Below are 915229 nucleotides of genomic sequence, written 5' to 3' on the forward strand. Positions count from 1 at the left end.
CAGGGGTGTTTGCAGATCGGTTAATGCACTGTCAGTGGGATGGCTAAATAACATAGAAGAAGCTGTAGGGTGGTTACTCTGATTGCCCATTAAAGCCCATCTGTGGAGGATGTTTTAAAACAATGCATTCATATTTTCATTTCTTCTTTCGCTAGGGCTCTAGGCAGAGTCCTTAGCAAGAACATCATTAATAGCCAACAGCTGGGCCCTTGCAGCCACTCCTGTCAGGTTAAAATTCTAGTTGTGTCACTTGTTATCTCTGTGAAATTAAGCAAGATATTTAAGTTCTTTGAGCCTCAGTTTCCTCTGCATTAAGGAAACCATTCCTCAATTCCCAGCTGTGAATGGAGAATGATACAAAACGGAGTCATTACAAAACTCAGACAGAAAATGAGATTTGAGCATATACATAAACAGCATAGTCCATGGCACATACTAAGTGGTAGCTGTTTATTATACAGTGGTAGCTGATTATTACCGTTGGCAAGGATCATTAAGACTCACCGAGAGACTAATGTTTGACCCCATCCTCTTCTAACTCTCCTTAACTCCCCTACGTAAGTGCTTTATAACCGCAGGCTGTGACCATGTGATCATCAGAAGATCAATTTGGTGAGACACACTGTTTGTTATTTAACTAGAGGAGAATTAAACAGAATAAAGTGGAGTTGAAATGGAGTGGTATGCAGTGGAATGGAATGGAGGGCAGGGTATAGGAGAGAAATGGCACGGAGTGGAATGGAACACAGCACAATGCAATGGAGTGGAGTGCAATGGAATGGAAATGGAATGAAAGGAAGTGGAATGGAGTGGAGTGGAGCACAAGAGAGGGGCATTGAGTAAAATGGTGTGATGTGGAGTGCAGTGCAATGCAATCCAATCAATGCAAAGGGAGAGGACAGAGAAAGTAGACTAAGAAGTGTAATATACAAGTATATCACATATAATAAGATTACTATTATATTCAATTTTGGGGGTGGGTGGATGGATGGATGTTACCAAGATACATGAAAAATTATTTCCTAATGTGAAATACTATCAAAACACTTTCAAAGTTACAACCCTCAACATTTCCATTGTATCCTCTAGAATCCTTAGTCTCCCAGTGAGAATCCCAAAGAAAGGCAATGTGTAACAGACATAGAGTCACAGACAAGAGACAAAATTTTATAAAGGATATTCTCCTGTTTTTGTCTTTTGGACTATTAAAGGGTGGTAACCATGATGTCTTTTCTATGAATAATATAGAATTTTATAGTCTACAAAAATTAATTACATGATCATCTGTCATATGATATAATCTGCCTCATAATTTTGTTGTGGAAATGTGTAAATACATGTAAAATCCTTAGACTGGCGTCTTTCACAGAGTAGATGCTCAGTAGGTAGGATTTGATTCCATGATTATACAGTGACTGGATGGGTACTGCAGACCTATTTGGTAGATTAAAAAAAAACCAAAAAACAGTCACTTGAAGAGATCTCAGGCCAGGCTGAAAGTTCTACAGCTAATAAGTAGCATCTAAGGTTTTCGACTTTGCCTCATCCATCCAGTCATTCCACTGATATTCATGGAGTGCCAGGCTAACCCCAGGCACAGAGAATGTTGGAGGTGCAACCCCAACTTCTAAAACACTTACAATGAAATGCTCTTTCTCCAAGTTTTATCATGTTTCTATCATACAAGCATCAACTACATAATTGGTCTTTGTTGTATGCCTTGCAAGGAGATTAAATCTAAAAAGATACACATCTTCCACTGTCTTGAAAAATCAGAGTCAATGCCTCCTCTGTGTGTGTCTGCAACCTCCAGAGTTCATCATACCATGGCCTGGGCATGCTGTGTTGCAATTCTTTGGATAATTCTGTTTCCCTTGCCTCAACACAAGACTGTCATCTCCCTAGGGGCACAGAGTAGCAGGCAAGCTACACAATAAACATTGGTTGATTTTAGATGAATAAAAGGGTTATCATATCAATGTAGATGCCCTAGTTTTTCAATATACCCAGATTGATCTTAGGTTTTCTAAAACTTTTGCTTATTTCCATTTTATTGAATGCAGAGAGACGAAAGTTTTTCATTCACTGGTTCATTCCCCAAATGCCTACAACAGCCAGGGATGGGTCACGCCCAAGCCAGGAGCGAGGAGTTCCATCTTGCTCTCTTATCTGAGTGGTCAGGATCCCAATACTTGAGCCATCCTCTGCTGTCTCTCAGGACGTGCATTAGCAGGAAGCTCGGATTAGGAGCAGAGCCAGGACCTACACCAGGCACTCCAACAAGTCAGCATCAGGCCTTAGTTTTTAATGCCACTGAACAGTTTTTATTTATTCCTTGGGTTTTGGAAAGTTCTGTTTTGTGTCTCTGTTTGGGGTCTCCTGTCCCAAGAAGGTTTATCAGCTTAAGAAGTGCAGCAAGCTCAGTGAGATCTGAAGTAGTCAGCAGGCAACTAAAACCAGTTTCCACTACCACTAATATCACTCACATGCACTTCCTAGATCCTGAGCGCTAAGAAGGTGAGGAACAGAAGAAAAAAGCATATAAAATGGTAGAGGAGAGAGAAAAGGAAGTGAAGATGAGAAAGTTGGTAGAAAACCGCTAACATGCATTTAGAAATGACAAAGCAAAAGTACTGCCACCACAATGCAAAAGTGTGATGATCTGTCTCCTCCTTCCCACCAGATCAAAGCAAGTGTCTAGTTGAATCTTCAAAATAGGAGAGCATATATGTGTATATTATATAACGTACAAATTCTCACACACACATAGAACATAAAGAGAAGACGGCAGAATAGGGAGGGACTTACTAGTAGTCCGGGAGAAGACAGATTAATAAAAGTGAAGATAGTGTAGTCTCAGGGAAGAATTAGGGGAAAAACAGCAGAGGAAACTCCTCTGTAATTAGAGGGACACAGTGGACACACGTGGAGGACACAGGCGCCCATGGCTCGGGACCCAGCTGCCAAGAGGCTCTGCACCAGTGCTGGAAAGAGAGGTGAGACAAAATCGCAGTAGCCAGAGACACTGGCGGAAAAGCGGCAGGAAGAGACTAGAGGGAACGAGGCTTGAAGCTCCATGGAGGAAAGTATACCAGCCTAACTAAAGGAGAGAAAAAGTAAAAAGGGATGGTACAGACACGATTCTCTCTCTCCAATCACCTTACAAAAGCCTAGGAGCTGATACAGCAGGTGCCATTTTGGACATACGTAACAGCTGCGCCAGCTCGGGGCTGCACCCGGCAACCAGCCAAGCAGAAAAACCTGACTCTGGTGGGGAGTAATAACAGGAGACTAAGACCTAGTGAATGTGTGGAACTTATGAACTGGGACTGTGAGGGAAAAAAAAATGGGGGTGTGCGGGAGAACACACAGTGTGGCTGAGACGTGAGTAGTCTCGGTGGGAGACACCACAAGCTCAGACGGCCCTGGCTACCCGGTGAGAGACACTGCAGGGAAATCTGAGCTTACACTGAGCACTGCACAGATCCTCTGTGTGGTCCTTGGGACAGAGCAGACAAATATTATACCCACTGGGGCTAGCACTCAGGCACTGATGGCCATTGAGGAGATCAGCTGAGCAGAATTACTTCCCTTCTGATTAAAAGAGACAGACAGACAGACAGACAGAAGAGAGATACAAAAGTTTACCACGCCAAACCTGGGTGTGTCACGTTAGGCATACCCTTAACCCTGAAGAACTGAACAGAGCTCTCTGGCCACACTCACCACAAGCCTCTAGAGAGGCACTGAAAGCAGACAGTCCAATTGCAAATGCCAAACAGCAAACGCAACAACCGAGGAAACAACAACAAGGAAGATAACATGACACTCCCAAAAGAACATGAGACATCAATACAAGATTATGAACATGATCAGATAGAAGAAATGCAAGCAATGGAACTCAAAAAATTTATGATAAGAATATTTAGAAGTAATCAAAAACAAATGCATAAATTACTGAAATCCATGCAGGACATGCAAGAAAATCTCTCTCATGAAAATGAAATCTTAAGGAGGAATCAAAATGAAATGAGGAATTTGATAGAACATGAAATTGAGATATTGAAGAGAAATCAAAATGAAAGGAAGGATTCAATAGAACAAATAAAAAACACACAGAGCCTTAAAAACAGAAACAGTGAGACAGAAAAGACAATATCGGACTTAGAAGACAGAGCACAGGAAAGTATACAGTCAAACAAAAGACAAGAAGAGGAAACTAGAAATCTCAAAAATATTGTTGGGAATCTATAGGATACTACTTAAAAAAAACAACATTCAGGTTCTAGGAGTTCCTGAAGGCATGGAGAGAGAGAAAGGATTAGAAGGCATTTTTAGTGAGATACTAGCAGAAAACTTCCCAGGTTTGGAGAAGGACAGAGACTTCCAAGATAGGAAGCACACAGAACTCCCAATAAACATTACCAGAAGAGATCCTCACCAAGACACATTGTAATCAAACTCACCACAGTGAAACAAAAAGAAAAGATTTTAAAATGTGCAAGAGAAAAATGCCAGATGACTCTCAGAGGATCTCCAATTAGACTCACAGCAGACTTCTCATCAGAAACCCTACAGGCTAGGAGGGAATGGCGAGATACAGCCCAAGTTCTAAGAAAAAACCTGCCATCTCATAATATTATATCCTGCAAAGCTCTCATTTGTGAATGAAGGTGAAATAAAGACCTTTCATAGCAAACAGAAATTGAAAGGATTCGTCACCACTCATCCAGCCCTGCAAAAGATGCTTAAAGATATGTTACACACAGAAACACAGAAATACAGTCATCAATATGAAAGAAGGTAAAGGAAGAAATCTCTCAGTAAAAGATCACAGGAAGTTCAAAGTATATATTAGAAATACCTTTTGAAAAATGGCAGGGCAAAGGCACTACTTATCAATAGTCACATTGAATGTATATGGCCTCAACTCTCTAGTTAAAAGACACAGACTGGCTGGCTGAATGGATTAAGGAACAAAACTCATCTATTTGCTGCTTACAAGAAACACATCTTTCAACAAAGGTGCATGCAGACTGAAAGTGAGAGGTTAGAAAAAGATATCCCATGCCAACAGAAACCAAGAAAGAGCTGGCATAGACATCTTAATATCAGACAAAATAAACTTTAACACAACTGATAAGAGAGATAAAGAGGGGCACTATATAATGATTAAGAGCTCAATTCAACAGGAAGATGTAACTATTATAAACATATATGAACCTAATTACAGGGCATCAGGTTATTTAAAAGATATGTTAAGGAACTTAAAGGGAGACTTAGGATCCAATACAATAGTATTGGGGGACTTCAATACTCCACTTTCAGCAATGGACAGATCAACCAGACAGAAAAATCAACAAGGAAACAGCAGATTTAATCGACAATATAGATCAAATAGATCTAAAAGATATCTACAGAACTTTTCATCCTACACTTGAAGAATACATATTCTTCTCAGCAGTGCATGGAACTTACTCTAGGATTGACCACATGCTAGGCCATAAAGCAAGTCTCAGCAAATTCAAAAGAATCAAAATCATACCATGCATATTCTCAGACCATAATGGAATGAAGCTGGAAATTAGCAACTCAGGAATCCATAGAACATATGCAAATACATGGAGACTAAACAACATGCTCCTGAGTGAACAATGGGTCATAGAAGAAATCAAAGGAGAAATCAAAAATTTTTGGAAGCAAATGAAGATAACAACACAACATATCAAAACTTATGGGGCACAGCAAAAGCAGTGTTAAGAGGAAAGTTGATTGCAATATGTGCTTACATCAAGAAATTGGAAAGGCACCAAATAAATGCATACCAATGCATCCCAAGTATCTAGAAAAAATGCAGCAAAACAGACCCAAAACTAGTAGGAGAAGAGAAATAATTAAAATTAGAGAAGAAATCAACAGAATTGAATCAAAAGAAATTTCAAAAGATCAGCAAAATGAAGAGCTGGTTTTTTGAAAAAATAAACAAAATTGACACACCCTTGGCCCAGCTAATAAAAGAAAGGAGAGAGAAGGCCCAAATCAATAAAAACAGAGATGATAAAGGGAATGTAACAACAGACACCACAGAAATAAAGAGTCATCAAAAATTACTACAAAGAGTTGTATACCAGCAAACAGGGAAATCTATCATAAATGGATAGATTCCTGAACACATACAACCTACCTAAATTGAACCATGAAGACACAGAAAATCTAAACAGACCCATAACCGAGTCAGAAATTGAATCAGTTAAAAAGGCCCTCCCAACAAAGAAAAGCCCAGGACCAGATGGATTCACTGCTGAATTCAGACGTTTAAAAAAGAACTAACTCCAATTCTTCTCAAAATATTCAAAACAATCGAAAAAGAGGAAATCCTCCCAAATACTTTCTATGAAGCCAGCATCACCTTAATTCCTAAACCTGAAGAAAATGCAGCAGAGAAGGAGAATTACAGATCAATATCCCTAATGAACATAAATGCAAAAATCCTCAAAAAATTCTGGACAATAGAATTCAACAACACATCAGAAAGATCATCCACCCAGACCAAGTGGGATTTATCCCTGATACACAGGGATGGTTCAACATTTGCAAATCAATTAATGTGATAAACCACATAAACAAACTGCAGAAGAAATACCATATGATTATCTCAATAGATGCAGAGAAACATTTGATAAAATACAACACCCTTTCATGATGAAAACTCTAAGCAAATTGGGTATAGAAGGAACATTCCTCAACACAATGAAGGCAATTTATAACAAACCCATGGCCAGCATCCTATTGAATGGGGAAAAGCTGGAAATATTTCCACTGAGATCTGGTACCACCAGACAGGGATGCCCACTCTCACCACTGCTATTCAATATAGTTCTGGAAGTTCTAGCCAGAGCTGTTAGGCAAGAAAAAGAAATTAAAGGGATGCCAATTAGGAAGGAAGAAGTCAAACTATCCCTCTTTACAGATGATATGATTCTTTATTTAGGGGATCCAAAGAACTCTACTAAGAGACTATTGGAACTCATAGAAGAGTTTGGCAAAGTAGCAGGGTATAAAATCAATGCACTAAAATCAACAGCCTTTGTATACACAGATCATACCATGGCTAAGAAAGAACTGCTAAGATCAATCCCATTCACAATAGCTACAGAAATAATCAAATACTTTGGAATAAATTTAACCAAGGAGGTTAAAGATCTCTATGATGAGAATTATAAAATCTTAAAGAAAGAAATAGAAGAGGATACCAAAAATTGGAAAAATCTTCCATGCTCGTGGATTGGAAGAATCAATATCATCAAAATGTCCATTCTCCCAAAAGCAATTTATAGATTCAATGCGATACTAATGAAGATACTGAAGACCTTCTTCTCAGATCTGGAAAAAATGCTGAAAAATCTGGAAAAGATGCTGAAATTCATATGGAGGCAAGGAGACCTCAAATAGCTACAGTAATACTGTACAACAAAAACAAAGCCAGAGGCATCCCTATACCAGATTTCAAGAGTTACCACAGGGCAGTTATAATCAAAACAGCCTGGTACTGGTACAGAAACAGATGGATAGACCAATGGAAGAGAACAGAAACACCAGATATCAATCCAAATGTGTACAGCCAACTTATATTTGATCGAGGATCTAAAATCAATTCCTAGAGCAAGGAGAGTCTATTCAACAAATGGTGCTGGGAAAACTGGATTTCCACGTGCAGAAGCATGAAGCAAGACCCCTACCTTACACTTACACAAAAATCCACTCAATATGGATTAAAGATCTAAGCCTATGTCCCAACACCATCAAATTATTAGAGAACATCGGAGGAACCCTGCAAGATACAGACACAGGCAAAGATTTCTTGGAAAAGACCCCAGAGGAACAGGCAGTCAAAGCCAGAATTAACAACTGTGATTACATCAAATTGAGAAGTTTCTGTTGGCAAAAGAAACAGTCAGGAAAGTGAAGAGGCAACCGAAAGAATGGGAAACATATTTGCTAATTATGCAACTGATAAAGGATTAATAACCAGAATCTACAAAGAGATCAAGAAACTCCACAACAACAAAACAAACAACCCATTTAAGAAATGGTCCAAGGACCTAAATAGACATTTTTCAAAAGAGGAAATCCAAACGGCCAACAGACACATGAAAAAATATTCGGGATCACTAGCAATCAGGGAAATGCAAATCAAAACCACAATGAGGTTTCACCTCGCCCCAGTCAGAATGGCTTACATACAGAAATCAACTAACAACAGATGCTGGTGAGGATGTGGGGAAAAAGGCACACTAATCCACTGTTGGTGGGAATGCAAACTGGTAAAGCCACTATGGAAGTCAGTCTGGAGATTCCTCAGAAACCTGAAAATAACCCTACCGTTCGACCCAACCATCCCACTCCTTGGAATTTACCCAAAGGAAATTAAATTGACAAATAAAAGAGCTGTCTGCACCTCAATGTTTATTGCAGCTCAATTCACAATAGCTAAGACATGGAATCAACCTAAATGCCCATCAACAGAAGACTAGATAAAGAAATTATGGGATATGTACTCTATAGAATACTATACAGCATTAAAAAATGAAATCCAATCATTTGCAACAAAATGGAAGAATCTGGAAAACATCATGCTGAGTGAAATAAGCCAGTCCCAGAGGGACAAATATCATATGTTCTCCCTGATTTGTGACAACTAACTGAGAACCTAAAAGGAAACCTGTAGGAGTGGAATGGACACTATGAGAAACAATTACTTGACCGGCCCTTGATCTGACTGTTGAAGAACAACTTACTATTTTATTCTTTTTAATATTTTTGTTCTACTTAATACCATTGGTTGAACACTTTAATTAACACACAATTATTCTTAGGGGTTTAAATTTAACTGAAAAGTGATCCCTGTTAAATATAAGAGTAGGAATAAGAGAGGGAAGAGATGTATATTTCAGCACATGCTCACTTGGACTTACCCCTAATAGTAGAGCTAGAAACGTGCCAGGGGATTCCAAATCAGTCCCATCAAGGTGGCATGTACCAATGTCATCTTACTAGTCAAAGTGATCAGTTTCAGCTCACAACTGATCATAATGATAGGATTAAGCATCAAAGGGATCACATAAACAAGACTTGTATCTGCTAATACTAACTGATAGAATTAAAAAGGAGAGAACGATCCAACATAGGAATCGGGATACTCAGCTGACTCATAGAATGGCAGATGCCCTAAACAGCACTCTGGCCTCAGAATCAGCCCTTAAGGCATTTGGATCCGACTAAAAGCCCATGAGAGTTTCTTGTGCATGGAAAGCCAAGACACTGTGGCAAAAAAAAATGACCTAAATCAAAGATCTCTGTGAGTGAGATCCCAGTGGAAAGAATGGGCCATCAAAGAAAGAGGTACCTTTCTCTGAAGGGAAGAGAGAACTTCTACTTTGATTATGGCCCTGTCTAAATAAGGTCGGAGTTTGTGAACTCTACAGGCTTCCATAGCCTTGGCAGCTCATGACAAGAGCCTCAGGTGATTACTGACATCACAGATAAGAGTGTCAATTGTTAAATCAACAACGGGAGTCACTGTACACTTGTTCCCCATGTAGGATCGTTGTCCTTAATGTGCTGTACTATGCAAATTAACGGTAAAACTACTATTTGAACAGTAGTTTATACTTTGTGTATTTGTGTGGGTGCAAACTGTTGAAATTTTAGAATATACTAAGTTCATCTTCTGTATATAAAGATAATTGAAAATGAATCTTGATTAAGAATGGGATGGGAGAGAGAGTAGGAGATGGCATGGTTGTGAGTGGGAAGGAGGTTATAGGGGAGAAAGCTGCTATAATCTCCAAAAGTTGTACTTTTGAATTTATATTTATTAAATAAAAGTTTAAAGAAACAAATAAAATCAATAAATACAAATTTGAAAAATAAGAGTACATATAGAGAAACAGATATAGAGAAAGGGTAAGAATGATCACTCAAAAATCAGTTTGGATCTCTTTGGAGTCTTTTATTAGAAATAAACATTATTCTAAAGACTGAGATAACTTTGAAGATGTAAAATCACCCATGTTCAAAGAAACCTACCAAGCAGAAAAACAGTTATAGCATTTACATGAAACTATACTTTAGATTGATTAAATTTGACCCAAAGTAGATTTTCTTCACTATTTATGTGTTTCACTCATATCGATTCAGAGTAGAGCAACTTTGTGACCAAAATGGCTTTCTATCAAAGCTAGGATTGACAAAGCCAGCAATGCTAAGTGTTAATGGGCTCTGCCCTCATGAATCAAGAGAACGGAAGGTAACTGGATCATCCTGAGACTTCATAAAATTCTCACTGTCAAATATTAGGAGTTGGCAGTGAATCAGTGGAGGTTTAGAGACCCTCAAGGCAAACTTTGCAAAGTTAGGCTTCTCTGCTGGTTAGCCTAAGTCAAATGAATCTCTGGGGGATACAGTACATCTGAACTTTTGTGTGGCCTTTTTATTTGTGTGTGTGTCTTAGCAAGCACCCTGGACTGGGAAATGCTTCCTCGTCGGTGGAACCATGTAGATTCAGAAAAAGCCATCTTCCATTGAGAAGACAATTGTTTGCTATAGACACGAGAAACAAATGCCCATGACCTGGGTCACCTCATCCCAGCAGGCTTTTGCTGCGGCTTCCTCTGAGCAAACACAACAAAGTCCAGAGCAGTCAATCCTGCTGCCCCACACTGGGCCCCTGCAGTTGTGCTCTGCTATTTACCCTTCCTATTAATCTGTCAATGTTCTAGTCAAACATGCAAAACAATATGGTGGGTGCATAGTTTGATTGGTCATTGCTAAGTAACTTGGGGCAAAGATGAAGAAATGGAACTTCCAACCAACAAAACGTGAGGCCCAATTTGATTGTTAGAGAATGTTCAACAATACCAGAGCATGACAATTTTTCAGGGTGGCCGTGATTTAGCATCACTCTCACCCGAAAAGAGTGGGCCCAATAAATGACGTGCAGTTCCAGAATCTAAATGCAGGTCAGCCACTGTTCCTATCGCTGTGGGATAGAACTGTCTAGGCATCTGCAGTGGAAGGCATTCACTAGAAGATGCCATCCTCTATGCTAAAGAGGCTACAGAGGGATTTGGGTCAGTACACAGCTGAGTCACTGGCCAACAACAGAAATATTCTTTGAAGCGAAAAACAAAAGTTCTTGGTTTCATACTGTCTGGATGCTAAACTGGGTGAACTCCATAGCCCCAAAATGCAATCTGAATTCTAAAACATTTTGAGCAAATGTAATAGCTTTTATTCCCAATCCACCTCCCTCCTTTTCTAGTAGACCAGATGAAACCCCAGAATCCTTCTGAACACAGATGCTAGGTAGCCACTTCTATTCTACTAGAATGAGCACAAAAGATAGGGCCTGTTTGTCTTTCCGGCCCTGCAGCCTCAAGTGAACAAATTCATCCAAGTACAAGATATATAGATGAGCCAAAAAAACTGTACAGGACGCACCCTGCCAGAAATATAAAGTGTGCATTTCCCTGTTGTATGTTTTCAAAGGTCAATCAGAATGGGCAGAATAACTGGCTATTTATGGATCTGGGATGCCAGGACATTTTACAGCAAAGCGAATAAAACATGGGTATTGAAGTCAGGCTGACTGGGGGGTCAGATTCTCCCAACTCCCAGCTATTTACTGGCTACATGAGCTTTGGCAAATATTTAACCACTCTGAGATGTGTTTATTCACTAGAAAAGTGGAGACGAGAAGATGGTATATACTGTATAAGGCTAGCCCTTTTGACTCCTCTTCCTCCTCCATTTTCTCTGCTTATTTCTCCATAGACTACAGGCAGCTCCAGGTTCATATCTTTGTAGTTTATGACCCAAGAGAAAAAGGAATTCTCTCTTCTCGTCTTGTTCTAGAAATTATGAGGAAGTACATTCAATGATTGGCTTAGCCTGGGTTACATGTCACCCACTGGACTCCCATACAAGGGTGCTGACTGGTTCACACTAGATCACAAGCCCACCCTGACAGCCAATATTTCAAGGTTCTGTGCTTGGGCCACCCCAGATCCATTTGGTGGGAGCAGGAAGGAGCCATTTTCTGGAAGAAGCATTGGATAAAGGAATACATTTTTTAGGTAAAGGAAACAACACACATGTGCTCCATGACCTCACAGAATAAGATGATTAAATAAAATCATATATGTACAGGACTTAGTAACTAACACATAAGTACCCCAAAACAGTAGCCAAGATGATAGTAATTATTTTGTCATTATTATTATCAATTTTTATCCTCAAAAAATACAACCAATCATAGTGGTAGTCACAGGATATTTATTCTTACTCATTGATTCCATCACTTGCTCACGTCAGTTTAAGTCTGGCTACTCAGATTAGATACCCAAGCAGTACCCTCGATGAAGAAATGGAACTACCGCATTCCTAACTTCCTTACATGTCAGAGAAGAGCTGCTTTCTGCCTTCTGCTAAACCCCTGAAATTAACTTCACAGAACCAACACAGGTTGCCTTAGAGCAAGCACACTTAAAGGGTATTCCCCACCAGATCAAAATAAGTGTCTAGCTGATTTTTCAAAACAGTAGAGCATATAGATGTACGTTATATAATGTACATATTCTCATGCTAGTAATGCAGCCACCTCTCAGTATCCATGGGGACTTGGTTCCAGGACTTGCAGCAGATAACAAAATTTGCAGAGGCTCAAGTCCCTTCTATAAAATTGAAAAACATTTGTCCAGAACCTATGTACATCCTCCTGATTCTTCAAGTAATCTCTGGATGACCTTTAATGCCTAATAAAATGTAGATGCTCCCTAAGTAATTATTATACCACACTGTTTAAAGAATAATGACCAAAACAATTCTGTACATGACAGTACAGATGCCATTCTCTTTTCAAATACTTTAGGTCACCAGCTGAGGGAATCCCTGGATGCAATCCCTCAGACCTGGAGAACCAACTGTGCCCAAAAGAAAGAATGACAAAGGAAATGCAGGCTGCAGCCGAAATGCAGTATGCCTCTATTTGACCAAAACCTCATTTTATAAGGGCATGTGAAATCATACCGGGAATAAATACCAGGAAAAAATAAAAATTAAGAGGATATTCTAAACTCTGAGTTCAACTGCACAGAATCAAGGATCAAAACTGGGGGCGGAAATAGAGCAAACCTACTGGCATTTAAAAAAAAAAAAGAGCAAGATGTTGTACTTCTCATATATTACCTGCATTCTGTTGGCAAAGGGTCCAATTCTTAGTGAGAATGCTGTATCTCCCATCGCTCCATACCATATCACTTTAGATACACATTTGGTGAGTTCAAGTCTCTATAAATGAGGGATGGAAAAAGGTCTATTTTACAATGATGCAAAGATGGGGAAATTGATCTTTAAGGCACTGAAGCTGAGTGGTCATTCCTGCGCAGTGGGTTAAGCCACTCCTGGGACACCTGCTTTCTATATTGAAGTGCCTAGAATCCAATCCCACCTCCATCTTTCTACCCAGCTTCCTGCTAACGCACTTGAGAGGCAACAGATGATGATCCAAGCACTGGAACTCCTGCCACCCGTGTGGGAGACCAGGATGGAGCTCCTGGCTCCTGGCTTCAGCTTGGCCCAGTCCTGGCGTTTGCACACATTTGGGGAGTGGACCAGTGGGTAAAAGATCGATCTCTCTCTTTCTCCTCTCTCTCTGTTGCTATGCTTTTCAAATAAGTAAAAATGAAATACATAAACATAACAAAAGATACCTAACCAATCTATTTGTGACTTTCAATAAAATTTTATGTTCTTCTACATAATGGTCTTGACTCTTGTAAAATGTAAATCTAGGTACTTTTGGGTTTGTTTTTAGTTCCTTTGGGGAGTTTTTGTTTTGTAAATGGTATCTTTTAAATTAAATTTCATTTTTCAGAATATAGAAATGCAATGTAATTTTGCACATTGTTTTAAAACAGCAAGCTAACTAAACTCTCATATTAATTCTCAAAAACAGGTCGGTTGTTTACTGGGAGTTTTGTTATGAACAATTTTATCACCTGCTAATAATGACAGCTTTGTATCTTCCTTTCAAATGTTTATATTTTAATTTTTTTTCAAACTATACCAGTTTGCATCTCTACAATAGAGTGGAAAAGCTGTGGAGGTATCTGTGTTGGTTTTCCCAGAGATTTATTGTGAGGCAAATACAGCTCATGTCCCCAGAAGCAAGTAAAGCATTGGTCCTCACGTACACAGACCCTCATGAGTCCTGGGAGTCACTGAAATGTGCATGCTATTCCAAGGACAGAACAGAAGCCCAATTACATTGGAAAGCATTTCTGATAAACTGTGTAAAAGGTCTCAGAATGAAGTGCCCTAAATATCCAAATCTCCATTCAAATTGATATATAATTTTGCATTTTGTAGTTCTGAGGCTTGAGTTTTGACATATTTCATCACAGAGGAGTTAAGGTGGGAATTGGGTACAAAGGTGTTGAAGTTTTGGAAAAGGAAAGACAAAGAGGTGAGGAGCTTCATTGTTTCTGATGTTATCAGGAATCCGTCTATCAGTGTTCCTGACAAGATTGATATTTGCTGTATTTTTAAAATTTTTTTGTAGATGTCTTTAACAAGTTAAACAAGTTCCCTTCTAATCCTAGTTTACAGAGGTTTTCGGTTTTGTTTTTACACTAGGAACAGATGGTGAATTCTACTGAATGTCTTCTCTGTACCTATTAAGAAGATCATATTTTGCCTTTTAATCTGTTAAAGTGGTATTACATTAAATTAATTTTCAATATTAAACAAACCAGGCATTCTTGGGTTGAAAGATATTTGGTATCTTTGTTTTATTATAGTGCTGAATTTTTTCTGGCAATTTTTTTTTTAATTTTTGATCATGACTGAAATTGGCTTTCCCTCTCCTTACCATGTCCTTACCTTACTTTGATATCTAAAAAAAAAAAAAAAATCCTGGGGAATGTTCTCTTCTTCTAATCACTGGTAGAGGTTTTATAGGATTGAAATTACCTGTCACTTAAATATTGCTAAAATCACCTTTTTCTGATGTTTTCTTTGCCGGACATTTTTAAATTTCTTATTCCATTTACTTAATATAGGGTTATTTATGTTCTCTGTTTCTTTTTGAGATACTTCTGGTAAGCTGTTCTACAAGGAAATTATTATTTTCTATATTTTCAAATTTATTGACATTAAAGTGTATATAATACTCACATATTGGGTTTAATAAATTCTAGTCTATTATGTTCCCATTTTAATTCTTAATATTTATATTATAGTTATCGTTTCTGTCTTGATAAATATTGCCAAAATTTGTTAATTTTATTTTTTAAAAACTCTTATTTTGTTGTTTCTTTGTATATACTTACTTTCTAATTCACTAGTTGTGTGCATTCCTTTAACTGATTACCTTGTTTAGACATTTTGGAGGGTTTATTGTGCTGTTCTTGTGTTCTTAACTCATTGAGGTTTAGTCTGTTTTTCTAAGGAATTTTAATCATATTTTCTGCTAATACCACATTGCCTGACTCCCACATGTTTTGAAATGTAATATTTTCATTATCACTCCTTGTTAATGCCTCTGAATCTGCACTATGTATTCTTAAACCATAAGTTGCTTAAATATGTGATGTTTCCCATTGATCTTACTGCTATTAATTTCTAAATTAGTTGTATTTTAAAATCAGTGTGATATCAATTCTCTGAAACTTATTGAGGGTAGTTGTATAGTCTGAATATAGTCAATTTTTATAAATTTCCATATGATTTTTGGGTTCAATATTTTCCAACTACTGCATGATTATAATTTATAACTATTCATTAGCACAAGGCTGTTAACTGTGTTATTCAAATCATCTATTCCCCTTTTCTATTTGCTTGATTTATTAATTACTGGGAAATATGCATTGAAATCTCCCACTACATTACTAGATCTTGCTAATTTTCTCTGTACTTTTGTCAGTTTTGCTTTTATTAATTTTGAACATTTTTAAGTGGCTGTGTTAAAGTTTAGAATTATTATATTTTCTGTATTTTTAAAACATTTATTTATTTATTTATTTATTTGAAAGGCAGAGTTACAGAGATAGAGAGACAGAGACAGAGAGAGACCTTCCATCTGTTGGTTCACTCCCCAAAAGGCAACAACAGCCAGGGGTGAGCCAGGCTGAAGCCTGGGGCCAGGAGCTTCATCTGGGTCTCCCACATGGGTGGCAGAGGACCAAGCACTTGGGCGATCTTCTGCTGCCTTCTCAGGTGCATTAGCAGGAAGCTGGATCAGAAGTAGAGCAGCCAGGACTGGAACCAGGGGTGAAGTGGGGTGCCAGTCACAAGTAATGTCTTAATCCAATATGCCACAGTGATGGCTCCTATCCTATCTTCTTAAGAAATCAAATCTCTTTTTTTTTATTATATAGCTCTCTTTTTTATCTCTACCAATGCTCTTTTTCCTTAAAGAATAATTATTTTGATATTTATACACAGTAGCTATCCCAGTTGTTCGTTAGTTTTGCAAGTACAGTCATGTGACACATGATGTCCAACGAGTTTAATCATGTAAAACATGGGATAAAACATGGGAGGAACTATGTCATTATGTGGATGAAGAAAATATTTTAATTAATCTGTTCTTTGAGGAAAAAATTCCAAAAATAAATATGGAAAATTTTACACCCTATGCAACTGAAGGGATGTATAGTATACTGGAAAAGTCCCAAATGATCAAGAGGCTTTCACTTCCTAATCCCACTCATTTTCCAAAAAGAAAGAGGGGTGGGGTGAGGAAGACATGAATGAAATCTATTCTGTACTTGTTTATGAATGAAAGGGAAGATGGAAGCCAAACGTTTTAATATATGGCTCGTAATCAACATAAAACTTATCTTCCACGTCACCTAACTTAGTTTTTGCTTTTTTTAAACCTCCTCTCTTTCTATCCTATATTCTGGAAAATTTCTTTAGATTTACATTCCAGTTCATTAAACTTCTCGCCAATGTTGTCTATTCTATTTAATTTGCCTGTTAAATTTCAATGTAAATTACATTTCCATAAATTTATTTTCCAGATTTGCTTACTTGTACTTTATTCATTCCTTGCTCAAATGTTCAAGCTTAATTTTGCTCTAAATAAACATACTTGAAAGTGTAGACTACTCCAATTTGAGGGTCTGCATGAAGTTCATAGAAAACACATATGAAAAAAATTATGCACAGACTTCCAAATTTTTGCCCCAAAATAAACTTACTCATTAATTTCACTTTTTTAAAGGCCTTATGAAGTACCCTCATATTGCTATGAGTTGTTGCCGCTCTCTTTCAATCATGCTACCACTTTTCTTACAGATATTGTGGTTTTAGACAATGATTTTCTCATTTTACTTTAAATTTTATATGTGGAAATTCTTGACTTCTGTGTTTAACTCACAATTTCCAGAAAGGATCCAGCCTAAAGCCATTTAAAATTCTCAACTGGGGGTTTTCAGGAATCAAATATATAGCAAGAACTAGGACTCAAACACTCTAAGGCCTTGCTTTGTAGTAATGAGACTTACGGGGACAGGTTTTCTTCCCTGGACCCAGCAGCTTTTCCTGTTGAACTCTTCTCTACATCAGGTTTATTTGTCAGTCATTCCTACACTTTCCAGATTCTAGCTTTGTGCTTCAACTAAGCTCCCATTTTATCTCTAACAGCCCATCACCTGTGTTACCATCAAAGCTGATATCTTAGTCTCCAGCCATCAGCTGAGGTCATCCAGGTCCTGGTTTTCCATTATTTCCCAGGATTTCAGTATGAATGCCAGCTTATAAATGCCTTTTGCAAGGTGTTTTTTTGTTTGTTTGTTTGTTTGTCAGGCAGAGTGGACAGTGAGAGACAGACAGAGAGAAAGGTCTTCCTTTTGCCGATGGTTCACCCTCCAACTGCTGGTGCACTGCAGCCTGCGCACCGCGCTGATCCGAAGGCAGGAGCCAGGTGCTTCTCCTGGTCTCCCATGCGGGTGCAGGGCCCAAGAACTTGGGCCATCCTCCACTGCACTCCCGGGCCACAGCAGAGAGCTGGCTTGGAAGAGGGGCAACCAGAACAGAATCTGGCACCCCAACCAGGACTAGAACCCGGCGTGCCAGCGCCGCAGGTGGAGGATTAGCCTAGTGAGCTGCGGCGCCAGCCACAATGTTTTAAAAGTATCTTATCCACCATAGTAGTCAATTTAGAAAGGCAAATAGGATAACTGGCCTGAAATTAGAAAATCGCCTGTTCTGTTTTCTAACTTGACTTATATTTTTCAGCTACTGAATTTTGTATGTATTTGGTGTCCAACTACCTTAAGTCAACATGATCATCTACCAGTTTTTCTCAGATTTTGGGAGGGAGCAATTTTATTTGCAGGTAGTGAACTTTTACTTCTTTACTTTCTAACTGGCTACATTGCTTGTTTCTATTTCATATCTTATTTAATTTGGTACAGTTTCAGAATATAAAATAATAGTGACAGTAAGAATCCTTGTTTGTAATTTTAGTAAGTCTAATAGTTTCATTAAGTATGATAGTGTTTCTTACTCTAAGGTAAGTTATGTTAAATAACTTTATATATTACAAAACTGTATTATATTAGAATACATAATGTATATTATAAAACTTGTGTATTGTTAAATGCTTGATATTTAATAGAATTACATTATATATTTAATAAAATTATCATGAGATTTTTTCATTTACCCTACCACTGTGATATATTTCATAGAAGTCTTAATGTTAAAATATCCTGAAATAATAATAATATCTACTGGTGGTAGTATAATATATCCTTATCAGGCTGATGAATTTAATGTGTTCTTGAGGTTTTTAGCACATTAGCATTAATATTCATGAGTAAAATACTTTGCTGATCTTGTTTTAATTGCTAACTTGGTCCACGTTGCCTATCACAGGAATTAGGAAAATTGTACCTCACTCAGAATCTTTCAGTAGCTCCCTGTTTCTCTTAGAGTAAAATCCAGTCCTCTCCCATGCCTCACGTGGGCCTCCATGAGTCTCAGTCTCATCTCCTGCCCTCTGCTGACAGCATTCCCACGGTAGCAGCCGTCCTGCAGGGACTCAGGTCCCCCAGGTTCCTTCTCAGCCTGAGGAGCTCTGCACACACCCCTGCTCGCTTGCTGTACCCGGCTCCCTCACTTCCCCTGGGTCCCAGCTGAAACGCCCGCTCCTCTGAGAGCATCTCTCGGGCACCTGAACCAAAGAGAATCTCCCTCAACTTGAAATCCCTTCTGCCCTTTGTTTCCATAGTTTTGCCTCTCTCCCTAACTTACTTACTGGGGAGGGAACCGCAAAGAACAGAGGAAAAGGAAAAGTTGAGAAAGAAAGTAAGAAAAAAAAAAAAAACTTCAAAGAAAAAGGCAAGAAATTGAGTGGAAATAGGCATGATATTATTAGTATTTTTGGTCAAAGAAGTATGTTTAGAATACTCACAAAATAACTGTAAGTATTGTATGCCCCTAAAGTGAAGATTATTGAAAGATTTATTTATTTCAAAGGAAGATTGGGGGTAAGAGGGATCTTCCATCTGCTAGTTCACTTCCCAAATGGCCTTGCTGAAGCCAGGAGCCTGGAATTTCATGTCTCGGTCTCCCACATAGGTGGCAGGGGCTCAAGTACCTGGGCCATCAGCCACTGTTTTCCAGGTGCATCATCAGAGAACTGCTCAGAAGCAGAGCAGCCAGGTCACCAACCAGCACTCTGATATGGGATGCTGGCACAACTGGTGGCTTAACCCACAGCACCACCCTGCTGGCCCCTAAAGTGACCACTCAAATCACTTGTATCACTTGGCTTAGTCCAAATTCTCTGCCTTCAAGATTCATATATGTCAATTTTCCTTTCATTCTGGTGATAATAATATTGACTTAGAACTTACCCAAATGTGGGCTCAAAATGAGTCAGAAGCACTTGAAAAAGTCATTATGAGCCCCAGAACAGTCTGTCTAATCTTCATTTCTCATTGTAAGCCTGCAGAGCAAGGATCTAAGGCAAGTTTTAAAATAAAACAACCCTCTCCTCCGCCATGGGTACACGAGGCATCATTTCCCCACAATAGCCTGGCCTTCTCGCGGCCTTTGTTCCGGGCAATGCCTCTTTGTAAACCACAGGTGTTTGTGGGCATAAAGCCCATCAGAAGAGACTGTATTGTGAAGACTTCTTTCTCTGCCACTTGTTCTAAACCTGTTCAGAGAGTACTCCATAAAAATGAAGAAACAAGAAGTTTTCTGTACGCCTACCAACTGCCAGGCTATGACATTAGATTGGACAGCACTGGGACCCCGCATTGTCCCAACTTTATTCACCAGTCTCTTTTTCTCTTTCTTTTCCATTCATTTTTTTGAAGCCTTTATTGGCATCTTTTTAATCTACTGTAAAATAAAGGAGGATGGGTTGGGTTTTTTGTAGCACTCTATGTGGCAGCTAAACAAGCTATCTGCAGTTACTGTAGTAATGGTTTCAAAAACACCTGCAAATCAAAGATACCATGGCAGTGTCTTCAGATTCTTTTTCTTTCTTTCTTTCCTTAAAATTCTTTCTTGGCCATTATAGAGTGAGTCAGGCAATGAATTTATGTGACAGCTATGAAGTTAGTATTAAAATGGTGAATAACGCCTAGCAGTGTTCATGCCCTTACCATTAAGAGCGCCTCAATTTGCCACACAGCGGTGAATAGGGTGAAAAAGCTGTTGGGTGGGGGGGAGTCAGACGACTGGGTGGGGGGAGGGTGTGTGAATGGGGGGCTTCCCAGGAGGGGGCAGCACAGTGGTCCCCGCAGCACAGTGATTTATTTTTGAAATTCCAGAGAGGAAAGCCGAGCGAAGCCGTCTGAAAGCTCCCGAGGCGCGGGGTGGGGCGGTGCGCGCTGCAGCAGGCGGCGTCCACGCCAGCTCCGGGAGGAGCGGCGGGGGGCGGGCGGGAAGCCATTCCTGCGCTCTGCCCGGGCTGCCTACGAGATGCCAGCAGGCAGCAGATGTGGGCAGGGGCTGCCGGAGGAGGGGCTGAGCGTCGTTCCCAATGGAAGGGAACCCCTCGGGGAGCCTCGGGCGAGCGCGGGAGCGCACCGGGCAGGCCGCGGCGAGGCCCGGGGGCGCGGAGGACGCGTCTCGGGGCGGGGGCGTGTGGGGGGAGAGGAGGTGAGCCCGGCCGCGGCGAGGAGGGGCGTGCCCGCGCCCCCGGCCCGTATTAGCATGCGGGCGGCGGAGGGCCGGCCGGGCGGGAGGCGGGAGTGGGATCGCCGCGCGGGGCGCATTGTGGGCCGCGCTCGCCTCCGCGGGGGACCATCTGCTCGCTGTCAATGCATCACCTGCTCGTCTGGGCCGTCGCCGGGGCAACGGGGGGCGGGGGATTAGGGAGCCTGTGCGTCCCGGGCCGGGCCCCGGCGGCGGGGGCGGGGCGCTGCTCGGCCGCCCCCAGCCCGGGGACCCGGCGGCCGGCGACCACCCGCCCGCTCAGAGGAGGGGGCAGAGACTAACGGGCCGGGCCCGCCCTAGCCCCGAGGCGGCGCGCCCCGAGACCCCGCGACTACCTGGAGCTGCGTGGGCTCCCGCCCGCGCGCGTGGCCTCCTCAGCTGCTGGGCCCGGGAACGCAGCGCCGCGCGGTTCCGAGCGCCCCGCAGTCGCCGGGCAACCACAATGGGGTCGGCTTGGCGGGGAGACGCTCCCAGGTGCCTCTCACCGGAGTTTCGGAAAACTTCCGCTCCGCTCCTCTGGCGCCCTGGCCTGCGGCTCCACGCCGAGCGCAGGGCAGCCTTCGCCCTCAGGACACGAGTGACGCCGGAAGCGGGAAGGCGGACAGAGGAAGGGACCACTGGGAACCAGAATCGCTTGATTTTCCGTGGCCCGGGTAGTTCTGGGGGCGAAGGTGCCCAGAAATCCTGAAATCCCCCCTTTGCAGTAACTTTTGGCGCTCTAAATAACCTGGCGTGCAGGAGACGCGAGGAGTGGAGTAGCCAACGGCAGGGGGCAGAGCTAGACTGCAGATGGAAGACAGTGCTGGTCGGGGACGCTTGATCCAAAGTCGCGCTCTCTGGGTTTAGGAACTTCCTGGAAACCCTATCCTGGGCTCTTCCCCATCTCCATCTCCACCCAACGGGGTCCAGGGCAGACACTGTAAGAATAAAGAGCATTCGCCTCCCCCTGAGGGTTCCCTGGAGCTAAACAGAGGAAGCAGTGCACACACCGCACATGAGCATAACGGGAACTGTACGGAACCAAGAAGTTGTTTTCATTACAAGTCATAATATATACTTTAAAGAAAAAAAAAATCTAGGCTGGCTAACTACTGGTCACTCCTTTGCAGACTAACAAGAATAACAAAGTGGACATTCACCACGTGTGCACACCCTAGTTCCAGGCTGCGACCTCTCCACACCCACATCCAGGATCCTTCCAGCCAGGCCATATTCCAACGTTTCTAAAGATCTCTGGGACACAGAAGCCTCAAGTCTTTTTTTCTAGATCCCATTTCAGGGCTGGGCACTTTGAGGAAGCAATAGTCTTTCTCTAATTAAGCAATGCAAACTCATGTTCCTGCGTTTCTGCTTTCTCAAAAAAAAGGGGGGGGGGGAACTTAGTAGAAATTCACCTCTTTTTCAAATCAACCCTTTGTGTTGAAGAAATTATTAAATTGCTTATTGACCTCTGATTTCCCTATGTTTTATGCCAGTCATTTTTCTGTAACCAACCCTTTATTTAAAATTGCCCCACATTGAGGCTGATGTTTTTGGCACAATGGCCAAGATGCTGCTTGGAATCCAGCGTCCCATATCAAGTCCTGGCTTTGCTCCCGGTTCCAGCTTCATGCTAACGCACATGCTGAGAGGTGACAAATGACAATTGCCCAAGCAGTTGGGTCTCTGCAGCCCACATGAGAGAACCAGGTTGAGGTTGGGCTCCTGGTTTCAGTCTGGCCTAGCCCAGCCCAGCTGTTGAAGGCAGATAGAAGATCTATCTGTGTGTCTCTCTGTTTCTGTGTGTGTGTGTGTGTGTGCCTTTCAATTAAAATGAAAATAAATGAAACATTTTTAAAAATAAATTTACACCAAAGTTGTGATATTGACCCCATAGTCATCTTCTCCAACTCAAACTTCATGATAATCAAATAAAATTTCTCTAATTCTTTTTAAAATCTGTAGATATGAACATCATGAATAAGTCCAATTTTGTGATTCAAATTCTATTTTTTAAAATTTGCTGTTACTATGCAAAAATGACAGTCCCACTAATGAATCACTTTCTTCCAGTTATTAATATGCAAAAGAAAAAAGTCAACCAGCAATGTGTCCCTGGGTTTGACATAATTAATGTTGGGAAGGAAAAAGTGCACATGTATAAACATTCAATATATACAAAAAAAATTCTACACACCGCTATTAAATGTGACTTTCATAAACTAGAATTGGGAGTTCTGAGAAGATATGCTGTTTGTACCACAACACACATCTCTTTAAAGAAGAATTTTTAATTAATTTATCTATTTGAAGGGTGTAGACACACAAGAGAAAGATCTTCCATCAGTTCACTTGCTCCCCAAATGCCCTCAACAGCCAGGGCTGGCGCAGGCCCACACCAGGAGCCTGCAACTCACTCCAGGTCTCCCACTTGGTTGGCAGAGACACAACTGCTTGAGCCATTACCTGCTGTCTCCCTCCCAGGGTGAACATTAGTAGGAAGCTGAAATCAGAAGCAGAGCCAGGACTCAAACCCAGGCTCTCTGATATGGGATGCAGGCATTGCAAGCGGCATCTTAACCATGACATCAAGTGCTCACTTCCACAGAGTGCTTCTAAATACATAGGCCCTTGGCTTCATTCCCACTCAGAGAAGGGATGGGTTTGAGTCCAGTCATCCTATCTACACACAAGGTAATGAAAGCCCAAAGAAGGTAGTACCTAGACCAAGACTGTGTAGTCAGTGGCTAGGGATGGCCAGAGCACTCAGCATCACCAGCTTCCTGGGGGTGCAGCTTCACACACCAAGAACATCTCCCATGCCCTTTGTCTACTCTGTTACACTCTTAGAGCTGCTGGTTTTTGAGAACCTTGCCTCTCAATTCAACAAGTAATCCCTGAGCACCTGCCACATACCAGGCAAAATAGACAAAGGTGTCTGTCTTCACGGGACTCAACAGTTTAATGGTATAAACAGATTTCTTGGGAGGAAAAACCTACTTAACCAATGAATATTATTTGTGGAACACCTAACCAACTACTATAATGACGGGGGAAAATATTCATCAGTAAGATATATCATCCTTAGAAAAACATACATGAGAATATCTAGAAAATAATGGCAATATGATAAAGTACTATGGAAATAGAGACAATATTAAGTAATTTTGCCTGGGCAGCACCACAGAGCTGTCATAAACTTCTCTATGAAGAGTTAGTGTGAATCCCCAGCAGCAAATAGGGTATGGCACATAGACAGTGCTCAATAAACATTTTTTGGATGAATGAATGGATGATTTCTTTCCAAGAAGACAAAAGGAAGAAGATACAAGGTACTCCAAGAAGTTCGCGGCAAAAAAATGAAATGAAAAATAACGGGCATTTGGCTTGGCAGTCAAGATGCAAGTTAAACACCCACAGCAGAGTGTGCTTGGATTCCTGATTCCAGCTTCCAGCTCATGCAAACACTGGGCAGCTCAAGTAATTGAATCCCTGACACCCACTTGGGAGACCTAGATTGAGTTACCAGCTCCACATTTCAGCCCAACCAAGACCTGGCTATTGCAAACATTTTGGGAGTACATTCTTCCTCTCTCTCTTTGTCTCCCTCTCCCTCTTCTCTCCCTCTCTCCCTCTCTCCCTCTCTCCCTCTCTCCCTCTCTCCCTCTCTCCCTCTCCTCTCTCCTCTCTCCCTCTCCTTCTCCCTCCCTCCCTCTCAAATTATTTTTAAAGTTTGAGTATTTAAAAATGATAATTATAACAAACTACAGCACTGTAATTGTTACTATGGCAACACGTTCCCATACTTGCCAAAGTATGGAAACTTGAAACTTCCTATGAAGTAACTATTTAAATGATAGCTCATTTATCAGAATATGGATTTTAGGATCCTAAGATAAATAAATGGAAGACATGAAAGGATAACACCAAAAAGTAACAGATGGGAGATTCCCAATACTACTTTTATTTACTAACCAGGAGAACCAATTTTTGAGCAGTGATCAAGGTCACCATGGCCCTTTGTTCATGCTTCCTCAAAAGTAAGTGCTCAAATGTTTTTCTTTAAAAATCGCACAAAATTCACCATTTCTCACTTAAAATTAGACACAACTACCCATTAAAAGCTCCACATGGTGGTAGGTATTTGGCCTAGAAGTTGGAATTGTGGCTGGCATCCCATATCAGAGTCCCTGGGTTCAAGTTCTGGCTCTGCTCCTGGTTCCAGCTTCCTGCTAATGCACACCCTAGGAGGCAGCAGGTGATGACCCAAGAGACTGGATCCCTGCCACCCACATGGGGATCCTGGATTAAGTTCCCAGCTTTAACCTGGTATAGCCCGGGTCATTGTGGTCATTTTGGGAATGACCCAGCAGACAGGAGCTCTCTCTCCATCTCTGCCTCTCAAATAAAAGAAAAAATAAAGCTCCTGGTGGATAGGAGGCTTTTGATTTAAAGGAAACTGTAACACTGCTGGTGTGAGTAAAACAAAGATATGCTCATACAAATAAGCTGGTAGAAGACAGGCAGCAAAGAGGAGCTGGGAAACCAGAGAAATTCATATGATGAAGATGCCTGGCAGTTAGCCAAAAATGAAAACTATAAATATTAATCAGACAAGAATCAGTGTCACTTTACTGCAAGAATATTCCGTAATTAAAAGGGTGAGTATTGTGTGATGCATGTTAGCACAATTGCCGCCAATAATATGGAATGCCAGCGGCGCCTGAGTGCTAGAAAGAACACAGTTTCCTAAAGGATGTCACTTAGCAGAAAGTTTACTATGTAAATATCAACCACTTATGTCAAATTCAAATGATATTTCAAAGTAAAGGGGGAAGAAATACCTGGGTTTCAAAATCGTGTTCCTGTCTAAAGGACAAGAAAAGGTAAGGAAAGCAATGATTAGACATCTGTAATAAGCCAGGTATTTTCTAGGTACTTTCCATATGTTGTGTCATTTAATCCTTACTTCAGACCTGCAGAATCGGAGTCATTGCTGCATTTCATAGATGAAGCCATCCAAAGCGTGGCTTTTCAGTCCATGGTGTGGCTGTGGTTGAAAGTGTCTGAAGTGAAGTAGAAGTGAAATGTCCCTGAGGTTGATGAAGGAACATCACCCCATCGGTATGCTTCGTGGATCATCCATGTGAACACAGAGTTTCTCAGAAAGCCAGTGGGACTTGGAGGGGATGGAAGGGCTGTGAGGGAATCTCCAATGCTCTCTTTTGGGTAAATCAGCAGTAACTTCTACTCAGTGGCCAGGCAAAGGGGGTCTGAGTAACATACAATGAGTGTCCTATGAGGGGGGTTATCGAAAAGCAAAGGGGTGATGAGTGGAAGAAGCAAAAGGGAATAAAATTCTGCTGTCTCTTCCCTTTCCTCTGTCCCTGAACACAATGGGAATGAGAGCAGATGAACAGCCTCCCATCCACGAAGTCATCTCTTCAAAGGAAAATGAAGTTCTCGTGAGGTCCCAGAAGTGGTGGAACCTTTGAATCAAAAGGCCTGGGAAGTAGAAGATCTCCAGCTGGACCGCTCCCTTGGCTCTGATTTGCAGCACTTGCTGATTTCCCTGGGTGTGCCCACTGTGGTTGATTTCAAACTATCAATGGGGCATTTGCACAGATTCAAGAAAAGATACAAATAGCCACTTCAGCACACCACTTTGTCTGTGTCCCACTGTCCTGTCACTTCTTCTCACTGTGTGTTCAAAGATACAGCTGCTGAGTTTTGCAGAATGCACATGGCACCATGCTAGTGTTGCCATCCTGATCACAGCCATCACTGACGTGTATGGTTTTCCTCTGGGTGGCCATGAAGTATAGCAAGAAATTTTCCTGATTTCCACAGAAGTACTGTTGGGTTTTGGTCCCGGGGCTTGAAGACCACATACAGAAATCTCAAGCCAAACTCAGTCCATGGTCATCTTTTCTTTAGCTCACACTGGGTTAAAATTTTTCACTATCCTGCCCACATTTAAAAACCAAGAGATAAAAATCCAAATCTCTAGAGTCTCTAGAAAAAATTAGAGCAGGCTGCGTTGCATTTAAAGCAAAACGTGTAGAAAGTTCCTGTGTGTGGAACAAGGTCATTCAAAAGATGCTAGTACCCTTCAGCCCACCCTGGCTGTTCTCATCCTTTCTATCATGGTATCCTCGAAGCCAGGTCCTGTGGACTCTATCTCTCTATCTTCCTCTGCAGCCCTTCCCTCATCTAGAACAACCTTTACACCTCAAGACTTGGCACTTGCCAATCTTCTTCCTAAAACACTCCACCCTCTACCCCCTTCATTTAGTCTCATCCTTCCATTCTAACTCAGATATAATCCCTACTATTAGCTCCCAAAAGACTCCCACACATTCTCCCACCTGTCCATACCCATACCATTCTCCATAGAGTATCAGAATGATCTTTTAAAGTATTAATCAGGCATAGCACAATTATAATGAAACATAAACTCCCTAAAGTGTCCTAAGCCAAGTATGGAACCTTAGTAATCCCTAGCTGAAAATGAATTCAATCAGTATAAGACCCACAGGGTTAGAACTGTCCATACCACTGTTAAGAAAAAGTGTCACCATTCTCTGAAATATCCCTGTTTCCCTGATACAATCTATTCTTGCACTGTTTTTCATTTATTTATCAACAGAAAATATAGTCATTTATTAATATGTGTATCCTTATGCACCACAAATTCCTTTAGGATGATATCGTGGAGGCAGTATCAAGTCCTACCTCAGCCATATAGTCATCTATATGACTTGTACAAATTGTACTCTGTCAGTTTTCTCATCTATGGAAAGACGGTAATCATTTAGGAAATAATCAGAAGAGATAATATTTATGAATGACTATATGTCATCCATGTACTAAGAATTCCAAGTATTTCATATGTAATATTTTAGTCAAGCCTCACAAGTACCCTTTGAGGTAGCTACCATAATTTTTCCTTACACGTGAGGCATACGGTGGCATAGTGATGTTAAGCAGCTTATTCAAGGCCCCACAGGGAATAAGTGATGAAGATGATTTTTGACCCCAGCCCATCTGAAGCTAGAATGAGAGCATGCTTGGTCAGTGCTCAGGACCTCAGCCTTGTACTTGCTGTGAGCTCCCTCTCCCATCTCTGCTATTCAGTGGGTATTAACACTGTACTCTCGTAGGCTCTAGTCACACAGAGTTTGTTACCCTAGAAGCTGGAGTGGGGAAAACAGAACAAGAATAAGTGTAAATGTTTCACTCTTCCAGAAATTAATCATCACCCAATAGAGAGCCTCAAGGAAGAATTATTTTCCTGGAAATTTGCCAAAGCTGCCATTTTTGAAAGAAATAAATAAATCTCAGCTGAAGTCAAGCTTGAACACCTACAGACAGCCCTGAAAATGCAATTTAAACAATCAAAGAAAAGCAACCTTTTGTAAAATTCAGATGATACAGCTAAAGTAAAGATGGTAAGTTAAACCAGTTAAATTGGTGTTCTCACTAGTTTAGCCTCAATTCTAAGCAGAGTAGATATTAGATATTATGCACTTTTATTCTGAATTCCCATTTTATTAGTACAATCCAGCTCACTCACTCCCCTACATGGGATATAAGAAGTCCTCACAGAGGGGCTTTCTCTTTTCTCCCCATAAACATAATAACAATTTCCACATCCTGTTTTATCTTGCACTTTAGATTTTCTGAACCCAGGGAGTTTTTCCATGGAGATAGCATTTTCTTTAAATCCTCATGAAGCAATTTTATTTTTACACAGTGAGACAATTACAGTATCACATTGTCATCCTGAATCCTTTTCTTTGTGATGTGGGCTCCAGTGAAGCCAGATCAGAAGCATTTGCGAACAGAAAACCTCAATGCAAATCAGTAATCACATTTTGCTCCTTCCTGAATGGCTGCTATTTGGTTCTTCATCGATCCTTACAACTAGTCACACACACTTCTATGTCCCTTCTATGTCCTGTCCATGCACTCCAGGTCTAGCCTCCTCCTCTAGTAACAAAGCACATTATGTGACCACACTGAAGAGGTAGACTCTGCTTCCAGCCTCTTACAATGAGGCTGGACAACAAGATTATCCATTCTCACTCTCAAGAGGCTCACAGGTGAAGCTCTGACATTTTAAGACCTCTGGAGAAAGAAGAGTGGGTAGGATATAAACACTTTTGAGAAGAGGATATCAGTCATTCCAGATGCTAATCTCTCCAAACTCACCAAGTTGTATACATTACATACATACAGCTGGTACTATACTCATACCTGAATAAAGCGGTTTAAACAAAAAAAAATACTACTTTCAATATTATCTCTCATTAAACTCCAGTGATGGAAAGTCTAACAAAACCCAAACAAATTATATATGCAGCTTATATATATTTGTATTTTATATACTTTATAAATTATAGTGTATATATAATTTATAAGTATATTCTAAAATATATGTAATAAAATATGTATAATGCATGCATATATAATGCATATGCAACATGTGTTAAGTACAAACTACAAATATGTGCATATAGATAGATATAAAATTGACATATAATAAAGGTTACACAATGTAAAGACATCCTTTAACCTTCAATTGGGGGTATAAAGTATTCCAAGGTAGCCCTCTCCTCACTCAACGCCTTTTCCCTTCTTCCTCCCAGCTCAACTCTCTTGTTCTCTAGAGGCATAAGTGAATGTATTCATTCACTCCCAAGAGCCAGTGACTTGTTAACACCTTTTGAAAAGTTAGTACAAGTAGGAGCAGAACCAGGTGGAGACAAACATGTTCTTTGGCCTCCCCCATTGGCTAATAATACAACATCCCTACTAAAAGTAATGATTCAACTCTTCAAACTACTGTTCTTTAAATATTTAGATTTTTCACATTCTTATTTACATAAAAGCGTTAAACAATTTTTTGCTGCTGTTTTCTCCTTGGAGAAGCTAGCAACAGTGTGACAGGAATTAGGAGGATATCCCTTGTTTCTTTTTTTTTTTTTTTTTTTTTTTTTTTTTGACAGGCAAAGTGGACAGTGAGAGAGAGAGACAGAGAGAAAGGTCTTCCTTTGCCGTTGGTTCACCCTCCAATGGCCGCCGCGGCCGGCGCACCACGCTGATCTGAAGGCAGGAGCCAGGTGCTTCCTCCTGGTCTCCCATGGGGTGCAGGGCCCAAGCACTTGGGCCATCCTCCACTGCACTCCCTGGCCACAGCAGAGAGCTGGACTGGAAGAGGGGCAACTGGGACAGAATCCGGCGCCCCGACCTGGACTAGAACCCGGTGTGCTGGCGCCGCAAGGTGGAGGATCAGCCTAGTGAGCCACGGTGCCGGCTCCATCCCTCCTTTCACTCCTCTGCATTGGAAAGTTAAGCACTTGCTTCCAAGGTGCTGTACTCAACTCAGTAAAGCATAAGCTCTAAAGCTAATCTAACCCACTTTTTCAGCAGTTCAAGAATACTTGAGGCTGCTCCCTGGGAGTCTTGGTCCTTTCCTACAAAGCTTATTTTCACTCCTATCACTATCAGACACTCCTGAGAAATTCTGTTAAGTTTGATTCTCTCACTCTCATTGCATTTCTAGTAATATTCTGATTCCTTTTAAGAAATGCAGAGAAAACAGCACTTGTGACCTGTCTTTAAATGAGACTCCGGGTCTTTGAAAGGATTGCTCCTCTTTGGGTAGGAGGTGAAGCTGACCCTTCACAAGGCAGCAGACATCCATTGCTCTGTCTGCCAGGCACTTATCCCTCCTCCTCCTCCTCCTCCTCCAGGAAGTAAGTTGCCAGAATTCCCTTGGAAAAAATCAGTGTTTGAGGCTCCAATGAGAGGTGTCCCCAGAGCTGTCAGAGAAGTTGATTCAGAGAAGGAGCAAGGAGAGTCAGGATGTTTGCGTGAAACCTAAGGAAAAGGAACTCTCTTTCCATGGAGTTTGCCAACATGGTTTAGAAAAATTAAGTTTTGGCTTTTTTGGCCCTGTTTTCCCATCATATGGAAAAATAATGGAGCCACAGGAACAGAAGAGAACCAAGAAAGAAAGAGACAGGTTCCTACACGTGACTTCATAGCTGATCTAGCTGTGTCTAAAGCCAGATGTGTCCCTGGATTTCAGTTTTATGAATAAACCCTTCTTTGCTTAAGCCCATCTGAGTTGGGTTCTTTGGCCTTTGCAACTGACAAAGACCCAATTAAAGAAACCGGGCTCTAAGATTAGCCTTCCCATCAACAAAAAAACAAAAAGATGTCACCCTCAGATTAGGAAAGGAAATTTGTCTGAGGATGAATCAGAGTCCCTCCCTGTACATGAAGGACTGTAATTTGAGAAGAATATTAAGCTGGGGAATCCAAACCAATGTGAAGTAAATGTGTTCATGGAAGGCTTTTCTAGACTTTGACAAATATTTATTGAGTGGACTAGTCCACTTTGTGTAACTATAATGAAATATCTCAAGCTGGGTAAGTTATCTTTAAAAAGAGGTCGATTTAACTCACAGTTTAGAATGCTGGTGGTCCATACAATATGGCCCCACAGCTTACGAGAAGTCCCACACCCCCGGTTGCATCACATAACAGATGGCATCATGGCAGGAGCTCATGCAAAAGAGAGCTCTCAAATGGTAAGACGGGGTGCCAGAATGATCCAGGAGGAGTCAGGCTTATTCTTTTGTATCAACATTCTCACTTGAATTAATCAGAGTCCTACAAGACCTACATCAATTCCCCCAATAGCTCCCACTAGGCTTCATTGCTTAACATCTCCATACTGAGGACCAGGTTCCCAACACATGAACCCTAGGGAGATGCCCTCAGACCATATTTCAACCACAGCATTGAGCAACAAATGCATGCCAGAAAAAGTGTGCCTGGTACCAGGACACAGTCATGGGCAAGGGACCGTGTGTGCCTCATGATGCTCCCATTCCAGCAGAAGGAAGTAGAAAATAGACAAATGTGCCCCCTTGCTGATTGGTGACCTGTGCTGGGTAGAATAAAGTAGGGAGGGGAGAATGGGTTAAGAGGGAGGCTTCTAGGAAAAGGTGACATTTAAGCAGAAGGCAGAAGAGAATGGGGGATGGAGTCATGCAGCTGTCAGAGGGACCGGCGTTCCTGGCAGAGGGAGGGGCTAATACAAAAGCTCATGGTGGGCGGGCAGGAGCAGCAAGCAGACTAGTGTGATTGGGCCCCATGAGCAAGGAGTGGCAGGAGACAAAGTCAAACTTAGAGGGGAGGCCAGATCCTCCAGGGTTTCCTAGGCTTTATAAGGGCTTTGACTTTTACACTGAGTGAGGGCACTCCTGGAGGTTTAGTTAAAAGAATGGATATGATCTGGTTAAGTTTAAACTATTTTATAGAAAATAGTTTAATGGCTGTAGGGGGAGAGGCAGGGACAGACACTGAGAGGTGCAGACCCTCAGCAATTCTATATGAGCTTTTGGATGTAAATACTATCAAAATCTCTAAATCCAAATAGTCTATCAGAAATCAACTACATATTTTAAAATGAAGAAGTGAGCATTGAAAAACAGTTCCCAAATATTCCCAAATATCTGCTGCAGAAAAGGAATTCAAAGCCATAGTACACAATCTATTACGGTAGCCCCTCACAGTTGTAATCCAGTGGTTCTGTAAGATGGAGCATTTCACTCCTCCCCCCACCTGCCACCAGGAGTTAGCAGTGTCTGGAGACCTTCCTGTTTCTCAGGACTGGTAGAGGATGGGGATAGATTAACACTGGCATTCAGCAGGTAAGGGCCAGGGATGCTGATAAACATCCTATAATGTACAAGACAGCCCCCGACAGCAAACAACTATCCAGCCCCAAATATCAATAGTGTTGAGATTGAAAAACCCTACTCTAGACGAATATAAAGATTCATTGTTCCAAAATTTTGTATGAGTGACTTTAACTTGCTATAGATATGAAATCAGAGAAGAACAAATAGAGCTTGATGATCTTCCTCTTTGGCTAATCATTCAAAAGTTCAAAATTATGGCTGCTATTTTGCATTTAAGGACAAATTATCGAGGGGAAAACATGAATAGTGGCCTATGTTCTCAAAGCAAAGCAAGACATTACCGTGAGGGGGGAGGGGAGTGACATAAGAACGTTCCTGAATTTGCAGTAGGAAGACTTTGACAAAAATGTTTTTAATATGAAAATGTTATTCAAGGAAAACAAAAGTACCTGGCACAAATTTTGCTTTGGGGAGGAAAGTGCGTTTTACAATCCAACCAGTTGTATAATTAAGTGATAATGAATGCAGAGCTGTGCTTTGTATTCCATTCCAGCACACTGGACTTGAATCTGAGCTTGAAAAGCTAAATCCCTCCATGCTCTGGCCTCTCATCAGTGAAGTGCAAATCAAGGCCTTTAACTGCTAGAGAAGGGGCAGTTCCACAAAAAAGCAAACTACAAATATCATGTTTTCAAACTGCCTACTTCCTAATGGTATGTTGAATTGTATACGCAAGCTGCATCTAATAAAAGAAATATTTCATTGGAACAAGGAAGTAAGCTACCATAGATGATGTTTTGTATGATAATCTATTTTTAAAAGAAAGTGATATTAATTTTCATTTTGTATGGAAAATAAGAATATCTTCTGGATTTTTAATTCAATGGCAATTTCACTTAGAGAAATGCTAAATAGTATCTTATATTGGTAAGCTAACTAATGTCATGTACAAAATGTGTGAGAGTATGGCTGTGTATTTTTAACTTAAGCCTTAGTTTAACAAAAGTTGGAGAAACTTGTGAAAAATGACTGCAACAAAAACCATAGGAGGGGACCTACAAAAAGCAAACTTACTAACTTAATGAGCTATTTAACATTTGCCATCATAATTAAAGCACATAATATAACCAACTTCTGGATAGCCAAACATTGAAAGAAGCCACCGTTACTTAGTGCTTTTTCACTTGATATTTAAAAACAAGAAAATAGAAAATTAAAATAAACAGAATTTTTTTTGCCTCTACACAAATTAATACTCTTTCAAAAAAGACTGAAATAAAAATTTCACATACAAAAATCTTAGGAAGAAAACCTGATGGGGAGAGAAATAGACAATATAAAGCATTTCTATTTCAAATAGCATTTTATTATTCTATATGTCTGAAGGAAATATCTTAAATGTCTGAAGGAAAACAAGGATCTATAATTAGATGGTAAACAAATGACAAAAGTGGGAAGTTTCATACCAATTGCAGCCTACCGGGTATAACAGAGAGCACAGGTGCTGCATAGCCTTGACCACATGTGCAGGCAGTGGGATAGCAAGGTCTCAGAAGAAAACCAAAAACCTCAGGGCTATTAAGGGAACCATAAGAAAGACTAGAACATGTGTCCAACAAGGCTTCCCATACTGGGCTGTCCAATCAAGCCATTCCCCACACTGTGATGACGTGATAACAGAACGAGGAGTTGGTGACACAGTAAGGCAGACCCAAGGGACCAACTGAATAGAATAAAACACCTGGAGAGAAGTTTTATCTTTTGTAAACATGTCCAAATCCAAGCCTGTTGCTATGGTTTCAGCATGGTTTGTCTCCTCTAAAACTCCTGTTGTAGTTAAATCCTATTGTAAGATATTAAGAGAGTGGAAATTTAATCCAACTATGGTGTTCAGAGGTGGTGCCTTCAGGACATGATTTGAATTAGATAAGGTCTTCAGTGTGGAGCCCCCATGACTGAACACTGGTGGGTTTATAAGGAGGGAGAGAGACACCAGAAGACATACATGCATATGTGTATCCCTTGTCTCTTGCCTTGTGGTATCCTGTGCTGCTTCAGGACTCTGCCAGCAAGAATACCATCACCAGAAGCAACCCTTGACCTTGGGCCAGAAATGTGTGCCAGAATCAACCTCTTTTCTTTATAACTTACCCAGGTTGTGTGTTATTAGCAACAGAAAATGGACTAAGACCCCTGTCTGCTGGAGAACTTACTGGGTGAGACAGGCAAGATGCCAGTCAAGCCAGTGGAGGTCATTAATCATATCCACATATCAACAGTGTCCCTCCCTCTGGGAGTCTACATCCCTGCATGATTTGAGAAGCTTGCGACCTGTAACCTGGGTGGCTGACCCATGAGACTTTAGTAGAAGAAATTGTCACAGTTCTGTCAGGCCACAAATCCGAGAGCAGCTTAGGCAAATGCTTTAGAATGGCTTGGTTGATGTCAAACATGAAATGTGATCAGTCCACCTGAAGGTTCAGAATGGCAAGCTCCACTTAAGGATGAGACCATTACAGATGAGTGGTTGGTTAGATGAACTAAAATTTATTTTATGTTAGTTACTGGTTAATAGACACTATAAGACAGCCCAGTGACACGAGAATAGATGGGCTTTGGGAAATGTATTGTCTTGAGCAACGCCTGAAGTTATTATTTTAGGAGCAGGCATTTGGCACAGGGGTTAAGATACCATAAACTGTCTCACAGGCATGCACAATCTACCACTGTATCATCAGAGCTCTTGGTTGCGAACAACACAATCTATCTGGCTGTCTAAGCACAATATGAATTAATTGAAAGCCACTAAGCAGCTCACAGCATCTTTGGGAGGGACCAGGAGCTGAAACTTGCAACTATCTTGCCAGGAATCACAACCACCCCATGATATTCTCTAGAGAAATATCATGGCCACTACAGCTCAGCGTCAATCCTTTTTGGGTCCAGAAACCAGAAATTTTTCCATCTCTGCCCCAGAAGAAATGGATACCAATGCCCCTACCATTTCTAAAAGATTCACTCTTCCCCATCAGGGGGCATCTACTTACATTTCTGTCTTGTAATTTGAGTCTCACATAGACAAGCCCACTTGGCAGAACCTACATTGTACATCTGGATCCTAGCTGCGAGAGAGTTCAAGGATTGAAGTTTTTATCTTCAACCTTAGAAAAGTCTTACAAGGTGAGAAATTTCCAGAACATGCAATAAAATATCCAAAGATGGCATGGATCACAAAAGACAAAACTGTAGTACGCATCTCAATCTTGTTTTATCCATATGAGGGAACTTCAAAATTTTCATGGAAAATGTGCATGAAAAACTATTCATGGGGGCTGGCATTGTGGCATAGCAGGTAAATTGCCACCTGTGGTGCTGACATCCTATATGGGCACTGGTTCAAGTCCCAGCTGCCCCACTTCTGATCCAGCTCTCTACTATGGCCTGGGAAAGCAGTACAGGATGGCCCAAGTACTTGGGCCCCTGCACCTGAGTGGGAGACCCAGAAGAAGTTCCTGGCTCCTGGCTTTGGATCAACATAGCCTCCAGCTGTTGTGGCCATTTGGGGAGTAAACCAGCAGATGGATGATCTCTCTCCCTGCCTCTGCCTCTCTGTAACTCTGCCCTTCAAATAAATAAATCTCTATTAAAAAAAAAAAAAAAAACTGCTCATGGATTTCAAAAAAATCTGCACCAAAAAAATTGACCTTTTAATTTCATTTTCCAAGAACTTTTCAAGTGCTCTCCTATCACTTTTATTTAGATTCCTCATTTCAGGAGCCCTTATCTTTTTAAAAAAAATCCCTTTATATCTTTCTTCCCATCATTAGTATAGGGGGCTTATTTAAATAACTTGCTCAAGATCACACAGTTTTAAAATTAACAATCTGGAGTTGAGCTCAAGTCCCTTCTGAGATCCAGACTCTGTGTATCAGGCTATACTTGATACTGGGTCCCAAAGCACTTAACACCATGTATTAAGCGGTAATTTAATTCACTTCAACAGATATATTTTTAAGACCTAGAATAGAATCACATTTCAGCAAACACTAAGAAATTGTGTAGGTCTGTTCCCTTATCACAAAGTGGGAAAGAAGCATTTTTCAAAGAGTTTATGTGATGACATTTTTGAAATGGGGGCTCAAGTTTGGACTTCGACAAATAAATATCACACACAGTAAATCTCAAGTCCACACATAAAAGAACGTAATAACAGGGCCTTACGCTTTAGTGGAGTAACAGGCTGGTGGGCTGTGTGATTTCTGTGGGCCTAAGAAGCCCTCATCCTCTCAACTAGCACCAAACTGCTCACCACACTCACATCTGCTCACTGATGGCTGGAGTTCAGCAGAAGTCAGGATCCAGCTGTGAGAAAGGACACTACAGAGGTATGGATTTGAAGTGATGGTTATGGGGTTCAGCGTGGGACATTCAACTGTCTGGTGGTGGCAGGAGGTAGGGACCACGGAGCACTGACTGAAGGCCAAAAGGCTGGAGTCACTCAGGCACTCATCAGAGTGACAACGAGCATGGAGGGTGAAGGGTGACTACAGAGGACATAATGATGCATGAGAAATCTTCATGTGTGGCCTGCATGAATCCCACAACCTCTGGGCAAAGGTGGTCCCAGACAGGACTACCCAGGGGAAACCTCACTCTACTGGGTGGAGTATTGATCACTGGTTGAGGAAAGACTTTCTTTTTTGTTTGTTTGATTAAAGATTTATTTATTTGAAAGAGTTACAAAGAAAGAGAGAAAGAGATCTCCCATCTGCTGGTTCACTCCCCAAATGGCCACAACAAAAAGGAACTGAGCCGGTCCAACGCCAGGAACCAGGAGTTTCCTCCAGGTCTCCTAAGTGGGTGGCAGGGGCCCAGGGTCTTGCGCCATCCTCTGCTGCTTTCCCAGGCACATCAGCAGGGAGCTGAATCAGAAGCAGAGCAGCCGGGTCTTGAACCTGTGCCCATATAGGATGCCAGCAGCACCACCGCCGTGCCACAATAACAGGCACCGTGAGAGACTTTCTAACTGTACCCCCTATTCTCCTAAATGTATAATAATAAACACTCCTCCCAGAATAATTCTACTTCTTAAAATCAAAAATAAACCTAAGAGTGGGCTTTTAACTGGTGGTTGAGACACTTTTATCCCACATCAGAATGCCCAGGTTCAATTCCCAGTTCCACTTTTTTTTTTTTTTTTTTTTTTTTTTTTGACAGGCAGAGTGGACAGTGAGAGAGAGAGACAGGGACAGGGAGAAAGGTCTTACTTTTGCCGTTGGTTCACCCTCCAATGGTCACCGCGGCCGTTGCCCTGCAGCCGGCGCACCGCGCTGATCCGAAGCCAGGAGCCAGGTGCTTCTCCTGGTCTCCCATGCGGGTGCAGGGCCCAAGCACTTGGGCCATCCTCCACTGCACTCCCGGGCCATAGCAGAGAGCTGGCCTGGAAGAGGGGCAACCGGGACAGAATCCAGCGCCCCGACCGGGACTAGAACCCGGTGTGCCGGCGCCACAAGGCGGAGGATTAGCCTAGTGAGTCACGGCACCGGCTACCCAGTTCCACTTCTGATTCCAACTTCCTGCTAATACGCACAATGGGAGGCAACATTGGTGGCTTACGTAATTGGATTCCTGCCACCCACAGAGGAGGCCTGGATTGAGTTCATGGCTCCCAGCTTCAGCTTTGGCCCAGCTCTGGCCCAGGTCCAGTCACTGCAGGCATTTGGGAGTCAGCCCGTGGGTGGGAGTGCCTCCCTCTCCCCCTCCCCCACCCCCTCTCTACCCAGTCTGTGGTTTTCTGTTACAGCAGTAGACAGCAGACTCAGACCCCACTTCATCACTTGACTCAAACTTTTCCTTAACTCCCACTAACACGTAACAAAGCTTTTCCCTCTCACTAAACCCTAAAAGTTTAATATGCCTGAGTTCTCTAACAGCAGAGAATTGTGCTCAAAAGCCGTTGATGGAAACACCAGCCCTGGCCCTTGGTTCTCTTTCCCTTGGGCACCTTTTGTGTCCCTCCCGCCATGGGCGGGGCTCACTGTTCTGACTTAGCCCTTGCTGCAGCACCAGCTGTGCCCAGGCTTTATCTAACAACCTCCCGCCTCAGCTGCACCCGCGTCTGTCACGGCTCTCCAGCGCAGCGTGCCAGTCATCTCAATGCAAGTGCAAGCCTGGAAAGAAAGGAGAGCTAACACCCCCAGGACCACGCCTGGCCACTGCAAGATGGGAGCTGTGGACCTTCCCTTCCACGATCTTGGAGACAATTTTGAGGTGCAGTCTATGCAGCTATCCAGCAGTCTCCAGCAGGATTTTTTTTCCATTGCCCTCCGGAGTAACCAGCTAATAATAATGCACCCTTGGACTGGCTTCTGCTCCTTCCATCTTGACACTGCTTCCCCAAACTTGCTGCTGGCAAACGAGTCCTCACCTCGGGCTCCACGAAGGGACAAGATCGCAGGGGCTTTGAAGAGCATGTGGGAAGCCAAACTTCCACTGTCCAGGCTGCTCTGCCAGCCTCAACATGTCAGCAAGGATCTCAAGGGGACATAGTGTCTAGCACACTCTTGTGGCTGGATAGGCGCAAACCTATAGCAGTCTCAGAGAGGGGGAAAAAGTCCCAGGGGTGTAAGATATCGGACAGAAGGACCACCCATGTGCAGAGAGGCTGTCTCCTACATCTCATGTAGAAGCTAAGATAAACGAGCCCTCTCTTTTAAAGATGCCCACCTCCAGCCAGAGTGCAATGCTCCTGACAATGGCTCCCTGTGACCTGGAGGCCTGCAGGGTGACAGCAAGGGCCCACAGCCACTGATGTGGGCACCACCGCCACTCCTCCTCCTCCTCCTCCTCCTCTGGTTCACCATTTACAGTGTATCATCATTTACATTGGGCAACCTGTCTGTGTAGGTGCTACCGCAATTCATCAAATAGAAGCTCATTCTAAAATGTTACTGATGTTTTTACAGCTTTTGGCTATTAGGTATCTTTGCCGTGACTCACACATTTCTTAGCTAGAAGAATGCCTGCAAATTATGCTGACATTACAAAAGGATGCTCATATTCCAAAAGCTTGACAATCCCTTTTTAAGTGATAGTAAAATAAAACAATGATTGCTTAATAGTAGCTTCTATACACGGAATGCCTACATTTTTTACCTTAAATTTCCCACCAGCCCTGTATAAAGGTATTAGGGCAGCGTAGTGTATAAAGCCATAGCCTGTGGCACTGGCATCCCGTATGGTTGCTGGTTTGAGTTCTAGCTGCTCCACTTCAGATCCAGCCCACTGCTAACATGCCTGTGAAAGCAGTGGAAGATGACACAAGTACTTGGGCCCCTGCACCCACGTGGGAGACCCAGAAAAGCTCCTGGCTCCTGGCTCCTAGCTCCTGGCTCCTGGCTTCAGATTGGCCCAGCTTTGGCTGCTGCAACCATTTGGGGAATGAACCACCAAATGGAAGACCTCTCTCTCTCTCTCTCTCTCTCTCTCTCTGTGTGTGTGTGTGTGTGTGTGTAACTCTGCCTTTCAAATAAATAATTTTTTTAACTTTTATTTAATGAATATAAATTTCCAAAGTACAGCTTATGGATTACAATGGCTTCCCCCCCATAACGTCCCTCCCACCCACAACCCTCCCCTTTCCCACTCCCTCTCCCCTTCCATTCACATGAGGATTTATTTTCGATTCTCTTTATATACAGAAGATCAGTTTAGCATATATTAAGTAAAGATTTCAACAGTTTGCTCCCACACAGAAACATAAAGTGAAAAATAATAGATGATTTTTTAAATGATGATGAAATCAGATCAGACCTATTGTCATATTTAATCCCAGTGAGAGTCAAGTTGGGAATTGATAATTTCTTCTTCTTCTTCTTTTTTTACAGAAGATCAGTTTAGTATACATTAAGTAAAGCTTTCAACAGTTTGCACCCCCATAGAAACACAAAGTGAAATATACTGTTTGAGTACTCGTTATAGCATTAAGTCTCAATGTACAGCACATTAAGGGCAGAGATCCTACATGAGGAGTAAGTGCACAGTGACTCCTGTTGTTGACTTTACAAATTGACACTCCTGTTTATGGCATCAGTAATCTCCCTATGCACCAGTCATGAGTTTCCAAGGCTATGGAAGCCCCTTGAGTTCTCCGACTCTTATCTTGTTTAGACAAGGTCATAGTCAAATAAATAAATTATTTAAAGAAAAGTATGATTAGTCCCATTCTAAAGGTAAGAAAGCAGATTCTTTTTTTTTTTTTTTTTTTTTTTTTTGAACTCAGGGGGCTTCCATAGCCTTGGCAGCTCATGACAAGAGCCTAGGGTGATTACTGAGACCATAAACAAGAGTGTCAATTTGTTAAGTCAACAGCAGGAGTCACCGTGCACTTACTCCTCATGTAGGATCTTTGTCCTTAGTGTGCTGTACATTGAGATTTAATGCTATAACTAGTACTCAAACAGTATTTTTCACTTTGTGTTTCTGTGTGGGAGCAAACTGTTGAAATCTTTACTTAATGTATGCTAAACTGACCTTCTGTATATAAAGAGAATCAAAAATAAATCCTCATGTGAATGGAAGGGGAGAGGGAGTGGGAAAGGGGAGGGTTGCGGGTGGGAGGGACGTTATGGGGGGGAAGCCATTGTAATCCATAAGCTGTACTTTGGAAATTTATATTCATTAAATAAAAGGATGGAAAAAGATAAAAAAAAAAAAAGAAAGCAGATTCATAATGCAAAGGGAATTGACTCAGACCACAGAGATAATAAGGAATGGAGCTGAGGTCAGGATCATGGCCTGTGTGACCGTTTTTGGTCACTGTCAGTCATTCATTGGCCAGGCATGTTTGGGGATGTGCCATATGCTATATACTAAAGGTGAAGCAGAGTCATTATCCAACCTCTGCTCGTAGAAAAATTTTCCTCTTCCAATTTAATTCAATTTTTCTTTCTGTTCAGTTGAGCAGGTGGAAGGGGAAACAGAATCTGACCTTCTCCTTTTGTTTCTTTTTGCAGCCCCTAAAATGTGCTCTGCCCGTCCTTTCCGAGGATATCTTGCTCTTTTATCACCTGATTGTTCCCTGGCTGTAAGCTCATCTATAAAGAAAGATGAAAGGGGAGAAAAGTTCAATATTTCGAGCCCCTCCAATTTCTTTTTTTTTTTTTTCAGGGCAGAGAGCTTCATCATGCAGAGAGGAATCAGAGCAGAAAGGGTAGGATCCCATGGTTTCCAGCCACACTTCCCTTGAGGCAGAGGGGTATGGCAAGAAAGAAATGTGTAATCACATTTCCTCAGTGTGTCCTTTTTGTTCCCAAACCAGGCACACCTGCTTCCCAAGCCTCATACATCCACCTCCACTGGCACCAAGCACAGCGAACCCTGCTCAAGTCTTTCCTCTAAAATGCTGCCAAATGTGGATGTTTGTACAGCAGTGAAGATGCTGCTTGAGACACCTACCCATCTCAGAGTGCCCGTGTGAGCCCTGGCTCTGCTCCTGATTCCAGCTTCCTGCTGATGTATACCTTGGGGAGCAGCAGGTGATGGCTCAAGTAGTTGGATCCTGCCACCCACATAGGAGACCAGGATGGAGTTCCTGGCTCCTGGCTTTGACCTTATGCAGCCTTGACTGTTGCAGATGTTTGAGGAGTGATCTAGAAGATGGAAAATCTCTATTTGTCTCTCTTCCTTTCAAATAAAATAAATAAAAATTAAAATGCCACCAGTGAACAAACCCAGCAATCCCAGGCAGCTCTTGGCCCTGTCACTTATCAGAATGACTGTCAGCCCAGTGACACAGCAAGGCTGGACCAATCAACTTTGGTTTATTTGAAATGTGTGATTCACTAAGTACATTTATCTGTCACAATGCCCTGGGCAATTCCCTGACAGGGCATCCCTTGATGAACAGCTGAATGAACAGAAGTCATGTTCCCAGGCCCATCAACATAGTGCAGAGCCTACGCGCCAAGACCGTTACGAGACGTCTCCTGGAAATGGTTTCAGGCTCTCCGACAATGCCACAGTGACGAGGGCAGCCCAGCCTCACAGCACCTGTGTCTGGCTGTTAGCTGGGGTGTCTTCTCCGGTCCCAAGGGAAGCTAAGTTACCCAACACCTGTGGCCTAGCAGCTGAATTAATCAATCTATTAAAGAAGTTCTTGAGTCCTCAAGAAGCCAGCCGGTAAATACCCTTGAACACAAAAATCCAGCTCCTCTGGATCCATCTGAATAATGCAAGGGTTTGACGACAGCCTGTAGTTCTTTATAGATGAGTGAAGATGATGATGGTGAAGTAGATTAAGCTTGGCACTGCTATATGCACTTTACATACGTTAGTTCAGTGTGTCTTCAAAGCAACCCCATGAGATAAAATATTATGAGATAAATATTATTATCAATATTATTATTATTAAAATATTATCATGACCACTTTACAAATGAAGAAGCCGAAACTTCCAGTGGTCAACTAGTTTCATCTTCATGCAGCCTTCAGAGACTTCTCTTGGAACTGTGCTGCTTGCAATAAACCAGTCACCCTGGTGCAAAGCATTTAATGTTACACCCTTCAATCCTCAGCAAATAATAGCAAAGCCATAGCAATATTCTTGTAACAACACTGCCAAACTATCTTTGAGAAGAAATAATGTCACAGTCCTGAGGCGGAATAAAGTATGACTTGCTTTTCTGAGCATGTTTAAATTCTCTGGTTGTCAAAATCAGAATCAAATGCTTACAATCAAGCACACACTGGAGAAAGCCATGTGATTGGGGGAAATCTGTTGTTACACAAGTTCTCTGACTTTAACTGATGGAATGCTTTTTCAAAAAATGGAAAACAGTGTAACTCAGGGCTTTTGGATAAGTTTCATCACCCAGATGTCATCTCATTACAACCCTGAGAGAACACTAGGAAGTGTAAACAGTTGGTTCCATCTGCAGTAGAGGGAAAGAGGGGCTTAGAGAGGTGAGGTAATTTACTCAATGCTGTGAACTGAATTGTGGCCCCCAGAATTCAGAGCTGAGGCTCTAAGCTGCCAATATGATTGCATTTAGAGTAAGAAAATCATTAAGATTAAATGAGGTGCTGGCGTCGCGGCTCACTAGGCTAATCACTGCTTATCACTGCTAATCACTAGCTTATCACTGCATTCTGTACCCAGGCCATGGTACTGATTTCTAGAATCTGTACTACAGGTTATGGGAGCTTTAAGAAATGGGGAGCTGCCAGCACCGTGGCTCACTAGGCTAATCCTCCGCCTAGCGGCACCGGCACACCGGGTTCTAGTCCCGGTCAGGGCGCCGGATTCTCTCCCGGTTGCCCCTCTTCCAGGCCAGCTCTCTGCTGTGGCCAGGGAGTGCAGTGGAGGATGGCCCAAGTGCTTGAGCCCTGCACCCCATGGGAGACCAGGAGAAGCACCTGGCTCTTGCCATCAGATCAGCGCGGTGCGCCGGCCGCAGCGCGCCAGCCGTGGCGGCCATTGGAGGGTGAACCAACGGCAAAGGAAGACCTTTCTCTGTCTCTCTCTCTCACTGTCCACTCTGCCTGTCAAAAAAAAAAAAATAAATTAAAAAGAGAGAAATCATAGGGCGAAGGCAACAATCTACAAGCTAGGAAAAGAGTCTTTACCAGAAAGCAAACCTGTTGGCACCTCAACATACATCTTCTCACCTCCAGAATATTCCTGTTATTTAACCTGCCAGTCTATCATATCCTGCTAGGAGAGCCTGAACAGATTAGCACACCCAAGGACATACAGCTTTCAAAACCCAAACCCAGGTTTTCTCACTATGTCAGGCTGTCTTGGTTTTCATTTTTGCTTTTAAAGATGTATTTATTTATTTATTTATTTTGAAAGTCAGAGCTACAGAGAGAGGGAGAGAGGGAGAGCAAGATAGAGAGTGATATCTTCCATCTGCTGGTGCTCCAAGTGCTCTCCAGTGCTCCAAGGGCCAGTGCTGGGCCAGACTGAAGCCAGGAGACTGGAACTCCATCTGGGTCACCCAAGTGTGTGGCAAGGGCCCAAGCACTTGGGCCATCTTAAGCTGTTTTTCCTCAACCTAGCAGGAAGCTGGATCAGAAGTGGAGCAAGGACATGAACCAGTGCCCATATGGGATGCTGGCATTGCAGGCTTTACCTGATCTGCCATGGTGCTGACCCCCAGGCTTTACCTGATCTGCCATGGTGCTGACCCCCAGGCTGCCTGGTTTTTGATGTCATTGGTTCCCATTGGACCATAGCCACATTCTGTTTTCCTTCTCAGAGAACCCAGCTTGAGTTCCAGCAGCCCACATGGGCTGGTCCTGTTCTTGTGAGTGACTGGTTGAATTCGGTATATGCTGCCGACTGGTCCCTGAGAGGAGAGGGCAAGTCCGCCGAAGGTTTCTGAGGAAGATTTCCTTGCCAAGAGACAGTCAGGAAAGAAGTGTCTCCTGTTTGCTGCAGGAGGTGAGCAGGCTATGCTAAGGATCACGGAATGGCGGGACTCTGGGGCCTTGCCAACATCGCTGAGTTTCTACACACACCTGCTTGCAGTTGTCCTCTTTCGGACGTCTTGTGGAGGAGCTAACAACTCCTCCCCCTGTTCATGCCACTGCCAGGAGGGTCTTCTGCTCTGTGCTGCCGATGGCATCCAGCCCGAAAGACGCCCAACCACATACCAGCCATGCAAATGCCTTCTGAGGGATCATAAAGGCCCCATGTCTCTCAAGAGGCCACAGCCCGAAATCCATTCATGACTACAAGTTCACCCCTGCTCAAGGGAGACTGTGTGGCCCTGTGCCTTCCCAGTGTCAGTATTTGTTTATGCTCATCGGGGATCCAGCTTCTCGTGTTTGCTGTTAACTGTCCCTACTTCTACTCACCCAACAAACATCATATCTGTTCTTTAACTTTTGAGTTTATTCAACAAAGGTCTGTCTCCGCTGAGTCCCAGGCAGGACCTTAGGATGAGTAAGACATAGCCTTCGCCTCACTAGTCACTCAGAATTCTCACAGTAGCAATTCAGACTTCTGAAGATAGCTCTCTTGCTTTTTGTCCCCAAACTGTCAGTCCCAAAGGACACAGACTTTTCACACACCTATTCTGCAACACTGGCTTATCACAGACGCACAAATTTCACCAAATGCGTGAAGGTGAAAATAAATGAAATTTTTCACAAGTGCCACACACAGGACCACTTCTGTGTTCTCCTTATGGAAGTAGTCAGGAAGAGAAGACACAGGAAAGGGGGGAAAATGGAGAACGCAAGAGATGAAATAAAATCAGTGCCAAGCACTGTCCTACAGCTTATAATTATTATTTGAGCTATGAACTGGCATTAAAGAGACTATCTACAGTCAGAGGAAAACTAAGTGCATTTATTTCCTTGTGCCCAATACTACCATGGATATTTTAACAGATTTCCTTGCGTTTAATCCTCTAAAAGCTGGAACAGGTATTGTTGGCCCATACAGCAGACACGGGGAAAGTGAGGCCCAAAGAACTGTGGAAACCTATTCAAAGTCACACAGCCAGTAAGTAGTAGAGCTGAGAGTCACACTTTCACATCACCAAACCCATATTTCTTTCTACAATTCAAAATTGAGAGTTTGCATTTAAAAAAATATACCAATGCAAACCAAATTTCATATTTTATATTTTGGATAATATTTTATACCACAGTCTGAAAAAATGCCCAACTTCCAGGTGCCCAAGCACTTCCGTGCATCTGATCTGTAATCTGGTGAAAATACAGGTTTCAACCTTTGTGCTCACTGGTTTCGCTCTTCTCTCCACCACTGCTAACAGCCACAGATCTTGATTTCCAATGGAGCCTGTATGATTTCCTTTCATGAACAAGGATCTAACTCAAAGTGGATTTCCTCAGAACGCGACACCTGATATGCTAGGTTTTGTTTATCCATATAGACACGATCAAGGCTCAGCATTGGAACCTCTCACAGCTCATTGCTTTTGCAGCTAATGAACAACTCAACAGGGCCTCAGCTCACCTCCCATTCTCAGGATACTCATTGCCACAGAAGCATTCTAAATAATGTCAACTTATAAACAGAAGGTATTAAAGTAGCACAACAATCCGCAGGTCTGGGCTGGCAGCAGGAGATAGACAGGGATGGGGGGTTAGAGAATCTGAGCTCCGCAGACCATTGGGGATTCTCTGGAGTATACTAGAGGGCACGCGCTCTGCTCTTCAGAACCCTGGCAGCTATGACAAATGCATTTGCACCCATCATTTCAACCTGCAATTTGCAGACATTGAATTCCTTTTATGATGTGTGGTTACTTCAGTGATGAGACAAATGCAACCCCTCCCTTGGGGATTAAATTCTCATTATCTTTAAGATATATTTTATTTATTTGAAGGGCAAAGAATGGCAGAGAGAGAGAGAGAGAGAGAGAGAGAATGCTCTTCCAACCCCTGGTTCACTCCCCAGTTGGCCATAACAGCTAAGGCTGAATCGGGTGGAAGCCAAGAGTCAGGAACTCATTGTAGGTGGCAGCTTAACCCCCAGCACCACAACACCAGCACCAAATTCCATCATTTTTAAACTTTTGCTTCCTTCTCTCCTTGTCTCCACAATGTACACATGCACTCAATTTTGTAAAGACAATTTCCAAAATTGTCCTAGACAGGTGGCCTTCTTCCTCCTACTTCATTAGATAGCTTTCCTTCTCTGGCACTCACAAAAATCTCCCCAGACCCCCGGAGAATGCACTTCTTCCGGTCACCCTGCACGTGTGATTAAAATGCCTGGACCTTAGGTTCTCGAAGTCCAAAGAAGTCTCTTGCGTGGGACCAGTTCCGCTGCATCGTTTTTGCAGAGGCTGCTCTGGGAGAAGGGGAGCTGTGTGGGGAATCAGGCAGCGTGCTCCTGGGAGCAGCTCCTCCGGAATCCCACCCGTCAGCAGCACATGGAGCCCGCTGCCTTGTGAAGAGCGTCCCTCGGCCCGTTTGGTATTCTGCAGAGGCAGCAGCGTGTGTTGGGGGCCAAGGCATGCCGGAGACTTTGGGGTCTGCCAGGCTTTCACTCCCTCCAGCTCGCCCCTGCCTCCCGGCAGGAGCTGACCCAGGCTTGGAAAAGGTTAACCAGCACACACAGCCATCATTTGTGGCGAGTGGGAAAGCCCCAGGTGCTGCCCAGCTTCCCTTTCTGAGGCATAAGGGGTGGGTTTCTTCTGTTGTTCCACGGTTGGCACAGGGTAAATGCTCAGCATGCTTCTGCTCCAGGGACTGGAAGAGCCCGTCTCCAGGCAAGTGTGCAGGAGGCTAAAAAAAAAAAAAAAAAAGCCATCAGAAACCCTCCTAGGTCTAAAATGGGGGAGGTGAGGGGGTAAAGGAGGTAGGGAAAAAAGTTGGGGCAGAATAACTTTTCAGCGTGTGCTGAATACATGCGTTCACCTAGACCTAATCGGTTCAAATGCTCTATTTTCAGACCCCATCTGCTTATCTCAAGGAAAGTTTGGGGAAAGGCCCCAGTCCTATTGTGGGCCCATCATTTTGCAAATCTATTCCCGTCAGAGCTCTCATTATAACAGATGTCAGCAGAGGAATCAGCTGTCAGGGACCCGCCAACCATGACAAGGAGGGCCAGAGGCAACAAGCCGTGCAAACAAAACAGAAGCCCCCACTGCAAACGGAAACAGGAATGTTTGTCACAATATTTTCCCACATCACCCAACAGTTCCAGGGGACGCATTTTGAAAAGAAAGGGTGAAAAAAATCACTGTAACAATAAAGAGGCAGAATCCATCAAGTTCACCTCCTCCAAGTTGAATGCTCTTGTAACCTAGTCCTGAAATCGTCTCTCTCAACAGGGAAAACTAATACATGTTTATTCCCCAGCAGAGAGTCTCTCAGTCATGTTAAAAAATGATGTGCTTGCTAACTAGGCTGGGTGACAGTGTAAAGAGTTTAAGGCTTCTATTTTTGTCCCCTTCTTTCTTTGGATAAACCCTGCCACATCTAGGGTTGTAATGGACAAGAATCCTAAAAGTTGGCACATTGTAGGAAGGAGAACACAGCGCCTGGCCAGCTCTACCCTCTCAGCAGAATGGTCGGATTCCCCGTGAGCACCCCCTTATAGCAGCAGGACACAATCAAGAACTGTTGCTCTTGAGAGCAGTTTGTCTACCCTGGATTTTCTTTTCTTAAAAAAAAAAAAAAAAAGCAAAGAGTTGGGGTTTGGAACTGAGGGTGTGGTGATCCCTGGACTTTCTCTTGGCTCATAATTTTAGTGGTTTGAACAGCAAGTAGTTTTCATTAAATGTTAGGTAGAAGAATTTGAACAAGAAAGCTATTAAAAATTGGCATTTATCGAAACACAGTGGAAATCTGAGAGGCTGCCCCAAATTCCCAGCCAGTGTCAAGGCCCATCAAGGATTTTGTTTCAAGACCAAAGATCCCCACCATCTCTGCAAGTGGGGGCTCTAGTTAGCCACATACACTGTTAAGAAACCAATCCCTAAAAGAGTGTGCAGATTTTGTTAAAAACTAAAACTAGGCTTTAAAAGCTGTGTTACAAACAGTGTGTAGTTAAAATTTATACATAGCTTGAATTGTGATGTCTATTGAGATTTTTTTTCTGATTTTAACCTTTGTGTATTGTAACTGGACATTACACAACACAGATAAATTTGAAATAACACATGGTATCCATAAACATATATGGTTTTACGTGTCAGTTAAAAATTTTAGCAGTATTTTAAAAATTACTGCACCAAGTGATCCAGGCAGACCCCAGCGTTGTCAGCTACCTATGAGCGTTAACAACTAGTCCCATAAACACACCTTTAAACAAGCATCCTTTTGTTGTCATATTCTGCCCTGAACTTCAGACACTCACTTAACTCCCATGACAACACTCCAAGGAAGGCAGGCAAGTGTTAGTATCCCCATCTCCTAGTTGAGAAAACTGAGGATCTTGTCTGAAGTTTAAAACTGTGTCTTCCAACCCTCACTCTTAGTGCTTTTCCTTACACCTAATATATGAAAAACTCCATCAATTTTCACATCTATCTGCATGCTGGAAATTTTTGTTGCCACAAAAATAAATGTAAGAGAAGAACATTTGCTAAAGATGGGAAAACACATAAAATGTAAAAAAGTCAGATGACAAAAGTGTGTATATTCAATCCAGATTGGTTCACAAATGAATTTGTGCACATGCCTTGATTAGAAATATGTACAAAAATATTAATTGTGATTGTCACTGAAGGGTGACAATTTTCCCTTTTCTTCACTCTTTAATCTGCATTTAAAGCATCTTATACAAGAAACTTGTAAAGTAGTATTGTACCTAGGGAAAAAATGTAGTTGATTGGTAGTGTGTATTATGGATAATGTTCTAAATTAAAGAAAATTTAATAAAAAAGGAAGATAGCACTGTTCCATTTGTTTAGTCCTCAGCTTCTGACACAATTACATAGGCATTTTTTTAACTCTCAGATCTATGCCCTCCATGGTCAAATCCCACATTGTCATCTGCATTGAATGATATGCTTATTAAATTATCATTAGTATGTGTGACATAATACAGAAAGACGAGGGCAAGCGCTGTAACCATTACAGTAATGTTAGGCTTGCCAGCCTTCTCTAGCAACAGGGGTTAGACACAGAGTCGAGTCTTCAAAGAGGTCACATCAAACTACTCTTGCCCCAGAGGCAAGGTGAAGCACAGATCACACAGACAACGGGGGACTGTGTTCTTGCTGGCATGACTGGAACCAACGCCAATCACGCCCGAGTTCTGCCTCTGCTGCAGGCCTTGACAGGACGTGATTGCTTTCAGGCTGGCTCGACCAACAGAATGAGGTCCTGAGCACTTTCTGGCTGCATTTCATAACACGACTGATGCAAATGGATATTTAGCTGAGAATGTTAACTTTTCACAACAATGGTGGTCATGTCCTCTAACTCGGTAATTGCTATCCTTACAGAATACTATGGCAATGTCATTGCTGAAAACTACAAATTAGTTTTGGGGACCTTGATTCTTCCCAAATTGTCCCTGCATATTTCCAGTGAGGAATTCACTCTGACAATATAAAGTTTAATATTTATAGTACCCCCAGAAAGTCTCGTGGCTAATCTGATTTTCCCTCGCTCAATGCCTTCAGCAACTACTCTGGTCTTTGTTGTTCCTTTTCCTTGTGCTTTTGGTCCTCATGGGACTTAGTTAAAAAACACTGTCTTTCTTGTCCCCATTTTCAAAACAAAAAAAAAAAAAAACAGTCGTCTGATGACCCTGGGCCAGGCATGCTCTGGGGAAGCAATGCACACGCATATTCAGGGTATTTCATGTTTGTGAAGCTACCATTGGAAAGTCACATTTCTGATATGATGTTTACAGCGTACATTTTATGTTGAAATACATGAAATTTAGATTTTTAGAGGCTTTTAAAAAGGGTTCCAATATGAGCAATATGACTTTTGTTCATTCACTAGATACTTGTCAAGCTACAAATCTGCAAATCATGGCAAATTTTAGGCTAATATTCTACTCCCTCCATCTTGATAAACGATCATCTTCCAACACTGGCACTTTTGTGAACAGGGAATTGCTGTGTGGAGTCACTGTCTAGGTTGCAACACTAGCCCAGCACTTACTAACAACATAGTCCAACAAGTCTTAATTTCTCTAAGCCTCAGTTTTCTCACCTGTGAAATGGAGATAGTATAGTACTTGCTTCATGGGGCCTTTGTGCAAATTAAGTAAAATATATCAAGTGCTTCCTTTTTTTTTTTTTTTTTTTATTTGACAGGTAAAGTTACAGACAGTGAGAGAGACAGAGAAAAAGGTCTTCCTTCCTTTGGTTCACTCCCCAAATGGCCGCCATGGCCAGAGCTATGCTGATCCAAAGCCAGGAGTCAGGAGCTTCTTTCCTGGTCTTCCAAGTGGGTGCAGGCACCCAAGCACTTGGGCCATCCTCCACTGCCTTCCCAGGCCACAGCAGAGAGCTGGACTGGAAGAGGAGCATCCGGGGCTAGAACCCAGTGCCCATATGGGATGCCGGCACCGCAGGTGGAGGATTAACCTAGTGTGCCACCGTGCTGGCCCCTCAAGTGCTTCTAAGTATATAGTTTTCAACAAGTATAATTCATTAGTTCAATCAACAAAAATGCATTAAGAGCCTATTATCTCCAAAACACTAACCCTCATGGAACTTCCCTTTTAGTAGGTAGAATTGTTGTAAAAGTTCTTTCAGGCTATTTGAAATGTTTTTCTTATACCAGAAATACCTGTCAGTCACCAACCTAGAGACAGTTTCAAATAAATTTCACAGACATGATTATAAGACTCTGTATACAGCCTGGTTAGATGTCATGGAAGACGGGAAAAGAAAGAGAATGTTGGAAATTCTTCCTGCATTTATACTCCCAAATACTTTCCAAGCACAGCCCAGAGAATCGGTGACTCTTTAGGAGGAATTCCTATCACTGCTTCCCAACGTACTTCTCTGTCCTCAGATAGGAAGAGCTGCACGTGGAACATAATCGCAACCTCGGGTCACAAGTAGAATGAGGGAAATTGTTCAAGCATTCATTCTACAAGTGTTTGCTGCACCTTTACCAAGGCAGAGGGAGGAAAGGAAAAAGAATCTTTCATCCATTGGTTCACTCCCCAAATAGCCAAAACAACTGGAGTGGAGCCAGGCCAAAGCCAGGAGCCTGGAGCTTTTTCCAGATCTTCCACCTGGGTGCAGGGGCCCAAGCACTTGGGCCATCCTCTACTGCATTCCCATGCATAGTAGTAGGGAGCTGGATCAGAAGAGGAGCAGCCGGGACTCGAACTGGTGCCCATATGGGATGCTGGCATGACAGGCAGAGGCTTAACCTGCTATGCCACAATGCCAGCTCCATAGCCGCTGTTTCTATAAATGATAAGCTTTCCTTTGTGTCTGACCCAGGAGTCTTGTGGCCTCTTCCAGAAGGTAAGAGACTGGGTCAGGCTAATATTTTAGAGTAATCTTCACTAAGTAGGGATGGAGAAACCAAATCCTGATGGCTTGGTAGAGATTATATATCAAAAAGGAAGGAACTTTCCATCAAATAGAAAGAATGACATGAGCCATAGTATGGTGGCAAGACTGAGCCTGATAGGCCCATTCATGGAGCTGTGAGTCATTGCAGGAGACCCGTATGAAGAGGGAGAACAAAAGAATGAGGCTGAGAGTGTACCTCGTGCATCAGGATAAGGAGATGAGGCAGGAGAGAACCGTCAAGGGGTTTTAAGCTGGAGATTATATACCAGGTCTATCTATCAGAAAAATAAAAAATATTGCTTCTTGGAGATTGGATTAGAGGAAGGCAAACCTGGAGGTCACAGGAACAGTTCAGGAATGAGATATTGGTGGTCTGAACCTTGGAAATAGCAGTGGGGCTGGAGAGAAGTGAATCCAAGACACAGGAAGGTGCTCTAAGCATCAGTAGGACTGGATGGCTGGATTGGGGTTGGGAAAGGTTATTTAGTTGTTAAGGCTGGAGTCAGTGGTGGCCCTCAGATTCTAATTTGAGTGACAGTGGATGACGGGACCATGCACTGAGAGAATCTCTGAGAGGACACAAAAGCAAAGGTGACCTGGGGAGATGAATTCCCATCTGCATGTCTTGAGTCTGAGACGTGTGTGATTCTCCAGGTAGCAATGTCTGAGACACAGAGAGAAGAATGAGTGCCTATCTCAGAAAACACATCTGAGCCTAGATCTAGATTTAGGAATCTTTAATGTGTGGATGCCAATTGAATCAATGGCCGTAAATGAGAACAACCAGGGAAATACATAGAATGAAATAAACATAGCATAGGAATGAAACCTTAGAGATCAACACTTAAAGATGAACTCAGGTAAGGTGCTCCCAGCCTCCACATGTCCAACACCAGAGAAAAAGCAAGGATGCTGCATGATCTTGCCAACAAAACCCACCGACCTTCACAGCCCGGCCTCTACCCCTGGCTGCGAGACACAAAGGCCGTTCTCATCATGTCCTCCCTCCTTTGCTAATACACTTTCTGCAGGAAGGACCTGGGTGATTGCTCAACCTTTAAACGCCAGCCCACTGAATACCTCATCAGTGAGATCTTCCTTTCTCATCCTTAGAATTCTAGTGTTTCCCATATGTTCTCTTCCGTCTTCCTGATTTTATTGTTTTCTATAGTGTTCATCCCTGTCTAACACTCCATATGTTTTACTGTTTAATTTGTTGACTGTCTGCCTCTTTCTTCTAGGATGAAAACTACATGAGAACAGAATTTTGTCTTCTTTATTCACTGCTATTTCTCAAGTGTTTAGTATTGTGTCTGGCCCATAGTAGATGCTCTTTTAATATTCATTAAATGAACATGTGAACAAATGTACCTGAATACTATGGTATCTTTTACTGTTAAAGAAATATACAATTTTTATGTTTTTGATTTATTCTTCTTAGCACAGGCAGCCTCCACCTCTGGCACAGAAAGGAAAAAATAGGATACTCCAGAAAATCTCTAAGGGTAGCTTCTTCAGAGGGATTGAGGAGTTGTTCCATTATCTGGAAAAATGACTGAAATAGGGATACTATCAGTTCTCAATGTTTACGAGAAAAAAAACTAGTAATTCATACTGGATCCCTTGGAAGCAAAAGATAATAGCGATTTTGACTTTCATAGGTTGAAAGATACCAGAGCCAATTTTATGAATGTCCTTGGATCTGGCAAACATCAAGTTGATGGCTTGGGAGAGTTAAGTCATCTCCAAACAATGAGCTGTGTTTTTTATTAAAGATTTATTTATTTATTTGAAAGGTAAAGTTACAGAGAGGCAGAGGCAGAGAGAGAGAGAGAGAGAGAGAGAGAGAGAGAGAGAGAGAGAGAGGTCTTCTATCCACTGGCTCACTTCCCAGATGACCACAACTGTCAGAGCTGCGCTGATCCGAAGCCAGGAGCCAGGAGCTTCTTCCGGGTCTTCCTGCAGGTACAGGGGCCCAAGGACTTGAGCCATCTTCCACTGCTTTCCCAGGCCACAGCAGAGAGCTGGATGGGAAGTGGAACAGCCAGGACTTGAACTGGCGCTGGGATGCTGGCACTGCAGGCGGCAGCTTCACTCACTACACCACAGCGCTGGACCCGAGCTGTATTTTTCAAACACAGTTGTAATCCCTTGGCCATTCCTGAGCCTCGCCTTTATAGAATCACTGAGAGGCAGCTGCACAGAGGGCTGGACTAGGGGAGAGCTACCACTTTGGAAGTCAAAACCCACGGAAGCATCAGCCTCTTGCCCGTCTCGGTTCTGATGGACTGAGTTCATTCTTCCTGGAAGAATCAAAGCCGATTCATTATAACACCAATCTCTAACAGGGACTACGTGGGGCTGCGAAAAACAGTGGAAGTAGTGGATTGAACACACATCAATCTCCCCCAAATTAAATGTTGTGTGCTCTCAGAATAGTTGGATAATATTAAGTCTGCAGCCTCAAAAAAAATGATTAATTAGGTATGAAGGTTCTTATTTGGAAAAGCTGGATTTGTGGCCAAATTCCCATTGTAAGTTCATAGCGGGATTTATACTGGTTTTACACAGAAGCTAAATGAAGAGACAATGTAATAGACAGCAGTCAGCAGAACCAAATGTCCCATAAAAAATATCTTCAGGTTAAAGTCATAAACACATCTAACAGACTAAACAGTAAGAGATCATATGTAACTTTGGCTCAAGTTTACAGGGAGATTGTGAGGACAGAACCAAATGAAAACCAGTTAACGAGCCAGTGCTGTGGTGTAGTGGGTGAAGCACTGCCTGAAGCACTGGCATCCTGTATGGTCGCCGGTTCGAGTCCCGGCTGCTCCACTCCCAGTCCAGCTCTCTGCTATGGCCTGGGAAAGCAGTGGAAGATGGCCCAAGTCCTTGAGCCCCTGCACCTGCATGGGAGACCCAAAAGAAGCTCCTGGCTCCTGGCTATGGTTTGGCACAGCTCTGGCTGTTGCAGCCATCTGGGGAGTGAACCAGAGGATGGAAGACCTCTCCTTCTCTCTCTGTGTAACTCTGATTTCAAATAAATAAATAAATCTAAAAAAAAAAAGTTAAAGAAATAATAAGCGTTGAGAATGTGGAGATGGACTGGGCAGGTATTCTTTCTAAAAAGAATTCTAGTGCAGAAGAGAACAGGGAGGACAAAGCCAACAATTAGACAGGAAAACAGAATCCAGAAATGTTTTCTAGAGAATTAAAAGGCTTGTCCAGTTTAAATTCTGGTGAGAAAGACCCAGTAGAGGTGAAGGGAGTGTTATCAGAAACTGTTTTGTTTTTTTTTTTTTTAAGATTTATTTGAAAAGAAGAGGCTTTTTTTTTTAAAGGTTTATTTATTTGAAAGGTGGAGTTACAGAGAGGCAGAGGCAGAGAGAGAGGTCTTCTGTCCGCTGGTTCACTCCCCAGGTGGCTACAACAGCAGAAGCTGTGCTGATCTGAAGCCAGGAGCCAGGAGCTTCTTCCGGATCTCCCACGTGGATGCATGGGCCGAAGGACATGGGCCATCTTCTACTGCTTTCCCAGGCCATAGCAGAGAGCCAGATTGGAAGTGGAGCAACCAGGGCTCAAACCAGTGCCCTGCTTTACCCACTCCGCCACAGCGCCGGTCCCCAGACACCGTTTACACTTCTATTGTACTTTGCTTATTGACAAGCAGCATTCATCTCCAGCCCTTCAAGGTTTTCTTTATCACAGGGACTAGGAACTACATCTCCCAGAATCCTTTAGGAGAAATCCATTCAGATTCCATTTAGGCACTGGTACAAAACTGAAAACACAGAAGACAAGCAGAAGCCATTGCTGACTATAGAACTGCCAAGGGCAGTCAATGGCAGGTGTGAAGTCTGTACAGCCTCCAGGCATCTTCCTGCAAACCACCCACTTCTGTGGTTCAGCAACTGAGATCACGGGTAGCAGTTTCCTGGGGCTGCTGAATATTCTGTTTCCTGAAACACAGTAGTGGCTTTTCTGGCCTTTTTCACTCCCACATCCAGTTCCTCTGTTGTGGCTATAGCAGGACTTGTCCTCAGCCCTCATGCAAGATGTTTAAACTCTGATGTCTTGATGTTAGTGGTTGTTGGGTTAAGGGAGGAGACTTGATCTGGCAAGGAAAGCCAGGAGGTGGGGCTGGTGGGAAGTCTTTAGGTAACTGGGGGCGTGACCTCAGAGGGTGGGTCTCCCAAGAGGTTGAAAGTTTTGATTATTTGAGTTCAAGATCAGTCTGGGCTTTGATTTTATGTATTTTGTGGGTATGTTGCTAGCAATTCACCTTTAGAGATTTTTGTATCTTTCTCATGAAATGAATCCATTCTCTTTACTAAGAAGTTCCCTTATTTCTTGTACTGTTCTTGGCTTTAAATTCCAGAGTTGTTACTATTGTTACAACAGCTTTCACATGGCTATTATTTGCCTATTCTAGCACTCCCTGTCCTTTGATTGTTTAGTCTTTCTGTGTCCTAATGCTTTAAATTTGTCCCTTTTAAATAGCATATGATTATATTTTTTAAAAACCCAATCTGACAGCCTCTATATTTTAGCCGGAACACTTGCCATTTTATTTTCTGCAATGACAAATATATTTGGGGCTCCTTCCAGAAACTATTTTGTGCTTTCTATTTTTCCCAATTTTTTTTATTTTTTTTGCCAGGCAGAGTTAGATAATGAGAGAGAGAGACAGAGAGAGAGTTATAGACAGTATGAGAGAGACAAAGGTCTTCCTTCCGTTGGTTCACTCCCCTAATGGCCACAACAGCCGGCGCTGTGCTGATCCAAAGCCAGGAACCGGGTACTTCCTCCCAGTCTCCCATGCTGGTGCAAGGACCCAAGCACTTGGGCCATCCTCTACTGCCCTCCCAGGCCACAGCAGAGATCTGGACTGGAAGAGGAGCAACTGGGACTAGTACCCGGCGCCCCAACCAGGACTAGAACCCCAGGGTGCTGGTGCCAAAGGCGGAGGATTAGCCAAGTGAGCCACAGCACCAGCCAATTTTTCCCAATTTTTGTGTTTAACTTTTTTCTCTTTCTTTGCCTTCCTTTGAACTCAATAATTTTCCCTTTACTCCCCTTTACACCACATATTTAAGTAGTTACCGTCTAAAGTTAATCTGTATTTATTTTCTTCACATGCAAGGCAAAGGCTTAAGCCAATACAAGCCAATCTTCACTCCCAATCCCCATGCTATTGTTGTTCTGTGAATTTAATTCTTCCCTGGCTTATCATCATAAATGCTAATTTTAGATTTATACACATATTTACAACTTGTTTTTTTTTTACTAATCATCTCCTCTTTCATCTGGCTGTATCTTTATTCATTTTAGAATTCTTGAAATAAGAATTTATCGGTGGCAAAAGTTCTCTTATTCTTCCTAAAAATTTTTCCTTATTTTATTAATAATAAATAAAATTTTCCTTCCTTATTTTACTTGATGATTAGAAACTTTTTGCGGGGTGACTCTAGGTTGGCAGTAATTCTTTTGTATATTCAAGAAGTGCCAATCCTCCACCTTGCGGCGCCGGCACACCGGGTTCTAGTCCCGGTTGGGGCGCCGGATTCTGTCCCGGTTGCCCCTCTTCCAGGCCAGCTCTCTGCTATGGCCAGGGAGTGCAGTGGAGGATGGCCCAGGTGCTTGGGCCCTGCACCCCATGGGAGACCAGGAAAAGCACCTGGCTCCTGGCTCCTGCCAGGATCAGCGCGGTGCGCCGGCTGCAGCGGCGGCCATTGGAGGGTGAACCAACGGCAAAAGGAAGACCTTTCTCTCTCTGTCTCTCTCTCTCACTGTCCACTCTGCCTGTCAAAAAAAAAAAAAAAAAAAAAAAAAAAAAAAAAAAAAAAAAAGAAGTGCCATCTTCCAGCTTTCATCGTTGCTGTTCAGAAGTCAGTCCTATTCTAACTGCTTTTCTTTTTTAGTTAATTAGTCTATTTTTCTCTGGCTGCTTTTAAGATGTTCTTCTCTTTTGGGGTTCTAAATTTTGGCTATGGCATTTCTAGATTTGCATTTATTTTTATATACCTTGATTGAGATGAACTGGATTCCTAAATATGAGGAAAGATGCTTTTCATCTCTGTCATCTCTCTTTATTCTTCTAAAATATCAAATATTAAACTACCCCAGCCTGCATGTTGTGTCTCTTAACCTTTCAGATGCTTATCATAACTTTATCTCTTTCTGCTCCATTCAAGATTCTTTCTTCGGGGGCCAGCACTAAGGTTAAGCCTCCGCCTGCCGTGTTGGCATCCCATATGGGAGCTGGTTCATGTTCCAGCTGCTCTATATCCCATCCAGCTCCCTGATAATGTGCCTGGAAAAGTAGCAGAAGATGGCCCAAGTCCTTGGGCCCCTGAATCCACATGGGAGACCTGGAAGAAGCTTCTGGCTTCATCCTGGCCCAGCCCAGGCCATTGTGGCCATTTGAGGAATAAAGAAGCAGATGAAAGACCTCTCTCTCTCTCTCTCTCTCTCTCTCTATCTCCTCCTTTTTCTGTATCTGTCCCTTTTAAATAAATAAATAAATAAATCTTTTTAAAAAGATGTTTTATTTGGGTATACCTTTCAATTAAGCAGTTCTCCTTTTCACTATATCTAATCTACTATCAAAATCCATCCACTGAGCATTTTCTTTCTTTACTAAAATCAAGCTGCATAATAGGGTGTTTCCCTTGCTGCTTTCTACTTAGAGAGTTGGCAGTTTTGACTTATGTTACCCCAGCCTACTCAGCCTATGTGAGCCTTTGGGTCCTCAACTACCTCTGAGATCTCCCTTTATACTTCCAGCTTTGCATGGGAACTAATTTTTCTCCTTTTCCAATCCCTAAGAGGCCATAAAAATAAAAACTCAACCTCTTGGGGGGCTTTAGCAAATGTCCTCAGTGTACCTTCAGTAATGTTACCTCTTTAGATTCTTTCCTTCCTACCAGCTTATTAATGCATTTTAGAATTTGTATTTTTTTTTCTGAACTTGAAGATTTCACTACAAGGGCAAGTCAGTATATTTTTATACTATTCTTCCAGAAATAAAAAGCAGGTTTGTTTTAAATTTGGAATATGAATAGACACCAACTCCAGCACCCATCCCAGGTTAATTATGAGCAATTAAAGATGTTGGATATACATGAGGCATGAAAACAAGTTGCAAATAAATGTATGTGACGCAACCCAATTTTTTCAAAAACAAATACAAAATCCTTTAAATGTATGTTTGTATATGAGCTTAGAGAAATACATAATGGACTACAAACACAACTATTTGTTTGGTTACTTAAAATGGCTTAAAATGACAAGACAGAGGTTGGGAGAAAATAAGGAGACCTAAAATTATCTAAGCAGGGAAAACATACAATATAATGCTCAATAAAACTTGCTTCTAAGTGTGAAAGCTTTTAATTCGTCTCTGGGCAAGGACTAAAGGGTAACAAACCAAAAGCAACAATGGTTCAGGCGTTACCTTGGCAGGAATAAAGCGGCTAAGCAGGTTTTTCATAGGTCCTTCAGGCTGCCGCTAAGACAGCCCTGAATTACAAGGCCCACAGCACCTTCTTCTCCCTCCAGCCTTGGGACTGAGTCACTTCCTCTGCCTCACTCCACCCTCCCTCTGCATCCAGACTGTCCACCAAGTCCACCTTGGCCTGCGCGTGACCTGGTCATTCTTTCCTCTGCTTCTGAGTTGGCCTTGAGCCTTGGTCCTAAAGGTTAGCATTAGTTAGCATTAATGAACCTCTCCATGGCTCAGATTCTCCGTGTGAATAGGATCCCTCTAATGCAGGACACAAGATGACTAATACTTGTGGGGCACCTTCTAAGTTTCAGACACTAAGTGGGTGCCTCTTGCGTGTTATTTTATTTTGTCTTTACAATAACATTGTGAACATGTGTTCAAGTGCTGAGAGTAAGTACCACAGAGGAATCTGATTAGTAAGAGAATTCAGGGAAGTCATCCTGAGGAAGTGATGGTGAAGCCAAGCATTAAGACATGGGTAGGAGTTAAATTAGTGACTGCATATCCAGGGAATCGAACCTAGGGCACTCCACAAGTAATCATTAAATTTTTAAGTGATTAAGTAAATGATATAGTCTTTTTTTTTGAAAAGGACAAGATAAAAAGTTGTCTACAAAGAAGAGCCAATGTGGGGTCTCATTGAACCTGAGTCATTGTCCAAAGGGTCCTGTCGTTGCTCCCTCTGGAAGGACCAAGGGCATATCTTCCCTGAGGGAATGGCAAGATCAATTCTATTTTATATTTATCACTATTTTTATGGTTGCTTTTAGATTTTATGTTATTTTGCTGCTTAGGTTCAATAAATTGGACATGTAGGAGAAAAAATTTCCTAGGGATCATGAGGGATGTATGAGAATGGGAGAAAACAGAATCTCGGTCTTTAGATGGTGAGGTTTTACAAAAAGGTGAGGTGTTTGAAAAGAGGTCATCATAGGAGAAATGAAAGATTTTGAAGTTTGAAGGCATTACACTTAATAATTTATCATTTAAATTTTCTATAAAGAAAAATAGAGCTCAGGACATGCTATCCAAAATAGAGCACTGTGGCATATTGGATATTTTATGCTAAGGAATTTGAGAAATGGTAGCTGCAGGAATAACTTTCTGACCTCCCCAGAGCAAGCCATAAAACCCTCTCCACACAGGGGAAAGGAGCATCCTTGTATCCAAAGACACAGGGACACAGAGCAGGGTCCCAGTGCACAGGCCTTGCTCAGGTCCCTGTGGTTTACTGCACTTAGCTCATCCCTTCCTCTATGATTTGCTTCCAGGACTCTCACTCTTTATTAAACCTTCCACAAAGTGCTCAGGCTTAACCCCTTCATGTCCATATGAAGGCACCAATGTCATATTAAATAGATTTCTGTGCTTTTCTCTTTGTAGCCCATAGGGGTCTTAGCCACGAACTCATGGGGTAGGACAAGATACTTTTCCTCTTCAACATGTCTAATGCACTAGTGACTAGTCACTTACAGCTATTTAAATTGAAATGAAATGAACTTAGAGAATAACTTCATCAATCTCACTGGCCATGTATCTCTAGCAACCAGAGCATTGGACAGCTCAGGGGTGGACATTTCCATCACTGTAGAAAGTTCTGTTAGACTGAGCTGGGGACCACACCCCTCAGAAAAGCTACACACATACAGATCCCCATCCAGTCGGCAATGCAGGCTGCATTTGTGTACATTTAAATGTGTGCGTGTTCTACCTACTTCAGTGGACATTTTACCAAACCTCTGCATGCAAGGCATGGAACCAATGCCCCTGAGGGAAGAGAAAAACAGACGAGACATGGCTACTGCCTTTCAAAACATTTACCACTTTGAGAGGGAGAAAGGTACACAAGCTCCACCTTTCCTCGATTGTGAGCTCTTCCGAGGCAGGAGTTGTAAAAGCCACCACGTTCCAAATTCTCCAGTGTTAGAGTTGAGCTGAACGTTTCTGGAACTCTGGAGACAATAAAGTAAGATTTGCTTTCTGCAACAGCATGCTCTCCAACAGAGGATCCAAGACTAGGATTGTGTTTCAAGGTCTTCTGCCCTGCCCCCTTTTTGACTATGCAATGGAGTATTTTAGTATGACATCACATGGTACAATATGGCTCAAAATTATGCAGGACAAAGCTAAATAAGCTTGTCTTGGCATAGTTCTTCATTTGTAAAATGAGTAAATTAGATTGCAAGATAAGTCATTACAGTGCAGAAGAGATCTTGTTCAAATGGCTTATATGTATTTTTATCTGAAAACAGGAGGGGGCAAAGGAGGATTTACTCGTTTCAGTGAATACTAGGCGCTCTCCTGGGGCCTGCACCTGGGCATCTGTGGTCACATTAAAACTGAGGCATCTCACCGGCACCGTGGCTCACTAGGCTAATCTTCCTCCTTGCAGTGCCGGCACACCGGGTTCTAGTCCCGGTCGGGGCGCCGGATTCTGTCCCGGTTGCCCCTCTTCCACGCCAGCTCTCTGCTGTGGCCAGGGAGTGCAGTGGAGGATGGCCCAAGTGCTTGGGCCCTTCACCCCATGGGAGATCAGGATAAGTACCTGGCTCCTGCCATCGGATCAGCGTGGTGCGCCGGCCGCAGCTCGCCGGCCGCGGCGGCCATTGGAGGGTGAACCAACGGCAAAGGAAGACCTTTCTCTCTGTCTCTCTCTCTCACTGTCCACTCTGCCTATCAAAAAAAAAAAAAAAAAAAAAAAAAAAAAAAAAAAGAACTGAGGCATCTTGATGGAACAGCAGAAGCTGCGGAGCCAGGTGTGGGGGTGCCAGGGCCCTTGCCCCAAATTGTGCTGTAACACAGGTATGGTCTCAGCAGCTGTGTGTGTTGTGTTAATTAGATACAGAATTCTTTCAAAATGGACACGTGGCTTAAAAAATATGCCAAAGAAAGCACAGGCTGAAGATAATGCAAAAAACACAACTCTAAGTTTAACAACAAGAAACTGTCAATATTTTGCTCCATTTTGACCTTTGAAAATAGCAATAGCTTAGAGTTCAATACTGGTTAGCAAGGATATGGTACTACTCCACGTATTCCCCAGCCTCATTATGAGACAAAAACCATGGCCATCTAATAAGACCTGACAGGAAGAGAGCCCATAGATGGTGAGATGATTTAAGGAGCCATTTGAAATATGGAGTGGGTGGCAAGCATTTTCCCTGGCTGTGAAAATACCACCTGGGACACCCAAATCCCATTTCATAGTGTCCACCTCTGAGTTCTAGACCCACTTCTGATGGCAGCTTCCTACTAATGCACACCCTGGGAGACAGAAGGCGATGACTCATGTATTTGGGTCCTTGCCACCCATGTGGGAGACCTGGAATGAGCTCCCAGCTCCTGGCAGAGCCCTGGTTATTGTAGGCATTTGGAGAGTTAATCAGTGTACAGAAGATCTGCGCGTGTGTGTGTGTGTGTGTGTGTGTATCCCTATGTATCTCTCTTTCCGCATTTAATATAAGTAAGTAAACAATTTTTTTTTTTTTTGACAGGCAGAGTGGACAGTGAGAGAGAGAGAGAGAGAGACAGAGAGAAAGGTCTTCCTTTTCCATTGGTTCACCCCACAATGGCCGCTGCGGCCGGCGTGCCATGCTGATCAGAAGCCAGGAGCCAGGTGCTTCTGGTCTCCCATGCGGGTGCAGGGCCCAAGGGTTAGGCCATCCTCCACTGCCTTCCCGAGTCATAGCAGAGAGCTGGACTGGAAGAGGAGCAACCAGGACAGAATCCGGCGCCCCGACCAGGAATAGAACCTGGTGTGCGGGTGCTGCAGGCAGAGGATTAGTCTATTGAGCCACGGTGCCAGCCAACAAATAAATATTTTTAAAAGAAACAAATACAGACATATACCCACTACCCTTAACTATGAACCTTCACTGTAAGTACACATTCTGCCTTAAACTAGTAGCTTTTAATGGAACGAAAACATCACATATGACTTGTTTACTTTATCTTCACATAATCCTTCAGTATTTCTATTTGGGGAATATTTTGTAATAGTAGATTAAGCATAGCAGTGCTGATCACTGTATAGACTCAGATACATAGATGCCATGGACTCCCACAAATCCGCACACTTTGATGGGAATGGATGTCTTGTGTTCCACTGCCATCTTGTGGTGAACACTGCTGGGAACAGGCCTGTGGGTACAGTGGGAAGAATTGGTTTGGGCCAGTGAACCCTAAATGTCTAAAGATCTAAGACCCCAAGGAACAGAATCTGAGTTCTCATATCACAGCACTTAACTGTCACCCCACCTGGAAACGTCAGTGCTGCGTGCCTTTGTCAGGTAACCTACCTCTTCGGATTTGCTGACTCCTCTGTAAATTGTGGGTGAGTTTCCAATTCTTGCAGAACTTCAAAATCACCCCCAGTTCTGAAACATCTGTGGTATTAATCAAGCGTCACCAATGGTACTTTGCCAGCTTCTGAAGTCTTTATTTCCCTGTTTTACTCCATGAAGAGCTACATAGTTTCTCAATTATTTCTCCCTTCTCTGCTTCTATTGCCTTCTGTACACATCTGTCTTTTATAGTGCTCGTTAGGTTGGGAGGTCTTTCTGTAACTTTTTAACTTGGAACAGCTGTCCACCCATTTGTGAAAGAGGGTCCCATATGTACATTTTAGCCGTCCGCAACGGCAGCATGTTACATAACTAGTACATGATCAAGTGCAGGAAAGCAGCATTAGTGGCAGCTACGGGACCTACTCAGGCTTCAGCAGGTTTACATGCACTTACTGCAGGCAGCGGGTGGGTAGATTATCTTTTGTGCTTTCCATTATTTTAGATTTCCTGGCTCTACCATACCTGCAGAGCAATGGTTTTCCTTATATGTTGGTGAGAGAAGGCACAGAGTAAGAGAAAAGGGAGGGAAGAGGGGAATACTGTAATTGAATAAAAGACATTTTAAAAGTAATAACAAAACTAAATTAGATAATTAATGAATTAAAGGTAGTGCTTAAGTAAATTTTCTGAGTATAGTAGATCCATGTTAAAACTCAACGTTTTACTCAGAACTTTAGTCATTTTTAAAATTATTACTGAAGAAATCATTCAATATACCAATCTTCAAGATAATCAGACAAATGACATCCCTAGAAATGACAGAATTCCTGTTTTCAAGAGTTTTTCAGATGATCTGATGAGTCTCTCAAAAGCTTGTCCTCCTTTTCTTTGTACAGCCACTAAGCTTTTACTAAAATTATTGTTATTTTTTTAAAAACTGTGCCTTAAAGTTCATGGTTAGAAATTTATGGTGCTTTATTTTTATTTATATTTCCTTGACAACTAATGAAATTAGCCTTTTGTGTGTGTGTGTGTTTTTTTATCAAATCACATGGTATTATATTTATAAACTGTATACTCTTTGCCCCTTATTTCTATTAGGGTGTTAGTGCTTCCTTATTAATGTTGCATTAATTTATATATTATGGATGCCAATCCTTACTATTTTTGTTAATAGTTTTTTTCAATGTTTGCCCTTAATTGCATTTGTGGCAACATTTACCATTTTCTTCATATTTCTTTTATTCTTAGAAATTCACTCTCTTTTTTTAACTTTTATTTAATAAATATAAATTTCCAAAGGACAGCTTATGGATTACAATGGCTTTTCCCCCCCATAACTTCCCTCCCACCCGCAACCCTCCCATCTCCCGCTCCCTCTCCCATTCCATTTGCATCAAGATTCATTTTCAATTATCTTTATATACAGAAGATCAATTCAGAATATATTAAGTAAAGAAGAAATTTACTCTCTAGAACTGGTTAAACACTTTTGTCCATTCTTACCACTTTTTATATTTGATTTTCCACACTTAAGGACTTATTTTTTATTCTGGTATCATTGATTTTTTCCCCAAGGAATCCCTCTTCTCCTGCCTATAGAACTTAATTTCTTGTTTGTTTCCACCATTTCTTTCTTTTTTTAAAAGATTTATTTTATTTATTTGAAAGACAGAGTTACAGAAAGAGGTAGAGACAGAAAGAGGTCTTCCATCCGCTGGTTCACTCCCCAGATGGCCGCAATGGCCAGAGCTGTGCCGATCTGAAGCCAGGAGCCAGGAGCTTCTTTTGGGTCTCCCATGCAGGTGCAGGGGCTCAAGCACTTGGACCATCCTCCACTGCTATCCCAGGCCATAGCAGAGAGCTGGATTGGAAGAGGAGCAGCTGGGACTAGAACTGGCACCCATATGGGATGCCAGTGCTTCAGGCCAGGGCGTTAACCCACTGCGCCACAGCACCGGCCCCTCTTTTTTGATCATAAATTATGAACCTATATCAAAGATTCCTTGTTGATTTTGATTTTAATATCATACATTTCAATTATCACAGTTCTATATTTTAATGACTAATGGGCAAGTATTTCTTTATTACTATTCTTTCTCAGCATTTTCTATAGATATTCACAATTGTGTGCCTTCAGACACAATGAGAACAGTGAGGATAAATGTCTTAGCCTGGGTGATGAGTCCCACCATACCTCTGCAGTGCAAGTGAGCCCATCTGCCAACACTGCACCTGTTTGCCTGAAGGCATCCTCTGGTCATCAGACCTGCTCTGCCTGGGATGCGTGGCACAGGGAGCTGTCATGTTTGCCCAGAATGGAGACATACATGCCCCTAGCACTCCCAGTCCTTGGCTGGGCCTCTCTGACCACTGTGTTCCCCAGTAAGACAGTGAGATGCTCAAAGATGGACACTGCCCCTGTTGTCTGCTGTTGCCCCATCTCTATGGGTATTTCCAGGGATCGCCTCCCAGTAACCCACCTCCCCTCCAATCCCTGTCTCCAGGTCTTCTCATGGAACCCAAAGTAGGGCAGAGTGGAAAAGTCCTATGCTAGAAGCAGAGCCAAAAGCATAACATGAAGCCTTGGTCTTCTGTAAGGATGCATTTCGAAATACCTGCCACTTTCACTTCAATATTAGAAAATGATCTAAAGTCTTAACTTGGCTTTGCTTGACCTCCATATCTGCCACACTTACTCCAATGATACACACACTGAGATGCAGAATGCATCTCCTCTTCTCAACTTCAAACCTACCCCTCCGTGAAGAGGTGAGTTCTAACAGCAAAATATGTTTTAGGTCAATCTACCACACTCCATCCTCCTGCATCTCCCAGGGCATCACGTCACTGTCTTCTGCTAGCCTGGTCATCGCTTGCCAGAGTGTCACAGAGGCCGACTGACCAGTCCATTCTTGTTTCCACCCTGGACACTTCCCACCTACTCTCCCACAGCAAATAAAAAAACTGTTTAAAAATATAAATCAGAAGTGTTTGGCCTACTGGATGAAACACCCCAGTCCCACAAAAAAGGAACAGGTTCCAGCTCCTGACTCCAGCAAATGCACACCCTAGGAGGCAGCAGGTGTTGGTTCTAGTATTTGGGTTCCTGCCACCCATGTAGGAGACTTTGATTGTTCCTGGCTCCTAGCTGTGGGTACCTGGGAAGTGAACCAGGAGATGAGACCTCTCTCTCTCTCTCTCTCTCTCTCTCTCTCTCTGCTGTATATAACTTATATATAAAACAGTTATGTACATATATAATAAATCAGTTAACTGTTGCTGTCTTCATGAAAACCTAGCTTTCCACCGCACAGAGAATGAAATCCCAACTCCCTTCATTGGCTACAAGAGTCCTCTCTTAAGTCCGTCAATCCTGATGCTTCAGGAATCTTGGTCTCATCTCTTTCCTAAAAGGACCCATTCTCTGGGCTGGGAGATGGCTCTTCCTTCTTCTCACATAACCTGCTTCAGTTCTCTGTGTGTGTGTGCGTGTGTTGAGGGAGGGGGGTGGATTCTTCTTCATCTGTTAGATCTCTTTCTCAATAGGGTTCCCCCAATTTCCTCATTTAAAATTGTCCTCTCGCATGCCCCCACTATGTCATTTCCTACCTCTGTATTCTATGTATTCTAAGCTTTAATCATCTCCGGATTTTTTTTATTCATTCACTCAGAAAACATACAATCAGCCCCTCTCGTCCCTATCATGGGCCAGGCCCAGGCACCCTGCCAGGTGTCCAGGTACACAGCAATCGAAAACAGACAGTGCTCCACTTGCATCAGAGGTGGAGGCTGGGGCAGTTAGTGAGAGGGATAGATATTCAGCTACTATCAACACCCAATTTTAGAGCTGACACTGTGCGAAGTGTTAGGTACAGAGTACAATAACAGCTCAAACTAGAAAAATTCGGCCTTGTTAGGAGCGGCATCTTAAAGGATGTAAAGAATGCGCTGAGGAAGTGCACAGGGAAAGACTAACTCCATAGACCTGAGTGGTTCAAACCCCGTGCCTGGTGCCAGAAATGCCTATCCCCAGTACTGGTCCTGAGGATGGGCTCTGAGCCCTTGCGATGTTCTGTCTGAATAGAGTATTTTTGTATGTCCAAGTCCTTAGGTCACATGTACCTGTCTGACCACATCATTTATGCTAACCATCGGATGTATGGTGAATGCCTGTCTTCGCTCAGTGGTGCTGAAGATTGAATAGCTGAGGTTGGTCACACAGGGGCCACGTATGAGTGTGTTTGATTGGTCCCCAGTTAAAACCCTGGGCACTCATTCAGGTGAGGCTCCTGGTTGGCCACACTTTGCTTGTGGCATCCCACATTGTTGCTGGGAACATGAAGGATGTGTCTGCCCATGTGACTGCCCTGTGAGAACACCTGGAACCTGCTCCTGGTTTCTCCTGGACTTTGCCCCAACCGCCTTTCCCTTTTCTGATTTTAATCCATATCCTTTCACTGTAATAAACAGTCACCATTAAAATGTCAGCTTTTCTGAGTCCATTAGTTCTAGAAAATCAAGGAGACTCCTGATGCAGAACTAAAGCATGTTTAAGGCAAAGGAAACAGCAGGCTCAAAAGCCCTACATGGGCTGGCACCGTGGCATAGAAAGTGAAGCCTCCACCTGCAGTACCAGCATCCTTTACAGGTATTGGTTCGAGTCCTGGCTGCTCCATTTCCGATCTAGCTCCTTGTTAATGCAAGGATAGCAGTAGAAGAGTACTTGGGCCCCTGCACCCATGTGAGAGATCCGGATGAAACTTCTGGCTCTTGGCTTTGGCCTGACCCAGCCCTGGACATTGCATCCACTTGGGGAGTGAACCAGCAGATGGAAGCCCTCTCTAAAAGTACCATTCCTGGTTGGGATAATATACTTCTGGGGATCCCTGGCTGATTTCCAGAGCTCCATGAAACTATAAGCACAATTCATGTTTAAGGTCATATGTACGTTTTATACTTTGCAAGGGTGTACAGCTTCATTAGATTTGTAAAGGGGCCTGTGAGCCCCCATGAAGAAACAGCCACTGTCTCATGCAATGGTCGGTCACCAACAGTACAGGGAGTGGTTGAGTGCAGGCTCTGGAAGGTGGCTGCCTGGGTTGGAATCTGGCTGTTGGCAACTTACACCTGGAGTCTGTGCTCCACAGTGTCATCTTTGCAATGGTGGTGAAGGAGAACATGTCTCATAGAGTCGCTGTTAAGGTTCCACAGATAGTGCCTGTAAGACACACAGCATATGGTACCAGTTCAATAAATGGAAGTGGCTGCCATTGTTCCCACAAGCCATCCAAAGGAGAAATCTGGGGGTCACTGTGGATACCCTTTCTTCCTCACTTACAACATTAAAATCACATCAAACATGACTGATTTTCAACTTGAAATAGTTCTTATTTCATTCACTGTATATTCATCTCAACTTCCGTTGTTCTAGGTCAAACACTACACTTTCAGCAGATTGCTACTCTGAATTCTCCCTCTGCCAGGGCAATGAGTAGGCACTAAATGCTAAGATGACTTGAGACCTTCAGACCTGACCTAAAGCAGGGGTCTTCCCACTTGTTCCAGGAGCTGTTAAATGGCTGGAGTGAAGGTGCCTCCCGCCATTTGTACTTAAACTACAGCAAACCTCAGCTTGATGGATTTTGTACATTGGGCTTCCTTCCAGTTGGAAGAAAGGATTTGTCATGGTCAGTTTGGGCTACTATAGCAAACTATCATAGACTGGGTGACTTAGACAATAAACTTTTATTTCTCTCAGTTCTGGAGGCTGGAAGTGGGAGATCAGGGTGCCAGCATCATGGGACTCTGGTGAGAGCCCTCTGCCACCTTACAGACGGCCAGTTTCTCTATGTGCCACCCCCATCCCCAGCCCCTAGCAGAAGGAGAGTGAGCTAACTTCCTGGACTCTTTTTATAAAGGCACCAACCTCATTCATCAGGGCACCACCCTCAAAACCTAATCACTTCCCAAAGGTCCCACCCCCAAACCCCATCATCTTAGAATTAGGATTTCAACTGAAGAATTCGAGGGAGCTGGGGACGTGCAGCCCATTGTCGGCTCCACTGCTTAAGGCAATAATTTTAAGAAGACAAACACACAACTGCATGCACCCACTGTTTTGAAAAATGGCATACAAGGTCCTGGGCACCATAATGAACAGATATGGATGCATCTTTGCTTGTCCCACTGGGCCTTGTTCACCCTGCTGTCTTTGTCACTGAGCAGGGTGATCTAGGACAGTACTTTTCAAGCCTTTTGATCTCAGATTCCTTCTCATTGCTAAACACTATTGCACTGGCTTTCTTTCTTATTACTGCTGAAACAAAGGCCCACCAATTTATGCACTGCACAAACTTCTCTGGCAGTCCCTGCTCTCTATCCCAGATGGGTCAGCAGGTATTTTCCTTTGGCAAACTCCAATAGTATAGTAATTGTGTAATATTATATTATGCTATGACCGTGAAGGACGATCTCTGAGTCAAGCTTTGTAAAATCGATGAAGTTATAAATACACAGTTTAAATGTTCGCCTTTTCTCCGGGGTCACGTGTCATTGAAACACAATTGCTGATGCAAGAGTGTCTGTTCCAAGTCAAGGCTGCCGAATTTCCTCCCTTTCTCACCCTTGCAGTCGGAGTCGCCAAAATCTTACACTTCAGAGCTGCTGCTGACGCTATTTGATTCTCTGGCAGTTGAAATCTGGCAATAGTTCCCAGTATGAACACGTCACATGCCTGACGTCGGGTTAGTGCACGGGAGGCTCTGTCTCTTTCCACCTTCATAGCAACACTTTGCCAAAGGAACTCTCATTCGCCTCAATCTACCAATGAAAGGTAGAGGAGTCACGTAACCCTCCAGTCCGTGCAGTGAGAACTCGGGTTTTTCTAACTCTAGAGAACAGGAATCAGGAGCAGGCATGTCAAAGAGTAGTGAAGACAGCACTTGGAACGCTCCCATCTCAGATCAGAGACCCTAGGTATGCGTCTGGTTCCATTTGCTTCCAGCTTCCTGCTAATGTCAGCATGTGATGGCTGTAGGCTTGGGTCCCTGCCACCATGGGGGAGACTCTAAATGGCTTCCAGGCTCCTGGCTTCTGCCTGGCCCAGCCCTGGCTGTTGCACGCATTTGGGGGAATAAACCAGCAGATGAAAGATCTCTGTCCATCTTCCTCTATCTCTCCTATCTGTCTGTTTAACTGCCTTTCAAATGGGAAAGAAAGAGAGAAAGAGAGAGAGCGAGCAAGAGGAAGGAAGGAAGGAAGGAAGGAAGGAAGGAAGGAAGGAAGGAAGGAAGGAAGGAAGGAAGGAAGGAAAGAAGAAAGAGGGAGAGAGAGGAAGGAAGAAAATTATTTTGAATGTACTGCATTCTGTGTTTCAATAAAATAGAGCACACACAAAATGAAGAAATTTATACTTCTGCTTAACAACCTGACATGAAAATTAAATGCATAAAAAGTTCAACTTTATATAAGGGCAATCTCTTTTGGATTATGGTTATTTTGTGTTATGGATGAGGGGGAAACAACAACAACAAAAGATCTGAAACATGGCAAAGAAAAAAAATCCCTCCTTGCAGTCTTATGTTGCAAAATGCATACATTCTCCAAAAGTTTGATGATTTATCTACAAGCTTTCTCCCCTACAACATTTTCACTTCTGTTCAGCTCAGTGTTGGCTGCGGGAAAAGCGCAGCCTTCTCAGCTCACTCACTTGAGAACCTGCTGTCCTGGGAGTTGTCACTTCCCATCTGAGCCTCCGCATCCTCATTGGCACAGGTGGAATCAGATTGCCCTTGTGGATGACTGTTGTGAAGACAGGAGGTAACACACACCAGATCCCCAGCATGTACCACGCACATCTGATCCCTCTTCCCTCCCTTCTCCATGGGGAAGATTTGCACAAATATTTTAGATATGGGAGGAGTGGATCCGTGAGAACAACTAACATCAAGAACATGACTCAGTAGCTTAAGCTGGGGCCAGCATTGTGGCATAGCTGGTTAAGCCACCTCCTGCAGCGCCAGCATCCCAGTTCCAGTAGCTCCACTTCTGATCCAGCTCCCTGCTAATGTGCCTAGGAAAGCAGCAGAAGATGGCCCAAGTGCTTGGTCCCCTGTACCCACATGAGAAACCCAAAGAAACTCCTGGCTCCTGGCTTCAGCCTGGCCCAGCCCCAGTCATTACAGCCTTTTAGGGAGTAAACCAGCAATGGGAGATTTTCCTCTCCTCTCCTCTCCTCACCTCTCCTCTCCTCTCCTCTCCTCTCCTCTCCTCTCCTTCCATCTCTCCCTCTCGTTCTCTATGACTCTACCTTTCAAATAAATGAAATAAATCTTTTTTTAAAAAAAGTAGTTTAAGGGGCCAGCACTGTGGTATAGCAGGCAAGGCCGCCACCTGCATTGCCGACATCCCATATGGCTACTGATTTGAGTCCCGGCTGCTCCTCTTCCAATCCAGCTCTCTGCTGTGGCCTGTGAAAGCAGTAGAAGATGGCCCAAATCCTTGGGCCCCTGCATCTGGTTCCTGACTTTGGAATGGCCCAGCTCTGTCCACTGAGGCCATTTGGGGAGTAAATCAGCAGATGGAAGACCAATCTCTCTCTCTCTCTCTCTCTCTCTCTCTCTTTCTCTCTCTCTGCCTCTGCCTCTCTGTAGCTCTTTCTAATAAATAAATAAATCTTTTTTTTTAAAAAAAAAAAAGGAGCTTAAGCAAAAAATTCTTTTTAGTCTCAGTTAACTAAAAATGCAGGGGTCTATCTCATTAAAGCCTTTATCAGTAAGGTCCATTTGCTCCTCTCAGTGTCCTCACTCTGCCTCTCCCCACACTATCCTCTTTCAGCCACGAGTTCTCTTTAGAGTAGCCTTGGGATTCCAAGACCAACCCCAGCAGCTCCAAGCCTGGTGGAATCCTGCCGCCCACAGCACCTACACTCAGGAGGGGAAAGGCAGAGGTAGGGTTAGTGGAAAAAACATTAAAATTCTCGGTCAAATTTAAATTACATGTCTACAACAAATAGAGTTTTTCTGTTCTAAATATGACTCCAATATTGCATAGGACATACTTCTGTGAAAAAATTATTTCACACTTATCCAAAATCCAACTTTAAATGGGTATCCTGTATTTTTATTTGTTAAATCTCACCACTGTATCCAGAGGAAAATGATATCACTCCTAGCAGAAGGAAGGAGAATGCTTTTTGGACCACACCATGAAAGAATCAGGTCTGTGACAAAGGGAAGCTGGTTTTAGCTCTGTCCTACATTCCCACTTCAACCCTGGGGCCCACAGCCCTCGTCAGTCCACAGATCCTGCTAGATATAGGAAGATATGCCTGCTTTGCCACTCTCGTCCTGATTTATCTGCAACAATATCTGAAGCAGTATAGAATTCTTCTAAAGTCATTTGCAGGTAGTCAGAAAACCTTAGGGCCAGAAAGAAATTTAGAAGTTATTCCCATCAACCCTATGACTTATAAAAGTGCTAGAACTCAGTTAAGAAGACCAGGCTAAGATGACCCATTCTTTGAAACACGATTGGATCTCAAACTCAGATTTTCTGAAACCTAGCCACTGTCATTTCCACTATTCCTCGGATCCTCTTTGTTCCAGCATCCAGAGAAAAGCGCCATTTGGGCTGACTTCAGACTGAGTTGGGAGAGAACTCTCTTCCATTCCATGTCACATTAAATGCACGCCCCCACCAGAAAGAGACCCTGTACCCACACAGCAATTGGCTCGCGCGGAGGTCACGGATTTCCTCAAAGCAGGCACATAGCCCATATACAACCCTTGTATGCCAGACCCAGGAGAATTCAGACCCAACACCCATGTTGAAAAGGGACCTCATCCGTGAGAGTACCGCACCTTTCCCACGGCGTCTGCCCTGCTCCAATTCAAAGAAAACTTCCTTTTGTTGACAGCAATTGAGCCAGCTGAGCAACTCTTTTGAGTCACAGCACAAAAAGACAGGACAAGAGGCAGCTTTCAAGATAGAAGCTACCGATAGGACCACCCCTTTCCAGGCAGGCAGGGTGGCTGTCAGCTGTGTGGCACAGAGTAGCATTGCAGGCTGGGGCGTGTGTGCCCTCTGCCCAGAGCCACCCCAGCCCAGGCTGATAATGTTGTCCCGCAGGCGACATTCCTCCGCGGAGCAGCTGCCCGTGCGCTTTAACATGTCCCATTGTACTGTTGATTTACTGGGACCTCTCAGGCACTGTGTTTGTAAATGACAGTCATCATAACACCAAAGCTCCAGACACACAAGTATCTTATGGATCATGAAAAGAAAAGGACACTTTTATTTAAAACAAATATAATCCCAGTAAAACCCGCACGCGTGTCTGCTGGATTTTATTAACTTTCCTCTAGTCCAAGCAAGTTATGATGGAAAAGAGCATGAGCTTTGGAGACACAAGTCCTGCTTCACACTTGCTAACTGGGACAAGTTATCAAACCATTTTAAGCTCCAATTTTCTCAGTTACAAAAAGAGATATAAAAATTGTACCTTCCTCAAAGGACTATCTGGATGGTTGCATAAGACAGTGAAAAGATGACCATTAGAATGGCATCTGGTACCTTGTAAGAGCTCAACAAAGATCAAAGATCCAGTGTTAGTTATTTTACCGAAATATATGTGGCACAGCAGCCAGCATTGTGATTTAGCTGGTAAAGTCACCGCCACTGATGCCAGCATCCCATATGGGCACCAGTTCATGTCCCTGCTGCTCCACTTATATCCAATCCAGCTCCCTGCTAATGGCCTGGGGGAAAGCAGAAGAAGATAGCTCAAGTGTTTGGCCCCTGCCTCCCATGTGGGAGACCTGGATGAATCTGCTGGCTCCTGGCTTCAGCCTGGCACAGCACTTGCCATTGAGATCAACAGATGGAAGATATTTCTTTCTCTCTGTCTCTCTGCCTCTCTCTCTCCCTCACTCTGTAACTCTGCCTTTCAAATAAATAAAATAAATCTTTAAAATATTACATGTGTATGTTTATGAATGTGTGTATACTGGACAACCTTAGCTCCAAACAATTGTAAACCTCTTTAACAGGTTTTTATTCATTTCTCTACGAAGCCAGAGAAAAGTGAAAAGTGATTACAGTAGTAATCAGCATATGATAAATGACATATAATTGTCTGCTTTATTATTATTATTGTTGATAGTGTCATCATCTTGTAGTCATTATTATTGAGCAAAAACCAAATTGTACAACCTTTGGAATCTGAATTCAATTATCCAGGTTTATCAACTAATGGATTTCTCTAATCAACTAATATTTCTCTAATATCAACTAATGGATTTTCCACAATTTTAAAAGGGAAAGGAAGATGAAATCTTACAATGGGTAGAGATGGGCTACGGCTAGAATTAAGTTAGAGCAAGGATAGACAAATTAGCACCTGTAGCCTATTTTTGTAAATAAAATTTTATTGAAATAAACCCCCACATTTGTTCGCACATTGCTTATGGCTGCTTTTGCATTACAATGACAAAGATGAGTAATTGTCCAGCAGACTTACAACCTACAAAGCCAAAAATATTTACTTCCTGGCTGTTTACGGAGAAAGTTTCCAACCAAGAGACTAGAGAGAAGGGAATGGGCCTAAAATAGAATCTGGCACATAGTAGGTTGTCAGTAAATATTTATTGAAAAAAATGAACAAATGAGTAGGCAGGAAGCAGCTGATTTATTGTTGGTCTTGACCTATCAAGGTCTTCATGAAGTCACGACCACTTCATATTGATGTCAGCTCTGTCATTGTCCTGTAGAATTGTTTGAGCCATTGTTGGGAATGAATAGGGTGTAAATATCACTTGTAAATCAGACACAACGGCACTGCGTTGCTGCCAATCGCACCAAGTGTTCCACGCTCAGCCCCATTCAAGCAGGAAACAGCGAGAGGAAGCTTGATGATTGCAGAAAACGCACTGAACTTTATATTGAGATAATACAGAGACTAGAGAGCAACGGGGACAGACCATAGTCCAAGACTATTACATGGTGCGTTTGTCTTCAGTTAGAGCAAAGGAAATGGATGTATGTGATTCGCAATCCCGCTTCCTTCCAGAAATAGAATAAGAAAAGTGGACTTCTGCATTCAGAGAGGCCGATCAATGAACACAGTCATTTTGAGAATTAAAATTCAGTAAAAAACTGGGGTTTAGATTTGGTTAAAGTGCGGGTTAGACTGCATTACTGGAACACAATTTGCTAAAACATCTGCTGAAGTCCCTCGTCTAAATGTGAATTCCCAATCACACCCCCCTCTAATTTGGGCTCTGGGTAGGCCCATGCTCCTCTTTGGTCTCTGAATGCACCAGCAGAACTCAACTTTCCCCGAGCAGACAGCCTTGCACAAGACCAGATAAACGAGCAACTGGAGCAGGGTCTTCAGAGAAGTGATAAGGTACTTGCCTCAGACGACTCAGTAATAAGGCTAACATCTGATGATGTCTTGGTGTGAGAGCTGGATTTAGACTTCTGGATCTACAGGTTGCCTTGATCATTTATCTTTGATTGCCCAGCATCTGCTTTGTTTCCTCCTAGAGAAACTGCCCCTGTCCCATTCTCAGTCAAGTGGTTTTTCTCAGGATCCCTGTCCAAGATCCAGAATTTGATCCTCACTGGTTTCCATATAGCCCATCCTTCTTTCCACACTGGCAAGTCATTTTATAAAAGAAAGAAGAGGCTGGCGCCGCGGCTCACTAGGCTAATCCTCCGCCTTGCGGCGTCGGCACACAGGGTTCTAGTCCCAGTCGGGGCGCCAGATTCTGTCCCGGTTGCCCCTCTTCCAGGCCAGCTCTCTGCTGTGGCCCGGGAGTGCAGTGGAGGATGGCCCAAGTGCTTGGGCCCTGCACCCCATGGGAGACCAGGAGGAAGCACCTGGCTCCTGCCATCGGATCAGCGCGGTGCGCCGGCCACAGCGCACCGGCCGCGGCAGCCATTGGAGGGTGAACCAATGGCGAAAGGAAGACCTTTCTCTCTGTCTCTCTCTCTCACTGTCCACTTTGCCTGTAAAATAAATTAATTAAATTAAATAAAAAGAAAGAAGAGAGAAAGGGAGGAAGGAAGGAAGGAAAAATCTGCAGGATTTAGATTTGTTCCTAGCTCCCATGGACGGCCCCCTAGTGGGCGACCAACACAGCAGTTCAGGGAACCGGGTGCTCTTTGGTGGATTCATCATACGGGATGCCTGGCTGTGGTCCCGAGGTCTCCCCAGGTGCCCCCTCTATTCCAGTCAAGCAGAGAGGAACGGAAGCATCAGAATTATGGCATTCTGCCCACATCTATCAACTCGGGTTGGGAAACGTATTCTAGCCGACAACACAGAAGAAAGAGAACCTCGATTTGGTAGATGGTGAGTCCTCATCTGCCGTGGTTGGGCTGTTAATCCTGTGAGTGCTGATGCTGTCTGGATACAGGTTTGTTGAGAATTCCAGAGAAAAGATGCTCCCTTGCTCCACCGAGTGGGTGTGGGGAGGAAATTCTAGGGGTCATTAGGCAGCCGGAGACTGGAAGAGACCTGGAGGAAGCAACGCTGAGACATGGATGCTGAGGGCACTTTTGAATCATGAATCAAATCATGCCTGAAGCCAGGCTCATCTTTTGGACTTTTCGTGTGTGTAACCCAAGACATTCTCTTTAGATTGAAGCCAGTGACTTGGGTTTTCTCTCACTTGCCACTAACTGGATCAAGTTATTTGATCCTGTTTTTTTGATATTAGTAAACCTCACCCTCCCTCTTGTGCCAGCTCTGTTGATGGCAAAGCAGCAGCAGCAAAGAGGTTGGAAGTTCAGAATCCGCAGAGGAACTGGCACGTTTGCCTCTGGGCACACTACATCTTTGTGCCTCCATTTCCTGACAGGTAAATGAGAAATAGTAACTTCATCTATACCATGGCTTGCTGATAATTCACACCAGTGCTGGGAAGAGTGGGTGACAACAAACAGGACTGTGAAAGACTTGTCACTGGGATGATGGCAATACACCAGGCCTGCCTTCTTCCTTGGGCTACACTTCAGTCTAAGAAGCCATCACTCTTTCAGCTACCTGAATACCTATATTTATTGGCATATATTGGGACAGAGGAGCCAAAACACAAACTCTTCACTATTCAAAACAGATCAGTTCATTCACCCTGGAAAAACTGGACTCATTGGACCCTATCGATACCATAGATGAGCAACCCTAGACTCACACAGCCTCAACGTGCAAAACCCAGAAGCTGCATTTTCTATCACGACTGAACATCCCCTCTCTGGGAAGGTGGCAGGAGGGGAATCAAGGACAACATCCAAAACGCCGCTTTCATTCTGTAACGCGTAACCAGCATAAACGGCTCTGCAAGCCAGAGATAAATGTTTGTTTTAGTTTCTCAACTCACCTCTCAAGACTCCATGAACCTTACTGGACATGGAGTCCAGCATCTTCTAGAAGACTCCACTCCACCTAACATCAGGAGAGTCTACACAGCTGAAGAGATAGCACAGTCCAAAAAGGGGTTCCAGATCCATCTCTGGCTGGGAGAAATACGGAGTTTGGGCACCGTCATTGTACCTTGCAGCCAGATGGGGGCGCTGTTCTGGACAGGATCCGTCCAGCTGCTCCTGCTCCTGCTTGCCACATCCGCCATTGCTTACAGCTGTTTTCAGAGAAAAGACGCCCTGAGTGCCAAGTGTAGCCCAGCTTTTCCTGTTGGCTCTTTCGGTTCACACCCTTCCCTGCCTTCCAGAACGTCCGCCAACCCCGGCTCACCACATCCTCACTGGTTCCTGGGTGATGTGCCTTTATTTTCTTTTTAAGATTTTATGTTTATTTATTTATTTATAAGATTTATTTTATTTATTTGAAAGAGTTACAGAGAGAGGTAGAGACAGAGAGAGAGAGGGGTCTTCCATTCGATGGTCCACTCCCCAGATGACCACAATGACCAGAGCTGCACCGATCCAAAGCCAGGAGCCAGGAGCTTCTTCCTGGCCTCCCACGTGGGTGCAGGGGTCCAAGGACTTGGGCCATCTTCTACTGCTTTCCCAGGCCATAGCAGAGAGCTGGATCAGAAGTGGAGCAACCAGGACTAGAACCGGCACCCGTATGGGATGCTGGCGCCGCAGGCAGAGGATTAACCTACTGTGCCACAGTGCCAGCCCCATGTTTATTTATTAAGAGGCAAAGAAGTTTATCAGTGTTTTGGAAGCATACATCCATTTATATTTTCTTTGTTTTTAAGTTTTTCCCAGTCTCTTTATTATCTCACATAATTTGAAAGATACATCAGTCTTTTTTTTTTAAAGATTTTTGTTTATCTGTTTGAGAGGTAGAGTTACAGATAGTGAGAGGGAGAGACAAAGAGGTCTTCCTTCCATTGGTTCACTCCCCAAATGGCCCCAACGGCCGGAGCTGCACTGATCCAAAGCCAGGAACCAGGAGTTTCTTCCAGGTCTCCCATGTGGGTGCAGGGGCCCAAGGACTTGGGCCATCTTCTACTGCTTTTCCAGGCCATAGCAGAGAGCTGGGTCGGAAGAGGAGCAGCGGAGACTAGAACTAGCGCCCATATGGGATGCCTGCCTACTGCGCCACGGGGCCGGACCCAGAAACATCATTCTTATGCTTTCTCCTTTTTGTAGGCATCATGTGCCTTTAGATGGGACACTGTGCTGTGTGATTCCAGGAGGCCCCTTTCTTGCTACAGAAAAAAGAAAACAAGCATTTAAAATCAGCTAAGTCAGTCCTTGATGACTCCCCTTGGCAGGAAGGGAAGGAGGGCAGGACACTGAGGCATTTACCATTCAACTGCTGCACCCCTCATCTCACCCACTCAGAGTTTTCAATTTTTCTTTTATGAGAATGTAGACGTTGCGTTTTTCCTGAAGTCCCATCGATTGTCCTTTAGCCACAACACTGTGATGTCTGCAGACCACCAGCAGGTGGCTCACGTGCCTTTAAAAGCAAAGTCAGGATGCTGGATCTATTTTTAACTGTGGGTTTGTTTTCTTTCTTTTTTTCCACCTTATCTACTTCCCAAAGAATACAGCAAGCAATTTATTCATTATGCTTTTTAATAACTACTATGCATCAAAACTTAGATTACTAAAATATACACTGTACTAAAGAAATCCTGAAAGTGTGTACATTTCTTAAGAATAGGATTAAGTCAAGTCTGCTTTTCCGAGGAGCAGAGGTCGCCGTCCCATACACCTTGTGCCTTCTCTGCCTTATTCTACCACGATCTTCCTCCTTCATTTTCTCGTTCTTTCTACCTTCTTGATCCCTCATTTCTTTCTACCTCGACTGTTAGCCATCTTAAACTGAAATGTCTTAATCAATGTATTTATTCCATGAAACGTGGTTTTCTCTGTTCTTTAAGAGTCAGTTTTGGTGGAACATTCTTTGACATCAAAGACACAAAAATACCAAATTTTAAAAAGTGTTAAGAGCTAAAACTTCAAAACTCTTAGGGGGAAAAAAAGGAGAACGTTTTGGGACACTGGATTTGGCAATGACTTTTTGGATATGAGGTCAAAAGTAAAGACAACATCAACAAAAAGACGAATTGGAATTCATCAAAGAAGAAACTAGAAACACTGCGCAGCTGTGGGATGGATAAGCACTTACGTCTGTCCACAGCAGAAAGCGTCCTGGCTGTGGGGAGCAACCCGCCAGCCCGTGGACTGCAGAGCTGAGCCTGGTGGGCAGGGAGGAGGCGGAGGGGACGCTCAGCGCGACTTTGCCGACTTCACACTTTTGTCTCAAGCAGGACCTGCTGACTGGGTTCCCCCGAAAGGACAAACAGAAGTCACAGAAAGGGAAGCTTGCAGTGCGGAAGAGGTCGGCGGCCAGAGGAAGAGGAGAGGGCCGCAGGGCAGGGAGGCACGTGTTTGCACACTTCCCCTGCTCCGCACAGCCGACTTGGCAAGGGCCAGGATCTGATGAGTGTGCAGGAAACCCCACCGCCTCGCAGCTCCTAGCAACGCCCGAGGGCCTTCGTTCACCCTCGGAGCCCAAGCAGAGGGGCGGGCAGGGGCGCAGGGCCAGCTGTAGGCGCGGGGCAGGCTGTATCCACGGGCTTCTTGGGCTCCTTGGGCCTTCTGGGCAGGAGCCTTACAGGGAGGGAGGCAGCGCCTCGACCCCGGGCCCAGAAGACACCAACGTCCCCACCAACGCTCACTCTCTCCTGAGCCCTATTAGCTGATTCTGACCATCACGGCCTTCCTAAAAAATTCAGGCCCTGAGAAACATCAGCGGATTAAACGTTTGCCTCAAGCTTGGAAGATCCGGCGCTTGGAAGATGGAGTTGGGGCAGGTCTGGCTGCCTCCCACCCGCGGGCATCCCAGATCCCCAGGACACAGCGCCGCTTTGACCTGCTGATTTCAGGTGCGCCTGGAAATTGAGAAAGGCCGAAGTCGTGGGCAACCGAGCACCCTGGGAACACAGCTAGAATAATCAGAAGCTAATTTGCAATTAAAGAGAAAGAGTAGAAAGTTAGCAATAGAGCATCACTGTATCACTACAACGCCTAAAGTCTCACTGCCTGCCGGGGAATCCCGGAGCAGCCCGCTCAGGTCCTGGCTGGCGGGTCCCGGGCAGAGTGTTCTCTACACAGGTGACATTCCAGAATCTTGCCCTCTCAAGCTCCCTTCACAATTATTCCGGATACCGGTGCTTGGCATAGCAGGTTAAGCCCCTGCCTAGGGCACTGCTGGCATCACATATGGACGCTGACTGGATTCCTGGCTGCTCCTCTTGCAAGCCAGCTCCTTGCAGGCCTGGGAAAGCAGTGGAAGATGGCCCAGTGTCTGGGCCCCTGTCACTCACGTGGGAGACCCAGATGAAGCTCCTGGCTCCTGGCTTCAGCCTGGCCCAGTCCTAGCTGTTGCAGCCATTTGGAGAGTGAACCAGTGGATGAAAGACCTGTATCTTTCTCTCTCTCTCTCTCTCCCTGCCTCTGCCTCTCCCTCGCTGTAACGCTTTCAAATAAATAAATAAATAATTACAAAAAATTATTCTGAACCAAAGTGGCACTCATCCAAAAGCCCTTGTGTGACTAGGTAGAGTGTTTACTCTCCCAAGAACTGGGGGAACACACACACCCCTATCCGGTTCACATCTGGAGTGAAAACAAAGCTTGCTTTTCTCTGCAAGGTAAGCCAGGCCTACAGAAAGAAACAGCACCTGCAGCTCTAGGCAGTTGAATTTACAGCACAAACAAGGGCATGAACGACCGTTATTTTAATATTAATCCTTCAGCAAGTTCAATTCTTGGCTACTCCGCTTCCAATCCAGCTCCCTGCTAATGCTCCTGGGAAAGCAATAAATGATACAAGTTCTTGGGACCCTGCATCCACTTGGGAGACCCAGGTGGAGTTCCTAGCTCCTGGCTTTTACGGCATCCAGCCCCAGCCATTGCAGCCATTTGGGAAGAGAAGCAGCTGATGAAAAATCAATCTCTCTCTCTCCCATTCTCCCTCTTTCCTGCTCTCCCTCTTTCTTCTCTCCCTCTTTCCCTCTCTTTGTCTCTCCCTCTCCCTATCTCTATCTTTCAAATACATAAATAATCTCTTTTTTTTTTTTCGCCAGGCAGAGTTAGTAAGAGAGAGAGAGACAGAGAGAGAGTTACAGTGAGAGGGAGAGAGAGAGAAAGGTCTTCCTTCTGTTGGTTCACTCCCCTAATGGCCGATATGGCCAGCGCTGTGCTGATCCAAAGCCAGGAGCTTCACCTGGTCTCCCATGTGGGTGCAGGGCCCCAAGGACTTGGGCCATCCTCCACTGCACTCCCGGGCCACAGAAGAGAGCTGGCCTGGAAGAGGGGCAACCAGGACAGAATCTGGAGCCCCGACCGGGACTAGAACCCGGTGTGCTGGCGCTGCAGGTGGAGGATTAGCCAAGTGAGCTATGGCGCCAGCCAATAATCTCTTTTTTTTAAGTTTAGACTATTTTCTTATGAGGGCTACACAGGCATACATGAGGGCGAAGCACATGAAGTTGTGAGTATGCATTCATTTCTCACCTCAAAGCATGAGGACGCCTTGTGGTTCCTGACACCCACCTGCCTCTACAGGACAGTGAGGTCAACTGGGCAAAACAGCGCCGCAGCAATCCATCTTAGCTGAAACATCTCCTCATTGCCCTTTCTGCTCGCTGGAATGTTCTATATTGTCTTACATAGAGGAAGTAATTTTGAGGAATTGAAGCAGTTTCAGATCTTCCGTCATTGAGAGCAAAGCTGAAAGGAACTTGGAGTGAGAGAAGACGCCTTAGGGTGAGAGGAGTGAAAAGAAGGCTTTACAACTGTAAGCGCTGGAGGGGCAGTGAGAACACAATGATAACATAAGAACCTCCTTATGTTATCAAGGTCAAGGTCAGTCAATAGTTTGGGGCAAGACTAGAGCCAAAGCTTTTGTGTACATTAAACCAACTGTCATTTCTGAACCAATAGTCACCACAGGTAAAAAGGTGAGAGGAATTTTGTGGGTTAAAATAATTTCATTTGTAAGGAATAGAAAAATCTTTAACACAAGTTATAAGAATTTGATTTCCCAGATATCAAAATAATAACCTAATAGAATAAGAGGTTAAAAAAATTCGCCAATAAGTGAGGCTATTTAAAGATAACGCATTTGGGGGAAAGACATTATGCCAGAGCTGAGTGACACCAAGAGCAGAAAAGACAGATTTTTGCAAGTGGAATGGGGAATTCGAAGAAAAAAGAAGCACACATTTTAATAAATGTTTTTTTTGAAGATGGATTATCTAACCTGCTTACATATAGAACTTAGAAATTCTCACTTCAGTTAGTTATTATTTCTGTCATTTGTTGTGAGTGCATATCCAATAGTAAGCCCTCTTCCAAGTATCTGAGATATGTCAGTTAACTAAGCAGACAAAAATCCCTTCCCTCAGTGAGCATAGATTCTATCTAGGCAGAAAATAGACTATAAACACGGGAGCCAAGGGGAAAAGAAAAAGACAAGGATATGCAGAAGCAGGAGTCCTGGGGGCAGGGGTCCGGTGTGCATACAGAGCATTCCAGGGGGTGTCATTGAAGGGTAGAATTGAACAAGGGCTTGAAGGAAGTAAAGGAGTTGGTCAAAGGACTATGTATGGGAAGATTATTCCCGACCTTGGCAAGTAAGTAAAATAGAAGCATCCCTGGTGGCTGCATCCACCACTGTGTGCTCTGCAGAGCTGGGAGGTACCAGTTCCTAGTCTCAGAGCAGGGCTGAGTCCCTATACAAAGGACAAGAAGTCTGAGTGACCCCGTTTGTCTGTGTTGTGCTGTGCTGGGGATGGCAAGACCAGCAGACTATGTAATAGACCATGGGGAACTGGGGACCCAACACATTCAGTTCTGGTCCAAGTATGCCTGTGGCTGGGTGAAACTCCCCTGTACTTTTATCTTTGCTATTGGGATTTTTGTGGTCGTGTCATGTATTAAATAAGCAGCACTTTAATGACTGGATTAGATGGACAACAGGCAATCCATTTATTATTTTAGCCTTCAGATAGAATGGTGATCTGCCATAACAGACAGAGCACATGGCTAGAACAAGGCATCTACTACAAGTTCAGCAACATGCTAACTTATTAACCATGAATCAGTCACTCAATTCATTTACTGTCTCCCGAATCAAGATAATGCTCCTCATCCACCCTATTTGCAAAATTGTAACAATGTTTATGTCCTCCAAGCCCAGCATAACACGTGATATCCCATACATGTTTGTTGGATAAATACATGGACACATAAAATTGATGGTGTGCTAACAACCAAGAAAAAAAAATCCTGTTGGAAATGACTTATGTCTACACAATCAAAGTAAAAGTGGGCATCTGGGACAACTGCTAATATAAAGTTATTAGTTATATATATATATGTATGTATGTATGTATATGTATATATATATATATATATATATGGCCAAATAAAGTATCATTTAGATTTTTCACTTGAAGACATTTGTAAACAGAAGTTATTTCAAAATGTGATAGGAAACTGTAGACTACTCAGTTCTGGATCAATTCAGAAAAATATAGGATATTCTCACCCAAATAAGAAAGAGTGCAGGCAAAGAAAAAGAATGCGATACTGGTCAGCCAATCAGCAGAGAGAGAGAAGGGAGGGCAAGGGAAAAGGAAAGCAAGGGGGAGATGAGAAGGGGGAGGTGGAGGAGGGGGAGGGGAGGGAAGAAAAAAGAAGGAGGTGAATTCCTTTTTTTATAATTTCTATATTTGGAATACAAATAACTGTTGGCTTGTTTCAGTGTTACAGTAAGATGTGAAGGAGAGCAGAAAAAGAATTTCACACTCTGGCCAACATGTGTCAGGTACCAAGCATTCTGCCCAATGAATATACAAAAAGAATGTCCATCTGAATCTAACACCAAGCTATTTGGGTAAGAAAACTGGATTCCCTGGAAATGCTTACTCAGCAAGAATTTCTCAAGCTTGGCAGAAAAATCCATCTCTCCTCCTGGGGACTCTCTTCCGTACTGGAATGGTGAGGTGAGGTTTTGAAAGCCTATTTTCTTGGTTCTGTTGGCCCCACCTTGGCCAGCATCTAAATTTTCTCATGAACCACTTTAGTTGTAGAAGGGTAATGAGTATGAGTGGGAGGTATTTCCAAGTAGTTGCCCAGGATTTCTCCTAGTGAAAGTGTTCAGAGACTTACTATTGTAAAGCGCCGCTTTGTTTGGAGAAAATTCTAGGAGCTATTGGATCTGCTGAAACTATGCAAAGCCACTGTTGACAGTTTCCTAGTTCCATACCCAAGAACGAGTGGTACCCGGCTGCCATGCTGAGAGCTCGTTTCTCAGTCCAGCAAAAGCTGCCCAGAGAATGAAAAAATAAATACATTTTAACCAGGAAATTAATCTCAGATTTCCAATTTCTGAACTTTTTTTCCCTTGTAAAACAAAATATACAATTGATCCCCAAGTGGACAGCGATGTTTGCTTACTTCGTAAACATAAACCCTAACCGTGTGGGCCATCTCACAGAGTCCTGGAGGATCTTGTTCAAGGTTAGTGGATGACCTCAGCGTCCACCTCTGGTCCCACACTGTCTGCATGCAAATCCCCACCACCACCACTCTCAAGTTTTGAGACCTCGAACAAGTTACTCTTCCTCTCACTTGTCTCAGTCTTCTCATCTGCAAAATGGGAATAAAAGGGATTGGGAACTGGAGTTGCGGCTAAGCCACTGCCTCAGTTGCTACATCCTGTATCAGAGACTCTGGGTTCACGTCCTGACTCCACTCTCCACTTCAGCTTCCTGCAAACGCAGACTCTGGGAGGCAGCAGGTGATGGCTCAAGTACTTGGAGCCCTGCCATTCATGTAAGAGACCTGAACTGAGTTCCTGGATGCCGGCTTCAGTTTGGCCCAGCTCTGGCTGTTGCAGGCATTTGGGGAGCGAACCAGTGAAAGGAAGACCTCAATATCTCTTTCTCCACCCCCTCTCTATTTCAAGTAAATAAATAAGTGGGAATAATAGTAACACTTATACATTAGGCTAATGGTGAATTGTCAATAAATGAAATTTAGTAACAAATTTAAATACACAACTCTGCAATCAATATGCACATTCAATTAAGCTGATTCAAAAGTTAAATGAATTAAAAATTAAAAGAAGGTCTGGCACATAGTGAAAGCTTTCTGTGAATTTGCCGTGATGGGGGTCAGCATTGTGGCGTAGTGGATTAAGCCACTGCCTATGACATCAGCTTCCCACTTTGGAGCATTGGTTCAAGTCCTGGCTGTTCTGTTTCTGATCCAACTCAGCCTTTTGGAGACTTCCACTGGATGGAAGATTCTCTCTCTCTCTCTCTCTCTCTCTTTCTCTCATATAACTCTGCCTCAAAAGTAAATAAAATAAATCTAAAAAAAATGCAGGGATGATGATGAAGGTGATAAAGAGAAGGATTCCCCTTTTTTGGATACCACTGAATGCACACTTGAAAAGTTTTTTACTACCCAAAATGACCAATGACTAAAAACTCAGTAACCATCAGGCTGTGGAGCAAGCAATCAGTAAGCATTAACAACCCAGACTCCTACAGCTACAGATGTTCAACGTCAATGTGCTGGTGCCTTCCCCCCACCCTGCCCTACTTTCCTTTACCAATGTGGGAAAAGTCTCTGATGCCAATCAGGAAATTTCTCTGCGCACCCAAGAGGAAACTAAAACCCCTTGCACTGCTGTGGCTAAGGACAAATGGCAGGGGCACGTGAGGTGAGCGCTGATCCAGGAAGACCCAAGGAAGGAGCAGCAAGAGAGTAGAGGGCAGCCCAGGTCTTAAAGGACTGTGGACGGCCCCGTGGGCATAACAGAAGGAGCCAGCTGCCTGTTAGGTAGTGTGAATTAAAAACTCCTGTCTCCAAACCACTTTGAATGATTACAGACATGACAATAATCTGCAAAAGGAAGTGTGGACTTCAGGAAAGAAAGTGACATCCCACCCAGCAGGGGAGCCACAGGTCAACAAACAGAGGCAGACCAGGACAGGGCAAATCCAGACCAGCCTTGGACCCACAGTGCACACAGGGTAAAGATAGTTGTAGCCGTTGTCTGTTCCATCTGCATGTCTTAATTATATAATAATGGTGGTTTAAGCAGCCACTCTGTGCCAAGTGACTATTTATTTGTCGATTGTAGATTATAAGGATTTGAAATAACTTGAATAATATTTGTTTATAGCAATAAAAAGAATCTAATAGAAATAAAATCTATTAATACAACTATTCAATTTCTGAAGAATGCCAAGTGAGTTGTGTTTATTTAAATGAATCTCATTGATAAAATCTCTGTGCAGGTTCTGGATTGCAGAGTCCTGTGGCCACTGGCAGGCTACCTTCCACTTCCTGGACATTGGAAAACAAAGCAGTCCGTGTGCCAGGTCGAGGGCCATCATCCCTGAGGGAAACCGATAGAACACCACATTTGGAGGTTGCCAATGCAAACTTGCAAAGGAAGAAAGAAGCATCCCTTGGTCGCAGATGTTTGGGGAAATACTGTCTTGAGCAAAGTTGAAGTGTTTGTTCCAGTTTGCTATGGTATTTTATTTTAGCTTACTGCAGCATTTTTCAGAACTTTTTAAAAGAAAATATTTAAGAGAGAGAGAGAGCCTCTTCCATCTGCAGGTTCATTCTCCCCAAATGGCCCCAACAACTGGGGCTGGGACAGGCCAAAGCCAGCAGCCTGCAACGCCCATCAAGGTCTCCCAAAAGGGTGGCAGAGCCCAAGTACTTCAGTCATCATCTTTTGTCTCCCAGGAGCATCAGCAGGAAGCTGCATCGGCAGCGGCACAGCCAGGTCTCAAACTCTGCTCTGATGTGGGATGCTGGCAGCACAGGCAGCAGCTTATCTCGGCACCACAATGCCAGCCCCTTCTCAGAAGTTTTAATCAGCAAATGAGCATGGCCAGTCTCTAAAAAAGGGACATCAGAGGAGGGCTTCCCACATTGTTGATAAAAGAATTCTTTCCCAGTCTTCCTGCAGCATCTCCCAGAACTAATGGTGTTTGTGGAACCCGATTTGGCAAGTGCTGCTATGGGTTCACTTTATTATTTCACATGCAATCAAGCCCATTCCCATCTCCAGTATTCATCCACATCTCTCAGAAAGAAAAGAATGAGAAAGAGCATCTCATTTTTTTTTTCTGGTGTACTAGTTAAGGTGCACAGCTGGCATCTGAGAGAAATTTAAAATCACAATGGTTTTACATTTATAATAATTCATTGCTCTTCCATCACGTACCAACACAAATGGAATAACCCAAGAAGCTTTGGAAATTACTCCATCTATTTCCCACTCCAGAAGTGCTAATTTGGTTGTTTTGGAGCAGGCACAAGCATTAAGAAGGTGTTTCAAGCTCCCCCAGGAATCTAATGCACAGCCAGGTGGAGAGCACCAAGCCCAAGGATTTTAAGGACTTCCTCACCGGGCATCTTCACACTCAGGCCTCTGGGTTCTCCTCCGAGGGGCCTTTTACATTGGGACAGTGTCTTAGGTCAATAGAACATTGTTCAGAAAGTTTGACAGACCTCATACAGAAAGACCCCTGAACCCAAACAGCGCCTGCCACCGCGTGAGCCTCCTGGCGACTTCTGTGTTGTGAGATGCTCCCTCTCACACCTGTGCTGTTGCGGAGCCCAGATCTTATCCTTCCTAGTTCCAAATCCAACACTTTTTTTTATCATGAATTTCAACCAGACTGAAACACCACCTCCAATTTTTTATTGATTAAATATTTATTGCTCTTAGCAGTACAGGGTAGTGATAAACAGTGCTGACCTTGGAGCTGCCCAGTTTGAATACTGTATCTGTCACTCAGTAGTTTGTGGTCCTGAATAAGTTTTTTTTTTTCAAAGATTTATTTATTTATTTATTTGAAAGAAAGACTTACAGAGAGAGAGAGAGAGATCTTCCATCCACTGGTTCACTCCCCAAATGGCTGCAACAGCCAGAGCTGAGCCAATCCGAAGCTAGAAGACTGGAGCTTCTTCTGGGTCTCTCACATGGGTGCAGAGGCCCAAGCACTTGGGCCATCTTCAGCTGACTTCCCAGGCTATTAGCAGGGAGCTGGATCAGAAGTGGAGCAGCCGGGACTTGAACAAGTGTCAATAAGGGATGCTGATGCCACTAAGCCAAAGTGCTGGCCTCTTGGATAAGCCTCTTAACCTCTCTGCCTCAGTTTCCTCATCTGTAAATGAGGAAAACAGTCCTAGTTCACCAAATGTGAGGGTTAAACAGATGAATGCATGGAGAAATCTAGAATAGTGACTAGTACACAGCTACTGTTCAACAAGTGTTAGCTAACACTGATTATTATCATTTTTCAAGTGCAATTCTCTGTTCTAGACTTCCAAGGGTACAGAGAAGATGAAGGCTGTGCCTCTCCCCTCAAGATATCCACAATTAGGCATGGGAGACAAATAGATGTCTTGTGACAAATATGACTGGGTTTTCACAGTATTCTGTGCAAGCTTCTGGGACCGGCGCTGTGGCGTAGCAAGTAAAGCCACCGCCTGCGGTGCCTGCATTCCATATGGGTGCCAGTTCAACTTTGGATGCTCCACTTCCAGCTCTCTTGGGAAAGCAGTAGAAGATGGCCCAAGTGCTTGGGCCCCTGCACCCATGTGGGAGGCCAGGAAGAAGCTCCTGGCTCCTGGCTTTGGATCGGCTCAGCTCTGGACATTGCAGTCATCTGGAGAGTGAATCAGCCAATGAAAGAAAGCCCTTTCTCTCTCTCTCTCTCTCTCTCTGCCTCTCTCTTGTCTCTGCCTTTCTGTAGCTCTGCCTTTCAAATAAATAAATAAATCTGTAAAAGTAAATAAATAAGTATATGCAAGCTTCTGGGAGAGCCTTCAGGATCGATGGAAGGACAAGCCAGGAAGGCTTCCTGGAAGAGGTGGCATTAGGTTTGGTCTTGAAGGGTAAGATTAGACGTCCAGGCTTTGCCATTTGCTGCTTGAGTGACATGGAAGAGAAGAAACTCCAACTATCCACAATTCAAAGGAGAATTCCTTTACAGTCGAGTTTGCCACTATATAGCATAAAAGCACCACCTTCTTCTAAGGCAGGAGCCCAGGCGTTTTCCTTCAGTGCCTGGAACTATGCCTGCTCCAGGCTCTTCCACCAGCGCTGTCCAACAGCAAGCCTGGGCCTCTGCATTCTGACAGAAAGTCCTGTGCTAGGTCATGGTGACTGTGAGGGCACTGGCAGGGCTGTGGGCAGTGGGCAGGACCCGCGGTGAGGTGCAGGCTGGTGACGAGGCAGTAACTGCCCTTGGGAGTCTCACAAGGCACAAGAACTCCAGGTCGCGTCTCTGCCTCGGCCCTTTCAGGATATCCTGTCATTCAGTAGGACATATAGACAGTTTACAGGGGCCCATGTCACCGAGACCCCAGGATTTGACATTTTTCCTGTCTAGAGAGGCAGGTCTCACATATCCTCTGGCTCAATTCAGGAAGAGGAAAGGAAAGGATTTAAAAGCCAACACGGACATGAGAAGGAATTCACTGGGAGTTCAGCAAACTATGATAAAATAGCCAGATTGTTCTCTGACAGGTGCCTGGCACAGAGGAGGAGAACATAGCCCCTCACCATGCTCCAACACTTCACATTGGTTTTTCTTGGCTTGGTTGTACAAAATTTCTGCTCCCTGGCTGAAACCACAGGGCAGGTAAGATGGGACTTTTGCACTTTTTATTTGTTCATTTTCATGCTGTGTTTGAAAGTTTTTTTTCTTGCATTGTCATGGGAAAGGGAGCTAAGGAGAGACCCTGTGGGGTACAGATCCTAACGGTGGTGATCTTTCTGAAGGCGTGATAACCAAGCAGGCTGGGTTCCTGCCTGACACCTCTAACATTCCTACCCTCACTGTGGGTTTTGGCATCCTGTCTTCTGCCTGTCTTAGTCGTCTCAACACTGGAAACGCCTACCATCCCACCTCTCAGACTGTAGGAAATACCAAAACCTATATTGAGATGGGAGGTGGAATTCCAGGGTGGATAAGATCTCGTGGAAAAGCTATTGGAAGGGTCAGAAATATCGACAGGACGGGCCAGAGAATCATCCCGCCCACCGTCCACAGTGCTGCAGTCAAAGCCCCCAGCACAGTCCTGTCCATGTCTGCAGCCCTTGTTCCGTCCATCACCACAGTGAGCCCTAGAGCAGGCTCATACAAGCTGTCATTGCAAAGTGGAGGCAGGTATCGCAAGGCCTAATCCAGGGTGATTTATGTAAAGCACTGTTCACAGTAGTGATTTCTGACCTATTAAGGACACTATTTTTTACTTTCTTATTTCTATAAATAGAACCAATTTCATGTATTTCCTATATACAGTTTTTAAGAGCATAATGATACTTCCGACCCTTCCCTCCCTCTCTCACACACACCCTTCTTCCTCCTTCTATTCTTATTTTTCTTTTAATTTTTACAATGACATACTTTCAATTTACTTTATAACCACAAGCTCAACCCTCCACTAGATGCAGAATACAGAATTCAGCAGGCAGTAAGTAGAAGAACCACCATTCCTCCAGAGTACAGGCAAGGCTATAAACAAGAATCAAAGCTCACACTGTCAATTTCGCTCATTTCCATTACTTTATTTGGGACTCTGTATATTAGTTATCACAAAATAGTCTGGCCTGCCTCAGGCAAACCTTTATCGACGCTAGCTTACACTCCAGTTGGCTGTACTCTGACAATGCCTTTCATGGAAGCACAGGCGTATGGTATAATGGTTAACATTTCAGCTCCGAAGTGAGGGAAGGGTGCACTTGAACTGTGGCTTTCATTGCCTGCATAACAAATATTTCTGAGGACCTGTCTCAGTGCTCCACAGACCACAAACTGTTCAACTCTGAACAAGTTACCTAACTCCTCTATCTTCAGCTTCTCCCTTGACAAAGCTCCATGGATGGTGATGATTCCCATGCCCATCGCCAGCGTCAGCATTAGATGCTTACATTCGTAAAGAAACAAGACCTTGACAGTTGTTGAAAGCTGAGTCTATTTTTCAGAGGGGACTATGACATACACTGCGTGGAGTAGAATGAATCATTCCACTTGAAAATGGCAATTTATATGGGGGGGAAGCCATTGTAATCCATTAACTGTACTTTGAAAATTTATATTTACTAAATAAAAAAATTTAAAAAAAAGAAAATGGCAATTTAAAGGTCAAGGAATTTCTTTAAAATGAGATATTGAATTTAGCCTACTAAGAAATAAAAAAGTGAAGTCATTCTATATCCAAATAGAATACTCTAATGTAAACACCTACATTTTAAAAAATGTAAAGGTATCATAACTGTTAAAGGGGGTTCATTCAACCTATATCTAAGTAATTTTTTATTACTCCAAAAGAACATTATAATCCTACGTTGGTTCATGCTGATGACCACGTGAAAGCTGACAGTAAAAACCGAGATTTCGTTTTCCTGTATGCTAATCGGGTGCAAGGAAAGGAAAACTCTAGTAAGAACCAGAAAATCAGCCGGCATCGCGGCTCACTAGGCTAATCCTCTGCCTTGCAGCGCCGCCACACCGGGTTCTAGTCCCGGTCGGGGCGCCGGATTCTGTCCCGGTTGCCCCTCTTCCAGGCCATCTCTTTGCTGTGGCCCTGGAGTGCAGTGGAGGATGGCCCAGGTGCTTGGGCCCTGCACCCCATGGGAGACCAGGAGAAGCACCTGGCTCCTGCCATCGGATCAGCGCGGTGCGCCGGCCTCAGCGTGCCGGCCGTGGCGGCCATTGGAGGGTGAACCAACGGCAAAAGGAAGACCTTTCTCTCTGTCTCTCTCTCTCTCTCTCACTGTCCACTCTGCCTGTCAAAAAAAAAAAAAAAAAAAAAAAAAAAAAAAAAAAAAAGAACCAGAAGATCAGTAACTTATAGTGTGACCTTGGGCAAGTCACTGCACCGTCTCTCACATCACTGGCCCTCACTCCAGTTTGCTGCCCCCTAAAGTGAGGTTGATGATAACTGCCCTGTGTATCTCTATAGCAGTGAAATAAGATAATGTCCTTGGAAGTGCACATACTAAATAAATAAATTGTTGTATAAATGTACGTTTTCTTCTCATGCAGATTTGACAAATCTCAAAATCTCAAAGAGCTTAGAAGTAGTGAGGACATTTCTACTGCACCTGACCCAGTGCTGGGCCCATAAGAAGAACTGTGGGAGAACAAAGAACCACGGGGCATGGGTCTGTGTGCTTGGGGTATTTAATGGAGAGCACAGGGTAAAGGGGCCTTTGGGCCAGCCAGAGGAAGAATAGAAGTTGCGGAAAGAGCGATGAGTGCGGTTGTGTGGTCGAGGTGATGGGAAGCGGGACCTTGAGGGGTTTGGGTTGGAAAGCTGAGGGGAGGAGGGGACGTTCCTAGAGGGGACGCAGCAGGAAAAGCACAGAGTTGATGGAGAAGAGTTACAGGAACAGGCACCACCGCCGGTGCCACCTCACAGTTTGCACCTTCCACATCGCTGGAAGGGCTCTGTAAGCTGGAGTCGTTGTGGATAGCTCCTGTTTCAGGAATTCCTTCAGGATCTTGCACACTCAACAAGGGCCCAAGTGAGTCTGGGTCGTTCATTTTGGCAGTTAATTCCTATATGTCTGTCTTATTACCCCAATTCTTCACTTACCAATAATTATTCACTGGATGTGACTACTGTTCCAGGGGCTTAGGCTACACCAATGGACAGATTAGGAAAAGATCTCTGCTCCTACTTCCTAGTTGGATTGTCATCTAAATCTTGCAGGTATTTTGGAACAGGAATGCTGCAGCATTTAGCACAATTTTGTCTCCAGAACAGAAATTCCTATGGAATCAATGCTGAAATAATATCCTTGACACCTGTTAATCTATGACCATTTGACCTCGAATAGCCTGTTTTATTAATTTCCCATGTAAAAGGGGGTATTTTGCAATGTATTTCAAGTCCCCCATTTGGATAAGTGTATGCAATGACTTCACCCTACCGTGCAGGATTCTCAAATATGGAAAAGGGATGGTGAATGTGTGGCAGGAGCAGCGCTCCTTCCCTCACCCACAGCCATGGGAGACATCGCTTGTTGCACACAACACCCTTTCCTGGTAAGGTTGCAAGTAGCAAGCCAGTCATATCCATTCAACCTGTTTGCCATTCTACTGAGGTGAAGCCCGTGGGGAAGACTTCCAGGCCAGGTATTTTGCAAGGCTGTCATAATGGAACTTGATATTCTTTTTCTATGTTTGCACAGGCAAAAAGATGTGATAAGAAATCTCTTCTAACAATTAGGACCGAGTGCCAGTCCTGCCGGCTCAATGCTGGAGTCAAGTGCCCAGATGGTTACAGGAAGATTACCAATGACTCTGAAGGGGTTCGAGACTGCAGGTACTTATAAGAAAACACGTGCTCCAGCCTGGGAACTCAAGGAGTTGTGAATCCAAATTGAAACTTCCTATTGCAAAAATTGCAAAGCATGGCCATGATTTTTCTCTTACACTAAAACTGCATTGAGCTCACACTTAGGTGACTCTGAACATTTGCACTTGAGTCTAAAACACATGTTATTATTGATTCACACTGTCATGCAGAGTTTATTAACCACATTGCACATGCATAAACATTCTCTCTTTGTCTTGCACTTATTTGGAAAATCTGGATTCCATCTGGAAAGGGTTCTAGTGGGAACATGCCTAAAGCTTTGGGTCTGATAATCATTGTGGTAACTAGCTATGGACCATGATACTAATTAGAACTCAAATATAAGGGACAAATAAATTATTGTATGGCTGAATTTTTGTCAATGTTTCATTCTTGAAGACTTTTTATGACTCAAAACTCTTATCACTTAAGATTAATCCTAACAAGTAGTGACAAGTTATTTGTTAATATGGCCACACAATATACTAAAACCAGAATTGTCATTTTTAATAGAAGTTTTCCAACACTGACTAATACATTAGCAAGCATACCAATAGTGGTCACTGAACTACCAAAATGGACCTACATGTAGGACTAGTTTCATTTTCTTTATTCATTCGTCCATCAGTGGATATTTAAGTTGCTTGCTTTTCTTGGTCATTGTGAATAATGCTGCAGTTTCAATTCCTTTGGCTATATATCCAGGAGTAGGACTGATGAACCATCCACTAGTTCTATTTTTAATTTTTTTGAAGAAACTACACTGTTTCCATAGTAAATGCACTAATTTACATTCTCACCAATACTTTGTCCACTTCCCCACCAATACTTGTTTGCTTTTGTTTATTTGTTTGTTTTACTGCAGCTATCCTAACAGGTATGAGGTGATAATTCATGGAGTTTTAATTTGCCATTCCCAGATGACTAGCAGTGCTGGATAACATTTTCATATGCCTATTGGCCACTTGTATGTCTCCCACAATTAGTTCTCCCGAGATCAGATGAGATGGAACGCCTTCAGGGTGGCATGGCCATAGACCACAATTAGTTCTTGAAGATACGTTTAGCTCAGTCCTTGGGCTTTCCCTCTGCCCCCTTTTGAAGGATGTCTTTGCTGGTTTTATCAATCTTTCAGAGAAAATATCAACTCTATCCCCAACTTGACTGCCTATCAAGCATGTGGTTCTGCTGTTAATCAGCTTCATTTCAGGGACTGGTTTGGGAGAATAACCTTGAACTCACTGTCACATTGTTCTTAGCAAGAGCCCAGTTGAAGGGAATGAGAGTCATGGCAGTTTGTTCCTGATTCACTAACATCTAAAACTACATTAAGCCATGCCTGCAAAGATCTTTGTGAATAGCAAATACTGTTTGACTCCTATAGAACTGCTACTCCAGAACTGTACCTTAGCCTGTTCTGGAAAATGTTCTAAAGAACTCATCATGGCAGCTTCCAGAAATATATTGTGTTGAATGTTGCTCACTACGTTACACCACTTCTGCCACAGAAATTTCTACACCTACAGTATCTGTAATAAATATGCTAATCCTGAACAATAGGTTTATTTTAAATTCACAGATACTATGCTTTGTGCAACTCATGGTCTTTCTCTTCTTGCATTTACTGCTAGGACACTCAGTGACAAGTTTGAGACACACCGCTAACAAGTGCCAAGATCTAACATCCTGTATTTACTAACTTTGCTTCTGATATTACTTTAGATATTTTCCCCCATTTTCATTGTTCCCTGATTTTTTTCATCTATTTCTAAGAATTAAAAATATTTATAATTTAGTTTTATTCCACTTAGAAAGACAAATGCATTCAATCCATATTTTTAAAATATGAGTAGATATAAAGACTTAAATAAAACTCTAGGGCAATCCTGCCATTCGAAATTAACTGCAGTGTCCTCTCTTTACCCTCTAAGGTACACCTTCAAGGTCAGAACATACTCTCTGTCTCTCCCTGGATGCCGCCATATTTGCCAGAAGGACTACCTCCAGCCTCAGTGCTGTCCAGGCCACTGGGGCCCAGACTGCATGGGTAAGTGGCATAGCACTGGGACTTCAATATTTGCTTCTTGATGTCTCATTCCTCAGAAAACTGAAATGATGGAAGTCCAGTAAAAGGAGAATATAAGCATATTTTTCTAGAAATTTCTATTTCAGTCTTGAAATAACTTATTTCAATATTGATTTTTCCATATAATCTGTAAATAATTGAACCCAAATTACACTTGCATGTACAATGTTATGCATTTTATTTTCTTTAGGAAATGATTAAATGAATGATAGTTTCCATTTACTCAACACTGCTGACATTATATACTAGAGAGATACTTGACCTATATTATCTGATATGATTGTTTAAAAAAATCTTCAGGTTAAACAGTTTTATCTCCATTTTGCCTTTGATGAATTAGAGATTTGAGGATTATTCTTGCCAGGTTCCTTTTGGGATGAATGATGAAAACAATCTCAAGTCCAGGGCTACCAGGCAATAAGCTTACTCTCTTTCTACTCTGTTTCACTGCCTGGAGCAGACTTAATTGAGAGAGAGAGAGAGAGGAGAGCTCAAAAAGAATCAAAATCTTTTTTGATTGGTAGGTCTTTTCAGTGAAGGCCTGAAGTATACTCTGTGTTCTGAAAAGATCAAGGCTTGGGATTTAGAAAAACCACCCCTCCTTCTATTAACTGTTCTGTGTTCAGTTTCACCCCAGCATCTTGGCACTAAGTATTATGAGTGTAGCATATCAGAATCAAGTGCACGGATTCAGTGTCATTTAACGTGATTAACTCAGATTTTAAGGACTTTTAATGCCAAATGTGGTCATGAAAACATCCAGTTCATATCAGTATTCTTCTGATATGATCAAAAGAACTTTTAGATTTGCTTTCCTCTTTCTTATCCATAATAGCTGGTCAGATGCCAAGACCCTTGGTACAGAGGGGAAGGCTTTCTCCAAGATGCAGTAAAAAAGTCAGAATGTTTCATAGAATGAATGGCAGACCACTGCCAGGAGTGCAAAAGAACGACGCCTGCAACCAAGAGTTTTAGAGTTGCACTTGGTTCTATCATTTGCTGGTTTGGGCAAGAAACTTCCTGTTTAAGCCTCAGTCTCCATATCTGTTCAATGAGGGTACAAAGTACTGCTTTACACAACCGATGTAGAGATTTTCAAACATTAATCTGAAAGGACGTGGCAGAGTGTGTGATACAAAGAGGGAATGAACGAATCACAGTCAAACAGACCTCTGATAAAGAAAAACAATGACATTATTTGAGCCCTTTTTGTTAATGATGGATAACCCATAAAACATGACTTCTGTGGGTTCCATGCCATTGCATTGTGCTGTGTGCAGGCGAGTGTGGCAAATTCTCAGCTACAATCAGAAGAGTCTGAAAGGGGTCTTGGAATGTTCTAGCTTCTTCTTCACCTAGGACTGGAGGCCAGGGAAGCCAAACAGGCAACAACTGAGGGCTGGACCTTATTTCTGCTATCCTCCGGTTGGGGAAAAGCATGCTTCCCTTTATCTGCACCTTCCAAACACACGACATGTCGTGAAGGGCTTCCTTCCTTTGACTCGGGGAAAGATAAATGCTCTAGCTGGCCGTGTATTTCACCTCTCACAGTTGAGGGTGATGACAAGCAAGACCTTGACTATCGCTTTACATTTCCGCAAGGATAAGGCCATCTGAGAGCTGCTGACACATGCCCGCCCTCCTCCTCGGTGAGGAAGCACATTCCCAAGCCCCGGGGTGGCCTTGTTTCCTAGACGAGCATCACCTCCACTTCCTTCCTGATGCATGGGCAAATACATTCATCCTCAACACCCCCAGGTCACGTGCAGAACTATTTTAATAGTATCTTACTCAAATTAGGAACCAGCTCCAGGGTCATCACTGACAATTTGGAAAACACATAAAGTATAGTGGGAAAAAATTACTTGGCATCTTAAATTAAGAACAAGGCATGAATTCTCACTTAAGGGGGAAAAACATCATCATGACATAAGGAAGGTATCTCTAGCCAGATTTAACCTGCCTCTCCCTAATTAAAATTTTGTACTGCTTTGTCAAATGTGCATATGGAAGTTTTTTCTCATCAGCACAGAAACATATTTTTAACTTTGGAACTTAACCATATCTGAACAACCAACATTTTGTTTAAGATGAAGTCTTTTTTTTTTTTTTAATTTGAGCATCCCAGTTCTTTGTGGATTCGTGTAACAATCCAAAGTAATGGCAAACCAATGGGTGCAAAGTGATTACCTTTAAATTCTCCTATGGTCAACATAACCTGATTAGTTCAAAGAGAAATGATCTTGACTTTTTCTTAGATCAATGTCATCATATCACCTACTTTTTTTGTATCATGTTATTTTCCTTTGTAGACTTACTTTTCTTTCCTATTGCATATTCTTTGCCATCTACTGCACAGATTGCCAATAACAGACTATGTGGGTTTGAAACCTTTTTTTAGGCATTTTTTTCTTTTTTGCCTTGAATGACAAATAATGCTGAGTTCACATGAAAACATATTTCACTTCAGTTTCCCAGACAGACCATTCCAACCAGAGCTATAAACGGAACATCAGGAGTTGTTTCCCCCCTAGCACTGTGCACCGAGCTTTTAAACAAAGGTGGTGACATGGAACGGGCACCTCCAGAGCTCTTACAAGATAATGTCACGGGAGGTCCTTGGCCTCTTGCAGGCAGGAAGCAGATTATCTTCCATGCAAGAAGCAGAGCAGCTGATGATTTGCTGACAGTGTAGAACTGTCCCACCTCCTGCGTGGAAAGTCAGATGCAAGAGACCCCCTTAGCAGCAGTGCGCAAAGGGAAATGCGATAATGACCTACCATGGCCTTATCAGTACTTGGGCCTCACAGCACATCAGAAATGTGCCATTGTAGCAAATTCTATAAACTCCCCTTCAAGCCTGGTTGCTGCCAATGTCTACTTGACCATCAATTTTCTTAATCAGGGCCTGAGGTCAAAGAAAAGAGGAAGTAGAGGGGGGAAATGCTCACTTTGGCTTTAAAATTTTTAAAATTCAACAAGTCATTTCCACCAATCGCTAAAAAACATTCTGTGAGGGTCCTTCTAAAACTTCACAGAAGTATATATGATGAAAAACTATACATACGATAACAATTTTTTTATTACCAAAGAAATTTACCCTTTAACTCCTTTTCCACAAAGCTTTTAAAGTATCTTCATATCTCAGTCATAAATTGAGGACTCCTCACACCCCCACACTCCTGCTATCTTTTCCCCAAAGTTCCTTCCAGGATTGGCCAATTCACAAAGAAATCAACCATTTGTTGAGTACATAAAAGAAACATACCTGGAAGGCCAGGTGGGATACTGAGGTTTTAAGGAGTTTTGCAGTTTGCCCAAGAAGCAGCAGAGGGTAAGTGCAGAGCCTGGGTAGAAACAAGGGGTGTCTCCCTGGGGAGCCCCAACTCTAACCCACTGCTACCCCCTGCTTCCCAAAGACCCAGTTGCATTGCAAGGCAAGCCACTGGGAAGGCAGCCTGCTCCCAACTAGCTCTGCCCCGGAAAACTTGCTGTCTCCATTAGCTGGTGCCTACCCTTCCTGGAGTCGCTCTCTTGACACTGAGCTTCTAGTTCCTGCTGCCACTGAGGAGATCACGGACCTGGAAATCAGTTTGCCTGGCTTCCATTCCCAGCTTTGCTCCATGCTGGGTCTGGGACCTACCCTCCCTGTGGGGTTGCCAGGTTTAGCAAAAAAGCAACATAGGGCAGCCAATTGAATTGGAATTTTGATTAACAAATATTCATACAAATTTGGGATGTATTTATGCTACAAAAAAATTATTGTTTACCTGAAATTCCAAATTTAACTTATCATCCGATATTTTAGCTGGTAAACTCATCCTGTGGCACCAGTTTCCTCATCTAGGAAATGAAAATACTATGCCTACTTCCCAAAGACTGCAGAGGATGGAGTGTGTTCATACTTACAAAGGACTTGGCACGTGCCTAGCGTATTCGGAACGTGCTAACGATCATTTCTGTCATTTCATGGTTCTCAGATCCCCAGCTGGCCTCCTTCTCTCCAGGATTATTCATTGATTTGATTTGCTGGTCTAAGGTACTGAGCTACTGTGCTCGGGCTTAGTGGCTAAGGACTCCAATTACTGAGAGAGATGTGATCGCAGTGCTGGTTTCTACTCTTACCAACCAACCATGTGATCTTGGGCAAGGTACCGCCCCCCCCCCAGCTTCAGTTTTCTTCTCTTTAATCTGGGTGAAGATGATGATTTCAATGGTGATGACGATGATGGTGATGTTGCCTTCCTCACACAGTTGCTGTGAGAAAGAGACCGTGCATATGACGTACTTAGCAAATTCTATCACTGAGCTGATGAGGCTCCTCTTCCTGGCTTGCCAGTGGCCACCTTCTCTCCTTGTCCTCCCATAGAAGGCCATGAGAGAAGAAAAGAGAAAGAAAGAGGGATGAGAGAGACAGAGGGTGAAAGAGGGAATAGAAGGAGAGGGAGCGAGAGAGACAATGCCTCCAGTCTCTCTTCTCATAAGGACATTAATCCTACCCTATGACATCCTCTAACCCTAATTACCTTCAAAAAAAGGCCTTACCTCCAAACACCATCACATTTGGGGTTAGGGCTTCAACACATGACATGATGTAGGGGGAAGGGGTAGGCACAAACATCCAGGCCCTAACAACAAGTTCTCACTTGGTCTTTAGCCCACTGAGTCCCAAGCCTTGGGGAGATAGGCATGGCATAGGATGAAGCACCTCCTATACAGAAAACCTCACTTCCCCTGCAGAATATTTGATGGTGAGGCTCAGGAAAATCCCCAGGAGGGAGTGATTTCCAATCAGCAAATGCCTTGGCCCTGAGCCCAAAAATTCCACCCTTTTTAGTGCATAATTATGCAAACTTTGACAAACCAAAACAGTTGTGTGGCAACTACCGCAATTAAGATGGACAACCGTTATACCATCCCCCCCCACAACAAATTCCTTTTGTTGTCAACCTCTCCCAACACCCAACTCTAGAAAACGTTGATCTGTCTTCTGTGCCTAAACTCTTGCTCGTATGTCATATGTACTAGTCAATTTAGCATGATTATAACAAAATGCCCAGCTGGGTAACTTATAAAGAAAAGAGGTTCCTTTTAGCTCATGGCTTTGTAGGCCCAAGGTTGAGGACCTCAGTCAGACGGTGGTCCTCTTAGTGGCAGAATTCTGAGGTTGCACAGGACGTCACGTGGCAGAGAAGGGGAGTATGTGTGTGTCTTCTGGTTTCCCATCTTCCCATCTGCTTCTCACAAAGCCACAGGTGGTTCAATCGTGGGGGCTCCACACTAATGTTATTATCTAATTCTTTTTTTTTTTTTTTTTTTTGACAGGCAGAGTGGACAGTGAGAGAGAGACAGAGAGAAAGGTCTTCCTTTGCTGTTGGTTCACCCTCCAATGGCCGCCACGGCCAGCGCGCTGCGGCTGGCGCACCACACTGATCCGATGGCAGGAGCCAGGTGCTTCTCCTGGTCTCCCATGGGGTGCAGGGCCCAAGCACTTGGGCCATCCTCCACTGCACTCCCTGGCCACAGCAGAGAGCTGGCCTGGAAGAGGTGCAACCCGGACAGAATCCGGCGCCCCAACCGAGACTAGAACCCGGTGTGCCGGCGCCGCTAGGCGGAGGATTAGCCTAGTGAGCCGTGGCACCGGCATTATTATCTAATTCTAATCACATCCCAAAGGCCTGGTCTCTAAATGCTATGGTGGTTTTTTTTTTTTTTTTTTTTTTTTTTGACAGGCAGAGTTAGACAGTGAGAGAGAGAGACAGAGAGAAAGATCTTCCTTCCATTGGTTCACCCCCCAAATGGCTGCTACGGCCGCCTCACTGCGCTGATCCGAAGCCGGGAGCCAGTTACTTCCTCCTGGTCTCCCATTCGGGTGCAGGCCCCAAGCACTTGGGCCATCCTCCACTGCCTTCCCGGGCCATAGTAGAGAGCTGGACTGGAAGAGGAGCAACCGGGACAGAACCGGCGCCCCAACCAGGACTAGAACCCAGGGTGCCGGCGCCGCAGGCAATAGATTAGCCAAGTGAGCCGCAGTGCCGGCCTAAATGCTATGGTCTTATCTTTTCCAGTCTCCTCCCTCCCACCCTTGCTAGGGAGTAAATGAACCATGGAGGGACACAACTCAAAGCACATCTAAGCAGTCACATAATTGGAATCGTGCAGTATATGACTTTGTGAGTGTGGATTCCTCCACTGAGCATAACACATCTGAGAGTCACTCATGCCATCACGCGTATCAGTAGGCCATTCATTTCTGATGCTTCGTACTACCCCACTCTGTACTGGTCAGCAGTTTGTTTATCTATTTCCCAACTGAAAGACATTGGGATTTGCTTCCTGGGTGTTACATGTGGAAATAAATTAAAATAAAGCTGCTAATGACATTCATGGGCAGGGCTTTGTGGGAACACAAGTTTCCATTTCATCTTGGGAAACATCTAAAAGTGGCAGTACTGGATTGTAAGGTGAATGTCTTTAACTCTAGGAGAAACTGCCAGGGTGTTTTCTGAAATCTATATCATCTTTCATTTCTGCCAACCTTGCATGGAAGTTCCAGTTGTTCAGCACCTTTGCTTATGATTGGTATAATCAGATTTCTCAAACACAATCCTGCTAGGTGTACAAAGTGGCCTTTCGTTATGATCCATTCCCATTTGCTTCATGTGCTTATCTGTAATTCATGTATCTTTTAGGACGCTTGTTTTCTTATTACCAGAGACCCCACCCCCATTCACGGCTTCAATTTCCACAGTTATCCACAGTCAATCATCAGACAAAAACATTAAATGGAAAATTCCAGAAATAAAAACTGTAAGTTTGAAACTGTGCTCTGTTCTGAGTAGCATGATGAAATTTCACTCCTTCCAGCTCTATCCCACTAAAGCCATGAATCATCTCATCATTTGAAATGTCCATGCTGCACACGCCACCCACCCCGTGGCCACTCAGTAGTCATCTTGGTCGTCAGATTGACTGTCTGGGTATCCCAGTGCTTGTGTTCAAGTGGCCCTGTTTTATTTAATAATAAGGATGTAACAAAGAGGGGCTATAAAGTGCTTCCTTTAAGTGAAATGGTAAAGTTCTCAACTTAATCAGAAAGAAAATCATATGCCAAGATTGCTAAGATCTATGCTAAAACCACATCTTCTATGTGTGAAATTATGAAGAGGAAAAAAATATATGCTGGTTTTGCCATCACACCTCAAACTGCAAAAGTTACAGCCACGGTGTACGATAAATGCTTAGTTAAGACAGAAAAGGCGTTAAAGGAGAGGGCTGGGTACTCCCCAAGGTTTCTAGTACCCACTGGGGATCTTGGAACACTTCACTCTCAGAGAAGTGGGAAGTATCATATTGAGTTTGGGGAGTTCTTTAAATATTTGAACCTCAAGTGCTTTATTAGATATGTAGTTGGCAAATATTTCTCCATGGTCTGTATCTTGTCTTTTCAGTCTTTTAGTAATGTCTGTTGAAAAGAAAAAAATCTGGCCGGTGCCACGGCTCACTAGGCTAATCCTCTGCCTGCAGTGCTGGCACCCCAGGTTCTAGTCCTGGTCGGGGCGCCGGATTCTGTCCCGGTTGCCCCTCTTCCAGTCCAGCTCTCTGCTGTGGCCAGGGGGTGCAGTGGAGGATGGCCCAAGTCCTTGGGCCCTGCACCCGCATGGGAGACCAGGAGGAAGCACCTGGCTCCTGGCTTCGGATCAGCGCAGCGTGATGGCAGCAGCGGCCATTTGAGGGGGTGAACCAATGGAAAGAAAGACCTTTCTCTCTCTCTCTCTCTCTGTCTAAATCTGTCAAAAAAAAAGAAAAAGAAAAGAAAAGAAAAAAATCCTTCTTAATTTTAATGAGGTCAAAAGTATTAATTTTCCTTTATAGGTATTTCTTCCTGTATCTATAAAACTTTGACTAACATAACATTACAAAGATTTTATTTTAGTGTCTATAGAAATTATGTCCATCATCCATCCATTTCAAGTTAATTTTTAATACTGTTTTCTGTGTGGATAAAAGTTCATTTCTTTGGATATAAATTATAATTCTAACAACATGTCTTCAAAAGACTACCACTCCCTATCAAATTACCTTTGGGCTGTTGTAGAAAAGTCAAAATTTCACAACTATTTTAGTTATTCTAATACATTTGCTTTTCCATGTAAGTATAGAATTGATTGCTAATCCCTACCCAAAAAGAGATCTGCTAAGATTTTAATGAATTACATTGAGTCTGTAGATCAGTTTAGGGAGAATTGACATCTGAAAATATCAAGTCTTCAAGTCCACAATCCCAGAATAGCTGTCCTTTTTCTGTCATTTTGCTCATAGATTTTAGCTTAGAAATTTTGTGCACTTCTTGTTAGGTTCCTTCCTAAGTTTTTATGGCTTTTGGTACTGTTTTCAGTGGCACTTAAAATTTCCAATTAATTGTTCATTGCTAGTTTATAAATATAATGTATTTTTATTTTTTTACCTTACTTAGTAAAATCATATATTAGTTCTATTAACCCTCTGGAGATTCTTTGGAATTTTCTTCATAACAATCATGTTGTCTAAGGATAAATACAATTTTATTTTTCTTTTTCAATCTATATGCATTCTACTTTTTTTCTTACTTTGTTTCACCAACCATAATGTATTATCTATTTTGCATACTGTTAGATTTAAGTTGCTTAAAACTTATAAAAATTTTCGTGTCCATGTTCATTAGACACATTGGTCTGTAGTTTTTTTAATAGATGCTGCTCTATAGTTCTTGTCATATATTTGCCTGGTTTAAGAATCAGAGTAATAATGCTCTTCAAACAAAATAAATATATGTTCTCTTCAACTTCATAGAAGAGTTTTTGTAAAATTGGTGCACTTTCTTCCTTAAGTGTGAGATACTATTTACTAATGAAATCATTTGACATGGAGGGTCTAAACTTCAAATTTCCCTCCTTAGATAAAGGATAGTGAGATTATCAATTTCCACTTGAGTGAGCTTTAGTAGTTTCTGACTTCTCACCAATTTGTCCATTTCCTTGATACTTCCAAAACTGTTGGCATAAAGTTGTTTATAATATTCACTTACCATCTCTTTAATGTCTGTAAGATCTATAGTGATGTTCTTATCTCACGTTCCTGCTATTAGTGATTTGCAACTTCCATTTTTCTATCTTCCTGGCTGAAAATTTATGTTTCATTTTCTAGCATTTGGTTTCATCAATTTATTCTATTGCTTTTCTATTTTCTGTTTATTGATAACTGCTCTTACCTGTATATTTCCTATCTTCTGCTTATATGGGTATCATACAGTATTCTTTTCCTAACTTATTTATCTTAACATGTAAATCTAGGTCATGTTTTGAGAACTTTCTTCTTTCCTGATATAATTGGCACTTGGTACAATAAATTTCCCTCTAGGCAATTCTTTAACTGTATCTCACAATGTTGATATGTTGTGCTTTCATTTTCATTCAGTTCAAAAAACTTCTTAATTTCCATTTTGATATATTCTTTTACTATGGATTATTTATAAAATTTATCTCCCAAACATGTGAGGATTTTCCAGATATATTTCTGGCATTGTTTCCAGTTACATTTCTTTTATTCGTGGAATGGAAATGAAAACACAAGATACCAAATGTGTGAGGTGCAACTAAAGCAATATTTAGAAGGAAATTTATTATTTAATTTTATTGCAGTCAGAAAACATCCTTCATATGATTTGAATCCTTTTTAGATTTTTGAGACTTATTTTACATTCCACAATATTGTCTAGCTTGGCAAATACTTCTTGTGGTCTTGAAAGGAGTCTGTATTCTGCTGTTATTAGATGGAGTGTTCTGTCCATATCAATTGGGTCAAGCTGATTGATAATGTTGTTCAAGTCTTCCCCATCTTTAATGATTATGACTACTTGTTCTATTGATTATTAAGAGAGAGGTATTAAATCTCTAACCCTACTCGTGGATTTATCTATTTCTCCTTGCAGTTATATGAGTTTTTATTTTGTGTACTTTGAAAAGCTCTAATTAGGCCCATAAAAATTCATGATCTGTGTTCTCAGCCACTCCAGTTTTCTGTTGGTTACCATTAGTGTATCTTTTGCTCTATTTCATCTTTAATATCTTTAAATTTTTATGTTTAAAGTTGATATCTCTTTTTTTAACTTTTATTTAACAAATATAAATTTCCAAAGTACAGCTTATGGATTACAGTGGCTCCCCCCCCATAACTTCCCTCCCACCCACAACCCTCCCATCTCCCGCTCCCTATCCCCTTCCATTCACATCAAGATTCATTTTCAATTATCTTTATATACAGATCAATTTAGTATATATTAAGTAAAGATTTCAACAGTTTCCACCCACACAGAAACACAAAGTATAAAGTACTGTTTGAGTGCTAGTTATAGTATTAATTCACAATGTATAACACATTAAGGACAGAGATTCTACATGAGGAGTAAGTGCACAGTGACTCCTGTTGCTGACTTAACAAATTGACACTCTTGTTTATGGCATCAGTAATCACCCTAGGCTTTTGTCATGAGTTGCCAAGGCTATGGAAGCCTTTTGCATTCGCTGACTCCAATCTTAGTTAGACAAGGTCATAGTCAAAGTGGAAGTTCTCTCCTCCCTACAGAGAAAGGTACCTCCTTCTTTGATGGCCCATTCTTGCCACTGGGATCTCACTCACAGAGATCTTTCATTTAGATTTTTTTTTTTTTTTTGCCAGAGTGTCTTGGCTTTCCATGCCTAAAATATAAAGTTGATATCTCATAGGCAAAATATAATTCATTTTTGCCTTTTTCTCTAATATGAAAGCCAATGCCTTTGAATTAAGGTGTTTAGACCATTTATATTTAATGTGTTGCGTTTACACTACCATCTTGCTATATGTTTTCTGTTTGTCCCATCTGGTCTTTTTCCTTTTTTCCCACTGTATTTGTCTTTTATTGGGTTAGTTATTTTACATGATAGCAATTTTATTTCTTTTTTTGGCTTATTAGAGACACAGTTTGGTTTCAGTGATTTTTTTTTTAAAGAATTTTCTTTCAGATTTATAGAACACATATTTAATTATAACTACTTTCTGTTTTCAAAAATGATTTATTCATTTATTTGAAAGGCAGAATTATTGAGAGGCAAAGGCAGAGAAAGAGAGAGAGGTCTTCCATCTGGTGATTCACTCCCCAAATGGCCACAATAGCTGGAACTGGCTGGAACTGGGCCAATCTAAAGCCAGAGGCCTAAATCTTCTTCCAGGTCTCCCACATGGGTGCAGGGCCCCAAGCACTTGGGCCATCTTCTACCGCTTTCTCGGGCACATTAGCAGGGAGCTGGATCAGAAGTGGAGCAGCCAGGACAGGAACTGGTGCCCTATGAGATGCTGGCAGTGCAGGCGGCAGCTTTACTTGCTATGCCACAGCACCAGCCCACATCGACTTTCAAGTGATGTGTACTACTCTTGCACAAGAAATTTCCAACAGTATACTTCCATTTCTACCATTCCTGCTTGGCATTATTATGGTTTTGCATTTTACTCCTATATGAGTGTAGGTCATATGTTTATGGAAAAATGAAGTATAAAAATCAGTTTGTTTTGTGCAAAAAAATTGAAATGCACACATACTTTTCTCATAATAAGCATTTTCCATGAAATTTTTAAAGACTCTTTTAATTAAGAGTCCCACAATATATAATCAATGTTGATTTAAACAACCAGAAATCCTTAAATGATTTAAAGTTTTGGGACAGTTACTTCACATTTAACCACATAATGACCATGTCCAGTACTCTTCACTCCTTTATATAGATCCAGCTTTACATCTGATATCATATTCTTTCTTCCTAACCAATTTCCTTCAACATTTCTTATAGTGCAGTTCAGCTATTGGCGAGTTCTTTCAGCTTTCGTATGATGGGGAAAGTTTTTTATCTTGCCTTTGTTGTTGAAAGATATTCTTAGTGGATATGGAATTTTAGATTGACAACTTTTCTGTTTTGGTGTCTGGGAGATATTGTTCCACAGGCTTCTAGTTTGTGCTATTTCTAACACGGGAGCTGCTGCCATGGTCTTTCTTCCTGTCAACATAATGTGTCTCCTCTTGGCTGCTTTTGAGATTTTTTTTTCTTTTTCACTAAGTTTAAGGAATTTTACTATAACATATAGCTTTCTTTTTAAAAAAAGATTTATTTCATTTATTTGAAAGACAGAGCCACAGAGAGAGGTAGAGGCAGAGAGAGAGGTCTTCCATACACTGGTTCACTCCCCAGATGGCCACAATGGCCGGAGCTGTGCTAATCCGAAGCCAGGAGCCAGGAACTTCCTCCGGGTCCCCCACGCAGGTGCAGGGGCACAAGGACCCGGGCCATCCTCCACTGCTATCCCAGGCCACAGCAGAGAGCTGGATTGGAAGAGGAATAGCTTGGACTAGAACCAGCCATGGCTGGGCTAGACTGAACCCAGGAGCCTAGAATTTCCTCCACTTCTGCCATGGTGGGTGACAGGGACACAAGCACTTGGGCCATCTTCCACAGACACATTAGCAGGGAGCGGTATCAGAAGCAGAGCATATTATCATTATCTATGGTTCCTCTGCAGAACTTCTACCTTTCTAACTCAGTTTTGTTAACATATGGGATACCGGCGCCAAAGGCCAGGGCATTAACCCACTGCACCACAGCACCGGCCCCAATACGTAGTTTTCTTCATGATATTTTTGCTGGGGGTTCTTTGTGCTCTTGGAACTATGGTTTACAGTTTTCATCAAATTTGGAAAATTTCAGCCATCATTTTGTCAAACACATTTTCTCCCTTCTCCCCTTTCAGGCTCCCACTGCACATACATTAAGGTTCTTTGTCCCACAACTCCTGAAGCTCTGCTCCTTACGTCTCCGTTTTTTCCTCTCTGCTTCATTTTATATTACCTCCATTCCCTGTCTTTAAGTTGAACAATCTTTTCTGAGTACTTAAGCTGCTGTAATTCATTTTTTAATTACAAACATCAACTTTGAGGCAATAGTAATGAGACATTTCCAATCTCTATGCATCAAGGGATGCAGTGTCTCCTACGAGGGAGATTGGAAAGTCTCTCCCTCAGTGTTGGCCACAAACATGAGCATCACAAGACACGTGCTGGGGTCCATCTGCAGGCCCCGCCCAACCATTCCCACTTCACTCCAGCAGGCGTCACCGCACTTCACTGGTCGGCATTTCCAGGTAGAAAGTTTAAATACAGAGACTGATTTATTGACATTTTAAGTTCTTCAGCAGAGTGAAAGGTGGCAGGACAGACAACCCTCAAACACATGAACATAGGTCTTTGCTAATTAGAGGTCTCAGCGGGACCTCCACAGAGTGAGAACTCTGGGCACTGTGAGAATCCAGTGAAGAGGAGAGTGAGGTTTATTTGGAGAATTCCCTTTTGTTCGTAAACAATTTCACATGGGAAAAAAAAAAAAAAAAGAAAGAGGGAGAAATCCATAACCTGGGAACCCTATGGGCACCTCTCATTGCACTGCAGATCATTACCAGGTGAGAAGGTATTTTATTATAATAATCAGAAGCATTATCTTTCTGAGGGAATAGTCCATTATTGAGCCTCTGCTTTGTTCAGACACCTTTGGTGCATTAGATGTACAACCTCTGCTAGTGCGAGGAGTAGGGGAAGAGAGAGGAAAACAGGAAGATAAATTGATTTTGGTGCCAAGAAAAAAAAGTCTTGAAATCTATATGTATGAGAAGTCTTCAAAACTTCATGGAAATCCACTTTATGGATTTCAAAGATTTTTGCACCAAAATAAGCGTATCCTTTAATTCTCATTTTCCACGAAATCTTTTAAACTGATACATAAAAATGGTACATATTTTTGAGTCACCATGTGATTTTTTTTCTTATTTTTTTAAGACTTAATTATTTGAAAGTCAGAGAGAGAGAGGGAAAGAGAGCTCTCCCATCTTCTGGTTTTCTCTCTAAATGTCCACACCGGCCACGGCTGGGCCAGACTGAACCCAGGAGCCTAGAATTCCCTCCACTTCTCCCTTGGGGGGTGACAGGGACACAAGCACGTGGGCCATCTTCCACAGACACATTAGCAGGGAGCAGTATCAGAAGCAGAGTATGCAGTACATTATCATTACCTATGGTTCCTCTGTGGAACTTCTTTCTCCTTTCTAGCTCAAATTTCGTTAACTATCAATCAACCTTTGTCCATGCCTCCTCCTCCCTGCTTGCCCCAGCCTCTGGCAACCCCCACTAGGCTCCGGGCGTCTATGAGATCAGCTGTTTCAGATTCCAGGTGATGCTGGTCCAGGGACTCGCCCTTAGAGAAACACCTGCCTAGACTGTTAAAAAGGACGCCAAGCCAGCTCCGGGGAGAGCCACAGGGACTAAGAGAAGGAACCAGGGGGAGAGTTGGCATTTCTCTGTATTCCCAGCACGGCCCAGGGCTGGCCCTGGTTCCCCAAATACCATCTCAGCCCAAGAAGGCCTAATTAAAAAAAAAAAAAATACAGCCAGTGGGGGAAGAACTATTTGCTAATGCACAGTTTATAAAAAGGGTCTCTTAGCACCCCTGGCTCGGCACTGGGGCCTCAAGGGCTTCGACTGGCTTTCTGATGAGCTTCCAGGTCTTACCTTGCCTCGGCTTCATTAAATTCTTTCCCTTCTAGGCTGGCGCCCAGGCTAATCCTCCACCTGCGGTGCCAGGACACCGGGTTCTAGTCCCGGTCGGGGTGCCGGATTCTGTCCCGGTTGCCCCTCTTCCAGTCCAGCTCTCTGCTGTGGCCCGGGAAGGCAGTGGAGGATGGCCCAAGTGCTTGGGCCCTGCACCCGTGTTCCAGAAGCGCCTGGCTCCTGGGTTCGGATCAGCACAGTGCGCCGGCTGCAACGGCCACTGGGGGGTGAACGAACGGAAAAGGAAGACCTTTCTGTCTCTCTCTCACTGTCCACTCTGCTTGTCAAAAAATTCTTTCCCTTCCTCTTCATTCGCCACACCTGATGCTCTCCCTCAAACTAAGCCCAAAATCTGTAACAAGACCGGTACCTAGTGACCCTGGCTGCTGCTCTGTATTGACACCAGATCTAAATCCGCTGGGCCGTTCAGGCTTGGGTTGTTTTTGGCAAATGTTGATAGCATCCAGTAGGGGGAGTAGTGAGAGCTTAGCCCTTCCTCTGACAACCCTCACCACACTTTGTAAACCAGTTCTCTGACTGTTAGTCCATGGCTCTCTCCGCCCTGAGCTAGCAGGACCATGGGAGCAGGGACCGGTCTGCGTGTTCACCCTCATACACCTGAACTTTACATGGTGCCTGGTTCTACCAGGTGGCAAATAATTTATTCCCCGTTATATGCCACTCCTGAAGAACAAACATCAGAGACAGAGAATATCAGAACCACAGCAACTTTCACCTACCGAGCACCTAATATGAGGGTACTGCAATATGTTTGTAGGAAATGGAATTAAAAGGTTTGTTGGTATAAAAATTGAAATCCATGCTTGTTTTTCCTAATGAGCATTTCCCACACCTTTGTTCCCATGTTCCACACCACGGAGTTCTGTATCCTCCCCAACACAGGCTCTGCCTTTGCACAGCTCTCACACCTTGTCTTTGCTACTCCTCTGCCTATCATGCCCTTCCCTTTTTAAGCATGGGCAACTCCTCCTGTGCCTTCAAGACCCCAGCTTAAGTGACTTCTTGGGGGGCATTTCTCAGACTCCCCAAGACAGCATAAATACTCAGGGCTTCCTCCATGGGGCTCCCTTTACTAGGCTTTTAGCTAAGAGACCTGGCTTTAGAGTTGAGGGTTTGGCTAAATTCTCAGCTTTGCAATTTATAACCTGTGAGACCCCGAGTAAGTTGTGTGACCTTTCTGACCTTCGGTCTGCTTACCTGCCAACCAGCACCAACAGCAGCCCCCCCTGGGGGTTGCCATGGGAATGACCTCATTAGTTTATAAGTGTATGACAAACGCTTAAGACAGAAAGTGAGATGCCTTCTGTTACAGCCTCTGTAATGACATCCACCTGTTTATACACCTGCCTCCCCTATGAAACCCTAGGTGGCCCCAGCAAGGTCTTCAATTATTTCTTTTTATTGGCAACTAGCACATAGTAGGTGTTTTGTGCATCCTGGCAGAATCCTTGTGTGTGCGGTTTTGAATGAATGAGTGAACCTGAGTTATTTGATTCCCTAGAGTGCCCAGGAGGAGCGGGGTCCCCCTGCAGCGGCAGGGGTACCTGTGCTGAAGGCATGGAAGGAAACGGAAGCTGCTCCTGCCAAGTAAGTTCAAAAATACGTTTGCCTTCACACCAGCTGTGCTCCCTTTCTTGTCTGCTGAGGCTTCTTAAACACACAGGTGCCAGGTGGAATCATCAAAAGGTCATTGCTAATGAGAACATGCAATCTGCCACCAGACGGCCTCTTAGAGGCTGGGGACCTTTAGGCAAGAGACAATTAACAACCTGGCCCTAATTAAACCATCTGCAAAATGGGTTTGAAATACTATCTATGCAATAATGTTGAGAAAGTAAAATGAAATTATATCCCGTGAGACTGTCTGGAGAAGCCAACCAGGTCTATAGAAGTTGTTGTTGTTGCTGCATTAAAAATTGCCGCCATCAGGTGGTGCTGTCCTCAACATCCTTCGTGAACCTCTGGGTCTGTCTAGTGAGGAATTTTTTGGTTATCTAAGAGAGTGGCTGTTGGCAAGTTTCAAGCCTTAGAGGGTTTAAATGCAAAGAATTCCTCCTGAAGGGGATTAAGCTCCACTCTGAAGAAATGCAAAACGGAGTTTTCTTGTCACTCATGGGTGTCACTCATGGGATGTCCCTGTTAGCACCTGCCATCTATCTATACCTTTGGGCTGACAAAGCCGCTTTCTTCCACACAGCTGTGGCTGCTTGGTGGGAAAGGACACCAAAACGGCAGGTCCAAAGGAAGAAACAGAGTCAGGGAGTCAATAAAGGCTCAGATGTGTTGGAGAAACAAATACTGCCCGGACCATCAGTAGCAAGTTCAAGGGCTTCTTGGGCCACACAGGTCCCTTTGGGTCTAACGTCATGTATCTTGCAGGAAGGCTTTGGCGGAACAGCCTGCGAAACCTGTGCTGATGACAACCTGTTTGGACCCAGCTGTTCACAAGGTACATCTGATTTTTCATGTTAACACATTCATAAGGGATGGGAGAGGCTGTTTGTTGCAGGAGTAGAGGGAGGGATTCGTTGGACAGTTATATATAATCAAGTCTGTGGGGAGAAACAGAAGGTTAACCCCTCTGATACAATGCAGTCAATGAAGAGGCCCTGTGTGATTCTTGGACTTGCAAACTGCTATTTGCCAGTAACGCCTCTGGCATGGGGTAGGCAGGGAGATGATTCTCTGAGCTCTGGGGCCCAACAGTCACCTGTTCTATGCCTGCACAGTTACTCCCTTAGACCTTTCTGGATCCTGGTCTCCATGGACACCCAGAATTTTCTAATTCTACCACAGCTGCCACCACATTCTAATTCTTCCCTTTTGTGAGTCCAAAAATGTGTGCTGTGGCCAGGGATTATTGGTTCCAGATTAAGAAACCTCAGAGTGACTTCTCTATTCTCTGATTTTTGGTTGCCTCTGGAAGCAGACCCTTAGACAAGGATTTGAGTACAAGTAGTTTATCTGGAAGGTGTTTTCAGTAACTTCTTGATGTCAAGGAGGAATGTGAGGAAAAGTAAAGGGTGTGTTATCAAGACAGGCACCATTGTGGATGGCTGGGAGTCAGTGAAAACCACATAGCAAGCTGGTGCCGTGGCTCACTAGGCTAATCCTCTGCCTGCGGCACCGGCACACCGGGTTCTAGTCCCGGTTGGGGCGCCAGTTCTGTCCTATTTGCTCCTCTTCCAGTCCAGCTCTCTTCTATGGCTCGGGAGTGCAGTGGAGGATGGCCCAAGTCCTTGGGCCCTGCACCTGCATGAGAGACCAGGAGGAAGCACGTGGCTCCTGGCTTCAGATCGGCACAGCGCGCCGGTCATAGCAGCCATTTTGGGGGTGAACCAATGGAAGGAAGACCTTTCTGTCTCTCTCTGGCTGTAAACGTTAGCAATTGTTATTACCTGTTATTCCCAGCAGCCTCCTCGTCTTAGGTTTCTTCTCCCACCACTCTGTAAAGCACCATCTCATAAAGGTGTTAGCAAGACCAAATTGCAGGCAGATAGTGGCATTCAGTGTGGATTTAAGATTAACATGACGGCCAGCGCCGCGGCTCACTAGGCTAATCCTCCGCCTGCAGCGCCGGTACCCCAGGTTCTGGTCCCGGTTGCCCCTCTTCCAGGCCAGCTCTGTGCTGTGGCCTGGGAGGGCAGTGGAGGATGGCCCAACCGCTTGGCCCCTGCACCCACATGGGAGACCAGGAGGAAGCACCTGGCTCCTGGCTTCGGGTCAGCACAGCGCCGGCCGTAGCGGCCATTTGAGGGGTGAACCAACGGAAGGAAGACCTTTCTCTCTGTCTCTGACTCTGCCTGTCAAAAAAAAAAAAAAAGATATTGAAATTGAAGTCAGTAAGAAATTATAATTGATAGTTTAGAAATGACATGTCTGCTTCTGAATTGGCCCTTCCCTACTACAATGCTAGAATTAAATTATATTTAGTAAATACTGAAATGGGAAGAGAAAGAAGAGAGCTAGCATTGCTTAGTTCCCAAGAAAGTAGAGGAATTGTTTGGGAAGAAGATGAACTGGGTTGTTTTAACAGACAGGCGTCGATGACTGGTGAACACAGGTGCACCTAGAGAGTCTGAACATTCCCAGACCATGAAAGTAGCCTCTCTTCACATTTGTCTGTGCCATGGAGAAAGGCCAAGTGAAAGGGAGAAAGATGATTTAGAACTCTGTATTTCTAAGTAAGGAAACTGGAAACCTAAACTGAGAGCTTGGGGTGGGGGGGATATTTCCCCAACCCAGATCCTAACAGAACTTCCTGTGATGTTGGAAATGTTCCGTAGCTGCATCAGTCAACATGGTAGCCACTAGCAACGTGTGGCCATTGAGCACCCGAGGTGTGGCTGGTGCAACTGAGGGACTGAACTTAAAATTTAATAAATACAAATTGAATCCAAATAGCTACACCTGGCTTGTGGCTAGCACAGCCCTAACACAGAGTGGTTGAAGTGGGCAGGCTGCGAAGTCAGACTGGCCTGAGTTTGAGAAGCACCACAATTGCTACGTGACCTAGGCCAAGGGACCTAACCTCCCTAGGCTGTAAACCGGAAGGAATAACACCTGCCTCGTGGGGCTGACAACATAACAAAGCTTACAGCAGCATGTCACAAGCAATCGAGGGGAGCAAGAACTAAGTGACAACAAAAACAATCCACCAGCAAGCAAAAAGGAATGTATGAAGGAATGAACCGGTGAGGGAGTCAGTAATGGCTGCTTATTTCCCATTGGCAAGAACTAGAACCTGTGAGTGTTTTTTAGCCAGGCGTCCACTAGGGGCCAGTGTTGCTTCATCTAATGTGATATCGGTCCCTAGCATGTGGCAATTCTGCCTGGACCTGAGATGGCTCCATTAGGTGCAGTGTATTTTTAACAATGACTTTACCCTGCCACTGGAGCATTCTCCTACCAGGCTGTTTATTGGTTTGGAGATGATTTAGAGCTGCACCAGCCAATGCCAAATCCCTACCCTACTCAGTGCCCAGCCCCCAGCTAACACAGGATGCAAAGCCCATTTTCTCTGACATGGCTCCCAAATCAGTCCAACAGAATAGCTAGCATTTACTGAGTGCCTACTGTGTGCCAGGCAGTCTCCATACTCTGTGGGTGTTCTTTACAACTTAAGTGGGAGCACTCCTTCTGTGGACAAAAGGCAGAGGTCACTCCACGAGGCCATGCAGCTGGAACAAGTGCAGAAGCAGGATTTGCCCCCAGGTGTCTGATTCCAGCACTTAGGATTTCAAACACTGCACCATCCTGCCTCTGAGTGCCTACTACATATCAGCCCCTAGAAGGCTGATGGGGATTGTACAAGGGAGAGATTAGGTCCCTGAGACTAAAGAGCTAGCAATGTGGGCAACAATTATGTTACAAAGTTGCAGAAGAGCCAGCAGTTGGCTCCTGCCGTGGAACGTGTCTTGGGACCATGTACACTATTACCCCTCTGGCCAAAATGGTCACGACTTGGACCACTTCAGTGTCACACGGTCCAAGTTTCACATGTCTCTGGAGATTTGCTGAGGCCAGTTCACAAAGTAGCAATGGCCCGTTCAAGGACCATCTGGGAATTCCTCTGCTGCTTTCCCTTCCCAAGGACACTTCCTTGGCATCGGCTGGCAGCCCTGCAATGCAGTGTCAAACTCCCAAAAGCAGCTCGTGCCAGGTCAGCTAATCCAGTACAGAGGCTGCCCTGGAAGGAAGACAGGACACAGGAAGAGGCTGGTGCCAGGGCCTTGCAGCTAGGAGGGCAGTCTTACCACCACGGACAGCTCGGGCAGTCAGTATCTGAGTTGTGAGCAGGGCCCAAGTCCCTTGCCTACTCCGTCTTATGCCACTCAGCTTCATCCACGGGCTGCATGACCACACTTAGGATGTCAAATCTCACTGTTTCTCTTAGGATCTAGCTTCTCTCCTACACAGTGAGCTCCTTCAATTTAAATATTGTGAATTACACACACACCTAGTGCCTACTATATTGTCTGCTATTGGTGGGATCTGAATAAGCAGTTTAATGTTCTATTTGTTTGCATCTAATTGAATGGAAAAATGAGAGAAAGAAGTCTTCCACCTGCTGGCTCACTCCCTGAATGCCCGCAATGGCCTTGGCTGGACCAGGCCAAATCCAGAGGCCCAGGACTCTAGCCAGATCTTCCACGTGGGTAGCAGGGGCCCACACGCTTGAGGTATCATCACTGCCTTCCAGGATGCGTTACCAGGAAACCAAACTGGAGTAGCCAGGACTGAAACCAGCACTCCAATACGGGATGTGAGCATCCTTAGTGTTGTCTTAACCTGCTATGCCATAAAACCCACTGCTGCAATTTTAATGGAATTGAATCTGCTCTAGTAAAACCCATACACTGTGGCTCCCTCCATAAACGGCTTCTCTCCAGAACTTGTCATTTCCCAAAAGTTGCAGCCACAGGTGGATGTTGCGTGATTTCTTCTAATGGAAACAATGGCAGTTGGGTTTGGAGGCAGGCTGGCAACTGAAGGAGGCTGGCAGGTGCAAATCCAATTTAATTCTTGACGTATTTATACACAGAGGTTTGTGAGCATCAAATTAGATATTGCACACAGAACACTTGCAAAATGCCTGGTAGATAGTCAATGCCTAGAAAAAGGTGAGTGTAGGGCCAGGTCTAGAGCAGGGTCAGCAAGAAGCATGCCTTTGGTGCAAAATTTAAGAAGGAACCAAAAATCTCATGGAAGCTAAATAATTGTTCAGGCTTCCTTATGGAGCTAGAAATTCAAAATCAGCAGAGCCATGTTCCTTTCAGAGCTTCTAGAAGAGAATCCATCCTTGCCTCCTCCAGCTCTGGCAGCCTCAGGTGTTCCTTGGTTGTGGCAACATCACGCTAGTCTCTGTCGCCATCTTCTCATGGCCTCCTTCCCTTCCTATTGTAGGGACACCGGTCACATTGGAATGAGGGCTCACCCCACTCCAATACAGCCTACTTACATCTGCAATAACTCTGTTACCAAGTAGGGTCAATCTCAGATCCTAGAGATTAGGACTCTAGCGTATTCTTGGAGGCCAATTAGAATTAATGAGCAAAACATCTAAGTGTTGAAGGATTCAACTGCACATTTTCCTTCTCCTGCCTAACTCTCCTCACCTTAATCCTGGCCCTTGACAAATGCTGGCCTTATTTAAAATTTAGTTGTATAGTTGTAAAAGGTACCACAAAGGTTATTGAAGGGTAGTATGATGGGGATTCAAAACCTTCATGAAAAGTAGAAATATGTGATGTGTTTATTTTAAAAATAAATTTTTTGAAAAAATACAAGATAAAATGATTTTAAAATAAGTAAAAATGCTTTGAATCTTTCAAAATAAAAAAATTGAAATCTGTGTAGGTTTTTTTCATAATACATGTTTTTCTTGAACTTTATACAAGATTGATGTATTTGAAAGACAGTTACAGAGAGAGAGCACAATCTTCCAATGAGCAGGGCTAGGCTAGGCCAAAACCAGGAACCTGGAACTCAATCCAGGTCTCCCATGTAAGTGTCAGGGGCCCAAACACTTGAGCCATCTTCCACGAACCAGCGCCCCTATGGGATGCTGGCATTGCAGGCAGTGGCTTAATCTGCTGTACCACAATGCCAGCCCTTTTCACAAACACTTTGAGGACCCCATATACAGAGCAAGGGAAGACAATCCAGGCAGATCTAACCTAACAGGGAAGAGAAATAAATGAATAGAGAAAGTGCTAGTGCTGGCCGGTGGCTGACCTAGTGAGAGCACAATGTTCCCCAGCTAAACATAATCTCAGACTCGCAATGACTGATGTAATGAGACTGACTAGGCCACTGCATGATAGTGTCTTAACAGAGAAGAGACAACAGTGGACAGCCACAAAAAGAAACCATAATGCAGTCGTGTGTCACTTACTGACATGGATCTGTGCTGGGACATGCGCCATTATGCAGTTTCATTGTTGTGTGAACGTCAGAGTGCACGTCACACAAACCCAGGTGATTCAAACCAGTCACTCCATGGGCCCTTGTGATGCAGTCAAGCAACATGACAGATGTATGTTCTAACCAGTAAAGTAACCAACATACTGTTTTACAGCAGTCATTTTTCAATAAGCAAAAGGTACTCTCTAAAATGTAAAAATTATATCACAAACATGAACTAGTAGTATAGTCATTTGTTAGCATTATCAAGCACTAGGCACTGTGCATAATTGTATTGTTATAATTTCATACAGCTTGCAGTGCAGTAGCTGTGTGTGCATCAGCATCCCTGCAAACATGGAAGCAAAGCTTTTTGCTGCAACAGTGACACCTACAACATCGCGGGGTGAAAGGAATGAATGTTTCAACTCTGTTACAATCCAATGGGATTACCACCCTTGAGCAAAAATCATTATGCAGCACCTGACTGTAGTTGCATTAGAATGTAATAGTAAACAAGGTAGAAAGAAAGTGCTACCAGAGCCCAGAGGAGCACAGGGTCTGGTTTGGGACCACTAAGATGGCACCACAGAAGCGGGGGCTTTGGCTGGCCTTGAAGGATGAGGATGTCAATCAGTGCACAAGGGAGAGAACCCAACTGATATGAAAGTATGGAGGTGTGAAACTGATAGGCACATCCTGTTACTTCTGCCTGGCATGTCTGTCCTAGGGCAGCCTCACCCCACCTCTTCCTGGCTAATTCCCATTGGTCCACCATGTCCTAGCCTTTCATATTGTGTCGTGATTGGCTGTTTTCTTCTGCCATTAATCTGTGAGCTCTTTGAGAACAAGGACTTTGTCCTGTTAACTTTGGACTATTAATCTCTTGCGCAGTACCCTGATTGCAGTAGGTGTACATTAAGTGTTGCAAAGGGAGAGAAGTGGGGAGTGAACCGAGTCATCTCCATACTTAGAATCCAAGGTATATAAAATCTAAGGTGGAAGGTGAAAGTGAAAAATGATAAAGGTCAGAGACACACTGGGGAGGTCCTTGTTTGCCAGACTGAAGCATTTAGATGTCGTTTACCTGGTAACTGAAAGTCATTAAGTTATTTGAGGGAAGGCCATCCTGATGTCACCGCTAATCGAAGGAAACAGGTGGGATGGAAAGAGGACAAATTGAAGGGAGCAAGGCCAGCTAAAGTCTACTGCAATAGTCAAAGCAAAACATGATGAGGACCTGAATGAGGGACAGTACCAGGGGATATATGAGCAGAAAACCGAAGTGGGAGATGTAATTAAGAATGCAAATGATTATTAGACTTTATTATTATTAACTAGGCTATTAGATGGTTGGACTACTTTATTAATTCTGGCTTTTCTGGTATTTTTGGCTAAGTTTTTAAGCAGGCTGATCTTATTATTATATTGCACCTGAGCTGATATTAAATTGGCTTACAAAGCACTTGAACATGTGTGTGGTAGCAGAAGAATGGTCCCCAAAGATGTCTGTGTCCTAAGTGCTAGAACCTGGGAGGAAGTGAGGTTACCTGGCAAAAGGGAATTAAGGTTGTTGAATAGTAGACTTAGCTTAAGGAAGTTGCTCTGGGTTATCCAGGTAGCCCGATGTACTCACCAGGGTGGTTGTAAGTGGAGGAGCAGGGCTGATGAGAGAACCAATGGAGAAGGATTGTGTTGTGAACTTTGAGGACAGAGAAAGATTGGCAGAGACAAAAGATCTTCTTTCCTGGCGTATCCAGAAAAAACAGTCCTGATTTGAGCTTAATGAGGCCTTAGGCCTCTAGAACTGTAAGATGAACTCATGTTGTATTAAGCCTCTAGGTTTGTTTCTTTTTAAGACTCATTTACCTGAGAGGCTTAGTTATAGACAGGGAGAGACAGAAAGCTCTTCCGTCTGCTGATTCACTCTCCAGATGGCCACAATGGCTGGAGCTGAGCCAATCAACAGCCAGGTGCAGCTTCTGGGTCTCCCACGCAAGTGTAAAGGCCCAAGCACTTGGGCTACCTTCTACTGCTTTCCCAGGCCATCAGCAGGGACCTGGATCAGAAGTGGAGCAGCCAGACCTTGAACTGGTACCCATATGGGATGCCGGAGCTGCAGGTGGATGCTTAACCTACCATGCCACAGCACCAGCCCCAAGCCTCTAGGTTCAAGGTAACGTGTTACAGCAGCAATGGAAAACTCAAGCAACTTGCTTCACAGAGGGCTTGGAGACAGTGGTAGTGGAGCAACCTGACAGTAAATCTTGATATGAAGGAGCCACAGCCTGGGTGCTGAGGAGTTGACCCTTTACTTTGAGGACCCTCCATTTGTCATCTCTGAAATGACCTGTCACTGAACTGAAAAGCCTTCTATTTCGAGTTAGAAAGCATGACAAAGTCATTCAGACCCAATAGGTTTCTTTTTTTATTTCTTGCATTGCCCTGTCATTCAGAAAGCAGAATTTGTTTACATAGATGCTTCTGCCAATAGTGACTGAGTTCATGATAGCTCTTCTCTTTTAAGCATAACGGGTAAATGTAAGACATGAAATTGGTTCTCTTATTGAGATATCCAAGAAGGAAACAACTAGTTAGCAGCGAAAAGAACCCCAATGCATGTGATACTCCAATGCCAAGTGTGCTTCATACACCTTACTTCCTTCAACTCTGCAGAAATCCCAGGAAGTAGGCCTCACTCTCCAAAAGTTATATGATAAAAGGAAGATGATTCTGAGTTTCACAACAGAGTCTCTAAGACTTCCAGCCATGATTTCCCCCAAACCTCACTGTGCAGGTTCTCAGTAAGCACAATTTAAAAATGCTGCCCTTCCAGAACCTTTAGAAGCAGTCTATATCAGATAATGAAAATTCCCCATCATCTCTTTGCAGTGTGCAACTGTGTGCATGGCGTGTGCAACAGTGGACTCAACGGTGATGGCACTTGTGAGTGCTTCTCTGCATACACTGGCCCCAGCTGCGACAAGCGTAAGTTCTGCTCATTTCTGTACCGCCACACATACAGGTACAGGCATTCAACTCTGTATTCATTACTGGAGCTCCACAGGGGCAAGATGCCTTCTCTGCTGAAGAGGAACCAAGAATTAAAGAGGGTAGGGGTGGGCACTTGGTGCAGTGGCTAAGATGCCAGACTGGAATGCCTGCTTCCCATTTTATAGTGCCTAGACTTGAGTCCCAGCTCCAGTTCCAATGCCAGATTCCTGCTAGTGCACACCCTGGGAGACGGGGCATGAGGGATCAAGGTGTTGGGCCCCTGCCAACCACATGGGACACAGGGATTGAGTTCCAGGCTCCCGACTTTGGCCTAGCCCAGCTCCAGCTTTGGAGGCATTTCACTCTCTGGGTGTCTGCTTTCAAATACTTAAAAAAAGAGGAGGAGGAGGAAAGGAGAATGGAGGACGGGTGTGATAGAATGGGGAAAGATAAGAACAGAAGAAGTGTAGTGATGTAACCGTGTGACAGTGTGAAAGATAGAATGGAGAGAGACACTGGGTCTAGGGAATACCAGTAGAGGTCATTGAAAGCTGCTCGGCTACTAAAGGAGAGAAGGCCAATCACGACGCAGTATGATAAAGGCTAGGACATGGTGGACCAATGGGAATTGGCCAGGAAGAGGTGGGGTGAGGCTGGCCTAGAAAGGGCACACTAACGCTCGAAGGGAGAGGAAACAGGTTCATCAAGGCTGTGACTCACCAAAGGTTACAAAACTAATAAATAGAAGAGGTGGAGTTTGAATCATCTGAGTCCATAGGGAAGTACTCAGTATTCTATTACACTGAGTCCAATCAAGAAAGAGAACCCACAGGATGATTGACACGAGAGACACTTAATATAAAATTCAGGTAGCTGTGACGAAAGTGCACAGGGGACGCCAGGGCTTATGGAGTGTGACAGATGTTGGAGAAGCTGGACTCAAACCTCATTGGAGAGGGCATGGTGGTAGCCCACGAGATGACAGAAGTCAGCTGTTTGCCAAGGCCAGCATTGGACGACAGTCCCCAGGCAAGGACAGAGACACCCTCCGGGGCACTTGTGAGCTGAAGTTAGGGACTTCTCAGGTGTACAACTTATAGATGCAATGCCTGTGCAGGGAAGTCGGCAGGGAAGTGATCGATGGATCAGAGCCAAGGATGCTAAGTCACCTGATGACAACAGGGCACTCTGGGTGCCCAGCTGGGGCAGAGCATCCCTGAACAGATTATGCAGAAACAGCCGCTAACAGCGAAGCGACACTGCCCCCTGGAGCCAGGAAGAGGACCCCTGCCTCCTGCCATGTCCATCTAGCGCCCTCTGCTGGCAAAGCTTAACATCTCTCTGCAAAGCCAAAACCCTGACATTTATAGCCGAGCCGGTTTGAAGGTGAATTTAGGGCTGGGAAAGCAAAGAAATTTGTCACTCTGCCCATGAATATAGCCACATTTAACTTAAACTCTGGGTTTTAGTCTCAATGATAAGAAATGAATCATTCTTCCCCATGACACTAGCCTCAAGTTACCCTTTTGGTTTCAGCCTCCCGTTAAATGGAGAGGTTGGACAAGATTGAAAGTCGACAAGTACAAATTCATTTTGTTGAAAGCCTTTGAAGACTATGACTACTGGTAGTAATACAATGAATAAAACACAGCCCCTGCTGTCTTCCTGTGAAGGGCATGGCCATACCACCACCAATTCCAATCCAAAGTGAGGGGGGTGGGAAAACTCCTGTGTGGACTTCCACCCACCTCTTTCTCCATTGCATGATGGATGGACTCGCTGGCAGAGACATCTCAGTGAGACAGGTGACCCAGCTCAGCAGCCAGCCCAACTGACAACACTGTCAGATTTGCTTCCAACTGGAGAAATATCGTTGCATCAAAAGATAAACAATAGTCTGGAATGAAAATGTTTACAATTTAGATGGCAAGTTTTTATAATATGAAATAAACCAAATTTTTCAAATGGAGCTAGGAGCAGCTAGTTCTCAGAACTAAAAACTAGCTATAAACATGGGAGAGGTGCTAAAACTGGTAGGAATCTCACAAATATGAATTGAAGCCATAGCGAAGTAGGCTTGGAATTTGTGAGGTTATCTTTGGTTTTGGCCTTGACTTTTGGCCTGCTGTATTACACAGATTGAAAAGACAAATATATCTACAAGCAAAAGAAAAGTGAGAATGGGTGTGTGGATTTCTACAACCTATGGAAGACCTAGTTCTATTGCCTCTTAAGGCACAAATAGAGTATGCTACTGGGAACACAATTCTAAAAATTTATTCTAGAGAAAAGTAGGAGTTAGCAGTAGGTAAGAATATCTGTACAGAGAAATTCACAACAGTATTGTTTGTAAGAAGAAAGCAAGCTGGAACCAAATGTCCATCAGTAGGAAACTGGCTGAATAAATTGTGGTACATCCTGTACTAATTAGGATAATGCTAGATGCAATGAGAAATAAACACAAAAATTCAGTGGCTTAATACCATGGTTCTAAAACTATGTACCAAGACACATCCAAATTAGCATATCAAACTCTTTGGGCACTACTGGATATTTTTAGAAAGCTTTTATTTGATAAATATAAATTTCATAGGTAAAGCTTTAGGAAAATAGTGGTTCTTCCCCCCATACCTGAGCTCCTACCCCCACTCTGTCCCACCTCCTACTCCATCTCCCATTCCATTTTTTATTAAGATTCACTTTTAATTATCTTTATATACAGAAGATCATTTTAGTATATACTAAGTAAAGATTTTAACAGTTTGCACCCACACAGACACACAAAGTATAAAGTACTGTTTGAAGACAAGTTTTACTGTTAATTCTCATAGTACAACTCATTAAGGACAGAGGTCCTACATGAGGAGCAAGTGTACAGTGACTCCTGTTGTTGATTTAACAATTGACACTCTTATTTATGATTTCAGTGATCACCCGAGGCTCTTGTCATGAGCTGCCAAGGCTATGGAAGCCTTTTGAGTCCACAAACTCCATCAGTATTTAGACAGGGCCATAAGCAAAGTGAAAGTTCTCTCCTCCCATCAGAGAAAGGTACCTCCTTCTTTGACGACCCCTTCTTTCTGCTGGGATCTCACTCACAGAGATCCTTCATGTAGGTCATTTGTTGCCACAGTGTCTTGGTTTTTCATGCCTGAAATGCTCTCATGGGATTTTTAGCCAGATCTGAATGCCTTAAGGGCTGATTCTGAGGCCAGAATGCTGTTTAGGGCATTTGTCATTCTATGGGTCTGCTGTGTGGCCTGCTTCCCATGTTGGATCATTCTCTCCTTTTTAATTCTATCTATTGTTATTAGCAGATGCTTGGTCTTATTAACGTGATCCCTTTGACACTTATTCCTATCTTTATGAGCAGTCACACACTTAAAATGATCACTTTAACTAGTAAGATGGCATTGGTACCACCCAGCTTAATGGGATTTGGAGTCGCATGGCAAGTTTTTAGCTTAACCCTTAGGGGTAAGTCTGTGGGAATGTGTGCCAAACTGTACACCTTCTCCCTCTCTTAGTCCCCCTCTTATTTTTAGCAGGGATCAATTTTCAACTGGATTTAAACACCTATGAATAATTGTGTTAAAAGTTCAACCAATGGTATTAAGGAGAAAAAGAAAATAATAAAAAAGTCATTCTTCAAAAGGGCAAGAGCTGATCAATAATGTCATATTGTCAATAATCTCATAATGTCAGTTTCACTTCTACAGGTTTCCTTTAGGTAGGTGCTCAATTAGTTGTCACAGATCAGGGAGAACATATGATATTTGTCCCTTTTGGGACTGGCTTATTTCACTAAGTATGAGGTGTTCCAGATTAATTCATTTTGTTACAAATGAGTGGATTTCATTTTTTTTACCACTGTGTAGTATTCCGTAGAGTACATATCCCATAATTTCTTTATCCACTTTTCTGTTGATGGGCATTTAGGTTGATTCCATGTCTTAACTATTGTGAATTGAGCTGCAATAAACATGGAGGGTGCAGATAGTTCTTTTGTTTGCCAATTTAATTTCCCTTGGGTAAATTCTGAGGAGTGGGATGGCTGAGTCGTATCTGGGCAGTTCACCTGAATATGGATACTGACCTAACCTTTCACACAAAACTGTTCATCCCAGTCTGTGAAATTTAAAAATAAGGAGCTCATTGAATGCCTGTATTAGGCTCTCAATAGCCAGGAACTCCCAAAGGTTAAATTCAGGAATCATTTTTGGGCCAGGGCCACTCAGTTGTACAGCCTCCTTGTGATTTGACTTAATGAAAAGAGAAATTTTTGTAGCTCTTGTGAATGGGACTGATCTTAGAAGTTCTTTCTCAGCCTTGGCATTGTCTGTATATACAAAGGCTATTGATTTTTTGTGTTAGTTTTTATATCCTGCAATTTTACCAAACTGCCTTATGAGTTCCAATAATCTCTTAGAAGAGTCTCTTGATTCATATATATATAAATGTCTGCAAGCAGGGATAGTTTGACTTCCTCCTTTCCAATATTATGCCTTTGATTTCTTTTCTTTGCCTAATGGCTCTGGCTAAAACTTTCAGTACTATGTTGAATAGCAATGGTGAAAGTGGGCATCCTTGTCTGGTTCTGGATCTCCGTGAAAATGCTTTCAACTTTTCCCAATTCAATATGATGCTATCTGTGGGTTTGTCATGTATTGCCTTGATTGTTTTGAGGAATGTTTCTTCTAAAGTGATCATTTTTCCACTCAGTTATCATTTATAGCCATCATGCATATTCCTACTAAACTAGGGTGTTTTTGCTTTGTACTTGTTAAACTTCTTATTCAGTGAAGTATTAAGCTTCTTTACTGTAATGTAAATTTAAAATATGTTAACTCAAAACTGAAAATGAAAAAGATGAAGGGCTGGAGGGAGGAAGGGAGGGAATCTCATTATAGTCTTAGACTTGTACCAATAAACAAATTGAATCTGTTAAAAATTAAAATTCAAAATGAATTTAAAAATTAAAAGGAATACTGCAAGTTGGTATTTTTTAGAACTGGTGTTCTATTAATGCAAGTACTTTGACAATATTCCTGTACAGCCGTCCCTGAATGTGCAGCCTTGCTCTGCCCAGAAAATTCCAGATGCTCACCTTCCAGTGAAGATGAAACAAAACTGGAATGCAAATGCCTTCCCGATTACAAAGGCGATGGCAAAGAGTGCGAGCGTGAGTAGAATGCAGAGCCTGCTGGGTTTGCTCACTGACATGCGGGGTTATGTAAGAGGGGAATAAAACCTCATCACCTCCCTAATAGTAACACAATGAAGATTTCTGTTTCCGTCTATGTAGTTGAGTAAAATACATTAAAAGTGTCAAGTAAAATGTTCAAGTGTCAGGCCTCAATAACTGGCAATTTCTCCTTCTGTAATCAAAACACATATGTGAGCTTTAAAACATGATTTTATATCACCTTAATGTCAGTCTAAAATATAGCACTTTTCTCCGTTTCATGTTCATGCCCTTTCTGAAAGTCTGTACTGTGCATCAGTTCAGCAATAAACTCTGAGTCCAGACTGTCTGGATTTAAGCCCAGATAAAACTTATACTAGCTACATGATCTTTATCCTGCCTGTGCCTCAGTTTTCCTATCTATTAAATTGGGATAATAAAGATATCTATCTTAAGGGATTGTTATAAGGATTAAATGAGTTAATACATGGCAAGTGTTTAGAACCAATACATAGGATGGATCTTCAAAAACTTCATAGAAAATTTTTACTATGAAATGAATCTTGATGTGAATGGAAGGGAAGAAGGAGTGGGAGATGGGAGGGGTGCGGGTGGGAGGGAAGTTATGGGGGGGGAAGCCATTGTAATCCATAAACTGTACTTTGGAAAATTATATTTACTAAATAAAAGTTTAAAAAGTAAAATAAAAAGTAAAAAAAAAAAACTCTGTGCAGCTTTCAAGAACTTTTTACCCTGAAATAAATTTATCTTTTGATTCAGTTTTTCCCTGAGCATTGTGAAGAACCTGCATATTATAAATTCTAAAATCACTAGTATGCTTTTTTTTGTGGAATTGTATATTTAATTACATATAAAATAACATGATAATACATAATGGTATCTGTAGTGACAATTGCCCTGCCACATGAGAATCTGTTTTTGTGGAGGAGCTAGTCATATGGAATGGGATGAAATATTTATCTATTAAAACTGCTGACTTACCTTGGCAGCTGTGATGAGCTGTGACCCATCAGCTCAGGTTGCCTTCTGCAACTCTGAAGGTGCTAATTGCCTCTCCTCTTGTCATTGCTTCGCAAGCCATCAACCCCTGTTTGCAGAACGTCTGCCACCCTCATGCTCATTGCACATACTTGGGACCAAATCGGCACAGCTGCACCTGCAAAGAATTCTACCATGGGGATGGCCACGTGTGCCTACCAACAGACCCCTGCCAGACTAACCTCGGAAACTGCCCTACGAAGTCCACGGTGTGCAAATACGATGGGCCGGGACAGGTGAGCTAATAATGCGCGGAGCCGATGTGACCAGAAGGGCAAGGCGCAACCTTGTGCCAGCGGCATCATTCGTCTTCTGCACCTTCCAGTCCCCTCTTCCGATGCTCGGGTGGGGATTCCTGCCCCAGACAGGCCTCCATGTGCTCAGGGCCTGACCTCAGTGTCCCCCTCCCCCAACTCCATCTATCCTCCAAACTCACATTTCCCAGCTCCTCGGTCAAAACCTAAGTGATCCGAGTCTTTTATCACATTCCTATGTGGTGATAGACCAAATACACACATCATTCAAAATTAAATTAGCAAATTGTCAACCAGAACTTGGGTGAATATATAATTTACTGTCACTCCCAGAGTTCCATTCCTTCTAATTTTTTTAAGTTATAAGGGGCTCTTAGAACTAAAAATTTACTTTCCCAAAGAGATGAAAACTGATCAAATATTAGACAACACTGAAAGATTGTAGGGAGCAGTGAAGCTATTCTGGAGTGAAACACTGCCCTTTTAATCTTTCTTACTCCCCCCTCACTGCCACCCAGTAATTTTGCCTTTCAAGTAAATAAATGAATAAATCTTAAAAATTTCCCCTTTAAATAACATCATGACCTTGAGTGATAAAAAAGCACACTGGTCAGGAGATCTTTGTGAAGGAGCCAAACCCGAAGAGCTTTGTCCCTAAGGTTGCACTCATCTACCAAGTATTTAGTGAATGCTTGCTGGGCCCATAATTGCACAGCAAGTCTGCAGTGGAGGAATCTATCCACACAGAAGGCGGTGGGTGCAGGGGGAGGGAAGTCTCGGTAGCTGGCCCAGAACAGCCATGGACCCCCGCAGTCTCATCAGCACCCAACGGGGACATTCCCGGAACTCCCTGCAGAGAAGCCACCCAGTCATGCCTCTCTGAGGAGCAAGAGTGCCTCACATGACACTTCCGCCACCAACTTCTAAGGCAAGGTTTGCAGAGAAATGCCAGGGGCTAACTTCCCATGCTCAAAATAAAGGTCTTTATGGGAAATCCATGTTGCACCATGAATTCCAGGACCTTGAGGGGAGATTTTAAAAATATGCTTTATCTCTTTAAAAATGGGTCTCAGGGCAGATTTTAAAGTCTTGGAGACCTCTCATCAGTCACACAAAACCCAGCATTGCATTTTTCCAGAGCAGAGTTTCTCAACCTCGGCATTATTAACCTTTGGGGGCTATCTAACTTCTTCCTTGGGGGCAGCAGGTGCTGTCCTGTGCATGGCAGGATGTTTAACAACATGCTCAGTCCCTGCTGGCACCAACCTCCCTACATTGCGACCATCACAAATGTCTCCAGGGGTAGGCAACTGGCACAGTGGTTAAGATGCTACTGGAGATACCTACACCCCAGCTCTGCTCCCGATTGCAACTTCCCACTAATACACACCCTGGGAGGCAACAAATGATGGCTCAGGTTGTTGGGTCCCTCCCACGTACATGAGAGATGCAGACTGAGTTCCCAGCTATGATGGGCATCTGGGGAGTGAATCAATATGCGCACACACACACACACACACACATACACACACATATACACACACAAACACATACACACATATACACACATATACACACATATATACACACACATACACATGTATACACAGACACACATATATACAGACACATACACATATATATACACACATACACACATATATATACACAGACACACACATATATATACACACAGACACACACACACATACAGACACACATATATACACACACATACACACACATAAACACATATATACACACAGACACCTACACACACACATATATACACACACATACACACACATAAACACATATATACACACAGACACCTACACACACACATATATACACACACAGACACACACACACATATATATACACACACATATATACACACAGACACTTACAGACACATATACATACACACAGACACACATACATACACACACATACACACACAGACACATATACACACATATATATATATACACACATAAGTGTATATAATCATCAATCAATAGATAGCCCCTTAAATATCTCCAGACATTGCCTAGGTCCCCTGAGTTAACCCATGGTTGAAAACAATCTAGAGTAATAACACTCCCATCTGAACATCAACCTATGCTTACCTATATACAATCCAAAACCAGAAATTATGGAGGCAGGCACTTAGCCTGGTGGTTAAGAGGCCTATGTCCCATGGTGGAGTTCCTGGGTTCAAATCCTGGCTCCAGCTTCTGATTCCAGTTTCCCACCAATTACAGACCCTTTGAGGCAGCAGTGATGGCTCAACTAGTTAGATTCCTGCCACCCAAATGGCAGACCTGTGTTGAATTCCTGGGTCCTAGCTCTGGCCCAATATTTGGGAAGTTGAAGTGAATGGGAGCTGTCTCCCTCTTCCTCTCAAATAAGTTTTTAAAATGAAACAAATTATGTAGCCCTGGAGATCAGCTATATGTATTTCATATTAGGTGAGATGTATGAATATCACTTCTACTTTTTGATATTTTGACAAATCTTTTGCTTAAGCACATATTTGAGACCTATGCTAACCTAGTTTTAGCAACATGTGTTAAGAAGAGTGCTGGCTGAAGTGACTAACTGGGTTGATGTTTGTTTTCTCTCCCTGCCTACTGAAGTCTCACTGTGAGTGTAAGGAACATTACAACAATTTTGTACCAGGAGTTGGGTGCAGTATGACCAACATCTGTGAATCCAACAACCCATGTCATAAGAATGCAAACTGTATCACCATCGCACCTGGCCAAACTGAGTAAGTCTTTTTAATTCTGCCTCTATGCTCTCCAAGTGGTGAAAGTAGTGGCCAGTCCATACAGTAAGTTCCTCAAAGGAAGAGTCTTAGTCTTATTCAGCCTTGTATCCACCACCACCCCACATAGTAGGAGTAAGGAGCACAGTAGGTACTTAATATATCTTTGTGTAATCCATGAATCGCTCTGCACTTATTTCCTTTACAAAGATCGCTAGAACATTCTAGAACACTGATCTGGCCTGAGAGGTTGCTGTGAAGCAGTTGGAATGTGGGAGGAGGAGACTGCTGTGACTGGGAAAACAGATGGCTGCTGAGATTCCACAATGTGACCCCTTGTGTACCTGCCTGTTTCCTTAGTGGTGAACTGTTGCTCAGTGGTGATGCACACTATCCCAGGGAAAGCGGGCAAGCCTGAGTGGTGTTTCCTGGACTCCAGGTTTCAGAAGAAAGTGTTCCCTGCAGGTGAAAGCATTTGTGTGAATATTTCTGAGGCAGAGGCAGCTCACGTGAAAGAAAGGGGATCGCACTGGGAGTGTAAAGACCTGAGGATAAGGCCTGGCACAGGTACCCATCAGACATGAGACCCTGGGGAAGTGGCACTCTCTCTGGTCTCAGCGTCTCTGTGTGTAGAATGAGCACATGGATGTCTATTCCATAAGAAAGTGGTGACAATTCCAGGAGAGAACAGTTCTAGAAATTTCTGTACGGATGTATCATGGTTTTCTTAGTGACTAAGAACTCAAGTCTTTGAACTCCTGGACTGAGGTTTCTCTCTGTGCCACCCCCCTCACTCCTCATTGTCACCAGAGACTGCCTAGGACTCAGACCGCCATTGTGAGTTCAGACCCATAGTAGACATTGAGCTAAATAAACATAAACCAGTTTCTGGGCTTCCAAAGCCCCCTTCTGCCTTCCTTGAAGTTGCTCCCATGGATGACTGGGTTTGCAGTGGGTGGGTTTGCCCAGAGAGGCAAGTGATGGTCACCATGTGCTAGCTGGACAAAAGAGTGACCTGCCCTCACTGCAGCTGGCGTGGAAAGAGGTTGGGTATCAGAACCCCTGGGTTCAAACCCAGCTGTGCCACTTACCTTGGCCCCTCTGACATCATAAAAAGGGGGAATTGTACCTCCCACCAAGGCTGTGATGAGGATTAAATGAGACTGTATTCATTGATTCCCCAGGCAGAATCTGGCACACAGAAATCACTCCATTCCTGCTGACTGCACACGCAAATACAGCATGGCCTGCAGACAGGCACACATGCACCCGACACACACACACATACAGGCACATCTTCTCCCACACGTAGATTCTGGTAGTGTGGATGACCAAGCAAGCCAGTGCACACATCTTTACCATCTTCTGAAAAAGTCCCAGTGGAAAGATTCTTTGTTTTGACAAGAAAAAAACAAAACAGTAACACAGTATCGGTATGGTGAACTGTGTCCAAACTTGTGTTAAAATATTAATGGGACTAACATTGGATTTTAGAAGTACTTGTACAACCCACACTTTGTTCCTCCTCCCAAAAGATGGACTGTCTTCAGCTGAATGAGAGACCTAAATAAAAAGACTTGCAGCAGGCATTGGCCTAGCAGTTGAAACACCTTATGTCTGCATCCCATATTGGAATGTCCGGGTGCAAGCCCTGGCTCCACTTGCAGACCAGCTTCGCAGCTAATGCACGACGTGGGAGGCATCAAGTGGTGGATAAAGTATTTGAGTCCCTGCCACCCACATGGGAGACCCAGACTGAGATCCAGGCTGCTGGTTTCAGCCTGGCACAGCCCTGCCTATTGTGGGTATCTGGGGAGCAAGCCAGCAGAAGGAAAACATCTTTTTGCCTCTCTCTCCCTGTCCTGACTCAATTTTTTAATGGCTGATTAATTACACAATAAACCATGAAGCTATCAGTCCTCAGCTTATTTAGCACATGGAGGATGAAGACTGGTTTTGGTTTTGCCTCCTCAATACGGCGTGTAGTATATTGCCGAATCCCTAAACTCATGCTGTGTCAGTCGCTGGGGGTCACCCCATTGAGAAGAATGAGTTCAAATGTGGACTTTCCCATGCACTCCCCAGGCTGCCCTCAGACAAGTCTAAACTTCCCTAAGCCACTGTTCTCACACCTGCTGAGTCGGACCAGAAACCGGGCCTACCTCCTAATAAGGGGTTGACAAGTTACTAGATGTCAGCTTGCATTGAGCTCTGCCTCCACTCTGGATATGACTGAGAACAAAGATCTGCATGCCTGTTCCACTTGCATCACTTTCTGTGGACTTAGCAGAAATAGAAGGGGCCCTTCTAAGGGCCCTTCCAAAAGCCCAAGGGGAAAAGGAATGGGATTAAAAGATATGTTCATGTGGGTGCAAAAGAATTTTGAATACCATGCATGGTGTTTTCATAGTATGTGTTTCCATGAGCCTTTTGAACACTCTCTGTTGAAGAGGAGAACATTATCTCATTCAGCTTCAACCATAAAGGAGACTCCCTGACAGAGCAGACATAGTGAAGAAAAGCACAGTTTACATTCCAGCTGCAGAAAAGTATACCACACAGCAGTGAACTTGATACTCTCCAAGTGTTAGTGACATTGATGATATTCAGTGTTTATGTAAGACTTGTACAGGTTAAGATGTTCTGGAAGGAAGTCGTCTTCCTAAGAATCCCATCCAAGGCAGCATGGTGCAGTGCAAGAGCCGCCCCAGACAAACCTGGGTGGAAATCTAGATGTGCTGTCAGCAGTGTGACCCTTAGATCTGGGCACCAAGGACCCCCGCACCAGCACTATGTTAGAGGGTCCATTCTGGCCCTCAGCTGGCTACAGCAGGCAAGGCATCTGTCGGACCAAGGGGACACTTCCCTCCCAGAATCTGAGCCCTGCTTTAAACACCACGTCCAGGTGCTCAGAACCCCATTACTCAATGTCCGCAATGGCTCCAGTCCAGCTTCCAAGGCCTGGACCATTCTCCCCAGAGCCTGGCCAAGGGCTGGCTGGCTGTAGCAGGTGTGGATAAGCTGACCTTACTTCCACCACCCTCATGAACACACCCTTCCTTGGCTCTGGTTCCAGCGAGTCTGACTGTCTTAGTCCATTCAGGCTGCTGTAACAAAGCACCATAACTGGGTGGTTTAGAAATCGCAGACATTCTGAAGGTTGCAAGTCTGCAGTCAGGGCAAGAGCATGGTTTGGTTTTGTCGAGAGTGCTCTTCCAGGTTGCAGACAGCTGCCTTGTATCCTCACGTGGTGGACAGAGGGCTCAAGCTCTTTGGGGTGTCTTTCATATTGGCACTAGTCCTATTCATAAGGACTCCTCCTCCATGACCTATTCATCTCCTCATATCCCTACCACCTCCCCCATGCCATCACTTTGGGGGTTAGGCTTTAATATGTATTCATTTTTTTCAAAGATTTATATATTTGAAAGTCAGAGTTGCACAGAAAGGAGAGGCAGAGAGAGAGAGAGAGCTTCCATCTGCTGGTTCACTCCCCAACTCCAGCCACAACTGCCGGAGCTGCACCAATCCAAAGCCAGGAGCTTCTTCCAGGTCTCCCACATGGGTACAGGGGCCCAAGGACTTGAGCCATCTTCTACTGCTTTCCCAAGCCATAGCAGAGAGCTGGATTGGAAGTGAAGCAGCCGGGTCTTGAACCAGCACTCATATAGGATGCTGGAGCTTCAGGCCGGGTCACTAACCCACTGCGCCACAACGACAGCCCCAATATGTATTCATTTTGAAGAGACAAGCATCCAGTCTATTGCACTGTTCTTAAGGGTGCCTGATATTCCCAATTCCGTTCTCACACTGTTCCTTCTACTCAGAACAGCCTTCCCCTCCCCCTGCACCTGCCACGTCTGAGCCAGGGTAGTACATGGGTCCTTAAGTGCTCAGTCCAAGTATCTAGCTCCAGGATGCCTTCCCTGGCCTCCCAGTCTACTCTGGGCTCTCAGATGGCCCTGAAATGCTTCTGTTCTAACATATAAGGCTCAGAATTGGAAGAGTGCATCGTACAGTGGTGAGGGGAGCAAGCACTGCCACTTACAGGCTGTGTGACCATGAGTGAGCTACTTCTCTGTGCCTCAGTTTTCTCCTCTAAAACGGGGCTAATGACAGAACTGACCTCCTAGAGTTCTTGTATTGAAAAAGACACAGTAGTGAGGCCCCAAGGGGAATACCTCACCTGGCAGCCATTGATAGACGTGAGATACTGTGCTCCTTACTGATGTCACAACAGAAGTCCTTTGGGGTTCATGTCTTGTTTGTCTTTGTTCTAACATCTCCTATAACCATTAAGGAAGGGAGTGAGTTTGGAGGAACGAACGAATCAATGAAGGAATGACATGAACTTGTAAACTATTGAAGAAATAAAGTCAACGGTACTGAGAGGCATGGGACACCCTAAATCTCATTGAGCATGAAGTGTAATGAATGCCAAACCATAACTTATAAGATGCAAAATAGCTTTCAGGTGTTAATCTTCCAACAGCAAGTGACATTCACTCCTAACTTTAAATAAAAATTTGCAAAAAGAGGCAAGGCTACATGTGTGCCCATGCCTAATGGAAACCATTGAAGTCAGATTCTAGACCAAGATTTTAGATAAAAGTCTGACTTTGAATCAAGACTTTAACGATTAAAAATATTTATGTCTCATACATTCCATGCAGCATTGAGGTCACTAAATTTCACTTCTCCCTTACACAAAACAGACCACCAGCCTCATTACAACCTGACGAGTTTTGGTTCTTAAAGCTTACTTGTCCTGCTGTGAGCAGTTGTCTTCACAGGAAACACATCATTGATAGCACAATTACTTTTCAGAATTGGCTACTGCGTCACTTTTCCAGTATACAACCTCCTCCTCCCCCTTCTTAAGTCAGCAGATGTGGCACTTGCAGAGAAGTTGACACTGAAGTGGGAAACTGATTTGATTGTATTCATGCACCGAGCTTTCATGCTTAAGAGCTCTCTCTTTCTGAAAATTAGCTCTTTATTCTCAGTCCCTAGAATTCAGGATTTTGTCTTACTCCCATAGCAATTCCTTATGCGATGTTTCTGGCATTTTGGGGGGACATTTCTTTGTTGTGGGGGGCTGACCTATAAGTTACACGGTGTTTGGCAGCATTCTGTCTCTACTGGCCGGAGACCAGGAGCTTCTCACCCCAGTCGTGACAACCAAAGAGGACTCCAGACATTGCCAGATGTCCTCGGCGGCGGCGGGGGGCGGGGGGGGGGGGGGCATTATCATCCATGGTTGAGAGGCACAATTTTACAAAGCCCCTGAAAGGCCCCATAAGCAAATAATCTCCCATCCTTTGTCCCACTGGGAAACTCACCTGCATCCTTCTAGAATCAGCTTCAATGTTGCTTTCCCCTGGAAGCCGCCCTCTGTTTCTCCAGGAAAAGCAGTCCCTTCTTCCTCCATGCTGTGCAGCTTCCTGTTCTACCTTCCCCTATGGCACTTCCGTGGAATTCAAGTCATCTATTCCTGGACTTGTCCTGCTACACCCCCCGCACTTCCACATTACTGTTGTCCTTGTATCTTTCACTCCCATCCTTGAGATCGCCCTTGTCACTGTTCTCATCATCATCTTCCGTGGCCTGTTCACTGTGCTGTTTGTCCTTCATTGTCTTTTCTGTCAATAACCCTAACAGTACTGCTAAACCCATTTAATAGACGAGGAAACAGGCTGAGGACGTTTAGTGGGCTTATCAGGTTGCTGTATTCTTTGTTCTCAGATCTGACCCAGCATGTCAGACTAGAAAGATCAGATGTTTGTTATCATTGTCTTTATAGTCCCCTTACCAAGCAACTTCCTAGAATTAAGTAGTGACTCAGTAAATAATCAAGTCAGCAATGAGGTGCTTCCTAGGTGTTGGGATATAACAAGGAATAAGGAGGGACCTGTGTTCTGGGAGAGCTTCCTGTCTGCCACAGGAGTCAACATCTCCAGAGGGTCATGGTGGTGGCATCCACAGATGCTCAACCCAGCCAGAGAGAAGCAGGGGGTCAGATGACACTGCAGGCCGCACCTAAGATGCTCTGAGCTAAGATAAGGGTAGGACATTCCTGGCAGGACAAACAGCCTGAGGAAGGCCCCACAGCCTTCATAATAAAGCAGTTCTGGGGCCAGCACTGTGTGACATGGTGGGTAAAGCTGCTGCCTGCAGCGCCAGCATCCCATATAGGCGCCAGTTAGAGTCCCAGCTGCACCACTTTTAATCCAGCTCCCTGCTAATGTGCCTGGGAAAACAGAGGAAGATGGCCCAAGTCCGTGGACCCTTGCACCCACATGGGAGACCCAGATAAGACTCTGCTATTGCAACCACTTGGGGAGTAAACCAGTGGACAGAAGATTCTCTCTCTCTGCCTCTCCGGAACTCTTTCACATAAATAAATACATCTTTAAAAAAAGAAAGCAGTTTGGTGTTGCTTGAATTTGCAGTGACAGGAGGAAGAAGACATGGCAAGATCCCTCTGCTCACACCTTGTCCTGTACAGGAAAGGAGTCGTGAGTGTTTGAAACACACAGGTGCCAGCTTTCCCTTCCAGCGAGGTCACTCAGGAGGTTGAGTGAAGGACCGGTCTGAGAGCAGAAAGATGAGTGAGGTGCCCATTGCAACAGTCCAGGCAGAGGGTGATGGATGTTCCACACAGAGACTGTTCAACCAACTTGTTGAAAATCTATTTTCCACAGAACCATATTTAGAAACCTAACCAGGTTAACAAGCATGTAGCTATTCTTTGGATTGCTCTCCTAACGTGAGTCACAGCTGTGGTATGGTATAACCACAGTAAAATCATGATGTCATCATAGCCCATCTTTGGCTCCCCACATCTCTCTCCTCTGGAATGTTCTTCCCCTGCCTCCGGTTTGGTTCCACACTCACCCTCAGGATCCCGGTGAATGTCACCTCTCTGTGTACTTGGGCATCATCATCAGCCAGCTGTCAAGTGCTTTGCTAGGTAGCTGTGGTGTGCTGCAGCCAGGGGTGACTGACTCACAAGACGAGAGCGTTGCATTTTCAGGAATTGTATAAGCTAGTTGGGGTCACATGGGTAGTTTAAAATTAGCCAGAATGTGAGTTTGAGTTATGGAAATTGACAAAGGCTGCAAATCAGGGCTTTTTTCCCTCCAGGAGAGCTGGCTGTTAAATTTTACCCACACCACTGCTAGAGCACCTTTAATTATTTCTCTCTTATAACAAAACTTTCGCATAAAATTTCCATGACTTTGCTTTTTAGTTTGTTTATATCAGTGATTTCATTGTTTCCCTTATGTATTTGGCTCAATTTTACTGTTTAACCAGGAATGAAGTGCCTACTGTGGACCTAGCCCTGTGCTAGATCCTGGGGTTACAGCCATGGACACAGACTCCTTGCCTTCATTCACTTCTCAAACTAGATATGGAAGCAGTTATAAACCAAATAGCCACACAAATAGAAAACAATTACGGCTGTGATGGTGGCTACAGAAAAGTCACATGTTCCAAAAGAGTGTAGATAAGAGGGGAGTGGGGCCTGATCTACCGTGAGGGAGGTGGAGCCCCCAAGGAAGGCTGAGGGGCAGACAGTTGCGCAGGGATCCCAGCATGGAAGGGGAGAGGGCAAGAGTGTCCCCAGGAGACCAAAAGTCCTGAGCCTTAACAGTCTTCTAGAGTGACTTCAGGGCCTTGCTCTGCTGTGGATTCAGCAGTGGGGCCCTAGAATCTACATTTGTAATAGGTGCTCCAAGTAATTCTGATGCACATGGTCTCTTGACCATACTTTGGAAAACAATGAGCCTAAAAGCATACAAAGGTATCTAGTGTTTATAACTGTTCATAATTTATTAAATATTCCCTCCTGGAATGTCTAAGTTGGCTACTGCACTAAAAATGCTGACTCATGTCTGTGCCTCGTCTGGTCTTGTTTTCCCTCTCTGTTAAGTAAGAGCATTGGATTTTATGATCTCGACCTTCAATGGCTCCAAGATCCTGAGACTTTGTTTTCATCCTCTCTGTAGATGCACTTGCCAGAAAGGCTACGTGGGTGATGGCTCAGTGTGTTATGGCAATATCATGGAACGACTCAGAGAATTAAACACCGAACCCAGAGGAAAATGGCAAGGAAAGCTGATCTCTTTCATCTCACTCCTAGGTATGCAGCTCTGGGTAAAAATTTCCACATGAAAGTCAACCCTCCTAGAGGCAAAGGCATCTACAAGACACAATCATTCAGAAAAAGATAGGCAAGGCACATCTCCTGGGATCAGTCCTTCTAGTGAGAGGCCACGCAGATCAGAGGGAAAGGCCAGGCAGCTGTTTCCAATAAGACAAGCAGGAATTGGTAGGCATAGCACTAAGGACAAGGTCCTGGGGTCACTATGGATTAACCAGACCGGCAAAAGCAGTAAGATGGGGAAAGCTACTGATGTAAGGATGGGTACCATCTCCTAACCCCTCGAGCTTACGGTTCCTTCTAGGGTGAACTACAATTAGCCAGTGAAACTGGGAATAGAAAATGACTGTGACCCTGGGGCAGTATCCATGTTCCTCAGGGGAGAAGTTGCTTGAATCTGAGGATAGGCTTGGTTGTATGCAGCCATCCCAGCACCCTCAGTCCTCTAAACACTGATTTTCTGGGGTGATGCATCTTCCTCCAGGCCTCCTGGTAGGGGACAACCTGAGACATTCAGCTATGAGTCATGAAGAATGAAATAGGATCACTGAGCAGAGCCTTGGCCTAGACTTCCAGTGACATGCAAACGTATCCAGTCAACAAAACATAAAATACAGGGCTTGACCAATCAGAAGTAGCCTTCAAATGTCAGCATTTAAATTAGAATTTACCAGGCACCAAAGCTGATTTCACAGAAAGAACACAAGTAATGAAGTACACTGATGAGTCAATGCTGTGTTCCCTGCATAAATGTTAAGGCACATCCTGCAAAAATGTTCTCCTCTTTCCAAGGCATCCTGCACAGTCAAGCTGGCATTGCTGGGCTCAGGGCAATGTGCCAGCTCCTTGCAGCCTTCCCCTAAGGACTCTGAGAATATCAAATGGGAGCAGACAGCAATGATGGATTATCTTTTTGCAGACTGGGCCCTCACATGTTTCCCTGGACAGAGTCCTATTGACTTCATACTACCCCCCCACCCCCGCCATTGCAAAGTGCTGGTACACACTACTTCCTGTGTGAGAATACAGCCTATCTTGCTGTCCCAAACTGCACCAGGGCTACGCAAATAGCTCTGGATACCTAATTCATAGAACCCAATGCAAAATGAAAATGGGAGCTTATTTGTTCAAAATTAATTAAGCATTTCAAGATGGCAGTAGCAGAGTGTTCTCTCAAGTGTGGCACTTTCCTGGGCTGGCATGAGTGGAAACAAGGGCTATAACTGCTCCCTGAAATGGTGTCTGCTCAGAAAGTCAGACTTAAAGACCAGGACCCTGGGGATGTCAGAGGATGATGTCCTATCTAAACTGTTCATCCCAGCATATCCTTGAAATCAAGTGTCTTCTTGGAAACTTCTAGAATTATGTGGAATATGTTGAGGCAATGGCTTCACAGGGCTTTATATTTGTAGAGAGCTTCACAGTTTACAGAGGGTCTGCATGTAGAAATTACAGCAGAGAAGGGCCTGTGGGGACAAGTTGGGGTGTAAGGCTGCTGCCTGATTTTATTCCTCATATACCACTGACCCATTGGAGTTTTTTTTTTCTTTGTGTATTTTGACTCCTAAGACAAAACTTATGCCTGGCCACTGAGTAACCTGGGACCATTCACTGTGTTGCTGCCCTCAGACAAAGGATTGAAAGGATTCAATGTGAGTACTTAACTCTCCCCTGAAGGGTGAATGCAATGAGATTTAATAGGTGATGCCAGCTTTACTAGGGGTGGGCATTTGGCATAGCAGTTAAGATGCCACTTAGGAGATGCACATCCCATATTGGAATGCCTGAGTCTGAGTCTGGTCTCCATTCCTTATTCTTCCTTACTGCTAATGAGTACCCGGGGAGGCAGCAGGTGATGGGCTCAAGCTGGGTCCCTGCCATCCGCAGGGGAGACTTGGATGACATTTCCGGCTCCTGTTTTCAGCCTGGGCCCGGCCCTAGCTATTTCAGAGGAGAAGAAATCAATCAATATCTCTCCTTCTCTCCCTCCCTCCCCCAATTCCCCTTCTCCCTTTCCCTCCTCCTCCTCCTTCCCTTTTCCCTCTCCTCTCCTCTCCACTCACCATCCTCCCTCACCCCCTCTAATTTTATTTAACGTGTACAAATTTCATGTATTTCATATATACAGATTTAGGAAGATAATACTTTCCTTCCTACCCTCCCACCCACCCATGCTCCCACCCTTCTTTCTCCTCCTCCTCCTAGTCCCATTCTTATTTTTTACAAAGCTCAATTTTCAGTTACCTTTATACTCATAAGATTAACCCTACGCTAAGAAAAGAGTTCAACAAATAATATGAAGGAAAAAAAACCACTGTTCCTCAACAGCTGAAGCAAGGGCTATTAAAAATCATCTCATCTCACCGGTGCCGCAGCTTACTAGGCTAATCCTCCGCCTGTGGCGCCGGCACACCGGGTTCTAGTCCCAGTCGGGGCGCCGGATTCTGTCCCAGTTGCCCCTCTTCCAGGCCAGCTCTCTGCTATGGCCCAGGAGTGCAGTGGAGGATGGCCCACGTGCTTGGGCCCTGCACCCGCATGGGAGACCAGGAGAAGCACCTGGCTCCTGGCTTCGGATCAGCGCAGTGCACTGGCCACAGCGTGCCAGCCTCAGCGGCCGTTGGGGGGTGAACCAACAGCAAAGGAAGACCTTTCTCTCTGTCTCTCTCTCTCTCTCACTGTCCACTCTGTCAAAAAACAATAAAAATTTTAAAAAAATCATCGCATCTCAAAGTGTCAATTTCAATTCTATAGACACCATTTTGGTACTCTATTACTATAGATCAGGGAGAACATGTAGTATTTGTCCTTTTGGGACTGACTGATTTCACTAAGTATCATGGTTTCCCATTGCATCCAATTTGTTGTAAAAGATATGATTTCCTTTTTTTTTACTGCTATGTAGAGTTCTATAGTGTATATATATATCATAATTTCTTTTTTTTTTTTTTTTTTTTTTTTTTTTTTTTTAATTTTTTATTTATTTTTTATTTATTTTTAACTTTTATATAATGAATATAAATTTCCAAAGTACGATTTATGGATTACAATGGCTTACCCCCCATACCGTCCCTCCCACCCACAACCCTCCCCTTTCCCACTCCCTCTCCCCTTCCATTCACATCAAGATTCATTTTCGATTATCTTAATATACAGAAGATCAGCTTAGTATACATTAAGTAAGGCTTTCAACAGTTTGCTCCCACACAGAAACATAAAGTGAAAAATAATAGATGATTTTTTTTAATGATGATGAAATCAGATCAGACCTATTGTCATGTTTAATCCCAGTGAGAGTCAAGTTGGGAGTTGATAGTTTCTTTTCTTTTCTTTTTTTTTTTTTTTTTTACAGAGGATCAGTTTAGTATGCATTAAGTAAAGATTTCAACAGTTTGCACCCCCATAGAAACACAAAGTGAAATATATTATTTGAGTACTCGTTATAGCATTAAATCTCAATGCACAGCACATTAAGGACAGAGATCCTACATGAGGAGTAAGTGCACAGTGACTCCTGTTGTTGACTTTACCAATTGACACTCCTGTCTATGGCATCAGTAATCTCCCTATGCTCCAGTCATGAGTTTCCAAGGCTATGGAAGCCCCTTGAGTTCTCCGACTCTTATCTTGTTTAGACAAGGTCATAGTCAGAGTGGAGGTTCTCTCCTCCCTTCAGAGAAAGGTACCTCCTTCTTTGAAGACCTGTTCTTTCCACTGAGATCTCACTCACAGAGATCTTTTGCCAGAGTGTCTTGGCTTTCCATGCCTGAAATACTCTCATGGGCTTTTCAGCCAGATCCGAGTGCCTTTAGGGCTGATTCTGAGGCCAGAGTGCTATTTAGGGCATCTGCCATTCTATGAGTCTGCTGAGTATCTCACTTCCCATGTTGGATCACTCTCCCCTTTATTTATTCTATCGGTTAGTGTTAGCAGGTACTAGACTTGCTTATGTGCTCCCTTTGACTCTTAGTCCTTTCATTATGATCAATTGCGAACTGAAATTGATCACTTGGAGTAGTGAGATGGCATTGGTACATGCCACCTTGATGGGATTAAATTGGAATCCCCTGGTATGTTTCTAACTCTATATATATATCATAATTTCTTTAGCCAGTCGTCAGTTGATGGGCATCTGAGTTGATTCCATATCCTAGCTATTGTGAATTGAGCTGCAATAAAAATGGAAGTACAGATTGCACTTTCATATCCTGGTTTCTTATCATTTGGTAAATTCCCAGGAGTGAGATGACTGGATCATATGGTAGGTCTATATTCAGATTTCTGAGGTGTCTACATACTGTCTTCCGCAATGGCTGTACTAGTTTACATTCCCACCAACAGTGGTTTAGGGTACCTTTTCCCCCACATCCTTACCGGCCTTTATTGCTTTTTGATTTCTGTATGAGAGCCATTCTAACTGGAGTAAGGTAAAACCTCATTGTGGTTTTGATTTGCATTTCTCTGATAGCTATTGATCCTGAACACTTTTTTCTTTTTTTTTTTTTTAACTTTTATTTAATGCATATAAATTTCAAAAGTACGACTTATGGATTACAATGGCTTCCCCCCCATACCGTCCCTCCCACCCACAACCCTCCCCTTTCCCACTCCCTCTCCCCTTCCATTCACATCAAGATTCATTTTCGGTTATCTTAATATACAGAAGATCAGCTTAGTATACATCAAGTATGGATTTCAACAGTTTGCTCCCACACAGAAACATAAAGTGAAAAATAATAGATGATTTTTTTTAAATGATGATGAAATCAGAGCAGACCTATTGTCATGTTTAATCCCAGTGAGAGTCAAGTTGGGAATTGATAATTTCTTTTTTTTTTTTTTTTTTTTTTTTTTTACAGAGGATCAGTTTAGTATGCATTAAGTAAGGATTTCAACAGTTTGCACCCCCATAGAAACACAAAGTGAAATATACTGTTTGAGTACTCGTTATAGCATTAAATCTCAATGTACAGCACATTAAGGATAGAGATCCTACATGAGGAGTAAGTGCACAGTGACTCCTGTTGTTGACTTTACCAATTGACACTCCTGTCTATGGCATCAGTAATCTCCCTATGCTCCAGTCATGAGTTTCCAAGGCTATGGAAGCCCTCTGAGTTCTCCGACTCTTATCTTGTTTAGACAAGGTCATAGTCAAAGTGGAGGTTCTCTCCTCCCTTCAGAGAAAGGTACCTCCTTCTTTGATGACCTGTTCTTTCCACTGGGATCTCACTCGCAGAGATCTTTTGCCAGAGTGTCTTGGCTTCCCATGCCTGAAATACTCTCATGAGCTTTTCAGCCAGCTCCAAATGCCTTTAGGGCTGATTCTGAGGCCAGAGTGCTATTTAGGACATCTGCCATTCTATGAATCTGCTGAGTATCTCACTTCCCATGTTGGATCACTCTCCCCTTTATTTACTCCATCGGTTAGCGTTAGCAGGTACTAGACTTGTCTATGTGCTCCCTTTGACTCCCAGTCCCTCCACCATGACCAACTGTGAACTGAAACTGATCACCTGGAACAGTGAGATGGCATTGGTACATGCCACCTCGATGGGATTGAATTGGAATCCCCTGGTATGCTTCCAACTCCACCACTTGGGGCAAGTCAGCCTGAGCATGTCCCAAATTATACATCTCTTCCCTCTCCCATTCCCACCACCATGTTCAACAGGGATCACATTTCAGTTAATTTTCAACACTTAAGAATAACTGTGCATCAATTACAGATCTAAACCAGTCATATTAAGTAGAACAGATAAAAAAACTACTAAGAGGGATAATGTATTAAGTTGTTCATTAACAGTCAGGGCTATGCTGATCAAGCCACCGTTTCCCATAGTGTCCACCTCACTCCAACAGGTTTCCCTCTTGGTGTTCAGTCAGTCGTCACCGATCAGGGAGAACATATGGTATTTGTCCCTTTGGGACTGGCTTATTTCACTCAGCATGATGTGTTCCAGATTCCTCCATTTTGTTGCAAATGACTGGATTTCGTTGTTTCTTACTGCGGTATAGTATTCTAAAGAGTACATATCCCATAATTTCTTTATCCAGTCTATCGTTGATGGGCATTTAGGTTGGTTCCAGGTCTTAGCTATTGTGAATTGAGCTGCAATAAACATTAGGGTGCAGACCGCTTTTTTGTTTGCCAATTTAAATTCCTTTGGGTAAATTCCAAGGAGTGGGATGGCTGGGTCGAACGGTAGGGTTATCTTCAGGTTTCTGAGGAATCTCCAGACTGACTTCCATAGTGGCTTGACCAGTTTGCATTCCCACCAACAGTGGGTTAGTGTCCCTTTTTCCCCACATCCTCGCCAGCATCTGTTGTTGGTAGATTTCTGCATGTGAGCCATTCTAACCGGGGTGAGGTGAAACCTCATTGTGGTTTTGATTTGCATTTCCCTGATTGCTAATGACCTTGAACATTTTTTCATGTGCCTGTTGGCCATTTGGATTTCCTCTTTTGAAAAATGTCTATTGAGGTCCTTGGCCCATCTCTTAAGTGGGTTGTTGGTTTTGTTGTTGTGGAGTTTCTTGATCTCTTTGTAGATTCTGGTTATTAACCCTTTATCTGTTGCATAGTTTGCAAATATTTTTTCCCATTCTGTCAGTTGTCTTTTCACTCTCCTGACTGTTTCTTTTGCAGTACAGAAACTTCTCAATTTGATGCAATCCCAATAGTTGATTTTGGCTTTGACTGCCTGTGCCTCCCGGGTCTTTTCCAGAAACTCTTTGCCTGTGCCAATATCTTGAAGGGTTTCTCCAATGTTCTCTAGTAACTTGATGGTGTCAGGTCGTAGATTTAGGTCTTTAATCCATGTTGAGTGGATTTTTGTGTAAGGTGTAAGGTAGGGGTCTTGCTTCATGATTCTGCACGTGGAAATCCAATTTTCCCAGCACCATTTATTGAATAGACTGTCCTTGCTCCAGGAATTAGTTTTAGATCCTTGATCAAATATAAGTTGGCTGTAGATGTTTGGGTTGATTTCTGGTGTTTCAATTCTGTTCCATTGGTCTATCCATCTGTTTCTGTACCAGTACCATACTGTTTTAATTACAACTGCCCTGTAGTATGTCCTGAAATCTGGTATTGTGATGCCTCCGGCTTTGTTCAAAGAACTCTACTAAGAGACTATTGGAACTCATAGAAGAGTTTGGCAAAGTAGCAGGGTATAAAATCAATGCACAAAAATCAACAGCCTTTGTATACACAGACAATGCCATGGCTGAGGAAGAACTTCTAAGATCAATCCCATTCACAATAGCTACAAAAACAATCAAATACCTTGGAATAAACTTAACCAAAGACGTTAAAGATCTCTACGATGAAAATTACAAAACCTTAAAGAAAGAAATAGAAGAGGATACCAAGAAATGGAAAAATCTTCCATGCTCATGGATTGGAAGAATCAATATCATCAAAATGTCCATTCTCCCAAAAGCAATTTACAGATTCAATGCAATACCAATCAAGATACCGAAGACCTTCTTCTCAGATCTGGAAAAAATGGTGCTGAAATTTATATGGAGGCACAAGAGACCTCGAATAGCTGAACACTTTTTTCAAATGTCTGTTAGCCATTTAAATTTGCTCTCTTGAAAAATGCCTATTCAAGTCCTTTGTACATTTCTTAACTGGATTGTTTGTTTTGTTAAATTTCTTGAGCTCTTTATAGATTCTAGATATATATTTTTCTAATATATTTTATTTGACAAGTAGAGTTATAGACAGAGATAGAGAGGTCTTCCTTCCATTGGTTCACTCCCTAAATGACCACTACAGCCGGTGCTGCGCCAATCTGAAGCCAGGAGCCAGGTGCTTCTTCCTGGTCTCCCATGCGGGTGCAGGGGCCCAAGCACTTGGGCCATCCTTCACTGCCCTCCTGGGCCACAGCAGAGAGCTAGACTGGAAAAGGAGCAAGTGGGACTAGAACCCGGAGCCCATATGGGATGCTGGCACCACAGGCAGAGGATTAACCAAGTGAGCCATGGCACCAGCCCCCAATAGACTCTAGATATTAATCCTTTATCAACTGCATAGTTTGCAAATATTTTCTCCCATTCTATCAGTTGCCTCTTCACAGTGCTGAGTGTTTCTTTTGCAGTGCAATCCCATTTGTCAATTTTGACCTGTGCTTCTGGGGTCTTTTCCAAGAAGTCTTTGCCTGTGCCAAGGTCTACCAGAGTTTCCCCAATGTTCTATAGTAATTTGATATTATCAGGTCATAGATTTAGGTCTTTGTTCTGTTTTGAATGAATTTTAGAGTGAGATGTAAGGTCGGGATCTTGTTTCATACTTTGGCACACAGAGATCCCGTTGTCCCAGCACCATTTGTCAAAGAGACTGTCCTTGCTCTATGGGTGGATTTTAGCTCCTTTGTTTGTAGATGTGTGGATTGATTTCTGGAGTCTGTTCTGTTCCATTGGTCTACATGTCTCTCTTTGTGCCAGTACCAGGTTGTTTTGATTATAACTGCCCCACAGTATGTCTTGAAATCTGATATTTTGATGCCTCCAATTTGTTTTTGTTGTATTAGATATTTGGGGTCTGTTGTGTTTCCATATGAATTTTAAAATTTTTCTAGATCTGAAAAGAATGTATTTTGATTAGGAATTCATAGAATCTGTAAATTATTTTCAGTAGTATGGACATTTTGATGGTGTTGATTCTTCCAATACATAAATATGGAAGATTTTTCCATTTTTTGTGTCTTCTTCTATTTCTTTCTTTAGTATTTTGTAATTTTCATTATAGAGATCTTTTATCACCTTAATTAAATTTTTCCAAGGTATTTAATAATTTGGTAGATATTGTGAATGGGTCTGATATTTAAAGTTCTTTCTCAGCCATGGTATTGTCTATGTATAAAAGGCTATTGATTTTTGTGTGTTAATTTTATATCCTACCATTTTAATATAGTCTTTTATGAGTTCCAATAATCTCTTAGTGGAGTCTTTTGGATCCCCTGTATATAGAACTATGTCATCTGCAAATAGGGATAGTTTGACTTCCTCCTTCCCAATTTGTATCCCTTTGATTTCTTTTTCTTGCCTAATGGCTCTGGCTAAAATTTCCAGGACTATATTGAATAGCAATGGTGAGAGTGGACATCCTTGTCTGGCTCTGAATCTTAGGGGGAACATTTCCAACTTTTCCCAATTCAATATGATACTAGCTGTGGGGTTGTCATAGATTGCCTTTATTGTGTTAGGCAGTGTTCCTTCTATACTAGTTTGCTTAAGATTTTCATCATGAAAGGGTTTTGTATTTTATCAAATGCTTTCTCTGCAACTACTGACATAGCTGTATAGTTTTTGCTTTTCAGTTTGTGTTAATGAGATGTATGCTTTAATGATTTTTGAATGTTGAACCATCTCCGCATATCAGAGATAAATCCCACTTGGTCTGGGTGAATGATCTTTTTGATGTGTTTTTTGGATCCAATTAGCTAGTGTTTTGTTGAGGATTTTTGTATCTATGTTCACCAGGGGTATTGTTCTATAGTTCTCTGTCTCTGTTGTATCTTTTTGTTGTTTAGGAATTAAGGTGATGCTGATTTCATAGAAGGATTTTGGGAGGATTTTCCTCCCTTTTAATTGTTTTGAATAGCTTGAGAAGAATTAGAATTAGTTCTTTAAATGTCTGGTAGGATTCAGCAGGGAAGCCATCTGGTCCTGAGCTTTTCTTCATTAGGAGGGGTCTTTATTACTGATTCAAACTCCATCTTGGTCATTGGTCTGTTCTATGTCTTCATGACTCAATTTTGATAGATTGCATGTTTCCAGGAATCTACATGTTTCTTTAGGCTTCCTAATTTGTTGGTATACAGCTATTTGTAGTAATTCCTGATGATTCTTTTTATTTCTGTGGTATCTGTTGTTACATTTCCTTTTTCTTTTTTATTTCATTGATTTAGATCTTCTCTTGCTTTTTTTGTTAGTTGGGCCAATGGTGTGCCAATTTTATTTTCTCAGAAAACCAGCTCATCTTTTCACTGAACTTTTGTAGTTTATTTTTCAATTGTGTTTATTTCTTCTCTAATTTTAATTATTTTTTTCCTCCTACTAATTTTGAGTTTGGTTTGTTCTTGTTTTTATAGGTACTTGAGATGCATTGCTAGCTCATTTATTTGGTATATTTCCAATTTCTTGATGTAGGCACAATTGCTATAAACTTTGCTGCTTAACATTGCTTTTGCTGTATCCTATAAATTTTGATACATTGTATTGTCATCTTCATTCGTTTCCAAAAATTTTTGATTTTTCTTTTGATTTCTTCTATGACCTACTGTTCATTCAGAAGCATGTTGTTCAGTCTCCATATGTTTGCATATGTTCTAGAGATTCTTGAGTTGCTGATTTTGAGCTTCATTCAATTGTGGTCAGAGAAGATGCATGGTATGTTTTTTTTTAATTTGCTGAGATTTGCTTTATTGCCTAGCATATGATCTATACTAGAGAAAGTTCAATGCACCAATAAGAAGAATGTATATTCTGCAACTGTGGGATGAAAAGTTCTGCAGATATCAGTTAGGTTCATTTGGTTCACAGTGTCGATTAGCTCTGTTGTTTGTTGATTTTCTATCTAGTTGATCTGTCCATTGTTGAAAGTGGGGTGCTGAAGTTCCCCATTCCTATTGTATTGGAGTCTGTGTCTCCCTTTAGATCCATTAACATTTGTTTCAAATAACAAGGCACCCTGTATTTGGTACATAGACATTTATTATAGTCACATCTTCCTGTTGAATTAATCCCTTAATCATTACATGGTGCCTTCTTTGTCTCTTTTAACAGTTTCTCTTTTTAAAGATTTTTATTTATTTATTTGAAAGGCAGAGTTAGAGAGAGGGGAGGTGGGGGTAGAGGGAGAGGTGTAGGTTTTTCACCTACTGGCTCACTCCCCAAATGGCCACAACAGCCGGAGCTGAGCCAATATGAAGCCAGGAGATCCTTCCAGCTCTCCCATGTGGGTGCAGAGGCCTAAGGACTTGGCCCATCTTTCACGGCTCTCCCAGGCCGTGGTAGAGAGCTGGATTAGAAGTGGTGCAGCCAGGACTTGAATCAGTGCCCCATGGGGTGTTGGCACTGCAGCCGGCAGCTTGACCCACTACACCACAGCGCTGGCCGCTTAACAGTTTCTTGTCTTAAAATCTGTTGGCATGGAGTATCTTTTTCCATCCTTTCATATTCAGTCTGCATCTATCTTTGTTTATGAGGTGCATTTCTTGCAGGCAGCAAATAGACGGGTCTTGTTTTTCATTTCAGCCAGTCTGTATCTTTTAACTGGAGTGTTTAGGACATTTACATTCAAGATTACTACTGACAAGTAGCAACTCAGCCCTGCCATTTTTCCATAAATATTCCTTTTGTTTGCCTTGGGTTTCTTTTGTACTTTTACTGGGAGATTTACTGTCTTTACATTCTTTCATAATAATGACTCTCTTTCTGTGTTTCTGTGTGTAGTACATCCTTAAGTATCTTTTCTAAGTCTGAATGAATGGTGAAAAAGTCTTTCAACCTCTGTTTGTTATGGAATGTCTTTATTTAGCATTCATTAATAAATGAGAGCTTTGCAGGGTATAGTATTCTGGGTTGACAGTTTTATTTTTTTTTTAACTTTTATTTAATGAATATAAATTTCCAAAGTACGATTTATGGATTACAATAGCTTCCCCCACATACCGTCCCTCCCACCCACTACCCTCCCCTTTCCCACTCCCTCTCCCCTTCATTCACATCAAGATTCATTTTCGATTATCTTAATATACAGAAGATCAGCTTAGTATACATTAAGTAAGGATTTCAACAGTTTGCTCTCACACAGAAACATAAAGTGAAAAATAATAGATGATTTTTTTAAGTGATGATGAAATCAGATCAGACATATTGTCATGTTTAATACCAGTGAGAGTCAAGTTGGGAGTTGATATTTTTTTTTTTTACAGAGGATCAGTTTAGTATACATTAAGTAAAGATTTCAACAGTTTGCACCCCCATGAAAACACAAAGTGAAATATATTGTTTGAGTACTCGTTATAGCATTAAATCTCAATACACAGCACATTAAGGACAGAGATCCTACATGAGGAGTAAGTGCACAGTGACTCCTGTTGTTGACTTTACCAATTGACACTCCTGTCTATGGCATCAGTAATCTCCCTATGCTCCGGTCATGAGTTTCCAAGGCTATGGAAGCCCTCTGAGTTTTCCGATTCTTATCTTGTTTAGACAAGGTCATAGTCAAAGTGGAGGTTCTCTCCTCCCTTCAGAGAAAGGTACCTCCTTCTTTGAAGACCTGTGCTTTCCACTGGGATCTCACTCGCAGAGATCTTTTGCCAGAGTGTCTTGGCTTCCCATGCCTGAAATACTCTCATGGGCTTTTCAGCCAGATCTGAATGCCTTTAGGGCTGATTCTGATTTTTTTCATTTAAGACTTAAACTATGTCTCTCCATTCTCTCCCAGCCTGTAGAGTATCTGATGAGATGTCAGCTGTGAGTCTAATTGGAGATCCTCTGAAAACAATCTGGCATTTCTCTCATGCACATTTTAGTATCTTTATGTTTTCTGTTGAAAATTTGACTACAATATGTCATGGGGAAGAACTTTTCTGGTCATGTCTATTAGGAGTTCTATATGCTTCCTGTATTTGAACATCATTTCTTTAACCAGATTGGGAAAGTTTCTGTAATTATTTCACTAAATAGGTCTTCTAAACCATTCTCTCTTTCCATGCCTTCAGAATCTTCTAAGATCTGTTTCTGGATCATTTTATAGTATCCGATAAATCTCCAACCCTGTTTATAATTTTTCTAATTTCTTTTTTTTTTTTTTTTTTGGTCTCACTGAAAAATTTCCAAAGATTTGTCTTCTAGCTTGGATATTCTTTCATTTGCCTCACCAAGATGGTTGTTAAGACTTCTACCACATATTTTATTTGACCTATTGAATTCTCCATTTCTAATATTTCATTATGATTTCTCTTTAAAACCTCAATTTTGTAGAAAATTTTTTCATTCATGTCATGTATGGGCTTCTTTAATTCATGGATTTGCTTCTCATTGCTTCTTAGTAATCCTATGATTAATCTTTTCAATTCTGTTTCAGACATTTCATCAGTCTCTTCATCTTTGCATTCTAATATTGAAGTGTTGTATTCCTTTTTGGGGGGTGGTCATGTTGTCTTTAATTTTGTTTCTTGAAGTTTTGCATTTATTTTTAGGCATTTGTGGAGATACTTATTGGTTTTTTCCTCTGATGGCTTTTATCTTTGAACTATACCTCTGTAGCTTAGTGGAGGGTCTGCTCCTTCAGTGAATACTCAGAGGTGATTGTTGGATGTGGCCAGAGAGCTCTGATCAGTGTTCCAGGATGGGGCAAGTATCCAGAGTTACACCCAAGTTGGGCATGGAAGATCTCTTGTTAACAGAAGGAAGGGGGTGTATGGTCACCTCTATTGGCATAATCATACCCTCACCTCCTCTCTTCCAAGGTGATCAATGCCCAGGTGTCAGCCCTCAGTGAGTGTGATACTCATCCATGCTTGCATGAACTACACATAAGATCTGTGCAGTCTTCCGTGTGAACATGGATCCTGCTGCAACAAGCCACCCCAGGCAATCGGGGAGCTCAGAGCATGTGGATCCGCACACAGTGATTGCCCAGAGACCCAGCTACACCCTGTGCCTTCTCATGCAGTCACAGAGTTTCCACAGTCTCAACACTCAGGGCTCCCACAGTCACAGGGTACAGAGGGGATCCACGCTGCCCCACTACCCTGTCCCAACCCGAGAAGCTGGGATGTTCCCAGAGCCAGCTGCCTGTGGATGCTCCACCTAGGTAGTTTGAGCCCTGGAACTTGTGATATAAGGAGAAGCCTGAGGCTTCTCCATAGTCATATGTGGGTGCCCAGCCAGCCCCCTGCCCGTCTTCCCAGCCAGACTCAGAGTCAGTGTGGAGAGCAGAGTTTTCCCTGGATCATATGCATGCACAATATCCACTGGCCACAGCCCTGCTCATTTCACCATCATGCTGGGCACATACAAGAGTCTCTGCGCTTGAGAAGGTCTCCTTCTCCCCACCCATGGCTGGGTACTCAGGGCCGCTGTGGTTGCCTCTGCTGACAAGACAGCAACTGTCCCTGCCCAATTGCTGGGTGCACTCTGGGTGCACCACTGCTACCTGCTTATGCCAAAATGGCACCCGTCCTCTCTCAGCTGGTTGCCAGGTGCCATTGTGGGGGGGAATGGGAAGAGAGAAACGTGCCCCTTTCCTTTTTCTCTGGGTGAGTAGGCACCCTGTTGTTGTCAGGACTGTGGGCTGGACGCAAAGACAGTGTAGTCTGCCAGGTTCTCCCTCTGGCTATATCACCAGTGGCATGGGCCAGTGCAGTCTGATCTGTCCTTGCTCTCCAAAGCTGGCCCTTTCTCTGACTCAGGGCTGCTGGAGTCCTTTGTTGTATCCGTGCTCATTGACGAGTGTCTGCACCTCCCACACAGACCATGGCATCTCTCCTGCAGAATCTCCATTGCAGTTTTCCTTCCCTCCAACTCTCCCCCTAAGGATGCTCGCTCGCTTGCTCTCTCTCTCTCTCGCCTAGACTAGAGCAGATTGACCTGTTGCTCTTCCACCATGTTGGAATCCTCTCTCTCTCTCTCTCTCTCTCTCTCTCTCTCTCTCTCTCTGTTTCTCTCTGTGTGTCCGCCTCTTGGAGAAACACATTTCTTAAAACTTGGGCTGTAATAACTTCTGTAGCACTAAATCAACACCCAGTAAGTTCCAGGTTTGCCACCCCCGTCTGTCAGAGATGAGCCAGTCTCTCAGAGTTTAGTCTGCCTACTGTGCACCTGTAGTGATGACCTCATAATTGTCCTGCTGGGGAGGAGAACCGGCAAATATGGCTTGCCTCTGGCCTAGGCACTCTGCATGTGGCCTCTTGTTTAATGTACAGATTAAGTTTATGCCAAATGTATATGTTTATTAAGTTCTGCCAATTTAATAAAATGTGTTGATGTGTAATGACTATAGCTGTCACAAAGTGCAGACTTTTTACAATGGATTAGAAAAATCCGACTTCACTATTCAAAGCATTGGCAGTCACTCTACCTGCTCTTTTCACAAAACTTCATATTTCATTCCTCTTCCTGGGCTCAAGGTAGATTCCTTGGTGCAACCCCCTCCTCACTCCTCTTGGCACAATGGCTGTGCTTTCCTCACTGGATTGATTTCAGTGCTTGAGCAGCTTCCCATGGCTTGAGAGTATGTTGTGCATCACCTCCAAACCTCCCGATGTCTACTGCCTTTGTGGCCCACCCTGGGGAGGCAGTGCTATAGGAAAGTTACCTGTATCTGAGCAAAGACCCAAAACCAATACAGATTGCAATGGCTTAGATGTCTTTGATGCAAAATAAGGCACAACTTGTGTTACAAAACTGATTTCTTCCTAGAAGCCAACAGTCAAGCTGGCTCTCTCTTCTTAGATAAAAGAGCTCCTGATGGATAAAGAAGCTGCTGAGTACTTTGTGAAGCTCCACGTCATTGCTGGGCAGTTGAGCACTGAGAGGCTGACCACCATGGATACCTTCTACACCTTGACTGGGAAGTCGGGGGAAATCTTCAGTGATAAGGTAAGGTGTCTCTCTGATTCGTCACTCCCAGAGCCGAATCGTCCCCTAAGCCAAGCTATAGCCTTCTCTTTCCTTCTGTTTGGGTTTCTAAAAGGCTCCAAAGAACTTCTTTCTTTATTTCTTGTTTGCCAAACACTTCCCAACATAGGAAGAAGCAGAGAAACACCAGGGAGGGTCAGAGACGATGGGGTGGACCGCTAACACAAGGGTGTTGCCAAGTGTTTGATTGGGGTTGGTCTGATTCTGTGTTCAAGGCAGCAGTCATCCAGCTGCCAGCAGGAAGAGAAAGATTGCTGTAACCTGTTTCCTGGAAGCCTCCGCACAAGGCCAGATCAGCATTCCCCTTGGCAAAAGAAATGGATGTTGTTTGTTTTAGATTGCTGGGGGTGATCCATCTCCCCCAACTTCACATTCCGTTTCTCCAGTGCCACTAATTCTGTTTGCTTTTTAAATAAAATGCTCTCCTCCCCCTCCTTTTGTGACTTTTGGGAGCTGGAAGCAAGTGTTTAACTGCAGAATGTGGACATCTGGACTATGACCAATACTGTTGCATTTCACCAGATAGTGATAGTTAGTAGATCATTGAGCTTTTGTTCACTGCAAAGTCCGTCGATGACTATTTGTGTTATATAAGAGTACAAAGAACCCTGTGAAGGAGGCCCTATCATCATTCCTGTTTTTCCTGTGGGGAAAATGTAGAAGTCACACAGTACATGCCACAGCCAGGATTTAAATACAAGTCTACCTAACTCCAAAGGCTGTATCCTTAACCAGTTCTATACTGTGTGTATGAGGATGGATGGATGGAGAGATGAGTGTTTGCAGAGGTGGGTGGATGAATGGATAGAAAGGACATACATGTATTTGCTCATTCATTCAACAAATATTTAGTAAGTCTAATTTGCAGAAGATACATGGGAAGAAGAAGGAATTAGCTTCCAATTATTCATTCAACAAGTACATTTTTGTTTTGTGCCCTCTCTGTGCATACAAGTGATGAACTCACAGCAGATTGAAGGGTTTGCAGTCTCCAGAAAGAAGTTTTGTTCTGCCTTTCCCACATTTAGATTTGATATTTATTATGGCTTCACCTGTTATTTCATCCAATCTTAATGAAAAACCTGTGAGGCCAACCAAGCAGAGACCTTGATCCCCTTGTGAGATTAAATTGCTTCTCCAAAAATCATATCATCAATAAGTAACGGAACCCAAGGATTCAGGACTTCTGACTTCTAGTCCAGTATCTGCTCCTTCCAGGATACCACATGAATTTTATCTTTCTTTGTTTTTTTAGGACAATGACCTAAAGCTTAAACTCCATGAAGCCACAAATACAGTAAAAATTATAGAAGGAAACATAATTGCTTCCAATGGACTCTTGCACATCCTTGATAGAGCCATGGACAAGATAGCACCCACATTTGAGAGCAACACTGAGGTGAGATATTTCAGGTACAAGTGACTTCAGTGCAAATCCATCTTCAGAGAGTCACATTCACAAAGAAAGTATTTTCCAGCATCATGTGCTTATCCTAGGATCTCAAGCATAGAGAAGTGGGGATGACTGGTCCATTTCTAATAGAATTCTAAGTATTTCTGCCTAGAGAAAGACATGCAGTACCCATGTGGGAAAGTTCTGGATTTTGTTTATCTCTTTTATGTCACAGAAGATAACAGCCCAGTGACCAGTCATCATTCAAATGTATTCCTTGTGATTTATGTAGAAGGACAGTCCTTGATCAGATAAAATTTATTCCTTCTTAACGTACGTGGTGACGACCAAAGGCTACTTCAGAATACGCAGGTCTGGTTTGCAGCAAACATTTGAATAATGCATTGCAGTTGGCCTGGTCCTTTGGTATATACCCACACTTATGCATAAACTCTGTCTTCAGCATTTTAATGTTAGGGTTTGTGTTTCTTAAAACAACTTTTTTTAACCTGTTTTTAATCAATATGTCTCTCTCTCTTTAGCTAACCATAATGCAAATGCTACAACCAAGATTCAGCAAATTCAGATCTTTGTTGGAGGTATATACTTTTCAAAAATTTATGGAAAATATTTGTGTTACATCTTTTGTATAAGTCACAGGGCACTCAATTATAAATATTTTCTGGGGAATGATTTTGGATGTTTTTCAAAAATAGGTCAGAGATGTAAAATTTCCTTTCTCAAATGCAGGAAACCAGCGTGGGACGTACCTTAGATGAGGATGGGTTTGGCAAACCATATACCATTTTTGTCCCAAGTAATGAAGCACTGGAGAACATGAAGGACGGCACTCTGGATTATCTCCGTTCTCCAGAGGTATTGAACCCTAATTTCTCTGAAGACATTGTGTAAGCATTGCTGCCTCAGTCTGTGTCCATACAGGCTTTTTCTAAATTAGAGATAGCAAATAAGTAGCACACATATCACCACAACCATTCCATAACCAAGGCAGACATCACTAATCAATCCCAGTATTCTAGATGTGTCTCAGTCTTCTTAGTAGAGTTCCAAGTAGCTACTGTCAGTCAGCTAGAGTTGACATGGGATATAAAACCTATTTTGCTATCCTGTATCTACATAGTTGGTTTGATTTGTCCTGACACTTCTAATATTTTCCAAGACTAAAATCAACATTTTAAGTTCCCTACAACTCTAAAACCACCTAGAGAATGAAACCCAAGCTAGCCCGTCCAGGTCCAGGTTTTCCTAAATTTTAAAGGGAATAAACGATATTTTTAGATGCTCCAGATTTGCCTCTCTATTACTTTGGTCTGTCTCCATAACAACTCTCTCCTTATGTATCATGAGACTTCAGTTCTCACATTTTCTCTCTAAAAAGATTATTGGCTGCTTCACACTAGGGTGTAAGTGGCTGAGGCCATTTAAAGTGTTTCTTTTCCCAGGAATAACAGCCATTATCACAGAGCACTTACACTCCTGGCTAATATTTCCCTGGGCCACATAGCAGACGATCTGAGTCTTCTACCTAGGTTAGCCAATCCCAAGCCTGCCTACCCTGCCATATCCATTCCTTTCCATGCAAAGCAAAATTTAGGCCCTATCCCATGCCTTCTTCTCACTCTTCCTGTCTCTTGACCAACCCCAGTGCTTCTCCATGTGGCCCTGAAACGCCCTCTTCTCTTGGAAACCATGGGTAATAAGCGATCTTTTCTTTTTTTTTTTTTTAAGATTTATTTATTTATTTTTATTTGAAAGTCAGTGTTAGAGACAGAGAAGCTTTTGATCTGTTTCACTCCATAAATGGCTGCAATGGCTGGAGCTGAGCCAACCCGAAGCCAGAAGCCAGGAGCTTCTTCTGGGTTTCCCATGTGGATGTAGGGGCCCAAGCTCTTGGGCCATCTTTCCATTGCTTTCCCAGGCCATTAGCAGGGAGTTGGATTGTAAGTGGAGCTGCCTAGACTCAAAATGGTGCCCATGTGTGATGCCGGCACCCCAGGTGGAGGCTTAACCCACTACGCCACAGCTTCAGCCCCATACACTATCTTTTCAATGACAAAACCAGGGAAGAAAGAAATAGCAGCCTTAACCTGAACAGAATGATTGCCAGTTAGGGAATTGTGTTCATTAGAACTTCAGATAGTGAGATGATATGCAGGGTTCTAAGCTTTCCTCCAGGGTCCTTGAAATCATACCACTGTCTTGGTAGTGAGGCAAGACTACCTCTGACTTTATATAGATCTGCATTGACTATGATGGGAGGAGATTCCAAAATCTTGAAAGATAGTGATCGCCAAACTTTAGTGTGGTGTAGGAATCACCGATAGAACTTGTCCAAATGGCAAATTCCAGAGCCTCACCCAAGCTCCTGGTTGAGTGGCACTAGCAAGAGTCCAAGAAATAGGTTTGCTGCTCAGCTTGTCCCCTGCCACACAGTTTTGGGGACCCTGAGCTGTATTGCCTACTTAGTTTAGGAGTTCACATAGAAGAATACTTCTAGGTACCTACAAGGATATCTTGCTTTTGGAAAACTTTGAATTAGAAGAAATTTATCAGGGAGATAAGTCAGAAGGTACTTCTTATATTGCAAACAGGTGTTCATTCTATGAAAGTATTTACTACAAGTTTCCATTGAAAGCTCAAGAATTCCTAAGATGTTCAAACTTGGATGTTACTTTAAATATGATTTACACTCAAGTTCTCTGAAACATCACTGTTGCTGAAAAATCTTACTTCTCCTTAGAACTCATACTTCTATTTACTTTACCTAAAAAAGGATGTTGCTCCCCTGGTGACTTATTCAAATCCTGAGATTATATGACCTCCTTTGGGGCATGGCATCTATATTGGTGAAAATGATTTAAAATCAATAATAAAGGCATTCCTGGCAACTCTTCTGGTACACTTGAGGATAAAATGAAAAATTTTAACTGAAATAGGAAAAAATTAGTCACCTTCTGTCTCTGTCATGTGCCTTTGCTTTATTTCTTACTCGTAACTCCTTTCTTCCTTTTTTTAAAACAGGTAGAGTTATAGACACAGAGAGAGACAGAGAGAAAAGTCTTCCTTCCGTTGGTTCACCCTGCAAATGGCCACTATGGCTGGAACTACACCAATCCAAAGCCAGGAGCCAGGTGCTTCTATCTGGTCTCCCATGTGGATGCAGGAGCCCAAGCACTTGGGCCATCCTCCACTGCCCTCCTGGGCCACAGCAGAGAGCTGGACTAGAAGAGGAGCAACCAGGACTAGAACCCAGTGCCCATATGGGATGCTGGCGCTGCAGGCGGAGGATTAACCAAGTGAGCCATGGCGCCGGCCCCATAATTCCTTTCAATAATGGCTGGGGCTAGCTCAACAGTAGATTCTAAATCCCTCTCCCCAGCTCTGTTCTGAGACCAGCATCTGAAATTGGCCTAGGATTGGAATATTTGCACCATAGCCATGGGCCACTGCTGTACTCCTGGACTTCCCCTTCACCCTGTGGAACCACTTTACCGGCTCAACACTGCTGCTGGCCCTCAGGATAGTTTCAAAGGCTGTTATCTTTTTTTTTTTTTTTTTTTTTTTTTTTGACAGGCAGAGTGGACAGTGAGAGAGAGAGAGACAGACAGAAAGGTCTTCCTTTGCCATTGGTTCACCCTCCAATGGCTGGTGCGCTGCGGCTGGTGCACCATGCTGATGCGATGGCGGGAGCCAGGTACTTCTCCTGGTCTCCCATGGGGTGCAGGACCCAAGCACCTGGGCCATCCTCCACTGCACTCCCTGGCCACAGCAGAGAGCTGGCCTGGAAGAGGGGCAACCGGGACAGAATCCGGCGCCCCGACCAGGACTAGAACCCGGTGTGCCGGCGCAGCAAGGCAGAGGATTAGCCTAGTGAGCCGTGGCGCTGGCCAGCTGTTATCTTTCTACCCACAACAAAGATGTAACTTCAAATCTATGAATCCAGGGCAAGGAATCCAGTGGTTGCAACTTCTGTTTCTTGGTGAGGGGGACAGCAGTCATTTCTGCTTCTCTCCCAGGTTCAGTCTGTGCAGGTTAAAGTTTTCCAGTGAAGAGGCAGCTCCTTCTCCCTCCATCCTCTCACTACCATCCTTTAGCATGATCTTCAGGAAAGAACGGTAGCTGGGAATGATGGGTTTTCCAAGGAGCATGCCCAGTGGGGTGGGGGAGACTGGTCTCATTGGCAGAAGGGTTTCTCCTTCTGCTTTCAGAACAACATGTTTTCTATCAAGTGTGCCTTTTGCCTGAGGCTAAAATTTCCATCCAGAAACCATCTGATCCCTGCAAAGATCCCAGGGCTACTGACCACAAGCCCCAGGTTATGGCTTCGTCACCCAACCAGATAGAAATAAAAGCAAAGGGAGCAAGAAACTTGCCTTTGCCAATTGGTAGATACCATGCCAGTAAAATAGGACAGAGAAAGGTACACTTACAGAGTTTAAGGCCATTTTCACAATTTGGTAATAAAGCTCTCTTTATGCCTCTGGCGCCTTTTCTTAGGCAGAAAGGGCAGGGGGAAGTGAATGTCCCCACAAGGGAAAGAATGCACTGCACCCAAAGGCTCTTCTGCAACAACAGCACCTGCAAGCACAACTTGTTGATCTGAACCAGACTGCGGTGGATTCTTACTGAATGTCAGAGCCATGGCCCCTGGCCAGACAAGACTGCAGAGCACACATGATGGCAAGAGTGATTGACTCCTTGTCCCTTTCATTCTTCTATTGTTAAAAAAAAAGAAGAAGAAGAACCAACACCAATTACTTCCTGAGGCTTTAGAAGCCTATTGTCCAGTTGATAAATTCCTTGCTATAGAACCAGAGGGATGGAAGAGACCCACACCGAGTCCTCTATGTGGCAGGTGAAACTGAGACCCAGGGGTTAAGTGACTTGCTCAAGGTCACACAGAAACAGAACCAGGATTAGAACTTGGGCTCCTGGGCCAGCGCTGTGGCTCACTTGGTTAATCCTCTGGCTGCAGCACTTGCATCCCATATGGGTGCCGGGTTCTAGTCTCAGTTGCTCCTCTTCCAGTCCAGCTCTCTGCTCTGGCCCAGGAAGGCAGTGGAGGATGGCCCAAGTGCTTGCGTACCTGCACCCGCATTGGAGACCAGGAAGAAGTACCTGGCTCCTGGCTTTGGATCGGCGTAGCTCCAGCCATAGTGGCCATTTGGGGGTTGAACCAACAGAAGGAAGACCTTAATCTCTGTCTCTCTCTCTCTCTCACTGTCTAACTCTGTGAAATAAATTTAAAAAAAAAAAAAAAAAGAACTTGGGCTCCTAACATCCAGCTCAGTGCTCCTCCTAGCACTCCTTCCTCCTACTTTTTTCCCCCAAAGAAGCATTTTATTTAAGGAATATAAATTTCATGCATTTCAAAAGTACAACTTTAGGAATATAGTGATTCTTCCCACCATACCCACCCTCCCACCCACACTCCCACCCTTCTCTCCTCTTCCTCTCTCTCCCATCCCCAGTCCCATTCTCCACTAAGATCCATTTTCAATTAACTTTATACACAGAAGATCAACTCTATATGGAGTAAAGAATTCAATATTTTGTGCACACAGACAAACTTCCTCAACAATCGAGACATGAGCTGTTCAAAGTCACTGCATCTTGAAGTTAATTTCACTTTGTTTTTTTAAGAAACTTAATTAGCTTTAAAGAAACACCCAAGTATGATACATCTTTGGTGAGCACTTAGACATAACCATTAATTATGAGACATAAGAATATCCTCCATTTAATACATTAAAATGAAATAAATCTTTGAGAACAAGTTTTACTTGTTTAACTCTCATAATACAACTCTTGGAGGACAGAGGTTCTACATGGGAAGTTAGTGCACAGTGACTCCTTTTGTTAATTCAACAATTTACACTCTTATGTATAATGTCAGTGATCACTTGAGGCTCTTGAAATTAGTTACCTAGGCTATGGAAGCCTTTTGAATCCACAAACTTGTCAGTATTTAGACAAGGCCATAAGCAAAGTAGAAGTTCTCTCCTCCCTTCAGAGAGAAGTACCTCCTTCTTTCATGGCCATTTTTTTCTACTGGGGTCTAAACCACTGAGGTCCTTCATGTAGGACATTTTTTGCAACAGTGTCTTGGTTTTCTTTGCCTGAAATGCTCTCATGAGCTTTTCAGCCAGACCAGAATGACTTAAAGACTGATTCTGAGATCAGAGTGCTACTTAAAGCAATTGTCATTCCATGAATTGGCTGGGTGGACTGTTTTCCATGTTGGAGCATTCACTCCTTTTTAATTCTATTATTGCCAGACAATTTATCCTATTTATATGATCACTTTAACAATCCTATCCATATTATCACTTTAACACTTAAGATGGTATTTTTTCTACCTAGCTTAAGGGGATTTGGGGTCAAATGGCAAGTTTTTAAACTGTACCTTTAGAAGTAAGTCTGGGCCAGCACCATGGCTCACTAGGCTAATCCTTCGCCTGTGGCGCTGGCACCCCGGGTTCTAGTCCCGGTTGGGGCACCAGTTCTGTCCTGGTTGCTCCTCTTCCAGTCCAGCTCTCTGCTGTGGCCTGGGAGGGCAGTGAAGGATGGCCCAAGTGCTTGGGCCCTGTCCCTGCATGGGAGACCAGGAAGAAGTACCTGGCTCCTGGCTTCAGATCAGTACAGCACGCCAGCCATAGTGGCCATTTGGGGGGTGAACCAACAGAAGGAAGACCTTTCTCTCTGTCTCTCTCTCTCACTAGCTCTGCCTGTCAAAAAAAAAAGTCTGTAGGAATATATGCAGAACTATACAGCTTTACAGTTATAAACATCATACATTTCATAATTACAACTTTAGAAACATAATTCTTCCCCACCCTCCCACCCATACTCCCATGTATCTTCCTCCTCCCTCTCCTAGTCTCACTCTTATATTTTACTAAGATCTATTTTCAATTGACTTTATACACTTGTGATTAATTCTGTTACGTAAAGAGTTCAACAACAACAACAAAACTGTTCCTCAACAATCAAGACAAGGGCTGTTCAAGTCATTGCTTCTCAAAGTGTCAATTTCACTTCTACAGATTGCCTTTTAGGTGCTCTGTTAGCTATCACAGGTCAGGGAGAACATATGGTATTTGTCATTTTGAAACTGGTTTATTTTACTAAGTATGTTTTCCAGATTCATCCATTTTATTGCAAATGACCAGATTTCATTATTTTTAGCCATGGTGTAGTATTTCATGGTGTATGTATCCCATAATTTCTTTATCCAGTCTTCTGTTGACAGGCATTTGGGTTGATTCTATGTCTTAGCTATTGTGAATTAAACTGCCATAAACATAGAGGTGCAGATAACTCTTTCATATACTGATTTCATTTTCCTTGGGTAAGTTCCAAGGAGTGGGATAGCTGGGTCATATGGTAGGTCTATATTCAGATTTCTGAGGTATCTCCAAACTGTCTTCCAAGTGGCTTTACCAGTCTACATTCCCACCAACAGATTAGGGTACCTTTTTCCCCAAGTTCTCACCAGCATTTATTGTTTGTTGATTTCTCTATGAAAGCCATTCTAACTGGGGTGAGGGGAAACCTCACTGCTTTTCCCTGATGGCTAGTGATCCTGAGCATTTTTCATGTGTCTGTTAGCCATTTGGATTTTCTTTTTTGAAAAATGTTTAAGTTCTTTGCCCATTTCTTAACTGAGTTGTTTGTTTTGTTGTTCAGTTTCTTGATCTCTTTATATATTCTGTTTACTAATCCTTTATCAGTTTAATAGTTTGCAAATAATTTCCCCCATTCTGTCAATTGCCTCTTCACTTTCCTGAGTGTTTCTTTTGTCGGACAGAAGCTTCTCAATTTAATGTAATCCCATTTGTTGATTTTTGGCTTTGATTGCCTGTGCCTCTGGGGTCTTTTCAAAGTACTCGGTCTATGTAAATGTCTTGCAGGGTTTCTCCAATGTTCTCTAATAATTTGATGGTGTTGGGTCATAGATTTAGGTCTTTAATCCATTTTGAGTAGATTTTTGTGTAAGGTAAGAGTCTTGCTTCATATTTCTGTATGTGAAGATCTAGTTTTCCCAGCACCATTTGTTGAAGAGACTGTTCTTGCTCCAGGGATTGGTTTTAGCTCCTTTGTCAAATAAAAGTTGGTTGTAGATGCTTGGATTAATTTCTGGCACTTCTATTCTATTCCATTGGTCTATGCATCTGTTTTTGTACCAGTACCAGGCTGTTTTGATCATAAATGCCCTGTAGTATGTCTTGAAATCTGGTATTGTGATGCCTCCAGCTTTGTTTCTGTTGTATAAGATTACTTTAGCTATTCAGAGTCTCCTGTATTTCCATATTAATTTCAGCATCATTTTTTCTAGATCTGAGAAGAATGTCCTTGGTATTTTGATTGGTATCACATTTAATTTGTAAATTGCTTTCAGAAGTATGGACATTTTAATGATATTGATTCTTCTAATGCATGAACGTGGAAGATTTTCTGTTTTGTGTGTGTGTGTGTGTGTTCTATTTATTTAATGTTTTGTAATTATCATTGAGGGATCTTTGACATTCCACTTGGTTATATTTATTCAAAGGTATTTGATTTTTTGGTAGCTATTGTGAATGATATTGATCTTAGAAGTTCTTTCTCAGCCATGGCATTGTCTGTGTATACAAAGGCTGTTGATTTTTGAGTATTGATTTTATATCCTGCCACATTACCAAATTCTTCTATGAGTTCCAATAGTCTCTTGGTGGAGTCTTTTAGATCACCTATATAAAGAATCATGTCATCTGCAAATAGGGATAGTTTTATTTCATCCTTCCCAGTTTGTATCCCTTTGACTTATTTTTCTTGCCTGATGGTTCTGGCTAAAACTTCCTGGACTATAATGAATAACAATGGTGAGAGTGGGCATCCCTGTCTGGTTCTAGATTTTAGTAGGAATGGCTATAAGGTTCATAAGTCTCATTTCTGGTGCAGCTGGGAGAGGACAGACAGACAGACTGCAAAAAAGCCTCCCACTTCCACTATCTTTTTTCTCCAAGAGGGACATCTTCCTGTCCCTCTGCTCTGCAGGCTCCCTCTGTAGCACCTCAGTGAGGAAAGTTCATTCTGTGTACAGCCTCCACCATGTGCCCCAGGATCTTCATTTTTTCCCCACTGCTGCTTCAGCTTTCTGAACGTAAGAAACTTGGAAAGAGCTTTGAAGGAAGGGTCCTTTTCAAGGAAGAGAAAGGCAGTTGGGATCCCTGTGGCCATATATTCCTAAATGACCAGTATGTGGCTTAACCAGCAAGTATTTGTTTATGGAGCAAGTGAAATTGAGGCCACCTTTGAACATGTCTGATGTTCGATATTCACTGAAGTAGTGGAGCACGGTGACTGGGCAAAATCTTGGGCTCATATACTGGACTAACTCTGTGACGTTGGACATGACATTGAAACTCAATAATACCATATATAAAATGGGTTGATAATGGCCCCAACCTCACAAAACCTTCGACTAGAAAGGATGTGCAAATTAGATTTTTAGAATAGCCTCTGCACACAGGGGAATTTTATAAGTGGGGATAGAATTTTACTCACTCTGGATTTCCCAAGAAAGATATTATGGGTCATTTGTTTTTCTTGATTAAGTGCCCAAGTTATTTGAAGAGACTCCCACGGAAGGAGATTGCTGTGTTTTCTTTATTGACTAAAGAAGTCCTTTGGTTTCTTTGCAGGGTTCTCGGAAGCTTCTGGAACTTGTCCGATACCACATTGTCCCATTTACCCAGGTTGGCCAACTCTTCCTGCTACTATTTTCCCCCTGCTTTCAAGATACATGACCTAGTCTTGCATTCCACTATTTTTATACTAGGAAATTTGTAACATTTATTCTTTATCTGTGGCTCTGAGGCAAACAAATCTTCAGCCATGACTAATGAGTCCATTATCAAAGAAAATTTCAAAGCCACAAAACCCAGTGACATCAGAACTCCCGTTATTTGTTTTGAAAAATTTGTAGGGACTTTTTTTCCAGCGAGGACTGTAAGAAAGCTTTGCGCTGAATGCCTCTGCTCTTCTCTTCTTTTTGCAGCTGAAAGTGGCCGCTCTCATTGCAACCCCTCAAATCAGGAGCATGGCCAACCAGATCATCCAGTTTCACACAGCAGTCAATGTAAGTAGGGAACCTGCAGGCGACGTCGTCAGCCAGGTGCACAGAGGATGACTGCTCATCAGCTTATCCAGCCTTTCCCCCAGTGCACAGGCTTCAAATGCTTGGGGTCCCTTCACTCATTTTCTGCTCCTTTCAGCAGACACCTGCTAAGCAACCACATGTGCAAGAGTCTGCACTCGCTACCAGGGTTCACAGTGAAAAAGACAGACTTTGCTGAGGGGTAAATAAAGAGGGAGCCAAGGATAAGTCCTGGGGTTTTTCAATTGAGCAACCAAAAAGAGAAACTTGCCATTCATGCTGCCGCAAAGCAGGTTTAAGGAAAGGTGGAGATAAAAAATGTTTGCTAATGTGTTTAGTTCCTGCTCCCTCTACTAGAACGTAAGCAGGAACTCGTCCACTGATGTAACCTTAGTGCCACGCCTAAGTCAAGGTCAATAAATGCATTTAGTGGACACAGAGATGTAAAGCAGGTTTCCCAAAGTCTCCTAGAAAACCAATTGTGGAGCTGGAGTAGTTATACCTCTTGCCCAACCCAGCGCCTGTAGGCAATCCTTGCACGATGTCCATCAAGAATTTGTTGAGCAGATTCCATCTTGTCCTGTCAGCCAGCTCTTCTGCCAGCCATCTTCTACCCAGGAAGAAGCTGAGTACCAGTGAGGGCTCTGGGTGAGGTTGCCCTGGGAATCACTGATGTTTCTGCAAGACAGGATGAAAGATGCCATTGCTTCTTTCCAGGGACAGATTCTGGCAAATGACGTGGCAATCGAAGAAACTGAGGTGGCTGCTAAAAACGGGTGGATTTACACACTGACTGGAGTCCTCATTCCTCCCTCCATCACCCCGATTCTGCCCCATCGATGTGATGAGATAAAGAGAGAGATTAAACTGGTAAGAAAGCTAGGAAAATGATGAAGGACCTCAACAGCCCTCTGGAGCAGACAACATTCTAATACTCAGATTCTGAGAGCAGACAAGGAGTGTCTGACTGCAGGATTCTCACCCCTGAAGGAAGAGAAGAGACAGTGGGGCCTGAGGTCCTGGCTCAGAAGTTGAGAACCAAGGTTCCTTGGGATTTCCACAGTGACAGGTGCTTCCCAGGTCCACTGGTCTCCTAGGGCCACCATGACAAATGACTACAAACCAGGCAGCAGAACTCAGCATTGACTGATTCTCTTTAGAGTTCTAGAGGCCAGAAATCTGAAATCAAGGCATCAGTTGTCGCTCCCTTGCCCGCAAAGGAACAACGCTACTCGCAGCTAATCAGTCTTCCGTAGACTTTTATTAAGAAAATAACAGCGACAGAGGTAGAGGGAAAGGAAGGAGGAAGGAAAAAGAGAGCTTCCTTCCTTGGTATATGACTTACATACAAAATCCAACCAATCGGAAGCGGGCTAAAGTCCATGCACGGAGCACTCCAATCTGATGCCTGTTCACGCGGCGTTCATGCGCTCCTGGGCCAATCAAATGAGATGTCACGCGGTGGGCAGGCTCTTCGTGTGGTCCTCGGCGCCATCTTGTTGTTTACAACACTCTATACCCTTTTTGGAAAGTCCCTCTTAGTCAGTTACATCCGGTGGAAAGCACCATCCGGACTGAAACTAAAAACATCTGCTTTAGCAAACGCAACACGGCTGCCAGGCCAAGCCTTGACTCAGAGGTCCCATGGTAGGCTTACCCATCGGTCCCCACAATCAGTGGATCCTTACTTCCTCCAAAGGCTCTAGTGATGGATGCTTCTCTGCTTCTTCCTGATTCCTGATGACTCCCAACAATCCTTGACATTGTTTTGCTTCTAGCCTTATCACTCTGATCTCTGGCCAGAGGTCTCCATCTTTATGTGGGCTTCCTTCCAGTGTATGTCTCTGTGTGAACTTTTCTCTTTTTCTAAAGATACCAGTCCTTGAATTTAGGGCCCACCCTAGTTCAGTATGACATCATCTTAGTTTATCTAATTGCACCTGCAAAGACCCCATATCCAGATAAGGTCACTTTCCGACAGACATTCTCAGAGAAGCCCTATTCAGCCCACTAGCACCAGTGCCCCAGAGTCAGAGCAGTGCTTTCTTCCCCTGTAGGATTTAGGATCAGTCTCCCAACCTCTTCCTTCCCCTGCCCCCATCACCCAGGGTCACCTTGCTTCAGGCACATGGCTTTACTCTAAGAGTTATTTAAAACAATTTTTTTCATGCATAGAGGTGGTCTAGTAAGTCAGCCTTCTTTCTGCAGATACCAGACTTTCTGTTTTACTGGGAGCTTCTGTGCCCTCTCATGTTTGTTCATATTTGCTTAGCAACTTTTTGGCCCAGGCAGTTTTTATGAAAGCACACCACGTTCCAATACTGCTGTCCCTGCAGTCTTTCCATCCCTGTAGAAACCATAGCCCCTAAGTTGCAAGAATAACAGCCCTGGGTCTTCCACTTGAAGACTCTTCAATAATGCATCAATGTTTATTTTCTATGATATCCTTAAAACTTATACATTGAATGGGAAAAACTCATTTTATGACTACTCCTTCTTAGAACAAAAGCTAGAAATAGTTAGCTAAGCACCTGGCACAGGAGTGTGTCTGAGTCTTTAAATTCTAGAGCTCTTGATTGACATAATGACTTACGTACTGTAGGCTTTTGAAGGTGGTACTCGTCCTCTGTGCCAGGCTGGGGGATATGATCTCATTCTGAGCACCCCTTTATAAGAGAAGCAGAAACAAGGTCACTTTCATTGATATTCCCTGGCAGTGATTTGTGTTTGGTTCACACAGCATTGGCAGGTGTATCATTTGCCTTAGACCAAGGTGAGCATCAGAGCAGGCCAAGGGAAGTAGTCTCATCTCCTAGCATAAAGATGAAAATGTTAACAGGGCTCCTACAGAGAAGAAGAAAGAACTAAGAATTGATAATTCAGTGTGTTCCTCAGAGGTCCTCTCCCCAAGCAGCTGTCTGTCAAGTTCATGGAAGGAAGTCTGTGGAGGGACAAGGGCAGCCCCAGCTGCCCGTCTTCTTGCAGGACCATTCTGTTTCAGATCATTCAAAGGCTTCCTCTCCATCTCCCTAAGGACAGAATCAAGATCTGGGTTTAGAATTTTAGTTGGATAGGGAAAAGAATTTCCCAACAGCTGCCTTGGAATTAAGTCTTCCTGTACTATTTTCCCTAGGTTTAAAGCCAAGTATCTGCTGTGGGTGACTTAGAATAGTTTTGATTTGGTCTATTAAAAGTTCAAATGCAAGGGTTTGGCACAAGGGTTAAGGTACTGCTTAGGATGTCTGCATCCCATGTCAGAGTGTCTAGGTTCAAGTCCTGGCTCCATTTTGATTCAACTTCCTGCTAATGCACACCCTAAGAGACAGCAGGTGATGGCTCAATAACTTGAGTTCTTGCCACCTATGTGGGAAACCCTAATTGAGGTCTCAGTGCCTGGATTCTCCCTAGCCTAGCCCCATCTGTTGCAGACTTCTGGGGAATAAACCAGCAGATGGAAAATACCTCTGTCATCCCCTTTCTTTCTTCCTTTCAAACAAATAAAATTTTAAGTCCAAGTGCATTCTCTGAAAAGTATTTAGGACTAGCAAAGAGTAGGAGCAGGTGGCAGCTTCTAGGAGTGTCAGATTTCACCAGGCAGAGCCCATAGCTGCCTGTGGGTATGTGCATTTGGAATTTAGAGATTTAGTTCTGGTCCTTCAGGAAAAAATTTATCCGAGATAGTTCAGATGAAGAGATTTTAATGAAGAAGCTGATGTGGAGGTGAGGGCTGGACTAAGGAAACAACTCATGCTGAGTTATGCATAGAGATGCAACAGCAGGAAACCATTGCTATGAAGGACCAAAGATTCCCCAGAGGCAGGTTTTGGAGTTACCTGAAATCATGAGCGAGAAGACAGGAAGAGGTGCCATGCATCAAGAGCTGCAGGGGACAGTGCTGGACCAGGGAGGAAATAGGGCCAGGTAATTCTGGACCTCTCCCTTCTCCCACACACCAGCAACCTGATGGTGCCTTGAATTGGACAAAACCAATCAGAAGCTGGCAAGAAAGCCCAAGAGACCATCCTTCCTGGTCCACCTGCTGAGGCACAGAGCCAGGTAGAAAAAGTCAGAGGATGGAGTTGGGGGCATTTAGAGGCACACACACCACTGGATTCTCTCCAGGATTCAGAACCAATGGAGGAGAACCCACGAGCTGGAAAGACATATACTCAATGTTCAGCTTTGTTACTGCTAAGCTCTTTGGAGAACATGGCTTCAGTCTGTGGTCAGTGCTACTACTTCATACCTGGTAGAGAAGGTGCCAGCCTGCACGCCGAGAGCTCAGAAGGCCAGGCCTGTAGACAGATGGGCTCTGAAGCAAAAGAGGAAGTAGAAATGACTGCCCTAAGCAGGCTCCTCACCATCTCCCACCCACCCCCACCCCCGCCTGCCCCAGGATTGACTTCATCCCTTCTTCTAGGAGAGGAGTCAGTAGGAGGTGGGCGAGAAGCCAGGAATGGAACTCTAATGGAGAGAAAGGGAGAAGCCTAAGGCCAAGCATGGGACTGACCACCCAGCCCTCCCTCACGGGTACACTGGCACTGACTGCTGTCTTTCCTTCCAGGGCACCTGTGCAAGCTGTTACCTGATATACCAAAGCAAATGTCCTGCCAACTCTGTGCCCACTGTGAGTGTAACAGCTTCATGGAACCAGCCTCTCCTCCTTTCTACTTTCCTTCTTTAAATGACATTCATTGCAACTTGGGCAATAGAAGATTAGCTCTGAGCCTACTGTTTGGGGAATGGTAGAAAGAGAACCCAGAAGGCTTTGTTTGAATCCTTATTTGTTGGTTAACTATTAACCTCCAAGTTTCATCATCCATAAATAAGAATAGTAGCAACAGAATTAGCACTGATAAAAACCCAAACACACGTCCCAAATCAAGCAGTCACTCAGAAAAGCTTCCTTTCCACTCTTCCCTCATAAGTAAAGTCCAGTGTTTATCTGCTCTACCCAAAGGTTATTCTGGAGAATATAGGACATACCAGGGAAACGATAGTGGGACCATTAAGAGCTCTCCAGTTTCACTGAAGTCTGCATGTTTATGTTGAGGATTGATCATATATTAGACATAGTATTTGGTCTGTGGGACAGAGAGATGAATTCAGTATTTTGTCTGTCTTGGGAAGCTCAATCTAAAAAGGAAAATAGCCAATAAAACAATAATCTATAATTAATATATCAGGTATTCAATTGACAGTAAAAGCTAAGTGTTCCGACACAAAATTGATGACAAAGTTCATCATAAGAAAGAAGTTCCCCACCAGAAGTCTCATTAAGCAGTAGATCACTACGAAAGGTAACAAGCTCTGTAGTGTAATCCTATTGAAGTATTTAACAAAGCAAAACATTAAAATTAAATAAGTGCAGGTGTTCAGATGATGCCTTTGCTTGAAGAAGCCACCCCCTGAGTGCTTCAGGCTGCTGTGAACCAGGGATTGGAGAGGGGAAAGAGGAGGGGATCATGTCAAATGGTCTCACGGTGAATGCTGTGTGTCTAAGTGCTTTATGCGGCAGGCATTTTATCATCACAACTACTGGATAATTAGGCAACTGAGACAAGGAAACATGAGGCTCCTTGCACAAGGCCACACAGCTGACATGTGGCAGAGCTGTGGCTGGATCCCTGTTGACCACTGTGCTAGGTTCTCTGGGTGCAGGGAAATAAAGGGAAATGAGATGCAGGGAGGAACCAGTGTCCCCAGATTACCCCTCCCACAATCGCATGAGTCACTCCTGGTCCATTATCCCCAGGCCCATGGAGAGTACTGGAATGCTCTGTCGCTCCCCCTCTTCATGGAGGAACGACACTAAACCCTGCCTAGGCTTCATATCCGAGTCACGGCACCATTATGTCGCTCCCCGTCTTCGTGGAGGAACGACACAGGACCCTGCGCTGTTCTTTCGTCTGCTCGGCCCTCCCCGGGTTTGCTGCTGGTTCTTCCCGGGTTGGCTACCGACCCTTCCACCTCCGTGGAAGGGCGGTTCCCCCTGCCACATTCCCCACTTCCGCGGGGGAGCGGCACACCGCCAGCCGGCTCTCTCCGGGGCTGCACAGGTGTTATTCGGATAGATGTTCCCCCTAGATGTTCCTGGTGCATGGTGTCTCTCTCCTCCTTTATAGTCCTCTTCCGCCAATCCCAACTCTGCTACCCACACGCCGAGTGCGCTGCTCTCCTCCAATCAGGAGCAGGTCCTGCTGTTTATTGGTTGAACTGGAGGCAGCCGTGTAGAAGCTGTTACTCCCTTCTCAGCGCCATATTGTGGGAGAGCAGATGCATAGAATAAGTCTTAATCCCAGTAACTTAGTCTAGTCAGAGTTGCTCCCAGTTGCTCCCCACAATGCTCCTCCCTTGAAAAGTTCATGGACAAACAATTAAAATTAGTTTGCTTTGGTGCAATAACATTTTTAATCTATGTAATTTTTTCATAATATGTATTTTCTATCAACTTTATGAAAACTCTTTGGATAGTTAAGATTTTAGGATTTTATAGCCTGGGAAGGTCTCATTGCTCCCTTATTGAGAAAGTGGTAAGCTAAACATAAATATTGATCGAAAAGAAAATTTGAGCCAGGACCTAAAATTTACAGTGCAAGTTGATATCAACATTATTGTCCCATTTCACAGAGTGGGCAGCTGGCACCCACATAGACTATGTGTCATGCTTGTGATCCTAAAGTTGGTAGCTAATGGGATGCATTCTCTGGCCCAGATACTTACTAGCAGTGTTCCCCCAGAAACATTGGTTTTCACTTGCCCGGGCCTCAGTGTGCTTATCTATAAAAAAGCCATGGAAAGCATCCACCCAGAGCCAAAGGCTGGTGAGCTCATCTGTGCACTATGTCCAGCCCTGAGCTGAATTCTCAATAAATGGATAGTAATGAGTGGGCCCCAGGTGTTAAAGAATGGAAGGGTGCATTGAAATCTGTCCCTGCTCCTAGGAGAAAGCCTTCAAGTGACTATTTTTTCTGGTGGATCTATCCACACAGTAGAGAGAGATTCTTAACTGGCTCAAGAGAGTCTATATCAGAGGAGCTTAGGGATAGCTACAGATGGAGAAAGGCCAGGATGAACAGTGTTCTGTGCTCCATTGGAGATGTCTGCCATGGCATGGGAGAGCCCTAAAGATACCTGTGTTACACACTGTTCTGCACTCTACCTGCAAGGAAACGGGCCTTGGGAGGGCTCTGACGTGGACACAGCTGGGCTGGCACAGCCTCATGCTCTTTCCTGACACCAGTGGTAAAATGGAAGTGGACTGGAGAGTGTGTAGGGGCTGTATGATACCCAGAGGACCTGAACTGCAGGCTGTAACGCTGTCTCCTTGGCATTCCCCCAGTCACTCTTCACGCACAAATGCGTCTACAGCAGCAGAAGGAGGAGCCTGAAGAGCGGCTGTGCCCGGTTCTGTAACGCCACCGTGAAGGTGAGGAGTGCGTGGCTGAGGCCCTAGTCTAGGCCCTGGCACTGGGCAGCTCCAGCGCCTCACTCTTGAGCCACAGTCTGCATGGTGGCAGGTGGCCAGGGGAGCGGCTTTAGCCGTGTCTTCCTGCAGGGGAGTTACACAGTGGAGCCTCTGCCTGGTGGCCGGGTCATCCCTTCCTCTGTCATTCCCTCCTATGGTTCTCTGTCCCTCTCAGCACAGAGCCTACACTCGACGCCTCCCACACAGCCCGCCCTCTGCCCTTGACACTGACCTGTCTCCTACCTCAGAGCACACACTTGCCTCCTGTCCCTCCCCCACTCCCTGATCTGCAGTGGCCTCCCCAGCCTCCCCCAATGTGACCCCTGACCCCCACCACCTTATTACATTGCCATTTCCCCATCCCTTACCAGCCTCTGAAACAATGTGTATTTGTTTTGAATTTACACATATGTGCTCTGACAGCACGGACCCTCCTCAGCCTGGTCTGTAAGGTGTAGGGACAGACTGGCCGCCAGGGAGGTGTGCAGGAGATTTGTGCTAGCCAGGACACTGGGCGCTAACCATGACGTCACCTGCAAAAAGGAAGAAGCAAGCTCATCAGTTCCAATCATGGAAAGTCAAGTCTATTTTCCGAGGCAGGTGCTAAGCACAGTGGACAAGACACCGCTTAGGGGAGACCCAAATCTCACATCAGAGTGCCTGCGTTCTATCCTCACCTCTGCTGCCAATTCCAGCTTCCCACCAATGCACACCCTGGGGGCAGGAGTCATGTTGCAAACAGCTGAGGCTCTGCCACCCATGTGGGAGACCTGGAATGAGTTCCCAGCTCCTGGCTTCAGCCTGGCCCAGCCCTGGCCATTGCAGGCATTTGGAGAGTAAATCAGTAGATAGTATCAATCTCTCTCTCTCTCTCTCTCTCCCTCTCTCTCTCTCTCTCTTGCTCACTCTAGCTTGTTCTTTCTCTCTCGTTCTCTCTCTCTCTCTCTCTCTCTGCCCACCTCCTACCCCAGCCCTGTGTCTCTCTACCCTTCAAGATAGATAAATAAGTAAAATGTAAGTATATAGACAGCACTTCCTTTGAGGAATGGGCACTCTGCGTGGAATTTCACAGGACAACATGCGTTTTGTTCCTCAGGTGCCAAAGTGCTGCAAAGGCTTCTATGGGCCCGACTGCAGCCAGTGCCCAGGAGGCTTCTCGAATCCATGCTCGGGAAATGGCCAGGTGAGAGGGACAGTCCCGATGCACAATTTCTCATGAGCGTTGGAGGTTGCTCTTTCTTAAACCAAATCATCTAGAGGTTGGACCTTCTTAAGCCAAGTCACCTGGTCATTTTTGAAACTGCTAAACCAGAAAAGCAGCATGGTGCCCATAACTATTCCCAGAAAGTGAAAGAAAGAAATTAGAGGCTGGACACTTGGCACAGCAGCTGGGCTGTCGCTTGGGTCACCCGCAGCCTGTTTCTGAGTGCCTGGGCTTTTGAGTGCTGGCTCTGCTCCCAGATCCCGTTTCCTGCTGCTGCACATCCTGGGAGGGAGCAGGTGAGAGTGGCTCAAGGGCTCGGCTCCCTGGCACCTGCAAAGAAGACCCAAAAGGAGGTCCCAGCTCCTGGCTCTGGCCTGGCCCAGCCCTGCCTATTGTGGGCATTGGGAGTGAACCAGCAAATGGGAGATCTCTGTCTCTTTGCTTTCCAAGTAAAGAAATATTTATTGCTTTAAAAAGAAAAAGAAATAGACCAGTTACTGAAAACCAAAACCAGAAGATCTCTGCAATAGAAAGAATCTTGGTCTGAGGCCGGGGCCAGGGCCAGGGAGGCCCAGCGACTGTGCTCTCCTGCTGCCAGGGCAGACCTTGGGCACCTCCCTCAAGGCTTTCTGAACCTCACTGTCCTGTGTAAGAAGTGAGAGCTGGCCTGCATTCATCTCCAAGGCCCCAATAAATGCTTTAAAACTCTGCAAAACCAAGTGAAATATAAAGGCCAAACACTTGCAAGTAAACATAGCTGTGATTCTTATAGGGAAATCATAGGTCTGGCTTTGAATAAACCCATATCTATAATAGGGCTTTTCAAGAGGAAAGGAAAACCCTACAACCTAGAGTAAGGGGCACCATGTGGATGAGAACAGCCAATAACAATGCCTGTGGCCAAGCGGCCGGAGAGGCAGCCGTGCCCAACTCTGCTGCCCACCGATCCACAGAAATCTGGCCTCGCTGTCGCTGGGGAGGTGAAGGCAGATCTGTTTCCCGCACTGCACTTCAGAGTTGCAGAGTGTGTGAGAAAGTAGAGACAAAGGTCAGGCTCTCACTGTGCAGGTCCCTGTCTCATCACTGCCACCCCAGTGGGTCTCCCTTGAGAGATCTTCCTTCTAGTTCTAAATCCTGGTTCCAGGTGCCCAAGTTCCTCCCCGTCCAGCATCCCGCTTGGTACCAAGATGAGGCCACTTCTCACAAGGAGACTCCAAGGGTCCTTTCAAGTGGGCTTGGGTCTGAGCCCTGGACTCTGTGCTGCCATGTGTCCAACAGCCTGCCTTTGCTCCCAGTGTGCAGATGGCCTCGATGGCAACGGGACATGCATCTGCGAGGACGGCTTCCAAGGCTCCCGCTGTCAGTTCTGCTCCGATCCCCAGAAATATGGACCTCGTTGTGACCAAAGTAAGTGGCACCTCCAGAGCATCCCCCCCCCCCGATCCTTCTCACACCACAGTCGCCGAGGACACTGGCCCAGCATCTGTGACCCCGCTGCACAGGGGACACCATCCTCACCTGCTGCTCTCAGCCATAGCTGAGGCCAGATGGCTCTGTCCCACCCGCAGAGTTGCTGATTCAGGCTGCCCAGGGTGGGCCTGAGAATTTGCATTTCTGATGAGTTCCCTGAAGGTGCAAATACTGCTGGTCCTGGAACCACACTGTGAAAGCCTCCCTCTGCAGGTGTCTCCACCTACCTACAGTGAGCGTGGGTTCTGAATCAAGAATTGGACATGCACTCTACATCTTAAGTGGTCCTCTCCCATCAGCTCCTGCATTTGTAAGATGCGTGACCTTGGACAAGTTGCTGTACTTCTCTAGACGAGTTGCTTCATCTGTAATATAGGAATGGCACAATAGCAACTGCTTTGTAAGGTTAATACAAGTTACAGATGGAAAGCACTGGCCTTAGAACAATGCCCCAACACATAGTGTGTGCCACAAAAATGCTATCATCGTTATTTATTATTGCTGTTGGTCTCATTCTAAGTGCAATGACATGATACCAAGAAGTTTGTAGACCTGAAAGTTCCCCAATGGCAGCGTTTTAAAAATACCATTATATAACCTTTGAAAAGTGCATTATGTTCTCTTATTTATGTATTAATTTCGGAGGCAGAGTTAGAGAGTGGGAGAGACACAGAGATCTTCCAACTACTGGCTCACTCCTGAAATGATCACAACAGCTGGGGCTGGGCCAGGCTGAAGCCAGGAGCCTGGGACTCCATCCAAGTCTCTCACGTGGGTGCAGGGCCCAAGCACTTAGGGCATCCTCTGCTGATTTCCCAGGTGCAGATAGCTGGGTCCGAAATGGAGCAGCCAGGACTCGAACTGGTGCCCGTATGAGATACCAGCAACTTAGGCAGCATCTTAACCTGCTGAGCTACAATGTCAGCCCCCGCTTTATATTCTTTGGAATGACCTCCTGTATGTATTTAAACATGTATTTTTAGATATATATTCCTAAGCTAAAATTAAAACTTAGCAATAGAGTAAAATGCATGGCTTGGAGTTTGCTGGGGAGTCAGACCACCTGGAGATAAATCCCCACTCTGCAATTCCCTGGCTTAGAAAAAGTTGCCTGTTTCTCCATCTAGAAGGTGAGAATGACAGCTGTCCTCGGGGGGGGGGGGGGAGGTGTTGCTTCGCCCCTACCACCAGCACAATCCACAGGCGCTCAACTCCCTTGTGTGGAAGGGCACAGTGCTCCCGTACAACCTGTACACTCCTCCCTTTGATCTCTAGTCATCTCTACATCTTTGTAATACCTAATACAATGTGAATGCTCAATAAGTTCTTGGTATGCTGTATCATTTATGGAGTAATGACCAAAAATGCCCATACATGTACAGTATAGATGCAATGTTTTCTTTTTTTGGATGGTTTTGATCCATGGTTGATCAAATCCCAGAAGGCAAATCCACCTTTATGGGGGGCTGACTGTACCTGCCCCAGAGCTTGTTGACAGGATTAAGTTATATTATAATCTGGGGTTTGTAGCTGGCAAGTCCTCAATAAGAAAGCCACTCCTGGGCCAGCACCACGGCTCACTAGGCTAATCCCCCGCCTTGCGGCACCGGCACACCAGGTTCTAGTCCTGGTCGGGATGCCGGATTCTGTCCCGGTTGGCCCTCTTCCAGGCCAGCTCCCTGCTGTGGCCAGGGAGTGCAGTGGAGGATGGCCCAGGTGCTTTGGCCCTGAACCCCATGGGAGACCAGGAGAAGCACCTGGCTCCTGCCATCGGATCAGCGTGGTGTGCCGGCCACAGCATGCCGCCCATGGCGGCCATTGGAGGGTGAACCAACAGCAAAAGGAAGACCTTTCTCTCTGTCTCTCTCTCTCTCACTGTCCATTCTGCCTGTCAAAAAAAAAAGAAAGAAAGCCACTCCTCACTGTCACTACTGACTTCACACACTTGTCACAAACAGCCTCTTACCTTGTTTCCTCCTCACAGGGACCTCCCAAGACAGACAGGAAACCAGGGTGCAGCAGGGGCAGGGCTGCTGAATTCTGTTCTGCTGTTCTTTTATGCCAAATGATATTTCTTATGGGGCAGGTGTTTGGCCTGGCATTTAAGACACACACATCTGAGAGCCTGGGTTCAATTCCCAACTTTCTGCTAATAAAGCCTCCAGAGGCAGCAGGTATGGCTCAAGTGCTTGGGTCCCTGCCACCCACGTGGAAGGCATGGGTTGAATTTTCCTGGCTCCTGGTTCCAGCCAGGTCCAAGCCCTAGTTCCAGCCATGTGGACATTTGGGAAATGAACCAGCCAATGGGAGCTCACACACTCTCAGTATCTCTTGTCTCTACAGCCACCCTCACCCACACCCCCAATAAGTAAATTTGGAAAACACAAGATCCCCGAGACAAAAAGAAGACTTTATTCTAGGGCTTCATGATGCTCACATTCTATGCCCAAACTATGGGTAAGGACATTGTTGGGCTTCTGGCTTGAATGTCTTTTGTCCCAGATCTGTGACTGCCCAATATCTCACAGGGGTGTCTTGTCTTTGCAAATTCTGCCTTGACCTACTCACAATGTTGTGAAAACCCTTTATGTTCAATCCAGTGGTGGTCTTCCACCACTGGCATGTGGTGTAGCAGGTTAAGCTGCTACCTACAACACTAGCATCCCATATGAGCATTGGTTCAAGTCCCAACTGCTCTACTTCAAATCCAGCTCCCTGCTAATGCACCTGGGAAAGCAGTGGGTCTGCCTTCTCTGTCCTGGGCATTGGGGTCAACCACCCACACCAGTTCCTCTCCTGTTATCAGTCCCTTCTGGAGCAACCCCAGAGTCCTTCCTTTCTGATCGTATTTCAGCCCCCAAACCCTTGCCATACTCCTTTGCGGGCCTCTGTGCCATCCTTCCAGTCCCATAGGCTGTTACAGCTACTACACACCCAGAAGCAGGAGCAAGTCCAGAAGCAGTTCGTGATGCTGTTGGGGATGGGGAAATGCCAGTTAATATAATGATCTATTATCTTGATACGTAGCTGCTAACAGAACTGGACTTTGAAGGCCCTGGTTCAAGTCCCTGCTTGGGAACTTGACAGCAAATCGGGCAATTAGCTCCACCTCCCTGGGCCTCAGTTTCCTCACCTGGAAAATGGGTGTTAGGAAAGTCTCTACCTCCTGAGACCACTGATCATTAAGGAGGTGGTGGCCTGTGAATGGCTGACCCAGTGCCTTGAATGAAGCCAGGACCCCAAACACTGGCCATTGGTTATCAGTGTGAAGACAAAGAACAAACACATGAGCCACACTCCAGGCCATACCAGCATGAGGAATAGCTTGTATTTGTTTCAGAATGTCTTCATGGACAGGTAAACTCTCTACCACGAAGTGCTAGAGCATTGGGTCCCTTGGCCTGTTTCACACATCTCGGCCTCCCTGTGGCCTCCACTGTGGCCCCCACACATGCATACGCAGCTCCCTGAGACCAAGCCCTTCTCTTCCAGGGTGGGACAGGCCCATGGAGAAAACCTCAAGACCCTAAGCAGCAGCAGCCTGAGCCACACCACGGCTTTGCTGTTACTGATGTGAGGCAGGGGTGACTGGAGGCAGCCCGTGCTGGGCTGTTCCCCCGGCCCCGCATGGCCCTCTTGCTTGTCTTTCAGAATGCCTGTGTGCTCACGGAACGTGCGATAACAGGATCGACAGCGATGGGTCCTGCCTCTCAGGCACGTGCAGGGACGGCTCCACCGGGAAGTTCTGTGACAAGCAGCCCTCAGCCTGCGGGCCTTACGTGCAGTTCTGTCACATCCACGCCACCTGTGAATACAGCAATGGGACAGCCGGGTAGGTCTGCCAGGGGAAGGCCTGCAGCAGTCCACAGCTCACAGAGAGCCTTCGCAGAGCCAGGCCACTTCCAGACCCCGTCACTGCCAGAAGCGGGCGATGTAGCCTCCGTGGAAAGCAGCTCGGCCTGAGCAGGGTTCAATGAGCAGCACCCCCTGCCTTGACCTTCCCGACACCGTGACTTTGGGCAAGTGATGTAGCCCATGGGGCTACCATGAGGAGGATGACCGCTGCCTAGCAGGGCAGCGATGAAGATCAGAACCCAATGGGAAAGCACCCGGCACCAGCCATGCCCCGTCCCGGGTATTCCAGCACGGAAGCCATCCTTGTCATCCTCACACCTGCGACAGAAAGGCAGATTGCCTGCCAGCTTCCAGCTTTCCAACCTCTGAAAGCACCCTCACCCCCCAAGGCTGGAGTAGCCACTCCCCTGCTTAAGGTCTCACCCAGGGAGTTGTGTCTTTAGTGGGTGGGTTTCTGTGGTTGCTATGACACTGCCTCTCAACTGCAGTGGGTCTGGGAGAAGATGCCCAGGACCCCTGCCTCTTCTGGAATACCTGCTCAAAGGCACGGACCACCCAAAATGCCCTGGCACACGCAGAGAAGCATCCTCCTAGGGAATTTGCATCAACATGTGTCCATTAGGCACAAATTGCATGTTATCAAAACTACCCTTGACTCCTCTTAACTCACCCAGAAATACTGAACCCATGAACCCCTGCCTTCATTTGAACACCAGATAAGTACATAGCTCCTTCAAGACATGTTGATGCATGAAATTTGTTTTATTTTTTAAAGATTTATTTATTTTATTATTTTATTTATTTGAAAGAGATAGAAGGGGAGAGAGAGAGATCGATTTTCCATCCACTGCTTCATGCTCCAATGGCTGCCATGGCTGTGACTGAGCCAGGCCAAAGCCAGGAGCCTGCAAATTCTTCCCTGTCTCCCACTTGGGTGCATGGGCCCAAGGACTTGGGCCATCTTCTGCAGCTTTTCCAGGCACATTAGCAAGGAGCTGGATAGGAAGTGGAACAGCCAGGATTTGAACTGGCTCCTATATGGGATCCAACACTGCAGACAGATGCTTAACCTTCTACGCCACAGTGCTGGCCCCAGTACTTTTTATTTTAGTGAAGCACATATGACTGAACTTGTGGTTGGATGTAGGGGTAGGACGCGGCCACACAGCATCTGTCACAGAATGCTGAATACATGTTGGTTCAACAAATAAATGAATGAATGGCCCACATTTTATGGTCAAAGTATCACCAGGGGACGTATTGAGAGGAGTATGTAAAATGGTGAGAGAAAACCACGTTTCTAAAAACAACTTACGGAATGAAGCATCTGAGGATCTTGTGTTTTGGGGTGGGAATGGATCTGAGGGGACGGAGAAGTCTCCCCTCACTGTCATTTTCAAATATCTCAAGAGTTGTCACCCAGAAGAGAGAGTAGAGAGTTGCCTGCTCTCTGTTGAGCCAGTTAATAACCAGCTTTCAGCAGAAAGAATTATAGAGTCAGGCTCTGGTCCAACAAGATGCAGGTGCTCTGCCTGCCACTCCATGGGCACTTGCTCATTGAATCCTCGCCACAACCTTATCATGTGGGAGCTGGAAGACACACTTTTCACATGGGGAAGCCATTGTTAAGGGATTCTGGTAGGGTCACACAACTGCTGAGAGGTGGGCCTGGATCCCCACCCTGATGTCCTGGCTGCAGAAGCACCCCTACCACCTTTGAACACTGGCCCCTCCCACCACCAGGGCGCTTGTCAAGTCCCCTGGCCATGACCTGGCCCGTCTCTGGCTGGCTGGTCCTCTTCTAAGGAGGTGGCACTTGTGTGTGTGTGGCTGATTTTGTACACTCTCCTTTGCAGCTGTGTGTGCAAAGCTGGCTACGAAGGGGATGGAATCCTCTGTTCAGAGATGGACCCCTGCATGGGATTAACCCCAGGAGGCTGCAGCCCTAATGTGAGTGTTGGTCTTTATTTCCAGACTGCCTGGTGTTTTTGAGGAAATCCTGGGCGAAGACATTCCGCAAGTAGTGTCTGATCACTTTCCATAGGGGTGAAGCACTTGTGTTGGAATCTAATTTTAGAGGCAGCTGCCAGGTGCTTGCCTTGAGCCCCAGCTTCCTAAATCCGGAGAGGCAGGGGACTCTGTGCTCTTAAAAACAGGGTCAGACCTGGACAATGGAGACCAGCAATAACTCTCCATCCCAACTTGACAGCTACAGGAGACTTTAACATACCCAATGTTGTTTGCTCCTCCCACCAACCCGATGAAGTAGAAACTGTTAACCCATTTTACTGACTAGGAAACAGAGACGTTCACTGACTTGTCCTGCATTCTGTTGTCACTAGGAATATCGTCAACCACTGTTTTCCACTTATATCTTTCAAAGATTCCCAGCACCACCTGAGCCTCCTTCTCTTCATTCCTTCCCTACAATTCCCCTCTGCCTCCTCTCTTGCCTCTTAAAACACCTTGTCCACCCCCAGCCAGAACAGCATGACGTGAATCAGATCATGTTTCTTTCGGGCTTAAACCCCTTTAGGAGCTTTGTCTGGCTCTCAGAGTAAAATCCAGACACACGTGTCCCGTCCCAGCCCACCAGACTCCTCTGGGGCAAGTCCCACCCCAGCCTCATCCCAACAACATACCTTGTGCCTCTTGCTCGCCTTCCTACCCTGTGCTTCAGCCTCCTGGTGTGGTCCTCCTCCCAGGCCTGGAAGTCGATCTGGTGGTGAGGAGCTACAGTGTTAACCTTGTAGTGAAGAGACCTGGGTTCCTGCCTCTTCATAGCTGTGTGATCTTGAACAACCCCTGCTCCTTCTCTGTAAAATAGATATATAAGAATTATCCTCCCCAAGATCATTGTTTATACTTGCAAAACAAAAGTAGTACCTGGCTTTTTAAATAAGAGTGATGCATGTGGAAGTAGTCAGTAGCTGGACAGCTCCAAGCAATTTTGCTCCTTAAGTGATCAATCTTTTCATTGATCTCCATGTATTTGTATGTTTCCACAATGCACTTCTGGAAATCCTCTTGGGTTTGTTAATTATGTGGCTGGGCTGAGGTGTCAGGGTTTTGCTTTTTCTTCTTCTCCTGCAGGCGGAATGCATCAAAACCGGCACAGGGACACACGCCTGTGTGTGCCAGCAGGGGTGGACAGGGAATGGAAGAGACTGCTGGGAGATCAACAATTGCCTGCTACCTGGCGCAGGTGGCTGCCACGACAATGCGACCTGTCTGTATGTAGGCCCCGGGCAGGTAGGTGGATGTGTGGAGAGTAAAGAGGAAGCAGGGTTTTGCAGTGACTGTTCTAGTCCTACTTCCAGTACCAGGCTTTGATTAGAACTTACTGCAGTTTTCTAATCAACTGTGACAGTGAGAATGGGCTAAGTGTCACAGCAATCTGTGACAAGCTACTATTAACCATCTTCTAGGAGGAGGAAATTGAAGCACTGAGAGGCTAAGCTGCTCACATCATGGAAAACAAATCACTGTGTGAGATTTGCACCCAACCACTCTCGCTCCAGAGCTGTCCCCTTAGTCTACACTCCGGGCCATACTCTATGAGGGTCTTCAAAATGTTCGTGGAAAATGAACATTATGAAAGAAAAATTGTGAATTTCAAAAACTTTTGCACCAAAATAAGCGTATCTTTTATTCCCATTTTCCACAAATGTTTTGAAGTCCCTTGGATATCTTGCAGTGCACTACAGCTTGTGAGCCACTTCCACCTGCCCTCACTGAATGGAGACCACGGCAGAGAAGGCTGCTGCCTGGGAAGCGATCAGCTCCAGAGGAAGGGATGCCAATGGCACAGGACTATGGCCATGGGAAAGAGGAGATGATTGATAGGGACCCCACCCCCCACCAGTCCCACCTGCTCATACCTCTCCCCAGAAGGATGACTAGCAGGTGTATTTTATGAATTTGAAAGACCAGAAGACATGGAAGATGAGAATCAGGATTTGAAGTCAACCCCCATCTCTTGAATCTTATTTCTCACTTTTATGCATTAAGGCTGACCTTTTTAAAATATGGTCTAAAGTATTGTCTGCTCTTTTGTGGTTCTTGCCATGATGGTGGGTACTGCCTATGGTTAGGTCTCACCTTGCTCACCATGAACCTCTCAGGCTTCCCTCCCAGGCCTTTTGGTTCTTGGACCTCTCATTTCTGTGCATATGTGATTATCAGAGAGACACAGCGCTTGCATGGAAGTTAATGGGACACTAAAGCCCACCTGGTACCTCCCTTTCTTTCATGGGGGCTTCACCCAGATGGAGATCAGGCCTCCTCAAGGATGTCAGGGCGTGAGGTCTCCAGGCCCTCCCTCTGCAGGTGCAGACCCACTGCCATTCTTTCCTCCTCTGCTCCTTCCGCATCAAGGGACTGAGCACATGCCTCGTGGGGCCCGAGCAGGCCGGCCTTGTGCAGCTGTCATTAGATGCCTAGGCTGGGATGGCCAAGAGTGCCGGGGCTTCTCAGGGACTCTTAGTAACCAACGCAGGGCATCTATCTGGAAACCTATCCCAGGAGATCCCCCATGATAGGTTCTAGGATAGTGAATGTGACCAGGAGAAAGCATCTAAACGGATGGGACTGCTACTAAAAACTTAGGGGAGGCAGAAGCACGTTTGATGTATGTTTCTATACAGCTGGGAGTTAATTGTTTTAATAGACTAGAGGGTGTTGCTCAGGGAGTGACAGCTGGTGATGAGACAGGGCTTGGACAAAGAGTGATTATCTGTATCAGGGAAAAATCTTCTGGTTACAGCAAAAAATCCAATTCTTGTACACAGTGGGTTGTGGTAAACGGTGCAGGCACAATGGAAAACAATCTGGCAGTTCCCACAAAAAAGTGAAAAATAAAATTATCCTATGATCTGGCATACTGAACGTGTAGATGCTTCAAAAAGTTCATGGAAATGGAATTAAAATACTTTTAATATTTTTTTATTTGAAAGGCAGAGTTACAGAGGGAGAAAGAGATATCTTCATCTGCTGATTCACTCCACAAATGGCCAAAATGGCTGCGGGTGAACCAGGCCAAAGCCAGCAGCCAGGAACTTTTTCAGGATCTCCCATGCAGGTGCAGAGACCCAAGCACTGGCCATCTTCTATTACTTTCCCAGGTGCATTTGCAGGAAGCTGGATCAAAATCAGAGCAGCTGAGACTTTAACTGGCACTGATATGGGATGCCAGTGTTGCAGGTGGCAGCTTAACCCACTATGCCACAGCACTAGCCCCTGAATTTCAAATTGTTGCATCAAAATAAACTTACCTTTTAATTCCGTCTCTTAACGAGCATTTTGAAGTATACTTGAATACCAAAAAGAATGGAAAGCAGGGACTCAAACATGTACACATATAAGTGCAAAGCAGTGTGATTCACAATAATCAAAAGGAAGCAACCTAAGTACCCATCAGTAGCTGCATGGATAAACAAGATGTGGTCAGTCGGTACAACAGAGTATTAGTCATCCTTAGAAAGGAAGGAAATCCTGACACATGATACAACACCAATGAACTTGAAGATGTTATGCTAAGTGAAAGAAGATGGTCACAGGACAAATACTGTGTAACTCCTATGAGATCCAAAAGGAGTCAAATTCATGAAAACAAAGTGGCATGGGGTGGAGAGAGGAAGGAGGAGTTATTGTTTGTCGGGTTTTAAGATGCTCCCCATTTCTTTTTTTTTCTTTTATTTTCTTTTTTTTTTTTTTTTTTTTTTTGACAGGCAGAGTGGACAGTGAGAGAGAGAGACAGAGAGAAAGGTCTTCCTTTGCCGCTGGTTCACCCTCCAATGGTCACCGCGGCCGGCGCCCTGCAGCTGGCGCACCGCGCTGATCCGAAGCCAGGAGCCAGGTGCTTCTCCTGGTCTCCCATGCAGGTGCAGGGCCCAAGCACTTGGGCCATCCTCCACTGCCTTCCCAGGCCACAGCAGAGAGCTGGCCTGGAAGAGGGGCAACCGGGACAGAATCCGGCACCCCAACCGGGACTAGAACCCGGTGTGCCGGCGCGCAAGGCGGAGGATTAGCCTAGTGAGCCGTGGCACCAGCTGCTCCCCATTTCTTAAAGTTCCCATAACCTGTAGTACAGATTCTAGAAATCAGTACCATGGCCTGGGTACAGAATGCAGTGATAAGCTCAGGCTTTATCATTCCCTGTGCTGGAGTGCAGGGATCTGCCATGTTTCACTATAGAGACTAGGAGAGGGAGTGCTGGTGTCCAAGGCCAAATGGAGAGAGAACAGAAGTATATGTATCCATTCAGTCCCTCATTTGTACATTTCCTAGTGTCTTTTCTGGTTCAATCACTGGGTACCATGTGAAGACAGAAGATTACCATGGCCAGGGCCTCAGCCAGCCCTAGAGAAACATGGTCTTATTCAGGGTGACACACAGACATATGAGGGTGCTTCAAAAAGTTCAGGGGGCCAGACATTTGGCATAGTGGTTATGACGCTGCTTGGGATGCCCACGTGCCATACCAGAGTGCTGGGGTTCAAGTCCCGGCTCCTCTCCTGATTCCAGCTTCCTGCCATTGCACACCCTGAGAAGTGGCAGGTGATGGTTCAAGTGAATGAGTCCCTGGCATAAGTGTGGGAGACCCGAATCAAGTTCCTGGATTGTGGCTTCAGCCTGGCCCAGCCTCAGGAGTTGCATGTACTAGAGGAATGAACCAGCATTCATTCTCTCTCTCTCTCTCTCTCTCTCTCTCCATATGTATAGATATAGATATAGATATAGATCTGCCTTTCAAACATAATTTTAAAGTCATAGAAAAATGGGACTAAAAGATAAGTTTGTTTTGGTATTAAAAAAATAAAATCCATATATACAAGGAGGTCTTCAAAAAGTTATGGAAAATACACATTATGAAAAATCCATGCATGGATTTCAAAATTTTTTGCAGAAAAAAATGAGCTTCTCCTTTATTTCCATTTTTTCATGGACCTTCAAGGTGTGTGTAACACAAGTGATCGGTGCTGTAAGATTCATGTGCAGTTAGTCCCATGGTCTCTGTTCCACAGTATCCAGGGACTGGGTTTCTATTTATCCTTGTGATTTCTCTGACAGCAGAGCCTGCTTATGGGTCTGAGTAAATTAGCTATAAAATGTGGCCCCAGGAGTTCATGAAAAATCCTGAAAGAATGTGCTGTAGCCTTATGTCACCAAGTATTTTGTAAATGGTTGCATTAGCCTTTGACTCATTTTGGCTTCCAGACTGCATTTGAAAAAGAATGCCTGATGTCCATTAATTTAGTTTTCTGGGGCTGCCATAACAAAGCACCACACCCTGAGTGGCTTTGAATGACCCAACCAACGGCACTGTCTCAGGGTTCTGGAGGCTGCGGGTCTGAGACCAAGCTCAGCAGGGCTGGCTCCTTCCAAGGGCTGTGGGGAGCAATCTGTTCCTGGCCTCTCTCCTAGTTCCCACTGGTTTCCTGGCAGTCTGTGGGGTCCCTGGCTTGTGAACACCCCATCCTGATCCCTGCCTTCAATTTCGCATGGCATTCTGTGCCCACATCTGTTACAAATCCCTCCTTTTCATAAGGACCTCCTCCATATGGGATTCTGGTCCACCATGCTCCAGTATAAACTCATCCTAACTTACCACCTAATAACCTCTTCCCAAAGAAGGTCACAGTCTGAAGTCCTGTGGGTCATGATTTTAACCCAGAAATCTGAGGGCGAGGGGACACAATGCAGCCTAGGCAATGATTGTCCCCTTTCTGCTCTGTCTTCCTTTCTGCACACAAGTTTAAAAAGCATCTTGATAGAGGAGATGGAGGAAGAACATCATCTCCTTGTGATGCTGTGCATGAAGCAGAATGGACCATGTCTGGGATTGCCCTCCATACACTGGCTTGAAAACTAGACATTCCACATAGGAACAAACCCTAATTATCATGAATGTTGCTTTAAAAAAAAAAAAAAAAAAAAAAGGCAGGGACAAGCATTTAGCCTAGAGGTGAAGACATCTGTTAGGAGTGCTTTGATTGGATTCCCAGCTCAAACTCCTGACTCCAGTTTTCTGCTAAAACAGACCCTGGGAGGCAACAGCTGATGGCTTAAGTACTTGGGTCTCTGCCACCCACATAGAACAGCCAGATGGAATTCCTGGCTCCTAATTTCTGTCTGGTTCATCCCTGCTGTTGCAACATTGGAGAGTGAACCAATGAATGGGAATGCTTGTGAATGCTCTCAAATAAATAATAATTTTAAAAATTAAAAAGACAAACCATGTTTGGGCTGAAAAGGACAGGAGGTTGTCAGGATAGAAGACACATGGAGTTGTTGAAAGGTCACCACAAAACACACCAAACATCGGGGTAAGGTAAATGTTTATTGTCAGCCAACAAGGCTGCCTCTCCATGCATAAGAGAAACTGCACCCTACACTAGAAGATGGATCTTATATAGTTTAGTAGAAATGAGGGAGCGAGAACAGTAAATTCCATTGGATAGGGTGAAGGTAGCATGTATGATTGGGCTGTCCAGTCACCTGATCTCTAGTAAGTCAGGCTGGGCTTCTGAAATGGCACCCGAGGTGTAAGATGGCACCTCACATAAAACAGCACTAGTTTCACTAACATTTCCCTCTTTGTTTTTATAAAGCAAGTGTTGTATGGGAGGGGTGGAGGTACAGTAATCTGTCTTCTAGAGTTGCTTCCCGCTGACATGGGACAACAAGTTACTCTCTGCTGGCATGGGGTGATGTCTTAAGCCCATAGTCTCTTAGGTGGGGAGTCGAGTAAATCCCTATAGCAGTATTTGGTTGATAGCCTGGTTGGTGAAGGCTCTGGTTCATTCCATTATCACCTCCTATAAGCACTTAAACAGGCACGGTAGTGTAAAAGCCAGGGTAAGAATAGCAGCCAATGGTTTTAGGAGTGGCATTAACCAAGTGGTGAGGGAACTCCATAGGGAGGAAGAGAGGAGAGACTCCCTGTTTAATAGATGTGGCAATTTGTTGGAGTCTTTTAACATTTTGTTCTACCTGACCCAATTGATTAACGTAATAGTAACACTGGTCTCCCAGAAAAACACAAGTTCCCCCTTTGTCAGTTGTTATAAGGTCTAGAGCTTGTGTATTTTGTAGCACTACATAAGCTAGTGAGTTGACCCAATTTTGAAGGCCCGAACTGCATCTGCCAAAGTTTCAGTAGATCTGGTGACCTCCTCTTGTAGCTGTTGGAGTTGTTCTTGAAACCAGTTAATAGACATAACATTATTGCCTAGAGCAGTTCCTGGGATCACCACCAAAGGGAGGGAGGCTGCAAACCTGATTTGGAATCAGTCTTGGTTGGATCAAGACTGGGAGAAAGATGGCACATCTCTTGAGGGTAGAGGGATTAGTCTGTAAAAGAAACTGAGCAGTTGCCAGCGCTGTGGCTCACTAGGCTAATCCTCCGCCTTGTGGCGCCAGCATACCGGGTTCTAGTCCCAGTCGGGGCGCCAGATTCTGTCCTGGTTGCCCCTCTTCCAGGCCAGCTCTCTGCTGTGGCCAGGGAGTGCAGTGGAGGATGGCCTAAGTGCTTGGGCCCTGCACCCCATGGGAGACCAGGATAAGTACCTGGCTCCTGGCTTTGGATCAGCGCGGTGCGCTGGCTGCAGCGCGCTGGCCGCAGCGGCCATTGGAGGGTGAACCAACGGCAAAGGAAGACCTTTCTCTCTGTCTCTCTCTCACTGTCCACTCTGCCTGTCAAAAAAAAAAAAAAAAAAGAAACTGAGTAGTCATATAAAGTGAGGTGGGGGAAAATGATCACCAATACAGATGAGAGATGGACTGGGCATAGAACTGGTGATACAAGTGTATAGGGTCTGATTACAGAGGAATGAAGCCCCAGGTGGGCTAGAGAAGGAAACGGTGGAAGTGATGGTTATATTGATAGCACAGGTAAGGTCATTGGGTTGTTTTGTCATTTTGGTGGCCCAACACATTGTATATTGTCCTCTAGAATGTAGGGGAAGGTGACCAATGATTTTTTTTTGAGGATTGGGGTACAGGAGTTTGTAGAAGCAGAAATATTAGTGAGTAGGGTAGCTGCGATGGGAGGTTCCTGAAGGGGAGTGCATATAAAGCATTGTTGTTGGTGAAGGGCCGAGGGTAAAGTATAATTGGATAACTGGTAAAGTAGGGTGAGAGATTGGTGAGTTGTAGCCATGTTAAGGGGGATTTGGGTTAATTAGTTGGGACAAGCATTTAAAGGATTCCTTTAAAATATTGACCACCATATCTATGTGGGCTGTCGGAAGCTGGGTGTAAACCCTAATAATTTTTATGACTCCATGGGGATCTTGCATGTTAGAACCTGTATATAAGGTGACAGGTCCATCGACTCCATCTTGCCAAACCTGAACGTGTAGCAGTAGATTATAGTAAAAGTTAAAAGGGGTTGGACCTGATATTCTGGTTTTGCCAGTGACATCCAACTTACAGTATTTTCATCTAGGGGTAGGACCTTAGAGAACTGTTTCCCCAGGAAGCCATACCCGGGGTCAACATAGCAGTATTTATAGGGCCATGATGAGCAACCTTTCCAGTAAGCACCATTACATGATCCTGTGTTGTCCTTAGTGAGGCAGAGATAAAATGGTTCTCTTGCAAATCCACATAAATAATATCTAGTCCAACAGCTGTGTGAGCAGATCTGAGCAAAATCAAAGTATAGAGTAATAGGGCCTGTACAGCCCTTGATGGGGCAGAAGGTGGAGTAATTTAGCAGGAGTGAAAGTGGTGTAAATCTGGAATTGCCATGTGTAATGTGTTCTTGGGGTGAGTGCAAATGTAGGACAGACACAAAAGAGCAGGGGGATGAGATTATTGGGAAATTCAGCATGATGTACAGAAGAGGGAGCGAGACTATGAGAAGGTGTGGAAAAGTGTAGATCTCAAAGGGAGTGAGGGTTCCCTGGAGGTGTAAATCTTTAATATCTGAAAGGAGCTGGGAAGGATGGATGGACAAGGATTGTGTTTGGTACTCCTCCCACAGAAGCTGTAGGAAGAGTTGGTAATGGTGTAAGAGGGAATCGGTACTTACCAAGCGATGGAAATGGCAGGTTGCCAGGTGGTCACTCTTTCTCAGAGGCAGGTTCATTAAGTGCCAGAGGGTCCAAGTCTTCGGGTACCATTGGTAGCGGAACTTGACTCACGGTAAACTTGGCTATGAGTGGCCCTGTGGGAACATTAAGGGTAGGGGGAACATTTAAGGTGGGTGAAGTGGACCCAATGGGGGATTCCCTGTAACTTTGCTGCTATAGGAGTAGTGAGAATCACCCGGTAAGGCCCAGTCAATTTGGCCTGAAGTTTAGTGGGAGCAGGGGCGAGGAGGGGTGTGAAGAGGACAGGAGGGCTTCGCCTAACACTGTAATAGGAGGGAAACTGTCTGAGGTGGTTGGACCTGGAGCCAGGAGGTAGGCATCTGTATATTTCCATAACTCTTCCTGGAGATATCGGAGGAGAAGCAAAAGTAAATGGGGTGACAGGAGTGGGAGATTGAGAGTTTATAGTCAGAGGAACCAAGGGATGTCCATACATCAGTTCAAAAGGCAAAATATTGAGAGTTTTTTTTTTTTTTTTTTTTTGGGAAAGGCCCTCGTACAGAGCAGGGCCAATGGGAGTAGTTTAGTCCAGTTCAAGTGAAGCTCAAGGGAGAGCTTGGTCAGAGTACTTTTAGTGTACAATTTGCCCTTTTCACTTTTCCTGAGGATTGGGGATGGTAAAGGATGTGGAAATGCCAGGGGATGTAAGTGCCTTGGTAAGTAGTTGAGTTACCTGTGATGTAAATTCAGGACCATTGTCTGACTGGAGAGAGCTAGGGACTCCAAAGTAGGGAATAGTCTCTTGAAGTAGGATTTTAGAAACTATTAGTGCCCATTTGTTAGTAGCTGGGAAGGCCTTGACCCACCCTGAGAAGGTATCTACCATTTCCAAGAGATATTGAAAGTGCTGTATGTGCTGTATATGGGTGAAGTCAATCTGCCAGAGGCCAGGTGTCCTCTGGCCTGATGGGAGGGTATGGGTGGAGGGCAGAGATTAGAGTTTGGGTTTTTGTTTTTGTTTTAACATATAGAACAAGAATAGGTGAGTTGTTGGCGATATTTGGTATCTTCTGGTGAGAGGGGAAGAGATTATTAAACAATAATAAAGAAGGAGTATGGGAATGAAACAAATGGTGGAGACAGAAGAATAGCCTGAGTGGAGGGCTGTTGGGATAGTTGGTCTGGTGGACAGTTTGTCAGAATAGCAGATGAAGCAGAGAACAAGACAGAGGAAAAGGAAGACAGTGCCACCCGAAAGGCGGCCTGGTCTGCTCTGTTATTAGCGGCAGTGATGGCAGAGGTATCAGTCTTATGAGCCTCACAGTGAACAGGTCTGATTTGTGTTGGAAGATGGGCTGCCTCCAGGAGAGGGGTTATAAAAGTAGCTTTGGAGATGGTTGTCTACTTAGTGGTAAGAAGACCCCTTTCTTCCAAATTGCTGAGTGGGATAGGAGGATGTGAAACACATATTTTGAGTCAGTTTAAACAGTGATAGTTCTATTTTTTGCCAGTATAAAGGCATGAGTTAGACCATAGAGTTAAGCCTGTTGATTAGTAGTATTGAAAGGGAGTGGTTCTGCCTCACCTATACTGGTGGTAGATCACACAAAAAATGGAGCTACCATCTGTGAACCAGACTAGAGTAGGGTTAACAAGGGGACCCTCTTGGATGTTTGAGGAATGACGTAGTGTGTGTTTGATAGTCTCAATGCAGAAGTGAATAGGAGCCATGTCATCCGGAGGGGGAGGGGGATGGAGAAGAAGAGTAGCTAGGTTAAGGAGAGGACAATGTTTAAAAGTGAGGGTCTTCAATTAGTGCCACCTGCAGGTCCAGAATGCGAGGTGATGGGAGAGACTGGAGGCCCTTGTAAGTCAGGAGTTGTGATAGTGTGAGTAAAGAATGGTAAGCAGTGAACTGAAAGTGAGTTTTTTGACCCTTGTATGAGAACTACTGCTGAAGCTGACATCCATAAACAGAATGCCCAACCCTTGATGGTGAGGTCTAATGTTTTTGAGAGATAGGCTACAGGAGCAAAAGAGGGACCAACTTGATGGCCAAGAACTCCCAAGGATGTTCCTTGGTTTTCAGTGACATAAATGAGGTAGGGCTATGTGATGACAGGTAAATGTAAGGCAGGGGCCTGTTGAATAGCCTGTTGGAGCTTATGGTATTGGGAGGTGACTGGGACTATGAGAGGCTCTTCAAGGGATCCCTTGGTGGCTTCATACAGTGGTCAGGCTAGAAGAGAGAAATTTGGAATCTATGAGCATAGGAATCCTGCCAGGCCTAGAAAGTAAAGAATTTCTTCTTTGGTAGAAGGATGTGGGAGGTTAGTTATGATGCACTTTCTGTCTACAGTGACAGCCTTGTAGGTGGGAGTGAGAAGTACACCAAGATAGGTCACCTCAGATAAGCAAAGTTGTGCCTTGGTGAAGATCACCTGGTAACCTTTGGCTTATAGGAAGTTGAGGAGAGTAGCAGTCTATTGTTGGTGACCTATTTTTGAGGGGCTGCAAAGGAGAGAGTCATTGACATCCTGGAGAAGAAAGGAGGAAGATAGGTCCAGGGCACCTAGATCATTGGCCAAGGTCTGACCAAACAGGGTGGGGCTATCCCAGAACCCCTGGGGGAGTACAGTCCAGGTCAATTGTTTGAAGACTTGGGTATCAGGATCAGTCCAGGTGGAAGCAAATATGTTCTTGTGTTAGGATGTAGAGGGATGGTAAAAAAAAAAAAAAAAAAAAAAAAAAAAAAAAAAAAAAAAAAAAAAAAAACACTTCCTTTAGATCCAGGACAGAGAAGTGAGATTTGGATGTAGAAATAGAGGAAAGGAGAATGAATGGATTGGGAACCACCAGACATATGGGTACTACCATTGCATTAATGGAAGGGCCCACTAGGCTTTTTAACAGACAAATAGGGGTGTTTAATAGGGAGTTAGTCTTGTATAGCAGGCCCTGATGGAGGAGTTTGGAAATTATAGGGTTTAGGCCGGCACCACGGCTCACTAGGCTAATCCTCCACCTTGTGGCGCCGGCACACCGGGTTCTAGTCCCGGTCGGGGCACCGGATTCTGTCCTGGTTGCCCCTCTTCTAGGCCAGCTCTCTGCTGTGGCCAGGGAGTGCAGTGGAGGATGGCCCAAGTGCTTGGGCCCTGCACCCCATGGGAGACCAGGAGAAGTACCTGGCTCCTGCCTTCGGATCAGCGCAGTGCGCCAGCCACAGCACACCAGCCGCGGCGGCCATTGGAGGGTGAACCAAAGGCAAAGGAAGACCTTTCTCTCTGTCTCTCTCTCTCACTGTCCACTCTGCCTGTCAAAAAAAAATTTTAAAAAGAAGAAATTATAGGGTTTAGATCTCAAAGCCTAGAAAGAGTTAGGGGGTATTGTGCTGGAAGGAAATGTGGAGGCATCTTATAACTCTATCTGGATGGGAGGATGGTGGGCTGCCACCATAGGATAACTGGTGTCCCATACCAGGGGTTGACAGTGGACAGGAGTCCTAAGGTAGGCAAGGTGGCGACTTCTTGAGAGAGAAGTAGTAAAAAGGGATGTGAAGGTGTGCTGGAGGATGGGACCAATGGCCGGAGAGTGAAAACCACCTGAGCACCAAACTGATGGAGTATGTCTCTTCCCAAGAGGGTTACAGCATTGAGGTACAACCAGAAAAGAGTGGGAGAAGGGCGTTATGTTAATCATGCAGAGTAGGTTGAGTCTATAGGGGTCTGTGAGGTTTTCCCTCCACCCTGACTGTGGAGGCTGAGGCAGCAGAGGTGAGTCCTGAATATTGGGTAAAGACCGAGAAGGTTGTCCCTGCATCAGTAAGAAAAGAAATTGGCCTACCTGCTACCCTCATAGTTACTCTGGGCTCCTGCAGAGTGATGGCCAAAGACAGGCAGCAGGAGTCTAGGCTCCTTCAGTCCTCAGTGGCCAGCCCTAGAAGGTCAGGGAGAGGGAGAGGAAGAGGGAGATAGGTGGAATAGATGGCCTACTGACTAGCTGCATAAGAGGATAATCCACCCCCAAGTGACCCTTCTGGCGACATTTAGGGCAAGGACCCAGTGGGTCTCTGAGGTTGGGACACATTCTGGCCCAGCTGCCCATTTGGCCACACTTGAAGCACAAACCCAGAGGATCCCTGTGGCCAGCAGGGTTACTGGTGGCAGCAAGTTGCTGGAAAGCCTTGGCCAGCATTTGGAATTTTGTCTTTGGGGCTCTCTCATCCCTCCCATTGTACTTCAAAGGCCACCTCTGGGGTTTCTGCCTGCAGAGGTAGTGGGCCCTTTTTGAGCTGCTTTGTCTTGATATCAAGGAAACTTTGAGCAAAGAAATGATTCATGACAAGGTTACAACTATTGGGGGACTCTGGATCTAGGTTGGTATATTGGAGGAAAGTCTGTGTGAGGCACTGTAAAAAGGCAGAAGGATTTTCTTTTTTATCTTCAATAACTTCTCCCAGTTTATCATTATTTGAAGCCTTTCTTGTGGATTTTTTGAGGCCAGCTAATAAGTAGATAATGAAATGATTTCTGGCTGTTATGCCATCAGGAGAGTTGTAATTCCAATTGGGATCCTGTTCTGGGACCACATCTGCTCCTATGGGATAGGCAGGGTCATTTTTTTAAAGATTTTATTTATTTATTTGAGAGATAAAGTTACAGGCAACTAGAGGGAGAGACATAAGAAAAATCTTCTGCCTGCTGGTTCACTTCCCAGTTGGCCACAATGGCCGGAGCTGCGCCGACCGAAGCCTGGAGTCAGGAGCTTCTTCCAGGCTCCCACTCAAGTGCAGGGGCCCAAGGACTTGGGCCATCTTCTGATGCTTTCCCAGGCCATAGCAGAGAGCTGACTTGGAAGAGGAGCAGCCGGGACTAGAACTGCCCGTATGGGATGCCGGCACCACAGGTGGTGGATTAACCTGCTGTGCCAGGGCGCCGGCCACAGGCAGGGTCATTTTGATGGGTCTCATCAGCATGGAGACAGGCCTGTTCCCAAATTCGCCTTTGCTCCTGCAGAAGGAGGGTGTTGGAGAAGATCATAAAGACATCACGAAAAGTTAGGTCCTATGACTGGATTAAATATTAAAACTCCTTGATGTATGACATTGGGATACAGGTGAAGGAGCCCAGTTTTTGTTTGATTTGTGAGACATCAGCAAGTGAAAAAGGAACATGGACCCTGACTGTGCCCTCTGCCCCCACAAATTCTTAGAGGGGTAACATGGAAGCAGGCCCGCTAGCTGCCATACAAGAGTGAGTGAGTGACTTGGGGACTGGGAACAGGATGGGGGGGGGGGGTCAAGGGTGTGAGGTGGCTGTGGCAAGGCAGGGACAGGATGTTGGCTTAGCAGAACTGGGGAGAGTGAAAGTTGCAGAGAGGATGGGGTTTGATAAGGCAGGAGGAGTGGAGATTAGTGGGGAGTAGAATGGATGTCATGCCCTGGAATTCCTGAGCAGGAGGGGGAAGTGTCAGTGAGATGGTGAGAGCCGGAGCAGATGGTGCCAGGGTGGGCAGTGAGTCTGGAGATTGATGAGTGGGAGGTGACTGTGTCAGGGTCTGAGCAGGGAGTGGTTGAGCTGGTGCCTGTGGTGGATGGCAGTAAGGGCGGGGCACATCTGCAGGGTTGAACATAGAACAAAGGGGCTTTGGTTCTGAATATTTAGTGGGGACCTTGGTGGCTAAGAGGACCTGAGGCAGGTAACATGAAGTGCAGAGAGAGGTTTAGGCCAGAGATAAAGTAAAGCCTGTACATAGAGAATCTCCTTCCATTTTCCTAAACACTCACAGAAGTGGTAGAGATCCTGAACAATGTCAAGGTTGATCATGCCATTAAGCAACCATTTGCACTGGTTGTTGAGGTCATACTTGGGCCAGGTCTGATCACAAAGAAAGATGAGGCTGTTGTGTTTGAGGTCTGGAGCCAATTCCAGAGGAACAAGATTATTTAGGAGAATCAGATGGAATGCGGGTTGAGGAAGCTCCCATCATGACCTGTAGAGGTCAGGCTGGCGGATAGCAGGTGTCCCCGAGATCACGTCAGTCCAACAAGGAGAGTAAGGGAACAGAGGGTGGGGGTCATCACCCACACTCACTGGAGCCCAGAGTGTAGAGTCCATAGGAAGGAAATAGGTTGAATCATCACCCACACCCACTGTTTCCCAGGACACAAAGTTTTTAGAGGCATGAGGCCATAGGAGTTGTGGTGCCTGGTACCAGGACTTTGGGGGTGAAGTCACGTAGAACCACATCCCATAGAAAGTTGCAATGAGACAATCCTCTGCCCACCCTGTCTTGCCTCATAAATTTTGAAAGCCAGTGTGGATGGAGATCAGAGTGCTTGGTGGTGAAGAAGGAGCTCCAGGGTGGTTTTGTGGTTGGCAGGAATCCAGGATCCCGAAGCAGCTCAGATTCCAAGGAGAGAGCAAGGTTGATGGGAGAGCCTAGATCCAAGTCACAGCACCAGTGAAAGGAAAAGCCACACCAGAACACACCAAACACCAAACACGGAGTAAGGGAGAGGTTATTGTAGGCCAACAAGGCTGCCTCTCCGTGCACAAGAGAAACAGCACTCCACACTAGAAGAATGGATCTTATATAGTCCAGCAGAAATGAGGGAGTGAGAACAGTAAATTCCATTGGATAGGGTGAAGGCAACACATATGATTGGGCTATCCAGTCATCTGATCGCTAGTAAGTCAGGCTGGGCTTCTGAAATGCACCCGAGGCTTAAGGTGGCACCTCAGATAAGACGGCACTGGTGGCCGGCGCCGCGGCTCACTAGGCTAATCCTCCGCCTTGTGGTGCTGGCACCCCGGGGTTCTAGTCCCAGTCGGGGCGCCGGATTCTGTCCCGGTTGCCCCTCTTCCAGGCCAGCTCTCTGCTGTGGCCCAGGAGTGCAGTGGAGGATGGCCCAAGTGCTTGGGCCCTGCACCCCATGGGAGACCAGGAGAAGCACCTGGCTCCTGCCTTCGGATCAGCGCGGTGCGCTGGCCACAGCGCGCTGGCCACGGCGGCCATTGTAGGGTGAACCAACGGCAAAGGAAGACCTTTCTCTCTGTCTCTCTCTCTCTCACTGTCCACTCTGCCTGTCAAAAAAATAAAAAAATAAAAGACGGCACTGGTTTCACCAACAGGTGTTACCCCAGAACAAGGTGAAGATTGCACAGCCTTGTCAGTGCAGTGTTGCTCTGCCATGTACAGCTCTGTAGGTGTGTCTTTGTAAACCGTGCACTCATGCAGGTATAAAAGACACAAAAGAATACCTAGCAGATGATCCTTGTACCTTTTTAGATTTAAAAAAAATTTACAAAGAGAAATCCTATTTAATTCTTCCCACAACCTAATGGGTTGTTGTGTATCACCTCAGGGGTAAGATCAGTTCATGAATAACCCTCCTCTAATCAAACACTCGTGCTTTCCCTCCTCTGTTCCCTTATCCTGATGTTCACCCTCAGCATGAATGCCTTTCCCACCTCTCCTCTCCTCACCCATGGTCCAGCCACGCCCTGTGTCCCCTGTCCCGGAAGAACCTGCCCTGAGCAACCGTGGTCCTTATGTGAGCACCTCGTGTGCCAGTTAATCCATAAAACTTGGACCAGCTCTTGTTTCCCAGTGTGTGTTTAGCTTGGATCTTTCTTAGTTGCTTGGATCTTTCTTAGTTACTTTTTTATTCTTTGTCTTTCTTGAAATTTATTGCTGGTTCCGTAATAGTTCCAAAATAGTTGTCTTTTAATTAATCCATTGAAGGAATTACTCCTTTTTAAATTATATTTTCAAAATGCTTAAATTTAAGAAAACAAAAGTAGGAAAAATTAAAATCACAACACCCCCACATCACCATTCATTGTTGATATGTATTTTCCTTCTTTTTAATTTCTGTTTCCTTTACATTGCTGTAATCAGCTGTACTTTTGTTGGTTCCTTGACTGCACTCAACACAGACATTTCAGTATTTGTCACAGTGGCAGCAGCAGCCGCTGGTTCCATGATTTAGTTTGTGCCAGCCTAGCCTATGGGGAACAGGGCCTGGAATACTGCCCACATCCCACCTGGTGTGGGCCTAAACCTCCCCAGAGGAAGGGGCACTTGTGTTGCATAAAGCTGCCATCTGCCTGTGGGTTGCTCCGGTGCAGGTGAAGCCTTAGTCAAATTCCCCCGCCCAGAGGTGGTGCCTTTTCCTAGCTGGACAAAGCACTTTCTAGAATAGCAGTGGATTTGTGCCTGGCTCCCACCAAGTGGACACCCCATGGCGTGCTTGGCCTTTGTTTTCTTAGAAAGATCAGCTTTTCCAAAGTCATGTGTTTTAGGGACTAAGTTCTCTTGGAAGCTGTCTCCATGGTCCCTTTTGGAGTAAAGAATTAAAAAAGGATAGTACAAGGAACTGTCAGATTGGAAAATGCCATGTGGAATGTGTAAAGACTAACAGCTCTGGATTCTGAATTGTAACAAACAAGACATTAAGGTTATCCTCTATAAGGGCTGAACAGTTACGGTTTCCATACTCACGCTTCAGGGCCTCATGAGGGCAAGGGGTGCATGGTGCTTGCTTTCAAGAATGCCCTCTGACTCTGCCCTTGCCATTCCAGAATGAGTGTGAGTGCAAGAGCGGGTTTCGAGGAAGTGGCATTGACTGTGAACCAATCGTTTCTTGCTTGGAACAAGCCAGCATATGTCATCCACTGGTGAGTTATATCACTTTATTTTTCATGACTTATTTTTAAAAACACTTGTGAAAGAAACAAGTTAGGTTAGTCCTAGTCTGGGCCTGGTGATGAACAAAATCTCTCCTTCCTCCAAGGGGAGCGCCTAAGCAGAATGTGAGTAGTCCTCCCAACTTTCACCCCAGGGCTCACAGGAACTGACATATGATTGCCCAATAAAATACAGGGTTCCCAGTTAAATTTGGATTTCAAATAAACAGCAATCTTTCAGCACAGGTAAGTCCCAAATTTGCATGGGACAACCTTACATTAAAAAGTCCTCATCATTTATCTGAAACTCAAATTTACCTGTGGAGTCCTGTATTTTTTTAAATTGCTAAATCAGGTGGGAATGAAGAGATTTTCACTGTGATTAAATAAGAGTGCACCGAACAAGCAGACGGAAGCCCATCTTTGCAGCATTCAGGATCTGAGCCACTGCATCCATATTCCAGCCCTAAATTTGTGGCTCTCACTGCAGAGGGAGTCTGTGGCTGCCGAACTGTCATGTTAGGAAAGCAAAGCGCATCTCCTGTCTTGGTTTCACCAGGCGACCTGTCAGCTTGCTGCGGCGGGTGTCTGGAGCTGTGTCTGCCGGGAGGGCTATGAAGGTGACGGCCTCCTGTGCTATGGAAATGCAGCGGTGGTAAGTCCTCAGCTACGGGACAGATGACGAACGCAAAGCCCAGAGGGAGTGCAAGCCCCTTAGCTGAGAAACCTGTAAAGCATCCTTCTACATGTCATTGGCTCCAGGAGAAGTTATGGGCAGCAAGCGGCTTCTCCCAGGGGCTTGCCGCTCTGTGGGCTAACTCTGATCTGGTACCTTCTGGCTGCCCAGTAGTTCCGAGGTCTCTTTCTTGCTACTCTACCTACCTAGCCTCTGCCCAGAGCTCTTGGCTCTCCTGTCTAGTTTGGTGCCTGGGGACCCAACACACCTGTGCCTGCCTCTGTCTTTGGGTACATGTGCATGCATGTGAGTGTGAGCACCTTCTGTTTATCAGGCACACGTTTGTGCACGTACATGTTTTTGTGAGAACATATTTGAGTAGCAGGCACATGTTCGTGCACATGTGCATGTCTGAGCACCTTTTGTGTGCAAGGTCAACCGCTGTGCATGCATGTGTGCCTATAGGAACCACTTTGCGTACCACGCAGCTTCCACACAGCAGTGCCCTCATTAGCCTCCCAGCGGCCCTCTGAGGGTGGGGTTATGGTTATGCCCATTTTCCAGGTGTGGAAACTAAGGGGCTAAGCAGACTTGCCTAGGCTCCCTCAGCCTCAGAGTGAGGGACCCAACCCTTAGCTTAAGCCCAAGCACTTGAGCTCCAGCGTGGACTACTCCACCTGTGCTCACATAGCAAGCACCGTAGCTCATCACTCACTTTGTTCAGTTCCCTGCAGTTTGGTTTCTGCCCCTCTTCCCTCTGAACAGCTCCAGCCCAGCAATCCCCCAGCACCCAGCACCCATCCAAACACTTGGTCCCCGGGCTCCTTCCTGGAGCTGCCCTGCACCCCGGACCTCGCCCTCCCACCCACTAGGGGTCTCCGGCCAAGGGGCCATCTCCTGACAGCAGATCATGGAGCACAGACTCTAGAATGTTCTCCCACTGTCCATGGGCCACATTTTCTGAAACTCTAATTTCACTGGGTCCCTTTCTTCCTGCAACAAACAAGATGAAGTCCACATGTTCAGCCTTGAACCCCAGCTGCCTTCGCACTTCACTCAACAGCGCTCTCCTGGCTTACCTGTCACTGTCCCAGCTCCACACCTGCCCAGGTTCCTCGGTCCCCAGGGCCCAGCCTCTCACCTCAGTTCATATCCAGCACAGGCCTCCACCCCCCTAAACTGCCCCTACAGGGGGTGTGCAGACATCTCAGCTCTTGTACTTACTCATTTATCCATAAATGTGCTTTTTAGCATGTATGTACTAACTTATTCAACAACCTCAAGTATTTTCTAAAGGAATTGGGACAGTTCTGATGTGCATCGTCTTTATATAAGTTGTGTGTACTTGCTATTGCCATTTATTGAAGCATTTAATATAGTTTTAAGATAATCTTGCATGCATGAATGTACCTCATTTTCATATCCAGGAGGAGAGCCTCATCTCTTTAGATAAGGCTCTTGGGCTCTCAGTGAGGTTATGCTGCTTACCTAAGATCACACAGCAAGCAGACAGCAGACCCAGGAATTGAACCCAGTCTTGTTTGACTCCAAGTGCAGGGCTTTCTTTTTTTATTACTTTAACCCTGTCACACCTTCACGTGTCACTGGGCCACTGGCAATGTCATTATCTTTTCAAGCCTTCATTTCCCCAAAATAACTGCAAGTTATATAAGAGCAGAAGGCGTTTTCTCCCCTTCATATCTTACATCCTCCCTTCACACTACCCCAATGCCAATGGTGGCAGTTCAATATATATGTTAATAAGTTCTACAGAAAAAAAAAATTCAAAAGCAAGTCAATTAGAAACAAGTGCGGCTTAAACTGAGGCTTTCCTACAGCATGACAGCCTCAATTTCAAGCCCTTTAAAACATTAACTCCTCTATTTCTCTCACCTACAAACTGGAGCTTTTATTTTCCCCATTTTATAGATGAGACAACTGAGGTCCATTAAGTAAGTTGGTGAAGGAACAAGGAAATGGCGGAATGAAAACCCAGCAGGCTGAGTCCATGCTCCAAGATGCTACTCAGCATTGGCTCTGAAAGGGACTGTAGGCTGCTGGGTTTGGTGGCCCTACAGAGAGGCTGGGTGGCCAAGCTCTTCTAACCAGAACTCTGGTTCTGGGTCTTTACTTCAGCCGAAGTTTCTGGAGTTCTTTGAGTATAGAGGATACTCAAGCCCCCAGTGAGTAAGACAATATGCAGCTCCAGCAACAGAAATCCAGTTTGCTGGGCCCCCGCTTCCCCGGGACATGGGCGAGGCTGGCAGGAAAGCATGCCCAGCCCCGGGACGGCGACGTGTGGGCTGTCACACAGCCCCTGCAGCTCCGCATCTCACTGTTCCTTCTCTTGTGTTCTCGCTCCACCCACCCGCCCTTGCCGATATGAATAAGGAATTGTCATTTCTCTCCGAGGCAGCTGTGTTTAACCAATGGATTCATGTGAGTACCTTTGCTGGGACTTAGGATTGGGAATGCCTACTATTTTTGGAAATTTGGGCTGTGTATAATAGTGAAACTCCAGCTGGGAGGGAGGGAGAGCCACCATCCTGAGCGGCTGCTCTCAACCCTGAACACTCATTGCAATCAACACGTTTTATCAAATATCAGGTGTAGGTTCCCACTCCCAGAGACTCTGGATTAGTCAGACATTTGCCTGGACATCAGTGTGTTTTAAAAGCTTCCCAGATGATTAGAATGCACCAGGGCTAAGAGCTCTCCTATCCATTCAGATTCACATGGATGGCTTCATTCATCACGGACATCTTTCTTAAAAGGTTAACACAACTCACGCTGTGAATCACCAAGTTGAATCTGGATGTACCGCTGCCATCTGGGAGATTGTGTGTGCTTAGCTTTCAGCTCGGTGTGTCCAGAGGCACTTACCCTTCACCCGAGAAGTACTATGTTCAAGAATCCAAACCCCACACCTCCCAGGTGTCTGAATCTCTGTCGTCTTTGAAGGATCCAGGATGCCTGGCCCAGGCAACCATCATGACAAAGAGTTTCTCCTTGTGAATAACTACAGGCCAAAATAAGTCAGGCCTGGTCAGCACCCACTTGAGGATAGCTCCCATCTCAGAGCCCCCAGACAAGACCAGGGACCTTGAGCACCTGATTTCTACCCAGACTAATTGCACTTGACCTCACCCTACAAACAGAAGCTTGCCCCATGGTGTGCTGGACCCAGCTGTTACAGCTCACCAGAGATGGTTATGCACATTCCCCCCACCTCCACTTCACTTTTGGTGCTGTCATGTGGGTAGGAATAGGAGTATTTACACTGGAGGAATCAGCAAATACTACAAGTTGTGGCTTTTTTCTTCTGAAAATCTGATCCTTAAACAGAAGCATGCTTCATCTTCTACCTAGAGCTGGTTCTTTAAAAAAAAATTTTATTTATTTATTTGAAAGAGTTACACAGAGAGAGAGAGGTCTTCCATCCCTTGGTCCACTCCCCAATTGGCCACAACGGCCAGAGCTGCACCGATCCAAAGCCAAGAGCTTCTTCTGGGCCTCCCACATGGGTGCAGGGGCCCTAGGACTTGGGCCATCTTCCACTGCTTTCCCAGACCATAGGTGAGAACTGGATTGGAAGTGGAGAAGCCAAGAACCAGCTCGTGCTAGCGGACAAACAGGGCTTGTGTGCTTGGCAGAGATGATGGCCTCCCTAGGGATGTAATTCCATAACTATAAGAGAGACTTCAGAGGGTTCTTTTCTCAAATCCACCCTGCCCACTGAGTGAAGCCCCATATCCCCTTGTGAGATGCATTTTCTTTTGTTTAAATGCCCGAGGCTTGTCAAAATGCAGATTTTCCTGATCAGGTCACGTTTTGAGTCACTCTAAGTCCTTTGTACTTTAGCCTAAATGAAAAATCAAATGATCTTGATAGGAGTGTGTGTGTGTGTGTGTGTGTGTGTGTGTGTGCGCGCGCACGCATGCGCCCACATAGGATGCTGGCATTGCAGGCGACGGCTTTACCCGCTATGCCACAGCACTGGCCCCAACCAGAGCTGGTGCTATGAACAAACATGAAAAGTAGGTCGAGTTTGATTCCTGGCCTCCAGTCTTGCCCATGCTGCAACTATTCCTGCAGTCTTGCCATCACCCTTACTCTAAAGACATCCAGGAATTCTCAAGTTTCTTTGCACATCTTTCTCTTTCTCTCTCTGCCTGCCTCTGCCTCTCCCCGCCCCCCCCCCACACACACACCTATCAAGATTATTTATTTGATTCTTTATTTAGGCTAAAGTATAAAGGACTTAGAATGACTCAAAATGTGACCTGATCAGGAAAATTTGCATTTTGACAAGCCTCGGGCATTTAAACAAAAGAAAATGCGTCTCACAAGGGGATATGGGGCTTCACTCAGTGGGCAGGGTGGATTTGGGGAAAGAAACCTCTGAAGTCTCCCTTGTAGCCATGGATTTCCATCCCCAGGGAGACCATGATCTCTGCCAAGCACACGAGCCCCGTTTGTCCCCTAGCATGAGTCAGACCTCTTTGTCTTCCTTCCATGTGTGATCCAGAATGCTTCTCTACAACCCATGCTGTCAACCACCTGGAACCTCACTGTCCTGGTGCCATCCCAACAAGCTATTGAGGACATGGACCAAGATGAGAAGAGCTTTTGGTTGTCACAGAGCAATATTCCAGCCTTAATAAAGTAGGTATTATATATTCTATTGTTCATGATATCTGGCTGACATCAGTGTGACCCTTCTGTAGAAGTTCAGGGTGGGGAAGCCACAGGTTCCTCTAGTCCATGGAGCTGCGCGTGTCCTGGTACTGCCCCTCCCCACCTCCTTCCCCCAGGACAGTAAGCATCAGCAGTTACTGGCAGCCAGTTGTGAGCCAAGCACTGTTCCATCTGCTCTACATATAGCTTGTTTAAAGATTTCTTTCTTTATTTCAAAGAGTTACAAAGAGAGAGGAAGATACACACACACACACACACACACACACACGACAGAGGTGGGGCGAGAGGGAGAGAGAGGGAGGGAGGTCTTCCATGTGTGTGTTCATCCCCAAATGGCTGCAGCAGCCAGGACTGTGTCAGGCCAAACCAGGAGCTTCATCCCAGTCTCCCACATGGGTAGCAGGGGCCCAAGCACTTGGGTCATCTTCCCGTGCTTATGCCAGGGCATTAGCAGGGAGCTGGATTGGAAGTGGAGCAGCTGGGACTCGAACTACACCCAAATGGGATGCTAGCATCACAGGTGGCAGCTTTACCTACCATGCCATAATGCCAGCCCCTACATATAGCTTATTTACTCCTCTCCAGAGCCCTAGAGAACAGTGTTTTAGTTATTCCCACCTTACAGATGTAAAAACTGAGGCACAGGGCAGTTAATTAGCTAACTGAAGCCAAAACTAACAACTGCAGGAGGAATTGGAGGTTTGAATATGGCTGTCTCACACCAGAGCCTCTTCTCAACGCATGATGTTTAATTATATTTAGCCCTTGTGGTCTGTTGTTTAAGGTACCATACGCTCCTCGGCACCTACGGAGTGGCAGACCTGCAGACTGTGTCGGCTTCTGATGTGCTCCCAACATCTCTGCAGGGCCACTTCCTGCACCTGGAGAAGGTGGATGGGGTAAGAGAGCTCACAGTTTGTACCCAGTTGAAACAATGAGATCTTTGTTCACAAACATTTTTTTAAATGTTTGCATTATGAATGTTTCCAAACATGGTCAAAACTAGAAAAAAAAAACCCTCCATGTGAATGTCACCCAGCTGCAACAGTGATCAGTATGCACAGAATCACACACACATCAGTCTATAGCACTGATCTTCTTCCTGCTGGTAGACCACAGGCTCTTCCCACTGGAAACAGACTTGTCTAAAAGGGCTAAAGGGTGTGCAAGGTCACAACTTTTATTTTGATTTACAGTTAACCAAGAAGTTGTTACTAATAACCTATTAACTGAGTCATTATAAATATAAAATTTTCTATGAACTAAAGGTCAGTCAAATCTTTCTGGACACCTGCTATGAACCAGACATGGGTGTAGGTGCCAGAGATAGAGCAGTGCCCAAGGAAGAGCCCAGCCCTGGAGGTGCCCCCATCCTCTGGCACTTTCTATGATGCAGCAAGACTAAGATTCAGAGTTCCATGCAGAAGTCTGGCTGCCTGTGGCAGGATTTGTTTCAGGTAGGTAGGTATAAAGATAGACAGACAGACAGATAATTTGAAAATGCAGAGTTAGAGTAAGAGAAAAGGATAAATCTTCCATCTGTTGGTTCATTCCCCAAATGTGTGCAACAGCTGGGGCTGGGTAAAGCCAAATCCAGCAGCCTGTAACTTCATACAGGTCTTCCATGAGGGTGGCAGGAGCCCAAACACTTAGGCCTTCTTCCACTGCCTTCCCAGACACATTAGCAGGCAACTGGATCCAAAATGGAGCAGCCAGTACTTGAGCCAGCACTCTGATGTACAATGCCAGTTTTTCAGGCTGTGGCTTAGCATAGTGCACCACAATGCTATTCCCATGTGACAAGATTTTAAAGCTCTTTGGGGCCAGTGCTGTGGCACAGCAAGTAAAGCCAAGACCTGTGGTATCCCATATGGGCGCTGGTTCAAGTCCCAGCTGCTCCACTTCCAACCCAGCTCCCTGCTAATGGCCTGGGAAAGCAGTGGAAGATGGCCCAAGAGCTTGAGCCCCTGTTACCCACATGGGAGACCCAAAAGAGGCTCCTGGCTCCTGGCTTTGAATCAGCCCAGCTTGAGCCATTGCAGCCATTTGGGGAGTGAGCCAGCAGGTGGAAGATATTCATTCATTCATTCATTCATATTCATTCTCTCCCTCCTCCTCCCCCTCCCCCTCCTTCCTCCCTTTCATATGAATAAATAACTCTTTAAAAATAAATACATAAAACTCTTTCTCTAAGTTGTACAAAATGGAATTGAAGAGTGCCCTGGGAAGTGACAACTGCTCTATCTGTGGACCATGGACCACAGTCAAAAATGTTTGAGAATTGTATTTCTGTTCCCTCTTAGTGGAAAAGATTGTGGCTGCTAATCCCTAACTGTATGTAGTTCCTCGGATGATTTCTTTTATAAAGCAGGGAACAGTTACACAGGCTGCCATGGATTTTTTATATCACATTATGATAATTCTAGTGGCACTAGTATTATTTTCTACCAAGTTTTTAAAATCAAAATTGTATATAAAATGTGTAACATGATTTTCATGTGTGTGCCTCATGAAATTATTACTACGGTAATGCTAATCCATTGGTGTTTTAAACCATTGATTATCTTGGTAAGAATTAACTGAACACTCCTGTGACAGGTGGATCCTAGGTACTGTAGATCAAAAGATAAATTAATCAAGATCCACACTCCAGAGAAACTCACCAGAAAAGATGCCTTTTTTTTTATTTGACAGGTAGAATTATAGACAGAGAAAGAGACACAGAGAAAGGTCTTCCTTCCATTGGTTCACCCCCCAAATGGCGGCTACAACCAGCACTACGCCAATCCGAAGCCAGGAGCCAGGTGCTTCTTCCTGATCTCCCATGCGGGTGCAGGACCCAAGCACTTGGGCCATCCTCCACTGCCTTCCCAGGCCACAGCAGAGAGCTGGATGGGAAGAGGAGCAACTGAGACTAGAACCCGACGCCCATATGGGATTTAAATTTTTCATTTGAAAAGCTAGGAGACACAGGTCTCCTAGCTACTAGTTCAGTAACCAAATGTCCATGCAATAGCCAGACCTGGCTCCACCAAAGCCAGGTACCAGGAATTCAAATGGAATCTCCCACATGGGTGACAAGGACCCAAGTACTTTAACCATCATCCACTGCCTCCCAAGGAGCACATAAACAGGAAGCTGGAATTGGGAGCAGAGCCAGGACATGAACCCAGACATTCTGATCTGGGATGCGAGCATCCCAAATGGCATCTTAACCACTGCACCAAACACCTGCCCCCAAAGACACAGCTTTTTTAATCTCATTCTTCCGTCTGGTGTAAATGTCTCCCATTAATCAAAAGTGATGTGCAAGGTGGCCAGCAGTGCTTCCTTCCAGGTCTCTGCAGAAGTGACTTGGGAACTTCTTAGGGGGACACAGCTCAGCTTCTTCACTCAGGATTCCCAGCAGGAATTTCAAACAAAAGGTCATGATGGGGAGGAGAGGAACCAGAGAGAGTGGAGCCCCTTGTCATCAATGCTGTTTGGTGGCTGGGGTGGGTATCGGGGTTCACTCAGCCCAATTCCTCATCTAACACTCTGAAACTGATTGAGTTCTTTAAGATTTATTTTATTCATTTTAAGGAGGTACAGAGAAAGGTAGAGACGGAGAGAGAGGTCTTCCATCCACTGGTTCACTCCCCAGATGTCCACAATGGCTGGAGCTGAGCCAATCCAAAGTCCGAAGCCAGGAGTTTCTTCCAGGTCTCCCACGTGGGCACAGGGGCCTGAGGACTTGGGCCATCTTCTACTGCTTTCCCAGGCTATAACAGAGAGCTGGTTTGGAAGAGGAGCAGCCTGGACCAGAACTGGTGGCCATATGGGATGCTGGCACTTCAGGCCAGGGCTTTAACCCACTATGCCACAGCACTGGCCCCAGTGATTGAGTTCTGACTAGAAAAGTCAGTTACCATCAGCACTGCTTTGCTGGAACCATCATAACGAAAGACCAGAGACTGGGTGACTTAACCAACGAGAGTGTGTTCTCTCACAGTTTGGGAAGCTTGAAGTCCAAGAGCAAGATGGTAGTGAAGTTGGCTCTTTCTGAGGTCCATACAGGAAGGAGCTGCTCCATGCCTTCCCCCTTGGCTTGTAGTTGATCTTCAAGGTTACATAATGTTCTCTCACTATTGCTGTCTCTGAAAATTTCCCCTGTACCACCACTCATCCTGGATTGGCCCACCCAAGGATTTCACTTTAGTTTGATCACCTTTGTGTTTTTTGTTTTTTGTTTTTTTGTTTGTTTGTTTGTTTGTTTGTTTACAGGCAGAGTGGACAGTGAGAGAGAGAGAGAGACAGAGAGAAAGGTCTTCCTTTGCCGTTGGTTCACCCTCCAATGGCCGCCGCGGCCAGCACGCTGTGGCCGGCGCATTGCGCCGATCCAAAGGCAGGAGCCAGGTGCTTCTCCTGGTCTCCCATGGGGTGCAGGGCCCAAGCACTTGGGCCATCCTCCACTGCACTCCCGGGCCACAGCAGAGAGCTGGCCTGGAAGAGGGGCAACCGGGACAGAATCCGGCGCCCCGACCGGGACTAGAACCTGGTGTGCCGGCGCCACTAGGCGGAGGATTAGCCTGTTGAGCCACAGCGCCGGCCAGTTTGATCACCTTTGTAATGACGCTATTTCCAAATATGTCACCTGGGGTCTAGGTCCTGGGGGCTAGGACTTCAACATACGAACGGTGGGGACATGGGGACACATTTTGGCCCACAACACTGACTCTTGGTGCTTTCCATACTGCAAGGGCACTTTATTGAGCCTCAACCAGCACATTCTTGATAAGATAGAATAGTGTGGTGTGGAATTGAAGATCAGAGGGCCTCCCACATAGTAGGGGAAAGTACTCTCATCTTGTGTGTGTGTGTGTGTGTGTGTGTGTGTGTGAAAGAGAGAGAGAGAGAGAGAGAGAGAGAGAGAGAGAGAGAGAGAGATCTAATGGGTCAAAATTTAAAGATATTTCTCATGGTGGGCTATGGCACCAAGTATGAAAGCTACTGCTTCTCAAAATGAATGAGTCCATGTGTGTACTCCAGAGTCTCATCTTCCTGTCGTGGTTTGCATTTACAGAATGTCACAATTGAAGGAGCGTCCATTGTGGATGGTGACAACGTAGCCACCAATGGCATGATACACATCATCAACAAGGTACAAAATTCCACCCTGGTAGCATCTCTTCTCCTTGGTTATTTGTCCTCCTGTAAGGAAAAAAAAAAGATAATGTAGCCTTAAGAGAAAAGCATTGTGCGTCATTACATTTATTTTTAAACCATTTAGAGGCTCTGTCATTTCTATCAAACTCAATAACCACTTACCCATGTGTATTCCAATGTGGGGCTACCATTCTCCATCATATCCTGTTTGGCTCTCTGCATTGCTGCACCCTAAAAGCATGTGGTAACAAAGGACCTACAAGAAAAAATGGAAATGGTAGAAAAAGTATTATGAGAGTTTTCCAAAGGTAAGAAAGAGGGGGAATAGAAGAAGAAGAATAGGAAAATGGACTGTAAGCTCTCCTATAATTCCCAGTTACTGTATTCGAATCTTTAGTTAAAAATGAAAGTTAGAATTTAGTGAACTCTGGAAACTTTTGGAGGTCAAAGATTGGAAAAAGCAAATTAAATAACTGCATTTTAACTAAACATGTTTTCACTTGGCACTGATATGTTCACCTTTTTATTTTAAACTTTGAAAAAGCCAGCTGTTTAGAAAGAAGAGGCTATTTGTAAGACTCCCGCATGCCTTCTTTTGCAAAGATCTTGCAATTCTGCTGTAGTACCAGGGACATTAAGAAACACAACATCTTTAAGCGAGTGACTCTTCATGTGTAAGCAGCAATGCCAGATTTATGACATCAGATAATGCAAAGCAACATTATTTATCAAGCATACATTTCCAATCCTGGCTTTCCAAAACAAACAAAATAAAAACATAAAATTACCTTTTCTGCTCCCAGTTTTTTATGAATACACTCCGCTTAGTAGGAAGATACCCCAACCCATCTCTCACATTGAGCATTAGCTTTTGGTGTGTATAAGCAAACAAAGTTCATGAATTTCAGATGTGTAGTTTTAAGAGCATGATAACACTTCCCACCCTTCCCTCACTCCCTCACTCCCTCCCTCCCTTGCTCCCACCCCTTCTTCCTCCTTCCTTTTCTTTTTTCTTTTAATGTTTACAACAGCATATTTTCAGTTTATTTTATAATTACAAGTTTAACCCACTATTCAGTAATGAATCCAACAAGTGGTAATTAGAAAAACCTCTGTTCCTCAAGAGTATAGACAAGGACTATAAACAATAATAAAATCTCAAATGGTAGTTTTGCTCATATATTATTTTTTTTTTGACAGGCAGAGTGGATAGTGAGAGAGAGAGAGAAAGGTCTTCCTTTGCCATTTGTTCACCCTCAATGGCCATCAGGGCCAGTGCGCTGCGGCCGGCGCATGGCGCTGATGCGATGGCAGGAGCCAGGTACTTATCCTGGTCTCCCATGGGGTGCAGGGCCCAAGCACTTGGGCCATCCTCCACTGCACTCCTGGGCCACAGCAGAGAGCTGGCCTGGAAGAGGGGCAACCGGGACAGAATCCGGCGCCCCGACCGGGACTAGAACCCAGTGTGCTGGCGCCACAAGGCGGAGGGTTAGCCTAGTGAGGCGCGGCGCCGGCCTCATGTATTACTTTTTATACTCTGTATCTTAGTTACCACAAATCAGGGAAATATATATATTTCATCTTTTTGGGACTGGATTATCTCACTAAGCATAATAGTCTTCAGTTGCAGGCCGGCGCCACGGCTCACTAGGCTAATCCTCCACCTAGTGGCGCCGGCACACCGGGTTCTAATCCCAGTCCGGGCACCGGATTCTGTCCCGGTTGCCCCTCTTCCAGGCCAGCTCTCTGCTGTGGCCCTGCACCCCATGGGAGACCAGGAGAAGCACCTGGCTCCTGCCTTCGGATCAGCGTGGTGTGCTGGCCACAGCGCGCCAGCCGTGGCGGCCATTGGAGGGTGAACCAACGGCAAAAACGAAGACCTTTCTCTCTGTCTCTCTCTCTCACTGTCCACTCTGCCTGTCAAAAAAAAAATTAGTCTTCAGTTGCATCCATTTTGTTGCAAAAGACAAAATTTTATTCTTTTTATGGCTGAGTAGTATTCCATAATGTGTATATGCCATAATTTCTTTATCTAGTCATCAATTGATGGACAGCTGGATTGATTACATATATTAACTATTATGAGTTGAGCTGCAGTAAACATGGTTGTATAAATAACTCTTTCCATATGCTGATTTCACTTCTTTTGCGTAAATTCCCAGGACTGGAATGGCTGGATCATGTGGTACATCTATTTTCAGATTTTTGAGGAATCTCCATACTCTCTTCCATAATGGCTGTACCAATTTACATTCCTACCAACAGTCGATTAGGATACCTTTTTCCCATCTCCTCACCAGCATTTATTGTTTGTTGATTTCTGTATGACAGCCATTCTAACTGGGTTGAGGTGAAACCTCATTGTGATTTACATTTCCCTGATGGCTAGTCATCCTGAGCATCTTTTCATGTGTCTGTTGTCCATTTTATCCTTTGAAAAATGCCTGTTCATGTCCTTTGTCTATTTCTTAACTGTATTGTTCATTTCATTGTTGTTGAATTTTGAGCTCCTTATATATCCTGGATATAAATCCTTTATCAGATTTATAATTTGCAAATATTTTCTCTCATTCTGTTGATTGCCTCTTACTTTTATGCGGTATTCTTTGCTATACAGTACCTTCTTGGCTTGATGTAATCCCATTTTTCTTTTTTTTTTTCTTTTGACAGGAAGAGTGGACAGTGAGAGAGAGAAACAGAGAGAAAGGTCTTCCTTTGCCGTTGGTTCACCCTCCAATGGCCACCACGGCCGGCGCACCGCACTGATCCAATGGCAGGAGCCAGGTGCTTCTCCTGGTCTCCCATGGAGTGCAGGGCCCAAGCACTTCGGCCATCCTCCACTGCACTCCTGGGCCATAGCAGAGAACTGGCCTGGAAGAGGGGCAACCGGGACAGAATCCGGCGCCCCGACCAGGACTAGAACCCGGTGTGCCGGCGCCGCAAGGCGGAGGATTAGCCTAGTGAGCCGCGGCGCCGGCTCCCCATTTTTCTATTTTTGCTTTTATTGCCTTTTCTGCTGGGTTCTTATCCAAGAAGTCTTTGCCTGTGCCAATGCCTTGCAATGTTTCCCCATGTTTTCTGGTCTTAGGTTTAGATCCCTGACCCATTACACTGGACATTATTACCATGAGGATCTATTCTAGTCCTACCTTCCTTAACCCATGCAGTCCACATCACTGAGGATGACAGATTCAGGAGGGCAAATTCTAGAGATGGGCGTGTTTTTTTTTGTAAAAGATGAGACAGTTGGAGTACCTAGTTTTAAGCCCCCTCTCTGCTCAAATTCCAGCCTCCTGCTAATGCATGCTGGGGAAAGCAGCAGATGATTTCTCACAAACTTGTGTCCTGCAACCCATGTGAGAGACCCAGGTTGAATTTCTGGCTTCTGGCTTTGGCTTGGCCCATTCCTGGCTGTTGCAGGCATTTAAAGAGAGAACCAGTAGATGGGAGATCTCAATGTCTGTTTGTCTCTGTATGTCTCTGTCTCTATCTGTCTTCCAAATAAATAAACTTTTCTAAATTTTATTTAAGTTACATAATTTTCATGTATTTCATACATACAGATTTAGAGACACAGTGATACTTCCCATCCTACCCTTCCTCCTGCCCACATTCCAACCCTCTTCCTCCTCCCTCTCATGCCCCCACTCTCAATTTTTTTAGATTTATTTATTTATTTGAAAGGCAGAGTTACAAAGAGGCAGAGGGAGAGAGAGAGAGGCCCTCCATCCACTGGTTCACTCCCCAAATGGCTGCAACAGCTGGAGCCAGGCTGATCAGAAGCCAGGAACCAAGAACTTCCTCTGAGTTTCCCACATAGCTGTGGGGGCCCAAGGACTTGGGCCATCCTCTACTGCTTTCCCAGGCACACTAGCAGAGACCTGGATCAGAAGTTGATCAGCCAGGACTCAAAATGACACCCATATAGGATGCCAACACCACAGGCAGCAGCATCACCCACTATACCACAGTGCCAGACCTCCCACTATTAACTTTTACAAATATCTACTTTTAGCTTATTTAATGATTGTATAGTTGGTTAACCCTACACTAAGTAAAAGAGTTCAACAAATAATAAGGAAAAAAAACACTTCCTCAATGGAAGAGACAAGGCTGTAAGCAATCATCAAATCTCAAAATGTCCATTTCACTCCAATACATTACATTTTAGGTACTCTATTAGTGTCCTTGGATCAGGGAAAGCACATGATATCTGTCTTTTTGGGACTGGCTTATTTCACTAAGTATAATGGTTTCCAGTTGTGTCTATCTTGTTGGAAAAGAAAAGTTTTTTCACAGTTTAGTAATACTCTGTAGTGTATGTATACCATAATTTCTGTATCCAGTCAATAGTTGGTAGACATTTGGTTTGATTCCATATCTTAGCTGTAGTGACTTGTGCTGCAATGAACATTAGGGTACAAATAACTCTTCCATATGCTGATATCTTTTGGTTTGGGTGAATTCTCAGGAGTAGGATGGCTGGATCATATGGTAGGCCTATATTCAGATTTCTGATGTATCTCCATACCATCTTCTATAGTGGCTTTACCAGTTTACATTCCCACCAACTGTGGATTAGGGTAACTTTACCTACATCCTCGCCAGCATTGTTGTTTGTTGATTTCTGTATGAAAGCAATTCTAATTGGATTGAGATGAAGCCTCAGTGTGGTTTTGATTTGCATTTCTCTGATGGCTAGTGATCCTGAGCATTTTCTCAAATGTCTATTGGCCATTGGAATTTCCTCTTTTGAAAAATGTCTGTTCAAGTCCTTTGACCATTTCTTAAGTATATTGTTTATTTTGTTGTTCAGGTTTTTTTTGAGCTCTTTATTGATTCTGGATGTTAACCCTTTTTCAGTTGCATAGTTTGAAAATACTTCCTCCTATTCTGTCAGTTCCCTCTTCACATTGCTGAGTATTTTGCAGTACAGAAGCTTCTCAGCTTGATGTCATCCTATTTGTCAATTTTGGCTTTGAGTTCCTGTGCTTCTGGGGTCCTTTTCAAGAAGTCATTGCCTAGGCTAATGTCTTGCAGGGTTTCCCCAATGTTCTCAAGTAACTTGATGGTATTAGGTTGTATATTTAGGTCTTTGATCCATATTCAGTGTATTTTTGTGTAAGGTGTAAGGGAGAGATCTTGTTTCATACTTCTCACGGAGATCTAATTTCCCCAGCATCATTTTGAAGAGATTGTCCCTGCTCCAGGGACTGATTTTAGCTCCTTTATCAAAGATAAGTTGGTTGTAGATGCTTGGATTGATTTCTGGAATTTCTATTTTGTTCAGTTTTTCTACAAGTTAGCTTTTGTGCCAGTACCAGGTGATGGTTTTTATTATAACTGCCCTGTAGTTTGTCTTGAAATCAGGTATTGTGGTGCCTTCAGCATTGTTTTGTTGTATAAGATTAATTTAGCTAGTCAAGGTCTCTTGTCTTTCCATTTGAATTTTAGCATCAATTTTTCTCAGTCTTCAAAGAATGTCATTGGTATTTTGATTGGGATCACCTTGAATCTGTAAATTGCTTTTGATATTATGGACATTATGGATATTACGGATGATGATTCTTACAATCCATGAACATGGAAGATTTTTTCCATTTTTTAAAGTCTTCTATTTCCTTAGTGTTTTATAATTTTCATCATTGAGTTCTTTGCTAACCTTGGTTAAATTTATTCCGAGGTATTTAATTTTTTTTGGAGCTATTGTGAATGGGACTGATCTTAAAAGTTCTTTCTCAGCCATGGTACTGTCTATGTATACAAAGGCTATTCAGTTTTCTGTGTTGATTTTATATCTTGCCACTTCACCAAACAATTTTATGAGTTCCAGTAGTCTCTTAGCAGTGTCTTTTCAATACCCTATATATAGAACCATGTCATCTGCCCATAGGGATAGTTAGACTTCCTCCTTTCCAACTTGTATCCCTCTGATTTATTTTTCTTGACTAATGGCTATGGCTAAAACTTCTAGGCCCATATTAAATAGCAGTGGTAAAAGTGGGCATCCCTGCCTGGTTCCAGATCTTAGGGGGAATGCATCCAGCTTTTCTCCATTCAATAGGATGCTGGCCTTGGATTTGTTATAAATTGCCTTGACTGTGTTGAAGAATGTCCCTTCTATATTCAATTTGCTTAAGGTTTTCATCATGAAAGGATGTTGTATTTTATCAAATGCTTTCTCTGAATCTATTGAGATAACAATATGGTTTTTGTTCTTCAATTTGTTAATGTGATATATGCATTTATTGATTCGTGAGTGTTGAATCATCCCCGCATACCAGGGATAAATCCCTGGTCTGAGTGAATAATCTTTCTGATGTGTTGTTGGATTAGCTAATATTTTGTTGAGGATTTTTGTATCTGTGTTTTTCTATGTTGAAGGAATATTGATTTAAATTTCTTTTTATCTATTGTATCTTTTTCTGGTTTGGGAATTAAGGTCATACAGGCTTCATAAAAGGATTTTGGGAGGATTCTTTCCCTTTCAATTATTTTGAATAGCTTGAGAAAAATTGAAATTAGTTCTTCTTTAAATGTCTAGTAGAATTCAGCAATGAAGCTGTACAATCCTGAGCTTTTCTTTGTTGGGAGGGTCTTTATTACTGATTCATTCTCCATCTTGGTTTTTGGTCTGTTTAAGTTTTCTATGGCTTAATGACTCAATTTTGGTAGCTTGTATGTATCTAGGAATCTATCCATTTGGTCTGCAATTCCAAATATTTTGGCATATAGCTCTTCTAATGATTCTTTTTATTTCTGTGGTGTCTGTTGTTACATTTCTTTTTTTCATCTCTGATTTTATTCATTTAGGTCTTCTCCCTCTTTTTTGGTTAGTTGGACAAATGGTTTATCAATTTTGTTTATTTGTTCAAAACTCCACCTCTTCACTGATCTTTTATATAGTTTTTTTAATTTCAATTTTGTTTATTCTCTAATTTTACTTATTTCTTTCCTCCTACTAATTTAGAATTTGGTTTGTTTTTATTTTTCTAGTTTTATAGTTCTATCTCCTGGCTCCTGGCTCCTGGCTCCGGATCAACTCAGCTCCAGCCAGTGTAGCCATTTGGGGAGTGAACCAATAGATGGAAGACCTCTCTCCTCTATCTGTAACTCTGCCTCTCGAGTAAATACATAAATATTTGAAAAAAATGAGGGGGAAAAAGAAAAAACTAAAACATTCCAGTTTTATGTCCTTCGATTGGAGAAGGTTCTAGGCAGAATGAGAAGATAGAAACATTTATTTTGTCCAGAAGGTGAGCCATGCAGGGCTTGCAAACTCAAATGCCCATAGACACCATGCACATGACAAAGATGATTGAGGGGAAACAGGTGGAAGGCGAGCGTGGACTATGATGAAAATGACTGAAGGATCCTCATAGCTGCCGTTCCCAGTCCCAGTGGCTACCCTCTGCAGCTCTGTGTTGTCTGCAGAAATGCAGACTGATTTTTTTAAACAGGAAGCCGGAAATCTACATCTTATGGTAAAATACCCTATTTTTTGACATTGCATGAGCCAAGAAATGAAGAGCCTGTAGAGTAAACAGTGGATTTTAACTGCAGCTTGCTGCATTTCAGTTTGATTTTCAGGTCTTCACTGAAAGATGAAAAACTGGATTAGGTGACTTGGGGAAGCTATGAGACCTCTGGGGCATGGTGGGATTTTCCCCAACAGCAGGAAGTTTAAGGACAAGACATAAAACTGAACTACCAACACCTCCAAGTCTCTTTCTCCCTTTCACTTTGCGTCCTAGAATACTTTCAATCTGAGTAATCTTCAACATGTTTTCAATGTCAATTCCTTATACTGTCTAAAGAAAGTAATAGGATTTTCATGTGTATCTGGAAGCAGCAAATCCTAGCAACATGTGCTAACAGAATTTGGGGGCTTCCTTTCCTAGGTGCTGGTCCCGCAAAGAGGTCTCACCGGCTCCTTACCAAACCTGCTCACCCGGCTGGAGCAGATGCCCGACTACTCCATCTTCCGGGGATACATCATTGCAAGTACCACACTCCCTTCATGACAGCCTGGCTGGGGTTGCCTGGGGATGGGAACCGCTCACACGCTCTGGTCTCTTTCCACCACAGCAATATAATCTGGTGAATGCAATCGAGGCCGCCGATGCTTACACGGTGTTCGCCCCCAACAATGACGCCATCGAGAATTACGTCAGGGAGAAGAAAGTCACAACTCTAGTAGGTATAGGGAACAAGCGCCAGGGAGGTTATTCGCTGCATATTCAGACACTCAACATTTTAAGTGCATCAGTTTTATGCCTTTTCACTCTTTCATCAAAGCCCCTTGTCCATATCCACATTCTTAACATAACCTCGTGCAGAAATTCCACCCCCACACAAAACCCCCGTGCCCAAGCCGCTCTGTTTAGTGCGTCCCAGCCCCTACACACAAGCCTGCAGGCATCCTAGGAACCAGGAAGGATCCTCATAGCTGCCGCTCCAGTCCCTGACATCTTCCTGGCCTGAAGAGCTGTGACGTCAGCAGCATGGATCTACAGGGATGGACTGTTTGTGCAGGCAGACAGCCAGAGAAGAGGGCCTGGCCTGTGAGCCAGTATGGTCCTTCAGGAGACACAAAGCATACCAGTTACTGAAGCAGAGAGAACGCAGTAGTACAAACTGTTTATTGGGTATAAAGGGAGAGAGGGGTGGCAGAGATCACAGAGGTAGAAGTGGCAGGAGGGCATGCAAGACCTGGAGGTTGGAATTATTAAAACAGGAACCTTAAAGGAACCTCAGGCTATGGCACAGGGAATGTTCAGCAGGGGCTGGTGTCTGACATTGGAAGAAGGGGCCAGTGAGCCCAAAACTCAGACACACAGGAGGTGGCATTGCCCGGCTGGTGCCTCAGAGGTGGGGAGGGCATGATGAGTCCTAGGAAACTGCCCTCCCGTTCAGCCGCCACTGCCTAGGAAGAGGAGTGGGATCCACAGGAGCTGGAAGCAAGAGGGAAGGAGCAAGCCCAAGCCTCACAAGTGCCCTCCAGTGCTTGCCATCAGCAGAACCGGAACCCTAGGGGAAGGAAGGGGTGCAGATTACAGCCTCAGCCCCAGCAGAGAACGTGGGAGGGCGGGCTTGCAGTGAGAGACAACTCACAACCTTCTCTCCTCCCTCACATCGTGCTTCAATTCCTCTCAATCAGTGTTGGTTTCACCAGGGACAGGAAGTGTTGGTGGTTGGGAAGAGGTATTAAAAGGGTAGGAACCACTCTAAAACCCATAGCGCACCTCCAGCTTCTGCTGGTTGTGCTGGAGGGAGTCTGTCCGCCCTACCAGGCAGCCATCTTGGATATCAGATATGAGGTGCCATTTTGCTCAGATGTGGCCATACATCTGCACCATCTGCACCCCAGGAAACACCTCCCGCTCTCCTGTCCCTTGCTCACTGTGAGCAGCTCAGCTGCCCATGGCCAGGAGACTGCTCAGCACTCAGTCAGACCCCAGTCCTACATGCCACCCAGCTGGGGACATGAGCCACAGAGGAGGGTCTCTGAGACACCTCATTGGGCTTCTACTCATCATCCCTGAAGAGGCTGGGGTGCAGGGACTCTCACTTCAGAACAGTTCCACCCAAAACTGTCACCTTTGCAACCCACCCCAACATTCATACCCTCTATCTGGGCTTCAGAGTCACTGAACAAGTTCTTGACCATCCTACGTGGAAAGTTTGCAAGTTCTCAAGGTAATGTATTCCACAACTCACTTTGGTGTTTAATACCCACTGAACTTCTACTCCAACACGTTGTTGCTTCTCGTGGTGATGCCCCCAGTGCTGGCACTGTGGAGCAGACCCATAATGGACTGGCTGATCTCTTGGTTCACTTCTATTCTCTGTGTGGCTCAGGAGGAGGACATAGTGCGGTATCACGTGGTCCTGGGTGAGAAACTGCTGAAGAATGACCTGCACCATGGCATGCACCGGGAGACCATGCTGGGTTTCTCCTACCTCCTCGGCTTCTTTCTCCACAACAACCAGGTGTGATCCTTTTAGTTAAAACCCAGTAACCAGTGTCTCAGCTCCTGTCAATCCTCATCTGTTCCATACTGAGATAATCCCACCAGTGAGTCCCAGACCCTACCAACACAAAACAGTTGTCTGTGTTTCACCATAAAGTAATGACTGAACCACATTGTCCTGCTCATCACCCACCCTGTCTCCAGCCTTCAGATAATCAACGTGAATATACTTAAAAGGACCTTTTTATTGCTTCTTGGTGTTTTGGCTAAGATCAAGTGTGGGGGTGGGCACTGTGGAATAGCGGGTAAAGCCATTGCCTACAGTGCCTGTATCCCACACGGGTGCTGGTTCGAGTCTCGGCTGTTCCACCCTTTTAAGTATACTCATTTTCTGATTTTTCCACAATAACAGTGATTTTTGATAGCTTTCATTTTTATTTTGGTTTTTATCATCTTTTATTTCATCATATGAAGATCAATATTCCAAAGAACTTAGAAGGATCTATTTCAGTGCTATAATGTTTATTTTCTACTTATGCAGAAATTCTTTGATCCAGAGCAAAAGTTTTTCATACAGTAGAGGCTTTAGTTGTATTTACTCATTTACTTGTATATACTCATTTACTTTCTCTTAGGAGAATGGAAGTATGGAAAAATTCTTTTTAAGTAAATTGATGTGTTTAAATCAAAATTTTAATGTAAGCCCACAATTCTCTGTATATATCCAATCATGGGAAACATTCAGACTTTTTCATGCCAAATTAAACAGCATTACAACATCAACTATTCTATTTTGGCCTTTAAAAAATAGCATCTTGGAATTCTGGAAATTGTCATCACACTATTTGAGACTAAGGAAGGTTTCCTGTTAGTGTTCCCAATATACACAGACCTGAGAGCTCCTCCGTGAAGCCCAGCCTTGGACTTATCCCAATATCCAGATGGAAATGGGTTGATTGCAAGGAACTCATGAGAGACACGAACATTCAGTGGAAATTCAAGTTTAAGTATTTAGTTGCATCTTTTTAAATTGGAGATGTTAATTTAGGAATTATTGTGTGAATTTTAACCCTTGTTGGGTACTAACTTGGTATAACACAGAATTGTTCTCCTCTCTCAACTTCAGCCCTGCTCCACCTCCACACACAAACGCATACCACACATCACCCCAATTTTCAAAAAACCTTTGGTCTCCAATCACATTCATTATATGCTTTAATGAATTAAGAGTTTCATTTATCCTTTCCCAAGAAAATATCAAAACAGAACAAATTATAGCTCAAAGCGGAATGTGACTTGGCTGCTTTAGATACTGACTTAGTTCTCAGGATTGAATGCTACGAACACACTAAGCAAAGATAGATCCAAACACACCATCTCTCACAATCCGTAGCTAGTTACTCTTATTGTTAGCTGTCAGGTAGCCTTTTCAGGGGTTGCTTATAAATTAGCCATGAGGTAGGGACAAGCTCAAGGACGAGTTGCTTTTTCCATGTCCTGGTTGTGGAGAGCTTCCATCCCTCTGGGACCACCAGGCTACAGTGCAACTGAGCATCTCTATGGAGCCGTGTTGTCAATGGGCCCTAAAACAAAGATCAAGAGATAGCATTTTTCTTTTTATAAATATATATTTTTAAGATTTATTTATGGCTGGTGCCACGGCTCACTAGGCTAATCCTCCACCTTGCGGCGCCGGCACACCAGGTTCTAGTCCCGGTCAGGGCGCCGGATTCTGTCCCAGTTGCCCCTCTTCCAGGCCAGCTCTCTGCTGTGGCCAGGGAGTGCAGTGGAGGATGGCCCAAGTCCTTGGGCCCCGCACCCCATGGGAGACCAGGATAAGTACCTGGCTCCTGCCATCAGATCAGCGCGGTGCGCCAGCCGCAGCATGCCAGCCACAGCAGCCATTGGAGGGTGAACCAATGGCAAAGGAAGACCTTTCTCTCTGTCTCTCTCTCTCTCTCACTGTCCACTCTGCCTGTCAAAAAATTTTTAAAAAAAAGATTTATTTATTTATTTGAGAGGTAGAGTTACAGAGAGAGGGAGAGACAGAGAGACCTTCCATTCTCTGGTTCATTCCCCAAATGGCTACAATGGCCCAAGCTGGGCCCATCCGAAGCCAAGAGCCAGGAGCTCCTTCCAAATCTCCCACATGGGTGCAGGAGCCCAAGCACTTGGGCCATCTTATACTGCTTTCCCAGGCCATAGAGGAGAGCTGCATTGAAAGTAAAGCAGCTGGGACCCAAACCAGTACCCATGTAAGATGCCGGCACTGCAGTATTTTTCAAACACACAGGAACTGATTAATTTGAGAGATGAAGAGAGACCCTAGAAATGATCCTGATCAACCTCTTTGTTTTACAAAGGAAAAAATATGAAAGAGAGGGAAAGCAATTCTCCAAAGGTCACATAGGTGGTGTCAAATGCAGGTCTATCACTTGGACTCCCTTTTCCTAGGTTGAGTTCTTTCCACGCTGCCTTCCAGGTAGGTATGGGAAGATCTCCTAGGCTGTTGTCATGTCGGTAGCTTCCGGGCTCACCTTCCCCATCTCCCTTAAAACCACTGCAATTAAAGGTCACGTTTAACCCTCTTGTTCACAGCTCTATGTAAATGAGGCTCCAATCAACTATACCAATGTAGCCACTGACAAGGGTGTGATCCATGGCTTGGGGAAAGTTCTGGAAATTCAGAAGAATAGGTGTGATAATAATGACACAAGCATTGTACGAGTAAGTTATATCCAAGGTTGATGATGCAACCAGTGGGCGCTGGCTTGTGTTTTTTATAATTTTGAAGCATAAGACTTCTCTTTTACCGTATCTTAGTTTAATCCAAAAACCAGTGAGTGAGCATTTGCTGTGCCATGGAGCATGCCAGGCTGATTGTATAAAGACACAACCCCTGCCCTCAGAGAGCTCGTGGTCAATGCATTAGATTGTACCTTGCATATCTGGGAGAGCTGTGTTGGAAGAATTCTGAAGCCATGCCTTGTCTAGCACAGGTACAGGGAGAGGACTATGGTTCATCTGTGGCAGGGATTAGCCAAACCTCATTACTAGAAGTAAAATGTGAACATGGACAAGTACAGTGTAACATGGGATGCAATAATGGAAAAATTTCACTCTGGTCCATTGGACAGTGTAAGATCTTTTAGTAATAGTAATAACTGTAGCCATTTCTTAGGCGCTACATGCAAGGGGCCACTCTAAAAATTTTACTTGTACTAACTCAGGTACTCCTCACTACACCCTACAAAGTAGCTCCCATTACTATTCCCATGTTACATGTTAAGTAATGCACATAGGTATACATATTAGCAAGTGACAGAGAAGAGGTTCAAATCTAGGCAATCTGGCCCCAGAAATGGAACCCTGAACAGCCTACCAAACGGTGCAGTGGGCACCAAGTTAAGAGTGGCCTCATTGCTCACCTCCTAGTTTGAGGTCAGTTTGCGCTTAGGTGTTTATGTCATTCTTAATGTTTGCTGGCTGTCTTATAGCAGTTTTGCTATCTCCATTGAACATCTCTCTGCACCCTCCAGGCAGACCAAGTGCTCCCAAGGCTGGGCACTGTGTGTAGCCCACCATTCATCTCTGAGTTGGCTCTAAGTCACTAATTTCCAATACGTAAGGATTGTTGATAAAGGAATTAGGATGTAAATGAATAAGACCTCCACTCTGTTAGGGGTTACTTGATGCAGAAGGGTGCTGTGGGGAAAAGTAAAGCTCAAACACATACGGCCTGAAGGAGTTGGTCCTTATCTCCAAGGGCACTAAAGAGGCTGAGCAGGTGACTGCTCCACATTCTGAAACCACCTGCCCTAGAATATATTTGCATTCTTCACTAGTATTAATAGCTTCAAGATGTTCTCTTTGCCTCTGCATTTTACCAAGGGCAAGTGTGGAAAGTGTCCGCAGCAGCCGATCTGCCCATTTGGGACTAAACCTCTGGTAAGTGTTTTGTCCACTTTGACAGAAGAGTTTCCAAATCTGAGGGAGCCCAGACTAAAAAAAAAATATATAAGAGTCTCCAGCAGAGCTCATTTTCACTGCCTTGTTACTTCATTTCATTTTACCTGGTGACATGGATGCATCTTTGTAAAGTCTTACATCCGTTTGTACTAAGATAAAATTTGATCAGTAAATGGAAACAGGCTTTTGTCAGTGAGAACACATGCAGGAAAGGACTTCTCACTTTTACATCTTCCACCTCCCAGTTACCTGTTCAGAACAGCAGCAAGAAATCTTATCACAGAACACAGACTCTACCCAAAACCAGTCCAGCCTGGATGTATTGGTCCTGCCTGATTTCCTTGCATAGTTCAGGTTACAACAATCTTCCCCAGGGAAACAGGTGGCTGGCATGCAGGAGGTAGACATACCTTTGGATTAATTCAAATCCATATTTCTTGTAGTTATTTATTCTAAATAACAACCATTACAAAGAATACTCTTCCATAGCAGGATGATGATTTATGATGATAACAAATGCTGATTCTCTCACTTGATTTTTACTTTTACTTTTATATATTATGGGTCTTTGTAAATAGCCTTAATTATTTCTCAGACCAAGGAAGACTATAAGTGAAATAAATAGTAATCAAGGTGTAGTCAACTCATGTACATGGCTAGGATGCAATTTTATCTGCTTTAGTCTATGATTCTTCTGAATTTGAGTTACCTTCCAGAGAGAAATTTTTACAGGATGTTACTGTAAAGTGTAATTATTTGGATTTTGCCACCTGGCGTTCTGGCAGCCAACATTGTGCTTTTGTGCTTTCTTGTGAGGCGGCATGAAGTAGCCACTAGACTCCTTTTCCAGAACGTTCTAGTATAGATAGCAATGGACCTAGATAGATAGCAATGGATCACCTAACCACTTGTTTTTAGAGATTCGGAAACTTTTTCCTACCTACAAAGCTGACGAAATCATTGCTCTGTCACAGGGTGGTGAGACGAGGAGATGTATCTACACCATATATTTCATGGGAAAGCGTTCCCCATTCATTGGATGCCAGCCAAAGTGTGTGAAAACTGTCATTGTGAGTATGGGATTCAGTCATTCTTCCGATTCCTTCAGCGATGCTCGGGAAGTCAGTCAGTTGTTAGACTCTTCAGAACGCCTTTGCATGAACCCCTCCCACCACCCCTCACCTTCCCCCTGGTTGTCATTCAAAGGAGCAGGGGCAGCAATAAAACTCAGCACTGCCCTGTGAGACAGAAAGTGGGAAGAGCTACAACACTCAGTTGCATGAGGAAGAAATCGAGGAACTGAGAGGTGGATGTTAAACTCTTCAGATGCCAGTGCCTCATATTGGAGTACCTGGGTTCAGTTTCTGGCTCCAGCTCCTGATTCCAGCTTCCTGCTAATGCAGACCCTAGGGAGCATCAGGTGACAGCCCAAGTAGTTGGGTCCCTGCCATTGGATTAAGCTCTCTCCTCTTGGCTTCAGGTCCATCCCTGGCCGTTATGGGCATTTGGGGAATGAACAAGCTCAAGGGAGATATATTCATTCATTCATTCATTCTCTCTCTCTCCTGTATAATCATTAAGAAATTGAGGTCAGAGAGGCTAAGAGGACTGACCTCCTGTTGTGACAACAAGGCAGCTTTGTGACCCCGCTTGTCAACATGAGGGACAGAAGAAGTGGGCACCCTGAGGGAAGGAGGGTGCACCTCTTCACTTTGGAGGAAGCACCACAGAGCTAAGAACCTCTGGGCGTTGCACTGGCATTTTCAGGACAGTGCTGTAACTGCCTGCCTGCTTCCTCCCAGAGGACTTGATAGAACTTCTGCCCGTCCTGGCATAGGTGGGCTGGCGTGGCGCTGAAGCTGGAGGTTTTGTGCTTCCATGCATTCCAGAGCAAAGGCAAGCTAAAAACCAAGCAGACATCATCCAGGGTTCCCCTGAACTATAATGCACTGGCTTATAAACTGGCTTATCCACTGTAGAGCAGTGGATAAAATAAGCTTCAGTGTGAAAGGGCCTCATCTCTCATGCTCAATGTCGCTTGCTTTACTCTGTAGTTTGCTCTGGACACCCCGCCGCCTGTCGCATTTTTCTTCGACCACTTCCCTTACTTGCCTCTTTCCTCCCTCTGCCTCCTTGATGGAGATGTCAGTCCTGGTCCTAGTAGCCCTGGAAACTGCTTAGCCTTTCCGAGTCCTCAGAGCTGTCTGCCCCCCATCTCTGGCAACCCCTCAGGCCAGAGACACAGGCAGGCACCAAATGCCACAGCAGGATTTCTACACTGAGGCTGGACAAAACGGGAACTGGAAGCGCATGATGTTGACCTTCTGTTTCAGACCAGGGCGTGCTGCGCTGGCTTCTTTGGGCCCCAGTGCCAGCCCTGCCCAGGGAAAGGACAGGATGTCTGCTTCGGTAACGGGATCTGCTTGGATGGTGTGAACGGCACAGGCACCTGTGAGTGCGGGGAGGGCTTCAGTGGGACGGCCTGTGAGAACTGCGTCGAGGGCAAATATGGCATCCACTGTGATCAAGGTAGGCACCGTGCCACTGCCCCACCCCACCCCACCAGCCTCCCAGCCTGCCGAAACTGAGCGGGAATGCACAGAGACACAGTGATCTGGCCTCTCTCCCGAGGCAGAAGGCAATCCTGCCTGCTGCTGTCCTTGTGGACTATAAAGATGTCTGTGTCATTTGCATAGGGCAGGGTTCCCCCAAGGTCACAGCTGGTGACGGGCAGAACTGAGACTTGAATGAGCATCTTGCTGGACCTCAATGCCTTGCTCTTAATTCATGGCATCCTTTAAGAGCACCCTATTGATCTGTCATCAGCAAACCACATACTTTCACTTCTGCAGAGACAGTGATCTGTGTAAGCCACATCATCAGCACCTGGCACCCTTGCACCCTGACCTCCTCGTGCACAGTGACACCTGGGAGGAGGAATTTCCTAATCCATGATGAGAAAACAAAGCTTTGTTCTACCTGGTACTAAAACCAAAAGCTTGACCAGGCTATCACCCTTTTCTCATCGGCTGCTTGAAGCCAGACAAACTTAATATGTGATTGAATCCCTGCAGTTGGGCCATACATTGTTGGAATCACAAGGTCCTTCTTCCTGTGTGTTTGGAAGAATTGTGTGCTTACATTTGTGCAGGAGTTTCTTAACCCAGGATCCATAGAGGATCCCCATAGGATGCAGAAAATTTCCAAAAATGAATGCTTTGGAGGAAGGCTGTGGTCATCCATTGCTTTCATCCCGTTGTCAGTACAGCTCATGATCATCCTACAAAACAAACGAATCAGCATTTCCACATAAATGAAGACGTCAGTGCCACACCAGGCTTGTAGAAAGCCAGTCTCATATGGGCTTCCCTGGAAGTCCACTCTTAAACAGCAAACATGGGTTTATCCCAAGAAGCCCACATAACTCTCATAGAACCTTGGCTGAGGACACCCTGCTGCTGCTTGGATCACACCCTCAGTGCTACACAGACCCAAAGCTGTGGTCTGAATCCTGTTGTTGAGGCATGATCTGGCTTGCCCTGCCAACCTGCTAGACTCTGCCTTCTGCACCCCTACCCTCCCTGAAAGAATGAGATGTAATCACGCAAACCCTGGAAATGATAGATGAGATGTTGACACAGGTCAGAGTCTGATGACTTGTGGGGATCTTTCCACTCAGCATGTTCTTGTGTCCATGGAAGATGCAACCAAGGACTCTCGGGTGACGGCTCCTGTGAGTGTGATGTCGGCTGGCGAGGAGTGAAATGTGACAGTGGTAAGAGTCAAGCTTGCACATTTATGATCTGTTCTTAGCCTCGCTTCTCAGCAGCTACCTATTATTTCTAAAATAGAAATAACACCTGTATTACTTTATCAAGCAATAAATGAACTCCTTTCTTGCTACAAAAAGTCTGTAGAATAAAGAAAATCAGAAAAGAGGAAATAACAATTTTCATGCTACCAAGGCAGGAAAGAACTATTACTGATGCTTTGTGTTAGCCTTCCAGCCCTTTTCTAAGAATGCAAACATGTAGGTTGATCATGGTAGACTCTGGTATTTTGTACTCACTTCACAATATATAGTGTATAGCTTTCTTTGTGGACAAAAAGATAAATATTTTTTAAACTTTATGTTATTTTTAAATATACAATAAAGGGAACACATTTCATGTATTTAACATATACAATTTTAAGAGCATAATGATACTTTCTTTTTTTAAAAAGAGACCATAATGATACTTTCTACCCTACTTTCTTTCCCTCCCTCACTGCCACCCTCTCTCCTCCTTCCTAACTTTTTTTAAAATTTTATTTATGGTGTACAAATTTCATCTATACAAATTTAGGAACACAGTGATACTTCCCATCCCACCCTCCCTCCCACCCATGCTCCAACATCTCTTCCTCCTCTCTCTCCTATTCCCACTCTGAATTTTTACAAAGATCTATTTTAAGTTTACTTTGTACTTATAAGATTAACCCTACACTAAGGAAAAGTTCAACAAAATAGTATGAAAGGGAAAAAAAACAGTGTTCCTCAACAGTACAGATAAGGGCTGTAAATGGTCATTGAATCTGAAAATGTCTGTTCTACTCCAATACATTATATTTTAGGTACACTATTAATTACCACAGATTGAGGAAAACATATGATATCTTTTTGGGACTGGCTTATTTCACTAAGTATATGGTTTCCAGTTGCATCCATTTTGTTGTGAAAAACAGAATTTCATTCTTTTTACTGCTGAGAAGTATTCCATAGTGTACATATATCGTAATTTCTTTATCCAGGCATCAGTTGATGGACATCTGGGTTGATTCCATATCTTAGCTATTGGGAATTGAACTGCAGTGAACATGGGGGTACAGATAACTTTTTCATATGCTGATTTCATTTTGTTTGAGTAAATTCTTTCAGGAGTGAGATGGCTGGGTCATATGGTAGATATATTTTTAGACTTTTGAGGCATCTCCATACTGTCTTCCATAATGGCTGCACCAGTTTACAGTCCTACCAACCATGTAGTAAGATATCTTTTTCCCCACATCCTCACCAGCATTTATTGTTTGTCGATTTCTGTATGAGAGCCATTCTACCTGGGGTGAGGTGAAACCTCATTGTAGTTTTGATTTGCATTACCCTGATGGCTAGTGATCCTGAGCATTTTTTTCATGTGTCTGTTTGAATTTCCTCTCTTGAAAAATGCCTGCTCAGGGCCTTTGACAATTTCTTAACTGGATTGTTTGGTGATTAAGTTTCTTGAGCTCTTTATAGACTGGATATTAATCCTTTATCAGTTTCACAGTTTGCAGATATAGTCTCCCATTCTGTCAGTTGCCTCTTCACTTTCCTGAGTATTTCTTTTGCAGTACAGAAGCCTCTCAGCTTGATGCAATCATATTTGTAAATATTTTCTTTGATTACTATGCCTCTGGGGACTTTTCCAAGAAGTCTTTACCTATGCCAATGTCTTACAGAGTTTCTCCAATGTCGTCTAGTACTTTGATGGTATCAAGTTGTAGATTTAGGTCTTTGATCCATTTGAGTGCATTTTTGTGTGAAGTGCCAGGTGGGGGTCCTGTTTCATACTTTCACACATGGAGATTCAGTTTTCCCAGCAACATTTTGAAGAGACTGTCCTTGCTCGAGGGACTGATTTTATTTCCTTTGTCAAAGATAAACTGGTTTTAGATGAGTGGATTGCTTTCTAGGCTTTTCTTTTTATTGTTGTCATTTTTTATAGATTTATTTTAGAGTTACAGAGAGAGGTAAAGCCAGAGAGAGAGAGGTCTTCCATTCCACTGGTTCACTCCCAAAATTACTGCAACAGCCAGAGCTGAGCTGATCCAAAGCCAGGAACCAGGAGCTTCTTCTGGGTCTCCCACATGGGTGCAGAGGCCCAAGGAGTTGGGCCATCTTCTACTGCTTTCCCAACCCATAGCAAAGAGCTGAATTGGAAGAGGAGCAGCCAGGACTCGAACCAGCACCCATATGGGATGCTGGTACTGCAGGTGGGGGCTTTAACCTACTGCACCGCTGTGCCAGACCACTGGCCCCCCTGGGCTTTTCTTTGTTGGGAGGGTCTTTATTACTGATTCAGTCTCCATCTTGGTTATTGATCTGTTTAGGCCTTCTGTGTCTTCATGGCTCAATTTTGGTAGGTTGTTTTGTGTTCAAGAATCTATCCATTCCCTCCATATTTTCTGATTTGTTGGCATATAACTCTTTATAGTAATTCCTGATGATTCTTTTTATTTTTATGGTATCTGTTGTTACATTTCCCTTTTTATCTCTGGTTCTGTTGATTTGGGTCTTCTTCTTTTTGTTTAGTTGGGCCATGATATGTCAATTTTGCTTTTTTTTTCCAAAAAAAAACAGCTCTTCATTTCACTGATCTTTTTTATTTTTCTGTTTCAATTTTGTTTACCCTAAAATTTTAATTGTTTATTTCCCCCTACTAATTTTGAGCATGGGTCTTGTTTTTCTAGGTCTTTGAGATGCATTGAATGCTCATTTATTTGATGCCTTTCCAATTTTTTGATGCAGGCACCAATTGCTATAAACTTTGCTTTTATCATTGTTTTTGCTGTATCCCATAAGTTTTGATATGTTGTATTGTCATCTTCATTCATTTACGGAGTTTTTTTTATTTCTTCCGTGACTCTCTGTTCATTCAGGAGCATGTTGTTCAGTCACCATGTATTTGTGTATGTTCTCAAGATTCTTGAGTTATTAATTTCAGCTTAATTCCATTGTGGTCAGAAAGGATACATAGTAAGATTTCAAATTGGTGTGACTTGTTTTATGGCCTAGCATATGCTCTGTCCCAGAGAAAGTTCCATGCACTGATGAAAAAAATGCATTTGTACAACAGTGGGATGAAAGATTCTGTAAATATCAGATTTTTGTTTCTTGGTTGATTTTTTTCTAGTTGATCTGCCCATTGCTGAAAGTGGGGTGTGAGAACCCCCATTACTGTTGTATTAGAGTCTGTGTCTCCCTTTTTTTAAATAGCCAGGCACCCTGGCATTAGGTGCATATATGTTTATTATAGTCAGATCTTCTGTTGAATTGATCCTTTAATCCTTACATAGTGCCTTCTTTGTCTATTTTAACAGTTTTTGTGTTAAAGCCTATTTTGTCTGATATTTGGATGGCTACACCAGCTCTTTTTTGGTTTCTGTTAGCATGGGATATCTTTTTCCATCCTTTCACTTTCAGTCTGAATGTATCTTAGTGAGGTGTGTTCCTTGTAGACAGCAAACAGATGGGTCTTGTTTTTTAATCCATTCAGTCAGTCTGTATGTTTTTACTAGAGAGTTGAGGCCATTTACATTCAGGGTTATTATTAATAAGTAACAACTTGGCCCTTCCATTTTTCCATAAATATTCCTATCGTTTACTCTGAATTTCTTTTGTACTTTCACTGGGGGATTTTCTGGCTTCACATTCTTTCATGATGGGGACTATGTTTCATGTGTAGTGCATCCTTAAGCATCTTTTGTAAGGCTGGATGGGTGGAGACAAATTATTTCAATTTATAGTTGTTATAGAAGGTCTTTATTTCACCTTTATTCATAAATGGGAGCTTTGCAGGGTACAGTATTCTGCATTGACTTTTTTTTCCTCTTGAAAATCAGACTATGTCTCTCTATTCTCTCCTATCCTCTAGGGCTACAGGTGAGAAGTCAGCTGTGAGTCTAACTGAAGATCCTCTGAGAGTAATCAGGAGTTTCTCTCCTGCACATTTTAGAATAGTTTCTTTTTGTTTTGCTGTTGAAAGCTTGACTACAAAGTGTCCTGTTGAAGATTTTTGCTGGTCATGTCTTTAAAGAGTTCTATGTGCCCATGCACTGGGAGGTCCTTTCTTTCTCCAAATTAGGGAAGTTTTCTGTAATTATTACATTAAATAGTTCTTCTAATCCATTCTCTCTTTCCAAATCTTCAGGAATTCCTAAGACCTGCATGTGGGGTCATTTGATAGTATCCTATAAATCTCTAACACTGTTTTTAAGTTTTCTAATTTCTTTTTTTTTTTTTTTGGTCAAATTGAATAATTTCCAAAGGTTTATCATCTAGATCAGATATTCTTTCTTCACCATATTCAGACTTCACCAAATCTGTTGTTCAGGCTTTCCACCGTACTTTTTATTTGACATATTCAATTCTTCATTTCCAATATTTTATTTTGATTTCTCTTAAACCACAATTTCATGGGAGAATTTTTCATCCATGTCATCTATGGATTTCTTTTTTTTTTTAAAGACTTATTTTATTTATTTGAAAGAGTTACAGGCAGAGGTAGAGCCAGAGAGAGAGAGGGTCTTCCATCTACTGGTTCACTCCCCAGATGACCGCAATGGCCAGAGCTGAGCCAATCCGAAGCTAGGAGGCAGGAGCTTCTTCTGGGTCTCCCATGAAGGTGCAGGGGCCCAAGGACTTGCGCCTTCTTCTACTGCTTTCCCAGGCCATAGCAGAGAGCTGAATCAGAAGTAGAGCAGCCAGGACTTGAACCAGTGCCTATATTGGATGCCAGAAATGCAAGCTGGGGCCTTAATCCACTGCTCCATAGCACTGGCCCCATGGATTTCTTTAATTTCCAATTTTGTTCCTCAATGCTTCTGAGTAACCCTATGTTAAATCTTTTGAATTCTGTTTCAGGTATTTTATCAATCTTTTCATCTTCACATTCTAATATTGAAGTGTTATTGTGTACCTTTGGGGGAGGGGCCATGTTATCTTCCTTATTCTTGTTTCCTGAATTTCTTTATTTTCAGGTATTTGTGAGAATACTTGTTTTTTTCTTCTGATGGCTTTTGTTTTTGAACTATGCCTCTGTGGCTTAGTGGGGTATCTGCAGTGAATACCCAGAGGTGTGTGCTGTGTGTGGCCAGGGAGCTCTGGTCAGTCCTCCAGGGTGGGACGAGTATCCAGGTGTCACCCAAGTTGGGCATGGTGGATCTCCTCTTGTTAGCAGAAAAGAGAGTGTGGTCTCTGTTGGTGTAATCACACCCTCAGTTTTTCTCTTCCAAGGTGATAAATGCCCAGGTGTTAGCCCACAGTGGGTGCAATACTCATCTGTACTGCCACACTGCCCAAAGCATCTACCTGTGCAATCCACAATGTGAGTGTGGATCCCATTGTAATGAGCCACCCCAAGGAATCAGGGAGCTCTGAGCTTGTGGGGCCATTCACACTGATTGCCCAGAGACCCAGCTACACCCTGAGCCTCTCATGCAGTCACAGAGCTCCCACAGTCACTGAATGCAGAGGATGTACTCCCCCATTGTTCACAAGAAATCAGACTCTCGACTGGAGGGAGTACACCTGGAATCAGGTCTCAGACTCCTCTGCAGGGGCTGGAGGATCACAGCTGCCCACCAGCTCAGGGAGGGCTCCTGGGATGTGGGGCTGTCAGAGGGGTGGTCTTTGTCCAACGGCCCAGGTAATGCAAAGATCAAGGACTAAAGAGTTATTGCTTGGCTGAAAAGCTAAAGCCAGACATCTGAATGTTCTCATCCTAGGGGCACTCCAGAGTATATAGGTCCAGAGCTCCTGGGAGAGGACAGCAGGGAGCAACAGGGGCACAGAGACAGGAAGACATCCTGAGTGAATCCCTAGAACAGTGCAGTAGGTTACCCCTTGCTGGCGTAATATGCTTAGAAGACCATGGTCCATAGGGGACCAATCACATTTAAAAGGACAGGACAGAGACTGGGAGCTGTGGCAAGTTTTCAGGCAACAAAGTCTGAGCTCAGAGCCACATGACTGTGGCAGAGAAAATGGAGATGTTTGATGGTCAAATGGGGTGGTGGCTAATGGGATGCAGAAGAAAAAAGAGGGAGGGCTCAAGGCTGATCCTTAGATTACGACTCAGGCAACTGCATGATTGGTGGGCCAATCCCAGAAGAGGGCAGCTGGGGGGAGGTTGGGTGTGAGGTGCCAGTGAACATCTGGGTAGAGAGGCCCAGGCGGCCTCAGCTCGCTCATTCATCGGAAGCTTGCCTGACTCATGTCATGTGCCTGGTGATGCGGAGCTCTGACGAGCACAGTATGGTCCCTGCTCTCAGCAGTTTCAGTCCAGGGCAGATGCTGACAGGCCCCAGATGGCTGCTGTAGAATATACTGTGGAATTTGAGTGTTGAATCTCAGCAGTGAGGTCAAGAAGGACACACAAGCACAGGAGACACAAAATAGGTGAACAGACAGAAACGTGCAAGCCTCAGACCCTGAAGGAGGAATAAAGGGCCAAGGACAAACCACCTCTTCTGGGAAAGACCCTCTACACCTGCACTTGGTCACCCAATCTAGGAGCCGCCTACTCTGTCTTCCTCCCTCACTAACACACCTAAATCATTCTACATCTCCATGGCTCTCAAATCCATCCCATCCCCTTCAGCTCTACCTCTTTGCCTCCAGTCCTGTCTCCCTCTATTCATATCCCCCGCCTTGCTGCAGTAGAGAACTTTCCAAAGTTTAGATCAGATCCTGTTTCCCACCCCTTCTCCAGAATGTGACAACTTGCTATGGTTCTTCTCTGCCTACAAGAGAAATTTAATCTCCAGAACAGGGTGGAGTTCAGAGGCCATTCACCCAGTTTTCCAACCTCATCTTCAGCCCCTGTGTCCAGTACATATTCTGCACAAGGAGCTTCCAGTCTTATATGGGAAATAAATGTTCAGTATAGACAGAAAAAAAAAGTAGTGACATAGGATTACAAAGCACAGGGCCTCTAGACTGCAGTAAGGAGGACCACTCCTTCCTTTATCCTCATGCCAACTCCCCACTTCCAAGCCCATGGCAGACATCACTAATCAATCATTGTATTCATTCCCTCCACAGTCATTACCAATGAATTGAAATTGACTCAAAAATTTAAGGCAGTTTCAGAGAAGAGTACCTAACGGCTGATTGGGCTTTCAACAGGTAGAGAGTAGAGAGAAAAGAATTTCCAGGCTCAAAAACCAGCACAATGCACAAAATTCCATTGTACCCACCTAGTCCATATGAGCATGTAAGGGTTCCCACAGACACACTATGTCACTTTTGCTGCAGGTCCTTGTGTTCGAACTTTCTGTGTGCCTTGGCCAGGGATAGTGGGGTTTCTCTTCCTGCATCCTCCTCGAAGAGGAACCCCACAACTTTCTCTTTCTGGATCTCACCCTGTCAGGAAATACCTGTTAGCTGGACATCTAATATCAAGAGCCTGCTGCTACAGGAAAATTGGAAATTTGTTCAAAAAAAATCGTTTCCGACCCTGAGCCATTTCTCAACAACAAAAAACATTTTAAATGTTACAATTGTGTGCATGCCTATTTATATCGCTCCATTATAAAAATGAAAAACTGGAAAGAAATAACATTGGATTTGTAAATAAAAGTGTGTCTCTCTCTCGCTGTCTAACTCTGCCTGTCAAAAAAAAAAAAAGTAAATAAAAGTGGAGACTCAAAACCCAGGGAAGGCACACACATCAACAGCAAATCATAAGGGCCCACAGTCACATTCAAAGGAGGGTGCCTCCATCAGGGGTATCTGACCTTTTTTTTTTAATTTATTTTTTTTATTTGAAAGACAGGGAGAGACAGACAGATTTTCCATCCACTGGTTCATTCCCCAATTGGCCACAACAACTGGGACTGGGCCAGGCCAAAGCCAGGAACTTCCTCTGGGTTTCCCACATGGGTACAGGGGCCCAAGAACTTGGGCCATCCTCTGCTGTCTTCCCAGGTGCATTAACAGGGAGCTGGATAGGAAGAGGAGCAGCCAGGACTCGAACCAGTGTCCATATGGGATGCCATCATTGCAGGCAGCAACTTAACCCATTATCCCCCAACACCAACCCCATATTTAACCTTAATGTTCAGCTCTGAGCTTCCTAGCAACCAAGTAAAAAATATACATGATCATATAGTTTAACGTAGTCCACATGATGCATACCGGCTGCTTCCAAGGAAGTAAATCTGTTCCTAGCACAAGCGCTAAAAGGAAGCTCCCGAGTAAGGCGTAGTAGGAGAGACTGATGTGACAACTGGTTCTCTTTTTCAGCCATCACAAAAGACAGCTGCAATGGGACATGCCACACCAGCGCCAAGTGGGTACCTCTCGGCCTTCTCTGGGGGGGAGGGCTAAGGGGGTTCTTTCCCAATCATTTCCCTTCCAGGCCCTATTCTTAAGGGAGTAGTTGCCTGGTAGAATTTCTGAGGCTTTGCGATGAAGTTAAGTATGCAACTAAAAATACCTCTGAAGAGGCCTCCATCAACTCGCAAGATCCAGCCTTGTCAACAAGCTGCCTCCTGCCTCAGCTGGCACATTGACAAAAATGCCACTGAGACTTTTTCACAGAGGCCAAGGCATCCCAGGGGCCTCAGCTCCCTAAGATTTGCTCTCGACCATCTCCAAGCCTTACATGGCTTCATACTCCCAGTTTCCAGAGTTGCTCAATGCATTAATGAAGAGCCTAGCAGCTGAGGTTAGACCTGCATCAAAGTCAGCTTCTGTCACCTCCACTGATGCATGGCCTTGAGTCAATTGAAGAAAGAGGGAGAGGGAAGAAGTGAGGATGGGACTATCATCCTTAGAATAGTTTCTAGGAACTATAATAATTTCTATGAACTATATGGAATTTAATTTTTTTAAATGTAAAAAAAACATCCTGCTAAGCCTCAGTTTCATCATCTGTACATGGGAGTAATACTACGACCGACTTGCTAAGGCTGCTTAGCAGTGTGCTAATGGCAGGAAGTCCTGCTGCAGGTTCTAGCACACACTGACAGCTCTGGAGAGATCAGCAGCTTCCCTCCTCATTCCTGAGCTGATGCTCCAGTCATACACCCTGTGCTGATACCTGCAGGCTTAGCCGTCTGTCATGGGGTCGGGACAGGAGTGGACTCTGCTCCCGAGCTAAGGCAGGGCCCCAGGGCCCCCGGTGGGAGCAAGGGTCTGAGATGTCAGGGACAAAGCGGGGCTGAATGTCTGCCAACACCGTTTGCCCTTCCTCCTTGCAGCTGCCTTCTCAACCCAGATGGCACGACCTCATGTAAATGTGCAGCAGGATTCCAAGGGAACGGGACAGTTTGTACAGGCAAGTGGGGAAGGGATTGGCTGGGGGCCCGCAAGGCTCTCCCAGGCTGTGGAGGGGCCTGTACCTCTCCTACCAAAAGGGCTGGAGCAGCTGGTACCAGCGTTGATGGTGAATTACCATGTATTGGGCCAGCTGGTTGTACCTGGGGCTAGGAAACTGCCTGCTCAAGGGTGGGACCTGTAGGTTTTGGAATGCGCTGGACAAATAATTGCACCTGTTTTCAAGGTACACTTACACTGCACTCTGAGCAGGCTCATGGCCTTGACCACAGTGGGGATCACCTGGGCAGCTCTAAAAGCCACTGACTTGCTTAGCTCAGGGCCTGGCTGACACATCAGGGCTCTGGAGTAGCACAAAGAGAGCTTGACCCTGCCCTTGTGCATCCTCTGCTACCCACCTTGGCCCTGGATGAGTCTTTTACCTGCGGTGAGACCCATTAGTTCATCTGTAGTGACCTTAAAAATGAGCTCTCCAGGCATAATGGCGCAGTAATGCAGCTATTTCACACAGCCTCACCGTGAGACTCCTCCCTCTGGAATAACGTTCTCATCATTTGTGTTACCTCGAGAATTTGGCTTGACTGCTCTTTGTGCGATTTTCTAAAATGTTATTGAGTTTTCTGTTTATTTGAGAAGCAGAGAGGGTCTGCAGAGATGCAGAGAGAAGTCATCTAGGGGTTCACTCCCCAAATGCTCACAATGGCTGGGGCTGAAGCTGAGGGTCAGGGACACAGTCCAGATCTCTCACATGGGTGGCAGAAAACCCTACAGCTCCAGCTGTCACCAGCCGCCTCCCACAGTTACCTGGAATGCTGGAATCTGGCTCTGGAGCCAGGAATTGGATCCATGCATTCTGATAAGGGACCTGGGCATCTCAGCCAGCATCTTAACCCCTGGGCCCATGCACCGCTGCTGTATCTTGTTTTTTTTTTTTTTTTTTTAAATCTACAAGTTGGAGATAATGAGAGAACCTCTCTCCTTGAATTATTGGATAACTGGGATTCACATAAGGGCACTTCACCAAGTTCATGGAAAACACAACTCAAACACATGCTTATTTAGGTGCAGGAGAGTTTTGAAATCCATGCATGATTTTCCACACTGTCCCTTTTCCATGAACTTTTTGAAGACCCCTCTGAGGGCTTGGAACAGCCCTGGCACATGGTACTCAATACGTGTGAGCAAATGTTCTCACAGCAGCTAACCCACATCTGGAAATTCGTAGCAGCGTGTTTCTCTCGAGCCCTGGGTCCTGGCAGGCTTCACGCCAGTGTGCTCTCCACACCCTGGGCATCCTCCCGGGATGCCCGGCGCCCTAACCCTGATGCCTAGGTGTTCCCTGCAGTAGACTGTGTCCAGTGTCCAGGAGCGTATCACCCACAAAGGGCAGACCACCACAAGGCTCGTCCTGCCCTCTGTGCTAGGGAGTTAGCTGTGACTGTTTAACCCAGCGCCTGCCAGCGTCCTCTGCAGTCTCTCCACATCTCAGTGGTCCACATACAAAGACATCACTGCAACTCTCCCCGACCCCATCCCTGCTCCGTGTCGTCTCTCCCTTCTACAGCCATTGACGCCTGTGAGATCAGCAATGGGGGCTGCTCTGCCAAGGCCTACTGTAAAAGGACCACCCCAGGAAGCCGGGTGTGCGTGTGCAAGGCGGGCTACACGGGCGACGGCATCGTGTGCCTCGGTAGGTGGCTGTGCCCTCTCTGCCCTGTGGAAATGGCGTCAAGGTCAGAGCCTGTGAGGTGCCGCTGCTGTGTGGGCTCCTGTCGCTGGACTCCGACTGCTGGGGTCATGATGCAGCGTTCCCAGGCAGGAAAGCAGGAGGCTTTGGAAAGGTGCCCCAAGGGGAGGCCGGGCCTTCAGACAGCTTATGGGGGAAAGATGGAAATAAAGAATAAGCTTATTTTGGTGTTTAAAAAAAAATCTGAATCCCTGCATGGCATGGGTATTCCGTGAATATTTAGATGACCTGTCATCCTTGAAGGCACGTGGTATGCAAAACTCACTTTGGAAGGCGAATTGTGGTTGAACATTGCAATCAGTTTCCATGCCTCTTGTGTTCCCTTTCATCCGGGCCAGTTTGCAGGCTGGCTCTGTCCCTTTGACAATGATGTTTAGGAAAGAATATAGCCCACTGGTCCAACTTTTTCTTTTTTTAAAAAAAAAGATTTATTTATTTGAAAGGCAGAGTTAGAGATCTTCTATCTGCTGGTTCACTCCCCAAAATGGCTGCAATGGCCAGGGCTGGGCCAGGCTGAAGCCAGGAGCCAGGAGCTTCATTCGGGTCTCCCACGTGGGTACGGGGCCCCAAGGACTTGGGCCATCTTCCACTGCTTTCCCAGGCGCATCAGCAGGGAGCTGGATAGGAAGTAGAGCAGCCAGGAATAAACTGGCGCCCTTATAAGATGCCAGTGTCACCAGTGGTGGCTTTACCAGTTACGCCTCAACGCCTGCCCCCACACCCGCTAGCTGTTTTTTCCTCCAGTGTCTTGTCCTTTCCTGGGGGTTTGTCTGGCATTTGTTTGTGTGTGTGTGTGTTTTTTGTTTTGTTTTGTTTTTTGACAGGCAGAGTTAGACAGTGACAGAGACAGAGAGAAAGGTCTTCCTTCCGTTGATTCACCCCCCAAATGGCCGCTACAAGCCACAGCAGAGAGCTGGACTGGAAGAGGAGCAGCCGGGACAGAACCAGCGCCCCGACCGGGACTAGAACCCGGGGTACCGGCGCCGCAGGCGGAGGATTAGCCTAATGAGCCACGGCACCAGCCATGTCTGGCGTTTTTTCATGAGAAGTTTCAGCTGTGCACTCCTAGCCTAAGAGTCACTCGAGTGATGTCACGTCCTTCTCGGGATGCAGCACTGAGGCCTGGATTTCTGTTCCCTCACCCCCATTTTGGGGGTAAAGTGTGACCTCTCAGTCAAGGCGCCTGTGTCCTTGCTTTTTTTCTGCTGGGCTGCTCATGAGCAAGGAACAGGGAGACCCTGCAATAGCTTGTCCTCCTCCAAGCGCCCCCTGGCTTTGGCATCTGCTATGGCTTCTCTGAGCCCCTCTGGTGCTGTGGTGATTGTGGGCGGTGACTTCTTCATTCTTGAATCTCTTCATCCACAGCACTGTGGGATGGGATGGCAAGATTCTATGATCCCCTGTCCTTGGCTGTGCACACCCCTACGCACCCCACAAAGAGTCTGCTTTAAGCCCAAGACTGTGCCTCTGCAGGAATTAGCCCATCCCCCACGTGCCGATTTTGAGCACTCGCATCTGAGGCCTCGACTGCTGGGCTCCGTCTGTGGCTGAGTTGTGAACCCTGCTCCCCTGGGTCAGCTGGCCCTCCTCACCAGTCTCCCAGGACGCTGCTGCTGGCAGACAAGGCTGGGTTCTCACGCTAGATACCTGCTGTTTGTTTTTAAAGAAATCAACCCGTGCTTGGAGAACCATGGTGGCTGTGACAGGAACGCAGAATGCACACAGACGGGACCCAACCAGGTGAGCAGTGGCTCTTAGACACGCTAAGGGCTGGGCGTGGACACAGGCCCGTGGGGAGAGGCTGAGAACAGGGCTCTGAGGAGCTGTGGCCACACAGGAAACTGCAGGGCAAATGAGCAAGAGCAAGAGGTCACTGCTTTTCGAAAGAAAGAGAGAGAGAGAGAGAGAGAGAGAGAGAGAAGAGAGAGAAGAGAGGGAGGGAGGGAGGAAGGAAGGAAATTATTTATTTAAAAGGCAGAGTTAGAGAGGATAAGACAGAGAGATCTTCGACCCACTGGTTCACTCCCCAAAAGGCCACAATGGTTAGGACTGGGCCAGGCCAAACAAAGGAGCTTCTTCTGGATTCCCCACATGGGTGCAGGGGCCCAAGCACTTAGGTCATCCTCTACTGCTGCCCCAGATGCACTAGCAGAGAGCTGGATTGGAAGTGGGACAACTGGGACTTGAACCGGCATCCATATGGGATGCTGGCACTGCAGGCGGCGGCTTACCCTGCTATGCCACAGTGCTGGTCCCTTTCACACATGTGGGAGAGCTGAAAGAAGCAGCTCCTGGCTTCAGCGTGGCCTAGCATTGGGGCCTTGCAGTCATCGGGGGAGTGAATCAGCAGATGAAAGACCTCTCTCTCTTTCCCTCTCTCTACAACACTTTCAAATAAATTAATTAATTAATTAATTAATTAAAAAAAAAAAGAGGCCATTCTTAAGGAGAAATCAGGGGCTAGAGGAGAAACGGTGCCGGGAGAGGGGCTTGCCTAGGGAAGGGAGAAGAAACAAACACCACGTGATCTCAAAAGCTCCTGGGATTTCTCCCCAGAACACTCCCCTTCCAGATACCCAGGAGCCCACAGGTTTTGCTTTGCCTGAGGTTCTGAGAGAAAGGCGCCACAGAGAGGACGCCGCGTTAGGCCCTCTGTCAGTCACGTGCTCCCGAGAACGGGAGTCTTACAGGCCCCTGCTGTTTGGGGAGGTGGAGGAGCCGTGAGGTCTCTGACGCCGGAGAGTGGGGCTCACAGGTGCACAGAGAGGCGGGGCAGCTCTGCCTCCCCCGGCTCCGACGCAGTGCGCACATCAAAAGGCCAGGCAGGGACTCACATGCATCCAACACTGGAGCCCAGAATCCAATCTCCAGAGAAGCTTCTCTCGACTTTGCTGAGCTGTTCAGAGACCTCAGTCCCAGGTCCCTCGATACACAGGTCAAACAAGTACCTGAAGCACCTAACAATTAGCAAACAATAATAGTAGAGCACTTGTCTTGAAGAATCGTGAGTGTGCACGCATACGCATATGGTCATAGGGAAACCACACGTTGGGCTTTCTTACACATATTTTGGGGGTTCAGTTTGAGTGTTTCAAACTACCCATGGGATGGGAACTAAACGTAAGAGGGTTTTGGTATTTTGAGCCTCCAAGCATGCTCCTGCTGCCCTAGATGGCAGCAAGACCATAACTAACAAGGGACAGTTGTGGGCAGCTTGCTAAAGGTTGGGGCTGAAGTCAGGGCCTGTTGAGAAGGAAGATGAAGAGCAGCAGTGAAAACTCACCCAAGAGGCCCCGGCTGGCCCAACCGACAAGTTCAAGTTCTAATATGCAGACATCCCACCAGGGCCTCTGCTGCTACCCAGCAGGCTCTTGCCACCCCCTGGGAGGCTACACTGGGAGCAGGCACCCCTTCCTCAGAAAGCACAGCCAGTAAGAATGGTAAACAGGATAGATCCACAGGCCACCCCAGAGCTCGAGGCGACAATTGCTGCTCCAGCATAGAGATGCCCACCGCACACGCCGACTGTTCTGACATCACCATGACCATGCTAGATCCCGAGTCTGCCAGCCAGTCATGCGGCCAGTACAGAGCCTCTCTGTGTACTGACCTGTTTGCCTCTGCTCCTGGACAGGCCGTCTGTAACTGCTTGCCCACGTACACGGGAGACGGGAAGGTCTGCACGCTCATCAATGCCTGCCTGATAGTGAGTAGACCCAAGTCACGCCCTCCTAGCTTCCGGCTGGGGTGCCCCTGAGCACCTCCTGGGGATGCCCTCTTGATGTGATCTCTCGGTACTTCTGGGCCACAAGCTCATCTCTCTTCCCAAGGTTGGGAAGAAAAGAGAAGCAAGCGTCCCCTAGCCTGCAAGATCCCCAGGGTGTTCAGGGGTTCCCCTGAGTGCAAGTGTCCTAAGCCAGCTGGGTGAGAGTCAGCTAACTCTCTCTCTCTCTCTGGGAGTCAGCTAACTTTAATATCCAGCCTGACACCTTGTTCCCTAACCATGATGGTTCCGTGTTGAGTACCGATGGCAATTGCCTGTGGATGTTTGATTGTTTTATTGTTCATTTCATTTACTCTCAGCATACCTAGTGCAGAGGAAGAGATGGATTCAAAGCTAGCCTTGCAGAATGTAAAAGGCTACCTCTAGAAGAGACAAATCTATGCAGAGAGTAAGATGTGTGGGGCTGGGGCGAGGGGGAGGGGCAGCAGGAGCACAGAGAGCCTTAGGGGGAGGGCAGTCCCTCTGCATGGCACCGTGACAGGGGCCCCAGGCCACACCTTCATAGCTTCCGGCAGACACTCGTCCAGACCCCCAGAACACGCAGCACAGTGAGTCCCAACGCAAACCCTGGACTGTAACATCCACGTCGGCCCAGCGGCTCTAACCAAGGAGCCACACTCCAGTGAGATGCAAATAACAGGGCAAACCAGAGCCCCTGACAGAGGGTCCTCTGTGCTTTCCACTCAGTTTTTCTATAAAAACCTAAAACTGCTCTAGAAACCGCGTCTATTAATTTTAAAACACACACACGTGAACCAGCATTCACAGAGAAGTCAGGGCCCACTCTCCCATCTTCTTTGCAAGGTGTGTGTGTAGATGCTTCTATTCTAGGTATTTTCCCAGCTTGAGCTATTTTCTATGATATAAAAGGTTGTTCCCAAAATAGCATTCATTAAAAAGAGAGTCATTATTGAGCTCACATATGTTTTTTTCCTGTCGGGGAAAAGCTGGGAGACACTTCAGGACCCAGCAGCATGAATTGCATGAGCTCTAGAGAGACACATCAAACACGTTTTCTCAGCTTAGCCACAGCACACTGAACCAAGTCTATCCACTTACTTATTCCCATATTGCCATTTAGAAAAGAACGCAGAACAGAGAGGAGGCAGGAATACAAATCTACAGCCAGGCCGAATTTTTTCAGAGAATGAATCTGCCACGGTCCACCAACTGCCAGCATGCTCACAGACCAAGCAGGTGGCAGGGGCCGCGACCCCAGCAGGCTGGGCCCTTTTATATCTTAGCTGGGCTGGGAGTAGGGGAGTTGGGCAGCAGGCAGTGGTGAATTTCTTCATACTGGTCTTTCAAGTTTGGCCTGCTGGCTTCCTAAAGGGGGAAGATTGCAGAGCAGAGCGTGGGGTGAAGACAATAGGGCTTGAGATTCAAGGGCAAGGGATAAATTCCAATATTATCTCTCTTTTGGGCAAAGAGCAAGAATGGCTAAAGCTTATGTCTTCGTTCCATCAATCCTGACTCTAAGTATAGATAAGGAGGTGCCTATTTATTTCTGGCTACTTCCTGCTGATACGGGGTGTAGATGTGGGGTGAGGATCTGAGCGAGGATCTATACTCGGACCGGATTGATTGAAGAGCAGTTTTGTGTTGTTCCTACAAGATAGCTAGAGATACAGTGGTTATTTGTTCCTGCATGAACTTTTGGAATAAGTTAATTATACATGGCAGAAATAGGAGCACTATGATTTTGAGGACAAAAGGAGCTATTAGAGACATTGCCTGTGGTGGAAAAGATGGCCAAAATGTGGCAGAGTTACCTTGTGCATACGTCTCATTAGCACATCTTTTTATGTGTTCGATCCCATCTCTTACCACACCTGATTTATTGGTGTAAAAGCAACATTCTTCACCCAAAAAGAGGCAAAGTCCTCCTCTCCCGGCTGTGAGGAGATCTAGTGCCTGGCAGTTCTGGAGAACTTTTGCTTCCAATGAACGTGAGATGGTTGCTGTGCTAGGTCATTTGTGTTTTCTTTGAGACTGAGAGATAAATCTTCCATTTTATTTGTCTTGTCTACTGAAATGGCCAGTCCGGTCATTCCTGTTCTGATCCCTATCAAGATACCCAGCGAGATGATCAAGGGGGTGAATCTGAAATCCCTCTCTTCACAGTGGGTTGTAGGAACAGAAAATTGAGACTGATCTAGGGTATAGGACAAAGGAGGCAATAGGCAGGCGGGGGCACAGGTGCCTGTCCAGTTGGTAGGAGGCAGATGTATGCCTGGTTTCCACGGAGAAAGAATGCCCTTGTTTCTGGTCCTATGCATACAATCATATGGTCAGCACATGCTCTGTGCAGCAGGGGAATATGACGAGTAAATGCCATTGCAGCCGCTTCCATTGAGCGTGAGGAGCAGTGGTGGCCAGGAGGGAGTGGGCCTGGGAGAGTGACAGCTAGGCCACAGGTGTCATGGGGCAATGAACCCACCTTATAAAAAGGGGCTTGACCAATTAGCAAGGCTGTAGCAAAACGCCTTGGACAGGTACTGCAGCTGGGTTCTCCGGTCTTACTTCCCTCTGCAATACCGCTATTCCTTTCCCCGGCCGTGCTGGTTTCTTCCTGGGAATTCCAGAACAGATATATGTCCTGGGGTTCTGCTAGGAGGGTTCTGGTCCTTGTCACATAAATGAGTCCATGGACCATTTCCCGGAGCTGGGTGTAGGTGGGGAAGGCTTGCCAGCCCCCTGGGGAGGAGTGTGTGCAAATCCAACATGAAGAGACATTGGCGTTATCCTCAAAGAACAGGCTAGAGGAAATGTTGATGAGAGGTATGTAAGAATTCTGGTAGGAACTGTGGGTGAGATGTATGTGGGGGCTTGGAGCCAGGATAGGGGGCCAGGTTAGAAGCAGGAGACAGCAGGAAGGCATCCTGTGCAGAAGAGATAAAGGGTGTGAAGAGAAGTTTTTCACCATGGGTCCAGTCAGCGGGGGGCAATTGCTGTCAAGCCTATGGCCAAAGTTAGGGCTAGCATTACAGGTGCAGTCAATAAGAGGGTGACACAATATGAAATATAAGCAGAAGATAAAGAAGGACATCTGTGTAGGTGTGAAGTCACAGAGATCTCCCTGGAGCCAGCAATCTGAGACGAGGTCAGGAGGGTAGATGAAGACCAGTAGCTGTCCTCTAGAATAACATGGAGATGGACTTGTCAAGGACATGAGAAGGTGGTTCTTCTCGTATTGTGGGGAGCTGCGTCAGCCTGAGAGAAGTGGGTCCTGTGGAGGTGGACTTACATTAGGGATGTCACTAATTTTAGTAAAATGCACTCAGCAGGGTGCCCTTTGAGTGTGGCAGCGGTAGGAGTTGTCAGCATCACCTGGCAGGGCCCACTCCCATTGGGCTTTAGAGCAGCCTCATCTGGTTTTAGATAGACCCAGTCACCAGGCTGGAAGGCCGGAGTGTAGTCAGGAGGCAGTGTGTGGTTTGGGTAGGTGTGTCTGCATAGGTCCATGAGTGACAGCGCATTTCAGTAAGAAGAGGGAAAGCGGCAGGAGGAGGAATAGCTTCGGAGTTCTGTAGGGGAGGGAGGTTAGGGGAAAGGAGAGGCCTTCCATAGAGAATTTCAAACGGGCTAAGCATGAAGGGCTTCCAGGGAAGAGATGTGAATCTTCACAGAGCTAAAGGGAGGAGTTTCCCCCACTCTAAGTGGACCTGGGCGGAGAGTTCAGTTAGGCCTTGTTTTGTAATTCCATTCATCTGTTCTACTTTTCCTGAAGAGGGGGGAATGATAGGGAATGTGAAAATGCCATGAGATATGAAGAGAGGCAGATTTTTGAATAATTTGAAAGGTAAACTCCAGTCTGTTAGCTGACTGAATGGAAGCAAGGAACCCAACTCTGGAATAATATCATTTAATAGTAAAGTGGAAATGGTGGAAGCTGTTTTATTAGTAGCAGAGAAAGCTTCCACCCACCCTGAGAAGGTGTCCACCATCAACAGAAGGTAATGTATGCACCTAACTGGTGGCAAATGGGTGAAATCAATCTGCCAGTCCTCCCTCTGGGAGTGATCCACAGGCCTGGTGGGGAACGGAGGTGGCCTGATGTTGGAGTTGGGGTTAGCGGTTTGACAGGTGCTACATGTCTGAGATATGTAATGCAGCGTTTCTCATATGGCAAGAGTTAAGTGTAAGTGTGATCTCAGGAAGTGAAGACAGTTTGAGTTTGAGTGATAGAGAGAATGGAGGCTTTTTAGAAAGGTAGCTTGGAGAGAAGAGGGGAGTATTAGTCTTTCATCTAGAAACCACCATGAGTCCTTCCTAGATGCCCCTTGTTGTTGGAACTGAGAGATTTCCAAGTCTGAATATGCAGGAGCTATGTTGAAGAGAAAGGATGGGACCATTTCCCCACAAGCTGCTACTTTAGCCGTCAGATCAGCCTGATTGTTAGCCTCAGGTAGGTGCTGTTTATCTTTCTGGTGGCCTTTGCAGTGAATTATAGCAGCTTTTGTCGGTAGCTGGGCAACATCAAGAAGAGCTTTAGTCAGCTTGCCGTTTATTACAGGGGTCCCTTGGACTATCAGAAAACCCCTTTCTTGCCATATGTGGGCATTGGAATGGATGATATTATAGGCATATCGGGAATCTGTGAATATATTGACTGTCTCCTTTGGCTCAGGTGAAGGCTCAGATCAAGGCTAACAGTTCAGCCTGTTGGGAAGTAGTGCCTTGAGATAGGGGCCTAGCCTCTAGGACCCTAGTGGGGAAGAAGAGGAGATACCATCACGGTGCCCCTCAATTATTGTGTACCAGTGGGAAAAGGGAGAGCTTTAGAAGCATTTCCATCAGTGAGCCAGTCCAGGGCTTTTGGGATAGGAGTGTCTGTGAGGTGGTGAGTGTCTGTGAGACAGGAAAAAACCAAGGCAGTCAGGACAGGAATGGGGTTCGAGGGGATCAGAGAGAGTGGCAGGGTGGAGAGTCGCTGGGTTGGGAGAAGAGCAGCAGTGGAGGTAATGGTGAGCTGGAGCGGGGTAGAGTGAAGAACTTCCACATGAGACGGAAATACAGGTTGAAGAGCCCTGTGGCTGAAGAGGTCTTGCAACCTGTGGAGGACCAGATTTGTAAGGGCTGATAAAGGGTCAGCTTCCGGGCCTCAGGTGTGAGAAGCACTGCTGTGGCCAGGACGCTGGGGCATGGAGCCAGCCTTGACAAACCCCATCTGATTGTTGCAGAAATAGGCCACAGGTATAATAGAGTCTCTGGCCTTTGGGGCCAGGAAACTGAGTGCTTGCCCCTTAGAGCTATGGATAGACAGGAGGAAAGGTTAAAGTAGGTTAGGAAGGCTTAGGGCGGGTGCTTGTAGAAGAGCCTTTTTTAGGGTTTGGAATGGGGTCTCTAGAGAGGAAGTCTCATCTAGGTCTCCCTTGGTAGCTGCATACAGAGGTTTAGCAGTAAGAGAAAAGTTTGAAATCCAGATGCAAAGGTATCCCTTGAGTCCCAAGAAAGAGAGGAGGTCACACTGAGTACATGGGAAAGGAAGAGAGTGTATTGCGTGTTTTCAGACCGGAGGAATTGTACAAGTGTCTGGCGTCATGAGAAGTCCCATGAAAGTGACAGAGGTGGAAATTAGTTGATCCTTCTTTTGAGACACCCTACAACCTTTTTCAACCAGAAGGTTTAAAAGGCTACTGGTATGTTGGAGACAGGTCTCTCAGGAGGGGCTACAGAGTAGAAGATCACCAACATATTGAAGGGTGCTGGGTGAAAGGTTAATAGAGACCAGATCTGCCTGGAGGGCCTGTGCAAAAAAGGTGCCCACTGTCCTGGAAACCTTGGGGTAACACTGTCCAGGTGAGCTGTCGAGTAGGATGAGTACCGGGCTCAGACCAGGTAAATGCAAAGAGTGGTTAGGAAGAGGTATCAAGAGGAATTGTGAAGAAGGCATCCTTTAGGTCTAGGATGGAAAAGAGAGAAGTTATAGAGGGTATTTGAGAGAGGAGCATGTAGGGGTTTGGCACCACTGGGTATATGGGATGGACAGTGGTATTAATATGTCAGAGGTGCTGTACTAATTGATAAGAGCCATCTGGGTTTTTGACAGGAAGTATAGGTGTGTTATGGGGAAGTGAGTGGGGATGAGTATGTTAGCTCAGAGAGGCAGTCTGCAATAGGTTTTAGACCTTTATGGCCTCCTGGACTTAACAGATATTGGGGAACAGCAGCAGTTTTTATGGGGACTTTTGGGGAGATGCAGATGCAGGTATGGTGGGTGGCTATTACTAGGTGGGATGCATCCCACACTACAGCATTAACCAAGGGAAGGGAGGGAGTCTCGGGTGGAGGAGTGGGGAGAGGAAGGTCCATCATGGGAAGTATAAAGGTTTGTGCTTTATCCCGGGTGGGAATGGAGATGGATGCCCCCAAGGGTGGAGAAGGTCCCTGCAAGAGGGGGGTGGGGCAGTTAGGAAGGAGGAGAAAGGAACGCAGGAGAGTAGTATAAGGGAGGGGTCTTACAGGCCCTTCCATTAGACCTTTCATGCCAACAGCAGAGACTGAGGAAGGGAGGAGTGGACCGCAATATTCCTTTAAAACAGGTAAACTAGCCCCAGTGTCCACCAAGAAAGAAACTCGCTTGCCAGACGTTGTCCCTCTTGCCCTTGGGTCCCTGAACACATCTGCGATGGGAGCTGTGGAACCTTGACCTCCTCGTTCTGTTAAGTTTAACAGAGATGAGATGTCCTGTGCCGGAGGGGTTTGAGCAGGGGGCTCTTCCAGAAAGGGGTCACCCTCCCTGGGGGCAGTCCATCCCCGTTGTCCACACTTGGGACATGAGGCAGGGGGAGGCCTCGGGTTAGGCAGCTCCTGGCCCAGTGTCCAGGACTGCCACTCTTAATACAGGCTCCAGGAGGGTTAGAGCCTTGAGCTGAGGTGGACTTTGAGTTGGAGCAGGCCTTGGCCCAGTGCCCAGCATTGCCGCATTGATAGCAGAGCCCCTGAGGGGCGGGACTTGGCTTGCAACTGGAGGCTTGGTGGATTACAGAGGCAAGCATCTAAAGCTTTAGTGTTCTAGCTATTTCCTTCTGAGTCCATAATCCCTCATCTCTAGTGTTAAAACCATGAAAAGCCACATCTATGAGGTCCCTCTGGGGGGGTGTGGAACATCTTGTAATTTTTGGAGTTAGTGACAGATATCGAGCTGGCTGGGACATAAAGTGGGAATTTAAATACAGCCGTCCCTCTGGGAGTTGGAATTGGTGTTAGTATACTTCGTCACTGCCTCTGTAAGGCAGGACATAAATACAGCAGGGTTCCTGGGTGACCTCTCAGGTCTTCCTATAATTAACCTGTTTATGGTTGTTCTTATCCATAGCCACCAGCAGGCATGAGATCATGTGGTCTTGGGCCTGTGGCCCCAAGTCCTCGGGCTGGTAAATCCAATCCGGGTTAGGGTTGGCTCTGGGGATGGCTCTAGCGGCCTCTGGGTGTCTGTCTGGGGCCTGGCAGTTCATCTCATCTGCATGCTCTTCAGCAAATTCATCTGGAGTAGGTTAGAGACTAAATACAAGTAGAATTAAACACAGATCATTCCAAGTTAAGCTGTAGCACTGGTCAGGGGATTCTCCGAGAATGAGCCTAGATATTCCTCAGTCTGACTAAGGTCTGATAGAGAGAAGGGCACATTGATCCTCACCCAACCTTCCTCCCCAGCTGCCTCCCTCAAGGGGAGGAGGGATTTGGGTTGCATAGTTCGAGAGCAGGTGTGAGGAAGAGAGAGGGTGGGGGATAGGGGAAGAGGAGGAGGCGGGGTGGGATCCCATGAGGAATCAAGTGGGTCTGTCCCAGAGGAGAGGCTGAGGTGTCAAAATTCCCTGGGATGCAGGGGATCAACTGCAGGGTCAGGGTCAGGGTCACGGCGGGGGGATGAGAGGAGGGAGGGCGCGGCAGCGGGGTGGAAGGCTTGCAGTGGGTTTTTTCTTCCTTGGGGAGAACTGGGTAAAGAGACTAGAGGAGAAGAGGGTGGAGGGGTGGCACTGCCCCTGCTGCTGGTGGTGGGGTGGGAGAGGAGGAGGGGCTGGAGAGAGAGGGGTAAGCGAAGGGCGGTGTTCCTGAGATGGAGGGGGGGGAAGGGATGGGGAGCTAGAAAGTTTAGGGGGAGGGAGGCGCCAGGCCTTCTTCCTCCATGAGAACTTGGAGCGAGGAACATTGATCCCGACGTAAGAGACCTCTGACAGTGTTCCGTTTCTCTGTCCAACTATTAAGGTCACAGAGAATTTGGAGATCAAAGGGGCTGAATTATGGCCATTTTGAGCCATTGTCTAATTCATATTGAGGCCAAATTTTAATACAAAGGCTAATTCATCACTTCCGCTTTATCTCTGCCTATAGGCCCAGCTTGCACTAGTTTTTTAAGAGGCAGGTCAGAGTGGAGTCAGGTGAAATGGGAGAATTTTAAACCCGTGGATTAGGCAAGATTTGGCCTAAGGGAAGGGGGGTCTTTCACAGGGTGTCCCTGGGAAAGAATTACCCCAACCTAAACCTAAGTTCTGAGTCCTCTGAGAGAGCAAGAATCCCCATGCTTAGACCAGCAGCCCAGTTCTAAGCTGTGGTGGGTGAGCGTTTTCCCATACAAGGGAAACCAACCGAACGCCCAGGTCCTGCAAAGGGGGATGAACCAGTCCTGAGTGTCGCCTCAGCGCACTGGAGGCGACAGAGGCATCTCTTACCAGTCCGACTGGTGTGTCCCAGGCCCATCCGGGTCACTCCAAGGAGGACAGCCAGGAGAATCCTGGAAGTTGCACCCTCCCACCCCCAGGAGAAGCCAAGTCAGAAATGAAAGTAGAAAAAGAGACAGACTCAAGGGTACCCTATGAGGCTGTCAGGATCTGGTCTTCACCTGGGGAGTTGGAGTCACCAGAGTCGCCCTGGCCAGAGGCTCTCAGCCATCCACCCGGTTATCCCCGGTTCCACACACCCACAGTCTCTCCCTCGAAAGGAAAATGAAGACTGAGCGTGCCACAGAGAGGAGAGAGTGTGGAAGAAGGGGGAAGGGAGCCATGGCTCTTACCCGAAAGCTGGATCATTGGCTCCCTGCTTCACACGGGCTCCAAGACATTAGGGAAAGAACGCAGGACAGAGAGGAGGCAGGAATACGAGTCTACAACCACGCCGAATTTATCCAGAGAATGAATCTGCAGAGGTCCACCAACTGCCAGCATGCTCACAGACCAAGCAGGTGGCAGGGGCCGCGACCCCAGCAGGCTGGGCCCTTTTATATCTTAGCTGGGCTGGGGCTGGGGCTGGGGCTGGGGCAGCAGGTAGAGATGAATTTCTTCCAAATTTGGCCTACTGGCTTCGGAACCGGGGGAAGAATGCAAGGGGTAGAGTGAAGACAATAGGGTGTGAGATTCGAGAGCAAGGGGTAAACTCCAACATTATTTCTCTTTTGGGCAATGAGCGAGAGTAGCTGAGACTTGTCTCTGTTCCATCATCAGTTGTTATCAAAGAAAATCTCATCCTTTTCACCAAGCACGTCTTTCAATGTTGAGAGGTTTAAGACTCACTTCCTCCATCAACAACCTTCCACACCTTGTTCTTTATAAGCAGGAATCCAGAGTGGATGCTCTCTGAGTCGACAATACAGTGCAGTATTCCAAAACTAGTGCTGTCATAAGAGAGAGGCCTGGTAGCTGGTCTTGAGAAGATGCCTCTTCTCTTGCCATACACCTGCTCTCCCAACCCTACTGCCACCTTCTGCATGTCAGCTCTACCTTAAAGTAGATCAAGTTCTAGGCCTCCTGCATTGAGTACAGGATGCACCACCTCTTCCCCCTCGTGTCCACACACACATCATTAATTCTCCCAATTCTCGTTGTCACTGAGGAGGCACAGGTGGGAGATGGAGGCTGCCCCCAACATGCCAAGGCCTGCCTGTGACAGGAGGGTGGTTTTTGTTCTGTGTAAACCCAAGCAGTAGGTCTGGGAGTCGGGGACTGAGTTTAGGAGAAAAAGTGATTTCTAGGCCAGCGCCGCGGCTCACAAGGTTAATCCTCTGCCTGAGGCGCCAGCACCCTGGGTTCTAGTCCCGGTCGAGGCGCTGGATTCTGTCCCGGTTTCCCCTCTTCCAGTCCAGCTCTCTGCTGTGGCCCGGGAGTGCAGTGGAGGATGGCCCAAGTGCTTGTGCCCTGCATGCACATGGGAGACCAGGAGGAGGCACCTGGCTCCTGGCTTCAGATCAGCACAGCATGCCGGCCATAGCAGCCATTTGGGGGGTGAACCAGCAGAAGGAAGACTTTTCTGTCTCTCTCTCTCACTGTCTAACTCTGCCTGTCAAAAAAAAAAAAAAAAAGTGATTTCTCCCAACGCGCGATAAACATCAGAAGAGGGAGAGGGAGAGGACGGAGTAAGCTCTGCATCACTCAGGGTATTTACAGCAACAGTAACTGGAAGGTCATCAAAGCAGACAGCCGACCAGGTTCTCCAGCCCTGGTCCTCCACGGCGAGGGCATCGGGCTGCTTTGCTTCTTAGTGCCTCAGTTTCCATGGATGGCCGCGGATGCACCAGGGCCTCTGTCGGTGCTAACCGCGTGGCCACACTCCCTCGGTAGTGCTGTCTGGGAGGCACGCTGCTGAGACTGTTCCCCTGTGGGCTGCCCTGGGATACCTCCTCTGATTTTCTTACACCTTGACTGTGAGCTCACCGGCTGCTGATCAGCAAGCCTCAAACTGGGCAAGCAACCTGCTGCTCAGAGCCACCTGTCCCCGGCCTTGACCTCTGGATGGACATGGTGCTCTGTCAGCCCACTGGGGTGTCACATCACATCCAGCTTGGCTATCCTGCATCCACGTGACACCACACCAGGAGTCGAGCACTGGGCTGGGGGTTCCCAGGCAGCCCCTCAAAGCAGTCCCATGCGGGAAGAACTCTTAGCACCTCCCTGCTTCTGATGAGATGCCTCCCTAGCCATGGGCCGCTGCCCTGGGGTTGCTATAGCAACTTGCCACAAACTGGGCTCAAAGAGAAGGAAATTATGTCCCCACGGTTCTGGAGGGCAGAAATCCACCCCCGAGGTGTCAGCACAGAGGTGCCCCCTCGAAGGCTCCAGGGGAGAAGACTCCTTCCCTGCCTCTTCCCACTGTCCTGGTGCCTCCAGGATTTCCTGGCTGTGGCCTCATCACCCCCATCTCTGCCTCCACCTTCACATGGCCCTCACTTCTGGAACTTGATAAAGGCACCTGTGGGTTTAAGCCCCACCCCACCAATCCGGGATGATCTCATCTCAATAGTCCCCGTTGCCTCTCCAAAGAGTCTGATTGCATGTCTCCAGCTCTGGCCATGCGAACGTAAAGACAGCCTATTGTTAAAGCCCTCCCTCTCTAAGCCAGGTCCTTGTCTGCTTGTGCTAGTATGGCAAGCTCCTCAGGAGAGAGATCCGCATGAAACCACTGCATGAGGACAGTAAGGGTGACAGTGTGGAGAGTCGAGGAAGCTTGGGTTTGGAGCTGTTCCTAACAATTACGACTAGCTTTACTTTCACAGCAGTTCTTCCATTGGCCATTTCTGTCTTTAAAAAAAAAAATGGCCACCTTGGGTTGGCCAAAAGATTCTTGGTATGGCTGATGTGGGCAATCCCAGCGGCCCCTGTGCTGCCCTCTCAGCACATTCCCTTAGGAATTAACTCTCTGTGCCCCAGGCTGGAGAGCCGCAGGCCAGGAGGGGCCACGCAGGGAAGACCAACAGGGGAACTCTGTTCCTACAGAGTAGTGTCCACACGGCTCCAACTAACTCTTGCTCTGAGCCACGCCAGCCTGGTGTTAACAGAGATGGAAATTTTTAGAAATTTTAACATTTTTCCAACTTTTAAGTGATAATTAATTCTAAAAATCCCTTTGAAACACTGAGCTAAAGCAGCAAAATAATCATAGAGCTCAATCTTGGCCCAAGAATCACCAATATTCGACTCAAGGGTCACCAACAAGCGCCTGGAAATGGAACCTTCATGGATTAGTTCTCTGTCCTAAGCTCCTAGCCCCTTCTGCACAGCCATAACAGAATCCCTGGACTGGGTGACTTTAAGTGAGCAGAAACGTGTTTCTCAACGTTCTGGAGGCTGGGAAGTGTGAGACTGAGAGACTGGTACCCTGTGCAGGCTCGTCCTCCTACAGGGAGCCCACTCCCTCCACTATAGCATTGTCCCACTCATGAGGGCAGAGACCCCATGGCCTGATGACCTCTTAAGGCCCCCCCCTTGCTACTGTCCCAATGGCAATTAAATGTCCACGCGAGGGGGCATTCAAACCTTAGCACAAATCTTTGAAGCTGCGCTTGCCTCAAGTCCATCAGCCTGGCACTCGAGACCCCTAGGAGGGTGGTCCTGGGCTCCCACCGTCCTCTCCCTGCTTCCATGAAGGCTCCGCTGCAGCTCCTGGGCTTCTGCTGTTGACTGAGATTGATGGTGATTTGGGCCAAAAGAGGATTCTTCTAGGTGGTTTTAGAGCATGCAGGGTGTTGGTACCATTGAAGTCCAGGGCATTGCCTGGAAGAAAAGCATGCCCCAGGGGATAAGAGCCCCCAGAAGTCAGCTTTCTTGGACAGGGCACTGCGTGGTCTCAGCTTGAGGCCAGGTTCTGGGGCGATAGGTCCCTCCTGGACCAATGGGTTGTGCTCAACAAACTCTTGGAAAAGGGCTGGAGGAACGGGAGACCACACAGCCTGTCGCTCCCCCTCTTCGTGGAGGAACGACACAGGACCCTGCGCTGTTCTTTTGTCTGCTCGGCCCTTCCCAGGTTTGCTGCCGACCCTTCCACCTCTGTGGAAGGGCGGCTCCCCCTGCCACTTTCCCCACTTCCGCAGGGGAGCGGCACACCGCCGGCCGGCTCTCTCAGGGGCTGCTCAGATGTTATCCAGATGTTCCCCTTAGATGTTCCTGGTGCATGTTGTCTCTCTCCTCCTTTATAGTCCTCTTCCGCCAATCCCAACTCTGCTACCCACACGCCGAGCATGCTGCTCTCCTCCAATCAGGAGCAGGATCAGCTCCTGCAGCTCAATCAAATTTGGCGAGAGGCAGCTGTGTAGAAGTTGTTTACTCCTCTCCCAGCGCCATATTGTGGGAGAGCAGATGCATAGAATAAGTCTTAATTCCAGTAACTTAGTCCAGTCCGAGTTGCTCCCCACAACAGCCAGCCTGGAAGACGGGCCCCTCCTCCTCTGATGAGCAGAGCCGGTTTTGTAAGTGAACTCTACTTTCTTCCTCACTCAGAAGCTCTGCTTCGATTGTAGAGCCCTTCTTGGGGTCCCGTGGATGTTGGCTTCACGCTTCACTTTGCCTCGTTTATGTTTTACTTTTCTGAGGGCAGGGACGTGAACACTATTTTACATAAGAGTACTTCAGAAAGTTCCAGAAAATGCCTATGGTGGAAGAACAACTATGCATGAACCTCAGGATGGTTTTACAGCCATCGAATCTTTTAGTTCGATTTGTCCATGAATTTCCGACATCTCCCTCATATGGGCTACCTCCTATATGGTGACTGCTACCTCTCCCATGATTGGATCAGAGGTTAGCCTGATGCTGACAATGGTCACACAAATTAGTGCCTTTCTAGTTAACTCCCAGGTGACAAGAAAGTTCCCACCTGGCGGCTTTAGGCTTATCTGTGATGCCTGGAGAGCTACTCAAAGGACTTGCCCTCCTAAGACCCACAGCTGGGTAGAATAAGGTGTCCCTTGCAACCATGGAGAGTTGGAAAGCAGCCTCAAGAAAACAGAAAATAATGCATACTACCCACAGTAGGACAAAAAATCCATTTCAACACAGACTGACTTGGCAAGCATGGACAGAGCTGGCAAACTAACTGCTCTGACCCCCTGGCAATTTTACCAGAAAAACGGCGGCTGTAGTGAATTTGCGATCTGCAATCACACTGGAAAAGAAGAAAGGACTTGCACCTGTAAGTCGAACTATACCGGGGATGGATTCACCTGTCGTGGCAATATCTATCAGGTAAGACATTTCCACGGAGCGAACTCTGCCTCCCCAGCCAGGTTGAGGCTCCAGGTTGCTAAGGGATGTCCAAGGGCTCTTGAAACGTGCAGCACTATCAAAATGTAAAAGGTGACTTCCACGTACATTAGCAATGAAAAAAAACAATTTCTGTCTGTCCATGGGAATTCATTTGACCTGTGATAGAGTGATAAAGGTTGATAGAAGGTTCTGGAGTCAGAAACATCTGGGTTGGAATTCAGTTCTATTAAGCAGTAACGTTGTGACTTTTGAGGGCCTATTATATTACCTCTCTGTGCCTCAGTTTCCAAATCTCTAAAAGAAAAATAACAGCACCAAGGCCATGAGTAAGAATTAAATGTGAGGCCGGCGCCGCGGCTCACTAGACTAATCCTCCACCTGCGGCACTGGCACTCCAGGTTCTAGTCTCAGTTGGGGCGCTGGTTCTGTCCCGGTTGCTCCTCCTCCAGTCCAGCTCTCTGCTGTGGCCCGGGAGGGCAGTGGAGGATGGCCCAAGTCCTTGGGCCCTGCACCCGCATGGGAGACCAGAAGGAAGCACCTGGCTCCTAGCTTCGGATGGGTGTAGCTCCGGCCATAGCAGCCATTTGGGGGGTGAACCAACGAAGGAAGACCTTTCTCTCTGTCTCTAACTCTGCCTGTCCAAAAAAAAAAAAAAATTAAATGTGATTATGTGTACAAAGGAGGCAGAGTCTTTAATAACTCAAAGGCATGGGTTGCTGTGTGAATGAGCGAGCGAGTGAGCGAGGGTTTGCTGCATGCACGCCTGCGTCCACTTAGATACCTGGACTGCACATGGAGAACAGGGCAGTAGATGCTCTCAGGTTTCTACCTATTATCACGTCAACATTCACTTACTTGCTTTAAAGCAATCTTTGAGTGAGTGAAATCTGCCATAAACCTACAACTGATATTTTTTCAATACTTAAATAAGTTTTCTTAATAATATTCTGTAATTTTAAAGGTTCTTAAAACTTTTTGCTTTTGGAAATGGTTGAAGCTTTCTTTGGTAAATTAAATGGAGATTCCAAAAAAATTTTGTAACTCACAAATGTGTGCACGTGGTCATCCTGCATGTTGGCTGTAAGCCTATGGGGGGGTGGGGGGTGGCAGGGTGAAAAAGACTTGAGAGAAGTGCCAGATACTTGCAAGGTAGGAAAAGCGTCCTGTGATAACTCTGCATCCTTCTTGTAGATAATTTACAGGCATTAAGCAAAGCAACCTTGTCTGTCTTTACAGGAGCTTCCCAAGGACCCAAAAACTTCGCAGTATTTCTTCCAGCTGCAGGTGAGAGCAGCTACAGATAGCTCCAGTGTAAGAGCGGGCTTTCAAGCCAGAGCCAGGATGAACCTGGAGCCTCCAGGCCCAGGCGCTGGAGCGTGGAACAGGCTCTGCTGTTGGTTTTCTGTGAACTTCCTCTCTCAGCGCTGATCTCGGGCAGGCGCAGGGAAGAGTGCAGTGAATGCTACACTGATCTGTCTTGTACATGTCAGAGGGTATAGCTGCGTGACTATGGTTCACAGCACCCTGGTGTATATTTTATAAATGAGTAGGAGCCAGGAGCCCCAAGCCTGCCATCGTAAAGGAAGGGCAGATGTCGATGGCCTTGAGTTCACACACTGCATGAATTGTCACACTGGCACCCATGAGTCAGTATGGCTACTCTTCACTTAAAAAATTGAAAAATAGGCCGGCGCCGTGGCTCAATAGGCTAATCCTCCACCTTGCGGCGCCGGCACACCGGGTTCTAGTCCCGGTTGGGGCGCCGGATTCTGTCCCGGTTGCCCCTCTTCCAGGCCAGCTCTCTGCTATGGCCAGGGAGTGCAGTGGAGGATGGCCCAGGTGCTTGGGCCCTGCACCCCATGGGAGACCAGGAAAAGCACCTGGCTCCTGGCTCCTGCCAGGATCAGCGCGGTGCGCCGGCTGCAGCGGCGGCCATTGGAGGGTGAACCAACGGCAAAAGGAAGACCTTTCTCTCTCTGTCTCTCTCTCTCACTGTCCACTCTGCCTGTCAAAAAAAAAAAAAAAAAAAAAAAAAAAAAAAAAAAAAATTGAAAAATATACATGGTGTATGGAAAAACTCCCAGCAAACCAGTGAGACAAAAAGCATTACTGATGGTAACTGGCCAGCACTTAAAGAAATGTGGAATTCGATGTTTCTGCACATCAGACATCTGAATCCAGATATGCTGAAGAATAAAATATCTAGAAGGATCGTGGGAGATTAGAGGAAAATATAGATAACCTAGTAACTATATAATCTTAGAATTGCAAAAATTGTACTATAATGATGTAAATTATCTTGTTTTTTGTATTTGTATAATTATCCCCAATCACGTAAAATATTGGTAGATAGAAAAGGCCCTGGAAAAATAACAGGAGTTGCTTCAAGGTGCTAGGGTTATGAGGTTAGTCTCATTTTCTTCTTTAGGCTCTATGGGTATTTTCAAAACCGTGAATGCAGTAAGCAGAAGGTATTAATTAGAAAACAAAACAACATGATTTTGGCAGCAAACAACCTAGGTCCAATTTGCATCCAAGACGAAAACACAACACTTTCCATCTACTTTGCAGTCATCAGCTCCCGCGGGTGTTTGAGCCCTGCCTAACCAGGGGCCACGGCCCCGCCTTCCTTCCTACAGGAGCACTCTGTGCGGGACCTGGCTGGCCCCGGCCCCTTCACTGTCTTTGCTCCTCTATCTGCAGCCTTTGACGAGGACCTGCGGGTAAGCACCATGCCGTGGGCAGAGGGAGGGCGTCTGGGGTGAGAACACGGTTCCGGGACCTTAAGCTGGAACCGACACTCCAGATGCTTCTGGGCAGCGCATTTATGACCAGGTGCCCTGAGCAGCAGCAGTAGGGGCTTTCTGCCAGTAGAGGGAGCACTGTCAGGGGATGCGTTCCGGTGGATTCAGGCCAAAGACCTCCTAAAGAACGTTCCTGGACAGGGCAGGAGGCTGGCAGAGATGCACAATTGTGATCCAAACCTCCCATAGACAGGGGAGAGGCTGTGTTAAGGGAATTTAAATAAGTCCTTCCTTTGCTTGCAGGACTTATCAGAACCTTTACTATGCTAATATTCACTGGGGCTCTTCAGGCAGTGTTACCCATGAGTAATGAGGATAGCTAGCATTTATGCAGTGCCTGTTCTGAGTGCCTGGCCTGGATTAACTCAAACAGTCCTCGCAGAGCTGAGTGTTCTTATTGTTCCTGTTTTACTGTTGAGGATATTGAAGAAGTAACTTTCCCAAGGTCACATGACTAGCAGATAGTGGAGCAACAAGGGGTTTTAACCACTGTGTGCACTGCATCTGTCTGTTTGTATTTTGGACACTAGAAAAGCAGAGGCACTAAAATCATTGTCAAGAGTTTGAGGGGGCCTGGCGTTGTGGCGCAGTGAATGTAGCCACCGTCTGCAATGCCGGCATCCCGTATGAGCACCAGTTCAAATCCCAGTAGCTCCACTTCTGATCCAAATTCCTGCTAATGCACATGGGAAAGCAGCAGAGGATGGCCCAAGTGCTTGGGCCCCAGCCATCCACATGGGAGACCCAGATGGAGTTCCAGGCTCCTGGCTTTGGCCTGGCCCAGCCATCTGGGGAGTGATCCAGCAGATGAAAGATATTCGTTCTCGTTCTCCCCCCCCTTTTTCTCTCCCTTGCTCCCTCCATTCCCTCTCTCCCTCCTTTTTCCCCTCCCTCACTCCCTCTCCCCCTTCCTTCCTCTCTCTACAACCCTGCCTTTCAAATAAATAAATCTTTTATTGAAAAGAATTTGAAATTTGATAATTTTCCCTTTAAACATCAAGAAAGTTATCAAACAATAAGAATTGTGTGGGCTTTTTATTATGTCTACTTTATAGATTCATTGTTTTTATCTTGGATTTTTTTGAAGGGCAGAGAGAAGCAGGAAATAGTCAGAGAGGTAGAACGCTCCCAATCTGTTGGTTCACACTCCAAATGCCCAGGACAGCTAGGACTGGGCCAGACCAAAGTCAGCAGCCAGGACCTCCGTCCAGGTCTCCCACGTGGGTGGCAGGGGCACAGCTACCAGACGCATCACTGCTGCCTCCCTGAGTGGGCACTGGCAGGAAGCTGGAGTCGGGGGTGGAGCCAGGACTCAACCAGGCACTCCCGCACGGGATGCAGGCGTCCCAGACAGTGCCCTAACTGCTACGCCCAATGCCCAATGTGGTGTAAATTCTGAATTCCGGGTGGAGCTCTGTGGGATGTCTCCAGTGCTAACGGTTTAAATCTGGCCCTGGTACCGCCGAGAGAGGGGTGGACTAGCAGCTGTCACAGGAAATGCTTCTTCAGAGGAGCGTCCCACAGGGCTCCAGGTCTGCAACCAGTGCTATGAAACGGGGGAACCCTTCCACCCGAGAGTCTACGGAGAGGCAGGGAAGGCACCAGGGCCACTGCCTGGCGCAGCCTCCAGCCTGTAACCCTGACCACAAGCCAACTCCGAGTTGCCAGAGTCTGAAAGGCGAGAGGACGGTGCAGGAGGGTACAGAGAGCCGAAGAGAAGGCTCTAGACAAAGGCGCCCGCTCTGGCTGTAACCCCTCCTCTGCTCTCACAGCTGAAAGCCTGGGACCAACAGCGCCTAATGCCCCAGGTTCTGCGTTACCATGTGGTCGCCTGCCACGAGCTGCTTCTGGAAAACCTGAAACTGACCCCAAATGTCACTTCCCTCCAAGGAGAGCCGATTGTCATCTCCGTGTCTCAGGTAAGAGACGCCACCTCGGGAAGTACCCTCTCCTCCTTCTTGGGCTAACCACCAGCACTAATAATAAAAACTCACATCTATGAAATTGTTTTACAGGCAGAAATTCCTGAATACAAAGTGTTTGATGGTGTATCATTTAACCCTCACAGTAGCCCCATGATTACACAGTAGTATTTTCACCCCCAATTTTCAAATAAGGAAACTTTGCTCAGCAAGGTTAAGTAACTTGCCCAAGGTCACACAGCAAGTAAATATTCAAACTAGAAGTCAAAGCAGAGGCAGGGCAGCTCCAGGCGGTCCATAGGACTGCTTCTGGTAGCCTTGGTCAGAAGCTGGAGAGAGATGAGAGCTCCCAACTACAGCCACCTGACCTCTGTGGCCTGTCCCCCTCACAACAGAGGAACAAATGGTGACTCCAGAATTCATTGCAATGGGAAAAAGAGCTGGGGACAGGGATGTAGAGAGAAGCCAGTTTTGAGCTGCTCGTCTATTTCATTCCTGAGAATCAGGGAAATGACTGTTTTAGTGGATGCCGCATTATCTGTTATTAACTTCTCCATGTGAAAATTACATTCCTGTCGCAATTTTCTTCTTACCATCACAATAAAAACAGACTCCGGGAAGGCAAATCTTCAGATTCCCCACTGATGACTTAATGTGTGGGTGAAGCTTCCTGGGAGAAGCACTGCTGTGCCTGCTGTTCTCCGTGCTCACGTCTCTTTAATTTTCTGGTTGATTTCAGGATGCCGTGTATATAAATAATAAGGCTAAGGTCATAGCCAGCAATATCATCACCACTAATGGAATCATCCATATCATAGACAAACTACTGTCTCCCCAGAACCTGCTCGTCACTCCGAGAGACGCCTTTGGACGGATCCTGGTAGGTAAACCTGCTGACCTGCTCTCCGCACGGAGGCGCCTGAGGCGCAGCGTCTCGGTTCTGAATGTGAGGCGTCGTCCTCAGACATCTTGATTTTGCTACTTCAGGCTCAGGGATCTTCAAAAGCCTCATAGACATTATTCTCAGAAAGAGATGAGTAAAGGCGGAGGGAGTCGGGTAGAAAGACACAGCGTTCCAATCTGCTGCTTCACTCCCCAAAGGCTGCGGTGGAAGGAACCGGGCTAGCGCTCGGCCAGGAGCGAGGAGTGCAGTCCCCGTCTCCCATGTGTGTGGCAGGGAGCAAACTAGTAGAGTTGTTACCGGCTGCTTCCAGGGCCTGTGTTGGCAGGAAGTCGGAATCAAGATCTGGAGGCAAGAGTCAAACCTGGGTCCTCTGCTATCGGGGTGTGGGCATCTTAACCTCCAGGTTTATTTTAAATCAATAAATAGATTTATAGGTTTTTCTTGATCCTGACTTCAGACTGGCCCACCTCTGGCCATTGTGGCCGTTTGAGGAGTGAACTAGCAGATGGAAGACTCTCTCTCTCTCTTTCTCTACCTTTCAAATAAATAATTTTTTGAGCGTCTATAAAGGCAGGTAGTCTTGCAAATATTTGGAAGATGGAGAAGATAGATACAATTGACAGCTAGAGATGATTGACAGCCAGAGATGATTGCTAGAGAGAGACAGATGATAGATGACAAAGAGATAGAATTATAAATGGTAGGCAAACAGATAAATGACAGGTGAGAGAAAAAGAGATCTCGCACTAAACCTGGAGTAAAACTCCTTCTCAATGGACAGAAAAGGCCATTTTGAGATTTTTTTATTATTATTAGCATTGGCCAATGTTCTACATTGCAGACCTCAGAAACTACCATATCTAGCTAACATAAAAAGGAGTTTCTTAAGACACTAGGTGCATCGCTGAGTCTCTCGGAAGGCCAGAGCGCAATCCAAGGTGCTACACAGTTGCTAATCAAGCAGCCCAGGGATGCCTGCAATGGGAGGCACCCGTCCCCACCCTGGGACCACTCTGCCACTGCCACTGGCCTCATCCCCCGGGCCACAGGAGAACAGGACAGCAGATGCTTCTACCATTGTGCTTGCCGGAGGTCCTGAAGTTCCTGCAGCTTCCCCTACCACATCTTATTGTTTCTGTCCACCAGCAAGTCTTGCACAAATGCTTCTGCTTGGGGATATCACCTATGGGGCTCTAGCTGCAAGGGATTCTGGGGGAAATGTAGTGCTCAGCCTTGCAGCCTGTGGAACACAGAGAAGCATAAGCAGAACAGAGTTGGAGGGGGTGTTGGAGCGGCTCTGTAGTATCTGCACTTGTTTTACCAAGGGAGCTTTTGTTCAAATGCTTTGTTTTCACGCAGCAAAATCTTACGACAGTGGCGATAAACCATGGCTACGTCAAATTCAGCAACTTATTGCAGGTAAAGACCCAGGGGAAAGTTGGTTTGGGAATAAGGTGCCCAAGGAAGTTCTGTTTTTTGCTGTCTCGTTCGGTCTTGTTGGAGCCGGCTGACTGGCTACTATTGCCTTGCTGGCTCGCTGATCACTTTTTGCTCATTCAGCAAATTGTTGTTGGTTCTGGGTGAGGAAGTCCCCATTTCCTGGAGACCACAGTCGTTCTCTGCCACTGCATTCTGCGACGTCACGCGGTCTTGAGCTCTCTAGCATACACGGGCTGATTTGGAAATTGAGACGGGTGATGCTGAGGTTGAATTGGGGGATCCCTGGACATGGGGCTTCACACCTGGGAGTGTCGCCCGCGTTCCAGAGCTGGGGACACGGAGCTGGAGAGCCTGTGGGCAGGCAGAAACTGGCCTGGAAACCACATCTTTTCAACTCCAGAGACCATCCCCAGGGAGCGAGGACATCTCTTGGTCAAACCCAAAGGCTGCAGAGGAGACTCGGGAGGGCAGGGCTGTGGTCCTCCTGGGATTGCCCTGCCCCCTCCCCTGAGCAGTCCTTGAGGCTTCCAAGAGCCCTGCCAGGCCCTGGGGCACAGTCTCCACATCTCTGCAGAAGTCCCTGAAATGCCCTGGGTCTCTGGGGAACTTTCTAGAAATGGGGGTTTCAAGGCAGCCACAGTGAGAATCTTCAAAGATGTTACCGTCCATAACATTTGCTCACCTACCACCCCCAAAGCTTCATACTCATCCCACACCTGGGCACCAGACTGGCTGATCACAAGCTTGGAGAGCGAGTTGGCAAACCTCTCTGGAGCTCTTACAGGAGTTATAGACCCTCCCTCGTAGGGTTGTGGAAAAACTTAAAAAGCATACACGTCTCCTCCCAGCCGTAGAGGGCTCTGAGAAGGAGTCCCCCCACCCCCACCCCATCGTGCCATTCCTGGCTCTGGATCTGCATGACCTGGATGTGTGTCAACACGCAGCGGCAGCTCAGTGTTGTAGAGGGTTTCCTCACTTTAAAATGAAATAGGAGAGAAATGCTAAGTTGGTCTTCCGGAATGTAAAATATGTGGGCAGAAGTAGTGCACACGCGCACACACACACACACACAGGCACACACACGCACATGCACACACACCCAGAGAGAGAATTTTCCTGCTCACAAAGCCCCATACCTGACCTCGCCCTTTGCTTTCTAAGGCAATGAGGTTAAGAATGGCTGCAGTGTGATGGGCCCCTGCCTCTGTCACTCTTGAACCATCTGGAGTCCTGACAGGCCATGGGCAGGGCCAGGAGGGCACCCCACGGAGGGACGCTGTGCCCGTGGGGCGGAGCAACCACAGGGGCTGACTCCTCCCTGTGTTCCAGGCCTCAGGCTTGCTGAGCGTCATCACGGACCCCATCCACACCCCCGTCACTGTCTTCTGGCCCACGGACCACGCCCTCCAAGCTCTGCCCCCCGAGCAACAGGACTTCCTGTTCAAACAAGACAACAGGGACAAGCTGCAGGAGTACCTGAAGTTCCACGTGATCCGGGATTCCAAGGTGCCCGCGGAGAGCCCGCCCTGGGATCTCACTTTCCTGGGTCCCACTTGCCGGAGGTCAACCGTGGTCCTCAAAGGCTGAAGGGGAAATGACAGAAGTAAACTGATCATACGCTTTCAGGTGCACACCATTCTGAGGAGCGATGACAATCTCACACCCGGACGTGAGCCGTTCCTTCGCCCAGCATGCCCCAGATGCATGTACTCCCCACATGTTAGTCATATGTGCAAACAACACACATATTTACCCCAGCTGCATGCACTCTCCACACATTAGTCATATGTACATACATGCAACATACAGATATATATGCCCCAGCTGCATGCACTCCCCACACATTAGTCATGTGCATATATACAACATACATACATATTTACCCCAGCTGCATGTGCTCTCCACACGTTAGTCATATTACATACATACAACATGCATACATATATACCCCAGCTTCATGTACTTCCCACACATTAGTCATATGTACATACATACAACATACATACTTACCCCCGCTGCATGTTCTCTCCACGCATTAGTCATATGTGCATGCATGCAACATACATATATGTATATACCCCAGCTGCATGCACTCCCCACACATTGTCATATGTACATGCGTACAACATACACACATATTTACCCCAGCTGCATGCGCTCCCCACACATTAGTCATACATATATAGAACATACATACATATTTATCCCAGCTGCATGCACTCCCCACACACTAGTCCCTTGGTGGCCTTCTTGGTGATGAGAGCAACTGATGTGGCATCGCCACACTTGGGTTCAAGTGGCCCTTATTCTACTTATCGATGGCCCCAAAGCACAAAAGCAGTGATGCTGGCAATTTTGTTATGGTGTATTATTAGCATTTTCTTTTCTTAGCATTTTATTATTTATTATCATTTTATCAGCACTACTTTATTAGCAGTTATTGTTGAGCTCTTGCTGTAATCAATAAATGGAATTTTGTCCTAAGTACGTATACATAGGAAAAAAACATGGTCTCTGTAGTGTTCACTGGAGAGCAGGTTTCAGACATCCACTGGGGGTCCTGGACCATAGTTCTCATGGATAAGGAAAACAGCTGTGTTTTGTTTAAACACAAAATAGTGCGGGAACGACCCAGAAAGTAATGAATCCAAGATCCAGGCAGTGCAGCCCAGGGCGTCCCAGGTGTCCTTGTCCCCATGAGGAGACCGGGCATCAGCAGCCCCTCCCACTGTGACACCCTCTGATGTGTGGTGGCAGTTTAAACCCCCAGTGCACCACGCTAGACTGTGTTTCTTGTACCTGCCTTATTTAATTCAACCAGTACCCAAGAGCACAGGCCAGCCCTTCCGGTTTCCTGGGGCACACTGCAGATGCTTGCTAACAGCAGTCCCAGCTTTTTCTGGATGGATGGACTCTTTTTCTCCTGGTTCCAAAATGTCGACACAAATGATGCTGGCTCCTGATGCCCTGCAGGGGCGTGGCAGCCATGCCCTGTTCCTAGCCTGGGCTCATGCTTCCTGTTGTGAGTCTATGCCATCCAAGAATGCCAGAAGCCCTCACTTGGAGCTCTCCAGTTCCCAGGGCTGCTGTAACAAACCACCACAGCCTGGGGGCCTGACACAGCACAGCTTGTCCTCTCGCGGTTCTGCACGTGGAACGTGCCAACTTACTACCTCTGGTGGCCCCAAGGGAGCACCTGTCCCATGCGTCTCTCGCAGCTTCTGGTGGTTGCTGGTAATCTCTGTCATTCCTTGGTTTGTAGCCACGCTGTTCTGGTCCCCGCCCCTGTCATCACGTGGCTGTCTTCTCCCTCTATGTGTCTGTGTCACCACATGGCATTCTCTTCTTTCTCCAAGGACACCCTTCCTCTTGGATCAAGGGCCCATCCTAGGGGCCAGCACTGTGGCATTGCAGGTTAAGCTGCTGCCTGAGGCACTGGCATCCCACATGGGCACCAGTTCGAATCCTGAATGCTCCACTTCTTATCCAGCTCCCTGCTAATGCACCTGGGAAAGCAGCAGAGGGTAGCTCAAGTACTTGGGCCCCTGCACCCACATGGGAGACCTGGAAGAAGCTCCTGGCTTTGGCCTGTCCTAGCCCTGACCTTTGTGGCCACTTGGGAAGTGAACCAACAGATGAAGGTGCTCTCACTCTCTCGCGTTCTCGCTCTCTCGCTTGCTCTCTCTCTGTAACTCTGACTTTCAAGTAAATAAATAAGTCTTTAAAAAGCCCATTCTCATCTAACCTTGTTACATCTGCAACAATCATATTTCCAAATCCGGTCATATTCTGAGGCCCAGGAGTGCAGGTCTCCCACACAATTTGGGAGAGCACAACTCAACCCATCCTTCCATTGACTTTGGACACAGAGACAGCGTCTTCCAGGGAACTCCGACACAGCTGGGGGAGGGAAGGGCGGGGAAGACCAGCCCTGACAGAAGGACCCTCCCACCCCCTCAAGGGCCCGCACCCTCACTTCCTTTTCATCGCACCTTCTGTCACTTCAAAGCAGAAGTTATGACAACTCCCAGGAAGCCCTGCGTGGGAATTTGGTTTGTTGGCCAAGCACCTCCACAGCCATGTGCAGCCTCCTGTGGGCTCTCATACTTCACCGTCGTCCCCACAGGTCCTGGCTGTGGATCTCCCCCGGACTGCATCCTGGAAGACCCTGCAAGGCTCGGAGCTGAGTGTGAAATGTGGAGCTGACAGTGGCATTGTGAGTGTCCCCCACCTCTGCCCCATCTCCCGGAACCCCAAGCCTGCTCCCTCTCGCTGCTTTTGGAGGTGTTTCCTGAGGACACAGAAGTGGACGTGAAAACCCTGATAAGTCCTCTGCAGCACATGGTTGCAGCTGCAACCTCACCTCAGGGTCCAACATGGCCCCTGGAGCTCCAGCCATCATGTCCACTTCCTAAGCAGAAGGAGACGCCACAGGGATACATTTCCCAGTTGAGATCATTCACTTCAAGGAGCTTTCCAATAAGTCCCACACACATTCTGCTTACATTGTGTGACCAGAATCCCTTTGGGGTTTGAAGTGGCAGGTGTTGGATCAATAACCAAGTTTGAGAAGTCTTAGCATGTTTTCATCCCAGCTTCCAGAAAGTTACCCCAATGCAGCCACACTCGTGAGGCCCCTCTGTGCTACCGCCAAAGAACAAGACTCTGCTGAGAAGGACAGCGGGAGTGGGCGTGGTTTGTTCTGTGTGCGAAGGCAGTGTAGCATTTAGCTTGATCTGTAACAACCCCATGCTTCAAGAATCCTGAACTCTGTTACCAGTGCAGGGGTGGGTAGGGGGAGCAACTGAACCTCAAGGAAACTGAGTCACACCGTGCCGAAGTGAACATATAAGGCTTTGCCCATGGTTTTGTATTGTTCTTTCCACAGAATCACACTATTTCCCTCCCATCAATGGATGTTAGGATTTACCAGTTTTCTCTTCAAAGAACTTTCTAAAAGCATTTCACACCTTGAGGGAAGAATCTTCATCGACTTACTAACTGGGTGATCTTAGGGAAGGAAATCCCAGGATTGTTGTAAGCATGAAACAAAATGTATCCAGAGCTTAGATAATGCTTTGTACATGTGAGATGTAAGTTACTGTTACTGTTATAAAGTTCAAGTCCATCATTTGTCTATCCTGGAAAACATGTGGACTCAGAAACCTCGGTAGGTTAATCAAGAAAACTGGGTTACTGCACACAAGTGGCCCCATCAGCAAGTGTACCCGAACAACAGCAGAGACGTCACAGCTGCACCCCGTCACCCCACTGCACAGATTGCTACTTTGGGAGAGGCAGCATCACAGATGGCAAGGAGTCAAGGCGCCCGGGCTACTGCCTTGCAGCGAGTGCCTGCACATCTCACCAGCCATGTGACACTGGGCATGTTCCTAACCCCTCCCTGCCTCAGCTTCTTAACTGAGTGCAATTGGGTACTCATCATAGAAGCTACATCCCAGGATTGGGGAGATGGAACACATTTGCTTAGGTAAAGCACTCAGAACAGTACCTGGCATATAATAGGTGCAGTTTTACTGAGATTGATAGATGATTGACTAACTGACTTTCTTTTTGTGTTTTGTTTTAGTTCTTTCTGAGTCTTGTGCCTGCTGGCCACTTTCTATATGGCCTAGGAAAAGGGAAAGTCTAAGGAAGACTATTAACTATTCATTCACTCATTCATATTCTCTCTCTCTCTCTCTCTCAGGGCGAGCTCTTTCTGAACGGTCAAATGTGCAGAATTGTGCAGCGGGAGCTCTTCTTCAATCTGGGCGTGGCCTATGGCATTGACTGTCTGCTGATGGATCCCACCCTGGGGGGCCGCTGTGATACTTTCACTACGTTCAATGTCTCGGTGGGTCCCAACAGGGGCACTGTAGTGAAAGAGCCTTGGGCTAGGAATGGCCCCGGCGACCCAGCGTAGGCTCTGCTGTGAACCCACTGAGGGCTGGTCCTTAGAAGAGACCAGGACAGAGAGCTCTGAGGACCACCAGGTGGTGTCCTTCAAACCAACAATTCTCAAGTGTCCACGTCTCCCTCCGCAGGCCTTGAGCAGTCTCGTCTTCCCATCTGCCCATTCATCCCTTCACTTCTTTGCCACTGAGAACCCACTTCTTGGATACCAACATGTGACAGCTTTTCTGCCATTCATTTTCATATCCATCCATTTACAAGCCCATTCAACAAACATTTTTTTGAGCTTCTGACCAATTAAACCATATGAAATTGCCATACTTGACAGTTTGGAGACTATAACAATGGCAATTTCATATGTTCAACTTTTTATTTATGTCCCAACCCCAAATACCTCCATTCATTTACCGACTTGTTCAACTCACTACATTGATTGAATTTCTGCCCTGGGCTCTGCACTGTGCCAGGCATTTTCTCGTTCGTCTCATTCATTTTCTCATTTACTGAGCCCCACCTCTGAGCCAACCATTTTGTTCCATGCTTGTGTTACTCTCTCAATTATCCAATGATGGGAGAAATTATCATCAACTCTGTTGTGTAGCTTTGGAAGTGAGTCTCAGAGAGATGAAGAGACCTTACACGACAAAGTGTATCACCAGTTGATGTCAGTACCTGGCATTTCATAGGCATTCAATAAATATCCCAAAATTTTAGGGGACCAATCAGCCAAAGGAAGAGATGAATGGATTTCTTAATTCCTGAAGTGTATTCACACAGATTTGTGGAGTCAATCATTGTCCTTCACTAATCCCTTGAAGATCAAATAGAAGCAAAAAATTATTACCCCTCCTTTATACATCTTAGAACTAAGGATCAAAGAGGACAAGTGATTGACCAGAGCATCACAGTTAACTTAGACGGAACAGATCCTCACGTTCCCATTTCTCAGTGCTTGTTACATCGCCTAAATCACATGGCTCTGGTCCGGCTCTATGAAACGGGAGACTTTTCAAAGAACTAAACCAAAGAGTGGAGGCCCAAGACAGACCTTTAGAATTCTCCATGGCAAAGTTGCACTGTGTATGCTTTTCACCTTAGATCACAAAGTTCTTAAACAAGATTAATTGAATTCATAATACATCCAGGTATCAGTATTAACCCAGGACACTTCCTTGTGCTTGCCAAGATTCTTGATTTTAAGTGCTTCTTTTCTGTATACTAGGGAGACTGTGGGAGCTGTATCAATACCCCCAGGTGTCCAACATGGAGCAAACCAAAGGTAATTATGAATGTAACAGTAACATTTGGAAAGACAAGGATATCTCATTGCCAGACCTCAACTGTCAGGTGTGTGTGACTATATGTATATTTGGGAGGGGAGTTGTCTGCCAGTGTGTTGTATAAATACAATGGATGACTTTCTTTTAACAACCAAGCCAGTGGAGTGAGAGATGCACATTCTTGGCCCAGGTAGCCATCAACCTACTGTATCTTCCAGAAACTATATATAAAAGTAAACCTCAGAGACTCCAATGATAAATACAATTATATTGGGCCCTTGGTATATCCATTATCCCTGTTCATCATTTACACTTTACCTTCACTTCACATAGGAGAAAAGGAGCCTCAGTATGTAAGCAGTCTGCCCACGGCCACACAGCTACTGAGGGCAAAAAGCTAAGATTAAAGTTGGCTCAGACACTCATCTAGGGTAATAGACAACCCAAAAAAAAAAAAAACTGGAAGCCACAGGCATGGGCCCAAATTCCAGTAACTTCCAGCAAGTCACATAATCTATCAGTTTTGCCTCTCTAAAATGGAGCTAACAGGGACTAGGATTGTGGCATAGCAGGTTAAGCCACTGCCTGCAAGGCCAGCATCCTATAATGAGTGCCAGGTGGTATCCTGGCTACTCTACTTCCAATCCAGCTCCCTGCAAATGCACCTGGGAAAGCAGCAGAGGAGGGTCCTGAACCCATGTGGGAGATCCAGAAGAAGCTCCTGGCTTCTAGCTTTGGACTAGCCCAGCCTCAGCTATTGTGATCATTTGGGGATTAAACAGGCAGATAGAAGATATCTGTGTGTGTGTGTGTGTGTATCTCCTTTTCTCTCTCTATGTAACTCTGCCTTTCAAATACATACATATTTTGTAATTTTATTTATTTTTATAATTTTTATTTAAGGTGGACAAATTTCATGTATTTCATGCATACATATTTAGGAACATGGTGATCCTTCCCACACTACCCTCCCTCCTGCCTATGCTCCCACCCTTTCTCCTCCTTCCTCTCTCATTCCTTCTCTTTATTTTTATAGTGATCTACTTTCAGTTTACTTTACATTCATAAGATTAACCCTACACTAAGTAAAGAGTTGAACAAATAGTAAGAAGGAAAAAACACCATTCCTCAACAGTAGAGACAAGGGCTGTAGCAATAATCAAAACTGACCATGTCAATTTCACTCATACACATTAGAATTTTTGGTGCTCTCTTACCACAGATCAGGGAAAACTGGCTTATTTCACAAAATATAATGATTTTAGTTGCATCCATTTTATTGTCAAAGACAGGACTTCATTCTTTTTTATGGCCAGTATTCCATAGTGTATATATACCACATTTTCTTTTTTTTATGTTTTTTTATTTTTTTTATTTTTGACAGGCAGAGTGGACAGTGAGAGAGAGAGAGAGACAGAGAGAAAGGTCTTCCTTTACTGTTGGTTCACCCTCCAGTGGCCGTTGGGGCCGGTGTGGCCGGTGCACTGCACTGATCCAAAGCCACGAGCCAGGTGCTTCTCCTGGTCTCCCATGCAGGTGCAGGGCCCAAGGACTTGGGCCATCCTCCACTGCACTCCTGGGCCATAGCAGAGAGCTGGACTGGAAGAGGGGCAACCGGGACAGAATCTGGCACCCCAACCAAGACTAGAACTGGGTGTACCGGCACCACAGGCGGAGGATTAGCCTATTGAGCTGCAGCACCAGCCACCACATTTTCTTTATCCAGTCATTGGTTGATGGGCTTCTGGGTTGATTCCATATCTTAGCTATGGGGAATTGAACTGCAATAAACATGGGGGTACAGATAACTCTTTCATACGCTGATTGCATTTGGTTTGAGTAAATTCCCAGGAGTGAGATGGCTGGGTCATATGGTAGATCTATTTTCATATTTCTGAAGAATCCCCATATGGTCTTCTATAATGGCTGTACTAGTTTATATTCCCACCAACACTGAACTAGGATACCTTTTTCCCTACATCCTCACCAGCATATATTGTTTGTTGGTTTCTGTATGAGATCCATTCTAACTGGGTTGAGGTGAAACCTCACTGTAGTTTCAATTTGCATTTCTCTAGTGGCTAGTGATCCTGAGCATTTTTTCAAGTGTCTGTGGACCATTTGAATTTCCTGTTTTGAAAAATGCTTGCTCAAGTCCTTTGCCCATTTCTTAACTGGATTGTTTGTTCTTGTTGAGTTTCTTGATCTCTATAGATTCTGGATATTAATCCTTTATCAGTTACAGAGTTTGCAAATATTTTCTCCCATTCTGTCAGTTGCCTCTTCACTTTGCTGAGTGCCTCCTTTGCAGTGCAGAAGCTTCTTAGCTTGATGTAATTCCATTTGTCTACTTTTTGCTTTGATGGCTTGTGCTTTTGGAGTCTTTTCTAAGAAATCTTTCGCTAGGCCATTGTCTTACAGAGTTTCCCCAAAGTTCTCCTCTAGTAATTTGATGGTATCAGGTGGTGGATTTAGGTCCTTAATCCATTTTGTGTTGATTTTTGTATAAGGTATATGGTATGGATCTGGTTCATACTTCCACAGAGATCCAATTTTCCCAGCACTATTTGTTGAAGAGAATGACTTTCTCCAGAGATTAATTTTATCTTCTTCATCAAAGATCAGCTGGTTGTAGATGTGTGGGTTGATTTCTGGGTTTTGTATTCTGTTCCATTGGTCTACATGTCTATTTTTGTGCCAGTACCATGCTGTTTTGATGATAACTGGCCTGTAGTATATCTTTTTAAGTTTTATTTATTTACTTGAAAGAGTTACACAGTGAGAAAAGGAGAGGCAGAGACAGACAGACAGAAGTCTTCCATCCGCTGGTTCACTCCCCAGTTGGCTGCAAAGGCTGGAGCTGTGCTGAACAGGAGCCAGGAACTTTCTCCAGGTCTCCCATGTAGGTGCAGGTGCCCTAATACTTGGACCATGTTTCACTGCTTTCCCAGGCCATAGCACAGAGCTGGACTGGAAATTGAGCAGCCAGGACACGAACCAGTGCCTATATGGGATGCCAGCACTGCAGGTGGTAGCTTTACCGGTTATGCCACAGCACTGGCCCCTATAGTATGTCTTGAAATCTGATATTGTGATGCCTCCAGCTTTGTTTTGTCTGAAATTCCTTCAGCTATTCATGGTCTCTTGTGTTTCCCTATGAATTCAGCATCATTTTTTCTGGATCTGAGAAGAATGTCATTGGTATTTGGATTGGGAATAAATAAGCCTTTTATATATATATAATACACACACACACACACATATGGGCCGGTGCTATAGCGTAGCAGGTAAAGCCACTGCCTGTGGTGCTGGCATCTGATATGGGGCGCCAGTTTGAGACCCGGAGGCTCCACTTCCAATCCAGTTCTCTGCTATGGCCTGGGAAAGCAGTGCAAGATGACCCAAGTCCTTGAGCCCTGCACCTGTGTTGGAGACCCAGAGGAAGCTTCTGGCTTTCTTTCTTTCTCTCTCTCTCTCTCTCTCTCTCTCTACCTCTCTGCCTCTCTCTCTCTCTCTGCCTCTCTGCCTTTGAAATAAATAAGTCTTTAATATAAATATAAAATGGAGTTAACAACGGTTCTCTGTGCAGTTACTAGGAAAAGAAAATTATAAAGTATGCTACATTTAAGTGAGGGGCTGGTGCATAGGAAATACTCATTAAATACTGTTTTCTAAATTACTTAGTACAAAGTCAAGCTCTTTCTACTCTACTAGTAAAAGCCCTAACAAAAATATTTCTACAAAACAAACAGTAATTCGCACTCTCCTTGCTGAGGACTTGGGTTGGGGGGCTCTCCCTGATCCCTCCCCAGGCCACCAGACCATTTGCAAACAGTTCTGAGTCAGAAAGTCCTTGCCTGTAAGACTGGGAAGAAATCTTCCATGGACTTTAGCTCTTCCCTCTCCCCTCTCCCAGATACCTCAACTCCCCTAAGAAACAATTGCCTTTTAAATTTTTATTTATGTGAAAGGCAGAAAGACAATGACGGATACTCAGAGATATCTCTAATCTGCTGCATCACTCCCCAAATGCCTGCAACAGCCAGGCTGGGCCAAGCTGAAACCAGAGCCAGGAACCCAGTTCAACATCGGTGACAGGTGCCCAAGTTCTACAGCCATCACTTCCCTCCCAGGGTGCCCATTGGCAGGAAGCTGGAATTGGACACAAAGCCAGGACTTTGAACCCAAGCACTCTGATATAGGACGCAGATACTAAGCCAAATACCCACTCAGGAAAGAATTGCCATAAAAAAAAATAAAACATTAAGGCCCATGGAAAGTCCCATTTTTTCACTTGAGCAGGACCAGGGTCTCTACCAGAGGTTGGGCTAGAGTCCCAGAGTCCAAGTCCACGTGACACAGGGTGACGGCCTCATCCGCTCTCTTCCCTCAGGGTGTGAAGCAGAAGTGTGTCTACCAGCTGCCCCTGCTGAAGAGGAAGGTGGATGGCTGTCGGCAGCAGTGCACCCTGGTGATCCCAGTCCTCAAGTGCTGCAAAGGCTACTTCCTCCCGGACTGTCAAGGTGAGGGTACGCTCGCTGCACAGACCTGAAAGCTCTCAAGTCATAAGGCAATGGAGGAATGATGCCTAAGGACCAGTCATAAGAATCAGTGCCATCCCTTCGATTTGTTCATTGGCTTATATTTCCAAAATTGTCTCAGTTACCTGTAGCCTCTCGTTTGATCCTCACAATAACAGCATGGTGTAGAACAAGCACACCACCATCATCACTACCATCGTCATTCTGGGCTTTGAAAACTAAAACTCAGAGGAAATTCACTCCTTAGCCCAGATATACTCTAATCCAGGTCTCCTGACCCCCAAATGCAGTGCACAGTTCAGTCTGTCCTCCTGCCCAGGTAGACTCCTATCAGATACTTTGAAGCCCATCTCCCATAAAGCAAGGCCATGATCCCTCCGAGTTAGTAGATGTATAATCCACAGCATGCTAACAAAGGTGACAAAAGCACTGAGCTGATCTGGGTCTGGTAGGCTGAGTCACTGCTGTGTCCTCTCTTCCAGCCTGCCCTGGAGGACCAGATACCCCGTGTAACCACCGGGGCGTCTGCCTGGATTCCTACTCGGCCACAGGACAGTGTAAATGCAACACCGGATTCAACGGCACAGCGTGTGAGCTCTGCTGGCCTGGGAGATTTGGGCCCGACTGTCAGGGTACGTGTGGTACCACCTCCCAGAGCTGTAGCCTGTCTTGTTGGCTGCCTGTCTTCATCCACACCACCTGCCTGACCTGGAAGCATCCTCCTTCCCTTCCTTCCTTCCTGCCAGCCACCTTCCATGTGCCTGCCCTGTGTGTTTTTTGCCTCCTTGGCTGTATTCCCAGTTTCCACCCATGAAAAGAGCCTCACACGCCCTGTGGCGCCTACGGCAAGCTGTAGCCACACAACGCTCATTCATTCAGCCATGGACCCTGCCTGTATTTGTTGCGTCCTTATGAGTATTAACAGCCAACATCTAGTGAGCACCTCCTTTGTGCCAAGTATCTACATCTTCCCAGGTATTCCTCCCGATAGCCCTTTGGAGTAGGCACTGTTAGGATCACCAGTGAGCAAATGAAGAAAGCAAAGAGGTGACGTGATCTGCTCGAAACACAGGAACAGTTCTAAGGTCCAGGGATATGGTGGTTTGTGGAGGTAGAGGCTAAGGAACAAAACCCCAGTTATCAAAGAGCTCACAGAACCAGAAGTAGTGACAAAGGATATGAAGACAAAGAAGTAGGTAGAGGGGTCAAGATTAAGACTAGGCCCTGTTCTAGAAGACCTTGCACACAAGGAATATTTGAGTAGACACCTGACAGAGGTGAAGGGCCAGGTGTGGCAAAACCACAGGTGGGCCAATCACACTTGGAGCCTAGCTGGAATGCTCTGTGACTCCACTGTCCAGCACGGTAGCCACCAGCCACGCGTGGCTGTCAAACACGGAAAATGGGTGATCACGGGGCCGAGTTTTTAATTTTAACATTTACTCAGCACACCTGCCTAGTGGCTGCTATACTGGACCTGGTTGCATCCCAATGTCCAGCCACTGATGACCGCCCTCTCTCTGCTCTGCTCCACAGCCTGCAGCTGCTCAGAACATGGACAGTGTGACGATGGGATCACCGGCTCGGGGCAGTGCCTCTGTGAAGCAGGGTGGACAGGCCGCTTCTGCGACACCCAGACAGGTCTGTCAGGGGAGGGCCCGACTGCTGGCAGCACCCAGCCACCATGGACCAGGCTGAGAGCATCCAAGCGAGAGTGCAGGAAGTGGGGTCTGAGTGATGGCACCTGGAAGAAACGACAAAGCGTGTGTTTTCAATGCCACCTAGAAAAGATGATTTGGACCGTGTGGCCCTGGGCCTCGGAAGGGTGGTGACTGGAAGGGAAGCCAGATGAGATTTAACTCCAGCTCATGAAAGCAGCCCCACCCAAAGCAAAGAATCGCAGGATCAGGCAAGGTGGTGCCTCGTTATGGTGGCCCTCGGGCCCAGATGTGCACTGACATGGAGGCTGAGTGATTTCATAGAAAACACAGGCTTTGGTGTACCTGAGACCAGGCCTTGACCCCGATGCTGCTGCTTCCCAGGTGCATGGCTTAGATCACCCCCACTCAGCCCCGACCTTCTCCCCAGTAAGGGAAAGCACACACACTCTGTAAGGGGAGGATGGCTGTGATGGTTGAGGTCATGGTTGTGAAGTGCCCAGTGTGCAGGTGCTCTGAACAGTCAGCATTATCACCATTGTCATAACCTTGACCCACATCATGCAAGAACCATAGCCGAGGCCTACATTCCGGAAGATCCAAAATGCAACAGTTGACTCATGCAGTGTGGGTCACTGTCATTCCACCCTCCCTGAGGTCAGAGAACAGCACTAGGCTCCTCCTCAGTGACCTGAGGTTCCAAGAATACCAACGGAGGTTTAGCACCAGTGCCTCCTCCCCCACACAAGGCTGGCTTCAGGCTGCCCAGGCACACTGCAGCCCCACCCAGTCAGCAAGGCTCCAGGCTTCTCCCAGGCTCCGTGGTACCCTGCAAAGGCTGTGGAACTTCCCCTCCAATTTAACCAGCTCTATCTGGAACCCCATGTCCCTGGGGCCACGGAGCTTATCTACCAAGTTCATCCCTGCTGGCAAGTTTTAAGGTGTAAAGTTTCAGCTGGTTGCCGCTAAAGTTAGCATGATAATCTGAGTCACAGAGAAATCTCACTATAAAGGAGTAATTCTAGAATCTCAGAATCTGCAGGCTGAGGTGGACCCTAGCAACTCACCCCATCCTCTGGCAATGGGGAGTACTGAGAAAACACAGCGGCAGGTCAGGGCAACAGTCTTGGCAAAACTCTTCAGGTGGGCCCCAATGTTGCTCAGCATGGGTACAAGAGGATTGGTGACCCTCCTCTGCTTTTTTGTTTTCTGCAGTTTTGCCCCCAGTATGCACGCCTCCTTGTTCTGCTCATGCCACCTGTAGGGAGAACAACACGTGTGAGTGTAACTTGAATTACGAAGGTGATGGGGTGACATGCACAGGTGAGTCCCTTCATGGCATGTGGCACAGGAGAGGGGCAGGATGTGGTCACAGTGTCTGGGCTTCCCTCCACCACGGCCTGCCTGGGCCACTTCCACAGTGCCAAACCCTCAATGACTAGTGTCCTCAGGGAGTCGGCTCAGGATTGGCCTGCCCACCTCCCAGCTCATGGCTTCAAAATTATTTTGCAATAGGGTTGCACTTTGTAGTGCTTTTCTAACTCTGCAAGTAACCTGATGTGTTTTTATTTTATTTTTGATTGATTGATTTGGAAGGCAGAGGAAGGAAAAGATTTTTCCAGCTACTGGCTCATCCCCCAAATGGCTGCAACAGCCAGGTCTAGGTCAGGCTGAAGCCAGGGACCAGGAACTCCTCCCTGGTCTCCCTTAAAGTGACAGAGGCTGAAGTACTTGGGCCATCTTTTTTTTTTTTTTTTTTTTTTTTAGATTAAAAAAAAAATTTATTAGAGTCAAAGACCCCCAGCCAGAGTGGCATGAAAGGGGGCTTCCAAGAGAGGAAAAAACCCAAAGGGCCCCGTGCACTGGGGTATTTAACTACAATTTTGGAGGCAAAAACCTTGACAGATTGGCACTCAGTTACCAGGCAGGGACAAAACCCATCAAAAGACCTGATTTACAGTTCTTTATCCCATCTGGCTTGTTCATGATAAACCAAAAATACCATCTGGAAGGTGGGATAGGTAACTTGTTTCTACAATAACCTGCGATCACTACTCCTCCCTTGCTGTTGTCATGGCAAATTTGGAGATTCTGAAGAAAGGAGGGCAGCCTATCTGTTCTTGCTAAAGATAACCTTTTTTTGGGGGGGGGGGGCAAATATTCTATACCCCAAATTCCATTGGGACCACCCTGACTACCTATTAACCCATCTGACTCCTCACATTCCCCCCTTAACAAGAATGTACCCTAACATCTGCTAGGGGGGACTAGACAATGATCACTCTGGCTGCTTCATGCTGAAAAGGGGCGTCTTTGGGAAGGGGCTTCTCCAGGGGGATACAATGCCAGCTTGAAGCAACTGTTTCCATTGGATGTTTCATGTGCATGGCTATCTAGAATTTTACTTTTTCAAGTCTGGAGAAAGCAAATCTAACAAGCAGTTTAAATTCACAGAATCTAAAACCAAGGACAGAGTCATTATTAAACCACCAGCCTTCTCATTGAGAGGCAAATAGAAACTGACAGAAAGGGCTTGAGTATAATCAGGTGGGCTTTAAGGCCTTGCCAGTTAGGAGTTCTCAGACCAATCTACCTCTTCACATGGGGTACATCCTAAGGGAGGTACCCTGTTGACTTCTATTACCCAGCTGGCCTGGGAGGAGAGCTGGCTCAAAGAGAAGATAGGTGGCATTTCTAAAAGGAAAACATTTTTAGTTAATTCACAGTCCTGCCTGCAATGTTGCTGTCCCTACTTGGCCATCCCCTCAGCAGCAGTGGTTACTTGGGAAGCTGGGGCGAGTGAAGGACTTTTCAGCTTAGAGCTAACAGGGTCTGTGGCTCTGACCTGGATCCCTTCAAGTCCAGGGCAGGTGCATTTCCAGTGACCCAACTCCTGGCTGGCTGAGCTGCCAGGGCTCTTCATAAGCTGACTTCTGCTGAAGTCCTGGCTTTCCATATTGAAAACCAACGCAGTGGTTGGGTCTCCTTGATGGCAGATCACTGTGTCAAGCAGCATTAATTGGTCTGCCACCTATCTATGTTGCTTCTGCCTCCTAGCTTCCTCTTCCTCCTGGTTTTTGTTAACACAGACCAGAGGAAACCTTTAAGAGAATGCAAGTCAAGGGGGTGCTCTGTCCCTAATCTTTGGTGGCCTAAACTAGAAACCTGTAGTTACAGGCATGTTCTGTTACTGGTTTATTTCTTTTGAGGTAGACAATGCCCATGAGGAAAGCTATGTCAAAATGATGACCACCTTATTTACAAAATTTTAATTCATTAGTAAAACTCTCTCCCTCTGTTTGGTTTAAAAAGGGAGGTTTTGCCTGTTTATTGTGTGGGGCCATCATATGCTGTCTTCCCAGGTGCGTTAGCAGGCAGCTTTATCAGAAGCAGAGCAGCCGGGACTCTGACTGGCACCCCAATTTGGGATGCCATTGTCACACACAGCAACATAGCCCGCTGCGCCATAACGCCAGCCCTGCACACAGTATCTTTAAAAAGTTCAACTTACATGCTCTCACAGCCCAGTGAGAACCACTGTGAGCCTAGCAATGTCTGTCTAGAGTACTGAGGACAAAGGTTCAGCTGTGCAGACAGCCAAATGATGGGTACAGACACAGGCAAGCATTTCCTGTAAGTTTGAGGGAGGCACCCAGGACTTACCCAGAATTCCACCTAAAAGGTCTCTCGGGGCCTAGACTCCTCCTATCTCTTTGCTCTGCCATTGCTCACCTGTCTGGTCTGAAATGACGGGAGCTCCGCTCTGCAGAGCTTAGCTAAGCCGAATCCCTCCCCAAAGGCCTCCGCTGTGAAGCCCGGCGTGGCTGCAGTTGGCACCCTCTTAGGACCTCCCAAAGGGCATTACCTATCAATGCATGAGGCCTGGGGAGGAGGGAGGGGGCTTCCAGCCACATCCAGACCATCTCCCGCTGCTCTTGCAGTGGTGGACTTCTGCAAACAGAACAACGGGGGCTGTGCCAAGGTTGCCAGGTGCTCCCAGAAGGGCACCAGAGTCTCCTGCAGCTGCCAGAAAGGCTACCAGGGTGATGGCCGCAGCTGCACAGCCATCGACCCCTGCGCAGACGGCCTCAATGGGGGCTGTCACGAGCACGCCACCTGCAAGATGACCGGCCCGGTGAGTCGCGCCTCCCCATTAAGTGGGGGCGGCCCTTGTGCTTTGCCCAGCTCCTCCACCTGCGGGGTTCTGCTTGCCCATGGATCTCCCTCCTCTAAGCTTGCGTCCCACCTCAGACTATGTCTCATCAGAGGCCAGGGGGCTTCTGGCTGGTATCCTAGGAATAAAAAGGACATCCTTGGAAAAACTGCTGAGGCCCATGCCAAGCCAGCTGCTCACTTACTAGGCCTATCCCAACACTAATTTCCTAGTTTTGACAAATGCACTTGGTTCAGTGAGATGGGGGAAGGGCATAGGGGAGTTCTGTCTGCTGTCTTTGCCGAGTCCCATAAATCTAAAATTGCTCACAATGAAAAGTTTATTAATGAAAGGGGTGGTAAGAAGTATCATGAAAAGCACAGACTCGGGCACTCTTTCAAGTCTTGGTGGAATGGAGTCCATGCCCGGTTCACCTGTTGGGAAGAGACGACAGGAGAGAATGTCCACTAGTGGTTACAAGGGTAGACTTAGGGTCCTACAGAGTCTTACTTAGCTCCTGGGTTCAGACACTGCGAGACCTGGGGCTGGCTACTTATTCTGAGTCTCAGTTTTCTCATCTGCAAAGTGGGCCAAATGAGAACGCAAATATCATAGGGCTGTTGTAGAGATGAAATGAGGTTGTTGCTCCAGGGTCACTGTGCACCTGTTGTGGCTATGGCAGGTGCCAAGGATACTGCAGCGAACAGAGAGAATGCATCCCTGCCTTCCCAGAGCTGACACACAAGTAGAGGGAGGGCCAGGACTCAGTCCAGGAGTCTCACAGCATGGAGGGGGCCCGCACACACTGGAAGGAACTGGGGCGCTCCTTTACGGAGGGCGGTCAGAGAAGTGATGCTGGAACCAAGGTGTGAAGGCTGACAAGCTTCCATCACGAACCTGTGTAAAAGCAAGGCCTGGCAGGAACTTCCCCTCCACTGGACAGGAGAGGCACCTTCTCTGGGGTCCTTCTGAACCCCTGCTGGGCTACATGGCGGTCCCCACAGCACTGGAGGGTCCCGGGGTCCTGGAGAGAAGGCGTTCTCACCTCTTCCCGCTCTTCCCACAGGGCAAGCACAAGTGTGAGTGTAAAAGTCACTACGTGGGAGACGGGGTGAGCTGTGAGCCGGAGAAGCTGCCCCTGGACCGCTGCCTGCAGGACAACGGGCAGTGCCACGCGGACGCCAGCTGCACCGACCTCCACTTCCAGGGTGAGTGCGCTGGGGTGAGCGACTGGCCAGCAGCACCACCTCATTCAGGCCTGGGGAAGGGACCTGTGCAAGAGGAAAAGGAAACACAGCACAGCATAAGACAGGGACCAAAGTGGCCCCTAGGTTGCCCAGACCCAGTGGAGGTAGCAGAGGGGCGGAGCCAACTCAGAATTGGACCTTGAGCTGCTGCAGCCAGGAAGGGAGCGCAAAGGGTGTCTACCAAGGCTTTTCCCCATGTTTGCTTGTCCCGAGATGCTTAGCAACCCGTATGATGGAAATGAAATCAAGGGTATTAATTAAGATACTTAATTAAAAATCACATTAGGGTATTCAATAACCAAGAAGTGCCTGTCACATGCAAAAGCAATTTCTTAACAGTTGTTTGGAGAGTAGCGCATTGACCGGCACATACCCCATTTATTTCCAAGGACAATTCAAATGGCTTATAATAAGCACTCAGCTATACTAAAACCAAGCATCATAATACCCAGAGAGCAGAAAACCACACAGAGGCTCAGAGTGTGGGCAATAGGGCTTTTTTTTTTTTTTTTAAATCTATTTATTTGAAAGTCAGACATATAGAAAGAGAGGGAGAGGGGAGAGAGACATAGGGAGAAGTGGAGAGAGAGAGAGAGAGAGAGCGAGTGAGCGAGAGAGAGAGAGAGAGAGAGAGCGCAAGAGACAGAGACAAAGAGATTGATCTTCTATCTGCTGTTTGTTGCCCCAAATGGCCACAAAGGCCAAGGCTGAGCCAGGCCAAAGCCAGGAGCTTCATGTGAGTCTCCCACATGGTGGCAAAGGCCCACACGCTTGAATCATCTTCCACTGCTTTTCCCAGGCCAAACTGGAAAAACTGCTTTTTCCAGACACAAACTGGTGCTCATATGGGATGCTGGCATCACAGGCGACAGCTTTACCCATTACACCACAGTGCCAGCCCTGGCATGTTTTTCCCAAAGTTTATTTATCTGAAAGGCAGAGTGACATAGAGAGGGGAGAAACAGATCTTCCATCTACTGGTTCACACCCCAAATGCCTGCAGTAGTCAGGTCTGGACCAGGCTGAAGCTGGGAGCCGAGAATTCCCTGTGGGTCTCCTGTGTGGGTGGCAGGGGTTCAAGCGTCTGCGCCCACATCTGCCCCTCAGGCAGGGAGCAGCTGGTCTCAAACAAGTACCCGATATGGGATGCTGGCGTTGCAGGCCGCGGCTTAACTCCCTGTGCCGTAACACCTGCCCCACAGGGCACCTGGGAGCCCAAGATAGGAAAGCCCTGAAGGATCCTCAGATGTCACTCTGAGCCAAGGCCAAGAGGGACTCCAGTGGTTTAGGACGCAATATGGGCACTGCACATTCTGGCCAATCAGCATTTATGGGGCTGTCTCTGGCTGCACTTGGGTTTGTTTACTGCTGTGATCACTCTAGAGGCAATTTTACCATATCAGCAACAACAACTGACTTAACACCCATAACATCTGAAGTCCCGAGACACCCCACATCCCATCTGAGATGAGACGGGATGTAGCAGCAGGGAGGACTTGCTTTCAAAGGGTCCTTTCAAAGAGACTCTGAATGCAATAAGGGAGCTTTTTAAATGAGTAAGATAAGGAAAATAATGCAGTAAGACAAAAGACAAGAGTATCTTATACTAATATTGCAGCTTATATTAGAAAGCAAGAAAAGTTGCAAAGAACTGAGAGAAAGGACTTCACAGGTATCTGCACAACCATACTCTCAGCAGCACCTGAAGAGTAGAAACAGGTAGGCCCGGGGCATAGTAGGTTAAACTGCCCGCTCGGGACAGCCGCATCTCATACTGGAGCGCTCGTGGGGCACAGTAGGTTAACCTGCCTGCTCGGGACAGCCAAATCTCATACTGGAGCGCTCGTTCAAGTCCCGGCCACTCCATTTGCAATCCAGCTTCCTGCTGATGCACCCAGGAGACAGCGGATGGTGGCCCAAGTACTTGGGTTCCTGCCACCACAAGGGAGAAACTGATGAAGTTCTTGGCTCCTGGCTTTGACCTGTCTCAGCCGCGACTGCTGCAGGCTTTTGAGAAGTGAACCAATGGGTGGAAGATCACTCTCTCCATCGTCTCTTTTCTCTCTGTCACTTTGTATTTCAAAAACATTAAATCTTTAAAGACAAAAAATCTAGAAACAACCCAAGTGTCTATCAACAGATGGATAAATAAAGTGTGTCTCCATACATCAGGATATTATTCAGCCTTAAAAAGGTATGAAATTCTCATATGAGAGTACTTCAGAAGTTCATGGAAATGTAATTAAGATATCTTTTAATACCAGTGTCTACAGACTTTTTGAAGTATGCTCATACGTACCCCATGGATGAGCCTTGAACACATTTTGTTAAATAAAATAAGCAACCAATCTGGCAATATATGCAGTAGAAAGGTTTAAAATAACTCCTATCAAGACGCAGTAGCTCCACTTCTATGGACCATCCTATGGCAATAATCTGAAAATTCAATGTGGGTAAACATACCCACCCCAGCATTACTTAACATCACAAGAAATTAGAAATACCATATATATCTAAGAATAAAGGATGATCAGATATACTGTACATCCATTCAAAGGCACTATCAAGAATTTTGTTGTTGGAGCCAACACTGTAGCATAAAAGGTTAAGCTGCACCAGCCCTGGTGGCTCCACTTCTGATCCAGCTCCTTGCTAATGTGCCTGGGAAACCAGTGGAAGATGGCCAAGTGCTTGGCACCCACATGGGAGACCTGGAGGAAGCTCCTGGCTTCAATAAGGCCCAGCTCTAGCTGTGTGGCCATCTGGGGAACAAATCAGCAGATAGAAGATCTCTCTCGATCTCTCTCTCTCTAGATCTCTCTCTCTGTAACTCTGCCTTTCAAAAAATAAATCTTAAAAAAAAAGCTAAGATAATGTGTCAGCAGGATATTACCACATTTATAACACAGATGACATATATACAAACAGGAAAAAGAAAAAAGACTAGAAGAACATGTATGGTTATAGAAGATTTCTGGGGGTTTTGTTTGTATTTTTACTGACTGTATTAACCTGATGTCTACAATGAGTATATGTCAGTTTTATAATTAAAAAGAAACATTTTTTTTTGACAGGCAGAGTGGACAGTGAGAGAGAGAGACAAGAGAGAAAGGTCTTCCTTTTGCCATTGGTTATAAGCTTATACCTTTGAAAGGCAGAGTGACAGAAAAACCAGGAGCTCTTCCATCAGCTGGTTTGCTCCCCAGATGCCTGCAACAGTCTGGGTTAGGCCAGGTGGAAGCCAGGAGCCCAGAACTCTCTCAATCTCCCATGTGGGTGGGAGGGACCCAGCCACCAGGGCCATCAACTGCTGATTCCCAGGTGCACCAGCAGGAGGCAAGGTCAGAAGTCTGCAGGAGCCAGGACTCGATCCAGGCACTCATAAGGGATACAGGCATCTCAAGCGGCAGTTTAACCCACTGTGCTACAATACCTGCCTCTTTTCTTAAGATTTGTTTGGGGCCAGTGCTGTGGCAAAGCAGGCAAAGCTGCCGCGTGCAATGCTGGCATGCTATATGGGCACAGTTTTGAGCCCCGGCTGCTCCACTTCCAATCCAGATCTCTGCTGTGGCCTGCGAAAGCAGTGGAAGATGGCCCAAGTCCTTGGGCCCCTGTACCCACGTGGGAGACCTGGGAAGAAGCTCATGGCTCCTGGCTTTGGATCAGCCCAGCTCTGGCCATCGTGGCCATTTGGGGAGTAGACCAATGGATGGAAGATCGCTAGCGCACTCACTCGCTCTCTCCCTCCCTCTCCCTCTCTGAAACTCTGCCTTTCAAATAAATGAATCTTTTTTAAAAAAAATGATTGATTTGAAAGGCAGAGTTGACAGAGAAATACATACTTTCAATGCTGCAACATGAAGAGGAAGTGGCTTCCCAAGATACCCTGGGGCAGAGCCCACCCCTCCCCTGCCCCCTCTGCTGGAAGCTCTGCCAAGCTGCAGGGTGAGTGGATGATTGCTCCCCCTCCCCTTGCAGATACCACTGTCGGGGTGTTCCACCTCCGCTCCCCACTGGGCCAGTACAAGCTGACCTTTGACAAAGCCAGAGAGGCCTGTGCCAATGAGGCTGCAACCATGGCCACCTACAACCAGCTCTCCTACGCCCAGAAGGTGAGTCCCCTCTTGTGGACATGGCGTGGGTAGAGGCTACAGGGGAGGAAGCTCAGCCTCTTCTGAAGATGGGGACCCTTCGATTTTTGCCTTCCTGGAAGGCAGGACACTCTGGGAGTAGTAATTCATCATGTCCACTTATGAGGCGCCTACTGTGCACCAGGCACTGCACAGGGTGATTCGTTAGCATTAATTCCATTTCTGGAAGTGTGTGTCACTATTCCCATTTTACAGATAGGGAAACTGAGGCTCAGAGAGGTTAAAGGGCCTGATGTCATACAGCTATGAGCTGGCAGATCTAGCATTCAAATGAATTGCTGACTCCAAAAGTCTACTCTGAACTGTGACACTCGGCTGTCAAGGCAGAGGCAGAGATTGGACGTGAACATTTCACAGCTGGAAATCAGAAGATCAGTAACCACAAGCCTGGGTCGGAGCTACCGGAGCCCCCAAAGCAGCTGGGTTTCTCTGGACTGGCCGCAGCTCTGTGGCTGGAATACATGGTGGGGCCGGTACTGTGGTACAGCAGGTTAAGCTACTGCTTGGGACACACACACCTCCTACTGCCCTGCTTCTGTTCCAGCCCCGTGAATGCACTGGGAGGCAGCAGGTGATGGCCCAGGTGCTGGGCTCCTTCCACCCACATTGCAGACCTAGATGGGAGCTCCTGGCTTTTGCAAGTGTACCAGTAGATGGAAGGGGTGTGTGTGTGTGTGTGTGTGTGTCCGTCCCCCTTCCTCCCTTTCTCCCATCTTCCCTTTCACATACATCTTTTTAAAATGGGGTAGGGGAGACTACAGGACAATTGCCCAAGCTGTCACTCCTATCAGCGAGGAAATGGGGTTCCCTGGTCAGAGCTGCTTATTCTCCGAAACCAAAAGCCCTGCCCATCTGGGAAAGCTGGTGCTTTCTCACTGGGAGCAGAGGTGGCTGCTGCATGGTATGATTTTAGGCCCCTCCAACCTCCATCACTACCAACTCTGTCTGCCTTTCTTCACACCTGATATTTCTTTACCAAGGAACAAAACCTTGGATGCCAGGACCCGGCATTTAGGACGGTCTAAATCTCTACTCTCCTGCTTGCTTCTTGGGTGGCCTTGATCGAGCTGTTGAAACTTCTGTCCTACCTAGCGTGTTTGTGTTAGGAACAAAAGTAAATGGCACAGTAGAAACCCAGCTTCTAACCTTATTAGATCTGGGGCAGATGGCCTGGGTTGGGATCTGCTGCTTGCCAGCTCTATGCCTTGGAGCAAGTTACTCAGCTTCTCTGCGCCTTGATTCTCTGCCTTGTGATGAGGATGGAAGGTTCCTCTCTCATCCTACCACGTGTGAGGATTAAAGGCGTTGACACATCAAAAGCTCTTGCAAGAGAAACTCGCCCAAAATAATCTCTGAATAACTGTTATGGTGGTGCTACAATATGATGATGGTCATGATGATAACTTTGATGATGATGATGGAGAATTAGAATTCTATCACCAGTGAGAGTTCTATCGATGCATAAACAGAAGAATTTGCACATGAGGGAAGTGGCTGATAACCAATTCTTTCATAGAGAACAGAACTGAGTAGGAAGGACTTGGGCACCCACAAAAAAACAGAAGGCACCACTTTCATTCATGCAGGTATTGATTGATGGCTCAATCAACAAAATTTTAATGACCACCTGCAATGTGCCGGGCACAGGGGTAAAAATAGGCAAAATTGAGCCTGACTCCATGCAGTTTTTAGTTGGATGGAGGAAACTGACGTTAGCCAAGTGATCCCACGGGGAGTATGAAACTAGCTGACCGGTGCCCATCATCTGTGTCCCTGCAGGCCAAGTACCACCTCTGTTCAGCAGGCTGGCTGGAGAGTGGACGGGTTGCCTACCCCACAGCCTATGCTTCCCAGAACTGTGGCTCAGGGGTCGTTGGAATAGTGGACTACGGACCCAGACCCAACAAGAGTGAAATGTGGGATGTCTTCTGCTATCGGATGAAAGGTAACTGCCCCAGCTGCACTGCAGGGCCCAGGCCAACCAACCACCAAGGATGAGCAGGGAAGCCCATGCCCCTGCCTCACTGGGGATGGGGGCCCTGTGCACCTCTCCCCTGCAGACGTGAACTGCACCTGCAAGGAGGGCTACGTGGGCGACGGCTTCTCATGCAGCGGGAACCTGCTCCAGGTCCTAATGTCCTTCCCTTCGCTCACCAACTTCCTGAAGGTACGCACCAGGCACCAGTCTGCTTGGTTTCACCTCGGGCAGGCAGAGGCTGCTGCAAAGCAGGCGAGCCCTCGGCAGAAGCCAAAGGCTCATGGCTGGAGCTGAGCACATGGGCACTGGACCTCCTGCGTGAATTTGCCAATCTCCTGTTGCACAATGTTAAGCGTTACTTTCCTCAATGGGACTCAGTTCTCTTACCTGTAAAGTGGAGATGGTCATAGCACCAGCCTCGCAGGGCCATTGAGGGTCACACTGGGAAGCACTCGGACCAGTGGCCAGCACGTGGAAAGCCACTACTGATGACGTCAGCTGTCTCTGTGGCCAGAGCAGTTAGGGAGTGGGATCTGCAGGGACCCCACTCTTCTGTCTTCATGGTCAGCATGGGCACAGGGCATGAGGCCTGCCCAGGAAGTCACATCCATATTCTGCAAGCTATGTCCAACAAAGAGAAAGCCCCACTGGGAGGAGTTGATGCTGGTTGCTCAAAGACCTGAGCTAATAATAGTAATACCAACAGACACAGCTAAGTCTTCTGCACACTGACAGTATGCTAGGAGCTGTACCCAGGCTCCCACCCCCAAGGATGGATGGGACTCCTGGGAACATAAGCCCCACAAGGGAAGGTGTCTCCCTGCCTTGCCCACCACTGTTTCCCCACCACCTTCTGCTATGATTCCCACTTTTTCCGCAAAAAGAAAAAGAGGCTAGGCAAGAGCAAGGCCACAGCCCAACACCCCAGAGCTGAATTCAAACCCAGACTCCCCGTCATCCTTCATGGTGCCTAAGCCACTGTCCCCAGCAGAACCGACAATCGGTGACCTTGGTGGGGAGGGGCATGCAGGGTCAGGACAGAAGTCAGACCAAAAGCCCCAGAACAGTGAGCCTCTGCCCCAAGATCAAAGGTGTGCACCTGCCTGGTCTAAAATCAGGGTCACCACACATACACTGAAGATAAACACGCATCCAACACTTCTGCGGGGGAGCGTGCTCGTGGCAGAGTTAGAACAAAGCCCTCTTTAGCCAGTGCCCCAGCCTCTCTGCACGGAGACGCCCATCTACAATGACAACGCTGAACTAGGCAGAGCGATTTCTTCACATTTAGTCAGTGAGTATTCATTGAACATTTAAGATGTGTCAGTGAGCAAAACAGAACAGAGGAGTGGGTGGTCTGGAGGGCTGGAAGGGGATAAACGCAGTGAGGTCAGGAAGAGGGGGGTGCAGCTCAGGGTCCCACAGCGCACGGTGACAGGGGAGGCTGCAGTGGAGAGGTGGCAGTGCCCAGAGGAGACCGACAGCACTCCAGGCAGGAGGAGCAGCCGCACACACAGGCCAGGCCGAGAGCAGCAAGGAAGCTGGTTTGGGTGCAGCGGGGCAGCAGCCAAACGCCTTGGGCCTCACAAGCCACTCTGCTCCTCCTCTGGGTGACGTGGGCCTTGTTTGGAGAAGACGAGATGTGAGCTTCGACTTGTGTCTCACAGGACCGCTCAGGCCACCACGATGAGCATGGGCGGTGACAGGGCTGTGTCTCAGGACCATGGGGTTTTGTGAGCATAAGCACTGCTGGCTGACATCGGAGTTCCCAGCTGCTGCTGCCCTGCACCCTCTCCAGCCCCCCTGACAGCCGCCTCCCTTTCCCAGGACCTGCTGGTCTACTCCAACAGCTCCGCCAGAGGCCGGGCGTTTCTCAAGCACCTGACGGACCTGTCACTCCGCGGCACCCTCTTTGTGCCCCAGAACAGTGGGCTGGGGGAAAACGAGGTGAGTCGGGGTCCCCGCGTCTGCATTCAGACCCCACCAGGATGGTGCTGTATCAGAAGCCACCCCCACCAAGTTCAGTGCCAACACAGTTTTGGAGCTCACACACCCGCTGATCACCCACCACTTCCGTTGGTCTTGGCACACATGCTGAAACCAGCAGGCAGGGGCTCCGGGCTGGCTGGCTGTGGCTGGAACTTGACAGGTGCTCAGTCACTACTTGTTGAAAAAAATAAATCCTCATGCAACCTTATGAGGTCACTTCCGCTATTATGCTTTTTTTTTTTTTAAGATTAAAAAGTACTTAGCAAGGTCAAGGCCACAGCCTAACACCCTATAGGGGTGCTCTTGCAGCAATGGCAGGGGGAGTGGTGAGCACAAGCCCAGTCCTGCAGTGCTTTTTGAGCCTGGGTTTGGCTCATTAGCTGACGTGCCATTGGCCGACAGGTCGCATACTTGAGTGGGAGGCTCTCAGAGGTCAAGGGCAAGGTCACTGGGCAGGGAAGAACTGAAGCTCTTGATGCCATCCACCTGTACTGGCAGAGAGAGGAACCAGCAGAATTTAATCAGCACATCCACCGAGGGCTGGCCCCAGGCCCTGCTCAGCCACCCAAGGGTTAGGAGGAATGATACCACCCACCTGCTCCTCCCAGGACTTCACATAACAGAAGAGTTTCCACCCCACCTGCTAGCCAGGGGAGCCTCTGGCAGAGTCCAAACCAAAAGCCCAGGGAAACATGACTTCCCAGCTACTGTCTGTCCTTGAACCACCACCCTTCATTCTCTTTCTTCTTAGACCTTATCTGGGCGGGACATCGAGCACCACCTCGCCAACGTCAGCGTCATCCTTTACAATGACCTGGTCAATGGCACGGTCCTGCGGACGAGGCTGGGGAGCCAGCTGCTCATCACCTCCAGCCGGGACCAGCTCCACCTGGTATGCAAAGCCTTCTGGGCTTACTGGGAGAACAGAAGATAATACATGCAAAGTGCCCAGCATACAGTAGGTGCTCAATAGATGGCAACTATTATCACATAAAAGTAAACTCTAACCCTACAGCTAGAGGGTGGTAATGACTGCATACCTCGTGTACCATAGCAACAGGCAGTGCCTATCCCTTGGAAACCAGGCTGGCTTTAAAAGCTGGTGATGGGCCGGCGCCACGGCTCAATAGGCTAATCCTCCGTCTGCGGCGCCGGCACACCGGGTACTAGTCCCGGTTGCTCCTCTTCCTGTCCAGCTCTCTGCTGTGGCCTGGGAGTGCAGTGGAGGATGGCCCAGGTCCTTAGGCCCTGCACCTGCATGGGAGACCAGGAGAAGCACCTGGCTCCTGGCTTCGGATCAGCATGGTATGCTGGCTGCAGCGGCCATAAGGTTGTGAACCAACGGAAAAGGAAGACCTTTCTCTCTGACTGTCCACTCTGCCTGTCAAAAAAAAACAACTGGTGATGAGGAATGCAAACAAAGCCATACGAAAGCTTCTTGAGTCTCTACCTCTGCTTCTGTCACATTGCCTGTCCATCCCAGGCATTATGGTGAACCCTGAAGCTAAAAGGCCCTGGCGCGAATCCCAGTTCTGCTGCCTGACAGAACTCAGACAAGTGATCCAACCTCTGAGTCTCACTTTCCTTCTCTGGTAAATGGAGATGATGATGATGGTGTTGTAAGGAAAACTTCCTTCTCTAAGATTTATTTATTATTTATTTGAAAGGTAGAGTTACAGAGAGCAAGCGAGGGAGAGAGAGAGATCTTCCACCCATTGATGCACTCCCCAAATGGCTACAACAGCTGGGGCAGAGCCAGACCAAAGCCAGGAGCTTCTTCCAGGTCTCCCATGTCGGGACAGGGACCTAAAGATTGGGGCCATCTTCCGCTGCTTTCCCAGGCTGTAGTAGAGAGCTGGATCGCAAGTGGAGCAGCCGGGACTTGAACCAGCACCTCTAGGGATGCTGGCATTGCAGGCAGCAGCTTAACCCATTGCGCCACAGCACCAGCCGCAGACTCTCCCTTCTTACAGTCCATGGCTGAGTCTGCGAATTAAACTGGTATAAGACAGATTAACAGAAGAGCATACAAAGCTTATTTGATATTTTACATGCACAAGGGACTCCTCATAACAAAAAAGATCTCCAGCAGCAGATACAACCAGGAAGTTAGACTTTCCAAAAAGCAGTGCAGTAAATTTGTGAAGAAGTAAAAAAGCATTGGGGCAAAGAGCAGTAAACTGTGGGACAGTGAGTAGGAAATTAATGGGAGGATTACTTCAGTGGTCGCTCTGTTGAGATCCATTTGGGTGTTGACTGGCAGTCTCTTCTCTTCTGACACAAGGGTGCCTTTGCATTACAAACCTTCCCTCAGGGAGAGGGGAGCTCACAGAACACTTCCTGTGTCAGCCACTTCTCAAGTGCTCCAACCTAAGAACAGTCAGTGTGCTGGCGGAGGCGTTCTGAAACTTCACTGATGACAACAGTGAGGGTGGTAGGAGTGGTGGTGACATGGACAGTGGTTGCCATGGTGATCATGTGAATGACTGATGATGCTGACGATCACTCTGATGAAGATGTCTAAATCGTGGGCTGTGTAGAGATGACAATGGTTCAAGGCTTGTGACATGCAGGACATGCAGCAAATGCTAAATTGCATTTTTCAATATTTACCCTGATAAATGACTCTGCGATGGAACAGCAGTTCAGCTTTTATGTGTATCCGAACCACTGAGAGATCTGTTCAAGTGCAGATTAGGATTGAGCAGCTGTGGTGTGGGGCCTCTATTCTGGCCACAACACAGAGACCAGATCCCTGTAAAACCCCCTTTCTAACCACGTGATGTGATGGCTGGAGCAGTGGCCCCAGGCCCAGAGGCATGAGGGCTGCCACTCACTCCCTGGGTGATCCACTTTCCTTCTGAATGCCTACCTGTCATTCAAGTGAGCTGCACAGACGTCCCCTGAGCCCAGGGCAACTGCTGTGTCCCGTGCTGCTCACAGTGGAGGGGTCTCAGGGAAGCTGAACACCCTCCACGGAAGGGGAGAAAGGGCCGGATGGCCCAGGCCTCTCTGACCCGCTGCCCATTTCCCTAGGAGGAGACCAGGTTCGTTGATGGAAGAGCCATCGTGCAGTGGGACATCTTTGCCTCCAATGGGATCATTCACGTGATCTCCATGCCTTTAAGAGCACCCCCTCCCCCAAAGGTGAGTGTCCGGGATTCCCAGGGAGGGGGCTAGAAGAGCCGCCCACACCCACGGCTGCCTTCATGGACGCCAGCCCCACTCCTGTGTATCAGCACAAGAGTGCTAATTTTCTTACCTACAAGGCCTCCCTCCCTGGGTTTTTGGGAGGATTTCAAGTTATTAAGTGTACATGTATAGTCTGTGCTCCGTAGAAGTCGACGGGTGAGTATACCAAGTTTTCCCCTGAAACATGAGGGAGGAATAAGCAGCTGGAAGGTTCCATAGCCTGCTGGGGTTCAAAGCCCACTTCTGCCACTAACGGGCTGTGAGCTATCCGGCAGGTGCTTAACCTCTCTGGGGCTCAGGCCTACCCCCTGCCATTCAGAGTAACACCTGTCCCTAAGTCTTTGGGGTGAACGGACTATTCCACGGGAGGAGCTCAGAACGAACCTGGCAGCAGCAGGGACTGGAAACACGCTAACTACTTGTCATTATCTTTAACTCCACTGCCTCCAAGATGCCCTGGGCCAGCGAGAACAGGGTGAGCCCAGCAGGTGTGCCTCTCTCACCGGGGAGTCACCGGCTTTACGAACAGGCCCTTCCCTTTTCTGCGTGCAGACTCCGACCCACGCTGGCCTGGGCACCGGGATATTCTTTGCTGTCATCCTGGTCAGCGGCGCTGTTGCTCTGGGTGCCTATTCTTACTTCCGGCTGAACCATAGACTAATCGGCTTCCAGCATTTTGAGGTAAGAAAGAACAGGAACATGACGCTGGGGTCCTCCCCCTAATCCAGGCTACGTCAGCCGTCTGGCTGCTCTAGAGACCCCACCCAGGAGCAAGGGTTGCCCCACTGCCTCCTGGATACAGTCTCTCAGAACAGCAGCAGCTCCAGGAAAGGCCTGGGTGAGAGGCTGCCACGCCAGAGCTTTGGTTTGGAAGTAAATTTTCCAGGCCCCAGGAGTCACCTGCACTAGCCAAGCACCCAGCATGATCTTGGGCTTCAGGACTGGATCTGAGGGTTGGGGTGCAGGGTAGGGGACCTGCGCATCCCCCAGGTCCCACACTGCAGCCAGTCACACTCTTCCTGCTCCTGGAATAGTGGAGGTACCTCCAGATCAGCAGAACAGCACCCTTCCTTATGTACTGTGCACCCTGCCCTGGCCCAGCCTCCCCTGAACACACCTGAGAAAGGCTGTTCAGAGTCGCGTACTCAAAAGCTCCAGGCACGAAGCCCCACAGCATCTGTCAGAGTCCCTTCTGTTGCCGTAACTGAGCCTCACTGACTGTGTAACTTACAGCGACGGACAGCAGAGGTTTGTGAAGGCTGGGAGGCCCTTCTTGCTGCCGGGGGCTCTTTGCAGAGGCCCAAGGTGGCGGGGGGCTTCCTGCAGCTGAAGAGGGCATCCTAGCTCAAGTCTCTCCTCCTCTTAGAGAGCCACAGCCCCACCTGGATGGCCTGAGTTCACCTTTCTGGCCCAAGGTCCCACCTGCATAGTCAGGTGAAGCCTCAACATGGGGCGTGAGTTTCCAGCTGAGTTCTGATGGAGACAAACAGCCACGTCATTTTCAGCAAACGTGTCTGCTTCTAGTTCAAGGACAGGCCACACCACGCCAGGGTGCCGGGATAGTGATTACCCTCCGTGCAGTGGGGTGGGGGTGGAGGGAGCACTCTGCCCTGATACGGGTGGTGGTCACAGCCGGGTAGACATGTCCCTGAGCTGACCTCTAAGACTGGTGAATTTCATTATGTATCAATCACTTCTCAATCGCACAAGCTCCCATGGCAGAGAGGGTGGCTGGCAGCAGCTGCCACCCTAGGCAAGACACTGCTGGCTCACAGCCCTCACACTTGTCTTTCTCAACAGTCGGAAGTGGACATCGGCGTTGGGGCTCTGGGCAAGCAGCAGCCTGAGAATATCTCGAACCCCATGTATGAGAACACAGCCTCCGTGCCCCCAGAACCTGCCTACGACCCCTTTGTGGTGAGTGAGCATTCTTTTTTCCCTCTGGGAAGGGGTTTGCCTGGGGCGCAGGGGCAAGATCTTTCAGCAAATCTCAATGCAAAGCTTGGCCCCCCAAAAACCGCCTTCTAGGACATGTCCCAGACAGCAAGTCTGAAGGCCAGTTTTGCAAACGGAAACCCTGTGGCTGTTCAGTTCCTGGGTTCTAATGGGCAGACGCCACTGCAGGTAGGGGAACACCAGAGGTCGCCACCCCAATTCTGTGACCTGGTGAAATGTCTCAAGGAAGAGGAGCCTTGGGCGAAATTGTGCTGCTGCCAACGGTTCCAGGGTAGCAGGTGAACTACAGGATGCAAGGCCAGGAAAGGATCCTTTTTTCCCATTAGCTGGTGATCCTTTGAACTTACACTGATGAGGGTGTCCGAGGCTTTTCGGCTTCTCGTTCTGGGAGCTATGTTGTCTTTGAGGAGGGCTTTCATAGGCAGGGGTACTCCGCTCTGGGTCCCAGACGTGCCTGTTGTTTCCTGGAGGTAGCGATCCCCGAGCTAAGCTGGGGACACCCCTTGGCAGGGGCTCCTTCGCCCTGGCGACAGAAGTTACACGCTGCCTGGAGTGTGTTACCAATCCTGGGCGGAGAAGCTAGGGCTGAAACTGGGCCGATCCTTTTATGCTCACCTGACAAACAGGAAATCTGCCAGCCCATGTGCTGACTGTCCCTGTCTACCCTGCACCTGCCCCACGCCTCCCCTGAGGTGCACAGCTCTGTGACATGCCCAGAGCCGTCAGCGGCACCGACGAGGCCTTCTATCACATGTGGGTGCACCACGAAGGCCTCAGACCAGTGGCCAAAAGCAGTCTTCAACCTGCGTGAGTTCCCAGGACGATGTGAGTCCTCACGGCGCACATCCCGGCCCTCTCTCTTCCAGGACTCAGATGAGCAGCCGCTGGACAGCAGCGACCCCTTGGGTCTCTGATGTGAGCAGACACCATCACCCACCGAGAACCTCAGCAAGAAGGCTGTTAGCCGTGAACTCCTGGCACCACTGCCTCTGGGAAGGGGAGGTCCTTGGCATTCTGAAGCACTCAACACCAGTACCTCCTCCCTGTGGTTAATCTGGACGTGGGGGACGTCTTGTTTCTGTAGGTGAGGGACCACAGCACTGAGTCCAGCCAAGGGGCTTCTCCCTTCTCCGAGCCGCCTCTGTCCCCATCAGATGCCCCTCACGGCAGTAACTGGGACCCCACTTATCTGTGAGATTGTGAGCTCCCGAAGGCAGCGCCAGGCCCCCTTTGTGTTTGTATCCCAGTACCTGATATAGGAAATGCGCTCCAGAAATGCTTACGGAACAGAAATAAAGTCAGTGAGACCAGTCTGGTGTCTGGGAAAGCAGAAACTCCATTCACAGAAGGGGGCAAAGTTTGAAGGCAAAAATACCCTTATTGGGTCTAATTAGGGTCTTCTTGCCCAATCTACTCTCATGTGCTCATCTGTGTCTACTCTAGAAGACAGCACTTCCTACCCACTAGGATGGCTAAGGGAAAGAGAAGAGTGTAGGGAAGGTGTGTAACTCTGAATTTCAAATCAATCTTTTTTTAAAAAAAAACAGCCCAAATGTCCACCATCAGAAATTTCCAATCCACATAACCGTATGGATGACCCTTGAGAATACGGTGCTAATTTCTTCGTGAAACTATCGCGGGGAGGAGATTCAGAAATGGCCAAAACGAGAAAAGTCCAAAAACCACTTATGAACGCACACTTCTGCCGATGAGGAGGTGAGACCCAGAGAAACTCGGCGGCCACGGGAGACACTGCTAGAGGCGATGACACTTGGAGAGCTGAGGTCCCCCAGCTCCGGGCTCATGTGGCTCCCACCTACGGCTGTTGTCTCTAGATTTCGCAATGGTGAGAGATTTGGGGTCATTTCTCCCCCTCCCCAGTGGAAGCTCTCTCACAGCCTCACCACATTTTGATCCCTTTTCAACAGTCTGAACTGGTGAAGGCTAGGGGCTCCCTCAGTGCACATCACTTTACTGAAACTCAGAACGCACAGCTTCATGCGAAGCTGCAGCCTCCCCAGCACCTTACTCTCTACCCCTGGAGGGTAATGGCCCCAGCTGGAAACAGCTTGCTCCAATTGAAGTGTGCAAAATGAAATCAGAGTCCCTCGACAGGAGCCTGGCCACCACCCTGAGCTGGGACCCTGGTGGGGAGCAGCAGGCTGCCTGGGGCCTCCTGAGAGAATGAGGAAGACATCTCGGGGGCTTCCGCATTCGGCTACATCTTTATGCAAGGAAAATGACATCCGGGGCAACCAGGCCACGGGCTGCCAAAGCACACTCAGCGGAACCTGCAAGCTGGTTCACCGGCCGATCTATGTTGCTGTCCCACGCTCTGGTTATTTATGTCCATTTATCAGTAAGTCCTGCTGGCAGACATCATGGCCCTGGGGGCAGAGGAGGGTGTGTGTGTGTGTGTGTGTGCTTTAAGAAAGAAGTTAGGTCGGCGCCGCGGGTTCTAGTCCCGGTCGGGGCGCCGGATTCTGCCCCAGTTGCCCCTCTTCCAGGCCAGCTCTCTGCTGTGGCCCGGGAGTGCAGTGGAGGATGGCCCAAGTGCTTGGGACCTGCACCCGCATGGGAGACCAGGAGAAGCACCTGGCTCCTGCCTTTGGATCAGCGCGGTGCGCCGGCCGCAGCACGTCAGCCATTGGAGGGTGAACCAACGGCAAAGGAAGACCTTTCTCTCTGTCTCTCTCTCACTGTCCACTCTGCCTGTCAAAATAATAATAATAATAATAAATAAAAAAGAAAAGAAAGAAGTTAAACCATGGGCCCCACACTTAGAAGGTAAGGGGAAAACGCCAAGCTCAAGCGATTGTTGAGGCTCAAGTACCAGCTGTACTCAGAACGGGCGGCGCCGGGTGGGGGCACAAGAGGCCGGCACAGAATGAGCCTGGACAAGGGGTGTGCTCGGGGGATAGACGCACTTACCTGGAGGGAGGCTTCAGAGTCGGTTCCTCTCGGCCTCCGTGACACCAGCAGAGGCCCGGTGCCCGCCCGGGGTCCGGTCCTGCTACAGCCATGCTTAGGGGCAGGTTTTGGCCTTCTTGCTTCCAAGCCTCACAGCCAAGTGGCGTACTCTCATAGCCAGAGGGAAGAGGCTACCTCTTTCCCAGAACTGTCCTCTGCCAACGTCCCCTGGAGTCTGAAAGTGCCACATGTGCGTGGCATAGGACAAGGATGAGTCACCCAGGTGTCAGGCCCACAGAACAGCTCCTCCTGAGAACTGACTGCCCCGTCAGTGTTCCCACGTGCATGGGGGCACACAGTGCGGCACCATAGCCCCCCCACGCCAAGGAGGGGGGTCCCCGGTGGGCCCTCCCACAGTGTCGAGCCTGCTGATGTTCAGTGAGCCCCCCTTCCTGAGCCTGGACCACCCTGAACCCCGGGGCTGACATCAGAGAGAACTCGGCTCCCACCTTCTGTTTCGTCTGCCACAGCCACTTCCCAGGACAGTGCTGGGCTCGGGGAACACGTGTGCAGCAATGGCATCTGAAGACAGGGACCCAGCAGCGCCAGCACTGCACTCACGGGCTAGGGGAGCACAGGCAGCTACCGCTGGGGGTCGCACCCGCTGGGGGCACTAACACCAAAGGTGTCACATGCAGCGAAGGAGAAGGGCGGTGGACGGCCAGTCAAAACCTCTTCTGCTAAGAGCAGGGAAAAAAATAACCTCATGCAACAACTTGCCAAGACATCTGCAATGTTTTTAAACTGCAAACGTGTGAGCTTGTTAATGGCTATTGCTACCTTAGAAGAGGCGGCAGTTCACCTCCACACCCTGTGCCTGGTAGAGCGTAAAGCAACGGGTGTGGCGGGGGCAGGCTCAGCCTGCTCGGGTGCTCAGGAGGTGCCGGCGGGGTGTGTGAGGGCAGCCGAGGGGCCATTCTCCCAACCTGCAGGGGACCAGGAGCCCTTCCGGAGCGCTGGGTGGCAGGAGGCACCGCCCACAGAGAACGTGGCCCACCTTCACATGAGCCTTCCAGCATCAGACTCTGCACAGAAAGACAAAGTAGCTCTGACACGCAATGCGTGACTCAACTGGCAAATGCTCAGACACGAGGCCTCTAAAAGACATCATGAGGATCACCATGATGGCTTCCGACGAGGATGGATTCCAGGAAACAGTACTGTCTGTTTCAAAAAGGACATTTTAAAATAAGGGTTAAATACTTTGGGTGCCTGCACTGTGGCATAAGGGACTAAGCTTCTGCCTGTGGCGCCAGCATCCACATGGGCGCTGGTTTGAGTCCCAGCTGCTGCTCTTCTGATCCAGCTCTCTGCTATGGCCTGGGAAAGCAGTGGAGGATGGCCCAAGTCCTTGGGCCTCTGCACCCAAGTGGGAGACCTGGAGGAAGCTCCTGGCTTCAGATCGGCCCAGCTCTACCTCTCAAATAAATAAATCTTTGTTAAAAAAAATATTTGCTTTGGTCTGAAAATCAAAGTTCTTACATCCCAGTCTTCAGACCCGGGGATGGGATGAGGCGGCGCGGCCCACGGGAGATTAAGTCAGGAGGTGAGGCCTCGTGTGTGGGATTAGGACCCATCTAAAAGGGGCCCCAGGATCTCCCTCCCCTCTCCACCCGGTGCGGACACAGCGGGTAGGGCCCATCGGTTAATGAGGAAAATGGCGTCCCCGGGCGCTCACTCTGCTGGAGCCTGACCCTGGACTCGCCAGCCTCGGGAGCGGTGGGAAATAAAGCCCTGCGGTTCACAGTCCACTGTACCACAGCACATGCGTGCGTCATCTGCACACGTACATGCACCTCCACGAAAACGCCAGCCACAAATGCAGACCCGGGCGCGTTGGACCTGCGATCCAAATGCTACAAGTGGTGCTGCCGTCAGCAACGTGGTTTCCAATGTCCTTCAGAAACGCAGGAGGATCCTTTATAAACTGGGGTAAAACAAGGCTAAACTCCTCCTTGGGTTTACAAGTGGCTGCATTCCTGGAAAAGTCAGCATGGTAAATCACATCCAGAAAAAAACAGAGTTAGGTTCTGGGCTGAAAAATGGTAACAGATGTACCAGGAATGTCAACAGGCTCTTTAAGGAGGCAGAGGCGGCGGGCCCTTCCCTGCACAGGGCTCCCTGTGAGACGAAGGCAGTCCCATGGGCCTGGCACCAGGGCCCACAGGTGCCCTCCCCATCTGAGCCCTTCCACCCTATCCACCCACATGTCCCCAAATTGTCCCCAGGGGGCAGTGCTGGCCCGGGAGGAGAATCCCTGCTGGGGACAGAATGAGAGGCGGGCCTGTGCAGAAGTCAGACTCTCCTGTCGCCCTCACTCTAGGGAACTTCATTCACAGCATGGGGACTTTGAGCCCACGCCAAAGTTCTGGAAGCCCCAGCACGTTGGGCCAGCTCTGTCACAGCTCCAAGGAGGAGGAGCAGCGTGCCACTTCCTGGTGGATGACGCACCAGAGGGAGAATAATGCCACATTTCCACGGGATCACTGAGGAAGAGTGCAGGTGCAAGATGGCAGGCGATCGAGGAGGGAGGGGAGACAGAACGAGGTGTCCCCAGGAGAGGTGAATGATGCTACGGTATCAGCCCAAGGGGAGGTCAAAGACTTTAAGATGTTAACACCCACACAGACATTTTAAAACTTTTTAAAAATAAAGCCTTCAAAATATAAGGGGCCAGCGTTGTGGTGCAGAGGGTTAAGGCACTGCCTGCAATGCCGCATCCTGTATGAGAACCGTTTAAAAACCTGGGTGCTCCACTTTGGATCCAGCTTCCTGCTAATGGAACTGAGAAAGCACTGGAAGATGGCCCAAGTGCCTGGGCCCTGCCACCTCCATGGGAGCCCTGAATGGAGGTCCTGGCTCCTAGCTTTGTTCCAGCCCAGCCAGGACATTAGGGGAGTGAACTAGCAGATGGAAGATCTCTGTCTCTCCCTCTATGTGAACTCTGCCTTTCAAATAAATCTTCAAAAAAAATATATACATGTATTTATAAATGTACCCAAAATCCAGTATGAATTGACTTCATAATACTCCTAAATTCTATGCTTCCTTTCCTTAAAGCCTTTCAGCTTTCCTGTTCCTCCGATTACAAACAGGGCCCCGGCGTCTCCTTGGTCTCCCAGAGGGAGCTCCCTGGGAAAGACAGGGGTCACCACCTGCCCACTGGTGGCTGTGCTCCCCACTGGGGTTTCCGTCCACAAGCTCTGAAGGCAGGTGGACCCATGTGCTTCTGGGAGTGGGAGGAGATGCAGGTGCTAAGAAAAAAATGTAACCTTTCACCCCTTCTCTCGGGGATACCTGGTGGGACCGTCAGAGCTTTGCTTTTTAATCCAAGGCTTCCTCCAATCCTTGTAGGAGAAATAACCTCAAGTGCTGGAGGAAAAGGCACGTTTGGCACGTTGTGGCTTCACCAGCCTGCAGTGACTGAGCACACAGATCAGAGGCCTAACAAAGCGACCACGCAGTGCAAACTTTTATTGGCTTTAAGTTCAGTATCACGTAACACACAAAAACAACATTCAGAATAAATAGCAAATTCACATTCAGAATAAATAGTTCATCTACCTAACTTGCATGTGTTGTACTTGATGCCATACAGGCACAGTCCATCACCCCACAGGACAACCAGGCAAGTCTCCTCCCAAGTCTGAGCCCACGCCTGCCCTGCTAATGGAGGCGTCGCAGGCCAGGTTCCCCAGGAGCAGCCATGCTGGAAGGCCTGCCCGGGAGCGCTGCTCGGATCACCTCCTGGCAAGGGGAGGGAAAACAAGGAAGCAGGACCGAGAGGCAGAGGTGCTGGGCTGCAAGCGGACCCCACAGGGAGCGCTGGAGCCCCGAGAGCTCTCCAGGCTTGTCCTGAGCAGGGTGGGGGGCCAGGCCTTTGATGCCCCCCAAGGAGCAGTCAGGGCTCTTCTGCAGGGGAAGCTCCCAAAGAGGCCACTGGCTGTGAGTGGTCAGCCAGCGGCCCTCCCAGGAGCTCCCCAAACCAGCACGATCACAGGACACAGCTGCGGATGGCGGGAGGTACATTCCACTGGTGCAAATGGGAGCTCGGTGGCTCAGGCACACACAACGAAGAGAGGAGGACACGAGCCGGCGACACAGGATGCCACCGGCGACACAGGATGCCACCGCTGGCCACACCGGGAAAACACGCTCAGAAAGTAGCTCTAAGGGAACATGGCGCACTTACCTAACGCACTTCTTGCTACTACCTGCATCCCAGCTATGAGGTCACTCTCCTGCACACTGTCACTGAGGCAATCTTGACAGTGCCACAGGACAGCTCAGCAGAGCAGGGGCTGGTGAAGTGCAGCCCAAGATCAAGTGCAGCCCATGGGCTGTCACTGTCAACCACACTGGGATGGAGGACAGCCATACCACTCCTAGAGCAGAAGCAGCAGGCAACGGCCCATGTGGCTTCCTAAGTGGCCCCTTAGAGGGAGAACCACATCGCAGGAACTTTGCTCCTTTCCCTAACCCACTGGTGATGCCAAAGCTCAGCTGAACTTTGACCTAAGCTCCCAAATGCGAAGGCAAAAAAAAAAGGTACAAAATGAAATCAATAGCAAGAAGACAAAACACAGGTTCTCTAGCAGCTGACTGCAGCAGTCACGGGACCCAACATCTGTGCGGCTTCAGTCCGGGAGCCTGCTGGACAGGGGCCCCAAGTGGGTCTTTGTCTGCCAATGAGTGTTTGGCAGAGTGGAATTCAGTTCTAATATTTAGCACCCTCACCACTGCTTAACAGGCCTTTGAAGAGGAGGAGAGAGAAATGGCCATTTAGTTCACCCAAAGCTAAATTAGGTAGGAGGCAAGATGGCTTTTTGTTTCTCCTTTGCAATAATTAAGAGGACCAGCGGCCAGCGCTGTGGCACAGTGGCCTAAGCCTTTGTCTGAGGGGCAGGTTTGAGTCCCAGTTGCTCCTCTTCTGATCCAGTTCTCTGCTATGGCCTGGGAAGGCAGTGGAAGATGGCCCAAGCCCATGAGCCCCTGCACCCACGTGGGAGATGCAGAAGAAGCTCCTGGCTCCTCGCTTCGGATCAGCCCAGTTCTGACAATTGCAGCTATCTGGGGAATGAACCAGAGGGTGGAAGAACTCTGTCTGTAACTCTGCCTCTAAAACAAATATGCAAAATCTTTAAATAAAAAAAAATAATTAATATTGCCAATGAATACAAGGCAACTAACAATTTAGTTTGAGAGATATGCGCAAATCAGTAGCACGTGTTACATGCCATATGGTACTAACAGAGATAGAAACTTGAGAGAGGGAGAGAGATCTTAGGAGGAAAGTAGGAGCTCTAAGCCTAAACAACTAAAATATTTTAAAAATCAGGTTTCATCATAAAAGCAACTCTGGAAAAAATCAGTTCTGCAACTGCCTTCCAAAGGGACTTGCTACAGGTACCATGGACACTGGCGGCTGCTTGTGGCTGGCATGCACCACCCGCAAAGTCTCAATTCATGTTCATGCAATTCTTATAAAATCAGTCTAAACAACGTTAGAAACACTAAAGCTTTAAAAGTTCAAGCTAATTGCATTGTTTGCTTTTACAAACTGGTTTTTTTTAAATGGTAGAAAACAGACTCACTTCTGTTATCCCAACACCCTTCCATCCGTGTGCACACCAGCAAACCACCCGGAAAGAACCAAGTGGCCAGTGTGGTGGCACACGTCCCAGCTGAGAGCCCTGACAGCAGCAAACGAAAATGTCTTCAACTGCACACAGACCACGACAAGCAATGACATGGGGGTGCCGCTGTCCTTGCTGGGCAGACGGCTGTGCTGGGCCCTGCACTGTCACCCGGGGGGGGGGGGGGGGGGGGGACGCCAGGCCCCTGCTACCTTGCAGCTCTCAGGTTCTGCCAAGCTGAGTGGCCCAGAGACCGAAGCGCTCCTAAAGGAGAACACACTGGAAAAGTCATTATTCACATCCAGAAAAGTCTTCTCCCTCAAGACCGAGATCACCAAACCAGAAAGCAGGTTTTCAAGCCAGTTCCACTTGGTTCTTGAGTAAACAGAACACCGGGCAACCGTCACACGGCAGACGCCACAGGAACACCTGATCAGATGCAAACTCAGAGCCATTTTCTAAACACCTACATACAACCCACTTCTCCAAAGCAAAGACGACACACCAAGAGCACCTCAGGACCATGACACTGTGCGGTGATGGGCGTCACCCCACACGTGAAATGCCAGCCTCCGACACACTCCGACGGCTGGAACACCCAGCAGCAAACAAGCTGCACACGAAGCGCCTCCTCTGCTCCAAAAACAAATGGGCGGCTGCACCTTACTGCTTCATAGGAACACAAGAAAAGCAGGAACCTACCTGGGCCTAAAGGGTCGCCTACACCCTTACAGGGAAATACACAAGACGCCACGTGGGAAGCTCGGTTAACCAGGGGCGCCCCAGCAATGCCGCGGCGCTGCTCTGACTGCTCCGGTTCTGGCGCGCAGCCTGGGAACCGCCGAGCTGGCCTGTGGTCCACGCGTTTGTTACAACACAAAGGCTCCACAAGCAAGCACTCTCCGCAAGCCCCCTTCGGTCCCTGCCGTTCCCCAAAGCACGCACGTTACAGCAAAAGCTTGAAATGGGCTCTAGCAACTCTAGACCAGGCTCCTCTGGACACAAGCGCAAACCAGCAGATGCGATTACGACCCTGCCAACAGCACCTTGACAACAGCACACACTCCCACAGCTCGCTGAGACCCAGGAACTATGTGGGAGGATACTGACACAATAAAACACACACACACATACAGATGCCACTTGCGTGAGAAATAAGGACCACTCAGTCGGCCATAGCAGGTCTAGCTACTGGCTTCAACGTCCTGCACCTCTCCCGCCAAGGGAAACCCAGGCCAGCTCCCAGAGTCACACACACCTGGCAGGAGCAAGGCAGAGAGCAGCAGAGTGCGGGTGACCAGCACTTGGGTGGGCTGTGCGGGTGGGACCCGCTCCGGGGGGCCTCTCACAGGGGTGCTGGCTCTTGTCACCCGCTCACTCCTTGCAGCCTTGTTTCACAGAGAACTGTTCCCCGACTGCAAGAGTGATCTGCCACGGCTCTCACCTACCCCGCCCTCCTGCCCCCCTACCCCGCGCCCACGTCCAGCACCACTGTCCAGTCCCTGCACAGCAGGCGCAGGCTGAGGACAAGGAGTGCCAGTTCTCTCTCACATTAAGTCCTTCCAGGGACACTGAGTTCTCTTTGACCCCACACACCAGGGCAGCAACACCTTAGGGCCAGCGGGTGTGGGAGCTGGCTGCCGCCTGTGGCGCGGGGCGGCGGGCATGGCTCCCCGGCTGTCTGCGCACAGCGCTGTCTCTGGGCCCCGCCGCGCCGCCTGCAAACACGCAGGACGGTTCCAGGGGGGTCATGACCAATGTCCGCACTCACCCTGCCGGAATTCACGGGTGCACTGGGTGGGCTCGCCTCGCCCGGGGAAGCCCGGTGGCCATTCCCACACCCCCACACCCTGGTCAACAAAGTAGGTGGGGCCAGAGTCTCCGCCCCAGGAGTGCAGGAAGGCGAGACCAGGAGAGGGTAGTCCGGAAGGTACGAAGTCAAGGTCAAAAGGCATACTCGTCTTTCCAGAAAGCAACGCTCAGACACAGGCAAGACCAGTCCAGCCACGCCCGCCTAGCCTGGGCCCACGCTGCTTCCGGCTCTTCCCAGGGCGGGCGCGTGGTTACTTGGCCTGGGCCTCGTGCAGGAGCGGGGCCCTGCAGGCGGCTGGCAGGTCGGACCAGGCGGGCAGCTCATGCTGCAGCGGAGTCCGCCGCGGGTAGAACGTGTGGCTGACATCGTAGTTCAAGAGGCAGCTCAGGGACGCCATGTAGATGTCGGCAAACCGCGACAGGCGCCGCAGGAAGTAGGTGGGGTTCTGGTCAGTGCGGAACAGGCTTCCAAACTGTGCGTTGAAGAAATTCTTGGTCATTTCTCTGAAGTGGCAAAGCAGGGGGAGGGGGGAGAAGGCGAGAATGATTCAGAAAGTTTTAAACTACCGAAATCAAAATCTCTTAAAAAAAAAAAAAAAAAAAAAAAGATTCATTTGAGAGAGCTGCAAGGCCAGCAGCTGACCATGTGTCCATCGGCAGGATGACTCTGGCCACGGCTCCCCCCAGCTGGCGCAGGGACACTGCTACAGGCCTGGTTTGGACCTCCAAAGTGCTCGGATGCCTATAGACTAAAGAAACTTGTGATGCTGTTAAGATTTATTTATGTATTTGAAAGTCAGAGTTACACAGAGAGGGGGAGGTCTTCCATCCGCTGCTACACTCCCCAGATGGCCACAACAGCCAGGGTTGGACCAGGCCGGAGCCAGGAGCTCCATCTGGGTCTCCCATGTGAGTGGCAGGGGCCCAAGCACTTGAGCCAACTTCCTCTGCTTTCCTAGGTACATTAGCAGGAAGTTGGATCAGAAGCAGAGCATCGGGGACTAGAATGGGAGCCCACACAGGGTGCCGGTGCAGTGTGGCAGTGCGGGTCCCTAAGGAACCTCACATGGGGTGCGGGCACCGTGCGGCAGTGCGGGTCCCTAAGGAACCTCTCACATGGGGTGCACCACTCCAGCACTCATGGCACGGCCACGGGCATCACAGCCCAGGTCACCCCACTTTGCCCAGATTCACCCCAGCCGAGGCGCTAAGCCCCTCAGTCCTACATGGGTGCACATGTCTGTAAATCAACATCACTACCATACACATACAAGACATGTAAACCTCTGATGGCTGGGATGCCTACACACATAATATTCCAGCAAAATGGATAAATACCGTGACTGTTGACAAATTAGTGACTAACACAGAGAAACTCATTGACACAAGTGACAAAATCCACCAGCAGGCACTCACTGCCTGTTGTCCCTCAACCACAGTAGATGCTACAACACCCAAACAGCAGGAAATTTAAAGAACCCAATTACATCCTTGTGAGTAGAATGATGTAAATGGCTTTCAAACTTGTGCTGAAAAACCCCACCAAGACGTGAACATGCTAGAAACTTTTCTTGTTCTGGTTTGCTTGACTGGAACCTAACACTCCAGCCTGCTAATGTGCTTTGTTTTCTTGGGATTTATTCATTACGGGGCCAACACTGTGGTGCAGTGCTCGAAGCCGCCACTTGCAACGCAAGCATCCCATGTCTGAGTGCTGGCTTGAGTCTTGGCTGCTCTGCTTCTGATCCAGCTTCCTGCGAATGTGCCTGAGAGGCTGCAGACACAGCCCAGGTGCTTGGGTCCCTGCCATCCGGGGTACAGCCTGGCCCAGAAATGGCTGTTGCAGCCATCTGGGCAGTGAACTAGAGGATGGAAGATATTCATTCATAGTCTCTCTCTCACTTTGCCTTTCAAACAAGTAAAAATCTTTAAATAAGATTTACTCATTCATTCGAGGAGCAGAGCTTTGCCATCCAGCGTTCACTGCCCCACGGCCACCACTGCTCCCTAAGGTCTGCACTGGCAGGAAACTGGAACTTGGATCTAGGCACCATAATATAGGATGCAAGCATCCAATGGCAGATGAGCCACTAGGCCAAACAGCCACCCCTGCCGCAACATTTTCATTCCAATGAAAGTCAAGAGTAAGTGGGAGTAAGCCCAGAGGCCAACACCCTGAGGGAAGAGGAACTGAAGGCCACACAGCCTGGGCCTCTGCAGAACCTGAGGAATGGACCCTCTGACCCCCACCCACCCACAGCCCTCAGCAGATGGAGCCCAGGCCGCAGCGGCTGGATCCAGACCTCAGGGACGCTGTGCCCGGGGGAGGCGGAGGGTCACCTGGCCAGCAGCAGTGTCTGAGCGCCCGCACCTGCATAGGGAGGCCCGACTGTCACAGGGCCCGCCTCTGGGAAAGACCAGGCCCCGAGCCACACAGCTGCGCCCAGGGCAGGCCGGCTTCTTCCCGCCTGGGGGCGCATTCCTCAAAGAGCCTGGCTAAGAAGGAGCCCTAGGCTTCGCTGAACCCGCCCACCTCCACGCAGTCCGCTGGCGTCACTGACAACCGCACAGAGGGCTGTGCTCGGGGAAAGTCCGGGGGCAGAGGAGGGGATTCGAGGGCGAGCTCCCCGCCCCCATGACCTGCAAACCGCAAGGGCGGAGCATCGAGGAAGTGCCCTCACCGCACAGAGCTGATTCTAGACTGCACGGGGTCACATTCACACAGGCAGCCAAAAAGGGTGTTTCCAGATCCGACTCAGAACAGGGCGGGGCGCTGCCCCTAGGGCTGCTCTTACCTCATCTCCTTCCGCTCCTTCTTCCACTCCTGCAGAACCAGCCGCGACTCCGCGTCCCTGTGCACCTGGGAGACATACGCCAGTCAGCGCCCCTCGCAGTCCGGGGGACGTGTTCTTGCTAACTACGCAGGACTTGGGCGCCTGAAGTCTAGCAGGCAGGCGCTACACTTCCAGACTTCCTGCCTTCTTCACCAAGAAACGGTTTTAAACAGCAACATTAGCAATGTGATTTAACAAATTTAAGTGGAATACTCTTAGTAAATGCTATATTTAAAGGTAACACAGACATATCACCGTAAAATATATGTGCATTCCACACAGGCGCTCTGTGTACCACATATGTAAACATGCACTTCATACATACTACTGCTACACACGTGCATATGTAAGTCCAACAGCAGTCCAATGGAACAGTACACCCACTAACTGCAAGCCCAGGGAAACAAGTACACATTTGGAAATTAACATGGACATTTTTTTCTTAGTTTATGCAAGGGTATTAGGGTTATAAATGATTTTCACTTTTCTTTACTATTATCCTCTAAAGTGTGTAAAAGAAAAAAAAAATACGCTTTGTGAAACACAAGAAGGTAGCAAACCTAAATGAGAAGGAAAAACAGAATTTTCTGGTGGGCCAATCGTGAGCAAAGGCAAAGAGAAAATAGCAACTACCCCCAACTTAACAAACAGAGTCTCACAGGTCTCTCTCCAGGGTCCCCGTGGCTAAACAGAAACTCGGAAGCCAGCACCACAGGCTCAGGACCGCAGGAGCAGGTGGGGCTCCCCAAAGTTCATGACCGCAGGAGTAACCTTCGAGCCCAGATAAAACACCAGAGGCAAACCATCTGCGTTCACCCGGCACCGGTGCCCTTGCAACCACCACATCCTCCCGGACATGGTCCACAGCATGACTCGGCCCCCACCAAGGACCTCTGCCTCTCGCACAAAAACCCTGTCCCAACCGAGCTCATCATCTGGATTTCTTGCCTAATGCCACTGGCTGCACGGCCAGGAAACAGCTCCCCTGAATGACCCCCTGGCTGCAAACAGCAGCACCAGTCCACTGATCAGCACCGCTGGGAGTCTGGATGGAGTGGCTAGCAGCATCCGTCTCATCAGCTTTCACACTTTCCGTCAGTAAATTACTACAGAACGGAGCCTCTACAAAGTGTGTGACCAGATCAGAAAAGATCATCTCAACACAGAGTCACAAAGAAGCACTGCAGACACACGTGTGTGTGTGTGTGTGTGTGTGTGTAAGTCTGTGTGTTCATTCACTGGGCATCTACTATGTGCCAAGTGTCACTGCCCAAGATGCTGAAGACACACAGAAGACAGGATGGAGGCCCCGTGGGAGACAGGTCACAGTTAAACAATGGGATACAACACAGAAGTGTCAGTCTTGGGTAGCGGGGATCCTCACTGCCCCCATTCTACCCACACATCCTTTTTATTATTTATTTATCTATTTAAGAGAGAGAGAGAGGGCCGCCAAGGAGGGGGCGTCATCTCCAGCCTCCCCCAGCCACAAGGCGGCTGACGGACAGGCACGGGAGCAAGGCTCCGGAATCCAGGGCCAGTCTCGGAGTAGGGAGCCCCTGAGCTCCGCGGGCTGGACCCAGCGCTGGGCCATGGATCCCTTCTGCTTGCCTTCCTGGGAGCCTTTCTCCATCATTTCTCATCTCCCACACAGACCACCCCCTTACGGGGATCCCTCCCTCGGGCACTTACACGGACTCCAGTCTCTCCGTGACAAAAGACCTGCCTCTCCCTGAACCCCCCTTTCTGCAGCTTTGCTCCCCTACCAGGCCCTGGCAAACCAACTTCAGCACGCTTCACAGGTGGAGTGTTAGGTACGAGAAAGCGCACACTCTAGCCGGCAGCCTCCGAGGGCAGAGACAGACGGGCACGTATCCACGCTGGGCACCACTACGTGGGAAGCTGACACCCAAGCTCCAGAACTTTTCTTGAGGATCATGCTGGGGTCACATCGGCGCCTGGGAAGCTCTGGACTTCGGAGCATTTCAAAGCTTGGATTTTCGGATTAGGGACACTCAACCGATGAAGTCCGGGCCGATATCCCAAAGCCAACACACTGTGCGATGTGAAACCCTTGTGGTGTGGAGCATTTCAGATAGGGGCGTTCACCCTGCCCAGTACAGGCCTTCTCACCCCGGCCAGCCCACAAGCCCCCACCAGGTAGGCCGAACCCTGCCACGGGCCCCTGCCTGTGAGTTGAAGAATGGGCTTTGGGGTTTAAATGGTTGGAAAAGAAAATCAAAAAGGAAGAATTTCATGGCATGGGACAACTCCATGGAATTTACATTTCAGCACCTGCAAATAAGCAGAGTCGCTGGTCCAGACTTTGCGCGCAGCTGCCTGTGGGCGACAGGTGCAGGGCAGAGCGGCTGCAGCAGAGTTTGCGGCCCACACGACCTACGGCGCTGCCCACGTGGCCCTCAGCAGAAAGCCCTGACCCCGGCCCAAACTGGCACCGGGGAGCAGTCTCCTGATGGCAGCAGCACGCCGAGAACACAGCCGTTCTGGAAGCACTTTGCAGCCACCTAACAACGTCATTCTTGTTTTAAAACCAAAAACTACAGACTTCAGTTGAATCTGTCAGACTTGGCCCCCAACAGCACTCTACTGGCTCTGAAAAAAATCGAAGCCAATCCAGGAGGACTACGCTTTCCCTTTAGAAAATAGTTCACACCTGTAAAACGGTGCTAAGGCCAGGCCCCGCCTGACAGCGTCATGGGGACGAAGTGAACATGAAGCCCCAGTCGTGGAGAACAGGGCATGTTCTGGTCCCACTGCCAGCCAGCCCGACGCCACACTTGCTGGCGTGGCGACTCCAGGAAGTCACTCGGCCCTTGACCTTGGCTTTCCCGCCTGTAAATGGAGGGGCAGTAGAGGCATTCACCCCCTTTCTGCCCGCTTTCTCCTGTTCTCTAAACCCACGTACAAGTCAGAGAAAGGAAAACAACTAGAGCCATTCAAAGCTAAACTGTAGCGACAGCATCTGCCGGGTGGATTTACGGATCCAACCAGCCACCAGGGTCACGGTCAAGTCTCTGGCTCCAGCCAAGACCTATACACCAGGGAAGCACCTCCGTGTGCTGCTCGGCGGCCTGGGCCCGAGGGTCCTAAGGCCAGAGCCAAGTCTTGCTCTGTTGTTTTATGACCCTAGGACCGCCACCTTGCCTCTCCAAACCCCAGGTGCCTTCTTCTGAAATGGAAATGGTGTGGCCACCTGCAGCAGGCAGTTGCGTGGTGAAATGAGAGGCGTGTGCAGAGCACGCACGCGGCACCACGTCCAGAGTGACTGTCAGCCTGGAATGACAGATGCACACACTCCAGCCACATTAACTCTGAATTCGCGCCTTGTATTTTTAGAAAACCATCTCACAGGCCAGCATAGTGAGGGAAACAGAACAAGCCCTCATCAGCAAAGAGCCAAGGGCCCGCGTGGCCTGGGGACGTGCAGGGCGCCACGCTCTGGAACCTGGGCCTCGGTTGTGAGCTCAGCGCCCAGCCACCTCCACACGGGCTGCCAGCTGGGGCAGCCAGGCAGTTCCCGGCCCGTTTCCAAAGCCGCTGGCAGGCTGTGGGCAGGCCGGGGCCAGGTATGTTAGCCAAGAGACAGGGCACCCGTGCTGAATGCAGCAGCCCAGGTGTGAAAGCTACACGCCTCCAGGGTCTGGGGGCAGAAAGGAGGCCCAGCTGCAGCAGACAAGCAGGGTGCATAGACTAGAAGGGTCTATGCAAAGGACCCACCTCTCCCAAACTGGCCACACAACTCACACAAAGACAAAACTGCCACTAAACCCAGTAAGCTGGCGACTGGCGGGTCTTCAAAGTCACACGGAGCCTGGAGCCACGGACCTTGACTCTTGCTGTGAAACTGACAAGCCACAGGCCCAGGTTCCAGTGGACTCTCCGTTTCAGATGGGGAAACTGAGGACCAGACAGAGAAGCCCCTGAGGGCAGAGCTTCGCAAATCCCACTACTACACCAAGAGACACCTCCCACCATCACCCCGGTGCAGTGGCGAGGATGCCCGAGCGTCATAGACATGGGGGCAGAGACACCTGCGTCCACACAGGTCCCAGCCACCGAGACCCTCTGAACGCCTTCGGTGGGCATCTTCAGAAGTTCCTTTATAGAAAGTGGCAAAACCGCCCTCAGGTCCAAGAGCCCTGCTTCTCTACTGCAGAGGACACGAAAACCCCAGGCTCAGCAGGAACAGCCAGCCCGAAGGTACTTGAAATGACCTTGGCCAGCAGACCTACGGCAGGCTGAGAGAGAGACCCGAAACGCAGCAAACCTGCATCTGCTCCAGTAGGCCGGTCAGGGTCTGCAGCCAGGTCATGGTCTGCACGTACTGCTCGGTGTTCATGATCTTGAGCTCGGATCTCAACTCTGGGATGATGGCGCCGGTCCGCCAGCCGTGCTTCAGGGTCAGATCCTGATCACAGAGATCAGAGAGTCAACGTTCGTCTCCCCCAGACACAGGAGGCACTCGGTTAACGACCGTTCCCTTGCCATGGTTATTTAGTGCCTGAGCACCATGAACTACATTTCATTAAAACCTGTTTTGCCCCAGGCCTTGTCGCCCCAAGACAGTTTCCGTTCAGGGCAATAATCGCCCCGAATCGCAATCCCTGCAAACACACAGTGTCTGCAATCACGAACAGTGGTCTGCGGAGAAAACGATGAGGTCCGGTCTAGAGTGGCTGAATTTCAGCTACGAAGCTGGGCAAATGCACCCTGCCAGTGTTTGTGCAATTTTTTTTTTGGGGGGGTGGGGGTGAAGGGAAGTTTTCTGCATGGTCAAATTTGGGAAACAGGTTCTAGAGACTTCTCTGCAGCAGGGCTTGGTGCCTGGCCACAGCACCAGCTGTTATGGACATGTGGGGAGTGAACCAGCAGATGGAATCAATCAATCAATCAATCAATCAATCTCTCTCTCTCTCTCTGTAACCCAGCCTTCAAATAAAATAAATCTTTTTAGAAAAGGCAGCCGCTGGCTGGGAAGTGAAGCCGTGGCCAATGTGTACAAGCTTCTTGTTGCATTTTTCCTTATCAATATTTAAACGGGACGATTTCTCTGAAAAACTCTTGGAGAAAATTCTAATTTCCATCATTCCCCCAAAAATGTTTTACAACTCTGATTCACCTTGCCCCCTAAAAAGTGACACATAAAAATATACAGCTTACTCCCAGTGTCAATGAAAACATAAACATGAACTTAAACACGAGAAATTCCATAGTCAGTGGGACGCACACAGCTATCGCCCCCCAGAGAGAGGACAAAGCTCCTCACCGCCAGATCACTGTATATATGATCTCCAAAATATAACACTCTGGATCCTCTCCAGCCAGTAAGCTTCAGGAATTCATACAAATTGCCCTGCAAGAAGAGAAAAACATCAGTATTCAATCACATGGCAGCCAGAGTCCTCGCTGTGCAACCAACCCATGATCCAAAATATGCATTTTTTAAAAACTTCTAAAAAATTTTTAATATTTACTTTAAATATCACACTTTAAAGACAGAAGCACCTTCCTGGGGAGTCTTCCAGACCTTTCTGCAACGTCAGATGTACTTTTCCGAGAGGATGCGCACTGCACACGGCTCTGTCACTCTGCCTGTACACTGAACACTCGGCGAGCACCCTCCACGTCAGGAATATTAATCTCCTACGTGACGACGGTGGCCGAGAGGGTCCACAGCGCATCGTGTCAGCTCCCTAACACTGGACATTCGTGCTGCTACCCACGTTGTAAGGGACTTCCTGACGAGCACTGTTTTAGCACCATTTTGTTGACCACACCTTAACAATTGTCTTCAGCTACCTTCCTGGAAGTGGAACAGCTATATCAAAACCAAGTTTTCAATAGAAAATCCAGCAAAATCCAGAATTTTATAGAGCCACCGAGGATATATCAGAATTAGGCAAAGAATAACTTTAGTCACATAGTAACGGTAAGTCACTCATGCAGTCAACATCTGAGAGCCTTTAGACGTCAATATACAGGAAACTGTACATACAACATAGCTCATCGGGAAACAATGACTAATTAAGGCAATGGCTACGGCCAGGAGTAAACGTTCCTTAAAGAGTGATCTCCAAGGTTTACTACTGGCAGCTGAAATGTTACATAACATGAAAGTAATATTTCAAATTTGTTTAAAAAAATTCAGTTCGGAGTTCATTTAGAAACGAGCATGGTGGAAGTATAACGATTTAAGGCTCGATCTGAGCACCCGGATAGCAGGAGCCACCCCAAAAGCAGCACACAGCGTGGAGCCCAGGCCCGGCACTCGGCAGCCTCCACGCCCATCCACCGTTCCTGTCACTCCTGCCCTCGGAGCAAAGCCACAGAAAGGGCACGCTGGTCACAACCCACCTGCTTGTAGATCTGGCCCTTCTGCAGCTTGTGGATCTTGTCCCACAGCAAGACGCCTTTCTCGTTCACCTTCCGGAAAGGTCTAACGGCAGAAATGGAGACGTTACGACGCGTGACAGGGGCAGCGGCTGTGCTGTGCTGTGCTGCACTCCCGGGCACACTCCCACAGACCCCACACCCCAGCTCCCAGCCTGAGTCAACGCAGCCCAAGCCGTCCTGACCCCAGAATCCCAAAGGCATTTAGTGCCAAGAGAACCCAGGGTCAAGCGCACTTGGAAAACACCGTGAATCACGTACGTGCCTCTGACAGCTACGCACATGGCACAAAGCCCTGCTGCAGAGAAATCGCTAGAACTCGTTTCCCAAATTTGACCATGCAGAAAACTTTCCTTCACCACCTCCCCCCCAAAAAAGAGCTGCACAAACACTGGCAGGGTGCATCTGCCCAGCTTCACAGCAGGAATTCAGCCACTCTAGACACAGAAGTCAGAGAAGCAACAGTGCGAGCCTATCGCTGACAATGGATTTGTTGGCCTTTTTTTTTTTTAAAAAGATTAACATGTATCTGAATTGTCTTTGTGAATATAAACTCACTGTAGCAAATCTGGAAAAAACAGAAAAATACAACGAAGCAAAGGAAAGTGACCCATAATTCTAGGATCCAAGCACGAACCCTTACGACTCCAGGGTAGGTCTTCCAGTCCTGATTTAAAAGCTGCTGGCTTTCGATTTTATCTGAACATAAGAGAGGAGCCCTTTGTATGCACCCATTAGTCTTTTATCTCCAAGTGATGACACACCCTTAAACCAATTGTCTTTAACCTAATCAAACACACAGCTGGCTGTGTTTTCTCCCAAATACCTCCGCTTTAACAGCTTTAACAGCGAGTGTGTCAGAAACTACCTACCCATCCCAGCAGCTCCTGCTGGTTTCTGACCTCTCCCAGATCCTAGAGGGTCATCTCAGCCCCGAGCCCAGCCATCCAAATCAGAGGCAGAGCAAGCAGAGGGAAGGAGGGGAAAGCTGGCAGGGCCCCCGCTCCCGCACACACAGAGGGTGACAGAGGACAGGAGGACCTCGATGCCAGGCCCTTCTCCGACAAACCCCGTGAGCTAAGAACACCCGACACCATGTTTCCCCGACAGTGCGGCAGCCAGCGCTCCCAGCCACCCGCAGGGATGCTCCAGCCGCTGCTCCCCACGCCGTATTTCTCAGCTGCTGTTCATGGTGCTTGGGCACCGCGCGATGCTGCCTTCAATCACCTGACAGACAGGGACAGGCTGCCTGCGCCCCAGCTGCATAGTACCCAGAAGTGGGGAAAGTGTCCCAAACAGGCCACTACGCAAACCCCAGGCCCTGCAAGAAGGCCAGTGGCAGTGGCAGGTCTCCACACTGTGAACAGCGGGGGTGGCGCCAGCGCTCGCGGCGCAGAGATACCCGGGGCGCACAGACACCGCAGCATCCCTAAGCTCCAGCCACTCAATACTGACAGCACGGCCCCCCCACCCCGCTCCCCTGCGCCCCCACTTCCCAGGGCCCCTAAGGCAGACGTGATGAAGACTTACTCCCCTTCGACAAAACCCGTGCTGCAGAGAAGCTGGGGCCAACCCAGTCGTGATTTTAAATGCACCAATGAGGCTCTCTAGAGTCGGGGCGTGTGTAACTGCTGTTGGTTTCGTGGGCTTCACACCAGCTCCGCATCTAAGGGCCTAATTCACCACGTGACTTCAGTTTGGCTTTCCCACAACTGCCAATCATTTCCTGAAGGCCCTTGCTGAAGGGGTCAGAATCTAAAGCCGTCATCTCAGACGTTTATGACCAGGCAAGTGAGCCTGCAGGTGCGCACACAGCCGCGGAGGCGGGGGACCTGGTCCCCACCCGAGAGAGACACTCACCTGCGCTTATCATTGAAGAAGTTGGGCTTCTCGGCCTGAACTATGACCACATCAAACAGGTCCCTCCAGTCCTTCCCCACAATGTACCGCATGCCCTTGTCCCTGGAATGACAAGTCAGCCGCGTCAGCCTCACGCTGCCTTCTCAGTAAGGAAGCACACACGGCCGTTAACTTCTCCCCTCCAACCGCTGAAACAAGCAGAGCCTGAGCCAGCCCGAAGCCAGCAAGGGGACACAGGGGCACTTACACGAAGCTGCTGGGGCTGTTGGTGATGAGGAACATCTTCTTGCCGTGGTCAGCCAGCTTGGCCAGCACCGCGCGGGTCTGCTCGGCATAGCAGATGTACTTTTCTAAGAGCGAGAGAACGCACAGCCAGACTCAGCATGGAACCAGTCAATCTACAAGGACTCGCCATACAGGGAGCTTCCCGCACCACCCCACCATCAGTGCGGGACAAAAGGGGCGGAGAACGCCAGGGGTGGGGCAGGGCGGGGCATGGGAACCCAGGGCACCAGACCAAGAGTCTGCCTCCTCTAAGTGGAAAAATCCAAGTGGCTGGCGTGTGATGTCAAAGGCCCCCAGGGGGGCCCAACAGGTGGCCACCACGGAGCACCTACCGATATCCGCTTCGATGGCCCTGTACATGATCCCTTTGATGTGCACGTCCCGGATGGAGTCCTGCCCGAAGACACATTGCTCATCAGCAAGAGTAGAACTGGGCTGGCTGCAGTAACAGTCCAATGAAATGGCACTGCTGGGAAGTCCTGTGTCTACAAGTCTGGCAACCAAGCACTAAACAAAGCCTGAATTCTGGACCATTCATCAGAGGTGGCCTTGGGGAAAAGCTCAAGTTTCCATGGTGACCATGGCAGTTTGCAAAACAATTTTTCCAAAGGGTCGCCTGGGAGAGATACCTTGTGAGAATAATTCTGAGAAAGGCTTCACATGATACACAGTTACTTCTAGGCAGGACCAGAAAGAAATGGCTCCAGCTCATCGGGACAGAGGGAGTTCCTATTCTCGTCACCTTTACACCCTTCCCTATCCCCAGACCCCAAGTGCAGCTCCTGCATCCTAGAATGAGGCAGACACACACAAATCTCAGGACCCTCCTCCTCTCTTGGGTGCCAACAGGGTGAGGCACCATCCGTGAGGCTGTCCCTCTGCTCCAGGGGGCGTCAGTTTCTCAGCATCAGTGCAGTATTATTTCAACTACATTCCCATCTTCAGTTTCGTTTTGTGCACCAGCTCTTGCACTGTGCCCACGGGCAGGCACAGAAGCAGGAGGGGAGGGGGCTAACCCTTTGTGGGCCAGGAGTGTGGCAGCCTGGTGCTGCACAGGGGTCAATGCAGAGCTCCCAAGGGGGCAGCGCTGCTGGAGCATATGGGAACTTTCCACAGCCAGGAGCAGGAGACTGAGTTGTAGGCAACACGGCAGGGAAGCCCTAGGCACAGGTGGCAGATTTCTGCCAAGCGTGAGCACTTCTGGATTATAATCTGAGCTTAATTACCTCTCAGCACAGCCTGTTTGAATTTCACACCAGCAGAAGGAAGTGGCTAAATGCAAGCTGCACTGCCTAGCCTAAAATCTAGGCTCTGCCACTTACAAGCTCTGTGACCTTGGGCAAATTACTCCACCACTCCTGTGCCTCGATTTCCTTACCTGCAAAGTGGGATGACAATGATTTTTATCTACCTCAAAGAACTACGGTTTAGATTTGAAAAGTCAATATGCAGAATGTACTCAGAAGAACAGTGCCCAGGACAAGGTAAACTCTACATAAGTGTCTGCTATTGGTGCTAGCAATACTTGTGGTAAAAATTGAACTTTCAGATAAACAACCTTCCTCAAGAACACAAAAGGTTGCAATAAAATGTACAATGAAGGGGCTGGCATTGGGGCATAGTAGACTAAGCCTCCGCCTGCAGTGCCAGCATCCCATATGGGCTCCAGTTCTAGTCCCAACTGCTCCACTTCCAATCCAGCTCTCTGCTAATGTGCCTAGGAAAACAGCAAAAGATGGTCTAAGTCCTTGGGCCCCTGCACCCACGTGGGAGACACAGAAGAAGTTCCTGGCTCCAGATTGGCTCAGCTCCACCTGTTGGGGAGTGGCCAATTGGGGAGTGAACCAGTGAATAGAAGACCTCTCTCTCTCTGTAGCTCTGCCTCTCAAATAAATAAATCTTAAAAAAAAAATTGTACAATGAAGTTCCTGTGTGCACCAAAAGGAGAATAGGAACTAAACATTAAGATCTAGTTGAATTTATATTAGATTGAGGCTGAGACACTATTATTCACCCTTTATCACTTTTTATCTTCCTAAAACCCTCAATCCAAGGCAGTCCAGATTTAAAATTACCCCATATATGTACACTTTTTATATTCAATTAAAATAAGATTTTTAAACTTAAAATTAGTTATAACTATACAATAAAGCTATGGTAGCAAATAAATATGTATCTTTTTAAAAAGTATTTTACATATGAATTGCATATGAGCAACTATGTAAGTAACACATATTATAAATATATACAAATATACATTTAACAAATAATAAACATTTTTTAAGTACTGAAAAAGTTCATATAGCTTAAAGGACAGAATATATGAACACCAGGATAGGTGTTCAGCTTGGTGGCTATGCTGACGGCCTACATCCCATTTGGGAGGTGCCGTTTTGAGTCCCAGCTCTGCTCCTGATTGCAGTGCTAACACACACCCGGGGTGGTCAGCAGGTGATGGCTCCAATTGGTTGGGCCCCTGCCATCAACATGGAAGACCTGGCTTCCAGGCTCCAGGCTTTGGTTCCTGACCTGGGAACACGCAGGCCTATGGAGAACGAACCAGACAATGGGAGCTTTTGCTATGCCTATCTCCCACTCCCTCCCACTCAAATAGAAATTTTAAAACAAACACATGTGCATGAGAATAAAATATGTGTATAAATATATGCATATAAGTAACGTATACACAGGCATGTAAGTGTTTACATTTGTCAACATGCCTCTCCAACTGAATTGTTTCATGGCTTTTGTAGGGGACCCTGTGGGCAACAGGAAAAGGTGCCCTGTGACCCACTCGCTCCTAATCCTCCCATAAAGATTTACAATTATTATCTGTCAATTTAAAAATAAATTAAGAAAAAACACAACAGGCTCCCCTTGGGCAACTTCAGTGGCACAGCCCCCCGCCCAGGGCGTGAATACCCCCAGTAGGTAAAGCAGACCCCCACCCCACCCCCACCGTGGGCGGGCTCCACTCTGCCCTCACGCCACCCACCAGAAAGCATCAGACAACCAGGTGAAAGGGGAGCACCAGCTTGTCTTTTTTTTTTTTTTTTTTTTTTTTTTTCTGACAGGCAGAGTAGACAGAGAGAGAGAGAGAGACAGAGAGAAAGGTCTTCCTTTTGCCATTGGTTCACCCTCCAATGGCCGCTGCGGCCGGCACGCTGCACTGATCCGAGGGCAGGAGCCAGGTGCTTCTCCTGGTCTCCCATGGGGTGCAGGGCCCAAGGACTTGGGCCACCCTCCACTGCACTCCCTGGCCACAGCAGAGAGCTGGCCTGGAAGAGGGGCAACCGGGACAGAATCCGGCGCCCCGACTGGGACTAGAACCCGGTGTGCCGGTGCCACAAGGCAGAGGATTAGCCTACTGAGCCACGGCGCCGGCACCAGCTTGTCTTAAACACCGGGGAGGACTGCTAAGCCTCCTGCCGTGACTGCTTTCCTAGGCTGTCCAGGGTCACACCGCAGCCGAGAGAGGACCCCACCCCGGGCCCAGAGGGCAGGCTCCAGCAGGCTCTGGCTCTGACCTTGACGTCTTTGTACAGGTGGACGGGCTCGTAGTCGATGTTGTTCTTCAGGAAGTGCTCGTTCACACATGACAGGAGCGTCATCTCAGGCAGGGAGAAGATGTCCATGAACTGCTTCATGGTGTTCCCGTGCGAGCTCTGCGGGTGGGAGCGGTAGTGGGGGGGGCAGTGAGGACAGGGCACCCGGCTGGCACAGCTGCAGGCGACCGGAAAGCAGGGAGCAGTCTCACCGGCCAACGGAGGCTCTGGTTGCCAACGGTTAGCTGGACGCTCTCCACAAAACAAGCAAACTCTTAATAACAACGAAGTGTGTTCCTCATCACTCGTGGCAGAGCTGCTGTCTCAGCCCAGATCTAACTGGGCCAGCCACGGAAATGCCTGACCCTCCCCCCGCCCTAAGTCTGCCCACCCTTCCCTGCCGCACCCCTCCCGAGCCAGGAGGAAGCCAGCACAGACAGCTGCCCGCACAACAGCAGGAAAAGCCACCGCGCTCTCCCGACTGGGAGCCCCTCGCAGTCCAATGTGAGCTTGAAAGGAGCCTTTCTGGGAACGCATGAGATTCATGCCCCCGGGGGCACTGGCTCACAGCACCCCTTCCATCTCACTTGACAACGGGAGTCAGATAATTCATCTAGGGGCCGGTGTCCTGGGGCAGTGGGCTGAGCTGCCACTTGGGACACCCACATCCCACGTGAGACTGGGGTTTGAGTCCCAACGACCCCACTTCTGACCCAGCTCCCTGCTAATGGCCTGAGAAAAGCAGCAGCAGATGACCTAAGTGCTTGGACCCCTGCCATCCATGTGGGAGACCACATGGGGTTCTAGCCTCCTGGCCGTGGCCTAGCCCAGCCCTGGTTATTGCAACCATCTGGGAAGTGAGCCAACAGATAGAAGCGCCTGATTCTCTTGCTCTCTCACCTTCTCTGTCACTCTCAAATTAATGAACAAATAACTTAAAAAGCACTGTAGAAAGGAGAATCATGAAGAGCCCAGGGGTGCGGGTGGGGAACTCTAACATACTGTTCTCTCTCAAATCTCGGGCCCCCCCACCCCATGTCAACTCCACAGGAGCAGCAGGTGAGTCTAGGGGTTCACGCTCTGAAGCCTACAAGACTGTGTTTCAAGAAGGAAAAAGGCAGGCTGCTTTACAGAAAATGCACCTCATTACCTTTCCATAGAAGTCGCTCATCTGCTCCAAGGGCACGTGTGACCCCTCGTACATTTCAATGACTTCTTCATCAGGGACCACACTGAGGCCTCTGGAAAAAACAGATGACGTCATTAAATGTGGGGAGCAATTAGGACTAGACTAAGTTACTAGAATTAAGACATTCTATGCCATCTGCTCTCCCACAATATGGCGCTGAGAAGGGAGTAAACAACTTCTACGCAGCTGCCTCTCGTGTTTGATTGAGCTGCAGGAGCTGCTCCTGATTGGAGGAGAGCAGCGTACTCTGCGTGTGGGTAGCAGAGTTGGGATTGGTGGAAGAGGACTATAAAGGAGGAGAGAGACAACATGCACCAGGAACATCTATCTGAAGGAACACCTGTGCAGCCCCCGAGAGAGCCGGCCGGCCGTGTGCCGCTCCCCCGCGGAAGTGGGGAAAGTGGCAGGGGGAACCACCCTTCCACAGAGGTGGAAGGACAGCAGCCAACCCGGGAAGAACCAGCAGCAAACCCGGGAAGGGCCGAGCAGACAAAAGAACAGCGCAGGGTCCTGTGTCGTTCCTCCACGAAGAGGGGGAGCGACAATTAAAGAGCTCAGCTTAGGATGGCAAGGGTGTTCAGACCTCTGTGCCCTGCAGGGCAGGGGTGCCAGACACTCGTCACCAGGAGGGAAATGGGCCACACCTATTGCTACCGACAATGGATGAGATGCCGTGATCACTCGTGCACCTGCTGTTCTCCCAGTAACACAAGCAGGAGTGGGACTAACAGCTAATGCCACGTGGTGCCTGCTACATGCCAGAGATGAGACACACCCACTCCCTGAAACCTCAACACCCCTGCAAGGAGGCACTACCGCCTGCTGGGGCAATCGAGGCTCAGAATGGTCACGGACCTTGCCCAAGGTCACCAAAGTCCAAGGCAGGCTTCGTGGTGCGAGGGCCCAGGCTCTTATGCCACCAAGGTACAAGGTCCCACATGACTTGCTCTGGGCTGCGGCCTTATTAATTTGAATGTTTTTCATATATGAGGGCAGCGAAAGGCTGCTTGTGTCTCTAGCAAACTCACCCTCCTGCCCTCTGCTACTGTTCCCTAAGAAGATGGGTGGGGAGGGAGAGGCGCACAGGGGGCTCCGAGGACTACACCCCAGACACGAGGCAAGAAGTGCGTTGACACCACCTCAGGACACTGAAGGGCAGCAACATGCACGTCTGGCTGCCTTTGGAATTTGCACATGAAGCCAGTTCTTCTGCACACAGGCAAAAAGTGAGTTCTGAGGGGCTGGTGCGGTGGCTTAGCAGGTAAAGCCACTGCCTGCAGTGCCAGCATCCCATATGGATGCTTGTTCAAGCCCCAGCTGCTCCACTTCCTGTCCAGCTCTCTGTTGTGGCCTGGGAAAGCAGTAGAATCTTTAAAAAAAAAAAAAAAAAGGGCAGGGAAACCCACAGGTTCCCATCTGCTGAATCTCTCAGGAGGCTGCACCCACACATGAAGGGCCCAGTGCAGTGAGACCTCAGACAGCTCTGCCCCAGCCTGTGCTGAAATCACAACAGAACCGACTTCGCCCAGTCCTGCATGTGGCTGTGAGATACAGAGGTGAGGGCCGGCGCCGCGGCTCACTAGGCTAATCCTCCGCCTGCAGCGCCAGCAACCCAGATTCTAGTCCTGGTCGGGGCACCGGATTCTGTCCTGGTTGCTCCTCTTCCAGGCCAGCTCTCTGCTGTGGCCCGGGAGTGCAGTGGAGGATGGCTCAAGTGCTTGGGCCCTGCACCCGCAGGGAAGACCAGGAAGAAGCACCTGGCTCCTGGCTCGCCAGCCATAACACACCAGCTGTGGCGGCCACTTGGGGGGTGAACCAACGGAAAAAGAAAGACCTTTCTGTTTCTAACTCTGCCTGTCCAAAAAAAAAAAAAAAAAAAGATACAAAGGTGAGGAGCACAGAGCTGAGCCAGTTGGCCCAGGGTCCAAATCCCAGGTCCTTTCATCACGAGCGTAATGGCCTCAGCAAGTCATTCACCCGCTTAGGGTCTCAGGGTCCCCATCCTTACAGCAGAGCCCACCACCACTTCGTGCCGCCACTGGGACGGAATAAGCGGCTGGGCTGGAGGTGGCATCCCACAGCCCACGGGAGAAACGCTCACCTGGCGTAGGAACCAGAGGCTGTGGCAGATCTGTGGCACTGCGCTTTCAGCCAATCACCCTCTCGCCTATGAGCACGCGGGGACATTGCTGCCTCATCTTCCCAACAAGCCAGCCCTGTAGCCTGCCTGCCCTTGCTCCCTTGTGTGGCTCCCCGCAGGGAGGCGGGCCTCAGCGAATGCTCAACATGTGAAGGAACGAATGAACCATCACCCACGGCAGCCCTCCCGGTCTCTCCTGGCCCGCTTACCTGTAGACAGTCCCCAGCTGAATGTAATGAAAAGCATCGATCTTCATCAGGATCGCCTTTAAGACATAGACAGGCAGGCGTCAACGACAGCCAGCAGCCTGCACTGGTCAATGAGCCATCCCCGGGGCGCCCCGCATGTCCTTCCCGACCCAGGAAGCCCCCTGTAGGTTACTAAGGAGCACAGCCAAACACCAAAACTGCCGCCTGGAGACCAATGGTATCCCCCTGACGGCAGGATGCAGCCAGCCTTTTTCAGGCACGGAGTCTCTTTCAAAAAGATGGCTTGGGGCCGGCGCTGTGGTGTGGCAGGTAAAGCCACCACCTGCAGTGCAGGCATCCCATATGGGCATTGGTGAGTCCCGGCTGCTCCACTTCTGATCCAGCTCTCTGCTATGGCCTGAGAAAGCAGCGGAAGATGGCCCAAGCCTTGGGTCCCTGCACTTGCATAGGAAGACAGGGAGGAAGCTCCTGGCTTCAGATTGGCGCAGCTCCGGCCGTTGTGGCCAACTGGGGAGTGAACCAGCAGATGGAAGCCCTTTCTCTCTCTGCATAACTCTGACTTCCAAATGAATAAATACATCTTAAAAAAAAAAAAAAAAGGAAAAGAAAAGATGGCTGGATACTGAAATAATCTGGATCTGCGGCCTCAGGGAACATAACTGAAAACCAATTTATCTGTTGAGCGAGGGGTGCGCAGCGTGGCACATACCCGCTGGACGTCGTAGTGCAGCCCGCGGATGGCGAAGTCGGGGTCGTACTCGTACTTCCGGATCTCCGCGGGGTACTGGAAGGAAGACGGCAGGGTCAGCTGACCGGAAACCACGTGCAGGGCGGCACCAAGCCGAGGCAGCCCAGCGCTCAGAACAACGGGTCCCTCAGCCTCCTGCCCAGTGTGTCCTGGCCATGGGGGACCCCAGCCTGCCAGGCACAGGCCGGGCTCGCTTCCTGCCTTCCCCATCCCCCTCCCCCATCCCTGGACATCCAGACTCCTAAGACCCCACAACACATCTGACCTCCGACCCACTGCCTCCTCTTGTTTCTCAGGCTGCCCGAGGGGGAGCTGTGATGTCCTCTTGATGGCCACAACCACGGCTTCCCCAGACACGCAGCCAGCCAGCCAGGCGGCTCACCTGGGACACCTCCGCAGGGCAGCAGCCCCATGGCCATGTTTCTTGAGGACCCCTGCAGGCGGCTTCCCTGGCCTTTCCCCACAGTCTGAGCTGCAGAAGCCCCCCGCAGCCAGCCATCAGGGAGGCCCCTTCTCAGCAGGGTCCCCTCACCGCAACTGCAATGCTCTGGAGGCAGCCCCTGGCATCTCCCAGCTATGACACCACACTGAACGCCATGCAGCTGCCCCACTGACAGCAGGTCTGCGGCTGCCGCACACCCGGCTCTGTCACACCCATTGTACAGAGGGGACATGAGAGGCACTGCATGAAGCACCCAGCTGGGGAACGGCAGGTGGGCAGCCAGGCTGGGGTCCCTGTCCCGGCCATACTGCATCAGCCCAGAGCACAGCTACAGGACACAGCATCCACTCCGGAGCCTCCTCCAGAGGCTGCGGCTCCAGGATCTGACGGCAGCCAGGATGGCAACGCTTCCGTGAAAACCTAGACAGCTATGATGATGCCCAGGAAACCTTTCCCCAAGGCTGTGCCGCTCACTGTTCACAGCCAAGGTCACATTCACATGGGATCACTTCCCGGCAGCTCCAGGCTGAACTGCACACAGCAAGTTTTCAAGTCAAGCCACACAAAGCACTGACGCAGATGTCACGTTTATCTAACAGCTGCCACACCCCCCAAGAAATCTCCAAACCAGCATCTCCACGCACAGGCACTTCCAAGAATTCTGAACAGTGAGTATGGTTCAGAGGCTCAACGCAGCCGACTCAGAACCCAGTGTCTAACAGTTCTGCTTCCTGAAGTGAGGCCAAGCGACGTCAGCGTCTCTGAAGCCTCTTTTTAATGTGGGAGCAAAGGGGCAGCATTGGTGCAGTGGGTTGGAGCTCTGCGTGGGAAGCCTGCATCCCAAACTGGCGATCAAGTCCCTGGCTGCTCTGCGTCCCATCCAGCTCCTGCTAATGTGCACCCTGGGAGGCAACAGGTGATGCCTCAAGCATATGGGTCTGTGCCACCCCTATGGGAGACCCAGATTGAACTGCCAGCTCCTGGCTTCAGCCTGACCCAGTCCTGGCTATTACAGACATTTGGGGAGAGGACTAGCAGATGGAAGATTGCTTTATCTCTTTCTCTGCCTTTCAAATAAATTAATAAGTATTACGGAAGACAATTCCTGCAAAATGCATTCAGTTCAGTGCCATTTCTCAAGACTAAACGTACTAAGTGTACACATGGAAATAGAAAGACATCTGCTTTTGAGTTGCTTTGTCATAGAACAGTAAATCTGCACTTTAGCATCTCTGCAAAAAGCCAATGTAGAAGATTGCAGCTCCTTCATAATTACCTCTTTTTAAACACTAAAAGACAATTTTATGATAATGGAAACTTTTAAAAACTGGATAATTGTATCTATTTTTGAATGTCCTCTGATGCATAATATTCTTGAGAGCTTTTAATGAGAAAGGGAAAAAGACAACACTCAACACCTGACATTCTTTCCTCTGGCCTGGTGTAAGTGCACATTTCAGGAATCAGGATGAGAAGTGTCTGGTTTCCTGGGCTGCATGTCACTGTTAACAGCCATTCCCAGAGACAGGTGTGTGTGTGCATGCGTGCGTGTGTGTGCATGTGTGTGTTGGAAAGGGGCCCACTGTGAGGATTTTTTTGGATTTTTAATTTGAGAGACAGAGAGCTCCCATCTGCTGTTCACACAGTATCTTCAGGTTGGGGACAGGGGCTGGGAGCAAAAACCCTGGGGCAGGTGTCCCTTGTGGATGGCAGCAACCAAGTCAGTTGAACTATCACCTGCAACCTCCTGGGGTCTGCATCAGCAGGAAACAGGAAACAATCAGGAGTGGAGCCAAGTGTCCAACCCAAGTACTCCAACATGGGACACAGAACTCTTAGCTACAAGCATGTTTTTTTTTTTTTTTTTTTTTTTTTTTTTTTTGGACAGGCAGAGTGGACAGTGAGAGAGAGAGACAGAGAGAAAGGTCTTCCTTTGCCGTTGGTTCACCCTCCAATGGTCGCCGCGGCCAGCGCGCTGCGGCCAGCGCACCGCGCTGATCCGGTGGCAGGAGCCAGGAGCCAGGTGCTTTTCCTGGTCTCCCATGGGGTGCAGGGCCCAAGCACCTGGGCCATCCTCCACTGCACTCCCTGGCCACAGCAGAGGGCTGTCCTGGAAGAGGGGCAACCGGGACAGAATCCGGCGCCCCGACCGGGACTAGAACCCGGTGTGCCGGCGCCGCTAGGTGGAGGATTAGCCTAGTGAGCCGCGGCGCCGGCCAGCTACAAGCATGTTTTTGAGTTGGGTGGTTAAGTGAGGAAATGACAACTTTAGGGCAGGTGTGGAACACAGAAATCACCCCAGTCCAGCCATTTCATTTCACAGACGAGGGAAGAGACCTGGAAGAGGATTCATCTCGATCCCAGAGCAGAGTAGCCGAGGCTGGGAGAGTGGATCCAAAGCCCCAGCCTCCCAGTTCCCAACCCAGTGAAGCGACTTGGTTTTACCGAGCACTTGCTGGGTGCCAGGCACTGTCTGGCCTCTCCACAGGTATTTCTGGACTCAATCCTTCCCACTCCACAGAGGGTGAGACTCTTGTTATTCTTACTTGGTAGCTGTGAAAGCCAGGCCTTGGAGAGACAGAGGACCTGGCTCTGGTCACCCAGCTCGCACGTGGTGGGCCCTGGACTTGACACCTGCAGCCATGTGCTTTATGATGTTGCTGTCCTGTTGAGGCTATCCCAGCTGCTTTTGTTAGTCTTCACGGTCATTTCCGTTAGGTTTGGGGCCACTGGAAGAACAGCGTTTCTCGCTCTTAAGTGGCTGCCCAAGAATACCATAGCCAGTGCAAGTGGCAAGGGGGAACCTAAGCATGTGCGGGCCGTGTCCTGCTGGGGAGCCCAGATAAGCCTCGCTCAGACAGCCGGCAGACTTGTCTGCAGGATACACTCTTGTCCATGCACTGCCTCCTGCCTGAGATAGTGCTAACCAGGACAACCTACAGCGAACTTTGAGCTCCTCCAAGCTGGCAGGGGCTGCTTTGGCATGGAGGCGGTGAACACCAGTACGGTGGCTCCAAGTTGGTTCAGAATTGATGTGGTGATTAACAACGGACTTGAACACAGCACAGACCTGGGTTCAAATACTGGTCCAGCCAACCACTGTCTAGAGCTGTGTGGCCCTGGGAATATTCTTCACTCTGATCTTCAGATGAGTCAGCAGTTAAACAGGCATGAGATGCCCTTGCCTCCTTCATGTGGTGCGATGAGGAATAAGTACAATGTTCTAGGGAATGATCTAGTGTGTGGTGCTCAGCAAGTGCTCAGTTAAGGCATCTCTATCCATGACATCTGAAATCGATCTTTCCTGCCTGGCCTCTTATTTATCAGGTGGTGAGTATTTTCTTTTTCCCTTCCTCATTAAAAGCTCTCAGCAATATTATGTGGGGCCAGCGCTGTGGTTCACTTGGCTAATCCTCCACCTGCGGCGCCTGCATCCCATATGGGCGCCAGGTTCTAGTCCTGGTTGCTCCTCTTCCAGTCCAGCTCTCTGCTGTGGCCCAGGAGGGCAGTGGAGGATGGCCCAGGTCCTTGGGTCCCTGCACCTGCATGGGAGACCAGGAGGAAGCACCTGGCTCCTGGCTTCGGATCGGCGCAGTGCCGGCCGTTGTGGCCATCTGGGGAGTGAACCAACGGAAGGAAGACCTTTCTCTCTGTCTCTCCCTCTCACTGTCTATAACTCTTCCTCTCAAATAAATACAATCATTAAAAAAAAAAGGTTTCAGCAATATTATGCATCAGAAGACATTCAAATATAGATACAATTATTACCCAGTTTTTTTAAAGTTTCTATTATCATAAAACTTTCTTCTTTCAGTTTCTAAAAAGAGGTAATTATAAAGGAGCTGCAACTTTCTACATTTGCTTTTTGCAAAGATGCTTAAATGCAAATTTACTGTTCTATGAGGAAGCAACTCAAAAGCAGATGTCTTCCATTTCCACGCGTACACAAGGTACATTTAGTCTTGGCAGGAAAAATGGAAGAACTGTTTTGTTGAATCAGAGCAAGACAAAAATCTGCATAAGCATAATTGATTCTATTTACATGCCTGATATAATTAGTATAACTTATTTTTATCAAAGCAAAAAACAGATTCATGATAACAATAAAATGTCAATGATCTTCAATCTAGAGGCTTTTATAATCATAATGACTGATCCTTTTATTTATCCATCTAGTTCATCTTTTCCCAAAAAATATTCATAAATTTTTTAGGATCATAAATTTTTTATTTTCATGAATATTTTAGTTTCATCCAAACAAAAAACCCTATAATAGAAAGGTATTATTAACCACAAGGGGCAAAGAAAAGAGGTGAGCACTTGTCCCTTGGGGACAGATCTGAGTTCAAATCCTAGTTCACCTCTTCCTGACCTGTGGCTTAACTCTCTGAGCCTCAGTTCTCAACTGTAAAAGAGAAGCAACATGTGTGAATGGGGCTGTTTGCAGATCAGAGATACAAATAATAGCAACACTCAAGTACTGAATGTCTTCCATGCACCAGGTACTTTACAAATATTAACTCATTTAATTACCACTATAACATAGGGAAATGCTATTATACCCACTTTTCAGAGCAGGAAATTGAGGCCCTAAGAAATAGGGTGAGCTATTAAGATTACCCAGAAAAGAGGCAGGGAAAGCAGGGTTTGAACCATAGCACTCGGGCTCCAGAACCTGTGCTTTTGGCACTGAGCAGGCAATGAACAGTGCTGTTGGGATAACAATCTACACCTGTAAGAGATATCAAGGTCACGGACAACTCTGCAGCTGACCCAGGGAATGCCAGGGGGCAGTGTGGCACCCTTCGGCCTCACTGCCCCGTGGGTAAACAGGTGCTGAAGGGTGGCAAACAGGAAGTACTGGCAGAACCACTTCATTCTTAGGCTGCTTCCCATCTCACAGCCAGGGGGAGGGCAGCAGCTTAGAGTCCCTTGACCAGAGAGAGGTGGCTGCATGGCTTTCCATTTGGTGAAGTGGCCATCATTGAAGAATGCTGGCTAAATGGAGAAGGGAAGGTTATATTTTTGGTAAATACCTTTTCTGCACAGTGGATAAGGAAACATGAGCTGCTTAAATCTACTGATAACCAAAAGCTGAGGATCAAAAAAAAAAAAAAAAAAAACATGGATTAAATGATCAGGACCCAGCACTGCAGCTGCATTAATCAAAGCATAAGACTCACAGCCAGGGAGGTGATGGTATCCCCCTCGGCCATGCAGGTTCGGGGCTTCACATCTGAGAGTGACAAATCACAGCACATACAACAGTAGGTGACCAGATGAAGAAGAGGGACTGGCGTTGCTAAGTCACCACTTGTGACATCGGTATCAAAGCACCAGTTCAAGTCCCAGTTCCGATCCAGCTCCCTGCGAATGCACTTGGGAAAGCAACAGAAAATGCCCCAAGTGCTTGAGCTCCTTCTATCCACGTGGGAGACCTGGATGGGATTTCCAGTTCCTGGCTTCAGCCTGGCCAAACCCTGATGTAGCAGCCATTTGGGGAGTGACCCAATGGGTGGAAAATGTCTGTCTCTTTCTCTCTCTCTTTCATAATTTACTTGCCTGCACAACTGACTCCCACCAGGCTGTTGGTTCCCTGTGGGCAACACTTGGACACTATTCATGTTATCCTCCTTGCTTTCAAGGCAGGGCTTGGCACAGAGAAGCCACTTAACAAAGGCTTAAGGAGCATAGGAAGAGATCAATGGTGAAAGTGAAATCAAATTCCCAAACAGTGCCTTGAACGTGGGCGCTAGGAAGCATCAGGCCCCAGCCTAGCCAGCCTCCCTTAGCTTAGCTCAGGGATGCATGAGGTCATTTACTTCTCCAATACATGAGACCTTGGGGGCCAGTATTGTCTCCAGGGGTCGAGGGCTCAGTTCAGTGGAACTCCAGGTCCGGGGCAGAGGGTGACTACCACCTGCAGGTGGCTCCCAGGCTGACGAAAGCCCACCTGGCCGTGAGACCACCAGGCAACACTGTGCAGGTGGCTCATGCAGAGCATCTTGTTAACACTTCCAGAACGGACTGCTGCCTCCCTGCTCTCCCACGCCATGAGGCACACACTGCCTTGTTCCTTACCTCAACCTCTTTTGCAGACAACCTGGTTAGGCTAGGGCTAATCTCACCACCATGATGAAACAGAGAAGGAACGCACAAGCCTTGGTGCCTGGCTCTACACCAGCGGCTACGGCTCTTCTGTGATTTCGCCAGACCAGCGCCCCCACTTCTTGTAACCTCCTTGAAAACCCCAGAGCAGCCACATGCAGGAGGGCAGTGGTCTTGAGACTCAGAGGTCTGCTACCCTCTCATCTGTCAACAGATTAAACTCTCTCTCCTTTACCCTCAAACCTTGTCTCATTATCTGGATCGACACCAGAGACAGGAACCAAGCTTTCTTTTTTTTTTTTTTTTTTTTTTTTGACAGGCAGAGTGGATAGTGAGAGAGAGACAGAGAGAGAAAGGTCTTCCTTTGCCGTTGGTTCACCCTCCAATGGCCGCCGCTGCAGCCGGCGCACCGCGCTGATCCTGGCAGGAGCCAGGAGCCAGGTGCTTTTCCTGGTCTCCCATGGGGTGCAGGGCCCAAGCACCTGGGCCATCCTCCACTGCACTCCCTGGCCATAGCAGAGAGCTGGCCTGGAAGAGGGGCAACCGGGACAGAATCCGGCGCCCCAACCGGGACTAGAACCCGGTGTGCCGGCGCCGCAAGGTGGAGGATTAGCCTATTGAGCCACGGCGCCGGCTCAGGAACCAAGCTTTCAGCAACAAAAGCTGGACCAAGGCAGCATTGTTCAACCCATGGGAGAAATTCCCCAAAGTCAGAGCTGAGTCCTGGAAAAAGGTGTGTCCACCCAAGAGGGAGACTCAAACCTCACTTCTCAGGATGCTGGATAACGGGGTGGGGGAGGGGGCATCTCTGAGGATGCTGCACCCATCCTGACTTCTGAAACATGCACTCAAGGGGCGCAGCCGGGTACCACGGTTAGAACAAACCTTGGGACACCCACTTCTCATACTTGGCTGTGTGGGCTTGAGCCCTGGCTCCACTCCTGTTTCCAGCTTCCTACTGCTGTGCGCCCTGGGAGGCACTGAATGATAGCTCAAGGGGCCGGTTCCTGCCACGCATGTGTAAGAGCTGAGTTGGGTTCCGGTCTCCCATTTTCAGCCCAGGTTAGCATTTGGAAAGTGAAATAGAAGGAAGGAGACCACCCTCACTCTCCCTCCCTCTTTCTCTTTTCCTCACTGTCTGCATTGCAAATAATTTGAATTTTAACCTGCATTCCCAACAAACTAGAGAAAGCATGCCTAGCATTGAGTGTTTTTTCTGTCCTCATGAGAAGCCCTCAACCCCATGGTGCATCAGACACAGTCAAGTCTTCTTTACATATGGAAGTAACTAAAGCCAGTGCCGAGGGTGACGCCTCGCCTTTCACGTAGGGATTTCCCTCTAACCAAGGCTGCCGCTGCACCGAGCTCTAGCAGAAACCACGCTGCTGCTCTACGACAAACAGCAACAGATGAATCTCTACTGATGCATGCCTGGGGACAGTCTTTTGGCAAATGGTTTTTTTTTTAACAACAGTTTTTATTAAAAAAAAATTAAGTCATTTGGAACGGAACAAAATCTACTCATTCATCCAGCAGCAGGTCACCAAATGACTTCCAGGTGCCCAGCACGGGGCACGTTGGCTCAGGCTTTTCTTCACAAGTCCCAGGGGGGAAGGCGAGGGAGGAAGACACAAAGGTCCCTGCGGCCTTACCCGGTGTTCGTTGATGAGGAGGTCCCGAGCAGCATTAAATATCAGCGTGTGGAGGTGTTTTGAGTAAAACACCAAAGTGTAATCATAATCGAAGCCATAGATTTCAATGTCCGACAGGCTCATCTCATTGTTGGAGAAAATGGCGTCTGGATTCAACAAGTTGCTCATAATTGAAGGAACCAGTTCTAGAAGGAAAGAAAAAAGCACGTTACCCCACACAAGAAGTGATAGTAGGACTCCTACACAGAGCGAGGAAACCGGAGCACCAGAGGGATTTGTCGCACCGTGTAATCATCACACCGCGCCGAGGAAACCAGGCACCAAGGGCCGCGTGTGGCCCGATTCCACGGACAGGAAGAGACAAACCCACTGGGACAGAAAGCAGAGGAGTGGCTGCCCAGGGATGGAGCCCTGGAGGGGCTGGGGGTGACCACAGAGGCTACAGAATTTCTGGAACTGACTAGGCAACGGCGATGACTGTGCACCTCTCATGAATATTCTAAAAATCACTGAGTGGATGATGACACGGTATGTAAATTACACCTCAGTAAACTGTTTCTGAAAAATATTTACTGTTGGGGCCGGCGCCGTGGCTCACTTGGTTAATCCTCCACCTGTGGCACCTGAATCCCATATGGGCACCAGGTTCTAGTCCCGGTTGCTCCTCTTCCAGTCCAGCTCTGTGCTGTGGCCCGGGAAGGCAGTGGAGGATGGCCCAAGTGCTTGGGCCCTGCACCCGCATGAGAGACCAGGAGAAGCATCTGGCTCCTGGCTTCGGATCGGCACAGTGCCAGCTGTAGCGGCCATCTGGGGGGTGAACCAACGGAAGGAAGACCTTTCTCTCTGTCTCTCTCTCTCTCACTGTCTGACTATCTGTCAAAATAAAAATATATATATATATTTACTGCTACATTCACTTTAAAAATACAGGCAAGTTACAGCTTTTGCAAGACAGTAAGTTGTAAATATCACACACATCTCACCACCAGAAAACACCGTCCACATCTGATGTATTTGCTGCCGGTGCTTTTTCAGCTGGACCATTTTACATGAGTGACCCCGGACTGTACACACAGGTTGCATTACGCTCTCTAAAGTTAATATCCAACCATGATCCTATTTCCATATCGTGACAGATGTTCTTAAAGTATTAGGTAAGGGCCGGCACTGTGACAGAGTGGGTAAAGCCACCACCTGCAGTGCCATGTGGGCACCAGTTCGAGTCCCAGCTGCTCCTCTTCAGATCCAGCTCTCTGCTATGGCCTGGGAGAGCAACAGAGGATGGCCCAGGTCCTTGGGCCCCTGCACCCACATTGGGGACCCAGAGGAGGCTCCTGGCTCCGGCTGCTGTGGTCAACTGGGGAGTGAACCAGCAGATGGAAAAGCTCGCTTTCTGCCTCTCCTCTCTGTGTGTAAGCCGACTTTCAAGTAAATAAATCTTTTTTTAAAAAAAAAAAAGTATCAGGTAAAATTTTGGTGCACGGATTACCAAACTGTGACTGTGGTGCACACGCAGGTCTGTTTCCTGTTTGACACAAGGGCACTGGGGTGGGCACATCTTTGTGTTCATCTGAGTCTGCCTTCCCATCATTTCCTTCAGCCGGTTTATCAGCAGTGCAGTTCCTCCCACACTGCTGGGCCCAGTGCTAGTTTGAGTTTCCTTGTTGAGCAGCTGTAGCTATGTGCAGGAACAGCTGCTTCATGCCTTATTCCTTCTGGGAGGACTTCCAAAAATTCTTTCCACCTTACTGCTTCCTGGAGCCCACAGGACCCTTTTAAAATTCTGAGATGCCACAGGGAACGCCAGGATCTTATCTGCCACTGTGTTGAAACACTTGGCTATCTGGTTATTCCAGGAACTAATTCATTGTTAAACATCAAGTAATGCCATCTATGATTTAAAAAAAGAAACTAAGAGAGCAGGAGAATGGCAGCTCACTCAGGATGGGGCAATGGCGAGACGGGCCGCACTGTGACATCACCCTTCTACTCTGGTTGCTGCCCAAAAAATGCCACCATTCTCAGGAAAGTGCACAGAAGTCTGAAAATACCATCTCTGCAGTCAAGTTCTTTTTCTTAGAAATTCATTTAGTTATTTGAAAGAGTGGCAGAGGGAAGGAGAGACGGTGCTGGCTTGCTCCCCAAATGGCCACCAACAACCAGGCCTGGGCCAGGCTGAAGCCAGTAACTCCATCTGGCTCTCCCATGCAGGTGCAGGGGCCCAAGCACCCGGGCCACCCTCTGCTGCCTTCCCAGCTGCATTAGCAGGGAGCTGGATCAGAAGCAGAGCAGCAGGGACTCGAAGTGGCAAACTGGTAGGGTGCAGGCTTTCCCAGAACACAGGTGAGGATGACTGTTCATTTCCCTCCCATGGTGACATTTAGGAGGAAGGTGGAACAGGGCATTTCAGGGGAACACGCTACTCTCATCCCTTCGGTCATTTAACAGAAGAGCCTCATCAGGCCTCATTGCGCGGCGAGAACACAGACCGCCCTGCCCTGCCACGACCGCCTGCCTTCAGCCTGGAGGACGCTGGTGCTCTAAAACGAGCTTGAACCGGCTCCTGGAGAGGCCAGAGCTGAAGGTGGGAGGCTGCGCGACAAGTACGAAACGACGCATGTAGACGCAAAGCAAACTGTTTTACGACTGACAACCACGTGTCCCGGTACAACAGCTAACATGTATTAAAGCACGCACCATGTGCTACACGCTACAAAGAACACTTTGCACGGCTTCTCTTCATCCTTCCAACGACCCTGTGAGGCACGTCCTGCGTCAGCCTCATCTTAGATCTGCAGACACTCGAGGCGCGGAGAGATTAGAGTGCTGAAGGCATGCACCACCGCCAACTCCCACCGCCAGGAGTGGGACCTGGCAAGTTTGGCTTCGGAATCCATGTTCTTAACTCCCTTCCCGGGGATTATGGGAATCTGCCAGTATCTGTCTTGGGTGCGATTTTGTTGAAATAAAACAAAGTGTCTCAAACCATCATTTCTAAGCTTCCCCCTCTACATACTTCTCCAAGACCATGAACAGCATACAGGAACCATTTCTGCCCTAAGGCATTACTGTGGCACAGTGACAGCTACCAGACAGCCAAGGCCCCAGCAGGTGGCACCCCTTCCTCCTCGAGGTAACCTGAGCTTTTCAGAAAGCCCCATGACCACTTCAGGATGTGGGGCCTTGAGAAACCTAACAGGAGCCATGGAATCCTTGTGCCAGGAAAACGCACATATAGAGTTGGCAGAAAATTCCAGTGGGGTTGTCCCCGATGCCTACTCATGGCCCCCAGCCAAGTTTCCAAGGCACACACAATAAAAACGCAGCCCTTAGATCCCACACAGGCCTTCCGCGCCCATCAAGGTAAACATATGGATGAATGAGCGGATTTCACATTGCCCAGTGGCCATGATCAAGTCTACTAAAAACCACGTAGCCACGATCCACCAACACTTCCATTTCCTCATCTTTTGTCAAAGCCAAGGGGACAATAACCTCAGCTTTTTACTAACTTGCAAGTAAGACAGATTCGAGGAAGGTAAACAAACTTGAAGGCAGAGCGTTCACCAGAATTGGCTCTGAGGAAGGTGGGGAAGCTGGCAGCACCAAGCGCTCAGGTATCCAACACCCCAGACTGCAGGGCCTGACGTAATCCACGGGCCACTGCGGGGCTATTTTCTGAACATGAGCACAGCGCTGCCCATAGATGCAAGTGGGCGGAACTGCTTGGAGGGATCCAAGGCTCCACTTTCACCCATGACCTTCCCAAGGGAAGTCCTAGTGGCCTGTTTAAGTAGCGTTTGCAAGAAGGTCCCTCTCCCTTTCACAACCAGGGCAGACTTAACCTGAAGCCCTCAAGGAGAAGCCACCATGATGGAAAATCATGGCCGGGCAGTGCCCACCCACAGCTGCAGGGATGTCCCACCGGAGCGGGTTCCTCACCTGAGCACCATCCAAAGCCACCGGGTCGCTCGCCACCTCTGGCACCCTCAAAATCAGCACGATGACAGCCTCGGGTGCTTCAAAAGGATCTCAGCACCCTGGGCACCCGCTGCAAAGAGGAGCTGCAAAGAGGAGCTGCGAACAGCTCCCAGGCAAAAGAAGACATGGCCAAGCACTCTCCGGGAGGGAAACCGCCTGCACTCCAGACTCTCAGAGTAAAGCAAAGGCCCCTGACCAGCCCAGCCATCCCCAAAGCATCGGCCAGGGTAGGCACACGCTCAAAACAGGATGCCTTTTGTGGATCATGGACGGGGACAAGAAGACTGTGCACTAAGCACAAAGAAACAGACATGTGGCTCCGCTGCTCTGACCAGAGCTCCAGACAGAACACAGGGTCCAGTGCAGCTGCTTGGAGTTGGAGGCTGTGCAGCGACCAACAGTCCATGTGCAAACCGGGAGCCCCCAGAGCACTTAGTAGCTTCTACTTTTATTTGCTTTGATTTCCTAGGCAGAGATCTCCCTTCCGTTGGTTCACTCCCCAGATGCCCACCACTGCTAGGACTGGGCCAAGCTAAAGTCAGGAGCCCATAATTCAGCCTGGGCCTCCCACATGGTTGGCAAGGCCCAACTACCTAAGTCATCTCAGGGGCCAGCACTGTGGCACAGTGAGTAAAGCTGCCACCTGCAATGCCAGCATCCCATAAGGACATGGGTTTGAGTCCCAGCTGCTCCTCTTCCAATTCAGCTCTCTGCTATGACCTAAGAAAGCAGTAGAAGGTGGCCCAAGTTCTTGGGCCCCTGCACCCTCATAGGAGACCCAGAAGAAGCTCCTGTCTCCCGGCTTCAGATCAGCTCAGCTCCAGCCATTGCGGCCATTTGGTAAGTGAATCAGCAGATTCAAGGAAAATTATGAAACATTAAAGAAACACAAGACAACATAGACACACACAAAAATGGAAAAATCTGCCATGTTCATGGACTGGAAGAATTAATAGCATCAAAATTCCATTCTACTCAAAGCAATTTATAGATTCAATGCAATCTCAAAATACCAAAGATGTTTTTCTCAGATCTAGAAAAAAACTCAAATTCATATGGAATCACAAGAGACCCCAAATAGCTAAAGTAATGCTAAGCCGTAAAAATAAAGTTGGCAGCATCACAATATCAGATTTCAAGACATATTACAGGGCAGTTATAATAAGAACAGCCTGATACGGGCACAAGGACAGATATTTGGATCAATGGAACAGATAGACCCCAGAAATTAATCCACATATCTATAATCAACTAATCTTTGACAAAAGAGTTAAAATCACTCCCTGGAAAAAGGACAGTCTCTTCAACAAACAGCATTGGGAAAACTCAATCTCTGCATACAGAAGCATGAAACAGGACCCCGCGTTACACCTTCTACCAAAATCAACTCACAACGGATCAGAATCTAAATCTAACACCTGCAATCATCAAATTACTAGGGGAAACACTGCAAGACACTGTCCTAGGCAAAGATTTCCTGGGTAAGACCCTAGAAGCACAGCCAACAAAAGCATAAACAAATGGGATTACATCAAGCTAAGAAGCTTCTGCGCAGCAATGGAAACAATCAACAAAGTGAGGAGGCAACCAACAGAATAGAAGAAAGTATTTGCAAACTTCACATCTGATAAAGGATTAATACCCAGGATATAAGAAGTGAAGTAAGCCAGGCCCAAAAAGACAAATATCACATTTTCCCTGATTTGTCATAACTAATATACAGAGTACCAAAAAAAATGTAATGCACATGAACAAAACTGACATTTTGGGATTTGACTATTGTGTATAGCTCTTGTCTATACTCCTGAGGAACAACGGTCTTTCTACTTACCGCTTGTTGAATTATTTATTTAGTGGAGTGTTAACCTTGTGATTATAAACTAAATTGAAAGCATATCATTGTCAAAATTAGAAGAAAATAAAGGAAGGAGGAGGGAGCATAGGATGGGAAGTATCATTATGCTCTTAAAACTGTATACATGAAGGCCAGCGCCGCGGCTCACTAGGCTAATCCTCCGCCTTGCGGTGCTGGCACACCAGGTTCTAGTTCTGGTCAGGGCACCAGATCCTGTCCCCATTGCCCCTCTTCCAGGCCAGCTCTCTGCTGTGGCCAGGGAGTGCAGTGGAGGATGGCCCAAGCGCTTGGGCCCTGCACCCCACGGGAGACCAGGAGAAGCACCTGGCTCCTGCCATCAGATCAGCGTGGTGCGCCGGCCGCAGTGCGCCAGCCGCAGAGGCCATTGGAGGGCGAACCAACGGCAAAACAGAAGACCTTTCTGTCTCTCTCTCTCACTGTCCACTCTGCCTGTCCAAAAAAAAAAAAAAAAACTGTATATATGAAATTTATTCCCCTTACATAAAAAAAATTAAGACTATCATGAAAAAAATGCCATTCCATAAATTTTATATTCACCACTAACAGAGAATAGGAATGAAGTTAGAACTTAGATACAGAGGTCTGATAAGTTTCACTTATTCCACATTTTATACAAGATCTGTTTATTTTATTTGATCTTACATCCTCTGGTTCACTCCCTAGATGGCTGCAATGGCCAGGGCTGGAACAGGTCAAAGCCAGAAGCTTCTTCCAGGTCTTCCACAAGAGTGGCCAGGCGCAAGCACTTGGACCATCTTCCTCTGCTTCTCCCAGATCATTAGCAGGGAGCTGGATCAGAAGTGGAGGAGCCAGAACACGAATTGGTGCCCACAAAGGATGGCAGCATTGTGGGCAGCAGCTTTACCCACTATGCCACAGCACAAGGCCTGTATCCCACATTTTCAACTGTGCAAGGATCTGAACTTGCGCAGCACAATTACCATTGACTCTGCCATCCCCTTTCATGTCCAGATTTGCTACAGAACTCTCCCTTAACAAAGGCACCAAGCCTGCCAGGGCTGGACCATTGTAGAAAGAGGAGAGGAGGGGTATCCTTAATATTATTAAAAAAAAAAAAAAAGAAAAGAAAAGAAAAGAATAATTCAGCAGCTGGAAGAGATTTCAAAATTCTCTTATTATAATACAATTCCCAGTAACTAAGCCAGAGAATCAACTTAAGCAGCCCTTGCTGGATGAGTGGATAAAAAGAAAATGTGTATTTACACCATGTAATACAACTCAGCCATCAAAAAAGAATGAAATCCTATCATTTGTGCCAACGCAGATGAGCCTGGAAAACATTGTGTTAACTGACTTAAGTTCACAGGCACTGAAATACATACACTGAATGGTCTCACTGGCTCGTGAAATCTACAACAGCTGATCTCATGAAGCAGCCAGAGAATGGTGGTCCCCACAGGCTGGGGAAGGTGGAGGAGAGGGAGGACGGTCAGAGGTGGACGTGGTACAAAGAGCGAGCAGTAATAAGTTCTGGGGTTCCACCGCAGGAATGCATCGTGTAGTTCAAATTAGTGAGAAGGGAGGGATTTGAATGTTCTCCGTACAAAGAAATGAGAAGGGTCTGAGTTGATGGATGTGCTAACTGCTCAGATTTTATCATGACAAATTGTGGACATGAGCTGAAATGTCACACTTATGCCCCATTAATATGAACAATTACATGTCAATTACATTTTTTAAACTTTAATTCCATACAAGAGAGGAATGGCTAATACACATAAATGTTCAACCATTCTAATTACCAAAAAAAAAAGCAAGCTAAAGCAATGACTTGTGCGGTAGCGGCAGCTCTCTCTGAAAGCAGGAATGATGCGCGGTTCGCCCGTCTCTAGTTCGCATGCACGTGTTTCTGTGACAAGCATGTGTTAACTGGCTATGAAACAAAAGCATGATGTTGTCGTGCAGCTGACGGGCTGCGGCGTGGTTCTGCAGGTGTCCAGGTGCCTGTGAGCGTGTGACTCGGGGGTTGCTGCTAACCACGGGACCCAGGGCTGGCACAGCGACCCGGGCAGTCTCACCCCCTCGCTGGGAAAGGCGATGAGTCAGCGGTAGTGGCAGCCTCCTTCAAGGCAGCTTGGCCACAGGCACCAAGAGTCTTTAAAAAATACCCGTCCCCTTTGACCTGGTCATCGGCCTTCCAGGAATCCGCGCTGCGGAACCGCTCCGGGAAGTGCATGTGCACTGATACAGGATCATTCTGTTACCAGGTTAATGAGGCAGAAAGTGAGGGAACACCCGTTCCAGCTGGAGCCCCAGTCACCTCGGATCTGCACTCGGGACCAGGACGCGTTCACAGGAACACAACCCAGTCACGAAGCGGGAATACACCTGAAACCCAGAAGGTTCGACTTTTTGATAGAGCAAACCACAATCCCAGAAACATTAAGACAATGCTTTTCTTTAAAGTAATGGTTTAACTTTTTAAATAACATTATTTAAGTTATTTAGCTATAATTTTTTATGCATCACATTTCAAGCTGGTTTCGGGGGGGGGGGGCATATGAGTTAAGCAAAGGTGACCCAAAAATCCAAAATGCTCCCAAATCCACAACTTTGTGAGCGCTGATCTGGCGCCAGTGTGATCCTCCAAACGCTGTGGATTTGAGAGCATTTCAGAGTTCAGGTTTTCAGACTAGGGATGCTCAACTGCAATGGCTAAACAAATATTCCAAATCCCAACCCCCTCCAAAACCTGACACATTTCTGGTGGCAAGCATTTGAGGTAAGGGACACTCAACCTGTATACAAACAAGAGAGACTGAAGAAGAAACCGAAGTGGGGAAAATGGAGCAACAGCCTTGTTCTCCTAGAGAAAGCCGGAAGTGACAGAAAACAGGAGGACAGCTTCCATTTTCTCCAGGGCTCAGGAGACCCACAGCTCAGCCAGCTGACTAGCAGGCAGGTGCACTGAGGTGCTGCTGCTGCACCCACAGCACAGAAGCGAAAACTGGGGATGCGGCCAGCTAAGCAGGGTCAAGAGCATGGGCTGTGTGACGCGTTTCTCTGTGTGACGCGTTTCTCTGCTCCTACATCAACACAAGCTACAGCGGCTTCAAGCCAGCTGCTCATCCCTAATTTGACCATATCTCCATGCTTACATTTCATAATATTCATATTCATGAAGACTTGCAAATATGAATTATTTCATGTTTATTTCACATGGCTCCAAATTCTATCACATTATAAGAGTAAGTTAAAAAGTTCATGGAAAATGGAATGAAAGATCATTTTTGGTGCAAAAAAGATTGGAAATTCACATAGCTTTTTCATAAAACACATTTCCCATGAACTTCTGAAGACCCCTCATGTACTAAAAAGAAGCTTTCAAAACTATGCATACAGAGTAAAACCAAAAAACACAGGGCCGGCGCCGTGGCTCATTTGGTTAATCCTCCGCCCGCAGCACCGGCATCCCATATGGGTGCCGAGTTCTAAGTCCCAGTGGCTCCTCTTCCAGTCCAGCTCTCTGCTGTGGCCCAGGAGGGCAGTGGAGGATGGCCCAAGTGCTTGGGCCCTGCACCCCATGGGAGACCAGGAGAAGCACCTGGCTCCTGGCTTTGGATCAGCACAGCGCTAGCCGCGGCGGCCATTTGGGGAGTGAACCAACGGAAGGAAGACCTTTCTCTCTGTCTCTCTCATGTCTATAACTCTGCCTGTCAAAAAGAAAAAGAAAAGCGCAGACATACTTCTCGTTTCAAAGTTGAAGCAGCCTTCACTCTCCCCCAGTGTCTCTACTGCAGGTGAACCTGAGGTCCCAAGCCTCGAAACCTCACTGCCGAGAATGACACTGTCACCCTCCCACAACCCACCTTCTGTGGAGCCACGCACGACGCACCGCAGCTCTGCCACCAACAGTTGCCTGAAGACATGAACTTGTTCTGATACCTTCCAGAACAATCTGACCACAACACAGACTTCACACTTGTTTATAATTTGTATGTTACGCTTGCTGCCAACAAGTATAGGTGATGTAGCATGTCTACTTAATATCCTTCCTGCAAATAATTACACAGTAAGAAGAGGAGTAGAAAGTGTGACCTCCAACTGAGGCCGAGATGCGATGACTCATACTAGTACAGACCTAAGGGATCTAAATAGGATTTTTTTTTTTTTTTTTTTTTTTTTTGGACAGGCAGCGTTAGACAGTGAGAGAGAGAAACAGAGAGAAAAGTCTTCCTTCTGTTGGTTCACCCCCCAAGTGGCTGATACCGCCGGCGTTGCGCCGATCCGAAGCCAGGAGCCAGGTGCTTCCTCCTGGTCTCCCATGCGGGTCCAGGGCCCAAGCACTTGGGCCATCCTCCACTGCCCTCCCGGGCCACAGCAGAAAGCTGGACTGGAAGAGGGGCAACCAGGACAGAATCCAGCACCCCGACCAGGACTAGAACCCAGGGTGCCGGCGCCGCAGGCGGAGGATTAACCTAGTGAGCCGTGGCACCAGCAAGATTCCTTTTAGCCACAAACTATTTTCTCCCATAGCTCTAGATTCCCCAGTATCATTCATTATAAATCACTCTTCAGTCAAGGTATATGATGTGAGGCTGGCGTTGTGGCGCAGCAGGTGAAGTCACCCACCTGTGGTACCTGCCTCCCAAAAAAGCACCAGTTTGAGCTCTAGCAGTGGAGGATGGCCCAAGTCCTTCGGCTCCTGCACCAACATGGGAGACCTGGGAGAAGCTCGCGCTTCGGCCTGGCCCAGCCCTGGCCATTGCAGCCATTTGGAGAGTGAACCAGCGGATGGAAGCGCTCTTGCTCTCCTCCCCTCTCTTTGTAACTCTGCCTGTCAAATAAATAAAATAAATCTTCAAAACAAAACAAGCAAAAAACACCAGTATAAAGATTCTGGCATTAAGATTTGAAAACCTCCTTTTTAAAAGAAGGCATAAAATGTTACAGCCCCAGTTTCTTTAGCAGGTGGTGGTGGGATGATGGGAGTTAATGATAATTTATTGTGTGTTTCAGAAGAGCTAGGGCTGTGAATGTTCCCTCCACCAAGAAATGGCAAACGTCTGAGGTGACAGCTGTGCTAGCTGCACTAACTTGATCACTACATGTTGTACGTGGATATCGACACAGCACACTTTACCCCATAAACACATGCAATTACTGTATGTCAACTAGAAATACAGTGTCTACACTAGTGCAGTCAGAGATTCCAGAACAAAGTGCCCAGAAAGAGAAAATCTGCGCTGTCACCTGCCTAGCACACCTCCAACCCTTAGAGAGAGCTGACGTAACTCTGACTCAGCAGATTCCAGGGTCTGCGGGGGCCTTGCCCTCCCGCTGCAGAAGCTGCAGGGGTAGCAGTCCTGATGGGCCGCTCCTCGTGCTCCCTACAGGGGAGTATCTCTCTCCAGCCAGGCTAAACCACAATCCTCCCTGGATGTCTTTGGTTTTATTTTATAGTTTTATGGAAGTACAAATGGTGTACAATACATGGCCCACAGAGCCTACAGTCTCATGCGATCCGACACACACACACAACAGATTAAGGGTAGTGAGCCTGCGGAACATCCCGATACCACCTCACATCCTCTCAACCCCAGCCCACCTGTCTTCCACCCCTGCCATCCCCAGGCCATGACTGATCTTAGGGTCATATAGATGTGTTTCTTTTTTTTTTTTTAGAAGGTTTATTTGATCTATTTGAAAGTCAGAATAATGGAGAGAGGGAGCGAGGGAGCGAGGGAGTGAGGGAAAGAGAGAGAGATCTTCTGTCTGCTGGTTCACTCCCCAAATGGCCACAACTGCCAGGGATGGGCCAGGAAGAAGCCAGGAGCTTTCTCCAGGTTTCCTACATGGGTGACAGGGGTTCAAGCAGTTGGGCCATCTTCCACTGCTTTCCCAGACCATTAGCAGGGAGTTGGATTGGAAGTGCAGCAGCCAGGACTCAAACCAGCACCCCTATGGGATGCCAACATTGCAGGCAGCAGCTTTACCTGCTATGCCACAATGCCAGCCCCTGATATGCACTTCCTAGAACTTTATATACATGGGACCATACATCATGTAATATTTTTATAAACTGGCTTCCCCACTTACTAGACTCACCTAGCACACCTCCTCCATGCCAGCCGCCATCCAGGGCTGCAGTGAGCAACATCCCAGGCTGTGGGGAAGACAACAGCTTCACAATGACAGGAGAGGGGAAGCAGCAGTTCACAAGCTGTTTTCACTGCATCCATCAATCTAAAGAAGCAGCTGTCATTTTTCCATTAGTTTACCTACTCTGTACCAGCTCCAGGGAAAAGCAATCCACGGCAAACAGCATGACTCATCTGAATTAGCAACGGGCTTGCCATGTGTACCACTCCCACCCAAAGTTAAATTCACACCTCCAATTACCCTGAAAGTAATATCTGTAATTCTGATGACTCCATGGAAACACAGCACGCTTCCTAAAATTACAAAAATAAACTACTCACAACCACACTTGAAATAATAAAATCGAAAGTAGTAATGGTTTAAAGACAAGCTAATCTTAAGTCATTTAATTAAAAAAAAAAAACTGTACTGTTTTTCACAAGAAAAGGACATTTATCTTCAAGGAAAAAGACTCAGAAAAAGAAAATTGTGCCTTATCAAAAGATCAACTTCTGGGGCCGGCGTTGTGAGCCATCTGGGGCACAAACCAGTGGATGGAAGATCTCCCTCTCCCCCTCTCCAAAACTCTGCCTTTCAAAGTAAATAAATAAATCTCTTTTTAAAATGTTTTTTTTTTTAAAGACCAAATTCTAGACCCACTATTGGAATTTTTCACGGCATCACAGTGCTGGCCCAGCCCAGACACTGCAGGCATTTGAAGGGTGAGCCAGCAATGGGAGTGCCTGCTCACTCGCTGCTTCTCTTGCTAAATACACGGCCCCGCAGGAGAGCAATTCTGATATCCTGGCATTAACCGTGGCTCTCAAGTGGATTTTTCTGCACAATGGAGGAACAAGAACCAGTGCCTCACATATGCCAGGCACCACACTGCTCTTCCGTTTTCTCAGTAAATCTCCCGTCCGGCCAGTTAGCTCAGTGGGTTAGAGCCGGTGCCAGTCTCTCCACTAACATCGCCAGAACCCCAAGAGGAAAATGACGCGATCTGCACTCTGCAGATGAGGAAAACCAGGCTGAGAAGGCGAGTCAGAGGCCCAGAGTCACCGAGCTGCCAAGCCACACGGGGTGAGGTGAGCGCTTGGCACTGCACACAGCACACTGCACACAGGAGCTGCTTCAGAAGTGTTGGTCCTTTCCTTATCCCACTCACCCACTCGGCTTCCCTATTTCCTAGGTCAATCAGCATAATCCAGGAGCCACCTCCACTTTCAAGGATCTCTGAGTCCACAACTCTTCCCCTGGTTAACACTAAGACCTTAGCGGCAGGCAGAATCACAGCTCTCCAGAGTCAGCCGTGTCCTAACCCCTAGATCCTGTGACTACGTTACCCAACGTGGCAAGGGAGGAGAGGGGGCTGCAGGTGGACGAGGCTACAGTTAGCTGGAGAGAGGGCATCTCGGATCATCAGGCGGGCCCACAGGATCACACGGGTCCCTGGGGCTGGGAAAGGCAGGCAGGAGGGTCAGCTGGCTTTGACAATGGAAGGAGCCGCAAAGCCCACGGGAAACCTCGAGAAGACAGGAAGAATAAGCTGTCTCCAACAGCGCCTCAGAAGGAACGCAGTCCGGCCAACACCTCCACGCTGGCCCAGTGAGACCCAATTTGGATGTTGCCCTCTAGAAGTACGCAACTATCAATCTGTGCTGTCAGTACATTGATGGGAGTGACGAGATTTTAATAGACATCTTTTGCCTTTTTGCCTCCTATTCTCTTGCCAGGGTGCAGTGAGCCTTCCGGGGCTCACATGAGGTCTGAGACCACACAGACTGAATGCAGAATCAGCTCTGATTCCAGCTGTCTTCTATGAATCCAGACATCACAGAAATCTGCAACAATGTGAAACCAGGACATCCTTCTAAACTTATCTTGGAAAATAGTCACGTTGCATAAATGTAGGCCGTTTACATCAACAGATAATGGATTTGTTATTTTTAATGAATCAATAATTACATAACTTTAAAATTTTTTGGTTTTAATCTCTAATAGTTTTGATATATATAATCTATATAAACAAAAACTCTGGGCTCTGCAATGATTGTAAGTATATAAAAGAACTCTGGGGCAGGCACGTTGTGCAGGGGGTTAAGCTGCCACTTGGGAAGCCTACACTCTATACCAGAGTGCCTGGGAGAGAGTCCAGCCTGTTTCTGACCAAGTTTTCTGCTAACGTTCACCCTGGAAGGCAGATGACAAGTGCAAATACTTGGGCCCCTGCCACCCACAGAGAAGACCCAGATGATGGAGTTCCTGGATGCTGGATTGTGCAAGTTGTTCCCAGGCATTTGGGGCATGAACCAGAAGACAGAGGATCGATGGATCTCTCTCTTCCCTTCCCCAAATAAATAAAAACAAATTTTTAAAAAAAAGGATTTATACATTTATTTGAAAGAATTACAGAGAGGGAGGGAGAGACAGAGAGACAGAGAGACAGAGAGACAGAGAGAGAGAGAGAGAGAGAGATCGATCGATCTTCCATCTGCTGATTCACTCCCCAAATGGCTGCAATGGTTGGGGCTGGGCCAGGCCAATGCCAGGAGTTTCTTCTGGGTCTCCCACATGGGTGCAGGGGCCCAAACACTTGGGCCTCCCTCCACTGCTTTCCCAGGCACATTATAGGGAGCTGGATCAGAAGTGGCGCAGCCAGGATTTGAATCAGTGCTGATATGGAATGCTGGCACTGCAGGCAGTGGTTTTGGCCCACTGTGGCACAGCACTGGTCCCAAAAGCAAACTTTTAAAACATGGAGTTCTCGGCCGGTGCCACGGCTCACTAGGCTAATCCTCCGCCTTGCGGCGCCGGCACACCGGGTTCTAGTCCTGGTCGGGGTGCCGGATTCTGTCCCAGTTGCCCCTCTTCCAGGCCAGCTCTCTGCTGTGGCCAGGGAGTGCAGTGGAGGATGGCCCAAGTCCTTGGGCCCTGCACCCCATGGGAGACCAGGAGAAGCACCTGGCTCCTGCCTTCGGATCAGTGTGGTGCGCCGGCCGTGGCGGCCATTGGAGGGTGAACCAACGGCAAAGGAAGACCTTTCTCTCTCTCTCTCTCTCTCACTGTCCACTCTGCCTGTCAAAAAAAAATGGAGTTCTGACAGCAAAAAATGGAAAGCTATTACCTTAACCATGCCTGCCTCATCCACTATTAAAAATCATTTGTTAAGGGGCAGTCTTCTGGCCTAGTAACTCCAGTGTCTCCCATCAGAGCACCTGGGTTCAATACCCACACTCAGCTCCCGACTCCAGCTTTCTGCTAACGCAGACCCTGAGAGGCAGTGGGGGTGGCTCAAGTGATCAGGTTCCTGCCAAGCACATGGGAGACCTGGACTGGGTTCCTGGCTGGCCCCACTCCACCTGGCCCAGCCCCAGACACTGCAGGCATCTGAAGGGTGAGTCAGCAATGGGAGTGCCTGCTCACTCTCACTCTGCTCCTCTTGTTAAATACACATCTACTCAGATCAATTCTGATGTTCTGGTGTTAATCGTGGTTCTCAAGTAGATTTTTCTGCTCAAAAGAGAAAAGACATATTCCAGTCGACTTGGAGAGTTTCATCTCCATGTACAATTCAGTTTTCCAAGTGTCTCGGTTTCTTAGGAAATCACTTGGATGAAACAGTCCCTCAGAGCCCTAGGGAATGTAACGAAATGAGTCAGGAAAGGACCAGCCCACTGAAGTCAAAAGCCCAGGCCCACCAGTCAGCTAGCCTGTCTGCCTCCACACTACCTTACCTAAAACCATGCAGCATTGGACTTAAAAATCACACATACCTTCATCTCCCTGTAAACACCTGCTACTGGGTGACAGGCACAGACAAAGGCCCACAGGGGATGGTTTCTCCTCAACCAGTTAAACTCCCTGTTAACATTCAGGGGATCAGGGGCTGGCATTGTGGCACAGCTGATAACAGCTGCAGCCGCCAGCACTGGTCCATCTCATAGAGAAGCAGGTTCATGTCCCGGCTGCTCCACTTCTGAACCAGCTCCCTGTTAATGGCCTGGGAAAGCAGTGCAGGGTGGCCCAAGTCCAAGGGCACCTGCCACCCATGTAGGAGACCCAGATGAAGCTCCTGGCTCCTTGGCTTCAGCCCTGGCTGTTGAACTAGCAATGGAAGACTCTCTGTCTCTCCCTGTCACTCTTTTTTTTTAAATAAAGAAATAAATTTTTTTTAATGGGTGAAATTATAAAGAGGTTTACAAAAAGCTTTTTGCCCTATTCTCCTTTCTCCAAAATCCATCCATGTCAGTACAGATGGGACCCAGTGAGGACAGAGCTGACCAGGAGCTCCATGTGAGGCTGCCGGCGCTGAGCCCCAAGGCGTCCTGACAGAAGTCCAGGGAAACCTGGAGAGGCACACAGTGGACCGTGAGACACACAGGGTGTCCTGGGCTAGGGCCACATGGTTCGCTTCCCAGGGAAGACAGACAGACCCGACAGAGGGCAAAGATAAGCCACCCGAAAACCAAGTCCAAGGGGGTTGCCGTGTCGTGGCAGCCGTCCTCACACGTGCACAGCTGTCACAGCCAAAGGACATGAGCATCGCTGACTCAGCTGAGCATGAGAAGGCTGGCAGCCTTGCGATCATGCGACAAACTCAGGCCGATGGCAGATGGCCACTCAGGAGGCTGTGGGAAGGGATCCTTTACCCAGCGGAGGCCCCTCCACCTGCCAGGTGTACGGCTCTCTGCTCTGAGACAGGTCTCTACGACCCGGAAACGAGGCACATGTCTGCCTTCAGCCCAGCCTTTCCTGGGGTCACAGGATTGCCAAAACACGCCTAAACCAAAGGGGATGTTTTACAACAAGGTATGAAGATGGTACCGGCACCCCCCTCCCACCATGCAGCCAGGAGGTGAGCCCGGGTCTCCACCTGCACTCTCCCCGCTGGGCACCACAGTGCCGATGCTGGCGCCCTTTACTCAATGCATTTATTTAGAGCTGCACCCCCGCATGGTGCCAGGACTAATAACCCTTAGTGTTCCTATGGGTCTTTATAACTGGCACACACCTGCAATTAATTTATTATTTTTTTGGTTGAATAGACAGGGAAAGCCATCTTCACTGGTAGCATACAGTCAGGAGTCAGCTCATGCTGTCTGTAAAGGGCCAGTTAGTGAATATTTTGGGCTTTGTGGTCTGGATTGTAGCTGCTCAACTAGGACAGCAAAGAGCAAATGAAGTGATTAACAAAAAGAAAAAAAAAAAAGAAAACAACCGGGGTGGCTGTGTTCCAATAAAACTTCACACACAGGGGCGGGCATCGGGGCCTGCAGTTAAGATACCTGCCTACTCTCCTTGGCTTCAGCTTCCCACCAATGCAGACCCTGGGGAGCAGCAGTGGTAACTCAAGTACCTGGGCTCCTGCCCCACACACAGGAAACCTGGATTGAGTTTCTGACTCTGGGCTTGAGCCCAGAGCCCAGACTCAGCCTTTGTGTGCAAGTGGGGGAGTGAGCCAGTGAATGGGGGAGTGTGCCAGTGAATGGGGGAGTGTGCCCACTTGCTCTTTCTCTGCCTCCCAAATAAAGTTAAAAAGCAAACATCAAGCTAGAATCAGTCCCATGAACTGTAGTTTGCAACCCTTCCTATGGTTAATAGTATTTCCTTTTAATGTTGTTGCAATATTTGTCTACTATTAATAACTTGCTGGCTTTCTGCGGTCAGCACCTAAGATCACTCCCCCCTTCCATTAAGCTCAACCCTCTCACACCCTTATTTTGGGGGGCATCTCTCATAAACAGCAACTGACTATCTCCTTTGTATCTGATGGGATAATCTCTTAGTCTGACAATTACTGATATATTTGGAATTATTTCTATCATATTTAATGCTACTTCTCGCTTTTTGTTTCTTTCATCTTCATTCTTGCCTGTTTCTGAATAGTATTTCCATACAATTTATTGTCAACATTCATTTACTCACTCGACTACCAGTTACTTTTTTCTCCATTTTCTCTTCCTTTTTTTTTTAATTTTTATTTATTTGAAAGACAGAGTTACAGAGAGAGGTAGAGAGAGAGACATAGAGAGAGGCCTTCCATCCAGTGGTTCATTCCCCAAATAGCCACAATGGCTGGAGCTGAGCCAATCCAAAGCCAAGAGCCAGGAGATTCCTCTGGGTCTCCCATGTGAGTGCAGGGGCCCAAAGACTTGAGCCATCCTCCAATGCTTTCCCAGGCACATTAGCAGGGAGCTGGATTGGAAGTGTAGCAGCCGGAACTCGAACCAGCACCCATATGGGATGCCAGCACTGTAGGCCTGGGATTTAACCTGCTATGGCATAGCACCGGCCCCTCCTCTTCCTTCTTTCAACTCTCTTTGGAGATCATTCTTTTATTTTTATTCCCTGATACATATACATTTTATAAGTTCCTTTAATGAGTTCTTTTTGTGGCATACTCTTGGTTTTTATCTAAATAGCTTTACTCTTGTTTTTTTGTTTGTTTGTTTGTTTGTTTTTAATTTTAATTCTCTTATTTGAAAGAGAGAGTGGGAGAGACAAAGAGAAAGAGATCTTCCATCTGCTGGTTCACTCTTCTAAATGACCACAACAACCAGGGCTGGGTCAGACCAAAGCCAGGAGCTTCATCCAGGTCTCCCACATGGGTGCAGGGCCCTGCACTTGAGTCATCTCCCACGGCCTTTCCAGGCACAGTAATAGGGAGCTGGATCGGAAATGGAGCAGCTGGGATTTGAACAGATGCTCGTAAGGGATGCCAGCATCGCAGGTGGCAACTTCACCTGCTGCACCAGAGCAACAGCTCCTATTCCAAATCTTTTTTAAGATCTTATTTATTTATTCGAGAGATAGAGTTACAGAGAGAGAGAGAGATAGGAGAGGTCTTCTTTCCATCGGTTCACTCCCCAAATGGCTGCAACAACCAGAGCTGGGATGATCTGAAGCCAGGAGCCCAGAGCTTCTTCCGGGTCTCCCACATGGGTGCAGGGGCCCAAGCACTTGGGCCATCCTCCAGTGCTTTCCCAGGCCACAGCAGAGAGCCGGATTGGAAGAGGAGCAGCCGGGACTAGAACCAGCACCCATATGGGATAGTGGCGCCACAGGCGGAGACTTGGCCCACTACGCCACAGCACCAGCCACTCTAATTCTTGACTGATGTCTTAGCTGGGTATTGGAGTCTATGCTGAGAGTTTTCTCTCAGCACTTGGAGGGGATTTTACCCACTGCAGGTTTCATTCTCCCATTCCTCTGCCATCGTAGTAACATTGACATGGGCCTACTGTGCACTGGTCATTAAGAACTCTACATCTATTAATTCACTTAAACCTAACAACCCTATGAGGTGTTATTATGATCATTCCCATTTCACATATGGGGAAACTGAGGCACCCAGCAGTCATCTGTCCCAGGTCACGTAGCTTACAAATGAAGTCAGGATCTGAACCCAGATATGAGTGCTCCATGGTCTGTACCCTTAATACTATGCCTTTGACCTTTCTGGTTGATTTTAGGTTCTTGTCTTGTCTTTCGTATCCATGATAGCTTATTAATCCTGCTTGGGATTTGTTCTGCTTCCTAAAACCTGAGCATCCTCCTCCACAGCTCTGGAAGAGCCCCAGCAACCTTTCTTTACTGCCTCTCCTCCATTTCCTCACCTCTCCTACGGGAACACCAGACACGTGTAAGGCCTCTCACTCCATCATTTATTCAACTGCTTCATAATACCCACCTACGATGACGTTACATTCTGGGCAGTTTTCTCAGATCCACCTTCCAGTGCATTAATTTTTTTCTTCACTTTTGCCTATTAAAATAATTCACTGATTTTTTAAGAATTAAGTTTAATTTCTAGAATTCCTATATTATTATTAAAATCTGCCTGATCACTTCATGACCCTTGCCCACACTTGCATCTTTTATGTCTCCAGAAGTTTTAATGTTATCGGATGCTAGTGAAAACTGTTTTCACTTATAGTCCCAGTATCTGAAGCCCTGCCCACACTAACTGAGTCCACTGGCTCTCACTTTGGGTGGCTTTTTTCTGTATTTTTAAAGTCTGCATTGAGAGCTCGTATCTGCTTGATCTAATCTTAAGAGTCCTGGATTCAAGGTCTGTTCTTCCAGGAAAAGCCTGCATTTACTTCTAACAGGAATTCAAGATCACAATCACCTGCTTTCAGTGACTTTCTCGGTGGGGGATCACCAGACCATGGGAGCACAATCAATTCAAACCCAACCCCACATGAGACCTCTAGCCAGTGACCACAAGGTCACGAGAGGCTTCCACAAACTTCCCTCTACCCCGTACACACAGAAAAAACATCGAGAGCAAGGCAGAGAGAAGTAAGTGTCCCACTGTGCCTCTCATGGAAGAAAGCACTGAGGCCACTGGACTTTCAAGGGAGTCTCGGACCACGCACCATGTGTGGCGGAGACAGGGCCCAGCCTTGCAGCAGGCACAGTCTAGCACCACTCAAAGCCTCCCGGGACAGGGCCCCCTTGGACTGCTCCCTCAGCTGCAGCTCCGTCCTCATGATCAGTCCTTGGGATGTCTCTCCAGTTTCTCAGAGTTCAGTTATGCATTCAAAAGAAGGGCTCCTGTATTTTTTTCCACACAAGGATGCAGAACAAAAGGTTTTCAGACGTCCTCACCTGCCTGATCGCTGGGAGCCAAAGTCCAAAAGAACTTTCTAAGGAGGGAGGATTTCTGCTTAAGTCTTTAAGAGTTCAATAAAGGACTGGTTTCTAGCTTGCAAAAACACAGCTTCCTGTGCCCTGTGTCCACCCTCAGGAACCAGAATCTCCAGGGATGGACCTGGAAATTCAATTTTTTAATTTGTTATTCACTTTTATTTGAAAAGCAGAGACAGGGACACAGGGTCCTTCCATCTTCTGGTTCACTCCTCACATGCCCCCAGATAGCAGGCCAGGCTGAAGCCAAGAACTCAATCCAGGTCTCCAATGTGGTGTCCAGGACCCGATTACTTGAGCCATCCCCCACTGCCTCCAAGAGTGTGCACTAGCAGGAAGCTGGAATTGGGAGCAGAGCCAGGCACTCCACTATGGGAAGCAGGCATCAGAGGTGACAGCTTGACCACTGTACCAACCCAGTGACCACCCCCAGGAATTTCTGATTTGAACAAGCTCCTCAGGAGATCTGATGTGTCACCAAGTTTGAGGTTTTTTTTGTTTGTTTGTTTTTTGTTTTTTTAATTTTACTTGCTGGGGCTGGCACTGTGGTGTAATGGATAAAGCCATTGTGCGCAGTGTTGCATCCCATATAGGCTCCAGTTCAAGTCCTGGTTGCTCCACTTCTGATCCAGCTTTCTGCTGTGGCCTAGGAAAGCAGTAGAAGATGGCCCAAGTCCTTGGGTCCACACACCCACGCGGGAGACCTGGAAGAAGCTCCTGGCTTCAGATTGGCTCAGCATCTGCCATTGAGGCCATTTGGGGAGTGAACCAGTGGATGGAAGATTTTTTTTCTTCCTCTCTCTCTCTGCCTCTGCCCCTCTGTAACTCTGCCTTTCAAATAAAATAGATCTTTAAAAAAAAATTATTTGCTTTCGAAAGCTGGTAAAACGATTATCATGTATCTTGTACATTTTCTCTCCTTTCACATCCTCTTTATGGTACCCAGAATTTTAACTATGCAGGATCTGTGCCCCCATTGAAAAAGGAAAATTAAAACTTGGGATTTCAACTGGCGGGTCCTCCAGCTGCCACCACGCCAGTTAGAGGAAACCTTCACAGTCAATAGGGAGTCAGGTCAACACCACATCCTGATTCCAAGATGGTGCCTGGATCCTGGATGCAAATGTTAACCTGGAGACGGCCCCCGCGAGGGCCCTGCCTCCCCAAGCCAGGCACCATGGCTCAGTCCTCGCTTGCCTGCAGGGCACCACAGGGGCCCAATGAGCTCTGGGTCACCAGAGTGAGCGCCCCCATGAAGTCCTGAGAGCCTGAGGAAGACCCTGCAGACTTGTGCGTAGGCACAGTGTGAGCCGGCACAGCGTACATGGGTCTGTTTCCTAAAGACAAAGCACACCTTGACATCATTACTCTAGGTCCCTGACACACAGAGAAAGCCTATTTCTGGTTATACAAGTAAGCAGCAGTGTTCCAGATCTCCCCCAAGGCTGGCACAGACCCCACTACTTGAGCCACCACTGCTGCCTGGCAGGGTGCACATCAACAGGAAGCTGGACTCGAAGCAGAGCCAGGACACAAACCCAGGCACTCTGATGTGGGATGCAGGCATCCAAGCGTCACCTATCCATGCTGTACCACACGCCTGCCCCTGTCTTCCACTTTTCTTTAAACATGTCTCTCAGAAGATTCTGGAACAATGAGAAATGGTGGTCTGATTTTAAAATTAACTCAAGAATCTCTTTAACCCCTTGCAGCTCCTTGAGGAACTTAAGCTGATTATTACTTTATTGCATTTTATACATAATGACTCCTGTCCCTGTGTCTTGGGCTTATTTTATGACTGTTAAGCTTACATCACCATCTCCCACAGTCCTCACTACCCACATAACTTCTGATTGATTATTAAATGCTTCCAAGCTAGATCTCAGACTAAATCCTTCATCACCCTGTAAAAGCTTCTGCCACTGCACACTAATCCTCACACTTCTTCACACAACTTAATTTACGCTGCAGCCCTAGCCAGGAGGCCGGAAGTTCTCAGAGACCAGGCTCTGAGATTACTTCTGAAGGAAAACAACCCACTACACTGCCCAAAAATAACCCCAAGCAATGCCTCCTGGAGGAGGAGGAGGAGGAGTGTTCGCATCCCACACCTGAAGGGCACACACAGTGACTGAGTTCAGAGACGACACACAACAGACCATGCACAGATACACAAGTATACTTCAAATTCATGGGAAGATGAAATTTAACTTAAAAATTAAAACATAAGCCCGTTTTGGTACAATATTTTTAAATGCCCACATAGTTTTTCATAATATCAAACTCTTTGCATGACAATAGCATGACGGCTTTTGACAATGCGTCCTTTTAGGACAGGGTTTCTTGAGCTTGGTCCTAGAACTGACACTCGGGGCAGGGTCATTCCATGTTGAGGGACATTTACGATGTTTACAGAAACCCTGGCCAGCAGCACCCCTCTCCTGGTTGTGACAGCAGAAACCATCTCCACATCTCCATACGTGGCCAAATATCCCCCGGGGACAAACCCGCTGCCTCCAACTCCAGTCGAAAATCACTGTTCTAGGAGAAAACTGCAGCATCTAACACGTTTGCCAGAGGCCACAAAACTGCTTCTTTTCCTAAAAACACAAAGAACCTTTGCTTTGCACTGAGTTTGAGACAGGATGCATACACATGATATTTTCAAAAGGATCAAGCAAAAAAAAAAGGACAAGAGAAGAAACTCCAATGAAGGGATGATATATGAAGCCCAGAGCCAGTGCTCCTCAAAACTGCGACTGTTAGAGTCTGCGGGAGCTGAAGGAGAGCAGACAGCAGCCTGGAACCCAAAGAGGACACTGGGTCAAAACTAAGGAACTCTGAGTATGTGTAAACTATGGGTAATGTAGCAGTATTGGTTCATTAGCTATGATAATTGTACCACAGTTGGGGCCGGTGCTGTGGTGCAGCAGGTTAAAGCCCTGGCCTGAAGTTCCGGCATCCCATATGGGCGCTGGTTCTAGTCCCGGCTGCTCCTCTTCCAATCCAGCTCTCTGCTATGGCCTGGGAAAGTAGTAGATGGCGGCCCAGGTCCTTGAGCCCCTGCACCTATGTGGGAGACTCGAAGAAGCTCCTGGCTCTGGATCGGCACAGCTCTGGCCATTGCAGCCATCTGGGGAGTGAACCAGCAGATGGAAGACCTCTCTCTCTGTCTCTACCTCTCTCTGTAACTCTGTATTTCAAATAAATAAAATAAATTTTTTTAAAAAATTGGACCACAGTCATGTGAGATTAATCAGTGGGGAGCAGCAGGCATTTGGTGCAGTGGTTAAGATGCCGCTTGTAATACCAGCATCCCAAATGCCAGTGCCTTTGTTCAAGTCCCAACTCCACTCCTGATTCCAGCTTCCTGCTAATGCAGACCCTAGGAGGTAGCATGTGATGGCTCAAGCATTTGGTTCTCTGTGACTCATGGGATGGGAGATTAGGGTTGAGTTCCTGGCTCCCAGCTATGGCAGGATGCAGCCCCAGCTATTCTGGGCATTTGGGGAGGGAGTCAGTGGATGGAACTTCTCTCTCTCTGATTTTCTAATAAACAAATAAATGCTTATTTAAAGCAATAAGAGAAACATGTATAGGGTTTATTTAAAAATACGCAGTTTTTCTATAAATAAAAACTGAGAGACACAGGTAGGGGTTGAGGGGTATGGATTAAGTCACCAATTATGATGCCAGTATCCCACATGTGGGCCCTGGTTCGAGTCCTGGCTGCTCTGCTTCCAATCTAACTTCCTGCTAATGCACCTGGGAAGGCAGCAGACTCCATAGGGTCATAGTCCCTGGACCCCTGCCACCCATGTGGGAGACCTGACAAGTTTGAATCCTGCCTACTCCATTTCTGATCCAGCTTCCAGCCAATGTACCTGGGAAGGCAGTGGAAGATGGCCCAAGTGCTTTGGCCCCTGCCACCCATGTGCGAGACCCAGAGTTCCTAGCTCTTGGCTTCATGCCTGGCCCAGCCCTGGCTGTTGTGACCATTTGGGGAGTGAACGGGTAGAGGATGAAGATCAATCTCTCTCTCCCTCTCTCTCTCTCTGATGCTCTGCCTTTCAAAGATAGAAACAGTAAATCTTTAAAAAAAAAAAAAAAAAAAAAGTCCTAACTAAAGGCAAATAAAGAAGGATGGGAAAGGAAAGACACAACAAAGAATAAAAAATCTCCTCCCTGGGGCCAGCGCGGTGTTCACACAGAACTCATTCCATGAATAAATGTTTACTGCAGCTTCATCTGACATAGCAGAAGACTAGGAGCAACCCACATGTCCCCTGATGAGTGATGCCAGGGTAAGCAGCCCACTGTGGTTAAACAGGTGCACACAAACTGGCTCCAATAAGGAAAGCACTAATGATACAATCATGCAACAATGTGGCTAAAACTCCAAGCAACTGTGCCCAGTGGAAAAAAGCCAATCCCAAAAGGTTACATAGTATCATGACTGCAGCTAGACTTTTTGAAATGACAGAATTTTAGAAGTACACAGCAGATAACGCTTCAGGGACAGGGGAAAGGGGGAGCATGGGGAAGGCGATGGGTAGGGTTACAAAGACAAGATGAGGGATCCTTCTGATGAGCTGTTTTACACCTTAACAAGGTGGCTACACAAGCCTAGATGGAATAAAGCTGTGTGGAACTCCTCCTGCCCCCAACACACACACACACACACAGGAGTATCAATAAAACCAGGGGCCTCTAACAGAATTACACCAATGCACTCTGGCTGTGACACTGTACTATTGTTCTGCAAAATGTTACCACTGGGGAAAGCTGAGCAAAGGGTCAGCCAGATCTCCCGGTATTAATTCCTACTGTTGCATGCACACAATTCTCTCCGCTAAAATTTCAACTGAAAACCACCCTGCTGACCCAAAAGCTGGGCTAGACCAATTCTGTCTATTTCTTTCATCTCTAAGACCTGCAATTCCTAACGTCTCCAAAGCCAGGCTTCTCTCTGCACCACACAACAGCTTTAAGTCTCAAAGCAAAATTAAATTCTTGGCATAGCGAAACTCTGAAAATAAACCACTGTCTTATAGAATTCTGCACCGGTAGCCACTCTGAATCTCTTCTGAAAATTATTCCAAGTGGGTTTTATTTCATTAAACTGACCTCTGGCCAAAAGAGGGAAAATGTGACACTACTACATGTCATATCATCAAATATGTTCTCCTCATCTTACTGCCACCTCAAGCTTCCCCCCCTTCCGAAAAAAAGAGGGCCAATATTAAAATGTCGATTCTGCATTCTGCAATCTTTATGACCGCAGCAGCGATTGCTATCCGCCCCTGGCAACGGCGGTTCCCAAGTGGTCAGCGGCTACTGGGGGCATCAGAGCAGGAAACCAGAGGTGCGCTGAGACAGACGCTAGGTCAAAGTGTGACCTTGGCCGGAGGCCCTTCAACTCGCGTCTCAGTTTTGCCATCCACTGAATGGGAATGCAACCGCACCACCCTGGGAGGCTACGGAAGCATTCACAGGGAAATCTCGGCGCCCCGCACTACGATTTCAAGTTCCTCTTTCTGCCGCGCCCGCTTCCCTTAGCAACACCTGAGCCAGGCCCACTTCACGTTCACCTGGCCAGAAAGCACTGGCTCTGCGCTCGGGAGGGGAGGCCAGGCCCCCCAGGCCCCCCAGGCCCCCCAGGCCCCCCAGGCCAGCCCAGGCCAGCCCAGCCCGGCCCAACCCACCGCCAAAAAGAAACACGTGCGCCTCCACTTGCCGCCAGGCGCCCAGCCCAGCAGGCCCCTGCAGGGGCACGGGGCGCCCACTGCCCCTTCCCAGGCCGTCCTGTTATCACCCTTGGTTTTTTCAACACCTGGCAGTGTGGGGGCGACCGTCTTCGGATCCTGCCAGTGCACCCCCGGGGAAGCCCAACGCGCTTTCCGATGCAAATTTCTGGCTGAAGACCCCTGGAACAAATGCAGCAGCTTCCCCCCCCTCCCCCCAGGAGAAACGCAAGAGTTGGAAAGTTTCAGGAGTCGCCCGGCCAAGGAGGGGCCGCCCGGGGCTGGGCTTGGGGGCCCGTGAACCCCGAATGCAAGGCCCCAGAGGTCGGGAGCGGGCCGGGGGCGCGGCCGGCCGCGCCGGGAAGGTGTCGAGGCGCCGCCGCACTCACCCTCTGTGCTCCGCTTCGCCTCCCGGTAGCGCTCCCACAGGTAGCTCTTCATGTCCGAGGCGGCCCCGGGGGCAGTGCACAGGGGCCGGGTGCTGCCCGCATGCGGCCGCCCGCGCGCCGCAGCCCCGCAGCCACCCCGCAAGGCCGCTGCTGCCGCCGCCGCCGCCCTCGTCCCAGCCCCGCGGGCCGCCGCCGCCGCCGCCGTGGCCATGCTTTCCGCTGCTGCGCTGCGAGTGGCGCCGCGGGGCCAGCGCGCCCGCAGCTCAGCCCCGCCGGCGGGCGGCTCCCTGCGTCGGAGCACGTGGCAGAGAGGCCCCGCCCTCCGGCCGTCGCGGGGCGGGACCTGGGCAGAGCGGGGGTGTGACCGGACCTGAGGGGGCGGGGTCTGGGGCGGGACCTGGGCAGAGGCGGTGACTGGACCGTGAGGGGCGGGGCCTCGGGGCGGGGCCACGGCGGGCGGGGGCGGGGTCTGGGGCGCGGCCTGGGCTTGGGTCGGGAAGGTGGGGCCCGTGGCCCAGACTGCGGGTGTTGGCTCCTGGCCCTGGGAGGGCCGGGGCGCGAAGGCCACGGGAATGGGATGACCGCGAAACGCGACCCCGGCGCGTGCGGAGCCCTGCGGTACCTTCCTTCCGCCTTGTGTGGCTATCTGTCTTCCAACTCTGGCTGCAGGGCCGTGTCCTTCCCCGCCTAGGCTGCCCAAGGTGACCTCTCTACGTTAGCCTCTGCAGGCTAGAGATCCTCCGGGTCGCGCCGGCCTGACTGGGACGTCCCCAGAGCCGGGATCCATCCAGGCCCGCTACCCGATCCTCTACCCACGTGAAGGGGGTGGCTGGACCCAGGCCCCCATCCGTGCGATGATGCCAAGCTCTTAAGGCCCCGATACATTTGATGGGCACCGTCTCTGCACTGCCTGGAGGGCCACAGCCCCCCACAGATCAGCGCCTAGGGAGGGAGGTCCACCCTCGGGACACGCTCACCCACTAAGGCTGCACGTGTTCTCTGTCCCACGGTTCCACAAAGGTCACAGAAACAGCAGTGTCCCCAGCAGGAGGTATTTCTGCGTGGGCTGTCAGACTTAGCAGCCTCCCCGACCAGCCCGGCTGAGTGCCCCCTCCCCCGACCTCAGGAACTTAAAGCAGGGTGCTGGGCGGCCGGGGGAGGCCATCCTGCCCCGTGGACCCAGCTGGCCCGAGCAAGGCGCCCCAGGCACTGATTCGTGTATGCCCACGTCGCAGGCTGCAGGGGTCGCAGCAGCCTCGGGGCAGCCGGTGGCAGCCCCTGACCACCATTTGCTTGCTAAGTCTTGCTGTACTCAGACGTGGGTGCCCTAATTTCTCCCATTTAACAGGTAAGCAGACTGAGGCGAAAGGAGGTTAAATACACTTTCCTGAATGACAAAGCTGAGCCCATGCTCGCGTTTGGCTTCCTAAAATGATCTGTAGGATTTAGCTGGGTGACAGGGGAGTTGGTAGCCCATAAGCAAGCCTCAACAGGCAATGGTTAATGTTTTAGAAATCACCAATAAAATGGGAAACAATAAAAATGTGAAAAACAGATATATCAAATCCACGAGCTCTGGCACTTTAAACGTTATGGTTTTACTTTATTACAATTTATATCTTATTTGGTGACAGCAATGTGTAGATTTTGTTTATGCTAAAAATTAACTCAAATTCAAATTAAATGGCATGCAAATCACATAATTAAAACGTTAAACTTTTTTTAAGCTATGGATACTACCAGATCAAAGTTGTTCTACCTACCTCAGAAATGTGAATCACTGGGCCAGCATTGTGGCCTAGCTGGTTAAGCAGCCTGCAACAACAGCATCCCATATGGCCCCCGGTTCAAGTCCCAGCTGCTCCACTTCCCATCCAGCTCCCTGCTAATGACCTGGGAAAGCAGCAGAAGATGGCTCAAGTGCTTGAGTCCCTGCCACCCATACAGGAGACCCGATGAAGCTCCTGCTCTTGGCTTCAGCCCGGCCCAGCACTGGCTATGGTGGTCATCTGGGGAGTGAACGAGTGGATGGAAGACCTCTCTCTCTCTCTTTCTCCCAATTCCACCTTTCAAGTAAATAAATAAAGCTTTTTTAAAAAATGTGAATCACTTAAAAATTGTTCTTTTAGCTAAAATAAGTTACAATATTTGTATTTTTTAAAGATTTTTTTTGAAAGGCAGAGTTTACAGAGAGAGACTGAGTTACCATATTTTAAGGGGCTAAAAACAATGAACTCCTCAAATCTAGAGTATGATCACTTCTAAATATTTTAGGAGAAAATACCCCATCAAATAATTCCAAATAAAGACAGATGGAAAAAAAAAACCTACAGGCACAAAAGAGTTCACAATAATTTTTATTCCTTTTTAATACCACTTGAGGTCTTCAACGATCTTATTTCCATTTGAGATCTTTGTAGCAAAAAACACTGCTGAGGGTTGAAACTATAATCTGGGCTATGGAAAAGCCACTTTTCTGATATGAGCTCACATCCGGGTTCCCAGAGGTTATTTGTGCTAAGAGGCCCGAGCAGGGGGTGGTGGTAGATGGTGGTGAGTTGGCAGTCCCCACTCTCCGTTTTGGCCGACAAACTCCTTGGACTCGAGAGCTCTACCAAACTATTCATTTTCCCTGAAGACAGAATCGTGCAGGAATACTCGTCCTTCTGTCCTGAGGCTTTCTTCCCAGGGCCGTTCCGTATGTCCACAGGACTTTGTGTTCTTCGCTGGATCTTTTCCTTAGCAGAAAGGCAAATCAGGGGTCTTGAGATCTGTGTCCCCTTTCTAGAAGCACATTTGGATTTACCTGAAACTGCGGGAGGTGCCGAGGCCCAGCTGTTGGCCTTCTGTAACTTCTGTGCGTTCGCGCACAAGGCAGAGTTCACGGAGCCAGAACTCTGCGCGCTGCAGTAGTCTAACTTAAGCAAGCGCTCCCACTGTGAGGAGTCACTCCGGGGACCCTCCAGACTCCAGTGGCTCACACCTTGAGGCCAACACCTCCTGCCCTTGGCCAGCTGAATTTCCTTCAGAAGGCTGCAAAAGACAAAACATTGTCAAGTGGTCGTGTGTCTCACATGAGTAGCCAGAAATGCCTTTCTTTTTGAGGCATGAATTAGACTCACCACTGGATTCCATGGACTGATGGATGAGAAGACCCCAGGCAGATTGCCCTTAAATTAAATGATCTGCGCAAATAACCTGCTACCTCCATCATGACATGATAAGAAGAGTCGAATATCAGTAACTGACCTACTGGGTATTTGAAAAGAAGAATATTAGAATCTGTAACCAAGCTGGCGCCCGCGGCTCACTAGACTAATCCTCCGCCTTGCAGCGCCGGCACACCGGGTTCTAGTCCCAGTCAGGGCGCCGGATTCTGTCCCAGTTGCCCCTCTTCTGGGCCAGCTCTCTGCTGTGGCCAGGGAGTGCAGTGGAGGATGGCCCAAGACCTTGGGCCCTGCACCCCATGGGAGACCAGGATAAGTACCTGGCTCCTGCCATCGGATCAGCGCAGTGCGCCGGCCACGCGGGCCATTGGAGGGTGAACCAACGGCAAAGGAAGACCTTTCTTCTCTCTCTCTCACTGTCCACTCTGCCTGTCAAAAAAAAAAAAAAAAAAAAAAAAAGAATCTGTAACCATTACTCCTAGAGTCACTTGTCTGAGAGAAGGATATGGCGGTCAATTGGCCCAGCTGCTAAGACACCCTCGTGCCACATGGAAGTGCTTGGGTTCAATTCCCAAATCCCACTCCTGAATTCAGATTTCTACTAAAGTATGTCCTGGGAGGCAGCAATGATGGCCCGGGTGATGTAGTTCCTGCCTAACCCACATGGGAAACCTTGATTGAGTTTAAGCTCCCAGCTCCAGCCCTGAGCCAATGCAGACATGTGAAGAGAGAACCAGAAGATGGGATCTCTCTCTCCCTCTCTCTCTGCTCGCTCTCCCCCCCCCACACACACACACATACAAAAAGAGAAAGATAAAAACATTTTCAAAAGACAGCACTGAACGTTACCTATCTGCTAAAAATGCTGAACCTGAATCTAATCATAAAGAAATAATTAAAGGATAAAAGAACAAACTGAACGACACTTGGGCACAATGTGGCTTAAACACTTCAGAAAATATCAACATCATGAAAGACAAAACAAGGCTACTAAAATATTTCACACTAAAAGAGACAGTAACCAAATCCCTTCAAGATCCTCAATATGATTTTGTATCAAAAAGGAAACAGCTACAAAGAACATTACTCAGATACTTAGGGAAATCTGAATATTGTAGTCATATGTAATGGTTAAGTTTCCTGGCTTTGATTACTGTATCGTGTTTGTCTAGGACTTGCTTGTACTGGGAAGATACATGCTGAAGTGTATAGAGATGCATGAAAGTATCATGTTTGCAGCTCACCATCAAATGGTTCAGAAAAACACATACCTATGTGCGTGTGTAAAGGGAACAGAGAATGTAGATGTGGCAAAATGTAAACAGTTGGTGAGTGCAAGTAAAGTTACACAGTTCTTAACTACACTATTCTTGAAATTTCTCTGTAGGTTTAAAATTTGGCAAAATAAAAAGTTAAGAAAAAATGTTGCCAGGTGCTATTGTCAATGATAGAATTCTCTACAAAGTGCTAGGTTAAAAAATTTTACAAACTGGGGCTGGTGCCGTGATGCAGTAGGTTAATCTTCCACCTGTGGTGCCAGCATCTCATATGGGCGCCAGGTTCGAGTCCCGGCTGCTCCTCTTCCAGTCCAGTTCTCTGCTATGGCCTGAGAAAGCAGTGGAAGATGGCCCGAGTCCTTAGACCCCTGCACCCACGTGGGAGACCAGGAAGAGGCCCCTGGATCCTGGCTCCGGATCGGTGCAGCTCCAGCCATTGCGGCCATTTGGGGAGTGAACCAGCAGAAGGAAGACCTTTCTCTCTGTCTCTTCCTCTCACTGTATGTAACTCTACCCCTCGAATAAATAAATTAATTAAAAAAAATTTTACAACCTAATTTGCAAATGATTCTCACTTATTCATTTTACCCATTGACAAGACTTTAAGGAGTTGAATTTATACAACTGATTATAAACTTAGTATAAGGGTTGTGCATGTCAGGGTGTTGATCTGGAAACGTGAGGAGAATGCTAGGTTGTAAGCCTTAAAACACTGAGAGGTGACACAGCCTCTGTCCCAGATTGCCTGCAGCTTTTTCTGGAAATCTGATAAATTTCTGAAATCAACGGCTGAGTTTCAGCTGTTGTCTCTGCTTAGCCATCAATCAGTGGAATTTTTCTTCTCTGGGAATTATTTTCATGCCTCCCTCTCATGTCCTCAGTTGCCCCAATCTAACTCAGCAGAATACACTTCTGAATTACCCTATTGATGATGACCACCAAGTTGCCTTGCCCTTAACTGACCTGAAATGGAAAAGTGCAGACCCCCACCATTGGGAACAAGAACTGTTCTCTCTTAACCAGGACTTTGAGTACCAACGAAATCGAAGGTTCCCTGTCACCTCTGTGTTACAAGGCACACGGATAGCCTCTCAATCTGATAGTCACAGCGACCTCCTTTCTTGGCCTCTGAGATTCTGAGGACTCTCAGCCTACCTCTAACCTCTCCTCGTCTTTCTGCAGCACAGTCCATCCCCCGGTCCTTAAATCCTGGCACGCCTCCAGGTTCCATCTCCTGACATTTTCTTATCTTCTTCTTGGCTCTTTCAATCGTTCGACTGGGTTCAACCACCAAATGCATGCTAAAGACTCCCAAATGGTCTATTCCGGTTATGTATCAGGATTCCACCGCCTACTCAATGTCTCCACTCAGATAGGAAATGCAAACTCAGCAACTCAGCATGCCCAAAATTAGCTCATCAAGGCTCCCACCGATTCTCCCCCCCCAACCCCCGCCAGTGCACTCCCTGTGTTGGAATGGCAACAGCGTCACACACCCAGTTTTCTGGCCTACAGTATAGCTGTAAGCTGAGAAATGCCTTCTACTGTTCCCCTCCTTTCACCTCCAAAATCCAATTGAGGACTGAGCCCTGTTCAATCCACCTACTAAATCTCAAATCCAACCCTTTAATCTTCATTTCTAGCATCTCATTTCAGGTTACAAGGAAACCCTCAAATCTCCCCTCAACCAATCGCACCCTCTGCTTGGCCACAAGAATATTGTGTCTAAGACACAAACTGATGCTGCTGTATGGCACAGCAGATTAAGCTGCCACTTGGAATGCCGGCACGACATACCTGACTGCCAGTTCAAGTCCCAGCCACTCCACTTCTACACAGTTCCCTGCTAATGCACCTGGGAAGGCCGCAGAAGATGGCTTTTGTAATTGGGTCCCTACCACCCACATGGACGACCCGAATAGAATTCCAGTCTCCTGGAATTTGGCCTGCCTGAGTCCCAACCATTGTGGCCACCTGGGGAGTAAACAAGCAGATAGAACATCTCTCTCTCTCCTTATCTCTGTCATAATGTCTTTCAAATAAATAAATAATATTTTTAAAAATAAATAATAGGATATAGGGGTAGGCATTGTGGCATGGCGGGTAAAGCTGCCACTTTCAATACCAGCATCCCATATAGGTGCCAGTTTGTGTCCTGGCTGCTCTACTTCCAATCCAGCTCCCTACTGATGGCCTGGGAAAGGTGGCAGAGAATGGCCCCAAGTGCTTGGGCCACTGCAACTCTCATGGGAGACCTGGAGGAAACTCCTGGCTTCTGACTCCGGCCTGGCCCCAGTGCTATCTGGAGATCAAACCAGTAAATGGAAGATCTGTCTTTTCCTCTCTTTTTGTAACTCTTTCAAATAAATAAATAAATCTTTAAAAAAAAATAATAAGACACGAATCTATACATGCTGCTCAGTGCTGAAAATCTTCCAGCAACATCTCTGCCAACCCCTTTAGCCCAGTAGACAAGATTGCCCACGCCCCAAACTCTGCTGCTTCCTCCAACATCATTCCCCAGCCCTCTCACTCCTGAGTTTCACACCACACTGTTCACCTCTGCTTGCCTTTGTTCATGCGGATCCTTCTTACCTACAACACTTTCCCTGACCCTCTTTCCTAGGCGCAGGCCAGGACTCACAGCCCAAGTCACTTTCTCTACAAAGTCTCCCTTCTTGTTTCCCTATGACCCCTGGAACATGGCACAGTCATTTCACACTGACTCGTGGTATCTGTGTGCACCTGTCTCCCCAACAAGGTCACAAAATCCTAGAGTCCACAGACGGTGGGAAAGACTTGGAGTTGGGGGTCAGAGAACTAGAATCTAAGACTGAAATCAACTACTTCCTAGCTCTAAGGTTGCCTTGGGAATGTCACTTGGTCTTCATGAAGCTCAATGATCATTATATCTGATTCACAGGATTCTCTGATCAGAAGTGCTGGATAGGAGCTGGCACGGTGGTATAATGAGTTAGGCCACTGCCTGTGATGCCAGTATCCCACTTAGGTGCTGGTTCAAGTCCTGGATGTTTCACTTCCATCCAACTCCCTGCTAATGCACCTAGGAAAGCAACAGAAAATGGCCCAAGTGCTTAGGTCCCCGGCTTTGGCCTGGTCCAGTCCCAGCCACTGTGGCCATTTGGGGAGTAAACCAGCAAATGGAAGATCTCTCTCTTTCTGTGTACCTCTGACTTTCAAATATAAAAAAGTGTTAAATTAAATCATATGAGATGCCTGCTATTTCCTCAGCTTTAAGGTTAGTTCACCGGGACAAGTGTTTGGCACAGTAGGTACAATGCTGCTTGGGATACCCACATCCCACACCAGGGTGCCTAGGTTTGAGTCCCAGGTGCACTCCCAATTCCAGCTTTCTGTAATGAAAACCCTGGGAGGCAACAAGTGGTAGCTCAAGAAGCTGGGTACCTCCACCAATGTGGGAGAGCCTGATTTAGGCTCCTGGATTCAGTGTGGCCCAGCACTGGCTGTTGGATGCATTTGAGGTTGAACCAGCAGATGGAAGATCTCTCTCTATATATCTCTCTCTCTATCTATCTCTGTGTGTGTGTGTGTGTGTGTGTTCTGTTTCTCTCTCCTCTGTCACTGTCTTTTCCTCTTTTCTGTCTCTTTCTCCTATCTCTATCTCTGAAATTTTAAAACCCTGTCCTTACATTATTTCAGAAAAAAAGCTCAGTGATCTCTTAAAGTCCCTTCCAGGGTCAAAAGTTTTCTAGGCTCATGATAGCTACCATTTTCTTGCAACCAATACTGTTTACAAATTTGTAAATCATTGAAAATTATTAAACCTGGGGCCAGTGTTGTGCCCATAATGGGTTACACAGCTGCCAGTAGTGACAGCATCCATATGGGTGCCACTTCAAGTTCCAGCTGCTCCACTTCCAATCCAGCTCCCTGCTACCACTCCTGGGGAAAGCAGTGGAAGCTGGCCCAAGTCCTTGGGCCCCTGCACCCATGTGGGAGATCTGGATGAACCCTCTGGCTCCTGCCTCCTGGCTCCTGGCTCTGGCCTGGCCCAGCCTAGCTCAGCCCTGGCCAAGGCCATTTGGAGTCAACCAGTGCATGAAAGACATTTCTCTCTCTCTCTCTGCCTTTCAAATAAATAAATCTTTTTTTAAAATGACTAAACCTGACAATGAGTAAAACGGAAGCTGTGTGAACACACACACGCATCTTGTTGCTTAACCAGGGCCCTCCAAGAGCACTCTGATGCTCAGGACACACCCACGCCTGCAGCTGGCAGCCTCCTCTCCACTCTGCAGCCATCGTTCTGCTCCCAATGACTGGGTTCTGGCATGACTCAAAGTCAATTTGGTTTACTAGTCTAATCAGCTAACTTAATGAATTAATACACATTAATAAGAATGAGTGTGAAATGAGAGGGAACTGCTTGCTATGGAACCCAGGCTAAACCCCTGGGGAAGACTCAAAACCTTGAGCTGCCGAAAGGAATTAATTCTTTTAACTTTTGAGTAAGCAAGATGGTGCTACAGGACCAAGAGGGGAAATGAGGCAGCAGTCTGGAAGGATCCGGCGCACAGACTGCATCACAGTTGTTATCACCCTACAGAAACCCAAACCAGAACCCGTGGGCGATGCATCCAGAGAAAGACGACATCCAATTCCAGTCAGAGGGCCCACTGTAACAAAGAAAGAGACCTTGGTTCCACATCTAAAGACGTGGAGAAAGAACACACATTTGTGTTGAAGTTAAAACTCAAGCCCAAGGTCGGTCTGTGTCACTTGCCTGACTTTTGGATTCCTGGGCCAGTTGTTACAAAGAACAGGGTTCTAGCTGAGCATTTTTAAATTAAACACAGAGAAGGCACTGACTCACTCTGCTCAGTCACCCACCAGAGCCTTTGTCTACTTTCTTCCTTCTAAATTTGACTGAGATGGTTGGCATTTATTTTCTAAAAGAAATCCAGGGAGCGGGAAGTAACACAATGTTCATCTACCATCCTTCATCCAAAATAAACAGCTGAGAACAGAGCACTCTGCCTGCCGGGCTGGAACACAGAAAGGCCCAATTCTCTTCTTTCCTCCCCACGCAAATGGTTTCTCAATAGATGAATTCACAATGCTTATCAAAGAGGCAGATCTCTAGGACTGCTTGGTGTCAGAGGCAGCTTATAACATAAATCTCAAAAACCCTCATTTCAGAGTCAGGAGTCCTACTAACATCTCCAGGCTTAATAGTTTTATTAGGTTTAGGTGAATATTTGAAATTGGATCAAAGTTGAGAGGAGATGAGTTATAAAGGATATAGGAAAGAAAAAGACATTTATGAATAAATGCTTCATGAAAGGCGGGGGCAAGGAAAGAAGGGGAAGTGGGAGAGGAGGAGGAAGAGAAATGAAATTTAAGACTTACTGAAAACAACACGTGTGCACAGTTGCACACACGCTAACACACACACTCCTAGAAATCAGATATTTCCCCTGGGGCCGGTACTGTGGCATAATGGGCTAAGCCTCCACCTGCGGGTCCAGCATCACTGCAGGCACTGGTTAACATCCCGGCTGCAACCACTTCTGATCCAGCTCTCTGCTAATGGCCTGGGAAAGCAGTGGAAGGTGGCCCAAGTCCTTGGGTTCCTGCACCTGCATAGGAGGCCCTGAAGAAGCTCCTGGCTCCTGGCTTCAAAATGGCCCAGCTCCTGCCATTGTGGCCATTTGGGGAGTGAACCAGCAGATGGAAGACCTTTCTCTTTGTCTTTCCCTCTCACTGTCTATAACTCTACATCTCAAATAAATAAATAAATCTTTTTAAAAAAAGATTTGTTACCCTCTCACAAACTCAGTATTTTAATATATGCTTACTATAATCTCATGCATAAAAATGTTGTATTTATAACTAAAGTCTTAATTATCAAAACTGGCTGGAAGGCCCCTATTTTCATACTCCTGGAAGACTATGCTGTAGTCTATATGTGTATCACAGGTAGTAATAACAGACTAAGGAAGGTACCGAAATATTCAAGTGAGCAATTATCTTTGTTAACTTACAATACAAAATGGAATCTGAAAAGCCAACTAAAAATGATTCTTTTCAGCAGGGTAGAGTACACTTTGGGTTCTTTCTTTCAATACTGTTAGCCTGGAGCACAGCCTTGCTTCTGTCCAGAGAACACAAAGCAAACTGTGTCAATACCCAGACAGAACCTATTTAGCCACTTCCTCAGCCTCCCTGCACAAGCAGAACACTTACATACTGCTAGCACTGTTTCTGATGCAGCGACAATACAAAGAATAAATGATATGGCCCTGCTCCTCAGAGCTCAGGGTGTTTGAGAGCTCAAAATATGCAGAGGCGGCAAAAAGAAAATGAGTGTCAAAAGGGATCCTTTGTTAAAAAAAAAAAAAGAGGATCCTTTGTGACTCTGGATTCATAGCATTATTTCCAACTATTAGATTAGAAATCCCTTGTCAAGACTGTGCTAGAGGTAACTCTAGATTCCTGACACTTACCTGCTGTGCAAAAACCCTGCACTAGCTTTAGGCCGCTGTTATGTAAACATCTCAAATCCTTGTCCTGCTCTGGGTGCCCTGTGCCTGGCCCCAACACCTCTTTCACATGCCAGCCACACGGGCCTTCTTTTTTGTTTTTGTTTTTGTTTTATTTTCTTTTAAGAAACACATGGAGAGAACTCCCATCCACTGGATCACTCCCTGTGCCCTCAGTGGCAAGAACTGGGCCAGCCAGGCCAAAGGCTGGAGCCCAGGAACCAATGCTGGTCTCCCACGTGAGTGGCAGGAACCTAATTACTTTGTGCCATCACTACTGCTCTCAGGGTGTGCACTGGCAGGAGGCTGAAATCGGGAACCAGAGCTGGGAATCTAATTCAGGCACTCTGATATGGGATGCTGGCATCCAAATGGTAGCTTAACCCACTAAACTACAACATAAGCCCCAAAAACTTGTTTAAGAAGTTGCAAAAACACTGTGGTTGATACCACGACAGACGCTTTCTTACCTGAAAGTAAGTGACTATATCAGACTTCCACTAGAGCCCGTCCACCCCTGTTATTCCCAGTGCTGCATGAAGCAACTAGATCAGACAGACCAGCTCCTTGCCACACATTTGTTGCACACTTGCACCTGCATTTCGTAAGCAAAATGTTTCACTCACTCAACCCAGAAACCTTTACTGAAACGTGTGTGCACACAAGCACACACACTCACACACACTCCCAAACCTGACCACTAGAAAGGTTCTCCCCCTGCTGATATCCAGTATCTTAAGCTGTTTTCCTCCTCTGCGGGTGGGCAGGCTGGAAGCGATCATGTTTTATGGTAAAACAGAGGTACAAGCACACATGCTGGGAAAAGTGTTTGTTTGGTTTCCATCAGGGTTTCTCAGTCTCAGCGCTACTGATATTTCGGCTTGGATAATTTTTCGCTGGGGTTGGGGAGGAGAGGTGTTGCTGTCCTGGGCATTGTATGATGTTTCACGGCCATCAGGCAGGCTCCGCCCACTCAGTGACAGCTGCACTCTCCCCTTTACCCCCATAACACTCAGTCACTAAAAATCAAAAATTTCGCCAGTCTTTTGTTAGGATCAGAACCACCAGTAGTTGAAAGCCACTTGTTTAGGCTGAAGTACAGACTGTGCCCTGAGACACTGAGCCACCAGGACCCCTGAGAGTGCTCCACAATTTTCTGGTTGTGGCATTTAGAAAATGGGATTTCTCGACTGGATAAACAAAATGACCCACAGCTGGAGACACTCGCCCAAGGGCTCCACTCGTGCCCAAGGGCTGACGGGTCTCTGTTTGGCAAACCAGGCATCCATTCTTATTCAAGACACAAAGGTTGAGAAGCCCTGCCCCCTGGGACTCACATCTTGACTTCCCCATCCTGCCTAACCCTCTCCAGCTCTATGTGGCCTTTCTGGCCTGCTGTCCCAGCTTCCCAGTCAACTCTCCATTCTCAACTTCCAGGTTTGGCAGCAACACTCCTGGCCAATGACAGAACCTACTAGAATGGTGACTACATATAGAACAGGCTCATGGACCAGGGGCCAAGTAAGTACTGAGGCAGTAAAGGACACGGTCTGGGTGCTCTGGTGCATGGCAACAGCAAGGTGCAGAGAGGAGACCTCAGCATCCCTCCATAGTGACCCTGGGAGACTGACTTAAAGGGAAATAAAGTCCACCAGACTGAGCCAGTGCCAGGAGAAACCCAGTATTCACAATAACCTGTGGGGAATTATCAGTTTTGATTAAAAAAAGAATTGGAACAACACCCACGAATGGGAGAAAACAAAAGCAATAAGCAGCAAGAAGGATGAATGGGCACTACTCCATCCCCCTGGTGAGAGTAAAGCCTTCAATTTTTATTAATTTCTACTTTTAGCCTTTAGGGTTATTTATTCATTTGAGAGGCAAAGTGAGACAGCAAGAGCAGAGAGAGCTCCCATCCACTAGCTCACTCCCCCAATGCCTGCTAAGGCCAAGGCCAATCTTGAAAGCTGAGAACCCATCCAAGTCTCCTGCATGGACAGCTGGAACCCAACTACTCGAGCCAACATCTGCTGCCTCCCAGCACCTTCATTAGCAGTAAACCGTAGAGAGGTGTAAGAGAGGGAAAATCAAACCCAGGTACCTGATGGCGGACACAGGCACATTAGCCACTAGGCTACACACCCATCCCTAAGTTTAGAATGTTTATATTTAATTGAAAAGTGCTTTCAATCCTTTGGGTTAGGTCTAAGGCACTGAATCCTACATTTTATAGCTCAAATCAAGGATGCCCCGTGAGAAGCCATCTTGTTATTTCTGACTGAGTATTACATTAGTATCTTAGGAATAACATGAAGGTTATTCATCTATAAACAAAGTCTTAAGACAGAATTTGAAGAAAGGAGGAAAATCATACTGGTGAGACACAGGAATGGTTGAACACAGAGCTTAGTTTACAAATGAATGAGAAAGGGGAGGGAAAGATGTTTAAAAGATCTCTTTCCTACTAAGGGAAGATAAGTAGGCAACAAAAAAAAGTTGAAAGTATGTGCAACAGGAGCTACTTGTTTCAAAAACAAAGACTTTTAAATAAGCAAGGTACACACAAGAAACAAAGGGAAAAGTCACCTTCTTAGAAATAGATCAGAGCAGTTACCTAATTTACACAAGGTGTCACTGAGGCTGATGTTCAGCTGCTTCTGGACAAGTGAGGAGTTGACCAGAGTGCTTGCATTTTCCTTGATTTTTATCACTTGTTTATAGTATTCAATTACTTGCTTCCTTTGGGATCTAGAAAAGAAGAATTTAATTAAAGTTTTGCAAGAAGGATGTCTGCCATTCATTTAACAACCATTCACTAGCAGTAGGCACTAGGACTCAGGATCAAAGACAAGTAAGCCTAACCATTGCCCTAATAATTTCCTAAGGTGGGAGAAGAGATTGGAGAGAGAAGCAGGAGTCTACTCACGAAGGACATTGGCTGCAAACCTAAGGGGTCTGGACCTGGATTTTGAAGAGTTTCCATTAAGATAATAATAAAATCTGATTCGTACATTAGAAAACCCACTTTGGCAGAACTGCAGAACGAGCAGGTGAGGTACGGCTGAGACCAGTTAGTCCTTGGGAAGACTGATGAGGGTCCCACTATTACAGAGGCCACAGATGCAAGCAGTGAGATTGCTCAGTGTAGCATCGCACTGCATGTGGAGGTGCTGATGAGGGAGACTGCTGGGGACACTGATACCTGCCATGCAGTGGTGTGGTTAAGAGTTCAAGCACACCGGGTTCTAGTCCCAGCTGGGGCACCGGATTCTGTCCCGGGTGCTCCTCTTCCAGGCCAGCTCTCTGCTGTGGTCTGGGAGGGCAGTGGAGGGTGGCCCAAGTGCTTGGGCCCTGCACCCCATGGGAGACCAGGAGAAGCACCTGGCTCCTGGCTTCGGATTGGCGCAGCGCGCTGGCCGTAGCAGCCATCTGGGAGGTGAACCAATGGAAGGAAGACCTTCCTCTCTGTTTCTCTCTCTCACTGTCTAACTCTGCCTTTCAAAAAAAAATTCTTAAAAAAAAGGACATTATATTTTGATAAAATGTTCCATTCAGCAAGAAGACATAACAATCATAAATATATATGCACCCACTGCAAGACCACCCAGTTATATATAGCAAATACTATTATATCTAAAGGGGGAAATAAACTCCAATGCAATGTAGTGGGTGACTTCAACATCCCACTCTCATCAATGGACAGGTCATCCAGACAGAAAATCAATAAACATCGGAATTGAAACATACTATCAAACAAATGACCTAACAGAAATTTACAGGATATTTCATTCAAGATAGAGAATATACATTCTTCTCATCAGTACATGGAACATTTTCTACATCACATATTAGGCCACAAATCAAGTGTCAGAAAATTTTTAAAGATTGAAATCATACCATGTATCTTCTCAGACCACAGAGAAATAGAACCAGAAATCAACAAGAAGACTAGAATACTCAAATATTTGGAAATTAACAACATGCTACTGTATGATCAATGGGTTATTGAAGAAATCAAAAAGGAAATCAAAAACTTTCTTCAAATAAATGAAAATGAAAACACAACATATCAAAACCTGTTGGATACAGTAAAAGAAGTATTAACAGGGAAGTTTGTAAGTTTGTAGCATTAACTGCTTACATTAAGAAAGAGAAATGTCTCAAATTAAAGATCTAATGATGCCGATCTACAAGCAACTAATCTTTAAAAAAGAAGCTGAAAACAATTCCTGGAAAAAGGACAGTCTATTCACAAATGGTGCTAGGAAAACTGTAACTCTGCGTGCAGAAGTGTAAAGCAAGACTCTTACCTTACACCTTACACAAAAATCAACTCAACACGGATCAAGGATCTAAATCTACGACCTGGTACTATCAAATTATTAGAGGATAACAATGGGAAACTCTGTAAGACATTGGACTAGGCAAAGACTTCTTGGAAAAGACCCCAGAAGCACAGGCAATCAAATTCAAAACAGAGGAATGGGATTCCATCAAGCAAAGAAGCTTTTGCACTGCAAAAACGAAACAATTAGCAAAGTGAAGATGCAACCAACAGAATAGGAGAAAATATTTGCAATCTATACAACATATAAAGCATTAATATCCAGAATCTGATAAAGATCTCAAGAAACTCAACAACAGCAAAACAGTCAGTTAAGAAATGGGCAGAATCAGAGGACCACAGCTCCCTGTGCTTGGTGCTGCTACAAAAAAGCCACATACCCCAAGTCAGGCCAATCAGAATCTTCCCCCAGACTGTTCTCTGCAGGGCCAGTGTGAATGATGCATTGTCCCTTGCAAGAATATGAGTCTAAAGTTGCCACTAGACACATTTTCTACCTGCTCAAAAATTGATAAATTGGAAAGAATGAAGATAGATTTAAAAAAAAAAAAGTAGCAAAAGACACTAAGAAAAAGAATCCTGTAGTGTTGGGATCTTGTCAAGATGGGAAAAGACTGAAAATTGAAGGTCCCTATATTTATGTCTAAATATTTATGTTATTAATCAAGATAATAAACTGATAAACAAAAGAAAAGAAATGGGCAAAAGATGTTAATAGGCTTTTTCTTTTTTAAAGATTTATTTATTTATTTGAAAGGCAGAGTTAGAAGGAGAGCAGAGAGAATCTTCCACCTGCTGGTTCACTCCCCAAATGGCCACAACAGCTGGAGTAAGGCCAATTTGAAGCCAGGAGCCAGGAGCTTCTTTCAGCTCTCCCACATGGATGCAGAGGCCCAAGCACTTGGGCTATCTTTCACTGCTTTCCCAGGCACATTAGCATTAGTAGGGAGCAGGAAGCAGAGGTGGAGCAGAGGTGGAGCAGAGGGACTTGACTCAGCAGCTATACTGGAAATGGGCACTGCAGACAGTAGCTTAACCCACTATGTCACAGTGCCAGCCCCAAACAGGCATTTTTCAAAAGAGGGAATTCAAATGGCCAGCAGACATATGAAAAAATGCTCAGGATCACTAGCTGTTGGGGAAATGCAAATCAAAACCACAGTGAGGATTCACCTCTCCCCAGGTAGAACGGCTTTCATATAGAAATCAACAAACAATAAATGCAGACAAGGATGTGAGGAAAAAGGTACCCTAATCCACTGTTGGTGGGATTGTAAACTAATACAGCCATTGTAGAATACAGTATGGAAATACCTCAGAAAGCTGAAAATAGGTATACCATATGACCCAGCAATCCCACTAGTGGGAATTTACCTAAAAGAGATAAAATAAGCATACGAGGGCCGGCGCCGCAGCTCACTAGGCTAATCCTCCACCTTGCAGCGCTGGCACACTGGGTTCTAGTCCCGGTCGGGGCGCTGGATTCTGTCCCGGTTGCCCCTCTTCCAGGCCAGCTCTCTGCTGTGGCCAGGGAGTGCAGTGGAGGATGGCCCAAGTCCTTGGGCCCTGCACCTGCATGGGAGACCAGGAGAAGTACCTGGCTCCTGCCATCGGATCAGCGCGGTGCATCAGCCGCAGCGCGCTGGCAGCGGCGGCCACTGGAGGGTGAACTGTCGCTCCCCCTCTTCGTGGAGGAACGACACTAAGCCCTGCCTAGGCTTCATATCCGAGTCACGGCACCATTATGTCGCTCCCCGTCTTCGTGGAGGAGCAACACTAAACCCTGCCTAGGCTTCATATCCGAGTCACGGCACCATTATGTCGCTCCCCCTCTTCGTGGAGGAACGACACTAAGCCCTGCCTAGGCTTCATATCCGAGTCACGGCACCATTATGTCGCTCCCCCTCTTCGTGGAGGAACGACACAGGACCCTGCGCTGTTCTTTCGTCTGCTCGGCCCTCCCCGGGTTTGCTGCTGGTTCTTCCCGGGTTGGCTGCTGTCCCTTCCACCTCCATGGAAGGGCGGTTCCCCCTGGCCACTTTCCCCACTTCCGCAGGGGAGCAGCACACCGCCGGCCGGCTCTCTCGGGGGCTGCACAGGTGTTCCCTCAGATGTTCCCCTTAGATGTTCCTGGTGCATGCCGTCTCTCTCCTCCTTTATAGTCCTCCTCTGCCAATCCCAACTCGGCTGCCCACACGCCGAGTACGCTGCTCTCCTCCAATCAGGAGCAAGTCCTACAGTTTATTGGCTGAACTGGAGGCAGCTGTGTAGAAGCTGTTTTCTTCTCTCCCAGCACCATATTGTGGGAGAGCAGATGCATAGAATAAGTCTTAATTCCAGTAACTTAGTCTAGTCCGAGTTGCTCCCCACATGAACCAATGGCAAAGGAAGACCTTTCTCTCTGTCTCTCTCTCTCACTGTCTACTCTGCCTGTCAAAAAAATTTTTTTAAAAAATCAGCATATGAAAGAGTTATCTGAACCCCAGGTTTATTGCACCTCAATTCACAATAACTAAGATATGGAATCAAACCAGATGTCCATTAATTGATGGTTGGATAAAGAAATTGTGAGATATAGATAGATACATAGATAGATATAATGGAATACTACTCAGCCATAAAAAATAATGAAATCCTGTCTCTCACAACACAATGGATAGAACTAGAAATCATTATACTTAGTGATAAATAAGCCAGTCCCAAAAAGACAAATACCATATGTTTTCCATGGTCTGTGATAGCTAATATAGGAGCAAAATTGACATTTTGAGATTTGATAATTATTTATAGCGCTTGTCTCAACTGTTGAGAAACAGTGTTGTTTCTTTTACTACTTGTTCAACTCTTTACTTATTATAGGGTTAATCTTATAAGTACAAAGTAAACTGAAAGTAGATCATTGTAAAAATTAAGAGAGAGTAAGAGGGGAAGGAGGAGGAAGGGTAAGAATGTGGGCAGGAGGGAGGGTGGGAAATATCACTATGTAACTAAATCTGCAAGTATGACATGCATGAAATTTATTTACCATAAAATGCAAATTTTTTTACCTTAAAAAACCTAATGATGCATCTTGAAGACTTACAAAAACAAGAAAAACCAAACCCCAAATCAGCAGGAAATAAGCAATAATAAGGATCATAGCAGAAATAAATGAAACTAAAAAAAGTACAAAAGAGCAACGGAAAAAAAATGGTATTTTTGAGAAGATAAGCAAAATAGATAAATCACTAGCCAGACAAAAAAGAAAAAGGTGAAAAAACTCAAATAAATAAAATTAGGGATGAAAAAGGAGACATTACAACTGATACCGCTAAAATACAAAAGATCACAGGAAACTACTATGAAGAACTATATGTTAATAAATTGGAAAGCCTCAAAGAAATGCATAAATTCCTGGATTCATATAACCTATCAAGATTAAATCAAAAAGATATAGACAACCTAAAAAGATCCATAACAAGACATGAGATTGAAGCAGTAATCAAAAGTCTTCCATCAACAAAAAGTCTGGGACTGATGGCTTTACTACTGAATTCTACAAAACATTCAAAGAAGTAACCCCAATACTCTTCAGATTATTCCAAAATATTGAACAGGCTGGAACTTCGCAAAATTTTTTATGAGGCCAGCATTACTTTGATATTAAAACCAAACAAAAACATGATATATATAAAAAAAACTTACAGACTTATATCCTTCATAACATAAATGCTAGATTCTCAACAAAATACTAGCAAATCAAATCTAAAACCACATTACATTAAGTGGGATTTATCCTAGAAATCCAAGGGTGATTCAACATTCACAAATCAATAAACATCATAAATCACATCAATAGAATGAAGAACAAAATCCATAAAGTCATTGCCATAGACACAGAGACAGCATTTTATAAGATTCAACACCCCTTCATGATAAAAACCCTTCACAAATTATGTCTAGAAGGAACACTGCTCAAAATTATAAAGGCTACATATCACAAACCAACAGCCAATATCGTATTGAATGAAGAAAAACTGAAAGCATTTTCCCTCAGATCTGGAACAAGACAAGGAAGTCCACTTTTGTCAGTCTTATTTAATACAGTACTGGAAGTTTTAGTAAGAGGGATTAGAGAGGAGAAATAAATAAAGGGCATCAAAATTGGAAAAGAGGAAGTCAAATTATCCGTATTTGGAGATAACATGATGTTGTGGCCGGCGCCGCGGCTCATTAGGCTAATCCTCCGCCTTGCAGCGCCAGCACACCAGGTTCTAGTCCCGGTCGGGGCGCTGGATTCTGTCCCGGTTGCCCCTCTTCCAGGCCAGCTCTCTGCTGTGGCCAGGGAGTGCAGTGGAGGATGGCCCAAGTCCTTGGGCCCTGCACCTGCATGGGAGACCAGGAGAAGCACCTGGCTCCTGCCATCGGATCAGCGCGGCGCGCCGGCTGCAGCAGCCATTAGAGGGTGAACCAACAGCAAAGGAAGACCTTTCTCTCTGTCTGTCTCTCTCACTGTCCACTCTGCCTGTCTGCCTGTCAAAAAAAAAAAAAAAATGATGTTGTACAAGGAAAAATCTAAATACTCCACCAAAAAGCTGTTAGAACTGATAAGGCAATTCAGTCAAGTTGCAGGTTACAAAAAAAACATACCAAAAACAGTAGTTTTTTTGCATGCTAATGATGAACTCACAGAAAGAAATGGAGAAAGAAATTCCATTCACAATAGCCACAAAAAATAATCAAATGTTTAGGAATAGGGGCTGGTGCTGTGAAACAGCAGGTTAAAGCCCTGGCCTATAGCGCTGGCATCCCACATGGATGCTGGTTTGAGTCCTGACTGCTCCATTTCTGATCCAGCTCCCTGCTGATGTGCCTGGGAAAGCCGCAGAACATGGCCCAAGTGTTTGGGCTCCTGCAGACACATAAGAGACCCATATGAAGCTCCTGGCTCCTGGCTCTGGCCTGGCCCAGCCCCAGTCATTGCAGCCATTTTGGGATTGAACAAGTGGATAGAAGACATTCTCTTTCTCTTTCTCTCTCTCTCTCTCTCTTTCCCTCTCCCTCTTCTTCTCCTTCCCCACAATCTCTCTATAACTCTGCCTTTCAGGACTAAGAGTCAAAGGGAGCACATAAGCAAGTCTAGTACCTGCTAACACTAACCGATAGAATAAATAAAGGGGAGAGTGGTCCAACATGGGAAGTAAGATACTCAGCAGACTCCTAGAATGGCAGATGTCCTGAATGGCACTCTGGCCTCAGAATCAGCCCTAAAGGCATTCGGATCTGGCTGAAAAGCCCATGAGAGTATTTCAGGCATGGAAAGCCAAGACACTCTGGCAAAAGATCTCTGTGAGTGAGATCTCAGTGGAAAGAACAGGTCTTCAAAGAAGGGGGTACCTTTCTCTGAAGGGAGGAGAGAACCTCCACTTTGACTATGACCTTGTCTAAACAAGATAAGAGTCGGAGAACTCGGGGGGCTTCCATAGCCTTGGAAACTCATGACTGGAGCATAGGGGGATTGCTGATGCCATAGACAGGAGTGTCAATTGGTAAAGTCAACAACAGGAGTCACTGTGCACTTACTCCTCATGTAGGATCTCTGTCCTTAATGTGCTGTGCATTGAGATTTAATGCTATAACGAGTACTCAAACAATATATTTCACTTTGTGTTTCTATGGGTGTGCAATCTGTTGAAATCTTTACTTAATGCATACTAAACTGATCCTCTGTAAAAAAAAAAAAAAAGAAATTATCAACTCCCAACTTGACTCTCACTGGGATTAAACATGACAATAGGTCTGATCTGATTTCATCATCATTAAAAAAAAATCATCCATTATTTTTCACTTTATGTTTCTGTGTGGGAGCAAACTGTTGAAATCCTTACTTAATGTATACTAAGCTGATCTTCTGTATATTAAGATAATCGAAAATGAATCTTGATGTGAATGGAAGGGGAGAGGGAGTGGGAAAGGGGAGGGTTGTGGGTGGGAGGGACGGTATGGGGGGGAAGCCATAGTAATCCATTATTCGTACTTTGGAAACTTATATTCATTAAATAAAAGTTAAAAAAAAAACTCTGCCTTTCAAATAAATAATTTTTTTTATTTGAAAGGTAGAGTTATACACAGTAAGAGAGAGAGACAAAGAGAAAGTTCTTCCTTCCATTGGTTCACCCCCCAAATGGCTGCCATGGCTGGAGCTGAGCCAGTCCAAAGCCAGGAGCCAGGTGCTTCCTCCCAGTCCCCCATGCGACTGCAGGAGCCCAAGCACCTGGGCCATCCTCCACTGCCTTCCTGGGTCACAGCAGAGAGCTGGACTGGAAGAGGAGCAACCGGGACCAGAACCGGGATGCCAGTGCCGCAGGTGGAGGATTAACCAAGTGAGCCATGGCACTGGCCCCCAAATAACTAAATCTAAAAAAATATTTAGGAATATTTTCTACAATAAAAAATTTCTAACATTGATGAAAGAAATAATCAAAAACACAAAAAATGGAAAAATATTCATTGCTCATGGATCAGAAGAATCAATATTAATAGGGTCAGTAACACTGCAGGCAGAACTGTAAATTTCCTTTTAGACATGCCACCTACCTTCTATTCAGGCCAGCTCCCCTTCCAGGCCAGCTAGGTAATGGAAGTCAACAGTATATTCCCTAAGAAGGTTCACAGCTCCCTTATGATGTCTCTTCAAGTACCCCATGTAAAGAGATAGATAGGTCTGGGCATCATACCTGCCTTAAATTAGCCCACCTGGTTATTATCAAGCCCATCCTGTCAGTTTCTATTTGGTTCTCAATGGGAAAACTTCTCTTGGTTTAGTCAGCACCTTTCTAAGGTCCTCTAATAATGACTCTGTCCTTTGTTTTAGACCCTGTGTTTTTAATCTCTCTCCAGACTTGAAACAGTGAGATTCTAGAAGGCCATGCACATGAAATCTTGGATGGAAGCAGTTTCTACAAGCTGGCACTGCGTCTCCCTCAAAAGGCCATCTTCTGCTAGAACCCTGTCTTAACTGCCATTCTCAATGACGCCCCTTTTCAGCATGAAGTAACCAGAGTGGCCATTACCTAGTTCCCCTAACAGAAGTTAGTGTCCATTCTTCTAGGGGAGGGAGTGTGAGGAGCAGACAGGTTAATAGGCAATCACATTGGTCCCAGTGGAATTTAGGGTGCAAAATGCTTGCTTTCCCCAAAGGCTACCTTTAGCAAGATTAAAAGTGCCTGCCCCATTCCTTAGGAACTTCCATTCTTATCATGAGAATAACAAGAGAGTGGTGACTCCATCCTTCTGAGCTCCCAGTTCACTGTAAAACAAAGTAGGCATCCCACCCTTCTGATGGCTGTTTCGTTTTATCATGAGTAAGCCAACAGGGTAACAAGATTACAAGTCACGTATTTTGATGGGTTTTGTCCCTGCCTTGAAATTGAATGTCAAGCTGGTAAGTTTTTTCTTCCCCAAAATTGTGCTTAAAAACCCCTTTAGCCAGCCCCTTCAACAATAATAACAAAAAAACCAATCCAGTTGAGAAATGGGCAAAGGACTTTAATAGACCTCAAAAGAAGAAAGAGAAATGACCAACAAATATATGAAAAGAACGCTCATCATCACTAGCCATCAGAGAAATGCATATCAAAACCACAATGAAACATCTCCTCACCACTCTCAGAAGGGCTAAAATCCAAAACACAGAGAGTAACAAATGCTGGTGAGGATGTGGACAAAGGGGAACACTTATACACTGCTGGTGGGAATGTAAATTAGTGCAGCACTGTGGAAAACAGTGTGGAGATTTCTTAAAAAGTTAACAATAGACTTGCCATTTGATCCAGCAGTCCCACTATTGGGTATAAACCCAAAAGACTTGAACACAGTATATCAAAGAGACACCTGCACCACCATGTTTATAGCAGCACTGTTCACAATAGCCAAAACTGGACTCAACCACGGTGTCCATCACAGGATGAATGGATAAAGAAAATGTGGCATATATACACAATGGAATATTATTCAGCTATAAGAAAGAATGGAATTCTACCATTTGCAACAAAATGGACAGTACAGGAGGAATCATGTTGAATGAAATAAAGGAAGCTAAAGTTTAAAAAACAAACAAAAAGGAGCAAAGAAAGACACATCTGTGTCTGTCCGTATTGCTGCAAATATAGTTGTGTAAAACTTTGTTATATACCTTTGTGAAACCAATGGTTAGGAACGTTACACTACTGTAGTTTTAATGATGTCATTAGTCTAAAATTTACTGTACATGGGTGAAATGGTCATTTTTTGTTTATAACCATTGTCCATATTCCCAGTAAACAGGGTCTTTTTGCTTTTAACTTATTAGACTTACTCAGTGAAGTAGTAAGCCTTTCTACTGTCACAAAAATAACAAAAAAAGAAAGGGAGAAGGAAGGAGGGTGGACGGGAGAGAGTGGAGTGAGAAAGGAAGGGGCTATTACTGTGTTCTTAGAAGTGCACCTACAAAACACATTGAATCTGTTAAAACTAATTAAAAATTAAAGAAAGAAAACAATGATAGCATCACACTTCTTTGCCCTTTCCCTACTGCCAAACCTCTGTGCTTCTCGTGGGCCTAAGACTTCCTTTGAATACATTACGCTCAGTTCCCTGACAAACAGAGCGGGACTTGACTCTCAGGCAAGTCAAACTCCCAAGCTTCTGAGCAAGGCTGGAGCCAAAGAAGTGAGACGCCCCTAGTGGGTAATCTCAGGCCTCCTGCCGCTGCGGTCTCTTTTTTTGGGTGAGGGGGATAACACATTTCTTGACACATCTCATAAAAACTTACTTTTCACTATCACTTTGTGAAAAAAACAGTAAATCTGCTAAAAATTCCATAATTTCTGCAACTCGCATGCTTTTCTCACCAAACAAACTTCTCCTGATATTTAAGCACTCTTGAAGTTTCACTCTTGCAAAAGAAGTATTTCCGGCAACCAAACTGGAAATAAAACACGTGTGTTATTTGCTGGCATGACACATGCTGGCTACATTCACTGTGCTACCAAAAATAATTCTCTTAAATAGCCTTTATTTTGTGCGGTAACTTGTACTGGAGAAATAAAAAGAATAGTTGATAATAGCAGAAATGCCAGAACATAGTATATACATGTTTGTAAAGAAACTGTGGCACTATTTCCAACCTCAGTACACTGGCCTCTGGGCCACATGGTTCTTCGTTGTAGGGGATTCCCTGGACATTGTATAATGCTTAGCAAAATCCTGGCATCTAACGACCAGCTGTCAACAGCGATCCCCCTAGTTATGACTATCAACAATGTCTCCAGACACTGCCGCAAGTCCCCTAGGTGAAGGGGCAGGCCTCAAATTGCCCCTGGTTAAGAACCACTAAGCTAAAGGATGGAAATGCTAAAGGTCACCTAGATGGGAAATGGATTAGCAGGTGTGGGTTAAGCACACTGATCATAAGAGGAAGCTCTAGTATGGAAAACATAACAATTTTAGAAACCAGGTTTACATGAGAACACCTTCCGTGTATTTCATAGTAGCTTGATCACAGGGATTGTTACTCAGGAATTTGGAAACTTCCGTAGCATATTCCAAAACATGATTTTCCTTTAAGTACTCCTCAGACGCTGTCTTGGCCAGGTTACTCAGCACTTTGACTGCAGGGAATAAATTTTGGCAAAGAATGTGATGCTTAGAGGATTTTTTCCCCACAAAAGAGTTAAGATATCAATAGGCATAGCATTTCACATAATTTCATCACTGCCAATAGCCAGGTGTTTCTCTTAATAAAATCAACTCTTGACCTACACTGCTTTTCATACCATGCTTTTGTGAATGCAGAGCAGTTAGAGGGTCCAGGAGCCAAATTCATACCTTAAAAACAAATTCTGCGTCTGTTTTGCCAACAAATAGGTCAGAAATAGAGTGGGCATATAGATATAGTGAAGCCATTCATCGCCTTGGTAACCGAGTCCTACAGAAGATCGCCAGCACAGTTCTACAATAAGATACAGCAAAACTATACAATCTTACGACAAGCACCACACAAATACACAGCCCACAAACCCAGTTACTACAAAATGAGCTGGACCTGGACCCACCCAGCCTTGGGAATGCAACCTCTACAAAGGCTTGGCAATGCTACTCCTTTATTTGTTTTTTTTTTTTTTAATTTATTTGGAAGTAAATGAGAGAGAGAGAGAGCACGAGAGAGAGAGAGAGAGAGAGAGAGAGAGAGAGATTGTATCTGCTGGCTCACTCCCCACATGTCCATTACAGCTGGTGCTGGGCCAGGCCACAGCCAGGAGCCTGGAACTCCATCCAGGTCTCCCATGTGGGTGGCAGAGACACACACCTGCTGCCTCCCAGGGTGTATTACAGGAAGCTGGATCGAAAGCAGAGTAGGCCAGACTCAAACCAGGCACTCTGATACAGGATGTGGTCCTTATAAGCAAAGGAAACTGGGACTATGGACATGAGTATGCACACACAAACAGCCAGGGAAGGCCACAGAGGACACAGAAGGAAGGCACCGTCCGGAAGCCATGGAGAAATCTCAGGAGAAACCAACCCTACTGACCCCTTGACCCCTCACTTCCTGTCGCTCCCCGTCTTTGCAGAGGAACGACACAGGACCCTGCGCTGTTCTTTCGTCTGCTCCCCTCCCCGGGTTTGCTGCTGGTTCTTCCCGGGTTGACTACCGACCCTTCCACCTCCGTGGAAGGGCGGTTCCCCCTGCCACATTCCCCACTTCCGCGGGGGAGCGGCACACCGCCGGCCAGCTTTCTCGGGGGCTGCACAGGTGTTCCCTCAGGTGTTCCCTCAGATGTTCCCCTTAGATGTTCCTGGTGCATGCCATCTCTCTCCTCCTTTATAGTCCTCCTCTGCCAATCCCAACTCGGCTGCCCACACGCCGAGTACGCTGCTCTCCTCCAATCAGGAACAGGATCAGCTCCTGGAGGTCAGCACTCAAGTTGGCAAGAGACAGCTGCATAGAAGCTGTTTTCTCCTCTCCCAGCGCCATATTGTGGGAGAGCAGATGCATAGAATAAGTCTTAATTCCAGTAACTTAGTCCAGTCCGGGTTGCTCCCCACAGATCCCCCTTTCTTTTTATTTTTTGTTGTTGATACACGCCTGTCTTCGGTGTCCCGCGGCACACACTCTGCTCTGCTTGCTAGAGTTGCCCACAGGTGCTTACAAGTCCTATCAATCAGGCAAACCGAATCCGGGTCCTCTCTTCGCCATGTTGTGAGGAGGTTTTTAGGCGCTGATGCGTGCCTGTGTTCAGTGCCCTGCAGCGCATGCTCTGCTCTGCTAGAACTGCCTGCAGGTGCTTACAAGCTCTATCAGGCAAACCGAATCCAAGCCTTCTCATTGCCGTATTGTGGGGAGACTTATTGCTGTTAATTCGTGCCTGTCTTCGGTGACCTGCGGCGCATAAGCTGCTAGCCGCCCGCAGGTGCTCACCACCTCCCTAATCAGGCAGACCGAATCCAAGCTCTCTCATTGCTGTGTTGTGGGGAGGCCTTTCTCTATTTCTCTATCTCCGGGCATTCCTATTTCTCCTATTTTACTTCTATCTACCAGCATTCCTATTTCTCTCATTTTACTTCTAAAACTTCTGTTTCTCTTATCCCTGCGGCTTCCCGGCACCCGCCCCGAGGCTGCTTCTCAGCGGCTTCTCGGCTCTGAGCCGCTTCAGCCAGCTTCTCTCATCTGCGCGGCTTCCCAGCTTCGCGCCCGCACCACGGCCTCACACCAGCCCAGCGTTCCCTATCTACTTGTGCCCCGCACGCTCTCTCTGCGCGCGGCAGCCTCAGCGAGTCACACAGCCCCAGCTCACGTTTCCGCCACTAGCATTCAATCCAAGTTTCCCGGGCTAACCTGGCGAATTCAACCCAGCTCACGTTTCCGCCCCACGATTTGGCTTCCCGTCCTTTGCTCCCCGGGCTAATCTGACGGATTCCAACCTGGCTTACGTTTCCGCTTCTGGTTTTAACTTTTCGCCCCTTATTCCCAGGCTAACTCGACGAATCCCAAAGTAGCTTTCGTCTCCGCCTCAGCCTGCCCCCGCGGCTTCAATTTCCCTAACATTTTTCTCTACCCGGTATATTTCCCTAAGTTTTCTTCCAACAATATTCCTCCCTCATTTCTCCTGGCTTCTCCCCACAGTCCGTATCCGAGTCCGTTTGTTCTAGCTTTCACTTTCGCTTTCGACCTTAGAGATTTCTCCCAGCTTCCCCCCGTAGTCCATATCTGAGTCTATGCCTAGGCTTTCAATAGCTTCTTCCGGCACCTTTTTTGTCCGGCTTTTCCCTAGGCTGTTTGCTAGTCTCTCTCTCCGATATTTTCCACTTCTTCCCGTTTCTTCCCTCCTAGGTTTCCTATCCGAGTCACGGCACCATTATGTCACTCCCCGTCTTCGCAGAGGAATGACACAGGACCCTGCGCTGTTCTTTCGTCTGCTCAGCCCTCCCCGGGTTTGCTGCTGGTGCTTCCCGGGTTGGCTACTGTCCCTTCCACCTCCGTGGAAGGGCAGTTCCCCCTGCCACATTCCCCACTTCCGCGGGGGAGCGGCACACCGCCGGCCAGCTTTCTCGGGGGCTGCACAGGTGTTCCCTCAGGTGTTCCCCTTAGATGTTCCTGGTGCATGCCATCTCTCTCCTCCTTTATAGTCCTCCTCCGCCAATCCCAACTCGGCTGCCCACACGCCGAGTACGCTGCTCTCCTCCAATCAGGAGCAGGAATAGCTCCTGGAGGTCAGCACTCAAGTTGGCAAGAGACAGCTGCGTAGAAGCTGTTTTCTCCTCTCCCAGCGCCATATTGTGGGAGAGCAGATGCATAGAATAAGTCTTAATTCCAGTAACTTAGTCCAGTCCGGGTTGCTCCCCACACTTCCAGTCCCAGAACCGTAGGAAACAAGCTTCTATTGCTAAGCCCTCTCGTGTGTTCTACATTGGTTTGTGCAGTAATGTTCTGAGAAGGTGTTACCAGAGCATTGCCAGCAGCCCAGAAAAGCAGGCTTAACTCCCTGTGCTATGCAATTCAGACTTAGTTATAACGGAATTCCATTCCATCATCAAGCAGCACTCTTAGCATCATCATTTGTGCCTAATTCCCTGCCCAGTGAGCACCACACTCTTCCATGCCTCCCATCTGCGGTCCTGTGCTTGCACTTGGACATCAGAGCAGGACAGCCACATAACTGGTCTCCCTACATCCCACCATGAATCCATTCTAGACAGAGCAGCAAAAGTGATCTCAAGATAGAATTTAGATAATGTCATTCCTACCCTGACTCCCTGCAATGGCTTCCCCTCCCACTTGGAATAAAAATCCCAGTGTGTGCCCAAGGCTCAAGACCCAAACTCTGCATAGTCTGGGCCCAGCCACCTCCAGCTATTTGCTCACAGAGGCTTCCTTCCATTCTTGGGGCAGACCCAGCACTGCTCCACGTCAGGGTTCTACACATGCTGCTCCCAGCACTGTCCCCAGCATGCCTTCTGCCATCCACAAACAGATCCACACACACACGCATGTATACTCTAGCTCCACCTATCTCTCATGTGCACCTGAAATCATTTCATAGTTTGGCTCACTTGTGTTCTGTGTGTCACCTCCTTAGAAAGCAGAGTTGGTGTTTCTGTCTTGATCGCTGTTCTAGACTCAGTGCAGCTCCTGGGGCACAGCAGGTGCTCAAGAAATATTTCTTACATGTGTGACCTCTGGTCCAGCTGGAATCCTCCTCCACCTTCTGTATCTGCTTACCCTGGCCCCAAGTCCCTATCACACTGCAACTATGGTGTGATTCTATCAATGCTTCCACTCATGACACTGATGCCTCCTAGTATCCCATTTAGCCAAGATAGCCCCACCACAGCCTATTGATTTGACCTCCCCGTGTAGATCAAGCTGGGTCCACCTGTCCCCTTGGAATTCTACACTGTGGACTGCCCAGCTGCCCTGGAGGACCAGGCCCTGCTTATACATAAAGTGTCCCTGGTTCCACCCTGGTTTCCCCTTGCACTAGGGCAATTTGAAGTTAGGCTCCACATATTGAGAATCAAAGCTTCGTAAATGTCTAGAAGATATTCTGCGTGAGGCCTAGTATGGACTCCATAGCACCACATATACTAAGTGCCAAAGTCGAAAGTACTTTATTTAATCTCTCTGACCTTCAGGTTCCCCATGTGTAAAAGGGGAGTTACAATGCACGCCACATGAGGCATAGTTCAGGACGTAAGGAATTATGAGTATAAGAGCTCAACAAATAATCAATATTACTATGAAAAGGAATTGGCAGATGAGAACCTCGGAGTGAACAGCTTGCCCAAGGTAACCTTTGATCCTCTAGAAGTGTTAGCAGACTGCAAAAACAGCTGCACCTCCTACACAAGCCTGCACCTACTGCCACCATGCATTGCGACTCTGCATCTCCTCCCATCAGAGGCGAATGAAGCCTGCTGACTGTCAAATGCTGCAGAAGCAGGCATGGACCAGTTCTGAGCCCAGGCCCAGGCTTCTGCTCACCCTCCTGGAAGCCTATGACTTGTCAAGTGCACAGGTCCAGGCCACGCTCCCGGAGGATGAAGAACACATGGCCCAGCCACCCCCATCACCTCAGCTAGACAATCCCCAGATACCTAACTGAGGTCCTTAACTCAGCCAGCCCCACTGACTCTGCCAGTAGATTTGGCTGCTTGCACAAGCCAGACCCAAATCTGCTGGGCTGACCCTGAAGTCACACCCTCACACCCCCCACCTTCTCAGGAGCAGCTGTCAGAACAAGGAGCACTTTGTGTTCAATCCTCACACGCCCACCAGCCTCCTGCCCTGACACAGCAAGCAAGCAATGCACAGGCGTCTATTTCCACCTTCTTGCGGGAGGAGTCGGACTCTGTGAAACACAAGAAGTTATTGCTCCCTCTGCATGGTTCTGCTGTACCTTTCTGCTTCATCAAGTCCTGGCTGTTTCTCAAGTCACTGAGTGAAAAACACAGCAGGTTTGACCATGCTTTTTGGAAATACTGGCAGCTCTCCTGAGTCATGCCAATTTCAAGATACAGTTCTCCGGCCGCGTTCTGTACTTTGACAAGCATCTCTTTCGTGGACCGGCTCTGTACAAAGTAGAAAGGGAATCGCTGCTGAGGGAACACGGATCTGGAAAGGGTACAGCCGCCAGACACCTCCCCCCCAAGAAAGGCTCATTTCGTAATGAACTTGGAAAAGATGGTATGCGTTACATCGTTTCTCAGGGAACTATACATGTTTATAAAATAACAGTTATGGTGAAATATTTATTGGGAGACGTTGCAAACTAAAAACACAATTTGGAAATTGTTTTCACAACTTAATAACAAAAATTTTCGAAGAATAACGACCATATTTTATGCATGGTAATGATTCCAAGAGGAGCCTTATGCAGAATTCAAAAGAACAACTGGAAATGCTACTGGGATTCAAATGTGACCAGAGTGCTGCTACCTTTATGTCTGACACACTATTGCTTAGCTATGAATTTAAGGGACCGGGCTGTGGTGTAGTAGGTTGAGCCTCTGCCTGCAGCACCAGCATCCCCATATGTGCACCAGTTCAAGTCCCAGTTGTTCCACTTCCAATCCAGCTCCCTGCTAATGGCCTGGGAGAGCAGTGGAAGATGGCCCAAATGTTTGAGCCCCTGTACCCTGTGGGAGATCTGGATGAAAGTCCTAGCTCCTGGCTCCTGGCTTCAGATTGGCCCAGCTCCAGCTTTTGCAACCATTTGGAGAGTGGACCAGTGGATGGAAGACCTGTGTGTGTGTGTGTGTGTGTGTGTGTGTGTGTGTGTAGCTCTACTTCTCAAATTAGTAAATCTTTAAAAATAAATAAATAAATAAATATGAATTTAAATTCATCTACTGGTTGAGTGTATTTCTTTCAGGAATCCTTAAACTTTGTTAATTGTAATCACTCTATCAAAACCTTTTCAAAGCCGGCACCGCGGCTCACTAGGCTAATCCTCCACCTTGCGGCACTGGCACACCAGGTTCTAGTCCCGGTCGGGGCGCCGGATTCTGTCCCGGTTGCCCCTCTTCCAGGCCAGCTCTCTGCTGTGGCTAGGGAGTGCAGTGGAGGATGGCCCAAGTTCTTGGGTTGGGCCCTGCACCCCATGGGAGGCCAGGATAAGTACTTGGCTCCTGCCATCGGATCAGCGCGGTGTGCCGGCCGCAACGCGCCGGCCATGGCGGCCATTGGAGGGTGAACCAATGGCATAGGAAGACCTCTCTCTCTCTCTCTCTCTCTCTCTCTCTCTCACTATCCACTCTGCCTGTCAAAAAAATTAAAAAAAAAGAAAACTTTTCAGGGGCTGGCTCCACGGCTCACTAGGCTAATCCTCCACCTGCAGTGCCGGCACTCCGGGTTCTAGTCCTGGTTGGGGCACCGGTTCTGTCCCAGTTGCTCCTCTTCCAGTCCAGCCCTCTGCTGTGGCCCAGGAGGGCAGTGGAGGATGGCCCAAGTCCTTGGGCCCTACACCCGCATGGGAGACCAGGAGGAAGCACCTGGCTCCTGGCTTTGGATCAGCACACTGGCCATGGCGGCCATTTAGGGGGTGAACCAACAGAAGGATGATCTCTCTCTCTCTCTCTCTCTCTCTAACTCTGCCTGTAAAAAAAAAAAAAACAAAAAACAAAAAAAAAAAAAAAAAAAAAAAAACACCTTTTCAGGGGCTGGTGCTGTGGCGTAGAGGGAAAAACCGCCACTTGAAAAGGCGACATCCAATACGGGTGCTGGTTCAAGTCCCAGCTGCTCCACTTCTGATCCAGCTCCCTGATAACATGACTGGGAAATCAGCAGAGCATGGCCCAAGAACTTGGGCCCCTGCACCCACATGGGAAACCCAAATGAAGCTCCTGGCTCCTGGCTTCAGATTGACTCAGTTCTGGCCATTGCAGCCATTTGAGGAAGAAACCAATGGATGAAAGATCTCTGTCTCTACCTCTGTCTCTGTCTCTGTCTCTCTCTCTCTCTCTCTCTCTCTCTGTAACTCTGCCTTTAAACTAAATAATCTTTAAAAAAAAATTTATCAGGCATAGGAACATATTGATTTCTGTTAGTTTTTAAAGTGCCCCCACAAAAAATAAGTTGGTAATGAGTTATCCCAGTGTTAATATCTCATTTCAGAAAACTCATCAACAAGAACAATGTGAATGTGTTTGGCAACTAACAGGCTCTCTCAGTGGACTACATCATCATCATAATTAGCTATGTAATACTTTATGCTGTACCACAGTGTTGGCCTGGGGAAGGACTAAGCCTGGCTCCCTGCTGTGAACGTCAAGACTTTGAGTCTTCCTACTCTCCTGCACCTACTTAAAATGCCCTTCCATGGCCGGCGCCGCGGCTCACTAGGCTAATCCTCCGCCTAGCGGCGCCGGCACACCGGGTTCTAGTCCCGGTCGGGGCGCCGGATTCTGTCCCGGTTGCCCCTCTTCCAGGCCAGCCCTCTGCTGTGGCCAGGGAGTGCAGTGGAGGATGGCCCAGGTGCTTGGGCCCTGCACCCCATGGGAGACCAGGAAAAGCACCTGGCTCCTGGCTCCTGCCATCGGATCAGCGCGGTGCGCCGGCCGCAGCGCGCTGGCCGCGGCGGCCGTTGGAGGGTGAACCAACGGCAAAGGAAGACCCTTCTCTCTGTCTCTCTCTCTCACTGTCCACTCTGCCTGTCAAAAAAAATAAATAAATAAAAAAAAATAAAAAAAAAAAAAATGCCCTTCCATGGCAAAGGATCCTTCAGAGCTTGATCCAGAGCTTTCAAATAGGTGCCCTGCAAACAGGTTCCATCTGCACCAAGATAATTATGTCCTTGACCTTGGAGGCAGCCAAGTGTAGCACAGCATTCCCGGGCCTAGGTAGTGATTCTGCCAGGGATCCCTCACATGAATCTTTAAAATCTAGGGGGCTGGTGCTGTGGCACAGCAGGTTAATACCCTGGCCTAAAGCACTGGCATCACATATGGGCGCTGGTTTAAGATCCAGCTGCTCTACTTCTGATACAGCTCTCTGCTATGGCCTGGGAAAACAGTACAGGATGGCCCAAGTCCTTGTGCCCCTGCACCTGTGTGGCATGGGAGACCAAGAAGAAGCTCCTGGCTCCTGGCTTTGGCTCGGCACAGCTCTGGCCATTGCAGCCAACTGGGGAGTGAACCATTGGATGGAAGACCCCTTTCTCTTTCTCTTTCTCTCTCTCCCTCTCCTCTCTCTGTGTAACTATGACTTTCAAATAAATAAATAATTTTTTAAAAAAATTGCCCACTCTCAGAATAATTGTAGATCCTATCCCTGCTGCTCCTAGGCCCAATCCTCCACTCCAAAGTTGGCCTCCATTCTGCTTTCATTGAGCTCAAATATACCCTGAAAGATTGCTCTCAAATATTGGTTAGGATCAGGATTGGCTGCAAATAACAGAAACCTCACATCAATAGTGGCTTCATTTCTCCCATGTGAAAGTCAGGAAGCTGAGCGGTGCAGGGCTGCAGACTTTCCACAATGCAGAGACCCGGGCCCCTTTGATCTCACTGCTTGAACTTCACTCTCAAGGATACCTCTTGGCTTAAAATGACTGTTCCCTCTCCAGCCATTATATTCACAATTTAGCCAGCAGTAAGGAAGAAAGATATTATGGTCTGAATGAGGCCCCCAAACTTTGTATTTCAAAATTCTAACCCCCAATGTAATGCCATTAGGAAGTGGAGCCTTTGGGAGGTGATAAGGTGGTGAACATGAAGCCCTCATGAGTGGAATCAGTGCCCTTACACCAGGGAGCCCTGAGAGTTCTCTCACTCCCTTCCTCCACGCAAGGACACAGCAAGAGGATGGAGTCTGTGAAGCAGGTCACAGACCCTCAACGGACTCCAAATCTGCTGGTGCCTTGATCTTGGCCTCCCCAGCCGTCAGCACTGTGAGAAATCAATGTCTGACGGTTAGGGCACCAAGCCTATGGGGGTTTTGTGATAGCAAACAGGGCTAAGACGGGGAGAAGAGGGCATACCCTTCAGTTCACAAAAACTTCCAGTCACTCCCATTTATAACATATCAGCCAAAACTTGGGCATACGGCGCTGCGGCTCACTAGGCTAATCCTCCGCCTTGCGGCGCCAGCACACCGGGTTCTAGTCCCGGTCGGGGAGCCGGATTCTGTCCCGGTTGCCCCTCTTCCAGGCCAGCTCTCTGCTGTGGCCCGGGAGTGCAGTGGAGGATGGCCCAAGTACTTGGGCCTGCACCCCATGGGAGACCAGGAGAAGTACCTGGCTCCTGCCATCGGATCAGCGTGGTGCGCTGGCCGCAGTGCGCCAACCACGGCGGCCATTGGAGGGTGAACCAACGGCAAAGGAAGACCTTTCTCTCTGTCTCTCTCTCTCACTATCCACTCTGCCTGTCAAAAAAAAAAAAAAAAAAAAAAAAAAAAAAAAACTTGGGCATAAATTCATATCTATGGAAATGTGGGAAATGCCCCCTTCTTTCCATACAGCCATCTGCTAGGCTAAAATTCAGAGGAGGGGCATACAACTTACAACAACAAAAGGGGAACAGAGACAGAGAAATGACCAACCATCTCAGCTACATCTAATTCACCCTCTTTTACATTTCAAGTGATCAGTGTTTCCACTAATCTCCATCATGCCATTGGCAGAGGAAGGGGTGCCCAAGCCCCTTCCCAAGGACTCACTCCTGGCCCTGAGCTGTATATCCGGCCCTCCTGCGTCCTCAGAATCTCTGCAGGAATGTCCAGCCTGCCCCTGTCCTAGAGTCAACTCCAGCTCCAGCTCCACACAAACGCACATATCCTGGGCCAAATTTGACCCCCACCCAATGCTCTCCTGGCTTTTCTTCTTCTTTTTACTGTCAAACTTCTCAAATCTGTCTCAGTGCGTGCATCTTCTCCCTTTCCTGATCACACACCCACCTCTGAAAGCCCTGTACTCCGGCTTCTCCCACATACCCTTGCCCCACTCACTCACTTAGGGCCTTCTCCAGGCCTCACTGTCCAGCACTGGGTGCCGTTGGCCACTCACTCCTTGATTTGGGGGAAACTTCAGCCTGCTTCTCTTCCAACCTTTCCCTCCTTCACGAGCTCTTCTTGTCTCCTGCCACTGGTTCAGCATTCCCAGGTGTGCAGACACCTTTCTGGTCTCGCTCTCGATCACCAACCTTAGATTTCCCTCAGTTGGCTGAACACTCCACTTGAATATTTTTCTTGAGCTGAAACTCAAAATTTCTAAAACCCACCATCTTCCATCCCAAACCCACCTTACTCTTTGGCTTTCCCCACTCTGTCAACCAGGCTCAGATTCTTGGGGTCTCGTTGATTCTTCCCCATTTCACAGCCATGCTTCCCATCAGTCTGAGACAGAGGCAGAGCGCCTCCCCCAGGGAGTCTGACAGACGTCTAACCCAGCGCCAGTCCACCTCTTGGATCCTCTGTCCACATTGCCAGTAACACCAGTCAGCATGTAAATGTGGCCCCATATTGTCAGCTTCTGTTCCCCTCCTCCTATTCCAGATTACTCACTCCTTGAGGACAGAGACCCTCTGTGGCACTGAGTAATACGTGTGGACATTCACAGCGACTGCAAGTCACAACCCAACTTCACACTGGCTCTCAGGTCTATGTAGCCACCACCTCTGGAGCACTGATGAAACTAAGCTCTTGCCAAGTGTGACTTCACTGCATATTCACAGCCACCCTAGGAAGTAGAGCTCATTACTCCTCTATTACATGGGAAAACCAAGGTTCGATTTGGCTAAATAAATGGCTCGGGTTTATGTGACTAATCAGCAGGAGGGCAAGGGAGTTCAACCCAGACCTGCCAATCTCCAAAACACTGTTCTGCACATTTTCTCAGCAGGAGCGCCTGTGTTCAGTGCAGAAACAAATGTGCACTTGGGTTTTCAGGCTGTCTGGTGTACCTACTGCGAAACACTGCAGGGAAGAAATGAGACCTTTTGAACAAACAGACCATCTACGTCAGAATTTCTCAAAACCAGTGCCACTGGTGTTTGGGGAACGAGAGCCCTGTGCTGTGCACCTCGTGCTGTGCATTAGAGGATGGCTAGCAGCATCCGTGGCCTCTACCCGCCATACGCCAACAGCAAGTCTCACCCCAAGTTGTGACAACCAAAAATGTCTCTAGCATTGCCAAGTATTCCCTAGGGAATGAAATTTGCAAACCACTGCATACAATTTTAAAACAAGCTGGTCTCTGGCTGGAGCTGTGGCTCAGTAGGCTAATCCTCCGCCTGTGGCGCCGGCACACCGGGTTCTAGTCCTGGTCAGGGCGCCGGATTCTGTCCCAGTTGCCCCTCTTCCAGGCCAGCTCTCTGCTGTGGCCAGGGAGTGCAGTGGAGGATGGCCCAAGAACTTGGGCCCTGCACCCCATGGGAGACCAGGAGAAGCACCTGGCTCCTGCCTTCGGATAGGTGCGGTGCGCCGGCCATGGCGGCCATTGGAGGGTGAACCAACAGCAAAAGGAAGACCTTTCTCTCTGTCTCTCTCTCTCACTGTCCACTCTGCCTGTCAAAAAAAAATAAAAAATAAAACAAGCTGGTCTCAAGAAATTATAAAAATGGTATAAGACAGAGTATAACAAGATTTCCCCACTTGAAAATGTTAGGCACATATTTCAAAAGAGTTGTTATTGCCCAAAATAGCTATATAATTTCAGAGCCTAGAAAATTCTTTCAATAGTCTCCGTGGTGGCTAGGCCCAAAGAACTGTTGCAAAAATATTTTGAGAACTGAATCACAAGACTGATGCCTCCAGAAAGAGACTGCAGAAGCTGGGAATTCTTGCTGGATGTCTCAGCGCTGGCGTGCTCCCCCAGTCAGCCCCACCCCTTCAAGACCACACAGCTCAGTCTGTGCTTCTCCACCGACAGTGAGTCCTGTGCCACTGCGAGCTCCATGAGGGACGGAACTGGCCACCTCGCTGCCTGCTATCAAACCTCCACACTCTGCTCAGCCTAGGCAAAGCCTTCAGTGAGTGCTCCCTGAGTGAATGACTGAGCGACTGGCTAGAATCAGACAGCTGATGAGGACCTAATAAAATAACTGTGTTTTCCAGACAAACATTAGACAGAGGAAATGTGGACCTCATGGGGGAAATGATCGTGGCAGGGAAAGATTCCACGGTCATAATAGGAAACCACTCTACTCCCTAAAAAATGAACAAGTGGTCAAAAGAGCTTAAATTAAATGCACTATTTCTAACCTAGGCCTCAGCATTTTATAACCCAAGGACAGCAATAACAAAATTGCTTCTAGTACTTAAGATCTCACTGTGTGCCAGATACCACGTAAGGGATTTTTGCATTTTCTTATTTGACCCTGGCAATGGCCCATGAGATAGACATTAGAATCCTTAAAAATGAGAACTCAGTAGGGCAACAGAGGTTAAAATTCCTGCAAAGGTCACAGAAGCAGTAAGTGACAGAGCTGGGGTTTAAATCTGGGTCAGCCTGAAAACACTCCAGGTCCCAGTCACTACTCTGTACCACCTTCTAAGGACATAAAGGAATTTAATTTGCTGACCAAATGGATTTGTTGATTTGTTTATCAAGTACCCCCAGATTAGAATATCTCATGGAAGATGTAAAAATTGGTAAATAAGCACTGTCTCTGTTGTAAAGGGAGTTGCAATGTTGAGTATCATGAATCCTTTTACATAGAAGCCCTTCCATAAACATGTATTGATGAGGGCAGGGGTAATATCTTAGGAAAATGTGAAGGTTAGAGCCAGTACTGTGGCATAGCGGGTTAAGCCACTGCCTGCAGCAACACCATCATTCCATATTGGTACACTAATTCCAGTCCAGTTTTTCCACTTCCAGTCCAGCTCCCTGCTAATGCACCTGGGAAGGCAGGGAAAGAACGGCCCACGTGCTTGCAGCCCTGTGGCCCATATGGGACACCTGGATAGAGTTCCAGGCTCATAACTCGGCCTGACCCAGCCCTGGCTATTGTGGCCACTTGGGGAGTGAGCCAGGAGATGGACTATCTTTTTCTTACTGCTTCTCACTCTCACTCTGTCACTCTGCCTTTCAAATAAATAAAATAAATCTTTAGAAGAAAAGAAAAAATTTTAAGGAATTTGTTTCAAAATAAGAACAACTTTGTCTTTGGTTATACTTCCTTTAATCCACAAACTATTGAAATCAGTGAAAATTAAAACAGTTCTTTAAAGGCAACAAATGTTATCTTAAAGCAATCTTACAGTTATATTTTATGAGTGAAACTTTCATTGAATTCAACAAAACCAAAAGTTCGTATTTGAGGAAAAGCGAATCAATATAGGGACAAGATAATAAACCAGTCTTCCCCAACATCTTCATGAGAGTTGAAACAAAGGCTTTGACCAGTCTTTTATTAATTCATTTCAATCCACCACTGTACTTTCCTTTTTGTTTATGAACTTTTTTTTCTCCCAAAGTTACAGTTGTGTGTATTCATTAATTCTGTAATGATTTCTATCTATTTAGTGCTTTTTTGTCATTAAATATAGTTTGGGGCATAGGTTAAAAACACAGCTTCCAAGGCCAGCAATAGGTCACACTGGGTTAAGTCAGCTGTTGAGATACCAGCACCCGATATGAGCACTGTTTCTAGTTCTATTTCTCCGCTTCCAACGCAACCTTGGCCACTGAGGGCATCTGGGGAGTGAACCAGCAAGTGGGAGCTCTCTGTCTGTCTGTCTCTCTCTCTCTCTCTCTCTCTACCTACCTACCTACCTACCTATCTAATCTATCACTGTTTCTCAAATACATAAATTAAAAAAAAAAAAAACATAGCTTCCTCATTGCTGAGTAAAACCAATCTGTCTCTTTGTGCATCAAGCTACAAAGTAAAAAAGCCAAATGATACCTGACAACAACTGACACAAAAGGAATAAGGTCCAGAGAATCTGAACTTCGTCTCACTTTACCTGCATTAACATGTTCTCAACATCTACGAACAACTCTTTGGCTTCGTTGGTCTTTCCCATAATCTTCAAAAGACTCCCAATAAAGAACAACAAGCGACATCTGTCCACGGCAGTAAGCCCAGAAAGCCTGGACTCCAGCGCTGGAGTGGAAAGAATAGTAAATGATTCTAGAGAATATTCTGAAAGGAGCAAAAAGTCACTGCTACTCTTGATACAGGAGTCAAAAATGCTCTCTGTAGTTCAGTTTTGTCTTCAAGATATTAGCATTTTGCTTTTATTAAGGTTTATATATACTATCAAGCATTTTAAATTATGACATGAAAAATAACTGTAATTCTTTAATCTTAACATATAAATTTGGGAAACCGTAGGGTCAAAAAATTTTTATAACTCAATTCATGTTTTGCTATAATTTATATTACAGGGTGTTTTTCAGGCAGGAACAAAAAGAGGTTCTTACTTCTTATACAATTCTGCCCTCTGTTGCAACTATCTTGAATTGCCAGTTTCAACAGAAAGAAAATATTAAAAGAACAAAATTAAGAGTATGTATGGGGGCCAGCACCATGGTGTAGTGGGTAAAGCTGCCACCTGCAGTGCCAGCTTCCCATATGGGTGCTGGTTCTAGTCCCAGCTGCTCCTCTTCCCATCCAGCTCTCTGCTATAGCCTGGGAAAGCAGTAGAAGATGGCCCAATTCCTTGGGCCCCTGCACCTGCATGGGAGACCTGGAAGAAGCTCCTGGCTTCAGATCAACACAGCTCCAGCCTTTGCTGCCAACTGGGGAGTGAACCATCAGATGGAAGACCCGCCCCCCTCTCTCTCTGCTTCTCCTTCTCTCTCTTTGTAACTCTGACTTTCAAATAAATAAATAAATAAATAAATATTTTTTAAAAAGAGTATTGTGTACTTATAATTTATACACAAATGAAAATATAGAATTTTTGAACTTAAAGACATAATTAAATCCATAGTGCTACAAAGTCATCATTTTCAAAATTTCTCTTCTTATATGTCCCAGTACCTAAATTTCTACATTCACTCATTTGTTACATTTCAAATTACTGTTTCTAGTGTGTTGGGGACAAACTTATTCCTTGTTCCTTACCCACTCCTTTTCTCAAGTTGGAGACCAGTCCAACCTTGCATACTCTAATTTCCTGTTGCTCACTTTTCTGTAAGTCACATTCATGTATACAGCAAATACTGAGCATCCACTGTGTGTCAGGCAGCATTCTAGGCTCTGAGCAGGCAGACAAGGCTGAAGGCCTCAGCACAGCAGGGTGCTGTGAGCTTCAGCAAAAATGGAAACAGAGTCAGCGGAGAAAGAATGTCAGAGCTAGAGTACAAGACATTTGTCCAAAGTCCAAATGAGCCTACGGTGGGAATGAGAACCCAGGGGGAGAACTACGAGGCAGAGGAGCCTCAGAACTGGAAGCAGCTACTCAAAGCAGGCAAATGAGAGGGATCTGGATGAACAGAGAAGGGACAAGTTTCTGCTCAGGACAGGGTTCAAAGGATCACTGGTTCAGTTTCTTGCCAAGAGCTCCGATTGCAGTGGGTGATGTCCACCACTGCATTTACTATCACTCAATTCATCCATCTCCCATGCTCCAAGTAACCTTCATTCATGAACCCTAACTCCCACTCCCCTCGCAGCAAGAGATAGAACAGATGAGGAAGTAACTTTTCGTGTCATAAAACTGATCTGAGTACATTATAGAAAATATGCAAAATTAGAGGGAAGAGTTAGAGAGAAAAGAGCAGAGGAAACTACATAAATTGGAGGAACACAGTAGACCTACTGGAGGGTGAAGATGCACACAACTTAGGACCCCACCAACCAAGAGCCTCCATGCCAGCGCTGGAGAGAAAGGTGAGACCAGACTGCAGCAGCCTAAGCCACTGGCGAAAAAGCTGCAGGAAGAGCCTAGAGGAGATCCGGCTTGGAGCCCCGTGGGGGACAGTGTACCCACCAAACTGAGGAGAAAGAACAAGGGAGGGCACGTTTTCCCTCTCCCTGATCATCCTGCAAAGGCACAAGCTAACAGAGAGCAGGTGCCATTTTGGACAAATATAATAGCTGCACCAGCTTATGTCCACGCTCAGCAATGAGCCAAACTGAGACTGCTGAGTCTGGTGGGGAGAATAGACTGTTGGCTGGGTGCTTGTGACTGTTGGAGGCTTGTGTGCCAGGACTGTGAAAACACTGAGGCTGCATGGGTGCCGGTTCTAGTCCCGGCTACTCCTCTTCCAATCCAGCTCTCTGCTGTGGCCTGGGAAAGCAGTAAAAAAACAGCCCAAGTGTTTGGGCCCCTGCACCCACATGGAAGACCAGGAAGAAGCACCTGGCTCCTGGCTTCGGATCAGCACAGCTCCGGCCATTGTGGCCAACTGGGAAGTGAACCAGCGGATGGTCTATATTCCCACTAAACTAGGGTCTTTTTGCTTCTTATTTGTTAAACTTCTTATTTGGTAAAATATTAAGGCTTTTCGCTTTAATGTAAATTTAAAATATGTTATCTCAAAAACTAAAAAAAAAAAAAGACACAAGGAAGAAGGGTGGGAGGAAAGAGGGGACTATCACTCTGCTCTTAGATTTGTATTTATAAATCATATTGAATCTGTTAAAATTAATTAACATTAATTTTAAAAAAAAAACATTGCCAATTTTGTACTTGAAAAATAGCACCCACTTTCGTTTCAATTTGCATTTCTTTGATTTCCAGTGAAAGAGAATGTTGTAATATAACTATTAACAATTTATAGTTTTTCATCAACTCTTAACATGCTATGAATTTCAAGATGCATCTCTATTTCTGTAAGTTTTGAGAAAGCATGCACTTTAAAACCAGTGAAATCTATTATTTATTTAGTGAACTCATTTCTCCAACAGCCATTTACTGAGAACCTTAGGTATCTACCATGAACCCAGAGCTGTCCTGGACACAACAGATAAAGGATAAGCCCAATGAGACCCAGCCTGTCTGTTGTGCTGTCAGAATAACAAGGGAAACAGATCTGCATACAATCATATAAGTGAATATAAAATTAAAGTTATAAAAATAACCATGAAAGTGGTAGTGGTAAAATGGAGGAAGGTTCCTCCTTGGAAGTGACCATTGAATTAAGAGTTAAAGAAAGGGACCGGGGCTGTGGCATAGCAGGTAAAGCTGCCACCTGTAGTGCCAGCATCCCATATGGGCACTGGTTCAAGACCCGTCTGCTCCACTTCCAATCCAGCTCTCTGCTATGGCCTGGGAAAGCAGTAGAAGATGGTCCAAGTCCTTGGGCCCCTGCACCCATGTGGGAGACCTAGAGGAAGCTCCTGCCTCCTGGCTTCAGATCGGTACAGCTCTGGCTGTTGCGGCCAACTGGGGAGTAAACCAGCAGATGGAAGACCTGATTCTCTCTCTCTTTCTCTCTCTCTGTAACTGTGACTTTCATGTAAAATAAATAAATCTTTAAAAAAAAAAGTTAAAGAATAGAAACCTTTGAGGCAAAATGGGGAGAGGGAATGTTGGGAGTGCTGGGCAGGGGGGATAGCTGTGTGAAGGCCTCAGGGCAGGAGAGAGCACGGAGCTTAGAAAACTGGAAAGAGAGGGCTGGCGCCGTGACACAGCAGGTTAACACCCTGGCCTGAAGCACCAGTATCCTATATGGGCGCCGGTTCAGGACCCAGCTGCTCCACTTCCCATCCAGCTCTCTGCTATAGCCTGGGAAAGCAGTGGAAAATGGCCCAAGTCCTTGGGCCCCTGCACCCACGTGGGAGACCTGGAAGAAGCTCCTGGCTTCAGATCAGCACAGCTCTGGCTGTTACGGCCAACTGTGGAGTGAACCAAATAAATCTTAAAAAAAAAAAAAAAAAAAGAAAAAAGAAACTAAAACTGAAAGGAGGAGACCATACATCAGAGAGAGCAAAGGTGATTTGGTCAAGATGGGATGGAGGCATAGAGAGGGATACACCCCACACCCAACAAGAGAGGAAGGTCCCTAGTCTCAAGGAACTGATATTTCCAGTGGCTGAGAGGGTCTGGGGCAAAGGAGGGGGAGAAAATCAGAAGATTTAGAAAATTACAATAAAAAGGAAGTCAAGACCATGACAGATAGTAATAAAAGCTATGCAGAGAATTACAGTACATTAACATACAGAGAATAATTAGTTTTACATTATGCTATGGATGCTACTCTGAGAAAGTGACACTTCAACTGCCATCCAGAAAGAACCAGTACTACGGGTTGAGGATCCCTTATCCAAAATGCTTGGGACTACAAATGTTTCTGATTTCAAGAGTTTTTCCAAATTTAATTAATTAATTTATTTGTTCACACAGACTTTCCCAGTTGAGCACCCCTAATCTGAAAATCTAAAACCTTTGAGATCATTGGTGCTCATATGTTTCTTTTTTTACAATAGTCTTTTTTTATTTTATTTTTATTTTTATTTTTTTATTTTATTATTTTTTTTTTTAATTTTTTTGACAGGCAGAGTGGACAGTGAGAGAGAGAGACAGAGAGAGAAAGGTCTTCCTTTTTTGCTGTTGGTTCACCCTCCAATGGCTGCCGTGGCCGGTGCACTGCGGCCGGTGCACCACGCTGATCCGATGGCAGGAGCCAGGTGCTTATCCTGGTCTCCCATGGGGTGCAGGGCCCAAGTACCTGGGCCATCCTCCACTGCATTCCCTGGCCACAGCAGAGAGCTGGCCTGGAAGAGGGGCAACCGGGACAGAATCCGGTGCCCCGACCGGGACTAGAACCCGGTGTGCCGGCGCTGCAAGCCAGAGGATTAGCCTAGTGAGCCACAGCGCCGGTCTACAATAATCTTGGTTTCAGATTTTGAAAGTACAGATGCTCAACCTGTACAAATATGAATGGAAAGAGCATTCCTGTTAGAGTGAACTTCCAGTGCCAAGGCCCAAGGGTTGAATAAATACACTTGCAGAGAGAAAACCGGCCAGTGTGGCTGCCACCTAGAGGAAGAGGAGGAATCTTATAAGATGGTGCTGCCCAGGAGGGCAGAAGCCAGATTCTATTAGATAATGCAGGCTAAGCCAAGGAGTTGATCTTTTATTATAAGTGCAACTGCAGGCCATTGGAAAGGTCCTGATCTAAAACAATGACACGGTCTGGTTTAAATCTTTAAAAAATTCATTCCAGCTACTGTGTACGGTAGACAATGGGCTGTGGCTGTAGAGAAATAAAAACTAAAGTAGGAAGACAAGGAAGGAAGCTATTAAAATAGGCCAGGGAGAGTTAATAACGGTGGCTTGGGCTCACTAGAGTAACACTAGAGAAAAACTGGGGTTATAATAGCTCCTCTTATCGTTCTTATTCAACATCACGCTGTGGGCCAAGCTAATGAAATAAGACACAGGAGAAAATGCATACATACTGAGAAGGAAGGAATAAAACTGTCTTTGTTCACAAATGATATGACGTCTATGTAGAGAATTCTAAAGAATCTTGAAAAAAAATTCCTGGAACCAACAAGCAATTATAGTAGAGTTGAAGGATACAAGATTGGTAGACAAAACTCAATTAGTTTCCAATGCGCCAAGCAACAGACAGTTGTAATTAGAACTTTAAAGCATAATGCCAATTATAACAGCATTAAAAACTAAATGCATTGGTATAAATCCAACGAAGTATATAAAGGACCTACATGCAGAAAACCACAAAATTCTGATGAAAGGTATCAAAGAAGATCTAAATAAATGAAGAGATATTCCCTGCTGATAGACTGGAACACTAAATATCATTAAGCTACAATATCTTCCCAACCTGATCTATAGATTCAATGCAATTCCAATCAAAATCCCAGCCATCTATCATGTAGATTTTGACAAACCGATTTTAACATCCATACAGAAAGGAACAACAAAAACAACAACAAAAGAATAGCTATAAAGGCTGACCATCCCTAACCTGGATATCTTAAATCCAAACTTTCAGATTTCATAGTTTCACTATGGGGATGCTCAACTAGTAAAATCTATTAGAATATTGCAAGATATAAAAATTCTAAAACCTGAAACATTGGTCCGGCGCCATGGCTCACTTGGTTAATCCTCCGCCTGCGGCGCCAGCATCCCATATGGGCACTGGGGTCTAGCCCCAGATGCTCCTCTTCCAGTCCAGCTCTCTGCTGTGGCCCAGGAGGGCAGTGGAGGATGGCCCAAGTGCTTGGGCCCCTGTACCCACATGGGAGACCAGGAAGAAGCACCTGGCTCCTGGCTTCGGATTGGCGCAGCACCGGCCACTGCAGCCATTTGGGGAGTGAACCAGCAAATGGAAGACATTTCTCTCTCTCTCTCTCTCTCTCTCTCTCTCTCTCTCTCTCAATAACTCTACCTGCCAAATAAATTTAAAAAAAAAATCTGAAACACTTTTAGTCCCAAGCGTTTCAGATAAGGGACATTCTCTCTGCATTAGTTTCCTAGTTTCCTGCTAGAGTAAATCACTACAAACTCAATCCAGGTCTCCAACAGGGTGGCAGGGACCCAACTACTTGGGCCATCACCCGCCTCCTTCCTGCACGCACATCAGTAGGAAACTGGATCAGAAGCAGAGTGAGCAGGACAACAGTCGGGCACTCCACTATGGAATGCATAGTCACCCAAACAGTGACCCTAACCACTGCTCCAAACTCCAGTCCCCCGCGATGATCTTTTAAAACTAAACCTGTCACCATCTTATTCAAATCCCTGATGGCATCCCACGGCCCTTAGGATAAGGATTCAGTCTTCAGCGTAACTCTGCCTACATGGGCTCCTGCCTTACTCTGTAGCCTCAGAAGTACCCACCCTGCTCTTGCTTCGTTCTCCAGATTTTTGACTCTCCCTCTCAACTCTGAGTTTTCAATCATGCTGCTCTCTACTAGGGTTTCTTTCTCCTCCTCCCTTTCTCAGCTTCAAGACAAGGTTACACCTCCCTGCTCTAATCTCCATGCCACAACTTTGTATCACCCCTCTCAGGCTCAATGCTTTTATAGCTCTTTACCATAAGCTCCATTAAGGGAGGAACCATGTTTCTCTCATCCATTGCTGCATCCCTTGGCACAATGCGAGCACTCAGTAAATACCGCTGAAATAATCTGGACTCACAGCACTTGTCCAGGTCTCTTTATTAGTGAGGAGAGCAAGGATGAACTCGCAGGTAACTCCCAGGATTACAGACTATAAAACAGGATTTCTCTAAAAATTCTCTGCAGAAAAATTATCCCCTCTAAAAAATGTGTTTTGGAGAATGGTCCAGTTAATGATCTTCCCTTCAGTAGTGCCGCAGGAGGGAAGATTGACCCAGGCCATGTGCAACTACACAATCATGGCAGAAACAAATGTTCAGGAAGACCCAAGAGACAGCCAGGCCCCTGGAACACCTCCTGTGTCTATTAACTGGGATCCTGCAATGATTACATTTACTCTAATCTAGGGCATCCAGTGCTTGGCCCTCTGACTCCTTCCAGTAACCCCAGAAGGAAGAAAAGTGACCCACACAGTGCCAGAGGGACTTCAGGGAGACGGCTAAACAGCTGATGCCGACTCTGCTACCTGGGCTGCGAGGCAGGCAGGAACCCGGAGAGCTACAATGAGCAGGGTGCCCTGATGTTTACGCTAGCAGAACTGGAGAGCGGAAGCAAGAAGCTTGGTGGGAGTGAAGTCTATAGAACTTGGTCGCAGTTGAACACGAGGGCCCTCCTGGAGGTTCCCGAGGGCTGACAGTAACATGGGGACAGAGGGCAGCCTCTCCGGCATCTCCATAGACAACGTCATGCTTCCAGAGCCACTGGAACAGCACAGAAGGTGTCTCCCGCGGAATTCACAGGCGCACATTCTGAACTAGGGTCCTTCATATGCAGAACAGCCCAACACGTGAAAGGTGGGGTGATTGCCATCCAGTGCCAACTGCCAGCACCACCGCTCCAGCCCCACAATGACCAAGCCCTGCTCAGCAGCTGCAGCCTTGCCCGGAAGGGCTATCACACAGCCCCTTGGAGATCTCCTCTCCCTCCAGTTTACTTTCAGCTTCTTGTTCTCTCACCTCCTCTGCTCTACTTCCTGACAACGGGCACACTTTCAGATGGACCCCAGCTCTCTTCTGCACACACCACATCCCAGTGGGCCTTCTGCGTAAAGGATTAGTGAGGCAAACAAATTCCAGAATTACAGAACTCATGCGTGGTCATCAGAATGAAGGTAAACAGTAGATGCTCAAGGACCAACAGGGGCAGATAAAGCCTAAATCCATTCCTAACTATGTGGGAGACCCCGGGCAACTTATCTCACCTCTCTCGAGGCTCGGTTTCTTTAATTGATTTCAATCAATGTATGACTAGTATTAAAGCAGTTATATGAGAATTCAACACAATGAGACATACAACGCATTTAACGTAGAGCCTGGCATATAACAAATGCTCCAAATCTATTATTAGGATCATGAGATGTGTAAACCTCATGAGGAGAAGGATTCCACTTGCCTTGTTCACCACTGTGTCAGTTAAGTCCTTAAGTCCACGGCCCAGGGAAGGTGCTCAGCTCGTGTTTGTTGAAAGAATGAATGAAGGTTATGACTGTAGTTATTAAGCTATGACATACAGAATAAAAGAGGTGGGGAGGAGGAGGGGCAATAGGGCCTACTTACGGAGGACAAAGGCAAGGAATATTAACCAGAGTGCTCTCCAAACACAAGCCAAGAACGTCAAGGGACATCTGTCCCACTGTGGATTATGCCACCCTTGACAGTACTGTTTCCAGTCCTGAATGATGGAGTTGCTGCTACAATCACTAGTCAGAGGGAGCACAGAACAAATGTGGAGGAGGGTGGTGAAGGAGATGCAGAAATAATTTAGGTTTTGGGTTTGGCACTGTGGCATAGTAGGTTAAAGCCCCAGCCTGCAGCGCTGGCATCCAATAGGGGCACCACTTCAAGCGAGTCCCATGCGGGTGCCATGGAGACCCAAAGGGAGCTCCTGGCTCCTGGCTCCTGGCTTTGTATCGGCTCAGCTCCAGCCACTGCCATTTGGGAAGTGAACCAGTGGACGGAAGACCTCTCTCTCTCTGTCTCTACCTCTCTCTATAACTCTATCAAATAAACAAAATAAACCTGTTAAAAATAATAATAACAACTTAGGTTTTGTACTTATTTAATCTGACATGTCAACTGGCCTCTCAGGAATGCTGTTGATTAAGCAATGATGCTACTAGTAGCTCTTACACCATGGGCATGAACCCTGGGCCAAGGGCCAAGGATGGACATACAGATAAAGAAGGAAGCTATTAGGTACGTGGTTAAAGCCCCAAGAAATAGAGTGCAAAGAAAACTAAAGACAAACCCCTAGAAAACAGCCACAGCAAGAAAATACACAGACGCCATTTCAAAACAAACACTTTTTCCAATTCTTTTTTGTTAAGGAATTATTGCCTTAAATTGTGATGAGGAGAAATTCGGGAAGTCTGTTGGATTGATCAGAATTATGTGAAGAAACAAGGGAATAGCTATTTTGGCCACTCCATAAGCCGGCAACGTGGGCTACCGAGATGACGGGACTCGCCGTACCTGAGAACGTGTATCTCTTCCTCGCCTTGTGGCACTCATCTGCTTTGATCCTGGCCGCTGAGAGCAAATAGGCCCCAGAAATATCATATCCGGCCTCTGACAACTCTTCCAGTAGTGAACGAGCTGCAGCCTTGTCCAGAAGCTCAGGCTTTGGATTTTTGACAGAAAGTCTGCAATACTGGTGACACGAGGAGGCATTATAAATCACAGTAGGACCTCGTGCTTTGAGAGAAGCTGTTCCTCTACTTACCACATTTCATCAGCCTCTTCAGAGACTTCTTAACTATCAGGACTTTTTAGGCCACCAGATAAATATGAGACTTTCACTCTTCAGCAGTCAAAGACAATTCACACCTGTCCAGGGTGCCCCTTCCTCCAGGCAGGCTCCCTGGGTCTACCAGCAGAACTCTTCTCTGCTTAGATGGTTCATTACACCATTGCTCTAGTGAAACATTTACCACATGTACAGTAATTCTTTGGTTCTAGATCTTGTCTCACCAGATGAAAGCATCTAAGGGCTTGGATTGTATCTTACTCATTTCTGCACCCTCAAGACCTAGCACAGTGTGGGAGAGAGGGTAGGTTAATGACAAGACATTTGCTGAGCTAATGCATAAAACAAAAAGAATGAAGAGAAATGGGAGGCACGGGACATGGGGGAAGGAAGAAGGGGCGAAAAAAACCATACAGGGAAGAAGAGAAGGGAAGAGAAGGGAGGGGAGGGTAGGGGAGGGGAGGGTAGGGGAGGGGAGGGGAGGGAGGGGAGGAGAGGGGAGGGGAGGGAGGGGAGGAGAGAGTGGACAGGAGATTCTAGCAGAGGAACATAGTCAATCCTTCGCCCTTTTTTCAGCCCTTACCTTGTCCTCTCCCCAGAATTCTTCTTAACTTTGAGAGGCATCCACATGGAACCAAAAAGGGAAAAGAATACTTTGTAGAGGAAATGTGTCAAATAGAGGAGCCCTGGGGACCCATCAACCCCAGAAGCTGGTGCCAGATGATGGTCACAGCTGAAAAAATGGACTGGCAGTTGAAGGCATTAATGTGTCTTGCTCAAAGGCACCCCTTGTATCTCAACAGCACTGGTCAAAGGAAGAAGCTAAATATGTACACATGCAATTATATAAAAATGGTGAGGAGTAGCTTTCGGTGCAGTGGTTGATGAACTACTTGGGATACTCACATCTCTCATCAGAGTGCCTGGGTTTTGATTCCACCTTCCTGCTAGTGGGCACCCTCGGAGGACTGTAAAGTAGGTCCCTGCCACCCATGTGGAAGCCCTGGCTTGAGTTCCAGGCTCCCAGCCTTGGCCTGGTCAAATCCTGGATACTGTGGGCATTTGGAGAAGAAGCCAGTGAGTGGAAAGTGTCTGTCTGTCTCTGTGTCTCTCCTTTCAAGTAGATTTTTTTATACGGGGAGACTTACCTAGGGCTGGAGAGGAAGCTGCACAAGCCCGACCAGCACCCACTCATCTTCATATGCCACGGCAGTTCTTGGTACACTCTCCAGAAGGCGGACTGCCGCTGGAAGTATCTGACCAGGATGTGGTGGAAATAGGTTTTCCTGTGATTTGTGGGTTTCCGAAACGAATATGGACCGCTTTCTCTGACAGGAGTGATTACACCTATTTAAAAACCAATTGTAGTGTAATGCGGCTGACTTTCTAGTACATGAAAGCACTATGGGAAAAATACGACAACTCTGTGGCCATAATAAGAGGAGTAAAAGTCAAGACAGCAGGGGGGAGAAGTGTATCTTCTGATCCATTATTCTGAATTTGCCAAATAATCATTTATCATCTGATCACTGACCTAGAACTTGAGAAGCTTGTGATCACACTGGTTTTTTCATCGAGTCCTCCACCTCCTCAAGGAAATACGTGTAACTTACTTTTCTACTTTAAGCCTACACCATGGTTACAGCTCGGATATGTACTTCCAAACATCTGAGGCTATGCACTTTGGAGAAGTTAATCCATTGCCTGGACTTCACACAGGCCAGGGCGCCACTGAACAAAATAAGTGGCAAATTCACTGTTGGAGCCATGGTTTCTTTATCTTGATTTCCAAAGAGAAATGACTCCAATGAATAACACTACCCAGAAATCAGCCTCTCAAGAACAGATGGTTTTGCTTCACTCAGTCATGGTGCATGCTGAGTGTTCTGCAATACTACTTGGATGTCTTCAGCCCATATCAGAGTGCCTGGGTTCGAGTCCTGTCTCCACTTCTAATCCAGCTTCCTAACAATGCACAGCCTGAGAGAAAGAGGGTGAGAGCTCAAATGCTTGGCTCCCTGCCATCTACATGGGAGGCCCTAATAGAGCTCCTGGCTCCAGGTTTCATCCTGGCCCAACCCAGCTGTTGTGACTTTTGGGAGTAAACCAGGGATGGCAGATCTCTCTCTCTGCCTATCTCTCTCTGCCTTTCAAACAAATAGTTCCTGGAGACTCTGTCCTTGGAAACTAAACTAGAAGTATTTTTTTTAATTTTCTGTTTGGCAACTTCAGCTGGATGACACACCAAGCCCAGCTCTTCATAAGAACTATAGGGAAGGTCGGCACTGCAGCTCAATAGACTAATCCTCTGCCTGCGGCGCCAGCACACCAGGTTCTAGTCCCAGTCGGGGCGCCGGATTCTGTCCTGGTTGCTCCTCTTCCAGTCCAGCTCTCTGCTCTGGCCTGGGAGTGCAGTGGAGGATGACTCAAGTCCTTGGGCCCTACACCTGCATGGGAGACCAGGAGAAGCACCTGGCTCCTGGCTTTGGATCAGCGCGGTGCACCGACCGCAGCAAGCTGACTGCAGCGGCCATTGAGGGGTAAACCAACAGAAGGAAGACCTTTCTCTCTGTCTCTCTCACTGTCCACTCGGCCTGTCAAAAAAAAAAAAGAACTATAGGGAAAGAGGAGCCCATTATTTATATGGCCATTGTGCATTTCCATTGAAATGACTTCCAGCTCACCCACTCATATGGAGAGACACCATGCTATCTGGTCTAAAGTGTGCAGGTATGCCCAAGGTGGCAAAGGCAGGGCTTAAGAGGCCCACAGAGGCTGGCGTCGCTGCTCAATAGGCTAATCCTCCGCCTGCAGCGCCGGCACCCCAGGTTCTAGTCCCAGTCAGGGCACCGGATTCTGTCCCGGTTGCCCCTCTTCCAGGCCAGCTCTCTGCTGTGGCCCGGGAGTGCAGTAGAGGATGGCCCAAGTTCTTGGGTTGGGCCCTGCACCCACATGGGAGACCAGGAGAAGCACCTGGCTCCTGGCTTCGGATCAGCACAGTATGCCGGCCGCGGCGGCCATTGGAGGGTGAACCAACGGCAAAGGAGGACCTTCCTCTCTGTCTCTCTCTCTCTCACTGTCCACTCTGCCTGTCAAAAAAAAAAAAAAAGAGGCCCACAGAAAAAAAATAAAATAAAATTCCCCTCCTTTACCAAGAGAGGCAAAGGCATGTCTGTGGGCACTAAGTTGGGAGGTAGGGTGGGTGACAAGAGAAACAAAGAACTGGGGCAAAAATAATCCTGGATCCAAGTTCCGGTGCATTAAGCACAATGCTTAAAGTGTACTAAACATTTTCAGAGGCAACACTGTGTTTAATCTCCTCTTCTTACAGCATGAGGAGGATCTGAGTACGACTCCCCTTCCGACAAGCAAGGCTACTTAAATCAGACAGGTCAGGTGAGCTGCCCCCGTCAGCACAGGACCAGGAGCTCAGGGAGCATTTGACTTCATTCCAGTGCTCCTCCAGCTACAAGGGGGATGTGAGGAGAGGTTGACCTCTGCATCGTCTTTGCATACAAAGTACAGCACGGTTCTCATTGACTTAATGCCTGACCTCTAAGGAGTGCTGTTGTCATCCTCATGGTAGGCCAGAGTATCCTATACTGATAGACAACTCCCAAATCTCAGTGACTCAAAAGAGCAAAGGTTTATAATGTCCATCACAGGATCAGAGACCAAAAATTCCAATCCATGTCTCCTCACTCACCCCAGGACTGATGGAGCAGCCACCATCTTGAATGTTGCCAATGGTAACTCAGTCACAAGGCCTGTGATGACAAAGGAGCCAGGAAGTGTTCCTCATAGTGGGGTAGAGGCTGGGAACATTGGTGATGAGCTCAACCAGCCACTACAAATGCTTGTCGTAAGTACTAGAAGCTGTGCCTTACATGAATTAGCATTTTTAATACCCTCAAGGTAAGTACTGTTATTGTCCCTATTTTGCAGGTGAGAAACCTGAGTCCGAGATTTAAGCTAGGTCACACGGGATCTTTCAGATTCCAAAGCCATTGCTCTTAACATGAAATCCCTTCTAGTAGACATCAAAGTGATTTCCAGTAGGAGGGAGGGTAGACTCTCTGACAAATAGCATGTAGATGTGACAGTGATGTGAGAAGCCAATGGAAAAAGGCTGCTGCTGACCTATGACCACAGAGCCCTATAGAAATGGCTCCTCTTTGGTGCTCAATCCTCTGGGTTTGGTTCTCCAAGCAGACACTATTTCCAGTATGGACTCTCAAATCGGCAGAGATAGAGGCTGCTAGAAATAGCAGGCCCCCAAAACTAATAGCAGTGCATTCATTCAGCAAACACGTATTGAACATAACTAAGTGGGTCCCAGAGAATTCAGATGTGCTCAACAGTGTCTGATAAAACAAAACAACTTCGGGCCCACGGAATTCTAGACAGCCAGGTGATCTGCAAGGACCATTTGGGGAAGATAGTGGGTAGGGGGCCACAGGGAAGATAGATGAAGAAATTGAAAAGGAAATTAATGGTGGATAGCATTCCTGGAGTATGACTATGGGCCAGGCGGTTCTAAGTGCTTTGTGTGTGTTAACTCATTGAATCCTCGTAAGTAACAACCCTGTGTGATATCGGTTCATAAATGTGGGATCTGGGACACAGAGTGGTAAAATGTAGCCAAGGTCATCAACTAGCAGGTGGAAAGGCAGGAGTTCAACCCCATCTGGCATCAGGATCCCACTTGTAAGCATTATGCTATGTTGGCTCCTTCCATTCAACAGATGCAGAAACAAATAGGTTTCCCTGACTGGATTTGGGACAGTTTTATGGGGTGAAGGTTACAAAAAGAAATGGCAGAGGCTTTTCCCAGGAAAGGCTCCCTGGGAACCTGAGAAAGGTGGGGCTTGGGGACACACCTTTGCCCACATCTGATGGAGTCCACATCAACCTGGCACTTCAAGGGCTGACTGTTTTGGGACAAGAGGGCAAGGCCCTTGGCATTATGTCTGGTTTGTGCACAGTGGCCACCAGCAGCAGGGATAGTGGCGAGGCATCCACCTTGTAAACAGAAACCAGACGAGACTCTTTGATGACCACTGCCAACAAGCAGATGGGTGAGACATGGAGCACTCATGGGGGACCCCCAGGAATATCAGGAGCAGATCAGGGCTTCCTGGGTGGGTAGGAGGAACAGGTGGAAAATAGCACTGTTATGACCTGGCCTTGTCTGATGACGTCCTGGTTGCACATGAAATAAGTGAAATAATGTATAGGAAGTTAGGAAGTGCCTAGCACAGTAACAGGACTAAAAAACAAAAAAACTGGTTATCATGACCTGTATCAACAGATACAACAATGGCCTACTGGTACTAGGGCAACTCTCTCAGCTTTTCAGCTCCCCTTTACAATTGCCCTAATCCTTTTCCACCCTCACTAAGGTGCACGTGTACACACACACACACACACACACACACACAGAGTATATAAGAACAAACAATCTTGAGTTTTGGTGACAAAAGGGAAGGAAGGCTGCTCCATCACAGTCCAGGAATCAAAGAATGTCTCTAGAGTAGATCATTAGGCACAAAATAGGTTACAAATCAAATGCTATGCTATTCAGAGTATTAATTTCAAAGGCAAGAAGCAGATGCATGTGGTTTAAAAAGACTAACTTGCCTCAAAATGATTGACATGCTATTTGACAAAAAAGAGTCAAAAGATAGCCCTTGACCAGAAATGTCACAGTGGTCTCAAGGAGTGTGGCCTGGCTGTTGATATTGTGGGCGTGGTTGCTTCTGGGGGTGAATTAATCTCCTGATGCCTCTGGCAAGGACTGGTGCTCACAGCCTGATCCTGCAGCATGCCTTTCTCTCTAACTATAGGGCATAGTGTCAGCAGGGTTTTATTTTGGGCTTACCATGCAGTGAAGGGGGACAATGCATTCCCAGAATTTTAACAGCCACATTGTTCCCTTCTAGCCCCCACACCTACAAGAGTGTATTGTTCTGGGGGAGAAGCAGAAATGGAGCACATTGCGAACCATCCTACGGCAAGTGAGAAGAGATGACATTAAATCTAAGAGCAACTTCATTCCTAGGCCTGCTCTCTCCTCTACTTTACACAACTTAGAGATGGTAGGAACGACTACAATACAGATGGGAAATAGCAAAAAGGATTTACATTTTTTAAATGAAAGCTTAAAAGATCACAGTAAATATAAAAGGAAATGTACAGGGAGCTTGGAATCTTGCCAGAGGACTCAAGAGTTTCCGAAGCCTGAGAGCTGCAGTTCTCTGTGTGACTGTCATAGAGTTTTCTGCTTCTAGAAGGGTTAAGAATCTGATTTCAGAATCAGGGCAGACACTGATAATTCCTAGCCAATATACTTGTCCCTCTCCTTTGTTGGTGACAGAAGCCCACACTGGTTTAGGACGGCAGTACACTCAGTTGAAACCGCTATTCTTCAGGTCCCCTTGTGTTTAGCTGTGATCACATAATGAAGCTCTGGGTCAAAGAGACAGAAGTGGAAATGATGATGAGAAATTGCAAGGACAGCTCCTTTAAAAGAAGCAGCAAGCTCTTCTTCCTCTCGTCTCCTTTCCTATTGCCTGGTATTTGATGGCTGGAGCTCTGGCAACCATGAGCATGAGGTGACCTTGAGAAGGTGAATGGGGGACATAGAAGGAGTTGGGTCGCAAGTGATTTTGTGGAGTAAATAAAGCATCCCAGAACTGCCTGTGTAGGAGAATAGGCCCTGGAGCGTCAGCCACTGAAGGCACGTCTCAGTCATTCATAAGTAAATCCAATTCCTAACTTACACTCTTAGAGATATGTTGCTGCACGGACTCAATCGTACTTCAGAAATCCCAGCTACAGGCTCTCCCTGTGTGCAGCTGCTCTGCCCCCTTAGCCATACCCCTTAGGACCGGTTCCCAGACCCAGGCCTTACCGAGAAGCATGTGCTCCACAGCGTCTCGCAGGGACTGGTGCCAGAAGTAGAGGAGGCCGTTCGGCTTCTCCTGGACCCACTGCTTGGTGGCGCTGCGGAAGGCAGCCCAGTGCAGCGTGGTCACTTTGTAACGATTGCTATAGCCCAGCATGTCCAGAATCTGGAGCAGCTCATCTTCCGTCAACCCACAGTGTGAGACGCACAACAAGCACAGGGTGTCAGTCACCCAGCCGTCCAGCCCTAGGCAGACAACGTGGGGGGGGGGGGGGGACAGTGAGAGTGAGTGTGTGCCGGCGGCAGCCTCTCCGATTTTAGTATATGTGCTGCCGAGGCGAGCATGTCGGGCAGCATGCTAACGTTTGAGGTGATTAATCCACTTACTCCTTTCCGTCGGCCTGGAGGCAAATACTAAAACTGCCCCGTCTTACAAACAAGGAAAATGGAGGCCACACAGAAGTCCATGCCGAAAGGGAATTTGAACCCAGAGCCAATACCGTTACAACTATACCATCTACAGTGACACAACTGCCACAGGTAGAGCTAGCGTTACAAATGCAAATTGCCGGTTACTGCACTGAGCGTTTCGGCTGAGCAGCCCTGACTTCGGGTTTCCAAACCCCAGATTTGTATGTGTGGGTAGGGGCAGCTGTTCTACTGGATTGCCCTCCTGCCACGCTCTCACAGATACCCCTGAAGCAGCGCTATTACTCCCCTGACTTAGATGTTCCCTCCAAAGCCAGATTTCCCGCCGGCTTTAGGACGCCCCAACTCTAAAGGGACCCTTCAGCGCACTGAGAGCAACGCCCGCACAGTCTGCCAGTGCGAAGTCATTTCCTGTGCTGGGCTGGGGTGCAGCTCTAAAGCACCTGCAGTCCGTGGGCAAGGCAGAGCTGGTCAGCCTCAGCAGAAGCTTCCCCTGGGCTGAGCTCCCTGGGCCCGAGTCACTCGGGGTCTCCGGGTACTGCTGAGGGATAGGGCAGTCCTTGGGGGAGGAGACCTGGGCTTTCCTACCCCGTGCTGCAGATGGGGGGTAGCACAGCCATGGGCCACTCTCACGGGGACCACGAGAGGACAAAGTTAGACTCTCAAAAGCCCAATTACTGAATATCATGAAACAAATCCCAGACCAATTTGTGGAACAAATTGTTTACCACAAACAACAGACTCAGCTAGAGGACGCTCTCAAGGGAACCTGTATTCCTGCTGAGCTGAGGCAGGCACGGGAGCGTCAGAGCAGAGGGCGCACTGCAGCAGAGAGGCCAGGGGAGCAACGGGGCTTTCTCCGCTAGGAGGGACTGCGTCAGCAGGGGGCAGCAAAGATCGCTCAACCCGAGAATGCCGGGCACGCCTGTGTCCTGGGGGAAGACCCAAGTCTAGAGACCGTCTGAGCCCTTGGTCCCCTCAGCAAAAGACCACGCTGGTAAGTAACAACCAAAGACACCCAGCACCAAGGTCATCGGACCCAAGCTCAACCCAACAGAGACATGGGAAGGCGAGAAACGCTCACTTGACTGAAACAACCCCGGCTTCACTGAAAACAAAATCCGCTGGTGGCATTAACTTGGATTGACTGGATTAGGTTTTTGTCATTGCAGGACCGTGGGCTCAAAAGTGAGGTTAAATTGAAGTATACAGATGATGAAGATCCATTTCTTAGGCCCCTGAAAAATGTGACTGAAACTTGTGCCAGACGAGTACAGTTCTTACAGTCCACACAGAGATCTCTAGAGAGGGTAGTCAGATTTAGCAAAGAAAAATACAGGACATCCAGTGAAATTTGAATTTCAGATAAGCAACTAATTAGGGTTTGATATGAATGTGCCTCGTGTAGTATATGGGATATACTTACACTGAATATTATTTTTAATTTGTCAGCAATTAAAATAATTTTAGCATAAGTATATCCCAGGTGTCATAATTCTATAAGATTACTTGCTAATTATCTGAAATTCAAATTTACCTGGGCACCCTCTATTTCTCTGACAACTCTGTCTCTAGACCCTCCTCTGCTGCAGCGAAGCCATACGGTTTCCTCACCCAGCTTCCACACCGCCCAAGGCCTACCTTGTCGTGAAGCCTCCTTACAAGTCCAACTATAGTCTTCAGTCCAGCGTTTCAGGATCAATCCCCAGAGTTCCTGAATAGAGGCCGCCTCCAAGTACTCACTCATACACTGGAACTCATTTCGGTAGATTCTACATTCTTTCAATTCATTGGCAAGGATCAGGAGTTTTAAAGGATTGCTGTTTGCATTATTCTTCAAGGCATATCTGCTCTGTTGGAAGGGGTCTTGGTTGAGAATGGAGAGATGCTGTCTAAAGACCTTGAGCTTCATTTCGTTATTGTCCATGCTAATGAGTTCCACAGTCCTCACATCTGGGCGGGCATACAGTGACTTGTAGGGCAGGCTGGAGGAGACAGTGCTCATGATAAATTTGCAATGAGGAGAAAGCGAGTGCGGCAGCCAGGAGAAATCTCTTGCCTGATGGAGATAACCAGAGAACCTTGGACACTTTAAAGACCTTCACGATTCCTTTGCCAATGGCTTTCAAATTTAAAGTAGGTGGAATACTGGGAAGAAGTCTAGGGTATGGGTTGGGATTACTTATTCATGGTAAACCACATGGTAAAACTCTTTTTAATGAAACCATATTTGACTGACCCACCTATCTGTTAAGAATCTGATCATGCAAATGTGGAGTCTTTTTAAAAAGAGGTTCATAAAGTCACAGACTTTTATAGAATGACCTATAATAATAATCAGAGAAAACGTAAGAGAGAACAGATAGAACCATTTGGTTGAAAAAGAAGACATTATCTTATGCTGAAGAATTGTCTCTTTATACAGCCATAATTAAATGTCTCATCTAATTCATTCCGCTAACAAGCAGCAAAGCTGGAATTCAAACCCACGGTCTGGTTCCTGAGTTCAATGGCTTTACTTTGGAACAAAATAAACATCTAGTAAAATGTTTTCTCGGGGTCAGTGCTGTGGTATAGTAGGCTAAGCCTCCACCTGTGGCACCGGCATCCCGTATGGGCACTGATTCAACTCCCAGCTGCTCCATTTCCAATCCAGTTGCCTACTAATGGCCTGGAGAAGCAGTGGACAATGGCCCAAGTACTTCGGTTCCTGTACCCACATGGGAGACCCAGAAGAAGCTCCTGGCTCCTAGCTTTGGATCGGCCCAGCTCCAACCATTGTGTACATCTGGGGAGTGAACCAGTGGATGGAAGACCTGTGTCTCTCCCTCTCTCTGTATCTCTGCCTTTCAAATAAATAAATAAATCTTTTTTTTTAAAAAAAAAGACCTTTTCTCAAGTTTTTTAAGTCATCTCCCACCTCTCTTCCTCTTTGTCTAGTAACAGCAACTATTACATTTTTTCTGCTTCTGCTGAGTCAGGCATTACGTTGAACATATCTTCAGGAATTGACTGTATTACCCATGTTTTTTATTGTCTGTATCTTAGAATATTTTGTCATCTCTTGGGGTCTTTCTTTTTTTTTTTTTTTTTTTTGATAGGCAGAGTGGACAGTGAGAGAGAGAGACAGAGAGAGAAAGGTCTTCCTTTGCCGTTGGTTCACCCTCCAATGGCCGCCGCTGCAGCCGGCGCACCGCGCTGCTCCGATGGCAGGAGCCAGGATCCAGGTGCTTTTTCCTGGTCTCCCATGGGGTGCAGGGCCCAAGCACCTGGGCCATCCTCCACTGCACTCCCTGGCCATAGCAGAGAGCTGGCCTGGAAGAGGGGCAACCGGGACAGAATCCGGCGCCCCGACCGGGACTAGAACCCGGTGTGCCGACGCCGCAAGGTGGAGGATTAGCCTATTGAGCCACGGCGCCGGCTCTCTCTCTTGGGGTCTTTCAAACCAATAGAGAAACTACCATTCTGAAAGCTAGCCAATTCTTGGGATTGGTGGACAGCTTGCCTGCAATATGTCCCAATCCAGCTTTTAAAATATATTTTAAAATTTATTTATTTATATTTGAAAGGCAGAGGAACAGAGACAATGAGGCAGGAAAAAAGCTCCCATACTCTGGTTCACTCCCTAATTGTCAGCAACAGCTGGGGCTGGGCCAGGCCAAAACCAGGAGCCCGGAACACAGTCTAAGTATCCAACGTGAGTTGCAGGGACCCAAGTACTTGAGCCATCACCTGCCGATTCCTAGGGTGCACATCAGCAGAAAGCTGGAATGGTGACCGGAGTCAGGTCTTGAACCCATGCTCCACTCTGAAAAGATGTGGGCATCCCATGGGCATCCCAAGTACTATAACAAATAGCCAACTCCCAATCCAGCTTCTTTTGTAACTTTCACATACCAACTCAGTATTTTTTTCTGCCCTAGATCAACCAAGAGCCAGGTATCAAACAACTCGTGGCAGCCCCTGGGCCCTAAAGCCACCAGTTTAAACTGAACAGTCCTGAAGTGTTTTTGTTTTTGTTTTTTTTCACAGGCAGAGTTAGTGAGAGAGAGAGAGACAGAAAGAAAGGTCTTCCTTTTTTCATTGGTTCACCCCCAAGTGGCCGCTACGGCCGGAGCTGTGCTGATCCGAAGCCAGGAGCCAGGTGCTTCCTCCTGGTCTCCCATGTGGGTGCAGGGCCCAAGCACTTGGGCCATCCTCCACTGCCTTCCCAGGCCACAGCAGAGAGCTGGACTGGAAGAGGAGCAAACGGGACAGAACCAGCGCCCCAACCGGGACTAGAACCTGGGGTATCGGTGCTGCAGGTGGAGGATTAGCCTAATGAGCCGCGGTGCTGGCCCAGTCCTGAAGTGTTTAATCTGCCCCTCTAGCCTTTCCCACGGAAACCCAAGCTCTATTGACTCTGGCCTAAGTTTCCCCTTTTGCCTTATGACCACTCTGATATTTCCTCTGGGGCCCTTCGTGTCCCCTTCTCTCAGGAAAAATAAGTGATACATTCTTCTTCCAGTGCCATCGCCTATGTCGTCACTCAGTCATCTCTCTGTAAATTAAATTTTGAGGGTAATTTTAATACAGTAGCTCACTCAATCCCTACAACAAGCATCTGGAAAGGCAGAAGAGGCAACTGAAGCGTCAAGGGGCTGAATATCCTATCTAGCTCATTCTGCTAGTAAGTGGGTGGGCTAGGATTCAAGCGTGGGGTCTGGCTCCAGAGCAGGCCCCTGACCACTGCATTTCATCCCTACTCAGTTCTCCCTCCTGCAGAGTTGTGCCCAGTACCTTCTTCCACGAAGCTGCCTGGAAGGCCAAATTCTTTCATTAGTGTCTCTCTTGGTGCTACAGGCCAATCCATAGCAGCAGTGGTAGCAAATGTAATTTTATACTTATCCAAGTTCTTGCTTTCATGAAAGTCTGTCATTCCTCAATAAAATGAAGGTTCTGTTTCTTTGCGGGGACCATGGATGTCTTTGCTTATGGTGCTTTGCCCATAGTAAGCAGTCAATAATTACTTACTGAATGTACAATGGATATCATGCGTTAAATTAAAAAGCAGGGAGTTGGCATTTAGCCTAGGGGTTAACATGCCCACATTCCATATTTGGCATGCCTGGGTTTGGTTCCAGGCTCCAGCTCCTGATCCCAGTTTCCTGACAATGCAGACCCTAGAAGGCAGTGGTGATGGCTCAGGTAAAGTTTCTGCTATCCATGTGGAGAGATCTGGATTTTGTTCCCAGATCCTGGCATTTGTTTTTGGTTCCAGTCATTGCAGGCATTTGGGGCATGAACCAGCTGATAGGTCACTCTGTCTGCTTCCCTTTCTCTGTCTCTCAAGTTAAAAGGAAAAAAAAGATTACAAAACGATATGGTGGGACAGGCACTGTGGCACAGCCTACAAAACCAGCATCCCACATGAGCTGTGGTTCAAGTCCCAGCTGCTCCACTTTCAATCCAGCTTGCTGATAATATGCCTGGAAAAGGGCCTGGGTTCCTACAACACATGTAGGGGGCCCAGACACAAATATGCATAGCATATATAAGTAGCCATAGGAGTATATGACACCCACAAAATGATTTAACAGAGATGAGTTCTATTTTCCTTCTTTAACCTTATTTTCTATAAGACCCATTTATTACTTACAGAATTTTAAAGAAACTACTTCCAAAAGATTGACTGGTACTAAGAAGCAGTAGAGGTTTAATGCATCTAGTATTATTTCAAACAGGAAAAAAGAGATTTAGAATATGCAAAGTCAGGGGGCCAGTGTTGTGGCATCATAGGCTAAGTCTCCTCCACCTGTGGCACAGGCATCCCATACAGGTGCCAGTTCATGTCCCAGCTGGTCCTCTTTCAATTCAGCTCCCTGTATATGTCCTGGGAAAGCAGTGGAAGCTGGCCCAAGTGCTTGGGCCCCTACACCCATGTGGGAGACCTGAAAGAAGCTCCTGGCTCCTAGCTCCTGGCTTCAGATCAGCCCAGCTCCAGCTGTTGTGGCCACCTGGGGAGTGAACCAGTGGATGGAAGACTTTTCTGTCTCCCTCTTTCTGTAACTCTATCTCTCAAAGAAGTAAATAAAATCTTTGGGGCCAGCGCTGTGGCATAGCAGGTAAAGCCGCTGCCTGCAGTGCCAGCATCCCATATGTGCACCGGTCCAAGTCCCAGATGCTCTACTTCTGATCTAGCTCTCTGCTATGGCTTTGCATCAACCCAGCTCCGGCTGTTGAGGCCAATTGGAGAGTGAACCAACGGATGGAAGACCTCCCTCTCACTCCCCCGTTCCCTCCGCCTCCCCCTCTCCCTCTTTCTCCTTCTGTAGAACTCTGACTTTCAAATAAATAAATATTTTTTAAAAATCTTAAAAAATGTTTATGTAAAATCAGTGATGAGACAGAACAAACTATAAAACATAAAGAACATAGAAGTCCAATAAATGACTGATCAAAGCATAAAATAGGGGGCATATCTGTTGCAAGGGTGAAGACCACAGTTTTTGGGACCAGACTGCTCATGTGTGAATTCTGAGTCCACTACTTAATTATCTTAGGACCTTAGACAAGCACCTTTGTCCTCAGTCCCCTCTGTAAATATGAAATATGATCAGTCTCTTCCTCATATATTGTGCATATTAAAATGTGTTAATATTTTTTAAAATTCCTACAACGGTACCCAGTCCATTGCAAACACTGTAATAAGTACTTGTGCAATAGGATAGAAAGCAGTAACTAAAAGTAACATTGGTTACACTCAGAAACATTGCTGCAATGACAATGAGTTATGCATATCTTCAATAATGGGGTCTCCTTTCTATAAAATAGCAATTAAATAAGGGTTCTTTTAAAAACATGTTACCTTCTGACCTGAAATCCCATAAATACCAATCAATTCTTCGATTCCATCTAGTACAAGTATACATGGCTTTAAACTGATGGAAGCAATGAATATTTCTACAAGAAGTGAAAAGACCAAGATATTCGATTCTTCATTAACAATATCCATTTCGAGCTGAGTACCTACAGCATAGAAATTTGCTCAAGTTAGGTGAAATTGTTTTCATCATTGCTAAAACATGTTAATAGGCTGGGGAGCAAAGGAGGTTGGGAAAAATGACTGCTAGCCTCAGCTATACCATTGACACATGTATGACACATATATGTGCACATGTGATTAGCATCCTCAAAAGCTTCAATCCCAAAAGGGTATCATTACCCAAAATGGTAATGATATTTACCACCAGATGTTGCCAATGCATTCTTAGGATTTTGTATGAAAAATATCTGTGAATGATCCAAAGCATTACTCTCAATCTCCAAAAAGCAAAAACAGACCCCGTTGGAAAGAAATGAAACATCAGGCTCAGGGGTCATGGCGTGTTTAGGGATCATGGCCACCACCCTTGGTTCTTCCAGCAAGGCATATATGCAGCATCTGCTACTCACTGCCTGGTATATTTGGTCCTAGCCCACATAAAGCCTAGCAAAACCAGAGCCAGTGCTATGGTACAGCAGGTTAAGCCATGGCCTGCAGTGCTGGCATCCTGCATGAGCGCCGGTTAGAATCCTGGCTGCTCCACTTCTGATCCAGCTCCCTGCAAATGTGCCTGGGAAAGCAGCAAAAGATGACCCAAATACATGGGCTCCTGCACCCACGTGGGAGACCCGGAGGAAGCTCCTGGCTCCTGGCTCTCCCTGGCCCAGCCCTTGCTGTTGCAGCCATTTGGGGAGTGAACCAGTGGATGGAAAATATTCTCTTTCTCTTTTTCTCTCTCTCTCCTTCCCCTTCCCCTGTAACTTTTGCTTTCAAAAAAAAAAAAAAAAAAAAAAAAAAAAAAAAAAAACTTAAAAAAAGTCTAGCAAAACCAATCCTAAGTCTACCCCCATTCCCCCTCCATACACACAGAATCCCAGGCATTACTAGGGAAAACTAAGCTATAAACCAGGAAACAGCCAAGGAGTTTGAAAGGACCAACTTTCAGACTATAATCAAGTGACTTAGTAGCAGAAAACTGTGACCAACTACTTAATATCCTGAAGATGTTTTACAACAAACAATTTCTGTCTTGCTTTTGTTTTTCTAAAGCAATGTTTTCCATAGAAATATAGGCATATCAGGGTCCAGAAAAATCAAGTCCCAGCTTTAATTAAGTATCTGAGATGCATTAAGAGTCTGTTAGAATTATTGAAGGCAATTGTTTTGGCCAGCGCCGTGGCTCACTAGGCTAATCCTCCGCCTTGCGGCGCCGGCACACCAGGTTCTAGTCCCAGTCGGGGCGCCGGATTCTGTCCTGGTTGCCCCTCTTCCAGGCCAGCTCTCTGCTGTGGCCAGAGAGTGCAGTGGAGGATGGCCCAGGTGCTTGGGCCCTGCACCCCATGGGAGACCAGGAGAAGCACCTGGCTCCTGCCATCAGATCAGCGCAATGCGCTGGCCGCGGCGGCCATTGGAGGGTGAACCAATGGCAAAAGGAAGACCTTTCTCTCTGTCTCTCTCTCTCTCACTGTCCACTCTGCCTGTCAAAAAAATAAAAATAAAATAATAAAATAAAAATAAAAGATGAAGGCAATTGTTTTGAACAAATATTTATTGATTGCCTACTATGTGAAAGTTCTGTGCTAGATGTTGAGAGGAGACAAAATGGTCTGAAATATAAGTCAAGGACTTTAGGGAGGCGGGAATGAGCTCTGTTCACAAATACCACCTTTCAAGGCAGCATGTGAGTGGAAACCCCTTGGAGCGATGCAGACATCACAAGGAAGAAAGTTCCTCACAGAAGACATCTGAGATGAGCCTTGAGAAATACACCATTACAGATGAGAAGGGTGTATCATCAAGAAATCGGGAAGGGAAGGGAAGGGAAGGGGAGGGGAAGGGAAGGGGAGGGAAAGAAGACAAAAAAATTAATCTTGATACTGCTGCTTCTGTTTTGTTTTTTGTTTTTTTGTTTTTGTTTTTGTTTTGACAGGCAGAGTGGACAGTGAGAGAGAGAGAGACAGAGAAAAAGGTCTTCCTTTTGCCGTTGGTTCACCCTCCAATGGCCGCCGCAGCCAGCATGCTGCAGCCGGTGCACCGCACTTATCCGAAGGCAGGAACCAGGTGCTTCTCCTGGTCTCCCATGCGGGTGCAGGGCCCAAGCACTTGGGCCATCCTCCACTGCACTCCCTGGCCACAGCAGAGAGCTGGCCTGGAAGAGGGGCAACCAGGACAGAATCCAGCGCCCCAACCGGGACTAGAACCCGGTGTGCCGGCGCCGTAAGGCGGATTAGCCTATTGAGTCACGGTGCCGGCTGCAGCTTCTGAGTTTTTTTTTTAAATATTTAAAACCATGGACACTGTTGAGACTTCAAGACTTGAAACACAGAATTCTAGAGCTGGAGGGGTTCCTGGAAATCATCTAGTCTAGACCAAATCCCTCACTCTGTAGATGAGGAAACGGAGGCCTACACACTGAGGCCCTGAACCCACAGGTCCTTAGGAGCTGTCACGATACTTCTCACAGTTTGTTTCAAGCTATACGTAGTTGCCCTTTCTCGGCCTATATGGTTCACTCCCACTTGGGGGGAGCCCACAGAGATGTGGATTCACAAAGCAGGCACAGAGGTTAAGAGACAAAGCGGATATGACTGAACCTCAGGAGGTACACGCTGGCTGGCTGATGGTAAAGCATCACACCACTACTGACAGTCCCAGAGTGAATCCTAGGCAATAAATAGACAAGCATCTCGAGGATGATGCTCACTGATTTCTATCTTTTAAAAATTGTATTTAGTTATTTATTTTAGTGATTTACATTTTACTTGAAAGGCAGAGAGATACAGAAAGAGAGAGAGAACTTCCAACTACTGATTAAATTTTGGGAGTAAGGCTGTAGATGGAAGACATCTCTCACTCATTCACTCTTTCAAATAAATAAATCTTAATGAAACACACACAAACTGGCACTGATATAGATGCAGGTGTCCCAACCGCTGTACCACCCACTCACCCCTAGATTTATATTTTTGTATACAAAGGAAAGCACTCGTGTGTGTTCAGTGCTTTAAAATCACATTTTGAGTTACTATAATTTTTTTCTCAAAATGATATTGAAGATAAAGTCAGCATGACTAGCAGTGGAAAATTATCCTAAACATGCCCCTCTATTCTGGCTGCAGCAACCTGTCTCTACTAAACGACAATGGCCCATGGGTTATTTAAGTGGTCACATCTCAAGTGTTTAAACATGCACTTAATGATCTAGCTACTGACTAACCCTGTTACTTTTTAGAAATGTTGCATCTCGGCCGGCGCCGCGGCTCACTAGGCTAATCCTCTGCATGTGGCGCCGCCGGCTCACCGGGTTCTAGTCCCAGTCGGGGCACCAGATTCTGTCCCAGTTGCTCCTCTTCCAGGCCGCTCTCTGCTATGGCCCAGGAGTGCAGTGGAGGATGGCCCAAGTGCTTGGGCCCTGCACCCCATGGGAGACCAGGATAAGTACCTGGCTCCTGGCTTCGGATCAGCGCAATGTGCCAGCCGCAGCACGCTGGCCGTGGCAGCCATTGGAGGGTGAACCAATGGCAAAAGGAAGACCTTTCTCTCTGTCTCTCTCTCACTGTCCACTCTACCTGTCAAAAAATAAATAAATAAAATTTAAAAAAAATAAATGTTGCATCTCATCATTCAACACTGATTGAGAACCTTCTGTCCTGTGCCAGGAACTGGGTCCGACAATGGTTCATAAACTAGGCATGACCATGGGGCTCACAGGACTCACATGATGACAGGATCATCACTAAGTCACCTGGAGCACTCAGGAGCACAGTTTCAGTTTCTGGAGGGAGACGTAATGGGACCAGGACTATACTGGCCTCCTGCCCATTCAAAGCTGGGGGGAGTAAGAGAGAGACCCCATCAGCCCCTCTTACAGAGGGGTGACCTTTGGGTGGGGCCTTAAGGGGGAGAAGGATTTCATTGACCTGAGCAAAGGGACAGGTGTTTCAAGAGAAGGGGACTGGGGCCTGTGCAGTGGCACAGTGGGTTAACGCCCTGGCCTGAAGTGCAGGCATCCCATATGGGCACCAGTTCTAGTCCCAGCTGCTCCTCTTCCAATCCAGCTCTCTGCTTTGGCCTGCAAAAGCAGTAGAAGATGGCCCAAGTCCTTGGACCCCTGCACCCGTGTGGGAGACCTGGAAGAAGCTCCTGGCTCCTGGCTTTGGATTGGCTCAGCTCCAGCCGTTGCGGCCATCTGGGGAGTGAACCAGCGGATGGAAGACCTCTCTCTCTCTCTCTCTGCCTCTCCTCTCTCTGTGTAACTCTGACTTTCAGATAAATAAATAAATCTTAAAAAGAAAATAAAAGAGAAGGGGATTGAAGGGACATAGACAGGGATGTCTGGAAGACACTGGTTTGCTCCAAGGTTACCATACAGTGTAGCAAAAGGCAAAGAAATGAGGCTGAGAAGTCACATGACCCATGCACAAACTCCACCAAGGATTTCTGCCCACCACCAACCTGCACAGACTCTCCTGACACCTGATGCTGGGAGCAGAGCCTGAGGGAAATCAGTCAGGAGTGAAACTTTGCTCTGTTGGCCCAAAGATGCAAGATAAGGCAGACATGAGGAAGAGGCACCTTGTTTGACTCCCTGATGTTGGTCCTGCGATTCTGAGCCTCAACCAGGCATCTCATCTGCAGGATAATGGCACAGATGTGTCTTTGGGTGTAGTAAAGGAGATGCTGATAAGCCCTTTAGCACAGTGGTGCCTGGTACTCAGCAAGTCGCCACAAGAACGCTTTGTTATCCAGGGCTGCCAGCAGGTTCCATGCAGTACCATGCAGGAAACATGTCAATAAGAAAGCTAGCAACTCTGACCTTCTGCAGGACCTGCCACAGCTGCCCACAAGGTGTGGGGGCTGGGAGAGCTGGCCACAGGCAGTTCTTGTTCCTAAGATCCCATTATCCTGTGCCAAGCAAGGGTGGAGGATAGAGGAGCAGAAATGTGAGCCTCACCCAAGAGTTGTGGTCTGGGACAGGAAGGGCCCCCTGTTCACAGCCCACGACGGAGCTGTAGGCAGAGACAGCTGAGACAGCTGCCAGCAAATGCTCTCTGCAAAGCAGCTGACTCTGCTCCAGGCCCCTGGCTCTCAGGCTCGCTGTGTTCTGGGCAGCAGCTCCGTTCCTCCGCCCACACCCACCTGACCCTGGTGAAACCCAGCCCTAGAGCCCAGGCAGCAGCTGTGGACGCCCCATGCTCACAAATCTTCCTTCCCTTCTTCTTCCTAACAAGAGTGGTTTCTCCAAGCAGCCTGCCACTCCTGCTTCCTTCTCCAGTTCTGCCAGGAATAACACAGCAACAATAATAAACAGCAACAACAATGACAGCAATTGTGTGATACTGTTTGAAGTTTTTTTACATGACTGTATTTTAAGACTCAGCCTCGCAAGGGAGGTGCTGTTACCCCATCTTCATTTTACAGATGAAAAATTGGAGCCCACCCTGCCACCCACATGGGAGACCTGGATGGAGTTCCAGGCTCCTGACTTTGGCCTGGCCCAGCCCAGCCCCAACTGTTGCAGCTATCTGGGGAGCGAACCAGCAGATGGAAGGTCTCTTTCTGTCTCTCCATCTCTCTGTGTCCCTCTGCCTTTAAAATAAATAAATAAATCTTTTAAAAAAATACTACAAGATTAAAAAAAGGGGGGGAGGGGGCCAAAGAGCTTAAGTAAACTGTCTAAGATCACACCGTTAGTGAAGAGCCAGAGTTATAGTCCAAGTTCAGAACCGCAGCCCTTCTCCTTGGCCCCCACATTAACAAGGAGGGGTACTCTTCCTAGAAGGGATCAAGTACTCACAGTCTGTTCCCAAATTCATGCTACTATCGGCAGCCTGAAGATCTGTGTGTGGGAACCTGCTCTGTGGATAGCAGGTAAAGTCGCTGTCTGCAAAACTAGTTTGAGTCCCAGCTGCTTCACTTCTGATCCAGCTCTCTGCTAATGTGCCTGGGAAAGCAGCAGAAGATGGCCCAAGTGCTTGGGCCCCTGCAACCACGTGGAAGACCCAGAGGAAGCTCCTGGCTTTAGACCGGCCCAACTCCAGTCATTGCAGCCATTTGAGGACTGAACCAGCAGATGGAAGATCTCTCTCTGCCTCTCTCTGTAACTCTGACTTTCAAATAAATGAATCTTTAAAAAAAAAAAAAATCTGTGTATTTGGGGTGGACGTTCACCCTGGCAGTTAATAGCCTGGTTGAAACACCCATATCCCCTATCAGAATGGCTCTGCTTCTGATTCCAGCTTCCTGCTAACAGGCACCCTGGGAGGCAGCAGGTAGTTGGGTCCCTGCCACCTGCCTGGCAAAACCAGATTGAGTTTCCAGCTTCCAGCTTCAGGCTGTCAGCTTCAGCCTGGCCCAGCCCTGGCTGTTGAGGACATTTAGGGAGTGAACCAGCCAGTGGGAGATTGTTCTCTGTCTCACTGCCTCTCAAATAAATAATAACAATAATAATTTTTTAAAAAGATCTATTTGAAGGCTGGTGCCGCGGCTCACTAGGCCAATCCTCTGCCTTGCGGCGCTGGCACACCAGGTTCTAGTCCCGGTCGGGGCGCTGGATTCTGTCCCGGTTGCCCCTCTTCCAGGCCAGCTCTCTGCTATGGCCCGGGAGTGTAGTGGAGGATGGCCCAAGTGCTTGGGCCCTGCACCCCATGGGAGACCAGGAGAAGCACCTAGCTCCTGCCATCAGATCAGCGCGGTGCGCCGGCTGCAGCGCACCGGCCACGGCGGCCACTGGAGGGTGAACCAACGGCAAAAGGAAGACCTTTCTCTCTGTCTCTCTCTCTCACTGTCCACTCTGCCTGTCAAAACACACACACACACACACACACACACACACAAAGATCTATTTGAAAAATAGCTGTTTTATTAGGAACTTTCTGTACTCAAAAACACTCATTTAAAATAACAACTCACTTTGGGAATAAAATCATAATTAGACATGTGCAACTGAGTTTGCCACAATGAACACCTTTGGGATGTGCCAGAATAGGATTAGTTGCAATACACCTGCTTCCACAGATTTTGATATTACCCAGTTTCTATGCCCTCAGCAATGCCACCATAGGAAACCTGTGCACACACAAGCACCCCAATTTATTCATGGATATACCACACACACACAAACTCCAATACCCTTCCCTTCATTCAGAGATATTACAGATCCCCCCCAACACACTCACCCAAGGACACCCACATATTCATTCCAGACCCAGAGCACATACGGCTGTGTGCCCCTGCGTGAGAACAGATGAACTCCCCAGAGCCAGCAAGATCTGACACACATGGCAAACAGCAGAGCTGATGGTTATCAGTGCTCACTGTACACCAAACATGAGCTAAGTGCCTCCATCTTGCGTACTTTATCTTAGTCCACTCAACTACCTGTAAGGCACATTTCTGATTATCCAGATTTTACAAATAGGAAGATTGAGCTACAGAGAGTTAAAATCACTGGCCCAAGGTCACACAGTGAGTAGGAGGTGTGGCATGCTGTCTGAATGCAAGGGTCAGCTGCTCCTGGAACAAAATTAGACACAATGTGGATCCCACACACACTTGTCACTCACTGGAACTCCTTGCATCTTAAATGTCTCACAGCCAAAGCTAAAACCTTGATTTCCCTTAAACCTGCTGCCCCTTCCCAGCTCCGCTGAAGCTGTCCCATCTCAGTCAACAGTCTTCAACACCCATCTTGTTTGCAAAAACCAAAAGCTGGGAGTTGTCTTGATTCCTCCCCGTCCTTCAGCCTTCACATTCAATTCCTCAGCAGATTCTCAACCCACCCAGAGCCTCTCTGCTGCTCTTCTCCACGCCACCGCCTGGACTGCTGCCTTAGCCTCCATGCTTCCTCCTCCCCTCCACTTTCCACACATCAGACTAATATTCATCTTTTTTAAAGATTGATTTATTATTTGAAAGGCAGAGTTACAAAGGCAGTGGCAGAGAAAGAGGTCTTCCAACTTCTGGTTCACTCCCCAAATGGCCACAACAGGCAGGGCTGGGCCAGGACCAAGCCAGGAGCTGGGAGCTGCTTCTTCTCTCCCTTGTGGGTGCAGGGACCCAAAGACTTGGGCCATCTTCTTCTGCTTCCCAGGCCATAGCAGAGAGCTGTATTGGAAATAGAACAGCCAGGACTCAAACCAGTGCCCATTTGGGATGCTGGCACCACAGGCAGTGGCTTTAACCGCTATATCACAGTGCAAGCCTTATATTGATCTTTTTAAAATATCAGCCAAATCATGCCATTCCACTACCCAAAACTCTCCACTGTTTTCCCAGTACTCTTAAATCCACACCTACCATCCTGGCCGTGATCTAAAATAGCCTCACCTTTACTTCCGGCTTCATCTGGTCAGTCCCCTCTGCAGTGCACCCTGTACGGTTACCCTGGCCACATTTCCCTTTCTAATTCATTCAACTCTGTGTCCAGCTTAGGAGCTGTACTCGTATTACTTAGCTGTTCCCTTTGCCTGGAGTGTTCTGACGGCACAGTTTGTTCATAATACATTTTTTCATAAGCTTGTGGAATATCCCACAGATGCCTGAATTTCAAAATTTTTCTACAAGAAAGTAAACAGCTTTTAATCCAACATCCTATGAATTATTTGAAGCACTTTGTAGCCGCATCAGCAGAGAGAAACACTCATTTCTAGCTCACCAGGTGTGCTCTGAACGATGTAAGCGTATGACACAGTTACCGTAGTTCTTGTGCTGCAACTCCGAGATGAAGTAGTGGATCACGGTCATGATGTCACTGCTTTCACAGGTGCTTCCCACAAAATGCGGGATCAGCAACAGGCCTGGATGTTTCTTTTTGAAATAATCCACCCAGCTGGCAAGCAGAGTGGATTTCCCGCAACCACGTTCTCCAGACAAGAGCAAAATAGACTTGTATGTTGGAAGATAATTCAGCCTGAAAAATAAAGCAGTAGAATGTAATCAAGAATATTTACCCAAAAGGGGGCAAGGGAGGGAGGAGAAAGGGAAAGACAGAGGCAGAGGAGGCCATTTTCCCATATACATTATGTCTCTAGAGACAGGAAGTTCCGGTTTCAACTTTGGCTTCAACTGTTTTCAAAGAAGTCATCCACCCTCTGGGCTTTCGTTTTGTTGTCTGTGAAATTAACAGAGACAGACAGCAGCCTGAGAGCCCCATCCAGCTACACCGATCCTGGGGTTGTCCAACATGAACGTAGGGCCACATCAAGGGTGCAAGGCACGGGGAGGGAAACTCTCCCAGGCAGGTCCACTGCCCTCTTATCTGAGCTGCCCAATCCTTCCTCAGGTTACCATCACCATCACCACCCTGGCCCCTGGTGCAACATCACTTTGGAAGAGAATAAAAAATTAGAACATTTACATGTCAAGAATCCCCACCAATCCTGATGGCCTCAAAATTAGAAATTCAACCAAATTCCCATAATTGGTAGACTTGCTGAGAAGTAGCCTGCTCCTCAGCCAGGATGTGCTGGCTGGCAGTACTGCATAAATACGGTTTTTTCTACTGGCAAGGGGGCAGTGTAACCTGTATTGCTGCTTTATTTTTATGTTTTGGTGAAAAGTGAATGGATATGCAGGGGACTCTCAGGACCATGAACATCAACACATACAGACTCTAGCTTTGTGCCCTACAGTTGTGACTCAATATATACATGTCTAGTGATTTTTTTCATTGACATAAGTATAACAGGGAGGAGTTCTCAGACTTATCTTATTCACTGCTGTATATTTAGGGACTAGCACAGCACCTGACCCTAAATTGTTGAGTGAATGAATTAAGTCTGACATTCAGATTTACCAAAGCAATAACATGAGCCTGAAAATTCATTAAAATAAAAGCCCTACAGCAGGGTCACTAAATAAGCATTATTTCATAAAAATTCCATCTCTGCCGGCCGCAGCATGCCAGCCGCGGCAGCCATTGGAGGGTGAACCAACGGCAAAGGAAGACCTTTCTCTCTGTCTCTCTCTCTCACTGTCCACTCTGCCTGTCAAAAAATAAAAAATAAAGGCCGGCGCCGCGGCTCACTAGGCTAATCCTCCGCCTAGCGGCGCCGGCACACCGGGTTCTAGTCCCGGTCGGGGCGCCGGATTCTGTCCCGGTTGCCCCTCTTCCAGGCCAGCCCTCTGCTGTGGCCAGGGAGTGCAGTGGAGGATGGCCCAGGTGCTTGGGCCCTGCACCCCATGGGAGACCAGGAAAAGCACCTGGCTCCTGGCTCCTGCCATCGGATCAGCGCGGTGTGCCGGCCGCAGCGCGCTGGCCGCGGCGGCCATTGGAGGGTGAACCAACGGCAAGGGAAGACCTTTCTCTCTCTGTCTCTCTCTCTCACTGTCCACTCTGCCTGTCAAAAAATAAAAAATAAAAAAAAAAATAATATTAAAAAATAAAAAATAAAAAATAAAATTCCATCTCCATTAATATGAATTTAAAATCAAATTTTCTGTCTTTATTTCACCAGCAAATTAGAATGGCTGGATTTGGTTTTGTACTCTTCTTCCGTATTTGCCCTCTTTCAGTCTATCCTCAGCTAAGCAGCCAGAGTGAGTCTATGAAAATACGTCATGCAAGGGAAGGTGCTCCGTGCAGTGACCAAGTCACCACTGGGGACACCCACACACCACATCAGAGTGGTTCAAGTCTCAGCTCCTCCACTTGCAATCCAGCTTGCTGATAATGCACACGTGAAGACTCAAACACAGACAGATCTGTCTGCCTTCCTTTAAAATAAAATGAAAATTAATTAAAAATTAAGAAGAGAAATGTCATCTAGGTAGGGGATCACTCTGCTGAAAACTAGTAAAAGCCCATGTCCCTAGAGTGACCATGTGAGGCCAGACAAGGCCATCCATTCCCTTCCCCCTCTCTCCCCTTGGCTTGACTGCCCTCCTTGCTCTCTCGGGCTCCCGGGCCTCTGCCTGTGACTGCCTCTGTGTGCAGTGCTCCTCCAGTGCATATCTGCAGAGCTTCCTCCTCACCTGTTTCCAGCGGTTGTCCAAACGCCACCTTCTGAGGGAGGGCTTCCCTCGCCCTGCCAGATGGCCTGTTCCTTTTTAGTGTTTCATTCTGCCCACAGCACTTGAAGTCCTCTAGCACACTACACAGCTGACCTATCTCCATGTGTTACCTGTGTCCGTAGCACGAGCTCCGTGGAGGCCACAGTGGCTGGCACCATTGCCCCAGGCTCATCACTCTCTATTGCAGTCCCCTCATGCACATGGCTACCAACATTCTTGTGGCTCTAGGAACCCACAGACCCTTACGCACAAATACAAATAATAATGCAGGCCACATCACTTTAACAGGCACTGGCTGAATATCTGAACATAATTAACAATGATCTGACAATGTACATGGAGACTCTTGGTAAACTATACAACATGATGATGATGATGATGATGCATCATTTCTATTTTTTTTAAAGATTTATTTATTTATTTGAGAGATAGAGTTACAGACAGTGAGAGAGAGAGAGACAGAGAGAAAGGTCTTCTTTCCGTTGGTTCACTCTCCAAGGGCTGCAACTGCCAGAGCTGCACCGATCCGAAGCCAGGAGCCAGGTGCTTCTTCCCGGTCTCCCATGCGGGTGCAGGGGCCCAAGGACTTGGGACATCTACTGCTTTCTCAGGCCACAGCAGAGAGCTGGATTGGAAGTGGAACAACCAAGACGAGAACTGGTTCCCATATGGGATGCCTCGCCGCAGGTGGAAGATTAACCTACTGCGCCACGGTGCCAGCCCCCATTTCTATTTCTTAACCTAATTTCTTCTCATTAAAGTCACTCCAACATTCTCAGAAATTATGTAGCCCAACTTTGATGCAAGGGAGAAAAAAGAAGCCCCCCCACCCCCACCCCCGCCACCGCCACCGCCGCCGCCGAAACCCCTCCTCAGGAGTTTATTTGATCTTGTGAGGACACTGGAAGAAAGTATGTGAAATACCAGAAAATCTTCCAATGCAGAATGATATCTAATCAGGAAATTTCAACCCAGGGGTAGCTTTTAGGGGTTCTCTTTTATAGGAAGGAATGGGCAGAGAAGAGAGAAAGTGAGGGGAACACATTGCAAATTGGGGGAATCTGGTTTACCCGTCAAGCTGTTTCGCTTGAGTCCATGAAAAGGTTTGAGGTTGCTTAATATCTTACCTGAAGACCGGGTCTGAACTGGAACCTGCTGCTGAATTTTTTAAATCAAGGTCCATATCCTTCAAGGCAAATTTTTCCAAGATTTCAAAGGTCTTCTTTGGCTCCTTGGAAACAGCAACCGTTGCCTTACACTTCTCGATGAACTCTTCATGATAGAAACGTTCAAAGCTGTGCTTGTAGTCTTTACAGTCAAAAAAAGATACATTTTAGCATCTTAGATTTGTAGTTCCACATTTTCCATTGTACATGGTTATTATAAATGCCCAGGATGGCATCTGCCTCTCTGTATTTATATTACCTTCTCACTATTGTTGGGGCCACATATCACAGCCATCTGTATGTTCATGAAAGAAAACTGTAAGCAAACAATTTAACCTCCTTCATGCTACTTGTACATAGATTCCTGCTTGGGATTCCAAGTTATTTCATGACCTCAGAATGACAAAGGCAAAAATATTAGACCTGCTACATATATTTTGTCATCTTTTCAAATTGCTAGCTAAGTATGAAGTTATCTAGTTCAATCTTGTAGGGTATGTGTGTAAGTCTATGCATGACTGAGGTTGAGGGAGTGGAGTATAATTTTAATAAGATGCCTTAATACTATGACACCCATCAGCATGGTTACAGTTCTGCCATTAGGCAAGTCTCTTAAACCCTGGTAAAATAAAAGGGAAGGCTAGGCAATTGGGTGATCTCTGAGGTTCCTGCTGGTTTCAATTTACTGCAATTCCAATCTTGTTACCTAATTAAGTTCAGGGTGTTCTAGACTGCCAAAATGCCCTCTTGTCTCTGGAGATAACTACATCTCCTTGGTTTGTTTGGAGGGGAATAGGGGAAAAGTAAGTAGAGACTGGTATCAATATATACAGACAAAACACACACACACACACACACATCAGCTGTGTTAGCCTGATAAGTTCCCAAGGTACAGGATAGACCTTGTACTTCTGTAGGTAACTAGGCTGCCCCATGGTTCACGTTTGGACTACAATAGACCTGGAAGAACTACAGCATGGCCAACATCAGCTTCAAGCTTCAAGATCTTAGATAAAATTTGGGATGAACTTGTAGGATGACAGGTCCCCTGAGCTAAACTTGAACCTTATCCACTAATCTCAGATATATTCAAGGAATATATCTCAGATATATTCAAATACTCCTAAGTATTTCTAAGGCTTAAGAGCACAAACTGGTAGCTCTACATTGCCTTACAATAACTACCAGCTTCCCAAATGGCCTCCCACTACCCTCACTATAGACTATGAGATTCTGAAGGTATCAGGGGATCAAAGGGTATGTAAAATCCAAAAGAAAAGCAATTCAGTAGTTTCTTCTAAAGAGTTTTTTATAATCCATCCATTTTGTACCTTATAATTCAGATATTTAGTTTACATATATACACTAAAGAATAAAGTCTAAAATAAGCTTACCTTTCAATAATATTCAAAATCAAATGCTAGGGAGAACATTATGGAGAACCAAGTTGATCCAAAACCAAATACACAAAAAGACTTGATTCTTGAACATCCTAATGAATATTAATCAACTGGTACAATTCAGAATGTGATTTGTTAACGAATATTGGCCACACTTCAGACTCTAACCAAACACATGTTATCTCAGGACCCATTTTTACTTTTCATTCTCTTTAGCTATTGCTCTGTGCCCGAGTTGTGCCAGGCATTGTTTTGGAGTATTTAACATTATTACTATGTTCAAGGTGATTAATGTCAATCTATTTTATAGGAGAAACTAAGGATTCCCAATATTAAATAATTTTCTCACTGAGACCTGGAAAAATCGAGCATCTGAGGACATGTCTGTCAGATTCTAAAACCCCAAGGCTGTAACCAATATTTGGGATATTTACTTGACTGCCTCACCCTACCACAGTTTCAGCAATAGAGCCTTAGGTCATCGTTTGGGGTCCACCCACTGCAGTGCTCAGTGAATGCTGTTCCAGCGAGTCTGATCCCACCTCTGGCTGCACAGCCGGCATATGACTCAGGATTAGCCAATCAGAGCATCACCCTCTCTCAGCACCAGTGACTGAGTCAGATACAAGCACCTGGCCCAAGTCAAGCTAATCAGAGACAGACAGGCTCAGTTCTAGGGCTTTGGGCCATTTCTGCTCAACTTGAACCTGGAGCTGCTACTGTCAACCTCCTTCCATGAGGGAGGAGCCAAGGAGTTGATCCAGCATCAGGGCAGCAAAGAGAAGCTGAGAAATAATGAAAAACCAGAGCCTGGTAACATCATGTGAGCCACTGGATGAAGCCTGAGCTGAACCAGACCTGGTCCTGGGCTTTGCAGCTGTGTAAGTTATAACTTCCCTTGTTCTTGAAGCCCATTTGAGCTGTGACTGGTAACAATATATTTTCCCAGGGTCCAGGACAATTTGGTTTTTAGGGAGAATTTTCTTTGAACAGCAAAAGTGGGTTTTCACCACCACCCCAACTCTTTGTTCCAAAGACTCAAAGGTGGGTCTACACGCTGGTTCACCACCAACCCATCTGCTCCTTGAAAATATTGGATCATGTACCACTTGCCACTATTTTGTATCTTCACATTAAATACCCTCTTACATTAACAATCCACAACCTTGTTTGGCCCATTAAACCGTCTAAGCATCTGACCAAAGATAGAGGTCACCTTCCCACCCCCATCCCCTACAACATACATGTGCATATAAACATTTTAATTTCTTTTTTTTTTAATTTGACAGGTAGAGTTATAGACAGCGAGAGAGAGAGAGAGAGAGAGAGAGAGAGACAGAGAGAAAGGTCTTCCTTCCATTGGTTCACTCCCCAAATGGCTGCTATGGCTGGCGCTGCACCCATCCAAAGCCAGGAGCCAGGTGCTTCTTCCTGGTCTCCCATGTGAGTACAGGGCCACCCTCCACTGCCCTCCCGGGCCACATCACAGAGCTGGACTGGAAGAGGAGCAACCGGGACTAGAACCCGGCACCCATTCTAATTTCTTTGACAGGCAGAGTGGATAGTGAGAGAGACAAAGGTCTTCCTTTTGCCGTTGGTTCACCCTCCAATGCCCACCATGGCTGGCGCACTGCGGCTGGCACACCACGCTGATCCGAAGGCAGGAGCCAGGTGCTTCTCCTGGTCTCCCATGGGGTGCAGGGCCCAAGCACTTGGGCCATCCTCCACTGCCTTCCCAGGCCACAGCAGAGAGCTGGCCTGGAAGAGGGGCAACCGGGACAGAATCCGGTGCCCCGACCGGGACTAGAACCTGGTGTGCCAGCGCTGCTAGGTGGAGGATTAGCCTATTGAGCCGTGGCGCCGGCCCTAATTTTTTTTAAAAAAAGATTTATTTATTCGAAAGGCAGAGTTACAGAGAGAGAGAGGAGTGACTAAGATCTTCCATCCTCTGGTTCACTTCTCAAATACCCGCAATGAACAGAGCTGCGCCAAGCCAAAGTCAGGAGCCAGGAGTGTCTTTCAGGTCTCCCACATGGGTGCAGGGGCCCAAGCATTTGGGCCATCCTCTGCTGTTTTGCCAGGTGCATTAGCAGGAAGTTGGATTGGAAGTGGAGCAACCAGGACTCAAACCAGCATCCATACAGGATGTTGGCACTGCAGACTGTGGCTTATCCCACTGTACCACAACACCAGCCCAAACATTCTAATTTCATGCCATCTGAGAGGCACCATAGGTCCCCAGTGACATCTGTCTAGGTGAAGAATCTCTAACATACTTTGACAGTGCTCTTCCGTTTTGTTTTCTTTTTTTTTTTTTTTTTCTTTTTTTTTCTTTTTTTTTTTTTTTGGACAGGCAGAGTTAGTGAGAGAGACAGAGAGAAAGGGCTTCTTTTTCCGTTGGTTCACCCCCCTAATGGCCGCTACGCCGATGTGAAGCCAGGAGCTGTGCCGATGCGAAGCCAGGAGCCAGGTGCTTCCTCCTGGTCTCCCATGTGGGTGCAGGGCCCAAGCACTTGGGCCATCCTCCACTGCACTCCCGGGCCACAGCAGAGAGCTGGCCTGGAAGAGGAGCAATCGGGACAGAATCCGGCGCCCCAACCGGGACTAGAACCCAGGGTGCCAGCGCCACAGGCGGAGGATTAGCCAAGTGAGCCACAGTGCCAGCCAATGTGCTTCCCTTTTCAATCTGGTACATGTCCACAAGGCATCATTTTCAAATAATCTTTTCACTTAGCAGCAATATGCTGTCAGGTAGTGCTTTTCAAACTTTAACATGCATGCACCTGGTCACCTTGTTAAAATGCAATTTTTAATTCAGTAGACTAGGAATGGGGCTCAGAGCCTGCATTTTGAGTAAGCTCCCAGGTGATACTAAGGTTGCCAGCCCAGGGGTTACACTGTGAGTAGTAAAGGTTAGGGCAAACAGCCATGGATTTTAGTCATGGGGACCTGGGTTCAAATCCTGGATTGGCCCCTCACTAGTTATATGACACTGGTAAGTCATTTAACTGCTACTATAGTAGCTTTCATTTGTCCCTCTGCAAAATCAGAGTTGCAGTAGGTATCTTGTAGGGCTCAGCCTTGAAGATCAAAGGTGACAATATATATAAAGTACCAAACAATTAGTAAAGTTCTCTCCCCTTCAGCTCAGGGTTTCTCAACCTTGGTATTATTGACATTTGGGCTGGATAATGCTATACTCTGGGAGGCTGGACTGTACACTCTAGGATGTTCAGTGGTATCCCTGGCCTCTACCCACTCGACACCAGTAGCTCACCCCAGTGTGACAACCAAAGCTGCCGTGAGACACGGCAAATGTCCCTCTGGCAGAGGGGACACAATTCATCCTAGTTGAGAATCGCTGTCCTGGACCTACATGTTAACCATCAGATATTATTTTGGCTCTTCTCCGAACTCCTTAACTTCCTAAATAATCTTCCATGACCCATTATTTGCTCCTATTTTCAGTTTCCAAAATCTTCAAAACGGAAAAGCACAGGTTACAGGAATATGGGAATAATTTAAATGCGTAAGGAGTATTTCCAATCACTTAAAAACTCCATTCACAATGAAGACATACTCATAAAAAATATTAACCTTGGGGCCAGTGTTGTGGTGCAGTGGGTTAAGCTGCCACTTGCAACGCCCATGTGTCATTTAGGAGTGCTGGTTCAAGTCCCAGCTGCTCTGCTTCCAATCAAGCTTCCTGCTAATGCGCCTGGGAAAGCAGCAGCAGATGGCCCAAGTGCTTGGGCCCCTGTCACCTATATGGGAGACCTGGATGGAGGTCCTGGCTGCTGGCTTTGACCTGGCCCAGCCCTGGCTGTTGCAGCCAATTGAGAAGCGAACCAACAGAAGGAAGATACCTCTGTCATTTCACCTTTCAAATAAATAAATAAATCATTTTTAAAAATTAACCTTCTGCTGCCGCTAGACTTAGCTGTCTCTATGTTTGCTAACCTATATTATCCATCAGTAAAGTGGCTGGGCACAGTTTTTCTATCACAAGTGACCAGTCCTTGAGAACCAGCTCCCCCAGCTCCTGGAGACCGGCATAGAATCTGACCGGGAGCCCTTTGCTCATAATCGTGGCCTTCAGCTTTCCAATCTTCAGTTTCTCCTCCCTGGGGATCCGAGGGTCCGAGGACGGCTGCTGCACCTGCTCCTCGTTCTCCTTGGCTGAGGCCTTGGGCAGGGTGTCTTGAGTCCTAAAGTAAAAATACTGGAATGGGGACGGATTCAGAAATGCTGCTTGGATGATCTCAAACTCCATCAGGCTGCAGTCGTGGCACTCCAGGACCCAGGGATAGCCGTTTTGGGCCGCAACGTAGAGATTTTGTTCTTTGTTGGATAACCGTGACAAGCCGACATCTTTGGAGAACAGGAAAGCTGAGTGCTTAGAGAGGAAGTCTCCGTAGGTGTGGCCCAGCAGGCAGATGAAAAAGGGCAAGCAGCTGCTCACGGAGTCGAGGCACAGCTTCAGCTGTTGGGCATGGAGACAGGCGTGCTGCCTGCGCAGGCTGGCGGGTGAGGACCTGTGGGCCTTCAGTGTCGACCATCTCAGATCCACTGCTTTGAAATATGTGCCCCGGGAACTGCAAAGTTCATGAAGCTGAGGGAAGATGTTGTTGGCCAAAAAGTCTCTCTCTTCCTGAAAATCATGCAGAGCCGAGCAGATGTATGGCCGGATGGGTTTCGGGGGCTTTGAGATGAATTGGGGACGGCTGGGTGCATTCTCGCTTGCCTTCTGGCTCATTTCACTTTGCTCAGGGAAGACATCGTGGTCGGAAGGTAACAGTTTTCATCAGGGGGCAGCCACTGACCTCCACAGTTTTGAAGCGCTTTGGCTGGCTGTGTTGGCTATGAGCAGAAGCAGATGGACATCTTTCCCCAAAACTGTTTCTTTCCTGTTGACATTTGAGGGTGAGAGATGTCAGCCAATGAACAGACCAGAGTTTAAAAATAATGTAGCTTTAAGTCGAGACTGAAAAAGAAAACAGGCGTTATTTTAGGCTAACAGGCAGTCCTTGTCGCCCCTGCTCTAAGCCTTTGCGAACTACTGAGAACCACAGGAGAGTAGGCACTGGATGCAAGGCCCTCCCCTCTCCCAGCCCCGCTGCCCACTCCACCTCCCCAGGGCTCCTTCAGCCAACCACCACATCTGCACCCTAAGAATTTGGAAATTATGCAAGGGGACTTACTGACAGTGCAAAAAGGCACACAAGTCCAAAAAATGCAGGAATCTAACAAGCAAGGGAAGACTCACAAAACTGGGACCAGAAGCAGGAATGAAAATAGGTAGAGGGTTGGTCAAGACAGGGGGAACAAATCAAATTATCTAAGGGCAGAAGACCAGGAACACTGCTGGAAGCTGACAGACAAGCAAGTCAGGATCTAAGAACCTGAGTTCAGTGATACTTTTTAATCTTAAAGTACGCAGGCTCATAGAACGTTCCATTTATCTACACAGGCTGGAAATTTAATTCCACTGAGCTAATGGAAAATACCCTCCAACAATGACATAGCTATGCCTGCAAGAGCTCAGGAAGAAACATTATAAAAACTACCTACTTTCATGAGCTTTTCCTGGATGCAACTAATTTCCATACAAAATGTTTCTTTGTTGTTTATGTCTGTTGCTTTCAATTGTGGAGAAATATAACTATCGGGTTATAAAGTATATTTGATTCATTTTTTATCACCTTCACCTGACAACAATGTTACAATGCAATACTTTTTAAAAACTATTAACTCTATTGCATTGAATGTTCTAATAATCCTATGACAGGTAAAAATATCAGCCTACTTTGTAGATGAAGAAACAAAAGTTCAGACAAGATAAGCAACGGGTCCACAATCATGTAGCTACTAAGAGGAGAGCCAAGATCTAAACCCAGGTCAGTATGACTACACACATGCATGTTGCAATGCCACTCTAACACTCTATATCAAGAAGACAACATTTAAAGATAAAAAAAAAAGGAAAGAAAATATCGACTGTCTTAAAATGGTGAGATTATACAACACTGAGAAAGTCAAATTATCCATGTTTGCAGATGACATGATGTTGTACATGGAAAAACCTAAACACTCCAACAAAAAGCTGCTAGAATTGATAAACTAATTCAGTAAAGTTGCAGGTACAAAATAAACACACAAAACACAGTAGGCTTTTTGTATCCTAATGATGAGCTCACAGAAAGAGAAATCAAGAAAGAAACCGCATTCACAATAGCCACAAAAAAATCAAGTGTTTAGGAATAAATGTAACCAAAGAACTGAAAGATCTCTACAATTAAAATTATCCAACATTACTGAAAGAAATCATCAAAAACACAAAAAATGGTGATATTCCTCATTCATGGATCAGAAAAATCAATATCACTAAAATGTCTATATTACCTAAAGCAATCTACAGATTCAATCCAATCTATCAAAATACCAATGATATTCTTTACAAATTAGAGAAAGCAATCCTAAAATTCATATGGAATCACAAAAGACCCTGAATAGCCAAAGTCATCCTCAATAAGAAAAATCAAGCTGGAGGCATTACAATACCTATCTTCAAAGCACACTACAAAACTATAGTAACTAAAACAGCTTGGTATTGGCATAAAAACCAATACATATGTCAATGAAACAGAATAGACAGCTCAGAAATTAATCCACATACAAACACACAATTGACTCTTTTTTAAAAAGATTTATTTATTTATTTATTTGAAAGGCAGAGTTGCAGCAAGGCAGAGGCAGAGAGAGAGAGAGAGAGGTCTTCCATCTGCTGGTTCACTCCCCAGATGGCCACAATGGCTGAAGCTGTACCAATCCGAAACTACGAGCCAGGAGTTTCTTCTGTGTCTCCCACACAGGTGCAGGGGCCCAGGCACTTGAGTTTATCTTCTACTGCTTTCCCAGGCCACAGCAGAGAGCTGGATCAGAAGTGGAGCAGCCGGGACTTGAACCAGTGTCCATATGGGATGCCGGCACTGCAGGCAGTGGCTTTACCTGCTACACCAAAGCACCGGCCCCTCAACTGACTTTTGACAAAAGTACTCAGAACATACAGTGGAATTAGGATAGTCTCTTTAACAAATGGTGCTGGCAAAACTGGATGTATATATGTAGAAGAATGAAGTTAGATGCATGGATCAGAGACCTGAATTTAAGACCTGAGACTATGAAGTTGATGGAAGAAAATATAGGGGAAACACTCCAAGACACTGGTGCAGGGGAAAACTTCTTGGACAAGAACCCCATAGTACAGACAACAAAACCAAAACTAAATAAATGGGACTATATCAAACTCAGAAGCTTGTGTACAGCAAAGGAAATGACCAATAGAGTGAAGAAGGATACAACAGAATGGGAAAAAATATTTGCAAAACACCTATCTGACAAAGGATTAATATCCCAAATGTATCAGCAACTTAAAAACCTCAATATGGGGCTGGCACAGGGGGTTAAAGTCCTGGCCTGCAAAGCCAGCATCCCATAAGGGTGCCAGTTCAAGTCCCAGCCACTCCACTTCCCATCCAGCTCCCTGCTAATGTGTCTGGGAAAGCAGAGGAAGATGGCCCAAGTCCTTGGGCCCCTGCACCCACATGGGAGACCCGGAAGAAGCTCCTGGCTCCTGGCTTCAGATTGGCTCAGCTCCAGCCATTGCAGCCATTTGGGGAGTGAGCCAGAAGATAGGTGATGCTCGCTCGCTCTCTCTCTCTCTCTCTCTCTCCCCCTCCCCCTCTGCCTCTCCTCCTCCCTCTCCCCTTCTCTCTGTAACTCTGTATTTCAAATAAATAAAATAAACCTATTAAAAAAAAACCCTAAGTAACAAAATGAGAGTTATCTAAAGAAGAAATACAAATGGCCAACAAATATATGAAAAAATGCTCAACATCACTAGCCATTGGAGAAATGAAAATCACAATGAGACATCACCTCAACCCTGTCAGAATGGCTAAAATCTAAAACACAGAGAGTAACAAATGCTGGTGAGAATGTGGACAAAGATGAGCACTTAGACACTCTTGATGAGAATGTAAATTAGTGCAGTCACTATGGAAAACAGTATGGAGATTTCTTAAAACTAGAAATAGACTTGCCAGGGCTGGCACTGTGGTGTAGCATGTAAAGCTGCTTCCATATGGGCGCCAGTTCAAGTCCCAGCTGCTCCATTTCCTATCTAGCTCTCTGCTGTGGCCTGGGAAAGCAGCAGAAGATGGCCCAAGTCCTTGGTCCCCTGCACCCATGTGGGAGACCCAGAAGAAGCTCCTGGCTCCTGGCTTCAGATCAGCACAGCTCCAGCCATTGTGGCCAATTGAAGAGTGAACCAGCAGATGGAAGACCTCTCTCTCTCTCTCTCTCTTTTTCTCTCTCTTTTTCTCTCTCTCTCTGCCTCTCTGCTTCTCTGTCTCTCTCTGTCTAACTCTGACTTTCAAATAAATAAATAAATAAATCTTAAAAAAAAGAGAAAGAAATAGACTTGCCATATGATCCAGCAATCTCACTACTGGGTATGTTCCCAAAAGACTTGAATACAATGGATCAAAGAGATACTTATACTACCATGTTTAAAGTGGCACTGTTCACAACAACAACCAAAATTTGGAATCAAGCAAGGTGTCCGTCATCAGATGAATGGATAAACAAAATATGGTATATATACACAATGGCATATTATTCGGCCATAAAAAAGAATGGAATTCTATCATTTGCAGCAAAGTGGATGTAACTGGAGGACATCATGTTTGATGAAATAAGCCAGACACAGAAAGACAAATACCGCATGCTCTCCCTGATATGTGGGAGCTAAAGTTTAAGAAACAAACAAAAAGAAAAATAAAGAAATGTCTGTATGTATCAGTACTGCTGTAAATATAGTTTTGTAAAACTTTGTTTTATACCTTTGTGAAACCAAGGATTAAGAATGTTATACTACTGGGGCCAGTACTGTGGTGTAGCAGGTAAAGCTGCCACTTGCAGTGCTGGCATCCCATATGAGTCCCGGGTCGAGTCCTGGCTGCTCCACTTTCAATCCAGCTCTCTGCTATGGCCTGGGAAAGCAGTAGAAGATGACCCAAGTCCTTGGGTCCCACATGGGAGACTTGGAAGAAGCTCCTGGCTGGAATGACTTCTCTCTCTCTCTGCCTCTGCCTCTCTGTAACTTTGCCTTTCAAAACAATAAATCTTTTTTAAAAAGTTACACTACTATACTTTTAATAATGTTATTACTTTAAAATTTACTGTATATATGGATTAAATGGTCATTTTTCCATTTAATTGTTGTTTATAGCCATTGCCTATATTATCACTAAACTAGAGTCTTTTTGCTTTTTACTTGTTAAGCTTCTTATTCAATGAAGTATTTAGCCTTTTTATTGTAATGTGAATTTATTTTTTTAATCTGATTTCTTTTTTTAAGGTTTTTTTTTTTTTAATTTATTTGAAAGGTAGAGTTAGAAAGGCAGAGACAGAGAGAGAGAGAGAGAAAGGTCTTCCATCCGTTGGTTCATTCCCCAGATGCCCACAATGGCCAGAGTTGCACTGATCCAAAGCGAGGAGCCAGAAGCTTCTTCCATGTCTCCCATGCAGGTGCAGGGGCCCAAGTGTCCAGGCCATCTTCTACTGCTTTCCCAGGCCATAGCAGAGAGCTGGGTCAGAAGTGGAGCAGCCGGGACTCGAACCAGTGCCCATATGGGATGCCTGCATTGCAGGTAATGGCCCTACCTGCTACACCACAATGCCGGCCCCTGTAATGTGAATTTAAAATATGTTATCTCAAAAACGAAAGAAAGTAAGAAAGTAAGAGAGAAAGAGAGAGAGAGAGGGAAAGAGGGAAAGAGGGAGGGAGGGAGGAGGGAGGAGGGAGGAGGAAAGATAGTGAGAGGGAAAGAGAGGGAGGGAAGGAAGGAGGGAATATCATGTTCTTAGAATTGCACCTACAATCATATTACATCTATTAAAAAGTAATAAAAAGTGAAAATTAAAAACATTTTAAAAATACCCTTCCCAACATCTTTCTTAGGTTATCACTGTTTAATTTATATTTCAGAATCTGCAAGCTACAAACTAAGTGCTTAGTAAATGTTTGCTATTCATATTATTGTTGGTGCTAATGCTAACATTCCCTCTACTGCGAATGTTTGATTTCACAGTTTATGATAAAGCAGCCTCAACAGTATCACTGTTTTTATCACTGTACTTTATAATTTAAAGTTACAAAGTACATCTATTAACTGGTGAAAGCTGCTTCTGGCCTCCCTCAGAAACTGCTCTCAGTATTTTACGGCTCAGGAATGTCTATATATCCACATGCCAACTCACATGCTACTTCCCAAAGGCCATGCCATCTTTTGTTAGCAATTTTACCCCTGGCAGCTTTAGGCTGTATTTCTTCTTACTTTTAAAGTTTCCTATGCTTAAAATTTAGGTTGACTGGGGCCGGCACTCTGGCGTAGTAGGCTAAGCTCCTGCCTGCGATACTGGCATCTCATATGGGTGACGGTTCGATTCCTGGCTGCTCCACCTCTGATCTGGTTCCTTGCTAATGTGTCTAGGAAAGCAGCAGAAGGCAGCCCAAGTGCTTGGGCCCCTGCACCCACGTGGGAAGAAATTATTTTAATTTTCTTCTTGAGCTTTTTTCCATTTCTAAAGTTTCTACAATAAACATTTCTGGCTTTGAAATCATTAAGATGACTTTTGTTTTAAAAAAAAAAAAACTTTCAGGCATGGGCACTGTGGCACAATAGATTAAGCTGCCTCTTGGGATGTCTGCAGCCCATATCAGTGGACCTGGGATGGAGTCCACCTGTGCCTCTACGGCCAGTCCTGCTTTCTGCAAACACACCTGGAAGGCAAGTACTGAGTCCCAGCCAGCCATGTGGAGACCACAGTGGACTTCCTGGCTCCTGGCTTCCGCTTGGCTCAACCCCAGCTGTTTCAGCCATTATGAGAGAGAACCAGAGATGGAAGACATCTTTCTGTCCTTCAAGTACATAAAAATATGAATAAATTAACATTTTAAAAAATAAAGACAGTTTGCCGGCGCCGTGGCTCAATAGGCTAATCCTCCACCTTGCGGCGCCGGCACACCGGGTTCTAGTCCCGGTCAGGGCGCCGGATTCTGTCCTGGTTGCCCCTCTTCCAGGCCAGCTCTCTGCTATGGCCAGGGAGTGTAGTGGAGGATGGCCCAGGTGCTTGGGCCCTGCACCCCATGGGAGACCAGGAAAAGCACCTGGATCCTGGCTTCTGCCATCGGATCAGCGCGGTGCGCCGGCTGCAGCGGCGGCCATTGGAGGGTGAACCAACGGCAAAGGAAGACCTTTCTCTCTCTGTCTCTCTCTCTCACTGTCCACTCTGCCTGTCAAAAATTAAAAAAAAAAAATAAAGACAGTTTAAAAAAAAAAAATAAAAGCAGCGGCCAGTGTTGTGGCGCTGCAGGTGAAGCCACTGCCTGCAACACCAGCATCCCATACGGGCGCTGGTTCAAGTCCCCACTGCTCCAAGTCTGATCCAGCTCCCTGCTAATGGCCTGAGAAAAGTAATGGAAGATGGCCCGAGAGTGTGAGTCTCTACTATCCATGTGTGAGACACAGAAGAAGCTCCTGGCTTCAGCCTGGCCCAGTCCTGGCCATTGTGGCTATCTGGGGAATGAACCAGAGGATGGAAGATATCTCTGTCTCTGTCTCTCTCTGCAACTCTTTAAAGCAAATAAATAAAACTTTTTGAAAAAACACAAACAGAATAAACGTGAAAATTCTAAGGTAAGTAACCAAGAAGTATGTTACCATTAGAGCAATGCAAATTTCTTAAATACAAGGTCCAGTTTGTTCTGCCATTATATAACCAACTCCCAGAACTCATTTAATTTTTCTAAACTCCAATTTTTCTAAGCTTTGCAAAAAGGATAGGGCAGGCTTTGAGAAGTGCGAATAAACTGTCATAACCTCTTTTACAGAAGCAAATGGCCATGAAAATCTGAATGCACATACTCTTTGATCTATTCCAAAACTAAAAATTTATCATCCAGATAAACTTATACAAATATAAAAATCTGTATGTATTAGAACTTTCCCAGCAGCACTGGGTATGAGAGAAGCAAACTGGACACCATCCAAATGCCCACTGAATAGGGGAATGGATAAAAGGAACAAGACATCTAAGATCTAGGTAAATGGAATAAGCTAGTATCTATTGTTCTACATCTTTTAAAAATTACACATATACAGGGGCCGGTGCTGTGGCTCACTTGCTTAATCCTCTGCCTGCGGCACCAGCATCCCATATGGGCTCTGGGTTCTCCGCTTCCAGTCCAGCTCTCTGCCGTTGCCCAGGGTAGTGGAGGATGGCCCAAGTGCTCCAAGTGCTCCCTGCGCCCGCATGAGAGACCAGGAAGAAGCACCTAGTTCCTGGTTTCGGATCGGCACAGCGCACAGGCTGTAGTGGCCATTTGGGAGTGAACCAACGGAAGGAAGACCTTTCTGTCTGTCTCTGTCTCACTGTCTATAACTCTACCTGTCAAATATTTTAAAAAATTATATACATACATGTACATACACAAGTGTACACACACACACACATACACACAAATTTCTGGAAGGATGCATAAGAGACCCGTATCAGTGATAAACCCTAGAGAATGGGAACAGTAGGGAAGAGGAAGCCTACAAATCATACCTTTACTTTACACTTTTCTATATCAATTGATTTTTTTAACCATGGAAATGACCAATATAATTTAAAACTGAAACAGGCATTGTGGAACTACATGATTTCCAAGATTCTTTCCAGCTCTAAAATGCCACACACAAGGGCACACACTTGGTGCAGCAGTTAAATCACAGACGGAACTCAGGGTTTGAATTCTGGCTCCTCCAGTCCATAACCAGCAGCCGGGAGGCAGCAGGTGATGGCTGAAGAGCTTGAGTCCCTGCCACCCACATGAGAGATCTGGACTGAGTTCCAGGCTCCTTGCTTCAGTCTGGCCCAGCCCTGGCTACAGAGGGCATTTGGGGTGTGAAGCAGCAAATGGAAGACCTCTGACTCTCTCTGCCTTTCAAATAAAATGAAAATAAATATTTGTAAATCCCCAACAGAAATTACCATCAATATGGCTAATCAGGTCATTCATGATATCCAATTTACCACAATTTGAAATTTAACAAGCCTGTATTTGAAATTCTGTTTCCTTTGTGCTCTGCTACGGTTCAAAGCCCACAGGGGACAATTGGATAGCTATTTTTAAACTGAGCTATTTTTCTAAGGCAGCCTCTGGGGAGATTTTTGTGTTTAATTAATAGGATAAAATGGCAACTCCAAGACTATGGGTGAATTTACTTTATGACAGGTTGAAGGTTTCTGATTGCTTGTGAGAGAGTCAGCACACCCAGAGATTTTATTGGCAGAGGAACAGAGGCAGGAAATCTTTTTTTTTTTTTTTTTTTTTTGACAGGCAGAGTGGACAGTGAGAGAGACAGAGAGAAAGGTCTTCCCTTGCTGTTGGTTCACCCTCCAATGGCCACCGCAGCTGGCGTGCTGCGGCCGGCGTACCGCGCTGATCCGATGGCAGGAGCCAGGTACTTATCCTGGTCTCCCATGGGATGCAGGGCCCAAGCACTTGGGCCATCCTCCACTGCACTCCCTGTCCACAGCAGAGAGCTGGCCTGGATGAAGGGCAACCAGGACAGAATCCGGCGCCCTGACCGGGACTAGAACCCAGTGTGCCGGCGCCGCTAGGTGGAGGATTAGCCTAGTGAGCCCCGGTGCCAGCCAGGAAATCATTTTCTAAATTCAAAGTTAATTCTAGGCTTTCTGTTAGATTTCCTGGGTGCTCCATCTTCATAAGCAGGTCTCTCCCACCTCTACTGTGTGCAGGTCCTCTCATTTTCTTCCAAGCTGGAATTCATTGTTTTATATGGCACAAGATAGGAGTTCCACTTCATTTTGCTAGAGACGGAGAACCATCACAGGCGAGCATCATTTATTAAATAAACTATCCATTCCCCCTCTGAATTGAAACATCATTCTATGCATCCACTGGAAATGACCCATTTTTGGATTTTCTCTTCCGCTTCACTGACTTGTTTGTATAGTTGAATATCAGTACGTAGTGAGTATTTTCATTCTTTTTAATGCATAGCATCTGGGAAAATCCCCACTGTATTATTCAGGGCCCACCTCTTGTGCCAGAAGCTGAAAACGCCTTGTGAAACTTTCCCAGCTTCCCTTGCCACTAGGGTATGGTGGCAGCTGACCTCCAAACGGGCCCAGTGGCCTCTGACAGCTGGTACTCAAATCCTTGCAAAATCCTCTCTTACCAAATAGGGTTACTGCTGACATGAGAGTGCGTGATACCTGAGATTCATTATGAGTCACTGTGGCTTGCGAGCCGTTCTCTGCCTTGGCTCACTCACTCCCGATGAAGCCAGCTGCCGCTGTGAGCACACTTGGGTAGCCCTACAGAGAGGTCTGCATGGTGAGGAACCAAGGGTCTGGCCCACATCTGCTCAGATGAGCCCTGGAGGAAGCTGATCTGCCAGCCCCAGTCCTGCCACCAGATGCTGTCTGCCTTGGCCAACAGCTTGACCGCAAGTGCATGAGAACCTCAGCCAAAACAACCGAGCTAAGCGCTCCTGCATTCCTGACCTATGGATACCTTGTGCGATTATAAACCTTTATCACTTTGAGTTGCTAAATGTGGGTGTACTCTGTTACACAGCAATAGACTATACATAGGGTATGGAATCTGACCCACGTTTGATTTATATTCTTCAACATTTTATAGTTTCTTCATGTTGGAGCTATGTCTTTTAAGCTTATTCCTATTTTATGATTTTTGCCTCCAAAACAAATGAAATTAAGTTTTTTTTCTCACATTTCTACATTTTTTAAGCAAGATTACAGCAAGACTACCAGATTCTCGTATTCATTGTGCACATTTGTTTTACAAGTAGAGTCTTGGGTTTCTGGGATATAAAATCAGGTCATGGGTAAGAAGAGATTTTGCCATGAAGGGATTTCGTGGAGAACTTCTCTAATTTGTGCCACACACTTCATGTTCTGGTCTTCTTGTTGGACCCTGCTCAAGCGTGTGGCACAGTACTGACACAGTGGGCATCCCTGGCTCCTTGTTCTTACTGAAACGGGTTTCAGCATTTTGCTGTTTAGAGTAACAGTTGTTAGTTTTAACTGGTGTCTAATTTTTTAAATTTATTGATCTGAAAGTTACAGAGAAAGAGAGAGAGAGAGAGAGGTCCTCCATCGGCTGGTTCACTCACCCAACGACCACAACGGCCAGAGCAGGGCCAATCTGAAGCCAGGAGCATCTTCTGGGTCTCCCACATGGGTGCAGGGGCCCAAGGACTCTGGCCATCCTCTACTGCTTTCCCAGGCCGTAGCAGAGAGTTGGATGGGAAGTGCAGCAGCTGGGACAGCAGGCAGCGGCTTTAAACTGCTGCGCCAAGGCGCCAGCCTGGGGTCTAATTTAAAAATAACAAAACTCGCCCTTTCTAAGTATACAACCTGATGAGTTTTAACCACTACAACATGAAGATCAAGGGCATTTCCACCAACCCAGAAACTTCCCTGGTTCTCCTGTTCAATCCTGCCTTCACATCCTGACCCCAGTTCAAGTAGAACACCTGTGTGCAGCTGCAGCTCCAGGGGTAACACCTGCTCAAGCTTCACAGGAACACAAGACTACACACAACGCTCACGCCAGTGTTCCCAGCACCCAGCACGATCCTTCCCGCACAGCAGGTCCTCCACAGTCCCTGAATTAGTAAGTGAACGAGTGAAGGAACCAGCTAATCGACCCATCAATTCACCTCAGCGCTCCCTCCATCCCAGTGCTCCGGGGTGCCAGCCTGCACGCTCCCGGGCTCCCCACCCCTGAACCACCTCTGCCTACCAGGAGAGCTCCCCACTGCACTGACCGCACCTGTCGGCCCACCCGGTGTTCGCCCCAGTCGGAACACAAGGTAGGTCACTGCCTCCTGGGCTGAGCGGTGCTTACGCGGAAGCTTAGCAGCAACCACAACAAAGGTATCCATGGAAATGCACCACAGGAAGAATCAAGAGATCAGCTCCAAAGGCGGGGAGGGCCCGTTCTGGAGGAGCCGCACAGGGCAGGAATGGGGATGGGTAGCCGTTAGGAGTCAGAGAGGCGGGAAGACCGCCCGAGGGGGCGAGGCTGGGCCCGAAGCCGCTCTTGCGCACCCCTAGGAGCACGGCAGAGCCCAGGCAGTCTCGCCGTGGCCAGCCCACAGCCTGCGGCTCTGCCCCCTCGTGAATTCTCAGCATCTGCACAAACATCCAGGCACTCGCAGCGGCTCTATTTCACTCTCGGTTCCCTCCAGGTGCAGCGCGAACTGCCCGGTCACATGGCTTTTGCAGTTTCAGGACTGCTCAGAAGTAGAGAGAAAGGTGAAGGAGCTGAGCTGTGAAGCCCAGAAGAGAGGAAGAACCCATTTTCTACGACCAAAAAATCAGTGAAAACACAACGAAATACCCTTGAGATTTCTGAATGCGATGCACACTCTAGTAGACTTTAAAAAAAAAATGCCAGCACAGAAGCGTAAAACCTGCTTCGTAAGCTACTTTTGCTTACTAGGAACAAAAGCGGAGCAATAAGGAGCCCCGCGAGGCGCAGGTGTCAACCAGAGTTCAGAGTGGGAGTAGCGGAAGCCGGTCTTCAAGGAATGCGGAGGATCTCCCGAAAACAAGGAGGGAGCAGCGAGGGAGAGGGGCCCGGCTAGGGGCAGCGGGAGAGGTGGTCCCAAGGCGCCAGAGACCTGTGGGCGACTTCCGCGGAGAGACACCTGGGGTTTCACGTCGCCCTGAGGGCGGCCGGGGTATTTCTACGAAGTTACAAAGCTGCTATCTTGTCCCCACTCCCCCACCCACGAAAGGTTTTGCTTTCAAATACTGGCAGGTGTGCGCTCCTGCAGGCGGGGCGTTCCTTTTCTATGCAAACCCGGGCGGCCCCGTGCTCTCCCGCCGACTTGCAGCGAGGGCTCGCGGGCTGCCCGGGTCGCCCAAAGTTTACCTCAGGAGAGCGGGGGAAACCCACGCCGCCCCCTGCCCTAAACCACATCAGGCAGGCGCGAGGAAGACTGGGGTGCCCGGTGACGCACGCGCAGCCAGATTGGGAAACCGCCGTTCCCGAGCCGGAGGCGGCCTCCGCCGAAGCGCGGCGACTTCTGAAAGCGCGTCCGCTGCGGGGTCCTGCAACACGCACGAATCTCTACTGCGGTCAGAACGAGATGTGAATTCGAAAACGTGCAGGACGGAGTTCCCGCAAAGACACGCGAGGAGAGTGGGGGAGAAGAGACCCAAACTGCGCAGCTATAGCCCGCGAGGAAAAAACTACGATTCCCAGCATCCAACACGGCGTACCCTCGGTGTGTGGCATGCCGGGAAATGTAGTTTCTTCACCACCAACAAGCCACCCGAAAGCCTTCAGGGGGGTTTCAATCTCTCACGTATTGCTTCTCCGAGAAGCACTGACAAATAGAAAGGTGACTTGGAAGTCGCGCTGGATTCGGTCCCAACGGGATCCCGGGTGTAGACGCCAAAGTGTGAAGAACCCGTTGTCATGGCTACCGTTTCCCCTGGTCACGGAATACACGCTCTCTAGGATCCGGAAGTGTTTCCTCCGCGACCTCTCAAAAAAGGACGGACGTGTGTGGAGCTTACGTTCATTGGACGATTTCCTCTAGATGCTAAGGCTTCCCAGGCAAAGGGGCGGTTCCGCGTGCGAGGGGCCCGCGGAGGTATGTGATTGGACAAAAGCTGTTACCCATGCCCAATCGGAGGGAGCCACGCTTCGGGCATCGGGCACCGCACCTGGACAGCTCCTATTGGCGGACTGTGGTCCCCCCCGCGAGTCCCCATTGGGTGCCTGGGGTGCGTGGTGCGGTGCGATTGGTGGATTCGTGTTTCCCGTCCCCCGCCCGCGGGCAGTGGGGGTGAAAAGCGGCCTGACCTGCTTGCGGTGTAGTGGGCGGACCGCGCGGCCTGAGGTGTGAGGCTCGGAGCTTGGGGTGGAGGGGTGGAGGCGGCTCCTGCGATCAAAAGGGACCTGATACCCGCCGGCCGCGCGCCATGAGGGCCCTGTGGGTGCTGGGCCTCTGCTGCGTCCTGCTGACCTTCGGTGAGTGATCCTGGAGCCCGGACACCCCCCCCCCCGGCGCGGCCGCTTCTCGAAGGTTCTGGGGGCGTTGGGGAGGGGTACCAGGGCCCGCGGCGGGCCAGCGGGGCCATCGCCTTTCCTCGAAAGAGGCCGAGGGGACTACGTTGGCGCTCTTGCTGCTCTGGGAAGAAAAGAAAGGACGGAGTCGTTTAAATCCCCCGCAGCCCGCGTGGGTCCGCGCCCGGCGGTCGGGGCCGCCCCGGGCGGGGCCTCCCTTGGGCTCTGCCTTCCCCGGCTGCCCTCCCGGAGGGCTCCGGTCCGCAGCCACAGCCTGGGGAGCCCCCGCCCCGCTCCGGGCTTCCGTCGTGCGCGCGCTTCCGTTCTTAGACGTCGGCGGGGTCAGCGGGTCCAGGCCCGATTGCAAGCCCCCTCGCCAGAGGCTGCACGAATCTGGTTCGTGTTGTGACCCGGGCCGGGGCAGGCCGGGATTTGGGCTTTGGTCTGCTTGGGAGCCCCGCGCGGCGGCGCGCAGCACGTGTGGCGGGGGCCCTGAGCCACGCGAGTCGCGGGGGCTCCGTGGGGGCGCCGCGCAAGGCCCGCCTCCCCCTCCCCCGTGCACCGCGCGTGTTTCGCAATCCCTGCCCTTGCCCTGTGTGACCGTGTTCGCTGTCCCCCAGGCTCGGCCCGGGCCGACGACGAGGTGGACGTGGACGGCACCGTGGAAGAGGATCTGGGGAAGAGCAGGGAAGGGTCGAGGACGGACGACGAGGTCGTACAGAGGTCCGTGCTGGTCGGCAGCGCCGCGGGCTCCAGGGATCCCCATTAAAGCTAATGCTCCCACATTGGGCAGGAAAGTGTTAGCAGGAGCGAGGTGTAACGCATTATCTAAGAGTCCCTTAGCGTGAGCTTTGGATGAATTCCTTTGAAAACTGTTTTGCTGACTTGCCGTGCAGAGTGCTGGCCCCTTGAGCTTTGTAAGGCCTGAGAGAAGACTTGCAGTGGGGTTTGCACTCGCCGAGTGCGTGCACTGACTGGTTTTCTGACGGGTTTCTGTCAGTGGAGTCTCTGCCGTGGAGCAGTGTGGGTATGGGTATGACTGCTCCTTGGTCAAGTTGGGCAATTTAAGAATCTCGGCGTGACCCTCTGGGAGCAGAGGAGCTGGTACTTGGTGGTCGTCTTGGAAGGCTTCCGTTTACCCGTCTAACCCTCAGGACAGTCTTCAGGGGCCACTTGAGCCGTCAGCACAGAGGCTGTGTTTTTAAAGGTACTAAGCATGCCGTATTTGCCTACCTGATTTCCTTAGAGAGGAAGAAGCCATTCAGTTGGATGGACTCAATGCATCCCAAATACGAGAACTTAGAGAGAAATCTGAGAAGTTTGCCTTCCAAGCTGAAGTTAACAGGATGATGAAACTTATCATCAATTCATTGTATAAAAATAAAGAGGTAAGCAGCCTGGGTTAGGGTGATACTTTGTTTTGTGGATTGGCATACTTGTTTACTTTCGCAGTTAAATACATTTAAGAAATAGTAATCACAGGTGAACAGTGAAACTGAAATACCAACCTGTGCAGCCAGGACGACTGTTAGACGTTTCCCCTTTGTCCTCTACCCTGCAAGCAGGGCCGTGGCCTGCTGAACAGTCCGCTAAGCTTCGTGGACTTCCTACTGGAAAATCAGGGTGGTGTTTAATTCTCCTTCCAGTCCAGATATCCTTATAGTTGTAACAGTCCCGTGTATAGGAGCTAATCCTCCTTGTACCAGTGAGCAGAGCCACCCTGAGAAGACTTTTTCCTTAAAGAGTGCTTTTTCAAGGTACAGAGGAGACAGGAAGAGTCGACATTAAATTCAGTGTCCTATGTGTCTAATGTAACTATCAAATCTGCCTTCCATTTAGATTTTCCTGAGAGAACTGATTTCAAATGCTTCAGATGCTTTGGATAAGATAAGGCTGATATCACTGACTGATGAACAAGCTCTTTCTGGAAATGAGGAACTAACAGTCAAAATTAAGGTAAGTACAAGAGTTCTGTCATCATTCAAGATATGCTGCACTAACTAGTGAACCCCAAGTCTCAGTAGCTTACCTCAGGAGTCGGTGACCTATGACCTTTGGACCGAATGTGACTTTGCCAAATTTACAAGTGACCCCCAAGTCTCAGTGGCTTACCTCAGGAGCCAGTGACCTATGACCTTTGGACTGAATGTGACTTAGCCAAAGTTTTAGAAATTAAATTTTATTGGAGCACAGCCATGCTCATTTTTTTTTTAAGGTAGGGGTTTTTTTGTTTTTGTTTTCATCAGAAATAGACCTTTTGCTGATTCACTCCCCAAGTATCCATAGTGGTCCCAAGGCCAGACCAGGTGCTAAACACAAGAGCCAGGAACTCAATTCAGGTCTCCCCCGTGGGTGGCGGGAACCCCATCACTTGAGCCATCATCTCCGCCTCCCAAAGACTGGATTAGCAGAAAGTGGAGTCAGGGCAGAGCCAGGTACCAAACCTAGGCTCCTCACATAAAACATGGGCATCTTAACTGCTAGGGCAAATACCCACCCCCTGCCCATTTTTCATGTGTTATTTATGACTGCTTTTGTGCTGCGGGGCAGAGTTGAGTTATTGTGACTGAGATCATATGACTCAGATAGCCTAAAATATTTACAGTCTGGCCCTTGACAGAAATTTTGCCACCCCCTGGCTTCAGTCATCAGTCCACAGGCTGCCTGTGGCCTTGGCTCGCCCTCATTCTCACACCGGGACGCAGGCTGGCTGAGCAGCCATCTGGAGTATCGCTGGTTGCCGTGGTGCAGGGAGCCAGTTTAGTCAAGGCTGAGTCTGAGCTGCACTCCTGGCTGGCACTTTCAACTCAAGGCCTAAACTAATCACCTGGCTTCACCCACCCAAGAATAGAGGAAGTACAATCCTTCTGTGTTCCTGGAAGGCAGAAAAAAAGGAATAGTGGACATGCATGAGCACCACAAATTCCAGATCCAGGATTCATGCAAGTGTAAAGTCCTTTTGTGTTCTATCCAAAAAAAAACCACATTTTTTTAACAATCGTTTTCTTTACAACTTTGACATTTCAGTCTCTTTCCATTTTATACTGATAGTCATTCAAATACACTGAGCTTTTAAATGTACTCTGTAAAGAAAGATGGTTGTACTTTAAGCTGTGTACATTCTGGAAAAGTCAAAATACTAAATACTATGTAGGAAAATAGTTTTGTTGTCCACATTGGAATTGAAGTGACCCAAAGCTGATACGTGTCAGTGCCTGGCTCAGTGTTGGCATCACATTATGTGCAACTCTGGTCTTGCCTTGCTTTCAGTGCGACAAGGAGAAGAACCTGCTGCATGTCACAGACACTGGTGTGGGAATGACTAGAGAAGAGTTGGTTAAAAACCTTGGTACCATAGCCAAGTCTGGCACGAGCGAGTTTTTAAACAAAATGACTGAGGCACAAGAAGATGGCCAGTCAACTTCCGAATTGATCGGCCAGTTTGGTGTTGGTTTCTATTCTGCCTTCCTTGTAGCAGACAAGGTTATAGTCACATCCAAACACAACAACGATACCCAGCACATCTGGGAGTCCGACTCCAATGAATTTTCTGTAATTGCTGACCCAAGAGGAAACACTCTGGGACGGGGAACAACAATTACGTGAGTATTACTGGTCTCTAATTAGAATTAATGGATAAAGGGAGAATCTGGATTCTCCAGTTCTGGTTCTCTGAGCAAATGATAAATTACGGGCCTTGATTTCCTTGCCTATAAAATGAGGACTCAAATGCTGTCACTTGAGGAAGTACTGTTGCCGTAGACCTAGGGGTAAAGTAGGAAATACGAGTTTTCTTAGGGGAAAGGGCAGATTGGAAGCCTCACAGAGGAAAGACGGCTTGGTCAGTTTTCCAGGATACAGAAAGGAGTTTAGGCCGTGGAGCATCATGGATAAAGGCATGGAGACTGAGCATGTTGACGGAATGGAGGGAGTTCTCTCGGTGGGTGGTGGTTATTTCTGATCAACTTCTAGAAGATTTCTGAAGGAGGGTGGAGGGAGGTGGGACCAGAGAGAGGAGACCGAGTTGAAACTGTTCAAGGTAGAAATGTAGGGGGCTGAATGGAAGTTACAGAAGGTCTTTGGAAGAGAATGTCTTGGGTTGAGGCCAGTTACAATTTATTTTAAGCTGATAATTCGTGTTTGTGTAGCTGAGACAAACTGTATAGATCTTACTCCTCAGTAGTTTCTGGTACTTGGAGCACTGAAGTATACAGGGTGACTTTTTTTTTTCTTTTAATCCCCCCCTCCCCGAATTTGGAGAAGAAATTGCATTTTAGAGGTTAGTTGACGGGCCAGTCATGCTGGGTTAATAAGAGAACATGCAGACAGCCTTAATTCTTTTCCTCTGAATTCGATTTTAAATTTTTTCTCAATGTTAGGAGTTTAAGTCCTCAATAGGAAAATATATGCCTATCATTTTGAACAGTTTTCTTCATCCTACCACATAGCATTTTCTATCTTCATTGTCACATATATATTTCTTTTAGCAAAGACTAATTAGGGGACCACATTTTAGTGTTTTGCTAATCTCTTGTTACCCATTTGTCTTTCCCTGTGTACCCATCTCCACATGTCCAGACGCCATTAGGAGATATCACTAAGTGAAACCCCAGTGTTCTCTGTGTTTCAGACCTTGTGAGGAAGATAGCTGCTTCACCGCTGTGGAGAGGTGGAAAATGATCTATCCCCGACACTGTTGCCCCAGGCTCCCTGGCTGTAAACCTCAGGAGAGCAAACATTTTGTTGGCAGTTCCATCCCCAGAATCCAGCAGTTGACTGACAGATTCCACAGTACTTCAGAAAGTTGGAGACAGTGACATTAAACATTAAGTTCATTTTGCTACAAAAATTTGGAAACTCATGCATAATACATTCTCCAAATACTTTTTGAAAATCCCTCTTTCCTTCCCCGTTTTAAACCTTTCTCTCTCACCTCATTCTTCCCTGTCAATGTGTTAATGTTCAAGCGTTTGTAGGGGAGGAGAGGAAGGCAGGTGGTGTCACCATGCCCTGTCTTCTAGGACATACTCCCCACCCCCTTGTACATCTGAGCTGCTTGAAAAAGGATAAAGTGGGTCTTCGATATGCACAGAACCAATACCAAGATGTGCAGATGTACAGTCCCTCACGTGAAGTGCGAACTGTGCATTCTATATACATCAGATCGTCTCTAGGCTACTTCGACTACCTGATTCAGTGTGAATCCTATGTCAGTTGTCATTGTATTGTTTAGGGACTAATGACAAGAAAACAGCATGTCAGTAAGACACAACCATTTTAGGGCTGATCGTTCTGAATGCAGAGTGCACAGCAGCTGCAGCAGAACATGGCTGATCCAGCGGTTGTGTCTGCTGATGCTGAACTGCTGCTTCATCTTCAGTGCGTGGTGACGCTAACCACCTTTCCATTGAAATAAGCAGCAAGGGGCGGCGCCGTGGCTCACTTGGCTAATCCTCCACCTGCAGCGCCGGCATCCCGATTGGGCGCTGGGTTCTAGTCCCGGTTGCTCCTCTTCCAGTCCAGCTCTCTGCTGTGGCCTGGGAGGGCAGTGGAGGATGGCCCAAGTGCTTGGGCCCTGCACCCACATGGGAGACCAGGAGAAGCACCTGGCTCCTGCCTTCGGATCAGTGCGGTGCGGCGGCCATTGAAGGGTGAACCAATGGCAAAAAGGAAGACCTCTCTCTCTGTCTACTCTGCCTGTCAAAAAAGAAAAAAAAAAATAGCCGTAGATGATACATGAGTATGTGCCCCAGTGAAACTTACTAGGGTGCCAGCTACAATTTGTTTACCCTTTGCCTAGATCTCACTTCAGGGCTCATGCATCTAATTGCCTTTTAAATACCTCTACCTAAGGTGTTTAAACCAGCAACTAAAACTGAACCCCTCAAGAATCCCCTACCACTAGGACTTCTGTATGCTGAGACCAGAGACCCAGTCATCTCACTAGGCTGTGTCCTTACTTACCATATCCTGTGTACCACTAAACTATAAACCTTTGCAACAGAAGAGAACAGTAGCTATCTCACCTCCCATGTTTACTGAGAGCACAGACATCAAGATAAGATAGGGCCACCTGTGCCTGAGAGTGTGCAGTGGTTTTTCTTTATTTTTGATGGATGGAGGACAGGTTTGTAGAAGCAGCAATAAGAAGGAAGAATAAACAGTGCTACAATTGCCAAGGTGGGAATGATTAAAACGAGCTTTGCCCAGTAGAACTCTGCAGAGCAGCAGTGCTCCGTACCTGCACACTCCAGTGTGGCCACCTGTGGCTGTGCAGCTGTGAAACTGGGCTTGTGAGTCTTACTCCGAGTCACATGGGGCTGATGGCTACCATTTTTTGGATGGTAGAGAAACAATTATGCAGCTTAGTTTTTCTTTTTTAGGGAATTTGTTTTTACTAATTAGAGATAGGTCCCTATAATAATTGTTACTTTTAAAATAACAGCTGTGAGAGTTGAAATAATTCCATTTTTTGTCAGAATGTTTCAGTGTCTCACCTTGAGAAATGAAAATCCTGTCTACTCAGAAGGTTGGGAACATTTTCACTTTTACTTGAAGCTAAGGATGTTCTCCACTGAGGGAATGCAGGAGGGTCTTCCCTTGTCCCATGCCCTGAAAGGCAAGATATTTAGCTCACAAACCCTCACTGGTGAGGCAGTTCTTAACATCAATAATGGAAGCATCCCGAATTACACGGAACAGTTGATTGTTACCGTTATCAAGATACTTGAATTTCTAATCAGAGCATCTAAACCTTGAATATTTCCAACCATCTTATTTTCCTGTTGCAGCCTTGTCTTAAAAGAAGAAGCATCTGATTACCTTGAATTGGATACAATTAAAAATCTTGTCAAGAAATACTCACAGTTCATAAACTTCCCTATTTACGTGTGGAGCAGCAAGGTAAATCCATACTGATAATATGTGTACAGTAGTACATGCAAATTTTAAATGTTTAACACTAAATGAAGGTTAAATGTGGCTCTGGGAGTTAAGGATCCTTTCAGGGTTTTCCTACCAAAGACCTTTTTGTTATTTTTCAAGTGTTGCTTCATATCCATAGACAAAGTGAGAAATCATTACCCAGAGTTTACCTGTGATCCCACTTTCTGCATAGACGGAGACGGTCGAGGAGCCCGCGGAAGAGGAGGAGGCAGCAAAAGAAGAAAAAGAAGAAGCCGATGATGAAGCTGCAGTAGAAGAAGAAGAAGAAGAAAAGAAACCAAAAACTAAAAAAGTAAGTCTGCTTCATCTCCCGCGTAGAATGTGTAGAGGGAACCTGAATGCGCACGTGATTGGATTTGAGCCTCAGTTTTCAAAGTCCCTTTTGCCAGGTGGCCCAGTCTTTAGAACCATGGCCACCTTTATTTGTGTGCTGTCCTCCCATAGAAAGATTCAAGCAGTGAGCAGACCATGTTTGAGTCATTTTCTGACTTCTGTGTGTTGCCTAGGACCAGTGGCTAGTGTGTTCTGAATTTTAAAATTCCTAACACTTTCTGAATCTTTTGTCCTTTTACTTGTGGGATTAATTATAAAAATAGTTCTCTGGCTTATTCAGGTAGCAGAGCAGGTACCGGTGCTGATTGTTGAGAAATGTTTATGAATCTGAATTTAAAGTCATTTAAAAGGAATATATAATAGGTGTTTCTCTATAACCTCAAATATTTTCAAGAAACAACATCTTAACTCATTAATTGGCTTTTTATTAGCTATGTTAACCAACTTCCTTTGTCTATTAAATATTGGCCTTAAATGTTGGGGAAACCAATTTATTTTTAAGTTTTTGATCCAATAGGTAGGAGCTATCCTAGATAACCAATACCTTTGGTACATTACATAGTCTTGAAATTTGCTTAAGCTGTGGTTCATGCTAGAATAACCATTGACGATTGCTAAGAGGCTAATCAAATACTGTAACTTCAGGTTGAGAAAACAGTCTGGGATTGGGAACTTATGAATGATATCAAACCAATATGGCAGAGACCATCAAAAGAAGTAGAAGAAGATGAATACAAAGCTTTCTACAAATCATTTTCAAAGGTAAATATTATTTAAAATTCCCTAGCTTCAGGTTATTAATGAGTAGGCAAAATAATCACTGTGTTGAATATAGTATACAACCTTGAATGAGGTGGTCTGTCCCCATTTTACCCAATCAGAAGATTCAATAGAAGACCTTTAGGCCAACTAGAATAGGTCTACTTTTTTTCTTCTTTTTTAATATTTATTTCATTTATTTGAAAGGCAGAGTTACGGATCTTCCATCTGCTGGTTCACTTCTCAGATGGCCAAAATGGCCAGAACTGGGCCTGTCCAAAGCAAGAAGCTTCCTCTGTGTCTCCCACGTGGGTGCAGAGCCTCAAACACTTGGGCTGTCTTCAGCTGCTTTTCTCAGGCCATAGCAGGGAGTTCTGGATCCAAAGTGGGGCAGCTGGAACTCAGACCAGCACCCATATGAGATGGCAGCTTTAATCCACTACACCACAATGCCGTCCCAAGAGCAGGTCCATTAGGACCACAGGTGAAGTAGTCCTGAATCATGATTTACCAACTTAATCATAATTAAAATTACATTTAAATTTTACATGAGCCTTTGAGGTTAGTTTGTCACTAGAGACAGTCTGAGAGTAATTGGTTTCTAAAACATGTCATTTTTACTTACACTGAATTTTAATACTTCTCTACCTCAAAATCAAGATACTACACAGGTGTTTGATGCCGGGGTTAAGACACAACTTGGGAACCTCGCATTGCATTTTGGAGTTGCCTGGCTCCACTTTCAATCCCAGCTTCCTGCTAATATACAGTTTGGGAGGCAGCAGCTGATGGCTCAAGTGCAAAGAGTTTCCTTTTTAATCCTGTGTATTTGATAACACTTAAATTATTCTGAGAAGGACTCCATGGGCTCAGATTGGCAAAGGGTCTGTGTTAACAAGATTAAGTACCACCTACATTAGTGTTAAACTTTGATTTCTACCACAAAACCCATAAAACATGAAATCACGTTATCAAATGGCTTTTAATGTCATTTTTACAGAGCTTGCTTGCAGCATCAAACATTGTGAGATTATAGGCCTAGGAATAGTTACTCAATCTGTTTCCTTGCCTGTTTTCTCTTAATGATCTCTTCTTGTGACTTTTCATCTAAAACTAGCACTGATATTACTTCAAGCTAATGTCTCCCCACATAACACTTTACACAAAGAACAGAATGCTATAATAGTCACACAGCTAAATGAAACTTCATAGATGCAGAGTATGTTTGTTCTTTATTCCATGTCTGCTGAGTTTCAGCTCTTGAATCTCCCTTGTCCTGTCTCCATGTTCATTTCCATGAACGCTAATGTCAGTGTTTATAAACATTGAGGTACAGCAGCTATATTAGAAATATGAGCCACATCTGTGATTTTAAGTTTTTTAGAAACTATAGTAAATTGGAACATTAAAATTCATTTTAATTTAACCCAAAATAGTGTTGTTTCAGCATGTAGTTAGTATAAGAAATTAATAAGATATTTCATATTCTTGTTTGATTTGTAGTATGTCTTCAAAATGTATTTTACAGTCTCAATTCACACTAGCCACGTTTCAGGTGCTCAGTAGCCACATGTGGGTCCAGTAATGGATAAAGCAGATAGAGGGTGTTTCCGACTTTATGCCTTCACATAGCTCTTTAGTTCACTGCTAGACACCGAACCACGTCGGAGAACTCTGTCCTTCCTCAAGTGCACTCAGGAAGGGTTAGGCATGATTTTTGTTGTTTAGACGGGGTGATGGTTTTTCTGTCATGTCATGTTCTTTCATACTTGTGGAAGCTAGCAGACAATTCACTAGTCCAGCCTTCCCCAAGTTTAGACACTAGTCATGTTTGTGACAGTCATCAAAGCCAGTCATCTAACCAGTTGGAATTGTGATCTTGCTTCTCCAGGATAGCATCCCCACTCTTTGTTCATTAAACACCAAGCTGAATGTGTATAGTGCTTAGCCTTTGCATGGTTTTTCCTGTGCCTTTTGAATGACTAAGAGATGAATTTTTCATAGGAAAGTGATGACCCCATGGCCTATATCCACTTCACTGCTGAAGGAGAAGTTACCTTTAAATCCATTTTATTTGTACCTACATCTGCTCCACGTGGTCTGTTTGACGAATATGGATCTAAGAAGAGTGATTACATTAAGGTGAGTCTTAAGTAGCATCGAGTGAACTTAAAATTTGAAAACAGTGTGCAGAAGGTGACATCCATGTGGCCTCTCCCTAGCTCTACGTGCGCCGGGTGTTCATCACAGATGACTTCCATGACATGATGCCTAAGTACCTGAATTTTGTCAAGGGTGTTGTAAGTACTGGAGATGGGGTGAAGGGGTATTGGCCTGGGGCGCTGGCAGGATTGGGGTTGTTTGGCTTTGCTGTTCTCATTGCTCAGTGACCTTTCTTTGCCATCTGAAGGTGGACTCGGATGACCTCCCCTTGAATGTTTCCCGTGAGACCCTCCAGCAGCATAAACTGCTTAAGGTGAGCACTGTCTGTGCGAAGGAACCGGCCACAGCTGGTGGGAGGTTCAGGACAGACCCCGTGAGCACAATAACCAGATTTTGAGTCTGGTTCTAACTTGTGAGTTGAGGAAGTTCCTTTCACTCGGATTATCAGGTCTTGAAAATCTGTTTCCTTCCTTCCTTTTTCCTTCTCCAACATTGAATAAAATAGCAAACAGAGAGGAGTTAAAAGAATCATCCAGTGAGTAGCCAAGTACACCCACTGCCTGGTCCACGGTTAATGTCTTATCTTACAGGCTTTACCCCATAAGCTGTTCATTTGTTAAATCTTTCCTTAAACCTCCCTCCCCAGTCCCAACCGTGCCTCCATGAGTACAATATTCTTGGGTTTGTAAATTTGAAAGTAGCCTATTTTTTTATTCCCTTTATGTAGATCTAGAAAGATAGCGAATTTTAAAGTTAGACTGTAGAGTTCAGGCCATCTTGTGACTGTTGCCACTGGCAGTTTCGGCGCAGTCAACACAGTGTTTTCCCTGTTACCTGCCCCTTGATAAGTGGCAGTGACAATCCCTGTCTTTGTATTGTGGGTCACAACTCCCCTGGTACCTCACATTTTCAGAAGTTCTACATGAACTTCTCTAATGGGTGATTATTTGATTTTGTTTAGGTGATCAGGAAGAAGCTTGTCCGTAAAACTCTGGACATGATCAAGAAGATTGCTGATGAGAAATACAACGACACTTTCTGGAAAGAATTCGGTACCAACATCAAGCTTGGTGTAATTGAGGATCACTCCAATCGAACACGTCTTGCTAAACTGCTTCGATTCCAGTCTTCCCACCACCCAACTGACATTACTAGTCTAGACCAGTATGTGGAAAGAATGAAGGAAAAACAGGACAAAATCTACTTCATGGCTGGGGCCAGCAGAAAAGAGGTAAGGTGAACTTCCGTGTTTAGGGACCGTGATAGGCAGCTAAGGATTTCTAGCCAGCTCTTGAGGGGAGAAAGAAAGGGATAGTTAGCATTTGTGTAACTGGAGTAATTACGAAGCCTGAACAGTCACTAATGGAAAGTGACGTCCTCTGCCATGCAGTTCTTCACATGTAAGGCAGAGTTAATACCAGATACGCACAGCTAATGGGGTGAGAGAGTGAGCCGTAGCCATAGCCATAGCCATAGCCATAGCCATAGCCATAGCCATAGCCATAGCCATAGCCATAGCCAGACTTGTAAATGTGTCACTGCCCTTCTAGGCCGAATCGTCTCCATTTGTTGAGCGGCTTCTGAAGAAGGGCTATGAAGTCATTTACCTCACAGAACCTGTGGACGAATACTGCATTCAGGCCCTTCCTGAGTTTGATGGGAAAAGGTTCCAGAATGTGGCCAAGGAAGGGGTGAAGTTTGATGAAAGCGAGAAAACGAAGGAGAGTCGTGAAGCAACCGAGAAAGAATTTGAGCCTCTGCTCAACTGGATGAAAGACAAAGCCCTCAAGGACAAGGTATTTCCCTGGAATTGACTCACTGGAAATGTTAGCGCCTGTGAGAGAGAAATTGTTCTGACCACAGACAGAGCTGCAGCTAGTTTCTTTATAACCTTTAAAAATGGGGAAGAACAACGTTTAATAATGTAACTATGGAGAGGAGGAACTGCAGAATATTTTCTGTGGTATCATACTGCTTTTATAAAAGTTTTTGTGTTAAATTTTGTTTTTAAAAGTTGATGTTTTTTTTGTTTTTTTTTTTTGTTTGTTTGTTGTTTTTTTTTTTTTTTTTTTTTTTTTTGACAGGCAGAGTGGACAGTGAGAGAGACCGAGAGAGAAAGGTCTTCCTTTGCCGTTGGTTCACCCTCCAATGGCCGCCGCTGCAGCCAGCGCACTGCGCTGATCCGATGGCAGGAGCCAGGATCCAGGTGCTTTTCCTGGTCTCCCATGGGGTGCAGGGCCCAAGCACCTGGGCCATCCTCCACTGCACTCCCTGGCCATAGCAGAGAGCTGGCCTGGAAGAGGGGCAACCGGGACAGAATCCGGCGCCCCAACCGGGACTAGAACCCGGTGTGCCGGCGCCGCAAGGTGGAGGATTAGCCTATTGAGCCACGGCGCCGGCAAAAGTTGATGTTTTAAGTATTTCTGATGAAAGAATTCAGATTACTAAATGATAGTATCTGAGCATTCGTAAACGAAAGCCCCGTTTATGACCCATGCTGTGAAGTCTTACAAAGTCCAAGTACAGTGATAGAATGACCTTACCTGTTGATGTCTAATGTTTGGTTTCTTGTCCTAAGATTGAAAAGGCTGTGGTGTCTCAGCGCCTGACAGAGTCTCCGTGTGCTCTGGTGGCCAGCCAGTACGGATGGTCTGGCAACATGGAGAGAATCATGAAAGCCCAGGCCTACCAAACGGGCAAGGACATCTCTACAAAGTAAGCATCGGCGGGGTGGGGGGTGTCTACCACTTGTTCTCTACCAAAGTTTACATAACAAAGGGATTCTATGTTAGGTTGGTCAGTCTTTGACTCATGATTTTATTGTTTTATATTCAGATGGAAATTTTCTTAAACTATTACATATCATTACTTTTGTATTAGACTATATGCTTGGCCTGGACTTCACATTTTTAACAATTGTTAATGGTTAACGATAATAACAGTTCTCAGGTAGGGCCTCTATAAATTGTGCTCTGCAGCCACCTGACAATATACCTTTAGTACATTAAGTTACAGAAACCCAAACAGTATGTCCTACCAAATAAAGGGGTCAAGGACTACAAATGAGCAAATATGAGGGTGCTTAAACAACTCATGGGAAACTTGAAATAAAAGGCAATGAACGGGTCGGTGCCTCGGCTCAGTAGGCTAATCCTCCGCCTTGCGGCGCCGGCACACTGGGTTCTGTCCCGGTTGCCCCTCTTCCAGGCCAGCTCTCTGCTGTGGCCAGGGAGTGCAGTGGAAGATGGCCCAAGTGCTTGGGCCCTGCACCCTATGGGAGACCAGGAGAAGCACCTGGCTCCTGCCTTCGGATAGGCGCGGTGCACCAGCCACAGCGCACCAGCCACAGCGGCCATTGGAGGGTGAACCAACGGCAAAGCAAGACCTTTCTGTCTCTCTCACTGTCCACTCTGCCTGTCAAAAAAAAAAAAAAAAAAAAAAAGGCAATGAATGCAGTGGCAGGCATTTAGCCTCACAGTTAAGACATCCACACCCCACCTCATAGAACCTGGGTTTGATTCCCACCTCTGTTCTAACTGCAGCTTCCTGCTAATGCAGACCCTGACAGGCAGCAATGATGGCTCAAGTTTTTCTAAGATTTTGACAGGTAGGGTTACCGACTGAGGGAGAGACTGAGAGAAAGGTCTTCCATCCACTGGTTCACTCCCCAAATGGCCACAACAGCCAGAGCTGGGCCGATCAGGAGCCAGGAACTCCTTTGGGTCTCCCATGCAGGTGCAGGGGCCCAAGCACTTGGGCCATCTTCTGCTTTCCCAGGCCGTAGCAGAGAGCTGCATCAGAAGAGGAGCGGCCAGGACTAGAACCAACGCCCCTATGGATGCTAGTGCCGCAGGCAGATGAACTTATTGCAGCACAGCGCCAGCTCCTAGAGAGTTTGGTGTTTTACTTGGTGGTTAAGACGGAGCTTTGGGATGTCCACATCCTATATCAGAGTGCTTGGGTTCAAATTCTAGCTCCACTTCTCAATCCAGCTTCCTGCTAACAGGCACCCAGGGAGGCAGCTGGTAATGGCCCAAGTGTTTGGGTTCCTGCCATTCATGTAGGAGACCTAGATTTCCAGGCTTCCATCTTCAGCCTGGTCCAGCCCTTGCTGCTGCAGGCACTTGGGCAGTGAACTAGCAGATGAAAGAGCTGTCTTTTGTCTCTCTCTGCCTTTTAAGTAATAAAGTCTTGATCATAACTACATTTTCCTTGAATAGTTTCTGAAGCTCCCTTAAATTTGAACTCAAAGGACCAAATACTAGCAGTGTAGTGAGTCTTTGGTACTCTGATTTTCAGGAAATGTGATGGTCCAGGTTTGTATTTTACTGTCAGAGCGATGGCCTCTAAAATGACCTCTTTCGTGCTTTCTGCCATCTGGAAGATCTTCATTAGCTACCTAGTCGTCACGATTTTTCCCCCCGAGGACTAGTTTAACGATTCTTCTTTTTGAAGCCATTTCTCACAAGTGTACTGTGCTTTGTTCATGATTCCAAAACTGTATATATGTGCATGTTCACACACATTCACATGTCACTTAGCAGGGATTTATGTTGAGTAATGAGTTGTTAGGTTCACCATGAGATGTTGCTGTGCTGTGCCTGACTATATAAATGATAACATAATCACCAGTGTATGGTATATACGTTACTAAAATTCTAACTTGTGAATGTTGTCACTTGATGGTTGCCACCTAAAACTTACCTACCTATTTCATTAAGTGATTGATAAATGACCACCATTCAGTAAACATTTGAGCGCTTACTGTATCTATTCACTGGTAGTCAAAAGGAGGCATTGCTCTTGTCAGGAGTCCAGATGACAGATGAAGTCATCTAATAAGCCCTGTGGATGCAGGTGCACCAGGGTAAGGACAGATGTCATTCATCCCTGCGGTACACTGTGTCATCTGACCACGCCTGCTTCCCTTTCAAAGGGAGCAATACACGAACTTCTGGATTTTTTTTCAAGAGATTCTCTGATTATGAAAGGATAAGTGGAATGTATGAACCCTAAAATTAGATAGGCTTCACTAATGTTGACTTTTCTCACTTAACAGTTACTATGCCAGTCAAAAGAAGACATTTGAAATCAATCCCAGACATCCACTGATCAGAGACATGCTTCGACGAATTAAGGTATTGACCATCCTGTTACTTGTTCTTTTAATTTGAACACTTTGTACATTTTAATATTAATCAAGTGACGCTTCTGCTGTTTCAGGAAGATGAAGATGACAAGACTGTTATGGATCTTGCTGTGGTTTTGTTTGAAACAGCGACACTTCGGTCAGGATATCTTTTACCGGACACTAAAGCATATGGAGATAGAATAGAAAGAATGCTTCGCCTCAGTTTGAACATTGACCCTGATGCAAAGGTTTGTGCCTCCAGCCTTTGCACACTTGCTGACTGGCTGGTCTCTTTCCTCCCTTCTTTCTTTCCTCCCTCCTCCTCTTCCTTCCTGAGGCAGCCGCTCATGATTAAGTGATGGAACTTAGACGTCCACCTAATCTCCACTTTCTGAAACAGTTCATTGAACATTTGCATCACCAGAGTGACAGACACTGCACTAGAAACTAGAGAGGAATTCCCCTTCTGCATTTTCTTCTCACCCGCCTCCCTTCATTAGCTGGACTGTTAACTCTTAGTGAGATTGGCTCTCTGGTTCCGGGATCTCACACGTGAGCTTTCACACAGTAAGCAAAGCGCAGACAGATCCAAGGCATTGATGGGCTTGTAAATGTGCTCTTAGGTGGAAGAAGAACCCGAGGAGGAGCCAGAAGACACCACAGAAGACACCGAGCAAGATGAAGAAGAAGAAATGGATGCTGGCACGGATGAAGAGGAACAGGAACAGGAACCAGAAAAGGTATGTCGGAGCAAGACAGCACTTGGCTTTGTAGTTCTGTAAGCAACACAGTGCTAACTGTAAGAAGTCAGATCAAGTCTTAAAATATCTGAAGGCAGGTATCTAATATCAACTCTGAACTTTTAGCAAAATACTGTTTTCTGTCAAGTGTTTAATTTCACTTTATTTTAGCCAACCATTCTTGAGATGTTTTTAAAAAGAATTTTCCTTAGCTACTCCTTGCTACTTGAAAGTATTCTGCCTTACTACCTAGCTACATTAGGTTCATTTTATTTGTTGGTTGTGTTCAAAGGCCATTAATCTTGCTAGTGAGTTCTAAACTTGAGTTCAGGCCCGCAGCTGTAATTTTGCAAACAGACCGGGCCCTTTGGTTTTGTTCATACATGAACATTCTGTAAGCCACAGTTTTTTCTGCTAGCCTTTAACATTTTTTGGTTTCTGTTTTCACAGAAATCGACAGCTGAAAAAGATGAATTGTAAGTTATACTCACCATTTGGATCCTGTGTGGAGAAGGAATGTGAAATTTAAGTCCTTTCTTTTGGGAGAGACTTGTTTTAGATGCTCCCCCAACTCCCTTCTCCCCTGCACTGTAAAATGTCGGGATTTTGGGTCACAGGAAAAAGTGGGTTTTTTAGTTGAATTTTTTTTAACATTCCTCATGAATGTAAATTTGTACTATTTAACTGACTTCTTGGTGTAAAATCTTGTCATGTGTAAAAAAATAAAAAAGATCCCAAATACCCAGTGTCTTGTTTATGGTTTTATAATATATAGCCTGGCAACTGTCTTACTCAGCTGATTTTCTTTAAATCATGACAACTTGGATTTGCACTGGGGCACAATAGATTAGGCTGCCACTTGGAAGGTCTATACCAGCATCCCAAATCAGAATGCTGGTTTGAGTCCCAGCTGCTCCGCTTCCTGCCCAGTTTCCTGCTATTGCCCTGCGAAGGCAGCAGATAATGGCCCCTCCACTAATCTGGGACACCCAGATGGAGTTCCTAACTCCTGGCTTCACCAGGCCCAGCTCCAGCTCTTGTGACCATTTGGGAAATGGAACCAGTAGATGGAAGATCTTGCTGTGTTTGTCTCTCCCTCTCTGCTACTATGCCTTTCAAATAAAAATTGTCAAAATGAACTGGGATTCTTCTTATAAAAGTAAGTTTGTCTGAAGAAAAGTTTTGTTAAAAGTTTGGGTTAAGTTAAGACACTACATGCCCTCTCAGAACTCCTGCATTCATGGTTGGCATTGGTGGCGCAGCATGTTAAGCTGCCATCTGCAGTGCTGGGATCCCATATGGGCACCGATTTGAGTCAGCTACTCCACTTCCAATCCAGCTTCCATCTAATCCCTTGGGCGAAAGCCCAAGTTCTTGAGTCCTGGCACTCACTTGGGAGACCTGGAAGAAGCTCCTGGTTCCAGCTTTGACCTGGAAAGCCCTGGGCTGTTGTGGCCATTTGGGAATAAATCAGTGGGTGGAAGATCTGTCTCCCTCTCAAATAAATCTTAAACAAACCTGGTTCAATTCTCAACTCCTTTACAACTTCCTGTCAATGGCACACCCTGGGAAGTGGTAGGACCAGGCTCAACCTGCATTCTTGCCACCTGGATAGCCAACTCCTGCCTCCAGCCTCAGCCTTCACCTATAGGGTGAAGATCATGTTTATTACTGAATCCTGAACTCCATGTAGATTGTTCACTTTCCAAGAGGTGGATCTTCACATTCCCTTCAGTTTTGAGTGTGGGCTAGGTTCAGTGATGGCCTGCTACAGAACAGTATGGAAAAGGAGGACCTGAACAGGAGAAACCTGGCATATACTGCCTTAACCAAGCGGTGCCACTGTCTGCAGTGATGTCATGTGCCCCACAACAGGAGGTGAGAAGGGCATTTCACCTCTGGAATTCTTCCCAAAAACCCATAACCTCAGCATCAAAAGAATCATCAAACAGGTATAGAATGTATAAGCTATTAATAGGTTTAAAGTCATGGAAAATGCTAAGATTCACAGACTGGAGATCAAGGATATACTACAACTGAAGGCAGTGCTGTATCCTGGAATAGAAGAGGGGATAAATGGAAAAACAGGTGAAATCCAAATAAAGTGTAGTTAACAGCAGCATAGCAATATTGTCTCTTAACTTTGATGTATACAGGGATAGATACTCCCAAAAGTTCATGGAAAAGAGCTGAAATATAAAAAGTGGAAATCCATGCAGTTTTTTCCTAAGTTTCCACAAACTTTTGAAGTGCCCTTGGTATAGAAACAGGTTACTGAAGTTTATAGCAACTGTTTACTGCAACTCTTTTTGCAATTTTGTGTAAATCTAAACATTCCAAAAGTAAGTTTACCTTTAAAATCACCCACAATCCTACAGAGATAACAATAACCACTGAGTGAAGACTAGATGAAGCTGTCATTTGTGGGAAAACAATGTCCCTAATTTCACTAGTCAATCGTATAACCCTGTGGAATGGTGGGACTTTTTTTCCATCTTTGGAGAACATGTGTTACACAGTTGCATCCTCAAACACGGTGTATATTAGAAAATTCTGCAAAAACCTAATTCACGTAGTTACAGTACACGATTTCAGCTTACAGATTAACATCATCTCATACCCCTTTCAGTGCTTGTTGTAGTTCTCTTGGTCTCATTCTTTTTCCCTCCACCTTAAGGTATTTTTCTAGCATTAGTCTGCACTAACCACTTTGACATTACCAAATTCCTTACTGTTTTTAAAACTGCCCTGCTGCTTTTCCTCTTAGGGAAACAGAATGGCAGCTCAGTCGTGGGATGCCCACTACAACAACAGCTTCCGACAGTGCTATATTAACTGTTAGTTGCAGCATTTCCATTTTTTTGGCCGCTGAATTATTTTTAGTGAATATTCTTGTCGTACATTCAAGTAGTGACATGACACTTGTTCCTCAGAATCCTATAATAACAAATTCTAATTTTCTACTGTTCCCAGCGAGAAACCAAAAACATCCTGCTCCCTCCATTTTTGATAAAAAACTAGCAGCTTTTACATGTCTCTTGCACAAAACCTTGCTTAACTGGCCTAATTAAATTGCCACACAGGCTGCAACAGACTTAAGGAAGACTAATCTAGTACTACTTTAAATTTTGACGAACATGACTTGGTTCTCCAGGAAGCACTGAGATGGAGTTCCACACACAGGATGCTTACTAACGAGCGCCCTTGGAGCAGCATCTGTAGCAGGAAAGCAAGTGAGATGGAGCACAGTGAGAAGTTGAGCAGCAGCGTAGGCCCAACGAGCACCTCGCTAAACCCCAAGGGGAGATGTGGAACCAAAACAGAGCCCATGGGGTGCTGAAATGGCCACGCCGCTCTGCCCCACCTTCGTCACGGGACACAGGGCTCTTCAGGAGATTTGGTTTTGAGCAAGGCCGTTCTGCCTGGGGCAGTCCGTGGTGAAGGCATTCACTCACAACAGTCTTCGCACTGCAGCCACCCGTCTCTCCTTGGGGAATCTGGATGGAGCATTTCTGCACCCACCACAGTGTACGTTTCCCACAGAGAGGTCAACTTCAACACAGGAAGAAAATATGTATCTTGGTGAAAGTCACTTAGACCAGCACTTGCTAAAATAAAGATGGCATTTTTACTTTAGGTGGATTTTTATCAGTTATAAAAATTGTTCAACATCATGAAGTCCTGTCTTGTAGGAGAGTAGGGTTCAAGTCACGACTCTTCCTTGGATCCTTTACTCTGTTCCTGTAAACAGAAGCTAAGGGAGGTGCTTCTGCAGTACAGTTCACTGCACTCACTGGAGATGAGGGTCATCCCTTGTGCACAAACTGGCCAGGAGGGGCAGGTCCTTTCTTCATGCAAAAGTGAGCGATGCCGGGCCCTTTGTTCTGGAAGTGCTGAGGGGCTCCTCAATACTATCTTCAAATGCATGATCAGAGTTCACCAACATCGCGTCCACAGGGCTTCCTCCCTGAGTTCCAACCGAGGAAGCTGTGCAACTAGATCTGAGTTACTAATCCTTTGGAAGCCATTTTCTAAGTCCTGTAATTTCAAAAGGTCAAGACTTCTAGTCTCAAGCTTCTTGCAATTGGCAGCTGCAGCAAGCTTCACCATTTGCAAAGCATATAATTTTTTTTTTTTCAAGAAAATAGCAGTCAAGTTCACCTAAGTAAAACAGCAGCAAACAGCAGTCCCAACTCAAAACCATCTTCTACTACAAAATCTCGGGCCTCTCACTAGGGTCAGCTCCCATTCATCTGTCACTGACAGAATCGGAAGTCCTTTGATACTGAAAGCATCCAATAAGGCACCAAATGGCATGGTGGCAGAAAATAAAATCGAAGATCTTACATTTAGGGCTGGAAATAAATCAGTTCATTCAGTTGCCTTGTTAAACTAAAAAGCACTGACTATAGAAAATGAAACAAGTTTCGTGTGCACTTGAGGATTTAATATTGAAGATCTCAACACAGGTCACAAACCCCCGTCATGGAGCTACCTGCTAACTGGCGGGGAAAGAACCCTCAACATCATCTTTAAGAGAGCAGAATTCTGAGATGGTCCTGCCCTGAGCAGAACCCACCTGCTCTATAATTTACTTTTGTCCTGAATGCAGAGTCAGGAAGGGTTGAAATGTTGGATTTCGTTTCCTAGGGCTGTTGAAACCAGGCGGCTCACAACACAGAGTCTGATCCTCTCTGTTCCGAAGGCTGGGAGAGTGAAGTCCGGGAATCAGCAGGGCGTGCTCACGCATCCTCGGCTTCCAACGGTGGTGCTCAACCCTGGGTGTTCCTGCTTTAGCTGCGTGACTGGCCTCTGCCTCTCTGCAAACATGGCGGCATCCTCCTCTTGGAACAAAGACGATCCATTTGGGATTAGGGTCCATCCGACGCCTCATCTTAACTCAGTCCCATTTGCAAAGACTATTTCCAAATGAGGTCACACCCCCAAGTGCTGGAGGTGAGGGTTTCAACAGCTTTCTAGGAGATACAATTCAACTTACCACAGTGCCCATTAAAGACATTCAGTTACTAAAACATACTTTACAGGAAACATTAAATGCCAATCTTAATTTGTTTTTTTGGTTTTCAGGGATTTCTCAGAATTGGCAGAGAACTTGTAAAAGACCCAGTCACACAAAGGTTATACTTTTGCTATATATAAATAATACTTTATAATATAATATTTAGTGAAATATTAACTTCACACCATTAGCATTCATTGTCAATATTACTTTTATTATACTTAATTTATAATACCCATTTGCCATTGTAATCAAACTCATTCAGAATTATAACATCATGGTGTTCAAGATTAAGTATCTTCCAGACCTCATTCAGGAGGCTGACAAGAAGCACTTGAACAATTTACAAGAATTACTGGTGAGTTACAATTAAATTTCCATGTATCAGTTAATATCTACAAAGCACCTTCTCTTGCAGGTAGCATTGGACGGCAGCTCAAAAAAAACCAGTTTTATGGCCTGGGAAAGCAGTAGAAGATGGCCCAAGTCCTTGGGCCCCTGCACCTGTGTGGGAGACCTAGAAAAAGCTCCTGGCTCCTGGCTTCGGATCGGTGCAGCTTCGGCCATTGTGGTCATCTGGGGAGTGAACCAGCGGATGGAAGACCTCGATCACTCACTCGCTCGCTCTCTTGCTCTCTGCAACTCTGCTTTTCAAATAAATAAATCTTTAAAAAGTAGTTTGACTCAATATTAAAATACACATATAAGAGATAGTTATTCACAGAACTCTTGGCAGAGTTGAAGTTTTTACTGCTGAGAAGTCTGAGGTTTATGTTGTCTCTCTTTCAGACCCAAAAGCTCCGTTCTGAGTTCTCCACGCTTCGGTGGGATTTCAGGTATTGTCTACAAAAACAAAAACAAAAACAAAACGCAGATGCTAGTGTTCTCATATGATAATCCAATGTGATTAGAAGACTTTAAGCCAAAGAGTAAAGAAGAACTGCTCGCTGCTCAGTGATAACTCTTACAAAACCTCTGGTTGACCCAAGTCCCTTTCTAATGCTGTTATTTATATGATTCTATCATCCTGGCACTGTCATTAAGGACTACAGGACTCACACACATCATTATCAGTGAGAGTTGGGAATTTGAGTAAAACTTACCGCAGGTGAAAATGCACTGCTAAACTACAAGGGCTCTTCAAAAAGTTCGTGTAAAATGCACATTATGAATAACTATGCATGGATTTCTATTTGTTTTTAAGATTTATTTATCTGAAATGGCACAGCAATCTTCCATCCACTGACTCGCTTCCCAAAAGGGCCACAATAGCTAGGACTGGTCCAGGCTGAAGCCAGGAGCCTAGAACTTCACCTGGTCTCTCACGTAAGTGGCAGGGGTCAATGACTTGGATCATCTGTCCCTGTCCTCCAATGCACATTAGTAGGAAGTTGGAGTGGAAGTGCAGCAGAACTCAAAATGGTACTCAAATATGGGAAGCCGACACCACAAGTGACCATTTAACCTACTATACCACAATGCCAGCACTGGCTTTCCTTTTTTGTTATGTTTTGTTTTTACACTAAAATAATCTTTCTAATTCCATTTTCCATAAACATTTTGAAGCCCCCAGGTATTTACTGATTCTCCATGTGCCCGGCACAGAAAATAGATATTAAGAATTCATTAGGGGCCGGTACTGTGGCTCACTTGGCTAATCCTCTACCTGCAGCGCCAGCATCCCACATGGGCACTGGGTTGTAGTCCCGGTTGCTCCTCTTCCAGTCCAGCTCTCTGATGTGGCCTGGGAGGGCAGTGGAGGATGGCCCAAGAGCTTGGGCCCTGCACCCGCATGGGAGACCAGGAAGAAGCACCTGGCTCCTGGCTTCGGACTGGCATAGCTCTGGCCACAGCAGCCATCTGGGGGCAGAACCAACAGAAGGAAGACCTTTCTCTGTGTCTCTCTCTCACTGTCTTAACTCTAAACAAACAAACAAAAAATCCATTAATTTATTCAAAAATACTAAGTACTGTTATGTGCAACATATGAAGGAGTGAGCAAATAAATAAATAAATAAATAAATTCCCTGCTTCAAGAAAGTGATCGGGGCTGGCGCTGTGGTGCAGCGGGTTAATGCCCTGGCCTGAAGCGCCAGCATCCCATATGGGCACCAGTTCAAGTCCCGGCTGCTGCACTTCCAATCCAGCTCTCTGATATGGCCTGGGAAAGCAATAGAAGATGGGCCAAGCCCTTGGGCCCCTGCACCCGCACGGAAACCAGGAAGAAGCTCCTGTCCTGGCTTCGGATCAGTGCAGCTTTGACCACTGCGGCCAATTGGGGAGTGAACCATCGGATGGAAGATCTCTCTCTCTCTCTCTCTGTCTCTGTCTCTCCTCTTTCTGTGTAACTCTGACTTTCAAATAAATAAATAAATCTTAAAAAAAAAAAAAAGAAAGAAAAAGTGATCAGGAAAGACATGAGGTAACTTGTTAAACAGTTTTCTTGGATATAATTTACATACCACCCATTTAATGTGTACACACACTCGGAGGCAGCAGGTTCTTGGGTCCTGCCACCCACTTGAAAGATCCGGACTGGGTTCCAGGCTCCTGACCTCGGCCTGGCCCAGTTCTGATTGTTGTGGAATCTGGGAGTGAACCAGTGAATGGAATCTCTCTGCCTTTCAAATAATTTGAAAATATTCTGTTTTTTCTTAAATCAAGAAGCCTGCAGTTCTAAGAAAGCTGCTGTAACATTCTTTGTAAAAACTACATAGCACATAAATGTCATTAAGAGATTGATCAGGGGACCAGCGCTGTGGAGCAGCGGGTTAACACCCTGGCCTGAAACGCCGGCATCCCATATGGGTGCCAGTTCGAGACCTGGCTGCTCCTCTTCCAATCCAGCTCTCTGCTATGGCTGGGGAAGCAGTAGAAGATGGCCCAATTCCTTGGGCCCCTGCACCCGCATGGGAGACCTGGAAGAAGCCCCTGGCTCCTTGCTTCGGATCGACGCAGCTCCGGCCACTGCGGCCACCTGGGGAGTGAACCGTCGGATGGAAGATCTACCTCTCACTCTCTCTGCCTCTCCTCTCTCGGTGTAACTCTGACTTTCAAATAAATAAATATTTAAAAAAAGAGAGAGAGAGAGAGAGATTGATCAGTGCAGCCTGCGTTGTGGTGCAACTTAAGCTACCACCTGTGACGCCAGCATCCCGTATCAGAGCATCAGCTGAAGTCCCAGCTGCCCTACTTCTGACCCGGCTCCCTGCTAATGCGCCAGGGAAAGCAGCGGAAGGTGGCCAAAGTGCTTGGGCTCTTGTACCCACGTGGGAGACCCAGATGGTGTTCCAGGCTCCTGACTTCAGCCTGCCCCAGCCCCAGCTGTTGAGGCCATTGAGAAGTGAACAAGTGAATGGAAGATCTCTTTCTCTGTTTCTCTGTCACTTTGCCTTTTACATAAAAATTACTTTTTAAAAAAGAGATTGAACAAGTAATATTTAAAACATACATGTAAGGGCCAGTGTTGTGGCACAGTGGGTGTCGGCATTCCATATGTGCAACGCTTTGAGTTCCAGCTGCTCCACTTCTGATCCAGCTCCCTGCTAATGTGCCTAGGAGAGTAGCAGAAGACAACCCAAGCACGTGGGCCCCTGCCACCCATGTAGGTAGGAGACCTGGATGGAGGTTCACGCTCCCAGCTTTGACCTGGCCCATCACCATCCACTGAAGCCATCTGGGGACTGAACTAGTAGATGGAAGCTCGCTCTCGCTCTCACTCTCCCTCTCTCTGTCTTTCAAATAAATAAATCTTTAAATACACACACACTTGACATGAAATACAATGATTAGAAAAAATGCATATATACAAATGTCTATTCATGCAGACATTACCAAAACTAATGCAGAAAAATGTGCATATGAACTCCCATTTATGTGGGGAAAAACATCACAAATTGTGCATACACAAGCATTCAATGACTAAAAAAATCAAAGGATGCACACCACCCAATCGATGTGGGGGGGCCTGGAGAAAGGGAGTTGCAAGTGGAGGATCTCCACTTCTAGTGTTTTACAGGGGTGTAGTCGTATTTTATTAAGGGAAACAAAAAGGCAACACTAAACAGAAAGCTTGGGTTCAGATCCTTAAGTCAATGCCTCATTGAGCTGTGTGGCATTGGGGAATCGCCTACGCTCTTCTGACCCTGACCCAGTTTCCTCGTCTGAAAACAGAGATAAACACCTCCAAAACTGTAGTGACCAGGAACTCGAACCAGACACCCAATGACTACTGTCCAGGCAGGGTCTAAGCACAAGCGACTGCCCCCTACACGGTGCCCCAAACCACTCCATTCACGGCTACAGGGCAACACTAGCGCATTCTTGCAATGACCCCCACCCTTCTTTCTCATCCCCACCTCCCCAAGCCCATCATTCTCCAAAAATTTCTCCTTCCTTTAAACGCCTGTAGTCCCTCACTCTTCATTCAACAAATAGGTACTGCGCATCCCCTCCATCCCAAGCTCCTTTTTAGGAGACACAACGGTGACCCCGTGAGACACAGTCTCCGCACGGAGCTTACACTCTAGCAGAGCACGCAAAGGAATAAAATCGCACGTGGCAAGTGCTCTACGGAAAGAAAGGACCGAGTCGGACCAGCCGAGGGCGGGTCTTCGGGACCTGGACAAAGGAACCTCGTGGCTGCAGGGGACATGTGAGCAAGACCTGAAGTTTTGAAGAAGGAAACCAAGCCAAGATCTGAAAGGCAGGCGCCAAAAAGAAGGGCGAGCACGGCTCTGAAGTGGAGGGAGGTGTGACGGGCTCGAGAAACAGCGCGGGAGCCGGGTGGGAAGCGGTAGGGGCTGGGCGGTGGCCAGTGGGGCCGGAGCAGGTGCGCCCGCACACGCCCTGCTCCACTTGCAAAGCGCTGTGATCCCAATGTCCTCTAAGAGCCCTCTGGCTGCTGGGAGAACGCGGCGGCAGCCAGGACGCTCGGGCACTCACCAGGTCCGGCCGGTAGTACCTGTGCACCACTTCGGCCCCCGCGCACATGGCCAAGAGGCTGGCCGCGAACATCTTCAGGTAGGTGGGCCAGGACACGCCCGCGGGCATGGTGGGCAGCCTGGGCCGGGAGGGAAAGGAGGCGGCGTTAGAAGGTCCCCGGCGCGGAATGGTAACGCCGGGCTTCTCTGCCGCGCGGCGCCGGCGCCTCGGCTTCCTCGGACCGGACGCGAGGCGGCTGAGGGACGAAAGCCCCTCCGAGACTAGAGCCAGCACTCCAGCCCTTCGTCGGCGTGCGGCGCCGGGCCGGCGGCACTCGAAAGCAGCTCTCGAGGAGCCTGTCCCACAGCTCCTGGGAAGGCAGGAACTGCACTCCGTACCGCCCCCACCTCGTCCTCTAGACCCGCTCCGGGGGAGAGCGTACCACCAAGTGCACAGGCGTCGGGCAACAGGGCTGAAGGCGGGCGAGGTGCGCCCTGGAGCCCGGGCGGACCGAAAGTGCAGGGGCTGGGGGCGGAGCCGGAGGGGAAAGCGGAGGCACTGCCGGCCGGCGCGGACACGTGACCAGGGCGGAAGTGGGGCAGGGCCGGGAGCCTGGGCTCCCTACTCCTTGTTGCTGTCCTCATACGCTCGCTTTATTTCCCTGGCAGAAGTAGACTTGGGGTGCGATCTGGATTATTGCATCCGGCACACACAAAGAAAATTGCGTGCGGTCTCCACCTTTGTGGAGATTGGCACACAGCGTTTGCGCGCAGTGAGGGAAGGGCCAAGTGCTGACTACGCTGGTGCCCGGTGTCCTTTGACACTGCAGTGGAGCCACACTCAGACAGCTGTATCCTTGTGCCACGGTGCTCCTGGGAAAGAGGAAACCTGAAGTAGACATTATTTAATCCACGCATCTTTACGTTTTAAAAAAGTATTTATTTGAAGAGCAGAGTTACAGAGAGGGAGAGACAGAGAGGGCTTCCACCGGCTAGATGGCCACAATGGTCAGGGCCGGGCCAGGTCAAAGCCAGGAGCCAGGAGATTCTTCTGGGTGTCCCACGTGGGTGCAGGGGCCCAAGCACTTGGCCCACCCTCCGCTGCTTTCCCAGGCCTATTAGCCGGGAGCAGCCGGGACTCTAACCTGCGCCCATATGGGATGCCATATGGGCCCCTCCGTGCGTCTTTAGATTGTATTTTGTATTTTGGTTGGGGGTTGGTTTTGATTAAACAGGTTAGTGTAACACTGAATTCTGAAGGATCAAGGTTGTGTGTTTAGTTTGAATTAGGATACACTCATATGTGTGCGTATATATAATTTGAGATTGATCTTCCACCTGCTGGTCACCCCAACTGACTATAAAGTCAGGGCTGGGCCAGGCCAGTGCCAGGAGCCGGGAACTGCATCTGGGTCTCCCTCACGGGTGCGGGAGTCCAAGCACTTGGGCCATCTTCTGCTGCCCTCCCTGCTAATGCAGGGAGCTGGATCGGAAGCAGAACAGAGAGGACTCCAACCAGCGCTGCGACACTGGCCGCTGGGATTGCAAGCAGCAGCTCAGCCGGCTCCACCACAATGCCAAACCCACGTATCTGTAAACCTTATTATCAGAGATCTTCCATCCATGGGCTCACTCCCCAAATAACTGCAACAGCCAGGGTTGGGCCAAGTGAAAGCCAGGAATCCAAGATTCACCCATGTCTTCCACGAGGGCAGAGACCCAAATACTTGAGCTATCACCTGCTGCCTCCCAAGGAAGCTGGACTCAAACCAGGCACTCTGATATGGGATGTAGACATCCTAACATCCTAAGCCATGCACCAAATGCCTGCCCCTCATATTTTTATAAACAATCTTATAGATTTTACATGATAAATGCATATTTATTCAACTTGATGTGGTTTTAAAAATGTGTATACTTGTGAAACCATTACCCAAATCAGTATATCCAACAGCTCCAAGGTTTCTTGTGTGTGTGTGCTTCTAATCTCTCCCTCCCCCACTGCCTCACTTTGTGGGTAGCCACTGATCTGCTGTCATTATAGATTAGTTTGCATTTTCAAGGATCTTATTTAAATGGAATCCTACAGTAGGTACTTTTGTTCGTATGGTGTATTCATGCAACACAGTGCACCCACGTTGGTGCTTGTATCAACTGTTCACTCCTTTTTAATTGCTGAGTACCTTTATACTTGCTGCTGGACATGTGGGTTGTTTGCAGTTGTTGGCTAACAGAAATAAAACTTCTACAAACAGTGAAGTATATGAGACAAGTGCAGGACATTATGCCGAGTGAAAAAGCTGGACCAGAAAGACAAATACTGCATGTTCTCCCTTATATGTCAGAGCTAAAATTTAAAAAGCAAATGAAAAGAAATGTGTGTTATTGCTGCAAATATAGTTTTGTAAAACTGTTTTATACCTTTGTCAAACCAATAGTAAGGAATGTTATAGTGAATAGATTTTCCCTAAGCCCCTGTAACTTTTTTTTTTTCTTTTTTTGACAGGCAGAGTGGACAGTGAGAGAGAAAGAAAGGTCTTCCTTTTGCCGTTGGTTCACCCTCCAATGGCCGCCGCCAGCGCACCACGCTGATCCGAAGCCAGGAGCCAGGTGCTTCTCCTGGTCTCCCATGGGGTGCAGGGCCCAAGCACTTGGGCCATCCTCCACTGCCTGCACTCCCGGGCCACAGCAGAGGGCTGGCCTGGAAGAAGGGCAACCAGGACAGAATCCGGCGCCCCGACTGGGACTAGAACCCGGTGTACCGGCGCCGCAAGGCGGAGGATTAGCCTAGTGAGCCGCGGCGCCGGCCAGCCCCTGTAACATTTTGAAATATTACTAGTTTCATTGAAGCTTCACACTATCGATCTGATACAAAATAATCTTTCCCTCTTCCTGGCTCCTAGCACGGCGGCACAAGGAGCACAGGGCGCCGCCAGCTCCCAGCTCCCGAGCCGCGGGAGAAATGAACCCGGTTTGCTGTGAGCCACTGGGGTTTGGCCAATTTTTCACAGGAGCCCCGTTTTTCATCATGCAAACCCGAGAGGCTGCAAAGCCTATCTCCATTAGGAATTACTGAAGGAAGTCCTGCGCAAACAGCACCGAGAGCGGCCGCCAACCAATGAAACAAAAACCAGGGCAAGAACCACGGAGACCGAGGCCGGGGCAGGCGACGCCGGAACGGCAGGTAGTACTCCAGACTTCAAAGGCCGCCATCTCGCACATCCAAATTAAAGCCGAGAACGCTCCGTGCAGTGATATACTTGACAGAGCAGCTGCACAAACACCCTCAGTTTCCAGTTTCACGACGGCACAGCGGCCTCCCCGCTCAGGCTTTCCGATTCCAAAACCTTTTCCTCTCCCCCTGATCATATTAGTTACCTGACAATGCAACGCACTGTTTCTTAATCGGGATAAAAATTGGGGATGGCGAAGCCTTGATAATGCTGACACCTCCACAGCGCCGCCAGAGAACCCCACCCTTTCACCCACGCGACCGCCCAACCCCGAAAACTCAGCACGGACGAAAGCTGACGCCACTGGGCGCGGCCCCTCAACCGCGTTTCGTCCTCCACCTTCCCGAAAGGCCAAGCGGCAGAGCACGGGTCGCAGGACGGGACGGGCAGCGGACGTGATTGGGCTGCCCTGCATCACGTGGTGGCCACGACGCGTGGGACCCGGATCTGAGAAGGCGGAAGTGGCGCATGGAATGGGGGCATCTGCGGAGGGAGGGGGTCTGGAGAAAAGTGAGGGTGGAGCTTAAGGCCAGCCGCCGTCCCGGTCTTGCCAGCAATCGGAGCCAAGTCTCTGGGATCGTACCGCCGTGCGAACCCCGTCGTACCCCAGAGACCAGCCGGCCGCTTGCTTGGCAGGAGGAGTCTCGCGCAGGCGGCCGCAGGGCATGGAAGCGGAGAACGCGGGCAGGTAAATCCGGGGGGCGGGGCGCGGCCCCTCCCCGCGCTCCCCGCGCCCCTCGCGGCGGCCTGCGGGCGAGCGCGCGCACGCTGGGGTCTCGAGCTGCTCGGGCCGTCCGAGCACAAAGGCCAGGGCCGCGCGTGCGCACCGCGGGCCTGCGCCGGTCACGGGCTCGGGCCGCTCCCGGTGCTCCTGGAGCCGGGGTCGGTGGCCGCTGGTAACCCCTGGGCTTCGACGTCCGGTAGCGAGCAGCCGCAGTCTGGGTGGTATTTCTTTCCGGATGCCCTTCCTCCACCGTCCAGCACCGTGCAGACTGTGACGAGGGAGTGTCCTAATCAGCCGCAGTTTTCCTTGTGTAGTTAGTAGAGTGACGGTGGCTTCCTCCCCAGCAGCTCACTGAAAGGGGTATTAAGGGTGGATACTGTTGCCATGGGACTCTGTGTAGCAATCAAAAGCAGTCCATCGAAAACCTGCGAGGGGTCTTGGCACGATCCTAAGAGTCTGTCTAGTGTCCTTTGCGAGCGTTCGTTACGTCCAGAGAGGGTTTTGCGAAGGCACAGAGTTAGAGGTTCGAACTCCTAGCAGAAAGATGAATGAGAACTAAGGTCCCCGGGTCTTTAAAAAGAAAAAAAGAATGATTTACATTGAAATAGCATACTGTTAGGCCTAAAGAGGAGTAGCCTGACTCTCAGCGCCCAGTGCTGAGCTTGGGCCAGACGCCACAGTTCTTTGGGCCTCCTGTTGAAGCCTGTAAAATCAGCACCTCTGGAATCTGTGGGTGGCTGCCTTGCGGAAGGTGGGTACTTAAGTAACCCAAATAAGCAGTCTTAGAGTTAGGAAGGAGACACACGCAGATTACGTGTGTACTTGATCCTGACTTCTTGGGCCAAATGCTGTACTCTGCTTCTTTCCCTGAAGACTTTTACAAGTAAGAGAACTCCCAGAACTTGTGGAAATCTCTCACCTTTGTGATCCTCCTTTTAAGAGCAGAGTTCAGTCTGAGCTGAGCCTACCACCAAGTGCATCAGGTATTTGAGGCCTTATTTTGTGTCTTAGTAGCAGAATAACTGGACTGAAGTACATGCTTTAGCTCAAAGCTGTGGTTTGTGTTCACTTCCTCCGTAGGGCTGTTCTGGGGCATTTTTTGTTGGGACTTGCAAAGCTGTCACCTTTAGGAAATGAGGAAATTCAGTGTAGCATTCGAAGGAGTTTCTCTTCGAGGATCCGGGAATGACTCAGACCTGGGTCATCCTGAGACAGTGGTTCTCTGCCATCCTTGATTTTGGGCTGATCCAGGAATGGAATCTGCATATAATAAACTTTTTAGTTTGGAAGAATAATGTTAAAACATTCGAAGGAAAATATTCCATGGACATAGACTCAAAATGGAAAATAGTCAAGAGTCTTTAAAGGCGACCACAGTCTAATCAGTCAGAGAGGGGAAGAGGAGCAGTTGCGTAAGGGGACTAGGATGTTCCACACAGGAAAGGGACTTCTACCCAAGACGGGAAGTAGGATGCCAAACCAAGGGAGACTTGAAAGAGTTAAACAGACGGAAAGATCAGTCCTCAGCCGAGACCCAGATTTCTGGGAATGTTAAATGAACCAGGAAGGGCTGTTGTATTAGATGTGGACAAAGAGAAGGACAAGCTTTGGGTTTTTTTTCTGCCCAGCCCATCAGCATGGTGTTAGTGAATGACAGAAAGTATATTTAGTTTGTGTTTTGATTTTACACCTCCCATGTCGAGGAAGACGATTGTCGGGCTGGAAATGGCAGAACCAATGTCCGTAGGAGAAAGGTAAACCTCGAGAGCAGTGAGGCCCTTGGAGGAGACCTTAGGCTGCCTTTGCAGAAACTGTGTCCTGGCCTAGCGGGGAAAGGCCAGACTGCAGCGTTTGGGGACTCAGAGACAGCAGGCGCGGGATCTGAAGTGTGGAAAGAAACAGGTGTGTCCACATGGACACGGCTTCTGAACAGATTTCGCTACGTGTTCTAAAACGGACCAGTGCATACCAGGCTGTAGTGTGTGTTTAGAAAAAACAAAGACCAACCTGTGTAGACTGGATCGGGGGGATGCTGACAAGAGGCACCTCCTGGTCTCTACTGTTGCGGCAAGTTGACTGCATACCAAGCACTGTTTGGGTGTTTTATGTGTACTAACTAATCCTCATAACCAGTGAGTTGGGTACTGTTGTTCCCAGATGTGGAAACTGGGGATAAAGAGGTTAACGAATTTGCCTGCAAAGCTAGCAGCTAGCAGAGCTGAAATCTGAGTCTAGGCAGTGTGGCTCCAAAGTCTGCCTTCCTAGCCAACAGCACTGCCTCACTGCTTCTCTTTGTGAGTGGGATGAGGATGAACTGATGGTGAGTCCAGTTAAGCAAAATCAAAAATCAATTTCCTGCCTGGAAAGTCAAAGGAAGACGAAAGAAAGGTCCATCCTGACCAGCCACAGGGCTCTGTCTCCAACTTCATTCTTTTCAGCAGTTGAACAACTTCATGATGCCAGTGGCACACGGATAAGATCTGAATGACCCAACTCTGGGCGGCGTTTGTTGAACTGATAGGTTGAGGCAGAATCCCGATTCCGGCAGGCTAGAATGGGGAATCATCTTTTACAGAAAGAGACGCGGTCCTGTCTCTGGTGCGGGAAACCCATGATGAAGTGTGCGACGAGAGAACAGTGATGGGAGAGCAGTTGTCCGTGCTGATAAACACGGTGTGAATCAGCAGCATAATGTGGGTGCCAGTAAAGCTAACGAAATGGGTTCTGCATTGAGGATGAGAAAACTGATGGCCCTGCCCAGGCTGATGATCTTGTATCTGGAGTATTTTATTTGATTCTGGGTACAAAAAAAATGACCAAACAGTGAAGACACATACATTCGTATCACATGAAGAAACTAGGGCTGGCTCAAGTCATTATATTCATATTTTCTAGTACAGACTGCACGTGTAATATGCTCACCTCCGTTTAGCAATATGAAATACAGTGTTCTGGTAGTGATGGTGGTGTTCCATTATAGGTCACGCAATATGAGCATTTGAATTGTTTAGCACTGATCATTCTTTTGTAAGTATTCAGTTTTGCATACGCATGTTTAAGTGAAGATAAAATTTATTCAGAAAACAAACTTAAATAGTTAAAATAGTGTAAAATAACTGAAGACTAAGTAAGTTGGAGTCAGTAACTTTCATTTGCTTGAGAGGCACTGACAGAGAGAGGATAGAGAGCGAGCTCCTCCATCTACTGGCTCACTCCCCAAATGCCTACAGCAGCCAGGGCTGGGCCAGGCTGAAGTCAGGAGCCAGGATCCCCATCTGAGACTCACACATGGGTGTCAGGGGTCCAAGCACTTGAGCCATCATCTGCTACCTTCTAGGACATTAGCAAGAAGCTGGATCAAAAGGAGAACAGCCAAGCGTCACACCAGCACTCCCATATACGATGCAGGCAGCTTAGCCCACTGTGCCACAGGGCCCACCCCCTGCAGTTGGTAGTTTTAGAGAAAACTTTTATTAAAGATTTTGTTTTCTGAAATACAGCAGATCTGAATCAGCTTGTCTTCTTAATCAACTCTGGATGTATATGTATATGTTTTGAGAAAGACTGTCAGAAAATTAGTTCATCTGTTTCAGGCACCTGTCCAAACCAGTCCTGTGAGCCGTGTAGTTCCATGAAAGGAGGGCACACGTGGAGGCCAGGAGAGAAGGGATGAACTGCAGGAAGAGAAATGTCCTACAGAGCAGTGGGGGTGGACACGAATGATGATGGAGAAAAGTGGACAAAGGCAAATGAAAACATTAATCCAGCTAACGGGTTTGATTCCTGGGAGTTATGGAAAATAAGACATCTCTGAAGTGTAGTCTGATCCCCTCACTTGCTCCGTATTTGTAGAAATCACTGACACTGACCCGTCATTTTCCTGGTGAGGGAACAGAAGCTGGAAGAGGGGGCAGGGCTGGGCAAGTGCTCTTTGCCGCTGCCCCCCTCGTAGAGCCTTATACAGAAGCACTGGCGAGTTCTGGGCCGTTAGATGGCAGTTACCAGACAAACGGCTTTATGCTGCTTACAAATTCAGCTAATCCTAGATACTAGAAAATGTAATTATCCATCCCTCTGGTTTCCTGGCACCCAGTTTCATGAAGGTTTTTCTGTAGACAGAATGCCTTTTTCTGCCAAGTGTTAAGAAGGTTATAATCCATCCTCTTCCTTTTGTTATGGCTGCTAGGGAGCTGCGAAGATAGTCAGGCTGGGGCCTGCACTGTGATGTAGTGAGCTAAGCCTCCACCTGCAGTGCCAGCATCCCTATGGGCGATGGTTCGAGTCCTGGCTGCTCCTCTTGCAATTCAGCTCTCTACTATGGCCTGGGAAAGCGGTGAAAGATGGCCCAAGTGCTTGGACCCCTGTGCCTGCAATTATTTTCATAATTTATTGAAAAGAACTACTAATAATATTAAAGAAAAAATATGAAAAAGGAGGACATCTTTCTGCCAGGCGTGGTTCTAAGCACATTCCCTTCTGTTCATTTTTACGTTTTAACGTTCAGGCCTTCTACATAATTTACCGTACTCTCTTCTATTGTCTTCTGCTTTGAAATATACATCATGGCTGGCACTGGACACAGGCGGTTACACTCCCACGTGGGACACCCGCATTCCCCCACAGAGTGCTGCTGCTTCCCTTCCAGCTTCCGGCTAATGGGCACCCTGGGAGGCAGCAGTGAAGGCTCAGGTACTTGGGTCCCTGCCAGCCATGTAGAGAACCGGGGTGAGGTTCTTGCTGTTGGCTTCAGCCTGGCCCAGCCGTGGCTGTTGGATTTGGGGGGTGAACCAGTAGATCAACAGAGGGAGAGATCTTCCATCCACTGGTTCACTCCCCAGATATCCGCCATAGCCAGGGCTTTACCCCACCAAAACACTGGCCCCTCTCACTAATTCTGAACCTTTTCTTTACCAGTTCACCATTAAAGGTAGCCTGAAGTGGATTGCCTGTTCAGTGTCCAGTGGGATTGGCCCCCAACCTCCTGTCTTTACTTATTTGGCACTCTAGCTTTGCCATGAACCTGTGTGCCTTAGACCAATTAAGCTTATCTGGTTTTAGTTTGCCTATTTCATTTTTTTTAAGATTTGTTTATTTATTTGAAAGAGTTACACCGAGAGGAAGAGAGAAAGAGGAAGAAAAAGAAAGAGATCTTCCATCAGCTGGGTCACTCCCCAAATGGCCGCAGTGGCCTGTGATGAGCCAGGCCAAAGCCAGGAGCTTCTTCTGAGTCTCCCACATGAGCACAGGGGCCCAAACACTTGGGCCATCCTCTGCTGCTTTCCAGGCACATTAATAGGGAGCTGATTGAAAGTGGAGCAGCTGGGATATGAACCAGTGCCCATATGGGATGCTGGCATCACAGGCAATGACTTTATTTGCCTGTTTCTTGCTTTATCATTTTATTGAAATGGGATTCACACACTACAGCATTCACTCATTGGAAACCTACTAGGCCAAGCTTGCTCCCCAGAGTGGCTGGTTCCAGTCCCAACTGTGTTCCCAATTCGAGTTTCCTGCACATGTGTGCCATAGGAGTCAACAAGTGAGGGCTCAAGTACTTGGGTTCCTGCCACCCATGTGGGAGACTCTGATTGAGTTCCTGGGTCCAGGCTTCCACCTGCCCAGCCCTGGCTGCTGTGGGCTTTTGGAGGGGTGAACCAGCAGACTGGGAGCTAGTACCTGTGCAGTCTGACATGGTTCTCCCTTCCTACCTCCCACCTTCCCTCCTCCCTCCCTCTCTTTCTTTCTCTGCCTTTCAAATGAAAAGAAATAAAGGATACTTATTTGTCTTTTTAATCTATTTTCTGACCTCTGCATTCTCTTTTATCCAGTGTCACAAAGACAGGTGGTAGAGTATCTTAACATAGAAAACATTCTCTCTGCAACTAGTAAACCATACTTTCCCATTTTGTTTCCCAGCATTTTTCTGCCTCCTGTGTATTTAATAGCATTCTTTGGCATTGTCTGTAGCTTAAGTTTCACCACATCCCTGCTAATAGTTTGCGACAGGTCGAAGGTCATCAGAAAGATTTTTTTTTTTAATTATTTGCTTTGAAGTACTGTACTGTTTATTTTGACAGAGTATTTTGAAGGAAGTTTAAATCATGTTCAGAAAAGAAGTCTAGAGGATTTTTTTGCTTAATAATTTTAATAGATATTTACAGAGTATCTACTTCTGATCTCCATTTAGTGGCAAAAATGTAGCAAGAACAAATCTTAATGGATAAATACGTTAACAGATAAATAAGAAAAAAAAAAAAAAACCCAGAAGTTGAATGGAAGAAGATCTTTGTGACAAGATGATTAATTAGTTAAAGTGGGGATACAGATTGTGTTTGTAGACGTTTTAATCCTGTGTGATTTAAAGAGCCTTTCCAGTCTGGCTACTAGAAAATTCCCACGATCTCATAGAAAGTACAGGCTGACTTGCCAAGACAGGGGTGTTTTATTGGTGACACATCTGTCATTATGTTGCGTGAGAGTTAAAGTTCTTTTGGTGAACACTCAGGAAAGGTTGGCTGGGTGTGCATAGATGGGCTTAGATCTTCCACCTGTCTCTCTTCCCCAGTTAGCTAAATATATTCCACAGTCTGGTTGCCAGATGCACGGATCCCAAAGAGCTTCTTTGCAGCTGATCATTTGAACTTGGGTAGTTTGATTATGCTTATATCGTCTACCAATTGTTCTTTCAGCTATTCCCTTCAGCAGGCTCAGGCTTTTTATACGTTTCCCTTTCAACAAATGATGGCCGAGGCTCCCGATATGCCGATTGTGAACGAACAGCAAATGCCCGCAGAAGTCGCAGCCCCCGCTCCTGCTGAGGAACCTGTACAAGGTAGCATTCACCACGGTAGTTCACAACATTGGGTATTGGATCAGCCGTCTGATTTCAGGACGGGTTTAGCGATGAATTAAGTGGTTTATGTGTGCTAAGCACAGGGATAGGTTCTGGGTAATAAGAGGACATGGATCTTGCCCTCAGCGCTCTCAGTCTGGTAGAGAAAGGCAGTGAGTAACCGTGTTGCCCCTCAGCACACGAGGTAGTAAAGGAGGCTACAGGATGGGTGTTCTGGGCCTCCTGTAGTTGGCACTTACCCTGGTCTGAGAACATAGGCAGTCTCCCAGAGCAGAGAAATAGCACCAGAGCTCTGCACCTGCAAGGGTGAGGAGACTCCGTCCTTGTGCGGAACACAGTGGGGAAGATTCCAGGCTGTCAGGGCACAGACAAGGGAAAGGATGGATATGACGCAGAGTGGAGATGGAGTGATTCTCTGTCATTGCACTCCAAGGTGCAGCAAGGAAATGAGGAGGGATGGGGTGCGGTGGGGGCAGCGGGGGGGGCCTGCTTTTTATCCTAAAGAATGTATCTTCTATCCTGAAGGCAGCAGGGAGCTGTTGAGAGAATGTCAGCAAAGGGATGGCTTAAATAGTGGGCATTTTAAAAGTACATCTGAAAATATTACAGAGGGGAGATTGGCTGGTAGAGAGGAAGGCAGAATTGGGAGGCACGAGTGGGTTAGAGACTGAGTGATCTGGGGGAGAAGTGAGGAGGCCCTGAAGGAGCGGAGAGAGAGCTGAGAAATACCCAAGAGGTAGAGCTGCCTGACTGACTCACGGGGTCCACGTGGAGGATGAGGGAGAAGAGGAAGTGTGTTTGTTTTACTTTGCTAGAATGAAATACCCGAGGCTGGCCCACGCATGCAGACAGGAGGTTTATGTAGCTCACAGCTGTGGAGGTTCAGCGGCGTGGCACCAGCGTTAGCTCAGCGGAAGGCCTCCTCCGGGATGGCGTCGCGATGGAGAGATCCCTTCCTCAAGGGGGAGGCCAGCGAGGGGCTGGTGGCCTAAAATCTCTTCAGTTAACCAGTGGGCCTCCCGCTAGACCCCACCTCTTTTTTTTTTTTTTTTTTTTTTTTAAGATCTATTTATTTGAAAGAGTTATGGAGAGAAAGAGGGGGAGAGGCAGAGAAAGCTTCCATCCACTGCTTCACTCCCCAGATGGCCACAGTGGCCAGGGCTGGGCAAGGCTGAAGCCAGGAGTTTCATCCAGGTCTCCCATGTGGGTGCAGGGGCCCAGGTATTTGGGCCATCTTCTGCTAGTTTCCCCAGGTGCGTTAGCAGGGAGCTGGATCAAAGTGGAGCATCCAGGAGTTGAACTGGCGCTCATATTTGCCAGCATTGCCGGCAGCAGCTTAACCTGCCGTGCCATAGTGCCGGCCAAGACCACACCTCTTAAAGGGTCCATATCACCTCCCAACTGCCATCCTAGGGACAAGCCTTCCAACAGACACTCCTGGGAGGCAAACTCAGACTCCAGTAAACTCCCACGTTTCTGGCACAGGCAGTTGGCTGAAGGAAGTGCCAGTCAGCAAGACACAGAATTGGAAGAGGAGGTGAATAGATTTTGGGGAAATGGAGGTGGAGAGAGGGTAACCGTTTTCTCTGTTGTTGCAGTATTTGAATGAGCTCAGAGTTTGGGTTTATGATTGCAGGAGCGCATCCACCTCCATTGCGTTGGAGATCCCTCCTGCCCTTGTCCCGACCATGTTTCTGGGCAGGGAGCGCCAGGATTTTCCCAGCCACAAGCCAGTGTGGTGGGTCCCTTGGCTTAGGGAGTGCCTACAGCAGTGAGAAGAAGAGAGAAGCTCCCCTGATCATGCCAGGCTCGGCTAGGGAATTGCCAAATAGGAGCAGGGAGGGGTGGTGCCCAGGAAGTGAGGACGGTGTTACCGAACTGAGAGTGAGAGAACCGAGGCTTCCTGCTGGGCAGCTGTAGGTCACGAGTTCTCAGCCAAGGGTGAGTTTGTCCTCCAAGGGGATACTGGAGTGGCATGACTGGCAGGGTGCTGCAGACATCTAGTGGGTTGAGACCACAGATGCTGCTAAACATTCTGTAATGTGCAGGGCAGCTCTTACCACGGAAAATCACCCAGCCTAGAGCACCTGTAGAGCAGAGGTTCCGATAAGCGTGCTTTAGGTCCTGAGATCACATCCCTGGTCTTGCCTTTTGAAAAATACTGCAGGGGCCGGTGCTGTGGCGTGGTGGTCTCATCCTCCGCCTGCAGTGCTGGTATCCCTTATGGGCACCGGTTTGAGTCCCGGCTGCTCCTCTTCCAATCCAGCTCTCTGCTATGGCCTGGGAAAGCAGAAGATGGCCCAAGTCCTTGGGTCCCTGCACCCGTGTGGGAGACCTGGAAGAAGCTCCTGGCTCCTGGCTTCGGATCAGCCCATCTTCGACCATTGTGGCCATTTGAGGAATGAACCAGCAGTTGGAAGACCTCTCTGTCTCTCCCTCTCTCTGTCTGTATCTCTGCCTCTCAAATAAATAAATAAATCTTTAAAATAAAACAAGAAAGAAAAAAGAAAAATACTGCAGCCCAGAGGTTTCCTCAGCACCTCTCAGTTCCCCTGTTTGACTTCCTGTGGAACAGGCTGTACCTTGTAACCTCTGACATAAGCCACATGCCATTTGAGGTTTTCTACTACTAGAAGTTACGTGAAGATTGAGTTCAGCTGTTTTGGCTTTCTTTTCCCATTTTTTTCTATTTAACCTTCTATGTTTTAACTTAAGTATTGGTATATTTACATTTTTTTTTAAAGATATATCTATTTATTTGAAAGGCAGAGTTACAGAGAGGTAGATGCAGAAAAAGAAAGAGGTCTTCCATCTGCTGGTTCACTCCCCAGTTGGCCGCAATGGCCCAAGCTGCACCGATCCTAAGCCAGGAGCCTCCTCCATGTCTCCCACATGGGTGCAGGGGCCCAAGGACTTGGACCATCTTCCACTGCTTTCCCAGGCCATAAGCAGAGAGCTGGATCAGAAGTGGATTCCCTGGGACTAGAACCAGCGCCCAGATGAGATGCCAGCACTGCAGATGTGGCTTTACACCACAGTGCTGGCCCCCTATATTTACCTTTAGAATCCCTGGGGATAACAAGATGCTGAGTAATATTGATTATGATGGGTGTTTCTTTCCACGAATAGCTACGGGGGAAGGGAGGGTGGGCTGGGACCCACAGAGGCCCAGTTCTAGGGTAAAAGAGGAAGTTACTGCAGAAACAGGTGGTGAGAACATAAGTGTGACTATAAGAAGTTTTAGGGAGTGAGTAAGAAAGGGTATCAACAGGGTAACTTCTGAGAAAGCTGCTGAAGGGTCTGGGTTACAATCATCTGCGTCTGCATTCGAGAAATCCTTGTGTTTCAGAGGCTCCAAAAGGAAGAAAAAGAAAAACTCGAGCAACAGAACCCAAAAAACCAGCAGAACCCAAAAAACCTGCTGAGGCAAAAAAATCTGGCAAATCTGCCAAGTCAAAGGAAAAGCAAGAAAAAATTACAGATGCGTTTAAGGTGAAAAGGAAAGTGGACCGTTTTAATGGCGTGTCAGAGGCTGAACTTCTGACCAAGACTCTCCCTGATATTTTGACCTTCAACCTGGACATTGTAATTGTAAGGATTTTGTCTTCATTTGCTTTTATAAACAGCATCAGTGGATTAGCTCTACTCAGCTGTTGTCCATGCAGACAGCATTTTGCTTAAAAGAACCATTTCTGAGAATCCTTTTGGTGGAAAATGGTGCCATCTTCATGAGGTTGTGTTAATATGCAAATGTTTTAAGAGGGCAGTTCCAGGTTGGAACTATCTGAGGTAACAAGATGTGACCTTGGGCAGGCCTTCACCTTCTCGATTACTGTTTTCCTTGTTACAGACAGGGTTAATAATAATCCCTCCCTCACAGCGCTGCAGTTCAGTGGAAGGACCCCTGTGGGTCACTTGGATTCCATGAGCACTGAGAGTGCTCCCTAATGACTGCACTGATTTTCAGCTTGTTTTTGTGTGTGTAACTGTGAGAACCGTCAGCATTTGAATAGCTGTAGCTGACATACAGCATGTTACTTGCAAGAATTGAGAGCAAGACTTGTGGCTGGGCAGGGGCTCAGATTGATTGATTGTTTCAAGATCTTTCCTCTCAGACTGTAGTGGGTGAGGGTCACAGACAGGGCGTCATGAGGTTTTTCTGAACAACAGCAGATCTCTAATAAAGGTAGTCTCTTTCTCCATGTCGATCGAGAGTAGTAACTGACAAATGGTACCACTTACGATGCTGTATGAAGTTTATATCTTAATCAGTTCAGTTTTGCCCACCACTCCTCCATAGAAGCCCTAAGTCTTAAACCCTAGTTTCTAAGACTAAAAAGTGTAATTCTTTTGTTTGCTAGATTGGCATAAATCCAGGACTAATGGCTGCTTACAAAGGACATCATTACCCTGGACCTGGAAACCATTTTTGTAAGTAATTTTTATTTATTTACTTACAAATTAGGTATCTTTGTTCATAGACTTTTTCTTTAACCAACTGTGTTTTTTTAAAGACTTTATATGTAAATATACCTTCATTCTGTGTGTATGTGAATGTGTATATGTATATGTATACAGTGTACATGGAACATGGCTTTGAGGTGCTGTGCCACTGTTAGCATTTTGGTTAACATCTGGTATGAGAGTGAAGGGACATGAGAAAGAGTACTTTCTCCTCTGTTTGAATTGTTTGCAATGATTGTAACTACTCTTAAATGATTTTTTAAAAACTATTATCCATAGACGTGGTAACAGTAGTACCTCTTTATGGCTGTGCAGACAGAATACTGACCCACATTTTTGTTGGTCTTATTCCCTAGGAGAAATGAAATGCATTGATCACTGGCAATCAAATTGTAATAGTTGTGAAATGCTGTGATTGAAGACATTCTGTACAGATACTACTAGCAGAAAATAGTAGTAAAGATGCTATTCATTTACATTTATTTATTATTTACTTGAAAGACAGAGAAATCTCTCATTCCTGGGTCAGTGCCGGGAGTCAGGCTGAAGCCAAGAGCCTAGAACTCAGTCCGGGTCTCCCATGTGTGTGGCACAGTCCCAAGTACTTGAGCCATCGCCTGCTGCCTCCCAGGGTGCACATTAGCAGGAAGTAGAATTGAGAGGAGAGCCAGAACTTGCACCCGAGCACTCTGATATAGGATGCAGGTATCCCAAGTGATGTCTTAAGTGCTGTGCAAACACCAGCCCTAAGATGCTCATAATTTTAGAATGAGCCTTAAAACCATAACTTACATATAAACTGTCTTTTTAAAAAAGAGTTATTTATTTAAACGGCAGAGAGAGAGTTCATCCATCCTCTGGTTCACTCTGCAAATGGCCACAACAGCCAGGGCTGGGCTAGGCTGGAACCAGGAATCAGGAACTCCATCTGGGTCTCCCCACTTGGGTGGCACAAACTCAGGTACTTGAGCCATCATCCACTACCTTCCCAAGCACGTTAGCAGGGAGCTGGCTCAGAAGATGAGTAGTCACGATTCAAACTGGCACTTCAACATGGGATGCTGGTGTGCCACAAGACCCACCCCTTATATATAAACCACCTTAATCAACACAGCCTAATAGAATAGTGCATGCAGTAAGCCCTTAGGAAACATTAGTTGATTTTTTTAAGGTTTTTTTTATTTATTTGAGAGGTAGAGTTACAGACAGAAGGAACAGCAGAGAGAAAGGTCTTCCATCTGCTGGTTTGCTCCCCAAATGGCTGCAATGGGAGCTGGCTGATCCCAGGCCAGGACTCAGGAGCTTCTTCCAGGTCTCCCACATGGAACAAAGGCCCAAGTACTTGGGACATCTTCTACTGCTTTCCCAAGCCATAGCAGAGAGCTGGATTGGAAGCGGAGCAGACGGGATATGAATCAGCATCCATATGGGATGCCAGCGCCACAGGCAGCAGTTTAGTCTACTATGCCATAGTGCCGGCCCCAACATGAGTTAAGAGTGACATTCCCTTTTTATTTTTTAATTATTTTAAGATTTTATTTATCTGTTTGAAATGCAGAGTTAGAGAGAAGGAGAGACCAACAGCGAAATGCTCCATCTGCTGGTTCACTTCCCAAATGGCCACGTCTAGGCCAGGCCGGAGCCAGGAGCTTCTTCCTGGTCCACCGTGTGAGTGACAGGGACCAAAGTACTTGATCCACCTTCTTTTGCTCTTCCCAGGCCATTGACAGGGAACTGGATGGACCGTGGAGCAGCCAGGACTTGACTGCCACCCATATGGGATGCTGGTGCTGCAGGCAGCAGCACAACCCCCGCGCTATAACACCAGCCCCAAGAGTAACATTAAACGCATTTAGAGCAAGTGACAGTAACACATTTTTAGAACTAACAAAACTTTTTCTTCATTTTCTTTTTGAAAGTATCTGGTGGAGCCATTGTTGTGGCACAGCAGGTTATGCCACCACCTACGATACCACCATCCTAACTGGGCATGAGTTCAACTCCCAGTTCTGGTCCAGGTCTCTGCTAAGGTGCCTGGGAAAGCACTGGAAGATAACCCGAGTCCTTAGGCCCCTGCCCCACCCATCTGAGAGACCTGGTTGGAGTTTCTGGCTCCTGGCTCTGGCTTGGTCCAGCAGCCATTTGGGAAGTGAACCTGTGGATGAAGATTCCCCTCTCTCTCTTCTCTCTGTGTCACTAGGCTTTTCAAATAAATAAATCTTTAAAAAAAAACCTTTCTGGTACGTTCTGAATTTTCTGAATTCTCCATTTTCTTCACTGTCATGGTGTTTGTTGTTATTAGTGTATGTTTGTTGGCAGGTTATGTTAACAGCAATTATTGGAAAGGAAAATAGTTTCAAAGTTTCCTACACTAGTAGCTCTGTCTTCTCAGACAGAAAAGGAGATTATAATTTTAATCTCATAAAGTAATTACGGTGATTAAATGAGCTAATCCATGTCAAGGATTGACCCCACACATAGTAATTGCTCAATATGGTGTTTGAGCTATGTTACCATTTTTTAATATTCTCAATCTTATTTTTTTTCATTTCAAGAATAGAACCTAGATTATCACACCATTTCTTTGGGCAAAAGCCTTTGACCTGCAGAAATAAGCTGAACTGTCTTTTCGCAGGGAAGTGTCTGTTCATGTCAGGGCTGAGTGAGGTCCAGCTGAACCACATGGACGATCACACTTTACCTGGGAAGTATGGCATTGGATTTACCAATATGGTGGAGAGGACGACGCCAGGCAGCAAGGATCTTTCCAGGTAATGACGTAGCACTGGGGAGTCGGAACCTTGAACCTGCTGGCACTCACAGGCCCTGAGAACATCATCCACATGCCCTTCAAGCTGAGCTCAATGACTATATGATGTGATCTTTTATTGAAAACAGCCTGAATTTAGCGTATTAGAAATGTTGTCACGTTTGGTTTTGACTACTTTTTAATTCAATTTTAGTAAAGAATTTCGTGAAGGAGGACGTATTCTAGTCCAGAAATTACAGAAATATCAGCCACGAATAGCAGTGTTTAATGGAAAATGTAAGATTTACTTTTAAATTTTATCTTTTCTTCTTTGCTAATGTTATAGACGCTGTAAATATGTTTGTATTTCATTTTAGGTATTTATGAAATTTTTAGTAGAGAAGTTTTTGGAGTAAAGGTTAAGAACTTGGAATTTGGGCTTCAACCCCACAAGATTCCAGACACAGAAACTGTAAGTCCTTAAAATGGCAGCTGGAGGTGAAATGTTGTCTCTCTTCCTTGGTACTCCCTATCCATTGTAGTTTATGCCACAAAAAAAAGCACACTGTATTTTGTTGAATAATATCTATACATATATCAACTTGAACTAATAGTTACAAAGTAATTCAGAAACTGTTAGGATCTTATTAGAGACATATTTATCAACTAAATGTCTTAATGATGTTATCCACCTAAACTATTAAGAGGAACTGGCTCATGTACTGCATTTAAAATATATTTAGGGGCCGGTGCTGTGGCGCAGCAGGTTAACACCCTGGCCTGAAGTGCCGGCATCCCATATGGGTGCCAGTTCTAGTCCCAGCTGCTCCTCTTCCAATCCAGCTCTCTACTGTGGCCTGGGATAGCAGTGTAGGATGGCCCAAGTCCTTGGGCCCCTGCACCCACGTGGGAGACCCGGAAGAAGCTCCTGGCTCCTGGCTTGGGATCGGCGCAGCTCTGGCCGTTGTGGCCAACTGGGGAGTGAACCAACGGATGGAAGACCTCTCTCTCTGCTTCTCCTCTCTCTGTGTAACTCTGACTTTCAAATAAATAAATAAATCTTTATAAAAAAATCAGGAATAAAATATATTTAATGGTGTATGCTTATCAAATGCAATTGAGTTAGCCCTTGGACCCAGTTATGAAAGAAACATGACTCTGATGAGAAAAACCACAGGTCCTGTTTGTATATTCATTTTAGAGCCATATAAATACAGCCCAGACAAACATTCAGAAATAGCAATATTTCCAAACTCTAATTTCTTTTTTTTTAAGATTTATTTATTTGAAAGGCAGTTACAGAGAGAGAGAAGTCTTCCATCTGCTGGTTTACTCCCCAAATGACCACAGAGGCCAGGACTGGGCTAGGCCAAAGTCAGAAGCCAGGAGCTTCTTCCAGGTTTCCCACATGGGTGCAGGGACCCATGCACTTGGGCCATCTTCCACTGCTTTCCCAGGCCACAGCAGGGAGCTGGATCAGAAGCAGAGCAGCTGGAACTCAAATTGGTCCCCATATGGGATGCCAGGACTGCAGGCTCTGTGGCTTTACCTGCTACACCACAGTGCCAGCCCCTGCATTTATCTTTTAAAACTTAGTCTTTATCATGAAATGTTAAAGTTGCTGATTTATTAGTGATTTAACTGTGAAACAACAAAAAGACCTATCTTTTTTTAAGCTTCTGAATCATTTTAATAGAAGAATATCTTTAGATTGGAAAATATGTTATTACAAAATCCAGTAATATTCATACTACATAGCTTTATGAATCACCATTTTCTACACATACATAAGCAAAGCAAGTAATGTGTTCTTCCTGTAAAACATGATATGGAGGCCAATTTAAAAATTATGTGAACATGCATATCCTATCAGCCTCTCACAGGCGCTTTTTAAAGACAGTTTGTTACCATCAGCCAAGCTGATAAATGCAGCTGTCTTTCTTTGTAGCCATTGCACTTCCAGGAATTTATTGGATATACTCAAACATTCAAATATGTACAAAGGTTTTGTTTTGTTTTGTTTTGTTTTCCTACAGCTTATAATAGCAAAAAATTAGAAACAGCCTAAATGTCCCCAGTTGGGCTCTGGTTGAATAGATTATAAAGTACTACACAATTATAAAAAAAAAAAGGAAGTTCTTTTTTTACTCTGATTGTAATTATTGAGTGCAGGACAGGAAGTAGAGCATGTTAACATTCGTATATTTTTTTAAAAGGGGCGCGTATATCCAGATACCTTGGATTGTATGTTTATGGCATCTCCGGAACTGGCAGCATTGTTTGCCCTTGGGTGAGGGAACTGGGTAAAGACAGAGCCGGCAGGGAAGACTTCATTATACACTCGCATGCCCTTCTGTCTCTTGAATTATGAACCATGAATCATGCATTTCTATTGAAAAGACTTTACTGACAGATGGATGTTTGGGGAAGAAGGCTGTTTATGTTTTATTTATTGACTTTGAAATAAATACTACAGATCTGAACTTAAGCACAACTACTTTTATTGATGTTGCATACAATATAAGTATGTGGTTAGGTATTAAGTTAGTAACTCTAAGATAAATTGTATAATGTCAGTATGAGTTGATTCAGTAGAATTGTAACATTTCTGAAACTAAAACCTTGATTCCAGCTCTGCTATGTGATGCCATCATCCAGTGCAAGGTGTGCTCAGTTTCCTCGCGCTCAGGACAAAGTTCATTACTACATTAAGTTGAAGGACTTAAGAGATCAGTTGAAAGGCATTGAACGAAACACAGACGTTCAAGAAGTGCGGTATACATTTGACCTACAGCTTGCCCAAGGTATGCTACTGTTATTCCTTTCATTCATTTATATACCATACAGAAAATAGGTTGTGGATACAGAAACAGGAAAAGAAAAGAAAAAATTGTATTTGCAGCCAGAGGGCTCTGATAATAGCCATTAGTCACTGCTGCAAGTCTCTTACCAAGGTTCTCCACCTGCATACCCTGAGGATACAGGAAACATCACATTGTGCCTAAAATTAAGTGTAATAAGCTTCTGTAATCCTTATGAGTTCATCTGGTATATGCTACAAAGAGTTTAAAAGAGGACTGCAAAAGATGTATTTCAGCATTCATGAACATTTAAAGAAAGAATTGCTCATGATTTCTCAACAAAGCTGCCTTCAAAATTGTTGTACAAAATCCATTTTAAATTTTTTATCTCTGTCACAGAGGATGCAAAGAAGATGGCTGTTAAGGAAGAAAAATACGATCCTGGTTATGAAGCAGCCTACGGTGGTGCTTACAGTGACAACCCGTGCAATAGTGAACCTTGCAGCTTCCCGTCTAATGGGCTAGGTATGTTCCCTCCCCCATGAGCGTCGCTTCCAGAGACTGGTCCTGTCAGGATTCAGGGACTGGGGGTGAGAGGCAGATTTTACAGAATGAGAGTAAAGTACTGACGAGTGGGAATGGTAATATACGAAATGTTACTTAGTGATGGTGAAAAGTTGGTGGTATTTGATGTTTACATGGACATTACAACTCATTTCCTTTAAGGCATCTTAGTTGCATTTTCCTCCTTTAACTAGTTTAATAATAATTCCCTTTTAAACCTCCTGACTTGATTATTTTAAAACTTCTAAGTAGACTGGGCAGAATTGCCTGACGTTGTTTCCTTTCTCCTAGCTGCGGACAGTGCGGAGTTAAGAGAATCAGCTCTCAATGCCATTCCAGATGGGCAGTGGATGGCCCAGCCGTTTACAGACCAGATTCCTTCCCTGAACAATCACTGTGGAGCGCAAGAGCAGGGTGTCTAAGAATGCTGTTTCTCAGCTCCGCGTGAATGCTGCAGTTTTAATGCAGTTGTCAAGATACAGAACCTCAGTGTGCTAACTTAATATTTTAGTAGTAGTTTACTCTAGCGATGTCATTAGTGTAGAACAGTTGTGTGATAGAACCAACTGTATGAACTAAGTAATTTGGAAGGAAAAGTAGGGTTTTTTTGTATGTGATTTTGTATGTGAATTAACCATCATTCCAGCTTTTTATATATTTCATGTGTGAAGAAATTGATTTTCTTTTGGGAGTCACTTTTGATCTGTAATTTTAAAATACAGCAGTCTGAATATTTATAGTTGATCCTTAACTGTGCATAAACCTAGGCAGACTATTACTCCTTTTATGCCTAAGGAGGGTGTGCTCATGGTAAGAATTAGCACAGCTAAGGAAGCAAGTATGTTGCTTTTCACATATGAAGTTAGCCCTCAGTGGAGTCCCATTTGTTAGTGTTTGGTGGTAGCTGAGGGTCACCCCAGGGCTGCCTAAGTTGCTCTCAGCTCAGACCTCTTCACGTTAGGAGTGGTGTTGAGAGTTACTTAGCAGTAGAAATACGGAGTGTGGCCTTGCTGTGGCAGGGCTGGCCCAGCCTCCTTCCCTGGCCTTGGCCTCCTGGCCCCTGTGTGCTAATCCTCCAGGAGGCAGAAACTCTCCGCTGGGACAGTCGGTTCCAGAGAGTGCAGTAGAACCCTGACGTTGTATCACGTAGCTGTGTTTTACTTGAGAGATAAATCTGATAGGGAAGGAACTGAATTTCTCTGTCAGTATTTATCACCATTGTAATTTTAGCCTTGATTTTAAGGTTGGTGACATGGAAATGGGGTAAGAAATGAATTTTCAGGCTGAGCAAAAGATGGCTGGAGGGGTTTGATAATCTCACTTAAACCGGTGCTTTCTATACATGAGATGTACCAAAATAAATAATGCAGAACCTTTCTTGCCAGGTATATCTAGTAAGCCAATAATTTTAAAAATCCTTTCTCTGCATCATTGCTGATACTTAGTTGCTATGGACTACGTGAATCTCGTGGGAAGGTTGGTTTGAAATCTGTACCTTTGTGATGTTCTGATGCCTTTCCCATGGTGCTACAAATAGTCCAGACCCCTAGGTCTGGTAGATGTTCAAGCTGGGTATTCAGAAATGGCCATTTGCATTGACTCCTACTCACTCCTGAATACTCCAGTTCCGTACATACCCAGGGAGCATGCTCATTTTCAATATGAAATATTTACAAGGTTCCTCTTTCCCCCGAGAGGTGGTATGTCTTGTTCTTCTCTTTGTAATAAGAGAAACAAATTCTTGTGACTCTTAGTATGCTTTTTAGCTGTGGTAATGATGGTTTTATTTTTCCTGAAGTCTAGGTCAAGCTGTGTGGAAGTCATTCGTGTTATTTAATGATGTACTGTACTGCTGTTTACATGGCCGTCTTCTGCGGGTGCTCTGAAGTGCCTTGCATCAGGGATTAGGAGCAATGGAATTATTTTTTCATGGGACTGTGTAAAGCATGTAACTAGGTATGGCTGTAGGAAATAACTATTGTAGCTTTACAATAGATTTTTTTTATTTGACTGGAGAAAATACCTTTTAAATTATGACAGATGCCCACTAGATAATGGGTTTGAAGATTTTCCAAGCCTACAATAATGGTGTTTTACATTGAATATGACTGATACATAATAAATGTCGGTATATCCTGTACATGACAGTATGAGACTTTTTCATTAAATAATATGGAAAGATTTTGAAATTCATCTGACAGTCTGATGGTCTTTACAATAAAAAAAAATTTTTAAGAGTGAAATACCCTTGGCCTTCAAGCTTTTTTCTGGCCAGACTCAATGGTATTCCTTCCCCCTTCAAACCTGCACCAGTTCTCCTTCTAGTATTTAGCACTCAGAATATATACATGATGAAAAATTTTAAAAATCAATGACAATTTTATTTCTTCAGGCCTCCATGTTTTAAATGTAACAGTGCTATAAAAGGCAAGATTGAGAACCTGTTAAAAAATACCTACATGTAAAAAATACATTTAGAAAATGCTGAATTTGTGGCTGTAAGTGCCATTCAGTGGGAAGCACCTTGATTGCCCATAGCCGGCTGGGTTTCTTTCTTTCCAGCAACATGCTTCACTCACAGAATCGTGGCCTCCACGATTATCACTTGGGCTTAAGGAAACACACCCGTGCCCGTCTGGTCCGAGGTCCAATCTGCACAGAGAAGTTTCTGGTTCTCGTGTCGTGGATTGTACGTGTCAAAGGTATTGCTCCTCAAGCAAACGTGTTGCAAGGCTACAAAGGGACAGTTGCAGCTTTTCCCATAGGGAGTATTTAAAACGTTGAGTTCTGTCAGCTGTTGTGATGGAGCTTAAATACCCCTGCAGGATCAGGGACAAACCAGCTTTCCCACAAGTCGTTGTGAACGCTTGGGAAGTCCCAGGGTTTGTGCCTTCCATTCCAGTGCAGCAGTTTAGCTTCCTGCAGGAAGTGCTCTGAATATCTGGCATCCGGATTCCAGCCTTCGTTGTGTGCAGAGGGAAATAGTAGACTTGTTAGAGAATGAAACCTGCCTCGTAACATTGGATATAAATTCATGATTTAAAAGACAATTAAAGGATCAAGCTGTGAAGAATTTCCCACCCTCCCCAAACCTCTAAAACAGCCACTGTGACCTTAGTGATGTCCGTGCACACCTGAACATACAAGCCCATTCCAAACTGCATGGAAAATGGGATTAGAAGATAAGCGGATTGTGGTGCAAAAAGTTTTGAAAGTCACGCAGTTTTTTTCATGATACACATCTGCATGAAAAGGAATGTGATGTCTTATTTTTTTTAACATTTATTTGAAAGCCACAATGGCAGAGAGAGACCAATTGCCCATGTGCTGGTTCACTCCCCACATGGCCGCAACAGCTGGTGTGAGGCCAGGAGACCAGAACTCCACCCAGGTCTCCCACTTGGGTAACAGGGCCCCAGGTACTTGGGCCATCATCTGCTGCCTTCTCAGGTGCCTTCAGCCGGGAGCTGGATCAGACATGTAGCAGTCAGGACTTGAACTGGCGCTCCAGTATGGGATGCCAATAACGCAAGCAGCCGCGTAGCCTGCTGCACCACAGCGCCAGCCCCTCGATATTTTAAAGCAACTCCGAGTCTCCTGAGTAGAGAAGATGATTACTGGAGCATGCTACACTGCTTTATGGGGATAACAACAAAGTCCGGCTTCTATGATTCATAGTACAGCTGGGGACGCCGCTGCAGAAGAGGCGCTAGTTGTTTCCAGCTACGGTGGCAGAACTCGAGTGATTTCAGGTCCAGGAAATCTGCACAAAGGAAGAGCTCAACTGGGTAGAGCCTCTTCATCTCCGCTCTGCGACTGAGACTGTGGACACCTCAAAGGGGCTTGCAATGTGGGGGTGAAACTTGGCTGAATGTGGTCCATCAATTTTAAAAGCCTGAAGCTGGGGCCGGCGCTGTGGCGCAGCGGGTTAATGCCTTAGCTAAAGCACCAGCATCCCATATGGGCGCTGGTTGGAGCCTTGGCTGCCCCACTTCCGATCCAGTTCTCTGCTGTGGCCTAGGAAAGCAGAAGATGGCCCAAGGCCGGCACCGCAGCTCACTAGGCTAATCCTCCGCCTTGCGGCGCCGGCACACCGGGTTCTAGTCCTGGTCAGGGCGCCGGATTCTGTCCCGGTTGCCCCTCTTCCAGGCCAGCTCTCTGCTGTGGCCAGGGAGTGCAGTGGAGGATGGTCCAAGTGCTTGGGCCCTGCACCCCATGGGAGACCAGGAGAAGTACCTGGCACCTGCCATCGGATCAGCGCGGTGCGCCGGCTGCAGCGTGCCGGCTGCGGCGGCCATTGGAGGGTGAACCAACGGCAAAAGGAAGACCTTTCTCTCTGTCTCTCTCTCACTATCCACTCTGCCTGTCAAAAAATTAAAAAATTAAAAAAAAAAAAAAAAAGATGGCCTAAGTCCTTGGGCCCCTGCACCCAAGTGGGAGACCCAGAAGAAGCTCCTGGCTCTTGGCTTCAGATCAGCACATCTCCGGCCATTGTGGCCAATTGGGGAGTGAACCATCAGATGGAGGACCTCTCTCTCTCTGCCTCTCCTCTCTCTGTGTAACTCTGACTTTCAAATAAATACATAAATCTTAAAAAAAAAAGCTTGAAGCTTACCTATTTGGACCCACATGTAATACCTATTAATGTTACATTGCTTTCTGCATTCAAAATACTATAAAACCAGATCATCTTTCAAATTATTTCTGTGTAGATGTACTTTGTAAATCCCTGATTCCAAAACCTTCCAAGGAAAAGTGATGACTTTCTGAATATGCCCCTCCCTACTTGTCAGTAAGATAAGGTAAGGTAAGGTACCTCATAAAGTACAGTTCTCAGTGGCTGGTCCAAGACCATAAAATGCTCGAACTCTAAGCTCCACCAAGCGGTTCCAACACAACACTTAAAGATTCTACTTTAATGGAACTTTCTGGACATGGAGATGTTGCTATTTGATCTGACAGTGAGTCCAACATCATTATAAACCAAAAATGACAATGCTAGTGCCCCCGACTTCCTGTGTCACTCTTGGGTGCATGCATGTGGTTGGGAAAATCAAGGAGAATTTTGGTAATGGTGTGTGAGTGTACACGGGATTGCTAAGACATTCAGCATCCATAGTTATGTCTGTCCTTTGGTTTCAGGAGAAGGGATGTGACACCTTGTACAGTTTTAAGAATTGGAAATAATATCTTTTTCAAGAGAACCTAGTCCAGTTCTTACCCATTACACTAACAAGCACTTGGTAAATAAGTTCATATGCATTGTCAGTAATTCTTAAACAATCCCCACGGTGTGCAAACAGAGTCGTTTTATTGACTCCTTGGCAGTGGAGTGTAAATCACATGCAGTGCCATATTCCCGTTTTTAAAAATGCAAAGTATTGGCCAGCGCCGCAGCTCACTAGGCTAATCCTCCGCCTTGCGGCGCTGGCACACTGGGTTCTAGTCCCGGTCAGGGCGCCGGATTCTGTCCCGGTTGCCCCTCTTCCAGGCCAGCTCTCTGCTGTGGCCCGGGAGTGCAGTGGAGGATGGCCCAAGTGCTTGGGCCCTGCACCCCATGGGAGACCAGGAGAAGTACCTGGCACCTGCCATCGGATCAGTGCGGTGCGCCGGCTGCGGCGGCCATTGGAGGGTGAACCAACGGCAAAAGGAAGACCTTTCTCTCTGTCTCTCTCACTGTCCACTCTGCCTGTCAAAAAATAAAAAAAAAAAAAAAGCAAAGTATTTGCAAATTTCTAAACAGTACTGGCCCAGTGGTTTTGGATAGGGGATCGTGGCAATGTGTTAGAACGAATGTGAGGGGTTAGCTACCACCTTGCAACATCAGCATCTCATATGGGTACCTGTTTGTGTCCTGGCTGCTCCACTTCCTATCCAGCTCCCTGCTAATGGGAAAAGCAGCAGAGGATGAGACAAGTGATTGGGCCCCCGCCACCTACATGACAGACAAGAAGAAGCTCCTGACTCCTGGCTTCGGTCTGGCCCAGCCCTGGCTGTTGTGGCCATCTGGGGAGTGAACCAATAAATGGGAGATTGTTCTATATATATATATGTCTCTCCCTCTCTATAACTCTCTGAAATAAATAAAATCTTTAAAAAAAATAAAACAAAAACTGGGACTGTGGTGTAGTGGGAAAAGCCGTTGCCTACAGCCCTGGCATCCTACATGGTAGCTGGTTCAAGGCCCAAATGTTCTACTTCCAATTCAGCTCCCTGCTGCTTTGCCTGTAGGTCCCTTACACGCATGTGGGAGACCTAGATGAAGCTCCTGGCTTCTGGCTTTGGCCTGGCACAGCCCTAGCCTTTGCAGCCATTTGGAGAATGAACCAGCAGGTGGAAGATCAATCTATCTCTGCCTCTACCTCTCTCTCTCTGTAACTCTGCCTTTCAAATACATAAATCTTTAAGGAAAAAAAAAATGTGAATGTGTCTCAGTGCCAAGCTGTGTTCTAAACAGTTGACTTGTATTTGAAGTTAAAAGTAATCACATAATGGCCTAGCTGGGACTCCACACGCAAACCCTGGCGGCTGCACTCCTGTAAGGAGTAAGGCTGGTAGAGGACTCACACAGGACACAGTAAGCAGCTGCTTTGGCTTGCAATGCCAGCCATCTCGGTTCATCACGGGCCATTATGCAACTTTGGTTTTGTCCACAGTAGCAATACAGGCATGTGAAAAAGTTGTGACAGTTATATGAGCATATACTATATGCTAAGCTGTCATGTAGTAACTTTTCATGAATTCCTAGAAACCTCCATGGTAGCTAAGGAGAGAAGCTGCCCCTGCAGAATCTGAGCACTGAGGGTTAAGATACTCACCCAGGTCACGTGGAGCAGTTGCACCTGGTGCTGGAACACTCTCCCCTCACTGGGTGGTGCTCCCTGGGTCTACCATAGACATTTGCATAGTTTTGTGGAACACTTACCCAGGTGCCTTATGTGCCACAGGGGGTTGATTGTGGAGTGTTTCCCGTGAAACACAATCAGCATGGGGGATGTGGCCACCCCTCCGCCCAGGGAGCTGCTGTAGAGGTTTTCCCTAAAAAGCCGAATAGAAAGGCGTCATTTGGCCTAGGGCCTCCCCAAGCTCAAAGTAAAATCAAATACTTTCAAGAAATGTCACATTTTCATTTTGCGAAGTGTCAAGCATACACAAAACTGTTAGAATGCCACATCACCCACATTCACGGAGTGTTCATGTTTTAATAGTAGATATAGATCAAGTTCTGATCTTGTATTAGTTAAATATTCACAGTTATGATGGTATTAAAATAAACAGGTAAAGACTGACATGGGGCCAGCTTTGTGGCATAGTGGGTTAAGCTGCCACCTGTGATGCCAGCATCCCAAATGGGTGCTGCTCCACTTTTGATTCAGCTCCCTGCAAATGAGCCTGGGAAAGCAGCAGAAGGTGGCCCAAGTATTTGGGCCTCTGCCACCCATGTGGGAAGACCCAGAAGAAGCTCCTGGCTCCTGACTTTGGGTTGGCCCAGCCCCAGCCACTGCAGCCTTTTGGGAAGTGAACCAATGGATGGAAGATCTTTCTCTCTCCTTCTCTCCCTCCATCTCTCTGTAACTGCCTTTCAAATAAATAAAATAAATTAAAAAAAAAAACACTTGAAATACAATGATATGATAATAGTGGTTGGGTTACAGTTATTTTTCTCTATTTTAAAACTTTGATAATGCAAAATTATCATTTAAAAATCAGCCTTAAAATGTAAAAGTGACTTTATAAAATAATCCTTAGAGACAAATTTTTCTAAGAAGGACAAATGACTAGGATAAATGTAGGTTTTCAATGGAAAATATTCAAGTCACTATAGGAAAATGCACGAGACTCCTCATTTCATGGCATCTTGGTTCCTCTGATGTCATTTGAGGAGAGATTCTTATCTACTGCCCCCATTTTCTTTCTCAACAGTGTTTCTGTAAGAAAGTGTGAAATGTTTCTAACCCCTGAGCTATGCATAAAAAATTAATGGAATCATTTGGTGCCCAAACATGGGAAAAACGGTGGGTCAACACATACTCCACATTTTTCTGCATCCATTTCTCCAGCTGTTTGGTGATACGCTGGTGCTTCCATTCCGTCATGTTGGCTACAATCACGCCGGGATTGAACGAGCAGGTGCTGGGGCTGATGCCAAGGTCCTTTATGGTCTTCTTCCGATAGTCCAGATAGCCCATGTATGTGTTCTAGGAAGAAATGAGACGTGCGTGCTTTGAACTGACAAGTCTTTCTGGAAAATGAACATTTTTGGAAACCACTGTGCTGTGTCTCTGAAGTTTCTTCCTTTCTCACTGGCCACTTCCTAGTCCTCCTTGCTGGTTTTCCCTCGTTTCTCTAAATGCCAAGTGTCCCAGATCTCAATCCCAGCACCTGTTCCTTCCCGAGTGCTAACGGCAGACAGCCTCCTCCCGGCTCTTGGCTCTAAACCCTGTCTGCTGGCAGCCTTGCCCTCTGTCTGGGTTCCAACTCCTGCTGCCTCTGCCAACTCCCTGTCTCCTTTTGGATGCCGACCAGGGCAGCTCCAGCTGACATGTAAAAATCGATCCTAATCCTATCCCAAACCTGCTTTCCTAATACCTGCCCCACCTCAGTGAGTGACAGGTCTGTCCTGGTTCCTTGGACGAAAGGCCGGGGGAGTTAGGTTATCCTCGACTTCTTCTCACTTGCCTCTGATCTAAACCTAGCAAATCCTGTTGCTCACACCTGCAAAATATGTCCGAAGTAACCACCACTTCTCTTGCCTCTCGTGCCGGTTCCATCACTGGCTTTCTGCAAGTTCCTCCTAACCAGTGTCCCTGCTTCCACCCTTAGTAACCCTACTCTGTCTCTGTGTCACTCACTTCCTCCAAGCCCCTTCTATGACTTTCCATCTCATTCACAGTAAAAGCCAGAGTTCCCCAAATGCCTGCCATGCCCTGTGCTGTCCAGCCACCATGACCCCTCCAATTTCTATCATTTACCCCCAGTCTCTCTGCTACAGCTACATGGGACACCTTTCACACACCAGGCATACCTCTGCCTCAGGACCTTTGCACTTCCTGTTGCTTATTCCTAGAACGTCTGCCCCCTCAATATCTGCAAAGGTGGTTCCCTCAACTCTTCCAGATGTGGGCACAAACCACCCCATCTCTGTCTACAGTCCCGCCTCCACTGTGATCCTTTGTTAAATAATTTACTTGTTTACTGTTTATCTTCCCACTGGCATGTAGGCTACACAAAGGCAGGAGCTCTGGCTTTGTTCACTATATTACCAGTACCGAAAACAGTGTCAGGCATTATTAAGCGCAGATAAGTAGTTGAATGAATGTAGGAGGAGGCCGGATGTACACTTTCATGCAAACGGACTGCCATGACCCACTTCAATACGGTGTTCTCAAATATGATTCGGGGTGCTGGGAATACTTGAGTACTTCCCATGTGCCAGGCGCTGCCCTCAGAGAGTCCCGCGCGTAACCTCGGTTCCTGCGTGCCTTCACTAATGTAATCCCCATACTAACCGTGCAAGGGAAGCACTGTTAGCACTTCTGTTTGACAAATGGTGGCAGGAAGAGGGGACGATTGCCTAAGCAATTTGCCTGCGGCCATGAAGATGGTAAGTGATGACAGCACCAAGATTTTCACAGAGTTGGATCCAGCCTTGGAACCCATACCCTGAGATGCCTTAAGTGTCACAACAATACATTTTGCTAGAAATTCTTTTGAAGGACAGCATTCAACTCCTAACACCTCACATTTCAAAGCTATTCCTTGGGTTTCAGCATTAGACATAAGTTCAGCTTCCCTTATTTCCACTAGGGTAACGGTGTCTATATCTTTGAATAAAGTCAACCCTTTCCCCTACTGAAAGGGGGTGGGGGGAGCAATGGGCAGAAATCTGCAAATAGCGATGTTTGGCAAGTCTCTCTTAGAGAACACATCTCTGACAGAGCGTGGCTAGGAGCAACCTAAATAAGTCTCATTTCTGGAGGATCTGCCCTACGCTACGCATTGGACATCACACTACTTCATCACAGCTCACAAAAACACAGCAAACCACTTCTTACCATTACCGTGGGACTTTGCAGGGTTAGAGTAACTCGCCCCAGAGTTGGTAAGGGATGGAGCTGGGGTAGGAACGAGAAGGCCAAACCGCAGCCCTGTTCTGGCCCCCTGCCCCCAGCAGCCCAGAAGGTGGGGCTTTCCAGGTGTACTCGGCACCCATTTCAAATTGCAGAGGAGCAGGCAGGGCCAAAGCAGCAGGGAGCCGGGTCTCCCAGGCCATGCCCCTACCTGGAGCCCAACCAGTCTGCTTATGTCCTGGGCAGAGGGCAAATCGCAGTCATCGGAGAAAGCTGCCGCGTGTCCCAGGGCCAAGGTGGTGTCGTACAGCTCTTGGATATCACCTGAGTTTAGAAATGTCAGCAGTTAAAATGCTTAGGCTGGACAGAGTCTCAGAATGTAAACAGTCCCTGGTGTTTCTACAGCGAAGACCACAAGATCTCGGACTTGGAGTGGTTCGGCGATTTGCTTAATAGCTTGCACCAGTGGGGAAAAAGACACTTGATAAGTCCAAATCTACACTCAGCGGGTTTGGCTTCTGTTGCTGTGCAGGCAGCACGCGCACGCTGCTTGTGTCTGCAGGTGGAAGCCAGAGGAAGCACCATGTAAACCATCAGAACTCAGAGCGTTCCTAAGCACACCGTCACCGTGCAGTGTAGGCACGTGGGGAAGGAAGGACAGAAATGCAACTAGATTGTCTAGGAAAGTACTAACGCCTGTTTGCAAAATATTTCCCACTTTGCAATCGTGCTGTGCCCCAAATTTAGTAAGCAAAATCGCTGGGGAACTAGCTGTAGGCAAAGCGAGCGCGCCTTCTCCAAGGGCTCTCGGCGCTCAGCGAGTGTACCTTGTACGATGACATCATCGTCCAGGTAGATGACTTTCTCGTGCTGCTGGATCAGCAGAGGGAGGTAAAATCGAACGAAGTTCAGCTGTCAAAACAAGAAAAGAAACCAGGCAGGTGGCTCAATGCCTTGTGGAGCCTCGGCCCAGACCACAGCCTCAGCTCAGCTCCAGGTTTGGAACAAAGAGCTGCAAAGATGCCTCTCCCGAGCCTCCCAGCGTCCCCGTGTTAGCCCCGGGGTTGAATCCAGCGCTGGCAGATCAGGGATTCCCTGGCCCTGAGCCCTCTATCACAGAGACTGCTGCTGCTCTCATCCCTGTGCGCTGTTGCGGCCGGGTCACGGGGGCCACCTGGGCGACCTTCGCGGGCACAATTTGCCTGCCTTCCCCCGTGTTCATTAATTTTGATAGCTGTCAACTAAATCGGCCGCAGACACGCAGGCACATGTGTCATTCCTCTGAGAAGTTCCAATGCTCTAGCGCCTTAACCACAAAAAGGTCGGAGACTGCGTTGCGGGAAGAGTTGTAAAGTTTTGTTTGGTGACGCCCTGGCTTCATCACCCCAGCCCAGCTCACACTCGGACAAATACCTGGAACCAGGGAAAGCGTGCGTGAGACACAGGGTGCTTCGAATGCAGTACATTTGCAAGGATGGATTGAAGGTGGGCGCGGTTTCTGTACAACTGCCACAGTGCCCCTCTTCTGGTCCCTTCTGTAAGAAGTCTTACAGTGAAATACCTTAAAATTTCCAATCCAAGAAAATACATTGCGTCTCCAGAAACGATGACCCTGCTCAATATGAGAAGGACATACTGCATCATGCCGTTTGTCCGCAGCTGCTAGGATACTCAGAGCTAGGACTGATGTGCAATCGTGCAATCGCAGTGCATACGCCAGGCTACGGGTCTGGGGTATTGTTTCTGGCCTCAGTACCTGGCCCACTTCCAGCTCCACCCCCACAGACACAATCACACACATAAATGCACCTTACGTGTTTAATGCTGCATTTTTTCTTTAGGAGCTTTATTATGCTTATGTATATGGTCTTAAATCCTTTCTGGAACAGGCGGTTTATAAATTACAAAGCGCAGAGGGGCAGGCGTTCGCTGTAGCAGTTAAGCTGGCAGTTCAGATGCCCGCATCCCATCAAAGTGCCTAGGTTCCAGTCCTGGCCCCACTCCCAGGTCCAGCTTCCTGCTAATGCACACTCCAGGAGGTGGCAGGCCACGCCTCAAGTTCTTGGGTCTCTGCCACCCACATGGGAGACCCAGATGGAGCTCCTGGCTCCTGGTTCTGCCTGACCCAGCACTGGATATCATGGGCGTTTGGGGATTGAACAGAAGGTAGACACCTCTGTTTCTCTCTTTCTACTTCAAAAATAATAAAAATAAAATAAGCAGAGTTTGGTGGAGAACTAACATTGTGAGGGTTCAAAATCCTTCCAGTTTCATGCTGGCAGTTACTGTTCCCCGTCGAACAAGGGCCTCCCCCAGGCCCGTCCCAGCACCTGCAGGATTCACACTCACAGGCTGCAGCAATTCCGGTCTTGAGGAGTCTGGTCTGATCTTCCCTTTGAGCACCATAGGGTTGAATTCCACGATCTTAAAGTTGATTTCTCTCAGTTTCGAATGTTCGATCCATTTCCTAGAGAGATGACAAAAAGCCCTCTAGTATACACTTCAGGTTCTTGGTTCTCTTCCTTGGGCCTATTGCTTCGGGATCCATCTATCACTTTTTTTTTTTTTTTTTAAGGTGTACTTATTTATTTGAAAGGCAGAGTTATGGAGAGGCAGTGGCAGAAAGAGAGAGAGAGAGAGATCTTCCATCCACTCCCTAAATGGCTGCAACAGCCAGGGCTGGGCCAGGACAAAGCCAGGAATCAGGAGCTTTTTCTGGGTCTTCCGCATGGGCACAGGGTCTCAAGGACTTGGGCCATCTTATACTGCTTTCCCAGGCACATTAGCAAAAAGCTGGATCAGAAGTGGAGCAGCCGGGACTTGAACCGGCACCCATGTGGGATGCCAGCACTGCAGGTGATGGCTATACCTGCTACAGCACAGCGCCAGCCCCCTCTATTGCCTCTTTAAAAAGGTAAAAATAAAATGTGTTTGGCCTATAACTCCTTCTGATTCTTTCCCCATCTGGTCTGGCTTGAATTTTTTTTTCCCCTCAGTCACATAACTCTTTCTGCAAAGGAAATGAAGCAGAATAGTAAAACCCAAATATCTCCCCAGATCCAGATAGTCTCCGCGGGACACTGGGAGAACAAAAGCATTCCTTCTTCTTCCTAAAGGAGCATCTGCAGCCCTCGGAATGATCTTGGCCACATGGTGACAGCTCTGGATCACGGGGAAGCAGGCCCCTCTGACCCCGCAACTCACACGAGAGGCATCCGCGCTCCGCTGTTTGCACTCCGCTGCCTTGAATTTGCCTTCTCCAGCCTCTGATCTTCTCCATCTGTCCTCCTTCAAAATGTTGGTCTCTTTCTCCACTTCCTCAGTCTAACAGTACATCTTTTATGCAGTCCATAATGAGTTTGTTGGTAGAAGTAATCTCAAAATGAAATTCCCAGCAATGATAGCTACATATGGTAACATCTGTTTGTTAAAATTTGACAAAAGAGGGGCTGGTATTGTGGTGCAGGGGGTTAAGTCACAGCCTGCAGCACCGGCATCCCACATGAACGACAATTCGAGCCCCAGGTACTCCACTTCTGATTCAGCTCCCTGCTAATGCACCATGGAAAGCAGCAGAAGATGGCCCAAGTACTTGGGCCCCTGCATCCACATGGGAGACCTGGATGGAGTGCCAGGCTTGTGGCTTCAGCCTGGCCCAGCCCCAGATGTTGTGGCCAGTTAGACAGTGAACCAATGGTTGGAAGATAATCTGTATGTATGTGTGTGTGTGCAACTCTGCCTACTAAATAAATAAATCTTTAATCTTATTTAATTTTTTTAACAAAAGGGGTAGGCATTGTGGCATACAGGATTAAGCTGCAGGTTAGGGTACCTGTATCCCATATCAGAATGCCTGGTTCAAGTCTGGGCTACTCCACACTTTTTTTTTTGAAAGTCAGAGAGAATTAGAGAAAGAGAGAAAGAGAGGTCATCCAAATGCTGGTTCACTCCATAAATGGCCTCAATGGCTGGAGCTGGGCCAGGCTGAAGTCAGGAGTTATCCAGGTCTCCCACATGAGTACAGGGGCCCAAGCACTTGGGCCATCTTCCACTGCGTTCCCAGGCCCTTAGCAAGGAGCTGTGTAGGAAGTAGAGCAACCAGGACAAATCCAGGGCCCATTTGGGATGCCAGCATTGCCAGCAGCAGCTTTACCCACTACACCACACACCGGCCCCTACTGCACACTTCCGATCCAGCTCTCTGTGGATGCACCTGACAGGTAGTGGATGATGGCCCACGTGTCTGAGTTCCTTCCACCTATGTGATAGACCCACATGGAGTTCCTGACTTCTGGCTTCAGCTTGGCCTGGCCCTGATTATTGAGGGATTTTGAGGAATGAACTCTCTCTCTGTCACTCTGCCTTTCAAATAAATAAATAAATCTTTTTAAAAATATAAAATCTACAAAAGAATTAAATCTGAACAAAATTCAGATCTACAAAATTTGAGCCATAAAAATTTATGGTGTAGGGGCCAGTGTGTTATAGCATTGTTGCACAGTGTATAAAGCCACTACCTGTGATGCCGGCGTCTCATATGGGTGCCAGTTCATGTCCTGGCTGTCCACTTCCAATCTAACTCCCTGTTAATGCACCTCAAAAAGCAGCAGAAGATGGCGTAAGTGCTTGTGCCTCTGCCACCCACATGGGACACCTGGATGAAGCTCCTGGCTTCAGACTGGACCAACCCTGGATGTTGGGGCCATTTGGAGAGTGAACCAGTGAATGGATGATCTCCCTCTCTCTCTCTCTCTCTCTGTAATGCTGCCTTTCAAATAAGTAAGTACGTAAGTAAGTAAGTGTTGCTGTGGATTGGTTCTGAGAGGAGGAGCATGGTGGGGACAAGAGACACAGAGTCACCACACAGACCCCAGGAGACTCATTTATTTCGGTTGGTACAGCAGCTTAAATAGCCAAGGCAGCCAATGTGGTCAAAGGGCAGTTTATGCCCTAACCAATCACAGCCTGTTGCCAGGCAGTATCCAAAGCCATCCAATCACAGCCTGTTGCCAGGCAGGCTCCGTTGCCAGGTGGGTTTCAAAGCCGTTCCTGAGTAGCTGATGCTCACTTCCCAGTGGCCATCTTGGCATGGCCTTCTCATTCCACCACAAGTAAGTAAGTAAGCAAGTAAATATTTATTTATTTATTTGAAAGAGTTACACAGAGAGAGAGAGGAGAGGCAGAGAGAGAGAGGTCTTCCATCCACTGGTTCACTCCCCAATTGCCGCAAAAGCCGGAGCTGGGCTGATCTGAAGCCAGGAATCAGGAGCTTCCTCCAGGCCTCCCATGCCAGTGCAGGGGCCCAAGGACTTGAGCCATCTTTTACTGCTTTCCCAGGCCATAGCAGAGAGCTGGATCAGAAGCAGAGCAGCTGAGCAGCCAGGACTCAAACTAGCGCTTATATAGGATGCCGGCACTGCAGGTGGTGGCTTTACCCACTACACCACAGCACCAGCCCCAATAAATAAATCTTAAAAACTATGGTAGTGTCAGCCGGCGCCGTGGCTCAATAGGCTAATCCTCCACCTTGCGGCGCCGGCACACCGGGTTCTAGTCCCGGTCGGGGCACCGGATTCTGTCCCGGTTGCCCCTCTTCCAGGCCAGCTCTCTGCTATGGCCAGGGAGTGCAGTGGAGGATGGCCCAGGTGCTTGGGCCCTGCACTCCATGGGAGACCAGGAAAAGCACCTGGATCCTGGCTCCTGCCATCGGATCAGCGCAGTGCGCCGGCTGCAGCGGCGGCCATTGGAGGGTGAACCAACGGCAAAGGAGGACCTTTCTCTCTCTGTCTCTCTCTCTCACTGTCCACTCTGTCTATCAAAAATTAAAAATAAATAAATAAAAAGGAAGACCTTTCTCTCTGTCTCTCTCACTGTCCACTCTGCCTGTCAAAAAAAAAAAAAAAAAACCTATGGTAGTGTCAATTAGGAAAAGATAGACAACCCAACAGAAAAATAGGCAAGAGATTTGAAAATGTACTTCTAAATAGCCAAACTAAGCAGGAAGAGAGCTCAACCACATTTACATAAAGAAACTTCAGATTTAAACCACAATGAGATACCACCTGGAACCCATCTGAATAGCGAAGTTAAAAACACTGATGACACTAACTGTCAGTGAGGATGTGCTAGTTGTTCTGTGAGTGTGCTTCTTTTGTGATGACTCACTAAACTGTACTCTGGATTGATGATTTTTTTTCCTTAGCCTGTGCTAAGCACAGGCTTAGCTAAGCACAGGCCTGTGCTAAGGCACCTCTTCTTCTTCTTTTTTTTTTTTTTTTATTATTTATTTTAAAGGCATAATGATGGAGGAAGGGAGGGAGAGAGGAAGGGAGAGTGGGAGGGAGAGGGAGAGAGAGAGGGAGAGAGGGAGAGAGGGAGAGAGAGAGAGAGAGAGAGAGGGAGAGAGGGACAGAGGGACAGAGGGACAGAGGGACAGAGAGAGAGGGATGTTACATCCACTGTTTCACTCCCCAAATGAGTGCAAGAGCTAGTGCTGCACCAAGCCAAAGCCGGGAGCCTGGAAGCCCAGCCAGGTCTCCCACATGGGTGGCAGGAACTCAGGTACTTGAGCCATCGTGCACTGCTTCCCAGGCGCATGAACCGGGAGCTGGACCGAAAGTGGAGTAGCACGCACTCCGATGTGGTACACACCACATTAGTGTCACACACCAGCCCCTAAACACTGGATTTATATAATTTTGTTTTTGTGTCCTACTTCAATGAAAATAGCTTTTAAATTATGTAAAAGTGGGGAGAGGGACTAGAAAGCCAAGAACCAGGCAACAGCCCCACCCAGAACTCATGCGTTTTGTTAAGTACACAGCCTTGCTTGGAACTTGCTTCTCATGCATCCTTTTGGGTTCGGTCATCTGGTTTTCACACTCACAGAGATTTAAAGGACACTGACATCTAGTTACGTGGATCACCAGCAGCAATAACTGATAAGGAGAGTAAGAAGTGAGACAGAAAACCTAGAAAACACACACAAGCCCTCAAAGGCCACAGCCACCACGGCCGTGCTGCTCTCCCAGAAGGCTGCATTCACCAAGTTGTGAACATCTTTGTGTGTATAGTGTCAGCAAGGAACCATCAGGAACATTTCCCTGCAACAGATGGAGTGGTTCTGTTTAATCTGTGGCAGCCTGATGAGTGAAAACTATGTCATTGTTGTTTTAATTCTCATTTCCCTTACTTATCACATAGAACATCTTTCCATGTTTGTTGATCGTTTATATTTTTTCCTGCAGGTTATCTATTCATATTCTATGCCCATTTTCTACTAAATGCTTATATTTCATAATCCTTTGTCTATAATACATGTTGAAACTATCTTTCCTAATAGATTAAGTGCTCAATTTTAAATAGCATTTTTCATAATTTAAAAGTCTAAAATGCTGTACAATCAAATCTGTTCTTTTTTTCTTATGATTTTTGAGCTCAAGATACTTGCCAAACTAAGATTATATAATTATCCTTTAAGATTGCATTTAAAATTCAATTTTCTGCTTATTCCTCTTTAATCCAACTCCAGTTTTTAGTGTAGTTTGTGGTAGAAAAAAAGATCACTTTGCTGTTCAGAAGTTATAATTAATGACAATTCTGAGCCATATTAAAATGGTTAAGTAGGAGAGGGCATTGGGCTCAGTGCTTAAGACATTGTGTGGGGCCGGCGCCGCGGCTCACTAGGCTAATCCTCCGCCTTGCAGCGCCGGCACACCGGGTTCTAGTTCCAGTCAGGGCACCAGATTCTGTCCCGGTTGCCCCTCTTCCAGGCCAGCTCTCTGCTGTGGCCAGGGAGTGCAGTGGAGGATGGCCGAAGTGCTTGGGTCCTGCACCCCATGGGAGACCAGGAGAAGCACCTGGCTCCTGCCATCAGATCAGTGCGGTGCGCTGGCCGCGGCAGCCATTGGAGGGTGAACCAACAGCAAAGGAAGACCTTTCTCTCTGTCTCTCTCTCTCACTATCCACTCTGCCTGTCAAAAAAAAAAAAAAAAAAGACACTGTGTGGGATGTTTGAGTCCTGGCTCCTCCCTTCCACCCAGCTTCCTGCTAATGTGCTTGGGGGAGGCAGCAGTGATGGTTCAAGTATTTGGGTCCCTGCCACCCACATCCTGGTCCCTGGCTTCAGCCTAGCCCAGACCTGGCTGTGGTGGGTATCTGTGAAGTGGACCAGAAAATTGGAGATATCGCTCTGCTTTTCAAATAAAATTAAACAAAACATTTTAATGGCTAAATGGTATAAATATTCTGCCCAGTAAGAAACAGAGAAGAGAGAACCCATTTTTGAAAGAGAAGCTCCTACAAGCTGCAGACGGCCTGGGATCCTCCGTGCGTTCACCAGCCTCCTCTGTAGCAACACAGCACCCTGCCAGACAGGGACTCCTTGGGTCAGTGGGCAAACCTCAAGACATCCCCCTATTAATTTAAGTTTGTTTCATTTATTTGACATGAAGAGTTACAGAGAGAGAGAGACAAAGAAAGACTTTTCATCCTCTGGTTCACCTCCTAATTTGCTGCAATGGCCAGGGCTGGGCCAAGCCCAAGTCAGGACCCAGGAATTCCATCCAGGTCTCCTATGTGGGTAGCAGAGGCACAAGGACTTGGGCCATCATCCGCTGCCTTCCCAGCTGCATTAGTGGGGAGCCGGACCAGAAACAGAGCAGCAGGACTCGCCCTGGCACTCGGATATGGGATGCCAGCGTTGCAGGTGGCAGCTTAACTCACTGTGCCATGGCCCTGGCCCCTGCCCTTGTTAATTCTAGCAATTATCAATCTGAAAAAAAAAAAAAGGAAGTGGTGCACTTAAGGAAAGATACGAAAGATTCACAGACAGTAGAAAGCCCCCCAACCTGTCACACAAATTACCGAATGCGAGTCAGCGTGTTCCGGAGTCCAACTACGTAGAACAGAATGTTGGCGTCGGTGTTGCTGTAGATGCTGTTGATGGCGGCCATGGCAGCACCCATCCTCCCTGCTGCCGCGCAGATCACCACAGGGATCTCCTCCTCCACTTCCTCAGGCGTCTCCGAGTCGTCGTCTGGAAGACAAATCGGGGGCTTAGAGCAGCAAGGATCCCACAGTGCAGTCTCCCATGCGCCTGTGGTTGGACAGCACAGTGTGGAAGGGATTGCTGATTTTTCTCCAATATCCAGTTTCTCCTTCTTCCCTTAGAAAAAAATGTTGGCCAGCCATCATTGTGGCGCAGTGGATTAAGTCGCCGCCCGCAACATTGGCGTCCCATGCAGGCACCAGTTCGACTCCCAGCTGCGCTGCTTCTGATCCAGCGTCCTGCTAATAAGGCTGGAAAAGCAGTTCAGGGGGCCCCCACACCCTTGTGGGAGACTTGGATGGAGCTCCAGGCTCCTGGCATCAGTGTGGCCCAGCCCAGGCTGTTGTGGCCATTTGGGGAGTGAACCAGATTTAGGATCCATCTCTCTCTCTCTCTCTCTCTCCCTCTCCCTCTCCCTCTCCCTCTCCCTCTCCCTCTCCCTCTCCCTCTCCTTCCTCTGTCACTCTGCCTTTCAAATAAATAGAAGCAAAGCAAAGCACGATGGGGCTTTTGCTGCATATAAACCACTCACTAAGACTATTTTCCCAGACTCCCTTGCAGCTCCATGTGATCAAGTTCAGACCCATGGGATGTTACTTCAAGTAATGTGTACAGGGACTGGATCTGCCTGACCAAGGAATCTGCTTACCCGTGTTCCCCTTCCCCCTCCCCATCAGCTGGAATGTCGATACGGCAGCCAGAATTACAGCAGTCATCTTAAACCCCAAGAGGGAAGCCACCTGTTGAGGACACCAAAACCTTAAGACAAAACGGATCTTGATGGGGATGATGGTGGGGCTGACACCCCTCCGTCACCGCACAGAGCAAACAAACTTCTATTTTGCTTACATGGCTGTTGATCTGGAGCTCTTTTACAAGGGCCAGACAAACACAGACACACAGAGCTGGAAAACGAAGAGCTCATTGGCTCGACAGTCCTCCACACCACCCTGGGCCAGAACCTTTACCTTCTCCATGCAGCTACAGAACACACTGCTGCTCCTGTGCCTCCCCTCCCCAGGCAGGTGAGATTAAGGAGGAAAATGAAAGCACATGAGCAACACCCAAGGTGAATGATGGACTGTTCTTTTGAGCATGGGGAAGAGGCCAAATGCTAACGCCATAGCATCATGCTGTGGTATTAGACTTTCAGGGATGAAGAATAACCCTGTCTGGTGTGCAGGGCATCCACTGTCAAATGCCCACCTGATTTTCCTGAAAGCTCTCTCTCTGTAGATAGCTTCCAGCAGAAACTCTTCCATTCAGGCCCAGGGTGGTCTAGCCGATATTTCATTCAACAAGCCGTGGTTGACACAAAACACCAGTACTGTGCTTTGTGTAATTTAAGAAACACGAAACCAGCCCCCTTTTCTCCTCCCATGTCTTTCCCACCAGTTCAAGAAGGCATCTGAAATTTCTATGACTAGAATATTCTGGATTTTCAGGATTATTTACTGACATGAGAGAGTGCTCATAATATGTGAGTACTGACAAGAGGAGGAAATATAGCCTGCACTGTGGTGCAGCGGGTTAACGCCCTGGCCTGAAGCACCGGCATCCCATATGTGCACCGGTTCTAGTCCCAGCTGCTCCACTTCCAATCCAGCTCTCTGCTATGGCCTGGGAAAGCAGTAGAAGATGGCCCAAGTCCTTGGACCCCTGTACCCACACGGGAGACCCGGAAGAAGCTCCTGGCTCATGGCTTCAGATCAGCACAGCTCCGGCTTTTCGGCCATTTGGGGAGTGAACCAGCAGAAGGAAGACCTCTCTCTCTCTCTATCTGCTTCTCCTGTGTAACTCTGACTTTCAAATAAATAAATCTTTTTTTTTTAAAAAAGAGGAGGAAATACAAAATGCTCTCTAGTAGTTGATCCCAATGCGATACATGCATTTTTTCAATGTATCTACATTTATTTATGGAATTGTGAGCAATTTTAATTCTTATATTTTCCAAATTATCTAATCATAAGCTATTTTTTAAAGATTTATTTATTTATTTGAAATGCAGAGATGCAGAGAGAGAAGGAAAGAGAGAGAGAGAGAGATCTTCCATCCACTGGTTTACTCCCCAAATAGCCACATCAGCTGGGGCTAGGTCAGGCCAAAACCAGGAGCCCGGAGCCTCTTGGGTGCAGCGGCCCAAGCACTTGGGTCATCCTCAGCTGCCTTCCCAGGCCATTATCAGGGAGCTGGATGGTAAGTGGAGCATCCGGGACCAAACCTGCACGCCACAGAGCCCGCCACAGAGCCAAGTTATCTTGTAAATAAGCAGCTCCTCAGGGATTGCTCTTTTTGGCCTCAGCTGGGATCCTGGAAGGCCCCCAGTCCTGTGGCATTTTACCTGGGGGCAGTCAAGTGATCTGCCTGAAATGCAGATTTGTGCTTCTTTATTGCCTATGCAGTTCCTTAAAGGTAAAGCCGCACTTCTTGGTCTGTCTCCCACGGTCCCTCCCGAGCCATTGCCTGCTCACTTCCCCAGCTTTGCTGGCTTCTACTACAGTAACACCACACTACTCGGGGCTCTCTGAGTAACACCCCACGCTGTCTGTCACCTCTGTGTCTCTGCACACACTCTTCCTGATGCCTGGAATGCTCTTTGAATCCTTTCCTGCATGGCTCTTTTCTATTCATTCAAATGGCAGTACAGGTGCCTCTAACAGCTCCATACACAAACCAGCGTATCCCTTCATCATCACCTTGTGGTTGGATGTAGCAGCTGCATTGCCATTTATTTGGATGCCTGTCTTTCCTTTCTCTCCTATTCTGATAGTTGCACTGTGAGGACAGGGATGGTATCTCGTTCATCTGTACCCTTTGCATCTATCCTAGTGTGTGTGGCACACAGTCAACTCTAGTTACGTGTGGATGGAAGAATGGATGGAGGGATGGGTTTATTAGACACTATTATTTGAGCACTTACCACACTGAACTGTGAGAATTTATTTATGTGTCTGTCTACCCCACTGGACCATAAACTCATCTTATTATACCATAGAGTTTGGCATCTTGGAAATACATAATAAAAGTTTGCTGAAAGGAGCTAAATTGGACCAATGGCTTGGCCCTAAAGAACTGGATCATGGAAGACTGATTCGTGGGCTATGCCTAAGAGCAAAGAGACAAGAAAGGGTTGAGAAGCTGGGGCAAAGCCTGACTGCTAAGCTAGGGGAAGGCTTTCAGCAGGCAGCATGAGGTAGGAAGGTATCCTCCTGAAAGAGGGGTGCCCCAAGGAAGGTCAGACATTGAGTGCACAGCTCTGCGGCAGACACCCCGCCCTGCCTCCACCAGTCAGAGAAGCTGGGCGCATCCTCAGCCAAAACACAGCTCTCGCCCAAGCAGTCTCTCCTGGACAGGATGGAGAATGAAGGGCACTGGGGAAATGCAAGGGAAGGCTTGCAACTGTAGATTCTTCCCCAATGCCCTGTTCTCGCAGCTTCTTCAGGCATCATCTGTTGTACTATCTGTATCCATGGTACTCACTGGTACCTGGGCCAACCTGTTCAAAGATTTGGCTATGGAAAACCATCTGGTACCTAACAACACTAGAGAACATAACAATGATGACAGATTGGACTGGAAGGGGCACTGCCTTAATTTACTCCCACAAGCCAAGCCTAATCCTAGAAGAGGTGAAATGTCTGCTCTTTCAAGGCCAAAACTCAGAAGGCCATTTCAAAAAGGACTGTTTTAGCCAAAGGCAGTAACTAACCCTGCCCCTAATAGGACAGAAGTGAGTCACCAGATGCTCATTGTAAGGAAATGATCAAAAGACTACAGGGCAGGCCAGCACTGTGATGCAGTGGGTTAATTCTCCGCCTGTGGTGCTGGCATCCCATATGGGCACCGGTTCTAGTCCCAGCTGCTCCTCTTCTGATCCAGCACTGTGCTATGGCCTGGGAAAGCAGTAGAAGATGGCTCATGTCCTTGGGCCGCTGCACCCACATGGGAGACCTGGAGGAAGATCCTGGCTCCTGGCTTCAGATCAGCACAGCTCTGGCCAATGAGGCCATTTAGGGAGTGAATCAGTGGATGAAAGACCTTTCTCTCTGTCTCTCCCTCTCCCTGTCTGTAAATCTACCTCTCAAATAAATAAATAAAATCTTAAAAAAAAAAAAAAAAAAAGAAGAAGACTACAGGGACCGTCATTGTCGGGAGGTCACACAGAATGGCTCCAGGCTTTTGTTCATGATACAACTTCACCAGGCTTCTGAACGTTAACTTATCACGCTAGTTCCTTGAATTAATGTTTTTAACATTATAAAAATTAATCCGTACTTCATGAAAAAATTCCAGCCCAAACAGAAGAGTATCTGACAAATCGTGACTATGTTTTTTTTAAATCTTTCCACTCTCGGGCCGGCACCGCGGCTCACTAGGCTAATCCTCCACCTAGCGGCGCCGGCACACCGGGTTCTAGTCCCGGTAGGGCGCCAGATTCTGTCCCGGTTGCCCCTCTTCCAGGCCAGCTCTCTGCTGTGGCCAGGGAGTGCAGTGGAGGAAGGCCCAAGTCCCCATGGGAGACCAGGATAAGCACCTGGCTCCTGGCTCCTGCCATCGGATCAGCGCGGTGCGCCGGCCGCAGCACGCCAGCCGCGGCAGCCATTGGAGGGTGAACCAATGGCAAAGGAAGACCTTTCTCTCTGTCTCTCTCTCTCTCACTGTCCACTCTGCCTGTCAAAAAAAAAAAATCTTTCCACTCTCATTCTAAAGGCAGACCTGTGTCAGCGGCACAGTGTATGTCCCCAAACCCTTCTTCAGGCAAACACATAAGTAAGGGGCATATATATCATACAGCTATATTTTTTAAAGCCAAATTGAAATCATACTTTGTCATACTTCTCTGCCATTTGCTTTTCCCACTGAACCTACTATGAACCTGGTGCCTGGTCAACACTACACACTTCTGAATGGAATTTTGTTTACGCTGATTCATTTTTACTTTAACACTGAACAGATTAAACAAGACACTGGTTCCCATCTGTGTGGTCCACACGCTTTATTTATCTGTAGATGGCTGATGGTGATGGATCGGTCAGGATGTGCACTTCCGTGCGGCTGTTTTCACAGCTGCTCCAAGACCTTCCTTGGAGAACGGAGTCTACGGTTAGATCCACCAACCCAACGTGTTAGTTTCTGGGTAGGCAGTGAAGCGTGAGGAGTAAAAGCCAGACCAGGAGGCAACATGCGCCCTCATATGGCTTCCTTTGTTCTCAGCTTTAAGACAGTTTATTGAGATACAATTTAGATGCTCTTGTGGGCTGAACTGTGTTGCCTTTCAGGTTCATATGCTAAAGTCCTAACCCCAGTAGCTCAGGATGTGACTGTATTGGGAGACAGGGCCTTTCAAGAGGCCATTTAAAGTGAGATCATTAGGGTGGGGCTTGAACCCAATAGGAGTGGCATCCTACCAAGAGGGAGCGATGCCAGGGCTGTGAGCATGGAGACAAGGCCGCGTGAGGACACAGTGGGAAGGAGGCATCTGCAAGCTGAACAGAGAGGTCCCCGGAGAAACCAACCTGTGGGTACCGCAGTCTTGGCCTTCCAGCCTCCAGAACCGCGAGAGAATACATCTCTATAGTTAGAGCCACAGGGTCTGTGGCATTTTGTTACGGCAATCCCAACAAACCAATGCAGGTTTCTTAAAACTCATCTATTGTAAGTGCTGATCCGATGGCAGGAGCCAGGTACTTATCATGGTCTCCCATGGGGTGCAGGGCCCAAGCATTTGGGCCATCCTCCACTTCACTCCCTGGCCACAGCAGAGAGCTGGCCTGGAAGAGGGGCAACCGGGACAGAATCCAGTGCCCCGACTGGGACTAGAACCTGGTGTGCCGGTGCTGCAAGGCGGAGGATTAGCCTAGTGAGCCGCGGCGCCGGCCGACTTTAGAACATTTTCATCACCAACCACTGATCTTCTTTCTCCTCCATAGATTTCTCTTTTCTACAGATTTTTGTATTAGAATCATATAACATAGTGTTTGGATCTGGCTTCTTTCATTTAGTATGTTTTTGAGGTTCACCCATATTGTAGCTGTGTCAGTGGTCTGTTCCTTTAAGTTGTTGGAAAGCACATCACTGGGTGTCAAACATGTGTGTTAGATGTACATGTTTAAACATACCACATGTGTGGACATACTACATTGCCTTTATCCACCCCGGTTGAGGTATGTTGGACTGTTTCCAGCTTGGGCCTATCGTGAATAATGTTCTAGGAATTTTCACATACAGTAAGTCTTTGTGTGAAAATCATTCTCTTCCCAGGTGCTCCTGATAGTCATTTAGACCATTTATAGATGTTTTCAGTTATTTTCAAATGATTTTCTTTTTTTATGACAGGCAGAGTGGACAGTGAGAGAGAGAGACACATAGAGAAAGGTCTTCCTTTTCCGTTGGTTCACCCACCAATGGCCGCTGCAGTCAGCGCACCGCGCTGATCCAAAGCCAGGAGCCAGGTGTTTCTCCTGATCTCCCATGCAGGTGCAGGGTCCAAGGACTTGGGCCATCCTCTGCTGCACTCCCAGGCCACAGCAGAGAGCTGGACTAGAAGAGGAGTAACTGGGACAGAATCCGGCTAGAACCCGGGACTAGAACCCGGGGTGCCGGCGCCGCAGGTGGAGGATTAGTCTAGTGAGCCACGGCGCTGGCCAAATGATTTTCCGTAATAACCAAAGGTAATGTCAACTTTGTGAGAATAGGGTCTCTAAGGTCCGGGTTTTTTAAAGTATCTTAGAGGCAGAGAAAGAGAGAGAGACAGAGACCGAGACACACAGAGAGATCTTGCATCCATTAGTTCATTCCCCACATGTCCACAACAGCTAGGGCTGGGTCAGCTAAAGCCAGAAGTCCATCCTGGTCTCCCATGCAGTTATGACCCAAGGGCTTGGGTCATCATCTGCTGCCTCCCAGGCAGATTACCAGGGAGGTGGACTGGGAGAGCCAGGATTTGAACTGGCACTCCAATATCGGATGCGGGCATCCTAGAGACTTAACCAGCTGCACCGCAATGCCTGCCCCTAAAATCTGGCTTTCTTAAAAAAGTGTGGAATCAGTGTATGTAATACACCATATTTTTAACTGTGTTTTGTCTTTGGCTGATGCAGCTACAGGGAATATTTTCTTTTCTGTATTTTCCATAAGTGAGTGTACTAGCTTGACTAGATAAGAAGTAGATGAGTTGAAGACAAAATAAACACACTAATGGCACTTTCTGATTTTTGTAGGGGTTGACTTTGTGTGCGTGCCGAGGTTGCAAAGGTGCCATCTCATGCAGTTTACCCCCGAGGAGGGCTCTGAGGGCAGCTGGAAGAGGACGTGGGGTCAATGAAGATCATTTTTAAGCTGAGAAGTGAGAGTGCCTGGGCCCTGATGGGAATGAGCCAGCAGGAAGAGGAGGAAGAGGGAGTTCTCATAAGCAAAAGGACGGGAGGCTTCAAGGAGATGGGATGCAGAGCAGTCCCTCAAAGTGTGGGCCAAGAGCCCACAGCACCCATCAGCACCCACAGGGAGCATATCAGAAATGCACATTCCAAACCTCTCAGGTGCAGCTCAGGACTGCAAGCCCACCATGTGCATGTCAAAAGTTTGAAGAGCACTGGTCATTGCAGAGCTCATGAGAACGGTTAGGCTTGGGTGGACATTGTACAAGGAGCTCCTTGCGAGCTGACCAACCGGTCACTTGTCTCTAAAGCCAGCCGCTGACATCAGCCAAGGAACACATTCGAACCACGGACCCAGGCGTCCCGTCCAGCGGATGCCACGCCTGCTTACCTGCTCCATTCCTGAGCACAGTCCCCTTGTGAACTTTCTTGTACAGAATCCCACAGAGCGTCACAATCAGAAGGAACAGCAGCACCTGATTAACTGAATAAACAGGGAAGCACATTAAAGTTTAGCCTACTGACTTGAATGCGTGTGGGACAGTGTAGCTTAGTGTGAGCAGCTGTCTTTCATAGCATTCAGGGGAACACGTGGCCACCTGACACTTCTTTGAGCAGAGAGGGCGTGTGGGAAAGTGCTCACCCGGGACACTGTTGCTGTTCAAGGATACACTGTAGCAATGTAAGTAAATTCAGCACCAAACCAAGGCAATCTGATGGCAGACGCTGCAATGTGCAGAATGATACCAGGCTGCCTTTGGGGCCACGTTCTGTGCATGCATATTTTGTTTCAAATAACAGCCCACATTTATGTAACGCTTCTTCCCAGCCTGTACTAAATATGAGCACATGTTCCCAGCTATTATAACACAGTGGCTTCTCAGCTAATTGGACTGTCAGCCAAGGGTGACTTGCCCTGGATAAAAGCTTAGACGATTCCAGTACATCTTCCAGTTCTAAGTCTCCAGGACCATCATTGGCAGATCAGTGATGCCTGCCCATGGAGTCTACTGAGATGTACTGCAGTGCAGAAGACAGTTTTCCTGAATTTGGAACACGTACCGTGGGTTGTGCATGAGCTGACTAGGGGAGGTCACGTGTACAGCATCAAGCAACATTAAATCACAGTGTGGGAAAGAAGTCTTCATGATTTCACGTGCGGGCGGGCAACGAAAGCTACCAAGAATGGAGCAACATTTTTATAATTGTATATATTTTATAACTACTTTTCTTTTCCTAATAGATCATGCTTTTTCCATTTATAATAAGGATTAAAATGTTCTATTAAGTGGTTTAGCTGTACATTTTTTAAAAATGAATCAGTCTAAAGAAAATAGTAAGGAATACATATTTTGAATGAAAAGTAAATTCTATTTGCAAGTTTTAAAGAGATAGACATATGTTTCCTCTCACGGTAAGTCCATTTCACTTTTTTAGAGGTTTATGTATTTGAAAGGTAGAGTGAGAGAGAGACAGAGAGAGAGAGAGAATATCTTCCATCTGCTAGTTCAGTCCCCCAGATGGCTGCAATAGCTACATCTGGGCCAGGTCAAAGCCAGAAGCCTGGAATGCCACCCAGGTTTGCCACATGGATGACAGGGACCTGAGCACTTGGGCCATCTTCCACTGCCTTCCCAGGAACATTAGCAGGAAGCTGGATCAGAAGTGGCACAGCCAGGACTCAAATTGGCACTCCAATATGGGATACAAGTGGTGGCTTAGCTCACTGTGTCACAACACCAGAGTCCACCTCTGACCAAAATATTTAACAACTTTCCGTGGGAATCATCCTGAAGTGATGATGCCAAAAACTGCCTGTAAGAAAACTACCCATAAAAACAAAATCTTTAAAAAGCCGCAACACGGAGCCAGCTCTGTGGCGCGGCAGGTCAAGCCTCCACCTGCAGTGCCAGCATCCCATCTGGGCACTAGTTCATGTCCCAGCTGCTCCACTTCCGATCCAGCTCCCTGATAATGTGCCTTGGAAAGTACTGAAAGATGGCCCAAGTGCTTGGGCCCCTTCATCCATAAGGGAGACCCAGAATATGCTCCTGGCTCCTGGCTCCTGGCTTCCATCTTGCCAGCCCTAGCTGTTGCGGCCATTTGGGGAATGAACTAGCAGATGGAAGATCTCCCTCTCTTTCTTTCCTTCTATCTCTGCCTTTCAAATCAATCAATCAATCTTTTTTAAAAAGCACCAACATCAAAACAGTCTATCAAAATATCTTTTATTAAAATCATGATTTTCAAAACTGTAATCTTACTTTTTCGTAACAGAGCCATAAGTGTTCACGCAGATAAGAATCGTGACCTGTGGATTAAAGAATAAAATTCTGTTTAAAAGAGAATCAATTCAAAAGTCACCAACAGGTGGTCAGGACTAAATCTCCTTCAAAAGCCTGATGTGTTGGGAAATGTGTGGTCATCTTGTCCCGCTGTGCATCTAGAATATTCTGGAAGAGAAATCTTTCTTGGACGTACAGCCACCTCTTCAAAAGTGATTCTTCAAGGTGAACACACCTACAAAGGGCCTGCAAGAGCTCATTTTTTGTTGTCAGGGTTTTTGTTTCTTCGTCTTACCTTCTCCAAAAACAGCTCTGTGTGCCTTCTGGGTCTGCAGAGCTGAGGGGGCTAAATGGAACAAACAGCCCCTGAGAGTGTCTCCTTCATCCCAAAGATCAACCCCATGCCTGTCTTTCTGCCCTCACAGCTTCATCCCTTTGGTACGGGGGGTTTCACGCCTTCTGGAATCCCTTGTGGAAACAGAACCACCCTTGACGGGAGCACACTTCGCATCCAATTCATCTGTTCATCATTCACTCATTCATTATTTTGTTGAGATCCTACTAAAAACCCAGCACTGTGCTACATGCTGGAGATGGCCAATAAAACAAAACAAGCCCAGGCCGGCGCCGTGGCTCACTAGGCTAATCCTCCGCCTAGCGGCGCCGGCACACCAGGTTCTAGTCCCGGTCGGGGCACTGGATTCTATCCCGGTTGCCCCTCTTCCAGGCCAGCTCTCTGCTGTGGCCAGGGAGTGCAGTGGAGGATGGCCCAGGTGCTTGGGCCCTGCACCCCATGGGAGACCAGGAAAAGCACCTGGCTCCTGGCTCCTGCCATCGGATCAGCGCGGTGCGCCGGCCGCAGCGCGCTGGCCGCGGCGGCCATTGGAGGGTAACCAACGGCAAAGGAAGACCTTTCTCTCTGTCTCTCTCTCTCACTGTCCACTCTGCCTGTCAAAAAATAAAAAAAAAATAAAATAAAATAAAAAAAACAAGCCTGATCCCCATCCTCATGGAGGCAGGAGGGTAAGTGCTATGTAGGAAACAACTCAGGCGTTAGAATAAAGATTAACCATGGGGGAGGAGGAGTGCATCAGGCGGAGAAATGGGAAAAGCCTCTCCAAAGAGGAGATGGCATTTGATGGGCAGGAGGAACAGGAGCCAGTTAAACAGAGAGCAGGCAGAGGAGCGTTCCGGGCAGAGAGCTGCTGGTGCAAAGGCCCTGTGGCTGGAAAAGAGCTCTGGGTATTTGAGGGTCCACGTGCCTAGGACAGAATGGACCAAGGGAAAGCCTGGAAAGGGCTAGAGATACAAAGAGACCAGACACCATGGTGCCTGGAGAGGAGCTGGATTTTATTTTAATTGCGTTCAAATTTCCATCCGTCTTGGACCTCGAGAAGCCCTAAGGCAATGTTTCCAAACATTCCCAAGGAAATTCTGATGGTAAAGGAGAGAGATTACTCAGCGTCACCCACAATAAGTACAAAATATCTTCCGAGTTTCTTGTTTCAAGTTTTATGTCAACTGTGCAGAATTACTCTTCATGGCTAGAGTTCTCCTGGGGAAGAAAATTGCTTTTGTTATGACAGCAAGGCCCTGTGTGCATAGGTAGGAAAGCGGGGGTGAGAGCAGGGGAAAGCTAAACAGGCCTGAATAAAAGATAAACAGGAATCCTGTGGTCTGACTACAGCCCAGGAAGAAATGCTATATGAGAAGAAAGATTCCATGGCTGGAGCTGTCACTCACCCACAAAATGGGCAAGTCCCCATGGCAGATAGGTCCCAGGTACTTTTCAATAACTGAGATGTCCAGTGCTCAATCCACAGTCCTCTGCTACTCTCTGTACCTTTGACCCCTATCCCAGCTGCACACTGCTCTTCTGCCTGCATCTGAAGACGCAGAGTCAATGTGTTTGGGGGAATTCAATGGTGGGGGGGAAGCCATGTTTCTCATTTAGGAAGTGCAGGACTCTGGGGAGATGCAATTGAGACAGAAAGTTCCCAGGGAACTGAAAGTAAGAAAAATTGTGGTGATAGAGCAATATACAGTCAGCCCTTCATATCCACAGGTTTCATCTGCAGACTGAAAATATTTGGAAAAAGAAGTTGCACTGTATTGCACATGTGCAGACTTTTTCCTTGCCACACTTCACTAGACAAGGCAGTATAATGACTATTCCCATAGCCTTCACATTGTAGAAGGTATGAGTAGTAATCCAGAGGTGATCCAAGTATACAAGAGGATGTGCATTGCTTTTATGCAAAGATTGTGCCATTTTACATACGGGACTTATATAATATGGCCTTTGGCACCAGCCAATCAAAACAGGTACCAGCTACTGACGGCTTGAGCAGACCCACTTTCATGTTCTAACAAACTGCAACTCTGGCATCTACACGATGTCAATTCACATGAATACAGCACATATTCAAATAAATAGTTAAGTACAGGAGATGCTGTGCACACACACACACACACACACGAGATGCATTACATTCTAACAAGAAATGAGAACCATCACTGTCACATCATCAATCATTCTCCTATTCTATCAGGCCAAGTTTTTTACATGGAGTTCTTGGTTTCACATGAGACAAATTCAGGGTGAATTCCAAGAGGCCAATAACTAGATTTATTCCAGCAACAACTTGTTTTAACAAAAGAAGCCAACTGCTTCTTCAGAGAACAGGGAACCAGCACCATGAGAGCTATTTTTCTGCCAAGGTATTTGATACATGCTGACAATGTAGTTTCTTTGTGGTCTGCTAGATCCCATCAATTTCCTACTCTGAATTTCCATAACCAGAAACAGCACTACACCCTGGGAAATGCAAATGTGCTGTGTGAGAAACACAGACAAGCATCCCTGCTTTTTTTAAGGATTTATTTATTTATTTATTTGAAAGGCAGAGAATCAGAGAGGAAGGGAGGAAGGGAGGGAGGGAGGGAGGGGGAGAGAGAGAGAGAGAGAGAGTCTCACATCTGCTGATTCACTCCTCAAATGACCCCAATGCCTGGGGTTGGGCCAGGCTAAAGCCAGGAGCCAGGAGCTTCTTCAGGATCTCCCACTTGGGTCTCCCTCTTGGGTGCAAGGGCCCAAGCACTTGAGCCATCTTCCACTGCTTTCCCAGGCACATTAGCAGGAAGCTGGATGGCAAGTGGAGCAGCTAGGACTTGAACCAGAGCCCATAAGGGATGCTGGCACTGCAGGTGAAGGCTTAACCTGCAGTGCCACGCACCGGGCCCCCTGTTTTTGTGTTTTAAACACACTTCCTGTGGCACATTTACTCGAGGCATATCAATTCCACTTCAAAATTCGACTTGATGAGGGCTGGCATTGTGGTGCAGGAAAACTGCCACTTGTAATACTGGCATCCCCTATGAGAGAACCAGTTTGAGTCCCAGCCATCCACTTCCAAGCCAGCTCCCTGCTAATATGCCCGGGAAAAGCAGCATGCCTGGGCCCCTGCCACCGACCTGCAAGACCCCAGATGGAGTTCCCGGATCCCAGCTTCATCCTGCACCAGCTCTGGCCTTTGCGGCCCTTTGGGGAGCTAACCAGGGGATGGAAACACTCTCTCTCTCATTCTCACCCCACCTCCCCACCACTCTGCCTGTGAAATGAATTTTTACAAATTTTAAATGTTTTTACTTGATGATTTTGAAGTCTTTAAAATCTATATCCATTAAATTCATTTTTTGGTTGTATAGTTGCATGAATTTTAACACATGCATGCCTTCTAACAACCCCACAAGCAAGGAGAGAACCATTGCAAGCCTCCTAGGGAGCTTTCTTCTGTTGGCAGCCTCCCTAACACCTGATTTCTTGGCAACCACTGACGCGTTCCCTGTCACCATAGTTTTGCCTTTTCCAGAATGTTAAATAAATGGAATCATACAGAGTGTGATATTTTGAGACTCTCTTTTGTCACTTCGCCTTATACCTTTGGTGTTCATACTTGCTGTTGCGTGTTTGTATCTTTTTATTGTTGAATAATATTCCACTCTACAGATATGCCACCGTTTATTTATCCATTTACCCATTGAGGGATATTTAGATTGCTTCTGGTGTTTCCTAATTATGAATAATAATTCCGTAACATTTATTTGCTTTTGTGCAAATGTAAACACCCAGAAATGACACTGCTGAGTCATTTGTTAGCTATATGTCCCACTTTCTAAGAAACTGCCAGGGGCCAGTGCTGTGGCATAGCGGGTAAAGCTGCTGCCTGTGGCACCAGCATCCCTTAGCACTGGTTTGAGTCCTGGTGGCTCCACTTCCAATACAGTTCCCTTCAGGATTTAACCCAAGCCGTCTAACATGAGACAGAGGTGTCCCAAGCAGTGTGTTAACTTCTGTGCCATAATGCCTACACCCCCCACACCCCTGCACCAAATGCACACACCAGGACCATTTGTTGAAAACACTGTCCTTTTTATAAGATTGAATTTTTTAAAAATATTTCATTCCAATTTTAAAGTTTCCAAAAAGGATGTGATGACTGTCAAGGGGGTTGGATCTGGAGGATGAAATGTGTGCAAGAAGGGAGGGAGATCAGCAGAGTTTCGATTTCTTTCCTGCCCTCCCTACAAGAAGGTTTATAGACCCAGAGAATCATCAGGACTACAGCATCACATATTCCAGAATGCTCTCAGAGTAGATTCAAGACCCAGGAAGTGGCTGGCGCCACAGCTCACTAGGCTAATCCTCCGCCTGCGGCTCTGGCACCCTGGGTTCTAGTCCCGGTTGGGGCACCAGATTCTGTCCCGGTTGCCCCTCTTCCAGGCCAGCTCTCTGCTGTGGCCAGGGAGTGCAGTGGAGGATGGCCCAAGTGCTTGGGCCCTGCACCACATGGGAGACCAGGAGGAAGCACCTGGCTCTTGGCTTCGGATTGGCGCAGCGCGCCGGCTGTGGCGGCCACTTGGGGGGGGTGAACCAATGGAAAAGGAAGCCCTTTCTCTCTCTCTCTCTCTCACTGTCTAACTTTGCCTGTCCAAAAAAAAAAAAAAGAAAGAAAGAAAGAAAAGAAAAGAAAAGAAAACGAAATCCAGGAAGCAAGGAGAGGGTGACCTCCATCCATGAAAAGGTTTCAATCAAACATTTCCCCCAATTTAAACCCTGTCTCAGCACTACATTCTAGAGTACTTTGTGCTCTGAATTCAAGAAGGCAAACCAACTCTATGTTCTCAAAACATAGCAGTTGCACCCTGCTTCCTGTTTTTCCTAGTTTGCAGTTTATCTTCCTACAAGCTTCTTAACGATACCTTTGATACTCATTAGAAGGCATAGTGAGCATTCACAGAAACACAAGATAGCAGGGCAGGCTCTGTGAAAAAAAAAAAAAAACAAAGTTTAACCAGGAGATAAGAACTGTAGATAAATAAAATTCATCTTAGTCTGGAAACTCAAATTTGATTTTGTCACACTCACTTCTTTGCAACATTTTGCCAACAACCTCAAGAAGTAGAAATGGACTTCCTTTATTGTTTTAAGTTAATTTGCCATAAATAACAATTTGTCTTGAAGACACAAAGTTTGTTTTAAAATTAAGTCCATCCTCCTTAGCTGTGGTCCTTCGAAAGAAGCTCTGACTGTGACATTTGCCAGCAACCAAGGAGTGACAGCCTTTGGAACTGGCAAGGCAACGTGCCCGAGCCAGCTTCCAGGAGCCAATCAGGCAAGGTCGGAAATCTGCACCCACTGGTGGTGAGAACTTGTTGGCAGTGAGCTAGCAAACCTCAACAGAGGCTGGATTCAAGTGCTTTGCTCACTATGAACAGCAAGTGACAATGTCCCTTTTATTTTCCCGGATGCGGACGGCACACCCAGGCATTTGCCACTGCCCTTCTCCTCTTCCCCTCTTGACTCGGGACAGAATCGAGGCAGAACAGTGCGTGGGCTGGTTCAGGATTCTCCCGAGGCCGGGTTTTGGGCACACTTTCTCCACGCATGCGTTCATCTAACTCGTGGAGATACAGTAAGCCTAGAGTGGATTTTGGCTTCTCTACTGCTGGATGAAGGACGCCATCTGGTACCATGAGAGAGGGAGGTGTGGAGCAGAGGGCAGCACAGTTCCAAGTCCCTGAGGCATGTCCCTCCCTGAATGTCCCAGTTACCCAGCCAATAAAGTTCCCTTCTTTCTCTCTAAGCTGCTTTGAAATGAGGTACACTTTCTTGCAATCAGGAATCCTTATAGATCCATTTGATGTAGGCAGAATGGTGTGCAAACATGGGGAGAGGTTGTTTTCTTTTGCTTAAAAGGCAGAGTAAGAGAGCGAAGACCACACACAATCACACACACACACACACACACACACACGCATGACGAGAGAATCTTCTATCCACTGGTGCACTCTTCAAACACCTGCAATAGATGGGGATGGGCCAGGTCAAAGCCGGGAGCCAGGAACTCCCATCTGGGTCTCCCGCATGGATGCAGGAGCCCAAGCACTTGGACATCTTCTGCTGCTTTTCTGAGTGTGTTAGCAAGGAGCTGGATTAGAAGCAGAGAGGAGACTTGGTCCTAGGCACTCTGAAACGGGATATGGATGTCCCAAGCACAAGTTTAACCGGCTGTGCCATGGGACTTACCCTGGGGAGAAGTGTGTAAAGGCCAGATAACACAGTAACAACACTTACTGAAATTTGAATTTGTACACAGCTTTAAGTTGGCAATTTAGGTATGTTATTTCCTGTGATTCTTATAACACATTTCAGCTGTTCCTTTTTTTAAAAAAAGATTATTTAATTGAAAGGTAGAGTGACAGAGAGAGAGACAGACAAATGGATAAAGAGAGAGAGAGAGAGAATTTCATCCACTGGTTCATTTCCCAAATGGCTGCAACATCTGAGTCTGGGCCAGCTAAGGCAAGAAGCCAGGAACTCTATTCAGATCTCCCACATATATCGCAGGAACTCGAGTACCTGATCATCACTTCTGCTTCCCCAGCACATTAGCAGGTAGATGGATCAGAACTGGAGCATCCAGGACTCACAGTCACTCTGATACAAGATGCCAGTGTCCCAAGCAGCAGCTTAACTCACTATGCCACAATGCCTGCTCTGGGTGGATATATTACCATCTCCATTTTTCAAATGATAAAATTGGGGCCCAGAGAGGTTCAGTAACTTGCTCAAAATCACACAGCCAGTAAAGAGTGGAGAGGGAATTGGAAATTAGAGCTTTCTGTTGCCAAAACCCTCTAACCACAAGGTCCTGAAGCTACTGAAGGGCCATTTTGTCCACATCAGGGGGCAGGCCACAGATCTCACTGTGTGCCCATGGCATTCCACAGCTCCCAGGCAAGGCTGGTCAGCTTTTCCCTGAGGGCTCCGTTACTGTGACTACGAGACCACACCAGAGAAGCAGTAAATGTTGACATGTCCCTCCCTATCCCACATGTTGCCAACTGAGAGATCTTATTAAGGTGAGACAAGAGGCTTCAGGAGAATGAAGAGGGTTCCATGCTAAGAGAAATAAAAAAGAGCTGGTATAGCCATCCTAATATCCGACAAAATAGACTTTAACACAAAAACTGTTAAAAGAGACAAAGAAGGGCACTATGTGATGATTAAGGGATTAATCCAACAGGAAGATGTGACCATCATAAATGTATATGCACCCAATCACAGGGCACCTGACTATTTAAAAGAAATGTTAATGGATCTAAAAGGAGACATAGCTTCCAACACAATAGTAATGGGGGACTTCAATACTCTACTTTCAGCAATGGACAGAACAACCAGATAGAAAATCAACAAGGAAACAAAAGAACAACAGAGTTAATTGACACTAGAGACCAAAAAGACCTAATGGGTATCTACAGAATTTTCATCCTACAGAGCAGAATACACATTTTTCTCAGCAGTGAACTTTCTCTAGGATAGACCAAATGCTAAACCATAAAGCAAGTCTCAGCAAATTAAAAAAAAAAGTGAAATCAAACCATTGATCTTCTCTGACCACAATGGGATGAAGCTGGAAATCAACAATTCAAGAATCTCTAGAACATATCTAAACACATGGAGATTGAACTACATGCTCCTGAATGATCACTGGGTCACTGAAGAAATCAAAAGAGAAATCAAAAAATTTCTGGAAATGAATGAAGATGACAATACAACATATCAAAATTTATGGGATACAGCAAAAGCAGTGTTAAGAGGAAAGTTTATAGCAATTGGTGCCTATGTCAAGAAATTGGAAAGGCACCAAATAAGTAAGCTATCAACGCATTTCAAGAAGAAACAACAGCCAGCCAAACCCAAAACTAGTAGGAGAAAAGAAAGAATTAAAATTAGAGAAGAAATTAGCAAAATTGAAATGAAAAAAACACAGAGGATCAGCAAAAGAACTGGGTTTTGAAAAAAATAAACAAAATTGACATACTTTTGGCCCAACTAACCAAGAAAAAAAAAGAGGGAGAAGACCCAAATCAATAAAATTAGAGATGAAAAAGGAAATGTAACAATAGACACCAAAGAAATAAAAAGAATCATCAGAAATTACTACAAAGAATTGTATGCCAACAAACTGGGAAACCTAAAAGAAATGGATAGATTCCTGGACACATACAACCTATCTAAATTGAGCCATGAAGACATAGAAAAGCTAAACAGACCCATAATCAAGACAGAAATTGAATCAGTAATAAAGACCATCCCAGCAAAGAAAAGCCCAGGACCAGATGGCTTCACTGGTAAATTCCACCAGACATTTAAAGAACTAACTCCAATTCTTCTCAAGCTATTTAAAACAATCGAAAGGAAGTGAATCCTCCCAAACTCCTTCTATGGAGCCAACATCACATTAATTTCTAAACCTGAAAAAGAAGCAACACACAGAACTACAGACCAATTTCCCTGATGAACATAGACGCAAAAATCCTCAACAAAATGCTAGCCAATCAAATCCAACAACATACCAGAAAGATCAATCACCTGGACCTAATGGGATTTATCCCATGTATGCAGGGATGGTTCAACATTCGCATATCAATCAATGTGATATATCACATTAACGAATTGAAGAACAAAAACCATATGATTATCTCAATAGATGCAGAGAAAGCATTTGATAAAACACAATACCCTTTCATAATGAAAACTTTAAGCAAATTGGGTATAGAAGGAATATTCATCAACACAATCAAGGCAATTTATGACAAACCCATGGTCAGTATCCTAGTGAATGCAGAAAAGTTGGAAGCATTCTCACTGTTACCTAGAACCAGACAAGGATGCCCACTCTTACCATTGCTATTCAATATAGTCCTGGAAGTTTTAGCCAGAGCCATTAGGTAAGAAAAAGAAATCAAAGGGATAAAAATTGGGAAGGAGGAAGTCAAATTATTCCTAATTGCAGATGACATGATTCTATATATTGAGGATCCAAAGACTCCACTAAGAGATTATTGGAACTCACAGAAGAGTTTGGTAAAGTGCCAGGATATAAAAACAATACACAAAAATTAATAGTCTTTGTATACACAATGTTATGTCTGAGAAAGGACTTCTAAGATCAGTCCCATTCACAACAGCTACAAAAAAAATCAAATATCTTGGAATGAATTTAACCAAGTATGTCAAAGATCTCTAAGATGAGAATTACAAAACATTAAAGAAAGAAATAGAAGAAGATACCAAAAAATGGAAAAATCTTCCATGTTCATGGATTGGAAGAATCAGTATCATCAAAATGTCCATACTACTGAAAGTAATTTACAGATTTCATGTGATACCAATCAAAATACCAAGGACATTCTTCTCAGATATAGAAAAAATTATGCTGAAATTCATATGGAAACACAGGAGACCCCGAATAGCTAAAGCAATTATACAATACAAAGCTGGAGGCATCAAAATACCAGATTTCAAGACATACTGCAGGACAGTTACAATCAAAACAGACTGGAACTGGTACAAAAACAGATGCATAGACCAATGGAACAGAATAGAAACTCCAGAAATCAAACCCATGCATCTGCAACCAACTTATCTTTGATAAAGCAGCTAAAATCAATCCCTGGAGCAAGGACAGTCTCTTCAACAAATGGTGCTGGGAAAACAGAATCTCCACATGCAGAAGTATGAAGTAAGACCCCTACCTTATACCTTACACAAAAATCCACTCAAAATGGATTAAAGACCTAAATCTACAACTGAATACCATCAAATTATTAGAGAACACTGGGGAAACCTGCAAGACATTGGCATAGGCAAAGACTTTTTGGAAAAGATCCCAGAGGCACAGGCAATCAAAGCCAAAATTGACAAATGGGATTATACCAAATTGAGAAGCTTCTGCACTTCAAAAGAAACACTCAACAAAGTGAAGAGGCAACTGACAGAATGGGAGAAATTATTTGCAAACTATGTAACTGATAAAAGATTAATAACCAGAATACATAAAGATATCAAGAAACTCAACAAGAACAAGACAAACAACCCAGTTAAGAAATGGGCAAAGGACTTAACCAGGCATTTTTCAAAAGAGGTAATCCAAATGGCAAACAGACACATGAAAAAATATTCACAATCCCTAGCCATCAGGGAAATGCAAATCAAAACCACAATGAGGTTTCACCTCACCCGTTAGAATGGCTTTCATAGAGAAATCAACAAACAACAAATGCTGGTGAGGATGTGGGGAAAAAAGTACCCTAACCCTCAGTTGGTGGGAATGTAAACTGGTACAGCCATGGTGGAAGATAGTATGGAGATAGTTCAGAAATCTGAATACAGACCTGCCATATGACCCATCCTGGGAATTGACCCAGGGGAAATGAAATCACCTTATGAACAAGTTATCTGTACCCCATGTTTATTGCAACTCAACTCACAATAGCTAAGATATGGAATCAACCCAAATGCCCATCAACTGAAGACTGAATAGAGAAATTATAGGATATGTACACCATGGAATTCTACACAGTGGAAAAAAACAAAATGAAATCCTCTCTGGCAACAAAATGGATGAAACTGGAAAACATCATACTTAGTGAAATAAGCCAGTCTCAAAAGGACAAATACCATATGTTTTCTTTGATCTGTGATATCCAATAGAGCACCTAAAAGGTAATCTATTGAAGTGAAATTAACAATTTGAAATGTAGTGACTTTGAACAGCCATTGTCTTCACTGCTGAGCAACAGTTTTTTTTTTCCATACTATTTGTTGAACTCCTTACTTAGTATAGAGTTAATTGTATGTGTTATAAAGTTAATTGAAAATAGGTCTTAGTAAAAAAAAATTAGAATGGGAATAGGAGTGGGAGGAGGAAGAGGGGTAGGAGTGTGGGTGGAAGGGTGGGTATGGTGGGAGAATAACTATGTTCCTAAAGTTGTATTCATGAAATGAATGAAGTTTGTATTCCTTAAATAGAAGGTTTCTGGGTGAAAAAAAGAAAATAAGGTTTTGTGTGGAATAAATAAAATAGTGCATGTAAAGCTCCTATAAAAGTAAACAACAGGCACCCCGTCAATATCAGCGATTATAATTATGTGAGCTGAAGGAAATCACTTCACTTTTCTTTGTCTGTTTCCTCATTATATTTGAACAGACAACTCTAGCAGATCTAATGTCCTCAGACTTTACATGTAAACATGTTACTTTACATGTAACCTTCAAAGGGGCAGATATGAATCTGACTTCAAAAAAGTGGCTGAGGAGTGGATGCTCAGCCTAGCTACTAAGATGCTTGCAGCCTTTCTCAGAATGCCAGGATGTAACTCCCAGTTCTGGCTCTTGGCTCCAGTTTTCCACCCATGTAGATCCTTGGAGGAAGCCGTGATAGCTCAAATGTCTGGGTTCTGCTACCCAAGTGGAGACCTGGATTGCACTCGTGGCTCCTAGCTCTGGCCCTGGCCCAGACACAGTCATTGCAGACAACTGGGGAGTAAACCAGCACTCGTATCCTCCAACTCACTGTCTTTGTCTCTATCTCTGTCTCTCTCTCTGCCTCTCAAATTTAAAATAACTTTTAAAATTTTTAACTGATTGAAATCAGAATAATCAATATTATAGAAATGTATATACTAACCAAGACAATTTACAGATTCAATGCAATTTCTATCAAAATCCCCATGCCATTTTTCACAGAAATAGAAAAAAAATCCCAAAATTTATATGGAACCACAAAAGACCCCAAATAGCTAAAGCAATCTTGAACAGGAACAAAGCTGAAAGCGTCACACTTCCTGGCTTCAAACTATATTACAAAGCTATAGTAATCCAGTGTAGCTCTGGTGTAAAAATAGACACATAGACCAATGGGACAGAATAGAAAGCCTAGAAATAAACAATCCATATATGATCAATTAATTTTCCAAAAAGGCACCAAGAACACACAATGTGGAGAAGGTAGTCTCCTCAATAAATGGTTCTGGAAAAACTAGATATCCACATGCTAAAGAATACAACTGCATTCTTATTTCACATTATTCACTACATGCAAATCAAAATTGATTATACATTTATTTTTATTTGTCAATTAATATGCATGTTATACATAGTCATGAGGTACAGTATAATATTTTCACACAGGTATATAATGTGCAAATAGCACATATGTGCATATTAACCACACATTAAATAATTAAATGTAGGATGTAGAATGGTAAGACTAAAAGAAAATGAACAAAACTCCATGGCATTGGTCTTGGCAAAACACCAATAGCACAGGCAAGTTGAAAACTAGATGCCTGAAGACACTGCATGGGGATCTGTTTCACTTGGTGCTAAGCAATTTGGGCAAACTGTGGTCAAACCTGGAACGGATATTTGGAGACCCGGCGATAGCTACGGGGATTCGCTCTGCTTTGGAAAAGGCAAAAATGGGAAGGACTCTTCAGAAAAACACTCCAACAATCAGAACCCCTAAGTTTCATTATTTATTTATTTGAGAGGCAGAGAGACAGAGTCAGGGACAGAGAGATAGGGATAGAGAGAGACAGAGTTCTCGCATCCTGGTTCACTCCCAAAGACCCACAACAGCCAGGACTGCGCCAGGCTGCAGGTGGAAGCTGGGAACTCAATCCAGTTCTCCCACGCGAGCGCCGGGCAGTGAACCAGCAGACAGAAGATCTCTGTCTTTCCCTCTCTCTGTGTCACTCTGCCTCTCAAATAAATAGAGCTTCTAAAGAAAGAGCTATCCCCTAGGGATGTTCATTAGTCACAAAGTAGGATTTCATAGAGGGAACCATCAAGAAAACTACCATGGTCAGAGCAGCGACCCACCAGGCGCTCTGAGAAATGTTAAATGATACTTGCTAAAATGGTTTGGGGATCACCTGTTTGGAACCCCCTGTGTTAGACAACCTTAAGTGGGTTAAACAGCCTTAAGCAGTTTCTCTCCTGGAGTACTGCAAGTGAGGACTGGAGCCAGGAGCAGTCCCTTTCGTGGTCACTAGAGAAGCTCGCCTTGCCTGAGGCCTCCCTTACTTTGCAGACCCTCCCCTATGTCTTCTCTAGGGAGGGTGCCATCTATTTCCCATTTCACAGAGGATGCGATAGAGGCACACGCTGAGGCAGTAATTCGCCCAGAGTCAAGCTTACAAAGCTTCTCAGTGCCAGCACAAAGATTCAGCCCTGGGAGTCTGACCGGCCCCCCTTCCCCCCACCCAGCCCACGCGCCCACTACTGCAGCTCACCGTCAAGCGGGGGATGGGAGTCCTTTATGTAATACAGAAAGGGTCTCACGCAGAAGTGCAATGCCAAAACACCTGAAGGAAAAGGAAGAGACAAAGCCCAGCTCCCCAGCCAATCTCACTTCAGACATCTGACTGCACAGGGCCAGCGAAGGCAACGGTTTTTTTCCACAGTACATCCCGATGCTTACATATCATGGAGTTCTCTCAGCTACTCTGTGCTAACTACCGCTTTGTAACTTACGTTCACGATGTATCAGGCTATATTAGGCATGTCCAGTCTACCTTGCTTGCACTTAAAATGAACACGAGACATACTTCGAATGTTAAAAAGCATTTTCCACCGGAACCCCACAGCTACCGCCCTTACTCGAAGCCTCACTGAGATGTCCACGACTCGGGCTACAGGCCCTCAGGACAGCCTCCTAGGGCAGATTCTGAAAACCTGAATCACAGCTCAACTGGATCATGAGTGGCTCAGAAACGAACCTGTGGTAAATGTTAGCCTTCAACACATCCTATGTAACTCCTGATTTCTGTGCTTAAAATCTGACGCAAGTGGGGATATCACGCTCAGAAAAAGGGCTCAGAGTTGGGTGGATAAACCCGGGTCTGGGAGAGCAGTCCAGGACTTGAAAAACTTGCACATTTACTACCCTGGATTTGCTGCCATGGCAAAAAAAGAGAAAGAGAAAAAGAAAAAAAAAAAAAGGTCCCCTTGGAACGCTTGGGGATGGGGACTTGGGAAGGCCAAGTTTTGTGGGACAGCCTGACATTGCTGATTTATGAGTCTTCAGCCAAGACTGCTGTGGAGGGGCCGGGGACCAGGGCAGGCCTGCAGCTGCTTTTCAGCGTCTCTGTTTACCTGGCGAACGGTGAGGGAGGGCGGGGGGCTCCCGGGTCCTGAAGAGCTTGCCGGGCAGAGCGTTCCAATCGTGGCTGGCCCGGGGCGGCGGTTGCGGCTAAGATCCCATTGGAAATCCCAAAGGGCTGGAGAGCCCCAAGGCCAAAGTGACGTCTCCAAGCGAGTATTCCTCCCCGCCCCGCACCCCGCTCTGCCTGCGTCGACCGGAGAGCGGCTCGGGTTTCTCCCAGCCCGGAGCCGAGCAGCTGGGAAGACGGGCCGGCGCGGCGCGGGCGCAGGGGGGCGGCCCTTGAAACGGTTTCCAGATGTGCGGGGCGGGCGGGGCTGCGCCGGCGAGCGCTTCGGCTGGAAGAAGAGCAAATGCCCGCAGGCTGACTTTCCGAACAGCAGAAGTGAACTACGAAGTGCTTAATGCTTTTGAGGGTCTGCATCAGAATCACTCGTCTGAAATGCAGCCGATCCCAAAGCAAAACCCAGACACACAAGGTGTTTGTTTAAAAAAAAAAAAAAAAACATTTTTTTTAAAATTTATTTGAAAGGCAAAGTTACAGGGTTGGGGGAGGGAATGGGAAGAGAGAGAGAGAATTGTCTTTCCACTGCTTCACTCTGCAACCGGCCGCCAACAGCCAAGTCAGGGCAACGTAGGTACAGGGGTCCAAGTACCTGGGCCATCTTCACTGCTTTCCCAGGCGCATTAGCAGCGAACTGGAGCGAAGTGGAGCTGCCAATACTCCAACCTGCACTGGGATGCTTGATACTTTGGTCCCTGCACCCACGTGGGAGACCCGGAGGAAGTTCCTGGCTCCTGGCTTTGACCTGGCCCAGACCTTCTCAAGGGCATTTGGGAAGTTAACCAATGGATGGAAGATCTCTCTCTCTCTCTGTAACTCTGCTTTTCAAATAAATAAAATAAATCTTTTTTTTTTAAGAAAAGCACAAAGAGGTAAAATTTATTTTACACAGTGGATGCAAAATGCAATCTTTTTTTAAAAAAAGATTTATTTCTTTACATGAACTGCAGAGTGACAAAGAGGGAGACAAATCTTCCATCTGCTGGTTTACTCCTGAAATGCCCACAACGGCTCAGGCTGGGCCAGGCTGAAACCAGAAATCTGGAAATCTATCCCCATCTCCTATGTGGGTGCAGAGGCCCATGTCCTTGAACCACCTACAGCTGCTTTCCCAGGTGCATTAGCAGGGAGCTGGATTGCAAGAGGTGCAGCGAGAACTCAAACTGGCACTCATATGGGGTGTCACAGGCATCACAGGCAGTGGCTTAATCAGCTGCGCCACAAAGCCAGCCCCTTGATTTTTTTGATTCCACATATAAGATCACACGGTATTTATCTCTCAGTGTATGATTTATTTTACTTAACATAATGTCTTCTAGGTTCATTCATTGTGTCACAAATGACAAGATTTGAACTTTTTTTTTTAAAGGCTAAATAGTATTTTATCATGAACAAGGGTCTTTAAAAAGTGCATGGAAATGTGTACTATGAAAGAACCGTGCATGGATTTCAATTTTTTGCACCAAAATAAACTTGTCTTTTAACTTGATTTTCCTCAAATTTTTTGAAGTGCTTTTGTATATATTCCACATTTTCATTCTAGAAGCTGTAGAACACATACACAAAAGCTATTCCCGTATCTTGGCTATTATGAATACCACTGCAATGAGTGTGGGAGGGCAGATATCTTTTCAAGATACAGCACTGATTTTACTTCCTTTGCATAGGCACCCAGAAGTGGCACTGCTGAGTGGCAGTTCTATTTCTCATTTCTTGAGAAGCTGTACTGTCTTCTATAATGGATATATTAATTTTATTATTGCTGAATAAAGAAGACCCAAAGTGTAAGCTAGTGAAAAGAATTCTAAGACTAAGTTATTCATAATGTTTTAAGATTTATTTACTGGCCGGCACCGCTGCTCACTAGGTTAATCCTCCACCTTGCGGTGCTGGCACACCGGGTTCTAGTCCTGGTCGGGGCACCGGATTCTGTCCCGGTTGCCCCTCTTCCAGGCCAGCTCTCTGCTGTGGCCCGGGAGTGCAGTGGAGGATGGCCCAAGTGCTTGGGCCCTGCACCCCATGGGAGACTAGGGTAAGTACCTGGCTCCTGCCATCGGATCAGCGCGGCGCGTCAACCGCGGCGGCCATTGGAGGGTGAACCAATGGCAAAGGAAGACCTTTCTCTCTGTCTCTCTCTCTCACTGTCCACTCTGCCTGTCAAAAAAAAAAAAAAGAAGATTTATTTACTTATTTGAAAGGCAGACCAACGGAGAGAGATTAAGAGACAGGGTGTGTGTGTGTGGAGAGAGAGAGAGAGAGAGAGAGAGAGAGAGAGAGAGAGAGAAATCTTCTATCCACTGGTTCACTCCTTAAATGGCACAATAGCCAAGTAGGGACCAAGCTGAACTCTTTCCTAGTCTCCAGCATGGGTGACAGGCACCCAGTTACGTGGACCATAATCTGCTACTTCCCAGGTGCATTAGCAGGGAGCTGGATCAGAAGCAAAGGACTCGAACCAGCACTTTGATGTGGGGATATTGTCATCCTGCTACACCACAACACTGACCCATTATTTTTGAGTTAAAAAAAAATCTGAATGAGTTAAATGGTCTTGGAGGAGCCACCACTGTGGCACAGTGGGTTAAAGCCCCAGCCTGCAGTGCCAGCATCCCATATTGGCGCTGGTTCAAGTCCCGGCTGCTCCACTTCTGATCCAGCTCCCTACTAATGTGCCCGGGGAAAGCAGTGGAGGATGGCCCAAGTGCTTGGCCCCTGCACCCACGTGGAAGGCTCCAAGAAGCTCCTGGCTCCTGGATTCAGCTCAGCCCAGCTCTGGCCCTTACAGCCATTTGGGGAATGAACCAGCGGATGGAAGACCTGTCTCTCTGTCTCTCCCTCTCTCTGTCTGTAACTCTACCTCTCAAATAAATAAATAAAATCTTTAAAAAGTATTAATAAATAGTCTTAGAAGCATTGCTGGTGGCCAACTCATAACATTTCTCTGCTTCTTCCCTTTTAATAGAAATTCTATTTTATTTGGGGCAGCAAAGTGCTCATTACAGATACTCCCCTCCTTAGATAACCTGCAGTTAGCATGGAGCAGAAGTCTTTCCCTAGAAAGCTCCCCTCTTCCTTCCTGGTAAAGAGCTGCTTAGTGTTCTTGCTTCTCCAGCCTGCCTGAAGTCCCTGCTCGAAGCCTGCAGGCAGAGTTGCCACCTTGCAGTTCTGAGGATAAAAGACCCACAATGTGCTGCCTATGGCCTCATGAGCTGTGCACAGAGTACACAAACTAGTCAGAGGCTTTTAGGAGACAGGAGAATGGTAGTAGGGTTTTGTTTTTTCTTTTAAGGCACCTTTTGAAAGGGCGTAGTGTATGACACCTGGTTAAGATATGGCACAATACCCTGGCGCAGCAGCAGCCAGGAGGCACTACCAGCCACATGACTGGGGGGAGATATTTGGAGAGGGCTCTGCAGCAAGAGCAGCCCTCCGGTTGGTGGTGCCTCCCATTGGCCAAACCCAGCTGGAAGTCAGAAGGCAAGGAGCTCAAGTGCCATTGTCCATTCAGGTCAACATCTCAGGACACTGAACAGGTTGAAGAAGGGAGGAGAGGAGATCTATACAAGCCACTGGAAAATGTCCTCACAAGTATAAAAATAGGGTCCCCTGGCACTAGGTCTTCCAGCAGCCTGGCACGTGCTACAGATAGCACAGGTAAGGAGCAAGTCCCTACGGCACTCAGTATCACTGAAGTAACTGCACTAACTGCTTTCAGAATGCCTTGCTATATGAGGAAAATAAATCTTTACGTTATTAAGTCACTTTAGTCACTACCGCTGTATGCTTGCGTGCAATGCTATATGATACACAGTCATGTCCACATAAGGATATTTATGGTCATAAGCAATGGTGGACCCATAAGATGATAACGGAGCAGGAAAATTCCTGTTGCCCAGCGATGGCATAGCTGTGCTAACTTCTTAGAGCTGCACACTCCTCCTCATGCATTTGTGCTGATGCCAGTCATATAAAAGAGTAACTCGGTTATGTGCAGTGCATGTTACTTGATAATGGGTGATAATCCTCTGTGTTGCTGGTTTAGGTATTTACTATACCGTACTTTTTACCATTATTTTTGAGTGTACTCCTTCTACTTACTGAAAAAGTTATTTGTAAAATAGCCTCAGGCAATTCCTTCAGGAGATGTCCAGAAGACGTCATTATGACAGCTCCATGTGTGTTACTCCCCCTGAAGACATTCCAGCGGGACAAGATGTGGGGGTGGAGGACGGTGATGATTGATGATTGATGATCCTGACCTTGGAGAGGCCTGGGCTAAGATGTCTGTCTGTATCTTCATTTTTAACAAGGTTTAAAAAGCAAAACAAATAAATTAATAGGCTATAAGGTGTAGCTCCAATGTGTCACAGGCTGTATCATCCAGATTTGCGTAGTGTACTCTATGATATTCACACAACACAGAAATGATGCATTTCTTAGGACATATATTGTTAAGCAATACATGACTATACATCCATTTAACATTCTTTTTATTTATTTGAGGGGCAGAAAGGCAGACAATGAAAGCAAGTTCCCATCCTCTAGTTCACTCCCCCAAACTCCCACAACAGCTGGGGCCGGGCCAGGCTGAAGACAGAAGCTAGGGACTGAATCCAGTTCTCCCATGAGGGTGGCAGAAACCCAACTACTTGAGCCATCACCACTGCCTCCCAAGCTTCACATTGGCAGGAAGCTGGAATGGGAGATGGAGCCAGGACTTGCACACAAGCATTCTGCTGTTGAATTCACCCACCCACTCCCCAAAACCTCTTCTCAGATCTCTGCCAGTAAGAACTTGGCCCAAGTCTTCAACTGAGATCAAGGTATCCTTTGGCCATTGTAAGTTACACTCTTGGCTAAAAACACTGCATTGTCTGCCACCCCTGGCACCAGCTCCTCGTTTCCTTAGTGGCTTGAAACAACAGTAGTATAATGAAAATGATGGCAGTGATGCTAGAAAACTATATACTTGATACGAAAGGCTAAACACGTGCCAGGCATCATGTAAGTTCAGCATAGCCCTTGCTTTGCCTGGCCACAGTGCAAACTTAAATGCCTTTGTCTTAGTTAAGTCACACCAGTCCCCTAGCAACACAGTTCAAAGTGAGTTACCATGGTATATGAACTATGAGTAGCTGCAGAAGTGCAACTTTGTTGCTAGTTTTTCTGTCCAAAAAAGACTACCCAAGTAATAATGCACTCTATGATTAATGACCAAGCACCTGACTTCTTTCAGTCTGTTGGTGAATGGTCACTAGACATCTGTTCTTCAGTTTGTGAATTTCTTGTTTAATCAAAAAAAAAAAAAACATACAAAGTATTATTCCCATTTTCCAGGCAAAGAATCTGAGATTCAAAGAGGACAAAACACACAGTCAAGGACACACAGCTAAACAGAGACTCGTATGTTGCATCCTAAAGCCACGATTTTAACCCCTATACTATACAGGGGGTGGAAGAGGGACTATAGTGAGAAGTTATTAAAATGCTGCGGCAGCACTGTCCAGTAGAACTTCCTACTTTCTGTAGTGCTCCTATAGGTATATAATATCTAGAGAATCTATCATCCACTTTACAGAATTAATATACAGTCAATGCTTGAATACATGTAAATATGCATGTAATTCATAATCCATTTCTTCTTGATCCTCCAGGATCTCGATCCACAGAGTTTTGACCCTGTTTTTCTTAAGACTTTATTTATTTAGGCCGGTGCCACGGCTCACTAGGCTAATCCTCCGCCTAGTGGCGCCGGCACACAGGGTTCTAGTCCCGGTCGGGGCGCCGGATTCTGTCCCGGTTGCCCCTCTTCCAGGCCAGCTCTCTGCTGTGGCCAGGGAGTGCAGTGGAGGATGGCCCAGGTGCTTGGGCCCTGCACCCCATGGGAGACCAGGAAAAGCACCTGGCTCCTGGCTCCTGTCTCCTGCCATCGGATCAGTGTGGTGCACCGGCCGCAGCGCGCTGGCCGTGGCGGCCATTGGAGGGTGAACCAACGGCAAAGGAAGACCTTTCTCTCTGTCTCTCTCTCTCACTGTCCACTCTGCCTGTCAAAAAAAAAAAAAAAAAAGACTTTATTTATTTATTTGAGAGGGAGAGTTACAGAGAGGGAGAAAGAGAGAGAGAGATAGAGAGAGAGAAAGAGAGAAGTCTTCTACCCACTGGTTCACTCCCCAAATGACTGTAATGGCTGGAGTTGGGCCAATCTAAAGCCAGGAGGCAGGAGCTTCTTCTGGGTCTCCCACATGGGTTCAAGTACCCAAGCACTTGGGCCATGTTCCAGGGATTTCCCAGGTCATTAGCAAGGAGCTGGATGAGAAGTGGAGCAGCTGGCACTTGAACCAGCGCCCATATGGGATGCCAGCACTGTAGGCAGAGGCTTAGCCTACTGTGCCACAGCATTGGCCTTGAGTTTCAACTCTTTTCAGAAATAGGCCTACTTGATTAGTCAACTGAATTTTCTAACCTTCTTCTTCCTGGAGCCCTGACAAACAAATTCAAGCAAATGACCACCTTCCTAGACTACTGTACCCACTGCCCCCCTGCAAGATGAGCCCTGGCATCCTCTCTCTTTCACTTGACCACTAGCTAGGCAGATGGCATTTCTGAACAGAAGCTACTAATCCCAACTTGCTTCAACTAGCATAGCTACTGTGACTAAATATTGACCTGTGGGATACAAGCAAACGTAATATATATAATTCCAGAGTGTTCTAGAGGACAGAATGCTCCTTTCCCTTACTCTCTCCTGCTAGCTGAATTATGAATGTGACAGTTGGAGCTGGAGCAGCCATATTGAACCACGATCAACTCAATCTGTGCTATGATTTAGATATAGTTTGTCCCCCCTAAGACACATTTTGAAATTAATTTCCAATGTGGCAATGTTGAAGAATGGAGCATTTGGGTTGATTAGTTCATGGGTGTACTCTCCTCAAGACTGGTGTCTTTCTCTCAGAGACTGGGTTCCTTGTCTCAAACCTAGATTAGTGTCCATGAGAATGGGTTAATTGTCAAGAGAGTTGTGGCCCAGCAGGTTAAGCCACTGCCTACGATAAAGCCAGCATCCATATTGGAGCTCTGGTTCAAGTCCCAGCTGCTCCCTGTTAATGAGCCCAGGAAAGCAGCAGATGATGACCCAAGTGCTTGGGCCCTTGCCACCCAACATGGGAGACCCAGATGTAGTTCCAGACTGCTGGCTTCAGCCTGGTCCAGCCCTGGTTTTTGTGGTCATCTGGGGAGTGAACCAGCAGAAGGAAGATCTCTTTCCATCTCTCTCCTGCTCTCTGCTACTCTACCTTTCAAATAAGTAATTTTTTTTTTTTAAAGAGAGGAAGCAGGTTGTTTTAGAGTAAACCTGATGCTTGCCCTTGTATCTCTGACATACGCTCTTTGCAAACCTGCCTGTTCCCCTTCACCTTCTTGTCCTTGATGATTGCACATGGTCCTCACCAGCAGCCAAGAAGATGTTGGAACTACGCTCTAAGACTTTCCTACCTCCAGAACTGTGAGCCAAGGTAAGCCTCTTTCTTTACAAATTATGCAGCCTTTAATATCTTCTTAGAGCAACAGAAAATGAACAAAAACAGCTGGTTGGAGTTGAAGTTCCTGACTTGGTGAAGTAGAACTGCTATACTGGCTTTGGACTGCCACCCTCCAAAATTTACTTACATGAGGGAAACAAATATTTAAAGTCAGTATTTATTTTGGTATTTTGGTCACTACAGCTTATGTAATACAGTTTTAACCCATGGAACCTAAGGGCAAGTGTGTTGGATGGCTTATAGCACGATACCTCCTGCCTTGAGAGAGGAGAGCTCCATCTCCCCAACCTGGTTGTCCTCCTGCTTCCTGCCTTTGAGCATAGCTGTATGAAGAGACAATGACCACTGGCGCCGCGGCTCACTAGGCTAATCCTCCGCCCTGCGGCACCGGCACACCGGGTTCTAGTCCCGGTCGGGGCACCGGATTCTGTCCCGGTTGCCCCTCTTCCAGGCCAGCTCTCTGCTGTGGCCAGGGAGTACAGTGGAGGATGGCCCAAGTGCTTGGGCCCTGAACCCCATGGGAGACCAGGATAAGCACCTGGCTCCTGCCATCGGATCAGCGCGGTGCGCCGGCCGCAGCACGCCAGCCGTGGCGGCCATTGGAGGGTAAACCAACAGCAAAGGAAGACCTTTCTCTCTGTCTCTCTCTCTCACTGTCCACTCTGCCTGTCAAAAAAAAAAAAAAAAAAAAAGAGAGAGAGAGAGAGAGAGAGAGAGAGAGAGAGAGAGACAATGACCAGAGCTGCTGCAGCCTTCTTACTGTTGTAAAGAAAAGATCAAGAGAAATTCAGAACTATTCACTCAGAACGATGGTACTACTGAGCTTCTGAACTCACCCCGGACCCCAGATTTCTTGTGCAAAGTAATTCACAGTCTTATCATTTTGTCGCTAGAGGTTGGATGCTCTACTTGTGGCATAAAACTTTTCCAGATGACACATTCTCTGTTGCTCCCAGAAGGACCTTCCCTATCTCCCTTCCATTTGCTTCTCTTCCTTCCCTTTCCTCCCGCCCTCCCCTCCCCTCCCCTTCCTTTCCTTCTTCCTCCCTCCCTCCCCTCCCCTTCCTTTCCTTCTTCCTCTTTCCCTTCTCCTTCATCCCCAAATGGCCACAAAATCAAAGATTGGATGAAGCCAAATTCAGGATCCATGAACTCCATGCAGTTCTCCCACACTGGGTGGCAGGACCCAAGCACTTGGGCCATCATCTGCTGCCTCCCAGGTGCATTCTCAGGACTTGAATCCAGACAAGAAGTGAAGGTGCCAGATCCTAGGCGTTCTGATGTGGGATGCTGGCATCCCAAGTGGTGACAACCTGCTGAGCCAGAACACCTAGCCCCTGCCTTTCCTTCCCAGTGCATGTTTCTTCTGGGTCCACAGTCATGAGCAAGTCTCAGAATTCAAAACAACAACGTCCCTTGTACCCATCTCTCCCCTATGGCTGCTGTTGTTTTTTCACAGGAAGTCTCTCTGAAGAGTAGACTCACATGTGTTCTCTGTACTTCTTTGCTTATTACTCATTCTTTGATTCTCTCTGGTTTATCTCCTCCCACTCCACGGCAAGTGTTTTAATCTGGGTCAGTAACAACAAAACCCTCCTAATTTACAAATCTAACATACTTCTTCATCCTCTTTTACTTGAACTCTCTATGGCTTTTTGGTAACCACTTCTGCCTCTACTAAAGCCCTTCTCCTGTGACTTCTCTGGTATCTTCATCACCCAGCTCCCACCTCTCTAGCTACTTACCCCCCCCACTTTTTTTTTTTTAAGATTTATGTATTTGAAAGAACCATGACAGAAAGAGAGGAGAGAGGAGAGAGGAGAGAGGAGAGAGGAGAGAGGAGAGAGGAGAGAGGAGAGAAGAGAGAGGAGAGAGGAGAGAGGAGAGGGGAGAGGGGAGAGGGGAGAGGGGAGAGAGAGAGAGAGACATCTTTCATCAGCTGGTTCACTCCCTAAATGGCTGCAATAGCTAGGTCTGGGTCAGAGAGGAGCCAGGAGCCAGGAACCCCATCCAGTCCCACACATGGGTGACATCTTCAGCTACCTTTGCAGGTGCATCAGCAAGGAGCTGGATCAGAAGCAGGGCAGCTGGGACTCTGATATCGGATGCCAGCATGTCAGGTAAGCAGGAGGCTCAGCGCTCTGTGAGGGCCTCTCTGGCTCCTTGTCCTCCATGTCCTACAGGAGTGCCTCCTCCTGTCTCTACCTCCTAAGCTCTGGCTTCTTCAGGGCACTCTCCTCCCTCCCTCTTCTCTTCCCTGTACACTCTCCTCCTACATGGTTACTTCCATTCAGAATGAAACTTTTTTTTAAGATGTATTTATTTGAAAGGCAGAGAGAGAGAGAGAAAGAGAGAGAGAAAGATCTTTGATCCACTGGTTCACTCCCCAAATGGCTGCAACAGTTGGAGCTGAGCCAATTCGAAGCCAGGAACCAGGAGCTTCTTCTGGGTCTCCCAAGTGGGTGCAGGGGTCCAAGGACTTGGGCCATCTTCTACTGCTTTCCCAGGCCATAGCAGAGAGCTGGATTGGAAGTGAAGCAGCCAGAACATGAACCTGCGCCCACATGGGATGCTGGCACTGCAGGAGGAGGTTTAGTCTATATGCCACAGTGTCAGCCCCAGATGAAAACTTCTTGAGAGTTGAAAATCAACTATATTTCTCACTGAAGGACAGATGAGTCAAAGTTGCTCTGGTAAAATATCTTTCCTGCTGGGTCAAGCACTTCATCATAGGTTGAATTGTACACCCACTACCAGGACCACCACCACCAATATGTTGAATCCCTAACCCCCAGTACCTGTGAATGTGACCATATTTAGATATAGGACCTTTAAAGAGATGGTCAAGTGAGATGAGGACCTAAGATGGGCTCTCATCTAACATAACGTAGTGACATTAGAAGAAGAGACACAGACGCATGTGACGATCGAGGTAAAGACTGGAGTGATGCATTGTCCAATCAAGGAACACCAAAGAACTATGATGTGTCCTGAGGCTAGAAAGAGGCAAGGTAGCATTCACTCCTGTAGGTCCCACAGGGACAATGGTTCTGCTAGCATCTTGATTTTGGACTTCCATCCTCCGGAAGTGTGGAACAATATGTGTCTACTATTTTAAGCCCCTTGGTTTGTTGTACTTTGTTACAAGGAAGTATCCTAGGAAACTAGCAACCTTCATCATTCTGCTGCTCCTAATCTAAACTTCCAATTATAACTTGCACCTTTTTAAGAATATTTTTGCCCTGGTGTGGGTGTGTGGTGCAGCATTTAAGATGCTGTGTGTTACACCTGCATCCCATGTTGAGTGCCTGAGCTTGCACTCCAGCTCCGCTACTGATCCCTCTTCCTGCTAATGTGCTCTGTGCACAGGAAACTGGTGATGACCCAAATACTTGGGTCCCTACCACCCTCATGAAAAACTCAGATGGTGTTCCAAGCTCTTGGCTTTGGCCTGGCCCAGCCTCAGCTGTTGTGAGAATTTGGAGAGTGAACCAGTTGATATAAGATCTTTATCTGTCTCTGTCTCTGCCTTTCTTTCTTTCTTTCTTTCTTTCTTTTTTTTTTTTTGACAGGCAGAGTGGACAGTGAGAGAGAGAGACAGAGAGAAAGGTCTTCCTTTGCCGTTGGTTCACCCTCCAATGGCCGCCGCGGCCAGCGTGCTGCAGCCGGCGCACCGCGCTGATCTGATGGCAGGAGCCAGATACTCATCCTGGTCTCCCATGGGGTTCAGGGCCCAAGCACTTGGGCCATCCTCCACTGCACTCCCTGGCCACAGCAGAGAGCTGGCCTGGAAGAGGGGCAACCGGGACAGAATCCGGCGCCCCGACCGGGACTAGAACCCGGTGTGCTGGCAAGGCGGAGGATTATCCTAGTGAGCCGCGGCACCGGCCCTGTCTCTCTGCCTTTCAAATAAAATAAAAATAAATTTAAAAACAGAGAATATTTTGCTTGTATCTTACCACTAGTTCAGTATTTCTCCGGTTTTTAAAATATCACAGGCCAATTTTTTTTATTTTTAATTTTAATTTTTTATTTTTAATTTTAAGACCAACATTAGGCTTGAAATTTTAAAATTTTCTCATAATGTTTTGCTATTAGGGCTTTGGGGAAAAATACTACCATCTAAATATTGAATTCTCAGAATCAAGTACAGTTTTCTAAATGAAATACTTTTGGTCTTAGGAAAAGCTCACTGCTTTTGTCCCAATTTTTCCAGTTTTGTTTCAGGTCCATAAAAACTAGGGAAATATTTAAGGCTTATGTTACATAAATGACAAAGAAAAATATTAATGAATAAGTGTCGTTTGAATGAACAACACTCTGTTCCCATCTTCCTCCCTTCCCAAATTATCTTTGAACATATGAAATTGGGATAATAATTGGTGACAATCAGAATTGGTAAGAAACTGAAGCCTGAAAGAATAGTAAGAATTTCTTATTAAAAAAGTAGAGAATTATCTCTCCAAAACAAACTTAGATGGATAAAAAGGCAGAGGCAGCCTGAAGCTGGGGGAACGGTGAGTTAGGCAGAGGAGAAAAACTGAAAGCCAGCGCCGTGGCTCACTAGGCTAATCCTCCGCCTTGCGGCACCGGCACACCGGGTTCTAGTCCCCATTGGGGCACCGGATTCTGTCGCGGTTGCCCCTCTTCCAGGCCAGCTCTCTGCTATGGCCCAGGAGTGCAGTGGAGGATAGCCCAAGTCTTTGGGCCCTGCACCCGCATGGAAGACCAGGGGAAGCAACTGGCTCCTGGCTTCGGATCAGCGTGATGTGACCGGCACATCACGCCAGCTGCGGCGGCCATTGGAGAGTGAACCAACGGAAAAAGGAAGACCTTTCTCTCTGTCTCTCTCTCTCACTGTCCACTCTGCCTTTCAAAAAAAAAAAAAAAAAAAAAAAACCTGAAAATGATGAGAGTAGGAAAAAGGGATTTTAGGCAATATGCTATAGGTCCTGTGTACTCCTGCCTTTCCATAGCTTCCTGAGAATCTTAGGCGTTCTTGTATCTCTTTTATAAAATTCTCTTGTGCATATTTAAGTATATTATGTAATGTTACTGGATACATATAGTAACAAGGTTACTACAATGAAGCAAATTAACATATCCATCATCTCACAGAGTTGCTTTTAGTGTGTGTGGCAAGAGCAGATAAAATACACTCGCTTGGCAGGAATCTCGCCTACACTACCTAATGTAACAGTATGTATCTCTTTGAATGTGATTCCGTGCAGAATCCCAAGGCAAGTTCGTTTTGTTAAGGGTTTCATGACTGCTGGCAGAGACAGTGTGGTACAGTGGTTAGGCTGGGTGTGTGTGTGTGTGCTGGAATCAGACCTGCGTTTGAATCCTGGCTCCAGTCCTTTTTCTCTTTAGAAAATTAAGAAGCAGGGAGACAGAGGCAGAAGCGGGGGTGTCGGGTGGGGAATGGGTGAGAGAGCGCTCTGGGGCTGGTTCACTGCCCAAATGCCTGCATCCAGAGCCGGGAGCCAGGAGCCAGGAGCCAGGAACTCAATCCAGGTCCGCGCGGGTGGCAGGGACCCAAGTACTTGAGCCATCACCGCTGCCTCCTTGGGTGCGCGTTAGCAGGGAGCTGGATCAGAAGCGGAAGTGGACCTCGAACCCAAGCACTGACGTGAGACAAGGGCATCTTAAAACACCAGGCCAAGTGCCTGCCCCCAACCCTTTTTCTGTGTGTCCGCGAGGTGATGGAGTTCCTTCTCTGTGCTCAGGGCCCCTCCAGGGAAGGGAGACAATGGAGTTCGCACACAGAAGGGCTTTAGGACCGTGGCTGGGTATGGAAGGCCGGTGGTTGTTAGCCAGTAATCCAACAGAAATCTACACCTAACCTGTCACCTGCTTAAACCAAAGGAAAAACACCCCACGGAGCTCACGGCGCCCAAGCCTCCAGAAGGGACTCCTCCACCCAAGACCCAACCCAGGGCCCGCTGACCCGGCGCCCTCGCATTCCGGGGCGCCCTCGCCCGCGACGCCAGACCTTCCCCGTCCCTGGCCCGCGCTGCCCGCGCTTGGGGCCTCGACCGGGACCTCCCTCAGGTAGTGTGTGGTAACCGTCCCGAGGGTCTGAACGGACAGAGGTCAAAGGACAATGCCGTCTCTTCCCCCGCAACTACCCCCACGGGAGGCTGCGGGTGCGGAGCGGACACTTGGTCGGTGGCACACGCCCTTCCACCCTAAAACGCGCTGCCCGGGGCCCCTGGACGGCCACGTCGCCCCGGGCAGGGGCAGGGCTCCCCGGCAGGCCGCCCAGCGGCCGGCGCCCGGTCACGTGACGCCCCCTCGGCGCGCACAGCTGGAGGCGGGCCCCCCGCCCTCCCCCGGGAGCCGCGGCGCTGGAGCGGACGCGGAGCATTGTGGGCAGCGGGGCGGGGGTTGGGAAGATGGCGGCTCCCAGCCTCCTCAACTGGAGGCGGGTTTCCTCCTTCACGGGGCCGGTCCCCCGCGCCCGACACGGACACCGGGCCGTGGCCATACGGGAGCTGATGATCATCTTTGGAGGAGGCAACGAGGGCATCGCGGACGAGCTGCACGTCTACAACACCGGTAGGCGCGGCGACGGTTCCTCGGCCCCGCCTGCGGGAGCCGCTGAGGGGGAGGGGAGGCGAGGCGGCGGCTGCCGCGGCCCTGACAGCTGTCACCGCCCGGTCATGGCTTCCTCGGGCGGCGGGGATCGCGGCTCGGCCGGGTGTCTCGCGTCCCGCAGTGTCCTGGACGGCGGCTGTTTCCTCGCGGCCCGCGGGCGGAACGGACCCCAAGCGGGGCGCGCCGGTCCTCTGGCGGGCGGCCCCGGCCCCGGCCCCGGGTCCCCGCCCCAGCCCTGCGGGGAAACGTAGGCGACAGAGGCGGTCTCCACCCGCCGAGACCTCTCCCCGGGGTTTCAGTCCGGGGACCCGAGATCCTTTTCCTGTCAAAAAAGACAAAACCCAGTCTCTCCGAAGCTGCTCCGGGCCTGACTGCTTTAGGAGAAAGGGAGTCATGGGGGTGGGGAACGAGAGGCCTTCCGGTACTTTCACCCCGAATACCGCCCGGTGTCCGGCGGGGAGCGGTCCAGGGACCCCCCGGTTGGTAACGCTCTAGTCTGGCAGCCAGGTGGCTCGGGGGAAGACGGGCCTGGCGCCCGCACCGGCGGTGCCTGTGCCGACGCCGGGCCAGGCGGCGCGCTCTGGGCTGCTGCTCGGGGAGCCAGAGGGGCTGTCCTAGCTCGGACAGCACTGCCGATCCCAAGTGCCAAGGCCAGGGCGGGCCCTGCCCCCGGCACCTCCGTGCGGTTGCCAGGAGGCCATAGAAATGAAAAAGGAGATCCGATTTTCCCACTTGTAAATACTTCAGCTGTCACGAGAGATATGTTTCCATAGCGCGAGGGCCAACTACTGAATTCTGGGTCTGTTTCAGGACCAGTAACTTTTCTTGGACGCCGAGAGTGTAATCGCAAGTGGCCTTTTAAAAGTTAAAACACCTGAGTCCAGGAGATTTGATTTTTTTCACATTCGCCTCCTCCTGGCACCTCAGCATATAGTTAAAAAGCTATTTGACAGTTTGACACAATGTAAAGCCCTCGGCTTTGGACCAATTAGACCTGATTTGTATCTTAATGTCCCAGTTGCCCAGGATCAGCACTGATGTCACCGAGCTGTGTAAGCCTCAGATTTTCCATTTGTAAATGAAATGAAGGGAAGAGGCTTGTAAGAATTCAATGCTGCAGGTCGGTTTTTTTCTTTGTTCCCCAAAGCAGCACTGCTGACATTTTGGGCTGGATGATTGGAGGCTGCTCTGTTCATTGTAAGACATTTGGCTGCATCCCTGGCCTTTCCCCACCACATGCCAATCCCACCCCCATTTCCAGTTATGACAACTAAGAATGTTTCCAGACGGTGTCGGATGTCTCCTAGGGTGGGTAGGTGTGGGAGGAACCATCCCCCGTTGAGAACCACTGATAAAGCTGTCACATATGAAGTATATACTCTTAGACTGTGTTGCTTGTTATAATTGGTTTATTTCACTTTGGTAACTAGTTACGAATCAGTGGTTCCTACCAGCTGTTAGAGGAGACATCCCTCCAGGCTGCGCTGCACATGGATTTGTCTGTGATGGCACCAGAATATTAGTGTTTGGGGGAATGGTTGAATATGGAAGATACAGCAATGAGCTGTATGAGTTACAAGTAAGTGCATTTACAATTATCCTTTCAACCTGAAGCTTTAATAAAGGTATTGCTCATAGTCCTTCAAATAATTGCAACTATTTTAGTAACATAATTAAATTAGTATAAGCTTCACATTTTATTCAAAGAAAATGTTTCCACATCAGAAGTCAAAGTTTCTAACGCGCATCTTTTTGCCTGCGCAGTGTGATATTGTGACATAACTAAGGTATCTGTTACCTTGTTTGTCATACATATTATATGTTTAGTATCTAGTGCGGAAGTTCCTCAACTTTAGTCTGCAGCAGAAGAACCTGCAGGCCTGAGAACACAGTGCTGGGCCAGCCTCCAGAGTTTCTGAGTCAGTGTCATCTGCACTGAGAGGCGAGCATTGCATTTTTACCAAGTTCCCAGCTGATGCTGTTGGCCTCCACATCATACTTTGAAAACCACTGCTTTTGTCATATAGCAATTGTTACCCTAACCTAAAAAATTACTTTTTTTTTTCATTGACAATACATACAGAAGAGGGGTAACAGTTTCATGTAACTTTTGAAAATTGATTCTCATTGAACCAGACCTGGAGGCCTAGTTTACTTTTCCTCCTAATCTGTGTTGTGTTCCCAGGGTCAGCATCTTGAGAGTGTCTGCTAATTGAATGGGTTATACTTATTTACAAAAGACCCATTTCAAAAATAGCTTCAATAAAGAAAATACCCATGGCCAGAGAATAAGTTTTGAAAGTTGGCTTGTTAAATGAGCTTTATATTTATTTTAAGGTTAAAATATTTAGCATTCATGGATTACCTAATTTCAGAAAGTAAGAATACATAAATTATTTTTAAAATTAATTTATTTGAGAAGCATAGAGAGAGAGAGAGAGAGAGAGAAAGAAAGAGCTCCCATCTGCCGGTTCGTTCCCTAAATACAATGATTGAGGCCGGGCCGGGACCAGAACCAGAGCTTGGAAGTGGGGCAGGAGCCTAGGAGTCAGTGTTGAAGCCAGGAGCTGAGAACTCAGTCCAGGTCTCCCATATGGGTAGCAGGAGCCCAATTACTTTGAGTCATCACTACTATCTCCCAGGGTTTACATTGGAAGGAAGCTGGAGTCAGGAGCTAGGGCTGGGAACTCTTTAAAGCTGTTAGTGTTTATTATTATTATTACTATTTTTTGACAGGCAGAGTGGACAGTGAGAGAGAGAGACAGAGAGAAAGGTCTTCCTTTTTCCGTTGGTTCACCCCCCACAATGGCCGCTGTGGCTGGCACGCTGTGGCCGGCACACTGCACTGATCTGAAGCCAGGAGCCAGGTGCTTCTCTTGGTCTCCCATGTGGGTGTAGGGCCCAAGGACTTGGGCCATCCTCTGCTGCACTCCCGGGCCACAACAGAGAGCTGGACTGGAAGAGGAGCAACCGGGACAGAATCCGGTGCCCCGATCGGGACTAGAACCCGGGGTGCCGACCCCGCAGGCAGAGGATTAGCCTATTGTGCCGCGGCTCCCGTCTAGTGTTTATTATTATTGTAAGCTTAGTTTGCCATTGTGAAGTCTGTGAATTTGGAAGACTAGCCTGAAATTTTTTTTTGAACATACATTTTAATTACAAAAGTTAGCTACTTATTTGTCATTTATCCCAAGAGTAGCTTATTTTGGACCCTTCTGATGGGATTTGGATAAAATACATTGTTATGATATATATTGTTGACAATATAGAAATGCTTTCCTGATTTTGTCTGATTGTGTTTATGCTCTTTTTTAGGCAAGTCGTTGGTTATGGAAAAAAGTGAAGCCCCATCCCCCTTCTTCTGGGTTACCTCCTTGTCCTAGGCTTGGACATAGCTTCTCTTTATATGGTAACAAATGCTATTTGTTTGGTGGCCTGGCAAATGAAAGTGAAGATTCAAACAATAATGTTCCTAGGTATGCTGACTCTTTCTCAGACCAAATACTTACTTTATGATGTGTATTAGAAGCATTTGATTTCTCCCATCTTTAATTATTAAAAGGGCTGAAGCCTAACTTTTTTTCATTTAAATCTAACAATGAACAAATATGTATGCATTTGTGTTTTCTTTAGTCCTTGGAATATATTTGTTTTCAAAACTATGCTTTTTCTAGTCAGAAATCATTTTAAACTGATGTTAGTATTCTTACTTGTATCACTAAATTCGTATATATTAAAACAATGTATTATAGTTGCTTTATAAATAATAATTAAAAATAACAGAATTATTTTAAAATTAGGTTTCTCCGGGAATTAAACATTTTTTAAAGATTTATTTGTTTGAAATGCATTGGCTGTGTCAGAGTACCCAAGGTGAGTGGCAGGGAATGACAGGGTGAGAGAGAGAGAGAGAGAGAGGGGCAAAGAGATCTTCCGTATGCTGGTTCTCTGCTCAAATGACTGCATCGGCCTGCTCTCCCAAATGCATTAGCAAGGAGCTAAGATCAGAAGTGGGGCAGCCAGGATTTGAACCTACATCCATATAGGTTGCTGGGATTACAAGCAGTGGCTTAACCTGCTGTGCCATGGTCTCTTTCCCCCCTTTGGGAATTTACTGACAAAAATATGACTATCAAATGAAAGGTGTCATTTCTGTTTTTCATATAAGAAGCTGTTAGAATGGTTCAAAGTTGACAGTTTTAGAAATCTTTTTCTCGGCCGGTGCTGCAGCTCACTAGGCTAATCCTCCGCCTGCAGCGCCGGCACCCCAGGTTCTAGTCCTGGTTGGGGCGCCGGATTCTGTCCCAGTTGCTCCTCTTCCAGGCCAGCTCTCTGCTGTGGCCCGGGAGGGCAGTGGAGGATGGCCCAAGTGCTTGGGCCCTGCACCTGCATGGAAGTCCAGGAGGAGGCACCTGGCTCCTGGCTTTGGATCAGCGCAGCGTGCTGGCCATAGCAGCCATTGGGGGGTGAACCAACGGAAGGAAGACCTTTCTCTCTTGTCTCTCTAACTCTGCCTGTCAAAATAAAATAAAAGACTACACTTTCCTTATGAATTGGATTGGCATCTTTGTGGAAAAACAATTAACCATAAATGTAATTGGGGCAGGCATTGATTCAGTAGTTAAGCCACCATTTGGGAAGCATGCATCCCATATTGGAGTTTCTGGGTTTGGGTTTTGACTCCACTATGATTCCAGCTTCCTGCTAATGCACACCTTGTCTCAAGTGACAAGCAGGTGATAGTTCAAGTGCTTAGGACCTTGCCACTCATGTGGGAGATGCAGACTGGGTTCCTGGTTCCTGGCTTCCAGAGAATAGGAGATTTCTGTCTTTCTCTCTCTCTGTCTCCTGGCTTCCGACAGAAGGAAGATTTCTTGTCTCTTCCCTCTTCCCTCTTCTCTTCCTCTCCCCTCTCCTCCCCTCCCCTCCCCTCCCCTTGCCTCCCCTCCTCTCCCCTCCTCTCCCCTCCTCTCCTCTCCTCTCCTCTCCTCTCCTCTCCTCTCCTCTCCTCTCCTCTCCTCTCCTCTCCTCTCCTCTCCTCTCTTCTTTTCTCTTCTCTCTGTTTCTCTGCCTTTCAAACAAATTAAACATTTTAAAAATATTTATTTGGGAGAGAGAGCTCCCATTTGCTAATTTACCCCCAAAGTATTTGAAACAGTTTGGGCTGGGCTGGGCTGGGGCTGAGGCTGGATGGCGGGAACTTAATCTAGATTTTCCAGGTGGGAGGCAGGAACCCAAATACTTGAGCCATCACTAATGCCTCACAGGATCTGCACTGGTAGGAAGCTGGAGTCAGGAGCTAGGAATTGAACCCAGGTACTCCAATGTGGTATGAGTATGTCTTAACCCCTATGCTAAACACCTCATCCTGGATTGTCAGTTCTGTTCCATTGATCCTTGTGTTTATCCTTGTGCCAATATCACGCTGTCTTGCTGTCTTGATAACTTACTGATTTCTGGCTTTGTGGTATGTTTTTTTTTTTTTTTTTTTTTTTTTTTTTTTTTTTTTTTTTTTTTTTTTTTCAGGCAGAGTTAGACAGTGTGAGAGAGAGAGACAGAGAGAAAGGTCTTCCTTTTGCTGTTGGTTCACCCCCAAAGTGGCCACTACAGCCAGTGTGTGGCAGCTGGCTGATCTGAAGCCAGAAGCCAGGTGTTTCCTCCTGGTCTCCCATGCTGGTGCAGGGCCCAAGCACTTGGGCCATCCTCCACTGCACTCCCAGGCCACAGCAGAGAGCTGGACTGGAAGAGGAGCAACCAGCACAGAATCCGGCGCCCCAGCTGGGACTAAAACCTGGGGTGCCGGCCCCGCATGCGGAGGATTAGCCTAGTGAGCCACCGTGCCAGCCTCTTCTTTTTCAATAATTGTTTTTGAGTCCTTTGTATTTTTATGTAGATTTTAAGATCAACTTGCCAAGTTTCGCAAAAAGGGCTGATGGAATTTTCATAGAAATTTATGATAACTTGGGGAGAGTTCCATCTTAATATTTAATCTTTCCATCCATGAACATGTAATATCTCTTCATTTATTTAGTTTCTTTAATTTGTCTCAGCAATATTCTATAGTTTTCAGTGTACAAATCTTACTGTTTTTTTAAAGATTTATTTATTTATTTGAAAGGCAGAGTTACAGAGAGAAAGAGAGAGAGAGAGAGTGAGAGAGAAAGAGAGAGAGAGAGAGGTCTTCCATCCACTAGTTCACTCCCCAGATGGCTGCAACGGCCAGAGCTGTGTCGATCCAAAACCAAGAGCTTCTTCCAGGTCTCCCATGCGGGTGCAGGGGCCTCTTCTACTTGGGCCATCTTTTACTGCTTTCCCAGGCCAAAGCAGAGAACTGGATCGGAAGTGGAGCAGCTGGGACTCGAACTGGTGCCCATATGGGATGCCGGCACTGCAGGCCAGGACTTTAACCTGCTGCAGCACAGCGCCAGCCCCACAATGAATAATTCTAAAATTAAATTTGGAAATCTAATCCAGGAGTGGGCATTTGGCACAGCAGTTAAATACTACTTAGGACTCCTGCATCCCATGTTAGAATGCCTGGGTTTGACTCCTGGTTCTGCTTCTAATTCCAGCTTCTGGCCTATGTGCATACTGGGAGGCAGAAGGCAATTCAAGTGGTTAGGTCCCTGCAACCCATGTGGGAGGCCTGGATTGAATTCTGGGTTCCTGGCTTTGGCTTGGCCCAGCCCTGGCTGCTACACGCATTTGGAGAATAGACCAGTGAATAAAAGATCTGTATTTGTCTCTGTCCCTCTTTCAACTAAATAAATAAATACATTTTAAAGAAAGAAAGGGGCCAAATCCAAATCCATTCACTGTGTCATCAAAAAAATAAATAAAAAGCTTAGGAATAAATTTTACAAAATAAGAAACAGTAAGGAGCCGGCGCTGTGGCATAGCAGGTAAAGCCGCTGCCTGCAGTGCCGGCATCCCATATGGGCACCAGTTCGAGTCCTGGCTGCTCCACTTCTGATCCAGCTCTCTGCTATGGCGTGGAAAAGCAGTAAAAGATGGCCCCAGTAGAAGGGGCCCCTGCACCTGCGTGGGAGACGCGGAAGAAGCTCCTGGCTCCTGGCTTCGGATTGGCGCAGCTTCAGCCGTTGCGGCCATCTGGGGAGTGAACTAGTGGATGGAAGACCTCTCATCTGTCTCTACCTCTCTCTGTTACTCTGTCTTTCAAATAGATAAAAATAAATCTTTAACAACAACAACAAAAAGAATTATTCATTGCTAGTATATAGAAATGTAGTTGGTTTGTATGTTGACTTTGTATCTTATAACATTTATTATTTCTAATCATATTTGTATAATATCAATTTTTCTTTTTATCATTGATCCTTTGGAGTTTTTTATATATTTTCTTTCATACACTCTAAATATTTTGCCAAGTTTTTGCTTTGTCCCCTCCCTTTTTTTTTTTTTTTTTTTTTTTTTTTTTTTTAAGATTTCCACTTTTGTGTTTTCAAGCTTGAATATTTTATGGCTTTTGGGTTTTGTATCTTACCTAAGAAGATTCTCCTCCAAAATAATGAAATATAACTTTGTGTATTCTTTTAGTACATTCACAGTTTAGTTTTGTTTATTATGTTTAGAATATTTATACATTTGGAATATACTTTTGTAACTAATGTGAGGCTTTTTCCTAGTAGATTTCCAGTTCTCTCAACCATGTATTAAATAAATCATCTCTTCCTCACCCCCCCCCCCGATTATTTGAAATTCCATCTTTGTTACGTATTAATTCCTGTGTAAATGGGTCTTTTTCAAGGATTTCCAAAACAGGAATAGCAAACTAGATTCTGTGGGCCAAATCTGGCATGCTGCCTATTTTTGTTAATTAAGTTTTATTGGAATACAGCCGTGCCCATTTGTCACATATTGTTTTTGGCTGCTTTTGTGTTAAAACAACAGAGTTAAGTAGTTGCCACAGACTTTACAGTCTATAACATTTAAGATGTTTACTATCTGGCCCTTTACAGAGAAAGCTTGTTGATTCCTGCTCTAGCCTGTGTTGTTTTATTAATATATTTGCCTTTCTGTCATGAATTGTGTTTTCTATAGGTTTCTGGTATACCTTTGATCAGATTAAGGATATTTTCATTCCTAGTTTACCAGGTGTTTTTTTCTTTCTTTTTAAAGCAAGACTGCTTCAGTTTCAGAACTCTTTTTTTCTTTATCTCTCTCTCTTTTTTTCTATTCTTTCCTTATTTATTTATTTATTTATTTATTTTTTACTAGAAAGGCAGAAAGACAGAGACAGAGCTCTTCTATCACTAGTTCACTCTCAAAATGCCCCACAACAGCTGGGGCTGGGCCAGGCCAACGTTAGGAGCCCAGAAATCAGTTCAGTCCTCCTTTGTGGGTGGCAAGAAGCCAAGTACTTGAGCTGTCACCTACTGCCTCCCACGGTGCACATTAACAAGAAACCGGAATTGGAAGAGGAGTTGGACTCTGTTATGGGATGTAAGCATTTCAACAGTGTCTTAACTACTGTGCCAAATACCTGCCCCTTTTTTCTGTCTTTTTAACCAAAAAATGGACATTGTGATAGTTTAAATTCATTTTAGGCATGGACATGGAAATGAGAGCGATCTTCCATCTGCTGGTTTACTCCCCAGATGGCCACAATGACCGGGCTGGGTCAGGCTGAAGCCAGGGGCTTCTTCCAGGTCTCCCATGTGGGTGCAGGGGCCCAAGGATTAGGCCATTCTTGGCTGCTTTCCCAGGCACATTAGCAGGGAGCTGGATCAGAAGTGGAACAGCTAGACTCGAACCAGCACCCATATGGGATGCCTGCATGCCATGGCGTTAACCTGCTGTGCCACAGTAGCCTCAAATGATTATTCTTTTTTGAAGATTGTATTTGTGATCAGTTTCACAGTCAACATTTGTGATTACTTTATAGGTGCTCCAAAAGACCAAGGTTCTTTATTAAGTAGTTTCACATTATTATTATTTTTAAAGATTTCTTCATTTATTTGAAAAGCAGAGTTAACAGAGAGAGAAAGAGAGAGGGATAATGATAGAGATCTTCCATCAGCTGGCTCACTCTCCAAATGGCCTCAATGGCCAGAGCTGGGCTGATCTTAAGCCAGGAGCTTCTTCTAGATCTCCTATGTGGGTGCAGGGGCACAAGTACTTGGGCCATCTTCTGCTGTTTTCACAGGCACATTAGTAGGGAGCTGGATCGAAAGGGGAGCAACCAGGACTCGAATCAGCACCCATATGGGATGCCAGGACTGCAGGCAGTGACTTTACCTGCTATGCCACAGCCCTAGCCCCCGTTTTATTAAATTATTATTCAAAGCTTTTTAAGTTTGTTTGGGTAATGTCAGTGACATGTTAAAATCTCCTAGTATGATTATATATTTGTATTTTGTTCCTTTGTTTTGTTTATCTAATTTTCAACCTGTGAATCATTTTGATGTAGACTTATCTTTTATAAATAGAACTAACAGCCAACATAAACAGGCATAGCATTCTGTCTGGTGTCCATTCTGATCAGTTTACACCTCTGCCATATCAGTTGTTAAAAAGTTTTAATAACATTCTTGATTTTGTTAGCTTGTAGTTAGATTCAGAATTATCTTTCCCCTATGTCCCCATCCCAACCAGAGATCTTGCCTTATAGCAAGGAATTTTTCACTGCCCTTGTACTTTATTTTTTCATGTTCTCTTTTTTGTTTCTACTCCCTCACCTCCCGTTTTTGCCTTTGCTAGATTTCTTAAAGCTTTGATGAGATTGGACATTTGTGTGTATGTGTGTGTATATGCATGCATGTTAGTATATATATATCTCTGTGTGTATGTATGTACACATGTATAATTTTTATTTCTTCTGTGAACTGTCAGTTTACATCCTTTTATCTGTGTCTGTTGTGTGGTAGGCCATTATTTTGTTTTAGAGTTCTTTTTCTGTGATGTACACTAATTTTCTTTTTAGTTTATCCTTTTCTTTTAACATTGCTTATGGTGGATTTTTGTTTAACATTTTATTAATTGGGGCCATAGCTGTGGCACAACAGGTTAAAGCCGTGGCCTGCAGCCCCAGCATCCTATAGGGATGCCATTTTGAGTCCCAGCAGTGGGGGTGACCCAAGCCCTTGGCCCTCTGCACCCACATGGGAGACCAGGAAGAAGTTCCTGGCTCCTGACTTAGGCCTGGTCTAGTCCTGGTTGTTGCAGCCATCTGGGGAGTGAACCAGCAGATGGAAGAACTCTGTCTGTGTCTCTCCTCTCTCTCTGTAACTCTGCCTTTCAAATAAATAAACAAACTTTTAAAATTTTTATTAATTGCTTTCTGTATACTATGATTTAATTACTTTTCTCTTTTAATTGTTCTTTGATTCTTTTCTTTCTTGTAGTTGTTTAAAAGTTAGACATGCTAATTCTAATTGCTTAGAAGTTAACATGGACGTTTAAATTGAAAATACCTTGTCATTCTTGAGAATAATTTTTTTACCCTTAGTATTCTTTTGCCTACCCTGTTTGTACATTCCATATTCTTGAATCTTATTCTGGGTTATAATAATACTACAAAATTAACTTTTTAGTAAGTCTTTTATTGGGAGTGTGTAGACATCACAACCACAGTTACTAATATCAATTTAAATGTAACCAAAAATGACTGTTTCTTTGTACTGCCAGGTACTGCCATTTCTCTTATCCAGTGTATTCTTTCTTGGACTTCTTTTTCTTTTATTGAAATAACACCACAGAGTCACTTTTCTTCAAAACAAAAATATGTAGCTGGATTTTGAAGTTTATATTCCCAAAAAGTCATTTTGGTAAAAACTTTTAAAACATCTATGCCTCAGATAAGAAAATCAATGTTAGTTTCTTTCTTTCTTTTATTTATTTTATTTGAAAGGAAGAAAGAGAGACACACAGAGAGAAATCTTTCATTTGCGTATTCACTCCCCAAAGACCCTAAATAGCTGCAACTGGGCCAGTCTGAAGCCAAGGAGCCAGGAACTCAATCAGGATCATCCACATGGGTGCTGGAGATCCAAGTACTGTGAGCCACCTGCTGCCTCTCAGGATATGTATTAGCAGGAAGCTAGACTTGAGAACAGAACTAGAGCTCAAACTGGCAACTTTAAAAAAAAAAATTGTTTTCATCATAATGTCATAGCGTTGGGTTGACTGAACCCTCAGATGGGAAGACTTGAATAATTACTGATGCCTCAAGTGAGGTGGCTGAAGGACAATTTCAGTGGGACAGTCACCCCTCATGCCTACCTCTACAAATAGTGGTTTTGTGATAGTTGGACTTCTGACATGGTAGCTTAGGATTCCAAGAGCAAATGCTCTAGTGAACCTTTATTAGCCTTCCGTGACCCAGCCTTAGAAGTCCTTGGTATCATTTTTCACACCCTATTGTCAAGGCATCACAAACCAGGTAGAGTCAAGAGGAAGCCACATAGACCCTACCTCCTAATGGAAAGATTTAGAACTCTGTTTTAAAATCCCACAATTGTCATTGATAAGAGTGTTCTAAATGATGGCAGGATTTTTTTTTTTAAATTTCTGTTTACTACTGAGCCTCCAAAGAGTGATCAGTAGTGTTAAATTAATGAAATCTAGGTTTTCAGCACTACTGTTGCCTTTCTGTAGTACATGAATTTTTTCAGTAAACATGTTATTTTTATAAATAAGAGCAAGAAGCATAAGTATGTATTATCTGAATGTTTTCATTTCTTATATGATATCCTAGGTATTTAAATGATTTCTATGAGTTGGAGCTACAGCATGGTTCTGGTGTTGTGGGTTGGAGCATTCCAGTGACTAAAGGGGTTGTGCCTTCACCAAGAGAATCTCACACAGCTGTTATATATTGCAAAAAAGATTCTGGGAGTCCTAAAATGTATGTTTTTGGTGGAATGTGTGGTGCTCGTCTGGATGACCTGTGGCAACTTGACTTAGGTAAGCTTAATTTGATTCAGAGTCAGGAATTGGTTATGATTAATAAAGGCAAATCTTAAAATGATTTTAAAATGTTTTTGATTGTACTTAGATTTATAATCAGCACTTGAAGCCCGAGGGGCAGCTGAGATGTTATATGAGTAGTTGGTAATCAATCAGATTGAACAAATGAATGTTTGATTTACAGTTGTAACTTGGTTTGCCTAGGGTTGTTCTCATTTATATACTTACTGTCCTGTGCAATTAAAAATAGTGATTATTAAATATCACCTTTCATGCTAAAAATATTCTGTTAGAGATAATTTTAAATGATCACCCTATCTAGAGCAAATACAGCATTAGCAGTGTAATTGCTAGTCAGTGAATAAACCCTTAGGTAGCTTGGTCTAATGGAATTCTAGAAATGAATGTTTGGAGGGTAGGTTTGTCTTTTACCTTTGATTATCTTCTATACAATATACTCTTATTTAAAATGTCAAAATAACTAATATTGCTCTTTAAATTTTTTTTATTTATTTATTTGAAGGGAAGAGTGACAGAGAGGAGAGACAGAGATCTTCCATCTGCTGGTTCACTTCACAAATGGCTGCAACAGCCAGAGCTGAGCCAGGCTGAAGTCAGGAGCCCGGAACTCCATCCGGTCTCCTTTGTGGGTGACAGGGATCCCAGGTACTCTGGGCCATCATCTGCTCCCTTCTCAGGAACATTTGTAGAAAGCTAGATTGGAAGCAGAGCAGCTGGGACCTGAACCAGTTCTCAGATTTGAGATGCAGAAGTTAGAAATGGCAGCTTAACACAAGGGACCACAACACTCAGCCTGCTAATACCATTTCCTTTAAAAGATTTATTTATTTATTTGAAAGTCAGAGTTACACAGAGAGAGGAGAGGCCTTCCATCCAATGATTCACTCCCCAATTGGCTGCAATGGCTAGAGCTGTGCCAATCCCAAGCCAGGAGCCAGGAACCTCTTCTGGGTCTCCCACACAGGTGCAGGGGCCCTAGGACTTGGGCCATCCTCCACCGCTTTCCCAGGCCACAGCAGAGAGCTGGATTGGAAGTGGAGCAGCTGGGTCTTGTCCAGGCCCATATGGGATGCCGGTGCTTCAGGCCAGGGTGTTAACCCGCTGTGCCTCAGCACTGGCCCCACTAATACTATTTTTAATTCACTATTAGTGGCACTCTAAGCATACCTCTCAATTACAAATGCTTTCAAATGTAGAGATTTGGTTGATAATTTATGTCAGCTATATGTTTATTTTAAGGTGACATTCAAATAACTCTTTTGAAACATTTCTGTTTTAAATTCTTATTTTTGTTTTAATTTATAACTATGGAAACTGAGGTAATTTTTTATTATTGGATCAATTTGCTAATATACTTATTTTTTCTTTTAGAAACTATGTCTTGGTCAAAACCAGAAACTAAAGGGACAGTGCCACTTCCACGAAGCCTTCACACAGCCAGCGTTATAGGAAATAAGTATGCTGTCTTTTTGAGTTTTGCTTTTGCTTTAAAAAAAAAAAAAAAAAAAAAAAAACTTGACAAAGATGCAAAAGAAAATTGATACCACTAGTTTCTTAGCAACAGATTCCTTAACAATGTGCTTACCAAAGCTAGAACCATTTGTGTATGTTGGCTAAAGTGCTTCCTGTGCCATTTTCTTATCGTGATGTCTTCTGTACTTCCTCACCTTCCTCACGGTACTTGGCCAGAGTAGAGGTTATGTAAGTGTAAGGTAAGGCATTGTCAAGTGAATCTGTCCTCTGTTAGCAGCTTTGATACACTTAACTGTTTCTTTTGAAATATGTTCCTTGTGCTTGATTTATATATAGGCATGTACTCTCTGTGATTATATTTTGTATGGCAGTACTATAGACTTATGGTTATACTGCAGACACTAACCAAATTGTCTGAATTCAAGTCTCAGGCTTGGTCTTTGTCATGTGTGACCTGGGGCAAGGAAGCTGAATCAGTCTGTACCTCAGTTTCCTTAAGCATACAGTGGAGATTAAAGTAACATCTAGTTCACAGGGCTATAGTGAGGATTACATGGATTAAAATATACAAAATTCTTAGAACATTGCCTGATACATACAGAGCACTCCTTAAAGATTAGCTATTGTTATCAACAAGTGCCCTTCTTTATGTGACATTGGACCACAACTGGGTGTATTGTTTAAGTAGAATTTAAGAAAGTACTTACTAGTATAGGGATTTTACTTTAACTTTCACTTTAGGAAAGTAGTAGTTACAATTTAGAATTTGACTAGTTCTTTTTTAAAAAAAAAATAGTCTCAAAACCAAAACAGAATAGTCTTTACATTTTTTTTAATTTTTATTTTATTTTTTATTTTTTTGACAGAAAGAGTGGACAGTGAGAGAGAGAGAGAAAGGTCTTCCTTTTTCCGTTGGTTCACCCTCCAATGGCCGCTGAGGCTGGCACGCTGCGGCCGGCACACCGTGCTGATCCGAAACCAGGAGCCAGGTGCTTCCCCTGGTCTCCCATGCGGGTGTAGGGCCCAAGCACTTGGGCCATCCTCCACTGCACTCCCGGGCCATAGCAGAGAGCTGGACTGGAAGAGTAGCAACTGGGACAGAATCCAGCGCCCTGACCGTGACTAGAACCGGGTGTGCCGGCGCCGCAGGCGGAGGATTAGCCTATTGACCCACGGCCCGGGCCAGAATAGTCTTTATAGTTAAACATGATTTTATCATACAATAAAAATTTGTTTTAAATTTATTTGAGAGACAGAGGCAGAAAGAGACAGGGAGCTTCCATTTTGCTGGTTTCCCCTCCAAATGCTTGCAATAGCTGGAAGAAGGATTGGGGCCATAAGGAAACCGAAGCCAGGAGCTGGGATCATAATCTAGGTCTCCCATGTGGGTGGCAGTCACCCAATTACTTGAGCCATTACCATTGCCTTCTAGGTTCTGTATCAGTGGGAAGCTATAGTCAGGGACAAGAGCCAGGAATCCAACCCAGACACTTGGATGTAGGACTTGGGCATCTTAACTTCTAGGCTAAGCACCCATCCAAGATACAATTTTTGAAACAGTTGAGCGTTTTTCTTTATTTTATTTTATTTTTGGCAGGCAGAGTGGACAGTGAAAGAGAGAGACAGAAAGAAAGATCTTCCTTTGCCATTGGTTCACCCACCAATGGCCACTGTGGCCGGCGCACCGCGTTGATCCGAAGCCAGGAGCCAGGTGCTTCTCCTGGTCGCCCATGCGGGTGCAGGGCCCAAGGACCTGGGCCATCCTCCACTGCTTTCCCTGGCCATAGCAGAGAGCTGGCCTGGAAGAGGTGCAACCAGGACAGAATCTGGCGCCCCGACTGGGACTAGAACCCCGGGGTGCTGGCGCTGCAGGCGGAGGATTAGCCTGTTGAGCTGCGGTGCCGGCGCAGTTGAGCCTTTTTATAAAATGAACTTTTTCCATTAGAACTTCAATATGCAAAATAAGTAAAGGGAACTTCTGTGGTTGGCATGAAGTCACAAGTACCCTAAACTCTACCTGATGAACTTGTTTTTCTTCAGCAGTCCCTAGGCTTATCTCAAGAAACTTAATCTTCTTTGGTTACTGTATGCACACAATTCTAAATTTAATTTTGGTTGTCATATAGATCATGTAAGTATCATTCTTACTGAGGTACCCTTCATATATTACAGACATATTGCTTTCCAAATGCATTATAATTGAAATATTATCCCACTTTGAGTAGCTTGCCAGAGAGAAATGATTTGGATTCTGTGTTACTGCTGTGTAAAGTTGTAAACCCTAGAAAGAATACAGTTTTATTCATCTTCCTATTCCCGTTATCTTGACAATGATATATGAGTGAATAGTCCTGAAACTTTTAGTCCCAAAGAAAAAATTGGTTTGTTCTTCTTCGTATTTCAAATACAAAAATGAAATTAAATCAGCAACTTCATATTCTTTTTGTTTTTTAGGATGTACGTTTTTGGTGGATGGGTTCCACATAAGGGGGAAAATATTGAGACTTCATCTCATGATTGTGAATGGAGATGTACCAGTTCTTTTTCTTATCTAAATCTGGGTGAGTCTTTTAAGAGTTATTTATTGAAATAAGGTTTCATAATAAAATTTTTATCTTGTTATTTAAGAACAATAGACTAGTCATGGATATTTCTGTCTTTTTAGATACGGCAGAGTGGACAACCCTTGTATCAGATTCTCAGGAAGATAAAAAAAATTCACGACCAAGACCAAGAGCTGGACACTGCGCTGTTGCAATTGGCACTCGGTTATATTTTTGGAGTGGAAGAGATGGTTACAAAAAAGCACTGAATAGTCAAGTTTGCTGCAAAGATCTTTGGTATCTTGATACTGGTAGGTAAGAGTACTTAAGAAATAAAATTTTCCTTTAGATAAATACTCAAATAACTGCTAAAACTTACTGTAAATGCCACCACCTCTCTTTGCCATAAAATGAAGGGAGGAAATAATATATGTAGATAATCTCTGTGCAAACAGGTATATTAATTCCACTCTCCTTGAATGTAGATTGAATTTAGAGATTCCCATGCAAAGAACAGAATATAGAAAGGGAAAATGGTTTCTTTGCAGTGGATAAACCTGGCAAACACTACCTTAAGTAATTAAGGTTAATATTTCCAGTGATAAGTTACATGAATATCATTTACCCTCACCCCCCTGTTATAATATTGTAAGAAAGTGCTTCACCTCTGTGGTATTCTTCTCAAAAATCTTTAACCCTAAATGTCAGGCAAACCCACATTGGGACACTCTGGATTTTATAGAATATGTGAACAGTACTCTTCAAAAATTTCAAATTGCTGAAGAACAAGGAAGACCTAAGAAATAGTCATTAGTTACAGGTGACTAAGGAGACATGACAATTAAATGCAATATAATATTCTGTACTGGATCCCAGAACAGCAACAACAAAAAGACATTACATGAAGAACTGGTGAAATCTGAGTATCCTGTAGTTTAGTTGGTAACATTATACCAACGATAATTTCTTCGTTTTTTTTTTTTTTTTTTTTTTTTTTTGACAGGCAGAGTGGACAGTGAGAGAGAGAGAGACAGAGAGAAAGGTCTTCCTTTTGCCGTTGGTTCACCCTCCAATGGCCGCCGCGGCCAGCGCGCTGCGGCCGGCACACCGCACTGATCCGATGGCAGGAGCCAGGTGCTTTTCCTGGTCTCCCATGGGGTGCAGGGCCCAAGTACTTGGGCCATCCTCCGCTGCACTCCCTGGCCACAGCAGAGAGCTGGCCTGGAAGAGGGGCAACCGGGACAGAATCCGGCGCCCCGACCGGGACTAGAACCCGGTGTGCCGGCGCCACAAGGCGGAGGATTAGCCTAGTGAGCCGCGGTGCCGGCCTTCTTCGTTTTTACAAATGTGTTAACATTAGGGGAAGCTGGGGAAGTGGTATATGGCAGTGCTGTGCTATCCTTGTAATCTTACTATAAACCTAAAATTACTCCAAAATAAAAAGCTTTTAAAAAATGAGAGCACCAATAATTTTTTAAAATATTTATCTATTTATTTGAAAGGCAGAGATACAGAGAGATAGGGGGAGAAAGAGAGAGAGAAAATGAGATCTTCTATCTTGCTGATTCACTCCCCAAATAACCACAGTGGCCAGAGTTGGGCCAGGCAGAAGCCAGGAGCCTCAAACTCCATCTAGGTCTCCCACATGAGTAGGGTACATAGCAAGGAGCTGGATTGGAAGTAGAAAGTTGAAACTCAAACTGACACTCATGTGGGATGCCGGTATCCCAAGCAGTGGGTTAGCTCACTGTACCACAACACTGGCCCCACCAATAATTTTTTCAATGTGGAATTGGCCTCCATTTTTAATAAATATTTACTGATTGATATCTGTCTAGCAGAAATTGTTTTAATTCTAACAACACAACAGTGAACAAGGCTAATGTTCATATTTCCAAAGAAATTAAATTCTGAGGGAATATGAGGACAGGGAGATAATGAGTCATAAACAAATGAACAAAACAAGTTTGGTTTCTGGTAGGCATGTGAAGACATGAGATAGTGATGGAGCATGGTGGTGGCTTTGGAGTGAGGAGTCAGAAAAGGCATCTGTGATGAGATGTCAGATGGGATATGATCCAAATGATAAGGAGCTACCCATGTAGAAGGCTGGGGAGTCACCACAGGAAAAGTGAACAGCAAGTGCACAGGCCCTGAGGTGGGACTTCTTGACATGCTTGGGAGTAGATCTGAGCCAAGTATACCAAGCGGAGAGAGCTGGCCTGGAGGTTAGAGAGGGCCATGGATTAGATTATTATAGGAGCTTGAGTGGCATAGTAGAGTTTCAACTGTTTTTAATGAACAATGGTAAGTTATGTATAAGTTTGAAGGAGAGATGGGATGTGATCTGGTTTACATTTTTATTTTATTTATTTTAATTTTCTTTAAATATTTATTTATTTATTTGAAAGTCAGAGTTACACACAGAGAGGAGAGGCAGAGAGAGAGAGAGAGGTCTTCCACCCGCTGGTTCACTCCCCAATTGGCCGCAATGGCTGGAGCTGCACCAACCCGAAGCCAGGAGCCAGGAGCTTCTTCTGGGTCTCCCACATGGGCGCAGGGCCCAAGGACTTGGGCCATCCTCTACTGCTTTCCCTGGCCATAGCAGAGAGCTGGATTGGAAGTGGAGCAACTGGGTCTCAAACTGGTGCCCATATGGGATGCCAGCACTGCAGGCGGTGGCTTTACCTGCTATGCCACAGCATCAGCCCCTGGTACACATTTTTATTTTAAAGACTTACTTATTTTATTTGAAAGGCAGAGTTACAGAGAGAAAGAGAGAGAGAGAGAAAGATATCTTCCATCCACTGATTTACTCCCCAAATGGCTGCAATGGCTGGAGCTGGGCCAATCTGAAGCCCCGATGCAGGGGCCCAAGGACTTGGGCCATTTTCCACTGCTTTCCCAGGCCATAGCAGAGACCTGCATCGCATGTGGAGCAGCCGGGACTTGAACCTGTACCCTGTATGGGATGCCAGCACTGCAGGTGGCGGCTTTACCTACTATGTCACAGTGCCAGCCTCTCTGGTATACATTTTGAAGTGCTTTCTGCAGTTACGTGGAAAGTAAATTGTAGGGCAGCAAAAGTGCACACAGGAGACAAATTAGAAGGCTTTTGCCATAGTCAGACAACTGTCTTAGAGTCTAGTGGTAACAGTGGAAAAGGAGAGGAATGGATAAATTCAGGATATGTTTTGGAATTGTTGACAGAACTGCAGATAATTGGATATGATAGATGACAAAAAGAAAACGGAGGGTGAAGTTTTTAACTTGAATAATTTACTGAGATGGGGAAGACAGGAGAAAACAGCTTTGGGAGAAAATGAAGAGTTCTCTTTAAACCATGTTATGTTTGAGATGAGATTGAGTAGGCAGTTCAGTGAGTAAACAAGTCTGGAGGCCAATAAAGAAATTTGATCTGGAGATGTAATATGTGGTGTTATATGAGAAAAGCAGATTATAAAACATACCCATGATGCCAGTTTTTAAATGTATAAATAGAAAACTTAGAAGAATATAAGCAAAATTACTATCTGAGAGCTGAGAGTATACATATTCTTCAAAGTTTTTCTCTCTTATCTCTTGGTATCTTCTACCGTAGCATATATAGCTTTTGTGATGTAAGAACAGCTTAATATTAAAATTAAGATAGTTAATATTAAAATTAAGATAGTTGAAAAACACAATGAATGGAACAGCTAAGTTATGAGACTGAGTGCTTTCCTTGGAAGCACATACCAGCAAGCAGGAGAAAAATATAGAAAATCCAGCTTACTGATTTGTCTTAAAAATTGGTAATTATCAACCAGTCCAAGGATAACCTTCAGTCTCTAAAATTGTATTTATGAATTTTTCTCTGTAGGGAATATATCACTTTTTTAAAAAGAGATTTATTTATTTGAAAGTCAGAGTTACACAGTGAGAGGAGGGGCAGAGAGGGAGAGAGAGAGAAAGAGAGAGAGGTCTTCCATCCGATGGTTCACTCCCCAGTTGGCCGCAAAGGCTGGAGCTGCACTGATCCGAAGCCAGGAGCCAGGAGCTTCCCCTGGGTCTCCCATGCGGGTGCAGCGGCCCAAGGACTTGGGCCATCTTCTATTGCTTTCCCAGGCCATAGCAGAGAGCTGGATTGGAAGTGGAGCAGCTGGGTCTTGAAGTGGCACCCATATGGGATGCAGGTGCTTCAGGCCAGGGCGTTAACCCACTGTGCCACAGCACTGGCCCCTGGGAATATATCACTTCAAGCAGATTCTCTAAGGTATCTGTGACTTAGAAAGCTTAAAACCATTGGATCTGAATGGCCAGTTTTTCTATAAAACTTTTTTTTTTTTTTTTTTTTTTTTTTTTTGACAGGCAGAGTGGACAGTGAGAGAGAGAGACAGAGAGAGAAAGGTCTTCCTTTGCCGTTGGTTCACCCTCCAATGGCCGCCGCTGCAGCCGGCGCACCGCGCTGATCCTGGCAGGAGCCAGGAGCCAGGTGCTTTTCCTGGTCTCCCATGGGGTGCAGGGCCCAAGCACCTGGGCCATCCTCCACTGCACTCCCTGGCCATAGCAGAGAGCTGGCCTGGAAGAGGGGCAACCGGGACAGAATCCGGCGCCCCAACCGGGACTAGAACCCGGTGTGCCGGCGCCGCAAGGTGGAGGATTAGCCTATTGAGCCACGGCGCCGGCTATAAAACTTTTTTTTTAAAGATTTATTTTATTTATTTGAAAGGCAGAGTTGGAGAGAGAGAGAGAGAGAGAAAGAGAGAGAGAGAGAAAGAAATCTTCCATCCACTGGTTTACTCCCCAAATCCCAAATGGCTGCAATGCCAGAGCTGGGCCAGGTTGAAGCCAGGAGCCAGGAGCTTCCTCTGGGTCTCCCACTTGGGTACGGGGGCCCAAAGACTTGAGCCATATTCCACTGCTTTCCCCGGCAGTGAGCTGGATTGAAAGTAGAGTAGCTATGTCCCAAACTGGTGCCCACATGGGATGCTGGCATTGCAGACTGCAGCTTAATCCATTATGCTACAATGCTGGCCCAATCTGTAAAACTTTTCATAAAAGGCTTTAGATGAAATATCCATCTAAAAGTAATCATGACCACTATCATAAGGACAAATTTTAGATTTTGCTTTTCTTCTTGATAAGTTGGCATCGATTTTTTGGGAGGTGGAAGCTCTTTATGTTGCCTTTTTTCACTTTTTTTTTTTTTTTTTTTTTTTTAAGATTTATTTACTTGAAAGGCAGAATTGCAGAGAGTGAGCAAGGGGGGGGGGGGTCTTCTAACCATGGATTCATTCCCAAATTGGCCACAATGGCCCAGGCTGAGCCAGGCAGAAGATGGGATCCAAGAACTTCTGGGTCTCCCATATGGATGGCAGGAGCCCAATCACTTGGGCCGTCCTCCACTGCTTTCCCAGGCACATTAGCAGAGAGCTGGATCATAAGTGGAGCAGCTAGTACTCACACCAGCCCCCATATGGGATGCCAGTGTTGCAGATGGTAACTTTTACTCACTACCCCATAGTGCTGACCCCCCCTTTTTTCCTTTTTTAAAAAATTTTTTATTTGAAATGTAGAGTGATTTTGAAATGTAGAGGAGGAAGGGCAGAGAAAAGAGATCTTCCATTCACTCCCCAAATGTCTGCAACAGCCAGGACTGAGCTAGGCTGAAACCAGGAGTCAGGAACTCCATCCAGGTCTCCCATATGGGTGGTAGGGCTCCAAAATCCTGGGCCATCATCATTCTCTGCCTTCCTGGGCACATGAGCATGGAGGTGGATCAGAAGCTGAGCAGCCGGGACTCAAACCAGCACTGCAATATGGGATGCTGACTTCGCAAGCCAAGACAGACTTAACCTGCTCTGTCATACTGTCAGCCCCCCTTTTCTTTTTTTTTTTTATTTTTTTTTTTTATTTTTATTTTTTTGACAGGCAGAGTGGACAGTGAGAGAGAGAGACAGAGAGAAAGGTCTTCCTTTGCCGTTGGTTCACCCTCCAATGGCCGCCGCGGCCAGCGCGCTGCGGCCGGCACACCGCACTGATCCGATGGCAGGAGCCAGGTACTTATCCTGGTCTCCCATGGGGTGCAGGGCCCAAGCACTTGGGCCATCCTCCGCTGCACTCCCTGGCCACAGCAGAGAGCTGGCCTGGAAGAGGGGCAACCGGGACAGAATCCGGCGCCCCGACCGGGACTAGAACCCGGTGTGCCAGCGCTGCAAGGCAGAGGATTAGCCTAGTGAGCCGCGGCGCCGGCCAGCCCCCCTTTTCTCTGTTTTAATTAGCGTTTTGCATTTGATAACATTTAAAAGAGTAATTTACAAATTTAAAAATCCCATAAGGCGTTTTGTGAAAAATCTCAGCCCTTTGCACTTTCCTCTGATTTTCTTTGCTTTACAAGCATCTGTTTTCAACTTGGTCAAATGATTCTTTGGGTAGTTACTTCGGTGTTTCTCTGTTATGTGTATATGTTGTTACTTTGCTGTTTTTTGTTTTTTTTTTTTTTTTTTTTTTTTAGTTTAGACATAATATGTTCACTTTTACTATGGAAGTTAAGGATTTATCTCTTCTTCCTACTGTTTCTCACCTCTTTCCCTATACCTTCTCTGCTCCCCATTCTCTGAAAATGATTATACCATAATTTTGTTACATGAGTATTCAGTGTTTTCATTAAGAGCATATAAACACTGTTCACAGGTGAGCTTTCCTTAAACAATTTTTATTTGCCATGGAATAATAACTGTCGGTTTTGTTTGTTTTAGATTTATATATGTATTTACCACTAATTCAATCCATGCTCTCTGTTATTTGTTTAAATCTCATTATGGTTAGATGCATCAGATATTCTGTCAAATTTCATCGGCTTGAGGAGAGCTGTCCTACTTCAGTCTGGGATGGTTGCCCTTCACAAATCGAGCACAGCTATCATCTTGGAGTCTCCATCACCTTCCTGGGGATATCTTTTGCTTCGTACCTGTGCCGGATTCCCTGTTTCCTGGATCCCATCTTTTTTTTTTTTTTTTCTTAGTTTACTTTCTCCTTCCCAGGAAAAGGGTGCATAGGTGATACATGTATTTTTGAGATTTTACATTGTTTGGAAATGTGTTCAATCTCCTTTTCTACCTAATTGGTAATTTGGATAGAAATGGGATTTTACATTGGAAATCATTATCCTTCATAAATTTGAAGCATTGTTGCATTGAAACTTCCAGTAGTTTTCTTAAAAATCCAAACTGCTTCAAATTTTTAGTCTTATTGGATATGACCTTTTTATCTTCCCTCTCTGGAAGCTTTTAGGATTTTTTCTCTTTATCCACACTTTTTAAATTTTATGATAATGTACCTTATTTAATGTGTATTTTCATCCCATTAAGCTGAGTATGCAGTGGCCCTTAAATCTAAAAACTATTTAATTCTGGGGAATTTGCTTTATTTCATTAATTTGCACCCTTCTGTTTTTTCTATTCTCTCTTCATGTAACTTCTGTTTGTTTGGGAATGTACTTCCTGGACTTTTCTCACTGTGTGCTGGTTTTTTTTAAAAAAAAATTTTATTTATTTATTTATTTGAAAGTCAGAGCTATACACAGAGAGAAGGAGGAGCAAAGAGAGAGAGTGAGAGAGGTCTTCCATCCACTGGTTCACTCCCCAGTTGGTCTCAATGGCCAGAGCTGCACTGAACCGAAGCCAGGATCCAGGAGCTTCTTTCAGGTCTCCACGTGGGTGCAAGTCCTTGGGCCATCTTCTACTGCTTTCCCAGGCCATAGCAGAGAGCTGGATCAGAAGTGGAGCAGCCAGGACTAGAACTGGCACCCACATGGGGTGCCAGCGCTGCAGGCACACGCTATGCCACAGTGCCGGCTCTTACTGTATGCTTTTGTTTTGTTTTGTTTTGAAGATTTGCTTATTTTTATTTGAAAGTCAGAATTACGAGAGAGAGCGAAAGAGGGAGAGACAGAAAGAGAGGGAATCTTCCTTCTGCTGGTTCATTTCCTAGGTGGCTGAAACAGCCAGTGCTGGGCTATGTGGAAGCCAGGGTCCAGGAGCTTCTTCCAGGTCTCCCATATGGGTGCAGGGGCCCAAACACTTGGGCCATATTCTGCTGCTTTTCCCAGGCTCTGAGCTGGATTGGAAGTGGAGCAGCGAGGACATGAACTGGTGCCCATATGGGATGCCCGTCTCACAGGTGGTAGCTTTATGTGCTGTGTCATGATGTGGCCCCTCTTGGTATCTGGTTTCATTCAAGTCTAATTTGCCTTGCTTTGAGAAACATTAATAAATTGTGAATAGAATGATAAAAAAATTTACATGGGAATAGTTGAAGAATAGGCTTAATTATCTTCTCAAGCAGAGTTGTCAAATTTTTTTCTGTCAAGGGACAGATATTATATGTATAGACTTCGTAGGGCACATGGGCTGTTATAACTACTCAACTCTGTTGTTATAGCGTGAAAGTAACCATAGACCATGCATACAAAAATAAGTGTAGCTGTTTTTTTATGAAATCTTATTACAAAAGCAGACACAAACTGGGTCTTTGGCCCATGGTCCTTGGGTTTACAGATCCCTACCCTTAAGATCCATATTAAAACATGAGGTAGATAATAGATTTGTTGTTCTGGAACAATGAATTAGAAGCTTATAGATTTCAACAGAAGGGTAAATTTTCTTATATAACTGTCCAAAGATAAAATTAGTGAATTTTGAGTTCTTTGATATGGTAGGTATACAAAGAAAATGAGGACAAGGATATTACAGAAATAATCTCAGGTCCTTTTTCTAGCTCTAAGAGTCTTATTGTTATTTGTTTTGAAAATGTTAGTGTTATTTTATAACAAGGTTACATGTTTTATGTAGTATATATCTTGATAAAATGGTATTAATTTTAGACAAGTTCTGTTTTTCTAGATTACCATATTTAGCTTATCTTTACTAACATTAACAGGATAGCAGGCTTGGGACTGGTGCTGTTGTATAGTGGGTAAAGCCACTGCCTATGTTGTGGGCATCCCATATGGATGCCAGTTTGAGTCCCAGGTTCCACTTCTGATCCAGCTTCCTGCTAATTGTGCCTGCAAAGGCAGCAGAGGATGACCCAATGCTTGGGTCCCTGCACTCATGTAGAAGACCTGAAAAAGGCTCCTGGCTCCTGACTTCAGTTTGGCCCAGTCCTAATCACCTAATCATTGCTGCCATTTGGGGCATAAACCAGTGAATAGAAGATCTCTCTCTCTCTCTCTCTCTCTCTCTCTCTCTCATAAGTAACTCTGCCTTTCAAATAAGTAAAATAAATCTTTTTTTAATTCCATTTTCTCATAAACTTAAATTTTTTTAAAAGATTTGTTTATTTGAAAGGTGGAGATACAGAGAGAGAAGTAGAGACAGAGAAAGAGACATCTTCTATCTGCTGGTTCACTCCCCAGATGGCTGCAATAGTTGGAGCTGGGCTAAGCTGAAGCCTGGAGCTTCATCTGTGTCTTCCCCATGGGTAATAGGGGTCCAAGTACTTGGGCCATTTCCCACTGCCTTCCCAGATACACCAGCAGGAATCTGGGTCAGAAGTGGGGCAGCCAGGACTCAAACCAGTGGCCCATATGGAATGCCAGCATTGCAGGTGGTAGCCCAACTTGATGTACCAAAATACTACTCACCCCCAACTTAATGTATTTATTAGAGACAGAGAAGCAAAGACAGGAAAAGCCCCAGCCTGTTGGTTCACTCCCCAAATGCCTACCACCACTGGAGTTGGGAAAGGGCTAAAGCCAGAGCTGGGAACTCAATCCTTATCTTCCATGTGGGTGGCAGAAATCCAATTATTTGAGCCATCCCTGCTGCATTCCAGGGTCTGCATTGCCAAGAAGCTGGAATCAGGAATTAGCTGGGAATGACCCAGGTTCTCTGATGTAGTGCAGGGGCATCCCAACTAACATCTTAATGCTACGCTAATTGTCCATCCCACCCATGAAATTTTGTAAAGCCCTCTTGTATTTCTAGCATGTATGCTACTGCTGAAAGTTACTTCATAAAAAGATTAGAAAGAAGACTAGTTCATTAAAAAGATTAGAACTTATAAAGAGAAGTTAGATTAATATAGCTGTAATTATATAATACTTGATTTCCACCCAATCTCCACTTCTAAGGTTAAACATTTTTTTCTTAATCTGATGACTCAGATAGCTTTGTACTGGATTATTTGTAGACTTATTTGTATAAGGAATTAAATAAACAGAATCAGAACCTCAAACTGTTTTCATATGACCTGCTATCCTACTTAACTGAGTAAATTTTCCCTCTCTGGGAAAATAGGTGAAATATTCATTGCTAACATTTTCAAAGCTCCAGTCCACACAAACTATACAGGCTGTTTCAAATGTAAATATATAATATTAATATTGTTCTTTAGAAAAACCACCGGCACCATCACAAGTACAATTGATCAAAGCCACTACCAACTCATTTCATGTCAAGTGGGATGAAGTGCCTACGGTTGAGGGGTATCTTTTGCAGTTAAACACAGACTTGCCATACCAAGCTCCATCGTTAGACTCTTCAGCTGCACTGAATATGCCAGGTAAGATAACTTTCATGCTTAAAGAAAATATGTGTGCTCATATGCTGCTTAAAAAGTATGCAGTCAAGAAGTGGTTAATAATCTTTTTTTTTTTTTAAGAATTGTTTATTTTATTTGAAAATCAGAGTTACATAGAGAGAGAAGGAGAGGCAGAGAGAGAGAGAGAGGGAGGTCTTCCATCCAATGGTTCACTTCCCAATTGGCTGCAACAGCCGGAGTTGTGCCAATCTGAAGGCAGGAGCCAAGAGCTTCTTTCAGGTCTCCCATGAGGGTACAGGAGCCCAAGGACTTGGGCCATCTTCTACTGCTTTCCCAGACCATAGAAGAGAGCTGAATCAGAAGCGGAGCAGCCAGGACTCGAACTGGCGCCCATATGGGATGCCAGCACTGCAGGCAGCAGCTTTACCCGCTTTGCCACAGCGCCAGCCCCCAATAACCTTGTTTTAATCAGACATGATTGCCTAGTCTATCAAATATGTTGAATTTCAACTCTGAAACTTGGCTATTTACCATTATGCTATAGTAGAAAACACAAACATATAGGATATAATTTTTTTTCTGGAGTTCATTTTGATACACTTTTTAAATTTTTTTTTTTCTATTTTTTGCCAGGCAGAGTTAGACAGTGAGAGACAGACAGAGAGAGAATTATAGACAGCGAGAAAGAGACAGAGAGAAAGGTCTTCCTTCCATTAGTTCACTCCCCAAATGGCCACTACAGCCGGCGCTGCGCCAATCTGAAGCCAGGAGCCGGGTACTTCCTCCCGGTCTCCCATGTGGGTACAGGGACACAAGCACTTGGGCCATCCTCCGCTGTCCTCCTGGGCCACAGCAGAGAGCTAGCTAGACTGGAAGAGGAGCAACCAGGACTAGTACCTGGCACCCCAACCGGGACTAGAACACAGGGTGCTAGCGCCGCAGGCGGAGGATTAGCCAAGTGAGCCACGGTGCCAGCCCTACTTTCTTAATTTGATATATAAAACTTTAGGAGATGTTTCTAATTAGCTTTCATAAATATTTCAGTTTTACTTCCAAAGTATTTTTAAGTAAACAGGTAGTTGGAAAGTAAAAGCAAATTTAATTTTATACATTTTTCCAAAGAGGTTTTCAGTCAATTCTTAAGCAAACTATTAAGAAAACAGAAAAACTTTCATAAAGATAATACTATTTTAATTTTTAAATTGTAACTTTAAAAAAATTGACTGTAATACATTATATTTAAGTTAGTTAAGAATATATCAGTCTGAACTTTCTCATTCTTACAGGAGTCAGGATGGACCCCTACAGACAAGGCACTAATAACATCATTCCGAACAGTGTAAGTTAAAAAATTAATGATGTAAATGAATGTGTATGGTTACAACCATAATTTTCATTAAGAATTTTAGCACTTTACTTTAGGTCAGGGGTCCTCAACCCTGGCTGCATACCAGAATTTGAGTCCTTCCTCAGATTGAGTGAAATAGAATTTTTAGGATGATGTCCAGGCACCTGTCTTTAATGCAGCTTCACAGACCATTGTGACAGTGGCTTGAACTGAGATTCCTGCTCCAATACACATAACAGCAGAGGCTATTTCATCATAATTTATACTTACATATCTGTATTTTGACACTTTAAAATTTCACATACACTCTTATTTTAAATTTCTAAAGATGTGCATTAAAATGTGTATGAAATATATTGTTTTTTAAATTATTTATTTATTTGAAAGCAGAGAGAGATCTTTCATCCACTGGTTCACTCCCCAAATGCCTGCAAAAGCTAAGGCTGGGCTAGGCTAAAGCCAAGATCCTGAACTTAGTCCCTTCTGCCTTCCATGGTACATATTAGCAGGTGGGAAGTGGAGCTGGTCTTGAACCCAGGGATTCTGATATGGGATGGGAGTGTCCTAAGTAGCAACTTAACCGCTGCACTAAACACCCACTGTTGGCATATATTCTTCACTGTATTTTATTTACCAGAGAATATCACTTTCTAAATAAATCACCTGTGTAAGTGATTTCTTTTTTTTCTTTTTTTAAAAGATTGATTTTATTTATTTGAAAGACAGAGTTACAGAGAGGTAGAGCCAAAGAGAGAGGTCTTCCATCTGCTGGTTCACTCCCCAAATGACTGCAACACCCAGAGCTAAGCTGATCTGAAGCCAGGAGTCAGGAGCATCTTCCTGGTTTTCTATGTAGGTGCAAGGGCCCAAGTACTTGGGCCAACTTCCACTGCTTTCCCAGGACACAGCAGAGAGCTGGATTGGAAGTGGAGCAGTTGGGATTCGAACTGGTGCCCCCATGGGATGCCGGTGCTGCAGGCCAAGGCTTTAACCCATTGTGCCACAACACAGGCCCTGAAGTTATTTCTTGTTTATTTCTGTGTTTATAGACCACAATAGATCTGTGTGGAGACTAATGAATAAGCTTACTAAGATTGATTTTTTTTTTTCTATCAAATTTCTGTCTACATTACTAGCCTCTTTGCAAGGAAAGGGATGTAGGTATAAGCTAACCTGTTCTGAGCATGATAGAGGACCAGTAATAATGCAGGAAGGAGTACTGCAAGTAAAACATGTACAGTTTGTTTTTGAGTAACCTATTTTAAGACATATTTATGATGTGCATCTATGTATATATGTTATATGTGTGTGTATGTTTTAAGGTTTACGATGGGAAATAATAGTTTCCTACTTTATCCCTAGATCCCTACTCCCTAGAAGTACCTACCTTAAACTACTTCAGCTTTCTTTTAATATTTGACCAACTACTAAATAAAATCCTTAATGCTGTCACTGCTTGATTTTCTAACTTTAGATCAATTATATTCAGTAATGGAAGATAAAGATTTGATGATCTCTTAAAATATTTTCTCATCCCCTCCCCACCCATTTATCTTTTGCTGGTGACATAGTTACAGATGAGCTATGTAGTATGTCATGATTCTGTGTTTTTCCTGTTGTTAATACTGCCTCCTGTTTTCATTTGCAGCAAAATTATTAAAATTCCTCTCAAAATATTCAAACATGCAAGGTAGTTTTCTTTATTTTCTTTTTTCTCTTGGAAACTTTCTTCCTGGGTCCCTCTGTCTTCATACCCTGGTCTCTAACGGTTCTTTTCTAGGCCTGCTGCATAGCCATCATCTTACAACTTCCATTTGTATCATAGTAGGAAGTTCTTTTATTTCTTTCCTGTGTTAAAACCTGTGATTCTTGGCCTCCTTTCTCTTTTTTTCCCCCAAGATATTCAAAACTTTAATTTTTTTAAATATTTATTTATTTGAAAGTCAGAGTTACACAGAGAGAGGAGAGGCAGAGAGAGAGAGGTCCTCCATCTGATGGTTCACTTCCCAATTGGCCACAACGGCCGGAGATGTGCTGATCTGAAGCCAAGAGCCAGGAGCTTCTTCTGGGTCTCCCATGTGGGTACAGGGGCCCAAGGACCTGGGCCATCTTCCACTGCTTTCCCAGGCCGTAGCAGAGAGCTGGATTGGGGGAGGAGCAGCCGGGTCTCGAACCGGTGCCCATATGGGATGCCAGCGCTTCAGGCCAGGGCATTAACCTGCTGCACCACAGTGCCAGCCCCCAAAACTTTAATTTTAAAAAATTGCCTTTATGGATAATTTAAAAGTCTCAGAAAGCTCCTTTGCTCTCCACCCAAGAATTCAAAATGATATACAGCAGCACAAATTCATTTTAAAAGAACATTATTAAAAAGGAAGAAGATGGTATCCACAGGCATAAGTCCAACTTGTAAGAAGTAGTGCAATCCTGGGCCGGCGCCGAGGCTCACTAGGCTAATCCTCTGCCTTGCAGTGCCGGCACACCGGGTTCTAGTCCCGGTCGGGGCGCCAGATTCTGTCCCGGTTGCCCCTCTTCCAGGCCAGCTCTCTGCTGTGGCCAGGGAGTGCAGTGGAGGATGGCCCAAGTGCTTGGGCCCTGCACCCCATGGGAGACCAGGATAAGTACCTGGCTCCTGCCATCGGATCAGCGCAGTGCGCAGGCCGCAGCGCGCCGGCCGTGGCGGCCATTGGAGGGTGAACCAACGGCAAAGGAAGACCTTTCTCTCTGTCTCTCTCTCTCTCACTGTCCACTCTGCCTGTCAAAAAATTAAAAAAAAAAAAAAAAAAAGAAGTAGTGCAATCCTTACATAGTCAGAGTCCCAATGTTAGTAAGGTTGCCTTAACCACCAGAATTTATAGCTTAATTCCTCCACTTAAGACCAAGGAAAAGTTACAACTCCTCCAAGGGTAACACTGTTCTTGAATGATGGCCCTGGATGAGTCCCAAAATTTTCTACTTGACATGTTGAATTTTTCTTTTCCACTGGCCCTCTGAATGTTTCTTCAAATGCACTACCATTATTTTCTACTTCTTTTGATGTGAAGGTAAATGAAAATTTTCTTTGGATAGAGCATGATATTGGGACATGACTTCTGACCTTTAGAAATACTGGTTCATATGAAACTGAACTCTCAATAAGAATACCCCAAAGGCATTCATATTTCCTGATGCTACAAGAAGTAAGCATATAGATGAACTCAAAGTAACTAGACAACACTCTGCTTACAGGGTAGCCAGTTCCAAGAGAGAGCTTATAAGCCTGTGGATGCAGTTCATCCACAAAAGGTGCCCGTCTAACTTTGACCCGGAGCCAGAATTCAGTACAGGCTACAAACAAGTCTTGCAAACTATGAGCAGACACAAGAAGCAGGAGGTGCCCTGCTAGCACATCAAAGATCTTCATGGCTTCCAGATCCTGAACCAAAGTGTCACAAGAAGCAGGAAATCCCTTGGCCTCATTTCTGTTGTCTTCCCTTGCTTTCTTATGATAGTCCCATCAGCAGTTTCCTGAGAATGAGTTCATGAGAGGTAAACTTTTTTGAGATCTTGTATATCTGAAAATGTCTTCAGTCTGCTCACATTTTGTTGATAATTTAGCTGGATTATGGAATTCTGTATTGGAAACATTACTCTCATAAATATGAAGGCATTTTCCTGCTGTCTTTTAGTATTTGGTGTTGCTGTTGAAAAGTCTAATGCCACTCGGATTCTCGATCATTTATATAAGACCTCTTTTTATCCCTAGTATTCTGAAATTTCAACAATGATATGCTTTAGAGTATGTCTTTTTTAAGTTCTTTTTCTTTAAACATTTTTTAGTCTCTTTAGTACAAGTCAAAACACATTTTTGTTACATATCATTTTAACAAGTTTAACATTCTTTTCAATACTGAATGATCCAATCTGGATAACTTTAAAACTCCCTTTTCAAAAACAATATTGGGTTTTAGAAGGAAACAAGTTATCAGTAAGGTACGTGAGTCCACAGGCTATTGTTTTTCATTATTTTAGAGCATTCTCTCCACCTTAAAATTTAGTCCATATATATATATACATATATATATTTCTCCTATAACAAAATAAATTAAACCTTATAATTAAAAAAATAACAATCAGAAATATTTGGCATAGGCCTCTGAGTGATCTTGAGAAATAAGTTAGGATATGTTTTAAGTATGAGAAGGAACATGTAGAATTACCTAGAACTACATGGCAGGACAATTGGACTGCTGCCTCTGAGGGGGATGGAAAGTACATGGGAGAGTGCTGAAGACTTGCAACAGACACAGAATCACTTATTCCAAATAAACCACATTTAATACAGAATAATACACAATAATAACAGAACAATCTTGACAATTATTTAATGCTTGGAAAGCATGTTGTAAGTTTAGGACAGTAACTCAGGAATATTAGGTAACATGTTTATAACACTTTGAAGGTGAGAAAGCTTAACAATTCATAGAGGATACCTTGTGTACAAGTATATTAATTTCCAGGAAACTGGAGACAATGGAAAAAGCATGCAAAGTAAGGATAAATCCAAGCTGCTTAATATTACACCATTCTCTTGAGGATTAAACCCAGGCCACATTTGGCTACTTGCAGGGATGTCTTGTCTTCTTTATTTTCAATGTGAAAATTTGCTCCTTGGAACACCAATAGTTTTGCCTCTTATACTCTCTCCTTATCATAGGCTAAGTGTCCTTGGCTGCTGCACAGTGCTTGATATAGCCATCATAATGGTCCATAGTGTCTGGATTAGCACCGCCTTGCAGTAACATGATAGCAGTCTCTTGTCTGCTTTTGAAAGCTGTGTTGTATAGAGGAGTACAGCCATTCTGATTGACTGCATTCACTGGAGCACCCTTTCCCAGAAGGGCCTTTTCAGTCTCAGGCCAGCAGAAGCAGTGATGAGAAGAGGAGAATTCAATAATTTCTGTATGTCCATCTGAGCATGCCCGATGCAGTGCAGTTCTGCTGTCCTGGTCAATTCTAGTAGCCAAGGATTTATTGTCCAGGAAGCTCTCTCTCAACTCCTCCAGCTTCTTGCTGTAAGCCAGGGTGCAGGCCATTAGGTTAGACACCACCCCTCCATTTTGCTTTCCCAGGATCTCCCTGAAGCTCCAGGAATGTCCACCTCACATTGCTGGCTCCTATTTCCTGTCCCTTTTTAAGTTTTTAAAACTCTTGTTGATTCTCCTGAACTAGTCCTCTAATTTTAGTTTTTATCTCCTATTTTCTGTGTATTCTACTTTGTGAAAATTTTCTATTTTATGTTATGAATGTTCTATCTAACTTTAAATACATTTAATTAGTTTTTTTTTTATTTGAGAGACAAAAAGAGCACCCATCCAAATATTCACTTCCCCAAAGCTGATGATGGGCAAGGGCTAGATCAGTCCAAAGCCAGGAGCCTGAAATTCCATCCGAGTCTTCCATGTGGGTAGCAGGAGTTTAAGCACTTGATCCATTATCTGCTGACTCCCATGGTGCATTAAAAGGAAGCTGAATCAGAAGCAGAGGAACTAGGACTCAACCAGCACTCCAGCATGGCATGCAAGTGTCCCAGGCTTAACCCGCTGGGCCACAAATCCTACTCCTTCTTTCATGTTGAAAGTAGACATCAAGGGGAGCTTGGGAGGTCCATGTGTGTGAGCATGAATTGTTGATTAGTGGACCTAAATAAGGGCAATTGGGAGAGGACCTGTAAATACCAGTATCTGTGAGTCTTTTCTTTCAGGCAAGTTAGTTTCCTATTAGAATTCTCCAACCTCTTCCCAAGGGTTTATGAGTCTGGATTTTTTTTGATTGTTTTGTTTTAAGATTTATTTTGTTTGTTTGTTTGTTTTTTGAAAGGAGTAGAGATATTCCATCCACTGGTTCACTCCCTAAATGGCCACAACATCTGGGGCTAGGCCAGGCTGAAGCCAGGAGCCAGGAACTTCATCCAGGTCTCCCACGTAGGTGCAGGGGCCGAAGGACTTGGACCATCTTCTACTGCTTTCTGAGGCCATAGCAGAGAGCTGGATCAGAAGTGGAGCAGCTGGGACTTGAACCAGTGCCCATGTGGGATTCCAGCACTGAATATGGCAGCTTAACCCATTATGCCATAATGCTGGCCCCTCTAAGCCTGGCTTTGAGTATTCTAGGAACTTAGTAAGGGAATGAGTGAGAGTATCTTTCTATTCAACATGTAGACTTTCACTTAATTCCTATTTTCAGTATGGGTGCCTCTTCCTTACCCTCACCCAAGGGACCCTGTTCTGTAGTCTAGACCAGGGATTGGGAACATGTGGCCTACAGGGCTCATGAAATTATGTGGTCTGGCCCTACCAAGGCAACCACAGGCAGGACTTGAAATTCAATAAATCTGTAGCAGGATAATTTCTCTTTAAAGATTTATTTGTTTTTATTTGAAAGAGTTACAGAGAGAGAGGAAGAGACAGAAAGAGATCTTCCTTGTGCTAGTTTGCTCCCCAGATGGCCAAAACAGCCAGGGCTAGGCCAGGTGTAAGTCAGGAGCCAGGTGCTTCTTCCGGGTCTCCCACATGGCTGCAGGGGTCCAAGCACTTGGGCCATCTTCCTGCTGCTTTTCCCAGGCTATTAGCAGGGAGCTGGATTGTAAATGGAGCAACCAGGACATGGACCAGCGCCCATGTGGGATGCTGGTATTGCAAGTGGCAGCTTGGACTGTTGTACCACAGTGCTAACCCCTAGATCCTCACATTTCAGCCTTTCTACTTATTTCGCGTCTTTAATTAGAATAGGGGAGAGGAAATTGACCTGGGGTGCTGGGAGAGCAGATCTGGGGCTCCAGCGCTTCTTCTGCAGGCTTTCAGGTGGCAGTCCTCTGCTGTCACTTGGAATCTGCACCACTGACACCACAGGACCTGATGCTTTTCTGAGCCCTGTAGCACAAACCCTGCAAGTCTTAGTGACTTTCTACCTGTAGGCTCTTAACTTCTAGTTTTTTTCTGCTTTACATCTTATCTACCATTGTCTCTTCTCCCTTTCTTTTTCCTTATAATTTTTTACCTTTATACTTTTTAAGTTTCCATTCCTACTTGAATTGGATTTTTGGAGAAATATCCTGAAATATATATATTTTTAATCTACCATGTTTAACCAAAAATCTAGGAATTTCTTTATTCTTATTTTACACAATTCTAGTTAGATTATCTGAGTTTAAAGGAAAGAGCATAGTAGAGACACTGTAACGTGAAGATACTGGAATTAGATGAACCTGAGTTTATATTCCAGCTTTGTTATTTACTGGCTACCTGAGTTCTCAGAATCTCATTTTCTTCATCTCTAGAATAAGTCACATTATCCAACTTAAGAGAATTCTTGTAAAGATGAAGTGCGATAAGTTTAAATGTGTAGCATGATACCTGGCACAATGTCTGGTGCAATGATTGTGGCTGTCATTTATTAACAGAAGCACCATCACCACCATTAAGGGCAAGCACAGGGCATGTTATAGACAAGTATCCCTAGAGAAATCATAAGAGTTGACAATGAAAGTAGAGATAGAAAGTAAGAAGAAACAGATAACTGAAAAGGAGCAGAAATATTGAAGTATTTGAATGAAGCCAGGTCTCTTTCATGGTTCAGTAGTCCAATAGGTATTGGTAAATTATCACTGATGTACACATTGATGATTTAATCAAAAAGCTCAGATGTGTTCGATATAGTATGTTTTAAAAGGCAGAGAAAATGTAATTAGGAAGGTTGTTATCTAAGATGTTTAGCAGTAAAGAATACTGATATGTGTAAGAGTACTTCAGAAAGCTCATGGAAAAATAGAATTAAAAGATAAATTTATTTTGGTGCAAAAATGTTTTTTACAGGTACACTTTTATGAAATAAACATACCTGTTTCTTGTGTATCCAGTTCTGAAAATATTTGTAATCTTCCCTTCCCCCTTTGATACTTGTACAAGCTTGTTATAAAAATAATGGAGAAATGTATAAATCAATCTATTTAGTTTCTGAAACATGGCCAACTCTCTCTCGCCCCCTATCCAAAATTTAAAAAAAAAAAAAAAAAAAAAAAAAGATAACCTTTTTAAAACTCTTTTCTAGTTTTGAACAAATTATTTCCCTAATTCATACATCCTTAATCTCCAGCCAATCTGAGTTGTGGGAAAGACATGAATTTGTAGGTTTGACAACTTAGACTTTCTTGAGGAGAGAGCAAAACCTGTCCCTTCAGTCTCAAGCTTGATGAAGACAGTGACCACCTCCTTCTGCTTCCCACTACAGTATCTAGAAGTTCACATTTGGCATTTACAGTTCTTGGTTTACAGGGGTCTGAGGGTGAAGCTGTTACTTCCTTCTTAGCTCTTGGTACTGTCTTCTTGTTTACTCTTGCCACCAAAGCCAGGGGGCCTGGAATTCACCTTGTCCCTCAAGCCTCCGATTTTCTTCCCTTCCCAGCGGTGTGGGCCCCTACCTGGCTTTCCCCAGGACCCTGCCTGTCTCTGTTTCTCTTCCCTTTCTGGCTCATTTCCTCCTCTTGGTGGCCTGCCCTTGGCACTTCTCCATTAGCTACTTAGTGTCACATTATCTGCCCTTGTCACATCCAGCTTAGGCTTCCAGCTGTTTTTTACTGGAAGTAGCTCCATCTGGTTGGTTTGCGTTTTTTCTGTTTGTTTGTTTGTTTGTTTCTCAGCTGCAAAGTCTGAAACTTCCTCCTCTTGTTGGAGGCTCATGGCACTTACTCTTTAGGGAAGACAGGGAGTAGAGACCTTAGCCACTTGGCATGGTGATGCCCAGCTCCCTCTTACTCTGGTATCCAGTAGAGTGCATGATGGCTGTGCTGGGCAGCTGGGTAGTGTGCATGCAGATTCGTTTTTGGTCACCCATTCATTCCTTTTTTGGCCTGAATGCAATTGGCAAACTGGTCCTCTAAAGGGTCAGCACCACTGGGCACCATGCTCTACCATTCGTTGGTGTCGTCCTTGGTGAGCTGATAACTCATACCTCCTCCTGCACCAGATTGGCCTTCTTAGGACAGTTGTTCTTGAAGTGTGCCAGCTGCCACAGCCAGGGCATCAGCTTCTCATGCAGTAGGCGAGTGAGTGGTGGGCCTAGGCAGCGGAGCCACCAGCGTCTCTTCCACGCACCCCATGGCCACAGCCCAGTTGGGTGGTTCTGGTGAGAAGCCAGCAGGTTGCCTAGGTCAAACTCTAACTCCACATCCTTGTGCGCCTTGATGTGCCTGTAGTTTCTCAGCTTTGTCCAGCTCTGCCTTTGCCAGCAGCTCCTCCATGTTCTGGTCCTCCATGGCTCCACTTTGGCTCAGTTGGTGCCAAATATTTTTGAAACCCATAGATAGCCTTTTCACAATACACATTTCCTATAGACTTTTTGAAGACTCCTCATGTATGTATTATTCTTTCCATCTGTATGGAAAACTCAGTCATATTGAATAATTCATTTGTATTAAAGTTTTGTGTAACTGAGATTTTACTTTTAGGAGTTATTGGATCTTTAGCATATATATCTAAATTTTGATGAGAAAATTTGACCAGATGTTTAAGTTAGTTGCTTTGATGTTTTTTCCTGTATTACCTAAATATTTACTTGTAATACTTAGCTACTGCTTATGAAAATAATGAATTTTTTTCTCAAAATATAACCTCACTTTCTCCTTTAAAAACTGATCTTTTGAGTGTAGCAATTAAGTGAAAATAAATGGTTTTCTTAAAAACTTTTATAAAACTTAATCTAAGGAAATTAAGAATATAATTTGAATATATCTCACACTTTAGTTAATTTATTTTCAAAAAAATTTAAATTGTAAATTACTTTGATTTTTTTTACTTGTATTTCTATTTCATCGAATACTGCTTGCTACAGTAACCTATTTTATTTCTTGTAGATCAGTGATACAGTAAACAGTGCAAAAACTGAACATACAGGCATGAAAGGAACTTTAATGAAAAACACACCAGACTTCAAAGCATCAACAGATTCTAATGCTATTTTACATTCATCTTTGGCATCTAATGCTTCTAATCATAATAGTGTGGAAGACATGCTAAGGAAAAATGAAGGTATAAGGATGATATTTTAAATAAAACTAAAGCTTTTTATGGTGACAGGGAATTATAGAGCCAAATGGTTTTGATCCATTTTCTCATATAAAATACTTACCATCTAGAACCTAGTTATGAATGATGTCAGAATACCAAGTAACTGCTTACCTAAATAATAATGTTTAGTTAAAATGTTATAGAATATAAATAAGCCAAGTTTTTATATGGCATTTGAGGCTGGCCAGTGTGTTCAGTTTTTTGTTTTTTTTTTCCTAAAGGTTTTTGTTTATTTGAGAGAGAGCATTACAGACAGAGAGAGGGAGAGACAGAGAAAGGTCTTCCATCTGTTGGTTCACTCCCCAAATGGCCACAATAGTGGAGGTGGGCTGATCCAAAGCCAGGAGCCAAGAGCTCCTTCTGGGTCTCCTACATTGGTACAGGGGCCCAAGCACTTGGACCATCTTCCACTGCTTTCCCAGGCCGTAACAGAGAGCTGGATTGGAAGAAGGCAGCCAGGACTTGAACGGGTGCCCATATGGAATGTCAGCACTGCAGATGGAGGCTTAATCCACTACACTACAGCATCGGCTCCCAGTGTGTTCAGTTTTAATGTCCCATTACTTAGCACTTTTAACTGTCTGAGATTATTTATTTTGAGCAAGGATTATATCTGTCTAGTTCATGTTTCCTCAACACCTAAATTTGTGCCTGGTAAATAATAGGTACTTATTAAATACTATTTAGCAAGGTACTAGATTATCCTCAGAAAGGCAGTCCGTTTGTAATTACTGTTGATTAGTCCATTCATTGCATTTGTTAGATAGCTTATAATTTGTTAATATGCATATTTGAATATTATAATACCATCAGTTAAGTATGATATTAAGTATGATCTCTAATTTCAATATCTCAAATTATTTTATTAATTTCACTGATATATTCCTGATATAAGAACATGTGACTTTATTTTTACTTTGAAAAAATCATTACAGCCATATAAATCTGAAATTATTTTTTGATGACTCAAATTTAATGAGATGGAATTTTTTTAAAAATTTATTTATTTACTTATTTGAAAGCCAGAGTTAAAGAGAGGAAGACAGAGACAGAGAGAACTCCCATTCACTGGTTTACTCCCCAAATGGCTGCTACAGCTGGGACTGGGACAGGCCAAAGCCAGGAGCCAAGAAATTCATCCAGGTCTCCCACATGGGTGGCAAGGGCTCAACACTCAGGCAATCTTTCACTGCTTTCCCAGGCACATTTTGCAGGGAGTTGGATCAGAAGCCAAGCAGCTGGGACTCAAACCAGGGCTCAGATTATATGCTGACATTGCAGGTGGTGACTTAACCCTTTCTGCCACAATGCCAAACTCAAGATGAGCATTTTTATTTCCATTTTTCTTTATGAGTCAAGGATAGATTAAAAAATACTTAAGGAAGATAGTTTTATCATTGCATTACTGTGGAAGAGGAGAGTTCTTTTGTTTAGTTGAGTTTCTTATATAAGGGAATTATTTGGTCATAATTTTTACAGTTTAGTCCTAGACTTTAACTTAAATTTATTTCTTATAATGATTTTCTATGTGTTTATTTTACAAAGAGGTTTAGCCCTGAATCAAATAGAAGCTTTGAAGTTTCAGAATCTTAGTGCATTCTAAATGAATGTTACAAGGCAGTTTGAATAAGGTTAATACTAGGTAAGTAGGAAAACCAGAGTGTTTGTATAGTGACAGTGCCTGGCATATCATAGACACTCAAGTGTATCTAGGGTAATCTATCAGATTAACAGGAGGAGTTTGACTTTTTCTCTCTAGGTTAGGGTATGTTTCAAAAAGTGGAGGAGTAACATTAGATTTTTAAGAGTGCATTCTAGCCTCTCTATCAGAAAGCACTATAGTAGGAAATGATTGGGAAACTTGTTAGGAGATGGATAGAGACTAAAGCAGTATTTGGGATGGATGGAGGGAATATATTATTTAAAAGACTTTAAGAAAGTTGCATCTGTTAGACTTGCCAGCTGGTTGAATTTGAGAAATACAAATGGTTTGAACGTGGCTCCTAGGTTTTTGGGTTGGAATCAGAATGGATGATCATACTCTTCATCAAAATAAAAAGTAGAGGAGCAAGAACAGTTTTAAGAAAAAGGCTTGATTTTGAATTTAGTTTTTTTGAGGTATTTAATGAACACACTGGTTTAGATCTCTTTTTTATTTTTTTAAGATTTATTTTTTATTTGAAAGGCAGAGTGACAGAGAGGCAGAGAGAGAGAAAGAGGTCTTATATCCAATGTCTCACTCCCCAAATGACCACAATAGCTGGAACTGGGCCTATCTGAAGTCAGGAGCCAGGAGCCTCTTCTAGGTCTCCCACAGGGGTGCAGGGGTCCAAGTCCTTTTTGAAAAGGAATATGTGGTCAGCATTATCTACCTTGCAGAAAGATCAAGAAAATGGAAATTGAAAAGTATCCCTTAGAAATCATTGCTTTCCAGAGCCATTTCATTAAGAGTAATGTGCTAAGGATCCAAACTGGTGGGAAGTTAAGGAAATACAAATTGCTGTGAAGGGAACTGGTGAGAAAAGTGATAACTGGAGGGAACTTGTGGGTCAAGGAAGATGCATGTCTATGACTTGGGACTAGGTGATGTGTATAGGCTGAGTGTCAGAAGCTAAAGAATAAGAAACTGGTAACCCTGAAAAGACAGGAGTAATTGATAAATGATCCTAAAACTGGGACAAAGAATGGTACAAGAATGCAGGAGGATAGCTTAAACTTCTGTAGGAAAGAGATTAGCTCATCTTCTGAAGTGGAAAAGAAGCCAGGGAGGATGGGCTGAAGATCATAAACACATTTCTAGTTTAGGACAGAAGAAAGCAAAAAATTGAGGGAATTCATGCCTGATTACCTCTATTTTTTGCCTCTAAAATGAGAGAGGCAAAGCCATTTGTTACACAATTTACTACAGTTCAAGAACTTTGGTTCAATGTATGGAATGGAAGAGGGAGCTGGGAAGATAAACATCCATTGTAGATCTAATGCACTTTATTTTTTCTGAACATTTTATGCCTAATGATAAATTTATACTAATGCCATTTAGTATGTTTATGATTTTAAAACTGAAAGTATCAAGAATTACACAAGAACTATGAGACAATAGTTATCCGTAGTTATATAATTTTTAAATTTCAATCCAAAATTTTTATTGTTACTATATTAATATTTTTATCTTTTCCCTTTAAATTTAGGTCCTCACACGTCAGCACACATAGGTGTACTTAGTTGCCTGGACTTAAGAACAGTAGTCTCTGAAACTTCTGTATCCAGTACTGTTTCCAGCACACAAACCATGGTAACCCAGCAGACCATTAAAACTGAATCCTCCAGTACAAATGGGGCAGTGGTTAAAGATGAAACTTCACTAACAACATTCAGTACCAAATCTGAAGGTTTGAAATGTGTTTCACATACTGTATTTTGAACCATTTATGTATATAAAGTCATCAAACTTACTTGTCTTAGTTAAGAATGGCATTTCATCTTGTTTGAATCATATAAGCAGATAACGTGTTTCTGTTAAATTCATATAAAATATTCTTTGCTGCCTTACATAATATATTTAGATTAGCTCACACAGAAGTATACTCAGAATATATCTTCTCAATCATGAATAAATCAGCAAACCTTTCCTTAGAAGACCTTAGTTCTTGCCTGTGGGTGCACAATTTTCCCAGCTTGGTTGATTTCTAACTTTGTAAATTCTTATTGTTTTGCAATAGGAATTCTGTTTCATCTTTGGTAAACATTCATTGAAGTTCCAGCTAGTCATTAAGTATTTATGAAAATGAACTTTATTCAGTTATTTTAAATGTATAGTTGGGCAGTATTAATAGTTGTATATTTATAAATTATGCTTTAATGTGTCTGATAAGTTATTATATAAATAAATCTTATGTGATTATTTAATTTTTAGTTGATGAAACATGTGCTCTGCCTGCAAGTAAGATCAGCCGTGTAGAGACACATGGTGCAGCAATGCCATTCTCTGTAAGTATATAATCTTGTGACGATGCATGTTTACAGGTGATTATGTGCTTTTAAATGCTGAGCAATTTCTAAATAAGTCATAAAAAGGTTCTCAGGTCTCAGTTAGTAATGAATTGACAAATTTAGAAACAAACAATTAAATAGGAAAATGTCCATAGTATGTTTAGTGAAAAAAGCTGTATAATAAGCTGTGATCTCATGGTTTGTTTGGTTTTTTTTTTAAGATTTATTTTATTTATTTGAAAAAGTTACAGACAGAGGTGGAGACAGAGAGAGAGGTCTTCCATCTGCTGGTTCATTCCCCAGATGGCCACAATGGCTGGAGCTGCACTGATCCAAAGCCAGGAGCCAGGAGCTTCTTCTGGGTCTCCCACACGGGTGCAGGGGCCCAAGGACCTGGGCCGTCTTCTACTGCTATCCCAGGCCATAGCAGAGAGCTGGATTGGAAGAGGAGCAGCTGGGACTAGAACCGGCGCCCATATGGGATGCTGGCACTTCATGCCAGGGCTTTAACTCTCTGTGCCAAAGCTCCGACCCCTATCCCATGTTGTTAAAAAGTACACACACTATATATATATATATATATATATATATATATATATATATATATACACATATACATACATACATACATACATATATACATAACATTCACAGTTGTACATGCATGCATGCACACACATCCACTGTAAAAAAAGATAGATGACTGTCTCCAAGTTGTGGAGCCACAATTTTTACTTTCTTGTTATATTTTTCTATGACATGTACTTTTATAATCAGAAATATGTATATATACCTACCTGTATATATAAAAATCTTCCAAAAAATTCACTGAAATGTGTATTATGGAAAAACTATGTATAAATTTCAAAAAATTTTAGCACCAATATAAGCTTATCTTTAAAGAAATTTTTTTACTTGTCTATTTTCATTTCATTTGAAAACGTGAGAGAGATAGAGACCAATAGAGAGATCTTACATTCACTGATCCACTCCCCTAAAGCCCACAAGAGCCAAGACTGGGCCAGGCCAAAGCCAGGAGTCCAGAACTCAGTCCAGGTTTCCTACATGAGTGTCAGGGACACAAGCACTTGAGCCATCACCTGCTGTCTCCTAGGGTGTGCGTTAGCAGGAAGCTGGATCAGACATAAAGAAGTTAGAACTCAGGGACAGTGATGTGGCGTAGTAGGCTAAGCCTCCTCATTAAGTGGAGCAGGAATTCCATATGGGTACCAATCTGTGTCACTGCTGCTACTCTTCTGATCCAACTCTCTGCTTATGACATGGGAAAACAGTGGGAGATGCCCCAAGTGCTTGGGCCCCTACACCCACCCATGTGGGTGACCTGGAAAAAGCTCCTGGCTTTGGATTGGCCCAACTCCAGCCATTGTGGCCACTTAGGGAGTGAACTAGCAGATGGAAGATTTCTCTCTGTCTATCCCTCTCTCTGTCTGTAACTCTGCCTCTCAAATAAATAAAATATTTTTAAAAAAGAAAAAAAAAAAAAAAGGACTCAAACCAGGCACTCGAATATGGGATGCAGGTGTCCCAAGCAGAGACTTAACCACTGGACCAAACATCTACCTCTAAACTTAGCTTTTAATTACATTTCCTATAAATTTTTGAAGTGCCTTCAGATATATGTGTACAAATATCTAAATACAAATTACATTCATGGTTAAAGATAGACTGTGTTATAGAACAGAAAAACTTGCATGGCTCTATTATTGTTAGCTTCTTAGTAGGAGCATGACAGAATATTGCAATATTACATTACATAGGATGACCTAATAATCTCTGAGAATGGATTGTTTTATGGAAGGCAAAAATTGATCTGCCTGGCACCAAACTTAAAATGCTACGAAAGCATTTCACAAATACATCAAGATTGTCTTAATTACATAAATGTAAGAAAAACACATACATATATGAAGATGCTTCAAAAGTTCATGGAGAAATGGAATTAAAATATGTCTATTTTGGTACAAAAAATTTTGAAATATATGCATATTATTTTATAAAGTGCATTTTTCTGTTAGCTTTTTTTTTTTTTAAGATTTATTTATTTGAAAGAATGATAGTGTGTGTGAGAGAAAAAAAAGGAAAAAAAAAAGACCTTCCATTTGCTGATTCACTCCCTAAATGGCCACAGTTGCCAAGGTTGGGCCAGGTCAAAGCTTGAAGCCAGGAGCTACATCCTGGTCTCCCACATCTTCTGCTACCTTCCCAGGCACATAAGCAGGAAGTGGGGTTGGAAGCGGAATAGCCAGGACTTGAACTGGCACTCCAGTTATGGGATGCCAGCCTTGCAAACGGTGGCTAACCCACTGAGCCACAGAGCCAGCCCCACTGGGAGCTTTTTGAATACTTTCTCATGTATACTTTTTGAATATTTTTTAAAAAATTATCCATCATTTCAACTCTGTTGCTATGAATAGGAGTTTTTATTTGGCCTAATTGTTTACTTTTTAAGATCTTTAAGAATTATCTATAGTTTTCAGTTTTATGTATTTCAGTTATATATTCATTTACCTTTATTGAATTTCACTTTTCCAAAATATTAAGTCTTAGTGTTCTTAGACTCTTTTTCAGAGAAGGATTATTAAAAGGAACTTTGTTTTTTCTCAAGCCTGTTTTACAGTGCATCAGGCAGAATTATAATTGTTATTTCAGCTGGAGCCAGTTGTTTTATAAAAGTTGTTGAGAGTTTCTGCAACTTTAAAAAAGGAAAACAAATTTAAAGCTTTTTTTAAACCATAAAAACTCATCTAGTTAGCTTACTTTGTCATATGTGATAACCTTAACAAAAAAATGTAATTATAAGCATGTACTTCTGCTGTTATATATTTAAGACAAAAATAACTGAAGTGCACGTTTGTTTTGAGCTTCTGGAAACAGTGTCTCATTTATAAAGAAGATGGCTTAAAAAGGTTAGTTCCAGGGATAAGTATAATTCACTTATCACTAAAAGTAGCTTAAGGTAGAAGAAGTTCATTTGTTTTAAAGCAGGATAAAAATGTAAAACTGTTTAATCTATTCCTGTTTACTATATACTAAAACATATTCAAATGGCATTTTAGTTTTGAACACTTTTTCTCCTTTTAGGTTTGGAGAATCACAGGTATTTAAAGTGAAAGATCACTGAACTTCTGCTAGTTGTTTTTGAAAGTAGAAATAAGCCAGCTTGAAATGAATTTTCTTTATTTGCTCTTTTTGGAGCAAGTTGTTATGTTACACTAAGGGATTATATTTTCTGAGAGCCTCTGAAATGACAATGTTCTATAAAATGGCTGGCATTTTAACATATCACTGATTGAAAAGCATGCTAACTCCGACCAAATTGATAGGACAAAGCTACTGACTTGGAGAATGCCTGTCACTCCCTATGTTTGAATTGGCATCCCTGTTTCACTGTCAGTTGACCTAATCTGTCAAGCCTTTATTTACTTAGGAGCTATTAATGTTGTGTTTACCCATATATATACTTGTAGATCACTGCATGATTTTATTAAATCTTGAAATTTCTCAAGTGCTCAATAAGAGACTTCATCAAAATTTTCTTTCTCTGAAATTAGAAAGAGATTCCTTCAAATCCAGTGGCCACAGTGAAAGCAGGAGAACGACAGTGGTGTGATGTGGGAATTTTTAAAAATAATACAGCTTTGGTGAACCAGTTTTATTTGCTGCCAAAAGGAAAGCAAAGCATCTCAAAGGTAGCTCTCAATATTTTGTTCAATATGAGTTATAAGCCTCAAGAATGAGAATTTTTTTATTACCTTGATCAGGTCACTTGAATGAATAAAATCTAGATATGTCCAACAACCTATTATTGAGAGTTCTGTATGCCTAGTTACCTTGTATTTTGTTGTTGTTGTTGTTAAGTCTCCTTTTATAGAACATATCACAAGTATGTCATTTAAAAAATGTTATACAGTCACTGAGCTGGGTTTTGAGTCAAATTATCTAGTCTGACCAAAACACAAATTAAGATTATTTTTGAAATATCTCTAATATCGTTACCTAGTATATTTAAAAAATGGAATTCTCCCTCCCTCCCTCCCTCCCTCCCTCCCTCCCTCCCTTCCTCCCTTCCTTCCTTCCTCCTTCCCTCTCTCCCTCCCTCCCTTCCTTCCTTATTTCCTTCCTTCCTCCTTCCCTCTCTCCCTCCCTCCTTCCCTCTCTCCCTCCCTCCCTCCTCTCTCCCTCCCTCTCTCCTTCCCTCCCTCTCTTCCTTCCTTGCTTCCTTCCTTCTAAGGCGTAGAGACAAAGACAGAGATCTTTCTACCACTGTTTCATTTCCCAAATGCCCACTGGCCAGGCTGAATCCAGGAACCTGGAATTTTTTTGTTGTTGTTACTGCAGAACTTTATTTTTTTAATAGAAAACTTTTATTTAATAAATATAAATTTCAAAAGTACAACTTTTGGATTATAGAAGTTCTTCCCCCCATAACCACCCTCCCACCCGCAAATCATCCCATCTCCTACTCCCTCTCCCATCCCATTGTTTATTAAGATTCATCTTTAATTATTTTTATATACGGAAGATCAACTCTATACTGAGTAAAGATTTCAACAGTTTGCATCCACACAGACACACAAAATATAAAGTACTGTTTGAAGATTAGTTTTACCATTAATTCTCATAGTACAACACATTAAGGACAGGGGTCCTACATGGGGAACAAGTGCACAATGGCTCCTGTTGTTGATTTAACACTTGGCACTCTTATTTATGACGTCAGTACTCACCCAAGGCTCTTGTCATGAGCTGCCAAGGCTATGAAAGCCTCTTGAGTTCACCAACTCTGATCTTATTTAGACAAGACCATAATCAAAGTGGAAGTTCTCTCCTCCCTTCAGAGAAAGGTACCTCCTTCTTTGATGGCCCCATCTTTCCACCAGGATCTCATATACAGAGATCTTTCATTTAGGTCATTTTTTGCCACAGTGTCTTGGTTTTCCATGCCTGAGAAACTCTCATGGGCTTTTTAGCCAGATCTGAATGCCTTAAGGGCTGATTCTGAGGCCAGAGTGCTGTTTAGGGCATCTGCCATTCTATGAGTCTGCTGTGTATCCCGTTTCCCATGTTGGATCATTCTCTCCTTTTTAATTCTATCAGTTAGTATTAGCAGACACTAGTCTTATTTATGTGATCCTTTTAACACTTAATTCTATCTTTATAATCAGTTATGAACTTAAACTGATCATTTTAAATATTAAGATGGCATTGGTACCTGCCAACTTAATGGATTTGCAGTCCCATGGCAAGTTTTTAGCTTTACCCGTAGGGGTGAGTCCGAGGGAGCATGTGCCGAACTGTACATCTCCTCCCTCTTTTATTCCCACTCTTATTTTTAACAGGGATCAATTTTCAGTTGGATTTAAACACCCTATAATAATTCTGTGTTAATTAAAGAGTTCAACAAATGGTATTTAGTAGAAAAAGAAAATACTAAAAAGAATAAAATAGTAAGCTGTTCCTCAAGAGTCAAGACAAGGGCTGATCAAATCATTGCTTCTTTTTTTTTTTTTTTTTTTTTTTTTTTTTTTTTGACAGGCAGAGTGGACAGTGAGAGAGAGAGACAGAGAGAAAGGTCTTCCTTTGCCGTTGGTTCACCCTCCAATGGCCGCCGCGGCTGGCGCACTGCGGCCGGCGCACCGCGCTGATCCAATGGCAGGAGCCAGGAGCCAGGTGCTTTTTCCTGGTCTCCCATGGGGTGCAGGGCCCAAGCACCTGGGCCATCCTCCACTGCACTCCCTGGCCACAGCAGAGAGCTGGCCTGGAAGAGGGGCAACCGGGACAGAATCCAGCGCCCCAACCGGGACTAGAACCCGGTGTGCCGGCGCCGCAAGGCGGAGGATTAGCCTAGTGAGCCGTGGCGCCGGCCAAATCATTGCTTCTTATAGTGTCAGTTTCACTTCTACAAGGAACCTGGAATTTAATCTAGGTCTCCTCTATGGGTGGCAGAGACGCTAGTATTTGAGCCATTACCTGCTATCTCTCATGAAATGAAATACATTAACAGGAAACTGGATCAGAAATAGAGTAGCTAGGACTTGAACCAGGTACTCTGATATGGGACAGAAGCATCCGAAGCAGTGACTTTAACTGCTATGCCAAATACCTGTTCCTATTTCCTTTTATTCAGAAATTATTTTTATTCCTGACTTCATGATTTAAAAACTATGAAAGCCCTGTATTCTATGAAGTACTATCTAATATTTTCTGTGATTCTAAAGCTCCTTAATTAACCCTTTAAGAATTTGAAGAAATAGCAGCTCCCAAGCTTATTGAACTAATTTATTTTCTGATATTGACTGAAAATTTTTGAGAAGAAATTATTCAAAAAATGATATTAATCTTAAATCTGAAGATCTGCAAAAATAGAGACTATATATAGTATTTATATTTAATTCCTCCAATGTTACTTCTGGAATCTTTATAATTTTTTCAATTATTTTCATAAACAGAAATTTTGGTTAATAATTTGTTAGTATTATATCTAATGAACTTTCTGCCCACATTTGAATTTCATACATATAATGACATTTCCATTTCTGGGGACCTATTAACTACCTAATTTTTCCTAAATGAAAAAAAAGCATAAAATTTATAGCCATTAAACTTGGATTTGAACCACTAGTTCCAGCACCCAACAGTCTGATCTTTGACAAGATAGTTGTTTAAACTGAGACTTGGTTTCCTCCTCTGTAAAATAGAGATGACAAAGCACCTTTAAAGTAAGATTATACTTTAGCATTCCCTGTATCACAGCAGTATTGTGAGATTTAGGGAGAATGTATGAAAATTGTTTGAAAGGTATGATTTTCCTACCTAAAATATGCAATCTAATTATTTTTGTTTAACCTTAATTCAGTGTCTGCTGGATTTTAATTTTTTTAAAAATATGTATTTGAGAGTCAAAGAGAGACAGAGACCAAGAGAGTGCTCCCATCTGCTGGTTCACTGCCCAAATGCCTGCTGCAAAAGCCAAAGCCAGGAGCTGGGAACTCAATCCAGGTCTCCCATGTGTGACAGGAAGAACCCAGTTATTTGTGCCATCACTACTGTCACATTAACAAGAAGCTGGAGTCAGAAGTGGAAATAGGATTCCAACTCTGATTGGGATTGGGTTTTTTTGTTTTTTTTTTTTTTTTTTTTTTTTGACAGGCAGAGTGGACAGTGAGAGAGAAAGACAGAGAGAAAGGTCTTCCTTTTGTCGTTGGTTCACCCTCCAATGGCTGCCGCGACCGGCGCGCTGCTGCCGGCACACCACGCTGATCCGAAGGCAGGAGCCAGGTACTTCTCCTGGTCTCCCATGGGGTGCAGGGCCCAAGCACCTGGGCCATCCTCCACTGCACTCCCTGGTCACAGCAGAGAGCTGGCCTGGAAGAGGGGCAACCGGGACAGAATCCGGCGCCCCTACCGGGACTAGAACCCGGTGTGCCGGCGCCGCAAGGCGGAGGATTAGCCTAGTGAGCCGCGGCGCCGGCCGGATTGGGTATCTTAACCACTAGGCCAAATGCCCATCCCTCTGTACTGACTATTTAATTAAAAAATTTTTTAAAAATTTGCTTTTGAAAGTCAGAAAGAAGGGCCGGCGCCATGGCACAGTAGGTTTATCCTCCACCTGCAGTGCCGGCATCGCATATGGGTGCCGGTTCTAATCCCAGCTGCTCCTCTTCCAATCTAGCTCTCTGTGGTGGCCTGGGAAAGCAGTAGAAGATGGCCCAAGTGCTTGGGCCCCTGCACCCGCATGGGAGACCAGGAAGAAGCACCTGGCTCCTGGCTTCGGATCAGCTGTTGCGGCCATTTGGGGAGTGAACCAACAGAAGGAAGACTTTTCTATCTCTCCCTATCACTGTAACTGTACTCTCAAATAAATAAATAAAATATTGAGAAGAAAGAAAGAAAGAAAGAAAGAAAGAAAGAAAGGAGGGAGGGAGGGAGGGAGGGAGGGAGGGAGGGAGGGAGGGAGGGAGGGAGGGAGGGAGAGAGATCTTCCCATCCTCCAGTTCTCTCCCCAAATGCCCATAACAACTAGATCATGGCCAAGCTGAAGGCAAGAGTCAGGAACTCAACTCAGGCCTCTACATGAGTTGGCAGGAACAAGTACTTGAGCCGTCACTTGCTACCTCCCAGGGTATACATTAGCAGGAAGCTGGAATAGGGAGTGGAGCTGAGATTAGAACTTGCACTTCAGAGGTGGTGTTGTGGCATAGTGGGTAAAGCCGTTACCTGTGATGCTGCCAACGTCCCATATAGTTGCTGCTTTGTGTCCCAGCTGCTCCTCTTCCAATCCAGCTCCCTGCTAACAGCCTAGGTAAAGCAGCAGAAGATGGTCTAAGTGTTTGGGCTCCTGCCACTTATGTGGGAGACCCAGATGAAGCTTCTGGCTCTTGTGTTTGGCCTGGCTGTTGAGGCCATCTGGTGGTGAAACAGCAGATGGAAGATCTGTCTGTAACTCCGACTTTAAATGAATGAATGAATGAATGACTAAATAAATAACCTTGCAATCTAATTAGAATGTGGATGTCCTAAGCAGCACCTTAACTGCTGTGTCAAATGCCTACCTCATGAATTTTTAGATGCTCTCTGTTACATGCTAGTCATTCCTTTACTGTGTTGCTTGCTTGCTTATTATTTCTAAAGGGTGTTGTCCCAGCAGACTAAGTCTGAAATTTCTGCTTCATGTTAGGTCTACACAGGGATAGCATAATTGTTACTTTGTTTATAGTGGTTATTAATTTTTTTCTACCCTCATACAATTCATGTATTTCTCTTTATAAAAACCAGTGATTCTTAACTGGAAAGTACATTTTTCCTTAGAAACACTGATTTGATTTGTTGTCTTAGTTGCTTTTATTTAAGAGGATTCATACCATGTGTGAAGTAAATAAATGTAAACTGGAACCTCAAAGCATAAATTATTTGTTAACATTTTTGTATTTAATGAAAAAATAATTTAAAAATTTTAGTGATGTTGACGGTGCCATTTCTTTGACTTTTGCATGCGTTACATTTTAGGTAGGAAATGCAGATGTACCTGACTACAGTCTACTCAAGAAACAGGATCTTGTTCCAGGCACAGGATACAGATTCAGGGTTGCTGCAATCAATGGTTGTGGAATAGGCCCTTTCAGCAAAATTAGTGAATTTAAAACTTGTATTCCTGGTTTTCCTGGAGCTCCTTCTGCAGTTAGAATTTCAAAGGTGAGATATCAGCTTGACTTGTTGATGATTTAAGTTATTTGAAACTTCATACATGAAATAAATTGTTACCTTAGAAATTCTGGTTAGCATCTAATGAAATGAGAGATAACTAAAAGGGGTGGATTAAAAATATTGTCTGCTAATCATGAATGATATATTTTTTTTTTGACAGGCAGAGTGGACAGTGAGAGAGAGAGAGACAGAGAGAAAGGTCTTCCTTTGCCATTGGTTCACCCTCCAATGGCCGCCACGGCCAGCGCGCTGCGGCCGGCGCACCGCGCTGATCCGATGGCAGGAGCCAGGTACTTCTCCTGGTCTCCCATGGGGTGCAGGGCCCAAGCACTTGGGCCATCCTCCACTGCACTCCCTGGCCACAGCAGAGAGCTGGCCTGGAAGAGGGGCAACCGGGACAGAATCCGGCGCCCTGACCGGGACTAGAACCCGGTGTGCCGGGCGCCGCAAGGCGGAGGATTAGCCTAGTGAGCCGCGGCGCTGGCCCATGAATGATATTTTTAAGTACCAAATTTTAAGCAGAATTACAGGTTCCAAATCATAGAAAGTCAGGGAAATCTGGTATGCTTATCTTAGTTCTTGTTCTTATGGAACTCAAAAGTTCATGCTAGAGAATTTTAATAGAGCACGTAAGATTAGATTATATTTTATCCTAAAGACTTGCCCCTCCCTGGAGAAGAAAAGATCTGCTTTTAGGGAAGAAAAATCCCCTCTTGGGGATATTTAGCACAGATAGTTAAGCCTCATTGTTTTTTGAAAGTGGACATGAATCAAATATTGTAGAATTATAGATGAATTATGCATTGTGGAATTATGTAGATTTAATTAAGGTAGGTTTCTAAAGTCAACAATAAAAGATCTTTTTTTAGAAAGAGATTTATTTATTTACTTGAAAAGCAGAGTTACCGAGAAAGAGAGACAGAGAAAGGTTTTCCAACAGCTGGTTCACTCTCCAAATAGCTATGGATGGGTCTGGGCCAGGCAGAAGCCAGGAGCCAGGAGGGTCATCCAGGTCTCCCGCATGGGTGGCAGGGGCCCAAGTACTTGAACCATCTTCTATTGCTTTCCCAGGCACATAAGCAGGCAGCTGGATCAGAAGTGGAGCAGCCAGGACTCGAACTCATGCTCATTTGGGATGCTGGCATCACAGGTGGTGCCTTAAACTGCTGGGCCAAAATGCTGGCCCTAAGATCTAATATTTAATATAATTACTTTAGGAAAAAGGAGCTTTCTATGTTTTAAAGATAGGCTCAACATAATAAATGGTAATAGAAAAAGCCTGAGAACCTTTACCTGTTTTTTTCCCCTCTCTTCAAGAATGCTGAAGGTATCCATCTTTCCTGGGAACCTCCAACTTCACCTTCTGGAAATATTCTGGAATATTCAGCCTACTTGGCTATTCGCACAGCACAGATACAAGATAATCCAAGCCAACTTGTGTTTATGAGGATTTATTGTGGTCTTAAAACATCATGTATAGTAACTACTGGGCAACTTGCAAATGCACATATTGATTATACGTCCAGGCCTGCCATTGTGTTCAGGATATCAGCAAAGAATGAAAAGGGATATGGACCAGCTACACAAGTCCGATGGCTTCAAGGTAACAATAAGAAAGCACCTTTAAATTGAATTCTTTTTTCTTAACTGAAGCTATTGTGATGATGATTATTTATTAGTAACTGATTATAAAGATTGTCATTTAAGAGTATTCTCTGGCTGTATTTCTAGCAGTTATAAATCTGAGTTTGTAAAGTTGTTAATAAAATGTATTTGCTTGATTCTACATACAAATAAAAATAGAAAAGAAGCAAAGACTCTGAAAATTAGTATATGGGTTCTTCCTTATAAGTGTAGCTCTTTTATAAAGAAAAGTAGTAAAGTTAAAAGCTAGAAAGCTTTCTTACCCCAGTGTTGTTTATAAAGGCTCTGTAACTCAATCATCCTAGAGTTCTGAGGTGATTGTTGTAATTGGCTATTGTACACTGTGCTGTCTTAGATAATAAGTGTTCTCTACATTGTAAATGCCCTATCTTTGAGTGTGCCCTCTGGCTTTATTGTATAGGAGCAGTGGTCCTCTAACAACTTTCTTCTTGGATAATACTTGTGATATTTTAGTAGCCATTGGATTCTTTTCTTTATTTACAATTGGCACAGAGCTTAAGAAATTATAAAAAGAAGAAAGGCAAGGTCAGAAACTGCTTTTGAATTTTTATTTTTCCAAGAATCATGGTAAAATATAAGAAGTAATAATGAGTTTTCTTGATTTGTATCAAGCAGATATATTTGAATATATTTTTAGTCAAAGCACTTAATTTATCTATCCATCAGTTTCCTCATTAACATATGAGGAGGTTAAAAGAGTTTACCTTTAAGGTCCCTTTCAGCACTAAAATATTGTATTTTCATCAGGAGTGAAGTATATCCCTAAACATTCCCATCTGTCTTAATGGCTCTAACTTTGCTTTTTATTGAAATTAAAAACTTCATAATTTAAAATTAAAAAATAGATGTTCTCCTATTGCAGAAAGAAGCACCTTAACAGGAAACAAGTTTTGAAATAGTGTTTTAAACATTTGTAAGATTTTTGTAAATGCTCTAAATGTTTTATTTTTGCATTGTTTTTATCTCAAAATTGTATAAAATTTTTTACAATGGAAATATAAACAGACAGCTCACTCAGGTTCCAGTACAACTTTAAAGATGCAGATAGACATCATGAACACTCTGCTGCAGGTAACTTGCTTTAAACCTGTTAGGAATTTCGTGGTTCCTCTGCCTATTCAAATCCGAATGAACATGTAAGCAATAAAGGCAGAAAAGACATTTGAATTAAGATCTTCAATAATTGCAGGGGCAAAAGTCTATCTTTCTTAATACCACATAACCTTATACCAGTTTAGGTTGACTGAGTAGCTATGTCCTCAAATTTTATGTATAATACTCCCAGCAAAGATGATTTAATTGTGCAGAATTGATATATATGTGTGTTCCAGTTACTAATTTAAAGTGTATAGAATATTTTAATATATAATTTTTGTAAAGAACTGGGATTTTTATACTACAGTATTTGTAATTAATGTGTCTCACTAATTAAATTTTCTTGAAGAAAATATGCAAACTGTTAGACACGCAGTGAGTGGTTTCTGAACTCTAAAAATAAATGCACTACTATGGTGTTGTTAGAATACTTTTTTTTTGTGGTTGTATGAATCCTTAATCTTCAAATGTGTATCTTACAAACAATGTTTACAAGGAGCTTCTCTGGTTATTCCAGCAACTCCCTTGGTGAGAGCTTCATCTGCATTTGTTTAACTCATATGCTTTGCTTTTGGCATATGCTTGCTTTTTGCACTAGTAGAATATTAACTTACCTCATTATTATGTTTGTAATCATTTTATAGCTTCCATAATGTGTCTGATATGGGCTAAAAAAGTACTTAACCAAAGTTAAAATAAATGGTAAGCAATTTTGCACATATTAAATGCTAGGGTTTGCTGTGTATATGTGTGTGCTTAGTTACAAAAAAAATAAGAACTGAAAGTTATAATAAGTGTATGTTTCAAGCCCAATTATTTTAATGATTCATTTGTTTTATTACAAAAACTCTTAACCCCTTAGTCTCTGCAGTAATTAGTAATTTTTATCTTAAAGCACTTCTCTTAATAACAAGGAATAAGTTACTTCTAAGCAAAGAAAAGGATTTTTTTTTTGAGTGTGCACATTTATTCCTGTTTAGTATTTGATTTAGTTTACTTTGCTTAAATGCCTCTACTGTTCTAGACCAGGAGATGAATATGAATCTGTCATCCTAACATATGACTTAACCTTTTAGAGGAAAAGGCAGCCTTTCTAGACCAAGGGATCTGTTAAAATAATGATGCTTTCACTTTGAGGATTAGCCCAGGTTCTGTTGCTATTATTTGGGCATTTGTACATTAAGCACCAATCATGTTTCTCATAAGTAATGATGAGTAATTCAAAGATGGTATTTATCTCATAGTAATTAAAAGATGCCATTTAGAAATCTCTGTGGCTTTGACATTAATAGTTAATAAGAGATCTTTGAGCTATATGTTCATGAATAGAACGAATTAGGTAAATAATGAGAAAACTACAAGTTAGCTTCTTATGATTTGTACATTTTCTAAGTGATTAAGATCACTTTGTGAAACAGTGGACTGTATCATGTGACAATTTTTCATAAGAGGACTTACCTTGAGTTAAATTAGTTTCTTAACTCTTCCCAGTTGGATAAGCAATTTAGATATAACACACCTTTTCCTGTACTCCGCAACTTTGGCTGAAATAAGTAATGAAATTATTTTTGATGTTGCATGCTCTTAGAATTTTGTTTTTAAAACATTATATTGGCTTTATTTAGTTCAGTAAACTGTTTTGACAATTTAATTAGAAATAGGGTATATATAAATTCAATTTTATCTGTTTTTTAACAATTTGAAATAATATGATTGCACGTATGAGGCACCCATGCCTCATAACCCAATTACATAAATGTAACCATCTGTAGGAAGGTGAAACTGTTGTTCTGTTATTTCAAAGACTTATAGACTAGCAGAGATTTGTTCTGATTAGATATATGGTCTATAATAACTAAAGATATTTTTAAAAATTATAGTACTTGTAACAAAAAACCATTTGTAACATTGCATATGAAGACATTATTAGTATTTCAAATTATTTTAGCCTTCTGATGATAAGTGAAGTAGATGCGAAATAGGCTTGGTCTTTGATGACTTGAGGTGTAACTGACTGTTTTGTTTGACAAGATTGATTTTAGGCAGTTTTATGTGTCGTGTACCAATGATATGTAAAATAAAGCACCTTTTCTACCATAAGCAATTACAGGTGTTATTTATTTTGAATTACATTAAAGAAAAATTAGTTATGGCAGAGAAAATCAGTAGAAGTGTTGATTTCATGGCATTCATTTAAATTAATATAGACAGTCTCTAAGAATGGATTGTGTCTCAAAATTTGTTTTTTAAGTTATTGGATTATGGTTGAGAATCCTTTTTCATAGAAATGTAAAGCTTATCCAATTCTTACTGTAGCTGAACTAATATGCTTGAAAGTAAAAAAGGCAAATGGCTCTAAGAAATAATCTAAATTTGTCACCTTTTTTTTTGTCTTCCATTTATTCTTATATTTCTTCCTGCTTTTCACTCTTTAAATTCTCAGCGGCCAGGCTTCTGACCTGCTTCTCTATTGAAATGGCTCTCTATTCAGAGATTAGGGGTGACTTCCCATTTCCCAAATCCAGCGAACTCCTTCATCAGACTTAATCATGTCATTTGAAATTTTTATCCATTCCTGGGATCCTGCCACACTGTTTAGTATCTGCAGTGCTATACTCTTTATGTACCTCCTCCTGCCTACACTCCCCTCTCCCACTTCCACCAGTCTCCATTCATTTGTTCAAAATTCAGTTTGGTAAAGCCTTTCCTAATATACTCCGCTTCCAAGCCGATTTGACCCATTCTTTCTGTGCCTCACTGTCCTTTGTGAAATCTTCTCATAAAGACATGCCCTTATTTGTTACCATGTCTCTCTCCCTTTACTAAAAGGTAGGTAGGTCTCTGAGGCATAGACGGGATCTTTATATCCCTTCCATAGTGGCCAGTTAGCTGGTGCCTAAATATTTTAATAAATGAATACAGAAAATTGTCACACTTCCCAAACTCTCATTTTCCACTTTCAAATTGGGGTCAAAATGAAAGGGAGGTGTTGAAAGGGTTAGCGATCATAGCAGATTTAATAGACCTATGGAGGAATTCCAAATGCTTCAGCTTTGACCCCACCCTGCTCTCACTTAGGTTCCCAAGAGAAGTTCTGGAATATAAAGGGGATTTAATATAGAGATAGAGGTTTCAAGAGGTCTTTGATTTGAATAAGTGTTAGCATTTAATGAAATTATGAGGCATGGCTGGGTTTTTAACAATGGATAACCAAAACAAATAAAAAAAAAACTGTTAAAAGTATCTTGAAATAAACTAACTACTTAAGCACAAGGAAGTGTTGGGGGACACAGATACCAGAGTTGGAAGTACACTGGATTCTATTACGTTACGTATCAAGTCAAGTCACTCTTGTCCCCTCTGAGCTTGTAGGACAAAAGATTCTTAGACTCAGGAAAACAGAATGACATTGGCACATCTCCCTTTCAAGGTTCCCAGTAACATTTGTGTTACATATTTTTGTAACTACAGAAGGGGCTTAGTATGATCATCATACCTGGAAAAACAGGCATTACAACATTGTATACAACTTTCTAGGAGAGAAACAATAAATTTTATAAGCTAAATGAAGAGAAAAGAAGGCTAGTAAGTCATAGGTATAAGGCTGTGAATGCTATACAAGTGTTCCTCACTTACTGATTTCATTTTGCTGGTTCAACAGTCTTTGAAGACTGCTTAAAGATGCCAAGGTGTTTACATATAACCTCTGAAGATAAGAGTACAAAAAAGTATGAAATTGGTGCCATATTAGATATGGAAGCTATAACAGTGACAGTTATCCCCCCCCCCATCCTACCCACTTCCCTTTCATCATCTCCTTGCCACGAGACAAGAAGCTGAGGTATACATCATTGCTAAGTGTGAGAATTGAGGAAGGTACAAGAACCTTTTGTGTCTGAGCATGTGCAGGTTAAAAATAAGCAGCAGTAAGCTGGTGTCTGAATTTGAACACACAGTAACTCCTGTCTACTAGTATTCATGGTCCACCAAACGTTCTGCTGTGACCTAGAGGGTTATCCACTCCTGCTCCTATCTGAGGAGATAGAAGTTCTCTAAGAACTTAAGAGTTTCTTCCTAATTTCTGTCTTCATACTGGGGAGGGGACAAAAAGCTATAGGCATAGCACTTCCTATTTCATACAACAAAGCAAAGCATATAAGAGAGTGGGTAGTTTCGAAGATCCAAGTGCTTGATCCAAAATCATCCTGCTACCAATTGAAGTTTAGCACCCCCTGCTGGCATTGTCTATTCCGACTTAAATATGGGGAAGATTCTGGGTCTTAATAGTTGTCTAGGGTTTTTAAAATAATCAAAGCAGTGCCTAATTTTCTGATGAGTTTGGCACCCTTTGCAAACCCAGGTGAGGTGTTTAGACCTGGAGAAGACACTTGCTACTTTCCCAATCCTTAGGCCAGCCGTTTGCTGCTGGACCTATTCTGCCCCATACACCAACTCTGTAAACCAAGATGGTAACTTTAGTCTGCCCTATATGGGTGCAACGAATGTATTGAATGTTTCAAGATCTATTTAATGTTTTTAAATTTTTTAATTGTGTATAAAATAATTCCCTGTCAGGAGAAATTACACCTTAATTGTATCTTCATCCTGAAAAATGGCATTGATGATGATAACCTTGGCAAAGACAAAATTGCAAAATTGTTAACATCTGTGTGGCCAGTAAGGCACCTGTTATCAATGTGGAGAAACAGTCTGAACAGCTGCCATGCACCTTCCATGTTTCTGGAATACTTAACTCATAAGTGCATTATTGGAAGAATGTGCCAGAGGAAATTTGTACTTTTCAGAAGTCAACAGAATTCAATGAAGAGATGGTGTCTTTGTCATTCCATTATCTACTGTGTACAAATAATCATACCCTATGAACAAAGTAAGCAGTTAGCTGGAGTCATGGCAGTGACTGAGCCAATTTGGAAGAGTAATACTATAATAGTACCATCTTGTTGGATCTTCACCCTATAGAAATCTACTTAACTTCTGTGAGGAATAGTCCATCTTGTTTCTATTTTCATATTATCATGTATTATTCTGCATTTTAATAATTGGTCAGATAGACTAGTACAACAGTGGCTGAAATGTCAGATATTTCTTCTTTATTGATGAAAGAATGTATTGCATAACCTTATATATTTTTTCTTTTAAAATATGTTATATCTAGTAAAGTATACAAGCTATGTATGTATGTATGGTTTTGAAAATAATCACACATACCTCTCTGTAACTCTGTCTTTCAAATAAAGAAAATAAATCTTAAAAAAAAAAAAAAAGAATCACACATGTACTCAACCTTCTGCTTAAGGACTAGAATATTCTCAAATGCCTAGAAATACCCCGCCTCTCCAATTTGTCCTCTTTCCATATACACCACATGGGGTAAACATTTTTTGTGTATTTTTGTTAATACTTTTTATTAATAATTCCCATGTTTTTATTTGTGGCTCTGCCTTCTATGTATGTATCCCTAGTAATTTGTCATTTAGATTTATCTGTTTTTGAACTTTTGTGTTAATAGAATCATATGTATCCTTCTGTGACTGTTTTTTGACATTGTTTTTGAGATTCCTATCCATGTTTATGCGTGTACTTCATGTTTTCACTGCTGTATAATGTTCCCTTCTGTGACTATGTCGTTATTTATCCATTGGATGTGGATTATTTTGTTTTTATTACTATAAACAATGCTATTATGAACATTCTTCCCAGTTACAATGTAAGCTCTGTGCAGGCAGTGGTTTATTTTGTTCTCTGCTGTTATCACAATGTCTGGAACAATAATTGGCACAGGATAGATGCTCAATAAATATTTGAAGAATGAATAACTCCTTGTATCTGTCTCCTGGTGCACTTGTATGAGAGTTGCTGTAGGATAATTGTTTTTTAAGTATGGTCCTGGGCTCCTGAGCCCCTTTTGGGAGGGGTCTGTGAGAACAAAACTATTTTCATAGTAATGTTAAGACATTATCTATTCTTTTCACTTCATTTTTTCATAAGTGTAAATGTTTTCCAGATGTGTGATGACAGCATTGCTCTACAGCAAAGCAAGTGTGTTTGTCAATTGGATGACTCTTATATAGTATCTAACTATGGATTTTATTTGCACTTTACCGATTACTAATGAAACTGAGTGTTTTTTTTTCCCCACATTTATGGTTCCCCCACGTGAATCCTCTTCTTTGCAATACCTAATTGTGTCTTGTGCTTGTTTTTCTATCTTATTCTAAGATTTCTTTATATATTCTGGAGACTAATCCTTTGTTACTTAAACATATTGCATATATCTTCTCCTGGCGTGTGTATATTTCTTTTGTAACCATATTGAATCTGTTGATCAACTTGTAGAAAATAGAACATTTTAAAAATGAGTCTTCCCAGCCAAAAACATTGTGCATATCTCCATTGAAGACTTACTTCTTCAATGTCTCTTAGTAAACTTTATCTTTTCCTTAAAGATCTTTACATCTTGTATTAGATTTCTTTTAGGGGCTTTATAGCATTTTTAATATTGTGGTAAGTTGAATTCTTTTTTTTTTTTTTTTTTTTTTTTTTTTTTTTTTTGACAGGCAGAGTGGACAGTGAGAGAGAGAGAGACAGAGAGAAAGGTCTTCCTTTGCCGTTGGTTCACCCTCCAATGGCCGCCGCGGCCAGCGCGATGCGGCCGGCGCACCGCACTGATCCGATGGCAGGAGCCAGGAGCCAGGTGCTTTTCCTGGTCTCCCATGGGGTGCAGGGCCCAAGCACCTGGGCCATCCTCCACTGCACTCCCGGGCCACAGCAGAGGGCTGGCCTGGAAGAGGGGCAACCGGGACAGAATCCGGCGCCCCTACCGGGACTAGAACCCGGTGTGCCGGCGCCGCTAGGCGGAGGATTAGCCTAGTGAGCCGCGGCGCCGGCCTGTGGTAAGTTGAATTCTAATTGTTGCTAATATTGATTGTAGATCCAGCAACCATGCTAAATTTTATTAATTCTAGTACTTTATCTTGGTGTCTTTTTAAGGTTTTTATCTTTCCATCTGCAAATCATAGCAGTTTTCTTCCTTTCTGATAATTATACTTATTAAAATATTTCTTCTTGTATTTCTGCCCTGACTGGGACCGTAACACAATGCTGAAAGAACTGGGAATGAACATCCTTGCCTTAAACCCAGTTTAAAGGAAATGCTGTAGGGTGGGCATTCGACATAGCAGTTAAAACTCCACTTGGCATCAAGCCCTGGCTATGCTCCCAGTTCCAGCTTCTTGCTAATGAGAATCCTGGGAGGAGTAAGTGATGGCTCAAGTACCTGGGTCCCTGCCACCCACATGGGGAGACCTGGATTGAGTTTCTGGCTTCTGTTTTAGCTCCAGGTGGCATGGGCATCTGGGGATTGAACCAATAGATGGGAGATATTCTCTCTTTCTCCCTTCCAAATAAAAACATTTTTTTAAGCTTTTATTTAATGAATGCAAATTTCATAGGTACAACTTTAGGAATATAGTGGTTCTTCCCCCAATACCCGCCTTCCCAACCCCACTCCCGTCCCACCTCCTACTCCCTCTTCCATCCCATTCTTCATTAAGATTTATAATTAACTTTATAAAAACTTTTAAAAAAAGGTTCTTAACATTTCACTGTTCAATATTTTTAATAAATGACCTTTATGAGTGGATATTGAATTTTATTGAAGTTTTTTTCTGCATCTGTTAAATGTTCTCTTATAACCTGTTAATGTATAAATTGTGGTAGTTGACCTTTTAATATTAAACTAATCTTTAATTCCTAGTATTAACCCAACTTCATCATTTGTGTATGTATGTATATTTTAACACATTGCTCGGTGCACCGGCCACAGCGCGCCAGCCACAGCGGCCATTGGAGGGTGAACCAACGGCAAAAGGAAGACCTTTCTCTCTGTCTCTCTCTCTCACTGTCCACTCCGCCTGTCAAAAAAAAAAGATTATGTTAGGAGCTGATGCCGTGGGGCAGTAGGTTAATCCTCCGCCTGCAGCACTGGCATCCCATATGGGTGCCGGTTCTAGTCCTGGCTGCTCCACTTCTGATACAGCTCTGTGCTATGGCCTGAGAAAGCAGTACAAAATGGCCCAAGTCCTTGGGCCCCTGCACCTGTGTGGGAGACCTGGAAGAAGCTCCTGGCTCCTGGATCCGGCCATTGCGGCCATTTGGGGATTGAACAAGCAGACAGGCGGAAGACCTTTCTGTCTCGCCCTCTCACTGTCTGTAATTCTACCTCGCAGATAAATAAATAAAATCTTAAGAAAAAAAAAAGATTATGTTAGCCTCATGAAATAAATGAGTTTTCAATTTTCCGGAGGAGTTTAAACTTGAAACCAGTCTCTTTTTTGTTATTTAAAGATTTATTTATTTGAAAGTCAGAGTTACACAGAAAGAGAAGGAAAGGCAGAGAGAGAGTCTTCCATCCTCTGGTTCACTCCCCAATTTGGCCGAAGCAGCTGGAGCTGTGCTGATTGGAAGCCAGGAGCTTCCTCCAGGTCTCCTACGTGGGTGCAGGAGTCCAAGGACTTGGGCCATCCTCTACTGCTTTCCCAGGCCACATCAGAGAGCTGGATTGGAAGTGGAGCAGCAGCCCCAAAACCAGTCTTTAAAGCCATTTGGAACCCATGGAAAAATTTTTAGTTATTTAACTTCTTAAGGGTTATAAGATTGTTAGGATTTTATATTAATCTTGAGTCAATTTTGTTCAACATAATACATTTTTTCCAGGGATTTATTCATTTCTTTTTTTAAGATTTATTTATTTATTTGAAAGGCAGAGATGCAGAAAGGAGGAGAGAGAAACAGAGATCTTCCATCTACTGGTTCACTCACCAGATGGCTGCAATGGCAGGAGCTGGGCCAGACCAGAGCCAGGAGCTTCTTCCAGGTTTCCCACGTGGGTACAGGGGCCTAAGTACTTGGGCCATCTTCTGCTGCTTTCCCAGGTACATTAGCAGGGAGCTGGATTGAAAGTAGAGCAGCCAGGACTTGAAGCGGTACCCATATGAGATGCCAACATTGCAGGTGGAGGTTTAACCCATGCCACAGCGCCAGCCCCAGGATTTATTCATTTCAACTTATTTTAAATTTTTATGAGATGAAGCTGTCCATATTATCCTTGTATCATTTTACTTGTCATAGAATCTGAAATGATCTTTCATTCCTATTAGTTTATTTGTGCCTTCTCAATTTTTCTGGATTAACCCTTTTAGAGGTTTGCTTATTTTAACTCATAAGGTACATTTTCATACATCAGAGGTAGATTGTACAGTGTCTGATTTATATATATATATATATATTTTTTTTTTTTTTTGACAGGCAGAGTGGACAGTGAGAGAGAGAGAGAAAGGTCCTCCTTTGCCGTTGGTTCACCCTCCAATGGCCGCTGCGGCCGGTGTGCTGCGGCCAGCGCACCGCGCTGATCCGATGGCAGGAGCCAGGTACTTATCCTGGTCTCCCATGTGGTGCAGGGCCCAAGTACTTGGGCCATTCTCCACTGCACTCCCTGGCCACAGCAGAGAGCTGGCCTGGAAGAGGGGCAACCGGGACAGAATCTAGCACCCAACTGGGACTAGAACCCGGTGTGCTGGCGCCGCAAGGTGGAGGATTAGCCTAGTGAGCCACGGTGCCAGCCTGATTTATATTTCTATTATCATTTTTGCCAGAGAATAACCTGTAAAATTTCAATTTTCTTAAATCTGACACTAGCTTTATATCCTGTCATATGGTCAATTTCATGACCATTAGTTGTTCTATGCACAACTCAAATCTCATTATCATACCAGATCTCCCAATTTTTCTTTTAAGTTCTTTTTTTTTTTTTAAAGATTTATTTATTTATTTGAAAGGCAGAGTTACAGAGAGAGAGGAGAGGCAGAGAGAGGTCTTCATCCGATGGTTCACTCCCCAGATGGCCGTAATGGCCGGAGCTGTGCCAATCCAAAGCCAGGAACCAGGAGCTTCCTCCAGGTCTCCCACACAGGTGCAGTGGCCCAAGGACTTGGGCCATCTTGTACTGCTTTCTCAGGCCATAGCAGAGCTGAATCAGAACAAGAGTAGCCGGGACTAGAACTGGCGCCCATATTGGATGCCGGCACTTCAGGCCAGGGCATTAACTCGCTGCGCCACAGCACTGGCCCCAAAGTTCTTTTTCTTTTCTTTACCACTTGTTATGTGCTAATTCAGAAATGTTCTTTTCTGGTGACCTAAACCATTTATAATTTTGTAGTGACTCTGTGAATTTGTGTTACCTTCATCTTTTTGTTGTTGTTAATTACTATACAAATATTTTGGTTGGTTTTTGTCTGGTATGTCTTTGGCCTTATATTTTGAGTTTGCAGAAGATAGCTAAAAGCCAAAGCCAAAGCCAATCTATTTGCTAAGATTTATTTATTTATTTGAAAGAGTTACAGAGGAGAGAGGCAGAGAGAGAGAGAGAGCTCTTCCATCTACTTGTTCACTCCTCAGATGGCCACAGTGGCCAAAGCTGAACAAGGCTGGAGCCAGGGGCCAGGAACTTCGTCTGGGTCTCCCACTTGGGTCATCTTAGGCTGTTTTTCCCAGGCCATGAGCAGAGAGCTGGATTGGAAGTGGAGCAGCCAGGACTCAAACTGGTGCCCAAATGGGGTGCCGGCACTGCAGGAAGCAGCTTAACCTGCTATGCCACGCCACCAGCCCTTCCATGCTCCTTACTTTCCTGTGCTAACACCAATATTGAATTTTTACAGACAGTTCTATTGTCTTTTGTTTTTCATTCATGGTGCTATTTTCCTCCGAGTTTGTATTTGTTCTGCCAGACATGGAGGACTACCAGCCTGAGACCACTTTAAATTACCAGCTTGAGGGTTCTGTGATTTCAGAGGACAAACCCTGGGGAGTGGCCAATGGTTATAGTGGAGGTGGTGATTCATCCCCTGCACCAAAATCGAGACGGGCAAGGTTCCCTGCTGCCCAGTTCTCTGTGTGGCCCTAGTAAGACTCAGCCTGCTCTACTGCTGGTTCAGTCTCTACAGTTCAAAAGCAGGCTTTGGTGCTGGCTTACTTCACAAATTTCCTCTTTTCACTTTAGGTGTTTTGGCAAATTCCTTGCATTCATATCAACTCAGTGCTACATTATAAAAGGTATTTTTAAGATTATTTTGCATTTCTTACATGTTATTTTAGGCCTTTGGGGCTTCTTAACTGGGAGTTATTTGTGTACCCAAACTGTTTTAGTAAAGCAGCCTATATTAGGTTTAATTTTCCCCTTGCTGTGTGAAACGTTGGTGCTTTTGTATTCTGTTCAGAATTACAGAATGCCTAGTTCTCTCCTTTGCACTGTTCTGCAAGACAACACTTTTTTTTTTTTTTGGACAGGCAGAGTTAGTGAGAGAGAGACAGAGCGAAAGGTCTTCCTTTTTCCGTTGGTTCACCCCCCCAAGTGGCCACCATGGCTAGCGTGTTGCGGCAGGCATGCTGCGCTGATCCGAAGCCAGGAACCAGGTGCTTCTTCCTGGTCTCCCATGCGGGTGCAGGGCCCAAGCACTTGGGCCATCCTCCACTGCCTTCCCGGGCCACAGCAGAGAGCTGGACTGGAAGAGGAGCAACCAGGACAGAATCCGGCACCCCAAACGGGACTAGAACCTGGGGTGCCGGTGCTGCAGGCGGAGGATTAGCCTAGTGAGCTGCGGCGCTGGCCCCAAGACAACACTTTCACAGCTGCTTGCAAAGACTGGAAATATACAGAAAGGAACTAAATTTTTAAAGAAACTCTCTTCCTTCCAAGTAAGGAATGTCTCTGCCATTTCCTTAAGTGGCCCAAATATTACTCCTTTGTGTTCTTTTCTTAATGTTTGCTTTGGTGTTAAAAAAAGGGGAGGGGGATTTGGATTTGGTTTATTGAGCTAACGTTGGAGATGAGGGATGCATGAGCGAGCTTCCTTGGCAGACCTGTCCTGGCCGAACAGCCCTTTCTGTTATGCTTTATCTCTGCCCAGCAACTTGTTTTCAAACAGACACCAAGGTTCAAGGTTCAGAATTATCTTTCAGATGTACTCTGAAATGGCACCTAGGAAAATAGGTGCAAAAGTCATTTACAAACCTTGCTGCTTCCTCTTAGAGGACAATCAAAAAATCCCTAAGTTATACCTTAGGAAGCAAGTTTATGCGATAGTGTCAGAATTTTATAATAGTGGTTTTCTTTTTTAAGATTTATTTATTTGAAAGAGTTACACAGAGAGAGGAGAGGCAGAGAGAGAGAGAGGTCTTCCATCCAATGGTTCACTCCCCAGTTGGCCACAACAGCCAGAGCTGTGCCGATCTGAAGCCAGGAGCCAGGAGCTTCTTCCAGGTCTCCCACACAGGTGCAGGGGCCCAAGAACTTGGACCATCTTCCACTGCTATCCCAGGCTGTAGCAGAGAGCTGGATTGGAAGTGGAGCAGCTGGGTCTCGAACCGGGCCCCAAAAGGGATGCTAGTGCTTCAGGCCAGGGCCGTTAACCCATTGCGCCACAGCGCTGGCCCCCGTAGTGTGTTTTTATGGAAGATAGAGGAATTACCTATTAACATGTCATGTGCACTCCTAAAACTAATACATGGCCGTTAAAATTCTACAAACAAAGCCAGTACATATTTTACTGACTTTATTCTTATTTTTCAGTTTTATTTATGTGTTGTTTATTTGAAAGGCAAAGAGAGGAAACGGGGAGAGCTGCCATGTGCTGGTTCACTCCCCAGATGCCTAACAACAGCCAGGACTGGGCCAGGCTGAATGCAGGGGCTGAGAATGCAACCCAGGTCTCCGACATGTGCGGCAGGAACCCAAGTACTCAAGCCATCACTGCTGCCTCTAAGGGTATGCATACAGAAGCCAGAATTAGGGAACTAGGACATGAACCCAGGGAGTCTGCCACGGGATGCAGTATACAAGCAGCTTTTTAAATGCTGCACCAAATGCCTGCCTCCTTACTATTCTAATGTAGCACACTTGTTGGCATTAACTTTGGCAATACATTGCCTTGCACAGGTAGCTATTTAAGATGCAGTGTAAACGGAAACAGTCCCTAAAGTAAGGTCAGGGAAAGGTGTCACTTGACTATTAAGCAAGTTTCTCTTTCTCTCTTTTGATTTGAAAGAGTTACAGAGGGATAGGGAGAGATAGATTTTCCATTTCCTGGTTCACTCCCCAGATGGCCGTAACAGCCAGGGCTGGGCCAGGCTGAGGTCAGGAGCCAGAAGCTTCATCTGGGTCTCTCATGTGGCTACAGCGGCCAAAACACTTGGGCCATGTTCCAATACTTTTCCCAGGCCATTGGCAGGAAGCTGGATCAGAAGTAGAGCAGCCAGGACTTGCACCAGTACCCACTGGGATGCTGGGGCCACAGGAGGTGGCTTTACCCACTGTGTCACAACATCAGCCTCAGGTTTCTATTTTAAAGGCAATGGAAAGAAGTCAGAGAGACAAATCCATACCAGTGCCATCTGGCCTGTGATTTGAAGGGATTCAGCCTTATGGCTTCACAATTCCTTAACATCAAGTACAAAAGTACAGTCGTGAAAGAAATACCTGAGGAGCTGGGGTACCCAGCACACAGGCTACCCAGATTTGGGTGGTGCTATTTTCTGTCTTGGCAGTTAGTACAGAAAAGGCTTTCCTGATGAATTTAAACTAAAACCTGAGGGATGAGTGGGACTTAGGCAGAGGAAGAGAAAGACCGTTGTAGACAGAGCAAAGTGTTAAATGTTTAAGGCCAGCGCAGGTGGAGGGATGAGGCAAAGAACTTGGCACAGGAAGCCATCAGTGGATGGAACACAAGAGGGAGCCAAACTTGCAGTAAACAAAACTAACATTTCAGCTCCAAAAGAAGCTACAAATGATAACCCAGCATGTTTCCAGCCAGTGAGGTCAGCTCCTTGACAAACAGTGGAGGGGTGTCCCATTTTTTTAACTCATGAGCCTGTAATACTCTATGACTTACTTTAGATCTAAGGTCAATATATACAGATTATTAACTTACATAAATGTATGCAAGTACTTCAAAATGTTTATGGGAAATGGAATTAAAAGATGTATATTTCAGGGGCCGTCGCCATGGCGCACTAGGTTGATCCTCTGCTTGCAGCGCCGGCATCCCATATGGGCGCCGGTTCTGGTCCCGGTTGCTCCTCTTCCAGACCAGCTCTGTGCTGTGGCCTGGGAAGGCAGAGGAGGATGGCCCAAGTGCTTGGGCACCTGCGCCCGCATGAGAGAACGGGAGGAATCACCTGGCTTCTGGCTTCGGATCGGCACAGCTCCGACCACTGTGGCCACTTTGGCGGAGTGAACCAACGGAACAGAAGGAAGACCTCTCTGTCTCTCTCTCTGTCTATAACTCCGCCTGTCAAATAAATAAATAAAATCTTTATATATAAAAAAAGATGTATATTTCAGTGCAAAAAACTTTTGAAATACTTGCAATCTTTTCATACTATGTATTTTCCATCAACTTTTTGAAGACTGTTATATAAATTGCCTAATTCAGGAAGACCAAAAATACACATTTAAAACAGACTGGGGCCGGCACTGTGGTATAGCAGGTAAAGCTGCCGCCTGCAGTGCCGGCATCCCGGTTCAAGTCCCGGCTGCTCCACTTCTGATCCAGCTCTCTCCTATGGCCTGGGAAAGTAGTGGAAGATGGCCCATATCCTTGGGCCCCTGCCACCCGCACGGGATACCCAGATGAAGCTCCTGGCTCCTGGCTTCGGATCGGCACAGCTCCAGCCATTGCGGCCAACTGGGGAGTGAACCAGTGGATGGAAGACCTCTCTTTGTCTTTTTTCTGCCTCTCCTTCTTTCTCTGTGTAACTCTTTCAAGTAAATAAATAAATCTTAAAAAAAAAAAACTAAAGTTTTTTACATAGATCTTACCCAATATCATTTATTATGAGTGACTCAAGGGTATTTTAATCATATAAGGCAACAAACAATGCTGTCTTGGATTGTTGATAACTTCCCCTGTGAGAAATTATCTGAGGGAGGGGTTCAAAAAGTTAATGAAAAATGCATATTATGAAAAAATAATACATGCATTTCAAAATTTTTTGTACCAGAGTAAACTTTTAATTCCATTTTCCCACAGAGTTTTTGAAGATTGCATTTTTGGCAAATAGCAGAACTTTTTTTCTTTTCACTTTTCAAGCCCAATTTCTACTGCTATGGAAATCCTTTTATTTGGGCATTACAGGCAACTATGTTCAATTAAAATTAGGTAACTAGTATTCATATAACCTACTAAGGCAATCCAGAAAACAGGCAATAAGGCATGTTTCTGAAGAACGAACACTGCATAATTTCTACACTGTATGAGGAAAAGAAATACAAATAGCTTCCAGCACCATCATACCAAAGTGTCTACCATAAAGAAGGTAGATTTTAAAGAACACAACCTGGGGTCAGCACTGTGGTTCAGTGGGTTAAGCTGCCTCTTGCAACGCTGGTATCCCAAATCAGAGTGCTGGCTGAGGTCCCAGCTGCTGTGCTTCTGATCCAGCTGACTGCTAATGCCACCTGGGAAAGCAGCAGAGAATGACCCAAATGCTTGGGCCCCTGCACCCATGTATGAAACCTGGATGGAGTTCCTAGCTCCTGGCTTCGGCCTGGCCCAGCTCCAGCCTGTGGCGGGCATTCACAGGGAGTAAACTAACAGAAGATATCTCTCTCTCTGTGTATCCTGCCCCCCCCACTCCCCTCCCCACCATCACTGTGCACTAAGCTCCAAGATAGTGAGATAGTGAGGGGACAAGCTACTCAAGTCCCTTCTACCTTTTTTTGTCCCTGAAACCCATTTTCTGTCTTAGATACTTATAAGAGCAATATTTACAAAATCATAAAAAACATTTTTAGGTTAACATAACAGCTTACATCCTAAGTTTCAGGAGGAGAAAACAAAACATTCAATTAAATGTAACACAGGCCAGGTAAAAAAATCATCCTAATTCTCACATATAAAAAGACAGTATTTGCCTGAAACATGCAGAATGTTGATTTCCTTTCTTGTGTATGAAGGCCACATAACTCAGCGTTGACATGACTGTACCTAAAGTTTGGAAGTTTGTTTTGGAATATACCAATTTTAAGCTGTGAAATTCCTTTCTTATCTTGATTCTTTACTCAAACTTATTCCAATCTTTAGAGTAATTTTAGAGAATGAATCTGATAACCAAAGACCAAGTGCTTTTATCAGTTATATAGTGATATACTGCCTGAATCAAATGGAAGACATTTTTAAAATACATCCATTTGTAAGTATCAAAAGCCTTAAAATTATGCATGTCTGGTAAGCCAACAATTCTGAGAATTCATTTTAAGAAAACAGTCATGGATATACACATGATTCAGTGAACTGCTGTTTATAACTGAAAAGATGTAAATAGTCAAAATGTCCAGTGGAGGAGTAAATAAATTATGATTCATTCATACAATAGAATAATAAACCAATAAAAATGATGCAGAAGACTGCATAACCTGGCAAAGACATTCACAATATATTGTTAAGTGAAAAAAGCAGGTTACAAAACAGTATGCACAATGAACCCATTTTTATAAAAATATACATATTTTGCAAAGTAAAAGGACAAATGATATTTATCAAAATATTAACATTGGTTATTTCAACATAGTAGGAGGCTAGTTGATTCTGCGTAACTACCATCCCTTTTTTTCCTATTTGAAGTTTCTATCATGAAGATTATTTTTAAACAAGGGGGTAGGAGGAAGGGAATTATTACCTAGAGTAGCCAAAATGTGCCCTTACAGGCTCCTGGCAGTCAGTGGGAGACTGCCTCTGCCTTATACATCTGAATGTCCTTCATCACAGACGGCATTCACTCAGACTGCCTTTTAGGCAAAATATACAACAGCAATTTGTGATATTAAAATAAAAAAAATCTACTTCAAGTTAATTATCACCAAAAAGAATAAATGAGAAAATACAAATCCTTACTTTAAAAAAGGAACAACTCAAGTACATACTACTAAATTATACAAAGTTACATTATCTAAGTTTAGTTTATTGCAAAGATCAAGACAGCACACTAGAAGTCATGGCTTCTATTTCACACTGCTCATAGCACTCACTCTGTTCTCATTCTCATTCACTCACCGTGCAAAAGGTCTGTACACATAATGACAGCCAATATTTCTTGGTTCCTATAGTGTAATAGGAAACTTGACATTTCAATAAAAAAAGGTAAGATGAGGACATTTACCATCAGACTATAAAATTCCCCTTCTGGAAGAGGACACTATAATACTTGAAGATATGCTTTGAAAAAAATCATATCAAATAAAAGGGGCACCATTTTAAGGGCTCTAGAACTATGTTAAACTTAAATGAATTCTAACACTCATAATAATGTAACTCAAAAATAAATCTAGTCTTAATGAAAGCTCTAATAAGTAAAACTACATTAACAGGCACAATGAACAGTGTAAACACTGTTAATGGGCACCAAGTTTAACAGGGCAGACAATAATTTCTTCTGCATTCACAATTACTCAGTTATATTTTTTAAAATGGTGCTGCTTTGAATGTTTTACCAAAAAAATCAATTTTAATAAAATATGGCAAATGTAAAAATCTAGCTAGGTTACCATGCAAGATAGTATATATAGCCAAGACAAACTCAAATTTATAATAAAGGCAACTTGCATTCAAATGAACTCTACCCTTATATTTTATTAAAAGGGCAAACATCATGAATTAACCCAGCTGCTTATTTGAATTACAAAAGTAACATGATTCAATATGAAAATAAGAAACTGTCTACAAATCTCTGACAGTAATAAATTGCAATATACAATGCATACAGGAGTCATACAGAGCAACAAACTCTCGTACAAAACAAAAATATTTTAATACCTTTAAAATCCAAATTTTTCTTTAAAATCATTCATGAAAAAGATTCTCAAGTCAGAATTAACACCTCAATTAGTCAAGCATCAGGAAGCTACATTACAGCTATTTAATGTACAAAGAGACATTTTTTCACCAGTCATTTTCTTCTGATGTCTCTGTTCCAGAATCACAGACTCTTGCTTCTCTACACTTCCATCCCATAATTTCTTCAGATCATGAAAACTGAATTTGTTGAACACCAGAAATCTAAGATTACAAAAATTTGAGTAGAATTAGGAAAAAAATAGTTTATAAGTAACATGCATATCATAAACAGTGACTAAAAACAACAGATAATGAAAAATCTGCTTCCTTCTATTTTAATCATTTCTGGTATTTTCCTACAAATTGTCTATGTAAATATAAACATGTCTATATGTATTTTTAACCAGTTATAGAATATTATAGCTAATTTTGTATACTTTGAGAAAACAAAATTTTTAGTAACTTTTATTTCATTACTAATATATTAAAATTACCTGTGTTAAAAATAAATATAATCAACTTTTAAAGTAACTTAAATACAAAGAAGGTACTGTACCTGTTGATATGATGTTGTATAAACCATAACATTTTGTTGTTGACCATCTGCAGTTATTAAGCCAGCTGGTAATTGGTTAGCTAAGACAAAAAAAAAAAGTTAGAGGAAAAAAAATCCCATCTACTTTCTCAGACTGAACCTTAAGGTTATGCCATTGATGTCTCCTTGCAATCTGGCCTCTTATTTAATGTGGGTAAAATCATAAACCTAACATTTTTCCATTCTAAAATGTTCCCTAATATGCTAAAGCACATTTTTTTCTATTGTATTTTTCAATTTTCTGAATCCTCGCCCATTGTACCAATCTCAGAAACATGGGAAGGAGTGTCTGATTCATGTGAGGCCTACACCACACAGTGAGGGTGAGCTGGGCGCTGACTTAAACACATACATACATATGTGACTTATGAGAAATATGTTTACCACATACCTTTCATTTCACCAATGACAATGATAGCCAATTTTTAAATAAGAGGCCTTAGCTCAAACTTATTTAAACCACAAGATTTTGTATAACAAACTATGATTCTCATTATTTCTATTTCACATGACTTTTAACCAAAAACTAGGAGCTATGGAAAATCAGTAAAAGATTATAATGTGTGTAGAATTAAAATTTTCTACACTTATTATCTACTGATTTCAAATACATGAGTATGAACTAATAAGTATTCAAAATAGTACAATGTCAAAATACTCAGTGCAGCTAGTCCAAAAATAACACCTCCAACATTTCGTATGAATCACTGCTGACAATCTGCAAGACTTGTATCATAACACTGCTTACTGAATGCCTCCTCTGTAAGCTCTTCACTTAGTCCATCTGTAGCTGTGACTGCTCCACCAATTCCTTTCTCTCCTTTCATAGCCTGGGGAAGGAAAATGAAAAACAAAAACAAAAATTTAAAAGGTAGTCACTGGTAGTCAAATCAAAGTTTCCAAAATGAGACTGCTTATTTACTGCCTAAAATTAGGAGCTTCTATTATTACAAACACTAAACAGTATTTATTACCACTTCCAGGTAATTACATGAGGAAGCCCTTAAAATACCTTTTATATTAGCAGTAATCATTATAACACAGTGTCAGTAATGACCTAGAAAACCTTAAGGATTTATGGATAAAAATAAATTATTCTAATTCCAAACCACATTAAAGGAATACAGAATAATATATTTTATTTATTTACTTATTTTTATTTAAAGATTTATTTATTTATTTGAAAAGCAGAGTTACAAGGGAGAGCTAGAGAGAGACGGTGATATTCCATCAACTGGTTCACTCCCCAAATAGCTGCAATGGATGGAGCTGAGCCAATCCGAGGCCAGAGGATTCCCCATGTGGGTACAGGGGCCCAAACACTTGGGCCATCCTCTGCTGCCCGCTGGGGCACACCAGCAGGGAGCTGGATCGGAAGTGGAACAGCCAGAGCTCAAACTGGTGTCCACATGGGTGGCTGGCATCACATGCCACAGTGCCAGGCCCAGAGTAATACATTTTAAAAGTTTAAATAAATAATGAATCTTGTATTGTTCAAAGCCAACAAAGGACATCTTACTTACCTCTCTGAATTTCTGAAGGTACAATTTCAGAGGTTCCACATAACTGTCAAAGCCCAAGGTGGACATGGCAAAGAGAATGTCTTCTCCATTGATTGTCTTCCGTTTTTCTTGATGGCACCTTTCACTTGCTTCAGATGTTATAAAGCTAATGAACTCACTCACACATTCTTGAACACATTCTTTGGCATCTTTTGCAATCTGAAGAGAAAAAAAAACATAAGAAAATCTGTAGGGGAATATAGCATCACTTTCCTAATAACCTGCAAAATTAAACGGCTATTCAGAAGAATTTATCTCACATGCTACTTCTCTGCCTTAGCATTTTCATGAATAAGAATACCAGGAAAAAAAATTCACAAACTCAAAAACTGAATTCACACACAGCTTAAAAAAAAATGAAACAATGTCATATGGTGACTTTTTGATTTTCTTACTGTTGAGAATATAGTGTCAGGTACAGGTCAAGTTCATTAAAAAGCCTGCCTACAGAAGCACACACCTGCCACCTCATGGTAATTCTTAAGGGCTTGGATCTGAAAATGAAGCTGTAATGGATTAATTATGCAATTCTACAGCCACTTATAACACAAATGACCATCTTCTTGCTAAAGACACTGCCTTTCAACTTGGTGACTATGTTACATCCTGGAGAAAGTCAGTAAGTTACAAAAAAGCAGTCAAGCAAGATAATACCATTTTAATTTCTCCAGTACCCATTTTAAGAAAAAAAGAAACATGGAAATTCATTTTAATAATATACCTTATTTAATCCAATATATCCCAGGTTATGATCACTTAAACATAGAGTTAATTTTAAAGTGAGACATTTGAGTTATTTTCTTCATACTAAGTCTTCAAAATCTGATGTGTTTTATATTTCCAGCATATCTCAACTCAGACCAGCCACATTTCAAGTGCTCAGGAGACACAAGTGGTTAATGGCTACAGAACTAGACAGCACAGGCCTACTCTTTAAGGCCAGAATCAGTAGTTTTTCCTCTAAAACATAAGGAGGACCTCTGAAATTGGAACTTCTCGGTTTCCTGAGGTATTTTAATGGTGTATTTGTTTGTAAGCCTTATTTACCTTCATAAGTACTTTTATAATAAAATGATAGAAAAGGTTACATATGTGAATTTTAATTCAGATCAAGTAATGAGTGACAGTGAGTTTTAAAAGTTACTCTGGGAGCCAGCACCATGGCTCACTAGGCTAATCCTCCGCCTTGCGGTGCCGGCACACCGGGTTCTAGTCCCGGTCGGGGCGCCGGATTCTGTCCCGGTTGCCCCTCTTCCAGGCCAGCTCTCTGCTGTGGCCAGGGAGTGCAGTGGAGGATGGCCCAAGTGCTTGGGCCCTGCACCCCATGGGAGACCAGGATAAGTACTTGGCTCCTGCCATCGGATCAGCGCGGTATGCTGGCCACAGCGCGCCGGCCATTGGAGGGTGAGCCAACGGCAAAAGGAAGACCTTTCTCTCTGTCTCTCTCACTGTCTACTCTGCCTGTCAAAAAAAAAAAAAAAGTTACTCTGGGACCAGGTTTAGTCTAGGAGTTAAGTCACTGAAACCCCGCCCAGTGCCTGGGCTTTTATACTCAGCTCTGACTCCTGACTTCAGCATCCCACTCCTGTGTGCGCTGGGGGGCAGCAGTGATGGTCCAAGCAACTGGGTTCTTTGGCAGATGCACAATGAGCCCCTGGCTCTGCCTTTGGCCCTGGCCGCTGGTTGCTGCGAGCATTTGAGGAGCAAACCAGCAGTTGGGAGCATGCTCTCTGTCTCTATCATTCTGACTCTCAAATAAACTTAAAAAACAAACAAAAAAAAGTTTGAAGACCACCAAACTACTTTAAAAAGAAATCGTACCGGTTGAAAGGTTATGTTGATATCTATAATTATGTAAAATAGTTGTTTGCAAACACCAGAATTTTTAAAGAGATTTTACTACAGTCCAATATAACCTAATTTTGTTGCAACATTATAGAAGTTACAACTTCATATGCCTAAACCCACCAGTGTACCTGTTTTTCGAAACAGAGTTTGAATTCTATTTTACCTGCTTCCAGTGCTGGGAGAGGGCAGCACTTGGGAAGATGACAGAACTGAAGATGGAGCACTGTTCAATAACTGAGTGTGCAGACAAGGGAATATTTGATTTTCTGAAAGGCTGAGTGACTAAAATCAAGACCTGACTGCATCCATTCACAGGTTTACATTCTGCCCTGAAAAAGCTAGTTAAACTTCTCCCCATTACCTTTCCTGTTTGAGGTATGGCATTCTTCATTATCCTAGCCACATTTGCAATTGGAAGATATATATCTTGTTCTCGGAAACTTTCTTTTGAACCATTTGTGTCTTCATGATCATTCATGCTGTCCTCAGTATCTAAGGAAATAAAAATTTTGGATTTAAAGCTTGTCATACTTTTTACTTCAAGAAAGAAAAAACCACCTGCAACAACCTGGAGTGAGAAGCACTGGTGTTCATTTCCTAATTCTGCTCAGGGATTAGCATTTCTTTCCACAGATTTCTCAGGGGCAGAACTGAACCTATTCAGTAACTTCAAACCCACTGACCAAGAAGTCTTTTTCCTCAATCATGCCCATTAAAATTCTACCTACTCATTCTTCAGAAAGCTCAAATAACATCTCCATAATAATTCAAAACTGAGGTTTCATAAAGTACCACATGTGATTATTTTTATTTCTCATTTTCCCTGTTAAGATTTTGCTACTTGATGCCATGGATCAGCTTTGTTTCCCAGGACTTGGAGAGCACCTTCTACAGAGCAAGTGCTCATAAATACTTATTTCATAACTTAGCTATAAAACTTACAGACCATAACCTTAAATATTGCTACCGTGAGAGGTTATGTATCTATACAAAGCCAAGTTTATATAAACTTCTTTAGGTAGTTTATATAAAACTTTTAAAGAAACTTATATAAACTAAGTTTCTTTATATACAGTTTTATAAAACTTTGTATAGAAAAGGACATTCCATGTACAATTTGAGTAGATTTGAGTATCACTAACCCAACTGGATTACTAATATAGTAACTAGTTTTTGAACAAAGGTATAGTGGTGATCCTATTGTTTTATAAAAGTACTTTTTAAAAAAGATTTATTTTTATTTGAAAGGTACAGAGGCACAGTTACAGACAGAGACAGACAGAGAGGGAGGGAGGGAGGGAGAGAGAGACACAGAGAGAGGTCTTCCATCCACTGGTTCACTCCCCAAATGGCCGCAATGGCTAGAACTGAACGAGATCAAAGCTAGGAGTCCAGAGCTCCTTTCTGGTCTCCAACATGGGTGCATGGGCCCCAGCACTTGGGCCATCTTCTGCTGCTTTCCCAGGCATCTTAGCAGGGAGCTGGATCAGCTGGGACACGAACCAGTACCCATAAAGGATGCCAGTGTCACACATGGCGGATTTACCTGCTACGCCACAATGCCTTCCCCAAAAGTACATCTTCAAATTATACAGATTTAAGTATAACTGAGTTTTAATACTCTTTTATGACTAAATAAAGTATCTTGTAAGTAAACTTCCCACTCTTTGTGGACTAAATAATAAACAATGTATTTAGGCTGATACAGGTTGATTCCATTTACATTTTTATGTGTTTAAATGATGTTATAAAATTGAACTTATTTGAATATTTGTTTTAGGGTGAAATAACTATTCCCTTCCTCTCCAGAATTGCTTTCCAAGAATCTCTTTTTAAAATTTCACATATGGAAATGCCACAAAAGGGGCAGGCATCTGATATTACTTGGGATGCCCTCATCTCATATTGGAGTGCCTGCATTTGAGCCCCAGCTCTGCTTCTTTTTTTTTTTTTTTTTTTTTTTGACAGGCAGAGTGGACAGTGAGAGAGAGAGACAGAGAGAAAGGTCTTCCTTTGCCGTTGGTTCACCCTCCAATGGCCGCCACGGCCGGCGCGCTGCAGCCGGCGCACCGCGCTGATCCGATGGCAGGAGCCAGGAGCCAGGTGCTTTTCCTGGTCTCCCATGGGGTGCAGGGCCCAAGCACCTGGGCCATCCTCCACTGCACTCCCGGGCCACAGCAGAGAGCTGGCCTGGAAGAGGGGCAACCGGGACAGAATCTGGCGCCCCAACCGGGACTAGAACCCGGTGTGCCGGCGCCGCTAGGCGGAGGATTAGCCTAGTGAGCCGCGGCGCCGGCCCCAGCTCTGCTTCTAACTCCAGTTTCCTGCTAATGCACACCCTAGGAGGCGACAGATGACAGCTCAGTACCCAGGTCTTGCCACCCAGGTTGGAGACCCGGGTTGAAGGCTAGGCTCCGGGATTCAGTCTGGGCCCAGGCCCAGATATTGTAGACCTTTAGGGAGTAAACCTAGATGGGATATCTCTCTCTATCTCTGTTTTTCTATCTTTCAAGTAAATAAACATTTTTAAAATTAAAATCTTAAAAAATTTTAAAGTAAAATTTTAAAAAATTAAAATTAAAAAATTTAATTTAAAATTAATTTTAAAACTTTTTTTTTAAAGATTTATTTATTTATTTGAAAGTCAGAGTTACCCAGAGAGAGGAAAGGCAAAGACAGAGTCAGATCTTCCATCTGAGGGTTCACTCCCCAATTGGCTGCAACGGCAGGAGCTACACCAATCCAAAGCCAGGAGCCAGGAGCTTCCGGGTCTCCCACGTGGGTGCAACGGTCCAAGGACTTGGGCCATCTTCTACTGCTTTCCCAGGCCATAGCAGAGAGCTGGACTGGAGCAGCCAGGTCTCGAATGGGTGCCCATATGGGATGCTAGCGCTTCAGGCTAGGGCGTTAACCCACTGCGCCACAGCACTGGCCCCAATTTTAAAACTTTTAAGATGGTACAAAAGTAAGTTATTTCTGATAGGTCAACATAATACTACTATTCTAATCTCTGACATAGTTAAAGGTAATACTGAGTGAAAAACAAAAATAAGTATGTACGTAAGTCCTAAAAATACACCTAGCAATTTAACTCACCCTCTAAAGAACTATTTTTATTAGTCTATTAAGTATTAATCATATTTATTAAATAGGAAATCAGTAACAAATTTTAAAAGACACTATACAAGTTTTTTAAAAAGGCATACTTTTACAAATTCCTTTCTGGGACTTGAACTGTTTTGAAGACTATTTTTAATATAGCATGTTAGACCTTTTTCAACGTTCATGATCTGTGACTAAAGTTGCTAACTGTTCTGTAAAGACAAAAGTAACCTAGAACATCATATTTAATACAATTCTCCTTCCTAACTGTTTCTACTTGTGAACTGGTTTCAGAGGGGCCTCTTACCATCGTGAGGCTGTATCACGTAGTGGCTCCCGCCAATGTAGTCTGCAGAAATTCCCAGTTGAGAAGCATCTGTGGTCGAACTGTCACCGTCCATCTAGGAGGAAAAAAAGATTTCTAATTCTCTTCAGTGAGGGCTGCGCTGAAATACATAACAGATTCAGGCTCATAAACTGTCATTACGATGGGTCAAATACATCTTTCACAGCTTTAAACTCTTTAGGAGAAAACATATGTCTTCCTTTGGAAACTGTTTAATAATTCGGTTCTCTTATCCATCTTCCACAAGTGATAAGCATAGAGCCCTAAGAAACAAAAGAAAATGACTCTAAAGCATTAGCCTCTTTCTTTTCAACTGCCTGCTCCTCAAATACAGTACAGATCACTCTGACACAGAACTGAACTCACCCCTGGAATGACGGTCAAAGCCTAGCTCAGTTAACTGCAAGTCATCGCTGCTCCTCACTTTCAGCTCTTCTGCTAAGGCTGATATTCCTGGGCAAACCCTTTTGTTTTTGCTGCAAACCTTTGTTGTCCCTCAGAAGACCCAAAATAGACTACGTCTCAGTTCACACGGCTGCTTCGTGTAGGAAGCACGTGAATTCCCCAACAGTTCTATACGTGTGCGATCCAAATGCACACCCTCATTTTGAATAAGCCCATCACCTCCGATTCTAGTCAAAGGTTAATTTTCCCTCTTCTCCTCAAACTTTGTTTTTTAAAAAGGGAGAGGGGAGAGGGGAGGAGAGAAGCCTGGAGATGTGCATATGAAGATAGGAAAATTATAATCACAGACAAGAATGAGCGTTAAAATGACAATTTTACAAGAAGCCTGCTTAGTTAATTTTGCTTAAACAGAATTCCAAGAGGGAAATTCCGGAGTGAACAGAATTCTGAACTGTTCTGAACTGGCCCCAACCTGTTTCACCAACATAGCAGATCTCAGGCTTTCGAAAGCTTTGCGAATGCTGCCATTCACCACCATGAAGGGCCTGGCTGTTTGTGAGTAGGAAAATTTTAAATACATTATCTGAATCAGAAGTGTTGCATACATTAAGAATAACTTATGCATGCTTTCAGGCCAATGAGATAAGGGTTAGTAAGACCCCAGTCCAGATTATTAATTGCAGTGTTTTAGTCCCTGTAGAACACATGTCCTCTTCCCCATCTCTGTTGGGGTTTTATCTAATACCATGTACTGGGCGAGTTTCCAAGTCTTTGATAACATGACATTTCTTTCATGGATCTGCTGACTGTGATGTCTAATTTAATTGTAGATACACATTTCCATAATTTATATGGTTGTTTTAAGGAGGTAGAAAACAGAATTCATATACCTTCAATACACTGATTTATTGCTACTTTTTTCTTACTCTAAGAAGTAAACAAAGTCAGTCAGCTGACTCTGGCTCTCCCAGTGATCCCTGAAACCAAGAGGCCCTGTGTGTTCAATGAGTTCAATGGAAATAACAACACTACCTTTCAGATCCCAAACTAAAACAACTCCATGTGAAACACTACCCAAATATAATATGCCATTTTGATCCAAAATTGTGAACGAGATACTAGGAGGGTAGTTAGTGAGCATGATGATGAATTAATATTTGCTATGAAAGAGTGGTAAATTAGGAGAGCTTGGACTATCTTTTAAGAGTAATTCATTTGAACAGCCAAGTTAGAGAGGGAGAGGAAGAGAGAGCGAGAAATCAACTGATCGTCCACGCTCTAGTTCACTCCCCAAATGGCCGCAACAGCCAGTACCTGGCCAGGTTGAAGCCAGCAGTCAGGAACTCCATCCCTGTCTCCCCTGGGTGCAGGGCACTGTACTGGGGCCATTTCCCACCATCTCCCAGGTGCGCAGCAGGAGCCAGGTCAGAAGTGGAGCAGTGGGGACCAGAACCAGCGCCCACATGGGATGCCAGCTCAACTGCTGTGCCACAGCACTGGCACCCAGCTGAATATTTTTTGTAATGATGAAAGGAAGATCAAGGTACAAAGACACAGAACCAAAATAGTTGTATCAGAACCTACAAATGGAAACAAATCTTTTTGCGGGGTGAGAGTTGGGTAATACTGCAAATTCTTTGCTGAACTAATGTCCACAAGATACCATGAGTCTTTTTTTTTTTTTAATTTATTTTTTATTTGAAAGGCAGAGTTACAGAGAGACAGAGACGGAGAGAGAGAGAGAGAGAGAGAGAGAGGTCTTCCATCCACTGGTTCACGCCCCAAATGGCCACAATGGCCTGAGCTGTACCAATCCAAAGCCAGGAGCCAGGAGCTTCCTCCAGGTCTCCCAGGCCGGTGCAGGGGCCCAAGCACTTGAGCCATCTTCTACTGCTTTCCTAGGCCATAGCAGAGAGCTGGATCTGAAGTAGAACAGCCAGGACTAGAACTGGCACCCATATGGGATTAAAATTTAAAAAATTACCAGCTTTGCCAGTGCTGGCCCACCATGATTCTTTTACAATTAACTAATGAACAAGACATTATTAAAATACCAGGGAGGGGCCAGCGCCGTGGCGTAGTGGGTAAGGTTGCCGCCTGCAGTGCCGGCATCCCATATGGGCACCGGTTTGAGTTCCGGCCACTCCACTTCTGATCCAGTTCTCTGCTGTGGCCTGGGAAAGCAGTAGAAAATGGCCCAAGTCCTTGAGCCCCCGCACCCGTGTGGGAGACTTGAAAGAAGTTCCTGGCTCCTGGCTTCGGATCAGTGCAGCTCCAGTCGTTGCGGCCATCTGGGGAGTGAACCAGGGGATGGAAGACCTCTCTCTCTCTCTCTCTTCTCCTTCTCTTTCTAACTCTTTCAAGTAAATAAATAAAAAATCTAAGAAAAAAAAGATTTATAAAAAAAAATACCAGGGAAACCTGAGATGAATTAATTTATAAATATAACACAAAGTATTAAAGGTAAAACATTTAAACCATGCTATTTTGTCATACCCTGGAATTAGTAGCAAGATTATAATTTGGATTAATAGCCTTAGCCTCTGTAAACCTGTCTTCTAAAAATTGATGGGTATTTCACAGAATTGTCAAAATTAAAGACTAGGAAGCTGTCCAGGGCAATGCCTGACCTGTAGTGCACTCTAGAAATGGGTCTCTTCCTCTCCTGAAGGGAAGCCACACACTGTCCACTTAACCATGTGTCTGGTTCCACAGTTTTAGCTTCTTCGGCATTTCACTTTTCGTCTTCCTTTCTTTCTACCATTAAAATTTTTTTTTCAATTCCAATTTTTCCTTTCCTTCTGCAATCTGATTCATCATATTCTGCAATTCAAAAATGACTGTTCCAGGACTGGTGCTGTGGTGCAGCGGGTGAAGCTACCGCCTGCACTGCCGGCATCTCATATGGGTGCCAGTTAGAGTCCTGGCTGCTCCTCTTCCCATCCAGTTCTCTGCTATTGCCTGGGAAAGCAGAGGAAGATGGCCCAAGTCCTTGGGCCCTGCACCTGCATGGGAGACCCAGAAGAAGCTCCTGGCTCCTGGCTTTGGATCAGCACAGCTCCAGCTGTTGTAGCCATCAGGGGAGTGAACCAGCGGATGGAAGACCTCTCTCTCCCCCTGCCTCTGCCTCTCTGTAACTCTGCCTTTAAAATAAATAAGTAAATATTTTAAAAAAATGAATGTTCATCATCTTCTGATGCTTTACAATATAAGGGTACTTCAAAAAGTTTATGGAAAAATGGAAGATAAATGGAAGATAAGTCTATTTTAGTGCAAAAACATTTTGAAACCCATGCAGTTTTTCCATTATTATACATTTTCCATGAAGTTTCTGGATTTCAAAATTTTCTGCACCAAAATAAATGTATCTTTTCACTCCATTTTTTCATAGACTTTTTGTTTTTGTTCTGATTTATTTTTATTTATTTGAAAGGCAGAGTGACAGAGAGTGAGAGAAAGAGATCTTCTATCCACTGGTTAATTCCCCAAACACCCGCTTTTGCGAGGACTGGGCCAGGTCAAAGCTAGGAGCCAGGAACTCCATCTAGGTCTCCCACGTGAGTGGCTGGGGCCCGTGTACTGGGCCATCTTCTGTTGCCTTCCAAGACACATTAGCTAGGAGCTTGTCCATTAACTGAGCAGCCAGCACTCAAATCAGCAGTCTGTCCAATATGGAGTGCCCACACTGCAGGCAGTGGCTTACCCAGCTGCAAAACAACATTGGCTCCTCAAAAACTTTTTTTTAATGATTATTTATTTATTTGAAAGAGTTACACAGAGAAGCAGCAGCAGAGAGAGGTCTTCCGTCCGCTGGTTTACTCCCCAATTAGCTGCAACGGCCGGAGCTGGGCCAATCCGAAGCCAGAGCTTCTTCTGGGTCTCCCACGCAAGTACAGGGACCCAAGGACTTGGGCCATCTTCCACTGCTTTCCCAGGCCATAGCAGAGAACTGGATGGCAAGTGGAGCAGCCGGGTCTTGAACCGGCGCCCATATGGGATGCCAGAATCGCAAGCAGTGGGTTTACCAGCTATACCACAGCGCCGGCCCCAGCACACAAACTTTTTGAAGTACTCTCATATGCCAGCCATTCTCCAACATAAAAGAAATGACGGAAGCAACTTGCCAGATACAGTCCAAAGGTCTTCCTGGGTCCTAAAACCTTCTTATAAAAATGAACAGCAGAGTGCAGACTGTAAGGAAGCTACCAGCAAACATTTACTGAGCGAGCACTTGGCGTTTATCAGGCCCTGCTATTTGCTGGTGCCACAGCAATCAACACACACATCTGCATCTTGCAGAAAAGACAAACGTTAAGTAACCTAGGGGACAGGGGGTGAACAGGGTAGCCTATTAGAACTTCTAGACAACGGGCTCTAGAATCCAATCACCCAGTTTGAATTCTCTGCTACCTACTATCCATGAGACCATGAGCAAGTTGGATGAGAACAGGATTTAAGCCCACATGGCTACTGTACTATTTAGGAGATAAGTTAGCAGGGCTGCCACTGTGACAGAGAGGGTAAAGCTGCCACCTGAAATGCTGGCATCCCATATGGGTGCTGGTTCTGATCCCAGCTCCTCCACTTCCAATCCAGCTCTCTGCTATGGCCTGGGATAGCAGTGGATGATGGCCCAAGTCCTTCAGCTCCTGCACCTGAGACCAAGAAGAAGCTCCTGGCTCCTGGCTTCGGATCAGCCCAGCTCTGGCCAATGCGGCCATTTTGGGGAGTGAACCAGCAGATAGAAGACCTCTCTCTCTCTGCGTCTGCCTTTCAAATAAATATAGAGCAAAAAACCTTAGCATAGCACAGTGGGAATACCCATTAAATGTTATATATAGCACAAAGAATTACAAATAGCTGTTCACGCTACGTGCTAAGAAAAACTGAAGTTTGGAGCTGGCATTGTGGTGTAGCAAGTAAAGCCACCACCTGCTACTCTGGCATCCCATATGGGCACCAGTTCACGTCTCAGCTGCTCCACTTACAGTCCAGCTCCCTGTTAATGTGCCTAGGAAAGCAGCAATGGATGGTCCAAGTGCTTGGGTCCCTGCATCCATGTGGGAGACCTAGAAAAAGCTCCTGGCTCCTGGCTCAGCCCTGGCCATTGCAGCCATTGGGGGGGGGTGAACCAGCAGATGGAAGACCCCTGCCTCTCCCTCTCTCTCTGTGACTTTTTCAAATAAATAAAATAAATATTTATTAAAAAAAGGAAAACTGAAGTTCTGTTACATGCTACCTGAGCTTATTTCAAAAAGATCTCACTAGTGTGAGAGGTCAAGAGAAGCTGTATTAGAAAATGACATTTAACCTGAGACTGAAAGATGAGTATAAATCAGTTAGGCAAAGAAAGGTGGGGGAACAAATGTTCCAGGCGGAGGAAAGAGAAATACAGCACTGGCAGATTCGGAGGAGCCCAGGAGGGGCTAAATCTAGCAGCACTTTATGGACAAAAGCAAATCAAGGGGGGGGCCAACGTTGTGGCGCAGCGGGTTAATGCCCTGGCCTGAAGCGCCGGCATTCCATATGGGCGCCGGTTCTAGTCCTGGCTGCTCCTCTTCCAATCTAGCTCTCTGCTATGGCCTGGGAAAGCAGTGGAAGATGGCCCAAGACCTTGGGTCCCTGCACCCACGTGGGAGACCTGGAATAAGCTTCTGGCTCTTGGCTCTTGGCTCTTGGCTCGTGGCTTCGGATCGGTGTAGCTCCGGCCGTCGAGGCCAATTGGGGAGTGAACCAGCAGATCGAAGACCTCTCTCTCTCTCTCTCTCTCTCTCTCTGCCTCTCCTCTCTCTGTGTAACTCTGACTTTCAAATAGATAAATAAATAAATCTTTAAAAAAAAAAAAGGCAAATCAAGGAAGAATGCAAATCAGATTTCTTTTCTTTTCTTTTTTTTTTTTTTTTTCAAAAGATCACTCTGGCTACCATCTGGTACGGAGAATGACCTGGAGAGGAGCAAGAACAGGGGCAGCAGACCAGTGAGGCTACAATGCTGCGGCTAGGACATGACTTCCGGCAAGGTGATGATCTCTCTCAGCATCTGGCCCAGGGCGGCGGCAGGGGAGAACAAGAGAAGCAGAGCAACCAGACAGCTTGGTAGCAGAGAAAGCCAAGAGGACTGCGCAGAGTTCGAGGAAAGCACAAGGGCACTGCTGGCGTCCTCACGGCTGGGGAGACAGTTCCCACTGCAGGGAAAGGGAGAGCAAGGGGAGAGCAAGGGGAGCCGGCAGTGCAGAGCCTGGAAGCTGAAGTTGGCAGCCACGACTTTGCAGTGACACCGACATGCGCAGCTGTGACGCTTACCTGCCTGGTAAAAGAATGGACAAGAGAATGGTAAAGTGATGACTACTCAGATCCAAGGGAATGGATAAATATGGACAAACAGGACTTAAAGCCCATTAAATTAATGAAACAAATGGTCAACTGGCTAAGTGAGTTAATTTCCTATTTTCAATGTAGCATATTTAAACTATGCTAATAACTTGTTGCACAAATACATTAAGTAGCAACCTCTTTAATATGTTTATAGTCACTGACCACTTTCTAAATATCTCATGCAGTGTTCACAACCTTGTAAAACAGTGAGAAGACGGAGTCTAGGAGGGCAACATTTTGCCCAAGGTGGCACAGTAGAAGGAACTGAAATCCGAAGCTTCAGATACCAGGTTCTTACGGTATTCATTCCTGGTAGTTTTTCCCATAGTCCTGACGTTTCAATTTCCTCTAAATTTTAAGTCTGTGGATTACACACTGAAGACATTCAGGTAGCTTCTCAAACAAGGGCAGTATTTGTAAACTGGTTGGGAGCACTTGCTCCCAGAGACTGCCTGGGTTTGGAGCTTGGCTCCCCATCTGTTAGCTGTGTGAACAACCATACTCTGTTCCAGCCTCCTCCTTTTTAAAATGGATTTGCTATGAGACGTTCCTGTATCAAAAGCTCTTATAAAAGTTGGATACTTACTAAGAACTCAACCAACATAACCTACCATTATGACTGCCCCTTCCAACACAGTTCTCATCATTCCTTGCAGGCACAGAGAGCTTGCTTTCATGGAACTTGGCCTGTTCTTTGTATCATAGTCCTCTTATTTCTTCCAGGACAGGAAGCAACACTTCTCATGGCTAAGGTATCTGCAGTCCTCCTTAAGCATGCTTAGTCTCCCTCACTAACACACAGATGGGCACGGAGACAGAACTGTCCCCTTCTGCCCTGTCATTCTCACCCCGACACACAGTCCTTGCACACCTCTGCGTGCCTACTGAAGCTCCCTCATGCGTGCTTCTTGGCCTAACACAATATGAAAACCACTCTTAAGAGCTGTCGCTGATTTTGCTTTCAGCCTAACTCGCTGTTCGAGGTAGAGCTGGCCCCTGACGGCTCCTCATTTATGCCTAGAATTCTCTGCCCCCCTGAATTCCAATGCAGTATTCTTTCCTCTTTACCCCTAAATTCTCAGTTCCCATCCAAGATGACCGTTTTCTTTCTTCCCTGCCTCTCTTCATGAACTCTTTTATTATCACTTCCATGCATACAAGTCCCAAACCCACAACCAATACCCTGCCTGCCACCCAAGTAGCCCCCACACTGAACCTGTCTGACCACTCCCCGCCCAGGAGGACGGGAGAGAGCACTCCTCTTCCACTTGGGATTCTAAGAATACCGCCAGCCTTCCACTCTTCCAGGCTAAGTATGCCAGTGTCACCTTAGGGTCCCCCACGTCCCTGAAGCCCTACCTCATCTGTTAACTCAGCCAAAATGTCTCCTGGGGCTGCCCCTCCTTTCTGGTTCCTCCAGGATTCCGACCAAATCTGAAGAGTAACCTTCCACGACACTGCTCCTACTGCCCTTGAACCGGTTCCTAAAGTTCTAAATGGTTTCCTGAGTCAAAGCCAGACCTGGTTTTCATGACTTTACCTGGCCTGCTCGCACCTAACCTAAGCAAGCTTCATCTGTGCTGTCTTCAAGGCCCACAAACATCTTAGTGCTACCAAGGATCAACGGAACGCAGGTCTTTGGTTTTAGGAGTGTGGCAACTATGGCTCGAAGCTGTGAATGCCAGGAGATGCAGAGCTAAATACCCAGACAGGCCACGCGCCTTCTCTTCCCGACCTTACCATCCTGTGAAATCTCCATTCAGACCACGCACCTCTGCTCCTCATCCCCTAACTGGTTATTAACTGGTGCCCCCAGGCTTCGGCTGTTGGTGAAACCTTCCAGCGCACCAAATCCCACTCCCCCTTCAAGGCTCCTCCCACCCCGACATTCCCAACTACCCAGGCCCACCAGACCTCGCCTCTCCACCTGCACTGCATTTGGGTCAGCACTTTCCATTCAGCACGCAACTGCCCTCACAGTATTCAACTGGACCAAAGCCGTACCAGCCAAAGAGCCCGTTCCTGGCTGGGACAGGTGGTTTGCCTTGGCGCCTCGCAGCACTTACCGGCCATGGGAAACCCTTCCCATAGGCAAGCAACTGAGAAGGGAGCACAGGGAAGAGCAGAGCCACCATCTGCCTAGACTTGAAAGGTAGCCATCGCGTTAGGAATCTCCAGCACAAATCCACCATAACTTTGTTTCCAGCCAATTACGGTTCAAATCTCATTAACCACCGAAATGGTAAAACATACTTACTGTCATGAAATACTGTCAGAACCGTGGTGCCAGTGGTGCTCAAGAACACCTTTCTAAAAAGGTGTCTAATCTCTGCCCAATTCCAACCTAAAAGATAAACACCTATTAGGAGTAAAAATATAGAGCCTGCAGGCTTACTTTCTAGTACAATTAAAGACAGCATATATAATTTGGGCTACTATTCTTAGTCAATGGAGTACCTGGTATAAAGCGGTGAGAACAGAAATGCAATATAAATGTTTGTTGAATTAGAAGAATTATTTTGGAGAACTTACAGAAAAGATAATTCCACAGCAGGGAAGGGCAGCTTGGTCTTCTAATGTAACCTCAGATTTAGTCAGGTTCATTATAAATAGTCATCACAATACACCCAACAGGGATCACATTCCACAATACACACGAAACCAAAAATTACACATCTAACTACATCTCAAGTGAGCAATATTTCAAATTAACATCCAAGACACAAACACTCCACTTATCAACTCCATTTCTGGTGGTGTTTTTCTTAATGTTTCAGAGTGAGATTTAGGTGTTTTAAGGCTGAGAAAGAGTAAAAAATTATCTCCGAATGGGATACTGTTAAGTATCTCAGATTAGACTGCAAAGATGAGACAGGCTACCCAAGAACACACAAGAAACACCACAATTAAGACCTTTATACTTCTAATTTTGAAGCACCACCATTTTGTACTAAAATTGCATCTGAACAGCACTTCAACCTTAAGGCATAAATAGCTGAATAAATTAGGATCAGTTACAATGTTACAACCTTCACTTCTCATTTGCTGCTCTCCTTTTTTCAAGTGAAACAAGTAGGGAAGGGGACAGAACAAAAACACAGCCTTTCCCCATTAATGCTGAAAGGAGAAGAAATGCAGATAGGCAGTCAAGCAGGAAATTCGGGAAATTACAGACAAAATTGTAGCCACTGAATTGAATCTCTAAAATGCCAGTGAGAGGGTCCAGGCAGCAAAGACCGCCTGACGTCCGCTATAATCTTAAAAAGTAATTTTTAATTTCTTTTCAAATAGTGTCCTCTTTCTAACCCCAAAACCAGCTAGAAAAATTTCTTCTTTGTAGCTAGGAATGTTATTTTTAAGTCTGCCTTTGGAAAAATCTAAATCCTTAGCACACTTGAAGCGCAGGAGCTATATATACTCATGTCTTACTTGGAATGGGGGTGGTGGTGGGAGGTGGAGTGAGCCACACAACCCCACAGTCACTCATCCAAATAGGTGGCTCAATATATATTTAGATGGAATGCATTAAAGAAGAACGCCATCACCTCTAAAGGTATACACTTGGAGAGCTGGTCATGATATATGTAAAAGCTCAAGGGAATGCATACATCTGTTTAATGTTTGGAGAAATGCAAATTTGCATCTAAGAAAAGCAGCAGTCCCTTCCTCCAGGCTCCATTCTCTGGCACCAACATCGTCCCTAAATTAACCTACAGGAGCAGTACAGGGGAGGAATAAGTGGCTTTTTAAGGAATTCTGGTTAAACTTTCAATATTTTATAAATAAAACCCCTACTTATTAATGCCACTGCTATTGATCAGTTTGCCTCCTCCCTAACATTGCTGATCACCTCCACACCCGGAGAGCTGAATCCACACAGGTACAGAACTGGGGAGCCCACGCCGGCCAGGGGTGCCATTTTTTTAGAGGTCGCATGCCAGCTACCTACCCGTGTTTCTAGCATCTTGTTCTAGTACTTCGGGCGAGATTACGATTTGTGGGTGCTCTGGAATTCTTTGTTCTCGGAGACTACCGCTCCGTGAGCCCCTGCACAGCCTCCCGCCTCCCACCAGCGAGGACTGAAACCTCAGTCCAATCCGAACGGCTTCCTTCCCACCTTCGGGGCAAGTCCAGGGACCACAAGCCGCCAGATGGCTGCATTCTTTACGCGCAAACCAGACTGCGGGGACGCCAAAGCCATTCCTTCCTCCCGGGGACCTCGCCGCCTCCCCCACGCAGGTGCGCGGGGTGGCCCGGGGCCCCACCGCCGAGCCCGCGACCTGTCAGCCCCGCACGTGCGGCGCCGACCCCCCGATGGCCCGGCCAGCCCGGCCCCCGCGCCCAACGCCCGTCTCCCGCCCGCCGCGCGGCGCCGGAGTGTGCGGGCAGACAAAGCGGCCGGGCCCGGCCAGGCCCCCGCGGACCGACGAGCGGGAGGCTGGGGGGCGCCCCGCGGGGGCCCGCGCGGCGGCAGAGGCCGAGGGGGCAGGGTCGGGGACCCCCGGGCCGCGCGCCCCCCGCCAGCCGGCCGGCTCCCCGCACAAAATGGAGCCGGCCCGGGGCGCCGCCGCCGGGAGGGGGGCCCCGGCCGTGCCCCGCCGGCAGCCCTCTTCGGCCTCGGGCTCGGAGCTCAACGGCGGCGAGCGGGAGGCGGCCTGGCCCGCGTCCCGCCGCTCCCCGGCCGGCGCACAAAGAGCCGCGCTGCGGCCCCGCGCCCGCTCCCGGCCCGGCAGGCCCGCAGCGGGAGCGGCCTCGCAGGCGCCGGCCCGGCCCGGGTCCGGGCTCCGGCCGGGCGGGCGGGCGGGAGGCGAGTGCCCCCGGCCGCGGCGGCGTTGGCGGCGGGGACGGCGCCGGGAGGAGACGGACATTTCATTCGAGCTAAAGTGGAGTCGGTTTAGGAGCGATCATTGGCCGAAGCGAGACACAAACCTCCAATGCAGCCCTGGTTGGCTCCCGTCTCCAATCGGCTGTTTGGTTGGACAGAAAATGGCTGCGAAGGAACCAGTCCCAGCGCGGAGCCCCGCTTCCAGCACTCGGCCTCCCCTCCCTCCGCCGCGGGCCGCTTCCCTCGGCGCGACACCCTCCCTCCGCACCGCCCGCCCGCCCGCCGCGGCCCCGCCCCCGGCCCCGCCCCGGCCCGCGCGCGCTCCCGTGGCGCGGCGCGGCGCGGTGGGTGGCGGCGGCCGCGGCCGCGCGGCGCGGCTGAGGTGGGCCTTGGAGCGCGGCGGGCGCGGCTGAGGTGCGTCCGGGCGTCCTTCCCGCCGCGTTTCCCGGGGCTGGGCGAAGCGCCGCGGCTCTGGCCGCCGTCCCTTTTGAGCGCCCCACTCCCACACCACGTAGAGGTTCTCCACCGCCCCGGGCGAGCCTACCCGCGCCTGGTTTTTAGAAGGCGGGGAAGCCAAGGACTGACTGAGGCGGCCGCCCAGGGCGACACTCGGGCCCCGGGGGGGATTGGAAGGGAACGCCGGCTGCGCCTCGGGTGTTCCTCGTGTTCCTGTGCGCGCTGCCAGGGGCACCGCGCTCCCTCTGGCTTGGTCCCTGAGCGCGGGTGTCGGCTTCTTCAGGTTTCACCCAGAGACTCAGCCCCCTTCCTCTTGGGGTTCAGTAGGGTGGTCGGACCGCCTGGCCTTGACCGTGAACCTCTGGAGTAGGGTGGTCGGTCCGCCTAGCCTTGACCGTGAACCTCTGGACATTTTTGCGTCCCCTCCCTTCTCCCTCCCCCGGTAGTTTGCGTAGTAGCTGCAACCCGAGCTGTGGCTTTTCCCATTTTGGCTGCCAGAGTCCGTGGCGCATCGTTGCATCTGGGTATCCAGGCTCCTTGACTCTCCGTCTGCAGTATGGGTCGAGCTTCCCTGGCAGCAAACATCACAGAGGGGCCGTGACCCAAGCGGCCACCCAGCCGCCAAGGACAGCAAGATTTCTACACCCAGAGCTGGAAATCACCTTCCCCTTAACTTGCATCGACGAGGGGCCTGGCGCCGTATTCGCCTTTCTAACTTCAGTCCTCTAAGAATCTAAGTGTTTTATTTATAAGACGTCTTAAACATTTCTGGGGCAAGGAAGGAAGCTCCCAATTCCTGCAAGAGAAGCAGCAATGCTACTGTGGAATGGGACGACCTGATTGGAATTCCAGCCTCCCCAACTTACTGGCTTGTGCTGGTGGCCGGATTCCTTTAGCTTTTCATGCTTTATAATGGGAATAAAATCAGCTACTTCTCAGGGTTGTCTGGAGTCGAAGTACACTTAGAAAAAAAGGCCTTCCTCAGCCAAACATTTTAAAAATAAAGTTTATTTGAAGGGCAAAGCAACAGAGACAAGGTGAGGGGAGGAGAAAGGTCTTCCATCTGCTAGTTCACGCCCCAAATGGCTTCAACAGCCAGGACTGGGCCAGGTTGAAGCCAGGAGTCAGGAGCCCCATCTGAGTCTCCCCCATGGGGTAACTGGGGCCCAAATACTTGAGCCGTCTTCTGCCTTTCCAGGCACATCAGCAGGGAGCTGGATAGGAGCAGCCTGGACTCAAACTGGCACTCTGGTATGCGATGCCATATGGGATACCGGCATTGGGAGTGGCGGCTTAACCCATTGTGCTCCAGTGGCAGCCCCAGAGTTGTCTTATTCTAAGATATTTATGTGGTAAGAATTTCAATCTCCATCATACTTTTTTAAACCTATTACATTGTTTTTTTTTTTTTTTTAAGATTTATTTATTTATTTGAAAGAGTTACACAGAGAGAGGAGAGGCAGAGAGAGAGAAAGGTCTTCCATCCGATGGTTCACTCCCCAGTTGGCTGAAACGGCCGGAGCTGTGCCGATCCAAAGCCAGGAGCCAGGTGCTTCTTCCTGGTCTCCCATGCGGGTGCAGGGGCCCAAGCACTTGGGCCATCTTCTACTGCTTTCCCAGGCCATTAGCAGGCAGCTGAATTGGAACAGAAGCATCTGGGTCTCGAACCAGCACCCATATGTGATGCTGGCGCTTCAGGCCAAGGCGTTAACCTGCTGCGCCACAGCGCTGACCCCCTACGTTGGGTTTTTAAATTATTATTATTAATCTGTTTGAGAGACAGGTTCACTCCCCATATGCCCACAACAGCCAGGCCTGGGCTTGTTGGCCAGAGCCAGGAACTGGGAACTCAATTGAAGTCTCCCACATGGTGGCAAGAACCTAAATAGTTGAGTCATCACCACTTCTTCACGGGGTTTGCATTGTCAGGGAGCTGGAATCAGGAGCGAGAACTGGGCTTCAAACCCAGGCACTCCCCTCTGTGGGAGGCAGACATCTTAACTGCTAGGCTAAACACCTACTCCTCCATCAGTCTTCTAGCACTGTCACTTGCCTGAGTTTAACCCCTCCACTGCTCTATGTGTATTCATTAAATGGAGTTTTCAGAATGAAATTAGGTGGTCAAAGGCCAGGAGATATAAACACCAAAGTAACAGCAGCGGGAAAATCGTGATTAATCCACATGCTGGAGGATGAACCAAAAGAGAGGAAGAGGGCTTCTTTCCTGGCGTTACAATGACTTCCTGCCAACGCCGCGGGTCTGTCTACATGCTGAATTCAAGTTCAACAGCAGGCTTTTCCCCGCTCCTGCTGTTTCCCAGGCACTGTACCAAGAACCCCAGGGCTAAGACTGTGGTGAGTCCACACTGCCCTGCAGGCAAACCCCAGGTCTTCCTTCCTGAACAACCTGTGTTCTCTGTGCCTTTCACACTGATAGTCAGGACCCCCAATAGATGTTGCAGTGGTTTAAATATTTGTCCCGCCCCTGAATTCAGGAATTTAGTTCCCAGATACTGAGGGTGGTGTGTAGGCGGGGCCTTTGGGAAGTGATTATATTGGATTATGTCATTAGGGTGGAACCCCATGATTGGGTCTTTGTGGCTTTCATGGAGACCATGGAGACCAAGGTGCTCCTTGTCTCTTGCACATGGTGCCTGGTGCCACCTCGGGATTCTACTGGCAAGAAAACCATCACCAAACCAATAGGACCCACCCAGTCTTGGATTGTAAACATCCCAAACCATGAGCCAGCCGCAGGCATTTGGCACAGCAGTTTGGGTGCCACTTGGGATGCCCACATCCCATATTCAAGTGCCTGAGTTCAAGTCCCAGATTTGTTTCCAGTTCCAGCTTTCTGCTAATGGGAGGCAACATCATGACACAAATACTTGGGTCCCTGCCACCCAGGTGTGAGACCGGCTTGAGTTTCAGGCTTGGCAGTAGCCCAGCCTTGGCTATGGTGGGCATTTGGGGAGTAAACCAGAGGATGGAAGCTGTGAGCTTTCTCTCCCTCTCTCTGTCTCTCTCTCTCTCTCACTCTCCATGTCAAATAAAATGAAAATAAATAAAAATGGTTTAAAAAACAAAACCATGAACCAAAATACATCTCTGTCTTTATATAGGCTGCCTTCCCCGATTATTTCATTCTAGTGCCGAAAAGCTGACAGGTGTTACCCACTTTTCGTGACTACATGCATCACTGGACAGTGATAAAACAGCATCCCTAGAGGGACGAGGACTGCCCAGCTGGGTGTCCCTGTGTGGCTTCAGGCAGGCCTCAGAACGGGCCCAGGCAGACTGATGGATCTGTCACGGTGTTGTCTCCATTCCCAGCTTCCTGCCCCTGCTCTTCCCACTCTGTTCCCCAGGTATTCTCCGCACCGAGGCCTGCAGGGCTCAGCTTCTGCTTCCTTCTCCCTCCCGGCGTGTGCCCTGCCCCACCCACTCACCACTCTCGACCCACCCCCACCCCCCGCCCCGGCCTTGCCTTGCCCCCTACACAGGAGGCTCTCCTCTTCAGGACCACACTGTGTTCACTGTCATGCGCTTTGGCTAATTGGATCATCTTGTTCTTTGTTATCCATAAAGAATCCTGAAGGGGACGACTTCTTGCTCCCTCTACCACCACCAGGATGCCACTGGGACTCCGGCCACATCTCCTCCCTTCAAGATGGCTGCAGTGTCTCCCGCTTCCACGCCGGCCGGCACAGCAGCCAGGTTCTCAGATCCGCTGAACCTGTAAGTCAGATCCTGTGCCTGCTCCGCCCCGATAGCCTCCGGTAACTCTCCATTTCTCTCAGAGTAAGACAGAGATTGGCAAGTTCTTTCATTCCAAGTTGAACAAAAGAAAAGACCGATGGTTCTTTGGCAGAGGTGACAGGTGATGGCCAGAATCTGTTTTAATCGATCAGTGCCCGTCTCCCCATGTGGTGCCGTGTTGCTGAAAGCGAGCTGGTGAGCCCCCGGCTGAACGTCAGGTGGTCTCCAAGCAGCCCAGCTGTTGTGAGTCCACCAACCTGGGAACCCCAGGCTTTCCCCAGCCCTGCTCAAGAACGACGGGTTTCTTGGCCCAGCACAGCTGTCCTATGCTCGGAAGAAATACACTCAGGGGTGGGCCTTTGGCCTAGCGGTTAGGACGCTGATGAAGAAGCCCATGTAGGGGCCCAGCAGGGTAAGCCGCCACCTGAGTCATCAGCATCCCGCACCAGAGTGCCAATCTGAGTCTCAGCTGCTCTGCTTTCAACCCAGGACTCTGTTAATACGCCTGAGAAAGCATAGGATGGCCCCAGGGCTTGGGTCCCTGCCACCAATGTGAGAGACCCAGATGAAGTTCCTTGCTCCAGGCTAGCCCATCCCTGGCTGTTGCAGCCATCTGGGGAGTGAACCAGCAGAGGGAAGATCTCTGTGTCTGTCTGTCTGTCTCTCTCTCTCTCTCTGTCATTTTTCAAATAAATAAATAGTCTTTTTTTAAAAAAAAAAAAAAAAAAAGGTTGCCTACATCCCATATCCGTGTTGGACTGCCTGGGTTTGATTCCTGGTTCTGGTCTCCAGTTCCAGTTAATGCAGACTATGGGAGGCAGCAGTAATGGCTCACGTAGTTGGGTCCCTGCTACCCATGTAGAAGACCTGGATCGAGTTTCTGACCCTGTGTCCATCCCAGCCATTGCAGGCATTTGGGGAGTAGACCAACAGAGGATGGGAGCTGGCTCTCCTCTGCATAAATAATTTTTAAAAAGTAAAAAAGAGAGGCCAGAGTTGTGGCGTAGCGAGTTAAACCACTGCCTGTGGTGCCTGCGTCCCATATTAGCACTGATTCCAATCCAGGTTGCTCCACTTCTGCTCCTTCTCCCTGCTAATTCACCGGGGAAGGCTCCTGTCATCCATGTGGGAGACAAGGGTGGAGCTGCTTCAGCCTGGCCCATACTCAGCCCTTGTGGTCATTTTGGAAGTGAACCAACAAATGATTCTTCCTCTCTTTCTCTCTGTAACTCTGCCTTTCAAGTACATAAATAAACCTTTATTGAAAATTAAAGAAATATATTCAGTGCATTTGATTTCTTTAACAGGTGAATGATGGCCGCTTCATTAGACAAGACTCCGTGGGATCTATGATCCTCCCTCCCCATTCCCCCCTGTAACCTTATCTCCTCCTGTCCTTTCTCCTTTGCTCACTCTATTCCTTGCAGCCCTTGCTTCTGTCAGGGGCACCCCTGCCTCAGGGCCTTTGCACTGACTGTAACATCTGCCTAGTACCTTAGTTGCTTAGATATCCACATAACTCATCACTCCCTCATTTCCCTCTGTGTCCTGGAGACCAACCTAAATCAGTCACCTACAAGCTGCAGTTCCACCTACCTACCCCACTCTCCCTTCACTGCTTTTTTTTTTTTTTTCAAATAATACCACACTCTAACATACTGTATAATTTCCTTATTTCTTACATTTATGGTTTCTCATCCATCTCCTCCTACTAGAATGTAAGCTGTGTGAGGACTAGGAATTGTGCTTGTTTTGATAAGGAATGAGACCAAGTATCTGAAATAGCACCCAGAATGTAGTAGGTGCTCCATAAATATTTGTTGAATAAATGGACTTTGAATATTTTATGTATTTGGAATATAAACTTAGTGCAAAGACCTGGTGTTCACTGATGTGTTTGCAGGGTTTAGCCCATAAAGTCTCCATTGCTGTCTGTTGAATTATTACATGAGCAGGCATTGAAGAAAATGATTTTAAAGCTGAATATATAAATAAGCCTGAAATTACCAAAGCCTTACACGCCACCTTCCTCTATAGAAACACCACTAATCCTGGGAGAAAGAAAAAGAAACACCACTAAAGAAAGAAACACCGCATAATCACCACATTTTAAATCCCTACGTTGTTACGATGTGTTAATCAGAATATTAAAAACATACATCACGATTCCCCATGGGTTAGGCGAGTTCGTATACAAAGATGACTCAAACCTCCGGGATTAGCTTGAAAAAGCAGCAAAAGCTCTCCTCTCCAGGGCTGTGCAGGCCCCAAGGAAAAATCTGCGTTAGGGGGGAAGGGCAGCCACAGGCTTTTCTCCTTTCCTTAGCTTTTTGCTTAAACTGCTGGGCTTTTGCCAAATTGGTCCGTACCTTTGTCTGCAATTTCTCATTAATCTGTTTACTATAATGTGGTAGGATTAATCTTCTGGAAGACAGTTCTTTTTTAAAGGTTTATTTTTATTTATTTATTTGAAAGAGTTACAGAGCGAGAGATGGCGACACAGAGATGGAACTTCCATCTGCTGGTTCACTCCCAAATGGCCACAACCGCTGGGATGGGACCAGGCTGAAGTCAGTAAGCCTAGAGCTCCACCCACGTCTCCATATGGATTATGCTACTTTCCCAGGCAATCAGCAGGGAGCTGGATTCAAAGTGGAACAGCTGGGACACGGAGCCAGCATCCATATGGGATGCTGGCGTTGCAGGTGGCAGCTTAACCTATGACGCCACAATGCCAGTTCCATGAAGACAGTTCTTACTGTGCTGTTTCCTTTGAAAAATCATGAAAGTCACTGCATTTATTATGTATTTACTGTGTATCAAGCACTCAGTTGAATGCTAAATGCAGGTTTTCTTAAAAAAATTATTACTTCATTTAAAGGTAGAATTATGGAGGGAGAATCTTCACCTGTTAGTTCACTCCCTAAATGACCACAGCAGCCAAGGGTAGGCCAGGCTGAAACCAGGAACCTAGAAATCCCTCCGGGTCTCCCACTTTGGTAGCTGGGGCCCAGGCACTTGGGCCACCTTCTGTTGCTTTCCCAGGTGCATTAGCAGAAGACTGGATTGGAAATGGAGCAGCTGGGACTCAAACCAGTGCCTGTATGAGATGCTGGCATTGTAGGCTGTAACTTAACATGCTGCACCACAGTGCCAGCTCCAAGATACACGTTTTCTTATTTCGGTCACACAGTAACCCTAGTGGGTTAATTTTCTCTATTTAAAGAACCATTACTGGAACTCAGGCCCTCTGCTATGGAATGCGGCTGTCCCAACCATTATCTTTTTTTTTTTTTTTTAAGATTTATTTATTTATTTATTTGAAAGGCATAGTTAGAGAAGGAAAGGCAGAAAGAGAGAGAGAGACCTTCCATTTGCTGGTTCACTCCCCAGATGGCCGCAATGGCTGGAGCTGTGCCGATCCGAAGCCAGGAGCCAGGAGCTTCTTCCAGGTCTCCCACATGGGTATAGGGGCCCAAGAACTTGGGCCATCTTCTACTTCTATCCCAGGCCATAGCAGGGAGCTGGATTGGAAGTGGAGCAGCCAGGGCTTGAACTGACTCCCATCTGGGATGCCGGCACTGCAGACTGCGGCTTTACCCACTACACCACAGCGCTGGCCTCCCAACTGTTATCTTAACTGCTACTACAAATGCCCATCCTAGAGTAGAGCATGTTGGGACCAAAAAAGGAGTGAAGAATTAGGGTCACTGCTGGATGGCTGGCTTCGATAACGAGTGGAGGGTGGGATAGGCTCTGGAGTAGAGCGCTGAGTTGCAAATCTTGGTACTGCTAACTACGGACTGAATGATCCTGGGTCCACGGGCTACATCATGTCTGCATGCCTCAGTGTGCTTGTGTGCGGATTGCTGACTTTCCTCACGTACTTTGGGTCATTGGGAGGCATGAGCTAGTACAAAGAGCTTCAGGGAGTGCCTGGCACCTTGGAAACCAGCCAGATGGTTAGCCATCACTCATGTTGTCATAGCCCAGCCGCTGCAATGAGGATGACTGAAAAAGAAATCAAAACGAAGACTGAATTCTTAGGACACGTGGCAGTCATTAATATTGATTGCAGTGGAATCCTGCCATCTATGAAAGGTTATCTGGTCAGAGCAGTTATGAGAGTAATTTATACACTGTATGGTAATTACTACTGGATTAGAGGTGCCCGAGGGAAGGCATAAAAGGGCAAGAAATTTTAATGGAGACACTAGGGATGGTGCTTGCAGGGAGAGGTGCTGAGAGGGGCTGAGCCTGGAGGGGAAGGAACTGGAGAGGGAGGGAGAGGGCATGGGAGGGCCAGGAAAGGGGAGGCTGTAGCCATGCCACTCGGCTCAGGCCCTGACACTTCCTGAAGATGGTTAGTGGCCTAAGCATAGGAAATATATGACTTTAAACAGCCTGCTTCTCTGTGGAGCATGTGGATGGAAGACCCTGTGTTCTGGCTTTTCCTATGCTGGGCACTTGGGTGCTCTTCCATATCAAATTCTTTCTTTTAAAAAATATTTGTTTATTGGAAAGGCAGAGTTACAGAGAGAGGGGGAGACAGAGATCTCCCATCTGTGGGTTCACTCCCCAGATAGTCGCAAATAGCCAGTGCTGGGCCAGGCTGAAACCAGAAGTCAGAAGCTTCTTCCGGGTCTCCCACACGGGTACTGGGGCCCAAGCACGTGGGCCATCTTCCACTGCTTTCCCAGGTGCATTGGCAGGGAGGTGGATCGGAGGTGCAGCAGCTGGCACTTGAACCAGTGCCCATATGGGATGCCGGCATTGCAGGCAGCAGCTTTACCTGCTGTGCCACAGTGCTGGCCTCTCAAATTCTTACATGATTTCTCCCGGGACAAGAGCTTAGCCTAGCCGTTAACATGCCTGTGTCTCACATGAGAGTGCCTGGACTCCATTCCCTGGTCTGGTTCCTGACTCCAGCTTCCTGCTAATGCAGACCCTGACAGTAGTGGTGATGGCTCAAGGGGTTAGGTTCCTGCTGTCCCCCTGGGAGATCTGGATTGAAATCCTGATTCCCGGGCAGTTGGGAAGTGATCGCCCCTCTACCACCACCCACCCACTGTCTCTCAGATAAATGCGTATTTTTTTATTCTCACTTTCTGATATCTCTGCTTTGCTGATCCCTGAGCACATTGTTGACTGGCATAGTAAGTGATCCTATCTGGGGAGTTTTAGCCACTGACTCCTCACCCCTTGGCATTTGCCTGGCTGGCTCCTACACATCCTTCAGAATTCAGCATAGATATCACCTCCTTCAGGAAGCCCTCCTTGATCCTTCAAACCAGATCTTGTAATTATATCCAATAATACAACTAAAGCACACCTCCCTCTGGAGTATAGATCTGTTGGCCAGATCACGTCTATTTTTTTCATCACTGCATCCCCATCCCATACCAAAAACAGTACCTGGCTCGATGCTGAATGAAAGTTTACTAAAATGAATGAGTTAAAAAAACGAGGCACTTCCAGACAGGGAGAGGGAAGAGGGCCAATACCCAGATCCATAAAAACTCCAGTCTGAATGCAGCTGGGGCCTTGAGTTCTTTACTGGCCGGTCAGGTGTACTCCCTTCATTATTTCTTTTCATTAGCCTTGGTTTCAATATTAAAAAAGAAAAAAATTTATGATCACACTTGGAGGAGTATCGAATTTCATGAAACGAAATACAACTGCAAACTGCCCCTCCCAACCTGCCTTCACCTCCCTGTCCTGGCTGGAGAAGCTCCTCCCACTTTTGCTCCCTTGTAATCAGAGTCAAAGGCTGACCAGCAGAGCTGCTGAGGCATCCTGGAGACTTTAGCTCACAGGCTGTGAACTCCTGGGGCAGGCACTTGGCTAGGCCTGAAGGGGCCTGCTGTTCTTCTTTTTTTTAATTATTTATTTTATTTATTTGAAAGACATAGTTAGAGAGAGAGGTTGAGCCAGAGAGAGAGAGAGAAAGGTCTTCTATCCGCTGGAGCTGGGCCGATCCGAAGCCAGGAACCAGGAGCTTCCTCTGGGTCTCCCACGCAGGTGCAGGGGCCCAAGCACTTGGGCCATCTTCTACTGCTTTCCCAGGCCATAGCAGAGAGCCAGATTGGGAATGGAGTAGCCAGGACCTGTACAGGCACCCATATGGGATGCTGGCACTACAGGCTGGGGCTTTAACCCACTGTGCCACAGCACCAGCCCCCTGCTGTTCTTTTCCATCTAGAACAGGTGCCACCCATCTGGGAAACTGGCCTTTCCCCAACCCTTCACAGCAAGTCCCCGTGGAAGAAGCCACCATGCTCTTACAGATCCCACCCCCGGGGTGGGGCGCCTGACTCCAGCTGGGCATGCGTAGTCCTCTGTTGCTCTCTGAACCCTGCCAGCAATACAGGCTTGACCCAAATGAGGCCAGAAACCTTACCCAGGAGACAGCAAGGGTCAGTCTTTCTCTGGTGTCAGAGTTGGGTGGAGCTGACCTGGTGGCTCCTGCCTGACTTGGCCACCAGCCTGGGGACAAAGCCAACAAACTTCTGTAGAGTTCAAGTCTCTGGACCTCTGTTTTATCTAAGCTGGCGTCAGTGAACTTTCCTGTCTTGAAGTGAAGCCCTGGGCGACCCAGCCCTGTGTGTTCTGTGTCAGTCACAGCCCCTAAGGGGAAGTCACTACTCACAGTGGCGCTGCTTGGCCATCTCCTTGTATGACTTGATTTTCTTTTTAAAGATTTATTTATTTGGAAAGTCAGAGTTACAGAGGGAGAGGGAAAACAGAGAGGGAAAGAGAGAGATGGAGAGAAAGAGAGAGAGATCGATCTTCTGTTTGCTGGTTCACTTCCCAGATGGCTGCAACAGCCACAGCTGAACCAAGATGACACCAGGAGCCAGAAGCTTCATCTTTGGGTGAGACTTGGGCCATCTTCCACTGCTTTCCCAGGCACCTTAACAGGGAGCCAGATCAGAAGTGGAGCAGCTGGGGTACAAACCTTTGCCGTAATGGGATGCTGACATTGCAGGCAGCACCTTAACTCACTGTGCCACAATGCAGGCCCCTGACCATCTCCTTTTACAAGTTAATGTTTAACCACCTCTCTCAAGTAATGCCATGTAACAGAAACACTATGAAGCTCGTAATTAGGGAGGCAAAGCTAGGACCCAACAGACAACCAAGGGTGAGTGAGGGACACAGAGTGTGACACATACTGTAAGAGGCGTGAAAAAATGGGAGACATTGACCCAGAGTTGTATACATTTTACATTGTTTATTTATTCATGACACAGAGAGTTCTTATCTGCTGGCTCATTCCCACAATGCCCACGATGGCTAGGGCTGGCCAGCAACAAAGCCAGGAGCTAGGAACTCAATCCAGGTCTCCCATATGGGCACAGGAACCAATCACTCGTGCCATCGCTGTGGCCTCCCAGGACGGCGTAGGCCCCTGCTGGAATCAGGAGCTGGAGGTGAGTGTTGAAATCCAGGTACTCTCGATGCAACCAGCCTCCTAACCACCAAGGCAAAGTGCCCACCCCGGAGTTTATAGTTTTACAATTTTTAGCCAAAGTAATGGTTTTTTATATTTTACAGCCCAAGAATAAAGCTTTTACAGGTCTGACCTGCTCATTTGGAGAGCTGGTAGGTAGAATCCCTACCTCACACTTTCAGCCAATTGAATCTAGATGCCCTTTGCATGGCCCGCTCCTCTGACCACTGCCCATAACGGCAAGGGTGGAGTCACTGCCATGTTCATCTGAGGTCGCTGTAAGGTCTTCAGCTCCATAGTCGTGGCAGGCACTTAGAAAGCAGTCATGTTGGTGTAGTTGGTAGAGTAGTCATTGCTTGTGATTGTAGCACACACTTGCCTGCCCAGCACACCTTTCCACCCTTCTTCAGGTGACATCACTCTTCACCCCCATCTCCAACCACATGGTCCTAATGGGTGCCCACCCCAGGCACATATGATGTGGGTGCTTGATGCAAGCAAGAGCAATGACAGTACCTCAAACATGCAGTCAGCTTGAACAATGAGCACGTGACCCAAATCAAGCCAGACAGGAGCCTTCTATGAGGTTTTTAAATCTTGATCTACAGCAGGGGGTGTTGTGGCATAGTGGGTGAAGTTGCTACTTGGGCCAGCATTGTGGCGTAGCGGGTAAAGCTGCCACCTGTGACACCAGCATTCCATTTGGGTGCTGGTTCCATTCCTGGCTGTTCCGCTTCCACTCCAGCTCCCTGCTAAGGGCCTGGGGAAAATGGTAGAAGATGGTCCAAGTTCTTGGACCTCTGTACCTGTACGGGAGACACGGAAGAAGCTCCCAGCTCCTAGCTTCAGTCTGGCCCAGCACCGGCTGATATTGCCATTTGGGGAGGTAACCAGTGAATGGAAGATCTCTCTCTTTGTGTCTCCCTCTTTTTCTGTAACCCTGCATTTCAAATAAATAAGTCTTTAAAAGAAATTACGGGCTGGCGCCGTTGCTCACTAGGCTAATCCTCTGCCTGTGGCGCTGGCACACCGGGTTCTAGTCCCGGTCGGGGCGCCGGATTCTGTCCCGGTTGCCCCTCTTCCAGGCCAGCTCTCTGCTGTGGCCCGGGAGTGCAGTGGAGGATGGCCCAAGTGCTTGGGTCCTGCACCCCATGGGAGACCAGGATAAGTACCTGGCTCCTGCCATCGGATCAGCGCGGTGCGCCAGCCGTGCCGGCCATTGGGGGGTGAATCAACGGAAAAGGAAGACCTTTCTCTCTGTCTCTCTCTCACTGTCCACTCTGCCTGTCGGAAGGAAGGAAGGAAGGAAGGAAGGAAGGAAGGAAGTTATGCCATTTGGGATGCCTAGCATGCATGCATTGCATGGAGTCCCACCTCCACTTCCAATCCAGCTTCTTGCTAATGTACCTTGGAGGGAATAAATGATGGGCTCTATATTTGGGTTCTTGCCACCCACATGGGAGACCCGGATAGAGTTCCTGGCTCCTAGCTTTGGCCTGGCCCCGACTGGCTGTTGTTAGCATTTAGAAAGTGACCCTGTAGATGGAAAATCTCACTCTGTCTCATTGTGTCTTTCAAATAAATAAATAAATCTTAAAAAAAAATTTAAAGAAAGATGTTTAACTATCAAGACCATGTGATGGTTTAAAAAACTCTTGATCTAGGGGTAGGAGTTTAACCTAGTGGCTAAGACATAGGTTATGCTACCCATAGAGGAGTACTTGAGTTCAGTGGTTCTCAGCTCTGGCTCTCAACTCTGGCTTCCTAAGTCAAATCCTGGGAGGCAGCATGATGGCTCAAATGACAACTCCTACCACCCACATGCAAGACCTGGATCAAGCTCCCAGCTTCAACTCCAGGAGTTGTAAGTACTTGGGAAATAAATCAGCAGATAGGATTCTCCCTCTTCCCCTCAAATAATTTTTAATCTAAAAAAAAAAATTCTAGATCTGGGGGAAGAAAAAGCAGAAAGTTCCTGTTCTTGTTGGGTGTTGAAGCCATGATGTGACCTAAAATTTCCAGAGGCACTGGAAAATCCTCCTGCACATAGGGAAGTTTAATTCCAAACAAAGCTCGGAGGGGGGGTTGTGTCTGAAAATCTCTGTGCTTCTCTCATTCCTGCTTTCCCAAGGCTGAGTCCTGAGCCTCAATTCTTTTTCTTTTTTTAATTTATTTGACAGATAGAGTGTGAGAGAGACAGACAGAGAGAAAGGTCTTCCTTTTCCATTGGTTCACCCCCGAAATGGCCGCCAAGGCTGGCGCTGCACAGATCCGAAGCCAGGAGCCAGGTGCTTCTCCCTGGTCTCCCATGCGGATGCAGGCGCCCAAGCACTTGGGCCATCCTCCACTGCCTTCCCGGGCCACAGCAGAGAGCTGGACTGAAAGAGGAGCAACCGGGACTAGAACCAAGTGAGCCACAGTGCCAGCTCCCAGTGCCGGCTCCCGAGTCTCAATTTAGATAAGTACTCCGGTACCCGACAGACCACTCTTGTCTTTCTTCAGTCTCCTTAACACTAGCTTGAATTTAGCTTCTGTCATTTGCAAACAGAGTCCCAGTGAACATAAAAATTTTCTGGCTCCATTAAAAAAAGAAAACCTACCAGATAGGATTTTGAAGGTTTTCAATATAAATAAATGTTACATGCCTGAAAGGATAACTATATTGACCATGATTGGACATTATATAATGTAAACATCACAAAGCACCCCATAAGCATGAACAATTTTTATATGTCAAAATTAAAAATTTTTTTAAAAGATTTATTAATTTATTTTGTAAGTCAAAGTTACAGATGGGGGGCAGGGGGACAGAGAGAGAGAGAGAAAGAGAGAGGAAGAGAAAGAGAGAGATCTTCCATCCTCTGGTATGCTCCCCAAATAGACTCAATGGCCAGTGCTGGGCCAGGTGGAAGCCAGGAGCTTCATCCAGGTCTCCCGTGTGGGTGGCAGGGGCCCAAACACTTGGCCCATCCTCTGCTTCTTTCCCAGGTGCATTAGCAAGGAGCTGGATTGGAAGTGGAGCATCCAGGACTCAAACTCGCACCTGTGTGGGACGCCAGTGTGGCAGGCAGCGGCTTTATCTGCTAGGCCACAATGCCACCCCTGTAGGTTTTCATTCCTTGCACTCTGAAAGAGGCCCATATCATTTATCTGTCAGGAGCCAGGCTTGCAGAAGGCCCATTCAAGGCCAGGTGTCTCCAAAGTCTTTGTGAAGACAAAACGATGAGGGAAAGTTCTAAGTGCCTAAGGGTTGGTGAACAATGGCCTGCAGGCCTGCTGCCTGTTTGGGTCGATGAGGTTATTCTAGGACACAGCCACACTGCTCACGCATGTGTGTCCAGGCCGCCTGCCCGCTCCATTGGTGGTAGAGCACTGTGACGTAAAGGTTCGAGTATGTACTCTCTGTGCCTTTAAGAAAGTGTTCTGCCCTCTGGGCTAGGGCCATGCTTGAAACCTGAAGAGGTCGGGAGCCAGCACAGTAGTTCAGGCCACTTCTGTACCCAGACGCTCTTCCAAGCTGACACGTCCCTTGGATCTGCCCATCAGAGGACATTCTGGTGCTCAGTGAGCAACCCCATGGCGATGGACACCCGCGGTTTATCTTGTTCCCCATCCTGCCATCCCTGCTCCTGCCCTTGGCTCACCTTCCTTTTTCTGTCTGTCTGCTTTCCCATGTCTTTCCCAGGATATAAATCTCACGCCTGCCTCCTGCTCTCTCAGTCACTCATTGCTCTCTTCCCAGTGCTGTTTCTACCACCTTTGTCATGAGTTTGGCCTATAGGGAAGGCCCCAGCAGAAGTTCAAAGGTGAGAAGAAAGGCTGGTTGGGGTGTTTACTGCCTTGCCCCATCTCCACCCCGCTTTCCAGAGATACCCAAACTCTTCCCTTTCTTCTCTCCCCCAGGCCTAATGACGGCTTCCTGCTAATCCACTCTCTGTCTGCAGGTTTTCCTAAACTCTGCTTAAAGAGTTCCTGTGTTCCTTTTTAGTTGTGTAAAAATGTATCCTGTTACACAGCAGACTCATAGAATGGCAGATGCCCTAAACAGTACTCTGGCCTCAGAATCAGCCCTTAAGGCATTCAGATCTGGCTGAAAAGCCCATGAGAGTTTCTCAGGCATGGAAAACCAAGAAGGGCCGGTGCCGCGGCTCAATAGGCTAATCCTCCACCTTGCGGCGCCGGCACACCGGGTCCTAGTCCCGGTCGGGGCGCCGGATTCTGTCCCGGTTGCCCCTCTTCCAGGCCAGCTCTCTGCTGTGGCCAGGGAGTGCAGTGGAGGATGGCCCAAGTGCTTGGGCCCTGTACCCCATGGGAGACCAGGAGAAGCACCTGGCTCCTGCCTTTGGATCAGTGCGGTGCGCCGGCCGCGGCGGCCATTGGAGGGTGAACCAACGGCAAAGGAAGACCTTTCTCTCTGTCTCTCTCTCTCTCTCACTGTCCACTCTGCCTGTCCAAAACAAACAAACAAACAAAAAAAGAAAACCAAGGTACTGTAGGGAAAAAAAAAAAAAAACAACTAAATGAAAGATCTCTGTGAGTGAGATCCCAGCGGAAAGAAGGGGTTATCAAAGAAGAAGGTACCTTTCTCTGAAGGGAGGAGATAACTTCCACTTTGACTATGACCTTGTCTAAATAAGATCGGAGTTGGTGAACTCAAGAGGCTTGCATAGCCTTGGCAGCTCATGACAAGAGCCTTGGGTGATTACTGACGTCATAAATAAGAGTGTCAAGTGTTAAATCAACAACAGGAGTCACTGTACACTTACTCCCCATGTAGGATCTCTGTCCTTAATGTGTTGTACTATGCGAATTAATGGTAAAACTACTATTCAGACAGTACTTCATACTTTGTGTGTCTGTGTGGGTGCAAACTGTTGAAATCTTTACTTAGTATATACCAAGTTGATCTTCTGTATATAAAGATAATTGAAAATGAATCTTGATGAAGAATGGGATGGGAGAGGGAGTGGGAGATGGGATGGTTGCAGGTGGGAGGGAGGTTATGGGGGGAAAAGCCACTATAATCCAAAAAGTTGTACTTTCAAAATTTATATTTATTAAATAAAAGTTTTAAAAAAGAGAATAAAAAATGTATCGCATTCCTGCAAATTGTTTAACTCTTTACTTAGTATAGAGTTGTTCTTCTGTGTATAAAGTTAATCAAAAATGGATCTTAGTGGAGAATGGGACAGGGAATGGGAGAGGGAGGCGTAGGAATAGGAGTGTGGGTAGGAGGGTGGGTTTGATGGGAAGAATCACTATATTCCTGAAGTTGTACTTACGAAATGCATGAAGTTTGTATTCCTTAAATAAAACGTTTCTTTGGGATAAAAAACAAACATACCCCAAACTCAGTGCCTTGAGCAGCAACCCCTTAGGATCTGGCAGTTTCTGTGGGCATTGCTGGGAAGCTGTGGTCAGGCTGGTGGCTGGGGCCGCAGTCGTCTGAAAACTTGGCTGCGGTTGGGATCTGCCCTCCAAGCCTGCCACATGACTATTGGCAGGAGGCCTCAGCACCAAGCCATGTGGTCTCCTCTTAGGGCTGTCCCTGACACTGTAGCTGGCAAAAAATGATGATTAGACTTCTATAGCCTAATCTTGAAAGTGGCATTAATAAAGTAAAAGCTCAGGGGCAGTCATTTGGCACGGTGTTGTTGAAGATGTCTGTTATCACACCCACATCCCAAGTGCAGTACTTGGTTTGATACCTGGCTCTGGCTCCTGACTGCAGCTTCCTGATACTGCAGGCCCCAGAGCAGCAGTGACGGCTCAGTGACTGGACTGAGTTCATGGCTCCTGACTTCAGCCTGGCCCAGCCCTGGCTGTTGCAGGCATTTGGGGAGTGAACCAGTGGATGGATGAGAGCTCTGTCTGTCTCTCTGACTTTCTCTCTCTCTGTGCTTCTCTGGCTCTCAAATAAATTAATAAACAAAATAACAGATAAGGGGCCAGCATTGTAGCATAGAGGGTAAGGCTGCCGCCTGCAGTGCAGGCATCCCATATGGGTGCCAGTTCGAGTCCTGGCTGCACCACTTCCAATCCAGCTCTCTGCTATGGCCTGGGAAAGCAGTGGAAGATGGCCCAAGTCCATGGGCCCCTGCGCTCTGCCTCTCCCACCCGTGTGGGAGACCTGGAGGAAGCTCCTGGTTCCTGGCTTTGGATCAGTGCAGCTCTGGCCATTAGGGTCAGTTGGGGAGTGAACCAGCAATGGAAGACCTCTCTCTGCCTCTGCCTCTACGTCTCTTTCTCTCTCTGTGTAACTCTGACTTTCAAATAAAATAAATAAATCTTTATTTAAAAAACCCACAAAATAACATATAAATAAATAAATTCTTTAAAAATCAGTTATTCAGATATGTGTATGTATCTCTGAATTGTCCTGTTCCATTGCTCCAATTTGTACAAATACCACACTGTCCTTTTATTAACATTTATTTTATTTATTTGAAATACATAATGACACAGAGAAAGGGACAGACAGACAGAAAGATCTTCCATCTGCTGATGCACTTGCCAAATGCCTGCAACAGCCAGGTATGGGCCAGGCCACGCCAGGAGCCAGGGTCTCCATCCAGGTCTCCCACATCGGGGGCAGGGATGCAAGTACTGGAACCGTCATATGCTGTTTTCCCAGATGTATTAGCAGGGAGCTGGGTCAGAAGTGGAGGACTCAGGACATGAGTCAGGCACTCCAATTTGGGATACAGATGTCCAAGTGGCGACTCAATTGCCACCAAACTCCTGCCCCATACCACGCAGTTTTGCTTAAGGTAGCTGTATAATACATCTTGAAATGAAGCAATTCAATCCTCCAACTTCATTCTTTTTTCAATTTTTTTTTGTGCACACTCCAGGTCTTTTGTACTTCTATATGAATTTTAAAATCATTTTTACCTTTTTTTAAAAAGACAACTATAGAAAACCTTCAATTTCCATCAGGATTGAGTTGAATTGGGGAGAATCATGAGCATGAGCATGGCTTCTCTCTCCATTTGTTAGAATCTTTAATTTCTGGGGCCAGCACTGTGGCGTAGCTGTTAAAGCCACTGTCTTCAGTGCTGGCACCTCATATGGGTGCCGATTCAAGTCCCGGCTGCTCCACTTCTGATCCAGCACCCTGCTAATGTGCCTGGGAAAGCAGTAGAAGATGACCCAAGACCCTTGGCCCCTGCACCCATGTGGGAGACATCAAAGAAGCTCCAGGCTCCTGGCGTTGGATTGGTGCAGCTTTGGCCATTGCTGGCTATTTGGGGAGTGAACCAGCAGATGGAAGACCTCTCTCTCTGCCCCTGCCTCTCTGTAACTGCCTTTCAAATAAGTAAATAAATCTGAAAAAAAAAAAAAAAAGACTGGTGGAAAATAACTGCAAATTGTAAATATTTTGTGCTCCCAGGGTGAATGTTAACTTAAAAAAAAAAGAATCTTTAATTTCTCTCAGTGATGTTTTGTGTTTTTCACTGTTCAAGTCTTGAAATTATTTTGACAGATTTTCATAATAGTTTTAAATGAATGAAATTTATAAGGAAAACTAACTGGTAATTTTAATTTTGCAGTAGGTGAAGAACATTTGTATTTAATAGGTACATTTATTTTTATATTCTTCTGTTATATTGAGAATTTAGAAACAAGGAGAAGGGCAATCCAGGTCTTATTTTGCAAAATGAATGAACATTCTCATTCAGAGTGAGGAAGAACAGTGACATCCGAAACAACATTGTTCACTTTTTTACAAAAGCAGCTCTTATGCAAATAAAAGTTCTGGGGGCCAGGGTAGGGTGCAGTGGTTGAGATGCTACTCTGGACTCCTGCATCCCACAAGGGAGTCCCTGGGTCCAAGTCCTGACTCCACTTTTTTTTTTTTTTTTTTTTTTTAAGATTTATTCATTTATTTGAAAGGCAGAGTTACAGAGAGGCAGAGGCAGAGAGGAGTTGGGGGAGGTCTTCCATGCGCTGGTTCACTCCCCAAACAGCCACAACGGCCAGAGCTGTGCTGATCCGAAGCCAGGAGCCAGGAGCTTCTTTCTGGTCTCTCACACGGGTGCAGGGGCCCAGGGACTTGGGCCATCTTCTGCTTTCCCAGGCCATGACAGAGAGCTGGACTGGAAGTGAAGCAGCCAGGACTCAAGCTGGCACCCATATGGGATGCCAGCACTGTAGGTGGCGACTCTTCCTGCTACGCCCGCAGCGCTGGCCCCCTGACTCCACTTCTAATTCCAGCTTCCTGATAATGCACACCCTGGGAGGCAGCTACTGATGCTGTAAGTGCTTGGGTCCATGCCACCCACATGAAAGACCTGAAATGAGTCCCACGTTCCAGGCATTGGCCTGGCAGAGACCTGGCTGTGGTGAGCATTAGGGAGTGAACCACTGCATGGGAGCTCTCGCTCTCTCTTTCTCAAATTAATTAAATTTTAAAAAATCCAATTATATTCTATGAATATTACTACTACATTTCAAAAATAGGTAACTGGAATAATGGCATTTTAATTTAAGTTGACTATGTTGTTTAAAAAGTTTCTTGACCAGCCGGCGCCGTGGCTCAATAGGCTAATCCTCCACCTTGCGGTGCCGGCATAGTGGGTTCTAGTCCCGGTTGGGGCGCCGGATTCTGTCCCGGTTGCCCCTCTTCCAGGCCAGCTCTCTGCTATGGCCAGGGAGTGCAGTGGAGGATGGCCCAGGTGCTTGGGCCCTGCACCCCATGGGAGACCAGGAAAAGCACCTGGCTCCTGGCTCCTGCCAGGATCAGCGCGGTGCGCCGGCTGCAGCGGCGGCCATTGGAGGGTGAACCAGCGGCAAAGGAAGACCTTTCTCTCTCTGTCTCTCTCTCACTGTCCACTCTGCCTGTCAAAAAAAAAAAAAAAAAAAAAGTTTCTTGACCAATTGGATTTTTTTCTTAATTTTTGAATACACTGTTCATCTCATTTCAATTTCCAGTTGCTCACTGCTAGTATGTAGATGTTTTTATAGAGATATCTTTTGTACTGCAGCCTCATTGATTTTAGTAGCTTTTCTTATAGAGTCCATTGGATTTCCTACACGAATGGTTATGTTGTCTATGAATAAGCACAATTTCATTTTCCTTTCTGATATAAATACCTCTTATTCCTTTTTCTTCTCTAAAACATCCACTGTAATGTGGAGAGTTTTGAGAGCAGACATCCTCATCGTATTAATGATCTTAAGGGGAAAACATTCAGACACTTGCCATTAACTGTAATATCAACAGTAGGGGCGCGTTATGGAAGTTCTCTCCCTCTCCTCCTTTGCTGAGAAATAGGAATAGATGGTGAAATCTGTCAGGTACTCTTTCTGTTATTGATATAATGAATTACATTATTTTTTGAATGTGAAATCAACATTGCTTTCCTGGTTCATGGTGTATTACCCTTTTCAATTGTTGTGGGTTTGATTGCTGAAATATTATTTAGAATATTTGCACTTGCCAATGAAAGTATTGGTCTTGTCTATAGTTTTCTTATAATATGTTTGACTGGTTTTGGTATTAGGATAAAGTTTGTATCAAAGAATGGGTTAGGGAGTGGGCTCCTTTTCAATTTTCTGGAAAAGTTTGTGTAGAATTGGTACTATTTCTTCCTTAAATGTCTGATGGCATTCACCAGAGAAGCCACCTGGGCCTGGAATGGTTTTTGTTGTTGTTTTTTATGTGGGGGGAGGTTTTGAGTTACAGAATTAATTTTTATATCTGAAGGCTTTTCAGGTTGTCAGTTTTTAAAAGTTTATTTTTATGTTTTTGAAAGGTAGAGTAACAGAGGGAGATAGAGAAAGATATTTTCTTGAATGAGCTTTGGTAGTTTGTGTTTTCAAGAAAGCTGTACATCTCATCTAAGTTGTTGAATTTGTTGACATAAAGTTGTTATGACACTCCCTTATTATCCTTTAATATCTGTCAAATCTGTGGGGTATTACCTCTGTTATTCTGAGTATTGATAATTTGCCTTATTTCTTTTCTTCTTTTTTTTTTAATAATTTTTATTTATTTGACAGAGTTAGACAGAGAGAGAGAGACAGAGAGAGAGAGACAGAGAGAAAGGTCTTCCTTCCGTTGGCTCACCCCCAAAATGGCTGCTACGGCCGGGGCTACGCCAATCCGAAGCCAGGAGCCAGGTGCTTCTTCCTGGTCTCCCATGTGGGTGCAGGGCCCAAGGACTTGGGCCATCCTCCACTGCCCTTCTGGGGCCACAGCAGAGAGCTAGACTGGAAGAGGAGCAACTGGGACTAGAACCCGGCACCTATATGGGATGCCAGCGCCGTAGGCAGAGGATTAACCAAGTGAACCACAGCGCCGGCCCTTTCTTTTCTTCTTGATCATTCAGCAAGAGAGTTATTGATGTTATTGATCTCATTGAATCAGTTTTGGATTTCATTGATTTTTTCTATTTTTCTGTTTTCTATCAATTTTCGTGCTGATTTTTATAGTTTTTTTTCCTACTCACTTGGAATTTAATTTGATCTTCTTTTTTAGTTTCCAAAGATGAAAAATAAGGTCACAGATTTCTAATCTTTCTTCTTTTCTCATGTAGGTTTCTATTACTCTGAATTTTCCTCTAAAAGTTGTCTTAGAGGTATCCCATGAACTTTGACATGTTGCATTCCATTTCCATTCAGATCAACTGGATCTCTCATTTCGCTTTTGATTGATTCTTTGATGCAAGGATTTTAAAACTATATTTAAAATATGTCAACTTCTTTCCAAAAGGTGGAAGACTGAAAGCCCATTTCAGTTATATGGTAACAATGACAAAAATCCCAAATGCCGAAGAACCATCGGTCGCCTACATAGAAAACTGAACTTTGGCCAAGATAAGTGAGTGTTATATACACAACACAGACAAGAAGGAAATAAATAAGTTTACACAGTTTCCCTGGACCATGGCCCTGACTCCATTCACTCTTCCCTTAAACAGGATGAGTTATAATCCTGTCCCAGATGATTCATGATTTTAAATACATGGTCTGATGATTAACATTTATTTTTCTCCAACCTCAGTCCTACAGCTATACAAATGACCCCCTTAAGATATTTGAAACAGTTATTGGATGTGTTTGTTGGCTATAAGTATGAATATATGAATATAATACCAGCTTGTTCCAATGGGACCAAGAAAGTTCCACTAAAAACAACAGAAAAAGGCTGTGTGACTGCCTCTGCGTATGATCCAAGGATTTGTAAAAGTGTTTTACTTATTTTGCAATATTGATGGTAACTGCTAACTTAGTTCCACTGTATTCTGAGAACCCTTTTTGGAGGACTTTATTTTTATTTTTATTTATTTTTTTTTTTTGGACAGGCAGAGTGGACAGTGAGAGAGAAAGAGAGAAAGGTCTTCCTTTTCCGTTGGTTTACCCCACAATGGCTGCAGCAGCTGGCACACTGCGCTGATCCAAAGCCAGGAGCCAGGTGCTTTTCCTGGTCTCCCATGCAGGTGCAGGGCCCAAGGACCTGGGCCATCCTCCACTGCACTCCCGGGCCACAGCAGAGAGCTGGCCTGGAAGAGGAGCAACCGGGACAGAATCCGGCGCCCCGACCAGGACTAGAACCCGGTGTGCCGGCGCCGCAGGCAGAGGATGAGCCGCAGCACCTGCCGACTTTAATTCTTTTTTTTTTTTTTTTTTTTTTTTTTTGACAGGCAGAGTGGACAGTGAGAGAGAGAGACAGAGAGAAAGGTCTTCCTTTGCCGTTGGTTCACCCTCCAATGGCCGGCATGGCCGGTGCACCGCGCTGATCCAATGGCAGGAGCCAGGTACTTCTCCTGGTCTCCCATGGGGTGCAGGGCCCAAGCACTTGGGCCATCCTCCACTGCACTCCCTGGCCACAGCAGAGAGCTGGCCTGGAAGAGGGGCAACCAGGACAGAATCTGGTGCCCCGACCGGGACTAAAACCCAGTGTGCTGGCGCCGCAAGGCGGAGGATTAGCCTAGTGAGCCGCGGCGCCGGCCGAGACTTGTTTTAATGGCCCAGAATATGATCTGTCAAGACCATCATGTTCTGTGTACATCTGAAAAGACTGCATTCTGCTCTTGTTGGGTGGAATGTTCTACAAATGCCAGTTGGGTTGCATTGGTTACTAGTACATGCCAGTCGGCCAAATTAAAGGAACCCCTTAAGAGGGTGCGAATTTGAATGTGATTTTTGCATGTTGGAGTTATTTTTGCATCTTACATCAACCCATTTCCCCAGGCCTGTTCCTGCCTACAGACCCTTACTTTTGCCCTCTGCCTTCCCACTGGACATGAGAAAGCACAAAAGGGCCTGCTTCTAGCTAAGGTCCTGGGGTTGCTTTTCAGTTCTGGGTCTATGTCATATTCTTCCAAGGCCCCCCAACAATTCAGTTACTTTTCCTAACTTTCTCTCTTCTGAGCTAAGGGATACTGATATCCTAAAAATGGAGACATTTCAAAGCTTCCAGAAATCTTATCAAAATCTCATTGCATATGACAAATTCCCTTTTGGTTCTTCTTTTTCTTTTTAATTTTATTTGGAAGGCAGAGAGATACACAGAGAGGAATGAGAGACAGAGATCTTCTATCCACTGGTCCATTCTCCGGCTAATTGCAATAGCCCAGGCTGGACCAAGCTGAAGCCAGGAGCCTAGAACTCAGTCTGGGTCTTTCACGTGTGTGGCAGGCACCTAACTACTTAAGCTATCACTGCTGCCTCCGAAGGCGTGCATTAGTAGGAAACTGGAATCAGAATCAGGACCAGGACTTGATTCCAGACACCGTGGTATTGGCTGCTGGTGTCCCAAGTGATGTCTTAACTGCTATGCAAAATTCTCACCCTTTCTTTTTGATTCTGCTTAGCAAATATGTATGATTCAGGAGACAGAAGGGTAGAGAGAAACAAGACACAGGCCCTGCTCTGAAGCAAGGGCCATCAAATGTCTTCTGTAGAGGGGCAGACAATAAATGTTGGGCTTTGCCAGCTGTGTGGTTTCTGCAGCAACCAGAGTGCTGCTGCTGCAGCATCAAAGCAGCTGCAGTCAACACTTACAGGAGTGGGTGTGGCTGTGTTCCAATAAAACTTTATTGACAAAAAATAGCAGTAGGCTGTTTGGTCCACTAACTGTAGTTTGCTTACCCCCTACTCAAAAGGAATGCATTGACCAATGGACTAAGATTAAAAACTTGAAGAAAACAGTGCTTCCTGCCTTCAAACAATGATCTAGTTAAGGGGACAACACCTAGTACATTAAACGTCAAGAGGGGTTTGGGAGCTGGTGCTGTGGCATAGTGGGTAAAGGCACCACTGGCATCCCAATGGGCACCAGTTCATGTCCAGGCTGCTCCACTTCTGATCCAGCTCCCTGCTCATGGCCTGGGAAATGCCCCAGAGGATGATCCAAGTGTGTGGGTCCCTGCCACCCACGTGGGAGACTTGAATGAAGCTCCAAGGCAGGGAAAGCTTCTTGGACAAGTAGCAATGAAGCAAATTTGGCATCATGGCGCAGCACTGTGGCAGCCTGCAGCACTTTCATCCCACTGGGGCGCCAGTTTGAGATTCAGCTGCTCCACTTACGATCCAGCCTGGCAGGGCAGTGGAGGATGACCCAAGTCCTTGGGCCCCTGCACCTGCATGGGAGACCCAGAGGAAGCTCCTGGCTCCTGGCTTCTGATCGGCACAGCTCAGGCTGTTGCGGCCAACTGGGGAGTGAACCAGCGCATGGTTCTCTATCTCCACCTCTCCTTCTCTATATTCACCTCTCCTTCTCTCTCTATCTCCACCTCTCCTTCTCTATCTCCACCTCTCCTTCTCTACCTCCACCTCTCCTTCTCTATCTTCACCTCTCCTTCTCTATCTCCACCTCTCCTTCTCTATCTTCACCTCTCTTTCTCTATCTCTACCTCTCCTTCTCTATCTCCACCTCTCCTTCTCTATCTCCACCTCTCCTTCTCTATCTCCACCTCTCCTTCTCTCTGTGTAACTCTTTCAAGTAAATAAATAAATAAATAAATCTTTAAAAAAAATATTAAAAAAGAAGCCAGGGGCCAGCACTGTGGTGTAGTGGGTAAAGCCACTGCCTGGAGTGCAGGCATCCCATATGGGTACCAGTTCAAATCCCAGCTCCTCCACTTCCGATTCAGCTCTCTGCTGTGGCCTGGGAAAGCAGTGGAAGATGGTACAGGTCCTTGGGCCCCTGCACCCACGTGGGAGACTTGGAGTGGGCTCCTGGCTCCTGGCTTCGGATCGGCATAGCTCTGGCTGTTACAGCCATCTGGGGAGTGAACCAGCAGATGGAAGACCTCTCTTTCTCTCTCTATAACTCTGACTTTCAAATAAATAAATAAATCTTTTTTTAAAAAAAGAAATAAAAGAACCTAACTATATTAAAAAAAAAAAAAAAAAAAAGAAGATGGCCCAAGTCCTTGGGCCCCTGCACCCACGTGGGAGACCAGGAGGAAACCCTGGCTCCTAGCTTCGGATCAGCTCAGCCCTGGCCATTGCAGTCACTTGGGGGAGTGAACCAGTGGATGGAAGAATGGAAGACTTTCTCTCTCTCTTCTCTCTCTCTCTCTCTCTCTGCCTCTCTTTCTCTCTCTGTGTAACTCTGACTTTCAAATAAATAAATAAATCTTAAAAAAAAAAAAAAAAAAAAGAAGCCATCATCTGCCCTGGGCAGACGTAGTAAGGAAGGACAGCTCCTTGGCTATAGAGGTAACTACTGCTTCTGTTCCTCAGTTCCCCAGGGCACAGGTGATGTGCCATTCACCTGGAGCATAGTGAATGGCGCGCCTCTTCCCACCGTCCCATCATCACCTCTGAAAGGAAAGGCCACCACAAAACACACCAAACACCAGAGTAAGGGAGAAGGTCTGCTGTCATGTGGGGTAAACCTGCGGGAGAGAACAGCAGCCTGCACTGGGAGAACAGGTCTTATGTAGCTTTGCAGAGGTAAGGAAGTGGGAGCAGCAAATCCCGTCAGGGTGGGGGTGGAGCTGACGCTTGTGATTGGGCCATTTGGTCACCTGACTTCTAGTAAGCCAGGCTGGGCTTAGAATGAAGCTATTGCACAAAAGGGTGATGGGGCCAGAGCTTAAGGTGGTGCCACAGATAAGACTGTACCATTTTACTAACAACCTCCTCCTGACCAATCCCATCGCATGGCTGGGCCCATAGTAGAGTTTGTGGTTTTGTTTTTGATTTTTTTTTCTTGTTTTCCTTCTCAGTGGTATCACGTTGTATCTCTGGTTCTGAGTCTTATTTGCCTTGGGCCATTTACGTATTTCCTAAACTAGGTAGGATGAAAGGGACCAATATCTGAATTCCAGAGACCCCCCGGTACAGGGCAGTGTGGAATCAGAGTGGTAACAGCGTTTGGGTGATTCCCTAGGGAAGGATAGAACCAGTGCCGACGGGTCGATGGGTCGTTTGGAGCTGACTTTATGTGTGTGTATCAGACTATAACACCAGAAATTTTCGGGCTTGCTACCAAGAAAGATTTTTTAAACACATATTTTGGAGGAAAATTGATTTGGAGTTCAAAGTTCTTCTGCACTTCTGACCTGTGCGTCGGTCCATGTTTATCTTTTGTTTCTTGGCTCATTAGAGATTCTCATTAAGTCACTCCTGGAATGGACAGGTGCCCTCTGTTCCCTTACCTGTAGGGAGGGTTCATGGCTAGTAGCCCTCCCCAGTACTTCAGGGCCCAGGGCAAAGCCGACTCGAGCCCTTCGCCCAACTCAAGCTGTTAAGGGCAGTTTATCTGATAATAAATTAATGGAAAAAACCAACCTCCAGTGGAAAGCAAGACACATAATCAGCTGACTGCAGAATGTAAGGGAGCCTGGGGCTCCTGTGTCCTGGCCACCCAGTGCTGGAGCGATTTACAGGCTGAGTGTGTACAGATCTTTTGATTTTTTTTCTCTATTGACCACTCGCTAAGCTATTGCCACAGCCAGTTGGTGACTACACAGCAGCTAGATCCAAGAATCCCATTGGATAGGATCTTTCAGCGTCCTGAGGGCATAGACTAAACTGATAGGGTGGCAATTGGAGGAAAGATGAGAACTGCCCTGCCCATCTCGCGGAATTTCTCTAGGCCAGATCTTGCCAACTCTGACCAAAGGGTGGCCAGCCTGTGAGCTGGGTAGGGTGCTGGGTGGGGAGGGACCTGCAAAGCCAAGACACATTTCCTAGGGGCAATCAGGTATCAGCCACCCAATGCAGGATCTGAAGTCAAAACAGGCCAGGGTTTTTTCAAGAAGATAGGTTGTTAGCATCCTGCAGGAGGAGGTGGATAGATACAACCAGGACAGATGTATACTCGGGTTCTCTAAAGAACAGAACCGATAGGCTGTATGCAGAGACAGGTAAGGGATTTATTATGGAAATTGCCTGTGCAATTATGCAGGCCAAGAAGTCCCACAATACATGTCTGCTTGTTGGACAACCAGGAAAGTCATCAGTCTAATTCAGCCCAAGTCCCGAGTCCCAAGAACCAGGAGCGGCAGTGTCTGAGGGCCAGAGAAGACGGCCCCGGCTCAGAAACGCAGAGCAAGGAGTCACCCTTACTCCACCTTTTTGTTCTCTTCAGCCCCTCAACAGAAGGGACAATGGTCACCCATTTTAGTGAGGGTGGATCTTTTTTTTTTTTTTTTTAAAGATTTATTTATTTGAAAGAGTTACACAAAGAGAGAAGGAGAGGCAGAGAGAGAGAGGTCTTCCATCCACTGGTTCACTCCCTAGTTGGCTGCAATGGCCAGAGCTGCGCCGATCCGAAGCCAGGAGCCAGGAGTTTTTCTGGGTCTCCCACGTGGGTGCAGGGGCCCAAGGACTTGAGCCATCTTCTGCTGCTTTTCCAGGTGCGTTAGCAGGGAGCTGCGTCAGAAGTGGAGCAGCTGGGATGCCAACCAGAGTCCACTTGGGATGCGAGCTGCAGGAGGCAGTTTTACTCCCTAAGCCACAGTGCCAGCCGGCGGGATACTATTTCAATGTTTGCTGTAATTGGTAAGCAGGCCTGCGAAAGCTCTGGAGAAAGCTAATCTGAGGTGGGCCTAGCAGTTAAGATCCTGGCTCTCCTATCATGGTGCCTAATTTCCCCATCTAGCTTCGGACCCCGGTTCCCTGCTAATGTGCATACTAGTAGGCAGCAGGTGACGGCTCAAATAGTTGGATCCCTGCCACCCAAGTGGGGACCTGGATTCGCTTCTTGACTCCTGGCTTCAGCCCAGCTGCAACCCACTGGCTGCAGGCACCTGGGGAATGAGCCAGATGGTGGGAGCTCTGACTGGCTGGCTGGCTGTTTCTGCTTCCCAAATAACTAAATGAAAATTTTAAAGAAGAAAAAGGCAAACTGGCTACTTTTATCTTCCCTCCCAGACAAAAATCCATCTCCAATTAGGGCCGGTTTGAGGTGGACAAAGCGGCTGTGACCAGTGGGCTGAAGCGGGCATCCTCTGTGAGAAGCAGGGCTCAGAACTGAGTGCTCCCCACGGGACCAGTGCCACGAGTTGTAGGATTTGGGGAACACCGCTTCCCAGCAGGCAGGGCGCAGCCTCTCCAGGAGAGCTGCCTGTGGGCGCTGACACTTGGGGGGCATTTGGTTTTGTTTACAGCTCACAAGAACCCCATGCCAGCCAGGGAGGGAGAGTAGCTTCCACTCCTGGAGACACACAGGTAGCGGCCAGCTGCAGCCGGTGCCGGCCTGGGGCCTGGGGGCTGGGGCCTGGGGGCTGAAGGTGGTGCAGATCCCACCCAGCCACCAGCTCCACCACTGCAGCCAAATTTTTTTCAACTAAGCCAATTGGCTCCCCACCTCCCTCACGACCCCAACAACCCGAGCCACTAGAAGGCAGTGAAGGAGGCCAGTGGGAGGGGCCCACATGGGTGGGATAGTCTGGAACATTTCCCCCTCTACACGCAGCCTTTGTGTCAGACCACCCCCTTTGCAGGGGTTCCCCTGACGCCCTGAATGCAAAACCCTGTTGTTTCCCCTGTTCTCTTCCTGCGGGTTGTCCCATCTTGGGCTTAATGAGGCTGATCCCTAAGGCCCGGCTTTCTCAGTGAACGTTTGGGACCCGGGCTCATACACTCTGCTGGCCTGACTCCAGGTCTCCACTCGGGACTCACCTGGCCAGCATCCCGCACACAGCCCCTACCTGACCCCTCAAACTCGCTTTCCCCAGACCCCGGATGGGGACTTGGATTTCACATTATCCTGCCTTGTAATACACTTTCTCTGCATGCTTCAGTGCTTTCTGTTTGCTTTTTAAAATATGTATTTATTTGAAAGGCAGAAGGATGGGGGGGCAGAGATCTTCCAACTGCTGGTTCACCCCCTAATGGCCTACCCAGGGGCCAGGAACTCCTTTCTCATCTCCCACTTGGGTGACAGGGGCCCAAACATGTTAGCCATCCTCCGCTGCCTCCCCTGGCACATTAGCAGGAAGCTGGATTAAAGGCACAGCAACCAGGACTCAAACCAGCACTCTGATGCCGGCATTGCAAGTGTCAGTTTAACCTGGCATGCCACCAAGTTTGAGACATAATATGGCTATTTTGAAAATGTTCAGTTTAGGGGCCGGTGCTGTGGCATAGTGGGTTGGGCCTCTGCCTGCAGCACTGGCATCCCAAATCGGCACCAGTTTGTGTCCCAGCTGCTCCTCTTCTGATGCAGCTCTCTGCTATGGCCTGAGAAAGCAGTGGAAGATGGCCCAAGTGCTTGGGCACCTACATCTGTGTAGGAGACCTTGCGGAGGCTCCTGAATCCTGGCTTAGGATCAGCCCAGCTCCATTGCGGCCATTTGGGAAGTGAACCAGCGGATGAAAGACCTTTCTCTCTGTAACTCTACTTTTCAGATAAAAAAAAAAGTTCAGTTTAGTTTCTATGTATTCATATAATTATATGTAATCTTGGTTCTTAGCCACTTAATTATGAATCAAAACTCAATACCTTCACATCATTTCAAAAGCTGAAAACTGATGGCTGCTAAGAACTATGATTAATCAGTGGAAGAGGTGTGTGGGTTCTCTGATGGGCAGCTAGTGGCAGAGGGGAAGTGCTCTTTAGTGCCATGTGCTTGGCTAGGAAATGCCCTTCCCAGATGCAGGGTGATGTGAACAGGTACCTTCCAAAAGCCGGCCTCATCTTGACTGCCTGCTCCCTGTCCCACATTTCTTTTCTTTGCACCCAGAATCAGTTGCCTTCCGACACAATTTTTGTATTTGTATTACAGTTGCTTTGTGCCTAGCTCCCCCAGGGCACTACATAGAAAGCCGCACAGCAAAAGCAATTATGCCTGTTTCACTCCCTGGTTTACACCCAGCATCTAGCGCAGGACTGGGCACATAGCGGGAGCCTAAAAAAATTTGTTGAGAGGTGCAGGGAATGAAAAGCTTCGCTGATGCAAGAACCTCCAGATGTGTGAGCCAGCAGCAGCAGCCTCTGTTCTGAGAATCCGGTGAACTTTCCTGTCTCAGTGGATGATTCATTCTGTCCATTAATTCTCCAAGGGCGGGCATTGGCTCCTGGCTTCAAACCCTTGTGTCCCTGTCCCTCTTCTGTTAGTCACTTCTTTCCCGAGCTGTTTGCAGGGGCCAATCCCACCGAATCTACATGAGCTCTGCCTCCGAAATCCCACCCCTCCTTGGCCACTGCCACTGGACTGCCCTGCGGTGGTCAAAGTTTCTGGCAGAATTCCTTCCCTCTTGGCCTCCTAACTGGGCTTCCCGCCAGCAGTCTTGCCCAATCCCACTCCACTTTCCCCTCCGCTGCCAGAGATATGATCATAAAAAAATATTTGGGAAGTTAATTCTAAAGATTCTCATGTATCCCAAAACTGAGAGATAAGGTCGAGTCCAAACATCTGGGCAGAAGGTTCAAGGTGTTTCACAATCTGCTCACAGGTCCTTCTCCTTGCTCCTCTCTCTCATCAGCCATCCCCCTCCCCCACCCCACCCCTGCAGCCAGTGCTGAATGACTGTGTCTACCCTGCCACAGTGCCAACATCTAGTGCCAGCTATGTCCCTCCTTCTCATCTGTCAGAATGACAGAAATGCCATTCTCAGGAAGAGGGTCCAGCTGCTTTGGACACTCCCCAGGCAAACCCTCCTCGCCTTGCGCTGGAAGTGGGTGGTCAGCTCCTGCGGCTGTCGCTTCCAGCAAGCCAGGGGAGGACTTGGAAATGGACGCAAGAAAGGTCTGTCCCCAGTGGCTGATAGCCTGTCCCTGACTTCCTTTCTCGTTGTGCTTGTTGTACAGCATTTGGTGAGAAGTGACTCTCCCTCCCTCCCTCCCTCCCTCTCTCTCTTCCTCTTTGCAGTGATTTTAGTGAGCCATTAACTTCATTTATTTTTTGATACTAAGAAGAACCTAAAAGGAACACTTACCCCAGCCCCTTGTATCAAAGCCCATTTCAAGCACACGTGCTGTTTCACAGCTATCTGTAGAAGCAGTCTGGACCTTGAAAAAGGCCACATTCTGGGAAGCCAGCTGGTGCTTAAGAAGATACAAAGGGGGTGGACACTTAGCCGGCGCCGCGGCTCACTAGGCTAATCCTCCGCCTAGCGGCGCCGGCACACCGGGTTCTAGTCCCGGTCGGGGCGCCGGATTCTGTCCCGGTTGCCCCTCTTCCAGCCCAGCCCTCTGCTGTGGCCAGGGAGTGCAGTGGAGGATGGCCCAGGTGCTTGGGCCCTGCACCCCATGGGAGACCAGGAAAAGCACCTGGCTCCTGGCTCCTGCCATCGGATCAGCGCGGTGCGCCGGCTGCAGCGCACTGGCCGCGGCGGCCATTGGAGGGTGAACCAACGGCAAAGGAAGACCTTTCTCTCTGTCTCTCTCTCTCACTGTCCACTCTGCCTGTCAAAAAAAAAAAAAAAAAAAAAAAAAAGGGGGTGGACACTTGACCTAGCAGCTGAGATGGCACTTGTGATAGCCACACCCAGTATCAGAGTGCCTCGGCTCAATGCCCGGCTCCACTTCCGATTCCAGCTGCCTGCTGATGCGCACCCTGTGAAGCAGCAGGTGATGGCCAAGCGGCTGAGTCTCTGCCACCCACGTAGAAGACCCACATTGAGTTCCTTGTTCTCTGCTTTACACTCGCCCAGACAACTTGTTATGGAAATTGAGAGCGAACCAGTGGATGGATGGGTACTCTCCCTCTTTGACTATCTCTCAGTCTCTCTAATAAATAAAATAAATTTAAATGAAATTTTAAAAATATACAGAGAGAAACCCAAGAAATTATACTTTACATCTCTCATATACGGTGCTTCGAATGACTTTTTAAAAAATAGGAGAATTCCTCTATTTGGAGGTATTTAGGGCAAAGCAAAGTTAGGGGCCATTGTTGGAAAGGGGAACTGTAAAAGAGGAAGAATTTACAAATTAAGTTAGTACAAAATAACTTGTTTTTAAATCATCACTGACAGTTCAAAAAAGGTTGGGGGAGCAGGCGTTTAACCTAGTGGTTAAGACTTTCGTGTCCCACATCCAAGTGTCAGGTTTAACTCCTAAGTCAGGCTCCTGACTACTGCATACCCTAGGAGGCAGCAGTGATGACGTGGAGACCTGGATTGAGTTCCAGGCTTTGGGCTTCAGCCCCTGCCCTCTCCTGGCTGTTGTGGTCATTTGAGGAGTGAACCAGCAGATAGGAGCTCTTTCTGTCTGACTGTCTGTCCGTCCATCCATCCATCCATCCATCCTCTGTCTCTCTGTCAAATAAATAAATTTAAAATTTTTTTAGAAAGGTCACTGGGCCCTTGCCAATGTAGAGAAAGGAGCATGGGTGACGTTCTGCAAAAATAACATCAGTTGGGTCCTCTTATTTCAGGACAGTTCATCTGAAAAGGATCATGGGAAAGTATCCTTAGAAGGATGTGTCTAGGAAGCTTGAGGAAGGATGCCCTCTAAGGGGCTGCTCATTAGCCTCCCTTTCTTGCTCTGTAGCTTCTCAAGGTCATTACCAAGTCCATGTAAATGGAACATTGACTTACTCACCTGAGAACTATTGCCTGAGCAGCCTTCATGGGCTCACCACTGACCACGGTCCATGAGACACAGCTTGACTGTGGGACTCCACTCCTCACCAGGTAGCCTGGAATGGTCAACAGATATTTCCACTGAGTGCCTGTTTTGTGCCAGGCACTGATTATCGTAGGCTCCGTCATCCTACCCTTGCAGTCATGGTGGCAGTTAGGCAGGGTTTGATTCCTAGAGACTCACAGAAACCAGCATGACGATGTGGCAGGGCAAGGCTAGAAGAGGGCAATAGCTCTACGGTAGGGCAATGCGTAGGGATTGGCCAAAGCCTGCATGACAGCACAAGGTCTGCCAGATGCAGGTTCCAGTTACCCCCGTCTTCAGGGTTGACCAAATGCACTTTCTCTGTTAAATCAGGAATCGCCAACATGAGCTCTGAACATCTTGGAAATCCAGGTGTCCCCAGTGGGGTATAGCAGGGCTGCTTCTACACTGCTGTTCACATACGCATATTCTTGCTATGTAGGGATTCCCATGGCAGGGACCCCCAATGACTCACACTGAGTCAGGCGCAAATGATCAGTCACAGCTATCAATGACCAGTAGTGACCAGGTGGCACAGACTCCCTAAAGTTTGACTTGGATCCATGGTGACAAAGCAGCACTGCATTTTTCAGAGTATCTTGTGTCTTGACCAGGCTGTGTGGGCACATCCCTCACTTCGGTTTGCTGCTGTCAGGCCAGTTCCAGACCATGGGAGTTAACCCTGGAACCCTTCCAGCAATGACAAAAATGACGACTCAGCTTAATCAGATGATGTCATCCACTCTCCTGCTTACAAACCCTCAGTAGCTCCTGATTCCCAAAGTCTGTGTTCCTGGATGCAGCATGCAATGCCTTTTAGGGTCTGGCTCTTGTCTCCCTTTCTTATAGCCCCTGCCTCCCTCTCCCCCAGTCTGCACTGGAAAATGATGCTTCCCAACACTTCCCACAATTTTGAAGTGCCATTGTCTTTCCTTTCTTTATGTGGCCAACTCCCGCTCAGTGTGGATATCCCCTCCTCCAGGAAGCTCTCCCTGGGATCCAGTCATTCTGACTGTGCTGCACCACCCAGACCTCAAGCCTAGGCCAGCTCTAATGCTTTACTGTCACTTGTTTTGGTTGGCCAGGGCTGGACCAGGCCAAAGCTGGGAGCCAGGAGCTCAGTCCAGGTCTCCCACATGGGTGGCAGGCAACCAACTACTAGAGCCATTACCTGCGGCCTCCCAGGGTGCACATTAGCAGAACACTGGAATCCGGAGCAGAGCTGGGAACCAGGCCCTTGTCCCAAGGGCGTGTGAACTGCTGAGCCAAATGTCCACCCCTGTGATCACTCGAGACTGTAATTGTCTTAGCGCTTCTCCATCTCCCCGCCCATGTCTCCACTAGATTAGTAACTTGTTAATGACTGGGTGAACACAAGATAACTGTCTTGTTTTTTAAAGATTTACTTACCTGAAAGGCATAGAGGCTGAGAGAGAGAAAGAGAGAGCAACTCTTCCATCTGCTGATTCACTCCCCAAATGGTGTAACAGCCAGGGCTGGGCCAAGCCTAAGTCAGGAGGCAGGAACTCCCTCTGGGCCTCGCACGTAGGTGGTGGGGACCTGGGCCCTTGTGCCAAATGCCTCTGCCTCCCAGGATGCGTTAGCAGGGAGCTGCACCTGAAGGGGAGCAGCCAGGACTCCAACCAGCACTGCAGTATCAGAAGTGGAGGCGTAACCTGCGCCACAGTGCCGGCCCCTGTGGTTTCTTCCTGGTTCTTAATTATCTTTCACAGTTCCCTGCAGACAAGAGCCACTGGGGAAATAAATGATTCTACGAAATTGCTTTCTAGCAAAATGTGGGCGAACAGCCCGCAGCCCAGAGTGGCGAGAGGACTCCTTGCTCACAGCTGTTCTCTTCTTTGAGGCCCAGTGGCACTGCTGACCTCAGGCTCCCCAAGATTTAGCTACGTCTTTATAACATGCCCCCCACTCTTTTCTCCCGTAAGCCACTTTAAGAAGTTTCTGTGATTTGTGACTGAACATACTGTAGGTAAAACATTACCTCATAGGCCTATTGCATTAACCCTCGTATTGATCTCTGCATCTCACTGCATGTAAATTTTACCTCAAAAAAAAAAAAAAAAAAAAAAAGAAAAAAGAAAGAAAGAAAGAAAGAAAAAAATTACCTCATGGAGTTGCCACGAGGCATAAATGAAAAAGCACATGAAGAGTATTGTGCCCGTCATTAACCTCTCAGATACGAGGGGCCACGAGCCAAACTCGCTTAAGTGAAAGATGGATGTGCATGGCTCACAGACCTGGAAGATCTGGGGCCGGCTCTGTGTGCTGGTTCTCTGGTGCTGTGCAACAAATGACCAGAACCACCCACTTATCGCCTCAGAGGTCAAGCCTTAGATCGCGGTGTTGGCCAGGCTGAGTGCTTAGCTGGAGGATCCTTGGCGCCTTCCAGATTCCTTGTTGGCACAATCCAGTTCCTCAGTGGAGACTGAGGGCCCATTCCTCTCCGGCTGTGCCGCTCCCAGCTCCTCAGCATCACCCACATGTCCTTCCTGTTAGACCACATCAGCCATGCATAGCATGGACATTGTGTTCTTCCAGGCCAGAGCGTGTCCTGCTGACACTGTCTTCTCAGTCATCCGGACAATCTGATCTTGAACTCAACTGACTTGAGGCCTTGATTACATCTTAGTGTTTGACTGAAGAGCTGCTAGAAGATATAAACCAGGGACCAAGGATCCCAGGAGGGCCATCTCAGAATTCTTAATTCTTCCTACCACAGGCTGACTTCAGGTGTAGCTAGGTCTCTGTGTGTGTGTGTGTGTGTGTGTGTGTGATTCCAGTGGTTTCATCTCGTGAATTTGAGTACACTTGAGGCATTAGAAAAGTATCCTTCCTGATGGCCGTGAAGGGATTGACTTTGGTTGGGCCCACTTGAGCCTTCTGCTCATCTCTGAATCAGTCGTGGCAGGGGGTACAAAGGCACCAGTTGACTGTGTCTGCATGGCATGCCCTGTCTTGGACCTGAGGGTTAGTGCTGGCTTGGCATAAGCCATACAGACCGGTAGTTCTCAGTGGGGAGAGGGGATGATTTTGATCCCCAGGGGACATTTGGCACTATCTGGCGTCATTTTTGACTGTCAGAACTGGGGAAGAGAGATGCTACTGGCCCATCTTGGGTAGAGGCCGGGGATGCTGCTAAGCGTCCTGCAAAGCACAGAACAGTCCCCACAGTAAAGAAGTGCCCAACCCCAAATCTACGCAGTGCCAAGGTCAGGAAGTCCTGGCACAGAGTAGGACAGGGAGTGTTTAGGGAACGCCAGAGGGATGCTAGCCAATGCGGACTCTGCTGCAAGTAACATTCCTAGCACAGAATCCACTTCTATAGTTTAAATTTTCTCCTTTTTTAATTTTTAAATTTATTTTTTCATTTATTCGAAAGGCAGAGAGAGAGATCTTCCATTCATGGGTTCATTCCCCAAATGCCCAGAACAGCCAGGGTTGGACCAGGTTGAAACCAGGAGCCAATAACTTCATAATTGTGTGTGACAGGAACAGAAATACTGGAATCATCATCGGCTGCCTCTCAGGGTATGAGTTAGCAGGAAGCCAGATTGGAAGTGGAGTCAGAACTTGAACCCAAGCACTTAGCTATGAGATGCGAGGGTCCCAAGAGATGGCTTAACAAGCCACACCACAACACAAGCCTCTTCCCCAAAATATTTTTTTTAATTTCATGAAAAATCAGAACTTGTTTCCAATTTATTTAAAAATTTTTTGACATTTAAAAATCATGTGTATTTATAAAATACTATATGATGTTTGATACATATAATACATTTTGTAATATCTAATCAGGGCAAATATATCTCCTCAAATATTTAACATTTCTTTATGGTGAGAAATACCCAATAATCTTATCTTCTATTTTTATTTATTTATTTAAAAGGCAGAAATACAGAGAGGGGAGAGAAAGAGAGTGAGCGAGAGAGATCTATCTGCTGGTTCATTCCCCCAAATTGCCACAATGGCCAGGGCTGGGCCAGGCAGAAGCCAGGAGCCAAGAACTTCTTCTGAGTCTCTCACATGAGTGCAAGGGCCCAAGGACTTGGGCCATCCTCCACTGCTTTCCTAGGCACATTAGCAGGAAGCTGGATCAGAAGTGGAGCAGCCAGGATTCAAATCAGCGCCTATATGGGATGCTGACACTGCAGGTGGAGGCTTAACCGTCTATGCCACAGATCTGGATCCCGAGAAATTTATTTTGTAGAGTAAATTCTCTTTGTTTTTTTTTTTTTTTTTTTTGGGGGGGGGTTTATGTTGTGCATGTATTCCTTAAAAAATGACAGCAGATTAAGCCACAGCCTGCAACACCAGCATCCATATAGGTGCCAATTCAAGTCCTGGTTGCTCCACTTCTGATCCAGCTCCCTGCTAATGTGCCTGAGAAAACAGCAGATGATGGCCCCAGTGCTTGGGTTCCAGCACCAGCATGGGGGACCTGGAGGAGGCCCCTGGCTCCTGGCCTCAAATTGGCTCAGCCTTGGCCATTGCAGCCATTTGGGAAGTGAACCAGCGGATGGAAGACCTCTCTCTCTCTCTCTCTCTCTCTCTCTCTCTCTTCATCTGCCTCTGTAACTCTGGCTTTAAAATAAATAAATAATCTTAAAAAAAAAAAAAGAATACTAACCATGTGTTTAACCAACTCTGAGTCACTGAGGGGGAAAGAGATAAAAATGGCAGAGGAAATGGTGCTTGCATCAGAAGACAAAGCCAGCCCGAGTAAAATTATAAACCAGATGAAGTTGCTTGCAAGGCAATAATGTCTAAGATTTGTCAACAACCTGAGAACCAGATCACACCAGGAGCAAATTCTAGTTCTGCTATTTCTTTAGCAAATTCTCATTTTTACCAAGTTCTGTACAAAGAGAAATGTTTGGTGTCTGAATTGTCAGTGCTTAGTGGTTGTATTAACCAAGTAATTGTAGAACCCTGTTTTCGGAACAAACATTTTGCCAGTTCTAAACTTGGTCTCAGTTTGCTCATTTGTGAAATGGGTATCATGATGTTATTAGCTGTGAGAGCACTTGGCTGATTTGAAGGACACACCCACCAGGGATGGTAGCCCACAATGCGCCGTTTACCATGTTAATGTCTGCTTTTATTTAATTTAGTCTCCGCAGCTACCATACCCAAGGAGGTAGCACAACAGTTATTCTACACAGAAGATGGAGGCTCAGAGAAGCTCAATAACTTGCTCAAAATCACACAGCAGGGGTGGGTGCTTGGACTAGCGTGTCCTGTATTGGATCACTTGGATTTGACTCTCGGCTGTGGCCGAATGGCTGGCGTGTTTTCCAAGGTATGACTGATGGCTGTATTCTGCTACAGGCTGGTCACATTACATTTCTGTGGCATTGAGCCGGGTGATGGAGACGCGAAGTGAATACATGCACTCCCAGAGTTCACAGTCCCACAGGGAAAACAGTGGGGCCTGCAGGCAGCAGCCTCCTCCCACTTCCTTGATATGCACAGTTAGGGTTTTCAAGACCAAAATGAAGCACTGTGCCAACCCAGCTCAAATTCTTTTCTGACCCAATCTCTGCCGCTTGAGGTCCTCAGTCAGTCTGGAGCTGCTCTAAGGGACTAACCACAGCGCAGCCCCAAGGCAATGAGAGGAAGGTGGAATATTCTGGAAGCACTTGGCCCAGCAAGCCCTGTGTTAAAGGAAAAATCGGGGTAACCCAGTCCAGGTAGGACAGCCCACAGGTGATGTGGCTTTTCTGTGCACTTCACCTTGGGCACAAAAGCAAAAGATGCATTTTTTAAAATTTTTAATGGTGGAACATCAAAATGTTTAATTAATAGTGTATGGCTTGCTTTGTTTTAAAAGATGCATATTAGTGAGGTCCCCCCCCCCCCCCCCCCCCGTCCCTATGCCTGTGAAGAAGGTATTTGCCTGTTGGTTGGTCTTTTCTCGCTTCCAGCTACACTGAGTCAGCAGGGAGTCTGTTTTGTGTTGGTCTCCCTTGGAGGCCTGGCTCCCATCACAGCGGGTGGTTGGCCTGTAGCCAGCCTCACAGGTTTGTGCTGAATGAATGCAGGTCTGAGGAGTCACTCAAGAAGGACTGGCCAGTGGCCATGCAGAGGAAGGATGCCAGGACATGAGAATGAGGGCGGAGCCCGGACACTGGGGCCATGGTCAAGGGGCGTGGCACTGGGAGGGCCAGGCTCTAGATAATGGTAGGGCTGCAGAGCAGCAAGGGGGTTAGAGAGGTATTCAGGAGGTAGAATGAGCAGAACCTGGTAGTTAGGGGCAACTTCTGGTCAAGGAAGACGCTACCAACGGAATCAGGGCAGAGCAACCCATTTAAGGGAAACAGCAAACTAGAACAGGGTATTCCTCAACGCTTTCATATAAAGGGAAGTACTCTGGGGCTGGCACAGTGGTGTAGTGGGCTAAGCCGCTGCCTGTGGCACCGGCATCCCACATGGGTCCCAGTTCGTGTCCTGGTGGCTCCTCTTCTGATCCAGCTTTCTGCTAATGACCTGGGAAAGCAGTGGAAGATGGCCCAAGTGCTTGCCCCCTGCATGCATGTGGGAGACCAGGAAGAAGCTCTTGGATCCTGGCTTCGGATCGGCCCAGCTCCAGCAGTTGCGGTCAGTTGGGGAGTGAACCAGCGGATGGAAGACCTCTCTCCGTGTATCTGTATCTCCTTCTCTCTGTCTGTAATTCTGTCTCTCAAATAAATAAATAAAATCTTAAATATCTGGATTGCCATCTTTTGGAGATTAAATTAACTAAGTAACTGTGGAGCCCTAATTTTGTTAGGATTTTGTGGCTTTGTTCATGAGCTCCAACTGCGGAGATTATTTGTCTGATTTATTCCTTTATTATTTGAGAGACAGAGACAGAGATGGAGAACTTCCATCCACTGGTTCACTTCCCTCGTGCCCACAACAACCAGCTGGAACAAGCTGGAACTGGGAGCTGGGGACCCAGTCCGGATCTCCCACCTGGGTGGCAGGCACTGAAGCACTTGAGCCATCATCTGCTGCCTCCCAGGGTGCGCATCAGCAGGCAGCTGGAACCTGGACTTTAGGTCTGACACTGTATCAGACACTCCAGTGCCAGTCGGATGTGTGAGCCTGGAGCTCATGAAAGTGCCTGGGGCAGGAAATAGATTTTGCAGTTGCCAGCAGAGAAAAGACAGGTACAGCTTTGTGAGTGGATGGGATCATCAAGGGAGCAAATGCAGAGTTCTTCCAAAGGACGATTCTAAAAAAGCTTCCCGCTAACGTGCCTGGCAAAGCAGTAAAAGGCAGTCCAAGTCCTCGGGCCCCTGCTAGCCCTGGGGGAGACCCGGATGGAGTTCCTGGCTCTTGGTTCTGTTTCCTCCCAGCCCTTGCTGATGTAGCCATTTGGAGAGTGAACCAGAGGATGGACATTCTCTCTCTGTCTCTTCCTCTCTGTCTCTCATCCTGGCTTTCAAATGTATGAATAAATCTCCTCCTCCACCACTTCCTCCTCCTTTTTCTTTTTGTAAGAGAGAGAATGTTAAAGGCCCAGGCCTTAAGGTGCTTCCATATTGAGTGCCAGGGAAACTGGGGTGGGACACAAGGAGACTCAGAAGGGGTGTTCAGCAGGCAAGGAGGAAAACTGGGAGAGTGTGGTGCCCCAGCAGCCATTTGTCCCAAGGAGGAAAGAGTGACAAATGGGTCTCTGTGAGCAGGCCACGTGAGATGAGGCCTGGGAATGAATGACTGCATAGAATAGGGATGTCATCTCTTCTGATGTCTTAAACAAATCATGCAGAATTAAATTAAAACTTAACATTTCCAGGAAAGTGTTCCTTTCACGTATACAGATGAATGGATTGCAGCATCACAACGTTAGAGAGCTGAGGCCTGGAAGTAAGGAGACCTGGAATTCGAGCCAGTCCACGATCCTGGTGAACCCACCCCGCCCTCTGTACAACAGGAACAACAGTCCCTGCTACCTGGGGCTCTTGTGGGGATTCCACAAGGTGATCTGAGTTAAGCACTTACTGCATGTCTGTCTGGCTCACCTTAAGTACTCAATAGTTAACTGTTGCACACGATGGATGACACAGATAGGCACATGACTCTTGGCTACTTTTACCTATGTATTTAAGAAAAATAGGAGAGCCATCATTTGTGAGATTTAAATAGAGAAGAAGAAAATACAACCGCATTTGGAGTTTTGCTGATAAAATGGTAATTGTAGGGAAAGTTGAACAGCATATTAAAACAAATTTCTGGAACACTCATTCCAGCTGATGGGAGAAAATGCAGAGCTGGCTCACAGAGAGAGGGAACTTTGCCTTGTCTCTCAACAGTTCTGACTTAGTTACATTAGTAACAATTTTAAGTATTTATTTAGTTCCATCTGTTTAAAAGGCAAAGTAACAGAGAGAGACAGAGACAGAGAGAGAGAACACAGACACACACACAGCTATCTTATGTCCCTCTGATTCGCTCCCAAAATGCCCACAATTGCCAGAGCTGGACCAGACGGAAGCCAGGACACACCAGAGCTCCATCTGGGTCTCCCTTGTGGATGGCAGGGGCCCAAGCACTTGACCCATCAAATGCTACCTCTCAGAATGCATTAACAGGAAGCTGGACCGGAAGCAGAGCAGCCGGGACTAGAAGTGGCACTCCAGAGTCTGCCACACAACTCTTGCTTTGCCACGATTTTAATAGACAATAGCCCCTGGATAAGGTTTAGTAAGATTTACTTTGGCTTTGTGTGACGTCTGTTTTTAAAGGGCTTTAGTTTAGCTTTTATGTTTTTATTTATATTTAAGGAAATAAATAGCCAGTGTTTCCCAAGAGTGGTTGACCCTAGGTTGCCCCCAGGAAAGCAGGATATAAGCTTGCTCACAAAGCCGATCAAAACAACATGCCCGCACCCCTGCCAACATCTGGGGACCAGACTCGTTCACTAAATCTGAGCTGCATGCGGAAGTCCCTCAAAAGCAGGGAACTTGTGTGAGGCACATTGTAAATCCCAGAACAAAGCGGCCTGCAGGTTGGATGCTTAGCATATGGAAAAGCAAAGCACTGCACTGACTGAGAACAGTGACTCTACACCTGATGTGGCACAAACTGGTTTTGGTGTCAAGGAATCACATTCATTTCTAGGGGGTGTACACATGGGGGCCACCATTCTGGAAAAGCCATTTTGCAATGTCTAATGAAATCTTAAAGTTCTACACATCTAAAGACATTCAACAAGCTTTACTTAATATATGCTAAATTGATCTTCTGTATATAAAGATAATTGAAAATGAATCTTGATGTGAATGGAAGGGGAGAGGGAGCGGGAGAGGGGAGGGTTGTGGGTGGGAGGGAAGTTATGGGGCGGAAAAGCCATTGTAATCCATAAGCTGTACTTTGGAAATTTATATTCATTAAATAAAAGTTAAAAAAAAGATGTTCAACACAATCTTATAATACTTTTAAATAATAAATTAAGCATCTAACAGTAGACTAGGTAATCTCCATAAGTAACTATTGGATGGCCAATTACATTGATAGTTATTAACAATAACGGGGAGGCAGTTGGCACAGTGGCTAAGACACTGTTGGGGATGCCTACATCCCCTATTCAAGTGCTCTCGTTTGAGCCCTAGCTCCACTCCAGATTCCAGCATCCCTGGGGCTGCCAGGGGATGGCTCAAGTGCATGGGTCCCTGTCACCCACACAGGAAACCTGGCCTGAGTTCCTGGTTCCCAGTTGTGACCTTGCTCAGTCCTGGCTGTTGTGGGCATTTGGGGCTGGGGGTGGGGTGGGGTGTGAATCAGTGATTGGGACATCTGTCTATCTTTCAAATAAATAAAAATTAATTTAAAAAATTTCCTTCCTTCATCTCTTCCTTCCTTCAATATTGAAATTCCTATAATGTCCCAGGCACCAGTCCAGACACTTGAGATACAGCAAAGACAAAAAATTACAAAAGGCTATTTTATGGGATTTATATTCCAGGGAGGGCAGTGGGAGCAGGTGGCAGAGAACAGGTGTGTGAGGAAAGTTAGAAGGCTCTCAGGGCTTCTACCAAGCAAATCAAGTAAGGTGAGGGTTGGGGGCACAGTGCATGGTGGGGCCACGAGACTTCTGTTTAAAATAGTTCCATCTTTTTGCTGTGAACTTCAAATTACTCTGAACCACAGTCTATTTTTTAAAAAATAGCATGGTCAATGAATGCTACATCCACTGGCAAAGAGGCAGACCACAGTGAGGGTGAAAGCCAGTCACCTGGGTGGGCTTACAAGACTGTCAGGGGCCGGTGCCAACATCCCATGTGGACGCTGGTTCAAGTCCCAGTTGCTCCACTTCCAATCCAGCTCTCTAGATCTCCAAGTCTTGGGCCCCTGCACCTGCATGGGAGACCCAGAAGAAGCTCCTGGCTCCTGACTTCGGATTAGCGCTGCTCTGGCTGTATGGCCTTCTGGGGAGTGAACCAGTGATGGAAGATCTCTCTCTCTCTCTCTCTCTCTCTCTCTCTGCCTCTCCCTCTATCTGTGTAACTCTGACTTTCAAAAAAAAAAAAAAAAACTTAAAAAAATAAAAAAGACTGAATGACAGTATGGAAAATGCTGGCATTCAGATACAAGCTGAATGCAGACCTTCACACAGGGAGAGGGAAAAACAAAAACAGAAAACAGTAATTTGAATATGATTTTGGATAATGCTTTGTTTCCATTTTTTCGTTTCTGCATTCTCCAAGTTATCTGTAGGGAGCATTTTCTTAATATTTAATAAATCCACGAATTTGAAGAGGTGAGGACCCCATGAGTCTCCCCGCGAGCCCCGCCCCCCGCGAGCGTCCCGCCCCCGTAGCGCGGCCGGCAGGGGGCGCGCGGCATCCGCTCCGCGTCCCGCGGGCCCGCGCGTTCCCACAGGGCCTGGCGCGCCATGGGCTGCGCGAAGAGCAAGGAGGTAGGCGCGTCCGGTAGGCCCGAGCGGAAGGTCAAGGGCATGGGCAGACGGGGCCGCTCTTCGCCAGGTACGACCGAGGGCGAAGGCCTGGCTTCAGGAAGGCGGGGAAAGGCCTCGGAGCCCTCGACCCCGCGCTAGCCGGCAGACCCCAGAAGCGCCCAGGGGCCCTGGGGCGGCCCTGCCGGAGAGACCAACGTGCTTGGAGTTCACCCCAGAGAGACGGAGGAGAGGGAGGAGGTGGAAGGAGCGGCCGGCCTCAAGCCCCCGCCGCAGAACGTGTCCCGGAGCCTGGTGCAGCCCACGGCCGTGGAGGGTGGACTCCTGTGAGGAGCGCCGAGTTCCCCAAGAAAGGAGAGGGCGAGGGCCCGAGCCCCGGGGTCGGCAGACGCCTTTTAGACGTCCCCTCCGGCAAGAACCTGTTGAGACAGATCTTCCCCGACACCCCGGCCCGTCTTACTCTTGCTCCGTTTCCCAGATGCCAGTAGCGGGGAGATGGTTCCCGCGCCTGCGCGGTGTGGTGGGCCTATTCTGAGCACTTCACACGTATAAGCCTGTTTCATCTCTCCACTGATACCGAGGCCCAGTTCTCATAGCCCCCATTTTACAGGTGAAGAAACTGAGGCACAAAGAGGGTTTTGAAGCTTGCCGAAAAGTGCGCATCTAGGAGGTGGTCGAGCCGGGGTTTGGGGGTACAAGCTGAGGCAATTTGATTCCACAGTATGGCTCCTGCCGGGTTGATAGGTTGGAAAACGGAAGCTCACAAGGATGCCTTGCCCAGTTTTCAGAATTAGTAAGTGCTGTGGGATTCAGAGGCTGGCAGAGTGGTTACAGGGCGGCGGCATGTGGTGCAGGGCCCAGGGGAATGGTTTCTGCAGCCCAGTGGAGAAGGCAGCCCCTTGTGTGAGGCAGGATTGGGAGCAGCTGGTGGGGCCGTCCTGGAGATAGGAGCTTGCGTGTTCTGGGGTTGGATGGGCACAGGAGCTGAGCAGTTTCCCCCGAAATTCAGCTGGCTAAATTATGGCCATTTCTCTCTCTCTTTCTCAGGATTGATTGATTTAAAAGAGAGAGATCTCAGATCTCCCAGTTCACTCCCCAAATATCTGTAACAGGGCTGGACCAGTCAGAAGCCACCCTGTTCTCCCACATGGGTGGCAGGGGCCCAAGAACTTGAATCCTCCTCCGCTGCCTTCCTGTGTGTATTGACAGGAAGCTGGAATGGAAGTGGAGCAGCTGGGACTTGAACCAGCCGCTCTGATAGGGGATGCCCAGCATCCCTAGCTGTGGCTTAACCTGCTGTGCCACACCACCACCCCCTGTGGGCTTTTCATTGCAGCTGCAGAGGTTTGAGAAAGTGTCCCCAATTAGCCATTCGTGTGCCACCTTCAGGGTTTTCCTGAATCTTGCATACCACCTTGTATTTCTTAGTTTTCTTTAACTACATTCATTAAAAAAAAAAAAAAAAAAAAGATTGATTTGAAAGGCATTGAAAAAGAGAGAGAAAGAGAGAAAGTCTTCTTCCCAAATGGCCACAACAGCTGGACCTGATCCTAAGCCAGGAGCTTAGACCAGACCACGTGGGTCTCCCACGTGGGTGCAGGGACCCAAGGACTTGGGCCATCATCCACTGCTTTCTCAGGCCACAGCAGAGAGCTGGATCAGAAGTGGAGCAGCCATGGCTCACTTGATTAATCCTCCACCTGCAGTGCCGGCATCCCATATGGGTTCTAGTCCCGGCTGCTCCTCTTCTAGTCCAGCTCTCTGCTGTGGCCCCGGAGGGCAGTGGAGGATGGCCCAAGTGCTTGGGCCCTGCACCCGCATGGGAGACTGGGAGGAAGCACCTGGCTCCTGGCTTCGGATCAGCGCAGCGTCGGCTGTAGCGGCCATTTGGGGGGTGAACCAACAGAAGGAAGACCTTTCCTCTGTCTCTCACTGTCTATAACTCTACCTGTCAAAAAAACAAAAAACAAAAAAACAAAAAACACAGCGCCCAAATGGGACACTAGCACCACAAGCAGCAGCTTTACCTGCTAAGCCACAGCACCATTCCCTACATTAATTTTTCTTGGTAAACATTTATTTATTTGAAAGGCAGAGAAAGAAAGAGAGAGAGGGGTCTTCTATCCACTGGTTCACTCCCCAAATGGCTGCAATGGCTGGAGCTGGGCCGACCCAAAGCCAGGAGCTTGGAGCTTCTTCCAGGTCTCCCACATGGGTGCAGGGACCCAAGGACTTGCTTTCCCAGGCCGTAGCAGGGAGCTGGAGAAGTGGAGTAGCTGGGACTGGAACCAGCATCCATAAGGGATGCTGGCACTGCAAGTGGCAGCTTTACCCTTCATGCCACAGAACCAGCGCCAACATTCATTCTTTAAAAATTGTGATGAACACCTAACAGAATTTAACACCTTAACCATTGTATGTGTCCAGTTTTTTTCTTTTCTTTTCTTTTCTTTTCTTTTCTTTTCTCTTCTCTTCTCTTCTCTTCTCTTCTCTTCTCTTCTCTTCTCTTCTCTTCTCTTCTCTTCTCTTCTCTTCTTTCTTTCTTTCTTTCTTTCTTTCTTTCTTTCTTTCTTTCTTTCTTTCTTTCTTTCTTTCTTTCTTTCTTTCTTTCTTTCTTTCTTTCTTTCTTTCTTTTAGTTTTATTTAAGGTATATAAATTTCATGTGTTTCAGGAACATAGTGATTACTTCCTACTCTACCTTCCCTCCTGCCCACACTCCTACCTTTCTTTTTCTCCCATCTCCTATTCCTATTCTTAATTTTTACAAAGATCTATTTTCAATTAACTTTATACTCATAAGATTAATCCTACACTAAGTAAAGAGTTCAACAAATAGTATGAAGAGGAAAACACTGTTCCTCAACAGATGAGACAAGGGCTGTTAAAAATCATCCGATGTCAAAATGTCAATTTTTACTCCTTTGCATTACCTTTTAGGTACTCTGTTACCACATATCAGAGAGATCATATAGTATTTGTGTTTTGGGACTGACTTACTAAGTATGATGGTTTCCAGTTGCATCTATTTTGTTGTGAATGACAGGATTTCATTTTTTTTTAATTACTGTATAGGATTCCATAGGGTATATATACCATAATTTTTTAAAAAGATTTATTTTATTTGTTTGAAAGAGTTACAGAGAGAGGTAGAGACAGAGAGGTCTTCCATCTGCTGGCTCACTTTCCAGATGGCTACAACAGCCGAGCTGTGCCAATCCGAAGCCAGAAGCCAGGAGCTTCTTCCGGGTCTCCCACGTGGGTGCAGGGGCCCAAGGACTTGGGCCATCTTCTACTGCTTTCCCAGGCCATAGCAGAGAGCTGGATCAGAAGAGGAGCATCCGGGACTAGAACGGCGCCCATATAGGATGCTGGCTCTTCAGCTTTAACCCGCTGTGCCATAGCGCAGGCCCCTATTTACCATAATTTCTTTCTCCAGTCTTCAGTTGATGGTCATCTGGTTTGATTCCATATCTTAGGTACTATGAGTTGAGCTGCAATAAACAGATAATTTTCATATGCTGATTTCATTTTGTTTGGGTAAATTCCCAGGAGTGGGATGGCTGGTGATATGGTAGATCTATATTCAGATTTCTGAGGTATCTCCATACTGTTCTCCACAGTGGCTGCACCAGTTTACATTCCTACAAACAGTGAATTAGGGTGTCTTCCCCCACCCCCATCCTCACCAGCATTTGCTGTTTGTTGATTTCTGCATGAAAGCCATCCTAAAGGGAGTAAGGTGAAACCTCATTGTGGTTTTGATTTGCATTTCCTTGATGGCTAGTGATCCTGAGCATTTTCTCCTGTCTGTTGGCAGGTGTCCAGTGTCAATAGTGTTGAGTGCATTCATACGGTTGTTAAATAGATTTCCAGAGCTTTCTGATCTTTTAAATCTGAAACTCCATTGCCATAAGCAACCCTCCCCACTGTTTCACCTACTCCAGCCACTGAGGCCAACATTCTACTTCTCAGACTATGAATTTGTATATTTTAGAGTTCTCATAGAGATGGAATTCTGTGGTGTGAGTCTTTGTCTTTTTGTGCCTAGCCCTTACACTTAGCGGTGTTTTTAGGTGTCATCTATGCTGTGGCATGTGATAGAATTTTCTTCCTTTTTAAGGCTAAATATTCCATTGTACATAGATGTCATATTTTGTTTATCCTATGTATTTACTCTTAAAAATAAGTTTTTATTGCGTATTCTATATACACATAAAAGTGCATTTGTCATAATGTAACTTGATAAATCTTTACAAACTCCACATATCCATGCAGCTAGCACCAGCTCAAAAAACAGATCATTTGGGGCCAGTGTTGTGGCACAGCGGGTTGGGCCACCATCTGCAACCCTGGTGTGCCCTGTGAGTGCTGGTTCCAGCCCTAGTTGCTCTACTTCTGTTCCAGCTCTCTGCTAATGCATCTGGGAAAGCAGTGGAGGATGGCTCAAGTGCTTGGGTACACGGGAGACCTAGATGGAGTTCTTGGCCTGACCTAGCCCCAGCCATTGCAGTCATTTAAGGAGTGAAGCAGCAGATGGAAGATTGCTCTGTCTTTTCCACTGTCTATAATTCTGCCTTTCAAATAAATTTTAAAAAGAAAACAGAACGTTTCCACTGCCTCAGGAGTCCCCCTGAATGTCTCTCACCCTTATTCCAAGGGCAGCCATTACTCTGCTTTCCAACAGCATAGAAGACTCTTAGTGGTTTCACTTTTTGAAACTTAGATTAGACTTGTTTTAAGCATTATTCTGTGAGAAAAGGACTTTTTTCTAGATATTTTTCTGTACACAGGTACATATACGTAACTATTGGCATGGATAATGCTCTCCTGAGTATCACGTGTAAGCATCTTCCTTTTACTGCTAGTGACCGCCATAGCAAATGGAGTGAAATGTAGGCACCACATGATCTCAGTTCCTTCCCAGTTTAAGATGACCGGGCTCCCAAGAAGGTGAATTCTTACATGAGCAGCCAGAATCTAACGTGAGGTTTCTCACAGTCTGGTCCAGGTGGCGACTGATGGAGAAGTCTTGATTGAATGGTTCTTCACCCTGATGTCTACTATTTGTCAGGCACTGGGGACTCGGGGTGAACAGGACCTGATGTCAGCTCCTGGCCACACAGCCTATTGGAGGAGCATGGCAGAAAATGCAGTGTCATGATGTGTAATCAGAAAGCTTCTCAGGACAATGGCGCAGGGAGTTGGCATGATGGCACTTAGCATTTCGTGTGTGTTTCTGGAATGACATACATTCCGTTCCGTTTTTATTGGCTTGTAAACTTTTTTTTCCTGCTGGAGTTTTGAGGATCAGGTGTGTCCGCAGGGCAAAGAGCAGCTTTGAGCAGAGTGTGGAATCTTCTGAAAGCTGGTGCAGCTCAGGCTGCCGAGCTTTTCCGGTGAGGAAAGGAGGGGACACTGTTCCCCAGAGGGGGCTCCTCCGAGCACCTGCGAGAGAAGCAGTGGCACGCAGGCTGGGGACGTGTGGGTTACAAACTCAGTTTCCTTCACTCTAGACGTTGAATCATTCTCAGCAGTTGGGCCAAGAAGCCCACGTCTGGTGCCTCAGGTGATTGATTTCCTGTGAACAAGCTGTGAGGATGATGAGCTGAGGTGTGTGGGCCGGCATGGGCAGTGGGGTTGAGGTGAGGGTGAGGCAGCCACTGCAGATTGCTGAGGCTGATAAGATGAATCAGACAAAGGAGGAGGAAATGGAACCAAAGATCATCCTGACTGGCTTGCCAAGAATCTGCAGTCAGACGTTAGGATTGCATGATTTACCAGGCAGTCGGGGAGAAAACTTCCTTTATGCCCTCTTAAAATTTTATTATTTATTTTCATTTTTCTTGAAAGGCACAGAGACAGAGATCTTCCGTCTGCTGGTTTACTCCCCAGATGCTGGCAACAGATAGGGCTGGGTCAGGCCAAAGCCAGGAGCCTGGGATTCAATGTGAGTCTCCCACAAGGGTGGCGAGGACCCAAATACTTGAGCCATGATCTGCTGCTTGCTAGGTGCACATTAACCAGGAAGCTGGGTTGGAAGCAGAATACCTGGGATTTGAACCAGACACTCCAATATGCCCTGTGGTTGTCCCAAGCTGGAACTTCATCGCTATTGCAAACATCACATTTTTTTTCCATGTTAAACACTTTTCCTATGATTTGGGTCTTTGCAATTGAATGTTACTTGTTTGGATTACTGTATAGTGAGTGTTTAAAAATTTTAAATTATTTAGTCTTTGTAAATTATATTTTAGATTTATAATTTATAATCTTTAAAATAAATAACCTAACTGAATGCCTTTGTGAAATTTATTTTATTTGAAAGGCAGTGAGCAAGTGAGAGATACACAGAGGGCGGTCTCCCATCTGTTGGTTCACTCCCCACACACACCCAATAGCCAGGGCTTCGCCAGGCCGCGGATAGGAGCCAGGAACTCAGTCTGGGTCTCCCATGCTGGTGGCAGGGACCCGAGTACTTCAGCCATCACCTGCTGCTTCCCTGGTGCTCGTTAGCAGGGCACTGGGATCAGGAATAGAGCTGGGGCTTGAACCCAGACGCTCTGATATGGGACTGCTGCACCAAATGCCTGCCCCTGTGTACCTTTTCTTTACTGCCATAGGACATCAGGGGACACTTGGTGAGTGTTCCTTATATCCTGGTTTCTAGCTCTCTGCTGTACTTGGCTGGTAGAAACTAGCCTACATGTGTCCAGCCATAAAGCACTGACACAAATCACGTTAGATGTCGAAAATGAATTGCTTATTCCATATTGGTTTAAGTGATAGTGCGATGGGTTTTAGCTCTGAACTTTCAGTTGTGCCCTATAGGTGTGCTGCAGCTTTGATCAGTGTGTGAGAGGCACTTTTGCCACAGTTGAGTGTGTGTGTATGGAAGATGTGTATATACATTCCAGATGTCAGTGTCTGCCAGATGAAAAACAGCTGAGGAGGTGGTAGGATGTTACATAAAACCGAGAAACAACTTGTTATGAGAAGAATGAAGAGGCCCCTGTAGAGGGGTCAAAACTTAAATATCCACAGGGACAAGCAGGCAGTATAAGTGATGGAACTGCAGGCTGTAGACAACAGGGAGTGGTGGAGACTGGGGTGAACTGAGCAGGAACTTCTCTGGAGAGGGGCAGCCTGAACTCACCGTCCTGCCTTTGGATGGAAAGGGGAGTCTAGTGTTGCCAGGGTTTCTGAGATTTCAAGAGAAATCAGAAATTCATATTTATTATTTTTGTGGCTTTTTCTATTTATAAATGTCAGCAATAACTCAATTATCAACGAAACAAAATACCAAGAATCAAGTAAGATGTGACTATAGGTAAATGTGGCTTGTGACTGTAGAATATTGACAAACTGGCAGACATTAATGGGAGAAAAGTGCCTTATGAATGTTTAGGAGGTGAGGCCAGGGCAGAAAACAGTTTTTCTTGGATAGCAACAAAATACAGAGAACTTGGTGAACAATGTAATTACCGTTGTCAAAGTATGTTTTCAAGACATTGAAAACATGATTCTTGTACAAAAATAAACACACATAAACATTGATTTAGTAAATAAATTTTTGTTTATTCTCAATAAACGAAGAAACCAATAAAGTAGTAGGGCTGTTTCAATGGAGAATTCAAGGAATAGAGACTTACATAATGAGAGAGAGGCTGAACTGAATTTTCTGGTAGTCACAAGTTGGTTAATAGTCCACAGGACAATAAAACTGTAACCTTTGGGGTTAATGAACGGAAAGGTACAAGTTCACTGCAATGTCTAGACTCATAAAACAGCAAATAGCAAGGTCAAGTGCAGGTGCACTGTCTTAGAGAGTCAGATGACCCTTTGGTGGGCTTGTGTGGCACTAAAGAGACTTTTCATCAACTTCTTCCTTTCCAGGTTTTGGATTCTTTCCTTAAGATTGTGGAGATTACACCATAGCTCTGATGACCTTCGAATTACTGCTCATTTAGCTAGTGGTATTTTAAGCTGCTTGAGCCTCTCAAATGTGCTGCTGCCCAGACTCTACTGTTTAAAGCTTGTGCAGCGGCCTATAAGAGGTTCAAAACACTGTGAGCTTATGGAGGGCGACCTCCCTGCCGTACCCAGTCACTGATGGTCGTTGAGTGCTTGATCGTAAGTGTTTGTGAGTCCTTGGTCATCAACTTTGTTTAGGTTTACGGAAGTTATCTTAGCCGTTGGAGCAAGAGTTAGATTTCATTCTTTTATGTATAGAGTGAGATCAAGGAAGAAGGAAATAGAAGGAACTGGAACTTAGCAGCTCCCCCGGTGAGTCAGAAACACAATACCTTTGTCGGGAGAGCAGTAAGCATGGTGTTATGGCACCGTTCTGTCCACAGGGCTCAGGGGGATATTCCTGGGTGTGGCTTCATGTGCTAAACTAGTAATACAGTCCTCGGGGTTTGGCCACGCTGAGCTGGGTAAGGGATGTGTGAGTGTGTGTCCAGTGTGAGCATGTGAGGGCTAATTAAAGGAACGCTGAGCCAGAGCTTGACCCTCGCTCAAGCACAGTAAGGAGTGGTAAAGACTCTGGAATCACTTAGAGATGGCAGAGAGTAGGCAGCAGCTGGGGAGAAGGGCTCCTGAGCCAGTGTGTGTCTGGGTAGGGCACAGTGGCAGGAGCAGGCTTACTAAAGAGTGTTTGTAGGGTTTATTACAACCATGACAGGGTCAGCGTTGTGGCGTAGCTGGTAAAGCCACTATCTGCAACACCAGCATCCTGTTTGGGTGCCAGTTTGTGTCCTGGCTGCTTCACTTCCAATCCAGCTTCCTGCTAATGGCCTGGGAAAGTAGCAGAAGATGGCCTCAGGGCTTGGGCCCCTGCACCCAGGTGGAAAACCCAAATGAAGCTCCTGGCTTCGACCTGGCCCAACCCTGGCTGATGTGACCATCTGGGGAGTGAACCAGAGGATGGAAGACCTCTCTCTCTTTATAATCTGACTTTCAAATAAATAAGTTAATTAAAAAAAAAAAAAAGGAAAAAACCTCACAACAACAAAGGGAATTCAGTCCGCTGCTCTGGGTGTGGGATGAGAAGGGGGGTAGATTTTTTATTTTCTTTTCTTCCTTCCTCCCTTTCTTTCTTTTAGATTTATGTGTTTGAAATGCAGAACAACAGAATGAGAGCGAGAGCAAGAGAGAGATCTTCCATCTGCTTGTTCACTCTCCAAATGGTCACAGCAGTCAGGTCTTAGCCAGGCTGAAGCCAGGAGCTCAATACTACTCTCTCACATGAGTAGCAGGAACTCAAGTACTTGACCCCTAAGAGGGTCAATTTTAAAGGAAATTGGCTATGAGATTGTTTCTTTTTCTGTGGGCACTGACTAATGATTATTCATATCAGATTAGATAAAAGCTGTAACTCCTGGAGAATTAAGAACGCAAGACCTTTGGCAGGTTTGGTTCTCCTGTTAAGCTCTCCTTTCTTGCACGTGGCATTTATTTCCTGTTCCCTGATGTCATGTGCTCCCTCTTCACCTGTTCTTAAATGTTTGTCTCTTCTGCCTATAATCCCTTTCCTTCTTCACTGGTCGAACTCTCCTTATCCATTAAAACCCAGGCCAAAGAACAGCTTTGTGAGTCCCTGAGTAGAGGTGGACAGCTGGGGTCCTTCCCATCTCTGTTATAGACCATGTGGTGTGGTGTGTAGCTCCAGGAACAGGGGTGTCTTTCTGAGAGGTGAGTTTCCTGTTTGAGGTCGCGTGTGGCACACAGTAGTTGCTCAATAAATGTCTGAGTGCAGTGAATCAAGTCGTCCCTCCTGTCTCTGATTTTCTCCTGCAATGTTGTCAATCCAAGAATCCCTGTTTCTCCCTTTGAAACTTCTTTTACCTACATCTCCTGCCTCTGGCTCTTTGGGATCCTACAAGTAGGACATCTTGTGGAGATGAAATTCCTTTTTTTTTATGAGAGTGGGAGAATGGAGACTTTTATGGGATATTTTCAACATCCCATATGGGGTGTTGTATTTCTCAGTAATATGTTGTTTTGAAAGAAGCAGCAGCTCCTGAGGTCGCCTGTGAGTTAGATTACGTTTACTCAGTTCAGCGCTTCCTGACCATCTTGTGTGTGAAGTGCTATTGTGGGTGCCGAGGGCACATCAGTAACAGGCCCTTATGGAGTTGTTTTCTAGAGTTGTATGTAATTTCTTGAGTCTTTTTGTGAAAAGTGGTCATATTCATCTGATCCAGCTTCTATGCTGAGTGTTTATTTATTTATTTTTTTTGGAAAGTGTATTTATTTATTTGAAAGGCAGAGTTATAGAGTAAGACACACAGAGAAATCTGGTTCATCCCTCAAATGGCCCCCAAAGGCTGGGCTTGGGCCAGGCTGAAACCAGGAGCCTGGAACTCCATCCAGGTCTCCCAAGTGGGTAACACGCGCCATCTTCTATCGCTTTCTCAGGTGCAGGGAAGTGGATCAGAAATGATGTAGAGGGACTTGACCCAGTATTCATATGGGAAGTTGGCGTCATAGGCAGAAGCTTAACCTGCTGCACCACAATGCTGTCCCTGATTGCTTCCACTGATTTAACTCATTTAATCATTGCAATAAGCAAATGAGGCCCTGAGAGGTGGTGGAGCCAGGATTCTCATCCAGGAAGCCAGTGTTCTGAGGCACTGTGCTGTGACATCTCATTTAACAGAGGATTGCATGTGTCTGACCTGATGAGAACCTGGGTTCCTCCATCCTCTTTTATAAGAATGACAGTAAGGCATTTTTTCCCCAAGAAAACAAGCAATTGGGGCAGGATTGTAACACAGAGGATAAGATGCTGCTTGGAATACAACCATCCCACATCAGAGTGCCTGGTTCGAGTCCTGGCTACTCCACTTCCTGTCTAGCTTCAGACTGTTTTGCATCCTGGGAAGCAGCGGGCGATGGCTCAAGTTCTTGAGTCCCCAACACCCACTTGGGAGACCCAGATGGAGTTTCTGGCTCCTGATTTCAGCCTAATCTAGCCCTGGTTATTGAGGGTGGTTGGGTGTAAACCAATGGATGGAAGATATCTCTCACTCCCTCTCTCTTTGTCTGCTGCTCTACCTTTCAAATAAACATTATAAAGAAAAAGCAATTGAATTAAAATGAAACTGGGGAACTGGCATTGTGCATAGTAAGTAAAGCCACCACCTGTGATGGTGACATCCCATATGGGTGCTGGTCTGTGTCCTGGTTGCTCCACTTTCAATCCATTTCCCTACTAATGCACCTGGGAAAACAGTGGAGATGGCCCAAGTGCTTGTACCCATGTGAGATACCTAGAACAGGCTCCTGGCTCCTGGCTTCAGACCAGTTCAACTCTGGTGGCTGCGGCCATTTGGGGAGTGAACCAACAGATGAAAGATCTCTCTTTATCTGTCTCTCCCTCTCTGTCTCTGTAACTCTGCCTTTCAAATAAATAAATAAATCTTAAAAAAAAAAAAGAAAGAAGTAGGGGCCAGTGTTGTGGTGTAGTGGACTAAGCCTCCGCCTACAGCATCAGCATCCCATATGGGCACTGGTTTGAGTCCTGGCTGCTCCACTTCTGATCCAGCTCCCTGCTAATGCACCTGGGAAAGCAGTGGAAGATGTCCCAAGTGCTTGGGCCCCTGCAGCCACATGGGAGACTCCAAAGAAGCTCCTGGCTTCTGGCTTCAGATTGACCCAGCTCTGGCCATTGCGTCCATTTGGGGAGTGAACTAGTGGATGGAAGACCTTTCTCTCTGTCTTTCCCTCTCTCTGTCTGTAACTATACCTCTCAAATAAATAAAATCTTTTTTTTAAAGTTTCCTTAAAAATAAATCTTTTAAAAAAAGAAACTTTTGGGAGGATTGCCAGGACCTGGGAACAACAGAAAAAGGAGTTTAACCTTTTATTTAGGGACAGACAGAATAAAATTAATCATGGAAATGCTAAGTACAGCCCAAAATGCCTGCCATAGGTTTCGGATGTTGAATGCTGTGGACTCAGTGACCCCTGCCTATAAAGCAGAATAGAATCCCTTTGTCACTTCATGCTCACAAATTCGTAACCTTGACCCAGAACATATTTTTGAAATGGAAGAAACTTATATAGCAACTTGGAATCTAAGGCTTGTCCCCAGTGCAGGGCTGTCTTTACAGAGTGCTCCTGTTACATTGAGGGCTACTTACTAGAGTACAGCTCCACAGTCAGTTGAGGGGGAGTGGGAAGAGAATTAAAAGAACAGAGTTCTAGTTCCTATCAAACCATCAAATAGCTGTGTGATCTAGACAAGTGCCAAAGTACTTCTGGGCCTCATTTGCAAAATAAAGTAAATGGGTGAACCTTAAATCCTTTCAAGCTCAAAAATTCTGTAGATCTGTTTCCCAGAAAATTAAACATCTAGCACATGGGAAATATAATAATTCCAAATGAAAATACCTAGTATATTATAGGATTCCTCGATATACTAGATAATTTCATGCGTGTTATCTAAGAGATACCTTTTTCCTGACTTGGCTCCTGAAATGCAGGCCTGAATAACTACTAAGGTTTTTAAACTCCATTTTATGTGAACAAGTCAGTAACTCAAGATAGCAAGGAAGACCTTGCTTTAAAGTAATAGATTAAGATAATCAAATACTATCAGTTGCTTTTGAAGAGATTTGGGTAGAAGTTGCAAAAATTTGGCTACCTTTCTAGAAACAGTTCTCTTTTTGAAATATTCATATATTTAGAAGGCAGAATGACACACAGAGAGGAGGGAGACAAAAAGAGAGAGAGAGAGAGATTTTCCATTTGCTGGTTCACTCATCAAATGAATGCAACAGCCAGGGCTGGGCCAGACCAAAATCAGGAGACAGGAATTCCATCCAGATCTTCCATATGGGTTGGCAGGGACCCAACACTTGGCCATCTTACACCACTTCCCCTGGTGTTTTGTGTGAGCAGGGGCTGGATCAGAGGTGGAGCAGCTGGGACTCAAACCAGCCCTCTGCTCTGATACAGGATGTAGGGGTCACAAATGGCTGTTTAACTCCCTGTTCCACAGTGCTAGCCCCTCCATCTAAATCTTCTAATGTATGGGGCAGGGACTCAACTGCTTGAGCCATCATCGGCCTCCTAGGCACATTAACAGGAAACTGGATGGGAAGCAGCACAGCCAGGACCTGAACCAGGCACTTAGAGTTGGATGAGGATGTCCCAGTTGGTGGCTTAACCAGCTGCACCACCACACCTGCTCCTGGAACCAGTTCTGTGATAAGAGTGACCTTTAAATTCATGTTACTTTCCTATGTATAAGGTCTCTCTTGCAGTTTTATTTTTTATTTTATAGCAACTGCTCAGTAAATGAGTATTCTATTAGAGTATCTTATTCAATTTTGTCTTTAATATTAATATACAAGTACAATTGACTTTTTGGTGTCAGTTTTATGAATTTTTAACACATATATACACAATCAGGATACACAGTTCCAACACGCTTAAAAATTCTTCCTCTGCTATATCTGTGTGGTCATAACCCCCACCAATTCCTAATCTCCAGGAACCACAGATCTCTTTCCCATCAACGCAGCTTGTCTTTTCAGGAATGTCCTACAGATAGAATCACACAATGTGTCACATTTTCAAACTGGCTTCCTCTAGCATAATGCTTTTGAAATTCATCAAATTTATATGTATAGGGGCCAGCACCGTGGCTTACTTGGTTAATCCTCTGCCTGCATTGCTGGCATCCCATATGGGCGCCGGGTTCTAGTCCCGGTTGCTCCTCTTCCAGTCCAGCTCTCTGCTGTGGCCCGGGAGTGCAGTGGAGGGTGGCCCAAGTGCTTGGGCCCCTGCACCCGCATGGGAGACCAGGAAGAAGCACCTGGCTCCTGGCTTCAGATTATAGAGTTACTATAAACATTTGTGTTCAGAGGATGATATTATGGTGTAGCAAGTTAAACCGCTGCTTGCAACACTAGCATCCCAAATGGGCACTGGTTGGAGGCCTGTTGTTGAGGCCATTTGGGGACTGAACCAGTGGATAAAAGATCTTTCTTTTCTCTCTCTCTCTCTCTCTCTCTGTCTTTCCCTCTCTCTGTCATTCTGCCTTATAAATAAATAAATATTTTTTAAAATAAAATTGTATGTAGGTTTTTTTTTTAAAGATTTATTTATTTATTTGAAAGTCAGAGTTACACAGAGGAGAGGAAGAGAGAGAGAGAGAGAGAGAGAGATCTTCCATCCGATGGTTCACTCCCCAGTTGGCTGCAATGGCCGGAGCCACACTGATCCGAAGCCAGGAGCCAGGAGCTTCTTCCAGGTCTCCCACTTGGGTGCAGAGGCCCAAGGACTTGGGCCATCTTCCACTGCTATCCCAGGCCATGGCAGAGAGCTGGATCGTAAGTGGAGCAGCCGGGACTCGAACCAGCGCCCATATGGGATGCCGGTGCTTCAGGCCAGGGCGTTAACCTGCTGCGCCACAGTGCCAGCCCCTGTAAAAAAATGCAGAAGTCAGTGCACAACCATCAACCACTATCTATTTTTAGAACATTTTCGTGACCACCAGGAAACCCCACGATTACAGTAATCCTGTAACCTTAGGAGTAAGTTCCCACTCCACCCTCCCCTCCAGACCTTGGTAATCACTAATGTACTTTCTGCCTGTATAGATTTGCCTGTTCTGTACATTTCTTATGCACAGAATCACACAATACATGGTCTTTTTTGACTGGATTCTTTCACTTACAGCAATGTTTTCAAGATTTATCCTGGCTGTACCACATCTCAGTATTTCATGTCTATTTATCATTGAATACCTCCATATCTGCAGGTTCTGCATCCACAGATTCAACCAAGCATGGATTGAAAATATTCCAAAAATAGATTTGCAGATGTACTGAACATTTACTAACTTTTTTCCTTGTCATTTCGCCCAAAACGATATGGTATAGCAACTGTTTACATAGCATTTATGTAATCTTAGGTATAAGTGTAAGTGATATAGAGATGGTTTAAAGTGTACAGTAGAATGTGTGTAGGTTATATGCAAATTCTGAGCCATTTTATATAAGGGACTTGAACATCCATGGACTTTGGTATCCATGAGTATCCTGGAAGCAATCCTCTGGGGGTAAGGGATAGTTGTGATAGTCCATTGTACAGACATGCCACATTTTATTTATTTGTCTGTTGGATGTTTTGATTTCCATTTTCTGGCTGTTAGGAATAATGGTGTGGCCGGCGCCGCGGCTCACTAGGCTAATCCTCCGCCTTGCGGCGCCGGCACACCGGGTTCTAGTCCCGGTCGGGGCGCCGGATTCTGTCCCGGTTGCCCCTCTTCCAGGCCAGCTCTCTGCTGTGGCCAGGGAGTGCAGTGGAGGATGGCCCAAGTGCTTGGGCCCTGCACCCCATGGGAGACCAGGATAAGTACCTGGCTCCTGCCATCGGATCGGCGCGGTGCGCTGGTTGCAGCGCGCCGGCCGCGGCGGCCATTGGAGGGTGAACCAACGGCAAGAGGAAGACCTTTCTCTCTGTCTCTCTCTCTCACTGTCCACTCCTGCCTGTCAAAAAAAAAAAAAAAAAAAAAAAAAAGGAATAATGGTGTGTAGCCATCTTGAGTCTATACTTTGGAGCAGAATTACTGGCCATATGGTAATTGTATGTTTAAATTTTTAAAGAGTTATTATACTATTCCCAAAGTGTTCATACCATTTTATATTCTCATCTGCAATGTATGAGGATTCCAATTTTTCCACATCCTTGTCAACAGTTGTTACTGTCTGTCTTCTTGATTCTAGCCATCTTGTGGGTGAGAAGTGGGTTTCCTATGGTTTTGATTTACATTTCCCTAATGATTAATGATGTAGAACATCTTTTCATGTGCTTATCATGTATCTGCTTTGAAGAAATGTCTGTTTAAATCCTTTTTTCACTTTATAATCAGGCTATTTATATTATTGAATTGTATGAGTTCTTTATACATACAACTCCCTTATCAGATACATAATTTGTAAATACTTTTCTCATTCTGTGTTTTTTGGTATATTTGATGATAGCCTTTCAAGCAAATATATTTTTAATCTGATAAGTCCCTATTACTCTGTTGTTTTGTTGGTGGTGTTTTTGGTGTCATAGCTAAGAAATCATTGCCTTATATAAGATGATAAAGATTTGCTCTGTTTTCTTCTAAGAATTTCATTGTTCCCATTCTATTTATATTTATGGCTATCACCCAACCTTAGTTAATTTTTGTATTTAATGTGAAGAAGGGGCCCAACTTTATTCTTTTGAATATGGATGACCAGTTGTTTCAGCACCGTTTGTTGAAAAGACTATTCTTTCCCCACTAAATTGTCTTAATATCCCTGTCAACAACAAATTTAAGGATTATTTGCAGTCTCAGGTCTGTTCTGCTGATCTACATGCTAGTCCCACACTGTCTTGATCATCATTGCTTTGTAGTAGGTTTGAAAACAGAAAGCATGAGTCCTCCTAATTTTTACTTTTTCAAATTGTTTTCACAATTATGGATCCCTTGCATTTCCATACAGATCTTAGGATTCTGGATCTCTCGCATTTCCATACAAATTTTAGGATCAGCTTGTCAATTTCTGCAGGATAACAACTGAGATTTTGATAGGGATTTCTTTGAATCTGCAGATCAATTTGGAGGCTGATGCTATCTTTTTTTGTTTATTTATTTGAATGACAGAGTTACCGAGAAAGAAATCTTCCATCCACTGGTTCACTTCCCAAATGGCCAAAATTATTGGGGATAGGCCATGCTGAAGCCAGGAGCCAGATGCTTCATCTGGGTCTCTTATGTGAGTGCTGGGGCCCAACCACTTGAGCTGTCTTTTGCTGGACATTAGTAGGGAACTGGATCAGAAGCAGAGCAGCTGGGACTAGAACTGGTGCCCATAAGAGATGCCAGCATCACAGGCAGTGGCCTAACCTACTGCACCACAACTCTAGCCCCAGTGACATCATCTGAATATCAAATTTTCTAGTCAATTAACTAGGTCTCTAATGTCTTTCAGCAATATTTTGTAGTTTTCACCATACAGGTTTTATACTTTTTTTGTTGAACTTTTTCCCAAGTATTTTATTCTTTCTAAAAATTTTATCTATTTATTTATTTGAAAGGCAGATAGAGAAAATGAGAGAGAGAAAATAAACTTCCACCCATTGGTTCTCTTTCCAAGTGGCCACAATTGTTGGGACTGGACCAGGCTGAAGCCAGGAGACCAGAACTCCATCCTGGTATCCCATATGGATGGCAGGGGCCCAAGCACTTGAGCCATCCTTTACTTCCTTCCCAGGCACATTAGCAGGGAGCAGGATTGGAAGCAGAGCAGCTGGGACTCGTGCTTCAATCAGTACTCCAACGTGGGATGCCCATGTTATGGGTAGTGGCTTAACTCACTGCGGTACCACACTGCCCTAAGTATTTTATTCTTTTTGAGGCTATTATAAGTGGAAATGTTCCATTTTCAGATTGTTCATGGCTAGAGGATAGGAATATAATTGGTATTTGCATATTAGTTTTGTGTTCTACCACCTGTCTAAGCCTGCCTGTTCATTCTAACAGGTTTGGTGTATGATCCTTAGGATTTTCTACATACAAGATCATGTTATCTGCAAATGCATCCTTTCCAGCCTGGGTGCCTTTAGTTTTGCTTCCCTGTGTAACTACCCTGCAAATCTCCATGATATTGACTAGAATTAGCAAGAGCGGACATCCTCATCTTATTACTATCTTAGGAACAAAGCATTCAATCTGTCACCATTCAGAATGATATTAACTCTGGATCTTTCCTAGATGACCTCTGTCATGTTGAGAAAGTTTCTTTCTATTTCTAGTTTGTTGAATGTTTTTCTTTGTCATGAAAGGGTACTAGATTTTGTCAGTTACTTTTTTCTGCATCTATTGAGATAACCATGTGATCTTGTCCTTTATCCTACTTTTTAAACATGATTTGCTTTTTTAAAAAAAAGATTTATTTTATTTATTTGAAAGACAGAGTTACAGTGAGAGGTAGAGACAGAGAGGTCTTCCATCTGCTGGTTCACTCCCCAGATGGCTGCAACAGCGGAGCTGTGCCAATCTGATGCCAGGAGCTAGGAGCTTCTTCCAGGTCTCCCACATGGATGCAGAGGCCCAAGGACTTGAGCCATCTGCTACTGCTTTTCCCAGGCCACAGCAGAGAGCTAGATCGGAAGAGGAGCAGCCTGGACTAGAACCAGTGCCCATATGGGATGCCGGTGCTTCAGGCCAGGCCTTTAACCCACTGTGCCACAGCGCTGGCCCAAGTCCTTCATCATATTAATATGATGTGTTGCATTGATTGGTTTCCATAGGTTTAATCAATATATGCAAGCATTACCCTTGGATAATTCTACTTGGTCATGCTATATGTTATTTTTATATGCTATATGTTATTTTTATATGTTAGATTTGGTCTGTATTTGTGTCAATGTTTATAAGGGGTATTGGTCTGTGGTTTTCTTTTCATATAAAATCCTTCCCTGGTTTTGGTATCAGGATAAAACTGGTCTCATGGAATGAGCTGGGAAGTATTCCTGACTCTTCTGTTTTTGGAAAAAAAAATTGTGAAAAATTGGTGGTTGGCCGGCTCTGCAGCTCAATAGGTTAATCCTCCGCCTGCGGCGCCGGCACCTCCGGTTCTAGTCCCGGTCAGGGCGCCGGATTCTGTCCTGGTTGCTCCTCTTCCAGGCCAGCTCTCTGCTGTGGCCTGGGAGTGCAGTGGAGGATGGCCCAAGTCCTTGGGCCCTGCACCTGCATGGAAGACCAGGAGAAGCACCTGGCTCCTGGCTTCGGATCAGCACGGTGCACCGGCCGCAGCAGCCATTGGAGGGTGAACCAACAGAAAAAAGGAAGACTTTCTCTCTCTCTCTCTCTCTCTCTCTCTCTCTCTCTCTCTCACTGTCCACTCTGCCTGTCAAAAAATAAATTGGTGGTAATTCTGTTCTAAATGTTTGGTAGAACTTAACTAGTGAAGTCACCAAATCTAGGCTTTTCTATATGGGAAGATTTTTGATAACCAATACAGTATCTCTCTCTCTCCCCCAATATTTTTTAAAATTTATTTAAGAGGAAGAGTTGCAGACAGAGAGAGGGAGAGACAAAGAGAAATAAAGATCTTCCATCTGCTGGTTTACTCCCCAAATGGCTGCAACACCCTGAGTGAAGCCAGGAGCTTCGTCTAGGTCTCCCATATGGGTTCAGGGACCCAAGCACTTGGGCCATCTTCCACTGCTTTCCCAGGCCATTAGCAGGGAGCTGCTGAATTGGAAGTGGAGCAGCTGGGACTTGAACCCACACCTATATAAGATGGCAGAGCTGCAAGCAGAGGCTTAACCTACTAAGCCACAGTGCTGTCCCCTAGTACAATCTCTTTACTTGTCATAGATATATTCAAATTTTCAATTCTTCTTGAGTCAGTTTGGATAGTGTGTCTTTCTAGAAATTTATGTATTTTTTTTTTAAGATTTGTTTGTTTGAGAGGCAAGGTTACAGAGCGAGAGACAGAGAGACAAAGAGAGAGAGAGACAGAGACAGAGAGAGCTTCCATCCTCTGGTTCACTCCCCAAATGGCACAACAGCTGGGCCAATCCAAAGCCAGGAGCTAAGAGCCAGGAGCTTCCTCCAGGTCTCCCACGTGGGTGCAGGGGCCCAAGCACTTGGGCCATCTTCTACTGCTTTCCTAGGTGTATTAGCAGGGAGCTGGATCAGAAGTGGAGCAGCCAGGACACTAGCCAGCACCCATATGGGTTGCTGACTTCACAGGTGGAAGCTTAGCCTACTGTGCCACAGTGCCAGCCCCAAAATTTGTGTATTTCAAGTAGGATATACACTTTATTGGAATACAATTGATTACATGGTTTTTCTTTTAGACTATTAATAAGGTAGGTTAAATTGATTGATTTGCGAGCCAGTTTATTTATTATTTTTATTGAGCCAGTTTACATGCCCAGGGAAACCCCCTTTGTTCATAGAATAATATTATTATTTTTATATAATGCTGGGTTCAATTTGCCATATTTTCTTGAGGAATTTTATATCTTTGTTTATGAGGGATCTTGGTATAAGATTTTCTTTTCTTGTTCTATCTCTAATTTGGGTATCAGGGTAATAATGGACACATAAAATAAGCTTGATAATAATTCCTCCCCTTATATTTTCTGGACAATGTTGTGTAGATTGTTAGGATATCTTTTATTAAGTTTTTTTTTTTTTTTTACTTCCTCCTGATACTGTGTGTGTGTGTGTGTAGGGGCTAGGGGGAAGGGGAGGAGGAAAAGAGGGAGGAAGGGAACATGGGGAAATAGTGCTGAATCTGAGCAATTCTAAATATCTCTGCTTTCTGTAATTTTCTGGTAAGCCTTGAGGTTCAAAGAAAGCTGTTTAAGGCCGGCGCCGCGGCTCACTAGGCTAATCCTCCGCCTAGCGGCGCCAGCACACCGGGTTCTAGTCCCGGTTGGGGCGCTGGATTCTGTCCCGGTTGCCCCTCTTCCAGGCCAGCTCTCTGCTGTGGCCAGGGAGTGCAGTGGAGGATGGCCCAAGTGCTTGGGCCCTGCACCCCATGGGAGACCAGGAAAAGCACCTGGCCCCTGGCTCCTGCCATTGGATCAGCGCGGTGCGCCGGTCGCAGTGCGCCGGCCGCGGCGGCCATTGGAGGGTGAACCAACGGCAAAAAAAGGAAGACCTTTCTCTCTGTCTCTCTCTCTCACTGTCCACTCTGCCTGTCAAAAAAAAAAAAAAAACTGTTTAAATATATAATGTGACCTGTTTCTTATTCCTAGACCTTTTATGAGAGAACTCAAATATAAACCCTATTGTTGGCAACATGGGCAGAACATTTTAATGTACTAGGATTGCTTCATTTATTGGCTCTTCTTAATACTTATCAGGTAGAAAAAAATGCAGCATATTGTCTATATATATTTGTAAAGCATGCTCAGTGAAATCATGAGAATTATTGGCCTAGTGTAGGTAACAGGATTTCATTTTAGTTTTTAACTGGTTTTAGTAGGTGTGGGTATGAGGGATCAGTTTGATAATTTTCCAGTTTTCTTTTATATTTTAATGACTGTAATTCAGGTCTTGCAGTCGGCAATAGCATCTGCATGTTCTTCCTTGCATATGCTTTATGTCTAGAAAAGGCAGATTTGCGGAAATTTTGCACGTATCTAGACTATCTCATATCACAGATGAAGAAGTGGAAGTCCAGAGGGCATTATTGTTAATATTCTTTAAGATCTATTTATTTATTAAAAGAGTTATATGTAGAAAGATCTTCCATCTGCTGGTTCACTCTCCAAATGGCCACAATAGCAAGGGCTGGCCAGACTGAAGCCAGGAGCTGGGAGTGTCCTCCAGGTCTCTCATGTGGGTTCGCTGCTTTCCCAGGCACATTAGCAGGGAGCTGAATACAAAGTAGAGCAGCTGGGACTCGAACTGGCACACAAATGGGATGCCAGCAATGCATTCGGAGGCTTAACCTAGTATAGGACAATGCTAGTTCCCAGAGGACATTATTAAGCCAAGGATAGGGGTTGGTGCTGTGGTGCAGTGGGTTAAGCTACCTCTACCTTTCAACCTTTCAAATAAATATTTTTTTTAGATTTATTTATTCAAGAGGCAAAGAGTTACATAGAGTGAAGAAACAGGGAAAGAGAGAGAGAGAGAGAGAGAGAAAGAGAGAGAGAGAGAGATCATTCATTCACTGGTTCATTCCCCAAATGGCTATAATGACCAGAGCTGGGCCAGGCTGAAGCCAGGAGTCTGGAGCCTCTTCTGGGCCTCCTACATGGGTGCCAAATGGGCACCCTCCTCTGCTTTCCCAGGTACGTTAGCAAGGAGCTGGATTGGAATTGGAGTAGCTGAACTCAAATGGGGGCACCGGCACTGTAGGCTGTAGTCTTAACCTGCTGAACCACAGCACTGGCGCCCAAATAAATAAATCTTAAAAAAAAAAAAAAAAGCCAAAGATATATCTTCACAGATGAAAAATACCTGATATTTTTTAAGATTTATTTATTTATTTGAAAGGCAAAGTAACACACAGAAAGAGACAGAGATCTTCCATCTGCAGTTCACTCCCCAAATGGCCTCAGTGGCTGGAGCTGAACCAGGCCAAAGCCAGGATCTTGCACCTCCATCTGGATCTTTGACATGATGGCAGGGCCCAAATACCTGGGCCATCTTCTGGTGCTTTCCCAGGCACATTAGCAGGGAGCTGGATCAGAAGTGGAGTAGCTGGGTCTAGAACTAGCACACCAGTATAGGATACTGGCATTATGGCCAGCAGCTCAGCCCACTGCACCTTAATACCGGCCAACAAAACATTTTATTTCTTGTCATTTTTAAAAGGCCATATATTAAGGGAAATGTTTACATTTTACTCTTTCATATGACATCTTTTATGGTTTTGTTTATTTTTATATATTTTATTTATATTTAGATTAGATAGATTTATATTTTATTTGATAGAGCTTACCCCCCTGGTTTACTCCTATAAGACACACAGTCAGAAACCAGGAACCAGGAGCTCCATCCAGGTGTCCCGGGAGCTCCATCCAGGTGTCCCGGGAACTCCATCCAGGTGTCCCGGGAGCTCCATCCAGGTGTCCCATGTGGGCAGCAGGAAGCCAATTGCTTGGGCCATCACCGCTGCCTCCTAGGGTCTGCCTTCACAGGAAGCTGCAGGCAGCAGCTGGAACTGGGAGTTGAGTCCAGGCTCTCTGATGGGGATGAGCATCTCAACTGGCATCTTAACCACTAGGCCAAAGGCCTGCCCACTTTTACGTTTTTTACTTCAATTTAAAACAGTATTTATTTGAAAAGCAGCAGAGAGAGAGAGAGAGAGAGAGAGAGAGATCTTGTAATTTGCTAGTTTACTCTCCAAATGCCCACAATATCCAGGACTGGGTCAGGCAAAGCCAGGAGCCTGATACTCATTCTGGGTTTCCCAGATGGGTGGCAGGGACCCAAGTACTTGAGCCATCACCTGCTTTCTTCCAGGGAGCCCGGTAACAGGAGGCTGGATTGGAAGTGGAGGGGCTGGGACTCATAATGTGCACACCAATATGGGATGTGTGCATCCCAGGCAGCAGTCTAACTGCTGTGCCAAAATCTGTCCTTCAGATTTTTAAAAAGGTCTGTAGTATTGTATTTAAAATGAGTTTATTGCCTTATTAATAACATAAATATTAAATTTAACGTTCAGGTGAAAGGAAGTTGGATTTTTAAAAATTATTTGTTTAAGTGAAAGGCAGAGTGAGAGAGAGAGGGAGAGGAAGAGACTGAGACAGACATCTTCCATCTGCTGGTTCACTCCCCGGATGTCTGCAATAGCCAGGGCTCGGCAAGGCCAAAGCCAGGAGGCAGGAGTTCTATCTTGGTCTCCCACAGGGGTGACAGGACCTGTGTACTTAGGCCATTATCCTTCCCAGGCATGTCAGCAAGAAGCTGGATGGGAAGTAGAGTAGCCAGGACTCAAACTGGTGCTCTGCTATGCGATGCTGGGACCTCAAGCTGTGGCTTAACCTGCTGCACCACAATGTTGGCTCCAGGAAGTTGGATCTTTGTCTTTTTCCATTTGGTCCTTCCAAGATCCCTGTGGTAAACCCTAACCCTGACAGGATAATTTTTGGGCTGAGTTACCTGGTAAACCAGGAATAATAACCCTCCCCACCCCCCCACACATACAGTTTGTTTCCAATGACAACACACTTGTATTTCTGACATAGTTTCTCTTATCACAACCCATTCTATAAGCCACTCCTTTGGGAGTGAGACGGTTCCTTTGGAATGTGTATTTTCAAGCCGAGCAGGCACTGGATCCTGGGTCTGACATATACTCCAACTGTAGAGTACAGTTGTGTAATGGGACAAGTGGGAAGTCTTCCTTACTGGGACCCCAGCACACCCCAGTTTTAATTCCGGCCATCTAATAGCACTCCTTTAAGGAAGTGTAAGCGTAGGAGCTATAACCAGGATGTCACAGTCCTTTTTATAGCAGCTTGGTTCTAACATAATTAGTACTTCGCATGACAAGTTCTTTGTAAGAACTGGAAACACTTTTGAGGCTAAAAACTTTCCACAAGTTTTTAGCCCCCCAATTTGGCAAACATTACTGAAAACTAAGATGTATTTATTATTGTCGGAAAGTCAGCCTCAGAAAGTCATCATCGTGTCCTCTTTAGGAATCTTTGGTTGATTTTCCTGGTGATTGCATAAATACTTTTGTTTTATTTTTCCAGCGTGTCTCATGCTACAGACTTAAAAATGTGTGTAATTACATTCCAGCCTCCTCTTTATAGATCATGTCATGCTTACCTCTTTAAGCTTCCCCACTCTTAGGTCTTTTATGGATTAACTTCTTACTTGCTGGAGTCTTTTTAGACCTATGTGTAATGATATTCTATGTGTCTTGTGGCGTGAATAAAATGGTATTAAAAATTATTGCTTTGTTAAAAGGAATCTTCAGAGAGCAGTGGTGTGTTAGCAAAGCCCTGTGCACTTGAACTGAGTAAGCTGTGTTAAGAGGTGTGGGATCCACAGAAATCCTTGATTTCTGACTTCATACAGTCCAGATGCTTTCAACTGAGAGCAGCAGAATAAAGGCATGCATGGGACATACCAGAAAGTGATGACAGCAGGCAGAGTGGAGTGCTATAAAAGTTTCATCATCACACGTGAAGTGGTCGTGTTGCTTGTTAATGGGAAAAACTCAAGTTCTAAGGAGTGGCAGCTTCTGTCTGTGGGTAGCCCTGCCATGCTGCTTGGTTTTGCTGGGGCTCCCCTCTGCTTTTCTCCTTGTGTCCTGCTTTGAATTTCACCAGCCACTTCTCTCATTTTCTGAGGGGCATATGTCTCATGACTGTGACCTCACCTGAGAAGTCTAATCAGCCCACTGTAATGATGATCATCTCTTGTTGGTTTGTTCCTACTTGCACAACAGAAATGCAGGCCTGCATAGCCTCAGGCCTATAAGGGTGAGAAAGGAGGGCATGTTGACCTCAGCAGAGTTCGAGCAGTGTCATCTTTTTCTCCCACATTTTGAGTGGCTCAGAATTGGAAGTCCCCACAGTAAAAATGACATAGGGTGGAGTCCCCCCACCCACCCCTTTTTTTAAAGAGAGGCCTAGACTGAATGCCTTGTTGGGATTAGTTTTTGGAGCTTTGCAAGAAAAGTCAGCTTGTATTCACTTTGCATCATGTCAAGAGAAGGCTTTGTTTTGTTTTTACAATCCTAGATAGAAGGATTTTAGCTCCTGAAAAAAAACCATTTTTCACATATTCTAATTTTTCAAGTGTAATGGTTTTCAAACTTTTGTCCTCAGGGCCCCTGTACCTTTCCAATATGTAGATTTTTAAAAAAGTTTTATTTATTTATTTGCAAAAGTTACAAAGAGAGAAGAAGGAGAGACAGCCAGAGATCTTTCATCCACTAGTTTACTCCCCAGATGGCCCCAACAGCCAAGGCTGGGCCAGGCTGAAGCCAGGAGTTTCATCTGATCTCCTGCATGAATGGCAGAGGCCCAAGCACTTAAGCCATCTTCCACTGCTTTCCCAGGCATATTTACCAGGAGCTGGATTGGAAGTAGAGCAGCTGGGACTCAAACCAGCACCCATTTGGGATGCTGGTGTCATAGGAGGTGGCTCTACCTGCTACTCCACAGTGCATCCTAGGATGCCTTTACCTTTAAACATTATTTTTTAAAGATTTATAGATTTATTTATTTATTTGAAAGTCAGAGTTACACAGAGAGAGGAGAGGGAGAGAGAGAGAGAGAGGGAGAGAGAGAGGGAGAGAGGTCTTCCATCCGATGGTTCACTCCCCAATTGGCTGCAACGGTCGTTGCAGCCAACTGGAGAGTGAACCAGCATATGGAAGGCCTCTCTCTCTGCCTCTCCTTCTCTCTCTGTGTAAATGACAGGATTTCATTTTTTTTAACCACTGTCCAGTATGGGTGTACATGTCCCATAGTTGCTTTATCCAGTCTTCAGCTGACGGACATTTGGGTTGATTCCATATCTTAGCTATTGTGAATTGAGCTGCATTCTTTTCCTTTTTCTAATAAAAGATTTATTTATTTATTTAAAAAGGCAAGTTACAGAGAGAGAGAAGGGAGATACAGAGATTATTCTTCCATCTGCTGGTTTGCTCTCCAAATGATTGCAATAGCCAAGGCTGGGCCAGGCCACCCAGGTGACCCATGTGGCAGGAACCTAGCACTTGAGCCGTCATCTCTTCCTTTCCCCAGCACATTAGCAGGACACTGGATTGGAAACGGAGCTGTTAGGACGCAAACCAACACTCATATGGGGTGGTGGTGTTCACCAGTGGTGGCTCAACCTGCTGTGCCACAATGCCAGTCCCAAGCTAGAGCTTTACAGCTACAGAGAGTGGGTGACCAGGGTCTCTCTGAAGAGACAAATGTCAGTTACATGGTCCTGTGGGCACTAGACAGACTCTGAGAGCCTCTCAAATGATAATGGTACACTGCCTGCCTCTCTGTAGGCTCTCATGGGCCACAGATGGCTGTTGTAGCAGGTAAAAGCACGTGGTATTAAGATGGAGTAGGAATGTTCTGGAATGGAGTGTTTCCTTCTATAAACTCTTAGTACAAAGTAGTTTGTTTTATATCCCTGAGAACAAGAAAATTTGAAGATTTTCTGTGTTTACTCAAAGAGAATTTTGTTGACTCTTAGGAGCCACTAAGATGTAGGCTGACATACAGTTTTTTTTTTTTTAAGATTTATTTTATTTATTTGAAAGACAGAGTTACAGTGAGAGAGAGGTAGAGACAGAGAGAGAGAGAGAGAGAGGTCTTCCATCCACTGGTTCACTCCCCAGATAGCCGCAACAGCTGGAGCTGCGCCGATCCGAAGCCAGGAGTCAGGAGCTCCCTCTGGATCTCCCATGTGGGTGCAGGGGCCCAAGGACTTGGGCCATCTTCTGCTGCTATCCCAGGCCACAATAGAGAGCTGGACTGGAAGAGGAGCAGCTGGGACTAGAACCGGTGCCCATATGGGATGCCGGCACTGCAGGCCAGGGCTTTAACCAGGTGTGCCACAGTGCTGGCCCTCTTTTTTTTTTTTTTTTTAAAGATTTATTTTATTTACTTGAAAGACAGAGTTACAGGGAGAGGTAGAGACAGAGACAGAGAGACATACAGCTTTAACATTTATAACTTAAACTTTTTCTGAACTTTTTTGGAAATACAGGAAAGGCAAAGGCATGCATTATCCTATCACACCAATATAATGAATGTGACCATTTTGCATAAACCTTTTTAGGATTCCTACATGCAGAGCTTCATGAAATTGTAAAACTGTGGAACATGGCGTTTTGTGTTCTGTCTCTTTTCTGTGTTATTTTGAATCTCAAATAGTATACAGCCATTAAAATGATCATTGAACAGGAAAGTCACTATAAGCAAGTAATCCCCAATGTTGTACATTTTTGTTTTTGTTTTTTAAATGATAACCAATGCTGTTGTAATGAAATAATTGGTAATAAATAGATCAGAAGAAGAGATTGAAGCTTGGGAATGGATGGGGGTGGAATAGACTGGAGGGCAGGTGTAGAAGCTCGTTCCACTTAGTCTGGGGAGCGAGAAGGCAGCTCAGCAACGTGTCATTTTGTCCGGAATCCAGGAAGGAATGGGCACGTTCAAGAGAGAGAGAAAACGTGTGGCCACTTCAGGGGATCTTGACCCACACTGTTTCCCAAACAATAGTATTATCTTATATAAGACATCCTCTTATGTCCATGACTCATCCTAGTGTGTACTTACCAACCTTGGAAATTTTCATTTTTGGTACATAAGAAATGACACTTCATCACTTGAATCTGCATTGCCAATTATGAAATGAAAATAAAATAAATAGCTCTCATTTTAGTTTTGCTCATTTCTTTTTAATGAATTGGCTATTATGTTCCTTGTTAATTTTGTCATTTGTGGGCCTACTGTTTTCTCACCACTTTGCTGGAGTTTTTTTTTTTTTTTAAGATTTATTTTTGTTTTGTTTGAAAAGCAGAGTTAGAGAGAGACAGACAGATATACAGACAGACAGAGACAGGCAGACAGAGACAGAGAGAGAAGTCTTCCATCCTCTGGTTCACTCCCCAAATGGACACAACGGCCAGAGCTGGACTTATCTGAAGCCAGGAGCCAGGAGCTTCTTTAGGGTCTCCCACATGGGTGCAAGGGTCCAAGGACATGAGCCATCCTCTGCTGCTTCCCCAGGCACGTTAGCAGGGAGCTGGGCTGGAAGTGGAGCAGCTGAGGCTCAAACCGGTGCCCATATGGGAGGCCAGCATTGCAGGCGGTGACTTTTTCTATAAATATTTTCCTATGCTGCTCATTTGCCTTAATAAAAGATAAATAAAAACCTGGGCCAGCACTGTGGCATAGTGGGTAAAGCCACTGTCAGCAAAGCCAGCATCCCATATAGGTGCCATTTCGAGTCCTGGCTGTTCTACTTCTGTGTTTTTTTTTTTTTTTTTTTTTGACAGGCAGAGTGGACAGTGAGAGAGAGAGACAGAGAGAAAGGTCTTCCTTTGCCGTTGGTTCACCCTCCAATGGCCGCCGTGGCTGGCGCATCACGCTGATCCAAAGCCAGGAGCCAGGTGCTTCTCCTGGTCTCCCATGCGGGTGCAGGGCCCAAGCACCTGGGCCATCCTCCACTGCACTCCCAGGCCATAGCAGAGAGCTGGCCTGGAAGAGGGGCAACCGGGACAGAATCCGGTGCCCCGACCGGGACTAGAACCCGGTGTGCTGGCGCCACAGGTGGAGGATTAGCCTATTGAGCCACAGCGCCGGCTTTCTATGTTTTTGTTTGTTTGTTTGTTTTTATGGCTGCTCTACTTCTGATCCAGCTCTCTGCTATGGCTTGGGAAACCAGTAGAAGATGGCCCAAGTCCTGGGGCCCCTGCACCCACATGGGAGACCCAGAAGAAGCTCCTGACTCCTGGCTTCGGATTGGCGCAGCTCCAGCTGTTGCAGCCAATTGGGGAGTGAACCAGCAGATGGAAGGCCTCTCTCTCTCTCTCTCTCTCTCTCTGCGTGTGTGACTCTAACTTTCAAACAAATAAATAAATCTTTAATAAATAAATAAATATAATAAATAAAAATCCACCATTATTATTTTGCAGTGCAATTCTTCTTTTTTTCCTTTTGTATTTAATTATAAGTTTAGGAGTTATTGCCTCACTAGAGATTTAGAAAAGTTTCAGTATAATATGCTTGTATATAGTAAGAGATAAGTTAAAAGGTTTTTTCTAAATTATCAAGTCATCCTTATCATACTGTTCACAAATATTTTTTCTTTATTGGTTATGATGGCTTTTTATAATGAATAATCCTACACTATGCTTGCCATTCCGAGGCTATCCAATCTCTTCTATTGATTTATATGTTTATTTAAGTGTGGAGTATATTATTACCTTTTAGTTTGGGTTGTTACAAGTAGACAATAGGTACTTCATGGATCCTAATGTTGGGAATTGATCTTGGGCAAAAAAGTTGTGGCAAAATAGAAGAACCTCAAAATTCTAATTTTTAAGCGTTTTATTTGTCTTTTTTCATTTTACTTAAAAGAGAGACAGAGACATCTTCTCTCTGCTGGTTCATTCTCCAAATACTCACAGTAGCTGAAGCTGTGCCATGCTGAATCTAGGAGCCCAGCTCTCAGTCTGAGTCTCCAATGTGGGTGGCAGGTACCCACATCCTTTGGCCATCACCTGCTGTTTCCTGGGTGTGCATTAGCAGGAAGCTGGAACCAGAGGTGGAGCTGGAATGTGAACCCTGACATGAGATGTGGATGTCCCAACGGACATCTTAATCACTGCACCAACCGCTTTTCCCTCATAATTACAGTTTTATCAGAGTTTTGCAGACCATCTGGTTCTGTGCTGTTCTTGCCACATTTGCTTGATACATTTCTTTGAATGGTACCTCAAATTGTATTTCAAAATTGAGGAGAAATTTGAAAATAAATGATAAACATATAAATAGAATTTTACTTGCTTTTTTGTTAAAGGCAGAATTTAAGGAAAAAGTCTAATGATTTTGATTAGTTGGGCAATCTCTTATTTATCTACTTAGCTATCCATCTGTTTATGTTATTCTTATTTTTGGTAAATAGCCTCTCCCAGTAACGCTACAGCTTTTCATCACACAAGATACTCCTTTCCTGTGACTTCCCTAAGTGCTGTGTTCTGTGTATTGGCAAATAGCTGAGTATAATAACTGGGTGGTGCCCCTAGAATAGATGTTATGTAAGGAACTGTCACCTTCTTTTAGGGTCAGTCATCCTGTGAAGTCTAAGGAGTCAGTAAGGCATACTGGAATCAGGAGGCTTGTGTGACAGTGCTGCCTGTGACACTGATTAGTTTCCTGTCTTGACCTTGGTTTCTTCGCCCATAGAATGAAGGGTTGGCCTGGTGACTCCAAACGTCTCTGCCACGCTGACATCTGTGATTGTCTCCATGACACTGCACCTCTGCATTGCTTCTTAAAATAAGAGTAATGGCAAAGAAGGGATGAAAAATCAGAGTTTTACAAACTTTGAAGTGTGATTGTTGGGGCTCTAGTCTTGGGTCATGTTGCCTTAGTCCAGTGGTTCTTCATCAAGAGTGGACATTAGAAATACAGTAAACAGGCCAGGCATTGTGGGACAGTGGATTAAGCTACCACCTGCAGTGCCAGCATACCATGAGTCCCAGCTACTCCACTTCTGACCCAGCATTCCTGCTAATACACCTGGAAAAGCAGTTGAAGATGGCCCAAGTACTTGGGTCCCTAACATCTATGTGGGAGACCAAGATGGAGTTCCTGTCTCCTTGCTTCTTCCTGATCCAGACCTGGCTGTTGTGGCAATTTGGGGAATGAACCAGCATGTCGAAATTTCTCTCTCTCTTACTCTGCCTTTCAAATAAATACACAAAGATTTTTAAAATTTTTTTTGAATCAGCAAGCATTTTAACAACTATTTTTATAAAAGTAATACATCCTCATTGTTGAAAACACTGGCATGAAGAAGTATATGATGAAAGGTGAAAAATCCAGCTTACTGTAGGTAACAGTTGTTAATATTTTGGAAGATTACCTGATTTTGCCAACACTTTGTGTAAATATAAGTCTAGGTGCACTGACAGTGTAGCATACTGGTTAAAAGTATGCATTCTACCCTTATATTTATGTTTAGTTGATTTTTCAATAAATGTAGAAAGACATATCAATAGGGAAAGAATAATTTTTTGACAAATGGTGCTGAGGCAACTGGTTATTCACATACAAAAGAATGAAGCTGGATTCATTCTTCATATCAGTTACAAAATTGATTCAAGATGGATTGTTGCCTTAAATTTAAGAACTAAAACTATAAATTTTTTGGAGGAAAACATAGGGCTAAATCTTTATGACCTTGGATTAGGCAGTGGATTTTTAGATATGATACCAAAAACACAAGCAAAACACACAGGGAAGATGAATTTGACTTTAGCAAAATTAAATTTTTTAAAATATTTATTTATTTATTTGAAAGTCTGAGTTACACAGAGAGAGAAGGAGAGGAAGAGAGAAGGAGAGAGAGGGCAAGGGTCTTTCATCTGCTGGTTCACTCCCCAATTGGCCACAATGGCTGGAGCTGCGCTGATCTGAAGCCAGGAGCCAGGAGTTAGGAGCCAGAAGCTTCTTTCAGGTCTCCTGCGCGGGTTCAGGAGCCCAAGGACTTGGGCCATCTTCTACTGCTTTCCCAGGCCATCGCAGAGAGCTGGATCGGAAGCAGGGTAGCCAGGTCTCGAACTGGCGCCCATACCCGCTATGCCACAGCACCCACCCCTTAAATATTTTTTAAAAATTAATTTACTTGGGAGGGAGGGAAGTGAAGGGGGCGGGGGAGAAAGAAAGAGCATGCTTCTGTCTATTATTTCATTCTCCAAATGCTTACAACAGCTGGGGCTGGGCCAGGCTAAAACCAGGAACCAAAACTCAGTCTAGATCTCTACATGGGTGGCAGGGACCCAACTACTTGAGCCATCACTGCTGCTTCCCAGGGTGTGCATTAGCAGGGAACTGGAGTTGTGAGTAGAGTCAAGGACTTGAACCCAGACACTTTTAGATGTTGGCATCCAAAGAGGCATCTAAACCACTATGCCAAACACCCATCCCAGACTTAAAAATTTGTGGTTATTAAAATGGAAAAGACCCTACAAAACATACATGCTAAGATACCTACATCCAGGATAATGAAAAACTTACAGTTCAAGAATAAAAATACAAACAGCACAATTATAAAATGAGAAAAGAATTTGAACAGACATTTCCCCAAAGAAGATATACAAATAATAAGCACATAAAGATTGCTCATTATTATTAGCCATCAGGGAAATGCAAATCAAAACCACAAGGAGACACCACTTTATACCCACAAGGATGGCTAGCGTCAAAAAGAGAGGTAAGTGTTGGCAAGGATGTTGAGAAATTGGGGCCTTCATGGATTACTGGTGGGAATGTAAAGTGTTATTACTGCTTTGGGAAACAGTTGGGCGGTTCCTCAGAGAGTTGACCAGAATTACCCTGTGACACAACAGTTGAACTTCCAAGCATTTACACTAAAGAATTGACAGGGGTTGAGACAAAAACTTGTACATGAATGCTGACAGCTGCTCTATTTATAATAGCCCAAAGTGGAAATGACCCAAATGTCTAATAACAGATAAATGAAGTGCGGTATAGCCATACAGTGGAATGTTATGTGACAATGAAACAGTGATGCATGCTACAGCATAGAGGCACCTTGAAAACATTATGCTAAGTATAAGAAGCCAGTCACAAAAAACCACATGCTGTTTAATTCCAGAAAGGGAACAGAAAGTAGATTAGTGGTTGCCAAGAGGTTGTGGGGAAAGGGGACTTGCTGGGGGAAAAGGCGGCATGACTTCTAAAGAGTGTGGGCATCAATTTTGGGGTGATAAAATTGGAAAATTCTGTGAGATTTTATCAATAAAACATTTTTTTTAAAATCATGGATCCTAGAGAATGATGACCAAGATTTGAGTGCTAGCTGCATCACTTGCTGTGCTACCTTGGAGAAGTTTCTTAACCTCTCTGAGTTATTTCCTTGGTTGTGAAATGGGGATTCTGGCAGCAGTATCCCCCAATGGTATCGTTGGAAGGATTAAATTCCTTACAGCACACAGACACTAATTCCCTAGCTAGTTCTGGGTAAATATAAATATCAACTATGAAAATGCTAAGATTCAAGAAGAACAGGTAAGTCTCAGATAAACAGAGATGAGAGGAAATCACTTCAGGAGCAAGAGTAAGGGGAGCATGGCACTTGGTTTGTTGTGGGTCTTGGAGAATACAGATAGCTTAACAATTTTTACAAGCTGGAGGTAGCATTCTTGGTGGTTTTGGCTGGTGTTGGTGTGCAGGCTGGCAGCACAGTCATGTGGCGCTTACGTGCCTCCCACCTGGATCATGTTTGCTTTGATGCCTGACTGAGCCAGAGCAAAATCCTAGGAGGAAGCAGACAATCTGAAGTTTGTTTTTGGAAGTCTTGCCATGCCTGGGGCCTGAAGATCCTGTGTCTGCTTGTCTAAGAGTTAGTTGGAGAAAAAAAAAAAAAAAAGTGTAAGCCTTGGTTTGGGTTGTCTACACCTCTGCTCCTGAGCAGGGCCGGGTGAGGAGGGGACACAGGTCTGATCTTTTTTCTCTCTGTTTAAACCACAGGTGGGAGGAGAGAAGGGCTGAGGTCTTCAGAACCTGCTGCTTCTCTCCTGCTCCTGGGGAAGATTCAGACCATGGCTTCCCTTTGTCAGGCTTCCCTGAGAGTCTGTGTTGAGCGTGGTGATCGGAGTCGGGGATGTTGAAGGAGTTAACAAAACAAAATGCATAGTCCTGGTCTGAGTCCTTCCTCATAGTCCTTATTTTAGTCCTTGGGGCCAAAATGGTAAGGCTTTGGAATGAACCTAATATTAGAAACCACTTCATCATATTTTCCCTTCTGATAATTACCATCTCTGCTTCCATTACTTCCAGCTAAGGGTCATCCTCCTCTTCAGACTGTGCCAGGACACCCAGCAGGATCGGCTGGCACGACTCCTGTGGACCCCAGGGCCCTGCTGCAGTCCTACATAGACAGTCACCCTGTGGTCATCTTCAGTAAGTCCACGTGCAAACGCTGTGCCGAGGTAAGGCTCCCACCTCCAGGGGAACTGAGCGAGCGGGATGCCTGTTGGGCTCAGGTGTGAACAATTGGATTTCACCTTAGAAAGGGCGTGTGTGGGTGTAACTTGTTTGGAGTCATTGGAGAAGGCCGATTTGAAAACAACGTATTGCTTGAGTTGTCTCTTTCTGAGTTTTGGCAGGGCAGGTGTTCAATCAGGCAATCCAGGTCAGGGAAGGTTAGTGTGGGGGAGTTGCCAAACTTGTTTTCTTTCTTTCTTTCTTTCTTTCTTTCTTTCTTTCTTTTTTTCTTTTCTTTTCTTTTCTTTTCTTTTCTTTTCTTTTCTTTTCTTTTCTTTTCTTTTCTTTTCTTTTCTTTTCTTTTCTTTTCTTTTCTTTTCTTTTCTTTTCTTTTCTTTTCTTTTCTTTTCTTTTCTTTTCTTTTCTTTTCTTTTCTTTTCTTTTCTTTTCTTTTCTTTTCTTTTCTTTTCTTTTCTTTTCTTTTCTTTTCTTTTCTTTTCTTTCTTTTCTTTTTTAGATTTATTTATTGACTTATTTGAAAGTCAGAATTAGAGGGAGAGAGAGATCTTCCATCCACTGGTTCACTCCCTAAATGGCTGCAATGGCCAGGGCTGGGCTAAGAGCTTCATCTGGGTCTCCCACATGGGTGCAGAGGCCCAAGCAACTGGTCCATCCTCTGTTGCTTTCCCAGGCCACCAGCAGGGAGCTGGATTGGAAGTGGAGCAGCTGGGACACAAACCAGTGCCCATATGGGATGCCGGCGTTGCAGACAGCTGCTTAACCCACTGTGCCACAGACCAAACCTTTCAAGTATGTCTGAAAGTTACTCTTTCAAGTATGTCTGAAAGTTACTCTTTCAAGTATGTCTGAAGGGAACATTTTGTAAGGAACCATTGCTGTAGGGTATTCCTCCATTTTTGTAACTATCTCTATATGCTCTGGTTGATTATGGGGAAAATGACTTTGCAAAGAATAATCCTAGAGAGAAAAAGAGCTCATAGCAGTGGGGCAGCTTGGTTTAATCCACTCTGGATTAACCACTGAATGGGAACTGAAAGACAAACCTGATCTGGCACTTTAGAAAAAGGTTGAGGGCATTTCAATGCCACTGACATTTGGCAGTGAAGTCTGTGCCTCCGCACAGTGGACTCTCAAACGTAACCGGCCATCTCTCCAGGTGCACCTGTAGGTTTATTTATTAAGGTTAGCTTTCTCTCAGCGTGGCTCTCTCCTGACTTCCTTTCCAGATCTCAAGGAGGCTGAATTCAGAGGTCTCGTGACTCTGGAAGCCTTCCTCAGACTTTTGACTGTCTCTCTCTCTCTCTCTCTCTCTCTCTCTCTCTCTCTCTCGTGTTCTTGTTTCTATAGAAGGAGAAAGGGAACAAGCAGTGGAAACACTCGAAGTGGGAGGCACCTCCACCTGGGCCTCTCACTTGCAGGTAGTCTCAATGACTGGTGTAGGCATTAAAGTTGGAGAACTTGGAAGAGGGCTGGGGATTAGAAATCGCCTGTATAATTCTAGGTCTCCAGGGGTTTCATTACCTGGCTTTGATGACGTTGTCTGCTTTGGAGGCTCCCTCCCCTTTCTGTTTAATCTTTAAAATGAAGAGCCTGGACTAGTTAATTCTTGAGTTTGCTTTTAGCTCTGAAATTATGTGGTGGTCTAATCTTTATTTTGTTACCAAATAATGCTTATGAGCCTGGAATCTGAGGTCAGAGTCTGGACCTTGGCCCTGTGACTTAATGGGCGTGTGACTCTGGTTAAGTTATTTACCTGTTATGCCTCAGTTTCCTCATCTGTAAAATGAGGATAATAATAATAGTTATGTCGTGAGTTTGTTGTGAGGCTTTAGCTGGTTAATACTTATGAAAGCCATAGAACATGCCTGGCATACAGTAAATTCTGTGTGTTCATTAGATAAAAGAACTGCTTGCTTTTCCTGTTTTCCTCTTCTTAGATGGTGATTTTCCATCAGTACTGAAGCTCGGTTAAATGTCAGTCACCAAATATCCCTGTCAATTCCAAATATATTATTCCTATCAATGGCTAATAGTGGCCAGTTGAGTGCTTTTTACTTATTTTTTTTAATTGTTAAAGAATTGGAAGAGTCTCAGCTTGATCCTTCCCTGATTCTGCAATAGGGAGTTTGGCTGCTGGTCGGGATTGCTACTTGGCAAAGGTAGTTAGATTGTTAGCATGTTTCTCACAGTCCCACATCTTGGCTAGTCATTACTCGTATCCTTACTTTTTTTTTAATTACGTATTTGGGAGGCAGAAAGAGGTGCTCACAACAGCAAGGGCTGGGCTGGGCTGAAGCTGGGAGCTGGGAGGTAAATCCAGGTAGCACATGTGAGAGCACTTGAATCATCACTGCTGCCTCCCAGGGACTTCACTGGCAGGAACTGGGGATGGGCATTGAATCCAGGTTCTTTGATGTAGGAAGTGGGTATCTTAACCACTAGGCTAACCTACATTTATAAGCTATTTTCAGGTTGGTGCCAATTAATGTGGAAATTAATTTTCAATGTCTTTGGCCAAGGAAAATGTTGAGGCACTTCTGGCAAAAATAATTAGTTTACTTCTGGTTTTGGTGGTGATGACGGGGTTCAACTTATGTACTTAGCTGTCCACATTAGTTTTTTAAAAAAACAATTACCTTGGGGCCAGCTGGTGCTGTGGCACAGTGGGTTAAAGCCCTGGCCTACAGTGCCAGCATCCCATATGGGCGCTGGTTTGTGTTCCAGCTGTACCACTTCCGATCCAGCTCTCTGCTATGACAGTAGAAGATGGCCCAAGTCCTTGGGCCCGGCACCCATGTGGGAAACCCAGAAGAAGCTCCTGAATCCTGGCTTCAGATCAGCTCAGCTCTGGCTGTTGTGGTCATTTGGGGAGTGAACCAGCAGATGGAAGACCTCTCTCTCTCTCTCTGGCACTACCTCTCTCTGTAACTCTGTCTTTCAAATAAATAAAATAAATTTAAAAAAAAATAACAATTACCTTGAAGTAAAATTTCCCTGAGTTATTTCCTTCTGTTTTGAGTTTATCATCATAGATCAGAATAGAGAAACTTCATTTTCATATTTGTGCTTGGACTGATTAATATAGATTTCTCTTTTGGATGAGTAATGTAATTTGCATTAATTCAAGTTGGGAAATGCCCATGAAGAAATTAACTTTTACATAGTTTCCCGCTTGTTGCATAACACATTAACATAGGTGTTTTGGAAGCATCCTACTATGAAAGGTGGATTTAAAAAGTGCGAAGATAAACTACCTTTTCAGAAAAGATGATGTTTGTTTCTTACAGATATTTCAGTAGGAAGTCAGAAGTATGCAGTGTGAATTAGCAAATGATGCCTCATTACAACCGGTCAATTGCCTGACTCTCAGTCTGCTGCTATTTCTCAGTCGTGTTTGCTTTGCAGGCAAAGTTTTCCATCCTCTACTTTTATCCCTGAGAATGTTCTGGAAGCTGGCACTTCTGATTTTCAATACAGGTTTAAATCATGTGCTGTGGAACAGTACACAAGCTTATTCAGAGTTAAAATAACCTTCAAAATAACAGTCAGGTGGAGGATTCTGTATATTCTACAATCTAGAGAGTATGTTTTCTGCATTTCATGTAGCAAATTTTAAGAATGATTTTTGGAGGTTTTAGGATTTACTCTTTAAAGTTAGAAAACTTTTTTGATCATAAACTATAAATGTTTAATTTCTAAAAATAAGTGGTTAAGGAAGTCATTAAAATTCTGTGTTTTTACATGTTTATGAACTTTTTATTTTTAGTCTGAGATAATGAATTTTGGAACATGAATTAATTTTTGTCCAGCTGGATTCTCAGTTCTAGCCTGCCTTGCCTGCCTCTTTCTTTCCTTTCCTTTTCTTTTCTCTTTTCTTTTCTTTTCTTTTCTTTTCTCTTTTCTTTTCTTTTCTTTTTCTTTTTCTTTCTTTCTTTCTTTCTTTCTTTCTTTCTTTCTTTCTTTCTTTCTTTCTTTCTTTCTTTCTTTCTCTTTCTTTTCTCTCTCTCTCTCTTCCTCTCTTCTCCCTCCCTCCTTTCCTTCCTTCCTTATTCTCCTTTTTTAGATTGATTTATTTATTTGAAAGACAGAGTTAGAGAGAGAGAGAGGTCTTCCATCTGCTGGTTCACACCTAAAATGGCTGCAATGGCCAGTACTGGGCCAGGCCGAATCCAGGACCTAGGAGCTTCACCCAGGTTTCCCACATGGGTGTAGAGCCCAAGTACATGGGCCATCTTCTGCTGCTTTTCCAGGCCATTAGCAGGGAGCTAGATCAGCACCCATTTGGGATGCTCTTTTGCAGGCACACACTGCCCCTTTGTCCTTTCTTTAATGTCTATCTTACCTCGTTGTTCTTCAGAAAGGTTCTGCTCTTTTCTTTTTATTTATTTATTTATTTATTTTTTGACAGATAGAGTTAGACAGTGAGAGAGAGAGAGAGACAGAGAGAAAGGTCTTCATTCTGTTGGTTCACCCCCCAGATGGCCACTATGGTCAGTGCTGCGCTGATCCGAAGCCAGGAGTCAAGCGCTTCCTCCTGGTCTCCCATGGGGTGCAGGGCCCAAGCACTTGGGCCATCCTCCACTGCCTTCCCGGGCCACAGCAGTGAGCTGGACTGGAAGAGGGGCAACCGGGACAGACTCCAGCGCCCCAACCAGGACTAAAACCCGGTGTGCTGGCTCCACAGGTGGAGGATTAGCCAAATGCACTGCGGCGCCAGCCGGTTCTGCTGTTTTCAAATGTGTTTTCCTGGGGGAACTGAATTCAGATTGGGGCCTGAATATCATCCAAGGGAGTATAAGAGGAAGATCACTGAATTTGTGTGAAGGAACTCTCTCCTTTTTAAAAAAAATTGAATTTATTTGATGGGGGGAAGAAAGAAAGAGAATGAAAGAGATAGAAAGCTCCCCTCTACTGGTTTACACCTCGAATGCCCACAACAGCCGGGGTTGGGCCAGACCAAAGCCAGGAGCTGGAACTTAACACAGGTCTCCCATATGGATGGCAGAGACCAGTACTTGAGCTCTCGCCTGCTGTCTCCCAAGGTGGCATTAACAGGAAGCTGGAATCAGGCGCAGAGCTGGACTTGAACCCAGGGATTCCTTTATGGGATGCAGGTGTCCCCAATGGCATCTTAACTGCTGTGCCAAATGCCCATCCTTGTTCTCTTGGTGCCACAGAAATCTTTCCATGTGCTTTTATACACTGAGAAATATACTGTTTTCATAGTTACATTTGGAACGAGGCAAGATTTATGATTTCTGTGAACTTCATCACATGCTGACCTTTTAAATTTTATTGTATAAGCTGGAGGAAGGGGGTTTCAAAGTTTCCTAAAGGATTAATGTCTGGCTATTTGTGTGGATTTTTTTAAAGATTTTATTTGAGAGTTAGAGTTACAGACAGGGTCTTCCATCCACCACCTAACTTCCCAAATGGCCGCAACAACCGAAGCTGGGCCGATCCAAAGCCAGGAGCCAGGATCTTCATATGGTTCTTCCACGTGGGTGCAGGGGCTGAAGTACTTGGGCATCCTCCACTGCTCTCCCAGGCCATTAGCAGGGAGCTGGATCAGAAGTGGAGCAGCCAGGACTGCAACCGGCAGCCATACAGGATGGCAGCACTGCGGGCAGAGATGGAAACTTCTAAGCCACAATGCTGGTCTCGGGTTTCTTTTCTTTTCCTTCCTTTTTTTTTTTTTTTAAGATTGATTTATTTATGGGGCTGGCGCTGTGGCGCAGCAGGTTAATGCCCTGGCCTGAAGCGCCGGCATCCCATATCGGCACTGGTTCGAGACCTGTCTGCTCTACTTTCGATCCAGCTTTCTGCTATGGCCTGGGAAAGCAGCGTAGGATGGCCCAGGTCCTTGGGCCCCTGCGCCCATGCGGCAGACCTGGAAGAAGCTCCTGACTCCTGGCTTAGGATCGGCACAGCTCTGGCCGTTGCGGCCAATTGGGGAGTGAACCATCAGATGGAGGACCTCTCTCTCTCTCTCTCTCTCTCTCTCTCTCTCTCTCTCTGTCTCTCCTCTCTCTGTGTAACTCTGACTTTTGAATAAATAAATAAATCTTTAAAATTTTATTTATTTATTTATTCGAAAGTCAGATTTACAGAGAGTCTGGTTTACTCTCCAGATGGCCATCATGGCCAGAGCTGGGCCAGGCTGAAACCAGCAGCCAGGAGCTTCATCCTGGTCTCCCATGTGGGTGGCAGTGGCCCAAGCATCTGGGCCATCTTTCACTGCTTCCCCAGGTGCGGTAGCAGGGAGCTGGATCAAAAGTGGAGCAGCAGGGAGATAAACTGGTGTCCATGTGGGATACCAGTGTCACAGGCAGTGACTTTACTTTGCTATGCCGTGATGCTGGTCCCATCTATTTGTGTCCTGTGCAAAATATTTTGCATGTAAATTCTCTTTTATCAGGAATTTAAGTGTTATTTGTGGTATAAATTTGGTAGTTTATCCTTCAAGTAAAATAAACATTTTTTTGTTTTACTTATGTGACCTGTGTAATTTTGAGTAGGTGGGTTTTTTTGTGCTGACTTGTCAGTTGAAGGTTACTGGTTACCATAAATAATACTTTCATAAGAATTTGCTTTTCCCCCTCAGGGTTGCCATGTAATATTTTGGAAATATTATGTATTCCAGTGCTTTTTAAAACATGGTTAGTATTAAATCCATTTTATAGTAGGGTAGCCTGATCACTAAACATGTGTAAAATGTCCTTCATAAAGCTCTTCAGGTGAGCCATTGACAAGAGAATAGAATCAACACACTTCAGATACTTTTTAAAATATCATTACTGTCAGCAGGGAGACTCTTGTGGGTTATATACAGATGAACTGGAAAGTTTACAAAAGAGAAGACTGGTTGAAGAGGAAAGTTGCAAAGCTGAGTAAGAGGCCCTTCTCTTGCTTGTAATCTTTACCTTTTTATTCCCCTACTTGCTTTGTTTTTCATCTTCTTTCAGGTCAAGAAGTTGTTTAAGTCTCTGTGTGTCCCGTATTTTTTACTTGAACTTGATCAAACAGGTAAGATTCTGTTTATATAAATTACATCTGCTGGCTGTACATTTTATTTAATCTCCACTGTCTGGCTTTTATTTTCCTTTCTTGATATTTTTAGTTAATTCATATTGGCTGATTCCTCTTTGTGACTGTTTAGACAGGGTACTTCCCTGGGACAAATCATTTCTACTTTTAGCCTCTGTTTCTAGCTTTGGTATTATCTGGAGTTTTCTTTTCTTTTTTTTTTTTATTTTTTTTTATTTTTTTTTTTTATTTTTTTGACAGGCAGAGTGGACAGTGAGAGAGAGAGACAGAGAGAAAGGTCTTCCTTTGCTGTTGGTTCACCCTCCAATGGCCGCCGCGGCCGGCGCGCTGCGGCCGGCGCACCGCGCTGATCCGATGGCAGGAGCCAGGAGTCAGGTGCTTTTCCTGGTCTCCCATGGGGTGCAGGGCCCAAGCACCTGGGCCATCCTCCACTGCACTCCCTGGCCACAGCAGAGGGCTGGCCTGGAAGAGGGGCAACCGGGACAGAATCCGGCGCCCCGACCGGGACTAGAACCCGGTGTGCCGGCGCCGCTAGGCGGAGGATTAGCCTAGTGAGCCGCGGCGCCGGCCTGGAGTTTTCTATGTTGAAATCATTCTTCCTAATAACCTTGAGCCTGGTTACAGGTACAGTACTTGCTGGTTTTATGGTGAATTTATTGCTTTCGCAAATCTGTCCCTTTCACAATAAGTAATTACCAGACTCTGAATTAAATGTAAGTTGAGATATATTCAGAACTGTGACAGTAACACAAAGACAGAAAAGATAAATATCTATGAAAGGAGCCATGGGGAAATATTGCAAGAGTCTAGAAATCTCAGGGAAAGAAAGGTTGGTGGAGTAAAAGGAACACTTAGTCCTTTAAAAAAAAAAAAGATTTATTTTATTTACTTGAAAGACAGAGTTACAGAGAGAGAGAGAGGGAGACACAAAGAGAGAGAGGTCTTCTCTCTGCTGGTTTACTCCTCCGATGGCTGCAATAGCCAGAGCTGGGCCAGGCAGAAGCCAGGAACCAGGGGCTTCTTCCTGGTCTCCCACATGAGTGCAGGGGCCCAAGCACTTGGGCCATCCTCGGCAGCTTTCCCAGATGTATTAGCAGGGAGCTGAATCAGAATCGGAGCAGCCAGGACTCAAACTGGCGCCCGTTCGGGCTGCTGACATCACAGGTGGCAGCTTTACTGGCTTTGCCACAATGCTGGCCCTGGAAAGCTTCTTCCTAGTACCAAAGTGCTCCTGCTCCTTGTTCTTGGGTCAGAACACCCCCAGTGCTCAATAGCAAACATTATTGGGAATCTGATCAGGGGCTGGCACTATGGTGCAGTGGGTTAAGCTGCCACTTGTGTTGTTGGAGTGCTGGTTCAAGTACAAGCACTGGCTGCTTGATTTCCAATCCAGTTTCCTGCAACTGCATCTGGGAAGCCAGCAGGTGATGGATCAAGTAGTTGGGCCACACATGTAGGATACAGGGATGGGATTTCAGGCTCCTGCCATTGCAACCATTTGGAGAATAAACTAGCAGGTGGAAGATCTTTCTGTCTCTCTGTTTCTCTCTCTGTTACCCTGCCTTTCAGATCAATAACTTAAAAAAAAAAAAAAACAAAAAAGAAGAAGAAGAAGAAGTCGTCTGATCAGGTGCCCAGCACCATTGTTTCTAGCTCCTCCAGCTTAGGAAGCAGAAGTAACCTTCATCCTAGTATCTTGGGAAGGCAAAGTCCTGGGTGTTGACAGTTTCTGCACAGTTTCCAAAGGACTAAAAACACCAGAGAAGAGATTCAGCTGGAGAAAGACATATGGTAACTGAGATATAGGAGTCATTGAGATATAAAGTTCATTTCTTGGGTCAGGAAGGAGGTAGTTGTGTGGCGGGAAACTACTACTTGATGCTTCTAAAGAGATTCCTTGGCACAGATTCAGGTAACTGTCACATATTGAGTGCCTACTGTTTTGTAGAGAGCATGCTGGATCTAGTAGATGGTAACTAATTCTCACAAGAACTCTGCAAAGAAGATGTTATCCACTTTTTTTTTTTTTTTTTTTTTTTGGACAGGCAAGTCAGACAGTGAGAGAGAGAGACAGAGAGAAAGGTCTTCCTTCCGTTGGTTCACCCCCTAAATGGCCACCAGCCAGCACGCTGTGCCGATCCCAAGCCAGGAGCCAGGTGCTTCCTCCTGGTCTCCCATGCAGGTGCAGGGCCCAAGCACTTGGGCCGTCCTCCACTGCCCTCCCGGGCCACAGCAGAGAGCTGGACTGGAAGAGGAGCAACCAGGACAGAATCCGGCACCCTGACCGGTACTAGAACCCAGAGTGCTGGCGCCGCAGGCAGAGGATTAGCCTAGTGAGCCACGGCACCGGCTGATGTTATCCACTTTTACAGATGAGGAAACTGACTTCCAGAGAAGTCAAATAATATCCCTAAAATCATTTAAGTAGTGGACCCATAATTCAGATATAAATTTGGCCTGTGTCCTTTCCCTCGTATCGTGTTGTCTGTCTTCCCTAGCAGACCCTTTCTAGTCTTCCATTCAGGAAGGTGCTTGTTCCTTAATCCTGCATTGTGTAGGGGGATTCATTAAAATTTTATCTGGATCAGAAAGTAGCATTTTAAAAATGTAAATTTTCTTGGATGACTTAAGTCACTTACGGCTTGGTGTGGATTAGGAAAAAAAAATAGCAAGTAAACTAATTAGACTAACATAAGACAAAGCAAGTGAACGTGCCCTTCAAGGGTGGGAAAAAACAAGGGCGGTAAAAATTGAAGAGGTTGGGCAGGGCAGAGGTACTGGGTGCTGGGGGATGTGAGTTGGAAGGGAAGGAGGTTGACAAGGGTGCCACAGGGCAGGCAGAAGGTCACAAGAGGCAAGTGTCAACTACTTTGGAATTTTACTTTGGGCAACACTAATCAGCGAGGAAGCTCCCCCCTTTCCTGTGGAAGTAACTGTAGATCCCGGCTGGGAACTCCCACGCAGTGCTGCCCAAGAAAAGCTGGCAAGTGTGACCTAGGACAGGTTTGACTAGAGTCACCTTGAAGGCTGGGAGCCTTTAGCTAACAATGGCATCCTCTGTGTCCTCACTTGCTGCTCATCACCCATAAGAAGTTATCTTCCATCTCCTGTTTTCTTCCTGTCTTAGGCAGTTTGCAGGGACATATCAGGATTTTTCGACTAAGGCAACAGTTTTCAAAGTGTGGTCTCTAGAACTCTAGGGATGCCCATGACCTTTTAGGGGTCCTTAAGGTCAAAGCTGTTTGCATAATACTTTATTTACCAGTTTTACTGTTTTGCCATTCCTTTTGATGGCACGTAAGCAATTTTGGATAACACTGTTGATGTTTAGCATGAAGCAAAACTGGGACAGGGGCACCAAACTGTCCTAGTAGACTTTGTGTTCTTCATCACCACACATAGTGAAAGAAGATATCTTGGGGCCAGCGCTGTGGTGTAGCAGGTAAAGTCACCACCTGCAGTGCCAGCATCCAATATGAACGCCAGTTCAAGTCCCAGCTGCTCCATTTTCAGTCCAGCTCTCTGCTATGGCCTGGGAAAGCAGTAGAAGATGGCCTAGGTGCTTGGGCCCCTGCACCCGCAAAGGAGACCCAGAAGAAGCTCCTGGCTCCTGGCTTAGAAACGGCCCAGCTCTGGCCATTGCAGCCATCTGGGGAGTGAACCAGTGGATGGAAGACTTCTTTCTCTCTCTCTGTGTCTGCCTCTCTGTAATTCTGCCTTTCAAATAAATAAATAAATCTTAAAAAAAAGATATCTCCATTTAACTTTATTAAATCTCAACCCTGCATCTTACAACACTGTATGTTAAAGAAAGTGTGCATAGTGTTTTGCCATATGAAGTACTGTAGTTTCTCAAGAAAAGGCCATTGTTAGTTGATAGTTGCAGACTGCACCAGCTGCCTGTTTTTTGGGCGATACCATATATGCTTGGATGCATGACTGACAGTCAAACTATGATTACTCAGGCTTGGGTATGTGGAAGTCATTTCTCCCATAATGAACAAAGTGAGTCTAAGGAAAACAACTGGCAGTATTTGCTGCCAATGATGAAATACAAGCTTTTAGGTGAAAATGAGAATTTTGGAAAATGTGTCTGCCATGTGGGTTCAATAGCTTCACAGTGCTTTTCTCCTTCCTTCCTTCCTTCCTTACTCCCGTCTGTCTGTCCGTCCGTCTATTTATTTGAAAGGCAGAGTTACAGAGATGGAGAAGTCTACCATCTGCTGGTTCGTCCCCAAAATGGCCGCAACAGCAAGAGCTGGGCCAGACTGGAGCCATGAGCTTCTTCCAGGTCTCCCACATGGGTGCAGGAGCCCAGGCACATGGGTCATCTTCCACTGCTTTCCCAGGTGCATTAACAGGGAGCTGGATCAAAAGTGGAGCAGCCGGGACTTGAATCGGCACCCATAAGGGATGCCAACACTGCAGGTGGTGACTTAACCCGCTAGCACTGGCCCCCAAACACTTTCCTGATGAGATAAATAATAATCTATATTAATGTGATTTTTATAGATTGTTTAATGAGATATTTCAGCATTTGGAATATCTGCATAACTTAGTGAACAAATATTTCCCAAGTGGTCAGTGTATGATGTTATAAAGAGCCAAAGAGTGGTTAAAATTGCAAGACAGATCAGTGGATTTTAATGTGACAAAGGATGAAAAGTTCATCCAGGGGTTTCAGATTCCACATTGCAACTAACTTTCTTTCTTTCTTTCTTTCTTTTTTTTTTTTAAGATTTATTTATTTATTTGAGAAGTAGAGTTACAGAGGGTAAGAGGGAGAGACAGAGAGAAAGGTCTTCCATCTGCTGGTTCACTCCCCAAATGGCCACAACAGCCCGAGCTGTGCAGATTGAAGCCAGGAGCCAGGAGCTTTTTCTGGGTCTCCCATGCAGGTGTAGGGGCCCGTACTTAGGCCATCCTCTACTGCTATCCTAGGCCATAGCAGAGAGCTGGATCAGAAGAGGAGCAGCTGGGACTAGAACTGGCGCCCATATAGGATGCTGGTGCCACAGGCTGAGGATTAACCTACTGCACCACAGTGCTGGCTGCGCAACTAACTTTCATTAACTACTGCTTGTTGAGTTTTATGTAGCATCAGAGGTGAATAGCCATGGTTATCTTTGAAATGTGTTCATTGTTCCTCCTTTTCCAACCACTTCTCTGTATGAGACTGGGTTTTCTATTTACTCCTACCGAAACAGCATATATTGAAATAAATAGATTGCAGAATCAGATTTGAGAATCCAGTTGTTCTCTGTTAAGTCAGGCACTAAAAATATCCCAAGAATATATGACAATGCCAGTGTTCTCACCATGCTTATTTTACTTTGGAATTTATTTATTTATTTATTTGACAGAGTTAGACAGTGAGAGAGAGAGACAGAGAGAATGGTCTTCCTTTTCCGTTAGTTCACTCCCCAAAATGACCGCTACGGCCTTCCTCCTGATCTCCCATGCGGGTACAGGGGCCCAAGCACTTGGGCCATCCTCCACTGCACTCCCGGGCCACAGCAGAGAGCTGGACTGGAAGAAGAGCAACCAGGACTAGAACCCGGCACCCATATGGGATGCCGGTGCCACAGGGGGAGGACTAACCTAGTGAGCCATGGTGCCAGCCCCTAGTTATTTGTATTAAAATACATTGACATATAATGGGTTTATTTTAGGTGAATTAATAAATATTTTTAAATATTTTGGTTTTAAGTTCTAACATGGTCAATATTGATAGCTATGACTCACATACATAAATGATGTCTGGAAGCCAGTGTGTTAAAAAATCACAGCACAGCATGTTAAGCTGCTGACTTGTGATGCCAGCATCCCATATGAGTGCCGCTTCAAGTCCTGGCTGTTCTGCTTCTGATCCAGCTCCCAGGTAATGTGCCTGGGAAGGCACTGGAGGGCACTTGGCACTGGCTTAAGTACTTGTGCCCCTTCTACCATGTGAGAGATCCAGGATGGAGTTCCAGGCTCCTGGCTTCAGCCTGACCCATCCTGGCCATTTTAGCCATTTGGGGAATAAACTGGTAGATGAAAGATTGATCTCTCTCTGTCTCTGTCTCTCTCTTTTTCTTCCTCCCTCTCTCTAACTCTGCCTTTCAAATAAAAATAAAATAAAATAAATCTTTTTAAAGAAACTTTGTGGTCCTCAATAATTATTAAAGAGTGTGAAGGGGTATTGAGGGCACAGGTGTTTGGTATGGTGATTAAGATGCCACTTGGCACACTCATATCAGAGTGCCTGGTTCAAGTCCCATCTCTACTTCCTATTCCAGCTTCCTGTTAGCACACACCCTGAGAGCCAGTAGGTGATAACTCAAGTAGCTGTATTCCTGCCGCATGGCATGGAAGAGTTGGATTGAGTTTTGATCCCCTGGCTTCGACCTGGCCCATCCCTGCTGTTGCAGGCATTTAGGGAGTGAACCAGTGGAAGGGAGCTCACTTGCACCCTCTCTCTCTCTTTTGCAAACAAATACATAAATATTTTTTAAAAAAGGATATTGAGATCAAAAGTTTGACATCCTTTGTGAGTAGAAAACGTATTAATCTGTGAATTTTTGATCCTGTGAGTTTTACTTGTCCCCAGAATTGGAGGAACACTCTCCAACGTGTGCCGTGAGCCCTCACCACACAGGGATTTATGATCTGGTCCTTGTCTTCAAGGAGCTTATAATTATGGAGCTGGAGTAGCTGGTGTAGTCTCTTAAGGACTGGTTTCATGAGTAAACACCTCCTTTATCTGTTTCTGCCTGGCCCCAGAAGAACCCTCCTTTGGCATGATCTTCACACCAGTCCTGGGTACCTAATCTTCCTGGTCCTAGATCATGGTGGATATTTAAGACAAGAGCTTTATATAGAATCGAGTAGGTACATTTATTCATTCCGCATATTTCTTGCATGCCTTCTGTGGGCTAGACTCTGTTCTAAGCACTGGAAATGAGAAGAGTACTAGGCAGGTGTACTTTCTGCTCTAATGGAATTACACTTGCTTGTTTGTTTTCCAGGAGTTTTCCTTTGCCTTCCTTTAGAGTGAGGGCCTGTGGCAGTCAATGCAGTGTGCTGCCTACCTTCCCACTGAGTTCCTGTCATTTCTCAAACAAAATGTTTAAAGGGAAGCTGTACTGCCAGGGAACCTCCTTCACCACCTTGACATTTCTTCTTCATTCCTTTGGGCCATATTTTGGACAAGTCTATGTCATTGCAGGCTATTTTTGAGAGCAACTATCAAGGTCAACCCAGGTCTACTGAGATCGGTATTGGAGCACCTGGAGGGCATAGTGTTAGCAGCGATGTGTGAGCAGTAGAAATAGTTGTAAATGCTCTCCTGCCCATGCCAGAGACTTACGTATGCTATCCTGTTTATCTTCAGAATACCATCAGTGAGGTTGGTGATATCATCTTCATATCACGAGGAAATGAGATGTGGGAAGTTGTCAGTATACTTGGTGTCTGGTGGCTGGCTGCCTGGTGAACCCATTGGTAATTCCTGATCGCTGATCATGATTCATCCCACTCATCTCATGTATGATGTTCATGGCATTGTTACCATGATAGGTGTTCCTGGTTGTGATGGTGGCTGTCGCAACTGGAAGTTGTGCAACCTATGACCATGCCAGCTACCTCTCAGCCATCCCTGTGGATGAGCCGCCACACACAGCGTTTGCTGATGTAGGAAGGCTTGGGTATCTTTGCAGTGACTTTGAGCTGAGAACAGATGACATCATCAAGGTGATCATCTTAATTCAGTCTTCCAGCTCCTGATGTTTTCTAGCGATTGATGTGGGAAACAGATCCAAGTTTTAGGAGGACTTATGAGATGGTTTGTAGAAGTATGCATGGATGCCACATGTCACCAGCTTGGGGCTTCTGATGTGTATCATCTTTGTCCTCTGCCTTTTTACAGAGTGTGGCTTTACTGCCCTTATCACAGGGAAAAGAGAACTAAAATCTCAGCTCCTTTCTTATGTCGGGGTCTTGCATCTCTCTCACTTAATCCTTACAACAGCTTTGCGTGGTTGTGTGGTTCAGTTCTGCTTTACAAGGGAGGAAGCCAGTGCTCAGCCTATCTTGCTCATGCTCAGGCCTGTCTGCTTTCCCAGGTGCCTCTTCAGAAATTGTTTTCCTTACACAGACTACAAAACCCTCACTAGCAGCAGCTCTTGGGCCGGCTCAGATCTCTCCTCGTTGGTACTGATGTACATTCATCCAGTAGATGTGCTTTGGGCATTTGTTTATCTACCAAGCACTGGCAGGGGAGGAAAGAGGAATAAAGCACAACCTATTCTGTAAGATGGCTCAACTGCTTGCTTCTGCCTCCTTTCTAATTTCAGTGTGATCTGATCAAGGCTGTAGGATCACAGAGCTGCTGTGTTAGGATGTCGGTGTTTCCCAGGTGGACAGAGGTAGTGGGTAAGGAATTCATGGCTGTAAGTAGAAACAATCCGAGAGCATCCTGGCTGTTTGTTTAGAGTGAATGTAGTCAGGACCACCTGGCAGAACGAGATGAGAGAACAGAGTAAGAAGGGAAAGAGGCTTCACCCTACAGGAAGTGAGGATCCATTGGAGGCTCTGTTTATTTACCAGTGACACTTAGACTTTTAGTGTTTGATTTTATCTGTAACAATATTAGTTTTTTTTAAAGATTTGGAAACACTATATAATAAATATAAAAATTACATATACTCACATCTAGAGATGATTGCTGTTAATATCTTTTTTTTTTTTTTTTACTTTGGGGTGGCTTTATTTTGCATTTCTTTTTTTTTTAACTAAAATTTAATGAATATAAATTTCCAAAGTACAGAATATTGATTACTGCTGTTAATATCTTTGTGTATCTTTTATGTATCCTGTGTTCTGTTTTGTTTAATAAATATTTTACTTATTATTATTTGTATTTATCTGTATTTATTATTGTATTATTTGTATTTATTTGGCCATTCTACAACAGTTGGACAAATAATCAACAAGTAGTTTCTGATTTGGGGCTATTATAAATGGACTGCTATGAACCGGCGCCGTGGCTCACTAGGCTAATCCTCCGCCTTGCGGTGCCGGCATAGTGGGTTCTAGTCCTGGTCGGGGCGCCGGATTCTGTCCCGGTTGCCCCTCTTCCAGGCCAGCTCTCTGCTGTGGCCCGGGAGTGCAGTGGAGGATGGTCCAAGTGCTTGGGCCCTGCACCCCATGGGAGACCAGGAGAAGCACCTGGCTCCTGGCTCCTGCCACCGGATCAGCACGGTGCGCCGGCTGCGGCGGCCATTGGAGGGTGAACCAACGGCAAAGGAAGACCTCTCTCTCTCTGTCTCTCTCTCTCACTGTCCACTCTGCCTGTCAAATAAATAAGTAAATAAATCTTTAAAAATAAATAAATAAATGGACTGCTATGAAGTCTGCTGTCAATTTGTTATGGAAAAAAACAGATTAGAAATTCTTTTTGCACCTAATTTTCTTCTGTCTTTAGATTTATTTCCATAGGATAAATTACTGGAATATATTTCTGGGTCAGAGTATGAACTTTTTTTCTGGGATTGAAGACCTTTTTAAATGATGTACATTGATTGATACAGATTCAGTGAGTTACCTGTACTTGAGTAGTAAGAAATAATAACAGATTTTTAAAAAGTATTATTTGTGGGTTGGGCATTATGGTGCAGTGGGTTAAGTTGCCCTTTAGAATGCCATATTTGAGTGCCTATTCAAGTCCTACCTCCACTGCTGTTCCAGCTTCCTGCTAATTTGCTCCTTGGGGGTACTTGGTCCCTTCCACCTGTGTGGGAAACCCTGATGGAATTCTTGGCTCCTGGCTTCAACCTGGCCCTGCCTCTTTCGTTTTGGGCATTTGGGGAGTGAACCAGCAGATTAGATAGTTCTCTCTGTTGTCTGCCTTTCAAATAAATAAAAATAAATAAAACAAAAAGACAGTTTGCCAATTTTAGAGGTAAAAATTTTAACTTATTTATTTGATTAATAATGAGATGCAACTCTTTAAATATATGTTGTATTACACTATCTGAATTGTACTTCATACATTATATTTCATTGTTCAAAATGTCTGTTCATATTCCTCAGGGAGTAATAGGAGAAATTTTTTTCTTTTTTATAGATTTACTTATTTGAAACACAGAGTGCAGAGAGAGAGGGAGAGACGGGGGGGGGGGAGGGAGAGGGAGAGGGAGAGGGAGAGATAGAGAGGTATCTTCCATCATTGATTCATTCTCCAAACAGCCACAATGAATCGGTCTGGGCTGAATCAGGAGCCTAGAACTCCATTTGACTGTCCTTTATGGGTCCTGGGGCCCAAGCATTCAGGCCATCCTCTGCTGCCTTCCCAGGCGCATTAGTAAGAAGCCAGATAGGAAGCAGAGCAGCCGGGACTCAAACCCGTGCTCATATGAGATACTGGAGTTGCAGGTGGTGGCTTAACTTGCTGCGCCACAATGCAGACCCCCAACAAAATTCTTACATAATTATTTCTACGAGCCACTGCTCTAAGCACTTTAAGCATTAACTGATTTAATAATATAATTCTCTAAGATGGACAGTATTGTTATCTCCATTTTACAGATGAGGAAATTAAGGTACAAAGAGGTTAGAGGTTAGATAACTTGCTCAGTGTTGCACAACCAGTAAGTGACAGCCAGAATTTGAAACTAGACTGGGATCTTCATCAAAGTTGAACTGTTCTGATCTAATCTGTCCTGGTTGATCATGATGGTCCCCACTGACTCCTGCACACACACACACACACACACACATGCCTGCAAATAGTTCTATTCATAGAAATAACTGCCGCAGTGCTTGGGCCCCTAGTGAGTGTTCTCTTACATAAATTGAAGCAAGAGTGGTGATTATAAGAATCTGTACCTTTGTGCCTCTAGACAAGTCAATTTCTTTTTGGAATAAATACAAGGAGGTAGAGAAACACATACATTTTATAGGAGGATTTATCTTAAATCAGAAGTAGAAAATACATTTTTGTATTATGCAGACTTAAGTTAAAATCCATGCCAGGTGGGGATAGCGTTACCCTTCTGGTTGAGTTATTAGACATACTGCTTAACTAATGCCTCCTTCCCGATGTATTTAGATGTGAGGAGATAGATTTAGATTAAGCTTTTTTTTTTTTTTTTTTTTTTGGACAGGCAGAGTGGACAGTGAGAGAGAGAGAGAAAAGTCTTCCTTTTCTGTTGGTTCACCCCCCAGTGGCCGCTGCAGCCAGCGTGCTGCAGCCGGCGTCTGCAGCCAGCGCACCGCGCCGATCCAAAGCCAGGAGCCAGGTGCTTCTCCTGGTCTCCCATGCAGGTGCAGGGCCCAAGCACTTGGGCCATCCTCCACTGCACTCCCGGGCCACAGCAGAGAGCTAGACTGGAAGAGGAGCAGCTGGGTCAGAATCCAGCGCCCTGACCGGGATTAGAACCCGGTGTGCCAGCGCCGCAGGCAGAGGACTAGCCTATTGAGCCTCGGCACCGGCCTAGATTAAGCTTTTTGTAAAACAAATCCTTTAAATTGACAGATGTACATTCTAGTTCATTTTTTAAAAGAGTTTATTTATTTATTTGAGAGGTAGAATTACAGACAGAAAGAGGTAGGATAGAGAGAAAAGTCTTCCATCTACTGGTTCACTCCCCAAATGGCCGCAATGGCTGGAGCTGGGCTGATCTGAAGCCAGGAGCCAGGAGCTTCTTCCAGGTTTCCCATGTGGGTGCAGGGGCCCAAGCACAATGGACCATCTTCTGTTGCTTTCACAGGCCATAGCAGAGAGCTGGATCAGAAGCCAACAAATGTTGAGGTCCTGCTTTTTCTTTTTAAAAATATTTTATTTATTTATTTAAGAGGTAGAGTTACAGAAGAGGGAGAGACAGAGAGAAAGGTCTTCCATCGGCTGGCTCACTCCCCAGATGGCTGCAATGGCCAGAGCTGGGTCAATTCGAAGCTAGGAGCCAGGAGCTTCTTCTAGGTTTCCCACGTGGGTGCAGGGGCCCAAGCACTTGGGCCATCATTTACCGCTTTCTCAGGCCATAGCAGAGAGCTGGATAGGAAGTAGAGCAGCTGGACCAAAAATTGGCGCCCAGATGGGATGCCTGCGCTGCAGGTGGAGGCTTGGCCCACTGCCAATGTCCTGATTTTATACATAGTGACATGAATCCTGCCTTCTGTGAGCTCATGATCTGCTGTGGGGCGTTAGTTGCAGTCATCACAAGCAGAGCTCTTGCTCCTCTGAGTGTTTTGTCCTCCTGTGTCTCCAATGTGGGACCTAAGGAGGATGAATGTAAACTGCCTCGCGGAGCACCTGACAGAGTCAGTGCTCGGTAATAGCTGCTTACTCACATAATATTATGCAGCCACTTTGATGCATGGAGAGTTTTACTAGCGTGGGAAAATTTCCTATGTTATCATGTTAATGAGAAAAAATAGTTTAAAATGGTTTTTGTAAAACAATAACATCTTGTTTTTAAAAGCATAGGAAAAGTACTGGAAAGAAATACATAAAATACTAATAATCACTCCCATATTTGTGCATCTGTCTTGCCAGTGTGATAGGCATTGAGGAAATAGGTAGATAGGGTCATGGTTCCTCCTTAAGGATAAGTTTGAACACAGGAGACAGTCATCCTGCAGCATGGGATGAAGGGGAGGAGGAAGTCAGGGGCTGCTCAGATTGCTATAATGAAGGAAGGCGGCGTGGTTCTATCATTCTTTGCAAGAGGAGACAAGATTTAGACAAGGGAAGGTCATGAATTCGGTGTTAGCATGTTTGCTTAGGTTTGAATTTGTGGTTTGACATGAGTTTGGTTTGGCATGTTGTTCAAGGTAAGTATGTAGGCCTGTGGGTATATGGGTGTGGATGGACTGGAGACACAGATTTGGGAGAGGTTACTCTCTAGGTGAGGTGTGAGGCTGAGGGAATGAACAGGAGCATGCTGGGAAAGTCTGCAGAGCGAGTAAGAACCTTAGCTTCATTGTGTCCGGATGGTAAGATTCTGCAAGACTCATTTTCTTCCTTTGTTTTATTTTTATATTCCCTTCATGTAAATGTGTTTCCTGTAATGTAATTGTTTTAGTTAGGATTAGTTGGCCACATGTAACAGTAAATCCAAAATAATAAAGGCTTAAATTAGATATAAATGCATTTCTCCTGCCTAACAGAGGTCTAGGTGCAGAAAGCCTGTCCAGGGCTTAGGTGATTTTTGCACAGTGTTTGAATGTTCATTGCTTCTGTTCTTGTGCTCCAGAGTCTTCAGCATTTATCTCCCATGTTATGTTCTTTTTTATTTTTAAAGAATTATTTTATTTATTTGAAAGACAGAGTTACAGAGAGAGGCAGAGCAAGAGAGAGAGAAGTCTTCCATTTCGTTGGTTCACTCCCAAATGACCACAACGGCCAGAGCTGAGCCCATCCGAAGCCAGGAGCGAGGAGCCTCCTCCAGGCCTCCCATATGAGTGCAGGGGCCCAAGGACCTGGGCCATCTTCCACTGCTTTCCCAGGCCACAGCAGAGAGTTGGATGGGAAGAAGAGTAGCTGGGACTTGAACTGACGCCCATATGGGATGGCGGCGCTGCAGGAAGGGCTTTAACCCACTGTGCCACAGCTCCGGCCCCCCATGTTATGTTCTAAGATGTGTTCCCAAACTCTAACTGTCAGTTGGAAGAAGGCTTGAAGGAAGGCATGTCCTTTATAGTGAAGAACATTTTCTGGAAGTTGCATGTGACAGTTTGCTTATATCCTATTGACAGGAGGAGGGTATTTTCAAAGGTTCATGGAAGAATAGTTAGAAATAAGAATTTATTCTGGTGCAAACATTTTTTCATAATATGTAAAATGTACATTATGATAAACTATGCATGGATTTAAAATTTTTTGCACCAAAATAAACTCAGACTTTTAATTCCATTTTTCCATGACCTTTTTGAAGTGCCCTTGCATATGCTGAAAACAGACCAGGAAAAGAAATATTTTTTAAAAGATTTATTTATTTACTTGAAATTCAAAGTTACAGAGAAGGAGAGACAGAGAGACAGATCTTCCATCTGTTGGTTTACTCTACAGATGGCCACAATGGCCAGGGCTGTCCCAGGCCAAAACCAGGATTCAGAAGCTTCATCTGGGTCTCCCACATAGGTGGTAGGAACCCAAACACTTGGGCCATCCTCTACTACATTTCCCAGGCCATTATTAGGGAGCTGGATTGAAAGTGGAGCAGCTGAGCCATGAACCAGCACCCATATGGTGCTGGTGTTACAGGTGTCTAGTAGCTATACCTGTTATACCAGAAAATCAGTTTTGAAAAGAAATATTTTTTTTTGACAGGCAGAGTGGACAGTGAGAGAGAGAGAGACAGAGAGAAAGGTCTTCCTTTACCATTGGTTCACCCTTCAATGGCCGCTATGGCTGGTGCGCCGGCGCTGATCCGAAGCCAGGAGCCAGGTGCTTCTCCTGGTCTCCCATGGGGTGCAGGGCCCAAGCACTTGGGCCATCCTCCACTGCCCTCCCTGGCCACAGCAGAGAGCTGGCCTGGAAGAGGGGCAACCGGGACAAGAATCCAGCACCCTGACCGGGACTAGAACCCGGTGTGCCGGCGCCACAGGCGGAGGATTAGCCTCTTTATTTGGAGAAGTAATATACCCAGGAGTCCATTTAGTGATGCTAGTAGCATCTCAGTTTTACCTGTGGAGCAGTTGAAATTGGTTCATCTGAAGGGGTTAGTACAATATTTTTCTCATAAACCACATGGTTGTCTCCTATTTAAATTGTAAGTAAAGGGGCCAGCATTGTGATGTAATGGGTTATGGCACTACCTGCAATGCTAGCATCCCTTATGGGGGTCATTTCCAGTTGTGGCTACACCATTTCTGATCCAGCTCTCTGCTAATGTTCCTGGGAAAGCAGCAGATGTCCCAAGTCCTTGGGCCCCTGCACCCCACATGGGAGACCCAGATGAAGCTCCTGGCTCCTGGCTTCAGTCTGACCCAGCCCTGGCCATTGCAGCCATTTGGGGCATGAACCAGCATATGGAAGATCAATTCTCTCTCTCTCTCTCTTCCCTCCCTCCCTCCCTCTCTCCCTCTCTCTTTTTCTGTAACTCTGCCTTTCAAATAAATAAAATATTTTTTAAAAATCAGAAGTATAGGGGGCCAGCGCCGTGGCTCACTTGGTTAATCCTCCACCTGCAGCGCCAACATCCCATATGGGCACTGGGTTCTAGTCCCTGTTGCTCCTCTTCCAGTCCAGCTCTCTGCTATGGCCCGGGAGTACAGTGGAAGATGGCCTAAGTGTTTGGGCCCCTGTGCCCGCATGGGAGACCAGGAGAAGCACCTGGCTCCTGGCTTCAGATCGGCGTAGCTCTGGCTGTAGCGGCCATTTTGGGGGGTGAACCAATGGCAAAGGAAGACCTTTCTCTCTGTCTCTCTCTCACTGTTTAACTCTATCTGTCAAATAAAAAAATAAATAAAATCATAAGTATAGAGGTACCAAAATATGATCATTATACAATGGTAGCAAGATGGAAAGCACTTTTATTTTCATGGAAGGGCTGATGACTGAGCCTTGAACTAGAGGCTTAGTGTGTGTTTTTCCTCCCATAAGGAGGACACCACCTAATGAGTAAAATTAACCCCTGTCAAGGAGAGTAGGAAGTAGTTTAGCCTCCTTCATTGCCCACAGCTCAGAGAGTTCTTGAGAGATATATTGAAAGATTAGACACTTTATTTTTTAAATTTATTTATTTCTCATTTTAAAATCAGAGTAGAGAGATCTTCCATCCACTGGTTTACTCCTCCAATGTCACAACAGGCAATGCTCACAACAAGCTTCCAACTACTTGAGCCATTATCTGGTGCCTCCCAGGGTGGGCATCAGCAGGACGCAGAGCTAGGACTCAAACCCGGGCACTCCAGTATGGGATGTGGGCAAAATAAACATTTTAAATATAAAATAAAAAAGGAATTCAGAAATATTTTGGTGGAGAGCTTTGAGGTTTTCATTTGCCTTTAGAGTGGAAAAAATCATGTAACCATCTAAGTGAGGAGTGCATCACTCTCAGTTCAAACCAGGCTTCCAGGATTAGCTCCTAACCAAGAAGATGCAAGGCTACTGAAGGTTTAGCTTCAGGAAGTGACCATAGCCCCCGACAATGCCTTGTAGTCATTAATGTCTTTGGATGCTGAAATTTTGGCTCTTAGAAAAATTAGAGAGGGGCATTTCTCTTAATATCAACTTCCCGATAGTGTTTAGGAATGTAGAGCACGGCCAGCGCCGCGGCTCACTAGGCTAATCCTCCGCCTGCAGTGCCGGCACCCTGGGTTCTAGTCCCGGTCGGGGTGCCAGATTCTGTCCCCGTTGCCCCTCTTCCAGGCCAGCTCTCTGCTGTGGCCCGGGATCCTGCACCCCATGGGAGACCAGGAGAAGCACCTGGCTCCTGCCATCGGATCAGCGCGGTGCGCCGGCCGCAGCGCTCCAGCCGCAGCGGCCATTGGAGGGTGAACCAACGGCAAAGGAAGACCTTTTTCTCTGTCTCTCTCTCTCACTGTCCACTCTGCCTGTCAAAAAAAAAAAAAAAAAAAAAAAAAAAAGGAATGTAGAGCTTAATAACAATCATGATAATATGCTGTATGGCACTTCTTTCATCTGTAGGATCTAAAAGGCATTTTCCCACTATGAATTAATACTCGCCCAGCCCCTTGGCGGGTGGGGAGGGTGGCTGTTCTCCATTTTGTGAGATGAGACATCTGAGAGTTGATGGGCGTCTGCACTTCCTGGGGCCTCCGAGCCGGTGGTTTTCTGTACTAAAAACTCTCTTTTCCCTCTGGAATTAACTGTGGCACTGAGAGACCTGAAACACATGGAGTGCAAAAGGGCAGTATTTCTTCATGTACTGCGTATGTATGTGTGTTACATATATGTATGAACATGTAATGTAAAATGTGCCATTTAAAAATTATTTAGTCATTTTGTTTATTTGAAAGGCAGAGAGAGAGAGAGAGAGAGAGTGATTGAGAGATACCTTCTACTGGTTCACTCTCCAAATGCCAGCCCCCAGCAGCCCTTGCTAAAGCCAGAGGCCAGGATTTCCATTTGGGTCTCCCGTGTTGGGTGCAGGGACTCACTGTATGTGCCATCATCTGTTGCCTCCCAAGTACATTATCAGGAAGCTGAATCAAAAGCAGAAGCAAAGGCGGGACCTGACCCCGGGCAATCTGATAGGAGACATGGGAGTTCCAAGCAACAGCTTAACCCGCTGTGCCACAGTGCCCACCTCTTGTGTAATTTTTAAACAAGTTCTTTATATTCCTTCTACTCTTTTTAGTAATTATTTAAAAAAATGTTTTTCTTTTTCCACAGAAAGACAAATTCTTAGTAATGAGAATATGTACACTGTGGTGCTTATGTGATGTGCTTAGCCAGAGACTGCTAATTAAAAGAAAGATGAATGAACTATCCCTTGAATTAGGTTTGTTTTTTTTTTTAAAGATTTATTTGAAAGTCAGAGTTACACGGAGAGAAGAGAGGCTAAAAATGAAGATAAGCCCACCACAACTATCTCATCCCAAAAAGGAAGGAGGTATTAACTGCCCCATAGGCCTGAGGCTCAGGGCGTTAACCCACTGTGCCCCAGCCCCAGCCCCAGAATTTATTTATTTAAGAGAGAAAGAGGGGCCGATGCCGCGGCTCACTAGGCTAATCCTCCACCTTGCGGCGCCGGCACACCGGGTTCTAGCCCCAGTCGGGGCGCCGGATTCTGTCCCGGTTGCCCCTCTTCCAGACCAGCTCTCTGCTGTGGCCAGGGAGTGCAGTGGAGGATGGCCCAAGTACTTGGGCCCTGCACCCCACGGGAGACCAGGATAAGTACCTGGCTCCTGCCATCGGATCAGCGCGGTGCGCCGGTTGCAGTGCGCCGGCTGAGGCAGCCATTGGAGGGTGAACCAACGGCAAAGGAAGACCTTTCTCTCTGTCTCTCTCTCTCACTGTCCACTCTGCCTGTCGAAAAAAAAAAAAAAAAAAAAAAAAAGAGGACAGACACTAGCTCTTCCATGCTCTGGTTGACTACCCTAAACACCTGCAATGGCTTGGCCCAGGGCCAGCTGAAACTGGGAGCCAGGAACTCATTGTAGGTCTCCCATGTGGATGGCAGACACTTGACTACTTGAGCCATTGTCTGTTGCCTCCCGGGGTGTACAATAGCAGGACACTGGAACTGAGGCTAGAACTCACACACTCTGATGTGGGGTGTGGGCTTCCCAATAAACCAAAATCTTGTCCATGGGCCTGGCGGTAGGGCACAGCAAGTTACATTGCCGTCTGCAGCACCAGCATCCCATATGGGCACCTGTTTGCTGCTCCGCTTTCCGATCCAGCTCCCTGCCAATGTGCCTGGGAAAGCAGCAGAGGATTGTAAAAGTGCCTTTGCTACCCACGTAGGAGACCCAGAAGAAGCTCCAGGCTTCTGGCTTCAGCCTGGCCCAGCCTCGGCTGTTGTGGCCATTTGGGGAGTGAACCAGTGGATGGAAGACCTCTCTCCTCTCTCTCTATCTCCCTGTCTCACTGTAACTCTTTCAAGTACATAAAATTTAACAACAGCAACAAATGAATTAGGTTTTAAACAGTGTCTAGTGCAATGTACTGATTTTGTTTTTATTATTATTTATTTGAAAAGCAGAGTTATGGTGGCAGGGGTGGTGGTGGTGGTGGTGGAAGAGGAAGAGGAGGAGTAGGAAAAGGAGGAGGAGGAGGAGGAGGAGAGAGAGAGAGAGAGAGAGATCTCTTCCATCTGCTGGTTCATTCCCCAAATGGCCACAGAAGTTGGGAATGTGCCTTGCCAAAGCCAGGAGTCTGTCTGGAGCTTCCTCTGGGTCTCCCATGTGGGTGCAGGGGCCTAAACACTTGGGCATCTTCCCCTGCTTTTCCCATACTGCTTGTCACTAGAAAGCTAGATGAGGCTGCGGCATTAGCTCCCAGATTTACGGAAGAGCACACTTGGGCACATCTGAAGCTGGAATGACTCAAATGATCCTGGTTACAAGGTCGGGAGAGGACCCCTATCCTCTGTGGGTTCCCCCTATGGAATTGGAATCGGCTGTGGGACTCTGGGAAGGGTGAACTTTAGCCGAGGCAGGACAGTTTTTACCTGTCTTCTGAGGTTGCGGTGGAGTCTGAAGTCTGGAGAGCTGCTGGGAAGAGGAGACACAGAAGGGAAGTTTGCTTGTAGCTGATGGCCTTGAGCTGTGGGGCTGTGTACTGTGGGCGGCCCCTACCAACATAAGAGAGTCATTGTTAACCACGCAGTAATTTTGCAGATGGTTAGGAGCTTGAAATTAGCCCAGGTTGGGAGTCATTATATCCCGGAAATTGGCAAACACCACTGCTACAAATCAAGGCTGCCTCTACTACTCAGTACAGTTTTACCGGAACGTCTTAGACACTCTCCTCTTCTCCACTTCACTAGCGTTCAAAGCCTTCCCAGACAGCAGTTAGGCTCAACCCCGCAATGAGTGCCTACTGTGGTGAAGGCACTGTGCCAGGTCCCAGGAGACAAAGGTGAGCCCGTCAAGTAACACTGTGACAGACAGGGAAGAGCGTGCAGCAGTGAGTCCTGGACTAGCTGTGAGACCTCGGTCAGGACTTAACCTTGGGTTACCCGTCTATAAATTGAGATAATAGTACGTATCCCCAAGCGTTCCTGAGCTAATTACTGAGAACATGTAACGCTCCTGGCACAGAGGTGCTCAGTAAGTGATAGTTCTAAGTGGCCACGATGTAAACAGAAGGCTTTAATGTAGCTTGATGTAAGAAATAAAGGCGTGACTAGTTGTAGATCAGGAAATCTCCGCAGAGGTCTCAGTCCCCCAGGCAGGATCTCAGTTTTCCGGGTAGATGATTCACAGTGAGGCCTTCTCTGGTCCTTGTCAGAAAGTTACTGCGTTTTTTAGTCCCTACAGCATGTTTTTACCTCTTTATAGCCTGTACCTCCCTATACATGATTAATTTTAAGACAAACCTGGATTTGGAGATAGCACATTGAGAATGAAATTCAAAGCCCTGATGATGACCTTTGGGAGCTGACCCCTGGCTACTCCTCTGACCTGGGTAGCTTCCACTTTCTTCCTGGCTCACTGGGCTGCACACATTGGGTCCCTTGCAGGTCCTCTGGTAGTTCAAGCAGGCCCTCAGCTGAGGGCTGTGCTGCCTCCTGTTTCCTCTGTTTAGACATAGTTTCCCCCAGATTTTCTCATGCTTTGCTCTCATTTCACTCTGGGCTCTGCTCAGGGGTCTCATTCTCACGCACTAGACACTGGTGCGGGAAGGGGCGGCTCATTTCAGCAGAGGTTCTAGAGGACAGGAAGGCAAGAAAAGATAGGACTGCACCCGCACGAGGAGGACTGGCTGCAGCAGGAGGGACGGCAGAGGATGTGGCTGCTGAGAGGTGGTGGAGAGGGACATGTAAGGGAATTCTGTTGGATTCTGTTTTCATAAAGTAGAAAAGTAGGCCAGGAGCTAGACGCAAGGTGTATGGGTGTTGGAAGTTTGAGGAAAGAGGAGTAAGTATGAAACTGCCCTTTTGGAAATTGGGAAAACTAATAAGCCAGGGTGAGAAGCATTGCTGGGCTGCATCAAAAGCATATTTGACCTTTGTGTTCTTGACCTTCTAGTGAAGCCACTTTTATTTTCTGTGTTTTCCCCAGCAAGGTTTTGCTGTTTTAAGTGGGATGTGGAATGTATGGACAGTGAGGTTTTATAAGGGTGGGCCTTGCCGTGTTGCTACAATTGATAAGTCTGTACCTAGAGAGCTACTGAAGGTGTGAGCAGAGAAGGCTTGGGTGTCAGAAAGATTCTTCTAGCTCAGTATGGTGTAGATGTATGTGAAAGAGGTGCAACAATCTAATCCAATAGGAATTAGTCTGTTTTGTGTTGCTGTAACAAAATGCCTGAGGCTGGGTGAGAAAAGACAAGAGGTTTGTTTGGCTCATGATGTTGGCACTGGAGGATCCAAACTGCATGGCCCCAGCGTCCTGTTGAGAAGCCCTGACACTGAGAAGCAGAAAGGGGACTGACTGCCTATGAAGGGACCAAGTCACTTTGTAACAACCTGCTCACCTGAGAACTTCCTCCATCCTCCATCCCAGCCTACACTGAGAGAACAGCATTAATCTATACCCCAGGTCAGACTGCCTTCCACTAGGCCCCACCTCTTAAAGGGTCCACCACCCCAACATTGTACACAGGACACCAGGCTTCCATAACATTAATGGTTGTGAGATTAGCCACATCCAAACTGTGGCGGGGACCCTTGATCAATCCTTCACGGATCTGCTCCGGAACCTGGAGGGTCTTTCCCCAGCATTTTCTGAGAGCCTACTGTATACCAGGTTCTGGGGAACAAGACAGATCAAACAAGGTTTGCCTTTAGAAGGCGCTCATGGATTTAGAAGGTTTGTAATTTTTATGGTATTTGAGAAGAGGGAAGGAGCAATTAACACTAGGTAGGAATGGAGGAAGGCCTCCCTAAAGAGGTGACATTTCAAATGAGCTTTAGAGAATTAGGCCCTCAGGAGGGAAGATAGTTTTAGACAGGGAAAATAACATGGACCCAGTCTAGAGATTTAAGATGCATAGAACAAATGCTTCATGGCGAAAGATGGTGGAAGACGAGGTCCTTCCTCCATTTACTAGCAACGAAGTAGAACTGAGGAGGCCTCTCTGCTTGAGAACACAAGGGTGAGACACCGGGGCCCAGAGCAGCAAGAAGGGTGGCGGAGAAGGGTGAAACACGTGTTTTTAAAATGGAAATTTCTTTTTTAACTTAAAAAAATGTGGAACTACTCTGGGGAATTTGTGCTGTAATTTGCTCAGCTAAGAACGACGTGCAGTTGAAATGTCTGTGTGCTGTCTGAAAATATTAACTACGATCTCTGCCACCTGTCTGACCATGCAAGATGCTTTCAATGGCAAAGCTCTTGCAATCAATCCGTTAAATGACTTAAAACTTCGTCTCTATCCTAGGCTATGCTTTTGAAACAAGTAGTTTCTGCACATTTTGAAGAATGAGAAGTTCGTGACCGAGCCTATGGGTTGATTTTATCTAGATTAAATGAAGTAAGGCTCGGAGGGCTTGGCTTGGAGTCAGGGGTCGATGTTACATGTTCTCCTTTAGTCCCCGTTTTCTCTTCCTCACATGTTCTGTTCTTCGCTCCTGAAATCATGTTGTTTCCTGAATACCCTGTGCTAGACCCAGTCTGTTCTAGGGACCCCAGAATCAGGTGAGGCACTCCACACCTGATCACCATCCCTGGGAAGTGTGGTTTGCTGTCTGCAGCGTGTGTGCATTTACAAGACCAGAGGCTAAACTAGGCCTCTTTCATCTGGTAGTGCCTGCCAGTTCAGAGGGGTGGCTTCTCCCAGCTGTTAGCAGCCAGCAACCCTTCTGGAGTGTGCCTAAGTTGGCATTAACCAGACAAAGAAGTGGGAAAGACCTTGCTTTCTTTATTTATCAGCAGGTGTTCATAGCTGAGTAACCGCATGAGTAAGAGCAGTGAGTATGTGAGAGCATGGCACACTCGGGCAGCGGCAGGTGGCTTGGCACGACTGGAGTTAAACATGCTTTTGGCTTCCCTTAAGACAACACAAACCTAAGCCGAGTGTGCTAAGGAGGCAGTCCTCGGAAGCGGAGGTTAGGCGTTGGTGAGAATTTGTCATTTCTTTTCAGGATTAGTCAGGATGAACCTGATGTTTCTTTAACAAAGCCTGGTAACTTCATTTAGGGAATTACCCATCTGACTAACCCATTCCCTGAGGGCAGTGGGTCCCGAACTTTGCTGTCACCTTCGGAGTTTTTGGAGATCCAGATGCCCAGGTCACACCCCGTGCCAGTGACATCACAGTGTCTGGGGCAGGGACCAGACACCCCAGTTCCCAAGCGCCTCACGTGATGACCGTGGAGAGCCGCCACTGCCCTGGGGCATGGGCTGGCCTCTTCAGTTAAAACACAAAAATTCTTACTTTCTTCCTACTTGCAAGCAGTCCCTGCATCGTTTTTTGCGCGTTTCCCGGTCTGGGGGCGGCCGAGAGCCGGCAGGGGATGTGGTCTCACCCAATTAGCAGGTTGCACTTTGCTAAGCTGCTCAGCATAGGCTGCCAGGGCTGCACGAGGGCTGGATTTTTGCTTTGTCATCCTGACTCTGGCTGTTTGCCCGCCCGCTCCGAGCAGGGCGTGGCTTCGCGTCGCTCCTGGGAACCTGCAACCCTTTCACCCCAGTTTGCCTCAGTGCCGCGCTTGCATCGCCACCGCAGGAGGTGGACGGAGCCCTTCGGAACAGCCAGCATCTTCATCACCGTCGCGTTCATGTAAGCTCTGCGGCAGACTGGGAACAAAGCCCCTAGCCCGAGGGCGCGAGCACGCCGGGACGTTTTGCTGGCGGGGGCCCGGAGCCCCGCGCCCGACCGAGGGGTGCTTTGGGAAGGCAGGGGCAAAAGGGGATGTGCTAGGACCGGGCCGAGTGGTGGAGAGGCGCGGGGCGGCGTGCGAAGCCTCCCCCGGCCGCGGAGAGCGTCCGCATTCGGGCGGGCGGCCCGGCCCCCTGGCGGCGGCTGCTTTCCTTCCTCTTGCCCTTGGTGGGGACGCCTGCGGGATGTCTGGGCTTTTACAGTGGGGGTTTTGTATGATTTCCCAGAGCTGCAGTCTGGACGTATGGATGACAATGCGATGAATAGACTGGCAGATTGACAGCACGGAGAGTCTATAAGACTCCTTTCCAGGAACATTCACACCGCCTAATCCCTAGAAATCCCGAGAGATTGGCAGAACCCGTGTGATCTCACGTTTTACAAGTGTCACGCGCAGCCCGACACGGGCTACTGACCGGGGCAGCAGCGAGACCGGGAGCCAGCGCTTGCCTCGGCGGGGCCGGGCCGGGCAGGGCAGCGGTCGGCGCGCTGGCTCTGCGGCTGGTCGCGGCGTGGGCCCGGGCGAGCCGCTTGGCCCCTCTGAGTGAAAAGCACTTGACAGCAGCCGCTTCCGGAGGGTGGCAGTGGAGCTGGGCCGCGAAGCTCTGTGGAAGCGGCACCTGTGTTCCTGTTGGGCAGGTGCGCATCCGAGCACTGCTGGGCCTCTTGTTTCGTGGACGGGCCTGACGTCAGGGCCTCGAGGAGTCGATTGTATAAGGCCCTGCCTCCTCCTCTGAGTTCACCCTTTCGTGAAGGTGGGCCCTTAGTCCCGGGTCTCGTGCTGCACTGCTTTAAGATTGGGGGCGGAGGGGCACGCTAAGTCGGCAGGGGGTTTTTCATGATGTCCCGCCGCGGCTTCCCACTTGAAGGAACTGTTGGAAGTTGAACTTTGACCCTCTCAATAGGTGCAGAGTTAAAAGCAAAATCAAACTGGGCGGTGTTTTGTGAGAGCTGAGGGAACCGCGGCGTAAGCCGCTTACTGGACACTGAACTGTGCGTTTCCTCTCAGCCGAGCCCGGCCACGAGGTGGCCCCGGCCGGAACTCCGACGCCGATCGCTGGCCTTGAGGCCATGTGTTCAGCCAGGGTACAGGTTGGCGGGGGCCGGAGTCCGTGCCAGATTGTGGGTTTTAGTCACGCTGCGAAAAGGAGCGAGTCACGGTGAGTGGCTCGGGAGCGGCCCGCGGGCACGGCCGGCCGGGCTGGGCGGGGCCGGCCCGCGGCGCCCGCCGGAAGCCCCGCCCCGCTCCTCCCCGCCGCCCCGCGCGCGCGCCGGACGCGCCGCCGCGGCCCTCACACGCTCTGCTTTTGTGCACAGAGGACGGCCCGGGCCTGCACGCCGCGCTCGCCGAGCTGACCGCCGACCCCGACGTGCCCGTGGTGTTTGTGAGGCAGACCAAGATAGGCGGCCATGGTCCAACCCTGAAGGTAGGAGACGGCGGCGCGCCTCTGTGCCGGCCCGAGCTCGGCGGTCGCGCCCGCGCGGCCGCGGAGGGGGCGCCGGGGAGGGGGCGTGACGGGAAACGGGGTACCTGTGGGCGTCTGTTGCAGTAACGTCTTCAGGGGTCCTTCGTCTCCTCTTTTCCTTTCTTCCCCGGTGACTCACCATTTTTAGTGTTAGCTGCTAAACGTGGGTTGTTTGGGGAAGTGCTCGTCTGCGTCATACTAGTCGGCCCTACCGTCTTCCTCCGGACTTCTCGGAGGGGTGGGCGGCCCAGGGCGCCTTGGCTCCGAAGGGACCTCCCAGCAGTTCGTTGTCCGTCAGGTCCTACCGGCTGCCGCTTAACCAGGTGGGGCGGCCTGGTGCGCATCCGTTACCGCAGCGCCTGGCTTCGATGTTTGCACATTCTTTCTCTCCTTATGCATTTGTGTCTGTAGCGGTTAAGAAACTGCCTATTTGCATACTTTCACTTTGCCCACGGTAAATGTAAAAGTACATTTAGATGTATGCACCTTGAGGAAAGGAGAGTGACAGTTATTTGCAATTTGATTTACTGCCTTTTCTTCTGAAGGACTTTAACTTTTTTTTTTTTTTTTTTTTTTTTTGACAGGCAGAGTGGACAGTGAGAGAGAGAGACAGAGAGAGAAAGGTCTTCCTTTGCCGTTGGTTCACCCTCCAATGGCCGCCGCTGCAGCCGGCGCACCGCGCTGATCCGATGGCAGGAGCCAGGATCCAGGTGCTTTTCCTGGTCTCCCATGGGGTGCAGGGCCCAAGCACCTGGGCCATCCTCCACTGCACTCCCTGGCCATAGCAGAGAGCTGGCCTGGAAGAGGGGCTACCGGGACAGAATCCGGTGCCCCGACCGGGACTAGAACCCGGTGTGCCGGCGCCGCAAGGTGGAGGATTAGCCTATTGAGCCACGGCGCCGGCTTGACTTTAACTTTTTTTAAAAGGCTTATTTATTTATTTGAAAGGCAGAGTTACAGAGAGAGAGAGAGAGGACTTCCATCCACTGGTTCACTCCCCAGATGACCGCAACTGCCAGAGCTGTGCCCATCTGAAGCTGGGTGCCATGAGTCTCCTCCGGGTCTCCCACGTGGGTGCAGGAGCCCAAGGGCTTGGGCCATCTTCAACTGCTTTCCCAGGCCATAGCAGAGAGCTGGATCAGAAGTGGAGCAGTTGGGTCTCAAACCGGCTCCCAGGTGGGGTGCTGGCACTGCAGGCAGCGGCTTTACCCGCTACCCCACAGCTCTGGCCTTGAATCTTACCTTTTTAAGACTGAATATACAGGAAGTGGAGCTAGACTAATGAAGTGGAGCGGATTAATGAAAAGTAGTTAAAGGAGATAAAAGGTTTTCAGCTGTATGTAAAACTTACAGAATTACTCATAGTTTTAGTTTACAGGTAAAATGAGGTAGAGGTCTATTAATATTTCTGCTGATTATTTTCTTCACCTCGTCATGAGTTTACATTTACAAAGTCATCTAGGCATTTGGGAATACAAAAAAAAAAATCACTGTTTTTTATAAGCGTTGGAGCTCACTTTGATATGACAATATATAGCAGTATATAACAGTACAACAGTGCCCTGAATGGAAAAGCATTCCAGTAAGAATTCCTCACTTAGCACATTTCTCAAGGGAGCTCACCATTCTGCTTTGAGCATTTGATTTAGTTTTTTTTCTTTTTTTAAGATTGATTTATTTATTTGAGAAGCAGAGTTCCAGACAGAGGGAGAGAAAGAGATCTTCCATCCACTGGTTCACTCCCCAAATGGCCGCAACAGCCAGAGCTGGGCAGATCTGAAGCCAAGAGCCAGGAGCTTCTTTCTGGTCTCATGTGAGTGCAGGGGCCCAAGCACTTGGGCCATTCTCCACTGCTTTCCCAGGCCATTAGCAGGGAGCTGGATCAGAAGTGGAGACTTGGTGTCCACATGGGATGCTGGCACCACAGGCGGTGGCTTAACGTACTAGGCCATAGTGCTGGGCCCTGATTTGGGTTTTAGTGAGCATTAAGAAATGGAAAAGAGAGAGAGCTGAGGCAGATTGGTTGGAATGGTGTGTGAATTTCCAACCAGTTGTCCGCATGTGGGGGCCAAGTGGTGGGTCTTGAAAATTTTTAGGGTATATTGGGTTTGAGTGGAGAAAGGCATTTACTAAGTGTGGACTTGACTGATTATGGAATTAGGGCTGTAAATTTAAAGTTCACCCCTTCAAAAAAGAAAAGATGGAGAGTTCATATTTAACCTAAAGCTTGAATAATGGAGAGGGAGCTTTCCAAATTGTTAGCTTTTCCTTTCTCCTGTTGATGTCAGCTCTGCCTTTGTCCCCCTCCCGCCCCTCAAGACCACCAACGGCAAAACCTGCCTTGCTTCTGCAGTGAGTGTGCTACAGAAGATAGGAGAGTCCTGCTGCGGGGAACCGGCGTATGCAGGTGCCTGCCTAGAGGAAGGTTTCCAGAGATGTGGTTCTCTGAAGCAATGCACATGCACCTGCAGACTTCCTGGAGTGTTTGTTAAACATGTCTGCGGGGTGGGAGTTGTGCAGCAGGTTAAGCCTCAGCTTGGGACACCCTCATCCTGTCTGGAGATTGGCTCTTCCACTTCTGATCCAGCTTCTTGCTAACATGCACCATGGGAGGTGGTGGAGGATGGCCCAAGTACTTGGTTTTTTCTGCCACCAACGTGATAAACCTGGATGAAGTTCCTGCCTCCTGGCTTCCACCTGGCCCAACCCTGGCTGAGGTGGGCATTTGGGAAGTGAACCAATGGATGGAAAAATCGGTCTCTGTCTCACCCTGCCTTTCAGATACATAAATAAATTTTCAAAAACAGTGGAGAGGCTATATGAAGTGTTACTTCCCTAAGGAGTTACCATTTGCTGTTTTCTAACTAATAATTTTTGGGTATTATGCAATAACAGTCCTCTGTTTACCCCAATTCTGATTATTTTATCAACTGATCTTTAGCAAATTACCTTATACATTAGTCTCAAACTTAATGTTTCTTGTAAGAATTACCAGGGGGTTCATCTCAAGAAGATTAATAATAATAAAAAAGACACTTTAACACAGAATAGAAAAAGGGACATGTGCTGTCTGTGGCCAGGGCTTGTGTATCCATGTGAAAAGTTGCAACTAAAGCACTTCTAAGTTAATGCTGGAAGACATGTGGCTTTCATGAAGTCTTTGTTTGTAAGGCAAGAATCTGAGTTTTCCTATAGGGAACCTGTCTTGTCTGTAAATCAGCTTCTCTACATTGAAAGCATTTGCAGAAATGCCTATTGGTAGTACTGAGAGGAAAAGCAAATTAAATGAGAAAACTGGAATCCTGACAGGCAAGTCTTTAGTAGTTTGAGCTAATCTTGAGAGATAAGAGTAACACTGACGACATAGGATTGAAATACAGTAATGTCTTCAAGGCTGTAGCAGGAAGGATGACCAACACAAAACAAGGTACAGTTAACACCCAGGAAGTTATGCAGAAACTTGGGGTTGTGGTAGGACCTCAGTGACCCCATGTTTCAGCCTCGGTGCATAGACACTAAAACAAAGGGAGGTCTCCTTTTTTGTTTGTTTGTTTTTATTTATTTATTTGACAGGTAGAGTTATACACAGAGAGAGAGAGAAAGGTCTTCCTTCCATTGGTTCATTCCCCAAATAGCTGCTACGGCTGGCACTGCACCAGTCCGAAGCCAGGAGCCAGGTGCTTTCTCCTGGTCTCCCATGCGGGTGCAGGGGCCCAAGCACTCGGGCCATCCTCCACTGCCTTCCCGGGCCACAGCAGAGAGCTGGACTGGAAGAGGAGCAACCGGAACTAGAACCTGGTGCCCATATGGGATGCCGGCGCCACAGGCAGAGGATTAACCAAGTGAGCCACAGTGCCAGCCCCTCAAGGAGGTCTCCTTTCTAAGCTAACTTCTGAGTTACCAGAAACCAGGCTCTTAACTGATTAGACATCAGGAAATCAGTGGTAATTGAGTAGCTCTCTGAACATTTTTTCTTACTACTTTATGGAAGCTTTTGATTCCTTCCTTTGAGATAATCTCTGAGGCCTGAGGAGCACTGGAGGATGAATTTGAAGATGAGGGACTTGAACAGGTGTCCTGGCTTACATTAGAAGAAAATAAGGGGTCAAGACTGCTGAGATACAAATGAGGCATAGATTATTTTGGCTAAGTACGTTAATCTGGTGCTGATAATAGTGAATTTTTTTTTAAGGTTTGTGTATGTATGTGAAAGAGTTACATAGAGGAGCCAGGAGAGTCTTCTGAGTCTCCCATGTGAGTGCAGGGGCCCAAGGACACGGGCCATCTGCTGCTGCTTTCTCAGAAGCATTGGCGGGGAGCTTGATTCGAAGTAGGGCAATGGGGACTCTAACCAGTGCCCATATGGGATGCTGGCACTGAAGGCAGTGGCTTAACATGCTATGCCACCAGCCCCACTAGTAAAGTTTTACCAGTTGTCAATCCATGTTGAGACCCAGTGCCTCCCAACCCCCCAAAGTACCACTTTTACCAGGTGACAGCACAAACCTCTCTTTGTGCCTGTTTTTTTACAGTAGTGTCACTACTCCACTGGTGCAGGCTTCACACTTCCTCCTGAACCTTTCCTGCTGTTCACCCACAGAGGTTGACTGTTGCCACGCATCTGCCTACTGCCCCCCTTTACTTAGGCTGGGACTGGGGTACTCATGTCCGCTGCCCGAACCACTTCCACAGCCTCTAGCTGGCTTCGGAACCCCTTCCTCTGCCAGCCCATCTGCTGACAGTCATCTTCCTGATAGCTCCCTCCCTGCCCCCAGATCAGCATCCAGAATCAAGAGTAGGTGCCCCTTTACTTGGTATTCTTGCCCTTGGGGATCTTGCCCCAGCCCGCTTTTCTGGTTGTCTGTTGCTCTGCTTCCTCACTTACTGGAGGCTCCTGGGAATAATGTCGCCACTGCGGTTAGGAAACTTCTCCTTTGTTCTGTTCTTTGTTCAATTCCTGACATCTCTTCCAGTCCAAGCTTATTTTTGCAACTGCCTTACCTGTTCAGAGAACAGTGTCCTTGCCTTCTCTTTGTTCCCACAGTATCTCCATAAATCTTTGTGGACAAGGAGGAATCCTGCCAGTGGTAATTTTTGGCTAGTGTATCAAAGGTGGAGAGCAAGGCTTATTCTTTGTGTCAGTGGTCCAACAGGTAGGCAAGTGAACGTGCTTTCTAACAATGGTAAAAGCCGTTCATCCAGTGCCTGTTATGTGCTAGACTTCAAGTGCTGTGCTGCTTAGTTGATGAAACCCTCACGACAGTCTCAGGAAGGGCAGGTGGTGTCCAGGTGCGAGAACGAAGGCCTGGAGGATGTCAGGAGGATGCTCAGCTAGGTGACAGCAGCAGTGTCAGGAATGGAACCCAGGCCTGCCTGTTGGCACAGCTCACTCTGGTGAACTCACATTCCTGGCACTTGGCTCTGGGTTACTGCTGTTGAGATACCTGTCTTGTGTGCTCATGCTTCACCGTTGAGCCAATGCAGATCCTGGTATTGCTAGCATAGTTTGGGCACACAGACATTCATTAGATGCTTGCTGAGTGGGACTTCATTCCTCTGTGCCTACTAAATTAAATTGTGTGTTCCTTTAGGAGATCAGTGATAACATTTTTTGTATCTTTTTTTTTTTTTTTTTTTTTTTGACAGGCAGAGTGGATAGTGAGAGAGAGACAGAGAAAGGTCTTCCTTTTTGCTGTTGGTTCACCCTCCAATGGCCGCCACAGCTGGCGCGCTGCAGCCGGCGCCCCGCAGCCGGCGCCCCGTGCTGATCTGAAGGCAGGAGCCAGGTGCTTTTCCTGGTCTCCCATGGGGTGCAGGGCCAAGCACTTGGGCCATCCTCCACTGCACTTCCTGGCCACAGCAGAGAGCTGGCCTGGAAGAGGGGCAACCGGGACAGAATCCGGCGCCCTGACCGGGACTAGAACCTGGTGTGCCGGCGCCGCTAGCTGGAGGATTAGCCTATTGAGGCGCGGCGCCGGCCTTCTTCATGTATTTTTTAAATGTTTTTTTATTTTCATTTACTTCAAAGGCAGAGGGAGTCCTATCAATTGATCTTCTATCCACTGGTTCACTTCCCAAATTCTTGGAATATTTGGGGGTGGGCCAGGTTGAAGCCAGGAGCCCCAAACTCCATCTGGGCCTCCCATGTGGTTGGCAGGAGCCCAAACACTTGAGCTGTCAAGTGCTGTCTAACAGGAGGTACATTAGCAGGAAACTGGATCAGAAACGGTAGCAAGGACTTGAACTAGCACTTGCTGATATCCCAAGCAGTGGCTTAACCAATGTGCTACAATGCCCACCCTTCCATCTGATTCTTAACACCTAGCATATGCAAGTAAATGTTTGTTGAGTAAATGGATAGTGGTGGTAAGGCCAGAAGAATCTGACGTGACAGATTCAGCTATAAGGTGTCAGATTTTATTGAAGATGGGTTGACTGTCAGGGACCAAGCTCCAAGTTGTTCACAAAGAGATTCTAGGTAGCATATTGAAAGCAGTTCAGAGTTTTAAAAACCTGTCATCTTGAACATGTGTCTTAGGTTCATTGGGAAGAAAGTCACGTCAAGTCTAGTATGAACACCTATGGCTCATACTAGGCACTGTTTTATTTATGTCTAACAAATCTATAAGGTGATCACTTATTTAACAAGACATTTGTTAACATGTTTGCATATGACTTTTTTTTTTTTTTGATATTTATTTGTTTGAAAGGCAGAGTTACAGAGAGGCAGAGAGAGAAAGAGAGAGGTCTTCCATCCATTGGTTCATTCCCCAGATGGCCACAATGGCTGGAGCTGTGCCGATCTGAAGCCAGGAGCAAGGAGTATCTTCCAGGTCTCCCATGCAGGTGTAGGGGCCCAAGGACTTGGGCCATCTTCTACTGTTTTCCTAGGCCATAGCAGAGAACTGGATTGGAAGAGGAGCTGCTGGGACATAAACCTGACCCATATGGGATGCCAGCACTGCAGGCAGCGGCTTTACCCACTATGCCACAGTGCTGGTCCCTGCATTTGACTCTTAAAAAGATGGTCACAACTGTTCTATATGGCTAAGTGAGACATCTGATAGACTCATTTTACAAAGGAAGAGATTCAAACATTGAATAAAATCAGTGGAAACTAAGCACCAGGTTTTTTTTTTTATTTGAACCCAGTGTCCAGAGCACAGCCACTTCCCCATCAAAACAATGCCCCTGTTATTGGGGACTTCTGAGAGATTCTGTTCCCTTCGTCTTCCACCCTTGTTTCTTATTTTTGAGGCTGGGCAAGTGAGCCAGCGTTGGTTTTCTAAGTGTCATTAAGTATGTAAATTCACAGTTGAGGGTAGAGCTTTTATATACCCCAACTTGTGGGTCCAGATTACTTAGTGGGACTTGTATCTTTTACCTCACTAGTAATAATACCATCTTATTTGAATAGAGCAGTTATTCAAAGCTTCTTTGAGATACTGAACTTTTTTCTTTGTAAAATCTTTTTTAAAATTTATTTTGAAAGGCAAAGTTATAGAGAGAGAGAAAATGACAAGTCTTCCATCTGCTGGTTCACTCCCAAAGTGGCCATGATGGCCTCCTGGCTTCCAGTTGCCGCAGCTCAGGCCATTGCAGCTATTTAGGGAATGAACCAGTGGTTGCTCTCTCTCCTTCTCTTTCTGTGTAACTCTTTCAAATAAATAATAAATCTTAGAACTGTTCAATGATTTTTTAAAAAGATTTTATTTATTTGAGAGGTAGAGTTACAGACAGTGAGAGGGAGAGACAGAAAGGTCTTCCTTCCGTTGGTTCATTCCCCAAATGGCCCCAACAGCGGGAGCTGTGCTGATCTGAAGCCAGGAGCCAGGTGCTTCTTCCTGGTCTCCTATGCGGGTGCAGGGGCCCAAGGACTTGGGCCATCTTCCACTGCTTTCCCAGGCCATAGCAGAGAGCTGGATTGAAAGTGGAGCAGCTAGGACTTGAACCAGCACCCATATGGGATGCCGGCACTGCAGGTGGAGAACCTACTGTGCCACGGCACTGGCCCCAGATTTAAGAATTCACAAGTGTTAGAAATCCTGTTGAGCCGGCGCCGTGGCTCAATAGGCTAATCCTCCACCTTGCGGCGCCGGCACACCGGGTTCTAGTCCCGGTCGGGGCGCCGGATTCTGTCCCGGTTGCCCCTCTTCCAGGCCAGCTCTCTGCTATGGCCAGGGAGTGCAGTGGAGGATGGCCCAGGTGCTTGGGCCCTGCACCCCATGGGAGACCAGGAGAAGTACCTGGATCCTGGCTCCTGCCATCGGATCAGCGCGGTGCGCCGGCTGCAGCGGCGGCCATTGGAGGGTGAACCAACGGCAAAAAGGAAGACCTTTCTCTCTCTGTCTCTCTCTCTCACTGTCCACTCTGCCTGTCAAAAAAAAAAAAAAAGAAAAAAAAAAAAGAAATCCTGTTGAAATGGTGAGGGGAAAACCATTAGACATGATTGTTTTCCTTGGTAGCAATGTCTAAAGGCAGATTTTAAATCTTTTGGAGGATGATCTAAGCTGCTTTAAGGTTCTTGGGAACTGCGATCATGCAAAGGAGGAATTCAACATTAGAAATCACAACTTAGGTCGCTTGCCTTGTGCTCTGTTATTCTCAGCAAGTTGTGTGGGCTGTGTGTTATCACCTGAGAAATCCCTATAAATGGTGTTAGTAATACTTGATGAGTGGGTTGGGAGGATTAATATATTTTTCCAAAGCATTTTGAAATTCTTAGATGAAAGGCTCTGTATGGAGCAAACTGGTGTCAGCCTGTTTTCCTTCCTCTGAGCCAGGAGAAAATATGCACCCTAGGGTGGGAAGGTTGGCTTTTGGAGTTCTTTTTATAAATTGCTTTCATTGAATTTAAAATGGATACCAGAAGCTCCCAAGAATACAGTTCACTGTAAAATCAGGTTTTTTTCAATTTGGGTCTTGGGTTTTTGTATTATCTTTTTGATTAATTAATTAATTAATTTGAAAGGCAGGAGTTAGAGGTCTCTCATCCTCTGGTTCTTTCCACAAATGGGCTCAATGGCTAGGGCTGGGTCAGACCAGAGCCAGGAGCCAGGAACTCCATCCTGGTCTCCCATGTTGGTGGCAGGGTCCCAAGCATTTGGGCCGCCTTCTGCTTTGCCTTTTCAGACACATTAACAGGGAGCTGCATTGGAAGTGGAACAGCTGGGACTTGAACTGGCACTCTATGGGATGCTAGTGTCACAGGCAGTGGCTTAACCCACACTGTAACACAACACTGGCCCTGCCTGAGCTGTGTTTTTTTCATACAAGATTTAAGATAGATTTAAATATTGGCTGAATGTGGGGAAAAATGACCTTTTAGTGATCCAGCATCTCAACTTTATTTTTCTCTTGTTTATTCTTTATTCCACAGGTGTGATAAAATGGTTAAGCAGTAACATTTACTTTCAGAAACTGTAGGACTTACTACTTTCCTTAATCTTTGATTTTTTTTAAAAGATTTATTTATTTGAAAGGCAAAGTGATAGAGCGCGAGAAAGAAAGATTATCTTTTGTTGATTCACTCACCAAATGGCTGTGACAATGACTGGGGCTGGTTTAGGTCAAAGCTAGGAACCGGCAACTTCATCTTGGTCTCTCCCAGATCAGTGGCAGTGACTCCACGTACTTGGGCCATCTTCTGCTGCTTTCCCAGGTGCATTAGTAGGGAGCTGGATTGGAAGTGGAGTAGCTGGGATCAAATATGGGAAGCCGCCAATTTAACCTGCTGTGGCACAATGCTAGTCCCTGTGGGTGCTAGATCAAATAACTTGTGGGTATTAGATCAGATTTTTAATCACAATAACTTATTGAGTGCATATCCAAGTGCATTAATTTTGAAAATAATTATGTTTGAAAAATAAAACCTGGGGCCAGTGCTGTGGCGCAGCAGGTTAAAGCCCTGACCTGAATCGCTGGTATCCCATATGGGTGCTGGTTCTAGTCCTGGCTGCTCCTCTTCTGGTCCAGCTCTCTACAATAGCCTGGGAGGGCAGTGGAGGATGTCCCAAGTGCTTGGGCCCCTGCAGCGGCATAGGAGACTTGGAGGAAGCTCCTGGCTCCTGGCTTCGGATTGGCACAGCTCAGGCTGTTTGGGGAGTGAGCCAGCAGAAGGAAGACCTCTCTCTCTCTGTCTCTCCCTCTCACTGTCTGTGGCTCTACCTCTCAAATAAATAAATAAGATCTTTAAAAAAAAAAAAGAGAGAGAAAGAAAGATAAAACCAAGTTCTTGTTTTTGAGAAGCAAATAGTGTAACAGGGCAGGATTTTTTATAAATATATGCACAAATAACCATAATGTATGGGATTCTTCCAAACTGCATGCTTTTCCTTGAATCCTCCTACTTAAGTAAATATTTCTGGAAAATAGTAGCATAATATTTTGGAGTAATTTATACTGAGTTTTGCATTTGCAAGGAACTTTCTGCTAGTGCCAAAGAAACATGAAGCAGTCTAGAAGAAGAGAGAGAAAGGTACTAAGAAGGGTTGGTGGCCAGCGCCGCGGCTCACTAGGCTAATCCTCCGCCTGGCCTATTGAGCCGCGGCACCGGCACACCGGGTTCTAGTCCCAGTCGGGGCGCTGGATTCTGTCCCGGTTGCCCCTCTTCCAGGCCAGCTCTCTGCTGTGGCCCAGGAGTGCAGTGGAGGATGGCCCAAGTGCTTGGGCCCTGCACCCCATGGGAGACTAGGAGAAGTACCTGGCTCCTGCCATCGGATCAGCGCGGTGCGCCGGCCGCGGCGGCCATTGGAGGGTGAACCAACAGCAAAGGAAGACCTTTCTGTCTCTCTCTCTCACTGTCCACTCTGCCTGTCAAAAAAAAAAAAAAAAAGGAAATTAAAAAAAGAAGAAGAGTTGGTTTTCTTCTTGGTGCCCTGAAACCTGTGGTTGTCGGCTATAATGTGTGTCTCCCGTGGTTTTAGTTTTGAAGAAACACTTCACACTCATGAAAAACTTTTGACTTTGGTTGTCTTTAGAAATAAACTTATTCTTCTGATTGTTACCTGTATTTGCTACTTGTGTGACTGAAACTGAGCCGGTTCTTTACCTGTTTGTGAATTTCCATTACCCACCTGTCGCTCCCCGTCTTCGTGGAGGAACGACACAGGACCCTGCGCTGTTCTTTTGTCTGCTCGGCCCTCCCCGGGTTTGCTGCTGGTTCTTCCCGGGTTGGCTACCGACCCTTCCACCTCCGTGGAAGGGCGGTTCCCCCCGCGGAAGTGGGGAAAGTGGCAGGGGGAACCGCCCTTCCACGGAGGTGGAAGGGTCGGTAGCCAACCCGGGAAGAACCAGCAGCAAACCCGGGGAGGGCCGAGCAGACAAAAGAACAGCGCAGGGTCCTGTGTCGTTCCTCCACGAAGACGGGGAGCGACATAATGGTGCCATGACTCGGATATGAAGCCTAGGCAGGGCTTAGTGTCGTTCCTCCATGAAGAGGGGGAGCGACACCCACCCATGGCTAGTGGGTGAATTTTCCAAAGCAGGTTAGTCAACCCAGTTAACAGATGTCATTCTCATGTCCTTGTAACAGATTGTACTTAAAAATCTTCAGAGCATTGCTGGTCTTTTGCTGTTCGGTCAGTGGCTTTTACATTTTGGGAAAGTTTCCAAATAAAGACTTTTGTTTATTTTTTTTGGCAGAGACCCCTCCCCACTCCATTCGTCCAGGGATCCCTTGACTTACGAGTGCACACAGCTGGCACTGACACTGCTGCCACTCCGCCCCTCCCCATCCTCAGGAGGGAGTAAGTGGGATGGGATTTGGCCTTTGAGGGCCTACAGATATAATTCACCGGGTTTATGTTTGTATGATGAGTTCTGAACAGCCACCTTGCAATGCATCTCTGGATGTGGCCTCTCTGTAAGAGGTCAGCGTTTCCTGATCTTGGCCTTCCTGACAGTTCATAGTTTATATATCTGTGTATCTATTTCTGTCCGTCTAGTGTAGCCAGATTTAGTTCTCAAAAACTAAACATCTTTTAGTGATGGAGTGAGTGCAGGTGCTCTAAGCGTTTCAAATCACAAGACCTTTAGTTCTCCCAAATTTTGTCCTAAGGTTGCCCCCAGGTGTTTGTGTACTAGGTCTTTACACACCAAAAGTGAGACTAGCCCTTGCCTGAACGGCTGTTACTTCCTGGTGGGGGGTTGAGGGGGGGCATTGTTGGCGCGCGTTCTGTGCGCGAATGCAGGGATCCGGGCTCCAGGCAGCGGGGCTGGGCGGAGGCGGAGGCGCAGAGTCCTGCATCCCGCTGGAGCTGCCTCGGGGCGGGACGGGGCGGGGCCGTCCTGGCACGGGGAGGGATGAGGCGGGGCCGCCCAGCCCTGGGGCGAGGTGGAGGCGGAGCCGGCACGGGGCGGGGCCGGCGTGGCGTGGGGCGTGGCAGGGGCGGGGCGAGCCGCCGGCGGGCAGGGGCAGCCGCTAGTGCGCATGGGCGGGTGTCGTGTGCTGCCGTAACTGACCTCAGGCGTATATACGGTGTGGGAATCGTTGAGGAGGCAGTTCGCTACGCGCTCCCGGTCGTCAACAGGCCTGACGAAGCAAGTACCCTGAAGGAAGGTGTACAGAAAGGGGAGGCGGCGATCGTGACCGTCACCGGAAGCGAGTACTTGGTGAAGCCGGTGGAGGAGGAGGAAGAACCGATGAAGGTGGAAATGGCCCTGGACTCTGATGACCTCAGCTCAGGGGAGGCCCAGCTGGACCCCATCCTCCTGGGGCTGGAGGCTGATGAGGAGAAATGCCGGAGCATCCGCAAGCAGTACCGGCAGCTGATGCGGAGCGTGCAGCACAACCGCGAGGACATCGTGAACACGGCCAGCAACTCGCTCACCGAGGCGCTGGAGGAGGCCAAGGTGCTGTTCGATGGCGTGAGCCGCACCCGGGAGGCGGCCCTCGACGCCCAGTTCCTCGTTTTGGCTTCTGACTTGGGGAAAGAGAAGGCGAAGCAGTTAAACTTTGACATGAGCTTTTTTAACCAAGCAGCGTTTTGTGACTTCCTGTTCATATTCATGGGCCTAAACTGGATGGAAGACGAGCACCACGAGCTGAGTAGCTGTGATGGGACCGCGGCTCTTCACTTCTGGGAGACGCTCCAGAAGGAAGCAGCATGCTGGATGCTGCGAGCGGAGAATTTCCGCTATATCTTTGGTTCGTTCAAGCCAGAACCTTCCGTACGAAAGCCTCGACTTGAACATCAGAAGAGAGTTCGCAGACTGAAGGGAAGCGGAGACATGCCCACAAAGTTGAGGAAGCTGGACCTCAGTAGTAATCATGAGGCTACAGAGAAAGAAGTGGAGAGAATCCTGGGGTTGCTGCAGACGTACTTTCAGAAGTACCCCGACAGTCCTGTGTCTTATTTTGAGTTTGTGATCGACCCGAACTCTTTCTCTCGCACCGTGGAGAACATATTCTATGTTTCTTTCATTGTAAGGGATGGCTTTGCAAGAATAAGCCTCGACCAGGACAGACTGCCAATATTAGAGCCAATTAGTACTAACCAAGTAGATGAGGAAAATGATCCCAGTTTTCATAGCAGGAAACAAGGAATTATCTCTCTGAGTTTACAGGACTGGAAGAATATAGTGGCAACTTTTGAAATTTCAGAGGCTATGATCACAAACTCGTACTAGAAAGATTTTTGTTGCTAGTGTAGGAACTATTTTGTGTTTCCTGAAATATCTCAAAAAATGGAGAGTGAAATCTAAACAGAAATGTATATTGTATCCCATGCAAAGTGAAAAAGTGTTTTAAGAACATCAGAAGTTTTACTGTGCACTATATTTTTCTTGATAATTTACAATGTCATGGTCTTTGGTTATTAAAAAAATTTCATTGATAACCTTTATGGGAAGTTTTTCTTTTTAATGCCCTATGTGTAAGTCTGTATTTAAAAAGTAGATTCTAAGTTTCATAAACACAAGAGTATTTTACAGTTTCCAAAAAAAAAAAAAAAGTTACGTTCTGCAACTTTATTTCCTATAAGGGGCTCCTAATGAGGTTGGGGGAAGATGGATTAAAAGTGGTCAAGTAAAACCACCTACCTATAAGGGAATGACTATACAACATTAAAACGCCTTTTTTTTTTTTTTTTTAAGACAACACTTGAGATACCATTGTGGAGGAGTCAGTTAAGATACATGAATGTCTATATTCTTAATTTCCCTTGTGATTGGACTCAGCAGAAGTAGAGTGTCTCTAGTGTAGTTGTCAAAAAACATCAACTATGAGGTGAAGGGTGAGTAGGAATTAAAAGATAGGAAGGGCAATCCAGGCAGGGGCATAAGTGAGGCCAAACTTGTGGAATTGTGAGAATTTAGGGTGCAAGAGGACATCAGGTTTTTGGGAAAATGGTTTTCTTTGAATGCTAAGCTGGCAAATTGGATGACCTCATCTATTAGTATCCTCAGAAGGGGAGAATATTTTTGTCAGGCTACTTCAACCACAGAATCTATAATGTTGCGTTGTAGGCTTTGTCTTACTGGTTAATTTCCTTCCTAGTTCCTGGATTCCCCTTGTAATTTCTGCTAGTGTGCTGTGTCCTTCAGAGTCTAGAGTTTCAGCGTGTTAGAACTGAATGTTTGTCTCAGGTCTGTTTGCACCGTTTATCCAATTCTTCATTTAGTATAAAACTATAAAGCATTTTGTTTAAAATTGTTTTAAGAATATTAATTGCAACCATATTTAGAGATGACTGCCGAATATTTGAGTCACTAAGTAAATAACCTCAGAATTTGCAGTGGGCATGCCCATAGGCTCTTAATCTTTGCTAGTTGAGGAATTTTGCCATTAAACGTAATTTGGCAAGTGAGTATGTTATCTCTGATGCTTAGTGGTACTAACAGTACTTTCATACTAAGTCTAGTGTGGTACCAATAACGGCAAGATCAGTAGGAGGGATATTATGTGGGAAGGGTTCTGCACCAATAATGCAGCAGAGGTTGTAGCAGAGAGTTTTTCATGAAACTGTCCCAGCTATTTTCTAAAGTAGTCATTCCTTCCCCTTTCTCCCCTAAAGAAGGGCTAACCCTTCTGAGTGTTTACTGTGCTTTATCTGTAAGGGAAGCATCCTTGGGTCTTACTGGCCCTTACTTCACCATCACAAGTTCTGTGCTGTTGGAGGAAGAGATACATAGTCCCACTGGGAGCAGAAAGATCCTGTTTCAGTTCCGCACTCAGCATCACATTGTTCTGTCATGATTGCCTCGTGTCTTCACTAGGAGTGTTTTACATGTAGTGATGACTTATCAGCTTCAGGAGAGAATGTAGAGGTTTTACAAAAGGTTTTTTTTTTTTTTCTTTTTTTTTTTTTTGCATTTTCCCTGAAGTTATAGCTGTACGTATAAAGTTATCCACTTGTTTTGTTTCTTTCTGTACTGGTGATTGTGACATACAGGGTGCCACATCAGTTTGAAATTGAAGCCACTGCTTGCATTAAATAAAAACTGGCCAATGGGGAGAATTACAGAGATAAAGAACCAAACAGGGGCCAGCACCATGGCTCACTTGGTTAATCCTGTGCCTGCGGCGCCGATATCCCATATGGGTGCCGGTTCTAGTCCCAGTTGCTCCTCTTCCAGTCCAGCTCTCTGCTGTGGCCCGGGAAGGCAGTGGAGGATGGCCCAAGTGTTTGGGCCTCTGCACTCGCATGGGAGACCCAAAGAAAGCACCTGGCTCTTGGCTTTGGATTGGCGTAGCTCCGGCAGTAGCGGCCATTTGGGGGGCAAACCAATGGAAGGAAGACCTTTCTCTCTGTCTCTCTCACTGTCTAACTCTATCTGTCAAAAAAAAAAAAAAAAAAGAACCAAATAGAAGTCATCTGGTTTTCCACTAGTAGAGAGTATCTTAAATTTTTCAGATTTGATAAATAAACTCAACTTCAGGAGAATAAAATAGGCTGCTTAGAAAAATTACAACTTTATTGATCAAATGAACCTGTTTATAGGACCTGGACCTGTTTATAGGACCTGGGATCAGATTTTGACTGGTTATGCATCATGGGTAAATTATGTAATCTGTAAACTCAAAGTTTTGACCTGCTAAATGGGAATAGTACCTATTTCTTAATAAGGATCAAATTAGAAAATATAAGTGACAAGTACTTTGGAGTATGAATTGCTAGGTATGCTGTAGTGGAAGAAGCAAAAATATTTGTAACTGTACAGATTTAGGTTTCATTTTCTGTTGATAGGCAAGTTTCTTAATCTCTAAGGGACCCTCTCTAGGAAATGGGAATGATACCTGCTTAGAAGACTTTATTGTGAGGACTAGTTGGGATATGATGTATATGAAAAAATCCACAGTGTCTTTCTCATTGTAGACCCTCCTGTTAGTGTCCCATTGTCTAGATGAGGGTCAGCAAATTCCGTGATGTCACCTCCTTCCATGGTGACCTTTTTAATGATTCACTCACTCTTGTGAGTCTAAGCAAGAGTTTCTCACTTTTGAGATCCTTGCCTTTGTTCTGGGGGATCCATTACCAAGTGATTGAGTTTGAGGCATGGCTAATTTTCCCAGCAGCTGGTAAAGCACTATTTGGGCCCTGGGAAAAAAGTGGTGGACGGAAAACTGCCCATCTCATGGAATTTATATGGTAGGGGATGTATTTGTTTCTTGTGAATGACTGCTGTAACAAATCACCAAACATTTGAGTGGCTTTAAACAACACTCATTTTATAGCCCTGGAGGTTGGGTGTCCAACTAAAACTGGTTTCATTGGCTAAAACTAAAGTATGGGCAGGTCTGGTTTATCCTGGACTGTCCTCAAAGCTGGCAGTGCGGCCTCCTGCCCCTGTCATTTCTCTCATTCTAATTCAGTCCCCACCGTCTTCTTCTAAGGGCCTTTAGAATTACGTTGGGCCTATTGGGCTAATCTTGGAAATTCCCCCTGTCTTCAGAACCTCACTTGAATCTCCAAAACCCCATTTACTGGGACCTTTCTTCACAAGGGCTGGCAGTTCAGACTTTCATGTTGGAGGATGACCATGGTTCAGCCTGTCACAGAGGAGGAGACGAACAGTGTTCCTATTGGTGATGGTTGTTCCAAAGGAAGACTGCTTGGATAGTGGTTGAGGTGCTGCTCAGAAAGGATGGTAAGGGAAGGCCTCTGAAAGGAGGACTTGGAAACTCTGTCATAATTGTAGCATAATACTTGATACAGAATAAATGTTAAATATTATCTAGGCACTGAACAGTTAGGTGCATACTAGCAAAAGATACAGATAAATGGTCATGGATAATCCACTTCCCTTATTCTAAGAGAAGCCTAGTATTAAAAGCATCTCTACTTCCCTGAGTGGAAGATGATTCTTTTTAAATATTAATTTACTTGAAAGGCAGAGCAAGGTAGAGAAAGGGAGAAGAGGGCTTCCATTTGCTAGTTCATTCCCCAAATGATAACAGCCTTGTCTGGGCCAGAGAGGACCCAGGAGCCAGGAATTTAATTCTGGTCTCCAACATGGGTAACAGGAGTCCAGTTTTCTCTTGGAAACTTGGGGCTGTCTTTCTCTGCTTTCCCAAGTGCATTAGCAGGAAGCTGGATCAGAAGCAGAACAGCTAGGACTTGAACCTGTACTCCATCCACTCCAATATGGGATGCTGGTATCAACCACTGTACCACTGTGCCATAATGCCAACCCCATACCTTGTGCTCTTCAAAGTGTTTTCTGTGTGTTTAATGGGTAAGAAAACTGAAGCACAGTTAAGTATACCCAATCTTGATATATAGTACAGTTGGAGCTGGTATCATTCTAAAAGTGGTGTTTTTTTTTTTTTTTCAATAAAGATTACTTATTTATTGAAAGGCACAGTTACAGAGAGGCAGAGAGAGAGAATTGATCTTCCATCCCTTGGTTCACTACCCAAATGGCTACAACATCCAGGGCTGGGCCAGGCCAAAGTCAGGAGCCAGGAGTTTCTTCCAGGTCTACCATATGGGTGCAGGGGCCCAAGTACTTGGGCCATCCTCTGCTGCTATCCCAAGTGTATTAGCAGGGACCTGGATTGGAGGTGGAGCAGCTGAGACTTGAACCAGTACCCATATGGGATCCTGGTACTGCAGGTGGCAGCTTTACCCTCTGTGCTGCAGCACCAGCCCCTAATGCATGGTTGGCACTGAAGATGCAGATATGAAAGATAAGATGTCCTTGTAGAGTTGATGGTGGCGGTGGGATCTCAGAGGAGCAACACCCAATTCAGGCTGTCAAGTAAAGACTTCCAGTTAGGTTTTGGAGTGGAGAAAAGAAGAAATCCTGGGTCTGTGGGGAACGGTCTGTGCTCAGTGCCTTAACAACGTGTGTTGGAGTGGCAAGAAAGAAAAGGAGAATATTTGAGAATCTTAAGGAGACTTGGTGCATGGAAGGGACCTTGTGTTGGTAAAAGAACCTCCCTGGTCCCCAGGAGAATGCTTTAGCAGACGATGTATCAGGGTACACTGAATAGAAGTAATAGAACGTTGGGCTAATCTGTGTACCAGGTCAGGACTGATAGAAGGAGGACATTCCGGTGGGACGTGGTGCTGCAGGACACCTGTAGGACATACTGCAAAGCCTCTCGACTTAGTCCCAGGCAGAAGGGGAGAATTAATGATTTACAGAGACTGCTTCCTTCCAGCCATGTGCTAATGCGCATCACTTCCCCAGCAATGTGGTGTGGTCCAGGGGCATGTTATCCTCATTTCACATGGAGTGAGAACCATGGAGGCTCCTAAGGATAAGATACTAAGCAAGCCTCACCTCAGAAGTGGCGGAGCACGCATGTTAATCCGGTTTCACACTGGAGCCATGTAGAAAGGGAAGAAAAACCAGTATACATCAGTGGCAAAGGATAGGAATTGTGCTTGTGGGGGAAATCAGGGTTGCTTATCCTAGTTTTAAAGAAATGTGCAACAGTGAAATTGCTTTTGATGTTGTGTCCTTTTCTGGGGAGTCTGGAGCAGTGTTTATTTCTAGGAATGGGGTAGAAGAAGCATTGCTGTGAGAGGCAGGTGGGAGAAAGGGAAGACGGTGCAGGGTGTCAGCCTGACCTGTCAGCAAGATGAGCACCTTCAGGTGGGAGGGGGAGGGGGGCGGCGGCATCAACACTCAGCCTAGAGTGATGGGTCTCAGAGTGCAGTCTGCGGGGCCCAAGTTCCTTTTCGGGGGACTGGGAGGTTAAAATTATTTTATAATACTGAGATGTTTTTTGCCCTTTCTGTTTTAATTTTCTGCAAGATTACTATGAAGCTTACTAAAAGCCTGTGTCCCAGGCCATATTGGAATAGACAGAAGCAGCAGCAGATAATGAGCTGTCTTTTGTTAAGCCAGACATTAAAGAGAATTCCAAAGATACAGAACAGTGGTTCTCTTGTCACTGACTAAAGCAGTTTCTCTAAAAATATTTGTTAAGAAGTAATGGGTATATTATTTTTTTTAAAAAATATTTATTTGAAAGAGTTACAGAGAGAGGAGGAGGAAACAGATTTTCCGTCCATTGGTTCCTGTTCCAGATGGCTGTGTTTTAAAATTTAATACTTTAATTGTTTTTAATATGTATTTGTTTTAAATTGTGTTTTTTAAAAAGATTTATTAATTTAATTGAAAGAGCTACAGAGAGGCAGAGGCAGAGTGAAAGAGAGAGGTCTTCCATTTGCTGATTTACTCCCTAAATGGCTGCAATGGCTGGACCTAGGCCACCAATCCGAAGCCAGGAGCCAGGAGCTTCCTCCAGGTCTTCCATGTGTGTGCCAGGGTCCAAGGACTTGGGCCATCTTCTGCTTTCCCAGGCCATAGCAGAGAGCTGGACTTGAACTAGTGCCCATATGGGATTCCAGCACTGTAGGCGGTGGCTTTAGCCTCCAGGCCACAGTGCTGGCCCCTTAATTTGTATTTATTTATTTGAGAGAGAGAGGGTGGGAGGGAGGGAGGGAGGAAGCAAGCAATTCCATCTGCAGGCCCACTCCCCAAATACTTCCAATAGCTTGGTGGGGAAGCTGGAAGCAGGGAGTGTGATCCAGGTCTCCTGTATGGGAGGAAGGAACCCAATTACTTGAACCATCACTGCTGCTTCCCAGGGTCTACATTAGCAGATAATGAGCCCACGCATTCCTATGGGGATACAGGTATCTTGGCTGGTGCCCCAATTGCTAGACCAAATGCCTCTCCCTGTGTTCATTTCAAATGTGGTAAATATGAATTGCTAAAAACCCATATTAACAAAAATTCTTTCGAGGCTCAGATAATTTAAGGTTGTTAACAGGATCCTGAGACTGCCAACAGGTGTGAGAGCTTCCGGCATCAACCCCCACAGCTAGCCGCCCTTAAACTGAACACTTGCAGTTGGAGGAGGGTGGGAGCACGTTTTCCTCTGGTCTCCGCCCTGTGTCTGCTCCCTTCTTATGCTCTCTGGGAGCTGTCTTCTACCACCTGTTCTACTTGTATTTCAGGTGGGATGCCCTTCATCTGGAGCTGAATGACAGCAGTTTTTCAATTTTAAGTTCAGTTAAAACTCAGCCATATATTTAGTTCTAGGGTCATCCAAATACTTGCACTTGCCTCTAACCAATTCTTCCTTACAGAGTTAAATATGTTCAGGGCTTTCTTTGTAAACATCTGTATGCTGTTGCCAAACTGGAACCCAAGAAACCAGGTCACATCCAGAATTTCAGTAAAGAGCAGATTGTGAACGTTGGTAGGGACAGTATTTGTGTTTACAGCGTTTCATCTTTTTATTTGTTCTGCTAGGAGTGTTGGGAGGCTGGGGGCCCTAAGAAAAGGCAGTCTTCCTTAGATAGCCAGTGATTGTGTTCTGGCCCCATCTGTGCTGAGTATGTGCAGGGAAAATGAAGCTGAGTATAGAAATGCTGTGTGTGGCTCTTCCAGAAGAACATCTAGCTGCATTCATGTATTACCCTTTCTTGTCTTTCTCTTCTTGCTTTAAGATTTATTTTATTTTATTAAAAGGCAGAGTTACAGAGAGAGAGAGAGAGGGAGAGACGCTTGCTCCCCAAATGGCTGCAACAGCTGGGGCTGGACCAGCCCAAAGCCAGGAGCTTCGGTCAGGTCTCCCATGTGGGTGCAGGGACCAAGCGCTTGGGCCATCTTCTGGTGCTTTCCCCAGGCACATTTAGCAGGGAGCTGGATCAGAAGTGGAGCAACCCAACTGGTGCCCACATGGGATGCCAGCGCTGCAGGCAGCAGCTTAACCCACCATGCCACAGCACTGGCCCCAGGTATTAGCACTTCTAACCCAGCCAGTCATGCTGTTGAAGAGCTGGGTCAGGGTGACACTGGTTCTCCGCAGCTTCGGCTGGTCCTTTGGTCTGAATGGCTGTTATCACCCAATTGTTTCTCCCCCACAGTGCCTGGTACTGAACGAGGAAGCTCTGCTGTAATGCCAGTCTGCAAACACTGGCTCTGTTTACCATCCACTCACCTTAGACCTTTTGTGCAGACTGTCAGGGTGGCGCAGTTTTGTCCCCACTGCCGCTGGTTTCGTCCCCACTGCCGCTGGTTTCCAGGTGTTAGCCCTTCAGTCCCTGAGCCACCACGTGCGTCCACCATGCTGCCAAGGGGCAGCCACAGCGCTGTGCCGCCGCCTCCACAGCCCTCCACTGCACCCCCTCCCGAAACATCCCAAGCACCCTGTTCATCTGCTGACCCCAGCCTCTGCCCTTCAGCCCCTACGTGTGATTGTAGGCAGGAGGAAAATGTGCGACCTGGGCTGGTAAGTTTGAGGGCCTTTTTGGTTATTAAGATTAAGACTTGATTTGAAAAAAAAAATTATTGTTCTTACTAATTTTTCAGTCATTATCCCATGTTAGCATAGAATTTTATTTTATTTATTTTTAAATGTTTTAGAAGATTTATTTTATTTCTTTGAAAGAGTTACAGAGAGAGGTAGAGACAGAGAAAGAGGTCTTCCATCCGCTGATTCACTCCCCAAATGGCCTCAGCTGTTGGGACTTGGCCAGGATGGAGTCAGGAGCCAAGAGCTTTCTCTGGGTCTCCTGTGTGAGTGCAGAAGCCCAAGGACTTGGGCCATCTTCTGCTTTTCCAGGTACATTAACAGGGAATTGGATCGGAAGTGGAGCAGCTGGGACTTGAACAGGTGGCTATATGGAATGCTGGCACTGCAGGCTTTAATCCACTGTGCCACAGCTCAGGCCACCAGAATTTTATTTTAATGTAGTGTTTAAATATGTCACCAAAACGGTCTTCCAAATTCATATGAAATATAACTAATGTGTCCAACTAGTGAAAAGGATTTTTTTTTTAACTTATTCTGAAAGAGAGAGAGAGAGAGACAGACAGACAGACAGAGACAAACAGATCTTCATCTGCTGATTCATTCCCCAAATGGCCACAATGGCCAGTGCTGGGCCAGACTGAAGCCAGGAGTTTCATCTGGGTCTGCTGTATGGGTGAAAAGGGCCCAAGCACCTGAGCCATCTTAAACTGCTTTTTCCAGGACATTAGCAGGGAGCTGGATCAGAAAGGAGCAGCCAGAACACAAAGCAGCACTCAATGAATGCCGGTGTCACAGGCTGTGGCTTTATCTGCTATGTCACAGCACTGGCCCCTGCTGTAGGTGTTTAACTATACTTGTATTTACCAGGCTGCCATCTTACTCTGAGACTTTAGCCCGTTAATTCTACTTTGACTAAAAAGTGAAGATGATTGCCAGACTGTATTGACAGTTCCACTAAAGCATGTGGTACATACAAGCTAAAACTGGTTTTAAACCTTGTTGAAAAATTCTGGGGAGAAATAGCTGATCACACTTACCGTAGGCAGAGGTTGATTTTGTCGGGCCGTTGGGACCTTACTGCTGTAGAAGTCGCGTCTGAATGCTTCAGAGAGGTGACCGCTGACGCGCAGAGGCACAGGGACGCAGTCCTCAGGGCTCTTGACTTAAAGCAGATTCTGCTCACCACTCAAAGGAGGGCTGGGTATTCCCACGTCTGTGCTGTAAGGTACATCACACGTTTTTCTGTCTAAAATTTGTTTTGCTTTTCTTTAAAAGATTTTCTTAGCTTTCGGAACATTGCTGCTTTTTAAGTTAACTTATTTCCTCTTCGATTGTTTTCCTTCAGGCTTACCAGGAAGGCACACTTCAAAAGCTCCTGAAGATGAATGGTTCTGAGGACCTTCCCCCGTCCTATGACTATGACCTCATCATCATTGGCGGCGGCTCCGGAGGACTGGCAGCTGCCAAGGCAAGGCTCCTGGTGCTGTGTGTTCTCTGCACTCGGTGTCCAGGGCAGAGTTGGTCTCTGCAGTCTCTGTGGAATTTATTCTATTCACTCTTGTGGCATTTTGCATATTAACTTCAGTATTTACTTTATACATAATTTTTCTAAGTTGAATATATTTGCTCTTTATGAAAAAGGGCCTGGTATTTGGGGATGCATTTTCACTCATTTTAAGTTTAATTGATTCTTCATAGATACTAAGAATACTGTGTGGAAGTGGTTTGAAATTAAATGTTTCTTTCTGTACATATTATTATTTGGTTTCTCACCTTCATGATTCCCTGTTTATAGCCTGTTTGTGAAAGAAGGAGGACAGTTGTATTTCTTAAAGTCATTTATTAGAAATGATCTTCCTTCTGAGATTAACCACTAGCCCTGTGGCTTACAGCTAACTGGGAAGAGGGTGTGTGAATAAAGGTTAGCAGGAAGGCTCCTGGCCTGAGTGGAGATGTATTATATGAGGAGTCCTTAGGCCCATCCTTCCCCCACAGGTTTTTTTTTTTTTTTTTTTTTTTTTTTTTTTTTTTTTTTTTTTGACAGACAGAGTGGACAGTGAGAGAGAAAGGTCCTTTTCCGTTGGTTCACCCCCTAATGGCCGCTGCAGCAGGCGTACTGCAGCCAGCGCACCACGCTGATCCAAAGCCAGGAGCCAGGTGCTTCTCCTGGTCTCCCACGGGGTGCAGGGCCCAAGCACTTGGGCCATCCTCCACTGCACTCCCGGGCCACAGCAGAGAGCTGGACTGGAAGAAGAGAAACCGGGACAGAATCTGGCGCCCCGACTAGGACTAGAACCCAGGGCGCCAGCGCCACAAGGCGGAGGATTAGCCTATTGAGCTGCAGCGCTGGCCCCCACAGGTTCTTTTAAAGGTTGAAGAAAGGGACCAGCGCTCTGATATAACAGGTAAAGCTGCCACCTGTAACACCGGTATCCCATTATTGGCACCAGTTCAAGTCCTGGCTGCTCCACTTCCTATCCAGCTCCCTGCTAATGCATCTGAGAAAGCAGTGGAGGGTGGCCCAAATTCTTGGGCCCCTGCACCCACATGGGAGACCTAGAAGAAGCTTCTGGCTTGTGGCTTCGACCTGGTCTAACCCCGGCCATTACAGCCATTTGAGGAGTGACCAGTGTATGGAAGATGAAGATCTCTGTCTTTCTATCTGTTTCTCTCTCTCCCTCTCTCCTCACCCTCCTCTCCCTCCCTCCTTCCTCCTCCTCTCTCTAACTCTGCCTTTAAAATAAATAAAAATAAATCTTTTAAAAAGGTAGATTCAAATGAAGGAGGACAATGTCTAGCATGAAATAATGCTTTGCCAAAAGTGATTCAGGAGTCACTGTTGATGTCTGTCAACACTGCTGACGGACACATAGATGCATTCCTTTCAGATAACCTTTGAAGGTCTAGTTGCTGGAACACATGGCTGGCTGACTGAGAAAGATGAAAAGTACTCTGCAGATGAACTTGAGACTGTTCTCTTCACTTCCCTGAAATAGATTTGGAAACTAGGTTTGTCATCAACCTCTTCATGGGCTTCTCACATGAAAATTTTAGGAAATCTGACAATTTCAGTAGAAAATGTCTCCAGTATTCTTCAAGACTTGGAAATTTAGAACATACTTGATAAAACTAACAACACCTAGCGGCGCCGGCACACCGGGTTCTAGTCCCGGTCGGGGTGCTGGATTCTGTCCTGGTTGCCCCTCTTCCAGGCCAGCTCTCTGCTGTGGCCAGGGAGTGCAGTGGAGGATGGCCCAAGTGCTTGGGCCCTGCACCCCATGGGAGACCAGGATAAGCACCTGGTTCCTGCCATTGGATCAGCGCGGTGCGCCGGCCGCAGCGCGCCGGCCACAGCGCCATTGGAGAGTGAACCAACGGCAAAGGAAGGCCTTTCTGTCTCTCTCTCTCTCACTGTCCACTCTGCCTGTAAAAAACAAACAAACAAAAAAAACACTAACAAGCTAATGTTTTAAAAAGTATTCTAATACACAAGTTGAGTCAAAGACTGTAGACTATCAGTAAGCCTGATTTACCAGCTACTTAACCAGTTACTGGGAAATGGCCTTATTTTTTGTCAGATTATTGCTTAATTTGTTATTGTGTAAGTGCCATTAAAGAAGATTGTAAGTTTTCCAGCTGGTTCTTTTTTTTTAATTTATTTATTTATTTAAAAGAGTTACAGAGGCAGAGAGAGAGGGAGGGAGGGAGGTCTTCTGCCTGCTTGTTCACTCCTCAGATGGCTATAACAGCTGGAACTGGACCAATCTGAAGCCAAGAGCCAGGAGCTTCTTCTGGGTCTCCCACATGGATGCAGGGGCCTGAGCACTTGGACTGTCTTCCACTGCTTTCCCAGGCCGTATCAAGAGAGCTGGATCGGAAGTGGAGCAGCTGGGACTCAAACGGGTGCCCATGTGGTATGCCAGCACTGCAGGTGGCGGCTTTACCTGCTACGCCACAGTGCTGGCCCCTCCAGCTGGTTCTAACAATTTTACAACAATAATCTGCATAATCTTCAACTATTTTAATGTTTTTCTTTTTTTAAAGATATATTTATTTATTTGAAAGTGAGAGTTACTGAGGTGGAGGAGCATGGGAGAGAGCAATCTTCCATCTGCTGGTTGACTTGCCATATGACTGCAGCAGCCAGGGCTGGACCAGGCCAAAACCAGGAGTCTCCCACATGGGTGTCAGTGGCCCATGGTTCTCCCACATGGGTGTCAGTGGCCCAAACACTTGGATCGTCTGCAGCTGCTTTTCCCCGGTCATTAGTAAGAAGCTGGATTAGAAGTAGAGCGGCCAGGATATGAACCAGTGCCCATATGGGATTCCAGTGCAGCAGGCTTTACCCTCTGTGCCACAATGCCAACCTGATTTGAATATTTCTTTATTTTTATCTTGGAGTTGAATTAATCATCATGACGTGAAATTCTCATGTATTAATAGCTGTTTATTCTTTAGGCATTTATAGCTTCATAGAGACCAGATTTTAACAGTTCATTTCCAGTTTGTCATGCGATACTTTTCAACTGATTTTAACAATTTTATTTTCTAGGAGGCAGCCAAATATGGGAAGAAAGTGATGGTTCTGGATTTTGTCACCCCAACTCCTCTTGGAACTAGATGGGGTAAGCTTTTAAAAATATTTTAGACTTGGTTTTTATAGGAGTAAGTCTTTCCTTGGTACTGATCAAATGGCTCCTAAATCTCACTTTAAAAATTAAAAAGCAAACCAAAAATAATAAACCTTTTTCACTTGAGCTAAGCTAGAATGGACTCAAGTTAAATGCTGAAAACTCAGTTTTTTTGACACAAAGTCAGGGTAGTAAAAACCTTGTCTGCATGCTGCGATTTGAAGGTAAATGTTTTAGTAACCTAGTATTCTTCGGGACTTGCATAACTGAAAATGCCAACTTCTCATCTGTGGGTTTCTGTTTTCACTCCACCTCCCACATTCCACAAGAACTGGGATCTGTGGCACCTTAATGGATAGCATTGCTGCTTCTGAGTCTTGATGAATTATATGTTCCTTATTTTATTTACTGCACATTTACTGAACACTTACAAACTGGGACCATGAGGATAGGCAGTGAATTTGGTACGTGAGGAGCTGCCACCCTCATGGAGCTTATATTCTAGTGGGGAGACAGAAGATAAGTGTGCTGAGAACACTGTGGGATAGGGAGGAGCTGGGTAGAGGTGAGCATTCCACTTTGAGAAGATTATCCAGAAAGACTTCCGAAGAGCTGACATGCATTTATCTAATTTTAAAGATTTATTTACTGAGTTGAAAATCAGAGAGAGATCTTCCATCCACTGGCTTACTCCCCAGATGGCCACAACAGCTGGGGCTGAGCCAGGCGAAAGCCATGAGGAAGGAGGTTCCCTTGTGGGTGGCAGGGGCCAAGCACTTGGTCCATCTTCTGCTGCCTTTCCCAGACCATTAGCAGGGAGCTGTGTCAAAAGTGAAGCAGCTGGAACTCGAACCAGTGCCCATATGGGATGCTGGCACCACAGGTGGCTGCTTTACCTGCTACGCCACAGTGCTGACCCCAGAACTAGCATTTAAATGAAGCCATGACAGTGGTAATGAGAACAGCCAACTATGCTAAAAGCTGAGGTAGAACCTCCCAGGCAATTTTCCTCTCTTTCCCAGAGAATAGCACATGTAAAGGCCCTGGGGTAGGTAAGAGTCTCTTGTGGTGTGGCACAGGTCACAGAGGTTGGAGGTAGTAGTATAAGCAATGGGAGGAAGGCAGGTGTCAGACTGTACAGGATCTTGTAGGCCAAGGTGAAGAATTTGTACTGAAAACAGTAGTGTGGGAAGCCTTTGAGGAATGGAAGTCAAGGGAGTAATGTGACATGTAAGTTTTATGAAGATACTTGACTGTTTGCATGTGAAGGAGGCAAGAATCAGGAGGTCCAGATAGATCTCCGTTTCCAGTTTATTAATGAATACTAAGTTCAGCTCTGTGTCAGGCACAGTTCTTGGTGCTCAGTGTATCTTCCGCCCTGTGGTGCCTGCACTCCAGTGTGACACTCAGAGGGCTGACTGAGAGCTCAAGACCACAGGCACCTTGCGCTCTAACTCGTGTCATTTGGCTTCCCCCTCACCTGCCTCTGTTTGGTTCTAAGTCAGAAGCTGTTGCCATGTTCTTTAAGCAGAGGACTATTGCAGCTTTGTAGAATCAAGTGAAAACTTTAGGCCACATCCTTCAAAAAGGCACATACGTGGTTTCAAATCCACTGCAGTCTAAATATACCCAGCATAGCAGCACCCCCACCCCTGACAGTTAGTTCTGTGCCTAGGTTCAGTGGCAAGTTTATGGTTGTCGTGTTTATCAGCAGTCAGGTCACTTTGGATCTTTGAAATATATAGAAATTGCAGAAATATGCTTGTGTTTGTTTTGTTTTAGGATGATGTGTTTGGAATGCTGTGTTTGGTATGTAGTGCTTTCTGAAATCCCATAAGAGTTAGAAATAAATTTACATAAATGATATTGACTACATCAAGCGAGTAAAATACCGTGTTTGACAGAATTTTAATCATCACTGACCTTTTCCTTTTGAAGGCTTGTAAAGCAGGCTCTAAACTGGTTTCTCAATGTCGTTGCAGGTCTCGGAGGAACGTGCGTGAACGTGGGTTGCATACCTAAAAAACTGATGCACCAGGCGGCTTTGTTGGGACAGGCGCTGCAAGACTCTCGCAATTACGGGTGGAAATTCGAGGACACTGGTATGGAGGGAAGAGCTGAGCTTTGATTGGTGCTTTGCAGTTTTGAGCTGCGGCCTTGAAGTGCCCTGTCCTTTTCACAAGGCTGGCAAATACTCTGGGAGTTGTTTCTGTTGTTTACATTATTTATGGATGAAATCACTGCACTTTTCCTTAACTACATAGTTATTATGGTAAGAACAGACACTACATTTGGAGTATGGTATTTCTATAATAGAAAACCAGAATTCTTTGAAATAATTTCTCATGTATTTGTAAGAAACCCATACAGTGTTAGTAATTTGTAAGGAATTACAAATTACGTTGGCTTCCTGTTGAGGCTATTGCATTTTTCCCTCTACAAATAAATCTGTTTCCTGAGCTGATATATTGAGAGGTTAGACTTTGTTGGATTAAAAATATTTTAAGAGTGCTCTAGAAACCTTAGACAGGCTTGTACTCTGCCAGGAGGGTCGGGGGAGGCCTGGCACAGCTTTGTGACTAATTCGTGACCTACATCATTCTGTCCTTAAACATTGAAGCTCCAGTTTTGAGATTCATGATGTATGCGGTGTTTGAGGGAAAGTCTTCCACTCAATAGCTAGGATTAACTATTTTGTGGCTTTTTTTGAGTTGCAATGAATAATCTACTGAAGGCAGAAAACCCAGTGCATAGTTTAGTCATACATGCTTTGAAAAATGTTGCTCCCATTCATACTAGTCATGCCTCCTCAGTTTATGCTTTTACTTCTTGTTTAAAATCAATAGTATTGTTTTTATGACTGAGGTCTTACAAAATCAGTTACTTTTAAAGTTTCCTCGTGTTGAGGGTCACATCTGTTTCTTCAGACCCAATACCAGGCTGCCTTCTGCCTGTGACTGGGGGGGCTTGCGGCTGTGCTGAATATCTGGTATGTGCTTCTGAGCCCACCTTGTTTTCTCAACCCGTCTACATGTGCAGTTGCATAGACTCTTCTGACTGTGAAACATGGGTTTGATCCATAGGGTGCCAGTCATCTATCACTCTACTGCCTTTTCTGTCCTCCACATTCTTACTGACTCACGTGTCTGAATGTCTACCAGCGAGGCTGCCCATACATGCCCATCCCCCTCCTGTTATCAACAGGGTCTCCTTCAGGGAGTTTATTTGACTGCTTGGTTGACATTTTAGAAATGCTATGGCTTGAGACATACAACAAGAATATTCATCTGAAAAGGTTTAGAATCTATTGGAAAAAAAGGAATCCACACAGATTTTGATTTATGGAAATTGCTTTTGTGATTTCCATACAGTCTCCTTCCTGTGCCACTGACTCGTAAATTTAGATAAGTTATAATGCCAGGGAAGTGTCACTCAGGCTCATAAATTTTCTTCATCTGTGTGGGGTTTAGTTCCCAGATTTGTGTATGGTACTAGTGGATGTTAGCCTTATGCTATCAACTGGAGAAATGTAGTCAGTAGAACATGGGGGCTTAATATGGTTGGAATGTAGAATATGTACTGGGGCTACAGGTTTACTTTATCGGGTTAGGAAGCTGAAAGGAAAAGTAAATAAATAAAAATTTATTTGTTTATTTGAAAGGTAGAATGACAGAGAGAAGGAGAACAATCTTCCATCCACTGGTTCATTCCCCAAATGCCCACAATGGCTGGGGTTGGGCTAGGTCAGAGCCAGGATTTTAGAACTCCAGCTGGGTCTCGCACATGGGTGGCACAGGTCCAAACACTTGGGCCATCTTCCTCTTTTCCGGGTGTATTAGCAGGGAGCTGGATCCAAAGTAGAGCAAGCTTGGACTTGAACTGACTCTCCAGTATGGAATGCCAGCATCGTAGGTGGTGGCTTAACCTGCTGCACCACAACACCAGCCCCTAAATTTGAATTTTAATAATGGGGCCAACTAAATATAATTAGAATTAACCCTGTGTGTGTGTGTATACACACACACACACATACACACACACCCCAGCAATTAGTATTTACAATCCAAAGTAAAATTCCAGTTCATTTCTAGATAAAACAGAATGATTGTGTATGACTATTATGTTTTTGACAATTGTCAAGAAGCCTTGCCTTACTCTGCTGAAAGGGGAAAAAAATCTTCAAAGATGAAAAAGTTGCTGATGTTCTCAAAGTGAAGAACTCCTCTTTTCTCTCAAAAGCTTTGCTTTTTTGTGTTACGCAGTTGAAAAGCTAAATGTTCTATCTTTATTACACAGTTGAACATGACTGGGAGAAAATGACAGAAGCGGTCCAGAATCACATCGGCTCTCTGAACTGGGGCTACCGAGTAGCCCTGCGGGAGAAGAAGGTGGTCTATGAAAATGCCTATGGGGAATTCATTGGTCCTCATCAGATTAAGGTAATTGTGTGACATACTGAGTTACTTTTTCAAAATGAGATTTGGTTGGTGGTAGGGGTGGAAAAAAATACCATGAAGTATGAAAAGTGTCATAAAAGTAATAACCCCTGTGACCCAGCCCTTCCAGGTTAGTGAATTTGCCACCACACCTTCCTGGGGCACCTTTGGTGGGGGAGGGGGCTGTGGGGTTACTTACCAGGCCAGATGCTCCGGGTTTGAGGCTTGGCTGTGCTACTTGCTAGCACTGGCCGCTTGAGCAAGTCCGTTAACTTCTCAGCCTTACTATGTCTTTTTTTTTTTTTTTTAATTTCTCAGGCCTCTGTGGCTTTCTCATTAAGATCCAAGATTTCTTTCGTAACCTTCTGTGACTTCCACACACCCTCTTCAACTTGAAACATTCCATCATTTCCATTCCAGTCTAGAGTAAACTAGCCATTAGGATGAAGTCAATCTTACAAACCGTGTCCTTTCTTTATTCAAAATAACTCTTTCCTTTTAACCTTCCTTAATAAATGCACATTTCTATAACATTTTTAACACAAATTTAACATGCTGAGTATACTAGAGTTTACAATAAATTAGCAGTTACACCTAAATGACTTAAGATGGTGATATTATACATCTCTACTTGAATTCAATTAAAATTTAAATTGCATCCATCTAAAACAAGTACTAATTACCCATTGCTGTTTCATTGAATACTGATTACCTGGAAACCTGTTAAAATAAATTGCAAAATAAATTCAGCAAGTTACAAAGCGATATTTTCAAAGGTAGTGATGTTCCTAGATTCAAAGAGAAATTCCTTCGAACTCAGTGTCTTTTTACAGTTACAGTTGCCTTTTTCCTAAGAATACCTTAGGCCCATGATGTCATATTCAGTTGGCCATGTGGGGCTTAGGCACTTGACCTAAAACACAGCAGACTGGAGGGGTGGGATGAAGAAGGGAAAAAAGAGGGAGAAGGAGAGTATAAAAGCGAGACAAGAGAGGAGAGGAACTAGGAGAGAAGAGAGAGATGAGAGGAGAGAGCGAGCAGGAGAGAAGAGAAAGGAGACCAGAGGAGGAGGCTAGAGACTCATACTGTATTACCAAGTTTGTGTGAGCATAAAATGAGACAGATAATGTCCTTTGTTAAGTATAAGTTTAAAATTCTAAGGGATGATTGCATATTGAAGTTAACATACTGTTTCTTTCGTAGGCAACAAATAATAAAGGCAAAGAAAAAATTTACTCAGCAGAGCGATTTCTCATTGCCACCGGGGAAAGGCCGCGCTACTTGGGCATCCCTGGGGACAAGGAGTACTGCATCAGCAGGTGAGGGGGCAGCAGAGAGAGGAAGACAGCTCCGTGGAGTTCTGCTTTTACTTTTTTCTTCAGGCCAGTTTAGTCCAATTTTTGCATGTCAGACTGAATTCTTTGTCACACTTTTCCTTTAGGGACAAGGGAATAGAAGAGGAAAGGGAAAAATCATTTTAAGAGAACATTTGAAAAATTCAAAGCCACAAATGGTGGTCATCTTACCACACAGTTACTATCACTGCTAGCATAGTTGTACAAAGATCCACATTTATATTTGTATTTGAAAGTTATTGATGCATGTGTGTATAAGCATGTCCCATATAAAGCCACAGGGATACTCACAGACTTCTTTTAAAATAAGGGAGACACACATGTCTGTACATCTAGTTTTTGCAAAACCAGGATCGTGATACCCTGTCACCCTTGCAAAGTGGACACCAAAAAAATCAGGATGGCTGGCCATTTAAATGTATCATTCACTAGGCCCCACTCACTGCTGTTTGAATGCGTACAACATTGTTAGGGACCTTCTGAAATACGTGAGTCAAGCAAGGAGGTTTTGCATTGCAATTTTTTTTAAAATTTCCATCAGGTGATAACACTACTTAACCCTGTGGTTCAGGCATTTTACTCCTTTTATTTATTTATTTTTATTTTTATTTTTTGACAGAGTGGACAGTGAGAGAGAGAGACAGAGAGAAAGGTCTTCCTTTGCCGTTGGTTCACCCTCCAATAGCCGCCGCGGCTGGCGCACCGCACTGATCCGATGGCAGGAGCCAGGTGCTTATCCTGGTCTCCCATGGGGTGCAGGGCCCAAGCACCTGGGCCATCCTCCACTGCACTCCCTGGCCACAGCAGAGAGCTGGCCTGGAAGAGGGACAACCGGGACAGAATCCAGCGCCCCGACCGGGACTAGAACCTGGTGTGCCGGCGCCGCAAGGCGGAGGATTAGCCTAGTGAGCCGCGGCGCTGGCCAGGAATTTTAAAATACTAGGTTATTAAGAAACATTCTTAGTAAAAATATGTCCTCTGGATGCCTTTTGCCTGGAATTCATGATTGTGCTATGAAAAGCTCTTCTTTAAACTCCTTTTTTGGTGATGAGATTTTATCTTTTATACCTTACCCAGGGGCAGCTCAGACAGCAGCTGCTGTCAATGCTGTCTTGGATGTGCGCTTTGTCACAGCTGCTGTAGCAAACAAACTGGGTGGCTTATAAACAAATTTATTTCTCCCAGTTCTGGAGGTGCCAGCAGATCTGGTTCTTTTTCTTTTCCTCCCTTCCTTCAGATTTATTTTATTTATTGGAAGAATAACAGAGATGGAGAGACAGAAGACAGAATCTTCTATCTGCTGGTTCACTCCCCAATGGTTACAACGGATGGGGCTGGTGTAGGCTGAAGTCAGGAGCTAGGAACTACATCCCAGTCTCCCATGTGGGTGCCAGGGGCCAAGTACCTCAGCCATCTTCGGCTTCTTTCACATTAGTAGGGAGCTGGATCAGAAGTGCAGCAGCCATGACTCGAACCTGTGCACCAGTGTGGGTTGCTGGTGTCACTGGCAGTGGCTTAACCCATTGCAGCACTACACTGGTCCCCAGATCTGGATTCTGGTGAGGCCGGTTTGCTGGTTCATAGATACTGCCTTCTTGCTGTGTCTTCGTATGGCAGGAAAAGCAAGCTGCTTTCTGGGCCTCTATATAAGACACTAATCTCAGGCATGAGGGCTCTACCTTTATGACCAAATCACCTCCCAAATGTCCTACCTCTTAATACTGTTTTTGTATTACAAAAACAAAATATTGGAAAATTTCCCTGTCCATCTCTCTACTCTTGATAATTCATGTTATAGGTGAAAAGTAACACAGTTTTCCACCTTGGAGAGAGCTGAGTAGTGGGGGACAAGGATACAGTTTGCAAATGTATGAATCGTTTCGAACAGTTCAAAATCGTTTTGGACAAATGTCAAAAGTTAAATGGCAGGGCTGGTGCTTTGGCGCAGCGGGTTAAATCCCCAGCCTGCAGTGCCAGCATCCCACATGGGCACCAGTTCAAGTTCTGGCTGCTCCACTTCTGGTCCAGCTTCCTGCTGGTGCACCTGGGAAAGCAGCAGAGGATGCCCCAAGTGCTTGGGCCCCCACACCCATGTGGGAGACCCAGAAGAAGCTCCTGGCTCCTGGCTTGGCCTGGCCCAGCCTCAGTCATTGTAGCCGTTTGGGTAGTGAACCAGCTGGTGGAAGACCTCTCTCTTTCTGTCCCTACCTTTCTCAGTAACTCTGCCTTTCAAATAAATAAAAATAAGTCTTTTTTTAAAAAGTTACATGACTTACAATGTATTTAGCCAGAATAACTTGAGCTATGCCCAAAGCATCTGAATGGCAAGAAAAGACTATCTAACACCTTAAACTTCTCATATATTATGTGTTTGGTTAGTTGAGTGTTTATAATCTTGTAAGTATCTTGTTCCTGTGAAAATAAAAAGAGTTACTTTGGTTTCGTTGTTACTCATACATGAACATTTCCCCTTCCTCCTTCCTTAATTCTTTTCAGTGATGACCTTTTCTCCTTACCTTACTGCCCGGGCAAGACCCTGGTGGTTGGAGCGTCCTATGTTGCTTTGGAGTGCGCTGGATTTCTTGCTGGTATTGGTCTAGATGTCACTGTTATGGTACGGTCCATTCTTCTGAGAGGATTTGACCAGGACATGGCCAACAAAATTGGTGCACACATGGAAGAACATGGTGTCAAGTTCATAAGGCAGTTTGTACCAATTAAGGTAAGTGAGGTCGCTGACAGATTTGTTCTTCCATACTCAGGGTCTCTGTAACATTGATAGGTAGAGTATGAGCATGAGGATGAAAGTAACCTGGATTCAGATACTTCCCTGCGAGTTTCTTGCCATGTGACCTTGGAAGAGTTACTTCACCTCTCTGGACCTCAGATCTTCAGTGAACTGAGGATGATGAGTGTGTCCACCTCAGAGTTCTTGTGAGAATTACATTAGCTAGCACTTGTGAAGTACTTAGAGCAGTCCCTGCATATAGTAAGTCTAAAGTGGGTCTGTTGCATGACGTTTCTGTGAGGATTTCTGAGTACCTCATTGCTGTAGCTGTGTTTCAGGAAGTGGAGGGATGGATGATGTGTTTGCATTGGGACTGTGATTAGGATGGAAACTGCATGCGCTGCACTGTACATCTTCCTGGCTGATAGCTTAACATCAGGCACTTGGGAACCCTTTTGGAAGTCTGGTGAACTGTGCCTGGTAAAATGGGACTGCTCGGGATCTGACTTCCAGTAGCCAGATGTTGAACTCACTGTGTTATGAAGTGAAGGAACCCCTACAGGGGGATAGAGAACAGAGAACACTGCGTGTGCAGAAGGCTCTGTGGGGAGCAAGACTGTCCTGCATACAGAGAGCTTGACTGGAGCACAGAGTGGTTGAGGGAGGAAGGGTAGAGGGAGGATGAAGCCCTTACCGTTTGAAGTAAACCCTAACATCCACTGATTCAACTCTTCTCAAAAGAGAGAACATTTCCACTTAAATTAAGCAGAAAAGAATTTTGTGTGACATTCAAAGAGGTTTAGCTATTAAGAAGGGAAAGAAATTCAAGAAGGAAATCTTCACTGTTCACTGATACTGAAAATAAAATGACCCTTACCGGTTTTCCCTTTACAGTAGTTATATTTTAAAGGTGTAGTAGAAATTGCAAGTGATTTTACTGATTTCTCCTGGGAAATATTTCAGAAAAATGTATGATTTGGCTGTTATTTAGGGGGCAAAGGTTAGCTGCATACTTTTTTGTTTTTTAGAGATTTCTTTATTTATTTGAAAGTCTTAGTTACACACACACACACACACACACACACACAATTTTGCATTCACTTGTTTACCCCCCAAATAGCCACAATGGCCCGGACTGGGCCAGGCTGAAGTCAGGAGCCAGCAGCTTCACCTGAATCTCCCAGGTAGGTGGCAGGGGCCCAAACACTTGAACCATCGTCCACTACTTTACCCAGGCCATTAGCAGGAAGCTGGATTGGAAGTGGAACAGGCAGGACACACAAACTGACATCCATATGGGATGCCAGCATCACAGTTGGCGACTTTACTGACTGTGCCACAAAGCTGGCCCCAAGCCATGTAACTGTTAACGTTTGTCCAAAAATGATTTTGAACTGTTTGGAATGAGTCATGCATTTGCAAACCGTGCTCTTGGCCCATGCCACAGCAAGCTTCCAGGTGATAGGGTTTCTAAGTGATCGCTGCCCAGTCTGTAGGTTATCATTGATATCTGTGTGTAGCATGCTGACGTGTTCATTCTCACTTGCTGTAGCACAGGTATCAGGACTTGCTCATTGCTTCCTAAATATGTAACAACCCAAGGCAACACCTGATTGTGATAAATACACACATCTCTTCCTACGTGGTTTTTAGGACTTTCTAGCTGTTACCTGTATTATTGACCTCTAGTTTCTGTTCCTGCTGTCAATGGGTGCTGAGCATCTGTAGGTAAAAGGGAATCTTTAAGTTTGGGCCACAGTGGTGCTCTCTGGGGTTAATTATGAGACGGGAAGCTGGGGAAAGCAGTAAGTCATTGGTTTGATTTAGTGACTGTGGTGTGTTTTCCCTGGATTTTTTTTTCTTTTTTGCATTCTCTCTGAATTTTGTTCTGTTTAAGAACCATTTGGAAGAAGACTCTTCTAGCAAACAACATAAAAAAGCAAGAAATAAGGGGATACATAAAAGAATCACTTATCATTCTAATGATGTGAAGGTGAGGGAGGTGGGACATAGAAGACCTGTCAGGACCGATTTTAACTTTGGGTTAACCAGACAGACGAGGGAAGATGCATTGTCCCCCGTGATAAGTATGTTTATTTTAGAGTGTGCCTTTTCTCCCTTTTGTAGGTTGAACAGATTGAAGCAGGGACACCAGGCCGACTCAGAGTGGTGGCCAAGTCCACCAATAGTGAAGAAACCATTGAGGGAGAATATAATACGGTAAGGAATGGCCCAGCTTAGTACTCTGCCAGAAGGCAAATAATGCGCTTGCTGAGTGTCTGCTCTGTATTTAGAGCGACTGTTTGCTACTTCTAAAATGCACTGGTGCTGTGCCTTTTCTAATACATTGTAATTCCTTGTGATATTAGAAATTTGTTTTGGTACAGAGATGATTTCAGATTTTCTTTAAAATGTTTGTCATCACCTCTCGGCCTTTTGGCTAAGATCAAGTGTTATGTTGTTTGTCAAATAGCTATTAAAAGGCACCAGAATTATGAAATAAGCTAAAATTTCTATGACCCGTGTCCTTTAATCTCCTCAGCCCAGCACTTAAAAACTAAGTAAATTTAATCATGGGCTGTGCTTTGGCTCTAATCTTGATTGGGTTTATTAAGGAATTGTTAATTTCCTTTTTGTTAATCAAAAGTAAAAAACGATTTTGGCTATATCAGAGGATTTTAGTTCATTAAAGATTTTAATTAGTTTAGATACTGCATTATTTTCTTAATGACATATTTTCTTTCCAAGTATGGAAAATGAAATGAGATTGCCTTAATAAACGGAGAAAAATATGATTAATTCATGCAGAGCCTTTTTGTTAATAGTTACTAATATAGTAGTCATTTTTCAGGTATTGCTGGCAATAGGAAGAGATGCTTGCACGAGAAAAATTGGCCTAGAAACCGTGGGAGTGAAGATAAATGAAAAGTAAGAAAAAAAAATCTTATGTCATACTGATGCAATTTCAGTTAGTTTGTACATTGATCTAGAGTTCCAGATTTTTAAAAACTTTTGGAGAGTTTGCTTTTTAGGCATATAAAACTTCTTCCACTGCCATTTACGTTAGTAACTTCTGGGTTCTCCTCCCCTTTTTTGGTTATTTGTAATTCTAACTTTTTAAATATTTCTTTTTAATCATTTGAAAGGCAGAGAGAGACACACACAGAGATCATAAGCTGGTTTAATCTCTTGCAACAGCTGGGGCAGGGCCACGTCAAAGCCCGGAGCCCAGAACTCAGTTCAGGTCTCCCATGTGGGCGGCGGGGACTCCTGTGCTTCAGCCATCATCTACTGCTTCCTCGAGTGTGTGTTAGTGGGAACCAGAAGCAGAGCCAGTACGTGAACCAGGCCAGGCGCTCCAGGATGACTGTGGCGGCCCAAGTGGCGGCTGCTGCTGCACCAGACATGCCTCTGCCCAGCCTCCCCATGGTCTGTCCTTTGACCCACTCTGTCGTAGACCTCCCATTCTGAAGCTTCTTACACTCTTGTTATTTCTTCAGTTTTCAATATAGTGGCCACAGTTGTCACTAAGCAGTTTGATTCTTCTGAGATGTTTTGTTTGCTTGCTTGAAAGGCAGAGAAATGTGACAGACAAAATTCCCATCTGCTTGTTTACTCCCCAAATGCCCACAGAAGCTGAGGTTGGGCCAGGCTGAAGCTGGGAACCAAAACTCCATCCAGGTCTCCCACTTGGTTGCAGGGACCCAACTACTTGAGCCATCACACGCTGTCTCCCAGGGTGTACCTTAGTTGTAAGAATGGGGAGTGGAGCCAGTATTCAAACCTTAGGTACTCAGATATGGGATGTGGGGGTTTCCAGGGGCAGCTTGACCACCATGGCAAAAACTCACCCCTTGCTTTGGTTTTAATATATTAGAACATTGCCCTCAACCAGAGTGATAGTTTTGGGCTTCCAGGGGGTAAAGGGGATTTTGTTGTGCTTATTTAAGTAGTGGTGACTGATGATGATTTTTAACTGAATGACCCTGCAGGACTGGAAAAATACCAGTCACAGATGAAGAACAAACCAATGTGCCTTACATCTATGCCATTGGCGATATATTGGAGGGAAAGCTGGAGCTCACCCCTGTAGCAATCCAGGCAGGAAGACTGCTGGCACAGAGGCTTTACGCCGGCTCCACTGTCAAGGTGAGTGTTGCGGCTGTTGGCAGCTGCAATGCTGTGGGTAAGGACGACTCCCATTCCCTGTTTTTAAGGGGTAGTTGGGAAGTTTTCCAGGTGTTGGATAACTTAATTATTTGGTGACGGTAGCCCAGATGTGCTTTGTTAGCTGTATGCCAAATAAGGCGTTGTTAAGACTGCTCTGCATTTGTGACTCCATTATGATAAAATTGTCACTCTTGGAACCACACTAAGAATGAAAAGAGCTTGATTGAATTTCAGCACTGTTAACAGTCACCATATTCACGGTAGTCGTATTTTACAATAATTTATTACAGATACAGGTATAATTTTCCAAGTCTTTTGTGGGTACCTGTCGAGGCTACAGAAAGACTTGGGGATTTAGGCAGTGGTGCCAACGAGCGGAAGTGCTGAAACAGCTCTTCAGGATTTATTGCCCTGTCCTTTCAGGAAAAAGTAGACATGCTACGTGTTACAAGTCAGTATAGGAAATCAGAACTCTTGAGTGTATTTCACAGGAGTAGATGGTCAGAAAAGAAAACCTATTTTTTAAAAGAATTCTAGAAAATTAATTGTAAAGAATTTGGGCACAAATCCTTTGAGTATAAATCACTGTAGGTTGTTTCAGTTTTTTTAATAATGGAAACCTGGCAGCGTGATGCTAGTAGAATTTATTTGTGACCTGAGTTGTTTTGGATTGTAGCAAAATGAAATACAGATTGAAGGGGAGAAAAAGGGTTTTTAGTACCAGAATGACTGGGTGTCCAGGGAATAACAGTTGATTCGTATTCACATTACTGTTTGAAATAAACTTAAAGTGACTACCTCTTTGAGTGACTTTTTATATTCCTTGTAGCAGTTGATGAGGCTCTGATAAACCAAGAAGGGCTAGAGACACAATTTGAGATGGCAATACTTTATTCTCAAGTTTATATTTTGTCATTTCCTTACGTGGTAAGATTTTTTTTTCTATACCAGCAATAACCAAAGGGTGAACACACAGAAAGCTGCACCTGAATAAATTTGAAGTCATTGTGGTACAGTTCTCTTGCTTCCTGGCCTCGGGAGGCCCTCTGTAGAAGGAGAGAGCTGTCTGTGCTCTCCAATTTCCATTTTCTCCAACTTCAAGCTACTGTGGCCACTGTGGCTTCCCTGAGCCGCACGAGGTCTGTCTCCGTAACTGCGGCAGACCTGTGGGCTCTCTCTGAGCTTCCCCTGCCCGCAGAGGTTGAGAAACTGCGTCTGAGCAGTGAGTTGGAGCGGTCGTAGGACCTACTTCATAGTTTCCTTCTTTCATGGATCACAGGCCCACATTGCCTCTTGTGCAGTGGCTAAAAGTGGTGCTTCCTGTTCGGTTTGTTTTCTAATTTAAAGCAGGAGGGTAAATCAGTGGATGTTTACATTAACTTTTGAATTAGAGAATTCAGAGGTGCTTATGCTCCTTTTAGAGAAAAAGGATTACATTTATTGCTTTTAGAAGGAGGCGCATTTTAAAGATTTTACCCTATTTTAGAGAGTGAAAATTACACTTCTCATATTTTAAATACAGAATGCTACTTAGGATCAGCTATGTACAGAAGTCATTGCTAGGTTTACCAATTGACATTTAAAAGCACGTTAGACATTTACTTAATACTTTTTTTTTTTTTTTTTTTGCAGTTCACATTGGCATATTATATGTTCTCTGAAATCTGAGAAACCTTTTTGTTTTGCAGCTTTTTTTTAAAAACTTCCTGAATCTAGAATCCTTTCATCATCTGTACCTAATAACATCATACAGTATGCTTTGGGAAATACCATCATAGACATTAACTGTTTATTGTTTCTTTATTACCATTTTGTGGAAGTGCCATAGAACCATTTCCCAGTTGCTGAGATTTTAAACCTACTCCATTGTTGCTAATCGCACAATTTATACACACAACCTTTTCTGCATATTATTATATTACTATATTATTATACTAATAAGTTGGTATTTTATAATCTTACAGATTTTTAAAAGTGGGATTATTGGGCCAAAGACATAAAATACTTTTGTGGCTCTTCATATGTAATACCTAATCGATGTCCCCAAAAATTCTGTTAATTTTTGTCACTGGCAGTATGAGATTGTTGTATTGGGTGGAGTATCATTTCTGGCTTCTCCATGAGAATGATGTTGGTAGCATCATTTGGCAGATAGGTCGAGGAGCACAGAGATCGAGATCCCTGCGAGGACATCACACTTGAGTAGTTGGTGGTTCACAGTGTGGTGGGTTAATATCTGGGACTGAGACATCACATGTTGTTGGTAGAAGTTTGTCAGTCATCTTTCCTCTCCCAATTTTGAGCGTTTTGCAGTGTGTGTATATTTTTTTTCTTTGTTGATAAGATGTAATTTTACTTATCCTAACTCTGTCCCTCTGTTTTGAACCAGTGTGACTATGAAAATGTCCCAACAACTGTGTTTACTCCCTTGGAATATGGTGCTTGTGGCCTTTCTGAAGAGAAAGCTGTGGAGAAATTTGGGGAAGAAAATGTTGAGGTAAATTTGCCTTTTCAAACTCTTTCCTCCCATGTTCTTGATTTTTTTTTCCCTTTAAAATTTTAAATAATCTCAAGAATATGAGGAAGTTGAAAAGTGGTACTAGATTTTCCATCTACTCATTTTCCCAATTTACGTATTATTGATGTTTTGGCCGTTTGTTTTAGATACATTTTATTTTCTCTATTTCTGTATCTGTTTCCCTTAACCATTCAAGAGTAAATTGATTACTGCTTTACTCTTAAATCTAGAGTACTTCAAAAAGATCATGGAAGGCCGGCGCCGCAGCTCAATAGGCTAATATTCTGTTTGTGGCGCCGGCGCCGCGGGTTCTACTCCCGGTCGGGGCGCCAGATTCTGTCCCGGTCGCTCTTCTTCCAGTCCAGCTCTCTACTGTGGCCCGGGAGTGCAGTGGAGGATGGCCCAAGTCCTTGGGCCCTGCACCTGCATGGGAGACCAGGAGAAACACCTGGCTCCTGGCTTTGGATCAGCGTGGTGCGCCGGCCACAGCGGCCATTGGGGAGTGGACGAAAGGAAAAGAAAGACCTTTCTCTCTGTCTCTTTCTCTCACTGTCTACTCTGCCTATCCCAAAAAAAAGATCATGGAAAAAGAAATTTAAAAATAAGCTCAATTTATTGCAAAACTTTAAAATCTGTGCACATGAGAGGTTTGAAAAGTTCATGGAAAATGTGTATTATGAAAAAGTTGGAAAAAGTTTATCATGAATTTTTAAGAGATTGCAGCAAAATAAACAAATTTTAACTCCATTTTTCTCCACACAGTTTTTAAGTACCCTTATACTTTGTTGTATATTTCCAATGAAAAGAGGGGGCATTCCTCATACCCACTTTCTGTGCAGGGCTGTTCCTGCCTGGTTGAAACTCAAGAATTTAGTCCAGGTTTCCCACATGGGAGGCGAGAACTCCTTGAGCCATCACTGCTGCCTCCCAGGGTCTGCATTAGCAGGAAGCTGGGGACAGGAGCCAGAGGCAGGAATTGAACCCCCCAGGTACTCTGATAGGGAACCATAGCATCTCAACCACTAGGCCAAATTCCCACCTCAGGTATTTTCTTAAACAATCACTGTATAGTTGTTTGTTAGAAGAAATTGTATTGATGTAATGCTTTTTATCTCATTGACCTTTATTTATTTATTTTAAGATTTATTTTATTTATTTAAAAGACAGAGTCACAGAGGAGAGGCAGAGAGGTCTTCCATCCGCTGGTTCGCTCCCCAGATGGCTGCAACGGCCGGAGCTGTGCCGATCAGGAGCCAGGCAGCTTCCTCCGGGTCTCCCACGCGGGTGCAGGGTCCCAAGGACTTGGGTGATCCTCTGCTGCTATCCCAGGCCATAGCAGAGAGCTGGATCAGAAGAGGAGCAGCCGGGACTCGAACCGGCACCCATATGGGATGCCGGTACTGTAGGCCAGGGCTTTAACCCGCTGTGCCACAGCGCCAGCCCCAATCATTTACTTTTCATTTTCTGAGTTTGTCACTTAACCCAATAGTATTTCCTTCTGCTTTTTAAAAGCCAACCAAATTTGTTGATTTCATTTGATTATTAAAACAGTATTGTTGGAAATTTTTTAAAAATGTGGGAAAATTAGAAAAGGTAAATGAAAATTAGCTAAGGTTCTGCTGCTTTGACCATGGGGACTAATTGCTGTTTCCAGCATTGCTCTTAATTTACACTTACTGTGCTGCTCTCCTTTTATCATGTAGCCAAGGGAGAGTCACACTCTTGAATAGTGCTCCCACAGGCAGTGCTGTTGCAGATACCTGAGGGAAAAGTTTTCCATAAAACCTCATAATGACCAGATTTTTAAATAAAAGTCAATCTTATGATAGAAAAGCCCAATTTAAACTTCCTCTTCATTAGCTTTTGTAGTGGAATATAATATCTTGGTCCATTTAATAACACATAAGTTTTTTTTCTGATTGTAAAAATAACATCAAAGGGGTGGGTGCTGTGGCACAGCGGGTTAATGCCCTGGCCTGAAGCACTGGTATCCCATATGGGCACCGGTTCTGGTCTCGGCTGCTCCTCTTCTGATCCAGCTCTCTGCTATGGCCTGGGAAAGCGGTAGATGGCCCAAGTCCTTGGGCCCCTGCACCCGTGTAGGAGATCTGGAAGAAGCTCCTGGCTCCTGGCTTTGGATCGGTGTAGCTCCGGCCATTTTGGCCAGTTGGGGAGTGAACCAGCAGATTGAAGACCTCTCTCTCTCTCTCTCTGCCTCTCCTTTCTCTGTGTAACTTTCAAATAAATAAATAAATCTTTAAAAAATAATAATAATAGTATCAAAGCAGGCCTTTGGTATAGTTGTTAAGACACCACTTGGGACACCCACATTCCATGTTGGAGTGCATGTGTTCAAGTCTCAGCTTTTCTGCCCACTGCAGCTTCCTGCTAATGTGCACTGGGAGGCAGCAGGTAATGTGGGTCCCTGCCATCCAAATGGGAGGCCCTGACTGAGTTCCTGCTTCTGGGCTTCAGCCTGGCCCATCCCCAGCTGTTGCGGGAATTTGGTGAGTGAACCCGCATGCAGATGGGAGATATTCCTGCTTCTTCCCTTCAAATAAATAAATTAAAAATTTGAAAATAGTGCATCTTCATTATAGGAATTTGAAAAATTAGGATGATACCAAAAGGAAGTTCTAATTCATGAGGAGATAACTGCTACTAATATTTTTACATGTTTTCTTCCAGTCTCAATTTTTTTTTCAAAGTTTGTTACAGTTTCCTGTCCTTTAATAATGTTGTGTCATGAATTTTTTTGTCCTTTAATTTACTAAAATATCACTTGAAAAAATGTGTAATAATTCATTATCATTTGTTAAGCCACTTTTAATTAGGTTGTTTGTAGTTTTTTACTGTTACAAATAGAATATTGAGCATCCTTAGAATTCATTGTTCATTTCTCTGGTTATTTCCTATCAAAATGTTTTGAAATTTTAAGGTTCTGAATATGTTTTCCATACTTCTTGACAGGCATTCTTTGGCTTTTTAAAAATCTTTTTTTAAATCACAAAAGTAATGTTTTTGAGTCAAAGATATTTTGAAAAATGTGAGAGAAACGGAAATAATTACTCAGACTTGTACCCCTTTTTTTGAAGACTTATTTATTTGGAAGAATTAGAGAGAGCAATCTTCTATCCACTGGGTCACTCTCCAAATGGCCACAGTGGCTGGGGTTGGGCCAGGCCGAAGCCAGGAGCTTGGAGCTTTATCTGGGTCTCCCTAGTGGGGACAGGGGCCCAAGCACATGGGCTATCTTCCTCTGCTTTCCCAGGTGTATTAGCAGAGAGCTGGATTAAAAGTGGAGAAACTTGGGACTCAAGCCAGCGCCCCAAGACTCATGTCTTTACACAGCAGTTTTCAGTAGTTCAGGGTAATTTCTCTAATAGCATTTTTTCTAATTGTTGTAGTGCTATGATTATGCATTCAATTTTGTAACCCACTTTTGTTTTTAAGATTTACTTATTTGAAAGCAAACTTAGAGGGATAAACAGAGAGAGAGAGAGATATTCTATCTACCGGTTCACTCCCCAAGTGGCCAAAATGGCCAGGGCTGGGCCAAGCCGAAGCCAGGAGCTTCATCTGGGTCTCCCATGTGGGTGGCCAGGGTTCCTGTGCTTGGGCCATCTTCCACTGCTTTCCCAGGTACATAAGCAGGGAGCTGACTTGGAAGTGGAGCAACCAGGACTTGAACTGGCGCTCACATGGGATACTGGCAGTGTAGTCAGTGGCTTAACCTACTGCACTACAATGTTGACCCTGTAACCCACATTTGTGAAACCATTTTACATTGTGTGACGATATAGAAGAACACGTATGTGTTCATAATCTATGTGCTTTTAAAAGGTAGCTGATCATAGACATTTTGAACTAAAGTTAGCAACTAGGGGTAATAGCCCCTCAAGTCATCAGTTAGGTCATCTGTCCATCCTTCATTCTTCTCTCTCTCCTTTCCTTCCTCCCTCCTTCTGTGGTTTTGGTGAATAAAGCCAGAGGGAGACATTCTTTTGGAAGCAGTAAGACAAGAGAACTAGATAATTGGTATAATTGTTTCAGGTACCGTATTTGTTTCTTGCTCAAAATATTCATTCCTGTAAGGTAAAAAAGGCAGTAGTGAATTTTTTATGTTATTTTTAGGTGCAAGACAATAAGTAATTATATCTTTCTCTCATTCGTTGGTCTTCTTTGTTATTACTTTAGGCTTATTGTTTTGAGGTTGAGAAATAAGAAATGAACTTAGAGCAAAAGTGCTGGGCAGCGAGAGGTTAAAGTCTGACCAGATTCCTGTTTATTACATGAATGTTGTTGTCTAATGAAAGTTACAATTATTGGCCGGCACCGCAGCTCACTAGGCTAATCCTCCACCTTGCGGCGCCGGCACACCAGGTTCTAGTCCCGGTTGGGGCGCCGGATTCTGTCCCGGTTGCCCCTCTTCCAGGCCAGCTCTCTGCTGTGGCCCGGGAGTGCAGTGGAGGATGGCCCAAGTGCTTGGGCCCTGCACCCCATGGGAGACCAGGAGAAGCACCTGGCTCCTGCCTTTGGCACAGCGCGGTGCGCCAGCTGCAGTGTGCCAGCTGTGGCAAAGGAAGACCTTTCTCTGTCTCTCTCACTGTCCACTCTGCCTGTCAAAAAAAAAAAAAAGTTATAATTATTAAAGAGCTTCCGTTGTCTTTTACTGTATCTAATGTTTGACAAACATACTCCTTCAGATAATTGGTCTAAATTGTGCTTGTATTTTCTTAGGTTTACCATAGCTTCTTTTGGCCGTTGGAATGGACGATTCCCTCAAGAGATAACAACAGATGTTACGCAAAAATAGTCTGTAATCTCAAAGACAACGTAAGTGCCAGTCTCATGTAATCCTACCCAGTGATGTCCTGTGGTGTCTAAGAGGTAGTCCTGTTTGATCTTGTGGTCCAGGTGGCATTCCTTTCCTTCAGTGTTTCACCTGCCAGTCTCCCAGCCGCACGCCTCTCCTCCGAGGGCAAGCAGCTTGGCTCCACCACTTACTCTGCCCTCGTCTTCTCTGACACAAGGCCTACACAGAGTGGCAGGCGGTCAGAACTTGCTTGAACTGTCTGTGTTTATAGTAGAGGAATGAAGTCATTGACTAAAAATAATGAACAGTAGAAGAATGAGAGTGATGCAAGGCCGATCCCAGCAGCTGGCACCAACGAGAAAGGCGTAATGGGAAAAGCCCTTAAGTGGGTCCCGTGTAAGGAATCCCTACCTGCTGCTACACAAAGCCCGAGGGCAAACTGCTCCACCTCTAATGGCGTTTGTTTCCATACCTGCAGAGTGGGGGTTGGGTCAGCCAGTGTTTGTCAGGCATTTTGACTACAGCAGCACAGCAGGAGATATGTTCTGTGCTGTAACTCAGGACATGTGTGTGAACACACACATACTCTTACATTGTATATTCAAATTATGAAACATTTTCAGCCATGTTATGTTTTGCAAAAATGCCCTCAGCAAAAATAAAAACAATGCTAAAGAATCCATATGTCAATGTTAAATACCTTATAAACTAATAATTTTTTAAGTTATTTACTATTTTATTTACTCATCCTCCTCCCTACCCCCTAATTTGGAAGGCAGAGACACAGAGGTCTTCCATTCACTGGTTCATCCCCCAAATGCCCACAGCAGCAGGGCTGGGCCAGGCCAAGCAAGGAGCATGGAACGCAGTCCAAGTATCCCAGATGGGTGGCAGGGACTCAAACATTATCTGCTGCCTCCCGGAGTGTGCATTAACAGGAAGCTGGGTTGGAAGGGCGGCTGGGTCTGGAACCAGGCACTCCAGCATGGGATGTAGGGGTCCCAAGTTGTGGCTTAACTGCTGAGCAAACACTTGTCTCTGCAAATTGTTTTTATCTTGAGCTTCCACTGTAATGAAGCCAGGTGTCCTGTGTAGACATTCCTGCTGCAGACAGCAGCACCGTTGCAGGCTGTTTCAGGAAACACTTCCCTGAATCTTCTACCAAAATGGCATCCTTGAGGCATTTAATAAATGAATATCCTAGGATGGCCCGTGATCAGCTGAGCCCTTGACGTGCAGAATCATGGTGGGGGCCAGCACCGTGTTGCAGTAGGTTAGTCCTCCATGTGGGCGCCGGTTCTAGTCCGGGCTGCTCCTCTTCCAGTCCAGCTCTCTGCTGTGGCCCGGGAAGGCAGTGGAGGATGGCCCAAGTGCTTGGGCCCTGCACCCGCATGAGAGACCAGGAGGAAGCACCTGGCTCCTGGCTTCAGATTGGCACAGCTCGGCTGTTACGGCTATTTGGGGAGTGAACCAATGGAAGGAAGACCTTTCTCTCTGTCTTTCCCTCTCACTGTCTGTAACTCTACTTCTCAAATAAATAAATAAATAAATAAAAATCTTTTTAAAAAAAGAATGATGGTACTCAGAGTTTTCAGACATACCACTAAGGATGGATATGAGTGTGCATTAGGTGTCAGTTCTGTGTGCTTCTCCTGGTTTCCCATGCGGGTGCAGGGCCCAAGGACTTGGACCATCTTCCACTGCACTCCCGGGCCACAGCAGAGAGCTGGCCTGGAAGAGGGGCAACCGGGACAGAATCCGGCGCCCCGACCGGGACTAGAACCTGGGGTGCTGGTGCTGCTGCAGGTGGAGGATTAGCTTATTGAGCCACGGCGCCGGCCCAAGAAAGCCCATTTTAACCATATGTAGTGACTTTGACCTTTTCCCTCACTAGCAGTAAACCTGTCTTGACTAAAATAGTTGAGGGTCCTAAGTTTTAAATCACTTTTGTAGGCAAAGATAGTAAAAAGGACTATGCTTATCATTGCCTTTTTTTTTTCTTTTATTTTTAAAGATTTATTTGTTTGAAAGTCAGAATTAGGAGGAGAGACAGAGACAGAGATTTTCCATCCACTGGTTCATTCCCCAAATGGCCACAACGGCCAGGCCTAGGCCAGGCTGAAACCAGGAGCTTCATTTGGGTCTCCCACATAGGTGGCAGGGGCCCAAGCACTTGGCCATCCTCCGCTGTCTTCCCAGGCTGCAGTAGCAGGGAGCTGGATCTGAAGAGGAGCAGCCAGGACTGAAACTGGTGCCCAAATGGGATGCCAGCATTGCAGGCTAGGCTTTACCTGCTCCACCACAGCACTGGCCCCTTGTCGTTGTTCTTCTATCATGAGCAATCCAAGACAAACGCATGTCTTTGGGGTTTGGCTGTCCTTGAATCATGCCTTATTCATGCTGAATCAGCCAGCCAACCTCATAGTGAAGCCTGAATGTCCTTGATTTTAAGTGATGCTCACAATGTTTATTATCTGCTGGATTTTCTTCCTGTTCTATGTGGTTTTTTCCCCACATAAAAAATTTAAAATATATATAGGGGTGGGTCTGCGGTGCAGTGGATTGAGCTGTTGCTTGGGACCCCTGCATCCCATATCAGAGTACATGGGATTGAGTCCTGGCTATGCTCTCCATTCCACCTTTCTGCTAATGCACACCCTGGGAGGCAGCAGGTGACGGCTCGGGTCCTTGGGTCTCTGCCACCTGTGTGAGGGATGCAGATGGGATTCCTGGCCTGTTGCTTCTGCCTGACCTAACACTGGTTGTTGTGGGCATTTGGTGAGTGAACCAGTAGATGGAAGATCTCTTCTTTCTTACTCTGTTGCTCTGCCTTTCAAGATAAATAAGTAAACAAATAATAAATAAATCCTACCATCCAGATGAGCTGAACATTACCATTTTCTTTGTGCTTACCTGAGAACTTTGGTCTCATAACCTCAGAACATTGTTCTGACAACCTCAATGAGAACCCATCACATATGCAATTTATAGTTCTATTTACCAAGCACTTTTTATGTACCAAGTTCTACTTAGATGTCTACTTTAGCACGTTTTAACTTTTTAATACATGCTACATTCGTAATTCATGTCACATAGTCCTGCGAGGTGTGTACTGCTTGTTGCTAAGCCCATTTTACAGCTGAGTAAACTGAAGTGGGTAGAAGGTGAATAGTTGTGCCCAGATCGTTTGCCAGGTTAAGGACAGAGTTGGTGTGCAGTTCTGGGCCACCTCCCTGCTCTTACCCTTACTGTGTACAGTGCAGTGTTTTGTATTCATCCCCTCCCCGAGGCCAGCCTGTTCTAGAGTTGGGGCGGCTCTCCTGCCCGTATTAGGTTTCCCACCTGCTGTGTTCTGATCACCATTTTACTGTGTATTATGGCTTGAGTGTCATTCTCAGAAAATAGAGCCCCAACAGCCCAATTTTTTTTAACTCTCTTGAGGTCTTTTCAGATTATTACATAAAATTCCTGGTATATTTTAAAGTGCTTTGTGGTGGTTCTTCATACAGCCAGACATCTATACTGCAAAACCTTGATTGTCCACCTTGATTGGGTCTCTCCCAGTAGTTGGCAGCACAATGAGCGTTCTGACTGCTTCCAGGCAGCGATGGAGCCTTGGATGAGCTCTGTACCCATTGCCGGAACTGCCTTGGCTGTTACGAGGATCTGGGACTCACCAGTCTGGCTCCTCGCAGCCCTGAAAATCTGAACTGAACAGTAGAACACATCAGACTTTTTTCTACCCCCAAAACCATGATCTTTTTCACTAGAGTCATTGCTTCCCATTGTCACAGCCATAGCAGAGTTTCTGAGCTGAGACACCAGATAGAGGACAGTGGGACACCACCGCCCTCCAGTAGCGTTTTCCAGAACACTTTGGTGGTAGAGGAGCTGCAGATGTGTCGACATTTCATATTGGGCCTTGTCATCACACATAGCCCACTTTTGTCTTTTTCCATCGTGTTCCCTGTGTTGGCCCGTGTAAGGGAGTGTTAAGCCTGAACAGGCTTCGGCAAGTGTCGCTCCCCCTCTTCATGGAGGAACGACACTAAACCCTGCCTAGGCTTCATATCCGAGTCACGGCACCATTATGTCGCTCCCCGTCTTCGTGGAGGAACGACACAGGACCCTGCGCTGTTCTTTCGTCTGCTCGGCCCTTCCCGAGTTTGCTGCTGGTTCTTCACGGGTTGGCTACGGTCCCTCCACCTCCGTGGAGGGGCGGTTCCCCCTGCCACTTTCCCCACTTCTGCGGGGGAGCGGCACAGGTGTTATTCGGATAGATGTTCCTGGTGCATGTTGTCTCTCTCCTCCTTTATAGTCCTCTTCCACCAATCCCAACTCGGCTGCCCACACGCCGAGTACGCTGCTCTCCTCCAATCAGGAGCAGGTCCTGCTGTTTATTGGTTGAACTGGAGGCAGCTGCGTAGAAGCTGTTTTCTCCTCTCCCAGCGCCATATTGTGGGAGAGCAGATGCATAGAATAAGTCTTAATTCCAGTAACTTAGTCTAGTCCGAGTTGCTCCCAGTTGCTCCCCACAGGCAGGATGCATTGTCCATGTCTGGATGGGTTTTCAGAACAGACTGGGGGGAATAGAATAGGCTCTGTAGGCTGAGATGAGGGAAAAACCAACTTAATCGTATTACTTTGTTTTCCATGTTAGGAACGAGTTGTGGGCTTCCATGTACTGGGTCCAAACGCTGGAGAAGTCACACAGGGCTTCGCAGCTGCACTCAAGTGTGGACTGACCAAAACCCAGCTGGACAGCACCATTGGAATCCACCCTGTCTGTGCAGAGGTAGGTCACTTGCGCCTCCCAGTGTGAGGGGCCGATGGAGGAGTGTGACGCCAGTGCTCCTCCTGCTGAACTGGAGCTGCTTCTGTATCTCCTGACCCTGTGAGAATGACTGAGAACACCTCCAGAGACGACGCTGACGCTAAAGACAGCTTTCCCTCTTTCACATGTGAATAGTTCCCAGTATGGATTGGAAGCCTCTATCATGCCCCGAAGTGGCAAAAATTCTGAGAGTGACTTACAGAGATAGGACTTTAATCCTTGAGTGTCATGTCTTCTGAGTGGTTCTCACAGCAGTTAGTTAATGTCATTCGTAGGCAGAAGGAGCCTTAGTTGTTACCAGGTACTCTGGGCCTCCCTGAAGGCTAAGTGGAGATGTCTGCCTCTTTTGGTATCAAAGAATGAGATTTAAAAGTGATGCTTTCAAGAGGTCAAGCAAATGGTGGTAGAACTGGAAATCAACCAGTCTAGGCCTCTGGGTGTCAGTGTTTCTTTGCTTCAGTGATCATTCAAGAGTTGATCGTTTTTAGCGCTGCATCAGGATGAAAAACCAAAAGTGTGTTCACATTGGAGAAGATGGTGAAGGTTGGAGGGAGGCATCCCCTAGCCTACCAGCTGCGGTGTGGAGCTGGAAATTGCTTTTGTTTACCATGGTCAGTGGTTTCCACAGTGCACGCTGGTGGTTGCAGGCACGTGCGCGTACATAAATACACGCTCATGTGCACATTTGTGTCAGATTTCATTCAGTGGCTTGAAAACTGATTGGTCATGGTTGGCCCTGCACGACCACTCTTTGCTGAGCTTGTGACCTGCCAGCTCTGAGAGACAGGGAAGTGTCTCAGCCTCCCTTGGCTCTGCCTTCTCTCTGAGTAGGAGTGCTGCCCTCCACTGTATTACCTGTACCTGCATGAGGTGGATGCACCTTGTTCCTAGAAAGCTGTTGTCTTTGTAAAGGACAAAAAGTACATAACATAAGCACTGGGGAGGCTTCGGGTAGGCGCAGCATGCCGGCTGCAATGCGCCAGCCGTAGCAACCACTTAGGGGGTGAACCAACGGGAAAAGGAAGACCTTTCTCTCTGTCTCTCTCTCTCTCACTGTCTAACTCTGCCTGTCAAAAAAAATATATTTTTATATATATGTGTGTGAGAGGTCTTTTATTCAGTGCAGTGACTCCCACTGCGTGCTCAGGGAAGGAGCACTTAGCTTCCCTTTTTTGAGTGCCATGCTTCCTCCAGAGGCTCTGGGGAGGAATCTTCGCCTCTTGTGTCTTCTTGTTGCTCCTGGAAATCCTTGGCTTGTAGATGCATCGCTTCATTCTTAGCCCCAGTCTTCACACGGCCCCATCTCCTGTGTGTCTGTGTCCAAGTTTCCCTATCTTTTCTTTTTTTACTTTTTTGCTTATTTGAGAGGCAGGGAGACAGAAAGCAGAGACCGAGTTCCTATCCACTAGTCCACTCCCTAAATGCCCCAAATGACCCCCACTGGACCTGAAGCAAGGCACTGGGAACACAGATCTCCTATGTGGTGGCAGGAACCCAGTCACTTCCCCCATCACCATTGCCTTCCAGGGTCTGCATTGGCAGGAAACTGATTGAGGAGCCTGAGCCAGGAACCAAACTGAGACACTTCTAAGATGTGGGACGTGGCTCGTGACTACCCCATCTTCTTACAAGAGCACCGGTCGTTGGATCGGGGCCTGCTCCAGTCCACTGTGACCTCATTCTAACTTAATACATCTGAAGAGACAGACCCTGTTTCTAAATAAGGTCACATTCACAGGTACTAGTGTTAGGACTTAAACCTTTGAGGAGACACAGCTCCACCCACTACAATGAGTATATTTAAAAATTTAGGAGTAGGCTTTCAGTCTCGGTTAAGACTCCCACAGCTCGTGTTGGAGTACCTGGCTTCAGTTTCTGGCTCCTGACTGCAGCTGCTTCCCATTGCAGACCCTGGGGAGCAGCAGTGATGGCTTAAACAGTTGGGTTCCTGCTACCTGGATTGTGTTCCTGGCTCCTGGCCATGGCCTCATCTGTTTGGGGGCAACTGGGGAGTGAACCAGTGGAAGGGAGCTGTGTCTTCTGCCTCTTACATAAATTAGCTGATTTTGTAAAAATCAGATACCAGTCCCAAGATACAAACTGCCGCAATTGAGAGTCTAATTTGCGGTTGGAAGTCAGTTGTGAGCAGGCTGGTGGAGAACAGGGCTGCTTGCTTGCGGGACTCCATGCACCTTGCTTGGTTGCAGTGCCCTGTCACCCAGCAGTGACGAACACAGCAGCAGCAGACTCACTGCCAGCTGGACGGGATGATGTGCAGAAGAGCAGAATGTCCCCTGAAGCCCCTGGCCTGCTCCCCTTGGTGTTTCTGTCATGTTGGCCACAGTGCATCTCCCTCTGTTGGTCCCCTTAGGACTCTGAAGCCCAGAGGCTGAGTGTTTTGACACTTTGATGGGACTTGGATTTTTAAAAATTTCCTGGGGTGGTGACTGATGAACAAGATAGAGTACTCTGTGAACATGTTTGTTGCAAAGCTGTGTGCATAGCTCTGTCCCGGGCACTGAGGATCCAGCAGAGGATGTAAGACAAGCTGAAGAGAGGTAGGCAGATGAGCGAAAGTGCAACGACTTCCTAGGACTGCACTGGGCACACCCAGCACCCCAGAGGTTCTTCCTATCTCTTTTTACTCATAAAATGCTTCTGACAGGAAGTGTGTCAGACACATGCATCCCTGTCCAGACACCAGCTGGGACCTGCCCTACAGTGTTGGTTCTCACACTGCCTGGACTTAGCATCAGACCCCACAAGTGAGGGACTCAAGACCTGCAGGCTTGTCTTCACTTGGATGCCAGCCTCAAGTCCAGGCTGCACTTTTGAACACTCAGCTAAAAAGTCAGAGGGTTCTTATGACCCTTTGTCAGGTTCAGTACATTCCTAGAATGGCTCACACAGCTCAGGAAAACACCTTACTTGCATTTACTGGTTTACTAAGAAGGCTACAGCTTGGGAATGGCCGGATGGAAGAGGCACACAGGGCAGGATGGGGTGGAGAGGGGTGCAGAGCTTCCATGCCCTCCCTGGATGTGCCACCTTCCCAGAACCTCGGAGTTCAACCTGGGAGTTCTCCAAACCACTGCCGTTAGAGGGTTCTGTGGTGTGCCCGTTATCTTAAGCATGATTGATTCATCATCAGCCAATAGTTGTTAACTCAGTTTCCAGCCTTGTCACCTTCCCGGAGGTTGAAGAATGGCAATGGGTCTGAGTTCCAGTACTGGGACCCCCGTTTGCTCTCCTGGAAACCAGGGGATGGTAACCCCCATCCTGGAGCCATCTCAGGGCCCCCCAGAAGTCACCTCGTAAGCACAACCTTGGCTGTGTTTGAAAGGAGCATATAATGACCATTAAAAAATGTTTCTCTCTTACCACTCAGGAAATGACAGGTATTGCCAGCAACCAGGGATGAAGATCACATGTGTATATATCACATCACATATTGCAAAGATCCACATGTGATATATACACATGGTGATGCAGGAGGTCAGTCTTCCTTGAGACCAGAGCAGCTGGTGTGAGCCAGTCAGAGGGAGCAAAGGTGTAGGAAGAGGGGAGCGTGGTTCATTCAGAGACCTGAAGATACCTCGCAGTAGCTGGGAGAGTTTAGGGAGAGGTAAGAAACCATGCTGGGAAAGTAGGAGGCTAAGTCGTGGCCTGGGATCCCTGTGGGGCATTGGAGTCCTGCAGAGAGTTTTCAAGCAGCGAGCAACGTGATATGAGCGAGGTCCAGAGAAGGACCCCAGCTACACTGAGAGCAGCTGAAGGTGGTGAGCCTGTCAGGTGGCTGATAAAAGAGGAGGAGAGGAGGGTTGTGGCAATGGAGGGGCAGTGGTGTGTCTCAGACGGAGCTCCTAGTTTCTCCAGTCGACTGAAGCTGGGAAAGGGGGCTTACCCAGAAGGACTCAGGTTTGTGGCCTGAAGTGAGAAGGGATAGAGCAAGAGCCTGTCTGGGGGAAGAGCAGTGATTCTCTGCTAGGGTTTGCTGTGTGCTAGCCACGGGGCTCTCCACCCATCGACTTACTAGTCCTTGTGAGCACTGTACCAGGAAGGTGGGAGTGGAGTCCTTGATAGACAAGAAGAACGAGAACGGAGAAGTTGAGAACTTGCCCTGGTTTCCCAGCCTGGTGGTGGCAGAGCTGAGATTCAAGCTCAGGCAGTCCAGCTCCCGGGGCCCCACACCATCCAGGAGACGACTCCACTTCAGTGGGCCACCCTGCAGTATTTGGCATAGAAATAAAAAATGAGCAGTGACTTCCTGGTGACAACATAAGTATAGTACAGACACACAGAGTGTTATCTCATTCTGCACATTGTTCTCTGTGAGACCTGGCTGGGCGACCCAACTTTTTAAAAGCTTACTTTCCATATTAACTAAAATCACAGTAACATCTAAGTTAAAAGATTGGTTAGAAATGCTGTGTATGTAAAACATCTAGGCGAGTTCCTAGCATTTGGTAGGCGCTCACTCTATTCCCCAGGGAGTTTCACTACAGAAGATGTGGCTTGACTACAAGGTTATCAGTACTGTGTTTTTCAAAGGGGGAGGGGGATGGAGGAAAACTCATTTGTGTGTGTGTGTGTTTTCTTTTTAACCTTGGTCATAAACTATTTGCTTAGATGCTAGATTTTGAAAATCCAACACCCTAACTGGTAATATTTTTAAAAAGTCTTAATCTAAGGAAAGTGACATTTGTTTGGTAGGGGATTCTCGGGGATTCTATTCTGTTCAACACTAGGCATTGATTGGATTTGCTTCTGGACCCACAGTTCATAGTGTCTAGTCGGTGTGGTCCATAGAATATGTGTGGTTGGTCCCTGATGAGGTCAAGATACAGATGTGGAAGAAAGAGTTGGGAAATTTATTATGAGTAATTTGATAGGATCTGCTGTAATAAAAAAAATTGAAGTTTAATTGCACATGCTTTTTAAAATTTCATTTTCTAGTACATTTTTATTGAATTTAACAAATGTCAGTCTCTTGATGGATTAGAAGTTACAATAATTGAAAAACTGACCCTGAGCCCTGCTTTGAAGTGGTATGGGGCCAGCTGTGGTTGGTTACAGAGTGAGTGTGGAAGGAACCACGCCCCCTGATAAGAGGAGTTGAGCAATCTTTGGCTCTGAGGCTTCCTCCTTTGAGACTTTGCCCTTTGGAGTGATTCAGCATCCTCAGGGCTTTCTTGTGGAATTGCTCTCGGAGCTGGAGAATGCTCATTACTGACCAGAGGCCAGATGATGAGGGGTCTTGGCACCCGGAGCCTCAGTAAGGCTGGAGTTCTAATCAGGGTGAGATGGGATGGTGAGCAGTGATTCCGGACATTGCAACAGCAGTCGCTGAGCAGGAAGCAGTTTCCTGATGACTTGTAGTTTTGAGTCATAATTTCAACTAATCACATTTACTCTACTGTATGGGGACAGAATAGCTCAATAGGAAAGAGCATTTGAAATGTCTTAATGTTAGTGCCAGCCGCAAGAAGTTTGGGGATTTTTTTTGTTTAACCATTAACATAATCCTATTCTGAAGAGAGGGAGCCCTGTAGGGCCAGATACGAGGCTGTGAAGTAAAAGCCTCCAGCAGCACTTGGCCTTTCTAAGTGTCCTGTGTGTTGATAGAAGCAATGGAGCCTGTGCTCATTTTTAAAAAAAATTGTTTGAGAGGCAGACACACAGAGCTGCCATCTACTGATACCATTCCCCAAAGGCCTACAGTGCTGGGGCTGGGTTAGGGTTGGAGCCAGGAGCCCAGAACATGATTCAGGTCTCTGAGGAGGGTGGAATGGACGCAGTTACTCCTGCTACCCCAGGGTCCACATTAGCAGGAAGCTTGAGTCAGGAGCTGGAGCAAGGACTCAAACCCCAACACTGCAGCATAGAATGTAAGCTTCTGAACTACTAGCTAAACATCTGTTCCTTTCTTCGTTATATAAATGTGTGTTGGCAGTATTAAAAAAGAGCAAAGAGCTCTTACTACCTTTGCCCATTTTTGAATGGGTTTCTGGTTTTGTATACAAGTCTACAAATAGTTCCTAAGAAACAGAACTTAAGTCTATGAATTTGCCTGGTATTTGAATGTTCTAAGTATTCAAAAGAAAGCACATTTTATATAAAAACAAAAGATTTATTTGTTTATTTGAGAGGCAGAGAGACACACACAGATATCTTCCATCCACTGGTTCACTTCCCGAATGGCCGCAATGAGCAGGGCTGGGCCAGGCAGGAGCTAGGAGCTTCTTTTGTTTCTCTTACATGGGTACCAGAGGCCCAGAGGCCCAGGAACTTGAGCCATCTTCTGCTGCTTTCCCAGGCACATTAGCAGGGAGCTAGCTGGATTGGAAGTGGAGCAGCTGGTGTGGGGAGCAAACCGGACTAGACTGTTACTGGAATTAAGACTTATTCTATGCATCTGCTCTCCCACAATATGGCGCTGGGAGAGAAGTAAACAGCTTCCGCACAGCTGCCTCCAGTTCAACCAATTAACTGTAGGACTTGCTCCTGATTGGAGAGCAGCGTACTCGGCGTGTGGGCAGCCGAGTTGGGATTGGCGGAGGAGGACTATAAAGGAGGAGAGAAACGGCATGCACCGGGAACATCTAAGGGGAACATCTAGCTGAAGGAACACCCGTGCAGCCCCCGAGAGAGCCGGCCGGCGGTGTGCCGCTCCCCTGCGGAAGTGGGGAATGTGGCCAGGGGGAACTGCCCTTCCACGGAGGTGGAAGGGATAGTAGCCAACCCGGGAAGAACCAGCAGCAAACCCGGGGAGGGCCGAGCAGACGAAAGAACAGCGCAGGGTCCTGTGTTGCTCCTCCACGAAGAGGGGGAGCAACATAATGGTGCCGTGACTCGGATAGGAAACCTAGGACGGATAGGAAACTTAGGAGGGAAGAAACGGGAAGAACTAGGGAAAATACCGGAGAGAGAGACTAGCAAACAGCCTAGGGAAAAGCCGGACGAAAAGGGTGCCGGAAGAAGCTATTGAAAGCCTAGGCATAGACTCAGATACGGACTACGGGGGGAAGCTGGGAGAAATCTTTAAGGTCGAAAGCGAAAGTGAAAGCTAGAACAAACAGACTCGGACGCGGACTGTGGGGAGAGGCCAGGAGAAATGAGGGAGGAGTATCGTTGGAGGAAAGCTTGGGGAAACATACCGGGTAGAGAAAAATGTTAGGGAAATTGAAGCCGTGGGGGGCAGGCCGAGGCGGATACGAAAGCCACTTTGGGATTCTCAAGTTAGCCCGGGAATAGGGGGCGAAAAGTTGAAACCAGAAGCTGAAACGTGAGCCTGGTTGGGATCCGTCTGATTAGCCCGGGGAGCAAAGGACGGGAAGCCAAACCGTGGGGCGGAGACGTAAGCTGGGTTGAATTCGCCAGGCTAGCCCGGGGAACTTAGATTGAATGCTAGTGGCGGACACGTAAGCTACGCTGTGTTACTCGCGGAAGCCGCCGCGTGCAGAGAGAGCACGGGGCGTGAATAGATAGGGAACGGGGCTGGCGTAGGCCGTGGTTCAGACGCGAAAGGGTTAAGCGTGGAGACCGCGGAGCGCGCGAAGCCGAGCCGCGCAAAGCCGGGAAGCTGCGCAGATGAGAGAGGCGCGCGGGCTGAAGCGGCGCAGAGCCGGGAACCCGCCGGCGGGGCGAGGTGCCGGAAAGCCGCAGGGATAAGAGAAACAGAAGTTTAGAAGTAAAGTGAGAAAAATAGGAATGCTGGAAGATAGAAGTAAAATGGGAGAAATAGGAATGCCCGGAGATAGAGAAATAGAGAAATAAAAAGGCCTCCCTACAACACTGCAATGTGAGAGCTTGGATTCGGTCTGCCTAATCAAGTGAGGCGATGAGCACCTGCGGGCAGCTAGCAGCTTATGCGCCGCAGGTCACCGAAGACAGGCACGAATTAACATCAGTAAGGCTTCCCCACAATACAACAATATTAAGCTTGGATTCGGTCTGCCTGATTTAAGGCGGTAAGCGCCAGCAAGCAGCTCGACCAGAGTATGAGCTGCAGGTCACCGAAGATAGGCACGAACCAACACTAATAAGTCTCCCCCACAAAAAGGCAATGAGAAGGCTTGGATTCGGTTTGCCTGATAGGTTTTGTAAGCCCCTGCGGGCAGAGCAGAGCATGCGCTGCAGGGCACCGAACACAGGCACGCATCAGCGCCTAAAAACCTCCTCACAATGGCGAAGAGAGGACCCGGATTCGGTTTTCCTGATTGATAGGACTTGTAAGAGCCTGTGGCAACTCTAGCAAGTAGAGCAGAGTGTGTGCCGCGGGACACCGAAGACAGGCGCGTATCAACGCCAAAAATAAAAAGAAAGGGGGATCTGTGGGGAGCAAACCGGACTAGACTGTTACTGGAATTAAGACTTATTCTATGCATCTGCTCTCCCCCAATATGGCGCTGGGAGAGAAGTAAACAGCTTCCGCACAGCTGCCTCCAGTTCAACCAATTAACTGTAGGACTTGCTCCTGATTGGAGAGCAGCGTACTCGGCGTGTGGGCAGCCGAGTTGGGATTGGCGGAGGAGGACTATAAAGGAGGAGAGAAACGGCATGCACCAGGAACATCTATGGGGAACATCTAGCTGAAGGAACACCCGTGCAGCCCCCGAGAGACCCGGCCGGCGGTGTGCCGCTCCCCTGCGGAAGTGGGGAATGTGGCCAGGGGGAACTGCCCTTCCACGGAGGTGGAAGGGATAGTAGCCAACCCGGGAAGAACCAGCAGCAAACCCGGGGAGGGCCGAGCAGACGAAAGAACAGCGCAGGGTCCTGTGTTGCTCCTCCACGAAGAGGGGGAGCGACAGCTGGGACTCAAATTGGTACCCATATGGGATGCCAGCACTGCAGACCATGGCTTAATCTGCTGTGCCACAGCGCTGGCCTCACAGAGCACTTGTGGTGGTACATTATAAACTGCCATAGTGCCATCTTCCTAACACAGCTGTTTTCCTTATCATGCATTGTCTTCCTACAAGGTAATTGTATTGCTTTTAGAAAAAGTTGCTAGTTTATGGAATCATCAGTATTAAATTAAAAGGTGCTAATGAAAATGTTGCAAAATTCAGTATTAAATTTTTTTTTTTATACTAAGTGTAAAAGGATAACTGTTTTGAGGACTTTCACCTGACACTCCTAACAAAGATGAACCTCTTACTGTAACTGATTTTTGCGGGTGTGAGTTGTCCATGTTTTCTTCTCGCCTTTACTTGTGTCTGAACTTTTTGTATTGCTTATGGTGTGTGTGTGGGCGTGTGCGTATATGTGCGTGCAACATGCAGAAAAGGGCTTTGTCCCTGCTCGGAGGCTAAAACAGACCAAAAGCTTCTCTCACAGGAAAGCATTTTCTCCTTTTGTTTGGTGTTTTTGAATTGATCCCTGGTGCTTTGCCTGCATAATTAGAAGTGGCCATGATTTTTTTTTAGTCAATGCCAGCAGTAATGGTAATAGAAGGGGTAACAATTCTGGATGCATGCATGTCCCAGAGCCACCAAGGAGTGGTGATGACATTCACTGAGAGAAGCTTAATCCTCCATTAAGTGGAAGGATTCCGTGTTGGACATGTGACGTTTCAAGCGGCATCCAAGAGGAGGTGTTGGTTAATCTTAGCAGTGTGTTTCTCGCAGGAGACTCGATGCTGATGATTGACAAATTCCTGTGCCTACAGGGAGTAGCCGACTCAGTGAGGCTGCTTGGGCAAGTCCCTGGTGAAGGGGAGATCCGGGTGGTGCCAGGGAGGTGCTTCCTGGCCTTTTGATGCCACACACACACGAGTGATGTTCCTATTCGTGTTGCACACATTGGGGTAACCAGGGAAGGCAGCGGGGCCTGCAGCCGCCCCAGGGCTGGGGGAGCTCAGTGTTTCCGCACACATCTCTGCCACGGCTGACCAACAGCCACGATAGAAAGAGACAGGAAAGAGCACATTCTGGTAGTAAGAAGAGGAAGGAAAGGTTGAGAGATGAATTAGACCTGGAGAAGTGCCAGGGGGAGGCTGTGTGGAGGGAAGTCTGGGCGGTGTCCTCGGCTGAGGATGAGAAAGCTACCCCTGGCTGCTGGGCGAGGGCAGCCAGCTGCAGGCACGGACACCGCTCAGGGTTCTGTCTGGGAGGACAAGAGGCAGTGGTCATGGCAGGAGGCTGAAGGGAGAGGTCAGATGAGTGCAGTTTGAGGCCTCCTGAACTCCAAGGAAAGAAGCGGAGGGGAGGGAGCAGGTGAGGGTAGCCGGGGGCAGGCATCCAGGGGCAGGCATCCGGCGTAGCCTGACGGTGCCCACGTCCCACACTGGGGGTTTGGGTTCGGCCTTTGGCTCTTCTGTGGCTCCTGATTCCAGGTTCCTACTAGGGCACACCTAGCAGGGCAGCAGTGGTGGCCCAAGTGATTGGGAGCCGGCCACCCACCGGGAGACCTGGGTTGAGGTCCTGGCTCCCAGCTTCTGCTGAGGCCTTGGCAGGCATTTGGGGTGTGAACCAGTGGCTAGAAGCTGTCTGTCTCTCTGTCTTGAGAATTAAATAAATAAAAATTTAAAATAATAATAAAGAGGGCTGGCGGCTGGTGATGTAATGAAAAGAACATGAGGGGGTGGGATCCCGGAGCGGGCAGGGGAGGAGCAGCCGGGCCGCTGAGCCCTCAGTGGTGAAGGTGCAGGTGAAGGGCGGGCAGGTGGGGGCAGCTCTGCTTTCCCTGAGCAGGAAAAAGGGGCCGGCGCTGCTGCTCCCTTCCCTCAGCCGCGAGACCTCCCACCCTGTCTCTCCTTGCGGATCTGCCTGCGATGGGTTGCTCCATTTTAATTTGTCTGAAAATGTCTTTATTTTGCCTTTTTGGAAGGAAGGATATTTTTGTGGCCTGTGCAGTTTTAAGTTGACAGATTTTTTTTTTCTTTAGCACTTGAACCTGTTCTGGGTCCCTGGGTTTTGTTGTCTTCTTCAAAGAGCACTGAGTGTCCGTGGGAAGCAGTTTATGTCCTGTGGATCATTTTGATCCTTTTGAGCTTGTTTTCAACAAGTTTCTAGAATGTTAGGTTTAAGCAGCTTTTGCTCTAGGGCTAGTAATGTTTAGCCTTCTTCCTGTGTTGTGGCTTTCCGATGTCCCTGTGAATGGCCCTGGGTGGGCTTGGGTACTTGATCAGTACACAGCTTGCTGGCTGCTGTTTTCCCCAGCCTCCTGGGCGCACACAGCCTGGTGTTCAGCCCCAGGGCACCTGCCTACAGGTTTCTGGAGCTCTTTCTCTGGGTAGCTCTCTTCTCAGGAATTCTTACATTGTAGCTTCCAAGCCTCATTGTACCCTGACCGGTCTGGGTCTGTCTCCACATCAGGGCGACTTGTTCTCTTTGGGTCCTTGGCCTGGGTCAGTCTGAAAAAATGGCTCCGGGTGGAAAGCTAGGCCCACTGAAGGCCCATCTGGCCTCCTGTGGGAATTACAGCCTGTTGCCTGTTGTCGCACGTAGAAAATCCTTGTCACATAATCTCCAGTTTTCTGAGTGGTAAAGGATGGGGAAGAGCCTGTTCCGTACCAATTACTCTGTTAGGCCAGGAATGGACATGTAGTTTTAGTTTTTATTCATTTAAAAAAAATTTATTTGAGTGAGACACAGCCTCCATTCCCTGTTTCACTACTCCAGATGCCTGCATCAGCTGAGGCTGGGCTGGGGCCAAAGTTGGGACCAGTAACTCGGTCCAGTTATTCTACCTGGGTGGCAGGGACCCAGCTGCTCGAGCCATCCTTGGAAGCTGGAGTCAGGAGCTCAAACCAGGAGCCTGGCCCAGATCAAACCCAGAAACTTTGTTCATGACACATAGGCATCTTAACCAGCACCTTTACTGATAGGCTAAACACCTGCCCCCAAAATCTGTTTGCTTATTTTTTTAAGGTTTTATTTATCTATTTGAGAGGCAGAGTTACAGATAGGGAGAGACAGAATGAAAGGTGTTCCATCTGCTGGCTCACTCCTCAAATGGTTGCAACAGCTGGAGCTGGGCTGATCTGAAACCAGGAGACCAGGAGCCTCCTCCGAGTCTCCCACTTGGGCTCAGGGCCCCAATCACTTGGACCATCTACTCCTTTCCCAGGCCATAAGCAGAGAACTGGATCAGAAGTGGAGCAGCAGCTGGGACAGGAACCAGAGCTTTTTGTAGCATATGGTAAATTACAGAACTACAGGATGGAGCCAAGAAAGGGTATAGCAGAGAGCGTAAGAACTGGGGGCTCGGGAGTGCAGTGGAGGATGGCCCAAGTCCTTGGGCCCTGCACCTGCATGAGAGACCAGGAGAAGCGCCTGGCTCTGGGCTTCGGATCAGCGCAGTGCAGCAGCTATTGGAGGGTGAACCAACGGTAAAGGAAGACCTTTCTCTCTCTGTCTCTCTCTCTCACTGTCCACTCTGCCTGTAAAAAACAAAACAAAACAAAAACTGGGGGCTGGCACTGTGGCAAAGAGTCCCATATGGGTGCCAGTTTGAGTTCTGGCTACTGTATTTCCGATCCAACTCTCTGCTAATGCGCCTTGGACAGCAGCAGCAGATGGCCCAAGTACCCACATAGGAGACCCAGAAGAAACTCCTGACTTCGGCCTGGCCCAGCCCTAGCTGTTGTGGCCATTTGGAGAGTGAACCAGCAGACAGAATCAATCTTTCTTTCTCTCTGTCTCTCTCTTTCTCTCTCTCTGTCTCTCTCCCTCCCTCCTTCTGTCCCTCCCCCTGCTTCTTTCTCTGTATTTCTGCCTTTCAAATAAATAAATCTTGAATATATATATTTATGTGTGTATATATACGAGTATTTATACACACACACACAGAGTCTTGCTGTTTAAAACTACAAAAAATTACAGGAAGAAATACACAAGAATAATAAGCACTAGTTAGGGGAGAAGGCCATCAGGAGGAGGATGGGGGGACGGATTCTACCAGTGTGGGTGCATGTGGGTGTGGCTAGCAGTGACCTCACACCTTCCTGTTTTCAGAGTATTTCAGGAAGAATTTCTTTCAAAGAGTTGACAAGCAGCTAGGGTAACTGACTTGCTACCATCGCTGTCATTCTAATAAAAATCTTCATAGGCTCTAACAGAGGTTGTTGCTCTCGCGGTTTTCCCACTGTCCTCTGGAGAGGACGTGTCTGTCTGTCTAAAGGAGTCACCTTCGTCATTCTCAGCATGTGTTGTGTTACCTGAAGCCCTTCCTGTTCATTCCTTAGCCCAGGTGTCTAAACACGTCGCCCTTTCTCTTCCCCTGCAGGTATTCACGACGCTGTCGGTGACCAAGCGCTCCGGGGGCGACATCCTGCAGGCTGGCTGCTGAGGTTAAGCCCCAGTGTGGATGCTGTCGCCAAGACTCCAGACCACTAACTTGGTTCCTTGCCCAAATCCAAGATGAAGTTTTTGGGATGGTTCTCTTGGCACCTGTTCAGGTGCTGTGCTTACCACCACCCAGGAACCCCTTGGATCTTACGGGCAGAGGGTGGTGAGAGGAAGGCAGGCAGCGTCACACTGGGGTTACCGTAACAGACTCGAAACTGGCCTTTGGCAGTGCATCAAAGCGTGCGTCCATGAAGTCACGAGCCTCAAGCCTGCGTGGTGGGCAGTGATGGAAGAGCTGTCAAATCAGTTTTAGCGCCATCTTTCCTTCGTGGATTTCCTGATTCTCGTCGTCAGACTTTGTCATGTTGATTATCTTCTTTTTTACCCCCCATGATGTCAATGATACTAGAAATGAAAAAATGTTAGCGTTCAGTTTTTCTCCCAAAGCAGTGTGTGGCTAAAGTATCCAGATTCTGTGTCTGGCACGGAAGGGGTGTGTTGGCTCACTCGGAGGCCACAGCTTGTCCCGTGAGAGAGCTCTCTTGTGGGCAGAAGGGACTCGCGTGTATCCAGAGCACAGAGGTCCACGGCTGCCTCTGCCCCCGTGTGCTCCACCACCAGCCGTGATCCGACTCGGTGGGAAGGGAAGTGGCTGCTGGGCCACCTGGCTGAAGTGATTTTCCATTGCTCAGAATTTCCGGGGAGACTCGGTGGTGTCTGAGGTTGAGGGGAAGCAGTAAATGTCTCATTTTATTTATTACTTGGTGTATTACATGTTGGTCTGTGTGATCTGAGATACTTGGCAATGGAAAACACTAATTTAAAACCTTTTGGAGGGTGGCTTTAGCTGTAAGCTAAAAGCATAGAATACCGGGACTTTATTTTGTGTGTGTCATGGTGATCGATCCCTTCCCTAAGAACCACATCCATAAGAAACCAGGTCTTCCCACACTTGGGATTGTATTAACTTTTTTAAGGAAGCTGTTGCTATCATAAATTATTGTTGCTATTTTTGAACACAGGTGATGTGAAGGATTTTCATGTTAAAACCAGGTGGTTTTGGCTCTCTGTGCTGACGAACGTCTGTTCCTGGTGGAGTTTTAGCAGAAGCCTCCGTGCTGTTCTGCTCCACTTGTTTTACTGCAGAGTGTTCATTCCCCAGTTAGAGGGCTCTGTGCAAACGTGCTGGCTGAGGGTTACACTGCGGCCGTCGTCTCTGTCCCTGGGAGCTGCATGTTGACCGTGCACTGTGGACACCAGGCCTCCGGCCAGCAGCTCTGTCATCCCCTCTCCCTGCCTCCTGCCCTGCTCAGCCACAGCACCAGGTGGTTGTGTTTTGAGCCACTTCAGGAAACCCACGCGTCTGCCTGGTGTTTGGTCAGCAAAGAGCCCTGCCCCACGCCCTCATCCCATCTGGGCAGCTGAAGAAGCCAAGGGAAGGGGAACTTGAGAGGGGAATTGCGATTGGCTGTGTTTGGTCTTACTTTATTTAAAAAAAAATTTTGTTCCTCCACATTTGCCAGTCTCTGAAGTTAGAATCCGAGGCAGCATGAGGTGGCGGGGCCTCATCGAGTCAGGATCCTGGCTCAGTGGATTGGAAAGTTTTGCCCCCGCAAGAAGGATGATATTTCATAGTCATGTCTTGTTTAAGTTCTGTTGTCACCCAGTGTCCTGAAACTCATACTAAATTCCATGTATTTTTGTTATGAATATTCTGGAAAAAATGAAGACAATGTGAAAGAGTAAAAGGTTTTAATAGCCACGTGTGTGCCTTGTTACTGAGTGGAGGTCTTGGGGTTCTTGGCAGGAGCCCTCAAGGTGGAGCGAGCTCACTGCCGGCTGAGCTTGGGTGGCGTTGTGGGGTTCCACCCGGCCTTGTCTGCTGACGTTCAGGGTGCGGCGTTGGTGGCTTCTCCAGTTCCCCTTTCAGCCTGTCCTGATCTGGTCTGTAAGTCTTGGTCTGGAGGGTGGCAGAACCACCCCCACTCCACTGACAGCTTCTTCTGGGTCTCCCAGTGCTTTGTGCACCCAGAGCTGTGGCTGTCTCCGGCCCAGTGCAGTGCCGTGAGTGTGTGTGACCCTTTCTTCCTGTCTTGACTGAGCACAGACGTATTTTGGGTATAGGGAGACTGATTCGTGGCCAGGCCCCAGCCCTGGCAGTATTGGGCACATAGATGGTCATGCCTGGATTATTCCTTCCCTCAGTCCACTTGTGTGTCAGTTACTAAGCAGAAACTCTTAGTCCGTGTTAATCCTCACCAGCAGTCTTCCCAAAGTACATTTCCTTCCCACGCTGAGTAACTGCAGGTCTGTCAGGAGAGCCTGCTGAGTGTTCACTGCAGCGTGTTCGGGGCTCTGCTGCACTCTGAGTGGCTGACTTAACCCCTAGCACAGTCCCGTTAGCAAGGAGCTCTTAGCACTCGCTTACAGAGGAGGAGACAGGCTCAGAGGTGCAAGTCGCTTGCTCAGGTTTACACAGCCTGTGAGTAATGCGTCAAATTTTTGAGGCCTGGGGCTGGTGTTGTGGTGCAGTGGGTTGGGCTGCCACCTGCATTGTCAGCATCCCATTTGAGCACCAGTTCAAGTCGCAGCCCCTGCTAATGGGACTGGGAAAGCAGTGGAAGGTGGCCTAAGTATTTTTGGATCCTTGTCACCCATGTGAGAGACCCGGATGAAGTTCCAGGCTCCTGGCATTGGCTTGGCTCAGCCCCAATTGTGGCCATTTGGGGAGTGAGCTGGTGGATGGAAGATTCTCTCTTTCTCTCTCTCTCTCTCTCTCTGTGTGTGTGTGTGTGTGTGTGTGTGTATGTGTATGTGTATGTGTATGGCTGGCCTCCTCTCTGTAACTCTGTCTTTCCAATAAATAAATCTTAAAAGTATGGAGGCCAGACCTAGCCTGTGATTTCAAAGGCCCAGCTTAGCTGCTTCTTTGATGTGTGGGCACTTTCAGGACTGCTCCCTCGATTGCTAGAACTTGTCATTTTTTTCACCTGCCAGCAAACAGTGCTGTCGGCATACCTGACACCTGTCTGAGATATTTTAACACTTCTACCTGATCTTTCCTCTGCCCTTCTACTTTGGCAGACTTCCCTTGTCCCACTCCCTTGAGGCTTCCTAGAGTCCCCTGCCATGCCCTGGACCTGTTACCTATAGCAGAGTGTCCCCAGATATGCTCTGTACTCCTCACCTCCCTGGAAGGTTACCTGCTTTGGGTCTCTTCCAGCCCAGATCCCCTGACTAAAGTCTCAGGGAACTGTGTGGCTTGGGCACTTCAGATCATTCTGTGTGGAGATGGGCGTATGCACCTGTCTCCACCACTGGGTAACGAAGGTGCTTCCTCTGCCTGTGCCCCTCAGCGTCTTGCACAAGGACCGGTGCCTAAACGGATGATGTAATAGTTGTGGGTAGGGCCAACCTGCTTGGTTTAGCACCTGTCCGAGATGGCTACGTGAGGGGCGTCTGCATCTCTTCCTGTTAGGTCAAGAACCTTTGATTCCAATGAGACTGACAATAGAAAGGGCAGAAACAGAACCGGTCAGCTGACCCACGAAGGGAACAGTGAGACACTGTTGCATTGCTGCTGTGGGGGTTAGTTGTGTGTCTTGACTTGGCTAAGGGATGCCCGGAGAGCTGGTAAAATGCTCCTGGGTGTGTCGGAGAGGGTCTTTCCAGAAGACGTTCACGTGAATTGGTACCCTGGTAAAGAGTGTTCTCCCTGGCCGAGGTGGGCTTCAGTGGTGATGTTGCGAAAGACCTCTGCCACCTGCTCGTTCACTCCCCACGTACCTGCAGCAGGCAGAGCTGGGCCAGGCCCAAGACAGGAGCCAGGAACTCAATTTGGGTTTTCCACAGGAGTAGCAGGGACTCAACTACTTGAGCCATCACCTGCTGCCTCCCAGAGTGTGCATTAACGTGGAGATGCGATCAGAGGCGGAGCTGGGACTGAAGCCCAGGGCTGTCCTAACCACTGTGCCAAACCCACCTGCTTTCTGCTCTGATTTGCAATTGCTTACTAATTTGCCTCTAGCCTTCCTATTTCAGACCAACTCATGCAGTAATAGAATTTACTGTATACCTTTGTTGTCTGCACAGTGAGGTCACATTCTAGGTGCTCTGCATCCATCAACTAGTTTAATCCTCAGAGCCTCTGAAGAGAGTAGCACCCTCCCTCAGCTGGAGGGTCAGGCCAGGCGTTGAGTGGGTCTGCCAGCGGGGACACGGGAGTTGGGGGCCAGGCGAGGTGTTCAGTGGGTTTGCCAGCGGGGACACGGGAGTTGGGGGCCAGGCGAGGTGTTCAGTGGGTCTGCCAGCAGGGATACCGGAAGGTGGTCTTGGGATCAGGAGGGAGGAGAGAACAGGCTCTGAGCCGGTACCTGTCTTAAAAACTAACAGCAACCCCGAGACTAGTGTTGCTCAGGTAGAGAAGGCTGGGCAGTTTCATCTGCTAAATACCATAAAAAAAATAAAGATACTTGAAAAACTTCAGATTATGAAGGAAAAAGCCAATGGTCAAATATTTAAATGCCTCCCTATTTTTAAAAGATTTATTGTTTATTTAAAAGTCAGAGTTACAGGGAGAGAAGGAGAGACAGATCTTCCATCCGCTGGTTCAGCCTCCAGATGGGTGCCATTGGCCAACCTGAAGCCAGGAACCAGGAGCTTCATCCGGGTCTCTCATGAGGGTAGCGGGGTCCAAGCATTTGGGCCATCTTCTGCTGCTTTTCCCAGGCAATTAGGGAGCTGGATCAGAAGTTGAGTAGCCAGGACTTGAACCAGCACCCATATGGGGTGCTGGCATCGCAAGTGGCAGCTTTACCTACTACGCCACTACATAATATTTCAACTGATAAATATAGTTGGGTCCAACTCCCATATATCAATAAATGATTGGTGCTTAAGGCAGGAGGGGACTATATTTCCCAGTTCCTGGAGTGATGGGGTGGCAGCTCTGTAGTAGAAGGGTGGGGGGAATGAGAGAAGACATGGAGAAGGGAGCTGGGAGCTGAGACAGAACAGAGACGCTTTCTGTGCAGTGAGTGGTTCAGTTAATCTTGTAAAGAGCCTTCAGAACTGGGGTCAGGCCATTTTCAGGTGAGAAAAATGTGCTCCAAGTCACTTGCCCAAGCTCAGGTAATTCCAGAGCCAAAGAGAAGGTGTGCCCCCTAGTGTCCATCGCTGTGCACAGCAGGCTGCCGCTTGTCAGTTACCTTATTGAAACACAAACTGGGCCCTTGAACAAGGCTACAGAGCTAAAATGTTGCAAGGGTTTGCAAATCAAGGGGGAGGCACAACGTGGGTGAGGCTGGGGCAACCTCATCATCTGGATATCTATAAAACCGATCCTTGGGGCCAGCGCTGTGGCGCAGAGGATTAACACCCCTGGCCTGAAGCGCCAGCATCCCATAATGGTGCCGGTTCTAGTCCCAGCTACTCCACTTCCGATCCAGTTCTCTGCTATGGCCTGGGAAAGCAGTAGGAGATGGCCCAAGTCCTTGGGCCTCTGCAGCCATGTGGGAGACCTGGAAGCTCCTGGCTCCTGGCTCCTGGCTTTGGATCAGCGCAGCCAATTGGGGAGTGAACCAGCGGATAGAAGACTCTCTCTCTCTCTATTTCTCTCTCTCTCTCTCTCTCTCTTTCTCCCTCTCCCCCCTCTCTGTGTAACTCTGACTTTCAAATAAATAAATCAATCTTTAAAAAAAAGAAAAGCCGTATCCTTCTCTAGCACTGTGCATTGAAGACTACGGTGTGTGTGAGAGCACCCTACAGTTTACATGGTAGGGCCAGGCAGGCGTCTCTGACCTGGAGGTCGGGGAGGACTTCTTAACCCACGGCCACAACTCCAAGGCAAAGGCACCAGCAGGGCCGGCTGCCTCACAAGTTCTGGCCCACAGAGGCCGCCACGGGCAAAGTTAACAGACGACAGAAATGGGGGAAGACAGGGTCTGAACATGTCAAGGAACTTGGGCCCAGATGATGACAAGGGATTCTGGCCAATCAAGAAGAAGACAGGAACCCCAACAGAAAAAGGGAAAGGACACGGAACCGGTGAGTCACCAAGGGGGAAGCCCAGAAAGGTGACAAGAGGGCAGGTGCACCTGCTTGTGAGCAGTGTAACATTAAAAGAAGTCACTCGTTATCAAGCAGGGACAGTGAAGACATCACAAAGCCATCACCAGCCACACGATGGCTGAGGAGGGAGGAGAGAGGGGCCTCCCGGTCGCTGGTCACTGCTCCCTGTTGTAGACAGATCAAGCATCCTGAACCCCGTGACCCAGCAGTCCCGCTCCTGGGCCCCAACCCCAGAGAGATCCTCATGCCTGTCCATAAGGAAACACGCATGAAGAAGTTGTGGCATCATTTATGACATTGAGAAATGGGGTTTAATTTTTTTTTTTTTTTTTAGGATTCTTTTGTAGAAAAGCAGAGTTACAGAGAGGGAGAGACAGATCTCCCACCCACTGTTTCACTCCCCAAATGGGTACAATGGTCAGGGCTGAAGCCAGGAGCCTGGAACTCCATCTGGGTCTCCCATGTGCATGGCAGGGGCTGAAGCACTTGGGCCATCCTCTGCTGCTTTCCCAGGCACATTAGCAGGGAGCTGGATAGGAAGTGGAGCAGCTGGGACTTGAACCAGTGCCCATATGGGGTGCTGCTTAGCTAACGTGTGTGTAAATGGTGAGTGGCCGCAAGGGGTGCTGTTACTGATAGCAGTAGTGGGGTGGGAATGGGGTGCTGCCGTGAAGACGCCACTGGGGACGCCCACATCCCACATTGGTGTGCCTCAGTTTCCAGTCCTGGTTCTGCTTCCTGCTGATGCTCACCCTGGAGGCAGCCTGTGGTGATTCAAGCACTCTGGGTCCCTGCCACCCACGTGGGAGACCTGGCTTCAGCCTGGCCCAGCCCTGGTTGTTGCAGGCACTGGGAAATGAACCAGGGGATGGGAGGGATTCGTTCATTTCTCTTTCTCTCTCTGCCTTTCAAATAAAAGGAAAAAAACAATTTATAATAACAAATAGCAGTACTGAGTCAACTTTCTGGACACCCCCAGAAAGCTAAGAGACAGAGTTGGGATTCCAGCCCCACTGCCTCCCATCCAGCACTGGGGCCCCTGGCAGGGCAGTCTTGGTCCGGGGAGGAGAGAGCTATGGGTATTTTACACTCTGTCCCCAAGACCAGCTGATGGGGCCGGCTCAGCCCTGAGTGAGGCTCAGGCTGTGGGGCTGACCCCTCGGTGAGGAAGGCCCATCTCTGCTTCGGGAGTGAGCACAGAGCCCCGGGGAGGAGAAGGCTCCTCCATGCCCTGCCGCCTTCTGTCCCCCTGCATCCTGCTGGGTTGCCCCTCCCCCCAGCAAGGGGGCTGCCTGAAACCTGCCCACACATCCCCCCCTCTCCCTGTACACCATGATGCCCCAGAGCAGGTGCACTCTCTCTCAGGCTGCCTTTCTTGCCTGGGGCCCAGCCAGCTGCGCTGTGACTGACCCAGAAGTGAGAGTTGGCTTGAGATTGAGAGGCTAAGGGATGTCCAGGGACTGACACCTGTGAACGCTACAGAGTGCTGAAGGTCGCTTTCAGACCATCCCTGCCCCTTGGTCAGTAATGGCATGTCTGAGAATTACCCGAATAAAACATTGCAGGTTTCTGTTGAAGTTCGTGTCAGGATGTTTAGCAAGGCAGTATTTATATGAATGTAAAATTGTAAATAATTTAAATACCCAATGATGGGAGATAGCTCTATCCAAATGGCTGTGCTTGGAATCAGTGTTATGTTCTTCTCTCGTTCCCTCTGCACACACATACCTGGTTTGGTTTTGTCTTTAATTTGAGATTGGAACACCCAAGTATATTCTTGACATATGTTACCAGGGGGCTTAAATAAATGTTTATTTTTCTCATAGAAATCCCAGGCAGGTAGCTGTGACTACTGAAGCAGCAAGTCAGCGAGGTCAGGGTTCTGGGTCTGGTTCTTAATAGTGCTCTTATTTTTTTTCCCTCATGGTCACAAAACAGTTGCTGCAGCTCCAGGCATCAAGTCTACATTCAAGTCAGAAGAGGGAGTAAGGACAGAGCTGCCTCTTGACCTTTTATGCAGAAACCTGTAAAGTTTGCCAGAATTCCCTGGCAAACTTTTGTTTTTACCTCCTTGACCAGATCTGCATCTCATGGCCATCCCTGGTTGCCAGGGAGGCTTGAAGAGGGCTCTTTCTGTTCTCCCAGTTTAATAGAGACAGTGAACAGAGCACGTCTGGGTACCTACAGCAGGGAGGCCACCACACAGTGGAGGGGGGCAGGTGGGAAACTCAACTTTACTTTGTGCCTGCCTGTGCCTGCAGTCTCCATCTCTCCCCCACAGTGGTTGTCGGCTCAAAGAAAGCCATGCGGGCGACAGTGCCCCATGAATTACAGTCATCATTCAGAGTCAGCGCCGCCAGCGGAAGCAGCGCGATCGCCGCCAGCGGCTGCTTCTGTCCCGTGCAGAGATTCAGACTTGAGCAAATCCTCCCCAAGCAGTCCACGTGTCTGCTTCCAAAACCTCCCCTCTCGGGAGCCCTCCTCACTCTGTGCCTGCCAGTTCTTTTGGCAAACGAGACGAGTGACACAGCTCTGGGGACGCAGAGGATTCCTGCCGGCCTGGGGTGTGAGCAGGGCGGTACAGAGAGGGGGCGGCTCTGGCCGTGTCTGCAGGGGAGCCAAGTCTGCCACGTTTGGCGATGGGGCGTTTAGGCAGACACGTTTTAGAACTAGGGACAGTCTGTAAAGAGGCCAAGACAGGAAAAGTTCTTGCAGAGAACACAGCACAGACGAGCCTGCCGGCCAGGAAATACAACAAGGATCCACCCCCGACAATGGACATTGCCCAGGGACAACTTTGGGGACCAATCCGGAGGTGCGGCTGCCGCCAGGACTGGAGGAATCCGCCCTCCCTCCGGCAGCGTTCGGACCGAGTGACTTCTTCCCTCTCCGTGGGTCAGCAGGAAGTAGAGGAGGGTGGCCGAACCTGCAGCGCCTGACGTGGGCCAGGCGGGGTTGAAGTCGGAGCGCGGGCACTTGCCGCGAGGCGTCACTTCTCTGGGCCTCCTCTGTGGAGTGGGAGTGCGGGCTGCAGGGAGGTAAGGAAAGTGAAGGCGCAGACAGGGAGGGACTGGGCCGACTCCGGGTGAACAGGACGCCGAGACCAGGGCCGACCCTGTGTGCTCTCCATCAGGCGCAGTGATGGGCGTGTGCAAGCCACTGGCAGGACTGGCCACTGGGGGAGACGGTGGGTTTCCCCGCTCCAACCTGGAAGGTGTGGTCTGTCTAAAGACAACTTTTTCTTTCCTTTTTGAGAAGCCAAGGAATGATTTTTCTTTTTTTAAAGAATTATTGATTGGGGGCCGGAACTGTGGCATAGCAGGTAAAGCTGCCACCTGCAGTGCTGGCGTCTCCTATGGGCATCGGTTCAAGTCCCGGCTGCTCCACCTCCCATCCAGCTCTCTGCTATGGCCTAGGAAACCAGTAGATGAACCAAGTGCTGGGCCCCTGCACCTGCGTGGGAGACCTGGAAGAAGCTCCTGGCTCCTGGTTTCAGATGGGCACAGCTCCGCCACTGCGGCCTCCTGGGGAGTGAACCAGCAGGTGGAAGACCTCTCTCTCTGTCTCTCCCTCTCACTGTCTTAAATCTACCTCTCAAATAAATAAATAAAATCTTCAAAAAAATAAAAAGTATTGCTTTATTTGAAAAGCAAAGTGACAGAGAGACACACACACAGAGATCTTCCATCCTCTGGTTCACTCACCAATCGCTGCAGGAGTCTGGAACTCCACCCGAGTCATCCACGTGAGTGGTGGGGCCAAGCGCTTGAGTTCCCATCTGCCTCCCAGGCTCATCAGCAGGGAGCTGGGTCAGAGGCAGAGCAGCTGGGACCTGAGTTGGGATCCCCAGGGTCGCAAGGGGCAGCAAGACCGGTGCCGAAAGACAAGATTCCGAAAGCCGCCATGTGTTTTAAGGACAGAAAGCGGGACAGACGGCGATGGCCAGGTGCTGTGAAAGCAGCATAGATCGAGACTGGGGACTGTGACTTTGGATCCCAGCACGTTTTGGTTTGAGCCAGTCTCTGGTCCCAGAATCACCCTGGCCGCGTTACTCAGCCTCCTGTGTGAAGGAGGCAGATGAGCTCTGGGTCGTGGGGCCGCCCAGAGAGCCCTGATAGGACAGCCCCAGGCCTGGCCCTCCGAGAGGGGTCAAAAAGTTAATGTAGCACAGCAGATCCTGGCTTTGCTGGGTGTGGCCACTTCCAGTTGCCTTCAGCCCACGGGCGCTGCAGGAACAGGGCTCCTCACTGCGCCGCCCCGGGGACGAAGCCCTGGGACCCGAGCTGGGGGGGTCACAGCTGGGCTCTGAGAGGTGCTGATGGCTGTGGGCAGCAGAGAGCAGACGCCCTGCTGGCCTTGGGCTGCACAGTACCCAGGCCTCCAGGTGGCTACAGGAGCGTGGGCTCTGTTGGGGCAGAGCGGGACACACTCAGCACAGCCCTCGCCCTCGGGGAGCCGACCCATCCCAGCCTGTCCACTTCCTGCTCTCTCCTCCCCAGTGCAGGCCCCAGGGCATGGGGTGGGCAGGGGGACTGTGGAAATCCTGCCCAGCCCCCTGTGATGGGCAGGGCAACTTGTGCAGGACCCCCGCCCCCTGCACTGTGGCCCAGCTCTCCTACAGAGGAGCTGCCACCCTACTGTCCATCCTCGTGACTCCTGCGTGCTCCAGGGGTGCACAAGAGTTCAGTGGACCCCAACTCCAGCACTGCATCGGCAGGTGCAGCAGGCAGGCCCCCATCGCTACCATCTGGGCCACAGATGCTACCATTTTTAGTCCAGGGATTTTTTTTTTTTTTTAGTGTATTTAAGCCTCACTCAGGAAGATTTGAAAATTACCCAAATGTAGAAAGTTTCGACTTTGAGGCAGAGTGCATCTCTTGTGCATCACTTATCCCCAAGGCCTAACCTATGTCGCAGGTTGCTCAATAAACAAACACGTGTCAAAAAAAAAAAAAAACTGAAAATGTATTTGTTATTTTGTGAAAACAGCCTATGCACAGATGTTCACTGCAGCATTATTTATAAGAGGGAAAAAATGTTGTAGCTCTGAGCAAGAAATCTGTGGCCTATGACTATGAAGAGTTACTGTGAGGACTACACAATCGTGCAGAGGTGTTCAGGGAACACTCGTGGAAGAAAAGGACCCAGGAGGCATTTCATAGTGCCAGGATGAAGGTGGTGCCAAGACATGAATCTCTACAGATTGAGATGGGAAGGCACTTTTTTTTTTTTTTTTTGAGATTTATTTATTTATTTGAAAGGCAGAGTCACGGTAAGGGAAGGGAGGGAGAGAAAAATCTTCCATACACTGGCTCACTCCCCAAATGGACACACAGCTTGGGCTGAAGCTAGGAGCTGGGAGCTTCATCAGAGTCTCCCATGTGGGGTGCAGGGGCCCAAGCCCTTGGCCCATCCTCCACTGCCCTCCCAGGGGCATTAGCAGGGAGCCAGATCTTGAGCAGAGCAGCCAGGACGGGAACTGGTGCCCACATGGGGTGCGGGCAGGCTCTAGGCTCACCCCGCTCCGTCCTAGGACCAGCCCCTCGTTTTACGTTTTAATGCACCCTCTGCCGTGCTTTGTTGGCCCTTCTCCAGGGTCTCTGGGGTGGGCTGTGAAAGGCCCCATTGGACAGGGGCTTGGGCAAGTGCCCAGCTCCCTCCTCCTCCCACTGCAAAGCCATCGGGCCAGGGCAGGATTATTCTTGGCAGGCGTGAGCATGACTCAGAAAGGGTTCTCAGTACAGAGCCCCCAGCAATAACCTTTGCGAGTGAAATTCTAAACAGGCGGGGCTGGACAAGGCGCTTTGTAGGCATCTGTTTCCCCCCCTGGCTCATTCTCCTCTTCCTTTTCTCAGGTTTAAAACACAACCCAGGACTGAGCCTCGTGCTCCCCCAGGCCTGTGTGGGTGGAAGGAGGCCCTCCCTGGCCCTTCCCATCCCATCTCTGTCCCTGATGTCCTCTGTGTTCTGCACACCCCAACCCCCAACCTTGGCACTAGCATGTGGTCTGACGCCGCCTCCCGCCAGCCACCTGGGTTGACTTTTTGTGGTACCTACTGCTGACCTGCCCTGAGGCTTGTCTGGCCCACTGCAGGAACTGTCCAAACCTTCCTTTGCAACAACCACACTCTGGAACCCCAAAAATAGGTCTCCACGGAGGTCCAGGTGGGGCTGGCGTGGGTGTGCCCTGCCCAGCTGGGGCACTGGGGAGAGACCAGCCAGTGTGGTGGGCAGAAGCCATCTGGGGCCACTGAGGAAAATTCCACTAGAGTTTGTCTTGGGCCAGAGCTTAGATGAGTTTTAGGGGGAGTTCTGGGTGCTGGCTCTGGGAGTCACCGGACAAGAAAGGTCTTGGTGTTCGCTGGGTCTGCAGGGCTGGCTCGGGCTGTGCCCGGCTCTGCCATTGACTGAGCCAAGTCTAACAGCACGACAGTCGTGCACGCAACACCAGCCAGGCACATGCTGAGCCCTCCACGTGCTCGGCCTTTGTCCCCTGCACTGTCCTGGCACGTGGCACTCTTTGGGGATCTTTACCTGTGGGCAGGACCCGTAGGTAAAGCCGGGATTTACCCACAGACGGGATGTCGCCCCCAAGCGCACACCTTAGCCCGCACCACCTCCTGGCCTGCAAAGCCATCTCCCTTGCAAAGCGGCAGGGTGCTTACACCCGGCCCCGTAAACCCCAGTGGCAAAGGTTCCAAAAGCGAAAGCAGTTTATGTGCATGCTTTTAAAACAAAAACAAAAACAACAACAAAAAACACATACTTTTCACTCCAAAAGTCACAGTGGCAAAAGCTGCCCTGAGCTGCCCCAAGGCTCTCTGGGGTCTGCCTGGTCTCACCTGTTGTGACTGTCTATGTGCTGAGGGAGAAGGTGTGGCTGATTGTGTGGGTGGGTGGGGAGGGGTCTGCCTGGGACCCGCTGCAGGTATGACAGGCGAGTTGGAGGGGCTTGGTGCTTCTCCGCAACAGGGGAATTCTGCACCTGGAAACACCCTGGTCCCGAAGGATTCAGATACGGGCCAGAGGTCTGTGTGAAAGTGTACCCTTGGGGCCAGTGCTGTGGTACAACGGGTAAAGCTGCTGCCTGCACACTGGCATCCCATATGGACGCCGGTTCGAGTCCCGGCTGCTCCACTTCTGATTCAGCTTCCTGCTGATGAGTCTGGGAAAGCAGTGAAGGATGACCCAGGTCCTTGGGCCCCTGCACCCACGTGGGAGAACTGGAAGAGGCTCCTGGCTCCTGGCTTCAGCTTGGCCCAGCCCTGACCATTGCAGCCATTTGGAGAGTGAACCAGAGCATGGAAGATCTCTCTCTCTCTCTCTGTAACTCTACCTTTGACATAAATAAATAAATCTTTTTTAAAAAGAAAAAGCATAGCATTGGGTGGGCATTTGGCTTAGTGGTTCAGATGCCAGTTTGCATGCCTGCATTTCAAGTGCAGTTTCCTACTCATGTGCACTGTGGGAGGCAGCAGGTGATGGCTCGGGTGGCTGAGTTCCTGCCACCCATATTGGCGACCGGGATTGGGTTCCAGCTCATGGCTTCAGCCTGGTCTAGCCCCTACTCTTGCAGACATTGTGGGAAGGAATCCACAGTCCTGAGTGACTCACAGGCCACCCCGTTTCTGCCATTGCTCTTCCCTGAGTGGGGGGGGGCACCAGCCCAGGCTCCGCACTGGGATCGGGTTTTTTACTTTTGTGGCAGCACTTTCTGCATCCTGATTGGGGCCGCTCAGCGGTGTTCACCCGTTCCTTCAACAAGCAGCTTTCTCATGGGCCAGGCAGCGTGCTAAGAGCCAAGGATGCAGAAATGAACACGACACCAGGCTGCTGGAGCGTGAACTCGGCGGCCGTGTCCGTCTCTGCCCTCCACTCAGTGTGGTGCCAGGTGTCTCAAAGGTGCGGCTTCACCCAGCACCAAGGAATGAACAGGGACCCTGCCCTTAAGAAACTCTGTCAGGGCAAGCATTGTGGTGGGGGAGGGTAAGCTGCTGCCTGCAATGCCATTATCCAATATGAGCACTGGCTGGAGTCTTGGCTGCTTTGCTTCCAATCCAGCTCCCTGCTAATGCACCTGGGAAAGCAGCAGAAGATTGCCCAAGGGCTTGGACCCCTGGCACCTACAAGGGAAACCTGGTTGGAACTCCTAGCTTCAGCCTGGCCCAGCCCGGCCACTTTGGCCATATGGGGCGTGAGCCACCAGATGGAAGCTCTCTCTCTTTCTCTCTGTCTCCCTCTCTCTATTTAACTCTGCCTTTCAAATAAATCTTTAGTTTATTTATTTATTTGAAAGGCAGAGTTACAGAGAAGCAGAGGCAGAGAGAGAGAGAAGTCTTCCAACTGCTGGTTCACTCCCCAATTGGCCACAATGGCCAGAGCTGGACAGATCCAAAGCCAAGAGCCAGGAGCTTCTTCTGGGTCTCCCACATGGGTGCAGGGGCCCAAGGACTTGAGTCATCTTCTGCTGCTTTCCCAGGTGCATTAGCAGGGAGCTGGATCAGAAGTGGAGCATTCAGGATTTGAACTGGCGCCCATATGGGATGCTGGCACTGCAGGCAGTGGCTTTACCTGCTATGCCTCAGCACCAGCCCCAAAGTAAATCTTAAAAAAAAAAAAAAAAAAAAAAAAACCACCTCACAATCTAGGAAAGGGCAGTTGATACACAAACAAGCTGGCGCAGGCATGGTTGGAGGCGAGAAGGACAGCCCGTCCAGGGGCGGGCAGGATGAGGAGACACCAGGGCCACTCCAGGCTTTATTGGCGTCACAAGCACTCCTTGGCCGGATGCCCGCATCACACCTGAGTCCATGATACTGCACAAAGCAGCGAGGCCGTGCAGCACCCCCCGAGAGGCTGTGAAGGAGCACCACCGAGCAGCAGGAGAGCGGGGCTCTTGTGTGAGGTCCTTGAAGAAGATGCCGATGAGGAAGACAAGGAATTGTTCTCGCCCACGTTTGGCCATTCTGCCTCCTGGCTCATGACCCAACAGGAAGGCCAGGGCTGGGAGGGCCTTAGCCAAGGTCAGGGCCAGCGGTGAGGCAGGTCTGGATGCTGACACACAGTGGGGATCAAAAAGATCTTTAGACTCATTAAAATGAGTCATCAAACAAACACTGAGCGCCAGCTCCGTGCTGGACCCGAGGTCCCGGGACTCAGCCGTGAGCAGACAGAGCTCCTCCTGGGGCTGACTTCCGGGAGAGCCCTGTCCCCTTCAAGGGGCCATGCACATGGAAGTATAGTTGTAGTTGTAGGCCAGGAGCCCCAGGGACACCAGGGGCACAGGGGATCCGGTGGCAGTAGGAAAGTGAGCGGGGGTTGTGGGCAGCAGCAGCCTGCGGCCTTCCCAAACCATCTCCTGACCTGGAAAAGCTCCCTCGGGGACTTCTGTCTGTCCCCCTTTGCACCATTCTCAGCCCCCGCAGCCCCCCGGCCACCGTGAGGTCCCCTTCAGTCTCCCAAATGGGGTTGGTGGGCTGCCGTCTTTTGACAGTAATTACAGTGAATGTTACCGGGCACTCTGCACCAAACGTCTCCAGAACTTGAGTGGAAAATGTATGTTATGGAGAAACCACATGGGTTTCAGAATTTTATTGCCCCCAAATAAGCTTATCTTTTAATTCCATTTTCCACGGACTTCTTGAAGTCCCCTTGTATACGACAGTGGCTGTGATCAAAGGTAATCAGCCCACGGTCCCAGCAGGGGAGGGTTTGGTGCAGCAGTGCCGACACCGCTTGGGCTGCCCCCACCCCTGTCACAGCCCTGGTTCTAACCCCAGCTCCATGTCCCATCCAGCTTCCCTCCGGCTCATGCACAGCTGTGAGGTGGCTGGTGATGGCTCCAGCAGCTGAGTCCCTGCTACGCACGTGGGAGACCTGGACTGAGTTCCTGGCTCCTGGCTTCAGCTCGGCCTGGCCCTGATTGTTGAGGGCATTTGGGGAAGTGACCCAGTGGGTGGGAGATCTCTCCCTGTCTCTGTCTTTCAGATAAATTAAATAGTTGGAAAAAAAAAAAAAACCACCTGTAATCAACGTATATGTCACAAAGTCTGCCTGACAGCGAGGAGATGGGGGTGGGGGGTGGCGCAGCAGCAGCACGAGGCGGGCAGCTGTCAACTTCGCCCGTCTGCCTCCCGCTCTCCTCTCCCTCCCATTGCTTACGGAGCATCTGTTACTCTCAGGGCAGTGGACAAGGCCCGCATATACGTCACAGAGCCTTGCCTTGCGGAGTACCCTGTGTGGGGAAGCAGGGAGGAAGCCGTGAGTCCGCGGTTCTGCTGAACCTTGTGTAGGGGCCCTGGCCCTGGCTGGCTGCCAGCTTTCCAGGCTGTACCACAGAATTTGGTGGCCCAAATTCCAGGACCACCCCCAGTGGTAGGCACAACCTGGGTGGTTCTCTTTGCTTGGTTTGAACATTTGCTAATGTGACAGGTTTCAAATGGAATTGCACTGTTTGTTTTCAGGTTGCCTCTCTTCTGCTCACCAGGGAGCCCACACAATGTTGGTTGTTTTTTTTTGTTTGTTTATTTGTTTTTTTGTAAGATTTATTTATTTATTTGAAAGTCAGAGCTACAGAGAGGGAGAGAGAGAGCTTCCATCTACTCCCCAGGTGACCACAAGAGCCAGCGCCAGGCCAGGCTGAAGCCAGGAGCCAGGAGCTTCATCCGGGTCTCCCACATGGGTGGCGGGGCCCAAGGACTTGGGCCATCATCTGCTGGTCCCCAGGCCATTAGCAAGGAGCTGGATTGGAGGTGGGATGCTGGCCCTGCGCCACAGCACAGACCCCAAATTCTGAATGTGTTTTACCCAAAGAGAGCGAACCGGCTGCTCCCAGGAGTCCTATACTGAAGCAGAGGTCTCCAAGCTTGAGCAGGCAACATAAGGCTTGAAATGCAGGTCACTGCCCCCAACCTCACCCCAGATTTCTGATTGAGGAGTCTGGGGTGTGCTTGAGAATGTGTGTTTCCTGTGAAGTCTCAGGTGAGGGTGGGCCCCCACTGGGAGGAGCACTGTAGTGAGGGGTTGCGTGGGAGCTGTTACTTTAGCAAAGTGATTGTCAGCCTGGCTGCACATTAGGGTCCTCTGGGGAGCATTACAGATTACGGATGCTCAGACCTGCCACGGACTATGTGAATCAAATCTCTTGGAATGGAGCTAAGGCTTGGCTAGTTTATTGGGAAATTTAAAAAAAAATAATAATCTTTGTAGGGAGGTGAAACCCAGGCCATGACAAGTGCAAGAAAGAAAGAGAGAAAGAGAGAGAGAGAGAAAGAGAAAGAGAGAGAAAGAGAGAGAAAGAGAGAGAAAGAGAGAAAGAGAGAGAGAGAGAAAGAAAGAGAGAAAGAGAGAAAGAAAGAAAGAGAGAAAGAGAGATAGAGAGAAAGAGAGAGTGAGTCGGCGCTGCGGCTCAGTAGGCTAATCCTCCGCCTTGTGGCGCTGGCACACCAGGTTCTAGTCCTGGTCGGGGCGCCAGATTCTGTCCCGGTTGCCCCTCTTCCAGGCCAGCTCTCTGCTGTGGCCCAGGAGTGCAGTGGAGGATGGCCCAAGTGCTTGGGCCCTGTACCCCATGGGAGACCAGGAGAAGCACCTGGCTCCTGCCTTCGGATCAGCGCGATGGGCTGGCCGCAGCACGCCAGCCGCGGCGGCCATTGGAGGGTGAACCAACAGTAAAGGAAGACCTTTCTCTCTGTCTGTCTCTTTCTCACTATCCACTCTGCCTGTCAAAAATTTAAAAAAAAAAAAAAAAAGGAAGGAAGGAAGGAAGAAAATAAATCTTTGTGGTTTTAAACTAAGGGAAAAAGGGAGACCAGCATGAAGAATCCCAAGCAGAGAGAGCCAGGCAGACCCCCTCAGGAAACTTAACCTTGCTCAGTTTGCAAACATATGTAAAAATCTGAGCTACTTCTTGTAAACATGTATATACTAAAAAAAGCAAAACAGAACTTAAGCTTCACCCATCAGAAGCAGCCAACTAAACTATGGCTTCCATAGCTGGGGTCTTCCCATGGGGTGGACCAAAGAAGGACCTGTGTAACTGTAACAACTCAGCTGTTCCCCCTGCTTTCCTTGCCTGCTCATCTGTAAATGTCTTCTCCCAAGGCCTTCTCTAGGGTTGATCCAGGAACTGCTGTTTGCTCAAATAAACTCTTTAAAAAAAAGAAAAAGTGTTGTGCCTCAGCAAATGGGAAGGCAAAGAAGAGGAAATGCTTTTACTTCTGAATAGCTTCGTGTGCATGCGTAATGCTTTAACCTTTCAATCTCAATATCGCTGAAGATTCACATGCAAGAACTGGTGTGGAAAGATTCTGAGCGCCCATTACCTATCCCTCCCAGTAGTGACCCATGGCAAAGCTGGGATCCCATGTTATGACCAAGACAGCGACGGCAACACCGGCAGGAGACGAGTGTATCCGACACCAGCAGGACCCCCGTGTTGTGCCTTGACAGTCACGCTGTCCTCCCCCTGACTCTTCACGACCACTGGTCTGTTCTCCATCTGATAAACTGAACTTCACAAAACTCAAAGCTTTGGCTCTGCAAAGGGCCTCATGGACAAAGGAAAGAAGACAGCTACAGAGTGTTAGGAAATCTTTGCGAGCCACATATCCACCAAAGGACTGGTATCTGTACTGCACGAAGAACTCTTAGACGCATCTGTGAAAAAGACAGGCAAGACAGTTAGGAAATGAGCAGAAGACATGAACGGAATTCCAGTGGGAAGCATGGCATGTAACTTTTGGGGTTTACTCTTTGTTCCCACTCAGCGTCATTCTCCAGAGACTCATTATTGCCCAGCCCTATGCCCCAATATAAATGGACCCTGGTTTGTTTACTGTTCACCTGTTGAAAGACACCCAGATTACTTATAGTTTTTTAATATAACAAATAGAGTTTCTTTTCTTTTTGCAAAAAAAAAAAAAAAGAGATTTATTTATTTATCTGAAAGGCAGAGTTACAGAGACGGGGTAGGGGAGAGAGAGAGCAAGTGAGAGAGCTATCTTGCAAGAGCTGGTTCACTCTCCAAATGGCTGCAATGAGCAGGCTGAAGTTAGGAGCCTGGAACTCCATCCAGGTCTCCCATGTGGGTTTTAGGGGCCCAAGCACTTGAACCATCCTCCACTGCCTCCCAAGACACATTAGGAGGGTGCTAGATTGGAAGTGAAGCAGCTGAGACTCGAACAGGTGTTCATATGGGATGCTGGCTTTGTAAGATGTGGCTCAACTCATTGTGCCACAATACCTTCCCCTACAAATAGAATTTCTATGAACATTCATGTAGAAGTTTTGTGTGAACATAAATTTTGACTTCTCTGAGATAAATGCCCAGGAGTGCAGCCACTGGGTCATATGTTTTATGTTTATGTCATATTTTTTTGTGTTTAGTTTTTCTGATTTTGGTTTTTAAAGAAACTGCTAAACTGTTTCCCACAGCAGCTGTACCACTTTACATTCCCACCAGCAAGGTAGAAATTTCTCTTCATCCTTGTCTGCAGTTGGTATTGTCACTATTCTTTATTTTAGTCATTTGAATAGACATATGATGATATCTCAACATGATTTTCATTGGCATGTCCTGACTGGCTATCACATAGTGTTGGACATCTTTTCATGTGCTTATTTGCCATCCTTATTGCTTCTTTGATGAGTTGCCTGTTCATGTCTTTTGCTCATTTCCTAATTTCATTATTTGTCTTTTTCACTGATGAGCTTGAGGATTCTTTATATTGTATAGAAACTAGTCCTTTGGTGGATATATGGCTTGCAAAGATTTTTTAACACTCTATAGCTGTCTCTTTTTTTAATTTATATTTTTGATTTATCTGAAAGGTAGAGTTACAGAGAGAGAGAGGGAGGGAGAGACACAGAGAGAGACAGAGAGAGATCTTCCATCCACTGGTTCACTCCCCAAATGGCCACAACAGCCAGGCCTGTGCCAGGCTGAAGCCAGGAGCCTGAAGCTTTTTCCAGGTCTCCAACATGGGTGCAGGGAACCAAGCACTTGGGCCATCTTCCACTGCTTTCCCAGGTGCATTAGCAGGGAGCTGGATTGAAAATAGAGCAGTGGGGACTTGCACCAGCAGCCATATGGGATGGTGGTGTTGCAGGCTGCAGCTTTACCTGTGACGCCACAATGCTGGTCCCAATAGCTGTCTTCATTTTTTTGATGGGAGGGGGGGGGGAGTTAGATCTTTTGCAAGTCAAAAGTTTTTAGTTTTATGAAGTTCAATTTATCAAATTACCTTCATACAGATCATGCTTTTGGGGTCAGGTCTAAGAACTGCCTTGCCCTAGATGCCAAAGATTTTTCTCCTTGCCTCTTGCTAGAACTTTTGTCATTTTATGTTTTGCACTTAAGTCCATGATTCAGGTAGAGTTAATTTTTGTATAAAATATGTGGTTTATGTTGAGGAATTTTTTTCTTTTTGGTCTATGGATTTCTCATAGCACCAGCACCATTAATTTTTTTTAAGATTTATTTATTTATTTGAAAGGCAGAGTTACAGAAAGGCAGAGGTAGAGAGAGAGAGAGAGAGAGAGGTCTTCCATCCGCTGGTTCACTTCCCAGATGGCCGCAATGGCCAGAGCTGCACTGATCTGAAGCCAGAAGCCAGGAGTTTCTTCTGGGTTTCCTACATGGGTGCAGGGGCCCAAGGACTTGGGCCATCTTCTGCTTTTCTAGGCCATAGCAGAGAGCTGGGTCAGAAGTGGAGCAGCCAGGACACCAAGTGGCGCCCATATGGGATGCCAGCGCCGCAGGCAGTGGCTTCACCCACTACCCCACAGCACTGACCCCTACTGTCTTTTCTTTAAAGATTTATTTATTTATTTGAAAGGCAGAATTACAGAGAAAGAGGGGGAGACAGGGAAAGAGAGAGAGAGAGAGAGAGAGAGAGAGAGAAAGAAATCTTCCATCCACTGGTTCACTCTCCAAATGGACGCAAAGCTGGGCTGGGCCAGGGCGAAGCCAGGAGCCCGGATCTCCATCCATGTCTCCCACATGGGTGCAGGGGCCCAAGTGGTTGGGCCGTCTTCCACTGCTTTTCCAAGCTTCATTAGCAGGGAGCTGGGTCAGAAGTGAGGCAGGGGCAAGTGCTGTGGCATAACAGGTAAAGCAGCCGCCTGCAGCGCCAGCAGCTCATAGGATCAACAGTTGAGACTCAGCTGCTCCACTTCCAATCCAGCCCCCTGCTGATGCACCTGGGAGATCAGCAGAGGACGGCCCGAGTCCTTGGGCCTCTGCACCCATGTGGGAGACCCAGATGAAGCTCCTGGCTTCCGGCTTCAGCCTGGCCCAGCCCTGAATGTTGGAACCATTGGGGAGTAAACTAGCACATGGAAAATTTCTGTCTCTCCCTCTCTCTGCCTCCCTTTCTCTGTAACTCTGACTTTCAAATAAATAAATCTTTAAAATAATAATAATAAAAAAGAAGTGGGGGGCAGCCGGAACTCCAATCGGCACTCAGTGGTTGCCAGTGTGCAGGTGGCAACTGCCACAACATCAGCCTCTATCTTTGGTTTCGATGTCAGGATAATACCAGGTTCATAAAACGAACTGGGTATGAATGGGAATGAATTTTCTTTTGTGAAAGAGAATGTGTAGTGTGGTGTTCATTCTTTTGAAAAAATATGGTAGAATTCTCCAGCAAAACCATCTGGATCTGAACAGGTTTTTTTTTTTTTTTTTTTTGAGTTTTTAAATGACAAATTCAATTTCCTTAACAGTTGTAGGCATATTCAGATTATCTAGTTCGAATTGGGTGAGTTGTAGTCATTCGTATTTTTCAAGGAATTGATCCATGTGATCTGTGTTGCCAAATGAATGTGTGCTCTCAGCAGCTTCTTAAAATTCACGTTCCTCTGCCAGCTCCTCTGGTTGAAATGAGATGCTGATTCTCCCACAAGCCTCCGCGCCCTCCCTCGGGGATGCAGAGCTGATAAATGACAGGCACTGTTTTGTGCCTTCATGCATGACGGCCTGGGGGAGCGCAGGCAGAGCACGTCAACCCACAGCGCTGGGGAACCCTCTAGCCTTACGCCTCTCTGGAACCAATGAGGGCTGATGACCCTCCGCGTCACGGGAGCCTCGCTAGGGAGGCCTTCCTGGAGTCCCTTTCCTCCAGACGGGGCACGGCACGTCAGGAGCGCCGCGGCTCGGGGCGCCACTAGGTGGTGCTCAGGGCCTGCAGCTGCTCTTGCAGGCAGCCCGCGGAGCTGGGGATTTCAGTTCAGTAGACAGTGGGGTGTTTTGTTCTTGGAGGGAGAAGCACTTTAGGAGCCCCGGGGGCCCGGCCTGGTGGATGTGACAGTACGTTCTCTGATTGCCCTGCGAACACAGGCGGGAGAGCTGGAGAGGTGGCGCTGGCCGGAGGCTCCCTCCACGTGTCAGGGGCACCCAAGGGCAGCTGCACACACAGGTACCAGGCTCTCCCCCGCCTCTGCAGACACAGGCTGGAAGGAAAGAGTGCCCTGGAGACAGTGGGGAGGCCTGAGGTGTGGCCGTGCCTCTGCCTCTGACCATGCATCACGGGCAGGACTTGGACAGGGGTGTGCTGCTTGCTGGACTCAGTCCAAATCCTGACTCAGCCACTCCCAGGTGAGCTACAGCGATGCTTCAAAAATTCATGAAAACTACAATTAGAAGATGAGTTTATTTTGGCACAAAAACACATGGGAAACCAGCACATCTTTTGTCCATAACACACTTCGCGTGAAGTTTCCAAAGACCCTTCATACCTGGGGGCCGTGGGTTCACCTTTGCAGGCCTTGGGTTCGCCTCTGTCCTGCTTCATCTCAGTGTGCTGGGGGGTTTTGGTCTAGGTGGACATGCAGTGTGGAGTGAGCACTGGATGGGTGCTGATGGCTGTCGTCGCCATCACTCCTGTTACTGTGAGTGTCTGCGCTTTGTGCTCCCCGGCCCCGGCTAGCAGTAGAGGATTCATTTCCTGTTGTTGCTGTAGCAAATTACTGCAAGCTTAATGGCTCCAGACAGCACAGATTCTCTCTCTTACACGACTGGATGTCAGAAGTCTATAATCAAGGTGCTGGCAGGGCCGTGTTCCTTCCGGAGACGTCAGAGGACAAGCCTGGCCTTGCCTTGCCCAGCCTGCAGAGTCTGTTTCTTTTAGAGATTTATTTATTTATTTATTTGAAAGGCAGAGCTACAAAGAGAGAGACAGAGAGAGAAAGAGAGATCCTCCATCTCTGGTTCACTCCCCAAATGGCTGTGATGGCCGGAGCTGGGCTGATGCGAAGCCAGGAGCCAGGAGCTTCTTCCAGGTCTCCCATGCAGGTGCAGGGGCCCAAGCATGTGGGCCATCCTCCGCTGTCCAGAGCCCTTTGCCATGTCATGTGATCCCTTTCTGGTGTCCCTCCAACCGCCTGCTCCCATCATCACATCTCCCCTACTAACCTGATCCTGTACCACCTTTTTCCAAGGATCCTCGTGACGACCTTGGACCCATACAGATAATCAGGATAGTTTTCCCGCACAGAGGACCTTCACTGAATGATGTCTCAAACTCCCCTTCATCATGTAGCTAACACAGTCACCGGCATCAAAGGTTAGGATGTGGACATCTCTGCGGGGGGAGCGGGGCATTATTCAGCCCACTGCAGTGGGAAAAAAGACATAAATGAGAAAAAGAAGTGGTGGGAAGTGGCGCGTCCCTTTAGTTTTATCACCCAATGCTATGCTCTGAATGTCCGTGTCCCTCTAAAAGTCAGTGTCGAGACTTACCAGCGTGCTCAACTCTGTGTGTGTGCACCCTCAGCAATCCCATTAGGGAGGCGCCATTATCCTCCTGATGATGGCACAGGAGAGCTGGGTGTGGCTCTCATGATGAGATCAGTGCCCTTGTTAGAGCAGCCCCCAGAGCCCTCTACCAGGACCTGGTGAGAGGCAGGAAAGAGGCCCTCCCCAGAGGCTGAGTCTACTTGATGTCACTTCCCAACCTCCAGAACTGGGAGCATAAATTTCTGTTGTTTGTAAACTACCCAGTTTGTAGCAGCCAGAACAGACCAGGACCTCGTGTCCAGCACATTGCCTTTCTGGCCAGAGGGTCCTCTCTCCCACCCTCCTTGTCTCCCTCCCTTCCTGAGTATGGCAGCCGTCACTAGTACACACCAACGTGCAGTTCTCTCCATCTTTGTGCAGGGGCCATGCCTAGAAACCAGTTCTGGCCAGTGAGAGTGGGCAGAAGTGAGGCGGGTTGCTCCCAGGCTGAGTGAGTGGAAGGCCCCTGTGTGACCCCTCAGTGTCTGTCTGCCCCGCCGTGAGGAAGGTAGAAGCCTTCTCTTGAGACAGGGGCAAGCAGCTGGATCGTGAGTCTCCACTTGGAAGCCAGCTGCCCTGGGTTGTCATGTCACCCACCTGCTCGTACGAGCAAGAAAGGAGCTTCCGGAATTTGGGGGTTACTTGTTACTGCAGCGTAGCCTATCCTGTCCTAACCGAGACAACAAGTTAATAGAACTGCCCAGTCCCTGGAGTTCAAATCAACCTAGGCTGTATGTAGAAGAATCGTGCATAAACGTTCCAGATTGGTGGTCTTTGGCACACACCCAGGGGAGTAGGCCGTTCCCTCTGCTCCAAGGTCTTGTCCAGTGTCTAGTTTTCTTTTTTTCTTTTTTTCTTTTTTTTTTTTTACAGGCAGAGTAGACAGTGAGAGAGAGAGACAGAAACAGAGAGAAAGGTCTTCCTTTTGCCGTTGGTTCACCCTCCAATGGCTGCCATGGCTGGCACGCTGTGGCTGGTGCACCGTGCTGATCCGATGGCAGGAGCCAGGTACTCATCCTGGTCTCCCATGGGGTGCAGGGCCCAAGCACTTGGGCCATCCTCCACTGCACTCCCTGGCCACAGCAGAGAGCTGGCCTGGAAGAGGGGCAACCGGGACAGAATCCGGTGCCCCGACCGGGACTAGAACCCGGTGTGCCGGCGCCGCAAGGCGGAGGATTAGCCTAGTGAGCCACGGCGCCGGCCCAGTGTCTAGTTTTCTGTGACTTCTCTGTGCACTGGCTTCCTCCTCTGTAAAATCAGGAGGATAGCGGTACCTGCCTGATGGATGCTGGGGATTAATTAAGGTAATGCATGTAAAAGGTTTAGCACAGTGCCTGGCACTGGTAAGTCTCAATTTGTTTGCTATGATCACCTTCATCACCACCATCATCATCTTCATCATCACCATCATCACCACTTGGTCACCTTCACTACTCTCATGACCATCATCATCATCACGAGGAAGAGCAGCAAAAGGAAGAAACGTTTTCCTTCATGTCTGCTGGGCAAAGGGAAGAGTTCATCGGACAGAGCCTGATAAACATAAATGCCAGTGATGGCTACCTCAGTTTGTCAACTTTCATTAATGAAGCTAGTAGAAGTTGATTTCACAAGTCTTACACATTGTCATGGCTGTTTCCTCCTCTGGGACCATCACGGTCTTCTCCTCCTCCTCCTACACAGATGTGGGACTGATTAAAAAGCTCTCTGGGGGGAGGGAGCGGCGCCATGGCGCAGTAGGCTGAGCCTCCACCTGCAGCACCGGCATCCCATACGGGCACCGGTTTGTGTCCTGGCTGCTCCTCTTCTGATCCAGCTTATGACCTGGGAAGGCAGTGGAAGATGGTCCAAGTGCTTGGGACCCTGCACCCATGTGGGAGACTCAGTAGAAGCTCCTGGCTCCTGGCTTCGGATTGGCCCAGTTCCAGCCTTTGTGTCCATTTAGGGAGTGAACCAGCAGATGGAAGACCTCTCTCTCTGTCTTTCCCTCTATCTGTAACTCTACCTCTCAAATAAATCAATAAAGTCTTTAAAAAAAAAAGATGTCTGGGGTGAGAGAAGCTGGCAAGTGGGGCAGATGGCCCACAGTGAGACTGGGGTACATTTCAGATAACTGGTGCAGTTCAATGATTCCCCAGAGAGCCTGGCCTCTCGGCCTGCTCTCAGTCCTCGGTGCACCAGTGAGCTTTCACCCGAGGCAGGCTAGCTCGTAAAGAGCAGTGTTTGCTGTGGCTCCTGATCCAGGACCCTGGAAGACAGCTCAAGTCGCTGGGTTCCTGCGCTCATGGGGGACACCTGGATTGAGCTCTGGTTGGGCTGTGGGGGAGTGAATCAGCAGACAGAATCTCTGCCCCCTTAGCCTCTCACATAAATACATTAAATAGTTACAAAATAAATTTTCATCACAGCATTTCGTAACAGTGACTAGCTGGAAGAAATCAGAGTTTGGCTAAGTAAGCTGTGGGATATCCATAAAAAGAAATGACATGCCATTATTAAAAATAATATAGCTTCTATAAAATCTGGAGAAAGGTTTATAGAATAATATCAAGAGAAAAATATATACTCCAAATTATATATACACTGTGATTATGACACTGAAAACGTGTGGGTTTATATGAATTAAAATCAGAAGATGATTATTAATAAATGAAAATAATTATGTTGTAAGACCAGTGGGATTATGAGTAGTTAAAAAAACCCTTTAAGCTATTTTACAGTGGACTCGGTATTTCGTGTCTCCTAAGGAATCGGCGTGGTAGTGTCCAGACAGGCGGACCAGTCGGTTGCCCTTTTCCAGGGTCTGCCTGGGAGCACTGGATTCCCTTTCCCTGCTGGCCACCTCCAGGGCCGAGGGCTCCAGATGAGGTGGGCGCTGGGTGTGGCAGCGTGGAGGGAGAGAGAGGCCCAGGGCCCTTGTGATCTTGGCGCTGGCGGCTTCTGCAGATGGTTTCACCCGGCTGGGACTGAACTTGGTGGAGCCATAGAGTCCTAAGGCAGACCCCTCCTCCAGCTCTTCCCCGGATAGCCCTTTAGCAAGCTGTTGGGAAAGAATCGCGTTTGGAGGACGTGTTCTGAAGAAGCGGCCGTTCCTTGCGCTCTCCTCTCCCCGCGGGCCTTGTTCATCTTCTGCGTGCTTTGCCCACGGCTGTGACCCTCAAGCTTTGGTTGTGCCAGAATCACTGGGAGGAGGCCAGTTCTTCACAATGCAGATTTCTGGGTCTCAGGCCCGGAGCTTGGCTCGGTCAGGTTCCACAGCGGAGTCCTTGTTTCTGTCCTTCTTGGAGCTCGGCCCAGGTGACGGTGCTGCCACCACAGTCGACACTCACTGCTCTGCTGCCACCGTGGAGGGGCAGCCCCGGAACCTCGGGGAGGGCAGCCCGGCGTGGATGGATGAAGTGACTCCCTGCAGGAATCTGTGCTGGGCCTGCTCTTTTCTCCTTCTAATACAAAATCGGACACGTGAGCACAGGTCGGGGTTTGGCTTAGTGGTTAAGATGCCAGCTGCTACGCCTGCATCCCACCTCAGAGTGCCTGGATTTAAGTCCCAGCTCCACTTCTGATTCCACTCCCTGCTAATGTGCACCTGGGAGGCAAAAGAGATAGTTCAGTTTCTTGGGTTTCTGGCACCGTGGTGCAGGCGTTTGGAGAATAAACCAGTGGATGACATCTTTATGTCTGTGTGTGTGTGTGTGTGTGTGTGTGTGTCTCAAACATATAAGTGAAGAAACATTTTTTTTTTTACAAATAATGCTTCATTTGTTTTTGCTTTTAAATGTTATTTTCATCTACTTGAAAGACAGATCACAGAGAAGAAGAGAAAGAGAGAGACAGAGGGACAGAGGATCTTCAGTCCCCTGCTTCACTCTCCAAGTGCCTGCAACAAATAGCCAGGGATGGGCCAGGCCAAAGCCAGGATCCCAGAACTCCATCCTGATCTCCCGCGTGGGTGCCAGGGGCCCAGGTGCTTGAGCCGGCATCCACTGCCTCCCAGGCTGCATCGGCAGGAAGCTGGATCAGAAGCAGGGTAGGCCGGCGCCGAGGCTCAATAGGCTAATCCTCCACCTAGCGGTGCCGGCACACCAGGTTCTAGTCCCGGTCGGGGCGCCGGATTCTGTCCCGGTTGCCCCTCTTCCAGGCCAGCTCTCTGCTGTGGCCAGGGAGTGCAGTGGAGGATGGCCCAAGTGCTTGGGCCCTGCACCCCATGGGAGACCAGGAGAAGCACCTGGCTCCTGCCATCGGATCAGCACGGTGTGCCAGCCACAGCACGCCAGCCGTGGCGGCCATTGGAGGGGTGAACCAACGGCAAAAGGAAGACCTTTCTCTCTGTCTCTCTCTCTCACTGTCCACTCTGCCTGTCAAAACAAAAACAAAAACAAAAAAAAAGAGAGAGAGAGAGAAGCAGGGTAGCCAGGATTCAAACCAGCACTGTGACACCAGATGCAGTGTCCCTAGGGGCAGCTTAACCCTCTGCGTCACAACACCTGCCCCAGTAAAAATTTTTTTAAAAGAAATAAACACCCACACAAGTGGAAAAGGACTTGAAGTTCACTTTCAGCATCGCCCGGTCAGTGATCTACACTTTGCAGGAGAAGCACTGGTGAAGGCTCACGTGAACCTGACTTGGGCCACACTCAGACAAGAAGCTGGAAACCGGCCCTGTGAAATGACAAATGGGTGTGCTCCAAAGACGCCATTGAGCAGTCAGTGAGACCCTGCCCGAGGTTAGTAGTTCTTCACAGTTAGAGGGATGCCTGCACGCTGATGATTCTACCTCGCTGGCAAACCGCACCCTCTGTGGAACGGGCATGGGCAATATTAACCTACAGTTATGTGGCACTTAAGTGGTTTCAGACAACCACAGACTACCTGTGCCACAGTACTCCCATCAGGGTATGATGGAGCCAAAAGAAATCCCTATGACCTCCACACCCCAGCTGTTGTAACGTTGTAGTGCAGCCCTTGCTCACCTGTTTGTGGTGTTGTGGTTGTAAGCTTGCGTCGATGAAGGCGCATGGCACACACAGTTACAAGCAGTCTGTGATACTTGATGAGCGTAAGCGCCAATGTTACTAGTTGATGTATTCCCTCTACTGTACTTTGTCATTATGTTAGAGCGCACTCTTTCTACCCATAAAACAATTTGCCACTTGCTCATCTTGTGTTTGCTGCTTCTGCTGACTGCGTCAAGAGGCCACGTGGAGAGATGACCATCACTGTCTAGGGCTGTGTCAGTGCCCTCTCTGATGTCCACACAACGAGGAAGTCGGCTCCCGGTGCCGTTCTCGGAGTGTGTCCCCATGGGTAAGTGACATGACAGCGTCTCGCTGAGTCTAAGAGGCAAGTCTCCGCCATGCATTTTTGGCAGCTGTGCAACTAAGCAAGTGTCTTATGGTCACTGGGGCGAGGTCATTGACACAGTTATCCTTGTGTGACACCTTCTGGTAAGATCCAGAAAGCCCCAGCAACACGTTTGTAGAGTAAGTGTCAGGGACCCGAGAGAAACGGCTGTTTGTAAGAAACACTTCCCCACACTGCGCGTGACGGCGAGAGGGGCAGTTTGTGTAGAGAACATTGACATTCCCCAAACATGAGGAGATTGAGTTGAAAATCCCTGAGAGGATTTGGAGCCCATGAAGAAGTTCTGGGAATCACTCAGACACTTTATTTCACTTCTATTTTCCTCTTTAGAAATACCCAAATTCGCAAATACTTCATAAAGATTTTTTTTCCACACCAGATGAGCTTACACTGGTGTGGGTGTTGAGGTGTTGTGGTTAAAGCTGCCGATTCGGATGCCTGTGTCCTGTATCAGAGTACCTCCTTTAAGTCCCAGCTACTCTGCTTCCAATTGGGTTTCCTACTGACGCAGATCCTGGGAGGCAGCTGCTGATGGCCCAAGAACTTGGGCTCCTGCCACCCACACGGGAGACCTGGCTGGAGTTCCTGGCTCTTGGCTTTGGCCTGGCCCAGCCCTGGCTGTTGTGGCCATCTGGGAAATGAGATCAGCTGAGGAAAGCTTTATCTGTCTCTCTCTCTCTTGGTTAATAAACACTTAAAATACTTTACTAAACAAAAACTTACTTAAAAAGTTTTGGGGTGCATGGGTGTTGTGCTGTAGTGAGACACCCATGTCCCCAAGCAGAGTGCCTGGGATCCCCCTCCACTTCTGACCTAACTTCCTGCTAATGCACACCCTGGGAGGCAGCCAATGAGGAATCAAGTGGTTGTGTCCAGGCCACCTATAGGGGGACCAGGGTGAGTTCCAGGCTCCTGGCTCCCGCCTTGGCTATTGCAAACATTTGGGGAGCAAAACAGCAGATGGAAGATCTCTTTGTCTTTCAAATAACAATAAGAATAAATACACTTTTAAAAAGGAAAACAACAAATTATACATGGCTTTCAAAACTTTTTTGCACCAAAATAAACATCTTTTAATCTCATTTTCCATGAACTTTTGGAAGCACGCTTGTAAATAATTTGAAGCATTATGTTTGTGTTAATCCAAGTGCAGCTGTATTACTAAAGAAAATGTGCAATCTCAGTGAGTTTTAAGAGAACATTAAAACCAGTGGATACATTTCTGGCTTCCCGGTCAGCTTCATACTGAGACTTCTAGCACCTAGGGTTGAGTGACCATTTTTGTGTACCCCAAGGGGCACCGATGTGGAAAAATTTGAGTGGCTTTGCTTTACAAAGAGTCCCTTGAGCCTCTTGGCCATTGGTCACTAAGTGGAGAAATACACCAATTCTTGTGTCCTGGGCGGGCTTCCAGTGCTGTCCATCATGACCATGAGCTGCCCATTGGCATACAGGGTCTTTGGAGTTGGCAGAATGTTCCGTGGAGTGTTAGTGTGGGAGGTCCATGAGTGTGGTTTTGAAGGCTAAATCAGAGACTATCCTAGAATCTTAAGGCTGAACTGGAAGAATTTTCCTTGTTCAATCTCTGGTTTGGGAAAAGTAGGGGGTTAAGGGAAGGGTGGTCAGAGCTGTGTTAGGCTGAAGCTGGGAGCTCAGTAGACCAACAGGGTCCATTTTATGAGTGCATGGATGACAGCATCTTTGTAACTGTTTGAACCGCCCTATTGTACTGGTCTCTCTCTCTCTTTTATTTTTAACATTTTATTTAATTATTTGAGAGGTAGAGTTACAGATAGTGAGAGGGAGAGACAGAGAGAAAGGTCTTCTATACGCTGGTTCACTCCCCAAATGGCCACAACCACTGGAGCTGGGCTGATCCAAAGCCAGGAGCCAGGAGCTTCTTTTGAGTCTCCCACGTGGGTGCAGGGGCCCAAGCATTTGGGCCATCTTCTGCTCTCCCAGGCCTTAGCAGAGAGCTGGATCACAAGAGAAGCAGCCAGGACTAGAACTGGTGCCCATATGGGATGCTGGTGCCACAGGCGGAGGATTAACCTACTGCGCCATAGCACTGGCCTCTGCACTGGTCTTTTTTTTTTTTTTTTAAGATTTATTTATTTATTTGAAAGTCAGACTTACACACAGAGAGAAGTAGAAGCAGAGAGAGAGAGATCTTTCATCTGCTGGTTCACTCCCCAACTGGCCACCACGCTGGAGCTGCGCCGGTCCAAAGCCAGGAACGAGGAGCTTCCTCCAGGTCTTCCCATGTGGGTGCAGGGGCCTTAGGACTTGGGCCATCTTCTACTGCTTTCCCAGGCCACAGCAGAGAGCTGGATCAGAAGCGGAGCAGCCGGGTCCCAAACCGACACCCATATGAGATGCCGGCATTGCAGGCGGTGGCTTCACCCGCCGTGCCACAGTGCTGTCTCCATAGACTGGTCTTTTAAGAGAACACGTTTACATGTATTTTAATGATTCATCCAACAGTGGGCTACGCTAGGGATGAAGGCTACAACAGCAAGTGAAACAGGTCGAAGTGCCTGCCTTTATGGAGCTCTCGTGCTAAGGGGCAGGGTGGAGGGGACAAATCACTTAAAAGCTGATTAAAATTTCCAGGATGTCTGATGGTGATCAGTGCCATGAGGAAAAATGGTGGAAGAAGGATGGAGTATTGTATTGTCGGCTGAGCTGCAATTGTAGCGGATGTTTGAACGCCAATGAACTGGTGACGTTGAGCAAACTGAAGAAGGCTGGGTCAGTCATTTTGCAGGGACAGACTGTGGGCTGCCTGATGGATGGGGGGTGTGAGTGAAGGAGAGAAAGTGGCCACGATTCCCAGGCATGGGAGGCAGGATAAGATATGGCTTAGAATGATCCCTGCCGGCTACAGTCCACACTCTTGGGTAATTCCCCTCTCCTTGAGCCCGGGTGGACCTCCTGACTTGCTCCCAATAAGCAGATGGTTGACAGTTTGGGGAATCTAAGGGATTATGACTTCTTGCTTGGCAGTGCATTCTTTTTTTTTTTTTTTTAAGGATTTATTTATTTATTTGAAAGTCAGAGTTACACAGAGAGGGGGAGAGGCAGATACAGAGAGAGAGAGAGAGAGAGAGAGAGGTCTTGCATCCGCTGGTTCACTCCCCAGTTGGCTGCAATGGCTGGAGCTGCACCGATCCGAAGCCAGCAGCCTCCTCCAGGTCTCCCACGTGGGTGCAGGGGCCCAAGGACTTGGGCCATCTTCTACTGCGTTCCCAGGCCACAGCAGAGAGCTGGATCAGAAGAGGAGCAGCTGGAACTTGAACTGGCACCCATATGGGATGCCAGCGCTTCAGGCCAGGGCGTTAACCCGCTGCGCCACAGCACCACCCCCGCTTGGGGGCACATTTTATTGTTTCACACTTCAGCCAAGCAAACTGCCTTGTTGGAGTGGTCCACGTGGCAAAGAGCAGAGGCAGCCCCCAGCCAACAGCCAGCAGGAAAGGAACTGCGGTTCCCAGGCCACCGGGCCACAGAGGGCTGCGCCTTGCCAACAGGCCTGTGTGCCTGGAGCGCTCCTTCCCAAGCTGAGTCTTCAGATGAGACTGGGACACCAGCCAGCAATGGGAGATCCCAAAGAGGGGCCAGCTGAGCCGTGTGCATATTCCTCACCCCAGACACTGTTGCATAGGCCCGCGCATTCTAAGCTGTGAAGGTTTGGGCGAGGGACTGATACGGTGGCCCAGAGGGTTAAGGCACGGCTGTGATATTGGCATCTCGCACCAGAGCCCCTACTCAAGTCCCAGCTGCTCTGCTCTGACTCAGCTCTCCAGCAGTGTGCCTGGGAAAGCAGGGGGAGATGCCCCAGTACGTGGGCCCCTGACACATACACGGGAGACCCAGATGAAGTCCCGGGTTCCTGGATTTGGCCTGGCCTGGCCTAGCCCCGGTCATTGCAGACATTTGGGGAGTAAATCAGTGGATGGAAGATCTTTCTCTAACTCTGTCTTTTTTTTTGTTTTTGTTTTTGTTTTGACAGGCAGAGTGGACAGTGAGAGAGAGAGACAGAGAGAAAGGTCTTCCTTTTGCCGTTGGTTCACCCTCCAATGGCCGCCACAGCTGGCGCACTGCGGCCGGCGCACCGCGCTGATCCGAAGGCAGGAGCCAGGTGCTTCTCCTGGTCTCCCATGCGGGTGCAGGGCCCAAGCACTTGGGCCATCCTCCACTGCACTCCCGGGCCACAGCAGAGAGCTGGCCTGGAAGAGGGGCAACCGGGACAGAATCCAGCGCCCCGACAGGGACTAGAACCCGCAAGGCGGAGGATTAGCCTATTGAGCCGCGGAGCCGGCCTAACTCTGTCTTTCAAATAAAAAAATTTTTTTTAAAAAATTATAGAATAATTTGCTGTGCAGATATGTTACATATCTAATGAAATTTTTTTAAAAAAAGATTTTATTTACTGTTTTGAAAGGCAGAGTTACAGAGAGAGAGAAAGATCGATCCTCCACCCACAGGCCTACTCTCCAAATGGCCGCAGTGGCTGGGCTGGGCCAGACAGAAGCCAAGAGCTTACTCTGTCTCTTCCACGTGGGTGTGGGGGCCCAGGGACCTGGGCCATCCTCTGCTGCCCTCCCAGGCACATCGGCAGAGGGCTGGATTGGATGTGGACCAGTCTGGACTGGAACTGGCACCCATGAGGAATGCCTGGGCCACAGGTAGCAGCTTAACCCACTGCACCACAGCACTGGCCCCCGTGCATTTTTTTATCTGGGCAGCTGGATTCTTCTAGTTTATAGTAGAAATTACTGTTTATTGTAAGACAAGTGTAGGTAAATTCATGTGTATTTTAAGGTATTAAATTTAGTGATAATTTGTTGTATAGCCATATATAACTAATACACAAAGGCTTCTGGTCTGGGCAACTGAATTCTTGCAGTTTAGAATATTATAAAATTACTGTTTATTGGCCGGCGCCGTGGCTCAATAGGCTAATCCTCCACCTTGCGGCGCCGGCACACCGGGTTCTAGTCCCGGTCGGGGCGCCGGATTCTGTCCCGGTTGCCCCTCTTCCAGGCCAGCTCTCTGCTATGGCCAGGGAGTGCAGTGGAGGATGGCCCAGGTGCTTGGGCCCTGCACCCCATGGGAGACCAGGAAAAGCACCTGGATCCTGGCTCCTGCCATCGGATCAGCGCCGTGCGCCGGCTGCAGCGGCGGCCATTGGAGGGTGAACCAACGGCAAAGGAAGACCTTTCTCTCTCTGTCTCTCTCTCTCATTGTCCACTCTGCCTGTCAAAAAAAAAAAATCAAAATTTATAAAAAAAAATATTACTGTTTATTATGTGACAAGTGTAAGTAGAAGTGTTTTTTGGGGGCGGGAGATTGTAAGTTTGGTTTTGGACATGAACCAAACATGTGTATTCCTATTTTTGTGATAGTGTGAGGAGTTAGATGGGCTAATAGGCAGTTAGGTCAGGTCCCTGACGGAATGAAGAAAGGGGCAGAGTCCCTTTAAGAGTGGACAGAATCCTTGCTTACTTCTCCCCAGAAGCTGCCTTTGGCAAGACAAAATTACTGATCCCACCCACTAGTGAGTTTCTAGTTTTATCTTGAGAATAGCAAGAGGAAGCTACTAATCCCACCCTTCTGATGAGCTTTTTTCTTTCATCTTGAGCAGGCTAAACAGGATTACAATTCCAGCCCTCTGGTGGGTTTTGTCCCTGTCCTCTGATTGTCAGCTCTTCTGCCCCCCCCCCCCACCTTGTGCATGAGAGACCCCACACTGGCAAGTTTTCCTGGCATTCCTCTCCTGGAGCCCCTCCTGAATGCCGTGGCAGGAGGTTTCTGACTTAAATAAACCTTGCTTTGTTCACTGTCCCTGTCCGCATGGAAATTCTTCTACATGAGGCAAGAACTGAGATTGCCTTCATTGTTCCTGTAACAAAAATGCTTCTCATGGAATTTTCAAATGCCAGTTGGCTACCCACATCTGTGATCTGTGTGCCCTCCCATGAACCACTTTTTTTTTTTTTTTTTTTTTGACAGGCAGAGTGGACAGTGAGAGAGAGAGAGACAGAGAGAAAGGTCTTCCTTTATCGTTGGTTCACCCTCCAATGGCCACTGCTGCCGGTGTGCTGCGCTGATCTGAAGCCAGGAGCCAGGTGCTTCCTCCTGGTCTCCCATGGGGTGCAGGGCCCAAGCACTTGGGCCATCCTCCACTGCACTCCCTGGCCACAGCAGAGAGCTGGCCTGGAAGAGGGGCAACCGGGACAGAATCCTGTGCCCCGACCAGGACTAGAACCTGGTGTGCTGGTGCCTCAGGCGGAGGATTAGCCTACTGAGCTGTGGCGCTGGCCCCCATGAACCACTTTAAAACACAGTTAATCAAGGCATCTTCAAAAAATCAGATTCTATAATAATTTGTCATAGTTACTTCTATAGAAACCGAGAACATGAAATGCAGCAGGATGAACCTGGTAACTCTGATGCCTCATATTTAGAATTTATTATTTGTTTTCTAAAACATTTAGGAGAAAGGATGTTGCATTTCCCACATTTGAGAGGGACTTATTTGTATGTTAATGAAACCATTCACACTGTTAGGAGAAGTTTGCCCAACTTACTGAGGTTTTAAATGATGACAGCCTAAATGGAGATCAAAAGCTGGCACTGAACTAAGAACAAAGGAGGAGGTAAAATTGGCAGTCCATGGTGACTAGGAGGGAGGAAGGGGGAGTGTGCACGCACCGTGGGGCGTTCACCCTCCCCCATCTTTCTTGCCAAGAGAGTACCATTTTCGTTCTTGCAGTAGGTGCAGTAAGAACCCCAGCAGACAAATCATGATTCATCTCAGCCATTCTGATACTTCCATGGGAAGTCTTGTCCATGACTGGTTGAAGAATGGGCACGCAAACACTCCTAGCCAGGGGACATGAAGGAGAGCTCCACTGGGGCGTCTCTGGGAAAGTGTAGGACACACGCCTACCTGAGACCACCCACCCACCAAAGGACAGACTCAGAACCATTAAGGAAGCAGAAAGCAAGGCATGTACTGATACCTGGTCTCGAGACTGATGAGCCCGTGCAAGCAGGCACTGCCCGTGGCATGTAGCTCCTTTTATTCCTGTCACAGGGATCCCTTCCCTGAGTTCCTCACTGGAGTTGCAATCTAAATGTGATCTTATACCTAGGAGGCAATGGAGGTGGGGTGCTGCTGGGCAGGTGGGATGAGGAGGGAGAGGTTACACACGAGGAAAACAAAAAATGTCTTCAAAAAGTAGTGTAACAGCCTTGGAAGTGCACCTTAGAAGCAGCCTGAAGTCCTGCCCCTACCCCAATGGCCTTGCAGGTGATCCCAGGCTTCCCTCAAGGGAAGCCCCGTAGGTGGCTCTCTTCTGCTCAGCACCAGGTGGGCTATTTGCTCTGATAACTTCAGGAGGAATTTTACCTAATTCACACTCAGCAAATCCTTTGTCCAGGGGAACAGGGAGGAGGGGAAGGAGAAACAGTGGGAATAACTGGACTCCAGTCTGAATGTCAACTGGGCCCTCTCAGATTCTGTCTGGAGAGGTGCCTATCCATCCTGATGGATACCCTGCACCATTAAACCTTACTACCTTGCTCACCACTCCTCTCTGTCTCACATCTGAATTCTCTCTTGCGGAAAGACAAGAACCCATTCCACTTCTCTCTGCTAAGCAAGCTCATCAGTTGATCAACTTTAGATTTCTTTCACTTGGCCCCCTTTGCAGTTGGGAACTAGTCCCTGGCATCATGGCTGTAGTTAGGCTAAGCTAAGTTCTTGTGAAAATACACCATTGGGTCACTTCTAACAGGAGACTAATTTTTTTTTTCTTTTTGGCCTCTGGACATTGCTATCTGCATGTGGCCTTCTTGGGACCATGGGTGGAGCCAGGCTGAGGTGGCCAAGCAGAAAGACAGAAACGTGGGTCCTTGAGCTGTGGGTCAGTGAACCCACATGCACCACCACAGGTGGGGACTTGGTTTTATAGGAGATGGGACACTTCCCGAAGGTCAAAGACATTTTGAGTTAGATTTTCCGTTACTTGTAGCTAAACGCATTCTAACCGAGACAGAACAATTCTAGGAAAAGATCGAGTGCGCTGGCTTGGTCAGTGGATTCCTTTTCTATAACAGGAAATTCAGGAGGAGCAGGTGGCAAGGCAGGCAGTGTGGGCAAAGCGAGAATCCTGGCTTGGGGCGTGTTAGAGAGCACCAGGGTGTCCTGGGAGAGCGTCTGTGGAAGGCTCCGGTGCAGATCTGGAGACCAGGAGTGACCTCTGCAGGACGCAGAGCCCTGGGGTGCTCAGGCAGCACACAGGGGAAGGAGATGGTTCCATCTGGAGGTGGGCTTGGACTCACGCCTTACCTCTGTACCTGTGTTACCTGGGGCAGTCTTAACCTTGTTAAGACTCCATTCCTTCAGCTGCAAAATGGAAATTCTTGCCTTAATGCTTTCAAAGAAGGAATTCTTACATTGGGGTGGTAGAGTCAGAGAAAGATCTTCACCAGACCTCGTCTTCCTTTCGTCTGGGCCCAGGGACAAACCGCACGTCTCAGGGTGTTTGGTGGCAGCTGGCTTTCATGGATTCTTTTTCGCTGACAGAGTAACGAGTTACAGTTCAGAGAGATGAGAAATAAGGATAGGAAAGCAAAGCTTATTAAAGTTCGTCCCAAGGGAGGGACAGGCCAGTCAAGAGAGCACATGGCACTCTGTCTTCCTGGCTTGGGATTCTGATCTGACGATACGGCTGAGATGCTCACGATTGGCTCACACTGTGAGCTCTCTGTGTGCAGCTACAAACTACACTTTTCTGGCTTGGCTGATCTTCCATTTAATCAGGATACTTTAACTACAAGTTAGACCCAAAATGGGCAGTCTTGGCTGGGACCTGGTGGAGAGCAGGGTCCTGTGTCACCACTGGGGCAGGGTCCTATGGCCCCTTCTCAGTCCCTCATATCTAATGATATGCTTGATATCAACTCCCCTGCAGTCAGGTGGCGTCACAGGGTGGATGCTGACCATGCAGCCGTGGCGGCTGCCTCTTTACTCCCGTTATGAGCTGGGTGCAGAGATTCCAGGGGAGCCCCGTAGTCCCTGAGTGACTTGGTAGGAAACCGCCACCCCCACATCGTCACCTCCACGGCCGTGTCGTGAGTAGAGCGTGAACCTGGCCATGCTATTTTCACAGCAGCCGCTGCTCCTGGCCCTGTCTCACCTGCCCAGGCTCTCCCGTAGTCTGAATCATCACCCAGTTTAGGTGACATCCAACAGTTTCAAATGTTGGTCTGTTTCACATTCGTTTTACAGCTGTGTCTCAGTTTGGGCCGCTGAAACTAAGGCCCACAGCCTGGGGTCTCGGACAACAAACAATTTCACCTCTCAGTGTTCCAGAGACTGGGGGCTGTGATCTGGGAGCCAGCATGTCGGGCTCTGGTGAGGGCCCTGTTGCATCCTGCTGAGAGCTGACTCCTTGCTGTGAGCTCAGTGGGAGAGGAGGCTGAGAGAGCTCTTTGGAGCCTATTTTAGTTATATATGCTTGGTTTTTAAAATTGTATTTACTTGAGAGAGAAAGAAACAGAAACCCAGAGAGAGAGAGAGAGGGAGCACCCGTCTGCTGGTTCACTCCCAAGTGCTTGCAACAGCTGGGGCTGCTGGGGCTGGGCCAGGAACTCAGTCTGGGTCTCCCACGGGGGTGGCAGGGGCCCAGCTACTTGAGCCAACACCTGCTGCCTCCTAGGGTGCACGTTAGCAGGAAGCTGAAATGCGGAAGAATCAGGACTCAAACCCAGCCGCCTGGATAGGGAATGCAGGCATCCCAAGGAGCATTTAACACAATGCCAAATACCAGCTCCCCTGGGGCCCTCTTATAAGGTCCCTGATTCCACCCATGAGGGTGCCACCTTCAGGATCTAAGTTACCTCCTAATGGCCTGTAATATCATTGTAGTTGGTGTTAGGATTTCAACCTGTGTTTTGGGGCAATACAAACATTCAGGGCAGAAGAAGGGGTGTGTGTGTGTGTGTGTGTGTGTGTATACTCATCAGAAAGTTCATGACAAATGCATATCATGAAAAAAACTGTACATAGATTTCAAAAATTTTTGCATGAAAAATTTTTGCACGAAAAATTTGCATTTCCATTTTCCACAACCTTTTTTTTTTAAAAAAAAAGATTTATTTATTTATTTATTTATTTGAAAGTTGGGTTACAGAGAGAGAGAAGGAGAGAAGAGAGAGATCTTCCATCCGCTTGTTCACTGCCCAAAATGACTGCAATGGCCAGGGCTGGGCCAGGCTGAAGCCAGGAGTCAGGAGCTTCTTCCAGATCTCCCACATGGGTGGCAGGGGCCCAAACACTTGGGGCAACTTCCACTGCTTTTCCCAGGCCATTTAACAGGGAGCTGGAGCAGAAATGGAGCAGCTGGAGCAAGAACTGGTGCCCATATGGGATGTCAGCATTGCAGGTGGCAGCTTTACCTGCTGCACCATGTTGCTGGCCCCTTCCTCAACCTTTTTGAAGTCCCAAAATGTGCATGTAAGACTACCTCATTCGTCTTATGACTCCAGAGACTAGGACAAGGATTGGCTTCATTATGTGAATTAAAGCAAAATGTCAGGTCAATAACAGAACAGGTGAAATGCAAAAGTTATAATGGCGGCACACACACGCCCGCTCTCTTCGTGAGGCCTTGAGGCTGACCTGACACGATGTATGTAGAGTACCTCTGCCAGGTCTGGCACATGGCAAGTGAAGGATAAATGAGAGCTCTTGTGTTGCAGGGTGCACATTTGTATTCTGGGATTGATCAGGCTGCATTGTGGTGACTGGTTGGCTGCTGCCATGCGTATTAACACTGCCAGCTCTGCGCTGCATAAGACCAGGGTCATTTTCCTTCCTTTCTGAGTCTCAACTATTAGCTCAGAGCCTGCAGAGGCTGAGTGTTGATTTTTCTAGAACAGATTTCAATACAATGAACTGTGAACCCCATGCGGGAGAGAACTGGGGCTGACTCCGTAGCTGGAACGCAGGCAGTGCTCCGGAAGTCTTTGTCATGAACAAGTGCTGTTTTTGTTGCTCTCATAGACTCCTACACCATCCAAATGGCTTTGAACTTCAAGAGCTATGCTTCTCAGCTAACGAAAAGGAAGCCAAAAGCTGAAGAAGCGAAGTGACCTCAAAAAGTCTCACCAGTACAGGAATGTGAAGTGGGACCTGGGGAAGCCACACGGGAGGTGGCACAAGTCCTCCTTGTGCAAGACCGTCCGGAGCGCTGCAGGACATCTGGTGTCACGAAGGCCGACGGTGTGTCCAGTCACCGTATCATCAGAGGTGCTCTCACAGAGGCGCCTCACTTGGCACGACTGCACCAACCTGGTCTCCTCTGTGCATGAAGAAACGGAGACCCCGGCGAGGGAGGAGAGAGTCCCGCCTGAATGCCAAAGCCGGGACTTGGACATTGCCCACTCAGTAATCTTTCTGCAATCACTGATACCGCTTCAGCATCCCCAAGCTGAAGACCTGAAGTGTGAAACTTTGGAGAGCTGACACGACAGCACAGTGGCAAATTCCTTCAAAGTACCTGCCGGCTACTAAGAGGTATAGGAGACATAAGTGAACTGCGCCTTTAGACTTGGGACCCATCCCCCACATAGCTCATTGTGTATACAGAAATATTCCAAAACCTGAAACATTTCTGCTGGGGGATGCCCACCCTGGAGTGTGACTTGTTCAGACCAGAGTGAGCTCCCGCGGGAAGCAGGAGTTGGGGATGGTCAGGACTTGGTACCCCATGATGGTGTTAAGGCTTTTCTCACTGGCCTTTGGGTGCAAAAATTTGTCCCCACCCCTCCGTCCAGCCCAGTCCTTGAGAAAAGGTCTGGCATCTATCCGTCATCTGTCCATTCATCCATCCGTCATCTGTCTATCTATATCTAATCTATAGATCCACCTGTCTATCTATGTAGTCTTCCAAAAGTTCATAGAAAATGCATATGGTGAAAAAACTATGCATGGATTTCAAAAATTTCTGAATCAATACATGATCTGTCAATTCCATTTTCTATGAAGTCCCCTTGTAAGCAGGAGGGGAATGGGGGGCTGAGGAGGGCAGTTAGGGGACTGGGGTTGCAGGGCAGGGGGGAGAAGTGGGCAGAGATGGACCTTACTCCCAGGCAGAAGCTGGCTATGACTCCTAACAGAACTGAGATGCGTGTGTGTGTTTTAAAGCAAATAAACATTTCAGGACCCGAGAAGGGAGACGTTAATGCTTCCATTGGAATTCAGCAGAATTCATTTTCCATTAGGGCTGGCCATCCTGAGCAGCACGGTTCAATCAAGGTTAGAGATGGAAGCAGCTCTGTGGCGGGGTGGACGGAGCATCCAGCCCCAGACTCTCACCCTCTGCACGTTGCTTAATTGGATCTCCGAGCCTGCAGCTGCCCTTGGCCGGCACCCAGAGACGTGCTCCCTGCTTCGTGCTGCCCCTGGCTTTTTCCACGCTGGAGAAGATGGTCTCTCCCAGCTTGCTCCCACAGGCAGCACCTAGATGCCCTGCTCCCAGGCTCACTGGCTCGTGTCTGCCTTCTCTGTGTGCCCAGGTGCCCAGCAGCCAGCAGTAATGCGACCGTGGCTCACCCTTCCAATGATTCTTTTCCCCAATGGATGGTGTTTGGGGAAATGAGACTGGGCACGGAGATTCATAATGAATAGCTCCAGCAATAATTACTTATTTTCTAGATTTATGGATAAGAACCACAGATCATATTGCTGTTTTCTCTCAAGAGGAAAATATGATGATTATCACAGCCATTAATCTACTTTCCTATTCTAATGACCAGCAATTGCCATTTCTTAGTTACCAGGACAAAAAAAAAAAAAAAGTTGGTATCCTTTCGATGAGATGGCCCTGGCATCAGTAAGATCATGTCCTGTAGCTTAGTGTGCAGAGGAAAAATACAAGAGTCCTTCACAAAGTTTGTGGAAAAATGGAATCCAATGGTGAATTCCCTTTGGTGGAAAAATATTTTGAGATCCATGCATAATTTTTCCATAATAAGCGCTTTCCATGACATTCTGCAAGACCCCTCCTATGCACAGATCTCAAAAAGCTATCGCACTAAAGCTCATCTTTGAGGTTCCAATTGCCATGAACATCTGAACCACCCTTGCACAAAGTGTTCGGGCTTTGTGCCATTCAGCCTTCAGTTAGGTCTGGGACAGAACGAGCAACTTAAGGGGTGGACATTTGGCACAATGGTTAAGACTGTGTGTCATGTAAATAACATGTGCTGGGTATATGTACATGAAAAATGGACCCTTTAAAACTTTTACCTGAAGTTTTTCATAATCAATTTTTTTAAAAAAACGACTTTATTTATTTATTTGAAAGGCAGAGTTACAGAGAGAGAGAGGAGATAGAGATCTTCCATCCATTGCTGGTTCACTCCCCAAATGACTTAACAGCTGGGGCTGAGCCAGGCTGAAGCCAGCAGCCAAGAGCTTCATCCAGGTCTCCCATATAAGGCCCAAGCACTTGGACCAGCTTCTGCTGTTTTTCCAGGCACATTAGCAGGGAATTGGATCAGAAGTGGAGCAGCTGGGGCTTGAACCAGCGCCCATATGGGATGCTAGTGTTGCATGTTAACTTGTAGTGCCACAACACTGACCCCTTAATCAACTTTTTAAAGCAAATGTCAGTGGCCATAGTACTTTTTAAACCTGTACATTGGTGGTGATCAGCTAGAATGTAAAATTTTGCCCCCCCCCACCCCCCAAAAAAGACTGTGTGGAATGCCAGTATCTCATATTGCAGTTCCTGGGTTCAGGTTCCTGCTCTACTCCTGATTCCAGCTTCCTGCTAATGCGCACCCCGAGAGGCAGCAGGTGGCGGCTTAGAAGGCTGGACCCTTGCCTCCCATTTGGGAGACCTGGACTGAGTCCAGCGCTCCTTGCTTCTGTCTTGTTCAGTCCTGGCTGTTGCAAGCATTTGTGAGTGAACCAGTGAATGGGAGATAGCTCTCTCTCTCTCTCTCTCTCTCTCTCTCTCTCTCTCTCTCCCTCCCTCCCTCTGCCTTTTAAACAAATATTTTTTTTTGAAAAAGAACAATTTGGGGTTGAAACAATTTGTCTCAGGAGTCCTCAAATGAGCTGGTTTTCCTGAGAGCCCGGTGGGCAGTCCCTCTCTCAGCCAAGGAGCTATAATCCAATAGCAGTGCTCATTTATGACCTGTGATGTCTGGGGAAATGTTTAGCCACCAACTTTCCAGCAGGAAAAAGAGCCCTGCCACACAGCATTGGCCACATTCTGCGTATGAGCACTCTCACCAAGGCAGCTTTTAGGGTACCAGCACAGTGGGGTTGGCGCGGTGGCGTGGTAGGTTAGCCGTCACTTGGGATACCCACATCCCATGTTGGAGTGCCATCTTGAGTCCCGGCTGCTCCGCTTTTGATCCAGCTGCCTGCTCGTGTGCCTGGGAAGCAGCAGCAGAGGGCTCAAGTACATGAGTTCCCACGACCTAGACACCCAGGTGGAGTTCCTGGTTCCTGGCGTCAGTTTGGCCCAGCCCCAGCGGTTGAGGCCGTCTGAGGAGTGAATCAGCAGATGGGAAATCTCTTTCTTTCTCTCTTGCTCTCTCTCTCTCTCTCTGTCTCCCTCTATCACCTGCCTCTCAAGTCAATATATAACGGAATGAATGAATCTTTCAAAAAAAAAAAAAAAAAGATACCAGTACTGCATAAGGAATACACATTTGGGACCAGCTGCATACAATCAACGCTCAAACAGCTGGGAGCCAGTTCCGGCAGCACATCCCTGGACATAAATGACACACTAAGTGCACTTCCTGAGGACCTACTGTGTGCCTGGCACCCTCCCAGTTGTTGAAGGTATAGCAGTGAAACTCCCAGACAGCTCCTACCCTGATGGCTTTAGGTCGAGTGGACAGACCATGAACAACCGACAAAGCCACACAGGGGGACAGTGACACGCAGGGACCAGAGGCAGAGACCAGCGCTGGACACGGTGGGTGGTGGGGGGAGGACGGGAGCTCTCCCGTGGGCAGTGCCCAGGGACGGCCCCTCCGAGGGGTGTCGTGAGCCCAGATCTGAGTGAGGCGGAGGAGTGAGACCATGATGCCCGGGCAGTGGACATTCTGGGGAGAGGGAAGAAGCCCAGAACTGGTGAGCTGGCTGGGTGGGGGCATCCCTGCGGTTGCTCTTGCTCTCTGTTTCTGAAGGTGTTGAGGGCTGGGAGCCTGGGGCTGCCTTCTAGGACACAGCTGAGCGTCCGGGACCCCCTGAGAGGCAGCCTCGCCATGCTCCCCTCGCCACGCTTCCCTCTGTCTCCATCTCTTGGGGGGTGCAGCATCCTTGCTCTGTTTCCCTCTGCTGTCACACGTGGCCTCAAACGGCTCTGCCAGGGCGGGATGTGCCTGCTCCCGACTCCCCGGCCCCTACAACAGTGTCCCTGGCCCCCAGGCCACGGCCTGCCATTTTTGCTCGCTGCTCAGCATGGGGCTCGTAAACACTGGTGGAATGATTGAAAGCGTCGATGTCATTTTATCCCAAATCACTTTTATTCCTCCTACATACGATAGATGGGACGTTTTATTGATTTTTCTAAAATTGTCTGTGCAGGGAGGTCAAATCGTCTATGAATTTCATTTCAAGCCTTGAGTTTGGTTCTAAGAAGGGCCTGCAGTGAGCGAAAGGCGTGGAAGCGACTGGGCTGGACGGAGGGACGCTCAGTCACGTTTCTGTTTCTGTCCCAGCAGCCTCCCCACCAAGGTCACCTTGAACATCTCTGAGGCGACCAGAGAGCGTGCGCTGAGGGCAGCCCTGGGAATGCTGGGAAACTCTAGGGAAGACTGTGGGGCCCTGGGAGACATGCTGGGCATGAAGGCAGGGCCTCCCCGGGGCTGGCAGAAGCCGCCGATGGTTTGGCGATGAGGGTGGGAGGTGAGTGCTGGCTTCCAGCTGCGCTTCGTGTCCTGCGCAGGAAAAGGAAAGAGAACAAAGCAGAGAGGGGCCCCCCGAAGCGAGGGTCCTGTCCTTGGGGGAGCAGAGCCTGGCTGCGTGTTTAAACCTGAGATCAGTGTGCTCTGTGCTAATAACAGGAGCAGGGAATTCACTGACACCACAGGTGTTTCAAGTGTGACCAGAAAACAGACGTTTCTTTTCATCTATTCATCCGCGGCTAGCAAAGCCTCCCCGCTCACAGGACTTTGTTGTTTTATTTTGTGCTTTTCCTCCCTTTCTTCCCCACTGATGTCTCTTGTAAAGAAATCCACGGCCACATCTGATCTGCAGAAATAGGCGCCGGGTAGTGCAGCGCCGGGGAGATGGTACAGAGGACTGTCGCACGCACCAGGAGTGTGCCTGGCTCTCTCGGCCGCATCCCGCCCCGGAGGCTGCAATGACAGTCCAGAGACAGGGAGTCCAGGCTCAGGGAGATGACTCGGTGTTTGCCTGCAGCGGCCTCCCGGGGAGGGGTGGCCCGGGGCTCACACACCTGCTGCTCCAGGACTGTTGGTGCTGTCTTTGGCGGGGATGTGAGCCATCCTGCTTTGCAAAGCAATGGAACAGATAGGGTGTGTGTGTGCATATGCGTGTGTGTGCGTGCATGTGTGCGTGTGTGTGCATGTGTTGTCTATTTTTCTCTATCTGTTGAGAGTCTGTTAAAGATTTGGCTTCCTTATTCGATGGTGGAGGCCTGGCAAGTCCAAATTCTGATGGGGGTAGGCAGACAGATTAGAGACTCGGGCCAGAAACTGTAGTTTGACTCCCAAAGGCAGCCAAGTGGCAGGACTCCTGCACCGGGCAGAGGGGTGGGGGGGTCTCTGGTCTATGCAGGGCTCCACTGCTTGGGTGAGGCCCATTCCTTCTGGGATTTCAATGGTCATTTCATCCAAAGTACCTTCTCAGGAACATTCAGAATCATCCGTGTTTTTATTTTATTTCTAATTTATTTATTTTGTTTACTTGAGAGGCAGAGAGATATAGATAGACACATAGAGATCTTCATCTGCCGGTTCACTCCCCAAATGCCCACAACACCAGGGCTGGGCCAGGCTGAAGCCGGGAGCCAGGAGCTCAGTACGGGTCTCCCAGGTGGACGGCAGGATGCAGACACTTGGTCATCACCTGCTGCTTCCCAGGGTGCAGATGAGCGGGCACTGGGAGCACAGCTGGACTCGGATCAGGCACTTCTGTGTGGGAGGTGGTGTCCCGTCCCAGGCGGCTCCCCCACTGCCATGCCAAATGCCTGCTCCCAGAATCCTCTTTGATCTGGGCACCCTGGACCAGCCAACTTGACACATGATCTAACCACTGTGCAACCTTATTTAACCATTGGCAACACGATTTAACCCGTGTGCAACCTTAATTTTAAAGCCATTTTAAGTAACACTAAATGCAATAGATGTTCAATGTAGAAATTTGAAAACTGTAAAAAAAAAAAAAAAAAAAAACTTTCAATCCTGCCAGGCCCCACTGAGCGTTTTCTTACCATCCTAACTTCAGGCATAGGAAGACTACAAAACTACAAAACACGTATTTTCATACCCCCAAAGGACCTTATTTCACAGTAGTGCTTTGCAACCTGCTTTCCTCATCTAGCAAGATTCAGTAACCCCACACCCCCACCCCCAGGTTAACAGGTCTTCTTCCCTGGATCGCTTCAGTGAACAGCGTCACCCTGCTCAGCACCCTTTCCTCTCTGTACCTGGCAGCAGCTCCTTGATTTCCCTTTAGAGGCATCCCCCTGCCTTGGGTTCTGGTGATGCCAAGTCTCACCTTTGACCCACAGGACTGACCCACGGCCAAACGTGTGACTATTAACGAATATGCACTCTCTTCTCTAACTTGCTGGCTGGGTGCCCTCTAGGTCTGGGACTGCTGGAGGCTGCTTTTGACAACACCTGGACCTGCTCCTAAACATGAAGTCAATAAGAAGGAAAGTGGAGGAACGGTGGGAAACTGATTCCTGAAGTCATTGTTTGAACACCTGGATCCAGCCATTCCTGAAGCTTACACTCTTATTTTTCTGTTTGGGAGATAATGCTTTCTCCCTTCTTCTTTGCCTAAAGCAGTAGAGTGGGATTCTGTCCCTTTCCCTTGAAAGTCTGGAGTGGTGTCTGATGTGGCATCAGTCACGAATGGGCTGTTCTCTTGTTTTTAAATTTCTACCCACATTAATTTTATCTGAGACACAGAGATCTTCCATTTGTGGGTTCATTCCCCAAATGCACACAGCAATCAGAGCTGTTCCAGCCTGAAGGCAGGAACCCAGAACTCCGTCCCGGTCTCCCCACGAGGGTGGCAGGGGCCCAAGCACTTGCAACATTGCCTGCTGCCTCCCAGGGCGCACCTCCACAGGGAGCTGGAGTGGAAGTGGAGGAGCCAGGACTCGATACTGGATGTGGGGTGTGGGTGTCTCCAGTGGCAACTTAACCTCTGTGCCAAAACCCTGCCCCCGACTGTTTTACTTTTGACTAATTCACCCGCTAAGGGCAGGATGCTGCACAGGGATTTGGAGACAGCTCGGATGGCCAAGACCCGCTCCCTGGCGTCGAGGGGTCTATGATCCAGTGGTCAGGGCCGAGCGTGTCTTGGTCATCTGCAAGGATGCAAAGCCAGTGGGCTGTAGGTGAGGACCAGCTTCCGGCCAAACAAGCACGGAGTGCCCCTGGGTGGGGGGGCTGTGTGGCCGCCCTGAGCTGCGGATTTCATGTGCAAGTGAAAAGCCTGGGGGTATTGTTAAAACGCAGACTTGGAGGGGCTCAGATTCTGTTTCTGGTGGGTGCTGCTGTCCACAGGCTGCAGTGCACAGGAAGGGGCTGGTCCTTGCCCATCCACAGGCCTCCTCTCACCCACACCTTTCCCTGGCCCCTCAGCTCTGCCTCCCTGCTTCCTTTGCGTCCCCCAGGACCCCTCTGCTTTCAGCTGCCCCAGGGCCTTTGCACCTGCTGAGCTCTATACCTGAGTTGTTCTTCCCGGCCCCCCTCACATTAGGGCTTCTGTCTGATCTCAGCTCTCATGTTGAACAGGCCACTGACAGCCCCTTGGTGCTTACCTCCCTCTTATTGTCTGTATTCTTTTCCACACCCAGTACAGGCAGACATACACGCTGGGCTCCCTGGCTGAACGGCGAGGCGCCGGTGGTGGTGGCAACGCCAGGTGCTCCGGATCTCGCACGTCGCCCGCGAGCAGCACATTCAGCTGAGCTGCGTGAGCCCATTTTACAGCTTTCTCCCTGACAGCCAGGAAACCCGCCCAGCAGCGCCCGCGTTGCCTGATTGGCTCGCTGCCTTTTGTGAGGCGGGGGCGGGGACAGAACCTGTACTCCTGCTCGCCAGAGGGCGGGGCGGCCTGGGGTGGGAGGTGCCTCTGAGAGGGAGGGGGCGTGGTCGTGCAGAGTGGAGCAGGTGTGCAGGCCGCTGGGGGCGCCTGCGAGGAGGACGATGGGAGACGCGGGATTTGGTGACTGAGCGAGTGCAGGGGAGCCGGAGGGTGGGCGCATGGAGCGAGCCGTCCGACCCCGCGGGAGCAGCAGGTTCCAGGAGAAACGTGAGTGAACGTGGAGGAACTACTTGGTCCGCTGGTTCTGACGTGGGGGAGTGGCCGGGTGCCGTGGCCTGGAGTCTCAGGCCAGTGGCCCTGTCGCCTGCAGGGCTGGGGAAGGGCCCGGGACCCTCAGGCGGGCCCCTCCCGGCTCTGCTTGGCCGGTGCCTCCCCTCCCTGCCTCCAGACGAGGTGTAGAGAGAGCTGCTGTGGCTGAGGGACTGGTGGCGGGACGTGGCGCGGAGGAGCTGTGGCAGGTGCAGCGCCGCGCCATCCAGACCGCACGGGGACCCACGAATCTGCCGACCCCGGAGTCGGGCAGGCTGGTAGCTGCCGGCTGCGGCCCTGCGGGGCTCCCTGCCTCCTCCCCGGGGCGGGGGGGGGGCAGCCACATCCCAAGGACTGAGGCCTGCGTGGTGACTGCCCCGCAGCCCAGCTGTTCCCTCCGCCCCCTCCTGCGTCCTCGGCCCCCCCCCCCCAGACAAGCTTTGGTCCCCAGTAATCTTGCCGGGTGCTCAGCTCCACCTCGGCGCGTGTGAGGTCTCACCCAGGGCGGAGGCCATCAGGTGTTCTGGTTAGCCAGGCTCTGAGACAACGTACCGAGAATTCTGAGAAGGAAAACAGGGGCTCGGAGGCCTAGCCCGGGCCTCAGCAGCTCCTCAGGCGTCTCTGAAACGCTTGCTCGTGTGCTTTTTCTTAGATGAATGCTTAGAAGTTGCCCAAGATAACAGGTAGAATTGCAAAGGAAACTAATTCTGTTGCAGCAGGTGCCAGCTATTAGAAAACAGAGCATGGCCTTAATGTGTCGTAGTGCAGAAGTTCCTGCGGTTCTAGAATGTGGTTAATAAGACATGGACGCAGTGAAGTTACGCCGTTTCGAGATGTGTATGAGGGGGCTTCAGAAAGATGATGGAGAATGGTGCAGATCAGTGCAGAAGAACGTGGAAAACCCCGCACGTGGGTCTGGCAGGCGTCGTGGGAGTAATATCTGACTTCTGCTGGTGACCAAGGCACACGTGTGGGGAGTGAAAATGGGGTGGAATTCTTGGTCCCCGCAAGGCGTTGACCCCTTGAGTTGCCTGCAGGGGTTCTGTGGGGTGTGTGGACCTCAGGCTGAAGCAAGCCTTGGAGTTACAAGGTGTGCAGTCCCCAAGACACTCGGTTCTCCATGGGGAGGGGGAAGCCTCAGTCCTGGTCCCACGAAGCCCACCTGCCCCACCAGCCTCAGCTCCAGGGTGGTGACATGAGGAGGTGGGGGTTTGGGAGGTGATTAGGTTAGGAGGGATTCGTGCCCTTTCGGAGGAGGCCAGAGAGGCCCTGGCTGTCGACTCTCAGCCACAGGAAGCCGCGCTGAGCAGATGGCCACGTGCCGGCCACAGAGCGGGCCCTCGCCGGAGGTCGGCTGTGCCTGCACTTTGACCTTGGAGCTATGAGACCTGAATGCTTGCCGGCGTCACTCGGCGTACGGTCATCTGTGCCAGCAGCCGGCACCGCCTCAGCCAGCGAGGGATCCACGCACCCGGCTGACCGATGAGCACCGGCTCAGAAGCGTGGCACTCGAGACACCTGCGGCGAGTTCCTCTGTCGGCCAGCTGGCCCGAGCAGGTGTCTTACTAACTAGCAAGCAGCCTGGTAGGAGTGAGCTTTTATTGGTGATGCTTGTGGCTAGAATCCAATGGGGGCCAGAGAGGGGCTCTTGTTCAGAACGTCAGTGCTGTTCAAGATGAGTGGACTCGCTGAAATATGGCAAGCCTGGGGTGTAAGAATCCAGCAAGGCCCAGTGTCCTCCAGGGGGCGCTGTTTGGGGCTTCGTTCCTGGCTGTACCCGTCTAGCCTGTGTCCAGCCACCCTCGCATAACAGGATCCTGCCTCTGAAAAGGTGTGTGTGTGTATGTGTGTGTTTAAATCCTCAAGAAAACATTCCCTGTAGCATGCGGGCAGGTCACCTAAAAATGTGGAGACCAGGGATGCTTCCAGGTTGGCGCCGCTGTGTCATGAGAAGCGAGATGGGGTAGAAGCCGGTGTGTGCGTGCCCTCCACGTAACTAATGGTGAGGTTATAGAGGATAGCTACCACTGGTCCCCATCACACATTCTGGAAAATGCTTTCGTCTATCGAAAAGATCCCAAGAGATTGTGCAGGACTGTACTGGCTTAGGTCGGTTGGCAACAGTGATGGTTAAAATCTTCTCAACACAGTTCTGTGGATCTGAAATTACCCGTACTGTCACCTGTGCTTTAGAAAAGCTACGGCACAGGGGCCAGCGTTGTGGCGCAGTGGGTAAAGCCACAACTGTGGCCTCTGACGCTGGCATCCCCTATGGGCAGTAGTTCGAGTCCTGGCTGCTCCTCTTCCGACCCAGTTTCCTGCTGGTGGGCCAGGGACAGCAGCAGAAGATGGCCCCAGTAGAAGATGGGCCCCTGCAGCCACATGGGAGACCTGGAAGAAGGTCCCGGTTTCAGCCTTGCCCAGTGCTGGCCGTGGCAGCCACCTGGGGAGTGAACCAGTGGGCGGAAGATCTCTTCCTCTCCTGCCTCCTCTCCCTCTCTCTAACTCTGACTTTCAAATAATATATATTTTTTAAAGTTAAGGGACAGAGGAAGAAGACTTAGGTCAAAGGCCTCAGAAAGCATGGGCGGGGCTTTCCCGGCTAATTACCTGCTGAATGATGAGGCTGGAGGGGTCAGAGCCCCAGGCCAGGGGCTCTGTTTGACTTGGCTGCCTCTCCCTCTGGCTAAGGCAGGCAATTCTTGCATTGTTGGGATGATCCCAGCCTCAACAGACAACTGAGAGGACTCCCCAAACGTTCCTGGGGGGATCAGGTCTGAGGAGGGAGGGGCAGGCAGAGCTGAGTGCCACAGGATTGCGCTGCTGCGTGGGAGATGAAGAAAGGCCTGGTCACTGACCTGGAGACGGCGCCGGGCCTTGTCGGGAACGGGGCAGAGTCCCAGCGAATCCTCCTTTGTTGGTAGTGACCCCTTTATGTAAAATCAAGTAGCAATCCCAGCATGGGGTGGGAGAAAACGATACCACGGAGGCACCCAGGAAGCTGTGGACAAGGGGGAGGAGACAGGAGCAGGAGCACGGTCTACCCTGAGACAGGAGTCGGGGAGACTGCTCACCCATGCATCCGCACGCTCGCACTTCGTCCACCCCTGTTGGGTTCCTGAACCAGGACCCCGACACGTCGAGATGCGCACCCCAAAGACTCAGATTCCAAACCAGTAGATGCAACACGCAAGAGGATTTATTCAACGTCTGCGCAGACGGGCCTCTCGACAGCACAAAGCCATCTAACGAAGAAGCCCCGAACGATGTTAACGAGCATTTTTAAAGGGAAAAACCACACAATTTACTTAATACACACAATTTACACGCTAACTGGAGGGTGTAAATGATACACACATGATTCACACACTGATTGGAGGATTTAAATGAGGGGGTTAGTGGCGGGAAAATTTTTCTGGCTATCGCAGGAGTCACTTTAACACTTTAGGGTGGGATATCTGCTGCTGGCCAGAAGGTGCCCTGCAACTAGGAGTTATCACAAAGCCTGAGGCGGGGCTCCTGCTGCGAACCACATCTCCAGTGACAGCTGGTGCCTAGGGCTCTTTCTAGGAACTAGCACTCTAAGTGGGGCAAAGGTTACTTCTAAGAATTAACTCACTAAGTAGGACAAAGGTTACTTCATCTGGGATGGAGGGGAGTGGCTCTTCACCCCGAGACGGGAGCGGGGAGACTGCTCACCCACGCATCCACACGCTCACACTTGGTCCACCCCGAGACGGGAGTCGGTCGGGGAGACTGCTCACCCACGCATCCGCACGCCTGCCCACTCACTGCTTGGTCTTTGCCGACCTACTGGGTGCCGCTCACTGCTGGGTGCTGAGGCTACACGCTGCAAGAGCATGCTGTGCGGAGCTCACGGAGAAGCCTGAAGGTGGGCTGTGGCCTGGCCAAGTTCAAGAAGCAGACAGAAGGCAGAGTGATTGGGTTGGGGGTGTCAGGGCAGGGATTATGTGGTGAATGCAGATCAGGATTAGACACAGCCCCCGTCTTTGAGCCTTACCATCAAGTGAAAGAGACCATGACGATACTGGGTGAAGAAGAGCAAGACAGAGCTATCAACCACGGGAGGTCGGGGATATTTGATTTGGGTTTTAAAGTTCACATAGGAGCTTGTTAAACCAAAAGAAAGGAGAAGGCGGGGGCCAGGTGTGCAATTGGGTGTTTGGAGTATAGGGTGTAGTACAGGAAATAGCAAGCGATGAGCAGAGACAGAGGTAGGTTATAGCAGTTTATTACTTGGTTAATTCATCTTTTTCAACAAAATTTGAGAACTTGTGCTTTGGGCTATCGTTTGGTTGTTAAACACCTTCCAAAAGCCTGTGTCTTAATAACTTGGTCCCCAAAGTCTTATGTTAATGATACCGAGAGGGTTGAAACTTAGTCCAGTGATGACGTCAAAAGGAGGGGCTTTGGGAATGGCTGGGTCAGGTTGCTGGGGTGCAGCCGCCCTGGTTGAATGCTGGTGGCTTTCTAAGGAGAGACAGAGACGGACCTGGGCTCGCCGCATGGTCCCTGGGTCACCCGGCCACTCTGCTGGCAACAAGCCTTCAGATGCTAGCTGCTCTTGGACTGTGCACCTCCAGAACCGTGAGCCCAGGTCCACCTTGGCTCTTTGCAGGGGTAGCTAGCTTCTCTCAGGGATTTCATCGTAGTAACAAAGAGCGGATAGAGCTGGCACTGGGAATGCAGGAAAATTTGCTGCGGCCCCAGTAGATTTATGGCTGTTGGGAGAAGAGAGTCAATATATGTGTGTATTTTACAGAGCATGCTGCACGTATTTCAAATAGCAGCTCAGCTCGGTAGAGATCAATGAGCTTGGGGAGCTGGTCACGTGGTATTGGAACCGTCAGGGAAGACTCGCCAGGAAGGGGGCCTGGGGGCAAAGACCCGGAGAAAGGAGAGAGGCTTGCAGATTCTTGAAGGAAAAGCCTTATAGCCAAGAGCAGCTGTGGGGAGCAACTGGGAGCAACTCGGACTAGACTAAGTTACTGGAATTAAGACTTATTCTATGCATCTGCTTTCCCACAATATGGCGCTGAGAAGGGAGTAACAGCTTCTACGCAGCTGCCTCCAGTTCAACCAAGAAACTGCAGGACCTGCTCCTGATTGGAGGAGAGCAGCGTGCTCGGCGTGTGGGTAGCAGAGTTGGGATTGGCGGAAGAGGACTATAAAGGAGGAGAGAGACAACATGCACCAGGAACATCTAAGGGGAACATCCGAAGGAACACCTGTGCAGCCCCCGAGAGAGCCGGCCGGCGGTGTGCCGCTCCCCCGCGGAAGTGGGGAAGGTGGCAGGGGGAACTGCCCTTCCACGGAGGTGGAAGGGACAGTAGCCAACCCGGGAAGAACCAGCAGCAAACCCGGGGAGGGCCGAGCAGACAAAAGAACAGCGCAGGGTCCTGTGTCGCTCCTCCACGAAGAAGGGGAGCGACATAATGGTGCCGTGACTCGGATATGAAGCCTAGGCAGGGCTTAGTGTTGCTCCTCCGCGAAGAGGGGGAGCGACAGCAGCAAGTGCAAAGGCCCTGAGGTAAGAACATGCCTGCCATGTTCAGGACAGCGAGAAGGCACGTGGACGTGGCGCAGGGAGAACAGTGAACAGTGGCTGTGAAGGCCACGAGGCGAGTGGACGTCGAGGACAGTGGCAAGGCTTTGGATTTGCCTGAGTTAGCAAGGGGTAGAGTGTTTAGTGCAGAGAGGCGCTATGCTCTGACTCAGTTTAACAGGTTTGCTTTGGCTGGCTGTAGGAGACCAGGGCAGATGTGCGAGGCCCACAGAGCATCTGTTGCCATAATGTGAGGAGGGGTGATGGCTGGATGGAGCAGGGGGTATCCATGGAGGTAGGGAGAAGACAGAGCCAACAGGATTCCCTGGTGAGCTAGGTTGGGCTGTGAGAGCAAGGAAGACTCAAGGGAGAGGTCAAAGCTTTTTGCCTGTCCCCCTAAAGTGATTGAATTAGCATGAACTGATGAGAGAAGAGGCTGGAGGAACAGGTATTGGTGTGTGTTTGTATTAAGAACTTGGTTTTAAAATTTTAAGATGTCAAATAAAGATGTCAGTAGGCCATTGGACCTTCTCCATAAATATGAGTTCTTTATGCATTCTTTTACTTAGCTTTTAAAAAGGTTTATTTATTTATTTGAAAAGGTGGGAGGGAGGGAGGGAGAGATTGCACCTGCTGGTTCACTCTCCAAACGGCCCCAATGACCAGGGCTGCGCCAGGCCAAAGCTAGGAGGCAGGAGTTCCATCTGGGTCTCCCACATGGGTGCAGGGCCCAGATAATTGGGCCATCCTCCACTGCCTTCCTAGGTGCACCAGCAGGGAGCTGGAATGGACGTGGAGCAGCCAGGACACAAACTGGCTCCCATATGGGATGCCAGCTTTGCAGGCAGTGACTTAACCTGCTATGCCACAGTACATCCTTGTAAAAATTTTATTTTTATTTGAAAGAAAGTAAGAGTGAGAGCAAGAGCAAGGGAAAGTGAGATCTTTGATCTTCTAGTTCACTCCCCAAATGTCCACAACAGGTAGGGTTGGACAAGGCTAAAACCAGGAGCCTGGAGTTCAGTTTGAGTCACCCATGTGGAAGGCTTGAGCCATCACACACTGCCTCCAATGGTGTGCACTAGCAGGGAGCTGGAATTGGAAGTGGAGCGGGGATTCAAACCCAGGCAGTCCAGTATAGGATGCAGGCCTCCCAAGCAGCATCTTAACAGCTGCGCCCAACACTTACTCTTCTGTGTATTCTTAATACCCTCTATCAGAAAAGCGTGAGACATACTTCTGCTTCTGGTTTGTAGGTTGTGTTTCTACATTAAGATGTCCTCAGGGCCAGCACTGTGGCACTGGCATCCCATATGGGCACTGGTTGGAGTCCTGGCTGCTCCACTTCCGATCCAGCTCCCTGCTAATGTGCCTGGGAAAGAAGCAGAAGATGGCCCAAGTGCTTGGGCCCCTGCACCACATGGGAGACCCAGAAAAAGCTCCTGGTTTTGCCCTGGCCCAGCTATGGCTGTTGCGGCCATTTGGGGAGTGAACCAACGAATGGAAGATCTCTCTCTCTCTGTACCTCTGCAAAGCTATTAATTATAATGTAATCAAAATGACTAACCTTCCCATTGTTTAAGCAAAATATTTTCCTACCCTGAAATTAGAAAGTTGTTAACCTATTTACTTTTTTTAAAAAAAGATGTATTTATCTGAAAGAGTTACATAGAGAAGGAGAGGCAGAGAGAGAGAGAGAGAAAGAGAGGTCTTGCATCTGCAGGTTTACTCCCCAATTGGCCGTAATGGCCAGAGCTGCACTGATCCAAAGCCAGGAGCTTCTTCCAGGTCTTCCATGTGAGTGCAGGGGCCCAAACACTTGGGCCATCTTCTACTGCTTTCCCAGGCCATAGCAGAGAGCTGGATCGGAAGTGGAGCAGCCAGGACTTGAACTACTGCCCAGAGAGGATGCTGGCGCTGCAGGCGGCAGCTTTACCTGCTATGCCACAGCACCAGCCGCATCTATATACTTATAAGAATTTTCAAGTTGTTTATGTGTAAGTTTTTTTTTTTTTTTTGACAGGCAGAGTGGACAGTGAGAGAGAGAGAGACAGAGAGAAAGGTCTTCCTTTGCCGTTGGTTCACCCTCCAATGGCCGCTGCGGCCGGCGTGCTGTGGCCGGTGCACCGAGCTGATCTGAAGCCAGGAGCCCCAGGTGCTTCTCCTGGTCTCCCATGGGGTGCAGGGCCCAAGCACCTGGGCCATCCTCCACTGCACTCCCTGGGCACAGCAGAGAGCTGGCCTGGAAGAGGGGCAACCGGGACAGAATCTGGCACCCCGACCGGGACTAGAACCCGGTGTGCCGGCGCCGCAAGGTGGAGGATTAGCCTAGTGAGCTGCGGCGCCGGCCTTATGTGTAAGTTCTTAATACTAAAATAATAACTTGGGGGCTGGCACTGTGGTTAGTGGGTAAAGCCGTTGCCTGCAGTGCCGGCATTCCATAAGGGCACTGGTTCGAGTCCCAGCTGCTCCACGTTCGATCCAGCTCTCTGCTGTGGCCTAAGAAAGCAGTAGAGGATGATCCGAGTCCTTGGGCCCCTGCACCCAGGTGGAAGACCTGGAAGAAGTCCTGGCTTCGGATCAGAGCAGTTTCGGCCATTACGGCCAGTTGGGGAGTGAACCAGTGGATGGAAGACCTCTCTCTCTCTCTCTCTCTCTCTCTCTCTCTCTCTCTGCCTCTCTGCCTCTCTGCCTCTCTGCCTCTCTGTGACTCTGCCTTTCAAATAAGTAAATAAATCTTTAAAATAATAAAAAGAAACAAAGGCTCTTGGATCTCACCCTGGGTCCCCTGATTGACAGTCTTTAGAAGTGGAGCCCAGAATCTGTTGTTTTTAAACACAATGCTTTTAAGCTTTTATGAAAATCTATTTATTAATGTGTCCTGTACATGCAACCAAGTGCACCCATTGTAGGTGTACAGTTCCATGAGTGTTGACAAATGTATACGCTCATGTACCCACCTCCCCAACTAAAGTATAAAACTCTTCCATCACCCCCCCCCCCCCATTCCCTTGCATCCGTTTGCTGTCAGCCTCTCCCTCTAGGCTCTGAGAGCTGACCTTTTCTACCTGGAGACGTAAGGAAGCGCAGGCGATTCGGCCAGCATCCGTGAAGTGCATCTCTCCCACACCGGCACCACACGGCCTGGATCCGGCGGGCGCTGTGACTCCTGGGATTTCCCCTGACCTCGCCCGTCTCCCAGTCCACGGGCACCGTGCCTGGGCTACTGCCCCCATTGACAGGATTGCGTCACTGTTGCTGGTGCAGTATGAACTGTGCAGTCATCCCCGGTCTTAGCTGCGCTCGTGGGCATAGCAGTCGCCGATTTCTCTGGTGCTGGTATTCCCACCGTGCGACTTCCCGGCAGCTGGTGTTTTGTGCGGGACTCGCAGAATTCCCGAGAGTCGAGCAGTAGACACTCCCACTGGAAATGCCTCACCTCACCGAGCTACTTAATATTTTCAAGCTTATTCCCTCACCTGCAAAATGGGGGTAAAAATACTGCTTATGTGTTAGGGTGCATGTGAATGCTAAGTAAGTTGATGCACTGAAAATATTAATCGGAATGCCTGCACCGAGTGTGCCCTCAGTAAGTGAGTATAGCTCTGCTTGTTAGAGTTTGCAAATACTTGATGGTTACTTAGTGACCTACGCCCCACACAAGCAGAAAATATTGCCCCCAGTCTCCTAGTAAATCCAGATGTCCACAGATTGCCAGGCAGGTGGGCCGTGCACAGGGTCTCAGCCATTTTCATTTAGCAAAAGACAATCCCATAATTGCTTCGAGAGTATTTGTTGGACTTTCATGGTTTTTTTTTTTTTTTTTTTTTTTTTTTTTTTTTTTTTTTTTTTGGGACAGGCAGAGTGGACAGTGAGAGAGACAGAGAGAAAGGTCTTCCTTTTCCATTGGTTCACCCTCCAATGGCCGCCGCGGCCGGTGCACTGCGCTGATCCGAAGGCAGGAGCCAGGTACTTATCCTGGTCTCCCATGGGGTGCAGGGCCCAAGCACTTGGGCCATCCTCCACTGCACTCCCTGGCCACAGCAGAGAGCTGGCCTGGAAGAGGGGCAACCGGGACAGAATCTGGCACCCCGACCGGGACTAGAACCCGGTGTGCCAGCGCCACATGCAGAGGATTAGCCTAGTGAGCTGCGGTGCCAGCCAGACTTTCATGCGTTTTTAAACGTTTATATATTAAAAAGATAACAGATTCTTTTTAAACATTCATTTCTATTTATTGAAAGGCAGAATGACACAGGATAGAGAGCTAGCGCTCCCATCTGCTCGCTCACTCCCCAAATTCCAATGGCTGGGGCTGGGCCAGGCTGAAGCCGGGAGCCAGGAACTCCATCCAGGTCTCCTGGGTGGCAGGGACTCAAGTACTTGAGCCATCATTGCTGCCTCCTGAGGGTGTTAGCAGGAAGTTGGGTTGGGAGCAAAGGTGGGGCCCATTCCAGGCACTCTGATACAGAGCCGCAGGTATCCCAGGCGGTGGCCTAACCCCCCAAGCCACAGCACCCACCCTGACTTTGTCATCTTTAAAAACAATGCTTATTTATTTATTTGCTTTTCATGACTGTTAGAAAAAAGACTATGCTGAAAACCTGAAAAGTATCCCTTACGGTTTTCTGTTTATTACCCAGAAGAACTGAGCTCTCCCTTGCTCCTGCACGTGTTCCAGAGGGAACGGGAACTGACATCGTAGGGCAGTCTCTGCTGTGCTAACAGCTCTGGACGAGAGTTGCCTGCCGTTTCCCGGCCTGCCTCTGGGCTCGTGGTGCTGGGGAGCACTCCCAGAAGTCTCCTGTGCTCCTTAAAGACAGTCCAGGGGTGTGTCAGGATGTGCTGGGCTGCCTGGTACAGAACACCTAATGATGCTGAAACAATAGACAGGTGATTATCTGTGCTAGCGAGATGAAGGGCGGGAGGCGGTTCCAGATTGGTGCAGTGGCTCGCCAGCGCCTTCTGTCTCGCCCCTCTGTCATCCTCAGCACGTTGCGTTGTGTCTCAGGCTTGTTGCTGCATGGTTACAGGATGGTTGTTGCAGCTCCACCCATCACGTCCTCATCCATGCTCAAGGCAGGAAGTGTGGGGAAGGGATGACGAGGAGGAACGCTCATGAATTTTATCAGCAAGCAGCATTTTTCCCAGAAGCCATCTCCCTCCCATCCCTCCGTGCTTCTCCTGGAGTCCGATCAGCCAGAACTGGGTCATGGCCACCTCTCGTGGCAGAGGAGGATGTGGAGAGTGGGAGCTGGCAGAGTGCAGTGGGGTTGCCGTGATCGGTTTACACGCACGGCAGTTTACTTGCCAGGGTTTGGGGTGAGGGTCCTCTGTGCTTGAGTGAAACGGCTCTGCACCTGCTACTGGAGCAAGGCCATGGTTCCAGATTCTGTTCATAAGGAATGGTGGTAAGGGGGCCAGGGTGTGCCTGCCACATGTGATGACATGGAGGTCATTCCCACGACCTCGTGTGTCAACCTTGACCTTGTGAGGCAGGCCAGTAGGGTAACAGACACCTGCCACTCACCCCTCTTCCTCCTGATGCCCGCACCTTGGTTTCCCTTTGGAGAATTGCGATCCTCTGAGACCCCGGCAGGGATGAGACTCCCGGCCCCGCTGCCTCGGCAGACACGGGAGTGGAGCGGCGACAATGGCGCAGCCCAACCCAGCTCCGGTCCAGGATTTGTGGACAAATGAAACAATCGTCACTGTGTCAGCCAGTGAGTTTGGGGTCGCTAGTTATGTAGCTACAGGTTAACCAGGTACTCAGAAAATAAGTCAGGGATTGGCTAAGGACTTAGGGGAAATGATCTTCCATTTAAAGGATCTCAAGAACATTTTTTAATATTTATATTTATTTGAAAGATAGGGGACATCTCCTATTTCCTGGGTCACTCCCCAAATGCCTACAGCAGCCAAAGCCAGGAACCAAGAACTCAATCCAGTTCTCTTACGTGGGAAGCAGGGACCCAAGTACTTGAGCCATCATGGTTGCCGCCCAGGGTAGCTAGCAGGAAGCTGGAGCTGGGAGTGAGTCGGGACTCAGACCCATGCACTGTGGTCTGGGGTGGGGTCCAGCGAGGCCGTGCTTGACCACGCCAAACGCCCTTCCCGTTTAAAGGGTTCCCGAGAGCCTGTGGATCACTTTAGAGAGAGAGCGGTGAGAGTCGGCCCCTGCGCACCTGAGGAATGCCTCGGCCAAGGCTGCGTGATGCTGTCACAGCCACGCCCAGAGGAGAGAATCCGGGGACAGCTGCTTCCCTCTGGGTGCAGGACCGGCTGGAGTGACGCACACGGCCTTGGTCAAGCCACCAGGATGAGGGTCACACCGATCGCTCCGCGGCAGCGTGGGTCTGTCCCGATTCCCAAGCAGGGGGCGGCAGCGGGCTCTCAGGCTAGCAGGGTTGATTGTCACCGAGTTCCAGAATCAAACAGGGTGACGCCATTCGGGTGCCGCCGCGTCCCGCTGACAGATGCGTGGGAGGAGCGCGTGGAGGCCGATGCAGAGGAAGAAGCCCAAGCTCCTGGTTCAGGGGGTTCTCCGCTACCTGCCAGTCTCCTGGGATACGCCTGTCGGTTGCGAAGTCGGGGTTCTCGGCTGCATGATGAAGTGACAGAGCCCCTCATTCACCCGGAGAGGGTTTCTCGCTCTCAGACGCAGAGGAGGCACCTGGACCACCTCAGGGCGTGGAAGGGCCTGGAAGCAACCTGCCCCCAGACTCCTACCTGACCTCCCGTAGGCAGGAGGTGACTGTGGCTGCGGGCCCACGTTTGGCCACGCGCGTGGGAGGGTCCTTCCGTGCAAGGGGCGGGCGTTGGCCCGGAGGTTGAGAGGCTCCTGTCCACGTTGGCTTCCTGCCCAGGCACACCCTGAGAGGCAGTGGTGATGGCTCAAGCCGTCGAGTCTCTGCCACCCTCATGGGAGACCCAGATTCCAGATTCCAGCTTTGGCCTGACCAAGCCCCAGGAGTGAACTTGTATCTGGGAGCTGCCTCTGTCGGCTTCTCACATCAAAGTTAACTTTGACAAAGGATGTGTACGTTTTCCCTTCAACTTTTTGAACACCCTTGTTTGTGCGTTGTAGCGTGGCCCCGGATTCGTGTCCACCCAGGATCTTCGAATGTGGCTTTATTTGGAAATCAGGTGCTCTTGGGTATAGCTGAGGTGGTTCTGAATCCGGGTGGCCTCCAGGGACAGGTGACCCCGGAAGAAGAGGGGAACTTGGACGCAGAGAATGGCAGGTGGTGACAGTCGGATTTTGAGTGACGTGCCTGCAAGCCAAGGAAATTGCAGGCTTGCCGGAGCCAGTGGAAGCTGGGCGGGGCATGGGGCGGGTTCTCCCTCGGGGTCTCCAGGAGGAACCGGCTCAGCGAACAGCTCTGACTTTGGACGTCTAGCCTCCAGAACTGCGAGAAAATATAATTTGTGGTGTTAAGCCCTGCGGTTTACAGTCGTCGTTTCGGCCGCACCGGGAGGCCTACACAGCTGTCAAGGGCAGGTGTGGGAGGCGGCTACCGAGTGAGGGGCAGAGCCAGGGATGCCGCGGGCTGCTCCCAGCTTACCAGGAAGATAAATCCCACCCCCTCGTTTTAAATGGGGGCTTGAGGAGGGGAAGAGGGGGCAGGAGGAGACAGAGATGGATCTTCATCCACGGGTTTACTCCCCAGATGCCTGCAAGAGCTGTGCTGGGGCAGGACGCGGCCAGGAGCCAGGAGCTCCACCCAGGTCCCCCATGTGGGTGGCAGGGACCAAGTACCTGAGGCATCACCTGTTGCCTCCCGGGGCGCACATGAGACGGAAGCATCTTAACCGTGCCAAAGCCCGCCCTGATAAATCCCTGTCCAGGTACCTACCTGTGTGCGTCAGAAGTGGGGCTGTGACTGGGGCTCGTTCCAGTGAGAAGTGTCTGCCCCAGCACGGCGTCCTCAATCAGGATCTCACCAGCGGAGCAAAGCTTGAGTTGGACGAAGCTGGGGTCCAGGGTGGTGAGCTTGCACTCCCCCCCCACCCCAAGTCCTCACTGAAAACAGGGCCGTGTGCAGGGGAGTCCTTGTCGGCCTGGAGGTTTTTAGCTGCAGGTTAGCAGGCAGTCTGAGATCGGAGAAGAGTGATCGCAGCTGTGCCAGCCACATTCAAATAGATTCTCGGCGCTAAAATTACTGAGGCCACCAACAAATGCTGTTTCCAACCACAAGTCTGGCTCTGGCTTCGTAAATAGGGACACTCAGTCGAGCAGAACGCATGCCCAGCTGTGAAAATTATGGTTAGTCGAGTGTCACTTCTGTCTGAGGCAGACCGAGGGTGCAGCCTGCCCCAGAGGACACTGCCTGGGCCTGGATGAAGCTGTGCCTGGAGCCATCCCTGCCTACCCTGTCTTGACGGAGACGGCTGGGAGGAGTGCGGTGTTCAGATCACATGCTTCCTGCAAAGCCGCTCCTGCAGCTTGTTCTCCCTCCCCTCCCTCTGGGCAGTCACCCTCACGGGTTTCATGCAAAGCTCTGTGTGTCTATGTGGTCGTTTTATGTAGTTCCAGTCTGAACAAATGATTTTTGTCACTTCTCGCCCTTACTTTGACTTCTTCCCCTGAGCACCGTGTCTTTGAGGTCTGCGTGTGGTACTATGGCCGCCGCCTTCTCTGTGGCATCTTGTCATTGCGTCTGTCGCATAGTGCACACCCCCATATTGCACAACCCATTCCTCCCCACCAGAAAACACACTGCAGTGGTCTTGCTCCGTGTGTCCCCTCATGGAGCTCTGTAGGACTTTCCTTGGGTCTTTTTGTGGGGAGTGAACCATCAGATGGAAGATGGCTGTCTCTCCCTCCCTCTGTAACTTCAACTTTTTTTTTTTTTTTTAAAGATTTATTTTATTTGAAAGGCAGAATTAAAGTTAGAGAGGGAGATACTGAGAGATCTATCCAATGGTTCACTCCCCAAATGGCCACAACAGCTGGGGCTGGGCCAGGTCTAAGCTGGGAGCTTCTTCTGGGTCTCACACATGGGTGCAGGAACCCAGGCACTTGGGTGCTTTCCTAGGCACATTAGCAGAGACCTGGATTCAAAGTGGAGCAGCCGGGACTCGAACTGGCACCTACATGGGATGCCAGCACCAGAGGTGGCAGCCTAACCTGTTAGGCCACAATGGCAGTCCTTCAACTTTTTTTTTTTTTTTAAAGACTTATTTATTGGTTTTAAAGGCAGAGTTACAGAGAGTGGGGTGGGGAAGAGAGAGATTTTCTATTCGCTGTTTCACTCTCTGAATGGCTATAGTAACTGAGACTGGGCCAGGCTGAAGCCAGGAGCCAGGAACTCCATCCAAGTCTCCCATATGAATGACAGGTGCCCAGGCACTTGGGCCATCTTCCACTGCTTTCCCAGGCGCATCAGCAGGAAGCTGGGTCAGAAGCAGAGTGGCTGGGGCTTGAACCAGTGCTACGATAGGGGATGCTGGCACTGCAGTTGCCAATGGCAGCTCAACCCTCTGCACGACGATGCAGGCTCCTTGCTTTGGGTTTTAACACTGGGAGTGGAATTGCTAGGTCCTGACAGGGGACGCTGAGGTGAAGTAAGTAATGGCCGATTTCTCTGGGTAGTGGATGTCACAGTCAACACTCCCAGCAGCAGTGCCCAGGGGCTCCTGTGTCTCTGTCCCAGCAGCACTTAGCATTAGCTAGCTTTCCATTTCACTAGTTACAGAAGGATAAAGTAAAATCTTGTGTTTTAAAAATCAACATTCCTCTGGTTACTAATGATCCTGCACATCGCTTGCTACACCTGCGCGCGGTGTGGGGGTTTCCCCTTCTGTAAACCCCCTGTTCATGATCTTCTCCCATTTCCCTGCCGTGGCTGCTTTCTTCCTGTTGGTTTGCAAGAGTTCCTCGTGCGCTGGAAGCATTAACCCCTTGTTGGTTTACTCCTGGAAAACCTTTCCCCTTTTCTTTCAGCCGTCCTTAGCTTTATCCACAGCATCCTTTGTAGATCAGAAAGATGCAGTTTTCGTGTAATTCTGGTTAGCAGAATTCTGAAACTGTTGCCCCCAAATTCCTGATACCTGATCATCTAATCAAAAACACAGCAGTACCGTGGAGGAGGGACTTTGCAGACGACCTCTTGATGTTAGCCTGGTGAGAACACCGCTGGCCCAGGGGCTTCTGACCTGTGGGACTATGGCCTGCAGATTCCCTTCTGGTCATCAGGAAATCTCATCCAGAAATTTCCTTTATTAATATTATTAATATTTCTTGGTGTGTGCGTTTGGATTGTCATTGTCCATGTTCCCTCACCCAGACACGTGCACACCTTCTTATCCTATAGGGTGGTGAGGGTGAAAATTGGTTCTCGGGAAGTGAAAAAAATATTTTAATTATTTTTTAAAAAATTTATTTGAGAAGTAGAGTTATAGACAGAATAAGAGACAGAGAAAGAGGTCTTCCATCTGCTGGTTCACTCCTCAAATGGCCACAATGGCTGGAGCTGGGCTGCTCTAAAGCCAGGAGCCAGTAGCTTCTTCTGGGTCTCCCACAGGGTGCAGGGGCCCAAGCACTTGAGTCATCTTTGGCTGCTTTCCCGGGTTAATAGCAGGGAGCTGGATCAGAAGTGGAACAGCTGGGTCTAGAAACGGCACCCATATGGGATGCCAGTGCACCAGGCGGAGGCTTAGCCCACTACGCCATAGTGCCAGACCCTATTTTCACTCTTTGTGTGTGTAAAGTGTAGATCTTCATACAGCATATGAATAGAAAATCGGTATAGCTGTGGTACTAAAATTCCCTCAGTTGAGGATTGCTGTAATTAGGAATAGGATGTCTTCTAAAAGCTCCTAGGACAGGCTTGCTTTGTGGCACAGCAGTTTAAGCTGCCACCTGCAATCCCAGAGGAGCCCTGGTTCAAGTCCCAACTGTTCAACTTCCGATCGCGTGTCCTACTAATGCACTTGAAGGTCATCCACAGCGTTAGCAGGGAGCTGGATCAGAAGTGGAGTGGCCAGGACTTGACCTGAGCTCTGCTATAGGAAGTAGGCACCCCAAGCACTGATTTGACCTGCTGCACCACAACGCCAGCCCCACCAGCAAGTACACTGACAGTCGTTGGAATCACTATGATGATCTTGTTCCTTTTATAATGGTTTTAAAGTTTTCTTTGAGGCAGGTGTTTAGCCTAAGAGTTAAAATGCCTACCTCCTGTATCAGAGTGCCTGGCTTGGAGTCCTGCCTCCAGCTCCTGATTCTAGGTTCCCGCTACCGAGGCAGCAGTGATGGCTCAGGCGGCCATGGGAGACCTGGATTGAGCTCCTGGCTTTGACCCTGGGCCATCGCTGGCATTTGGGGAATGAGCCAGTGGATGGGAGCTCTCTTCCTATGTTTTTTTTTTTTTTTTTGTTTTGTTTTTTTGTTTTTTTTTTGTTTTTTTCTGTTTGTCTTTCTATTTGAGCAGCAGAGAAGAATACAAATGTTTTTTGGGGGAAAAAAAAGTAGCTTTCTCTGTAGAGGGACTGCGTGCTCTTTGCTATTTCTAAGACACTTTAAAATGCCCATGACTATTTATCCTGTATTTATTCAACTCTTGAAACACATCCATGTATGATGCATGCCAATTTTAGCAACATGAAAATGTGAAAAAAATGTGTATCTCACACATTCTGTTGATTTGTTATTGATATCAAGAAATGCTATTGATTTCAATGGGCTAATCTTGTATCTGGCAGTGTTGCTTAAAATTCTAATAACTTGTCTGCTTATCTTGCCAGGTTTTCGAGGTACATGGTGACAGTTCTCTCTCTTCCCACCCAGTTTCTACATTCTCTCCCTTCCCAGCCCCCATGCCATTGGCAATGGCCTGTACTTCCCTGTAGTCATTGGTGTTGAGAGTCAGCTATAAGTTCTTTTTGTTTTTTAAAGTATTTATTTGAAAGGCAGAGTTACAAAGGGAAGGAGGGAGAGGGAGAAGGATAGAGGGAGAAGGAGAAACAAGGAGAGAGGGAGAGTGATTGAGAGCTTCCATCTGCTGGTTCACTGCCCAAATGGCTACAATGGCCAGGGCTGGGCCAGCTGAAGCCAGGAGCCTGGCACTCCATCCAGGTGTCCCATGTGGGTGGCAGGGGGCCATCTTCTTCTGCTTTCCCAGGCACATTTAGCAGGGAGCTGGCTCGAATTGGCCCCCCATAGGGCTGCAGCTGTGACGGGCAGCAGCTTAACCTACTGCTCCTCAATGCCAGCCCTGGGAAGTTATTTTTCCTAAGTCCATGTGGCTAGGTTTTCTGAAATACTCAGCCCAAGAACCCTAGCTAAGATAAAGTAACTTCTCCAAAGATTCTGAGTGCTGAAGTGTTGCCAGTAATCAAAGGAGTCCAGTGTTCAGCCATCTGTCTTCTCCACGCTACCCTGGTTTGTGCATGAAGGCGAGTTCTGTTAGCAAAGGGGTGTGGGCAGGAAGAAACCGCTTGGTGGGTTGAGTCCGGTAATCATAACAATGACGATAGTTACAGACAGAAGCATCCGTCTGTCGTGATCCCTAGGTTTTCAAAGTAATCCCTTACCACGCTAGGTCTGTGTCAGTCTTGTGAGACCGGTTGGCAAAAGAAAGCATCAACATCATCTTTATTCAGCTGGGGAGGAGAGAGCCTGATTTTCCGTCTGGGTGCAGGATGGCTTCCTGGGAGTTAGCTTTCGAGGGTGGCGGCACCAGGACAGTGCGGGAGGAGGGCCCTTGGCCAAGCAAGACCTGGGAAGGTTGAGGGTTCAAGACAGTCTGCAAAGCATGGCCTAGCTGGGGAGCTGAGTAATACAAGCCAGGAGGAACACTGGATCTGAACGGAGAGGGGGTCCCAGGGAGCGGCTCAGCCCTACACGCAGAGCCGGAGTTTCTAAACTCGGCTTTGGCAGAAGGCAGACCTGCGAAAGTCTGATGGAGGAGCCCGCAGCTTCCTTGACGGCCCGTGCGCTGTGTGACACTTGTTTTGCAATGAAGGACTCGGAGCAACTCTGCCTGCGGTTTCGCTCAAGGCTTTTCCGCCCCTGCCTCCTGCGGGTCTCCGCAGAGGGACGGAACCAGTGGGTTATGCTCTTCCGGAGTAAGGGATTGACTGCGAGACACTGGCTTCAGCGGCCATGGGGACTGCGCAGCCGCCTCTGAGACCCGTACCGCAGGAACGAGGGTGCAGGACCTGGGGCTACTGTCCACGTCTGCTCTGATGGCCTGGCAGCTGATGGAATCGGGCCCATCCACACGATCTGGTTGTCTTCCACCCGTACACTTGAATCCCATCCACACAATGCCTTCAGAGCAGCAACTGGGTTGGTGTTTGACGGGACAACTGGGGAGTGAAACCTGGCCATGCTGACATGTAGGCCACCGGCCCCTATGGCCATGTGCAGCCCGGCTGTGTTCATTCATTCATTCATTGGTTGAGTCCATTTTCTATGGAGTCCACTGACTCTAGATGGCAGGGATGGAGTATGGGAGACTGTTGATAACTAGCAACTTCTGAGTTCCCCAGCTGGGAGGACAGCAGGTGGATGAGAGCAAGCCCCTTCCGCCCAAACGGCCCGGCCCCACCTTCCCTTACTGGCTGCTAACTTGGGCTTGCAGGAGCTGCCACGCTCTGCTGGTGTAACACGAAACCAGAAAGAAATGTTGCGAGTGAGGATGGAATTTCTACCCGCTATGACTCAGCTGCTCACACCCGCCTCTTTGCTGTCATTTGTCAATACCGCAACGTGTAGACTGCGTGGATTAGAAGGGAATTGTGTTGTGAAGTTTTGCATTTGTTCCATTTTCTTGGTTATGTGGCATGGCCTTCTATTTTTCATTCACATGTGTGCTACCAACTCCCTGCAGGGCCAGGTGGCCACACTTAAAGAGGAGGCTTACAGGGAAAGGGGAAGGTTCTAGATCGAGGGCTGCGGCCAAGTCCTGGCAGGCTGCTGCTGAGGACTCACACGAGGACTGCAACCAGAAGTCAGTGGTGGGTGACAATTGCCGTGGACTAAATGCCCGTGAAGATGGCATGTGGCCGCCCTGGCCCCCTACGTGATGCTGTTGGGAGGTGATTGGATCACGTGGGTGGAGCCCTCATGACTGGGCTGAGCTCCTTGTGAGAGATTAGCCATCCCTGCACTACTCGAGGACACAGCAAGGGGGCGACTGCAAACCAGGAAGTGGCTCTCACCAAGACCCACGTGGACACCTGCACCCTGACTTTGGACTTCCAGCCTCCAGGACTGTGAAAAACAAATGCTGCTGAGGCCACCCAGGCTACGGGCTTCGCTTCCAGCAGCCGAGCTCAGATAGTCTTCTCCTGAGCCATCTCCCAAGCAAGCAGCCCAGGGAAGCTGTTCTGGGGCTGAACGCCACTTGGCAGGGCGCCACTGCCAGCTCGTGTCCCCCGTCGTAGTCCCAGGCTGTAAGTCTCTCTGGCAAGCACCTCACAAGTTCAGTAGAGACACAGAGCCACTCAGCCACAAGAGGATCTTTTCAGTGACTGCTGGCATCTCAAACAAGGACGGTCAAACTCTAGTGAAGACGTCCTGCTCCGGGTCTAGACAGCTGGCTTGGCAGTTGGGACACCCACCTCCGACATCAGGCAGAGTACTGGGGCTCAATACTGCGCTATGCTCATGGCTGCAGCTTCCCGCTGACCTGGGCCCTGGGAGGCAGTGGTGATGATGGCTCCAGTGACTGGTCCCTGCCACCCACGTGGAGACCTGGATTGAATTCTTAGCATCCTGCTTTGAGGCTGGCCCAGGCCTGCTTGTTACGGGCCTCTGGGGGAGCGACCCAGTGGGTGAGGCAGCTCTTTCTCTCTGTTATCTACTACTAAAAACTGTTGCCAGGAAAGACCACATGAAGGGTGAGAACCTAATAATACCAGTAAAATGTTAGTGAGTCAAACGCCAGCACGAGCTACAGGAGAAGGAATGGAGAAGGCTTTCCTGTTAGGGCATTGAGTCGATTGATGGATGACATGTCACACGATGCCGTGCAGGACCTGGAAAGCCAGGAGCTCCTCCGTCCAGGTCGAGTGTCAGCGTCTCCCCGAAGTGTGCCATGGAGTAGCGTCTCTAAGACTTGGAGAAGTTTAACGACTCGTGTTCTGCACTCAGTTGCCCCCAACAAAGGCCAACATATATGTTCTCTTCTTGGCATCATGCTATTTTTCATCCTAGCTTTATCAAGGTGTAGTTGATGTGTGATGAGCTGTGTGACTTGGTGAGCGTGGATGCATTGGTGCATCGTGATGGAGACGGAGAACACAAACCCCACCCCCAGGAGTCTCCTCCTGCCCTGACACATTCCCTTTCCCTCCTCTGCCCGCTCCATGACCAGGCAGTCATTGGTCAGCTTTCTGTCGCTGGAGATTGGTTTGTGCTTTTTATTTTAACTTTTAAAAGTTTCTTTTCATTTTATTTGAAAGGCAGAGACACACGGAGAAAGATCTTCCATCCTCTGGTTCACTCTCCAAATGCCTACTTCAGCCGAGGCTGGGCTAGGTCAAAGCCAGGAGCCTAGAACTCCATCAGGTGTCTCCGTGTGGGTGACATGGGCCCACATGCTTGCGTTGCCACCTGCTGCCTCTCGGGGTGCACGTTAGCAAGAAGCTGGATCAGAAGCAGAGGTGGGACTCACACCGGGCACTCCGATAGGGGATGCAGGCGTCCCACGTGCCATCTTAAACATGGCACCGGGCACGAGCCCCAGTGTGCGCTTTCTAGAAGGTAATGCAATGTAATCATGGAGTTCTGTTCCTCTGGGGTAAAGATCTGCTCTCTCTCGGAACACTTGCTTATGTGACCCAGCTCTCAGGCACTGAAGCCTGGGCTAGCTCTGTGGACGGAAGACACAGAGCAAGGTCAGCCATGCAGCCATCTCACACGCTGTGCAGCGCCAGGCATGTGAGTGAGGCCATCTGAGTGCCCCAGCCCAGCTGCCGTCTCACAGAAGCCACATGTTAGACGTCAAGACAGACCAGGAGGAACAGGCCAGCTGGTCGACCCACAGGCTTATGAGCTGTAATACAATGATTGTCCTTTTGGTCATTGAATCGCAGCTTGGTTTATCACCCAGCAATAGATAATGGGCAGTCCAGTGTGGAAGCCTCTTCGGGAACACCCAGGGTGAGACGTCGTTTCTCTTCTAGTCTGTGCTAACCTTGTTTTACCACCGAGCAGAAAATGGGGTAGCTCCATCTCTCCTCCTGTCTGGTCTTGCTGAACCGACTCTGGACCATTTGCCAGGGGTTCAGCTGCATTCGGGGGTGGGGTGGTGTAACGGGCGCTGGAGCTGTCTGGCCCAGAGACCTGCCTTCTCCAAGCCTCTGTTTTCTCATCTGTTTAATTGGACGAACAAATGGCTGCTTTTATAGGGCTACTTGGGAGGCTAAAAGAACGTTTCTGGGAAGATCCTGACATCTGGTGACCGTGGCTGCCTTGGACGCTTGCTAACGAGGTGGCCGAGAAAGCTCGCAGCTAATTCAGTCATCACAGCGCCTGGCCAGGGGGCACCACCATTGTCGTGCATTTACAGAGGAGGAAACCGGGGTGCAGAGGGCGGAAGGAACGTGGCTGTGGCGACAAGGCCATGGCCAAGGTGTAGCCGAGCTGGGAAGGACATTGTGACCACGACCTGAGCAGGACAGGTCAGGGGTTTCACGTGGGTCAGCGCTGGCCACAGAGGCCAGGCTGGTCTCTCTCCTCATGTCCATGGAGGGTCACCTCCCACTTCCAGCGCTAAAGTCAGACCTAACACAGCTTCCTCCGAAGCCCAAATCGTGTCCTCCTGTCTCTCCCAAAGGGGCCTCAGGGAGAACTAAATTATTTCCTTATCTCGCCAGCGAAGAAACAATGGTACAAAGACAGCGGCTAGTCTGCGTGGGAAGTGTGGCAAATACTGATGACAAATCGGTAAATTCAATTTCAAGTTTTCCGACTCACAAATGAATGGACAAGTTCATTGCTTCACGTATTTAACAAATACATATTGAGTCCTCTGTGCCCAGGCAGAGAAGTCACTCTGAACAAGACGGGCGAGCCTCTGCCCTGGCGGAGACGCAGGCACGCAAGTGACGGGGAGTCGTTAGCCAAGAGTGGCAAGTGCTATGAAGAAGTAGAGGTGCGGGGTGTGAGGGAGGCTGGCTCAGGGCTGGGGGGGGGGTGACATTGGCGCCCAAGGGGTGGGCAGGGAAGCCCCCCTGAGGCCCCGCCATGCGAGCTGAGGCTGGAATCGTGAGAAGTCAGCCATGGGCTGTAGAGGCCGAAGGATGTCAGGGAGGCCCAAGTAGCTGCTGCGGTGTCGAGCAAGGTCAAAGACAGGAAGCCTCCCTCCCACGGACTCCCAGACACAAGTTGAATTTTGGTGAATCAAATTCCTTATATGAGGCAACTTCAAAGATTCACCCCAGATGGGGTCAGAACGTGGGGCTACGTAAGCCAGGCCTTGAGGTTTGGGCGGCTCCCTGCAGAGCGCACATGTTGGAAGCTCTGTTCCTGGAGATTGGGGGTGTTGGAGGTGGGGCCTGGTAGAGGGTGTTGGGGTGAATGGATCACGGCTTTTTGGGGTGAGTCCCGGTTCTTGCTGGCTGTTCTAAAGTGAGGCTGCTCTAACGTTGTCTCCTGCACACGCACCTGCTTGCCTGTCCACTTTATCCCATGGGTTGAGGCAGCTCAAGGCCCTCAATGGAATCCCAGCAGATGCCAGAGCGTGATCTCGGGCTTCCCAGCCTCCAGGGCCGTGAGCCAACATGAACCTCTTCTCTGTGTAAATCACCAATGTCTGGGGGGTCACAGCAACAGAAAATGGGCTATGATGGGGCTCGTGGCAGGAAGTGCGGGCGCCCCCTTCCATCCCAGGATCCAGTCTCTGCCTCTTCTGTGGGGATACAGCTTTCAGCTAAGCACCCGGATGCTGTCTCCCAGCCTCTCCTGCAGGGAGGTGATGTGGCCATGTGACCAGGTTCTGCCAATGAGGTGCTAGCAAAGTTAGCTTCCTGGGAAGGCAGCCCGTGTGTGCGCTTTGTGTCTTTCCCATTGTATGCATGGATCAGGATATTTTGCACCAAAGCAAACTTATCTTTTATTTCCATCTGTAAAAAGATTCATTTATCTAAAAAGCAGAATTACAGAAAAAAAGGGAAAACAAGGAATCTTCTATCCTCAAATGGCCACAACGGCCAAGGCTGATCCACACTGAAGCCAGGAGCCCAGAGCTCCATCTGTGTCTCCCGTGTGGGTGGCAGGGGCCCAGATCTCCCACTGTAGGCCCAGCAGGGGAGCTAGATAGGAAGTGGAGTAGCTGGGACTGGAACCGACACTCTGGTATGGGGTGCCGGCATTGAACCCGCTGTGCCACAGCACTGGGCCTTTGTTCCGTCTTCTACAGACTTTTGGATGTAGTGGCAAACATGCACTGCGCAAACTTCACTATTTCAAAAAATTCTTCTGGGACTCACTTCCAAAAGGCTAAGTTCCTTTCTATCATTTTTCTTCCTTTTAACTGTTTAGTTTGTCTGAATTTTGGTATTTTGGGGCTTTTCTCAAGCATTGATTCCTGCATTTCCTTTCCTAAAAATAAGAGTCTTACAGAGGGCCCCACACCATCTGAGAACGGAGAGGTTATCACCCTGGAGAGGAGACACCTGCAGCGAGGGAATAACATAGGAAAATCCCAGGTATTAGGGCTGGCCGGGGCTCCCGGAATCTCCCAGGCCCACGTCTCCCAGCAGCGGTTCATGGAACGGACCTGGGTTTCGGGGAGTTTTTTTCCACTGGCAAAAACTTTTAATGCTGAAGTTGTTTGCTGTTGAGCCACCTAGACACAAATGAACACACACAGACCTTATTCTCCACGGTCAAAGGCAGAACTGTGAATGTTTTATGAATCTATATATAAACACCATGATTTCTTTATGAGGATTTGTGAGTTTTATTAAGGATAATGAATAAAAAAAGGAAAGCTCAATAAAAAGTTCCTAGGTCTACCGAGGAATATGGTATACACTCGGCACATTATTTGCTGAGACACACACATGCACTCACGCATAACTAGGCCATTCTAATAAGCAATGGTCAAGAATCCTGGTATTTTGTGAAGCCAAGTCTCATTTGCAGGGAAACACACACACACATACAAAACACACATACAGTCGTGTGTCACTTAACAATGTGTCTGTAGGTGGTTTTGTCATAGTGTGAACATCAGTACAGTTACACAAATTGGAGGTCAACTCTGGCCTGAAAATATTGCGTCGAAAATTCCAGAAGGAAACAATCCGCAGTTTACATGGTTTCTGTTGCAGTGTGTTGTTATGATGGTTCCGTTTTATGATTTGGTGGTATTAACCTTGCTGTGCCTAATTTAGAAAGTCGTCTTTATCATAGGGATGTGGGTACAGGGAAAACTGGGGTATACATGATACATAGAAGGCTGGTTACTATGTGCCGTTTTGGGGGGGGTGTCTTGAAACATATGCCCACACCACCCCGCAGACAAGAGGAACTGCTCTGTGTGTGTGTGCCTGTGTGTTCACGTGTGTGTATGTGAGATAGGGCCAGTGTTCAGATGGCATGGACTTGGCGCTAGGGGGGTCCCAGGAACTGGCCTGGTGAGCGAGAGGCAGACTTTCAGGTGAACTGATTGCCGTGTCACTGAGAGAGTGGGCAGGGCAAACGGGATGGTGAGAAGGGGACCGTTGACAGTAACAGGGACCCATGCTCGTGGATTTGTTCCTGTCAGCCCAAGAGGTACTGGGAGAATGTTTTTGTGCTAAGAAGAGGAGAAATCAGAATTTAGTCTGAAGGATAATTTAGATACCCACTCGAAGTGAGGACTGTCTCAGGTTCATTCCCAGTGTTCCAGGTTACACCCCACACCTGCTCTCCGTGAGATGTCAGCTGCGTGGTGCAGGAGGCGGGGGAAGGAAGAGCCCAGGGCTGGGTCCCCCAGGCCGCCCCCAGTGTCAGTTTTGCTCAGAGAACTTGTGGGACCCCAGCATGGAGTTGTATTCATGGCTGGGGTTTATTACCGTGAACAGGCACAGGACAAGATCAGTGACAGTGATGGGAAAGACGCTGGGCGAGGAGGGGGAAGGCGGGAGGATGGCAAGGGTGAGGTCCCAGGAGCCTTCTCCCCATGGAGTCGCACAGGGTGCGCTGCATTCTTCTCGCAGTGGGTTGTGATAACGTACGTATATGCCGTCTGCTGGGGGTGGAATGAGCAGTGGGCCTATGTGTTAGTCCAGGGATTTTACAGGGTCAGCCTAGTGTGTACCAACATTCTGACACCCAGGGGGAAGGCGGAAAGAGTTCAGGCACCGCCAGCTGCCTTGTTATTTCTAGCCATGGGGAGAACCCTCCCTAAGTCCAAATCCTATGTGCTAGTCCAGGGCCCACCTTGCAAGGAGTCTCAAGCCAACAACAAGAACTATTTTGCATGGGGCCTCACAGCCATATGTGCCTTCCCGGTCCTGGACAGGTGGCTACTGGGTCACAATAGGTTCTAGGTTCAGCTGGAGCCCGTGGGCGTGGTGGGGCAGCCACCCAGCCAGCCTGATGCATCTGCCCACCTGTGGGACCACCCTGGGCTGGGTGTGACCACTCGTAGGGGTCTTCACACTCCTTCCCACCCATGCTAGTTACACATGGGGAGGTTTGGCTCGACCCTCCTGCCACCTCCTGTCCTAAATGCCCCTTAGGCATAACCATCCGTTACGCTTTGGTCCCAAAGTGGGGTTGGGAAGGAAACGGGGTCCAAGATCCCTGGCATTGGAATGAGCAAGTGGCTTCTCCCCATGTCTCAGCACCGTAGCATCGTATCTGCAGTAAAACTCCAGCGCGGAGCCCATCTCACTCAGGGCTGAACCAGCCCTACTCTCAGTCCCCGGGATGGCAGTGGGTTTGACCTCATTTCTGGCTCCAGGATGGACGTTGTTATCCAGTTCTGGCCGAGGGAGCGGCCACGCTTTGGGATCGCGGTGAGTGGCGGTGAGGGGCGAGCAGGTGACCACAGCTGGGATGACCAGGATGCAGCTGCCAGGAAAAGGGCACGGGCTCCCTACAGTGGGTGCTGAGTAGGGGAACGGCCGCCTGGAGCAGGGGGCCACCGCGGGAGAAGAAGGAAGTCGGGGAAGGGGGAGCCAGGAAGAGGCCTGGGTCCTTGCCACACCGCTGGAAACTGGGCCCCAGTTGTGCCCAAAGCCAGCGTTGCCCCTTGAAGACCCCAAATACAGGGGCCAATAAAGTCTCGTTGTTCACGGTGGTCAGAGCTGTATTTGTGAACCCAATACAGCTGCTGGGTCAGGAGCCACCTCCATGGGAGGATCTGATGCTTTGGCTGCAGGTCACCACGATTGGGAGTCATGGGCTCCCACTCGAGAGGGTATGTTCTCACCCAAATGGCATCGGCCTCGTCATTAAAACCAGGGAGAAACTCGCCGTCCTTTCTGTCCCCAGAATGATCCTGGGAGAGTTCCTGCTTCTGTTCCTCGTACTTAAAAGATCACCGCTAACCCTCCTGGACCAGTTCCTTGCTTTCTCAGGCTTTAGCCCAGGTGGCGCCGAGACCCAGGCGAGCAGAGTGGCTTGCCTGGAGGCGCATGGTTGGCCGGTGGCCAAGTGGGGATCAGCGCTGACTCTCAGTGCCCCACACTTGTGTTGCCCCAAGCTCTTGTCAGAGCGGGATCACAGCCAGGGCTGGGGCTCTGGGCAGTCACGCCCTGCTGTGTGCAATTAATCCTTGCTGCTCACCCCTGGCTCATCATCAACCTCAAGTTCATTCCCCCCGGCTCTAGCTTGATCATTACCATAAGGAGATTGTTTAACATCTTGAATACTAAGAGTTCAACTCCACAGAACAGGAGTTGCCTTCCCAGGTTATTGTGTTTATCAGCACCCATCATCCACCTGCTCCTCTTCTTTTTAAAGATTGATTTCTTTGGGCTGGTGCCATGGCGCAGTAGGTTAATCCTCCGCCTGTGGCGTCGGCATCCCATATTGGCACTGGTTCTAGTCCTAGCTGCTCCTCTTCTGATATAGCTCTCTGCTGTGGCCTGGGAGAACAGTAGAAGATGGCCCAAGTCCTTGGGCCCCTATACCCACATGGGAGACCTGGAAGAGGCACCTGGCTCCTGGCTTCAGATTGGCGCAGCGCTGGCCGTGGTGGCCATTTAGGGAGTGAACCAACAGAAGGAAGACCTTTCTGTCTCTCCCTCTCACTGTCTGTAACTCTACCTCTGAAATAAATAAAAATTTAAAAAAAAATTGATTTCTTTATTTGAAAGGCAGACTGACAAGATACCAAGAGATCTTCCACCTACTGGTTTACTTCCCAAATACCTCCGACAACAAGGGCTTGGCCAGGCCAAAGCCAGGAGCCAGGAACTCCATCCGGATCTCTGACATAGGTGGCTTGGGCCCAAGTACTTGAGCCATCTTTCACTGTCTTTCTAGGCACATTATCAGAAACCTGGATCAGAAGCAGAGCAGCAGTTACCCAAACTGGCACTCTGGTGTGAGATGCTGGATCGGAGGTGGTTGCTTAACCTGCTGTGCCACAGTGCCCGCCCCAAACTGCTCTCTTTGAAAAGCATCATTTTGTGGGTCAAGAATGGTCTCTTCACCCACCCCTGTGGAGGTCGTAGACCCTGTGAGTTCCTAACCTCGGTGGCATTGATCTGTCACATCTCTACCAGGCACGTTCAGGTGACAGGTCCAGAGTCACAGAGTCAGACCAGGAGGGCATGTGAACGCGTACTTAGCCCAGTGCTTGCGTTTTTCCCATTGGAAGGTCAAGTATATGTCAGGGTTCGGGGTTAAAGGCAATGATAGGAATATCGTAAAGGATGGGAGATGACTCAGAATTCCCAACAGGATTCCCGGGAGGCAGATTACTGTGCCCACTCCCTGGATACGAGCTGCAGAGGCTGCTCCAGGGGCAACCTTGCTCTTGCTGTCTGTAGCGGGCTGAATGGTGGCCACCCAAAAAATGGGTCCACGTGCTAAGCCTGGGGACCTGTGGATGTGGACAATGTGGGGAGCAACTAGGAGCAACTCGGACTAGACTAAGTTACTGGAATTAAGACTTACTCTATGCATCTGCTCTCCCACAATATGGCGCTGAGAAGGGAGAAACAGCTTCTACACAGCTGCCTCCAGTTCAACCAATAAACTGTAGGACTTACTCCTGATTGGAGGAGAGCAGCGTACTCGGCGTGTGGGTAGCAGAGTTGGGATTGGTGGAAGAGAACTATAAAGGAGGAGAGAGACGGCATGCACCAGGAACATCTAAGGGGAACATCTATCTGAAGGAACACCTGTGCAGCCCCCGAAGCGAGCCGGCCGGCGGTGTGCCGCTCCCCCGCGGAAGTGGGGAAAGTGGCCAGGGGGAACCGCCCTTCCACGGAGGTGGAAGGGTCGGTAGCCAACCCAGGAAGAACCAGCAGCAAACCCGGGGAGGGCCGAGCAGACAAAAGAACAGCGCAGGGTCTTGTGTCGTTCCTCCATGAAGAGGGGGAGCGACAGACAAAGAGGCTTTGTGGATACATTTCAGGATCTTGGCATGAGGTCATCCTGAATTGCCTGGCAGGGCCCCAGATCCAACACCACGTGTCCTTACAAGCGAGAGAAAAGGAGACCACGCAGGCACAAGACAGGCCCTGGAGTGCTGCGGCTGCAAGCCAAGGAATGCCTGGAGCCTGCACATGCTGTGGGTGGCCAGGGAGATCATCTCCCAGAGTGTTGGAAGACACACGGCCCTGCCAGTGCTCTGGATTTCGGGCTTCTGGACACCAGGGCTGTGACAGTGCCTCTTTGTTGTTTGAAGCCACCAAGTTTGTGATAATTTATTTCAGCAGCCACAGGAAGTGGACACACCCGCCACCTGAGAACAGACTCCATAGCTCACATGGGTCATCCCAGGAAAGGTTCCTGTGAACCCAGCCACTCCGAGAGCCAGCTTCCCCTGCCACCACCCTTGCTACACAGCCTGGATGTCTGCTGGGCAGAGTTTAGTTTGCATGCAGCAACCTAGCTGCAAGGGATGCTGGGAGAGCAAGTTGTGGTTCTTACCTTGAGTGGGAGGGACTTGGAATGCAGGCTGCTAGAGGTACTGGGGAGTCCAGAACACTGTCAGCATCGTCTATACCAGGATTCACCCAAAGCCACAGTAGGAGTGTGCTTGGGCCGTGCTGTGGTTTGGGTACTGGTTGTCTCCCAAGCATTCCAGAGTTGTTGATCGCATCAGAGACACGCGAGGAAAGCTGGGAAATAGTTCAAAGGTCAGCACGGAGAAGGGAGGCCAGCAGCAAGCAAGAACACAGCACACAACCAGTCCTGCAATGCCCCTCCGGCCGTGGTGGCCCCTGGGCCACCACGTGAATTCTGTGCTGTCTGTGTTGCCTCGCCACAGTCCCTCCTGAGGCAGCATCGGCAGCAGGCGCCCCTGGTGGGTGGGACTTAGCTTTGTGTCCTCAGGGCAATTCTGAAGTTATGTGTCATTTGTCCCAGTTTACAGATGAGGAGACAGGGTGACAGATGTCACACGGTGACTCACCAAAGGCAAATTCGGGACTGCCCGCCTCCAAAGCCTACTCTCCCAGTGTAACCCCATCGTGGTGCCACAGCCCCACTGCGGGGATAAAGGACATCCTAAGTGTGCTTCCAAGGGGGTGGTTCCAGGTGCTTCTACCAGTGCCATAGGGCGTCTGTTTGCATCTCACTCCATGCCTCCCACTGTTGGCAGGTGTATCGCTTAACAAAACCTCTGCTGACTTGACAGACTGCTTTCTCTTGGGCTTGACTGTTTCCCTGTACGCGATGATCCAGTTATATTCCCTTTGCGTATGTGTGAAGAATCCCTTTATTCCATGTGTATCAGTTTCTGGGGCGGTGGTGGTGGGGGTGTCATCCTAATCATCTCTCTGAGCCTTTTCTACAAGAGAACTTCCAAAAGTTGATGGGAAAATAGAAGATGATGGATTGATTTTTGTGCAGAAACCTTTTTTAAATCCATGAGTGATTTTTCACCATACACATTTTCCTTGAACTTTTGGAAGACCCTTAATATGCATAGATTTAAAATAACAATTTTCGTACCAAAATAACTATCTTTCAATTCCATTTTCCACAAAGTAATCCTTGTATATAGCGAAGACATGAAACCTTTTCCTTTCTTTGGTTCTTCAAAGAATAAAAAGATAATTTAAAAAAGATGATTTATTACTTGAAAGGTAAGAGTGATACACAGAAAGAGAGATCTTCCATCTGCTGGTTCACTCCCTAAATGGCCGCAACAGCCAGGGCGTGGCCAGGAGCTTCATCCGAAATCCCACATAGGGGCAGGGACCCAGGCTCGTGGGGCATCTGCTGCTGCCTTCCCAGGCGCATTAGCAGGGAGCTGGCTCAGAAACAGAGCAGCCTGGTGTGGGAACACAGGCATCGGGCAGCTCAACCTCCTGTGCCGCAATGCCAGCCCTTTCCCCTAGTTCTAATTTGCTGTTTAACTTGGCTCCTTTTCTTTGGGTATCCAGAAATTTGGCATTTCAGGAAGAGATATTTTACAAGTATTTTTCAGGTTGCCCACACAACACAAGGAATTGTATTCTGGGGAACACATCTCCTGCAGGGAATGCTCCAGTAGCTGCTGCGCTCTGACTCCCGCCACTTCACAGTGCTTTGGGCTCAGCGGGTTTGTAGAAAGCCCTTTCATGTGGAAAGGCCATCATAAACAAGCGCCAGGTCCTGGTGGGCTCTCACTACACCCTGCGGCAGAACAAGACAAAGGTGCTCCAGTCATTTACACAGACTCCTCTTATCCTCGCAGCTGAACAGCCATGTGTGTGTGTGCCGGGGAAGGGGGGCAGGGTGCGTGCGTCAGGGGGCGCCAGGGCTACAAAGCCCGAGATTTGACAGCTCAGGACTGGGGGCAGAATCTGCTCGGACCGCTTGCCCCACCAACTCCCTCCTTCCCCGCTTCTCTGACCTCTGCCCTCAAACTCTTTTTCAGACTTGAGCTTAATTTATTTTCATTTATCTGAAAGGCAGAGTGGCAGAGGCAGACAGAGATTGTCCATCTGTAGGTTTACTTCCCAGATGTCTGCACAACAGCCAGGGCCGGGCCAGGCTGAAGTCAGGAGCTGGGAACTCCATGTGGGTGGGTAACAGCCACCACCTGCTGCTTCCTAAGGTGTGTGTTAGGAGGCTGGGCAGAGCTTAGTCTCTAACCAGGTAGTGTGCCACAATGCCCACCCCTCTTTAAAAAATTAAATTATAATTAATTTTTTCAAGCTCCTTTAAGGGTTGATCTTGGAAGGCATGATCCTGATAAGGTCTAGGATGTGGTTCACGGGCTGTCTGGAGAACCTACAAATGGGGTCAATGTACACCGTGAGCTGTGGATCTAGGTCCAAACCCCCCATCTGGTGCTCAACAGCTGTGTAAACGTGAGTCCCTCAGTCTTCTGTGGCTCAGTGCTGTCACTGTAAGAGGACACCCACGCTGTCCTTGTGTGACTGGGGTGAGGTTCAGTGGTGGTGTAGGTGACTTACAGAGGGTGCCATACAGTGTGTATGCAATAGGAGGCCACCATCATGTTTGGCAAAATTCCTTGGCGAGTCGCTGTGGGTCATCAGCTGGGTGGCCAGCATCCTGCCAAGTTTGGCGAGAGTAGGTTCCCACAGTCAGCCCTCATGAGCTTCTGCGGCATGGCCAAGGAGATGGGACGTGGCTCACAAAATGACTGCAGGGCTGGTGCCGAGGTGTGGCGGGTGGGGTCGCCGTTTGCTGTGTGGGTGCTGGCTCGGGTGCTGGCTGCTCTGGTCCACCTCCCTGCTGGTGTGCCTGGGAGGGCGGTAGAGGCTGCTTGGGCCCCTGCACCACCTTGAGATACCTGGAAGAAGCTCCTGGCTCCTAGCTTTAGATTGGCACAGCTCTAGCCATTGTGGCCATTTGGGGAGTAGCCAGGAGATGGAAGAGGTCTCTTTCTGTCCCTCCCTCCCTCACTGTCTGTAACTCTGCCTTTCAGGTGAATGAGTAGGTCTTTAGAAAGGAAAGAAAAAACTCTGCAATTGTATGTGACAGCAGTGAGGTGCTGGGTCATAGACAGTGGTTTAGTGCTTACCAGCGGGAGGACAGGTCTGCAGCTTGAAGTCGTTACAGAGAGCTTCATGCAAGAAGTGCAGCTTTGAATCGGGTTTTAACAATTTAAGAAACACTTTTTTTATATTACATGGAATGCTTTTCTCTCAGCAAAAATAGCAATATATTTTCCCTTTTAAAAGGTAATGCATGCTGTTTAAAAATATTTAGACAATACAGTAGATCAATTTAAAAATTTCACTACCCAGGAATACCTACTAGTAACACTTTGTTGTATCAAATGTATAATTGTTTTTATATAATTATATTTGCTTATTTATGCAAAAAGCACGAGCACATGCAAACATCATGCTGTAGCATCTTCCCAGGGAGCTGACCTGGTTGTTGTCCTTTATGGGGGCCATGTGGTAGTCCATCGTGGGCAGGTTTTACAGACATGACTACCCAGGTCCTTATTGTTGGATATTTAGGTTATTTCAGCACAGCTATGTACATATGCTCCAGTTCTACTTATCAGTAGTGTACTGATTTTGGTCACGTTATTGCTAGAAATGTTGTAAAAGTTCTATCAGTTTGCTCATATCCTTACTTCCACTATCTGTCTATGAGGGTCTTTCCCCCCTGTTCTTCCCAGCACTGGATAGTCAACACGGAAGGCCTCCCTTGTCCGTGGGTCACACGCTCTGAGACCCCATGCGGACGCCTGAAACTGCAGATAGCAGCACACCCTGTACACACTGTGGTTTTTCCTCCGTGTGTGTATCTAGGACAGTGCTTAATTTATAACTCGGGCAAACTATTAACATTGTTAACTTACTGTAGCTCTCAGCGACCTCAGCATACAATTTCTTTCCTTATTAAGCTGAGAGCATTCGCATTTTCACTTCCAGGCAGCACTTTAGGGCTTGTGTCTGGGATATCTGAGTGCAGCTTGAATGTAACCACTGTGTGCAATATTGTGACAGGTGCACCAGTCTGATCTGAGGTTCACATGGCTACTGGGTGTCTAATGGGCGGGTAGCGGTGCAGCGTGGAGTCGCTGGACAAAACCTCGAGTCCCGTCCTCCACATGAGAGCTCATTACGCTACTCAGAGCAGCTTGCAATTTAAAACCCAGGAATGGCTTATTTCGACAGGTAGAGTTACAGACAGAGAGAGAGAGACAGAGAGAAAGGTCTTCCTTCCATTGGTTCACTCCCCAAATGGCCGTCATGGCCAGCGCTGCGCCGATCTGAAGCCAGGAGCCAGGTGCTTCCTCCTGGTCTCCCATGCGGGTGCAGGGCCCAAGCACTTGGGCCATCCTCCACTGCACTCCTGGGCCACAGCAGAGAGCTGGACTGGAAGAGGAGCAACCGGGACTAGAACCCAGTGCCCATATGGGATGCCGGTGCTGCAGGTGGAGGATTAACCTAGTGTGCCACCGCACCAGCCCCGAGACTATTGATTTTAGAGCTGTTGACGTTGCCACATTACTAGGCTAAAAGAATATTACTTATATACTTTTAATTATTTTTAAAAACTATTCTGTTGAGGCTGGTGCTGTGGTGAAGCAGGCTAAGCTGCCACCGGTGACAATGGCATCCCATTCTGATCTAGCTCACTGCTAAGGTGCCTTGGGAAAGCAGCGGAAAGTGGCCCAAGGACTTGGACCCCTGCCACCCACATGGGAGACCCAGAGGAAGCTTCTGGCTTTGGCCTGGCCCAGCTCTGGCTGGGGAGTGAACCAGTGGATGAAAGATCTCTTTGCCACTCTGCCTTTCAAATAATCAAATAAATGTTGAGAAAAAGAATATGCCAAGGGAGTTTCTAGGGGACAGGCTGAGCTGGATTGTGCTTTCCTGGCCTTGTTCTCACATGTGCTTGGAGTCTGTTAATATCGTGAAGACCTCACATTGCCTGTGAGGATTATTTGCTGTGAAGGAATACTTGAATTGCATATCATGGGATACAGCAATGATCATGTAAAATAGTGCTGGAACAATCTGACATCTGTATGAGGACAAAAGTGAACTTCCGTGCCCACCTCGCACCATACACCCACATTCAGTCAAAGGGGACCAAAGAGTTAACCATAAGGGCTAAAGCTATGACAGGTCTACAAGAAAAGAAAAAGAAAGTCTTTGTGCAATTGCGTTAGGCCAAGATTTCTTTAAACAACCACCGAAAAAGATGAATCATCAAGTGAATCATGAGTTTCCGTGGATCCACCATGGGTTTGCAGAGTTTTGGAAATCTTCTTCCAAAGGCACAGTTAAGAAAACAAGGCATGCTCCAGACCGAGAGAAAATGGAAAAAAAAAACATATATCTGAAAGAGGGGTTGCCTCTAGAATATATATGTATGTATGTAAATTTAATAATAATACTACAACACATAATTTTAAAATGGACAAATAACTTGAACAGCCCTTTCACAAAATCAATACCAGACACCAGGAAAATGTAATTAAAACTACCACATGACACCACTCAGTGGAATGGACAAAATTAGAAGGACAGACAACCCTAGGTGTTGGTGAGGATGTGGGATTCTTCAGCTTCACAGCTTGGAATGCAAAATGGGGCAGGCACTTGGGAGAAAGCCAAGCGGTAGGGCATCCTAGGTATTTACCCAAGGGAAATTCAAATATTTCTTCATGCAAAGACTAGCAATGCTCGTACTTACAAGCATCATGTACTACGCAGCTAAAAACTGGAAACAGGGCACAAGTGCATCATCCAGTGGACAGATGAAAAATTATGGTAAATCCGCCCCGTGGAGTCCCACTGAGCGATATAAGGGAATTACGCATCAGCAATGCAGCAAGATGAACGCATATCAGAGCGACACTGTGCGGTGAAAGCGGACGTGGTGGGCTGCATCAGTGTGAGCTCATGGCCTGGAAATGCTAGAAAAGGCAAAACTAGAGTGAAAACAAGAGGATCAGTAACTGCCTGGGACTGCGTCCTGGGCTAGGGAACACCCGAGAAGGGACAAGGCAGGACTCTCAGGGTGACAGAAATGCCCCACATGGTGCGGGTGTTGGGAGGCCGTCATCAACACTCAGCAGACTGCCCCCTTAGAAGGGAGAGACCTGGTGTGTGTGTAGTATACTTAAAGAAAGCATCGGAGGAGACTCTGGCCTCTGCTGGCTCGCATAACCCGTACTGGCCGCTCCGGTGCTGTCTCCGGTTTCAGTGACCCACGGGAGCGACCCAGCAGAGGTGTGCAGGGCTCGGAGTTCCTCAGCATCTTCGGCTGGCCGTGACCCCGAAGCCTCGGGGGCCTCTTGGTCCTGCATTGGTCCCATTGGCCACCCCCCCGCCCCAGCATCTGCTCAGCACTGTCCACAGGTCAGCGCTTCTGCAGCCTCTGTGTCATTCAAGTGCCCCTGGAACCACTGTGCTGGGTCCCAGCCGCCTCTGCCTCCCAGGGCAAAGAGTGGGGGGAGCATGCCCCTGGCTCCCTCCACAAATGCCCCTCCTCCCAGCCCCCAAGCTCTCTCTCCCTGCCATTGTCGCTTGCATGGTTTCAAACGTTTCTCCATGAAAACCTTTGTCAAATCCCTCAGGCCAGGTACCATGTGGCCAGCTAGAAATAGGAAGCAGGAAAGTGAAAAGTATGAGAGGAACAAATGCAGATGAATATCTCAGAAGTTACCATGCCACGAATGTCCAAGTGTGCTCATGGAATGCCCCCACCGCCAAATGGAGCGGCGGCCAGAGGCAGGGGCTCCGGGACCTCGGAGCCACGGCTGCTGCCACCTGCCTCTGCCAGCACCAGCTGTGTGACCCCGGAGACGTGCGGTCACCTCCCTCTGCCTCTGCTTCCTTCTCTGTAAAAGGGTAGTAATGGTCCCCTCTGGGGGTCTGTGGTGAGGGGCCTGGGAGAGCTCAGTGGGTAATACCCCCTGCTGTGGTTGTGGGGACACTGGGGGAGCAGGGGCAAGGTTGGCTGTGGGGGGCTGAAGAGCTCTGTGTCTCTGGATGGAGTTAGGTGCTGACTGGAGGCCACTGGAAAAGAAATATTCTATTTATTTTCAAAGTTTACTGGTGGGAGAGGGAGAGAGTGAGAGAGCCCCATCCACTGGTTCACTCCCCAGATGCCTGCAATTTGGGGCCAGAGCAGGGAGCAGGAAACTCAATCCGGGTCACCCTGTGGGTGGCAGGCACCCAGCCACTTGAGCGCTCCCCACGGCCTCCATCTGCATTAGCAGGAAGCTGGAGTCAGGAGCAGGAGCTGGGATGCAAACCCAGGCCCTCCAGATGTGGGATGTGGGCATCTTAACTGCTGGGCCGAGTGCCTGCTTCAATACTGCGTATCCAGGGGCTGCCATGGAAACTGCCCCTGTGATGCCAGCATCCCATGTTGAAGCCATGGTGCGAGTGCTGGCTGTTCTGCGTCCAATCTAGCTCCTTGCTGATGCACCTGGAGAAGCTGTGGATGACAACTCAAGCACTTGGGTCCCTGTCACACAGTGGGGGAGACCAGGATGGAGTTCCTGGCTCCTGGCTTTTAGCCTGACCCAAACCTGGCTGTGGTGGGCATTTGGGGAGTGATCCAGTGGATCAAGGTCTCTGTCGTCTCCATCACGCGGTCTTGCAAGTTAAAAAAGTTTATAAAAAAACTACCTTCGAGTGGATGAGCAGCTTGGGGAATTGATTTCTGGCCGGGGGAGGAGGGCAGCAGGAGAGGGCTTAGTGCAGGGCAGGGCTGGTATGGCAGATCTTGTCTTGGCTGCGTGCAGAGCAAACACAGCACCAAAAGGGGGATCGGGGGATGGCGCTTGCTTCTCGCCTCCTCCCTCTCCGCATCCCCTCCTGGCTTCTCTTCTTTGTTGCCCCATCTCATAGTCTTGTCTTCCCTCCCTCTCTCCTTTTCCTCCTTTCCCTCCTTTTCTCCTCCTCTCCTCCCTCCTCTCCTCCCTCTTTCCCTCCCTCCCTTTGCCTGTCCCTTTCTCTCTCTCTCTCCCTTCTCGTCCTGCCAAGAGCGCCTGCTCTCCGAGTCGGGTCCTGAGTAACCCACTTGTGTATGTGCGGTTTACCTACCTGTAGAAAACTCATACCCTCCCACCTCCGCGGGCTGTAGGCACAAGGTATTTAATTCGACTCCAC

General features: G+C 46.5%; 12 protein-coding genes, 2 long non-coding RNA genes and 1 pseudogene across 49 annotated transcripts in view; 7 read left to right on the top strand and 8 right to left on the bottom strand.

The window, feature by feature from the left end:
- C11H12orf42 (chromosome 11 C12orf42 homolog) overlaps nt 1-22008 on the bottom strand; it is a 325319-nt gene extending 303311 nt beyond the window's left edge. For 6 of the 9 annotated variants that reach the window (XR_011380237.1, XR_011380234.1, XR_011380236.1 and 3 more), the window contains exons 1-2: nt 21582-22005; nt 13249-13350 (exon numbers count right to left, since the gene is read on the bottom strand). Coding sequence is in view for 1 of the 9 variants with exons in the window: in XM_070052780.1 (XP_069908881.1) it covers nt 13249-13302 (54 nt within the window). In the remaining 8 variants the exon portion in view is untranslated. Of the gene's footprint in view, nt 1-13248; nt 13351-21581 lie in introns of those variants that run through there. The other 3 variants (XR_011380238.1, XM_070052780.1, XR_011380241.1) reach the window with 3 other exon arrangements.
- Nucleotides 22009-91674: 69666 nt separating this feature from the next.
- On the top strand, nt 91675-301376 carry STAB2 (stabilin 2). 2 transcript variants are annotated; one of them, XM_051845830.2, is made up of 69 exons: nt 91675-91905; nt 95466-95599; nt 97564-97679; nt 113900-113985; nt 114778-114847; nt 123196-123291; nt 128354-128479; nt 129581-129777; nt 132438-132571; nt 140581-140714; nt 142305-142387; nt 156213-156359; nt 157654-157797; nt 158334-158390; nt 158542-158667; nt 167499-167552; nt 167855-167935; nt 168671-168823; nt 172518-172580; nt 175296-175382; nt 176518-176604; nt 177921-178032; nt 181747-181927; nt 183807-183900; nt 185044-185202; nt 201575-201670; nt 202239-202334; nt 204747-204794; nt 206884-207020; nt 207838-207952; nt 212116-212193; nt 220100-220198; nt 220287-220394; nt 222060-222191; nt 224771-224899; nt 226064-226120; nt 227116-227211; nt 228475-228670; nt 229821-229916; nt 238188-238233; nt 239147-239223; nt 240787-240912; nt 242636-242709; nt 244604-244675; nt 258586-258705; nt 259963-260010; nt 261366-261449; nt 263303-263449; nt 264192-264332; nt 265716-265775; nt 267126-267302; nt 269923-270012; nt 271507-271653; nt 272935-272991; nt 277386-277515; nt 278016-278165; nt 279070-279174; nt 280407-280514; nt 283133-283326; nt 284411-284552; nt 288570-288703; nt 290522-290687; nt 290803-290909; nt 292548-292667; nt 293461-293601; nt 295746-295856; nt 296454-296582; nt 297702-297818; nt 298724-301376. In XM_051845830.2, the coding sequence occupies exons 1-69, from the start codon at nt 91828-91830 to the stop codon at nt 298769-298771; spliced, it is 7650 nt and encodes a 2549-aa protein (XP_051701790.2). In that variant the 5' UTR covers nt 91675-91827; the 3' UTR covers nt 298772-301376. The 2 variants fall into 2 exon arrangements, with proteins under 2 accessions (XP_051701790.2, XP_051701791.2); XM_051845831.2 differs by lacking the exons at nt 91675-91905; nt 95466-95599; nt 97564-97679; ... (4 more) ...; nt 129581-129777; nt 132438-132571 and adding an exon at nt 132859-133033.
- Nucleotides 301377-304284: 2908 nt separating this feature from the next.
- Nucleotides 304285-362712, bottom strand: NT5DC3 (5'-nucleotidase domain containing 3). The gene is made up of 14 exons (XM_051845832.2): nt 362446-362712; nt 335699-335883; nt 327458-327532; nt 326749-326804; nt 324361-324451; nt 323193-323330; nt 319998-320058; nt 319628-319730; nt 319381-319482; nt 317485-317566; nt 316397-316483; nt 315398-315538; nt 311071-311135; nt 304285-308779 (listed from the first exon to the last, which is right to left on the bottom strand). Exons 1-14 carry the CDS (start codon nt 362654-362656, stop codon nt 308527-308529), a joined length of 1650 nt encoding a protein of 549 aa, XP_051701792.1. The 5' UTR covers nt 362657-362712; the 3' UTR covers nt 304285-308526.
- A 2073-nt stretch (nt 362713-364785) lies between these two features.
- LOC100355689 (putative tetratricopeptide repeat protein 41) lies at nt 364786-456634 on the bottom strand. Its single transcript, XM_017342068.3, is given in 17 exon segments — nt 364786-365478; nt 365568-365697; nt 376028-376161; nt 386550-386702; nt 387240-387387; nt 392677-392848; nt 401685-401824; nt 411238-411342; nt 411345-411415; nt 412660-412858; nt 418425-418664; nt 420489-420906; nt 425695-425855; nt 434568-434782; nt 438012-438192; nt 443411-444434; nt 456495-456634. Coding segments are annotated over 16 exon segments (3939 nt in total). The 5' UTR covers nt 444207-444434; nt 456495-456634; the 3' UTR covers nt 364786-364802.
- Nucleotides 456635-456712: 78 nt separating this feature from the next.
- Nucleotides 456713-474449, top strand: HSP90B1 (heat shock protein 90 beta family member 1). The gene is made up of 18 exons (XM_051845840.2): nt 456713-457601; nt 458258-458360; nt 458884-459025; nt 459477-459593; nt 460908-461239; nt 464429-464540; nt 464755-464874; nt 465561-465677; nt 467679-467816; nt 467897-467974; nt 468085-468150; nt 468799-469068; nt 469388-469633; nt 470416-470552; nt 472897-472975; nt 473061-473216; nt 473592-473708; nt 474159-474449. Exons 1-18 carry the CDS (start codon nt 457553-457555, stop codon nt 474186-474188), a joined length of 2409 nt encoding a protein of 802 aa, XP_051701800.1. The 5' UTR covers nt 456713-457552; the 3' UTR covers nt 474189-474449.
- A 4472-nt stretch (nt 474450-478921) lies between these two features.
- On the bottom strand, nt 478922-487298 carry UQCC6 (ubiquinol-cytochrome c reductase complex assembly factor 6). 3 transcript variants are annotated; one of them, XM_051845846.2, is made up of 4 exons: nt 487029-487298; nt 483673-483790; nt 482180-482282; nt 478922-479571 (listed from the first exon to the last, which is right to left on the bottom strand). In XM_051845846.2, exons 1-4 carry the CDS (start codon nt 487296-487298, stop codon nt 479514-479516), a joined length of 549 nt encoding a protein of 182 aa, XP_051701806.2. In that variant the 3' UTR covers nt 478922-479513. The 3 variants fall into 3 exon arrangements, with proteins under 3 accessions (XP_051701806.2, XP_008255221.1, XP_002711277.1); XM_008256999.4 differs by lacking the exon at nt 482180-482282 and having other exon boundaries at nt 487029-487165; XM_002711231.5 differs by lacking the exons at nt 482180-482282; nt 487029-487298 and adding an exon at nt 484094-484214.
- A 19-nt stretch (nt 487299-487317) lies between these two features.
- Nucleotides 487318-507278, top strand: TDG (thymine DNA glycosylase). The gene is made up of 10 exons (XM_051845841.2): nt 487318-487571; nt 494300-494442; nt 497813-498054; nt 498825-498894; nt 501563-501698; nt 501891-501973; nt 502054-502148; nt 504309-504480; nt 504877-505002; nt 505333-507278. The coding sequence occupies exons 1-10, from the start codon at nt 487549-487551 to the stop codon at nt 505461-505463; spliced, it is 1221 nt and encodes a 406-aa protein (XP_051701801.1). The 5' UTR covers nt 487318-487548; the 3' UTR covers nt 505464-507278.
- Nucleotides 507027-548672, bottom strand: GLT8D2 (glycosyltransferase 8 domain containing 2). Of its 12 annotated transcripts, XM_070052781.1 has the most exons (13): nt 548331-548558; nt 547469-547540; nt 539084-539145; nt 533801-533847; nt 531928-532020; nt 523977-524148; nt 517461-517578; nt 515939-516023; nt 515323-515435; nt 513073-513239; nt 511967-512079; nt 510885-510926; nt 507027-508001 (listed from the first exon to the last, which is right to left on the bottom strand). In XM_070052781.1, exons 4-13 carry the CDS (start codon nt 533817-533819, stop codon nt 507832-507834), a joined length of 1092 nt encoding a protein of 363 aa, XP_069908882.1. In that variant the 5' UTR covers nt 533820-533847; nt 539084-539145; nt 547469-547540; nt 548331-548558; the 3' UTR covers nt 507027-507831. The 12 variants fall into 12 exon arrangements, with proteins under 12 accessions (XP_069908882.1, XP_017197565.2, XP_069908883.1 ...); XM_017342076.3 differs by lacking the exon at nt 539084-539145 and having other exon boundaries at nt 548331-548600; XM_070052782.1 differs by lacking the exon at nt 547469-547540 and having other exon boundaries at nt 548331-548467.
- A 13577-nt stretch (nt 548673-562249) lies between these two features.
- On the top strand, nt 562250-648654 carry HCFC2 (host cell factor C2). Of its 8 annotated transcripts, none has more exons than XM_051845849.2 (19): nt 562254-562503; nt 563973-564121; nt 565858-566018; nt 574259-574467; nt 575863-575947; nt 578419-578525; nt 578630-578818; nt 588888-589055; nt 590321-590373; nt 600272-600446; nt 603674-603874; nt 604399-604472; nt 608048-608185; nt 613503-613688; nt 615018-615303; nt 625247-625365; nt 627538-627590; nt 637368-637532; nt 648135-648272. In XM_051845849.2, exons 1-18 carry the CDS (start codon nt 562341-562343, stop codon nt 637492-637494), a joined length of 2643 nt encoding a protein of 880 aa, XP_051701809.2. In that variant the 5' UTR covers nt 562254-562340; the 3' UTR covers nt 637495-637532; nt 648135-648272. The 8 variants fall into 8 exon arrangements, with proteins under 8 accessions (XP_002711279.1, XP_051701809.2, XP_051701810.2 ...); XM_051845850.2 differs by lacking the exon at nt 648135-648272 and adding an exon at nt 638516-638530; XM_017342078.3 differs by lacking the exons at nt 625247-625365; nt 627538-627590 and having other exon boundaries at nt 648135-648654.
- Nucleotides 594857-599323, bottom strand: LOC127491098 (26S proteasome non-ATPase regulatory subunit 10 pseudogene; annotated as a pseudogene).
- On the bottom strand, nt 632946-653715 carry NFYB (nuclear transcription factor Y subunit beta). Of its 7 annotated transcripts, none has more exons than XM_051845857.2 (8): nt 653528-653715; nt 650856-650942; nt 641781-641874; nt 638733-638863; nt 636485-636682; nt 635710-635791; nt 634923-635002; nt 632946-634588 (listed from the first exon to the last, which is right to left on the bottom strand). In XM_051845857.2, exons 2-8 carry the CDS (start codon nt 650859-650861, stop codon nt 634556-634558), a joined length of 624 nt encoding a protein of 207 aa, XP_051701817.1. In that variant the 5' UTR covers nt 650862-650942; nt 653528-653715; the 3' UTR covers nt 632946-634555. The 7 variants fall into 7 exon arrangements, with proteins under 7 accessions (XP_051701817.1, XP_051701823.1, XP_051701819.1 ...); XM_051845863.2 differs by having other exon boundaries at nt 641781-641894; nt 653528-653663; XM_051845859.2 differs by lacking the exon at nt 653528-653715 and adding an exon at nt 652716-653453.
- Nucleotides 653716-657467: 3752 nt separating this feature from the next.
- LOC127491072 (uncharacterized) lies at nt 657468-659485 on the top strand. The gene is made up of 2 exons (XR_007919579.2): nt 657468-657617; nt 658946-659485. It is a non-coding gene; the product is annotated as an uncharacterized lncRNA (long non-coding RNA).
- A 111351-nt stretch (nt 659486-770836) lies between these two features.
- Nucleotides 770837-787298, bottom strand: LOC127491070 (uncharacterized). Its single transcript, XR_007919577.2, has 3 exons — nt 786943-787298; nt 773719-773861; nt 770837-771071 (listed from the first exon to the last, which is right to left on the bottom strand). It is a non-coding gene; the product is annotated as an uncharacterized lncRNA (long non-coding RNA).
- Nucleotides 776382-778142, top strand: EID3 (EP300 interacting inhibitor of differentiation 3). Its single transcript, XM_051845856.2, has one exon. The coding sequence runs from the start codon at nt 776488-776490 to the stop codon at nt 777811-777813; it is 1326 nt and encodes a 441-aa protein (XP_051701816.2). The 5' UTR covers nt 776382-776487; the 3' UTR covers nt 777814-778142.
- On the top strand, nt 787251-828913 carry TXNRD1 (thioredoxin reductase 1). Its single transcript, NM_001256962.1, is given in 13 exon segments — nt 787251-787373; nt 790458-790530; nt 792519-792638; nt 794833-794975; nt 796176-796291; nt 798824-799049; nt 801183-801275; nt 801907-801983; nt 803048-803204; nt 805615-805722; nt 810484-810579; nt 815220-815354; nt 828624-828913. Coding segments are annotated over 13 exon segments (1500 nt in total). The 5' UTR covers nt 787251-787286; the 3' UTR covers nt 828693-828913.
- The last annotated feature ends 86316 nt before the right edge of the window (nt 828914-915229 follow it).

This window comes from Oryctolagus cuniculus, chromosome 11, assembly GCF_964237555.1.
Source record: "Oryctolagus cuniculus chromosome 11, mOryCun1.1, whole genome shotgun sequence".
NCBI classification, from domain to species: Eukaryota; Metazoa; Chordata; class Mammalia; order Lagomorpha; family Leporidae; genus Oryctolagus; species Oryctolagus cuniculus.

Bases quoted from the DNA above. Each gene is read 5' to 3' on its own strand.
- UQCC6 (XM_051845846.2), bottom strand. From the start codon at position 487,298: ATGCAGGGCAGCCCAATCACGTCCGCTGCCCGTCCCGTCCTGCGACCC. The intron at 483,791-487,028 runs GTAACTAATATG...CTCCCGGCCCAG, and splicing joins ACAGTGCGTTGCATTGTCAG to GCTGCCCACCATGCCCGCGG. The intron at 479,572-482,179 runs GTATGTTTTAAA...TTGTTTTTGTAG, and splicing joins CACAACACTGGCCCTTACAT to ACAATACCTGAAATCCCACC.
- HCFC2 (XM_051845849.2), top strand. From the start codon at position 562,341: ATGGCGGCTCCCAGCCTCCTCAACTGGAGGCGGGTTTCCTCCTTCACG. The intron at 578,819-588,887 runs GTAGGTAAGAGT...ATTGTTCTTTAG, and splicing joins TCTTTGGTATCTTGATACTG to AAAAACCACCGGCACCATCA. The intron at 627,591-637,367 runs GTATTTTTAAGA...TTATATTTCCAG, and splicing joins TCAGTGCTACATTATAAAAG to CATATCTCAACTCAGACCAG.
- NFYB (XM_051845857.2), bottom strand. The intron at 638,864-641,780 runs GTAAGAGGCCCC...TTATTTCCTTAG, and splicing joins CGTGATACAGCCTCACGATG to ATACTGAGGACAGCATGAAT. The intron at 635,792-636,484 runs GTAAGTAAGATG...TTCCTTCCCCAG, and splicing joins ACCTTCAGAAATTCAGAGAG to GCTATGAAAGGAGAGAAAGG.
- GLT8D2 (XM_017342076.3), bottom strand. The intron at 516,024-517,460 runs GTGAGTGTGAAT...TTGTTTTGACAG, and splicing joins GACCGGAATTGCTGCAGCCT to CTGAACTTCGTTCGATTTTA. The intron at 510,927-511,966 runs GTAAGTGTTCCA...TTTTCCCATTAG, and splicing joins GTGGCACATAAGGCACCTGG to CAGGGAGCTGGATAGGAAGT.
- NT5DC3 (XM_051845832.2), bottom strand. From the start codon at position 362,656: ATGGCCACGGCGGCGGCGGCGGCGGCCCGCGGGGCTGGGACGAGGGCG. The intron at 326,805-327,457 runs GTATGTGCCACG...TATGTCTTAAAG, and splicing joins TGCACTACGACGTCCAGCGG to GCGATCCTGATGAAGATCGA. The intron at 311,136-315,397 runs GTTTGCTGCGTT...TATGTCTCCCAG, and splicing joins GCCTACTGGAGCAGATGCAG to GTGCACAGGGACGCGGAGTC.
- TDG (XM_051845841.2), top strand. From the start codon at position 487,549: ATGGAAGCGGAGAACGCGGGCAG. The intron at 498,895-501,562 runs GTAAGTAATTTT...GTCTTTTCGCAG, and splicing joins TGGACCTGGAAACCATTTTT to GGAAGTGTCTGTTCATGTCA. The intron at 501,974-502,053 runs GTAAGATTTACT...ATTTCATTTTAG, and splicing joins AGCAGTGTTTAATGGAAAAT to GTATTTATGAAATTTTTAGT.
- STAB2 (XM_051845830.2), top strand. From the start codon at position 91,828: ATGCTCCAACACTTCACATTGGTTTTTCTTGGCTTGGTTGTACAAAAT. The intron at 132,572-140,580 runs GTAAGTCTTTTT...TCCTCTCTGTAG, and splicing joins ATCGCACCTGGCCAAACTGA to ATGCACTTGCCAGAAAGGCT. The intron at 271,654-272,934 runs GTGGGTCCCAAC...TCTGTATACTAG, and splicing joins TCACTACGTTCAATGTCTCG to GGAGACTGTGGGAGCTGTAT.
- HSP90B1 (XM_051845840.2), top strand. From the start codon at position 457,553: ATGAGGGCCCTGTGGGTGCTGGGCCTCTGCTGCGTCCTGCTGACCTTC. The intron at 458,361-458,883 runs GTCCGTGCTGGT...TGATTTCCTTAG, and splicing joins GACGACGAGGTCGTACAGAG to AGAGGAAGAAGCCATTCAGT. The intron at 459,026-459,476 runs GTAAGCAGCCTG...CCTTCCATTTAG, and splicing joins CATTGTATAAAAATAAAGAG to ATTTTCCTGAGAGAACTGAT.
- EID3 (XM_051845856.2), top strand. From the start codon at position 776,488: ATGAGGCGGGGCCGCCCAGCCCTGGGGCGAGGTGGAGGCGGAGCCGGC.